We start from the raw sequence: 1028677 nt of genomic DNA, 5'->3' as shown, positions 1-1028677 counted from the left end.
GTTATGTTAAAAAAGTTATGTTAAAAATAAAGGTAAAGACTCAAATTCATTGCCTTCTAATAATTGTACTATTATCTGTGCCATTGTGTTATGTATGGTGGAAAAACTATGTGATGGTGTGCTACTGTACATTTCCTCCTGATTCGGTAACATCATTGCTGACAGCGTGAAGTAGGCTGAGGTGGGAGTACATACCCACAGAAATCAGCAAATGCTACAAATCGGGGTTTGATTTTTTCATTGTCTGGACTTAAGAAAGTGATGGAGAAAATATGAATAACACAAATTAAAAGTGTGCTATGTCTGTAGCTATTACACTATGAATACCACGAAAGTATTTTCCAGTATTCAAAAGCCATTTTTCAGTTCCACAAGGAAGTTGCTCAATTCACTGGTGAATGAGTGAATTTTCTACACTTTTGCCTTACTCTGTTGTATAGTAAGAAATATATATAGCCATCCCTCAGTATTGTTGATAAAAAAATTAATAGTCAATCTAACAGAGAAGTGGAAATTTTTATCAGAGTCATCCTGAGCATTGTAATCCAGGAGACAGCCTTTCAGAAAGCTCTGAGGACTGTTCTGACCATTAGAGGTCAAAGCACAGTTACAGAAGATCAGGAGACAAAGGGTTATATTGATGACAAAGATCAAATGATGCATTATTGACAGTTTACACAATCCATGTCTACACAGACAAGGGAGCAGTGGGTCATCAGGGGCCCTTACAAGATTAAAAAGGAAGATTATCTTCTAAGGAGTTGTGACTCTTGATGAGATTAAGGAGGAATGTTATCTCCTAAGGAGGTGTCTGTTTATTGCACATGCACAATACATACTAAAGGGGAGGGAGGAGGCCCAAAGGGACAAAGAAAAATGTTCTGTTTAAATTTTGTCTTGCTGTAAAATATGAATTTTATTTCATCAGTATCCACAGGGGATTGGCTCCAGGACCCCACCCCCACACCACCCAGCCAGAGGATATATCTACTGGAGCATCGTATATAAAACAGCATTATATAAAATGACATAGTATCTGCATTTAACCTATGCCCGTTCTCCCCGTATACTTTAAATTTTCTCTAGGTTAATTGTAATACCTAATACAATGTAAATGCTGTGTAAATAATGGCTGATGCACAGCAAATTCAAGTTTTGCTTTCTTGGAACTTTGTGGAATTGTTTTTTCCCAAATATTTTCGATCCTCCCTTGGTTGAATCTGCGGATGGGACGCTGCAGATACAGAGGGCCAGAGGGCGGACTGTATTTGGCCCCAGGTTTCTGGCATAAAGTTTCTAAAGTCTTTGTAATTTCCTAACTGGTTAGGATTGTCTTTTGTTATTCATAACAAGACCTTTCTCTCCCACCTGAGTTTATGTTAATGGTGACCTAGGAAGGGGACCCTACACAGCCTCAGAATGGGGCTGGTCATCAGAAAGACTCCGTGATTAGAGAGTTGGAACTTTTAGCCACGCCCACTGACCTCAGGGAAGATTTAATGATCCACCCAGAGTGATCCACACTTGAGTGAGAATGGGATCCATCTAGGAAATTGTTGAAATCCAAGGCTGTTTTGGGAGTGATCCTTCTCATCTCTCTTATGGAGGTCTCTGCATCTCCCTCTTCATCACTTTCTTACGTCTTGACAATTAAGAAAACAAGCTGATTTGTAGCATTTGCTGATTTCTGTGACGTGAATATTTCCACCGTATTTCAAGTCACAGGACATACCAAGCTACATCAAGCTACAGCATAATCCTGGAGTGGCAGAGTGAAGTAATGCAGAACACAGACTTCAGTGCAGGTAAGTTTCTTTACTTCTTTGGGCCTGTTTTTTCATCTGTAAAGTGAAATGGTACTAACACTTCCTCCACAGGGTTATTATAAGGATTAAATTAATTAATATGTGGAAAGCACTTAGAGCAGAGCCCAGTATTATGTAACTTTTAACTATTATTAGCTCTGCTATTAATTTACTGTGTGTCCTTTGGCAGGACCCTTTCTCTGGATTTTAGTTCCTTTATTTGTAAAAACATAGAGGTTTTATTATAAATAATTTTGAAGTCCGTCTATCTCTAGAAATCTTAGGGCCATTTTTGAATCTCTGAATTAAGGAGAAATCTCAGCCTCCCTTTTTGGTGTCTAAGAACTTTTCCTAAAATCACAGGTACAAGGCACCTAAGCAGTGCAAGAGACAGCCAGGTAGATTCCAAAGTGGATTCAGTCCAAAGTGTAAAGCTAAAGTTAATTGTCAGCCTCGGTCTTAGCCTGGGAAAACTTCTCCAGAGCCAAGAGTCTCCAGTATCTGGGACTCTGCCTTTTAACTGGCAGCTCCAGGTGCTGGTCAGTTCTGGCTGCCTCATTTGGCTGCCTGCCAGGTGCCTTTGTTTATGCACTTTCTGATTCTCCCCTGCTACTGGTGCTGAGGGGAATAGCTTTATTCCCCCTTTGTTTTAATGGAGAGAAACGGAAATAAAAAGAAAAATACAGAGAGAGAGACTAGATTAATAGAAATACAGAGATTGAGAAAAAAACACCAGGAGAAAGAGATTTTTCTTACATTTTCTACCAAAAGAAGACAAATACAAATGAAGCAGAAGGTAAAATAAGAGCTGGTTCCAACCACAACTCTAGAGAATTTCTTGGAAAGGATGATGTGTAAAATAAATACCCATGGAGCACAGATGGGGGCATTTCTTGGCTTTTCCCTGAACAACTCTTAACTCTGGGGTAACCCCATTAACTCCTGTACCCTAATGCCCAATGGAATAATTCTACATATTTTTCCATTCAGGCCCATATTCTCTTGGTTGAATTCTGTAGGAGCTACACTTCCCACCTTAGAACTAAAGATTCTGAGTTGAAAGTGACCTCAGAGCATACTTCCTCTCCCTGTAATATTTTACATTTGAGGAAACCGAGGCTCAGAGAGGTTGAATAACTTGTCAAGTTCCCACAAATAAATGACAAAGCTAAGTTAGGTGGTAATTCATATATCTCAGTGGTACCTGAATTAAGAGTTCCAGGAAGAAACAAATGGATGGCTGGAAGGATATAGCTCTGTGGTAGGGTGCATGTCTAGCATGCACAAGGTCCTGGGTTCAATCCCTAGTACTGCCATTAAAAAATAAACCTAATTACCTTCCTCCCACCAAAAATAAAACAAAGTGATGTTATTTTAAAAAAAGAAAGAAAGAAACAGATGGATAATTGAGGAGAGTTTAATAAAGGAAAGGCAACAAGAGATGCTGTATCCCCCTGGCCAGTGACAGTGGGAAACTTGATCACTATGGGAACTGAGGGGATGAAGGAGGGATCGGAGAGTGTATGGAAAGGGGTCTGCAGAGAGCCTGCTTTTAGGAGGGTGAGGTGTGTGATGGGGAATAAACCATCTCACATCCCTCTCCCTCCTTTCAGTCTCCATTGGTTAAAGCCAGAGGGCAACGAAGCCTGTTGATAAGAGACCAAATTGAGGCACTGAGCAGGGAGGGCAGAAAGCAGATGGGGGGGGGGGGTTTACAAAGCAGCAACCTATCATCATTTTATTTACTGAAATTTCAAACAATGCTGTTTATGCCCCATCATTTGGCCTTAAAATGTGCAACACAGCAAGCTGCCAGGAACATAAGACATAACAGGAGTCAAGAAAGCTCCACGTTAGGGTGCTGAGCTGTCATATACTGATGGAAGCAGAAGACTAGGTGGGTGGATAAAGTTTTCAGGAGCTGCTCTTCTCCTCAGCCCAACTCTGATTCCACAAAGATCTTTATGACAGCTCAGGCCCTGCCCTCAAAGAACCTGAGTCTAGTCCATAGACGGTGAGGCATGACCATGGATGATGATTCCTCCTGGAGACCTGTGTGATGGTGTCGGGCAGGGAGGACTCCCCATGGGGGTGACTTCCTGGAGATTCAAAAGTGATGACAACCTTGGCGGGGCAGAGAGGGGCTGGAGTCTCTGTCCTGGAACCCATGAGGAGATAGTTTGGTGGAAGCTCAGGGAGGCCTAAGGAACACTCTCCTCCTTCCTCAGAGTAAAGTTCCCTCTCCAGGGATCTCCTGACTTCACAGTTCCCTTTGGCTGTATCCTGTGTCCTCCTCCCCCACCCTTACACCTCCCTTCCCTGAAGCCAAAGGAGTCTGGGGTGGAGTTAAGCAAGTTAAACCAGTTCCTGCAGACCTGAACATGCCCAGCTGAGGAACAGCCCTTGCAGAAATCTACTGTCCCCAGTTGTAGCCACAGTCAGCTCCAAACGGTGCAGACAGAGGGGGAGCATCTCAGGGAAAACACAAATCAGCACCTGACTCCAAAACAGATAAACTGAATTTGGACCTGTAGATGCTAGGGCAAAGCTAATGCTCATCATGCCCTAACCCTGGGCAGCAGAGGCTGCTTCTAAAACACCTCTTTTCTAAAAACACCTCATTCCTTTAGGCCTTGGTCCAGTTCTACCAGTTCAGCTCCTAGCAGAGTTCTCAGAGAAGCTGCATCCCAGCAATACCTCAGGGAGCCCCGCTTTCACCTGCTCTCTCCAGGGTTGTTCAGATCCCCTGTGTCCTGGGGAAAGGTCACACAGCTTCCTCAGGCAGGGGTGGCCTGGCTAAGCCTGTCACCTCTTTGTGGTTAAAAGGGCAGGCTCAAACCAGGAAGGGCAAAGAGGCTCCCGGTTCCAGCTTGGGTAAAGGCCTGGCTGGATGTTTGAAGGCTTGGAGCTTTTTGTCCAAGTTAATTCCAGCTAGTCACAGGCTCCTGGCTGCCCCACAGTCACAATTATTTGGACTGAGTTAAAGTGAAGGAGGCTGGCCATCTTCCTGGGACTGTGAAATCTCAACAGATGGCTCAGCCTGTTGGGAGCCCTAAGAATGCTTCACAGTTGGGCTCTATTTCAAAGCACCTTCACATCCCTTATCACAGAAGTTCACAATCAGCCCAGAGAGATTCATACAGCCTAGAGTCAAACAGCTGGTTAATGATTAGAGACAGGCTATAACTAGGAACATCAATGTCAGGGCCAGTGCTCTTTCTCCAGACTGCCTCCTACCTAGTTCCTCCAACCAATGCTCAGTTTATTGAATTTTGAGACCTAATAGCAACATCCCATTTGCTCCTTGCACAGCAAGATCTGTCTGGCTTTAAACAGTACACACACACATACTTTTGAGAAGTTGTGTCCATGTATTTTTTTAAGTCAAATCTGTACATAAATGTATAGGGGAACTTGGTTCAAGAATTGCTACTCTGAAAACGTCATTATAGAAAATCAAGAAAACTACCTTCAAGACTGACATTACATTACAGTCCTACTTACCCTTTTTCCCTCCCCCTTAAAAAACATGTTTTTTTGCGTACATTTGATCACACTCCATATGGAGTCTCTTTATGCAGAGGTGGGCCTCCACAGGTTGGGAACTAAGTTCTGGCTCCCCCTACTGGGTGTATGATGAATTCATGGGGGCCCAAAGGAATTTGCTCAGGCTCCCCAGAAGACTCTGAGGCTCTCAAGACAGTCCTGTACCTGCCTGTGCTTGGAAAGACCTGGAAAACCAGGCTCCGTGTACAGGGATGTGATTATAGAAGATTTTATAAAAGAGTTAGGCCCTGAGCTACACCTTGAAAGCTTTCCACAGGAGTTGGTTTTAAGAGCAATTTCTTTTTTGGCTGAGAGCAATTTTGACAAGGAAAGTGCTACGTGAATTGAGAGGACTGGATGAAGCTGGCTGGCCTGAACAGAAGGTTCCTGCCCCAGGAAAGAGAAGTGAAGAATTTTTGTTCCAGGTTTTTTGAGCAAAGGAGAAATCAATATTCTCTCTCCTCCTTTTTACTGATTTCTTATTCACAACCAGCACTTGTTGAAGAAAGACTGGGAGGGGGGCATTTTAAGTGACACTACTAGAAAATACAGATAAGCGAAAGAATAAAGAAGTGTCATTGAAACTCTGCTGCCAAGAGAACCACTATTGACATTCTAGTGATAACATTTTAGATTTTTCCTCTATCTAAATGAAGGTATGTATAATCTACATATGTAAATGTAGATATGGATAAATTTTATAAGAGATCCAGCTTTAGAAGCTGGCTGATAACCACCTTGTTATTTAACAATATATCCTGTGTTATAATCATTCTACGTCACTACATAAAGATTTACCTGTATGTACTCTTTAAAAAAAATTTATTATAACAAAATTTAACATTACATAATTAGAGAGACTAGTATAATAGGCTATCCTATACACCCATCTGGCGGCTTTAACAATTATCAACATATCATGTTAAAATAATCTAAACCCTCTAGATTCTTTCAAAACAAACCATTGACATCATGTTATTTCATCTGTAAATAAAATATCTCTGAGGTAAGATTTAATCACAATATCATTATTATACTTAGAAAGAGCAACAGTAATTATTTACTGCTATCTAATGTCCAGTCAGCGTTAAATTTTCCCAGATTATCTTTTTACAGTTGCATTATGTTGAATTAGAATGTAAACACCTTCATGCATTACATTTGACTGATACACCTGTCTCGTCTCCCTTAACATACAATAGTTCTTTTTTCTTGCTATTTATTTATTGAAAAAAATAGATCATTTTCCTTATGTTCTGTGTTTGGTTGCTTGCATCCCCATTATACCATTAAAATGTTCTATCCACCATATTTTCTGAGACAGATCTAAAAGCTTGCTCAGATCAAGCTTGATTTTCTGGCAAGAACACTTCTTAGGTAATGCTGTTAACTTTCTATTGTAACCCCTCAGGAGATACATAGAATGTGGTGATCTCTCTCTGTGTTAAGATTTACCTGCAAATATTAAAATTTTTAATTTAACCATTTCCTTTTTAATAGACTTATGCTACTTCCAGTTTTTAAATTTTTATTTATTTTTTCTAATTAATGCTACAACAACCATCCTTATATATCTGTCTTCACATGCTTGCCTAGAATATTTCCCAAAATTCCCAGAAGTGAAACTGCTGGGCCAATGGATATAATCAGTGATTTTTCAATGCAATGAATACCATTTTGATAGGCTAAGGCTTCCTGAAAAAGACCATAGCCACCAGCTAAGTAAGCCAGTAGCCTAGGAACAATCAAGTCAATGCTGACTTTTTCTGCTGACCTGATCCTGGGCATCCTTCTCACTCTGGCTAGCAACTCCAGGTCTGCCCAGGCAGGCACAGGGCAGATTCTGTTGTAAGCCAAGCTTAGGTATGCGAGGACTTGGCTATATCTTTTAGGAGGACTGCAGAGAGCTGTCCATGTTATTGGCTAATATATTCACAATGGGAAAGCATCCTAAGACTCTACAGTGTGAAAAGGTGACCTAGAATAAAAGTTTAAAATGTTGAGGTAGTCTGAGACAGGAAAAACCAACCAGAGGTGGGCAGTATGGGGGATTACTGCCTTGGTCCTGGAAGGAACAGGTTTTCCCAGGCAGAGTCAATTCAAATATGGTTCTGAGCCATAATTTTTGCTTTTATAAGTCTTGGTACTACTATATAAGTACAGTTCCTCTTTGTCATATCATCTTAAAAGAAAAAAAATTTTCTTAAACCTCAAATGTGATTTTATAAAAATTGGTATCAGAAAATGCATCACAATAAACCTGTATTGATTTGCTAGGGCTGCCAAAACAAATCACCACAAACTTGGTGGCTTTAAAGCAACAGAAATTCATTCTCATGGTTTTAGAGGCGAGAAATCCAAAATCAAGATGTCAGCAGGGCCACAATCCTTCCCAAGGCTCTAGAGGAGAATCTTTCCTTGCTTCTTCCAGCTTCTGGTGGCTCCTGGCCTTCTTTGGCTTATAAATGCATCACTCCAATCTCTGTCTTCACATTGTCTTCTGTGTGTGTCCTTGTATGTCCCTTTCAGTCTCATAAGGACACTCTCATTGGAGTTAGGGGCTACCTTAACCCAGTATGAGCCCATTTCAATCCTTACCTTAATTACACCTGCAAAGACCTCATTTCCAAATCAGGTCACAATCTGAGGTTCTAGTAGACTTGAATTTGGGGGGGACAGTATTCAACCTAATATTCCCAATGGTTTATTGGATGCCATTAGGAAAATAAGACTCACGTAATGAAAATTTAACAAACTCTGCTCCAATATTTACCTGCTTTGAAGACACACTGCTTGAGGATGACTTTCTATTCTTCTTAGACTTCCCTGCACCAGTAGAACAGCTGTTGTGGATCCAGAAAATCATCTAATGTCTAATGTGAACTCCTCTCCTCATTGAATAAGATAAAAAACAAACAAACAAACAAACAAAAAAACCCCGATGCCTAGAAAGGGGAAAAGGCTTGTTTAAAGTCATGTCCATGAGCAGCAGCAGCAGAACTAGGACTGAACCCATATCTTCCCCTTTTACTCCACACTTAGCCCAAGCAGGTGGCACTTGGAGATGGCATGTACCCCTCTCTTGAAGGAACAGCAATAGTATACTATCTTTAATCAGGTAGTATAACATCCCCTTCCTTCAAGAAAAAAGAAAATCTAATGGCGTAAACTTAAGCATGGTGGTTGGGGCAATAATTTTGTGGTTTTTTGCAGAGGGTCTAGGGAAGCAGAGAGAATGATGGTGGTGGTGGTGAGGGAAGTTTCTCAGGTAAGCAACACATTACAGGGCCCAAATCGCCACACGTCAGGCCATGGTACCCAGCACTGTGTTCTCTGCATCAACAAATGGTCTTGACCTTGGAGAACAAAGCCTTACTATTTCCAGTTCTCTGTATAGGATGCCACCAGCTAAGAAAAAAAAAAAAAAAAAAAGTAGCTACGAGTGAGGGAAGTTTATTTAAGACAGGAGTTGATCATTTGTTTTCTCCTTGTCCACAGCATTAGGAATGTTAATTACAGCTCTGAATACTGCTTAACAAGAAACGCAGTAAACATGCGACTTTGAGCTCAGTTAATGAGTATTATTATCCTTTAAAAATTCTGACTTTGGCAATTACATACTAATCAAGAGGAGTGTTCAGATGTGAGGCTCAACCCAGGGGGAATTTAAGAGGACTGCTCACACCTCTGCCTGGGAGAGCTGAGTCATGAGTTTACAATCTCAGCTTAAGCGAGTTCGGCTCACACCTCTCTCTCTAGTGGTAGTACAGAAACAAATTTCTCACATTTGTTTCTCTGAATTATTCTTTGGAGATGAAGTGAGGGCAGAAGAACCAAGCTAACAAACCCGTACTTTCTTTTGTCTTCATCAGTAGTTCCAAAATTAGAAGCCCATGTTTCTAGCCTCCCAAAGTTTCCAGCCATCTCAGCACAATAGCATAAAATGAGATGTGGCTAAAAGCAAGTGTGATCTTTCCTCTTCTTCCCTCTCCCTGCATATTGTTGTCTCCCAGACACCAGCCAACTGAAAAGGAAGGAAAAAAACACATGGGTCATAGGCTCTTACAAGACTGACCCCCCCCCAGTGCTAAGCCAAGGGTCTTGACACCCTTTTACTTTTTCTGGATACCTGCTCTAAGAAGTGCCTGGGTGGCAGCTGGATCAGAGAGCCCTGGACTGACAATCTTTAGCTTTATTAGGAACACTAATAAATTAGTAGTAAACTAATGAGCCAGATTAATACTAATTAACTCTTGGAGTGTCAGGGATGGGGAACCTGGAGCATAAATGAGGTTCCAAAGCCTTCTGCAAAAGGACCCAAAGGATAATGGAAGGAGGCAGTAGACCATTCTGAATGACGCACGTGGCCTGAGAACAAGGAAGTTCTTTCATGGCCTGAGAGTAAGGACAGCTGGCAGGAAAGGGAGGGACCACATCAAGTCCACAAAGCTCTTCTGTTATACATACTTCGTTGCAAAGTCTGGCTGGAAAGTGGGAGCAGGGCCAAGATTCCATGGAGGCCAGAGGTCCAGGCCAGGCCCTCCCCCCACCTCATCACCTTTCTCTGAGCATGTTCCATGAACATGAGTCCCATGGTAACCCAAAACCTGAGGTTATGAGGAAGCATGTCTTTGTTTAAATCTGCATTTCCCCCACATAATTCGACCGTGGAACATTTTGCTCTTACTAATTGAACTAACTACTGTTTCATGGATTGGGGATTCTGAAAATCTCATTTTGAGAAAGGCTAATTCCAGTCCCTTTCCAACTGTTAACTTCTCTAGGAAGCCCTCTCACTTGCTCCAAGCCATTCGCCTCTCCCTTCCTGTTTTACAGCCTTTGATCATATAGGTAGGTGCCTCTATGAGTCATGCTCTGAGTCAGTCTCTGAGGGCAGCTGTATCCAAATTGCCCTGGGAAGGGACAAGTGCCAAGTGACAGGAATAGGCATTGCTTTGCCTGGCTTTGTGGCCCAGCCCTGATGGGTCTTTCAGAGGTGACTGTGAGAGCAGTATGGTTCAGCAATCTCTCTCTCAGCTACAGCTCCAAACAGGTTCTGGGAAGAGGATCACTCACTACAGACTTTGTGTCCTCTTCTTACAAAGGGCAGTGAAGCATCTATGTTTCAAAAAAATGACAGCTTGTTCCCTGGGCACCACACAGCTGCTTTTACAGTCATTCTCAGGGCCCCCTCCACTGAAGCTGATGGGGCCTTTCACCAACTCTGGTTTACGTAAGAGCAGCTGGTCACCTTGCTCAAATCCATGCACTCACTCAGAGCCAGGACTAGCATGCGCCCTGATCTTCAGTCTGTGTTTTGTTTCTAGCACCATACCACTTCCCCTGAGCATAGCCACTCTCAATTGAACCCCAGAGCAACTGATCTGTAGCCAGAGCTGGGAACCAGGAGCAAGAAGGTCTTAGTGTTTGTGTTTCCCCTTGACCTGCCTTTAACCTTGAGGGAACTCACGTGTTCTCCTCCAAGCAATCCTAGTGCCCCAAGCTGACCTTCCAACCTGTCATTTGGGGCCCTCTCCCTGCTGCTTCTTGGCTATACATACTCAAACCACTAACCACTTTGCACTGGAATAATATTTATTTTTTTTTACTTGGCAAAAAGTCAAGTGCTACATTTTTAAAAACAAAATCTCAAAACAATCAAACGCATTACCCATCACAGAAGAGGGTCTGGCAACAGTACAAAACATCCTACGTAAGATTTTTTTTTTAAATACACAAGTTGGTTTAAAATGATAGAAGTTCTGTGAGAACTAAGAAATCTACAGCTTGTAGTTTAATAATAGAAAAAAATTAAGACAATTAAAAGATCTACAGCATCCAGCATTTTGCTTAATTCCCTGTTTATAGCACCTATTTCTCTAGGTTAGAAGATGAGAATTCTAGAACCTGTGGTGTACACCTTTTACCACCAAGACAGGGTGGACCTGCTGTCTCCTCTCCCCACCAGCCCCCATCACCAAGGGGAAGACACTCTTATTTTCAATCTCCCCACTTACACCTAGAGAAGAGGGGGATAACTGGGAGAGCAACTCAGAAATGGGAGTGGAGGAATATGACTTTTCCTTTCCCCAGAATGGGCTGTTAACAGAAGCAGAGTCTGTGCTTCGAATGGAGGAGGAACTTGTGGGTGGGAACAGCTGTTATCTGCAACATGATGCATAAAAAGCAAGGAATAACTGGACATCAGGGTCAGTCAGTTGCCCGCAAGTTTAAAAACCTCAGACTAAACACAGTTCAAGGGAGGAACAAATTACTAATCACATAGATGCTTTTACATGCACAATGTTGCTGCTGGCTGTAGGCCACTGCATCACCAAGCCAGGGCCGAGCCAACAGAGTGGGAGAGGTGGCTTCAACCCCAGTCCTGCTGTATAAAGAAAACAAACATTCCACACATGAAGCATTCACTACACACAGATAAACACCCTGCTCATCCCCTCCCTCCCGGACTGAACCCAGTTTAGAAAACTAAAAGCAAAACGCATTGGGGAGATTCGAAGACAGGCAAAGGAAAAATTTCCCCCAAAGCTAAGGGGACTGAGTATGTGAATCTTAGCAGACTTGAGGCCCCCAGCTCCAGGCCCCTGAGAAACCCGATCAGGTCTTGTTTGAGGGGAAGGAGAGAGAGGTTATGATGGAGATTCTTTTTACCAAGTCCTACCAAGTCTTCTGCAGCCTCTAGAGCTGCATCTTGGATGGAAACCCTGATGTTTTAGGGGAGTGGCCACTGACTTAAGAAATGGGAAACCGAAGCGGAAGTGACACATACAAAGAAATGTTCTTACCTGGGGGACACACAGATGGGAAGGTGGGAGATGGATTACTTTGGAGTCCTGACATGAGAACAGCCAGGACGCTTGCAATCTAACTCAAAGGGTTTTCCTACTGGTGATTTGTTTTCCTTTCTGTTTTTACTTCCTATAATCAGTGTTGTTAGGCTTTACAAAACAAGATAAAGACCAGTCCCAAAGCTGGACTCTGTGAATAAAGTTGTTTCTTTTATAAATATTTTAATTACAGTAATCCTCACTCCAGATAATTTCAATGACACATGGTACTTGCAGGCACAAAAGCTCTTCCTCTCGCTCTCTCTCTCACACACACACACACACACAGAGCCCCCAAACTTTCACAGAAAGTCTGACAGCAACCATACAATTATAAAGGAGCCCTACCTCTCAAGAGTGAAGTAAGGGTGAGAATGACTATGTTAGCATAAAGAAGCCAGAGAGGGGAGAGTGTGTGTCACTTAAAGAAAAAATACAAATAGGAATTAACAACAATGTTTGGTTGAGAAGCCAGAAAGAAAAAAGATAATAAAGTAAAATTCTAATTACTAAAGGGGAAAAAAAAAGAAAAAAAAACCCTTTGGATTTCCATACAAAGCATCTTCCTGTCAAGTGCCTAAACCACAGGCAAACTCTTGGTGTTCCCACTAAAACGTAAGGGCCTCATACAATTGGAAAAAAACCAAAAGAAGAAATGGAAACTGAGGATGAAAGTTAGTGTAAATCTCTGCATTTTGGGAGAGAGTTAGTTGTCATTAACTCCAGAGCCCAGCATAGTTTCCATGGAGCCCTGAAGGGAGGGGGCCTCCTGCCACAAAGAGCTTCGTTCCGGACGAGTCGTAGCAGTGGGTGTAAACAGCATTGGGGAAGAAATCAATGTCTGAAAAGTAATTCCTCCAGGTCTCATCATGATTCTATGGGAAGAAAAAGAGACTCTGTTAGCACTTGCCAGGGGGCAGAAAAGACGGAAGAAGGGATGGGAATGCTTCCTTAAGAGAAGAGGGTCCTGAATCTCTAACCTGATACCAGGAGATTGGTGTTCACAGGAACTGGGGCCTCATTTCTCCAACTGAACATTAGGGAGGAGCCAAGCAAGCTGAAGAATTGCTGCACAAACCTAAGGTCTTCTTAGGACTGTTGGAACCAAATGCTTCAATAATTCACTGGCAGCCTCAGTGAGAGGTTCCTTCTCCTTCCAGCTCTATTATCACCCGGGGGTTATCCCAGGTCAACCAGTGTGGGCCTTATTGGGCCTCAGTTTTTCCACAGACATGCAGACCCAAAAACAAAATCAAGGGAACATGCCTTTCTCTGCTCGGAGGAGTGCCTCTTACTAGTGAAAAATTATGTCGGTAGGTGGTGGGTTGGGGGGATGGGAGTGGGTGAAATTGAAAACAACTGAAAAAAACTGCAGACAATTTTTCTGTCACTGTCCAGTAACCATGCCAGCCGAGGGCTTACCAGCCAGCCTTTGCCAGTGGTTAGTTTTAGATTCTCCCCTGCGAGTCTGGGTTTGGACCCATAACAAGCTGAGAGTCTCTCTTCCAGGAATCTCTGAGCTCGGATGTCATAGAAGAGCAGGGAGCCCTGCCCTGTGCCCACAGTGATGATGTGCTCATAGAAGCTCACTGACCGGATCCCTGAGAGAGAAAAAAGGACAATCAGCAGGCAAAGTATGCACTTGACAGTCTGCTAGACTCAATTTCCCTGACACTGAGTTCACAAGGCGCCCCCAAATACCAGACAGCGGCTTTCCCATGGCAGACATAACTCATGCAAAAGCCAGAGAACCCTGATGCCACATGACCCACCCACACACTAACAGGAACCTTCCCACAAGTCTAAGAGAAGTGCCAGATACCTGATGATGCCCAAGATGCATCTGGCCTAAGACTGTAAGTATGCCCTGAACCTCCCTCCCTCCCCTAGACTCACTCTGAAGTCATCTTTTGTATCTCTAAGCTCCTCTCCATTATGTTTCCAATCCACACTGAAACCGAGGGTAATCTGCATATTTATGAATCATTACATTAAAAAGGACTTCCTTGTATTTGACCTAAAACCACTACCATGGCACTGCAAGAGGTCTTTACGTGGTATTATGTGTGTTATGAGGGTGCCAAACAGCCTAGAACTGAAGCAGTCAAAGGAGCAGTGTCTCTCACATTGTGAACTTAAGACAAGTCACCTAATCACTTTGGGTCATAGGGAAAACACTTCTGCTGCATCTGTGGATCAAGTAAGTACATGGGATATGAAGATGCCTCGGTACTTTAAGTGCTCACTAATATTTGTTAAATCAGTATTTCCTTATTAGGTATGAAAGCTACCCCATTAACAGTAACCAAACTCTCTTAAAATTTTCATTACAAACATCATTCCAGCCAAGCCCGTTTATCCCTTCCCTTACTACTCTTGTTACACACATTATTCTCTCTGTTCTGAAATGTGAGCATCTCAGATATAACTGAAAACAAACTCAAAACAAAGGCCACTTTCGCAACATCTGCACGAAAGTGAGAGACTAAACTGTCATGCACACTGTGCCTTTCAGGACTCTCAGGATAATGGAGCCACATTTTTACATGAGAAGAGGGACAATGTGAGATAAAGATGAAAACACACTTTGTTAAGATAGATGACCTGGATTCTAGTCCCTGGCTCTTCCCCCACCAATCTGTGTGATGCCGTGAAGTTAAGTTAACCCATTTGGGTCTCTGTCTCCTCATCTATGAAATGGGGTTAACATCCTACTTTCCTATTAGCTTCCCACAGGGTTGTTGGTAAGATGAAATGAGATGTCAGACAAAGGTATTCTGAAATCTTAAAGTGTAGTACAAACGTAAGCCTCTCTTTTTATTCCTCAATAAAGAATGAGGGTGTCCTCAGAATATGCTATTACAGATGCGAGGCTGAAGCCTAATTTACCCAGTGGTCAGAACTAAACTAAGTATCTTCTTCAGCTTTACTGAGGTATAATTGTCATATAATACACTGCACATATTCAAAGTATACCATTTGAAGTTTTAACATATGGATATATCCATGACACCATCACCACAATCAAAATAACAAATAAAAATTACAAGTTCCATCACCCCCGAAAGTTTCCCCATGCCCCTTTGTAAACTCCTCCTCACGCCATCACACTATCCCTTAGCGTAAAGTGAATTTTATAGTTCAGGTAGGGTCCCAGCAACAAATTAGCACGGGAGAGAGAGTAGGGCTCTGTGAAAGAAGACGGAAACCACCAACATCCTGACTGCTGGTTTCCACCAAAGGCTTCTGTGGCCACACATTTGTCCATGGTGTTTGAAGCCCCCCTCTGTCAAAACCCATTTGCAACTCAGCTGTAAGCCTGAGGGGCACACGGGGCCTCTTACCACTGCCTCTCTCCCTGGAGCAGACAGACTTCACGTTGTATGATGGCTGCCGTGGATCCAAGAAGGAGACATGAGCCTGGGAGCCCACTGCATACACTGACCACTCACTGCCATAGGCCAGGCACACATTCTCACGGCAATATGGCAGTTTGGTGGAGAGGAGCTGAAAACAAGAGAGATGGACCCATGGCATTACCAGAGAGCATAAAGCAGGGCATTGTTCTTAGACACCCACCTCTGTGGGCCTTCCTCCTGCACAAGCCACAAAAAGTCAGAGACAAAAACACATGCCCCGATTAAGAAAATAACACCCTGCTCCACCCCTAGGTATGTAAGAAAAAGAAAGGGTGACTATAGTAAACAATATGATCTAGGCACTGAAAAGAATTGGTTACGGGAAATGGTCAAGCAGGAATTAAATAATCAGAAGCAGAAAGACAGGTCAAAAATCACAGGTTATTTCCAAGGAGGACCCCAGGGCACTAAAGCCAAGGTACCACTCTTCTCTCTGCCAGGAAGAGTCACCACCTTTCTCACTGGTGAAGAAAGATAAAGGGGCTGACTTCTGGCTACCTCAGCCTAACTCCCTAATTGTACGGTAGTTGTACAGTATAGAAAGCGCACTCATAGCACTGCTCAATCCCAAGTAACCCCACCAGTCTTAACCCGGGGTCTGTGTCGCTGAGCCAATCCTCAGTGGGTGCCTACTGCCCGTAAGACACTGGGCAAGGTCAGTGGAGCTCAAAGGCTGCTGTGACATGAAGGAATCAATACTTTCTGGAGCTCTGCTTCCTCTTCAAAAAGTCTATCACAGAAGTAATAAGCAGCAAAGGGCTCTGGGACAAGAAGAGGGAAAATGATCCAAAGGTAGGTTTAACTTTAGGCAAAAGTTGTCTGTAAATATTATGAATTAAATCTGTATTCTCATTACCTTACATGATTACTTTACCTTAGTTTCACTGATCTTTGCTTGCCAGTGGCTCCTAACATTTAGGTCTTCCTACCCTGACAACACGCCAAATAGTCAATAATCCCTAATTAAATACTTAAATGCATTGTGGATTGGAGGACTGCTAATTAAAGGAGTCTCTCAGCAGGCCCTTGCAATATGAAAGGATAACCCCCTCTGACTTTTGTAAAAGACTTTTAAGAGAGGCATACCATGACAAGGACCTACTGTAGAGCACAGGAAACTATACTTGTATCTTGTAATAATCTATAATGAAAAAAATACACACAAACACACATGAGTGAATCATTTTGCTGTACACCTGAAACATGGTAAATCAACTATACTTCAATTTTCAAAAAATTAAAGAGAGAGAGGCATGTCAGACTTAGAATTTCATGCACTGTGCAATCACATGCCTAGGTCCTTGGAGAATTGGTGCTTTGGACAAGAATGAAAAAGTTTAAGGAGAATTAAAGTCTTTAACTATAAGGTGACTATAACGCAATAAAAAAACGTTTAAAAAAAAAAGTTAACAAACACACACACACACAAAATAAATAAAATTGCAATAAATATTTATGTACTGAAAAGAAAAGAAAAAAAAAAAAAACTATAAGGTGAAACCACCAAGTCATGTTCATCACACCTTAGACAGTGTATCTTCAGCCTTCCAGAGATGAAAGTAGCCATCCAGGGATACCGCTCCTAATTCCTACAAGAGCAATGAAGAACAGGTTATATCACACTTTGAAGCAACTAGTATACAATGGTAAGCAGGGGAAGACCCCTGGGGTCCTCCCGTTTTTCACTCCTATCCCATGATGGTGCTAGGATTATCAGCCCATCATCTCACCCTACAGAATGCAGCTGGACAGCACATTAAAGCAAGGCTGCTTCTTGAGAGAATCCAAGAAGTCCAGGTTTGAGCAGTAACACAGACACCCATGGTTCAAAAAGCCCTTACTATGCAATCACTCCCATTACGTCCTGCTGGATAGTTAGAGCACAGCACACACATGAAGGACAGTTTCATAACCCTCAGTGTGAGAGCTTCTGTAAGTGGAGGGTCTAAGCTGGGTAAGGTAAGTCTACCCCTATGCTATAAACACGGATGGGAGATAGGAGGCTAAGGAACCACACTTCAAACTGTGGCCAGATTCAGATTTTGGAAGAAGCCTTTATTCTCTTTTGGCCCTGGGTCTTCATACCAACAGTCTACTTAATAGCCCAGTTTCAGGAGATCTGACTCAAATGATTAAGTAAGATTTGGTGGCAGTGTTGCAAAGAGGCAATAAAGAATAAAAAGAAACTGAATACCAGAGAGAAGAAAGTGATTGCTTTCAGAGGCATGTATGAAAATCACCCAAAACAGAGCACCTGCAAAGGCACGTGCAAATGAGAGCTGGTCAAATCAGTGGCCCTGGGGAAACTCTGACACACTGATCCACAGGTATGAACTATCCAGAGAATGCTGCGGAGCTCAATGCAAGGGGGAGGTTTCATAATCTCTCAGCCCTCAAGAGATGCCCTGTGGGCTCGGAACTGAGCTATGCAGTAAACTGACTCAGGAAGAAGAGTGCATCTCCCAACACATAAGCCAAGAAGTTAAAGCAAGAGGAACAGGCTTCAGGGAACTTTTGGCAAGCTCATACCTTGTTCTTGTTGTTGAAGGCCAGAGCCCGGACCTTGCAGTTATCAGGGTTTGTGTCCTCTTTGGGGATGTCCTTTAAGGCCTTGTGAGTGATGTGAGCATACACAGGGACCTGTGACATGTTGTGCCTTGCATCACTTTTGGTCAACACATCATCTGTCACCTCCCAGAGTCCCATAGAACCATCGCGTGAGCCTGCAGGCAAGGAAACCATAAATGTCAGACATATACAACTCTCCATGGGACAGTCCCACAGAAGCCAAGATGGGCTTTCTTAGTCTAGCTCTTTGTGCACCATGCTCACATGTACTAAAGCTTGGCCAGGTGGCCCACATCAAAAACAGACAGCAATACGCATTTTAACAGCCACACCAAGACGATGATTCAACTGAAGTGTACGAGTTAAAATATAACCTTTAAGTGTAGCATGGTTGGCGGGATTTTTCAAAAGAGAGCATTGATAAGGCTCAGTAATTTTTTCCAAGCCAAATGCTTAGGTCACGTGGGCATGCAAGCACAGGTGACTTCTACTAGGCAGTAAGGTTTGGGAACTTCCACTCTAGATCAGTGGCGCTTAACCTTTTCAGAGTCACATACCCCTTAGAGAGATTTAAGAATGTTAAAGACCCCTTTCTCTAGAAAAATACACAAAAGCATCACATTGTACACTCAATTTCAGGGAGGTTCATGGGCTTCTTCAAAAGACTACAATCCCTGAAATTAAGAATGTTAAAAAAAAAAAAAAAGCCACACACAATAAACAAAAAACAAAGAAAGAAAGACTGTTCTACATAAAATGAATGCTTAAAAAAGCATAAAGCTTTCCTTAGCAAACAAAAATGAAGCACTTTAAAAAAAAACTAAGAACACTTTTCTTTGAATTGAGCCCCGAATACACTGCTGGTAGTAAGTTAGCGAAAATGGGACCATCTTTCTAGAGTACAACTGAGCCATCTGTAGCAAAATCCAGGAATTTTGTGCTCCTAGCTAGGAATAATCCACTACCATAAGACCCATATATAAAGATGTTTATTCAGAACAATCTATATGTCCAACAGTAGGGCTATGTTACAGTCATAAAACAGAGTATCAAGAACCACTAAAAAAATCATGTTTTCAAATTCCTTTCCAGTAGCGTTATTTGCCAACACTCCTCTGAGACCAGAAGGTGCCCCTATCACACAGCAAATCTCTTGAATGCTTCACAGTAAAAAATGTCTAACATGGGAGAAATATCATCCAATTTGTTTGCATCGTAAGGTTTGTGGACAGGGATTCAAAGCAGGAGGTTCATCATGTGTGAAATCTAGAAAAAGCCAGAGAGAGAAAGGCACATCTAGAGAAATACGTATGATTCATAATGCAAATTTAAAAAATAAAAATAAGTAAAAAATAAGAATTTAAATAATGAAACAAGTTTTAATATGAAAAATTTCAAATATATTGAAATGTTAAAAGAATTTTTCAATGAATTGTATACTTACACTATTGTCTACCATTAGCATTTTCTTATATTTAGTGTATCATGTATCTATCCATATCCATCTCTCTATATGATCTCATTCTAACCAACTAAAAAAATATGTACTGAAAAAAGACTAGGAAGATGTATTTTAAAATGTTAACAGTGGCTATCTCTGGGTAGAGATATTACAAGTTAATTCTTATTTCCTTTGTTTGTTTATATGAATTTTAAAGTTTCTTATAATAAATATGTATTACTTTACAAGAAAGAAAAAAATTAAAGAACTAATTTTGGCAGCAACATGAAGACTGGATTGGATGATACAAGACTAAAAGCAGAGAGAAAATATGGGGAAGGACACTGGAGTAATTCAAAAGATAGATGATGAGCACTCAAGTAGAGAAGATAGAAAAGAAACTGATGGATATGAGATATTTTAGAAAAGTTTCAACATGGCTTGGTAACCTAAGGAGACTTAAGAGTCTTGGTTCTCTGGCTGTGCATCTAAGTAGAGGGTGAGAGCATTTACCAATATATGTCAAAGGGGGAAAGTGAAGTCCTGGAAGGGAGATGATGAGTCTGAATATACTGAATCTGAGGGGAATGTTCAGGGGTTGATGCTCATCCCCAAGTCTGAACATTAACATTGGTTAACAAGTATTGAGCATTTTCAACATGGCAGCCACTATGCACTATTTCATTTGATCTTTCCAATGACCCTTTGAAGTATACACAATCATTATCTATGTTGTAGATGAGGAAATCCAAGTCTCAAAAAGCTTAAATAACTTGTCCTCAGTGATAGTAAGTGGTATGACCAGGATTCAAATTCAGGTCTCTAATATCAGAGACAATATTCTTTTTTTATTTTTAAATGCAGCAACAACTATTTCAATGGTGCATCAAATACTCATTTTTTTGGTAAATAATAGAACTTTGTTTATATCCAGTTAAACAAGACATCTACATTGACTTAAAACTATTTGGACTTTATTGCTGATGTGACCTCTCAGAGTCTATGAAATTCCTGATTTGGATGTGAACAAAGCATAGCTGAAAATTCAAAAGAAACATCTTCCCCTGCTCCCCTGAACAGCTGAGTATTAGAACTATTTCCAACTGAGCTGTTTATTGCAAAATTTTGAGGCAGTATATTTTCTCAATTTTTGTATAGTTTGTTATGCCTTTAAATTATGCTTATTATTAACCATCTCTGCACATATTATAGTTTTAAAAAGTATGCTGTATTTTTACTCTCTGTCTTCCATAATGGTATGTGGTGTTGTGTACCCTATAATATGTCATCGGTATGTCACATAAGATTCCATCATTATCACATAACTTCCACCAGTAAGTTAGTAAGTACTAACTTACTCGGATGATCAAGAAATGGAAACACAGCTTCTTTCAACATGTGACAATTTGGAGAATAGAATATTTGAAGATTAGTACTTTTACAAAGCTCTATTTCCTCAAATTAGATGGCAGAATTATACATTAGGAACATTGATCTAAGTATTTTTCTTGTCTACAGTGATTCTATAATTTATAAGGAAAATATCTTCTATATTGTCATAATTAAAGTCTCAATAGAAGGTGAATTACAATCACAAATGTTTATATTTAAATTTTTAAATTATAGTTTATTTGCAATATTATATTAGTTTCAGGTATACAGCATAGTGATTCAGTATTTTTATAAACTATACTCCATTTAATGTTATTACAAAATAATGGCCATATGTCCCTGTGCTGTACAACATATTCTTGTTGTTTATTTTATACCTAGTCGTTTGTATCTCTTAATCCCCTACCCCTATCTTGCCACGTCCCACCCCCCACACTGGTAACCACTAGTTTGTTCTCTATATCTGAGTCTGTTCCTGTCTTGCTGATAGACATTCATTTGTTCTATTTTTTAGAATTCACATATAAGTGATAGTTTTTGTCTTTTTCTGACTTATTTCAATAAGCACAATACCCTCTAGGTCTATCCACATTATTGCAAATCTTGTATCAGGTCTTTAATCCATTTTGAGTTTATTTTTTATATTGGTGTGAGAAAATGTTCTAATTTCACTTTTGCATGTAGCAGTCAAATTTTCCCAGCACTACTTTTCACTGAAGGGGCTATCTTTTCTCCACTGTATATTTTTGCCTCCTGTGTTGTACATTTATTGACCATAAGTACATAGGTTTATTTCTGGGCTCTCTACTCTGTTCCATTGAGCTGTATGACTGCTTTTGTACCAGTATCATGCTGTTTTGATGATCAGAGCTTTGTAGTTTAGTCTGAAGTCAGGGAGCATGCTATCTATAGCTTTGTCCTTTTTCCCTCAAGACTGTTCTAGCAAGTCAGGGTCTTCTGCAATTCCATAAAAATTTTAGAATTATTTGTTCCAGTTCTGCGGAAATACGCCACTGGTATTTTGATAGGGATTGCATTAAACTGTAGATTGCTTAGGGAAGTATGGACATTTTAACAATATTAATTCTTCTAATCCAAGAACATGGGATGTCTTTCCATTTCTTTATATCATTTTCAATTTTCTTCACTGATGTTTTCAGAGTACAGATCTTTCACTCAGAGCCAATATACTTTTTTTTTTTTAATTTAAGTATAGTTGATTTACAGTACTGTGCTAGTTTCAGGTGTGCAGCATAGTGATTTTGTATTTTTGTGGATTATATTCCATTATAGGTTATTACAAGATACTGAGTATAATTTCTTGTGCTATACAGTATGTCCTTGTTGCGTATCTATTTTAGATATAGTAGTTTGTATCTATTAATCTCATACCCCTAATCTGTCCCTCCTTCCCCTTCCCTCTCCCCTTTGGTAACCACAAATTTGTATTCTATGTCTGTGAGTCTGTTCCTGTTACAGAGCCAGTATTTTTAAAACCTGTTATACTGTTCACAAAATGTAGACTTGGAAGCCATCAGCCTGAAAACATAGGACACTTGCAGCCCATATGAAAGAGAAGGGAGGCTCCCCAAAAAAGCCGTATCTTGGCTCCCAACAACCAAATTCAGCGCAGGCTACTGTCATACAGATAGTCCCTAAAGAGGTGACATGACTCAGCCTTTGCCCTCAAGGAGCTAGCATTTCTTGGGGAGACAAATGACAGGGAATTCAAAAGCTTCTGAACCACTCCTGAGTAATTCTGACCTGTGACTATGCTTACTCATTAGATTTTTCCCTCCTGGCTGCTTTCTATTGCCTAGCAAAGACTCCAAAGAAGAAATATTTATGTTCCCTTAGTTTGTTAGCAGCAGTTCTAAACATGGGCTTTGAAATCAGACCTGGATTCAGATCCTGATTCCACCTCTCACTGTCTGTGTAGCCTTCAGCAAATTATAACCTCTCAGAATCTAAATTTTCTCATTTGTGAAATGAGGCTCATAATGCAAACCTTCTACGATTGTTCTGAGGATTAGAAGAGATAACACATGTGAAGTGCTTAATTTAGCAACTACTATGATTTTTAATTTGGGAATCTGAAATGGGGGGTTATATTTTTATATATAGGTATCCAGCAAAACTGGCTGGCACTCTGAGCCTACTTTCTAGGCTGCTGTGGGTATTCAGAAAGCATCTGCATATCTCTAAGTTATCTTCTCCACACTCATTTCCATATATTTTTTCTGACTGTTTCATCACAGGGAGAGAAATTCCCCCAATCCTATACAGCTTTTATCAACAAGAAACTTAACACCATGATAGTTGTACAGAAAATGATAATTGCTCCTAATACTTTATAGGGCACATCAACCTTTCCAAAAGCACTTTCACAACTATTGTCTCAGTGAAGCCCCACAAAAACATTGAGGCTAATATGCTATCATGTCATCACACAGGCTCTTTCAAACAAGGCAGAGTACGAATAAATAAATTAAGTATGCCAGTAGGTCCACTTTCCAGATCAGGAATACACGAGGGAAAAGATTTATCCAAGGTCACATGGTAAGTCAGAGAAAGAGACAATTTTGGAAACAAGGTCTCCTGACCCCTGGCTGAGAGTCTACTGGCCTATTTCCAATCACACTACTATCCCTTTTCAACTTCTAGCCTCCCTCCCTCCCTGCCACACCAGAACTTCCTACAGAAGGGCAATTTTACCAGACACCGCTAGAGTGTCACTGATCCATGCAATGGAAAAGATCCAGTCCTTGTGTCCATCCTTCAAGAAGAGAGTGACATGTACAGAGGGGGAAAAAAAGAAAAAAAAAAAGAAATTAGTAAAATAAGGATTACAATGCATACCCCTGAAAAGCACGCAAGTCTAACTGAAAATATCTTTGTAAAAATTATAATTCTGATCTCTGGTGATCTCAACCCAAATGGCATGATCCCACAATCTTTAACTTCTATCTTGAGAAGCTCAAAGCTGGAATGACATACCTGTGGGCAATAAACACATCTGGTGGACACACAGCTCTCACCCTCTATCTCCAGATGTCTTACTTGGGGCTCCTACACACAATCACCCACCTGTCATCCCAGCTACCTCATCCTACCACTCTCCCCCTTGCTTCCTGGGACAATAGCTACAACTGACATCTTTGCTGTTCCTTCTGTCTGGAACTCTCTTCAAGACACTAACATGGCTTATAAACCCTCCTGTCCTGTAAGCCTTCCTGATCAAATGTCATTCTTATCAAAGAGGCCTTCCCTGGCTAACCTCTGAAATAGCACCCTCCACCACACTCTCCCTTTAGCCTGCCTTTACTCTGCTCCACGGCACTCATCACACTCCGATTACTGTCCATAAGTATTTGTTGGTTTATATTATATATTGGTCCCTTCACTTGAATGCAGGCTTCAAGTGGGTAGGGGCTTGGTCTATTTTATTCACTGATATGTCCCCAGTGTCTAAAACAATCCCTAGATCTAGAAGGCTCAAACAGTTTCTGAATAAATGATTTAATAAACTTTGCTCTCTGACTATGGGCAGCAGGAGACGTGTAAATACTGTCGACATAAACACAACCCACTGCTGCTGGTCCCTTTATAAAACATACACTCTGGCAACATACCTGATACTCCCTTTGGGGAGTGCAGTCCCCATTCTGAAACCTCCACCCCCATACCTCACCGCCATGCCCCTGAGTCAGCAAAAATATAGAGGAAATTATCCCTTCCCAGGAGGCTCGTGGGAGGAGGGTCCATATTACCTACAGGGCTCTGTTTAAAAACAAGGCTATCTCTGACTACATTTACTGGGGAAACTTACATCTCCCACACACACAGGATCTAGTGTAGGCAGCCGATAGATGGCAAGACTGTTGGGGTTGTCTCCTCCGGTAGCTAACAGTGTTCTAGAGGGATTCAGCTCGATAGCATGGATACCACAGCCCTGCTGGGTCACGCATCCAGGCTCCCGGTCCTTCAGAATGGGAATCTTGGTGATCTGGCTTGTCTGGACATCCACTACAAATAGCTACAAGAGAAAAGGGGTACAGAAGCTGAATACAGTTTCTCCTCAGTATGGTCACCCCTTCAATCAATTATCCATCAAACATTTGATTAATATCTAGTACATGTTAGACATTGGGAATTATGAAAGGCAGGTCAGGGCTACACTAGTCAAATGAAACATGAAAATAAGAAAACATAACAGAGAGAGGTATAATATGCTACATGAACACAGATGAGAAATAAATTCTGCCTGGGATTCCAAGATGGCTTCAAAGAAGACTTGGATTAGACTAGGGACCTAAAGAACCTGATTAAAGATTTTCTGCCAGTTCAGGCATATTTTATGTATCTAACTCTTATCTAGCCATGCATAGAAACTTATAAACAAAACACATACAACCACTATTAAACACACCTATCAACATTACCAGGTTTGCTGGAGTGACCTGATACATAAGACTAGGTAAGAGACATTAATGTCACGTCTCACTGCTATACACGTTCTATCCTATGTCTCCATGCCTTTGCTCATGCTGCTGCTTCTGCCTGAAATGCTCTTTTCCACTTCTATACCAAACCCCTTTTCACTCTCCAAAACTGAACTCAGAGAAATGCTTTATGGAAAAGACCAGTCTTAGAGAAAGGGCATTCCTGGTGGAATCTATTATTAAACTCTTCATGTGATTCAATGATTCATTCCTTTATTCACTCATTGATTCAGTACCAACTAAATGCTGAGTACTGTTCTAGATTCTAGGAATATAACTACTAGGAATAATCTGTGCCCTCATACACCTTATAGTCTAGGAAGTTCATTTAAAATCCTATCAGCAAGTCTCATGGTGAAGCCAAATTATGTCAAGTCTTTGTATAAAGTAACTGATTGCTTGCAGAGGAAGGAGATCTATGAAAGCAGAATGTAGATGAGCCTTAAATTTAAAATGGAAAAAGGAAAGGAGGAGTGCCAGGAAGATACTGAGGAGCAATTTTTTAAAAGGAGGTGGAGTGCAGGGAACACTCCCAAATCTGTAAGCCCTGACAACTACTGCAGGCAGACCCCTGCCTAATTAGCACCATCACTGGTTACAAGCATTTTTAAACTCACTACATCTAAAACAACTGATCTTCCTGCCCAAATTGCTCATTTCATCCAATGCCACTGCAATCTGTCTGGTCACCCAAGCCTGGGATTCTTCCTAGACTCCTCGTCCTCCCTCACCCCCATCATCCCAGCTAGTCCTGCCAAATCTACCTCCTCAATATTCTTACAGTTGGCTCCTTCCTCTCCATCCTCTCTCCTGTACAAAACTGCAGCTGAGGTCACCATCAAAATTATTCTCCATACTATCTATAGTCATTCATTTTTATAAAAATGGAAATCCTCTTATGTCAATTAAAAAATATCTAGTTATCCCCCTAAATTCAAGCTCCTTAGCATGGCATCAAGCCTCTCCCCAATGTGGCTCCTACCTATCTCTCTAGCTTCACATCCTGCCAAGGACCTTATACTCTAGAAAGAACTGCTTATTCATTATTCTTCACACAAAAACCTTCAGTGAAATACAACTATTTTGTTTCATGCTCATGCTGTTCACAATGCCAGAAATGCTTTCTCCCACTCCTTCCGTTTACCTGGCCAACACGTACTTATCTTTCATGATTCAGTTCAGACACGTCCTTTCTGAATATTCCCTAAATCCAGGCCAGTTACGTTCCTCTTCTGTAGGCTCCCAAGACAGCCCTCTACCACAATACTTAGATCTTGTCACAGATGTAAAATCTTTGTCTTTTTCCATTAAGCTAATAATGCCCTTGCAATTCCAAGAGCAGGGGATTTATCTCATTTGGTTCTATAATCCTGCCCCAACAATGCAGAGCTACATACATAGTAAGCACTTGTAGCCACCTTTCAGGAGGCCAACCCAATGATGTCAGGGGGCCCCCCACATCCCTGCGCTCAGCGTGGGGCTCTGTAGCTGATTTTGTTTGATATAAGCTCTTATCTCCAGATCACAGCAATGTCCTGGAGTGACTTGGCTCAGGCAGAAGTAGTCCAGAAGCCAGATTGGACTGGGTCATTTAGATTCTTTCAGGAATGTGGAACTGGCTTGTGGCACTAGACCAAACTGTTTGGGTGATCATTATCTACCAAAGCCAGTCCCCAGGGAAACAGAAGACAGGAAGCATGGATGTCCTTGGTTCCATGGCTTTATAATGCCTAGTTGTTTCCCCCCAAGATCCAGAGATACTTCCTGCTCTTGGGGTTTGTGAACTAGCCCTTCCAATAAATGTGAATGGGTTTCTTACCCTTTTAAACAAACAATCTCTACCAACACAGTCCTTCAAATGCTTACTGAAGCAAAATTAACTGCCCACTTACACCTCTGTGGTGTGTGGGACAACGCATCCATAATATGTTAGCTTCTGCACCAGTGATTCCCAAACTGATTATCACAATAACCTAAGAAATTTTCTTTTAAAAAATTCAAACAAAAAACTACAAAACAAAAACAATTCCCCGGTCCTATCCTAAAATTCCCCCAACTGCAAATTTCTGAACTTGGAGCCAGTAAAACTGAACTTTTTTCCAAGGATCTTCAGGTGAATCTGCTGATTTACCATATTTAACAACCACTGATCTAGAGACTTGCTATCCAGGGACATCTGGAAGCTTGTTAGAAACAAAGAATCTCAGGCCCAGCCTTAGATCTACTAAATCAGAATCTGGAGTTTCCCAAGACTTCCAAGTACACTGAAGTTTGAGAAGCACTGACGCAGAGAGACTTCACTCTGCCTGCTAAGGACAATGTGTTTGATAAGACACAAGAGTAAACTGACCTGCAACCTGGAAAGGTCTGAGTTTCCCCTATGGATTCTGAGGGCTGGCTAAAACTTTAAGAATTATTTTGGTCCATTTCTTTGCCTTAAAACAGGCCTCCATCTCCGCCATCCAGAAAAGGTGAAGAAAAAAGGCTTCACCTTTTCATGTCTAAGAAAGTCCTAAATCCAACCTCTCCAGTTGTGGAGTTGGAAGAGATCTAGGTTTGAATTCCAGATTCGTTATTTGTTAACTGTGTTATTTTTGTCAAGTTACTTAACTTTTCTGAATCTTTTTCGTTATCTATAAAACCTGAATAATATTATTTATCTTACTGAGTTGCTAAGAGATCTAATAATATGTACAATGTCTAGCACAGGGCTCAGCACAGAATAGGCGCTTAACAAATAACAGCCAATAGAAACACTGTTCTAACGTTTGCCTCGTTTCACAGGGTACAAGAAAGGCTTCTACAGTAGATGAAAAAGACTTGACACAAGGGAGATGGAAACAGCTGGCTGTGTAGAGGGCCCAGGAAACCAAGAATTTACCCCCAACCTCACCTGCATCCTTGCAGAGGAATGACAGCACCAGGAGAAGGATAGAGCCTTTCTGCTTCTTCAAAGAAAGAGGGGTGTGGATGGGCTGCCTCAGAATATCTCCCCAAGCGCTCTAGCAAGGGGCCAAGGCTCCATGCAGCTCCTGTAACATTTCCCAGAATGACGCTGCTCCATATTAACCTACTGGGATCCCTGCCAGAAACTAAGCTTGAGGCTTGATGGCTCCCTGCATCTTACAAGTTAGGACAGAGGGAAAAAAAGAAAGTAAAGGCCTTACAACCAGGAAGATTGTAAGACTAGTGAGTACACCTCTGTGTGTGTGTATTTGTATGTAGATACGTGCAAATGTGCGTATATAGAAAGATCCAGGTGGCTTAATAAAATGGGGGGGGGGGGTAGTGGAGCTCACAAAGTATCTAAAACTCAATGAGTGTTTTAGCTGGAGGCTAATAGAGAAAGGAAAGCAAATCCACTAGGTCTCACAGACATCAAGATAAACTATATTGATCAGACAATAAAAGGCAAGTCTGCTGAAAGTTGGGGAAGAAGAAAAGACTCTCTAGCTACAAATACTTCATACTGTTCAAGACCTAGAAGGGTTCTCACACCTAGAAAGCCCAGGTCACTGTTTCTATTGCAAGTCTATTAAAGGAAAGATCATGTGGTTGCTAAAGTAAAATAACATTTTTGGGGTCCCAATTACAAAAATAACCATCATAAATTTGTAAAACAGAGAAAAGTAGAAATCAGAAAATAAACACCACCACCCCCTACGACCACTCGGTGTATTTTTTTTCCATGTCCTTCACTACTTAACCCCCTAGTCACAAACATACATATTTTTCTCCATTTATAAAAATGTGATCTTATACATATTATTTATATATTTGATACAGCAGTTAACATCTTTCCAAATTAACCAATACACTTCTACATATTTTTTAATGGCTATAAGGTAATTCACTACATGGGTATGCTAACATCTACCAAATGCATTCCCCGTTACTGAACATATATACTGTGTCCAAATTTTCAGTAATATAAAACACACTGCAATGAACATTCTTGTATCTAAATCCAGGTGCCTGTGCTATGCCAAGATCTCTTACTCTTTGCATTGTGAATCTAAGCTCCAAAAGACGGCTATGGGGGGCTGGCTTGCTGAAATCAGCAATGGTACTTCATATTATGTCTTGAATTCTGATATTTCCCACTAGAATCATGATTTTTGTGGAAGGAGGACCATATTAAGATTTACACTACTCTGAATTTAAGTTAACATAATCCTTTACAAGCTTTATAGCTTACAAGTCCAGTAAATTGACTTCAACCCCTGATTTTGGAGGGCTCTGTTGGAAGTGGAGTAAAATCCTGAGAATCAGCTTTGGCAAGACACATAAAATTTTGCCTTATACCCACCAAAGTCACCAAGTAAAGAGCCTCTCACAGCATACCACAGAGGTTTAGCTACCTTAAGTACCTCAACAAACACTTGAAAAAAATTTCTCTTAAGCTGTAAAATCAGAATCCAATTGAGCACTCCCTTTATCTAAGTACAAAGCCCATGTCTACTTACAAGCGATAATACCATCCAATCAGAAAAAGTAGAAGAGTAAACAAAAGAACTGGTCCACTAGCCCGATTTTACCCAAATCTTCATTTTTTCCTACGGAAGGTGGAAATTGATTTCTATTCTACTCAAGGATGCTAATAGTTAATGTATAGATTATTCAGAAGAAAACAATGTCTATACAAGATATTTTCAGCTTTTTGCTCCCCAGGGCATTTCTAGGCATGAGGCTTTCTACTCAGAATAACAGGAAGCCTTATTTCTAAATTGCAAACTACTGGAGAACAAATTGTTGTTATATACGAATTATTTGCCTGGTATATTAAGAGATAATAAACTTTTAATAATGACAGTATTAAAATAATGATAATATAATCTCTTTTCTCTCACTCTTACTTCCTGAGCATTATAACACAAAGACTTGAGGACAACATGGTTATATATTTGCATACTGAAAAGCAAGATCTCTCTGCAGGTGTTATTTTGAGCTCCAAAAAACTCCTTGTGTGACTGTGAGGGGAACCTCCTTTTGCTGAATACCCTACCACTGTATTTTAAAGCTCCTACTTCACACCCTCTCCCCAAAGAGGATGTATAATACGTAACTGTTCAATCTTCGTCATCAGACAAACAATGAATGGCAACTGGGCAAGGCCACTTTCACCACTGCTTTAGACTAAGAAAAAACAAGGTTCATCTAGCTGAAGGAGCTTTTTAAAAAAATGAGTTTATTGACAACTTATCAACAATAATGGAAATAAAAAATGCCAAATTACTTTCCAAAAGGGTTTTATTGTTTTGTTCTTTATTTAAAAAAATATTTTTAGCCGGGGTGGTAATTAGGTTTACTTATTTATTTAATGAAGGTACTGGCAATTGAACCCAGGACCTAGTGCATGCTAGGCGCGTACTCTGCCAACAAGGTATACCCTTCTCCCTCGAAAATGGGTTTTAGTAGTAATGTATATATTACCTGTTCCATCACATCCTTATCAGAACCGGGTAACACTTTATCTTTAATTTGTACACAGGAAAATATTTTGCTTTTATTTGTATTCCTTTTATGGTGGAATTAAATATAATATCCTATAATTTATTAAATGTACTTCCTGTCATATATATTATATCTAAATAAATTATTTTTAAATGTTTAAGCTATTTGGGATATGACTGACATACAGAAAATAGCCATTTACAAGGCAGAAAAATGCTCACTTCTTAAGTGTATTAATTTGGCCAGAAATACACTCAATGACCGGAACCATCAAACCATTGCCACCACTTTCTCCTCCTCCACCACTGCCATTAATTATATCAACAACTTACTAAGCACATGTTCTAGGCACTGTGCTAAGAGTATCTTACTTAATTTTAATTCTCTTCATGACTCTGCTAGGCAGGTACTACTACTCTTTCCATTTATTTTAAAGGTGAAAGAAAGGTTTAGAAGGTGTCTGGCTTGTCCAAGGGCACAAAGCTAAAAAAAAATGGAGCCCAGATTCAACCCATGAATCTCTGAATCCAAATATACAATACAAAATGACTTAATCAAACGTGTTGGTACATTTATTTATTTTTAAAGTCTGTTACAACACCTGGTATTACCAGGTGGTTTTCCATCCAAGTACTAGACAGGCCTGACCCTGCTCAGCTTCTGAGATCAGGTGTGTCCAGAGTGGTATGGCCGTAGACAAACTTGCTGATATTTCTGACATATATTTACTATAACTCCTTTAGTAAAGAGACCAAAAAATTAGAAACTAATGACTAAGCTAATATGTGACCTAAAAAAAGAATGGGCAAATCTCTAGCTTTGTCTGTGGACACCAAGAACAGGCAAATAAAGAAAATAACTACTTATCAAGGACTCCCTCAGAGTGCAAAAAATAAGATTTGATTACATCCCACTGGCTGCTGAACAAATATTAAAATTGCCTGAGAGCTTGTTTAAAATTCCAATTCCTGGGTTTCACTGAAGGAAGTCGTGAATCAGTACAGAGTGGAGACCAGGAAACTTGCATTTTTAACATATACCCAAAGTGGTTGTAATGCAGATGGTTCCTGGATCATGCTTAGTAAATAAAGGCCTAAGCAATCAGAAATTAAATATTCATTAATTTAAAAGAACATGGACTGGCAAAGGAAGCCATGAAGGAAATGCCCAAGGAAAGCAGGAAGCAAATGAAGTAACTAGATTGTCTTATCATTAACCTTCTGCAAGTAGTTAGCCTGCCAGCACCTCCCTGCAAACCTCTGATTTCAGCAACCCAGGTCTCCCCATCCTCCAAAGCCACAGGGCTGCAGGAACAAGCCCTAAATTCACCAGAGGCCCTGCTGCCAAGCATGTGACTCAATTCTCCAGATGAGAAAGGTGATTAACAAGATAGGATTATTCATTATTAAGGGCTAGACATGAACCAGAAGGGGGAAAAAAAGTTATCCAAAGGAGACTGTTAGTTTTGTCGACCAACTCCCTAGTTGAGTCCACAGTCTCCTTCCTTGGTTTCTGCCCTGCATCAGCCAAATGGGTTTATTCAGAGTCCCTCAACATGTCTTGTACGTTCCTGACTCTGCTATAGACTGGAGATCCCTGTTTTCTTTCCACTGTTGAAGTCTCTTTCTCCTCTAGGAAATCCTCTCTGAATACCCTGGCTATGAATGGTTTCCTCCTTGGAGCACTCCTGGTTGGCGCTACTAATGAGGCATCTATGTTGTCACTAACTTTGCACATGGCTAGGTTATCACATCTCAACCAAGCTAAGCAGAGGTCAGGACCTATGTATTATACTGGTGTGCTGTTACGCTTTTTATAGGAAAAACTGGCATCTCATCTTCCTGGAACATTAATCAGGAGATGAAGGATTTCCACTCTCCCCCAACACAATATTTTTACATTAAGAGAATCATAACTATTTTATAGTATGAAATGCACAAAAATATTTATGATATTAACGGAACTTCAAAGACATTTCACACTTGGTCACAACTGTCCACTCACTGAGTAGTCCTTTGCCACCAAGGGTATTGCAGTTAAGTCTGAGGAGTACTTAGTACAATACAAAGAATTCTGACGTGGAAAAAGGAAAATGGGGACCCAAATTTAACTCACTATAGAATCTCAGGTAAACAACTTATCTCTCTTTGGGTCTGTTTCCTCAACTACAGAAGAAAAAACAGAGGTTGGTGGTTAGGACTCAGTTATCTTTAACAGAGTCTGTCTCCCAGCTCTGTCCGAGATTTGTTTTTATATCATTGCAACCCCACACGAGGTAGTGTCTTGTTATACAGGAGAAGTTCAACAAATGTTTAGAAATTTAGTAAAAGCAGACAGAAACCACAAAATTGTTCCACTAAATTCTGGCCAATGAGATGTAGAAGTATTACTCCAATTCCTCTCACATTCAAAAACTGACCTGATGAGAACACTCCCACCTCATATGTGAGAGAGACTGGCGGCCTCAAAGGATCCAAAGGCACTTAAGCAGCTTAAGAAGCCAAATGTTGCAATCCAACTATAATCCTGGATTGAAACCAACTGCCAATTTTGGGTGAGTTTCTTCCTTTTATCTCCTAGACCAGGAAATGAAGAATTCTGCTTACGGGTCAAGTGGAAAAGCAATACTATTAGGTATCATCAGGACAAACTCTCATTTGTCTGACACATCCTGAACCAGATCCAGGCACTGCTCCCATTCCAACAGAAAAAATATCCATATATCAGTTTGAGAAATAAAGACTTTTTTCTCTGACTGTAATGTCTGTCAAGGATCTAGCAAGGGACAAAAACCTCGAGCACAGGAGTCTGTATGTTCCTCCTATGTTCATCCTCCAATGTCCCAAGCTTCTAACAGACCATACCTGAAATAAAGGGCTCAGGTCACTTAAGAGAAAAACTGCCCGCCTCAAGCTCCGTGGTGATCGTCAACTGGGGACATGATGACTGAAAGTGCATGTTTGTGTGCCTGTGTGTACATGTGCATGCGCCTGAATGTCATGGTAACTGGGGGCTCAGGCTAGGGGGATTGCTGGCACCTATGAAGCAGAGGCCAGGAATGCGAAATATTCAGCAATATGAGGTAAAGTCCCAGACAAGGAAGAAATCACTGAAACACTATCAGCATTCTTGAATCCCTCCATAGGACTGCTGCTCAGGCCCCAACATTCTTTCTAAAAAATCTTTTTCTTTTTATTGAAGTATACCTGATTTACAATATTGTATTAGTTTCATGTGTACAATATAGTAACTCAAAATTTTTATAGATTGTAGTCCATTTAAAGTTATTACGGGGAGAGGGTATAGCCTCAGTGGTAGAGTGCATGCTTAGTATGCACAAGGTCCTGGTTCAATCCCCAGTACCTCCATTAAAATAAATAAGTAAATAAATAAACCAAATTACCTCCCCCCAAAACAAAACCCAAAACAAACAAAACCACCAGAAAAAAAAACATTTAAAGTCATTATAAAATATTGGCTATATTCCCTGTGTTGTATAATACATCCTTGTCATTTATTTTATACATAATAATTTGTACCTCTTAATCCCCTACCCCTATCTTGCCTCCCTTTCCCTCTCCCTACTGGTAACCACAATTTTGTTCTGTGAATCTGTTACGTTCTATACATTCACTTGTTCTATTTTTTAGATTCCACCCATAAGTGGTAACATACTGTATTTGTTTTTCTTTGTCTGACTTATTTCACTAAGCATAATATCCCCCATGCCAATCTATGCTGTTGCAAATGGCAAAATTTCATTCTTTATGGCTTCCATTTTGTGTATGTGTGCGTGTGTGTGCATATACCACATCTCCTCTAACCATTCATTTGTTAATAAGACGCTTAGGTTGCTTCCCTATTTTGGCTATTGTAAATAATGCTGCTATGTACATTGGGGTGTGTGAATCTTTCTGAATTAGTGTTTTTGCTTTCCTTAGATATACACCCAGGAGTGGAATTCTGGATCATATGGTAGTTCTACTTTTAGTTTTTTGAGGAACCTCCATACTGTTTTCTATAGTGGCTGCACCAATTTACATTCCCACCAACAGCATACAAAGGTTCCCTTTTCTCCACATCCTCATCAATATTTGTTATTTGTAGACTTTTTTGATGATAGCCATTCTGACAGGTATGAGGTGGTATCTCACTGTGGTTTTGATTTGCATTTCTCTGATGACTAGCCATGTTGAACATCTTTTCATGTGCCTGTTGGCCATCTGTATGTCTTCTTTGGAAAATGTCTATTTAGGTCTTCTGCCCAATTTTAATTGGGTTGTTTGTTTTTTGATTTTGAATTGTATGAGCTGCTTGTATGTTTTGGATATTAACCCCTTATCAGTCGTATCACTTGCAAATATTTTCTCCCACTCAGTAGGCTGTCTTTTCGTTTTGTCAGTGGTTTCCTTTGCTGTGCAAAAGCGTTTAAGTTTTGTTTTGTTTTTTAATTGCAGTATAGTCAATTACAATGGTGTCAATTTCTGGTGTGCAACACAATGTCCCAGTCATGCATATACATATATATATTCATTTTCATATTCCAAAACTTTTTAAGTTTAATTAGGTACCATTTGTTTAATTTTGCTCTTGTTTCTTTTTTCTTTGGAGATAGATCCTGGAGCCCATACCTGTGCTAATCCAAGCAAGGCTTTCTTAAGATGAAGACAAGTGAGAAAGGGACAGCCAACTCTAGCACCATCACATATAAAATGCATAAACTTACACCTACTGCTCCTCTTCCTAAAGCCTTATAACATCAATTAACTTTACATAGAACCTTAGAATTTCTGAAGCATTTTTGTAATGATTTCCAGTCCAGAAACACTTCTGCACATGCGCCCCAGCAGAATGAACTTGCCAAGACTGCAATTCTGTAACTTCCACATCTAAAACTCTTTCTCTCCAAAAGAGTCAAATATTCTGAAAATAAGACAAAGACTAATTCGGGGATAAATCTGAACATTTCTTACCAGAGAATAACCATGTGCCATTTAAAAAATGACTAATTAGCAGGTTAATATTCTAACTACAAAATTTACATGGATCATACAGATAAGAATGCTGCTAACCTGAGATGTACCTCTGGCTGGACCCAAAAAATTCTGCAGCATTTTAAGCATTTTCTAAAAGACTGTAATCCCACTGGTAAAAAAAAATAGTAAGATGAGGAGGAATGAATAAAAAAATCTGGTAAGAGCAAAACTCCAGAGCGAAACAAACTTTCTCTTTGTTTCCCTGTGTCTCAAATGGAGTTTCATAATCAGCTTTTATGATTTCAGGAATCTGAATATGTAAACAGTGATACAACATTATAGCTATTTTGTCAACTCTGGTAATTACTATTCCACCCCACTCCCAAAATCAGCTTCTCCAAGTTCTTCGTCCTCTCATCTGGCAACAAATGGCAGCCCAAGCTCACCTTGTCTGTTTCGTTATGATCCACCAAGCCTATCTGTGAAGTCAACAGTATGCCTCTGACCGTTACTTTGGGAGATAGTGAGAAAGATAAAAGCCGCCCTGGCATCCAGGAGTTAGCCTGGTACTATCAGTTAGGCCTTAGTGTCTTGGTAAAAATAATTAATTTCATAGGAAATTTTCCTGTGAAAATCCTATTTCCTTAAGCTTTCCCCAAACCACCCTTGTAAATCCTTTCTAACACCCTCTTACTGAGAAGCTTCATGGTTCCCTATGGTGGAGGTTCTCCCTCGCTGCAAGGAGCAACTGTATCTACCACAGGTGAGTCAGTCCCTGGAAGTAAAAAAACAGGGAAAAAATGCCCACGTTTAAAATACCTCAGGTTCTGCATACGTTTTCACTCTGCCTATCACCATCTTTCCCAAACAGGCCCCTCTCAAAATAATCTATATTCTTGAATTGTTTCTGGTACTCCTTGTTCCCTTGGAGCAGTTGAATTGTCCTCTGACCTCCTTGCTCCCCTTGGAGCAGTTCTTCCTGCTCCATAAATGTAGGTGTCCTCCAAGGTTCTGTTCTTAGTCTCTGTCAGTACCAATGGTTCTTACCTATTTTTGGCTCACAGTATTCCCTTTGAAAATCTAATGAAATCTATGGACTGCTCCCCACACCATCCTCCCCAGATTGTGCCCAGAGAATACACATATTTGCAATTTTAGGGAAGATTTTTAGGACTCAAGTGTGACTTCTCTACCCTCTCTCCCATGGTAATAGAACAATTTCAATAATGTCTTTTACCTATATGACTCCTAAACCACTAACTTCAATCTTTACCACCTCCTAAACTTGAACTAACCCAAAGCACAAAACTAAACTCATTCTTCTTCAAATCTGCTTAATACTCATCCTGCCATCCTTTCAGTTAGTTACCCAGGTACAAGATATCAGTATTAACTGCGAGTTATTCCTCTAGAGGGATTAGATCTGCCTATGGCATCATACATGGATTCTACCTCTAAGATGTCTTATATCTGTCTCCTCCTCACCCTCTCCCTGACACTGTCCTGGTTTTGCCCCTCATTACCCTCATCTTACCTTAGCACCAGCATCCTATAATTGCTCTCTCTAAAGTATTACTCCAACTACATCATTTACTGTTTCAAATCCTTGGGTTTATCTCTCCTTTTCTCACAGAATAAAATCTTAGCTTGCCATTCAAGGGCTTCTATACTGTGATCCTAATAAACCTTCCCAATCTTAAACTCTCCTCTAGACACCTCAAGCTCTTGTCACACAGGATTCTCAATGTTCTTCATAAATGGTAGACACTGTTCCCTATAAAAATCCAGACTTCCAGTTCCTCTTCAAAAAGAAAAAAGAAAATCTGTTAACACTAGATCCAAATTCTCACATGGCAACAACTGGCTGGAGCCAAAATGCTTTCTCTGGCAGCCCCCACTTCTTTGCAGTCCCCACCACTTACTGTCTAGTGCCTAGCAAGCTTCTGTTATTTAGCTTTTCTATATGGCTCTGGACACAATGTGCCTTTGTATCACTAACCCGGGAATATATACCTACCTACCCATCCTGGTCCCCAAACCCGTATTCCAATTAACGTTATACTACCTCTCCTTCTTTAAATAATCCTGTGCTTACTGGGGCCCAGCGAATTCAGGGAAGTCAAATGGACTGCTCCTAGTTTGAGTGTCAGCCCACCACACAGGGAAATTCACACCTCAGGAATCAAGCTCCAGAAAAATTTGTAAAACATCTCTGCTGCTTTTTTCACAAAGGATGACCCACTGCCTCAGCAAACATTTCTATACTATAGCCCCAAGGCAGTTCACTTGGAAATGACTTGGCTTTTTAGCATCTGTGTACACTCGGTTAAATGCTCATGAACACGAACAGGAGCCAAGAGAAAAACAGCTTCTAACTGGCAGATACATATTAAAAGGTTATTTCAGAATATAAATGGTTGTGGTATACTTTTCCTACTGAATACATTTAAATAATTTAATTGATGGCAAAATTTCAATACATCAAAAATTAATTTACTATTATTGAGAATCCAATGTGAACTCCTCCCTCCCCAAATCTTCACATACGACCCAAAGATAGTTCTAATTGTTTAAATAATTTTCCTTTCAAACTGAGGTAAGCCCCCGGGAGTGCCAAGAGCATTGGAAAAGGCTCTGGATTCATTATCACCACTACTATTTTTGAATAAGTAAGATATTACTAACTTGAAATATTTCCCAAGATGTATACAGCCCCCTTCTCAGCAATGAATACTACAACTCCCACTTTACAGATGGGAAAACAAAGACACGGATAAGGGAATCATTTACCAAATATCACAAAGAGCAGTGTTCCTGTTTCCTTGCTTCGGTTCTAGAAGCTAAGCAAAGAAAAACACTAACTATAAAAAGAAAACAAGTCCCCACTTAAACACTGTTAAGTCAAGAGGACACAGAAAGACAGAAAGAGGTAGATATGAGTAGGTTAAATTACTACTAACATTATTCTCACCTTCAAAAGAGGGTCAATAAATTCAAGAAGCTGGAGACTATGATGACTAATTCAGTTTACAATTCAGCAACATTTGCTGGGCAAAACACTGTGACAGTTTGTGTGGGGTATGGAATGAAACCCTCTAAATGGGAGACTCTTTTTCTACTCCAGCTGACAACAATGACAGTTCTTTTAAACCAAGAGTGGTGGCTTGAGAAACTAGGAAAAGGAAGTTTTATAGAGGCTTGTCACCACTGTTTACTTTTGAAAGGCTTTTCTATAACAAGTAGCCTCAACGGAAGAGGAAATAAAAGCTTGGCCTCAACCACCATGGTATTATTTCCTTTCTTAAAACTCACTGTTTAAATCTTTGCCTATATGCTTTATAAACAAACACTTCTCCTAGTACTTAAGATTTTCTTGATCTAGAGCCATCTTCTCTTTCAATTGATCCGAGATGTATTTCTGCCCAGGGTAAATTTACCCAGCCATTATGACACTAGTCATCTATTCACACAGGGAGGGGTGAAAACAGAGGGAGCAGCGGGGCCTACATTTGACCTTTTCTCACAGGTTATTCAGAATCATTTCCCACCTGCAGGCCCTTCCTCTTTTCACTTGCCATTCCCCTGAAATCATGCTATTTGTGCTCTTCTGTTCCAATCACATCCATAACATCCAATCATGGATTAACTTATTTTATCCATGCCTGTAATTGTCCCAGTTAAATTTGCTGATAAATTTTCCCCTTAATTCATTTGTAACTGTCTTCTAAGTTATTCTGTATTAAGTGTACTTTCCTACTCATGTCATGTTTAATTTTTCTTTCTTCTGAATCCTTTTCAGGAGGCTCCTTGGCAAAGATTAAACATATACATCCCGAAAAAATACCACCACACATGCTTCTTTGCCCTTTCTTATAGGAAATACATCTTTAGATTCTATTTCTTAAAAAAGAACGTTTGCCTTATTCCTATCTTCAGCCAAGTGTGATTTTAAATACTTCTACATATGCCCTTAGGCCAGCACACACCACCTAGGTTTTCACTATCCTGTATCTTGAATGATGCCCTAAGCATCATTCTTTCCTGTCTTTCCTCTGAGGCCTCTGACTTAAAAAGCAACAACATAAAAAGAAAAGGAAAAAACAATCTAGATGCAGTGAAATACATATGGGCAAGAGGCCTAATAAAACAGACTCCTCTGACGATTTATCAGAAAAGAAATGGAAGTGGGAAAAGGAACAGAAAAGAGAAGTCATGAACAGATAGGAGGGAATGTAAGGAGAAAAAGATGATCTCCTCCCAAAAGAAAGTAACGGGGAAAAACAGCAGTGAGAGATTCTAGGGCATGTGGAGCCATACATCCAGGATTGGGAGAAAAGTTCACATCCACCCAGACACTTACCGTGTTGCATTTTGTGCCACACACCACTTGCCTATGATTCAGCCACTGAGATGCAAACACTTTATTAAGGGTCCCAAGGTGAAACTCTCTCTCTTTCAGGAGACTGGGAAGCTGCTGTGCTGCATAACCATGCAACACTCGAGAGTAGTTGGTTTCATTCTGTAGCCTGACTTCTCGGTTCTTCAGGTAGTACACTAAGGATCTCTTCACTGGGGGGAGCCTTTTCCTTTTGTGAAGTGAGTGATCCCAGCCAAACTGTGGAAAGCAAAATCAGAAATCAGGGTTTTGGCTACCTTTGTCAGAATAAGGGCTCCTACTGTTATTAGAGAAATCACCAAGAACTCATCCTGCAGGATTTACATACAACGGAAATACAAATACAGTAAAATAGGAAAGTAAATTTAGAAGTCCAGCTTAACTCTTCCAACGTTGAAAAGATGCTGCTCATAGTCAAACCTACGTATGAGAAACAAGGGCTGAAAGACAAGGGAATGAAAGCAGAAAGGGTTTACTAAGGCCTTTTACAGGTTAATGATTCAAGTATCTTGAAGATAGGGAAAGGAATGACAGGCCCAAAGATTACCAGACCGACCTGGGCTGCATCTCTAATAGGTCCCCTCCTCTCTCTCGGCCTGTACTCCCCCCGGAGCATGGAAGGTACAGCCCAAGGAGACCGACTAGGGGTCCCAGGTACTTCAGAGATGCCCTATCAAATGGCCGCCTCCCTATCACCAGGTCCACGCTCCAGGCAGTTGCAGAATTCGAAAAACCAACCACCAACGGAGTGGGAGGCACGGGAAATATGAGTCTGAATACGCGTCCAACAGGGTCTTCACCTCCAAAGAGAGCGGGTAAAGGATGATACCTGGAAACTGCTGTTTCTTTTAGGGGATCCAAGTGCCAAAAGCCCTGCTCAGGGCTGGGGTATCCATAAGGAGGCTCATTCCTATATGATACGCAATCTTCTCCGCTTCCCCCGGCCCCAGGAAGGCGAACTTCACTCTCTCTCCCCGTGTCTTACAGGAGGTTTTGTTAGCGATTCCCCATGGCTTCGGTTTCCCTTCCTCCGAAGCCCAGATTGTTTTCTCCTCGAGCTGCCTTCCCAGCTTCAAGCCTCCCCGAAATATGCCTCATTTTCAAGTTCCCCTTTCGCTCCTCACCCCTGGGGCCTAACTGCTTTACAGTGAACTACTGAGGGCCCAGCCCAGATCCCACAGACCGGGGTTCCGCTCTTCGCGCTCACCCGCCTCCTTACAGACCTTGGATCCCGTTCCGGCTCCCTGATCTTTGAACCCTATCCTCTGGGTGCCTCGGCCTTATCACCCAGTCCCGGCCGCTCACCCCTCACCTGTGGGCCCTGAGCGTCGCTCCCAGCTCCCGGCGAGGCGGGCGCTTTCCGCTTCCTGCTAACTGCTTTCCGGGCCATAGTGGGCAGCGCCGCCGCGGCCCCGCAGCCACATGAGGCGGGGGAAGCGAGGGGGAGTAAGACGGCGGGTCATATACTGGGCCCCGGGGACGCGCACCTTAGTGCGCCCGGCCCGGAAAATGGCCCGGACTCCGGGCGGTAACTGAAAAAGGGGAGGCAGGTAGAAGGGAAGGAGGGAGGGAGGACCGGGACCGGGGACCGGGGCCGGGAAAGGGAAGGGGAGAGGAAAGGAAGGCAGGAACCCGAAGCTTTCCGACGACCGAATCTGGAAAGGACGGCGAGCGGCTGGAACCAAAACACCCCCTCCCCTTCGCCCGCGCTCCGTCACCCTCGCGCAGCCGCACTTCGCAGCACGTCGCCAGGGAGACGCCGCCGGGACTAGAGGGGCGGGACTTAGGGCTCCCTGTAGAGTTCGCGGCTATTGCTTAAAGTCCAGGCCGGCCGCTCTTTTTCAACGGTCGCCTGTCTGCAGCTGGACTCCAACGACCTGGGAGCAAAGGAATCTGAGTTCTAGCCGCCGACCTCGGAACCCCGCCCGCCCATCCGCAAGCACCCGGAAGTAAAGACGTTTAACCTCGCTCTGGGACGGAATCCCCCCCGGCACGCCTTTACCCCGCAGTCGCCGCTAGTTATCTTCCTTTGAGCGTTGCACGTTTCCTCGAACGTGTTAAACCCATCCCTGGCGCCAAGGACTGGACTTTGTGGAGGAGGCATAACTTCCTCCCCTTATCCGGCAAGGTGGAGCCCGGCTCGGAATCCACACCAACATGTCCAAGAATTTCCCACTGTAGAGAACCTACCCTGTCCAGCTCTGTCAGCTCAGGTCCCGCCAGCGCCACCCCTAGGGCCTCTTGCCGTCATCTCCTCACCCCTAGGGAGCCCTCATGCTCCCTTTTGCCACTCAGTCCCTACCCTCCGCTGGCGTCCTCCCCCACGTCTGACCCTCCCTGCTGCCCTAACAGCTACAGCACTTAAGTCACCAGGTTCCCTTAATTGCTGCGTGGGGACTTCGCCTCCCTTAGGAGTCCCATGACCTGCTGGACACACTGTCCTTTTGTACTCAATGAAATAGGCGTCCAGCCTTAAATTATGTTTCTTACGTCTCCCGTGCAGTCCTAAACTGTGGACTGGAACAAGGGACTGCCACTGTCTGCCTCTCAGGACCTGGGTTACATTTCTATCAGGACAGATTGGGTGAAATTCTGAATCACAGAGAAGAGAGTAGCGTTTGACTTAGTCCAGTTAGGGCTGGCTTTGGTCACCGGATAAGGGGGCTTCTTCAGGATCACCCTTGCCTGCATTTTCGGAAGATTCTGTAGGGATTTGAGCGCCAGCCTCCACTTTCCTCAAGCAAAGAAATCCTCTGAGGAAGCAGGAAGCTCTTGCTTGGGGCATTCCAGCCTCAGGCTGTAGTGCCCAGTTACCTGCTGATCCCTTCAGGCTTCAGGCTTCATACCTCCAGGGAGCTCTGTTGGCCCATCTGAAGTTCTGCCTACAAGGAGATTTGGATTTGTTTTCCAAGCTGAACCAAAGACCAGATTGAGACAAGGTCCTCCGCCATCCCAAGTCAGCACTGCCACTAACCCCTAATGCCACCTTGGGAAAGGCAGCCCCATCTTACTTGGTCAGACCTATCCCTTCAGAGACATACACACAGTAAGTGGGTCAGAAGTGGGTCAGCTTCCTTTTTTGAGCCTGTTGTTCCAATTCTGTCTTGCCTCACAATGCCCTGGATGATCCAGGAGCCTATTGGGCAAGAGTCTGGAATTCCTTTGAGAATCTCTAGGCTCATGCTGGGCTGTGCTTGGATGTTGGTCTCTTCTGCCCATGTCAGAGGCTGTAGGCTCATCATTCAGGTTGGTGCACTTCATCTTGACATCCCAGGAACTTTTCTTGAATGCACCTTCCAGCAGAGCTCACCATTTCTATGGAAATCACATAGACTGAAGATTCAGTTGGAAGTTTGAAAGTTTACAATTGCTTTTAAAAGACTAACAATACCAAGTATTGGGGAGGGTGTAAAATGACCAGAACTCTTATACATTACTAGTGGGTGTATGAATTGGTACAAATAATTAGGGAAAAAATTTATGGCAGTACCAACCAAAGCTGAACAACGGTACCTTACGATCAAGCAGTTGTACCTCTGGCTATAAACCCAACAGAAGTGAGTGTTTATGTCCACCAAAAGACACTTACGAGAATATTTGTAGCAATTTTATTCATAATAGCCTTAATTGGAAATAATTCAAATGTCAATCAATAGTGAAAAAGATAAAGCAGGGGTTCCCATGTTCTCATCAGGTTCGATAATTTGCTATAATGGCTCACTGAACTCAGGGAAATAAATACTATTACTGGTTTATTATACAGGATACTATAAAGGATACAAATAAATATCCAGATGAAAAGGTACATCAGGTGAGGTCGGGAAGGGTCCTGAGCATGGGAAGTTCTGTCCTCATTGAATTTGGGCTGTGCCACTCTCGTGGCACATGGATATGTTCACCAACTTGGAAACTCTCCAAACTCCATCGTTTAGGGTTTATATGAAGGTTCCATTATCGTAGGCAGGGTTGATTAAATCATTACCCATCGGTGATTAGCTCAGTCCCCTTCCTGGAGGTTGGGAGAGGGTGGGGCTGAAAGTTCCAACCTTCTAATCACATGGTTGGTTCCTATGGCAATCAGCCCCGATGTTAAAGTTATCTAGGGGCCCATCTTGAGTCACCCCATAAACATAAACTCAAGTATGGTTGAAAGGGATTTCTGAATAACAAAAAAGCTGCTCCTCTCACCATTATCACTTAGGAAATTACAAGAGTTTTAGGAGCTCTTGTACCATGAACCAGGGATAAAGACTAAATACATATTTTTTACTATGTCATAATGTCACAATCGTGGAAGTCAGAATAGTAATTTTTCTTGGTGGTTACTAGCAGGGAAGAGAACCCAAGGAAGCTTCTGGTGTGCTGGAAATTTCTATATCTTGACCTTGGTGGTTGATTATACTAGTGTACACATATATAAAATTTCCTCAAGTGGTACATTTAAGATTTGTGCAGTTTATGTAAGTATACCTCAATATAAAGAAACATAAATTATTTCACCTGGTTCTTCCTCTGTACTTTATGAGACAGTCAGGCTAGGAAGGGAAAAATTTTTTAACCATATCCATAGGCTGAAATTAACCTGAGATGATGACACTGAATTCATCATTTTGCCCTCAGCTTTACAAACAAAACAGAAATACTCTCCAGACATATGAAAATCAGAAAATTGCCTTTCTCTCCCAATTCTCCTAACCTCTCCACACACACTCACACATTTGTTCCATCACCAAGTCCTATTTATTTTACCTTACAAGTATTTTGAGTCAGTTCACATCTCCCGTTTAACCCGAGATTAATCCAAGTCTGTCACCTATTGGTTGCATCATTTGTGAAGGTCTCCTAGATGGACCACCAGCATCCATTCTGACCTCTTTTGTTATTCTTTTTTAATGCAAATTTGAACAAGTCACCCCCATTCTCACCTCCAGGTTAACTTTCTTCAGTGTCTTTCTCTTAGACTTTGGATAAAGAGAAAATCCTTAATCTGGCCTATGAGACCCTGCATGATCCCTCCTAACTTGACTCCACCCATATCTCATATCATACTCTTCCTCCTTTTTCAGCTCCAGCCATACTGGCCCTTTCAATCCTTCCTAAGCAAAATGCTCCCTCCTGCCACAGGGTCTGGGAACAGCTTTTCTGCCTCTCTTTTTGTTGTAATACTTCGTCATCCTTCAGATCTCTAAATTAAACATTACTTCCTTAGCAGAGTGTTCCCTGGCCTCCTTGACAGTTGTAATCCTTCTCCTCCCCATGACTCAGTTTCATAACACCTTGTATTTCTCCGTTACAGTACTTAATAAAGTTAGAATTTTACATTTATTTGTATGATTATTTGATTAATTTCTGTCTCCCCCACTAGAATGTGTGCTCCTCAAGGGCAGGGACTATAGCTATTTTTGCTACCATTATATCTCTAGTGTCTAGCACATGCTAGCACTCAGCAAATATTTGTTGACTAAATAGATAAATTAACGAATGAATACATTTTGAAACTTCTTCCCAAGATTAAGAAATGTCCCTTGTTTGGCCACTCATTCCAGCATCTAATAAGAATCATTCATTTTTAGTAAATAATTTTTTGGACTCAAGCATCACCTTTTCTGTGTCTGGTTCCGTCCTACCATCACTCATCTTTCAGTTTGGCTGAGGTACTCTTCCTCTGTGCCTCCGCAGGACCTTTTCATGGATAATTTGTCACACTGTATTATAATGGTCTGTTTTTTCTCCCACTATGTCTGTCTCTCCCACTAGCTTGAGAGCTACTTGAAGGCAGAGGTTACCCTTATTCATCTCCACATCCCTAGTGCCTGAGAAGGCACCTAGCATATTTTATGCATTCCCTAAATGTTGAATGATTGAATGAAAGGTAAGTCAAATGTATGTTTTATAAAGTCCTCTAGGCATGTTCATGGTAGGGTTAACAATAGACATAGGGAAGAGACTATCAGAAGAACAATGCTGCACTCAGCTTAGCCCTAAACCTAGCTCTCAACCAAGCCCTAATCTTAGCTCTAACCCTACCCCAATTGCTAACCCTAACCCTAACCCTAGCCCTAAAAAAAAAAAAAAAGAAGACTAATGCTTCAATAACTTGCTTCCGCATTCTTGGGTAAATCTATTTCCTTATTTTAAATAGCTTTTTTTCCCCTAATTAAAACATAATACATACTCAAAGTAGAAACTTGGAAATCAAGGGAAGAAAAGAAAGACACAAAAGCAAATCCCATAATTCCACCCTCCAGATAACCACTCTTTACATCTTAACGTGTGATCATCCGATTCTTTTTTTGTATTTAACTGTATCTGGGTCTATATATCCATATATAGTTCTTTTTGTTTTTAATTGAAGTTGTTAGTTTACAACGTGTCGATTTCTGATGTACAGCATAATGCTTCATATATAGTTCTTTTCAAAAATGATTTCAAACTATACTATTTCAAAGTTTTAAATAAAAACCCCAACAGTTTCCTTCTTCTTTACTTCCACCCCTCCAAATCACTATTCCATCACAATGCAATGTGCTGCAGGAAGTCCATCAATGGGCAGGGGAACCCAGGACCTGCTCACCTCTTACCTTCTCTATGTCTTGGTCTTGCAGGAAGAATAAATAACAAGAAATACTATAAAATACTTTGGACAAGTTGAATTGTGTTATACATTCTTAGTAACAGTAATCAGTAATTCCTCTTGTTTATTTGCATAGATTCTTTTGGAACAAACAAAGCAGATGTTGCCAGAACACATTTCCCTTAATGTGTTGGAGTTAATTAATTATCCTTGCTGACAAAAGACTCAGGAGGAAAGCATTTCTGTTAGGAAAAGCATTCAGGATTTTAATTTATACAAACCTTAACAAAATACAGCAAGAAAAGACCTGGAAGACACAAGGGCATATACTGGCACAGATAGTAAGTGCTTAATAACTGCTCTCTGGTGATGTAAAGATGTTCGAAGTCTCCAAGGTATGTGAATGGTAACTATTTCACCCTAGTGGAACTATTTTTCAGATTCTGAGGCATAGAATATTAAAGGTAGAAGATATTAAGACAGCTCATCTCATTAGACTCACACTTTTAAAGAAAACTGAAGCCAAAAAAGTCATGTAGGCAGACAGCATGTGAGAGATAATTGGAACGGGGGACCTCTGCTATGTTTTCAACTCTGCCACATTAAATATCTGGGTCCAGTTGAAGTTGTAATTGGTATTTACTTTAGCATTTTCCTAGTGTTCTCACATTTTCTTCTTTTTCAGAAACTGAAATATTTTATCCAGAACATCAACTACTTTAAGAGCAGAAATTCTGTTTCTGTATTTTATGTATAACTTGACACACACTGATAGAAATTGTATTAATTACAGACAATTTCTAACCATTCAGGAATTGATAGCAGGTAAATTATCCAGGTTTCTTACTTTCTCTTCCTTCTTGTCCTTAAACAATCTCACTTTTATTTGCAATCTCAGTAAGATTAGAAAGGAAAGGAAGAGATGAAACTTTTCTACTTACAAACAAGCAATTTATTTGGAAAAAGATAAGAGAAAAATGACTCATTAAAAAATATATTTCACGATATCTTTCTACCTTCTTCACACTTTTTCCAAATGCCTAATTGGGGGTTAAATATAAATATAAGAATCTTAAAAGAATACTATGTACAATTTTGTTGAAGATCTTCTACCAGCTGTATCTATTGACTCAAATGGAAGGCAAATCTGATATAAAAACAAACATATAGGTATCAACTAATGATAGAAAAATAAAATGACTTACAAAGTGGAACAAGGATTCTCTTATCATAAGATAATTACATAATAACATTTTTGTTCTGGTAACATAAGTAACAAATATCCAGAAAATATTGTTAAAACTGAGAAATAAATGCAATAAATATTTTTGTGATTTCCTTCCATCTATGGGTGTGTTTATGTTGTGAAATAAATGGTAGACATAAATTTCCCCTATTGTTTAAACTTAATGTACTATTATGAGAACTTCCCCATGTTATTTATACGTATATATATTTTGGGTTTTTTTTGCAGGGGGGAGGTAATTAGGCTTTATTTATTTATTTATTTATTTAGTGGAGATACTGGGGATTGAACCCAGGACTTTGTGCATACTAGGCATGCACTCTACCGCTGAGCTGTACCTCTCATATATTTTTTGAAAACATAATTTGTAATGCTGAAAAATAATTCAACAAAAGAATATACCATAATTTAACTATTTCATTATTGTTGTATTTTAGGCTGTGTATCAGGCAGAGGTCTCTAGAGAGAAAGAACCAGAGGATATATATATATATAGTATAAGTATATTAATATATTATTATAATTATATATATATAAATCTGAGAAGGAGAGTGTGGGGAAACAAGTCAACATGATGCCTTCTTGAGAATAAGAAAACAAGAAGTTCCCTTGTGGGGGCCTGGGGAGCGGCACGGAATTTAGGTGTTTCCTGAGGGCAAGCAATGCGGGTCTCTGAGCCATGCATGAGCAGAGAACCGCTCCGGCACATACACAATGCATTTGCCTAAGGGAGTCATTTAAGTTTTTGTGACGTTCGTCGGCCCCTTCACAAAGGGCCCAGATGGAGACATAAAGATGATTAATACTGCTTTGCTACGCTTTGAACACTGGGGGTTGTAGATTACTATCACTGCATTGAATTATTCAAAGTTATTTCCTGCAGCACGATGACAATAAATACGATGCGAACCAGCCGTTCGAGGCTCTTGATCCTTGAGATCTTGAGTCCCCTGGTCGCGTCTTCGACTCTCTGTCTGTGTGTTTCTTATGTTCTGAGGCACCCGTCCAAAAGCAGGAACCCTTGTTGCTCTGGAAGCCACAAGTGGCGCCCAAACAAGGACCTGAACGGAGGAAGATTCACCGGAGTGAAACCGAAACTTGGTAAGTGTCGGAGAGCTCCGAGAGGAGAAAGAGGCCTCAAGAATCCACTGCCGGTAAGGATTGTCTCGGGCAGTTATTCAGAGTAATCATGGGAAACGGACAAAGCTCAGCGCGTTATACACCCTATGTGTGTCTTCTGAGGCAGCTTCTTAAGGCAGGTGGAGCAAAGACCAGTGAAGGTCGTATCCTAGAATTGCTAATGGTTATTGACAAGCATTGTACATAGTTCCCTACTCTCGGTATTTTGGATTTACATACTCGGGAGAGAATGGATGACGAACTGAAGAAGCTGCATACTAAGGGGGTTTCTAGTCCCGTCTCTATCTGGCCTAAGCGGACTCTAATTAAGTCAGTCTTAGAGCCCTTACAAACTCAAGGAAAGTCAAGCAATAGTTCCGATGATGAAGAGCGTGAGCCTGACCCTCCCGGTCCCGAATATGCCATACCAGAAGGAAAGGCGCAACCTCTTGTGGCGATCGCCGAGCCTGGGGAATCGATTTACCCCGCGGCTCCGAGAAGGGAGGAAGAAAATAGTTGGCCTGACCCTCCTCCCCCTTTTCCTATCCCCATGTGTCCTCCAGCTAACGGAGAATCAGGACAAATACAACCTAATTTATATGGCAAAGGAAATAGCCTCTCCTCGGTACAGCAAGGAATACTGCAAGCCAGAAGAGAAGGTGATTTGGATGCATTTAAGATAGCAATTCCTGTGACTGTACGAGAAAGAGTAGCCCCTGGGGTGGATCCTAAAGATCCTCAGGGTGTTTATGAGGCTGTTCAGGAGCCCTTCCCATTTAAAGTTATTGAAGAGCTGAAACAGGCAGTGTAAAATTACGGGGTAAACTCCCCATTCACCTTAGATATTGTTCAAAATGTGGCTGATGGATCTTGCTTCATCCCCGCTGATTGGCAAGCTTTGGCCCATACAGTGTTAGCTCCTGCTGAGTTCCTGCAATTTAAGACCTGGTGGGCTGACCACGCAGAAACCTTGGCTGCTCATAACCAGGCTGGAGGCCTTCCCATTTTTTTCGATCAATTAATGGGTTTAGGCAATTGGGGCCGTGTTGCTGATCAACTTCCTATGGATGATCGGGCAGTAGAACAGGTGAGGGGATGCTGCTTGAGAGCTTGGGAAATAATAGCGGCGAAGGGACGAATATCCACTTCCTTTCAGAAAATCACCCAGGGACCTAAAGAACCTTATACAGAATTTATAGCCCGTTTACAGGAATCAATCAGGAAATAAATCAGTAATATTGAAGCTGTAGACACTTTTTTACAACTTATGGCTTATGAAAATGCAAAGGAGGACTGTAAGTAAGCCATTGGCCCTTATAAAGGTAAAGCCACCTTGAATGATTATATAAAATTATGTCAAAGTGTGGGGACAGAGAATTTTAAGGCCTCTATGATGGCACAGGCTGTGGCGGGATTGAAGCTGGGCCGCTCCTTCCCTGGAAAACGTTTTAACTGTAGTCAAACAGAACATACAAAAAAGGAATGTAGAAAGTCTAAACAGAACAAACCCCCACCCAATAATAAGGTTAAGGGTGATAAGCAGCATGGTCAATGCCCTCACTGTGAGAAAGGCAACCATTTTGGGCGAATCAATGTAGATCTATTTTTCATAAAAATGGGACTATGCTTCAGGGAAACTTCAAAAGGGGCTCGCTCCCAGCCCCACAACAGAAGGGAGCCTTTCCCGCTCAGCCAGCCTAGAACCGAAACTACACCGCAGCGTCGTGGAATTATCCCCAGCCACAGCAGAGAATGCAGCAGTAGACATCCCCTGCCTAAAGTCATTTACTTTGATGCCTGGAGAAGAGCCCACTCTGATAAAAAGGGACATTTATGGCCCTTTGCCCTCGGGTACAGTGGGTTTATTATTGGGAAGATCGAGTCTAACCTCTCAGGGTGTCCGAGTTCATACCGGAGTGATTGACAGTGATTATATGGGTGAAATTAAAATCATGATGTCTTCCGCCAAGCCATGGAAGGCTGAGGCGGGAGATCAGGTTGCTCAGACTTTATTATTACCTTTTTGTCCTTTAGGAAAAAGTGATAAGCTGCAAGGTGATAAAGTTTTCGGCAGCACGGGTGAGGCAGGGGTGTTTTTAACAGAAAAAATTTTGTATTCTTGCCCCGTCTGCACTATAAAAATACAAGATAAAATATTTAAGGGCCTGATAGATACTGGTGCTGACATTTCTATCATTAATTCGCGTCACTGGCCTGCCCGATGGCCTACACAATTGTCAGATATTGACGTGATCGGTCTTGGTAGGGCCCAAGGGCTAAAATGCAGCAGTTTAATTCTTAATTGTAAAGGCCCTGATGGACAATCAGCTAAGATACAACCTTATGTCGCAGAATTACCTATAAATTTATGGGGCAGGGATTTACTTCAACAATGGCAAGCCAAGATATACATCCCTTCTCCTTGTCAGTATAGCACCCAAAGTCAAGCTATGATGGCTCAACATGGGTATCTTCCTGGATTAGGTTTAGGAAAGGAAAATCAAGGTATTACTCAACCACTTGAACCTAAAGCATATGCTAATAGAGCTGAAACTGGTTATCACCCTTTATCTTAAAGGCCACTGTTCTTAAAAGTCACCATGATGTGACAATGAATATATGTATGTTCATGTATAACTGAAAAATTGTGCTCTATAGTGGAATTTGACACATTGTGAAATGACTATAACTCAATAAAAAAATGTAAAAAAAAAAAAATCACTATGATTTTCCCAGACCAATCCCCCTTGAAATGAAAAATTGATGTCCCTATCTGGGTTGAACAGTGGCCTTTGACAAAAGAAAAGCTAGATGCTGTAAACAGTTTAATACAAGAGCAATTGGAAAAGGGACATATTGAAGAGTCATTTAGCCCTTGAAACTCTACCTTTCCTATTAAAAAGAAATCATGCAAATGGAGACTTCTCATTGATTTGAGGGGAATAAACTCCATGATCCAACCCATGGGACCTTTGCAGCCTGGATTGCTCTCTCCTTCTGAAGGAGGATTAATAAAATGGCCACACTTAGGCTAACAGATTGCTTATTCCTATGTTTGTCCTTAAAACAGTCAACTGACCTGACTGGCCAATTGCTACTCACAGTTCCAGGCCCATTGTTAAAACAAAAGCTATTGATCTTACTGTTTCTACTTTATTCCAGTCACTGAAAGTAATAATCATACTTGGTCTCTGAGTCCTTCTCTAAGGAGGTCACAGGACTGCAACCTTACAAAATAGCCTGAATTACCAAGAAGACCACACCTTGAGTGTTTATGAGACAAAGAGATCTAACTGCTGGCCTCTATAGAACTGGTCACCTGGAGGCATCATGTCGCCATTGTAAGTCTTCTGATGAGAAAATGATTCTGTTGCTTGTTATCAATGCTGTATTGTTTGAGCTATGGCTGTAAAACCACCCCACCCCATCTCCAAGGTGGGTTTACAGCTTTGAAGGCACTAGCCTCCTATGAGTCCCCTTTGCCAGGCAAAACAATAAAATTGCCTCTTTTCTTCTAAGCTCCAAGACCTTATCTCTGAATTATGTGGCTCATCAGGGACGGGGCCGATCTTTTGGCAACAAAATCTTGGTGCCCACGCTGAGGCAACGACTACCCTCTTTTCTAAGAGGGGCTTCAGGTTGCACCCCACTGCCAGGCCAACAAGGCTCAAACGACTGCCACTCCAGGCTGACAGGAGGGACAACAGAATGGAGCCCAGCAGCTGCCAGAGCCTTTTTGCCCTGGGGATCCTTTCATCCCATGCCCTTCCATCCATCAACGGACTGCAATCACCCGAACTATCTCCTTGGAGGAGGAAAAGATGTTTCTGTTTCTTCTGAAATGTCGCATCTGATCTGCAGGCCTAGGGTAAGTTCCCGGTGATGACCGAGGCCCCTTGATCTCACCTTGAGAGTTCTCTAATTAGACTGGCAGGGAACTCTCGTTTGTATCTGAAACAGGTACCCACTTGTAACAGAGATCTCTGGGCTGAGAGGACTTGGAAGCAAAAATATTTGTAGTTTGAAATTTGAATTTGCTTTAGCCTGTCATTTGTAAGTTTGTGCTTCCATTTCCTGATAAAGGCCTGGTATTGCAATCTGAAATTTACATTTGTATTTGTACTTTGTATTTAAAATAAGTTGCTATGGGGAAGGCTGTCTGTTCCATCTAATAGCCCATTGGGTAAGATTTTGAATGACTGGTTTAATTATGGTTATCCACCTATGACTAAGAAAAAGATGGTATTTTACTGTAATACAGCTTGAGTAATGTACACTTTAGCCTGTGGGGAACACTGACCTGAAAATGGGTTGGTAAATTACTAAATCACTCTCCAGTTAGAACTGTATTGCCAGAGAAAAGGTAAATAGGAAGAAATACCATATATACAAGCCCATAATGAGAAAGGTAATAATTGACAGGGCTCATGGCTCTTAGCCATTTTAAAGACCCCAGTAACAATTGCCACCCAAGAGCCTTAGGTACAACTGACAGTGGGGTCTCAACTAGAAGACTTTCTAAATTCTAAACTTCTAACTTCTAAGCTTCTGTCCCAGTACCAATGACTCAACTGCTGTTATGACCTCTGGAATGCAAATTTTGAGAAAGGGAGTAATTTGGAAAAAATAGAAATCTTAAATGTCTTCTATAGAAGTTAGCAAAAATGTTTAGTATCTAGACAGGCAACTTTGATTTATTCCATCTGCCAGAAACTCAATTTGAATCCAACCTCTTGTAACTGATGAGTCTTACACTGTGGTATCTGATTCATAGCTAAAAGTTTAAAATGGGAACTATGATATCTCTATGTTTGTGTGTTTGTACGTACCCATATGTGTGTTGTAGATGTGTGGCATTGCCAAAATTAATTTGTAAAAGAGCTCTATTTAATTGGCTTAAAGAAACTCAAATGCTTATATAAATACTCAGAAATATAAAAGAAACTGGCCAGAACGGAAGTCGGGTTCATATGATCTAAAAAAAATTCAGTACTGAATCAATACCTGATATTTGAAGCTAGCTTAAGCCTATTGGTTTAATTAATATAGACATGTCTCAAAATTCATTAATGTTAAGCATAAAACTTCTATTGTACTTAGGTTTAATATAAGTCCAATAAGACACTGTCATATCTGTTACAAATTTGTCAGCAAAAAAAACAAGTTGGAATAATATTCTTGTAACTAACTAAAATGCAAATGAGAAAGAGCTTTTGGGTAAACTTTTAAGGAATGATTATTTCAGGAATGTTCACTCAAATGATCTCCCCAGATATTTGGTAACTCAAAACTTTAGAGTTTTGCTAAATAAAGTTAAATGATGGAAGTTTATTAAATAGTTAGGTCATTTTCAGATAAAATAAGATATCAAAACATTAATTGTGGAATATTGACTTCCTCTTATAGAGAAACTAAAGATATTTAGAAATAAATACTAACAAATGTTGTTAATGAAAAAAAGAGTCACTTTGTCTTAAAGCTAGTTGCTTCTGAATGAAAAAGAAAACAAGGGACAAAATAATATGGATACAGAAAGTTATGGAAGGCTTGTGAAAGAGGAACCCTGAGAAAAGAGTTTTGTACATGGCTGAGGTTGGCTAAGTTTAAAATAAATTTAGTTGATTAAATAAATCTTAAAAGTAGCTGGTACAAGGTAACTAGATTTGGTTCTCTCTCTCTCTCTGTTATGAGGACAAAGTTTTCTTAAAATGTTAATCTGCTTTTAGTAACAGATTGTAAAGTTTCTTTTACCCCTTAAGTGATCTGTTCTGTATTTACCCTTGAAATATTTTTATTATTAATGAATAAGTACTGTTTCACAGTAACCTATACTTTTATCTGACCAAGTGTTTTGAAACTTTTTAACAAACTTCCCAAACATCAAATTTTAATCAGAATTCTTTTGACCTCCAGCTAAATCTGCGATACTTCAGAGGACCCCTGAAACATCCCAAAGAGAGATTTTAAACTAGTAAGTTTCATTTGGTATGTTAAATAACATAGGAAGTATTGTCAAATGAATAATAAATCTTCCTAGGTTATATTGTATGGAAAATATTATCAATATAGATATTCTAGAAATTACATGGAATCCCTAAAAATCTGGTATGTATAAAATGTTACCAGTCATAATTATGGTTATTGTAACCATGTTTCTTTATCGATTACAGCGTAACTCAGTGTTTAACCATGCTTTTAAGTCTTTTGTCATTTATAGACAGTTACTCTTTTATTCTGATGCTTTTGCGAAATGCTTTCTCCTCAAGGAGATTTACTGGTTTCTGATAAACTTCAAACTATGGCACTGAACTAAACTGGGTAAGAAATTTTAAAAGGCTGATGAAAACTGACTTTATAAAACTGTTAACAAAAAAGAAAGGATTAGTTACGTGGAGCTGAGTAAAGTGATGAATATGGTTATAACTTTTGGTTTTGTCTGAAGTATTAATGGCTTTTAATCTGTGTTCTCCAGATATAAAGAAGCCCTTCTTCTCAAGTTAATTATGACTTATAGCAGTTTGGTAAACTATACCTTTTTAAGCAGAATTAAAACAATTATCTTTTCTCTCTATCTGATCCCTCCAGAGACTGGAAACTTTTAGGTTCCCAGTGGTTTTTTCAGATAAATTAGGAAAATTACCTTCTAACAGGTATAGGAATCTCAAGGTATTTTTGAGGACCTTGAAGAGAAAAGAATTCACCTAAGTCTGTAAGGCAAAATTTCCAGGCCTTAGGAAACCTTATTAAAATTCTAGCCTGAGACTCCTTATTAAAAGTTCCAACACAGCCAATTTAAAAGAGCCTATATGATCAAATAATCAGACTTAATTTGTGGACAAATTAATCTTGATTTAGCTATATTTGATAAAACTGAGGGTAACTTTAGAGAGAAAAAGATTATATTTCAGTGGATATTAAATTCTAGTTTTTTTTTAAAAACTAAATTCTAGTTTTGTTAATTGAGGTCTATATTTACTAAGACTCACTTCCCAGATCATTCCTTGCTGTCTTGATACATTGCTGCAAAGTTTAATTGAATTATTAAAAGGACAGTCTAGGTTTGTTTCTGAAGCTCTGTCATCTATCCCTGGATGAAGATCCAATGCCCCATCACCTGCAACCAGGGGACTATACATACTGGAACAGACATGATTTAAAGAACTATCTTCAGTCTGAATGGAAGGACCCTTTATCAGGTATTCTTAACTAGACCACGCACAGTGAAAGCTAAAAGAAATTGACTTTTGGATTAATTTCCAGTCACAAAGAGCCTCTGCACCGGACTGGCTTATAGAGGACTGCTCACCTTAAAACAATGCTCAAATGGAGAAGAAGCTACCAGACCAGGATGAGAAGAAGATGACATCTGAGGTAAACAGCTGACCCAAGACACCAGACCAGGCCTGTATGCCACTTACTATGATAACTGCTCATATCTTTGCTTATGAACAATGCCTGTGTAACATTTTCCTTAAAGATAAGGACTGGTACAGAACAGACCAAGTCAAATGACCTGAGGATACACTGAGCTGCCCCTAATGAAGTTCTTGGCTTAACTTTTTACTTATGACCTTACTAATACTGCTAACTATATTATTTATATTTTGCCTGTTTCACAAAATTCTTATTTCTTGCATTATCAAATATGTGACTGAGCCTCTGATAAAATAATGTCTAGGCAACTTTAAACAGTAAAATACTTCTGTATGCGACCAATGACTGTAGTAGTAGGACTCTAGATATGGGGCTACCTATGGCTATTAAAGCAGATAATGGACAGGCTTATACTAGTAATCAGCTGAAACAATACTTTGAAAAATGACACATTACTCATACTACTGGACTTCCTTATAACCCCCAGGGTCAAGCTATTGTTAAACGAGCTAATCATTCTTTGAAACAAATGTTACAAAAACAAAAAGGGGGAAATGGTAATATTCATGCTAAATTACATAAAGCCCTATTTACCTTAATTTTTTTAACTGTTCACAGCTATATCTGACACTGCCGCTGAGCTTCATTAGATCCCCCCATCTGAGTCAAAACAGCATTTTCCAGAATGGCCCCTAATTTGGTGGGAAGATCCGTTAACTGGGATATAGTCTCATGGGAAGTTAATAACATGGGGATAAGGGTTTGCATGTGTCTCCCCAGGGCCAGATACAGAACCCATGTGGGTGCCCAGCTGGAGGATTAAGCCCCACGATGGACAGCCAAAAGAAAAGACACCTCTACTGGGAAGTCGAAAGGTCCGTAATGCAGATGGAAGGCTTAAAGATACAAACAACTCAACTGACTGATGCTGCCCACCGTGCTCACATGGGGCCAGATTAAACGTTTGTGTCAAGAAGCAGAAAATCTTCTGGAGGAACAGGAAAAACCGGTTACAGCTCCCAACCTGGTTGCAGCCACTTTCTCCCTAATTACTATTGCAGTATGTAGTCTCCCATGTACCTATGCTAGCAATTATACATACTGGGCATATTCCTAACCCCATATAGTCCTAACCCCTCATTGTTTCGTCCGGTTACCTGGGGTGAGCCTTCCGTGCCCGTCTATGTTAATGATTCTTCATGGATCCCAGGCCGGAGGATCGACGATTACCACTGCATCCCTTGGAAGAAGGGATGCAGTTCAATATAACTATGGGTTTTGAGGACCGTCCCATATGTGTAGGAGTGGCTCTCGAATGCTTAAAATTATCCATGCAAGCTTGGCTGGCTATTAGTCCAAAAAATAGAAACTCCAGCAAGGCTCAGTTACACATGTTTTCTGGGTTAAGTTTTAGATATGAAGAAGTTAATAATACTGATCTAAATCCACCCAAGTGACTTTTGTGTAAAATTAATAGAATTTGGGCTACCGAGAGAGACGTTATCCATTGGGATCATTGCCGAGGGACTAATTATGTGATTTTACTTAATGATTCCTATGGAATTGTAGTGGACTGGTCCCCTAAGGGGTATGCAGTCCAGAGTTGTTCACATATAAATTCCTCTTGTAATCCTCATAAAGGTTTGAAGTGGAGTGTGAATAACTGTAATCATACTTCTATCACCACGCATGCGGAATATCCTATCATCTGGCATGGGGGAAGCATGGTAGCTCCCATCCCGCAGACATTTGGTGGGGCAATCCACAACGAAGTATGGAAAATGGAAAATGGCCTTGAGCCTCCCAGAGTTTAAGATATGGGAGGTTTCGTTATCGATACAATCAAAACTACTCCCTCAATTTTCATACCTCTCCTAATTCAACCCATTATATTCAAACCTGCCTGAGAAATCCACTTGTTTTTCTTATTGGAACATTTTCTTTTAGCCATTCTAATAAGGAACTTTTTGGACAGGGAAAATTGTATACCTGTATGAACACTACCATGTATCATGCTCATCATTCTTATTTTATTTTGAGAAGGCATCTGGGCGCCTGGATTCCTCTTTGCCAGACCAGGCCTTGGGAAAGTTCTCCAGACGTGCATGCTTTACTAACCAGTTTGGAGACGTTACTCAAACGTTCTAAAAGATCCCTTGGATTGTTAATCACGGCAATAATGGGCATTATAGCCATTGCCACCACTGCTGCAGTGGCAGGGGTGGCATTGCAACAGACCATTCAAACCACACATTTTGTGCAGGAATGGCATGAAAATGCTAGTTCTGCTTGGAGGAGTCAAACTCACATAGATGAAGAAATCAACTCTCGTTTAATTGACCTCGAGAGCGCTTTGGTTTGTCTAGGGGAGGAAATACAAAATGTTAAACTGCAATTACATTTAAAATGTGATTGGAATATCACCTCCTTTTGTGTAACCCCATATTTATACAATCAAACCGCCACCCCCCTCTGGATACAGTTTTTCGCCACCTTTGGGGCATAAGGATAACCTAACCCTGGATGTAAAACCATTACAGGCCAAAATGACTGGTATGCAACATGCAGCCCAACAGTTGGCTGCCTTCCTCTGAAACTATGGTAGGCATCGCTCGTGGGCTAGAATCATTGAACCCTGTTAGCTGGATTAAAAATTGGGGAGGAGGGTTATTAGGGGCTATTGTCATGTTGGCTATATGTCTAATACTTCTCTGCTTAGTCTTCAGATGCGTGCAGCAAAACTTCAGCAGACTAATGAAGAACGCTGCTCTCTCTGCGTTCCTCCTGATAGAAAAACAAAAAAGGGGAGATATGGGAAAACAAGTCAACATGATATCTCCTTGAGAACAAGAAAACAAGACGTTCCCTTGTGGGGGCCTGGGATGCAGCACAGAACTAAGGTGTTTCCTGAGGGCAAGCAACGCGGGTCTCAGAACACTGAGCCACGCATGAGCAGAGCACTGCTCCTGCACGTCCACAATCCCGTTTGCCTAAGGGAGTCATTAAAGTTTCTGTGACGTTCGTCGGCCCCTTCACAAAGGGACCAGATGGAGACATAAAGATGATTAATACTGCTTTACTACGCTTTGAACACTGGGGGTCTGTAGATTACTATTACTGTATTGAATTATTCAAAATTATTTCCTGCAGTACGATGACAATACATACAATGCAAACCAGCCGTTCGAGGCTCTTGCTACTTGAGATCTTGAGTCCCCTGGTCCCATCTTTGATTCTCTATCTGTCTGTGTGTTTCTTATGTTCTGCGGCACCCGTCCATAAACAGGAACCCTTGTTGCGCTGGACACAGCAGGAGCGAGAGATATTAGAGATTTATTACAAAGAATTGGCTTATGTGATTGTGGAGGCTGGAAAGTCTGAAATCTGTAAAGCAGGCTGAAAATTCTCAGGCAAGAGTTGGTGTTGCATTCTCAATGCAGGAATTCTTCCTCTTCAGGGAAATCTGTTTTTCTCTTAAGGCCTTTCAATTGACTGAATGAGGTCCACCCACATTATCAAGAGTAAGCCCCTTTACTCAAAGTCAACTGATTATAGAATTAAAAAAATTTTTTCCCCAGATTTATCGAGATATAATTGACAAATAACATTGTAGTAAGCTTAAGATGTACAATGTAATGATTTGATAAACATGTATGTTGCAAAGTGATTATATGAGAGAATAGAAAAAATATATATTGGTCTCTAACTCTAGTTCCTGGCACAGAGCTCCTAAAACCCTTGTAATTTCCTAAGTAATAACAGTACTGTGTTTTAATAGTTGGTCTTTGACTCTGGTTCCTGACAGGATTCCTAAATCCCTTGGAATTTTCTGGGTGATATTGGTGTCTTTCGTTTTAATGAGGTGACTCTTGGTGGGCTCTTGGATAGGGGCTGGTCACCCAAAAAGACCAAAGCATAATTAGAAGTTTGGAATTTTCATTCCCATCTCCTATTCTTCAGAGAGGGGAACGGAGTTAATAACTGATCAGACTTATGTGATGAAGCCTCCATAAAAATCCCAATAGTATGGTGCTTCCAAGCTGGTGAGCACATCCATGTCCTGGGAGGGCAATGCACCCCAACTCCACAGGGACAGGAACTCTTGTGCTTGGAACTCTCCCAGACCCCTTTGATGTATCTCTAAATCTGGCTTTTTATCTGTATTCTTTATCATATCCTTTATTATATAATAAACTTATAAAGGTAAGTGTTCCCCTCAGTTCTGTGAGCTGTTCTAGCAAATAATCAAATCCAAGGGGGTGCAGGTCATGGGAACCCCCAATTTGTATTTAAGTCGGACAGAAGTTGTGAGTAACCTGGGGACCTACTACTTGTGATTGGCATCTGAAGTGGGGAGAATTACAGTCCTCTCCTTGTTTCTGCAACTGGTCATGTGGTCGTAGCTAATAGCTTCTTTCAATACCCATTCCATACTCCCTTTGCTCTCAGCAAGCACCTCAGCTGGTTGTGGTTCTTTGTGGTAGGATGAGCTAAACCTTTATTCCTGGAGAGTCTGGGTCATAAATAATCCTGCCTGAACTGCATTGTTATAGTTTTCCACTGGCTTTAATCATAGGGCGTGGTAATAGTAGAAGACTCCCTAAGAGATTACTTGTAGTCCAGATATAATTTTCCATATCTCCATTGTATAGTAGCAGCCCAATTTTCCTTTGGTAATAAGGATCAATCACTCCAATTGTTATTGTAACTCCCTTCTTTGCCTGTTGATTGGAGGCACGAGGAACTCAAAGTAGCCAGGTGGCAGTCTTAACTTCAGGTCAATGGAATCATCGTTGTGTCTCCTAGTGGAAGCATTCCCCCCTTTGGAACTAAGACTTCTAGACAAGCAGAGCATAAGGTCATGGAGACAGAAGCAAAAATTTTGCTAGTAAACCACTGGGAGTAATAGGGTACCACTCCATCTCTACCTCTTGATTCCTGGACTTGTATATATTGGTTTAGAGACTATTCAGCCTCCTAGAGGACTCTTTGTACATATCTCTGATTTCATGGGATAAATTTCCAGAAGTAAGAGTACTAAGTCAATAGGTATAAGCGTTTTTAAGCGTCTTGATAGACTATGCTCCGTTGCCCTCTAGGATGTCATGTCAGAGTTCACACCCTTTAGCAACATGAGTATTGTCTATTCAAATACACTGTTATCAATACTGCTACTGCATATTATCATTGTCAGCTCCATTGAATAAACTGTTCTAAGAAGGACTTTCTGTTGAGGAGGGAAGTCAAATATCTTGCAACCACATGCCAGATTTTTAAAAAAATCTGTACATTGATAAAAAAAAAAAAAAGACCGACAAGGAAAACTCAAGCATTGGTTGGAAAATTGCTACAGTTAAGATAAAGAAGTTTCCAAAACTACCTCGTCGTCTACTTGACATCAGTCTGTCCATCCTCATTAGAATAGGCAGCACTCAATCTGTTTGCAGGTGACCAATAAAAAACCATCATACAAAAGCTACCTTTGTGATTAGAAAAAGCCATTTATAGGTGAAATGACTAGTTTATGATGAAATAGGCAGTGCAAGTTCATTTTGCAGAACTGACTGCAATGAAAATAGTGGAACAGCCCAATGAATGAACAGGGCACTGGAATTAGGACAAGAATTCCTGTATCTATCCCCATTTCTATATATCTGCGTAGTTGATTATAGAGTTTATTTTTTAATTTTTTAATTTTTTTGGTGGGGTGAAATAATTAGAGGTTTTTTAAAATTTATTATTATTATTATTTTTAATGGAGGTACTGGGGATTGAACTCAGGGCCTTGTGCATGTTAGGTATGCACTCTACCACTGAGCTATACCCTCCCCACATCATAGAGTTTTAAAATACCAAAACTTAAGGATCTGGAAGCAGAAAAGACAACTAGGAAATCTGTTCATGTAGGGTAAACCTACTCAAAGTTATTGTATGAATTTTTCATAATATTGACTATTTTTATTTTCAGGTGTGATTGATAATAGTATTGTGGGTGTTTTAAAAGAGAAATGAATAATAAAACATTTATGGATATATAGCAGTCCCTCCTTATCCATGTGGTATATGTTCCAAGACCCCCAGTGGATTGCTGAAACTGTGAATAGTACTGAATCCTCCATATACTATGTTTTTTACTATGCATATATGCCTATGATAAAGTTAATTTATAACTCAGGGACAGAAAGAAATTTCTGGCATGCTCCCTGATTTCAAATTATACTACAAGCTCACAGTAATCAAAGCAGAATGGTACTGGCACAAAGACAGACACATAGATCAATGCAATAAATCAATAAATAGTGTTGGGAAAGTTGTACAGTTACGTGCAAAAGAATCAAATTGGACCAGTCTCACACAGAGTGGAAAAAATAAATTCAAAGTGGATTAAAGACTTAAATATAAGAACTGAAACTATAAAACTTCTAGAGGAAAACATAAATAGTATGTTCTTTGACAAATGGTCTTAGTAATATTTTTTTTGATATGTTTCCTCAGGCAAGGGAAACCAAATAGAAAATAAACAAATGGGACTACATCAAACTAAAAGGCTTTTGCCCAGTGAAAGAAACTATCAACAAAATGAAAAGGCAGCCTATTGAATGGGAAAAAGTGTTTTCAAATAATATATCTGATAAGAGGTTAATATCCAAAATATGGAAAGAACTCATACCACTCAACATCACAAAAACAATCTGATTAAAAAATGAGCAGAGGACTTGAATAGATATTTTTCCAAAGAAGACATACAGATCTTTGAAGACACATGAAAATATGCCCAACATCACTAATCATCGGGGAAATGAAAATCAAAACCACAATGAGATACTATCTCCCACCTGTCAGATGGGTACTGTCAAAAAGATAACAAATAATAAGTATTGGTGAGGATGTAGAGAAAAGAAAACCCTCATGCACTATTAGTGGGAATGTAAATTGGTACAGGCACTATGGAAAACAGTATGGAGTTTCCTCAAAAAATTAAAAATAGAAATGTCATATGATTCAGCAATTCCACTTGGGTATTTTTCCAAAGAAAATGAACACTAACTTGAAAAGATATATGTACCCCAATGTTCATTACAGCCTTATTTACAACAGCCTAGATATGAGAGCAACCTAAATGTCCACCAATGGTTGAATGGGTAAAGAAGTTGTGCGCTCTCTCTCTCTCTCTCTCCACACACAACACACACACACACACACACAGGAATATTAGTCAGCCGTAAAAAAGAATGACATCTTGCCATTTGCAACAACATGAATGAACCTAGTAACATAGGGAAGTTAGAAGTTTTGATTGGAAAAAGGGCATGTAAGGCATTTGTGATTCCCACATTGAAGACTTCCTCCAAATATCCTTTTATAGAAAGATAGAAAGCTTCCCAGAAAGAGTGGGTTTCCTCTATTCCCTACCAATTCAATTGTACAGAGAATGCAATACCCTCTTCCCACTGTGACCAAGATGTACCTGTCCACTGCTTGGCCAGATGTCTACTGCCTCACTGTGCTCTGGGGAGAGCCTATGAGGAAGGAAATGGTTCCCAGACTTAGAACTGTTTCACTGATAGCTGGAATAAGCAGGGAAGGCATGAGGTCCTAGGTTCAGTCCCCAGCACCTCCATTAAATAAATAGATGGATAAACCTGTCTGACTTATTTTACTTACCATAGTACCCTCTAGGTCCATGCATGTTGTTGCAAATGTCATGAACTCAACCACTGAGATATACCCTTCCTCCTAATAATACATTATTTTTAATCTCTCTTGCAGCTGGGTGTGACAATGTGACTACATTCTGGACAGAAGGGAAGTGAGCCAAAGTGATGTTAGCAACTCTCAGGTCACACCTTTAATAGGAATATGCGTGCATTTCTCGTTCTTTCTTTGGGACGTATGTAATAATGGTGAGTCAACATTGACCCTACGGATGAGTGTATCACCATGAGTGGATAACAAAATTTTAGAACTGAGTCCCAGGAAGACCTTGGGTAACAGAGCCTCTGAGCAGTCCTGCACAGTCTACTAGTTCAGAGTTTGTCTAGGAAAGAAACAGAGCTTCTACCTTATTAAGCCACTGACATGTTTGTCTCCATCTAGTCAATATCTTAATAAAGCAGGAAGAAGAAAGGCAATGAGGTTGTGAAATCTACTTAGAAAACCAAACTCTATTTTCTTTCTTCCTTTTTCTTCTTTTTCCCTTTTCTATTCTAGCCTTCGTTTCCTATACTTATTAATGAATGTACAAACACACACACTTGCTCTTCTATGTCCCACTGGTTCCAGATATTTTAGCTCTTGACATATCAACAGACATATATTCTATGTTACTTTATAGGGTATTATAAACATTGTTTTGGTCTTCCTGGTATCCATGCTTTAGGTAACAGAATCCTGATTTTACTTTTAATTTCAGTTCATGTGGTTTAGCCTGGGGCTGACCCAGCCATTTGACTCTAGAGTTGATACATAATATAGCTCTGACCAAAGCTGGAAGTGTTGGGAAAAAAAGCTTTCATAATGCTAGCGTTACTACACTAAAAGTATATAAAGCTGGAGCTACTGGGATCAGTCTGCCATCCCATGGGGGGAGTCTATCTAAAAATAAAGTCAACACTGAGGAAAACAGAACCTCGAGATAGAAGCCAAGCCTGATAAATTTGCCTGGGAACCTGCTGCAGTTTGAGAAGAGTTTCTGTCACTTGCAACCAAACAAGTTTTGACATCCACAGGGGATATCAGAACCATTTGTCAGCTCTCTAAGTGACACTTTGGCAGATGTTATGCCAACCCAGATGTTTCTTTTTTTAAAAAATTTACTTATGTTCCCCATCTTATTCCAGAAAGCACTATTGGTCCCTTCTGGTAAGAAGATTTCTTTTTGTGTTCTGTCCATTTTTCTGTGTAGGAAAAAGGGTACCAACTAGAAATTAGAGTTCTCAATCCTCCAGAGTACCTCCACCACTTCCTAACAGTGAGATCCTGAACAAATCAAGGGAATATACCTGAACCTTGGTTTTCTTATCTGTCCGTTGGATGTATGATTACATACATGCTATTGGATCATACTGAGGATCATGTAAGGTCACATATGTACATTATAAAATGCTTTAAACATATTAAGAATTAATGCAAAATGGACTTCCAGGATGCAGGAAATCCTACTTCCTTTCCATAGCCTGATTATGTTGTGAAATTTGGGGTAGGGTAGAAAGGCCACATCTTCCTCCAAAGATTCTGCTAATTTTCACTTTCCTTGGGAGCATGATTATTTTCCCACATCCTAGCCAGCACTGAGTATTATCAATGTTTAAAATCTTTGCTAGTCTGATAAAAGCAACTCATTGTTACATTTTAGCCTTGTGAATGGTGATTTCCAGGCAGCTGGAAATATTTTTTTTTAACAAGTCTCCCAAACCAGCATCCTAAAGCCTGCACAGAGAGCAGAGCAGCAGTGGCTTTTCTCCTGCCTTGGTGTTTCTGCTGACTGCTCAGCATGGTAGTTGGATAAAACAGTTGGCCAGAGGCTTTTACAAGCTGTTGTGGCAACACAAAAGGACATGTTCACTTCTGTCTTATTTGTTGTGCAAATGAGTGAACACATGCCCCAGTGAACCTGCTAAATCATGGTCAAATGATCCACATCTCTTCAAATCCACTTCAGTCCATGCTTGGTACCTTCTGAAATCATTGCATGATTCATTTCTCCCAGGAGTTAATATCTATGGTGAGGGACCTATTCATACATTTAAACTATAAAACAATGATTAGGGGAGAAGATGGATAAAATTCTATTCTATTTTATTTTATAACTTTATGCCTTTCAAAACACTATCACAGCACTATTCTGCTTGAGCCTTTCAAAAACCCTGAGAAGTAGACAATGTCATTCCTCCCCATTTTACAGAGGAGGAATTGGAGGCTCAGAGAGGTAAGGCAACTTGCAAAAGCAACACAGTGAATAGACTGTATTCAGAGGTAGGACTAAAACCATATCAACTGCCACCCAGTCCAACAGTCTTTCCCCTGTATCATACTATTAGGGATGTTGTTCACCTCCTGAAATGGTGAGATCAGTACTCACAAAGGCCCATTACACTTTAGGAAGTTCCTTCTAGGCACAGGCAGCTATGTTAAGGTCATTTGTCCCTCTGGTCCTTTGTAAAGCCCCCTTTCCTTGGCCAGAGCCAAGGGGTGTATCTTACACTAGATTCTGTACACCTACCACCATGAATGTATAGTCAGTGCTAGTGACAAAGGGTACACTCATCTTTCACAACTAGTTAAGGATGGGGGGCAGAATCAAGAGGTAATCACTATCCCAGGCTCTCTGGTCAAGTTGTAACATTACTGAGTGTATTGATAATGAAGTTTTTCTACTATTAACAGGAATTCAGCTAAAACAATCAGCAAGAACCAATAAGAGAGACATTTTTGGCTACAGCCAAGAGATCATATTTCAGCCAGTTCTCCAATTATATGAGCCAGATGGGAGAGAGTAGGGACCAGAAGAAGAGACAAAGGATGAAATATGATTCAGGAAGTTGCAAAAGAGGAAGATGAGAAACCCTAGTGCTTCTGGGAAGAAATGTAAAGATATAGCACTTTACCCAAGCAAAAATTCAGGGGCATTTCAACTTCCTCCCTCCCTCCCTTCCTTCTTTCTTTCTTTTTTTTTTTTTTTTTTTTTGTTGGGGGGTGCAGGGGGAGACAATCAGGTTCATTTATTTATTTAGTATTATTTTTATTTATTTATTTTTGTTTTTTTAATTCTCTTTTTTATTTAGCATTATTTTTAATGGAAGTACTGGGGAACTGGAGACTGAACCCAGGACCTTGTGCATGCTAAGCACGCAATCTACCACTGAGCTATACCCTCTCCCCTCTCTCCTTTCCTTTTTTTTTTTTTTTAAACCAGTCTGGCTGTACAGGAATTTAAAAATTCTGGGGATTTAATTTCCCTAATTATTTGGAACACTACTGTGCCCTGCTTAGATGCATAAGCCCCTACTCTGGCTAAGGAACCTCATGCTAACTTGGCCAGCCCTCTGTTTCTCCAGCTTTCCCCACTCACCATTCCCTACCATCTGGCTATGGGATCACTTTTGTCAGAGAATAGGGCTGGGGGATGGAGCTTTAGGCAGAAATCGTTCCCACCCAGCTGTGCCCCAATGCCCTGGGGACTGGCAAATATCAAGGGGACCATTTGACATCAGCTCACTTTTGGCCACTAACCAATATCCAAGAGCTGCATCTGGGTGGAAACCTACTCTGGCTGAAGGAGTGTTTTTCCCCTTTCATGGCAACTTCTGCACCTTTATCTCCCTTTTGCAGACCTAAGTTCAAGGCTGAGTCATCAGAGTGAGCATGGGAATATCTTTTCTACACATAAATACGGGTTAATGACATTATAGCCAAATTCTAGTAACAATAATATATGATCTGGTTAAAAGGTATTCTCAATAATGAAAAATCATGCGAAAAATGGATTTTTCAGATTCCTACTTACCATTGAGAATGAGACTGTGGGTTGTTTGGGAAGAGGAGAAAGTTGACTTAAATTATTCCTCTTTTTTTTTTTTTTAATCCATTGAGCAGCAGTTTCCCTTCAACTTCATCTACTCCTCTCTACTCTCCCAAGAATATGGGGAAGAAAGAAAATAGAGCTAAAGATGAGGGCAAGAGAGGTAGAAAAGAAAAGTTGCCTCAAAGGGTGGCTGCTCTTCCTGCCAGCTTTTCTTTCTTGTATCTCACTTTTCATTCTACCTCACCATTTCTTGGATTGATCCGCAGCCCACCTTCCTACCCTCACCCTTCCAGAGCCCCCTTCTTTACTGGAATAAGTTAAGTCTCTTAGATCAGAGTCTGGTTGGTCCCGGCACAATTTCCATTAAGTGAGCTCTTGCTCTTCCCTCTGTCTGGGTTTTACAAGAACTTCATTGTGTTTCTGAATGTGATGCATCTAGGGAATCAGCATGAGCTCAGAGGTGGTTTTTTTTTTTTTTTTTTTTTTTTTTTTTCTAGCCTGTCTCATAATTTAGAAATGCTTCTCCTTTTCCTGGGAAACCTCAAACCCGGAGTCACAATCACGAGAGTTCTGAGCACCTGACAGCTAGGCTATTCCCGGGAGTCAGAAGGTACAGGGAGGGGTAAGGAGGCCTTGAGGTTTGAGGACCCAAGGTCTGAAGCACTCTGTAGAACTCTTTACAATGTTAACTTTAGGGAATAGTTCTAGGAAGTGAGTTGGACAACACAAAATTGAGCTCTTTGCTTAACACAGAATTCAGCCCTTTTCCTTTCCAGTGGAAACAGAAATCAGAGTTAGAGGGGAGATAAGCAAATCTGGCTTCCTTATTATGTAGATGAGGAAACTGAGACCACCTCCTTTTACCAAGAGTGGCTGGCAAAGTGATGATCCTCCAGCCTCAGTGCAAAAAGTGCCAGAGAGCCCCAGATGGGTACTGCTATGTAGTGGTTTGGAGCACCAGTTTGGGGGTCAGGAAGGCTGGAGTTTGAAAGTCCTGGGCAATAACTTCTGCTCGGTAAGCCTGTTCCCTTCACTGTAAATTGTGGTAAATAATATTATCTGCCTTATGGAACTATTAAGAGAATTAAATGCAAAGAAAGATACAAACACTATGCTTAGAACATTTTTTTTTACATTTACTTACATTTACTCATTTATTATAAGGATACAACTCAGGAGAAATAGCCAAATGGAAGAGATGTCTAGGGCAAGGAATGGGGATGGATGGAGTAGCAGGGAATTTCCATTTCCTTTCAGGTGACACCCACCTCCTAGCACTCTCACCATTTAAATGTGTTCATCAACCTGGAGGCTCTGTGTTAAGCAGCATTATACCTAATCTCCAACTCCCCTCCTATCCTTGGGTGATCTGGTTGGAGCTGAAAGTTTAAACCTCTAATCATTGGTATTTTTGGTGTCCAGCCCAACCTGTGACTATCCTGGAAACCCCTGCTCCCTGCACCCTAAATCACTTCATTAGTATAAACTCCTGTGTGATGGAGGGGCTAGTTATATGTAACAAAAAGTATTCCTAACTTTCAAAAAATTTCAAGGGTTTTAGGACTTCTGAGCCAGGAACTGGTGACAAAGATCAAAAGTTTGGCTTGTGTAACATTAGCTTGTTAAAGCCATACAATTTTAAATTTGTAGTTTCTTGGGAGAGCTGAGGTACTTGTGCCCTTGAGGCTCTGAGCTGCTCCACCAGCCCGGCTGAACTTTCTCTGGATCCACAGGGAGTGAGCAGTCACCGAGTCTTCAGAGCAATAAAATCTACACCACTTCCCACATCCATCTCCCCCTCCATCCTAGGCAGGGCTATTTACCCTATACACCCTCCCACCCACTCTTCCCTGCCCCTCTCCTCCTACCTCTTCCTGCCTAAGCCCCAGCCCTCTCTTCCCTCATCTCAGGGCCCATCTTACAGAAAAGTGAGAAGACTTTTTATCCTAAATTTGAGATCCAGCCTTGGTCTTGGTCCCAGACTTAAGCTGTCACCACATGTATATCATTGTGTCAGCTACCCCTCCCTCAACTCCAGACTACAGATTCTAGCTGCCTCTATGTCCCCTTTACTTTGGGATCTCAGAAAGAGCAGGTCTGAAATCCAGCTCCTAATCTCTCCCTGAAATTTGCTGCCCACGCCAGTTTTTCCATCTCAACTCTTCCACATGTTCATCAAAAAAAAAAAGGATTGTCCTTCAGTCAGTTTATCAGGAATCTTATTACTTATATTCCTTCTGTAGCCACTGCTCTGCTCTAGAGACCAGCATCATTCTTTGGAGTCTTTGGCAGTTGGCTTCTCACAGGTCTCAATGCCTCACCTTCATCACCCACTTACCTGTTCCTCCTGGAGCAGCCTCTGAAATATTTTAGAACCGTAACTTGGATCGTGTTTCTCTTTTATTCACAACCCTCCAAGACTCCCCACATCCTCAGGCTGACTCCCCAGATGCTCAGGCTGCCTCACAGGTGTGCCCCCTTCTCACATGCACTGCTCCCCTGCAGATGGGAGTCACGCTGCAGGTTTGCAACTGCTCCTGGCTTAGGCACACCTCCAAAGCTTTACAGGTTCCTGCCCCTCACCTGTAACACTCTTCCACACTTCATCACACTGTCTGTCTGTGGGGTTCAGGCAGGTGAGGGTCCAGAGAACACACGCTTACAAGGGTTGGGTCCATCAGCATGTCTGTGGCCAGAGCTGGGCTTGGAATAATAAAGTGATAAATGATAAACTGCAGAGACCCCTGGCAAGAGATCCTGGGAGCAGGTCACCCAGGCTCAGATCTGCTCCTGTGCAGTGGGGACGACGCCTCCTCTTGCTCTCCTGCTCGAGTTACCACTGGTAGCCTGAGATCTGGAGCCAATGAACCCATGGCTGTAATCAAAACCAGCCAAAACATTGCCACATTAAAGCCTTGCTTAGAACATATTAAGCATTTGAAAAATGGTTAGTATTATGTGTTTCACTACACCATGCTTTTTTTTTTTCCCTTCATTCTTCATCTTCTAATTAATGACAGAAGTAACAAAGAAAATAGAAGGCCACTCACTTACAATGGGGTTCTGGCTGCTCTGCAAACCTGTTAGCTGGGATATCCAAGCCAAGCAGGAGCCTCAGAGCAAATAATTACTTCTTTCTACTGTTGGGAAAACTGAGGAAGAGTAGAAATTTAATCCTCTACCTCATGGAACAGCATGGTGTAACAGGAAGACCATGGGCTTTGAAAGTAGGATTTTAAAAAAGTGTTTTTTTAATTTTTAAATTTTTTGTGGGGGGAGGTAATTAGGGTTTTCTTTTTTTAAATTTTATTTATTTTGGGGGGTAGGTAATTAGGTTTACTTATTTATTTTTAAAGCAGGTACTGGGGATTGAACCCAGGACCTTGTGTATGCTAAGCATGCACTCTACCACTGAGCTATCCCCTTCCCCCTAATATCTGTCCTTTAGAGACTGGCTTATTTTACTTACCATAATGTCTTCAAGGTTCATCCATGTTGTAGTATGTGTAAGAATTTCCTTTATTTTTAAGGCTGAATAATATTCCTTTAGCCATTTTTAAGTGTGCTATTTTTCCTTCATTTTTTAAAACTTTTTTTATTGAGTTACAGTCATTTTACAATGTTGTGTCAAATTCCAGTGTAGAGCATAATTTTTCAGTTATACATGAGCATACATATATTCATTGTCACTTTTTTTTTCGCTGTGAGCTACTATAAGATCTTGTATATATTTCCCTGTGCTATACAGTATAATCTTGTTTATCTAGTCTACATTTTGGAATCCCAGTCTGTCCCTTCCCATCCCCTACCCCCTTGGCAACCACAAGTTTGTATTCTATGTCTGTGAGTCTGTTTCTGTTTTGTATTTATTTATTTTTTTTAGATTCCATATATGAGCGATCTCATATGGTATTTTTCTTTCTCTTTCTGGCTTACTTCACTAAGAATGACGTTCTCCAGGAGCATCCATGTTGCTGCAAATGGCGTTATGTTGTCGGTTTTCCTTCATTTTTGACAGTTGTTTTTTTTTTTCTGTGAGTAGAGAATTCTGGCTTTTTGATCATCATATCCTTGTCTGGCTTACATAATTTCAGATGAGAAGTCTTTAATTTTTCTTATATTTGTTCCTGTGCATTTTCTTTCTTTTTTCTTTTTTTTCCCAGTATTTTATTTTATTTTTAAATTTTTTTCATTTTTCAGTTTTATTAGGTAGAATTGTTACAATCTGACAGTATATATACAATATATCGCATGTCAACACATATATAAAATATACTGCACATTAAAAAATTTACATATAGTACTGTTGTTTCTAAGAGTTTAGAGCTTTAGTTTTTTAAACTTACATAGTTATCAAAGGAATAAAGCCAACTACAAAATAATGCAGTAATCCAATCATAAAGGATAGTCAAATGTGCTTACACATATTCAAGAAATCAATCATCTAAGTTATAAATAATAATTAATTCATTTGTGTCCTTTTTTTTTAAGATTCCATATATAAGTGATATTATATGGCATTTTTCTTTCTCTTTTCGGCTCTCTTTTCTTTTTTTCCTCTGATTGCCTTTAAGATTTTTCTCTTTATTATTATTTTTCAGTAATATGCCTTGGTGTGGTTTGTCTTTATCCTGATTGGGGATTATTGAACTTTCTAGACCTACAGGTAGTTTTTCAGGAAATTGGGAAAATATGGACATAATTTATTCAAAAAATGTTCCTGACTCCTCCTTCTGGATCTCCAATTACATATATGTTAGAACTAGATATTGTCTCACAGAGCAGTGAAGCTCTGTTCATCCCCCTACCCCCGCCCCAGTCTTTTTTCCCTTGTGTTTTATTCTGGATCATTTCTATTGCTATGACTTGTTTCACTGATCTTCCCTTTTTTATAGTATCTAGTCTGCTATTATGATCATCCAGTAAGATTTTATGAATGTTGTAGTTTTCATCTCTAGAAGTAACATTTTCTTCTTCTTTTATGTCTTCCATCTCTCTCCATTATGTTCACACTTTTCTTTAAACATTCGAGCATACTTATGTTACGGAAACGACAGGCCAGTCAAGAAACAAGCACCACTCGGAGGGTTGGAGTACTCAGATGTATTACGCCGGCGGGCTCAGAGGGGCTTCTGCTCCGAAGCTCTGAGCACCTTCAAGATGTGCACATGAGGTTTTATAGGGTAAAGTACAAGCATGGGGTATTTGGCCAATAGGCATGGAACAACTTTAGCAGCATCATCATCACAAAAGTGGAGGCGGGGAGGCAGCAAACCAACATTCCAAAGCCAGATATGTATCTTTGAAAATCCAGCTGGCTAGCAAAAAAACATGAACAGCAAACCAACACTAATTAACTTAGATTTACAAGTTAGTCTAGCAGAACTCAGATCAGTATTCCAATACTTAGATTTGTGAGTTATCTTGTTAGCCCAGCCCAGCCTCTCCTTCACATTCCTAGACCTGTGAGTTACGTTGTCAGACCAGCCCGGTTTTTCCTTCACACTTACATTGTTTATAATCATTCTTTTAAAGTCCTTGCTTGTTAATTCCATCTTCTGTTTCTAATTGATGTTTTTTCCTGGTTCTGGGTCACATTTTTCTATTTCTTTGAATGTCTTGCAGTTAAAAAAATTTCATGCCAGAGATTGTGAATGTTACATTGTTGGGAGTCTGGATTTTATTTTATTTTTTTCCCTTTATACTGCATTGAATTTTGTTTTGGCTTTCTATTAAATTACCTTCAGAACTTGATCCTTTCGAGGCTTACTTTTAACTTTGTTAGGGCAGGTCTAGAGTAGCCTTTACTCTGGGGCTAGTTCTGTCCCACTTTAAGGTGAGATCCTTTGGGGGTCTCTAGTAAATTCTTTAGCTGCCCAGTGGGATCTCTCCTCTCTGTCTGGTTGGAAACTGAACTTCCTCCAGCCCTGTGTGAGCTCTGGGACATGTTCAGCTGACAGTTCTCTTACAGTTTGACAAAGACTCTCTTTGATTAAACTCTAACCAGGCTCCTCTGAGCCCTCTCCTTGTTTAGGACTCAACTTTGGCCTATATAAACTATAGAATCTCAGCACAAATTATTTTGTTTGGCTCCTCCCCCCCCCCCCATTAAAAGTCTTTAACAAACACATTGTTTCTATCAGCTCAAGGCTGCTTCCTTAGAATAACCCTCCTTAAAGTGCTTTCCTGAGAAAGCTCAAGGTTATGGAAAGAATTTATTGTTTGTTGTATCCAACAGCTGACAATAGGCCCTGACCACTCCTTCCTAGAGCATTTACCAAAAAGAGCTTACAATTGTGAATCTGTCTTGTGTCCCTTTGAGATGTATCTGTGTCTCTTATAACTCCAAAGTGTCTTTCTCAAGGACCATTCCTTTGAAATGTAATCATCAAGAAGAATAAAGATTTCCTAGTCTCCGTGGAACATAGACTCCTGACTTAGATGAATGCCAGCTGACAGACATAGTTGGCTTAATTGGTATTTACACTGGCCAACCCTTTGTAATTTTTCAGTTCCTGGAGTCTGCTCAGACCTCTACCTTTTCCCTTGCCTACTCCCTCATTCTTTTTAAAAAATGCCCAGTCACCCTGTACCAATCAAAGTTGAGTTCAGTTCATGCTGGACTCTCTTCCCTATTGCAATAGTACATTACAGATTAAAATTTGTCCTTACCTCTTTAGCTAGTGCCCCGCTCGTTTAGCTTTGACAAGGTATTCATCCCTTTGCAGTTTCACCCTATTCACATGCAGCTTAGTAGGTATTCAGCATTAGATTTAATGGGACCACTATGCATATTTCTGAGTCTCTTTTTTCAAGTTGCTTTTGATAGTTAAGTGCTGCCATCTGGCCTCTATTAATTTTGAGATCCTGTCATTCCTATTGGCATCAAGGATCCCTGTTCAAAAGTGCAGGGATAGCCACCACTGAGCGTCTCAGTGATGCCAATGACCCTCTCCCCAGAGCATTCCTCAGGGTCCTCCTATGGAATGGTTTTTTTCATGAGTTTTCTGGTTCTTTGATGCTATATCTACTTCAACTTTCCTATTCTCTGAGCCTTTGATCTCTACTTTCACCATCTCCCATAGCGGTTCTGACATTTCTTCTTATATTATGGCCCATAACTTTCTCCAAGAACATTCTTAGCAACATATTAGCACTGTCTCTCAGGGTCCTTGTCAGGGTGTTAATCCTGTGTTCCAGGAGAATGCTCCCATACTGATAACCTCTCCCTTATCCAATTTTAGGTTCAACTTCTCCCCACAGAGATGGAGCCTCAGAATTCTCAGGATGCAGTCCTATGTATATTCTCCTGGCTTCTGTCAGTACATATTGGTTATGTTCTTCAGCTCCTTTAGGTATAGTCCCTTTCCTCCCTTATCAGGTCTTGGCCATTCATGTTGTTACTTAATCTTCGTTATTAGTCTGATGGCCAGGCTGGGATGTAGGGGTAAATCCAGATGGGGAGGTACATTTGTTTTAAGGCAGAGATTTCTGCACCATTTTCAAGCAAGGAGAGGAAATACTTTTTAACTAGAAGGAGTGGGTAACTTATAAAAGTGCAGATGTACAGGGGAAACTGGAGGTTCAAGATTTTCAGGAAGATAGACCTAAATATTGCCATCCTATATCTCCCATTTCCACTCCTTCATAATCAGGACTCTAACCTTGGTGTAGCCAATCTACAGTGGTTGAGAATCCAACTTGTTGGAGCTCCTGCAAATCTTATTAAGTCCTGAGTCTGATCCTGATCCTTAGATTTTTCTGCCCTCTGGCTACAGGAGATGATAAGTCTGTACATGTACTGCCAAAAACAACATTTGACTTTTACACTTAGCCTTTATAATCTTTCTCAAAAGTATTTATTACTCTCAACAACAAACATCCTATTCCTTCTCAAATGTCTGATACATTGTTTTTCAGCACACATTCCTTTCCTCAGGCAAAAGCATTCTAATTTACTACTGGTGAAAAATTTAACAATTGAAATGTTCCAGAAAAAATGTGTTACAGCTCAGTTGTGACAGCAACCTGGATCCTGGCAAGAGACCGGAGAGTTTGAGAACTCAGGTTTATTATGCCAGTGGGCCCAGAGGAGTTAGCACTCCAAGCTCTGGATACCGTCTGTAGGTTTACACAGACTTTTTATAGGCTGCCAGTTTACACTTTGCAACATCATATGCAAATAAGGCATAACAAAAGTTGACTAATTAGGAACAAGCTTTGTAGAAACGGACCAATCAGGAGGGAGAGAAATAACCAATCAGGAGTGAGCTCAGGGAACCAATAGAATTTTAGGGGTAAGTAAGCCGTTGCAGAGGCAAAAAGTGAGATAGATCCTCTGGGCCAGGGAACTGGATGGTGCTGGCAGGAGACTAGTGGCCCTGCGTGAGGGTCCTGCCAGTCTTTTTATGGGGCTTCCTGCCTCAACATTACTATCACATGCTACACAGTGCTCCACCTACCACTAGTGATGGAATCCTCATTGCCAACAGGCTGGTAAGTGATCCATCTCCTGAGTCTCATTTTAGAGTTTGCTTTCCTGGCTCACACCTAGCACTAATTATTGTCAGTCAGGTTCCCCAGGAAGCAGACAGAGATTTGAATCCTGAAAGTTTATTGGAGAGCTCTCTCAGGTTTATGGTGGGAAAGCAAAGGAAACAGGGCTGGGCAGAAGTTAGGCAGCAGTCCTTCCACAAAAAAGCTTCAGTCTATTCTAGGCTGGGCATTGGAGTGAGGAAGGCCCTGCAGAATTGTCCTTATTTGGAGCCAGGATAACTGGGCTTTTATACTCCTGCCCCAATCAGTCTTTGAATTTGGACTGCCCTGGGGAAGAAGGCATGATTTTAAGCGAACCTCAGGTAAGGTTGCTGGGGAGCTTAACTGCAAACTATCAGTCATTAACACTCCTAGCAGCTGGGGGAATGAATGTTTCAGCTTTGAAGAGTGGAGATCTGGGGAGCACAGCACAACACTCCCAAAATATACTTCCTATTGTTTGAACCATTTACAATGGGAAAGTATTCATGTGTTTTGTGTATAAAAAACATGTTTAAAAGCATTTTGAAAATAGTAAGCAAAAAGAAAAAATTGGAAATTACCCATAATCTTTCCACTGATTTAACCACTCTAAATATTTTGGCATATGTCCTTTCAGAGTTTCAGATTCAAAATTATATTGTGCATGTGTGTTTAATGAGAACGTATTGTATATGTTGTTAGTGGCTCTTTTTAAACTTAGCAATGTTTTAGAAGCACCTTTTCATATTTACATTCTTCTATAACATCCTTTATTTTTCAGACTTAATTTTTTTAGAACAGTTTTAGATTTACAGAAACAAATTGAGTAAATAGTGCAGAGTCCCGTATTCCCTCAGCCCCACTGCAGCTTCCCCTATTATTAATGCCCTGTATTAGTGTGGTACATTTGTTACAATTAATGAACCAGTATTGAAGCATCATTACTGGCTAAAGCCCATAGTTTACATTAGGGTTCACTCTTTGTACAGTTCTGTGAATTTTGACAAATGCATGTTGTCTTGTATTTGCCATTACAGTATCATACAGATATAGCCCTAAAAATGCTGTGTATTTCACCTGTTCATGCCCCTTCTGCAAACCCTGGCAACCACTGATCTTAGTGTCTATAATTTTGCCTTTTCTAATATCCTTTATAATGGCTGCATAACATTGTTTCACGTGGATTTATCCAGCCAACCCTCTGTTATGGGACACTGATGCTGTTACATGACTTAAATGAAAGACTAGAATGGTGACACCAAGCCTTGGATTCACAAAGCAGCAAATCAAATCTTCTGACTTGCCACATGGTTCATTTGCCCATGCACTTACACTAAACTGTGTATACTGATGTTTCATTATCTTTGGGCAAAGGAGACTTTTATATCTCACACACTATCTTGGAAACCAAAGAAAACATCTGGCATTCTTTCTGATGGGAGAACCAAAGCAAAGCTGTAAACACCATCTGTCAATTTTTCCTTCCAAAGGAGCCTTTCCAAATTTCTGGGGGTTCCCTTTGCCAACTCCTTGTCACAGTGAGCAGCACCAGAAACAAATGAAATCATTGAGGTTTCTAATGATATTCTGGGCCAGGAGACTGGGCTCCCAGGGCTTCCTGTTGCACAGGTGCACATCCTTATAGGCTACTTTACTCTCCTCCATACGTGGCTGTATTTACCTCCTCAAGCCGGGCAACTATGCATGGATGTGTACTTTGTGCTCCATACAAAAGTGCTTGGCTGAAGGGTCTGGAGGGCTAAAATCCAGCTGCTCTCAGCTTGCCAAATTGTAAACCCTGGCATTGCATCCACTCAGAGAGGGTGCCTTTCTCTATCTTACACGAAGGCATAGTTTAGCTTAGTGGCTGGCCTGGTCCTCAAGCTTGCCGAGATTAAGTCTAATTGTCTAGTTGTCTGTTTACACGTTTGTCTTCCTCCAGAGATTCTTGGTGACTGAAACTGTGCCTTTTTTAGTCTTTGTTCCCATTGCAGCACCGGGCTCAATGTATAGTAGACCTCAGGATATTAGCGAAATGATTACTAGGGACAGGGCTCTTTCAGCTCAGCGCCAGGACAGTCAACCCACACCGTTTAAAAAATTAATAAAACTAAGTTGTCTTTTACTATTACTGTTTACTCTTTTACAGGATGACTCTATGCTTCCTGCTGTGGGGTTTTGTTTTGTTTTTGACTAGATTTCCTCCTGTTTTTTTACATACGGTTCTCCATCTCTCTCACTGATTCTGTGAACTACACAGTAACTTTTTGAGGTTGGTCATTACATCGTTGCTCTCAAACCAATTCTCTGTTCTTCTGAAAAACTACATTTCCCAGCTTCTTTGCCAACTGGATATTAGCTAGATTCACTGCCAGCTATGTAGGCACTGGCAGGAGAGGGAGGGAGGGAGAAGTCAGGGTGATTCTTCCTCTCTCGTATGACTGTGGGAGCATTTTCCAGCAGTGGTTGCCATCTTCTACACAGTTTCTACCTCCCTTCCTTCTTTGGTTCCAGGTCCTGCTGCTCTTCCCACTTCAGCCAAATTCTATGCATGATTCTGCAACTTGCTTTTTTTTTTTTTCAATTTCACAATATATTGTGAAAGTCAGTGCCAAATTGCTCTGCAAAATTTTTCACCAGTTTATCCTGTCATCAAGAGTGTATAAGAATGCTTATTTCTCTGTCCATGCCAGCATTGGATGTAATTAATCCTTTTAGCTTTTGCCAATTTGTTAGGTGAAAAATGGGGCCTTGTTTAATTTTTAAACATTATCAGTACTCAATTAAAAAATGCAGGAAAAAAACCATTATCAGTGATACAGAAACAAAGATGTGGATGCAGAAAACAAATGGGTGGTTGCTAGAGGGAAAGATGGTAGGGGAAGGAAGTACTAAGATGTACAACATGATAAATATAATGAATGCTGCTGCATGTTATATTTGAAAGTTGTTTAGAGAGTAAATTTTAAGAGTTCTTATCACACAGACACAAATTTTTTTCTATTTCTTTTATTTTGTATCCATATGAGATGATAGAGGTTCACTAAACTTATTGTGATAATCAATCAGCTCATGATATATGTGAGTCAGATCATTATGCTGTACACCTTAAACAGTGCTGTATGTCAATTATATCTCAATAAAGCTGGAAAGGAAAATGCAAGCAGTAGAGCTGAATTTGGCCCTTAATCATAGTTTGCCAGTCAATGAAGAGCTGAACACTTTTAATAAAATAGACAAATGGTGGCATATAATCTATTTAAAACTAAAAAAAAAATCAGTGATACTATTTTTTTATACGTTCACTATTTGTGCTTCTTCAGTGAATTGCTTCTTAATAAGTTACACCCATATTTTTCTATTGAATCATTCTATTTTTCTTACTGATTTGTAGGGGCTTTTTGTATGTTGGGGAAATATTAACCCTTTTTCTGTTATATAGGTCACAGATATTTTCTTCTAGTTTATCTTTTCATTTTGTGTATGGGGTCTTTTGCCATTACCAAATCTGTCAATAATTTCTTTTATGCCTTCTGAATTTGGTGTCATGATTAGAACAGTTCTCACCAAACCATTATTCAGAAATTTTTTTTTTATATTTTATTCTAATATTTTAGGGTGTGTGTGTGTGTTTATGCCTCTCTGTGTTTATATTGTCATCCATTTGCAATTTGAAATCATCTGTATCCATTTATCGTCATCAGGATAATTGCATTTTCATATGATAGTTATCACATAGCTCTTAGAATCAGAAAGAACCCCAGAGGTTACCCAGAGTCCTAAGCCCTCAGTTATAACCTTGAACTAGTCTTCCAAAGGGTTCCTAATCCTCCATGGCACCATGGTCTTCTGATTCCTTTTCTACTTCTCTGGCCACTACTTTTCCATCTCTTTCTCTGCTTTCTCTTCCCATGCCTTATTTGTCAGTGTTCCAAAGAATCCTATCCTCAGAAATTTTAATTAATTTAATTTTCCATTTTTCTAGCCATACCTGCAAAAATTTGACCCAGGTCAAAAACTTTAAAGTCACTTTTGAGTCTTCTTATTTCCTCACACTGTATCTCATCTGTGAGTAAATTCTTACTGCTTTACCTTCAACCTGACCATTTCTAATCACTTTCACTGCTACTACCACTCAGTCTATAGTAGTATCATTTCTTGCCTGGATTACTGCAATAACCTCTAAGTGGTCTTTCTTCTTCCCCTCTTGCTTCTGCTCAGTGTAGTAGCTAGAGAGATCCTGCTAAAAGTTAGATCATTTTCCTTCTTTGCTCAAAACTCTCCAATGGCTTTCAGCTCACTTAGTCAAAAGTCTTTAAAATGATCTACAAGACCCTCTGTGATTTAGCTCCTGTTACCTCTCTGACTTGATCTCCCATTATTCTCTTCATTGCTCACTCCATTCCAGCCACACTAGGCTGCTTACTGTTCCTAGAACAGAGGAGGTGAGCTGTTATCTCATGGCCTTTGTACTTGCTGGTCCCTTAACCTGGTATTTTGTTCTCCTAAATATCTGCATGATTTCATTTCCTCACTTCCTTCAGGTCTTTTCTCAGATGCCATCTTCCCCTGGCCATTCTTTATAAATTTCAACCCTGAATACTTTCTACCTCCTTTCCCCTGCTTTATTCTTCTTCTTAACAGCTTTTTTGTAAGTTATTTTCCTCTAGAATATAAGCTTTTTGGGAGCAGGGATTTTTTTTTTTTTTTTTTGCGGAGGTCTCTTTTATATACTTATGTATCCATAGTGCATAGAACAGTGTCTAGTATACTGCAGGTGCTCAATAAATACTTGTTGAATGAATGAATGAAAAGTTTATTTTTTCAAGGAGTATTGAGTATTTATACATGTGTACTCCTTACCTCTTTTCTGATTTCCAAGGTCATATTTCCTCCTGAACATCTCTCCTGAAAATTTGCCATCATCTTAATCTCAGTTTGGCCAGCTGAGCTCATTATCTCCCTTAGTACTTCATTAAACATTATATCTTTCTTATTTCAGTTAATAAGACACTCCCCAGACTTGGCTCTTCCATCACGATTTCTCCTCCCATAGAGCAGGTCTCTAAATCTTGTTTAGTCAGTCTCCCAGATCTTGTTCCAGTTTATCTCCTAGTCTCCATTCCCACTGTCTCTGCTTTAGCTCAGGTGTAAGTCTTTTATGCAATGCAGAAGTCTACCACAATTCTCCTGATGAAGAGATTTGCTCAGCTTAGTGCTCTCCCCATAAACCTTCTGTGGCTGCCCATCATCTGTTGAATTAAGGAGGCAACTAGTCCATAATTGATGATTTGCTATTCTCTGCTCACTTTAACTCCCCACTTCTGGAATACTCATCTTCTCGCATTGACTTAAAGCCGTTGCACTCTTCAGAGTACAATTATCTTCTCTGGAATTCTGGAGAGAAAACAGGGCTGGAGAATTAGACACGGGAGTGTTCATATTCTGTATGTGCTGTACCAAGGAACTAGAGATATAAATCTTTCTTTTCTGAGGGGGGATAATTATATTTCTTCATTGATTTCAGCTTGGAAGAGGTGCTGGCGATTGAACCCGGGACCTCTTGGGTGCTGAGCATGCGCTCTATCACTTGAGCTATACCCTTCCCCCAAGATGTAAATCTTTAATCCTTTAGCCAAAAGTCAGTTTTTCCAGAGCAACTGATTCTATCCTCACTCTGACTTTTTCTAGAGTTAACTGTTTATGCTTCTGTTTCTCCCACCAATTAAGAATTCTGGGGACACAGATTCATCTCATTCAGTTAATAAACCTCCACGCACCTGATTCCAGGAGACATCCAAGGCTTGGGATTGTATTATCTGGTTTAAATCTGTTGAATGTCAGAACTTAAGGGAGAATTTAAACTCATTAATGTGTAAATAGAGATAGTGAGGTCCAGAAAGGGTAGGACTTTGTACCAAGTCACTAACCCGGGACCAGAAACCAGACATCCTGATTCCCAAAGTAGGTCTAGTTGGTAAGCCTTTTAGTCTTTTCGGGATTCAAGGGTCTCGGGTTCCAGCCTGGGCCGCTTCTCCAACCATTACCATGTCAGTAACCCTCACCCTTCCTCCCTCCCCTTGGGTCAGCAGGGTTCATTCTTTCCAATAGCAACGCTCCAGACCGCAGGAGTCGTTCAGCCCAGGGAGAGATTAGTCACGTCACCATCGGCTCCTCCCATTGGCTCAAGGGGTGGAGCGCGGCGCCGTGACATCAGACGCCCGAAGGGGCGGAGCGGAGAGAGGAAGGAGGAGGGAAGTGGGGCTTCAACATGGCGGCTGTGGTACTGGCGGTGGCTAAGGTGACTGCCTGGCCCGGGGCGGGCAGAGCTGAAGGTGGTGGCTTTCGCTCTTCCTAGGGGCCGTCAGGAGCTAAGCGGGGACCGAGCCTAGGAGGTCGGCCGGCGCCAGCACCTTTCGGCTTTTGGGACGGCGGCAGCAGCGGCGTTCAGGTGAGGGGGCCTCCCGCTGGGGGAGGGGGGAGAGGGGCGGAGTTGAGAGAGGGAGCCGGTGCCGGGAGACTGATGGGGGAGGGACGGGGGAAGAAGCTGGAGACTAAGAGGAATGAAAGGAGCTGCCCCTCAGGCAGTGTGAGGCGAAGGGGCCTAAAATGGGTGACTTGGGGAAAATTCTGGGAGAAAGGTCGGAGTGAGGGGACCAGAGTTGAAAGGGCTTAAAGAAAGATGGGATGTGGGAAAATAAAGGAGTTCGGATTAAGAGGACTGACACCCTACGGGGAAAACAGGCGCCGTAGACATTTATCTGACTGGAGAGCTCGGTGGGAATTGGGGGATTTCGGGGAGAGGGACCCAGGTTTTAGTAAAGGTGAGTGATGGGGAGTTGAGGATGAGCTGCGGATGTGAGATACCGATTTAGTTCTACCTGCCTGAGGCGATGAGATTAGGGATGAAGGAAGAAGACCAGAGCCGGACGAGTGGTCTGGGGGATATTTTGACATTGTGTGGTGTTTCCCAGGTGTGTTAATCTTGCTACTGTTTGTTTCTTGGGAGTGGAGACTTATCTATACTATCCACCTGGACTTAAGAAACAGCCCCAAATGTTCCTTGTGGAACATCAAGTTTAGTACATTTATTTGATTTCTGTCAGTGATCTCTGACCTTGTGTTGTCACATGTTCTTGTTTCGAGACTAGCTTCTTAAAAGTATGATTAGGCATAAAAATAAATTTTATATTAAACTGAAGCAAAACTTTGAGAGTTTTTAGAGACCATGAAGTGTGGCGAAACCAGATTTGGTAATTTAGTTACCTGTTATTAAATAGCTTCAGTTCTAACTCCACTTACTAGTTCTTTGTCCTCAATTGAGAATTTGGTTAGATATGATAGATGTTTTTCTTTAGAATTTTGGCATGTTTGATGATGGGAAAAACAGGGCCTTTAGCCTTTAGTGATAGCCAGCTGTTTCTAGTTAATGTCCCCAATCTAGTTACACTGAAAGCTTCTGTATTATTTATAGCAAAGAGTGTAAAATGTCCGAAATCTGAAAGAATTAACATTGTCTCCATTAACCTACTTTTTAAAGTGGAATTTTATAAATTAAATTTTTGTTTCTAATCCATTCTTTTCATTCTTTCCATTATTTATTCAACATATATTGAATGCCTACTTTTTGTTGCATTAATAAGTCATGGCAATTATGGAAATAAGAATATTGTTTCTCATGAGAATCTTACTGCACAGCAAATGACTTATTAACTTGCTGTGGTCTCCTTGAAAGAAGTTTTTTTGGAAATGAAGACTAAGGAAGAAAATTATGTGAATATAAGAACTTTCTGAATTTTTCTTTTGTTTAGTATTTGACTCATTTTTTCATCATGACACACTATATTTTTCTTTTTGATTCTGAAGAAGACAGTAACAGTATCCTGATATGGTAATATAAGGCCTGTGGACAGTTCTTACCAATAGTTGTTAGTTCCCGTTTCTTAGACTGGCAAATATCACTTTATCTTGTGACTTTTTTTTTTTTTAATGTCTTCACTATGTATGGTAGGGTATTTAAATTGAGGATTCCTGGAGTCTAATTTAGTGAGTAAAATTCTCTGAATTTTTCAGCAATATAGATGTGTCTTCATTACAACGAAGTGTAGATGTCAATATTATACATTTTTTTCTGTTCTTTAATTATATTGTTGAATGTTTTGTTTCTTCACATGTAGGTTATTTTAAGAGTAAACTTTTTCCCCATAGACTAACCAAAACCAAAACCAAAGCACCATCAGTTTATCATTAATCAGGTAATTTTATTCAGACAGTCTTCATCAAGAAATGCAAAAGATAGGATGTAGTACCTTAAATTAAGTAAGCTTTTTCTTAGAATCAAGAAAACCTGGAGATGAAGCTTAGCAATCAACTGGATTTAGTTTCCCACAGAGCAAGGGAATTCTTGCTTCTGTATCACAAAGATAAATGAGTCTATCCTCTTTTCTAGAATCTAATTTCTTACAGGAAAAAAGCCTTTCAGTTAGAGAAAGAAGTAAGTGGGGTGTTATTCTTCTAACCTGTGGCATACAATTTCTTGTAATACTGGAAAATAATTTGAATGTAAGAATAATATTTTCCTAAGGATTGATAGTTATAATTTCAGAATTAAAAAATTTTAAGTGAGGGTAGCTAGATTTACAAATGGAAAGGTGTTAACAGCAGGCCTGTTAATGAGCTAGGCATTGTTATACACCTCACACAATTTCAGTTAATCTTTATGATTTGTTGTTAGGTAGGCAGGTTGTGATAGGCATGCTTTTTTAGGTGTTGAGGAAACTGAGGATCAGAGAAGTTAAGTAACTTAACCAAGGTTACAGCTCTAAAATGGTGGAGTCTGAATTTGAACTCAAATTTGTCCAATTTCAGTGCATCTGTTAACATCATTTTTGCTTCTCAGGTGGTCACAAGACCATTCCATTTCTTATCACGAAAATTTAAAGTGTTAAGCATAGTTTTAAAGTAATGCCATTTTAAACTGCTTGTTCTCATTGAAATAGTAGTGTAACTGAATAATAAATAATTCATTAAAATTTTAGACGATTAAGATGTCATCAGTATTCTAGGAGGAAATAAATACCTGAGTATTTTGTACTTAACAAAATAAACTGGATAAGGGACTAAATGTTTTCTTATTTGTATTGCTGAGTCAGATTGGACCTGGTTCATCAAGAGGCAAAATTTGTATTTGGCAATACTCTGCATGTGTTCTCAGAATTTTGGATTGGTCATTGTTGGTTGCTTAATTCTTACCACTTTCAGTGATTGAGTCATTGAATTGTCTCATGGTTATTGTGAATCTTGTGGTTACTGAGTCAAGAGCTAGCAGTGTGTGTGTTTTGGTTGCTTAACTTCCTCTCCAACACTTGATATTCTCAGACTTTTACCTTTTTTTCCTAATCTTTTGGGTTTGAAGTAGTATCTCCTATGTTTTTATGTGCATTTCCCAAAGTTGAACATCTTTTTATATGTCATTGGCCCTTTGTGCTTCTGTGAAGTATATATTCAAGTTTTTGCCTATTGAGTTCTTTTCTTTCTAATTGATTTTGAGAGTTCTTTATTTTAAATTAAAAAAAGGTTTTTTTTTGGATTTTATTATTTATTTATTTAAATAATTTACTGAAATGAAATTCACAGTCTAGAAATTAACCGTTTTAAAATGAATAATTCAGTGGCATTCAGTACATTCATAGTGTTGTGCAAACACCACTTCAGTCTAGTTCCAAAATATTTCCATCACCCAAAATAAAACCTCTTACACATTAAGCACTTTCCCTCTGTTGGCACCCTCCTCCCAAGAGTTCTTTATGCATTTTGTATACTAATTAATTGTTAATTTATGGTTTGCAAATATCCTCTCCCAATTTGTGACTTTCTTATCTCTTCATAGTTTTTTGGTGAGAAAAGTTCATAATTTAATGAATTGAATTTTTCAGTCTTTTATGGTTTGTGCTTTTTGTATCGTATTTAGGAAATCCTCTTCTGTTAGGTATGCTGTTTTAATAAATACAAAAGTGTATCTGTCTGTGATGTGGCATCTAATCTGGCATTTAGTACCAATATTTGCTTGGTTAGAAAGGCTAACTTCTCAAGAGTTGTGTTCCTATTGTCTTTGGAATTATAGGGCCAGAGGGTTTTAAAAGCAGCTTGAATTGTGCCTTATACACAAGTTGCATGCATTTCCCCAAACTGGGAAACCAGCAGATTTGTGAATGAAGTACACATTTTACTAAATGTTAATAATGTGATTTGATAGTGAGAGACTTTTCTTGTGTGGACAGTATTAGATACAATTCATGAATCACTCAGTCTGAGCAGTTAGTATTTATACTAAAATATGTTGAGAAAGGTTTTTTGATGTCTGGTTCTGTCTGGTGTTGGGCTTTACCAAGGCTAATTGTGGATTGTCGAAGGACTGGTGTGGAAGCATTTTGGAAGAGTTTTTTTGTTTTTATTTTCAAGTGTACAGAATTATATAATCAAGATAAAACCTTGTGGAATGCTATTACATGGTCAAGTGAAAAAGACAAATAAGTAAATTTTCATAGTCAGCAACTTTTTTTTTAGGGTGAGTGTCATGTTTATAGTATTTAAATTCCATTAGATACATTTAAATGAATGAAATAACTTCTCAGTATTGGAGAAATTACATCTATTTAAAGTTATGATGAACATAATGAACGTTTCAGATCAGCTAGAACATATGTGAAGGAGGATATAGTTTTTCTGTTTTACTTTTTTAAAATGGAGGTACTGGGGATTGAACCCAGGACCTTGCTCATGCTATTACTCTCCCCCATTTTACTTTGTTTTTTCAAACTCTCTCTCAGTTCCTTGGACTGTGTGGCTCCTGTTCACTATTAGACCCCTATCTCTTAAGTTTTATATATATAAAAATCTTGAGGTGTTTGATATTCTCTATTGTGTTTTAAAGTCTCTTAAAAACATTCCTTTTTTTTTTCCCCATGAGAAGACTGGGTACTACTTTGACTTTAGGAGTTGTTCTAAGGAGTCTTGATCCTGGCAAAGATCGCATTGAAATATAAAACATCCAGCAGACTTTATACTGCAAATATTCTATAGTGATTGATGTACAGTACACCCTTGATATTTGTGAATGTCCCTAGATTTTTTAGAATCTTTGCATAAATATTAGTTTAGAATGTCCCTCATAGCTTATAGAAAAGTCTAACAGAAAATTTTTAGTTACCATCAGGTATGATAGGTAAATAGAACAACAAAGTTAGCAATTTGGATACTAAACTCAGTCTTCAGCTACCTTTAACTCCTGGTCTTTTTCTGATTGTTACTACTGGCTGGCTTATCTACAGCCTTCTTTAATAACCCTTTGGAAACTCAAGGTCAGGTTGCCTTTGCTTGTCCTGTGCTGCATCTCATCATGGCATTAGTCCCAGGCAAGGTTTGTATCCTTCTCAATTCTCCTATCATTAGTAAGAATGGAATCTTCTGTTCCTAACATCTTCCTAAAGTTTGGGAGTGTTAACATTTCCTTCTATAGTACAGTAGTGGAAGGGTATGGGTAGGAATGTCCCCATTTCCACTTTCTGGTAGATTATTCCTTATGCCACACCTTGTAAGAGAAATGATCCCTTTTTGTGGGTGGAGTTCAAAGTCAAATGTCAGCCAAGTAACAAATTATTATATGAAGTGAATTTCCGAGGTAGCTTATGAATTCTCAAAAAATTTTCTTCCATCAAAGGTTATTCTATTTCCAAGTGATAGTAACAGTAAAACCAACCAACCTACCTACCACAAATTTTGTTCCGAAATACTTTAAAATCACTGAAGATCTTGAATTGTTTATATTGTGCCCCATCCATCTTCTGAAACAGGAAATTCTAGCTAGTTCTTGTAATTTAATAGGGAATCTAACTTTATCCTTGTACTAGCTAGTTTTTTATAATATTACACTTATCAGAGACCTAGGCATTTTACATAAGCAGAATTTCAAGATAATGAAACAGTCCCCCTTGAGAACCCATATTAAACAAAATTGTTGGTATATTATTTAATGAGAATCTTTTATAAATGTACCTTCTATAATGCTGTCAGTAATAATGTATGTAGGGGCTTCCTCCAGATGTCTCTAAGAAGCTGTACATTTTGAATTGTTAGGTCTTCATTAAAAAAAATTGTTTTTCGTCTGTACTGGCAATGTTCTTAGTGAAAAAATGTACATATTAGGTTAACTGAGGCTTATTTTATTTGGTGTTCTAAGAAATTATATTTAGTCATGGTCCTAATTTGAGATGTTCTAGATCTGTCCAATACGATAGCCACATAGTGCAGATATAAAACTTTTTCATCATTGTGGACAGTGAGTTGAAATATATAAAGTTCTAGTTCTGGTTTCGCATTTGAAAACCATCTCTTTCAGACATGAACTTTTTAATTTGTAAAATGAGGGTAGTAATACCTGCTTATATTTCATAGCACGTGAGATTCAGGTAAGATGATGTTTGAGATGGTGTTCTGAAAACTGCATAAGACTTCAACCTACAGTTTTGAAGATTATAGTTTTAAAGTATGCTTCATTAGAAGCATAATACTTTTCCACTGTCAGCTAATGTTCTTACTTTAAAAGTTAATATACTGCATTTTATCCAGGAAGTTTTAGTAACTTTTCTTCTTTAAGTCTGATATTTGTCTTTTTCCATTAGAATTAATTTTAATGAGCAATTTTGTCCTGTTAGAGCTGCCACTTAGAGTAGTACCAAGCAGTAATAGTAGGTACATATTAAACAACTGTTGAGTGAATGAGGCATGAAGCCTGAGAAATTGCTTTTTACTGTGACCAGGCAAGGATAGTTTTTCATATAAATAAGATTTGATTGGAAACCAGCTTTAAGGGGAAAACAAAGAAGTAATTATTTAGCTAGTTTTTCCATTGGGGGAAAAAATGAAAGCCTGGTAACATATCTCTTCATTGTAGAATTCTATTTGCACATTCCTGTGTCTTCTTACTGTGCTCTTTTGACAGTGGCTTTAGTAATTGTGTACAATCTCTTTTGGGTATCCTTTGACAAGGTTTAATAACATTTGCTATCTGATTTTTTTATGAAATATTTTAAAGTTATAATCATTTTACACTGGAATATTTAGTTATATAACTTTTTAAAAAATGAAGACATTTTTCTTCATAAACACTACTGTTACCGTACTCAACCATCAACAGTAATTTCTCAATATCATATTATATCAGTACTTACATTTCGTCACTTGTCCCCTAACTGTCTTTTATGGATTCACAATGCATTTCTGACACTACCTGGAATTAGGCCAAACTATACAGATTAAGGGACTCTTCATATAAAAGATTGCCCTCAGTTCAGACATCAACCACAAGCTCAGTGGTTCCCAGGCCACCTTGAAGCAACTGGCTACAAATTTGGGGGTTCCCACTCTGCCCTCAGGTTTGATTATTTGCTAGAATGACTCATAGAACACAGGAAAGTGCTATACTTATGATTACAGTTTTACTATAGCATAAATTATACAAATCAAAAAGAACGAGAAGAAGAAATGCCATAGGGTGAAAGCCAGGAGGGTCCCAAACATGAAGCTTTTGTGTCCTCTCCCTGTGGAGTCTGTGTGTGTCACCCTCCTGGCACATCATTGTGTCACCATATCCACAGAATATTGTGAACCAGGGAAGCTCACCAGAGTTTCAGTATCCATAATGTGATTTTATTGGGCTTTCATTACATGGGCATGATTCATTGAGTCATTGGCCATAAGGTTGAATTTGGTCTCCAGTCTTCCTCCCCTCTCTGAAAGTTAAGCTTCTTACTTGGCTTGAAGTCCCAACCTTCTAATCACATGATTGATCTTTCTGGTATGGCCAGCCTCTATTCTAAGTGATAAGTTACCTGAGGGCCCACAGGAATTACCTCTTTAGCATAAACTATCAAGTGTGGTCTCAGGAGCCCACCAAGAAAGACAGAGATGCTCATATTACTTGGGAAATGCCAAGGTTCTAGAGGTTACCTCTCAGAGCCAGGAACAAAGGCCAGCCAAATTCTTTATTATACAAAATAATTTGTTCAGTCCTAGATCCAATTAAGTCCACTTAAAAGAAAAGTCTTAGACTTCTTCTGTTTATTTGATGTTTTATTATGAGAATTAAAAAATATACCAGGGGGAGGGTATAGCTCAGTGGTAGAGTGCATGCTTAGGCATGCACAAGTTCCTGGGTTCAGTCCAGTACCTCCATTAATGAACTAGCAAACAAACCTAATTACCTCCCCCATACAAAACAACAACAACAACAAAAACATACCAGAGAGTAGAGAGAAAAGTGAAATGATCTCCCTTGTACATATTGCCCAACTTGCACAAAGATAACCATTTGATTGATCTTTTTCAACTCTTTTCTCCTACCTTTTTTGGAAATGGGGACGTACCTGAAGTATTTTAAAGCAAATCTCAAACATTTCTGTTAATTCATTATTTTACATCTCTAACTGATAAGGCAGTTTTCTTTTTTTTTAAAACGTAACTCTCATGCTATTATCACGTCTTAACAGTTATTAGTAATTCCTTAATATAATCTAATACCGTCCATATTGAAATGTCTCTTACTTTCTTAAAAGTGTCACTTTATAGGTAGTTTGCTCTATTTTCAATTCAGTTAAGGCCCATACTTATGACTTATTTGGTTTTCATGTCTGCTGAGTCTCTTTTATTATATGATAATAATCCCTATTTCATATTATTGATTCATTGGAGAAACCAGGCCATTTATCCTGTAGGTATCCCACATTCAGGATTTGTGTGTTCCAGTGTTGTTTTTTCGCTTGCTTCTCTAATTCTTGTGAAGTAATGGTTTGAAGCTTGATTTAATTCATGGTTTTGTTGTTTTTGTTGTTTGGATGCGGAGAGGAGCATCACATAAGTGGTGCTGTGTACTTTTGCATCACATCAGAAGGTACATAATCAATGGTTGTCCCCCATATAGTGATTCTAGTGTGTTCAGGTGATGTCAGCCTGATCCTTCTATTATTAAAGCTCCCTATTAATCTTCACCTAATAGCTTAGTATCCATTTATGATACTTATTTGAGTCAGTTAGTTAGAAGCTGTAAACTTGTATCGTCATGCTGTTTCTGCCATATTTATGTTTGTGAGGTGCCATTCTCCTATAAAGAGCTTTCCTTTATCAGTAGGCTTACCCTGAAGTGTAGTTCCTACTGTAAAGGAAGAATAAATGCTTAATTCTTTTAATTACCAATTTCAAAGTAAAGAGTTGGTGAAATAGTCATCTCTTAATGGTAGCTGGTTATTTGTGAGTGTGTATGTGTTTCTGACTGTTGGTTTTCTATGGATTTTTCTTGAGTGTCATCATAGACCTGTGGATTTATACCATGTTGTTTGAAACAATTATAGTCATTCTTTTTGATGCACAAGTTGTTTCATCTTTGATCAGTGGGAGCCATTTCAGGTTGGTAGCTTTTTGACGTGATGTATGTATCTTTGAAAAATTTCTTGTTTTCATGCACAACAGACGGCCTAGGTTCATCTTATGAGCTCATCCTGCACATCTGAAAACAACCATTTCTCAGTGTAGACATACAGGTGGCCAAGAGGCACATGAAAAGATGCTCAGGATTACTAATTATCAGGGAAGTCCAAATCAAAACCACAGTGAAATATTACCTCACACCTGTCAGGTGGCTGTTATCAAAGAGACAACAGATAACAGGTGTTGGTGAGGTTGTAGAGAAAAGGTAGCCCTTTTACACTGTTGGTGGGAATATGAATTGGTGCAGCCACTATGGAAAACAGTATGGAGGTTTCTCAGAAAACTAAAAATAGAACTACCATATGATCCAGAATTCCACACCTGGATGTTTATCTAAAGAAAAGAAAAATTAATTACAAAGGGTATATGTACCCCTGTGTTCATTGCAGCATTATTCACAATAGCCAAGATACGAAAGCAACCCAAGTACCCATCAATAGGTGAATGGATAAAGAAGATGTGGTGTGTACACGCAATGGCACACTACTCAGCCACAAAAAAGAATGAGGCCTTGCCATTTGTGACAACATGGATGGACCTAGATGGTATTATGCCAAATGAAATAAGTCACACAGAGAAGGACAAATACTGTATGATTTCCTTTGGTGGAATCTAAAAAAACAAAGCAAATGAGCAAACAGAACAGAACAGAAACAGTATAAATACAAAGAACAAACAGGTGGATACCAGAGGGGAGGGGGATGGAGGGAGGAAAGAAATAGGTGAGGAAGATTAAGAGATGCAAACTTTCATTGTAAAATAAATGAGCCAAAGCTATGAAATGTACAGTGTGGGGAATATAGTCCATAACTATGTAATATCTTTGTATGGTGACACCGTAACCAGACTTAACTGTGGTGATCATTTTGAAATGTATAGAAATAACCAAATCACTATGTTGTTTAACAGCAACTAAAATAGAGTTAGTTGTAGGTCAAATGTATTTCAAAAACAAGCAAACTCAGAAAAAGAAATCAGATTTGTGGTTACCAGAGGTGAGGGTGGGTGGAAGGAGAAATTGGATGAAGGCAATCAAAAGGTACAGACTTTCAGTTATAAGGTAAATAAGTGCTAGGATGTAATGTACAGCAATGATAAATATAATGAACACTGCTGTATGTTATATATGAAAGTTGTTGAGGGTAAATCCTTAGAGTTCAAATCACACAGTTTTTTTTCTATTTCTCTATTTTTATTTTTATTATTATTTTTAAATGGAGCTAGTGGGGATTGGACTCATGACCTCGTCCAAGCATGTGCTCTACCACTGAGCTATACCTACTCCTCTCTTTAGTTTTGTATCTGTATGAGATGATGGATGTTCACTGAACTTAGGATAATTTTCTCAAGATGTATGTAAGTTAAATCATTATATATATACCGTTAACTTATACAGTGCTGTATGTCAATTATATCTCAATAAAACTGGAAGAAAAAAGAATTAATGCAGAAATGATATATTGAGAGCTCAAAATCTGGGTATCAGGGATGCTCATTGATACTGTCCTACAGATATTTTTAAAAAATCACGTTTGTATTGATTTTTACTTATTTGCTATATTGCATATATACATAAATGGTTTAAAGATAGTAATTCTGATAATACACCTAACAAGAAAAAGTAAAATCTAAAATCTTTGCAGTTCTTAGAATATATTTCAGTAATATATACAGTTAGAATACTGAGTTTTAAAGTCACTTGAAATTATTTTTTATGGGGTCATTTTACTAATTTCAGGTGCAATTAGGTTTATTTGTTACAGTTTGGATTCATTTGAGGGGTTTAAAATGATATTGTTTGAAATATGTAATACATAGTTGCTTTGGAAACTCAATGTAGGGATATGTAAAAAGGAAAAGTATAAAAGTAAAAAACAATTCCACCATTGGAAATATCCATTATTAAAATATTTGTTTAGGTAACATTTATTGAAAGTATAACATGGATTATAATTGTTGTAAAACTTTTTTTAAGATACAGTTCACATATCACAAAATTCACTCATTAAAGGTGTACAGTTCAGTGGTTTTTGGTATTTTCATGAATGGTGGTAACCACCACTACAATCTGTTGGAAATGTTTCAGAACATTTTCAGTATTGCAAGCAGAAACTCCATGCTCATTAGCATTTGTTTTCTATTCTTCTCTCCCCACAGCCCCTAGCAACCACTAATTTACTTTGTTTCTGGATTTGCCTATTCTAGACATTTTACATAAATGGAAACAAAACGTGTAGCCTTTGTGACTTCTTTCATTTAGCATGTTTTCTTTGTGAGCTATGCCATTGTTCTTTTATTGCCGAATAATATTCCATTATATAGATTTATTGTATTTCATTTATCCACTCATCAGTTGATGGATATTTGGGTTTTTTCCACTTTGTGTGGATGTATGTTTTCATTTCTCTTGAGGATTACATTTAACATCGTAAATTTCTAACAATCTAGTTTGAACTGGTACTGACTTAACCTCAATATCATACGAAGACTCTCCTATAATGGTTCTGTCCTCACTCCTTTAAATGTTGTCACAAATTGTAATTAAAAAAATTTTTTTTTGGTGGTGGGGAATTAGGTTTGTTTATTTATTTTTTAATGGAGGTACTGGGGATTGAACCCAGGATCTCGTGCATGCTAAACACATGCTCTGCCACTGAGCTTTACCCTCCCCCCACACATTGCAGTTGTATATTACAACATGGATGAACTTGGAGGGCATTATGGTAAGTGAAATAAGCCGGACATAGAAGGACAGTAACATAGATTTACAATAATTATTATGCATTTTTCTATAATAAATAAGTCCTATAAATAAAGTCCTGTGGTAAATAAAAAAGAGAATTGGAAACCAAAAACCCACAGTACTGGCTTTTAGCCCATTTACCCTTAGCAGAGGTCTTTATTTCTTCCTATAGCTTTGAGTTAACTGTAGTATCCTGCCATTTTTCAACCTGAAGGACTTGTAACATTTATTGTAGGCCAGGTCCAGTGGCATCAAACTTCCTCAATTTTTGTTTATCTGAGAATGTTCCAGTTTCTCCCTCATTTTTGAAGGACAGTTTTTGCCAGATGTGGAATTCTTGGTTAAGAGTTTTTTTTTCTTTTGACCATTTAGATATGTCATCCTGCTATCTTCTGGCCTCCATGATTTCTGATTAGAAATTGGCTGTTCATCTTACTGAGGCTCCTTGTAAATGATGAGTTTCTTCTGTTGTACTTAAAGATTCTTTGTCTCTGTTTTTCAATGGTTTGGTTATAATGTGTCTTGGTTTGAATCTCTTTGAGTTTATCCTATTTCGAGCTCATTGAGCTTCTTGAATTTATAGATTCATGTCTTTCTTCAAATCTGGGAAGTTTTTGGCCATTGTTTTTTTAAAAAATACTCTTTCTACCTTTTTCTCTCTTCTGGGACTTCTGTAATGTGTATGTTGATATTCTTAATGGCATCCCACAGGTCCTTTAGGCTCTCATTTGCTTTTCTTTTTTCTTTTTTTCTTCCTTTGCAGACATAGCTCTACCTTGAAGTTTGCTGATTTTTTTCTTTTGCTTGCTCAAATCTGCTGTTGTACCCCTCTAGAGAATTTTGTTTCAGTTATTGTATTTTTTCTGCTCCAGAAGTATAGAAAGGAGAACATCGAAGCCTTATTTTGACCCTTTTCTAGAACTAACCACTGTTAACAGTTCATATTTATATACACACACACTGTATGTATACATGTATGTATACACAAAAAGTCATGCACATATATGTGCTTGTTGAGGTTTTTTTTTTAGCTTTTTATTTTGATATAATTTCAGATTTACCAGAAAGTTTGCAGTAATACTACAAATACTTCCTGTATACCTTCTACTCAGATTACCTAAATGTTTCAAATGTTTTTCTTACCTTCTTTACTCACTCTGCTTCTCTATCATCTTACCAATCTATATTTACATTTACATATTATTTTATTCCTAACTGCTTGAAAGTAAGTTGCAGACATGATATTCTATTACCAGTTTACAGTGTGTGCTTCCTAAAAACAAGGACATTCTCTTACATAGCCACATACTAATGATCAAAGTCAGGAAATTAACTGTTACTGCATCACTAGTTGTCCAGTAATATCCTTACAGCAAAAGAATATCCTGGGATCATGCATTTAGTTGTTTTGTCTCTTTAATTGCCTTTAATCTGAAATAATTTCTAAGTCTTTGTCTCATGACTTTGACATACTTGTAGAATACAGGCCATTTATTTCATAGAATGTCCCTCAAGATGGGTTTGTTTGATACTTCTTCATGATTAGATTCAGGTTGTTTGATACTTTCTCATGATAAGTTAATTTTTGGCAGGAATACCACAGAATTGATGTGTTCTTTGTGCATCATATATGGAGGTGTCAATTTGTCCCATTATTGGTGGTGTTAATTTTTGATACTTGATCAAGGAGGTGTCTGCCAAAATAAAGTTAATGTTTTCTCCACTATAATTAATAAAAAATATATTTTGGGGAGATATTTTGAGATTATGTGTGTATCCTGTTACTCTCGTGGAACTTTAACCCACTTGTTTTAACATCTACTGATAGTGATTTTTCAGATTATTGATGTGATGGTTGTCAATTATGAGTTAGATGTAATGCACAGTGTTAGAAAATTAAATTGTGATTATTCTGCAGTCTCTTTCATTTTGCACTCTAGCAGTAATGTCTTTTTGTTTTAGTTCTTTATTTTAGAAAGTTCCATACTTAAAAATGTAGATCGAGCTGCAACAGCTATCAATCTTTTTTTAAAAATTGAGATATAGTTAGAGTGGGAAAGTATAGCTCAGTGGTAGAGTGCACACTTAGCATGCATGAGGTCTTGGATTCAATCCCTAGTACCTCCATTAAAAAAAAAAAAGCAAACCTAATTACCTCCCCTGGCAAACAAAAATGAAACAAAAACAAAAAATCTGCATATTAAAAAAATTGAGGTATAATTGTTGTACAATATTATGTAAGTTTCACTTGTACAACATAGTGATTCACAATTTTGAAAGGTTATACTCCATTTATAATTACTATAACAATATTTTACATACAGGCCTTCTTCCCAATTATTCTGAAGCAAATCCCAGTCATATCATTCTATCTGTAAATATATTTTTGTGTATTTCTGAAAGATAGGAATTAAAAAACTATATCCTGCCTTAAAAATTAACTTAGTATTTAATGTGTCAAATATCCAGTTGTTTTCTCAATTGTTTTGTCTTTTTTCCCCAGTTTTATTTGGATTGGGATCCAAATATAATTTGTATCTTGTGATTCTTTTAGGTGTATCTCTTATGCTCTTTTTTAGTCTATAGATTCCTTCCTTTCTACAGTTTTTTTTGAAATTCTGTGTTGAAGGAAACAGTAATTTTTTCCTAAAAAGTTTCCTACAGCCAGGAGTTTGCTCACTGTTAAATTCAATTTACTACTATTTTAATTAGAATTTAGTATGTATATATAAATGTAAGTATACCCATATGCAAATATATGAGGTTTGTTTCTTATTTTCCTTTTTTATCCTTCCCTTGTCAAGTTTTGGTATTAGTATTCTGCTAATCTCATATAGTAACTTGGCAGTTGGGCAACATTAATTCAACAGGTACTTACTGAGCACTACTTATACAGGCACTGTGCTTGGTGAGATGGTGAACAAAACAGAAATGGCTTTAAAGTGCTCATAGTGCTTAAGCCTGGTGGGGAAGATCGCCCATAAATAAATCCTGTGTACAACTACGAACTGCTGTGTTTGTCTGTTTCCATTTTATATATTGGAATAATTTAAGTAAAATAGTCTTTTTCTTAAAGATTTGATAGAACTTTTAAAAGCATCTATCCTGGTGCTTATTTTTACATAAAAGTATTTTATTTGCCTGTGAAACTACTTAGCAACCCTTACCTTCTCCCCTCAAAACTTGATATTCTGTGAAGTTGTACTACCTTTATATTGTTTGTTCCCTGGTATTGCAGTATTCCCCTGGGGGTATGAGTTCTCAAGTTTGGTGAGCGAGGCTGTTACTTCTTTGCTTCCATGGGAAAAAAAATCATTCAGATTTCACATGACTGGAACAGTCAGAGTGATGTAATCCACTGAGTGTGAAGACTGCTGGAAGAAGAAAAATTATGTTTGTGATTACTTCTCTCAGGTCAGATTAATAGCCTCTGGTATGATAGTTAGGTTCTTTGTATTTCAAATTAACCAATTATTTTGTATTGGCTACTTATAAGGTGAAATAGTGTTATTGGTGTCAAATAGTAAGCATTTCCTTCTCCATTAAAAAAAAATGGGTGTGGACTATGTATACTTACTGAGTCATAGACTCAACAAGTGATTACATGTATTTATGTGACCTCATAACTAAGGCTGTGTAGTCTTGTGATACCTTATATGTATAAGACAGTAAAAACCATTGAATTACGTATTTATAAAAGAATTTATCTAGACCCTTAAAGGTTTTGAAAAAATTGTCAGACATCATTTACTCAAGGCTTCTCTTTTTACAGAAGCCCTGAATTTTTTACTTTCTTCTTTCAAAGGTTTTGACTAGCTCCAAACCATCCCAAACTGATGAAAGAAGTGAGACTAGAACACAAGTTTTTAACTGTGCAAAGTGCTCTTTTCTCTTTCATAGTCTTTTATAAGTTGTGACATGATGTTTGAAAGAGTTGGGGAGGAGATATTTTTGGTTCAACAATTTCTTGAAATTATTTTTTTTTCCAGTTAATGTTCATTCACAGTTTTAAAAATTAAATTGGGTAGGTTTGTGGCTGTATTTCCTATTGGGATATTGTACTCTTATTCACTAAATTCCAAATTACATTGAAGAAAACATGTTAAGTGAATTTTAATGAATTGGTTAAGGTACTGACTTGAAATTTTTAATTGAGTAATCCTGTTCTAACTTTTTTAAAATTTTAATTTTTTATTTATTTATGTGTTTATTTTACAGTATCATTTTAAAATTGAAGTATAGTATTATGTTGTACAGTATTATGTTTATAGGTATACAACATAGTGATTCACAATTTTTAAAGGTTATACTCCATTTATAGTTATTATAAAATATTGGCTATATTCCCCATGGTGTACAAACACATCCTTGTAGCTTATTTTATACCTAATGGTTTGTACCTCTTAATCCTCCACTTCCATTTGTTCCTTCCAAATTGTGCCTTGGCCTGGGAGATATTCCTCTGTTGCCACATACTGTCTGTCTTTCTATATGTATTTTTAGATAGGTTAATTATGTTTTTCCACCTTGGAGAAGTGGCCCTCTGTGAGACATCATATGTGTCCCAGCAGGATACTCCTCTCTTGTCACCCAAGGGCCAGGGTCCAGCTGGTCCCAGTGTAGAGTCTGGCCTGTGTTTGTGGATTTCTTCCCAGGCTTTGGAATTGTTGTTTTCTTACTTCTGGTGTCTTCCTACTGGTGGATGAGGCTGGATTAGAGGCTTATGCAGGTTTTCTGGCAGGAATTGGTGCCTTCCCACTGCTGGATGAAGCTTGGTCCTGGACCTCTGATGGTGGGTAGGGCTGTGTCTGGGGGCATTTGTGGCTCAGGAAGTCTGCTGATGGGTGAGGCTGTGTTCTCATCCAGTATGTTGTTTGGCCTGAGGCTTCCCAGCCCTTAAGCCTACAGATTGTTGGGTGGGGCTAGGTCTTGGTGCTAATGATCCAATCAAGATGTCAGCCTCCAGGAACCCTCATGTAGATGAACACTCCTGGAATGTGTGCCACCAGCTTTTATGTCCCCTGAGTGAGCTGCAGCTGTCCCCTACCTCTCCAGGAGATCCTCCAAAACCAGCAGGCAGGTCTGGCCCAAGTTCCTATGAAATCACTGCTTCTGCCCTTGGACCTGGCACACGCAAGATTCTGTGAATGCTTCCCAAGAGAGTAGTCTCTGTTTCCCCCAGTCCTGTGGGACTCTTGGAGTTAAGCCCTGCTGGCCTTCAGAATCATATGTCCTAGCTTCTCCTCCTTTCCCAATGTCAGAACCCTGGGCTGGGAATCCTGAACATGGGACTTAGAACTCTCACTCCTGTGGGAGGGCCTCTGCAACCCATTATTTTTCCGCTTGTGGGTCACCCACCCTGGAGTATGGGGCCCAATTTTATTGTGAGCACGTCCCTTCTACCATCCTGCTGTGGTTCCCTCTTTATGTTTCCAGTTGAAGAAGATCTTCTTTGCTAGGTTCCAGTCTTTTTTTTTTTTTTTTTGGATGGTTGTTTAGCAGTTAGTTTTGTTTTTGTTGCAGTGAGGAGAGGCGAGCTTGTGGTCAACCATGGAGATGTATTGAATGGAAGAAAACTTACTAAAGTAAAATTGAAGTGATGGGTAAATCATGTTGCTAAGCTATATGGATGAAAAAGGTCAAGTTCTGAGCAAAAGGAAACCAAAAGAATTTGGAGAGAGACCTCAGATCTAGGTGAGGAGGAGTTTGAAAATAGGTAGCTGTCATGGTCTCCCTGTTCTAACTTTTAACTGTTCAGTACTTCGGTTCTTACATTGTGTTAGTCTCACTGGCCTTACAGTTTCAGACTACTTATTGGCAACTACAAGAAATCATTGTTTAACTTTTTAATTTTAAGGATATTGTTTTGTCTAGTTAGTATACCTTTGATTCGTCTGGGATTTATTTTGGTATGGAATGTGAGGTGAACATTCAACTTTACTTTTTTGTAGGTGGCTACTCAGTTGTTCCATCACTTCACAGATACTAAATGGCACTTTTAATGTCCACATTTGGGATATTTTTAGGGATTTCTCCTCTGTTCCATTGGTCTGTTTATGTGCCAGTACAGCACAGCTTTAAGTGTTGTATCTTGTAATAAATATTTTAATGTCTGATAGGCTAGTCTCCTTTTATTATTTTCTTTGGAATTTTCCTGGCTTTTGCTAATTGTTGTTTCCATATGAATTTTAGTATCAGTTTGTCTAGTTAGGAAAACAAAAACAGAAGACTCCAGTTTTCATTTGTGGTGTGCCAAATTTATGTAACAACTTAGGGAGAATTGCTCTTAATGATGTTGTGTGTCCTAGCCAAGATTATCGTGTATTTTTCCAATTGTATAAGTCTTCTTCTTCTTCTTCTTTTTTTTTTTGTATAAGTCTTCTTTTGAGTCTTTCAGTAGTTTTAGTTTTCTTCCTTTACATCTGAGTTTGTTCCTACTTTTTATCTCCTGTGGTACATAATGCTTCTATTACACTTCTTGTCTGGTCATTGTATATATGAAGGCTATTTGTTTCAGAATATTAATTTTGCACCCAGAAATACTTTATTGTATTCTCTTGTATTTGTAATAATTTTTCAGTTTTGGGGTTTCTCCAGGAAAGTCTCTTTTCTGACTTTTTATAACCTTTTACTTCTTTCATCTAATGTTAAATAATAATGTTAAATAATTGTGATAATGGACACCTTTGTATTGCTCCTATGATTAATAGAATCTGTGTAGTTTCCCCATTAGTCAGCATTCTCAACTTTGGTATGGGGAGAGATGGGTTTTGTTATTGTGTTTAACCTCATATTAAGGAGATGGCTATATGATTTTTCTTTGGAGATCTATTAATATATGGTGAATTATATCAGTAGATTCCTAATATTGAACTATCCTGTATTGCAGTAAATCCCACTTGGACATGATGTATTCCTATAACGTACTGCTAAATTTTCGGTTTTTATTTTGAGAACTTTTTAATCTATCTGTAAGATTTTTCTGTAGTTTTTCTCATGGCATCAAAATTTTTATTTTTAAAAAAATTAAAAACTTTCCTTTTTTTCTTATGTTTTGGAACCATTAAAATCTCACTGGACTAAGGTTTCTTTTGGTGGTGAGAGCTCTTTGATAACTTTTTCTATTTCCTTTGTAGTTACAGGTCTGGTTAAGGTTTCTGCCTCTTCTATAATCAGTTTTGATTAATAATATATTCCTAGGAGATCATCCATTTTGTCCAGGTTCTCAAATGTATTTGCAAGGAGATGAACAAAGCCATGACTTAAGATTATTTTAATTTCTTCTATTTTATATACATATTCACCCCCCCCCTTTTAAATTAAGTTAGCTGGATGGTTATAATTTTTCAAAGAACCAGCTCTTGGGTTTATTTATTAGTTGATCTATTTTTCTAATATTTAATTTATTATTTTCTGCTTATATTTTTGCTGTTTCCATTCTTGTGTTTTCCATAGGTGTGGTTCTAAGTCCTTGTGCTGTGAATTTTCCTCTGAGAACTGCTCTATGCTGTGGATTTTCCTGAGTACTGCTTTAGTTGCATGTTGTAGGTTATCAAATTCAGTATTTTCATTGTCATTATCTTCTGCATTTTATTTTTGGTTCCCTCTTGGATCCATGAGTTCTGTAAGAGTCAGTTTAGAAATTCAGGTAATAGGACTTTTTTGTTTTCTGATATAATTTATAATTTTTTGCCTTTTGACTATAGGCTGTTCTGCTTCTGACTTTTGAAATTTATTGGAATTCTTTGTGGCCAAATAGTTACTCAAGTTTTTGTAAAATTCTGTGGGTACTTAAAAAGGTATGTTCTGCTTTCAGAGTACTTTTGACAAAAGTTAGATTTATCTTATTAATTACGTATTTCTACCTACTTCTGTTTCCTATAGTTTATGCTTTACGAGTGGTGATGCTAAGTTATTTGGGGCAGTTCATAATGTTAGCTCTTCATCATGGATCGTATCCTTTATCATCAGTAAAGTAAAACACCTGTTACACCTCCATGAAATTTATAACCTAGAACCATTAACCATTTGTGTGTTTCTAGGTATTCTTTGCGGTCACTGATTTATTCTTTTTTTATTCTTTTTTCTCTCTCTTACATCACATTTCATTAGTTACATATTGTGTTGTTTCATTTTAGTCCTCTTACAGGTGTCTGGGGTTTGTTTTCCCTCTGTTTACTGTTTTGTTTTTTTTCTTCTTAATTACAAAGTATGTGTATGTATGTCAGTTGGTGGATATGTTCTCAAAGTAGGGAACTTGGGAAGCCAATAGCATAAAAGAAAAAACCAAAAGTCCCATCTGTAAACCCATTACCCAGATATAACCACCATTATAAGACTGTATTTTATATTTTATTTGTTTTCATATCCACATAGAGATACTCCCCTCTTTTCCAAAATAGTGGGGCCCATTAGACCTTGTTTCTGCAGGTTAGTGACTCCAAGATTTTAGATTTTCCTTTTTTAGCTCGTTGTTTTCCTAAGACAGCAGTGCCCAGGAAAAATCTGACTGAACAGGCAGTATTCCAGCCAAATTGAAAGAAGAAATTAATGTGTAAAGAAGAGCTCACTGAGACTTTGGAATGCTCCTCAGTGTGAATCAGTGTCCTGTTGACCTCTATTGTTGGCCTTCCATCTTCAGCCAGATTTGCTGATGTGCAGCAGCTAATAATTTAGGGGGCTTAGTTTTGCAGTTAGTTTTAGAACTTGGGAACAGTGATAGATCCTTAAAATGGTCTCTTGCTAATTCTCAATCTTGAAGAGACTGAAAGTAAGGTTTCATAAACTCAATTCAGTATTCACAAGCACTTTCTTCAGTCAGAATAAGATTATAATATTGTTATGTTCAACTAAAAATCTACATTTTGTGTATAGTATACCAATTTACTGGTAGAGTCCTTAGAAAATAGTTTACTCTATTGTAAGTTATATTAGGTTCACCAGTCTTTGTTGAGATTTTGTTCTGTCTCAGGCAGTATGCAAAAGTATGTTTTTTGTTTTTCTAATTAGACTCATTTGAAGTTATTATTTTATATGTGATACAGGAAAATGATTTCCAGAGGTCAAGGTTTCATGTATCATTAAAATTTTTAAAAAAGGAGAGGGTGGGGATTTAACATACGGTTGCCAGCTTTTTATTTTGCCAGTGAAGACATCTTCAAAAAGTTGCTGTGTGGTGAATGCTGATCTCTTATCTTGAACAATGAATATTTAATTTGGAAACATGAATATTTTTCCTTCATTCTATTCTAACACTAGATTTATGGTATGTTTAGGGTTGGGTGATTATTCAGTCTGTTCCCCTTATTTTACCCACGAAGGAACTGAGGCTCCACAACATCTCTGGGACCTGAGAGAGAAGAAAGCTTTTTCTTACAAATACAGTATAGCCTAGTATTGACATTTTAATGGAAGTTACACGTCTGATTTTTAGTCATGTATGTGTTGTATGAGTGCTAGTTGCATGGGTGTTAACTTTGTTGTCAGACTTGAAATTTGATAATTCCCCAAACCATCTTTCTCTGTAAATTTGAGAATATCCTGGATTAATTTGTATATTGGAAAGTTCCCGATGCATCTCATGTTGTGGTATGTGTAACTGTGATAGATTACTGAGTTATTAAATTGCTGTTGTGTATTCGGAAGCTGTTTGTTGAGTGTAATTTCATGTCATAGTCCTTTAAATGACTATATAAGAAAGGGAAGGAGAAAATGAGGACATTAATATTAAGTTGCTCTTGGGCTTTGTTTTCCCCTTATAAAGCTGCCTGGGCCTTGCCAAGATGTTTTCATTCTCATGGTCTCCTGCCCTTACCTTCCTTCCTTTCCCTACCCTCCTGACCTTTCCTTTTTTCAATCTTTACTCCATCTTTTCTGCCTCTTGCACTCTAGCTCCTTCTCTCCCTGAAGTTCTCTTCTTGTTGCCCATTTTCTCTTCTGTTTTCCTTAGATGTCTTTATCAGCGATTCAAATTTTAAGTTATCAGATTTCCTTTCTGTACATTTGAATTGAAGTGGCACTGAACTAGCAAAATAGAACATTGCTTTTAATTTTTGGTTGCTTCAGGGAGTTCTACATTTTATTAGTGTAAAAGTTTATGAATTAAGAATGTGTTACTGTTATTTCTACTTTTTCCTTAATAGAAGCATTTATATTTATTTTAGTGGAAATTTATGATTACTTATGACTTTTTTTCCTCCTGTGAGCATTTATAATTTTACATTTGGGGCATGTGTATTTTTTCAGTAGTGTTTTGTGCAACTTTTTTACATAGTTAAAAGTAGTTCAGTTCAACTTGAAAAACATTTTAAAACTTATTTCCCGTTATTTATATGCTTTTAATAAACTTCATGCCATCACACCCCATCTTTTGAATTTTCCATAATTTAATCATTTCAATAATTGAACATTTAGATTATAGGAAAGTATTATAAGTTTATAATTAAATAAAATATAGTAAGTTCATGTGGAATACATATATATTCCAATGGTCCAGATGGTCCAGGAAAAAAGAAGTTGACCCTGAGTAGGTATTAAAATGCCTTTGATATTTGAGAGAGAGTCAAGTAAACTGTATAGCCTACATTAGAAAAATCTTTTAAGTACCAGATATGGATGAATTTCTCATATTCTTAAGGTTTGTGGAAAATATAATAGTTGCATTCAGTGAACTATTTTAATATTTAAAGAAAACCCCTAGATAATCTGCATTTTATCAGCTCTATTCAGGCATAATTGTAAAAAATTTACAGCCTTTTATTTAGTAATAAGGGGTGCTATATTTTAATTTTCATTAATTAGTCTTTCTTTAAGAGAAATTTTACTTTTTGCAGATAATATGCATGTTTTAATGGGAGTGGGGGTCGGGGCTGGAGGTGAAGGGGTGGAAATTTTTGATTTGCATTTCCCTGACAAGTGAGTAATGATGTGTTAAACATCTTCTCATGTGGTTCTTGGTCATTTGTACATCTTTGGAGAATTGACTATTCAGATCTTTTTGCCGACTTTCTAGTGGGGTTATTTGTCTTATTACTGAATTGTATAGTTATTTATATATTCTAGATACAAGTCCTTTATCAGATGATTTGCAGATCTTTTTTCTTATTCTGTGGATTGTCTTTGGTTGAGCATTTTTTCTTTTAAAAAAGCCATTAGGAATCCATTTTAATTTGGTGGAATTTCTTTAAAACATTCCTGATGTTAGCCTATTCACAAAATTATTTATTAAATCAGAACCTCTCCCAAACCATTTATCCCTCAGCTGCTGCTTCAGATAGCTGATATCCCACAATATCAGTAAATATTAGGAACACAGAGATGAAAACATTAATTTCCTGCACCTGTCTGTGAGCATATTCCCAGCTCTTGTTGCTGGATGCTTTGATTCTACTTCTTTCCCAACAGAGATTTAGAAAAACATATTTCTGGTCTGCGCTTCTGTGGGAAGATTGAGGCTGCCAAGAATCTTGCTTCTGGGTTTAAATGTCTTGTATTCTTGTGATTTAGGTACATTATGATGATCCTGAAGTGTCTAAGGGTCTGTGAAATGTCTTCTGCACATATAATAAAAAAGTTAAATCATTTTCAGTATGGTTTATTGCTTCTTTGAAAATTGATGATCCATATACTTTATAATTTTAACTCTCCATTAACTGATAGGATATTAACCAGAATAGTTCATCCCCACATCATGCTGGAAACTGAAACTTTTAAAGAAAACTTTAAAGAAATTATAAAATTAAATACTTGTTTGCCATACAGTGTTCAGAAACTGGAAAAATTTTATGAATTATTCCTAGTACTACCACCTAGAGGTGGCAGCTGCTTAAAATATTTTTAATGTATTTCCTTCTGACGTTTTTCTTTTCACCGGTTTTAAAATTTGACTTGTTTCTTTTGAAATCTGTGAATGCTTACTTTTTTTGTTTGCTTTTGGTGAGGAGGTAATTAGATTTATTTATTTACTTATTTATTTTAACAGAGATACTGGGGATTGAATCCAGGATCTCGTGCATGCTAAGCACACACTACCACTCAGCTATACCCACCCCCATGAATGCTTACCTTTTATGTAATACTTTTTACCTTTAAAGGGATTGAACACAACCTTTGTCTTGTACTCAGTGTTGTGTTTAAGACAACAGCAGTTAGCTAACCTGCACCTTTCTGTGAGTAATGAAAATGGTGGTAATTGTTTGCTGTTGACTCTTAAAAACTATCCTTGAGTGACACTTGCTGGCTAGTGAGGTCTTAATGTGGGGACACCTACATTCTGGGGTCACTGGACATCAGGACAAATATATACCTCTTGCTACTGTTACAGTATGACTTTCTGCCTAACATAGGACAGATAAGTTGGGATGTAAAATAAGCTAGGGAAATGCCTCTCTGAAGAGGCCTTGGCTAAGTTAGAACCAGGAATAGACTATTGGAAATGGTTTGTTTTGTTTGCTTGGTAACTCCTCCCACCCAAGAGAGTTAATTTATTACCTTTCAGATTGTAAAAATTAATGAATATTTTTCTCTTTTATAAATGAGTGAATTTATTTGTTATTTCACTCGTAATAGCCATTATTGAAGTCAGAAGACGTCACTCATTTTTCTTTTTCCCTTCCTCTGTACCTAAATAATCATTTTTTAGTTTGCACAGCTTACCAAATTCAGAGCTACTTTTTTTTGGTAACAGCTTTATTGATACAATTCACATACCGTACAGTTCACTTATTTAAGAATAGAATGGTATTTAGTATATACACAGACTTTTGGATCCATTACCACAATCAGTTTTAGAACATTTTCATCACCCCATAGAGAAATCCTGTATCTGCTAGCCAGCTTGCGTTTTAAAAAGTGTTTTAGCCTTGCTCTGTCTGCTAAGTTTAGAAGGTATTTTACCAGTTAAAGACATAGTGTTGAAATAATGTTACATTTGCATTTTTCAACTTGTGTTTCATGTTTTTCTTCCCTTCTAAAGCTGAGAGAGATAAACCAATTTACTTGCACTTAAAATTTTTTTTGCTTTTAAATTGGGAAGAAATCCTTTGTTATAAACCATACTTTGCACACACACACAAAAATTAAAACAAAACAAAAAACCGTACTTCACTGTAGAAAACCCTTGTCATCAGGCAGAAAGTATACTAATAGAATTTGATACAGCCCTATCATTTGTTATTTTGAATTTTGGCATTTTAAAAGTGCAATTTCATTCCATTCCTACTGGAATATGTTAAAATGTTGTTGTTGTTGTTGTTGTTATTATTATTATTATTATTATTAAGTGATTCTATTTTATCTAATTTCATTGTGATGATATATATACATACTTTAAAAAATTGCAGTGTAGTTGACATATAGTAAAATTTATGCTGTTTTCAGTTCTATGATTTGTGACAAACACATACAGTCTTGTAACCATTAGTACTATCAAATATGGAGTAGTTCCATCAACCTCAAAAAATTCCCGTTTCCTGTAATAGTCAGTTCCTTCCCCCACTATCAGTCCCCTATAGCTAGGTTACTTTTTTTGTTCTGGTAGCTTTGCCTATTCTGAAATATCATAAATGGAATCATATTCCATACATATATGTATGTAACCTTTTGGGTCTGGCTTCTTTTGCTTACCATGATGCATTTTAGATTCATCCATGTTGTGGTGGTGTATCAGTATATCACATATAATCCACTATTTAGAGTGTACAATCTAGTGGCTTTTAATATATTCAGAGTTTTGTAATCATTACCACAAAGTTAAAACATTTTCATCACCCCTAAAAGAAACCCTGTATCCCCTAGCCATAATCTCTCCATCCCCTTGAGTTAATTTTTATATGTGGTGCAAGGAGCTATGGATAGAGGTTTATTTTTTGCATATGAATGTCTGGCACGATTTGTTGAAGACTGTCCTTTCCCGCTTTGAATTGTCTTTGCATCTCTGTTAAAAATCAGTAGATTGTATGGATATGGGACTATTTCTATACTCTGTTCTATTGGCCTGTGTGACCCTTATGTCATTTCCATATTGTCTTAATTACTGTAGTTTAATAGTAAGTCTTGAAGTTAGGTGGTAAGTTCTTCCAACTTTTTTCCCCCAAAATTGTTTTGGCTGTTCTGTTTTCTTTGCTTTCCCATGTAAATTTTAAAATCAGTTTGTCAGTTTCCTTAAAAAAAAATCCTGTGCAGATTTAATTGTTTTGAGTAATTTTCACGTGATAGGTGCAGTATACTTGCCTTCTTTAAAAAACTTTCAGTGGAAAATATAGCCATACCTTGGAAATACTGCGGGCTTGGTTCCAGACCACTGAAGTAAAGCAAATTTATCACAATAAAGCAAGGCACACAAGTTTTTTTGGTTTCCCAGTGCATTTAAAAGTTATGTTTACACTATACTGTAGCCTATTAAGTGTACAGTAATAGCATTGTCTAAAAAACCCCAGAACAATGTACATACCTTAATTTAAAAACACTGTATTGCTAAAAAAAAATGTGGAAACAGTTACAGGAATAACATCAAAGGTCACTGATCACTATAACAAATAGAATAATAATGAAAAGTTTGAAATAATTGTGAGAATTACCTAAATGTGACAAGACACAAAGTGAGCAAATGCTGTTGGAAAAATGGCATCTTAGACTTGCTCAATATGAGGTTGAGCATGCCTTCAATTTGCCCGGTAAAGTGCAGTAAAATGAGATGTGCCTGTAGGTGGTTTTGACCATGATGCCTTGCATTGTACTATACGTAATGCAGGATAATAGACACCGTACCATAAATTTGTTATGCTATGTCATAGGTAAGTTAAAGGTATAAACACCATATCAAGTGAGATAAACTTTTAGATTGAAGAGCTAAGATTGTTTGTGTAAGGAAAGGACTTTGTACCTATTTATGTAGGGGCAAAGTGCAAAGATAATGTTAAGCTAGATGTGTGGTTTTATGGGTTTTTCCGCCTTCCTTTTTTGGAATTTTATACAAAATTAAAGCAGTACAAGGGATTATATGTCATTCATTCCTTACTTCAGAAATTTCAGTCTTAACAGTTATAGTTAATTAAAAGGTGTGTATTTACATAACTGAATAAAATGGAATATTTTTCTTAGCCTATTATTAACATATTTGAAGTTTATATCAGGAGAATAAGTGTTTAATTTTTTCTTTTGACAGTTTGCATATAAATTGGTCAATGGTTAGTTTGCTTTTCTTCTAATATATGTATTTTTCAGAACATGCAGATTTCAGAAATACTTTGTTTTTTTCTAGTGGTTTCTCCCTCTTTCTGCTTTCTCTTTTGAGACTTTAGGATTGAGAAATTTGATGGTTGTGTCAGTCCTGGAACCTTTTAGTCTTCTGGTTTCTTTTTTGTAGTCTCAATTTTCTTATAATGATTTGTTTACATCCCCTCAAACCATAATGCACCTAAGCAGTATTTCTTTGCTTTTCAGGTTCTAAATGGCTTCTAAGAAGTTGGGTGCAGATTTTCATGGTAAGTGGACGTTAGATGTCAATGTTACTATCTGATCTGAGAATTTGAAATCACATTAAGTAAGTGTCCCTTTTTGTTTATTTAAATGATCTGCTTAAGAAAAATAAAGCTGTCAACAGTGTAGCATATACATTCCATAGGAGTTCACATAACTTTTAATATTAAGTATTTCTTCAAGTGGGTAGTTAAACTTTAGAATATCTCTGTGTTTATGGTACTTGAAACTACCAGAGATGGATGGGGAGCCTGCCTATTTTTGTTGTTCTTCAACAGTATTTTGAAGTAGTTACCATTCCCTTTCTTACTTTCTGTCCATCTCTTCACCATTATAGGTGTGAAAAAATTCTGAAGCTTTATTAAACATTTTATAATGTTTTGGTTTAGGTTCCCTCCCATAAAAAGAAGTAACTTAATATAAATAAGACATGATTAGCAGATTTATATTACAGAAGTATCAGTAGTAATAATTATAATTTTGCATTTGAAACTAATAGTGATAAACTATTACTATTACTGTCTTTTTCTAAGATAACACCTTCCAAAATGGAATACATTAATAAACTTTATTATTTGCATTTCGGAGGAATGGAGATGCCTAAGGAGTTAAAAATTAGACCCTCTTTTCACACAGTTGAAGAAAAGAATTAAACACTAGAAATATCCAGACAACACAATTATATTAAAAGGAGTTTTAAAACAAATATTCTGTTTTAACACAATTATTTTAAAAGGTGTTTTTAAAAAAGTATCTTCTGTTTTAAAAATCATGTAAGAGTGATTTGGTAGACTGCATGGCAACGTGTCATTATGCTCTTCTGATCTATAAGTGGTTGTTTAATAATATGACTCAGCTGAGTCGGGGCGGTGCAACAGTTACCATGGTTTTAACTTGCTGTATATTTTATACAACAGCTTTAATATTTCGAATTGCCCTTGTGCACATGCTTACATATATTGCTTGCATATGTTTTGTTAAATCCTCTTGGAGTTAAGTCATTCAGACTCTTGAATTTGCATTCTGTGTAACAGGTCAGGCATCAGATATTTCAGGTAAGCTGTGTCCTGTTGTGTAAAGATTATTACAGGACTCTTTCAGAGTAATCAAATGATAATAGAGGGGCAGATCTGTCATTGCCTCTGGATCACTTTTTCCAGACTTATTTTTTAGGACTTCCTCCATCTCCTTATATTCTTAACCAAAATTTTGGTGCTTAAATGAAACGTTCTAACTGAGAAAAATTTGAGAAAAGATTTTCTCTTTCTCTCTTTGGCTTCATCTGCTTTAATTTGCTAGGTTCATATTTGAATTTTAGTAGCTTTAGTTGGGTTTTTAGAGTAAAGAATCTTATTTTTAGATATCATGTTGTTTAAGGAATAGAAATTAAGAGAAATAGGTGGAGAATATTTAATAGGCAATCTTCTAGGCATCTGAGTGCAGAAAATCAAGTTCAGCCTTGGCCTTACAAGGCTGAAATTAGAAGGCCAGGAAACAGACTGCTTACTCCCTACATCTCTCACTGCTTTTCTCTGCGGATGTGCTCCATTTTTATTCTTCTGTTTATAGACTTCCTTTCTTGGCCTACTTGTATACAGTGCACTGGGCCAAAAATGGCCACCCCAGTTATGGTGCTGCTTGCTACTTGATCTTTGAGCTAAACTGTTTAGCACCATATAGCTAAAGTTTTTGTATCTTTTGATCAAGGGAGTATCTGATTGGCGTAGCCTCTGGATTGGTTCCCCCTAATTCAGGTAATATCTGACTGGTCCATTGGGGGTTGTGTGTGTGTGTGTGTGTGTGTAATTCTAGGGCATTTGGGATGTAGACAAGGAGATAACAACTGCTCTTAGGCCTGAATATAAAAATGCTTTTTTTCTATTTTAATATTTTTTTCTATCAAATATCTTAAATAAGATCTTGTGCTGTCTTATGACTAGTATTTGACTTTTCTTAAAGTTCATTCTTTTCAACTGAGGTTGAACTTTTTCCACTGACATTAATAGCAGCATATGCCTAAATAATTCTAAAGAGATACAAACAGTTATTTCTCAAAGATTTTTTAAAATATTGCCCTTATATTATGTAAATTGCAAATTTTTGGTTCATTGTAATTCAGGCCTTTCTTGGAGCCTGGGGCTTTAAAATGTCAATCCTCTTTAATTAAATTTTTTAAAAAATTTATTTTTAATTGAAGTATAGTTGATTTACAATGTTGTGTAATTTTTTAACTCATTTTCCACTTATCTAAGAAAAAAGTTATTTTCTCAAAGTGACTTTTAAAGGATTTTTAAAAACTGTTCCAGCAAACATAAATTACTCTTGTAATATCTGGATAAATGCTTTCAGATTCTAATTTGGGAAAAATAAGTCTGTAATTGGACTTGATAAAACTAAGTTCTCCCTATTGAAGGGCCAAGATGTCCTATTTGTAACATCTGCAAAGATTCATTTTACCCTTAGTTTAAGTTCTACTAAGGTACTGCACTACTTTTTCTCCTAAGTGATAGAAAAATACTTTATTTTAGATTGTTTTAAAAGTTGATCTGTTATTGCTGTACAGTGTAATGTCAGCCGTCATTTAATCATTGTTCTCCTGTGTGTAATATGCTGCACATCCCCCTTCTTTCAAGATTTTTCTCTTTATCTTTTGTTTGCAGCATTTTGACTGTTGTGCCTTGGTGTGATTTTCTGTGTATTTATCCTTCTTGGAGTGAGCTAAACTTCTTGGATCTGTGGGTTGATCTTTTACCACTTACGAAAAATTGCAGCCATTATTTTTCTCACATTTCTTTTGGCCCATGTCTCTCTCTTATCTTTTTGAGACTAATCACACATGCATTAGGCTGTTTGATATTGTCTCAGAAATCTCTTTTGGCTCTGTTCCATTTTTTTCCCTACTTTTTTCTCTTTGTGTTTCAGTTCTGTTCATTTCTTTTCACCTAATTTCAAGTTATTTGATTCTTTTCTCTTCTGTTGTCTTCTGATTAGCATAACCTGGCTTATGAACAATCAAAAATTTTTTTCTCTGATACTGCACTTTTCATTTCTAGCATTTCCATTTGTGTCTATATTTTTACCTCTCTGTTGAAATCCCCATCTGCTCACACATGTTCATCTTTAACTTTCAGACTTTTAACATTTATTGTAGTAATTTTAAAGTTGTCTGATAATTCTAATATCTTGGCTATCCCTGGATTTGGATCTGATGACTGGTTTGTCTCAATGATGGATCACATTTTCTTCTTTGTGTGTCTTATTTTTGATTTAGTGCCATGCATTGTATATTAGAAAGCTGATTTTGTAGGTTATGTGGCTTACTTTTGTTGTTAGGCGTGAGTAGTGTTTTCTTTGGCTTCACACCCTATAGCAATATCTATATAATTTTCTCTGTGTGTGTGTGTATGTGTCTGTGTGTCTATCTGTTGATCTAATTTTGAAAGTGTTATCTGACTTACAACTTTTAAATGATGATATCCAATCATGGATTTGCAATTTTTTTCACTTAATTTTAAGTTTGACCTGTTCTGTTCTTTTTTCAAAAACTTAAATTTGAATGCACAGTAAAACCTGAATTAAACATAATCTGTTTGCTACCCTCTATTAGGAATTTCTCTTCCATGTGAAATTACCTTTTTTTCAGGAAAAAAAAAAAAAAACTAAACAAAAACCACTTAGGTCACAAGATCATAAACATATCAGCAATTTAGAAAGAAAGAGAACAGAATGAAGCTTTCCCAGAATTTATCCTGAGTTATTGCATATTCAGCCCTTTCCCTTCCACCCTGGCATAATGCCAAGCGATAAGCAGAACCCGACTTCGGGGAACTGCCATGGCCACAGTCATCAGAGATGCACCTACTTTCTTTTTCTAAATGGGACTTAAAGAGAACGGGCTTAGACATTCTAGATTTTCAGTGATAAAGACTGAAACTGAAAGTTAATTGGGGTGAGCCAGCAAATTGTTAGTCACAATGTTTAATTCTCTGGGCCATGTGATTGAGTTTTTATTGAATATATTTAAAAATAGATGTGTTGAGAAACAAGAGATATTGATGTTTTTAAGTAGTCTGATGTATTAGATAACAATGAATAGTTCCTAAGGCATAACTGGCTGCATTTGGAAGAATGTTCTTTGTTATCCTCACAGCATCACCATTCATTGTACTTATGGTCGTCTCTGTCCATCATTCAAAAGGTTGCTGTTTGTTGTTGTTGTTGCTGTCTCTTTAAATGGCTTTTGCTCTTTATCTCTACCGCCTCCAGATAATCACAAAACTGTTTGCTCTTTTCCTGTAAACAATATTTAAAGAATTGGGGGTAGGGGACAAAGATTGGTGGGAGGATTTAGGGGATGTGCTAAATCACCTTGGCATTGGCTTTATTAGTGAAATGAAACTGCTTTTTAAAGCATTTATCTGTAATTCGTGCTAATGGAGGGGAACAGCAGTTGTTTAAAGGTGTTCTATTTGATCTTGTCTGTCCCTAAGCCAGGGCCTAATTCCATTTATAGAATATAAGTTGTTGGTTTATACAGCACTGTCATTCTTAACTGAAAGGAGGCAAGGAAACTGAACACCTTTCTTGGAAGATTATCATTTGGCTTAGATATCTTAAGTAGAGTCCTTTTTTAAGGTAGTTTTCCCCCCTCATCTTCCCATTACCTATCTATAATAGAACTGTTCATTTAAGAAAATTTTGTTAGTGTTAATGTGTATGGGTTTTCTTATGTTTGTATATCACTTATGTGTGTAAGTATTATTATAGATAGGATTTTTCTAATGTGTGTGTCATATAATTAACCTACTTTGTATACTTAAAATTTTCTTAAAAGACTTAATTTTGTGTAATCACAACTGTAATCTTTCCAATGCTTCTTAGAAAATGCTAGTTTCAGCTTTGTTTCCAGTTAATTGGGGGCACTAGCCAAAGTTAGACTCTAACTTTCAGTTATACTTTCAGTTTTTTGAGTGCCTTTTCATGGAAGACAGATAAAAATTCTCTAAAATTAAAAAGAGCTTTGCTTTTCATCTCTAAAATATAAAACGTTTTATAAGTGGAAAAGCTTTTAGTGTTGTAACCAACACTTAGCTTTGTTACTTTTGGCAAGCTATGATGGTCTATGATACTGTTTTTTTGGGTGGCACCTGGTACATTTTTGTGACTTTGTCCAGAACCTTAGAAATGTGCTTGCATCTTGCATAGGTACTCTGTTAAAACATTTTTGTGACTGGCTTTGCCATTGTAGGTAAATCATACTGAATTTTAATAAATATTAATTGAATGTGAGTTAGTGTGGGAAGGTGAGAATTAAATATGAGAGGAATGTAAGACCATGTCTTCTTTATTTATTCTCATTCAGCAAATCTCATCTGCCAGACATTATGCTGAGCTTGAGGGGTGTAGTTAAGAAACGTTTATCCTTTGTTGAGGGACACTTAAATTCTTCATCAAGAGTCTCCAGGGGAAGTATAAGGAAACAAACTATTAACAATATAGAGTGTAAGACCTGAGGTAGTAGTATGAACTAGGTGTTCTGAGATTGAGAAGGGAGTTGATCTTAAGCTCATTCTTAAAGAACAAGACATAATTAATCAAGTAAATAAGGGTGGGAATGTAACAGGCGTTGCCAGCTGAGAAAATAGCACTTATAAAGGTATGACCAACTTGGAAACTTCCCTAGAGTGGTAATAATTATGGTTATGCCCCAGAAAAATTATTAAATTGAATGCTGGTGTAGATTTAATTTGCTAGCTGAGCGAGAGAGAGTTAAAATATTTTAATTCTAGTTAGAAGTTACATGAGGAAGAGAGTCTTCTCCCTCCAAGGGTGGGAGCAAGGGCCTTCTTCCTGTTTGAGGGTTTCAGAGTAATATCTACCTCTCAAAGTAGGAATGATAACAAGATTAACAAATACATCTTGACCTTGATGAAGTCTCGAAATCTACAGTTTTTTAGAAGGAAGTCTCTTCGTGGAAGAAGTATAATTTCTCTTATTGTGTCCATGAGCATTCAAGAAGATATACTAGTGTGAAGTCCAGAAGAAAACGTTGTTTTACTAGCTGCTAATGTTCAAAAAGCAAAATTCATTTAGTCAATTATGTTTCATTGTCTCTGATGCTTCTGCCAGTGAGTTAGCCCCAAACCTGGTATTTGGAGTGAATACCCAGTAAGAGTTGTATATGAGAGCTGCTCACATTTTGTCTGACCCTAGAGATGATGATATCCCAGTCTTCCTGTATCATTCATCTGTGACAAGCAGAGAACTTTTAGGGAGTTAAAGCAGTTCAGTTGTGTATGGCTTGTGTCTCTTGATAATTCTATTCTGATTCCCATGGTCTTGATTGGTTTTCCTTTTTTCCATAAATGCCATGCTTCTTAAATATTTCCACATCTCCAGAATAGTCTTTAAAAAAATCTAGAGTAATTATTTGTATTAATTAAAAAATGATTCTTACTGAAGTAGAGAAATCTGAATCAAGGAGGTTCTTTTGTGGAAATTCTGTCATCAGTTTATCAGTATTTAATAAGTGTTTAGTATGTGCCAGGCAGTGCCAAAGCTTTTGAGACTACATCAGCAAGTAAAATAGACTTAAATATTTGCCTGCAAGGAGCTTCTTTCATTATATTTCATTGGACAAGACAGACAATAAATGTAATTTAAAAGGGAATTATACAGTGTGTTAGAAGGTCATAAGTGCTGTGGGGAAAAGATAGTGCTAATGTGGGATTACTGCAGTGAGGGGTGTAGTAATAATTTTAAATAGGGTGGTCAGAGTAAACCTTACTTAGAAAGTGAGATTTGATGTTGTATTAGCATGGATGGACTTGGAGGGCATTATACTAAGTGAAAAAAGACAGAGAAAGACAAATACTGTAACATACCACTTACATGTGACATCAAAAAAAATCCAACAAACTAGTGAATATAGCAGAAAAGAAACAGACTCACAGGTGTAGAGAAGGAACTAGTGGTTACCAGTGGGGATGGGTGGGTGCAAGATGGAAGTGGAGGATTAAGAGGTACAAACTATCCGGTATAAAATAAGCTACAAGGATGTATTGTACAACATGGGGAATATAGCCAGTATTTTATAATAACTATAAATGGAGTATAACCTTTAAAGTTGTGAATCACTGTGTTGTATACCTGTAAACATATAATATTGTACATCGGCTATACTTAAATGTAAAAAATACGACATTGTAAAATAAATAAATAAAATTAAAATAAAAAGATTTGAGCAAAGACTTGAAGAAGTCATACGACTGAGGGAAGAACATTCCAGATAGACAGAGCAGCCCGTGCAGAATTGTTTTAGGCGACTTTTACCATATCATGGTTGAGGAACAGAGAATCACTGTGACCTAGTATAGTGAGCCAGGAGGTGAGGGCAAGAGACATGATGGCTGTTGGGGAGGCCTTTTAGGCTGCTATGAGTACTTTGGCTTTTACGCTAAGTATAATTGATAGTAAACCCTAGTAAGATCAAGTAGGCTCAAGTAGGTGTTCCTCCTTAGAGATCTAGGGTCAGGAGAAGGTAAGCAGTCAGAGAAGGAACTCTCTGTAACTTCTAGTCTTAGGATAGCGTATATTAATGTTGTATCCTAGACATAAGATTATAGCAAAACATTAAGTTCTTTGCTGATATTTTCTACTTTATTTTTGATTGTAGGGACTTTCAGTTACCTTGATGATGTCCCATTTAAGATAGGAGACAAATTCAAAACACCAGCTAAAGTTGGTCTCCCTATTGGCTTCTCCTTGCCTGATTGTTTGCAGGTTGTCAGAGAAGTACAGGTAAGTGGTAATTTTTAGTTAAAGTTTAGTACATTTGAAAATTTAAACAGTAAGAATTTGTACAGTGAAATAGAAAAAAACGTTCTCGTTTCTCTTACTTGTGTTTCTGATAGTTCCTAACTGTTATTGCTTGGCTCACATTGTCTCTTACATACAGGTGCACGCGCACACACTTATAAATGTTTTTATATATGTTATAAATCTTGTGTCATCTGTTAGATTGTATGTTCCTAGGATTCTGTGTCTTGTCCAAAACAAATCCCCATTGCCCATTCAACTTGCTTCTTCACCTCCTTCGTTCTCTCTACAGATGTCCTCATTACCTTCTCGATCACTCAAGTTACATAATATTTTCTCTCTGCTGTGTCTCCCCTTTGCGATTAAGTTTAGTCTTACCTTATTTTTTCACTGAGCTATTGAAGTAGCCTCCTTAATTGGCCCCTCTGCTTGCAGCTTTTTCCTTTATATTTTTCATATTGTTTCTACAATAATATTCCTGAATTAAAAAACTTACAGTGATTCACCAACCTTGTTGAATCAAGGCTAGACATAGGTTATGGTAGAGTACCTTAGCTCATCATCTCCGTGTGCCCTTCAACCAGGCTACTAGCAGTTTGTCAAATGTACTGTGTTTATTACCTGTCTGTACTATGCTTTTTCTCATGAGCTGTTACTTCCACTTGGAATATTCTTCTCTTCCTCACAATAACTAAAAGCTATCTGCCAGGTAAAAATCTGTTAATTCTCGACTGCTTAAATGCCATCTCCTTAATAGCGTCTTTCTCAACCCTTGTATCTTTAAAGCTCAGTTACATGTATATGTATAAAATTACTTCTTGAAAGCAGCAAATAGCCCTGTTATGTGACTTCCTTTCTTCAGTACACATTTATTGAACGCCTGCTTTTGAATGGTGCCTTACCAGAGCTGAGGATAGAGATGAATGCCTTAATTACTGACCACAAGGAGCTAACAGTTTAGAGAAGGAGTTACAGATAGAAAAGTACACTACTCACCCAAACACTTCTTCCTGTGACTTTAGATTTTTTTTAAAATACAGCTTCTGGGCAAAGAAGTTTTGTTTTGGGGGGATTTACTTAGGAATTACCATGTTACTCTAAAATGTATTCTTTATATCTTCTAGTCTTTATGTAGTAGTAATCGTAGTAGAACTCTGGTTACATTTTAAAAAATAACAGCTTTATTGAGATATAATTCACATACCATAAAATTTTCCCTATTAAGGTATGCAAATAAGTGTTTGTTTGTTTTTTTTTAGTATTTTCAGAATTGTATAACCGTCATTACCATCTAATTCCAGAACAATTTCATCACCTCAAGAGGAAGCCCAGTGCCCATTAGCAGTCACTCTATTTTCCCCTTCCTCCCAGCCCCTGGCAACCACTAAATCTACTATCTGTCTCTATGAATTTGCCTATTCTGGAATATCATAAATGGAATAATACAATAGTCTTTTATATGTGATTATATATAAATATATATGTGACTGGCTTATTTTACTTAGCATAATGTTTTCAAATTTTATCCATGTTGTGTAAATGAAGTATTAGTACTTCTTTTTTTATGACTGAGTAGTTCCATTGCGTTGATACGCCATACCACATTTTGTTTATTCCATTCATCAGTTGATGGACATTTTTGATGGTTTCCAGTTTGGGGCTATTAATAGTGCTGCTATGAACATTTGTATACAGGTTTCTGTGTGGACATCTGCTTTCAGTTTTCTTGGGTATATACATGAGAGTGGAATTGCTTGGGTCATATGGTAACTGTGTTTATTTAATCTTTTGAGGAATTGCCAGACTGTTTTTGAAAGTGGCTGCATCATTTTACAGTCCCACCTGTGCTGCGTGAAGGTTCCAAATTTTTCTACGTCCTTGCCAGCTTTTGTTATTATCTGTCTTTTTGGTTATATACATCTTTGTGGGTATGCAGTGGTCTCTTATTGTGGGTTTTTTGGGGGACATGGGTAATTAGGTTTATTTATTTATTTAATTTAATTTAATTTTTTATGGAGGTACTGGGGATTGAATCCAGGACCTTGTGCATGTTAGACATGCACTCTACCACTGAGCTATAGCCTCCCCTCTCTTATGGTGGTTTTGATGTGCATTTCCCTAGTTACTAATAATATTAAATATTTTATGTTTCTGAGGAGAGAGATCTCCCTTACAAAGTTTTACTTTGTTTATTTTGCCTGGTGATTTTTTTATTGGCAACAACAAATATTTTAAATACCCCTTTGTGTAAGATACTATTAGCAATATGATTTAAAAAACTCTCCATCCTATTTCATTAGTTCTCATATTATTCACTGCTTCATTGATTCATTCAGAAAACTTGTTTACAATCCCAAATTGTTGCCATTGTAGTTTTTTGCTGGGATTTTTCTATTTATTTGATTAGTATGAAGCACTGATAAGTGCCTGGTACTGTGCCCACTGTTCTCATAGCACTCACTCATTACAAAAGAGGAGATCAAGGCTCCCAAGCTCCTTTCCTGTGTGGGCTAGTTGAAATGTTTTTGTTCTCTAATTGCAGATAGCTCCCTTAAACTTTGTCTGGGGTCTCCATCGGGGATTGGGCTGTGGCCTTGGTGCTGACTCCCTCCCTATCCAGAGAAGAGTCAGACATAGAGCCCTAGACAGATAGTTCGACGCTTCCTATGACTTTGTCATGTTTGCCCTTGCATTACCGTATAAACTTGATTTTTCAGCTAAAAATTCATCAAAGTAAGCCGGTATGACATACATAAACCCTTGAACCCAGGGTCCAGAAAGCTTTCATTGAATGTGATGGTGATGGCCACAGTAGTGGATGGTGGCCGTTAGTGTTATAATTTAGAGCAGATTATGATTCACTCATTCATGGGCTGGAATTGCTGTATAATAAATAGCTGTTCAATCTTGTACAGATTTCTTAAATTATCCAAGCCTCTATTTCCTCATCTGTAAAATGGGGATAATTAGCTTTTAAGGTTGTTATAAGGATTAAATACAATAGTATGTCTATAATGTCTACTCTGGTTCCTGATACTCCAAGAATGTTAGATGCTGTTATTATTGTACACTCAAACCACAGTCTTACTTTTTCACTGTAATATTTCTGCTGTTTTTTCCCTCTTTTTTGCTATGTTCCAAGTATTCTTTATTTTATTTTTTTAAATATATTTTTATTGAAGTATAATCAGTTTATAATGTGTCAGTTTCTGGTATAGCACAGTACTTCAGTCATATAGGAACATACATATATTTGTTTTCATATTTTTCAACGTAAGTTACTACATATTTTAATTTTTTGTTCCAAGTATTATATTACTTTGGTAATTAAAAAATAAAAGCTTAATAAAATTTTTATAAAAACTTTTTATAAAAAAAGGAAAGAATTTTCAATTGTTCTTGGAAGTAAACTTACATATATTTGTTTTCATATTTTTCAACGTAAGTTACTACATATTTTAATTTTTTGTTCCAAGTATTATATATTACTTTGGTAATTAAAAAATAAAAGCTTAATAAAATTTTTATAAAAACTTTTTATAAAAAAAGGAAAGAAATTTTCAATTGTTCTTGGAAGTAAAACTTCAGAGACTTGTGTTTACAGGCAGTGGGAAGTTGGTAACAGCCTCAGTTTTTGGTGGAGGAAATCAGTTGCAAAACTGAATTTCCTCCATAGTTAGAAGCAGCAGTCTTTGCCCAGTGCTGTTTTCTCACTGTTCCGTTAGTGGTAGAAAGGAGGCCCTCTAATCCCCCACATGCTTTTCTGGGGCCCAGTAGCTGGCTCAGGGCTGGGTAAGTGAACTTCTTGATTTTTGCGTTTCCAGGCTTCTCTTGTGTTCTTTGAAGCTGGAAGGCTTGGGGAAGACCAGAGACGCTTTATTATGTTTCTTCTACTCTAAAATTGTCTTATCATGGTAGGCCTCTTTCTTCTTCTTTCCCCTTCTTCTTTATTCTTTTGGTTTTTTTGTTTATTTGTTTTTGTTTTTCGGGCTGGAGGTAAACCAACCCATCTATCTTATCTTATCTTATCTTATCTTATCTTATCTTATCTTATCTTATCTATCTGTCTGTCTATCTAATGGAGGTACTGGGGATTGAACCCAGGACCTTGTACATGCTAGGCATGCACTCTATCACTGAGCTGTATCCTCCCCCCCTTCTTCTTTATTCTTAATGAGGCTCCAACCCTGAATGTGCACACATTGTTTAGCTTTGCTGCTTTTGGGTAAATACCAGAGGTTTTGTTTTCTCCTGTCCTAGGTGAATTTTGTTTTATATAATAGGTATATTTTTTCTAAGTATGCAAGTGAAAGTTTTATAAATTGTTCTATAACATATTGTTAAGGAATCATAAAGTGAATCCTTGGACAATTTGTACTGTAAAATCTTTTTTTTTGAGGTAATGTTAGTTTATAATATTATACAAGTTTCATGTATGCTGCATTGTATTTTGACTTCTGTATACACTGCAGCATGCTTACCACCAAAAGTTTAGTTTCTGCCTGTCATCACACTGTTGACCCCTTTTATCCGTTTTTTGCCCCCCTCCTTTCCCTCTGATAACCACTAACCTATTCTCTGTGTTTTTGTTTTGTTTGCTTGTGTGTGGGTGTACACACAAGTCTGCACATATGTGAAATCATACACATTTGTCTGTCACCTTCTGACTTATTTCACTTAACATAATGCTCTCAGGTTCTGTCCATGTTATTGCAAATGGCAAGATTTCATCCTTTTTAAAAAAAAATTAGCTGAATAGTATTCCATTGTATGTATATACCACATCTTTATCTGTTCATCTGTCGATGGGCACTTAGGTTGTACCTATATCTTGGCTATTGTAAATAATACTGTGACAAACACAGGGGTGCATATATCTTTTTGAATTAGTATTTGTGTATTCTTTGGATAAATACCTGAAAGTGGAATTGCTGGATCATTTGGAAATTCTATTCTTAATTTTTTGAGGAATTTTCATACTGTTTTCCATAGTGGCTGCACCAGTTGACACTCCTGCCAACAGTATGTAGAAGGTTCCCTTTTCTCCACATCCTCTCCAACATTTGTTATTTCCTGCCTTTTTGATAATAGCTACTCTGATGGATGTGAGCTAATATCTCATTGTGGTTTTGATTTGCATTTCCTTAATAATTAGTGATGTTGAACGTCTTTTCCTTTGCCTGTTGGCCATCTGGAAGTCTTCTTTGGAAGAATGTCTATTCAGATCCTCTGGTCATTTCTAATCAGGTTGTTTTTTGTTGAGTTTGTGCTGTAAAGTTTTAATATGAATATGCCTAGATTTCTTAATAAGCAGTTTTCCTGCATTTAGAGTACAATCTATTCATTATAATCTGGTAGTGGTTAGTGCATAGAATCTGTTGTCAGACTGCTTGGGTTCAGATCCGGGCTCTCCTATTTAACAACTTGCTGACCTTGGGCATAGCCCTTGTAAAGTGAGGATAACAGTAGTACCTGCTTTAAAGGGTTGTTGAGAAAATGTAGAGAATTAACACACACAAAGTGCTTAGAATCACTCATGGTACCTTGTGCTTCTAAACTATTAGGGGCCATTGTTACTGTTGAGCATAGAATCTGTTTAGGGCATTGTGCTAGATAATGGAGACCTTAAGAAAGTCTAAAGCCCAGTTGCTGCTCACATGAGGCTGGTGATAATACTGGGGAAATGTGTAGAGAAAGTCAAAGCTACATATGGTCACATGTGCTCAGTATCAAATGATAGAGACAGACTCTGTGTAAGGATTCATGGAAGCAGTGGGCCATCAGGAAAGCTTCTTGAGGAGACTGCGTCCTGTCTGAGCCACCAATGAAGAATTCTAGGAAGGGAAATGGCCTGAGGGGAGAGAAGCAAGGGAAGTGGCCAGGTACGTCTGGCCTGGTAGAATTAGAATTGGTGGGAGCTCTTTGTAATTAATTTCTAGAAATAACCAGGGAGCATAGTTTGATCAAATTATGTAAGATTAGGAAGCCTTAGGTTCTTGGGTGGGGATCATCCCATACACCATAAATGCTGCTTTGCTCTGTTCTCGTGTGTCAGTGAGGAAGAAGTGAATTGGGTGGGGGAATTGATTGGGGGAGGGGTGGCCACCTGGGTTCACACCTCCTTTTTCTGATATATCTTTGCAGTATGACTTCTCCTTGGAAAAGAAAACCATTGAGTGGGCTGAAGATATTAAAAAAATCCAAGAAACCCAGCGGGAAGCTGAGCGCAAGGCTGAGGAAGCAGAAGCTAAAGTGAACTCTAAGAGTGGCCCAGAGGGTGACAGCAAAATGAGCTTCTCCAAGACTCACTGTACAGCAGCAATGCCACCTCCTATTAATCCCATCCTTGCCAGCTTACAGCACAACAGCATCCTCACCCCAACTCGGGTCAGCAGCAGTGCCACGAAACAGAAAGTTCTCAGCCCGCCCCATACAAAGGCAGATTTCAATCCTGCTGATTTTGAGTGTGAAGAAGACCCATTCGATAATCTGGAGTTAAAAACTATTGATGAGAAGGAAGAGCTGAGAAACATTCTGGTAGGAACCACTAGACCCATTGTGGCTCAGTTATTGGACAGTAACTTGCCTAGAGGCGGCTCTGGGTCTGTGTTACAGGATGAGGAGGTCCTGGCATCCCTGGAGCGGGCAACCCTAGATTTCAAGCCTCTTCACAAACCCAATGGCTTTATAACCTTACCACAGTTGGGCAACTGTGAAAAGATGTCGCTGTCTTCCAAAGTGTCCCTCCCCCCAATCCCTGCAGTAAGCAATATCAAATCCCTGTCCTTCCCCAAACTTGACTCTGATGACAGCAGTCAGAAGACAGCCAAGATGGCAAGCACTTTCCATAGCACATCCTGCCTCCGCAGTGGCACGTTCCGAAATCCCCTAAAGCCTTCCACCCAAAGCAGTGCCAGTGAGCTCAATGGGTATCATACTCTTGGGCTTTCTGCTTTGAACTTGGACAGTGGCACAGAAGTGCCAACCCTGACCCCTTCTGATCTGATCTCCCAGATGCCTTCCCTCTCTGTCTTGTCTGTGTCCACAGAAGAATCATCACCTCCAAATACAGGTCCCACGGTAAGCCTTTTATCCCCCTAAATTATAAAAGCGCCAAAGATTTCTAAATTCTGCCTAGCAGTTGCCACCCTCACATTCCTCTTTTCAAGGTTTAGGGCAGGATGGGGCGTGGCCAAATCGACCTTGCTTATATAAGTATGTGTAGTTCTGGTTATTTTTCTGAGGACAAGGATTATTACCTTTGCACCTAATCTGGTTAATGTTGGCTTGTTCTTCCCTGTGTCTTTTTGGTCTTTTCCTTCAAAAAGATAATTTGTACCATGTGAATGATATTTTCCTGCCTAATCAGTTTCTTCTTTTCTGTACTGCCATGTCTTGTGTTTGCATTTTTTAAAGGCTGGGTTTCTTTGTACCTTTTTACTTTTTCAACTGATACCTTTCTTAATTTTTTTTAAGGTTGCTTGGCATTCCTCATTATATCTTCTCCTTGCCTTCGTCTCTCCATCTCATTCTGCCCTGAAGTTTGGTTCTTATGTGTACTGTGGTTTGACCAATTTGGGGTTATGTTTCTTCAGACTGGGCAGTACTTTAGTCACTGGGGCATAATTTGTATTGTATGAGCAAGTGGTAGATACTAGTCATTTTTAAACCTGTAGGTTTTAATATTGCTTTAATTTAAATTTAAAATGGCTTTAATTTAATATTGCAATTGCTTTTTTTTTCTTACTACTAAGAATTGTACGTTTTTTTCCAAAGGGCAAGGAGAGAGAATGGTTGGAACTCAGATTTAGTGTCGAAGGATAGGTTGATACAAAGTTGAAATTTGAATCATCTTGAAGAAAATCTGATTTTGTCACGTACAAAAATGTTGCACATATAGTAAGATTACTTTATTTGATGTGGTTGTTTTAGCAGCACAGAACAATCCATTATTGCATTATAGAATAGAAGTCATAGGAGTCCAAGAACCTTTTGCTACACTAGTTCACAGATTCTCTAAATGTCAGCATATCAAGACAATATTAGGGCCAGAAAGGAGCCTGTCGTATTGGTGGGATATCTCAGAGACGATAATAAGCCTGCTGTTGGCTGGTGGAAACCGTGAGCCTTGACCTGCCTTACAAAGATTGCAAGGCCCCAGCAACAGCGTTCTTGATGAGTGATTGTCTCTGTGTGAGTGCTTCCATCGTCAGCATACTGCTGCATGTAAAATTCCATGAACCTTGGCCCAGATAAACTTGACAGAGTGCATAACATCTCCTGGTAATGGGCCTCATCCTAATTTTCTCCTGGTTTGTGGTTGGGCTCTGGTCAGCAGGATAGTCTACTGCTTTAGAGAAATTAAAAGCACTCTGGGAAAGGTTAGGGATCCTCAGCCACCCTACCCCACACTTCTAACTTAGAGTGTTGGAATAAACCATTTAGGGACCAAAGCCAGTGAACTAATTGCGGAGGGTCTTTCTCAGACCAGAACACTCATCATTCTTTGACCGACCATTTTAGGGAGGGAAGGTGACTGCTTCATCCTGGCCTGGCGACTTTCTGCCTTGAGGAGGCAGATATAAACAGAGCTGGAGTTCTGGTGATCTTTAAAAGAAGTCATGACCCTTACCTTCAGGTTGCAAAGTCTAGTTCTTGTCCTGGCGCTCTATTTTAGCGTCTTTGAAGCCCACAGTAAGAACCTTTCCCAGTGAGAGAAGCACTTCTCTCCAGGATAGTTAGTGACTTGAGGCAGGGGGTGGTGATGGTCAGTTGGGCTGTCTACACCCTTCACGTAGGAACTCCCAGGGGAGTGTTCCTGGAATTTGGTTCTTGTCGGCTATTTCAGGCCCAGTATTTGGATCTCATTTTTCAGATTTTGATTTCATGTTTTACTCATCTTAGAAGTTGAGAAATCCATGGGACCATCTTGAAAGGAACAGTCTTGTGATGTGCCCTTATTCTGTGTCCAGCATAGAACTGCCTGACCCAGCCCTTGCCCATGTCTATTCCTACTGCCTCTCTACCTTTCAAGGGGCCTTGCTCTGCTCTCGAGTTAGGCTCATTCTGCCATTGGGTTCTCTTTCTCCAGGTATGGATATATATTCCCTTCTCTTTCAGTTACTTCAGCAAAATATTTCTGCCTTTTCCCTTATATTTCTAAGTTCTCGATTTACTAATTGTGGCCAAGAAGCATACAGATAGTGCCAGTTTGCTCTTAAATTGTATTTTAAATAATTTTCAATAGAGTCTCTGAGCTTTTCAGTGTTTGAATCTGTTGATCGTTTCTCATGTTGTCATTGCTTTAATACTTTTACAGAGTCCTCCATGTCTAGATTTAAAAAATGAATTTATTTTTATGAAAGTAATACAAACACATTGAAATCAAGTAGCATTTAAATGGTTTATACTGAAAAACAGTAGCTCCCTGCCTCACTTCTCGCCAGTTCCAGTTTTGCTTCCCATAGTCAGGCACTTTTAACTCTTAGCTGTTTATGCTGGGATTTATCTCTGTTTCTAAATAAGATGCTTATATTGCTTTTTCTAAATTTATTAATTTTAGACAGTCTAATACTTGTTATGATAACTGAGGATTTAGCTCTTAGAGTAGCTCCTCCACCTTCTTCCTGTATCCTTCATCATATTTATATCACAAATTTGGGTCAGTTAATGTTATTATTCCCATTATTTTGATTAGGTAAATACTCATTAATGAATTGAGATGGTGTGATGTGATGATTGTGGTATTTTTGGTAGCATTTTGTTTCTCTTAGTTCAACTGCCTCAATCTAAAAATTTTCTGTAGTTTCTTTGTACCTGTGGTTGATTTTGTCCAAATGCTCTAAGAGAGCTGTCAAAGACCTAATGATAGTTTTTCATTCATACTTTAAAATATTTGGTTATCCTATTTTTAATCCTTAAATAATCCAAAAATGTCTTAATTTTTCCCTCATGTGGGAATAATAGTTTGGCTGGATTTAGATTTCTTAGTTGAAGATTGTTTTCCTTCAAGAATTTTCAAGACATTGCTCCCTTAAAAAGAAAAAAACAACTCTAAAATTGAAGTAGAAGCTCCACTGATTTCTAGCACTTCTGTGCTGTTCTGATTTCTACCCCTAACCCTGCAAGCTTTTGAAAAGGATCTTTTCATTTCTGGATGTTTGAAATTTACCAGTGATGGGCCTTGTTCATTCATTATGCTAGGCTGTCTGGATCCTTTCAAACTAAGGCTCAGCTCAGTTTTCAAAACCTGTTTTTTTTAAATATGATACTTTTATGTTTTCTCTGGCCTTTTTCTGGAATTTCTATAAGCTGGATGTTGGACCTTCTTGACTGTTCTAATTTGATTTTTTTTCCCCTATTTTTAAAAAAATCTCTTAGGCTGTGTTTTACTTTCTGGGATATATCCTTTACTATCTTACAATTTTTTTTTAAATCTCATAATCTTTTAGATAAAAATTTTACTTTATTTTAAATTTCCAAGTGCTTTGTCTTTTCCCTTTCTTGGTTTGGTGTCTTTGGCTTTCTATTCGTGTATAAGAGTGAGGCACTAAAATAAAAAAGGGTGGGGGAATGTATGTTGGGGCATGCTTGCTGATCATTAAGTTTCACTTAAGTTTGAAGGTTAGTTGGTTTTGAGGGGAGCTCTGCAAAACGTCAACATGTGAAGGTCTTGGAGACTACTATAGCTTATCCAGAGAATTCTGCTTGAGGGGTAAAGAAGGTGGGGGAATGCTGGTGTAAACTTACTTAAACCCCCTTTTGGTTCTTGTGCCTCACTCTGCCATGTGCTGTGCCTGGTGCCCTTAGTCCTTTTTGGTGTCAGGTTCACATTTTCTGGATACTAAACCTTTTGCCTCCTGCAGAATGTGGGATGGGGAAGGTCTGCTTGAGGGTTTTCTGCTCTGATCACTGCCTTTGTGCCTTGCCTTAGCCCAACAGTATCTGGTGCTTTCAAATGCTGAATCCCTCTCAAGAGTCTCCAGGGGCTGGTAGACTGACTCTCCCATCTCCCATTTACTTGTAACTTCATTGCTTCTGCCAGTTACTCTGCCTCCATTAGCATTCCACATTCTAAAATTTCACTGAAATACATTATCCACTGCTGTTCCCTTTTTCTTTAACCTGAAAGGTTAATGCAGTTTTAATTGTTTTATTATTTTAGTAGGCTTGGGGGTGGTGTGTGTATGGAGACATTCAGTGTCAATTTACTGTGTTAAATGAAATCCCCGCTTTGAAATCCTACTAGACCTCCATTTATTCAATAACTGTTGTCTAGGGCCCTGTAAGTGCCAAGCTCAGAGCCAGGCCTTGGGGATTCAGAAATGCATGTGACATGGTAAGTAACCTCTAGGAGCTCATACTGTGTATAATAGGTATACTATGCCAGCAGTGTGACCGAAACGCTGTTTGGCTATTGGTCTCCTCGAGCCCAGGTAGATCCTGCCCCTGAAAAGAGACAATCTTGGGGCTGCACAGGTGTGATCCAGTCCCCATGCCCTGTCATGACTTCGTAACATAAAGACTGAGCCCTGTGACTGGGCTGCCCGCTGTGTGCTGTGGATGAAATGATTAAGAAGAAACAGCAGGCTTTTAGACCTGTAGAATCTTGGCTTTTCCCAGCTGACTCAGAGGAGAGCATCTGGTCACAGCTATATAATTTTGAATATGCTCTGAGGATAGTAGGCTTCCTGCATTCTAACCCCCTTCTTCCCCCATCTGCCCCCTGCAAGAAAAACAAGTAAGGAAGTCAACCAGCTTTACAACAAATGTTAAAGGAACTTACCTAGTCATCAAATAGCAAGAAAAGAGAACAAAAAGGAGAGAGAGAATAAAAAGACCTACAAAAGATTGCTTTGGCAATTTGGGGTCTTTTGTGGTTCCATATAAATTTTGGAATTGTTTGTTCTAGTTCTGTGAGAAATGTCATGAGTATTTTGACCAGAGGAGTTGCACTGGATCTGTAGATTGCTTTGGGTAGTACGGCCATTTTGCCATTTTGATAATGTTGATTCTTCTAATTCAAGAGCACAAGATATCTTTCTGTTTCTTTGTATTATCAATTTCCTTCATCAATGTTTTACAGTTTTCAGAGTATAGGTAACCTCCTTGGTTAAGGTTAGTTCTAGGTATTCTGTTGTTTTTGATGCAAATGTGTATGCTAGTTATAAAATTCTGGTTTTTGAAGTAAAAAAGTGAATGAAGGGCCACAAATGGCAACTTTTTTATGGGTGAGTTGTATTCCCTTGCATATATGTGCTGCATCTTTTTCCATTCATCTGTTGATGTGCACTTAGGATGCTTCTATGTCTTGGCAATTGTAAATAGTGCTGCTGTTAATAGTGGGGCATATGTATCTTTTTGAATTAATGTTTTTGTTTTTCTTGGGTATATGTGCAGGAGTGGAATTGCTGGGCCATGTGGTGGTTCTGTTTTTGGGTTTTTGAGAAACCTCCGTGTTGTTTTCCATGGTGGCTGCACCAATTTACATTCCCACCAACAGTGTACCAGGGTTCCTTTTTCTCCACATCCTTGCCAACATTTATGTGTTCTTTTTGATGATGGCCTGACAGATGTGAGATGGTATCTCATTGTGATTTTGATTTGCATTTCCCTGATATTGGTGATGCTGAGCAGCTTTTCATGTTCCTGTTGGCCATCTGCATTTCCTCTTTTGGAAAAATGTTCAGTTCTGCCCATTTCAGTTGTAAATGGGTTATTTATTTACTTGCTTGCTTTTTAATTGAAGTACAGTTGATTTTTAGAAAAGAAAAAATTCTCTTGAAATATATCCCCTGGTTTTTGGGAGCTGGGTCAGGTTGTCAAACAGCTTGTGACCTTGTTCCCACAGTGGTTCCATCGTTTGGCCTGGGAGTGAGCAGCCTTTTTGCCTAGAGCTTGGTTTATTACCAGAAGTGGTGGGGAGGGTTTAACCATGGGAATCTGTCCACCAGTCAGGTCTGGTCTGGTGGCAGGGAGCAGGCTGCCTATAGCCAGTGCAGTAGAGGCAGGGCCCTAGAGACCACGTTCCAGTCCTTAAGGGCACAGCCTAGAGTGGCTCATAGTCCTTCAGTCTTGGCTGTGGAGCACGGCAGCTGTTGCCAGGAATCAAAGCACATTTGCATGGTGTGGGGCAAAGGTGGAGTGTCGTCAAAGCTCAGGAGCCGCGAGCTGGCCATGTGTGGGAACAGTACAGGCAGTCTCCCCAGCCCAGTGATAGAAGTGAGGGTAGAGACATTATTGGGAGAGTCAGCTCCAGAGCTGGGGTGTTTGAGGTGAATGAGTTTAGGACTCTGAGATACAGCAGCCTAGCAAAGCGATCGTGGAGCCCTGGAGAGAAATCATAGCCCGATTGGGCATCAGTCCCATATGCAGTCTTCAGAACTTTCTCCAACTCAAGCCCAGGGGATTTGGGCATGGAAGGGCATCTGGCTCTTGTGCTTTCTCACCATGCAAGGTGGGATGAAGACAGGGATAGCCACCTTACAGGTGTCATCCCAGCTTTTCTCTCCCCAGCTGGAGCTCCCCTGTCCCTCTTCACGATGGCCAGAAACCTGGCCCTTTCTTCCAGACCGACTGCTTGATCAGGAGTTGGGTTAGGTCAGAAATGGCAAGCCCCTGGATTGGGCCACCTCACTGACATGTCTTCTGGGGCCCAGGTCTTTTTTCTTGCCTTAATCCTCTTGTTTCTTATCCACCAGGTCACACCTCCTAATTTCTCAAAATCACAAGTGCCCAACACTCCCAGCTGTCCCCAGGCTTATTCTGAACTGCAGACACTGTCTCCCAGTGAGCGGCAGTGTGTGGAGACAGTGGTCAACATGGGCTACTCATATGAGTGTGTCCTGAGAGCCATGAAGAAGAAAGGAGAGAATATTGAGCAGGTGAGTGGTTGGTCAGCCATGGGGGTGAGGGGAGGGGGATTGCTCGGAGAGGTCCCAGATCTCGAGCTAGAGTGTTGCCCTGCCTCTCTCCTGGAGTCCCTCAGACTCACAGCACCACTGTCCTTTCCTGTGAGTTTGGGGGTACTCAGGGTGCAGCAGCCTCAGCAGCAGTACTTTGCTTTGGGGGATGCTCTGGGACCGAGGCTGAGGGAAAGCCTTGGAAGTATTGGAGCTGTTGACTGTTAACCAACTACCTACCCTCTTCTCTGAGAAGGCACACTAGGCTTAAGGCATGGTCATGTCATCTTCCAGAAATGTTTATCCTGTCAGAGCTGCCTGGGGAGTTCCAAAGTAGTGTACTGGAGCCCTAAGCCTTGGGGGCATTTTCTGACTTCGGCAGTTTCTTAGAATATCTTGCTAGGCTGTGAAACTGATGTCAGCTGGGAGATGTGAGTCAGCTTTGACAGGAACTCCTTTGAAAAATGGCTACTCATGTTTAGAAGGGTGTGCCTGTCAGGAGATAGTCACTGACGTCCTGCTGTGTTGGACACAGTTCAAGGTACAAAATCAAGTCCTGTCCAGGATCTAACACCGAGGGTGGGGAGCAGATGTCATACTTGATGGCTTGTGTAAGACTCTTGGGAGGCACAGACAGGAGTGGCAGTAAATGCTTATACATTTTTCTTTTCTTAGATTCTCGACTATCTCTTTGCACATGGACAGCTCTGTGAGAAGGGCTTCGACCCTCTTTTAGTGGAAGAGGCTCTGGAAATGCACCAGTGTTCAGAGGAGAAGGTAGGAACCTTCATGCTTCATGGGAACTCTCTGGTTAATAAGAAGGGGCAAAGTAGACTATCCTGGGGGTCCTCCTGGCTCACAACCCACATCCCTTCCAGTGACTACAGACAGTAGTTGCAGCATAGAATCTCCTGTATCCAGACAGGCGTTTGGTTACTTTGAGTCTGTTTGGCTTAGATGAAGCATTGGGTTGAAGACTCTAGAATCCTGGCGTGGGGTGGCGGGAAGAGGGAAAAATGACCTGGGCAAAAAGCCCTGCTTCTGTATGACGGGGGTGACTGCTGATCTCTGCTGAGCCTGCTGCCTGGAGAGAAGCCACTTCTGGATTCCACATCCTGCCGGGCAGGAGTATGGATGTGGATGGTGGGACCTGAATGGTAGCGAGCTTGGGCCTCGGCTTGGCTCCTGAAGGATGACTGGCTGTGGCATCACCCTGTCCGTGCCGGCTTCCCCCACGGCCTCCTATGCTTGCTCGGGGACCACAGAGAAGCTCTGGCCAAGGATGCAGACGCCCTCAGGCAGCTCCGCACGTACTCCCTCCACTCAGCTGTGCTGTGTGGCCGGGCCTTGAGTCTGTGTTCTCTTCTTTTCTTTTAGATGATGGAATTTCTTCAGTTAATGAGCAAATTTAAGGAAATGGGCTTTGAACTGAAAGACATTAAGGAAGCTCTGCTATTACACAACAATGACCAGGACAATGCTTTGGAAGACCTCATGGCTCGGGCAGGAGCCAGCTGAGACCAGGCCCTGCCTAGGCCCTGCCACGGAACCACCCCTGCAGCAGTCTGAGGAGCCCACCTGCGGGGAAGGAGAAGGGGCACACTTCCAGGTTTTCTTTTGGGGGTGGAAGGTCAGGTGTGGAGGCTGTGCTTGCCAAGTCTCTGTGGGCCTAGGCCCTGAGCTGGGGAGAAGATGGGGAAGATCTGGGCATGTAAGTGCCCCTCAGAACCATCCTGGCTCCTTCCGTATTAAATGTATTTGTATTTTGAGAAGTGTCCTTCCCACCTCCGCCTTTCAGAGGGACTTCTCTGGTCCTTCTGGGGAATGGCCTCAGCTGACACCTGGCCCGGCTGCCAAAAAAGGAGTCGGGGAGAAGGGGTGGGAGGGCCAGATGCAGTGCTGCTTTGGGTCTAGATGTTTCCCTCCCCTGCATGGGGGGATTGAACTCTAATCCAAGTTGAGTGCAATTGAAAGGTTCTTCCAGGGTTTTATTTTTTTTTTCTCCTTTTAACAGCGTCACTTAGTGTTACACTGGCTCTGCAATGTCTCTGAGGTACAAAGAATGTCCCTTTTCCCTTGGGGGCCTGAGTTTGCCTTTTCTGCCAGTTAGTTACCATACTTTCCTGCCCCAGTCTGTTTCTTTTGGCCTGGTTTGGACTACTGTCCTCTGCTACCCAGGATTTTAGAGCCCCCTCCTCTAGGAAACAGTTGTCAATTTAAGAAATCATTGGCCCCTTCCCAGCACATCAAGTTGGAGAGAAACAGGACATGGTTTAGTCACTGAGCACTAACTCCACCTCAGTTCTCCTGGAGAACAGCCTTTCCCTCCAGCCCCCTGCTCTAGGATGACACAATGAATAACACCTAGTCATAGAAATCAGTCTCTTTGTTTTGTATTATGTTGTACATCATTAAAGATCTAAATACAAAGGATATACAGTCTTGAATCTAAAATAATTTGCTATTTTGATTCTTCAGAGAGAACTACTAATAAAAATCTAAAAGGTATGTCCTACTGTGATAATTTTTTCATTGCCAAAGGCTGTTTTACAGAGGGGTAGAGGTGGGTGGGTGCTGAAGGGATTTCCTGCTTAGATTTGCTGAGGCTAGAACAGGACCTAACCATTTTCTGTCATTTCAGAACTTTCTTCCAACTCTAGGCCTGTGTGACCCAGCAGCTGGCCCTCCAGTGTGCCCTGATCTTTGGTTCACAGAGGTACGCCTAGACAAGGGTCTTTTTAAACCTGTCCCGGCTTGGTTTCTGGGCCAAGATATTTATGTATTCTGTACCAGAGGCAGGACTGGATTCACTGTTTTCTCTAGTGCTCAGTGCTGTTGTATCTGATGGAACTAGACTCATCCTTAAAGTTTCGTGTCCTTATCCTTAATGCTATCCCACAGCCCCTCTGGGTGCCCTGGTGGGTCTCTTAATTTTTTTAGCGATCATGTGAGGCGGGGGTGCAGAGTCTTTGGGCTGGGAAGCACCAAGCTGGAAAGAAACTGCCCTCTGGTGGTCAGATCAGGCATGGCCATTATCTCAGGAAGCAGTCCCTCTTCTGGCCTTTAAAGTGACTTAAACCCTTCTTTCAAAACCTGTAAGTTACCCTGTAGGAAATTAAATTTTCCCATCAAAATGGGCATCAGGGCAAGGCTTTGACATATGAACCTCAGTTTGATCCAGGGTAGCCTTAGTAAATGATGGGCCACCTGGAGGCCACTTGGTATTTGTCTTAAGCTTCTGCTGAAAAGACACAGCAAGCAGTATACCCGTGTATGTGTGTAAAAATTCTGCTTCAGAGTCTCAGACTACTGACCAGCGCACTCAATGCCAAGCTATTGAACACAGGCCATTAAAAGGGGAGTAGATGGCCAAGGTAATCCTGGATGAAGGTGAGACTAGGAGAGGGACTTGCCTGATATCCTTCAGCTATTCATTGAGGCGGTGTGGTGGGTGAGGACTCAGGAGCCCGGGACTTGACGGCTTGTAACAGGCAGATGGCCTCAGCAAAGGCAGCGATGGGACAAGAATAATGCAGTGATGTGGGCACCCTCTTCTGTCTAAATACTGGATTGCAGGAAGTGGGGGGAACAAAGCATAAAAGCATATCCCACCTCTGCTGCTGTTAAAGACACATCAAGTTAAAGTTTATTCATTCTCAATTTTCAAAAGCTAACCTAAAGCCCCAAATCAATTTCTAAGGGCTGATGGGGCAGGGCTCACCCTGTCCCCGCTCACTAGTACCAATGTTTTATTTTTTGGTCGAGTCCTGAAGAAAGGCACAGAATTCAGCTGATAAAGCCTCTGGGCTCAGCAAGTTATCTTCCCCAGCTTGTGACCTCCAGCCTGTAGGTTACCATTGACCACCCCCATCCTCTGATCCCCAAATTCAGAAACAACTGCAGGATTATTAGACCCAAGTATGTTTCCACGCACAAGGGGTCAGTAGGACAAAGTCTCCTCCAGCCCCAAAGAAAAGGGAAGGGCATACCAAGTTTTTCAGGCTGATCAGTCCTTCCTTACAGATGCTCTTGGGCTTGGAACTGAGGCTTGGCCCTGAGAGAGGCAAGCACGGGCAGGACCAGGGAGTATCTGCAGGAGGGCCTGGCAGAGGCCCCTCTAGCCCGAGAGTCCAGCCACCCCATCCTGGCCTCCATGCTGCTCTAAGACACTGCCGTCCTTGCTGGGGCCACAGCTGGCCTGTGGCAGGCCAGGTATAGGTGTAGCTGGCTCCTCAGACTCTGGATGCACTTGGATTTCAGAGCCATGATTTCATCCAGCTGGGTCACAAAATCTTCAAAATCCTGAGAAAGGAAACAAAGGACAAATGGAGCTTTTGCTGTTGCTGGCTCTCTGGCAGATCTGCTTTTCTAGTCTCTTCTTGCAGGAAGATTTCAGAGCCCAGGCCCTCTCTCCAGCTGGAAAACCTGCAGAATAGTCACTGTGGCACAGGGTGGGACCCACTTCTCTGCATTTGAGAGACTTTCTATGTGGAGAGGTATTTTTGCAGGGCAGAAGGGTGATTTCATAAGTACTTCTGGTCTGTATGAGGCAGGTCACTGTTACTGTCACAGGGAGGAGCCCCAGGAAGCCCTTTGGGAGGCAGAATGGCAAAGGACAGAGGCTGGAAACATTTTAGCCTGGAAATGGGGAGTGTAGCACCATCTCCCACCTGTCCTTGCACCCTCTCAAGCCAACTCAGGACTGGCAGGAGGAGACCCAAGGCCTCAACAAGGTTAGTGTGACAGCAGACCCTTGCTGCACATACAACTCTAGCAAACAAGAATGATATCAAAATCGCTGCAGGTTAATTCCCAATCACCCTGAGGGGCCAGCCAAGATCACTTACATTAGGAGCCAGTTGGCTCATCAGGGTCTCCTCCTTGAAGCCCAGCTCAGCCATTTCATCTAGCTGTTCCTGGTGTGCCCGGATGACCACCTGCCTGGAAACCAGAGGGGATGCTGTGATCCTCTGGGCTTCCCATCTCTCCCGGGCAGCTTTCTGGAGCTGAGCCTCATTTCCAAGCCAGGAGCTGCTTCTGCCTGACGAGGTCAATGAGGCTTTGACCAAGACCAGCTCATCACCACCTCCTGACCCCTCATCTTTTCTTCTCAGGCCTTGTCAAAGGACTATGAGTACCAAGTGAGATACTGGGAAAGAGACAGGGGCTTCTGGAGCTGCTCCCTCCCTGCCCAGGTCCACTGAGGAACAGGGCTGGATGCTGCTACTCTGCAGGAGCTGCCCACAGCTTCCTTGCACAAAAGCTCAAGGCTGTGCCACTGCAGCGGGCACACTTACACAAGGTAGAGTCTGTGGCCTAGTCTGCTGTCATTTCTATTTCCTATGTTGGGGGGTGGGGGCAGTTCAGGGACCAAAGCAGGAGGGTTTGAGCTGGAAGCCAGAGGATCTGCCTCTTGTCAAACCCTACGGATGGGTAGAGACCAGAGACAGCAAGATTGTCCACCTGGGAGAGGTAGGCTCCTCACCTGTACATCCCTGCATGCCCTCGTCTTTGTCCATGGCCCAGGTGGCAGGAGCCCTAGCAGAGGGCTGCAGCCTCAGAGGAAGCACCTTGTTCCCACAGGCCGGCCCTGCCCTCCCACTCCTGGACCTGACACTGAGGAGGAGCCCCGCTAGCCCTCTCTTCTCTTCTTTCACATTCTTGAACGCTCCTCATTCTGCTGCACTACCCACAACCTCCTGTGGGGAAAGCAGCACAAACCACCAGCCTGTTTTTCACCTCCTCCATCTTGGGAGGCCCCCAGCTTGCCTTGGCTCTGGAGGCACAAGGCTGCAGCTGCTGTGTCCCTGGGCAGCACTTCCAGGAACACAGACTGAACAGAATGAAGAGGATTCTGATCTCCCTAGAGGTCTTAGGCTTGCTTACTCGGTCAGATCCTCCCTTCTCTCGCTCACATCTCAGCTCTCCCAGCCTGAGGGTCCACCCACCCTGGCAGGCTGGCTCCAATACATTTTATTCCTGCTGTTCATGTCAGATGCATCTAGGCAGGCTCCCTTGAAAAGTGGACAAAAAAACCTTTCTCTAGTCACAGTACAGCTCTGACACTGAGCCAACCACAGCCACCCCCAGAACAGACAAAACGTTACGCTTGGGTGGTGGGGTAGGGGTGCCAAAGGGGCTCAAGCCTTAGTAGGAAAGTCCAACTTACTGTGCGTGCCCCAGGGCAGGCTGACGGAGGGTCCTGGAAGAGCAGCTGGATGCCAGGGGAGAGTATGGCCTTGCTAAGTACCTTGGCAGTGGCCTGCGTCTGAGCCATGTGATATCCTCGTAGCAGTGCAGCTTGATGGTGTCGGTGGACAAACCCAGCTCCTGCCAACTGAGCCTTGCCGGATGCTTTCTCTCCTGGGCCCAGGGCTGGTCAGCCACATCACTGCTTCCTGTTTGTGGAGTGAGTGTAGGCCCAGGGTGGGGTCCCCCGGTATGTATGGTGGGGAAGGGTTTTCCTGGGAAACCCCGGGAGCCACCTAGCTCTGTCTCATCTGCGGCATCATACGGCTCGGGGGAGGAGAGTGCAGCCTCTCTGCTCTGGCAGGCCTCCCCCGGGTCAGCCTCCTCGCTGGACAGTTTGTCAGGTGGGTGCTGACGGATGGGTGATGGGGACAGAGCTGGAAGGTCACACCCAGGCTTATTGTCAGGGGGAGATGACGAGAGCCACAGGTGCCCAGCTGTGGAAGATACTGGCAGGACTGCCTCTTGATCACCAGATGACACTGTGTGGCCCACAGCTGGTCCCTGTGTCGCTGTGTGCCACCAGACTGTGCACAGCCCCATCTTGGGCCGGCTGCTCCAAAGGAGGACAGCCCTCATCGTCTGGGCTCTCCAGAAGGGACACAGTGAGGGGAGCCATCAGTCCAGAAGCATATTCAGAGCATTCGCCCAATTCCCCTCGAGAGTTTTCTCCTTGGAAAGGGTTGCTGTTTTTCAGAGCTCTGCTTGCCTGCGTTGGGCTGTCTTCACTACCTTCTCTTAGAGGTGTGCTGACTGTGTCTCTCTGGTCTGGAGAGCGCAGAACTGCAATGTGGGTCAGTGAGAAAGCGAAACCATCTTCCTCCAGGGATGGCGAGCTGCCCTTACCCTGCCCAGGAACCTCACTTCTGAAGGCATCCTGTCTGAGGTCAGAGGTGGGGCCGCCCCCTCTTTTCTGGCTAGATGCAGAGCCCGCCTGTGAGCAGTAAGGCTTCTCCGCCAGGTCTTCCCTGGGAGAAGGCCCTGGGGAGGTGGAGCCCTCCGTGCTGCCCCCGTCCAAGGGCACCGTTCTTGGGCTGCAGTTGTGGTCAAGCGCTGTCCTCCCATGGCTTGTGGAGTCCCTGGAGTACCTCCAACTTCCAGGTGGAACCTTCTCATCACCGTCTGTCCTGGGGCTAAGAAACAGACTCTGCTGCCCTTCAGTCACCTGCTCCTCAGGACCTTGCTCCCTCTGATGAAGGAAGAACGAGCCTTCGCTCTTCTTTAGGGTGTCTCTCTGCTTTGTGGTCCTCGGATGGGGGACATGTGAAAAAGAATCTTCACTGAAATCACTGTCATCAAAGTCCTCAGCTTGGGCTCCATCATGGCTCTCAGAACACGAATGGAAGGGAGGAGGGGTGTCACTCTGGAGCTGCCCCTCTTGGGGCCGGTACTGGCATAAATACCTCTCCAGTGGCTGGTACTTTAACTTCTGTTGGAGGAGAGGTGGCTGCTGGAACTGCTGGTGATAAAAGCGCAAATGTTCCTCCCTCTCCTTCTGATGTGGTGGGATGCTTGTCCAAGCTTCAGATGCAGTCCTGGTAGGAGTGCCCCCCTTGCCGCCCTGACTGTACTCTGCTAAGTGGTGGACGTTGCCAAAGGAGAGCTGAACTCGTGACACAAGCTGCTTCTGCACTGGCTGCACAGTCTGCACTTTCTTGCACTTGGAGGGCAGCTTACTGCGTGCTGGTTCTTCTGGGCCAGAGGCCCTGCCTCCCCACCCAGCAGTTTTGGTGCCGATTTGATTTTTCCCAGAGCATAATGAAGCTGACTCTTCTTTTTTGGGGGCTAAATATCCAGACCGCGTGGTTCCCTTGATAGAGCTAGTCTGAATGACCCACTCTTGGGGAGGACTGCCTCCAGAGTCACCTCTTTTACCAGGAACCTTAGATACAGGAGCAAAAGGGATATTGGCTGGGTGACTGGCCAGAGGATGGGCCTTCCCTTTCATGGAGCCAGGTGCCCCTGTGAGTGACTGCTGAAGCCCCAGCCTGACTTTTTTGGGAGAGCACTTGTCCCCTGGCAGGGCCACAGGAGAGCTCTGAACTCGTTTTGGAGAAGAGTTTCCAGATGTTCCATTTCGACTGCTAGCTGAAGTGCAACATTTAATGCCTTTCTTTAGTTCTTTGACCCTGTAAATGACCATTTTATGTTAAGTATGTTTTCTTGCATGTTCTGCAATTCCTTTCCTATAGCTTTCAGGGAAAACAAAACCAAAGAAAAATATTACAAGGTCTGGGAGTTACCTTTTTTATCTGGGGGATAATAAGAGGAAATGGGGAGACTATTTCAGCATGAGATACTTCTCTTCACCTGAATAAAAAAGACCAGTGTCTTCTCTGGGGATATAAGCGTGCACCCAACATTCCATGATCAGAAGAGTTTTGGAAATACCCCAGTCCCATGTGACAGGCAGGCCAGAGGAGCCAGTCTCAGAACTGCACTACATCCACGCAGGGCCCATGCCGCGCTTCCTGAAGATCGAACTCAGGAGCCTAGTGACCACATCTCACCCACTACTCCACAGAGCCTTCTTTTCCTGCAGACCACCTCCTTTCAGGTTTTTCTGAGAAAACGAGTTCCCTCAAACCTGCTAGGCACTTAAAGGAGCAAAAGCCCTCTGGAAATAAGCAGGCTTTGTGCTAATTCCGTTAAGGAAAGAACAACCTGTCTACTCCCAGGGTTTCTAACCTTAGCACTAGTGGTGTTTGGAGCCAAATAATTCTTTGTTGTGGGGCAGTCCTGTGCACTGTGTGATGTTCCTTGCAGCCAAGGACGCCAAGCAGCATCCTTAGCTTCTATCCACTAGATGAGCCAGCAGCATTTCTTCCCAGTGACAACAATCAAAATTATCTCTAGACATTGCCAAATTCCCCTGGGTGGCAAAATCTTCCCCTATATAAGGAAATAGAGAGCCATGCTCTATTCCATAAGGGGAATTTTACAGAACATGGAAATCCAGAATTAACTCTCTGCTAGGATTCAGTTGCCAAGATCAGAGCCTCTTACTCTGTGATCCTAAAACAAAATAAAAACAGTATAAGAATTTAGATTTACAAGGAGACATCAAGTAAAACGTGACTTTCCAGTGGTTGGTTTGTAGATTCTGCATTAAAATCCCCTAGGAGGGGAGCATTACTTCTGCCTGGGGTCTCCTAAAAAATGTCTTTCTCATTGTTTTGGTTTTAATCCAATCCTCAATGGTAGACAAATGACCCTTCTGGCCATGACCAAGATAGTAAACCTGACACTGATACTTGACTTAAATCTTTCTTTTAGGTCTGAGAAGTAAGGCAGGCAGACAACCCAGCTAAGCAAAGAGACATAGGATGTAACTAAAGACACGTGGATTGTGTCCATGGGCCTTTGTTTAGGTGTTGCATAGGGCGTACATACAAGGAATGGGCTGAGAGGCGCCACAGCAAGTCCAGATGGTTCCAAGTTACTTCCTGTTACAAAAATCTGAGCTGTTTTAGTTTCATTAAAACAGAAACACCAAAATTTCCTCCTAAGAGTCATAGTGAATAATTTTAGCAACCTGAGAGAAAAAAAATCTTATAGGTAGCTTGGTCACTGATGCTAAATGCTTCTAGTGTACTCTGCCTTTTACCACAATCACTCCCGTTTCTCAGCTCTCTTCTGATCCACTTGTTAGGAGTCCAGCTGGAACTTTATTTTTGGACTATTTAGCAACATTCTAGTATGTGGAGAGATGAAAATTTTAAATCACAGAGGAAATTTTAAAATAAGCAATAAACTCATCCTCATCCTGTGTGTGTGGATTGTTAACGACAAGCACATAAAACAAATGACTTTAATACTTATTTTCAATAATTTATCAGACTGCTTTGAATGGAAGAAATTATTTCTATTACACTTTTTCTGTTTTTCTTAAATCAAAATTATTTCAAATTTCTCAATCGTACTCAATACATCCCCTCTGAAAAAGGACTACCTTCATCTCCCTCTGCTGAGGCACTGAGAGGAATGTCTCCTCTGCTCCTAATGATGCAGTTCTTACTTCAAGCAATTGATTCAATGTCTCTGATTTGGGGGAGCATTTGCAGTTATGAAACAAGATCAATTTAGGGTTAATGATTGTTGAAGCTGGGTAATGGATACATAGAGGGAAAGAACTTCAAGCCATACTGGATTTTGTGGGAACAATTCTGGGTCATCCCATGTTTTCTGATAGTTTGTGAAGTAGCCTCTTCACTGCCTTCTAGCAGTGCTAGTGCGCTGGCATGAGGAAACCTCCTTGAGGAAAACTTAGTTCAGGGATCTATTACAGGCAAACCTCATTTTACTGCACTGATTTACTGCACCTTGTGGATATTGCTCTTTTTTTTTTAACAAATTAAAAAGTTTATGGCAACCCTGCACTAAGCAAATCTATCAGTGCCATTTTTCCAACAGCACACTCAAGAGATTACAGTATAGTGTAAACATAACTTTTATATGCACTGGAAAACCAAAAAATTTGTGTGACTCACTGAACTGCGATCTTCACTTTACTGCAGTAGTCTGGAACGGAACGCACAGTATCTCTGCGGTATGCCTGTACCACCACTGTTGTTACAGTTAGCATGTAATGAGTGCTTACTATGTGCTGGGTGTGGTGCTAAGCCCTTCCTACCTGTCACCTCACTGATTCCACGTAACTGTTACATGAGGTCGGTGCTATTATTACCCCTTTCAGATTAAGGCAACTGGGGCCCGGAGAAATTGAAAACTTGCCTGAGGCCACTCAGCTAGCTAGTGGCAGAGGCAGCGTATTGGCCCAGAAAGTCTAACTCCAGAGTCCACTCATGTAGCCACTTTGTAAGTGGTATTTCCTGTTTAAATGAGGTAAGGTACACAGAGGGTCTCAGTCAAGCCCTGACACACAGGAGGAGCTCCTCCTTTCATTCACAAATATTTAATTATGCATCTACAAGGTACCAAGTACCGTCTGGGCTGTAGAGATACAGTGGAGAGTAAGATAAGATTCCTGTTCTTACAAAACTTAAACGATAGTTTATCTTTCCTTCTCAATGAATTTCATAAAATGCCATGGATACTAAAGAGCAATTAAAAGAAAACCCAGGTTCTCCTCAAATAGTTTGTTAACTTTGGAGGTAGCTTCTGGGAGAACAAGCAGGAGGGGTAAGACAGGCCAGGCAGCAAAGCAGCCAGAGGAAAGGCTGGTAATGAGAGCGTCTTCACGCGTACAGGAGACACGTGACCCGAGCGTAAGCGATGGGAGGGACCCTGACAGGATACCAAAGCCACCCCAGAAAGAGCCCTGACCTGGCAGTCAGAGGTGCTAGCTCTGCCACCAACTGCCAATGAGCCCTTTTAAAGCTCCCTCGCCTTTTCTGGGCCTCAGTTTCCCCTTCTGTAACACTTCTGGACCTACATAGCTCTGAGTACTTCTGCTGTGACATGTGACATGTATTTTGTCCCTAACAATAAGGGCTGAGGCTAGTAGGGAGAAAACCTCACTGAGCCTTCCACCCTGGGGAAATACTTTGTTTCCTACTAGTCATTTAAAAGCCACTGAAGGAGCTACCTCCTGAACAAGGGAATGTCACCTTCCTCTTGTCACATTCACACTTGTAAGATGGCAGGGCCTACCTACCAGGTCACATTCTTCAAATGACCAACTGCACGTTCCCCTGGTAGTAGGATTACTGCCCCAAGAGGCCTGTGGAGGTCAAGGTCAGATCCTTGTGTGTGCATGAGAGAGAGAGAGAGACACACACACACACACACACACACACACACACACACACACGACCTGCCATCTGAGAGGGACTCACTGGTCAGCATAGCGCAAGGTCAGATCCTTGTGTGTGCATGAGAGAGACACACACACACACACACACACACACACACACACACACACACATACACACACGACCTGCCATCTGAGAGGGACTCACCGGTCAGCATAGCGCAAGGTATTCAGAGTGTGTTCGGTGGCCACATGGCTTGGTGAGATGTTGGCGATCATGCAGGTTTTGGCATTGCCGATGAAAGAATCCTTCAGAACCTGTTTGAAACAGAAGGCAGGTCAATGAAGTCAACTAACAAAGGACATACTGGCGACTTTGTGCAAGACAAAAACCCAACCAACCCAACAAACAAAATAATGCTCACTTCAGCACTGCTCAAAGAGATACAAACCTCTTTAAAAAAAAAAAAACTAATATTTTTTTCACCCATGAGATTAAGAAAGACTTATACTACCCTGCCCTGGTGAGGGGCTAGGAAAAGGGCACTCCTGTACACTACTGCACTGCCCATGCACCATGTACCGTGAATTGGTACACGCCTTTGGGAGGGCAGTTTGGCCATATGCGTCAAATGTAAAAAATGTTCACACTCTTGGTTTGGTATTCACTCCTCCAGGACTTTATCCTAAAGAGCTTTTTGCTCTATTGATAAAAAAAAAAAAAGTACACACAGAATATTCATTACAGTATTATTAAAATTGAAAATTTGGAAAATCTAGGAGTCTGTAAACAGGGAACAAACTAAATAACTGTAAATTGAATACGACCGTAAATAATAATTATGTACATAGGTGCTTGGAAAGATCTAAAACTTGTTTGAAAAATGTAAATGATTCTATAAGTGGATCTACATGTGGAATTATTGTTTTTCTAATTAACTAGGAACACAATTTCTGGGGATGGGGAATATATTTTAAAAAATAATAAAGCCAATGTCAGAATCAGGACTAACCACCTATAAGAAGGGTTTCCTAGGTTCCTGGTTAAAACCATGTTTAAGAAGTCATCTCACCCATGGACCGCCAGTCCTGACTAGTGAGGAGATACGTCATAACAGGTTCTGCCCCGGGTCCTGTGGAGCCACTGTTCCAGCTGCACAGAGTGAGAGCCTCTCCCAGGACACACAGATCCTCACCTACACCGCCTTCTCCCAGTCTGTCCTCTACTGTGCACAGGACTTGGTGCAGAGGGGGGCCAGGGGCACCCATAACTGTCTTCACAGCCGTTTGCACCTGGGCAGACCCCTCCATGGGCTGCTCTTCTGCAGCCATTACAGATGCTTATTTTTTTTTTTCAGATGTTTACTTATTGGTGTTTCCCGATAATAAACACATTTTCATGTCAGAAAAATGGAAGAAAAAATTACATATGGTTCTACCACTCAGAATAATCGGCTAACACATGCATAATTTTTTCTGTGCAGTCTTTTTTTCTCATTTCATATTTTTAAACTAGAGATCTTGGTCATCCTTCTTATTAGTACCTGTCAAAAATCTACCTCATTCTTTTTAACTGCAGCCATTAGTTTTTATCTTGAAATACTGGTCTAAGTCTTAGAACTAAGAAAGTACCAAGTACAGCTACATACCATCTGCTTCGAAGACTTAGAGACTCCACTAAATCAACAAGATTTCTTTACATTAGAAATAAGTGGGTTGGGGGAGTGGGTACAACTCAGTGGTAGAGTGCGTGCATGGCATGCACAGGGTCCTGGGTTCATTCCCCAGTACCTCTGTAAAAATAATAATAATAATAAACAAACCTAATTACCTCCCCACCAAAAATTTTAAAAAGAAACAAAAGAAAGGAAGGAAAGAAAAACAGGAAGAAAGAAAGAAAAGAGCAAAGGAAAGAAAGAAAAGAGAAGAGAAAAGAGAAGAAGGAAAGAAGGACAGAAGGACAGAAGGAAGCGGAAAGCTGCTGGACGGTGACCACTGCTGTCCCCGCTGGAGCCCGGCTGCAGGTACTCTGTATGTATCTCGGCCTGCGGATGCCCCTCTCACCTCCTAGACTGAGAGCTCCTGGGAGGAACATGACTCACTCCCCTCCTCTCCCTCTGCCCTCCCCTCCTCCAGGTAGCCTCGTGCCTTGCTGGCAGCAGATGTTCTGCTGAACGAATAAAAGAATAGAAGAAGGAACATGTGAGTGAACCAGAACCAAAGCTTGTATTTAACTTTACCTGAGTTAATTTGCTTTGCCTGAAAGGAGTGTGGGTGTGTTCCTGATCCAATGCTCGGATACATTCCTTCAGCTGCAAAGTGGTAGAATAACGATCACATCAGGTATTACGTGTAAAGAGAGAATAATAGATCAAATTCTTCTTAAATAAACCATATGCATGCAATCCTCCAAAAGGAAGTCATAATGCCCTGGTAGTTTCTTGTTCAGCAGGAAAAATCAAGCTAGCCTGGGAAACATCATCCTATGCTAGCTGTGCCTAGTTAAGTGCCAACCCCCGCCACCCACCGCCACCAATTTAAAGGCTGTGATCCTAGGATTAGCCCTGATAGTGTTGAACAGACAAACCCAGGGGCCTTCCCACAGGTCCCAGAGTCCGACTTATGTGGTGCTAGTTCTGGCTTGCCAGCTCGCTTCTCTTCTTACAACTCTTCCCAAGCATAGATGCACTTAGAGAAAATGTCTATACACTCCCCTGCCTCCCCGCGCACACATGCACACCTGTAAGTATAGATTCAAATACAAGTCTGAATGGGGCAGGAGAAATTCTAGCGTCAGAGCTGGGAAGGAACTGAAAAATCACCCAAGTCTACCTCTTCATTTAAAAAAAGCGGGGACTGCGGCAAAGGTAAGAGCATGCCACTTGCTCCTGGGCACAGCCCTTCAAAGAAGTGCTCATGAACATCACCAGGGCCAGCAGAAACCCGAATAAGTAGATCTCTAGGGGCAACATGCCCATTAGAAAGAGCAGGGGTTGGGGGACAAGATCAGGGAGGAGAGATCTATTTCTGAGTCATGCATCTAGGCTAACCCGCAAAAATGAGAAGAAAGAGGGGGAAGAGAATGGAAGGAATCCCTTGGAAGTGCCAGTGCTGGGAGCTCACAAAGAACAGGTAACTAGCCTTGAGAGTTTGCTGTGGCTGTTCTTGGCAGCAGCCACAGATGCCACAGCTAACACCTCCCTATCCAAGAAGCTGCAGGATTGTAAGAAGGTGTAAGATAATTTCTTCCTTTATTACAAATTAGTCCAGTATCCCCAAACTTTAGCACTGGGAAGATTCTCTAGAAGAGACGAACCAGTAACCAAACCCAGTCCCTGAGTTGCACCTGCCCCTCACATACTCACATCCAGTGTGGCTACCAATTTCTGTGAGCCCTTGGGTCCCTTCAGCCCTGCTGAATCAGAATGGAAAGTAGACTTTACTAAACTCTAAGGGAGAACCAAGGGAAATACCCAGGAAAGAAAGAAGGGGAACCTTTGTGCACTTCACAGAGCACAAGAGTCTGCTCCTATGCTATGAGGCTTGTTCCCAGACCCCTTTACACGATGTTGCCCACGTGAGACAGACAGTCAAGCCCCAAAGGTCTGTATGACTTTATAGGTACTTATTCCTAGGCTTCCTAGTTAATTCCTGGACCATAGTTTTAAATATGAGAATCACAGATTTCTTGCTAGAGGCTGTGGACCCTTGGCCAATCCACTTAACCTCAGCCTCAGAAGCCTGACCTACAAAGTGGGGATAAGAGAACTTGCTTAACTTACCTCAGAGTTGTTGTGAAGACTAAACTGACTAAGACATAGTACATGCGCAAAATATATTGATTCCAGGCCTCCCTGGAGAAATGGTAGATTCCAGGGCTAGAGTAGGGAAGGCATGTGACACCTTGTAGTGCCAAAAGGTAAGGAGATGCTCAAAAATGATGAGGGGGGCATGTCACAAGCACACAGAAACCAACGTGAAATAACTCCCAACAGCCAAAGGTGGGATAACTTGAGCAAGAAAATGATAGAAATGGATTCTAATCTAGCAAATAAAAGAAATATCCACTTACTGTTACAGATAAATAATCAAATAAAGAGAAAAAACAGCCCTTACAGTAGAAGTCCAACTAATTAATGTAGAAAAAATGATGGAAATAGAAAAATCTCTTCAGGTAAACACTACAGTAATAATTGTTACAGGTAAGACTCATCAATGGATGCTAAAATTAGGCAGCAAAATGTGATGTAAACAGGATATTTGCATAGTTTCAAAGTATCTCTCCATAGATACTTCTTACAAAGGGAATAATCATAACTTCACAGTGGAGAAACCTAGCACAAACCACCTTAACTCAGTGATGAAGTTTAACATCCCCAGTAATAAGACATACTGACTTCATGTACCACCTGGAACAATAAAGACACTGAGAAGGGTACAGCTTCTGTGGTATTCTTGCTAAAAATTCATTACCTCAGTCTAATCATGAGAAAACAGCAGACAAACCCAAATCTAGAGACATTCTGCAAAATAAGTGGCCAGCATTCTTCAAAGGTGTTAAAGTCATGACTGACAAAAACGGAGGAGACTACAGAGTGGTGACAACTAAATGTAATATAGAATCCTGGACCTGAAAAAGAGCAGTGGTGGGACTACTGACAAAATTCAAACAAGGTCTGTATATTAGTCAACAGAATTAAACCAATATTCATATCATGATTTAGATTATTTTACTATAGTTATGCAAGATGTTAACATTAGGGAAGCTAGGTCAAGGAATGCTACATGTTTATGTCTGCAACTTTTTTAAAATCTAAAGTTATTCAAGAATTTAAAAAAATATTAAAAAGATGCTGATTCTCTCTCACTCTCCAAATTTATCCCTCATGAGGCCTGGAAATAATGGGTCTAGCTGGACACTTCAGTTCTGATGAAAAGGACTTAAATAATGTGGAGGGGCACAAGGCAGCACTATGCAGCTATAAAAAGGAATGAGGAACATCTCTGAACACAGCCATGGAGTGAGCTCCAGGATACTGTTAAATGAAAAACAGGGAAGTGTAGAATAATGTTTGCAGTATGCTACCTTCTGTTTTTCTCTGAGAAATGGGTGAATACAAACACATATATTGGGAGAAAATGGTTATCTATGGGGAGGGAGGTAACACGGTTGAGGGGACAGGGATGAACACTACTTCTCTCAACATGGCTCATCTTACAATTTTTACTTTAACTGAATATGAAATTGGTAAGCTTAAACACACAGAGAAGAACTATTTCAAGTGACTTTGCAGCACAATATTATGGCTGTACATTCCTAGTGGGAAACAATCTAAGGGTAAAAAGGAAACTGCAAAGAAATCTTAATCTGAATTCAGTAATCATATTATGAGTAATATTAACATTATTTTGATACACATACATATTGAAGTAGAGCAAATAAATTATATTAGTGTTGTTAGGAACGAATAATTTTAGCATGAGAGAAAAAGGAGGAAAATATAAATTCAAAAAGGTTAAGCAAAACCCCTGGAGTCTTCATTTTGCATTAACTTATTAATATGAATTCCTGATATTTTTTCCTTAAAAAAAAAAACTAGGAGGGAGGGTATATAGCTTAGTGGTAGAGCACATGCTTAGCATGCACGAGGTCCTAGGCTCAATCCCCAGTACCTCCTCTAAAAAAATTAATAAATAAACCTAATCACCTACACCCTCCCACCCAAAAAATCCCCCCAAAACTATTGCCAAGTTCTGTCCACCAAATCAGCCTAGAAGCAAGGACTGTCACAGTGGTAGTAAACACCACTAGCACTCCTAATTGGTCTCTAAACACCATTTCCCTCTAAAACCAAGGCTGTTGAAGAAATGGCTAATTCAAGGTCTGGGGAAGGAAATGTACAAGATGAGCCTAGAACATCCTGTCATATTAGAAAGCCAGGGACTAGTAGGGTTGGGTCAAACAGACTTAGGAACATACTTGAAAGGCTCCCATGGGCCAAAACTGTACAATATAAGCAGCAAAAAGAATAATGATAACACTGAGTTCATAATAATACAAAAACAAACAAACAAGGAAACAACAACAAACTCACGATCATATTTAGGTTACCAGGACATCAACTCATTTTGAAAACCGGTGACTAAAGGCAAAGAATCAAGGATTTATCTTGCCTTCATTCTATCAATTATATTTCAGGATAATCAGATAGTTGAGGGAAAGTTCTTTCCAGCTAATAAATACAGAAAGAGTATTAGAATTAGAATACCACCATTTTGGGATCGCTAATGAAGCAATGGCTATCGGTAATGCTCATTGACGGCTGCTAAAACCATAAGGCAAAAAAGGCTGATGGGAAACATTATAATGGAGGAATTAGACTGACAACATTTGAATCTTTCTTAATGCTCAAAATCACAAAAAGAGACATTCTCCATGTCCTGATGTGTTCCTATAGGAAGTCTAAGAACTTCTCATGAATTATTCTTGACAAAAAAACCAGAACCTAAATCTGATCAAGCCTCTAGATCGGTATTTTCCCAATTGAAATATATGAGCCACAAATACAAAGCATATATGTAATTTAAAGTTATTATAACAGCCACATTAAAAAGAAATAAAACCAGATGATCAGAGGAAGAGAAAGCAGGGAAAAAAGGGAAGAGTTGTCTAGAATTGCTGAGAAATTATATATTATATATACTATATATATAAAATTACATATTTCAGTTAATCTGACACAAAGACATTTCATCATGTAATCAACAGGCTAAAATATTAATGAGATATTTTACAAGCTTCAGTGTGTATTTTACACTTAAGAGTATATCTCAATTCAGATTAGCCACATTTCAAGTGCTCAACACCCACATGTGGCTTAATGGCCACCATAACGCACAGCACAAATATAGATCTTAACCACTTTACAGAAAATAGAGGATAGGGTACCATGTTAAACATTGACATGGGGATGCAATCAGCTTTATCCAGAATGTGAGAAATTTTATAGGTCAAGTGACCCAGTTTTCTTCAACAAATAACATTGATATTGAAAAAAGAAAAAAAGAGAGAGAGAGAGAGGGACAGAGGAAGAACTGATATGGAATAAAAGAGACATATCAACCAAAAGCAAACCGAGGATCTTATTTATATCTTGACTTGAATAAATCAAATGTGAAAAGACATTTATGGGACAACTGGTAAAATCATAATACTAGGTAACAGGTAACATTAAGTAATTATTTCTTTAGGTATAACAATGACATTATGTTGTATTAAAAAGTGAGTCCTTACCTCTGAGATACATATTGGAATATTTGTGGAAGAAATGACATGATGACAGGATTTGCTTTAAAATTATCTAACTAGGGGAAGGAAAGGGTTGGTTACATTTTTCACATGCTGAAGTTGCTGACAAGAATTTGGGAGATCGTTATACTATTTGTTCTACTATTGTATGTTTGAAGAATTAATTTTATAACTTGATGAGAGGGAGAAAGCTTACCTAAATTAACCATTCAATCAACTACAGAAATACTTCTCTGTTCCCAACTGGCAGGGATGATCAGAGGAAGAGAAGGCAGGGAGAAAAGGGAAGAGTTGTCTAGAATTGCCGAGAATCTGACTGGGCAGCCTCCATCTCCAACCTTGGAATCCCATAGCCAGACAAGAGAATGCCCTTGCTCTGGCTGATTCCACTCCACCCTCACCCACTTTGGCTGCATGTAAAGAGGGGCAAAATCTCTCAAGAATGATTTTTAGATGAAAGGTTTTGAGAAACTTACAGCCAGAAGACTCTGGTTTATTTCGGCACCTTCCATCTTTGTCTGTCTGTCTGAGTCTCTGGCATCTGCTGCTCTTTCACTGCCAGCCAAGTCAATAAAAGAGATCCTAGAGAAAAGACACAGTAGGGATGACTTCTTCAGGGCTCTGGTTTATTTCACATCAGCCAGCATTTTGTGACGGCAGGAAGAAATTAACACTGGCCCATCTCAGGAAAGAAAAGACATTACTGTCAGCTTTCCAAAATTATTACAAGACTCTGATCTGTCAGTTACTGCTGGCACTGTTCACTCAGATCCTTCCGTTGGTTTTAATCATTTGTGAGAAAGTATGATTGAAATTAATTAAACATTCTTCCCATAAGACTAAATGACCACAATGCAAATCACTTAGGTGGCCACTTAGATAATTAAATAGAAACTTCTGTGGGCTGCTTTCCAGCCCCCAAAAAAGGACTCATTACTCAGAGGTGAGATAGGCTCATCCATCACTGTGGCAGTTTGCTAAGATAGCACCAGAGAGGCAATGAATGTACCCAACTGTCTTATGGCTTCTTTCAAGAAGGATGGATTAATTCCACCTCCCCCCACCTTTTTTTTTTTTTTTTCCGGCCTGTAAGCTCTCTGAGATGCATTTCCTACTATTCCTCTGCTGATGCTGTGTTTCACGTTAGAAGCAATCAATGTCCCTTTTAATAACTTAGGGTTGACCAACAATAGGTCATTACTTCATGGTTAATCAACTGATGGCACTTCAGTACAATGATTTATTTTAGAGCTAATAACTCTACTCTGTATCCCTGAAATAAAGAACTCCACGGTGGCAGGATGTCCTGTTGTTGACAACACATATTTCAAAGTCACATTAGGGAAAGGCATACAATGCAAGTCCCTGCATAATTCCAGCTCACCTGCCAAATGTCCTCTTGGCTGAATCTTTGATCTGAATTTGGATGACAGCATGGGAGCGGGAGGAGTCTGCATTAACTCCAGTGGCCCCGGTACTGCGCTCCTTGCTGCCCTTCAGGATCACCTGAAAATAAAATCCATAGGTGACTCCCCAAGGAGTAAACAAAACCCTCTGGCCCCTAAGAGTTGGCTAAGAGCAGTAGAGACCAGACATACAGCTTCGTCAGTACACTGCGGCTTTTTCCCTCTGTGTGGAAAGCTGCCTAAACACTAAATCATACAGAGTAAGTACCCAACAGCAATGAGAACAATGTGGAATACTAATCTTGGGGGAGAACATTCAATAGCTCAAGAGCTAATTTACTTCTTGATCTCATATACTCTTTTTAATATCTTTGATGGATTTAGCCTGACTAAAATCCCCAGGGCATAACTTGGCTCCAAAGTAAGGTCCCATAACACCCATCTATCGTAGTAACTGAAGCAAAGGACAGAAATGTGCATCACAGAATGAATAATCACATCCACCTGTTCCACCATGATGCAGTCATCAAGGAGACCAGGCCCAATGTGTAGGAACATGGAAGTGATGAGTTACCACAATTGCTGTGAGTCCGTGATTTCCCTTGAGACCACAGCCGCTCCAAATGGGAGTAAAGACTAATTTAGGACCCTCTGGCCACAAGGGAATGGGGGAGAAGAGGTGAAGCCTCAGAATTGGCCTCAAGCCACTGAAAACATAGCCATATATGAACATGCTGCCCTGATCTGGGGAGGACTGTTGATTACTGAGAATCAAAAAGGTGAAGAACTTTAAATATTTGACAGAATCCTCACAATAGCTTAACATGAGGTGCGTATGATAATTATGCCCAGTTTACAGCTGAGGAATAAACTCAGAGGTTGCTTTGCTCATAGTCAAACAGCTGCTATGTGGCAGAACCAAATTTCACATCTAGTATTGTCTGACTCCAAAGCCCATGTGGTTTTTACTACACTGTGGGGCACTTACTTATTTTGCAGTGAATTAGGGTAAGGAAGTCCTATCTCCTTTTTCCTCAATTTCTCAGAATTTTAATTTTTATCATATGGAACATAGGCCACAGTTTTCAAATTAAGAGTCTAAAAGTTGGGGTTAGGGGGAAGAGGAGGGAAACAGCAGTAGAGGACACGCTTAGCATGCACAAGGTCCTGGATTCAATCCCCAGTACCTAAGAAAAGAAAAGAAAGAGAGTCCAAAAGTTGATGGAGTCAAACTTCAACAACAGTCTTTAAAATAACAAGCAGGGTCAGGTACTTTCAAAAAATTTAACTAACTAGTAATAAGTTCCTCCATGGTCTAAGCAATAGCTATATCTGTAAAGGTCATCTGTATGTGAGATTTAGAATTGTATTTTAGGATCAAATTTTAAATGCCCTGATTTTGTAAATAGCTTGCTAAAAGTTTAAAGGGATTATCTGATGAATCCTTTTGTAAAGAGCAGAATTTATTCATTTAAAACCTGGCTTATCAACTGCATGGATAGCATGTTGCTGCTAATCAGAAATTAGAAAGACAGTAATCCCTTTTATTGGGTGTGGCAAGCGCCCCCCCCCCCCCCCCCCCCCAAGCACTGATAACTAAGCCTGCACACTGGCTAGGGCACTTAAGGCCAAATCTATGACTGAACCACCTAGTTTAAATGCACTTCCTCATCCTGGCCTCTCCCTATTGCTCTGATCTCACGCATTCATAGACGATGGATTACCACAGATCTGTATTATTCTTTTTATCAAACTTCTCTTTTTCATTACGAAAGAAAGACATGCTTCCTGTGGAAAACTTGGAAAATACAGGAAAAGTATTAAGAAGAATATACCTTCCATAACCTAGAGTTAACAAGTTTCTGATGCATTTATTTCCTCCCAGAGTTTTAGAGTTCTCAAAGCTTTTGATTTTTTTTGCTAATTTCTTTTGGTCTTTTACAAACCCTGTGAAGAGACAGGGGAGATCTTTTAAATGTCTACATTTGTGATTTGTGTAAGCGATAAGCTTGATGGATAAAGGAATGATCAGAGAAGTTAAATGGCCTATCCAACTCACTTATCACATAGGTAGAATGTGGTCAGGCTAGGGACAGAAGCCAGGTACCCTCTGCCACACGTGAGCAATGATGCCACTTCTGCCAGACTCTAATGAGAGCTCAAAGGGGCCTCCAGGCCATACTTGATCAGGAAATGTGGATACTGACAGGAAGCTCATGGGATGGCCTTGTGGTTGACCCCCAGGGAAGTCAAGAAAGATTGTCTTCTGAGGCTCTGTTACAGAGTTTAACATTTGGCTTTTCATTGCACCTTGTCCACCATGAGGTACTAGGTACCTGTGAGTGCGTCTCAGAAAATCTAACACGTTGACGCAAACTTTCCTGACTAAATGCCTTTTAGGGAAAGCGTGAAGGCATTTCTGGTCCATGGGCCAGTTTCCTCAGCTTCAGTAACAGTCTGCAATCATCATGCTTTTCAGAAACTGTGGAATAAAAGCACCTGAGCTCTGAGGATTAAAAATGAGGCAGTCTGTGAAAATCATCTGACAAACTTTTGTAAATGACAAACTCTAGTGTGGCAGTTAAGAGTGAAATCTGAAGTTAGACTGTCTGGGTTCACATGCCAGCTCTGACTATACAGTTGTTTGAAATTTTGCAATGTAAGAACTTTGCAAATCTCAGTTTCTCATCTATAAAATGGTAATCTCATAGGTTACTCATGAGTAGTATGTAAAATACTTAGTACCATGACTGGCACCATAAATTCTCAATAAATATTAATTTAAAAAAATATACTAAAGAACTAACATCTTTGTGTAAACTTCCAAAACTTAAACTATGTCTTTTACAAAATGTAAAATAATCAGTTTCATAAGGAATTAGAGCTTTACGGATCAACATGAGATTCCATGGGCTCCCCAGCACAATTAAAAATTTAAAAAAGAAGGAAGGAACGTAGGAAGGAAGGGAATAAAGAAGAAAAAGAGATGCAATCTATTTAGAGGAAATGCAAGCTTAGGAGCAGAGCAAAATTCAATCATTCTAAAAATCACGAGGCCCCCTTTTCTGCTCACTACCTCCTTCTCAAGTTCTTTGTTCCATAACTAAAGTCTATTGGGCAAGTTTTAAAATCTAGGTCCTTAGACATAACATGTTATGTGAGTAGTGAAATGAGGACCTGCTACAATAGAAAGTAGAGACAACTGCTGAATTCTGTGGCACTGGGAAATATTCAGGGATTTAGTAATGAGAGTAATAGACCTGACAAATTGAACTAGCATCCCCGTAAGCATTATGTGTACCTTATTACATCTCCTTCTCTATCACCCGACCCTATCATCTAGTATCATCCACATGTTTCAGGTTCAGAAAGGTAAAGGACATACTCAAGGACACACGGTGCTGGGACTCAGCTTTGTCTGGTTATAAGGCTTTGATCCTAAGCTCCCTGCACAAATACCAAAGATGGACTATGAGTACTTCAGTATGATAGGCACTGTGTAGAGACTAAGCATCTATCACTGGCATACAGCTGAGGCTCCTCTAGGGGAAGCTCTTGCTCTGTGGGCCTCTGCTACCAACTACAGCCAAGGCAATGACAAAACATTAATTAGAAGTTTGGGAATGGATACACAGAAGTATGTGAAATGTCAGTAGGAATGACTAAAAAACCAGAAAATCTCTGCAACTGAAAAAAATGCCAGTTGTTTGCCTGACAGACAAAATCTTGACTCCAAATCTGGATGGGTCACTGAGTCCTCCGTAAAGGCAGGGAAAACCTGGTGCCTGCATTGGTAAAATCAGGTAACAAAATACACCTGGAAGGAAAAAGTTCCTGGAGGAATGACAGTCCTGTGTGGAAAATGAAGCTGCAGTTGCAAGGGCAGGCGACAAATGGCCATGCCTGAGTGAGCTGGGGGTGATCTGTGATGGTGACGCACATGAAGGTGATACCTGAGGGTGACACTTGAGCAAACACATGGGCGATATCTGAGTGAGAGTGAGTAGTGACACCTGAGGGAGAGTGAAAGTGTGACACCTAAGTTAGCAAGTGCTATTGTTTCAAGTCAATAAATGTTTATGAGGGTAACCATGTCAGATATCCATAATTTATATCAACTTTCCACTTTCATCTCAGCTGGCTCCCTTCTTGTACCTCATACGCATTACAGACTGAGGGTATCAGTGACAATACTATGTTGACTAACATACCTTAGGATACAGCGGTGCCATAAACTCTCCCAGAGTGAGACTGATTTGACACCAGATTGCCCGTTAACACAGTTATGACCCACAGCCAAGGGACTTCTTTTTAGGATTTCATCCTTTCCCATTTGATTGATCTAATTTTCAGGGACAACAGCATCATGAGAACCAATGCCCCTGAAACTCCAAGCCAAATGAAGGAATGGCTACGGCAGATAGGGACAAGAGGACCACAGGGAACAGGTGTATGAGAAATAATTTCTTTAGGACTCTACAGCGGAGGGAGCTCTGGACAGGTTAAGAATGGTCACAGTCTTCAACACGTACCACACACTTTGGTTCTGTCCTGCCTTTGCAATCACTGTAAAGGGGCTCATGGGTGACTATCTAAAATAGCCACACACAGGTGCCATCCTTGGATTTTGGATCCCAGAACTCAGGAATCTGATAATCACACAAATACATGGTCCCAGACCTTAGAGAAAATTCACCTATTTGTCCCAGGAAAAAGAAACTGTTAGAAAAACACACATATCAATGGTGGGCCATCCCACCATTTCACACACCAAAGTCCCTCAAGGGGTGTACTGTGAAGCTGTTCTAAAGGAGGGTATTGTCAAGTACCCAGCCTGTTCTTCCAGCCTTCTCCCTTTGACTCCAGCCAGGCTTGTCAGATATACTAGAATGACTATAATGGCTGTGTGTTAGAATCACCTTGGGAGCTTTTAAAATAATACCCGCTTTCATACATTGCTGGTGGGAATGTAAAATTGGTGCAGCCACTTTGGAAAACAGTTTGGCAGGTCCTCAAAAAGTATGACTAAACAATTCCACTCCCAGGCATATATACTCAAGAAAACTGAAAACATATGTCCACATAAAAACTTATATGTGAATGTTCGTAGCAGCATTATTCATAGTAGCCAAAAAGTTAAAACAACCTGCATGTCCATCAACTGATGGATGAATAAAATACAGTATATCAATACAATAAAATATTATTAGGCCATAAAAAGGAATGAAGTACTATACATTCAACAACATGGATGAACCTCAAAAATATTATGCTAAGTGAAAGAAGCCAGAGACAAAAGGTTGTATATTATGTGATTATATTTATATGGTATGACCGGAATAGGTAAATCCATAGAGATAGAAATTAATGGTTATCTGGCACCAGGGGCAGGGGAAATAAGAAGTAAGTGCTAACGGTATAGGGTTTCATTTGAGTGTGATGAGAATATTCTGGAATGAGATAGTGATGATGACTGCACAACTGTTTGAAAATACTAAAAAAAATCACTACCTTGTATATTTTAAAAGGGCGAATATGAAAAAGCAGATTTTCAAATACCTTGGGAAGGATATGCAAAAACTAGAAAATAAATTGTCTCAGGAAAAGGGAATGGAAGGAATATTTTCATTGTACTTTTTGAATTTCAAATCCATGTGATCGTATCACCTATTAAAATATTTAAAATAAGAGTATTTCCTATTTCCAGAAGCCTTTATTAGAGCCCACTACCATAAAAATACATAGCAGCAGCCTTTGAAACTGGCCCCAAAGTGTCCTCTCATGCATTAAGCTCTCCTGCATGCTCCACCTCCCACTACCAAGGTGTTGAGACAACATTGCAGTAAAAGGAGCCATCCTTCAGGGGAGGGTTCATATTTCATAAGTGTGAAGTGGCATGTTTGTCACTGCCCATTGCCTAAATCTGAGTCCATCATACTTGCTAGATAGCAAAATGAAGTCTTTCCCTGTACTTTGGCTGCTCTGGTGGGATAGTAAAGGAGGAAGAATTACCTCTAGGAGAAGCTGCACAGTGTCCACCTGAAGCTCTCGCAGTCCCACTATCTGTACCACGTGCTTGCTGTCTTCTCTTGCGAAGAGCCTGCAGATGTGAGAGCACGGTTGGTACGGCAGAGCTCCTGTAACAGACTCCCCAGACACCATCCCACCACTTTCCCATTAAGCAGCAGTTTTTCTGTTTGGGTGGGATTGATGTGCATTCCCCTTGCCCACCCCCACACCTCCTGACTCCAGCAAACAAATCAGCATCTCTGGCTACAATGAAAAGAATGAGCGTATAACCCAGACCTATGCCAATCTGTGGATGGTGCTTTCCCGGCTACAATGATTGGTTTAGGAGTGGAGATGGGATCTCTGCTGCTGAAAATAAAGTCCTAGTCTCTGGGTGTTAGGTGCCTGGGGGTGAGGAGCTCTCTTTTTCTCTCAGGAAGTGAAAGCATGTGGCCTTGGGAACAGTGGCAGCCATTTTGCATCTACAAAAGAGACAATTTTGGAATGAAGATAACACCATATAAGGCAGAGCAGAGAGATGCAAAGAAACTGGGTCTTTATAACATCCCTGAACTCCTAGAGTAAAAAGACCCTTAGGCCTCACTGTGCTCTAGGCTTTCTAGATACATGAGCTAATGTAATGATTTCCCTAAATGCTTAAGCCAGCATGAGTAGGGTTTTATTTTACTAATTGCAGTATGAGTCCTGATACGTTTTCTAAGGCAGCTGGGAAGAACTGGTGCTGCAAATGAAAGCCTCAGGCCCGCGTGTAACGTAATGAGTGGTTGTGGTCTACCACAGTCATTAAACTAGATCCAACAAGGCGCGTGTATTGAATCTATCAGAAACTAAGATTATTTTCTCCCTTGGTAAGATACTGATTAAAATTAATAATGGAATTTCACTTCATAGCCAAAAAAGAAATGATTTTCTCTAAAGAATTTTTTCAGTCTATACCTCACCCCAAGTTTCCAAATTTTTACAGAAGGACTGAAGGAAAACAGCCTTACCAAGGCCCATGACCTGTCAGAAGACAACCAATTGGAACAGTCAGGCTTCTGGAATAAAAGAGGGAGCTAGCTCTCAGAGCCCTCACACTACTCCTGAGCATCCTCCCCAGGCCCTGTACCCTGAACTCACCCCAGAAAGGTTCCTGATGAACAGCCGAGAATGTACTGCTATATTTTTAAGTCATAGAAGCAAGAAATACATTTCTACCACTTTTTATGCAAAGGTATAAAAACTTATCCTCTACTTTAAAGAGTTAATTTTAAGATCTTTAAATTTTGGTTTCTAGTTTAAGACATAGACTGAGCTATATACTTCTATCTACCTTTGTCAAAGCCCCACTTGTTATAGAAAATATAGTTTATTAAAAAAAAAAAAGTTAAGTCTTAACAGCTCTAAACAAACAAGAAAGGGTGCCATCAGTGGAGCAGGACATTTCAGAAGTCTCAGAAAGGTAGGAAATAAAGAGGTATTAACCAGAGACATTAAAAAACGCCCAAAACAGTGATCCCACAGCCCAAGACACTGCAGTAAGTATGGGTCTTCCCTAGAGAGCCCTAGAGAAGCTTTAAACCCAGGAGTTAGCATATTCCCATACCCCTGGCTACAAATAGAGAATGCAAAAATACAGGGTGGTATATCAGGGTCATTCATTAAAGAACTGCCTTCACAAACAGCTGGACATACTGATTGTCTCTTCATACAAACAAACCACACACACATACACAGCATAACAGTGGCTTTTACTCTCATGCCAACTGTTCTTTAAAGAAAGTGGCCATTCTGACTGGAAAGGGCTCCTAATAAGGGCACTGGGGCTTGGAAGAAAAGCTGTGATGGAGCTAACTTGAGGCTTCAAAACCAACATAGAGAGGGTAGAAAAGAAAAGCAACCCTTCCCCAAAGCAACCCCAGAGTAGCAGCAGCCTTAATTTGGCAGTTGTGTCACGATAGAGCCCCCAACACCTGCACATTCTCTGAACTGTGGCATACTCAAGGCCCCCTACTTTTTAAAAATTGAAGTATAGTTGATTTACAATGTTATGTTAGTTTCTGGTGTACAACAGTGATTCAGCCATATATATATACATGTATGTATATACACACATACACACATTCTTTTTCATTATAGGTTATTATGAGATACTGAATATAGTTTCCTGTGCTATACCCTAGGACTCTGTTGTTTATGTTTTATATACAGTAGCTTGTATCTACTAATCCCAAACTCCTAATTTATACCCTCACTTTCCCCTCTGATAACTATAAATTTGTTTTCTATGTCTGTGAGTCTTTCTGTTTTGTAAACAAGTTCATCTGTATCATTTTTTTAGATTCCACATTTAAGTGATATAATGTGATATTTATCTTTCTCAGTCTGACTTACTTCACTTAGTTTGATAATCTCTAAGTCCATCCATGTTGCTGCAAATGGCATTATTTCATTCTTTTTTATGACTGAGTAGTATTCCATTGTGTATATATACACAACTTCTTTATCCAACCATCTGTCAATGAACATTTTAGTTGCTTCCATGTCTTGGCTATTGTAAATAGTACTGCTATGAACATTGGGGTGCATGTATCTTTTTGAACTGGAGTTTCCTCCAGATATATGCCCAGGAACGGGATTGCTGGATCATATGGTAACTCTATTTTTAGTTTTTAAAGGAATCTCTTTACTATCTTCCCACAGTGGCTGCACCAAATTACATTTCCACCAACCCTGTAGGAGGTTTCCCCTTTCTCCACACCCTTTCCAGCATTTAATGTTTGTGGACTTTTTAATGATGGCCATTCTGACTGGTGTGAGGTGATGCCTCATTGTAGTTTTGATTTATATTTCTCTGATAATTAGCGATACTGAACATCTTTTCATGTGCCTATTGGCCATCTAGATGTCTTCATTGCAGAAACGTCTGTTTAGGTCTTCTGCCCATTTTTTGATTGGGTTGTTATTGAGTTGCAAGAGCTGTTTGTACTTTCTGGAAATTAAGCCCTTGTCAGTAGCATTGTTTGCAAATATTTTCTCCTAGTCCATAGGTTGTCTTTTTGTTTTGTTTATGGTTTCCTTTGCTGTACAAAAGCTTATAAGGTTAATTAGGTTTCATTTGTTTATTTCTGCTTTTATTTTTATTGCCTTGGGAGACTGTAAAGGTCTCTTTTTTTTTTTTTTCTGGAATAGTCCACAGGATGGCGGACTGCCTAAGCCCACTTTGGTGACCTCTCCAGTTCTGCTACCCAATACCCTACTGCCCCTCTGTAATGGGGGCTGCCTTATCATGCTCTCCCTGCTGAACTAGAGCTGCTCCTCCACCCCTACTCTCCATTCCAGTGTTTGCCTGGAGCACACAAAACTTGCATGACCTTTTGGACAGCTCTGTAGGGGCTTAGATACCTTTGCTGGGGGCTAGTCTCTTTCACTGATTTGGTTTCCCCAGACTTCTATCATGCTCAGACTCAACTCACTCCTCTCCACCTGGTGTGGCTGCTCCCAAAATGTCTCAGGTCTGGTTAATTCTGTTATGACAATCTTTTATCCTTCCCCTTCCCCTACTCCCTCTCTCTCCTCCTTATTCTCCCAGTCAGTGCATACCTTCACAATTTTGTTGCCTCCTACTCAGTAAAAATCATCTGTTTCAACCAGAACAAAACTTTATGCCAGAAAAACACAATAGGTATTTAAAAACCAGTTACTGAATACATTTCTAAAGTACTGAATTATATTGCAAGGGCAACAGTTTAAGCCTTATAAGAGTTAAAAGTCTAATGTAAAGAAAAGATTTTCTTTTTACTGATTTCAGAAAACTATCATTAAGCTTACCCTAAGATTACTGAGAGGAAAAACAAGAGAAAGTTGCAAACATTATTTATAGTTCTCCCAGCATAATAATAGCTCAAAAGAATAGGAAGGGATTTAAGTACATGTTGGTTTCCTGACTTCCTGAAATTATGACCTTTTTCATAGACCAAAATAAAAGGGATACAGTTTTTTGATGAACATTAGGATATTGATCACTTAAATACTAATAGAAGGCTAATTTATGTTTTTCTCTAGCTGAGTTGACAGTTTAAAAAAATATGCATCTGATTCAGGAGACTCTCATTTCACAAAAGGGCATTAATGTACCAAAGCTTCTCATTAAATCCCATGGTTCAGTGGGACTCTGGCTTAAAACAATAAAGAACAGATTTACAGTTTCCCATTCATATCCAATACCTTTTCCTTCTATTTAGGAGGTCATAAAGCTGTCCACAGTAGATTTCATAGAAGCTGATCCACACAAAGAGGTGCCTTCTTGGCTGGGTCACTTCTAGCTGTCTGAAGATGTCTTTGGCAGCCAGAGCATACAGTCCCGGGTTCTGATGTGTTCCTATCATGGTGTAAGTCTTTCCTGCACCTGTCTGCCCATATGCAAAGCAAGTGGCATTGCCTCTGGGGGAAGAATTATTTGTATTACTTTTAAATATTAAGAGAAATGCTAATCTACACACATATTTTTAAATGACAAAAGACAGGTAGAAAAAGAATCCTTGACAAAATTAGGTATAAAACATAGAGTCCTTTAAGGAGAAGAGGGCTTTACATTATAAAAACATGGGAAGAGGAAAAAAATTCTCAAAGCAGTACATGAGTTTTTTAATAGAAATTTTTTATGGAACTGGTAAGACCATAAGACAACTAACTCTAGGAGATAAGCAAACAAAGACCACATGCTAGGTGCTTTAGGGGATCCCAGAGGGGGAAAAAAAAGTTAATTCTGAAAGATAAGTTTGGTGAAAGAAGTAATAGAGAATTAAATACAATGAATAATAGAAGATCATACAATAAATAGGATAGTGGTGACCACTCATTTGAATATTAAGGAAGTTCAGATAGAGGTAAAATAAATTTAAGCAAAATATTTAAAGGACTCACAAAAGATCTCTTAGGGTCTCAATTTTCATTTCTATCAATAAGTTACTGGGTTACTTGATTTCTAAGATCCCTTCTGGCCCTGATGTCCTATGATTCTAAGTGAGAGTCCTTATTCTTGCATGTGGCTATGTGTGTGTACACACAACCCATATGAGTGTACAAAACTGCAGAATAAGAGGTGGACAGGAGAACTTGGAGACCAATTTGCCAGTCACAGTATGTTTTAGGACGAGTTGAAGCCAAGATTACCTGAGTATTGTGGGTCCTATGTACTATGTAGTCCTAGTATTGTGTAGTACTAATGAGAGAGTAAACATAATGTTATGCAGTAAGTAGCTATTGCAGACTATTGAACGGGAATCACATGGATTAATGATAAAAGTAGCTACCTGCAGCAAGAAAAAAGTATTTATGGACACAGGGGAGGGGGAGGCAGAGAGATGAATACATAGCAGACAGACAGAAACCAAAAAAAGAGTGAAATGTTAAGAGCAAAGGAACCATGAAAGTGTGAGAATCAAAAGAGGGGAGCTAACCAGATTTAAGCAGAGATCATTTACTCCTTGTCTTTTAAACCATGGCTCCCAGAAGTGTAAGCACTTGAATATACAGGCAGAGCCACAGTTAAGAAAAGAATTTCAGGAGGAAAATCTGAACACACTGAAGATCATCTAGCAGAATTAGAGTAGAGAATAATATCTACCTTATCTTCTGAGCATTTTACTGATGACTTATTTTCAAAAAACAACAGATGAAGAAATCTCCTATTACATTTACAGAACTTACCTAATAATTTCACTTAACTTGCAACTCTCTTATTTTTTATTGGTAATGTCTTAATATAAAAATTCTAACTTATTTTAGAAAACTGCTCTCTCAAAAAGCACTCCCTAAATTTGGTGCATAAGAAATTGAACCTAAAAGAGATTTCACTTTTTTAGCCTGCTCATTGAAAAAAAAAATTGCTACACAACAATAAAAAGATAACACAAAAAAACAGGCAAATGAAGATATCTGAATGGCCAATAAGCACATGAAAAGATGCTCAGTATCATTAGACACTGGGGAAATTAAAACTTAGAAACACAATGAAATAGAGTTCCATACCCATTAAATTGGCTAAAATAAAGAAGATTGACAATATCAAATATGGTGAGGATGCAGAACTACAATTCTCAAACACTGCTGTTGGGAATATAAAATAATTCATGGAAAATTGTTGAACACTTTCTTATAAACATACACCTATCCTATGACCCAGCAATTCCATTTCTAGGTTTCTATTCAAGATAAATTAAAACATGCCCATAAAAAGGCTTGTATAAAAATGTTCATACAGCTTTATTAAAAATACTCCACTGGAAACAACCCAAATGTTCATCAACAAGACAATGGATAAACAAACTGTGGTACATTCACAGGAGGGAATATTACTCAGCAATAAAACTATACATACATGCAACAACATGTACTAATATCAAAGAACATTATGCTAAGCAAAAAAGCCAGGCATAAAATGCATATTGTAATGATTCTATTTCTATGACATTCTAGAACAGGCAAAACTAATCTGTAGTGACAGAAAGCAAGTCAGTCATTATATAAGACCTGGTGGTGAAGGTAGGAGGATTAACTAAAAAGGGACACAAGAGAACATTCTAGGGTGATGGAAATGTTCTATACCTTGTTCCAGGTATTGATTACTTGGATACATACAACTATCAAAACTTATCAAATCTAAATATTTCTGTGCATCTTAATGTATGTAAATTATACCTCAATTTTTTTAAAGTTATAAAAGTTATTTTAAAGAATAAAAACGAAAAACACTCTGAAATCAGCGACTCTAGCAGGCTGTTCAGCATTTTCTCTGTATCTGACTACATTTTAAATACACAACAGAAGCCCCTTGTACCTACTCTGACCCATTTAATATTAAGTGTGAACAATTATTTCAAAATTTAAAAAATACATCTATAAAAAATGGGCAATAGTCATTTATCTTATTCCAGTGAAAAAAAATAAACTATAGCCAGAATACATGATTCCTATTATCATCAAAAGTTCAAACTAAGTACAACCACTTAAACCTTTTTATTCAGGACTTTGATGATATAGTATTGTTGACAGCTTATATTTTTTCACTAAGCACAGAGAATCAATATTATCAGTGTAAAAGGAAATTTTGCTGAATATTTCTAAATGCTTTATGAATCCAATAAATAGAGACACTGAATTTTCCACAAGAGTCTAATTCACTAGGTCAAAACACAATTTCACATTTAATTCAAAACAATTGAAAAGCATAAGTGGTATTTATAAAAAATAAGACTTATGGAAAATAGAAAATACAAAGCAAGATAAGCAAATAATTTCTATCATACCCATTGAAAATATGCTGAATGAGTGGGTGAGTAGTCTTCATGTATACATCTCGATTGGTGCATGCCTCACCAAAGACTTCATCAAAATAAAAAACATGCTGAAAAAGAAATTTGATTTTTATAGAAAGAGACACTTACTGGATTTTCTTCACCACTATTCTAGCTAATACATGATAAAGGTGCAAATATATTTTTAACTATCGTAACTGTCCATGACAAACTTAGAGATAAATAAGCAATCATTAACTGTCAAATGACAGAGCCTTCTTTTACTTGAGATCTCTGTAGACAACCATTTTTTTTACTAGGAGAAGGAGGCAATTAGGTTTCTTTATCTATTTATTAAATGGAGGTACTGGGGATTGAACCCAGGACCTCATGTATGCTAAGCACACATTCTACCACTTAGCTATATGCTCCCCTCAACATATTCTTATTATATAAAAATTAAGCCACACAATTTTCGTTCTCTCTTAAGGGAAGTAAACTGATGAGGACACCAGTGAGCCAATCCTCCTACTGCGTAGGAAAGAAACTGAATTCTATGGAGATTATCCTCATAGCTCAGCTGGGGCCAGCATACTTGAAATTTGGGGGGAATTCTAGAGGAAGATCTTCATTCCCTAATCACATAGCTTAACTCAGAATTCCATAAATATTTACTGCTCAGCTAGTAGCACGTATATTGCAGCAGACACTTCCAAGGGACCCAAAGATACAGACATTACCCTTCCATTACACCACCTCACTATTTAAAGATGTTAATCCAGACAAGTATACAAATGACCATGAGGCAGAAAAAACTTGAGAGATAAAGTACGTGCGGAACAAAAGAAAAACAATCTTCTCTGATTGGGAAAGACATTATGAAAAAGACTGTACTGAAAAATGGGCCACGGGGGAAGAAGAGGAATTTAAGAGGTAGAGACTGAGGCAGGGAAGGTATTCAAGGCACTGGGGAAACATGAGCAAAGAGTCAAAGCAGGAAAGCACAAAAAATGTTTAGAGGACAGGGAGGATTCAACGTGTCTAAAATACAGGAACTTGTTAGGTAGAAAAGTGAAATAGAAGACTAGAATAATGAGTTAGGACTATGTTGTAGCGGTTTTCGGATACCAGCCTTAAGGGAGGGGTGGAATGCTTATATTTAATTCAGTAAAAGTGGAAAGACTTTGCAAAGGAAAGGGATAATCTAAGCCACTTTATTGGAAGACTTCATACTATGAATGGATCAGGAACAAGAACACTAGTAATTCAGTGGTGAGATTAAGAAGGGTCTCAATTAGACGATGATAATGGAAACAAAAGAGATTGATGCATGAGAAATTTGGCAACTGACTGAGTGTGGATGCTGGGGAGAGAAAGGGGTTCAAGACAATTCCCAAGTGAAAAACCATAGTAATCTGAAAGAAGAGAGATAGGGGACCACATTAAATTGGGTCTGGAAAACATTAGTTCAGCAGCCATAATTATTTACATAATTTAGAGGCTTACCATGTTGGCCGCCCAACCATATCTGAGTAAGAAATACTAATACTTTCATGTAGCATAATGGCAGTCCATATACAATGATTGAGAGATGAGGCCCTACCTTCTGCTACCTTTTGGGTCTGTTCTAAATATTCAGTTAAGAAAAAATTTTATGGGCAAATCTAGAAAAGTAGACTTTAGCCAATTTATTGTGGGTCACTACCTCAAGTTCGATTCTGTTTCATGTACCATTACATTAGAATGGAAATTTGTTAGATCTGAGAAGAAATTGGGGCCACAAAGTCAAATTTATCTGTTAGAAAAAAATCTCCAGAAGTTTGGGGTGAGAAAAAAATGAATCTGTGCAGCATGATAAAGAGATCTGTGAACTTCTAGTGCTCTGAAAAATGTGAGTGGTTTTAAGAGCAGTAAAATGTAACTGTTGAATCTGGGTGACAGGTACATGGGGGTTCATTATACTTTTGATTAAGCTTAAAATGGCGATAATAAAGAGTAAAATGTATTTCTAAAATCTGACTTTAATGGACATGATTTATATCTAATTCATAACTGGTCTTTAAGCAAGGAGACAAATACATTCTTTGCTCAAATATCACTGTAGGTTTTTTAGTTAAGTATGAAGTCAAAAGCATTTCTTGCATTTCTAAGGAAAATAAGAAAAAAATAAACAGAAGTAAATGTGGGAGTACTTTTTTGGGGGCTTTATTTCACTGAGTATATGGCTATTCTTCCTCTCCTGTAAGTACTCTTGAGTAAATGCCTTTGAAAGCACTTATTAAAGGGACTAGTATTTTTCCTTCCACTAGGATTGAAGTATTATTTTTCTAGTACTTTTGTTAAGTATCTTTTATATGTGAAAATGCAAGATTATGATTCATAAAGTCCTTTGCATCACATACACTTTCATTTAATTATATTTTATCAATGAGGTTGGATTAACATTCACTTTAGCCTTGATGTGATCAGAGTTGCATAGTTTATTTTTTAAATAAGTTTTTTTCAGATTATAAATGTATCTATAGACTATCTCTGGAAAGATACACTTAGAACAAGTAATACTGGTTGTCTTCAAGGAGGAAATGGGATTCGAGATACTCTTCATTGCATACCCTTTTGATTTTGAAATAGATAAATTTATCCCATTCAAAAGTATTTTTTATATAAGAGTAACACAGCTGATTGCAGAAAAAATTTTAAACATGGATAACAGAGAAGAAAATCAAAATTTGTACATCTTACTACCCAGAGAATGTCACTATTGACTTTTTGATATATTTTATTACCATCTTTTTTTCCTATATACTTTTCTCTTTAAGAAATTGGACTGAAACACATGTAGATTTGTTTCCTTGTTTTTTCACTTACTATGTTAATATAAAATTTAATGGTAAGGACAGCATACTACATGTATATGATCATATATACTAAGCAACAGAAGATTTGAAAGGATAGGATATTTAATTAAAGAACATATAAACCTATTGCTTGAATTCCTGAATAAATTTTAAAATAAAACCCAAAGAATCTGAGATCAATATTTATTTGCTATGTTTGCTATGAACCTCCCTTTTCTTCTTTCTACTTAAGGAAGAAAAAGAGGGAGAAAAAAGGCCTCCCAACACTTATATATCATAAGCATTGATAGGTAAGGACTTTGACCTATGAGAGCAAAGGTCTAAAGTTCAAACAGCAGAGAAAGTGCTATGGAAACTATAGGGATTCAATAAGTATTGATCAATGATAATGACAAAGTAAGCTTATTGTGTTGTGGGATAAAGGAAAAATACAAAAGATAAGATGATGCCTCCTTAAGAGAATTACTGTGACAGAAGCATCATTAAGGCAGTCTTGGGTAGATGGTGATTGGATAGGGCTATTACTATGGCTATAAGTAGCCATGGAACTAGATAGCATTACAACTAATTGGTCATTTGCACCATCTTCAATATAAATACCTCCCACCTAGACCTAATAGATTGTACATTGACCAGCAATCGATAAGACTGTTAAAGTGATTGGGTGAGTTATAGAGTGGCCTAGTAATTTAGTGCCCATAGAAAGACTCAGTGGATTATCTTGAATGTTACTGTGAAATCTAATTTTGGTAACCAAAGAAAAAGAAGAACAATGCAACTGTTAAAGAGGGGAGAGTGTTAACAAGCTGACCTCAGTATTTAAGAATTTATTCCAGTGAGTAAAATCTCAGCTGATTAAGGTGAACTGCCTGCACACCAGATTACTCACTATTTTTTTCTATCAGTCACTGGGTTTTGAAGAGAGCAATACAGAGAATAGAATGGACATAATATGAACATTCAGGGAGGCAGATTCAGAGTAAGAGAAACTCCGAATTCCCAAATCTTAACATCTGGTGGATTATTCCCTAATTATTTAGATTATTCATAATTGCTTCATAATTTTAACAGTACCTAAATTATGATATCTTCCATCTACAGAGTTTGCTGTTTTCGTAAGAGACTGAGTTACTGCAAGGGTACCTATCAGCTTGGAATAAACTCTTTCCAAACCAAACCCTTTATCCTTAGACTCATCATAATCATTCAGGCAGGGAATGAACATTTTTTATGTGTCTGAGCTACCAGTGTTTTATTTAAACTTATAAATCCTTATATGTTCAATGTGAAATCAGATCCCTGGATTATATTTACTCATTGTAATTTAGCTTGTATAAACTGGCTTGCTCAGGAGCCCAATTTCCACCAAATTAAGTCTAAATCCAAGCACAACTAAGAATCAAAATAAACAGCTGGCTGGCAATCTGGGGTCTTGTTGCTCAAAAATATATCCTCCATCATGAAACTCCAGACTCACACTCAGCAAAATGAGAGGTTCACAATGTGAGAGACAGGACAGAATTGAGACTAACTGTGTGATCATCTTATGGTCACTCTGGAGCATATGCTCAGTGATTAGTCTTGCCTACCACCAATTCATTATTTAAATTCTTTTAATTCCCTCATTCCCCCCCTTTTCTGGCTAAATGTGTACAATTAAATTCACATAAAGCATGTTAAGTGAATAATGTATGATGCAACTCGATTGCACAAGAGTGGAGGAACTATGTTTTTGTATTTCTCACTGCACTATATTTAAAAAAAAAAAATGAAGGCTCAGGGTTATCAATGACTTAATGCAATGTCACATCAGGAATGGATGCCAACACCAGAACCAGAAACTGGATTTCAGAATTTGTACTGAAACAAAAAGCAAAACATTGATACTTGATAATATTAGTTCCAAACACAGAAGGAAAGCATCATACCTGCAGAATATATTGTGTGAGGTCAACTGCTTCTTTCTTCTCATGAACAAGTAGAGTTTCTCTGTCTTCTACAGTAATAATATTCATTTCTCCACGACGTAACTCCCTCATGCACAGAGGGCGTTTTCGAACACAAACTCTGATTTTCTCCATCTCAGTCCAAGGATTCTCTTTCTCTGAGGTGTTCTGTCTGATATATAAGTGGGCTTTAATTTTTAATAGGATAAAGCTACTAAATTTTTAATAAGGATAAAGCTACTTAAGGTCAAAGTATCAGCATACTTTGTTATATATTAGGTGTAATACACACACATATAGTATGTGTTACACACTGAAGTGTTGAAAGTTCTGAGAAGTTCTTTTATTAGCTATAAATACTCCTGATTACTTCTATCTCCATCTCTACTCCACCCCACCCAATGTCTCTTACTCCTTTCAATGCAATTATTATTGTACATTTACTGTTTTCTTGACCATTCAATCTAAATTTTTTTAAATCCTACCTGGGTTTATTTAATAACTTGAATTTGGTGACTGGTTTCAATGTTCTTTCCTCGTTTCTCCCAGGTATATTCTGGCCCTCCCTTTGTCCTGTTTTCTTACTACTTCTTTTTGCCCTCCCCAATAGGTATTTATTTGTTAGAACACAATCCTGTATTTCTTCTTCCTGGGACAATTTTATTACTGGTGCTGTCCACCACTAATTAACCCTTCTATTCAGACACATTTCTTCTCTGGCTGGCTTCAGTGGACTCATCAACCTTAACATCCAGAATATTTGAGGCAATTTTCCTTGGGTTAAGGATACAAAATTCATCAATTTACTAGTTGAGTCCAATGGTGGTATAAATGCATATATTCAAGAACTGACCACTTACCTATGTAGAAATGCCTCTTAAGCAAGGTAACCAGAAAACAGAATTCTTGAAATAGATGTTTTATCAGGATAAATGCCTTTGGCACATATACTAAGAATGTCTTAGTGGGACAAATTATTCCCTTCCTTTACTCTTTAGAATTTGATTAATAGCCCCTAAAAAGCCTTTTATAATAGATTTTACACAGGATATTTCACTATATAATTGTTTCATATCAATTTCAATTTTGTGAGCCCTCCAACTGACTGGAAAATTATTTCTTGCCAGGATCTAAATTAGTAAAAAGTAGCAAATAAAATTTCTAATATAATGCATAAAGGACTACTTAAGGCTTTTAAAGCATTTTTTTTTAACCAACCTATAGTAGACGTCTAAAAAATGTACCATTTTGACATTAAAGGTAGCAAAATCTTGACAATCATCAAAAGTGAATGACGGGCATATGGGAGTTCATTGTTCTATTCTTCTTCTTTTGCATGTTAGATTTTTTATAAGAAAAAACTTTCAATGCATCCTAAATTTTAACAGGAGCCTTGTGTCAAGATCTCTAGTTGCTGGTATTAATAACCTAATCACATAAAGCTAATCAAAGAGGGTAGAAAATGTCCTTTTAAAAACTGACCAGCAATTCTAGGATTGGTTATATGGACAAAAGAACTATAGTTTTCAAGTTCAAGAGGCAAAAAGGAATGAATGTTTTTCTAAAAGGCTCCGGTTTTAATGTCCAATCTTCCCTTGAAGAAATAAACTCTGTCTGACTTGCAAAAAGTTAAGACAGCTGGAATTAGATCTTAAATAAGTCAGGGCAACCAGTTATCTCCAAATGTCTTAAACTTTTAGTAAAATTCTGAGGCCAGTAATTCATTTGGAACTTTCCTAATTTAAGGTATCCAGAGACTGCTCTTTGGATCCAGATGACTCACTAATAGGAAGCTTTAAGTTGGTGAGTTTCTCAGGGTTCTGAAATTCTGACTCCTACTTAGGGTTAGGGTGAGAAGACAATATTGAGAATTACTGGAGAAAATATACTTTTTTTACCTCCATTTCTCTAATATAATAAGGAATGGGAAGAGTGACATAAAAATGATATAAAAAAGGTGAAGAAAGCTCAATTGGATGCTTTCATTCTGGGCCTGCCATGTATAAACCTCTGTGTTTATACATGGTTTATATGGTTTATAAAGGTTTATATGGTTGTCTGTCTTCCCACTCACCCTGCCCTCTAAGAGTCTGAGAGCCTCCAGATATCCTAGTTATCTTCATATCTAGAATCAGATCAAGCAGAGGTGGTACTTTACATTTGCTAAATAAATAAAATAGCAATATTTAAACAAAAATATCCCTTCTATCTGAATAAATAATGCAAATTAATATCTGTATTCCATTTACAAATAATTCCAATTTAGATTTCTATGTGTTGCTCAATAAAAGACTGTAACATTCAAGAAAGTATTTGTTTTTTCACCACCGAGTTAACCAACAGGACAGCACGTCATTTATGGTCATAAAATAATCTAGTTTTTTTACAGTTAAAAGAAAACAGGACTGTTTTGCTAAACCAAAACAAACAAAAAGAAGTTTTTAGAAACACTATCGAATTAACTTGTGTTTCAAATTACTAAGGTATTTTTACCTTTAAAATTGGGTGTTCTATTTTTGTAGAATTAAAAGAACTAGTTGGTTATGAAATCCTCTGAAATCTTAGCCAACGTTAAGACCAGATGTAAATACTTTAAGCTATGAACAATAACCTTTATTTTTTAAAAAATGTGGCTTAAGAATGTATTTTGTTTCTCCATAATTCACCAGCTATACTTTTTAAAATAATAAAACAAGCAATAAATGTTTTTTTTTAAAAGAACATGTTTTCTATTATACCAAGGCAAGTATTAGGGATTACTCAATATTTCGCCTCACAGGGACCTTCAAATTCTAACTTGAAGCAGCAGGTGAAAATAACTTATTGTCACCCTGACTCTCAAACTCTAAACTCCATTAAAGGTGTCTTACTCTTTGCAATGACCAAAATCATCTGTTCTTCCAAGGCTGAAATTGTAGAAAGCACTCAAAATCAGGACCATATTTCAATATGTGCAGGTAAACTAATTGCTCCAAAGACCAATTCAACTACATGCTCTTTGTTTTAAGCTCCATGTCTCCTGGTTGAAGTGAATTTGATAACCTTAAAATAAAAAACCCCATGAATTGTGTAATTTTTTTCTACTGCAGAGGCTAGTTAGCTTTTTTACCTTCATGGATGCACTAGATATATCATGTTACACTATAATAAATAATAAAAATAGGTCTGCTACAAGAAAAATAGCAGACCCTGGCAAGTAGCAGCTGCTTGGTGTGCATGAACAATATCATCTTCCTCCTATCTGCAAAGTCCAAATTCGTCATTAATTTCCCCCCATCAAGGTACTTCTATTATCACTGCAGAGATATTCACTATCATTTTCTGTAAGGAATAGTTGCTCCCCTCTGGTCATAGAGAAGCCTGCCCTTGCCTGAAACTAACCTCCCTCCAAAAAAAAGAAAAAAGATAAAAATAAATGATTACCTGATACAGGAATGAGGGATTCCATAGTTATACCCTGAAACACGAGAGACTCTTTGAATAATGGGAATATCACAATCCCCCTGTATTGGAGAAAAGTGATTTGATGAAAAGAGTGAAGTGTTGGTTTCTGTTTGTACATAGGAATCAGCAGCTGTGGCATTCAGAATTCTTGCTTTTGTATGGTACTGGGAATCATCTGGTAGTATGTGTTCCATTACTTTTAGGTAACTAGACTTCTGTTCACTTGCAGAAAAATCTGATAAATCGCACAGTTCAAACTCATTGTTGCTGGTAGCTCTGTCTTTGTTGTCGGCAGGAGAATCAAAATGCAGTTGCCTGCGAGGGCCAGATCTGGGTTTCTGAGGCTTGATGCACAGGCTGCTTGTCTGAAGAGGATACTCTGGGCTACTGACTGCTTTATCTTCTTCCTGCATAATCTTTATGATTTTGATGAGTTGGAAGAGACGTTTTCGGTCGTTCATGTCATGGACTCCCAATTTGGAGTAGTCTTTCATTGTAACATTGGCTAATTCATCTATTTTCTGAAGGCCAAGGGCAGTAAAATGAGGATAATACTGTGCTAACTCAGCTTCACAAAGACATTCATACAACCAGGATGTCATTTTTGGGAATGGGTTTCTATAAATTCTGAAGAGGAAAAAAAAAAAGCTCATTCACTTGAAATATAGTAGATGTAATATAATCATTCCTCTAAAAATTGAAAACCAGGAAAGAAACATGCAGAAAAATCCATTCTAGCATATCAGGTTTTCAATAAATATATTTTTCTTCTAAAATGATTAAACAGCACAGCATAAAATAAACAAAGATGCTTATAATGCATTTGTAGTAACAGATGTAATTTGTCTATCTGCTTAATAAAGAGAGACCTTTTTTTTAAAGAGACTTTCAGTTGTATATATACACAGGTACATGCACACACATACAAAACACAAGTCACTTACTTATTTATAGGGAGTTCCTTGCAACCTTGCACTGGCTACTTAACACATACCACAGACTACTGAAACCTTGTTCCCAACTGCTGATTGTTACAGGACTAATTTTAGATGTTCAAGTTAATGTCAAGGCATGTTGCACAACTGTTTCTCCTGATTAATGAACAAAGGGTAAGAACTCTTTCAGAATGGAAAGCAGAATTAAATAGCAGACCACAGAGGTTTGTAAACAAATATAACTCAGAGGAAATCACATTTGTATCTGCTGAGTACTGGTAGAAGTTAGTTGAATAAGGAAGTAAAAATATCATTAATTTAGAATCTACTAATTCAGGATTTCAGATCATTCTAAAAGGTAGGTGGTTGTAGATGTCTACCTATACAAAATATGAAAAAAGGATTTACCTAGGAAATTAATAGTACGGTCAGGATTTTAAATACATGTACATTAAAATGCTTAAAAACTTTTAACACCAAGCTATTTAATAAATACCAACAAATAATGTGGTAATAACACATAATCCTGGTCTATTATTAAAGCCAGGACCCTGAGGAATTCTCCAAATCTCTGTGATCAAGTTCAAGTTCATGAGAATATTCAAATTAAGTAAACTATGTACAGGAACCACATCACAATAAAGGTGTTTATTTAAAAAAAAAAGTAAGCAAACTACATTTTCTCTTAAAAAATTTTTTTAATAATTCAGTTTTTTCAAAATTCTATTAGTTCGTGGTAAAGCTTTTCTGTCTTTCATTTTAATTTATATTTTATTTTCATTCTGGGAGAAACAGAGAAAGAAGTCAGGGCCAGGTAATAAAGATGATTAAAGGACCTTGTGTAATTAACTTTGGAGGAAATGCTACTTAGGCTAAAGAAAAGGCCAAAGGGGCTAAGTATTACATTCTAAACTCATCCTGCCCTTTGCCATTTGTGGTAGATTGAAAAAAAAAAAAAAGCCACAAATTCTTTGCAGGTCCTTCCATCAAGAGATGGAATTTATTTCTCCTGTTGCAGCTAGGCTGGCCTCATGACATGTTTTGGCCAACATAATGTGGTGGAAGTGACACTGTGCCTTCCATGCCTAGTCCTCAAGAGAGGCTTCCACTGTTCTCTAGGAACTCTTCTGCTACCATGTGAAGAAGCCCAGCCAACAGCCATCATCAAAGCCAGACATGAGAGAAGCCATCTAAAACTATTTAGCCCCACTGGCGCCACCAGATGACTGCAGCCATATGGGGTCCCAGGTGAGACCAAATGTAGCTAAGCCTAGCCCAAATATTTGACTCACAGAACTGTTAGCAAATAAAATGGTAATTGTTTTAAGCCACTAAATTTTGGGGTAGTTTACTACCAGCAGTAGATAACTGCAACACTGACTGCTTTCATGCCTTTTTAAATGCTGTATCTTTGCCTGAAATGTCCCCAACTCCCTCTGCCTCTTAAATGAGTCATGTCCATTCTTTTGAGATAGCTCAGTAGCTCCCCCTCATCCCCATGAAGCCTTCTTTCTTATCTCAGTCTCTTCTACCATTTCGCCACCAAGCACTCTACATAGTTAAACCAGGCCACCACTCAATCCCTTTACTACAGTTTCTTCTACCTGGAAAACCTGTCTTTCCCAGGAAAAGTCCTATTTATATTTTTCTTCTGTGTGGTATGCCCTGGCAAGGGATAACTGGTATTTCCTCTGTGCTTCAGTAATAACAATAATAGCAGCTAGTGTGTATTGAGCATTTATTACATACCAAGCACTGTTAACCTCCAAACGATACTATGAAATAGATAAATGTGTGACCTTCAGCAAGTTACTAATTTAATATCTCTGAAAATTTTTTCTCAATTGTAAAATGGAAAAACAATAGTCTCCACAGTTCCTAGGGTTAGGATTCAATGAGAAAACACTTGTAATAATGCAAATATTAATCAGCATGATGCCCAGTATATGCTTAGTGTTCAAGAAGTGTTGGTAGTTATTACTACTACGATTGTTATTTCTGTATTACTATCTTTCTACTTCACTCAGAACTTACAACAGAATAAGCCTTCAATGTTTTGCTGTGCTTTAGGTTATTTCTAAATAGTTATATTCCTCACTTGGCTTAGCCTAACCCAGGGGATCAGGTTAAGTGCTTTGCAGTCTTCTCAATTTCCACAGGCTGTACAAGATCCTGTATTTCACACACCTATGCCCTTGGCGACATGCCCTCCCAATCCAACTCTGATAACCATGGCTTCTACAGCAGCCCTTAATCAGTACACGTACAATACCAACATATTTACTTTGCAATGCTTGGATATCCCATATATCATGGGAGGGAAAGACGCTGGAGATAGCAGTAATCTGGGCATGCAAATTAAAGCAGCCAACAGCATGCTTCTACATAAACTGGCAGCATGGTGCTTTTTTGAGCCCGATAGTTAGCCTATGTTCTTTTGTTTTAATATTAGATATGATTCTTTGTACAAGTATAAAATGACATAGGTACAAAGTTATTCATTGTTTCACTTCATGCAATAGCAAAGAAATGGAATAGGGACTGGTTAAATAAATTATGGTAATTCATTAAATGGAATACTATAAAGCAACTACAAATATGTAAACTTTCAATATGTTATTGAAGAAAAAGAAAGCTCTCAAATACATTTAGTGATTAAAACAAAGTATAGAACAATTTGTATAATAAAGGTACCATTTGTTAAAGAGAAAGAATTAACTCATCAGGCATAAAATATCTTTGACAAGATGCACAAGAAAGTAATAATATTGGTCTCAAGGAGGAGGGAACTAATTAGTGGAGGGCAAACATGGGAAGGAAACTATTGTATGCCAATAAATGTGGTAGTTACTATTACTTTTCTTATTATTTCTATTTCACTGCTGTCTCCACCACCCAGAGCAGGACACAAAACAGCTGTTTTGTAAATTTTGAAACTATATGGCTATATTACTTATTTTAAAAATATATTTTTAACTTCACTTACTTCCCTTCCTCCCAATCTCCCCACATTGATCTGATACAACTACTTGTTACTATTTTGGTGTTTTTCCTCTAACCTTTTTAAAAAATCGAATTACAGTTGATATTTAATACTCTATTAATTTCAAGTGTACTACATAATGATTTGATATTTGCATATATTATGAAATGATTACCACGGTAAGTTCAGTAACCATCTATCCCCAAAGTTATTACATTATTGATCATATTCTTTATGCTGTACATTACATCCCCATGACTTATTTATTATATAACCAGAGGTTTGCACCTCTTAATCCCTTCACCTATTTTACCCACTTTCCCATTTCTCCAGCCTTTTAAAAATGCATTTTTACATTGTATTTAACACTGTACTCATAACTGTCTTGAAATCTACTTTTTTATTTAATATAAGCATTTTCCTACCTGTTTGTTATAGCCATTAAAAACAATTCACACTATTACAAATAATGTTTGCTGAATAGATTAATTACCCCAGGCAGATGTGATTTCTCTCTCCCAACTCTTATAGTGTTTTGATTGTAAAACTAATAGGGCATTACAGACTCATATTTTTAATTTTTGTATTTATTGCCAGCCTTGTTCCAGAAATAAGGTGGCTCTGCCTTACACTATAGTGTGAATTCTTAAAGAGAAAACAAATATGATCCCACTCAGCCTAGCACTGTGCCAGACAGGTGTGCAACAAGTGTTTGTTGAATGAACAGAACTGGCTTAGAGAGGACAAAGGACAAAAAGGTCTACCATTTCTACTTTTTACCTAACATAATTAAATTATTAAGAGACTCCATGAAGCCTGCTGATGTGGCTATGGAGACGTTTTCTCTCAGTTTCCTAACTCTACAAGTCCCATCACCCCAAGTAATAAGACAGCCTGAGGGTCCTTACAACCTAGAAGAGCCTAATACACACAATGTCTTAACCAATGTAACCCTGAGCACTTTCTGTAGGTCAAAGAAATATTTTATATAAGGCTAATCCTATTATTTCAGCAGATAGTTTATGATCATACTACTTTGATGATCTGATTTATCAAGTTCTGTTTTATGCCAAGCACTATGCTTAGGTGTTTTACATAAACTATTTTATTTAGTCTGCTTATACCAGAATATTTTAAAAACCCTGTTGGAGTGAACCCCTAAAGATAGTGCTTGTTTATTGGTTGTCATTCTAGGTGACAATTTTAATGTAAACTACTTTTAAAATGTTAATTTTTTCCAGCACTGTTAGCCAGCCTAAAAAAATGTTAATGTTTTATCCAAATTGTGTATTGGGCTTATTTTTCAGTGGGCAAAAAAGGATGGGAGCAAAGGATCATATTAAGAGTACTTTCCTCAACACCTAGAAGCCTATTTAGATAATTAGGGAGGAAAACAAAAAAGTCCAAGGCTGGTGGTTTGTTAACTTGATAACCTAGACTATAAATTGTAGCAGTTACCCAGATAAAGGTTATATACTACAAGTAGCAACAGGCCTCCCTTGGGAAGTAGATGATAGTGGGGAGAAATTACACTAAACTAAAACCATTTTTCCCTTTCCACAAATTTATTTAAGTATGTTTGGATTCAAGTTGCCAAAATATCACTGAAGTGAATCTTATTTTATCTGTTCCCCAAGATTTTTGCTCTAGATTCTCTTAGGCAGGCTTACTAGGATAATGACCCTTTTCTACACACCTACTCATAAATGCGTATTTTTATTTGATTTTTTAATCTACAAAAATTTATTGTCTATTTACAGAAGAAAAGCATGCATATCATTAAACAAAAAATGCTTTTTCTCAAAATGAGAAAGCATTTTTCTCACATTTTTGTTATTAAAAAAATTTTTTTAAATCAATGTTAGCTGTGTGTTTTATTGCAGGATGCTCCTCCATCCTTCTTAGAAACAGTTTGGCTATAATAAAATATTGACATGTCAGCTTTATCAGTGGATTTAGAAGATAGCTATTACTAAATAAAGCACTGGTGTAACACATCATAGACATCCAATAAACATAAACCCTTAAAACTACCACTGTCACCAAACACATTCTTATTCTGAAGGTAGGGAGACAGACTTGAATAGAGAGGAAAACATTCACATGGGTTGTTTTTTTTCCCCCCAAGATGTCAAATAAGATTTTATTTTAAACATGTTAATAGACACCAAAGAGTTTGGTTAGTAGTAATTAGTACAACAGAAGATTAATGGATTAAGAGACAAAAAAATCCAGAATCTAGCTAGGCTCTGCTAAGACCCAGACATGATACATGGTTAAATTATTTAATGTCTCTAAGCCTCAGCTTCCTCAAGTTTAAAACTAGAATAATACCTTATGCTGCACACCTTAAACTTATGCAACGCTGTATGTCAATTATATCTCAGTAAAACTGGAAGAACTAGAATACTTTCTACAAGTATTTGCAGTAAAATCAGATACGTTAAAGGATTCTATATAGGTATTGATTACGCAGCAACAGATTCTGTAAAGCACTAAGTACCTGGCAAATGGCAGGCACAGTGATCTCCCTATAGCATTTAAAAATATTTCTATTATAAAAAATTTCAAGCATCACAAAGTAAATACAGCTGTACCATAAACCCTCATGTTATCCACCCATAGATTCTTTTGTTATCAAAATTTGCCACATTTGCTTCTGTTTGCTGAAATATTTAAAAACTCAATCCAAAATATGTCATTTCACCTCTAAATTCATTTTTAAATTGGTATTTTCTTATATAACTAATGCCATTATACCTAATAAAGTTTAAAATAACCCTTTAGTATCTTATATTCAGTCTATAATCTAATTTCCTCAATTGTCTCAAAAACATCTTTTAAAAATATTTACTCCTAAATTATATATATTTATTTCAGTATCTTTTTACAAAAATACCTTTTGTCAACAACTATGGCTATGTGATTATCCGAAGTAGAGTTTGTACATGAAGGCAGACATAAAAATATTCTTTCTTTTTAATTTCCAATTTTCAGAATTAAGTAGGAGTAGTGCCCTAGATATTTTGGATGGCATTCAATGAGTTCTTTTGGGGTTTTGCTTTTATCTGGGGAGAGGAGAGGCAGGTTCATATTCATTATTAACTCACGGGTTTTTATATATTTCATGTGTTCCAATCCACTGCCTTAGTCTTTGATAGCTTCACACTGTATATTTCCTGGCCAAAGCCTAAAATCGGCTTTCCTCCAAGAAACTTGTCTCTGTTTTAGAAGTAGCTGCACTTTGTACCACATCCAGCTAAAGGTTATGCATTCCCAGCAAGTGTTAAAGAGAGATGGCCTGGGCATTAGGAAAAGAGGAGAAAGAATGAGCACAGCCACACTGGTCCTTCTTTTCCTTTTAGAGATCAGGAACAACTCAATACAGCCATAAGTAGCTAACTCAGAACAGTCACTACTCACTTCACATTTGAGTTACTGAATATTCTTTCTAGGTAAATTTCTAACTTATGTCAAGTCCAAACAGTTAGTTGTGGCTTCTGGAAGGCTTTATTATGAAGGACTTTGAGGCATTTATAACCATTAATAAAATATCGGATGAGAATTTGGGGGGCTGGGGAGGGCAAGTCATTTCCATTTTATTTTTGTGGTCCTCTTTATATATTGGAGTTAAGAATTTACACCTTTGTCACATTGTGACTATAAGGATGTCAATGGAGTTCCTCAACATAAAGGTGATAGGATATAATAACCACTAAGAAGCAGAATAACCAAACAATGGAATATAGATAAATTATTTTAGTAAATTAAGTAGTTCAAATATTTTAAGAAATTTGTCTGATTTCAAATGTCCTCTACTACTACTAGTTCATAAAGATTCAGATAAAAATGACAAGTGGTAAAGGAAGAGTTAGAGGTCAAGGTTGATGACTGTTGATTTTGTTTAGTGTTTGAGTATTCCTATTACTGTAGCTATAACTTTATTGGGTAACCTACAGCAAAAAGGGCAAATACATAGCCTACAAAAACACAACACAAATACCTATCTGTGCTGCTTCTCTCCCCTCCTATGCCCATGGTAAACAGTCCAAATCTGTTTCAGTGTTCTTTCTTATTAATCCCTGAAACAGCTTAATCCCCTTTTGGGTGTGTGTGCATGACAGCGTCCAATTCTATGAGTTCTGACAGCTGTATATACCTATGAAACCACTACCACAATTAAAATACAGAGTACTTTAATTGACCTCAAAAGAGTCCTCATGCCTCTTTGCATTCCTTCCTCTGCCACTGGCCTAGGCAACCACTGATCTGTATGATGTTTCTATCATCATATATAAGTTTGCTTTCCCAAAAGTTTATGTAAATGAAATTATACAATATATTCTCTTTTGCATCTAATTTCTTTCAGTTAGCATAATGATTATGAAATTTATTCATAATGCACATATCACTTCCTTTTACTTGGGAGGAGGAAGACTGGAATCAATCAGTGAGTGGCCCAAGGTAACACAGATCTCAAGTGACAGTTCTAAGATTGGAACTTAGGTCTTCTCATGGCTAGTCCAATGTTTTTTGCACTATTCCAAGCTGCCTCCTTCAAAAGTAGCTGCAAAGACAGCTCATTGCCAGCCTCCCACAAAGGCCCACTATCTACCCTGCTCAACAGAGTGGTTGCCTCCTGCAGATCTGTGCTGCAGCATGGAATCTCTCTCAGCGGCCACCACCAGGAAAATGCCCTGCAAATCAGCAAAATCCAACAGAGGCCAGATGGGCAGGTTTTTACATGTAAGGCCCACTCACATTCAATGCCACAAGTATGCAGAGTTCTCCTCTATGTCAAACCCAGAGACTGCTAGGTCTCAGCTGTTGGGATAACAATCAGAAATAGAGTCTTGGAAGAAATCCAGTTGGCAGAAATTCAAACTTGCTTATCCTGGTGGCAGAGAAAATAAACTGGAAAGGGAATACATGCAACTTTATACACAATTAAGGAAGTTTATTCACATTCCAGGATGTGGATAAGATCCAACTATTTAACATGTTCCCTCAAACTTTCCATTCACCTACCTCAACTACGTAACACTACCCACCTAAACTGCCTGAAACTGCATTTGGAATCAGATAACTCAGATAATTCAGTCACTCAGCTGTGTAATCTTGGGCAAAGTCACTTAGTTCTCTGAGTTTCATTTCCCCCTCTCAAAGGATGTGATATTTATGTAAACCTAATTTGAAAAATTGTAAAGTACTCCATAAGGATGGAGCCATGATCTCTTATTCAGCACTGGATTACTGTACCTGGTACGTAGGAAGTGCTGACTTATTAGAAACAAATAGCACACATCATATGAAAGACTTTTAACACTATTAAAAGATGGTTTCTATTATTTGATTGATGAAAAGCTCAGTATATAACAATCAAAAGGTAAAGGATCAGAGATACTGAAGTAGATGATTATACTTGCAAAATATACTAATTCATTAATAGTAACACTGTAGGCTTCTACTATTTCATCAATGACAATTGTACAAGTACTTTTCTTTCATTGGTATAAATAGTTGACATAAATGCCTGATTACCATATATAATGTTGAGACATTAGATGATGCTATATATCAAAAGACCAATACTTGTTACAAGTAAGTCATGTGTGTGGTCATTTTAATTGATTTTCTTTTGATCAACCTTACTGAGGTATAATTTGTGTATAACAAACAAGACTTATTTTAAGTGTACAGTTCCATGAGTTCTGACAAATATAATACCCGCGTAACCACCCTAGCAATCAAAATATAATCAAGACAGTCCCATCAAAAAAGTTCCTAATGCCCCCTGCAGTCAGTCCTCTCCTCCACCTCAGATAATCACTGACTTGCTTTCTGACACTATAGATGAGTTGTATTTTCTAGAATTTGTCGTAAAATAAAATCATACAATGTCATTGGTTATTTTAAATCTATCTAACACATGGAGACTGAAGATTTTGTGTGACTTTCCTTTCTCAGGCCTTTGGAAAAAAGTTAAAATGATCATACTATTTTTCATAGCTCTTTTTTTCACTAACCTAAATGACATCTGCTAATAAGGAAGAAATTTCTTAAATCAGTCTAATTTTTTAAAGTCAAACTGAGAAAAACAAGTAGTGAAACAAATTTGAAGAAAATATCATAATCTACTGTTGCTTGCTTGTATAATTGTCAAGATTATTCAATATTTCTAATAAAAGTTTTTCATCACTATAAAATAGTAGAAAATCTAAATCTAAGGTCTATATATTTTCTGCCAAGCAGAAAAACTGAGGAAAAATGGCCCAAGTTCTAATGCATCCAAGTTATTTTTAGTTTCTCAAATTCATGTAACATCCCAAGTACTTCAATTATCAAAGAGGAAAAGGCAAAAAAGATCAATAAATCCCTCTAGAACATCATTAAATTTTAACTTTATCGAGATATAATTCACATACCATAAAACTCACCCATTTAAAGTATACAATTCAATAGTTTTTAGTATATTCAGAGTTGTGCAACCATCACCATACTCCAATTTTAGAACATTTTTATCACTTCAAAAAGAAATCTTGTACCATTAAATTTTAGATGTTACACTAGCATCTAAAAGAGAAAAGCTCTTTCCCTAAAACATTCACTTCTATAATTATCAAAAATAAAATTAACCATGGAAGAAATTGAGAAAACGTATTGAAATTTTCTGTGGAAATTTGAGCTGTGGTTAAGAGTTGTCAAGAATGCACACACACACACAAGTGCACAGGCTGAATTACTTTTTAGACTCCTAGCACAGAATGAAAATCTCAAGAGCTTTAGTTGCATAAATTAGAAGGGCATACCAAACATGTTCTAGGTGGGTCTGATGGCCTTAGTTTTTAAAAAGTAATTCAATATAAGCCTAATAATGCATAAACCAAAGCCTATTTCATTTTATTAAGAATCTTAGGAAACCTACCCTTACTTATTTTAAATAAAATAAACTGCCTGTTTAAAAAAAGAAAAAAAGTTTGACTGACTGATATATGGACTTCATAGTATCAAATAATCTTTTTGCCATTTATATAATGTTAACTAAACAATTCCTCTTTAAAGATGTATTAGTTATTATTACAAAGAATACAGTAAAGAGGAAAGTAAAATGTAGCTTTGGTAACTTTTACAGTAGAAAAAAAGTTGAAAACATTTGTATGTCACAACATTTTAAAAGAAAAATATTCAGTTATTATACAAATTCATATTTCCAAGTTTAAAAAACTCCTCTCAGTTCAACAATAAGATTTCAAAATATTTATGCTGAGCAACCCCTGAAACTAAAAGTTCATAAATGCCAAAAATAACCAGACCATTTATGAGGTAATTTAAAAAAAAAACCATATAGTAAACAGAGCTTAAATGTAGTCCTAGATTGAACCTGACAAATACAATTTACAAAGTTCTTTAAATGACCATTAAATTTTTAAATAAGTATTTCTGCATGGAAAAGCTTTAAAAAGGGTACTTTTACCAAGTTACATTTATGAAATGTAAAAGGGTAATATCTACTTCTAAACATGATTCTATTATGTTACAGAAGAAGTTTTAATAAAATTGTAGATAACATATGGTTCTATAGAAAGAAAATAAGAGGCAGTGAGGTAATCTTCACCAAGGGAAAAAGGGTGTGTAAGAAGAGAATACAATAAGTCAGAGAAGGCAGAGAGAGAAACCTTCATAGCAAAGGATCATGGGACTAAGCCAGAAACACTGAAAAAGAGTTTGGCATTATCTAATGAAGTTGAGTCTTCATATAGCATACAACCAAGCAACTCAACTCCTAGGTACATTCCCTAGAAAAACTTTTGCATGTGTGCTTCAAGAGGCACACACAAAAATGTTCATAGCAGCACTGTTCACAAGAGCCCAAAACAGAAAACAACTTGAATGTCCGTTGGCTGGAGAATGGATAAATAAATTTGAGTATATTCATATAATGGAGCATCATACAATAGTGATAAAAGAACAAACTATACTAAACAATTTATCAAATCTCAGAAACATCATGAGGAAAAAACCAAATCCCAGAAAATTACATTCCTTGTATAAGGCTCAAAAGCAAGCAAATTCAGTGTATTATTTGGGTATCTAAACACAAAGTGTAGGATAATGGTTACCTCTGATGGAAGAGCAAGGAAATGGTGAACAAGAAAACACAAGGATATTATGTGCTAGATCTTGGGTATTTATTCATTTTCTGTTTTGCTTTATAACTTACACATATGTTTCACACATATTCTTTGGAATGTACCACATAATATTTATATAAGATAAAGAGAAAAAGAATCCTACAGCTAACCAGGTCAACAGAGATCATCTAGTCTACAGCTGACCTAGTATAAATACTAAGCCCATGAAGGATTACTTCATATCTTGCAGTTTGGCTTGCATAGTGTTTAAAATTTTTAGAATTAGTTGCAATATTTAAAAAGCAGTAACAATTAAAAATATTCAGTTTCTGCTTTTCTTGAAAATTAAAGATACAGTTACATTGGGCCTACAATAAGATAAGGCAACAACAGACCAAAATTGAGTTACAGCTGCTCTCTTTAGAAGAGCACATATTATCTTATTCGCCATGGTCCCCCTACTCCTGGTTCCTTTATACCCACCAACTTTATTCATTTACATTAGTTGGTTAGCCCTGTGGCATCAGAGTCTGAGAACCAGGATCTGATCCAACACCTTCATTTTATGTTGCAATTGAGGTTCTGAATGATTATGTGACTTGCCTAAGGTCACACAGCTTTGACTGGCTAAGCCTCAGTGGCCTTTTCAAACATCTTACTGTTTTCCACTTTCTATTTCCTCAATTATGCATGTTTTAAATGAATATACTGTTTCTGAAAGTAAGGGACTACACAGGAAGCTCAGCAGGCATTAATTAGAACATATTACGCATGCTCATTAATATAAAAGTAGTATTAAAATACAATGATTAATAAAAACAAGAATAAACAAATGGGACCTAATTAAACTTACAAGCTTCTGCACAGCAAAGGAAACGATAAGCAAAACAAAACGACAACCTACGGAATGGGAGAAAATATTTGCAAAAGATGAAACTGACAAAGGTTTGATCCCCAGAATATGTAAGCAGCTCATATGACTTAAAAAGAAAAAAACAAACCCAGCCCAAAAATGGGCAGAAAACCTAAACAAGCAATTCTCCAATGAAGACATACAAATGATCCAATAGGCACACGAAAAATGCTCAACATCACTAATTATCAAAGAAATGCAAATCAAAACTACAATTAAGTATCACCTCACACCAGTCAGAATGGCCCTCATTCAAAAGTCCACAAATGATAAATGCTGGAGAGGCTGTGGAGAAAAGGCAACCCTCCTACATTGCTGGTGGGAAAGCAGTCTGGTGCAGCCACTGTGTAAAACAGTATGGAGATTCCTCAAAAGACTAGAAATAGACTTACCATATGACCCAGGAATCCCACTCCTGCGCATACATCCACAAGGAACCCTAATTCAAAAAGACACCAACACCCCAATGATCATAGCAGCACTATTTACAAAAGCCAAGTCATGGAAACAGCCTAAATGTCCATCAACAGATGACTGGATAAAGAAGTTGTGGTATATTTATTCAATGGAATACTATTCAGCCATAAAACAACACCATAACACCATTTGCAGCAACATGGATGTCCCTGGAGAATGTCATTCTAAGTGAAGCCAGAGAGAGAAAGAAAAATACCATTTGATATCACTTACATTTAGAATATTAAAAAAAAAAAAAGAAGACGACAAGTAAACTTAAATATAAAACAGAAAAGACTCATAGACATAGAAAACAAACTTGTGGTTGCCAGTGGGGAAGGGGGGTGGGAAGGGACAGACTGGGAGTTTGAAATTGGTAGATACTGACAGGTATATATAGAATAGATAAACAAGTTTATACTGTACAGCACAGGGAAATATATACAAGATCTTGTGGTAGCTCATGGTGAAAAAGAATGTGAAAATAAATATACATATATTCATGTATGACTGAAAAATTGTGCTGTACAATAGAAATTGACACAACATTGTAAACTGAATGTAACTCAATAAAATAAAAAAAATTAAAAAACAAATATTATGATTAAAATAGCTTCTCATTGCCAAGAAATATTTCTTCATGAGTTCCCCTACTGTGACAAGGACCACTTTAAAAAATATATATATTTATATAGCAACTTTATTGAGATATAACTCACATACCATTACAATTCACCCATTTAAAGTGAATTCATTGACTTTTAGTATGTTCACATCCTATACCCCTAAACTCATCCAGTCCTCGGCAACCAATAATAATGACCACTTTTTAACAAAGTAACCAAGCCCATTGTACCATTAGTAAGGATACAACACAAACCCAACATTCTTAATCAGTTTGTATTAAGATGTTTCTGTACCCCATTTTAGGCAAAAGATCTCTAATTAAGAACACAAGAAATTCAATATTATCAGTGGGAAATTAAAAGTTAGATAATATAGTATACACTTTTCCTCCAACAAGAGAATTAAGTTATTTTAAACTCTAGGGATTATTCTATCTATAGACCACTGGTCTTAAAAGAAGACAAGTGATACTAACTAGACAACTGCTTAAAATAACAGCTGCAAAGGAGTAAGAATATATGATACCTAATGTAATTCTTAAGGCTAGGTGTGAATTTTGGGATACCAATCATGTGAATTATACCTGAAGGTAGTTTTTGAAAGACTGTTTTTTTTTGTAACTGAAAAAAAAGTTTCAAGTTTATTTCAATTCTTTGAGATTATTAAATTTCTAGGTTTGGTGCAAAGCATGGGAGCAATCACCTAAAAATAAACATTACAAAATCATTGAACCTAGTGATCTTAAAACAGTACAAGCAGTCCTCTCTCTAAATACAGAGGTTTAATTTTGAAAGAATTCCCAGGAACAGGTGGTAACCAACATTGGGTTTAAACTCAGTGTTCTATTTTTCAACTCTTAGTCTAATCCAATTGCAGAAGTTGTCATTTGCAGATTTTTGAGGGCCATTTTGCCATTATAAAATTCTTTCAACAAAATATGTCTCATGTGTTTAACTGGAAAAATAACTATTATGATCAGTTTTTATAAATTACTAAGATGATAAAGATTCTTTTACTCAGGGTTACATTCTTTTGGGAACCGTTGCCACAATGGCGCTGAGAATTATTTTTAAAGAACTGATGCTGAGAAAGCAAAGAATAATTAAAACACTGAGATCTAAATTATTAATATGTAATTAATTATGCTACCTGATTAATCTTCTAAGACTTTTTGTGAAAGATGACAATTATCATTACCTCCCTTGATACAAATGAAGAAATCAAGGCATAGGTAATTTTATTTATTTATTTAAATGGAGGTACTGGGGATTGAACCCACACTATCCCTGAGCTATACCCTCCCCCATCAGACATAGATAATTTATTAAAAACAACCATATGAATTTGTTCTAAAAAATGATCAGTTATCTATATGTTGACTACACAATTCCATACCACTAGTTTTTAACCAATTAAGTCTACATAAGCAGCTAACCAAAAGACTGCAATAGACATAGTACTGCTCCTCATTGCTGGTGAAATCTCAACTAGTCTTTTTGGCCTTGATATTGTGCAATATTATTAACTGGGTACTTTCAGAATTTCATTATAACTTTAGTTCACCTCACAATAAAACTCATAGTCTTATGGATCTCTTGCAGCAAAAAACACTCAGGTTATCACTATCAAAATGTTCCCATGATTGAGCATCTGAACTACTTGCAATAACCAAACTCATTAACTCCGCACAAAACCTGTCCCCCTATCTTTCTGTTCCTTGCTGGGGGAGGGTAGGGGTGAGTAACAATACCAACTATCTAGTCACTCACAGTTAAACTGGGAAGCATTCTAGACTTGCTCCTCTCCTTTAATCCCAAATCTAATCAACAGGTCCAGTCAATTTAATCTCCTAAATATTTGTCAAATTTCCCTCTGCTATCATTCCTACCACCACAGCCTTGGTGGTTTAGGCCCAGATCTTTCACCTAGATCCTCCTAGATCATTTCACGTCTCTTAACTGTTCTCCCTGACTCTAGTTTTGCTCCCCCAAACCATCCTCCACGCTACAGAACCAGATCATTATTTTGAAAGCACAGTTATGACCATGCTGCTCCCTTATTTAAAACCCTACCATAGCATCCTGCCACCTATCTAAAGGACAAACTCCAAGCTCCTTAGCATGTCTTACAAAATTTTCTATAGTCTAGCCCATTCCTGTCTGTCTCTCTAGTTTAGTCAACTTCTTAAGACTGTTTTCTCTGTGCATTTACTCACATTGTGCTCTTAAATGGTCTCCTTCCATTCTCATCAAAGCTTTCTTTACCTGTTTACCTTTTACTCATTGATTAAAACACAAATGAGGTCTTTTCTGATCTCCCCAAATATAGTTAGATGTCCCGTCTTTGTTTCTGTCATACCTTTTTCATACATCTATCATTGCAAGACACAAATGAGGTCTTTTCTGATCCCCCCAAATATAGTTACATGTCCCTTCTATGTTTCTATCATACCTTTTTCATATATCTATCATTGCAGTTACATTCTGTAATAATTATCTATGATTATGTCTATTTCCTCCACTAGAATGTGATCTTGTGGTCAAGGAATGTGTCTTATTAATTTTTTTTATCCCCAGTATCTAAAACTGTCTGAGAATAAACATTCAATAATTACTTAATGAATAAATATCTCTACGTTATTTTTAGAACTATACAAAAGCATTTGATGTCATTTGCAGTAATAAGTGGCAGAAACTTTTGTACCACAGTAGTCTGATTATTCAGGAAAACTATGGCAAAGTTGGTGGTGCCCTGACTCACTGCTCCTGGGCAAGAAAGTGAAAGAAGTTTCTATTACTCAAATGAATTTCTATGGACACAGCCATAGTCACAGTTACAACAAAAACCTTTCATCCAGTCATTCAAGAAATAATTTGAGGCCCTTTTATAAGCTAGGCCCTATTCAAGACATTGAGGATGTCACTGCCTTCAAGGTGCTATTATTCCAGTGAAAGGAGATAATCAGTAATCAAATAAGCAAGATAGTTTCAGATAGTGATCAAGTGCTACGAAAAAAATAAAGTGGAATGAAGGTTTCTACTTCAAATTGGATGATCAGAGAAGGCCACATTCAGCAGGGACTATTTGAGGTGAAATCAAATGTGAAGGAGTCATTCATGTAAAGATCAGGAGGAAGAGCACTCCAGACAAGCACACTGCCCCTAAAGTGGCCCTTAACTATGACATGAGCGAGCAATCAAGAGAAGACCAGTTTGGCCCTAGCACAGCAGAAGAGAGGGAGAGTAGTACGAGATGACAATAGAAAGGTAGGGGACAGATTATGGTTCACTGGGCCACGCAAAGGTGTCTGGATTTTAATTTAAAGTGAAGCAGGAAGTCATCGGAGGATCTTAAGTGGGGAAAGGACATGATCTTTAAAGATCACTCTGCCAGTTCTGTGGGGAATGGATTGCAGGGAGTGGGCAAAATTGGGAGGGAGATCATTTAGGAAGCTACTGCAGTTAAACAGACAAAAAATAATAGTGATTTGGAAAAGATGTTTGCTTTTGTGAGGATTAATTGGGATAATGAAATAAAGTGCTAAATTCAGTGTCTAATACATAGGCACTCAAAAAATAAAATGGTGTGAGATAACAGAAGATATATATTGGTCTCTGCCCCAAGTTCCTGGCACAGAGCTCCTAAAATCCTTAGAATTTTCCAAGTGATGAGAGCACTAGGATTATCTCTTGTTCTAATGAGGAGACTCTGGATGGGCTCCTGGGTAGGGGCTGATCGCCAGAAAGACCAGGATTAAAAAAGAAGCTTAGAATGTTCAGCCCACTTCCCATTTTCCAGGGAGTGGAGAGAGGCAAGCAATGGAATTGCTTGGTGGGGGAAAAAAAAACAACCCACATTTGGTTTCTCCCTACACAGGAAAAAGACATACTGGTTGAAAACAATTTTTCCAATTAAATGGTATCTATTACTATTAGTTTATGCCTATGAAAAAATCTTGTTTATAGGATATGAACATCAAGATCCCTGAGACAATAACTTGGGAAGTTACTGACCACCTGTGGCTAATGACCACAACTCTCAAAGTGTAAGAAGGAAAACCGTTACTCATTTAACAAAATTTGTTGAGGACCTACTCCGAACAAATTATGAACAGGTGTGCTGAGCCAGCACAGGAAACTGGATTAATAGATAATTAATCTGAAGGGATCTGAGAAGAGTAGTTCAATCCCTCATTTTACAAACAGCAAAACTGTGGCCCAGAGAAAGAAACTGCTGTTCCTCCTAAACTGGAAGATGTGAGAATCATGCCCTAGTCTGCCCCAATGACAAACTATGACTAGGTAAGATTTTCATTAACAAAATAAACCAAATGTTTTTAATGAAATGCTAGGTGGGCAGCACGTTAATGCACTATGCCAAGAAAAATGTAATATTTATATAAACCCTTTAATAACAGTGCTTTGCACAGGGTAAGTGCGCAATAAATGGTAGCTGTTACTTTCAGCTGTATGGTGTTTGGAAGGCTGAGTGCATGACGTCTACCTGGCATCAACTGCTTGACTAAATTGATAGTAGAGCCACAGGACTTCTAAATGAACCCTTCAATTTTCCAGGTGGAAACAGCGAAATCTAAAAGGGCCAAATGATTTGCAAAGCCAGCCACAGTCAGTGAATTAGAGCCAAGACCAGACCCTGGATCCTCAGTCTGGTTTCCATTACATGTCATAGATCTGCAGTTTAGCTATAATGCAGGTGTTAAAACTTTTATAAGAAGGTAATGAGAACAGAGCTGCTACACCTGACTTTTTTCAATCCTTTTATTAAAGTCATTATTGAGCTGTAATTTTGATATAAGAATCAACAATGCATATTGGGAATATACAGTCATGAGTTAACAACGAAACAAGTCTTGGTTGCAATTCTATTACAGACACCTGATGAACGGATAGGCTACCAGAGCAGCTGTTCTATGTATGGGCTGAAGTAGAGATTATAAGCAGAATACAAATACAAAGGAGAAAAGGATTTAAAACGTTCTCCGAAACACGCTTAAAATGTGACAACAGGTGCACATCACTAAGAAACTGAGATCAACTCTTTTGGTTTACAGCAACAACTGGTTTGTTTTAAGCAAAGACTAATAGGGAGTCTAATAAAAGCATTGGGAGACCAAGACTAAAAGCCACAAGGCGAGAACAGTCGTAGCAAGCAATTCAAAAGTTTTCCCTTTCACAAAGAGTGGAAAGGCCAACCGTGAACTTTCAGGTCCTTTTGCTTATTGAGATTAGGATGCCCTCCCCCTACTCTCATAAAAATAAAAAATAAACTCTGTATGGAAGGAAAAACGGGGCCAATCTGTGGTGAATTAAATTAAACTCAACAAATATTTCCTGAAAAGTCTACTGTGTGTAAACCGCTGCGAAAGACGCTTGCCTTGCCTCAAAGACCTCAGAATTATATGGGAGAAAGGAGGAGAATGGGGTTCACGGAAGCACACAAATAACCAAGTCGGAATAGGAGCGCTTTAAGAGAGGTTCCAGTCAGGGGCTCTGGGTTCAAAGGCAAGAGGACTTCGAGACGCCGAAAAGTTCCATGGGAGAAGTGGGGAAGAAGGGTAGGAGAGTGGGTGAGCCTTCGGACAACCCGGAGAGGCCAACTCCCGGTTCCCTCACAACCGCCCGCCTCCTCACGCGCTCGGCCGGCGCCAAGGCTCGGGACCAGGCCACCCCGTCCCGGTTCTGCCCAGCCCTTCTCACCTCGGACACTCTCAAATTCTCCCTCCGTCAACCCTGTCTGAGGACAGGAGAAGACAACGCCGACAGGAGAGAGCCCCAAGGCGGGAGACCGAAGCGTTCTGTCAGCTCCGAGCTTGAGTTTGCTGCCAGGCCGCATCCCCGTGGCAACGACACCAAGCGCCGGTTCGAACGCCCGCGCCGACTCCCGCGCGCCGCCAGTCTCGCCCCGCCCACCAATGGGAATCCATTAAGTCGTGGACGTGGGCCGCCTTCTCTTCCAGAAGACCAATCAGGGACCCGAGGGAACAGTAGGCGTAACGCTCAAGTTCCGTCTTTCAACCAATCAGTCCGCTTAAATGAAGATCTCGCGATGTTCTAAGTGAAAGAACGGCACCTTTGAGGCGGGTCAAGAATACTTCTGCCACATGCTATTGGTCTCCCTAAGCGCAACTGAGCTCTTCGGGTTGGTCGACGTACCCCCGGTCTCTGTCCAAGGCCCGCCTCCTGCCTCCTCCTGCTTGGGGTGAGTACCCTTACAGAGGGACCTCTGGGTTTAGTTCTTCTCGGAGGAACGAGGCTCGAAGCGATGGGAGTCTGCAGCTGATTAACTTTCCGTCGCTGCAGGGTCAGAGCTGGACGTGCCCTCCTCCAAGCTGGCAGTGAGGCGTGGGCAGGCCAGGCCCCAGCCGCTCACAGGGCCTTAGTTTTCCTGAATAAGCAGGGAGAAGGGAGGGTGACATGGCCCTGCGAACCTTGCTTGCCCCCATGCAAGTGGCGATCGGGTGGGTCGTCGGAATCCCAGAGTGCCGGGTTTAGGGCCCAGCGACCGAGCGTCTTACCTTCCCCTCCCTGGGCCTCAGTTTTAGCTTTGTTGTTACCCGTTATACCCTGTCTACTTTCCACAAGATGTTTTACATTTTCAAATTGCTTCATTTACTGAATGAATAATATTGTGGCGATTATGGCAGAACTAAAGAAAGTCACAGGGGAGTACTACTGCCTAAAACATAACTTTCTTTCTCCTAGTTGTGACCTGCTTTGAGCCCTATGTATTTATTATATGTATTAAGGAAAAAAACACATATTTATACATATACATATATAGGACAGCTTAAAATAAACTGAATGCAATCAAATAGCCAATTGTAGCTAATATAGAGTCGAAAGTTGAGAGCAATGATGTTGGAAGATGGGCAGATCTGCTTTTGAGTCACTACCCAGACACATCTCAGCTATTGTTGACTTTTTCCTCTTCTGAAAACTTGCAGTAGTGCCTCAGGGGCAGTTGTGAAGACTAAGGGAAATAATGAAGGTAAAGCATTTGGCACAATGCCTGGCAAGTAGTAACTCCACCGGGAAAAAAAAAAAATGAGAGCTATTATCTTCATATTAGAAACAAGCAAATATACTAGCCAATGGGGCCAGTAGATTTACTGTAAAGGACCCAATTTAGCTCAAAACTTGTCAGTTAAATAACTAGTAATTAAGGAACAATTCATTCTTCAAAAGAGTGAAATTTCTTCCTAGTACTTATATTAAAAGGAATTTATCTTGTGGGACCTTTTACATAAGTAATATACATGGTGTGATGAACAGTGTGTTCACTATTGGTTTGCAGAAAATATGAAAAGCCATTTCTTGATTCAAGTGTTGATAAAAGCTAAGTGCATGCCATTAAAACATAACCTAGAGAAGCTTTTGGATGACCTTTTATGATACAAGGGTTAAGAGTGACTCACATATTCAGTACTTATGATATGTCAGACCTTACATATACATTATATAACATGAATGTAGGTAGTTTCCTCATTTTACAAATGAGGAAAACGAGGCCTAGAGAAGTTAAATATTTTGCTCAGAGTAACACAACTGTTAAATTAGGGGGCTAGGTCTTTCTCAGTGCAAAGCCAGCCATCTTTTCTATATTGTGCCATGCTGTTTCTGACTGAAAGAAGATGAAATTCTTGGAATGCCAGATGTACAGGCAGACTTATCCAAATGAAAGGCAGTGGGCTGCAGAGGTACCTACAGTGGGAGAAAAATCTTTCTCTAGTAGGAAATTTCCACCTTGGGAAATGAAGAGATGGGATGAGATGATCACTGAACTCTAGACCCATCTGTTCACTTACCTTGTGGGTGGTCTACAGCACTTCAAATTCAACTTGTCCCAAACAGAAATCATTAGCTGACATTCTGCCTCTACCTCCCTTCTACCTAGTCACTCAAACCAAACACTTCTCTCTCTCCCTTGGACAATGAAACATCAAATAGTGTTGATATTCTCTTTGCGATCTCTCTCAAATTCCTTCCTTCCTCTCCGTTCTCACTGCTTCTGCCTTCATTTAACTCTATTATCATTTGTCATCTGGACTGTTGGCAAACGGCTTGTAACTGGTTGGTCTCCTTGAGCTGGAGGGCATAGTTCCGTGGTAGAGTGCATGCTTAGCATGCATGAGGTCCCAGGTTCAATCCCCAGTACCTTCATAAAATAAGTTAGTAAGTAAATAAACAAACCTAAATACACCTCCCCCAAAACTATAATAACTGGTTGGTCTCCTTGTCTTTAATCTTTTATTCTAATTCTTTCTTCACTTTCCTTGCTGCCAGAATGTCTCTGTAAAATGTCAATCTGACCATGTTACAGCCCTGCCTAAAGCCAGTCAAAGGCTCCTCATTGCCTACAGAATATAAACTAAACTGTTTATCGGTGAAATGCCATCTTGTGCTTGAGGAGTTTTGCTCACACTCCTCCCTTTACCTGGAGTGCCCCTTGCCACCTTTATTCTCCTGGTAAACTCCTAGCCATCCCTCAGTGTCATTATGGGGTACCCCTTGACCTAAAGATAATCACTCCTTTGCTACCATTACATCTTACACATATCCCCCTGATGCACAAAACACAATGTGTAACTTGTCTGTTTAAATACCTTCCTCTTTCACTAGTATTCAGCTTCATACCTACTCTTCAGTCCTGTCACACTGTCTGTCTCATGGGACACACTCAGCAGACATTAGATGAGTAATGAATCCCTTCAGGCTATACCAGAATTCCCCGTGTTTGCTTTCCAGGATTGGACAGCAGATGGCACTAACAGGCCACTTAACAGATCTGCTTCACTAGAAACGATTTTTTGTCCCAACCTTGTCTGACTTTGGTCTCATCTTAGAAGCCAATATTCACGTCATTACAGGTGAAATCTGTTTCCTCCCTCAGCCAAATAGCAAAGATGGCAAGATGACTCAGCAGCTTGGTCTCAGTGAAAGAGGAGAGTGGTGGATGTGCAAGGAAAAGTGTAGTTGAGGGAACATTTTCTTTGTCTCAATTTATTCAATCTATAGTAGTGGAGGACTTTTTTCTTTCTTTTTTATTTTTCTCTTTTTGTTGTTTCCTTTTTTTTTTAAGCGGGGAGGGTAATTAGGTTTATTTTAATTTTTTTTAATGGAGGTACTAGGGATTGAACCCAGGATCTCATGCATGCTAAGCACACACTCTACCACTGAGCTATACCCTTCTCCCCTCTATTTTTGTTGTTAAAAGAGAGAACTTTATTCAAGGATGGGAGGCTCATATCTATTTTCTCCTTTGAAAGGGAAAGAGGGACTTGGAGAATTGGAGAAATGACCATTATGAAGGGGGAAGTGAGAGGAAGCTGAGCAGTCACAGAGGTGCTTGTGGTCAGGTGCAGTGGCCTCCCTCCTTGCAATGGGTAAGCCTGGGCAAATTTCCTAGACACCAGTGCCCTAAGTTAGGTGCCTGTGTACTTGTCCAAGGCTAGCGTCAAGCATGTCCCCAAGCTTGGGAATCCTCAGGCTACTGGGTATGGTTTTCAACATGTGGTTTCAGGCTCCTACTTCCCAGAAAAAAGCAGAGAAGACCTAGAAACCTTTATCTGACAAGCAAAGTTAAGGGGCCTCAGACTACACTTAACCCCTCCAGCCTTGTCTTTGGGCACCAGGACCTTCATCTATACGCCCCTCCAACTAAAACCTATTCTGTGGGAAGGATTCCAGCTAGACTTCTTAAAAACTCTCCATATGAATATAGATCAAAAAGTGGGAATTTTGGAACTGGAAGTAATTTTATAAATTATTTGCATGTCTTCTCTCAGGGCCTTTGTGCCCTAAGCCCTGCTCTTTCACGGTAAGCAAAGCTGTATAAATGAAAAAAAAAAAAAATACAGACTTTAGAGTTAGACTTACTTGGATTCAAATGCCACCATTCACAGACCAGCTATGCCTTTGGGCAAATATTTTAACCTTTTTGAATCTCAGTTTCCTCACAAAACTGGAGATAATAATCCTTATTATGAAGAGTTATCCTGAGCTGTAGAAAAGATACATATAAAGAACCTTGCACAGGGTAGATGCTTAATTGAAACAGTTTCTGCAAAAGCGATTTTAGACCATGAGGAACAAGTTAGGTGGAGGATTTGGGGAGCGCTTTCTGTATCTAAAGTTGCATTAGTGAAGGCTGTTGGGGTTGAGCTATGCTTGCAATAGCACTCTGATTAATTTGATGAAAATACTGGAACACAACATATCAGCAGAGCCAGTTATCTGTGAATTATTTTTTGGCACCTAGGTCCTGAACCTCCTAGGCTGTGAGGGAGTTGCATATACAGAGAAAGCCAAAAGCACTTTTCCTTTGCTTCTGGAACCTTCTGATGACATTGAGGGTTTTTTTGTGCAGGTTTTTTTTTTTTTTAAACCACCTAAGGCACTTTGCCACTTTTCTGAAGTGTGAATTGCCTGCTGTCAGCCTGGAGTTCTCACCTCCGCAATCCTGGCTGCAGGCATATTTTGCATATTGGATGCTATGTTCTTTAACCCCCTGAGGTTTGAGTCCACTCAGAGTCCGTGTGGGTGTGTGTGTGCGTGTGTGTGTATGAGAAAGAGAGAGAGAGAAAGAAACCTGGCTACTTTCAAACCCCAGGACAGCTTCAGCTCCGTGGTCTCCAGAAAAACAGAAACCTCCAACAATAGCTCCATTGACTTTTATGTAAATGGCACTCTTCAGGAAACACTGGGCTATTTCCCAAAGTCCCAGAACACACCCTGAGCATTTGTTTGAGTGGGAGGTGGGGAGACAGTTCTGTTGAGTCAATGAACATCTGTTGAGAGCTGCTGTGCTGGGTCCCAAGGAGACAGCTTAGAGTCTGGCTCTTACCTGCCAGAGGTACAGACAGAGATTTGCCATACTAGGTATGCGTGCTTGTGGGTGCTTTGTACTGTGTCCACTTAGCTAAGCTGGAACTAAGTTTCCCAGGATTCCCTTCCTGTATGCTTCCAGGTTAGGGCTGACCTCAAAATTTTGCACATGATTTGGAAAGCTGAAGTGAAGGAGCAGCCAGTATGCTGAAGGACGGAGCGGGGTAACAGGCATGGTGGCAGTGCAAACCTTTTGACACTGATCTGCTGGCTCACCTTGTTGGCGCAGGACAGCATCCAGGCCTGCAGCTCCTGGACTTCTGCTGAATCTACTCCTTAAGCTACTCTGAGTCCTGGGCCAAGTGTACATTCAGCTCTGTGGCAAAGGGCTCCAGCTTCTCCTACAAATCACCGGAGGCAGGAGCTTGGAGACAGTGAACACGAGTCGATTTGTTCTCACAGGTTCCAGTTTTCCTTGCTCTCTTCCACTTCACATCCAGCTTTCCTTCCCAACTGCTGGCCTCACTGACCTAGAGAGATTTCAGGCCTAACACCAGATACAGAGGCGACAGAGTTGCATGGATTTCTCCATCAGCTTCCATAATTGCACAAGGTCCAATCCTTATACTAAATTCTTAATTTTCTGTTGCTCATAGTGTTCTGTGTCTCTGATCAAACTCTACAGTAGAAGGTTATTCAAGCCATGACATCTGAGTTGCTTCTGAAAGGATGCGGAGGAGGCTGCATGTCTGGGGAAGGAGGGAGAAATTCTAGAGGACAGCTGGCTTAAGCCAAGCAATTGAAAGGGCAAATAGCCTTTCTAGAAAAAGCTGACCCCTCTGTGGGTCCAGAGCATAGGCAGAGAGTGAACATCTCATCCCAGCTCTTCATCCTAGTTCTTCTGGTCCCACTGAGAAGAAGCACCATCAGTGGGTCTGGTTCTTAGACGCGGTCACCCCTGAACATTGGTATATACTGAGATACATTTTTGCTAGAGTGCACCACTGTGACCAACCTAAACCCTCTCCCCAGAGGAAAATACTTGCCTGCTCCTCTCTCCCCAGTAGTCCTGCATGGCCACCCCAGGCCTGTCTTTCTTGCCACATCCCACCCCATGCTGTATTAGTGATGGCAGGAGTGTGGAGGAATGCCCTGGGGCTTCCTGTCTTAGGCAGAGCACTGTGCCCTCTAGTCTTGGATCCCTAAGCTTTTCCAGGGATTCCAACATCCATTCCATGGGATTCTACCAAGGCAGGGGCAAGATGCCCTATACCTATAACTTGCTAATACTTTCTGAGCATCTTCATAGGAGGATGTGGGATCAGTTACCTGTTTCTGCCTGAATGTGGAACCAGTAATTTGAAATCTTTGTTCACCTTTCTTTGGTGACAGGGTGCTTCCTTCAGTTTTCCAGAATAAGGAAAGTTCTCAGCACAAATAGGGAGACCAGGGAAACAGAACACAATGTTTAATATAAGCCTGATACTGGTTTACAGCTTATGAAACTTTAAACTTAAAAAGGACTGCACTTTACATTCTGTTATGAGCCATTCTTTTTCCACTTAGTATGTCTGAAAAATCTTTTTACAAGCAGCCTATGTGGCTCCACCTCATTTTTAAATTGGCTTCCTAATATTCCATCATATAGATACACTGTACTTTTGTAACCATTCCCATATTGATGGATATTTCTTTCTTCCTTTTTTCTTTAAGTGTGTGCATCTTACACATGTATTTCTACACGTCAGGGTGACTAGAAATGGAATTCCTGGGTCTAGGGGAATATGCATTTTATATCTTGATAATTATTACCAAATTGACCTCCTAAGAGGATATGCTAACTTACTCTCCTGCCAACAGCATATGAGAACATAGAGCATTTAGAAAACCCACTTTGAGATTATTTCCAATCCTTAAAAACTCCCGTTATAGGTTTAGAAAGGTTTGGAAAGGTCACAGTGTTGGGTGTGTTTGGTTTTTTGGTTAAGGAACCACTATTCTCTAGAGAATCATTACCATCTGTTGGCAATCCTGAGAATTGCCCTGGAACAGCTTTCAGTTTGAGTCTGATTTTTATGCCTTTGACAGATGCAAGCCCATTTTGATCGAGCACTAAAAGGGGGCTGTGGAGATCATCAGCTCCTACTCCAGCCCCCTTCTCTGCATCAGCTCTGCTACCCATGAGCACTAGCTCCTTCTTTGGTCCTGGAATTGTGCAGATGAGGCCCTGCAACTTGGGCCTCTCCCTGCATGGGCCACTCTCTCAGGCCTTCTCTGCATTTGAGACACTTGGTTTTCTTCCAGTTATGCCATCTCACCTCAGGACCTTTGCCCATGCTGTCTCCTCCACCTGGAACACACTTTCTCTCCTCCTTCCCTTTGCCAGCTTACCTTTTACTCATCCTTTACTTCTCTAATCAAACATCCCTTCTTCCAGGAAGCATTCCTTGATCCCTCAGGTGAGGTCAAGTTACCAATCATACATTTTCCCCTGTGGAACACACACCTTATTGGCAATTATTTTTAAATTTGCTTAACTATTTGATTAAAGTCTGCTTCTCCCACTAGAATATAAACTGCATGAGGGCAAAGGCCAAGTACAGTACTTAGTACATAGTAGGTGCTCAATAAATATTTGTTGAACAAATAACACAAATTTTTCTTTACCAGGACCTTATATAAAGGATCTTCCATGTTATTTGTTACCTTGAGCACATACATGTCTTCCTTCAGATGATGAATTTTTTTCACTTCTACAGATATTCCTGCTCCCTTCCTGTCTTTTGCTGTTGACATTTTTTTCTGAAATGGAAAAAAGGCTAAGTAAATTGGAAAAGACTAAAAAAAAGTCTGTCTGTATTGTATTTCTGATTATAAAATTAATAAGTGTTCTCTGTAAGCTTCCAAATAATACAGAAATATATGGAGCAGAAAATGAAAGTCTCCCCATAATCTCATTCCCCAGAAAACAGTATTAATGATGTGTATCCTTCCAGACAGTTTTCTATGCATATTGAAATGTGCTGCATGCTTATTACCTGCCAGGCACTGTTCTAAAGCACTTTATGAAAGTTAAGTCATGTAACCCTCACAGCAGCCCTTTACAGTAGCGCTATTGTTATCTTGTCTTACAGTTGAGGAAATTGAGGCTTAGGAGCTAATCACACAGTCAATAAGTGACAGATTCAGAACTTGAACCCAGGCTCCAGATTCACACTCTTGATCATTCTGCTGGTTCGCCTCTGATGGGATGGGAAAGAGACTTTCTACCATGTGTGCCCCTTTATACTTTGAATTTTGAACTATGTGAATGTAGAACATTCCAAAACAGATAAAAGACTAAAAAAAAAAAAATCAATAACAAATAAGTTTTTAGTACACCAAGCTATTCTTCCTAAGTGACCCCTCTGTGAGCCATCAGAAACCACACTGATGGGGTCTCTTTGCTCCAGAGACTCAGGTTGGAGGTTGAGGGAAATGGGAGTGTGGATTTGATGATAATATTGTACTGCAGCTCTCCCATTCCCAGCATCTCTCCAGTTTCAGCAGTGAGTTCGCTGCTGAGGATCTCGTACACACACACACACACACACACACACACACACACACACACACACACACACACACACACACACACACACACACACACCCCGAGCCCTGCTTTAGCAGGGAGACCTGGAGGAGATAGCATAGAACCACACCAACAGGTAGGGGCCAGGGTCCCACAGTTACACACAAAGGCCCGTCTCTGATCCCTGGTTTCACATTGGTCCTGCTGCCTTTTTCCCTTTTCTGTAGGTAACGAGGTCACTGTTAGCCGGTGTGTGCTGCCCCCCAGTATGGATCTTCCTGTTTTGTGTAACTTACCGCATCTTCTTTGTTAAGCCTTCAGATAGACCATGGCCCTGAGAGCATGCGGCTTGATCATCTTCCGAAGACGCCTCATGCCCAAGGTGGACAACACTGCAGTTGAGTTTCTACTGCTGCAGGCATCCGATGGCATTCATCACTGGACTCCTCCCAAAGGTGTGAGGCCAGAGGGGCTGGCCTTTGGGGAAATGCCAAGCCTTGCTCAGAAATCCACCCTGCCAGGCACCCTACAAGGCTTGCTTCTCAGTGATTGTGTAGGAGGAGGGTCTGGTCCATGCCAGGCCAGAGAAGAACTGGAAATAGAACTCTGGGACTAAATCCCAGGGCAGAAGCAGCACCTGGTTTTGTATCATTCACCAGAGCACCAGCCTCTGCGGTGATGTCTGGGTAGCAGAAGAAGCACTGGGCTGGGAATTGGGGACCTTGGGTGGAGCCATTACTGGGCTACAGCTCAGGAGCCTAGGGTGAACATCCCTGAGACAGAAGGGAGCAGGGCCTTGAAAGGCAAGTGGGGTGGTGGAGGGGTAAACAAGGCTCCAGGGTTGGAGGAAAACAAGGAAGTGGGAACAGGAAATAAAATTTGCACATCTGAGTTTCACTAGGGAGAAACAAGGTGCAAAAAAGAGACAGAAGTGTCACATATACTATGAATAGAAATATTCACACTTGTGCCTCCTGATCACCTGAGTCACACGGCATGGTACCTCTCATTGAAAGATTTCAAAGGACCTCTCTGAATTTTTTCCTGCTTGGACCTGGGGGAGAAGTTACCCTTTTAACATTGATGGGCAGAATGCTGAATGGATGCTTTTGGGCAGGCTGTGCTCAGAGACTCCCACACAGTAGGAGGGAAGGTGGGGCTGGATCACCTCTCTCACCACCAGCATCCCTCCCATCTTCCTCCCCTGATGCATTACCTACCTGTCTTTGTGGACACGGCTATATGTGGTGCTGTACAGAGAAAATTCCCCAGCAGCCGTGAGCTAGAATGGGTTTTTAAGTCCAAACTCCTGGCTGCTTTCTGTGGGAGCTGTGCAGCAGCAGCTGACTCAGGGTACTGCTATGAGGACCCCTGGGAAGGAGAAGGCTAGGATATAGCCCTGTCTTTGAACCAACCAGGGAATAGCTAAGAATTTCTGCTCCCCATGAGCTCCTGAACCAGGAGGCCCCCAGCAACTTGCTGGAGCCATGTGTTGACAGAGGCTGCCAGACCCCTCCCAGGCCTTCTCGGCCCCCTGGGTAAGCTGAGAATTTGCAGGGCGGGCCTAGAGACAAAGCTGAGGGCTGCTCCCAGTCTGCAGAGCTTCAAGTTCTCTTAGAACAGCTTCTTGGCAGTCGTCTGCTTGGGTTTGGGTCTTGCCAACAAATTTTCTTAGAACTGGCTCTCAGCTTGTCCTTAGTCTAAGTTCCCATCAGGACTTTCCCTATGAAACTGGAATCTGGCCTTGCTCAGTTAGAAAGACGAAAACAATTTGGAAAAGCCTTGATAGCTACTTGGAAACAGCTGCTGGTGCCGTGGTGCAGGGTTTGGAGCCTAACTGTTGGCCCTGGGACTTCAGGGACCAAATGCAGACAGTGTTAAGTCCTCACTGTGGATTGTAGGCGAAGTGCTCCCTCGTCAGCCTGCTCCCACCTGGCAAGAAAGAACTGCTCCTCCTCAGGAAAACCACATTAATGTCTCCAAGGGAATGGTCTCCCTGAGAACATGGGATGAGGAGAGCTCCAAAGAATAAGAAAGCAGAGGTTAGAGGGAGGCTGTCTCTCTTACCATCAAAGAGCTGTATTCTAGACCAGACTTGCCAAATACATGGTCTGTTTCACTCTCTGTAGAGAAGATGTGGTGGGGAAGGGGGACTGCCCAGACACCACAAAGCCAGACACGCCCTGCCCTGCACCCCATTCCTAGGCATGTTAGGATATTGCCAAAACCGAGCAAACAGCTAGAAAAGTCACCAAAGACCCCAGCTTTAAATTATCTGACCTGGAAAGTCCAGCTTTGTTGAAGATTTTATCCTCCTCCTCTTCCTCTTTTCTCCTAACCAGGCCATGCAGAACCAGGAGAAAGCGACTTGGAAACAGCCTTGCGGGAGACTCAGGAGGAAGCAGGCATAGAAGCGGGCCAGCTGACCATCATCGAGGGGTTCAGAAGGGAGCTCAGTTATGTGGCCAGGGAGAAGCCTAAAACGGTCATCTACTGGCTGGCAGAGGTAAAGGACTACAACGTGGAGGTCCGCCTCTCCCACGAGCATCAGGCATACCGCTGGCTGGGACTGGAGGAGGCCTGCCAGCTGGCTCAGTTCAAGGATATGAAGGCGGTACTCCAAGAAGGACACCATTTTCTCTGCTCCACAGCGGCCTGAGCTGACCAGAGTAGGGTCATTTGCCTCAGTAGGATCCTTGAGGACTTTCTGAGATGAACCCGCCTTCACTTCCGGGGAAGTCTTTGGCTCATCATAGCACAGAGCAGATAAGTTAGTAAAATCAGCTGAGGACTCTCAGAAGCATGCAAGCAAAACTCTCAGCTTGGTGGAAAGGAAGGCAAAGGAGGAATTAAAAAAAGAAAAAAGGCCAGGCCCAGTGAGTGCATCCTTAAACTTAATGAATAAACGTCAAGCAGCTTATCTGTCCTTCTAATCTGCTGTATTTATTTCATAGACTCTTGCCCTGGGTGGGGAGAAAAGCTAGAGTGAATCAGAGCTCTGACCTTAGCTGAAGAGAATCCTGTGTCCAAGCACTCCACCCCAGAGAAGTTGAGGGAGTCAGAATAGGAGAAACCCAACACTGCCAGGGTAGCTCTCCTGCCTCTGGAACTCCAAGCACTCTCATCCCACCCCACTGGTGTGCCCGTGACATTGTGACATGTAGCGGGCAGGATATACAAGCAAGTGGGACTGGAGCATAGCAGTTGGGTCTGTTATACAGTCGGCCCTCCATATCCGTGGATACCGAGGACCGACAGTGGGACTCAAACATCCTTAGAACTTGATAATCCACAGCGGGTCCTGGAACCAATCCTCTGCGGATAACTTAGGACAACTGTACTTGCTAATGTATCTCTTCCCGGCACCAGGTGCACACAGTGTAGGTGCTCAGTAAATGTTTCCTAAAATTAGAGACCCAAGAAACACTGGAACAGATCCCCAGTCACAATCAGGAGAGGAGGGACAGCCAACCCTGGGCCACCAGGTCAGCAACACACACACTCCAACCTCCCAGCCCAGTCCTGACTCCCACAGTCGGCATGGTTGTGAGTATGACCAAGGTCATTGGTAAGAGGCGTACAGAGGCCTGGGGGCTTCGCTGGTCCACCCAGCAGCCCTGTCACTACCTCGTGCAGTCCTCACCTGCCGCTGCCTTCTGCACCTTTAGCAAGACCTCATCGTCGGCGTTTCTCTCTTCCCTCCTACTCCTTTTCTCCACGATTCAACTGTAAGACCCAGAAGCACAAGAGTTGGGTCTCAGCCTTCTTTCCCCTTGCTACTAGGGCTCAAGGAATGCAGGGCAGGTGTTAGATCCTCCAGCCCTTCCAGGAGCTGTTAGCAGCTGAATTCATGTGGATTTCATTAGAGGGTTGTTGCCCAATGAAGTGCAGAAGACTGGACGGGAAGGGGCACTGGCAAAGGTCAATGTGGATTACCAGGGTCAAGAACAGCCACCCCCAGAGGAAGGAGAGAGAAGTTACCCAGGTCTTAAACAGGCTTCCAGATGTTTTCAGTCACTGGTTCTCCGTGCAGACAGGGCAGAAGTACTAGCGAACAGGATCTTGGAGCACTGCCAGGGGCCTGAATGGTTTTGTTCCTCACCCCTCTGAGCAGCACTCTCTGAAGGAGGCCTGCTGCAGGAAGTTTTTGGAGCTTAATGTTCTCTTTTCAGGCCAGCAGGGACCACATCCCACTGATTTAATAAATGCCTGCTGGGCAGTGGTGCCAAACCACAGACTAGCTGCCTCCTAACAAGGGCTGGCCTTCCCCGTGCACTCAGCATGGGAGGCTGTGGGATCTCAAGATGCTAAGACCTCATACAACAGAGCTGGAAGGGCCTAGAAAATGATCTGATTTTGCTGCTTATTTTTTTACCTGGGGAAATTGAGGCTTAAGAAGGTAGATGGTCCTGGTGGCTGCCTATTTGTGGGGTCCTTTGAGGATGAGGTGCCAGAGGGAATACTCTGCTTTAAAATATCTTGTATCGCTTTGGAGTCACTCCTCTGGGCCTTACAGTGTTTTCCATGAAAACACAGGTACTCTGGAGAAGCAGGGAGGGGGCAGGGGGTGGAGTTCATAAATTACATTCAGCTGCTCACTCTGCAGGAAGAATTCACAGAAGGGTGGGACTGGGCCAGGTTACCGGAGGTGGATGAGGGCGGGAGAGAGAGGAACTGAGATTGGGATGTAGCAGGTGAGCAGGCTTCATCGTCATCACCACTTTGCTTCTGGCCACCAGGGGCTTATTCAAGAGCGGTGGGGCCAAGACCACAATTTTCCCTTCATTCTGAGGCCCTCAAGCTCCAGAGCCTCTCCTCCTCCTGATGTAACCACCTGTCCTATAAGCGCCATCCTGTTTCTCCACCTACACCCAAAGAGGCTCTTCTTGGAGTTGCACCTGTTTTCCCCACTACTACCTGCACCACCCCAGAGTGAAGAAGCATCTGACAAACTAACCCTCACCAGGATGGTCACTAAGTTGCCCTCTCCTAGGTGCATCTGATAGAGGCTCTGGAAAACCAAAATGCTCTCTTGACTCCCAAAAGCAATACCTTACACCCCACAGTAAACACTTGTTTGCGAATTGAAGACCCAAAAGAATGAAGTTATAAGGGTAGAATTTAAATTGAAAGCCTATGGGCAGTATGGGACCCCCAGTGGAGCCCCCACATTTGGGGAGCAGAGGCTGACTTCTCCATCAGTCCAGCTCGTGCCCCAGCCTGTCTGCCCCTTTTCTAGAGGGGGGCAGTGCCAGCCTTGCTGCTGCCCCTTTAAGGTTGTGCTGCAGGTGCCCAGTAAGACTGGCTCTCTGCCTTCTCCTAACCCTCCCCCTTCACGTCCATTCCCCTTCTACTCTGCCTTCTGCTCGGCATTGTGTCATAGGAAGTTCTCAACAGGACCCCCTGAGGAGGGGAAGGGGGGGCTAGGGAGGGAAAAAACAACACTAGGATACTGACTACAGAGGCATGGCCTCTTCCTGTTCTTCAGACCTGGAACCCCCAGGGACAAAGCCTCTTCCTCTTCAGTCTCTCCCCCTCCTAACCTAACCTAACCCCACCCCGAGCCAGACTCAGGGCTTGCTACAGAAGACCAACATTTCTCCCCTCCCTTAATGGGTGAGGGGGTCAAAAGGTACAAACTTCCAGTTATAAAATGAATTAAGTCCTGGGGATGTAATGTAGAGCATGATGACTGTAGTTAATAATACTATATTGCATATTTGAAAGTAGATAGGAGAGTGGATCTCAAATGTTCTAATCACAAGAAAAAAAATTTTTTTTTGTAATTGTGTATGGTGATGGCTGTTAACTGGACTTACTGTGGTGATCATTTAGCAATATATACAAATATCAAATCATTACATGGTATACCTGAAACTAATATAATGTTATGTCACTGACACTTCACTTAAAAAAAAAGAGAGAGAAGAAAAAACATCAGTCTTTTCCTGTATAGCCCATTAAAATGGTAAAGTACATTGGGGAAAAAAAAAATCTCTCCCTCCACCACACTGCTGGAAAGATCCCTAGGCATGATGAAGCAAATGGCTAGCCTTAAGATAAAAACTAGGTTGTTCCTTGGGAACTGGGGTGTGTACCAGAGAGGGGAGGTGTCACCAGAAGTCCCACTGAGTCTGACAATGGCAGGAAAGGAAATCACCCAGTTGCCACTGTAGTTTTCTTCAAGGCTAGGTCTGGGCAGGCCCCCCCTTGCAGGGATGGGCTGTGCAGCTGTTCCCAGAACAGAAGGTAGTAGTTCTTCAAAATATGCTTATAAGTATGTGAGCATGAGCAAAACAGAAACAGAGCTGCAAAAATGATTCAGATCTTAGAGGTCTTGAACACCAGAGCTAGAATTTCTCCCTAAATGACATGATTGAATTTCAGAAAGATTTTCTTGGCTGCCATGTGGATTGAATTGAAAGGTTTGAGACTGGAGTTAGGAGTCCACTGCAATGGTTGAGGCTAGAATTGATAAGACCTGATATGGGATAGTGGCCAGGGGTTGGAGAGGTAAACACTGGCATTGGACTTAAGGAGAGAAGGGAACAGAAAGCTCAGTGAGGGGAACTGGCAGAAGAAGACTTGCTCTGGAGCCAACCAGGGTGAGGGATACTTCACTCAAATCTGGGGGAACAAGAGCAAAGATCCTCTTAAAAAACATATCTGGATCTTAGAGAGAGGGCTTGGCCAGAGTTCAGCAGATTCATATAGCACTGGAAGGGAAACTGAGGCAGACTCTTAGGGTGCACATGGTCACAGAATGGGGGTGGTAGGCCTCGGTCTCAGATTTCCCACAGTGGTCACTCAGTCCCTCCTTATCACCTCTGGAGAAGGGAGCATCCCATTATTGCATACCAGTCTCTGCACCTCCACCTCCCAGCCCAGGGGTACAGAAAAGACCAATGGGGAATTCTGGCCATGACAAGGCTGCTGGAAGTGCCATGGAGGAGGGGCAGCCCTCTCTCTCCACCCAGATGTGCAAAGAGACAGAGATAAATCTGGAATGTACAAGACGTGCTGGCAGGGATTGGGGGGGGGGTGGACAAGGCTCAGAGAGGGCAGAGTTTCGGGCATCCTAGCAAATATAGGGGTAGAGACAGCTTCTAGCCCAGTTCCTACTCCCCACCATCTCCAAAACCAGTTCTTTCTCATGGTTCCTACCATTCCAGCCAGCTCCCCACCAACTTCTTGAACCTCTCTTTTTTGTTGTCATGGGGGAAGGGGAAACACTCCCTGGCCTAGAATCAGGCCCACTGGGTGGCAGCTTCAGAGACACACATTTTAGCTGGCTCCCCAACCTTAGATGTATACAGGCCAGGGCTGGGCCACACTGTAGGAAGATGGGTGAATGCTGGGTGGGAGATTCTAGGTATCTAGATGCAGAACACCAGGTTCCAGTCCAGTTTTGGTTACTAACCTGCTGTGTGACTCAGGACAATGCCCTCCTATCTCAGTGTTTTTTGTTGGTTCATCTGCACTTTTGTGATTAACTAAGTCAATAGCAGAGGCCAGACTAGAAACCAGATCACAAGCCAAGGGCCAGCTGGCTGGGATTTGGCCAAACAAGGGCACTCTTCCCTTTGGTCCTGCCCCAGCACACAGTGAGTGCTCAGTGGGCACGATGTGTCCCCTCCCCGATCTAGGCTGCCTGCCCTCAGTGCCCTTCTAAAGGGTACTGCTCCTCCATGCCAGCTGAGTTGGGCCTTACAGATTACTTTATCCCCCCGCCATGTCATCTCAGACAGCACACACTGCTTGGTGCTGGGCTGTAGAACTTAATTCAACTATGGAAATGTTCTATAATCTGCACAGTCCAACATGTTAACCACTAGTCACGCATGGTTTTTGAACACTTGAAATGTGGCTAATGTGCCTGAAAAACTGGATTTATAATTATGACTCATTTTAATTAATTTAAAAAATAAATTTAAGAAGTGACATGTGGCTAGAGGCTACTATATTGGACAGCACAGGTTTTAGGCAGAATTTTTCTTTGTTCCTTGTTTAGAATATAGAGTTGATAGCAATTACCATTTACTGAGCACTTAACTCTTTGCCAATTTTTACATGAGTACTTTACAAACCCATCTCAATGAATCCGAGAAATTCCATTTTAAAGATGAAGAAACCAAGGCCCGAGAGATTAGTTAGGTAAGCTGGCTTCAGACTGTATAGAAGGGGGATGGCCATTTAAGTGTGAGTCATTTTCCCCAGCTATTTAGGGAAACTTCCAGGACCCAGCCTGGGTGTCCTCCTCCTCCAGTCACTCCACAGCCCATGGCTGTGCACCAGCGCCCAAGGAGGCTCACCACTGAATACAGATTAGTAAATGCTCTCAACAAAAAGGAGAGGAAAGCTACTGCCATTTACTCCTCATTTCCTGGGGACTCCTGGCTCCTGACATTCCACCTTCAGATGTCTCTTCTCTTACCTTTCTCCTGGACCACAGTGTCCCTTGGCTCACAAACTCAGAACTCAACTGGGTGCTATGTGCAGTTGTTTGGGAAGAGGGTGTCACATGCAGGCCCAGAGGAAGCCAGCTGGGTTGGGAGCGGGGGCCTGGAAAAATCCACATAGTTTTTAAGCAAGAAAACAAACAAAAAAATACTATTATAATAACTAACTTTTATTGAGCACCTACTTGTGCCAGGCACTTTACATAAATCTATGCTTATAATTCCCACAACAACCTGGGAGGTAGGCATTATTATCACCATTTTACATATGAGGAAACTGAGGCTCAACAAGGTTAAGCAGCTTACTCAAGGCCACACAGCTTGAGATGAGTGGTAGAGTCATCTTGGTGAGTGCCCTTAAACTTTCATTAGCATTCTTCACACTGAGAAGATAGAGGAGGTGGAGGAGCGGGCAAAGAGATGCATTCTCTAGGGGGTGAGGGACTGATTCTGCTGTCCAAGTTGATGAGAGAAGCTGAACCCTGCCCTGTTTCCCACCTTCCCCCTCTGGCAAACCACTCCTTCCCCAGACTGAGCTGCAAAGTCAGAAAGAACTCACTCTGGCTAAGGCTGCTCTTCTTAGAAAGGAAAAATGGCTGAAATGAAAGATCTTATTCTGTATGTGTATTTATAGGTGTCAGTTGTGTGGTAGTTTGTGTGCACACCACCACGAGAATAAGAACATCACTCCCTTTTAAGCCATACTTCTGCCACGCGTGCAGAGAGCGAGGCAGCCGAGGAATCTGTAAAGGGCTGTTTATTTCCTACTAGAGTCCCGTGGACATCACCTAGGAAGGGGCCAGCTCAACAATCAAACCCTCAAATCTGCTCCCTGCCTCTGCAGGCTTATGCAGCCTCTGAGGTACTATGTTCATTCCACAGATCCAAGTACACATGGTGCCTCTCTGTCTTTCCCTCTCTCCCTCTCTCTGTCTCTCTGTCTCTCTGTCTCTCTCTCACACACACACACACACACACACACACACACACACACACACACACACACACAGGTTCTTAAGTTAAGGCACCAAGTCCAGCCTACATGGCCTTGCAAGTCTTTGCCCATCAGGCAGTGGCCCTGGCCCAGGGCTGAACCATGTGTGTACAGGATGGGTAAGTGCAGTGTCAGGAGTCTCTTTACAAATGAGGGACAACGATAATGGCTCTGTGCTCAGCCCAGTTCCCCTGTCCTCTGGGAGGGGCCTCCTGCCTCCCGGTCAGTTGACCAAGTACCTCCATCCCTTCTCACCAGCTGGGGTGGGAACAGGTCAGCCATAGTTCACACCAGTGCTTGGAACTCAGGGCTTTGCTTCCAACACCAAGAATGTGCCCTTTCTAAGAGTGGCAGGGGGCTATTTTGGGATCAGAAAGAGGATCCAGTCACCACCTCAGAAGGACAGAGTTGGCCACTCAGGCCAAGATGGAGGGTGAGGTTTCTCTTTGTGCTTTTAAAACCCAACCATGTTTAACAGGAAGAGAGCTGACCTTTTTCCTCTGAGCTCTCTTACCCTTACTCCAGGGAAAGGGTTTCTGTAGACTGGAGTGGAGGGAAACTCCGTGCGTTGCAGTGGGAAGTCGCTTCAGCCTCTCCTCCCCGGGTCCTACTGGAGCTGGCTCCAGCACACTTATGGTACCCACTTAGTGGATGGTACCGAGATGGGGACTTCCTGCGGATATACGGTATGGCTGTGATGGAGGATTAAAGGTCTACACGAAGACTGGGTTAGGGCTGTGGGGCTCCTGTGTCCTGCGCAGGGTCAGGACACCCAGATAAAGTAGGCGACCTCGTCTAGGTCGACGGGGTAATCCGTGAGCAGCACTGGCGTCTTGTCGAAAAGCTCACCCTTATAGCTGCGCCACTTGCCTGCGGGCAGGTACACGTCCCGCTCCTGCTTGCCGGGCTCCAGTACTGGCGCCACGAGTAGCGTGTCTCCAATAAGGAACTGTGAGTCGATGCGGTGCGCCGTCTCATCGTCAGGTGCGATCCACCAGAGGGGGCGCACGATGGGGTCGCCTGTATCAGTGACCTCACCAGCCAGCTCAAGCAATAGCGGCGCCACCAGCGAGGCCCTCAGTGCGGTGAACTTGTGCGCAATGGCCACCACTTCGGCGTCGTACTGCCAAGGTGGAACAGAGAACTGCATAGCTGGCATGAAGGCGGCCACCTCCAGCCAGCGCACGTACAGCTCGCGATCCGGCACATCGCTGCCGCTCGCTGTGCGCTCTGGCACCGCGTTGCCCCCCACCATATCCGGCAGGATGAACGGGTAACCCAGCATGCTTACGGTGAGCACGGCAGGGATCAGCGAGCGCAGCCCCAGATCATAGCCCCACACGGAGTCGCGGTCCACCAGACGGAAGAAGCACGAGATGTTCTGTGACTGGTAGCCTACGCGGACCTCGGCCAGCGAAAAGAAGGGCAGCGCCATTTCGGTGTAGCGCCGACTCCATATGTTGGGGTCAGACAGAGGCCTGTAAGTGCTGAAGTCCCGCGGCAAGTAGCTGACCTCGCCCGCATCGAACTTGAAGGAGGCCACGGCGTAGCGTGAGCGCAGTCGCCGCAGGTGCCCCTGGAACCAGTCGCGGGCCTCTGGGCGCGTGAAGTCGAGAACGGCGCCGATGCCATTCCACCAGCGCACCAGCGCAGGCAGCCGGCCCGTGGGTTCACGCACAAACAGCTCGCGCTCCACGCCCTCGCCAAAGCACGACGAGTTGTAATTGACAAACGGGTGCACCCAGAGTGTGACGCGAAAGCCGGCATCTCGCAGGCGGCGGAACATGTCACTGGCGTTGGGAAACTTGGCCTCGTCGAAGTCGAAGTCGCCATAGGCAGGTGTGTACATGTCGTCAATTTCCAGGTGGCTGCTGTTGAAGCGGTGCTGGCGGATCTGCTGGGCGAAACGCTGCACCTTATCTTGGTCCACCGCGCGCCCGTACAGCACCCACGTGGACCAAATGGGGTCCCGGAAGGCCTCGGGTGCTGGCACCCTCGACGGCTTGTTGAAATAGCGCCGCACCATGTACTTGTGGATGGAAGTGACATCTGAGCCGACACACACGCGATAGCTGAGCTCTGGCGCAGCTGAGCGGCCAGCAGGCGGCTTGTAGGGCGTGTCGTGGTAGCGCGCCTGCAGCCGCAAAGAGCGCTCCGTGCCGTTCCAGCCCAGGTGAAAGGGCACTGAGTCATTGACCTTGATGGCAGCTGCGCGCGACGACAGCCAGTAGCGCTCGAGGATGCCTCCAAATGCGGCGTTGGAGGAGTACACGTCGCTGGTGACGAAGGGCTGTGGCTCCTGCTGGCCGTCCAGGCGAATGGGCCAGTGCTGGGTCTTCATCTCTGCGCCACCGTACCAGTGCGCCCCCGCGTCGCCCAGGAACATGGCGTGCTCCACAGCACGCCCGGGCGCAGCCTCCTCCCAGCGCACGCGGTAGCACATGACTGTATCCTTGGGCCTCACAGTCTGGATGAAGAAGTGCAGCTGGCGCGCGTCGGCTGTGCGAGAGCAGCCGAGCCGTGCGCCGTCGCGGCTGCAGGAGTCAAGGTCCAGCGCGCCTGAGCGGAAGGCCAGGCGGAAGACCTGCTCGCCCTTTTGGTTGCGGATGGAGAAGCCACCGCTTTTGAGGTCCAGCAGCTCGGCACGCAGGCGTTCTGCCTTGCGTAGAGAGGCACTGTAGTAGCACCAGGCTACGACCGCAGCCAACACCAGCAGCAGCCCCAGTACTGCGGAACCCAGCAGGGGCTTCAGATCTTTGGACGGCTTGGGCTTGGTAGGCGAGAAATTGTCAGGCAGGAAGGTGTACATGGCTGTGGCTGCAACGGCCTCGGGGCTCTTACGACTTGTGTGGCGGCGGGGATAGGCCTGGCTCTTCTCCTGAGTGTTCTGGGGCATCAGCCCCCAGTTGAGGAAGAAGCTGGCAGTACGGCCACCTGACAAAGCCCATCTGAACCTGGCCTGCCTGAGTCAGGAAGGGGAAGAGAGAGGTGGAACTGAGCTTTCTCATTCCATAGTATTTCCATTTGCTGCAGCAAGAAAGAAGAGGTGTATATTTTGGGAAGGTGTATACTCGGGCGTAAGGGCTAGACTCTTACCAGGACGTTCTGTCTGCATCTTACCTACCCTTTCTCATGGGCCCCTCTGCTTGCCAAAATTAGTCAGGACTCTGAAGTAGGAGGGACAGATTGCATGCATCCCCGTTTTCCTGGTAGAGGAACAAACCCAGACAGGGTCAGGGAGCTGTCCAGGATCACAGAATTAATCAGGCCGCCTGGATCATACATGGGGGCAGTTCAGGCTGAAGAGAAGGGGAGGCACCTGGAAAGAGTCTGGTTTCCCAGAGATGTGGCCATGGTAGGAGAGGGAAGATAAGCCATCCAGCTCCCTGAGACCTTTAACAGAGCAGTAGTCCCCAGAGGGGAAGAGGAGAGAGAAAGGGGAACAGTTCAGGCACGGAATTTAACCTTGAGTCAGAAGCCATATTAAATCTGGAGATAGAGAAGATACTCAAAGCCAGACTCAGTCCTAGGGCCTGGTTTGTAGAGGGGCAGGATTGGGTTTGGACATTAGGACTGGGGTCAGGAGCCTAGCATGGGGGCTGTGGTGGCTTCTCAGATCTCCCTTTCTTTGCTCTCAAACTCCACCCTGCTCTCAGCCATTGATCACCAAATCCATTTCCCTGCTCACCTTCCTGCTCTGCTCCCAGCACCATATCTGTCAGCCAGCTATCTCCTGGCTTTGTTTTTACCCACTGTCCTGTTGCCCCTACCCTAGTTAGAGCACTGCCATTTCTCCCTTGTATCTTTGCAGCACTTCCCCAAGAGGCCTCTCTGCTTTCAACTTCTTTTCCCCTAATGCCTTAGGCTCACAGCAACCATAGTGATCTTTCTAAAGCACTTATCAGACTACATCTCTCCTAGTTTAGGGAGCTGCTGACGACCCCCATGATGAAGTTCAGAAGTGTAAGCTTTGCAATTGAGGCTCAAATCATAATATGATCTTACCTGTCCTTCTGATTCCACTTCTAGCCATGCCTATCCTATGACTACCAAGCTCATTCCTTTCCTAACCTCAATCCTTCAGGCCACCTGCTTTAGAAAATTTCACCCACCTCTCTTGGGCCAACTTCTCTCCTCTACCTACAAGCTCTCTGGGGATCAGACACCCCCTACTCCACATATACACTCTTACACACTGTTTGCTAAACATTCAGATATGACTGCAGAGAAACACAGACTTGGGAGGAGGTCTGTGTCCCAATCTGCTTTTCAAGGCTACTGGCTCTTCTTGTCCCAGCCCTCAGGGCAGAGTCCAACAAAGAAACAGCACCAGCCAGGTGTATACACAGACATGTACACTGCCAGCCAGCCAGCTGCTCACCTGCTCCAGCTTGGGGGAGGGAGAGAGGGAGACTAGCAAATAGTAATTAGACTCCTCCCAGATGCCAGTGGCTGTTTCCAAGTCCCCAGCGACTTCCAAGGAGATACCAGAACTGCTCAGGGTTCTTGCCTCCCTGACTTCTCCCATGAGACTATCAAGAATGCCCAGTGCAGATCAGAATTTTGATCCCAGATGTCAGTATACAGCTCTCCACAATGCCCCTCCTCCAGGGAGGTGCTATCTCAGGACCTTATTCTCTGAGTTCCCTCCCCGCAACTCTCTAAACTTGTCAGTTTCAGCTGGTTTAGAATAATAGCCTTTTATTTCCCTCCTCTCATCCCAAACAACTCAGCCTTCAAAACACCCCCATCCAACTAGGTACAGGTTAGAAAAGCCCTCCTGAAAAATGCACGCAGTACCCTTTAGCTGATGGCCTTAAGCTAAGAAGAACCCAAAGAAGGCCTTAGGTGGCCCAGGCCAGACCTGCTGTACATTTATATTTATTCATTCAAGCCAACCAAGGCCCCATTCTGGGCACTAAGTGAATAAGGGGAAAGGGTCCATATCTGAATAGGACAGAGACCACTCATCCTCAAAACTTTCATATTAAATCAGCCCTTCTCATGACCCCTTGATGGTCACTAAGGTGACCTCAAAAGCCTTTTTGAACACTTAGGTTCTGATACTCTTCTAGGATTCCAAAGCTCTTTTCTGAAGGACAAGAATCCACAGGGCCTGTGCTGGTCCCCCTAATGCCACCACAGCATCCAACCCTAACCTTAATGCCGAACAGGAGGCATAACTGCTGTGCCCATTTTACAGTTGAGGAAACAGTGGCCCAAACAGAAAAAGGAATTTGTTTGAAGTCACGCCAGTAGCAAGGTTGCCTGAATCCAAAATCTCAGCTTAATCCTCCACAGTGTAAGTTTTAGGAATGGGAGATGATGATCTGACTGGCTATTTGAATGTAGCAGAAGAAAGGAGCTTTGTGGCCAAGAAGATGGGACAGGCTTCCACCAGGCTGATGTGGACATGGTGAGGCCTATCTTCCCAAGGGCTAGTGCTGCTTCTTACTCCAGGAAGGCTACTTGGGGGTAGGAAGTGGCAATTTTAATGGCATCTGGTACCGGAGCTGTGGGGGAGGAATTGTGGTTCCCGTGTTAACGGTAGTGCTAGAGACCTCTAATCTGCCGCCTCCGCCACTGCCCAACCACAGGCTAGTGCTGGCAGGTGGGGTTTGCCCTAGCGAAGCCTCTCCCTACTTGACACTCAACCTCAGTCTTGGCTGCCAGCCCCTGGCCAGATCTAATGGGGAGGGCTGGGCCCAGCCCAACTGAGGGGAGGCCATTCCTTGTTCAGTCGTTTGTCGAACACAGTCCCCGGGGGTAAGGTAGTGGGTGGAAATGTAAAAGGCAACTCGGTCTGGCCCAGCTCCCTGTCCTGCCCAGCGACGGGATCCGGGGCGATCGAGTGACTGCGCTTACAGCCTAGAATACTCCACACCAACCCCCAGCGCTACAGCTATAATGTCCTAAGGAACAGACTGAGGTCAAAGGGCCGGCCGCCCGCTGGGAACCACGGCCAGAGGAAGGGGCCCAGGTGCCCAGGCTTGCCCCACTTACTCATCTATATGAGCGAAAGTTCAGGAAATGTTCTCCCTCAGCAACCCTCCCAAGGTCTTCCCTCTGGGCTCACTCACGGCAGTGACCCCAGAAGTGGGGGTGAAGGGAGTCTCTCGCAGATCCCCTCCAAGCTAGCCGAAGTTGAGCTGCCACGGCGCAGCACGGGTCGCTGCCTAGCTGGGGACAGCTGAGTCCCTCCTCGGGCTCCGCCCCCTGGCTGCTCGGCCACGCCCCGGTCGTTCTGTCTCGCCTTGGGTCTCAGAGTCCTGCTCCGCCCCTGGCTCCCGACCATCCTCCCACATAGTCACGAGGACCTGAGGCCACGCCTCTTAGCCCCTACCTTCCTCCAGCGCTCTACGCCCAGCTCCGGGCGGCTCAGGCCAGCAGCCAGCCTGGTGCTTTCCGACTCCTCCCCCCACCTGCAGGCCCGCCCCCTCTGGGCAGTTGCTTACCCTCATGCAGGCGGGGCTCTGCCCTAGGCCTGCTGGGAAATGTAGTTCTGGAGGAAGGTACAGTTGTCTAATGTTAGGGTTTATGCACCTCCAGGCTAAGTTGTAAGAGAAGGAGCATGCCGCAGGAGAAGAGCTAGCCCTTGGGATTCCTCTTCCTCCAGATTTGGGCAGGTTGAGGCCTTTTCGGTATAACGCTCTCATTAGCTCTCCAGAAGTTTTCCCATATGGAAAAAGGATAGTGGAATTCTAGGAGGGTCTCAGTAGCTGAATGCAGGTCAGATTCAATCGAGGACCTCAAGGAGGGAGCCTAGTTCCACCAGCCGGGAGGCCCAACCTATTGGTTCTCACCAGAGCAGACCAGCAGTGTCTGAGATTGGAGACTGAGAAGACTGACTTCTGCTATTTTGCAAGGCCTAACCCCGACCCACTCCCTTTGGTGACAGCCCTTAGAAGTGACCGCGCTGCGAGAGGTGGGGATGCCCTACCATACCCCTGTCCTCAAGAGGATTAGGGTGCAAAAATACTGGCGATCCTGGAGATTCCAGAACACTCCACTCTTTGCTCCCTCAGGAACAGAGAAGTAGGACTTTATTCCGTAATCTGAAATTTCTTGATCATGAAACCTTTCAAAATTATGTTTAGGAAACCTTGGACTTGGGCGGGGGAGGGCAGCAAGAATACTTGAACATGGACTTTTGGGGGTGCTGTGATGGAGACTCTGGGAACAGAGATCAAAAGATTTGGGTATAGGGACATGGCTCTGACTGCAGAATGAAGGATTCTGGGTCCACTGAGATATAGGGGTGAAGGGACATCTAGGTTTGGGGAATATTGGGGAAATAGCTGTAGGGCCCTCCTGGGATGAGAGGTAGATGGGCCCTCCTGCACAGCTAGGTGGACCCATTATTTTGGGCTCTGAGATGGAAAGGAGGGGGACATTTCCCTTATAAGTCTACTCTTATGTGTCAGGAGGGCACTGTGGGTCACCTAAGGGAAGTACTGAGATGATAGGATGGGAAGGGCTCAGGTAGATGACTGCCTACATCTCAGTTGAGGGATCTTGTCAGAGGCCTGAGTGACTATCTCATCAATGCCAGATCCTGTTGGGTAAGGACACAGGAGGCAGCCGTTAGGGTGAAGAGTTTATTTATTGCTCAGCCCCCTTGGCCTGGCCAGGCCAGCCTCTACCAGCAGTGGTAATCAGGATAGTTCTCCGACACAAACTCAGGGTGGACCACATAGTTGTTTCTCTGGGGGCCACCGGTCTTCTTGAAGTGACTTGTGTCCCATCTGTGGGGAGAGATGGGTCAGCCCTTTTGGACCCTCATACTTCTGACTCCAATTCTCAAAGCTAAACTTATCCCACATTTTGTCCCCAATACTGACCCCAGACTCCAACGCTGACCTCTTGACCTCAGATTCTACTGTTAAATTTTTATTCCCAATACCCTGCTCCCTAACATTGGCTTCTTACTCGTTACTTCAAGCCCTGAACCTACGCTCTGATCTCTAGACTTTAAGCCTTACTGCCAACCTGTAACCCCTCAATGCCGTCTCCACGCCCCCTCACGGGGTCCTCACTTAGTCGCCAGCTTTGATGTCCCCGTGGTACTGGCGCCCCCTGGTGGCACATTCCAGTCAGTGCATCGCAGCGGACGTTTCCCACCCCAACTAGTCCCCCGGACCCCAGCCGCACCAAGGTTACAGCTTCCCTGCGTGTGCTCATTTGCCTGTGTGTGCGCCAAACTTACCTAAGGTTCGGACAAGGGTAGTACGATGGCGGGGGAGTTATAACAGCACATTGCATTCCGGCCCGGTGCTCGCAGGGCGATACACTCCTGGAGGAGGACGCAGAGGGCAGGATGGAGTTGGGTGGGCCTTTTGATATCCCTCTACGCCCCAACCCAGACCAAGACTCCCAGTTGCGCTTCAGATGTCAGTCCTACGGTTCGGATATTCTCCCCTCTGGCCTCCTGGTCCTTCAAGACCCATCGAAGCATCGTCTCTGGGAAGACACCTGGAAGTCCCCCTCCCCGTAAGGCCTCGTTTCTGCCGCCCAGGCTGAGCCGTGGAGACCGCTGGACTCTGGGAAGGGTAGTGTCCAGTCACTAAGGACCTAGGAGCCACCAGATCCTGCCATGGGACGGCACTTACTCCAGCTCTTACCGATGGGACGACGTTTCTGAGGCTTAGGAAATTTCTCTGTCCCCTATTCCCTTCTGAGCAATAAATCCAGTCTCGCACAATGAATCAGGCTCTCAGCCTGGGGAGAGGCGGAAGTATCGCCAAGGGGTTAGGGACAGGGTTCTGGACCTCCCTCCTCCTTTCACAGCTCTCTAGACGGACGCAGACATTGGAGTTCTCCCAGGCTCGGCCTGCCTTGTCTAACACCAGGTGCAAGAAGGCTGCCGCCTGTTGAGCGCTCGGGCCCCAGATTCGTCGACAATAACACTCGAGACTGTCTACCTCCCGAGGTGGTGCGGGGCTCGCAGGAGGCCAGGGCCCCTCTGGTAATGCGGTCACCAATTCCTCTCTCTCTTAGAACCCGGCGATGACCCTGCCCATTACCAACGGTGACCCAAGGCCCAGGAATAGAGGACACTGTTCTGAGGACACATGGCACTCCCTAAACTAGAACCTGCGGCTCCAGGGCCGGGTGTCCAGGTAGGAGGCTTGGCCGGTGGGCATGGAAGGGGATGTGACTGGTGCACGGGGGTTTTTCCTCACAAAACCCCTCTGGAGGAGGAGAGGTACAGGAGCCCGGTTGACTTTGAAAGCAATTCGGAGAGGGATAGGGTCGGGAATTTGGGGGAATCTTCGTGCAGGTTCTCTCTTCTCAGCGGTCCGCTCAGACACAGGCGCCCAGTAAGGGGGCCCCGCGGGCTGGAGGCGGAATGGGGTCCAGCAAAGAGACAGAACAGAGCTAAAAGTGGCGTGGGCTGGAGCACGCGGGTAGGGCGGGGCCCTGGGGGCGGGGCTCGATTAGGGGCGGGGCTCGGCTACTGCGCGCGCTGCCCCGCGAACCTTACAGTCGGCTGCTCTGCGCACGAAGGCCGCAGGCGGCGTTCGATGCAGGGTGGCCCGGCGACGCAGTAGTCCATCCCGCGCAGACAGTAGTGGCGGCCCGAGCAAGCGCTTTCATAACCCTGGAAGGGCAGGCGGCCCGGCAGCGGGTCCACGCACCCGCAGCGAGGCGTGATCTGCGACAGCGGCTGGTTGCGGGACAGCGAGTTCAGCATGTTCACCACTACCTCTCGCTCTGTGCCCGCGGTCCCCGGGCCCGGGCGGCCCAGACAGAGACACAAGGTCATATGACACAGAGTCATGGGAAGAGACAGAGTCAGAGACAGGAAGAGATGGAGACACAAACAGGGATAGAGACAGGGTTACACCCTCTCCAGGGCCCTCGGTCTCCACCCCCTACCCCGGGTCCCTACCCGCCATCCTTTTGGCCTATCCGTTCCCCTCCACTGTCCCATCACCCGTTACCGTAGGCGTTGAGTCGCTCCGGCTTAGGAGGGTACACCAAGGGCATTCCTCGAACTACTGTCTCCATCCCGGCCTCCTGGAAGTGGCACACACGGTACCTCAAGCTCTGACCCTTGAGAGTTCCTCCTTCTGGAGGTCTTCCCAGAACACCCAGACCAGTCCCTGGCTGCGCCTTCTCCCGCCCTCCAGATGCTCCCCTACTCTCCCGCTCTGAGTGTTTGGGCTTGTCGCTGGGCAACGCCGTTTACTCTGCCTACCAGGGGTTAGGGGTGGAGGTGGGCTGTAGGTGGACCAGGTCTGGACCTGGGCCTCTGACAACCCTGTCTCAGAGTTCGCTTTTGATTTACCTCTCTGTGTGTCTAGCTGACTCTGTAACTGTGTCTCCGTGTCTCTCTACTAGGGTTTTTTTTTTTTTTCAATATTGCAGTATTGCCTAACTATCAGAGTCATTTGGGGAACTGGTGAAAAAATTTTGATTCTTGAGGAATTCTAATTCAGAAGGGTTCTGTCAACCCGAGGTCTGTCATCAACCTACAGTTAAGAACCCTATTCTTGGTGAGCAGGGTATAGCTCAAGTGGTTGAGTACATGCTTAGCGTGCACAAGGTCCTGGGTCCAACCCCCAGTAACTCCTCTAAAAGTAAATAAATAAATAAACCTAGTTATCTCCCCCACCAAAATATTTAAGAACCCCTAATCTTGCCTGAGATTCTCTCAGATTCCTGCTTTCTTCACACCTGGGTCTGTGGCTGGACTCTTTCCTATCTTCTTGGAAGACTCCCCTGTATCTATCTGCACTGCCTCTGGATCGCGTTGTTTCCCCTCCCTTTGTCCTTATTCACATCACAGAGGGGAGGGAGGAGCAGGTAGACTCAGCCTATCATTGACTCCTTACCAGACCAGCCAGGTGGCAAGCTTCGGGAAGGTAGCTCATTAAGGACTGCACACCAGCCATATGTCCACAAAGCCTAGCTGATATTGGGACTCAGGGGACCCAGCTCCTAAAGATTGGGACCCAGGGGCCCAACACAGCTCCACTCCTGAGCTCCCTTGTTTTCTAGAAAATACAAACCCTAGTCTCACAAATGGGAAAAAGGCTTGGAGCATTGTGAATGGGAAAGGGCTAAGGAACTAATGGTGAACTATCAGTCATTGTGGTTTGGGACAGATGGGGATGTGTGTCCCAGACCCTAGGCATCTGTGCTCTGCACAGTAGATACCTTAGGCAGCCGGGGAAGGTATGTGGTACATTTGTTCCAGCCGGTGCAGTTGTACGGTCCCATCCTCCATTTGTTATACTGGTTACCACACAGGTAGTTTGGGTTGCAATTGTCTGCTTGATCATAGGGGTAGAGACGTAAGACAGTGTTACTCTTTATTCTATCCCCTGATCTGGGACCCCTTAGATGTTTCTTCTCTGATCTCCAGCACAAAGCTGGACTCTCACTGATCTCCCTCAGGCTGGAGAAGCCCAGCGTGGCCCCATGCTTGTCTTAGACACTGAGATGCAGCCCATATCCCATCTAAGGCAAGCTTCTGAGTGGGGTCTGGATCTTTTGAGTTGATCACTTTTCATCCTGGCACTACCCTCTCTGAATCAGCCAACCTGGGAACCTTGGAAACAGAGCCTCCTCCCAATTCCTTCCTCTCATCTTCCACATCCAATTTCCAAAGTTTGCTTATTCTGCCTCCTTAAAAGCACTTGAATCTATTCCTTCTTCCAGCCCCCCCCATGATCTCTGCAGCACCCCCCACCCCTGTATCTCTGCAGTGCTTAAACTGAGAGACAACATGTCATGGTTAATAGAACGGACTCTGCAGACAGACTGCTGTGGTTTAAATTTCAGCTCGGCCAGGTATTAACTGTGTGTGACCTTGACTGAGTTAATTAATTTCACCATGTCTCAGTTCCCTTAATTTTAAAATGGAGATACTATCTACCCCACAGGGTTGTTGTGAGATTTAAATGAGTTAATATTTGTAAAACACTTAGAACAATGCCTGGAATATAGGAAATTATTATTATTATTATTATTATTATTATTATTATTATTATTATTATTATTATTATTATTATTATTATTATTATTATTATTATTCTACTGGTTTCCCTGCCTCATTTTGAAATCCTACAGTCCAATCTCTACATGGAAGCTGTGGCACTTACCATAACTGAAAATCTGACCAGAACATTTCCCTATTTAAAACCCTCTAAAGTTCCACCCATCCAGTCACCTAAGTCTGCCCTACAAGTTTCTCTATGATCCACCCCGCTAACAGTCTGAAAGAACACATGTGAGAGATTAGGAAAGGAGGTCCAGGAGCCCTAGAGAAAGAGCAAGTGTGTATGTGGGGAGCAGTGTGTTAGGATTTGGAGTTCTGGGTTGGTAGGTTTTTCATACTGAGTTTAAAGTGTTTGGGGCCATCCAGGTAAACTTGACCATAATCAGATAAAGGAGAGTGGAATTCTGGTGAGAGGTCAAGGTTAGGAACAAGGGCTTGGAGTTGTCAGTAAAGATATGGGTTAGACAAAATGGTCTCAGGAGAGAAGAGGGCTCAGAGCAACACCTTGAGGAACCCCATGTTTCCAGAATGATTAGACCAGAGACTCAGGAATTTGAGGCATCAGAGAAGCTGAGGAAGGAAGGAGTTTCACGATGTAGAGCGTGGTCAGAGTGAAATGCACAGAGTAGGTTTCATTAGGTAAAGACTGAAGAGTCCCATGGATGAGGTAATTGGAACCATACAAGATCAGTTTTAATAAACATTAAACATGAATGTAGGAGATGAAGATTTATCATCAATTCATCCAACAAATACTTATGAAGCCTGGCACTGTTCTAGATGGAGGCGGCACAGCTGTAAATAAAACAAGATTCTCGGCTTGTTTGGAATGTACAGGGAGACAGATAATAAACACCTAACCAAGTGAGAAAGATACTGTTTCATAAGGCATAAGGAGTTAGGAAGTAGAGATGGTGAGTATAGACAATATTTCCAAGAATCTTGGCTGTGAAGAGGAGGAACAAGAGAAATTTGAGGCAGGAGGAAATCAGAAAAGGCTTCCAGGTTGAGGGGAGAGAGGTGTGGTGGGACAGAGGGATGCAGGAGAGAAGGGGAACCTGATGGAACAGGGTCACTGTGAAGATAGGAGGAGGTGGCACCCAGAATACATTTGAGGGGATTGGTGTGGAGGAGGTTAATACTCCCTCCCTCTCTCCAGGGATAAGACCTGGGCCTCTTCTCATTCTTTGGCATTGACTGGGAGCTCCCAGAAGGCAGGGCTTGGATCTCCTCCTCCAGTGTCATGGTCAAGATTAGGATCAGGTCAGGTGGTTGGGAGTCCAGCTGGAATGAGGGTGGTTAGAGAAGAAGCCCAGGTCATGGGTGGGGATAAGGTTTATATAGGATCAGAGTGGAGGTCAGGATCCAAACTGAGTTGAGGTGAAGGGTGTTTTTTGGGGTCACTGAGTGGGCTTACAGTTGGGTGACGGGTGAGGCCCTACCTTCCTCTTGAAAGAGCCAGTATTTCTCAGGCAAGTAGGGGTGGCCTGGTATGGACCCCTTATAGCTGTAGTCCTGCACAGCACATTTGACCATCTTCTGCAGGGCTTCAGGATCCACGTGGCGCCGCATAGTCTGAGTCAGGCCCTGGGCAAGGGGAGAGGGGAGAGATAGCCAGGTGCACGGAGGCCCCAGCCTTGGCATCCTGCTGGACCTAGATTTAGCCCCTATTGAGAAGGTCAGGATGAGACTTTGCTGCTCCTACTCCCTGAAAACCTCTCAGCTGAAGGGCCTCTTGGATCCTCTGGGCCCAGCTGAGGTTTTGTTCTGTGGGCAGATCCTGCACAATCATACTACATATGGGTGGAGGGGCCCCATGACTAAAAGTGAGTTTTGCACACACACACACACACACACACACACGTCCAGACATACACATGAACCTGTGTCCAGATACACTCAAAGACACACATGCAGATATACATCTATACATACACACTCAGACATGCTCATACACACACAGAAACAAAATCAGTCATTTAGAAGAACTCACAAATGTCAGTTTTTCCATCTGAGGCTTTCCTCAGATGTCTGTAACCTTTGATTGTCTGCTCATGTTTGAGTAGGAGACTAAAAGCTCATTGGAGGCTTTGAGCTGTGGGTGGGCTTTGTCAACCATGAGCATCATTGCAGGAATGATCTGGCTAGACTGTTTTTTGCAAACTCTGTCAGTATATTTAGATCTTTTCTCTTGGGCTGATCAGATCCTTCAGAAGAGACTCTTGCAGTTTTTGGCCTGAGAGTAGTGACCTAGCTCCCAGTGTTCTGAGAACCTAGTGGGGAAGAGGGCTGTCGGAGGTTTTAGCATTCAGAATATGGAGGTTCACCTGTTTTCAGTGTAGTACCTCGACTTTAACTGGGCCTGATATCCCCAGTCCTGAGATCCTTGCCAAAAAATAAGCCTTCTGATTTTTGCAGAGATGAGGCGGGCAGTCACCATATGGTATGGAATAGAACAGGGGATGATTAGTGGCTTTAATTGTTTCTTAACAGCTTTCAAGTCATTATTGTTTTAGTCTTGGTCCTGTCCCATCTTTGGTTCCAGAGAAGCCTAATATTACCAATTTCTGAGCCTTTCAAAAATTCTGCAGTTTTAAGTTGAATTATGTCTTATGTTTCCCACTGCTGGCTTTGGATTTAGCTTTCTCAGATCTGCTAAGTTAGTTACTTCTTATCTATTACACTTTCTAGCTTCTGAAATTTTGTTGCCATCGTCCCTTCCTTCTCCTATTCTTGTGAATTTATGTCTTAAATATCCATTTATTGTAGTTCTAGAGGGGTTTTAGGAGGAAGTATTTTTAACCCAGAGAACTGTAGTTATATATTCTACATGTTGCTTTATCAGTTACATGTTGTAAATATTGTCTCTCAGTTTTTGGCTTGTATCTTCATTTTCTTCTTGGTGTCTTTTGATGAACATGAATTCTTAATTTCAACATAGTTGAATTTATTAATCTCGTGTATAGTCTTTTGTGACTTAAGAAATCTATCCATATTCTAAGATAATGGAGATAATGTTCTGTATTCTTCTAAAAGCTATGCATTTTTACTTTTCATATTTGTCTGAATCTGTCAGGAATTGCTTTTTGGGTTTTGTGTGAATTAAAAATCAATTTTATTTTTATCCACATGGATAACCAATTGTCCCATGAGTACTCTGCTCCCACAGATTTGTAATGCCACCCCAAGCCTGACACATCTTTTCCATAGCTTTACTTTCAGTCATCTCTGTTGCATATGGTTTCCATGTATGTGTGGCTCCATTTCTGGTCTATTTTAATCCAATCTGTATATCCCTACAGTAATACTATGTTTCATGAATTTTATAGCTTGGTAATAAATATTAATATCTGATTGGGCAAGTCTCCTTCTTCAGGTGTGTTTTAGCTATTCTTGGGCCTCTGCTCTTCTCCATAAATTTTAGAAACAGGTGGTCAAATTCTTCAAAAAACCCTGTTGAGATATTAATCCAAATTGCATTGAATCTTTAAAAAAATATATATTTTATTATTGTATCATTTTATTTTATTTTAAATTGGCAGGGGGAGGTATCTAGGTTTTATTTCATTTTTTGAGGAGATACTGGGGATTGAATCCAGGACCTCAAGCATGCTAAGCATGCGCTCTACAACTTGAGCCATACCCTTCCTCCTTGAATTGCATTGAATATTAATGTGACTTTTCCTATCCATGAGCATGTTATACCTTTTCATTTACTTAAATATTTTTTTAAGTATTCAGAGTTTTATAATACTATCCATAGTTTTACATATACTGTTAGATTTATTTCTACTTATCTTTACTCTTTGTTGCTAAAATGATATATATGTATTTATGATTATGCTTCCTAAATATCTGTTTTTGATGTAAAGAAATGCAATTGACATTTTTTATCTTCTATTCATCCAACTTTCTAAATTCTTATTCTAATAATTTGTAGATTTTATATACACAACTCTCATCTGTGAATAAAAGCTTTTACAAAAATTCCTTTCCTATTCTTGCATCTTACATGATATTGTATTCCAGTATTTTGGTTCTTTCTTTAAATTTTACAAATTAAAAATTATTATAATTGTTTTCTATAGATAGTTCGCTTAAGTTTATCTCATATTTACCAATTTCTTATAGCTCACCATTCGTTCTTGCATCTCAGACCTTCCTTTTGTGATCATTTTCCTTCTCCCCAAAGTATATCCTTTAGAAGTTCCTTCATTATGGTAGTAAATATTTTAGTTTTTGTTTGCCTGTAAATGTCTTTATCTTTCTTTTGTTGTTGTGGGAAGACATTTTGAAAATAATTTCTCTCTGCATGTTTTTAAGATCATCTCTTGAGCTGATACTGTGCAGTTTCATGTGAGTTACCAAAGAATCTTACGATTCATTTGTTAGTTGTGGAAAATTCAGAGCCTTTTTCTCTTCAGATAATGCCTATTCCCCTTTCTGCTCTTTCCTTCTGGGACTTGGAGAGGTTGAGTGGGATCTTCTCCTTCTATCTTTCATATTGCTTAATGTTTCTTTCATATTTTCTGTCTGTCTCTCTGTGCTGCGTTCTGGGAAATTTCTTTCACTCTATCTTTCATTTCACTGACTCTCTTAAGCTGTGTCTAATTTGCTCCTATACCCATCCATTGAGTTTTTGGTTCTAATACATGTATCTTTTATCTCTAAAATTTCTTTTTAATTTCTTTTAAAAATTTGTCTGGGGTTATTAAAAGTATAATCTTTTTGTTGCTTGTTTTGATGATTTCACGTTTTATTTAAAAAATTCATAATTATTTTGTATTCTTTAACTGTTAATCTAATATCTGATGTTCTTAGAGGTTTAAGTCTGTTGTTTCTTGTTTCTGCAGACTCTGTCATATGGTGGTTTGTTTCCTTATATCCCTTATTGTGAGCTCAGTTTTGTTGACTGTACTCTGAAGGACACCTGGAAACCTACATTGAAGATATTTTCCACCATAGAAGATATACATTCATCTGTGTGCGTGTGTATGTGTGTGTGTGTTGGGGGGGCAGGGAGCCAGAGATCACTGAACTTTCTGGTTCAGTTTGTAGTTTACAGGTTTAATTGCTCCATCTTTCAGCTAGCTTAAAGCTTAAACTCCTGCTTGTAGTAGTGATAGTGGCATTTGTCCTCAAGGCAATCCTGTCTTCTAAATATACTTACCATTTGTCTCCAGGATAGTCCAAAACAAAATGAAAGTGAATTTTTATGCATGACCTAGTTGTTTTGAAGCAGGAGGGCCCTTCAGAGTTTCCAGACCCTCATACTGCCAGAAGCAGAAGTCTTTTGCCTTTGTTATTAATCCCACTGCTATCTGACTTTCATTCCTCTCCACTCACTGTAGCTGTCTGGCCAAATTGCAAAGGGTTACTACATCCAAGAGATCCCTTTCTGTGGCAACAACATTTGACACTGAGCTTTGTCCAATAATGCTGTCTTTGTCGGTTTCTCTTTGATTTTCCTCCTATCACTCTGTCTCCTTTTATGGCTTTTCTTCCTTTACCTTCCTCTTAAATATTGATATTCTCCAAAGTTCTGTCCTTTCTCTGGCCATCTTCTTACTCTTTTTTGGCAATCTCATTTACTCCTATGACTTCAGTTACCATCTATATATGCTGATGATTTCAAAATCTATGTCTGTAGCCCAAACCTCTTTCCTCTTCAAATAAGTATATCCTGCTACCCACCAGACGTCTTTTCCTGGAAGTCTTTGAATACTTTTGTCCCCAGATGAACTCCAAATCTCTCTCTAATCTGCAATTCCAAATCTCAGTTGGTAGCACTGCCATTCTTCCAGTTTCCAGAGCTCAAAACCCAGGAGTCATCCTAATTGCTCCCCTCTTCTTTATATCCACATGGTGACCAAGATCTGTTGATTGCCTTCCTAAAAATTCTCTCCTATTGAGTGTGGAAAAGCCGGCAGGAACTCTCATATTTTGCTGGTGGGCATGTAGATTATTAAAACCCTTATTATAGTAATTTGAAGTTATATCCAAAGTTTTAAAAATGTACATATCCTTTCTTCCAACAATTTCATGTCTATGAATTTATCCTAAGGGAATAGTTGATGTATACAAAGATATATATACAGAAATAATTGTACTAGCAAAATAACCTAAATTTCCAGTAATAGAAGGTTCCTTAAATATATGGCATGTTCATAAGATACAATACTACACAGTTATTAAAATTACATTGTAGAATATTTTTGAGACAGGAAAATGTACTTGATATATGGTTTTGTGAAAAAAGCAAGATACAAAATATTAGTAAATAATCTGACACCATCTTCATAAAAAATATTTTCTTCCTGAAAAGGCATATAATAATAAATTAACTGGTTATTTGGGGTAGGGAGATTATAGGCCTTTTTTCTTTGTGCTTCTCTGAGTTATCTCCATTTTCTGCATTGAGCACATATTTATTTTGTAAGCATAAAAATTAAAAAAGTTCTCTCTTATTCAACAAATTCCCTTTCCCACTGCTGCAGTCTCTTCTTGTTTCCCACCTACAGCCTCCTCCCTCATCCTTTATCACCCCCCCGGGCTTCCTGCCCTCAGCCCCAGCCCCTCCAATCTCCTGCCACAGTGGCCAGAATGCGTAACTCACAATGCAAGCATGACACTCCCAGGCTCAGAAATCTGGAGCATTATGACCACATTTCTCAACATAACCTGAGGCCTTTGTGGTCTTCAGGCTCCTCTTTTACCATAGGGCTGGCCTTTCCCTCTGCTCTAGTTCTCAGTTTCCAGTGGGTCCCTGCCTCTGAGCTTTCCTTTCTCACATTTCTCTTCTGCTCGAAGTATCTTCTTCCTGGATCTCTTGGTAGACCTGCCCTTCAAGTCCCAGGCACAAGCTTCCCTTTCTGGCTCTCATACCAGTACACGCCTCTGCTGGTGCATGTTCCACACTGGGCAGCCGTACCTTGTTCACTTTTTGCTGAGAGCGCCTCAAAGGCAGGGCCTGGCCCTTCATTGGTATATCCTGTATACCTGGCACATGTAGCTACTCGGCAAAGTTTTTGTTGGATGGTACACACGGATAAACTCCCCTAGGCAGAGTCACAGTTAGACTCACAGATCTTCTCTCCAACGCTGCACAGCCCCACTTGGCCATCTATCTTCAAGTACAAACACAGGAGATTTGCATGCATATGAGTGATACTCATGAATAAAAACATGCCTATAGGCATAGCCCACAGGCAGCCCCAGGGCCTTTGCACTTTCTGATCCCTCTGCCTGGAACCCTGTTCTTTCAGCTCTTCACCAGGCTAGTTTTCATCTTTCCAGTGTCAGCTCAATGTCACCCTGAGAGAGAGAGCTCTTTTACCACGTCTTTATTTAAGTAGTTACTTTCCATTTCCAGTACCCAGTTTATTTCTGTTACAGAATTTTGGACAATTTATAAAACTCTTGTTTATCATCTATCTCTCCCCATCTCCTACCCTTGTGGAGTAGGAGGGGGCACCATGAGGGCAGGATCTTTTACTATTTTATGTATCATCATAAATTCCATGCCTAAGCAAATGAATCACATACACACAAATCTTCAAATAATTACAAACATATGGCAACCGCACATTGTCCAGACATACACGGCCATACACTCTGGCCTGCCCACCCCACAACCCCCGCCCCAACTCTCCACTTACCGGGGTCACAAACTTGTTGGCTTCCCAGGCCCACAGAGGTGGGTCCTTATAGACCTCCTTGATGGAGGTAGGAGCCCTGTACGAGTCACTGTAGGTGCTGATGGGGGTCTTGGTCTTATGGGAAAAGAGGAACATAGTGGGGTCTAGGGGATGCTGTGGTGGGCTCTACCTACCAAGGGCTCCTGCAAGACATCAGTGACCACCCTCCCCTTTCCCAGATAGCCCACGCCTCTAGCCCAGCAGGTGCCCCTAGCTGCTCTGCCCCACTCCTGTGGAGGATCTCTCAGCTTCCCTCCCCAACAGCCTTCCTGCTCCTACCCCACCCTGGTTCCCCCTCTAGGATGGTCCCTTCCCATTATGATATCATCTGGCTCAGCCCCATCCCTGGAGAGATGGAAGAGGTCTGATTTCCTCCCTACCCCAGCCTCTTCCTGCTTCAAGCCTCTCAAAACAGCCCAATTTCCAAGAGTTCAGAAGGCCCCTGGAGATCTTCTAGGCCAAGCTTCTCACTGTGATGAAGAGAAATGGAGGTTCTGAGAGGTCAAGTGACTCGCCCAGGGCCATGCAGCTGGTCGGTGGCAGGCCTGGCCTGGGAACCCACGGGTGGAGGTAGAGTGAAATGTGCACTCTGAGGATCAGTTCTCTGCCCTTCCCAGCCCATCTGCCCCACACCCCAGGTAGGGAGCTGAGGCTGGCTTGTTTGATGCTTTTAATATCATTATTTGTGTTACACGATACACAACCAAGGATGATGGTCAATACTGCGATGGAAATGTTAAAAAAAATATTATACACGGCTCATGTCTTCCACACATCTTCCTGGAAATAAATTAGTGAGCGCGGAGAAACCTGGCTGGGTGGCCGCCAGAGCTGAGGGTAGAGGGAGTGTTAAGGCAGTATCTACAAGGGGGAAGGTGACAGGGGGCACACTAAGGCCTCGATTCCTCCCCTCCAACCTCCCAGGCAGGGAGGAGGGAACCATGCACTCTCCCTAGACCCAGAAGGTGCTGGCTGCCAGCTTCCTACCTCTCTACACCACTCTCACTGCCTTAGTTGGAAGCCCATGCCTGCCAAGGAACTAGGTATATCTTCTGGGGAGGGAGCCTTTCCTATGTTCCTCAGGGCCAGAGGGGTTGAGCAGTGGGCCAGAGACACACAGCAGGTCAGCAGCAAAGGCAGGGGTCTAAATGAGCCCTGGTAAGAGCTCTTCCGGGAAGAGAGGAGGTACCATGTTCTTGAAGAGTGAGTTGAGGAGCCTAGGGTGGTGGTGGTAGTAATAGGAAGCTTGGCTCTGGGGCCCAGATGACTGGGGGTAGGTGTGCTGACCAGGGTGGGAGAAATAGGCTCTGATGGGGGCCAGCATTGGCCTTGTAGATGCCTTCTGTGTCCTTGCCTCCCTCTGGCATGTTGTCATCATCTCACCAGGGTCCCTGCACTAGAGGAGGTAGGGGTGGCTTGGAGGAGTTGAGGGTGCGGAGCTGCACCTCAATACAGCAGAGCTGGCAGGCCCTGGGTGTGGTGCAGGGAGAGTGCTACCCTTCCTAAGCCAGCAGCCTTACGCTTTCTTCTCACTGTCCTCTCCCCCTTCCAACTCCCACCTCCCAGGGGAGTGGGCCGTGGCCGTGTCCTGCACATGCTTGTAGCATATGAGTGGTGTATATTAGAGTGGATACACCAGCCAGTGTCGGGGGTCAGCATGGAATAATGGCCCTGGAGTACGGGGTTCGTGGGACATGGACCTGAAGAGGCGGAGGCTATCTGTGCTTCTGTGTTTCTCTGTGTGTGGTGCAGGTCAATATTGCCACCCCAGGGGAGGGCCTTGGTCACCTCTTCCCTCTTGATTTTCATCCTCAGCTTTTCTGGCAACTACTCCTGCCCCTGCCACCAACCAGCAACAGCAGAAGAAGCAGCAGTAAACACATTCTGACTCATAGACACCCCACACAGCCACACACACAGTATATATCCACACACACATACACATTCACAGACACACACACGGATTCCCCAAAGATCTGCAGGTATTCATACATACGCAGGTCCAACAGGAGCCGCCCCCTCTCCTTTCCACACAGACATGCAACTCAGGAAGCCCCCAAAGACACACAGACCTCCCTCTCCACCTCTACAGAAATTCCTGTGAAGAAATTCCTTCAGATTTGAAAGGACCTTAAAAATAATTTCAGATGCGGTTCATTGTACAGTTGAGGAAGCTGAAGCCCAGAGAATGTTAATTGTCTTGTTGGAGATAACGGGGAGAGTGCCAGAACCAGGGCCAGAACCCAGGCTTCTGACCCCCAGTCCCCTGCACTGCTGAACAGCCTCTCACACTGTTAACAGGCCACACAGTCACTTCCCCACCATGGACACCCCAGACATCTGGAGAGACAGGCCCAATGCAGAGAGACAGACACACACCCTGACAGCCTCAGGCACACACACATTCTGCCAAGCTGTCCCTACCATACACATGCAGTTACTGTATTCTCCTAAGCTGGCTTCCTTGAAGATTCTTACTGGGAAGCAGCCTCCAGGATCTTGGGCTGGAGTGAGACGGGAATGGGGCATTCGAGGCCAGCCTTACCTCCTGCTTCCAGCCTGGGACAGAGACCAATGAACAGAACAGAAGTGTGTGTCAGGGGGTGGGGGGCCCAGAGAGATAGAGGTATTAGGGGCAGGTGAGGACAGATCATACCAACCTAAACTCTGGCCTGTCCTTAAGGCCCACCACACCCTCCACACAACCCAGAGAGCAAGGAAGGGGGTGAATAGGGCAAAGAGGTGGGAGAAGGCAGTGATCTGATGGGTGGGGGGCAATATCCCACTGGGCAGCTTTGCCAGGCTTTCCATCTGGAGATGAGAGAAGAAACACAGATGGTACATGGGCCAGCAGAGGGGCGTGTGGAGGGGGCTGGGCCCCGCCCCTACTGCTCTGGGCCTTTCTCCCTCCTAGCTCCTTCCCTTGTCAGGCTGGGGCTGGGGGGGTTCATGGCTTCGCTGGGGTGGGGCCAAACCCCTGGCTTTGTGCTCCCTCCCCCTACTTGTTACTGTTGACCTCCTTGCAGTCCCGTCACCGCTTTCCTCCACCGGACTGCAGCTTCGGGGAGGGGGCAGGTTGCTGGGCGAGGTCCCCCCAAGTAACTGAACAAACAGCCCCCTCCCCTCCTCAGCGCCCCGCCCCCCTCCCCGGGGTGGAGAGAGACCCGGTCTTGGTTTCTCCGGCTCCATGAACACACAGAGGTACACGTCCTACCATAGGAGGAAGCAATGACTGTTACGAGGTTGGCGACTCCAGGGGGCGTGGGGGCCAGGGGCAGGCAGACGAGCTGGGGAGGGGTTGGCCCCTGCCCGGTCCAACCTGGCCCCTGGCGACCCCACCCCGGCGGCCGCAGCGGCCCCGCCCGCTACTGAATGTGGCAGGCGGTGGAGGACGTGGCCTGGCAGCACATGCAGGTGGGGTTCACGGACTTGGGGGGAATGAGGTCCAGGTCCTCGTCGTCAGGGATCTCGTCTAACCGGTAGCCGTCCTTCAGCAGCTGAATGTTCAAATCTTGGTTGATCTGCTGTAGACAAAGGGGGGTGGAGGTCAGGCTCAGAGCGATACGGGGGCACCACCCCCGACTGGGGTTACAACCCCAGGCCATCTGCACCCAGCTCTGTCCTATCCCAGGTCTCCCTGAAACCCAGGGCTTTGCACAGCCTTTGGCCTCAACCTCAGTTCTGGCCTCCTTTACAGGAACATCCTTGTGGAGTCTGGCCCTGCTACATACCCTATTCCATTCTAACTTCCCATCTCAGGCCCTGCCTCTATTTCAGGCCTGCCCCCATAAACTGTTGCCCGTATTTCACACCCCATTCTATTTAAGTCTCTGTTCCAACCAAGTTTGAATACAAGCCCCGCCCCTAACCCTGGGCTCCCAGCATTAGAGGGACAGAGTCCAAGGCCTCACCTTTCTTTCACACCAGATCTTATCCCAGGCCCCACCCCCACCATGAGCTCCACCTAGCTTTGCCCATTGCTCCTCTCAGGATGTGATTTGGCATTGGTCCCACCCTTCTCCTAGATGGACGCGGTCTGGCTCAGGGGTGTCCAGGGCGGGAAGGGGTTGGGGCCTCACCTCAGCAGAGGAGTAGCCAGAGGAGGAATATCTGGACATGTCAAAGTCATCATCACTGGCCGTGGAGGAAAGAAGACAGGAATTGATTCCCAGACATTAAAGGGAAAACTCCCTGTACTCACCGCCCCCATCAAACAATACCCCAGCCTTCCCCCATGCTTCCAAATAAACAGCAGGATCTAAATAAAAACTGTGCTTGCTGTGGAAATGCAGTTTAAGACAGGTTCCTTAGCCCCACCTTTCTAAATAAATTGCCTTAACCTCCTTCTAATTCAAGTTGCTACTCCCCCACATCCCTCCCCAACTTTTTTTTTCTAGGCTCAAATCACCCTGGTTGTTGGGTTTTCCCAAAGTCCAGGTCTAGCCAGGTGTGTTCCCAGCAGTAGGACACCTCCCTCAGAGGGGGCAGGGCAGCCATTGGATCAGCTGTCCCAGGCCAGCAGCAGACTGCACAGCCCCCTTTTCCTCTCTCTGCTCTCCACTGTCTCCAGGTAAAAAGTTCCATTCCTTGGGGAAATTTTTGGAGAGCTCCTGGCTGAGGAGCACCCCAATTCTGACAATATAGCAGGTGTGGTCTGTACAGCCCACTTGTATGTTCACACAGGTTCCTATGGCTTGCCTGGCTGCCCCAATGTCCCCGTACATACCTGTCCGTGTCAAGGGCTACCAGTGGCTTCTCGTCTGGGCTCTGGTCAAGCGAGGAGTAGCCTTTATTGGGGACGACCAGCCTGGGTGGAGAATTTTGGAGATTGGATTGGAAGCTGGAGCATACAAGCCTGGCAAGGAACTGGGTTGGGCCCTGTCCCACCAATTCCCTCCCCTCTCCCACCCACTAACCCCCTCCCCCCACCACCTCGGATCCTGTGAGACTCTCTCCTGTCAGAGAGGAGATGGGCCTGAGGAGGGAGGGAAGAAGGGAGCCTCAGAACCAGCAGAGATATGCTGGCAAGGCAAGGTCCAGGTCAATTTGCGGGGGAAGGGAGCCTCTACCTTGTCCGGGCCATGACATTGTTCTTCTTGGGCTGCTGGTTGACGGGGCTGCCCATGCTGCCATTCTTCAGGGAGCCCTTCCGGGCCAGCTCCCTCTGCTTCTCTGCAGGGGAACATGGGAAGGAAGCTGTGTCCTGCCCTCAGGGCCACCCTGCCTTACTGCCCAGGGCAGCCTGGGCTCGGCCTCCATGGTGAAACCTCTTGCTTCTCTAAGAACTGAGGCGGGGATCCAACTCCAGGCCCTGCTGCTCAGGAGAGACAGTACTTGGCCCTGCACAACCTGAGGCAGATAGTGAGGGGCCACAGGAGGAGGCTGACCCCTGTATTCCAGGAGCTGTACTCCCAAGTGGGGCAGTTAGTGTGTGCCTGATGCCAGAGAAAGGTTGGAGAGGGAGAGATGGAGCAGAAGGATGGACCAGTCGGGGCTTCCTGCCGGTGACACCTTGAGCTGGAGAGAAGAGGGCAGTCTAGAAAGGAGGGATAGTATACACAAAAATGCATTTAGGAGTGAGTGTCATAAGTGTGGGTCTGGATGGGATGGAGGGGTGAAGATGGAGGGAGGTCAGGTTGGAACAGTAGAATACATTTATTCAGCCATTTGTTTTTTTGGCCAACATCTGTGTCACCAGTCATGTCTCAGGTCCTGTGTAAAGGGCTGGAGGCTCCCTCTGATTGCAGATTCAGAGTATGAGGGCCTTGAATGCCAGACAGGAGTTTGGGATTAATGCAGAAGTAAAAGAAACCACTGAAAGTTGTGGAGTGGGAGGGGCAGTACGGGGCTGGCAGGGTAAGGGGCAGGAGGCTGGGGGGCCACTCTGGCTAGACTAGTTCTGAATTCTTCAGAGCCTATGAATTTCATGGAGCTGGCCACCAGGTGACCCATTGCCTGGGTGGCACTGTTACCAGTAGCCAGGAAGCTGCCTGAGCCTTGGAGGAGGCCTGTCTCAAGTAAAGCCCAGATGTAGGGAAAATGAGTGCTAGGGGAAAGCTCTCATAAAACAATCATAAGCTCCAGAGAGAAAGGATAAGATGGGCACTTCCAGCTACTGTGACTCTGGAATTTCCCCAACCTCCATGTCTCTTTGTCTCTTATCTTTCAGTCTCTGATCCTCTTTCCTTGCCATGGCTCATCTGAAGCCCTCAGTCCTGACCCCCACCCTTTCCAGCAGGCAGCAGCTGCCATTACCACCCCAAGCCTCTAGGGGGTGCAATTTGCCTTAAAGTTGCTGGTGGTGATTTTCCTTAGAGCAACTGGGACAAGGTTGCGAATTTTCAGGAGTTTTGGTGGTAATGTAATGGACAGGGAAAAAAAAAGTGTTACTTTAAAAGAATGTTGAAATTGTTTCACATAATGAAAAAAATGCTAACAATAAACTGGTAAAAAAAAAAAAACCTATGGACTACTATGCAACCATTTACAAGAATGAAGTCATTCTCTGTATACTGATACTGGAAGGGGTTCTAAGACATTAAGTGGGGAAAAAAACCCCAAAAATTTCAGAAAATGTGTACAGTATGATACCACATGTTAAAATACAAAATAAAACTAGAAAAAGCTTGAAATGATTATCTCTGGGGAGGAGAATGTGATGGGGGAGAGTAAAGGAGAAGTTATACTTGTTAAAATACTTGTGTTGTTAAATTAAACAATAATAAGCAAATAAAACTGGCTGCAGTTTGAGTCTGGTGTCCTAGGAAGATGAACAAATTCCACTAAAAGCTCTCTTGTTTAGAAAAACAGCCTGAGGGGCTCCCTGGATGTGGTCTGGAAGGAGAAAAGCAAGGTTAAAAAAAAAAAAAGTTGACTAACATAACAGGGCTCTGTGAAAAGGAGTCCTGGCAGCTGCAGAGGGAGAAGGTTTTAGAACAGATGGGAAAGGGCTCTTAGGAATAAGGAGGGGCCCAGTATTTGGTGGGCAGCTGGGGCCTGAGGTGAAAATGGGCAGGAGGGTGGCGGGGATGGCAGAGAAGTTGTGAAGGATAGTGATGGCTTATATTTAATTGTAAAATTTTTCCAGGATGCATACTGTGTTATAATTTCTCTTCATGAAACCAGTTTTTACAAATTAAAAGTCAGTGATATATGGCACACTTAGGTGAGTCCAATTTTGGTCCCTGAAGGGCGAGAGAAGCAGTGCTGGGCATAGGGTGACGTGGCTGCACGCAGTGCTTGGGAGCCATGTAACTTCAAAGGAGCAAACAGCAGCCTAAACTTACTTTGGATTGCACATGAGATAGACCCCAAGGGAAAGGTGAGTCTAGAAAGGGGAGGAGATATTTGGGTTTATTAAGAAATTAAGGGAAAGCTCCCCCAAACAGGAGCTAACCAGGCCCTGAGATCTCCAGATGGGCCAACGTTTGAATGGGGAGAAGGACTCAGCTTCTAGGCTTTGGGAGCCTTGTTCCTTTCTATGCCTCAGACATAGCAACTGACACCCCACCTCTAAGGCAGCTTCCTCTCAGCTGGGTTGATGTCTGATGGGACTTCCAACCCTCTCTCTGGGGTTCCATGCTTTTATCACTGTAGCTATCCTCCAGAATACCTGGAGCCTTCTTAGCCTCAGAGATGCCTCTAGAGTTTTGGGCTCCTGTAGAGAACTGCAGTTTCTCTCTTTGCTTTGCTGGAGATAAGGTGCCTGGCAGTGCAATGACTGTGTGGCTGGAGTCTTGGAATCATTTAGCCTGAGTTGGTTTCTTGGTGGCACCTCATTGCAGACCCAGCCCAGAGCACCTTGTCTGTCAACTCCCCACATCTCCCTCATCCCCCAGACACACTCACCCAGCTTCACTTGGAGCGGGGATGGTTTGTAATTCATGGCTACTGACTCACCCTCCCGGGCGTCACAGTCTCCGTCTGAGATAGAGGCGGCGGCTGGGTCCTGGGAGGAGAAGGCAGAGAGATAGGGAGTTGTTAGGAAATGGACACCGGGGGCTTCTCTTACCTATTCTCTCTGGGTGTTTCTCCCTGGCAGCAGGCAGGGGATTCAGGGAGGGAAGGAGAGACTCGTCTTTTACAAGAGCCAAGGGTAGAAGCTGGGTAGAAGAGCCAAGGATCTTGGTCCCACTGATACCCACCTGGGTGCCTGTCTTTTAAGTCCTCTGTGATCTGCCTCCCCCAGAAAGCCTACTGTGATTCCTTAAACCTACAGGGCTACCTTCTCCAACCTCCCATACTAGTTGCCCTGCTCCCTCAGAGCCTTTCCTGTGTACTTGTTTGGGAAGATCTTTCTAGGTTCCTGTGAGTTTAAGTCTGGATTAAGGTCACTCTCAGGTGCTCCCTGAGACAGGCCTTCTCCCTCTGTCTCCCCTAGCACTGGATGATCCCTTCCTAGGATCCAGAGAACTGACTGGCCAAACTAGGCTATACTTCAAGGCTGTAGCCCCTGCAGTTCTCAGGAGGACCTCTCCATTTCACAGATGAGTCCTGAAGAGTGTCTCCTGCGAGAACCTGAATGTTTGGCTGGGGGTGGCAGGTGAGAAGACAAATAATGACAAATCAGCTGGTGGCCAGCTAGTCCTGTATTGCCCAGATAGAGCTTGACACTATAGATGACCAGGAAGGTAGGAAAGCATGCATCCTGTGCATTGTCCAGGGTCTGAACCGTTTCAGTCTCCCTCACTGCCGTCCTTACTGACTTCTTCCCATTGAGATCGGCACTGTGCTGCCCAGAGTCTTACTCTAGCCTCACTGTCCCCTCCAAAACACCCACACCTCTGCTACAAGATCCAGGGCTTTGGCGCCCCCTGCCTCAGTCTGTTGGAAGGGGTTGGAGTCATTCACATTCTCCCTGAGAAACCGATGACCACTCACTGATATGGATTCCGCCACCCTAGCTATCCGCCTGAGACCACAGGGTGGTAAGCCCAAGGTCAGGTTTGCAGACAGGATCCAGGGCTGCGCCTGTTCTGCCTCCGGGGATGTAGAGAGCAGACAGATAGGCAAGTAGAATGCTCCAGAACTGGCCCCACAGTGCCAGACCCAGGGATCTGAGTGGCTTCTGGTGACGCATCAAGGGAAGGATATATAGCCATTATGGTGGCTTCTCTTCCCTTTAGAATGAAGCAGCAGGGATGAAAACTTGCTTGTCACTAAGGGGAAAGGGAAAAATCTAGAATGTTTGGGAAGGAAGTCCTGGCCTTGTCTATGTTCCTTCAGGCCATCCAGAGTGCAAGGGCCTGGGTGAGCTGTGTTGCCACAGTGGTTAGTGAGTTCCTGAGGGCAGAACCTGGGCCTCTGACCTCTGCTCTGATTCCCATCCTTAGCTGTGGTTGAGGGGGAAGAGGTGGGAGGGTAGAAAAGGTGGGGGTTGCATTGCCTGCATCCCAGGCAACTTCCCATGCCACAGACCTTCCCAGTCCTTCATCCTCTACCTCCCTGGCTCAGATCCTCCTCGGGAGGCTGCTCACTGACAGCACCTGTGCCCTGCAGCCCCGGAGGAGGGGCCTCTAGTGGCTCTGACAAGCCTCTCTGTGGCCAAAACAGCCTTGCAGGTGCTGCCTGCAGGGAACATGGAGACCTGACAGCTGGGCTCTGGCTTTCCCCTTAGGCAACATGGAGGGTTCACTCCCAAAGCAGCCTGAGGGAGGCCTCTCAAAAGGTAAAACCCATAAACGTGCCTGTGGGGCCTTACCAGGGAAGCATTGGCAGATTTCCAATTTACTTTTTCTATAGCATTTGTCACATGTCACACATATCATCCATTTGGAAATGGTTTCCTCCTCTGGCTTTCGGGACACTGTGCTCCTTGGCTCATCTTGCCTCTTTGACCATCATCCCTCCTGCTCTTAGCCTTCCTCTCTCTGCTTGGGGAAGCCTGATGTCTTCCATGGTTTGGATTAACATGTGTATACTGGTAACTTCTAAATCTATGGCCTTCCAATTGTACATCTGTCTCCTCTGTAACCCTCCACTCCATTCATCCACAAGAGTGTTAAGTTTCACTGGCCTCTCCTTGGGGCTGACTTAAAAAACTTGAGCCCTCAGGCATTTGGGGCTAACTTTTCCTTCCTCAGTGCAGATGACTTCATCAGCATTTCTTCTCTTGGGCTGGAGGTACTGGATGGCAACAGTAACACTGAAAGGGGACTGTGTAGGGAGGATGGGGCCTGGCTGGGGGCTGGGAAGCTGCTGAGCAACTCTGGTCACAGGGACCCTCATGTGGTCCTTGAGGCCACTGGCCAGGTCCTGGTGGCATCTGACCCCTGACTGAAAATGCCAGTCCCTTTGGGTCAAGAGCCAGGGCACAAAGCCCTTGCAAACCCATCATTCAGCATCTCCCCTGTCACTGCCCATGACAGAAGGCCATCCTAATGGCAGGAACAAAGATCTCTGGCACTGTGCCTGCAAACTCAAGTCTTTACTGTGGGCTTCCTGTCTTTCCTGAGAAATGTAGCCAATGTACCATGACCATCGCATGGAAATGTAATCAGGGAGATTAAATGTGAAATATTCATGAATATAAGTATCAGAGAGGAATCCAGGCAGAAGGAAGCATCTGGCTCTGAGAAATCAGGGAGAATTTAAAATGCCCCCCAAGGACATCTGACAAGAGTTAGCTGGATCCAGGAACTAGAGTGGCGATTAGCAAGATTATTAATAAACACTCAGCAGAGACAGACATTGAAATGCATCTCTAACCGAAACTCGTTTCTGCAATCCTTCACACAAATTCTCCAAAGACTGCAGAGATGATTAATAGTTCAGTCTCGCTGTTTCTGGGACAGAATATATAGGCTAATGGCCAGTGCAAAGCCAATATAATTAGAGGAAGGCAAAAGTGCCAAAAGAATCCTTAGTCTGGTCCAGTGATTTTCATTCAACTGTGTTTCCTGAACCCTGTGCCTTGGGCAGGGCTGAGTATGAGAGGAGAGCAATCAGAGGGGGTCTGGCTTCTCTTCAACCAGAATAGGTCTATTCTTATTTCATTCACATATCAGCCTTTCTGCAGGAATTTGGTTGGAGAAGGAGTTCTATTGTTTAAAAAAGAAAAAGAGGGGGATTAAACAAATCCATTGATTTAATCCCATCTTTGAAAAATGCTTTATTATAGAAATTATCAAACTTATATGAAAGCAGAGAAAACAATATGGCGAGATCCTGGGTACCTATCACCAGGTTCAACAAATAGCAACAAATCATTCTTTTAAAAAATTCCAGCTCCTCCGTTTACTAGCTGTGTGGTCTAGGCTTCAATTTCCTCATCTGTAAAATGGCACTAATATTAATACCTATGTCAAAGGTTCCTGTGAGGATAAAATAATAATATGTAATCTAGCACTTAATATGTAAGCATTTAGGTAAGTAGCTTTTGGCAGGAAAGAGCTCTTTGCAGGGAAGAGCTCTGCAGAGGCCCCTTTTGTCTTGTCACTAACCTTAAACCAGCAACCCCCAACCCTGTGCTCTACTCATCTCTGGCCCAAGCACATCTTTTAAATTTTTTGATCATATAATACCTTCCCTGTTGGTTCTTCCCATAGATCAAAGAAGTAAACATGAAGAAAAAGTAATTAACAGATGACTAGATCTCTTCCCTAGCTTCCCCCTCAGTAACCTTGCGAACAAACTATGTGAACAAGATAGCATCTAAAGAAAGATCACAAGAAGTTGACAAGTCTGCACGCAGTGGGGGCTGGCGATGACTCTGACCCTCCATCTCAATGATTAAATGAGATTACTTTCCTTTTTCCCTTTAAAACTTTCATGGCCAAGCAGAATCTTGGGAGTTGGTTGTTTTGGATACATGAGTCCACCTTCTCCCCAGATTGCCAGCATTCTGACTAAAAGCAATTTTCCTTTTTACCCACAATCACCTTTTGGTATTGAGTTTCAAGCAGCGAGTAGCTGGACCTGACTTTGGTAACACTTAGAACAGTATTTAGTATCCTGCATACTGAGCACTACATTTGTGCTAGCTATAAAGTTGTTATTAGTATGGGCTCCCTGGGGCCCACCAATCATGAACAGTATGTCCTGGCAGTGGATGGTCCACAGCTTAGCCCTGAAACCACATAGGTTGGGGCCTGGCTTATGTGGGGAGGTGTCTGTGGAAAAGATGCTCCCACCACAGGGTGAGGAGGGGCCTGACAAGGGGCATTCTATCTCCTCTCTCTCCTCACTTATTTAACAATAGTAGGCCTGGGGTTTACACAGATAAATAGAAATAGGCTCATCCTTAAGGAGCCCCCAGTAATTATCAATAAATGCAACAAGAGCCATAGAAAAATAGAGGGAAAGGGACAAAGGGATGTTGGTCAGAGAAAACTTCACCAAGGAAGACGTTTGAAAAGATCTCAAAATATCAGTTCATCAGTTAGATTGAGAGGAAGGAGGAAGTACATTCAGGGAACATCTGTAAAGGCTCAGAAGCATGAAACTAGCATTGCATATTCAAGGAACAGTATTTTGCTGTAGTTGAAATCTAGAAGGTATGATGAAAAGTGGCAGGAGATAAAGTTGTGGGGTCAGGAGGGCTCAGATTATGGCGGAAGGTGAGCCTTGATTTTGTTCTTTACTCAAGAAAATGGAGAGGGAGCCAGTGAAGCCTTGAGCGGGAGAGTAACATGATCAGATTTGAGGTGGAGAAGGAGCCTCTGATAGCCACTGTAGACGCTGGCTGGGATGGGAATGAGACTAGAGGTAAGGAAACTACTGCAACAGTGCTAACAAGAGATGACAGGGACCTGAACTAAGCAGAAGCAGCAGATAAAAGGCCAGAAAGGAGGATGCTAAAGAAGGTAAATAGAAGATTTTAGAGATAAAATTTAGGCGTCCAGACAGTCCTAATTTTCTCTCTGGAGTAATTGGGGAAGGGGTACTAATTATTAAAACAGACAATGCAGGAGAAGGCATAACTACACAGTCAGGGAAAACTAGATGAGCTCAGTTTGGGAAGTGTTGAGTTTTAAAGTGTCTTTTGATGACACCTAGATGATATCATTCACCTAGATGATATCATTAGTCAGTAGGAATTGAGGTTTGGGATCTCAGGAAAGAGGAATGGGCTGGTGGTGGTGGAAGCCACGGAGGAGAATAAGCCTTCTCAGAGGGAATGTGGAGAGTGACAAAGGCAGGAACCAAGAATGGAGTCCTGGGGAACATCTAATTTTAGGGAATGAGTGGAAGAAGAAGACTGAGTTGGAGCAGAAAGATGAGATGTAGAAAAAGGTCTAGGAAGACATTCAAGAAGAGTGTCAAGGTGGAAGAAATCAACAGTGCCAAATAAACAGATGGGCCCACAAGATAAAGACAATATTTAGAGACAAAGAAGTCACAGGTGGCCTCAACAAACAGTTTTAGTTGAAGGGTAAGAACAGAGCTCAGATGACAGGGAATTTAGGAGGGAATAAGAGATGAGGAAGTAGAGACAGTGAACGCAGGCTATTCTTGCAAGGAGTCAGACTGGGAAGAAAAGAAATGAGAATGAATGACAGCCAGAGTGAGCTTTGGAGTTGAAGGATTTCTTTGGAGCTAGATAGCCCCTGACTACTGTTCTAGACTGAGGTGAAGGAAGCTGGGTAGAGAAGGAGATGTTTGATGGAGCATGAGCATAATCTTTGAGGAGTCGAGAAGATGGACCACAGGAGGAAGGCTCCTTAATGAAATGGAAGGACAGTGAAGATGGGTGTGGGATGCAGATAACATGGAGGCAGAAAGGTGGGTGGAAAGTTAAGGGAGTTCATTCCTAAAAGCCTAGTTAGGTAAAAGAAAGGGGTGAATGCTAAGGAGTTGGGGGGGAAAATGGGTACTTGGTGGCTGGCCAGGAGTGGAAGGAGATCAGACTGGTTGGGCTCCCAGCTACAAATCTGCATTTTTCACCTGCCCTTGATCTCGGCTTCAAGATGAAAGGCACTCTCCGTGGTGCTGAACAATTTTGCTTTTGTCTTCTGGACTGAGCACAGACGATTCAAGGTAAAGACATGATTCAATTTTCGCTTTCCCACAGGAAAAGTAACCTCTGTCCTCACCTTCAAGCACTAATTTTCAGGAAGATGGAAATTGAAATGGATTTAGAATGAGGTATGAAGAGGCAAAGTGCTTGTACCAACATTATCTAACTTTCTTTACCTAATACACATGAATTTTCTTCTAGTTTTAGGAGGGAGTCGGTGGAGACAGTTCTGAGTTGGCTACCTCTGGAACAAAGACATGTCTGTACACTGGCCCTCTGGGTAAAAGCAGGAAGCAGGACAGACTTAGAGCAGGAACAAGGCCAGGAAGAAAGATAGGGCTGATAAAGAAACAGGAAAGCAGGGGAAGATCTGGAGCTCAGGCCACTCTCTGACAGGTAGGCATAACAAGATAGGGTATCAAAGGCCAATTCTGTTTCTGTCACGATTTGTTCAGCTCAGAAACTACCTGGGGCTGTGGTTCTGTGCAGGGTTATGCCACTCCCCCAGAACATCTCTTGGGAGTGGGTGATAATAAACATGTTTAGACATTATTTTTTGGAGGGAGATAAAAACATACAACTCTATCCCCTTATTTCCAACATCCATGGCTTAGAAGAAACCTAACCTCCAGTTCAAGAATATTCAATTGCAATCTAAGCATTGGTTAGACCTCTCTACTTCCCTGCAGATGGCTGATCATTCTGACTCTAAGACACTCCCATTTCTCTTTGACTCCACACCTGAACATGAGAATCATTTGGCCAATGACATTCCCTACTCTATGGTATGACCTGAAGTCCTGAGTTCCATTTCCTGAGTCCAATTATTGGGCAGCTCCCATTTTTATTCCCCATCTTCCCTTCTCCAGGATTTCTCCAGGAGCTGCCAGAATTGCCTGGAAATTGGCTAGGACTTCTATCCTTTTGGATATTAAGACCCTTAGTGGCCCTACTTATAGGGAAGGACAAAGACCTTTCTCAGGGGTAAGATCTTTTGGGTGAGATCTAGAGGAGAATCAGGGAAACATAAGGGAGGCAGTCAATCCAAATGTTTGTGGCTCTTACAAATAGGGGAAGAAGAATAGAAAAGCTGGAGAAGTCTGTGAATCCTGAATTTGGGAGGTGGGTAGAGGATCCTGCCTATCTCAGAAGGCCATTCTTATCAATCTAAATCTCCTCAATCTTCAAGGTTTTCCTCTAAAAGAAGATTCCATTCAAACAAAGTCAACACACTGAGTGTCCAATCCTTTCCAGCTCTGGTCTGGGTAGTAGAATGTAGAGGAGGAAAGCACACTTTCGTCATACACACCACACACCTGCAGAGCATTTTGGAATAAAGCAAAAGTTCCCCAGAGAGAAGTGGAAAGGATTCTTATGCTGGGCTAGAGTTCAAGAACTCAAGTTGGTCCTGTGTGTAGCTGAAGATTTTCTGTTTCCTTAAACAGCTCCTAGGATGGAATTCATTACCAAAAACAAGCACTGCCAAGTTTTAGTATCTTTGATGTGGCTGTCTTTGGGAGAACCAGAATGCAGAGCCCCATGGTTAGTAACAACTGTAGCGAGCTTAATAGATTTTTCTATTATAAAGTAATACATGCTAAAATTAAAAAGAAACCTTTAGTTTCACCACCTTAAGGCAATCTCTGTTAAAGTTCTAGTGTATCTGAGTCTTTTGTGTATATTACAATAGCAACACTAGGGGGTTTCCCTCTCTGGGAGCTGGTGTTTCTCCTGTCCTCATGGTCACAGGGGTGGGCCTCCAGGTACCATGTTGGTTTTATGTGGTCCCACCCTTGCTTGGACCAGGAAGGGCCAATGAGAGTCTCCTCCAGAATTAGGAAGTGGGACTAAGGGGACACATAAAGCTCAAGGCTGTGGATTAGGTAGCAGAGAAGGCCATTGGGCAGGGAGACAAGAATAAAGCTGATATTCAGAAAGAAGCAAACAAGAGATAGAAAAAGTCTTGCTTAGGTTTCAGGCTCCAGTTCTAGAACTTGCCCTACCCTTCCAAGGCTTGAGGACATGCCTATCCTTAGATATTGTGAGAAACTCTGGTGTCCTTAGAGTCTAGTCTCTTTTTTAGCTTAAACTGGCTTGAGATGGATTTTGTTACCATAACCAGAGAGTACAAACTAATAAACATGCACAGAACATTTAAAGAAAAACACACTGTATCTTATATTCTGTATTTTAAAAAATTAGTGTTAGGACATAACCAACTCTCCATATTTTTTTTCCAGAAAAGGCTATTTTTTAATTCAAGTAACTGCAAATAGGAAACCAGAGGTGGGGGCACCAGGCTGAGACAAATGGCTACCTCCTCCCTGAAGGTGGCCCCTACACCTGACTGTCAAAACAGGCCTCCCTCCTCACTCTGCTGCAGCATCCTAGGAGCACCACCTCTCCATATGTTTACATAGTTTTTGTAGCCATCAGATGCAGAACACTGACGAGAGATGCCCAGGAATTGATAGAGGCCATTTGGTTGGAGAGTCCTTGAGACTTGGAGAGTCCCTCCTCCCTGCACATGGTAGGAAGCTGAAGCAAGAGAAATGTCAACAAACACTGACATTTGGTCTGGGCCAGACTACTTGTGTATCCTTGTCTGGATTTTGGCCCCAAATCTTACCTGAGGATTTATAAGCTTCAATTACTCAAGAGACTGAGCCCAGCCTACACTGGTTTATGAATTTTTTTTGATGCCTTGACTTCCCAAGAAAGCAAAGAAATGGTCTAGAAGTCTATGGGATGCCTTCCCAGAGCTGCTGTCTCTGATTCCTTCCCTTTGGCTTTGGAAGAGTAAAGAGCTGCTTGTCTGCAATGGACAGTGGACTTGGAAGGCTGGTATCAAGTAGCTTCTCAGTGGCATTTCTTGCCTCTGCCCTTCCTCTCCTTTTCAGCCTGTTCTAAGTCTTTAACTTCCATTATGCCTGGCAAGCACCGCTTTTTGCTCCCAAAGACAACTTGCAATTTTAAAACTCAGCTCTCTGGACAGAGCAGTTTCCTGTTCTTTCCTGTTTGTCATCCCAATAATCAAATATTGGTGAGCTTGCAACTTGTTAAAAAAAAACAAAAACAAAAAAACAACTTGATGTTCACTGAAAGGCCAACAAGGGGCAGGCAGGGCACAATGCATTTTGGGGAGGGAAAAACACCAAGACCTGGTTCTTGCCAAGAAGACTTTAGTCTCAAGGTGGGGAGTTGACAGGCACACAAATTAGCCTACTTAAGGCCGAGAGAGAAGCATGAGAGGCAGGAAAGCTTGAAGGGTGATGGGAGCACAGAGGACAGGGTGATGGCAGTAGAGGTTTGTTATCCCACCTGACAGAGAGGGTCAGGCCTGGACAGGAGCCTGATCAAAGTAGAGGCCTGGCTATTGGGTCAATGGGTACTTTGGAAAGAGTGTTCAGAGCAATGGCTGGAGAGGCTCAGCCCTGGGGCTGGGACTCTATTCTTACTACTTTTAGATGCTGCTGCTAGCACAACCCCTACTCTGCCACAAGACACTCAGCCCACTCCCTTCCTGCAGGTTAAGTAAGGAAATGCAGTGGTTTGAGTATGTCAGGGGCTTCTCCTTTATCACTGAGATGCACAAACAACTCTCCCACAGGGAAGGATCAAGAGGGTCTAGGTGGGTGGCTGGGAGGTGTTTTTATTGGGAAGGCAAACAGGGATTCAGAGTCCTGAGAGAGAGAGATGGTAGCTCTGGTGAAAACAAACCCTCACTGCCTCGAACTAAGCCAAGGGCCAGCAGTCACTCTCAGCAGGCCTGCTCTGTGTAGTAGGGAGGTCAATGCTAAGGGCTCCTGGAGGCTCAGGGCTTAGCCCAGGAGTGCAGGAGGTCAGAGAAGGGAAGGAGAGCGTTAACCCCACAAAGGGTCATGAACCTTATCTGAGTTTCCCAAGAGAAGTCAGTTCTTCACATGGCCAGTTGGTGGTGAAAGAGTAGGGCAAGGGAGGATTCTAGACTAGCACAAGCTCGAGGCAAGTTTCAGCTGTGAAGCCAGCCAGTTGCTAGTTATGCATCTCTCCTGGGAAACAGTACTCATCTGCAGAGCTAGATGGTCTTGGAGTCCCTGTTGGAGGATCTCCCCAGGCTCAGGATGGTAGACAGCCTTTCCCTGCCCACCTGTCACTCCCTGGCTGGTGCAGTGACACCGAATGGCTAACTCAAGGGTACAACCTCATTCTTGAGGCATCCACAGGAAGGGGCTCTGAAACAACAAATAACCAACACCTACTCAAAGAGCCCCCCTACAGCTCTGCAGCCCACACCTCTGAGGAACATCTCTTTTGCTCTGACTACACCTGTGCAGCCTTCACCTCTTCTGGACAGCTCTGGCACACTGGTACAGCTACATCCTTCCACACCTGCTGAGCCTATCTATGTACCTATAGGATAGGACTTCTTAAACATTCATGTGCATACAAATCACCTGGGGTTATTGTTTAAATGCAGATTCTGATTCAGCAGTCTGGAGTGGAGCCTGAGTATCCGCATTTCATAGAAGCTTCCAGGTGATACCAATGTTCTCATACAGGGACCACATTTCACATAGCAAGACGCTAGGCCAGCCCCTCTATACCTACACCATGCCTAGGCAGCCCCTCAAAGAGCTCTCTGCCCCAGCCTTCATCTGGTTACATTCTTAGTGTAAAGAGAGGATGGTGGTTTGCCTGAGGAGGAGACTAGGGGGACTACCCAAAGCTCATGTTGGGGAGGCAGCTCTGCTAAGAGCTCTGGCTGGGCCCAGGCAGGGAGCGGCTCAGAAAAACTTAGCCCAGGTGGAGTTCCTCTGGAATTTATCAGATTGCTTAGTTAATATCACTTGAACACCTGCTATATGTATGGCGCTAAGTGCTTTATAGCTTTATATATATTATCTCATTTAATCCTCCTAAAAGACCAAGTAAGGTAAATATCATTCCCTTTTTAAAAATGAAGAGCCAGATTGTATAAAGCAATATGTTCAAAGTCACACCTTGAAGGTGGCAGCACTAGGATTTGAATCTAATATGCTCATTTTTCAATACCCCAGCCCTTCCTCAGAGACATCAGGTACAGTCATGGGATTAACAGTACATTAGAACTTACACAGCTGTGGGACTGCTGTCTTGTAAAGCAGGCACTTGGAAAGCTAATCATGTCTCCAGTGCTCAGCACTCACTTGGAGCCCCTTTTTAGAATATGGCATGCATGCTTTCTGATCACTGGCCTCCTGTTCAATGAGTTCTCCATAGGAAGAACATATTAGAGCCATTGAAGCAGTCAATAACTCAAGATGGAGAGAGAGACTGGCAGGAAGCAACAACCAAGAAAAAACATTGGGAACTGAGAAAGCTGAGCCCACTAACAAAAAGCAGAGGGCAGTATAAGAAAAGGAGATAAAAAGGTCTCAGCCACTAATTCAGTTCAGCCCACATTTTAGGGGTACTTATATTCTAGGCACTGTACTGGGTGCTGCAGATACAAAGATACCATGGTCTTTGCCCATGAAGAGCTCACAGGCCAGTAAGTAAGGCAAGTGAATAAGCAGATAATTTTAATAACATGCCAAGGGCTAGAACAGAGGTTAGCATATAGAGTGTTTTAGGTACACAAGACAGAAGTATCTATCCCACCCTGGGGAATTGGGGAAGACCTCTTCAAAGAAAGCTGAGGCATGAAGAATGAGTAGGAGGTAGATGTGAACCAGATGAAGAAAAGAATAGGGAACCAAAAGGAAAGAAAGGAGTGGGGAGGAAGACACACATGAGTGTATAGTGGGCAAAAGGAACAGTTCAATTTTGCTGGGATGTTAAATGGTAGGGAGCGAAGTGGCAGTGGATGAGAGTAGGACGGAAGGAAATCATGAAAGCCTTTATAAGTCATGTTTAGGGCTTTGGACTAACTGGAAATAATGGGGAGCCATTGAAGGATTTTAAGCTCATTGTCAGATTTATACAGACAGATCATTCTGGGAGCAATTTGGAGAGAATAGGAAGGACTGATTAACTGGAGGTAGGGCAGCAGATGAGACTCATTGTAAGCTGGAAAAAGGCAGTGGGGTTGGAGGAAAGGGGATGGAAAGGAAAAGCACACTGAGGTCAAACTGCCAGGGCTCAGTGGATGATTGGATCTGGGTTTGAGGGAAAGACCTTGGCAAGGATGACTCCCAGGTTTCTTCCTGACTCGGGTGACTGGGTGAATTGTGATGCTACCAAATGACTGAGGAACAGAAATAAGAGTAACTTGTAATGATTTTGTTTTATGCAGGGGTGTGTGTATGTATGAAGGGTTGGAGGAAAGAACACAAAAAGGGGGGCGTGCAGAAGAACACTGACAGCTGAAGTCAGAGAGGCAGGGGGCCAAGGAGAGGCTGATGCCATGGACATCAGGGAAGGACAAGGTTTTGAAAAGGATAACGTGAGACGGAAGGAATCAGAACCAGAGTTCTGGAGTGGCTCTTACATGATGGGAGAGCCTGGAGGATGGTTGATCCTGGGGAAAGAATCAGTGAAGAAGGGCCAGCTGTTTGAAGACATCAAGAAAGAGAACTCAAGACATACTCTTTGTTCTCTGGTTTGCTGATATTTCAGCAAAAATTAAATTTTGTTCTCAACAATAATGGGCCTGACTCTTGGGAAGCTTGAGACTCCCCACAGAGAGATGCCTTCTTCAATAGAGAAGTCCAGCCACGGTCCAGAGACCAAGGCAGGTCTGCTATTTTTTAGAAAGTGTGGGCAAAAGTGGCCTGAAAGCAAGGGATTCTGACCAAGATCTGGCCAACACTGAAATAACAGCAAGCAGAGTGGGATGTAGTTGCCCCAAGTTCTGGTTGTACAACAGTTCCCGCTGCCTTAGGTCATCCTCCCCAGGAGATAGCAAAAAGCAGCAAAGACCCTGGCCTGCACAGATCTAAAAGGACCAGCCTGGGAGTCTAGGACAGAAGGCAACAGCTTGCATTGAGATTTTTCTAGAAGCTGGAACACCTGCTCCATCAACCATGAATATCCAGGAGAGGTTCAATCTCAGAACCTATACCCTGAGCGATCATGATTATGCGGTGATCATGATTTCTCACCCTTAAAAACCTTCAATAATATTTTCTGCAAAAACGGAGTCAAACTAAAGAATCATTTGACTTAATTATTAACCCATACCTCGGATATAGTAATGGAGTCAGTCAACTGCATGTCTCCACTGTGAGAAAAGTTAAAATGCTCAGTTAGAGTTGATATAGATCCTAGTTCTTCTGTCTCCTGCATCCAAACACGAGAAGCTATGTGTGAGAGCGGGCAGAGCACTGCAGGTACAGGAAAGCCAGGCTTACACTAGGGCACAGGACTGGCAAATTCAATGAAGTTGGACTGACTTCTCGTGAAACCTTGACCTTGGGGGCCTATTGCATTTTGAAAAAAAATTATGTTTGGAAGATGAAGAGACTGTGTTTGGCTATATACAGAAATAGGACTGTGACTGCTGCCAGACTTGAATGAAAGTTTTATGCCATCTGATTGATGCATTTGAAACAACCCAATAAACTGAATAAGCTGATTTTTTTTTGCTATGAAAAGAATGCTTGTTCTGTAGAGTTAAATCTTAGTTACAATTAGAAAGGAAACTCCAAAAGTTCCTATGTCTCTTGGCAGGGGAATAGCACTTTTTCTTCACTCCACAACCTTGTGGCAGTCAGAAAGTTAGTTACAAGCCCTCAAATCTAGGCTTCTAGGAAGCACAGAATAGCCATTTTCAGGAGTATTTTGGTTTTACATGTTCACCTAATTTCACAGGCAGTAGGAATCTGTCTTGTTCATATATGACTTCCATTCTTCCCTTACTCCTTCTTTTATGCCAATGAAATCCTAAGCATTGGATCCTTTGGTGATTTTACCCTATTGCAACATTTAAGAGAGTAGTTTTCAACTCCCTGTTACATCCAGGTGGGACTAAGACAAGCTCTCTCTCTAAATAGGAGAACTGATGGTCTATGGAAAGAACTCCAAAATCCTGGACCCCAGCCTACAGTCAACCCTGGGCTGCTCTGGATTCTGAGAGAATTTTGCCACCCACCCCACCTCTGGCCCAGTTCCAGCCAGCTGCAGATTGTCTGAATCGAGCTGCTTCGACACACTGATGTTATCGGCCTCGTAGTGCCTGGAGCACGCAGATAGGAACAGGCAGTGGCGCCATCTCTCCGGACGTAGTAATGTAATTTAGTTTCTGAAATCCAAGTATAAAATCTTGAAAGCTGATGTTTTTTATCTACCTCAGGAGGGGGTGATGGTGTGGAATTCCCAGCAGAACCATCTAAATAGGGAAATGGCTTCTGTCATGTATTAATAAATAGTTGCAAAACAATGGAAAAACACACAGAGAGGATTTGTAGGGAAAGTAAGTGCCTAGTCTTTCCTGCCTCCTCTCTCCTTCCTCTGAGCTGTAAGGACCTCCCTATTTGTGTGGACCCCAGGCTGGGGCTAGAAGTGCCTCTCCTGAGCACTCTCGTGAGAGTCCCCTGACCTAGGGAGATGAAACAGGCACCAGCCTCCCTGAGGGCATGCCATGGCAGTTTGGGTGGGTCTCAGCTAGCCCTTTTTTTTTGAATGGAGTTATTCAGACCAGGCTGAGAATGGTGGCAAAGAAGCAGTCACTTGCATTCCCTTCCATTTCCCCAACCTCACCTCATGCACTCTTCCCCCAGCATCCCTGGTCTTCTTTGCTCCTTGTGGAGCATCAAGATCATCCCCATCTCATGCTCCTCTTCTGGCTAGATCCTGTCCTTTATGGCTCAGCTGACACATTACCCTTTGAAAGTAGCTTCCCATGAATACCAGGTTAGGTTAGGTCCCTCTACAACATACCTCATAACCCCTCCCTCCATACTTTTTTTCCAGGCATTTATCAAATTTTACTTTAATGATTATTTGTATGATTTATTTAATAAATGTTCACCAAAGCAAGGACCATGCCTGCCTCCACTGTGTACTCCCAGTGCCTAGCACAGAGAATGAACAGCCAGATTCTAATAACAAACAGGTTGCTTTTACTTGGTTTGAAGCCACAGCAAAGATATTTCTGTAACAGAAAGGTGGCAGAACTCTGCTGGCCTGCCAGGCTGTGCCAGGACCTTGTCTACCAGCGTCCCAGACAGATGTCGCACTGTGTGCTCTTTGTAGGGCCACTTCACCTATGTAAGCCTCTGGCCAGGGGATGAAAGATTACCCTCTAGGAAGTTATTTTGGAAAGCAGCCAAAGTAGGAATCCCCCAAATCCTCACTCATTTGCTCACCTGAAGGCTTGGCCTAGTTAAAAACCTACTTAAGGTCCATGGCCAAAGCAGTAATTCAATTCCAAGTCCGCTTCTCATGGGGACTGATTGCTACTGGCTGAGCAGACACAGCTTTCTTTGTGACTCAAGGGCCAGGCTCAGATTTTGCCTGCAGATAAACACTCCCACCACCAAATGAGTAAGGCCCAATTCTACTGTCAAGTGTCAGAGGAGTGGGCAGCCAGCTCGGAATCCAAACCATCAGGAAACCCTTTGGAGGGAGCTAGGGGTGGGGCTGCTCTGTCCCTCTGTCCAGAGTGCTTTCTGACAACCTGGGGCTTGCAGCCATGTTTACCAGTCAGTGAACCACCCAAGGCAGGGGAGCTCTTGGGAGTTCAGACATAAGGGCAAGGAGATGGAAAAGAAAAACACAAGAAATCTCCCTTAACAGTAAGCACAACCTCTGGCTGGCCTGTGGATTCCAGTTTTGCCTATGAGTTGCACTGACTTTGAGTCTAGACAGGTCGTTTCACTCTCTGAGCTCCCTTGTCTGTTTTTATTCAGGCCCTGAGATTCTAGGAGCCTCCAGGGCACAGAGTAAATGAGTTGTCCCAGGTCAATGCCAGATGGCAGCCCTGGGATTAGAATTCATGAGCCCTTCTTTCCAGCCAGCTGCTCCCTCCCCTGAGTCCTGAACTGTTTCTTCTTCTGAACGCTCAGGATTGTATTCAATTTAGTAAGGTTTGTGGTCACATAATCACTGCTCCTAAGTAAAACAATGACTACAGAGCATCCGCTGTGAGGAAGGCAAACGTGGGGGCACCTTTGCCCCTGAGGGAACAGCCAAAAGCAAGCTCTGGCTGAGGTTAGGCCTGTTCTACTTGAACAAAAACCAACACAAACAACTCTCTTGGGCTCTGGCAGAGTCCTCATCTGTTCTCATTTCTTCTCCAGGCTTCCTTGTATGTCAAAAGCCTGTGCTTAAGGGCCTCTCCTAGAAGCTGGAATACACTGTTTTCAGGGGCAGGAGAGGGGCCAGGCTGAGGGACATTCTGTATCCAGATCCTCTAAGCATCTTTTCATCCATAAACTAGTTACGACATTGTTAATGCTCCCATCTCCAGGAGGGTAGCCAGCTACACCTCTTCAGGTGAGGGAGGGCAGCCCTAGTCCTTCTAGCCCAAACTGCGAGGTCCACTCATACCTCAGCGAATGCCAAATGTTCTTTTCTCCTTCCTGCCCTTCCCTGTCCCATTGTGAATGGCTGGTGCTGAGAGAGGGAGCCTGCAGCTGTTCTCCAGTGGTTTCACTATTGCTAGAGCACCCATTTCTTTGACCAGCAAGTTCTCTGAAGATAAGGCATGTAATGGCCTTTGGGCTCAGACACTGCCTTCAATAAGGGACCCAGGAGCCTAAGAGAGGTGAAGGAAGCAATGGGGGAGAGCCTTGCACAAGGCCCAGAGCAGGGCTGGTTGGAAGGGATTGGATCCTGAGTGTTTTCCCTCAGGCTCAGTGCAGGCCTTCCCTCGTCACTCACCAGCGCAGGCAATCAAAGTGCATAGTAACCTCATTTGCTGGCTCTGATTCATTTAGTCATGAAACAGGCCTGGAGGTAGAGAAGGAAGTTTTAACTAGAAAATCCAGTCGCTAGTAGATGATTATGATTCCTCTGCCCTTCTAGACTCCTCACACACACCCCCCCTCTAGATGATTTGGGGAACAGGGAAGGAAACCCCGCTATGTGCTAATTTAACTCCCCTCTGCCCAGAGGCCAAGTGCCTGTCTAGGATCAAGGGTGACAGGCTGTTTCATTTCTGCTTCTATTTGCTACACCTGCCCTCACACTGTACCAATTCCCTACCCCACTCCACCTTATGCCAATGCCCTACTCCTAAAAAAGATGTCTTTCAAGCAAGTGTACTCCCACTGCCAGGTAACGGTACAGTAATGGCTCATGAAAGATTCTAGCTTCAGGCCTTGAAACCTGCTCAGTGCTTCCCCTCAGTTTCCTCTCCCTCATATCCCCCCTGCCAGATTGCAGAGGGGAACACAGGGGTATTAGAGACAAAGGCTGTCTTAACATTTCTTGTTCCACTACACTCTTACAACCTTAGCCCTCTTACCCAGGATTCTACAGCCTTGTGGCATCAGGGTGACAGACCCTGAGCTGGGACAGCTCAGGAGATGACATGCTTGCCTTAAAGATGGTGCCCTCAAAAAAGAGCTCAGTCAGATTAGATGTGTATGAGGACAGAGGTGGGGCAGGAGCTGGAGGGGATAAAGGGGAGTCCCTGGATCCATAGGACTAATTGTGGAAAGAGAAGAGGCCAGGCTCCTTTCACAGCTAGAGACGTGTGCAGGAAGGCTATTCAAAATCAGATACGCAGGCTTATAAGCCTTAAGGACTCAGGCACCTAGGCTTTTTGGACCTGGCAGACTGGGCTTCTCTAGGAGCTATCCAGGGTTCTGAACTGCCTCCACCTGAAGACCTCGGTGACTTTAGACAAGGGCCCTGCTTGTCAGCTAATGCAGACCTTAAATGCTGCTGGCTGCTCTCTGCTCATTCCTGATACCAACTACCTACTTGGACCCATGGCCCGCATGGCCTGAAGTAGTATCAGCATGACTCTAATCACTCTTGACGGCTGCAGCCTGGGCTTCAGGCCAGCAGCCTGACTCCCTGGCCAGCTTTTCAACAAGGGGTGAGTTTGAGGATATCGATGTGTGTGAAAAAATATCTCCCAGTTCCTGTGGAAGCTCAAGAATAAATGAGCCTGGCTCAGGGACAAGGTGGCCATAGGGAAGGAAGAGAGTTCTCCATGTGACACATCCTCAGACAGCTCAGCAGCTCTTCCCTTCAGCTCAGTGGCCACTGCACACATGTGCTCACACATGCACACACATACACAAATGCCAGATTCTCCATACTGTTACTGCAGAGCCTGTGTGCTGCAGAAAAGAGAGAGTCTCCTCTGTCTGCACTTGAGTAGAATGCACCTGCTTTGTTCCCAGCATGGATATTACAGAAATTTGGCAAAGAGCACCAAAACTTAAATTTAAAAAATAAACTATTTTTTTCTGAATTCAAACAGAATTCATGGTCATTGCAAAAACTTCAGACAAGCAGAAAAGAAGAAAAAAATCACCATCCTTTATTCTACCATCCAGAGGTATATCCTTGTTAATCTTCTGGTACATAGCCTGGTTCCTTGTGAATGTTGTGCACGTGTGCACACGCATATGAGTGTTGGTAAGAGGCAGTATAGTGCAATGGTGAACAGCATCAGTAAGTTCTACCTCTGCCATTTACTTACCTGTGTGGTCTTGATCAAATTTCTAATATCTCTGGGTCTGTTTTTCATCTTTAACATGGGGAAAATAATAGTACCCATCTCACAGGGCTGTTGGGAGGATTAAATGGGCTAATGTATACAAAGTGCTTAGCACAGCCCCTGACACATGGTAAGCAGTAAATGAAGGATAGCTATTATTACACATACATACACCCTCACAGAAATCAATCTGTAATACTATTTAATGCCTAATTTAAAAACACGGATTATTCCCCATCTCAGATAAAAGCTGAACAGAGGATGAATAAGTTCACTTTACTTCATTTCCTGACTGGCCTGATTTTCTAGGCCCCTGTGGGGATAAGCTGGGATTTGGGAAAGAGAATGGTCTTCTAGCTCAAGAAGGTAAAAAGCAGTCCTTGATCCAGGGCTTCTAGCTTTCAGCCTGAGTTCTGCAGCCAGGAGATGGCAGGGGCTTTCTTCTGGTCAAGGTCCTCTCCTCTTCTTGAGCTTTGGGCCCCAGCCCTGTGGCCCACTAGCTCTGGCCAGCACTTTCTGCCTCTCTGCCCTGGAGTGTCCCACTCTCCTCCAGGGGCTCCTTCCTCTTGGCACCCACATAAGTCCGTCAACCTCGGTTGTGCAAGCCTGCTTCCTCACTGAGTCCTGGCCATTTGATTCCTGTATCAACCGCCCCCACCTCACCATACCTGCTCTTCTATCACTGTTCTCTTTGAGGTCAGCCCTGAGCTCCTCGTCAAAATCCAATGGTCTTTTCTCAGGTGATCTTCCTTCACCTTTCAGTATCATTGGACAGTGCTGACCAGGTCTTTATAGAAATTCTATTTTCTCTTGGCTTTTATGAAAACATTCTGTCCTTATCTGTTTTGACCACCCTCCCCATGGTTCCTCTTCTCATGCTCTAGACATAAGTACCCTTCTCCATAAGGTCACTGGCTCTCTTGCCACATGGTCTCTTCTGGCATGTGGAAATATAAATAACATAAACTTATTATTTCAATTAATATCTCTGGGTTTTTACTCCCAAATCTATGTCTCTATCTCTGACCACTTTCTTAAGTTCCAGACTCACATTTCCAACTGCCTATTATTTCCACTGATGTCAAACCTCCCCCCCAGCCTAGTTCTTCCTGTTAATTATCCTCATTTTGTTAATGACACAATCACTTTCTCAGTTAAATAAACTAAAAAAAAAGGGGGGGGGTCATTTAAAAAACTTTTTATTTTGAAATAACTTGTTTATAGAAGAGTTATGAAGACACTACAGAGAGTCCTTGGATGCCCTTCACCCAACTCCTCCTAACGTTAGCATCTCACAAAGCCATGATATGTTGATGAAATCAATACTCTTCACTAAAGTACAGACTCTATGCAAATTTCTCCAGTTTTTCCATCAATATCCCTTTTCCTGTTCCAGGATCTATATTGCATTTCACTGACATGTCTTCATGGTCGCCTGAGTTTCTCAGTCATTTCTTGACTTTCAAGACCTTGACTTTTGAGCAGTACTGGTCAGATATGTTCTAAAATGTTCCTTCAGATTGGATTTGCCTAGTGTTTTCCCATGATCAGACTGAGGTTATGGGGTTTTCCAGGAAGAATATCACATAGGTGATGCATCCTCATCACAGTCAAGGAGGTACATGACTTACTGCTGGTGATGTTAACTTTAATCACTTAGGGTGATGTTTGCCAGGTTTCTCCACTATAAAGTTATTATTTTTCTCCTATTCTGACTGTATTCTGTCAGTCAGAAGCAAGTCATTAAGTACAGGTCACACTCAAGGGGAGTGTGGAATTAAGTTCCACTTCCTGGAAGGAGGAGGATCAAAGAATTTGTGAATATATGTTAAAACTACTACAATAAATAATACATATTTTGGGAGAGATTCTGATAGGCCATGCAAATATCTTGTTTCTCCTTAAAGTTTTATCTATCAGTTTTAGCAATCAGTGAATCTTTCCACTGGCAATTATTAGTATGATGTTCTAATGGCAATTTTAAAATGCCCCTCATTCTTTCTATAAATAAATGTAAACTTCAAAATAAATTTTATAAACTTCTAAAAACATAAAATATTGGCATTCTTCTGAAAGGAAGATTTGTCCCTTCTCCCCAGTTTATTTATTTATTCAATAATTTACTTTTATCTGAATGGATTAATGTCTATTTATTTTCTTTGGGGAGTTATAATCCAGTGCAATAGTTATTTATGCTTTTGTTCAAACTGTTCCAGTTTTGGCCACTGGGAGCTCTTTCAAGTTGGTTCCTGTCTCTTTTTGACCTGCCTCTGGGGTCATTTTGACCCACTTCTTTTCCCTTTATTCTTCAAGCAAGCTAATTATGAACCTATGGTAACACTGTCTTCAAAATAACTAACATTCATCTTTTTTTTTAATAAAAATTCTCTGGAATTTGACACAACATTGTAAAATGAATATAACTCAATAAAAAAAAATGTTTAAAAAAAATTCTCTCAGCCAACGTCTTGCTTCAGGTCTTTAACAGCTTATTCCAGGCCCACTGCAGTGGTGACCCACTCATCACTCCAACTTGTGTCTTCTTCCTCCAACTCATCCTATGCATTACATTACTCTTCTGGGAATTAAACACTGCTCTGATTACAGTATGCCCTTGTTCAAGACCCTTTAATGGCTCCCACCACTTAAAAACTCCTTGACCTGACCTTCAATAGTTTTAACAACATTTTGCCAATCTGGCTGCTTTTCCAATTGCTCATCTTTCCAAATCCTTTGTTCTCTTTGCTCCAGCTGTCAGCCCTGTATGCTGATGACTTCCAATTTCTGTCTCTAGTTCTAACTAGTATATCATTTTAAGCCATTAAAAATTTTTGTATTGATTTCTTTATCTTACAAAAGTAATACATGTTCAATGGGGAAAATTGAAACAATACAGAAGCAGTTAAATAGAAAATGAGTTTCTACTCTCCTCTGTCCTCTGGCTTCCTCAGGTTGGTTAAGAATGACATGGCCTTTCCAGATTGTTCAGTATCTCTCCTATCTACCCGTTAAATTGTTACATCATAGCAAACAGATTAAGACACATGCTTCTTGACTTAAGAGTTTATAATACAAATCAGAAAATGTTAAATTCAGAAAAATACAGATCTTTATGTTTGTATTGCTCTTACATTTTCAAAGCTTTTTTCTTAATATTGTCTCTTTTGTCTCTGACAATCCCAAGAGATAAAAGCACCACCTTGTTATTATTGTTATTATTATTAAGAATTTTAAAGAGCAGTTTTAGGTTCACAGCAAGACTGAGGGGAAGGTATACAGATGTCCCATATACCCCCTGATCCCTCATATGCACAGCCAGCCTCTTGCTTTATCAACATCCCCACCAGCGTGGTACAGGCTTACCTCTTTTATTGTGCTTCACTTAATTATGCTTTGCAGATATTGCATTTTTTACAAATTGGTTTGTGGCAACCTTGCATCAAGCGAATCTATTGGAACCATTTTTCCAACAGCATTTGACCACTTCACGTCTCTGTCATATTTTGGTAATTCTCACAATATTTCAAACATTTTCATTTTTATTATATTTATTATGGTGATCTGTGATCAGTGATCTTTGATGCTATTATTGTAATTGTTTTGGGGCACCACAAACTACACCCATATAAGACGATGAACTTAATCTATAAACGTTCTGTGTCTTCTGACTGTTCCACAGACTGGCCATTCCCCTGTCTCTCTCTCTCCTCTACCTATTCCTTGAGATACAAAAATTCTGAAATTACACTGATTAATAATCCTACAATGGCCTGTACGTATTTCAGTAAAAGGAAGAGTCACACGTCTCTCAGTTTAAATGAAAAGCTAGAAAGATTAAGCTTAGTGAGGAAGGCACTGTTGAGATAGGCTAAAAGATAGGCCTCTTGCCTCAAAGAGTTCGCCAAGTTGTGAATGCAAAGGAAAAGTTCTTGAAGGAAATTAAAAGTGCTACTCCAGTGAACACAGGAACGATAAGAATGTGAAACAGCATTACTGATGATATGAGGTAGTTTTACTGGTCTGGATAGAAAATTAAACCAACCACAACATTCCCTTAAGCCAAAGCCTGATCCAGAGCAAGGCCCTAACACTCTATTCAATTCAGTGAAGGCTGAGAGAGGTGAGGAAGCAGCAGAAGAAATGTTTGAAGCTAGCAGAGGTTGGATCATAAGGTTTAAGGAAAGAAGCCATCTCCAGAACATAAAAGTGCAAAGTGAAGCGGCAAATGCTGGTGTAGAGCCTGCAGCAAGTCATCCAGAAGACCCAGCTAAGATAATTAATGAAGGGGGCTACACTAAACAACAGATTTTCCATGTAGATAAAACAACCTTATATTGGAAGTAGATGCCAACTAGGACTTTCATAGCTAGTGAGGAGAAGTCAATGCTTGGCTTTAAAGCTTCATAGGACAAGCTGACTCTCTTGTTAGGGGCTAATGCAGTTGGTGACTCTAAGTTGAAGCCAGTGCTCATTCACCATTCTAAAAATCCTGGGGCCCTTAAGACTTATGTTAAACCTACTCTACCTGTGATCTATAAATGGAACAAGAAAGCCTGGATGCCAGCACATTTGTTGACAACATAGTTTACTGAATATTTTAAGCCCACTGTTAAGATCTACTACTCAGAAAAAAAGATTTTTTTCAAAATTCTACTGCTCACTGACAGTGCACCTGATCACCCAAGAGCTCTAACGGAGATGCAGAACAAAATTTTAGTGTTGTTTTCATGCCTGCTTACACAACATTCATTCTGCTAGTCCATAGATCAAGGAGTAATTTTGACTTTCAAGTCTCATTATTTAAGAAATACAGTTTGTGAGGCTACAGCTGCCATAGAGAGTGATTCCTCTGATGGACCTGGGCAGAATAAACTGAAAACTTTCTGGAAAGGATTCACCATTTAAAACGCCATTAAGAATATTTGTGATTCATGGGAAGAGGTCAAAGTATCAACATTAACAGGAGTTTGGAAGAAGTTGATTCCAACCTTCATGGACAACTCTGAGGGGTTAAAGACTTCAGTGGAGAAAGTAACTGCAGATGTGGTGAAAATAGCAAGAGAAATAGAATTACAAGTGGGACTTGAAGATGTGACTGAATTGCTGCAATCTCATGATAAAGCTTTAACAGATGAGGAGTTGCTTCTTATGGATGAGCAAAGAAAGTGGTTTCTTGAGATGGAATCTATTCCTGGTGAAGATGCTTTGAAGATTGCTGATACGGCAACAAAGGACTTAGAATATTACATGAACTTAGTTGATAAAGCAGCAGTAGGGTTTGAGAAGATTGACTCCAATTTTGAATGAAGTTATACAGTGGGTAAAATGCTATCAAACAGCATTGCATGCTACAGAGAAACTGTGAAAGGAAGAGTCCATTAATGCAGCAAATTTCATTGTTGTCTTATTTTAAGAAACTTCCACAGTCATCCCAACCTTCAGCGACCACCACCCTGATCAGTCAGTAGTCATCAACACCAAGGCAAGATCCTCCAACAGCAAAAAAGATTGACTCGCTGAAGGCTCAGATGGTGGCTACCATTTTTTAGCAATAAAGTATTTTTAAATTAAGATATGCACATTTTTTAGACATGCTATTGCACACTTAATAGACTACAGCATAATGTAATATAACTCTAATATGCACTGGGAAACCAAAAAGTTTGTGTAACTCACTTTATTGTGATATTTGCTTTATTACAGTGGTTTGAAACTGAACCCACAATATCTCCGAGGTATGTCTGTACATTTGTTACAACTGACGAATCTACTTTGACACATCGTAATCACCCAAAGTCCATAGTTTACAGTACAGTTCATTCTTGGTGTTGTACATTATTTGGGCTTGAACAAATGTAAAATGACATGTATCTATCCCTATGGTATCAGACAGAGTATCTTCACTGCCCCCAAAATCCAGCATCTACTATTCCAATTTGATAGAGAAAACAGCTGACACCCTGTAAAGCCAAGTAGCTTCCCTGAAGTCCCTTAGCCAGGGCTTGGTCCCAAGTTTCCTGACCCCTTTACCACAAAAAATCCATACTGAAAACCACAACACAATGAGCAGCGACACTAATGGGAGGAAGGTCAGAAGCAAAAGAGAACCACTCAGAAGGCTGACCATGGCTTTACCTTGGGGAACGTGAAAATAATTTTGTCCCCGTGCTTCTCTTTTATGGTGAAGGTGAGACTGCAGGAGATCTCTAATCAGGAGATAAGAGACAGGAATGCATCTGATCAATGTGGATGGCTTTCTGTTCCCAAAGAAATGCCCTTCCTCCCAGAATCCTCAGGGTTCTGCAGAACTTGAGAAGGAAGTGAAAAGAACTGGTATCATACAGAGTATTTTCACTGCCCGAAAAGTGTGACCAAAGCTGGAGGTGCCTAGCAGAGACAAGCTTGGCCAGACGAGTGGCATACAGGTATCTGGCAGTATTTCCATAGCCAATTCATCTCACTAATTTGTTGGTGTGTGCACTTGATTGAGAAATATGGGAGTTATGAGGCAAGAGCTATATCTCCTGGGTAGGCATGATATAGTAGGAAAGAAAATGATTTTTGACATTTGTTTCCTAAAACGGAGGAAAAATAATTAGAGAAAAACTAATATTGGTTTGTCATAACAAATTCAAATACATAGAAGAATGTGAAAGTTCTCCAGTAAGTCAGAACTGTTACCAGTTTATTGTGTATTTTTAGACTTTCAAAATGTATAATTATACATATAAATTTAAACATAGATGAATCAGATTATCTATATTTCAAATGCATGTGAAAAAATGTTAATTTTTATGTTTTATGCATTTTACCAAAAATACATATATCTTGAACATCTTTCCATGCCAATCCATATTAGATCTTACTGTCTCCTTTTAAAAGGCTGCTTGCATATGTGCTGTGGGATGGATGTATCATGATTTATTTAATCAGTCCCCACTGATGGGAGATTTATATTGTTCGCTTTCTTTTTTTCTATTATAATGCTGCAACTATTATAACTACTGTAATGTTATAATAGTATATATATTTATTTATAACAATTATAATATCTTGGGGAGAAAGTCATAAATTTGTCTGACCATTTTTTCATATATTCCTAGAAGTAGAACTGCTGAGGGGGTCAGCGGGCATGCATACATTATGCTACCAGTTTTCCTTCCAGAGAGGAATGTGACAGTGTATATTCTCACCAAAGGGGTGTGGGGGATACTCAGGTTTTGAAGTCAGAAGATCCAGATTACATGATTCTAAGGCCAGCTGACTGCATGACCTCTGGCAAGTTACCTTTCTTAATATCCCTTTCCTTTCTAGGGCCAGTGTTAGAAATCAATGAAATAATGTTTGTAAAATGCTTTGCAGCGTGCCTGACACATAGAGCAAATGGTAGTTCCTTTTTGTTTTATAGTACTCTCTCCTCATTTACTTTGTTTCCATCCAGTCTAAATTATTTTTCATCACTCCCAATTTCCTGAGCCACCAAAAGGAGCTTCGGATACTGACTTACTTGAGCTTTTCTAATCAACAGCAAGAGATATTGCTCGCTTACTGAGTCTGCATTTCTCAGGAAAGCACTGAAGCCAATTTCCTGAGCTCTATCTTTAGTGACTAAATCACAAAGAGACAAACTCTCTGCCTCTCAATGAACTTTCCTACGATCTTAATCAGGCTGTACTTACTCCCCAGAACTCTGCCCATCAGGCCATTTCAACAGCCGGCCCTTTAGCGCTTTAAAACAGGACACAGCATTAGGCCCTGGAGGCTACAAAGGGCCCATGGAAAACATGGGAGACAGACCCTAAGACACATGCACCCCAGGACACTGGGGAGTCCAGCTTGAATTCTCTTCCCTGTGGCCTTCCACAATCCAAATGTAGAGGGGCTGGAACTGGATTACGGCTTCTTGGGGCCTTAAATTCCAAAAGTATTGATTTGGGGTTGAAATTAACCAGGTCCCAATGACAGAAGGTGCCCAGTGACAACTCTCCAAACTGCCAAAAGGGGGCAGTGTAGTTTTATGGTTAAGAGCATTGGCTTACCCATAACAGCATATGGTTAAGGGCTTTGACTCCACATACCTGGGCTTAAAGTAGACCTTTGCCACTTATTAGCTGTGTTACCTTGGGTCTCACTTGCCTTCTCTGAAGATTAAGGGTATACTTTCCTCATATTGCTGAAGGGGTGAAATGAAATGTCTGTTGGGTGGCAGACACATAGTACTCATAAAAAGCAGAATACACATCTGTAGAGTATATGATTGAATATGATAATCAGATATGACATGGGGTTACCAAGTAAAGGAGACAGAAAGATTGAATCCATTTGGTTCATTCATTTGTTCACTCATTCATTCATCCACTCATCCATTTAAGAGATATCTAATGAATGTTTACTATGTATAAGGAAACTTGCCAGGCACAGGAGACATACGGGAAGTAAAAATAGATATGGTCTCTGCCTTCATGAAACTTGGTCTTCAGAAGGACCCATGTGAACAGAATAATCAAACAAACATATGCAAGATTATAAATGTAAAAAGTGCAGTAAGGGCAAGGCTACTGACCAAGTCTAGAGTTCAGGCGAGGCCCCTCTGGGATGAAATGATAGCTGAGCTAAGATCTGAAGGATGTGTAAGAATAACAAAAAGAAAAAAAAAGGTAGAAGGTGCAAGGAAGGCATTTCAAGCAGAAGGAACAACATGAACAAAGGTCCTCAAGCAGAAGAGAGTCTGGGACATCAGAGAAATGGAGCAAAAGCCAGTAAGGTTGGATGCAGTGACGGGGGTTAACATGGTATGAGATCAGCTGGAGAGGAAGGCAGGAGCCAGACCACATAAGTCCTTGCAGGCCATGTTAAGGATTTGAGTCTTTATAGTAAGAACAATGGGAAGCTGTTGAGATGTAAGGAGCTGTAGTGGGCACCCCTGCTACCTGGCAATGCTCTCCTCTGATACTGCCGTTCATGAGGATGAAAAGGATAGAGCTTCACACAGCTCCTGCTGCAGTCATCCAGGAGAGGGGAACAGAGATGTAATCTGCAACAGGTCTCTTCCCAAGACAGAATGAGTGCCTTTAGAGCCTCATTGCCCAAGAAAGAACTGGACCTAAGGAGAAATGGAGCATCCAGGGCTAGGAGACTCTGATCAGAAATTCCATACTGGGTAGATGGGCTGTCACTACAAAACTAACGTCTTCCGGCTGCTGCATAGCCAGCTTCCACCTCTCAGACTTCCTGCACTGTCATATCAGATGCTCCATGGCACTAGAAATGATGACTAAGGGACTCATAACTATTAGGCAGGGTGATGGAGGTGCAACACTCCTGTGGGCAGGGAGGGGCCTGGGGTGGGTTCAGGTTTGCAGGAAGCAGCTCTCAACCTCTGTGTGTCCCCCTGGTTAGCTGGCTCACAGTACCCGTGGTGCTTGCACTGTGTTTGTTCGGGGCACATGTGCACTTGGAAGTGCACAGTGTCTACAGTCTCTCCTGTGAGGAGAGGCAACAGCAGTGAAGATCCTGGGCAGCGTAGGAAGGCTGAAGTCCCAGAAGGTGGTGGCTATGTTCTAGCCTTCATAGGTTTTTGAACTTGGTTGGAAAGAGAAAAAGTCCTGAGAATGCTGGAGCTGCCCGCCCAACCCCTCCTCCTGCCTCTCCCGGCCCAGGGCCCAGCTAAACAGGAAACCAGGCTTGGGTCCCTTCCAGGGCCCAGACTGGGCCAGGAAGCTCAGGGAACAAGTGAGAAAGACCCTCTTCAGCATAGAAGAAGGCTGCTCAGAAATCCCTGGGAAGGTAAAATAAACTCAGCCCCAGCTGAGCTCTCTCCCAGAGGAGGAAAGGACTGGAGCTGCCTCCGCTCTCCAGCGTGGGGCAGTGTGACCCTCACAGGACTGACAGAGATCAGACCTAGGAGCTTCATGAGGAGAGACAGTGCTGTCTCAGTGAGAACGGACTCCAAGCAAGGACCTTCCCCTCAGAACCCAGGTCCACAGTGAAGAGGGGTGGGTACATGTGGTCTAAATACATCGAGGGCCATCTTATGTTGATAAGGAAGGAAATGATGGTTTAAGATAAGGGCAGTGGTAGAAAAAGTAGACCTAAAAAAGAAAGGGCTAGGGAGATCTGCGATATCTCTGGGGATAAAACTGACAGGGGTTCTCTGTTGTTCAAATGTAAAGGAAAATCCTGATGAAATAATGGACTGAGGTGATGACCATCAGAGGCTGCTTAAAAACATGAGGTGAAAGGCTGAAGAGAAACCTTTGTGATGGAGAGATCAGGTTAACTACACCACTAATCAATCTGAGCAACACAAAAAGTAGGACAGCCTTGTGTCCTGTGCTTCCTGATACAACACAATATAAAGTACAGGGCACCACCTCGAAAGTATCCTTCACAAAAAAGTTGAATTGGAATCTGATCAGACCCTGAGATCTAATTACCAGTATGCAGAAATACAGGAGACAAAGGACTATAGATGAAATAATTATTCAAAGTAATCCAGTGGGTGGCTATAGGTGAAACAAGATTAGCCCTAGGTTGATAACTGTTTTAAGTTGGGTGGCTCATCTTACCTTTTTCTCTATTTTGTATGTGTTTGAAATTTTCTGTGGAAAAATACTATAAAATTTTGAAAAAGTTCTGCAGACTGGAAACTGCCTCCTCTAGCCCACTGACCTGTGGGAAGAGTAGTTGCAATGTGGACTTTTTCAAATGTTTCTTGAGCCCTGAGGGTTGGCCTTTGGGAGCTGAAACAGCAACAGGACATCCTCCATGAGCATCAGTAGTGGGGCTCTCCAAGAAGGCTCACTCCACCAGCAGGACCCTTCAACAGCCATGGCTGGGAGGGGCAGGGGCTGGGCCTCATCCAGCCCAAGCCCACTCACTGGAACCCCTTCTGGGAATCAACAGGAGCACTGAGCACTTCCATTTCTAGCCTTGCCTAATCAGGGCCCTGTCAAGGAGGCCAAGGACTCTTCCCATTTGGTGATGAGAATAAACCGTCTTCTCACCCTCTCCTGTAAAACCTTCCTTGGGAAGCAGTGGCAAAAAAAAAATGGAAACCACCAACCCCTTAATTAGCATCAGCCTTTAGATCAGAAGTGATACAGTAATTTGCAGCTCATTTTCATGTACATGATCTTATTTATTTTATAAATAGCCTGAAAGATTAGGAGCCTGGCCAAAGGTCATAACAAAATAGAACATAACGTTCTAGCCAGAGCTAGAATGTACCCAGCTGACTTCCTACCAGGGCTGTGCACAGCTCCTGCCCTAAGTCCCATGCCCCTCACTAGCTCTCCCTGATCTCTGCACCACTGCCCCCCACCCCACCAAGGATACTCAGACTAATTCCTCTCATGGAAGTTCCTGAAGACTACCTGGCCACTGTAGTTCAGCCCCTGGCAAATGAAGGATCTAAAACATGAAGTTCCATCAGCAAATTGATATGGAGGCTGACAGATGATCAAACTTTGATTGCTGATTGGTTCCCTTTGCTGTCAGTGTTTTCTATCTTGAATATCACCCCACCCCAGTCCCAACTTGGTCTCTCTCCCCGACTCCATGTAATTTTCCTTTCTCCCCCCAAAACTACTTACTAGCCATCACTACCTCCTCACATCATTATCCTCACTTAGCCTTTCTCCAAGCTTATGATCTCTGAGTCAGCTGGGAGCAGAGAGGACTTTCCGGAAGCTAAAATCCACCTTTAGGATCTGCAGGAGGCCCAGTGGAGGCCCCTCTCACCAGGTCCTGCAATCTGCATGCCAATGTGACTGCTGGCCTTCCCACCAGTGGCAGGCCTGCCCCTACACAGAATAGCTTGCAGCATTTGGTTTCTGTGGTAAGGAGAACGTAAACCTCACACCTGACACATAAAGAACAACATTCAGGCTGGCACCCTTCCCTCCCTCCAAGAGCTCCAGATATATATATACCTTATATATATATATATATATATATATATAAGGTATATATATATATATATACACCTTATCTCCAGGAGGATGTGTGCGAGTCATACAATGGTGGAAGACTCAGGTAGAAGTTCCTCATCAGCAGAGCTAGGTTTTTTGCTCACTATTTACACATCACAACTTTATTAAGAGCTTTTCCAGCCTCACGACAAAGTTGGATTGGCTCTCTCATGTTCTCCTACGTCTTTCACTCCTGAAAACTGACCTCATGTTGCAAAGGCAGAGAATGGAGAAAGGCCAATTTGTAAGGGATTCAGACTACCAACAGCTGGAATCAAGAAGCAAATCATTCCTTGTCAGAGCATTCCAGCTCCTTCTTAACCTGCGGTCCGAGCTCAAACATCGCTTTCTCATAGGATCCTTGCCTGACATCTCCAATCTAATGTGGGAAGCTTTATTATTCTCTCTCATGCTACCTCATTCTTGTCTTTTCTATCACTTGTAATAGTTTATTGTTGTAATTTTGTTTGTACATTTTATTTGTTTAGTATCTGAGTCTCCCACTGGGTTGCCAGTTCATAAAGGCGGGGATCATGTTTGCTTTATTTATCATATAACTCCTTGTGTCTGGTACAGTGTCTTGCATATAGCAGATGCTCAAAAGATATTTTTGAATAATAAATGAATGCTCCAATCCACGAATCCCCCTGAATCTCCCACAATTCTACACAGGTACCTTCTGCTCTACTGACTAAGTCCCACCTAATCATCCCCCTCTGGGTCTCTCTCCTGCTCCTCTCCTTAGAATCACCCCCCAATCTCCTCTCCATTCTTACTCATTTTTAAAGGAAGCAGATGTAGTCTTCTGTAGTTCTGTTTCATGGGAGCAAGTTTCTTCTTTGCCAGACTGTGAGCTCTGGGGGCAAAAGCTATCTGCCACGGAGTTAAAAGGGGAGTTGTGGTGATGAAACTCACAATTCAACACATCAAAGTGGACACTCCAAATCAGGATAGCATATGTATCAAGTTATATGCTAGAGATTACAGAGGCTTTTGAGATTGGTTGAGAGCTCACTAGAATAGTCAGGTAAGGCTTCCTGGAGAAGGAGAGTTTACATGGACCTTTAAAGAATGGGTAGGAGTGGAACAGGAAGAGAAGGAGAGGAGAGAGAATTTTTAAGAGGAGACGAGGCCTCAAGGTGCCAATGGATGAGAAGAAATATAGAGCCTGGCTGGACCTGCTAGCAAGAAAGCTGGCATGAATGGTAGAAAGTATGGCCAGCTGGGAGGGCAACAGCCTAGTGCAGATGCCTCAAAAGCTAGTGGCGAAATTTATGTTGATGCAGAAGAACTTAACTAAGTCCCAGGTTGTGAAGGAGATATCATGGGCCTGGGAGTCAGGATACCTGGGTTCCAGTCTAGGCCACACCAACCTCCCACTGGACAATGGCCAAGCCTATTTATCTTTCTGGGATTCTGCTTGTATCTGTAAAACAGGCACAAATTATTTACCCAGACGGTTGCACAATGTGGGGTACAGGTACTTCGGAAACATCTACCTTAAGTAAAGAGTTTATAAGGATAAGACAACTGCATCCATGAACTTCACACAAAGAAAATGTATCAGGGCCACAGGACAGGTAGAAGGGAGAGTTCACACCTTACTGAAAAAAAGGAAAGGATGCATGAAGACGGCGGCATTTTTGTGATTGCCCTTGAAGGATAGCCAAGATTAGCAAACACACGTTAACAGAAAGTAAGGAAAGTGCTGCTCACATTTAGTTCCATGGTGGATTTTTTGGGACATATTTATATTGCACACACTGACTAGAGACATCTTTATTGCTAAAATGTCATTCCCAATTCCTGCTTTCCAAAGAGTGTGGCATTTTGCAAAGAGCAATGTGTCTTCTAGGTGCCTGGTCCCTTGTACAGTTTAAGAATTGCTACCGTAGAGAACGAGAGGTAATGGAGTCCACAGGTAGAGGCACGTCCACCTCCCACCCAGTGGCCCTGGTTCCTCCCTGAGAAGCCACAGGTAATATGCAATCTAACCATCTTTCCTTTCTTAACTCCAGTCCTTTAGGCATTTGAAAACCTTAAAATGCTATTTCTGAGACTGTTTGTTTGTTTACAAAAAGCCTCAGTTCTTCCAACTATTCTCACATGACATGTTTTTGACTCCTTTCATCATCCCAGTCCCTCTTTCTTTTGAATAATGACATCAGCATAGAATGCAGGACTTCAGATGGCACCCACCAGTGCAGAATAGGACTACTGCCTCCTAGGACCTGAACTCCAAACTTCTATTAAAGCAGTCCGAGAGCACATTAGCTTGTCCAGTGGCTATGTCACATAGAAGACATCCATTAAGCTCTGTCCACATAAGCACTAGCTCTCTTTGGAGGTCCACCCTAGTCTACCCGATCACAAAGCTGCCCCTAGATTCCTACTTGAATTCCACATTGCTGAATTCAGCTAGCTATCTTTCTGAGAATAAGAGTCACATTACACACATGTGGTATAGTTTCTGCTAAGTATGAAACTGCCACCTCACTAGCCCCAGTGGATTCTTAGCTGTATTAGCAGCCAGCCTAGCCCAAGATGTCATTCCAGGCCTTGCCTTGATTTTACACTGCTAAGGAAAAGGGCTACCCTATTTCAGATGTGTCCTGAGTTCAATATTACAGTAGCTACAGCTATTTAGTGATCATGAAACCTCAATTAACAATAATAAAAGTATAATATCAGTATTATGGTTAGTGGCAGCCCCATCTGTGCTGGTCAGATCACATGGAGATGTCTGTGTCTAGTTCCATGGGTGAGAAACTCAAAAGCATCCACTAGAGCAGCCAGGATGACTAGGGTTTTGGAAACCAGTCTCCGGGGAAATGGTAGAAGGAAAAATAGGGCCTGTTTAGCTTGGGGGGAAAAAGTGCTAAGACTGGGTAGGGCCTTTTCTCTCCAGTAACTGCTGGCTTAAGGGTCTCCTCTCTTAGCCTACTCGTTCTTTCGCCCCTTTGGTGGCCAACAACTTATGAGATATTTATGAGATCTCTTTCTGAATCTCTTTTCTTCACTTCTCAGCAGAGTCAAGGTTAATTCCTCTTACCTGGCCTATTCCAAGGATTTTTAACTTTATATCAAGTCAATACTTCAAAAACCCATGCTGATCGGGGCAGGAAAGATCAGTTTTCTCCATTCATTTCTTAAAGAGCCATATCTTAAGACTCCAATCCTCAGTAAAACAGACTGCTGAGCTGGCTAACATCTCCAAGAGACTTCTTTTCCTGTGTTCTTTGCCTAGGATAGCTATGATGATTCAGGGCTGCCTGTATGGCAAGCAGAACACTAGAAGTGATGTTTCCCCTGCTCAAGACTATGGCAGACATGGAAACTCAACCACTTCACTGTTTCTCATTGACCCAGGACTCAGCCTCAGAATCCACCTTAACACAAGATCCAGGCAGCTGCTACTGATCAATGGGCATTGGCTTATAAGGAGTGAACAGAACAGAGGCATGCAGCAGCCACTCCAGGATTAAAAGTAAAATACTAAATAGGTCAACTGTACAGTACATGAATTATATCTCAATGAAGTTGTCCAAAAAAAAAAAAAAAGTTAATGGTGAAAATGCTGGTTTTACCAAAGCAGCATTTAGCAGAGAGACTAGGGAAGTAAATATCTCGGGGGAAAAAAAACTAGGTACTTAATAGTTGCTTCTGCACCTGACTAGAGTTCACTAAGAACTTCCTACTGATGGCAACAAGTTCAGATTCTGACACAAAGCAGCAATGTCCCATTAGAAACTAGCACGGGGCAAAATGGTATGGGTTATAAAAAGGCTCAAAGAGCTGGGAAGAATATAAATCTAGACTGGATCAGAAGAGAGACTAATTTCTAAGAGTTTCCCAAAGAGTACTCCATGAAACACATTGGTTCTGTAAGATGTGAATAGATGTAACATAAAAAAAGATTCCATAGTTACATAAGCTGGGGAAACACCGGGTTAAACAAAGCTGGAAAGGTTTCTTTACTATAGGGCTTCTCAGAGTCTCTAAAATGCTAGTAAACATTGTGTGTGATAGGATAGAGTGTGTAGGGTTTCCCAGAGGAATTTGTATATAGATCCTTTTTTCCCCCCCATAAAGTATCTCAAAGGACCAATATTCCTAAGAATATAATGTAGGAAATGCTAGTCTGAGCCATGCTTGACTGAGGGCTTCACTAATTCCTTTAGAAGGATAAAATTGGGAATTAACATGGGAACTATAAATCTTTTATTGCTTGTATATAATTATGTTTAGTTAACTACATAGTAAAATATATATGGTTCTCACTCCAGTTTGGGTGCAGTTAATTCAACAAATCTTAGTTAAAGTACCCCTTCAGGTATTGTTCTAAATAGATGGATGGTGTGGACTCTGGTTATGACAGCCAAGAGTCTGGTGATGAAAACAGGCAAAACTGCCTGGGTGTGGCTTCTTGTCATACTTAATACTTCTTAGGGCTGGAATGGCCATTCAGAGAACATTTTTTATGGCCATTAGTCCCTTCTTACTTGTGCACACACTCACATACATCATTATCATCACAGAAACTTAAAATTGACCGGCAAGAAACACAACCATCCAATACTCAATCTGACATCCCTGAACAACAACAACAACAAAAGCAAGTACATATTTGCTTAAATTGGCTCCTAAGAATGTAAAGTCAAGGGTGGGGGACTCCCACTAGCCCCCACCTAATTCCCCAGGCCAGACCCTCTGGGCCTCCTTCCTAGACAACTTCCCCTTTCCAGAGTCCCTCCCTAGAGCCCAGGAGTTCACTTGGCTGCCCCACAGTGAAGCCTAAGGTTCATGTGCCAATTTCTGAACCTCCAGCTCAGAGCCAGATCCAGAGCTGGCCCCAGTTCTGCCTCCTTCCTTCCTTCCTTCCTTTCTCCCGCCCAGATGGCCAGATTCCCACAACAGTCTCCTTAGGAAACAATGACTTGAGAGCTGCTGAGCCACGCCTCTTGTTTCCTTTAATCAGCACCTTTGGGTATCTGCCCTGAGTCTGATTCTCCCCTTCCTGCCCGCTCTGGGGCTCCCCGCACCAGTTCTCCCAGGGTCTGATGGAAGGCATGAAGCAGCTAAGCCATGAAGCTGAGTTTCCTATGTCTCCTTTCCAGACACAAGGCTCCATCTGCCCTTTCCAAGTGGGTGGAGGGTCCTGAGGTTAATCAAATTCAAGTGAAGGCGGCTCTGTTTTTCATTTCTGTTCACTCCGGGCTATAGTCAATCAAGGGCAGCTGGCAGCTGGGGGCTGGAAATGACTCAGCCTGATTCCCAACTAGCATGGAGTCAGGTAGCCTCCTGGTACCATGTGCCCTCAGAGGCTACACTTGGGGCTTTTGAGAAGCCAAGTCACCTCTGATCTCAATCCAGAAGTCTGCTCCCTTAGCACACTTTGCCTGGAAGTTAGCAGCCTGGGCGCTGCTTCTACACCAAGGGCAGCATTCCAGGCTGGTCTCAGAGAAGGGAGGTATGTGTTCTTTTCCATTCTGACTCTTGCAAGTGAAGCAATAACTCACACATCCATTCTAGAAGAAATCAGTGAAAGGGCTCAGCTCAACCAATCAATCAGAAAACTAGGTTTGACCAGAATGATGGTAAATGGCAAGGCCAGAAACTGCAACATAAAACAGTCTCTCAGCCAACAACTGATTTTAGTTTTCCTTTATTAAAGAGCTTCTGGGAAAAAAAAAACCTACCATGGCTCTTCACTGCCACCAATTCACTTGCATACATCAAAGAAGGTTGCAAGGAAAAAATATTCACTGGCAAATGAGTGCATTTCTCAGTATCACTTTTGAGGCTGAAGGGCCAGTGTCACTCTGCTCTTTGGTTTTCAGGACTCCTGGGTCCCCTATAACCCCAAGAAAGTATACAGGCCCCTCGAATTTCTTGGGGGTGGTGATGGAGCCTCTTGCCATCCAGAGATCCATGCCAGAAACCTGGGAGTCATCTTTGAATCTCTACCTCTCCCACCCACCTCCAAACAGGTACCCCATTCTGCCTATTTCACTTTATTAGCATCTGCATATAAGTCCCCTCCTCTTGTTCTGCTTTAGTTTAGGCCTTCATCATCCCTTGCCTGGATTATTACTGTACTCACTTTCATATCAGTTTTCCACCTCCAATCTCACCTTTTCCAATCTCTCAACCATTACTGGAGTGATGGTACTAAACTCAAATTTGATCACGTTATTCCCTTAACTAAAATCCTTCATTCATTTAAATGCACCCTTCCATTTCTTCCTCCATGCCCTATGCCTGAAACTCTTACCCTCACCTCCTCTTAGAGTTCTGCCAAGCTTCTAGTCCTCTTCTAAGAGCCAGTTCAAGCAATGTCTCCTCCTTGAAGCCTTCCCTGATAACTTGATGAGAGCCCTTCCTGTTTTCCTTTGGCCCTGCTGGACCTGGTTCTCACTTCCTACAGTGCTTATTTCCCTGAATACCTCAATCTGTCTTGACTGTGCATACCCATCCCTGGAGCAAAGGCTGTGTTATGGAGCCGAGCACAACATTTAGCAGAAAGTAGGTTCTTAGTGTTTGTTGATTGAGGAGATGAGCAGCAAGGGAGGATCTGAAGGCCTGAGCAGACATGATCCTCACTTTGCAATATGCAAAGAGAGAGAAGGCTGTGCCTCTTCCCCAAACCTGAAAAATACTACTAGATCATGAGCTACCTGGATCACTAGGAGAATCCGTGTTTAAAATGAAGAATCATCTTACTACAAGGAAGCAACTTAAGGCTCCCAGACCACAGAATACACGTAGGTCAGTTTTCCACAGTGGCTTCTTGGTAGCTTTACAATGTTCCCTCTGCACTTCCAGGAGCTGCTGTGGCCACTCACTCAAATAATGTCCTGACCATCCCCATCTCTGAGTGTCAGGAGGCAGGAGGAGTCTGAAACTCCTTTCCAAGCTCACGTGGTCAAAGGGTCAGAACGTCAGCATTCCTCATCTTCTCCCAAGGAAGGTGTCAGTCTTTCTCAGGAACGCCCTCCATTAATCTCTACTCTTTCTTAACATGTATCTAAAACCTTCCAGTAGCTGTTTGAGCCCATCCTTCTCCTGGCCACCCAGTGAAGAAATCTCACTTGTCTTTATCCTTAAAGTACCTAGAACTAAGCGCTCATGAGCTAAACAAATGAGTTAACAGATAATGTGGGTTTCAGGGAGGCCAGACTAGTGTTTCTCTCAAGCATACAGAGACCCTGTCTGGTGCCACGTGCTTTTTTTTTTTTTTTTTTTTTTTTTGTCTCTGAGAGCACAGGGATTTTGCCTGACCCAATTACGTGTTTATAAACTCTATTTGTTTTTCTGGGGGGGAGGCGTTATTGGGTTTTTGTTTTTGTTTTTTGGTTGGTTGGTTGGTTTGGGTTTTTTTTTCCCCCCCAGCAAATCTCTTCCTTTCCAATTGCAGCTGAAGAGAAGATACAGACTGTGAGGCTGTACCAACCAGTCCAGCAGACAGACAATAGGGCAAGAGAACCTATCCCTGCTGCTCACATAAACAATAGCCCAAATTCAACCTAGTTGCTCAACAGAGAGCCTTGGACAGCTGAGGTGTCCACAGTGAGGTGTGTGGCTTGGACATAGAACTGATATAAAAGGTATGTCTATTCCTGGCACTTTCTTTGGGAAAATCTGTGCTCAGAAACACTCTGGATTGTCTAGGAGATAGACACAGCAGGCGTGAAGCCCTGGGACTAGGTCTCTAAGAGGAGCTCTCATTCCTTTCATAAGGAGACAGGAAAAGACCCTGGGGAGCTCTCAGGGATAGGCCCAGGCCTGGGTCAGCTGCTGAGGTGCAGCCAAGCCAATTAAATAATTGGTGTGATGGGGAAAGAAGGGAGGCCCCTCCCTTCAGACAAACTCCCATCCCAGACAGGAGGCTCCATGCAGCTGTGGCAACAGCAGCAGCAACAATCTCTTTCTCTTCCTCCCACTAGCTGAGAACTAATGCTTAAATTAGCACCTTGGAAACACCCAGATCTGCTGGCAGCGCCTTCTCTCCCAGCTCCTGCCACTCCCCTAGGCCTCCTTTTCAAGTGCCAGTTTTCTTTCAAGTAAAAAAAAAAAAAAAAAAAAAAGGAAAAAAAAATTTTCTACCTAGAGTTCATCTTTTCAAGTAAGTAGTGCCTCTGTATTCTTTTCACCACTACGGGTTGGGAGGGTTATTTGATGATCAAACCCATGGCAGGTCACTATCAGTACAGCTAGGTCCCGAAAGGGGCAGTGATACTGACACCAGCATTGCCTTGTTTCCCTTAGGGCTTAAGGGGACAGCCTCCGCTCTGCAGTCAGAGGGGCGCACACTGAGGGAGTGAGCAAGAACAGTAACTTCTGCTGAACTGTGAGCTCCAGGAGGCAGGGCTGTATGTGTTGCTAACCACAGTGTCCCCAATACCTAGTGTTGCAACAGAGCAGGTGCACAATAAATAGCTGGTAAATGAATTTGCTGAATCAATGATATCAGGTTCCTATGATATTCTTTAGAAGACAGAGTGAGGAGCTATTGTTTAAACTTTAAGTATCTTGGGGTTTTTTGTTTTGTTTTGTTTTGTTTTGACTGGAGGTACTAGGGATCGAATTCAGGTGCATCCTAAGCATGCAGTGTACCATTGAGCTAAGTATGAAACTTAATAAGTGAGTGCTCCAATTTATGTATCCCTCTGAATCTCCCACACTTCTACACAGGTACCTTCTACTCTACTAAGTCCCACCTTAGTTCCTTCCTGTTTAAACTTTAAAGAGACAGTTTGTCTTTGTTTCATAAATGGGAAAACTGAGTCCAGAGAAGAGAGATTTCCTAGAGGGCTCAATAAATAAAGGCAAAAAGTGAAGTAGGTCACAGCTGAGTCTGAGACCCTAGTTTTTATGGTCTACCCAAACACCCTTAAAGAGCCACTCTGGCCTTCCCTTCTGCAGTACGCCATCTTGATTCTTTATGCCCCAAAATGAAGGCTCTTGGGGAAACTCCACACAAGATTCTGCTGGTCTCAATAATACAAAGAGCATTTAAGGAGTTTTGGGGATCCTCTAGACTTTAACCTGGGTACAGAGGTCAGAGATTTGCAGGGCAATGACTATGACCCCCAAATAGGGGGTGATTATATTGCTACTTCCATAAGGTTCTCTTTCGACCTCAGCAAAGTATCCTCTTGCAGAGAAGGGCTCCCTTAGCATTCAAAAAAAGGGTCTGAAGGCAGTCACAGCTTTTCTGACAAGTGACTCCTTGCCATAAGCACTTCTACTCTAGAGCCACAGAGATCAGAAGCAGCTCAGGAGTCTTCTAAGGCCACTACTCATTCAAACCATCATTGAAACTTCAGGCAATAACAGAGGCATCAAGGACAATTGACAGAGCCTGGTGACCCCTTCCTTCCCCTGCTCCCTGGACAGCTACTGCCTCCCTTCTTAGGAACCCCAGATGGGAGGCAAGAACCAACTCATTGCTTTCTTCTCCTGACTTGCTTGGATCTCCTCCTCTTTCATTTGCCCTCCTTTTTGATTCTTGATTAGATGCTTAGAACTGGAAGGGCAATCTAGTTTGACAAGCCAGGTTGGCTGGAAAGATAATTCAGAAAGTAAAGTTCTCTTAGCCCTGTCCAAAGTTCTTCTTCAAGTTCATGAGACAGACTCCTCACCAGGATTTTCTGGCCCTCAAATAATCCAATGATGGCATCAGACTAGAAAAAAAGTCCAGCAGCATCTCTCTCCCCAGTTTAACATTGGACACTTCTGTAGAGCTTCTCTGTTTGGGCTTCTAGAATTGTCTAAATAGTCACAAAAATGGGGAAAAGACCACTCATCTCCTGCTAGGTGCCCTCTAATGATTCTCTCTACCATCCTCAAAAAGGTGTGGCTTAGAGTAGGTCATGGGTCCCTGCCAAGGTCTGTCTCGACTGCTGTAATTGACAGATTACTTGCTCAGAAAGCCAAAAAGCACATCTGTCAGCCAGGGGCCTGGGGGTCCCAAGAGTGGAACCTGTTCCTCACCTCCACCTAACAGAGGGAAGAGGGTCAGGGAGCCCCATATCTTCAAACTCGGTGAACTCTGCTCAGCCTCAGCTGAAGTCAGAGAATAGAGCACCCACACCTTTAGGTTCCTGGCCTGCCTTGCCTCCTTCCAGCTCCGCCTTGGGCTCCAAGTGGGAAAGGAGAAGGAAAAGCAAAGCGGACAGAGCCGAGGCACTCCCTCCCTTCCCCCCTCCTCTATATCAGCTGGCCAGGCCTCGGCCTCTCTCGACCCGCGGAATGAACCAAGCCAGTCAGGTAGCCCCCGGGAGCGATGGCGGGCGGGTAAGGTCCCCCCTAGGCCGGCCTCCATACACCGCCCTCCCCCTTCCATCCCCTCCGCGCTGGCAGCGATGACATCATTCTTCCCTGACTCGGGACCGCGGACAGGCAGCAGGATCGGCGCCCAGCAAAGACTCCAAGCACGTAGGCCTAGGAGGCTGGGGGCTCTTCTGAATAGGTGGGCATAGGCGGCTCCACAGCGGCCCCGCCCCCTCTCCCGCCGGTTCCCAAGCTCTCTCATCTGCGCCCCGGATTCTCCATCTCGCCGCCGTGCTCTCTCCTTCCCGGCTCCAGCACCCCTCGCCTAGATTGACTGCTCTCTCCTCCGGAGAAGAACGGAATTCCGGGGTCCTACGTGGACCCCCTGCCCCCACCGGTCCTGTGCCCCGGCCCCACGTTCCCATCCATAGACAGTGAACTGGCTGGCCGGCAGGCCCCTCCTCCTCTACAAACCTATTCCCGTCCCTCAGACTGACTGCTCTCTGGCCCCCTCCCCCAGCTCTGAGCATCACAGGCCTCTATGGCTAAACGCCTCCCTACCTCTCATCCCAGCCCCTCGGGCCTGCCACCGTCGGTGCCCCATGACAGTTCCCTTCCTTTCTCCGCTATGGGCCCTCACTAGCGGTGTGCACCATTGTGCCCCTCTCGGTTCCATCCGACGGCGCTCCCCGTAGCACCCGTGGCCTGCCTCCGCTGACAGTGCTCTCCGCCCTTACAGGCCCTTTTGCTGTCACCCCACGTATTCTCCCACGGTTTTCTCGTCCTACAAGTCCCCCTCCCCCGGCGATGCGTTTTCATGTCTCTCTACCCCATACGAGGCGCTCCCTCCGCACAGTCCCCCAAGGTTTGAGTTCCTCCCTCCCCCTCAGGCAGCGCCCCCTCCCGGCCCTGGCCTGCCGCCGCCCGCCCCCTCACCAGCGGCTGCATCTCCGAGTGCGCGGTGGGCACCTGGAACCGGTCGATCTCCTCCATCATGGTGCCGGCAGGCGAGCGGGCCGGGGGCCGGGCGCGGCCAGGGACGCCGACGGGACCGCGCGGGGCGGCGGCCCCAGGAGCCGGGTGGATGGTGCAGACTAGGCCGCCCGGGTCGAGTAGGGCGGGCAGAAGGCCGGTAAGATGGAGAGGTGAGCGCCGGGCGGGAGGTTTGCAGGCGGGCTGAGGCCGGCGTGACTCCGTCGGCTTGCCTAGTGCTACAGCGACTGTGGCCCTGCCGAGCCGCAGGGCTTGCCTCGCCTCCTCCTCCGCCGCCGCCTCCTGTCAGCAGCTCAGCCACTGCGGTGACTCGGCAACTCCACTTCCGGGTCCGGGACACCGCCTGAATTTTGCATTATTCATGAGGAGGCGGTGTCTGAGCGCACAAGCACCTCCCACATGCGGGAGTTCCGAATGGCGCGGCCACTGAGCCAGTCTTGCCTGAGGGGGCGGAGCTTAGTGGAGCTGGTGGTTCCCCGCGCTCCCAGCCCTGCCTTTCCCTCGAGCCAGGAGGGGGCGTCAGAGGCGCCTGCGCCTTGGCTGCCGGTTGGTTGCTGGGTAACCGCGTCAGGGAGGAGCTGATTCCATTCTGCAAAGGCGCGGGGACCCACAGCGAAGGCTGTCCCCAAAGAACCCCTGAGACTGGAAATTGAAGTGAAAGAGAACCCGGACTTCCTGTGCATGATTGAGGGGACGGACAAACTTCATGTCCTCAGGCGAGGGAGCGTTTTGTAGACGCTCCAAATTTTGAGGTGCTTCCTACGTGTTGGAAGATGCCCCACAAACAGCCACCTCGTAGGCAGGTAACACACGCGCCGACCTACTCTATCCTGGTGACCCCTGACCTTCGCTGCCAGTGACCACTGATCATACCTCTCCTACTGAATCTTCATCTTCCTTTCCCTGTTGACCCCTAACCTCCTCTCTCCGTGTGACCCCTGGCCTGTGTTCCCAGTGACCTCTGACACTGCCCCTGACCCACTTCCTACTACTCTTTCACGTGTCCTCCCCTCACCATTTCATTCCCTTACTCCACAGACCCATCCTGACCAGCCCGTCCTCCTTTAGGAACCCCGCTCTCACCAATATGGTCCTCATTGCCCTCACATTCTTGTCCCAGAGAAATTATTTTTCCAGCCTTTTGTTGTGTGCCCAGTGCTGGGCTAGGTGGAGATGCAGGCCTTTGGGAGCTCACAGAGGGAGTAGGGAGAACTGTACCGGAGACACAGAACAGATTATATGCAGAAGTTTGGTTTAGATTTTCTCTGTTGGGAGACTTGTGAGGAGAGAGTTCCGGCAAAGAAGAAGAGGAAAGAGACCCCCTTTCCTGTCCCTTCATACACTGCGCACCCAAACTGGCCCCTCCAAACTGTCCTTGTTGCCACCTGGACAGATGCCATCCCTTCTCACAGGAAACCCCAGAGTCACCCCTCGTACCTAGCCAGGACAGAGTTCTGCTTTTCTCTCAGCTTCACCCTAGAGAGAGAGGTAAGGCCCAGCCTCCTGAGGAGCCTTCTCTGGTGAAGCCATTCAGTCCTTCAAGAATCACTTTTTCCAAACCCGTTTATGAATTATCACCTTGGGACTAATACGCAGTCCTTTCTGGCTTTGGGAGGCAGGACTTCTATTTATTTATTCTAAGTTTTCCTCACTCAGGCCTAGGTATTTTGAGGTTCAGAGAGCAAATCTGTGTCCATGCTGTTTGTGACTTTATGTATCTTGGTCTGGACTCCATATGAGCCTTTGTTCCTTTGTTTCTTTCACCCAGCCTTCCTTAGCAGATGGACCCATTATTCTTCGATCTCTGCAGCCATGGGGAGGCTATTATTCCAGCATGGCCTTGCCCTCTTTTTATGTTGGGGTTGAACTGTGTTTCAAAACTCATGCACTGTGCTTGGGCCTACTGACTCTTAATTTACATACTGACCCATCGCCACAATCAAGATATAGGACATTTCCTCTACCCCCAAAAGTTTATTTGTGGCTCATCTCAGTCAGTTCTCCCCAACCTCCCAGACCCAGGTGATTTGCTTTCTATCATTACAGATTAGATTTTTCTAACACTTGCAGTTTGAACAAGCTTGGGAATCAGTTTCCCCAGCCCATTAGGCTAGGTAAACTGAGACCAGAGTGAGGTGACAGCAGACAGGAAAAACAAACCTGGGTCACCGGCCTTGCACACATTAGCACTGCCCCTTGGAGGGAAGGGTTGTTTTGTAACAGTGTAATTATGTGTGTGTGGAGTGTGAGAAAAAGCTGAGTTGTACTAGGTTGTATTCATCATCCTCTTGTCTCAGCAAGGCCCAGGCTGGGTCAATGGTGAGCAGGGTGTGGGACAACCTAGAGAGCTTTGAGAAGTCCCTGTCCTCTGGGAACTCAGTCCAATAGAGTAGACAGAACCCAGGCATACAAAGATAAGGGAGGATAAGATTCCCTGGGGCTGAGAGCGAGAGAGAAATGCAGGTTGGAGCCGCAGCAAAGCTTCAGGGATGACTTGGATGCTCCCAGTGGAGGGGAAAGGTCAGGATTGGGTTTGTTAGGGGACAGAGAAGAGTTTAAACTCCATTGTTTATGTTGCTCCACTGACCAGACCTTTTATTGGCTCCCTCTTGCTCTCAGGATAAAGTCCCAAAAGTTCACCTTGCTTTGCATGGCCTACAAGGCCTTGCAAGGTCTAGCCTTTGCTACCCATCCTACTTCAGTTCTCATCATTGTTCTTTGAAGATTCCACAGTCCCAGCACACTGAACTGCCCTCACTTCCTGAAAAGTGACAGTGACACTGTCTGTCTCCTCTAGGCCTTTGAAATTGCTGTTTCCTATGCCTGCCTGGTACAGTCTTTTCGGTCTGCTGCCAACTGCTCCATGCCACCCTGCTCCAAATCTCTCCATCTCTCGTTCATAAGTCACATCTCAGTTTGCCCATCATATTCTCCTACAAGGGATTAAGTCCCCTTTCTGGAGGCAGGATAGGGTGATATCCCCACTAGACTATAAACTCTGGAGTGGCGAGGATCATGTCTGTCTCATTCATTGTTGATTCCCCTGAACCTAGCACCATACCTGGAATATACTAAATTCTAAAAATTAGGTGAATGTGAATTCTGAATGCTTCAAGTTGTTCTTTGGAAATTTTGATCTGACTGTGTTTAAATGAGGATGGCTGGAATGAGGAGGCTAGTGGGGAGTGATAACAAGGAGATGCCACTGGAGCAGCACACTTTTTTGGGTTCATGTTTATATCTGCTTTGGTAGTAGGGCTATGAATGATTCAAATTTGAACCACATGTAGCCATGCCTTAAAAGCTGGGTGTTGGAAATTAAGAGGACGAAAATTCTGATGACGTAAATAGTTATTCTCATTCAACAATTATTTATTGAGCACCTACTTGGAAATTAAGAGGACGAAAATTCTGATGACGTAAATAGTTATTCTCATTCAACAATTATTTATTGAGCACCTACTTGGAAATTAAGAGGACGAAAATTCTGATGACGTAAATAGTTATTCTCATTCAACAATTATTTATTGAGCACCTACTAATGCCAGGTACTGTTCTAGGTTATTGGTGATAATAGCAACACACAAAACAAACAAAAATCTTCGCCGTCATGGAACTTATCTTTTAGTTGGAGGTAAACTGGCAATAAACAAACAAGTAAAATACGTAGTTTTTCAGATGGTGATAGGTGTCAAGGAGAAAAATAAAGCAGGGAAATGGACTAGGAAGTTCAGGGAACCAGAAGATTATGATTTAAATGTAGTGGTCAGGGAAGGCTTCACGGAGGTGACATTTCAGAAAGACTTGATGGAAGTGAAAGAGTTAGTTATGTGGTATCTGCCGGAGAAAGCATTCCAGACAGAGGGCATAGAAATGGTAAAGTTCCTGAGATGGGAGCTTCCTTACACATGTTCTGGATCAGCAAGGAAGGAAGAAGGAAAGTGGCAAGAAATAAGGTCAGAGACGTTTATCCCTCTACTCTGTAGGGTTAATCAAATAACCACAGCATATTAAACTGATCATGACGAAGCTCCATGAATCATAATTTGTAATTAAAATGCATGACTGTCAGGCACCATAAACCATGACCAGCTCAAGCCATCACTGGTAATACCCCAATAACAAAGTGTCCTTCCTGAAAATTTCAAGAATTCCCACTGGCTGCATGTACGTGTGCAAGAGGAGCTCTGCATCGTGGCCAAACATTGCCTGGCAGCCAGACTTCTTAGTAGAGAACTGAATTAGAGTCTTCTGCGAGCTCCAGTTAAAAGCTAATTTTAGTTTATGACTAACACATTTTAGTACTCCTTTATAACTCAGTTACCACACCCACAAAAAATCAAAGCCTGGAATTTTGCATCATTTGCCTGCAGGAGCCAAAGAAAAGAAGTTACATCTTTGGGTCATTTTGTGGTCTCTTCAGAGGCCCCTCTGGGACAATACTCTTAGAAATATTGATCTTAATGAGGTGTGACTAGGGTAGGGGCTAGTGGACAGGAATGGGTGGAGAGTCAAAAGAGAGTCTTAGATGAGTCAGAGATTTTCAGTCTGATGACTGGGCCTGGGATCCACAGAAGAAAGGATGGGAGAAGGTGAGCAGAACCTAAGGGAAGTTGATACATTTCAGTATATCCAAAGTAAGATGCTTGCTCTTGTGACCCTTCTCCTCAGTGTCATCCTTCCCTCCCCACATCCCCACATCCTTACCTCCTCATCCTCTTATCTTCCCCAGCCCTAGATAGAATCCTTTGCCCCTTTACTTCTAAATGTCTCAAATCAGACCACTCTTTTCATATTCACAGCCACCCCTCTAGCCCACCTGCAGTCACTTCTCACCTAGAGTGTGTAAAGGCCTTGTAACTGGTGTTCCCCTCATCCGCTCAGGTCCCTTCCAGTCCATTCTCAACACTGCACCAAGCGATCTTTTCAAACTGGTGATCTGGTGCTCCCTTCGGCAGCATATATACTAAAATTGGAAAGATACAGAAAAGATTAGCATGACCCCTGCGCAAGGATGACACGAAAATTCGTGAAGCGTTCCATATAAAAAAAAACAAACCTGGTGCTCTGATTATGTCATCCCCAACTCAGAACTCTTCTGTGACTTCCTACTGCTCTTAGGATAGAGACTGAATTTTTAGATAACCCTTCAGGGGCTGAGGTCTGCTTGGGTCTCTAAGCCTGAACTTGTACCACTCTTCCCCTATTACTGCTGTACTTCAGTTCTGTGCGTTGTCCCTTCTTTCTGGAGCTCTCTTCATGCCTTCCCTCATCCATGTACTCACTCTTAAGATTCCAGCCCAAACATCAGTCCCCACAACCGCCTTAATGCAGAGAAAGTCTCCTCTGTTATAGCCTCATTGCTCTTAATCCTTTCTTCCACAGCGTGCATCCCAGTGTGTGATTATTTCCTTGTTTGTGTAATTATTTGATTATGTATGTCTCTCCTATTAGACCATGAGCTCATTGGGAGCAGAACCTGTGGATCTGTTTGCTCACATCTGTATTGTCAGCTCCTAACACAGTAGCCATCATGTTAGAAGCTCTCAGTGAATGATTACTGAATGAATGATGAAGTAGCATAGGGTACTATGGAAGCATGTGGTAGGAGATCCTAACACTGATCCTGGAGGAATCGAGGAGGATTTCTAGGAGGAACATCTGTAAGGTTTTGACAGAGGAAGAAGAGTCCAGAACGTAGAGTAAGAAAGAGTGACCAGAGAGGTTAGACAACTATGAGGAAGAATCACGTCTTTCTGGGGAGGAGTGTGTTTTTAGTGGGTTTATAGTGTTTATACGTTACGTGGTCAGTCATGTTGCCTCTGCTAAGGAAGATAAGAACTAGACACAGCCAACAGATTTAATAATTAGGAAGCCACCGGGGACCTTGGAAAGAACAATTTCAAACATTAAAGCCAGACTGAATTGAGCTAAGAAGCAGGCAGTAAAGGCCATGTAGACAAGGGTTTTTTTTTTTTAAGAGGTGAAAGTAAGATTTGGATATGTTAAACACTGAGGGGAGACATTTGCTGGGCATGGATAGAGAGACACTGAAGATGAAGGAGCTATAATGAAGACTAGAGCCAAGTGTCTGAGGAGGTGGGATTGAATCAGTTGGGGACAAGAGGTGGAACACTGTAACAGAAGAGGAGAAAGGAGGGAGGGTTGGATGCAGATAATTTAGAGGGTTAGTGACAGGAAGTTAAGAGGGTTTTCTCTTCTCTTCCCCTAGCAGTGCTATAGAATTCCTTCTGGAAGTGATAACCAGAAAACAAATTTTGCCAATGGCTGTTCCATTTTGTTATGATTACAGTCATGCTGTTTTCAGAGTTATGGTCTGAGGTTTGTCATGCACAATTATCAGATTATAAAACAGCTGTGAGCGTTTGAGGCCAGAACCTGGTCTCCTCCCCTGTTTACCGTGGAGCCTAGCACATTGTTAGTACTCAGTACATGTCAGGTACTTGAATAATAATGGCAGAGGTGTCTTGTGCTTACCCGTGGGCCTTGCAGCCAGCAGGCTGACGCTAAAGAGGAATTTTGGTTCTCTGGCTCCAGCTGTGAGCAAGCCATATGAAATTGTTTTCTGCCAGTTAGGAACTTGTATGGAGCATTCAGTCTTCCTAGTCGCTGAGACAGAGTTGTATGGAAGGAGCAAGCAAAGGACATGGCCGTTGATCAAACTGCCTTGATTTCACTGCTTTGTGTCTCACAACACTTTGTCCTATTCATGGAGTCACTGGATTCTGCTTTGTATGGTGGGTTTATGTCTTCCATTTACTTATAGATTTGAGAACCCTAGGAGCGGGACCAACTCAACCTTTATTCTTCTTCAGCTGTCATCCTAGCATCCGGTGCATAGTAAATGCTTAATAAATACTGGATGAATAAATAATGAGTGAATGACTTAGTTGGTGAGTCAATAAATGACTGATGGAAAGGTATGCACCTGCATTACTCGGAACCCTAACTTTTCCTTCTGGGCCTGCAGAAGCAGCAGCTCATGCCTCCTTTGTTCTAGCCAAAGCACCTAATTCTCTTAATTACATAGGGACCCTACTGATGTTAAGCTTATTTGCCTACTTTTATTTTTGCCTCACATCCATTTTCTCATTTATTTTTTTCCATCCATACATTCAGCCTCAAATCTTGCTTTGGAACAAATTGGAATATAAATGGATAAAACAAATCTGCTAATCCCTGGACAGACACTTGGTTCCAAGCCCCTGTATCTTTGTTACTGATTTTGTTCCCTCCGCCTGGAATGCCCAAGTCTTTCCTACTTCTCCTGCCTTTTATGAGCCTGGCAAACTTTAAGGCACATGTATTTTAGTTAAGCTCTGTAAGTTACAAAGAATAGAGTCTCACACTAGTTAACCTCAAGTAAAAGGGGTGAGTGGGTGAAGGGGAAGGTGTATATGTGGGGGTTTGTGGGTGGGTATTAAAAATAGATAGCCTAGAATTAGAATTGGAAAACTATTAGTTCTCAAAGAAATACAGGTACTCATTACTTTCTCCATCTCTCTTATGACCTCTCTACTTTTCTTAGCAACTGTAGTTCATTCTCTATTTTCATTTCCCAACCAGCCACCTTTTCTATGGTTTCTGCTCCCTCATAATTCAATGTGTTGTCAGCTCATCATGGCCACTCTGGCCTCTTCTATCTCACAAGCATCTCCATGAGAATTTCCATCCATCCACCAGTTCTCTTTGTAGTCCCAGTTCAAACTCTTAGAGAAGAAATCTGATTGTCCTGAGCTCACCTGTTCATTGCTAAGCTGTATCAGGGAGGGACAAGATCCTATGACTCTCTAAGCAGCCAAAGCTGTGAGCAGAGCAATTTCCCTTAGAATGAGATATGGTCTTTCCTGGGCTCCTCCTTTGCAAGGAATAACCTGCTTTCCTCCAAAGTAACTTCTACATTGCTTGGGATTAATCTCTCATACATTGTGCAGAAAGGGCCTCAGATCTTTTCCAACCCAATGCCTCCATTCAGGACTGATATTTACATTACAAAAGATTCAGTCCTTTACAAAAGACTTTAGGCTTTTTTTTTTTTTTTTAAAATAGCGCATTTCTGCAATGAATTTTAAAATGCGTCACATTTTATGTATAACCTTAAAGGTTTTGATATAGGAGACTTATATTCTGGCCATGATGGAGCAATTCATGCTGGACTTATCATCCCACTATAAACAACTGTCATCCTGGACACAATATGTGAGGCAGCTGTTTAAGGCATTCCCTCAGGACAGTGATTCCTGAGGGAAGGAAAACACTCAGAATGAGTCACATGCTTACCCTTGCTTTCTGCCTTGGGTCAAATTCTTGATCATGGCTCAGGGAGAGAGATTCAAAGGAGACCACAGTGATACCAGTGAGATAACCCAATGTTGGAATTAGCAGACAATGACTTTAAGCCAGCTGTTAGAAATATATTTATGGACTTAAAGAAAATATTGATTTAATGGATGGAGAACTAAGCAAAAAAAATGGAAACAATAAAAAATAAATATCAGAAATGAAAAATTTATTGGATGGGCCTAAATACTGAATGTGAAGATGGAGCCATTGAAATTATCCAATCTGAAGAACAGAGAAAAACAAAGTTGAAAAAACAAAAAAGAGCCTTAGTGACCTGTGGGAATATGTCACATATGTATCTGGAACATGAAAGAAGCTGGAATCCCAGAAGGAAAGAGAGGAAGGGGAAAAATAGTTGAAGAAATAATGGTCAAAAATTTATTAAATTTGGTGGAAAACATATAGTATTATCAGAAGCTCAGTGAGTCCACATTTAGGTCCCTCACAGTCAAAATACTGAAAACCAAAGATAAAAATAAAATCTTGACAGTAGCCAGAGAAAAGTGACATAACGCATAGAGTGGAATAATATGATCATGGCTGACTTCCCATTGTAAACAAGAGAAGTCAGAAGACAACGGAATGTCATAATTAACACAGTGAAAGAAAATTACTGCCAAGGCAGAATTCTATATCCAACAAAAATATCCCTCAAAAAGAAGAGTTAAATAAATACATTTTCAGATAAACTAAAGTTGATAGAAGTTGTCATCAGCAGACCTTCACCACAAGAAGTATGGAAGGAAGTTCTTTAGGATGAAGGAAAATGATACCTGATGGAAGCTCTATCTGTTGGAAGGACCGAAAAGTAGTGGTAGTAGTAAATGTATGGCCAAAGATAAAAGGCTAGACTTTTTTTTTTTTCTTCTCTTTTCTTAAAAGGCATATGACTGTTTAAAGCAAAAATAATACTAGTGTCAGATGGGGCTTATAATTTATATAGAAATAAAATACTTGACAATAGGGCAAAGGATGAGGTTGTAGTGGTAACTTGAATTAAGATGTTATAAGGTTATTACATTGTGAAATATGAAGTGATAGGTTATTTATTCTTAGTAGACTAGGCCACATTTAGGATGCATATTGTAAACCTTAGAACAACCACTAGAAAGTAATACAAGAAGGCTCAGCTAAAAAGCCGATAGAGAAAATAAAGTGAAATACTAAAAAACTCAATTAACACAAAAGAAGGCAGAAGATGAACAGAGGAACAAAAGCAGATGAAAAACAGAAAACAAAGGGCAATATGGTAAAAACAACCATACCAATACTTTCAACTAAAAGCCAGTTTATCAACCTAGGGGGAAAAAAAGCAAGACGCAACTATATGCTGCTTATAAGAAATATATTTTAAATGTAAAGAAATTTTTAAAAGAAAAGAATGGGAAAGTACACCATGCAAATAGCAAGCATAAGAAAGTTGCATGGCTGTAGCATCAGAACTGAGTAGGCTTCAAGACAAGGAGTGTTTCCAAAGATAAATAGGGACATTTCATAATGATAAAAGGTCAATTCAAGAGGCAATATAAAATCACAAATGTGTACATACCTATTAATAGCACTGCAAGATACATGAATCAAAAACTGAAAGAGCTAAAGGGAGAAATAGAAAACTATAAAATAATAGTTGCATATTTTAAGACTCTTCTCTCAGTAATTGAAAGATGTAGATCTGTTAACCAACTTGACCTAATTAACATTTATAGAACACTACACTCAAGAACTGAAGAATGTTAAAAAAAAAAATAGACCGTATGTTAGGACATACAGTGAGTCTCAATACAATTCAAAAGATTAGTATCTCACAGATGTTAATTCAAATTCAACCTCCATCCATGACAGAAAGAATCTCAGCATACTAAGAACAGTTTGACCAAAATGGAATTAAATTAAAAATGAATAGCAGTATCCTTAAAATCCCCAAATATTTAGATATTAAAGAATGCACTTCTAAATGTGAAAAAAAGCACAAGGGAAATTAGAAAACATTTTTAATTGGATGGTAATGAAAATATAACATCACAAATTGTGGCATCTTGCTAAAGTTGTACTTAATGAAAATGTATAGTTTTAAATGCCTATTTTAGAAAAGAAGAAAGATTTTATAAGCTGCAAGTATGTACTGTCCAACATGGAGAATATAGCCAGTATTTTATATACTCCTAATATAAATGGAGTATAACCTTTAAAAATTTGTGAATCATTATATTGTGTACCTGTAACATATTGTACATCAACTATACTTCAATTTAAAAAATAAGATATTGTAAATTTTTTAAAAAGAATCATTCAACAAAAAAATAGAAGATTTTAAATCAATTCTGAATTTCAACCTTAAGAAAACACAAAAAGATGAGCAAATTAGATCCAGAATAATAGAATAATAAAATTTATTTCAATCCCATTTATTAATTTATTCATTTCACTGTTTCTATGAAACAATGAAAAATACAGAAAATTAATAAAATCAGAAGTTGGTTCTTTGAAAAGATTGATAAAATTGATGAAACTTAGCAAGGCTCATCAAGATAAAAAGAAAACAATAGTTAATATCAGGAGAGAAAATGAGGTATCATTATAGATTGTATAAATATTAAAAAGGATAATAAAGGAGTATTATCAACAAGTTTATGGTGATATATTCAACAACTTGACTGGACAAATTTCTTGAAAAACATAGTTTACCTTAATTGACACAAAAATACATGGAAAATATGAAGAATCCTTATTTAAAGAAAGTGAATTTGTAATTTAAGATCTTCCCACAAAGAAAGTCCAGGCCAAATGGTTTCACTGTATTATATCAAATATGTAAAGAGTAAGTAACACCAATCTTACACAAAATCTTACAGAAAATAGAGAAGGGAAAAAGCCCCAACTTATTTGATGATGTCAGCATAACTCTGATATCAAAATCAAAGCTATTACAAGAAAAGAGGAGAGGCCGATATGTTTCATGAACATAAATGCAAAAAAATCCAACAAAATATTAGCAAATCTGTTCCAGCAATATATAGAAAGAATAATATATCAGACCAAGTGGGGTTTATTCCAATAAGAGAAAGTTAGCTTAACATTAAAAACTCAACGTATTTCTTCACATTACCAGAATAAAAGGGAGAAAAATCAGATGACAACATCCTAATAGATTCAGAAAAAAAGTTGACAAAATTCATCATCCATCCACAAAAGATATAGTCAAATGAGATGATGTATTCCAAAGTGTTTGGGAAAGTGAATGATGCTGTATAAGTGGAAGGTACTTTTATTTCTATCCTTCTGCTGTGACACTCCTGAGATTTATAGCTTCCTTTCTGACAAGGATTTCATGGCACCTGGACAACATACTTTTCAACTATTCAATAAATCCCTCAGAATGGGACTCAATTGCCATGCATAGCAGACCATGATAAAATAATAAAATAATAATACTGCCACTGTTACATGAGGGCTTACTGAGTGCTGGGCTCTAAGAAAGATTCTCTTCATGCATTGTTTTATTTTATCCTCACAGCAAGTCTGAGGATGTCGTGGAAATATGTGTTACACCTCTTGTGACAGCAACCTGGATCCGATGAGAGACCAAGCAGCACTCAGAGAGCTGAAGAACTCCAGCAGGCACAGAGGAGTCTCTGTCTGTAGGTTTACACAGGCCTTTATAGGCTGCCAGTTTTACACTTCCCAACGTCATATGCAAATGAAGTATAACAGAAGTTGACCGACTAGGAACAAGCTTTGTAGAAATAGACCAATCAGGAGTGAGAGAAATAACCAATCAGAAGTGAGGGGAATGGACCAATCAGGAGTGAGAGAAATAACCAATCAGGAGTGAGCTCCATGCAAATGAAGTACTACAAGTGGACTAATCAGAAGTTAGGGAAGTGGACCAATAAGAAGTGAGAGTAATAACCAATCAGGAGTGAAGGAAATAACCAATCAGAAGTGAGCTCAGGGAACCAATATAATTTTAGGGGTAAGTAAGCCGTTTCAGAGGCAAAAAGCGAGATAGAGCCTCTGGGCCAGGGAACCGGGTGGTGCTGGCATGAGAGTAGTGGTCCTGCTTGGGGGTCCTGCTGGTTTTTTATGGGGCTTCCTGCCTCAAGGAGGGTACTAATATTTTTCTCTACCTTATAAATGAGAGAATGAGAATTAGGGACTAAATACCTTATTCAAGGTCACACATATAGTTCGTGGCAGAGTCTGGAATCCAACCAAGGCTTACTCTACAGCTTCAGATTTTGAATGCTACCCTGCCTTGCCTTCCGTGGCCTTATCTCGGCAGGATCCCGTAGAGTTGGCTTCTTCCCTCTTGGGCTTTCAGAGAGGCAGGAGCATGGTCTCATGTTCCTTTTACTGCATTTTGTGCACTGTAAACACGACATTAATAGGGGGAAAAAAAACCCTGTTGAACTGGATTTTCTTTATTCTTAAAATTCTTATTAGCATTTTAAGTTATAAAAGTAATGCACATTCACGTTTAAAATATTAAAACCATTAGAATGAGTACAAGGTGAACAGTATTGGTTCCTTCTGCACAATTTTCCAGTCGCATTTCCTGGACCAAACCACTATCAACAGAATCTATATATTCTTCCAGAAATTTTGCCTCTATATGCAAATACACACACACACATATTCTTAAAGTAAGCAGATGGGTCATCAATTTATGTAACTTGCCTGGACAGCTTTCCATAACAATACATAAAAGTTTACCTCATTCTTTTAAAAATACGCATAATATCCCATTGAATGGCTATACCGTAATTTACTTAACTAGGCCCCTATCAATGAATATTTACGTTTTTTTCCATTTTAAAAATACTACCAAAATGCTACAGCAAGCAGTTTCATACATACATCTTCTGCATATGTATGAGTATTTCTATAAGAAAAATTCAGGAAAGCAGAGTTGCTGAGTTGAGGGGTATCTGAATTTAAAATTTTGGCAGGTATTGTCAAATAACCCTATAAAAAGTTTGAATTAGTTGGCATATCCACAATAGTGTATGATCGTGCCTATTACCCTGCACCTAGAGTTTCAAAATTTTGACATCTCTTTCAGCTATACTTGTTGAAGCTCTTCTGTGTGCTTTAGACACTGCAGTAGGCTCGGGGATTTGAAATGCAGTCAGTGTAGCTGGAGGAAGATTTGTTGGTAAATTACCTTCCCTTTGGGACTAAGAGCTTTTACCCTTTTAGAAACGGAAACTGCAAGCTGGTGAGGTATTTAGTTTCAATTTAGCCTAATGGAAACCTGTTAGTGAGTTTTAAAATAAGGACCAAGACAACTGAAATGGTAAACGAAGTCTCCTGGGCCCCAGGAAGGAGGATGCACCGTCTGTGGGTTTGCATGCTTCCAAGAGCCACTCTTTCCAGGAACAAACATGTTTCGGCATTGAACTCTTGGCTGGACACGTGAGCTGCTGAAGCCTCTAGTCATCCCTAGGGCAGGTGCTTCCTAGTTAGCAAAGGGCCCGTGTGGCTGAGGGCAGAACAGGGTCTATAAATTGGAATAATAATACTGCCAACTGTCATTTATGGGGCAGAAACTCCAGCCAGGCACCATTCTATGCATTTTATGTGCATTGACTCATTTAATCTTCATAACGAGCCTATGACTGTAATTGGGAGGGTATTTTTATGATGCCTATTTAAAAGATAAGGATACTGAGGTTCAGAGAAGACAAGAAACTTAGCTAGAGTCATAGACCTAGTAGATGGCAGGGAAGGAACTCAAACCCACATTTGGGCCCCATGGGTACATATGATCATATACCTGTTTTTTAAATATTGTATCTTCATGTCAGGGAGCAGCTTAAGAATTTTTGATCTCCTTACTTACCCCTAAAATATGCTCAGGGACAAATGGGTTGCTTACACTGTTCTAAGTGCAGGTAAATGCCCAGTAGGTGGCAACGATAATCACCTGTTACATTGACCAGAATTTCCATTTTCAAAGCACCCTTCCATGGTTGTGGCAGGAAAAGAGTTGGAGATGAGGTGGATGCTGTGTCAGGGAGCTTGGGATTCATCTCATGGCTGATGGGGAGCCTTTGGTAGCTTTAAATCAGGAGAAATTAAATCAGATTTATATTTTAGGAAGATCACTTATAGATAGTGATTTAAAGTGTGGGTTTAAATCCTGGTCACTCTGGGGTCAGTTGCTTGATCTTGCTATGCCTCTGTGAAATAGGAATAACGATAGCTCCTTCCGCATAGGGTGGTTGTGGGGATTAAATGAGATAATATAGATAAATTGCTTAGTAAATTTGTGGCCCAGAGTAAGTGCTCAATAGCTGAAAATGATGATAGATAAAGAATTATTAGAGTGGAGAGAAACTGGAGTTGGGGAAAACAAATATAGTTTAGCAAGAGATAGTAAGGGTATAAGAGGGTATAAATGGAGAGGCTGGTTGTGAAAGATAGTAAAGTGTTGGAATTGTTAGACTTTGAAATATGAGGCTAGTAAGAAGGTGAGGAAGGATATCTTTGATGACCCCCAGTTTCCAACCTGGGTGCCTGAATGATGGTGCACTTGAGTAAGACAGGAAATACTGGAGGAGATAGAAATTTGGGGGTGGTTGAGTGTGGGAAAAGAACATAATGAGGTTGGTTTTTAAGATACTGAGTTTGAGTACTCTGTCAGCAATTTGAACATGAGGTTCTAGAAAGTCTAAGCTACAGAAGTAGATTTGAGCGTCATCATAAGGTGGAAGATGAATCTATGAGTTGGGAGTAAGAGCACGCAATGGGAGTGTGTAGTAATAGAAGTGTAGAGAGTCAAGCATACATTCCTGGAGGGGTCAAGGATGTTGAGAAAGGACTATTGGAGAGGCTGGTGACATGGAAATGGAAGTGGAGAAGTTTCAAGGAGGAACAAGGGAACCCCCAGCAATGTCTGGCCCTGTAAGAGAACTGAGAAGTGACCTCTAGGCAGCTGAGTTCTTACCAGTTCCTGCCCTCAGGATGCTCACACTAAAACCTGTAACAATGAGGGTAGAAAAATTCTCTACTATGAAGCCTGGGATGTCTGTTATCCCACTGATCACCAGGGTTACTTTGACTGTCATGGCGGGGTTCCTATTCTGGCACCACTCCTCCATAGACTCATCCCTTGATGAAATAGAATGACCCTGTCCAAGAGTAGAGCATCTTCTTTGGTCAGTGTATTAGAATGGTGGACCTCCCTTGCTGGAATCTCCAAGCTGCCTCCGATGTACATTGCAGTGTTATGCTTCTTTTCATAATTCTGTCCCCTTTTGCAGACCAAAACCCAGAGACAACAGAGTGTCTATTTAAAGATACATTTCATCCTTCATCTCACAACAGCCAGTGCTTATGGTGATGATGGGAGGTGAAGCAGAGCCTTGCTCAGAGTGAGGCAATGAAGAGTAGAGGAGGGTAGGAGAAAGGTCAGGATAAGATAAAGGGCTAGTGAAGGCTAGCTGGGTAGGGGTTTTTCTGGTTAGGCAGAGATAGTGGGAACAGGGAGGGAGAAGGGAAAGATGGCATTCTTGGCAGGAAGAATGGTAAAAGCAAGGATGTAGAGGTGGAAAAGCAGGGGCCAAGCTTAGGAAATGTGAGTAGTCTTGCTGGGCTGCACCTCAGAGCGGTGGGAAAGCAGGCTGGAATGGAGACGTGGGGCCAGACGGTAGAGTTCTGAGGGCCAGAGGAGGGAGTTTGGGCTTGCTGCTTCTGTGGTTTGACGGCTTTTGGGAGGAACCATCAAAAACTTTCCAGGAATTCAGGCTTGTCTGTCTCAGGCTTCTCCTTCTGGAGGACCAAGGGCCCAAAGTGGCAGCCTGACATTCAATCTCCTTTGCCATGGTTGGGAAGTCAGGGCTGTAGCTGATTTCATTGGCCTGTTTTGCATTTATTATAGTGTGGCTTTTATAGTGTGTTAATTGAAATATTTCCAACTGCCAAAAACAATTACACTCAAACTGCCTTGTCAGTTCTTTTATTGCCAGATAAATGTTTTACAGACATATTTACGGGGGGCAATGGTAACTGGATCTCGTTTTCTATTTATGGCTGGCAGTTTGGATTTGGGTTAGCCCTCCAGTTCTCTGTTGTGGGCCAGAAAGCTGTTGGACATTATGACGCTTCCATCTCGTTACCTTAGGGATCAGAGGCTCTTCAAAGGAAAGCAACTTTCTGGCTCATGCTGCTTAGCCTCAAAGAAGGGTTCCCATCGCTGGAAACCTTGGCAACCTGGCAGAAATCTGAATCCTGCTGCCTGCCCTACCGGCAACAATCCCAGGCCAAGCCAAAACATGCCCTTCTTTCTTCCTGGAATCCCTTTCCTCCCCTCCGCCATCAAAGTCTCTCCCAAAGACCTTGCCACGGAAGAGCCGTAAGAGCCTAGCCGGTCTAACTCCCTCGCTTTGCATTTGGGAAACCGAGGCCCAGACTTCCCCCAAGATCACACAGGTGGTGAGCGAGAGCCAGAGGCAGAGGTCTCTGCCCAGTGTGCCACGCTGCCACCAACATGTGCCCTTTGGCTTCTCTGCTATCTTGACCCCTCCTTAAGGGCTCTAGACTTTCTTCTTCTAAGAGCCCCTCCTTCACATCCCCAGCCTCCACTGATCTCCCTTCTGCTCCATCACCAGTAACACCTATTTGTTCTGTGTAAGTACTGCAGGGTTTTGGCTTGTTGGTAGAACATTTTACTGTCTCTGTCATTGTTCTGCTCTTGCCATTATACATGCTGTGTTTTTTTTTAAGATTCCACATATGAGTGGCTTACTTCACTGAGAATAACAGTCTCCAGCTCCACCTATGTTGCTGCAAATGGCATTATTTTATTATTTTTATGGCTGAGTAGTATTCTGCTGTATAAATATACCACAGCTTCTTTATCTAATCATCTGTCAATGGACATTTAGATTGTTTCCATGTCTTAGGTATTATAAATATGCTGCTGTGAACACTGGGATGCATGTATCTTTTTGAATGATGGTTCCCTCTGGTTATATGCCCAGGAGTGGGATTGCTGGATCATATGTTAAGCCTATTTTTAGTCTTTTGAGAAATCTCCATACTGTTTTCCACAGTGGCTGCACCAAACTACATTCCCTCCAACAATGTAGGAGGGTTCCCTTTCCTCCACACCCTCTCCAGCATTTATCATTTGTGGACTTTTTAATGATGGCCATTCTGACTGGTGTGAAATGATATCTCATTGTAGTTTTGATTTGCATTTCTCTAATATTGATATTGAACATTTTTTTCATGTGCTTATTGGCCATTTGTATGTCTTCATTGGAGAATTGCTTGTGGTCTTCTGCCCATTTTTGGATTGGGTTGTTTGTTTTTTTGTTATTAAGTTGTATGAGCTGTTATATATTCTGGAAATTAAGCCCTTCTGGGTCTTATCTTTTGCAAATATTTTCTCCCATTCCATAGGTTGTCTTTTTGTTTTGCTCATGGTTTCCTTTGCTGTGCAAAAGCTTAAAAGTTTAATTAGGTCCCATTTGTTTATTTTTGCTTTTATTTCTATTGCCTGGGTAGACTGCCCTAGGAGAACATTTCTGAGATTTTTGTCAGATAATATTTTGCTTATGTTTTCTACTAAGAGGTTTATAGTGTTTTGTCTTATGTCTAAGTTTTTAAGCCATTTTGAGTTTATTTTTGTGTATGGTGTGAGGGAGTGTTCTAACTTTATTGATTTACATGCAGCTGTTCAGTTTTCCCAACACCATTTGCTGAAGAGACTGTCCTGAAACTAACATTGTAACTTTATTGAATTAACATTTCAATAAAAGATAAAATTTAAAAAAATGTTTGTTGAACTAGTTACAAATAAGAAATGACAGGTGCTAAGTTATCTGGTTGCTCTTCACAGGTCAGCCCCACTGATGCTGGAATGGGGTTGCCTCAGATACAGGACCTCCTTGGCTGGGCACATGTTGTCACTGAGAGGACTGTTTTTGAGACTTGGGAAAGCTCAATGTCCCTTGTCTTCTCGGTCCCTGGACAGAAACTTCCCTGTAATACCGTTTCTGATATTCCCACGGAGATTCACTGATGACTTACCTTCTGTTTCTGTTCTTTTTTCAGAGCCTCAACGTGGGCAGAGGAGCCAGAAAGAGAGTAAGTGCTGAGGCCACCACAGTCTCTCAGCAAGGAGCTAATAGCAATTTTTCTGTTGAAATATTAGCTATATATATTTATTTTTAGAAAACTCAAATGAGCAAAAAGAACATTAAAATCACCTTTAACCCTATCACCCCAGGAAACCTCTTAATTGACATGTGATGCTATATTCGCCTAGATATGTCTATGCATATGTGAAAATTACACATACTCATCTTTAACTGGAATCAAACTGTATGTTATTTTATAATCTACTTTTTACATAATATATTTAGAATACTTTCCATTGCCAATAAATATACTTTCATAGCATCATTTAAAATTACTGCATAATAGTTTACTATATGTTTCTGAAGGCCATGCCATAATTTTGTTCAACAATGTTCCACTGTTGGACATTTAAAGACTTCCTTTTTTTCACTATTATGACCAATCCTCCAACAAACATTCATGCATTTAAGTGTTTAGGCATATCCTTGGTTATTTCTTACTATAAATTCCTATACATAGAAATTGGGATCAAAGAGTATAAACACTTACTAGGCTTCTGATAAATATTTCCAAACTGCTCTTTAGAAAAAAAGGTTATGCTGATTTATGGGTGCCCATTTTCCCACACTACTGAATACCGGTTTGGTTTAGTTTTCACCAGTTTTATAGTGAAAAACTGCATTGTTTTATTTTGCATATCTTCAATTGCTAGTGAGGGTGAATATTTTTTAATGTGCCATGGGCCACTTTGGCAAGGTCTTTAACTGTCTCTCAGGGAAGGGAAAATCTTCTAGTCCTTGATTATTTTGCTTCAAGGGTTTTATGGGACTATGAGGCTCAAAGTTACCAGGTATGGAGAGTATTGCTGTAAGAGTAACCTTAAGGTGGCAAATTAGAAAGTTAAATGTGAATTAGAGTTGAAGTAACTTAAAGAACAGCTGAGTGTCCTTTCATTTCCCGTAAAGCCTTGCCTTTTGCCGCTGGTCCTGGCCGTTAGTTCCCAGACTACATGGGAAGCAGTAAGGAGGAATCAGTTCTTCTGGTCCCACTACAGGGGCCAAAGGCCTGCCACAATGTTCCAGCTTAGCCTGAACCCCCAGGGCTGAGGTGGCCATGATTTTCCAGGCAATGAGAACTCTGGCCTGAGCAGTTCCTTTAGACTCTTCCATGAGGGGTCTGTTGTACATTTCATGTTCTATGTGCAGGGCAGAGCTTGGCTTCTGGGAGGATTTGGGAACTAAAGGGCTTCCTGCAGCACTGCTTGCTTGTCTAAGCAGATCAGGCACTCTTGATTCTCACACGTGCTTTTGGTCCAGGATGAAGATTCAGGAACTGATGTAGGAGAAGGGACAGATGAATGGGCCCAGTCCAAAGCCACAGTTAAACCCCCTGACCAGCTGGATTTGACTGATGCGGTAAGTAAGCAGCATCCTACCCTTGCTCCTTCCACCTCCTCCAGCTTCCGAGATGTGTTCTGCACAGAACAAAGATGTATCCTTCATCTCACAGGTGTGAGATGTCTGCTGACACCCTGGGGGCTCCTTGGATGGGGGGGAGCCCTCCATGTTTGACCCTCTTGGTATTTCTCTCCCTTAGGAGCTAAAGGAGGAGTTCACCCGGATTCTGACAGCCAACAACCCACATGCACCCCAGAACATTGTCAGGTACAGCTTCAAAGTAAGTCATCAGCTCTGGGGCAGGTGCCTCTATGTACTTCTTGGCTTGTTGACTCACTACGTTGCAAAAACCTCTCAGCTATTAGAGAGATCACTTTTCAGCTGAGGTCTTTGGCTAGAACCCTGGGGTTTTACTTGGCGTTTTACAGAAATTTTCGAAATTTCTTTAAAGAATCTCCCTTGCAGTCTTACTGATTGCATTGCCTTAAGCGCCTTGCAGAGCCACTCTTTTCAGGAATCCTGAAGGGAATCATTTGGTTAGAAAAATACTTCTCCAATATGTACAACGTGTTTGTCACTAATAACATCAGCTATTGGGTCTTCAGAAGCTGGGTGTTCCTCCAGCCAGACACATGGGTACAAACTCCCCTCTGGACAAGGAGCTGGCCTGGGAAGAGGCCCAAGCAGGTTCCGTTCTCAGAGTCTCCTGACATCACAGCCGCACAGGCCATGGACTCCATCAGGACATTCCTCTGGTACACGTGGTCTGGGCACATTCTCACTTGGTAGACATGTATGTGGCACATCTTTAAGGGGGAAAGCAGGAAAACACTGTTTTCAGCTGTAGCAAGGTCAGCCCCTGTGAGCCCTAAAGTCGAAGTGATACATACAATTTTTATTTCCTTTTTTTAAGATCTATTTGTTCCATGCTTACTCTGTGCCAGTGTCAGGTCCTATATTAGAACTCTTACATAGGATATCTCATTTGATACTCAGGTTTCTTTGATACAGGGACTATTTTTATCTTCATTTTATAGACATGGAGGATAAATTAGATAAAACAAATTACAAAAGTCGCACAGCCAGGATTTAAAACAAAATTTAGACTAGCTTGACTGACTCTAAAGCAACATTACACTTCTTCTTTAAAAAAAATTTATGTATGTGTACACACACTCACACAGTTTTGAATATATATTAGAAATCTAGAAACCCATGGTACTAATTTCAAAAGATTCAAAAGAACAATGAAAATACAGTGAAAATTAAACCTTCCTCCCATGTCCTCTGCCTTGGAGACAACTACTATTAACAGTTTCTTTCTCTTTTTTAAAAAACAGTTTTTATTGAGATATAGTTTACATACCATACAATCACCCATTTAAAGTGTACAATTCGGTGGCTTTTAGTATATTCACAGATTATGCAGCTATCACCACAATCAATTTTAGGACAAGTTTCTTCTGTATAGCACAGGGAACTATTTTCAATATCTTGTAATAACCTTTAATGAAAAATAATATGAAAATGAATATATGTATATATATGCATGACTGGGACATTGTGTTGTACACCAGGAATTGACACATTGTAACTGATTGTACTTCAATTAAAAAAAAATTGTTTGTTGAAGAAAGAATGAACAAGGTTACCCAGGCTTTAACCTTAGCCCTGCTTCTCATTTGCTGTGTGACCTGACAAGTCCCAAACCCAAACCTTTTCTAGATTTCTGTGATCCTCTTGTATGGAACAGGGGGACTGAGCATTTGGTATCCTGGAGGATCTATCCAGCCCTGGCATCCACTAAATACGGTGGAGAAAAGGCCAGGCCAGGCCAGGCATATTTGAAAACTGTGTGTGACCTCTCTGAGGTCTGTGGTCAGACAGGTGAGACAGGATCCCTTGGCATGGACGTAGGAGGCAGTGATAGGTAAATCTAGAGCTCCTCAGAGTTGGGAGAATGTATTTTAAAATATGTCCTTGACAGCTACATGTAAAATAATGAAATTAGAACATTCTCTAACACCATATACAAAAGTAAACTCAAAATGGATTAAAGACCTAAATATAAGACTAGAAACCATTAAACTCCTAGAGGAAAATATAGGCAGAAGACTCTTGATATAAATCATAGCAATTTTCTTTGGATCTGTCTCTTAAAGCAAAGGAAATAAAAGCAAAGACAAACAAATAGGACCTAATTAAATTTAACAGTGTTTGCACAGCAAAGAAAACCATCAACAAAACAAAAAGACAACTTACTGAATGGGAGAAAATATTTGCAAATAATATGATCAATAAAGGGTTAATATCCAAAATATATAAACAGCTTATACAACTCAACATCAAAAAAACCAAACAACCCAAAGAATGAGCAGAAGACTTGAATAGATATTTTTCCAAAAAAACATACAGATGGCCAACAGGCACATGAAAAGATGCTCAACATCACTAATCATCAGGGAGATGCAAATCCAAACCACACTGAGATACCACCTCACACCTGTCAGAATGGCTAGCATCAAAAAGACCACAAATAACAGATGCTGGTGAAGATGTGGAGAAAAGGGGGCTCTTATACACTGTTGGTGAGGATGTAAATTGGTGCAGTCACTGTGGAAAATAGTATGGAAGTTTCTTAAAAAAAAAACCCTAAAAATAGAACTTACCATATGACCCAGCAATTCTACTCCTGTGTATATATCCAAAAAAAAAAACAAAAAAAAAAAACAGAAAAAACCCTCCTCTAATTCAAAAAGATATATGCACCTCTGTGTTCATCACAGCACTATGTACGATTGCAAAGATATGGGAGCAACCTATGTGTCCATCATCAGATGGATGGATAAAGATGTGATATATATACCAAATGGACTAGTAGCCACAAAAAAGAATGTAATTTTGCTGTTTGCAACAACATAGATGGACTTGGAGGATATTATGCTAAGTTAAATAAGTTAGAGAAAGACAAAAAGCATATGATATCACTTATATGTGGAATCTAAAAAATACAACAAACTAGTGAACGTAACAGAAAAGAAGCAGACTTACAGATACAGAGAACAAACTAGTAGTTACCAGTGGGGAGAGGGGAGGGGCAATATGGGGTAAGGGATCAAGAGGTCCTAACTATTCTGTATAAAATAAGCTACAAGGGTATATTGTACAACACAGGGAATATAGCCACTATTTTATAATAATTATAAATAATTAAAACTGTGAATCACTATATTGTATACCTCTAACTTATGTAATATTATACATCAACTATACTTCAATACAATTTTTTAAAAAAGAAAAGAAACGTCTTTGAGGAAAACAAAAAACTAACAACTTCATTTCATTTGCTTCCACTTCTTTAAACTGGAATGCAGTGAAACCTTCAGGTTAACTGAGGATTTAGTGAGTTATAATTCTGTTAACAGACTATCTCAGGCCTTTTGAATGAAAGCAGACTATATTCTGATTCTAGCCCTTTTGGGGACCCCTGGTCTGACTCAGCCCCCTTTCTTCTTAGGAAGGCACATACAAGCCTATTGGCTTTGTGGACCAACTGGCAGTTCACTTCAGCCAGGTCGGGAACCTGATCCCCAAAGACTCAGATGAAGGACGGCGGCAGCACTACCGTGATAAGTTAGTGGCAGGTAAGCCCCTGGGCCAGCCTGAGGCTGCAGCCCAGAGCCTGGTCCCCTTCCTCTGGTCACTCTAGGGAGTAGACAGCTAAGCCAGAGCTTTGCAGAGCCTCTGCTTATGTGAAGTCTAACAGCTGGCTGTCCTGCATAGGTCTGGGAGCTAACCCGTGAGGCTCAGGCCAAGGAGAACCCTGGGGCAGGCGAGTTGTGAAAGGCAGAAACCAAGAAGGTCTTGCCCTGCCAAGGGGGTGGGGGAGTGGGCTGAACTTTGGGCTCAGAGGCAATATCCGACCAAGGTTCTCAGGAGTCCGCCAAGGTGATGATGTCAGAAACAGAAATGCTTGAAGAAGAAGAAGAGCCCAAGGAAGCTGAAGCCGGGAGTCAAACAGATGTGCCTGCAGCTGAGGTTCAGTATAATCTTGCTCTCCCACCCACCCCTTCCTGCCAGCTGTGGCTGGAGGCTTCTGGGGTGGCTCGTCTCGGGTGGGGGCTGAAGGTGAGGAGTTAGGAGGCTGCAGGTGCCAACACCTCCGGCATCATCCCCCTCTCCCACTTCTGTCTTCTCCTAGGACATGACTTCTACCCCCTCCCGATCCTGCAGCACCACCTTCCTCTCATAGCTGAGTCCTGGTCCTGTTGGTCTTTTTTTCCAGGCAGCTGAAAAAGTGGTTGAAGAAGAACTAATGACTCCCAAGCAGCCCAAGGAGCAAAAGCTCACCAACAAGTTCAACTTCAGTGAGAGGGCCTCGCAGACCTTCAACAACCGTCTCCGGGTAGAGTGACCCCACCCAGCCCATTTACGTCGCAGCTCTGCCCTGTGCAAGCCGGGGAGAAGCAGGCCTGACCCCAGCCCCAGCAGCCCTCAGCCTGGCAGGGTGACAAGGCAGACGCCGCAGTTTCTCTATCCACAGAGAGCTGGGGCATGTGTTCAGGTCACTGTAAGTCATCCCGGCAGGAATTCAGAGGGAGTAACAGGAGACTGGAGCCCTCTACTGAGAAGCCTCATTCAAGAGGAACTTGAACTAGGCCTTGAAGAGGAGTTCAGCATCTGGGGAAGGGAGGGGAGGCAGGACTAGGAACCGATTGATGGTCTCTGGGATAGACTAGCTGGTAGAGTTTAGAAAAGTTCCCTGGCTCATAAGTATGGAGGACCCTGAGTACCAGGCTGAAAGAACCTCTCAGGGGTTCAGTTGAGAGACTCATATGTAAGGCAGTGCTCTACAGAAATCACTCTGTGAATGGAGGGCAGACATCTACAGGGTGGGCTTCTGGTGACTCCTAATCACCTCTGTAGTCCCTATGCTGATATCGGTAATCTGGGTGATACACAATAGGGCGGGGGGGGGGTCCATTCCCCTGGCAGAGCCAGGGACCTAAGGATTAGGAGGAAACCTTCTCAAGGTGAGGAATATTAGCCTAGTGGCCTGCCAGAGGTTGACCTCTGGCCTAGCATCTGGAGGCTGGCCAAGGTCTGACTTCCTGCAGATCTGTCCATTCCCCACTTGGAATTCTTCTTGGTTGAAACTGGCACAATCAGGCTTCACTGCCCCTACTTTCTAGCTTAGGCTTCTTCTGAAGGAGGCTTGGATGGAAAATTTAGCCTACACTGTATCATTTTGTCCTTTGCATGGGCCTTTCTTTACTTCCCCAGTGCTGTGTCCCACCCTTCCCTCAGCTCCAACCAAAATGCTTCACCTGTGAATATACTATTGGGTAAAGTGAAGAGTTGGCTTTCTGTGGGTCACCTGTCATCATTGTTCTCTAGGACCGAGAATGCCAGATGGAGCCTCCTCCCAGGACAAACTTTTCAGCCACAGCCAATCAGGTGAGACCCTGGGTCAGTCTACAAGCCATCACTCCCTCCCCCTGTATCCTTGTCTAGCACCCTTGGCAACAATGGTGACTGTTGGGGTCAAAGATTCCTCTGGATGTCTGCCCTCCTTATCCATCCATCTCCTTGCTCCTTGTCCAGGCTCTGAACACCAGGCTCATGAGACAGTATGTCCCAACCCAGTGAGCTCTGAATTAGCCCAGGGCAAGACTGTCCAAGGGGCAAACAGGTATGGCTTCTGGGAGTTCCTCCAAGGCCAGGGGAGAACATTCATCCCCATAGACTTTCTGCAGCCCGTGGCACCTCATGGCTGACTCTGAAGTGTTAGCGCCCTGACCCTGCCCTTCCAGCAGCCCTCAGTGTTCCTGCAGTCTCCTCCTTTTACCTCAAGTCTTACTGGATAGCCATACTGATTTGGGCCAGATATGATGCCAGGTGATCTGAGCTCAGACCCCAACTCTGCTGCTCACACTGTAGGATCCTAGGCAAACCATGTCACTCTTAATACCTCAGTTTCTTTCTCTGTCAAATGAGGATGACAAGTAGGTTCTCAGGGCTACTGGGGGGCTCTGAATGAGAGAACACTGAAGTACTGTGCAGTGTGGAGAACTGGCCCATGGGTGAATTATTAAATGTAAGATATGCCTATCTGGCCTCCAGGTGGCAGTGACTGCTCAGCTCTGGGGAGCACTTAGTGTGATCCGGGGCATTTGCCCAGCCCCAGATCTGTGCTGCTTCCTCTGCTGCTATCCTTGGGCTTCTCTTGTTGTCAGATCCAGTTAGCTGTGGTTCCCTTACTTTTTGTTTATCTTTTTATGCTGACAGGGTGTGGTCAGGGCTCTAGACAGCCGGTATGAGCCAACATGTTTATCTCATCTATATGGGGGGGGGTTATTTTTTAAACTTCCTAGTTCATAGTCTTATAAATCACCAAGAAAAATGTGAGCTAGCTGACCTTTGCCCACTTGTTCTGTCTGATGGAGGTAGAAGGCTGGAACAATACTGATCTCCAGCTGACGGCCAACTTCCTGGTCTGCAAGGTGGAAAGCCCATCCCAGGGGTGCTCTGAGAGCCCCTTCATTCCTGTCCTAGAGCTGATGGTTAGCAGGGAAGACAGACATTGAAAGCATAATTACAGAGGGCCAAGTAGAGGGTGCTATGAAGGCATGTGATGGGCTGAAGATCGACTCCTCAAGCCCTAAAAGCTGAAGAGGAGCTGGCTGGGTGAAGACTCTGCACTGAGGTGATCCTTCTCATTTTGCCCTTGCCTAGTGGGAGATCTACGATGCCTACGTAGAAGAGCTTGAGAAGCAGGAAAAGACCAAAGAGAAGGAGAAGACAAAGACCCCAGTGGCTAAAAAAATGGGGAAGATGGCCACAAGGAAGATGACATCTATGGAGTCCCAGGTTTGGTGAGGGATCCCATGGCTCTGTCGCAGAGAATGACTGAGCAGGCCCTTGGCTCCTGGGTAGATGGAAGCCTGGCTATCTGGGAGGACTTCACAGACACTAAGAGGGGGGTGCTAATGATACTTACGAATAGTTGTTTCCTTGAGGGAAGGTGTGAGGAGGGCTTAACTGCCTCTGGCATTCCACACCTTCCCAATTTCATATAGGTCTGGAGGCTGGTAGGGATTCAGGATTGTTGGGCTAGGGGACAACAGGAGACATGAATGTTGTTAAAAGCCCAGTGTGCACCCTGCAAGAGCTGGAGAGTCTTCCTTGAGCAGGGTGTCATGTGAGGATAAGGCACCACCTTCCTGGGCAAGGGTTCATAGGGTTTGGGAGGGTGATTTTCTCTTTGACCTTCAGTCCTTGGGTTTACTTGCACTGAATTCTTCAGATCCAGGAGCCAAGTCAGAGCTGACCACAGGTACCAGAAAATCCAGGTCAATGGGTGTGGCCACCCTGGGTTGGATTTGCCATGAGGAGCTATGTAGGAGTCATTATAGAGGTCATGATGGGGGCTCACTGTGGTTGTAGCCAGCATACGTTTGGGGATCATCATGGAAATTATAGTGATAGGTAATCTGCAGGGAAGTTCACCCTAGAGAGATGCTGAGGGGCCACATTTGTCCCTTCAACAGAGAGAGAGCTGGGTCAGGAGCCAGAGTTGCAGTATGGAGATTAGGCTGAGTTTGACCTGCAATGGGGAGAGAAGAAGGACAAGGTCCACAGGAAGCCAGGGTCTGGGTTCAGCACCTCGGAGAGCTCCCAGACAGCTCTCAGGGAAGTGGTTCTCCACCTCAGAATAAAAGCCAGGTTGGTTAAAGGAAGTTCTGCTTCCTTTGTCCGAAGTATTCCCACTTCCACTCAATTCCGTTCCCCTGATAAAGTCACATTTTAGGGGAGGTTTGAGGGTTCTCGGCCTTGGCTTAATAGGAACCACCCCAATTCAGTTTCGTTCAATCCAGAACCAGAGTCTCTCCTCAGAGTGCATCTGAAGCCCTGAGTATCCCAACCAGGAAAGGTTGGTCAGGTTGGGGAGGGACTGGCTCTCTGTGTGGCGCCGAGAGCGTTGGCCCTAGAGTCCACAGATTTGAGTTTACACCCCACTGACCAGCTGGATTTTTCTAAAACCTGTTTTGTCGTCTGTAGAGACATCTTAATGATACCTAATGAATTGCAAGATTGTTGTGAGAACCCAAGATAATGTATGCACAGCTCTTAAGATAGTACATGCTTGATACTGGTTGATAGGTAGTGGCTGTTAATGTGCCATGGCTGATGGAGCTTGAAGGTTTCACCTGAAGGAGTGCTGGGTACTATCCTCCTACATCACAGGAGCCATCATCAGACACACAAATCTCTGTGGCTGGAGGACAGATTTAGGACCATGGGTATAAGACCCAGGGAAGTAGGTTTCAGCTAACAGGCTGTCTGACCACAGAAGTTGCTGCTTGCCATGGGGAGAATCATTTGCCAGGAAGCTGACAAGAGGAAAGGATTTCTGCTTTGGGTTAGGGAATTCTAACCAGGGGGAGCAGCTGGGACCAGGTGAACTCTGAGGATTCTGATTATAATACACCAATGAATGTCCTTGGTCAGTTTTCTGAGATAAACTTGGAGTCAGTTTGAAAACTGACAATAGAGTCTCAAAGGGTGATTCCCCATATGTGATTTTGTAAACCCCCACTACACAGGTCTGCATGTTTCCTCTGACACCACCACCACCACCACCACCACTACCAGGCACTGGGTTACTGATACCATGGTCGTTATTACATTTAATCCTACAATGACCCAATGATGCAGGTAGCTTTATCCATCCCACTGCATCCTGAATACTCTAAAATACAGAGATGTAACTTACCTAAACATGCTACTTGGCTCCTAATTTGTGGGATGGGATGGGAATGCAGGTCTGGGTGGTCTTAACCACTGCCTGACACTGTCACTCCTGGGAAATCTCATCCTCGAGAGCCAGGGGCCTGGCCTCGAGCCCATCTGGAGGGCTGCCCACTCTACTGGCTCATTCCTGCCACCTGCCCTAAACTCTTTGGGCCCTTCTTGCCAGCCCCAAATTCTTGCTCCTCTATTAACCTGTTAAATGGTTTACATTGTGGATTTATGGAATTTCACATAATGATGATCTTGTTTTTCAGTTCAAAATGAGTCATTTCCCCCTGACATGAAACTTCCTGCTTTCTCTTTAGTCTCGGCTGTGAGCAGGGCCCTGGGTTAGGAGTCAATTCTGACTTGTACTCCTGGTGTAAAAGCATGTCTCTTTCTCCTCTCTGGGCGTGTGTCCTCCTCAACTCCTGACTGAAGGAGTTGGCCCATAAGGTCTCTGACAGGACCTTTAATGGGAATCCTTGTTGTCGTGCAGGCTAGTGAAACCTCTGTCTGCATCAAAGAAGCCTCCTACCTGCCCTGTCTGCTGTCCCCTCCCAAACCCTTCCTGGGTGCCCTGCAATGTCCTGTCTTGTGCCCAGGGATGCGCCTTCTCCAGAATAAGCTCAGGATGAAAGAGCAAGAAAAAGATCCAGGGGCCAAGTGTAGCAGTGCAGACTCCTTGTGCCACTTGTGAGCTGGGCATTCCCGGAAGAGGGTGATGGCGAGAACTAGGCCTTGAGGCATGAAGAGATACCTTTACAGAGCTGTCTGGGGCGGGCGGTGTCAGAGAGGCATTGCTGAGCCAACTGCAAGTCAGGCTATGGCTCAAGGCACGACCTTTCCAGATGCTGGCTTATGAAGACCTGTGGCCTCTGTGTCTCCACAGAGTGATGACATCACCAAAGTGACCCAAGCAGCTAAAATCGTGGAGCGGATGGTCAACCAGAACACATATGATGATGTTGCTCAAGGTAAGGTTTAAAGTGCAGGCAGCTACTATTATTGCCTGTGTTAAAAATCCCTTGCATAAGGTGAGTATTTGAGTGTCCCATGCTAGGTCCTACAGGTGCAAGGGGAGAAAAAAGGACCCCTCCCTCTTCTGGATTTCACTAGGGAGATAAGCCTTACACAGATCAAACAGAAACAATGGCGTGAGCAAAAAACGGGTGTAATGATGAGATCTGACAATGGTGCAGCAAAACCTCCTGCGCCGTAGTGATTTAATGTCATCTTCCCAACAGTCCTGGGAGGCGGCGGAGCAGAGATTTTTATCCCTTCCTCACACACAAGGAAGCTAAGGACAAGGCCACCTGATTAGTGAATGACAGAGGGGACCCAAACCTAGTTCTTGCGCTTCCTAATTCTGCGCTCTTTTCTCTAGTCTGTCTGGTTTAGGGACAACATAAGTGCTAGAGTGCAGACAGAAACTGCTCAGGGGATCCTCAAGAATGAAAAAAGAGAAATGAGGAAGGCTTCAGGGAGGGCTGAGCTCGATGCCAAGGGATACCCCGAGTTTGAGTGGGAGATTAGCAGAAGGCCGGATGTCCTGGGCGGGGGGGTGGGGGGGGGGGCACGGGCAGTGACTCAGTGGTGAAGACGAATTGCAAAGGACTCTGGAGACAAGGGGCAGCCGGCTCAGTGACCCAAACAGGGGCTTTGTTGGGAAGTGGAGAGTTCAGCCTGGAGAGGTGGTTGGAGCCAGTTAATGAAGGACCTTGAGTATCATGCAGGGAATCTGAGCTTGCTCTGCAGAGAGTTCAAAGTCACTGTCCAGGCAAGGCCACGGCCTGAGGAGAGCAGGGCTGCAGGCAGGTATGACTGGGCAGAATACAGGGACAGAGGTGAGGATGAGGTTCAGGTGTGGGGTGGAGTGGGCCTCCCAGAATGCACCATCGGGGATGGAGACAAAGGAGGAGTTATAATAGTGGAAAGCAAGCACCAGCATTCGTGCTGTGCAAATTACATGTGTTATTTTATTTCACCCGGGTTAGCCACACTGTCAGGTGAATACCACTATTATCTCCATCTTATAGATGAGACAGTCAGGCTGAAATGTTGTTCAAAACCACAACTAGTATGAGATGTGAGCAGCACAATCAGGACTCGAACACAAGCCCCTTGGATCCATAGCCTGAGCACTTCAGCACGAAGCTACAGAGCCACTGAACTGGAAGAGACATTTCAGATAAACATTCAGTAGGCCTATGTGAGTGATTAATTAGTGATGAGGCGAAGAAAGAGATTGATTCAGAATCACTTAAATCCTGGGGGCCTGGGAAATTCTGATGTCTTTGACAGAGCCAGGGAAACGGAATCCTTCCCATGGCGTGAACAACACATTCCCAAGTGGCTTGTATTTCCCTAAGAGGTTGTGCATTTATTTGGAGCAGCTGCCTCCCCAGAGTTGGCAGCTCCCCACTGCTGACTGGTCTCCTCCGCTGACAGCCTAGGGCTCTTCTTAGTGACTTGATGCTCATTGCTCACCCTGGGACAGAGGAACCAGGGCTGCCAAGACCAGCAGCCTAAACAAGCCCCCTTGTTATCATTCAGGCTGGAAAACGACCTTGAGTGCTTTTCAAAGCTGTCAAAGTACACGGCAGCTGTGAATGAATTTGTCACTCACACAGCTTGGCTTCCTGAAACCCAGCCTCTGCAACCAGCCCACCAAAGGGCTGCAAACATGATTAATACCCATGGAGACATTGGCCTTCATGAACCTTTTTCATTTATAAGAACACAGTCACATAAAAATGCATTGAACTTTGATTTTTTTAATTGCATACACTTTTCCCTTTGGGAAAGTGTAATCACAAAGGAGAAGTGAAAACAAAGTGTTACCAATTAATCTCTTCTCTGAAATGAAGTATTTTCAAAGATAGTCTGAGCTCAGGGATCTCTGAGGTGATCAAGGCTCATGCCTCCAACCACTCTAATCGGTTTTTGTTCTGAGCCATTTTGGAGGTTTGAATGTAGTCCCCAAACCTCGGAATGTGGGGCATTGTGAGAGAAGCGGGGGCCGTGCCTGGGCATGTCCTTGACCGTGTTGGATGAGAAGATTCATTTTCTAATAGGTCACCTTCAGTTGGAAAGCGAACCGAGAGCCACTTCACTTCTGTTGATCTATTTCGTTGCCTTCTTTGGACAGCCACTGGGAGTCTGCGCTGTGGCTGGCCCTGTGCTGGGCACTGTGGGACCAGAGATGAAAATGATATGCTTCCCGCTCCCCAGGAGCTGTCTGGTGGGGAGATAGGCAAAAGGATAAAGAGAGGCAATGCTGTGTAACAGAAGTTTCAGTAGATGAGAGGCGGGGCTGGAATGGAGGAGGAGGTGAATTCTGCTTAGCAAGAAGGTGAAGACCTTACTGACAAGGAGAAGTTTGATCTGGATCCAGAGTGAGCGGGAGTTTTCAGGAGGAATAGGACAGTTTAGACACTGTTTGGTATAGAGGGTATGTGAACAGCCGGCTGGAAATAACATGGAAGTAGCGGCCTGGAGCCTTGGTTTGACCAGGGAGCACCCATGCAAGGGGAGCCATTGAGGGGTTTTCAGGGGGCTGGGGGAGGTGGTGTGGGGAGGTGGTTTATTTGTTCTTGCTCTGGTAGCTCTGTGGAACATGCACAGGAGGAGGAGTGCCCAGACTGTAGAGAGGCCAGCTAGGAGGATGGTGTAACAGTCTCGGTGACGGATACTGGATCCTGAACCTAGGTCGCGGCTATGCATTTAGAGAGAAGTCAGTGGACTGAAAAGATAATCAGGATGGGAAGGGATAAATTGGGAGTTCGAGATTTGCAGATACTGACTGGTATATATAAAATAGATAAACAAGTTTATACTGTATAGCACAGGGGACTATATTCGATATCTTGTGTAGCTTGCAGTGAAAAAGAATATGAAAACGAATATATGTATGTTCATGTATGACTGAAGCATTGTGCTGTACACCAGAAACTGACACAACATTGTAAACTGACTATACTTCAATAAAAATACAATTTACCTAAAAAAAGAAAGTAAATAAATAAAATACTTCAACTTAAAAAAAGAAGAGATAATCAGAAGAAAAATATGAGAGTTGATAGAGATCAGTCAAGGATTACGCAGATTTCTGGTTTAGACAAGTAGAAGGAAGGATGCGGCTTCTACCTAAGTTAGAGGAAACGAGAGGTAGAGGCAATTTAGGGCAGGAGATGAGCTTGAGTTCAAAGAACCCATCAAGGATCTAGGCAGCTTCACTATAGTGGGGCTTGACAGTGGAAATGTAGATGGGCAAACCTGGAATTTTATCCTTGTGGACATAGCCACTTTAATGTAATTTACCTCCCAAACCAATGATGAGAGTAACAATATTACAGAGAACTTACTATGTGCCAGATATTTTCTTAAGTACCTTACAGATTTTAGCAATTAATCCTCACAGCAGTCCTTTGAGATAGGTTCTATTACTAATCCCACCCTGAAATGCAAAGAGGTTAATTCTTTTGGCCAAGGAGGTCCGGACAGAAAGTGGCAGTCCCAGGGCTGACTTAGCCTATGTTGTATTTAAGATTTTAAGTACTATGAGGATGCTGCCGACGAATACCGGGACCAGGAGGGTACACTGCTGCCTCTCTGGAAGTTCCAAAATGACAAAGCCAAGCACCTGGCCGTCACCGCCCTCTGCTGGTGAGTGTAGACGCTGCAGAAAACCTGGAGTCCTTGAGTGCCTGCTGGGTGCCAAGCCCTGAGTAGGGCACTTCTACTGCACTTCACCACCTTGGTGACACGTAGCATTATGGGAAAAAAAATGAGACTGGGATTCTTACGGGATCATCCTAAATCTATAAGCTTAACAGTAGATGTCTGCAGTGTGGTTAGGCAGCAGTGTTCATGGGAAGGCTCGTGTCTGTGGGAGAGCAATGTCCACTTCCTAGGCCAATGGATTCTTATTTCTTTGGCAGGAATCCGAAGTACAACGATCTGTTTGCAGTGGGACATGGCTCCTGTAAGTAATCTATTTGTTCATTTGCTCACTCAACCAGCAAACACTAAGTACTAACTCAGTGCAGAGCTCTCTGCCAGATGTGAAAGACACAAAGATGACTAAGATCTAGTCACTGCCCTCAGGCACTCACAGTCTCGTGGAGACCCACAATCATACCAGCAATTAGTGCTCAGTAAAGGAATATGCCAAAATGAGCCTTGAAAGAGTTATTATGGTAAAGGAAGAGGGGGAGAGGACTTCTGGCAGCGGGAGCAGCATATGCAAAGGTCCAGAGGCATGAGAGATATGGGAGGAAATGAAGCTGTGGAGGGGGCCAGAGTTAGCCCCCAGAGGGCTTGGTAAGTTATTCCAAGAAATGTGGGCCTTCTCCCGAGGGGAAACCACTGAATTTGAGAAGGGCTGGGACACAACCACTGCCAGGCGGAATTGCAGGCGTGAGACAGAGGCTGGGAGACCAGTTGGGAGACTGGTGGGGCATCCTAAGGAAAGATGGTGGGACTTGAACCACAAGTGCAGAGTGGGGATGGAGAAGTGGGTTTGCGAAGCATGAGTGGGTAGACTGGACCGGATCTGGGGAGGGATGGGATGGTGGGGGCTGAAGGAGGGGTTTTCTGAGCAGGCCCTGGAGCAAGTGCTTGATATTTAGCACTTGTCCCCTGAGCCTAGGAAGACCATCGCTGCCCAGGGTATTCCGGCCCCGCCAGTTTCCCCCACCGCACAGCAGGAGGCAGCACTACAGAAACTGGGCGGCCCTTTGCTTTCCCTTGAGTTCCTCGGTCCCAGCAGAAGCCCCTACCGCTGCGCAGGCCTGCACGTTCCCCCTTCCTGACAGGAGAGGGCCCCATACTTCGCATTAGCCGCAGCTCCCCTGGATGACAGCACGTTCTCCGGCGGGGAGGGTTAGCTTCTACGAACAGAAAAGCCTTCCCATTCTCCGAGCTGCTGCTGGCTGGCAGGCTTACAAGCTCCTGGTCTCTGCCCCTCAGACCGCCTGTCCGCCAAGCCCATTCTTTGACGGGAGCTGGGGGGGGGGGGTGCGGTGGGGAGGGGTGGCAGGCGCGCGGGGTAGGGGGAGTTGGTGTTTGTCATTCCTCTCAGGGAGGAGCCTCTGGAGCTGCTCCCAGTCTCAGGGTCTGGGCTGCCTTTGAGGATGCCCTAAATGCCCGCTTTGTGTCCCTACTCTTGAGGATGGGCTGCTGCCAAGCGGGAAGCACCCACCCCCTCTGGCAGGGACCTAGCACATTCCTCCCCCTCGGCTGCAGCTACTGGGCCTGGAACAGGGCCGGGGGCGAGCAGGCCCTCCCAGGAGTGGGTGTGGACCCCTCCACAAGGCTGCTCTCATCTCAGCCCAGGCTCTCTGCCCAGGACTGAGGTGGGGTTGTGGGGGCTCCCCAGCAGGTGGGAGGGGAACTGTTTCAGCTCTAGTCCCCTCTTCCTCTTGCCCAGGAGTGGAAGAGGGGTCAGCTGGTTGGGGTCATCTAGAGGTTGTCCATAGGGGCAGCCTTAGCCAGCAGCAGTGGAGTGGCCCAACCCCCAGGAACTGATGGCCCCAAGCCCGACAGGCCAGCAGCCTCCTTTGGGCAGGCACACACCCAGGAAGGGGTTCTTTGTCCTTTGTTGGCCACATCCACGCGCCTGGGTGGCACCACTTCTGACTGCAGGATCCCTTCCCAGTGGTGTGACCTGGGGCCAAAAGCCACTCTGAGCCACTCCGAGCCTCACTGGTGACATGGAGAGGCTGACGCCTGCCAGCGCTCCATCCCAGGGCTGTTATGAGACACACTTGGAAGAAAAGCAGCAAACGTGCCCTGTGATCTGTAGGAAACATCCGCGCATAAAGGACAACCATTGCTGATTTGTCTGTCGTTCTGTCTCTTAGCTTTCCTGCAGGACCCTCAGGGGGCCTGAGCAGAGAGGGGGCTGGGGGACAGAGGGGAATCGGATGAGGCTCCTACCTCTTCTCTTAGAGAGCTGGGCCCAGCAGCAGCGGCGGCGGTGTTTGCTCTCACTGGCACAGAAGCTGTGGACCAGCTTTCCGTTGGGCATCTGTTCTCCAGAGCCTTGCATGTCTCAGCACCACTCTGTAGAGGCCTGAGCAGAGCCAGACTAGGCCGGGACTCTGAAGGGCCCGTGTGTTCACTTCTGAGGTCGCCTCTGGGAGTCCCATGCCCTCGAGTGCCCAGGTGCCTCCCTGGAAGAAAGAGGACAAAGCTGAGGCAGGCAAAAGGGCCCCTAGTTACTGGACGGGGTCACCAGCACCTGTCACACTGTCTTTGAAAGCTCCCAGGTGCCAGCCTCCCATCATCAGACTTTGCCTCATGTGGACAAACTCTGAAGTGAGAATTTGTGTTCGTTGTTGGGTTTGACCAGCTCAGCCCAGGACGCCTCTTGCCTGGAATTCCCAGGTGTTTATTCTCTGACCCAAATATAAGACTTGGGCAGGGGTAAGCATGTACCCTAGGAAAGATGGGGGCCAATCCCGCATTTGGGCACAAGGCTGGTTAGCTGGGGCCAGGCCAGGAACAAGCAGTTGGGGAAAAGTGTCCGGGCAATTGCCTGCAACAGCACAGAAGCAGTCACACCTGCCTCCCTTGTGGCTGCTGGGTACCAGGTGGTGGGCACAGCAGGCTGCGTGTAGGGCAGAGACTAGGGTGCCCAAAGGGCCAGGCTCCATGTCTCAGCAGAGTAGAGAAAGGCTGTCAGCAGGTGAAGACAGATGGAGGAACACTGGAGGGCAAAGAAAGGTAGTTCAGGAAGAGATGGGGCAAAGCTGGGATGCAATTCTATCAGCCGGCTGTATCGAAGGGGTCCCTTCCAGGCCATTAGGCAGCTCATAACAGCGAAACAGGGACTCCTCGTGATCTGTTGGGCAGGGATGGTGGAACAGATCCTGGACACTCTGTGTGGTCCTGACTGGCTATCACACAGGAGATGGGGAGGAAGCCTCCCAGCAGGCCACATCTTGGAAGGGCAGAGGAGCCAGCTGTCCCTCAGCGCAGCCACTGAGGCACAGCACCCTCAAAAGGGGCCAAAGTCAGGCCCCGGGTCCCAGCATTAAACCCATTCCCACTCTGTCCCACCACATCCTGGCCTGTCCCCCAGCCCACCCAGGCCAGGGATACATTTGTAGAGATTTAAATCTTTCCTGATCATTTATTTGTCAGCTTCACTAATTAAGCAGTGTTAATTTCATTTACTGAAAATGGAAATTCATCCACCTCATTTCTCCCTGTTCATCCTCCGTACACAAAATCCATCACTCCTCAGCTGCAGGCTGCGTAAAATTTACAGGACTAATTATGTTGTCAGGTCTCTTTGTAAATACAGTCCATAAAGGCCACTGTGCTCGCCGGGTTGTAGTGCAAGGGCATTCCCGTTGTTAGTTTAATTACTGGTTAGTTATTTAGGTTCTCAAATGTTTGCCTCATTTTCCCTAAATCAAATTAAATGTCTGCTTGATGTATTCTGTCTCCAAGGCCTTGCTCCTATTTCCCACACTATTTAAGTATGACTTCTAATCGGGTGAGAGCATTTGGAAAAGCCCAGCTGCCTGGGAGGCTGAACCCAGCCTGGCACCGTGGCCTCAGGGCCATGCTGGAGGCTCGGAACCATCTAGCACTGATGTCCTTTCTTGGGGGAAGCCTTAGGCTAGTCCCTTGCCTTTGGAGACTGCAAATCCTGACCCGAGGGGCACTTGTCTTCCTGGAGTCCAAGGTGGCAGGGCTGGGGTGTGGGAAACTGTGGGAAGGTTTCATTATTGTCATCAGAAGAGCAGGAGATCATTGCCTCCATCCCCCTGACTTCTAGAGGGACTGCTTCCAAACCACCCCAGGAAAGGCTACCGTCTATGGGGCTGTTGGGCTGCACCCCACAGGCCTGCAAGCCTTGGAATTGTCCAATTGGGAGACCGGAGAAGGAGCCTGGAGAGAGCAACACAGACGTTAACAGATTATTGGATAGGGAATCTTACAAGTCAGACACAGAAGGTCCTGGACTGACACTCCACCATGCATGACGGAAGGCAGGCAGGACGCGGCAGCAGTCCTCACTCCTCGGGGAGAAGGAGGCTACCATTTATAAAGGGAATTAACGACAGGTTCGCTCATCGGTTACCAGGGAAACCAGCAGCTAGGGCAGGGGGCAAGCACATAGGTAGTTACTGATTAAGGCCCATGATTAAGAAGATTGGATGGTCATGTGAGTGAGGTGCAGGTGAAGCAGGTGCTGGTCGAGCAGGGGCTGTACAGAGAGCAAGAGAGCAGCCACTCTGAGTGGCCTGACCACACAGGGGCCTCTCCCCCTGATTCCTGAAGTAGAGTTTGGTCAACCTTCCCTGAATGCCCACTTTATCAGTTTCCAATTGCTGCAGTAACAAATGACCATGAACATAATGGCTTAAAACAACACAAATTTACTATCTAACAGTTCTGGCGGTCAGATGCCTAAAGTGAGCTTTGCCGAGCAAAAATCAGGTGTCAGCAGGGCCTCATTCCTTCTGGAGGCTCTAGGGGAACATCTGTTTCCTTGCCTTTCCCAGCTTCCAGAGGCTGCCCATACCCCATGGCTTGTGGCCTCCTTCCAGCTAGCAACTGCATCATTCTGACATCTGCTGCATTGTGCCACCCCCTTCTCGGGCTCTCCTGCCTCCCTCTTTCCCTTATAAGGACCCCTGTGATTATACTGGGTCCACCCGGATAATCCAGGATAATCTCCCCATCTCAAGGTCTTTAACTTAATCATATCTGCAGAATCCCTTTTGCTGGGCAAAATAACATATTGATGGGCTCTGGGGATTAGGACATGGACATCTGGGGGGGCACTATTCTGCCTACACAGCCCCCTCCAAGCACCTCTTACATGACTTAATAAGGGAATCGTTAAACAGCTGGTGCCTTGCAGCCTGCCCTGGGCTGGACTTGTTCAGGATGCCACAGGAAGAGGGGAGGAGGCCTGCCAACTGAGGCTGGCTTGGTGTCCTTCTCTCTGCAGCTTGGCATACACTGCTCTCTGATCACTGACCTGGCTTCAGCCAGATGCCCCAATGTGCCCTCTGCCTGCCTTGCCCTCCCTGAAGCCTGAGCAGAAGCCCAGGCTCCTCCTGACAGTTGGAACTCTCCAGAGTGGCCCCCTATGATCTTGAGCTCTTACGCACAGGGCAGGGGTGGAGCTGTGGAGCTGAGGCCCACACTGCTGGTTGCCAGTTCAAGAAGCCATCCATCCATGATCCTCACTGGTTTCCACCTGCCAGGGCCCTAGTAGAGGGAACTGAGGGCAGTGAGAGCTTTGTTCTACAGTGGAATTAAGTCACCCTTCCCCTGAGACCATGGCTTTCTGAGAACTGCCAGATCAGGCTCTGTTAGGAAATAGATTCTCCTCCCCCAAATCTTGTGGATCACTGAAGGTCAGGGAGGCCTTGGAGATTATCCAGCAGAGCAGGGTTAGCAGGAGGCAGCCCTCTCACTGGAGACAGTCAGCCTGTGGGCCTCGCCAGGCCACGCTCACTCACTCCGTCCTTTGGTGGGAGGCTAAGCAAAAGACCTGCTCACAAGCACCTGTAATAAGGAGGTAGAGGCAGAGGAGCTCCTGGGAGTAGGGAGGGCACTCACAAAGGAGAGGCTGAATGGTCTAGAAGGCTTCCTGGCAGAGGGCAAAAGTGCAAAGCAGAGCTAAGGCCAGGCCAGTGGCCCTCTCCCCCTGTCTTGGAGTCACAGACCAGGTGTTTGCTTTCTCTCTCTCTCTCTCTCCCTCCCTTTCTTTCTCCCCCTCTTTCCCTTTCCCTATTCGTCTTTCCTTTTCAGCCAGCCACATATACTTGCTGAAATCTTGTGGCCTAGAAGAACTTGGAATTCCTTCACCGGCCCCAGACTTTAGAGCCTCTGCCTCTTTATACAATGGAATGTGTGGCTGGGGCTCCCGTTTGTGTCACTGAACCCTCCAGTCCTGCTCTGAGGAGCCAGGTAGTTTGTGGGATTCAGGACAAAGTACCCCAGGGCCCAGGACTCTGTGAGCCGTGAGCCCGATGGGATTCTACCGCTCAATGGGGACTGAGTCACTGTAGGTGACCTTGATGCCAATGTCTTACTGGGACTGCTGGTGACCTGGTTGGTGGCATCATCCTGGGAGTGATGGCAGGCCGAGCAATGATGTCATAGGACTGCTGGTAGCCTAAGCGATGATCACATGGACACCATCGGTGGTCTGAGTACTGATGTCATTTCAGGACTTCTGGAAGACAAGAGGATGATATCATGGGGGGACTGTTGCAAGTTTGGGCTGTGATGTCACACTGGGTGCACTTAGAGAATGGGACACTGAGGTCTCATAGGGGCCACTGGAGTCAGGGATGAGATCATAGAATGAGGTAGAGTGGAGAGGAAGCCCCAGTTACATGAGGGTTTTTCTGTGCTTTCCTGGTGTGATTCGGCAGACAAAGCCCTGAATCAGAATTCAGGAAACACAGAGTTTAGCCATGATTAGCAGCTGTGATCTTCATGTCAGGAGAGCTCATGGCAAGCAGTAGAGACCATTAGAGCCAGCTTAAGAACGGGAGGCTTACTCTCAGGATGCAGGTGGCCTGGGAATTAAGGCAGGATCTAAGGTCTTAGTGTGGTTGGTTCCTCTCTGTTTCCCCCTCTCGTGAAATCCACGCTTCTCTCTGCCAGACGTTTCCTCTCATCGTGCTTGACTGCCCTGACCCCTACATATTCTCTAGCCCAGATTCTGGAGGGACTGGCACCCATTAGGTCTGGTGCCCCCTCCCCTCCTTTCTCCACCTCCATGTAAAGATCAGATTAGTGCTCTTAACCTGAGCAGGGTAATTTCAGCTATAAACAGTTTATTGGGTGTGCCAAACACCAAATGATGGTCTAATGCCCCAAGGCACACATTTCTCTCCTCTGGCCTCAGTTTATCCACCTATCAAATCCAGCTTCTGGTCCCAGTGGTTCTGTGAGTAGGTCAGAGATGTCCTCAACTGCAGAGTTACTAGGCCAACCTAAGGCTTCCAACCTTCCTCTCCCGGGTGCGCTGGTCATGAAGACTCCGCACCAGCAGGGGCGAGGGGTGCTTGAGGTGTGTCTAGAGAAAGTGAGTCATCACTGCTGTCCCTCAAGAGGCCAGATCTCATGCCGCAGTGAGAGCAAGCTTGAGGGGCATGCCTGCCTCAGCTCCGTGGCGCAGTAAGGAAAGCGTCTGAGCATCCGAGCCCTGAGCCGGAGCAGCAGTCGCCCAGCCACCCACCATTCCATTCATCCTATTGCCCTGCATCGAGGCCAGACTGGCCATCAAGGGCCTCTCCAGCTCAGCTCTGGCCTGGCAGTTAATACTCTGATTACCCATTGAGGGTTGCCCATTCGGCTGCAGGGGCTGGCGCTCTGTGACCACACTAGGGGCTGCTGAGGGCAGGCCCACGGCGTCTAAAGTGGAGTGTCTCTGCTCCTGCCAGGTCAGCCTCGGGGGAGCCCAGATCAGGTGCTTGGGATTTGCCTAATGAACAAGGGGAGCTACAATGACTGTCGCACTGCCCAGTGTAAGCCTTTCATAGTCTGGCTGAAAGACACTCCCCGCAGCCAGCTGTAGATTGCTCCCTGAATTCAAGAGTCAGCCCTCAGGACCCACCCTGGAGCCCCACTCCCACCCCCGCCTCAAGGCCAGTTCCCCACTGGCTTTGAGATAGTGCTGGGCACAGGGTGACCCAACTCGGCTTTCCTCACTTTCCCCAGAGCAGAAGCATTCTCCTTCCTGAACCACTGTGTGACTCCCCCACAGCTCTGGCTGGACCCCCAGTACCTTCCATTCCAGGGGCAGCCCCCTCCTTGCACAGGAAGCCTTCCTTGCAAGTGATCAGGGGAGGGGTTCCTGACAGGAGTCCCAGTGCTGGTAAAAATTAGCCACAGCAAGGGAAGGTGGGCTCCCCTATAGGTAGCTGCTCTGGTTGGCATGCCCCCTGGCCTCGGCTTCCAACTCTACCCACCTAAGGCCAGCCTGGCTCTTGGCTGCTCCCTGTTCCCTAACCCTGGCTCCCAAGAAGCATCAGCGGTGTTTGCAGAGGGCCCAGGGTGAGGATACCTGGGACCTGGTTGTAGCCGAACTGCTGCCCAGACTGTCCCTGAGCCCAGCCCAGTCACTGACTCCCTGGAGTAAGAAGCAGCCTTAGAAATAAGACAGAGAAAATGACTCAGCAAACTTGTCATGTTGGGGCTGCCTCCCTATCTTTCCCATCCATGGGCCCACATCTTAGGACTGGCCGCTTTGTCAGGAGGGCCCAGGCCTGCAGTTGCCAGGAGCAAAGGAGGGAGCCCCGGGGGGGTGGGGGAGAGCCTTCATCTCAGCTAAAAGGCTGCCTTAGCATAGATGGGGCGCTACTCGAGATTTCCACCTCTCTAGCTCTGGCTCTTGAGCTTGGGAAGGGGCCTGAGCTGGTAGAGCTGGACTTGAGGTCTGGGATTGTATTCTGTTCAGCGACTGCTTTATCAGACGGGTGCCAAGTGTGCAGAGAATGAAAGGAGTGGGAAGCACTCCCTTGCCAGGGGCTGGGCAGGGACGAGGACATCTGCTGACTGGCCCACTGTTGTTCACCAAAAGCTGTGCCCAGGCCAGAGGGACAGCACGGTGGCCCGTGGATGCCTGACTGGCTGGCCTGGGACTTTTCGAATCTGCGAGCATGCTTAGAGCTAGGGCTCAGGCTGCAGCTGAGGACTGCGGGGTCACAGGTTGTGGGAAGATGCCCACAGGTAACTAGTGTGGGACTCATATAGACAATTCCATGTTAGTCCAAACTGGACCCCTGCCCTTGGCTGGGGATGAGGGGTACGTGGCCACTGTCTAAGCACCTAAGGAGAGCAACCTGCCCCTGGGCCAAGCATCTGAACCCTGCTCCTTCCCCAGCCCACACATATTCTTCACTTAATTCTTGGAGCCGGCATCCCCCTTTCCCAGACCCCAGGGAGAGTAAGGAGAATGACTGTCCGTCCCTCAGATAGGCCTCGTCACCATGAACCCTGGGAAGGGGTGGGCCAAGTCTCAGGATTCTGTTTCATGGACAGAGAAGATGAAGCCCAAAGAGGAATCCCAGGCTCTCTGATGGAGGCAGAGCAGGGCGGGGCTTGTCCATCCCGTGGGGGCGGGGCGGGGGCTCCCCGAGCTGGGACCCTCCAGCCACAGCCGCTGTCTTCCCTGGGCCAGATGACTTCATGAAGCAGAGCCGGGGCATGCTGCTGCTCTACAGCATGAAGAACCCCAGCTTCCCCGAATACATCTTCAGCAGCGACAGCGGCATCATGTGTCTGGACATGCACGTGGCCCACCCCTACCTGGTGGTGGTGGGCCACTACTGATGGCAACGTGGCCATTTACAACCTCAAGAAGCCCCACGCCCAGCCCTCCTTCCGCAGCTCAGCCAAGTCTGGCAAGCACACGGACCCTGTGTGGCAGGTCAGCCTCGAACCCGGGTGGGAGAAGTGGGTATGACTGAGTAGCGTGAGGGCCTGCGAGCCACTGGAGGAGGGGCGTCTGGGAGGAGAGGGGGTGGGGGTGACAGGTACCAGCTTAGAGGCCAAGGAGCTGGATGTGCAGAGGGGCTAGAGAAGGGCAGAGAATCAGGAGGGAAGAGGGTCTGCCATGAGAGCTGGGGTCTGCTGCCACAGAGCTGCCATCAGGAGGGCCCGACTCTCTGCTAAGGATCTCTCAGGCATGGTGATCAGGGACCCAGAGCCCGTGGCTGCAAGCCTCCAGGGCCTGACCGGCCTCTGCTGATTATGTCAAGCACTCCCTGGGTCTGTGGTCTTCCTCAGCTCCGTACAAGGGCCCTCTTCTGCCGTCTGGGCTAGATTTGAGGGAACTCCCTCCCAGAAAGGAGTAGGTGCTGCAGGGTCTCTGCCCTGCGGGTGGGGCTGTAAGGCCTGGTAGGTGAGGTCTGTCCCTGAGGCTTCTTTGGGGCCTTCTTCACCATGACCCTGCATCTCCCATCTTACTGCACTGAGAGTGGATCTCAGAGTTTCATTCTCAGAGGGTCTCTTAGCTCTGGCTTTGTAGGCCCTTCCTCACTGTCTTCCAAGGGCCGCCCTCCTTCTGAGGCTCTGTACCCTGACTCCATGGCAGATCTGAGAGAATCTAAGGATGGATTTCTGCCTCAAGTTGCCCCAAGTCTCCTGGCTCCTCAGGCAGTACTGGGATCTGTCTTATCTCCCTCTGTCCCCAGCCCTGATGGTCTGCAAGCTGGCTCTGCACCCCTGCCTTTCTGGCCCTGAGCTCCCTGAGCCATGTGGACACCGGCCCCAGGCACTGACTCTTAGCTCCCAGACAGGCCTGAGCGGAGGGAAGACTGTCCAGGCACAGGGGATATGGTGGTCTCTCTGCTTCATCCTTTGCTCAGGGCGCGGGCACAGAAGGAGGCACTCCTCCCACTGAATACCCTGCCCACTCCTCTCAACCAAAGCAGGCACCAGTCTTGCAGCCTCAGGAGTTCCCTCCTCCGAAAAGCCCACCTCCCGATGCATCTCGTCCAGGCATGCAGAGGTCTCCAGACACGGGGAGGATGTCTGTAGAGACTGTAAAGCCCAGGGAGAGGAGAAAAGACTCTCTTTGATCAGACTGAACCAGCACCAGCCCGGCCCCTGCTTTCCCAGCATGGGCAGACAGCCCAGGGCCAAGCACAGAGCATCTTAGGGTGGCCTGACCATCCATCCTCCTCCAGCCCAGGAGAGAGGGAGGGGTCGAGGCTGACCACTCTGCTATGTTCTCTGAATCAAAGAGCAGATTGGAGAGAGAAGTGGGGTGTGCAGGAGACACATCTTCCCCTTCGCTGGGCAGGTGCCAGGGAGACTGGACAGGGGTGGTCTTCTGTTCTCCCACCGTCCTGTCAGGAAAACAGAGCTGCTGCCTTTGCAAAACCCAAGACTCAGAGTTCTTGGCTAGAATCAGGACTTGTGACACGGGCGGGGCCTGCCCAGGCTCTCACTCCTTTAATGACTTCCTGTTCTCTTCTGCTCTCATTCCCTCCCCACTTCCTCATTCATCTAGCCATTCATCCATTCATCCATTCATCCATTCACTCAGCAGCTCCTTCCTGTTCGCTCCTCTGGGAGCTGAGGATGCTCAAGGGCTGGGTCTCTGGAGCTCCCAGCGGGGAGAGACCGCAGCCACAGGTGGAGCAGGATGGGGAGTATGCGAAGTGCTAAGGAGGGCTCCCGGGGCACCGAGGACTGTCCAGACTGTCGGGGACGGGGAGCAGGGGCAGGAGGGCCAGAGAGGGCTTCCGAAAGGAAACCTGAGCTGAATTGTGAAGAACAGGAAGTATTAGGTGAAGAAGGGTACAAAGGGCCACATGTGCAAGGACACAGGGGCATCAGGCAGAGAGGCCTGCTGGGAAACTCCCCTATTTGGAGCACAGTGTGAGAGACAGGAAGGAGGCAGCAGGACCTGAGGAAAGTACAGGCACCCGAGTGCTCCTCTAGCAAGTAGGAAGCTTAGCCTTTGTGGGTCAGCGGTCTCAAGTGAAGTGTTAGTACAGAAGCCCAGTGTATTAAAAAGATGACAGTGGGGCTGCTGTGGTAGGATCAGGGTCCTGATTGCTTGAGGGTCCCCTGAGCTACTTTCACAAGGCTCCTAAGAGCTCCTCCCAGCATAGTTTGAAAATCACTGCTTGACCATCAGAGAGTTTGGGGCAAAGAATTAACACAGTCATGTTGTGTCTTAGAGATATCCCCTGGCTGCAGCAAGAAAAATCTTGAAGCCCGAGCTACAGCAGGGGCAGTGAGACAGTAAAATCAACGGAAGGAAATGACTGATTGGATATGGGGACAAGGAAAAACTTCTGACGGTGCCTGGGACTCTGGTTTAGGGTACCCAGTAGGACATCCATGGAGTTCTGGCCAGAAGTTAATATAAGAAGCCAGAGGGGGTGTCCTACAGGCAGTTGGCTGTATATCCTGGAGCTTGAAGGAGAGCCAGGCTGGCAAATGAGATGTCAGCGGCATCAGACTCTGGGTCCTTCTTAAAGGGGCCCTGTCTTGGAAACAGAGAGGTTGTTTTGGATCTCAAATGCCAGACTGAGGGCAGAAGGACTTTGTTCTGTTGGCAGTGGGGAGCCATGGAAGGTTCTGGAGCCAGGGAGAGAACTGTCTGTCCAAAGGATACTGGGTTCCTGTCCCATGACACAGGCTACCTCCCAGAGGAGCCCACTGGGTAGCTCAGCCCTGTTCAGGCCCCACTGTGAAGCCTCAACTAGCAATACACTGTGGTGTGTGTGTGTGTGTGTGTGTTCTGTGCTATCCTGGGGCAGGGGGCAGGCAGGATATGAGCAGACACTGGGGTCAGATAAGGCAGAAGAGAAGGAATCAGTGAAGCAGGCCTCCGTCTCCTTCCTACCACCTGCTTCCTGGTCATTCGTTCATTCTCTTTGCCCTGTTTACCCCTGGCCCCCACTTTGCCCTCTTCATTTCTACCTTCCCACCACCACCCCAGGAGCACATGTGTGACTTGCACACACACACTCACTTGCAAATATACCCCCCACCACCACCCCAACTGGGCATCAGGCTGCTAAGCAGGGTGTGAAATACAATTTCCATGTGCACTGGCAGCTGCTCATTAAACACTTCCTTTGCAGCTCCCTCGTGCCTCTTACAGCCTGGCCTTTGACATCCCCCTGTCCCCTCCTCCCTTTAAAGGGACTACCCTTACACAGAAAGGAAAGTGGTCTCAGCACCAGGGCTGCTCTGACCTGTGCCTTACAGGATCTGTAGGGTTCTAGGCAAAAGTGCAAAAGAGCGGCCTGCCCAGACAGGCCCAGGCAGGACCAACCGGGTCCCCCCTCCTGCAGCTCTGATCAGCCAGGCCTCCCCTCCCTCCTCCACAGCCCTCAGCAGCCATGATGACAGCTATGGTTACAGGCTGCAGCACTGGGTTCCTGTCCTCCCTCACTGGGCCTCTGCTGGTGACAGGGGGAAGGGACAGTGGTTCCAGCACGGGAGGTCTGGACGGAACTGGAGGATGGAAAGCTCTGGGCACCCAGCCCCGCCCCAGCTCTCTGGGACATGGGTTGGCCATGCTTCCACATCTGGCAACAGAAACTTGAGCCTCAAGCGTGTCATCTTCATAAGACAACAGCTCTGTCTCCAAAACACTTTCCCATATGTTTGCTTCCAGCCCGGAGAAGATGGGTGGGGCAGGATTATTAACCCCGATTTGCAGATAGAGAAATGCAGCTTGCATCTGAGATTTGGGAGCAAGGTTCTGGTGAAGTAAAGGTGGGAACAGAAGAGAGGCTGCCTAGAGAAAGGCCAAGCCTGGAAGGGGAGGGCGGGGGAGCGGGGCTGCTTCTCCCTGCCTCCCCACACAGGCAAGGAAAAGCTCCCTGAAGAACCTTGGCACCCTGATTCCTAGGATGATGGTAATAATTAGGGTATCAGCAAGCATTTATTGAACACTTAATATCTGCATGTTCTGACCAAACAGCTTCACGTTCATTATCTCATTTATTCCTTACAACAAACCCATGCCATTATGGCTCCTGTTTCATAGATGAGGAATCTGGTTGATGGGTTCTGTCCTTTCCAGGCCCTGTCTACATAAGAAAGTTGAATCCAGAGCCACTGCCTTCTTACAACTGGGTTCCTAGAACCCAACCCTGGGAGGAATTGGGCACCTCCACTGCTGAGCCAGGGGACTGGGCTGTGGCCCTATTGGCATTGTCCCCCCAGGATGCTCTGGGAGAGGGGGGGGGGATGAGTGGAAGGAGGAAGGACCAGATGTGGGATTCTGGGAAATAGGCTCCCCAAACTGACTCCTGGACCTCAGATGGTTTTTTGAGGGAAGCCCTGCTCAGCTCACAGCCGTCACCCAACACCCGAGCAGAGTCCCAGGGCTCACAGTTTGGGATGTTTCAGGTCAGGTGGCAGAAGGATGACATGAACAACAACCTCAACTTCTTCTCTGTGTCATCTGACGGCAGGATCGTGTCTTGGACACTCGTGAAGGTGCCCGTTTCCCAGAAAGGGTCACGCAGGGGTGGAGATGGGGAGTGGGGGACACTGAATGGCAGAGGGACCCCAACCCTGCTGGTCCAGCCCCACCCACAAGCCTCCCCCACCCTGTGTGACCACAGAGCGAGCTGGTTCACACAGATGTCATCAAGCTGAAGATGGAGGGCAGCACCACGGAAGGTCTGGAGGGCTTACAGATATACACAGTGGGTAAGAGCCCCAGCCCCTCCCATCCACGGCCACATCACCCCGGCCCAGGAGGGTCACTGGTCCTCCCTCTTTCTGTGCACCCTGCCTCCCCTTGTGTCTGACAGGATGCAGTAAGAAAGCCTGGCCCAGCCCTTGGCCCTCAGCAGACCCTCCCTATTTATGCAGATCCTGTGCTGTTATGCAGATCCATCCCTGTTTATGCAGATCAGGCCCCTGTTTACCCAGACCCTGTCCCTGTTTACTCAATTCCTACCCTGTTTATGCAGACTATATCCCTGTTTGCACAGACCATATCCCTGTTTGCAGACCCTGTCCCTGTTTACCCTGACCCCGACCCTGTTAAACTCAATCCCTGCCTTGTTTACCCAGGCCCCATTCCTGTCTGCAGAAGCCCTGGCCCGTTTGCAGAGTCCCAACTGCCTGGGACAAGCAGCAGGCCAGAAGCCCGGTTTCTGTTTGCCTGGCTGGTCCCCGCCCTCACAAGCGCCTGGGCTCAGGCTGTGCTGGGGGCCTGCTGGGTAGAGGAGGTGCTGGGAGCCTTCCTCCCAGAACCAGCCTGAAGCTGTTCCCTCTTCTCCCAAGGCTGTGGCACGGCCTTTGACTTCCACAAAGAGATCGACTACCTGTTCCTAGTGGGCACGGAGGAGGGGAAAATCTACAAGGTGAGGCAGCACTGCCTGGAGGCCAGCTCCCGACAGGGCCTTAAGCAGGCGCCCTGGGAATTTACCATTCTCAACCTCCACTATTCCGACAGATCTGAGGGCTTATCAATTCTAGAAGGCTTCTTGGGGGAAGAGAATGCATTTCTTGACCTGCTTGGGTGCAGGAAGAGGGGCTGACTGCAGGAAAGGGGAGGAAGAATCTAGAGGGTGATGAGCGCCGCCCAGCATCTTTCCCTCTGGGTCCTGCTCCCTTTCTGGGAGTGGAGGAGGTAGAGCTGGGAGTGCGGGTTGGGGGGTGGAACACTCTGGGAAGACTTCCTGGAGGAGATCTGAACTTGAGCTGAGCTTTGAAGGCCAGGTAATAAGAGAATTTAGCTCTGAATAAGAAGGGGGGGGAGGCATCCCAGCCAGCTGGATGGAACTTCATGGCCAGTTTCTGCCAGGTCTCAATGTTAGTAGGTGAACATCCTTCTGAACCTGCATCCCTCCAGAAATAGCTCTGTTGCAAGCTTTTCTTAGGCTCAGAGACTCAGAATGTTAATTACAGGCAGCCTCCCGGGAGCCCCTGAGGCCCTGGCAGAGTTGGTCTGAATGCAAAAGAGGTCCCCACCCCCTCTCCACCCCTCTCAATGGCGGCACGGGAGAGGCGGGAGGGAGGGAGGAAGAGACTAGTCAATCATCCAGGCTCCTGGAGGGAGGGAGCCTGCTGGTCAGGGAAAGAAACTGAGTGAGAAATCCTGAGATTGGGCTTGCCCCTGGCTCTGCATCTGCTCTCACCTAGGAGAGGTGGGATGTTTATCACTATTGAAAGGATTCTCTCTGGACTGTAGGAGGATTCAGAGCTCTGTCTGCCTGTCCACAAGACTTAGCCTGGATACAGGCTAGACCACACCTCACCCAGGGCCCCTAGACATGCTCTACGTGGGCTCAGGGAGAGAAAGCCCTTTCTGCCAAGGCCTGAATCCTCTGGCCAGACTTCCCTCACCCTCCAGGACGGCTCCCCTGCCCACCTCAACCGCAGCTCCTTAAGCTCCTCCTTTCTCTCTGGTTGTGTTGAGGGTGAGATGAGCAGCCAACAGCTTGGCCCCAGCTCAGCTATGACAGGGATGCGGGGCGAGGACAGAAGAGGAGTCTCAGATTCTGACCCTCCAGGGCCCCCAGGGAAGTGATGGCTGCTGACCTCTCTCTCTCTCCTGATCCCCAATCCCCCGCCCCCACCCCAGTGCTCTAAATCCTACTCCAGCCAATTCCTCGACACCTATGATGCCCACAATATGGCAGTGGATGCCGTGTCCTGGAACCCATACCACACCAAGGTCTTCATGTCCTGCAGCTCCGACTGGACGGTGAAAATCTGGGACCACACCATCAAGTGAGGGGCACGCCCTCCCTCAGGCTCCACCCTGGGCTGGGGCCGGCAGGGCTCTGGTACTGTGAGCCCTTGGTGTCATGAGCTTTCCACCCCTCCGCACTGCAGGACCCCGATGTTCATCTATGACCTAAATTCAGCCGTAAGCGATGTGGCCTGGGCTCCATACTCTTCTACTGTGTTTGCAGCAGTCACCACCAATGGGAGGGTGAGTGCCCCCTTTCTGACCTTGCTGACGCCATACTGAAGATAGGACGGGCTATCTCAGGGTCTCCCTCCTGGAGAGCCCACCCCACGTCCAGGTCAGGTGGGGGAAGGCGGAACATAAGGATAGTATAACCTCAAGGGCTAGGCCACCCAGGGCCCAGTCGAAAGAGAGACCACTCATCCCATGAGGCCTTGAGGGAGAGAGCACTCGGGGTGGGGGGAGACAAGATGCCATGAGGAGCAGGTGTCTCCTCTGAGGGCCCTGGGGAGGGAGCTGCAGGGTGGCAGGTGCCAGCTTGATGGAAGGAAGAATTTATGAGCCAGAGTTGATCTGTAATTGAAATAGTGTCTAAAAAAGAGTGAGGTCCCCATCCCTGGGAGTATGCAAGCTGAATATGAGAGCAGGAGATAGGAGAGGTCTGTGCAACAATGAGAATTGGTGAAAGCTCAGAAAGAAGCATTTTGTGAGGTAATTCTTAAATACAAACCCATTTTCCTTATGGGCTTTGGTGTAAACTGAAAGGCGCCTACCAGGAAAGAAGACAGTGATTAAGGCATCACCCTCCAGTCCATCATCTGTCTGCTGAACAGGTGTCTCAGGGCCACCTGCGGCACCCAGCTCCAGGCCAGCACCTGGTGATTTGGGTCCCTGCTTTTGTGGAGCTTACATTCCATTGAAGGGAAAGAGAGAAAAAACAACAACAATGAAAACCCCAAAAGGGTTAACTGCTAGGCAGAGATTAAAGCAGGGTGATGTATGTACACCAATGTCTGTAATAGCATTATTCCTAGTAGTGGAGAAAGTGGAATCAACCCAAATGTCCATCAATATACAGAGTTTACCCACCAGGCTTATTATTCATCAGAAACAAGGAATAAAGTACTGATAAAAGCGACATCATGGATGAACCCGGAAAACAAGCTTAGTTTAAGAAGCCAGTCACAAAAGACCACACATTGTATGACTCCATTTATGTATGTCTAAAATAGGCACATCTATAGAGACAAAGTAGATCAGTGGTCACCTAGGGCTAGAGGGGTTAGGAGAAAATGGGGAGTGACTGCTAATGGGCATAAGGGTTCTTTTTAGGGAAACGAAAAGTGTTCTAAAATTGGTTGTGGTGATGGTTGCGTAACTGGGAATATACTAAACAACAGGGACTGGACACTTTAAATGGGTAAATTTTATAGTATGTGAATTATATCTCAATAAAGCTGTTATGTGTTTAAAAAGCAAGAGAGTGATGTAAAAGAAAAGGACTACGTGGTCTCTTAGATAAGTAGTCAGAGAAGGCTTCTCTGAAAAGGCGACATTCAAGCTGAGAGCTGAGTCAGAGCCAGCAGCCAGGTGAGGGCGGCGGGAGGCATTCCAGACAGAGGAACAGCTGGTGCCAATGCCCGGAGGGGAGTGTGAGCTGCAAGGGCTTAAGGAACAGGCAGGTAGGGTGGCTGGGGTCTCGTAGGCAAAGGGGAGAGAGCACGAGCAGAGAGCGGAGGGTGGAGAACCCGGAGTAAGGGATCTGGATTTTATGTAGAGCGCCCACGAGACTATTAGAGGATGTGAGACTTTTTAAAGGTAGGCTTGGCTGCTGCACGGAGGTTGGACGCCAGAAGGGCAAGAGCGGCAGCAGGGAGACCAGTTAGGACGCTGCCACAGTTGTCTAGGCAAGAGGTGCTAACAGTTGGGACTTGGTAAGCCATAAAATAAGGTTGAACATCTATCGAGCAGCTGTATGACGAGCTCTGTCTGAGCACCTGATGTACGTGAGTTGGCATAAACCCTGGCTCTGCCACTTACTGGCAAGTTCCCTATGGGAGCTTCTGTCTCCTCATGTACAACGTGGGGGTAATGACAGAACCTACCTTACAGACTGGCTGTGGGGCTCGTAACAGGACGGTGCCACCATGTATCATGTTTGCCCAGAGTCTAGTATACAGTAAGTGCCCATAAATGGTAGCTGTTATTTTTGACTCCACATAGACGTAAATTTTCTCCTGAACATTTTCTTCTCATTCCCTCAACCAAGGGAAAAACACAGACACAAACCCCCTTTCCCAGTGCCTCCAGCTCCAGCATGCTGTGCTAGGCCTCTGTCATGTTACCCCAGAAAGCTCAGGGGCAGTTCCTCTGAGTTGGGGCACAGGGGCCTCATCCCCCCACCCCGAGTGTGCTGACACCCACCTCTTCACAGACCCACGTGTTTGACTTGTCCATCAACAAGTACGAGGCCATCTGCAACCAGCCCGTGGTGGCCAAAAAGAAGAACAAGACCACCCATGTGAAGTTCAACCCCATCTACCCCATCATCATTGTGGGCGACGACCGTGGGCACATCACCTGCCTCAAGCTCTCACCCAACCTGCGCAAGATGCCCAAGGTATGGGCTTGGGAGTTCAGGCTGCCACCTGAGAAAGTCCCCAGGATGGTGGGGGATGAGAGAAAGGGGAGGGACCAGGGGGCGGCCCCCAGGTTTCTGGCTTGGGAGACCCAGAGTAAGGTTAGTGTCATTGCCCAAGCGAGGAGCACAGGAGGAGCAGATTTGTGGAGAGACAGATCAGTTCTGACGTGCTGGATCTGAGTTACCTGTGGGCCCCCAGGTGGAGACATCAGGTAAGCAGGTGACTGTATGTGTCTGAAGCCTGGCAGAAGCACACGGGCATCACTGGCTCCTTTGGTGTCATACAGGCAGGGGGCTCCAGGTTTAGTTTCTGCTTCCTCGGCTGGGTTTACACAGGGCTTCAGCTCCAATGGTCCCTGAGCTGGGAGCTGCGGGTCCACACGGGGAAGAAAGAAATGAGCCATGAGGAGGGTAACTAGGTCAGCAGCTAGGCAGTCCTCCTTTTGAGCTCTGGTTCCTTTCTGGGATGTCTAACAATCCAGAGACCCTGCCCAGAGCCCAGGGGCCCTGAATACAGGCCACTGAGCCCAGAGCCATGACCTCAAAGTCTAGATCTCAGAGTCCCAGACTTCAGAATCCAGGCCTTAGAATCCAGAGCCCAGTCCTGTCCATTTGGGTGCTAGGAGAGAGAATGGAATTAGCTTTCTGTCAGATTCTGGGCCGGGATCAGAGCTGGGCCAGGGCTGAGCCACGTGGTGACTGGTGACTTACTTCCTGGTTGCAATTTGAGGCATTTACTTGCAGTTTGAGGCAAGACAGAGGCCTGTCTCTTTCAACTACTGACACCTGCCCCCCTGTGCCCCTACCAAGGCAGGGGCCACTGCACCATCCCTCCCATGCCAGCCTGATCGGTTCCTCCTCGGCCACGGAGGAAAAGGCTGGGAGTTTGGCTGGGCCTGTAATTGTAGCCAGCTGGGGGAGGGGGTGGACTTGGCTATAAATACTCAGAAGGCTGGTGAGTGCCTGCAGCTGTGGCCCACAGGCTGCGGTGGGGTGGGGTGGGGTGGGATGGGATGAGGGGGTCGGGCGTGGTCTAAAACTTTTGCTAAGCCCAACTAGTTGGCCTCAAGGAGGGGGAAGAAGGCAGAACAATTTGTGGAACAGATAAAGTCTGCTTTTAATTAAGTGAGGAGAGAGACCCAGGCTTGAACTGGCAGAGGTGGACAGGCCTGTGGGAGGGATGATGGTGACCCATAGGGGCAGGGGTATAGCCATCAACCCTGAAGGTGGGGGCCTGCCCTGCCCACTCTGACCCATGGAGGCAAGGATCTCCCACAGTCCCAACTCCTCTCGAGCAAGGGTAGGTCATGGCTGGGAGAGCTGGGCTCTGTGTATCTGGGGATCTATATCTCTGAGGACCTGAGGACATGGGTACCTGGGAATCAGAGGACCTGAGCAAGTGACAGCTAGGGTCTAGTTCTTGGGTGGTTGGGCAGTTTCTGTGAAATTGCCACCTGACCCTAGCAGCAGCCATGTGATCCAGGCCAAAGGAAGTTCTCTGGGCACTCCTACTGCCTCTCCTCTGTAGGCTGCAGTCCCTGCTCTTCCCAAGAGGGTTTGGCTGCAGAGACTTGACTTCCCAGCCCAGGGAGCTTCCCATGATTGGTGTCAGAGCCCAGCTTGTCAAAGGTCAAGGACTACTTTCCATAATGACTGTATAGATGGAAACAGAAGCTCAGAAAGGCAAGGAACTTGCCTAAAGTCATATAGGGAGTTAATGACAAAACTGGAACTAAAAGCCAGGCCTTCTGACTCCCAGGGGATGGGGTGAGGCCGAGAAGAGAACACGAATTTAACTGGGGAAGGAGAGTGAAAAGAGAGAAAGACATCTTTGTTCTCTGCCTCAAGAGTGGAGGTGAGCTGGTTAGTGGCAAAGGCCCTGGGCCACAAGGGGAGGGGGATACAGATTTGGGAACAGGTGCAGGGGTCACACCAGGAGGAAACCTGAGCTCCACACGGTGTCAGCAGCCAGGGTGGGGCCAGGAAGGGGCCTGCTGGCCTTGCGCTCTCCCCCTCCTCACAGCCGGGCCAGACCCAGGCTGGGCCCTCAGCAGGCAAGGCTGGGGCAGGTGCCAGTGAGCAGAGGGCACAGGTGGCTGAGAGGGCGGGCACATCAGAGGGAAGGCAGGAAATGGCAGCTGCCCCAGCCTAGCCCACACCCCACCACCTGGACAGAAGGGAGGACGGCACTGGTGCTGGTCTGCCAAGGAGCTCTCAGGCCTGCGAGTGACACACACCCCAGGGTTCCAACTCTCTTCTCAGGGCCCCGCTTACCAGCTAAAGGATTAGAGGACCCTGTAGGCAAGGGTGAGGGGTCATAAATTCAAGATCTGGTCTTCTGAGGCACAGTCCCAGCCGAGTACACCTGGAATCACACAGATACCCCACCTGCCCTCTCTGGTCTCCTGACACCCTCCCCTCCCCTGGGTACGTCTGACACAGCAGGCCTGGTCCCAGGTGGCGCCCCACTCCCAGCCTGACCTCAGAGTATTAGAAGAGTATGAGGTGAAGGCATCTGTGGCTTTGCCCACACTCTTCTCCCTACACACACACACACACCTCTTAGCTCGTTAGGACTCAGCCAGAGACCTTCCCATGGGAAGGGTGGTCCCAACAGTTAGAGGCCCTGGCCTACAGCTTTCCCTGGCTTGAAAGGCTAGTTCCTCTGAGGGTCTGTTGGTGGACACCTTCTCTCACTCCTCCTAGCATCAGGTTCCATCTGAGGTTCAGAAACAGAGCTGGATGTTTCTTGCCAGCCTCAGCTAACCTGAGTTGGGGAAGGATCCCTTGGAAGTGGGAGCAGGCAGGGATCCAGAATCTAACTGGGCAGGAGACGGGCGGGGCACCGCTGGGGTAAACTGGGCCCAGGACGTAGTGCCAGGAGGCAGAGAGAGGGGGCCCATCCCTCACATTCCTCCCCGACATGTACTTCCCTTCTTGTCCCCAGGAAAAGAAGGGGCAGGAAGTGCAGAAGGGTCCAGCCGTGGAGATCGCAAAATTGGACAAACTGCTGAACCTGGTGAGGGAAGTGAAAACCAAGAAGTGAGGGCCTGGCCTTAGGGCCTGTCCCATTTCTTGAACCCAGTACTTGTAGCCTCTGATCCTGATACCCCAGCCCAGCCTTAGCCAGTATGTGTCCCACCCCTGATCAGGTCCCAGCATCTGCACCCTGCTCCAGCCCTAGTCCCAGCACCTCCCTCCAGGACTTGACCCTCAACCACAGTTACCTCCTATTTTGCACAAATAAACCTATGCCTGGAAGCCTACCCACACCTTTAATTTTGCTACAGCAGGGCCCCCAAGAAGAGGAGAAAATCTCAGGGTAGAGCCATAGTTCTATTTATTACCCAGCAAACAGTAGGAGGACCAGAGGAGGGGCCCAGCCTGGACACCCTCCCATTATTGCCATGGATTCCAGTTTGCTTCCCCAACTTCGAGGGCCTAGAGGTGCTTGGCCTAGGGAGATGGTGAGCCCAGCCCCTGGCCCTGGGGATGGAGCAGAGTCCAGATGGCCCTGGCCCTAGCACCAACTCATGAACCCCCACCCCGGGCCTGTCTACCTAGGGCCAGCAGAGCCCCTCTTGGAGCCAGGCCGGCTAGACTCTGGGCTGCTAGGTCCAGCTCCAGACAGGCTGGACTCTGAGTTCTGAACCCCAGGCTGGCTGGCCCCTGGGATCCTGATTCCAGGTTCCAGGTGGGGTGGACTTAGGTCCCAGACTCCAGGCTAGGCCAGGGGCCTTCAGGGCTGCAGCAGGTAGCTGCCTTCATGGCTGGGCTTCTGGGGTGGAGGCGCCTTCTCAGGACAGGGGCCAGGGCTGGAGTTGGGACTGGATTCGGAGAGGGAGTCGATGTTGGCAGAGCGGGAGTGGCAGGCCCAGCAGAGGATGACCCAGAGCAGCAGCAGCAAGAAGCCTACAAGGCCGTTGCAGATGATGGCGATGAGGGCCCCCTGGGATATGGCTGCCCCCATGACGGGCAGCACCCTCAGACAAGCACAGACCGAGGGGCTGCCTCAATGTCAAGGCCCATGCCGAGGCAGGACTCTGTGTAGCCGGCCTTCCGAGGAGGCTGTCCTGTCCACACACTCAGTGATTCCCGGGCAGTGGAGATGTCCACCTGCAGTCCTGAGCCTGTGGGGTACAGAGCAAAGGAAAGGCTGGTGAGGAGGAAGGGGTAGGGTAAGGCCTAGGAGGAGAGGGGTAGAGAAGAGAGGCCCCTCCCACATCTCTGGCCTCCCAGCAGGACCCAATACCCCACAGAGCCAACACCCCCATCCTCTGGCCTGACTCTGGGCACCTGGATTGGGGTGTGGCCTCTATCTCATTCTCCTTTTGACCAGTGGGCATGGCCTGGCCCTGCCCACTGGGCATCCAGCCATCAAAAGAACTGTGTGAGTGGGTGGGACTGAGGAAGCCCAAGGCCGTGAAGGATGGGCACTGGGACCAGCTTTGGTGTGGCCTGGGCGCCTCCCCCTTCTCAGGACTCCAGCCAACCAGCCCAGGAGACCTCCAGAGGTGCCAGCTCACACAGAGGGAACTTTGTGGAAGCCTGGCAGGCATGTGTGGGTCTGTGTATCGAAGGCTGAATGTCTTTCGGTGAGACTGTGTCTCCAGGTCAGGTGCGAGTGTCTGTGTGTCTGGCTCTTATTCTGTCCCTTGGTTCTCTTGCCTGGATGTGTGCCTCTGCCTCTGTATACCCACCTCTATGTGTAGCTGTCTCTCTGTGTGTCTTCATCTCTTAGAGTCTGAGTGTCTCTTGTGGGTCTCATTTCTCTCCCCGTCTATCTCTTTGTATATCTCTGTATCAGTCTCGTCTATCTCTTTGTGTATCTCTGTATCGGTCTCTGTCTCTTTCTCCCTATCTCTCTGTGTGTATATGGGTCTCTTGCGTCTCTCTCTCTCTCTCTTTCTTCCTGGCTGTGTGTCCATCTGTCCCCGTGGACGGTCTCTCTCCCCTCTCCGTGGGGTCTGTCTCTGTAGTTCGGTGCGTCTCGTGTGTGTCTCTGTCTTTGTGTCTGTCTCTCTTTCTCCCCGGCTGTGTCTCAGTGTCTCTGTGTAGGTCTATGTCTCTTTATTTCCGTCTCTGGTTCTCAGCCCCCGTGCCCTAGGTGGGAGGGCCCCTCTTACCTGAGTTGAGCCCGGTGCGCGCCCGCGGGAAGATCCGGGGCAGCGGGATGCTGGGCGCCGACTGAGGCTCGGGAGCCTGCGGGCGGGGGGCGGCAGGAGGCGGGCAGGGGTGACGTCCCCTCCCCCGGCCCTCCCCCGCGGCCGCGCAGCCTCCGCCGGCCGCTCCCGCCGCGGCGCGACCGGGGCGGCCTCTGCCGCGGGCGGTCTGCGGCGAGCGGGCACCTCCTCCCCCTGGGGCGGCGCCTCCTCCGCGGCCGTGGCCGCTCGCTTGCTCGCACGGCGGCGCTCGGGCGGCGGCGGCAGTCCGGGAGCGGGGTTCGGCTGGGCTCGGTCGTGTTCGGCTACGTTCGGCTGGGCCCGACTGGGCTCTCGGCTGGGCTCGGCCAGGCTCGGCCGGCAGCAAAAACAGCGAAGAGCCCCGCCTCCTCGGAGGCCAGCGGCCTGCAGCCCGTAGGAGGCGAAGCCATCCCCCTCGCCGCTGCCGCCATTCAATTGGCTGGCCGTGCCAGGCGCCCTTGCCATTGGTCGTGAGCTGGGGTGAAGACTGGCCCACCCCTTGTGCAGGCGTGGGGCGGGGGCGGGAAGAGGGCTAAAGGGGCTACTCCGACTGGATCCCTCCGGGGGGAAGAGGGCGGGGGCGAGACCCACCTACTTGCGGGGATTTCTTGCACCTTCCACACCCGGAAGATCTGCACACCCAACATCTGAGAAAACCCAAAGCCTTTGTACCCCTCTACTTGAGTAGACTGTCCCTCCATATCTGCGAGGGGTCTCTGTCGCCGTCATCTGGAGGAAGACTCTGGGACACCACATCTGGGAGGAGACAGAGCCTCCTGGTCTTGGAAGTCCTCTATACTCTTGCACATCCACTCCCACCTGGGTGTGGACGCTGCATCCCCACTTCAGAGGGTCTGCAGTTGGCTCTACATTCCTTGGCCCCAGGAGGTGTGAGCAGCCCTGCCACCATAAGTTGTTTGGACACGTTTATTGGGTTCGCACCCAGTGTTGGTCACAGGTTTGTAGTTTGTTCTGCTATGGGGGAGTCTAGGACAGAGAGGAATGGGGTATTCTGAAGGATGGTTCAGCCCTGGCTGGAACAGGGCCAGGCATGATTCTCCATCCTAGAAGCTCCTGGCTCTCTCCGTCTAGACACTCCTAAGAGCAAGATCACCTTGGGCAGAAGCCATCAGGTAGCCTTTCCTACCCTACTTCATATGCCAGTGATTCCTAAGTGTTCTGAATAGATTCTTTTCACATTCCACTCGACATAGTCTCCATGGATAAGCACATCCCTAAAGCTATACTGTGAAGTCTCTCAATCCTCCAAAATCCAGCCTTAACTTACCTAGAATTCTAGGTGCAGATCTAAGTGCCTACCAGAATCAGGGTGGTTCTGCCACTTTAACCTTGAGCAAGTTAATCTCTTTTAGCCTCAGCTTCCTCATCTGTAGAATGGTTTTAGTGATAGCTATCTCTCAGGGTTGTAGTTCACTATTTATACCAGACCGACCACATCCCATCAAATGCCAACAGACACAACCCCAAGGACCACATGGCTAAGGGGCCCCTTCCCCCAATGAGATCCCTATAAATCCAAACGCTATCTTGAAAATGAGAAAGGGAAAGGTAAAATAACCTAAAAGACTGAGTCATCCAAACCAACTGAATTACTTAGAGACTGCCTAAAATAAATTTTTGAACCTGACTGAGTTTGTGGATTAATTTTAGTTCCCCCTGCCCCTGTTACCCAGCAGGGTGGGGGCATTGTGAACAAGATCAAATCAGTTCTAGGAAAGAGAGGAGATGTATCATTGCACATCTGAGCGTAATATGAGTGAATTTGTGACCCAGCTGCAGGAGTTCAGATTTCATCCTGAAGACAATGGGGAGCCGCTGGAGAAATTTTGAGCAGAGGAGTAAATGTGATCATATCCAGAAATTAGAAGGATGATTTGGGCTGCTGGGTGGAAGGAGGGATTGAAGGCATTTGGGAGTGAAGGCAAGGAGTAATGACAAGGGATTGAAATGATGTAGGGGGAATAGGAGTGGAGAGAGCAGTAAAGCACTGAAGATTTTGAGAATTACAATTGGCAAGACCTGTAGGATATGGAAGGTAAAAGGGAGGGAAAAGTCTGGGGTAACTCCCAGGTTGGTGATAGGGATACTGTGATGCCATTTACTAAGACTGAGAAGGGATAAGTTTCAGCAGGGGGGCTGGCTGGTGGGGGATGATAAGTTCTGTTTTGGATATGTTGAAGCTCACCCAGGAAAAATAGGAACTGGTTTAAGCAAAAAGAGACATTTATAATCAGATACTGAAACCCAAAGACATGGATGCCTCAGGAACAACTGGAACTAATAGACACAAAAGACGTTAGGTTCTCTCTCCACTTCTCATCTCTCTTACTTTCTCCTTGTCTCCTTCATTTCCCTCTTCTGCTCTGTCCTAGCCATCATCCATACCCCCAGACTGGCTTCCAGTGCTTTTCTGGTCCACATGGTGAAAACATGACTTCCAACAATCCCAAAGCCTAAAATCTTTAACGTCTTTTGACATTATGCTTAGGCATCCAACAAGACACTGGCTTCCTTTTTTTGGTTTGCAAATTCCTCAGGAAGTACTCTGATTGGCTCAGCTTAGTTAGATACTTAACTCTGGACCAATCAGCTGTGGCCAAGGGATGGATGAGGATCAAATTGCCTAACATGGCCCACAAGATAACTGCATGGACATTGGGGTTGGGGGAGCAGAAGAGAGATCCTGAAAAGGCAAAATGGCAGTTGTTCACTATAGTCCATCCTTTGTTTGCCCAACACACATTGTTTCCCTATACATATGATTCCAAAAATGCACTCACCTATATAATCCAGCCATCCCACTGTACATATGCCAATAAATGCAGCTCCTCTTCAAGGGAGGGCAGCTCAATGACATATCCAGCTATTGCTTCTGAAGGTTATATCATAGGACCAATGTTCTTCATATATAGATTCTCTGGGTAATGTCCCTTCATGCTCTAGTCAGTTCTCTATAAGGTTGAATATGGCTTCTAATAATCCCATTACCTTTGTTTGAACTGCCTTTGAACTACTTTTAAACCGCACCCCCCCCCAAAAAAAAACCCTTACATTTAGAGATGGAAGAAATAGAGAATCAAATGGAGTAAAAAGAAAGCCCTGCACACTGGTTACTAATCCAGAACATCATCTATATAATTTTGGCCATGAATAACAATGAAAATGATGGGGCTAGGAAATCTCTTGGCATCTTGGCTACAGACTTCCTCCATCAGCCAATCTGGCTGCCCCAGGTTTTGCCCACAAAGATGAGATTTCTTATCCAGAGCCCTGAGGACACCACTGTGGAGGATTTCTCTGCGGGACACTGTACTAATTAGCACTACACTTTCTGGTGGTGTCTTAGGGATTTTCCTGGAATTGGGCAATCACAGATCTCTGCATTTATGAGAGTTGCTTATGATTTTATTTTTTCCTCCCAAATGATACAGTTCTTTTAAAACCATAATCAGCTGTCTGTCAGTTTCATCTGGGGGGAGAATTCCTTTTGCTATTAACACAGTTCATTGATCCTAAAGCACATTTTTTTCTAGTTTAAACAGCTGTGAAATCAGAATATGTCTTACAATTAATGGCCTGTAATAGTTTTTAAGCCTGTATTTTTTTTTTAGTAATTCATAAAATAACTTGCCTCTTAGAATTGATGAAACATAAGATTTATTAAATAGAGTAATTTTATCGGTTAGAGTTCTTTATCACAAATAATAGAATCCACTCTGGATAGCTGAAGTATAAAAGGGATTTGTTAAAGGATATTATTTAGCTCAGAATTGTTAGCAGGGCTGGGGAAATGGACTTGAGGCTAAGTTTCTAGGAACAGCACCCAAACCATACCATGCAACGCGATGAGGAAATCACAGTCATTGCCACTCCAAGTACTAAGCATGAAGAGCTCGACTTCACTGCTGACTTTACAAGCTTGATGGCACGTCTGTGGTAAGAACTCAGTATTGCAACCACTAGGAAGCCACTGCTTGTGACCACTACCACCCCCCAAAATCTGGATGCTTGGGCTACCAGCAGCAGCAAAAATGGAAGTCCTATGTCCAAACTGCTTCTTTCATATATCACTCAGAATTAGTTAGGTAACAAGTCCCAGGTCTGACTGGTTTAAAACAGTGAACGTGTATTTCTTGCTCAGCTGCAGTTCCAGCATGGGTGAAGAGGGAAGCAGGAGTCTTGCTCCCTGTGGTCACTCAGGGATCTAAGCTGTTGGAGGCTCTGTCACCTTATGGTGATGCCACCTTCTTGATGTGAACCTTCAGAGTTCGCTGTGGCAGAAGGGAGTGAGGAAAAACATATACTGGCTTCTGCTCACATTGCATTGATCAAAACAAACCTCATGGCCACACCCAACATCAAGAAACAAGGGAAGTACCATCTTCCTAGTGCCCAGAAAGAGAGGAGAACCAGAAATACTGGTGAATTTTAGTGATATTTCCCTCACTCACCTTGCTCACTTCCAATCAAAGTCTCACACGGGGAAGGTAGCATGCCCATAGACAAGCTGGAAGGGATGCTGGGAATTTTAATTCTGACTTCTGTATTGAGGAGGCTGGATTTTTAAAATGAAAATTTTCCCCAATAGAAAAACTATTTAAAAGATGAAAACACCCATGACACAACAGACTTCCACTACCATAATCAATAGTAGAGTTTTATAGAACCATGGTCTCTGAATCTTCAGTTTTACCAAGAAGATGCAGGGTCTGTGCAAGATCTTGGAGCAATTTCTTTTTTAGCACCATGTCTAGGGGCCTGTTCGATTCCTCTGTCTATGCCTCCTGGCTTCACGGGACATCATAGGCTGGAGTGACAGGGCTGGTATGTCCTGCTTTTGAATGATGCCCTAGACTCACCTGCATTCCAGTCAACTCACTTTACAATGGGAGGCACCTTCACATTTGCCTGGCAACATAGGGACATCCAAAATGGTGGTCTGCAAGCAGTTAGGGAGAAACAGAGTATGCTTTAATTTATTTAAGTTGGTTAAGGGCAAGTGTTTCAGTCTTGACCTGGGAGTGCTAGGAGCTAGATTATTATATGCCTTGCTGAATTGCAGAAGCTGAGTGACTGGCTGGTCTCTAACGTTGATGCCTGATTAGAAAACGGAGAGGTCCCAGCAGTCAGGATGAAGGTACCCTGAAAGAGCCAGAGGAATTGAACAGGACCTGCATATTGTCCTCACCCTGCCTTCTCTGTCTCTCCTCTTTTCTCTCCAGACAGGCTGCCTATGCTCCTCCAGTCCACATAATAATAATAAACCCAGCTTCTGACAGTTCTCAACTTTATAACTGAAATCCGGGTCCTCATTAAAATGTTGGTTCATCTCTTTCAGTTCCAGCTCAGTTCCAGCTCCAAAATTCTCAAGGACTTGCTCTTATCAGCCTGGTTTTGGTCAGATGCCATTCCCTGCACCTGTGGAGGTGGTGGAGGAGGGAGCATAAGATGGTGATTCTTATGATAACCATATGAGTAAAAGACAGCTCTCACCAGAAGGGAAACCAAACATGAAGAAGTCTACCATATTAACATTTATGGATGCAGAGGAAAAATAAATATGCAAAGTAAATAAAGTAGGAGCTGTCAGAGAGGTAGAAGGAAAATCAGGAGGGAACAGACCTTTAAGGAAGCCAGGAAAGGACAGAGGTTCAATGAGGGACAGGTCAGCAATCCAAAATGTCAAAGAGAGGTGCAGTAGTTTATAGAAAGGGACCATTGGACTTAAGAACAAGGAGGCTGTTGATCATCTTGGCAAGAAGTAGTTGCAGTGGGCAATGAAGATGGGGTATGCGGTGGACGCCAGATTTTAGTGGTTTCAAGAGTAAGAAGTTGATGCAATATAGATGATTGACTGTAAGATTAGGAGGAAGGAGAATAGACACAGAAGGATGTGGAATTAGAGGAAGTTTTTTAAATTTTCTAAAAATTTCTTACATGTTTCTTACATGGGCATGTTTCAATACTGGTGACAAGGAACCAGGAGAAAGGATAAAACTGATCGCTATTTTCATTATTACTGTCCATCTCCCCTGGGCTGTGCAGATCCAGGCAGGCAGGGAGAGGGTTGGAAGCTAAGACCCTGGCAGAAGGTGGGAACCACTTCAACTTTTCCTAGGCCACACTGGAATGTAGGACAGAGAGAGGAGGTGCCTGGCTTCAGCACTGGGTGACCCAGAGTCCTGGGAGTGTACCACGATTTGTGCCCAGACAGAGAGGCCTTGTGTGGAGAACAAAGGGTCCCAGGGCTGGAGCCAGCAGGTGGGGGCAGGGTAGACATGAAGCAGTCCTGTTCTAGGGCAGGCGAACTTGCCACGTGCTCTGGTTCCCTATCTCAAAACCGTGCCTGTCGCCGCCTGCTACCTCCTCATTCCTCATCATCCCTGCCCAGCAGCCACCTGCTTTCCCAGCTCCACTTCCCCACCTCCCATCCCTCCCCAGCCGCTGCCCCCGCCGGCTGCTCTCGCCATCCCTGAAGCTGGCTCACCAAGGTCCCTTTCATCTCCTTGTCACATCCGGTGAGTACTTTTCTGCCCTTATCTTTGCTGACTTCTTGGCAGCAGTGAGGCTGTTGATTCCCTTTTGAAACCCTATCTTCCTGTGTCTTCCATGAAGCCACTCTCTCTGGGAACATTTATTCTTCCTCCTAAAACAACAACTCTTGTTTATTAAGCACTTAGACTCTGTCAGAGCCAAACATTCATCACAGATCTCCCTCACGTGCACACCAGGTCCAAGAAACAGGTGAAGGAACCAGGGCTCAAGGCAACCAGGGGCTCCTCAAGATGCCTCAGCAGCAGTGATGCTCTGGACGAAAACCCCAGTTTGCTGCTTTGCACTTAACTCCAGCCCGCTGTCTGGCTGCCGCGCCTCTCTGGCCCCTCCTCAGCTTCCTTGGTGAGCTGCGCTCCGCTCCTCTCCTCTCCTCTCCTTAAGCAAGCTCCTCCTCCGTGTTGTGGCTTCAGTGCCCATTTTTATGCAGACAACGCTTTCACACCAACCCAGACCTTGCTCCCAAATCCCGGACTGACGTGCTGCTGCCTCCGCTATTGTTATTAAGAGTAAGATTTATGGAGTGTTTACAGCGTGGCAGGCACTGTGCTGACTTCCTTATATATATCATCTCAGGAAATCCTTACAATGACCCCTTGAGGTGGGTGCTGTTTTCCCATTGTCCATTTAAGGAAACTGAGCCTTGGATGGATCCATCACCTTGTCCCAGGTTAACAGGAGTCCGGGTGTGTCTGACCCCAGAGTGCGCTCCTAACTGCTTTCCACCGGAGGTCACACTCGTGCCTGACACTTGACGTGTCTGCATCTGAGCTCGGCTGTCCCTTAAGGTGCTGTGTAACCGGAGGCAAGTGATTGAACGTCTGAACCGTGGTTATTATCAACTTGCCCGGAGCCTGCCCTCCTCCTGTGCTAACTAGTTCAATAAACAGCCCTACCACCTTCCAGTCAGCAGGGGATGCACAAGACTCTTCCGTCTCCCATGTTCAGCGAGATGTGGTGACTTTGTGCTCTAAAAAGCACAGTTCTTCAAGCTGGTGGTTACCAGTGGGGACAGGGAGTGGGCAGGGACAATGTAAAGGCAGGGGAGAAAGAGGTCCAAACTATTAGGTATAAAATAAGCTACCAGGATATATTGTACAACACGGGGAATATAGCCAATACTTTATAACAACAAAAAATGGAATATAATCTTTAAAAATTGTGGATCACTAAATTGTACACCTGTAACTCATATAATATTGTACAGCAACTATACTCTGATTTGAAAAAGAAAAAGAAAAGCCCAGTTCTCACTGCCCTAGCCTTAGGCCTTCTCCTGCCTGCTCTCAGGCCTCACACGCTCAGTCAAAGCACCTCACTCAGGCCTGCTGCTGCTCTCAGCCACCACAGGTCCCGCGTTCTCTTCCCTCCTTACCCTCCTCTGCACGGCCCCCAGAGCAGTCTTTCCCAAACACAGATCTGACCAGGTCTCCCCAGCGCCCGGGGCCCCCTGACTCTCAGCAGCTACCTATACTCCTTGGTTGGTGGACCCTTCCTACATCTTTCAGTCTCTCCTTCCATCATCCCATCACCTTCTCTGACTCTGACTCCTCCTGCCTCTTTTCTATTAGGATGGTTGTGATTACATCCCCACCACCTGATAATCCAGGATAATCTTCCCATCTTAAGAGCCTTAACTTAATCTCAGCTGCAAAATCCTTTTACCAGTGGAAATTAACACTCACAGGTTCTGGGAATTATTTGGGAGCCATTTTTCAGCCTACCACAAGGGGGGTGGTATATTATTTCACAATCTTCAGCACATCCTTTGATGTAAATCTTGTTATCCCTGGATTGAAGATGAGGAATCTGAGGTTCAAGATTGAGGGATTTCAGGGGGAGGGTATAGTTCAAGTGGTAAGGCTCATGCTTAGCATGCAGGAGGTCCTGGGTTCAATCCCCAGTACCTCCTTCAAATAGAAATAAATGAATAAACTGAATTGCCTCCCCCTCATTAAAAAAAAAAAAAAGATTAAGTGAATTCCCTTAAACCCAAAGTAATAGAAAAATGATATCTAAATAGATAGATGATAGAGAGAGATGGTCTTTAAAAACTGAAAAAAGATACATGCTTATTATTTTTAAATGATTTATAAGCCATATAAAAGAATACAAAGAAAAATGCAATGAATCACTGAAAATCTCACTACCCAGAAGTCAGCATTAACATTTTATGCACAAAGCTTTGAGAGAGAGAGAGAGGTAGAGAGTCAGACAGGTAGAAAAATGAATGAGACACACTATAGAAGCTATTATTTTAGTCCAAGGTGTGCTATTACTTGATTTTGATAGAGGGAAAAGAAACTAAAGTGAAAATGAAGGAGTAGCTAACTTCAGCTAAATATTTCTTCACCTCAAAAAAAAGTTCATTATTAAAAGACCCCTCTCAAGTTAAGAAAAACAATTTCAATTAAGAGACTGGAGTAGGAGCTTTACAATTGTTTCCATTTTATACACTTATTAGTCGCTCTGAACTGTGAAAGAAAGTGTGATTTGTACTTCTGCCCTCCTTTCTACCCCTTTTCTCCATTCCAGACTATGTTGCCAATGTTGTTTTTACTTTATCAGGATTTACAATATTTACATTCTGTTCTGCAACGAAAGTTCCCACAGTTGAATCTTAATCTAAATGGAATGAATGTTCATCACCGGTCCTCTTACAAGGAATCTCCTTTTCTCAGCATCTGACTTTGATTCATCTCTTGGCTGACTGAATTTTGTCATTGAGAACTTTCTCCAGTAGGGCTGGTGAGCTCTGTATCCCCAAATTCATGATTGGGATCAACCCCTTGGTTGGTTATATTCTGGGGTTTTCTACCCTCTGAACTTTGTGCGTATTGTTTCATCCTCTTCATTTGACGAATGTTACCTTGGAGAAATCTGAGATTCAGACTGAATTTTCCGCCTGACATGACTTGCTTTTTCTGCCTAGGTTCCTAAAGTATTCTTATTTTATCCTCAAAGTTTGGTTGCTAAATCAGTGTATCTTAATGTCAACTATTCTGTATCAAGTCTTCTAGTCGATGGTGTGCACTTATAATCTGAATATTCAGTTCTTCCTTCATTTCAGGGAAGGCTTTCCCATGTTTCATACTTCAATAACTTTTTCTGTTCCATTTTTGGAACTTCGGCTTTAGGGCTGCCAACAATTATGCTTATGGTAGCTTGTCTTTGTCCTGTTAACTTCACTCTAATTGCTTTAGCATCTTTACCTTTTCCCATCACATTTACTCTTGCTATCTCAAGGCTTTCCTGCAGATTACTTTGGTTTTCAGTCATATCCATTCTGTGTTTTGCTGTTTCTAGTTTATTTATGACATCTGTAACGGTATTGTTTTGGCCCTTTATTATTTTTCCTTAGTTCTGTTATCTCCCTTTTCACCTCATTCTGTTGTTTTATCATCTTGTTTTTGGGTTCTTGTTCTATTGATTTCATACTATTATTAAGGCCTTCTGTAACAGGAAGAACTTGCCAGGAGCCTGCTTTTATTCCTTTGGTTGTGTTTCCTTTTAGATTGGGCTCTTTATCTATTTTTTGCATTCTGTCCTCCTTGTTCCTTTCCTTTCCCTCCCTTCCTCCCTTCTTTCCCTCTTTCCTTCCTCCCTACCTGTATTGTGGCTGTGGTCTGTGTGCCTAAGGGTCATGCCCTTTCCTTTGCTCTTCTACCTGCTGTGGCTCACACTGAGCGGACCTCTCCTTGCTCTGGAGTCGAGCCCCTTCCCGTCTTGGCTGGACCACTTTATCTTCCCCTGGGAGTCATAGTTTGAAAGCTGGCTGTTGTCTCCAAACCCACCCACCCCACTTCTGTGGCCTGGGGGGTGACTTGGCTGGGGCTGCCTACTGACCTTGATGGGACTGAGTGCTGCCTCTCCTCTGAGGCCCTGTTAGGAATCCTTCTCCAGCTAGAGGGCAGGGCACATCCCATCCTGTCGGCTCTGGTAGGCCCCCAACCTCAGCCCTGTACTCTGGACGACACCAAGCCATGGCAGCTCTTCTGGCCTCTCAGGTCTCATGGACGAGCATAGGGGTTTCTGCTTACAAAGATTTTCCCCCCAGACTTTTCCTAAGGCTACCTACTCACACAACAGTCCACTTCTCTCAGATTGCAGTATATTCATGAGAATTCTTGGTGTTTGGCTGACCCGCCTTTTCTCAATACTAGTTTTGGACATGGGGTTAGGAGACATACCATTCACTTACTGCACCAGAATCTTGTTACTTCCCTTTGCTATCATATTTTAAGGTTTATAAAACGTCCTTGTTTGGTTGGACTTGAGCTGGTACCAGCATTCTTGTTTCAGTTTGTTTTGGCTTTTGTTCATTTTGTTAGTGGGGGGATAGGATGGGGTGGAGTGATTCTGTGGTGGTGGCGTCACTTTGCTGCCCTAACTCAGAGATCCCCAGCCTTGCTCTGTCCACACCTCTCCCCTAAGAGCCCTTCTGTGGGCAAGACCCTAGCAGTCCCAGCCCCCATCCCTTTCAAGTCTCAGAGGTGAGACGGGGGCCCACAGGACCAGGCCTCAGCTCCGAGAGGGTATCCAGTCCACCCATTGAGTAAAGAGGGAGTGAGCAGGGAGTGTTTCATGGAGGCAGCATCAGAGGGACCTCAAATGCTTCACAAGAGAGCATCGGGCAGGGAAAGCATGAGCCAAGGCATGGAGATAGGACAGCTGGAAACAATGATGAGGGAACAGGGTGGAGTGGGATTGTCCAGCTGGAGGAGTGCCAGCTGAAGGGAGCAGGAGGAGAGACGCAGGAGAGGAGGGCAGGCAGGGCCTAGGTGTGCAGCCTGGCCTGGGGGCTGCCCCTGCGTGTGACCAAAGCACTGAGCTTTCGTGTCTGGACTCTCAGGGATAGCATGGTGGGCAGGGGCGGGCACAGGCAGGGAAGGCTGGTTCCTACCTCCCCTCCCCATCTCAGCGCCTCCCAAGGAAACTTCTCTGACTGCCCCTCTCCCACCCCCCGCCTGCCCTGGTACCCCAAGAGGCTCCTGCCCTCTTCCCCACGGCCACAGGCCAGGCCTTGACCACGGCCACACTGACACACCACAGACCTGCCCCCGCTCGCCTCGTCACACAAAAACAGAACTGCACAGCTGCACACCATCATGCAAACTTGCACGTGATGGTGCAGTGACACGCTGTAGAGAGCACACTGTGCACATAGCCCCGCGCTGTCTGGCTCCCTCTGGGACCTTTGTCTCTGGTTCTCCTGAGAGCTTGCCCTGCCCCCTGGTGGCCACTCCCCAAGCCACTACCCTTCTGGAAGGACCCAAACTCTCCACTCCCTTTGCAGCCTGGTTCCTGCTCAAAGAAGCTTCTAGCCTTGAGCAGCCTCCCCCCTCAGACTGGCGCTGTCATTACAGGCCCCCTCAGATGCACTCCCTCACAGACCGGCCTCTCAGATCAGCACTGTTAGGCAAGGCCTTCTCAAATAGGGTGACCAACTACCCCGGTTTGCCTGGGGCTGAGGGGTGTCCCAGGACTCGAGATATTCGGTGCTAAAACTGGGAAGTCCCAGGCAAAGCAGGACTAGTTGGAGAGCCTATTCTCAGACCTCTGTGCCTTCAGAGTAGTCTCCTCAGACTGGTAGTCCCCTTCAGACGTTGCCTGCATCAGTCTGTCCCCTCAGATCGGCCCTTCCAAACAGGACCCCTTCAGCAGCGTGCTCCAGACCGGCCTCTGCCAGACTAATCCTGTCACACAGGCCCTCTCAGACCCACTCACCTTTGGATTCGCCTTCCCCATCAGAGTGATCCTGTCAGATAAAGTCCCTTCCAGCCTCTGTCCTCAGACTGGCTCCATCAGACTCCCCTCCTCAGACCTCCTTCCCCTCTGCCCTCCTCTGAGGAGAGGGAAGGGATGTGAGGATTATACTGCAACCCTTCTTGCCCCCAGGGCTTTAGCCCTACATCCCCAGGCAGGTGCTACCATCTGAGGGTCATATCTCTATCTGTCCACGTCCAGTAGCTCTCGGCTGCAGGCAGATTGAACATGAGGGCCTCAAGCCGTAAAGACACACAGGTGCAGGACACAGGGCTGGGTTTGGAGCCAAGCATTCTGTTCTCTCCATGTGAGAATGAACTTTCTCGGAGCCCCAGCCTAGGGAGTTAGTGAGCTCACTGGCTCTGGGGAGCTCTCAAAGCCAGAGGCCGCAGGGAGGCATTCCTGCCGGGTGTCTGCCCACCACCTCCCTCTCTCCTCTCCTGGCCTGCTGCTGGGAGGCAGCCGTGGATGTGTGTGCTGATAGCTGCCTGCCCAGGAGAATGAAGGGCAGGCGGGCGGCCGAGAGAGGGCAGCAGAAGCCAGGACAGCCCCCGGCTCAGGCCAGAGAGCAGAGCAGCCACAGGTGGGGGTCTGGACCAGGGCAGGAGCACACAGAGAAGGGCAAAGAGAGGGAACTGCCAGAGTCAGGGAAGAGGAACAGAGACACAGCTGGGGACAGGGGCATACACACACAAACACACAGAGATAGAAACACAGAGAGAGACACAGAGACTCTTAGATGGGGACCAACCCCCAGAGACAGAGGGAGGAAGGCAGAAAAAGAGAAGATTGAGAGACAGGGAGGAGGACAGAGGCAGAGACAGGGCTGGAGACAGAGAGAGAGAGATGGTGAGAGAGACAGAGGGTAGCAGAGATAGGAGATGAAGACATACAGAGAAACACAAGGACAGGGACCAGGACAAAGACATGTTCAGAGACAGGCGTAGGACAGAGACAGAGACAAGAAGGTGTTCAGCGAGAAGAGGACGGGCCAGAGACAAGTCAGTGTCACAGGAACAGGGCCCAGAGGAGGGTTCCCATCCCCAGTGCACCTTGAGGAGCAAGGAGAACTAGTGAGCTGAGAGGCTGGGCTGCGATGCACACCCGACCTGGGATCTAACCCCCTCCAAGCAGTGCACATCCTCCCACCCCCTCCCCAACAACACCAGCAGTGTTTTAATTCTTCAGGTTCTGATTTTGCCCTAAGAACTAATGTCTTTAGTCATCCCCAGCACCCCGGAACCACGATGAGATACAACAAATATGGAGGGACAGCACTCGGAAGCAGCTGCAGACAACAGTCAAGACCCTCCAAGGCCAGCAGCCTCTGTGAGGTCAAGGGCCAGGACCCCCAGGGAGAGATGACCACTCCCAGGCCCACGTCCAGTCTGGTCAGAGGCAATGACACTGCCCCTCCAGCCACCTCGGGGCTTGGGACAGGGCTGGGTCTCTCCCTTGGGGTTGGGGGCAGGGAGATGCCCCAGTCCTCCTCTCCGTTGGCCTCTGAGGCTCCAGCAGGCCCCCTCCCCTCCTTCTCCTCCCCAGGCCCCACATAATTGCTTTCCCATGTTGCTAATGGAGGCCAGATTGCTGATGCCCAAGCCCTGGGTGGGTGGCGGGTGGGTCAGGGCTGACCAAAGCTCTCAAGGCAGGAAGGCAGCACAGGCCAGAGACCTCCTAATTTCTGTCCCCCTAAGACAAGGACAGGGAAGCGGGAGGCTCAGACCCAACCCAGGAATACAATGTCCTTCACCCCCTATTCCCCTCACCCCTGCTGGACCTGGAGTGCAGGTTTCAGACCCGAGCCACACCTCACAGAGACCAGACAGGCAGAACTGCGGGTCCAGGCCACAGAGACAGGCCCACAGCCCTTCTCAGGATGTCCTTCCTGGGAGCCTCTTCCGGTGAATGAGGAGCCACATGCTCCCACAGCTGGGGCTGCTCAGCTTGAAAAGCCACAGGCCTCCACCCTGACACCAGGCCTTTGCTTTCCACGGCATCTCCCGCCTGGAACATGCTTCTCGTCTTCTAGTGCCCGGCCTGGAGGAGAGCCAGCCACCTTCACTCTGAGCCCCCCACCCACTTGGAGTCCTGTCCAGGCCTGACTCATCGATGCTCCTGGCACCGTGAATCCCTCCTCCCAGGGCATCATCCCAGGCAGGTGGCGAAACCAGCAAGGAATGCCCATTTTCTGACCCTGGTCTGTGGAAGAGGGTTTGAATCAGAGTGCATGTGTGACATGGGGGGGCAGCGGTATGGTTAGCGGCAGTGTGGTGCTCAGTGCCTGCTGGGTGTGCATGGGCCAGCATGTTCATGGCTTCGACTCCTTCTCTCCTTGCTCCAGCCGCCCAGAACACAGCCAAGCCTGGCTCCCAGGTTGGGGCTCTGGCCTAACCCTTTGCCCTCAGCCCCAGGCCAGAGGTGCCTGCCAACTTGGCCCCAGCCTCAGGCATTCTCAGCCAAGGAGCTGCAGGGAGGTGGCTCCTACAAGGGGGGCTGGACCTGAGCGGGTCGGGGGCAGCCAGGGGCCCCTCCTCTGAGGAGAAATCAAAAAGAACCTGGAGTCCCAGTTTAGGGACTGGAAGGGTGTGGACAGGGTGTGGAGCTGGACCAAAGACCGAGTACCTTGTAAAGCCAAAGCCCATTCCTCCCCCACTCACACTGAGTCCTGACTGCAATCTAACCCTGGGGTAAACCTTATACTCCACACTGCCCGTCCTGAAGCACGAGTCCAGTTCCTAGTCACAAGCCAAGTGGCCTCCTTCAAGAAGCCTCCCTCCCTGCACCGGCCCAGGCCACTCTGCGCTCTGGGCCCTGGCTGAGTCCCAGGCCTGACCTGATAGAACCCTGGGGCTGTGTCTCCACGATGGCAGGGATACGAGCCCTCCACCCCAAGGCGGAAGTCTGGCCTCCTCCCTCTTGCATCTCTCCCCCGTGGGTACCCTTAGTGCTGCCCGGATTCAGCAGCCTCTGGGGCTGAGGGATGCCCCCGAGTGGGGCCTGCTGTGCTGGGACCCCTCATCCCCCACAGCTCTGGCCCTGGCCTCCAGGGCATCCTACCCTCCAAAGACGCTGAAAGCCTCATCCCCAGACACAGCTGCCCGAGAGCGGAACTGCCTCCCCCACCTCTCTGGAGAGAGGTGACTCTCTCCAACCCCAGTTCCTTCCCTCCTCCAGGCCTGGAAGGCGAGGAATCTGGGGAGGAATCCTGGGAGGAGGGCTACCCTCCCAAAGTGGGTCTGTTCCGAGGACTCATGAAATGGTGACGTTTAATGAGAACTCCCCCACCCCCCACCCCTGTATATACATCTATAAAAAATTCAAATACAGCAAGTTACCATTGAGTCAGACTAGAAGGGACTGACAGGGCATTAAATACTGTGGGGAAGGAGGAGGAAAAGGGGAGGGTCGTACAAAATAGGGGCAGAGGTGGGGGACTGAAAAGTGTGGACACTGGGGGGAGGGGGATGGCTGGGCCCCCCCAGCATCAGGAGCTTATAATCTGATGGTGGCAACAGAGACCCTGGGACAGACAGGAGGCTGGGGCAGGAGGAGAAATGATGGATGTGAGGGGCTCCCCTCAGGCCCCCCAAGGGCTCCTGGGAGTCGCTGGCATTGGAGGGTCCAGCCCGAGGGGGCAGGTTTGGGGTGGGGGGTCTTTGGTGGGTGGGTTAGCTGCACAGCCCCCTTCCCTGAGGAAGGGAGGAGGGGCAGCACGGTGTGGCAGGGCTGGGGGCGGCAGGCCCGGGCCTGCCGGGGTCTCTACAAATTGTGTCTGAAGAGAATGCAGAAGGTCCTCCTGCCCGTGTGCAAAATAGAAACCGGGGTCTTCGGGCTCAGTGCCGGCCTCTTGCTCCTCTGCAGGTGCGCTGGCATGTCCTCACGGGATGCCGGGCTCTGGGGAGAAAGGGCAGGGTGCTGTGAGGGACGAGGGTGGAGTGGGGGCCCCTCAGGCTCCCCCCTGCTGCCCAGCCTCACTCGACTTACCAGATCAGGAGACTGCTGGCAGTGGCGGCAGTGGCAGCCAGGGCCAGAGTGAGAGGGACACTGATGAAGAGGGGTGCTGAGGGCCCTCCGCCGCTGCCCAGCTCCCCGGGGTCACAGATCTTCGTGGTGGGCGGGGGGGCCAGTGAGCTGGTGGTGCTGGTCGTGGTCTCTGGGGAACATGGGGGAAACTCAGGGCAGGGCCAGAGCCAGAGTCCCACCCAGATCAAGGGCTTCATGAGGCACACCGTTCCTGCTTCCTGTGTCAGACTGGTGCTGCCTCCCCCATCAGACAGTCCCTGCCTCCTCTCTCAGACTTGCCCTGCCTCACCTATCCGGCAGATCCTGCTTCCCTAAGTCCCACACATACCCTGGTCCCGACCAACAATGTCCATACAGCAAGGACCAGGAACAGCAGGTGCTGGACAGACCAATGGGAGTGTGGCAGCCACACAGAGTGTGGAGACCCCTGGGGCAGAGGCTCCAAGTGCCAAGAGGAGCTGGAGGGAGCACAGGGGGCGGGCTCACCGGGGGCCTGGGCCTCGGTGGTGAGGTGTCGTGGCTCCTCAGTCCAGGGCGTGGCATGGGCAGCCACGCTCCAGTCACTCCAGGTCCCAATCTCATTGTCCTTGGCCGCCACCTGGATGATGTACTCCTTCCCCGCGTAGGCGTCTGTGATGGTGTGCGCTGTGCCGTCCGACAGCTCCACCTGCAGCCAGATGGTGGGGTGGGGAAAATACGGGCAGATGGACTCTGGGGGTCAGGGCAGTGAGGCCCCCCCCCGGAAGAAGTGGGAACACTTGTGGGGAGAGAGGACTGAAAACACCCCTGGAGGGGATGAGGACTTCCGTGATGGGTGAGGGGGCACACGCAGATATTGAGAATATTCCCACAGGAGAGTAAAGACATCTCAGGGAGGAGACCCCCCCCAGAGAGGGAAGACGGTCCTGAGTGAGGATCATCTGTCTTTAAGGAGATTGGAAGCACCCTGACGGGAGAATAAGGAGGACTTGGCCCCAGTGTCTCCACCTTGCTGTCACCGCAGCTCTCTCACTGACCCCAGCCTGAGTCCTGACCTCACTCCAGTCCCAGCTGGAGGGGACGAGAGTAATGGGGTGAGAGAAGGAATGGTGTTGAGCTGCCCTCTCCCACCCCATCAAGAAGCAGTTTAGAGGGAAGGTTACAAACACAGACAGGGAGCCAGGCTGCCTGAGTCCAAATTTTGGCTCCAACACCTACTAGCTAGGTGACTAAGTTACTTAACTTCCACATGCCTTGCGGTCCTCATCTGTAAAATGGCGTTAACGATCTCTCTCACAGGGTTATAATGAGGACCCAGGCACATGGTAAGCACCGAGCAGACTTCAGCCAGCTCTGTCATCATCATGGGTTCCGGCTCAGAGCCTGGGTTCCCAGATGCCCAGCGCACCCTCCAGCCTGGCCCCAGCTGGGCCTCCCCCTCAGGAAGGCCTCAGTGCGGTTATCACCCTGCCTGAGGAGGAAAAGGGGCAGGGAGGGGGCAGCTCCCGGGGCTGCAGGACAGGAGACAGCTGCTCCATTTCCTCCTGGAAGCATCGCCACTGCCCCTAGCCCCGCCCCGGCCAGCTCCATCCTGCTGGTCTCCCCCCAGCCTCCAGGCTGGCCTGCCTGTCCGGCGCCCCTCCCAGGCCCAGGATGGGCTCTGGTTCATCTCAGCGGCACCCGCTGCCTCATTAAGCCGCCTCGTAAACAGGGGCAGCCGGCAGGGGCGGAGGGGGGGCCGCTGTGGGCCACGTCTGGCTTCAGGGCTTTTTGGTCCCTGTTCCAGTCTTCCCCTAAGAAAACCAGGGTCTGGGCTACCTGACCAGACAGGCTGTGAGTACATGTACGTGTGTGTATGTGTATCCACGTATGTGCGGCTGGGTCCCAGTGGAGTGGGAAACTCTCCCCATCCCCCCAAGGTCTGTGGTCCTGAGGTGGGAGGTAGTGCTACAGGCCAGGGTCAGGGTGAGAGCCCTTCTGGGCCCAGACCTGGGCTCAGGAAGTCCTCCTACCAGCCCTGGAAGATCAGTGGGCCCCAGAGACTCTCCACTCCTGGAGTTGGGGCCCAGTTCCACCTCTGGCCCCCAGTTCCCTTTGGCTCTGCAAAGACCCCCTCTGGCTGAGCAACCCCAGCTCATTCGGCTCCTTCTCCCTCTTGCCAGGATTTGGCCACCGGCCCCTTCTTGGATTCTGTCCCCCAGATCTCCACATCTATCTTTCCCCAAAATGAGAGAGCCATGGGGAGCAGATCAAATTAGCACATCATTGGTGGACTTACGGTGGGCAACCATGCCTCCAGGAATGTGGTCTAAGAGCCCAGTGCTCTCCCGGAAGCCACATCTCCTAGGCCTGCGCCTTTCTTCCTAGGTTGTCACTAATCTCTTAATCCACCCCCTTAAAAGAATGGCTCCACAACTGGCAGGAATTCCCTGGTTGCTGGCATCTGCCTTGCCGAGGCATCCTCCATCCAGTCTGCGGCAGCAGATGTCAAACATGCCCTCGAGGCCTTCCTGCTGAGTTAGGCCCACAGCAGAAGATGCAGGGAACCCAGGCTCGCCCAGCACTCGCTGCCCCCATGCATACCGAGACAGCCCCTGTCAGGCCTCACGGTGCCCATTCCTGTGCAACTTCTGGCCTGCCTCTCTCACTTCCTCCTGAAAATCCAAGTGATGTTCTCCGCTCTCCCCGCCACACTCCCTCCCAATCATACACCTGCCTCTCTCCAAGATCAAGGATCAGGGAGAGTAGATTCTGTTTAGAGCAAAATACAAGTTCAAAAGAGCCATAAATCTAGCCAACCCCAATGCCAATGTGACATGGAACAGGGCTAACATGTGCCACAGGCCAGGCATGTTCCTGACACGGAGCCCGTGTATTTTGCTTTGCCCATGTAAGTGTGGAGGTCAGTTCTGCCCATGGTGTGGGCCAGGATGTGGTCTTGGCATGTTAGTCACAGGCATGTAGGGATCATGGTTCCTGCTGGGGACCACGTGTGTGCGTGCATGTTCCCGTGTGTGTGTGTGGTGGGCAGTGTGCCAGGTCCACTGCAAGGCGTGTGCGCCGCGACGCGCAGGGCTGCTGCCTGTAGCTCGTTAGCAGGGGAGGGGGGCTTGTGAAACTAGACCCTGGTTATTAGCAATGCATTAGTCGCGGGCAGCTAGCCAGGCGGGAGGGACTCCGGACTCTGTCAGGGAACATATGAGCAGCCTTTGTTGGGGCCAGGCCTGCAACCAGGACAGGCGCCCTAGAATCGAATTACGTACTTTAAAGACCAGCCTGGAGAGGGGCATGAGGAGGTGGGGCTGGAACCTGGTGGACTTGAGGGGGGAACAGGTTGACCCTGGGTGCCAACTTGGGTTGCCCTGGGGAGCACCCTCCCAGCCCCAGTCCTAGCCCACAGACCTCAGGGGCCACACAGCACCCACAACCCTATGGGCCCCAGGGCTCGCAAGGAGAGAGAAACCCAAGTCTGCCCCAAACCCCTGGCTGCTCCCCAGAGCTCTCTATTGTAGCTTGATCAACATTCCAGACCACAGCCTGACCCCATACCACCCTTTTCCACTGCTCGGTTCCTGGCCCATACCACCTCCTGATCCATAACTTTAAGCTGACCTCTAAGCTAGACTTGACTCTGGAGCCATAACACTAGTCATGGCCTGAGATCACACCCTGGACGAAGCTTGACTCCACTGCCTGATTCTGACCCCCTGCTCCCATCTGTGAGTCCTTAACGACAGGGACTATCCTGCCCCTTGGGCCCAACACAGGCCCAGAGTGTAAGAGGGAGATGTCTGATCAGGGCTGAGAGCCAGATGTAAGAAAAGAGAAACATTGCCTGCCCTGCCTGCCATCTGCCTCCTTGCATTTCTCTCCACTGCCCTGGGGAGCCACAGAGATAGATGTGTTCCCAATGCCCTAATGAAGGTCGCCAGGAACCCCTAAGGGCCTTAGATCAAGACATTTCCTTCAGCTCCATCCATCCTTCCAGGCCCACCTGGCCCCTTCTTCCCCAAGAAAGCCTCTCTGATTGCCCTCAGGCTCACACTGGAGCAGCTATAGCAGTAGGGATATGAGGACCTCCCATGCCGTGTGGCTCTGATTCAGGCTCTCGGGATCTGGGCAGGGCAAGGGAGGGCACTCACATGCTGCCACTGGTCCAGGATGAGGGGCCGATAGCGCAGAAAGAACTTGAGAGGAAAGGACTCAGGGTCAGGCCAAGTTGAGGGGGTCTGCCATGTCACCTCGAGCCGGCGAGGGTTGCTGGGCACTGGCCGGGCTACCACGTTTTCTGGAGGGTCAGGCTTCACTGTTCAGTAAACATAGGTTCATTACCACACTGATCTCTGAGAACAACCCCACTTTGTCAACCCCAGCCACCGTCAACCAATGCACATCGTCAGTCATCACCAATGCACATCATCAATCATCATCACCACCATGGTCGCCATTGCTCTTCTCTGTTGTCAGTTCTGGCACCACCATTAACGGCCGTCTCATTACTCCACCTTTCACATTCCTGTCATCACCAATGACTGTCACTATAGTCACTGTCACCAGCTCATGATATCAACATCATAAATTTCATCCCGTCATCCCCACCCCATCCTCATGATGACCAGCATCCCAACTACTAAGCCTACATCCTTCTCTACCATCACCCCATCATGACTGGGTCCACTCCCTCCGGCCTCATACACTCCCCGCAAGCTTGGCTTTTCACCGCAGCTTTTCCACTTCCAAACTTGGACACATCCTCTCTTTAAAGAATCTGAGTTTGAAGCTGCTCTGTGGGTCAAGATTAAAAGACAGCCCACAGGTGGTACAGATCTGGGTAGGAAGTAGGCTGAGGATCTGATGGGAACATTTCAGGGCCCATTCATATAGAAACAGTCTGGTTGGGGACTCAGCCATGGAGTGGGATGGGACAGGGGCAGGCAAGGGGTCTGGCTGGGATGGGGCAGGGGGAGGCAGAGGATCTGGCTGGGATGGGGCAGGGGCAGGCAGAGGGTCTGGCTGGGATGGGGAAGGGGGAGGCAGAGGGTCTGGCTGGGATGGGGCAGGGGGTGGCAGAGGGTCTGGCTGGGATGGGGCAGGGGCAGGCAGAGGGTCTGGCTGGGATGGGGCAGGGGGTGGCAGAGGATCTGGCTGGGATGGGGCAGGGGCAGGCAGAGGGTCTGGCTGGGATGGGGGTTGGGGAGAAGGCAGTATCTGTCCCAGTCCTGTCTCCTGTTCTGACACCTCATTCATCACAGGCCGTAAGGAAGCCATTAGCATGGGGGGGTGGAGGCTGCAGCTGCACAAGGGTCTGGCCCAGCCTGCCCCCCTCCCCCTCCTGCATGCTCTGGGAGCCAGAGAGACGATGGGAAGAGCTGCTGGAGAGGTCTCTTGGCCCCTGCAGGTAAAGGACATTCACTCAAATGTTCACAGGTATATACATGCCATGTGTACATGTACACCCTAATACATGCCACATATACCAGTGCACACATGTGAACATTGCCACCAATGCTCACATACACCTCTGGCAAACATCTGCTCACACACTCCCACTGGCATATGCAGCAGGGATTTTCCACCCCTTCCACGCACCAATGGTGAACTCGTCGAAGGTGATGGCGGTGGCGTTGTGGCCCAGGGCATTACTGACACTTATGGAGACCTTGTACTTGACGGTGGAGAACAGGTGCATGTAGCGGATGTGGCAGCGGTTCTTGAGGGCTGGGTCCTTCTCACAGACCATAATTTTGGAGCCATGCCTGGAGAGGGGTGAAGCCCAGGCACTGTTACCAACATCAAGGGGCGGGTAGGGCAGAGGTTGGGGGAAGGTCAAGCCCAAGGCTGGGCTAGAATCTGGACAGAGGGCACGGAGGGGCTGGGGGGAGAGGTCAGAGATCAGGGTTGGAAGCGGGTCACAGGCGCGTCTACTCACAGTACAGTCACATTGAAGGTGTTGGGGATGTAGGTGGGAGCAGGCAGATGCCAGCTGCAGTAGAAGCCCTTGGGGTAAGTGTTGGAGCGGCAGCTGAGCACGGGCTCCCTCGGGGGCACTGGGGGTGAGGACAACACGGTCAGGTCATTCCTGGAGTCCCCAGTCCCTTGCACTGGTGCAGGGACAGGTGGGCCCCAGAACCTCAGCTCTCCCCCTTCAACCCATCAGCAATGCCAGAGGCCGGGGGGGGAGGGCGGGCTGTCAGCGAGGGTCTGAGGCTTCCCAGGCCACAGAGAGCCAGATGTTTAATTAAAGAAAAACAAGGGACGTATGGAGAGGGAGCGCCCCCACCTGCTCCATGAAGGCGGGAACTGTGGGGAGCAGGGGGCTGCGGGCCTCAGCTCATCAATCACAGGATGGAGGTGATGTCTGGGGGAAGCGGCCCCAGCCCCACATCTCCTGCCACATTGCGTCCATTTCCAGAGGAGGACTGTGCAAGAGGCCGAGGGGGGTCTTGACTGTGCCCTCTGGCTGGTGGGGTGAGCAGGGTGCACTCCCTGGAGGAGAGACATCCCAGGCTTTCCCTCCGGAGAGAATGGGAAGCACGAGGACAGGGCTGGTGGCTCCACGGGAACAGCAGCACTGGGTGGCTGTTCACATGCGTATATGTGTTGTGTGTGTATCTGTGCGTGATGTGAATGAGTGACATGGGATGGAATGTGGGGACATATGCAGGAGTGTCTGTGTGTGGCTCTCAGAGCACATGTCTCTGAGTGACTGCGTGCTCCCTTGGTGTGTACCTCACCTCAGTCCCAGCCCCCAGCTTCTCCATCACAGACCCTTTAAGGAGCCCTTTACGTGGTCAGCGGCTGCCTTTACTCTGGGAACTGGGGAAGCCCAGAGAGGGATGGGGACCTGCCTGAGGTCACACAGCAAGCTAGAGCTGGTTGGTACTAAACCCCAGGATGGGCATACCTACCTACATGACTATACACACATACTTGGGAAGTCCTCTCTGCTATCTAACCACACTCGTTTTGCTGCTGCAAGCACTTAGTCCAGCTGTCCGACCCTTGGGCATTGGGTAAGGCGTGAGGACAGCCAGCTCAGGCTCCTGGAAGGAGGCAGCTTCTGTGATCTGACCCAGGCAAGGAATGTCCATCTGTGGCTCTGGGGACACTGACACCTCCCTCCTGTGCCCCCCCACCCCGCCCCCTGCCTGACAGGTGGACAGGAAATGGGAGGGGGGCAGCTCAATAAGCCAGGGACGGTGAAGGGGAGTGTATGTTTCTGCTTTGCTGAGTGGCCGTGGTGACACTTGGGGAACTGTGGGCTTTCATCCACAGCGTGCACGTGACTGTGAGTGGCTCTGTGTGACCGTGTACGTGTCCAGTATGTGTGAAGTATGTCTGCATTGGGGCCGAACCCCCAGGGCCCAATCTGGCTTTGCAGCAGGAGAGACAAGGGGGTCAGGGAGGCACCCAGGGAAGCTTGAGTGTGGCAGGTGGAGTGGGCGACGCTGTGGGCAGAGGGGGCTCCAGCCCCAGGCTTGCAGGGGAGAACTGGCGCCCAGCTGAGCCTCCACAGGGGTCCACCGGAATTCTGCCCACGGCTGTCTGCCTCCCCTGGGAAGCCTTCCTGGCCCCGTGTCCATCTGACGTCTGCTCGACGTTCATCCTGTGTGCCTCTCGTATCCCTTCCCTCTCTGCCCAGGGGCACAGAGGCGTGGGGGTGGGGTGGGGGGCGGCCAAGGACACAGGAAGTGCCTTGTGGGGGCCTGTGGGCCAGGCCAGAGTTGGCAGCCACCCCAGGAGGAAAGGACATTCCGAGGTCGGCTAAGAAGCCTCCACTGCCCCTCCCGCCACCACCCTCCCTGACCCCCGGCTTCAGAGGAGAAGGGCGCTGGGGGGGGGGGGAGACTGAAGCCTGCAGAGTCAGCTCCCTGCCGCCTCGGACTCTTCTGAGGGCAGGGCGGGCCATGGCACTGGACTCACAGGCCAGCCCCCTCCCCCGGCCAGCCTCCCCACTGACCAGTTTCCTCCACTCCCCTCTGACCATCCTCCTCTCTCAGACCAGCCTCCCCTCTAAACCAGTTCCCCTCTCTGACTGGGCAGGTCATGGGGGGCCGGGGGACCAGGCCCAGCTTTGTCTGTCATCTGGCTACTCCTGCCTGGCCCTGGGCCCTGAGGAGGGAAGGGCTTGGGTTTCCTGACAGGGACCAGGTTTCTCAGAGGGAAAAGGAGGAAAGAAAAACAAAGGAAAGGAAGAAAAGGAGTGACTTGCTGCAGCTGGAGCCCAGCTGAGGGGCCGGGTGGGTGGAGGTAGGGAGTGCAGCGAGCGACCAAGTGTGAGGTTGTGGGACAGTGTGCAATTTAGGAGGCCTGTTGTGAGTGTGCTGCAAGTCCGGGGAGAAGCTGACTTTAAGAGATTGCGATTGTGAGGCTGTGTGTGTAATTCTGAGAGGCTGCACGTGTGTGACTGGGGCTCCGGGCAGTCGCCTAACTGCGACTGGCTGTGTGTGACTGGATGACTGCATCCGTGTGTGACTCAGGGCGAGGCTGTTTGACTCCGGGACTGTCTGTACGTGTGGGGCCGTGTGGCAGAGGTCCTCTGTGAGAAAGTGTGCAAATGCATCACCATGTGTGAAACAGCGACTGCAGGACTACATACCTGACACACTGGGTATGAGACGGAACTTAAGCCTGAATGTATTTTTCAAATTGCAGGTGTGGCAAAGTGCCCAGAATTCCAAGTGTGTTCACACGTATGAGCTGGACACCGTGTGAGAGGCTGTGTGCGAGCAAAGCCCATATGCACACATGTCATAATCACATGCAGGCATGCTCCTGGATGCCCACACTTCCAGAGTTGTCCCCGTGGGGGCTCCTGAGATGCCCAAGTGACAGCCTCAGCCTGTGGCAGGGTGTCCCTGCGTCCCACGCAGGGCCGTGTGTGCATGCGTGCATGTACCCGCGCTGGCCCAGGGTTTGTTTGTTTTCCTCCTAATTGGCTTGTTTTTCCATGTCCAGCCCACCAAACCGCATGTTTTTCCTCTCATCTCGCCAGCCCGCCTGGGCTGGAGCCCCCGGCACGCACGAGGTCTGCCCATCGGCTCTGAGAGGAGGAGGGGCAGGCTGCCCACACCCCTGGCCAGGCCAGATCAGGCCGGCGGGGCGAGGTGACCCTTCCAGCTCCAGCCCTGTCCAGGCCCCACCCACACTCCTCCTCCTGCCTGGCATTCGAGGCCCATGTCCTGTCCCAACCTTAGCTCATGACATCCCTCGAGGCACCGCAACTTCTGGACTCCCAAACGCCCACCTTCCACCCATCTCCTCTCCCCAGTTCTTCTTCAAACACAGGCTGCTCTTTCCTTTCCCACCAAAACAGGGCTGGGGGGAAGCAGTGCTGACCCACGAGGGTCTGGAGTTTCTGTCCTGACCAATCAATACAAACACTTTAAAACTGGACGAGGAACTGTCTATCTAAAATCAGTCAGTTAAGCTCTGATTTATTTTAGCTCAAAATCAGAATCACACTGAATCAACAGTGTCTAAGTAAACAGAAAGATGCTGCTGAAAGGAAGCTTGTGATCCTGTTTCCTAATGTTGGGGGTCCTTACTTCACCCTGGGTAGGGGCCTCCTTAGAGATAATTGTGACCGTTCACCTGAGGGCAGGAAGGTGGGTTGGGAGAAAGCAGTTCAGGGACCAGCCTGCTTAAGGGGACTTTCAACAGAATATTTTTATGATCAGCTTCCCTTGGAAATAGAGACATGAAAATTTTGTATGTTTAGGATAAATATTAAATAATTTTTGGTTTGAATGACCCACAAATCAGGGGCAACTCTGTCCTGTTCTCTGAGTGCTGGCGAGAAGGATAATTTGATATTGAGTGTTGCCAAACCCAGTCTCTTGTTACTAATATAAAGTGACTGAAACAATCATGATTAATGTCCCCTGTTCCTCTGACCAACTCTTTAGAAGGAAACAAGGCAATGAGAGATAAGTACCTGTTACTAATGCTACTGCCAATTCATGGGCAGTTCTCCTCTGACAGGCGAGGTCTGGGGAGCGGTCAGCACCATATACATAAAAGGTCCGGGCTCTGGTCACAAAGGGCAGCTGTGGGCATGTCCTGTGGGTATGGCTACAGACATCACTTATAGACCCAATTCCCTTTCAATGACCTCTCAAAGAAAATCAAGTCATCAGGAATGAGGGCCCAGGGTCACCAAGGCTCAGCCATCACGGCCAGCCTTGTCCAGCCTAAGGACTTCTGGGACTCAGACTGAGAAGACAAGGGTGTGGGTGACTTGTGCCAAGTTGGCCTCGTCCTTCTTCCATGGCCTTTCCCTCCATGTATGGGCCCAGGGCTAGGCTGAGTGGTCCACTTCTAATGCACCCTGTGGTGGGCCAGGGAGGACTCCGCTCGGCTGGTCCTGCATTTCTCAAGCTGGCCGACAGGGGTCACTCCACCCCGGCTTGCAATTAAGATGTTTTGTTATGACTGCCATCTCTCCAGTTTCAGCACATACAAAGGCTTTTCTGTGGGGAAAGGAATATCCCAAAACATGCTTTCACCCCTCCTCTAGCCCCACTGATGAGTCAGTGTTTTTGTGGAGGACCCTGAGCAGCCTTCCAGCCTAATATTCCCCGCGGGGCCACACCAACCTCCTGACAATGGGGAAAGGGCCTGCCCCAGGGTCCCTCAAGCATCTCCTCCCCTCAGCAGCTCCCAGGGAGTAAGGAAACCATCCTCGTATGGTGAGGGGCACCATCCAAATCGGATGAGGCTAGAGAAGCTTGAGAGTTTGGTGCAGGAAGAAAAGAAATGAAACTATTTTCAGAGTATTTATTCTGTCAGTGGGTGCCTCTGGCTGAGTGAGGGCCCAGCCAACCCTCAGCAACACCAACAACCTCGCCATCCCGGCTTCTCCAAACCCCACTTCTGAATCACACTCACCTGCTCTTCCTTCTACCTTCCTGCTGGCTCCTTCTGCTCCCTCATCTCTTTATGGGGCTCGTTTCTTCCGTCAACCCCTTATACAGTAACGGTCTTCAGGGCTTGGTGCTGGGTCCTCTTCTCTCCTCATCCCAGTCTCCCCCTTGGCCATCTCACCCCCTCCCAAGGAATTAATACTGACAACGTCCCCAAATCCCAAATTCCCACTTCCAGCACAACCCTCTCCCCAAGTCCCAGACTCTCAGATCCACTGGCTACCAGCCATCAGCTCCTGGTTGTCCCCCAGGGACCCCAACCCAACATGTCCGTAGTGGATGGCAGTGCTGCAGATCCCTCACCCATACCCGCTGCCCACAGTTATTTGCCTAAGAGCTTTCTTTGGCCACCAAAACCTGCATTGCCTGCCGGGGCATTGGGCCAAAAGTGCTGGGGAATTAAAGCATCCCCACTCCCAACCCTTAGTGCAGGCATCTGAGCTCCCTCTCCCCGCCACCGGCAGGAGAATGCCAAAGCACATGTTCTGTCTGGGCTCCCAGAGTTCCCCTAGGGGGTTAAGTTCCAGCTGCCCAGTAGCAATGGCTAGATAACTTCCTCTATTGACTAATTTCACTTCCTTTTTCTATCACTTTCCCATTCCCTCATGATGTTTCTGTTGCCTGCCAAATACACTACTTGCTTGCGAATTCTCATCTTGGGATCTGATTCTAGGGAAACTCAAACAGAGACACTGCACAAACAGAACACGCCACCTTCTCCAACCGACCCTCCCACTTTGTCTCTTGCAGTGATTGGGACCGCTAGCTGTCTTGACTCCTCCTAGTCTCTACTCTCCTGTCCTCCCTACCTCCAATCCATCACCAACCCCTGGAGGTCCAGTTCACCCCCTCTTAACTTCCCCAACATGGTCCTAGGTCCCCACCATCTTTCCAACATCCCAGCAACAGCCTCCTTTCTGCCCTGGCTTTGCCCCATCCACCTGCCCCTCTTCAACACAGTGTGAAGGATCTTTTAACAACATGACCTTGATCATGTCACTCCCAAGCTTCTAGGATCATGATCTGTCCCATCCCCTCCTTTAGTTCCCTTCTGCCATTTATACCAAGCCAAGTGGCCTTTTCATGCCCTCTCAGTGTTGAGGGGCCTATGGTCCCCCTTAGCTCTCTGCCAGAAACAACTTTTTCAATGTATCTTCCAAATCCTCCAAGTCTCTATGTGCCATGTACTCCAGGAAGTCTTCCTTCTTCCCTGGGGCATCCTGGAGTGCCCATACCTATACCTACATCACCACATACCCTGTTTTCTTCCCTAAGACCCTCAAAGCCAGCCCCTGTGAGAGCACACAGTGGAGTGAGGCCACTCCAGCTCAGAGCTGTGACCCTAGGATTCTTCCCCACCAGGCCCCAGATGGGCCATGCCCTGCCAGCCCTCCTCTGACCATCTTGTCACAGGGAACAGGATTTCAGGATCTCAGAGACCTCCGGTGTGGGTGGGATACAAATGCAATCCGCAGGGGTCTGGACTCAGTGGGTGACACTGGGCTTAGAGGTCAGAAGAGCAGAACAGGATGGGACCAGAGGGCGCTGCAGCCATCCCCACCACCACCAGGAATGGGACTTGACCTTGGGCCAAGGGTCTGGGCCTCATTAACAACCCCCTTGAGGGAAATGGAAAGGTCAAATGAGGGCTTGGGAGAAACACTTACAGCCCACATGTAGGAGGACTTGGTGGCGCAGGTGCCATGAGTCACGGTGGAAACAGGCGTAGAGACCGCTGTGGCCCAGTTCCAGGCCACGGAGCACAAGCTGAGAGCCGTTGAGCAGGTCAGGGGCCAGGTCTGTCCCATTCACCCGCCACGTCACAGCTGCATCCCAGTTTGCTGTCCCACACGGCAGAGTCACGTCTGAGCCCAGGCGTTCGTACTGCACATGGGGTGTCTCTGTTGGGGGCGGGGAAGGCACAAAGCAAAAGTCACAGGTCACAGCCCTGCCCAGCGCCCCCAGGTGAACGTGCATGGATGAGAACCTGTGAGTGTGCACAAGTGAGGAGTCCAGGCTGAGAGGCTCTGTGTCTTACAGTGTGTCTTGGGGAGATGAAGGGTGTGCACAATTCCTCTGTGGCTGGAAAAGGATACAGGGATGTGAGTGTCTCCAAATTCGTATGTGTATGTGCATGTCTGGGGACTGTGTGTATGTCTGGGCGATCCTGTGTGTGTTTGTGTTTGTGTGTGAGAGAGAGAGAGACTGTGCAGAGTGCTGGGAGAAAAGACCCAGTTCACCTCCAGTCCCAGGCCCTTTTCAAAGTTTTCCTGACCCTCATGACCCCAATCTCTTACCACCAACAGGCCCAGCCCCAGTCACTAACATATGCTACCCAGGCAAGCTGGAGCCAAGAGGTGTCACTCCTGAACTCCTTTTTCCGGCTCTTCCCATCTCTTCATCTTCCCCATCATTGTCTCTTTCTGTCTTGCCTCTCTCCCTCTCCCTGACTCTGGCCCCCTTGACAAGACCCCCCCCCCAACCATCCAGAGCTTGGGCAGCAGCAGGAGAAGGTAGAATGGGCAGGTCCAGGACGGCAGCCCTCGGGAACTCCTGGCAGCTGCCAACTTCATGAGGCAGGAACTGCTTGTGGTGAGGGGAGTGCTGGGACTGAGGGAGCTCTCTGACCATTTCTCTCCTGCCCCCAGGAGGGGCCTGTCAGAGCCAAAAGCAAACCCCAGCCCTTGCCTCGGCAACCCAGGCGTGATGGACTGAGCCCAGGAGACCAGAGTGGAAGGGTGGGAGGGAGCACCTGTCCAGAAGCAGCGCTAGGTGGGGGAAGCGAGTGGGACAGAGAAAGTCCAAGACACCGATCTACAGACAGCAGCAGAGAATCAGGCGAGCAGAGCCCCGAAATGTGAATCTACTCTCCTCATCCTGCCCCACTGAGCCTGGAAGGACAGATGCTTCCCTGGTCCCAGCCAGATCTGCAGAGTGAGGTTGGGAGGGGCAGAGCGAGGGGTGGGGGGCAGAGGTGGTGGTGGGGCTGCGGGATCCCTCGTTAACACTCCCTCACATCTCCCCTCCAGAGAGCCACCCTGCTGAGTTGGGGGATTTTCAGAGGCAATTCCTGTTAACGAGCCAATTAAGTTGGGCCAGTGGCCTCTTAATTAGACTTGTTAACACCACCAGGACTGCAGGGGGTAGGGATCCCCCTATGCTGCCAGCCACCCTCTTCCCTCCTTCGCAGCCCCCTCACCGGTACTGCTTTTCTCTGTGCTGGAACATCTGTCCCTGTTTGCTGCCTCTGTCGCCCTCCCTGTGCCAAGGTCCCTCTGTGTCTCCAGGCCTCTCTCCCACAGCCTGTCTCCGTCTTGCCCCTCTCTGAGCCTCCCTGTCCCTGTCAAAGGAGAAGGAAGCAGGAAACCCAGCCAGCCCCGACCACTCGTCTGTGGGGCCTGGGACCAGCCGAACAGAGGATGAACAGGCGGAAGGGCGGTGGCTGGGGGCCTTGGAGGCCACAGCTGTGAGGCTGGACCAGCGACTGAATGGGGGCCTCCCTCTGACCAGAGGCCCAGTGTCCGAGGAGCAAGCCACAGAGCACCCCCAATCCTCCAGTCCTAGCCACTGAGCCCCTCTCCTGCCTCCCTTCCAAAAACCTGGAGCTTCCAGGAAACATGCCAAGCCCCTCTCCCTGCACACAACGCCCACCCCCGACCCCAAGCAGAGACTGCATCCTGCTGCCTGAGGAGGGGGCTGAAAGCTGACTGTCGGGGAGGGGGCGTGGCCATCACCAACCCAGCAGCAACACTGACCAACCATGGCTCAGAGCGACCCGGCCCCAGGATGGCCCTATAACGCTGGGGAGCGGGCACAACCCCAAGATGAAGAACCAACCCAACAGCACAACCAGTGCAATGGCAGTGGGGTAACACGGAGGGAACCCTGTCCGCCTCACAAAGGAAATGGAAACACAACTTGACAACAGTGACAAACCAGCCATGTAAGGGCAGGGCAGGAATGGAAAAATGACAACACAATGACAGAAGACAACTCCAGGCCACAATGCAGAGGCGGAGGGGGTAGCATGACATGACAATCACACAGAGTCACACCTGCTATAATAACACAACAATGGCAATACACACAGCCATGCAACAGCTCCAAAGACAGCAGTGATTTAATCCTTTGTCTCTGGACAGTTCTCCTCCCGCCCCATGGGTGCCCCTACTGGTGTGCTGTCCATTTCAGAAATTAAATCAAGCAGCAGGGGGAGGATGGGGTTCTTGGCCCTGACGCAGTGACAAATGCTCCAAAGGAATCAGCTGTGAAAAGGTTGTTAGAAGCCAGGATGAGAGACAGAGACAGGATGAGGTCATGGACACGGAGAACACAGAGGGACAGAGCTGACGGCTCCCTCACACCTGCGCACACGGGCTCACATGGGGACCACATGCCGGAAACAGTCCCCCCGGCGTCTAAGCAACTTCACATCGCCACACATGTAGGACGAGGACAGTCACCACAAAGCACACACAGGAAACCATCCACAGGGTTGCAGCTGCACAGGGACACTGTCCCGCTTCAAGGATGGTGACACCTGATAAAAGGTCACATGCAAGAACAGGAAGGGCAAAGTCACCCAGAGGCACAGTTACCCACGGGGATGTGGTCTCACACACAGGGAGAGAGCCTAACGGGACACAAACACACAGAGATAGAAACAGAGAAACTAAAAACTACCACACATGGGGTAAAATCTCAACCACAAGGACCCACAAAGGTCACAGTCACACATCGACAATGTCACCCACAGGGTACAGCCCACAAGGATATAACCACACAGAGAAACACACCCAAACAGGGGCACAGTCTCACCCACACGGGAACACAGCCTAACGCACAAGGACAGCCTCATACACGCCCAAAGATGCAGCCTTATGCCCCCACACAGGGGCCGGACCAACAGAAGAGACCACTGGCAGGCCTCGGCTGGTCAGGTCAACATAGAAGCCCAGGGCAGGCTGACTGCAGGCGGGGGTCGATGAGCTGGCCTGGTGGTCCCTTGGGTTCCCTGCCCACTGTGGACCAGCTCTGGGGTGGGCCAGGCTCTCTCTGGGCCAGTGTTGGTCTCATAAGGAAGGGGCCACAGGAACCTCGACCAATTGCCCTCCTTGAACCCACAGCCTTGAGGGTGGCTGAGCTTAACCCTTAGGGTCTGCTCTGTGCCTGGGCCCCAGAGGTGCCCCCACCTTCTCTGCCCCTTCTGAGCCAGCTGAGGTGGGGGGCAGGACACACCCAAGGGGGGAGCTCGCTACACCTGGAGCCTCATTCGAGGAGTTTCGAGGTCAGACCTCTTCCTGATGTGGCCGTCTGAAGTGCTGCCAGAAATGCAGAAGGGCGAGTGGTCAAGCTGAGAGGGCCCCCGTTTCCCAGCAGAGGTGCAGCTCCCTGCCCCGGGCACCGCTGCGTAGGATTCCATCCTCACTGGACAAATGGTAGGGGAAGGGCAGGAGGCTGCCAGTGGCCGATCCCGACCAATCTCTGCCTCCTCTAGCCGTTCCAACTGACTGGCTGGTCCCCTTCCTTGTTGGGCTAGCCCCCTCCCACTCGTCACCCTGCCCATCCCCCCATCTTGTTCTCAGTCCCCCATCTCCGTCCCCATACTCCTTCTAGAATAAGGGGAAGCAGTCTGACCTACTGTCTCTCTCAGTGCCTCCCACTGCACCCCCCTACAAACCTGAGGGGACCTCATTTCACCAGATACTGTGCAGGGCCCCCCAAGCTGCCCCCACCTCCCATCCCACCTGCCTGGACCCTATGTCCATGCTAGTGGGAAGAGGGAGAGGTCATCTCAAGCCAGAGGTACCATCAGCATGAGGCCACCCAGGAGGGACTGGAGGACTGTGCCTATGGGACGACATCAGTGGGTCACCCCGCCTGTATCAGTGTCATTGACTCATGTTCATGTGTGATCACGCCAGGTGTGGGTGGCAGCTCAGTGGCAGAGTGCGTGCTTAGCAAGCACCAGGTCCTGGGTTCCATCCTCAGTACCGCCATCAAAAAACAGAGCAGAACAAAAAACTGAAACTCTTTACAAGCGTGATGATGCCAGCACATGGCAGTATGCGGCTCTGGGTGGATGCCTTTGGCTATGCTGGGGAGGGTTCATGCTCGGCTCCAGGAAGGGGTCAGCAGGGAGCCCCCTACCCAGCACTCACCCTGTGGACTGTGTCTCTGGGCGTAGACCACGGCGGCGGCGGCAGCAAGCACGGCACAGCAGGCCCACGGGACAGGAGCAGCCATCTGTCGGGGAAAAGAGGGGGCGGTGGGGAAAGGGGCAGCATCAGCCCAGGCAGGAGCCGCCTGGGGAGCCCCCCTGTCCTCCGGCAAGACTGGGAAATCCCAGCCCTAGGGCCAGGGCACCTTGACCCCAAATGCCCTTCTAAATGGGGCTCAGGATCCTCTTCAAGCAATAGAAAGCAACATTATTGGCATCTGTAGGCAAAGGTTTGCTAAGACGGTAGAAGGCAATCTACAGTGGTTTGCTGTTCAATAAGGCTGCTGGCTGCAGGATACAGTCAACGCGGGTGAGTTATAGAACATTGGTAATGCTAGGGCCATTTTTCTAGAAAAAAATAATAATAACTTTACTGGTGAGGTTAGCTAATTAGCCATAAACATCGCAAACTGAAAGAGTAATGTTTTAACCTAACTGGAGGTCTATACTTGTCCAAATTGCCTCGAATGAAAGGCCCCCTGCCATGTTCCTGGGGAGGCAGCCCTTCCGATCGGCCCCCACCAGGTTCCCGCCCTCCCCCGAGTAAGCCCGGCCCCACCGGGCTCTGGGAAGTTCAGAGCAGCAGGGTACCAGGCCAGCACCGTGACCAGGTCAGATGTGGCTATTGCTTTAGTGTAAACCAGTGATCAAGAGAAAACGAGGGATTTTCACATGGAAGTCCCCGTAAGGGAACCCAGCCCATCCTTCAGCCCAGGAGCCTGGGAGCCCCAGCCTAGCAGAGGCACATCAGTGTCTGCACATTCCCATGTGGGTACACAAAGCACACTCAGGACATGTGCCCGGAAGCCAGGATGGATCCAGGGCCCCCCCACCTGTTGTCCTGCTTCCTGAAATGGGTCCTGCTGCCCCCACCCCACTCCACCCCAGCACATGCCTATACCTGAGGACGGGAAAATAACCATTTTCTGCAGAGAAGTTTCCAAATCTGACCCTCCTTCCCTCGTCTGAGGAGACAGGGGGACTGTCAACAAGACAGAAGCTGAGATTCAGAGAGGGACACTGCCAGACACTCAACCAGGGCCACAACCAGAGGTATAGCCAGACACACAGCAAAGACACGAGCCAGAGACACTGCCCAAAACAAGAGACAGGGCCACAAAGAAAGAGCTCCACACACAGCTGGAGACATCCTGGAGAGACTGTGCGAGGCACCATCGGACAAAGCCAGAGAAACAGGTAGATAAAACAGATAACCAGCCAGAGGCACGGCCAGAGAACAGCCAACACACAGCCAGAGGACCCGCCAGAAACACTGTCAAAGACCTGGCCAGACGCAAGCAGACATATCAGAGAAAGAGCAAGGAGCACAGGCAGAGAAACCATCAGCGACACAGCCAGAGAGCCAGGGACGCTGTCAGAAACCATGCCAGAGAAACTGCCTGACACACAAGCAGAGAAATACCAGAGAAACTGATAGACACAAACAGGCACACACCCAGAAAAGCAGTTAGAGAGAGAGCCAGAGACACAACCAGATGCTCGGTCAGGAAGTATCCACACCACTTAAAACACTGCCAGGGACACTCAGACGCACAGTCGGACACACTGCCAGACACAGCCAGAGACACCATCAGAAATACTGCCAGAGAGACAGCCAGAGACACTGCAGACAGAGCTACAGCAGGGGAGACCAACGCGGGTGTCAGCCTGTAGCCGTGGGCGGGGGAACTGGAGAGAACCTGACTTTCGGGGGCTCCCTTATGGGAAGGGTTCCTGCCTGCCCGCCCACTGCTACACCCGCCCCTCACCAGGCGAGTCCTCCCATCTGCACCTGGTCTTCCTCCAGCCACAGGCGCAGGCGCTCAGACTGCCCCTCCCTGGCACAGCTCAGCTCTCTGGGCCCCATGTGGCCTTGGCTACCCCTCCCACATCTGTGACTCCTGAGGCCTTTGCTACCACTTGGCCTGGCTCCTGACCCTCAGCCACTCCCCCATCTTCAGCTACTCCTCAGGCCTAGGAGGTTAAGACGATGGCCAAAGTCATTGTCAGCAAGTGGTGGGGCCAGGAAATGAACCCAGGACGGTCTGAATTCAGAGCTGGTGCTGGAGAAAAAGAGAGGAGACAAGAGGCTGGAGGCCTGCCTGGTTCCCCATCTCAGTCCTTGCAGGTCGCCCTCAGACCCTCCCCTACCATCTCTGCCATCCACCTGTGCCTTTCTCCTCACAGCCAGGAAGATAGTCCACTTGAGTGCCAGGCCCACTGCCCACCACGCGGGAGAGGAAGCGGGGCATGGAGAGAGGTGAGATCACAGGATAGGAAGAGAGCGACAAGGTGGCCCTTGGCTCCCAGGTCCTTCCTGGTCCCAGTTGGGAGGGCATGGGGGTGAGGAGATGGTCTGGCACGTGTAATGCATACAAGCAAACACACACACACACACACCCGGGTCCCCGTAGGGGGAGGGGTGGCTTCTTCATCAAAGTCTCCTCCATCAGCCTGACGAGTTACTGTAAGGGCCGGGCCCTGGGCCAACGGGGCTGCAGCCATGGGAGACGGGCGCTGCTGAGAGCGAGTGAGCAAGCCCGCAGAGAGTGGGGGATGGGGTACCAAGACAGATGCTGCATGGTTGGGGGCACCCAGAAAAGGGAGAGACCCGGGGGGGGGGGGCAGAGAGGCAGGGAGAGATGGAAAGCCATGAGCAGAGACCCAGAAGGATGAGAAGAGATCGAGATAGGGAGAAATGGAAGAGGCACAGGAAGAGAGATGGGGAACATAGAAGATGGGCAGAGATTCAGACCCCAAGAGAGTGGCAGAGACACCAGTAAGGTCTCTGGGTATATATACCCAGAGCAACTCTCAAAGATGCTCAACCACCCAGCCCCTCCAGTGGTGGAGGGGGGGACGCTGTCAGGACAGCAGTACTGGCTGATCTGAGGCAAGAGCAAGGCCTTCCTGGGGGCTATAGGGCTTCTGGATCCAGGAGCCCAGCCCCCAAGGGATAAGGGCGGACTAAAACCTACCCCACCCCACCCCACCTCTGCCCCTGCAGATCCAGGAAGCCCCAGGTCAATTTCACTTCCCTCTTCCCTCTGAGTCCCAGCTGGACCCATTCCCACGTAGGGAAGCTGAGGCCAGAGGCATCCAGGCTACACCTCTGCCCTAGCTCACCTCAGGCCACCCATCCCAGGGCAAAGAGCATCTTTCCCAGGAATTTTCCGAGTCCACACCCCATGGCTCTGGAATAGATCTGGAGCATAAATCCCATAAAGCCCCAGTTGAGGGCTATGCAAACTGGCCCAGGCTCCCGGTAGACCCTTCCAGGGGGCCAGCCTGGCCTCCAGCCCCAGCCCCAGCCTCAGAAGTGAGAAGGGAACAGAGGGCACTCCACTAGCAAATTTCCAGCAGCCCAAAGCCCTTGTCAGCATAGAAGCCCAGCACCTCTCCCGACAGAGAACCCCACAGTGTCATCATTGCACACACACACAGAGACGTGACTCATCAAGAGACAATCCTGGACCCCCAACTTACTGTCACTTGATCTCTCAAAGATGCTCTAGGTAGACCCAGAGACCCTGCTGGTGTCTCTGTCATTCTCTCAAGGTCTGTCTCTCCCTCTGACACCATTACACAGTAATAACAATACCCAGTAAAAATGACACAGCTGCACAGATGACAATGACACACAGGGGTATCGACAGTCACTATAGTGACAGTCACAAACAATGACACCAGCAAACAGGGCAATGACACCTGTTGATACTCACACAATCAGAGTGACAATAACTTCAGAGTCAAAGACGCAATGAAGCTGACAGTCACACAGACTAACAATGATGGTGACATCCACAGTGACATAGGGATGTTGATAGACTGGGTAAGATGGACAGTCACACAGAATAACACCAGTCCACAGTAATACTGGCACCATGGAGGCTGTCACCAGCAGTGACACTGACAGGCAAAGTGATAGTCTCCAAATCAGGGACCTCAATTACCCAGTTTCTGAGTCTCGCTTAAGATCCAGGGGCAAGACCCCTCTTGCCAGCCCCCGCAAGGTCCCAAGTGCCCTGCAGCCCGACCCTTACCCCCTGCTCAGCTGAAGGCAAAACCTGAGAGAGGGACGTGTGAGTTTTGGAAAGCCCCTCTTTACCCCTGCAAAAACAGAGCAGCTTAGGTTATTCAGCCCAACCCTGAGGAATCCCTACCACATCCGGGATGGGGTGGGGGTTTCTGAGCACCACTGCCTAGGGCCCAGCTCTCACTGCGCATGAGTGTTGAGGCAATAGTGTGCTCTGAACCTCAGGCTTCAGGGTGTGGGTGTGGGTGTGTTGGGGATCAGGTAGGCTCAATCCAGCCTGGACAATGAATGAACAGGGAGGCCCCAGTGGCACCTCCAAGAAATTGAGATCCAGTGATGGTCACTGGCCTGGACCTGCCCCCTCCCCACTGCCAAGGCCTCGGACTGGGGTGAGGTCAGGATCCTTCATCTAATGGAGGGCATCTGGCCCATGGCAGGGCCGAGGTGACACCTCCACAGCTTCCAGTCTCCCTCAGCAACCCAGACTCCAGAATCCCTCAGGGTAACGGAAATGACACTCTATCCTGGGGCCTCACCCCTTTTCCCTCTCCTTACAACAGCCCTAGAGGATGCATCCTGGGAATGAGGTGAGAACCCAGAACAGGATGACTAATTCAAAGACCGTGGAGACTCTAGAGGCTTCAAATCTGCAGAGGAATTAGGGTGCAGCAAAGAAGAGACACCTACACTTGAAGATGGAGCGGGAAAACAAGAGACAGAACAGGACAAGGACAGGGTGGGCAGGGAGGAACAGCACTCGCCGCCGAGGGGGAGCCTGGGAGAGACAGTCTGGGCGGGCGGGAAGCTCCAGGAGGGGGAGGAGGGGCTGAGGCCAGGAGGCCCCCAGATCCCACCAGGCCTAGGCAGCCTGGACAGCGTGGGCGGTGGGGGCGGGGGCAGAGGCCTGAGCAGTCCAGAGGCTGAGGGTAGGGGGGAGGCCAAGGGGGGAGGCCTGGCCCCTGGCAGCTGGCCCAGCAGGCCCCCCCACCGGGGAGGGGGCGGGCTGGGTCAGAGGCCAGCTCCTGGGCTGGGGCCGGCTGGCCATGGGGCAGGCTCCCACTCCCTGTGGCGTCTCTCCCTGTCTCTGAGTCTCTTGTCTCTGGCTCTTTCTCCTTCCTTTCTGAATCCAGACCTGGCCCTCCTCTCAGCTCTCAGTGCCCCTACCCCAAGTGACATGGGACCCAGAAGCCATGCCTGGGTTCAGGATTCAAGCCTTATCTCCTCCTGGGCGACCACATCCCCATCCACTCCAGGGGCAAGCCCCACTGCTCTGGGGGAAGGACCCCATCCAAACCTAGGCCCCATCTTTCCCCACAGAAGGGGGCAGGAGAAGCTGAGCACCAGTGGGAGGGGGACCAGGAGGGAGGCAGGGGGAGCAGTCCCCCAGCTCCAGCCGCTGGCTGAGGTTGTGGAAAAGGAGGCGGCCCAACGTGAGTGAGTTGGGGGGGGTGGGTATCCGCACCTGCTGTTGTGACCTCCAAAGCCGGAGATGGGGGCCTGGGGTGGGGGGACAAGATTCCGATGGATTTTGGCAGCAGCCTGGACTCTGAGTGCTCAAACCCCCCACCCCAGCCTCTTGCACCGTGGGGACCGAGATCAGCATGTGCGTGCCCTGCTGCACGTGTGGTGGGCCTCCCATGACGGGCCTGGCTGGGCAGCAGGGAGGTGTCCTGGGGAGGTGGGAGTCTGAATCCCACCAGCTGTGCCCACACGTGGAGCCCTGCTCAGGGCCCTGTGTGCTGCCTGGTGACTGGGCATGGGCTTGTATACACATACATACACAGACCTGGACTTAAGCAGCCCTCTAGGTACAAAAGGCCTGAGCTTTCTTCCTCGAAAGTCATCTGGTCCAGCCCCCTGCCTCTAAAATGGAGAGCAGGAAGGGGCAGGTAAGTTCATATCCTCCCTTTGGGCAGGTCCATGGGCTCTGGACAGCTTCACAGAACCTGAGGTACAAGCACAAAATCCCCCAGCGCCTGGCTTCTAGAAGAACCAGGAGGACCCGTCTATCCAGAAAAGGCCCATGTACCAGTCAGGTTAAGTCTAGAAGGAGTGGGGCTGCTCCTCTTGGAGGGACAGATGATGCAGCAGGAGGTTAGGCTGGAGGAACTCCCTGAAATGGGGGATGGGCAGAGCAACAGGGCTGAATGGGACTTCCCTCAGCCGACAGGGGAGCAGGCTGCCCCAGATGAGCCAGGGGCAGGAAGGAGGCTTTAGGGCCCTGCATGGAGACAGCAGGATGGACAGAGCAGCTTTCCAGGCTTGGGGGCGGGGACAAAGACCTATCTGCCTCAGCATCTCGCACTCCACCTTGCCCTGGCCCCATCACTGCTATGGGGCAGACACCCTCGAACACATACACAGAGGTCTACACTTGCAAGCTTGTGTACACACATGCACACACACATGCACGCACACATGATGGTGGGCGGGGGTGGGCAGTGCTTGTGAAGCATTGATGTGTAAGAAAAAGAACTGAAGATGGTCTTTCTGACAAAGCTGGAGGGAACAGAAACTTCGACTGTCTTCACGTAACAGTGTCCTGTTCTACCTACCCCACAACATGCACGCACACTGCACACACTACTTCTGAGGAAGCTTCTGGTCTGCTGGGCAAAAGCAAGCCATCCTTCCTCCCCCTTCCTCCCCTCCTCACAGTGGGGAAGCCAGAGCAATCTGTTCCTGATGGGTAAACACAGGCAGGAGTATGCGCGCACACATGCTCACACACACACACATGCACACCAGCAATTCAGGGGCACACAGCACCCAGTGCTCACTTCACCCCAAGACAGAACACACACTCGGGCTCTCACTCCCATTGGCAGAGCTCCCTAAAGCCCCCCACCTCCACGACAGGAAGCCAGAGCTTCACAGACACACCCAGGCAGCCTCTCGAAGACACTGGCACTCCAAGTCCACCATCACAGCCACATGCCATGGCCTCCCACGTGGACATCCGCTGCCACAGCCTTGCACACGCTGGTGTGGGTGCACACATGAATCTCAGTCACACACACAGACTCTCACACCCACTCGATCAAAACAGTCCTGGTCTCGCATATGGATACCAGCACACACTCAGAACACAGATACCACAGCACCTCCAGAAACTCAGACCCCCTCAGCACCTCACACCTTTATACTTGGCAGAGGGAAATACAGATACACACTCAGAATAGTCACTGGGACCTTGGGTTGCCTGGCCTGTGCCTGGGGGAAAGGGGAATAAAGCTCAGGGTGGCCTAAGGCAGAAAGGGAAAGGTTCCTAAAAGAGGGAACAGACGGCTCCTTCCTCTCCTAACCCCGCTTTCACCAGCATTTGGGAATGAGGGGAGATCCAGGCCAGAGAGGAGGGGTGGGGAAGCCTATGGGTGAAGAGATGGTGGCATTGGTGGCAGCAGGAGCCAGCAGACCCCAGAAACCAGCTTGCTCCCCAGGGCCTCCTGCCTCCCCTCCTCACTCCTTCTTCCCCAGGATGAGAAACAGCAGCAGCTCTCAGCCTAGCTACCTGCTGTGTGATCCCAGGCCTCTTCAAGACATTTCTGTGCCTATAACTGTCCATAGGACACCTGAATGTCAGGTCTGGCTGCAGGAAGGGAGGGAAGGGGAAGGAGATGAGGCCTCGACCTCAACCCCCAGCCCCTGCCAAAGCCCTGTCATCACCATCAGGCCCAAAGAGAGATGGGGACAGCGCTGGCCAAGCCAGTGCTCCCCTAACCAACCACTGAGGACAAGAATCCTCAAGTGTCCTTGGACTCTGCAGCCCCGCCCCCTATCACAAGAGAGGACACTGTGTCGCTGTCCAGGCAGAAAGGAATCCAGGCTTTGCTGGCCGGCCCCAACCCCAGAAAAATCGGCAATGCTGTTGACATCCAGCACTTGCCATTCCAGGTGTAGCCTGGGCCCTGATGCCCCGTCCTAAAGGGAGCGGCTCCGCGGAAGCCAGTCAGGGGAGCAGGACCTAAGGAAATCAGGCAAGGCAATCCCATAAAGCCAGGCAGGTAGTGGGAACAAAAGAAATCAGGCAGCAGGGTCTATGGAAACTAGGTGACAGGGCCCAAAAGAACATAGGCCATGGGGAGTAAAGTTAGTTAGGAGGTGGGGACAAATGAAGCCAGGCAAGAGGCCCACAGGATGTGAGAAAAGGAAGATATCAGGAGCTCATCCCCTCTGTCGAGATGTCACCCCCACACCCTGGGCCCCTCTCTCGGTAGCCCCCTTTCCACCCAGGTGGTGGTCCCCTCCCCCAGGCCAGTGGACACAGCCAGAGCCCCCTCCTCTCTCAGAGGCCTGGTCCGGCTGCAGCCAATGGGCCCCGGCCCCATCCCTGGGACCTCAGGAAGTCCCAGTCCCTCCCACTGGCTGCAGAGGCAGGGGGGCTGGGGGGAGAGAAAGAGAAGAGGAGAGAGACAGCTTGGCAGGGGGAGCGCCGAGCAGCCGCGGGGGGCGGGGGCCGAGAAAGGAGCGGGAAGCGCCGAGGCGGGCTGGCGGGCGGCGCGGGCGGGGGCGTCTCTGCGGCGGCAGCGGGGGTGACAAATTCTCCGGCCCTGCGGCCGCGCCGCCACTGACCTGGGTCCCCGCGCAGGCGCCCCGTCGGTGCCTCCGGTGCTCCGTGGGTCTGCCCGGCCGCCTGCGGGCATCGGGCCCTCGGGGCTCGGGGCTGGGGCCCGGGCCGGCTCGGGGAGCAGGAGCGTCCCCCCACCCCCGAGGGTCCCGGCGGGCGGGCGAGGGGCCGAGCCGCGAGCGAGGGAGCGAGCGAAGGCGGCGAGCGGGCCGGGAGGAGGGGAGGAAGGAGCGCGCCGCGAGCGAGCGAGCGAGCCGAGCTAGCGGAGGGAGCGAGTGAGGGACGGCAGGCAGTGAGGTCATCCTTTGAATCTAATTGTCTGAGTCAGGAGGAGATGTGGCACTTGATGCCGGGGGAGGGGAGGGGGAAGGGACCCTCCCGGCTCTGGGCCGGGGCCCCTCCTCACGTCCAGGGGCGGCTGGGGCCTCCCTTCCCCCGCCCCGCGCGAAGTTGTCTCAGGCCAACTCGGACAAACCCCCGCCTGTCTCACTCAGGGCTGACCTCTGCTGCCGGGGAGGGCGGGGGGGTCAGTCCCACATCACCCCCAGAGAGTGGCCACCTTCCTATTCTCTGGAGGCGATGGGGACCTCCACCCGGCCCAGGAGGTCTTCTCCGCCTGAGAGTAGTGGGAAGCCCCCTACCCACCCCCGGGTCATATCCCTGCCCTCTGAGGAGAAAGGGGAAACTTCAGCCAGCCTTCCAAGTTACCTTTGTGCACCTGAGGAGTGTGGAGTCCTCAACTCTATTCCTCAAGTTACTTCCTGCGCTGGGAATTTGAGGGAATCTGGACATTAATCCCCAGCTCACCCTTCTGCCTTCTGAGAGTGACAGTGCAATGCCACCCAGTCCTCCAGCCCTGCACTTTGGGGGGCATGAGGGCCCCCAACTGACTCCAAGTTCTCCCTATTCTGCATGCCCAACCTTTCAGGAGGAGCAGGAGCCAGGCCAGACCCTTAAGGTCCCCAGGAGCTGCTCAGGGGACCAGGCCACTCAGATGGTGGGGGAGTGAGATGGCAGTTGGGCCCTGATCCTGTCAGGTGTACACACCCACACATGCACACAGGAGCACAGGCACACATGTGTACATGCACAAGGGGGGAAACCAGGTGGCTGGGGATGCTCACACCAAGGGCCACCCACCCCTCCCCTCCCCCCCAAGGGGGAGGGGTGATAAATATTTAAGGGGCTTTTTAGCCCTGAAGGGGCTGAAGCTGGGGGAGGGAGGGGGATCCACGATGCTTGATTAATGGGGTTACGGGCTTGGATCAATCCATCCGCCCGCGGCTCCCTCCTCCCTCCGCCCTCCTCCTCCCTCCCTCTGCCTAATGCGCTTTATCAGGAGACGCTTTTCTGACTTGGCAGCGTCGGGTGTTTTAAATAGACCCATTTAGAGCAGGGGTTGGGGGGAGAAAGGAGGGGGGGGGGAGGGAGACAGAGATTGAGACAGGCTGGGAGACAGAGACGAATCAGGAGAGAGAGACAAGCCCCGGAAGAGAGAGACTGGGAGAGGAGAGAGAGGAGATGCAGAGACACGGAAATAGGAGGCTGAGGATGACACTCCCACAGAGGCTGAATGGAGGGGGGTGGTGATGGGAGGCCAAGGGGAAGCTGGGGGGCCAAAGAGCAGAAACAAACAAAAGAGACAGACAGAGAGAGAGGAAAGGAGCCACTGACAGCGGGGAGAAACTCAGAGAGGTTCTCTGCAAGGGCTGAGTGCTAGCCTGGGAGACAGCAGAGATATCTTTTATTTCCAAAAACAGTTTTTCATCCACTTTGTTAAATTAAAAAGCCGTTTTTAAAGTGGTGCTGGAGGTGCTGCTGGGGGAGGTGGACAGCACTGCCAAGTCCTCCCTCTTGGCCTCCTCCTCTGCCCCCACAGAAGCTGCCTCAGCCTTAACCCCTCGGGGGTGTTCTCCAGCTCCCCTGCTCTCTGCGAGCCTCTGGGATCCCCAGGGACAGGGTCAGGGCATCTGAGCTACTGTTCATTGGCAGAAAGTCCTTCCTGCTGTCTGGCCTCAGTCCCTCCTGCTGCAGGGAGCCCATTCTCTTGCCTGACCACTAGCTTTCTCTGATCCCAGTCTCTCCTCCCTAAGAGGTCCCCAATTTGGGGGGAGGATTATGACCCTCAGAGCTCAGCAGCTCACTTTCCCAACCAGCAATCAGACTCCTCCCAGGTGTGCCCCCTAATACTGTGCAAATCTGAACTTCTGTCAGATATCCCACTCTAAGTCCTTAGATCCTCTGGGAACAGTGAGATGGAAGCTTAACTCTCTATAGCCTTCTGGAGCCTCCCTTCCTCCTCTTCAGAACCTCAGCTCCATTTTAAGTCCCTTTTATGGCCATGTTGTCAGCCAGGGATACCCCACCCCATCCTCAACAACACCCCATTCCTAGCTCTGAAGGGTCAGCCCCCCTACTCCCGGGCCGGGAAAAAGGCCAGGCTGTTTGGGAGCTGAGATGAAAAGCCCGGCCGGCCTTTGTGGGCCTCTGGCGGGTTTTGGACAATAGGCCCTTCCGTTCCGCTCCAGCGCCTCGATTCCTTGGACACCCCCACCCCCGGGCTGCCAATCCAGGGGCTTTGCCTAGCATGAATGAAAGGCAGAGAGAGTCAGGCCCAGCCCCGCGGCTGGCCCCAGAATATTTTGGACTTTTCGACCCTCCTTCCCATCTCCTCCAAGCCCAGCTGCTCCCCGCCGAGTCAAGCCAGAGAGATGCTTTGGGGGCAGAGAGGGAGCCTGACAATGAGACAGAAACATACTCCCACATCCTGGATTCAGCCCCCTCAGTGCAGAACCCAGTTTTCTGACCCACCTGTGTGACTGTGGGTAAGTCTCTTCCCTGTAAAGACAAGCCTGTCATGAGGGCATGAAAAGCCTCAGGAGGAAGGATGAGGGAAGAGAAGGGAGGGGTCTCAGGCCCTCCTTCACTCATTCCCAGATCTACAGCCCCACCGCACCTGCCTGATGCCCCGAAACTGGCCTGCCTCCCCTGGGTCCCCAGCACATACCTCTTCACCACTGGCTGCACACCGAGCACATCAATGTCCTCCTCCTCCTCCGGACCAAACTCTTCCTGAGACTTCCAAAACCAAGGGGGCGGGAGGATGTGACAAGACTGGATTCTAGAAGGGCAAAGGGCACAAATCAGAGGCCACAGAGGAGCCATAGACCTTAGTCCAACTCAGATCTCATTTCATACTCACAACCCCATTGTGTGAAGGGGAGACTGAGGCAGGCAGCAGATCAGTGTCTAGAAGAGAAGTTGGGAGAGGTCCTGACTTCCTGCAGCCCGCTTTGTGGACTTTAGGTTCTGAACCACAAGGACAGAGGGAGACAAGAAACCAATGGCTTGACACCACACACAGACACACACCCACAGACAATCCAAAATCCCCATATAAGCAGTCTACAGACACAAGCACCTCCATAGCACACACATTCTCACACGCATACTCACACAGAGACACATGGCCACCATCAAGCCATCTTCTCCTCATCACCACTATGATCTATTGAGCATCTGTTATGTGCCAGGAACTGTGTTAGGCACTTTATATCCATTATCTCATTTAATCTTCATGACTTCTCTATGAGGTAGGTCCTATTATTATTCCCATTTGACAGTTGAAAAACCCAAGATTCAGGGAGGTTAATTTGCCCAAGACCACACAGCTAATCAGTTCCAGAGCATAGATTTGAGTGCAAATCTAGTTCCAAAGCCCTTCTGCAATACCAGCTTGCCTCTGCAGCTCTCTCTCCCACCAGCACAGTGCCTTTCTCAATAATAATAATAACAGCTAACATTTATTCAGGGTCCTTGATAAGCCAGATACCATGATAAGTACTTAACATACAGTTTTGCACAGAATCATCAAAACAATCTTTGGAGGTAATCCTGCTTCCATTTTACAGATGAGGAAACTGAGGCTCAGAGAGCAAAAGCACCCTGCCCAAAGTCACAGGACTGGTAGTTGGCAAGAAAGCTGGTATTGTACTCAGGGCTATTTTGAAAGTCACTGTTGCTTCTAGGACTCCAGTCAGTTAACAGAGCCTTGGACTTCTACAAGAACTGGGAAGATCTCAGGGTCCAACTGCCCCTCTCCTGGAAAAAATCAGGTCCCAGATATGTCTGCCAAAGGCATGATCAGGGGCCTAAACACATACTCATGAGAAAAGGACTCCATGACATCCAACTCTGCTCACAGAGGCAGAGGTACCACCAACCAGGGAGATATGGCCAGAAACTAAAACAAGGTGTTAGAGACAGTCTGGCTGGTAGTAACAGATACAGACACACCAAAAGAAAGGACAAAGAGAGGGAGACAGAGAGGAAGACAGAGGCAGACACACTGGGCCAAAGAATCACAGGGACTGTGGGAAAAGGAGACAATAGAGGGAGAGGAGGGGACAGGTTCCCCTGAAAAAACATAGACACACACCAACAGGCACAGACACAGAGACACTTATTGAGCCATCCAACCTTCACGAGAAGAAAACTGTGAAAGCAAACAAGACTCAGGCTGTGTGTGGTATGTGTGTAAGTGTGCACTCGTGTGCGCCTGTGTTGGGGGAGCCATGCCGAGGCTGTATCACGACGCACATTACACCAGCTGCTTCCAGCAATTTCATCTGATTAATAATAAATGCCCCGTAATTACAGCCGCTCCCCCAGCCCTTCTTCCTGTTTTTTGTCAGCTGCCGCCAGGCCAGCCCCCTGTGGACCTCGTGGGCCCCTCCATCCTCACCTGCTGCCCTCTAGGAGACTGAGACGACTTGGGCTGGTGGAGGAGGCCAGACTCCTAACCTGAGGGTGAATACCCATTTCTTCATCTCCGATTAATGCTGAATGCCTCCAAGCAAAAGGCTATCTCCCTTAGGTCTCATCAGGACTCTCCCCGGTCCCTTGATATGACCTGTGACACCCAATGTGGCCTCGACGCCCAGGTCTCGGATGCAGAGAGATGAACTCTGAACTCCCCTTGCACCTCTTTATCCCTCACTGGCTGCCAGAAGTCTCCATTCACAATCTCTCCCCAGCTTTGGAACCCCACAGGCTCAAAAGAGAAAGGGACCAGGACAGCCCCCCTCTTCCCACCCCATCCTTCCAACCCAGGCAGCCCCAGAGTCCCTGCCCACTTGTGCACTCTCACGCTTTGGACACCCCGTGGCTCCGCCCCCATTCCTAAGCACCCCCCCTCCCCAGGTCCACCTCCTTCCAGGCCTCCCACCCTAGCTCTCCAAGGCAGCTCTATCAGAATCAGCTGCGGGTTTGTGCTGATCTGTTTCTAATCGCTGGGGCCTGGTTCACGCTTGCCCCCCCCAATATTGATTCCATTATTTGGAGTCATTGACGTCAGGGACCTGGATGGGTGCCAAAACCGCCTTCTCTCCGGGCCTGGGCCAGGGCCCAGCCCCCCCATTCCACGATTTCACGGAGGGGCCCAGTAAGGTCAGCTCAAGGGCCAAGGTCAAACAACATCTGCCCTCAGAGGCTGGGCTCTTCTTACCTTTTGGGGACCACTGTGCAGTTCTCTTCTGGGGGAGAAGGGCTACACAGAGGCCTGGGGGTCAGAAGTGAGGTGGGGCCTAGAGAAGGAGGTGTGCAAGAACCTCACTGGGGCCTGGGCTGCAAGGAAGAGCTCTAGGAGGTCGGGATGGAGGCAGTGGCTGAGGGAAGACTACTGGGGCAGGATTTTTTTCTTTGCAACACACTTATTTTGGAACACTGCAAAGCTGGACTTGAAACGGTTACTACTGACTACTTGATTTTTATATCTGATACCAGAATTATGGCCAGACTCTCTGAGAAGGAAATTCTCTGCAGTATAGGATAACATATCACCTTAAATGTTGCCATAATTTGACTAACTGGCACCACTATTTTGTTCCACATAAAACAAAGGCTCTGTCTCCTGTACAACTCCCATGCATGTGCCTCAGTTTCCCCACACTTTCCCAGTCTCTCCTGGCTCTGTATCCATCTGATCAAGATGCAGCCACTGCTACACTGGCCCACACCAGCAACTCCGAGGCTCTGGCTAGACAGGGTATTTTTAGGATCTGAACCCCGTGTTCTCAAACAGACATTAATAACCAATACGGACAGTCCGTGGTGTCCACAGCAGCTAAACAACCTCAGAGCCCAGTCTCAAAGGCTCAGAGATGTGGTCGACTGCCTTCGCCAGAGTCCAAGAAACCCAGACCTAGAGAGAGCAAGGGACACGCTCACAACCACGTAGGGAGAAAAGGACTCTCCTACCTTCTGAAAAATCCTGAAGCCAGGAGAAGACAGAGGTGAACTTTGACCTCTGCCACAGAAGCAGGGTCACTGCCCTGCCTCGGTCTCTCCTAGTCCAGACCTTTTCAAGGAAGAAGCTGTCTATCCTTTGCACTCCTTCCCTGAATTCAGGGAAGTCCTTCCTTTAGTCTAGCCTGCAAATCACTCAGCATTCCTTCGAGCCAAATAGGGTTATACGACAGAGGCTGCTGGGTCTCAAGCCACAAACCCCAGAGAGTCTTCTCTCCCAGTGGTCTGTCTCTCTCAATGGTTCCTTCCTCAACATCTCTTGAGCACCCAATCCCTGCCAGGTACTGTGCCCGGAGTTAGGGACCTGGTCTTGCCCACCAATAGCACTCAGTCAGTCTGGCAGGAGAGAAAAAGATGTATGGTTTACTCAACACTGCCCTCCTCCTGTGTACCTGGTCTGTGCCAGGGGCCGGAACGGTGGGTGAGGGAAGTAGACCCAATCCCTAGGTCCCAGAGTTCATGGGCAATTACTACACAGCCTTGCTAAGTATTGGGAAGAGAAAGTACAGGTAGTGTATGGCGGGGCGGGCTGACTTCCTGCGGGAATGAGGACTCTTCAGTCCATTCCTAAACCCCAGGACTGCCCAGAAGGCACCACAACAGTCTAACTTTAGTTTCTTCCACCGTAGCTCTGGTCCCAGCTTCTGGGAGCTAGTTCCTCACACCAGCAGGGTCTGACTCTTCCCCCACATCTGCCCCAGCTTCTCCTCCCACCTCTTAACCCCCAGAGCTCTTGGCTCTGGTGACCCCAAACCCAGGATGGCTCTGTGCCCTGGAGGGTCTCTTTGCCCTCTGCAGAGGGAAAGGCGGGTGATGACCTCAGCGCTCTCGGCCCACAGGGACCACTTGCCTCCCCAGCCCCTCCCCACAGGAAGCTGGGAGCTGGGGTGGGTGTGGTTACCCCTGGCCACCGGAGTTTACACAGCTGAGGTCTCCCCCACTCCCCCTACCTCTTGGTGGGTCTGGAGGAGGGGTCAGCTCTCTCTCCTCATCCTCAGCCTCCTTGTTCTCTGGGACTCCCCCAAACAAGGCACACATGGTCCCCCCCAACCCATCTGCATTTCAAAGAAAATATGCTCCATCTGTTTCCGATTCATTTACACTTCAACTCACCATGGGGGGGTAAAGCAGGGCGTCTTGGCCTCCAAGCCCCCCATCCCTATAGGGGGGCTGGAGAGCACGTATCCCCCACAGGGACAGGGAGCAGTTACGGTCTAGCCATCTGAGCCTGAGGCCCAAGTCCCTACATCATGGACTCCCGTGGGGTGATGGTGCACCTCGAGGGCTTCCACAGTGGGAGGGTGTTTAAATGCCTAGGCAGTGAATCCAAGGCAGGTGGAGTCCTAAGGTTGAGTGCAACCTGGCCCAACTGTCCCCTCCCCACAAAGCTATTGCTCTTCTGGGAAGCTGAGTGGAGAACCCTGGGCATACCATGGAGACAAGATAAGGACTCAAGAGACATTCCAGGAGATGCTGTGAGGTAGAACCTAACTTGGCCCTACCCCCTTGCCCAGGGCATAGAAGAGAGAAGAGGGTGGGTTCCAGTGCAGTCTTCTCCTCCAGCCAACTTCTATGCACAGGTCTGGGGCTATCATCTCCCTTAGAATCAGAGATTCAACATCCTGGAAAGGTCAAAGGAGCCAGAGGTCTACCCCTCACCCAGTCAATCTTCACATCACTCCCATCCTAAGGATGACTGGAGCTATCTTGGGAGGACATGAGTCTTACTTTCCTACACCTGACCCTCTCCATCACAGAAGGGGTACCTAGAACTACTTAAGAGGGATGTGCAGGTACATGGCACATGGGGGACTCTAAGCGTACATATCGCTCCTGTACCAAAAAGCCACTTAGAGCTTCCTGCCAAGAGCTATCTCCTGGAAGAAAAGGCAGAAAGGTTTAACTGTGTCAGTGTTTGCCACCACCCTCTCCATCAGCCCACAGCCCAAGGGACATGACCAAACACATATCTCCTCCTCTCCCCACCTCTGGAGGGGACAGATCTTGTAACAGTCTCTTCCTGATCCCAAATGCCCCAATATACACCATAAGCCAAAGAAAGCATAAGTGTGTTTGACTATGAGTTCTAAGTGCCACTGGTCATGTGAATACCACAATCCTAATGTGGGTCTGAATGTGAGCCCCAGGATGGAAGCATAACTGGGTGTGATTCTAAGTGTGACCTGCCCCCCAGGGCTCCTGTGTGAATATGGAAGCCTCAAAAAGGAAGCACAAGTCTGAGTGTGAGCACTAGGACCCTTGCGTGAGTCTGAGCATAAGCCCCTGGATGGAAGTGAGTTTAATGTAATTGCGAGGGATGTCGGTCTGAGTGTGAACTCCAAGATGGAAGTATGGGTTTGAGTGTGAACATGGGTCCCTGTATGCATGTACCTATAAGCCCTGGGTCTGAAATGTGAGTCTAACTGGGAGCCCCAGGATTCCCAGACAAGGCAGTGGAAGCCTCGGAGTCCTAGTGTTGGTCCGAATGTGAGCTCCTGGTCTTCAGGGCATTCTGAGTGTGAGCGAAGGTTCCCCGTATCAGTCTGAGTGTGAGCACTGGGGTCCCTTTAGAAGTCTGTGTGTGAATACTGGGTCCCTAAGTGATCCCAGGATGGAAGTGAGAAGCTTGCATGTGAGCACTGGAGCCCTGCTGTGAATCTGAGTGTGAGCTTGGAGATGGAAGTGTGAGTATGTGAGCCCCAATATCCTGTGTGAGTCCTTGAGTTCAAATATGAGACCCGGCTTCCCCATGTGAGTCTGAGAGTGAGCCCCAGAACGTAAGTGTGAATCTGAGAAAGCTCTGGGGTCTTAGTGTGAGCCCTAGGACCCCAATGAGTTCTGAGCATGGGTTCTAGGTCTCAGTGTTAGTCTTCGAGCCTCAGGACAGAAATGTGCATCTAAGTGCGAGCCTAGAGTCCCAGTGCGAGTCTGAGTGTAAACTCCAGGACTAAAGTGTATCACTGGATATGACCAGAACATAACTGTGAATCTGAGTGCCTGCCAGTCCATTGTCCTAGTGTAATTCTTAGTGTGAGTCCATATGAGTTAAATTGTCCCAGTGCGAAGCTGAGTATGAATTCCAGAACCCCTAGAAGTCTTAAGTGTGAACTTTAAACTCCTACTCTTCATGTAAGGCTCAGGGTCCCAGTTGGAGTATTAACCCAGATGGGGTGTGAACTTTAGATCCATGTCACCAATCCTGATCCCTAGCCCTAAAAACCAGTCCAGAGGATTTGTGTGGGTTTTGGCAGTGAAGCAAGGGTACAGTTTTTTGAGACACAGCCCCCTCCAAACGCCAAACCCTGGCTAGCTCTACAGCCATGGGAATATCCAATTGTTCAAGCCACATCATCCCCACATATGCATTGGTACACCATCACACCCAGAGTTAGACACACAAGAATGCACTCTGTTTCAGATTCCCTGGACAAACAGCAATTATAGATACACGAACACACCCAGCATTTCCTACTCCCACCACCTCAGTGACACAGACACACCCCCAGTGACACAGACACAAATATACCAAGTATTACAGGCAAAACAACTAGTGTTGCAGACACACTCCTCCAGCGGCATGCAGACACACATCCAGTGTTGCAGACAAGCTGCCAGCCACACAGACACACAGAGACGCTTCTCATCGAGATAGACTAGACGGAAAGAGAAAGAAAATCCTGAATTTTCAACAAGGCGTGAAATACTCCTGCCCGCCTGAAGCTACTGAAGGGGGAGGGGGCCAAGGGAGCCGGCGAGCTCGAGAGCTAGACGCAGGAGGAGAGGCTCGGGAGAGGAGAGGAGAGGAGCGAGGCAGGAGAGCTGTCCGTCTGGTGACCTCCCCTCGGCCCAGCCCCCACGCACGGGGAGATACACCACTCCGAGCCACACAGGGACACCCAGGCGGGCTCACACAGAGCCGCACTGGAGGAGACACACACCGGCAGACTCACAAAGAGACGGAGATACACCACAAGCGGACTCACACGGACACACAACACAACAGGACTTACAAAGAAATACTGAAGGAGACCCCCTAAATGGAGATAAATCCAGGCGGACTCACGAGGAAACCACAGTCAGGCTCACACCAACACACACACACACACGCACGCACACACATTAGCGGATTCACACGGACACACGTACACTGGCAGACGCGCAACCGTCCGTTCACACCCCTGGGCGCGCTTAAGTCCAGATTTCTCCTGGAGAAGGAAGCTTCTGGGCGCACGGGGGTCACTGCGACACCCCCATCAAGCTCCGGAATTTTCCCAGACCCTGCGCGCTCTGCTGAGGGGCGAGGGAGAACAGGGAGGCTAGGGCAATCGGCCCCTGCCACCTCCCGCCAGCCGATAGTCCGTCCCCACCACCACCACCACCACCACCACGCCCAACCCTCGGCGCGCCCAGACGTGGGGGGCCGCCTCTCCTGCGCCCCCGCCCCCGAGTTTACCCTCAAAGTTTCCCGTGAACTTTCCTGGCCCCCTCCCCCCAGTCTCGGGCCCACGCCTGTCCCTCCCTCTTCACGCGCGCACGAGGGCCGCGGGTCTGTCGGTCAGCCCGAGGGTTTGAGGGTCCGGCCGCGCGCGGTCCGCGCGGGGTACTCACCGCGCCCTCGGGTCGCCGGGGCTCCGCACCTCGCCCTTCGACCGCCCCCGGCAGGGAGCGAGGCAGGGAGCGCGGAGCTAGCACCGCTGCCCGATCCCGCCGCCGAGCCCCGCGCCGCGCGGGCTGGAGCCGCCGCCTCCGCTGCCGCCGCTGCCGCCGCCCGCTCTGCACCGGCTCCTCGGCGCTCGGCGGCTTTAACCCCCCCATCCTCCTCCCTCCCTCGCGCGCTCCCTCCCTCCTTCCCTCGCCCATGTGACCGCGGGCGCCCGCTCGGCCGCGCGCGCCCTCCCTCCCCTCCCCCTCCCGCCTTGTCTCCCCGCGCCTCCGCGGCCGCGCGCCACGACCCCCTCCAGGCCACGGCCCCCGCGCGCCCCCGCTATGGCACGCTCCCGCGCCTGGCTCGCGCGGCCCGCTCGCGCGGGCATACTCACCCTGAGCAGGCCTGTGAGCCCCCACTCCCACTCGTCTCGCGCTAGCACGCACCCTCCCCTCGCGGGCACACTCGCCCGCATTGGCACGCGTGGCCCCTTCGCATTCGCCCTTTCTCGGGAACGCCCTCCAGACGGCTGTGGCCCTCGCGCTTCAGACGCAGCCCGGACCGCGGGTCTCAAAAACGCGCGCGCACATACACCCACACCCACTCCGCCGGATCCCCCAGGGCCGCTGGGCGCGCACCCAACCCCCGGGGTCGCTCATTCACACTCACTCTCTCACACTCAGCCTTGGCCAGGTCTCCGCCGCGCACACTCCCGCACGTTCAGGCCCTGACTGCTTCGCAACGACATCCTGGTACACCTCGGACCAACTCTCGGGGTCCTCCCGCGGGCACCTCCATGAGAAGAGCGCGAGCTGGAGCCACCAGGCCCCACTTTGGGCACGGGAGGCCAGCCGTTTCCGCCCTTCCCCTATTCCTGCCGCCCCCAGCAATGACTCCCTCCCCCGACCTCCTCCTCCCAGCCACCAGACATTTATTTACACCCTCGCGCAGAGGAAAGAGGGCTATTTGCTCCCATGACCCGACACGGATCAGGCTGGGAACCCAGGCCCTCGCCTCCCACCAAGCCTCCAGTGACACACCACAACTACCCTCTCCTTCTTCACTCTCCCATCCGCGGGCATAAGGCCTGGGGCGAGATCTCCACTGGGATACGGGGCGTAGGGAGGGTGCATCCTCTATGCCTGGACCGGCAGTGCCAGAGCGCGAGTGCCAGAGTTTGGCGCTTGAGGTTCACTCTTTCGCAGCCTGGGCCTCTGAGGGGCGGGTGTGCTAATTTCATTCGCCCCCAGGCCTCCTGTCCAGCTATAACATAGGGGATTAAGGTTAGACAACCCGACTACTTCTGAGGCCACAGGAAAGCGCAACAGAAAGAGTGAATGCCAGAGGCGGATAAGGAGTGGCCCACCCCCATCCCCACCCCACGGATTTTTCACCTGACCTTTGACCCATAATCCCTGCGCTTGGCCCCTCCGGGATGCTGCGCAAGGGCCGAGGGCGGGGAGGGGAAAAGGAAACATCTCGCTGCTTCCTCACACCCTTCCCTAGTAGGCTGCCCAGAGCACCCGGGCCCTTTCCCAACAAATGCCTCAGGGACTCCCATTGCAGAGGAAAAACCTTCCTGCCACTGCCCGGGCTTTTCACTTTCACTTCCGTGGCCTCCGAATCCCCTCAGTGCAACCGGCAGGGGTCAGCCGGAGCTGGGGCTCAGAAAGGGCCGGCTGGGGTTTAAGGACACAGAGAAATAGTGGCACCCTGCTGAGATCCAGCTCGCCGCCACCCACAGTAGGTGTCGTTTATCCGGACTCTCTGGAGGAGCCTCCAAATACCCGGGTCGCGGGCGGGGACCAGGTGGTGGGCACCAGGAAGTAGCCGAGACGGTGCAACAGAATGTGTGGGTGGGGGGCGAGGGAGAGGTGTCAGGAATGCCCCTCCCCATGACCTAAACTAGGCCTCGGAGAGACTGGGTTCTGCGGAAGGCGCCCCTCCCCTCGAGGCGACGATGGGCGTCGAGATCTGCGGATCACTGATGGGCTGTCATGACCTCCAGATCCTCCAAGTGTCCTGGACTCAGCCCCCTTCTGCCAGGTTGAGGGCAGTGAGGAGTTCTGCCCCAAACCAACGTTTCCTCTCCACCCGGGGACGCTGGGGCTGCCGTCGACAGTGCCCAAGTACGCGGGTGCTGGGGCAGGGTCTGCTCAGAGCAAGCGGGGACGGCAGCCCGAGAAGTTGGTGTGTCAGAGGATTCGCGAAGACCAGAGGCGCACGTCGGACCGGATCCCTGAGTCAGTCGATCCGCAGCTTCTCTGGGTGCAGTACCCAGCGTCCGCACCCGCTTCCCCGGGGCCGCAGCGACACCTGGCGGGCAGTGTGGGACGCGCGTGCTCCCTTGGGCTGCGGATCCCGCAAAGAGGCAGCGCCCACCTATAGAGCAACTAGGGGTGCGGCCCCTCTCTCCCTCCTGCCGCTACCCAGAAGTGGTTCTCTTTCCATCTGAGCTGGGGCAACAGATTATTCGTGGATTTCCGCTCCCTCCGGCTCCAATGCCCTAACTGTACATGAGCTTCTGAGCTTTCTAAGCCTCCGTGTTGAACCCCCCTGGACCCCACTTCCCTGGGGGCAAAGCCAAGCTCCGTAGGAGGCTCTTCAGAGCCCTTCCAGGATCTGTCCCTGTCTCCTCTCCAGCTTTATTGGGCGCCCCTATCCCCGGTATCCCCAGTTCTGCACCAGCCCCCTTCTCGCTCATGGCGCACTTATCCTTAAGCCAAATCCCACTTCACTGATACCCTCCCCCCAGCCCCACGCATCCTCACCATCTGCCTCTCCCATGACGGGTAGCCAGAAATAACGCCCCCAGTTCAGAGCCCTGTGCCCTGCAAATGATTGTGACTGCAGATTTGATAATCCTGAAGGCCTTGGGAAATTGGGGGGAAGTTCTTCTTAACTTTGTATAACTCCTTGGAGTTTTATACTCACCATGAAAAGACTTTTGGCTCCACCCTCTTCCACCCTGGCAGATATCCTAAACTTGGACCACCTCCCACGCCCTTCCCCGGGAGACAACTGTGCCATCCCAAGCCTTTGGGTAGCAAGGACCGTTCCTCATTCTTACTGATGTGTCCTCAAGGAAAGAGAGGCCCCCGCTGCCGTTTCCAGTGTTCCTTCGGGAAATGGTGCTTATTTCTAACGTTCTATACCATCAGAAAGCTCCACCATGAGGCACATACTTGGCTACTCAAAGTCACAAACACTCACACACAGACTGTCTTCCTATAAATGCTGAACACACCTTATGTAAATTCACACACCTAATTTCCTCCCTATGGCACACTGGGACCTAGGGTCCTCTGCCTGGGGCTGGGAGTTAGAGGTCTCAGAAGGGCGGGACTCCCGGAATGACACCATACCACACATAGACACGGTCACCCACACAGCCGTGGACTCAGTCACACCGCGTGTCACACAGGCACACACGCAGAGTCACACACGCTCTCAATCACACACTGGGGTTTGGCGGGTCGGGGCGGGCTCCGGGAGGCAGTTACGTAAACGCCCTCACAGCACCCCCTCCCCCTCCCCCCCTCCCCGCTTCCTCACGCAGTGCCAGCGCCCGGGGCGGCTTGGCCGGGGCCCGGGAACAGCTCGGCCTCGCGGAGGCTCCAGGCGCCGAGAAACCCGATCCGACACAGCCCCAGGCCGAGCCAGGGAGGGGGGCCCAGATCACCCCCCCCGACAACACACTCAGGGTCCAGCTCAGCCCCCCAGAGACGGCTCACCCACACCCTGGGCCAACACTTAGTGCCCACTCACACCACCTTGTGCAGACCCCGTCTGGAATCCTGTCATCTGTATGGCCACCTAAGTGTGCCCTGACCCTTCCACCCTCTGGCACCAGAAAAGGGCAAAGATTCCCTAAAGGTAGAGAATGAGAGGGCTGAAGCCATAATGGGGGTACCTAAGTATTTAGCCTGGAATTGCTCCAAGTTCTCCAGAGCGATGTCCTCTTCTTCCTCACTGGGGTTCTCTAAAGCCGCTGAGAGAGAGGTGCTTTCACTCCTGCCCCACCCCCCTCAGGTTTGCTGCCTACCAATCTCAACATTGCCTATTTTATTTGGATAGGTCCAAAGCCCCCCCTCCCTCTCTTTGATATCCTTCCTTCCTCCTCACTTGGAAGTTCTAACTCCAGTCTAACCCCAGTTCCTCCTGTTTTGCTAAGAAGGAAGTTTGAGGGCAACCTGAGACATTGGAAGGAGGAAGGATTAAGGCTCAGGAAACTCCTTAAAGTCAGGAGTCTAAGAGGAGGGGAGAGACTGTCTGTGTCCATCGCCCCCCCCACCCCCAACTCTGCAACCCAGACTCAATTTTTCACAAGTGCTTTTGAGTATCTGCCTGGGCTGCCCAGGCCCAAGCAGAAAGGGAATTTCCCCCTATGTTCTCTGTTAATGAACAAAACATTTCATGTTGAAATTCCTCCTCTGCCCCCAGCCCAGTGTTTCCAGGGCCCCTCAGCCTGACCAAGCAGGGGGACCACTAGGAGGGGAGTAACAGAGTAGGGAGCAGCCCCCAGGGGAAGCATAATTTACACTAAGGGGGCATCTTTTTTCATAAATAATTAGGGCAGCTTTTTTTTTTTTTCACTTTTGGCTAAAATTACCCACTCCTGTGGCAGCTTCCCAGAAAGGGCGGCCGGAGGGCGGCCGGAGCTGTCCTGAGGCCCAGGACATGGCCCCCCTCCCCTGGGCGAGGAGCCTTCCCCAAGTTGTTTTCCTGGTCTCTTCCTCTTGGATGTTTTTTTGATTATTAATCATATTTTCCATCCACAGTCTCATTCCAGACCCCCCTCCCCCTGGGGTCAGGGCTGGACTGAGGGAGGAAGAGCGGTCTCCAGGAGGATGAGTTGGGGACAAGATGGGCAGTGACCCCTGGTCTTGGCTGACCTGAAAGAGGCTGTCAGTGGCATGTTACAGATCACACCTTCACCATCCTGGTATATAGCAGGATGTTACTCAATACAAGTGGAGTGAATGAATGAACAGGTGTCCAGCTTTCACAACACCTGGCTGGTGCTGGAAGGCAAAGCCCCTAGTGTTGGTCCCCTGGTGCAATAGACAGGGAAACAGCTCAGAGAGGGGGAGTCACCGGCCCAGAGTCACACAGCAATTTAGTACTAGGGCCAGAAAAGGACCCCAGTAATGCTGATGGCTCCTCCATTCATAAAGCGGTCAATAAATATGTATTGAACGCTTAGTATATTCCAGGCATTGATCTAAGTAATAAGATATAGCAGTGAACCAAACAGGCAAAAATCCCTTCCCTCTCAAGGATGTGGAGAAACTAAAACTCCACACACTGCTGGTGGGTGTATGAGCTGGTACAACTACTTTGGAACACTGTCTGGCAGGATCTACTCAGCTGAACATATGTATATCCTGTGACCCAGCAATTCCACTCCCAGATATATACCCAAAGGAAATTATTCCATACGTTTACCAAGAATGTTCTTAGCAGTTTTATTCATTTATAGCCTCAAACTGGAAACAACTCATAATGAGTGAATAGATTGTGATATAGTTGCAGCAATGGAAAAGAACCAACTATAGCTACACACAAGAAAAAATGGATAAAGCTCATAGCCAAAATGCTGAGCAAAGAAAAAAAAAAAAAAAAAAAAGAACCAGACACAAAAGAGACAAAAGAGTACGTGTTGAATGATTTCATTTATACACAGCCCAAGAACAGGCAAAACTCAATTATGGTGATAGAAGTCGGAACTGCAGTTACCTTTGTTGGGAGGAGGGGGAGGTTTCCAAGAGTGTCCATACATATGGTACATATGTCAAAATTTAAGTTGTACCCTTAAGGTTTGTGCACTTGACTGCTTACTTTTTGCCTTAAAAAAAAAAGTTTAAAAATCTGCCCTCATAGGACTCACTTTCTGGTCAGGGAAGATGAAGATGGATACTAAACAAAATAAGTAAGTGTTCAGTTTGTCCATGTGAGAGTTTTGTGTCTGACTCCACAGGCCCTTTGGGGAAGAGATGACAGCCTACATGTCACCTCAGGGAAACCTGGACCAAGCCCCTCTGCCCTCTCCCAGAGTGCCACACTCTTTTCCCTTCCAGCAGTTAGTGTGATGTTCAACCACTGGTTACTTGTGTGGTATCTGTGAGCCCCGTGAGGGGAGCCCTGTGGCCTCCAATTCCAGGCACCCAGAGCTGAGTCTGGCATAGAACAGGTGCCCTTATTGTGAGAAATGGTTTTAAATACATGTTGAATGAATGAATGAATGAATGACAAAAGCAGGACCTGGGGGAGTAGAGACCGAGGACACGGGGAGGGGGCGGTGCCTATCTGCATGGGTCACAGCTTGGAGGGGTGGGAAACAGGGCTTGGTATCCAGTAAGGGATTAAGCAGAGACCCAGAAGGCGGGCTGAGGCAGCCTGAGTGGCTCAGAGACCACATCCTGAAGTGCCTTTGGTGCCAAGGCCACACAGGCCTGGAAAGGCATAAAGTAGGTGAGGAATATAACCAGATATGCATTCTAGGGAGAAAGCTGAGTCTGCTGGGTAGAGAGTGATGAGAAAGGCTAAGGCTGGAGGGGGAACAGCCAGGGAGGGCCCGCAGGAAAGAGTCCTCCAGCCTGATCTAGGGCAGGGCCAGGGGGCTGAAGACAGAGTACAGGGCTTTGCGGGGGGCACTCAGATTCACCTTCTCCATCTGTTCCCGTGGCCCCTGGAGGAACCCCGTGTCACCCTATACATAGCAAACAGGACCCCTGGACACGTAGTCCAGTGCCTGCCCTCCCAAGGACCCTCACCTCAGGTGACCCTGGGCTCTGGGCTGTCTGGAAAGAGAAGCAGATGGTCAGAGAAGGGGCAGAGGATCCAGGGCGGGTGGGGAGAGAGGGAAACTAGGGGTGAGCAGCTTTGCGTGTTGGAAGGTGGGAGCTAGAGCACAGACTTGCACAATCACAGATGCAGGTTTTCATTTTGTGCTGCAAAAATCTGCATGAAACTCATTCCCTGCTCAGCAATGCAAAGTCCCTGCCTCCCTCCTTCCCTCCCTCTCTCCCCACCCTAGTGGGCCCTGACCCCCCTCACCTCTCATCCATCATAGAGGAGGCATATGTCTTTAAAGGATTGTCCCCTTCCAGTACCAGCCCAGAGTCTGGCTGTGATCCCTGCTGTTCTGGAGCTGCCTCCTTGATAAGACGGCTGGGATTTCCAAATAGGACTGAGGACCATGTGGCCCCGAGACGGACTCCTTCCCTTCATGTCTCACAGCTCCATTCCTGGGCAGCCTGTGACTCTCTGGGGCAGAGGGAGAGGGAAGAAAAGAGGCCCCAACTCCCCGCGCCTCCCCTCCCCCGCCAGAAACTCAACGGTGGTGATTCAGAAGACAGAACGATTAGAGATATGGAGACTGAATGCCAGAGACACCAACAGAGGCAGCAGGGGAGTCCAAGAGAGAGAAATGAATTAAATTCAGTTCAACAGGCATTTATTAGTACCTACTGTGTGCCAGGCCCAGAGGGAACACTGTGTGCAAAAGCACAGGGGACTCCCAGGTTTTTGGCTTGAGTGACTGGGAGATGATGGTGCCGTCCACAAAGCTGGGGAGAGGACAGGGGATGGACACTGACAGTTGAAGTTTCTGTGGGATGGCGGCCAACAGGGGCAAGAATGAGGAGAACAGAGAAGTCGAGAGAGGGCTGGCTGGCTGGGGAGGGCTGCAGTCCCTGTTCAACAGCTCCCAGGGTCCTCTGCACCGGCTCAGGCATCAAAATCTCAGCCCGCCCTGGGCGCTATGAGGGTGCTGGAAGATGATAATACAGATCAGGGAGCAGGGAGAGGGAGTGATGAGAGGGAGGGGAGGAGAGGACGGAGGCTGAAACCTCCTCATGGCTGGGAGCCATGATTAAAAGACAGAGAGGGCAGGAAGGTATGGCGGCCCCAGAGGTGGAAAGAGCCAGGAGTCAGTGTTGTCTCGGGACCAAAAAGGAGCCTGGTGAGGCTGAGAAAGAACCCTGTGCTTTAGCAGCCAGGAGTGGGAGGAGGCCAGTGTGCCCAAGCTGGTGCTGTGGAGCTGGCTGTTGTAGCCCCTCCACCAGGGACTGTGAGGGTGGGCCCCCTTCCCAGCCTCCTGGATGTCCCCGGAGCCCTGCGTGGCCCCCGGCGTCTCTCTCAGCCAGGCGTAGGAGAAGAAGAGGATGCAAAGCTCCCCAGCCTCCAGACTTCCATCCCTGAGCCCCTGGTTTCTGGTCTGTCCAGGAGGGTCCCGGGCCTTCCTTGAGCTTGGGAGCCCACAGCGGTCAGGGGACCCTGGGGACTCTGGGGGTAATTGAAACCAGGGCTAAGACATTAGAAACCATAACGCCGGCTCCCCGGCTCCCCCAGGATAGCTCCTGGTTTTCTTCTTGCCAGATCCTCCCTGCTGCTGACAGCTCAGCTCTCTAGGCCCCGACCAGCTGGGCCGCTGACCCTCCTCCCCAAACCAACGAGAAGGGGCCTCCCACCAGAAGGCACCCAAAGCCAGCCCTTGGGGACCTCCTCTCTGTGCTCAGACAACCTCAGTGTACGTGAGGCTAACTTCCCCCCACCCCATCAAACATCCCCAGATTCTAATCTTGATCCCTTATTGCAGAAACTATCCTGGGGAGGATTTCTCAATAGTGCGAGAAGGGAGATGGGAGAAGTGGGCAGAAGTGTCTCTCAACCAGCTGGTGCTTAGTAAGTACATGAGAAAGAATGAATGAGGATTAAAGCCAGGGCCCCATGGGGTCCAGGTGTCAGCTGAGCGGGACCGGAAGCAGGGACGAGACAGGCTGCACACCAGGGTGGCAGCAAGGAGGATGCTCAGATAAGGAATTCTGTGGCCTGGGGTTCATTTTCCATCCCTCTCCCTGCTCGGTCTGATGCTCTCTCTACCGCAGTCCTCATCTCTGACAAAAAGGACAGGGCACCTTGTTCCTGTCTGCGTGTTTGCCAGCCTGATGGGAAGGCCCTCCCCTGGCACAGCTGCCTGATGATTCCAGGATTCCCAAATTCCCTGGCAGTGCTGCTGTGGGAATCTGTCCTCACCTCTGTCTCTCTCTCTCCTTGGCTCTTCGGAGAGACTGAAGGGATCAAATAGCTACTCCACCACTTACCGGCTTTGTGGCCTCAGGCAAGTGACTTAACGTCTCTGTGCCTCAATTACCTCAGGAGTGAAATGGGATGGTAATTAATAGTGCCTATTTCCTACGACTGCTGTGAAGATGCAACTAAATGAGGTGATTCAGTCAAGTGAGAAGCACCAGTCTGGTGGGGACCAGAGCCCCCTTTGGCCTTGGCTTTTTCCCATCAGTGTCTCTGTCTCCTCCTCTGTCTGCCATAGTCTTTCTCTCCAACTCCCTATCTACATGATTCTCTATCGCCGAGTCTTTGTCTCCCCACCTTTCTCCTGATCCCTTGTCCTCTTCACATGTCTAGCTCTGCCCTCAGCTCCCCCGACCGCCCTGTTTGACCCTGTTCCAACCCGTTTTGGCACAACTGGCCCAGGTCAGGTGGGGTGGGGCATCCAGGGAGGTTTTTAATTCAGACGCAGAATTCCTGGCAGCAGGACCACACCTGGGCCCAAACATGAGTGAATCGCCGTTGGTGGGAAGAGTGACTGTGTCTGTGTCCTCCCTGGAGGGGCAGGACTGCTGGGGGCTCGGCCTGGCAGTCTCTTGCCCTGACTGCTCCGACCACCCCACACCTGGGCCCAAGCCAGATCCCCCATATCTAGTGCCTGCTTGGAGGTAAGGCCGCCTGCCCGAAAGGGGAAGCCCTCCAGCTCCACGTGGCGTGGCCTACCTGCCCTCAAGACACTCCTCCCACCCTCACCCCACGTCCTGCTCTGAACTCCCCATACCCCTTCCTGAGCCCTGTAAGGAGACATGTCTCTGTCTCGTAACCTTGATCCGTGACTTTGGCAGCCGCATATACTTTGCACCCCCAAACGGGAGCCACAGGGATAGGAAACTGGGAGTTGAAGGGTCTGGGTTCTTCACTGGGACCAATGAGCCCCTTCGTGGGAGGGTGGGGGGGATACAAAAAGTCCAGTGGTCATTTCTGTATCACTGTGGATCTGTGAAGGCAGAAAGCATGTGTGAAATAGGTGCTCTGTGAATGTAAACCAAACGAAGGAGGGGCAATCAAAGACCCCAAACAGGGAGCTGGATGGCTGAGGCTCCAGCAGGCAGGAGCATGGACAGACTGTGGAAAGGCTGCTGTTTGACTCTGTGGCTCAGCGTGGAGTCTTCTCTGGGGGTCAGGATCGGTCTCAACTAGCCCCAGACGCCCCCACACCTGGGCCCCAGCCAGGCCCCTCACGTCAGCCCCTGGGCAGAGGGCCAGATGGGTGAGCCATTAAGACTTGCCTCTCAATTCCCTATTTCCAGCACATCATTACCTCAAGGTGCCCACCAGCTTCAAGGAGAGAGAGATGGGGCTACAGATCCAGAGAGGGAGACACACTAGGCAGGGTCACACAGCAGGCAGAGGCTGGGAGCCCTGGTGTCCTGGCAGTCAGCCTGAGCCTGTCATGGAGACACTGTGCCAACACTGTGACAGGGGCCAGACCAAAAGCAGGGTTTTACGTGGGGAGAGCGCCTAGGGATCCTTGCATATTTGGGCAGCTGGGCCGGGGTGGAGCATCCCATCAGGCAAGGACAGATGTGCAGCTTCATGTCCCCATCAGATGGAGACAAGCATTGGGACAAGAGGTTCAGAGAGACAGAGTCAGAGCAAAAGAGAAGAGAGAGAGAACCTGGGAGAGAGACCGAGAGACAGACACAATCGAAGACAGAGTCAGACACAAAAATAGAGATGCAGAGAGAGAAAGATGTGAGTCAGAGACACAGAGACAAGGAGATGCAGAAGGAGGGGGAGCTATGGAATTAAAGTCACAGAGACAAAGATAGGGAGAGACATGGATTCAGAGAGAAACAGTATCTCAGTCACAGAGCAACAATGACATGGAGTCAACAATATGCAGACACAGACAGACACTCAGAGACCAGGAGACAGGAAAAAAATAAAAAAAACCAGGAGGAAGAAACAGAGATGGAGAAGACAGAGAGAGAGACACAACGATCAAGAGAGGCAGAGACATGGAGAGAGAGCAAGGCAAAGGGAGACAAAGGCAGAGTGAGGCAGAGAATGAGATCAAAACAGCAGGAATGGGAAAAGCAGGCAACAGAGGAGAGTCTCCTGGTCTCCAGTCTCTCCAGCCTGGTCTCCCCAGGGTTTGGACCCCCCTTGCTATTCTTTGGTTTCCATAGCAACAGGGAGGGCAGCACCAAATTTGCATATGTATTTACATCCTTTCTATCTGCATAATTCAACAGGTTTCTGTGCATATTCATGAGACTGTGAATGAAGGTGACTCTCCCAATTACTGCTCAAAACCTGGCTGTGGTGCCCCCTGCTTGCAGTACACGGTATGGTTCCAGGCCTGACCTCACAGGCCCTGACCTGTCGCTGCCAGGCCCTGCTAATGACATTCCCCCGCTGCTCCCCAAACACTTCCCTGTACTCTCCTTCCTCCAGATCTTTCCTCAGGTGATGCGCCTCTGCCTTCCAGGAATGCCCTTCCCTCAGCATCAGTCCTACCAACAGTACACTTGCATGCATGCCCTTGCACGTGTGTGCACATGAACTCTGATGGAGCGGGCATGGCAGTGAGTGACCAGTGCTCACTCTGGCTCCCTGGTGGAGGAGGCCCTTTGGTCACACTCCTCTCTGGAGTCAAAGAAGGGAGTGCATGAAGGGATCACACTTAGAGGGGCTGGGGTGTAGGCTCAGCTAAAGGCAATACATCTACCAACAGAGAGGGACCTGGGACATTGTGGCCTCCACGTGGAAACTGACAGAGGCCTGGTTGTAGCCAGAATAACCAGAGGGGCTAGGATAGAGCCCAAAGGAGTCTCAGGAACAGAGAACTGAGGCAGCTCCGATGGTTGGGAAGAGGGTGCTGGGGGTCAAGAAACCTTTCAAAGTGCCAAGCCTTGAAAGCTCTCGTAGGCTGGGAGGGGCTTCTCCAGAGCCCGCTCCAGCCACAATTTTAGCTTCACTGTCTCCCGCTGGATCCCTACAGCCGCCTCCTCGCTGCTCTCCCTGCCCTGTGCTCCCAATCCACCTTCCACACTGCAGCAGCCTGAAACATCAGGCTGATATTCCACATCACTGCCCCCTTAAAGCCTTCAGACTCTCCATCACCCACAAGAAAAGTCCAAGCTCCTTGGCCAGGCACTCAGGCCTTTCCGGTCCCGCCCCCCACCCACCTCTGCGCCTCATTCCTCACTGTCCCTGCTCTGAACTTCAGGCTCCAGTGATCTACCTGTGTTCTTCTCACCTCTACGCTTTAGCTCAGGCCTGCTCTTTACCCAGAATGTCCTTTCCACTTTTCTCCTAGCTCTTCTTCAGGATTCTACACAGGCATTACCTCCTTCTCTTTGAAGCTTTGCCTGTCCCTGGAGACTGGAGGAGGGGCTCTGAATTCTTCCAGTCTGATGAACCTCCCAAATTTCTGTGCTTATCACACCAATAGTAAAATCATCTACATACATGGCTTATAGCCCTCAGGGGGCTGGAGTGTCCCAGCCCAGTGACTATATTTGTCCCATAATGGGTGATGGTTAGCTATTTGTTGGATAACTGAGAGGTCACTGAGCCTACTGAAGGCAAATTTCAAGCCTTGACTGTCTGTCTTTCTGCACAGATCCTGCAAAGGGAACGGATAGGCTATTCCTTTGCAAATGCCGCCATCTTGTGGACAGACTCAGAAGTGCAGCCAGACATCACCTGGGAGGGGAGGTGCCTTAGAGACCAGGCCTGATTCCTGAGCTCCAAGCAAACAGGGGAAAGTGAGCAGGCTGGGCCTGAAGAGAGAGAGCCACCGGTGTCCTTTGAACATTCTTGATGAGCTGTAAGCAGACAGAATGGCAAGAGTAAAGGCTCAGACGCAGAAAAGTCTCATGGCAAGTGGGACGAGTGAGGAATAGTGTGGCCACAGCCCAGGGTCCAAGGGGACCAAGCCAAAGACGGACTGTGCCATGGAAGTGCCCAATAAAGGGGGTCCTTTAAGGCCATCTGGTGAATGGATTTGGATCTTATCTTCTAATCTGAGCATGGGGAGACTAAGGGAGCAGAAGAATGACAGATCCGGGTGTGGCCACACACTTGGAGGCTCAATATTCATTCACCTATTAAATATTTATGGAGCACCTACTATGTGCCAAGCGATGTTCAAGAGCCATAGGTTACATCACTGAACAAAACAGATTCCTGACCATTCAGAGTGTACATTCTCATCAGGAGGAGACAGACAACAAACAAAAATATTAAAGGCGTAAATTATATTCAAAGGCAAAAAAGGAAAAAAGAAAAAAGGCAGGGTAAGGGAGATCAGATGTGCAATTTTAAATGGAGTGGTCAGAGTAGGCCTCCTTGAGGTGACATTTGAGAAAAGGCTTAAAGGAGGGAGGGAGACAGCCATGCAGGTATCTGGCAGATGAGCATTCTAACAAAGGGAACAGCCAGTGGCTAGGTTTGCAAGACAATGATGGGCGCAAACCAATGGAGGCTGTGGGAATGGAGAGAGATCTCGGAAGCAAAATCGGCAAGACTTGGAGCCTGCCTGCATGTTGGAGATATGCAACTCCTCTGGTCCTATTGTGTCCTGAAGTCCCCATTTCAAGACTGACAAGCTCACTAGACATGCCTCTTCTCAGGTAGGTAGTGAGAAAGCTCAGCACATCGTATCCTGGATGCTCCCCAACTCAGCACACATACCACCGCAGTCCCCAGCCTCTTAGCTCCTTATCGTGAGTGACTTTCCCTCCAGGCAGCACTCTACTCTCATGCCCACAACCAAGTCCTGTCAGCTCCCAAAACTCTCAAACTCACTGATGGCCTTCATTTCATCCTTTAGCTACTGTTATGTGTTGAATTGCTTCCCTCCATAAAACTATGTTGAAGTCCTAACCCCTAATACCTCAAAATGTGACCTGATTTGAAAATAGGATCTTTACAGAGGTAATCAAGTTAAACTGAGGTCACTGGGATGGGCCCTAATCCAATATGACTGGCATCCCTACAAAAAAGAGAAATTTGGACACAGAAACAGACACAAAGGGAAGACAACGTGAAGATGGGTGATTGGAGTAATGCATCCCAAAGCCAAGAAGGCCAAAGACTGCTGGCAAGCCAGAAGCCAGGAAGAGTCAAGGAAGGGTTCCCCTGCAGGTTTTGGAGGGAAAATGGCTCTGACACCTTGATTTCGAACTTCTAGTCTCCCAAAATGTGAGACCGGACATTTCTGTTGTTGTAGGCCACCCAGTAGGTGACACTTTGTCATGGCAAGCCCTAGACACTTCACAGCTCTGACACCTTGTTCTCATCTCTCCCTACCCTGGCCCACCCCAGACATCTCCACAGGGACCGCCAGGCCACTGACCCTTGGCCCTTTGTATCTTCACTTCTTTCTTTCCTGACTCAGTTTGGATTCCATGACCTTTCACCACGTGCAGTTTCTTGCTAGCGTCCTCACTATTCTTCCATCATTCCTGCCCGTCTTAACCTCAGTCTAGAAGAATGCAACAGTGCTTCCTCTGAGTCTTCACCTCAGCACCTGTGGGTGCTGCTGGAGCTCACACCCCGTGACTGGTGACATTACAAGTTCATGGTCACCAGCCTCACCTGAGCTTTCAGCCCTGCCTGGTCACCCTCCTGTACCTCCTTGGGTAACTTTCCCAGTTGCAGCAACCATCTCACACTTCCTTCCCACCAGCCTCCTCGCTCCACTCTCACCAGCAGAGCAGTGCTCCTGCTTCCAGAGATTAGAAGCCTTCTGAACTCTCTGAATCCCCTCACGTCCCACCTTTACCTCCACACCCATCCGCATGCGTAAGAGCCATCCTCAGCTCCTTCCCTCCTGTTGTAGGGGGTCATTTCTCCTCTTCCCTTACCTCCTTGCTCCCAGGCCCGCTTCCTTTCACCACCGCCCTCCCCCAAGGAGTCTCACTGGAGTTACCCAGTCTCCTGAATCTTTCGTCTCTTTCACTATAGGCCCCCTCCATCAGCCTACACACATGCTCAAGTCTCCAATGCATTAAAAATAAACAAATAAATAAAACTCTCTCTGTATCCCAATTACCTCTCTCCCATCACAATACAGTTTTTTGAAAAAGCTGTCTCTAATTCCTTACCTTTTGTGCCCAGGCATAACCTTTTCTAAGAGATTATGGAGGAAGAAGCCATATTACAGTGGATGAAGGAGAAAGTGGGAAGTAAAGAAATTGAATCAGCAATTATACACATCTCTCATGCTCCATCCCTCCTAAGCTTGGTCAGGCTCTCCAACTCTGAAGGCCCTACTTCCCTCTGGCTCCCTCCCTGCCGTTCCTCCTGTGGGTCCCCTGTGGGCCCTGCAGAAGCCAAGGAGAGGAAAGGCCCCAGAATCACTAGCCATCTCTCCCTCAGCCTGTGTCCTCTCTCCTGATTCTGGGCTGCAGATCCTGTTCTCCCCAAGGGATTCTGACCTCAGCTCAGTTTCCCTCCACACTACCCCTGCCATCATCCTGGAGACCCCGGGTGGCGCCTTAATGAGGAGTTCATCCTAGGACCCCTGGAGCTGGTGATGCCACCTTGCTGAACCATTCCCTCAGCACCAGTCACCATGCTTATTCCACATGATCATCACACCCTGGCCACAGCAGACTGGATCAGGATGGGATACGGAGCCAAAGATCAACAGTCTGCAAGTAGCCTGGCCCTAAGGCTCTGGGGACCAGTGACACTCAGAGAGCTGTTGATGGTAGAAGACACTTAAGTGGAGTTGCTCAGAGAAAAGGCAATAAGCAGAAGCTGACAGTGGGGGGATGCAAAAACCCTGAATTAGTCACAAAGAGAATGGGGAGAAGTCAGGCAGTTGCTGGTAGCAAGACACCTGAGTCATGACCACAGCCTCTTGGAGTGTTAGATGCTTCATGACCTTCTGCAGTTGAGAGGCCTGGCTGGGCAGCTGCTGAAAGGGTTTCCTGTCTCTCCTAATATCCCTCAAATCTCCATCCTCCACTCTGGGCAACTTATCTTGGAAAGCAAAAAAGTTCGAAGTTTTGACCATAGCCTCCTGGCCTTGTGGTCCCCTCATCCCTGCTCTAAGAAGCCCTTATTGAGGCCTCCAGTCTCCCAACTCCAACTCTCCCAATATCTCAGCCCCTCCTGCCTGCACTCAGCCAAGCATCACTTCAACACTCTCAAACTGCTGTGCCCACCTTTCCACATTAGCCCAAAAGAGCCCTAACCGTGTGCTTTCCTGGTGACTGGACACCCAGGATACTGGACACAACAGAGAAGACCTTAAAATCCAGTGGGGGACCCAATTCACTCAACTCTTCACTTAGTCTACCACTGCCCATGATCCTGCTCTGGTTCCTGGCAACCCTGGCTACCACTGCAATCTTCACCTTTCTCCTCATGCCCCTGACCTGACCGTGGTGAATCTGAGAGTCTACGGCCAAGGTGAGGTAGAAAAGAAGCAGCAAGGGGTAAAAACGAAAGACCTGGAGGGGAGATGTGGGATAGAAGTTATGTTTTTTAGGCAAAAGCATGTTTGTAAGCTGAGTCATTAATAATGAGAGCAATTAATATTTGCAGTCATCCCTTGGTATCCTCAGGGAATTAGTTCCAGAGCTCCCCTGGACTTTTTTTTTTACCAAAATCTGCAGATGCTCAAGTCCCTTACACAGGATGGTATAGTACAGTCAGCCCTCTGTATCCACGGGTTCTGCATCCACAGATGTGCAGATCTGACTGTATATAGGCCCAGGTGTATATATATGATCTAAGAATCCTATACACCTATTCCTACATTTAATCCTTATAACAGCCCTATGAGGTAAGCACTATATCCTGTTTTATAGATGAGAACACTGAGGCAGGAGCAGTAATTTGCTAATTAACTGGCCAAATCAGGATTCAAATCGAGGTAGTCTGGTGCCCCAAGACCATGATCTTAACTACTACACCATAATGCAGGCATACGTCAGAGATAGTGTGGATTCAGTTCCAGACCACCTCAACAAAATGAAGATCTCAATACAGCAAGTCACACAAAATTTTCGGTTTCCCACTATATACAAGTTATGGTTACACTCTACTGTAGTCTATTAAAAGTGCAATAGCATTATGTCTAAAAAACAATGTACATACTTTAATTTAAAAATATTTTATTGCTAAAAAATGCTAACCATCATCTGAGCCATCAAAGAATTATAGCAGTAACATCAAAGATCACTGATCATAGATCCATATAACAAGTGTAATAATGAAAAAAATCTGAGATATTGTGAGAATTATGAAAATGTGATACAGAGAAACGAAGTGAGCAAATGCTGTTGGAGAAATGGCGCCGACAGATTTGTTCAATGCAGATTTGCAACAAACTCTCACTTTGTAAAAAAACGCAGTATCTGAGAAGTGCAATAAAATGAGATATGTCTGTATATGCTGCAGATAGAAAAAAATGTGTGACCTAGTAGAGTCCTTAAACCAGCCCCAAACAGGCAGCAGACAGCCACCCAGGGGTCTAGACACAGTCAGGGAGGTTACTGTTTGAGGCTTCTTATTGACTCCAGATCCTCCCAGCACTAACCTGAGCCTACCCTTCCTGTCTGCAGCCTGTGAGCTCCTGGGGTGACTCCCACACTCTTAATCCCGCCTCTACACAGTAGGCCAAGCAGAGGCTCATCAGACAAATGATTTATTTCCCAGCCCACTCCCAGGACCTCTGTCAGAAGGCAGATCAGAGATACTGCAGGTAGAAGGCAGAGTAAGTCTCTCTTAAGCAATCCAGAACCCGGGAGAGACCCCACAGCTGTCACTCTTCATAGCAGTCCCTTTCTACAAGCCAGACAGAAATCGAAGCAGGACTGGGAGGCTCAGTTCTGCAGACTCAAGTCTTGTTCGAGATGTTGAGCAGTTACAGAGTCTTCTCAAAGAAGGCAAAGCCATCTTAGACACACAGGCCTGGAGAAGAGCTTGCTCAGCAGGTCCTCAGAACCGGGAGTCTCGAGCTCTTCTTCGGGGTCGGGGGCCACAGCTGGAGCTAGGTGTGGGGCCCAGGCCAGGGGGTGCCCCTGGGGGCTGGTAGCCACATTCATTGGGGTCCAGGGGGTCCCGGCTGAGCAATACCCACACCGCAGGCACATGGCGGCGTACCGTTAGGGGATCTAGGCCTGTGTCAGGTGAGGTTGGCACCCAGCTGTCCTCGGTCTGCAGGAAGCGCAGCTTGGTAAGCTGGTGAAGGCCTGGAACCCGCCGTTTGACAATCTCAGCACAGCTGACAGCCTTGCCTGCAGCCCGGCCGGAACCTGAGAACACCACATGCCTTGCGCTGCCACCTTCCAACCGACCCAGAGCCAGCCCCAGAAGGTTGCGGATTTTGCTGCCATCTCGGACCCGCATCTCCAGGGTATCAGGAGGTAGCTGGGGCATCGGGGAAGGTGCTGGGAGTTCCACAGAGCCAGCTTTCCGGTAGTGCTCCATCCCGCTTGCTGTCTGTTGCTGTGTCCTGGCTGAATCTCGCTGCTCACTGCACGGAAGCGGCAGAGGAATGCAGGCAATGTGGTCCAGGCCACCCCTCACCCTGGCCTCTAAGACTTGGCCCTGCTCCTCATCCCAGACTCCCCAGGAAACAGGACCATATCGCCTCACCTCCAAGACAGGGGGCCCTGCCTCCTCACCCTGCTAAGGTGCTGTACCTCATTCCTTTGGACAGGGCCATAACCCTCCCCGACCCTGGAGTCCCTGAGACAGGATCAAATTCCCCAAACATTGGCCACGCCCCCTCACCCCAAACTTCCTAGCACTGGGGATGAACTTCCCTCCGCTGGGGCTCCTTGGGACAGGGTCTGGGGCTCACCCTGGATTCCCTGATAACAAGACTGCGTGTTCCTCACCCTAGGCTCTCCGAGGGGTGACAGGGACGAGGCCCCCTCACTTCGTGCGCCCAGAGGACAGGGTCAAGCCCCTACACCCCAAGCTCCCTGAGGCAGAGCCAAAAGCCCGCATCTAAAAGTTCCTCAAGGACAGAGCTGACTCTCTCCTCAACTCCGGGACCACGAGGGCAGGGCCGAGCACGCCTCACTCGGAGATTCCCAGGGTCGATACTCCAACCCAGGTCGCTCAGAAACTCGGGAGCAGAGGCCTGATGCCGAGGGCTGCGCGGGCTACTCCTGGCGTCAGGTCCACTGCCGCGGGCCGCCCTCAGTGTCCTGCCTGCCGCAGCAGCCCGGCAGCCTGCCACCCCTCTCCTCCCCCCGCCCCGCCCCGCCCCGCCAACTCCACGCGCCCCCACCCCGCCGAGTTCCAGCTCTCACCGCCGCGGCCACGCACTCCTCAAGCTCGATCTGAAGCCAAGATGGCGCGAGCCGGGAGCGCGCCGGGGCCGCGCACGCCGGCGGGGCGGGGCCGGCGGGGCCGGGGCGTCCGGGAGCGAGCCGAGCCGGGACGCGCGGGGCCGAAGCGCAGGGTGGTCTCCCGCGTTCGCCCCGGCAAGGAGCACCCCTATCCGGGCGGAGAGAACCCTGCGGAGGAGATGAGCGGCCGTCTGGGGAGTCCTGCGTACGAAGGACGCGGAGGATTTGGCCTTTGGAAGATGACAGGGCGGGCCGCAGGAGCAGAGGCGGAGCAGCGGGCTTCACTTTGGGAAGGATCAAGAGGTTCCGTTTGGAGGGGCTGCTGCTGCGGGGGCGAGTTCTGAGCTTCCACCTCATCCTGTGGGCACTGGCGAACCACGGCGGGGGGGTGGTTTTCATCAGACGCAAGTCAAATCAGTTCGTGTGCACAGCTCGCTCTGGCTGCAGCGCAGGGTGTGGCGCGGCGGTGGGAGCCCAGCCGCAGCCACTGGTGACTGCTGGTGACTCCTGGCCACTAGGTCCCTGGGGGCGTGTCCACGGAGACTTGCCCGCGTATAATAGGCGCTCAAATGGTTGTCACATCATTTGTTGAAAGGATGAACCAGAGAAATAGCAGTGGGAATGGGGAAAAGTAGAATAAGTTGGAAGATACCAGGAGGTAGGTTTGACGACTGTTCGGACGGAGGAGGGAAGAGTCTAGGATAACTCCCAGGTTCAGATAAGCTGCATCTGAGATGCCAATGAGACCGTGTCGGTGGGGTGGCGGGCAGGCAGTTGGAAAGGTCTTGGAGCCACAGCCCTCCCTGAGACCACAAGAGGGCAGCAAACACTTGGTGGAGTGAGATGCCAGTCAGTTTCTCTGCTCTTTAACATGCTCCCTCTCTCCTTTCCAACCACACCACCCCTACCCCTACCCCGAAATACCCCCTGCATCCAAACCTCTGCTAGGCTCCCTTCTTGGTTAATAGCACCAAGTAAGCTCCCAAGAGAGAAACTTCAAGCTCCTCTCTGACTTTGCATATGCTGGGCTCCCTTGGCTCTCAAAGACACTGCATGTCACCCTCCAGGGCTACGGCCCACATCCCTTTTTCTTCTGTGCCCCAAAGAACCCTGGTGCCACCTGGTTCCCTTCCCTTTTCCTTGACTGTCTCCCTGGCTATCCCGTACAGGCCAGGGATCAGGTGGACTCTACCTGTGTCCTCCCCACCTGGCATGGCATCTGACAGAGTGTACTTGGTAAATGTGGGATGAATGGATACATAAACGAATGTTCCACTCACATCAAGCAAATGACAGCGTTCATCCTGAGAGCTCTACATCGTCCAGAAAGCCAGACTAGGATGAGTACAGCTCTTGGTCCAAACTCTAGGAAAGCAGACAACTCTCGCTTCCATCACCCTCATTCCCACCACTATCCCCATCCTAGACCAGGAAGCTGGCACACTCCTCAGTGGTCTCCACAGTTTATTGTCACTGGAATAGGGCACTGATGAGGGGAGGGGGTGCAAATAGCAAATCTCAAGTAGCCAGACCTCTGACCTCAGAGCTCTACCTGAGTGCAGACATGTAGGTCGTGAATCCAATAAATACAGAAGTGCCTCTGCTCTGCCCTGTTACAAGGCCCTGGCCCACCCTGGGATGGGCAGCAGCCATCACTCCTCTGCTGGCTTCACTTGCTTGGCGGCCTCTAGCTGGCAGAGTAGTTCATCCCACTGCACAAATTGCTTGGAGAGAAGCATTGTCTGGTTAAAGGTCAAGGTGAGAACAGAAATCTGAGAGACAGAGTGGAGAGATTTTTTTGAATCTGCCAAAAGGGTGGGGGAGCAGAGGAACAGCCAGGCTGGTTGGGTTGGGATGAGAGAGACAGAGCTAAAGATGGAATATAAGGATGGGGCTCTGGACCGCACTCCTCAGGGACCTGGCTGAGCAGAAAGGATACAGTCTTGTTGTATTCCTCCAGGAGAGCCTTGGACTCCTCAGTGATCTCCACACACTGGTCCTGTGGAGCCAAGGTGTGGCAGAGAAAGGTGTTGGACAAAGCCCGCACCCCCCATTTCCCTCCTCATCATGAACCCTCACTCCCCATAGAGCCTAGAAAAGGTAATGTTTAACCCCAGAGCCCAAAGGAGCAAATTCTAAAGGGGCACTTTCAGGCTGCAAGATGTGTAGCCTAACTTGCAGGCCTAAGGCTGATAGATGAAGGAGTGGACCACACATTTTAGGAAATATTCCTGCTGGTATATGTCTCCTCCTTCCCTGCCCCCTATTTCTGAAACCTCTTTGGACTTTACACTATGGCCTGGGAAGAGTGAAAAAACAGCTCCTCCACCCATGGTCAAGGACACATCATCCCCAGGAATTCTGTGGTAACTCCCAACATGAACCTTCTGGTGTCTCAGGATAGCCCCACTCTGGGAGGCAGGAGACCTGGATGTGGTCCTAGCCCAAGTCCCTTCCCATCTCGAAGGCAGATCAAAAACAAAGAATAAACCCTTGATTTCCCCTGCAGCTGACATCGGGGGAGTCTGAGGCTGCTTCCCCAGGAGGCAGGAGTGGGGACTGGGAGCCTCACCACCTCTATTTTCCCTTCCAGTCCTCTCCCCTCCCATACCTGCTGCTGGATGTGGATCTGGGCCAAGCGCTGCAGGCGGGCGGCATGCTCAGGAACGGCTGTAAAACACAACGCACACTGCCCGATGATGCTTGTGCCTTCCCCTGGGACTGCTCAATAGTCTATTAGGTCTTCGGCAGGATTAGAGTATTGAGTGGAGAAGCTAAACAAATGCTAGGCTTCATCGACCACTGCAGCTGGAGGTGGTGGTGGGGCTCCCTGCCCACCCCGGTCTTACTGTAGGACCCAAAGGGGAGGGGAAGATACAGGCCCCTAGAAGAAGACAAAACCTCGGGTGCCCAGAGTTGCCCCGTATGCCCACCCCTGTGCTGGGAGCAAGGCCAGGTAAAGAAAGCTTTTATTATCATGGGATCTGTTCCTTTGCTCTCACCCCAGCAGGACCAGGTCTGCCTGGCGCTGGGAACAGGGAGCCTGCAGGTGGGCTGAGGATGAATGCCAGGTCCCTAAGCTGGCCACCTGGAATCCAACACCCAGAGCCTCAGCCACCAGGCTGGGCCTACAGCTTAAGGCTGTCAGATGCTCAGCAGGAAGCTGATCAGGGTAGGGAGGGGGAGCTGGGAAAAACACCTCCAGAGACAGACAAGATGGATATCTGGATTCAATTAAAGCCACTGTCTGCTTGTCAAAACCCAGACCTAAAGACTGCACTCAGCAGTGTGGCAGGAAGAATTCACACACATTCACACACCTGGCAGGGACTCTGACAATAAAATCTGGGCTCTGCAGCACCCTGAAGGATGGAGGGGTGGGGTAGAAGGCAGAAGGAATCCTCAGAGTTGAGGGCTGCTGGACTTATATGAGTGTCCTTAGGGCCAAACTGCCTAAAGTTCTGAACCTGAGCTCTCCACCCTCCCATGCTCCCAATTTTAATCCCAATGCAGGGGGAAAGTACCCCCAGGGTGAGGGTAAAGACAAGAAGCAGAGCTAGCCTGAGCCCAGGAAAGTCCTGCCCATCCACCAACCTCCCCAAGTAGAATAGTGGGGCTGCAGCCCCAGAGAGGTACCTTTGATGTGAGTGCTGTCCAGCATGGGCACCAAAGCCTCCACCTGCTCCAGGAGCGCAACCTGGGAGAGGATAAACTGCTCCTCTGAAGCATAAACAGACAAGACAGTGACAGTGAGACGAGACTGGGCATGGCCACTCCCATGCAAAGGGCCAAGGACCTGGTAGGGGAGAAGGCTGGGTCCTGGAGCTCGGGGCAGCTACTCTGCCCACTGCCCCCCCACCTCCAGATACACAGTCCCCCATTCTGCCTCCACCTCTCCTGGATGCCTCTGGTCTGACCTATCTTGAGCCCAAGGGGCCTCTAAGTTCCTCCAAATCCCATCCTTCTCCAAGTTTTAACTCTAAGGCCTCTAGTGTCCTCTCAACAAACTCAAAAAGCCCCTCTGAGGCCACAGGAGACAAAGTACTTCAGGCTTGGCTCCTGGGAAGGTCTGAAAGAGGAGACATGTGGAAGATACCAGGCTGATTCTGCTCAGTGGATCTGAAAGGAACAGACAATTACAAGTTCTTGGAGAACTGGGGCGGTAACATCAGAGTCTGGTGAGGAAAGCAGGACCTGGGCTGGCCCTGTGCACAGGGGGTTTCAATGGTTGCAGAGCAGGAAGGGCATTCAAGAAGGGAGGACTATATGTCAAACATTCGAAGGCAAGAATGCTTGTCAATTAGTAGAGGGAAAAGAATTCAATTGGCTGAACTGGAGCAAGGAGAGCACAGGAAACAGCTGGATGGGAGGGACCACCCAGTAGACTATAGAAGGCTTTGAATGGCAGGATAAGGAAATAGGAATTTATCCTAGCAAGGAGAGAGACACTGAGGTTCCAAGGTAGACATAGTGGCACGTTGGAAATATGTTTTGGGAAGATGATATTGGACCACATGCAAGTAAGGGAAGACTAGGGTCAAGAAGAGGACTTAGGAGACTGCAGCTGTTCATGTACAAGCACATAAGCACTGAGGCAGTGGCCACAGGGAGGGATGAGAGGCTGGACTCAAGAATCAGTGAGGAGACCTCCTGAACTTGGTGCCTGAGCCACAGCAAAGGCTCAGGGATGTTCTGGTTCACCACTGTATACCTCACACCTGCGACAGTCTGGATTACAGTAGATGATCATTAAACATCTTTTGAATGCATGAACAAACACAGGTGCCTGGCAAACTGTTTCTTGTGGAGTGGCTGACTAACTGATTAGCAGACACTGCTAAAAGTTCCTGCCTAGAACTCTGAAATCCCGGCGCTTTCCCACCTGAAAGAAAGATGGTGAAACTCATGCCTACATCTGCACCTCTCCCAAATGCAATGCTCTCTGCTCTCTGCTACCACCCTTTCCTAGAAGCTCCTCTGTCTACTGAGCAGAAGTAAGGAAGGTTCTGAAGGAAAATCCTAGAGGCAAGCCACAGTACACTAGAGTAGCCCCACTGTGGCTGGCACCATGGCCTGCAGCTGGCTCCAAAGTATACTGCACCCAGTGCCTACTAGAGGACCACAGGACCAACCCCGGCCACGGCCCAGGGCCAGGCCAGAATTCCAGAGAGCAGCTTCCAGGGCTGTATCCATGAGAGGACGGGCAGGGAGGCCATCTCTGTGCCAACGTCCCCCACAATCCCCATCCCCAGATGCATGTGCACATACTGTCCAGCACTACCTGCTAAGATGAACTGCAGCTTGGAGGCATCAGGTATGGCAATGCGGTCAATGTACTCAGGATCCAGGTATTTGATTAGGTCTTCAACTAGAAAAGTAGCAAGATGGAAAATGGAGTAAGGTTGTGGAGTGGGGATCTGTCTTATGAAGGGTATTAGGGGAAGGGTCAGCCTTGGGGACAGCCTTGAATGAGAAGCTGACACCCACAGTGGCCATCAGCAGGCCTTCGCCAGGCCCCACTCCCCACTTCTCTGTCTCTCCCCTCTGATCACCTGACGGCCAACCTCAAACTTTAAAGCTGGGAATACAATGGCCTCCACCACCCTGGGGTGCTCAGCATTCCTGCTGATCTATCTTCAAGGGAGGAAGACACCTTGCCCCTCAGTGCCACCAACACATGCCAGAGCTTTATCTGATTTCTAGTTACTGAACAGGCTTCTATCTCTGACATAATCAAACAGCCCTGGCTCAGCCAAGGCTGGGGCTCTCAGTGCCTAATTTCCTTCCTGCCTCTGAACTTGCCTGTGGAAATTCCATACCTCTCCTCTTCCTTCACCAAGGGGACCTTTCAGGCAGAGCTCTTATTCCTTAACTTAGACACTGTCATGGACTTGAGGAGTTTAACCACAAAGTACACCTCAATTCACCATTTCATCCTAAAGGGTGACTCCAGTGACCTACTGGGCTGAAGGGCCTGGGCAGGGAACCAGGAAGTATAGGCTTGGGAAGGAAGGCAGGCTGGCACCTCATGGAAGCACTTACTCTTTTTGTACAGAATCTTCACCCTCTCCCTCTTGCTGGCAATGTTCCCCAAAGCCACCTGCACCTTGACCAGGCCATCAGCCACCTATAAGGGGAGTGGAAGTTAATTCCAAGATTTACCACTTGGCTCAAGGCTTGGAAGTGGTAAAGAACCATCATTCCCTCAGACTCCCAAACCTCCTTATCAGCAATTATCCTCTTCTCTTATATTAAGAGATGCAATCCCTCCTCAATGTGAATGGGGAAATAATCATGTACTCCTTGGGGAGTTTCGAGTGTGACTGGGGAGGTAATGAACTACTTTAGAGTTTATGAGGCACTAGCATATAGTATATATTCCCTGATTCCTTCCTCTTGGCCGAACCTAAGGGCAGAGAGTGAAGAATTCCAGTACTAAAGGGCTGAATAGAGGGAGAGGCTATGGAAGTGAGCGATCTCATATAGGTTTTAGGTTAGAGGATAAAGATAGCCAATATTCGAGGGTCAAATATATGGGGAGGCAAACAGGACTGTGCAGAAGTAGCCAGAGAGGAAGGGGGAAAATCAGGACGATCTGTGTCATATATGTCAAAGGGAGAGAATGTTTTGAGAAGTCAGTTCTCAAATGAGACAAAATCTGTTAGTGACAACTAATTCCATAAGAAGTCTACAAACAGACATCATTACCTCTGAGGCACTTAACTCCAGGGTATGCCTGACACTCCACCTTCAGTAAAAGGTCGCTCCAGAGTAAAAAGGAAATGTAAGGAAAACTGAGCTACAAGTTGTCAAAATTCAGTCACTGGTGTGAAGGAGTGCCAGTCCATATCTGAATACCCAGTATTCAATTCCTTCCCCTCCTAATCCTGGCCCTCGTAGACCTCATCTCTAACCCCTGGAGCCTTCCTTATCCACATCTGGCCTGCCTCTTTTGGAGCCCCATGGACCTCTCTTTGCACAATTCATTTAGCAATTAATTACGCAGGGCTCCACAACGGCCTTTCCATTGTGGGCTTCAGTTCTTACTGAAACTCTCATTAATCAGCTTCGGAGTGTGTCAGGTCTCCCCAACTATGCCACAAAGGTAAAGGCGGGGTCTTCACAGCGAGCCCACTTCAAGCCCACAGTGCCCTCCACGGGAATGGACCCCGAGGGTCCGATAAGCTCCGGGAGGTCTCGGACCCTTGTTATTTCAAAGGCCGGGCTGCGGGAAACGGGGCTGGATAGGTAGCATCCTTCCGGAGGACCAGGCCAGTACACTGCTCTTGCTTTGCCCCAGAGAGGGACTGCTGGACCCCAGACCGCTCACCTTCCGCGAGCCGCGCGACCCGCCTGGCCCGTACACCCAGTGCTCCAGCTCCTCCAGACGGGCCTGTAGCCGCTGCACATCGGTCACAGCCGCCATATCTTCCGCCGCCCCGCTTCAGCCGGGGAACAGCCAGAGGGCGGGACTTCCGTCCAAATAGAGAAGGCGGGCCAATCCCAGTGGATGGGCTCCCCTCCATACAGGAAGTGACGTCACGACACAGCCCTTCGGTACTCTGAAGTAGCCGGCAGAGCTGAAGAAAGGTGTCCAAAGCTACCTGGTAACCTAGGCGACGACTACCGGTCAGGCCCCACCCTAACATCCAGACCCTGCTGGTCAAGGCAACCTTTGCCTTTGTACATCTAATTCCAGAGTACCAAAGAGGTTTCCCCACCCCATTCCCCGAGGTTGCATATATATATATACCCATTATTTTAAGACTGGTCCACTCCCATAGACCAGTAGGAGGCCCCGTGAGATGCCACAATCTTCTGGAGTCTTCTAAGCTTCAAGAGATTAAGTGTCGTACCTAAGGGCACTCAACACTGTAGTGGCAGAATCGGGATTTGAACTCAAGCAGTCTGATTCATGAGACTGAGCTCCCCTACTTATGGACCTTTGCTATAGTGTCTTCCTCTCTGAGAACTTCTGGCCCAATCCTGTGTATTACCACATAATTCCTCCCCAGCCCACAGACCGAAACAAGGAGAGGAGGCACTGGAGAGAGAGTGACCACAGCTTTATTATCCAGATGTGACCTGAGGGACATCTCCTTCACAAGACCCAAACCCAACCCTTCACCTGGCTCCTGAAGAGAAGCAGATCTGACTCGAAGAGGTGGGGTCCTGGAGATGACATTGACACGAAGGAGCACATGAGGAGATGAGGGGGTTACTGGGGGCAGAATTCTTTCGTAGATGCTGCTGGAGTTGACCAGGGAGGGGTGCTCTCCCTTTTCAATGAGGTAGATGTAACATCAAAAGAAATCTCTTTGGCTCTAAGTCCACATGGCATTTGGGGGGATCACCTCCCAGGGCTGGATCCTAGAGTGGGCACCCTGGAAGAATGGGTTAGGGGGTGTGTCCTCCCCCCTCAGCAGTGGGGCTGGTACTCTTAATTTCTCTCTCAGGGTGAGACGCTGGAAGGGGGCCCTGTTGGGGGTGGGGGTGCAGGGTTGGTTGGGCCCTGAGAAGCTGGCACAGGCTGGCGACGGGCAAAGAGGACACCTGGCAAAGGGGTGAGGGGCAAAGAGGGCAAACGCAAGCAGGAAAATGTGAGGCAAAGAAACAGAAGAGGGAAACAAAAGTCAGTTTCCTTATTGCTAGAACACCACACACATAGTCCTGCCACAATCAACAAGGACAAGCCCCTGAGTCAGTCAGAGACTCTAGTGCCAATACAGATACCCTTGAACAGGTAAACAAGAAATATTTACAAAGATACATAGGCCCATGACAAGACGTTCCATGGGACCCATGCCAGAGAGGTCATGCCTTGGACCCCATGCCATGTAGACACCCCCTTTAACCATGCCAGTATAGCAATCTCCTGAACACCATGTTACCCATGCAAGTGTGGATACCCCTGAACCTCATGCTAATAGAGAAAGTCTAAAATCCCCATGCCAGTGTAAATGCCCCTGACTTCATGCCAATATAGACAGCCTGCAGTACCCATACCAGTGTAGACCACCCCGTTGATCTCTAGGGCCATGTTGATACTGCTGATACCACTGCCTGCCAGACTGAGAGGCCCATCCAGCTGCTCTTCTGTCCAGGAGGGGGCAGGGGAGTCAAATTTTGGGGAATCAGACTTCAGACTTACAAGCTCCCCCCTCCATCCCTATAGACAGCCCCCATTCCACTTCAGCCCACCTGTAATCATACAGTTGTCTATTGAGGGGTCTATCTGCCCCACCTCCAGAGCCTATCAGGTGATGGGTCTGTATTCCCATTGCACCGGCCCTAAGCCCTCTCAAGAATAGGCCCTTCCTCACCCCTTAGGGGAACCTTGCCACGGGGCAGGAAACTGGGGGGTGCACTGTGTCGAGGTGGGTCCACAGGCCCCATCAGCACAGCCCTCTTCTCTGGGGGCTCCTCTGGTGCCACCTTCTCCCGTGCAGGTCCAAAGGCCAGGCCCACAGGCAGTGCCAGTCGAGAGGTTGGAATTCCACTCTCCTCTGGAAGAACAGGTCATTTAGCTCCCCTGGCCCAACCAACTCTGTCTCTGAATTTGGTTCTCCCCACAGGCCTGGGACCAAGGGAGGTCACCGAAGTTCAAGCACCAAGTTCAATGTCCCCTTCCATCCAGAGTCTCAGCGTAGAGGCTCCGAAGCTGGAGAGCGCAAAAGGCCAATATATCTGACTAGGTTGGTCCAAGACAATTTGGGGAATTTCCTTGCCCTTGGTTGTTAAATAATCCAGGAGAAACAGGAAGCAAAACCACATGCAGTTAGAAGCCCTGGGTGAACAGGTGTGGAATGAAGCTGCTCTGGATAAAAGACTTTTTCCTGAGCTTCAGCCCCACACCACAGTAACCCCTACCCCAGATCTCCCAAGGCTTCACTGACCCCTCTCCCCTCACACCTTTCTTGATGGGGCTCAGCTGCGCGCAGGCGTGCACCGGCAGGCCGGAGGCGGAGCCCTGAGCAGAGCGGAGCCCAGGCGTGGGCGTGGGCGTGGGCGTGGGCGCGGGTGGGGCGGGGCCGGGACCCGGAACTGGACCCCGAGCTGGGCCCGGAGTGCCCCGAGGGGGCGGCCCCGCCAAGCCGAAAAGCGGGGCGGTGGTGTAAGCCTGACGGCGACCCTCGCGTCGGTTGCTGTCGATGGCGGCCTGGAGCTCCCCCGGGGAGCTGAGCGCCTGCGTCTCACACTCGTACGGGTACAGGTACTTCATGTACCTAGGGGCAGACGGGGTGCGGTGGGGTGGGAGGCTGGACCCAGCTGATCAAGCCCCACACCCCGAAGGACACCAATCCCCGGGGCCCTCCACGCCTCGCGCCCCTCTCCCTTCCGCGCCTCGCCCCCACCGCTCGCGCGCGCCTGGCCTCACTGGGTGCGTAGAGTGAAGGCGGCCGATGTGATGGTGGTGGGTAAGCTGAGGCCCCGCGTGACCTCCCGCCACACCTTGCGGTTGATGACTTCCACCAGGCCGCCCTTGGCGGTCACCAGGCGAAAGAGCGCATACAGGTCCAGCACCTGCTTCGCCATGATAGGTACACGGTTCACTGGAGTCCCTGGTTGGGGGTAGGCAGAGAGTCAGGACACTAAGACTAAGGCCCTGTCTGCGGGCATCCTCAGGGACTGCAGGCTACCTGGACCTCCCTGGACGAGGCCTACGTACAGGGCAGGACCTTCGAGAAAGGAGGGGAACCGGGAGGGATGGGGAGGTAGGATTGCAGGCAGAGCCCACAGACCTCCCAAGACCTCCACTGTAGCAGGAAGGACGGGAGGCTAGACCAGAGACTGGCAAACTTCTGTAAAGGGCAGGATAGATGGTAAATGTTTTAGGCTTTGCAGACCTAACAGTCTCTGTCAGAAATACTCCACTGTCATTGCAGCCTGAAAGCACCTATAGAGGACACTGAAAGGAATGTGCGCAGCTCTGTTCCAATAAAACTTTGTTTACAGACTCCGAAATTCGATTTTCACACGTCCAGAAATGTGATTTGTCTTTTCATTTTTTCCACTATTTAAAAATGTGAAAACTATTCTCGTGGGCGGTTAGATTTGGCCTTCAGGATTTAGTTTGCCGACCCCTGGGGTAGACCATAGGAAGGACTTCCTGACAGCGAAGAGCCGAACTCCCCTAAGCTGCGGCCCCGGGGTGGCTGCCAGAGGCCGGCGGTTGGTGGATGGGAGAAGCAGCCCCCACCTCCGCTCGCAGACTCTGCAGTCGTCGCCGCCCCCGCCGGCCAGTCCTGACAAAGGGGCCTGTCTGCGCTGAGCGATGGGCCCCAGTTAATTCCTTACCGATCCCGTCCCCTTCCGCTGCCGCCTTTGGACCCGAACAATTAGCTGCGGCCTGATTAATGGGGGGAAATTATCGGCCCCGTGGGACCCCCTCCCCCTCCCGCCCCCACACAGGGAGCAGAGGAAGGCAGGGACCTGAGGAAAGCAGAGCTTGCGGAGGTGGGGGGGGGAGGGTGGTAGCTGGGGTCTGCTCTGACCACCCTACCCCACCCCCCAGTGTAGGGGAGACCTGGAGGAAGGGGCAGGGAGGGGACATTGGGATCAGAATGGGCCTTCCTGGGGAGCAAAAGGACCTGGAGGTCCACCGAAGGGCCCTGGTTAGGAAGGGACCCGAAAAGGGTGCTGGGCCTGGGTGGGGGCCTGAGGGACTTTAGCCAGCAGCTGCACTAAAGGAGGGGGGAGCAGTGCAGCCAGTTAATTAGCGGCTTATCAGGCCACACTCGGAGTGAGTTAATTAGCTTTGTAGAGAGAGATAATGAGTCAGTCTTAGGACCCATGAATCTGGGGAGAAGCCTAAGTGATGGACTGCCACCCACCCTGATCCCCTCCTAGACCCTTCTTGCATTCTCTTCCAGCTCTGAGATTCCTGGAAAGGAATTCCTTCTCCTCCACAGTCCCTGCCTACCCCTTGAGAAGTCCTTCCTTCAGTCTAATTCCAGTTCTTCCTGCTGCAGAATACATTGGGTGTTTCCTGCCTGAAGCACGGGAAACTGAGGAGAGACAAGGCTGGAGAAAGTGCCAGGGAAGAGGACCAAGGCATTCCCAGTCCCCCAATTCTGGGTACCCCCCAACACCAGGCCAGCCCCCCACCAATTCCCCCTCCCACCCTCCCAATTGATCCCACACTCATTAACCTGCCAGTGGGCTGGCTACTAATTAATCCCTGGGTGGAGAAGAGGGGCAGGGTCAGAGGTTAAAGACGCTATTGAGGGCCCAAGGGTAGGTGCTGCCAAGCTCAGGCCTCTGCAGAGAGGACCCAAACTGAGGACTAAACCCTGGGGTTTCCCTTCCTCAAGCCTGGTAGGTGGGGGTCCTTCCCTTACATCAACCCACTCACCCCTCTTCTGCATGAAGCTAAACAGGTCATCCAGAAATTCTTTCCTCTTGGGATCTGCATCGAGCTCGTACAGCTGGGGAAAAACTGAGGTCATTTTCCAGCCCAGCTACCCCTCCCTCTGGGACCCCTTGGACTCCAAACCCTGAAAAAGCTGGGGAGCTGAAGGGGTAAGTGGGGTCTGAAATGTAGACTTCCTAAGAGAGCAGTGGGCTCTCTCCCCGGGGGGCAGGTTAGGGGCACTTTATTTCCTGATACACACAGAGACCCTCTGCTGGCAGGTGGTGCCCTGGCAGCTCAAACCACCCATCTGGGGAATAGGAGAAGAGAGAAAGCTATATAGGCTCTGCCAGCCTTCCAAAGCCCCCAAGAGGAAGTCAGGCTGGAGCTGTGTTCCACATTGAGGAAACCCATAGACATATCTGAGCCGCTCTTTCACTCTCATTCATTCCTGCAAGGACTTACTGCTGTTCACGGATCTGTGTGCTAGGGCTGGGGATGAGAGGCAGAGATGCCTTAAAGCCATCTCTCACAGAGTGGATGCTCAGAAAAGCTCCTGGATTGAAACCTGGGGCCCGTCAGCCCACATTCTGGTCTGATCTCCTTCCAGGGACAGTGACCTGCCCACTAAAGAAGCTGCCACAGAGGCAATGGCCCTGTACCACCTAGGACCTGTAGGGACAGGACTTGAAAGGCCCAGGGGTCATCTCAGCCATTCTCAGTCACTTGGAGCCCTATTTCCGATATCACCTCTCAAATAACCCTAGGAGGGACAATCCCTAAAGTAAGAGTCTTTTACCCGGAGTAACAGTCCCTGAGTAACACCTGCAGGTAACACTCCATCCCCCAGTAAGAACTCTCAGAGTGAAAAAAACACCCATGTGTAACAAACCCCAGAAATCCACCTTTAGAGCTACACTCCTGCAACTGAGCCCTAAGTCTTAGAAGGGTACCTGCAAATAACAGAAACACTGTCCAGTAATAGTCCCCAGAATTCTACCCAGGAGAAACAATCACTAGAGCCACATCTCCAGAGTAACAGAGCCCTGAGTAACATTCCCAGTTTTACACTAATGCCACGGGGTACTAACCACAGACGAACACTTCTGGAAAATACCCAAAACCAACACCCTACGAGTAACACCACTGGAATAGTACACCTAGAATCACAGCCTTGCGTAAGACCTTAATGACAGCCTAAAGTAGTGCCTTAGAATAACACCCAGATGGGTTCCGCAGGGAGGAAGAACCTCAAATTAAGGCCCTGTGAGTAAGATCTTGTCATTCCCAGTTGTACAAGGGCCCTTTAGGCACACTGCGGCTGTTGTGGCCATCAGAGTCTGGGAACTGTCACCCACAGAGCTCAGGCCAGGGAGAGGATGTGGACAGGGGACTGTGACAGGGAAGAGAGGAGGTGGGTATCGGCTTGCCAAAGGAGTGGCAACCTCCATTCTCCTTCCAAAGACAGAAGTAGGTAGCCGAGGACACCCCCACAGGTCACTGGAATATGACCTTGTGACTTGATGTGTGAGAAAGTGGGGTAGTGCTGGCATGGAATCCCCAGTTTCCAGACCCCCTCTCTCAGAATTCTTGAGGGCTCTTACACCCCTCCCACTTTCCCTTCCAGCCTCACCAAGCGCCTCCTCCAGTCCGTTGGCCTCCATGTTTCTGGGTGTCTCCTGCACCTCTCAGTGTGTATCCGTGCACTTCTTTCTGTGTCTCTGCGTGTCTGTCTCTGCCTCCCTGTCCCTGTCTATCCTTCAGTCTTCCCACCATCTCTCACCATGTCTCTGTGTCTCTGTCTTTACATCCTGCAGAGCCCGGTGTGGGTGGGTGGGCTAATGATCACCTTGTTGGGCCCAGAGAGTAGGAAGGGGGAGGGCCTGACCATCCATCAGAGGATCCTACCTGCTTGAATTGCTCCTCATAGGTCCACTCATGGGGGTGAGGTCCAGGGGGCTGGCTGGAAGGTGAGCTAGTGCCCCGGGTCCCTGGACGGCTCTCCTCAGCCACCTCATCTTCTGCCCCGGCTTCCTCTCCGTCCTCATCCTCTTGGGCGTCCTCCTCTTCCTCAGCCCCGACCTCCCCCAAGACCCCCTCAGGGGCCTGCAGGGTCCGGGAGCCAGAGCCGGGAAAGGAAGGCCGAGGTGGTGGCGGTGGGCGTGGAGGTGCCAATGGCCCCACCCCCTGGGCCAGTCGGGCTGCCTGCTGTCTCTGCAGGGCCTCCATGACAGCTTCCAGGCGCAGTCCCCCCACTGGTGGGGGGGCTGGCACCAGGCGGGGCCCTGAGGAAAGGGCTGCCTGTGGGGGAGGGAATTATGGATGTTGGGCCCTGCTCCCCTACAACCCCCAACACAAGGGGAGGTGGTCATTCAGGGAAGTGCAGCGGGGCCATAAGGAAAAAGGCAAAAAGATCTCTTCCCAGAGATGCAAAGAGAGGTAAAAAGAGCAGGAGAGACAGAGACCAGACCCAGAGAGACAGAAATGAGCATTGACTGAGGACAGATAGCGACTAAGCAGATCAAAGAGGGGTAACAAGGACCAAGAAACAGAGAGAGATGGAGGAGAGACAGAGATCTGACAGAGAGAGAGACAATGGCAGGAAGATTTGGGGATAGAAATGGAGATGGGACAGAAAGATGGTGAGAGAGAGAAAGAGGGACCAAGGTGGAGACAGAGATATCGGGCAGAGACACGAATGGAGAGACAGAGATGCGGAGAGAAGAGATTGATAGAGATATTGGGTAAAGAGACTGGGAAGGGAGGAGAGATAGAGAAGCAAGGGATAAATACAGAAGACCTGAGTGACAGGCAGTCCAAGGAGAGTGACAGAGACAGAGTCAGTCAGAGAGAGACAAATAGTGAGACGGGGGTTGAGAGAGACAGGGAAAGATCGACGCAGCAGGAGACAGACAGACGAAAAATTAGAAAGAGACAAGGCGAGACAGTAAATAGATGAGGAGAGAGGGAAAAACCGACGGAGAGACGGGACAGAGACGCAGAGGACTAGAACGAGGAGGAGCGGGAACCGAGGATGCCGGCGGCAGAGGCCGGGACTGGGACAGGGACGGCGGGGTCTCCACGCCGGCTCTCTGGCTCCCCGCGGCCACACTCACCAGCCTGGCGCGGCCCGCTGCCCCCGGCGTCTCCACGGCGCTCCCTGCGCTCCGCCCGCCTCTCGGGCGGCCCCTGTCTCGGCTCAGTTCCCAGTGCGGGGTCCCCGCGCCGTGCGCTCCTGCCGCCGTGCGCTCCTCCGGCCGCCGTGCGCTCACTCGCTGCTCGGCTGCTGGCGGCCGTGGGGGCGGGACCCGAGCGGGGCAGGGCGGGCGGGGGCTCAGGAGGGGAGGCCCCGGTGGGCTCTGCCTCTCCCAGCCCCCCAACAGGTGTCTCCCACCCTCCTACAGCCAGATTCGGTGGGGGGAGAGGGCGTTGGAGAGCGGCGGGGATTCGTGCAAAGGAGAGTGAGGAGTCCATCACCACCGAACTCCGGACCAGGGCCCCTCCCAGCCTCACCAGACACTCACCCGCTCCCGCCCCCGCCCGGTACTCAGGGCCCGGCATCCACACACAAACGTTCGTGTTCACACACCAACACACCCTGTCACAAGTTCGGGCACACAGCCGCCTTGTCTCACATACTTGGTTACACCTACACTACAGCGCCGACGGCCTAGACAGGCTGTGATCTTGTGGGGAATCACTCTGCAGGGTGCCAGGGTGAGTGTGGAGGGCTTGGACCGGAACAGAAGCTTCTCCCCCTGCCCTGCCCAGGTGCCATCTCCAACTGCATGCACGCTGCAGTCTGCACAATGCCCGAACATGGTGGTGGACTCACTTTTGCCCTCACATACGCAGAGGTCTCTGAGCTGATTCCACGCCAGCAGCAGGGTACAGACATCACGTGCAGGCACAAAGCCACGCAGCTTTTAGCTCTTTTGACGTTCTATCATGGAAATTTTCAAACATATGCACAAGAAGAATGAGTAGTATAATGAAACTCCTTGTGCATTTCAACAGTGATCAGCATTTTGCCCATCTTCACATACAGCCTCCACCCATGTTTGCATGACTCCCCAGTCTGTATCTCCAGAACCCTTAAGCCAACTGCTCCAGGCCCACCCTACCCCCACTGATCCTCCAGATGCTGAGATGCTGTTCCTTAGCAGCCTGGACTCATCCCTCTTAGGCACCCTCACACATTCCCCAGTTGCTTCCAGTGCCCAAGGGAATCACCTATTAAAAACACAAGGGTCACCCGGAGGTGATGCCAATGTGTGTGAGTGAACACGCCTCTGCAGGAGTGACACCTGGCATGGGTGCACTCAGCACCAGGGAGCTTCCCCTGACCTCTCTCATACCCAGTAAAGCAAACTGGTCTCAGGGCCAAGATTCCTCTAGGAGGCAGACCTTCAGGTGTGACTTGCCTCCTCCCTCCTCCCCCACCCTCTCCCAGTCAGTCTGCTCCTCTCAGACCCAGCTTGCCCTGGTCTGGACTGCCAGCTCTTCTTACCAGGATATTATGGTGGGTGACACACCCTTGCTCTCACTGACTCCAGCCTCCACCCTTGTCCCCAGCCCAGCTCTCACTGTAGCACTAGGCCCCTGTTCTTTTTGGCCTGTCCCTGGCCACACTGAGGCTCAGTCCTACTTACACCCTCGGATCACTCCAGTGCCCACCTGCTCAGATTTTGGGTCTTACAGCCAGTTAGACACTCCCCACCAAGAAGCCTTGGTGATCCAACCACCTTCAGTTCCGGTGCCCCTGCCCCCATGGCTCTGTGTGGTATATGTTCTCCCGGGCCAACTCCTGTGCTCAGCTCGCTCCCCTTTCCCCACACAGCCTCCCTGGCTGCTCAGAGAAGGTGCCTGGAGAGTGGAAGGTAAGATTCCTCTTGGAAAGGTAAGAACTGGCTTGTGGAAATTCTAGTTTTGAGGGTTTGGGGATCGTTTTGCAGGCTGTGGAGAGGGGCAAGGACCTGGGTAGTTACTCCCAAAAGAAAAGAATCAATCAAGCATAGAAAACTCACCTTTGGAGTCTGGGTCAGAGGGCTATGACTGGGAAGGGCAGAGGGGAAGGAATAACCTGACTGGAATCTGCTCTCTCTCCTTCTGTGAAGAGGAAAGGCTGTCTCATACGCACACAAAGCCCACCTCTGATCCTTCACAGAGACAGACAGACAAACTTAGACCCCCATTCATCCAACACATACTAACTGAGTATCTACTTTATGTGAGGCACGTTGGAGACAGGAGTAAATAAAACAAAGCCCCCATTACAATGGCATAATTCCAGTGGGGAAAACATATAGTGTGTCACATGGCAGTAAGTAAAATAGAAAATAAATCTGGGTCAGGGAAATAGAAAGGGGATATATTAGTCACCTATTACTGCAACAAATGACTCTCAAATTTAGCAGCTTAAAATAGCAAGCATTTATTTTTTCACAATTCTGTGCATCAGGAATTCGAGAGTGGCTTAGCTGAGTGGTTCTGGCTGCCTCTCATGAGGCTGTAGTAAAACTGTTGGCCAGGGCTGCAGTCATCTGAAGGTCTGAAGGATTGGAGGATCCGCTTCACTCAGGTCGCCGTTGGCAGGAGGCTGTCCTCCCCAGGTGGGTCTCCATAGGAGAGGACCTCACGCTTGAGTGTCCTCCCAACATCGCAGTTGGTTCCCCCCAGAAAGATGGATTCAAGAGAGACTAAGAGGGAGCAAAGTTTTTTATGGCCTAGTTTTAGAAGTCGCACCCAGTCACTTTGGCCATATATTATTTGTTAAAAGTACATAACTAAGTCCAGCCTACATTCAAGGGGAAGGGAATTAGGCTTCATCTCTTAAAGAGTATCAAAAATTGTATGGAGGTATTTGAAAACCACCACAGAAGGGCTGCTATTACCCAGATGTTAAGGGAAGGACTCACTGAGCAGGACTTGAAGGAGGGAGGAGCCATGGGGATACCTAGGGAAGAGCACTGCAGTCAGAAGAGCAGGTGCAAATATCCTGAGGTGGAAGTTTGCTTGATGTATCAGAAGAAAAGCATGGAGGCCACTAGATTAGAACACAGTGGCCAAGGTGAATGGTTGCATGTTTGGTCAGAGGTTACATGGACCTTGGAGTAGGTTCATGGAGGCAGTGAAAGGACTGAATGTGGTGGGAAGCCATTGGAAATGTCTGAGAAGGGAGTGAAAGTCTGACTCTTGCTGTTGTGTGGCAAACCTTCTGCACGGGATGCAAGCATGAGGCTCAATTAGGAGGCCATTGCAATAACGAAGGAAAAAGACAATGATGGCTTGGACCAGGGTGGTAGCAGCGGAGGTGACAAGAAATGGTTAGATCCTGAATATGATTGAAGATAAATCTGACAGGATCCGTTGAAGTCTTGAATGCAGAACGTGAGAGAATGAGAGGTATCCAAGATGACTCCAGGGTTTTTGGCCCAGGCAGCTGGGTAAGTGGAGGTACCCTTAACTGAGACAGTAAAGACTGCAGGAGGTGCAAGACTGGGAGAGAAATCAGCTTGCATAGAACATTTAAAGTTTGAGATGGCAATTAGATGACAGGGTGGAAGTGTCAAGTGGAGATGAAAGCAGTCAGATACCTATCTCTGGAGCTCAGAGGAGGTTTAGGCTGACACAAAAAATTAGGAGTCAAGACATAGATGGTCCTTCAGATCTAACCATGCTTTTGCAAATGGCAGGATTTCCTTCTTTTATAGCTGAATAATATTCCATTGTAGATATATACCACATTTTCTTTATCCATTCATTCTTGTTTTGGAGGCAATTAGGTTTATTTATTTACTTACTTTCAATGGAGGTACTGGGGATTGAACCCAGGACCTCGTGCATGCTAAGCATGTGCTCTATCACTTGAGCTATACCCTCCCTCCTATCCATTAATTTTTGAGGGCATTATGCTAAGTGAAATTATCAGATAAAGACAAATGCAATATGTTCTCACTTATATGTGGAATCTAAAAAAATATCAAACTCATAGGAACAGAGAACAGATTGGTGGTTGCCAGAGGCCAGGGAAAATGGGTGAAGGTGGTCAAAAGGTACAAACTTCCAATTATAAGATAAATAAGTTCTGAGGATGCAATGTACAGCATAGTGACTACAGTCAACAATACTATATTGTTTATTTGAAGTTGCTAAGAGAGATCTTGAAATTTCCCGACACAAGAAAAAAAGAATTTGTAACTATGGGAGGTGATGTTAACTAAATTTATTGTGGTGATCATTTCACAATACAGACATGTATCAAATCATTATGTTGTATACCTTAAACTAATAATAGCTTATGTCAGGTAGATCTCAATAAAACTGGTATATAGACATACAGATGGCATTTAAAGTCATGATATGGCTGGGCTTATCTCAGAAGGTTCAGACCTGGGAAGTCAGAGGTTGAGGAGAAGCAAAGGGGGCAATGAAGGAAGAGTAATGTCCTGGATGCTAAGAGTTTTAGGAGTGATTAACTGTGTCAAATCAAAGTGAGAAGAAATAACCACTGGACTTGACAACAGAGATGGGGCAAAGCCTAGGAGTCTAGTCATGGGAAAGAGGGGGATGACAAAGGGATCTGGGGCATCCCCAACAGATGTGGGCTGAGCCGAGGCAAGGCTGGGTTACAGGGTAGGAGAAATCTCGAGGCTTGACTTTGCAACCTGTGATCAATGGAGAGGCCCCAGCCAGGACCTGTCATGGCCAACATGGTGGTGCTGGTGGGATGCCAGGATGGCCATCTTGCCCGGGCCTCACCTTCACTGAGCCACAGATTTAGACTTTTAATGTTGCTTCCAAATGGTTGTACATGTAGTCTTTTGTATTTTTGTTCATTAGAATGTCAAAATTTCAGAATACACAATTTTTATAACCATGTTCCTTCCATTTTTAATATGCCAGAAGTCTTAAGATGTGAGAGGCCTGGGTTTTACTCAGCCTTGGAGCAGGGCCAGGAGGAGGGTGAAGAAAGTGCAGGGTCCCTGGGAGGGTATACCTCAGGGACATCTCTGGCCTCACCCTAGTCCCACTGGCCCCAACCACTTCAGACACCACTAGATAGTGTGCCTGCTTCCTACCCCTGGGAGCCTCCACAGAAGTGGCGGGGGGTGGGGGGGTCCTGGAGAAGGTAGACTGGAGAGGGGAACTCCTGCTCTGGGTGGAGGTGGGAATGATACCCTGGAAACTCAGAAAAAGCAGATGGAGAATGATTATAACTTTCAGCTCAAAAGTGGCTGCACACTGCCACCTCGTGGTCATCCAGGGTAGGACTCCCAGGACTGCTTCCAGAACGGCACTGGCAGGGAGCAAGACTGAGACACACACACCACCCCACTCAGCTCTGAATCTCTTACATTATGGCATTCAAACCTGGAGAGAATCTTACTAAACATGCTGATCTCAAGGCCTCATCCCAGAAGAACTGATCTGTGGGGACTGGGCATAATCTGTAGAGTCAACAAGCCTGCTGGGTGATTTCTGGGAACACTAATGTATATATCGTAAAAAAAAAGAAATACTGTCATAAACTGAATCACATGGCAAGGGAGAGCCCTTCCTGAGGCCCCTAAGAATTAGAGGTTTTCCTGCTGCTCAGACACAAAAAGAAATGAAACTGTTCAACAGGTCTTTATTAACAGACAGAGAATGCAGCAAGGGCAGTGTCTGGAAGCTGTGATGGGTGTGTGTGTTTGTGCGCGCGCAGAAAAGGATTTCTCTAGGCCAGAGATGGCCCCCTGGACCTAGGCCCACCCCTCCAGGTCCTCTCCCCAGCAGTGGGCCCTGAGCTGAGGTCAGCCTCCCCATCATACCCTGGAGGGAGGTTTGACCTCAGCATTTTCCACATTCTTCTGGTTCTCCAGCTAACTGGGTTGCAGAGAGTGGGAGACAGGTCATGAGGGTACTTGCATAGCAGGGAACAGAATGGGGTAAGGCATATGGTGAGGACAGGGAGGTGAAGGGGAATGGTATCATAGCTGCAGGTAAAGGGAGCCTCCAAAGGCAGCTCCTCTTCTCCCTTATCCGCCCCCCCCCGCCAGTTGCTGCTGGGTTGAAGGGTCAGACCCAGGCAGTTTGTAATCGCCACTCCCACCCCTAACTCCAGAGCCCTGACTAGGGGCAGAGCTCTGGAAAGGCCTGAGTTAGTGAGTCAAGCTTGTGGTATGTGTGGTCGAACATGACTGGCCTTCTTGGTATACATGGGGCTCCCTCTCTGGATGGGTGTGAACACGTGATGCTGCTGTACACAACGGATTCAGTATCTGAATGTGTGTCCTGTATGTTCCCATGAGTCTCTGTGTCTGGTTGTATAAGCATGTATGTTCCTGCTTGGACACCAGGAACTCAGTATCTGCATGTTGTGGGTACGTCCCTGTTTTTTCACCTGGGCTCCAGCAAGTGGATGCATGCGGGCCTGCCCGCTCCTGTCCATCCACAGGTTCTCCTTCAGGCCTGGCTGGTCAGGGGTCCTGGCCGAAGAGGTAGGTGGTGAGTTCAAGTCGGAGGCCCCGGGCATAGACTCGAAGAGTATAGAAGAGGGTGAGGAAGTCCTGGGTGCTGAAGATTGTGTCAGCCAACGCAAAGGCCAGTGTAGAAGGGATGACACCCCGGCCGTACTCCACCATCCATGTGTTTGGACCCCATTCCACAGCCGTTGCCTCACCAGGCCCATGTATCACTGTCTCCCCTAGGGGGACAGGGAGCACCCAGATGAGGAGACTGGCCCTGCCCTTCCATTGCTGCCACCTCCCTGGCCTGTGGGTTGTCTAGGAGTAGGGAGTGGCCTGGTTGCCCATCTGGAGGGGTAAGAGGCTAAGATGGCCACTCTTATACTTCCCTCTGTGGCATCACCTGACTCATGTCCTCTCTTGAGAGAAGGCTCACCTGGCCCTGCACCATGGTATGGGGTTATGGAAGTCTGCATTCCCAAGCCTCAATCATGTCAAGTGGAAGTTTAGCTAAACTTGGGCTGGGCCTGTTAGATAGGGAATGGTGAATATAAGACTTGTTGGGCTTTCTGAGAAATACAGCTGTTCAGTTACAATGCTGCTATGCTTGTAACACTCAACCTCAAACTTACTCAGAAGTCTAAATGTTTCATTATATAAAAAAGGGAAGGCAACTCTCTGCCTTGTCTTTAGGGGCCTAAATGCATTTCTGATTGCCCAACTGTCTCAATACTGGATGAGTAAAATAGTGTCTTGGCAGATAAAAATCAGACATAGTTAACAGGAAGCTGTTATGTTTTGTTCCCTTTTGACAGAGGAAAGCAACAGGGGCCTTCAACTCTGCCTCAACCAACCACCTGTAGCTTATCAGGGGGGCAAAGGAACCAGGAGGAAGGCCCCTCAAAGCACCCCTTTTCCATGCCATGACTCTTTTCCCCAACCATAGGCACCCCAGAATGAAGAGACCCACCTCTCTGGCAGAGCCACCCTACCCACCTGGGTAGAAGACCTCACTCTTGGTAGTGCCCTCTCTCCACTGGTGGAAGGTGCCAGAGATGATGGTATCCGAGATCTCAGCCCAGTAGCGCCCTGAAAAATAATCAAATGAACACTGAATATCTGGGTATCCACACCATCCCACGGCTTGGCCAAACATCAGAAAGAAGGGCACGGGCCCTTGTACAGCCCCAGCCTCCCAGTCCAGCCCGCCACCAGGACTGACCTGAGTGGCCGCCAGAGCCCAGGGCGGTGCCAAAGAGCAGCACGTACTCGGACAGAGAGGCGTGCAGAAGGCACATGGCGCCCATCCAGCCTCCCGCGTTCACGAACACCCACTGCAGCTCCTCGTCGGGCAGCACGTGGCCTGGGTGCAGCCGCCGCAGCTCCACGATCAGCCGAGAGAAGGCCAGTTCGTGGTCCAGCCCTGGCGGGGGCAGAAGAACAAAGTTAGGGCCAGCACCGGTCCCAAACTGGGGAACGGTGCCCCCGAAACCTCCAACTTGGCCCGGCCCTCCCCAGCCCCCTGACCTCCACCCGTTCACTCACCCGCCCGCCCGCTCACCAGCCGGCTTACCCGCGTACTGCCGCGCCAGCTGCGCGATCTCTTCGTGCTGGAAGATGAAGCTCTGAGTGCCCAGCCGGAGCCAGACCACCTGGGCCAGCACAGCCGCTGCCGCCAGGAGCAGCGCGGCCCACGCCCACCGCCGGCCCACGGCCCACTGCATCCCCGCGGGCGGGCTGGCACAGCGCAGCGCAGGAGAGAGCTGCGGCCTGAGCCTGTGACCCTCACTGCCTCGGAGTCTGCGGCTCGCGGTCCACTACACGTTCCCTCGCCACCGCCGTGGTACGGCTCGCCCTGGCCAATCGGAACTGCTAGGGCACCGGGGCACCGCCTCTCGGGTTGAACCATTACCTCGCGGGGAGCGGGGAGCCGGGGACGCCGAGGGGCGGGGCGGCGCCGCGCGCGTGAGGCGAGGGGGCGGGGCCAAACCCTCCTGGCTCCCCGCATTGGGGCGTCCTCCAGGCAGAGTCTCTCCAAGCGCTGTCCTCCGTGGGGAAGAGGGGTGGCGGTGAGACTCGGAATGGACTGGCCCGCCTGGGCTCACTGGTGAAGCAGGAGGGCCCGGAAGCAGAGCCTTCCGGGACTTGTGATGGTTAAGGGCCCCCTTTTGTAGCGCAGAAAGTGGGAGGAGGCTCTTCAACTTGGGAACGTTAAGGAAGGCGTTTTGGAGGCAGTGACACCTGAGCATTGTATTTAAGGAGAGAGATGCGAAGAGCATTCTAGTGAGCCAATGAAACCTACTCCAAGAGCAAAGGCACAGAGGAGAGACACAGCGTGGGGTCTTCTGGGGGCGTACAATTCATTCGTTATTCTGAAGCACAAGATGTGAGAGGAGGACCTTGTAAGCCAACTAAAAGTTATCAGCCGGGGAGTGATAAAGGAAGAGAAGCAAAAGAGAAAAGAGGCAGCATAGTGCAGTGAGACTGGGTTACACTGAACTGACTGGGTTAAAAGCCTGGCTCCTGCCACCTACTAGTAGTGTGATCTTGGGTAAGTTACTTAAACTCTTTATGACTCAGTTTTCTCATCTGTAAAATGAAATAAGTTAGTATTTATAAAGCAATTAGTGTCTGGCACCTGGTGTCATATGTGTTAGTTATATAAGTAAAACATAAAGGGAAGAGCACAGGAAGAGTGTAGGCACACACATGAGAGTAATGGAATGAAGGATCAACACAGCCAAATATAACTGAGTGGTCTTATAAAATGATGGGAAATGGTCATTGGGTTTCCCAGTAGGGCATGTAGGAGATGATGCTATACACTCACAAATCCATTCCATTTATTCCTGGGCAGCCAGGTTACATGCCAGTCTACTCTGTAGTTAGATGAGTCCACGTGATTGTGTTCTGGCCAATGAAATATGGGCAGAAATGATGTTCACCACTTTCAGGGCTGGGTCCTAAAATCTGTGAAATCTTGACATTCTCTCTCCTCCCTTATCTATTATCACAGTTACACACAATTAAGTAGTTGGTGGAGAATTCTGAATGCTGCCTGGGACAGAGCTCCCCCGCTCCCTGACAATGGACTGTGGTGCTAAGTCACTGAATTTGGGGGTTGTTTGTTACAGCAACTAAGATTATTTACCCTGACTATTACAGGGCAAAAGATGTGTTACAGTGTACTGTGCAGGTTAAGAGTAAAGGCCGGGAAGATGGACTATTTTTCTGAGAAACTTGACCAAGAAGGGAAAGATAAAGAAGGGATTATTTAGAGGAAACTGCAGGATTGAGGGAGCATGTTTTTGTATTGGCTCTGGCTTCTGTGATACTCTTGAGCAGACCATTCTTTAAGAACCCTGAGTAGCAAGGACTAGCCTTCATATCTGGCCTCTGCCTCCCTGTTTCAGGCAGAGTCCTCTTGGACTGTCTAGGCTCCCCTATCTGGTCTTTCAGAAAGCTTCTCCAGCACACGCTGTTTGAAAAAAAAGAAAAAGGAGTGTCCTTTGTGCCTTAAGAGAGTCTGTGACACCCCACGAAGGAGATTAAGGGCTGCACTCACAGCCATCTTCCCTAGATACTGTGTTAGAGATCCCACCTCTGGGATCTTGGAGAGAAAGGACGAGGTAAGCCCCATCTCAGCCATTCTCCTCTTCCTCAGAAAAGTGACTTTGGGGAGACACAGAAGGAGGAGAGAGATTTGGAGATGTTCCTCTAGAGATATTTTTGAAGGGGATCAGGAGTTAGTTAGCATGATCCATGGAGTGGTACAGAAGCATCAGTGTTTGTAAAATGATTATAAATCAATAAAAAATGCTTAAAAAAAAAAAAAAGAAGAAAGAAGCATCAGTGTTCTTGGGAAAACCGAGCTGCCTCCAAAATCCAGCCACTCAAAGGATGAAGACAGCTGAGAGAGTAGAAAATGTCGCCTGAAGAAAAACACACAACCTAAAAGTTTTGAGTTAAATTTTAACCTTATGGAGAACTATAGGTATAGCCGGTGCTAACGAAAATACTGCAACCATATCAGTAAACAAAGAATGCTGAAACCAAGTCATCAGCGGCTGCCGCCACCCCCCAGTAAAGACAAGCCTGCAGCCTGGCCTCTGCAGCCACTCACAATGGTGCACTCTGAGCAGACTCAGAATAAGAAAGGACAGGAAACTGGCCCTAGATAGCTAGGTGCTTATCAGCGGAATGAATTCAATGAGCCTGTGAGCTGGCCTTGAGATGAGTTAAGGCCATGGGACTCAAGGCCACAATCAGAGCATGTTTGTAGTATGCAGTAAATAATTGCTGTACGCATGCATCAATTATATAAGATTTAAAACAAAGAAAATAGAAGTACGCATGTGCTAGAGATAATTCTATAGGCCTAATAAACAAAGAAACTCACATTGTGCACGTGCTGGCAGAGAACAGATAAAAAGCAGGACAGGTGCATCATAGGCGCACACCTCCCTGTGGCAATAAAGTGTTGTTAACCCCATGGTGTCTCCTGCTAAAGTCTGTCTGATGGTATGGCAACTCCTCATGCATTTTTTTGTTTGGGCCACTCATCTCCTAAAACCCCACGTCAGCCCAAATGTTTGCTTCCTCCTATACATAGAAAAGCACTAAATTCTTTAACTTGAGATGCCTGGTTTTCTTTAGATAACAAACACTCTTTTATTGTTCCAACTACCTGGTCTTTGTTGTAAAGCTCTTATATATCCTATTTCCTCCCCTACCTCTTCCGAGCAGTCCCTCAGAGCGATCTGAGGGGCTGTCATCCCGGCTCGAGTCCTCCCGCCAAATAAAACATAACTCTCAACTTTTAGGCTGCGCATTTATTTCAGTCGACACTGGGAAGACAGCCTCTCAGACAGCTCTGAGGAAATGCTTCAAAGAGATAAGGGAGGAGCCAAGATATATAGGAGGGTTTTTTTTTTTTTTTTTCAGGAAAAAAACCATCTAGTAGAACATCAAAAAATTACTGCTAATGCCCCAAACAGACATCTCAAGTTAAGGATTTTCTGTGTTTGGGAAAATTCGAGAATCTGGGTCCATTGAAATTATTCCTTAGATATGCATCTTGACTATCTAGGGCCAGTGTCCAAAGTGCTTCCTGTCATTCTCCATTCTGAATTCCTCTCAGGGCACACTTGGGGGTGGGGGCTGCTGTGGCTGATGCAGTGGCAATCTTTGTTGTTTACTGGAGTGGCAGGTGACATTCTCTTTCCACAAAACGCTGATCTTCTATCCCCCTTGCCTCCCCATACCTTGAGCAGCCAGGGGGAAAGGTAAAACTCTGCTTTCTCAGCTTCCAGCTCCCTGCCCGCCCCCTCAGATTCCAGTCTGAGGCCCCTAGGGCAGAGGTAAGGTAAACGACCTATGACCCAGTTTTTACAACCGAGCTCCACAAAAACACCTGGCTTGTCCTGGCCTGGCTTGGGGGAGGGGGCCTCCCTGCTACTGCCCAGCTCCTAGCTCATTAGGTTTCTATCTTGAGGCTCCCTGAAGTCTTAGAGGCATTTCAAAGCATTAAGAGGAGCGGAAACTTGGTTTCAAATCTGAGCTTGGCCACTTATTCTCTGGGTGATCTCGAGGCCTCTGTTCTTCACTATGGAATGGGGAGGAAGTAAAGACAATATTTAAATGGCTCTTTAAAAGTGCCAAGGGAGGAAATAATTTGAATGTTATCCTAGTGTTAGCCAATTGGTTTGATCTAAGGAAATGTTGGAGAAGGAAAGGGAACGTGTAAAGGAAATAATCCTGACCCCACCCAGACGGTGGCTAGAGCTACTGACAGGCTGTACTCCTCACATTTTCAGATTTCTTACCCTGTCCACTTCTTGTGCTTTCGGTGTGTGTGTGCGGGTGTGTGTGTGTGTGCGCGCGCGCGCGCGCGCGCGCACACACACACACACACACACACACACACACACACACACACACAAGAGAGAATATGGTTAGTCTCTTTTTCCCCAAACTTGTTGCTGCTGTCTGGTGCAGATGGGGTATGGTTATGGTGATATACCCACTCCTCCAGGTAGTACCTGAGGCCAGGTTTAAGCTGAAGCAGATCAAGCCCCACAGCCCCCTACTCCGACTCCCCTGTCCTTCCTCCATCATAGTCACTGAGTAGGTAAGTGAGGTGATTATAGACCCAGGGTTATACCCTTATGTGACCCTACAATGTAAGCTCTGGGAAGGCAGAGGCCATGCCTGACTTATGCAACAGGGGCATCCCTTTGCTCTACATGGAGCCTAGGTGCCCGGCACTCAGCAAATATTTGCTGAATGAATGACCAAATGAATAATTTAATGCAGCAAAGAAATCTTGTAAGCGTCCTGGAGCGGAAGCATCTGCAGTAAGGAGCTTTTACAGGGGGTCTTCCAGGGTAGTGGCTTTAGCCTTTGGCGGAATGGGATCTTCAAAGCAGCCCCCTGGAGCGGTCGGCGGTCCTGGGCCCCGCCCCCAGGTGGCCGGGCGGCCCCTCGGGCAGTCACGTGCAGGCGGCTGTCCAATCGGCCGGGCGGGGAGGAGCGGGGCTAGACAGACTAGGAGGTCCCAGCAAGCGAGCAGGCAGAAGTCCCAGACGATACCTTCCTGCAGTGGCATCATGTCGCGCAGCGGAGCGTGTCCAGAGGAGCGTCAGCAGGCGTCAGAGGCGGACGCCATGGACACAGCCTTCCGGGCGAGCGGTAACTGCAGGGCGGACGGGGCTCGCTGGGACGCGGAGCCGAGCCCTCCCCTTCCTTAGGAAGTTGTCGTCCCTACCGGCAGGTCGGCGCGCCCACCCGGCCGGGTTCGCGAGGCGAAAGGGCACGCTGGTGTTGGAGCTGCAGGCTTATTGGTGCTGGGAACGCCTAAGCCTGGGCTTTTAGTTTCTGAGCAGGATGGGGCCAAATGGGTGCCTCCGAGCTTGGGCCTGCTTGTGGGTGAGACCCAAGGTAGAATGGGGCGGAGAGCTTTGTTGACTGATCTTGACTCTCTGCCCTCAGAGCATCAGCATATCCGCTACAACCCGCTACAAGATGAGTGGGTGCTGGTGTCAGCTCATCGCATGAAGCGGCCCTGGCAGGGGCAAGTAGAGCCCCCGCTTTTGAATACAGTACCTCGCCACGATCCCCACAACCCTCTGTGTCCGGGGGCCACACGAGCCAACGGAGAGGTAAGTCTTGAGACCCTACATCTACAGGCTGGCCTGCGGGGAGTGGACCTTCTTCTGGGTCATAACACACCAAGTCTTTTTGACTCCAGAGTAGGCTTCCCCCACCGCTTGTAACCTTGAAGCCCACTAGATGACTGCTGGTAGGGGCCAGCAAATGCTTCCAGTCCATCCTTGTCAGTAGGTGAATCCCCACTATGATGGCACCTTCCTTTTTGATAACGACTTCCCAGCTCTGCAACCTGATGCTCCTAGTCCAGGTAACCTGGCTCTTGCTGCTGTTGGGGGGAAGGGAGGCTGGACCTTATTGGGGGGTGTCTGTTGCAGAGAGTGATACCCCTTTATCTCAGGACCCAGTGATCATCCACTTTTCCAAGCAGAAGCTGCTCGAGGAGTTTGGTAACTATGAATTTCCATTCTTCCATCCTTCATCCTGGGGCCTGGACTGACCACTGGGGTTGGGCCCTGCCCCTAGCACAGCGAGCCCTATGTCTCTTGTCATCTCTCCCTCCTTCCCCACCTAGTAAGGTCATGTGCTTCCACCCCTGGTCGGATGTGACACTGCCACTCATGTCAGTCCCCGAGATCCGCGCTGTCATTGATGCGTGGGCCTCAGTCACAGAGGAGCTGGGTGCCCAGTACCCTTGGGTGCAGGTCTGTGAGGTCGCCCCCCCCCCCCCCGGGGGCAGGGAGGGGGTGGTGCAGTTCAGTTCGGGGAAGTGGCATTTTTATTTCCACCAGGTGTAGTTGGGAGGGGTTGACTTGGTGTCTTTTCGGCTACAAAGCTCCCTACCCCTATCTCATAGATCTTTGAAAACAAAGGTGCCATGATGGGCTGTTCTAACCCCCACCCCCACTGCCAGGTAAGTGTGGTTAGGGCTTTAGTGGATTTCAACCAGCACTTGAAACTGGAACAGGGGCGGGAAACTGGAATAAGGGAAGCGACAGAGGAAGTATGCTAGTGATGTGGAGGCATGGGGATGAAGGATCTGCCTGCTCTTCTCCTGCCCCTTGACAGGTGTGGGCCAGCAGTTTCCTGCCAGATGTTGCCCAGCGTGAGGAGCGATCTCAGCGAGCCTATCAGAGTCAGCATGGAGAGCCCCTGTTGATGGAGTACGGCCACCAGGAGCTGCTCAGAAAGGTGGGTGAAAGCCAGGCCGTGTGTCCCCAAGAAGCCCCTGACCTCACCCCAAAAAGGAGAGTTGTATGAAGGAGAGAGGTAGAAGGGATGTAGCAGAGAGAGTTGCTTGGAGGACATAGCTATAAGGCAAAGGAAAGATGATGGTGGCTTAGACTAGGGTGGTAGTGGTGGAGGTGGTGAGGAGCCATCAATTTCTGGGTACATTTTTCCTTTTGCTTCTCTGGCCTATTTGCTGGCCCCCTCACACCCACCTTGATGACTTCATCTCCTTTGGTCTGCCTAGGAACGTCTGGTCCTAACCAGTGAGCACTGGTTAGTTCTGGTCCCCTTCTGGGCAGTGTGGCCCTTCCAGACACTACTGCTGCCCCGTCGGCATGTGCGGAGGCTGCCTGAGCTGACCCCCACTGAGCGTGATGGTGAGTCTCCCATCTGGTACCTTGGGGCCCAGCTTTGGATGGGGATGACTGCTCTGGTGAGATCTGAACCTGCTCAGTCTGATCCCCAGACTGAGAGTCAGGCTCTGATTCCAGATCTAGCCTCCATCATGAAGAAGCTCTTGACCAAGTATGACAACCTATTTGAGACATCCTTTCCCTACTCCATGGGCTGGCACGGTGAGGCTTTTTGAGCATTGCATATATATCCCCAACACCATTTCTGGGCTCCTGGGGCCCAGCCCAGTGGACTGCAACTCCCTGCAGGCCTTGGAACACTTGCTGAGGGAAGTGTTCAGAGCAGGGATGCTGGGAATGTGGGTGGAGAAGGGAACTTGGTAACACTATGTCTCCCAGTGTGTTTTCCAATGCCTTGTCTCCTCTCTGGCAGGGAATGCTGGGAGATGTAGTTTTCAGTTACCTAGTGCAGTTTAAGGGTAAGAGCTAGGCCAAAGAACTAAGAAAGGACCCTCTCTAACCAGCTCTGCCTTCTTCCTGTCAGGAGCACCCACAGGATCAGAGGCTGGAGCCAACTGGGACCACTGGCAGCTACATGCTCACTATTACCCTCCCCTCCTGCGCTCTGCCACAGTCCGGAAATTCATGGTTGGCTATGAAATGCTTGCCCAGGCCCAGAGGGACCTCACCCCTGAGCAGGTCAGGACTTGGAGTCCCCTAGGTCCTTGAGTCCCCTTTTCTCTCCTGTTTCCTCAAGGGATTCCCAACAATCATGACCCCGAGAACACCGATAATCTGGACATTCTGAGTGACTTGGGAGCTGCTCAACTCCTTCATCCTTGGGTCATTCCTGCAGTTCTTATCACCAGCCTCCCAGCCCCACACGCCCTCCCCCAGTGTCTCTTCAGAACTCCATACCACGATTCTGGGCAGCCCTTACCCTCCCTGATTATCCCCCTTTCCCCTTTCAGGCTGCAGAGAGACTAAGGGCACTGCCTGAAGTTCATTACTGCCTGGGGCAGAAGGACAGGGAGACAGCAGCCATCGCCTGACCACGCTGACCACAGGGCCTTCTGCCTGAGGGAACCAGGGCCTAGGGTTTGGGCAGATGTGGGATAAATAAAACTGCTTCTCAAACTTTAATCACATATCCTAACGCCAAAGGAGTGTGAACTCTGATCCTTGGGGGCCTGGGGTTGAAGGCTGAAGGCACAGCTCCGGCCACAACTTTTCTTTGCCTACAGATGTGCAAAAACTTAAGGATACAACCTCTCCCCACCACTGCTCGCCCCAAGTCTCTGAACAAAATTAATACTCAGTGTCATTTCTGGCCTATAGATACTCTTACTTCTAGAGTAACAAAGATACCAGTTCAAAACTGCTTTAGAATCCTTTGTTCTTGTCTGTCACTGAGGCTTTGGGAGGGCCAGTGCCCCCTTTACAGCCATCCCTAGGGTGTCAGCTCACCCAAGCCTGGGACTGAGGGTTTGGTGGGGAGTGAGTGAGCAGGATCCTAGTCCCAGTGGTCAGTGGCCAGACACTGGGCTGCTGGCCAGAATCCTGGCTTTGTGAGCGGCTGCACCTTGGCTCTGCTCCAGCCCACAGGGGCTGAAGGGGCGGGTAGGGAACGTGTACGTGGCTTTGTGTCCTTGGCTTTTCCAGACTCCCACGTGCAGCATGCATGCACAGGCTCTACACACCTCTGTTGCCCCTGTACCCCATTGTTGCACAGGGCTGAAGATGGCTTTGGGAGGGGAAGGGCTGCCAGAGTTAGAAGCCTCAGGGCCTAGAAGGAGGGCATGATTTTTGGAGTAACCCTGGGTCACCTCCCCTCTGGACCTGTTTCCTTGGCAAGGATGTGTAACTGTGTGAGAATAAGCCATACAGCCCAGGAGACATGATGTCACCTAAGGTCTTCCAAACTTTCAGGTCAGGTCGGGGGCTTGTGAGCAATGCATAGACAACCAGAGTGATTTTCGTCTCCATTCTTCTCAAAGGAATTGAGTCTCTGGGAGGGGAAATCATGCAAGGCTGGAGAGTGATGACTTGACCCAGGAAAAGCTTGGCTGCCTGCTTTCTAGTCCAGGATTCTTCCTTGAGACACTGTAGGGGATGGTTCAGGACTTGGAGTGTTGCCCTGGTCGGGAAGATGCTCAGACAAACATGGTGCACATTTCCCTTGAGCCCCCATTGACTGGGGAGTGGACAAGAAGTTTCTTAAGAGAGTGAGACACCCCCCCCCCCCCGCCCCGATCCTACACCTTTGATTTGGCTGCATGTTGGAATCATTTGGGGAATTTTAAACAATACTGATTTAATTGGAATGTGGCTTGGCAGTTTTAAAACCACAATGTCCAGGGAAGTTTAAGAATCACTGCCTCACACCAGTCCGTCCACCTCCTTCCCTATCTTATCTGGAGTCAGGGGCACCTTCAGCTTCTCCAGTCACCTGCCCAGTGGCTCCTGAGCCACCGACCTTAAGGCTTTGCAGACAGCTGGGAGGGGGAGGGGCCCGAGGGCTTCTGGTCCTGCAGTCCCAGGAGGCGAGGCCTGCAGGCCAGGACCCAGGAATCCGGCTCCAGACTCGGTCCCCAGGCAGCCTCCTCGGTCCCGGACGGGACAGGAAGTGTCCGGCCGAGGTGGGGGTGGCGGTGATTGGCAGTCGGAGTCTCCAATGGGCCGAGACCCCCCCTATTTCACCCCTCTCCTTCCATTGGTGCCTGGGCGGAGCCGCCCCCACGGCGGGGCCCCAGGGCGGGAGGGAGTAGCTGCCGGGGCAGAGGGCGAGGGCGAGGGCGAGGGCGAGGGCGAGGGCGGAGGGCGCTGGCGGCGGCGGCCGCGGAAGGTGAGGCCTGATGGGGCCGCGGGTGCGCAGTCGGGAGCCTTGCCAGCAGAGGGCGGGGCGGGCGGTGTGGGATTTGAAGGGCCCGGAGTGGCGGGCGCGCTGTCAGTGTGAGTGTGTGTGAGACCGGCAGACTGTGTGTGACGATGTCAGTGTGTGAGACGCCGCAACAGTGTCACTTGGTGCAACCCTCAGCTAACGTGACTGCGGGTGTCACTGTGCATGTGGCTGAGTCTGCATGTGGCTGGGCCAGTGTGGGATGCTGTGCGCGTCTGTCATTGTGCAGTTTGGGGGCAGAGACTGGGTCGTGTGCTCGTGTGTGTGTGAGAGGGCCTGCGACCACATCAGAGAATGTGTCTTGAGAAGGTCTCGGTGGGGTTTGAGATTGTGTCTGCCAGCGTGAGAGTGGGTGGCTGGGTGGTGTGTGTCAGTGTGCGACTTCAGCAATGGCAGAGTAAGAATGAGACTTGCACTCTGCGTGTGTCCTGTGTCCTGTTAGACTGTGGAGGAGTGGGTATGCATTTTGGGGACTGACTTCTGTAGCCAGTGGGACTGACCTTTCTACTCAGTGGCCAGCATAGACAGACCCATCCCCAACACACTTGGCTTCCCCTCCTTTCTGTGTTGGAGAATCCTTGTCACTGGTCCACTGCTCCTTATTTTGTTTCCCTGTCTGCCTCAGTTTCTTATATGTCTTTTTCTCTCCCTACTACTGCCTTCCTAGAGTTGACACTCTGTGTCTCTTCACACTTTTGTCTCCCCAGGTATCTCGGTGTATCTGCTTTTAAGTCCTGCCTCTCGAGTTCTCTGCATCTCTGTCTCTCTCTCCCTGTACCTCCAGTGTCCGACTCCCCTGTTCACCTTTGTCTCTTTGGCTATCTGGGGGCCTGGACCTGCGATGTGGGGTATCTGCTATGCTAAGTGCTCCCTGCAAGAGGGGGCTTAAACTATGAAGAGGAGTTGGTTTTAGGGAATGCTGTGACCCCATTCCAGGGGCAGAGTGCTAAGTGTGTGTGTGTGACTGTGCAAGGAAGAGTAAGATGTGTGGCTCTGTGTATGTGTCCAGGCATGTGTAAATGTTAAGTGTCTTGAGTCTGAGTGAGAATGTCTGAGTGTATCAGTGTAACTGTGAGTGACTGTATCTGAGAGCGTGTGTCTGAGGGTAAGTGTGGGTCTTGTGTATCTGGCACCAAGGGACCAAAGGCATTTCCTGGTGTTGGGGCCTAAAGAGTAGAGGGGGAGGTGAGAAATGGCTGTAACGTCAAGGGGAGGGGGAACTGGACTCTTTGGCTTTTCTTTATATCCCCCAACATGGGGCCTCTCTTCCCCTTAAAACACAGCCAGCTGTGCCCTAAGGAAATATTTGCTGGAGAGTGAAAAGAGTAGGAACACAAGTATGTGTCTGATTTTTCATTTGATTGTGTCCACGTGTGTTCAGGGAGTGTTTTTGTTGACTGTGCCTAATGGGTCCACATGTGAATGTGCCTGTGTGAAAACACAGGGAATCTCACTGTCAGGGACATAAGCAGCCCTCCTTTCCCTCTTGCTGTGCCTGGCTGTGCCTGTGGCTTCCTTTCCAGACTTGGGGGGAGGCCTCTTCCCTTCCCAGGGCCTTGGGTGGGAGGGGGTGGGAGGGGAGGAGGGGGAGGGGGCCTGGCTAGGGGCGGCTGAGCACCAGGGCCCAGAGGGGCGGGGGCAGGGAAGGGGAAGGAGGGGACAGTTCTGGGGTCCCAGAACTGAGTGGAGCTGAGACGGGTGCTGAAGCTGGTGGGAGGAAGTCCTGGAGGCCATGGACACACAGCCACTGGGATCACCGAGGTAGGGTGGGGCTGAGCGGGGTAAATATGGCTGGGTGAGCCATGAGACACACTCAGACAGACACACAGACATGTGGAGGCCCCTGCTCAGCTCTGCTGGGGAAGGGTCTGTGCTCGCCCTCTTCTGGAGCCCTTGCCCGGGGCCCTCTCCCCATCTGCCTCTTCTCTTGTCCTCATTCCCACTTCCCCACTGCCTTCTTCCTCCTGCTTTCCCACATCCAGATGCCTCTCTTCTAGCACCCCTCCACCCCCAATGTACACATGGTTGGTTACCCTTTCAGCCTTTCTAACACCCTGCTGCCCCAGCCCAGCCCCAGACTCATTGAGCCCCCACAGCCTTCCAGTCTTGATCTCTGATCAGCTCTTTGTCCTGTGGCCCCCACCCTAGGCCCCTGTTCTTGCAGGCTCCCAGCTTCTCTCAGCCTCCTCTCCCCTCCCCGCCACCCTGTCTCCATCTGCTGGCTCCTCGCCCGCCCCCAGCCTCTGGCAGCAGCCAGGGCATCTGGATCTGCTTAACTCTGCAGCCTCAGCCTGCACCCTAGCCCCATCCAGCCTCACAGGCTTGAGACCAACAAGATTCCAGACTCAGGCCCAGATGAGTGGCCCAAGTAGCCAGAGCAAGGAGCCAGACCCAGGCAAGAAGAGGCCTGGCAGCCAGAGTGGGGCTCGGCCTCATGGTGGGAGTAGGGGGTTGGCGCAGACCCATCATGACAGTCCCCACCCCAGGTGATGAGGACGGCCTCAGGTCAGTCAGAGGCAACGACTAGCCTTGGGCCAGGTGAGGATGGACACCGGAATTCCCAACAGCTGGACTGGAGGAGTTAATGGGAGTGACTGAGCCATTGCCAGCACTTGGTGCCAGAGGTGGGCGCCAAGGGTGGTGCGGGGGGTGGTGCTGGCACAGTCTGTCGCCTCCGGCTTTTGTTCTGGGCCCTAAGCCCATGACTGAGAAGGAGGGTGTGTGTGTGTGTGCGTGTGCGCACGCGCATGCGCCCCCAAGCGCACACGCATGCATGCATGCTCACAGCCCTGGTGTACGGTGGAAAGGGGACCTTGTGTCAGATCCCCCAATCATTTCTAATACCCTTACCACTCCTGGAAGCTGTTTTCCTCCTAGAAAGCCCCAGTTTGGAAGAGGAGGAGGCAGGCTTTAGCCTCCCATCTTGGGGATGGGGGATCACTGACCTTGCCTCTCTCCCCACAGATGAGCAGCAGCTGCTCAGGGCTGAGCAGGGTCCTGGTGGCCGTGGCTACAGCCCTGGTGTCTGCCTCTTCTCCCTGCCCCCAGGCCTGGGGCCCCCCAGGTGAGAAGAATCTTGCTCGATGAACCAGCTCTGACTTGTGACTTGCCACCATCACAGGGCCCCTTCTCCTGTCTAACCCGTGATCCCCCCAACTGCTGACATCCAACCTGGCAACATCCCCTCTCTGCCCTGCCCTCTGACCTTTGTCTCAAGATGACAACATGATGCTTTGACCCCATGACCCCACTCAGGTCTTAAAAGTCCACCCCTTACCCTGTCACTCTCACAAAGTATAGGGTAGGGTGGGAGAGAGGGAAAGGAAGCACCTATGCTCAGAAGTGCCCTCCACAGGGGTCCAATATGGGCAGCCTGGCAGGTCCATGACGCTGTGTTGCCCTGGAGTGACTGCGGGGTAAGTGCTCCACTGGCCTGTTGGGCTGACAGGACCTTTCCATGACCCTTCCATGACCCTTTCTTGACCCTGCCCAGTCCTCACAGCCCTCCTGTCCTTGCCCCCTGTATCTGTAATCCTCACCTCTCTCTCTGTCCTAACCCTCAAACCATCCTTATTGAACAGAACATTCAATCAATACGTACTGAGTACCTGCTAAGTGCCTGGTCTCTTCTAGGCCTTGGGATACAGCAGTGCACAGGCCGGGCAGGATGCCTGCCTGCACAGAGCTTCCATCCTAGTAGGGCGGACAGACAATAAGCAAATAAGAATCTTGCCAGGTAGTAATACCTCCAGGGCAGAAAACCCAAAGAGAGTGATGTGGAAGAGGATAACTGAGTGAATACTTTTTATCGGTAATCAGGGAAGGCCTCACTGAGGAGGTGACATTGAAGCTGATTTCTGAAGGTTGGAGTATAAGCAAGCATTTGTGACAGAGAGAACAGTTAGTACAAAGCCCTGACGTGGGAGTGAGCCCCACACTCTTGAACAGCAAGGAGCCCAACCTGACTGGAGTGCAGCGGGGGAGGGGGAGAGAGGGAGGTGACAAAGAAGAAAAGGAAAGCAAGGGCTGGATCACCAGGGCTTCGTAAGCCAGCAAGAGGAGTTTGGGCTTTACTTGTGGGCACAGTGAGAAGCCGGTGGAGAGCTGTGGCATGATCTGACTTACACTTTAAATCTTCTTTCTATCCATTGTCATCTCATCTCACTCCCAGGGCCCCCGTGTCCTGGTTTCGGGACGGGGAGACAAGGCTGCTCCAGGGACCCGACTCTGGGCTAGGGCACGAACTGGTCCTGGCCCGGGCAGAAAGCACTGACGAGGGCACCTATATCTGCCGGACCCTGGATGGTGCACTTGGGGGCATGGTGACCCTACAGCTGGGCTGTGAGTTGGGGAGGGAGTGTTGGGTGGCAGTGATGAGTCATGGGGTTCCTGAGGGAATCTAGGTCCCGAGTAAGCCCTCTGGGATGGGGAGGACCTGGGGACTTCTCAGTCTCCAGCTGCACCCTCTGCCTCTAGACCCCCCAGCCCGCCCTGTTGTCTCCTGCCAAGCAGCTGACTATGAAAACTTCTCCTGCACTTGGAGTCCCAGCCAGGTTAGCGGTTTACCCACCCGCTACCTCACCTCCTACAGGTGTGTGCATGATCGAGTATGTGTGCCCATATGTTCGGGTAGCAAACTGTGGGTATGGGAGGCAGGTTGGGAGGTCCTGAGGAAGGCCTGAGAGGGAGGGACGACCCTTCTTTCCTTCCTGACCTCAGATGTCCCTCTCCCTGCCAGAAAGAAGACAGTGCCAGGAGCTGATGGCCAAAGGTAGGACATGAGGGAGAGGCTGGGGGCTCTAGCTGGATCCCCCAGTGAGCATTATCAAAGCTCAAGACCACATCCTCCCTCCTAGGATGAGCTCATCCACAGGGCCCTGGCCATGCCCACAGGACCCTCCAGGGGCTGCTCGCTGTGTAGTCCATGGGGCAGAGTTCTGGAGCCAGTACCGGATCAATGTGACTGAAGTGAACCCCCTGGGGGCCAGCACACGCCTGCTGGATGTGAGCTTACAGAGTATCTGTGAGTATCCACCCACTCCTAGAGCTCTCCCCATGTGCTTACCACAGAGACCACAAATGGACCCCAGTGTACAGGTACCCCTTCCTAATACAGAACCCTTCTCCTCTGAGCTCCCAGATAGTTCTCTCCCGACATAGACCCATTTCAGCACACAGATGACCCTCATGGAGACTAAGAAGACAAAGAGATCAGAGCCCAGGTGGCAAGGCTGTGTCAGCCTCTAGAAGCTGCTGCCACTACCTTTTTCCCTACAAGTCCTTCCTGGCTGCCTGGCCCCAGCGCTGCATCTTTGCTTCTCAGCCCCTTGCTGAAGACAGTCCTATCTCATGTCCTCCCTGCCCAGTGCCTCTCTTGCTGGTCTCTCCTTCCTCTTGATTTGTGTGTGGAAGGGGGGGTCACTAAAACTCTGGCTGGAATTTGGGCCAACTCATCTTCCTTGGGTGGAAAGCAGAATCACTCTTTAATTCACCCAACAAACATTTCAAAAATCCGCCCTGAGATCTCAGCTTACTTTATAATGGGGATGACAGATAGGTCCTGAGCCTAGTGGATGATCAAGCTTAAGATTTACCTAACCTCCTTGGAAGTGCCTCCCCTCGTATACCTTTAGGCACACACCCATCTTCCCTTGGGAGGTGGTGGGAAAGGATGAGTACCTGTCTTGTGCCCTGACTTTGTGTCTCCACTGCCCTCAGTGCGCCCTGACCCACCCCAGGGTTTGCGGGTTGAGTCAGTACCTGGCTATCCTCGCCGCCTGCGTGCCAGCTGGATGTACCCTGCCTCCTGGCCCCGCCAGCCCCATTTCCTGCTCAAGTTCCGGCTGCAGTACCGTCCAGCGCAGCATCCAGCCTGGTCCATGGTGAGTGTGTCCCATATGGTCCCGTTTCTAGTTTTATGTTTCCAGGTGTTCTGCATGACCAGCTCTGGCAGATCACTGAAGTCCTGTGGCCTCCTCTACAGAGTCTTCTCCATGGGCTAGGCTTTGTGCTGGCTGCTAGGGTTTTAGCAGGGACCGCCAAGCCAAGCCTCTGCCCTACGGGGCTATAACTCTGATGTCAGCCTATCTGTGGGAAAACAGCAGTGACTTTTTAAAAATAATTTTTCCAGGAAAAGGAGTGCCTTTCACCGGGAAGCACATCTTCATACAAACACTCCAATGTGGAAAGAGGTGAATTCCTACCTCTGGAGATGGCAAAGATTGGCTAGCATCAGGTCTGAGGAGCTGCTGCCTCAGATAATAACCAATATTTCTTGAACACTGTCTGCCTGCCAGGCACTGTGCTACACATTTTACATGTATTATCTCGTTTAGGTGTATTCACCTCTATTTTACAAATGAAGAAACTGAGGCACAGAGAGAGGCCCAAGGCCACCCAGTAAATGGTACAGCAAAGATTTGAACCCAGGCAGCCTGACATCACAGCCTGTCTATATAACCACTATGCACTTTTGTCTTCTGAACACTGGGTGTAGACCTGACACACCCAGCCACCCTTCGTGAGGCCCAGATGGCTGCATCAGGCTGGCAGGGATAGGACTGGGAGGAAGGGGTGATCTTTGCAGACTGGGGCCAGGAGTCAGGTAGGCTCGGTGCTTATAACCTGGATAACGCGCGGGTGAACCATCTTCACTCCCAGGTGGAGCCGGCTGGATTGGAGGAGGTGATCACGGACGCCGTGGCTGGGCTGCCCCATGCCGTGAGGGTCAGTGCCCGGGACTTTTTGGATGCTGGCACCTGGAGCGCCTGGAGCCCCGAGGCCTGGGGGACTCCGAGCACGGGTGAGAGACCGAGCCTAGGGAAAGAGCCAAGGCCCCGCCACACAGCACCTATCAGCCGAACTGCGGGCACTGGCGGCCACGTGGCACACGCCCCACCCACGCAGGCCAGCAATTGCGGCCGCAGGCTTCAGCTGCGGTTGCCGGCAGCCCCGCCCTAGTTTACACCCCGCCCCTCAGCCTCCACCCCTGCTGCGTCCCCAGAAGGGGCACTGCCCTTTCAAGCCCCGCCCCCTAGGCGCCCCAGTGTCCAACCCTGGCCCTGGCCTCCCCTCCTATCCCGCGTGGACAAGTCTCTTAAGGTCTCGTCTCCCTTCAGGGCCCCTACCGAAAGAGATACCAGTTGGCGGCCAGCAGCTTGTGCAGCCAGAGGAAGAACTTCAGGCGGACAGCCCCGCTCCCCCAAGGCCGTCCCTCCTACCAGACCCGCGGCCACTTGGTGAGCTTGGGCAGATGGGCACAGGTGGTAGAGGATGGGAAAAACTCCAGAGAGAAGGGGATACCGAGTTTGGTCAGGCAGGATTGCTCTCACAGCTGGCATGTGACCCTCCCCCTCAGACCACAGAGACCCCTTGGAGCAGGTGGCTGTGCTGGCATCTTTGGGAATCTTCTCTTTCCTGGGACTGGTAGCTGGGGCCCTGGCACTGGGGCTCTGGTAAGTGACCCTCCTCAGCCTCTGATCCCACACAGATGCTCTGATACCCACAGTCCACACCCATTCCCACCCCTCATAACTTCCCACTGAAAGTGTCTGATTCTGGAGCCATTCCTCCTCCCTCCCTCTCCCGCCCCTATACTTCATGATTCTCACCAATTCCTCTCTTGACCCTTTACTAATAAACCTATTTGGGGAAGACTGAGATGCCCCACATTGTCAGGGAGACAGCTTCCTTTTTGTGCTCCAGGCTGAGGCTGAGACCAGAAGGGAAGGATGGACCCCGAAAGCCTGGGTTCTTGGCCCCGATGATTCCAGTGGATAAGCTTCCAGGTGAGTATGACCTCCAGGAGGTTTGGACTTGGAGATGTGTGCCCTCATTTTCAGTGTCTAGATTAAAAGTCAGATACCTTAGTCATCATAAGGGTTTTGAGAATCAGAGTTGGGTCTCCTTATTCTTATGAAGTCTGGCCTCATGGTTTCATTCTTGAGTCCCTGGGCTCAGAGTTGGGTTTCTTTCATCTCTTACAGGATACTGGGGCTCCTTCCTCATTTTCAGGGTGTTAGGCTCAAAGCCGGAATGCATCCTTATTCTTGGGGTGTCTGGATCAGAGCTGGGTCCCCTCCCTTATTCTCAGGGTGTTTGGGACAAGATCCAATCCTGCTGTCTCCCTTGATTTTCCCCCTTCTTCTTCTAGGAGTCCCAAACCTGTAGAGGACCCTGAAGGGCTTCAGCTGATTCCACCTATAACTCTGTCTTGCTGGTATAGATGGAAGGAGAGGTGGAACCAGGCAGGACATAGATCCCTGTGGAGGCGGGATCTCAGCTGGAAGTTCTATTTGGAGCCCATTTCTATGAGACTCTGTGTTCCAAACTTACCAGCTGAAAGGTACCTGGACCTCTGACTTCATCCCAGAGCTGGAGGTGCACCTGAGGAATGTGTGTAGATGTGTATGTTTGTGTCCATGTGTGCCAAGTGTATGTGAGGCAGGGAACATGTGTTCTCTGCATGTATATATATATAGGTACCTGGGGAGTGTGTGTGGGTCCTTGGCTCTTGGCCTTGCCCCTGGCAAGGGTTGCGAAGGTGTGAATAAAGAGAATGAGGAGGTTCTTCTGTTTATTGACATGTCTCCCAGCTCCAGATTCAGGACTCATGGGAGAGCGCACAGAACTTGGAGACCACAGTCAAAGACTACTGTCCAATGATACTTTATTATTTTGGCTATTGGGGGCCCTGGCCCATTTTCCCTGCCAGCCCCAAAGTCAGGTTGGGCAGAATCCCCTGGACTGTCCTCCCTTGGCGCTCAAACCACCGAACCAGGCTGCGGTTCTGGGGGTGGATGCAGACGCTGCGTCGAGACAGGTGAAGCCTGGGAAAGGAAAGGTGCAAAGCCATAGTCGTAACTTACAGATGAGGTTAAGGCCCAGGGGTTAGAGGCCAAAGCCAGATGAAAACCTGAGTTGGCATCAGAATTAGCAGTTGGGGCTGGGTTGAGATCAGCATCAGGGGTTGGGACTGAGGTCAGAGTTAGGGGTCAAATCAGGGGCAGGGTCAAAGCTCACACAAAGGCCTGGAGGTGACAGTCCCCATCAGCTTCCTGCAGTTCCACTCGGACGACCTTCCTCAGTAGCTTGCTTGAGAGTGGCTGTCGGTAGAGCTGAGTACAGCATGTAGTGCTGGGTGGCAGTAGCAATACTAGGGGACAACGGGACCATGTGTCCAGAGGGCTTCTGACCCAAAACTTCTCCATCAGACGGCTGGAGGCTGGGCTTCCTGGGTCCCTGTCCCTCCATCCCATTCACCGAGACCCAGGCCTTTTAGACCCTCAGGCACTCACCTGCTTCAGGGTCTGGGCTCAGGAGCAACAGTAGCAGCAGGAGGCTGCTGGCAGGTGAGGGCCCCTTCATGATGCTCAGCTTGGATGCTTCCTTCTCTCTCCTCCTCCTTCCCTACCTTTTATCTGGGTGCCTTTTTCCTGGGGCACCAGGTGAGTCAGAGGCAGGTTAAGATGTATTGCTCAACCTGTGACAGTCCTGGGCCCTGGTTACCACAGACCCCCTCCTCTCTTAGGACTGCCATTTCCCATGGGCTCCTAAGTCCTGGGCAGAGAGACTAGGGAGAGGGGCTGTACATGTGGGGACTGATGGTACAGTAACTGAGTAAGGGCAGCCAGGGATCCTCAGGGGCATCCAGTGATGGACATTCTCACTCATGTACCCATAGTTACACATTCACAGTCACACTGCTATCACTCGATCAGCCTCACATGGTCAGACTACCACAGACAGAATCATACAGCCCCAGTTACACTCAGTCTCACTCCCACACAGTTGTGTTTTCAGTCATTCAACCATACAGTCATATTAGCACACCCAAATCTGATGGAGGAGTTGTGGGTGGGGTGGGAGCAGAGGGTAGGCCAGCACCAACTTGCCTTCATTTTCCCCTCCCCACTTCCTGCCCTAGCCTGCATGCCTTATCAGGAGAAATTGATGGGAATGGGTCCCTTAGGGCCCTTCTGGCTGAGGAGGAGTCTCACCTGGGCCAGTCACATTCAGCGTGAGAAGCTGGGAGAAAGCCCTTTTTGGTGGTATGGGGTGACTTGAGGGTACTGAGGTGGGGGTTGCTCTCCCCAGAAAGATGAGATATGAAGGATGGGGTGGATAAGGAGGGCAGATGAGGTATGGTAAAATGTCTCTGGTGCCAAGTTGCTGCTGTCAAACAAGTAAAAAACACAAGAAATCTTACCTTCCTGTTTTTGGCTAGTCCTGTCCCAGACATGCCAGCCTCTTGCCAGCAGAGGCCTGGGGTTTCCAGACTCAGTCCCTGGCTTATTGAGACATCAGACTCAAGAGCTCAATTACCTCTCCTTTGTTCTATTCAAATTCCAGTTTCTTTCCACTTTGGGCCTGGAAGAATATCTCCTCCCAGCCCAACAACTACACCCTCTACATTCCATCCTCTTGGTAAAGCCCCAACCTCCTATTTCATTCCTGTCCCTTCTTTTCTAATCCCATATCCAGCCCTCACTCCCTCTTCCCCTCAGCCCCCAATGCAAAACGATTCCTCCTCTCTCTCCTCCTGTCCTTTCCAGGAAGCTGGGAACAGCCTAGGGTGGGGGCAATCTGCCAAGTTTAGTGCTCCTGGCACCTTGAAGAATTTCCCACACCTGGGCTGGGGATTTCAACCCTCCTGTCCCGCTCTGCATTTGAAACATAAACTGAGTCATAGCCCAATAATCCAGTCCCTATCTGATTGTTGCAAGGGTGCCTTCTGCAATCTTCTGTTCGGTGACCAGCTGTCCTCTAAGGGGGCAGGCCTACTCTTGGGGTAGGGACCCACACCTTCCCTGGGCATCTTTCTGCTGCAGGGCTGCTGCAACAATCAGGAGGGACCATCAGCTCCGAGAGTAGGGACTAGTCCCCTTCCCAGGCTGAAGGACTCGAGCTTCTCCTCCCCTTCCTGTCCAGGGTGAGGCTGGAAGTTCCTTCCCTGGAGTTAGTCTTGTGGATACTCAGGTATTTTGAGTATTCTAGGAATTCTGAGGTGTAGGCCCAAGGCTGGACAGGATACTCCACTTTTGTCAGGGTTCTTGATGTAGACATCATGAGGAAATGCCTCAAGAGCCTGGGTTCATTCTTGAAGGTGGCCACAACCCAGAGGTCACTCATCTTGAACTTCTAGTACCAAAGGCCTTAGGGTCTCTCTCTCACCCTCCAGACTGGCATGTGCCCCAGAGCTTGGGTGCAGCCACTGAGGTACCATCATCTTGTCACAAATCTTCATTGGCTAACTGTCTGTTTGTCACACACTTTGTAGTCCTTCCTAGACCAGTCGGTCCAGAGGCCTGGGAAGGCAAGGAACAAATTCTTCCACGTATGCACCCATTTCTCCCCTTTGGCTTCTCCGAAGATAGGGCCGAGTCCTCTTCCCAGCTACAACCTGCTCCTGCTCCAGGCTGAAAGTTAGCTTTGCCCCCACCCACAACTTGGGCTGTCTCTTTAGTTCTCTGGTGCCCTGTCTAGTGCTGGGACCAGTCCCTAACTGAAAGCAGGCCCACTAGGAGTCCCTGACCCTTCAGCACTTCAGGAGCTAGTGGGTCTCAGGCCAACTGGGAGCCCAGACAGAAAGGGGAGGCAGGGAGCAGTGGCCCTTGGGTTCTCCTAGGGAGGCAGAGCTTGGTGGGCTGATGCCAAGTATCTTTAAGCTTGGGATCAGACTGGAGGAGCCGGAAGCTGGCGTATTAACTGTAGGAAAGACCTCCAGCAATCCTAAGTCATTCCCCTATGGCAGGCTGTTGGAGGCAGCTTCTAGGAATTTTCCCCTCCTCTCACAGACTACGACTTCCTACAACTCTGGGTTTAAACTATCTTAGATCTACTCCCAGGTGATTCTTCAGACACCTGGCAACATACTATCTAGGAGGAAGGTGGTAGCAGAGAGCTGGGGTTGTGGGAACCTTACGGATGTGGGAATAAGGTTGGAAGACCAGGCCAGGACTATTCAATTCCCTTCATATAGGCCACTCACAGTGATGGGTGTGTGTGTGGTGGTGGAAGGCAGTCACTGATAGTAAGGAAGGCCTGACTCAGATGAGGGATCCTTAGGAATAATGGGGACCAGGACATGGACAGGCACCCTATCAGGGAGAGAGGCCCTGTCAATAAGGAAACAGCCAGCATGGAAGGGGGCGTGGGGCCCAAATGGTGGCAGCGGCGGCAGAGTCAGGAGGGCGGCACGGTGGGTTCGGTTTAAATCTTTAATGCACCGGCTGGCTGGGCAGTGGCAGTGGGGGTGCGGCGGGGGAGGCCGCGACCAGAGCGCTGGGGAGCAGGGCCCAGGCCGCTAGACAGACAGCTCATCAGGCCCCGCAGAGGCTCCAGCTTCTGCTCCCGAGGGTGCGCCGAGCTGTGGGGCGACCCGACACTGGCATGAGCCAGGGCGAGGGCTCCCGGCTCCCCCCCGATCCGTTCTCCGGGACTGAGACTCGTCCATGCCCCGGGCGCGTCCGCGGTATCGCAGCCCCCTCACCTCCGCTCCCTCCGCCACATGCGCAGCCAAGGGAAAAAGTAGAAGCAGCCCCAGTAGATCCTGCAAAGAGACGGCAGAGCCGAGCGGGGCGGGGCGGGGCTGACCCCACAGACTCCGCCCCTTGGGCGCCTCGCCCCTCTCGTGGGAGGCTCCGCCCCGCCCCTTAGAGGCGGTTCCCTACAGCCCCCGCCCCTAAGAGGCCCCACCCCTCCCGCTTCTCCCGCCCCCAGAGAACGCGTGCCCTCCCCCCATTCCCCACCCCCCGCGGCTAGGTTCCTCCTCCGCAGAACCCCGCCTTCACTCACTCCTCTTCCGCCTCCAGCGCCACCTCGTATCTCCTCAATCCCGACATGTCCTGGGTTCCGAACGTGTCCTGGAGAGCGGCATGATTGGATCAAGGATTCCCCAACCCCAGGTCCCTTTCTGTCATTCTCGGGACCCGACTGACTTGTTCTCGGGTAATATGAGACAGGTGCCCCCGGGAAGACTCAATTGCCACATCAGGACAGGGTGGGTGAAGATTTGGGAGGCATCAGACGTTAAGGGATTGGGCAGTCGGTCAGCTTGGGGGCATGGGGTATTTAGGGAATTAGGGTCAACGGCTTGGAGGTCATGGGGCTGGGATATCTGGGGGCCCGGGTGAGGATTTTCGGGGGCTGGGGTCACCTGGAGGGGGGCTGAGGGGTCGGCGCAGCCTAAACTCCCGCCCTCCCTGGCTCCACCCCGGAAACAGACCGCTACGTTACGTCACAGGGACACCGTCGCGCACTAGGGGTGGGGCTTACGTATTACCCGGAAGGGGAGGATCCAGGACATTTCTTCTGAGGAGGCGGAGTCCAAATGTCACTCCAGGAGGTGGAGCCAAGAGTCTATCACTAAAGGGGCGGAGTCGGGGCTTACTACTAAGATGCGGGGCACGGAACCCTCTTTAGTAAGGATGAAGTGAGATTTTGGAGCTCCACCCTGGGTGACTGAGACCTCAGTACTAGGCAGCAAGAAAAGAGCTTTGGGACGTAGTCCATTACTATTTTCCCAATCCCCTCTCCTTAGTTTCTACTCTTGACAGTTTTCTTTGTCTGCCCCATTCTACTGGGCATAGGAGGAACAGGGCTCTGGAGAGGGCTCAGTCTAGACAGGCCAGACTATGAAATACTTGTTGGCTGAGTGGCCCTGGCCAAGTCATTTAATGGCCAGAAGATCACAGCTTTTCCTCTCTGAGCTGAGGCCTATCTTCCTGTGATTTTTGTTCCTATAGTCATTAACTAGTCAAATATTTATTAAGTGTCTACTATGTGCCAGGCAACATGCTGCGCATATGGCAGTAAAGAAGACAAGCACAGCTTCTGCCCTCAGAGAGCTTATCATCTGGATTGTAGAGGGTGAAATCAAAAGAGACAATAAAATCACTATGATAAACGCAGCTGACTGGCTGGGGGCAGTAGAGGGTGCTGCAATAAAGCCAGGAAAGAGTGATTAAGCCAGTGTGGGAGGTTGGAAATAGCTGCCCTAGTTGGACTGCGGAGTGGGGAAGGGAGCCTTGTGGCTGGATGGAAGTCAGAGAATGACCAGAAGTAACTGAAATTAAAGTTCCCCCAGGCTGAAGTGTGGAGAATGTATACACCTATCCTCTCCCCCATTCCACCCTCTTTCTCCCTCTCATGCCTGTCTTCCCCTGCCTGGGCTACATACAGACAGGTGACAGACAGATCCGTCGATGCCAGTTGGAAGCACTGCAGTCTGGCATGGAGAAGCTGTGCCACACTCACCCTCGCTCACGCTCACACTCACAGTAACACTCCTGCCCTGCCCCAGCCAGGTCAGGTCTGGGGCAGGGAAACTGGAGGTCTGGTCTTCCCTTTCTGATCCTTGGCTGTATGACATGTCAATGATTCACATTCCTTCGCTGGGACACAGGGCTCCCTCTGGGGAGCTAACTGCCTTAGCACTTGCCCTGGGGGAGGAAGGAGAGGCAGATCTTGGCCTGGGATCTTGGGCAGGGGCTTGGAGGGAGGAGGCAGGGCTGGGGAGGGCTGAGCTGGCCTTGGCAGAGCTCCTTTGTAGTCTCTGGATGATGTGGTCCATGCAGGACTGGTTTAGGGGTGCAGCGTGGTGAACCTAGAATTGGAGCAAATGGACTTTGGAACCCAGCTTCCCGGCAGTCCTCGGTGTGAAGGGAAGAAGTTGAGGACCACATCTGGGAAACTTTCAGGGGCCTCCTTGTGAGAAGGGGCTCAGCAAGAAGAAGGTAAGTGAGATGGTGAGCAGAGGCCTGCATAATATTTATTTTTAGAGGAGGTACTGGGGATTGAACTCAGGACCTTGTGCATGCCAAGGCATGCACTCTACCACTTGAGCTATACCCTCCCTCCTAGGCCTGCATAATAGAGAAGGTGATTGGATGGGGAGGAGCCTGGTCACTCTACACCCCACTCACAGGACAGCAGTAACCTGCAGCTGTCCTTGAGTAAGAGATAGGAACAAAAAGTCACCAAAAATGTTCCCAAGAATTGCATGTGGTTCACCAAGAGACAGAGTCCTCAGAGTTGTTGGCATCACTCAGACATGGGGGGATGGGGGTGGGTGTTTAGGGTTGGAGGGACCACAAGGTGGGAAGGCCACAGCGCTGGTTGGAATTCGGGACATTTGTATCCAGGGCCATCACTTTAGTGTTCCTCTCTCACCTACCCACATGCACTGTCCTCTTCTTCCTCTGGAAACCCAGGCTAGAGGGAACAGAGCTTCTTGAGAGAAGGGCAGCCAGAGGCCCCAAAGCCCATCTAGGCACCGACACTTCTAAGAACACCTGGGGCCCAGGCACATCTGTATCACAGAGGTCCACACAGAGGACACAGGCACACCCACACCACACAAGCCTATGTGTAGACTACATAGGGATACACGCAATGTACAGGTGCACCCCCAGTTCTCAAGGACACAGAGTCACAAGGGCACACCCATTTGGCACATTTACCTCAGTGTTGTTCTGAACTCATGGTCTCCATCACAGGCTCCCTGAGACCTCGCTGATTCCTGTTGTGCCTCTCCCCTTACCAAGAAATGAGTACCCTGAGAGAGGAGCAGGGCTGTGCCGGTGGCTGTGGAGGGCTGACAGAGGTGGACAAATGGTAGATTCTCTGGAAGCAGCAAGTGTGTAGGTTGCAGGAGTCCAGCTTGTGTGTCACCTGTGTGACTGTGTGAGGCTGGATGGGAGAGTGAGCAGAATAGTGATGGTGAGGGAGTCCTTGCAAGACCTTGAGGGTCCTGTGAGCCTGTGTGTGGTGTGTGGGTGTGTGTGTGCCTATGTGAGCCTGTGGCTGTCTTTTGTTGATGCCTCCCCAAAGCTTTCGTTTTCTCTATCCTGAAATGTCTTCCCTTCTGTTGTGTAATAAAGAATTTGGTCCCTGTCCTTTGTCCCTGCTCCTGAGAGGGAGACTCTAAATCTTTGAAATTTCCCAAGTGATACAAGTGTCTTTGTTATTTATGAGCCCCTTGGGTCACACCTGAGTTTATACTAAGAGATGAGATGACTTGGGTGGGGGCTGGTCCGTGGAAAGACGAAACGTATCAGTGCAGAACTGGGGCTTTGAGCCAGCCTGACTGGGGACTTTGAGTCCAGTCGTATCACCAACAATTGAGTCATGCCTATGTGTGAGATCTCAGTAAAAACCATGGACACCAAAGCTCACAGTACTTCCTGGTTGGTGAACACACTGACATACTGGGAGCTTAACGTGCCCTATGGTTCTCCATGGGGAGAGAGTGTGGGAGCTCTGTATCTGAGACCCTCCCAGACTTTGCCCCGTGTGTCTCTTCATTTGGCTGTTCCTGATTTATATCCTTTATAAAAAACTAGTTGTGAGTATAGCACTTCTGAGTTCTGTGAGTCATTCTAGTGAACTGTTGAACCTGAGAGGGGTTTGAGGACCTCCTGGACTTGTAGCTAGTTAGTCAGAAATGCAGGTGGCCTGGGGACCCCACCTGTGGCAGACGTCTCAAGTGGAGGCAGGCTGGTTGGGACTGTGCCCTTAAACCTGTGGAGTCTAACACTAGCTCTGGGTGGTTAGTGTCTGAAATGAATGGCCATATGTGAGTTGGGAGCAGGATACATTTCCACTGGTTACACGCCCCGCTGTCTCCATCTATCTAGGAGAAACTTTTTTCCCTTTCATAACTCCTCAGTAGCCTCCCTGTCCCCATTTCCCACTTCTGTCTTTAGCTCCGACAACCTCAGCACTCAACACCTTGGACAAAGGAAGGGGGTTGCATTGTTACCCTCAGGGGAAGGTTTGCAGTGTTGTCCCCTTGAAGGCATTTGAACATCAATTTTAAGGCTGGAGGTCAGAGCTTGGTTCAGGATTAGAGGTCGGATTAAGAAGGGCCTCCCTCCTTTGTAGGTTCCTCCTGACTCCCACCTCTTCTCTGAGGTCCTGAAATGACTAGAGTGGGAAAGATGGGACCCAGCTGGTCCCCCAGGTTCCCTGAGGACAGTCACAAGAAGCAGGGTAAGGCTGGAGAAGGTCTCCCAGGTCTCCCTAGACCCATCGCAATGCCTGCACACCCATCATCTGAGACCTACTCCTTGTATGGACAAGCAGGGCTAAAGGGAAGGTTCTTTGGAAGTAGGTCCAGCTCCCATATCTTCCATCTCAGGACTCTAGGGCTTCACCCTCCTGGCCCAGCCAGTTCTGCGTGGAGTCAATGGCTACCCCATTGATTTATTTTCCTATGCCCCAAGCTGAGTCAGAGAAGTAGCATGAGGGGAACATGGCCTAGAACACCCCCTTCTACAATGCCTTCCCTGTCCTGGGAAATGAGAGGGGATTTCTGAGGAGAGGAGCTGGTCAGCTTACAGAGATGCAAGGAAACTAGAGATAAGGGAGAGGAGCAGGTGCTTTCCCCACCTAATGAGAGGGACCCAAGAGGCAGAGACCAGAGGAGACCTCTCAGGAGACAATAATTGTGGGGTGCTATTCTGTTTCCCATTCCCAGCCCTAGAGCATATGATGTCACAAGCTTAACTGGACCCATTTTTGTCTACCTCATCTCTTTCCATCATCCATGCACTCATCCATCTATCCATCCATCCATCAATTGATGGGTCCATCCATCCATGTGTCCATATGCCTACCCATCATTGTCTCTCCATCAGTCCATTCTTCATTCTTTCATCTATCTTTTCACATCTTTATGTATTCATCTGTATGCTTAACCATTACCCATCTATTAATGCATCCATTCATCTATTTATCAGTTATGGTAATAATTAACATTTGTTGATTCTTAAGTGCCAGGTACCATGCTAAATGCTTTAAATTCATTGTCTTATGACAAATCTATGAAGCAGAGCGCTGTGAGCTCTGTTTTTGTTCATGTAGATGCTTTTCTATACTCCTTTTTATGGTGCCTTTAGGGAGTTTCTCTCCCACTTCATGTGGTCTTGGTGGGTCTAGCAGCCACAGTGCTCTGATCCATCTGCCCCATTCCCTGGCCACTGTAATATATGGAAGAACTGAGTATGTGTCCTAAGCATTGTTCAAAGCTTTTCCTGAGATTTGGTGTTAGGAGAAAGAGGGCTTCTGCTTTAGATCACTCACTATAAAGATTTAGACTTGAGACTTCCAGTGGCCATATTTTCTGCTGCTAGAAGGTCGCCTGTCTATAACAGGAATGAGGCCCCCCACAAAAAAGAATTAGAAGGAAGTCAAGTTAAAATATGGAGATAACATCACTTGAATCCAACCAGGGCTGAAGTAGACTAAATCTTAATGAATCTAATTATGTGATATGACAAACTTAACTTTTTGCTTAAGCTCCTTTAAGTAGGTTTTTTGTCATTTGCAAAAGAAAGAGCCCTGGATAATGATTATTGTATTATTATCCCCATTTTACAGATGAGGAACTTAAGACCCAGAAAGATTAATTTACCCAATGTTTCACAGCTTATAAATGGCAGAACATTGGTACATATTTGGAATAAAACTGACGTCTGTCCATCTATTTATACATCTATCTATCCACCCCATTTATTTATTTTATTTTATTTATATATATATTTTAAATTTATTTAATATTTTGGTGGGGTCATTAGGTCTATTTATTTATTTATTATTAGTTTTTTCTTTAAATGGGGGTACTGGGAATTGAACCCAGGACCTCATGCATGCTAAGCATGCACTCTACTACTTGAGTTATACCCTCCCCACAATTTGCTTATTTTTCTGACCATCTTTCAATGCTAATACACCAAAGGCAATAAGACTTGCCAGCTCCAATTCTGAGACTGGGTTTGGATAAGAGGTTAGCAAACTTTTTCTGTAAAGTTCCAGATAATAAATATTTAAGGTTTGCAGGCCATACTCTCTCTGTAGTACTCAGCTTTGCTGTTGTAGCCTCAAAGCAGCCATAAACAATATGTAAATGAAGAGGCTTGGCTATATTCTAATAAAGCTTTATTTACAAAATCAGGCAGCAGGCTGCATTAGGTCTGTGGGCTATAGTTTGCCAATCCCTGGTCTGTCTCAGTGGGGAAAACACACATGTTATGTCTTTGTTGGGAACATGAATAGGGAGTAGAAACATACATGCCTTGCATTTGCCATTACTACTAGTGTGGTGGAAACAATAGGATTTTATATTCAAACTCTTGTGTTTGAATCCGGCTTTAGGACCCTGGATGGTTGAGGGAACGGAATCTGTAAACTGGGAATAAGATATGTCTTGTGAGATAGTACATGTGCCTGACTCACAGTGGGCACTCAGTAGTAGCCGTCCCCCTTTGTCATTCATCACCTCCCCATATTACCAGTGTCAGGAGGCCTCTCTCTTTTTAGGGTGTCCTGGGATGCAGTGAGGACCACAGTCTGGCTTGTTGAGTTCAGAAGCCCAGCTTCTAAGAATGAGCTTTCATGTAAGTTCTATAGAATAAGCTCTTGCAAACTCCAAATTTCTCTTTTTAGTAGCTCTACCCCAACTCTTATCTGCATTCTTCCAAAAGTAACCATCCCAGTGCCCAGCAAAACAGAAGGCTCTCCAGGCAATAGGCCTCATTAGACTTAGAGGCAGTTTAGACACCTCCTTTTATTAAGTCCACCACTCAGGATATTACCCTGCTATCCCAGGTGGCTTTTTAACCTATTTCTTCTAAACAAAGACTTTTCTCTAGGAGAAAAGATTGTGTCCTTGTGTGTTTTGTGTCTGTGTGTCCGTGATGGTTTGTGTGTAATCGTGTATGTGTGTCTGTACTGTATGGTGATTATATGCTTAATGTCTATGGTGTGCTCTTGATATATGCAAATGCTTGGCTGTGTGATTGAATAGACACCTGTGTATGTGTGTGTGGGTACAGACGTACAGATGTATGAACGTGGGTAAGGGTATCCCCACTTTGTGTGTGTGTGTGTGTGTGTATGTGTGTGCGCGTGCTGGCTGTTTGTTTAATCCATCCCTTTGTGGCCCTCAGCCTCACAGGACCTGCAGGGGGCATCCGGTATGTAGGGAAAAGGGGATGTGAGGCGCCTGGCCTGGGCGCTCAACCTCATGTCGCCTGCAGAGGGCGTCTAGCGTATAGAGAACATGGGATGTGTGACTCCTGACCTATGGAAGCAGGGCTGTGGGCTGAGGAGCCTGGGCTGTCTTGTTCCAGAAAGGAGCTGGAAATGAGCATGAAACCAGATGACTCAGCTTCTGAAAGTCCCTGATCCTAGAAGGGGGTCTGCTTCACTCTCTCATCCTCCAAATCCTCTGTCCATATCCAGAAGGTCCCGTCCCAGTCCGAGGGGCAGAGCTTGGTCCTTCAGTCTCAGAGCGTGGGTGGAATATTGCACAGGACTTCTGGAGGTGACAGGACGTCAGGATGGGGGGAAGTCTTGAGCAACATACCCCCTCCTTCCTTGCGTCCTGCTGTCTGGAACTCAGCCTACTGCCGGCATTTCCTGAACACCCTCTCTCATTCATTTTCTGCAATTTGGGTCACTCTAGGCCCCAGGGTTTCTGGGCCTGGGCTGAGCTTTCTTGGGAGAAGTGCAGGAGACAAGAGCCCCTGAACCCAAAGCAGAAGGTGACCTATGTGGCTGGAGATGAGCCTGGGAGTTAGGGGGGCTGGAGGGAAGGCAGGGGAGGTTACATGGAGGAGGGAGGTCTGCAGAGCCTTGAGGATGGGTGAGGCGGGAGGTAGGACATTTCAGGTAGAATGAACAGCAAGCACAAAGGTGCAGAGAAGGGACAGGGTTTTGTGATTAATCCCAATGTGGGTGGGGTGGGGGAAGGCAAGGGGTGTGAGAGGCTGTGTGTACGGGGGTAATCTCTGGCATACTTGGGGCACCTCCTGGTGATGCCATGCCCAGTGGTCAAAGTTAATGGAAGGCCCCTGTAGCCTTAATTAGGTTGGACCATCAGGGGCTAGTATCCCTTGGGTGTGAAGATTTGGGTCCCTTAGGAGGTATAGAATGTCAGCCAGCTGAAGTGTCAGTTGGAGGTAAAGGGAGTGAATCATAGAGGAAGTGTGGAAAACAGAAGTTAAAATTCCTCCCTCACAGTGTGTATGCTTTTATAATCTCACTTTGAGGGGATCCCCTTGGCCTCTTGGCCTGTGAATATGATAGGATATCAGTGATGTGATTAGGTTATGCTACATGGCAAAAATGAAGGGATTTTGCAGATGTAATTAAGGTGCCTAAATCAGTTGATTCTGAGTTAGTCAAAAGGGAGATTACCCTGGGTGGGCCTGACCTAATCAGGTGAGTCTTTTTGAAAAAATGTTTAGAAATAAGAAGCAGCAGCAGATGTTCTCATGCTGGCACTGAAGAAGCATACTGCTATGTTGTGAAGAGGGCCAAGGAGCCAGGAGTTGCAGGCAGCTCTAGGAACTCAGGACTTTGGTCTTAAAACCGCAACTGCCAACACTCAGTGAATTTAAAAGAGGACTCAGAGCCCAAGGTGAGATTGTAGCCTTGGCTGACACCTGAGTTCAGCCTGGTGGGACCCTGAGCAGAGGACCCAGTCAGTCTGTACCTGGACTCTTGGACCACAGAAACTGTGAGATAATAAATTTGGATGGTTTGAAGCTGCTAAATTTGTGGTGATTTGTTATACAGCAATAGAAAACTAATATAAGAAAGAAGTAATAAATTATAGTTAAGCCCCAGAACTAGTTTCAGAGCTACTCACTATAGCTTTTATTCATAGTTCCTTCCTGGCTGTGAAATGATTCTATTTCTTGGCTCCCCTTTTCTTTCATTTTCCTTTATTCCATTCTTGAGTATAAGTGGTAGTGATAATATTACTACTATTCACTGAGATTCTGGCTTGCTTCTCCTGGCAGTTGCCCCCTTGAAGTTAGGCATGGCTGTTTGACCCACTTTGGCCGATGAATGAACTGTGTGCAGAAATGGCATGTGTCTTTTGTGGATAGAAGTGTTTAAGGGGAGATTCCCTTTGCTATCTTGTCTGGCTGGAGTCATCATGGAAACATGTGTTGAGATAAAAAGAACATGCCAGAAGATCAAAGCAGTCTGGACTGTTGAGCCACCATGTGGAGCACAGCTGTGCTAGAGATCGCCTGGATCCACAGCGGGCATGGTATGTGTGGGGAATAGAATTGTCCTGTGTTAAGCCATTCAGACTCAGGCTCCATTTGTTATTGCAGCATCACTCAGGTGTTGTAGAATAGAGAGATGAGATTAGAACAAAACTAGCGGAGGGATGGATGTCATCCTGAGATCTTGTATTTAGAATTGGATTTTGCTATGGTCTGAACTGTGTCCCCCCCAGGGTTCAAATGTTAAAGCTCTAACCCTCAATATGACTGTGTCTAGAGGGAGGGACTTTAGGAAGTAATCTAAGTTAAATGAGGTCATAAGGGTAGGTAGGGATCTAGTCTCATAGAACTGTGGTCTTAAAAGAAGAGGAAGAGAGAGTGAGCTCTCTGCCACATGAGGCACAGTAAGAAGGTGGTCGTCTGCATGCCTGGAAGAGAGCTCTCAACAGAAACCTACCATGCTGGCACCTTGATGTTGAACTTCTAACCTCCAGAATTGTGAGAAAGTAAATTACTGTTGTTTAAGCCACCCTGTCCTTGGTGTTTTATTCTGGCAGCCCACGCTAAGACAGATGTGGTGATTGCTAAGGCTCTGAATAGTCTCTCTTTGGGGACCAGTGAATCTTTTTGGTTGTATAATCAAAAATGTTATTATGTTAGGTGATACCCTTAAAATTTTAAGTCTAGGGTTTGAGAAGGAGGATGCATTTTGATATTACAGCCATAGGATGGACTATAGAGATATTTATCTTTTTTTTTCACTGCCCACAACCTTAACCCCTTTCTCTGAGGAATTTCCCATTATATTAGTCTTAGTTACTAATAGAGCTTGCCTTCCATCGTAGAATCTCCTAAGGATTACATTCAGCTCCGTGAAGCCCAAGACACTATCTGTCTTGTTTACTACTGTATCAGCAGCACCTAGAACAGTGCCTGGCATGAATAATGTTCTGGGTTCCAGACAATGATGTGGCATCACTTCAGACACAAGGGTTTGCCAGGGCTGGGACTCTATGTCATGGCAGCCCTAAGACCACTGGGGGCCCTACAGTAACAGATACGCTGACACTTAGGGCTCCATGCCAGGAGGTGCCATTTACATAGACTACAGGGAAAATGGTGTCCCTGGAGTGGTGCAATGGTGCTGTCCTGCCTGACAGGCTTGGGTGTTTCCAACAGTGATAGGATTTCCCAAGAGGAATGGTGGCCTGAGAGTAATGGGGGGACCTTGACATGAATGGGGGTCCTGTTAGCAATGGGAACACCAGTAGGTATTGGGATGTCCTGGCGATTCCTGAATCGATGGAGGGCTTTACAGTGTTGGGCCCCTGGTAGGAAGAGGTACCTTCCTCTTGGGGGAGGATCCTTGAAATGATGGTCTGACAGGTATGAGGTCGACAAGGTGACTGAGGTTTTGATGGTGATGAGACCAGATTTCCAGGGACTGCGATTCTGAGATCCAGAACTCTGAGGGAGTGGGTCCCATTGTTCTGGTACGGCAGTGTCCGAGCTGCTGGGCTTACAGCCATCCTACTTTGGCCGGGTTGGAGCCCAGGGCAGCTCACGTCTTCTGCTTCCCCACCAGAGCCATGGAAGACTCAAAGGTCCAGGAACATAAGTGGGGTGAGAGGTCTGACTCCCCCATCTACTCTGATTCTCAGAGGTTCCACCCTCACCCTTGTCCTCCTCCCCTGTCCTGCCTATACCTGGCCCCTCAGGAGATGGAAGTAGCTTTCAGAATTGAGTCCTTCAGGAGTCTGATCCCACCCCTGTGGTCCCCAGATGCTCTGCCCTGCAGGGGTCCCAGCCAGGCTGGCTCAGAGGCCCTCTGTGAGGCCACTCCTTCCAGAAGCCCCACACACAGGACCCCTAGTCCTGCCCCAACCCTTACCCTCCTGATCTCAGCCCTGCCCTCACTTCCTCCTTCCCTTTCAACATTACCAGGCCCTGGGCATGGAGGTGAGAAGGTGGGCATTATGGGAGCCTGATACCCTTCCCCACTGCTCCACTTTTGGGAAAACTGAGGCCCGAGCCCACCTTGAGAAGCCATGCCCACTTCCTCCTGGAGGCTCCACAGAAGCAAGCTCCCTTTCTGCGGGAGAGGCCTGGTGACCTCCAAGGGACATATCTGTACCTGAGCTCAAGTGCTGGGGTCCTCCCTGAGGATTCCAGCTTCTCCTCTTGTTTTTTTCCTGGCTCTTTCTAGCAAGCCAAGCCTTTCCACCCCAACTGGACACCCCAGCCCCCGGCCCTCAGCCCAAGTGCGACCCGTCAGGCAGACCTGGGCTGCGGTCTCAGCTTTGCCACTCACCAGTTGAGTGGACTCAGGAGGTCACTCTCCCTCCCTGTGCTTCCATTTCCTCATACTTAGAATGAAACTGGTGACCCCCACCTTGTAGGGTTGTTTGATGACGCAGCGTTAGTGCACATAAAGGACTCAGCTAGGGGGCTGGCCCCTGGTCAGCACTGCAAAGTCATGGCTTTTCCTACTCCCCGAGGGCCGCTTCCTCAGACCTGCCCCTGCTGTCTTGTTCCCCGTTTTCACTTAGGAGAGTGGTCAGCTCAGAGAGGAGGTTTGTGTGGTAGCTGAGAGTACAGATTCTGGAACCAAACTGCCCAGGCAGGAGCCCCCCAGCTCTGCCACTTTGCTGGCCGTCCAGCCTGGGTAAGTCACTTCACCTCTGTACCTCCGTTTCCTTAGCTGCAGTACAAGAAGCGCTTAGAGCTGTGCCCAGCACCTGGTCAGCACTGGTGGTGACAGAGCTCCTGCTACAGAGCCAAGCCCCCTCATGTAGACAGAGGTGGCCTCCCAGGGGGCCATCGAGGAAGTGCCTCTGACCATAAAATTGCCTGCTCATTCCTACAGAGGGGCTCTTGGAGGAAACTCCCTATCTGGGAGTCCTGTTGCTTTATGGGGCTGTTCCTTCCAAGGTTTTCTGGCCGTTTCTGAGTTTCCCGGAGGCCAGAGAAGGGGGTATGCGGTGGGGGCTTACCGAGAAATTGAACTGAGATGATGAAAACATGATCAAAACCGTATGGAGCTGGCTCTGACCAAACACTTAGCCATGTAACAGAGACAGCCCCGCTGTCCCGGGAACTGGATGCACTCCGGGTGTGAGTGGTGGTGGAGTAATCGTGGGAAAGGGCCGTGTTCCATTCTGGTTTTTTTTAAATCAAATATGTACTGGACCTTCTTCCATGCCAGCCCCTGTGCAGAGCAATGTTGGCAATGGAGATGGAGAGGCCCAGGCCTCTCCCCAGGGGAACTCTACCAGGAGACAGGACAGGGAGATTTTTGTGTGGACAAAAAGGCAGGGAACGCCCTGAGCAGGGACGTCAGGTGCCTGTAGGGAGATGTTGGCTGCTGAGTGATCACAGGCCTTCAGGTCAGGAGGTATCGCTGGTATCACTCAGCTGCCGGCCTTAACCCTGTAGCAAGAGCCACTTGCCTGAGAGAGGAAGGTGTTCACTTAGAGGCAGGCAGTCCCCATAGCCTGGCTAGGGAGCCAGGCCCACTAACCCCTCAGCTGGCAGCTTCATCATTGTCAGGTAGGCAGGTCGGTGGTGGACCTGGTATGAATGAGGACTTAACGCGCGTCAGTGAGTCATAGTAAAACTGGGCAGGTGTTGGTTAGGTGAAGTCTGAGTGCTGAGAATGTTCAAGTGGGTCACAGACTGCTGAGCTGATCCCTCTTGGTAGGGAGATAAGGGAGTAAGACTCAGTGCCCAGGACGGTTGTTGGCTGGGGGGTGGGAAAAAGAGGGAGGGAGAGAGCTGGGAGAGAAGGCACTGGCTGGAGAAGGGGTGGGGATGGCTCAGGCTTCCTTGAAATTCTTCATCCTCCAGGTCTCCGGGGTCCAGCAGGGGGCTGTTCAAGCCACTTCCCGAGCTCCTAGATTATTTTCTTTCTTCCTGAACCTCAGTGTCCCCTTCATTCCCAGAGGGTGGTCCCTGGGGCCCCAGGAAGTGGGGATGTTTCTGAATGTGCATGACTTTGAGGGAACCTGTGTGTAGGCTGTGGGTGGGATTAACCTGAGACCCAAAGATTTAGGAATCAAGTCTTTATTTTGTGGGGGAGGGTATAGCTCAGTGGTAGAGCACATACTTAGCATGCAAGAGGTCCTGGGTTTAATCCCTAGTACTTCTAAACATAAACAAATGAATAAACTTAGTTACACACTCCACCCCCTGTCCAAAAAAAATAAAAAGGAACTCTTAATAACTAGGGCCCCTTCCCCCACCTGACAAATGGTGGAACTAAGTCCCTTGGAGGGGGCGGTGAGGAAGGGACTTGCCCAGAGTGGCTCAGTGAGGGCCAGAAACAGGACTAGGGGCTGGGGGGCTGCTCACGACCTGTTCCTGTACCCCGACCCCCACGGCAGTGTCAGGGAGGTGGTGTCCAGGGACATCTGTCCTGGTAGCACCTTCCTCAGGGCTCCCACCCTCACCGTCTCTCCTCTATCTGTGTTTCCCCAAGCGTCTAGAGGGAGGGTTTTTGTCTGCCTCTGTGTGTTTGTGTCTGCTGAACTCCACTTGGCTTCACTGGGGACTGAGAAGGATTTGAGGGGCTGTGTTTGTCCGCTGCCTGTGGTGGAACAGGGCACAGGTCCAAACGGTGTCCACAGCTGGGACGTCTGGTACATCATTGTGGGCTGTCTGAATGTATGGAATAGCGGATGGATGAGTAGATGGGTGGGTGGCTGGCTGGGTGGATTGAGGGCTAATCAATGCAGAGACAGCTAGATAGATGGCTGCATGGCTGCGTGAATGGGTGGGTAATTTCCCCCAGGCAGCAGAGCCAAATTTCCTGGCCATACCAACTGTTCTTGCAAACCATCCCTATTCAACCCACTCCTATTACTCAAAGACCTGGAATAGCTGGTTTTGAACACTTTCTCCTTGGAGCAGAGGTGAGGAAGAAGATACCAGGCTCTCAGCTCTGTAGCGGGGGGGCTGGCCCACCCCCTCACCACAGTTTCCCTTCCCAGGCTGCCCAGGCCTCCTTTTGTTACCAGATAGTGTATGGTATAATGATGGCCCCTGTGAATGCTCAGGGAGAATGCTCGCTCTGCTGTACTGGCTGTTACTCCAACCCCAGGGGCACAGATTTGCTGCTCCCAGCTGGACAGGCCCTTAGGGGCCATATTCTGGCAGCCAGCCAGCTTCCCCAGGGCACTGAGCAGGAGGAGTTCATCCTCCTAGAGCAGCCTTGTGGGATGTTCCAAGAGTCAAGGGCTTTTGTCTCCCAGAGCTCAGACTCCTTGCCTGTGATTCTCCTGGTCTGTGTTGCCTCGACCCGGGAGCCCATGTGGCTACGAGGTGATGGTGGGGTCCCTCCATGCTAAACCTCCCCAGCTCTCTGGCTGCTCCCTCTTCCTCCCTCTCCCACTCTGACCTCTGGCTCCCAGGTCTGTCAGTATCCCTGAGAAGCATGCCCTAGGATTGCCATGTAGCCCTAGATGGGGCTAGACCTGACCCAGAGTGACTGAGCAAGAGAGGAGGGCTGGCCTGGAGGTTGGATTCTGTGTGGACAGTTGGGCCCTCACCCCTGGCTGCTGAACCTTTTCTCACATATTTATCCATTCTCAAGACAAGTATTTATTGAGTGACTACCTTGTGCCCAGTAGTGTGCTGGATACCAAGGGACAGAGGAAACCAAAAGAGACATGATCCCTGTCCAGGAAGGCTGACAAACTAACGATTATAACTCAGGGTGTTGAGTGCTGCAAGAGGAGAGGAGCAGGAGCAGAGGGCCCTGGGAGCCAGGGAGGGAGGGAGGCTACCTAACCCAACATGGAGTCAGGGAAGACTTCCTGGAGGAAGAGTTATGCCAACCCAGATGGGAAGCCAGGCAGGCAGAAGAGAGAGGAGTGTTCCAGACAGGGGGAATGGCATGCGTGGATGGGTACTTTCCCCCTAGACAATAGAGTTGGGCCCCCTGACCTCCTCCCAGCCATGAGAGCTGGTTCCCAACAACTCCCTTCCCCCATAGTGACACCAGATCCCTGAGACACCTGGATCCTTGATCACCTGCCCGGGGGGCTGAGAGAGTTTGGCTCGTTCAGGGAACCGACACAGGTTAGTGTTGCTGAGTGGTGGAGTGTGGTAGGGCTGCGAGGAGATGTGAGGTGGGGCCCTGAGTGTGGAAGCTGATCCTGAGAACACAGTGTGCTGGGTGGAGGTCAGTGAGGAGGCTGCTCAGGCCACAGGGTGGAAACTAATCCTGCCGTTCCATCCTCCCCCACTCCTATCACAGTCCTCCTGGACTGACGGCAAACAGACAACAGACAGATTCGTGGGTACCAGCTGGGCTTTATTGGACGCATTGGACAGCATGGAATCTGATCATGCAAAAGCTGTGCTTCTGCCACACTCACCCTCTCTCACACTCACACTCACAGTGACACTCCTGCCCTGCCCACTCCTGCCCAGCTGGGTTAGGTCTGGGGCAGGGGAGCTGGAGGCCTGGTCCTCCCTTCTAGTCCTTGATTCTCTCGTGTGCCAGTGATTCACATCCCTTCACTGGGACACGGCGCTCCCTCTGGGGCTGGGACTCTTGTGGGCTAACTGCTGGAGCCCTTGGCCTGAGGGAGGAAGGAGAGGCAGGTCATGGGCTGGGGTCTTGGGCAGGGGCTTGGAGGGAGGAGGCAGGGTTGGGGAGGGCGGGGCTTGCCTTGGCAGAGTTCCTCTGCAGTCTCCGGATGATGCGGACCACCCAGGGCTGGTTTGGGGGTGCACAGAGCTGGCGACCTCTTAGCGTGGTGAACCTGGAGTCAGAGGTCAGAGGTCAGAGAAAAAAGAGCCCTGGAACCTAGCTTCCTGGCAGGCCGTGGTGTGAGGGGCAGTGGCCGGAGACCACATCTGGGAACCTGTATCTGGGGCTTTTTTGAAGTGGGTGGGCTTGGCAAGGAGAAAGATAAGAGAGATAAGAAGGTAGGGGTGGGTTTCAGCAGGGGCTGATGGGGGGGGATGAAGGGGACACGCTCCTCCCACCACTCACACAACGGCAGGCACCCGGCAGCCATCCTTGAGGAGCAGGTAACGAAAGCCTTGCACCAGGTTCCCGGGGATGGGGCGCTGGGTCACAGACAGGCAGCAGTCTTCAGCGTCGTTGGCACCTCCCAGAGCTGGGGCAGGGTCAGGGAAAAGAAGGTAGGGTCAGGATACAGGGACCCTGAGGAGGGCAGGCCACAGCTCTAATTGGGATTAAGGACACCTGTGTGTGTGTGTGTGTGGTGGCAACTAGACCTGATTGTATTCAGCCAATGCGCACCAGTATGGCCCTACTGGTGGCTAAATGTATGGAAGTACTTCTAAGCTGCTTGGCTGCCCTGAGCCCCACAAAAGCCTTCCTGCTGCCCTGATCACCCTCACCTCTCTCCCAAGTCCTTTCAACTTCCCCACAAATGAAGAGTTAATGCTGGTCACAGTGTTGGTGGGGGATGGGTGGGAGGTGGGGTTGCAGGAGGCTGGTGTTAGCAGAACTTAAAAATCGTTAAAAGATTTTGTCTCTAGCCTGCCTCAGTGTCTCCCATTCTCCCCACCTTAAGCAAATATATACTGTTCTCTCCTTCTGCCTGGGAGACTGAGGCAGCAGGAAACAGAGCCTGCAGAGGGACAGGTAGTCTCAGGCCCTGGATACATCAAGAGACAGATGTGCTCAGGGGCCCAGGTCCAGGCACACTCACCGGCACACACACAGGGCACTGGGAACCTCCAGGTTCACTGAGACGTGCAGCCCTAACCCAGAGTGTCCCTCACATCCAGCACCCGGCAGTCTGAGATGGACACATCCCCGCAACCCGCCGCCACCCTAAGCCTCCCCTCAGCCTTACCAGAGGACGTCCAGAGGATCAGCAGGCTGAGGACCAGCAGTGCGGCTGCATGGGATGCCATGGAGAGTGAGCAGAGACGAACTGCCAGTGAGTGTGTGAGCGTGAGTGAGTCTGGGTGAGGGCAAGAGTCCGTGTGGAGCTGAGACTTGGCTGGGAGAGGGAGGGAGCGCTGGGACGTGGGGTGAGAGGGGTTTGGGCATGTGAGAGTGGAGGCTGGACGAGGCTGCCACTGCCTCTTATTTATGGCTCAGAACTTTCACTTTCTCTGCCGAGAAATTCCCCTCCAAGTCCGTTCCGTGGATTCCCCTCTGGCCCCCTCTTTCTGACAGAACCTGACCCTGCCCTCCCTCTTCCCCTCTCTTCTGCTTCTCTTGGCTTCAGCTCTGAGAACCTAAGCACTCTGCAGTCTGGCCAAGAGAAGGGGACCCTGTGCTGTCGGCTCCAGGGAGAGTCTGCACTGTCACCTCACTGGTGACATTTGCACTGTCAACCACAGGGCAGGGCCTCCAGAGGGGATGGTTAGGATGGAGGGGTCAGAGTGAGGAGTGGCGCATCCTTCCCTCGGTTTATCCCTCATCCTCACTCTCTTCTCTGGTTCTTCTCTGGGGTGCTGCTGGTGGTGCAGAGGACTCTCTGGTGCCCTCAGAATAACCCTGAAGCCTGGGGTGGCCTCCCCAGGTCATTATGGTGCCTCCCCATGCATCATCTGGGAACCAGTCTCTCCCGTGGGATAAGCAGAGTTGCAGAAATGTTCCTTGGAAGGAGGCCCAGTACCCCATCCCACATCTCAGGTCCCTGGGATTCAACCTCCTGACTCAGCAAGCACTGTCCCTTTCTCTAGTTACCATTTTCATATGCCCAACACCTGGGTCAACACAACAGCTGGAGGGAGCCTGGCCTGGCATAGCCCCCTTCATCTTTCCTTTCCTCTCGATCCTGGGAACCAAGAGGGGATTTCTAAGGAGAGGGGCTGGCCAGCTCATATTCACACAAATCCCCGAATTTCAGAGAATTGATAGATGGGGGCGAGGAGTGATTTCTCATCCTTATGAGAAAGACCAGAGATGGACCAGAAGAGAAGGCCTCAAAAGGGAAATTAATATGTGGGACATCCATTCAACCATCCCTACCCGAGCTCTGGGCCTTCTGTTGGATGGGGGCAATGCTTCCCTCATAAGTTTCTAACTTCCTGCTCTTTCCGTCTATTAATGACACTACTAATAGCAGTAATATTTCCATTTATTTACTCTGTGTGAGGCTCTGTACCAAGGACAATTTACCCCTATTACCTTGCTTAACTTTCTCAACCAAACCAGGAGGTAGTTTTTATTATTATCATATTCCTATCTCTGTTTACACATAAGGAACGAGGCTCAGAGCACAAGATCACAAAGCAAATACGTGTCCTGGACCCAGGTGTCTTTACTCTAAAGTTACAGTCTTTACCACTATCCCACACTGCCGGTCTACCATTGATCACAGAGCAGCACAGGGAAGTGAGATTACAGATAGCTTGCCGAGGCTGCGATTCGGAGTCCATGCTTGCTAGCTGTGTGACCATGCGCAGATTATCCAGTTTCAGCTTAGTGTCCTTATCTGTAAAACAGGAATGGTAATAGATCTACTTCTTAGGATTAAATAAGGTAATGTGAGCAAAGCCCATCATTTAGAGGCTGGCACATAATAAACACTCAATATTAACCATTATTATTCTGTCTTTTTATTCAAGTATCTCTCAATTCATCCCTCTATCCATCTTTCCATTGACCCTTGTGCTTATGGTGGTTCTGATTATTCTCTGTTGCCCTACGGCCCTCCATTCTCCTCTCATCTCTGCCCTGCTCTGTTCTCTGGAAGGGTGATTTCTAGGGACAGTATTACTCAGGATCCCTTATCCTTTACCTTCTGTTTGGGTTTGGCCCATGGGAGGCAGCAGCAGATCAGTGGCAGGAGAGAGAGGCTGAGGCATTAATTCTCTGAATCCTTCCTCTTGCTATAGTTCTGACAGTGAGTGATTTACTGTCCGGCACTTGTTCTTAAAGGGTGGTCTTCGGACAGCAGCATCAGCATCACCTGGAGCTTGTTAGAAATGCAAATTCTCAGGTCCTACTCCAGACCTGCCGGAATAATTTGTCTTTTAACACATCCTCGGTGGCTCTGACACACGCTGCAGTGAGAACCACTGGGCTGCAGTTACAGATTCTTTTGGGTTGCCACCTCTCCGTGGGTTTATCTCTAAGACTCCTGAAATACTGTCCCTTTTTCTGGCCCCTTCAGGCCTTGGTATGGTAATGGTTTCCCACTAAATGCTAAACGCTGAGTGCCTCACCATTCTGTGTTGGTTCCACCTCTTAAATAGCCTCTTTATTAAAATCTTTCTGGTTAAACTTTTTTCGAGTTTGCCATCTGTTTCCTGCCAGGATCCTGACCGATACAGTAAATGGTACCAGAAAAGATCCCAGGAAATAGTTTCTAAAATAGAATCCTAGGATTGGGTTGCTCTATTTGCTGAGTGCCCAGACAATCTCCTTGGGTGGGGAAAGGGGATGCTAGTAATCCAGAGCATGCAGAAGCATCACCATCACTTAAGACTATCATCAAGTGAGGTACAGGGTGGAATGCGGTTGGAGGGAATGACATTAGGAGAGAAAACGCCTGAGGCACTTAATTGCTATGGCCACAAATGGTGATTTCAAATGGCCATTTCGTATATTGTTGGGTCCACTGCCTGTTCCTGATTATGCTGGCAAAATTACATAAGAAAAAGAAAAGTTTAATACCATGAAATTTTAACTCAAGTTATGATAGAGATCCAGACCACCATTTTGGAATTCTTTTTTTTTCACTTGAAGTAGAGTTGATTTACAATGTTGTATTAGTTTCTGGTGTACATCAAAGCGATTCACTTATATCTGTGTATATATGTATGTATGTGTATATATATATACATATACACACACACACACACACACATATATATATATATATTCTTTTTTAGATTCTTTTCCATCATAGGTTATTATAAGGTGTTGATTATAGTTCCCTGTGCTATACAGTAGGCTTTGTTTATCTGTTTTATATACAGTAGTGTGTATCTGTTACCTGCAAGATCCTAATTTATCCTCCCCTCCTAATTTATCCCCCTTTACTATGGAATTCTTAAGTAATCTTTATTTTATGTGGCCACATGGCAGATAGGGCTATAGATCAAGCCCAAGAGCTGATTGTATGTGTCGTAGTGTTGCAACACCAGGCAAATGAGCAAACTCCACTGTATTCCTAATACTAGAATAAGGGCACTGAGACTTGGGATGGGGACATTTAGGCAGAGATGAACAAAGCTGAGAATTTCGGACCTTTTAAGTTCCCTTAAACCTTCCTTGTTGGTAGAAGAACACTTTTCCCCCTGCAAACCATGAATGATCCAGCCTTCCATTAAAAATTTTTTTTGATTTTTATTGAAGTATAGTTGATTTACAGTGTTGTATTAGTTTCAGGTGTACAGCATTGTGTGATTCAGTTATACATATACATACATATACATTCTTTTTCAGATTCTTTTCCATTATAGGTTATTACAAGATATTGAATATCCTTCCCTGTGCTATATAGTAGGTCCTTGTTGTTTATCTATTTATATATAGTACTTTGTTTCTGCTAATCCCAAACTCCCAATTTATCCCTCCTCACCATCCCTTTCCCCATTGGTAACCATAGTTTGTTTTCTATGTCTGTGAGTCCATTTCTGGTTTGTAAATAAGTTCATTTGTATCATTTTTAAAGATTCCACATATAAGTGATATCATATGATATTTGCCTTTCTCTGACTTATTTCACTTAGTATGATAAAAAATGTTTTTAATAGCTCTCTGGCAAAAGGCATGCCTATCCTCTTCAGGACCCACCCTGACCACTCCCCAGAGTCTCCAGCCCCACACTGAGATTTTGATTATAACATTGTCTAGACAGGAATGTACAAGGTAAGCTCTAAGAACAAAAGTGTATACACTGAAGGAGTTGCAGGAACCTGTCAGCTGTATTGGGAGAATCCTGTGGACCAGTGAGGAAGAATTGATTGATGTGGTTGCCTTTCCCCAGGATTTGGGTATTCCTGTATTAGCTGAGCACCTGGGAGTGGTGTTAATAATCTGTCGGATTGGTTACTGGAAATCCAACTCAACAAGTGGCCTATGATCAATGGGGCTGAGGTGCTAGAACCTCACTGACATATCGTAGAGCAGCACTCCTCAAGCTTTGGTGTGCACATGATCCACCAGGGGTCTTGTTAAACTGCAGATTCTGATTCAGTAGGTCCTGGTCAAATCCAAGCTGTGTCTCTAACAAACTTCTAAGTGATGCTGATGCTGCTGGTCCGCAGACTATACTTTGAGATGCAAAACAAAGGAAGGTGGGCAAAGTTAGGGAGATGGGAATGTTGGAGGGCCTCTCTTATGTGCAACCACTAACTTCTGAAGGGCCCCGGAAGATAATTCCTTCTCCAAGGCAATAAGAAAAAGCATTGGTGGTGGGAACACTAGCTTTGAAAAGCACTGTAGTGATTTCTTTAGTATGTAGGAGATGTGGATGGAAGATGCTCTCTTGGGACTGGGCACTTTTATTTCAAGGAGAAAATGGAATTTTTGAGAGGTAGAGTCCAGATGCTCACCTTATGAGCAATAAGATGAATGAAATTTCTCTATAAGCTGCAGGGACAAGTGGTAATCACTGCTTTGCCCATAAGGAGCTGTGGTGGTAGCTCATTGATCATAGGGTTCCTAGGAATGAAATAGAGGGACAACTTACTGGTGTGCTATTTAACCCATATAAGTGGACATTCCTAGGTCTGATTGGGAGAAACTTGATCCAAATTGTATTGGGGATTTACAGTCTTCTCCCCAGTTCCTTGACCTAAATCAGTTCCCCAGACCTGAAGCCCCTCGATTGGGTGGGGGGTAGGAAGGCCTGAGTCTTTTCACAGGTGGATTCTATAAATCTTTCTTCTAGTCAGTGGTTCTCAAAGTGTGGTCCCCGGACCAGCAGCACCAGCATCACCTGGGAACTTGTCAGAAACGCAAATTCTTGGGCTCTGCCTCAACTCCACTGAATCAGGAACTCTGGGGGTGGCCTAGCAACCTGTATTCGAACAAGCCTTTCTGGTGATTTTGATACAGGCTAAAATTTGAGAATCAATGCTCTACGCCTTCCCTTGAGAGATATGTAGCCATTTGCCAGAGTGACTATGAAGGGGGAACAGAAAAAAATTAAGATCTTTGGGAGATTATTAGATACTGTCACATGTTAATACTAGTCTTGGGGACCCCAAATCCCATTGTGATCCACTAGTCAGAGCGAGGGTTTGTGGAGGTCAGGTGATAGAAGGATCTTGGTCCAGGTCCATCTCACAGTGAGTCTGTAAGACCTACCTGATGGTTATTTCTCTAGTTTCAGAATGTATACTGGGAATAAGCATACTTAGTAATTAGCAAAATCTCCACCTGGTTCCTTGACCATGGAGTGAGGAAAATTATGGTAGGGAGGGCCAAGCGGAAGTCCTTTGAACGGTGCCTGCCCTACCACATTCCCCACTACAATAGTAAACTTAAAACAGTGCTTTGTTGCTAGAGAAGATGCATAGATTAGAGCACCTGTAAAGTTGTAAAGATGCTTCAGCCCTTGGTACAGCGTATTACAGCTAATTATCTAGCCCATGCCTACTTTCTGTACCAGTCACTTAAATACCATTGAAATCCATTCCTATTCAACTGTCATGACAGAAACACACCTTCACTGTTTTACCTTGGGATATGTCAACTTTCCTGTTCTGATCATCATAAGATAATCTTGTTATCCCACAGAAAATCAGAGTGGCCCTTTAAACTGATGGCATTATGCTTCCAGGTGCACAAGAAGTAGCAATCGCCCTATGTGCCTTAGTAAGACCCATGTATATCAGAGGGAGAGAAAGAAATCCTTCAAAAATTCAGGATCCTGCCACATGGGTGAAATGTTTAGGCTATTGGAGGTAGAGAGGAGCTTAAAAACAGTGGTCTGGGGAATGTTGCTCCTTCACCATGAAGAGGCACAACCCCTCAAGGACAGTTTGGATTTTGGAGGCAACATATATCATATTTAGATGTAGTGCAGCAACATATTTATTGAATAAGGCATAAAGCTGATGATTCTGAATGAGGTCTGAGCAAGGAAGGGGTCTGAAGCAGGTCTAAGTCCAGGGAAAGTTGCCTGGCTACTTAAGCCTTATGACTCATAAACCCAGTGAAGCTGTGGCAGAGAAAGGCCGCTGTAAGGAGCCCCAGGAGGAGGATTAGAGCAAAGACCCTTAGGGAGTTGGAGTAAGGCCATACCTCTGCTGCTTATGACTCTTTTCTATTTGAAAATCAGTTCCTGATTTGCCACTGGGCCCTGGTCTAAAACTCAGACTATAGATCACCCAGTTACAATGCCCCCTGGGGTGTTATCTATAGCAAATCATATAGCCGGACGTGCATGACAGCATTCCATTATCGAACGAACATTGTACACTTGAGACCAGGCCTTAGAAGTTTCAGAAGGCATGGGTAAAAACAGGGGTGTGTGGCCCAGATGCCTACTTGTTTCGTTTTCTGCTTCTGCTTCTGATTACACTTATGCCTTCATGGAGAAGTTTTCTACAAACAGTTAAGAGAGAGAGAAAATGCATGGTCTTGATTTTCAAATGGGTTTCAAAGGTATGCTGGCATCAGTCAGGAGCAGAAGACTGCTCACATTCAGGGGTGGCCCTGAAAGACAGTGGTGAAGGGAAGTGCTCTCAGTGGGCAGGATTTTAGTCTATACATTTAATGTCCACTTTGGCAAGAAAGAGAGATGGCCTGAAGTTTGGAGCTATACTAACTCATGGGCAATGGCTGCCCACAACAACCCTGCCCTCACCTCTGTAAATGGACCCTTCACTAAATTCTTTTCTGTTAAACCTTTTGGGTCATGCCACTTGTTTCCCATCAAGATCTTGAATGGTACAAGAGCATGTTTACAATAGTCTAGACATGGAAGCAACATAAATGTCCATCAACAGATGAAGGGATAAAGAAGATATGGTATATTTATACAAGGGAATATTACTCAGCCATAAAAAGAATGAAATAATGCCATTTACAGCAACATGGATGGACCTAGAGATTATCATACTAAGTGAAGTAAATCAGACAAAGACAAATATCATATGATATCATTTATATGCAGAATCTAAAAAAATGATACACATGAACTTATCTATAAAACAGAAAGAGATTCATAGAAAACAAACTTACAGTTACCAAAGGCAGGGGGTGGGGAGGGATAAATTAGGAATTTGGGATTACAAACAAACTACTATATACAGAATTTATAAACAAGATCCTACTGTATATATAGCACAGGGAACTACATTCAGTACCTTGAAATAACCTATAATGAAAAAGAATATGATAAAGAATATATATATATGTATAACTGAATCACTATGCTGTACACCAGAAACTAACACAAAATTGTAAATCAAGTAAACATCAATTAAAAAAAGTATTAGAGTGCAGAGCTGGCATAGAGATTTCAGTTAAATTTCAGTACTATCTTCCCGGAATGCCTGTGGGGAAAGATCCTGAGAATCAGCAGCAAAGAGTGAAAAAAAAAATGAAATAATAATAAACAAGGGATTATACCACTTTCATTCAATAAATATTTATGAGGGCTTCCTATGTTCCAGAAACTGTTCTTGGCACTGGCACACAGCAGTAAACAAAACAGACAGACAGTCCTACTCTTGTGAAGTTTTTATTCTAATGAAGGTGACAGGCAATAAGCAAACGAGAAAAAAAAAAAAAAACAGTATGTCAGAGAGGAGTAAGTGCGATGAAGAAAAATAAAGAAGTCCAGAGGGATAGCGAGTATTAGGGAGGGTGGTCACAGAATTTTCTGATTACATTTGAGCAGAGATCTGATCTGAAGCAGGTGAGGGAGAAAGCCATGCAGAGATGTGGGGAAGATGTTCCAGGAGAGAAAACAGCAAGTGTGAAAGTCTTGAGGCAACAGTGTGTTGGAAGGATAGAAAGGAGGCCAACGTTATAGGAGGAAATTGAGCAAAGAGTAGAGTGGTAGGAGATACAGTCAGGTAATAACATGGGCCATATAGTGTAGGGCTTTATAGGCCGTTGCAGGGTTTAAGTTCTCTCAGTGAGTTTTGAACAGTGACATAATCTCACATGTTTTAAAGGCTCCCCCTGGCTGTTGGATGGAGGATCGACCAAAGTGGTGCAAGAATAGAAGCCTGGAGGCGGGATTGGAGGCAACTGCAACAGTCCAGGGAGGACAGGAGATTGCTGGGAGTCGTTGAGAAGTGGTCAGATTCTGGAAATACTTTGAAGGTAGAGCCAATGGGCTCTGCTCTCAGAGTTCAGCAAAGGATATGAGAAAGAAGAGAAAGAGACAGAGAAAATATGGCAACGTTTCTGGCTTAAGCAATGTGATGGTTGGAGTTACATCTACCCAGATGTGGAGGACTGCAGAGGAGTGGGTTTGTGGGAAGGCCTAGCACGGTGGCCATCCAGCCCAGATCTCAGGCCCCGGGCCCCATGGGTGGAAGATTTAAGGCACCAACTCCCAAGCCTTTGGTTTAGATGGTCCACTGGAGGAGGGAGTCGGGGAAGGTTGGAGACCAGGGAGGTGGGTGGGTCTGTAACAGTTTCTGACCAGGCACACAGAGCCCTCAGCGTGCTATATGCTTCACCTAGTTCACCCTTTTCTCAGCCAACTGGGTTCCTGGTTCAGTGTGAGCTCTGGACAAATCTCCCAGCTCAGGGCAGTTCAGCCCAGCCTGGCACCACACTCTTCCGAGAAGCCCGCGCAGGTTTCATGCTCCCTGGTCTGACCAAATCCATGCCCCAGGGGTCGCAGATCTTGGATGGAGGGCACTTTATCCATTGCGGCAGGGAAGAGAGCAGCTGGGCCTGGGAAGGCAACCAAGGCCAGGTAGAGGTGGGAGTACAGAGGGGTAAAGGGTTGTGGGGAGAGGATCTAGATTAAATACTTAGTAAATGTCTGTTGAATGTATGAATGTGCGTCTCCCGAGCTGTGTCCGTGGGACTGAGCGTGACTGTTGTGCCTGTCATCCGTGTGTGTGAGCTGTCTGTGGCTGTCTACGTCTGTGTGCCTGACTGAGGTACCTCCCCTCCATGGCCTGCAGAGGGTGCCCCAGGCCGGGAAGGAAGCTCTGGAGGGGGCGCAGCTCTGGCGGAGGGGCAGGGGTACGCTGGCGAGCGAAGGGGTGCTTTGGCCAGGATGGAGTGCGGCCCGGACCGGGCGGGCTCCCCAGAGAGGCTGGGAAGGGCGTTGGGCCCAAAGCCCGTGGGCCTGGCATTGTCCTTCGTGCTCTTCGCTGCTCCAGGCCCCCGCTGGTCCCGTGGCCGAGGGTCCCGCCCCGGGTCCCGGCGCGCGGGCGGAACGTGCGGAGTAGAGGCTCGGGCTGTGGGTGGGACCCGCAACCCCGCGGACCTGGGGTCAGCGTGGGCCCAGGAGCCCCCGGGCGGCGGTTACCCGGGCCAGGCTCAGCGGCCGTCCCGCCAGATTTCCGCCCCTCGGGCCCCGAACCCGCGGGTACTCGGGTTGTGGCGGTGTTTGTGAGTATTTGTCTCCCCAACCCCAGATATTCCCAGCTTATCCTGAGTCCAAGCCACCCAATGTGGAAGATACGAAATAATGTTTATATTAAAGGCCAAAGTACATTCACATTACCTCTGGGACTTCCTTCGCGGCATGAATACCCGCACTCGGATTAAACTTCGTAATTACGGTGCTAACTCTGAAAATGGGTTCTTTAACGGAGGTTTATTGAAAGCCTGTGTGCTCGGGGCGATGCTTGGTGCCTGAGGATGAAGTGCTTTCACCTGGATAAGGACGGAAAGCGAGTTTGGCCTGCTCATCAATGGACACAGGAAAATGATAGACTTTTGGCCTAGCATGAAACACATTTGAGGACAAATAATAAAGATTAAAAAAAGAAAAAGAAAAAGAAAAAACTGACCCCAGAAAGATGAAGGAAATGAGAACAGCAGTATTCAACCCACAAACTTGTTTGCCTTTGGAGAACCGAGGACCGCCGCGACGATGCTGCCTCCTGGTGGCGGAGCCGGGCAATGAGGCCTAGTGGAGCTTCGCATCCATTGGGTGTATTCTGAACCCAAATTGGCGCCGGCTGCTCAGGTGACCGCAAGTGGAGTTCGGTGATTCATCTAATGTTAGATTGAATTTTATTATTAGCAGAATTCATGACTGTAAAGCAAAAGTCTTAAAGAACATGGCAGCAGAGTTTCCCTGGTGTGTTTCTGTCTGCCACCAACTGAGAAATGGAGGAAAACGAAGTTTTTAGCTTCTTGACATAGCTAACAGTCTCTGTAGGGGAATTGTAGAATAGCCTCCAACTGAAGAATTCCAAATATAGGCATTAGAAAAAGGTTTGGCAGTTTGAGCATCCGTAAAAATGGTAATTCATCAGTCAAGACTGATGCCAAAGGACAGAAACATTGATGATTTTTTTTTTTTTAACAAAACAGCATCAGTTTGTTCCCAAATACAAGGAGAAATAACACCTGGATGTGGGAAAGAAAAAGAACTTCACAGAAGAGGCCAGCTGAAGCTGAAGACATTTTTACAGGTAAATGATTAAAGCTAGGAAACAAATTAATTTTGAGCTTTCATAAATAGCAAATGTAGACCCAGTTCCCCTGACCTTCCTGTACCATGAAGCAAAACAGAAGATACCAAGTGTGTTGGTGGAGCTTGCTGGTAGCCCCATAATACCCCATGTTTAATTTTTAAAAGAAGTGTCACAAGCAAGATGCTAACTGTATTGATGATCATGTCCCTCTAAAGGCTGGATTGATGAGTAAAGAATGAAACAGTGGCTAGCCAAAGTGTGGTCCAGGTATCATGAAGGGAGGGAAATCTGGTTGCTTCGTTTGGAATTAGTTTCCAGATCGTATGACTGAAGTTGTTAAGATATTTCTATTAGCTGTATTCTATTAGCTGGGAGATCTTACTAGCCCCATCCCTCCTTTACGTTTGTTTCAAAGAGGCCCTTAAAGGATTCATAAAGAAAGAATGAACTAGGGGAAACAGGAGGCTTCAGATTCTGAGGCAACACTGACAAGAAGGAGCTGGCCCACCATTTCATAAGAGTGTGTGTGTGTGTGTGTGCACCTGTGCGTGCAGGTGTTATATCCTGGAAAAGATAGTGCTAAAATCATTTAAAAAAAAACATCGTATCAATAGTTTTCTGGATTGCACTGAGAATGACTTATTGTTAGAAGATAGTAATGACTCAGTTTTAAAGCAGTGACATGCTTTAGTACTTCAACGTTAAAGGAAAATTCATGATTCTAAGGATTATGATGAGTTTTCATGTTTGCGGGATTATGGTTTTGTACATTTTGGGGATGATTGATCTTTAGAATTTTTTTCTTCTTTTTGCATTCCTAGTAAAAGCCATTAATTGTCTTTCTGTTGAATACTGGCATACTAGTATTCAGTAAAATACTTATTTTTACTGTGTGCATGAGCAAGGCATTGGAAGTCCTCCAACTTTATAATTTCATTTTATGCTTTGCACTTATTTTTACTGAAATATTTATTTATCTAAGCAGCAATTTTCTAGAAAGTTGTTTTATCTCCTCTCCCATTTGGGTCCTTGTGAATTTATGCCTTTACAAACATACACACACACCAGAAACATTTACTGTAGTTTTAGTTAGGACTCAGGAGTGAAAATAAATGCATGTGTTTAATTTGCCATCGTTCCCCTGAACTCCTACTTGTCTTTGAATTTAATGGTGTTGATCTTTGCCCCTTATGGTTTGTGTTTTATGGTTTATCTTCTACCTCAAGATTATAAACACGCTGACCTGTATTTTCTTCTATCACATATGTTTTAAACATTAGCTCTTTAATCCTATGATGAGGTGTGAAAAATATTGGAGCTATGATAATGAGAAGGTAGAGGTATTTAAAAAAGGGAAAACAATTAGAATCTTTAAGAAAAACAAAAATCTGAGTGGCAAAGGGAAAGTAAGCATAATACACTACTTTGCTCTGCAGTGAACGAGTGAACGGCATTTGCCTGGTCATCATAACGTAAAGTCTGATCACTATCTAAATATAGTGGTATAGCTATATTTAGAGGGTAAAGTGACAGGAAAAGGGTTAGTAAGGGAGCTAAATCTCCACTTTTTATAATAGGAAGTCAACTGATAACTTTAAAAATAGGTAAATCAAGAAGCAGAGGTATGAACAGAGTATTTAGACATATGGCACTAACTCCAAGAAAAAGTAGCTTAAGAGTTAACATTTGCAGGAAATGCTTGTTCAGAATAAGCCTTTTGGTACTTTTTGATATTTTTTTAACCATGACTAGGTATTATTTGATTTTGGGGGGATTATGCACCTTACAGAAAGAAAAAAAAAAAAGGACAGTATTGTCAAAGATGAAGACAGCCAAGGAGAGTGGGAACTCTTTCTCTGATGGAATAAATATCATATTGCATGCCTCCTCAGGGCAGGGCTTGAGGCAAATACCAAGTATGCAATATGGCAGGATAATTTAGTGAAATACGAAGTTTTGTTTTGTTCTGCCTATGTTTTTCTTTCTCTTTTTACTGATGTATTCCTTTTCTCTTTAGAGCAAAAAGGGTTTCAGCAGGGCTGAGAGTAGAGGCACCCTGATGTCAGAGTCCTTTACTGCCTTTGTAAAAGTCTAAAGCAAACCTGGGAAGAGATTATACCTTGGAGGGACTGGGAAGAGGGAGGGTTTTGGAAAGAGTCCCCTAAGACTGGAGAGGGGGTTGGTGTGTACATCCAGCCGGTGTAGGCAAAGGACTCTAATCACTGGCTGTGATGAAGCAAGTGGCAGGACCTGATTAGTTGGCTCTGGGGGGTGTCCGGGGAAGCCTGGTCCAAGCCAAGAGGCTGTCAGCTGAACTCCCATGACTCAATTGTGCCACAGGGCTGAGAGTTTGAGAGTCCGGGGGGAGTCATACCTACTGGGAACACAGGGGCCACAGCATTCACTGGTGAGACGGATGTCCAGTGATGGGATGGTGTTGGGGGCATAGAGGAAGCCTCCCCTGTGCCTTTCTGTTTCTGTGAGCTTTGCACAGCCCTTGGCAGATGGGATTTCAAGAGCGCCAGCAAGCCCACCTGGCTTGGAGTAGTTTGACTGAAAGAACATTTTAAAGTGCAATAAATCTTGCACATCTGAGTTTGGAGATTTAAGATCACACCTGCTGCACAAGGATAGGTAGGGAGGAGCCCCTGTCTTCACTGGCCTCGGGAGGAGCAGACAGTGAATATCTGAATGACTTTATAATGGGTAAGTGCCGTGGTCTGCTCAGGCACTGGTGGGTGGAAAAGGTGGTGGGGCAGCCAGCCACGACCAGCTCCTTGCCCTTCTCCCAGGATCTGTTCCCTTCTTTCCCACATGGCCTGGCCCCATCTGGTAGTCCTCTCTCTCCCAGCCTCAGGGATGGAGTGGGGAATAGGAGGACCTCTGCTCTGGGGAGGGAGAGGTAGCGGAGAGCCAGACTGCAGTCTTTTTGGAGAGGAGACTGATTTATATCTGAATTCTGAGGTTCCAGATACCTGCCATGGGACACTTGTTCCTTGGCCTCAAGAAGTTAAAGGGGCTGAAGTACCCTGGGCCCCAGCCAGAGGAGAAAGGAGAAAAGGGAAAGGGAGGCCGCTTTCCCAGCTGGAAGGAAGCTGAGGGAGGAATGGAGAGCCTGGCTAGGAACTGAGAGCACACAGCCCCATTACACAATGAGGAGAGGCCAGGGGCCCAGCGTCACTGATCAGGCGGGAGTCTTCTTGGTCTTTGGGAGGATGGGGGCTCTCGAGGGCTCCCAGGGCTGGAACTCAGGTTTCAGTAGAACTTGTGTTTGCCTGTGTTACAGGTGGGCCCAGGCTCCAGCCACCCTCCTGGGGACCCTCCCAAAGAGGTACTTGGAGGCTCACATTCAGTTGGTCCCAAGGAAAGGGGAGGTAGTCCCTGGTGAAGCTGGAGTGAGAGAATGCTGGACGGAATCAGGGGAGGGGTCTCTTCTGGGTTTGCAGAGCTGTTGGGGATGAGTTCCCCGGGGGCCAGCGTCTCTCCATGGGCAGGGATTTCTCAGAGACCAGGAGCAGCCTAGACCCATCCTGCCTGTCAGCCTTCCTTTTGCTGCCCACAGGTCTGGACACCTGGGAAGCAAGGATTCTCTGGATGGGTGAGAACATAGAATTCGCCACCCTGAGCTCTTGGCCAAGAGCCCAGCGTGTGTGACCCCACCCTGTGGTGTCACTGGCTTCTCTGTGGACACAAACACACAGGAACAGATACTTGGGAAGAAGGCTGGAATGGCTCTTTATTTGCTTAGGTATAAATCATATTTACAAAGACTAGGTGGGGTGCAGTGGGGAGCAGGGTCAGGTCCAGGGCTCTGAGTGACCTTCCCTCAGAGGGGACAGTCCTGCTGCCCCCTCACACTTCCTGGAGGACATTCCCTTCTCTGCTTCTCTAGGCCTGGCCTGGTGTGGGCATCTCAGCCATGTAGGGGAGGGTGGGAGTACAGAAGGGCTGGTTGAAATTGGAGAAGGGGTGAGAAGCTGGACAAGGTCAGCATGGGGTGGCTGCTCCGGGGCCCCCGAGTCCTCCCTCTCTCCTGGCCCACTTCTTGTCCCTTGGGTTGGGGCTCCAAGCCCTGGTGAGACTGGTGGGGGTCTCCTGGGCTCCAGGCTGGTCACTGGGCTATAACCCCTTTGGGGTCTTCGTCCTGGGAGGGCAGAAGAGGGCTTTGAGGGGATGATCAAGGCTCCCTTTCACTTCTCTCCCCCTGTCCCTTCAGCTTCCTCACCTCTTAGAGCCTTTGGAGCCCTTTCCCTTCTTGTCAGACTTGGAGGCCCTCTTGTCCTTGCTGCCCTGGCGGGCTGGTGACTTGTCCAGACGCTTCATCAGCTGCTGCACCCAGGCCTCCTTAGGGTCTGCACATAGCTCCGGCTGAGAGCTCTTCCGAGGCAAGAACCTGTGGTTCGGGGGTTAGCAAGCCTGTCCTAGTCTTGCCCACCATGCCCTCCCCACTCAGGTGCCAGCCTGTACCCGCCCCCTTGCACCCACTTACAGGATAGCCGGGATGGGGCAACCCAGGCTTGGTTCCTGCTTCCGGTAGCCGAGGACAATTTTGTTGGGAATCTTCTTTTGGCTGTACTTGAGGCAGCAGTCCTGTGCCCCTCCATCACTGCCTGCAAGTGGATTCACCGGGAGCGAGGGGCTGCTTATAGGCTCCTACTCAGGCCTCTCCAGCCCATTGCCCCCATTCTAGGCAACTCCCTCCGTAATACCTTGGATCTGGAGTATGCAGAAGGCCAGGACCAGGACAAGGACGCTCAGAACCAGTGACTGAGCCATGGCCGTGGTAGAGCTTGGCCGAGGCAGACAGCTCCAAGTTGGGGGTCCGTGTGTGGGCTAGAGCTGGTGTGCTGCCTATTTATGCAGGCGGACACTTTCACTTCCCCCATCCCCAGCCACTGTCCAGGCAAGAAGAGGGCTCTCCCTCCTTTTCCTTCCTGAGAGGCAGATCCTTTCTTGGCACTCAGCCTCACTAGTATGTGGAAATGAAAACTTCACACGGCCAGTCAGTGTCCCCAGGCTACCAGAGTACCTCCTCAATATCATTTCTGAAAGGCCCTCCTTCCTTTCCCAGCCACTGCCTTGGTGCAGGCCTCACCACCTCTCCTCTGGAACACTGCGATTGCCACCTCGTTTCACTCCAGGCTCCACGCATACCCCTTCCTTCAAGCAGGGTGAGGACTTTTCCAAAATTATAAATCTGATTATTGAATTGTGAGAGTTCTTTGTACATTCTGAATAATAGACCCTTATCAAATATATGATTTGTAAATATTTCCTCCCATTCTGTGGGTTGTTTTTTCACTCTCTTGATAGTGTCCTTTGATGCATAAAATTTTTAAATTTTGATGAAGTTCAGTTTATTTTTAATTCTGTTGCCTATGTTTTTCGTGTTGTATTTAAGAAACCTATTGCCAAGTCCAAGGCTATGAAGATTTCCTCCTATGTTTTTCCCCCAGTTTTACTGAGGTATAATTGACAAAATTGTATACATTTAAAGTGTACAATGTAATGATTTGATACATGTATACATTGAAAAATAATTACCACAATCGAGTTAATTAACACCTCCATCACTTTGCATAGTTATACCTTTTCCTTTTTTTGTAGTGAGAATGCTTGAGATCTACTTTCTTAGCAGATTTCAAGTATACAATACAGTATTATTGACTACAGTCACCATGCTGTACATTCGATCCTCAGAACTTACTAATTTCATAACTGAAAGTTTGTACCCTTAGACAAACATGTCCTCATTTCCCCACCCCCAGCCCCTGGCAACCATCATTTTACTCTGTTTCTATGTGTTTGACTTTTTTTTTTTGATTCCACATGTAAGTGATATATAGTATTTGTGTTTCTCTGACGTACTTCACTTAGCATATCCTCCAGGTTCATCCATGTTGTCACAAATGTCAGGGTTTCCTTCTTTTTCTTATGGCTGAATAATATTCCATGGTGTGTGTGTGTGTGTGTGTGTGTGTGTGTGTGTGTATGTATATTTATTTACCACATCTTCTGTATCCATTCATCCAATAATAAGCACTCAGGCTGTTTCCATATCTTGGCTATTGTGAATAATAATGCAACGAATAAGGTAGTACAGATATCACTTCAAGGGAGTTATTTGATTTCCTTTGGATATATGCCCAGAAATGGGATTGCTGGATCGTGTGGCAGTTCTATTGTTAATTTTTTGAGGGGCTTCCATACTGCTTTCCATTATGACTGTACCAGTTTACATTCTCAATGCAAAAGTGTTCCATTTTCTCCACATCTTTCCCAGCATTTGTTATCTCTTACATTATTGATAATAGCTACTTTAACAGGTATGGTATGATATCTCATTGTGGTTTTGATTTGCATTTCCTTAATGATTAGTGATGTTGAGCATCTTTTCATATACCTGTTGGTGATCTGTGTATCTTCCTAGGAAAAACTGTCTATTCAGTTTTTAATCAGATTTTTAATTTGTTTTGCTATTGAGTTGCATGAGCTTCTCACATATTTTAGATATTAACCCCTTATCACATATATGGTTTGTAAATATTTTCTCCCATTCCCTATGTCCCTAGGTTGCCTTTTCTCTTTGTTGTTTCTTTTGCTGAAGCTTGCTTACTTGCTTGCTTATTTATTTATTTAAAACAAGAGCCAGATTTTTTTTTTTATTTGTTCATTTCTTGCATTTGAAGTACTTCTTGATGACATCCTTGGCTTGAGAATCTTTGCCAGAGTCCTTAAACACTACACAACTGCAACCAAACACTTTACAGGGTTTTCCCTCTATGTCAGTTTTTACAGAGGCCTACGCATTCACCTAGTTTTTTGTTGTCATCAACCTTAATTAGGTTGATTTGGTGTTCAGCACAGAGGGACTCCACCAACTTGACATACATAGGCTCATCGTGGATGGATGCAAGCACCCAAATATGGGCTTGGCCCGGGTCTAAGGCTTTGCAGCTTTGTGAATTCCACATGCTAGGCCAGGGGGTGGTCTTCATCACCTCTTGCAAAGCAGCATTAATGTCCATTATACCTCCAGCAGCAGTGCCTTCCTTGGCCATGGCAGTGAGTAATGAGTGGAGCTGAATCTTGTGTGTACCCTGGTATCCACCTCTGAGCTACTCAGTGGTAGCAGTCTGATGTACTTCTACTTAGTTATTTTTGCTTTTGTTGTCATATCCAAAAATACCATTGCCAAGACCAAGATCAAGGAGATTTTCTTCTGTGTTTTCTTCTAGGAGTCTTGTGCTTTCAGGTCTTACAGTTAAGTCTTTAATTTGAGTTAATTTTTGTGAGTGGTGTAAAATAGGGGTCCAGAATCATTCTTGTACATGTGGCTATCCAGTTTTCCCAACACTATTTATTGAAAAGACTATCCTTTCCCTATTTTATGTTTTTGGTTCCTTTTCAAAGATTAATTGACCGTATATGCATGGGTTTATTTCTGGGCTCTATATTCTGTTGGTCTATGTGTATGTTTTAATGCCAGTACCATACTGTTTTGATTTGCCTTGTGGTTTATTCTTTGACTTGTTGTTTGAATGTGTTGTTCAATTTCCACATATTTGTGACTTTTCTATTTTTCCTTTTGTTACTGATTTCTAGTTTTATTCTACTGTGATCAGAAAAGATACTCTGTATGATTTCAATCTTAACATTTTATTAAGAAGTGTTTTTTGGCCTGTCATATAGTCTGTCCTAGGGATGTTCCATATGAACTTCAGAAGAATACATATTCTGTTGTTGGGTAGATTTTTGTATGTGTGTGTGTTAGGTCTAATTCATTTATAGCGCTGTTTAAGTTCTCTATTTTCTTACTGATCTTTTGTATGGTTGTTCTATCCATTATTGAAAGTGGGATGTTAAGTTCTACAATTATTATTATTGTAGAACTGTCAACCCTCCCCTTCAATTCTGTCAATTTTTGCTTTATATATTATGAGGCTTGGCTGTTAGTTGTTTATAATGTTATGTCTTTTTCTGTATCAAATATTTTATCAATATATAATGTCCTTTTTGGTAGCTTATAACATTTTTTGACAAAGGTCTATTTTGTCTGATAGTAATGTAGCCACCATAGCTCTCTTTTGGTCACTAGTTGCTTGGTATACTTTTTTCATTCTTTTATTTTAAAGCTGTGTATTTGTATCTCAGGTTAGTCTCTTGTACATGGCATATGGATGGATCATTTTTTGAAATTCATTCAGATACTCTGTGCCTTTTAATTAGAGAGTTGGATTCATTTACTTTTTTTTCCATGTTATTTATTTTTTCTTCCAATTTTATTGAGATATAATTGACATACAACACTGTATAAGTTTAAGATATACAGCATAATGATTTGACTTACATACATCATGAAATGATTACCACAAATAGTTTAGTGACTACGCATCATCTCATATAAAACTAATATAATAGATATAAAACTAATGAAATAGAAAAAATATTTTTTCTCTGTGATGAGAACTCTTAGGATTTACTCTCAACAACTTTCATGTATGACATATAGCAGTGTTAATTATATTAACAATTTGTACATTACATCCCTAGTACTTATTTATCTAATAACTGGAAGTTTGTACCTTTTGACTACCCTCATCCAATCCTCCCTTCCCCAACCCCCACTTCTTGTAACCAAAAATCCAATCTCTTTTTCTATGAGTTTGTTTGTTTTTGAAGTATAATTGACCTACAACACTATGTTAGTTCCTGCTGCACACTGCAGTGATTCAATATCTCTATACGTTTCAAAATAATTACCAGGATAGGCCTAGTTACCATCCGTCACCATATAAAATATTACCTAATTACTGACTATATTGACACTGTACATTTCATACCTGTGACTCATTTATTTAAATCACTTATAAGGAAGGATTTATTTCTGTCATTTAGCTGTTTGTTTTCTGTATATCTTAACATGATTTTTGTTCCTCATTTCCTCCATTACTGCCTTTCTTTGTATTCAGTTGACTTTTTTTAGTGTACTAGTTTGATTCCCCTCTTCTTCCTTTTCTATATATTTTTAATTTTCTTAGTGATTACCTGGGAGATTACAATTAACATCTTAAACTTATAATAATCTAGTTTGAATAGTACTAACTTAGTTTCAATAGTACAAACACTCTGCTCGTATACTTTAGTTCCTCCTCCTTTATATTGTTATTGTCACAGATTACATCTTTATGTTGTTGTGTACCCATAATATAGGGGTTGCAGGTATTTACTTGTTAAGGGCTGCAGCCATCCATTTTGACTTTTCCAAATAACTTTTGCCAAGTGTGTATTCTTTGTTGTGCATGATCCCTGAAATTTCTGTTCACTTATTTCTGTGGTCAACCAATGATCTGACCAAGGTTTCTTTCCCCTTCTCCCACAAAAAGATTTATGTCCCCTTAAATATTCTGATGTATGCCACTGTGGAAGGTGCTGCAGCCCAAGAGGGCTGAAAACCAAGGCAAGCATCTGCACCTGTCCCTCAGGGAACCACTAGACCAACCAAAATGTAAAACCTCCAATTTTTGAAGAACAAAGTTCTCTCCCACCCCCAAGTCATTCCAGGAGTGTGGGCTGCCTTCCCCACAGCGTTGACTAGTAGCTAGTTCATGCACAATGCTTTCTTATGAAAGATCAACATCCTCTCCCCTCATCAAGTACTCCCCTGATTATTATGTGTCCAATTAGGTTCCAGAATTCTGAAATAGGTGATTCATTGCTCTTTTCAGCTGAGTGGTTGCTTCAGCAGAGGAACTGACCCCTAGAGCTTTCTTCTCTGACATTTTGCATGCCATCATTCTTATAGTTTAATTTCCAACATTTAAAATCTTTTATCCATTTGGAATTTATGCTGGGGTATGGTGAGTGAGGATTATCGGGTCTTGACTTACAATCTATGTTTAAAGGATTGAGTATCTCAGAGTTGTGATCACCAGGTTAAGACTAGAAAGTCCATTTGGTTCCCAGAATGCTAAACCCAGGATGCCTCTCCCCTCTAGGCCTATCCCAGCTCTCTGAAGCTTTATGGGAATGGGAGACCATAGGGAGATGTGGAGAGGACAGGATTGGAAGGGATGCAGTCATGACAGTGTGGGCCAGGGACGAGGTAGTGACAGAAAGATTGCACCTATGATAGGGGTGTTGCTCTTGGGGAAGGATTGGATGCAGAGGGGATGGGAGTTGGAGATAGGGATGTTGTTGGGATGAGGATGAGGACATGGTGTTTTATCCCAAGGCTCACAGAAGAGAGGGGCTGGAATCTGAGGGAATTACATGAGAGATAATTGAGCTCTTGAGTCTGAGATTTTAAAATAAGAGGCTGAGACCTTAAGCAAGGCAGGGAGTGCCCCAGCTGGCAAGAGGCTGGCATTCCTGGAACAGGACAGGGCAAAAACAAGGAGATAAGATTTCTTGAGTCTTTTACCTGGTCTTATAGCAGATCCTGGCACCAGAAACCTTTTAATTTCCATTTCTAAAATCTCCCGTCCCCCATCTGCACCATCTTCTGTGGAAGTGACTAAGTAATGAGCAGCCTGTCTCTGAAGAGTTCCCAGAGAGGTAGGATAGCATGGGCCTGAGGGGACATGTAGATCAGTCCAGAGTCATATCATATTAGATTGTTTCCACTGTTCTCAAACTTGGCTGCACTTCAGAATCACAAGAGGAGCTTATTAAAAATACGGAATTAGAGGCACCACCCCAGACCACCTTAAACAGAATCTCAGAATAGAGCCAAATGATCTATATTTTTACCAAGCTTTCTGGGTACTCCCAAGAATTTGGTGAGGTGGGGCTGGGAGAGCCACCTGGATCTATTTTGCTCCCCACCCCAAACTCCAGCTGGGCACAGAGCCAGTGGAAGGGAACAAAAGGTGGTCTAGAGGAAGAGGAAGCTGTGGTGATGTACCCCCAATCTTCCTGAGGAGGGCACTTTCTGGCCTGGCACAGCTTGTGGAAAAAGGGAGAACATGACAGGGAAGAGTTGGGGAGTAGGCAGTTTCCTCTCCTAAAATCCCAGGTTGCCTCTCTCTCCCAAGGCATCCTGCCCCATTCCCCTTGTTTATGCCATCATGGGGGGAGGCTTTTGTTTGTCAGATGGTGTCCAGAGCCCCCTTAGGTCCCAGCCTTGAGTGCTGCTCCTCAATTTGGGAAGCTCTTCCTAGGAGCCAACATAACTCAACTCCCTACCTTTGAACTTGAACCTGCAGTGGTAGACCAGCCTCAGGAAGATATTCCATCCTGGGGGTATTGGGGCCTCCTTCCTTGCTCGTGGGGCTTAGAACCTAAGTTAGGGGCCCTGAAGGGAGGGAAGGAAAGAGTGAGGACTTTGCCAGAAGTAGATACCTGGCTGGACAAAAAAACAGGGCTGGAAAGAGCCTCTTTCAGAGCAGGAAGGTGGCAGTAGATCCTTGCCACACACTGGGATGCAGGTGTCTGATCCTATGGGGTCTACGGGGTGGAGGTGAGGGCATGAGAAGGAGGCACTGAGAGGCCTGGAAGAAGTGGACTCAGATGTAGATGAAATCCCCAGGAAAGGGCCTGAGGTAGTGAGAGCTGTCAGCCTTATCCTCCTCTGGGGTACCAGGTATGCCACCCAGTCATTCCTCTGCCCCTAGCTGCTGGCCTGGGCTCCTCCCACCTCATAGTCCCACTGGAACCCTAAGCTTGGTGTAGTGGGTGGGAGCTTGCAGCTCTGAACCAAGCCCCTCTCTTGGTCCTCAGACCAGTCCAGACATTAAAGAAGGGGACACAGAAACTCAGATGACTACACATCTGAGAGAGTTCTAGTTTTCTGGGTGAAGGTTTTGGCTTGGCGAGCTCTCGAGAGCGCCTCGGCAGTGTTTGACAGCCTCTGGGGTGGCCGAGGTACAGAGCAGGCTGCACTGGAGGTCCTGGTGCCAAGGCTGGGGGGAGGGAGGTGCCCAGGGCTAACTTCAGCTCTACCTCTGCTGGTGAGTCCAGAGTGAACACACCCTATCACCAGATGGAGACCCTGGGGCAGGGGAGAGGTGCGCTAATGCACCCTTACTCACCCCGTGTTGGCAGGCCCACTAACTCTTTAGGACAGGCACCTGGGCCAGGCTTTGGGGTGGAGGTTCTAGGTGCAGGTGTTGTGAGAGTCTGGGAATCCCCATGTTGGGAAGTGGCCACATTCCCTTCAGCTCCAGGCCCCAGGCCCATTTGTTCCCGCCTGGTGGGGGTTCCAGGGCAACAGATGCTCCCAGCTTGGCAGGCAGAAGGTGGGGAGGGGTATGACAGGAACTTCAGCTCTGAGGCTGGGCTAGTCCCGGAACAGGGCTTGGGGCGCGCTGGGCCCCTGTGGGCTTGTGTGCTTAACAAGGGTCAGGGAGTCTGGGTGCACTGGTGCTCCTGGGTTTCCAGCTGAGCGCTGAGCCCTGCAGAGACAAGCTGCCCTGATGTATGGGCAGCTGTTACTGAGGGAGCTGCTGGGTTCCTGGACTGCAAATGACCCGTTCATTACCTTCCTCAGTGTGTGGTATCTGTGTGCCCAGCGTAGCTGCAGACATGACTCGATGGCTACCTAGGGTCAGGGTTAGAGCTAGGACTACGCTTGGCATAGCACTGATGGAGTGGTTACGGATTAGAGGTAGACAGTGGTAAGCATAGGGCTGGAACATGGTGATGTTAAAGTAGGATTTGGAAATGCATTTGTGGTTCCTGTTGATAAGAGCTAGTGCATCTTGGAATAGGGTTGTGTTAGAGTTGGGGTAGGGTACTGTTTGAGTTTAAAATTGAGATCAAAATGGGCCAAGGAGTTAAATCTTATGCTGGGGGTTAGTTTTAAGCTTCTGAGGTAGTCTGGAGAGGGACTTAAACTTATGCATGTTGTGTGATGTTGGTCTGGTTTACATGAGAGATTTTGGACATTTTCTAGCCCTCTGCACTTGAGACTTATAAATGGCTATGATCCCTGAAGCTGAGATCCAACTTGAGGGAAGTGGGCATCTAGCTCCTGGGGAGAGGGAACATCGCAGTTTTCTGTCCTAAACTTACCTGTCTGTGTCAACATTTTTTGGGTAACACTCACCAGCATTATCTTTCTGAGGTACAGTTGTTCTGAGAGTCGCACTTGAAGAAATGTGGTTTATAGTTGTTTGTGAGTGGGGTTGGAATTGAGGTTGGTTAGGATTGAAGGGTATGGGACTGAACTTAGTGGAAAAGTTTGGGGTAGAACTACCTACACATGTGGTCATGCCCTGTATCAAGGGCTCCTTCCTGGGAACCAGGAACTGGTACTTCCCTGAGGGTGATCCTGACAGTCTGTCTGGTTTGCTCTTCCTTTAGATTCTGTTTTTGCTGCATTGGAGAGACAGAGGGCTAGGACCCTGCAGTAAACTGGGGACACTCCTGGGAATGGGGATGGGTGTGTAGGTGAAGGATGGGGCTGCTGAAGAGGGCAGGGGACTCACTTGCTGACCTTGACAAAGCACACAGCCAAGTTGAACCAAGGGTATCTACGTGGGACTGAAATTACAAAGCAGAGTTTAGAGGTGGATAAGCAGGCCTAGGAGGATTTATGGAGAGAAAGGCTTTGAAGGGTGGATTTGGAACGCATTTGTGTTTGTGGGTCTGCAGCCGCGTCTGTTTGCATGTGTGCAGCCTGTCTTTGTGTCTGCGTGTGTGGGGTGCTGGGGTCTGCTCGAGTCAGGGTATTCATGGGTCTGTGTAGGTGTGTTTCTGGAACAGGTCTCTGGGTACTCTGAGTTAGTTTCTGAGTGGCATCACTGGATTTATGTGCTCCTGTTTCTGTGTCTGTGTGGCTGGGTGTGTGTATCCATGTGTCTTTGACTGTGTGTGAGGCTCTACTCTGGCCTCTCACTTTACCCTGCCCCTCTCCCCTGATGCACCCCAGCTGCCAGCACTGTTTACCACAAGAGATGGCTTCCTTGCCCTTCCCGCTGTCTGGATTCCCATGTGTCCAGCTGCCTGCCCTGGGCCTTGCCCCTGAGGCCTCGCCCCTGAGGCCTCCGTATCAGGCTTGACCTTGGAAATGCTACACTCTGGAAAGCCCCCAATATGCTCTTTGCCTGGCTGTGGACCCAGAGAAGTTATGGTGGAGGAGGGGGACAGGGCTTGGGAGAAGAGGGGTTGTTGGCAGCACGCACCCCTCCTTCTGGAAACAGAGATCTCCTTCTGGCCCCTTCTCAGGCCCCCTTTTCCCTTCCCATACTCTCATGCAGATCAAGTATTCAGGGTCCCGGCCTCACTGCCTGTGCAGATGGGAATGGACAGTCCTCTACAAGCCCAGCCAGACCGGTTAGGGATCTGGTCCTCTGCGTCCCCAGCACCTTACATGCCTGCATTGTGCTCATTCGTCACATCCCCGCCCACACTCAGGGCTGTGCTTCCTTCTTTCCTCTCCCTGCTGAGGACACAGGACCTTCATTCTGTGACAGCCCAGGCCTGTGCCATGGGCCCCTGAGCCCAGGTGGAGCAGCAGTGAAGAGCAGAGGCTCAGCCCCACCTCGCACAGAGCAGGGAGCAGCGTCTCCGCGGGGTTTATTCCTGTGCATATCCCGGGTTTGCTGCCCTCCCTGCGGGGGCTGCAGTGAGAAGGTCCAAAAATGCAGCAGCCAGAGTCTCTGTTCGCTAGGACTTAGTGTTTCACAGGAGAAGTGATTGTGTGGAGAAGCCGTTCTGCCCCGTTGCAGGTATCAGCTGCCTGGAATTCTCTCTCTAGAATTGTGAAATGCTCTCTGCAGGGACCAAGAGAAGGGCTCCAGAAGGTCAGAGCCATTTGCTGTGACAATATGGTATCTCAGAGGGCAGAGGCGAACGCCCGAGTTCCCAAGCAAGCATGGTATATTCCTGGCATCTCCCACCAATCCTGGGGTAGTAAATACTTGAGAGTTTTCATTCTGATTTTACTCTTGAGCCTGGGGGAGCTGGAAGGTGGGGCTTGTGCTAGGGTCACAGAATGGGATGAGCAAGGCTTCATCCCTCTGCAACGTCCTGCAGCATCAGCTCTTGGCTTTGCTGAGAAATGAGAACCCTTAAGGTCCTGGTTCCAGCTCATTTCTCTGCCCCCAGCCCTTTGTTGCAAACCTTGGTCAGCACTATGAATTCATGCTGTTCTGGGGCAGGTAGCCTATGGGGGACCACAGGAAGGGCCCACTGTCCCTAAGCCAGGATGTGTGCACATTAACCTCGGCTTCCCACCTGACGCTGCTGTGACCCCTCTGAGTCAAATCCCTTCATTCCGGGCCTCCCTCTCATCTCCTTGCTCTGTGGCTCTCTGCCCACCTGCCACCAGGCAGGGAGGATGTGGCTGTCACAAGACCTCCTATGATCTTTGGGGATGCTTTAGGAAAACACTGCAGAGTGTGGCTCAGCAGGCCTGGGCCTTGTGCCTCCTCGCCCTGGGGGACTCAACAGGGGCTGGACTCCCATCTGGCAGGCAGAGAATCACCATTCAGTGGAGGGACGCATTCCTGCTTCTTCCCATCTTGGCTTCTGCGTCCTGCTAGCAGTGGACACATTGTGCTAAGTGCTGGGTCCTGTCAGAGGAAGAGAGTCGTGCCCCCACCTCCTGCACTGATGGTACGTTGAGCCATCCTGGACTTGCTTAGCAATCAGTGAGGCGGGAGCATCCCATGGCCCCGATACCACAGCGTGAGGAAGCTGCAGTGCTTCCTGCCCTTCCTCCAGCTTTTGGCTCCTCTGTGGTAGGTCAGAAGGTGGGAGTGCAGAAGTGCCACCTTGTGAGAAATGAGGTGTCCAAAAGAGAGGTCCCTCCCATCCGCTCAGGGTGGCCTCTGTCTTTCTGCTTCCCAGTTCTCTCCTCCCACTCCCCAAACTCCCTGGTCCCTGGCTGGACACTAGGATGCCACACCTGCCCTCTTTCTCAGTCTCAAGCCCTATCCTCTTCATGCTTTGTGTATCTAAGGCTTTCTCTGACATCTCTCTCCCTGTATTCCAAGAACACCTGCTTCACACACGTGATCACCAACTTAAACTCTTTTTTTCTGCCCACTTGGGCTCACATGCCACTACCAACTTCTTAGGCCCTAATAAAAAACCTTGCCAAGGTAACTTCCAGAATTCCTCTTCATCTCTCACTTTGGCTCTCTGTATCAGCCCCTCCCCTCAGCCACGGTCCTTCCCTGTTCCTCATTCACCCCTTTACGGCCCTGCTCTCTTAATTGTAGGGAAACTGTTTTTCTCATGGTACTCAAAGTCCCTCCTCATCACAGTGACCTTCTCTCTACTTACCACCAGTGAAGCATCTGTGCTTTTAGCCAAGACCAAACCCTCAACCTGGGGACTCAGTCCCATTCTGTTCCTCCTGCACCGTGACATTGCTCTGGTAGTTCTCCCTTTCTGCCTGCGTCCTTAGTTTATCCCTCTTGAAGGAATCTTTTCCATCAACATCCAACATCCCACCTTTAAAAACCCTCTTGATGCTATTCCCTTATTTTTCTGCAACTGTGGGAAAAAATGCCCTAAAGCAGTTGATGATACTTGCTCTCACCAATTGCTCTTCCTCTCTCTCTCTCATCCATTCCAGTCATGCCTGTACCTCCACCTCTCACCTGAGTCTGTTCTTCTCAAGGCCATAAATGATCTCTGTGTTGTTAAATCTGATAATCAACTCTGAGTCCTCATCTTATTTGGCCGATTGGCAATTTTTCATGCAGTTGATCACTTTCTCCTGAAATACTTTCCTCTCTTGGCCTCCAGTATGCCACACTCTCCTGGTTTTCCTCCTACTTCACTGGCTATTACTTCTTAGTCTCTGCTTAGTGGTTCCTACTTTTCACTCCGATTTCTTAATGTTGGTGTATCCCAGAGCCTGGCCCTTAGATTCTGTCTCCTTCATTTACATTCATTGCCTTGGTAATCTTACCCAGTCATGTTTTTAGATCTCTCTCACTCTCTATCTCTATTATCTTTCTTTTCCTTCTCCTTCTCCTCCTCCTTCTTCTGTTTTTTCTTCTTCTTCTGTTTCTTCTTCTTCTTCTTCTTTCTTCTTTCTTCTTTCTTCTTCTCCCTCTCCCTCTCCCTCTCCGTCTCCTTCTCCTTCTTCTTCTTTCTTCTTTCTTCTTCTTCTTCATCATCATCATCATCATCATCATCATCATCATCATCATCATCATCATCATCATCATATCTATTGTTCTATCTAATCATCTACAGCCAGGACCTTCCCTGCGGACCATCAAGCTTCTATGTTGCAAATAGACTGTTGGAAGTATGGTCTCAGGCAGAAGCTGGGAGATTAGTTATTATGCTATTGCAGTAATCATAGCAGCAGTGTGAGTGAGAAGTGGTCATGTTCTGAATTCATTTCAGAAGGTAGACACAACAGGATGGATTGGACATATATGGTTAGGAAAAAAATGTCAAGGACGACACTAATGTTTTTGTCTAGAACAACTGGAAAGACAGAGTCGCTATTAACTGATGTTGTGAATACTGTGATTGAAGCATGTTTCTTATGTGTATTTAGATGATAGTTTGGGGCAGGAAATCAAGGGTTCACTGTTCTGTAATTTGAGGTGAATATTGGACATTCAGGTATTTATGTTGATTAAGCAATTTGGGCGTGTGAGCCTGTCTATCCCATATAATCATGAGCTCCATTGTCTAAGTCCTGTCTTTGTTATGTTTGCTCTAGTACCTTGCATACAGTAAGTAAGCAAATATTTTAATTGAATGTATGACACTTCTCAAGTTTATTTTTTTTTAGTTTTAGATATAATTGATAAATAGCACTGTATAAGTTAGGTGTACACCATACTCAAGGTTATTTTCAATGTGACCTTTCTGGGGTCTTCATCAGCTGAGTACCCCAGTAATCCTGTGGCAGGATTCTCTGTTCCATAGCACTCATCATACTTATGATTCATCTGCCTCCCCAGCCCAGACTTTGGATTCAGTACTGTTAAGGTATTATTATGCACCATCCACTATTCTAAGCCTGGGGATATGAAACACTATTGTATTATTTAGGCAAGAATGGATGAGTAACCTAACAAGCAGAGGCAGTAAACATAGAAAGAAGGGGGCAAAGATGAGATATATCAAGATTGGAACACAGCGACGACTTTATGTTTGGGCTGAGCAAAAACATGGGATTATAGTCATACCAATCCCTGACATAGGGGAACAGTTTTGTGGGGTGGAGGGTGAGTGTTCAGAAATTTTGGATTAATTTGCATTGCCTTTAGACAACAAGGCTCAACTCACTGCTCTTCATCACACTAGGACAACAGACCAAAACTCAGTTTATTCCTCTCCATCCCCTAAAAGCACTTGGGTATTGGATTGGCTTCCTGACTCAAGGTTCTTTTGAGTACATAGCCAACCAGCCTTTTCTCTTATCATGCCCTCTTCAGGGACATGTTAGTTTCTATTTCAGGTACTTAGACCCCCATCTACATGCTCTCCTTCCCTGCTTCTCTCCCTGCCTACCCTTGAGGGTGGGGGACCAGCCCCTCTCCTTGTCCTACTGTGATCTTCATTCTGGGCGTCACTCATTCCATGTGGCTGATAAGCATTGGAGGGTGGAGGTGGGATACAGGCAAGAGAGCTCCAGCAGCCTTCCAGGCAAGTTCTCCAGAGGGATCTAACCAATAGCCAACAGGGAGTAGAGAGTGGAAAGTCTACCATTTGCTTTTGACATTAGTTGTATTAGCTATATGCTGTTGATAAACACAAAGCACCTCCTCAAGGCTGGATCAGTGGCACTCCCCTCCAGACTGTGGGCATATATAGATGTCATCAGTGAATTTTGCCTGTGGGATTCCTGGCCACTCCTTCTTGACAGTAGTATCCTCATGTCTACACTTCTCCTCTGGGCCCAAGGACACCATGATAGAATTCAAACCTGACTTTTACCTTCAGTGTACCTTAGACAAGGTTCTTTCTTCTCTGCTCAAATCCCTTTATTCACAGTCCAGCGTGTGTGTGTGTGTGTGTGTGTGTGTGTGTGTGTGTGTGTGTGTGTGTTGTGTGGAATGCTGACCCAGCTTAAGTATGGGTTAAAGCTCCTTCCCTAGATAGGAAGGACATTTATGCCTCCCTTATGCCTTCCCTGAACACACCACAGTGGAGAGAAGGAGCAGGCAGACAACTCTCTGCTGAGAGATACAGAGTGTATTTTGGGTGGCACTGCCCACCTGCACGTTAATGAAAATGATAGTAGCAGTCCTCTTCAAGGGATGCAGACATTGCAGAGACTACAGAGTTTTTTGCTTGTTCTGGGTCTTCTTGAGCACACCAGTATTTCCCTCTGAGGTGAGAGTTGAGAGTTGGGGTGGGTTCCCTGATTGGGTGGCATAAACCATTCGAGGACAGTGCCGAGGGCAGTGGTGGGGGGTGCCCAGGACTGAGGCAGAGTGGGGTTGATGGGGGCAGGAGCGGTGCCGGAGCTTACTGTCTGGGGAATGGGGAACATGCAAGACAGCCAGGCCCACCTGCTTCTCAGTGGGGGGAAACTGGGCCTTGGGGTTCCCTCTCGTCATCTCTGTCTTAGTTCGCCCCTTGGAACTTTTGGCTGGGACCCAGGCTCTTTTCTACATTTTTTCTTTTCATGTTGGCCATTTTCTCAGATGTGGAGGACATGGATTTCTCCTGCCCTTTGCCTTTTGTCTTGGGGTTAAAACAGTGCAGAAAAAATTTCATCTTATTTCTTAAGCCAGATTCTGGAAGGCTGGCCTCTTGTGGGTACAGCCTGGCATCACCTGCCCCTGCAAAACCCGACCTTGTAGAGTTTGGCCCTGCAATGGCTTACCCGGAATGGGTTGGCCCCGGAAAGGCTGGCCCTGTGATGCCTGGGGCACCACGGGCTGGGCATTCTCGGGAACCCTTGCTGATCTGCTGATGACATTGCGCTTGGCTTGACTGTCTTGCAGGTCATTCTTCTCAGAGTCTTTCCCCCCACGGCCTGCAGGAGGTAGCTCTGGGAGTTTAAGCTGAGGGCGATACTGGGGACTGTGCTGACAGGGAGCATTAAAGTGAAAGCAATGTCTCCATCGCCAGGGGCTATGGGGTGTCCTGTTGAGAAGCATCCCTTCTGGCCTCTGGGCTTCAGCTGAGTGGCTTTTTTCTCTTGTGGAGGAGAGTGCAAACCCGGCATCCCCTTCTCCATGGTCCCTTGCTGACTTGGATTTGCCTTTCTTTTCTGCCAGCTTGGGTACTTGGGCTGAGTCTTTGCTTTTGTCAGGGCTTTGGGGCTCAGGGCTCCAGGCCTCCTCCAGGCTGGGGTTGTTTACACTGGCCTCCAGCTGAAAACAAAGCATCTGGGCCTCTGTCATGTCCCTGCTGGCTTGAGAGATCTTGGAGGTCCAGTGGATAGAACCATGGGGTACTTCACTAGGACTGGGGTGCTTCTGTTTCTGATGCACTGCCTTTAACTCAGTGGCCAGCTGTTCTTTGAAGTGGAACCATTCTGGATCTGGGGCACGTGGCATATCTGGTGGGATGCGGAGTTCCTGGAGCAGTGTTTTTCCTTGGTTGTCTAGATTCCCAGGAGACTCCTGTGTGCATGTTCTCTGTGATTGCTACAGTTTGTTCCCTGGACTCTCTTGCCCTTATGGGAACTCCCAGTTGTATCTCTAGGATCTTCTTTCTCAGATGGAAATTTAGTTTGGCCAAGACAGGTTCCGTGACTAAGCAGGGTCTGGCAGCCTCTGTCTGGCTTTCTAGAGGCACCATCTTGATTATTCCTTCCACCTGCACTTCAGTCTGGAATTCATCTGCAGTGTTTGCACAAGCCTTGCTGGCATCCTGAAAGCCTGGCCCAGGATTTAGAACTTGCTTTTCAGGTGAGGTCATCTGAGTCAGAGGTTCTGTGGGGAATTCAGCAGGCCCAGGCACTGTCTCTGGGATCATAGCTTGGCAAGTGATTGCTGGATCCAAGGCCCTGGAGAGAGCCACATAATAAAGAGTGGGCAGCCCTGACAAGAAGGCCAGATACTTGTGCCGTAAAGTTGTCTCCAGTTTCTCAATGGCTCCCTTGGACAGGGTTTGGGGCTGCTTAGGATATCCTGTGATGGCATTTGGTAAGGCTTGCTGCTGCTGACCAAGGACCACTGGCATCCAGGGTGTAACTTTCTGTTGTAGGTCTGGGTCATTTGCTGCCTGTAGTTCCCGGGGCTTGCTTTCTGGGATGCTGGTGAAGGGAGCTACTTTCAGGCCCCCAGGAATTCTGCACTCCCAAGAGCCACATATGCAAGACAGGAACCTTGCCTTGGTGAATCTGCCCACATTTGGAGTCAATGTGGCTCTATAATATTGCCTTAGTCTAGACAAACAAGTGTGGCATGGGGGCTGACACTGGGTCCATGATGGCTGGGAATGGGTCACCAACCCCAATGCCCTCTAGAGCTGTAGGTTGGGGGACATTCACATTGTCTAGGGCTGTGCTGCTCCAGGACAGAGTCCTCTGGTCACTGGGGGACAGGAGCAACTGGATGGACTGCTGGATCTTCTGGGGCAGGCCCCAGCAATGGTGAATCAACTGCCTCTGGAGGTGGAATTCCAGCAGCCTACTGGCATGCTCTGGGAAGAGTAGTTCCCTTGTGAGGACTGAGATGGGCTGCCCTGGCCAGGAAGTTTTCTCAGTCTCAGAAGACTGGGCTTTTTCACAGGGCTCATGCTGCATGGGACTCTGGGTGTGCTGATCTCTCTGGAAAACATCTGGCAGGCCCCACTGAAGCTGGAGTTGCTTCTGCAGCAGGTGCCACTCCAAGGCTTCATACTCATCGAGAGTCAGAAATGGGATATTGATCTGAGCTTGCTGGTGGTCAAGTGGAGCGATCCAATTTGGGGAAGATGGAGAACAGGGTGGAGCTGACCAGGTTGGAGTTTTAGGCATTAGAGGGAGGAGAGAAGAGAAAAGGATCGTTCAAGTGGGGCTTAGACATGCTCCCATTCATGGAGAAGCCTTGAGAACCCAAGAAGGTGTCAACCAGGGACTCACTGTGCAGAGAAGGGAGGCCACAGAATAGCTGGCTGTATATCTGCTGCACATGGCCCACTGAGTCATTAGCCGGTTGCCCAGGCATGAGATAGAGGCCATTTAATTCTTTAAGGGCTGGAGAGGACAAGGCAAGAGCCATATGGTTTGGGATTTGCTGGTAGTGGGGTCTTTGTTCTGGGTCCATAATGGACCATTCAGAAACCCAGAAGGCCTGGGTGGGCTGGCTGGCCATACATGAACCCCAGTTCTGGTATGAAGTGGTCCCAAATTTCTCAACAGAGAACTGAAAACTATCATTTTGGATGAAAGAAACTGGTTGGTTATGTACAGATTGGTAGAATAATGGCGGATTTGGCATAAACTGCCTCAGAGACTCCTCTACAAGTCTGGGGAGCCCCCACCTCTGGAAATGCATCCTTTTTTTCACATGTACCTCAAGAAGCCTCAGGACTTCAGGACTGAGGAATGGCAGGTGGGCAGGGAGGACAGTGACCATATGCGAGGCCACAGGATGTGTCAAGGTAGTGATTTCTTGGTTCAGGGTCAGCAGAGACCCCTGGGAATTCAAGGACTGCTGGCCTTGGTTCCCATAGGCAAGGCTGGAGTTGCTCTGCATCACCTTCTGCAGGTTCACTGAAATCCGAGGCTCTTCGAGCCTTGATGAAAACATAGTCTCTGGGCCCCTGGACACCTCTGGGACTTGAAATCCCTGCCTTAGTTTGAGGTGTTCAGCCCAGTAATCATGGATGCTGACTGCACCAGTTGACTGGGCAGCTGACTGGGTTAGGGATTTCTGTGACACTGTGAGGGTTGCAGGTGGAAGTGAAAAGTCTTTGGAGCATGGGCAACGATGCTCTATACTCTGCTTAAAAGACACTTTAGATGTGGACAAAATCTCTAGACAAGAGGAGCCCTGCGATGGCCCCCCTGAAGCTGGGGAGACCAGGGTATTCTCACCCACAACCAGCTGCTGAATCTCCAGCACCATGGCATTGCAGATTTGGCAGCAGGGGTCTGCACACAGGAGCTGCCGCACACTCCCCTCCTGAGGAAGCCAGCCCTGGCTGGAAAGGGAAACATGGCAACTGTTGGTTACTGATGGAGCAACATTTGCCTCTTTCCTCCCCTAGCCCTGTAAGCCCTGGGGCCTGCACCTGCTGGGTGTTTACTCATCTACTTTTTTCCTCCTAGGGAAATGCCATTTGGCAAGTTATGGTGGGCTTGGCTGAGGCCCTGGGGCTTACTGGGCAAGGTCTCAGACAACTGATGGAAGTGCAGGGCCTTGAGAGACTGGGAGGTGGGTGGGTTCTCTGCTGACTTGTGCTGAGAAGCTGAGCTAGGAGAAGGCAACCAGGCAGATGGGGGAGCCAGTGGTTAGCTGATGGGGCAGCACCAGGAACATCACCAGCTAGAACTTGGAGTCAGTCTCTTTTGGGGCTGAGGCTGCAGCCTGTGATTCAGTATTTCAAAACTGGAAAAGGTGGTCATTGTGGGAACTCTGTGTTCTGGGGATTACAGGGTACACAGTATCTCTTGGGAGTCCATTCCCATTCTCTAGAGATATTAAGAAGGGGATAATATGACAAGCTTCTGTTTGATGGCTGTCCCAGGAACTGGCCTCCCTGAAGACAGGACCAGAAAGGTAATGTCAGCAAGGTCCAGGGGTCTGCCTTTAAAAGGGTATTGCTGTAAAGAGGATATTAAAATGACGACTTATTTATGCACTTAATTATCCATTCTCTTGACTATAACTTACCTTGCTGCTGAGAGCAAACCCATGTAGAGTCTTTTATGAACTATACACTAGTGAAATCCTGAATTCCAGGACCACTGTGAGCCTAGCCCACAGCAGAACTAGAAAACTCTCTCCTGAAATTTCTGATCCCCCTCTGCCCTGGCAACCCTCTTGGCCAGTGCTCCAAGCTCCACTGTGTCTGGCTCCCTCCCAGCCATTATCCTTCTCCCCAGCTCTGCCCCAGGCCAACCAGAGAAATGATCACAGGCCAGGCTGGGAGTTGGGAGACTGTAAAGAGCAAGAAATCACCTTCTCATGACAGAGAGCAGCTCCCACGGCTTCTCAGCTTCTTCCCGGGAAAGTCTCCTAGCTGAGAAACCAGGAGACAGTGTTACATGGAGCAGGAGAGGATTCAGGCACATCCTATAGGGAGCTGAAGGCCTCTGAGTGAGGAGACTGCAAACCCCAGCAGTTAGTGCTGTTAAGGCATGCCTGTGTACAACGTAACCAGGTATGATGTGCTCTCCTGGACCTGATCTCGTGTGATCTTCACAACCACACTGTAAGTGAGGCAGGATCATCAGATGCCCATTTCATGGTAGCAAGACTGAGAGACGAAGTGACTTCCACAGGGTCATAGAACTAGTAAATGACAGTTAAGGACTTTTCTCCTACTTCATCATTCTTCATTCCTGAGGGTAAGGTGGAGAATTTTGGAACATTCCCAGGGTCTGATTTCCCACCCCAAAAATTCTTCTGGGAGAATTTGTCTATTTGGGGAATTGGAGCCTTCAATGGTAGAGCACCTGGCTCCTGGCACCAGGGGTCACTGAGGGACAGGGTTCATGGGAACCTTGCCCACCATGGAGGGGTGTCAGAGCAGAGACTAGGACTTTACCTTTTGATGCTGCATCTCTAGCCCTTTGTCTGACTTTTCAGTGATGCTTAAAGACAAAAGAGTTAGTGTGAAGCTGGGACACCATTTTCTTTTTCATATCCCAAATGAAACAAAGGAAATATACATTTCCCAGTCCCTTTCTATATAGCTGTCTGTATTTTATACACTCTACTGTATTTCCTTCCTATATTCCACCCTTTCACCAGAACATTTCATTTTTCTATTTTTGTGCTTACTTCAGGGCTCTCCATATTCCATACCTCCTGTCATCTTTCCCAGGACAAATTTTTCAGGGGGCTTAGCATGATACAGGAGGAATAATGGAACTGATCAAATAGTTAGTGGTTCCCAGCCAAGGACTTTTGCTTACTAAGTCCACCAATCAGAAAAATCCCCCATTTTGGAAGGACAGAAATGATCCAATGAAGTAGATTCCATTTTATCTAGGACTCAACCCAGGCCAGATAGAGAGATTCTTGATTTTTCAATTAGAATACACTGTGGGGATGGCCTGGCAAAGAATTATTTCTAGGCTCCGAGAAGAAAAGTACTATAGAATAACTGCATATATCTTATCTGAGGCTTAATTAGTTCAGTCATGGTCATAGTGTTTCCCTACCCGGCAGCAGCTCCTTTTAGGTTCCAATGTTAATCCATGGTAACTTTTTCACCTGCCAGATAATTAGGATAATAATAAAGTTGGAGCCATAGGTATGTAAGGGATACCCTAGATCCCACAGAACAAAAGTTGGGCTCAGCATGGTCTAAACCTCATTAGCATGAGAAGACCAACCATCCCTGTATGTAGGCATTTAGGGTACTGGTGCCTAATGCCTTCCCATGCTATGCCTTGTCGTTTCCACCTCACAGACGATGGAACCAGGCCAGCAGACTGCATCACAAAGCCCTCCTGTTTCACAAGGCAGGTGCGGTGTCAAAGACCTTTACCTGTCTACGGAAGCCCATGTGGTGATTCAGTCTGTAGATAAGGGTGTCTGGTTCTAAGGACTGAAGGTGCTGCTCATAGGCAATGTCTTCACTGTCTTCACTCTCCACACCCTCCACCAGCCAGGTGGCTCAGTTCTCCCTTCAAGACAGCTGTCTGGTCACCCATCCCCTGAAAACTGAGTGTTAAGGGACACAAGGCACCTTTTGAGGAAGAGTGCTTGGGACAGAGGAAACTCGTTATCAAGTCCCCCACCTGTACTGGGAATATATATGAGAAGCACATATGAGCTTAGGGACGGCAGAGTCTGGTTATGGCCTGGGAACGGAGAGCTTTGATGTTACAGGCAGTGGGTATTGGGAAATCAGAGGTGTATGAAGGGGACCATGGCTGAAATGGTGGGGAAAGGCAAAATCTTTATTTTTAAATTTAAATATGTGGAGGAAGGGAAGTCTCCATTCTGTGTGGTGGGAAGAGATTATAAACACTGCTTTCTATGGAGGCACATGAATTTGGTTCACTTCTGGAGCGCTATCCAAAGTTCTGTGTTCTAAAGCACATTTACCCATGTGACAGCATTCTGCTTGCTCAGGAAGATGACTTCTGTAGAGATGAATAGCTACTTCCAACTAAGGGTCACAAACTAATTGCTACTCATGGACCTGCTTATCTACTCTGGATGTATAATGTTTACCTGAGTTTTTTTTTTTTTTAACTTGGATTTTGGTAACTTTCAGACATGTCAGGTGTTTTCCAGTCCGCCCCAGGACCTATCAGTCCTACACCTTGACTATTGATTTAGACATTGTTACCTGCTTGGCTGTCTGTGGATACCGTGATGGACTCCAGTATCTCAGAATTTCTGGATTTCCTTGAGAGAGTCTTGCCCTGGTGACAGTGGTCTCATAGCCAAAAAATTCTTGGGCTCACTATCTCTGAAGATGCTTCTTGGTTCTTCCTCCAGCATCTAGTCCTTTACCCAGCTGGCATGGTGAGCTATCAGTCTGTGCTCAGTCCTAAGCTAGGCAGTGTCAAGGGTACAAAGACATTTCAATCATGTCACCTTCCTGCTGTCAAGACACTTCACTATCTGATTCCCAAGATAAGACTAATCCACACAAAGTAAAAGCCAGCAATATAGAACAAATGGAATCATATACTCATTTGTGAGGCCCAGGTCACAAACATCCCATTCCTGAGGGGAGAAAGCATAGTGAGGATCAGGATAGTCAGAGAAGGTTCCTGGATAGAGTGACACTGGAGTTGAATCTGTAAGTGCAGGCTGTGGGCGAAGGAGTGTGTTCCAGGTAGGAGAGAAACTTACTAACAGATGCAGAACACTGAGGAATGAGCTACAGTGTGCATCAGAAATGCAGTCTATCTCTAGCAGAGATGCAGGGGGATGGACTGGATTGGACTTGAGGAGGAAGACTGGAGGAGCAGGGGTGAGGTCTCTTGATGGAGGCATTTATTTTATTTCAATAACTAAAAAATTTTTTTTAAAGTAGGCAGATATACATGGTACAGAATTCCAAAGGCAGGTATGTAGTATGTCTCTTTCTCATCCTTGTCTCCCTTTTTCTTCCCTGTATATCTTTCAGAATTGATTTGGCAAAGGAAGCATAAATAAAATGATACACTTTTTTTTCACAAATGGAAACATTACAGACAGTGTTTTCTATATTTTTAAATTTAATAATAAGAATATATCTTGTGTATATAATTTTCTTTGATGGCTATACAGTCTTTTTAAAAATTCTTATTTTTTATTAAAGTGTAGTTGGTTTACAATGTTAGTTTCAGGTGTACAGCAAAGCAATTCAGCTATACATACACAGAAATATATATTTTCAGATTCTTTTCCATTACAGGTCATTACAACAAATTGAATATAGTTCCCTGTGCTATACAGTAAGTCCTTATTATTTATCTATTTTATATATAGTAATGTATATCTGTTAGTCCCAAACTCCTAATATATCCCTCCTCCACTCCTTTCCCCTCTAGGAGACAGAGTTTGTTTTCTATGTCCAGGAGTCTATTTCTGGTTTGTAAATAAAATTTGTAGGTTTTTTTTTTTTAGATTCCACATATAAGCAACATCATATGTTTGTCTACAGTCTTCTTTGCTAGAACTACAACACAATTTATCTTCAATTCTACTTTCATGGCTATTTAGTTATTTACAGTTTTTTTCTCTCTGAATAATAATGCTGACATGAAACTCATGTGTATATCATTGTACACAGTTATGAGTATTTAGGTAGGAGGAACTCCTAAGAGTTGAACTGATGGATGAAGGGGTTTGAGTATTTTAAATGTTGATGTTGCCAAATTGCCCCACCAATTGTATGGATTTGTACCCTCACCAAAACTGTGTAAGGGTGCCTCTCTTTCCATACGTGTTGATTCAATGTTATCAAATGTTTATCTTTGTCAACCCAAGAAGTGATTCTGGATAGAGTGACACTGGAGTTGAATCTGTAAGTGCAGGCTGTGGGCGAAGGAGTGTGTTCCAGGTAGGAGAGAAGCTTATCAACAGATGCAGAACAAATCTGTTTTATAAATCTGTTTTATAAATTTGTCTTAAGGTAGGCTAAGCACCTTTTGATTGCTCCTCCTTTGTTTTTCTTTAATAATTTTTTTGTTTTTAAAAAATTTTTTTTTAGGGGGAAGTAATCAGGTTTACTTACTTGTAATGGAGGTACTGGGGTTGAACTCAGGACCTCATGCATGTTAAGCACACACACTACCACTGAGCTATACCCTCTCCCCACCAGCTAAGCACTTTTTGTATGTTTATTTCCTTTTCTTTTAATTATTTGTTCTTATTCTTTGCCCACTGATGATTGATCTTCATCTTTGATTTACAAGTGCTTTTTAATATTAAGAAAATTAGCCCTTTGTATGTATTGCAGATGTTTAAAAAAACTGAAATACAGTTGATTTACTATGTTGTGTTAGTTTCTGGTGTACAGCAAAGTGATTCAGATATATATACATATATTCTGTGGTGTTGCCTGTCAGATGTTGTTCGGGCTCACAAAGGACACTGTTGTTGGCACTGCCCTTAGACCCACCTCAGCTGTGAGAATGCTCACCGGGATGTCCCTTAGGCACTGCGCTCACAAAGATCCACTGTAGTAGGGGACCCGGACTCACTTATAGTTGTCCACCTGACCCACCGTGGGAACTACAGGAATCAGCCCAGACCCCAGCCCCGACCCCAGCCCCACCTTCATGTGCCGCACCCACAAATCCTGCTGCTGTTAATGCTAGACCTACCCCAGCCACGAGAGCACCAGTAATCTGCTCAGATGTCCTGCAGCTGCTTGCTTACAAAACCACTGGCAGCGCAAATTCACCGAAGTTGCACAGCCACTGGGAATCAGGTCAGATTTCAGCCCCACATCCGAGGTTGCGTGGCCACTGGGAACTGGCTCAGATTTCCTGTGTGTGGGCAACCTGCCAGTACTTGCGTAGAGGCAGAAACGCACCCACTGTGAGCATGCTGAGAATGAGGCTGCTATGGTGGGGACCCTGCCTCTCCTTTTGCATGCCGATTAACAATGGGGATTCTATGGTGGACCTGGGCTCTGTCCTGTGCACACCCCCAGCTGCAGTGTGGCCTGGGCCACACTCCAGTCCCTTTGTGCATCTCCCCACAGCCAGCCACCGTCCTCTCCCTGGGTCTGTCTGCTGAAGCCCAGGTTTCAGCACTCAGCCCCCATGTGCACCAGTAGATGCCCATCTTAGGTTGGGGCGTGCAGTGACGTGATCAGGACCACGTGCGCTGGTCCCTCACTGTTCTGACTGCCACAAGCTGGCTGCTGCACTCTCCTCTGAGCCTCTGAAGCTCCCTATTTGTCCCAGCTGATCTCCCAGCCAGTGAAGGGGGTTCCCAGATTAGGGAACCTTTCCCCTCTCACCCCCCACGGGTGCAGATCCCATACCAATTCCTTTTTTTTTTCCTTTCTTTTCATCCCACTTGGTTACATTGTGGTCTTACTTGCAGCTTTGGTTGTATGAGATCTTCTGCCAGCATTCAGTAGGTATTCTGTGAAGACTGTGCCACATGTAGATGTATTTTTGATGTATTTGTGGGAGGAGATGAGCTCCATGTCCTTCTATTTCACCATCTTGATCTCCACCCTCTGCCAATATTTTTTTGTTATTTGATGTTAATGATGATTTTTTGCCATGCAGAAAATTTTGCATTTTATGTAGTCAAATTCATTAGTCTTATTATTAGTCTTTTGTTTTATGGCTTCTGTGTTTAAAAAAAAACTTAGAAAGGGTTCCTTCTCTGAAGTTATAAAGGAGTTCTTCACAATTCTTCAGGTACTCATGGTTTCATTTTTTTAAAGATTACACCTTTGATCCATTTAGTATTTATTTTTGAGTAATGAGTGAAGTTGGTACTTGTATTCAAAGTTAAGAATTGCATTCAAGTACATGTAACAGGTTTAATTACAAAACAGGTTTCTCAGGAGCTTTTGGATTCTGCTTAGGACAAAGCGAACCTGGAAACAGCATTGCTTCCACTATTACAACCAAAAAATCACAAGACAGTCTGAAAATCCTTAACTTTTTGAAATTTATTAGAGAGCTGAGGTTCCAAGGCAACCTAATTAATCTTAATTTTAGGAAAGACAGGCACCTCCAAGGTATAGCCCAGGTGCACTTACTTACTTATTTGGGGGCTGACTCCACTCCCGGACACCATCAAGCTGGATAAGAATTCAGCACTAAGTTTTACGGAATTGCTAAAGGCCAAATGTAGGCCAGCATGAGAATACAGAAATTGAGAGCCACAAGTACAAGGCCAATTCACAATTATCTCCAGGCTCGTCTCTGTTCACTTTACCATGTGTTCACAAGAGAGACTGGAGCAGTGTGCAATTCCTGAGAAAGTTTTCCTTGTGGTACAGGCCTGTGGGAGAGCAGCCACTGCAGAGAAAGGCACCGAGCCATACCCAGATCCGTCTCCCCTGTCTTCCTATAGAACAAAAGCCATAAGCTTCTGGGTGAAGGGCAGTAAATTCTGTCATCAGGCAGCAAACTGCGCCTGGAGAAAGATGAAAAAAAAACCCCTACCCCTGTGAGACCCAGACTATTAGTGGTCTTCCAACAGAGGGTGGGGTAGGAGCATAAAGGTGGCCTTAACTGTAAGACCCAGGGGGTATAGTGCCTATCTAAAACTGATGTTGAATCAGAAAAACAGAGAATGTCTCCCCTGCCCTGTCAAGGAGGCTTGTAAGCATCGAGTAACAGGTAACAGCAGTCTACTGCTGACAGCATCAAGAACATGAAGGGAGATATTTTCTGAGGAGCAGGCACTGAGGGAGGATGTAAGGCTGAGGGTGGGGCAGGTAAACACAGGTAATATTAGAGACACTGGAAGCCTATTACGCACTGACAGTATCCATAGCAGAAACAAAACCCTAATGCAGGTCAGATCCTGACTAGACTGATTCAATCTCTTACACTAAAGTCCTAGCAGAAGGAGAGGTGCGCCCATCTCCAGGCACAAAAACCATTTACCTCAGTCTTTACTGCCTTACAATAGATGTCCAGTTTTCAACAAATTATTATTACAAGGCATTCAAAGAAGGAAGAGAAAAATGACACACTATTAAGAGAAAAAGCAATTAATATGACACAGATATTGTAATTATTCTGACAGGGAAGTTAAAGGAACTATGATTAATACATTAATGGACCTAGTAGAAAAGGTGGACAGCCTTCATGATCAGAAGGGTCAATTTCAGCAGAGAGATGAGAACTCCAGGAAAGAATCAAATGGAAATGCTAGAAATAGAAAACATGGTAACACAGATAAAGATTTCTTTTGTCTAGCTCATCACTAGCCTTGACACATGGGAAAGAATCAGTGAACTTGAAGATAATTCAATAGAATTATCTAAATTGAAACACAGGAAAAAAGTGGAAAAAGACCCCACAACAGAAAAAAGCATACAAGAGTTGTGGGCCAATATGAGAGGGAGGGGGAGGGGAAGAGGGAATGGGGAAGAAATATTTGAAGAAATAATGGCTAAGAATTTTCCAAAATTAATGACATATCAAATTACAAATCCCAGAAGATCAGAGAATACCAAGCAGGATAAACAAAAACACAGCTAGACATATCATATTTGAACTGCTGAGAACTAAAGAGAAAGAGCTCTTCAGCTTGAGAAAAAAAGAAACATTACATAAAGAGGAACAAAGATACAAATATAGCAGACTTCTCATAAAAAACTACACAAGCTACAAGACAATGGCGTGAGATCTTCAAAGTGCTGGGAGGAAAAAATGTCAACCAAAAATTCTACATTAAGCAAAAAAATAAATATCAAAAATCAAAGAAAAATAAGTACTTTCTCAGACCAACAGGCTTTCCTTTCTTCATAAAACAGGAAACTGGTTGCTAACCAGTGATTCTCATACTTCTTCCTAGCTAACAGAAACCCAATTTTTACAAAAAGAGGTAAAATTCATCATCTCAGAAATAAACCCTGTACGCATTAAACAGTCAATCCCCATTCAATCCTCTCCCCAGTCCCTGTCAAACACTAATCTGCTTTCTATGTCTATGGAATTTCCTATTCTGAACATTTAACATAAATGGAATCATACAACATGTGGCCTTTTTGTGTCTGGTCTCTTTCACTTAGCAGTGTGTTTTCAAGGTTCACTCATGTTGTAGAATGTATCAGTACTTCATTCATTTTTATAGCTGAATAGTTTTCCATCGTGTGGATATACAACATTTTGTTTATCCATTCATCAGTTGATGGATATTTGGGCTGTTTCTGCCTTTTGGCGATCATGAGTAATGCTGCTGTGAACATTCCAAAACAAGGTTGTTTTCAATTTTCTTGGATATCTATGTAGGATTAGAATTGCTGGGTCATAATTCTATGGTAATTCTATGTTTAACTTTTCGAGGAACCATCAAAGTATTTTCAACAGTGACTGTACCATTTTATATTCCCACCAGAAATGTATCCTAATTTTTATTCAGGGCTGCAATATGCCTAATTGCTCAGGATGAATCATGGTTGGTAAAAGCCAACTGAGGGATAGTATATTGTCAGAAAATGGCCACTGTAATATTTCCAGTCTGACATGCTTTTCCTGAAACTTGTCACTCCACCGCAAGAGACAGATTCTGTTTCTTCTCTTCTTGAAACTGGCTAGGCTTTTATGACTCACCTGACAAACAGAATATGGAGTAAGTAATGCTGTGTGACTTCTGATGTTATGTCATAAAAGGCAATATGGCTTCTGCCAAGGTCTCTTTTCTCAGGACACATGCCCTTGGATCCTCGAGTAGCCATGTAGGAAGTCCAGAAGACCATGAATAAGAGACTACATAGAAATAGAGCGAGATGCCTAAGAAGCCCCAGTTGCTCCAGCCCCAACTGATTACTTTTTCAACTTAGGTACCAGATGTGTAGATGAATGTCTTCTGATGATTCCAGCACCAGCACTGTCTGACTGCAATTGTGGACAGGTCCCAAACAAATCTGCCTAGCTGACCTCAGTCAATCACACAAACAATGAGAGATAATAAAATACTATAATTGTCTTTTAAACCACTCTTTGGGAGTGGTTTATTAATCAATAATACATGGCAAAATAATTGATCCCTTTTGCCAGAGTCCCAGTTTCTAGACTACTTTGCATCTAAGGATGGATATGTGGACCCACTTCTGATTAATAAGAAATATGGGGAAATTAGCTGGGGGGCGGTTTCTTGCTTGGAAAGAGTTCATTTTCTGATAAAAGAGACAAGATATGAGAGCTTGCTTATAGCTCCCCAACCTGTGACCCCTTGCTTTCTACCTCTGAATAAGAAGTTGGACTAATGCTTACACTTAGAGTAGTCATCTAGTGACCCTGAGGTTACAGGTCAGAGGATAAAACATCAGCATCTGGGGATGATGGAGAAGAATAGACAGTGCTTAGATATTTGATGACATCAATAAATCCCTAAAGGAACTCTGGAGCATCCTGGGTTTGACTACATTTTCTAAGTCAGAGCACTTATATTTCTTCTGACTACTTTTCATTTTCATGTACCATAATTCTGAGATATAGCTGTTTCCTAGTTTACCTAAGTATAATTTTCTTTCTTTCCTTTTTTTTTTTTTTTTTGGTGAGTGGGGGTGGGGGTGTGGGGATTAGGTTTATTTATCTATTTTTTAAGTGAAGGTACTGGGGATTGAACCCAAAACCTCATGAGTGCTAAGCACACACTCTACCCTGAGCTATACCCTCCACAAAGATACCATTTTCAATTCTTATTTTCCTTGTTGTTTGGAGGTGATTTTCTAGAAGAAACATTTATCACCTTAAAACTGATCAATCTTACTCATAATAAAATGCAAATTAAAACAAGATTATCATCTTCATTTCTCAGATTGACAAAAATAAAAATGATTATAAACTATGTTTAGAGAAAGTGGGAAAGAGGCTTTCTTACATGCTGCTGGTTGGAACATAAAAAGGAACAAAATTTGGAGTGCAATTTAGGGATGCCTGTGCAAATATAAAATGCACATAGCCTTTGAGCATTTCTCTTTCTAGGAACTTAACTAATAGAAAAACTCACAAAGACATGTGTAAGGGTGTTCACTACATCATTACTTATAATAGTGAAAGAGTGGAAACAAGTTAAACATGAGATTGGTTAAATAAAATTATGATATATCCATACAATGGACTACTATGCAGCCATTAAAAAGGATGAGATAGGTAATATATGCTCTTGTACACAAGTGAAGCAAGTATATAGTTTACTCTCATTTTTGTAAAAAGGTATGGGGAATACACAAATATTTATTTATATTATATTTATAAGTGGTACATTCATATTATAAATATAATATAAATATATTATAAATATGATGAGACTGTTAAGGGCCATCTTGGAGGCTGGCTACCAGATAGGCAGATGAATTCTCTCTCTGTTCTCCATCTCTTAACAGATTGTTATGAGGCACAGTATTTGTTCTGCCTGCCCAGAGATGTCCTACATGGCTAAGTGACAGTTGGGCTGGCTCTGTAATGCACCACCTTACATTTGCTTTCCAGTCTTTCCTGCCTCACTTCCCCTTTCTCTCACTCTCCCTATAAAGAATTAGTACTTAAGTTTTGCCTGGGCTCTGTTTTCTAGAGAACCGGAGCTAACACAAATAATATAGCTTAAATATTTCATGATAAAATTTTTAAATGGCGGGAAAGGGAAAAGAAAGTGCTAAGAAAGTGCTCTTAAGATATGCAAGGGCTCAGTGTGTTCCATCCATGTACTTTTCTCCTGAGGGAACTCTTGAAAGTACTGAGAAGAGAATTCATGGTATAAAAGAACTGCCAATGAGCACTGAACCCATTTAACCAGATTGCCTTTTCCATTTTATTCCTTTCTCTTCAAAATCACTATTGAGATGTCCAAGGAAATATAAAAATAGGAGAAAATCCATTTCAGTACTGGAAGGGCATTAATACTTTGTGAAATTTCAGCAAGATACAGTGCAAATGTGTCTGGACTGAAGGGAATATTAACCAGTTTTCAATTTCATGAATATAGAAGAGAATCTCACTTGGAAAATAAGTAGATGAAAGTCCCCCACAGAATTCTCCCACAAATCCAAGATCAGAACAACAGACCTGGGAGGGGGGGGGGGGGGGCTATGGGATAGTAGGGGGAAGGAACCAAATGACCTTGGACCCTGCCCCACGGCCCAGTCCTGGAGCAGCTCTCACCTTGCTTGCTCTCAGCATTTCCACAGGGTAAGATATCTCTAGGCAAATCAAGAAGATTGCTGCAGGCTCCCCAACAAAGAGCTGTGCCTCAGTTCTGGTTGCCACAACTATCACAGGCAAAAGTAACTACTAACTACATCGTAAAAACAGTGGGCCCACATATTTTTTGTGCCAGGTGAAAAATAATGCATTTTATTTCAATGCACAAATTTGCACTGAACGTTTGCATTTAAAAAACAGTCACACTTTAACATGACAATTACCTATAATAAAGGCATGCTTCATGAAAATGTAGTACAGTGTGAGTATCAGGCTGCTTATTTTTGTAAAGTTTTACTGGGACACAGTCATCCCCATTTACTGATGTACTGTCTGTGGCTGCTTTCTCACTACAAGGGCAGAGTCGGATAGATGCAACAGAGAGCCACCAGTCTAAAATATTTATTATCTGAAATTGTAGCTTACAATAGCACTATAGGTAAAGGCAGCCTGTGAGAAACAGTTTCAGTAACGATATATTCTCTCACCTGTATTGCACGTTTTCCCCAAGCCCTTGTCCAAGTGCATACCTTATGCTCAAAGACTTTATATCTCTAGAATATAAATACTGAGTAAAATTTTTTCCATTATCAAAAATGACAAATCTTTTGTAAATATTTTAATCCTAGCTTATCTGACACATGGCACTGCAGTTCTATAAAATAATAAACTCTGTAAAGCACCTTTAGGTTAGCACAAGTTTTTATACTGAAAAACGGACATAATATAGAATGACGAAGGTTGAATTTTGAACACAGAAAAGGGTAAAACCCCTCTAGAGTGTCTATTTTGGAGGATTTTTTACAACCATATTAAACCCAAACATTCATATTGACTTCTTGTTCTCACCTCTCCAGATAACTGGAGTATTTTAAGCTATTTAACCATTTCTATTCATTTGCATCTATCCCTTGGAAATATGAGGGCCACCAATAGTTTTAACTGCCTGGGATTTTGGGAAGGACTCATGACATTAGCCATCACTGTCATGTCAGGAAACACCTCTCAAGTATCCTAGGAGTGTCTTGAGTGTCTTATATTTACAGCTCTTTTTGAGTTTGGGCAAAGACTTTACATTACTGTGTGGGTCTTCCAGAGGTGCCTAACAAATCGCTGCCCTTGGGGAGACGGCTTGTCCCTCCTCACTCTTTCCCTGTTTCTCCCAAGCAATCTTAATTCTAGGATGGCAAAAGTACCTAGGGTTAGGGGCTAGACACAAGCATGGGCCATAGGGCAGTCAGTGGAGAGCAAAGTACAATCGGATACCTGATTCTAGGAATTGTATCACTGACTTCACTGGAAAATAAACAGGCTTGGGTTTTGAAGAACCAATAAACTATATATATATATGTCACAAAAGTATAAAGTATAATATCATGGAGCTGTAAGTTTAATTTATATTGAGGGTAAAAACTATAACAAAATTAACTTGCTTATGACTGACCACATACAGGGTTGCAACTGTGCCTCAGAAGGTGCTCAGTAGTTGACTTCTGATGAGAGGAATGACTGTTTTTCTCCAAAGAAGTGGTTTTCAAACTTGATGATTTGTTACTAAATAAAATCACCTCAAATTTTGTGTTTCAGCCAATGAAAAATAATGACAATTTAAGTTTATCTCTATAATATGCCACTTTTACTCACTTCCATTCAGATGTGCTTTGCTGTGTGAGAAAGGGGGTAGAGTCACAGCACACATGTGGGAAATTGTCACTGGAGTATATGAGTATCATTCGTCAAATGTATCAGAGCAGAAAAAAGGTTGAGAGCTGCTTCTCTAAAGAACAGTTCCTTTCAGGCAATCTTTGGCACAGGAACATTCCTAGTAGACGAAGGAGTGGGTATCATCTGTCATGACTGGCAAGGTTTTTTGTTTTATTTTGTTTTTTAAATCCAGACCCATGATATACTCATTAATCACCTGCTCCACCAGCCAGACAGGTGTTGAACAAGAAGACACAGGTTTAAGTATAAACTGACAGGAATACTTTAGCACAAGGCTGAGAAGATAAGGCCATCTCCTAACTGCAGGCTTCGGCAGAAGCTACTACCATTGCTGGGACGGATGCTAAAAGAGCAGGGTGGGTGTACTGAGCAGACTGAAGCAGAGGAGGGATTAGAGGAAGCTGCAGACAACTGGCTAACTTTCATGACTCAGAGCAGAGGAGAGGGCAGGAAGAAGCTGAGATAGGCTGAGTGTCAGGTCTCCTCAGCTAAGGCATTGTTAATAATGATCAGATCTCCTAGTTCTGCTCTCCTGTACTTGGCTTCATGGCTCTACTGCTCCACTGGCCAAACCTGGTTTAGCCACGATCAACAGGGCCAGCAGAGTGGGCCACTCTCTGTTCTACCCATCACTAGTATCACTGTGCACAGGCTAGCTGGTCCACGGTTTAAGAAGTAGCTATGGGGAAAAAAAAGTAGCTATGGGTCTTCTCCTGGGAGGATTTAAAAAATTTAAAAGCTTTTAGAAAAAACTGACAGTTACAATAATTAGTTAGGTAGAATACTGATGAGATAGGGTAAGTGAAAAAGCCAGCATGTGAAAATATTTGAGCAATACAATTATAGCTGTGTAAAAATGTACCCATGAGAAAAAAAGACCAGAAAGAGGCAGCCCAGACCTTTGGCAGTTTTTGTTAGGGTGATAAAGTTGTGAGTACATTTCTTGGAATATGCTACTGTACTTCCACAGTTTAAAAAAGCATTTCAAAGTAAACAATAAGGGAGCTGCCAATCTAATGATAGATTAAGTTTACTCAGACCACCCCTGTTAAGAACTAGAACGATTGACAAATAAAAAAAATGTTAAGGCATGATCCGTGAAAGAAAGAACTGATAAGCTAGATTTCATTAAAATTAAAATTTTCAGTCCTAAGAAAAATACTGTCAAGAGGAAGAAAAGACAGGTCACTGACTGGGAGAAAATATTTGCAAGACATATGATAAAGAAATTTTATCTAACATTTGCAAAAGAACCTCTTAAAACTCAACAATAAGCATAAACAACCCCACTGAAAAATGGGCCAAAGACCTTAACAAACATCTCAATGAAGAAGAAATACAGATGGCAAATAAGCATATGAAAAGATGCCCCACATCATATGTCATCAGGGAAATGCAAATTAAAACTGCAAGGTACCACTACACACCTGTTAGAATGGCCAAAATATGGAACACTGACAACACCAAATGCTGGTGAGGATGTGGGGCAACAGGAACTCTGATACATTGCTGGTGGGAATGCAGAATGATAGACACTTTGGAAGACAGTTTGGCAGTTTCTTACAAAACTAAACATACCCTTACTAAATGATCCAGCAATAGTACTCTTTGGTATTTATCCAAAGGAGTTGAAAACTTATGCCCACACAAAAACCTGCACACAGATGTTTATAGTAACTTTATTCAGAATTTCAAAACTTAGAAGTAACCCAGATGTCCTTCAGTAGGAGAAGGAATAAATAAACTGTAGTAGATCTAAGACAATGAAATATTATTCAGCACTAAGAAGAAATGAGCTATCAAGCCATAAACAGAGATGGAAGAACCTTTAATACATACTACTAAGTGAAAGAAGTCAGTATGAAAAGGCTACATACTGTGTAAGTCCAACTATATGACATTCTGGAAAAGGCAAAAGGTATGGAGACAGTAAAATGATCAGTGGTTGCCAGGGATTGGGGAGAACAAAAGGATGAACGGGTGGTGCACAGAGGATTTTTAGGGCAGTGAAACTACTCTGTATACTAAAATGGTGGATACATGTCATTATACATTTGTCCAAACCCACAGAATGTATAATACCGAGAGTGAACCCTAAGGTAAACTATGGACTCTGGTGATAATGATATGTCAGTGCAGGTTCATCAACTGTAACAAATGTACCAGTCTGGAGCAGGATGCTGACAGTGGAGGAAGTTGTGTACTGGGGGGATAGGAGTATATGGAAAAATCCCTCAGTGTTGCAGGAAACTTCAAACTGCTGTAAAATATAAAAATCTATTTTAAAAAAGTCTGTTTGAAGGCAGTACTAAAGCAGTGAGAAATTATGGGGCTATGACTCAGGTGAGAAGGGAAGTTGGCAGATGGGAATCTGACATTTGGGGTTATTCTTCCCCTTAAGGCTACTGTCAATGATAAGAGCTAAGAGGCTGAAATGCTGACCATAAAATTCGACAGATTCATAAAACAAAAGAAACAAGAATTGGAATTCCAGGCTTGACAAGGAGTAGGGGCTCTGGTAAATAACAGAGACTTCCGGCTGGGACCCTGAAGGGGCCATAGCAATAAGTGTAGTTGGAAATACACAAACCCCCACAGGGACTGAATCCACTTTGAATCCTCTATGTCCCTGACTGAACTATGGTAATCTGAAATTGCCAGTGCCTCTAGCTTAGATTCCAGCCAAAAGATACCAAAGCCTGATAAGGATAGTATGAGAAGAGAATTTACAAGCTAATCTCATTTATGAACATAGGTTTTACCAGCCTAAACAAAATGTTACCAAACCAAATCCAATGATATGTAAAAACAGTAACACACTATGACTGAACTGGGTTTATTTCAGGAGCACAAGGCAAGTTTAGGATTGAAAAAGCAATCACTACAATTCACACTAAGTGAATTAGGAAGAAAAATTATACAATCAAATTGATAAATATAGAAAAAGAATTTGATAAAATTAAACATTCACTCATGAATGATAAGCAGTTTCCTCAAACATGGAATAAAAGAAATCTGATAAAGAGTATCTACTAAGCAAACATATCTAAAGGAGAAATGTTGAAAACTTTTCCCCTGAGATAAGGAGTAAGATAGATATGCCTGCTATCACTCTTTATATTCAATATTATATTGGGGGTCCTAGCCAATGTAATAAGGCATGAAAAAGAGGGAAGAGGTAAGGATCAGAAAGGAGGAAATAAAGCAGCCATAATTCACAGATGACTTGATTTATATGTTGAAAATCCAACAGAATTTACAGATAAAACTCTTAGAATAAAGAAGTGAATTTAAAAAGGTTACTAGATAGAAGACCAATATATAAAAGTCAATAGAATTTTTATACATTAGCAACAAAAAATTAGAAAATAAAACTAATACAATTTACCAAGTCGCCAAAAATAATCAACCAGGAATAAATCTAACAAAAGGTAGGCAAGAGCTCCATGCATAATTTATAAAACTTTATTCAGAGAAGTTAAAGAAAACTTAAATAAATGAGGAATATACCATGTTCATGTATTAAGAGGCTCAATATCATAAAGATGTCTCCTGAATTGATCCTGTGGTTTCAAAGAAATATCAATCTAAATTCCAGTGATAATCTTTGTGTGTGTGTGTGAGAAAACTGACAATCTGAGTCTAAAATGTAAAGAAACAAAGAAATGTAAAGAACCAAGATTAGCCAAGACAATCCTGAAGAAGAACAAAGGGGATCATTTACCAGGTGTTAAAACTTATTATAAAGCTTACACCTAAAACTAATACAATGTTATATGTGAATTACTTATCATAAATATACAGTAATCAGATACTGTGATACTGGTGCAAGAATAGACAAAGTGTTACCATGAAACAGAACAGAGAATAAAGAAAGTCCTATACATATATAGACACTTGATTTATAACAATGTGGCACTGCAGAACAGTGGAGAAGGAAGAATCTTTTAAGTAAATGCAGGTAGATCATTTGGATATCCTTAGGTTAAAAAAAAATGAAGCAACCTCTACCTCAAACTATACTCAAAATTCAACTCCAGATGTACAGTATATCTAAATGACAAAAGTAAAACCACATAATAAAGAGTCTGACTCATTTTTTGATGTTTGACTGCTGATGGCTTTTTAAAGCCTCAGCACTCTCTCTTCCCCTCATGCCGAATATCTGGGAAACTGATAAGAAAACCTAGGTTTCTCTCCTTTGATACTAGTGGGAGATTCAAACCACACAAGGTCCCTGCCCACACATGGGAACCCTCACTCTGGCCTCAACATCAAATCCACAATAAAAATTCCAAGGCAGTCTCCTTTCTTTGCTTGCTCAGGACTTGCTTTGGGGGTCCTGCTCTGCTCTCCCAAGAGACCTCCCCTATGTGAGCAATAAAACCTCTCATACCCTCTTGACATGTGCCTGTGGCAACATCAGTCTTGACATCAGAGTCACATTTTAGGCTGGGGCCCCAACCTGTTGCTTGAGGGTAGTCACAGCAAATCAGAAGGCTTCTAGAATGTAACGTAGAAGAATATCTTCATGGCCTTGAGGACAGGGAAAAGTTCTTCAAAGGGACACATAAAGCACTAACCATAAAGGAAGGTTGGCGCATCAGACCACATTAAAATCAAGATCTTTTATTCATCAAAAGACACCAGTAAGAGAGTGGCAAGGCAAGCCACAGAAGGGGAATATATATATATAACATTTAGTCAATAGATGGATTGCATCCATAGTATCTGAAGAAAAAATACCTAAATCAATAAGAAAAAGGCAGACAACCCAGTAGGCAAATGGACAAGAGACTTGAATAGGTGCTTCACAGGAATAGATATCTAAATGGCTGGCTTTCAATCTCACTAGAAGTCACAAAAATATAAATAATTAAAACCACAATGATATACTACTATAGGCCTACCAGAAAGGATAAATTAAAAAGATCAACAATGCCAAGAAATGACAAGGCTCTGGAGCTATTAAAACTCCCATGCATACATGGTATAAGTGTAAATTGGTACCATCACAATGGAAAACTGGAAGGATTTATTAAAGATTACCATATGCATTTCCTTATGACCCAGCAATTCTACTCCTAGGTTTATACCCAAGAGAAATGTATATACATGTTCACCAAAAGACAAAACATACTTGAATGTTCAAAGCAGCATTATTTAAAATAATCTCAAACTAAAAGCAATTAACAAATTTGTCCACCAGTAGAATGGATAAATTGTGGTATACTCATACAATGGAATACTATACAACAATGAAAATGAATAAATTACTCCTACATAAAACAATATGAATAAATCTCACAAAAATAATGTTGAATAAAATAATAGATGTTGTATGATTCCATTTATATAAAATTCAAACAGAGATGTTAGAAATCAGAAGAGACGTTACCTTTAGGGAGAAGGGAAGGTGGGAGGTGATTAGGAGGGGATACAATAGGTGCTAGTAATGTTCTGTATCTTGAACATCATGGAGGTGGATATTTAGATGTGTTCACTTTCTGCTAATTTATTGAGATGTACACTTAAGATTTGTCTATTTTTATGTATGTATGTCATACTTCAAGTGAACCTTAAGTTAACCATGATAATCCAAAGCTGGAATTAAGAAAACAATTCCACATGCACCAGCATAAAAAAGAATACTGAGGAAAAATTTTAGCAAATGAAGTTTAAAATTTATGCTTTGAAAACTACAGAACATTGTTGAAAACTTTAAACATACCTAAATAAATGGTAAGATATCTTATGTACTCAGATTGGAAGATTTAATATTGCCGAAAAGGCAATATTCCCCAAGTTGATTTACAGATTCAACATAATCCCTATCAGAATTCCAGCCAGCTTCTTTGCAGAAATTCATAAGCTGATCCTAAAACCTGTAAGGAAATTCAAGGGATCTAGAATAGTCAAAAGAATCTTGAAAAAGAATGCAAAGTAGTGTAGAAGACTCACACTTCCTGCTTTCAAAACTTACTATGAACCTACAGTAATCAATACAGCATGGTCATGGTATTAGCATAAGGACAGATATATCTATCTATCTATCTATATATATCTATATATATATCTCAATGGAATAGAGTTGAGAATTGAGAAATGACTCTCAAATATATGGTCAACTGATTTTTGACAAGAGTGTCAAAACAACTCAATGGGGAAAAGAATTTTTCAACAAATGGTACTATGACAACAGGATATCCATAGAAGAGTGAATTTGGATCCCTACCTCATACCAGATGCAAAATTAACTCCAAATGGATCAAAGACTTAAGAGCTAAAACAATAAAACTCTTAGAAGAAAATATGGGAGAAAGTCTTTATGACCTTGGATTTGGCAATGTTGTTTTTATATATGATACCAAAAGCATAAACAAAGAAAAAAATAGAGAAACTAGTCTTTATCCAAACTGAAAACTTCTGTGCATCAAAGGACACTATCAAGAGAATGAAAAGATAACCCAAATAATAGGAGAAATATCTGCAAATCATATATCTGATAAAAGACTGGTATCCAGAAACATAAAGAACTCCTACAACAAAAAGACAAACAACCAAATCCAAAAAATAGGCAAAGGACATGCATAGACATTTCTTCAGAGAAGATATACAAATGGCAAATAAACATGTGAAAAGATGCTCAACAACACTGGTCATCAGAAAAATCCAAATCAAGACCACAGTGAGATACCACTTTGCAACCACTAGGATGGTTATAATAAAAAAGACAGGTAATAACTAGAGTTGGTGAGGACGTGAAGAAATTGGAACCCTCATATACTGCTTGTGGTAATGTAAAATGGTGCAGCCACTTTGGAAAACAGCTCCTCATAAGGTCAAACACAGAGTTACCATATGACCCATATTCTACTCTAGGAATACACCCAGAGAAATGAAAACATGCCCATACAAAACCTTGTACATGAATGTTCATAGCAACATTACTCATAATAGCCAGAGGCAGAAACAACTAAAATACCCATCAACTGGTGAGTGGATAAACAAATGTGTTACATGTCCATATAATGGAATATTATTCAGCCATAAAAGAATGAACTACTGATATGTGCTACAAGGAAGAACCTTTCAGATGTTCTGCTTAGTTAAAAAAAGCCAGTCTCCAAAGACCAATATTGTTAATTATATTCACATTAAATGTCCAAACTAGGCAAATTTATACATAAAGTAGATTAAGTGAATGCCTAGGGTTGGGGGATGGGAAGGTTGAGGGGTGATGATTAAATGATACGGGGTTTCTTTTGAGGTGATGAAAATGTTCTTAAATTGAGAGTGGTGATGGTTGCCTAACTCTGTGAATATACTAAAAACTGCTGAATTTTACTCTTTAATTGGGTGAATTATATGGCATGTGAATTATATCTCAATAAAGCCATTACCAGAAATCCAATTCTCATGAGGTTTTTTCCCCAGGCCTAATTAAGAATATTTTTAAAATGATTTAAGACAAAAAAACAATTACTACATGCTATTTTTTAAAAAGTCCTTATTATCTTTTCAAAACCAAAATAGATCCTTACATTTAAGGTAATTTAGGAATAGTCCCACCTGAACATGAGATGGATTTGAGCTCCTTCAACAATTTTCTTGAACTTGAAAATTCCATATACAAGAACAAGAAGACTTTTTCTACCAAAAAGCACTGAACGATTGGTTAACAAAAATCAAATAAGGTGAATATACAAGTAAAAAGCATCTTGTGTCAACTTTTTAATAGTAGGTTAAGAAACCTACAAAGTAGCTTAATCTTTTATTACTGCCCTGTATGTATTATAAAGCCTAAAGTTTCATGTGCTGCCTTGACATCTTTGAGCCTTACAGGGTCCCAAAGGCCCAACCATGAGTTCTACTCTTGCCAGATATGCCCCTCACCCAGTGGGAAAGGTCCCCTACTCACTAGTTTCCCTGTCAGCTGGACCAGCTGCACCTCACCCATCCTCAACCTAATGGGCTTTACCTCCCAGCAGCCTGTGGAATTACTCATACAAACCAATCACATCCTCCTGTGGGAACCAAGAGTCACCTCACCTTCTTGTTACTGTTAAGCCTACCTCCTACCGCCCGTTTGTTCAGTTTATTCCCGAGAGCAGCCCAGTATGGCACTACATGGTGTTTTGTGTCCTCCTCCTCGGGCTGTGAATAAATGTGATTAATAAACTGCTGTCAATCGCACGGGTTCCGTGTCAGGTGTCATGCATTTTTTGGCCATCCCCAGAACCTTAGTATGGGACTCCCCCTCACCAACTAGATGAAGAGAAAGTGAACAGAATACTTTATCTCCTACTCAATCAGCTCCTGCTTCCTGCAGCTGCTGCCACCTTTTTGTTGCTGCAACATTTTTCAGTCTCCCACTAGCCTGACTTCTTGCCCCAGACAAAATCATCAAAGTCAGCAAACGTGGCACCAGTTCCAACCAATGCACCAAATAACCCATTGTTACTGTCATCCCACTAAGACGTTAAAACCATCTGCTGCAAACTCTTCTACAGGAACTCACCCAGCCCTTGCTCCTATCTCCAAGCTGAGGAGTTAGAGCCAAAGACAATCTTATGCCTTTTTTTGCAGAATAGGCCTTTAGTACAGCTTTATTTATTGATTCGGTACCACTGATGGAGGGTGCTTGTGTGGATAGGACAGTGGGATCAGTGTCTTCCTAAACAAGGGCACATTCACGTAATGAACACACTGTCATTTTTAATGATGTGGGTACAGACCTCCACATTTGCCTTTCCTGCCTCATGGTTTATAGTGAACCATGGAGGGCTACACAACTATAAAGGATTCAGATTCAACCTTTTCTAGAAAACTTGCTAGAGCCAGACCCTGCTTCCATGATAATGCTACCACATCACAATTATTGCTATAACAGAATTTCTTCAGGGAACCCCACAGTTACTGATCCACATGTATGATGGGTCATATCATAGCTCCATAAAGAAAAATCCAGACAGGCCAGTGCTGTGATTTTCTCCCTCCACATAAGCCTTACAAGAGAGTTTTGCTGTGTCTCATTCTTAGAAAATACTAGCGAACATCTTAGATGTCCCAGGTGCTAGGGACAGAGAGGCACGGTTGCTGCTATTCAGAAGCAACGTTTTTATATGTGAGCATTTTTATTAGTGCCCAAGAGCTAAGCTGAACAGGAAGGCTCAGCCGTGTCAGGCAGCAAGACCACCAGCACTCATACAGCAGGTCACTATACTATGCAGAAGTGTAGCAGGTATCACTAGATGGTAGCCAGAGGCACTAGAGGGCAGCACCCAGCCACCCAATGAGTCCTGAGGATTCAGTGACAGGAACTTTTAAAAGGTCATCTATTCTACAAAGGAAATCATCGGAAAAGAAAAGCCAACCTACTGAGTGGTAGAAAATATCTGCAAATGATATAACTGATAAAGGGTTAATATCTAAAATATATACAGTGCATACAACTCAATGTCAAAACAACTTGATTCAAAGATGGGCAGAAGACCTGAACAGACATTTTTCCAAGTAAGACATACAGATGGCCAACAGTCACATGAAAAGATGCTCATATTGCTAATCATTAGAGAAATTCGAATTAAACAATGAGATATCACCTCACACTTGTTGCAATGGGTATCATCAAAAAGTCTACAAATAGCAAACATTGATGAGGATGTGGAGAAAAGGGAACCCTTGTACACTGTTGGTGGGAATGTAAATTGGTGTAGCCACTATGGAAACAGTGTGGAGGTTCCTCAAAAAACTAAAAATAGAACTACCATATAATCCAGCAATTCCACTTTTGGGTATATAGCCGAAGAAAACGAAACACTAATTTGAAAAGATACATGCACCCCAATGTTCATAGCAGCATTATTTACAATAGCCAAGATATGGAAGCAACCTAAGTATCCATCAACAGATGAATGGATAAAGAAGATGTAGCATACATACATACACACACACACACACACGCATAACGCAATACTCCTCAGCCATAAAAAGAACAAAATTTTGCCATTTGCAATAACATGGATGGACCTGGAAGATATTACGCTTAGTAAAATAAGTCAGGCAGCAAAAGACAAATACTGTATGTTATCATTTATATATGGAATCTAAAAAATAAAATGAATGTATGTAACAAAACAGAAACAGTCTCACAGACATAGAGAACAAACTAGTGGTTACCAGTGGGGAGAGGGAAGCAGGGAGGAGCAAGGCAGGGGTAGGGGATTAAGAAATACACGCTACTATGTTTAAAATAAATAAGCTACAAGGATATACTGCACAGCACAAGGAATGTAGCCAATATTTTATAGTAATTTTAAATGGAGTATAATCAATACAAATTTTGAATCACTATGTTGTATACCTAAAACTAATAGAATACTGTAAATCAACTCTACCTCAAAAAATAGGTGAATGCATACTTTGTACCATACACTTGGATAAACTCAACAGAAGATTTAATTTTAAAAATCATACATAACAAGTTCACACATAAAAATACTAGAAGAGTACATGGAATTCTTCTTTTAGAACCTTGGAGAGAGGAAAGTCTAGTTAAGACTATGAAACCATAAAATAAGGGATTAATATATTCTACTACATAGAATAACTCCTGAATGGCATAACACACCATAAAGAAAGCCAAAAGACAATACAACCTGAAAAAAGTAGCAAATCTTATTACAAAGGCTAATCTCCTTTATACATGAAGAGTACCTACCAACCCAGTAGAAATATTAGCAAAGGACAGACAGTCCATAGGAAAAGAAATACCAATGACTTTTAAAACTACGAAAAGATGCTCAAACTTACTCATAATAACATAAATGCAAATTAAAATCACATCACAAAATCCAGATTTACAAAATTCAAAAGTCTGACAGTACATTCTTCTGGCAAGCTGAGAAGAAACCAACTCTTCAGTCTCTTACTTTGCCTACGGGATTGCAAAATACTAAACACCTATGGAGAACAATTTTAGAAATATTTATTATAAATTGCAAATACATTTTCTCTTTGACATAACAATTAAAACTCTGGGAATTACTCTTAAATTCTGTCTTGGCAATAGCTTTTCAGAGGACCCAGACTAACACATACCCTTTCTGTGGGAAACCTGGAAAAAGTAATATATATCCATATTTGCTTGTATTACATAAAAATATATGAGAAGTGTATAGAAGAAAATAAGTTAAGAGAAGTAATAGAAATGGGATAATGGTAATGGGCTAGGTGGAAAAGGGGAGAGAGTAAAACTGTGAAGGCATAATTTATGCAAAAAATAAATTTAAAATGTTCCTTTGGTAGTGCTTAGAGGAAGATTTCTTTTTTAAACTTTCTACTGTGAAATTATTATAGACTCATGGGAAACTGAAGATAGCACAGAGGTCCCATGTATCCTTCCCCAATTTCTCCCAATGGTTATGTTTTACATAGCTATGTTAACATAGTAAAACCAGGAAACTGACACTGATACAATGTGTGTGCATGGTTCTAAGCCACTTTATCACATATGTAAATTTCTGTAACCACCACTATTATCAAGGTACAGAACTATCCCATCATCACAAAGAACTAGGAGAAAGATCTTGATTGTACATTATAGAGGAAAGAGTGTTAGGAATTAGGCCTGAACCTATGCTCAAACTCAGAATGACTTGGTTTAAAGAAAGCATTTTGTGTTAAATCTCTCCAATGTTAAGGTTGGCTGAGGCTCTAGTCAAATAGATCAATAATATGTCCTCGTCCTCATTCTCATTCTGAGATTAGCTGAGATATGGTAGGATCTGAGATAAAAAGCTATACTTTTTTCTGGAAATTCATCAGGATAATCACCATTAAATAATACCAGGTGCTAATTACCAAGAAAGCTAATTTCATAGCTGATCCTCAATTCTGAACATTAAATCAGCCTTAAATTACTAGATTTCAGCTCAAATTTCAGTATTTATGTAAGAGCCAGTTATAATGAATTAAGTTAAACCCTCTAAGAGACTGATACCTAGGATCAGTCAACAACACATAAAGGCCTTGCTGATGGGAATGTAAACTTGCAACAACTCTTCAGGAGAGAAACGTGGCTATGAATATCAAAGGTTTATAAATGTGCCAATTTTTTGACTCAATAATTCCACTTCTAGGAATTTATCTTAAGGAAATAATTAAGTGTATATAAAAAAAATTTGTTACCTGGTATGATCATCAAAAGAAATCATTAAAGGGTACTAGACTACATTCACTTAATGCAAAAGAAGGTAGTAAAGAGGAAAAGAACAAAAAAGACTTGAGACACAGAAAAAACAAATTCAAAATGGCAGACATAAATCTAACCATATCAGTAATAACATTAAATGTGAATGGACTGTGTAATAGTATCTTAAATGAAAGAAAGATGACTCCATGGCCCCCCTGTTTGATTTGGCTGCCCACTACACAACCTCAAAACTTGCCTCAAAAAATAAACTTACTGTCTGATGGTGAGTAAGCTTTTCTGTTTCACTTTGACCTTAACTCATCCAAAAAGCCTCCTTCTCAAATGGCTTGTCTACAGTCTCCTGGTATCAGAATTCTAACAGGTCCCTGATTCAACATGAACAAACCCTTGTTCTCCCACCTAACTGTCCTACTCTTTCAGTGTATTTCTTCACTGTATCTCAGGGGACACGCATATCCCATGGCCTAGCAGTGAGCCATCTAAAAACATTACCTATTTTTCAAGCATAAACCAGGCTACAAAAGAGGCCCCTGAAGAATCTGGAGTACGTTCAACTTGCCAGTCAAGAACTACATTCTAGGTGATGACACATATTAGCATCAACTCAGTTGGACGTGTATTAAAGACTCTCTGCCAAAAATACCCTAGGGAAAACTGGAGTAAAGAGCAGATCTTTTAGAACACTTGATATGTTCCAGAAGAAAATCTTTTTAGATATACCAAGAGGTATTGAGTCAAAGTGTAACTTCTTAGTGGGGAAGTCATATCTTACTGACTTCCCAAAAGGAAAAGACATGAAGGAAACTTAAATGCATATTACTAAGTGAAAGAAGCCAATTTGAAAAGGTTACATATGCATGATTCTAACTTTATGACATTCCATAAAAGGTAAAACTATGGAGACAGTAAAAAGATTAGTGGTTGTCAAGGGTTAGGAAGGAGGGAGCAATCAATAGGCGGAACACAGAGGGTTTTCAGGGCAGTGAAAGCACTCTGTGTGATACTATAGTGGTGGATAAACGTCATTATACATTTGCCCAAACCCACAGAACGTACAACACCAAGAGTGAATCCTTATGTAAACGATGGCCTCTGGATGATGACGAGTCAATGTAGGCTCATCAACTGTAACGAATGTACCACTCTGGTGGGGAATGCTGATAATGTGGGAGGACGGGTGAGTGGTGGGGGGCACAGAGGGTAAAGGAGAAATCTCTGTGCCTTCCACTCAGTTTTGCTGTGAACCTAAAATGGCTTTAAAAAAATAAAGTCTATTTAAAAAAACCATCTGGCGAGCATTCTGCACTCAGCACATTCTGAATCAGTTAAGAGGTCAGAGTTAGGTCAGAAAAAAGCAAAGGGGTGAGGTATGGAATGTGAAGACAGGAGTTGAAAAGGGAGCGAAGACTTGTTTCCTTTGAAACTAAGCAGTTTGGGAGCATGAAGCATGAGTGGTTCCATTATTATAGTGGGTGTATCAAGCAGGGTCACCAATCCCATCAGACTGTCAATACTAAAAGGGCCTTCCTCAAAGAAAGTGCCTTAGGATGATGAGATGGCCAGAATGCCATCTGCAGTTGAAATAGGCGCCTTTTACACTCTCTTTAGTCAGTAAGGATTGGCTCCTTATAGGAGACCTTTTAAGTACTAAAACAAGATATATATTTTAGTGCTGTTGTAGACCCTTAAGTACTGTAAGATAAACATTTTAGTACTGGGGAAGAACACGATATATAGTCCAATGCAGTGATATATGGCATTAGTATGCATTCTCTTGATAAAATTCCCCTAAGATTTCTCTGATAATGCATCCTTACACAGCTGCTGTGAGAAATCTCTTAGATTTTTTTTACACAGATGCTTGAAAAGAGATGTTTTATCTTTCCCCTGGGGTTGGTAAACTGGGATGACATAATCCTGAACTATCTGTAGCCATGTTTCTACTGTCCCAGCTTGGCAAAACCCAGGCTCAGTGGGAGTAATATTAAAGAAAAAAGTTATTCCTGATACTTGTTACAGAATGTTAAGGCAGGCTTTATTCAGGGGTACTATCAAATAGGTTTGGGAACCACTACAATTGGGTTTTGCAGTAGGGGAGAGAGATTGGGCTCAACTCCAAATATAACAAGGAAAAGTGGGAATTTATAGCCAAGGAGTAGGATAGGGGGTCAGTGGATGGAAAATTACTAAGAGGAAACATCACGGCCAGACGGGGATTCTGGCTAAATCAACTTCACAGGATTCTTGCTGAAAGCAGGCCAGGGAGATCAGACATCAGCTGGGGGTTGGTGGAAGATGAGGAAATCAAGGAGATCACTGAGGGTGATTAGATACCAAGGATGGGAGATTCTGGCTAAAATGACTTAGTAGAATTCTTGCTAAAATAGGACAATGCAGGGACGAACATGGAAGCCCAAAAGTCAGGGCTTAGTTGAGGAGAGAGTTCAGTCCAGAAGAAGAGTTAGGAGAGACTGTCAGTGAAATGGGTCACAAAGAGAATATCAGATCCAAGACTGGAGAGAAATTATATTTTTTGAGTACCTGAACTCGGCTCTGTCCCTGGACTTCACAACTTCCTTTTATATGAACCAATAAATGTATCTTCTTCCCTCACACTTGTTTGAATTGAGTGTCTGTCATTTGCAAATCAAAGACAGCTTATTTATCTGAAGAGGTAATTGATATGATGAATAAGTTTGAGGTGATGGAAGAAGATTTAAAGCAGTGAGTTAACAACAAACCAAGAAAGTCTACATTTCCAAGCTAACACATCATCATATACAATATATAAACTTTCCATATACCATCCCTATTATGTCCTCAGGTCTATAGGGCTAAAGAGGATATTATATAAAGGACATTGAAATGTTTGTGAAATTAGGATTCCAGCACCAAACAACTAGGTAATCTTGGGCAATATGGCTGACACTTATTAAATATATTTCATTCCAGGCATTATGCTAAGTGCTTTATATGCATTATTTAAATTTATCCCTATTTCACAGATGAAGAGACTGAGACTCAGAGATATTAAGAAACTACCTCCAAGGACAGATAAAATATCTACTAATTACAGTTTTGGGATCTGAACATAGATTTCTCTACAGCAAAGGAAACCATAAGTAAAACAAAAAGACAACCTACAGAATAGGAGAAAATCTTTGCAAATGAAACTGACAAAGGCTTGATCTCTAGAATATATAAGTAGCTCATACGGCTTAATAAGAAACAACCAAGCAACCCAATCCAAAGATGGGCAAAAGACCTGAACAAGCAATTCTCCAAAGAAGACATACAAATGATCAATAAGCACATGAAAAAATGCTCAATATCACTAATTATCAGAGAAATGCAAATCAAAACTACAATGAGGTATCACCTCATACCAGTAAGAATGGCCATCATTCAAAAATCCACAAATGACAAATGCTGGAGAGGCTGTGGAAAAACGGGAACCCTCCTACACTGCTGGTGGGAATGCAGTTTGGTGCAGCCACTGTGGAAAACAGTATGGAGATTCCTCAAAAGACTAGGAATAGACTTACCATATGACCCAGGAATCCTGCTCCTGGGCTTATATCCAGAAGGAACCCTACTTCAGGATGACACCTGCAGCCCAATGTTTATAGCAGCACTATTTACAATAGCCAAGACATGGAAACAGCCTAAATGTCCATCAACGGATGACTGGATAAAGAAGAGATGGTATATTTATACAATGGAATACTATACAGCCATAAAAACCGACAGTATAACGCCATTTGCAGCAACATGGATGCTCCTGGAGAATGTCATTCTAAGTGAAGTAAGCCAGAAAGAGAAAGAAAAATACCGTATGAGATCACTCATATGTGGAATCTAAAAAACAAAAATAAAAAAACAAAGCGTAAATACAAAACAGAAATAGACTCATAGACATAGAATACAAACTTGTGGTTACCAAGGGGGTGGAGGGTGGGAAGGGATAGACGGGATTTTAAAATTGTAGAATAGATAAACAAGATTATACTGTAAAGCACCAGGAAATATACACAAGATCTTATGGTAGCTCACAGAGGAAAAAAAATGTGACAATGAATATATATATGTTCATGTATACCTGAAGAATTGTTCTCTACACTGGAATTTGACACAACACTGTAAAATGATTATAAATCAATAAAAAATGTTAAAAAAAATAAATAAATGAACATAGATCTCTCCACTCCAGAACACATGCACTTAAAAAAAAAACATTTACTGAGAGATAATTCACATATCATACCATACATATCAAATTCACCTATTTAAAGTATACAATTCAATGCTTTTGGTATATTCATAGATAACCATCACTAGTTTTAGAACATATTCACCTTAAAAAGAAACCCTCTACCTTTCAGCTATCACCCAGATGGCCTCCCCAATACTGCTCTAAGCAACCACTAATCTACTTTCTATTTCTATACATTTCCCTATACTATACTTTAATATAAATGGAATCATATGGTATGTAATCTTTTGTGATTGGCTTCTTTCCCTTAGCATTATGTTTTCAAAGTTCATTAATACTTCATTCTTTTTTTAATGACTGAAAAATATTCCATTGTACAGATATACCACATTTTGCTTATCCATTCATCTGCTTATGAATACTTGGGTTCTTTCTGCCTTTTGGCTATTAGGAATAAAGCTGCTATAAATATTCGTGTGGAAGTTTCTATGTGGACATGTTTTCATTTCTCTTGAAATGTACCTAAGAGCAGAATTGCTGGGTGATATGGTAACTTTACGTTTAATCATCTGAGGAACTGCCAGACTGTTTTCTGAAGTGGTTGTACCACATTCTACATTATTACCAGTAGCGTTGTGAGAGTCCCGTATCTTAAAATCTTTGCCGACACCTGTTGTTATCTGACTTTCTGATTTGAACCATTCTAGTGGGTGTGAAGTGGTATCTCACTGTGGTTTTGATCTGCATTTCTCTGATGACTAATGATGCTGAGCATCTTTTCATGTACTTATCTGTGTATCTTTGAAGAAACATCTATTCAGATCCTTTGCCCATTTTAGAATTTGGTTTGTCTTTTTGTTATTACATTGTAAGAATTCTTTATATATTCTAGATGGAAGTCCTTTTATCAGATATATGGTTTATAAATATTTTTCTATTTCACATGTTACATTTTCACAATCCTGATAGTGTCCTTTGATGCACAAGTTTTTAATTTTGGTGAAGTCCAATTTATTTTTTTATTGTCTGTCCCTCCAGTGTCATATCTAATAAATCATTGCCAAGTAAATGGCATTATGATTTCCCCCTATATATTCTTATAAATGAGTTTTACAGTTTTAGCTCCACTGAGTTAATTTTTGTAGACGGTGTAAGGTAAGGGTTCAACTTCATTCTTTTGCGTGTAGATACTCAGTTGTCCCAGTGCCATTTGTTGAAGAGATTATTCTTCCCCATTGAATGGTCTTGGTACTCTTGTCAAAAATAAGTTGGGCATAGATTTGGGGGTTTATTCCTAGACTCTTAATTCTATTTCATTGATGTATATGTCTCTCTTTGTGCCTGTAACACACTGTCTTAATTACTGTTGCTTTGTAGTAAGTTTTGAAATTGGGAAATGTGAGTCCTCCTACTTAATTCTTTTTAGCATTATTCTGGCTATTCAAGGTCCCTTGCAATTCCATGTGCATTCTATTATTTTTTTATTTTTATTTTTTTTGGGGGGGGCAGAGGTAATTTGGTTTATTTACTAAGTTTTTCATGGAGATACTGGGGATTGAACCCAGGACCTTGTGCATGCTAAGCAGGCACTCTACCACTGAGTTACCCAACACCCACTCCCGTCCATGTGTATTTTAGAATCAACTTGTCAATTTTTATAACTGAAGTCATCTGGGATTCTGGTAGGTACTGTGTTGGAATCTGTAGATCAATCCAGGGAAGTACTGTCATCTTGATAGTGTTGTCTTCCAATCCATGAACATGACATTTAAAAGGAAACTTTTTTTCTTAAAATAAAAAAAAATAGAAGTATAGTTGATTTACAATGCTGTGTTGGTTTCAGGTTAGCAAAATGATTCATAAAAAAATCTTTACTTAGATATTCTTTAATTTCTTTTAATAATTTTTCAGTTTTCAGAGTATACATTTTGCACTTCTTCTGTTAAATTTATTCCTAAGTATTACTCTTATTGATGGTATTAAGAATGGAGGTTTTAAAAATTTCATTTTCAGATTATTCATTCCAAGTGTATAGACATACAACTGATTTTTGTATATTGAGCTTGTAATCTGCAACCTCACTGAACTCATTTATTAGCTCTAATAGTTTTTAAGTGCATTCCTTAGAATTTCCTATGTATAATATCATGTGTTCTGTGAATAGATTTATTTTTACTTCTTCCTTTCCAAACTGGAGGCCTTTTCTTTCTTTTTCTTGCCTGACAGATCTAGTTAGAACCTCCAATACAATGTTGAATATAAGGAGTGAGAGTGAACATTCTTTTCTTTTTCTGGATCTTAATGGGGAAAGTATTCAGTCTTTTGCCATTAAGTGATGCAGTCGTGGGATTTTTGTAGATGTACTTTATTAGGCTGGGGAAATTCCCTCCTACTCCTAGTTTGTTTATCACGAAGGGTTGTTCCCTGGTCGTTCTTATGTCATGCTAGAAGAGAGCTGGATATCCTGAGCCGTGGGATTGCTCTTTTGACCAGCCAGTGGCCTCTCACCTATTCTCTCTGCTGCTGGTAGCAGTGTAAGCAAGCTAGGGTGCAGTCAACACTAAAAGATATTATTCTAGGAATATTGTGATTGTGGCCTAAAGAATTCAAGAAAAGACATAGTGGATGATACGTTGTTCTACATTTATATCATCAAATTCCAAAGGGTAAATTTAACAATCTAGAAAACAAAATTACCATTCACATCTGACTACATACTCTGGGTAAGACCTGCATTTGTGCTCATCATTAATGAAACACTGTAGCAACCAATGAAAATCTTCAGAAGCCAGTATTCACAGGTGACAAGATGGATGATGTGATGCCTTAATTCATGATGTAACTAGCATTAAATAAATGGTATTAGGAAAACAGAGAGGCAAGAAGGTCTATACTGTTTCAAGACAAATAGGTTCTGAAGAGTCATAATCCTGTGAGTAATAATACTATCATTACCTTTTTCTCAGGTGTGAGATGTGAAATTAGCCAGGAATGATGCATCTGAAATAAATATAAAAAGATATCGCTGTTAGAGAGTACCAAGAATCTTTATGTACACTGATATGGCAGTAAGTAAATATGTAAGTACCATTTGTTTTTACCCATTACCCCAAATCTTCATTAACAAAGCATCATACCTTATGTGGGGTGATGAATGTAATAATACAACTTTTAATCAGATTGTTTACATAATCAGGGTCCTTGCAAAAACATTTACTTGGGATCCTGCATATTCTCAATGTGGTTCTGGAAGCAGTACAGTAATACCAAGGGTTAAGAGTATGGGCTCTGGAGTCAGAATACCTAAATTTCACTTAATTAATAGCTATGTGATCTTGGACAGGTTGCTTAATCTCTCTGTGCCTTACTTTCTACATCTGTATACAGTAAACAATGAAAGTATGTTACTTACTTCATGGTGATGTCCTGAAGTTTAAATTACATAATATATACAGTGTTTAGTATCTAGCATTTTGCGTCTTAAAGTGATAGCAATATATAGCACTGTACTTACCTTGTACTGTATTTATTCTCTACTGGTAAGTTTCACAATGGTAAGGACAGAATGAGTTCCTCCTTGTATCCCCTACACGATGAAGTGAACTGTATTTGTGATACAAAAATTGAATTCATCTGGAAACATGGGGTCTAAAATATAAATAAAATACTAAAAAAACCAATTTAAGTAAAAAGAGCCTCAGCATATCGTTTGTATTTCTTCAATTACTGCTGCATAATGAGCTGCTGGGGGCTTCATAACTTCTAACTTTTTTTGCCCCCCCCCCCTTTCTTCAAAGAATCTAGTTTGGTGTTTAAGTTCACATTACAGCTCTCAGAACTGCTAACTGGATGGTCTGAAGGGTAAGGCTGCTGCAGCAAAAAGTGGGCCACATCAGGGTACAGCTTTGCTCCTGGGGATAGAAGACCAATAATCTCAGAAAACAGGGCACAGAAGAGTTGGGCCAGCCAAGCACGTTGTAAAGGCTGATTTGGACCCTCTGCCGTGGGGCCTCTGCGAGGGGGTCCTGACGGCCGTGGGCCGGGAGGCCTGCGTAGGCAGCTGACCTCAGTAGGAGAGGTAAGGCCCGGCCGAGGCCGCTGCATGAGTCATTCTCACCTCCCCGGGCAGGTGCGGGCGGCAGGACGCTTCAGCAGGACTGGGAGCCGCAGTAGCCCTCGCGGAGCCCCTTCCCGGGCCGCCTCCTCCAGGCGGACACAAGCCTTACCGAGGGCGGTCAGGCTGCCGCAGTCCCAACGCCGCAAAGCCCGGTGCTGGTGAGGGGCGCTCACTGGCATCCGGACCCACAGCTCGTCAGAGTGGGCCGTCGAGCCCGCGTCGAGCTGCGACCGTCCCTCGGCGCCGCATTCCAGCGCGCAGTCATCAGCTGAGGCGCGAGGACCGCGCGTCAAAGCGCAGGAGAGCAGGCGGGGCGGGGCGGGGCGAGGCACGGCACGCACCCTCCGCCCGAGGAAATCATCTTGCGCAGGCGCATGCGCATTGCGCACGGGCCACAGCCGCGCGGTGGCGGAGAGGGTGGGTGTGCTTCGTGCGCGCGCAGCTGCCTTTTCAACCTGCTGCTCCACCCGCGCCGCCTACTCCCCGCGCTCCGCGCCAGCGCGCCGGCTCTGGAACGGACGTTGACGGTGTGGGGCCAGCGCCGTAGCAGAGGCGGCAAGCCCAGAACATCTGAGCTTGTGGCCTAGAACTTCCTGGAAGGAACCTGTGAAGGGAAGGAGAGGGGAAAATCTTCATGACCTTGGATTTGGGAATGGTCTCTTAAGTCTGACGTCAAAAGCACAGACAACAAAAGAAAACCTGGATAAATTGGAGTGCATCAAAATTTAAAACTTGTGTATCAAAGGACACAATCATTTGATTGTGAAAAGACAACCCATGGAATGGGAGAAAATATTTGCAAACATATATCTGATAAGGGGTTAATAGCCAATTAGAAAAAGAACTCCTACAACTCAACAACAGCAAAAAAACCTAACTCAATTCAAAAATAGGAAAATGACATGAAGAGACATTGCTTCAAACAAGATACACAAATGGACAATCAGCACATGAAAAGATGCTTAACATCATTCGTCACTGGGGAAATGCAAATCAAAACCGCAATGAGATACTACATCACACCCACAGAAAGCTATTATCAAAAAAAAAAAAAAGGCGAGGGTGGGAATAATGTTTGTGAGGATGTGGAAAAACTGGAATCCTGCTGCATCGCTGGTGGAAATGTAAAATGGTGCAGCTGCTGTGGGAAATGTTTCATGGTTCCTGAAAACATTAAAAAGAATTTCCATATGACCCAGCAATTCTACTCTGAGGTATGTATCCAAAAGAAATGTGATGTGTAATGGAAACTGACTAAATCACCAAATTCAGTAGCTCTCTCCTGTGATCAGAGAAATCATCCATGTCTGTTGTACTGATTACCTATTACCATCACCGTACCTATCATGGATTCACCATTCCGGCTCCACTTCTGAGAAAGCAGAAAATGAGTTTGTGATTACAGTTTCTAGGAATGAGTTGTGAAGAGTTGGTCTTCTTAATCCCCTCTATTCTGCATTGAACTAGAGAGGGTACTGACGCTGTGATTGCAAATAAACTCTGCTTTCCCCAGTCGTCTTTTCAGCATTTTTTCAAGAAAAAATTTTTGAACACTTACTCTGTGTAGAGCTGTGGGAACTATCTCGATTGTTCCTCCTTCCTGAACTCAAAGAAAATCTGGAGCTCCTTTTTATACCCGTGAAACCCACTGATTTGGGTTGCTTCCCTGCTTGCCTTTTCAAAGGTTTCTTTTGCTTTTACTAATACCATGGGAACACCCCTCCCCATGTTCTAGATCTCTGCTAGTTACATTTTTGAGCCTTTTACAAATATCTGCTACTGCCATATCAAGAGTGAAATGAAGACCACAGGGTAATTTGCATCTAATATGCAGGATGAAATGGTTCCAGTCTATTAGGAGGGCTGCAGGCTCTCCATAGCTACATGTCTTTATAGGATGAGCTGAGGGAGAGGAGTTCTCTAGATGCATTCTCCTTCCCTATTTCTTCCTTAACTCATGCTGTGGAATTAGGGTGTGCCTTGCACACACACAAATTCCATGCTGCACACATATGCCTTTCTGCCTTACAGATGTTTCTTACACTCATGTAACAAATTACCACAAATGTGATTATGAGTTTATTATCTCACAGTCTCTGTGGGTCAGGAGTCCAGCTTGGTCCTCTGCTTATGGTCTTACAAGGCTGCAATCAAGGGGTTGGCTAGTCTCATCTGGAGGTTTGAGTTGGGAAGAATCTTCCAAGCTCGCTCAGGTTGTTGGCAGAATTCATTTCTTTGCAGTTGTAGGACTGAGAGCCCTTGCTTCTTCCTGGCTGTCAGGTGGAGGCCACCCTCAACATCTAAAGGCCACCCACAGTTCCTTGAGGCCCTCCCCCCCACAGTTCTTTGTCACTTGGGCTTTCCCAACATGGCCATTTCATCAAGCCAAAAAGTAGGCTCTAGAGTGGGTATACTAGAAGACAATCTTACATAATGTAATATAATTATGCGAGTGACATCCCATCACCTTTGCTGTGTTCTGTTGATTAGAATCAGACCACATGTCCATCCACATTCAGGAGGATGGGATTACACAAAGCATGAACACCAGGAGGTGGGAATCATGAAGGGAAGACCTTAGAGACTATCTCCACAAACAGCACCAAGGAAAGGTTTAAGTTACCATCTGCTCTCATTTCTTCCATTTCATTCAGCCAAATGGGCTGATTCTACTTTCTTGTTCCACTGTTATTTACCACCACCTGCCCCTGCCCTGCCCCTTGAAGTTTTTTTCCAAACTTTTCTCAAGTTACCATAAATTCTTTAACATTCATATTGTCCCTATGACGATATCTTCTGTCTCTCTTTCCTCCTTGATAAAGATGAAAGAACCCTAGTTTCCCCTATCAGCCAAAGAAGTAATCAGTAAACATAATTTATGGGGTCTTTGTTAGTTGATTTCCTTTCTAACCACAGTGTCTCTCCTGGGACCTCTTCCAGCACAGGGAAAGCCAGTTTTTTGAGTTTTTTTTCATCAGCCACTTGTTTTTATCCATTGCCAGTCATTGTTGAGAGAGGCAGACCACCATGGGCCTTTAGTATTCCTCAAGGTTCTTCTTACTGGGTATGCCAAGAATACAAATCCTCAGCTGTTTTCCAGGCTGTTTCTCAGGGTTGTGTCTGCAACAAGTAACCTTGACAAATACATCAATACCCCCTCTTGTACAAGGATCAGGTGTGCTTCTTCTTACTATAAAAGCAGTGAATCACCGAACCTCAGTGTTGCTCTCTTGTCACACAGTGCACTGTATGTGCAGGCATCCCATGCCATTCCCATGGCACGTGGTAAACATGGGGCTCTGATGCCAAAAAACAAACAAACAAACAAACAAACATGCTAAAGCTCTTGCTAGGTCTGTGCTATGAGTAATAAAATCCTTTATATCTGTCTGACTCAGGAGTCTTGTGTCTTCTTCCAGCATTTATAGAACAGTAACAGAGTAAGTAGTTAACTTACAAATAGAGTAAACTCTGCACAGTTCTTGACAGTCCTTACCATTTGTTTTTCCAGAACTTGAAGCTGATTTTGTTAATTTCTCAAGCACCTCATGTGCATATCTTGGAGCCTGCAGCCCTGAACCAAGACTTCTCTTGATCCTCAGGCCAGCCTGGATGTGGACTTTAAGGAAGGGGTCACAGAGACTAGGATGGCTACACATTGGAGATGTGAGTATCCCTCTAAGTGTTTCTCGGTGAAGGTTTCGGCTTGGCGAGCTCTCGAGAGCGCCTCGGCAGTGTTTGACAGCCTCTGGGGTGGCCGAGGTACAGAGCAGGCTGCACTGGGGGTCCTGGTACCAAGGCTGGGGGGAGGGAGGTGCCCAGGGCTAACTTCAGCTCTACCTCTGCTGATGAGTCCAGAGTGAACACATCCATCACCAGATGGAGACCCTGGGGCAGGGGAGAGGTGCGCTAATGCACCCATACTCACCCCGTGTTGGCAGGCCCACTAGCTCTTTAGGACAGGCACCTGGGCCAGGCTCTGCGGTGGAGGGTCTAGGTGTGGGTGTTGTGAGTCTGGGAATCCCCGCATTGGGAAGTGGCCACATTCCCTTCAGCTCCAGGCCCCAGGCCCATTTGTTCCCGCCTGGTGGGGGTTCCAGGGCAACAGATGCTCCCAGCTTGGCAGGCAGGAGGTGGGGAGGGGTATGGCGGGAACTTCAGCTCTGAGGCTGGGCTAGTCCCGGAACAGGGCTTGGGGCGCACTGGGCCCCTGTGGGCTTGTGTGCTTAACAAGGGTCAGGGGGTCTGGGTGCACTGGTGCTCCTGGGTTCCCAGCTGAGCGCTGAGCCCGGCAGGTACAAGCTGCCCCGATGTATGGGCAGCTGTTACTGAGGGAGCTGCTGGGTTTCTGGACTGCAAATGACCCATTCATTACCTTCCTCAGTGTGTGGTATCTGTGTGCCCAGCGTAGCTGCAGACATGACTCGATGGCTACCTAGGGTCAGGGTTAGAGCTAGGACTACGCTTGGAATAGCACTGACGGAGTGGTTACGGATTAGAGGTAGACAGTGGTAAGCATAAGGTCATGTAAAGAATTTTTTGGTATTACCTTGACACAGTGTGTCTGTCTGGTTTGCTCTTCCTTTAGATTCTGTTTTTGCTGCATTGGAGAGACAGAGGGCTAGGACCCTGCAGTAAACTGGGGACACTCCTGGGAATGGGGATGGGTGTGTAGGTGAAGGATGGGGCTGCTGAAGAGGGCAGGGGACTCACTTGCTGACACTGACAAAGCACACAGCCAAGTTGAGACCAGGGGTATGCATGTGGGACTGAAATTACAAAGCAGAGTTTAGAGGTGGATAAGCAGGCCTAGGAGGATTTATGGAGAGAAAGGCTTTGAAGGGTGGATTTGGAACGCATTTGTGTTTGTGGGTCTGCAGCCGCGTCTGTTTGCATGTGTGCAGCCTGTCTTTGTGTCTGCGTGTGTGGGGTGCTGGGGTCTGCTCGAGTCAGGGTATTCATGGGTCTGTGTAGGTGTGTTTCTGGAACAGGTCTCTGGGTACTCTGAGTTAGTTTCTGAGTGGCATCACTGGATTTATGTGCTCCTGTTTCTGTGTCTGTGTGGCTGGGTGTGTGTATCCATGTGTCTTTGACTGTGTGTGAGGCTCTACTCTGGCCTCTCACTTTACCCTGCCCCTCTCCCCTGATGCACCCCAGCTGCCAGCACTGTTTACCACAAGAGATGGCTTCCTTGCCCTTCCCGCTGTCTGGATTCCCATGTGTCCAGCTGCCTGCCCTGGGCCTCGCCCCTGAGGCCTCGCCCCTGAGGCCTCCGTATCAGGCTTGACCTTGGAAATGCTACACTCTGGAAAGCCCCCAATATGCTCTTTGCCTGGCTGTGGACCCAGAGAAGTTACGGTGGAGGAGGGGGACAGGGCTTGGGAGAAGAGGGGTTGTTGGCAGCACGCACCCCTCCTTCTGGAAACAGAGATCTCCTTCTGGCCCCTTCTCAGGCCCCCTTTTCCCTTCCCATACTCTCATGCAGATCAAGTATTCAGGGTCCCGGCCTCACTGCCTGTGCAGATGGGAATGGACAGTCCTCTACAAGCCCAGCCAGACCGGTTAGGTATCCGGTCCTCTGCGTCCCCAGCACCTTACATGCCTGCATTGTGCTCATTCGTCACATCCCCGCCCACACTCAGGGCTGTGCTTCCTTCTTTCCTCTCCCTGCTGAGGACACAGGACCTTCATTCTGTGACAGCCCAGGCCTGTGCCATGGGCCCCTGAGCCCAGGTGGAGCAGCAGTGAAGAGCAGAGGCTCAGCCCCACCTCGCACAGAGCAGGGAGCAGCGTCTCCGCGGGGTTTATTCCTGTGCATATCCCGGGTTTGCTGCCCTCCCTGCGGGGGCTGCAGTGAGAAGGTCCAAAAATGCAGCAGCCAGAGTCTCTGTTCGCTAGGACTTAGTGTTTCACAGGAGAAGTGATTGTGTGGAGAAGCCGTTCTGCCCCGTTGCAGGTATCAGCTGCCTGGAATTCTCTCTCTAGAATTGTGAAATGCTCTCTGCAGGGACCAAGAGAAGGGCTCCAGAAGGTCAGAGCCATTTGCTGTGACAATATGGTATCTCAGAGGGCAGAGGCGAACGCCCGAGTTCCCAAGCAAGCATGGTATATTCCTGGCATCTCCCACCAATCCTGGGGTAGTAAATACTTGAGAGTTTTCATTCTGATTTTACTCTTGAGCCTGGGGGAGCTGGAAGGTGGGGCTTGTGCTAGGGTCACAGAATGGGATGAGCAAGGCTTCATCCCTCTGCAACGTCCTGCAGCATCAGCTCTTGGCTTTGCTGAGAAATGAGAACCCTTAAGGTCCTGGTTCCAGCTCATTTCTCTGCCCCCAGCCCTTTGTTGCAAACCTTGGTCAGCACTATGAATTCATGCTGTTCTGGGGCAGGTAGCCTATGGGGGACCACAGGAAGGGCCCACTGTCCCTAAGCCAGGATGTGTGCACATTAACCTCGGCTTCCCACCTGACGCTGCTGTGACCCCTCTGAGTCAATTCCCTTCATTCCGGGCCTCCCTCTCATCTCCTTGCTCTGTGGCTCTCTGCCCACCTGCCACCAGGCAGGGAGGATGTGGCTGTCACAAGACCTCCTATGATCTTTGGGGATGCTTTAGGAAAACACTGCAGAGTGTGGCTCAGCAGGCCTGGGCCTTGTGCCTCCTCGCCCTGGGGGACTCAATCAGGGGCTGGACTCCCATCTGGCAGGCAGAGAATCACCATTCAGTGGAGGGACGCATTCCTGCTTCTTCCCATCTTGGCTTCTGCATCCTGCTAGCAGTGGACACATTGTGCTAAGTGCTGGGTCCTGTCAGAGGAAGAGAGTCGTGCCCCCACCTCCTGCACTGATGGTACGTTGAGCCATCCTGGACTTGCTTAGCAATCAGTGAGGCGGGAGCATCCCATGGCCCCGATACCACAGCGTGAGGAAGCTGCAGTGCTTCCTGCCCTTCCTCCAGCTTTTGGCTCCTCTGTGGTAGGTCAGAAGGTGGGAGTGCAGAAGTGCCACCTTGTGAGAAATGAGGTGTCCAAAAGAGAGGTCCCTCCCATCCGCTCAGGGTGGCCTCTGTCTTTCTGCTTCCCAGTTCTCTCCTCCCACTCCCCAAACTCCCTGGTCCCTGGCTGGACACTGGCCACAGTTGTACTGTTTCTGGGTCTCTAGCCTCATGCCCGAGGCTGCATGCATCTAGAATCTCTTTGCAGTCTTTCCTGCTGCTCCTGTCTTCCAGGAGGTTCTTCAGACACATAGTCAGCAACTCAACCACCTTGGACACCCTCTGCTCAGGCTGTAATAGTAATTTTCCATGGAAACCTCCAGAATCCATCTCCATGTCCAGATTTTAGCTTTAGTTCTTCATACCCCTCCCTCCATCCGCAGCCATGGTCCCTTCCCAGCTCCTCACTTTCCCTGTTGCCCACACTGTCTTACGTGTGACAGCAACCTTTCTTTTCTTAATATAGAAAGTCTTACCACATTGATGCTTCCTTTTCTCCACTAGCTACCAGCAAAGTTTCTGTGCTTTTCCCAAGGCCATCCCATGAACTTGGACATTCGCTCCCATCCTCTCACCTCTACACCACCACTTGGCTCCAGTTCTTCCCTTGCTCTCCAGCATGATCAGTTTGTCCCTCTGCAGCTGCATCATTTATGTCAATATCCAACATGTTATGTCCCTCACCTTTGAAAAAAACCATCTCTGGGTCCCACTTCCTCTTAAAGCTGCATTCCTGTTTTCTGCACCTCTGTGGAACAAACCTCCTTGAAGGAATTGATTACACTTGCTGTCACCAATTGCTCTCCTTTCTCTCTTAAATCCACTCCATCATGCCAACAGCTCCATCACACGTGAGTCTGTTCTTAAGGCCTTGAGTGAGCTCTGTGTTGCTAAATCCGGTGGTCAACTCTGCGTCCTCATCTTGGCCAGTTCACAAGTTTTCATGGAGTTGATCACTTTCTCCTTGCAGTATTTTCCCTTCTTAGCTGCCAGCGTGCCACACTCTTCTGGACTTCCTCCTTCCTTCCTGGCTACTAATTCTCTGTCTCCTCTGCTTACTGCTTCCTCTTTCCCTCTCCAATTTCTTAACATTAAAATGTCCCAGAGCCTGGTCTTTAGATCTCTCCTTCTCTTATACTCATGCCTTTGGTGACCTTATCTGGTCTCATGGTTTCATATACATCCATCTATCTATCTATCTATCTATCTATCTATCTATCTATCTATCTATCTATCTATCTATCTCTTATCTATAGCCCGTACCTTCCCGGGGCATTATAAAGCTTCTGTGCTGAGAACAGACTGTATGGTCTCAGGAAGAAGCAGAGTGACTAGTTATGAAACTGTTGGAATAATCACAGTAGCAGAGGAAGTGAGAGGGGGTCATGTTCTGGATTCATTTTGAAGGTAGGGACAACAGGATTTATGGATGGATTGGAAGCCGACTGTTAGAAACAAAAATCAAGGATGACAATAATATTTTTGGCCTGAACAACTGGCAAGGGAAAGGTGCCATTAACCGATGTGGGAAATACTGCGATTGGAGCAGGTTTGGCATGTGTGATTGGGTGGCGGTGCTGGGACAGGGAATCAGGAGTTCACTCCTGAATTAAAATTGGACATCCAAGTGTGTATTTTGATTAGGCAGTTTGTGCATGGGATGCTGTCTACCCCATAACGATCTCCACGGAGGCAAGGCCTGTGTCATGGTGACTGTTACGTCTGGCATGATTCCTGGCACACAGGAAGTACTCAAATGTTTTAATTGTTGAATGCAAGATGCCTCTCAAGGTCATTTTTATTGTGACCCCTTTGTGTGCACCTGAAGTCCTCCTCATCAGCTGAGTACTTCCTCCCGTGGAAGGCCCATACAACAGCACTCATCACAGCCATCACACTGATGTAATGATTCATCTGCCCCTCGTCCAGACTTTGGATTCAAGTACTGTTAAGGTATTGTTATGCAGCAGCCACTATTCTAAGCCCTGGGGATATGAGACACTATTGTAATTATTCAGGAAAGAAAGGATGCGAAATTGAGCTATAAGCAGAGGCAGTAAAACTAGAGGAAAAGGGGCAACTTGATGTCAAAATTAGAACCCAGTGACTGACTTGATGTATGGCCTGGGCAAAAAAAGTAGATGTGTAGTGACATCCATTCCCTGACATTAGAGAACAGTTTGGTGGGGTGGAAAGTGTCTGGAAAATTGGAATTAATTTGCATTGTCTTTGGACAACGGCTATTGGCTATACAGTTGGAGCTCAGAGGAAAGGCTGGGCAGAGATGTGGCTTTGGGAATCAGCAGCACATTAACAGTAAATGAGATTTTGGGTATGGATGCGCAGTTAAACCCCTTTCTCAGATGAAGAAACTAGGGCTCAGAAATGTTAAATAACTTGTCAGCTGTCGGAGTTTGGCTTCTAACTCTGATGATTTTTTTTCCACATTCCATCCTTGTAACTTTGACCTTAAAATGTGTATCCTCTCCAAGGGTCACACATTTGGCCTGAAAATTGTAAAAACACATGCTCGAGGATTTTGTAATGTTTTCCTTGTGTTGTTGTTTCGCTGCCCTTTGTTTACGTTTATCGTCTTTCTCTGAAATCATTCTCTGGCCACTTCAGCCAGAAGTTTCATTCCGAAGGGAAAAGACTGACCCAAATCTTTTACCCAGACTTAACCTTATGCTGGGTGGAACAGGCACAGCCTTGATACGCTGTCCTGCATGGCTTCCTTAAGGGTCTGGGATTCCAGTCTTCCTTCCAGGGAGACCAGTTCCTGCTCCAACTCAGTTAACAGGAGAAGGTAGGACAGGGTCCGCTTATGTCTCCTCCGGAGGTCAAGGGAATCTGAGCATGATGGTCACTGTTAAGAGATCCATTCTGCAGCCAGGGCTGCTGGTGGTAGATCACCCATATGGTGGTGGTGCTGGGTGTGGGCGTAGGATGCAGGCTGACTGAAGAGGAAGCCAGAAAGAGTTCTAGGAATGTCTCAGGATGGCAAGTCATTCTGGAGGCTTCCTACAACAGTCTGTAGGTGGAACTTCATTTACTCTGTGTGAAGGAGTGTGTAAACAATAGGTAACCTGGAGGGGCTTACATTTCTTTGCAGCTGCTTACAGGTCTCAGCTTGCTTCTCAGCCCTCTCTTTGGTTTCTCCATTTCATTCCAAAGGGTCCAGAGAATTTCACATAGTTACATTAATGATAAGCAGATATTGCTCTGAAATAGCCAGTTATTGGACATCTTCAGAGAGAGGTAAAGGGGCCACTGCCCCTCTTCAGTTCTGAGCGTTTTATCTGATTGTTAAAGACTCGTGTCATTAAATTCTAGATTCCTGCCACTTTCTGTGTCCGGTTAATGGGACAGGACACTTACCAAAAGCCTTAAAGTTTTCTTTGACAGTCAAAGCGAGTGGTTCTGGTGCTTTCTGAAATGCAGTGGGACATAATGGAGAAATGGGGAAGGATGACAGGAACCAAGGGCTGGGCTGGCCAGCTTGTATGATGCCTTCTTTGGTTGGGGAAAGGACAGGCACCAGGCAAATCCTGGGAGGGGATACAGCTGACTGAATTTAGCACCATATAATGTACATGAAATATATATAAATATCCATGTATAAAATATATATTAAAATATACATGAATATTCGGGGAGGCAAGGCTGGTGGAAAGGAGGAAAGTGGAGATGGATCCCAGGTGTGGGTTGTGTAGAAATGAGACACAGAAGTAGGGCTGAGTACAGGCTGCTGCCAGTAACTCGACCAGCTCAGACATGTTTCCAAAACTCCTTGTCTTTGTGGTTCTTTCTTAGAAGCTTCCATGTTAAACCCGCTGCTCTTTATCACACTATGGGCAAGCAGTTTGAGATCTACTTACCTCCTTCCTCCAAAAGTACATGGACCTTGGGTTGGCTTCCTGGCTCTAAGTTCCTTTGAGTGCAAAGCAAACTGGCTTTTCTCCCTTACATGTCCCAGACAGGAACATGTCAGCTTCTGCCCCAGGTACTCAGACCCCCATCTACATGATCTCCCTCCCTGCTTCTCTCCCTGCCTACCCTTGGGGTGAAGGGCCAGCCCCTCTCCTTGTCTTATGGTGATTTTCACTCCAGGTGTCATTCATTCAGTGCAGCTAACAGGCAATGGAGGGTACAGGCAAGAGAGCTACAGCAGCTTCCCAGGTGAGTTCTTCAGAAAGCTCTAACCTATAACCAACAGGGAGTGGAGAGGGGAGATTCTATCAGTTGCTTTTGACATTTGATTGTCATCCTGCTTTCTCGTTGTTGCCTTCTGGAACAGCTATTTTTGGATACTGGACTTCCTTCCTTCCTCTTCTGGTTTCTCTTTCTCTGTGCTTTTCCTTCTGGAAGACTCCTCAATTTTGTCTTCCAAACTCTATATTGTTTACTTTTTTAAACTTCTGCTGTCATGTTTTTTATTTCTAAGAGCTTGTTTTTGCTCTATGAATATTCCTTATTGATAGCATCTTGTTCTTGTTTCATGGCTGCAATAGTTTTCTTTCTCTCTCTAAATATATTAACGATAGCCTTTTTCCCCTCTGCATAAGCTCTGTTTCCCCAAATTGGTATCTTTCTGTTTTATTTGGTGTCCATTTTCTTTGTTAGAACCTTTCCACAAATATCCTGTGATCCTTCAATTGTTCAGGGGAGCTAAAATCCTGATTGAAAGCTCTGAGTGATAGAAGCGACTTGCTAGCTTTGAACTGCACTGTAGGGTGATGGGGACAGGGTGCATTTCTTGGAAAGAGGTCTTTCCTCTTAGCTGGTAAGTGGACTCCAGTTAAGTCTTTCAGTCTCTGGAAGATAAAGGCATCAATGTCCTGAAAGCTGAGTGGGTCGTTTTAGCTTTTAGCACTGAGCACTCAGATTACATACTGTCACTTAACTCCCCTGCTTTTTGAATAGTACCAACGCACTCCACTCTGCCTGGCATAGCCCCCAATCGAGCATCCCCCTGTTTTACTCCAGAAAATACATCTCCAGACTTTGGTAGTGGCATAGCATGGGAGAACAATGCTTAGGGATAAAGCTGTCTCTCAAACTGCTTTCACGCCACCTTCCTTTATACCCTCAGTTCCAGCGGCACCTGCTTCTGCCAGTTCCTGAGCCTTTTGGGAAACCTGCAATGTAAACCTAGACTGCTTTCAGCTTTCCCCCCACTATGGTTTAGGATTCAGCTTTCTTAGGTTGTTAACTCGGTTCCAAGTTTTCCGTCTACTTTCTAGCTTCATAATTTTATTGCCATTGTCTTCTGTCTTTATGGGTCTGTATCTTATAGAAAAATCCATTTGACTCAGTTTCAGTGGGATTTTAGAGAGGAGAAAAATGATATGCCACCTCATCCCAGAAAACATTCACTATTTCTGATTCTTAACCTTTATACTTTTCTTACTTCCTCCGCCCCTGTTCATGGCTATAAGAGGGGTGAGTAAATCAGGCTAGTTTCAGAGCTGCAGTTACAAGGCAGGAGGTGGACTACAACAGATTTCTCCAAGGACCACATTTTATCCTTAAACTTCAGCACATGTGATGGTCAAGAACCACTGGCCACCTGCATTCTTTTTCTGTGAGATTTAGCTTGCTAACAAATAAAACAGCATCTATGATGTTAGCACCATGTTCTCCTTGCTTGGAGCCTGGTGGGGAGAGTGTCAGCAGTAAGGGGTAGTCAGGGGTGCAGGACCAAGCCCCTCTTCCCACAGTGAGCCTCCAGGCTGAAGCAGGCCTGAGCTGGAGCAGGGAGAGGACTAATACTGCTAAATCAAGCTTGGAGTTTTGATTACTATATGGGAATTCTCTTCTGAATATCCTATGTTTGGAGCTTCTAACCCAGGGTTGGGGTTCTTACTTGGGGCATGGACCCACTGGGTCTATGGGTAAAAAAAATCTGTATTTCTACCTTGGATGGGGAAAAAATTAATGTTTATTTTCACTAAACTTTAATTAAAATTTAGTATTTCATTTACTATAAAATGCTGACAACAAACCCTGGTAGGATTATTGGTATCTGTGACTGTGTCACCAGTAGAAATCAGATATTTATAATTTGCATTAGATTCTTTGCAGATGTCTCAAAATACCATTTGCCTTATCATGATGTCAAAATTATGGTGGCTAACAGGCCTACCATCAGATTTTGTTGTTTAATGTGCTAATGAAATAGCACCAATACTGTCGAATATCATTTTGGGAATAGTCTTTCAATATCATTGGTTTCCTTTATAACCCTATGTATTTTATTTTATTCATTTAAAAACATTATTCCAAGGGGTTTCTGGGCTTCAGAGGAGTCTGTGGCATAAAAAATTTGAGACCCTGATCTAGAGGGATCAGAAATCATGAGGCTGCTGAAGTGTGCACTGGGAGTGGGGAAAGTTTACCCCTCCTCAGTGAGGTGTGAAGGGTGGCAGGAGACAGAAACGCCCTGGCGTGCCAGGCACACAGGTGAGCTGATCATACATGCAGTCTGACGAAGATGGGCACTGGGGGTTGAAATCTTTAGCTCAGACTCTGGGTTTGGGCATAGCTGCCGGGAGGAAACAGTCTCTGAACTGGGACATGCAGGTTGGACAGGAGCTGGGCAGGCAGATGCCACAAGCAGACAGAGTGGTGTTCCAGGCAGAATGCAGAGCCGAGTAAGGGCTGGAGGGGAGGGAGCCAGGCATGTCGGAGGAACAGGGTTTCCTGTGCCTGACTGGGGACTTTGGGGTAGAGAAAGGTGGGGAGGAGGCAGAATGTGGACCTTCTTTATCTGTTTACAAGTTTGTTGTCAACCCCCACCAGAACGAAATCTGCTTGAGAGTCGGTCTTACCCACTCTGCACCCTCAGTGGTCTAGGATCATACCTAGGACACGGTCGGGCTCAATAAACCCAAATGAATGAGTGAGGGAACAGTTAGGAGGCAGATCACAGAGGGCCTGAGAGACCATGGTAAGAAGTTTTTTGGTTTTATCTAAGAGGTAAAATATCTGTTTCTGGAATGACTGAGCAAGAAGAGACAATATTTGTGGCAAATTAAAGAACATTAATTTTACTTCTAAAACCACACTGGAACTACTCATAAGACTCCCCCTGAAGAGCTCTTTATCCAGCTCTTGAGTTCTTCCCGGCTGCACAGCAATGGGAAGATGTACTGGAAAACTAGGGGTGAAAAATTTTCAGAAAGCCAGAGTCCTAAGGACAGCATGAGACTCTACAAAAATGTATGTCAAATGCCCTGAAACGTGGTTTGTGCACCGCCAGCCCAAGAGGTCACAAGTTAAAAAGGCCTTACAGCTAAATTCCCACTCTATGGAAATTTAAGAAATACAAATTCACAAATAAGCCCGATACACAGATGCAGAAAGAAAAATTTTAAACTGGTTAATTATTCCTAGAACATTGCACTTGAAGATTTATCTTACCCTGTAATTTCAAGTAGAAGCATTTGTGCCTATTTTCCATTTTCAGCCATGAAAACATATCTTAACATCTAGATCTGGAAAGAAAAGATGTTATTTTTAGTTTAAGGCTTGCAAAAACAATATGCTTTGCTGGGGGTTCATTTCCATCTTGTGGACCCTTGGGTGTACCGCAGCACCGCCCACCACATGTTCATTCTATTCTCCCTGAAGCCTGCTGCCCTGGCCAGTGTTTCAGAGGCACCGTTTCATGTAGGCACATCCTAGAACTAAAACTACTTCAGGGATGCCTGCAGCAAAGCTGAAGGAAACACCCAGAAAACCAAAGCAAGCATGCTTTATTGAATTGACAATGCAGAAAATATTTTTAGTTCCTTAGACATTTGCATTGCTATAAAAATTATACTTTTGGGGATAATTATTAATGGAAGAGAAATAAACAGTATAAATGAAGTATAGCTGATACTATGAAAATGTAAACCATGTAAATCAAAATAATAAAATAATTATTCAATACTTAGAGGCCTACTTGATATATACATATGAAATTTCTTACACACATATTACAATAAAAGCCCACAAAAACCGTCACTCTGAAGCCAATCACTGTACAAATACAAAAATAAATCTTACCTCGATTTTAACTTCAGCAAGAGGGTTGTGCAGTTTGGCTTTATGCAAATCACATTCAGTATTAAATAAAATGTGACATATGTCATATAAAGCAGCAAGTGGAAAAAAATAAATTATGAAAATGCATGAGGCTAAAAGTTAACAATGAAAAATGTCTTCACGTCTAACGTTCTTTTCCATGACGAAACTAAAATACTATCCAATGTGTCAGGATACATTAAAAAGAGTGTAGAATAATTGTGATTTTAAAAGCTCTCAAAGGAAAAATTGAGACAAGATGAGTTACTTGCATAGACCTATGAAAATATATCAAATTAAGTCTAAGTTAAAAACATTAGATATTTTTGTTCTTACCAAAAATATACTTTAAATTTGAGAACACCTTCTCGAAATTAAATGTTGGTAATAATCTTGATTTCTTAACAAGGCGACTGAAAGAGCTGTAAGTAGCCTTTTCTTTAAACAAGATTGCTAACCAGAGCTGTAAGTCTCTCATTTAGATTTTGTTGCAAAAATATTTATGACAGGTTTAAATAGTTAAAGATGATTGCTTTGTCTGTCAGAGGTGCCCATGTAATCTAATTAATTTAATCAATACACTCCAGAAGCAAAGACCAAGTTAATACTTCTGTACCAAAGGTATACTCTTATATACATATTGTAAGACAAATATAGACACTTTGGGGGAAAATAAATAAAGACGACACAATAACATTTATATTAATATAGTTTTGTGCAATTGCACCAAACACCTAAGCAGGAGTACCATATGTCAACACCTGGGTGTCCATTCTAACCTGCGCCTCACCATGGCACAGAAATAACGACCTCTCCTTCCCTGATTCAGTTTGACAACTCCCCACCTGCGAGGCATACTTTTTAGTTAAAAAATTTAGAATTTTTTTTTTCCTGGGACGAAAAAACAAAACAGGAATCCATGGTAGAGCTGTTGAGGACAGAACCAACTTTCCAGTAAAAAATGCCTAGATCTCCTCAACACAGAGAAGGCATGCTTTGAAAAGTTACATGACGGTGTGGCTATTTATAATGTGTGTGTAATATATCTGGTCAATTTTCATTAAAAAAAAAATAAAGCTTGGGGAATTTAAGATCTGATCAAAAAAATCATAAACAGGAGGAGAACTGCTACATGGAATTATTTTAATTCCACAAAAGAGATGCTTTTAGCTTATGTAGTACAATAAATAAGAGCTATTATTTAAGTTTTTCCAGCATGCTACTTGGGGCCTGGTCCTATGAATCAAGGTAAATTCAAGTCTCTGGTTAGGAGGAACTTAGTTGGTGCAGGCCACTGAAAACCAAAAGCAAAAACTCACCCTGGGTTCAGGTGTTGACTCCTTTGGCTCTCGGAGACATTTCAGTGGGGAAGCCTGGGCGGCAGTACGGTTTCTAGGAGAGTAAGACTCAACAGGCCATTGGTGAGGATGGGTCACGAGTCACCTCAGACAAAGGACTTTGATTCACCTGTCCCCTAACCACAACTCCTCAAAAGAGATGATTTTCCAAAACCATACATTTCTTTCACTGTTCATTATTTAAGGAAGTGAATGCTGGCAACCAGGGAGTTAGGGGATTTGCGTGATGCTGGAGATTATGCTTTTAAACCAAGGGGACGTTCTAGGATGAGTATTTTCGTTTGGCAAAATGTTAAATTGTTCTAGGTGTTAGTGTATTTGTTAAATGAGATGTAATTCACATACCATAAGATTCACCATTTAAAATATACAATTTAGTGGGGTTTTTTTAGTATATTCACAAAGTTGTGCAACATTACCACAATACAAAAAAACAAACATTACCACAATACAATTCCAGAACATTCTCATCACCCCCCCAAAGAAACCACACATCCATTAGCAGTCACTCTCAGTTCCTCCCTTTCACCAGCCCCTGGCAGTCACTTGCTGGTGTTTTTTTTGTTTAAGAATGACACCTTTCCTGGGCATGGTATTTTCAGTAGCATGTGTTTATGTGGTATATATATTTTCATTAGAACTTTTAACATTGAATTCAAACCATGGACTTTATACGTATTCTGAGATTATAAAATACCCTCTTATATACAAACTATTTTTATTGCAAAAATGCTTTTTTTCTTTATACATAAAAAAATTGATATTCCTGTCTCCACTGGAGCTTAAAACGTTATTTTTCCTCAATTTAATTCTGTTCTTGTGTAAGAAATGAGAAAAATGAATACTCCAATATTTAAAAAGTGCAAGTGACCAGAGTCCTTATTAGCGGTGGCCCATCACGTGCTCCTTAGCACTGCTCGAAGAGCTGCAGAACCGAGAGGGCTGAGGCCTGAAAGGCCAAGCTGCCTGTCTTACAGATGGGGAAACGGATCTGATGTGGGCTGGTGACCTGTCCGAGACCACAAGGCTAGTTTACAGCAAAGCTAGGATGGTAACCCTCTTTTACCAGTTTTCTAGTATTGCCAGTTGGAAGTAAATGTTATAGGTTATCTACCAAGTCAGCTATCATGTGAATCTAATATGTCAGTGAACTTCTCTAGCTTTGATCTAAGTGTGTGTGTGTGTGTGTGTGTTTTACTACTTTAAAGACATTTATATGTTATCTGTTAAGACTCTGTAGGGACAAGACAGGTATATTTAACCAGGGGGCCCAAATCATTCACTGAAACATAGCAAAAAAAAAAAAAAAAAAAAAAAAAGCCAACGTTCTGGAGGGACCCGAGAGCACGGTTCGGATTCCACATACTCTCCATTTGACAGTGTCCGCAGGATGCACCACTCTATGTCGGAAGCAAAGTCACACACATTTGGTACTCTGGAAATGAAGGCTTCTTGGGCCAAGGATGTTCTGGATTTAACCATTGCAACAATTCTTCATCTGGGTTGACTTTCTGGAACTGGTCCCACTCAGACTGGTAACAGATTTGCTGTCATCCTCATCAGTTCTTTTTTTCACTTCCCTGCAGAGAGAGAGAGACATAAAGACACAGGGAGGAAGATTACTGAGGTATAAAACTGAACCACAAACAGTTCTGTAGAAATAAAACAGAACTGCTGAGCACTTGCTGTGTGCCATCCAGACTGTTCTAAATGCTTTGTAAGTGCTGACTTATTTAATCCTCAAGACAACTAGATGATTTTGTTGTGCCCCATTTTACATGAAAGGAAAAGGAAGTTAAAAAAAACGCACATTAAAAAATTTCCCTTAGGTCACACCGCTGGAGAAGTGGCAAAGTTGAGATTCATTCTCAAAGTTGCATTCTGAGCCCCAGGCCGCACCCTCATGCACGCACACATAGACACACACACGCCGCAGTGCACACATGCCTACATGCACACGTGCACGCAGAGACACATGTGCACAGGCACGTACACTCATGTGCACACACTCACATGCACACACACAGACTACTCTTGGTAGAAAACTAATACAACTCATGTGACATTGCACAGCCTGTCTTACATCACCTGCTACCTCTACAGGCCTTTCATGCTGAGCACGCACAATAATGCAGTCATTATTGAACCTGAAAGCAAATATTAAGGGAGAAAGATGGGAACCCATGTTGTTCACCTGGCCTTCAGTTTCTTTAATCTACCAAAAATGTGGGTACACCCCATTTTATGGAAATCATGAAGATATAATTCCAAACATCTAAAAAAAGGATTACGGCAGGGCAAATTAAATTACCTCATGAAAAGCTACCATATGCTTAACAACTACATTTTATTTTATTTTATTTATTTTATTATTTTTATTTTTGTTTTGTTTTCCTTGGGGGGGATGGTAACTAGGCTTCTATCTATTTATTTTTAGTGGAAGTACTGGGATTGAACCCAGGACCTTGTGCATGTAGGCACACACTCTACCACTGAGCTATGCCCTCCCCCAACACCTGCATTTTAAATGACTCAATCTTATGGACAGATTTACACCCAATGGGCTTAGTAATGGTGCTGAACTGATAACATCAGCCCGAGCTTTTTGTGTTTTTCTCAGATTTCAGGCCATTGACTGATTTAATGCCTGTTGAACTTGAATCTGTTGCAGAATGATTAAAGCCTGTGGCTCTTGTGATGGCGAAGTTACTTACCAGTGGACAATGGCTGGAATGAATGTCCTGTCAGCCCTACGGGGAAACTGCATTTCCAGGAGAAACTTATCCTGGGATTGAGAGGTTTTCCAAGAAATAGCAGAGGAGTTCAGGTTGTTAACCAAACATTTATGGCCTCCCTTCAAAAACAAACTCTGTTTCACATAATGCAAATCCATAAACTCTTCTAGTTCCAAGTTTTATGCCATGACATGAAAGTGACAGGGCTGGGAATTACGAGATCTAAATCAAGAACTTATGTGTTCTGCATTATATATAACATTCTGAAGGTGATAAAACTTTCTTAAGTGGTAATTTTACCTGTGGAAACTATGCCAGTTTCATTTAAGTCTTGGGTATTCTGACTAGCAAATCTGATAGCGCAGTATAAAGCAAATGAAATTCTTTACATGTTTGCTTTATATATAATTTTCACATTTAACACATTGTTAACATAACTAACCTGGAGGCCTCAAACCAGGCCATAATGCAATAACAATTTAAAAAGCTCCTTGATAAGTGATTCACAAGATGTGATCTTGTTATCAAGTGCTTCTGCACATCTGTGTTTTCAGCAAAGCAGCTGCCCTGTAAACAGGGTGGCTGCTGGGCTGACCCAACGCGCCAGCAAGAGCAGAAGGGGAGAGGCACAGGCGGCTTCCGGCTCTCCTATCTTTATGATACAATAAAGAGAATCGATTCTGCCCTCTGGGTGTGACTGTGGCAATTTGGAGTCATTTAACTGTATCATGACCCCAAAAGATAAGTCAGCGTTAAACAGTGATAACGTTACTCAGTGGAGTCCAAGCTGTTATACAGAGAATCATAGACTATCAGAACTAGAAAAGGCCTTAGGGGTCCTTTTCTTCGGCTCCTCCCTCATTTTGCAGATCAGAGATGCCTGAAGGAAGACAGGGACTCAGTCAAGACTCCACAGCTGTTCGGGGTAGATTTAAGATTGGACCTTGAGCCTCCTGACACAACAGTCCTCCATAAGCTGGGCAGAAGCCAACAGCCACACAGAGGGCCTGACCTGCAGCATCCCTTCCTGCTCAGGCGGGGCAGCGATTCAGCACGCCCTGCCTAAGGCTGAGGTAGCGCTGAGCCCTCTGTTGTACTAAAGATTCTTATAAAACCAGACTCTCACAAATGATCTGGAAAAGAACTACATGCCTAAAATTATGTTTTAGCTTTGTCAGCAATTAAAGATCACTGGCCTGGAGTTTATCAATGCACATTTTAATTCTCTCTCTCTCTCTGTTTTTTTTTTTTTTGGTGTATTTAATCCCTTTAGACCAGCAAAGAATCACCTTTTCATTTGTGGCAGAAAACTAGGAAGAAGAAATAAATCTAAGGGAAAACATTGTTATTTCCTAAGAATACTGCAAGGATTAAAATTCTCACAGTTAAATCTAAGTTCCTCAATGATTCAATTTTCATTCTAACCCACATCTCCAAATATTATTTATGATTAACACCACTGCTTTAGCTTAATAATAACCTGGGTAATACTTTAAACAAGGTGGTTCCAACTGGCATGATACATAATTTACTTTGTGGAGTTTTTTTTCTTTTACCTTGGAAAATGTCATAATAGATATTCATAATAGTCTCTTGTATTTAAAATCTGGTTCCTGGAAGTGATTCACACATGTCAACTATTAGCTTTGTGGTGACATTTTGCAGAAATGTCAACGACACCTCAGATGCACCTGCTTTGTTTGGCAGTAAAGGTATCTTGCCAAAGTTCACAGTGAATAAGCAGTACTACCAGTTTTTATAAAAACTATGTTTAATTGTTTCTCCAACCACTACTGAAAGATGAGACAGTGTTTTCCAATGGAGATTTGTGTTATGGTCAAGAAATCTGACACAGGCAATAGCTAAGAGAAAACTCAATTCTACATCCAGTTTTCCAAATATAAGCAAATGTTACCGAGCAAGATGGAGAACAGCTTCCACTATATTCGAACCATCTTTGGCGCTTGTCTCACAAAATAATGCTCCGTAGGTCTGTGAAAAAAAAAAAACCCAAACCATTAAATGAAGGCTTTAATTGGTTTCCTGAAATGTTAGCTTTTAAAACCAATAAAATAAAATAAAAATATTCCCCTGTTGAGTATGCCAAAACTAACAGCTAAGAAATTGGATTCAAATTCTTTAAAGTATTTGGTTTCAATACTTTAAAAAAAAAAAACAGGTTTGAGTCTAGTTATTCCAGGAACAGTTCTTAGTCAGAGGATTTTTATTTCGTACCCCGCCGCCCTCAAAAGCCACAATACAAAATTTTATGTTTTAAGGCTCTTATTTCTGAAGAGTCACACATGCTACCAAATGTTCTCTATCAAATAATTTTAGAGAGAGAAAAATGATACCTTAAGGTAACCACTCAGGCATTAAATGTCCATCAAAAGTCTGTCTCCTCTTGGCCAGCAGCTAACACACACCCCTTCCCCCCTATTATCTTTTCCTATCAAGATTCAGCAGCCTTTGTGTTGCTAAAACCTATGGACATTTTCTAGGTCTCTATTATTCAACCCCCCAGTGGTTACGCATATGATCATCAATCACATCACTCTCCTGCTTCAAACCTTTCAGTGCTTCCCATCCCTCTCAAGTAGTGTTGAAATGCATACCCGGTTGACAAGGCCTAGTTTGTTTGTGGCCCCAGCCAACCTCCCAGTTTGACCTGCCGCCACTCTCCCTCCCTCACAATGCTCAAGTTACTCTGGTCGTCCCTCTATTTCTCCAATGCTCCAAATTCCCTCCTACCTCAGGACCTTTGCACTTGCTGTTCCCACTACCTAGGCTATCCCCTGCCCCTGTTAACCCCTTCACTAGGCTGACTTCTGCATACCTTCTAGATTTTTAGGTAATCCTTTCCCAAAGTTAAGATTAAGTGTTTTCTAACTCTGAAAACTCGGTATTAGGTTTTCCTATTACAAAATCTGGCGTATGTTATTTTTCCAGCATAGCACTTTCCATGACTGTTTAACTGATGAAGTTATTTTTGTGTGTCTTGGTCTAACAAGCTGGAGACAACTCCCCTTAGGAAAGGAGAATTGTATGTGCTGTGGGGCTGGGTGTGGGTTACACAGTCCTGTGTGGGATAAGGTGGGTGGTGTGGTGAGTGCTCTGGAGCAGGGAGGGAGGCAAGAACCAAACGATGGGGAAAGACGACTGTGAAACCTTTACCCATGAGCCCCCAAATCCATAGAAAAGACAAAGAAATACCCCAAATGACTGTATTTCTAGTAGAAGTGGGCAGTGCTGTTGCTGAGTTTCATAGCCAGGATGTTATGGGGTTAAATGGAGACTGCCTTTGAGGATGCAGGAGGATGGAGGTCATGAGATGCATATTAAGTCAGCAAACCTTGGGAAATCTGAGACATCATGGGGAGGGAATGAAACTGGCATGTGTCCAGGAACTATGAGATCTCCCGGGGGATGTGTGGGTTACATGGGCTTAATGTCTGTCTCCCCCCCGGACGGTAAACTATGTGAGGGCAAGGACAGTCTGCTTTGTTCTCTACCCTTTGCTCAGCTCACAGGGAAGTGCTTTTCATATGGTGGATACCATTAAATATGTGTTGAATGAATCTCTTTTGTATTTCACTGCCTAGTTTTGATGTTTATCATATTTTGTTCACAGTTCTAAAATTTAAAACATGAAACAATTCCAACTTCAAATAATGAAATTGAAACTTCTCTTTAAAGTTCACACATATATGCTACAGAGCAGTCCGTTCATGGTTGCTGTCTGTTCTGACCACAGACAGCAACGTCAAACCAGACGGTTACAGTAAGAACTTATTTGACCCAAGGAGCACCTGATTCCTTGTTCTGGTAAGACAAGTCACAGGAGGATCGTGCAGCATTCTGACACAAGGGTAATAATGAGACAATAAACACTGCCCACGGTAATAATCTGGACAGAATGGGGTCTATCCTTTATGCAAATGCATATCCAAAAATTAGCGTATGCTATTCCAGCTGAGTACAAATCCTAGAGAAAAGAACGAGTCTTTCAATTCTCTTCACCCCTTCACCCAGGAGACACACTGCAACATCTGCTGCCCCTTGGCAAAGGGACCTTCTGGAACCAAACCCATCTTTTCAAAATAGGACACCCATTCTTCTTCCTTTGCCTGGATTCCAGGACGAGAGAAGGATTCCAGGAACCGGGGAAGAGTGAAGAGGAAGACGGAATAACTTTGCCTCCTCTTTGTCATTGATACTCAGTGCGGAAAATGATCAGGTGACTGTTTTACCTCTACAAGTGATTTAATTCTTGGTGCAATTACTTACATTCATGGGGCAGAGGGGGGCCACTGGGAGTTCTGTCTATATAAGGACAGAAGACCCATCAAACAGAGTGGAGGTTTGTCAACAAAACCTCCACCTCTTCAGCAAAGGCAGACAAAAAGCTGAAGACCCCTCCAGTTTGGACCCTCTCTCACTCTTACCATGGCCAGTTTTTCTCCAAAGAACCCTGTGACACATTTTTGTCCCTCTGCTTCAGCAGCGTCACGAAGATCAGCCTTGTTTCCTACCAACATGATAGGAATGCTCTCATGGGCTGCATCCTACCACGAAGAAAAGAACAAAGTTGTGCAGATGTCAAACACTGGACAAGTTATGAGGAAGATGACTACAACGGCCACCACTTCCAAATGCCCCTGATGTGCCACGTGATGTACAATGTCTTTAAACCTCAAACTGGCTCTAAAAAGAGCCAAACTTTTCCCCACTGCCAGGTGAGAACACTGAAGTTCAGAGCGGTTCAAGAAGACCTTGTGAGGGCCGGGGCCAGGGTTCAACAGACTCCATCGCCCTTCCCACTATACAAACCAATACAAACTCAAGAGGCAGGACCACAGAATTCTATCTGGCTGTGGTGCCCACATTATTTTCTACAATTTTCACTCCTAACAGTGGTTACTACAAGTCAACTTCATTATCCCAGGTACAAAACACACGAGCATTCCCTCAGCTGTAATGGGGCAAAAGTGAAGTTTGGCAGTTCCACACCCGCTGCTGTCTGGTTTATAACAGAAGCACAATATGAAGGCCTCAAGGTCAACGTTCTTCTTGTGAGGAGTCAAGGAATGATCATTCAGAGCACCGGATCCTTGGAATGAGGCCCCCGAGGCAGCACAGCGCTCCGCCGCACCATCCCAGCACTCAGAGGAGCTGGCTGGCAGGATGGAAGAGCGGGGAGGCAGCCAAGTTTGAGACCCCGCCCTGGCCGCTGTCTCCGCCTGTTTCTGCCTCCGTTTCCCTAACTGGAAAATGAAGGGGTCAGTGACGGCACATCCCACCTCAGCAAGCTATGATGAGAACAGAAGACAACCTGACTAGAAAAACAGGTTTCTGGTTCCTGGACAAGAGAAGCAGCAGCCCTGACTGAGATGTGGGGAAATGACTCTGCAGCAGCCTAAAGACATCCAGGTGCTCATCCAGTGTGGTGCTGCACCTGGCATGGAATCAGGACATGAGCCTTAAAGACAGTGAAATTATATCTGACTTCCTTTCTCTTCGGACCATTTTCCTCCAACCGAACTCACCAGAGTGAAATAAAAGCGCAGGGGAGCAGGAAATGAAAGGCCCACCCAAACCAGACAGCCCGCCCACTAATGTGTTAAGTAACTGTGTTCAGTGGGGAACTGCTCGGGATCCAGAGGGGCCTCAGAGGGAAGCCGTTAATCAAATATTCGATGAAGTAAGCCAAGAATCCGAGCGTCTAAATGACTTCTCAAAGTCATACAGGTAAATACCGGCACCTCCTTCAAGTCTTGACTCAAATATCACCTTCTGGTGAGTCTACCCTGACCACACTCCCTGCAACCCACCGCCTCGCCATAAGCCCCCCTTTCCCTGCCCTCTTTTTGTTTCTACAACATTTATCACTTTCTATCATTCTATTTATTTTATTTGTTTGTTGAGTGTTCTGTCTCCCCTACTCGAGTACAAGCTCCATTTTATTAATGGATATACAGCAGGCACTAGCATAGCACACGCACAAAACAGGTATGCCCCCCTCCAAATATATATACATATATTTAGATTTACTTTATTTTATTTTTATTTTTTACCTGGGGAGGTAATTAGGTTTATTTATTTAATTTATTTTAATGGAGGTACTGGGGACTAAACCCAGGACCTCATGCATGCTAAGCATGTGCTCTACCACTGAGCTGTACCCTCCCTACCATGCCTAAAATACTTTTGAATGTGTAGAAGTTGGGAAGAGATCTCATGTCTCAAGTGTCTCCATCCAATTTTTACCCAAGTATTCAATCAATAAATAACTCGTGACACAAGTAAATGGCCATAATTTTATCACAAGATTTTGTAACCCAGTGGTTTTCAGTTTAAGTGCATTAATGATTAATTCATAGACATTCTACTGCTTCTCAGGCCTCTGGCCTATCCCAACGATCTCACCATTGGTTTCTACCCACTCTTATTGTGCCCACTGAGATAGCGTCAGTAGAATTTCCTCAAATTAGAAAAGGTGAGCCGGGGCAAAGGTTCACTGTGATAAGTGAAAGTCAGAGTCTGATGGTGTCTAATTTTCTCTCCATAACAAATTCAAAAATTCTTCTTGAATACAGTTTTCTTCCTTTTTAGACCACATGAAAAGTAATAGGGATAGCTACACTTACCACATGTAGGTGCTAATTTATTTATCAAATTATGGTAATGGGGCCCCTGGCAGAGGCCACAGCTGGTCACTAAGGGCTATTTCATTACTATATGGCCGAGCCTGCCTTTGTGCCTCCTTTTCTTGAGTATAATCCAAAGTCTTAAAATGAAGACCAAGTCCAACAGTTTCAACAATAAAAGGTTTTGCTATAGATCTTAAATATCACTTAGGTATGAGTTAGCTGGGATTCTCCGTTATTCTCCGAACTCACTGGTCTATCCCAGGGAGGTCCACCTGTTCCCTTGAGGCGATGCCCCTCCTCTACGTACTAACTACCTTGGAGAGCCTTTCTTGACAGCAAAAGATTTTTCCTTAATCTGCTGCTCACTCTGGTGCTTAATCAAAGGAGCAACCAGTGTTGAATCAGGATGTCCAACTCCCCCTGCTACCCCTAACCTCTAAATAACTAAAAGCAAGCGTCATACACTTTCTATGCCTCAGGTTTCTCATGAAAAGTGAGGATAACATTACATTTCCTACTTCTTTTCTCAGATATGTTACAGGGATTAATATAACGTGTGGAAAATTTTGTGAAATAAAAATACTACATAAATGTCAACACACTTTCGTTGTATTTATAATTTTAAGTCATGATATTTCAGTTGAACAAAAGGCACGTTTATTTATCATTGCCTGGGTCTTACTGCAACTTCAGTCATTTCTTACATTACTTCTTTAGTGAGAAAGAGAACATTCATTTTGGTGTTTTACAGGTATGAGAAGCCTAACTGAAGAATCTGGGGCTAACTTGAGATCAGATAGCAATCAGTTCTCTGTTCAGCCCCCACTGCACTTAATGCCTGTTAAAATTTACAGATAAAAGACCTGCTTGAAAACCTGTGTTAGCTACTGGTTTTGTTTTGTTTCTTCCGAAAGAGTATGCTGAACCAGGAGACTGATGCCGAACCATGGTGATTAATAACTGCTGGTAGCATATTAACTGTGGTTGAAATTACTTCCTACTTAAAAAAATTATTTACCATAAAACAAAGAATGTGAAAGCTTCTCAGATGAATGACACCATCTTATTTGACCAAAGGAAAACACAGATAGCTCCCACCCAGGTTTAAAATACCAACTGCTGGTTTCAGTGGTACCTTGGAATGTGTAAAGACCCAAATCACTACCAGAAAAAAATAAGGTTGAGAATGCAGTTCCTATAGAATTCGGACCCGGCTCAAGCTCACAGCCAGGTCGTGTTTCACTTATGCTTCTAGCACACATGGGTCTCCTATTACACAGCCTGTCACGTTACACCCCAGCCCCATCACCCCCTTGTTTCTGAGCTGCCGCTCCTTCTTGGGTTGCCTGAAGTTTTACTTGCTGCCAATGGGGTTCTGATTTCCTCTTTCAGAACCCAAGATTTTTTTTCTCCCCAGAAGCTCACTTTAGCAGCATCCTTGGCTCTGTGGGAACTTGCCCAGCTGCTGAGGAAGAGACCGATACTGGGAACCTGCTTCTCAATCCAGTCCTTCCTGACAGCCTGGATCAGGGGTTTCTACTCAAGTTCACTTGGACAGAGAAGAGAAACAGCATTTTCCGAGACAGCCTCTAACTTTCCCGTGTAAGTTTTCTGTCTCTCTGTTTTGATTTCTTACCTCAATCATATCTACCCATTCCCGTACATTAAGAAAGCTTTTCTCACACGTGACATCGTACAGCAGCAAAACACCATCTGCTCTTCTGAAGTAAGACTTAGCGATACTTCTGAATCTGGAAAAGAGAAAAGCATGTGAGTAACGGTTCTGATCAGTCAGTCGGTTTGGTGCCGTCTCATTCTCTCATGCTCACTTTTTTCTCATCTTCTAAAACAAGCCCCAGCTGAGAAGAATCCAATGGTAACCAATTACTGTGAAATTGCCCTCCCCGAGGCCTAGAATGACCTGGTGACAGGTAACAGGGTAAGAATCTCGGCTAGTGATTTAGAAAAGCCAATCATTTTTTCCCACCAATCCCAAGAATGTCTACAAACTCCAAAGCATAACCAGGACAAGGTTGAGACCATAATGTCTAAAAATTTCAGCTCGGCAACAAGCTTCCAGAACCCATGTGTGGTACACAGAGAAGGATGGAAGGAGACGCACATCAGAGACATACGATTTTTTGGGGTTGTTGGTAGGGAGTATTGTTGGTGGGCAGGTGGAGGAACTAACCATGTGGAACACATAACACACATACACGGGGCGTTGCGGGTCCAGCAGGAAGAGCACACCTCCACCTGTGTGTCCTAACTCTAAACCAAGTGCAGTATTTCACAGGATCTCAAGTACTATGCCAACCACACAGATTTTTAAAATGCTGATACTCCCAAGCTGCTAGAGAAAATGAGCTCCATGTGGGCAGGTACCTGTGTCCATTTGCTCACTGCTGAATCTGAACACCCTGAATGGTGCCTGGTTATAGAGGTCAGCAGGTACTCCCACACTTGAACAACTGGACGGAGTGTGTTTCCAAAGAGTTGGATAAGATTAAAACCTAGGCTTGATGCTTCGGGCCACCAGCAAAGAATGCAGGATAAGGTCCTGTCTCACTGCAATTCTCTTGTTAGGAAAGGGCAGTCTCTTTTTCCCAGTGGGTCAACAGTTCAAAGGAAGCTTAAACATCCTCTTCTCACACAACGATGGATCAGTGAAGGAGGAGGTGGAAAAAAGCGAGCATACTATATCAGAATTACATAATTATGAGTATAAAAACACCAGGCATCCTACAAAGGCTTGTCTGTGCAAACCTCGGCAGAACCCAAAGCATCATGAAAAGCACTTGCCTCTCCTGACCGGCCGTATCCCAGAGCTGCAGGACTGTTTGCTCTCCATCCACGATGAGAGTTTTCATTTGAAAATCGACTCCTGAAAAAGAATATAATAAGAGAACATGGAGAATATGATGTAAACAATTCCACTGGTTTTTACTTTCAAGCCCTCTTTAGATGAGACAAGTGCCAATAAGCTAATGTTCAGTGAGGTAGAGAGAGATGAACCTGGCCTTCAAGGAGAGGGACCTTCACATACTAATTATAAGTCAGACCACACATCTGCACAGACGCATGTCTGCAGGTTGGCTGACTTGGGGAAGGAGTTAATCTATGGACAAAAGGAAAATCTATATTCTATTTGTCCATGTAATTAGATGGACTCAGTTACCTCTGTGTGTGTGCATGCACATAAATATGCCTATGTGTATATGCAGGTGTATACGTGTGTGCATGTATATGTATACATGTACGTCTATATGATATATAGATATGCCATGCACCCTAGCAACTGAACAAAATGTTGTAGTCTTTTTATGACAAGTTGAAGTGAACTTTCAGCTTTGTTATCTTGAAGGGTATAACAGAGAACCATAAATTTACAAAGACACTCATTGTGAAGAGGGTAATCAATCTGTCGTAACATTTCTGGTTATCAAAATAAGAACTCCTTAGATGAAAAAAAAAGATAATTTGCATATCTTCAACTCCTTTTCCTGATTATTATGCAAATTTGGGCAATCAGAACACGACTTTTTCCTTGTTCTGAGACATATTACTCACGTATTCCGTTGTGCAGGAAGGGAGGGAACATACACCCGGCTATGATTTTGACCATAATAACAAACTGGCCGACATAAATGTCACTTTATCAACATCAAGTGACACCTGATCATAAAGGCATTCCCTGGGCACTCTATGTGAAAGTGCACCTCTCTCAAACCTCATTTTTAAATTTGTTTTCCATCTATTTCTCTCCTTTGGGATGAAAGTTCCTTGGGGGCTGGGATTTAGTCAGCTTTGTCTGTTGTGTATCCATAGTGCCTACAGTATGTGGCTCACAGTAGGACCCAGGAAATGCTTGCTGAAAAAATGAATCTTGTCATCTCTGGCTCTAAACTTGGTTTGGTTGATCTCACTGGGTAAGTAGATACCTTAGTCCTTTGTTAGTCTTCCTTTCCCAAATTTATGCCTTAGCCAAAACATAGGAGGACTATTCTATAGACAAGGACACATACACACAAGCACATGCACACACGCACCCCATTACACGTGCATTATACAGAGAGAGAGAAAGAGAGAGAGGTCTGTGTATCTGTGTGTATAATCCCTAAAGGAAATAGAATAAAGCTAAAGAAGGTCATTTCCCCATTATCCACTGAAAAAGGAACCGTACCCAGGGTGGCACTTGTATTTCCTCGAAATTCATTCTTGCAAAGTCTCGTGAGGAAACTGGACTTCCCCACTGCAGCATCGCCAGCAAGCACAATCTTGTAAGCCTTCTGGGAGCCGGCAGATTTATGGTTATCGTCCACCATGTCTGTCTAGGGGAAGAAAGCCACAGTGGGTGACCATGGAGTGCCAGCTTTCTTCCTCGTCAGTTATACAGCATGAAAATGAACAGTGTTCATGAATAAAAGTGCCTCCGAGACCACCTACCTGTGGTGAGAGTGCTGAGATGGGCTTTCTCGAGGAGTTAAGGACGCTGCCTTCACTAGCAGACCCCTGGGGCTTCCAGTCTGGGGCCACGCCTTCCGAGCTGTATGTCTCTTCATCCCTTATATCAGGAACCTGTATTGTTTTTTTTGAAAAGTCAGCCGTTAAAAAACAAAGTATCTCATTACACATAAATATTGAGAATTAAAAGGAAAAATATGCAGCTGAATCTACAGTCAATGCTGTTAATGGAACAGAATGGCCACAAGAGGAAACCTGTGAGAGTTTTCCCTACTTTGTAGAGAAAACCATTCTCCTGACTCTGTTTCACATGTATGATCTTTAAAACCTTGCCCACAACAGATTAAAGTCAAACAGGGCGGTATACATATTTCTATCGAAGATCAGGCCTAGGAGAGCAGTGACTTTGGGGCTTACGTCTGTGTCTGAAGCGTCACCCCCAAAGCTCTCCTGTGTGCCGTGCGACCTCTGGAACCCCCTCTGGTGCTTGTACTCCACCTCCGAGTCATACTCATTGGAGTCTCTCAGGGTAGACAAGCCGCTGTCGAAGCAGCTCTCAGGGAGGCTGTCAACGTCACAGTTCATCCTCTGCATGGGGTCACAGTTCATCCTCTGCATGGGATCGCAGAGGGCCAGTGAGTCACAGTCCTCATCCATGTAGGAAGAGCGGCATGACCTGGTGACAAAGGAAAGGACCACGGTACTTGAGGGCGAAGCTCAAGATGCCGCGGCAATGGAATCAGACAGCAACGGAATCAAGAAGACTGATATTCTCATTCCTGCCCAGAGCCACAATATATTCCATGATTAAGCAGCAGAATTAAAATGCTCAGAGCAATTTTGGTTCATTCTATGCAACAGTCGATTAAGATAAAGACATTTAAATTGAACGTTTAATAAATGAAGCTATTTAAAAGAAATCACCCCTTCTTTATTTCTTGATACAAAGGGAATTAGAATTCCCAGGATGTAAATGCAGTCTCAAGTTATGTTAAGTAAAATGTATACAGAACATGTGGACCTTTTTACTCTAATGTGACCAGACCATATTATGAACAGTGTGTCCATTTCTGGATAACATCTCGACTGCAAAGGGATGCCAAGAACCAGAATGAGAAAGGCAACTGAGGACGTGAGACTTCAAATCCTCAGGTCTCAGAAACAGTTCAGTGCACTCGGCTTAAATTGTAATGTTTACTCTCTTCAAATACTTGAGGAGCTGACACAGGAAGCATACATTCTCTCAGGCTGCACGAGACCAGATAAGGTATAGTACTGATACACTTTTCTGGGAGTCACATCTCTAATCAACTTGGTGAGAACTGGCAGACAATTAGAAATGTGTGGCCCTGAGTTTTCTGCCACTAAGTGTTGACATGTCTGGAAAGACTCCTATGGGAGAGGTTTCGTGGGGAGGTGCTTTGTACAAAGGCTAGAATTCCTGATTTCTAAGATCATTCCACTTGGGGAACTCTAACATTTTTCAAGTAAAACCTACTTACTTTTGCTTTTCCATTTGATTCCCGTAAGTATCTAAGTTTATACTGAGGTAAGAGCAAGGGCTACAACTTACTTAGTCCCCACTGCACACTGGGCATCAACATGGACACTTGGCACACATGATATCACCAGGAAGAGGAAATGGGCGGGGTACATAGGTCTCCAGATATGAGAAATAATAAGAGATGGATGTTCTTAGAAAAGAGAGGGTAACCTTAGTATAAACACAAGTATAAGCCATATAAATCTGAGAAGTCAAAAATATTTTTGTGCAATTAGAAAATGTTTAAAACTAACTAAAAAGGTAATTTAATCACCAAACTCTCTCTAAATATGTTGCTCAATTATAAAGTCTTTATCCTGGGACAGGAATTTCATACCATATCTCAGTCTACCTAGCTACCTGCATATGTGTATATTTGTGTACCTTTTCTTTTCGTTTGTCTCATCATTTATGAAACTCTTTTTCTGAAACTGATTTTAGGTCAATCTGTAAGGAACCTAAGGAAACCATTCTCATTACAATATAGTAAAACTTCAGCTCCATGTCATTATTAATCAGAACTTCATTTTTTTTTAACCTGTTCATATTGTTGATAAGGAACAAAGGAGAAAAAATCCTGAATTGAAAAATCACCTCCACGAATATATAGAATCTAAGTTGAAAATACAGGCATAAATCAGACTTCCTCAAACTCAACTTATATACATACCATTTAAAAGTAAACTATTCTTATCTGTCTTAAGAATATTTTCATTACAATTAAGCATGTAAAAATATAAAACAAGTTATATTTTTGTTAGAGTTCTTAGGAAGAACCCAAAACTACAACAGATATACAAGTTAAAATCCAATAAAGCCACAAAACAATAAAATTAAGTTTATAAAATGCTTTTAAGTTAAAAAAAATTTTTTATTGAAGTATAGTTGATGTATACTATTATATAAATTGCAGATGTACAATATAGTAATTCACAATTTTTAAAGGTTATACTCCATTTATAGATACTGAAATATTTGCTATATTCCCCATGTTGTACAATATATACTTGTAGCTTATTTTATACCTGATAATTTGTACTTCTTAATCCCCTAAGCCCATATTGCCCCCTCCCCTCTTCACTCTCCCTACTGGTAACCACTGGTTTGTTCTCTGTATCTGTTAGTCTGCTTTTTTTTTTTTCTTGCTTTTTTTTTTTACTATATTCACTAGTTTGTTGTATTTTTAAAGATTACACATATAAGAGGTATCATACAGTATTTGTCTTTCTCTGTCTAGACTTATTTCACCTAGCAATATGCCCTCCAAGTTCATCCATGTTGCTGCAAATGGCAAAATTTCATTCTTTTTTATGGCTGAGTAGTATTCCATTGTATAGACAGACCACATCTTCTTTATCCACTCATCTACTGATGGACACTTAGGTTGCTTCCATATCTTGGCTATTGTAAATAATGCTGCTATGAACATTGGGGCACATGTATCTTTTTGAATTAGTTTTTTTGTTTTTCCCAGATATATACGCAGGAGTGGAAATGCTGGAGCATATGGTAGTTCTGTTTTTAGTTTTTTGAGAAACCTCCATACTGTTTTCTATAGTGGCTGCACCAATTTACGTTCCCACCAACAGTGTATGAGGGTTCCCTTTTCTCCACATCCTTGCCCACTTTTGTTATTTGTGTTGTTTGATAGCCATTCTGATAGGCGTGAGGTGGTATCTCACTGTGGTTTTGATTTGCATTTCCTGGTGATTAGAGATGTTGAGCATCTTTTCATGTGCCTGTTAGCCATCTGCATTTCCTCTTCAGAAAAATGTCTATTCAGTTCTTCTGCCCATTTTTTAATCGGGTTGTTTGTGTTTTTGGTGTTGAGTAGTATGAGCTGTTTATATATGTTGGATATTAGCCCCTCATCAGTCATATCATTTCCAAATATTTTTTCCATTCAGTAGGTTGTTTTTTTTAATTTATCTTTTGCTGTGCAAAAGCTTCTGAGTTTAACTGGGCTCCATTTGTTTATTTTTGCTTCTATATCCTTTGTTTTAGGAGATGGAGCCAAAAAAATATCAATATGATTTATATCAAAGAGTGTTCTGCCTATGTTTTCCTCTAGGAGTTTTATAGTATATGGTCTTACACGTAGGTATTTAATCCATTTTGAGTTTACTTTTCTATATAGTGTTGGAGAATATTCTAACTTCATTCTTTCACGTATAGTTTTCCAGTTTTCCCAGCACCAGGTATTGAAGAACCTGTCTTTTCTCCAATGTATATTCCTGCCTCCTTTGTTACAGATTAACTTATCATAAGTACGTGGGTTTATTTATGGACTCTCTTCTGTTCCACTGATCTATGTGTCTGTTTTTGTGTCAGTACCATACTGTTTTGATGACTGTAGCTTTGTAGTATAGTCTGAAGCCAGGAAGCATAATTCCTCCATCTCTGCTCTTCTTTCTCAAGATTACTTTGGCTACTCAAGGTGCTTTGTGTTTCCATACAAATCTTGAAATTATTTGTTCTAGTTCTGTGAAAAATGCCTTTGGTATTTTGATAGGGATTGCACTCAATCTGTAGATTGCCTTGGCCAGTATGATCATTTTAACAAAATTAATTCTTCCAATCCAAGAACACAGTATATCTTTCCATCTGTTTGTGTCATCTTCAATTTCATTCATCAATGTCTTATAGTTTTCTGAGTACAGGCCTTTTACTTCCTCAGGTAGGTTTATTCCTAGGTATTTTATTCTTTTTGATGAGATAGTAAATATTACTGTTTCCTTAATTTCTCTGATAGTTTGTTTTTAGTGTATAGAAGTGCAACAGATTTCTGTATATTAATTTCGTATCCTGCTCCTTTACCAAATTTATTGATGAGTGCCAATAGTTTTCTTTAGGATTTTCTATGTATGGTATCATGTCATCTGCAAAAAGTAACAGTTTTACTCCTTCCTTTCCAATTTGGATTCCTTTTATTTCTTTATCTTTTCTGGTTGCTGTGGCTAGGACTTCCAAAACTATGTTGAATAAAAGTGGCAACAGTGAGCATCCTTGTCTTGTTCCTGATCTTAGAGGAAATGCTTTCAGCTTTTCACTGCTGAGTATGATTTTAGTGTGGGTTTTCATATATGGCCTTTACTATGTTGAGGTATGTTCCCTCTATGCCCACTTTCTGGAGAGTTTTTATCATAAATGGATGTTGTCAAAAGTTTTTCTCTTTCTATTGAGATGATCATATGGTTTTTATTCTTCAATTTGTTAATGTGATGTATCACACTGATTGATTTGCAGATATTAAAAACTCCTTGCATCCCTGAGATAAGTGCCACTTGATCATGATGTATGATCCTTTTAATATACTTTTGGATTTGGTTTGCTAATATTTCATTGTGAATTTCTACATCTATGCTCATCACTGATATTGGCCTGTAATTTTTTTTGTGTGGTATCTTTGTTTGGTTTTATCATCAAGGTGATTCTGGCCTCAAAGAATGAGTTCAGAAGTATTTCTTCTGTGCAGTTTTTTGGAATAATTTGAGAGGGGTAGGTGTAAGTCTTTTCTAAATGTTTGGTAGAATTCGCCTGTGAAGCCATCTGTTCCTGGACTTCTGTTTGTTGGGAGTTTTTAAATTACTGATTCAGTTTCAGTGCCAGTAATTGGTCTGTTCATATTTTTTATTTCTTCCTAGTTCAGTCTTGAGAGATTGTACCTTTCTAAGAATTTGTCTATTTCTTTTGTGCATTTTATTGCAGACAACTGTTCATAGCAATCTATTATGATCCTTTGTTTTCTGTGGTGTCAGATGTAGCCTTTTCATTTCTGATTTTATTGATTTGGGCCCTCTCCCTTTTTTTCTTGATGAGTCTGGCTAAAGGTTTCTCAATTTTGTTTATCTTTTCAAAGAACCATCTTGTATCATCATTGATCTTTTCTCATCTTTTTTAGTCTCTATTTCATTTATTTTTGCTCTGATCCTTGTTTTTTTTCCCTTCTACTAACTTTGGGTTTTGTTTATTCTTTTTCTAATTCCTTTAGGTGTAAAGTTAGGTTGTTTATTTGAGCTTTTTCTTGTTTCCTGAGGTAAGTTTGTATTGCCATGAATTTCCCTCTTAGAACTGCTTTTGCTGTGTCCCAGAGGTTTTGGATCACTGTGTTTTCATTTTCATTGGCCTCTAGGTATTTTCTGATTTCCTCTTTGATTTTTTCAGTGATCCATTGGTTGTTCAGCAGCATACTGTTTAGCCTCCATGCGTTTGTACTTTTGCAGTTTTTTTTCTTGTAGTTGATTTCTAGTCTTGTAGCAGCATGGTTGGAAAAGACGCCTGATATGATTTCATTTTTCTTAAATTTACTGAGGCCTGTTTTGCAGTCTAGCATGTGGTCTATCCTGGTGAACGTTCCTTATGCACTTGAAAAGGATGCGTATTGTGCTGCTTTTGGTTGGAATGCTATGTATCAATTAAGTCCATCTGATCTAATGTGTCATTTAAGGCCAGTCTTTCCTTATTGACCTTCTATCTGGATGAGCTGTCCATTGATATGAGTCTCCTACTATTACTGTGTTACTGTTGATTTCTCCTTTTATGTCCATTAATATTTGCCTTACATATTGAGGTGCTTCTAAATTGGGTACATATAGATTTATATTTTCTTCTTGGATTGATCCCTTGATCATTATGTAGTGTCTTGCTTTGTCTCTTATAACAGTCTTTATTTTAAAACCTATTTTGTCTGATATAAGTATTACTATTCCAGCTCTCTTTTGATTTCCATTAGCATAGAATACATTCTCCCATCTCCTCACTGTCGATCTGTATCTGTCTCTAGATTTGAAGTGAGTCTCTTTTAGGCAGCACATATATGGATGGGTCTTGTTCACATCCATTCAGCCACTCTGTGTCTTTTGGTGGAGTATTAGTCCATTTACATTTAAGGTAATTATTAATGTGTATGTTCTTATTGCCATTTTTTAACTGTTTTGGACTAATTTTTGTAGGTCTTTTCCCCCCTTTCTTCTTTTGTTCTTTTCTCTTGTGATTTGATGACTATTAATTTCTATATTTGCATCAAAAAGAAAAGAAAAATTAAATTCTTATATCAAACTAATGCCCCCTTGCCAAAGGAACATCAGTCTGGACCACGGTGGCCCTCTAGTGACTGTTCAAGGTAATGAGCACACAAGTGCTACATTCCTGCCACTCTGAGGCACTGGGATATGATGACTTTGTCCCTTAGTCCTACTGTCAAGGGGCAATTTGTCCAGTACTACCAGCCTTATGTATGGTGTCCACTCTTTTCAAAAATAAATCATGGTGAAATTTCTGAAATAATTTCAGTTATATTTCCCCCTATTTGCTTAGAACTTATCCTAAATATCAGTCCAGGAAAATGGTATCACACCCACATATTTGAAAAAGTAGTATCTTTCCATAACGGAGAAGCCAGTTGCCTATAAATTGACAAACCACTAAATTTTTCTATTTTACATATCAGTGAATAATAAAAAATATCTGATACCTGGATAGAATTTTCTTAAAAGTGATCACCAACAAGCCTTGATAACAAACCTTCCTGAAAGGGGGCCTGACCGTTTTGCTACCCCTAGGATATTAAGCACATTATTCTTTAGACCAAAAGTCCTCGAGCGAAAAGGGAAGGAACGTAAATCAGAAAATGGCATCAGAAACAGACAGCGAGAAACCTGCAGTTTATGCACTCACTTCTACATCAAACTTCGACATATTTCAAAATGAGCTTCTTAAGTAGCAACACTGGACATATGTCTGTACACATGTGTTCGCATGTGTAATCTTTCAGCTTTTACTGCTAGATCTCAAGTTATAGTACAGCCAATATTTCACTTTATTTGATTAATAAATAGAGCTAAATTCTCACTTCTGGAAAGCCTCTGTGACTCCTTTAATACAGTAGCTCATAAACATCTACTAGCCACATTTCTATTTGTTTTAAAAATTTCCTTTTCCTCGAACATTGCTTGCATAATGTTATACTGAGCTGTTAAACATTTACAGATCGTGCCAAGAGTCTCAACATCATACACCACATATACCACAACATCATATACAGTAGTTCCACCGGCTTCCCAGAAACACCTTTAACCTAGTGCACTTCTAAGAAACAAGACATAATTAGGAATGAGGTAAGGGTGAGCATACATAAAACCAAGTCATGATAACATCTTAAAGAAATCACTTTGCTCTCTCTGAAACATTTTTCCTTTAACCTTTATACATTTTATGTTTCAGAAATTTAAAGTAAGATAGCAGAAAACAGAAATTAGTGTACCAAGTGTATTCTATTATTTTAATTCACCTCTAAGCAAATTTACTTTCCTTTTAACTTTGATCCAGAATTCAAAAAAGAAAGAAAAAAAAGCAAGTAGGTGTTAACATACCTGTCATAGCCCAGGGGTTGAGGAGAATGACCATTAAATTTGGGACTGCTTCTAGAAATTGTATTCCCTGGCGATACATTATTTATGCGCTGTAATGCATAAAATACATTAGTAATATTTTGTTATTCCATGTAAACATTTTATATACATTTTAAAAAACTGCTAGCTTACTAATGTAATTGAAAGTCTGGTATCCTACATGAGAAAACGTAAGCACAGAAATCAAGGGAGAAAATGCAACAGTAGTTTCTCGTCTTCATGCCATATAAGGCATAGTGGGGCACCCTGGTTCCCCCTTCTTTCGATTTGTCTCTTTTTGAACTATAGTTTGGCTTAGTGACTGACTTCTCCATACCCAAAGCTGTGGCACTGAAACCCCAAACTTGAAGCTGATTTCCAAGTGGGAGATGAGGCTTTCCGGCACACGTAGTCTAAGGAAGGTCCTCAGAGTTCCAAAAGGGCGTTAGCTTGTTTCTGTTGGAGGGTTTAAAGCCCAAGGCCTCCACTCTGATGGTCTCACTACCACAAAGAATACCCAATGGGTCTAAATAAACTTCTCAGCCAGAAATACCCTACCTTTCCTCTCAACTGGGCAACATTTTATTTGTACCTCCAGGAGATTTCCCACTTTTTCTTCTATTATTGCTCTCCATGCATATCCTAGCTCCCTACTACACTATAAACTCTTCCAGGACCCAGGTCCCACCTTATACATCTTTGTCTCGTCTTCTGGAACATCAAACAAAGAGCTGGCTAACATCTAGACATTTATTTATACAGAGGAGTGGCATTTTCTCTAATTTCGGAAAATGTTGTCTCCTTTTACTATGTAAAATAGTTTCTCATTATTATAAGCTCTCGTCTAAGAAAATATATGATTTTTATCAAAATACTCTACCACAAGAAAGAACAAAGTGTATTATAAAGTTCTATTGCATACCAAGGATCTGTTGAACTTGCTGTAACTGTTTTCAAGGGCGCTCCTTAGGCCGTCGTTACTGTCATGCAGTTTCCTGTTAGCTGATCTACAGAGTAAATAAACACAATAAACAAACAGATAAGGAAAGTATTAGTGGGGGTAAATGTCACCACCTTGTTTTCAAGCTGTGATGTTCAGAATGTGGAGTGACCACCTCTTGCAACTTTCTCCCGCTTCCCCCTTCAAACCTCACAAACCGAGATCATAGTTCATTACTAGAAGTGCAACTTAATCAATGTATCACTTCTCTTTGAAGGTCTGAAGGCATTTAAGAAGCAGATCAGCTATGCTGTGGAACCCACTTCTCCCTCAGATAGCTCCGTTGTTTGGATGGGTTTGGTGCAGGTCTCTGTTCCCTAAAGGCCTGAAGACAGCCGGCTCCACCTGCTCTCAATGCCCCACTCCGCACGCGGCCCTGCCAGGTGCAGATGCGCTGTGTTATGTCACATTTCTTCCTCCTGGCTATGCTACATCCCACTCGTGGCCAGGTGCCGTACCAACAGGCGCTGCTGTGCACCAGCTGAAGGCTCTGATGTTGACTCAGGGTTCAAACCCCAACTCAGGCACTTACTTTCCACGTGCCTTATGGAAAGCCTTATTAGGCTGTCAGAGCCTCAGCAACTTCTACGAAATGAGGATAATAAAAGAGCCTTTGCCTTAGAGATTGGCTAATCTTTCCCTGCTTCAGGCTCATTCATCTTCCAGACCTCAGCTCAGTTCTCACTTCCTTCCGGAACACTTCCTGGACCTTTCTGTTTAGGTAGATGCCCTTAGGAGACACATGTCTCCCCTGCCCTTCCTCTCTCCTTTGGCATTTTATATTTCTTCCTGTAAGTATTAATCAGGTTCCATCTTCTTCCCCTAGACTAGCCCCATAAGGAGAAAGACTTCTTCCTCCTACTTGCTGCTCTATCCTCAGCTCCTGGCATACCTGAACCACAAAAGGTGCTGAGTGAAAACCTGCTGAATGAATGAATGAATGAACAGGATTCTTGTAATATATCAGCTCTATAATTGCCACAGGTGAGACTTGATAGGTATTCAAAATGATGAAAATAAAAAAGAGGTCAAGCCTGACCTGACATCATCTGGGGAAACTGAAACCAGAAAAAAATATTGCCTGGGTAGAAAAGAAACAAAGGGGCAGTGGGAAGGGTGGAGATTTTGTGGGGAAGGGCTCAGAGGACGGAATTCGTGCAACTTAGTTGCAAAGTAATGTAATATTTCTAAGAGGTTAAAAAAAAAAAGAAAAATATATAGATAACCAGGCACAATAAATTAGGAAAGAAAGATAGCGTATGCCCAGTGGCGGGACGTGCACTACTGTGTGATGCCTGAAATCTTTTCAGGTGCTGAGCTGCAGAGAAAGCTGCTGAGGTCGGGGCCGCCATTCTTTACAGTCCAGTAAAGGTATTATGAAGATGCGTCAGACAAATCCCCTGACTTGCAAGGGCTTTTAGAGAATTATACTCTAGTCCCTGGATTTGAATAGTTTATGTAGGATTAGAAGCGTCAGAAAGCTAAGGTGATGTGCTGAATGCTTCTCTCTGAGAAGGAACAAGCAGGGATCTGTGAAGCTGGCCTTTCAAATACAGCAACTCATGTTACATGTGGCATGTGTTTTACTGACAAAATAGAAGTTACATGTAAATGTGATGAGCACTTTATATGAGAACTTACTGGAGTATTTCAATTTGCCTCTCAAGACTACTTCGATCTTCCGTGTACTCTCGGATTATTTCCAGATCCCTGTAAAATTATATTTCATGTTTGAATGAGGATTATGTGTTCAGTGCTATCTTAACTATACCTACCCTCCCAAAGTCCTGCGTCCTTGACCACAGTTTTCTGTCTCTCTGTGCTCCTGCTCAGTTCCTCTGAGCCATTAGAAGCCTCCTCTCCTCCTGTGACCCACGAGCGTACCCACACCCTCTGTTTCCTCCAAGGCTCTGGTCCACCACATCCCCCTGGCAGCATCTACCAGCTCCTCCACCCCAGCTCACCGACTCGGCTCTGTCCCTCACTGGGACTAAACCCCTCGACCTTAAGCAAAGTCCCCTCTCACTGGACACTCACGTTACAGTCACTTCAACCCAATCCACTCTCTCACCTCTGACACTTCGCTGCTCATTCCAAGCCTTATATAACCCCAACCCCAGCTCTCTTCTGCTTTCTTGTGATTCCATCTCATCTACGTGCTCCTAGTCCTGCACCCACCCCTCCCCACCCTGAAACCACACAGGAATCCATAGGACCAGGCTTCCTCTGTTCATTGTAAACTCACGCTCAGTGATTCCTCTGTTGCTTTATAATGAAGAAGCCCTGGCCTCCTTCTTAAAATGTCCATGCAGAACATCAGCCGCTTACCTCCAGCCCCTATCCCACCCCAGCCCCATTTCTAAGCAGAGACCCTATCTGCTTCCAAAAGTCCTCAGCCTGTTAAATTTTGTCCATAATAACCTGTCCAGTCACTCTCTTGATAAGGCTAAAAGTTTCCCAATTGTCTGTAGGAATTTAAGTTCTTCAGCCAAAAATTCTGGGTCTTCATATTATAGCCTTAAAATAGCTCTTAAACTCAAAAAAAATTTTTTTTAACTTTTGCCTTTCCATTCAAAATATGTTTTTCTCTTCCCTAGTCTATCGTTCCCCAAACCAGTCTTTTCCTTCCCTGTGTTTTGCCCCTGCTTTGGGTTTTGCCTTACCTGGAACAACTCTGAGACTCTTTTCCCATCTGTGAAATGGGGATAAGGAGAGTCCCCATCTCATAGGAAACCCTGAACGAGTTGAGGGCAAGTTCTCAGGACGGTGCCCGATAACTGTCAGCGTGACCGCACTGCTTGCTGACGCCGCCTCCGCTCCCCAACACAGGCTCTCCCCTCGCAAGCCCACCTCACGTGCCTCTTCTTCAATAATGTCTCCCCCTCTTCTGAACTAAAAAAAGGCTCTGTCTACCATCTCAGGGCAATGAACCCAACCTCAGGTGTTCGTGGAATTACGGTATTGTTTCTGACGTTGTGGAGTTCATGTGTTGTTTAACTCTGTAACCTTTTACATTTTTATTTTTCCCAACTAAATTTGAAATTCTTAAAGAGCAGAGACCACATCTTTTCTTTTTATATATACTGCACACTCATAACTCCTTATCTAGCTTAGGGACCTATATATAGTAGGTGCTTAATAAATGTTTTACTGCTTTCCATTACACTACATTTTTTTTTTAACAGGACCTTAATTCTGATTAAAGTTTGCAAACAAATCACAAGGTATTTTTCCCCAACTGTATGTGTGCTAGGGGATACACACACATACTAACGCATTTTATGTTTACATAGTCCTATATAAATATCCATGTATATCTTCCTTATATATAATTACATGCCTCTGTGTGTACATGTGTGTGCTAGGTTTTATGTTATTTGCAAAACTAAAGCATAGCAAAATAGAACGACTTGCCGAAGACTTGCAGTTTTCCATTTCTTTATGTTATAGGGCTAGGACCCCCACCTTCAAAGCGCTTCAGTTAGCACGGCCTCTTGACACTTTATGTATAGTCTTCTGCTCCCAGTTAATGCAGACATTTTTAAGCCCTGCACTGTCCTGCACAGCCAATAATTAAACTAATTAATCCATTTGTTTAAAAAAAGTAAAAACACAAAAATCACTAGGAAATCTGACACTAAAAATCTTTAGAAAGCAAAGAACACATTAGTAAAGTTAACAAACAGCCCTTCATTATTACATAGCTGAGCTTCATTCACATGGATGGTTACCTAATAAACACGCCACTCAAACTAAATAGTGAAGTGTGAAGTTTCATACCTCTCAGAATTCAGACTCTGGTCAGCATAATCACTTTTCAAAGAATCTAATTCACTTTGAAGAAAGGCTATGTTTGTCTGTGCTTCTAAAAGATCTTTCTTGACTTTCTGATTTTCCTAGAAAAAAGGAACAGTGCAGGTCATTAGACTCGAGAATTTCTTCCACCTGCGAGAAATGAAGTCCAGCACAGTGTGACCTTCCCACGCGTCACTCTCACCCGTCCACGAGTCTTCAAACCTTGGTGTTCAAAGAGCTAATCATCAATTCAAGGTAATTTAAAATTTGTATGAAGTATTAAACTGTCAAAAATTAAATCCTCAAGGTTCTTCTTCTTTTTTAAATATTTGACATTTGGCGCCAAACTAGAATAGTCAACAGTTTATCATGATGAACTTTAACATGTTATTAGCAAATTAACAGACCAGACATTCAAACGTCTGTTTTACTTAATGAGAGCCATGGAACAACTGACAGATATTCTGTGGAATTAATAGTACCTGTTACCAGGCAGACTGGCTACTTTTTACAATAAATCCTATCACCTAACATTTTAAAGTTTTGCACTTAAAAATGAGCCAGTGTTGTTAGGAAATTTCTATATTTTTCTTTAAAAAAAAGAAGAAAGAAGAAAATAAAATCCTTGGAGGCTTCCAGTTCAATATGGTGGACTGAGGACATGAATTTGTCTTCTTTCCCTTCTGAGACCCCATTAACATGAAATACTAAAGGATAAGAGTTAAAAGAATGGAAGAGGGGCCTACCAGCAGTCAAGTGATTTAAACCCATTTCTGGAAAACGGAAACTGGATGGCAATGTGCTGACAAAGGGAAGAGGGTAGGGAAAAGGAGATCCAGAAGATGTGTGTTGAAGGGTCTACTGAAGAACAAAGAAGAGACAGCTGGTCAGGCAGAACCCCAGAGACTGAGAAGGGGACCTGAAAATGGAGAGTAAAATTATATATTAAGGCATCCTGCTTCTCAAACCTGCACCTGGTCTTTCCCTAGAAAAGGGGAACAGACAAGCCAGAGTTGAGTCCAAAGACAACAAGACAGGGCTTCTCTGTAAAAATAACTGAAGGACTCCCGAAAGGAAAGCTGAGGCTTCTCTCTGAACATCCCTGTCCCACGCATCAGGTGATCGGGGTCCCATGTCTGACAGCCAGCTTCACACACAAAGCTCTGAGGAAGACTGTCTTCCAGGGGAGAGGCCCTGAGGTAAACAGATCTATTTGCCTAGCTGCACAGGAGTCCTACCTACACCAGCTACCTAAAATGATCTGAAATTCCGAGATGACATCTGGAATTGGTAGCAAGTTTAAAAAGCAACCAGTCTAATAAAAATTAAAATTTCCTGGACTCCAAAAATTAATATTTTCAAGTAGAAAAATGATCAATTTCATGCACTGGAAAGAATAAATAAGAAGTTGCAAGGTATCAGTGATATCATGAAGATGGCAGAGCTTCTTTTTACAAGAAACCAAAAGCTCAACCAGAGAATTTAGGAGAAATAAGCGACTCTATAACAAAGTCACAATCCAAACACAAAACCAACTAAGAGGTAGCAAAATCTGGAACTGGTAGTACGTAAAGGGGATTCATCTGACCACAAAGCTGGGAGCCTTGTCTTTTGAGTGGGGCGTGGATAACGACTGGAGAGAAAGAGACACAAGTCTAGCTCACTCCAACTCACTTCTTGGCTCTGCAACTTTGCCTTTCAACTTTTAAAGTCAATCTGAAAACAAGATAAAGAAAATGACGATAATATAGCAGATGTAGATGTTAATCAGTTTTGGCAACAGAATGACTAAAGATATGGTCGGCAGAAGGAAAAGGGGCAGAAAGAGGAAAGTTGGAGGAAGGGTAGGGCAATAATATCTCATCTTACAAAGCCAGGATACCCGTTCCTGGGCATATATCCAGAAGGAACCCTACTTCAAAATGATACCCCAATATTCATAGCAGCACTGTTCACAATAGCCAAGACATAGAAACAGCCTAAATGTCCATCAACAGATGACTGGATAAAGAAGAGGTCGTATATTTATACAATGGAATACTATTCAGCCATAAAAACTGACAACATAATGCCACTGCAGCAACATGGATGTTCCTGGAGAATGTCACTCTAAGTGAAGTAAGTCAGAAAGAGAAAGAAAGATACCATATGAGATCGCTCATATGTGGAATCTAAAAAAAAAAGAAAAACAAACAAAACATAAACACAAAACAGAAATAGACTTATAGACATAGAATACAAACTTGTGGTTGCCAAGGGGGCGGGAGATGGGAAGGGACAGATTGGTACTTCAAAATGTAGAATAAATAAACAAGATTACACTGTATAGCACAAGGAAATACATACAAGATCTTATGGTAGCTCACAGAGAAAAAAATCTGACAATGAATATATGTATGTGCACATACAACTGAAAAATTGTGCTCTACACTGGAATTTGACACAACATTGTAAAATGATTATAACTCAATAAAAAATGTTAAAAAAAATGCAGGGTTAGCTACTTAAAGGCCATGCCATTATTGCTTTGAATAAAAAAATAAATAAAAGCATTCACAATCGGTATCACTGAGGGAGAAAGCCTGCATAGACAGTATCTTAAGTCAAAGGTATTTCAAAGACTTTCTCCAACTGTAGTATTAATTTCTCTTTAAGCTTTTAATCCTGGAACACTGAAATCATAGCATGATTTTATTTAGGAAACAGGAGTCTAATAGGAATTATATTTCTGTAAGTGAAAAGGTAATTCTTACCATTGATAAGTCATAAATTTGTTTTTTTAATGCAGCCACATCTTCTTTTTGACTTATGTGTCTTGATTGTTCTTCTAGCTGGAAAAGCAAATAAAAGTTGTGCATTTACAAACTTACTTTGAATTTATTCAGTTAAGTTTAGAAATATACTTGCATATGGATGTGTAATTCTAGAAGCCTTCAATTTTAAACATTATACAACCTTATAAATCATTAAACTACATATAATCCAGAAGGATTTGAAAATATGCTTTAAATAATTTAAACATTTGAAAAGGGGATTTTATTATTTTATGAATTTTCTGTAAAACAATTAAAAAGCCTTTTTTTGGGAAACCATTCAACTATCAAGCAACGCAAACCACTCTCTTTCAATTATGTTGCATATGAGTCTGGACTCTTACATTCTCCCAAACTTTACCTGCATTTAACACTTTCTATCCTGTATCATAATTATTTATGAATGTTTTATCTCTCTTACTATAGTCCAAGATTTTTAACAGCAGAATTACTGTCAAAATCAACTATGTTTTCTTCACAATGATCTCAAAAAATGCTCATTTAATGATCTAAAGCAATAAAACTTAAATATGATATGAAGTTAGAGACATACACACAATAAAATTATATACACACGTGGGCTTTGCCTGCTGGCTGGCTGGTTAGTATTACCAGACTAAATTGGCTCAGAAGCAATCCTAACGTGGACAACAAAAATGTCTGTCCTATGCAAGGCTTACACCCCCTGGGAATGCAGAGATTTGTGGGTATCCATTAATGGACTATGAATGCACTGACCAAAAGGAAAGCCATATTTCATCAAATCTAAGTCAAAATCTACTCTGACACTAGACTTCATCTTGCCAGATGACACCAATGGAAGGTTTTCACACGGCTGTCTGAAACCAAGAGGGCCACTGATTTTAAGACCATGCCAATATTAAAGAAGAAAAACTGCTGAGGGAAAAATGAACTTCTCAGAAACAACGGCACAAGGTAATGACAATCGGAATAAATTTTTGTATAGTTCTTTACAGCCTTTAACGTGTTCTTCACATAAACCACCACTGGAACAAGTGAGAAAGCACCAACTGTGTAGAGACAGAAAGTCAACCCACTGTGTATCAGCCGAGTGACTTCAACAAGTTTTTAAACCTGGAAATCAGGTCCTCATCTGTAAAAGTGGGAAATTCACGCTCTCCTCAGAGAATATTTGAGAATTTGATTTTTTAAATTATGAAAAGAGCTTAATAAACTACAAAGTCAATAAAATGTCAGTTATTATGGTTAGATGGACAGTTTATTATTAATCCCATCTTGCAGATGTAAAGCTAGTGATGAGAACAATGAAGCCAACTGTCCCAGGTGTTATGAAAAGAGATTGACAGGGTCTTGATAAGGACTCAAGTCTCGTCACTCCTGATTCTTACTGTTCAGTGTCTATTTGGTCTCCATCATACGCTGTTTCAGGGCAAGAAACTCTGTGTCTCCTCTTGCAATCATTCTCTTAGTCTAAAGATTTAGGATTACATAGAAATAAGTAAGAATAGTGACTAGGAGAATCTTTGACGCTAGCACAAAGCAAGGGATTGGTCCATTCAAATTCTGTAATTCAAGCATAGTATGTACGGTCTAATTATCTCTGGAAATCAGATATAAGGTTGACATTGATAATAATTTTCCAAGAAGGATACTGGGGAGAATTCTTAATAATTCCAGAAGTTTAAATTGCAATAGCTCACAAAATGTGGCTGTCACTTAATCCCATTCAGTATGAACACTGGAAGCAGCACTAAAGGTTATCATACCAACAACCAGAGAAGCAAAGTGATGTGTCCGATTTCACAGTGCCACCTTTAGGGACGGTTATTTTTTAACTACCCATTTTTATTTTAGCTAAGACATTTCCATTAGTTATGGAGACAACCCACATGCAGGAAGTGATCTCAGCACTGTGCTGGAGCCAGCGTGTACCAGCAGGTGAGAACCTATTTATTTTCAGCGTCTCTTCCCAAACTCTGCATTTAGTGATGTCAGCTTGGTAGCCTGCAATCGATAATGGTGGGAGTATTTACAACGTGGAATTCAGCAAATGCTGCAAATCCCTCCTCCCTCCAGAACCTCTTGTTAAATACCTACCAGCAACCACTGAGTGAAATGGACTCTACTCAGAAACCAAATAGAGCAAAAGGCAAAACCAGTCACACCTTTGCCTTCACTTCAGCAGGTTCTCTCCCACTTCTTGCTGATTGGATAGCTGTACCCTTCATTCAGCTGAGTATGGGGCTGCGTGACCAGGAAAGACAGCGTGCCTGCTGCCATGAGCAGACAGTCCACTGGACACGTGGGGCTTGAGGGCACTTGGCTGGCAAAGACCAAGGAAAGAAAAACTGAGGTTTGATGGACAACTGTTCAAGGGATCAGAAATACTATATTAGATCCATGTAAAAGATAGGCTGCCCTTAGAAACAGAAAAAGAAATTAGGGGCCTTTAAAAAAATTCTTGCCAGGGAGTCCAGTCTGATTCTCACATCTGATCCATCTGCTGCTTCAATATGACTCTATATGTTTTCAGTTGCTAAAAATTTAGACACACTGAGATACTGATGCTGTGCCTCAGAGTCCAGTTGCCACACGCCTACCTTTCTGAGTTTCTTTATCGTCACCTGTAGATCTCCCACTTCTGTTTCATACTGACGTCTGAGGTCACTAAGGGCTTCCTCAGCTTTGCGTTTTTCCTGAAAGGAAAAAAAAAGATTTTGTTGACTTGGACAGGTTCTTCAAAACCCTAGAGGTGAGAAACATTGTGTGTCAAAACTAAGGCTGATCCCACGTCTCCTACACAGAGATGGTGAGAAGGAACCAAACTTTAGACGCTCAGCACCTCTGGAATGGAAATCTGCAAGAGTGAAAGAACTGCGGAATCCCACCACCTACGTGTGTACATCACCTGGGGTGACGCCTCTCAGACTACTACTCAGCTGTGACAGAGGGCTGTGGCACATCAGTTAACTAGCTAGCTAATTATTGCTGTGTTTAATTAAAAGCTATGGCACAGCCAAGGGCCCCCGTGCTTGCCTCAACCCTATCATGTCTTCAGGACTCAAGAAGGCCTGGTGGGTTTACTGTTTCTCCAAGAGCTTACACCTTATCTAAATTCAAATCACATCACCTGCAAACTTCTGAGCAAAGTGCTGCCCCACAAGGTTGGTGCTTTTCATGTGTGTTGCCCCTGGTGCAGAGAATGGCAAAAGGGGACCCAAAGAGGTCAGGAGCTGAGGTTCTCATGAGCCCAAATACCAAATATCTCCTAGTTTCCTTTTTCTCTTAACACATTATGGAGTTTTATATCCTATGTTCAGTATTCAAATAAAGTTTTAAGTTCCTAACAAGTGGCATTGAGTGTAATAAGACCTAAATAAATGGAGACTACACCAGGTTTGTGAATCATTCATTATTAGTAACATGCCAATTCTCCTCTAATTGATCTACAGATGCAATGAAGTCCAAAGCCCCAGAAGGTTTTGGGTTTTTTGTTTTGTTTTATTTTGTTTTTAGAAATTGACAAGCTGATTCTGTGGAAATTAAGAGGAACTAAAATAGCCAAGAAAACTTAAAAAGGAACAAAGTTGAAGAACTAACACTACTTGATTTTAAGACTTATTATAAAGCAACAGTCGTCAAGACAAAAGTAATAGTGGCATAAAGAGAGGCTAATCAATGGGGCAGAATGGGGAGCCCAGAAATAAACCCACTGTGAATACAGAAAACTGATTTTGGACAAAGTGCAGAGGCAATTCAGCAGAGAATAGATAGACTTTTGAACAAACAGGCTGGAACAATTAGATATGCACAAGCAAAAAAAAAAAAAAGAACTTTGACCCGTACCTTGCAAAATGGATCTTAAGTGTAAAACCTAAAACAATAAAACTTACAGAAGAAACAGGAGAAAATCTTTGCAACCTTGGGTTAAGCAAAGATTTCTGAAATACCAAAAGCATGACCCATGAAAGAAAAAACTGACAAGCTGGACTTCATCAAAATAAAAAAAATTCTACTCTTGAAAAGACACTGTTAGGAGAATGAAAAGACAAGTCACAACCTGGGAGGAAATATTTATAGATCAGAATATATAAAGAACTCCCAAAACTCAATAATAAGAAAACAAACAACCTAATTTTAAAAATAAGCAAAAGATTTTAACAGATGCTTCATCAAAGAAGACAGACAATGGTTGCCTGACAGGGAGGGACAAAGAAGGAAGGCACGACACAGGGGCACATGGAAGCTAACAGCATGTGGATGTACCCATTACCCTGCTGTGTGATGGTTTCTTGGTATAGCCATACGTCCAATCTTATATTCTACACTTGAGTATTGTACGTGTTATTACTGCGTGCCCATTATACCTCAATAAAGCTATTGCAATAAATATTTTAAAACCTCAACTGAAACCATGGGATAAACACTACATGTGCGAGAGGAGTCAAGGTCAGGAAGAGGTGAAGGTGGCCAGAGGACTAGGGGAGGGCATCAGGGAGAAGGGGAGACTTTCTCTGAGTCCTGCAGAATTTAGGAAAGCGGAAAGGAGTGGGGCAACAGTTATCAAGGCAAAGGGAAGAGTGAAAGCAGAGCAAGCAGCAGGGCCAGAGCTGCAGGATGAAGACCTGTGTGTGGGCAGCCAAGCTGAGCCGTGCTCAGTGGAGGGAAGTGCGGGCGAGTCTTTAGCTAGTCTGGAGGTGTTATTCCAGAGAGACTAGGAGATGGGGATGGACTGGCAAATGGGTGTCATCCCAGGGCCAGAGCTGCCCAGTTGGCAGGGGTGTGCTAAGGTTTCAGAGACCACGTCCGTGCAGGGACTTACTGGCCACGTGTGCCATCGCTGTGCAAAAGAGAAATGGTGCTGTGGATGCCATGTATTTGCCTCCCCTGTACCAGAGCCAAGGAAAGGCGTTATAATTAACAAAACATGGATTTATAAGGGGCAGGGCCATGGTCAGGTGTCCATTACCAACAACCAACTTGGGAAGTGCTTAGCTGGAAGAAGCCATGAGATGTGAGGACAGAATTAACACATGTGATCGATAAGTATTTGATGAATGAATGAGTGCACAGATTAAATGGATGGAGAGGGAAAAGGCAAAAAAAAAAAAATGTCTGTTTCTAGACTAGAAAAAATAGAGTGCTAACAAAGGAATAGGTAACACATTGCACAGAAGCTGGCCTGTGGACTCTGAACCACTCTGTTGAACATGACATCCAGTTATTAAACGTGTTATTAAGAGATAAGACAACAAAGAATCGAAGGCATGTAAGTGGTAAAGACACTGAAGGTGAAGAATCTGGAAGGACACAAGATACACAGAGCAACAGAAAAGAGCAGAACAGCAACGGCCAGGTGCCGCCCCCACACCTGGCACAGCTCCGGGCACGCATCCAGCCATCAGCCTGACCCTCCTCAAAGCAGGCGGGTGGCGTGGCCCACTGTGAAGCTGGAACGACAAAGGCTCAGAGGTTAGGTTATGTTTCCAGTGCCAGTCAACCTAGACAAGGCAGAGCCAGGACCCAAACTGAGGCCTTTCGGATGCCAACACCCAGGCCCTTCTCACTCAATTCTGCAGCCTCTCGGAGTTAACACACAGGGCAAATGAATAGAAAAAAAAAGGGAACGTTCAATCTAACATTAGCTACATAAGAAACAGACCTATTTCCTGTTTTCAGTAAACGTTAATCACCCGAATATATTTTATGAGGAAAAAAGATAATTATTTCTTCTGTGGAAATCACTGAAGGCAGCACCCAATTTTCAACTCTGAGAGTTCCTATACTGATGAGTAAAAGTATATTCCATAGCAAACACCAGAGTTTGCAGAGAGCATTTTAACGTCACTGTAATCTCGACCTGAAGTAGCAGCGGCCGTGGGCAGTGAGGCGGTGAGGGGTCAGAGGCGAGCCACCCTCCTCCACCAAAGGCGGGCTCTGCCTTCTCCTTCAGGCCTCAGCAATCCTGTCCCCTCTTCAGAGAGGCCCCTGGCCTCCGCACCTGTCATACACGCTGTTTCTTTACTGTGCTCGTTGCCATCTGAAATGATCCACTTTATCTGATGACTTCTTTACTATCTTTTTCTCTCTCCTTACTCTACCTCCCAAAAAACCCACCGCCACTAAAAACACCTTTGCTGAGAGCGCCGGACATGCTGCACCCAGAGGATGCCTGGTGCCCCGTCCATAAAGGTGCTCTGATGATTCGGTGCACAAACGGGCCCATCCCACAAACTCACATCTTTCCGCGTCTTGTGTTCCGCAGCCTGAATCCTCTGATCCATTTCCTCTTCCAACTCGCTCAGCTGCATGGCTGCCTTGTCCTGGGCTCTGAAATTCAGGAGGAGGCACACCTTTTCCTTATACTCTTGGACTTGTAACGTGAACAGAAAACTCTGACCTCAGCTATTTCAATCTCTCTATTTTACAGATGAGGAGAAACATACCAGTTTAAAATAACAGTCCCTGTTCCTTCCACATAATAAAATGAGGTTGGCAATTTGACCAGTTGGGTGTAAGGGGACATTTAAAACTAGATATGAAATAAATGAAACAGAGTAGATTAAATGGTATTAAACTAGATTGTGGCAAAGAACAGAGAAAGATACCAAATTGTTGGGAGGCTCTTAATAAATTCTGAAAATCTTTTTGGCTGCTATGACAGAGATACATCCCTAGTCAAAAAGCAAAAACAACAACAACAAAAACAAAACAAAAACCTCCATGGCAAAGGGATAAGTTAGACACAATTCTGAAATTTAACTATATGACACACACAATGCTATATGCTATCGTTAGAAGGCAAAAAAAGAAGAGCTCTCAAAAAGTATTTCTAATCAGTTTCCTAAAGTTCAAGAATGTAGATATAGCTACCCTTTAGAAAATTCCTGTTTCTTTTATTAATATAATAAATCACATTTCTATGGAGGCAGAGCATACTGATTTGCCAAGAAGTTAGAAATGGGAAGGTTCTGTTGAGACAGTTTTATTTAGCAATTGTCCAGCATGGACACATCTGTCACTTTACAATGGTTGAATCTTCAGATTAAGCCCTAAAAAAATTATTTTTCTTCTCTCTCAGCTGTATGTTCAGTTATCTAAATTTTCATATGCATATGTCCTGCCTACTCAACTTGAAATCAGCCACCATGAGACTTAAGAGTCAATTTACTTGGATCGATGGTGTTAATAAAAGTAGAAACAGGACCTAAATAGAAGACCTTCCGCCTTCGAGTCTGATGGCTTCTGCTACATCATCCTGCCTGCTTTCAACTTATTTTTCCTTCCCAACACAATCTCTTCATGGATTAATTTAATTTCTACATAAGGTTCCAAACCAGTATTGATGGGAGAAAGGAGGAGCCTCAAAGTAAAATTTTGACTGACTTATCGCTGTTTTCTGCTCCCTGTTTACCTCCTCCTCATCCTACAGCCCGCCGAAGATTTTGTTAACCATGTCAGCTAGTTCTAGTTTGTTTGTAAACACCTGCTATTTGAAGTCTAGGAATTATATATCTCCATATCAACTTTGGATTTTTTTTTTGTCTTTTTTGGTCAACTCTGGGATGTAAATAGCTAAGCCACACATCCATTTCTCCTTTTGTTATGACCATTTTTTTCCAGCCATTCCTTCTAGACATTGAGTCCCAAACATCTGGGCCTCTGGGACTGCTCCTGAATGTGTTCCTTCTGCATTTTCACTTCTGAACAAGTGGTATGGAGGTCTTTTTCACTTCTTTCTTTTTCTTCTCCTTCTTCCCTTTTTTTTTTTTTTTTTAATAAATCAGGGTAGTCTATAATGACAGACTGTTTGCCCCTGCAATTGCTAATTCCCAGTCAAGTGTCTAGAATGTTGGGACTGTCCCCTCTAACCTTAGTCCAGGGCTACCAGGACACTGGGAACCCATTCTTCAGGTGCAGAACAAATAGATTGAGGCCCTCCCCTAAACAATAACAGAGGTAAGGATGGCTGGTCCTGAGCTAAGGATTTAGGGAATGTTCACAGTAGTCACTTAAACCCTTCAGCAAGGTCTCTGCCTGCTCCAAAAGTGGCCTTTCGGAAGCCCCAGGCTCAGGACAGAGCCTGACCACGGATCCCACCCGGAGAGCACCCCAGTGGGAGGAGAGAAGCACCAACAGCTCAGCATCACATGGCGTCGTCCCTCCAGAGGAGAGCAGCCTGGCTGGTGGTGAGAACACAGAGGAGAGAGTGCCATTCTTTTTTGCCCTTATGGGTTTACATGGGACTATCTGTAGAGGTCATGTATGGATGTGTGTGTCCCATGCATCTTTGTGTGGGTCTGTGTATGTGCACCTGTGTGTGTACAGTGGAGTTTGTTTTCACAGATACTAACTGGACTCTCTAAAAACTTAGTATGTGTGTCTGCTAGTCATCCCTCAAAGGAGGCCAAATCCTTTCATTAAAAAATCCTGTGAACAGTTCAACTCTTGCATGATTCTCAGGACTATAAAAACAGTCCTATTTAGCATCAATGGTTTAAAACATTTTCTCTTCCATATTTTAATTACCTTCAGTTACTCCACAGGGTCAACTAGACAGTTTTATTATCATCAAGTTGAGGGAAAGAATAAAGGGACAGAGGAACAGCCCTCACCTGTCCCCGTGCAAACCAGGGGGCATCCTATCGGGAGGTCATTGACAAGCTCGGGGCAGAGACCAGCACAGTGCGCAGCACACTGAGAGCTGCTGGTGGGGCACACGGCAGCAAGAATCAATTGCTGGATGTGTGCAGAGGCCAGGAATTGTGACGAACAAAACGCCCCCTTTACCCAACTTATGGTAAAGGTGTGGTCTTCCAGGAAGCAAAGAGGCTGATGTTCCGATGGCAACACATATAAATTCTCCTTTGGCACTGGGTTGCAGTAAGATACCCTGGGTAAGCCAGCTATGGCTTATGGAAGCTGTCTGCCTGAGAGTAAGGCTTTAGCAGCTTTACGCTTTCAGTTCAAGCTGGGTGAGGAGGGCGGGAGAGGGAGAGAAGCCCCGCTCAGCACCTACCATGTGACAGGCCCCGGCCAGGGCCTTCACCCATGACTCACCCATGAAGTCTCCACACCCCGAGGATGTGAATATTTACAGCCTCATTTTGCAGATGCAGAAGCCGAGATTCAGAGAGATAGCAACCTGCCCAAAGTCACTCACTTTTCAGTGACAAGGACAGGCTTCAAATGGAGTCTGCCTGCCTCTCTGGGTGAAAAGTTTCCTGGACGTCGCAAGTGGCTGGATATAAGATAACACACCTCTTTGAACTGTTCTGTATGGGATCATGGACCTTGAAGAGCTTCTGTGACAGGATCGTGGTAACATACTGATGGATTGCTGGCTGACCCTACAAAGAACTGCCTGACTCAGATTCCCTGGTGCTGGTTTAGTTTAGAAAGCTCCGAATTCCTCAGGTTCCAAAGTTCCCCCATACCCTAAGGTGATAAAGCAGTTCTGTCTCTGTGCCACTCGGTCAGAGAGCCCGGTAAATGACCCCTTCCGCCACTTAGGAAAGACCTCCATACCTCTTCACTGCAATGGCCAGGTTTTCCATTTCTGTGCTTTGAAGTTTGATCTCATGGATAAAGTTCTTTATAACATGTTCATAAGGCTGAACCAGTCTTGGCTCCACGAGGTTGATGTTTTGATACAAGGTACTAACTTGCTCTTTTCTGCCAAAAAAAAAAAAAAAAAAAAAACTAAAATTAAAAATTCAATAAAACCAAATAAAAGAATAAAAAGGCAAACTTTCAGAATATTTTTACCAAAGAGACACATAAGAACCAGGAAAGAAAAAAGCAACAACACCAGAATGACCAGAAGGGAGGGAAGACAGCAGTCAGAGACGCTGCTGCATTAGTCTTCATTTACTGTTACTTTTTTTTTCCACAATGGAACAGCAACTTCATTTCCCCCACAGCTTTACTGAGATACAACTGACAAATAAAAATTGTATATATTTAGGTTGTACAATGAGATTTTTCTCAGGTATACAATGTGCTGATTTAACAGAAGAAGATGGAGGCCTGTGAGGGCAGTGGATATGCACTGGGAAGAATTGACAGGGAAGGATATTTGCTTGTCACTGCTGTTTTTTTTTTGTTTTTTTCTTTAATAGAAAAGTAAACAGACTTACAGAAAAAAATAGTTAGGAAACATTAAACCAATTACTTAACATGTTCCACCAATCCCTAATGAGATATTGCTCAGGCTTTACGATCATAAAAGTGCATATACATACCTATTATTTTATAGTCAGTTAAAATTATTTCATATGTATTATATTTATATGTGACAATCCTCATATTTGTTATTAACATTTATTGAAAGACAAATATTTCAGAGTCATTTCAAAAGAAAAACTGGTAAGACTGGGCAGCTGATCTGCTAGGGGACTTAGAAGTGAGTCAGTGAGGCTAGTGGTGCCCTTGACTCGAGTCTGGGAGCTGACGTGCTCAGTGACACAGACCGAAGACCAAGTGAAGACACAGGAAGACGGCCATCGACAAGACAGGGAGAGAGGCCTCTCCTCCAACTGCCAACACCTCATCTCAAACTTCCGGCCTCCAGAATTGTGAGAAAATAAATTTCTATTGTTTAAGCCACCCAGTCTGGTATTTGTTATCCGAAATACCTAGGCAACTGTAGCAAACCCTGGAAATTTCCAAGGTTACATGGTGACTGAGCTGGGGTTCAAACTCAGTCTGATACTACAGACCACATAGTCCACCATTACATTATGTTGCTCCCCAGTTGTGTTAAACATCTGAACCTTGGCAGAAGACACAGGATTCAAAATCATTCCATACAACTATGAAATACTGCGAAGTGTAAGGTATATATTAACCTGAAGCTTACTTAAGCATGGCCCTGAGGTGTGTCCATGTAGCTATAAACTTGACCAGGTTTGCTCTTAAAAATCAACTGCTCAATGTGTACAAAGGCCAATTATGATTCAAAAGAACAGCTCAAGTGAAACAATATTAATATACCTGCAGGAGCAAGTTGCTTTATTTGGTGATACAAGACACAGAAAGCTGCCATCACCCCTCCCATCAGAACTGAGTGCAAATATTGGCCGCAATAGTGAGCCATATTTATTAAAGAGCAGAAAAAAAATCTCTCCTCTTAGAATGTCCCACATAATTTCAATGCCCAACAGGATCATTAGCTTCTTTACCTTTGGCCATTCACTGACCACCAGCAGTATACAAAGCACAGCAACTTTCTGGCTAATAGGAACCTGCCTGTCTGTCAAGGATGGCCACTGAGATACTGGGACTGAGAGTCCTTGCTGCTTGGCTAACTGCACAGCAATAAAATGTTCAGGAGCAGCTGTCTCAGAAGATATCTTAATTTCTGAAAATTTCTAAAATAAGAAAGAAACGCCATGTCTGTAAATTCTCTTGGGTCCTTTCTTCGTGCTGGTACTGTACAGAATTTCAGGAACAGTTTACAGTGTACACACAGTTTAATTACAGAAAAAGCCTGCCACCAGCAGGAACTATGCTACATGGTTACCTGCTGTGCAGGAGACTAGCTGGGTACTCATCTATCCCGTTTCTTACTAGAGGGCACACAGGGGAGAACTGACTCCCCAGAACCCCAGGCAGGTAGGTCGGAGCCACGTGACTAGTTGTGGCCACTGGGATGGGAGCAGAAATGATGTGTTTCCATGCCTGGCTCCTAGAATCCTCTGTAAGATCTTTAGCTCATATTCTCATTATCTATATCTATGTCTATTTCTCTCTCTCTCTCTCTCTTCCAACCCCATCTCTCTCTCCTACTCTGCCTCCCTCCTTACTTCCTCATCCTCATGGCTGAGGTGAAAAACTCCGGTGTGGCAAAGCCATGTGATGAGATGTGTTTGAATCACTATGCTGCGAGAAACTGCTCGGGAAGGATTCCCCACTACCTCAATCTTCCTAACACATGAGAGAGAAATGAGGTTGTATTCTGTTGTGCCTAAGGCTTGGACGTACTTTGCTACAGTCATCTTGAGCTATAGAAGTTGGCTTTATAGCTTCCTATTTTTTTTTTTATCATCTTCCAGATTAAATTACTTTCTTGCCTCCTTCCTTGATAGCTTCATATTAACTAAGTAATAAAACTTCTATGACCAGGGTAAGTGTTTACTGCCACCATCCACTTCCCTTCAAGGGAACAAAAGACTATTCTGAAGCATTCATGTACTGAAGCAGACATTTATCAAGCACCTTATATATGCAGTCCCTGAAGTGACGTCAGCATTTACATGTGCTATTTACTTAACCCTCACAACCCTATGAAGAAGTTATCACTGGATCCCATTTACCACAGAGGAAACTGAGGTAGAAAGAGGTGAGTATCATCCTGGTATCGGAGCCAGGATTCCAGCTCAGCCCATCGGGCTCCAGAGTCTACCGCTCCAGGGAGGAGCTAGCTCTTCATGCCAAAAGTAAGCGCCAGCCTGCTTTTCAGGGATCCCAAGATTTTTTTCAAAATTATTTCAGAGGAGAATAGATATTATTGTTACAAGGACTGCCCACATCACAAAGGGACTCCTTTAAAGAATGAAAGCATGACTAAGATTATAATGAGATACTCTTATAAATTCTTATTTACCTAAGCTATTTGGGCAAAGCACTGCTGGACACAGTGAGGCACACTCTCACCTCCCCCTCCTTTTGCCTGCTTGCTTCATTTGGTCTGTATCTGTGAAACGAGAGAACTATCTGGATTATGCTGAAAGTCTGCAATGCAATGCACTTGGTGATTTTCACACCTGATGCAAAAACAAACAAACAAACAAAATACTTTATCCTAACAAAAGATAATACCCGGCCCCTCTATGTAACATTTAAATGCTGTGCCCTGTACAGGCAGCTAAACACCTACAGATTCTTCAGCTCAACCTACTGGATGCCATCACTTGGTGCCAAGACAGTCTATTGTTCTGCTCCTGAGACTGCAGGAGCCACCGGCCTCCCCCAGTGTCCTCACTCCTGACGTCAAAGGTTAAACAAGCAGACCGCACAATGCTGCTCACACAGCTCTGTTTTCTCCTGGGCCTGACCCTGGGTGGCTCCTCTGGGTGCTGAGAAGGGTGCCTGGTAGTGACAGGGCTCTGAGCACGTTTAATTCATTAAGTTCAGGGCCTCATTGAAGGCAGGTATGCTTGGATTCACAAATACCATGTAGCCCTGTTTACAGGTGTACCAGACAAATACGAGGTAAAGATTAAGGGTCAGGTCACACGTGTTAGTCAGCCAAGACAAAAAACAGCCTCTGCTTCTGTGCGGAAAGAGCCACGAACATTAAAAATAATCTAATTTATGTCTGAAGGAAAGAGACTGAAAGAAATACAATCAGAGAAAAATGCACCCTGGACTAAAAACCAGTTTTAGATGTTTAAAATCTGAACCTTTTCATCTTCTTGTTCAGTAAATTACAAGACGATCTGTACTAAAGACAGTAATAAACTGCTGATGAAAAATTCACAACTTAAAATTGTAAAATGAAATAATAAGCATTGTAAATTTCATATATTCCCATTGAAGCCAAGAGGGAAATTACATGAATTTAGGAGGAAAAAAAATCAGGTATAGTTAAGATAGGTAAAAAATTTTAAAGGCCACACATTTCCATAGGATTAACATTTTATTAGAGAGCACATATATATCTATGTTTGTGTATTTGTAATGTAAGGCCAGTAAGGCCAGTATTTAGAATGCCTGGACACCTCTGGTCTCAGGACACCCCTGAGAAATAGTCAAGTGCAGGCAACACCACTCCAGGATAAGGAACACGGTGACCCAATAGGGTTGGTAGGAAAATTGGCCCTTCTGATTCCAAGCCTTGCTACTTGAAACACTGAAATAAGAGAGCTAACCTATTTATTCAAACTGTAGGTTATATAGATCTAAAACCCTAAATGGTTTTCTGTGGACAAAAGCAAACAGTATTCAGTGCCAATGTCTACATCATTCTACGCTAGGGATGGCTGTTAGGAAACTGACACTATGACCCTAACACCTGAGCATGGGCAATTAAATATCCACGCAATCCAAAGGGTACCATGTTAGATCCTGGAGAGAAAAATGCTAAGAAACAGACTGAGTTCTTCCCCTCATTAGGCTCACCATGAAGATTAAGTACAAGATGCTCTGACAGCACAGAGCAGGTGGACATGACCAAGCCTTGGGGGATGATGACCTGAAAGATGAGTAGATGTCAATGGGCAGAAGTGGGGTGGGAGTGGCCTGTCCCAGGAACCAACAACCACAAGCTGACAGGACTGGGGGCAGGTGAGGGGTCAGCAGCAGTTCCTGTAAGTGGAAGAAGCTGGTGAGGCGGGAGAGCTCAGGGTGGGAGAGGGGGCCACAGCAGCAGACGGGGGAGAAGTCAGCGGGAGGCGGATGACCGCACAGGGCCTGGAAGCACCATAAAGACAAGGGAGGGGGCAGTTATTCTGAGAAGGTGGTAAGACCCTGGAAGGTTTGAAGAAAGCGATGACCTCATCTTCACAAAGTTTTGGTTGATGTAGAGAATTAAACAGAATTCTGAAACAAGTTTACAGAAAAGGTAAATCTAAGTCTAGTATAACTGAATCTAGAAATGTGGGACTTCAGGAGTCTTCCCTAGCTTCTACTTTATTATAGAATGTGTAAAATTACAGATAACTAAAATCTGATCATATAGACAAACAGATCAGTGGAACGGAACAGAGAGCCCAGAAAGAGACCCACATAAATAGAGTCAGCTGATCTTTCACAAAGGAGAAAAGACAACACAGTGAAGCAAAGATAGTCTTTTCAACAAATGGTGTTTGTGCAACTGGACATCCACATGTAAAATAACAAACCCAGACATAGATCGTACACCCTTCATAAAAACTAACTGGAAATGGATCACAGACCTAAACATACAATGCAAAGCTATCATATTCCTAGCAGATAACCCTAGGAGAAAACCTGGATGACTGTGAATATGGTGATGCCATCACAAATACAACACCGAAGGCACGATCTGTGGAAGAAATAACCGATAACCTGAACTTCGCTAAAGTTAAGCACTGCTCTGCAAAGACAACATCAAGAGAATAAGACAAGCCACAGACCAGGAGAAAATATGCGCAGAAGACACCATCTGATAAAGAACTACTATCCAAAATGTACAAAGAACTCCTAAAACTCAACAAGAAAAATAACCTAATTAAAAAACTGGTCAAAGACCTTAACCAACACCTTGTCAAAGAAGACATACAGCTGGCAAATAAGCATAAAAAAGGTACTCTACACAATATCTCATCAGGGAAATACTAATTAAAACAACAATGAACTATCACTACACACCTATTACAATGGCTAAAATCCAGGACACTGACAACACTAAATGCTAATAAGGATGTGGAGCAACAGAAACGCTCATTCATTTCTATTGGGAAAGCAAAATGGTGCAGCCATTTTGAAGGCAGTTTGGCAAATTTCAACAAAACAAAGCATTCTTTTACCATATGATCCAGCAATTGTGCTCCCTGTCATTTACCCAAAGGAGATGAAAATATATGCCCCCACGGATGTTTATAGCAGATTTATTCATTATTGCCAAAACCTGGAAGCAACCAATATGTCCCTTAGGTGAACAGATTATAATAAACTGTGGTGCATCCTGACAATGGAGTATTATTCAGCACTAAAAAGAAATGAGCTATCAAGCCATGCAAAGACACAGAGGAACTTCAAATGCATGTTACTAAGTGAAAGAAGCCAATCTGAAAAGACTACATACTTTATGATTCCAACTATATGACATTCTGGAAAAGGCAACACTTGGAGACAGTAAAAATATCAGTGGTTGCCAGTGGCTGGATGAGTAGTCGGAGCACAGAGGATTTTTAAGGCAGTGAAAATACTTTGTATGGCATTATAATGATGGATACATGTCATTATACATGTGTCCAAACCCGTAGAACGTACATCAACAGGAGCAAACGCTAAAGTGAAATAAGGAATTTGGGTGATAATGATGTATAAAAGTAGAGTCATCAGTTGTAACAAATGTACCGTCTGGCGAGGGTTGTTGGTGACGGGGGAGGCTGTGCATGTGCAGGGGAAGAGGGTATATGGGTAGTCTCTGTACATGCCTCCTCATTTTGCTATGAACTTGAAACTGCTCTAAAAAATAAAGTCTTTTTAAAAATCTGATAGTTTATTTTTCTATAGGAGTAAGAATAATGAGTGTATTCTCTCTAAGGTGACACCAGCTGACCTTTTTTTTTTAACATTTTTTATTGATTTATAATCATTTTACAATGTTGTGTCAAATTCCAGTGTTCAGCACAATTTTTCAGTCATTCATGGACATATACACACTCATTGTCACATTTTTTTCTCTCTGAGTTATCATAACATTTTGTGTATATTTCCCTGTGCTATACAGTGTAATCTTGCTTGATGCCGTGAAAAAACCATCCTGTCATTTAGCCAGTTGAGGGGAAAGGCTTAGCCTCTTTCCCCCGTACGAGTTAAGTAAAAACGAATAATTTCAAAATGTGCTTTTATTACATAGTACACATACTTCCAGAATAAACCCCAACTAACTGGAAGATAAATTCCAATGGCCAAATCTAGCCACGCGGCTGGAAAGGGGCAGCATTGGTTCTCTTTCTGAAGTTCAAGTCTTGCTGCACAGACAGGATGTGCCTCTGACCACGAACAGCTGTGCACCGGCCGCCTAACTGGAAGTGATTCTGGTCTGTGTTCTCACAATAGGTTTGGCTCTTCATTAACTCAGTTACATGGAATAGTGACCTGGCTCTCCCTTCTAGAGAAAACAAACAATGGTCTATTCAAACTGGTTCCGCCACCCCACAGACTGGGAAAGACAACTGGTCTAGTGGCCTGGCTTTTCTCAGCTCTGTTTTGTGGCTGCTGAGTCAGAGGACGATCTAGTCCAGGTATTCACCCACCAGTGCCTCACCCAGGGCCCCAGCCCGAAAACAGCCCCTGCAGTCAACTTCCTTCTGGATTCACGTCTGCCCACAAAATAGTTTACTTGCCTCAGTACTTATTTGGGTAACATTCCCCAAAAGGCTGTAAAATGGAAATTTCCTGGAAGACAAGTGTGTTAACTAGGTTTATTCAAAGCCTAGAAACACTTCAAGTTGCAAATTGCTTCCTATTTAGAATCACTGAAATTTAGTTTCTGGAAATTTGCCAACGAAGGGAGGAAGACAGAGCCAGCAAGAGGCATGTGCTGAAGGTTTAGGGACTTGAAACAGCTGAGGGCTTCTGAAGTCATGAAGGAATAGCACATAGGGTAAATGTAACAGCCTGGCTAATTCAAATGCTTCCCCACCACATCCTGGCTTCATGACCCAGGCTTCCTGACACTTAACGTCTGAGCTCCAGTTTTCTTGGTCATAAAGTGACTAAAGGACTGGAAACTACCATGGAACGTGAGGATGAACCCTCCTGAAGCACATATGATGTGCAGGCACACTGTACGTCATCAGTGACTATCAGCCCCTGTTACAATTTGTTACTCCTCCTGACTCCTCTACCCAAAGGAGGTGGAGGGAAGTAGGTGGTTATCTCCTGTCTGCTTCTGTGCTGTATTTTGGAAAAGGGCTGAAAGGAAGACAGCATGTGGTGTGGAAGCCCCACGGACAGAAATGTCATCTTATGGGGCCAGTACAGAGGAAACTGAAAAAGAGAAGCAGGTCACACCTGAGGTCAGTCTGCAAAGCTTATGTAGTCTGGGGGTCAGTAAACCTCTTCTGTAAAGCACCAGGTATATAAAATGTTTACCATCTCTGTTACAGCCACTTAACTCTGCCATTATAGCAGGAAAGCAGCCACAGACCATAATCAATGAATGAGTTTGGTTGTGTGCCAATAAAACTTTATTTACACAAACAGGCAGAGGGCCAAGTGGGCCTTACTTTGATCCCTGTTACAGTCTATTCGCATAAGGCCCTGAGCACAGGAAAGGGGCTGGGGCAATGCAGACCTAACCCTTCTGTAACCAGGAAAACAGGCCGTCGCTCACATCCTGCTCCTAGGTCCGTATCAAATTTTTTCACTTATGGACATCACATCATCAGTGTGCTCCGCATGTGGGCATGGATATGAGAACACGTGCCTCTTCACGGCTGAGTACTGGCCTTATAACGCATATTCTCCCTTCCAGTATTCTCTTCTATCAACTTACCTTGAGTCAAGTTAAACATAGGCATAATCTAGTAACGTTACTGCAACTAGGTGTATTATCGTTATTTTGCACTGAAAATTTCTATTTGGCAAGAAAGATAGGGGCTGGGGAGAAAAATAAAGGGCACTATGTCAGTTTCTATGCAAAAATTTCCCTTTAGATGACATCTGTCACCTTGCCAGTTTTGCCAGGAACAAATCCAGTTTAAGCCTGTTGTCCTGTAGCCTATCCACTTTAGCATTTATCTATAATCTTCCCTTTTCTGTAATCAAAAAGTTGCATTAATAGTTGGCAACTGTTACTAAACTGTGCACTAACTATGCCTTAAAGTTACTAACAGCTGCATTAAAAGAAGCCAGGGTGAGTTGGCGGATCTGCACTTTTTACCTCCGGCGTTCACCTAGTAGTGAGTGAGACATCCGTGGAGTGAAAAGACTTGCCATTAGCGTGCGGCTAAATCAGAAGACAACCAGTGATAAACCCATCTCTCCTTTCCTGGCTCTTTCCAGACACAGTGTAACTAAGACTTTCCTTTCAGGAGCAGGAAACAGAATAGTCACTGATAAAACAAATTAAGCTTGGACAAGAGAAGATGGAGACAGGCAACCCCTACGGGTCCCAGATGGTGATGGAGAAAGATGGACAGGGCTGCCCTGCGGGCCACCTGGAGAACCCATTGTGCCGCTACCTGCCAGACAGTGCTGCTGGGCAGCCATCTGGCCCACTCAATGGGAAATCAGGAAGTTACAGGTACGGTGTACATGAATTAGGTACAGAAGACAGAAGTCTGAGTGTCCTGCCACAGGGCAATAGAAAGTAACCACAATGTTCTCCCTACTATGATTTAACTATTTTTAGTATGGCTTAAATGTATAACCGGTTATTTTACTGGATGGTAATGCTTTATATTTTGCAATAAACCCTTTTAGCAACAATGATCTCACAAAACAAAGGTGCATCCTTAATAAAATGTTGTCCTTTCCTCAAGAAAGATGGTGATAAATGTGTAACTTGCATGAGATATTTAACTGTCACAGCCAAGAGGAGCCTAAGGAGACATGACGACTAAGTGCAGTGTGGTGTCCTGGGTGGAATGATGGAGTCAGAAAAGGATATTAGGGAACAGCTGAGAAAATCTGAATAAAATACGGACTTCAGTTACTAACACTGTATCAGTACCATTTAATTAATTTTGAAAAATGCACCACGCCAATGCAAGATGTTAGTAATGAAGGAAAGTGGGTGCAGGTTATATGGGAACTCTCTGTACTATGTTCACAATTTTTCTGTAAACCTGAAAACATCCTTTAAAAATTGTATACAATCTGCTAAGGCCTTCTTTAAAGTCTTTCTCAAAGGTTACAAGAGTCTGTTCTGAAAATCATATAACCAAATGAGAATTTATTTTCTATGGCATCTTTGAAATATTTTAAAACTATTTGTATACATGTAGTTTGTTTAGTTACTGTACAAAAATACCATAGAAAAAATTTTAATTTACTTTTAACTTGAAGAATCATTGATTTTTACCTACGCTCCTTGCTATCTAACCATCAAACCAAAGATAAACTAATAATGGTTTTCTGGTGTCTCTGTTTTATGCAGAGATGGACGAAAAAACATCAAACTAAAGCAAACTTAGTCATAGAGATTTTCTTACAAATTTTCTTGAACACATTTCCCCCTTAAAATAAAATGTTGTTGACAACTTCAATTTCAACATTTCAACAGTTAAAACCCTTGGAGAGGTTCCTGGTCTCATTCAATGATGCCTGGGGTGTATTTTCCACAAGGAGGAAGTTCCCTGAGATGCACTCCCCTGCTTATCAGCTTTGTACTTCATTCAGTCCCCAGCAACCAGCAGGAAAGTTTAATCACTCTTTCTTTTGATTTTCTGAAGAACTGAAGGGTGATCTTCTGGAATGTGATTAAAAAAAGAAAGTAGCCAAAAATCCTGACTTTTTCACATCATTCCAGGGTCAGATGCCCTGAAAATTAGTCCACGTTGTGTTCCCAGAGCGCAGCCCACTCAGAGAGCAAACAGCCTTCAGATCTGCAAACACCATCGTCTCCTGAAGGAATCTGACCTCAATCGCTCAGGAGAGCCGAGGAAAGAAAAACCGGTCTTCTCTTAAATGAGTCATCATCTTAACACACAGATTCATCAGATAAGGACAAAGCAACTTCGGTCAGCTGGGTATTCACATTTATCTCCATTTACATTTTTCATCCCAAATCTTTACTCTTCCCTGGTTTCCAGTTCTGGTTCCCTGAGGTATGAGCTGCCCCCTCTCACCTGTGTGGATAACATCCCTTCTGGGCAGTACAACTGGCCTAAAGTCTACTAAACAAAATGGAAATGAATGCTGAATGGTCGCTTTACACAAGTGATACTAAAGAAGGAGCTGTCATAAAGTTATTACAATAATCTGCTTGAGCGGGCAAGGAGAACCCACAAAGCAGTCATATCTGTTTACCTCCACATACAGTTTTGTAAATATCTCTGTATAGATATAGAGAGACAAAGATAGAGATACAGAGATAGATAAAGATACACACAAAGATAGACAGATAGACTGATAGATAGATAGATGCCCCCAGTTCTGAAGGCAGAAAAGGCAGAGAACCTCTGGAAAGCCCGTGGCTAGCACACGGATAGGCCCAAAGCCAGTGCCAAAGGTCAGCATCACACACAAAAACACCTCTGAACCCCTTCCAGGACTGAGGTCCCACCCACCATCGTGCCTCAAGGCTAGAACAGATCTTTACCTCCTTGGATGAGCATCAGATACTACTGACCATATGAGTGAAAAAAATACATTTATCTTCAAACACTACAAACACAGTCCAAAGCACCCAGCTGCTCCCATTTTCAAGAGCTCAGATTAAACTGAGAAGAGCTGATTTAACTCTCACATCTCAAGCTGGCTCAGGGCCATGTACTCATTGAGTGGGAACAGAGGGGAAACTGAGGCACTGCCTAATCAATCAGTCAGTGTCTCTCCATCTGTCTATCAGTCTTCCGCCTCCTCTCACCCCGTCCCCCTCTTTCTCCGTGTCTCCAGCCCTCTCTCTGTGTGTATTTCTCTCTCTTTGGGTCCATCTTGCCAAGCACCGTACCATGGATGTGAAGTGGGCTTCTAATGCAGCCACGTTATTACAAAAGAGGACGATCAGAGGAAAAAGCTCTGAAGTGGAACCCAAGCAAGGGAAATGTAAAAGAAATCCTGACCAGCGCTGAAATTATGCCTCTGCTTAGCTGTAGTTACGTGTTTTTAAAAATGTCCTCGTAAGTGGGATTGGTGTTCAACTGGTGCTCTTTTCCTCTCTTTCAGTTACAGGGACGTGATCCAGCAGCCTGTTTTCACAATCCGTATGCAGCTCACACGTGGGTAGCCCTGGTTCTCCTCAATTAAATTTCTTGTTTCTAAATTATTCAACAAAAGCTTCTTCAACACTGTGCATGCTCATACAAACCATGTGAAACAGCTCACCACACAGGTCTGATTTTGCTGCCTGGACAAATCCCTCCCTAGTCCTGTTTAGCAGGTCACCAATCGCACTACCCTTGTTACACCAGAGACACCCACCCAGGGTATGTTCCTGATCCGGCTTTTGTGGCAAAACCAGTGCCCATCACAAATCCATCGTGGTTCCGGTGCCAGCTGAACCTTCTGTTTCTGTTTGTGAGAATGTGTGGTTCTAAGTTAATTTATCAAAGTCAATCAGTCCACAAATGACACTTAAAATCGCTACAAACAGAACTAAGAAAACACTGAAAAGTTTCAGCACTGACTGGAGGAGAGAGAGGAACTCCTGCCATCCCTCTGTCTCGGTCAGATGCTCAGTGTGCACAGCATCTTCTCTCCTTGCTAGTCTCTCAACACACCAGCTCTCACCAGGAACTTGAAAGTACAGGGAGGGAACCAACAAAAGAAATGAAGAGAATGCAGGCAGCACGAACTAACTGCATTCTCAGTATATGAAGCAAGGAATCACAAGCTTATTCGATTCATTCAACAAATATTTACTCAGTACATGATTGAGCACCTACTGGGTACAAACTTCCCTTTCACCAAGATAACACCCCTGGCACGAGAAATCGGTTAGGCTGCATTATTACAAGTCTGCACTCTCTCCCCACTTCATGGATTTTTCTGGCTGGATACTATCCTCCTTCCAGAATTCTCTTACATAACTACACTGCCTTGCCCGTTCTGGCTTCACCCACTGGCTGACCTACTTCCAGCTTACTAGGGAGGGGTGACCGCCTGTCCTGACCCTCTGGACCTATTACACCTGCCCAGCTCAGATTAACAGGTCACATGGCTGCTCAGGACCCGCCCCTCCCCAGCCTGTAGGGAAAGGGGTCCCTCAGTTTTCTCAGAGAAAAGGAACTTAAGAATGTGTTAACACACATCCCAGAGACTACTTTTACCCTTTCAAAATGCAATATTACTTTCTCTCTGATACCATAATTATTGATGACTAGGGATTTTAATCCAAATATGCTTAATATTTTGATCTAAGAGTGTGAATGATCTTTGAAAGGGAAATCATTACCATGTTTTGCCTCTACAGGAACCAAACATTTTTATATCTGATATCTGGTACTTCCCCAAGCTGGGCATGAATGCTCAGGAAAGGGATGGGACAGGGGAACACCTGGGGGAAGATGGAGTGCCAGGTGGGAAACCAAGCCACCAGATGAAATGACACACCTTCCCAGAGAGAGAATTTCCCCCTGGAAGAAAATACAGTATTTTATGTTAAAACAAGCCCCACTATATTACAAGTAAAATGAACAAATATGTAATTTTTTAAGATTAAAAACTCAAGACTTCACAGAAAGTCCCTGCTTACAGCAGTCTGTCAGGCTAAGTCCATGAGATATGGGGTTTCCTGCAAATAACTCTCCTGCCTTTACACGTTCTCCCAGGAAAGTTTTGAGAAACGTTTTACCCACACTGTGAACTTCTTGAGGGCATGAACTACATCTCCTCCTCTTCACTTCCAGGGACCTAGGATACCACCCTAGCCAGTGTCGGGCACAAAGCAGGCACTCAATGTTTGCAGAATTAATTTGGCTGAAATAATGGCAATGGCATTGTCAATAACAACAGATTTTTATCACGTTTGAATGGGAGGCAGGGAAGGTGAACAGCTGTATGAGGAAGTGGAATAGGAGCCACCCAATTTACCAAAATAGTTCATGGCTGCCATGGGAACAATCAGACAGGGCAACTCAGTTTAGTTCTTTTCCACTTCAACAAGTACAGGAAGGCAAATATTGTACTTGTTAATCTCACAGAAGACGGGAGGTGGGGCTTAGGACACAAGTCTACCAGGTGACACTGGTGCCATTAAATTTAATAACATCTGAGAAGTTGTTGAGGCATCATGATAATAATAATGTCACCAATAATATTAAGTTCTGGTTTGTATGCTTATCCAAAGAAAGTCATTTTGATCTTTTAAAGGAAGTGTCAGATATTTGCCGCTGAGACTTGACAACTCTAAGTGTGTGTGTGTATGTGTGTAAAATATGGTGTGGGCTCACCTATCCTTATCCCTAATATTGTTACCTTTTTTAATTACCTGGCTCCAAACCAAGCTACAGATGAAAGATGATTCAAAGTACATGGCTTATAGCAAAGTTTACATTTTTCTACTTCCTCAGTGGAGACACTGCATTTTCACTCATTCGTAAATAACAGAAAAGACGGGTATCACACCCACTTTCTCTACACAGTCCCTCTTATATTGCGATGAGTCACTTTCTATGCCCAGTATTCCCTGAACTTCCCAAACCGGAGGGAGAAGTTGGGCGGAGAAGGAAGTGAGGACTCCCAGCCCTGCAGGTCTAAGCTGTGAATGGGTGAGCCCAGCGACTGCTGCCTTCCAGGGCTATTTCCTTTTCTGTCTTACGTCTTAGATGTGTTAACTGCCAACCAAAATGATGCCTTCCAGATCTTCCAAATAATGACAGCTAGAGATTCATAAAATTTCAAAGAAACTCCAGAGAGCAGAGAAGCATTTTACATTTTTAACATGTTTGTGGCACCTGAGGAAGCAGTGAAAACAGCTCAAGACATACCATGAGTACCGGCAGAGAGAGATGTAAATTAACCTCAATTAAACCTGAGCATTTTTCCCTCAATGCCCCGAACCTGCAGGCATCCTCCTTTTACCTTAGAGTTAAGTAACTTGATGTTGTTATTTCTGTTGGAGCCACAGGAGTAGAGAATTTATTGTATGATTTAATTATTTCATTCTGTGTATAAAAAATGAGTTTTTCAGATCACAACATCTGGGATCAAATGTTGCTCTTTTACTAACTCGTCAAGTCCCCTAACGTCTTTAGGTCTAAATTTCTCCATCAGTCAGAGATAAGAAAGTCTATCTTCCCAAGGTTACTGTGGAAATTAAACTAATGAACTTGTAAAATGCCTAGCACATAGTAGGCATCAATGAACATTTATGCGCAGCAATATAAATGCACAACAATGTCTTGTTTTCTACGGTGTAGCAGGAAAATGACAAATACAAAAACTACTACAGAGAATGCCAAATTGGCTAACGGCCCGAGTCACGCTCAGGGCTGCCGCTCCCTGCAACCCGGAGGCCTGGAGTAGGAGGTGACGTAATCAAATCTTTGAGGAGTCGGGAGCGCTCCTAAACCGGTGTCTTGGAGGAATCCACAGCCGCTGAGGATTTCACTCTGGCCTGTGTAACTAGAAAGTGCTCTTTGCAGGGCTTAGCTATGAGCAAGTAAAACTTTCCCCCCAAACTCTGACTCCGAACGCGTATCCTTTTCTTAACTCTAGGGTTCTCATCTCGGAAAAGTTAAAGTGAGTCGGCGAGTGGAGAAAGCAACTCAGAAAGAGTAGGGTCCAGTGGGTCTGCGCACACGTCAGCGTAAGAGGGAGAGATGGCAGAGCCCCAGGGAGGACAGGAAACACCATCACCACCTCCCGCCGTCCAAACCGCACACGCACCTGGGGATGAACTTGGCCTCGTCCCCGAGTCGCGCCTGGAAGTCCTCCCAAGCCTGGCCAAGGCTCGCCGGGTCCGCAGGGGAGGCCAGCGCCGCCGCCGCCGCGTCCTCGTCGCCCTCGTCCTCCTCGCTGTTCCCGGGGTTCGACCCCGCCCGGGCCCGGGCGGACGCCGACTCCCGCGGCCCCCGGCCCCGGCGCCGTCCCCTGTGGCGCGCCCCGCGGAAGCCGCGCGCGAACTCCTGGAAGGTGATGGCGCCGTCGCGGTCGGCGTCGAGCCGCTGGAACACGGCTTCAGCGTCGGCCGGCCGCACGCGCAGCTCCGCGCACAGCGCGCCGAACTCCTCGCGCTCCAGGCGCCCCGAGCGGTTCGCGTCGCAGGCGGTGAAGACCGAGCGCAGCCGGGCCAGCTCCTCCAGGTCCCCGTCCGCCTCCATCCCGCCTCGCGGAGGCGACTGCGAGGGCTCCGGGGCGCGCGGCCCGTCCCGGCTGCGGCGACGGCAGGGAGTCTGGGGCCACGTGCTGCCGCCCGGAGCTGCGGCGAGTTGGACAAGTCGGGCAAGTTAGGCCACTGATAGGAAGGTCCGGGAGGATCGAGGCGCCTGGGTAGATCAGGACGGCGCGCTCCGAACGGGCTCTGGAGCGGTGCGAGCGCACCCACGGCCCCGCGTACCGCGCAGCAGCGCCCGCCGCGACTGAGCGCCCGGCGCGGCTGCACGCACCTGCCGGGCGCACGCGGCTCCGCCCAGTCGGGGAGGAGGAGCGCCGCGCCCTGGCTCCCACGCCTCTGCGAGCCACGCTGGGCTTTCCCCGCAGGGCTTTGGAACCTGGGTTTGTGGCTCTTGGAGTTGGGGGACCCGGTGGGAACTGGGGGTGAGACTAGCGTTGCCAGGCCCTTCGGTGTCAACAGTAGTTGCTCGGGTAAATCAAGAGTTGGTGTGAGCGTGGGGAGCTAACTGGACAGAAAGGGGAAAGGAAGGTAGGCGTCGGATTCCACATTGGTTAACGTATGTGTATTTTATTCTTTTTGGATTCCGTAAAATTGGTAAACTTTTGTATATACAAGTTTTCTCACAAACCAAAGTACAAGATTTACCAGATTTACCAGAAGACCCCATTCTCCGATGCTTTCTTTAATGCATGTACATCCAGCATTAAGGTCCAACTAGATGCAAATTAGGAATCGGATCTTCCAGATAGATCCTCAAGTCCAAACAATTTTTCTCAGTCCTTGTCTCCTCAACCTGAGAGAAAATTAATAACCAAAATCCTTGGCAGGCAGCAATATTTAAACAAGGACTGAGGTAGCTTTTTTTCCTTTAAACAAATCTTAATGGAAATTATATACGCAGATGTGTATTACCCTTCAATCTTAAACACTTATTTCAACAATACTATTGTTGCTTTAATACTGGCTGCTTCATGGGTATAAGATATTTAAAATTCATCCATCTTCACCCTTTAAAAAATCTTGTCTTATTTCCAAGAGACCCTCACTGTCATATGACTTATGTATATGTTCCCTTTGATGATTCTCATAGCCTGTGAATGCGTTAGGGTTATTTTTACTTTTTTCACATCAGTTTCCTCAACTTTTTAGACTTTCTTTTATTTCCATTTGTTTTAGTTATGACTCTGTATTCCACTTATTCTCATTCTGGATTCTTTTTATTCATTCTTACTTTGATAGTTTTTAATATGATAAAAATAGAGAATTTGACACATTTCCTCAAACTGATGTTCTTAAACAGAAAGCTAAGTGCTGAACATCTGAGGAACTGTTTCTTCTTGAATAGTACAGTAAATAAGGTCAACACAGCATCTGTCAAACTGTAAATACTACTGATAATTGGCATCTGTAAATGTAACTGATAAATTACCAGCAAGGTGTTCTGCTAGAAGCCCTGGCCTTGCAATCTGATTGCTAAGTGAATATAGTTTTATACAAGTCAACAGCTAATACACTGAAGTGAATTTTATTTTTAGTGCAATATAAATTGTTATTGATTTTATATGCTTCCCTCTTTCTAAAGATTGATTTTTCCACATAAAGAAAAAGTAGCTAGCTTAGTAATGCCTTCAAAGCTTTACAAATATACTTATTAAACTGAATCTTTGAAATATTATCATTATTCTGTAAGTAATTAATAAATACCTGTATTTTTCAAAATGGATGAATGAATACTTTTAACTGCTTAGGCAGAAGTGCTTTCTTGAAGACAGCTCATGCCACTTCCTTCCTTAACTCACTCTGACCATTGTATTCAATTCTAAATTCTCAAATTCTTTGTCCTGCTTTGTCCTTTCCATAAGCCCCTTCCCTGAAGAGTCTGCAAGAAACATGGATTATTCCAGATGTGAACACATCTTCTCATCTCCACTGATATTAATCACCTCCAGACCTCCTATAACAATTATCTATTACTGCATAACAACACAACAAACACCTAGTGATTTAAAACAGCAACCGTTTTATTTGTTCGTAATTTCATTGCCATCAACGTGGGCAGGGCTCAGGTAGGTAATTTTTCAGCTGGCATGCCTGGGATCCTGTAGTCATGGTGGCTTTATGAGTGCCTCAATCCTCCATCTGGAAGTCGGTCCTGGCTGTTGGCTGGACATGTGACTTTGGCTAGCATTGGCTTTATCACATGGTGGCAGTGTTCCATGAGGGTAAGTCCCAATGCACAAATGTTTTTCGAGCCTCAGCTTGTGTCATGTTTATTGATATTCCATTGATCAAAGCAGGTCACATGGCCAAGCCCTAAGTCAACATGGGAGGGGATTAGATAGGGTCATGGATACAGGGAGATGTACTTTATTGGAAGCCCTTCCTATAACAGTTTATCATATCTAGCCTCTAATACAGTCACTCAGGCTCCTGTCCTGCCAACCTCCTGTTCATTCTACACAACCACAGCCGGATGGTCCTTCTTAAACACCAATTACTCTGCCATTCTGGAGCTGTGTTTCTCAACCAGGGACAATTTTGTTCCCCAGGAGACATTTGGCAATACCTGGAGACATTTTTTGTTGTCGCAATCTGCAAAGTGGGAAATGCTAGTAGGTAGAGGCCAGGGACGAGGTTAAACATCTTACGATACACAGGCTCAGCGACCCATAACAGAAAATTATCTGGTCCACAATGTCAATAGTCCTGAGGTTGAGAAAGCCTGTATCCCAGCTCATCAACCCCCAGAAGTGCCCCAGTTAAAAAAGAATCAACGGTAAACTCTTTGTCTGGGCATCCAAAATCCTCTGCAATCTGGCCTTACCTTATATATCCCAAAATCTCCATTTAGTCTCCATTAGGGCTCCTGCTGTCCCCGAAATACGCCATACTTGATTACATGATTAATTTAATAGCTCCTTATTGTCATGGCAAAATGTAAATATCAAACATCCTTTGGCTTTTTCCTCTTCTGCCTAACCAAACCACTTCCCAGCCTCAGGGGAAGAGCTGGATCCTGCTTTTCCTACCAAAGTTTTCAGTTTCATTGTGCCCTGTCATTTACAAGGACATTGCCTAGCATGTATTGTCAGCTCAGGCCACAGGAAGGCCTTCTTTCTTTTCTTGTTTTAGTCTTTTTCATGGTTTTATTTTTCATTTTAAAACTCTGATTCATCTGGAATTTATTTTGGGTCAGGTGTGAATTGTAGATTCCACTTTACTTTTTTTTCCTGAATTTCTACCTAGTTGTCTCAACACCGTTTATTCAGCATCTCTTTTCCATGTATTTAGATACAACCTTTAGCATATACTAAATTCCTGTAAATTTTTGGTTTATTTCTGAACTTTCTTGTCTGTTCTACTGAGGAATCACTCACATTTTGAAAGGACTCTTTAGCTTATAAAAAGATTCCTAAAGGGCTCCTAGGGGATCTAGGAGGGCTCCTAAAGGAATCTAGGGTTGCCTTTCGTATTTTTAAGTGTTTATACTTTAAACCTCACAAGGTACTAAGGAATGCTTTTAAGTATCCCCAGAAATACACTTAAGGGAAGACCAAGGTTATATAATCTGTCTCTAATTTTTTGAAGAATTAGAGGAAAGAGAGGAGAAGAAATAACTAGGAGGCATTTCATTTCTGTTTTAGCATCCAGGAACAGCTAGCGAGGAATTGGAGATAACAGAGCAGCCTTTGAGAGCCAGTGAATTGGTAGGTAAGGCGAGCTCTCCTGTATGACTTTTCAGAAAGATCAGTTTGCTTTGTAGCTGTCCAAGGATTTTAAAAATCAGAGATAATCTTGTTAGAGAATGTTTCTTAAACGAGTGAAAAGATCCTATTGTGATCAAATACATTTCTAAATTACAAATAAATTGGGAAAAGAATCCTACTATAAAGCTTCTTGGATGAGATAAAGAAAGCTGTTTATACTTGTTTAATCTAATGTTTCCTAAATGTATCCGACCATGGAAACTTACTGTTAGGTTTTGTTTTTGTTTCAGTTTCTGTGGGCTTTCCGCAGAGTTAGCGCTCTTGAGAATATACTTTGGGAAATTACCTGCTAGACAATGAATAGGTTGACGAGTCATGAGAAATTAACCTTTGCCACTAGATCATAAGTTGACCCAACTACCTATAACAGGGAATGAGCACCACCCCTTAACCTCCTTTTCACTGAGTGAATGGGTAGCAGCTTTTAATGGAAGCCTGTTGTAATCTACCCTGTAGGATTCCCTGCAGTTGCAAGAGCCTTTCTCAGAGCTGGACTTAACACTGAAGTTACACTACGCCCAGAAAGACCTAATAAGCCTGTTAAGATGGAACTTGATATCCAAGTAATGGCATACCGCTGAGGGACCAATTAGTTGGTTCAGGAACTCTCTCAAACCAACATAGCCCTGCAAGAGCTTGTGTGTTAGTTTTCTCATGAGTATCTACTCAGGCTTTCTATTCCTAAGACAGTTATAAGAAAATTTTGAAAATTTCACAGAGAAGAATGTGTCAGCAAATTTATATCATAGTCATTTACTTACTCTTTATGTAAATATGAAGAAAGGAAAAGAATAATGTAACATCCATGAACCCAGAAAGTTCAGATCTGAACATTTTATCATATTAACGTCAGATCTTTTTTTTTTTTTTTTTTTTTTTTTTTTCAGAAAATAAAGCCTTATGGGCCCAGTTGAACTTCCTCTTTGACTGCATATTGTTTCTGTGATCAATATATAGCATTATTATATGTGTGTATGTGCTGGCAGTCAGACTTCGGTAAATCTTACATTGTAAAAAATTAAGTGTCTCTATATTGCTCCAAACAGTATCAAACACCGCTTCACAAGTTAGAGCAGAGTGGGCATTCGGTACTAGAGCTGAGGGAGAAGTGCTGACTTTCAAACTTCTGATCCCGTTCAGTGATAACCAAGCAAAGCTCATATGTTATTTCCGCACATCAGGAAACCGTGTGTCTCATAATCTCGCACCTCTCAGTCGAGACAAAAGTTTGCATTTCATATTACATATGCAGGAAATAGAAAAACTGAGTCTAGTAAAAATATATCCATTTCAGTTCAACTTTGGGACAGTAAAACAAAGCCAACCGTGGTAAGCAGAATTGGGTAGTGGCCCCCCATGTTCCCACTCCTTGGTGTTCGTGCTCTGTATGATCCCCTCCTTTTCAGAGCGACCAGGTCTGTGAAGAGGATGGGACAGTCACCTGTGATTACTCTGTATTATATATGACCCTGTCTGAGCAGCCTGGAGTGAGATTCTCCTGCTGGTCTTGAAGTAGCTGCCATGCTGTGAGAGGGCCCTACGGCTAGGACCCAAGGGGTTAGATTTAATGTGCTTAATTGTGTCAGAGTTATACAGCATGTACTCCAACATGAGTACATGCTGTATACAACATGTCTGGCTTCTTTTGCTCAGCATAATAATTTTTACATGCATTCATATTGTTGCATGTTTTGGTAATTTCTTTCTGGTTAATGAGTAGGATTATATTATACATATGTACCATGGTGTGTTTCTCCATTACTTTGTTGATTGGCATTTGGGGTATTTCCAGGCTTTGGCTACTGTGAATAAAGCTGCTAGAACTATTCTTGTACAAGTCTTTGTGTGCAGAAGCGTGTATGGGTCCATTTCTCCTGGGTTGATCTGCACAGTCTTCAGCAGTGGGACTGAGACTGTCACCTGCTGGGTGACATTGCAAGATGTCAGTATTGCACGGTTGCTTCTCCTCCTTCCCTTCCCAGTTCTACCTCCCCTAACCTTCCACATCCATGTGAATCCTCATCTGAGTATCTGGGTAACCCAGCCAAAGGCAGTGCACAACTACTTCCTTGGCATGAAACAGTCTCCACGGAGACTCAAGTCTAAGGCTGTGGCATTGTCTTCAGTTTGTGAAAGGCCCCTATGGAATACATGGGCTACCTAGAAGCCACTGCACTGCCCTGACACAGGTCCTGTAGAAATCAACACACGTGACGTTGCTGTAGGACATATAAAACCACTGTGTATACAATTAAATATTTGTGAGTTATAAACCTGGAGATTGTCATTCTCAGTGAAGCAAGCCAGAAAGAGAAAGAAAAATACCATATGAGATCACGCCAGTGTGGAATCTAAAAAAAAAAAAGACAAACTTATTTACAAAACAGAAACAGACTCAGACATAGAAAATAAACTTATGGTTACCAGCGGGGGAAGGGGAGGGGGAGGGATAAATCGGGAGTTCAAGATTTGCAGATACTAACTACTATATATAAAATAGAGATAAATAACAAGTTTATACTGTCTAGCACAGGGAACTATATTCAATATCTTGTAGTAACTTATGGTGAAAAAGAATATGAAAACGAATATATGTATGTTCATGTATGACTGAAGCATGGTGCTGTACACCAGAAACGGACACATTGTAAACTGATTATACTTCAATAAAAATATATATAAAAGAAACAGAAAGAGAAAATATTCCTCCAGAGTTATCCCACTGATTCTTCTCTCATCTACATTGAGTGACTGAAGAAAAGTAGATGGCAGTGTACCAATTAGTAATCTCAGGTAAACGTTTAAATGCATTACAAACAAATAATACAAACAAGAAGGAAAATACAAATATTTAAAAGTTTGTACTTTTTAACTTTATCATTATTTAGAGGGGTAGAGGGGCAGAGAGGTTTGGCATACAAAAATGCGTTATTTTTGTATGAGATGCCAAAATTTCATGTGCAATTACCCCTTGATAATCCTTCTCCATCTAAATTAAAAAAATAATTTATATCTTACTTTAACTAGGAAGATTTCTGGGCATATTTAAAAATAAGTGTATTTTCAAAGTCTTTGCTGCTAGAAATTCTGCTTTCCTGAAAACATTAGCAGGTAAGGGCAAACACATCATGAAATACTCTGACTCACTCATACGCTTCTTTTATCTCGCACAGGTCAGAAGTGATGGTGCAGCCGTAAAGATGGAGAATCTTCAATCTAAAACAACGAAAAGACAAGGCTGCAGCTTATGTGGAGGGGATACATCGAAGCATGATAAATGCATGGAAAGTCTTTAAAGTAACCTTGACTTACTCTTTATGTTTTTCAAAGGAGAGAGATATCATCATACTTGAGAAAAATATATATACATTTTATATGTCACGTAAGGAAAGGAATGGTGAGAACGTCTTAAGTTAAAAACCAGCTGCGTTCCAAAGGAAAGAGTGTTAGGCTCTACCCCAAGAGAGACTCACTGGCCATAAATAAAGTTTTACTGGAACACAGTCAGACCCATTCACTTTCACTGTATAAGAGCACAGCTGAGTAGTTGCAACAGACACGTATGACCTGCAAAGCCTGACATGTTTATTCTCTGGCCTTTTACAGAAAAAATTTGCTAACCTTGCTCTATATGAAAAAGTGAAGGAAGGCAATGCATTCACAAAGAATCTCCTTATTTTCAAACCATTCTTCTACCCTGAAGGTAGCTTCAGCACCTCTATCGATTCTTCAGACACCGTCATTCAACTTACAGGGGAGGAATTAAAGTCATCACAAGGGAATGATGATAGGATGAAGGAAGAATGTGGAAATTCTATTCATGGTAACTTATTTAACATTTTTAAAATTAAGAAAATACCCACCCACCAGAATCTTGTGCAATTTTGTCTGGTTGGTGAGTTTTTTGTTCCTCAGTAATTTAGAAGAATCCTATGATAAATTTTGCTTGGAATGTATTAATTTTGCCTTTAATGAAGAATTGCCAACCCTCCTTTTAGAAGGCAAAAAGGACCATGTTTTCATGGTGTTTCCCATCTAACTTCCCTGCCAGTGACTTCAACTTACATTTAGTATTAGACCGCGGTACTCAGTTTGACCTCAGTTCCATTTCTGCTCTTTCTCTAGCTGGTTTCTGATCAAAAATTTTTTCAGTATAATTTTGAATTGCTCAGCTGTGTGTGTGTGTGTGTGTGTATGCATGTAATTAAAAACTTTTTTCCCTCATAAACAAGATAGAACAAAAATCATCAAAATCATTTTAGCAAAAGACTTTTCTACCATTGTGGCAAGTTAAAAAAAAACAAAACCCAAAGTCCAATGACATAGGAGAAGGCATTTTAAAAAATTAGTTTTTTGAATATATGTATGTATACACATGATTGTACACCAGAAATTGACACATTGTAACTGACTGTACTTTAAAAAAAAGAACATTAAAATTTTTTTAAATGTGAGTTTAAAATAAAAGACACATATTTCTCAAAAAAAGGGGGGGGGCTTTTAAAATTTTTAGCAACATCTCAGACCTGGAGCGATGCTGGGACCATTTCCAGGATCACCTTTCCCTCTGTGATCACGGTGTCTCTGGGTATCCCCTGCCTGGGGCTGGAAGGCCCCTGTTTCCTACCTGTCTCAAGGCTGGGGACAGACCTGGCTGTGGGATCTGCATGTCAGCTCCCAACTAGCATCTCAGACATCTTCTCCCTTCCCTGGAAATGTCTGGGCTGTGCATGTATGTTTTTAATCATAAAAGGTCCTAAAGCCTTTTTGAAAGTAGATGGGATTTATAAATTATAATTAATTATAAACTACTAGGCAGCTATGTTCATTTTAATGTTGGTAATATTGGAATGATAATTATGTCAATATTTCCTTGTTATCAATTTACTAATTATTTTAGAGCTGTTCAAGACACTGTCCTTTTTCCCAAACTTGTATTCTAACAATAGATAGATCATATCTTAAGATCACAATGGATTTTTTTTTTCCCTAGGGAAGCCTATGAATTTTATCTCAAATACTCAAAAATTATTTTGGCTCTAGGGAATGCAATGTGCACATTATTAGATCAAAAATACATTTGTATTCATCCAAAATAATGGAGAAATGTACATTCCTGTGTGGCATGAAAGTTGTTCCCAGTTCTATAATATGAGATGTTAAAATATTAATCACTATTTTTAGACCAAAAAAGATTAAAGCTTCTGTTCCTGGAAGTACAAAATGAGACAAACTAGATCAGTCAGAAAGAGATCTACAAAATTCTAAAACCATCCCTACTCCTCTGGAAAGCATTATAGAATTCAGTATTCCAAGGATGAGACATTCAAATAAGGCTCTTTTCACCAATACCCTAGAGTCTCAGCTTAGCAATGAACTAGGTCATCAATTTTTAACTAATGTAGTAATTGGAAATATAGAATCAGGATTTCTAATATTGTTAAACGTATTCCTTAATTTGTAAGTCTTTAATGTTATAGAGGAGTGAATAAAATAAAAATTTAGCTTTAAAAAAAAGGTAAAAGGTCATTTGCACCAAACAGTGAGACAGAATTCTTGCCCACATTTGTTGAGAATGCTAGACGTTTAGAGATTTTTTAAAACAATGTAGATTTCAGTATGTCTTTTAAGCTCTCAATTCATGTTTTCCAACAATAAACAAATTATTAGTTAATTTTTATAAGATTCTTACAGTTGGCAAGAGGAATTTCCTCAGACTGTTCCAATATTTTGTTTGTTTTGAAAACTAAAAAGTTCCAGGGCCTCGTATAGAAACATTAGTTCTATGTATTCTCCTATTTGTTCTATGGATAGCCCCCCACCCCCTTCCTTAAAGATTAATTCATTACAAAAATCTTTCGTTTCATTCAAAGAGCTCAGATTTCACAGGGTAGAGTAGGACTAATAAAATAATTCTTGAAACATGGGACACTTGAAATTGTAACTTCAACTCCGGTCATTCCTGAACTGTTTTGATTTCCTGAGCTTGTATAATTCTAGGAAATGGTGTTCCAAGGCCAGAGGCCAAAATAACCAAGTATTTCACTTAAGTTTTCCCAAGTATTTTTTTCTGAATTTTTTAAATGAATTCCAAAGTACCCAGGAACTAATATATTTTCTGCTATTTGAAAGGTCATGAAATTTGGTGTAGTCTTTTTTATTCTTTTTCTTTTTTTCTCCTGGGCCTAAATATATTTATTTGTTTGTTTACACAATTTACTGGGCCCTGCCCTGCCCCAGGCACTGGGTTCCTCCAGGGCAGCAGCCCGGCCCACGTGCCCCATAAGACGTGAGCAGCCCAGGAATGAGGCCAGTGGGAGCTGGGACCACAGGTGGGGCAAGGGGGCCACCACAGTCAGCTGCGAGTCACCTTGCTTTGGTCTTAGATGAAGTTACCAGCAGCTGTTTTGTGGGACACATTTAATGATTGCTAGAAGTCTCTTGAAAATGAGAACAACCACGAGGATTTATAAAGAAGCACAAATCAGTCCCCAGCTCTTATCGAATTTCCCCTTCACTTCATGACGGCATTTAAGACTGAAAGAGACGCAAGTAGGCAACATCCACGTTCTCTCACCATCTGTAGTTTTTACAAAGTTTTTAAACCTCATCCGGGGTGACATTCCCGCAGAAACTGAGTTTCACACATTCCAAACTAATACGACAATAATTAGACAATGAACAAACCCTGGAAAACAGAAGGAGGACAAAAATTTATTAGAATAGATTGTAAAATGTACTTTTTAGTAAAGTTTTCAAAAATTCAGTCCTCAAATTTACTTTGGCCCTGCATATCTGCTAACTCCCACCCCATCCCTCCTCACCTACTGTTCCTGCCTCCCAACCAGGCTGAGGCTGCAAAAGGAACTTCCTGAAACACACCCAATTAGCACACCTAATGAAATTTCCAGACTGTAAAAATCAAGCAAAAAAGTAAAGATGACAGGGCAAAGATCTCAAGATGTTAACGATTCTTAGAGAGATGGTAATGGTAGATAAATCCAGGTAATTACTACACTGTTATCATTTTGATGTATATTTAATAATAATGAGGTAAAAGTTATTATCTTAACATCTGGCACCAGAATTACCCCCAGAATGGAACCATCTTTGTTTGAGATGATACCTTGATAGACTCTTGCAGGAGAAAAGTATCTGCAGAATAACATGTGCTAGTTATGCCACTTTTCAGAGACAAGAATGGGTTTTTCTTCCTCCTGACAAGTGACTAGGGAAGACAGTGGAGAGAACAGAGGACAGAAAGATGGAGAGAGGCTGGAGCCAGCAAGGTGCAGGCTGTTGGGGAGCCAGGGGGAGGCTGTAGTTTTTACAAAGTGAGAGTGTTGTAAACCCTCCCTGAAACGTTTTTACTGATGTTTACTTTGATCACAAATGAACCGGAGAAAAGGCACAGGTAACATTGACCGTGTGAGAGGGAGCAGAAGCCGAAGAGGCAACAGGAGACAGGAGGGAACACAGAGCATAAGTCCACCCCAGAATTTGTCAAAATTCTGGGCATGGAATTTTTTTTAGTGGGCGTGGAATTTTGATCACCTTTAGCAAATGTTTACCAAGATCTCAAGAGTCAAAAAAAGCCTCTTCCAGGACAAGGGGTCGCTGTATAACCTAAAGCACTGGTTCTCAGAGGATGGCTCCCGGACCAGCAGCCTCAGCGTCACCTGGGAAACTGTTAGAAATCAGACGGGCTTCACCCCTGACCCACTGAATTGGAAACTCCAGGGGTGGGGCTCATCAATCTAGCAAGTCATCCAGGTGATCCTCATGCACATAAAACCTGAGAACCACTGGCCTGGAAAAGTGGCTCACAGCCTTGGTCACATATTAGTTTCACCTGTGACATGATGATTAAACAGTATTCATGCCAGAGAGTCATTCTCTGTGATCCCACCAACATAAACAAATTCTTCTTCTAAGAAACAGGTTCTTGGAAATAAATCTGTAGGCAGAAATGTCAAAAATCTCTGTCAAACAACACTTTAAATTGGCATTCCTATCAGATTTCCTAAAAATAACAATTATCACTTAATAAAATCCATGTTCAATATTATATGTATGCCCTCCAGAGGCCTTAATTCTTCTGTCCATTTCAGACTCTTCTGTTAGACTAGTTACTAGGTTTCCATAAAAAAACTGGGGGCTATAGGAAGACAGGTGAGAAGCAACAATAGCAAGAAAGTGAAGGAAATTAGGGGAAGTAGGTTAGCAGCAAACGTGTTTCCATGTCCCCACAAGTGTTGCATAAACGGGACATACATCAGTCTCAGAAGAGCAGAAACAGAAACGTAAGACAGTCAGTCCCATATAGAAATGGTCATGCCAACAATAAAAGCAAAGTCACTTTCAAATTTAAATTCTAAGTATTATTGTCTTTGCTCCCCAGGCGGTGGACCCATATAGTACACGTGGCCTGTGCACACTATCAAAGATGACCTGGGTTAGAGATTTTGAGCATTTCACATAGCATACCATGGAGCGTGCTTCTTAATGTTAACAAAGTCAAGGAAAAGCTTCCACGGACTTTCCCTAAAAGAATTCTCCGTGTTCCCGCCATGGTGAGACCACACGTATCTAGTAAGAAATCTATGCCTTTCAAAGTTTTGAAACATTTATACATACACAGAACTCTCATTTCTGTCATCTTTAAAATGCATGGTTTTACCCATTTCAAATTAATAACAGAAAAACTAGAGTTACTTTAAATTTCAAGGAAATAGCCATAAATACTGAAATTCTGATATCTCTTTGGGTTCCAGTGAGTGATTAAATTGGTGTCATTGAAAAAATAAGTCTTCCCTGTGCTAATGGTGAAAATTCATAATTTTTCATAATGGATTTACTCAAGCTGAATAATACTTTTTTTTCTTTTTAAAAATGTGCCTATTAAAAGAAGAAATAACCACCTTTCCTTAAATCAGTGGCAAGAGCTTATGTGCAGTGAATAATACTTATTTGGAATAAAGAAAAACTTAATATTATCATAAACAAATAATAATGCCTAATACGTACGGAGTGCTGTCTTTGTGCCAGGACCTTACATCTTCCTGTGTTAACTCACTTAATCCCCATAATGATCCTAAAGTTGCCACTATTATTTTTATTGTCATGTTATTGATGAGGAAACTAAAGCACAGAGAGTTTTAAGTGACTTATCCAAGGTCACACAGCCAATGAAAGAGCTGGGGTTTGGACCAGGGATCTGGGTTCCAGAGTCTACAGTCTAAATCCATCCTGCCTCTCAAATGAACCAAATGAGTCATACTCCTTGCACAAGAATGAAATGAGTCTTTTCCTAAACATCTTAGTTAGAGATCACATTGCTTCACACAAAAAAGTAATCTGCCTCTCATTCGTGATAGTCTATTAGTAAATGAATAGACATGACTCTGTTTTTGTATAACTGTTGTTACTCATTTCTGGGCTTAATCTAGATGATAACATAAAAACCTCATGATTGTCCCTCAGGACACAGACACAGGTGTCTGCTGAGTGTTTTCAGGAGCAAAAAAATGGTGTTTTGTGTTTTCTTCTAGGAAAACAAATTCGCTCATGTGAGAAATGCAGTGGAAGGCCAGTCTTCATATTGCTGTAACATGTCTCTCTCAAATTCTTCAACCACGGTTGGAAGTTCCCGTCACTATTGCTTTTAGAATAGAACATTCTTTTCTCTCATAGTTGAGTAAATCCTGCTGAAATTAGCCAGGCTCTGTTCCACAGGAACCACTGCTCCAAGAGTTGTCGTAAAATGAGACACCGGCGTGTCAAAGTGCCCAGTCATCCGTCACCTACTTGATCATCTCTCCATAAACTACTCAAATCCTGGCTTGGGTGTGATAAACAATGCCATCTAACTGGTTTTGAATAAATATGTGAGTTGATTGAACATTTTATTTAAGACGTGGGAGTAAAATATAAATGGAGGATACTGAGGAGGCCTGAAGCAGATAATCCTCTAAGAGAAAGCCGACAAAAAATGGGGATGTGGCCATAGTTACTGGGAAACACACAGCTAGAATCTCAAGATCAGAAGGAGATTGAAAATGGGGCAAAATAAGCTCTTTAAAGGAGGAATTGTTCTCTCCTCTGTATTTTAATTAGTGTGACCTTGGCCTTTGGAAACAAAGCAGAATGCAAAAAAAAAAGGTGTCTTCTTTTCTTCCCGTTGGCAACGTTCTACACTCAAGAAGCTCGCTCCCTCTGTTGCATGTCAGTGTAGTTAGAGACACAGCCTCCTTCTGCAGTGAAGATGACCTTCTAAAGAGGTCTGAGCTGTCTTTATTCACGGAAGCCCACCACCATCAGTACCCCAGGAAAACTGTGGCTCCAGCTGAACCACACTTCTGTCAGTTCTGTGTCACCCAAGGGAGCTACTTTTGTCTCACAGACAAAATCAGTAGTAAAAATCTAACAGTGGCTTATCATTAGCCTCAGCATATCCTATAATCACTTTTTCCTTTATTATATTTTAGTAAGTCATTTATGAGTGAAATTCAAATATGTATAGCAAGCTGATCGAGGGGACCATAATCACAATCTTTATCCATATAGTCGCAGATGAAAGACAAAAAGAAAAGCAGAGAGAGAGAAAGAGAGAGAGAGAGTTTCCATCTGTAACAGGGCTTAAACATAAATAACAGATTGGGCCTAAATTAAAATGAGGCTTCAAGGCTATAAGGAAGTAAATTTATTATGTCTTCCTTTCTATTTACTTTGACTGTTTGATTTTTCTCATGTAAAAGTTTGTAGGACTTGGAGAAGTTTACTCGGTCTACCAACTGCTGTGTAAAAGATGGAGATGACGGATGGAAGTATCCTTAGACGGATGACATATGTGGAGCAGCAATCGGGAGGGGAGGCGTGTCAGTTTTGCAAACCCAACGGAAGTTGCTGAGCCCAGTGGTCTGTAAGGATGTGCATCTCTGTGTCTCTATAGTAAGTACACCTGTGGTAAATGAGTGACGAATACCCGAGTATGTTTATTCAACGGGGCCCGATTTTTTCCATTCAGATCCGTTTCTGGACCCTGTATCTAATGTGCACACAGTTCCACAGGAAGAAATTCAGCACCATCACTTTCTTTCTTCTAGAGCATCCCATGGGTTACAACTTCAATGCCACCTTAGAGCAGATGAGTTCCATAAAGAGCTTTGTGCGTGACTCTCCCAACCTGATGAATGAATCTCACATATTATCTTTAATCAGAGACTTTCAAGTTTAAGAACTGCCTGTGCTTATCATTGGAACATGTTTTAAAGCACATATATTTTGTACATAACTCATATATTCCACGTTAAAATATACTCAGTCTGTCGAGAAAACCTAAGAGAATTAACTGAAAAACTTTTCATAAAATGATATACTTGGACAAATACCGACAAAATATTTTAACTACCAAGCATTAATACCCTAACATCTCTGAAGAACACGTACAACTCTATGAAATAAGATGTATGCTTAAATAGTCAAAGGGGCAAAAAATTAATACATACACATACACAAAATAAAAATAAATCAAGAAATGCAAAATGCCATGAAGAATATTTTAAAAATTTGATGTGTAGGGGGAGGGTAATAGCTCAGTGGTAGAGCACATGCTTAGCATGCACGGGGTCCTGGGCTCTGTCCCCAGTACCTCCATTAAAAAAAAAAATTTAGTGTCAAGAATCATCAGCAAACCTGTACATAATGTTGACAGTATATTTAAGAGAGCACTGGAGTTTCCAGTGGTGTGGCAAAATGGACACTTCCATACATTACTATCGGAAGAATAAATTGCACAGCCTTTCTGAGGGCAAGTTAGCAATATTCATGTGAACTTCTTAAACATGTTCATTTTGTAACTTTTGAACTAGTAATTCTACTTCTAGGGCATTAGACCAATTAAATAATCAAAAACGAAAATAGTTGTGTGCAAGGATATCTTTTATATCTTTGCTGGTATATTTCTCATGAGTGACATTAGAAGCAGTCTACATGTTCTATATGTTCAACAATAGGCTAATATTTAAATAAACTATCAAATGTCTATAAGGGAGGAGCAAGCAAGCATCAAAATGAAAGAATGATGGATAATTAGAACAAGATATAAGTTTAGATGGAAAAGAGAAAGATATAAAACTGTATTTGCCAGATGGTCCAAATTTAAGTGTATTGTAATAATGCCACATCTGAATTTCATGCCAGTAAACTAAAAGTGTTTTATTTGATTATGACGATCCTAAATCAGCAGTTGACACACTTTTTCTTAAAGGTCCAGATGGTAAATAGTTTAGGCTTTGCAGGATTTAATTGGTATTTGATCACAGACTAGGAGGCAAAATCAAAGATATTGTAGAGGCTTTTTATAACCATTTAAATTATAACCATTTAAAATCGTGAAAACCATTTCTAGCTTTCATGCCATTAAAAAAATAGGCAACTGACCACAATTTTCCAATCCCCATCCTACATTAACTAACTTGGTAAGTTCTCAAGTTGCTTTCTGGTTTAAAACGTCCTATGCAGTAGGTAAGAATGTTAATACCAGCCCAAGGCACCTTGTGGGATTGTGCTGAGAACTTGACGTGTACGGAAGCTTTTAGCAAATGTAAACTGTTAAAAAAAAAAATCACAACATGAAAGAATTTGTTCTCCCCTGGAGTCCCTTTTCCTTTTTTCCTGCCCACCTAAATCCTACCAGTCCTTCAAGGACTATCCGAGGTTAAACTCTTCTCTAGGAAGCCCCCCTATTCTTAAAGCTCCAGAAATCTTTCTTCTTCAAACGATGTGCATGCCGTTTAGATTTTTGCACGTGCGTGTGTTTTTTTTTTCCTCAAAGTAGATGTAAGTACCTTGAGGGAAGAATTTGCCATGGACATTATTTTTTACGCCTCACTACAAAGAGCTTGCCATAATTATTTTGAATTTATTATATATTTAAAATATACCAATTAAATTAAGTGACAGGAATCGTACTGGTTTGCTGGTTTCCCTCCACTGTACCCACTTGGCTTCCATGTGGAAGGGAAGGGAGTCTGACTTCTCCCTCAGGTGTGATTAGCCAAAAGGTGATGTGACAATGGGACTGGCTGATTTTCACAAATTGAAAGTTGATTGCAATTCTGTGAATTTGGAGTAGACAATACTTCTGGCTGAGAACAGATTGTTATCATGCTTTTTAATACTGGTTGATTGGAAGCCAGTGAAAGGATGTTCTGATGTTAAGCAGTTGAATTAAAAACTTCATGTTCTTAGTTTTCTCTTGTGTGTGGGGGGGAGGGGGGAGGTAATTAGGTTTATTTATTATTTTTAGATGATATAGTGGGGATTGAACCCAGGACCTGACGCATACTAAGCATGCACTCTACCACCTGAGCTATACCTCCCCCACCTCAGTTTTCTCTTTTGCTCAGTTATCTTGGGCTCTGAAGTGTTCTTGCCTTGAACACAGCTCTGAATAAAGTAACGAGAGAAGAACAATACTCTATTTCTATTCCATTTGAATCAAACTGTTATATCCTTGAAAGAAATTCTCCTTTAGAAGTTGACAGTCCGCTCTTAGCTTGCTTTATGATGTATTTAGATATGTTTGGGGAAGTCTTTCACAAATTCAAAATTCTAGGAAGAAATAAGCTCTTGTTCTTAGTCTTTTTTCACCCAAAACAGCAAACTCACACAGCAACAATAGCTTAATGTTATTCAATTTCTAGCATTCACTTCTAGTCCGTGAGGAGCTCCTAGATTAGCAATATGTGTGCCGTGTTGGGTTACTTGATATCCAGATAAGATGAAGGATGCCCTACAAGGCATTATTGCTTAAATTATTTGAGTTTAGTTTAATCAATGCTGTAGTGCTGTTATATTTGACCTTGAAGTAGCTCCCCACGCCTCAGGTGCAGCTCTTGATTTCTTACTCCCATTCCTGCTTCAATAATGCTGAAGACCGAAGTTGGAGCATTAGCCCTACAGCTCCCCACTTTCCCTGGCTGGACTCCCAGTGGCTGCCTACTCCCCTGGATGGAGCTCTTGGCTTCCTGGAATTCACATAACCAACATCGCCAGACATTCCCTGTTCACCATCAGCACCAAAAGTGCCATGCACAATGGTATTCTAATTAAAGGTCATCAAAATTTGTTTTAATATATTATGCTTTTATTTTTAAATGATAACCGGGGCTATCCTAGGGCTCTGAAAAACAGGCATGGATTCCCAGCCCTGCCTATTTGTTCACAGAAGGGTTTAGCCCTTTTTGTGCCTTGCATATCTTTGGCCGGCTGAGGACGCCTATCTGGACCTGTGTCAGAATAACGTTTGTAAATGAATAAAATACAATATGTAGGACTGCAAAGGAAACCAAGTAGATCGAACTCCAGTTATCAAAATTTGAAAAATTTTATGATATAATAACATATTTGCTTGTTTATTAATAGAATATATAATGTGATCTAGCCACCTGGTACAGTAACTACCATAGTTTTGAAGGAGTGATAGACATAAACTACACTTGCAGATTCTGCAGCAACTTTAACGTGAAATGAAAATAACTGTGATTTCTATTAGTGGCCAGATCACAGGTATTGCTAATACATGATTAGTTGCCAAAAGCCATAGTAGAAGGAGATGCTAAATTACTGTAGGGTAGAAATGAAAATAAACATGCTTTTTTCCCATGCAAGTTAAAAAAACCCCTTCAGTTCTGTCCGGGGGCCCCAGGTTAAGAGGCCCTTGTTGGGACTTTATCTATCCCTCTTTACACAAGCTGGGAAAGGAAAAGCAGGGGCAGGGGGAGAAAAAGTCTCAGAAAGAGAGAATATGAGACAGAGAGACTGAGAGCCAGAGTAGGACGACTGTAGCAATGTGAATAAAAGTGTAGTGAATGCGCTAGCAGAAAAGGCAGGAATAGAAATGAAATGAGAGATAGGAATGAAAAAGAAAGCTTCATTTCTGAGAAAAAAGAAACCACAAGTGAAGGTTAGTTACGGAGCATCCTGATCCGGGGGGTGTGACCACGTCTACAGGTGATCCTTTGTCTGCAAGCAGCCCTGAAACAGGATACTTAACGGCAGGGATGTGGGAAACCTGGCAAGCCTACCAAGATGGATACCCGAAAGCCTGCAGGAGCCACTGGCTCATAAAAACTAATTTAGCAATGATTTCCCTAATTTTGGTGCATTTCAGCCAGAACCAAACCTGCTTGTGGTGGCGAATATTTCCCATATTTCTTAGATGAATTGCTATTTGCTCCTGTTTATTAATTGGAAACTCAAGGAATAAGGCCAAGGAACACAGTGCCTACTACCACAGAGGGGATTTTTTGCAAAAACTAATAGGATTATATCCAACACTTCCACATCTCTGCTCTATAATTTATATAAAGACAAAATATTTTCAATACGAAGCATCTTAGCAATTCTGAAACTCTTTGAAAATAATGATGATAGCTTGAATAGAACAGTTTTTATTCCATAATATTTTGTTCTTTTAAACCCGTACCCTTAGTAATTTGTTAAACACAATTTCAGCAAAATCAGTGGGTTTTATCCCTCTATGGGTCAGTTACCTTTAAATAAGAACAAAGAGAAAAATCATGTTATCGTCTATGTCACAGACTATACGTACTCAACTCTTGTCAGATGACTTTCAAATGTTGCCTTTGGGGCCAAGATGGCTCTGGATAAAATCAATAAAAATTCATCGCCACTGTGGGAATGAATTTTAAGTACCTTGACTTAAAAGTCAATTAAAATTTAACAGCTACTGCTTTAAGTTCAAATATTGTGTTGTTATTCTGGAGTATTCAGTTCTAAAAGAGGCGCCTTTTCTCATTTAAGCCTACAATTCACATGGGTGAGCTATTAAGTGAAAGCTTCTTCATTATTTTTAGAATACGTGGCTCTTCTTTACCCCATGCTTAGCTTGAAGACAAGCATGTATGAAGACCATCCCAGATGGGAAAAAGTATCTATGAGGCAGGGTAGCCAAGTTTTGAGAGACATATCGACAAGCTCTCCCTTTCTGAGGTGATGGTTTCAGTGTGATGAGCTGGCTTTCATCCAACCCCCCAGCTTTCAAATGTTGAAAATCTAGTACACAGTGTTTCGGGAGTCACCTCCTGCAGCAGTGACACTGTCCTCGAGCTAGCTCTTTTGGGTAAATTATTGCCTGTTAATCCAACAAGGACCTTCCCTTTTCTCTGACAATGCATCTCAATCTTTCCCCACCCCTGCTTTGTATGCAAAATTCAACTGGTTTTCTCTGTGCCGTTGGCATTGATGCAATGCAATTCACAATATTTCAAATATTTAAGTACTTTTCCACACCTAACTATGGCATGTCTTAGTTTGGGTTGTCCCAGAAGTAGACCCTGGGACAAGAATTTGTGTGTTGGGAGGTTCAGGAAACACTGGTAGCTTATTGGTATGTTTCTAAAAACTTGGCTATACTGCCAGGGAGCCATTCAGTTTGTTAAGGACCCATCTTACTTGGAGAATATTTTCCAAGGCCATTATGGATTACAGTGGATCACTTCTGAGCCTTCTCCCGTCTAGATATTTAAGTGCTGAGGGATTCCATACAACCTTGTTCAATCACTGGCCCTGAAGAAGAAGCTTAGAGCATTAACCCTTTCTGGGCCATCAATCTAAATACTGAAGTGGGTACACCCTGGGCAATAGGATTTTAGATAATGGTACTTTTTTAGCATAGTCATGCCAAATGATCCCTTTCTGAATCGCATATCTGGACATCTCCAGAATTTGTGAAGACAGATCTTTTTTGACCAGTCTGTCTTTCTACTTAGAAGCAGATCTGGTGGTAATTGCCTAAAGCAAAATTAAATAGATGCCACGGAAAAAAAGAGGGTTCTGCATTTTCCAAACGTAGCAGCAACACTATCTCCTATCTACATGCTCTTATGGAACGTGGCCAATTCCTCACGCTGTGAGGAAGTCCAGTCTAGCCTACATGAAGAGACCACAGGAGAAGCCCTAATGAGACTTGAAGAGAGCTGGCCAGCCAGTCCCCAGCTGTTCCCACCACCTGCTGCTCTACCACCAGCCAACCACCTGACTATACTGCATGAAAGATTTCCAAGCTAGGATCACCCAGGTGAGTCCTTCCAAAATTCCTGACCTATAGAAACTAAGAAAAACATGAAATGATTATTGTTTTAAGCCTTTAAGTTTTGGGGCAAATTGTTTTATGGCAAAATGAAAAGTTTCTCTAACAAAAATTGGGCAAAACTGGGCTAAATCAAACTCGATAGGTTTTTGTCTTCCCCTGCAGGATTTTTCAGAATCTTCATATGCTAATGAGCATGTCACCTCTAAGACTGCATTTAGTATGCAGTGTTTTCCAATTCATTTCCCCAAGAAACAAGTTTTATATCTATCCTCAAGGCATAACCCTCAAGGGAAACACTGGGCTAAAATGAGGCTCTCTTCTCATTTGCAGGCTTCTCTGTTCCCCAGTGATCTGAACTACAGAAAATGAAGATTTTACTTCATGGTGATAATAAATTGAAGAACAAGCAGATAATTATTGGCCAGCACAGAAAGAGTCATCACTTGGTAACTCTTGCGTGTGACGTAAACTCATTCCTGCAGTATCGGAGAGCAAATAGCATAGACTCGGAATGTCACTCGTTATTTGCTGTGCCAATAATAGCTCCAGGATGTGCTGTTCTTCCAATGGGTTTGAAAAACATTTCGATGTGCTGAAATTTTCATAACCCTCTGGTTCTCCTATCTCACTTTCAAACTGAAAAGCTCTTCAGAAGCTGGTTAAAAAGAGAAAGAGACTTTACCTAATCCCTTTGAGACAAATGAAGGAATTATGGAGAAAATTCCAAATTTCACTCCAGTGTAATGTTAGATCCCCACTTGGCTTTAAGATAGAATGCTTCTCCTTTCCAGAAAATTCTGAAAGGTCAGGAAGGAGGATTAAATTGCTCGTGATTGGGAAATTTTTATATACTTTGTGTTAAAAAAATTAGACAACATTGAAAAAGTTAGAAATAGTTCATTTTTCTAATCAAATATGTGAAACTGGAGTTAAGGTGAAGAGATCAAACCTCAGTAAATATATAACAAGGGAGTATCACCTATGATTTGATGCAGGAACAGGAGTGAGAAGTTACTCTTCTGACTCTCAGTCACTGCATGACTATATCAAATGATCTCATTCTTGACTCTGTTTCTCCATGAACAAACTGCCACTCAGTTTCTAGCTCCTTTGCCAGAAACTCTAAATATAGTCCAAGTCAGAGCTGGGACTACCGTGAAGCCAATGAGGCACTCCCCTTGGTCACAAAACTTGAGAGGAGCAAAATCTCAGTTATCATGACATATATAATATTTAGTGCAATATTTTAAAAAATCAAAATTATTATAAACAAAGATCTATGATGAACAAAATGTCAAAATTTTCAATAAAATCAGGATTAGTATTACCAATTTTTCCTCTGCTCTGGCTCTAATACAGCCCAGCATAGCACTGTTACTGAGCCCTAAAAGTCACATAAATTGAGCTCCACCAACTTATCACACATGATAATTGTGAAAGACAAGAAATCAACACTTACATTGCTTTAGGTTCCCTCACGCAACTCAGAAACATTCTTTCACATATAGGTTATCTTATTTAGGCAAATCATTTCAGGACTCTGCATGAGTCCAGATTCTCATAGTCAATAGACATTAAAAATATGATATTATTTATTTATGGTATTAAAAATACATAAAACAATAAGAGGGGTCCTCTACAACATATTGTCCAAATAAATAGGGGCATTTATTTTTATTGACTGTTAAATCTTCCAAATTGGTAAGGGTGTTTGTTTTTTACTGACAATTGAAAGATCAGCAATTCAGTTGTTCCAGCACAGAGCCAACCTCCTGAACCATAGCTTCTTTCCCCAGAGCTCCAAATACTCTCTTAGCTATTTTACAGGGAAATTGCATTCTTTTCAGAAATCCTTTTTGGAGCCATATAATCTCTTGTTCCTATATCCACGGTCTCAAAGGACTGTCTGAATTTTTATGACATCACCTGCTACACTACAAACTGAAACTCTTTGACGTTTTCTTAAAATAAATAAATAAATAAAAACATATAGTGGTGTCATGAAAATGATGTCTTATCTGCAGTGGCTACCTCCTTTCTCTAACAGTCTCCACCCAGGGAAATAGGCCAAGAGTATCTGAATGTGAAATGGCACATGCTTATTGACAGAGTAATCACTGGGTGATCACAGTCTCTGCTGTGGGGGCAGGGGTCACAGAACACTAGGCCCTTGGTGAGTCTGGACATGGAGATGCTGCAGAACTTTCCCTGTTTATGTCTTCCTGAGCAGTAACCCAGATATGAGGGATTTGGGCTCCAAATCAAGGACAGAGCCAGCCAGCTCTTCCGGCACATTAGTGCTCTTAACAGCAGTATCCACATCACCAGGGAGCTGGTTAGAACTGCAGAATCTGCTTTTTAACAGCATCCCTGGGGGATTCGTACACACATGAAAGTTTTAGAAGCACTGTATATTAAAATTTGAGATTTGCTGCTCTAAGCACACACTCCTTCAAGATATTTCCTTGTATAGAAACTAGAGCAGAAAATGTCTTTTTCAGGGATTTAAGCTAAAAATCTGAAGGGTCATTTAAAAAACTCCCTTTGAACATGAAAACATTTCATTAGTTACCCGATTTTTGGATATTTTTAGTATATGGTAGCAGGTTGCTAATTTCCCCTTCTGACTTTAAAATACCAGTGTGGTAGGAAAATACAGTAGTTGAGGAAACTAAAGATATCAATCAGTGATATCAAGGATTTTTTTTTAACCACTGGCAGGAATTGGTTCTAACTGCAATGACGGGTCATACTGAGAAATGATGGCCAGCGAGCTCATATAAGTGTCTCTGAAAGATAGCACTACAGCCATAAAAATTCACCACTACCTTAGAGACCTAGTTCCTGAGGGGAACCTTCCTCCCTAAGGGAATTCTTCCCTGAGGACTCTTTAGTGCTTCATAGCTAGATTCACTCTGGAGTCTTATAACACCCCGTATTTGAACTTGGCCATGAGCTCAAGGGCCCATTGCTACTTCAGCCTGTGGTGTCAAGGCAGGAATAGGTGGGGGCAGAAAGAGGAAGCAATCCACTCTGGGGACTGGATTACCCATGCTCTGCTTCCAACAAAGCCAGAGCTACACACTGATTCAAAGTCTTCAGTAATAAATATACTAGCTCATAGTTAGAAAACCAGGTAATGGGAACAAAAATAGTCGTGCCTTAATAAAGTAATGTTGAACTGGCTAAATGTCTTCTAGACACTAAAAACTTAAATGCTAGGGCTGTGTGCACTGCTTGGCCTCTTGTTCATATTCTGAGAGAGAATTCTGATGATGCCTTAGTGGATGGTGAGAGAATCCAAAAAGAACATGGGTCCTATCAGCTGGCAAATATCAGACAAGAATCTATCATCTTTGTTCAAAGTAGAGTAACTAGGGAAATTATATAACATGCAGCATTTGAAAAATCAAAGAAAAATATTCTTGTGCCAAAGATACAGAGAAAATTTGTTCTTATTAATACTGTGAAATAAGACAAAAATTTAAAAAGCGTGGCTGTTTTCAAAAACACAGAAGAAAGTAATGTCATAAAATTAAGGGGAAAAATGATAAAAATAGAACTGAGAAGCCAGGCTGATATAAAAATGTAGATAGCAAGGACACAATACAAATGTAAGGAAATCTACTATTGCTGTAGCTAACTAAAGCACATCCTGACGGCAGTGCAGAGCAGAGAACTAGTGCTGTGGGACCAAAGGAAAAACAGAATCAGTGAAATCAGAGACCAACTAGAAAAGCTCTATAAGGAAACAGATGAAGACGATAAGATAAAAAGAGGTAGCAATAGATTACAGAGCACAAAGTTCCAACCAGCTGGCCACTGATATCACTGAGTATTAAAAATATATAAAAATGAGCCTTCTGCCTAATGGTTGACTGAGAAGATCAGCAAATCCTTTCCCCCAATAATCTGTGAAACATTTATGCCTGAAAGACAGCTGAACTTCAAATAGAAACAGTGGGAGTCTGAAGCACTCTTGACTGGAGCAGCTCCATTCACTCCTGAGCCCTCCAGCTCAGCAGTCACGGGGGTTCTGCCAGGACAGGGGGCAGGCTGCGCTTCGGAGTGGTGGCAACACCTATGTCCAGCGACATTGTTGGTGGAAGCGATGACCTCAGTGATGAGTATAAGGAGGGCCAATACCTGTCCAAGGCTGAGGTCATGACAGGGCAAGTATATTCCTGGTTCAGGCTTGGCTGGGTCTGGGGGGTGGGAGCAAGGATTAACTGCAAATGAGGACAAAGGGACTCTTGGGGATGATGAAAATGTTCTGAAACCAAAAAATCATTGAATTGTTTATACCACTTGGCATGTGTAAATTTTATATGAAATTGATACACCAATAAAAGTTTTAAAAAACCATATACAAAAAGAAAAACTTGCTAGGGTGGAGGAAAAAAGTCAGAATCTACAGCTCTAATGAGCTCACCATACCCCTGGCAAAAATTAATGTTGCTAAGTCTTGAACTTGTCTTGGCAACAGTCTTATTTTCATGATAAGGACTATTATGCTGTACGCCAGAAACTGACACAACATTGTAAACTGACTATACTTCAATAAAAAAAAAAAACAACTAAAACAAACTATGGTTACCATGGGGGAAAGGGCGGGGAAGGGATAAATTAGGAGTTTGGGATTAACAGATACACATTACTACATATAAAATAGGTAAACAACAAGAACCAACTGAACAGCACAGGGAACTATATTCAATTTCTTGTAATAACATATAATGGAAAAGAATCTGAAAAAAATGTATGTATATGTATAATTGAATCACTTTGCTGTACACCTGAAACTAACATTGTATATCAACTACACTTCAATGAAAAAAAAAATCCTATATAAGAACTATGATCTTATACATGCGGGAAAAGAAGGCCAAACAGATTCCTTACAAAGGAAGAACAATCACACTGAACCCAAGCTTCCCCTATGCAGAAGTAAATGTGTATATAATAATAAAAGGAAGAAATTTTTACAGAATTTTAATAGGACAAATTGAACTCTCAGAATTTTATGTCAAGCTAAGATGGAGCTCTTGTCAAAGCAATAGAAATAAAATCAAGTGTGCTCATCTGATGCACAGAAGAGTTGGTTTACAATTACAGTTGACTCCTCTGAATAGCAAACTACATTCATTTGACATGGAGTTTAATTTGTAAACAATGTTTTCCGCCAATACGTCATAGAAACACATCTATTGCAAATTGAAGCCTCAAGTTCAATTGCCTTCAGTGACAGGCAAGTAACACAAATGAAGGGAGAAGCCGTGGTGTATTTCCATGGTCTGCCAGAATCATCGTTTTTGGGGTTTAGTGCTGCTCCCGATACTTAGCTTCTGCATCAGGGAAGCTTGAGGGAGTAGCGAGGCGCTGGCAAACGTCTCAGAAGATGGATACTTTTCAAGAATGAGAAATCGAAACCAGGTTGCTGAGTCTCTTAATTTTTCAAAAGAAATCAGGCTGTTTAGGTTTTATATTAAACCATCTTCTGTTTACTCATCTGAAAATAAAGATTGTCCAGAATCAGTAGCTTTCATGCTGTTTTATGCCACAGAAGCCCTTCTTCAAATGAAATGAATTCCATAGAACACAAAACTGGGAACTAGATTTAGATCATCTTTCAAATAGCTACGATTCTATGGGATCCTAAACAGGAGTTGGCTGAGTAATGAGTGGTCTGTTATCTAGCTGGTGAGCATATTCAACTTATGCCAATATAACACATTAGTTTAGCTCAATTTAACGTGTATTAAGTGATTATAAGGGACTAGGCACCATGCCTTTATGGATGCATGAGCCCACTGCTGACAATCATGCGTACTTATTTCAGGTCAGCAAAAGCAGAACACCCAGAGGATGTAGAAAAGCCGGCTTGCAGAGGAGGAGGGGGAAGATGTCAGCCAAGGGGATTATTTGCACTGTGACTTGAAGGAGGGGTTAAGTTTTTCCAAGCAGAAATAGGACAGCGGGTGTCTGGAACAGCCCGAAGAAACACACACACAAGTGTGAAAGTACACAGTAACGCCAGGGAAAATGAGACAGCTGGTATACGCCGAAGGAAGCTGCCCTCAGAAATTAAGCATTAATTAACCTGTTTACTGGTGAGTAATTAAGTTACATTAATCAGTCATTTTCTTACCATATTTGCATGGAGGAGGAGCAAAAACAGGCCGCAGAGTGGTGAGGATGTAAATCTTACTTTATATGAATAAAACATTTATTCAGTTATACATTTTAAGTTGCTATCATAGGGATAATCTGTTATTTTAATAAGCCAAATCCTCTTACGTTTTATAAATACTTATAACACAAATATGTACAGATTTTCAGACAAAATATAATGGGCTTGATTCTCATCAACAATTCTAGTCTTAATATCTAAGATTAAAATCTATTAACTCAAAAAGAAAACAATGTGAATCATCCCAAACAATTTCGAGGCTACTTTTCCAAGCAATCTTTGGGGCTGCCTCCTCAGTCGGCTAAAACCCCTAACAATTAGAGTAATTGACTGAAATGCAGACTGAATTCTTGTTTAAAAAACAGGTAACCCAGAGCCCTATTTATATTTAACAAGGACTATAAAACTTATAGAAGGAGAGAACCAGACATTCCACATCTCTGGGGTCGAGTCCTGCCATAGTGTAATTTTCTTTTCTTTTTTTAAAAAAAAAATTAATGAATTAACTTTTAATGGAGGTACTGGGGATTGAACCCAGGACCTTGTGTGTGCTAAGCACATGCTCTACCACTGAGCTATACCCACCCACCTGCCCCCTCATTGTGTAATTTTCAAGTCAGCTTTGGGCCAGTCACTGCCACCCAGGATTACCATACCACTCAATGGAATTCTGGGTAACTTTCACTCTTACTAGACTTCAGTTTGACCCTTGAACAACACAGGTGTGACTTCATCAGTCTGCTTACATGAGGATTTGTTTTTTTCAATAAATACAGTATTTATTGTGTATTTTCATTTCACAGAACTTTAACTAAATATGGGGGAAAGTCTATAATTTGATTAGAGATCACAATATGTGGAATCAAAAGAACTAGGGTTTGAGTCCTGATTCTCTCCAAACTGGTTCAGTTTCTTGCCCTAACCCCCACATTGTTCAATAGTCAAACTGTGTGTTTTGAATGTACAGTGTCTTTTTAATATGTATTTAATATGATAATTTAGCTTCCCATTTAGCTTCCCTTAGAATTTGAAAGAACCATGTATTCTTTTCATATTCTTCCTATATAGTAGGGCCCCCAATTTTTTTCAATGCTAAAAAGAAAGCTCTTTGGATTGTCTATCTTTCAAGCCTGTCTCACCACAAATGCTAAGGTAGGTCTGTTGACAGTGCCTCACATACTTCCATGTGCAATAAGTAATAAATGTAAGAATATTGTTAAGCATAATATTGAAAAGGATCTCATATAACCTCAAAATACCCATGGGTCAATACAGTAAAAATCAGGAAGGGAGAAAATAAGAATAAATGGGGCGGGGGGAGGCAGGAAAAATAAAATAAGGCCAAAGTTTAGGTTGGTTTACAAACCGTAAGTCATAACATGCTTTGTCCTATTAAAATGTTTAATTTCACATATCTGAGCCTGGATTTCCCAGCAGTGAAGGCAAAGAAGAAAGCATAATCGTACTTTCCATAAAGTAAACACAAACAAGTTACTCAGAAGAATGACAAACATCCCTCTGTCTGAGTTTGTGGAGAAATTTATTTCATGAGTCCTCATATTGAGGGCAATTTTTAATGTAGCTATGAAAAAATGTTCTGCCTAAAAGTTTAACAATCCATGAAATTTGAAGTGGACAAATAAAGTGCTCAAAAAGCAAAAAGCAAAGAGTTCTTGAAGGTGACAGCCCTCTGGGAGTCATGTAGTGGCTCACAAGTTGAGTCCTCAAAGACATCAGTATAAAAATGCAAGAGAACTGTTTTTTACAAGATCCCTCAAAGTAGGCCAAGTATATGAGCAGTCACCTGCAACTCAGTTCATCTCTGAGAGCCTCGCTACCATCATTTTGAAAAGGAGGAGATGACAGACAGGCAGAATAACCTAGATAATCTCTAAGGGCCTCTCTAGCTCTGAAAAAATATTTGTGGTTCTTGATTAACTTTTTACCAAGCCCCTACTCTGTGCTGTTTCCTGGATAAAAAGAACTCTAAACACACACACCTGCCCCTTTGAGTGACTATTTCATAATTTTGCTATTCTGGAGAGTAGATTTGCTGTATTTGCCTGTTATGATAGCAAGAAAGAAGCCAATATTTGCACACTCAATGATCCATGAATGTCAATAGAGAGCTGACACCCTCTGACCTTCTGAATTGTTCATCTTTCAACTCAGATGAAGGTTGGAAACTCTCACTGAATAGTCAAAACTCTTTGTGACAGCTTCTGTCAGACCAATTTTCAAACTAATATGTGTATTAGTGCCTATGCTAAACAAAACACTTAAAAACCCCACTGTTTTAAAGTGTCGTCGTGTTCAAACTCCCAGGTATATTTTCCACTATAAAAAACCCTTAACTGAAGACACAGCTAAAATGTGTTCAGCTTTTGAAAACTTGGGACAAAACTGTGCGGAGAAGGTGGAGCCCCCAGCAACAGGATGAGAATACAGGAAGGGAGACTAACAAAAAATTAACAATCTGAAGAAGAATTTTAAAAGGTAATAGTAGAATCTTCAACATATTTTACAATGTCATTATACTCAGTACCTCCTAGATAACACAAATACATGCCTTTATTCATACATCACATATGTATTATATCTGTATATGCATGTATGTATGTGTGTATATTTGTAGGGAAACAAAATTTTCCACCTCAAGATTTCTCTTTGGTTTGTGGATTATTTTGAGTTGAACACAATCAAGGCTCAAAAAACTCAAAAGAAACTTTAACCTTCCCTGTAAATACCTGAAGAATTTAGAAAGAGGACCTATCACCAGAGGAATGGAGCCATCACCAGAGAGATCTGCAGTGCATATAGGCTGTGTGTGGTGGGTGAGACGTTTAGAGATCAGAGTTCACTCTGTGTCCCATTGTCTCTGCCTGGCCCAGCAAACATTTGTTTATAAACATTTGCTTTTCCATCTCCATGTAACTTGCCTTCCTCCCCTTTGAAGTCCCAAACCGCTACCTGCAGCATCCTCACTGAAGATGGTATTCAAGGTGAGGGTTTCAGTCATGTTGGTGAGATACTCAGTTTTTTCTGGATCTCTCTCACATATACATGTTATTATAATTTTGTGTGATTTTCTCCTGTTAATCTGTCTCATGTCAATGTAATTCTTAGACCAGCCAGAAGAATCTAGAAAGGTAGGGGAAAATTTCTTCCTCCCCGACAATATACTGTGTGTGTGTGTGTGTGTGTGTGTGTGTGTGTGTATTTCCCATAATATTTTGGGAGGAAATATCTGTAAATCTGGCTTAGAACACTTTGCAGTCCCATTCTTTCCACCTCAGAAGGAAGAAAAACTATGTAACAGAATAAAAAGCCTATTCCACACCATTTTCACAGTTGCAGGAGCCTGACATTCTTCTATAAGTGAAGAGTGCTTTCGGTGTGTTGTCTTGGCAACCCACATACTAATGCACAGTGTTGCTATTAATAACATGATTTTCCAAATACATGAACAACTCTTGGTAAATTTACAAATAAAACAAAGCACAATTTCTTCAATAAACCTGTAGTTGCATTTCTGAGAAATTCAGTGCAATTAAAACTGCAAAAGTTACTTTGAGTATATATGTAAATTAGTGTTATATTCTATGCTCAGAAAATTATAAAGCGGTTTTTCACCTGCATGAATGTTCAATCAGAAATTAAAATATCATGTGCAATGTAGGTTATGAGCTGAAGTTTCATTCCCCAAATTTCATATTTTGAAGTCCTATTCCCCAGTGCCTTAGAATGTTATCTTATTTGGGAACAGGTTCATAGTTAAGTTTAGAGGAGGTCAAACTAGAGTAGGGTAGGCCCCTAACCCAATATTACTGGTGTCCTTATGAAAAGGGGAAATTTGGACACAGACAGGCACACAGGAAGAATGCCATATGAAGATGAAGAAAGAGATCACGGCGATGCTTTACAAGCCAAGGAATGCCCAAGATTGTCAGCAACAGCCAAGATGTAACCACACAGGTCCTGGTGTCTGTCCCCGGGTCACTCAGCAAACGGCCAGAACCTAGAAGAGAGGCATGGAGCAGATTCTCCCTCGCAGACTCAGAAGGAGCCAATCCTCATGACACCTTAGTCTCCAGAACCAGGAGACAATAAATTTCTGTGGCACAAGCCACTTGGATTACAGTCCTTTGTTAAGACAGCCGTAGCAAACTAATAAGACATGCGTGAGAGGGCAACTTCTCAAAGGATACCTTTTTATATCATTTTTATTTTTTAAGCCAAGTGAATGTAGTGGCTCATTCAATGTGTTACATTTTTTAAATATACAACTTCATGCAAAAGAGATACTGTTTCATGGGGAGGGAGGGGGAAAGTAGGTAGGAAGCCATTAGAACCCAGTCCATACAATTGCCCTCAGGGCAAAAAGTGTTCGACCACAGGGCCTGTGCTGATACCAGAAGCACATCCTGGCAGTTCTGGAAAACCTGCCTCAGGCCCTGGTCCAGCACAGCCCGGCCGGCCCGGCAATGGTGCAGAGTGAGAGAGCAGGGCCGGCGGCGAGCCAGGGCCACCAGCCAGGCATCCTCCAGGACACAGCAGTCTGCGATCCGGACCTGCCTCCCTGGGAGGTTCAAAACCACAACAATTAATAAAACCAGGGATCTTAAAGCGCTCCCCCTCACAACACCTTCAGAGAAGGGCCTGTTTCAGGGTGTTCTCTCGTGTGCCTCAAAGGTGACTTCCTGAGCGCCAGCAAGTGCCCGGCACTGAGGCAACAGCCAAAATGTAACCACACAGATCCAGTGTCTGCCCCCGGGTCACTCAGCAGCCAGCTGGGGAGGCTGACCTTAACCACGTGTAAAACCTAATTAGAAACGCTGATAAACACTAATGTGCAAGATGCCAGGTGACTGTATTAGAGATGTCAGGGCTCTGCACCCAATTACAATGTGTCTGGGGGGCTTCCCGGAGCACCAAGCAATTCTTCGACACCAGCTGCATGTACTACAATTCAACTCAGTGCTGACACTATCTGCCTGGAGACAGCGTCAGATCCCACAGGTGAAGGGCTCAGTCTCACGAGGCTGCCCTCACGTCAGACGATCATCTCAAGCGCAGGTGGTGACCTGTGTTTCTGACTGGCTGTAAATCAGAAGTTCCCATGACCCCCTCCTTGGCTTCAATTAATTTTCTAGAGCGGCTCACATAACTCTAGAAAATCTAGAAATCTAGATCTCTCAGAAATCAGTTAACTCACTAGATTACCAGTTTATTACAAAGGATATCCAAGTCAACGGTCAGATGAAGCGACACATAGGACCACGTCCTGAACAAAGGCGCTCTGTCCTCGGGCAGTTTGGGGCCCAGCATGTGGCACTAGGAAGTGTTCTGGTTCTCCAGCCTGGAAGCTCTCTGAAGAAAACCTTTTTGGTTTTTATGGAGGCTTCATTATGTGGGCACGATTGATTAAATCATTGGCCGTTGGTGATTGGTTCAGCCTTCAGCCCCTCTCCCTCCCTGGAGGTCAGCATTGGATGACTGGAAGTCCCAAGCCTCTCTTCATGGTTGGTTCCCCTGGCAACCAGCCCCATCCTCAGGTGCTCTCAAAAAGTCACTCATTAACATAAAGCAGATGAGGTGAATAATGACACCCGCTCCACCTTTATGGCTCTGAAGCATTTTCAGGAACTGAGGACAAGAGAACAAATATTATAACAAAAGATGCTCCTATTGCTCAGGACAATTCCAAGGGTTTTGGGAGCTATGAGGCAGGAATCGTGGCTGAAAACCAAAATAAATAAAAAATATATTTTTCCCATCTGAATGACCAAATTATATTTCTTATAAATCACAATATCGCAGGGTGACACTGGAGAATTAGAGAAGGCTTCCCCAGGAAGAGACATCTGCACTCAGATGTGAAGGAGGATGGGAATTCACAGGGCAAAGAGGGAGGGTGGCAGGTGAGAGAGGTTCTGAGGCTGGAAGGAGCTTAGCACAGAAGAAATGAATAAAGGCTGGTGTGACTGGCATGTAGACAGTGAGGAGGAGTGACCCAAGATGAGGCAGCAAGACAGGCAAGGGTCACACTGCATGTGGCCTTGCAGGGCACAATGAGGGTTTGAACCCAATGGTTTTAAGCAAGGATCAGACTAGAATTTTAGAAAAACGTCACTCTGGCTACTTCATGGAGGTAAGGTAAATCATTTTTAACACCCGCCTCCCCTGTAGGGCAGAATTATTTTCTATAACTATTATTTTTCTGGACTTGCTGAGCTTTAGGGAAATACCTTTAAAAAATACTTGCCATTTTTTAAATTTAGTAAATCACTTCATGTCTGAACAAAAAATTCCACATAGTAAAGTTTTGCTGTTTTAAATTTTAAACATAAGACGTCTCTATGTGGTCATACAGAATAACAGAGCTGAAGTAATTCAAGTTCTGTTTCCTTACCTTTATAACCACTGTGCTATCATTGTTAAGTTTGAATCTACTGGTTAAATGCTTGAATGTGTAGTTACAGGAGGATTGGAGACACAAACCAGAACTAATCCACAACTAAAGTGAGCTCCTCTGATCCTGAACCATCATGAACCTGACTTCCAAATGAATACAGATTGACAAGTCCACGAGTGTCAGGGGCCTGCCATGTAACTTGGGAGCTCTCTGGGTTAATTTCCATACAGAATACAATGTTTATCAAAGAATAAGTATTAAATGGGTAATTTAAAGCTTGTATATTAATTATTAAAGTTCAGCAGCCACCACAGCAACTGTATAGAACTTAGACCATCAAAAGATTTTTTTTTTCAGGGATTAGTACTGTATTGCTGAAATTATTTAGAATTTCCAGTGTGTGGTGGTAATTAAAAAACATACTGACTTTTAGTAGGTATTATTGCTTTTAAATTCTTTACAGTCAGTGCATCCCCTTCCTGACTGTACCTCTCGGATCTTTCCCTCCACCTGGCCCTCAGGACACTGCCGTGCAGAGAATGCATTGAAGGAGAGCCAGGGGTTTGGAGGAGGCCCCTGGGAGGGAAGCCCATGGAGAGAAAATGGAGGCTTAACCAGGGAAAATGGATTTGAGAGAAATGTAGGTGTTAGGTGTTAGGACAATTCGATATACAGGTGGAGACAGGAAGAAGAGTGTGCCAGCTTCCAGCATTCTGGATGGGATACCCAGGTCCATGGTGGACTGACTGATTTGCAGAGGGGGACTGAAGCCACAAGCATGGATGCAATTGCCTGAGGACAGGGGGAAATAGTTCTCAACCTTGATGAGCTCTAGCATTTAGAAGAGGATCCACTGGCAAGTATTATTTCTGTTTTGCAACTGGAAAACCAAGGCACTGAGTGGTTCCATCATTTTCCCAAGAGTTAGAAGAGTCAGGATTAATTTTTGGCTCATCATGAGCACCCAGTAACTTAGCCAAATGCATTTTAAGAACATCCTTGGAGAGGTGGAAAACAAACATAGGGCTTGTCATTCATGTTCTAACAAACTAAAAACGATCGGCGAAGGCCACTTGATTCTCTGAATATCTATGTATGTACACACCCAACAGAAACTGTAACTGAAGCCTAACCCAGAAACCCAGCTTGTTTATTTCCCATCAGTCTTTCCAACCCCTTGCGTGGGATTGATAGTGTCAGCTGTGACAAAGAGATAAGCAAGAAAACTCGAGTCGAGCACTGTTGAGACTAAACCTTGCTAACCACAATCAGGGATGCCGTGCTCAGAACAGAATGAAACATACCATCGGAGAATGTGATTGACCAATGTTTTCTATTCTGACCTAATGAAATACTCTGTACTGCTTCATCTTGCCATTAGAAACAGCATCAGAAAGCTTGTTGTACAACATAAAACACGGTGGAAATTAAAAGTAAGTTTGATCAATTCTAATTCAGCTGCTATGAATGCAATCAATTCTCTCTCCTACAGTGAGATTTTTATTGCTAACATCAGCACTTCCCCTTACATGCTCTCTGTATTCCCTTCCAACCCGTCCCTTACTTCAGACCTACTACTCTCCCCGTGATAAGGCATTTATTAAATGATATCTACCTCACTAAAGACATTTTCTTTTTATTTGAATATATTATTGCTTATAGGAAATTGCTGTTCACTGCACATTCAAGGGAACCCACTATTTAAAATTTTTGGTGGTGGGGAGGGTATAGCTCAGTGGTAGAGTATGTGCTTAGCATGCCTCAAGGTCCTGGGTTCAACCCCCAGTACCTCCATTAAAAATAAATATTAAATAAATAAATAAGCCTAATTACCTCCCCCCCAAACCCCCAGAAAACAAAACAAACAAAAAATTTCTAAGGCCCCACGAAATTGTCTCTGAGTTTTAGAAGACTATCTTTAATGCTACCAAAACCTCAGAGAAGCTCTATATTCATTGCAAGTTACCAGGGCCCCTTTTGCTTTGTTTCTCTGTCATGGGAACCCTGAACTGCAGGAAACTTTCTCCTCCAACCCAGAAATTCAGCTGCTTGTCAAACACTCTCGAATTCCACCCCATGCCATTGTGCTCTCATATCAGGCCCGTTGTATGAGCCTGTTTGATTTATCTTCTTTTGATATTCTCTTCTAGTCCTCAGTAGCAGGGTCCTGAACAAGGGAAATAAAAAGATAAAACTTCAAAAGCAGCACCTAACCATGCAGTAAAGGCCGCGTGGCATATTCCCAGGCAGCTATGGTAGGCCCAGGTGTGTCCCCCACTGCAGTGGAATGCCATCTCTCTGAGGCCAGGGTGTTGCCCTGGCACCTGCTGAGTGCCCAGCAGTTGTCGGATACCCTTTCCACTGGCCCTTAGGTAGGCTGCGTGGAATAGTGGAGAGCACATGGAATATAGAGTCTGAATGCTCAAATTAAAGTCCTAGCTGTGCTATTTATTGCTGTGTGACTTTTGAAAAGTCACTTAACCTCTCTGGGCTTCAACAAATAATGGACTCTGGACGGCTTGGTAGGTAAAGAGTAGACTAAGACAGCAGACCCACATTCTTGTCTACATTCTGCCATTTACCAGCCCTCAGTCAATACGGCCACAGATGCCTTAGTTATAAAGCAAGGACAACAATATCTGCCCTGTTTACATAGTGTTGCTATTATGAGGAAAGAAGAGACAGGATGTGGAAAGTTCCGTGAACTACCTGGTCTTCAGCAAACTGATCTGAATGACACCCTTCCTGGGCCTCCTTGCCTTATCCACTTGCCTGTAAGATCTCATCTAAAAGTTCAAATCTATCTAGAACGCTTTCTCCCCCAGCACTGAAAGTACCATCTGCAGTCATATTTTCAGTCATGTAATTTCAGACAGACCAAGGACTCCAGAACACTGGATGTCCCTCTGCTTTAGAGTCACAGTGAGAAAACTCACAGCTGGGCAGAAAGCCGATCTCCTCCCCTTCCCTGCCCCGACATCATGATCTCACTCCTGGGTGCACACAATTGCCTTCAAAACACTAAAAATTCAAGAACTTTGAAAGCACAAAAAGTTGGAGCTAACTCTCTGTGAGTTCTCGATTCAAGTTGGCCATCTCTCTTTCTACCCCATGACAATTTCCTTGCTCACAAATCTCCTCTCTCCACACCAGCATACCCCTTTCCCCATACTTGCTTTTAAAATGAGTTAATAATGTGTTCTCACATAGATGAAATCACAAACACTATATTGTAGGTTCTTAACCACTAAAGGAAGTAATGGGGAAAGGTGTTTTTATTCCTATTTTCTTTCTTTCTTTTTTTTTTTTAAATAGAGGAACTGGGGATTGAACCCAGGACCTTGTGCATGCTAAGCACACACTCTACCACTAAGCTATATCCTCCCCTCTTATTCCTATTTTAGAATTAAAAAAAAAAAAAAAGACCCAAGACCCAGAAAGACTGGGTGACTTGCTCCAAGGCCACATTGATAGCATGTAACCAAGCCTGGACCCATACACCAGCCTGATGACTCAAAGTAAACATGCCAACCTCTACCCCTTGTGGGTTCCATAGGAAAACAAGAGGCACTGCCAAGAGGGAACACTCATGCCATCTATTATAAACAGCCCGAATCCAGAGGTAAACCAGAAATGAAATAAAGAAAAAGGTCACTGACTCCAAGAACAATGGGCACGTGTTGGGGTCATTCATTCTTTCAGAGTCATGTTAAGGGGGCCATTAATACTCTGTAAGGCCCTTAAGATTCTGTGAGCCTCTTCTTACATCTGTGGCCTTGGGTTCCTTATGTTTCCTTCAGACTTCAAAGATATGAGACTTCTTCCAATGAAAAATACAAAAAAAAAAAAGTGTCTCTATTTTCCTTTTAGTACTTGGAAAGGGTAAGGGTGGAGATATTTAAAAGTACCAAAAGTTCCAGGAGAATATCCAGAAACAAAAGATAATTTTCTCCACTTTTTACATTCACTTTAACAGACATACAGACAGAGCCAGCTTGACGCTTAAGATTTATCAGTCAATTTCCAGCAAGATTTGGATTCAGAAATTCCAGGACACTGGTTTGGTGCAGCAAAAAGAATGCCAGCTCTGTAGTCCACTGACTTGAGTTTTCATCCCAGGATCTGACACTTAATAGTTATGTGGCCCTGGGAGGCATTTACCCTGCATGGAAACATGGGGACATCTTTTGAAAAGTTAACATACAGCAGGTATCACAAACTTAGGGCCCACGGGCCATATCTGGTCCATAGACATAACAAAATTGTGAAAAGTGTTTTATCCATTCTTTTGGAGGAAGCCTGCCTTCCGTTTGGCATACCCCTCATTCCCACTTTGCTCTTATCCTGACCTGCATCAGGGGTTTGTGTCCTTTGCCCTGGCCTGTGGGTATATATGAGTTCAGCTTCTTCCCTCAAGGTTGTGAAAGTTCCACGCAGATAGCGAGCACTCAGTGGATATTCTGGTTCTCTGAAATTTCAGTACTCTTTGCAATCTGATACACTTATTCTGAGATTTGAGTTTCAATGTTCAGTCTCTGTTGTTGGTTCCTCATTTCTTCCCCTTCCTTGGCTCATAGTCCTTGGGCCTCTCCTCCTCCCTGATGACACTTACTCCCCTGGGTGACGCCATCCAATCTCATGGCTTTAAATATGATCTACATACAGATGATTCCCAAATGTGCTCCAGAACAGATGCCTCCCAGGAACTCCAGGCTCATTTATCCTACTGCCTACATGACTGTCTCTACTTAACTATGTATTAGTTGGGTAATCATGCATCCATTTCTCCAGAACCTTCTTGGTTTGTGCAGGACAATCCTGGATTGTGCCTATGGTCCCAGTGGCATCCCATCTGATCTAGCATATGTCCTGGATTTTTCATTTTTAATGAAGTATTATCATTATTATTTTAATTACAAGAAGCCAGGATGGGTTTGTGAGACTTCATTTTGAGTTTCCAGTTCCTCCTGCCATGGGCTTGTCTAGTCATGTGGAAGATGCATAGGCAATAAACAGAGTTTTCACTTTAAGATGTGGTTACATTTAAAACAACCCCTCTCTCTCTCTATACATATATATATATAAAATAGAATAACCCATCTCTCTTTTCCAAACCCTTCCCAGATGAAATATAACTAATGCCTGCCTTTCAACATGAAGGACACTTGCTGGATTTAAAAAAAAACATGTTGCCAACAGAAGAGATGGCTGACTCCTGGTATCAGGTAGTGGTAGGCGATGCTTTGGAAGGTACTGCTGCAGCCATCCACTTGGGGACCAGCCAGTTTGGCCATGGACACCACCATGACCTGCAAGATTCATGAAGATACCAGCAGCCAGTCAGCAAGTGAGGTCAGTGGGAAATACGGGAATTATAGATCAGGTGAACATGAAAACTATGCAGGAAATAGACTGAGCACTGGTTTATAAGTAAATTAGTCTTAGATTAGTAGATTAGTAGACCTTGTTACTGAGGTCTTGTCATTTACTGCATGGTATAAATCTACAACTAATCTATTTTCTTGCATAATGTAGTTTTTATTTTTGCAATAAAAATTTTTTTAGCAGCAATGAGCTAAAAAAAATGAAAGTGCATGCTTAATGAAAAATTAAGGACTGAATTTACCTGCTGTAAACAAAAAGATAATCAAAATGTACCTTATACAAAACGGTGACAATTAGCATCCACCATGGGGCTTTGGCGTATCAGTGACCACATGAAAACCAGACACAAAACTACTGAAGACACTTCAGCACTTAATTCAAAGTTGACTTAACAAAAGTCAAGTGCTTTCATATATACCACCAATGAGTAAGTGGAATGTGAAATTAAAAACATAATACCATTTATACTAGCACGCCTCAAAAATGAAATACTTCAGTATAGATAGAATAAAATATGTACAAGATCTGTATGAGGAAAACTACAAAACTCTGATGAACAAAATCAAAGAACAACTAAACAAATGGAGATATATTTCATGTTCATGGCTAGAAACACTCAATATTGTCAAGATGTCAGTTCTTCCCAACTTGATCTATAGATTCAATGCAATCCCAATCAAAATCCCAGCAATTTATTTTGTGATATTGACAAACTGACTCTAAAGTTCACATGGAGAGAAAAATGACCCAGAACTGCCAATGCAATATTGAGGGAGAAGAACAAAGTTGGGTGACTGATAATACCCAACTTAGTCTTACTATAAAGCTACAGTAATCAAAATAGTGTGTTATTGGTGAAAGAACAGATAAATTGATCAATGGAACAGAACAGAGAGCCTAGAAATAGACCTTCGTAAGTATAGTCAACTAATCGTTTTTTTTTTTTTTTTAAAGGGACAAAGGCAGTACAGTGGGGCAAAGACAGTTTGTTGAACAAATGGTGCTGAAACAATTGGGCATCCACAAACAAAAAAATGGATCTAGACACAAACTTTACACCATTCATAAAAATTAACACAGAATGGACCACAGATTGAAATTTAAAATGCCAAACTATAAAACTCCTAGAAGGTAGCAGGAGAAAACCTAGATAATCTTGGATATGGTGTTGCCTTTTTAGATATAAGATAGGACACGAAATGAATAACTTAAAAGCTGACTTTCATTAAAATTTAAAACTTTTCACTCTGCAAAAGACAGTATCAAGATAATTAGAAAACAAGCTACAGACTGGGAGAAAATATTTGCGAAAAATACATCTGATAAGGTCTGTTATCCAAAATATACTAAAAAACTTTTAGAACTCAACAATAAGGAAACAAACATTCTAATTAAAAAATGGGTCAAAGACCTTAATAGCCACCTCACCAAAGAGGATATACAAAGGACAAATAAACATATGAAAAGATGCTCCACATCATAGGCCGCTAGGGGAGTACAAATTAAAACAACATTGCGATTCCACCGCACATCTACCTGAATGGCTGAAATCTGGAGACTGACGACGCCGGGTACTGACGAGGATGTGGAGCAACAGGAACTCTCATTCACTGCTGGTGGGAATGCAAAGTGGTACAGCCATTGTGGAAGAGTTTGGCGGTTTCTTACAAAACTAAACATGCTCTTATCATACGATCCAGCAATTGCATTCCTTGGTATCTACCCAGAAGAGCTGAAAACTATGTTCACACTAAAGCCTGCATGCAGATGTTTATAGAAGCTTTAAACATAGTTACCAAAACTTGGAAGCAACCAAGATAGCCTTCAGTAGGTGAATGGATAAACAAACTGTGGTCCATCTTGACAATGGAATATTATTTAGCATTAAAAATAAATGGGCTAGCAAGCCATGAAAAGACATGGATGAAACTTAAATGCATATAACTAAGTAAAAGAAGCCAAGATGAAAATGCTATATACTGTATGAGTCCCACAATATGACAAATCTGGAAAAGGCAGAACTGTAGAGACAGTAAAAAGATCCGTTGTTTCCAGGGGTTAGTGGAAAGGGATAAATAAGTAGAGCACAGAGGACTTTTTGGACAGTGAAACGACTCCGTGTGATACCGTAATGGTAGATTCATGTCTTGTTGCCTTCATACACACTCATAAAACGTACACCAAGAGTGAACTATAATGTAAACTAAAGACTTTGGGTCATGATGTGTTCATGCATGTTTATCAGTTGTAACAAAATACCACTCTGTGAGGGATGTTGATCATGAGGGAGGCTGTGTGTGTGTGTGGGAGTACTGGACACATGAGAAATCTGTACCTTCCTCTCAAGTTTGCTGTGAACCTGAAACTGCTCTAAACACTAAAATCAAGAATTAATTTGTAGGCATATAAATATTTTCAATTACCTGATTTTAACTTGTTTTAGCATACCTTTCATTCTTGTTTCTCATTTTATATGAGAAATGATATGGTTCTTCTATCTCTAGCATCACAAAATTAACACATCAAAAGGATGCTCTTAAAGGCACAAGCATGACTAATCGTCACCGAGGCTACACACTGTCCCCCGAATAATAAAATGCACAGCCCTGGATTTAATCACCACCTGAGCTGCAAGCATGACAGCTGTCAGTGCAGATGAGTGTAGCCCTGCTCTCCCAAGTCAGTGCCAGAAAACTGCACATTCCTCCACTCCAAGCCTGGAGCTGCATGTTTAACTGTTTGAGTGTCCCAACATATTGTGAAAGAAACAAATTGGCCCTTGTCCACAAAGCAAACACAAGAGTGGCTGGGCCTCCCCTGAGATAGCCAGATCCAGACACTGCAGGGGAAGGCAGCCTGTGTGACCTGGTGAGAACTCTTAATTAAACTTGACACACAGAGTTGCTAATAGAGACTGAAGGTCACAGGAAAAGCACTATCACAACTCTAAGCCTTTTCTAAACAACCAACCAGAAAGACAAGTCCAGGAACTAGCTGTGGGCTGCCCATTGACGCAGAATCCCGGGACACAGGGTGTAAAATAACACGCAGGTCTGTGGCCATGTCATCAGTAAGACACTGGGAGGATTGTGTTATTGCCATCAGCACAAGCGTGTGTGTGTGTGTGTGTGTACGCACATGCGCGGTGAGGGAGACTCCTTGAGTCTCATAGCTGTTGTTCAGGCTCCTTCTTCTGTAGTGATGTGTTTCCAGACGGGGTTTTCCTAAGACCGAGTACACACTATGAACTGCCCCCTTCTCTTCTCCCCTTCCTGCTCCACCCCCAGCCCCACCGGATCACCTGACAGCTGAAGGATTTGTCTAGTTACTGCAAAGCAAACAATGCTCTGGGCTGAGCTTTGGGCCTTGAAGTCATTCATTCCGTGATACCACCCGCCTTCGATTCTAGTATTGGGGAACTCCGCACACTCAGGTAGGGCTCCAGCGTCACATCTCAGTGCAGCTGGAGAGAGTGGCTCTCTCTTCATCTCTTTTTACAGTTGCGGTTGAGATCCAAGATCCAAGCAGTTAAGGAAGAGCGGTTCTTGGCTGAGTGTAGAGGTTTAAGAGCAATAGAGTTTGGAGACAGACTCCCTGGCTTCCAACTCTAGCTTTGCCACTTACTAGCTGTGTGATCCAGAAAAGTTCATCTCCTTGCTTCCATTTCCTAATCTGCAAATGGGGCCAAAGTAGCACCCTTTTCAGGGAGTTGTTGTAAGGATTTAATTACAGTTGACCCTCTGTATCCATGGGGTCTGCATCCACATATTCAAAAAATTTCCAAAAAGCAAAACTTGAATTTGCCGTGCACTGCCAACTATTTATGTAGCATTTATATTGATTTAGGTATTATAAGTAATCGAAAGATGATTTAGACTATACAGGAGGATATGTGGTTTATATGCAAATATTACACCATATTACATAAGAGACATATACATCTAGGGATTTTGGTATACTTGGGGGTCCTGGAACCAATCCCCCGTGGATACCTAGGGGTAACTGTAATTAATATACTTGAAGGGCTTAGAACAGTGCCTGGCACAAAGTCAGACTTTTTTACGATTTCCTAAATAAGGCAATCGAGGCAAAGTAGGTGAGTGAGCAGATAACTCTGGGGAAAAAACTAGCCTACTTGAAATAACACTGGACTTGGCCCCTGGGGTGAGGGCTGGCATCTCCTGGCTCTACCACAAATCAGCTAGTATCTTAGGTATATCACTGAAAATATTTAGGCCTTATCTTTTGCAACTTAGTTTGGCAATAACCAATAATCTCTTTCTAGGCTTGTGATGAAAGCCCATGAGATGTTGGAGAGAGCAACACTTTGTAAACAAGTGTTCTATAAATGTTGAGAACACACCTCCTATATTTCTTTTCTCTTATAACAGCATTATTGATGTGTAATTCACATACCATACAACTCATTTATTGAAAGTGTACAATTCGGAGGTTTTTTTTTATTAACTTTACAGAATTGTGCAAACTTATCACCAAAATCAATTTGAGAATGTTTTTAACACCCTGAAATAGAAAAAGCCATATTCTGAGGCAGTCACTCCCCATTCCTCACACATCTTTATTATTATAGTCATCCTACTGGGTGCAAAACGGTACCTCACTGTGGTTATGACTTGTAGTACCCTGATGGCTAATGATGGTGAGCATCTTTTCATGTGCTAATTGCCCATTTGTATGTCTTCTTTGAGAAATTCTCCATTTACATCCCTTGCCTATTTTTATTTGGGTTATTTGTCTTTATATCTTTGAGTGATTGGAGTTCTTCATATATTCTAGACACAAATCCTATATATGTGACTTGAAAATGTTTTCTCCCAATTGGTAGGCTTTGTACTTTCTTGATGGTTTTTCTGTTTTTTATTGAGTTATAGTCAGTTTACAATGTTGTGTCGATTTCTGGTGTACAGCACAGTTTTTCAGTCATACATGAATATACATATATTCGTTTTCATATTCTTTTTCACCATGAGCTACTACAAGATCTTCAATATATTTCCCTGTGCTATACAGTATAAACTTGTTTATCTATTCTATATATATACCTGTCAGTATTTACAAATCTCAAACTTCCAGTTTATTCCTTCCCACTCCCCTCCCCCCAGCAACCACAAGTTTGTATTCTATGTGAGTCTGTTTCTGTTTTATATTTAAGTTCATTTGTCTTCTTCTTTTTTTTTTTAGATTCCACATATGAGTGATATCATATGGTATTTTTCTTTCTCTTTCTGGCTAACTTCACTTAGAATGACATTCTCCAGGGACATCCATGTTGCTGCAAATGGCATTATGATGTCATTTTTTATGGTTGAATAGTATTCCATTGTATAAATATACCACCTCTTCTTTATCCAGTCATCTGCCAATGGACATTTAGGTTGTTTCCAAGTCTTGGCTATTGTAAATAGTGCTGATATAAACGTTGGGCTGCAGGTGTCTTTCTGAAGTAGGGTTCCTTCTGGATATATGCACAGGAGTGGGATTCCTGGGTCATATGGTAAGTCTATTTTAGTCTTTTGAGGAATCTCCATAATGTTTTCCACAATGGCTGCACCAAACTGCATTCTCACCACCAGCATTTATCTTTTGCTGACTTTTGAATGATTGCCATTCTGACTGGTGTGAGGTGATACCTTATTGTAGCTTTGATTTGCATTTCTCTGATAATCAGTGATACTCAGCATTTTTTCATGTGCCTATTGGTCATTTGTATGTCTTCATTGGAGAATTGCTTGTTTAGGTCTTCTGCCCATTTTTGGATTGGGTTGTTTGTTTTTTTCCTATTAAGTTTTATGAGCTGTTTATAATATATTCTGGAGATCAAGCCTTTGTCAGTTTCATCTTTTGCAATATTTTCTCCCATTCTATAGGTTGTTGTTTTGTTTCGCTTATGGTTTCTTTTGCTGAGCAAAAGCTTGTAGATTTAATTAGGTCCCATTCGTTTATTTTTGCTTTTATTTCTGTTTCTTGGGTAGACTGCCCTAGGAGAACATTGTTGAGATGTATGTGAGATAATGTTTTTCCTATGTTTTCTTCTAGGAGGTTTATTGTATCTTGTCTTATGTTTAAGTCTTTAATCCATTTTGAGTTTATTTTTGTGTATAGTGTGAGGGAGTGTTCTAGCTTCACTGGCTTACACGCTGCTGTCCAGTTTTCCCAACACCATTTGCTGAAGAGACTGTCTTTATTCCATTGTATATTCTTGCCTCCTTTGTTGAAGATTAGTTGACCAAAACTTTGTGGGTTCATTTCTGGGCTCTCTATTCTGTTCCATTGGTCTGTATGTCTGTTTTTGTACTAATACCATGCTGTTTTGATTACTGTGGCTCTGTAGTATTGTGTGAAGTCTGGGAGGGTTATTCCTCCAGCCTCATTCTTTTTCTTCAGTAATGCTTTGGCAATTCTGGGTCTTTTGTAATTCCATATAAATTTTATTATGATTTGTTCTAGTTCTGTGAAATATGTCCTGGGTAATTTGATAGGGATTGCATTAAATATGCAGATTGCTTTGGGCAGTATGACCATTTTAACAATATTGATTCTTCCAATCCAGGTGCATGAGACATCGTTCCATTTCTTAAAGTCTTCTTTAATTTCCTTAATCAATGTTTTGTAGTTCTCCATGTATAAATCTTTCACCTCCTTCATTAGATTTATTCCTAGGTAATTTATTACTTCAGGTGCTATTTTAAAAGGGATTGTTTCTTTACTTTCTTTTCCTGTTGATTCCAATAGTTTTGATGCTACAGGCAACAGTGGGCCACACAGGCCAGAGGTGCCTGTGTGTCCACCGAGTGTGAAGGTGCAGGGTCTTTTATTGAGGAAGAGGCTGTAAACACAAAGGAATAGGGGAACAGATTTTTGATTGGCTATTAGTGAGGTAAGGGGCTTTGGTATGTGGGAGGATAGTAGGTTTATGACTCCAGTAAGATGGAGACATGGGCTGACACAGCAAGGGAGTGGAATTTATGATTCCTATGTGGAGGAGACATAGGCTGAGACAAGTCAGCCTGAGCTACGGTGAGGCTCGTCATTTCCCAGGGCTGTTAATTCTGCTAAGGCAAACACACATCAGGGCTTTGTCTTCTGAAGAAGAGAAGGCAGATGCCTAAGGGCTGGAAGTCTGGGGGGTCGCAGGGCCTCAGCCGGCACCAGTTGGCACCACCCATAATATATATACATATGGAAATAATTAAATGTATCAATGAACGCAAAGTCAGACAGCAGGTAAGGGTGGCCATGAGACCACTGGGATACTGAACTGGCTGTTCTTAGCAACAACTGAAACTCCTCAAAAGCCTAAGTATTCAACTCTAGCAAAGTGTTATATATACATATACCATGGCCCAGTGGGATCTATGGACAACTGTGGAATAACAATAATTATTGCTAACAATAAGTGCTATGTAGCACTTAATACTTTGAAAACAGAGGCACAGAGAAGCTAAGTAACTTCCCCAAAGTCACACGGCTTATAGATGAGAGAGCTGGAAATCCAGGCCAAACCTACTGGTTCCAGAGTTCTTGCTTTGAACCCTTGAATATACTAATTCACATTTTTAGTTGGCTTTGCACTGACATAACTGATGCATAGCTCAAATTGTGCTTTTAGATTCCAACTTGAGAGATGATTAATTCAAACACAAACTGGCCTGCCTACGGAAAAGAAAACATCTGAAACTAAATAGAAAAAGAAAAAAGCTGTTTTAAAATTATGGTTTGCAATTACTTAAGAGCATGGTGGAGAACTGGTGGTGTCAGCATATGTAGATAAACAGATGTTTGCTTAATAAGTCTGTACCTCATTCCTAGTTGAATGACAAGATTTTTTAGACCCCAGAGCTTCATTGTTTTACTACTGTTTCTTGCAATTCCTTGAAATCTTCCAATAATTAAGCCCTACCTCTCAGCCCTGCCTTAGACTGCAGTCTGCACGTGCCACCTACAGGCATAACAAGATGCTGGTTTTCTCCAGGGCAGCCACCACAATTGTTTAACTGACATTCATCCCTAAAGACCCTGGGAAGCCAAGCAGAAGTCGAGGCGAAGGCAGGGGGATAGTTAGTACAAAAACTTGAGACACTGAGAGGGACAGCAGCAGGGAATAAAGGCAAATGGCCACCAAGTGAGAGTAAATAACACAGAAGTGTTAACAAATTAAGGGCTGGGAAAACTAGGAGAGTGTATCAGTTACACGCTGTAAACAGAGGTTGGCTTTACCTAAAACCAAACCATATGCTTTCTGATAAATGACTAAAACCCAAAAGAGATTCTTTTAGGAAGATAAACCAGGACACACAACACAAGCTTTTTAAAAAAATACATATTCCATAGTAAACTTTCTACCCCCCCCCCCCAATCCATAGGCTCCATTGTTCTGTTTCTGGAGCTTACACGATACCTTCTTCTTTTTTTTTTTTTTTCAATTTTTATTTATTTATTCATTTATTTAACTTTATTGAGTTATAGTCAGTTTACAATGTTGTGTCGATTTCTGGTGTACAGCACAGTTTTTCAGTCATACATGAATATACATGTATTTGTTTTCATATTCTTTTTCACCGTGAACTACTACAAGATCTTGAATATATTTCCCTGTGCTATACAGTATAAACTTGTTATCTATTCTATATATACCTGTCAATATTTACAAATCTCAAGCTCCCAGTCTATCCCTTCCCACCCCCTGGCAACCACAAATTTGTATTCTATGTCTGTGAGTCTGTTTCTGTTTTATATTTAAGTTCATTTCTCTTCTTCTTTTTTTTTTTTTTTTTTTTTTTTAGATTCCACATAATACACAATACCTTCTTAATTGAAACATACACACATGTAACCCAACAGGACCTTATGGGGCTTCCAGGGTCAGACCCCTCCCGGATACCCTCTGCTGTAGCTCCTCTCTGTTAATAGTAGCTCATGCATATTTCTTGAGTTTTTCTGATGCTAAAACTCAGCACCATATGGAAGAAATTAACTACTTGATGACCATGAGCACATGGCTCCCAGACCTTCTAGACCCTCTGTGCTGATAGCATTGACTGCCCTGTTATCTCATCATCAACCAATCAGAGAATTGTGCACGAGCTCATCACCCACCCTGCCTCACCTGGCCTTTAAAAATGCTTTGCTGAAACCCTTGGGGGAATTCAGGGTTTTCTTGGGTGTGAGTAGTGGATTCTCCTTGCTTGACCCAGCAATAAACCTTTCTCTGCTCCAAACTCTGACTTTTCAGCTTGGCCTCACTATGCCTAGGGCACACAAACTTGCAGTGAGTAACAACGTTTCCTTCTTTTAATTTATATGATAAATGCAAATGCTCTGAAGCAGTCATTCTCTTTGATCTTTATTCATTCATCAAACTGTCCTGGGAGCAAACATTTCTGTGTGCCAGATACAGAACTCAGGGAAATGGATGTGGTTGTCTCTGTCCCCTTGAAACTACAGCTGGAGGGAGTAGGGGCAGAAATGAAACACCTCATTGTTGAATGAGTGTATGAATTTGCTTAAATTACTGAGGGGGTGGGGCTGGAATAAAAGCTCCAAGGGCAAAAAAAAAAAAAAAAAAAAAGCTAAATTCAGTGTACTGAGCTTAGAAGCCAGACATCGTGTGGTTTAAATCTGGACTCCATCACTGGGCAAATTTCTGAAATTTTCTGTTCCTCTCTTTCCTCTTCTGTAAAGTTGAGCTAATAGTTCCCCACTGGGTTACTGTGAAAAGTAAAAGCACCCTTCTCCTCAGCATTTACCTCGCACATCAACAGAATTCCTGAGGTGCCTAGATTTCCACTTAGCCTCCTGCCATCTTGAACAGCTCAACCACCCCAAGGAAGCACCCTGACAGAATTATCCAGCAGTCCTCTTGGATGACCAAAAAGAAAAGCCCACTGGCCCCCTGGGGTAGGGCCTGACCAGCTGACCATGATACCTACCTACCTACAGCACCTTTTGAGACTATGCCCAGCCCCCAGACAACCAGAAAAACCAGCCCTTCCAGAGGGTGTGGCCCCCTACTAAGGGCAGTTGATTAGAATAAGCTGGGGCTCGTTGATTAGAAAAAAACGAGAACTTCTGAGTACCAAGCTCAGCTCAGATGCTTTTGAGAGCACAGTCTTTGCATTCTCCATCTGGGCACAGGAGACTTGACCTCCTCCTGATTCAGCGGAGGCAGCAGCCCTTGGAAACTGGACGGTAAAGTAAGGAACAGGAAGCCCACAGTCTGGGAATCATCTCCGTGTGGCCGGTTACTAGAGAAATGCATAAGCCACACACCCGAGCGTCTTCTAACACCACCGGAGGACTGTGCACGAGGCAAATCGTTAAGGCAAATAGAAATCATGGATTCTTTCAGCCAAGGGGTCAGTCTGTACCAAACATGTGAATTTGCAGGTAAGATGTTATATAAAAGTTCTTTCCCCCACCCTTCACCCCAGAAAAAACAGCAGCTTATTTTGAATAAGAAATGGGCACAAGAAATAGTCAAATCAATAAGGAAAATAATTATAATAAAAGTTACTTCTTAGCTTGACTGTCCTAGGTCAGAACCCCCCTTCTCGCTTCAGCGGTGGGCACTGAGGCAGAGAAATGAACCCCTAACTCCCAGTTAAGAAAGCCCCACGCTAAGGGGCAAGGGTCTCCATGGAAACCTCGCGGCAAGGGTCGCCATGGAAACCGCGGCGGCGGAGGGGCGGACCCCGGGCGGGTGGGCGGGGTACCGAGGAGACGCGCGAGGAGACGCGCGAGGAGACGCGCGAGGAGACGCGCGAGGAGACGCGCGAGGAGACGCGCGAGGAGACGCGCGAGGAGACGCGCGAGGAGACGCGCGAGGAGACGCGCGAGGAGACGCGCGAGGAGACGCGCGAGGAGACGCGCGAGGAGACGCGCGAGGAGACGCGCGAGGAGACGCGCCTAGGGGGCTGCCAGAACACAAAGGGAAAACAGCGACTTCTGGATTGTCGCGTCCCGCAAGAGTTTGGCCCCTGCCCAAGACCCAGAAAGTTACTTCCCAGCCCAGAATCTCCGCGGTGAGGACACGGAATCTGCATTTCACCAGGTACTTTTTGGGTCGGGAGGTAGGGAGACATTGGGTGCGCCTATTCTATTTTCTGAACGCTCCCCACCCCATAATTGTAAAAGAACCCGTACCCAGTTTTCTTCCCCGCTGCTCTTAGGGAGGGGAGGTCTTGCGTGCTGGGAATGCAGAGCGCATTCAGTTTTGTTGAACTAAAGTTTAAGCGGATTGGAAGCGTCGCTGCTGTTCGTGGTTTCCCACTTGGGGGCAGCCTCGTCCTTCGAGCCTGTTCGTTTGGGGAAGCAGAGGCCCGTGGTGTCTATTCCAGTTAGTCTCGTTAATGAAATCTTTAGAAAACGGAGCTTGATTGCAGAGAGAGATGTCTCCTTATAAGTGGGATAGTAGCAGAAACTAGGGCTCTAAATGTAAGGCTCTCTTAGCTCCAGTTTCTGGTTCACACTTAAGGTTCGGAACAAAAAATCCAGGCTTGTAAAAAAAAAATAAATGTTCTCTCTGAGAATAATGCGTGTGCATGTGAGCCTTATCCTTTATTGGACAACTGGATGGGACCTCAGGATTGATTCAAAGAGCCCCAGCCCTGCTGGGTTTGAAAGCTAAGCCTGGACTTGGGGGAACCATGAGCCTCGTCTGCCCACTTTCAGGAGACAGCATGGTGGTGAAATGGGAGAGGGTCTTGCTTCTGTACTAATGAGGATTCCCCCCTGGTGTTGATCTCTTGATGGTAAAAGTGGGACCTGCAAAATTTGCACAGCCTTTCTTAGAGGTCTAGGGAAGCTCTGTATAGAATGGGATAATCTGCAGGTCTCTAGTACCTCATGCATTTACCATGCTTTCATAATGATAACCTGTTTATAGGTCTGATGTATGTGTTATTGCATGTATAGCATATAATATCTTACATCTAAGCTCTCATAGGCTGGAAGTGATAAGGCTGATATTTGGAGCTGAAACTGAGCAGGACCCTGTGGGGCCTTCCTGGGGACAGACCCCTCAATCCCGTGTCCCTGCAGCTTGTTTGTAGAAAAACTTTAGCCTTATAGACCTTTCCTGAGTTCCAAAGAGCATATTGAATCAGAGAAGGGAGAAAAATGCAAAAACAAAGGAGAACAGTCAAGGAAGACAAAATACTAATAGTTCAGCCATGAAACAAAATCAGGGACCTTTAGTTCCTCATCAAAGGCTAAGGATAATATCCTGAGCCATGTCCTTAAGTGGTTCCACCCACCAGGTGGAAGACGTTAACTGCATGCTGACCACTTAGACCCTACACTAATTGGAACCAGAAGGTTGATGATTGAGATTCCCCAAAATAGCAACCTGTTACCTCCCCATCAGCCAATCAGAGAACTGTGCACGAGCTGATGACCTGTGATCCTTTTTCTCACACTTAAAAAAACCCTTCTCTGAAAGCCATTGGGTGAATTTGGTCTTTTCGAATGAGCTGCCTGTTCTTGATTGGCCCCACATTGGGCGCCTTGCAGTAAAAGCTGTACTTCCCTTCATCACAACCTGGTGTGAGTAGATTCGGTGTAGCTGTGTGTCAGGTGAGTGGACCCAAGTTTGGTTCGGCAACAGAGCCATACCTTCCTTAGCGCGAGGTGGAACTCAGGCAGCACTAGAGCAGCCAGCAGGGGTTGGAGAGAACAAGTGGTTTCATTTTCACCTGAGTAATTAGTGTTGAAAAGTGGGAGTAGAGGGCAGTCAGCTTTCAAATAGTGAGAAGAAAGCCTACCATGTTGGCTTTTGAATGTGAGAAGGAGGTAATCCTTCAAAAGATACAGAATGAGGAAGTGTACTAGGATAGGGTCAAAGCAGTGACTTAGTGACTGACAGAATTTGCATAGAGTCAGAGCAGAGGGTCAAGTTTGATTTTGAATTTCCTGGTTTCCTTGAGTGGGAGAAAGTAACACCTTTAGTCAGGCTTGATGACAGAAGGAGAATGACTGTTTCTTATTTCTTACTAATTTTTTAAAATTTAAATTAAAAAAAATTGTTTTGGTGGAAAGCTAATGAGTTAGTCTTGGATAGGATGAGCCTGAAGTACCTGTGGGGTATTGAGGTGGACCAAAAACAGGTGTGCTGGGGCTAAATTCTGGATTATACTAATCTGGATTACAGGAAATCCACATCATTAGCACAGATAGGATCAGCTGCTCCAGAGAAAACATTTTGCGACTGAAGTGAACAGGCATTTCAGACCAGAGGAGAAGGAGATTATGAAGATGACAGAAATGGTCCTTTGAACTTTTTCTGAGTTTCCTATCTTTTTTGCCCTGCTCCACACAGACACAAAACCATAGCTATTTTATCTGCAAAATAGAGAAGGAAGATGGCAGAAGCACAGAGGGACTTCTTTGTGCTAAGACTTAATTTCTGCAAAGCATTGTGACTTTTTAGAAGCTCAAGAAACTTCTCTCTCACTCATGTTTTAGGTCTCCATCAAAGAAAGGCTGAATCCCTAGAGCGAATGAATCAAAAGTTAAAATAAAAACAGTAATTTAAAAGTCTGTGCGTGGAGCCCATTTGTACATTTAATCATATGTGCTCCTGCAGGGCCCATTTAAGCACAACAGAGATGCTTTCTGGAGCTCAGGAGGCTGCAAGGTCAGATGGCGTGGAGTTCCTGCTGGAGGGCTCCTCCTCCTATCGACAGGCACATCCAGAGTGTCTTTAGTCTGCAGAGCTGGCCCAGAGCTAGACAGACTCAAAGCACAAGTGTCCTGAGAGAGAGACAGAGAGAGTTCCCAGCAGTCTGTATCACTGTGTGAAACTGAGGAAGAAGTACAACTGAAATGTGAGCATCAAAGATTAGAAGCTGAGCATGGCTCGCACATTCAGCTGCTGACAGAGAAGGGCCTGGGGCCCGCCACTTTCTTTTGCGGTCACGACGATTAACTAGCAGGTGTCAGAAAACATCTGACAGCTCTTGGGCTTGAATAAGTGTTTGATAACAGGCAGTATCCAGTCTTCAAAAGTTTATCCGCAGTCATTTGTATGTCCCTTATTGAACCTGAAAATGCTTTCCTTCTCAGAGCAGGTCCTCCAAATCCATTTACCCCTATAGGTGCCCATTCCTTCTATAGTCACCAAAGGATATTTAATAAGCACCTACTGTATCCTCAGTAGAGTGCAAAACATAGCAGTGAACAAGCAGACAAAAAGTCTAGCTATCATGGGCATTAAGTTCTAGTGGGAGGAGATGGACAATAGATAAATAAGAAATAAGAAAAAGCATGTTGTATTTTAGATAGTGATAAGTGCAAAAGAGAAAAATCAGGTAGGGATGGGGCAAAGAAATACTGTGGCATGTAGTTAGGATCGGCCTTATTGACAAGGGGACATTCAAGCAAAGACCTCAAGAGGTGCAGAAGTTAATTGTGCGGGTATGTGGAGGACTGAATCCAGGGCAAGTGCAAAGGCCCTGCAGTGTGATCATGATGTGTTTGAAGAGCAGAAAGGCAGTGTGTCTGGAGTGGACAGGTAGGAGAGTGATAGGAGTGGAGGTCAGAGAAGCACTGGGGAGCCTGGCTCTAAAAGTCTTGTATTCCTTTGAATTTTTCTCTGAGGTATGAACTTTTTGGAGGGTTTTGAAGAGTGGTGTGATTTGACTTGCTTTTTAAAATACTGAGCTATAATTCACTTACCATTAAGTTTGCCCATTTGAAGAATACATTTCAGTGGTTTTTAATCTATTCAGAGTTGTGCAACTATCAGCACCATGTAATTTCAGAACATCTTCATTATCCCCAAACAAGCTCTGTACCTATTAGCAGTCACTTACCACTCATTCTCCCACCCCCCAAGTCCTTGGAAATGACTAACGTACTTTCTGTCTCTGTGAATTTGCCAGTTTTGGGCATTTCATATAAATGGAATCATACAATATGTGGCCTTTTGTGTGTGGTTTTCCTTTCACCTGGCCTGATGTTTTCAAGATTCATTCATGTTGTAACAGGCACCTGTACCTCATTTTTTTTTTCATGGCTGAATGATACTGCATTCTCTGGGTATACTATATCTTGTTTATCCATTTATTAGTTGATGAACACTTGGGTAGCTTCTACTTTGGGGCTGTTATGAAAAATGTCATAAACATTTATGTGCAGATTTTTTCATGTGAACATATGTTTTCAGTTCTCTTGGGTATATACCTAGGGTTGGAATTGCTGGATTATATGGTAATTCTGTGTTTAACTTTCTAAGGAACTGCCAAACTGGTTTTCAGAGCAGCTGTACCTCAGCGATGCTTGGGAGTTTGAATTCCTCTATATTCTCACCATCTTTTTTTTTTTTTAATAGTCCTCCTAGCGGGTATGAAGTGGTATTTCATTGGTCTTTTGATTTCCATTTCCCTAAAGACTAATGATATGAAGCATCTTTTCATGCGCTTAGTGGACATTTGTATGTCTTCCTTGGAGAAATACCTATTTATATCTTTTAATTTTAAAATTGATTTTTTTAACTGAATTGTAAAATTTCTTTGCGTATTTTAGCTAGCAGACTCTTAGCAGATGTATGATTTTAAAATATTTTCTCCTGTTCTGTGGGTTGTCCTTTTCACTTTCTTGATGGTGTCATTTGAAGCACAAAAGTGTTTAATTTTGATGAATTCCAATTTATCCGTTTTTATTTTTGTTGATAGTGCTTTCAGTGTCATATTTAAAATCCTATGCCTAATTTAAGATCATTGAATTTTATGCCTATATTTTAAGAGATTTATAGTTTTAGCTCTTACATTTAGAACTTGGATCCATTTTTAGTTATTTTTTAATTTGGTATGTGGAATGGGTCCAATTTCATTATTTTGTGTGTGGATATCAGTTGTCCTTTTGTTGAAAAGGCTGTTCTTTCCCCCTTTGTATTGTCTTTGTACCCTTGTCAAAAGTCAGTTGTCCAATAATGTATGGGTTTATCTCTGGAGTTTCAATTATATTCCATGGATCAATCTAGCTATCCTTATACCAGTACCATTCTGCCTTGATTACGGTAGCTGTGTATTAATTTTTGAAATCCAGAAGTGTGAGTCCTCCAGCTGTGTTCTTTTTCAAGATTGTTCTGACAATTCTGGGTCCCTTGCACTTTCATATGAAATTTTAGGAGCAGCTTGCCAATTTCTGCACAACAGGCAGCTGGGATTTGAAGAAGGAATGCCTTGAATCTGGAAATCAATTTGGTGAATATTGACATCTTAATAATACTGAATCCTCTAATCCATGAACATGAGGTGTATTTCCGTTTATTTAAGTCTTTAATTTCTTTCAATAATGTTTGTTGTTTACAGTGTACAAGTTTTGCACTTACTTTGTTAATCGTTGAATATTTTATTGTTTGTAATGCTACTGTGAATAGAATTGTTTTCTTATTCTCACTTTTGGATTGCTCATTGCTGTTACAGAGAAATACAATTGATTTTTGAGTATTGCTTTTGTATCCTGCAACCTTGTTAAACTCATTAGCTTTAATTGTATGTTCTGTAGAATTTACAAGATCAGGCCATCTGAGAATGGAGATAGTTTTAATTCTTTCCAATATATATGCCTGTTATTTTATTTCCCTGCTTAATTGCTAGGCTAGAACCTCCAGTAAATGTTAAATAAAAATGGCAAGAGAAGACATTTTTGTTCCTGATCTTTGGGGGAAATTTTTCAGTTTTGCCCGTAAAACATAGTGATAACTGTAGGTTTTTCTTCTCAAGAGGCTTTTGGCAGAACTGAAGAAGTTTCTTCCCCTCATTTGTTGGGTGTGTCTGTCATGAAAAGATACTGGATTTTGTCACATCCAGGCGTACCTTGGAGATATTCCAGGTTCAGTTCCAGGCCACTGTGATAAAGTGAATATTGCAGTAAAGTGAGTCATGAATTTTTTGGTTTCCCAGTGCATATGAAAGTTATGTTTACACTATACTGTAGTCTGTTAAGTGTGATAGCATTTTGTCTAAAAAAAGTACATACCTTAATTTAAAAATACTTTGTTGCTAAAAAGTGCCAACCATCATCTGAGCTTTCAGCTAGTCGTAAACTTTTTGCGGATGGAGGGTCTTGCCTCAATGTTAATGGCTGCTGGCTGATCAAGCTGGTGATTGCTGAAGGCTGAGGTGGCTATGGCAATTTTTAAAAATAAGACAACAGTGAAATTTGTCACATCAACTGACTCTTCCTTTCACAGTTTCTCAGTAGCATGCAATGCTGTTTGATATCACTTACCCACAGTAGAACTTCTTTCAAAACTGGAGTCTTTTCTCTCAAACTCGGCCACTGCTTTATCAACTAAGTCTATGTAATATTCTAAATCCTTTGTTGCCATATCAGCAATCTTCAAAGCATCTTCACCAGGAATAGATTCCATCTCAAGAAACCAGTTTCTTTGCTCATCCTTAAGAAGCAACTCCTCATCTGTTACACTTTTATCATGAGATTGCAGCAGTTCAGTCACATCTTTTGACTCCACTTCTAATTCTAGGTCTCTTGCTGTTTCTACCACATTTGCGGTTAACTTTCTACATTGAAGTCTTGAACCCTTCAAAGTCACCCATGAGGATTGTAATCAACTTCTTCCAAACCCTTGTTAATGTTAATATTTTGACCTTTTCCCATGAATCATGGATGTTCTTAATGGCACCTATAATGGTAAATCCTTCCAAGGTTTTTAATTTATTTTGCTCAGATCCATCAGAGGAATCACTATTCCAGCTATAGCCTTATGAAATGTATTTCTTAAATAAAACTTGAAAGTCGGTATTACTCCTTGATCCATGGACTGCAGAATGGATGTTGTGTTAGCAGGCTTGAAAACAACATGAATCTCATTGTCCATCTCCATCAGAACTCTTGGGTAACCAGGTACATTGACAATAAGCAGTAATATTTTGAAACGTCTCAACAGTGGGCTGAAAATATTCGGTAAACCATGTTGTAAACAGATGTGGTGTTGTCCACGCTTAGTTATGTCACTGGTAGAGCACAGGCAGAGTTGATTTAGCAGAATTCTTAAGGGCCCTAGGATTTTCAGAATGGTAAATAAGCACTGGGTTGAACTTAAAGTCACCAGCTGCATTTGACCCTAACAGGAGAGTCAGCTTGTCCTTTGAAGCTTTGAAGCCACACGTTGACTTTTCTCTAGCTCTCTAAGTCCTAGATGACATCTTCCTAATAGAAGGCTGTTTTGCCTACATGAAAATCTATTCCTTAGCCATTTTTATTTATTATTTTAGCTTGATCTTCTGGACAACTTACTGCATCTCCTACAACAGCACCTGCTGCTTCGCCTTGAACTTTCATGTTCTGACGACAGCTTCTTTCCTGAAGTCTTATGAAGCAGTCTCTCTGCCAGGTACATTACAGTTTCTTTTATAGCTTCCTCACCTCTTTCAGCCTTCATAGAATTGAAGAGTCAGGGCCTTGCTCTGGATTAGGCTTTGGCTTAAGGGAATGTTGCTGTTGAAATATTGTGGCTGGTCTTCTATCCAGACCAGCAAAACTTTTCTGCCCATTGGCAATGAGGCTATTTTGCTTTCTTATCATTCGTGTGTTCACTGGAACAGCCCTTTTAATTTCCTTCAAGAACTTTTCCTTTGCATTCCCAACTTGGCTAACTGCTTGGCGCAAGAGGCCTGGCTGTCAGCCTATCTCAGCTTTAGACACGCTTTCCTCACTAAGCTTAATCATTTCTAGCTTTTGATTTAAAGTAAGAGATAGGCGGCTCTTTCTTTCACTTGAACACCTAGAGGCCGTTGCAGGGTTATTAATTGGCCTAATTTCAATATTGTTATATCTCAGAGAATAGGGAGACCTGAGGAGAGAGAGAGAGAGATGGAGGAACTGCTGGTCAGTGGAGCAGTCAGAACATACACATTTATCTGTTAAGTTTGCTGTCTCATATGGGTGTGGTTTGTGGTGCTCCCAATTACAGTAGTAATATGAAGATCAAATATCACTGATCACAGATCACCATAACCAATGTAAGAATGATGAAAAGGTTTGAAATATTGCAAGAATTGCCAAAATGTGACACAGAGACATAAAGCGAGCAAATGCTGTTAGAAAAGTGGTGCTGATAGACTTATTCAACACACGGCTGCCACATACCCTCAGTTTGTTAAAAAATGCGGTTGCAGAGCACAATAAAATGAGATATGCCTGTACTTTCTCCATGTCTGCTGAGATGATCATAATTTTTTGTCCTTTATTAATATGGTGTATTACACTGATTGCTTTTCATATACTGAACCAACATTGCATTCCTGGGATAAATCCCACTTAGCCATAGTGTATTATCCTTTTTACATGTTACTGGAGTCAGTTTGCTGACATTTTTTTTGAGGATTTCTTTCTGTTTATATTCATAAGTGATGTTGGTCTGCGGTTTTCTCATGATTTCTTTCTTTGTTTTGGTATCAGAGTAATGATTTGGGAAGTGTTTCTTCCTCATGTATTTTTTACGTGAGTTTCTTAAGAATTGGTATTAATTCTTCTTTACGTGCTTGGTAGAATTAACCAGTGAAGCCACCTGAGCCGGGGCTTTTCTTTGTGGAAAGTTTTATTTATTTTTACTACCAATTCAATCTCTTTGTTATAGGCCTATCCAGATACTCTGTTTCTTCTTGATTCAGTTTTGGTAGTTTGTGTCTTTCTAGAAATTTATCCATTTCACCTGTTATCTAATCTGTTGCATACAATTATTCATACTATTCCCTCATAATCCTTTTTATGTTTGTCAGGTCAGCAATAGTATCACTCCTGATTTTAGTAATTTAAGTTTCTCTGTTTTTCTCTTGTCAGTGTAGCTAACAAATTGTTGGTTTTGTTTACCTTTTCAAAGAACCAACTTTGGTTTTGTTAATTTTCTCTATTGTTTATGTATTCTTTATTTCATTTAATTATGCTTTAATATTTATTATCTCCTCAAATTTGCCTGTTTTGGGTTTAGTTTACTCTACTTTTCTTGTTACTAAGGTGGAAGATTAGGTTATTTAAGACCTTTTCTTTTCTAATATAGGCATTTACAACTATAAATCTCTCTGATCACTGCTTTTATTGCATCCCGTAAGTTTTCATATATTGTGTTTTTGTTTTCATTAATCTCAGGGTATCGTCTAATTTCCCTTGTGATATCTTCTTTGATCCACTGGTTGTTTAAAAGTGTGTTTAATTTCCACATGTTTGTGAAATTCTTCATATTTCCTTCCGTTACTGATCTATAATTGTAGCTAGAGAACATACTTTGTATGATTTTAGTTTTCTTACATTTACTGAGTTTTGTTTTCTGGCCTAATAATTGATTTGCCCTGGAGCATGATCCATGCTTATTTGAGAGAAAAATGCATTCTCTTCTTTGTACTCTATAAATGTCTGCTAGTCTAGTTAGTTACTTTATAGTGTTGTTCAGGTATTTATTACCTTATTGATCTTCTGTTACTTGGTTTATCCATTATTAAAAAAGTAGGTGTAGTGAAGTCACCAAATGTTATTTTTGATTGTCAGGCTTCACCTTCAAATCTGTCAGTTTTTGCTTCATGTATTTTGGGGCTTTATTTTAGTTGTATATATGTTTATAAATGTTATATCTTGATGAATTGAGTATTTTATCATTATAAAATGTCCTTTGTCTCTATGAACAATTTTTGTCATAAGGTCTATTTTGTCTGATATTTGTATAGCCACTCATCATTCATTTTGTTACTGCTTTGGTGAAATTTTTTTTATTCTTTTACTTTCAACCAATTTGTGTCTTTGACTCTAGAATGTGTTTCCTATAGCTGCATCTAGTTGGTTGTTTCTGCCAATATCTGCCCTTAATTGGAATGTTTAGTCTACTTACACTTTGTATAAATATCAAAAAATCTCTCATCTGTCATTTTTTTCTATTTGGGTTCTGTCATATCTTTTTTTGTTTCTCTCTTCCTCCATTACTGCCATCTTTTGTCCTAAATATTTATTTTATAGTGTGCCATTTTAGTTTCCCTGTCATTTATTTTCTTATATGACTTTTGAATCCTTTTCTTAGTGGTTGTCCAGGGCATTACAGTTAATATCTTAGCCGTCTGGTTCATATTAATGCCAACTTTATTTCAGTGGTATACTTTGCTGCTATGAAGCTTTGTGCCCCTGGGCCAACCTTCATGTTGTTATTGTGATACATGTTACATCCTTATATATTGTATGCCCATCAACATAGATTTATAGTCACCCCTTTGTGCTGTTGCCCATTTAAATAATATAGAAAAAAAGTTATAAAAAATTTTTATTTAATATTTACCTATTTGGTTACCTTTAAGTTTCTTCATGTGCAGTGGAATTACCATGTAGTGTTTTTCATTTCAGTTTGAAAGACTCAGATATTTCTTGTAGAGCAGGTTTTTTGGAGACAAATTCTCTGTTTATTTGGCAATATCTTGCTCCTTCATTTTTGAAGGGTAGTTTGGCTGGATATAGAATTTATTTATTTATGTATTTATGTATTTATTTACTTATTATTGAAGTACAGTCAGTTGCAATGTGTCAACTTCTGGTGTACAGCATAAGATTTCAGTCATACAGATACATACATGTATTCATCTTCATATTCTTTTTCATTATAGATTACTACAAGATACTGAATATAGTTCTCTGCTGTGTAGAAGAAATTTTTCATCTATTTTACATATAGTTGTTAGTTTTTTAAATTTTAGCTTGAAGTTTCCCTCAAACATTTGTTGAAAATCTTCAGCTCTTTTCATACATAAAGCTGTGGCACTAAAATACCAACTGGAAGCATTGTATATAAATGTTTTTTAAAATATATATATATAGATATATTTATTGACGTATAGTCTGTTTACAATGTTGTGTCAGTAGTACAATGCTTCAGTCGTACATGAACATACATATATTCATTTTCATGTTCTTTTTCATCATACGTTACTACAGGATATCAAATGTAGTTCCCTGTGCTATACAGCATGAACTTGTTGTTTATCTAGTCTATATATATCAGTTAGTATCTGCAAATCTCTAACTTCTAATTTATCCCCTCCTACCCTCCTCCTCCCTGGTAACCACAAGTTTGTTTTCTGTCTGAGAGTCTGTTTCTGTTTTGCAAATAAGTTTGTCTTTTTTTTTTTTTTTTAGATTCCACATATAAGTGATATCATATGGTATTTTTCTTTCTCTTTCTGGCTGACTTCACTTAGAATGACATTCTCCAGGTCCATCCATGTTGCTGCAAATAGCATTATTTTATTGTTTTTATGGCTGAGTAGTATTCCATTGTATCAGTATACCACAACTTCTTTATCCAGTCATCTGTTGATGGACATTTAGATTGTTTCCATGTCTTGGCTATTGTAAATAGTGCTGCTATGAACATTGGGGTGCATGTATCTTTTTGAATTAAGGTTCTCTCTGGATTTATGCCTAGGAGTGGGATTGCTGAATCATATGGTAAGTCTATTTTTAGTCTTTTAAGGAATCTCCATACTGTTTTCCATAATGGCTGCACCAAACTACATTCCCACCAACAGTATAGGAGGGTTCCCTTTTCTCCACACCTCACCAGCATTTATCATTTGTGGACTTTTTAATGATGGCCATTCTGACTGGTGTGAGGTGATACCTCATTGTAGTTTTGATGTGCATTTCTCTGATAATTAGCAATATTGAGTATTTTTTCATGTGCTAATTGGCCATTTGTATGTCTTCATTGGAGAATTGCTTGTTTAGGTCTTTACCCATTTTTGGATTGAGTTGTTTGTTTTTATCTTCTAAGTTGTATGAGCTGTTTATATAGTCTGGAAATTAAGCCCTTGTCAATCTCATCTTTTGCAAATATTTTCTCGCATTCTATAGGTTGTCTTTTTATTTTGCTTATGGTTTCCTTTGCTGTGCAGAAGCTTATAAGTTTAATTAGGTCCCCTTTGTTTATTTTTGCTTTTACTTCTATTGCCTGGGTAGACTGATCTAGGAGAATATTGCAGAGATATATGTCAGATAATGTTTTGGATATAGAATTCTTGATTGATAGTCTTTTTCTTTCAGTACTTGAAATAGGTTTTCTAATGAGAAATCAGATGTTAATCTTTCTAAGGATCCCTTACATGATGCTGCTTTCAAGATTCTCTCTTTATCTTTGTCTTTCAAGTATTTGATTATGATATGTCTACTTGTGGATCTCTTTGAGTTTATTCTACTTGGAGTTGGTGGAGCTTTTTGGATATGTAATGCGTTTTATCAAATTTGGGATGTTTGCAGCCATTTCTACAAATATTCTTTCTGCCTCTTTCTCTTTCTCTTTGCTTTTGGAACTCCCATTGTGTTTACATTGGTACACTTGATGATATCTAACAGGCTTCTTAGGCTTTATTCATTTTTCTTTATTTTTATTTCTCTTCTTCAGACTGGATAATGTCAATCAGCCTGTTTTCAAGTTTGCACTTTCTGCTAGTTCAGATCTGCTATTGAGCCCTTCTAGTGAATTTTTCCTTTCAGTTCTTGTACTTTTCAAATCCAAAGTTACTATTTGGTTCATTTTATAATTTCTATCTCTACTGATATTTATTTGGAAAGACATCAATCTTATACTTTTATTTAGTTCTTTAGACATGATTTAAACATATTTGAAATAGCTGATTGCCTATTAAGTCCAACATCTGTTCTCCCTCAGGGTTGGCTTTTATTTGTTTCTTTTATCCCCTTGCTTATGGGTGGTAATTTTTTTTAACATTTTTTATTGATTTATAATCACTTTACAATGTTGTGTCAAATTCCAGTGTAGAGCACAATTTTTCAATTATACATGAACATATATAGATTCATTGTCACATTTTTTTCTCTGTGAGCTACCATAAGATCTTGTATATATTTCCCTGTGCTATACAGTATAATCTTGTTTATCTATTCTACAATTTTGAAATCCCAGTCAATCCCTTCCCATCCCCCCACCCCCTTGGCAACCACAAGTTTGTATTCTATGTCTGTGAGTCTATTTCTATTTTGTATTTATGCTTTGTTTGTTTGTTTGTTTGTTTTTTAGATTCCACATATGAGCGATCTCATATGGTATTTTTCTTTCTCTCTGCCTTACTTCACTTAGAATGACATTCTCCAGGGACATCCATGTTGCTGCAAATATTGTTGGTTTTTATGGCTGAGTAGTATTCCATTATATCAATATACCACCTCTTCTTTATCCAGTCATCGGTTGATGGACATTTAGGCTGTTTCCATGTCTTGGCTATTGTAAATAGTGCTGCTATGAACATTGGGGTGCACGTGTCATCCTGAAGTAGGGTTCCTTCTGGATATATGCCCAGGAGTGGGATTCCTGGGTCATATGGTAAGTGTATTCCTGGTCTTTTGAGGAATCTCCATACTGTTTTCCACAGTGGCTGTTTTCCACAAACTGCATTCCCACCAGCAGTGTAGGAGGGTTCCCTTTTCTCCACAGCCTCTCCAGCATTTGTCATTTGTAGACTTTTGAGTGCTGGCCATTCTGACTGGTGTGAGGTGATACCTCATTGTAGTTTTGATTTGCATTTCTCTGATAATTAGTGATATTGAGCATTTTTTTCATGTGTCTATTGATCATTTGTATGTCTTCTTTGGAGAATTGCTTGTTTAGGTCTTCTGCCCATTTTTGGATTGGGCTGTTTATTTTCTTCTCAGAGTCATATGAGCTGCTTATATATTCTGGAGATCAAGCCTTTGTCGGTTTCATTTGCAAAAATTTTCTCCCATTCCGTAGGTTTTCTTCTTGTTTTACTTCTGGTTTCCTTTGCTGTGCAGAAGCTTGTAAGTTTCATTAGGTCCCATTTGATTATTCTTGCTTTTATTTCTTCTAGGAGAAAATTTTTGAGATTATGTCAGATAATGTTTTGCCTTTATTTTCCTCTAGGAGGTTTATTGTATCTTGTCTTATGTTTAAGTCTTTGATCCATTTTGAGTTGATTTTTATGTATGGTGTAAGAGAGTGTGTTAGCTTCATTGTTTTACATGCTGCTGTCCAGTTTTCCCAACACCATTTGCTGAAGAGACTGTCTTTATTCCATTGTATATTCTTGCCTCCTTTGTTGAAGTTTAGTTGACCAAAAGTTTGTGGGCTCATTTCTGGGCTCTCTATTCTGTTCCATTGGTCTATATGTCTGTTTTTGTACCAATACCATGCTGTCTTGATGACTGTGGCTCTATTGTATTGTCTGAAGTCTGGGAGAGTTATTCCTCCAGCCTCTTTCTTTCTCTTTGGTAATGCTTTGGCCATTCTAGGTCTGTGATGGTTCCATATAAATTTTATTCTGATTTGTTTTAGTTCTGTGAAATATGTCCTGGGTAATTGGATAGGGATTGCATTAAATCTGTAGATCGCCTTGGGCAGTGTGACCAATTTAAGAATATTGATTCTTCCAATCCAAGAGCATGGGGTATCTTTCCATTATTTAAAGTCTTCTTAAATTTCCTTCATCAGAGGTTTATAGTTTTCTGTGTATAATTCTTTCACCTCCTTGGTTAGATTTATTCCCAGATATTTTATTACTTTGGGTGCTGTTTTAAAGGGGATTGTTTCTTTACTTTCTTTTTCTGTTCATTCATTGTTAGTGTAAAGAAATGCAACTGATTTTTGAACGTTAATTTTGTAACCTGCTACCTTGCTGAATTCTTCGATCATCTCTAGTAGTTTTTGTGTGGACTTTTTAGGGTTTTCTATATATAGTAACATGTCATCAGCATATAATGATACTTTTACCTCTTCTTTTCCAATTTGGATCCCTTTTATTTCTTTCTCTTGCCTGATTGCTGTGGCTAGGACTTCAAAGACTATGTTGAATAGGAGTGGTGATAGTGGGCATCCTTATCTTGTCCCAGATTTTAGTGGGAAGCTTTTGAGTTTTTCACCGTTGAGTACTATGCTGGCTGTAGGTTTGTCATATATAGCTTTTATTATGTTGAGATATGTTCCCTCTACACCGACTTTGGTGAGAGTTTTTATCATAAATGAGTGTTGAATTTTATCAAATGCTTTTTCTGCATCGATTGAGATGATCATGTGGTTTTTGTCCTTTCTCTTGTTGATGTGATGTATTACGTTGATTGATTTGTGTATGTTGAACTAGCCTTGTGTCCCTGGGATGAACCCCACTTGGTCATGATGTATAAACTTTTTTATGTGTTGTTGGATTCTATTTGCTAATATTTTGGTGAGGATTTTGGCATCTATGTTCATCAGTGATATTGGCCTATAATTTTCTTTTTTGGCAGTGTCTTTGCCTGGTTTTGGTATCAGGGTGATGGTGGCTTCATAGAATGAGTTTGGGAGTATTCCCTCCTTTCAATCATCTGGAAGAGTTTGAGAAGTACTGGTATGAGTTCTTCTTTGTATGTTTGGTAGAATTCTCTAGTGAAGCCATCCGGTCCTGGACTTTTATTTGTAGGGAGGTTTTTTATTGCTATTTTGACTTCATTTCTAGTGATCGGTTTGTTCAAGTGGTCAGTTTCTTCTTGATTCAGTCTTGGTGGACAGTATGTTTCCAGAAACTTGTCCATCTCCTCTAGGTTATCCAGTTTGGTTCCATATAGTTTTTCATAATATTCTTGTATGATATTCTGTATTTCTATTTTATTTGTTGTAATTTCTCTGTTTTCCTTTCTTATTTTGCTAATTTGTGCTCTCTCTTTTTTCTTCTTTGTGAGTTTGGCTAGAGATTTGTCAATTTTATTTACTTTTTCAAAAAACCAGCTTTTGGTTTGGTTGATTTTTTCTGTGGTCTTGTTAATCTCTATTTTATTTATTTCCTTCCTTTTGCTGACTTCTGGGGTTTTTTGTTCTTTTTCTAATTCATTCAGCTGGTGGGTTAAATTGTTTATTTGAGATTGTTCTTTTTTGAGGAAGGCCTGTATCGCTATAAACTTCCCTTGTAGCACTGCCTTTGCTGTGTCCCATAGATTTTGAGTGATTGTGCTTTCATTATCATTTGTCTCAAGGTATTTTTTAATTTCAGCTTTGATTTCCTCATTTACCCATTGGTTTTTTAATAACATATTGTTTAATCTCCATGCTTTCCTTTTTTTCTCCTTTGTTTCTCTGTTGTTGATTTCTAGTTTCATGGCATTGTGGTCGGTAAAAATGCTTGAGATAATTTCTGTCTTAAAATTGTTGAGGTTTCTTTTGTGCCCAAGTACATGATCAATCCTGGGAAATTTTCCATGTGCACTTGGAAAGAACGTATAACCTATTTTTTGGGGGTGTAATGCTCTGAAAATATCCACCAAATCTAATTTTTCTATTGTATTATTTTATTTCTCTGTTGCGTTACTTATTTTCTGTCTGGAAGATCTGTCTAGTGATGTTAATGCGGTGTTAAAATCTGCAACTAAGATTGTATTCCCATCAATATCCCCCTTTATCTCTGTTAGTAATTGCTTTAGGTACTTAGGTGCTCCTATATTGGGTGCATATATATTAACGAGTGTAATATCCTCATCATGTATCACTCCTTTAATCATTATAAAATGTCCTTCTTTATCTTTCTTTATGGCCTTTGTTTTAAAGTCTATTTTGTCTGAAATCAGTACAGCAACACCTGCTTTTTTGGCTTTTCCATTTGCATGGAATATCATTTTCCATCCTTTCACTCTCAATCTATATGTGTCCTTCTCCCTAAAGTGGGTCTCTTGTATGCAGCATATGGAAGGTTCTTGCTTTATTATCCAGTCTTGCACTCTGTGTCTTTTGGTATTTTCTTTTTTATTTGCATGTCTCATAAGTTTTTTTGTCAAGATGTACATTTTAAATAATATATTGTGAAAGTCTGGGGATTCAGAATTTCCCCCTCCTCAGAGTCTTTTGTTATTGCTTTTTGCTTATTTAGTGTCTCCTGAACTTAACTATGTTGTCTGTATTCTTTGTCAGCTACTGAAGTCTCTGCTTGCTCATGTTAGTTCTCAGCTAATGATTGGACAGAGATTTCTGTAAATGTTGTGAACCAATAAGTCTCCCAGTTTTTGCTGAGTGTGGTTTGTTTGTGTGTGTGTGCTTTGTGTGCTGGGGCATGGCTTTAACACTCAGCCAGGCAACTGACAGCTCTGCCGTAACTTTCAAATCTTGTTTCCCAAGAACCTCAGGTGAGAACTCAGAGCCTTCTCATCTCTCTTTAGGACATGTGCAGAGCCCCATATATGCTGTATGCTCATGGCTTTCTGGATTCCTAGCGATGTATCAGAGCTTTTCAAAGGTGACCTTTAAACAATTGGCTCTAAATATGTTGTATAGGTGTCCCTTGGGAAAAAGCTTTCCTAAGTCAGGGCAAGCTCTGAGTCAGGTCAGATCAAGACAACATTGCAAGTGTCTTCCAGGGACACACTGGATAGGTCAGATAATGACAGTTCTCTGATAGTGAGGTTTAGAAGGAGTGCCAACCCTGTTTTGCCCTCCTGTGGCTTTTAGGCTTGGAAAAGAATCCAAATCCATGGAAAAAAGCTTAAAAAGGAAAATTAGAAAAAACAATAAAAAGTGCCCATAACCCTTCTACACAGGAAAAACCAATGTTAACTTTGGTGTTGTGCTTTTTTTCCCCCCAAAGTTGGAATAATGCTAAATCCTTCAATGTGGGGCAAAGGGACTGGGCAAGAAGTTTCTCTGAGTGTTCTGCTTTATGGTTTCTCACTACAAAAATACACCCACCAGCCTTCATCCTAAGTTTTCTGCCTTCATCATCTACCCATCCCTAACCTTCCTGGCAGCACTGGGCTCACATTTGGAGGACAGCCCGTGTTTCTTGGCTGCATGACTTCCCTCGTACTTTTTCATGTCTCCTTGTTAGCTCCAAGCTTCCAATTCTGTTGATACACAGCCTTGCAGTTCTGTCTCTGATCAGTTGTTGCCCATCCCAGAGGCCGCTTGGTGTGGTCCATTGCTTTGGCTTGACAACAGTAAAAGTCAGTCCTCTTTTCAACTGCATTGGGTTTTGGCATCTCTAAACAGCATGGCTATCAGATCTGTGGCCTGCAGCCCACATGTCCTGACAGAGGATTAAGTTTCCAAAAGTTTGGCTTGTAATCTCCAGATCAGATTTAAACTGGGTGCAAACTGCTCTGTTCACTGGAGTTCTCATGGTCTGCTCCTGCTCCTCCCTCAAAGGCAGACCTTCAATCTGGGCTAAATCCTTTTGCAGACATGCAATTCTAGCTTGAGGGAAAGGGTCTGTGTCCTTCCAGGGGAGAATCCCATAAACAGTGCCATAATCTGCTCCAAGGACAAGAGGAAGGTGTGTGCTCTTCTACCCTCTCAGACACTCCCTTCTCTATAAGCAAGACTGAGCTTCCTTTGATCTCTGCCTCTTTGCTGGACTAAAGTTTTCTTTTACTTGCAACTGAACTTCTAGAAAAATGACTTTCTCAATTTTACCTGACCAAATGTCTTTTGAAGAAGGATTACTTCCTGCTCATCATCAAAAGCCAACACTGAGGGAGGGTCTAGCTCAAGTGGTAGAGTGCATGCTTAGCATGCACAAGGTACTGGGTTCAATTCCCAGTACCTCCTGTAAACATAGATAAATAAATAAACCTAATTACCTCCTCCCACAAAATAAATAACAATTTTAAAAAATAAAAATAAAATTAGAAAAAAGCCAACGTTGGGGGCATTCTTCTGCTCAGTATTTGAGAGCTGACTGCCCTTTGCTCTCACTTTTCATCATTAATTACTCAGGCGACCATGAATATGAAACGAGTTATTCTCTCCAACCCCTGCTGCTGGGCCTGGGTTCTGCCATGGACTAAGGAAGATGCAGCTCCAAATATTAGCCCTATCACTTCCTGCCTATGTGAGCTGGGATGTGGTAGTTGAGTAATTTCTGAGTGTCAGTTTCTTTGTTGATAACACAAAACAATACCAGAAAGAAAAGAATTGGCACAAGAGAGAAATCAGGAGATCCGAGGGTCTCCCTAAAGGATGCAGCAGAGTGATTATCAACACATGTCCATGAAGAAACTACTTTATAACCAGGAAAGAACCACTCAAAGAGACTGGAAGAGATACTGTCTGGCACTCACACAGGGCAGGGGATAGTGCCTGTTCCCATTAGCCGGACTGAAAACCTCGTAACTCATGGGATTTCAGTAAAACATACAGATTATTGCCTCAGAGATAGAGGATGATTAGTCCTATAACAATTTCTACTCCTCTCTCTCCTAACAAATCTTAAAAACAAGACCCAAAAGATTCAAACTATTTCTTAGAAACCTAGATGCATCTTAGAAGAAAGCAAAAAAATTTCTGTAGGAATGAAGTAGTATCCATCTCCAAAGTACAGTTCACAATGTCTGGCATTTGATTACAGATTACCACTAAAAAATGTATCATGAATACAAAGTAGCAGAAAAATATGACCCAAACAAGAAAAATCAAAACAAACCCAGAACTGGCACTGATGTTATAATTAGCAGTCAAGGACATTAAAGGTATTCTACCTGCTCAAAAGATTAAGTAGAGATAATTAAAAAAAAATCAAATTTCTGGAGATGAAAACTACATTGTATGAGGTTATACACACACACTTGGTTAAATTAACGTGTCACACGTTGCAGAAGTAAAAATTAGTGAATTTAAAGATACAGCAATAGAAACTATCCAAAATGAAGCACAAAGAGAAAAAAAGAATTTTCATAAAAGAGCATCAGTGCCTACTATACGTGTAACTGGAGTCCCCCTCAAAAAAGGAAAGGGGAAGACAGGAAAAATGGACCTGAGAGCTAAGTGTTAAACCCCAAACTAGAAAATATCTACAAGAAAACATATGTCCTTGGGTTGGGTGAAGATGCCTTTGATACAGTACCAGCAGTATAATCCATAGAAGAAAAAAAATCAGTGAAATGTGCTCCATCACAGTTCACAACTTCTGCTCTTCAGCAAATACTGTTCAGAAAACAGAAAGACAAACCACAGACTGGGAGAAAGTATTTCCAAAGTGCATATATGATAATGTAATAATAGTTCAGAAGATATAAAGAACTCTCAAAACTCAATAATAAGAAAACAAGCATTAGTGAAAAACGGATGAAAGTTCTGCACACTCAACCAAAGATGTATGAATGGTAATAACCTCAACATCACTAGTCATGAGGAAAATGAAAAATTAAATCACAGGGAGATACCACTAGACACTATTAGGATGACTAAAATTAAAAGAACTAATTATATCAAGTGTTGTTGAGGATATGGAAGAATTGGAATGCTCATACACTGCTAACAAATGTAAAAGGACACAACCTCTTTTGAAAAAAAATTCAACAGTTTCTTAAAAAAATTAAACATATGTCTAACATATGATCTAGACATACATTCCTGTGTATTTACCCCAAAGCACCTCTACAGCAGCTATTACATGTCCAGTACTTTTCTATGTGATTTGCAAATACTAACTCATTTAAGTCACAGAAGCTCTGAGATAAGAGCTGTAAATAATGCCATTTTAAAGATGAGGGAATCAAGACAAATTAAACGACCTGCCCAAGGTCACACCTAAAAACAACAAAACTGAGATTAGTGCCATGGCCATATACTCAGAGCCTGAGCACTTAATCATTATGTTATACTGACTCTGCTCCAGGTACACGGGGTACTTTAATCAGTGTCTTCCAGGGACCATGTTTACAGTTTGGCCTTTTGTCATTGTTACAAAAGCATGAAATAAAAACAATAAAACACAAAATTATTTTAATGCAATACTTTCTGTGTATAATATATTCAGTAATTATTAAAATATGAATACTTCATGTTTATTAAAAATAAAAGGAAAATTTTATTAGAATTACAGCTCTTAATGTTACAAGTGGAATTTTTCTTTATTCTTTATCCATTACAAATTTTACTTATTACTAAAATGCAATTGAGTTCAGTATCAACCTATTTTAAATTTTGGCAGAATTAAGTGCTGAGTAAACTTGCTGATAAGTAGATGGAAATGAAAAGACTTTCGGTTAGGGAAAAACTATTCAATTCATTAGCTCCTTATCAAATGTTGTAAAAATGACAATAAACTATAAACAAATGTTATTTTTATAATGGACTTGTTAAGATATAATTCACATACCATAAAATTTACTTATTTAAAGTATACAATTCAGTAGTTTTTAGTCTATTCAGTTATGCAACCATCATCACTACATGATTCTAGAACATTTTCATCACCCTAAAAAAGAAACGTGACCCATTTGCAGCCACTCCCCGTTCTCCCCTCCCCTAACCCCTAGAAACTAGTAATCTACTTTCTATGTCTATAGATTTGCCTGATCTGGACATTTCATATTAATGGAATCATGTATAACACGTGACCTTTTATTTCTGGTTTCTACACTTAGTATTTTTTCAAAGTCCATTCATGTTGTAACATATATCAGTACTTTACTCATTTTTATGGAATGGATATACCATGTTTTGTATATCTAATTTATGAGCAGATGGACATCTAGGTTGTTGCTTCTTGAATTATTACAAAAAAGGTTGCTTTGAACATTTGTGTGCCAGTTTTTGTGTGAATATGTATCTTCTGTTCTTGTGGGTATATACCTGAGAAAGGAATTGCTGGCTCATATGGTAACCTTATGTTTAACTTTATTTATCTATTGTTTGTTTTAAATGGAAGTATAGTCAGTTGCAATGTGTCAGTTTCTGGTGTATAGCATAATGTCCCAGTCATGTATATATATACACATATATGTTCATTTTCATATTCTTTTTCGTTGAAGGTTATTACAAGATATTGAATGTAGTTCCCTATGCTATACAAAAGATATTTGTGGGTTTTTTTTAATCTTTTTATATATAGTGGTTAATATTTGCAAATCTCAAACTCCCAATTTTATCCCTTCTCATCCCTTTTCCAAACTCAGTAACCATAAGATTGTTTACTATGTTTTGAGAGTCTGTTTCTGTTCTGTAGATGAGTCTATTGATGTCCTATTTTCTTTTTTTTTTTTTTAACTTTTGAAGAACTGCTTAATAATTTTCCAAAGTAGCCTCACAATTTCATGTTCCCACCAGCAATGTATGAGGGTTCCAATTTCTCTACAGCTTCACCAACAGCTATTATGGTCTGTCTTTTCTATTATAGCCATTCTCGTGGGTATGAAATGTATCTCATTGTGATTTTGATTTGCATTCCTTTAATGACTAATGATGTTGAGTACCTTTTCATGTACTTACTGACCATTTGTATATTTTTTTTTTTAGAAAATGACTGTTGTGATCCTTTGCTCATTTAAAAAATTGGATTTTTTAAAATTATTGAATTGTGAGTGTTCTTTGTGTGTTATGAATACAAATCTGTTACCAGATACATGATTTGCAGATATTTTCTTCCACTTCCTGGGTTGTCTTTTCACTTTCTTGATTGTCCATTGAAGCACAAAAGTATTTTGTTTTTGTTTTTTTTTAATTTTCCCAACACTGAGCTTTATTGAGGTATGATTGACAAATAAAAGTTGTATATATTTAAAGTAAACAACTTGATATTTTGATATACATATGTATTGTGAAATTATTACCACAGTCTAACTAATTAACATATCACCTCACATAGTTACCATTCTTTTGTGTGTGTGTGGTGAGAGCATTTGAGATCTACTCTTTTATCAAATTTCAAGTATATAATACATTTATTATTAACTGTAGTCACCATGCTGTACATTAGGTCTCCAGAACTTATTCATCTTATAACTGAAAATTTGTACCCTCTGCTCAACATCTCCCCTTCCTCCTCCCCACCTCCACTCCACCCCACCCCGCCCCGCCCCAGTCCCAAGTAAACACTTTTCTACTCTCTGTTACTATGAGTTTTTTGTTTTTTTTTTATTTTAAGATTCCTCACAGAAAGGAGATCATGCAGTGCTTGTCTTTCTGTGTCTGGTTTATTTCACTTAGAATAATGTCTTCCAGCGTCACTCATGCTGTCAGAAATGATAGGATTTTCTTCTTTTTCAAGACTAAATAATATTCCATTATATATGAGATATGTATATACATCTCACATTTTCTTTATTCCTTCAACTGTAGATGGACACTTAAGTTGTTTCCATATCTTGGCTATATGATATGAATAATGCTGCAATGAACGTGGGAATGGCAAATATATCTTGGAGATAGTGATTTTATTTCCCTTGAATATGTACCTTGAAGTGAATTGCTGAATCATATGGTATTTCTATTTTTTATTTTTTGAGAACCCCCCATACTGTTTTTCATAATGGCTATACAGATACACATCGGCACAGAGTACAAGAGTTCCCTTTTCTCTACATCCTTACCAACGTTTGTTATCTGTTGACTTTTTTTTTTTTTGGTAAACGATGTTTATTCTAGGAAGAGCAACTCATTGAGAGATAAAACCATTTTAAAATTTATATACATATACTGTTCATTGTTTCTAACAACAGTTCAGACCTTTAGCTTTTTAAACTTACATAGTTATCAAAGGAATAAAGCCAATCACAAAATCCGAATCAACAGAATGCAGTAACCCAATTATAAAGGACAGTCAAATGTGCTTACACATATTCAAGAAATCAATCTTCTAAGTTAAAAATAATAAGTAGTTCATTTGTGTCCTTTCTTTTTTAAGATTCCACATGCAAGTGATATCATATGGCATTTTTCTTTCTCTTTCTCGCTTACTTCACTTAGAATAATAGTCTCTAGGTCCATCCATGTTGCTGCAAATGGCATTATTTTATTCTTTTTTAAGGCTGAGTAGTATTCCATTGTATAAATATACCACATCTTTATCCAGTCATCTGTTGATGGACATTTAGGTTGTTTCCATGTCTTGGCTATTGTAAATAGTGCTGTTATGAACATTGAGGGGTGCATGTGTCTTTTTGAATTATATTTTACTCTGGGTATATGCCAGGAGTGGGATTGATGGATCATATGGTAACTCTATTTTTGTTTTTTTGAGGAACTTCCATACTGTCCTCCATAGTGGCAGCACCAATTTACATTCCCACTAACAGTGTAGGAGGGTTCCCTTTTCTCCACACCCTCTCCAGCATTTATCATTTGTAGACTTTTTAGTGATGGCCATTCTGACTGATGTGAGGTGATACATTGGATACATTGTTGTAGTTTTGATTTGCATTTCTCTAACAATTAGTGATGTTGAGCATCTTTTCATGTGCTTGTTGGCCATCTGTTTGTTGTCTTTGGAGAGATGTCTGTTTGGCTTTTCTGCCCACTTTTTGATTGGGTTGCTTGTTTTTTTATACTAAGGTGTATGAGCTGTTTGTGTATTTTGAAAATTAGTTCCTTGTCGGTCACATCATTTGCAAATATTTTCTCCTATTCTGTAGGTTGTCTTTTCATTTTGTTGATGGTATCCTTAGCTGTGCAAAAGCTCTTAAGTTTAATTAGATCCCATTTGTTTATTTTTCTTTTATTTCCAGTATTCCAGGAGCTGGTTCAGAAAATATATTGCCATGATTTATGTCCAAGAGTGTCATGTCTATGTTTTCCTCTAGGAGTTTTATGGTATCTGGTCTTACATTTAGGTCTTTATTCCATTTTGAGTTTATTTTTGTACATGGTGTTAGAGAATGTTCTAATTTCATCCTTTTACATGTAACCGTCCAGTTTTCCCAGCACCACTTATTGAAGAGACTGTCTTTTCTCCATTGTATATTCTTGCCTCCTTTGTCATAGATTAATTGACCGTAAGGAAGCACACAAGTTTTTAATTTCTCTATTACTATCTAATTTATCTAATTTTACTTTTGCCACTAGTGCTTCTGCTGTCATATATAAGAAACCCCCGTTGCATAATCAGTGATACACTCCCTTGTTTCTCGTAAGAGTTTTATAGTTTTAGCTCTTGTACATCGGTCTTCAGTTCATCTTGAGTTAATTTTTACATATGGTGTAAGGTTATAGGTCTAAATCATTATTTTGTATAATAGATATTCAGTTGTTGAAAAGAGTATCCTTTTCAAAAGTGAATTATCTTGGCAGTCTTATCAAAAATCAGTTATCCATAAAGGAATGAGTTTACTTCTGGACTCACAATTCTGTTCCGTGGATTTAGCCTTATGCCACTACCTCATTGTCTTGATTAATGTAGCTTTGTATTGTTTTGAAATCAAGAAATGTAAGTCCTGCAACTTTGTTCTTCTTTTTCAAGATTGTTTAAGATATTTTGGGTCCCTTACATTTCCATATCAAATTTTAGGAGCAGCTTGTCAATTTCTGCAAAACAGGCAGCTGGGATTTTGATGAGGATTGCCTTTAATCTGGAAATCAATTTAGGAAGTACTGCCATCTTAGTAATACTGAATTTTCTGGGATTACTTTTCAATTTTTTAGTGATTTTCAGCAGTATTTTGTTGTTTACCGTGTATGAGACTTGCACTTCTTTTGTTTCATTTATTGCTAGGTATTTTATTTTTTCTAATGATATTAAAAATGGAATTATTTTCTAAATTTCATTTTTTGATTGTTTATTAGTGTATAAAAATGAAATTGATTTTGTATATTAATCTTATATCCTTTAACTTTTCTGAACTCACTATGTTTAATATGATTTTTGTGGATTCCTTAGGATTTTTTTTTATAGTTCCCTGTGCTATAAAGTAGGTCCTTGTTGTTTATTTTATATATGGTCATGTGTATTTGTTAATCCCAAACTTCTAAGTTATCCCTCCCCCTCCTTTCACCGTTGGTAACCATAAGTTACATATGTCTGTGAGTCTGTTTTGTGAATAAGTTCATTTGTATCATTGTTTTAAGTTCCACATATAAGTGATATCATATATTTTTCTTTCTCTGACTTACTTCACTTAGTATGATAATCACAAGGTCCATCCATGTTGCTTGCAAATGGCATTATTTCATTCTTTTTTATGACTGGTATTCCGTTGTGTGTATGTATGTGTGTGTGTGTATATATATATATGTATATATGTGTGTATATGTATGTATATATGTGTGTGTGTATACCATATCTTCTTTATCCATTCATCTGTTGATGGGCCCTTAGGTTGCTTACATGTCTTGGCTATTGTAAATAGTGCTGCTGTGAGCACGGGGGTTCATGTATCTTTTTAAATTAGAGTTTTCATCTTTTCCAGATACATGCCCAGAAGTGGGATTGCTGGATCATATGATCATAACATATCCAAAATGTTATCATATGATTTTTTTATATTTTTAAGGAACCTCCACACTGTTTTCCATAGCGGGTACACCAATTTACATTCCTACCAACGGTGTAGGAGGGTTTTCCCCACACCCTCTCTAGCATTTATTATTTGTAGACTTTTTGATGATGGCCATTCTGACTGGTATGAGGTGATATCTCATCGTAGTTTTGATTCGCATTACTGTAATAATTGGTGTTGAGCATGTTTTCATGTGCCTGTTTGTCATTTGTATGTCTTGTTTGGAGAAATGTCTATTTAGGACTTCTCCCCATTTTCTGATTAGTTTGTTTGTTCCTTTGATATTGAGGTGTGTGAGTTGTTTGTATATTTTGAAAATTAATCCCTTGTCGGTTGCATCATTTGCAAATATTTTCTCCCTGTCCATAGGTTGTCTTTTTGTTTTGTTTGTGCTTACCTTTCCTGTGCAAAAGCTTGTAAGTTTAATTAGGTCCCATTTGTTTATTTTTACTTTCGTTTCCATTGCTCTAGGAGATGGATCCAAAAATTATTGCTGAGATTTATGTCAAAGAGTGATCTGCCTATTTTTTCCTCTTGGAGTTTTATAGTGTCCAGGCTTACATTTAGGTCTTTATTCCATTTTGAGTATATTTTTGTCTATGGTGTTAGAGAATGTTCTAATTTCATTCTTTTACATGTAGCTGTCTGGTTTTCTCAGCACCACTTATGGAAGAGATTGACTTTTCTCCATTGTATGTTCTTGCCTCCTTTGTTTAAGATTAATTGACTGTAGGTGTGTTGGTTTATTTCTGGGCTGTCTGTTCTATTCCATTGACTCATATGTCTGGTTTTGTGCGAATACCAAGCTGTTTTGATTACTGTAACTTTGTAGTACTTCAGTATTCTGAAGTCTGGGAAGTTATGCCTCTAGCTTTGTTCTTTTCCCTCAGGATTGCTTTGGCAATTCTGGGTCTTTTGTGGTTCCATATAAACTTTAGGATTATTTGTTTTAGTACTGTGAAAAATGTCCTGGGTAATTTGATAGAGATCACAGTAAGTCTGTAGTTTGCTTTGAGTAGTACAGCCATTTAACAATATTAATTCTTCCAGTACAAGAGCATGGGACATTTCTCCATTTATTTGAATCATGTTCAGTTTCCTTTATCAATGTTTTATGGTTCTCAATGTATAAGTCTTTCACCTACTTGGTCAGGTTTATTCCTAAATATTTTATTTTTTGACATAAAAGGGTTTTTTAAACTTTCTCTTTCTGATATTTCATTGTTAGTATAAAATGCAACAGATTTCTGTATGTTAGTCTTGTATCCTGATACCTTGCTGAATTCATTTATAAGTTCTAATAGTTTTTGTGTGGAGTCTTTAGGGTTTTATATATAGAGTAGCATGTCATCTGGCTAGAATACAATTTTACCTCTTCCTTTCCAATTTGATACCTTTTGTTTTCTTTTCTTTCTTCTTCTTTTTTTTTCACCTGATTGCTGTGGCTGGGGTCTCCACCATTATGTTGAATAGAAGTAGTGACAGTGGGCATTCTTATCTTATTCCAGAATTTAGCAGGAACGCTTTCAGCTTTTCACCATTGAGTATTATGTTGGCTGTGGGTTTGTCATACATAGATTTTATTGTATTGAGGTGTATTCCTTCTGTATCCACTTCAGTGAGAGTTTTTATCATGAATAAATGTTGAATTTTATCAAGTGCTTTTTCTGCATCTGTTGAGATCCTTAGGATTTTGTATATAGAATATTGAATTGTGCAAATAAAGATAGTTTTAAATTTTCTGCTCCAGTCTGGATGACTTTTATTTCTTTTTCTTTCCTAATTTCCCTGTCTAGGATTGCAGTATAGTGTTAAGAGAGGTGGTGGTGAGAGAGACCTTCTTGTCTTGTTCCAGTCTTAGTGGGAAAACATTCAGTTTTTGCCCATTAAGTATGATGTTAGCTTAGGTTTTTCATAGTCTTCATCAGGTTGAGGGGGTTCTTTTCTATTCCTAGTTTATTACATGTTTTTGACTATGAAAGGGTGTTGGCTTTTTCAAATGCCTTCCTTATGTCTATTGAAATGAATGTGCAATTTCTGTCCTTTATTCTACTAATATGATGTATCACATTAATTGATTTTTATATGCTAAACAACTTTGCATTCCAGGGAAAAATCCCACTTGGTCATAGTGTATAATCTTTTACATATGTTGCTGTATTCAGTTTGCTTGTAAATTTTTTTGAGGACTTTCATTTGTAGTCATACGTTGATCTGTTCCTTTCTGTCTTATAATGTTTTTGTCTGATTTTGAAATCAGGGTGATTTTGACCTCAGAATGAATTGGGAAATGTTTCCTGTTCTTCTGTTTTTTTAAGAGATTTTGTGAAGTATTGGTGTTTTTTTATTCTTCAATGATTTGTTAGAACTCACCAGTGTAGCTATCAGATTCTGAGCTTTTCATTGTGGGAAAATCTTTTATTACTAATTAAAATTTTTTTTACTTATTAGAGATCTTTTGAGATTTTCTATTACTTTTTAAGTTAGTTTGGGTAGTGTGTGTCTTTCTTGAAATTTGTTTGTTTCATGTAGACTAGCTAAATTGTTCATACTATTCCCTTAGATCCCTTTTTATTTCTGTAAGTTCGATAGTGACATCCTCTAACACATTTCTGGTTTTAGTCATTTGAGTCTTCTTTTTTTATCTTGGTTAGTCTAACTGAAGGTTTATCAATTTTGGTTGACATTTTGGAAAAAACCAATTTTTGGTTACTTCCATAGTTTTCCTACTCTATTACATTTATTTCTGTTCTAATCTTGATTATTCCCTCACTTCTGCCTATTTGGGGTTCAGTTTATTCTTTTATCTAGTTTCTTATGGTGGGAGAATGGTTATAGATTTTTATCTTTTTTCTTTTTTTAATAAGGGTATTACAACTATAAATTTCCCTCTAAGCACCGTTTTAACTGTATTCCGTAAGTTTTGGTATGTATGTTTTCATTTTCATTTGTCTCATTGTAGTTTTCTTTTTTTTTTTTTCAAATGCACACTCATTTAATTATAAAGCAATAGATTCACATACCAATAGCTACCCTTATTGCATATAAAGCATTCTGATATTTTCTATTACATCCTTTTTGAAAAAATATATTGTTTTAAGGACCCATTCATGGGTCTTGTGCAGTTTTTTTTAACATTTTTTATTGATTTATAATTATTTTACAATGTTGTGTCAAATTCCAGTGTAGAGCACAATTTTCAATTATACGTGAACATATATATATTCATTGTCACATTGCTGTCTCTGTGAGCTACCATAAGATCTTGTATATATTTCCCTGTGCTCTACAGTATAATCTTGTTTATCTATTCTACAATTTTGAAATCCCAGTCTATCTCTTCCCACTCGCCACCCCCTTGGCAACCACAAGTTTGTATTCTATGTCTGTGGGTCTATTTCTGTTCTGTATTTATGCTTTTTTGTTTGTTTGTTTTTGTTTGTTTCTTTTTTTAGATTCCACATATGAGCAATCTCATATGGTATTTTTCTTTCTCTCTGCCTTACTTCACTTAGAATGACATTCTCCAGGGACATCCATGTTGCTGCAAATGGCATTATGTTTTCGGTTTTTATGGGTGAGTAGTATTCCATTGTATAAATATACCACCTCTTCTTTATCCAGTCATCTGTTGATGGACATTTAGGCTGTTTCCATGTCTTGGCTATTGTAAATAGTGCTGCTATGAACATTGGGGTGCACATGTCATCCTGAGGTAGGGTTCCTTCTGGATATATGCCCAGGAGTGGGATTCCTGGGTCATATGGTAAGTGTATTCCTAGTCTTTTGAGGACTCTCCATACTGTTTTCCACAGTGGCTGTACCAAACTGCATTCCCACCAGCAGTGTAGGAGGGTTCCCTTTTCTCCACAGCCTCTCCAGCATTTGTCATTTGTAGACTTTTGAGTGCTGGCCATTCTGACTGGTGTGAGGTGATACCTCATTGTAGTTTTGATTTGCATTTCTCTGATAATTAGTGATATTGAGCATTTTTTTCATGTGTCTATTGATCATTTATATGTCTTCCTTGGAGAATTGCTTGTTTAGGTCTTCTGCCCATTTTTGGATTGGGTTGTTTATGTTTTTCTTATTGAGTCATATGAGCTGCTTATACATTCTGGAGATCAAGCCTTTGTCAGTTTCATTTGCAAAAATTTTCTCCCATTCCGTAGGTTGTCTTTTTGTTTTACTTATGGTTTCCTTTGCTGTGTAGAAGCTTGTAAGTTTCATTAGGTCCCATTTGATTATTCTTGCTTTTATTTCTTCTAGGAGAAAATTTTTGAGATGTATGTCAGAAAATGTTTTGCCTATGTTTTCCTCTAGGAGGTTTATTGTATCTTGTCTTATGTTTAAGTCTTTGATCCATTTTAAATTGATTTTTGTGTATGGTGTAAGGGAGTGTTCTAGCTTCATTGTTTTACATGCTGCTGTCCAGTTTTCCCAACACCATTTGCTGAAGAGACTGTCTTTATTCCATTGTATATTCTTGCCTCCTTTGTTGAAGTTTAGTTGACCAAAAGTTTGTGGGCTCATTTCTGGGCTCTCTATTCTGTTCCATTGGTCTATATGTCTGTTTTGGTACCAATACCATGCTGTCTTGATGACTGTGGCTCTATTGTATTGTCTGAAGTCTGGGAGAATTATTCCTCCAGCCTCTTTCTTTATCTTTGGTAATGCTTTGGCCTTTCTAGGTCTGTGATGGTTCCATATAAATTTTATTCTGATTTGTTCTAGTTCTGTGAAATATATCCTGGGTAATTGGATAGGGATTGCATTAAATCTGTAGATCGCCTTGGGCAGTGTGACCAATTTAAGAATATTGATTCTTCCAATCCAAGAGCATGGGGTATCTTTCCATTATTTAAAGTCTTCTTAAATTTCCTTCATCAAAGGTTTATAGTTTTCTGTGTATAATTCTTTCACCTCCTTGGTTAGATTTATTCCCAGATATTTTATTACTTTGGGTGCTGTTTTAAAGGGGATTGTTTCTTTACTTTCTTTTTCTGTTCATTCATCGTTAGTGTAAAGAAATGCAACTGATTTTTGAACGTTAATCTTGTAACCTGCTACCTTGCTGAATTCTTCAATCAGCTCTAGTAGTTTTTGTGTGGACCTTTTAGGGTTTTCTATAAAAAGTAACATGTTGTCGGCATATAGTGACACATTTACCTCTTCTTTTCCAATTTGGATCCCTTTTCTTTCTTTCTCTTGCCTGATTGCTGTGGCTAGGACTTCCAGGACTATGTTGAATAGAAGTGGTGATAGTGTTCATCCTTGTCTTGTCCCAGATTTTAGTGGGAAGCTTTTGAGTTTTTCACCATTGAGTACTATGCTGGCTGTAGGTTTGTCATATATAGCTTTTATTATGTTGAGATATGTTCCCTCTACACCGACTTTGGTGAGAGTTTTTATCATAAATGAGTGTTGAATTTTATCAAATGCTTTTTCTGCATCGATTGAGATGATCATGTGGTTTTTGTCCTTTCTCTTGTTGATGTGATGTATTACATTGATTGATTTGCGTATGTTGAACCAGCCTTGTGTCCCTGGGATGAACCCCACTTGGTCATGATGTATAAACTTTTTATGTGTTGTTGGATTCTATTTGCTAATATTTTGGTGAGGATTTTGGCGTCTATGTTCATCAGTGATATTGGCCCTATAATTCTCTTTTTTGGTAGTGTCTTTGCCTGGTTTTGGTATCAGGGTGATGGTGGCTTCATAGAATGAGTTTGGGAGTATTCCCTCCTTTTCAATCAGTCTGGAAGAGTTTGAGAAGGACTGGTATGAGTTCTTTGTATGTTTGGTAGAATTCCCCAGTGAAGCCGTCTGGTCCTGGACTTTTATTTGTAGGGAGGTTTTTTATTGCTATTTCAATTTCATTTCTAGTGATCGGTTTGTTCAAGTAGTCAGTTCCTTCTTGATTCAGTCTTGGTGGACAGTATGTTTCCAGAAACTTGTCCATCTCCTCTAGGTTATCCAGTTTGATTCCATATAGTTTTTCATAATATTCTCGTATGATATTCTGTATTTCTATTTTATTTGTTGTAATTTCTCCATTTTCCTTTCTTGTTTTGGTAATTTGTGCTCTCTCTTTTTTCTTCTTTGTGAGTTTGGCCAGAGGTTTGTCGATTTTACTTACTTTTTCAAGAAACCAGCTTTTGGTTTGGTTGGGTTTTTTTCTATGGTCTTGTTAATCTCAATTGTATTTATTTCCTCCCTAATCTTTATAATGTCCTTCCTTCTGCTGCCTTTTTCAGCTTTTTGTTCTTTTTCTAATTCATTCAGCTGGTGGGGTAAGTTGTTTATTTGAGATCGTTCTTTTTTGAGGCAGGCCTGTATTGCTATAAACTTCCCTCATAGCACTGCCTTTATGTGCCCCATAGATTTTGAGTGGTTGTGCTTTCATTGTCATTTGTCTCAAGGTATTTTTTAATTTCAGCTTTGATTTCCTCATTGGCCCATTGTTTTTTCAATAACATATTGTTTAATCTCCATGCTTTCCTTTTTTTCTCCTTTGTTTCTTTGTTGTTGATTTCTAGTTTCATGGCATTGTGGTCGGTAAAGATGCTTGAGATAAATTTCTATCTTCTTAAAATTGTTGAGGTTTCTTTTGTGCCCAAGTACATGATCAATCCTGGAAATGTTCCATGTGCACTTGAAAAGAACGTATAACCTATTTTTTGGGGGTGTAATGCTCTGAAAATATCCACCAAATCTAATTTTCTATTGTATTATTTAATTTCTCTGTTGCCTTATTTATTTTCTGTCTGGAAGATCTGTCTAGTGATGTTAATGTGGTGGTAAAATCTGCAACTAAGATTGTATTCCCATCAATATCCCCCTTTATCTCTGTTAGTAATTGCTTTAGGTACTTAGGTGCTCCTATATTGGGTGCATATATATTAATGAGTGTAATATCCTCATCTTCTATCACTCGTTTAACCATTATAAAATGTCCTTCTTTATCTTTCTTTATGGCCTTTGTTTTAAAGTCTATTTTGTCTGAAATCAGTACAGCAACACCTGCTTTTTTGGCTTTTCCATTTGCATGGAATATCGTTTTCCATCCTTTTACTCTCAATCTATATGTGTCCTTCTCCCTAAAGTGGGTCTCTTGTATGCAGCATATTGAAAGTTCTTGCTTTATTATCCAGTCTGCCACTCTATGTCTTTTGACTGGAGCATTTAGTCCATTAACATTTACAGTAATTAATGATAGATGTGTGTTTATTGCCATTTTGAACTTATCTTTGCAGTTGAATTGGTATATCCTGTTTGTTCCTTTCTTCTTCCTTTTGTGGTTTGGTAATTTTCCTTTGTATTATCATGGATTTTATTTAATTTTTGTGACTCCCTTGTAAGTTTTTGGCTTGTGGTTACCCTTTTTTTGTAAATCTATTAGCCCATTACTATAACTGTTTTTATTAAACTGATAGTAACATGATTTCAAACCCATCCTACTGTTAAAAAAAATTTTAAAAAGAAAGAAAAAAATATTCTATATTTCCCTGCCTCCCTCTCCCACTCTCAGTGATTTGTATGTCTTCTTTTATAATTTCGTGTTTACTTTATTTGTAATTCATGAGTTATCACCTTTCCAGTTGTGAGTTTCTCATTTCTGTAGCATCCTGCTGCTCTTCTATTTAGAATAGCCCTTTCAATTTTTCTTTTAGCATTGGTTTAGTGTTGCTAAACTCCTGCAGCTTTTTCTTGTCTGTGAAACTCTTTATTTCTCCTTCTATCCTAGGCTGCATCTTTTTTTCATTTAGGGCTTTAAATATATCTTGCCACTCCCTTCTGGCCTGTAGTGTTTGTGTAGAGAAATCAGCTGAGAGCCTTATGGGGGTTCCCTTGTAACTTACTCTTTGCTTTTCTCTTGCTGCGTTTAGAATCATTTCTTTATCCTTGACTCTGGCCATCTTGATTATGGTATGTCTTGGTGTGGGTCTATTTGGGTTCTTCCTGTTTGGGACCCTCTGAGCTTCCTGTACTTGGATATCTGATTCCTTCTTTAAGTTTGGGAAGTTTTCAGTCATGATTTCTTCAAAAACCTTTTCAATCCCCTTTGATCTTTCTTCCCCTTCTGGGACCCCTATTATGCGAAGATTGGGACGCTTTATGTTATCCCATAAGTCCCTTATGCTATTTTCATTATTTTTTATTTGCTTATCTTGTAGTTCTTCTGAATGGGTGCTTTCTATTGCCCTGTCTTCTAGATCACTAATTCGTTCCTCTGCATTATCTAGTCGGCTTTGCACAGCTATTAGATCATTCCTCATCTCTGTCAATGAGTTTACCCATTCTACTTGGCTCTTTATAGGTTCAATTTCATTTTTGACATATTTTATATCTCTAAACTCTATCTCTTTTAATTCCTTCAGCAATTTGATCACTCCTTTTTTGAAATCTTGATCTAATAGGCTATCGATATCTATTTCATTGATCTTTCTTTCAGGGGATTTCTCTTGTTCTTTTAATTGGGAAAGGTTTCTCTGCTTCTTCATGTTGCTCATACCTCTCTGGCACTGTGGTTTATGGAGTATCAGTTGTCTCTTTTGGTCCTTAAGGATTTTATCTATCTAATGCCTATTTAGGAATAGAACTTAGGAAAAAAAGAAAAAAAATAAGAGAGAGAGAGAAAGAATTTTAAAAGAAGGGAGAAAGAGGGTTTGAAAACAGTGTATAATGAATAATAGAAGAGCGAGTTGAAGCCGAGTATTAATTGGGTTGAGACGTCCTTTTAAAACCTTTAAAAAAAAAGGGGGGGGGAGATGAATAGATGTATTTGAAACCTGTGTCTAATCAATAACAGGACATCAAAACCCAAGAGAAATAGAAATGAATTAAGAAGTAAAAATTAAGAGGGTAATAGAAAATAGAACAGGTAAAAACAGATTTAAAAAAAAAAGGGGGGGGGGGTGTTGTCGGTGTTCTCCTGGAGTCTGTGTGCTTTTAATGTGAAGTCTTTCTGTATTCGTCTCGTTTTGGAAGCTCAGCTTGCTGTTTCCAGAGGCCCTCCGTTGGCGCCCTCTTCTGTGCTGCTCCTGGTGCCTGTGGGCAAGCCGATCGCGCCCCCTCCCAACACTGGGTCAGGTGCAGCTGTCCTTTGCTGTGGGCGGGCGGGTCACTGCCCCTCCGGATGCCGCAGTCAGATGTTGCAGACTGGCCAGGTAGGCGGGCGGGTCGCGCCCCCTCCCAGCACCGCGGTCAGGGGCTGAGCTCCTGCCCGAAAGACGGGGGGGCCGCTCTCCCTCTACCTGCGCCAGTAGCTCTGCTGCTCTGTGCTGCTGCGCGCTCCACCTCGGGTCGGCGCTCGGCACGTGGGCTTGGGGAAGACCGAGGGACAGCCTTGTCCCTGCTCTGGGCTAGAACCCAGCTCCTTGTTTGTCTTGGCGGAGCAAGTTCTCTGAGGGACCAGGATGGAAGGATCCTATCTGCCTCGGGCTGTGGACAAGTCTCCCTCTGGCCTTTGAGACTGCAAAGCCCTTCGGTGCGGATGCAGGTTTCGCCCCCGCCCCGGCCTGGATGCTAAGCGCTGGAGGATATGGCGGCAGTGTCTGAGCCCCGCCTCTCTTCTCCTGAAAACTTTCCGTGGGTTTTCAGAGATGGGGGTATGCACCCTTCCCCCCAGGGCACATCAACCTTGTTGTTTTATGGAGGGCCCAGGTTGTTCTGCCCTGTGCACCCACAGCCAGGGCGCGCAGCCCCCTGCAGTCCCCCGGGGCTGCCTGCATGCAGCCGCCCCCGTCCTCCGCCCGGCTTGTGCAGCCTGGCCCTGCCCCCAGCTGCCGGCCTGCGTCTCGGGCTGGGTGTTGCGAGGACCGTCTGTGCCCGTTTAACTCAGTTCTGTCGGTCAAGGGCTGGTCTATACAGATCCGAGTCTCGGAGGCTCCCCCTCCATCCCGCTGGCCTCTCAGTTGGAGAGGGGAGACCCAGCAAATGAGCGCCAGTCCTCCTTTGCCGTTCCCTCCCCGCGGAACCCTTCCCGCTCTGCTTTGCCTTTTCTTCTTTCTTTTTTCCTTTTCTCCTACCAGATTTTTGGCATCTCTGTCTTTTGAAGAGGGCGATGTTCTGTCGGAGTTCCGCAGGTGCTCTGGTTGGCTGAGTGGGTCTGTGGATGTGGGTCTTGGTGCATTTGTGGGAGAGGGTGAGCTACGGGCGTCCTTCTGCTCCGCCATCTTCTCTCTTCTCAGTGTAGTTTTCTGATTTTTATTATGATTTCTTCTTTGACCCATTGATTATTTAGGAATATGATACACTAATTTCTACATAGTTATAAATATTCTAGATTTCATTTTGTTATTGATTCATAATTCCATTTTATTATAGTCATAAAACATACTTTGTATGATTTCAGTACTTCAGATTTATTAAGGCTTGTTTTATAGCTTGACATACTATCTATCCTGTAGAATATTGCATGTGCACTTTGGAAAAAATGTGTACTTTTCTGTGGTTGGCCGTAGTATTCTAGAAATGACTGTTAGGTTTAGTTGGTTTATGGTGTTAATCAAGTCTTCTATGTCTTTGCTGATCTTCTATCTAATTAATATATCCATTTTTTAGAGTGGAATATTGAAGACTTTAACTATTACTGTTTACTTTTCCCTGTGTCAGTTTTTGCTTCATGTATTTTGGAATTTTGTTGGAATTAGATGCTTACATATTTATAGTTGTTACATTTTCTTGATGGATTGACCTTTTATCATAATAAAATGTCTTTCTTGGCCTACAGTAACAATTTCTTTAAAGTTTATTTTGTCTGATACTAATATAGCCATTCCAACTCTCTTTTGGCTATTGTTTGCATCGTTTATCTTTTCCCAGGTTTTTACTTTCAACCAAGTTGTCTTTGAATCTAAATTGTATTGCCTCTAGATGGCATATAGTTAGATATGCTTTTTATGCCTTTTGCCTAGCCCTGCTAGATTGTTCAGTTCATTTACATTTAGTGTAATTACTGAAGAGTAGGTTATATGTCTGCCATTTTGCTATTTGCTTTCTATATGTCTTTCATCTTTTGTGTTTTCCTTTATAAATTACTGCCTTCTGGCATTGTAATTAGATATTTTCTAGTGTACCATTTTAAATTCTTATTGTTTCTGTTATATTTTTGGAGTTATTTTCTTAATGTTTACTTGGGGGTTAAAATTAACATATTAATCTTGAAAGTCTAGTTTCAATTAATACCAACAAATTATCAATTGCTCCAATGTACCTCTGCCTTCTTTATATGTGATAAGTCCCACAAGGGGCCCAGTTTTATAATTATTGCTTTATGCAATTGTCTTTTTGCATGCTTGTTTATTCCATAGCATTGTTTCTATTGACTTTATTTTTTTAGAGTAGTTTAAGCTTCCAGTAAAATTAAGAAGAAGGTATGGAGATATCCCGTATACCTCCTGCATAACCTTACCCATTATCAACATCCCCCACCAGAGTAGTACATTTGTTACAGTTGATGAGCCTACACGGACACATCATAATCACCCAAAGTCCATAGTTTACCTTACAGTTCACTCTTTGTGGTGCACATTCTATGGGTTTGAAAAGTAATATAATGACATGCATCCATTATTGTGGTATCATACAGAGTATTTTTTTTTTAAATAGACTTTTTTTTTTTTAAGACCAGTTTCAGGTTTACAGCAGAATTGAGCAGAAAATACAGAGTTCCCAAATGGCTCTCCCTACCCACATATATACACTCCCCTACCCTTAGTATCCCTCATCAATGTGGCATATTTGGTAACAATAGATGAACCAACATGGACACATTATTATCAACCAAAGTCCATAGTTTACGTTAGGGTTCACTCTTGATGTTGTACATTCTATGGGCTTTGACAAATGCATAATGACATGTAGCCACCACTATGGTGTCATACAGAGTAATTTCATTGCCCTAAAAATCCCTTGTGCTCCATCTATTCATCCCTCCCTCCCTCTCTCCCTCTCCCCAAACCCCTGGAAACCACAATCTTTTTATTGTTTCTGTAGTTATGCCTTTTCCAGAATGTCATTTGGTTAGAATCGTACAGTTTGTAGCCTTTTCAGACTGGCTTCTTTCATTTAGTAGTATATTTTTTATGTTTCTTCTATATCTTTCATGGCTTGATAGCTCTTTTTTTTTTCTGCACATATTTTAAATTTACATATATGTACTGTTCATTGTTTCTAAGAACGTTTAGCACTTTAGCTTTTTAAACTTATAGTTATCAAAGGAATAAAGCCAACCACAAAATAAATTAATTGAAAAAGATACATACACCTTGCTATTAACAGCAACATTATTTGTAATTGCCAAGATATGGAAACATCCTAAGTGCACACCAATAGTTGAATAGATAATGAAGATGCAGCATACATATATGTAATGGAATACAACTCACCTATAAGAAAGAAGGCTACTTTGCCATTTGTGGCCCTTCATTCACTTTTTTTCACTTCAAAAACCAGAATTTTATAACCAGCATAAACATTTCCATTACATCAAAAACAACAAAATACCTAGAAATAAACCTAACCAAGGAGGTTACCTGTACTCTGAAAGCCAAAATGACACAAAGAAATGGAAAGATTTCTTGTGCTCTTGGATTGGAAGAATCAACACTATCAAAATGGCCACACTACCCAAAGCAATCCACAGATCCAGTGCAACCCCTGTCAAAATACCCATGATATTCCTTACAGAACTAGAACAAACTATTCCAAAATTTATAAGGAACCACAAAAGACCCCGAACAGCCAAAGCAGTCTTTTGTCGGTCTTTATTTTTTCTTTCCTCTTTCTTCTTTTTGTTCTCTTTTCTTATGGTTTGATGACTAGAGAAGGTCCTTTAACATTTGTTGTAAAGCTAATTTGGTGCTGAAATCTTCTAGCTGTTGTTTATCTGTGAAGCTTTTAATTTCTCCATCAAGTCTGAATGAGAGCCTTGCTGGATAGAATATTTTTGGTTGTAAGTTTCCCCCTTGTATCACTTTAAATATATTGTGGCACTCCCTTCTGGCCTGTAGAGTTTCTGCTGAAAAATCAGCTGATAACCTATGGGAGTTCCCTTGTATGTTATTTGTTGCTTTTCTCTTGCTAATTTTAATATTTTCTCTTTATCCTTAATTTTTGTCAACTTGATGGCTATGTGCCTCGGTGTGTTCCTCTTTGGGTTGATTCTGTGTGGTATTCTCTGCGCTTCCAGGACTTGGGTGACTGTTTCCTTTCCCAAGTTGGGGAAGTTTTCAGTGATTATGTCTCCAAATGTTTTATCAGGTCCTTTCTCTCTCTCTTCTCTTTCTGGGACCCCTATAATACAAATATTAATGTGCTTCATGTTGTCCCAGAGTTCTCTTAAACTATCCTCATTCCTTTTTATTCTTTTTTCTGTTCTGAAGTAGTGATTTTCACTAATCTGTCTTTTAGCTTACTGATCCATTCTTCTGCCTCATTTAGCCTATTCTTGATTCCTTTTAGTGTGTTACTTGTTTCAGTGATTTTGTTCTTCAGCTCTGTTTGGGTATTCTTTATATTTTCCAACTCTTTGCTAAAAACTTCACTCTGTGCATCTATACTCCTCTCGAGTTCTCTGAACATCTTGGCCATCATTACTTTAAACTCTTTCTCAGATAAATTGTTTATCTCCTCATCACTTACTTCTTTTTCTGGGATTTCATCTTTTGCTTTGGCCTGGGGGATATTCCTTTGCCATATCATATGTCTTATCTTTCTGTGTGTTTGTGGATTCCTTCCACAGGCTTTGGGATTGTTGTTTTCTTATTCCTAGTATCTGTCCCTGGTGGATGAGGCTGGACTAGAGGCTTATGCAGGTTTCCTGGCAGGAGGAGCCAGTGCCTGCCCACTGCTGGGTGAAGCTTTGTCCTGGACCTCTGGTGGATAGAGCTGTGTCTAGAGGCCTTTGTGGCTTAGGAATTCTGCTGATGGGTGGGTCTGTGTTCCCACCCTGTATGTTGTTTGGCCTGAGGCTTCCCTACAGGTTGTTGGGTGGGGCTAGGTCTTGGTGCTAATGATCCAATCAAGATGTCATTCTCTAGGAAAGCTCATGGAGATGAACACTCCCAGAATGTCGGCCACCAGCTTTTATGTCCCCTAGGTTAGCTGCAGCCTTCCCCCTCATCCCCAGAAGACCCTCCAAATCCAGCAGGCAGGCTTGGCCCAGGTGCCTATGAACTCACTGCCTCTGCCCTTGGACCTGGAGCACATGAGATTCCGTGTACGCTTCCCAAGCAAGTGGAGTCTCCGTTTCCGCCAGTGCCGTGGGGCTCCCGGCACCAAGCCCTGCTGGCCTTCAAAACCAGGTGTCCTGGGGTCTCCTTCTCTTCCCAATGCTGGGGACCCGAGGTGGGACTTAGAGCTCTCACTCCTGTGGGAGGGCCTCTGTAAGTTAATTATTCTTCAGCTTGTGAGTCTCCCACCTGAGGGGTATGGGGCCCAATTATATTGTGAGCACGCTCCTCCTACCATCTTGCTGTGGTTCTCTCTCTCTGTTTCCAGTTGCAGAAGATCTTTTTTGCTAGGTTCCAGTCTTTTTTTTTTTTTTTGATGGTTGTTTAGCATTCAGTTGTGGATTTGTTGTAGTCATGAGGAGAGGCAAGCTCGTGGTCCTACCACTCTGCCATCTTGACTGGAAATCTCATACAGAGTATTTTAATGGCCCTAAAAATTCTCTCTACTCTGCCTATTCATCTTGCCCACCCAAACCTTGGCAATCACTGAAATTTTTACTGTCTCCATAGTTGGAATAATATAGTATATAACCTTTTCAGACTGACTAATTTCACTTAGGAGTATGCACTTAAGTTTCATTCATGTATTTTCATGGCTTGATAAATAATTTCTTTTCAGTGCTGAAGAATATTCCATTATCAGGATGTACCACATTTTATTTATCTATTTACCTAAGGACATCTTGGTTGCTACCAAGTTTTGGCAATTTTGAATAAATATGCTATGAACATATATGTGCAAGCTTTTGTGTGGACATAAGTTTTTAACTCCCTTGGGTAAAAACCATGGAGTGTGATTGCTGAACCATATGATAAGAGGAAAACTATCTTCCCAAGTGGCTGTACTATTTTGCATTCCCACCAGCAGTGAATGAACATCTCTGTTGCCCCAAATCCTTGCTAGCAGTTGGTTTTGCCAGTGTTCTGGATTTTGGCCATTCAGACAGTTTTGCATTGGTATCTCATTTTAACATCCATTTCTTTCATGACTTACGATGTGGAGCATCTTTTCATATGATTATTTGCAATCTGTATATATTCTTTGGTTAGGTGTTAAGTCTTTGATTTAATTTTTAAATAGATTGTTTTCTTATTGCTAAGACTTAGAGTTCTTTGTATATTTTGTATACCAATTCCTTATCAGATGTCTCTTTTGCAAATATTTTCTCCCAGTTTGTGGCTTGTCTTTTATTCTCTTTAGAATGTCTTTCTCAGAGAAGAAGTTCTCAATTTTAATGAAATATAGCTTATTGATTATTTTTTTTCCTGGATTTTGCCTTTGGTGTTGTATCTAAAAAGTCTTCACCATACTCAAGTTGATTTAGGTTTTCTCCTGTATTATCTCCAGGAGTTTTATAGTTTGATGTTTTATATTTGGGTCTGTGGTCTATTTTGAGCTAATTTTTATAAAGAGTGTAAATTCTCTGCCTAGATTCACTTTTTTTTTGCAAGTGGATGTCCAGTTGTTCCAGTACTATTTGTTGAAAAGACTTTATTTTATTTATTGTATTGCCTTAGCTCCTTTGTCAAAGATAAGTTTGACTGATTTATTTTGGTCTATTTTAGGGCTCTCTGTTCTGTTCCATTAGGCTTTTTGTCTATTCTTTCACCAGTACTACAGTCTTGATTATTGTAGCTTTATAGTAAGTCTTGAATTCATGTAGTATCAGTCAGCCAGTTTTGTTCTTCAATATGGTATTGGCTATTCTGGGCCTTTTTTCTCTCCATATAAACTTCAGAATCAGTTTGTTAGTATCATAAAATAATTTGCTGGGATTCTGATTGGGATTGCACTGAATCTGTAGATCAAGTTAGGAATAATTGACATCTTCACAATACTGAGTGTTCCTATCCGTGAACATGGAATATCTCTTTATTTACTTAGTTGTTCTTTGATTCCATTCATCAGTTTGTAGTTTTCCTCATATAGGTCTTATAATATTTTGTTTTATTTATACCTGTGTTTTTTTTAGGGGGGGTGCTAATGTAAATGGTAATTGTATTTTTAATTTCAGACTCCACTTGTTCATTGCTAGTATATAGGAAAGCAATCAACATTTATATTAACCTTGTATCTTGCTTTCTTGCTGTAATTGCCTATGACTTCTAGGAGGTATTTTTGAATTTTTTTCTGCATCTACTAATATGATACATAATTTTTTTTGTATGTTTCTAAAAAATTAATCCTTATTGATACTGATTTTTAAATAAATTTTTGTTTTAAAAGTTTTAGATTAAAGAAAAATATGTAGATACTACTGATTTTTTTTTTTTTTTGCCTATTGATGTGATGGATTATATTTATTGATTTTTGTATGTTGAGCCAGATTTGTGTACCTGGGATAAATCCCACTTAGTCATGATATATAATTCTTTTTATATATTGTTGCATTAAATTTGCTAATATTTTGTTGATGATTTTTACATCTGTGCTCATGAGAGATATTGATGCTTAGTTTTCTTATAATATCTTTGGTTTTGGTATCAGGGCAATGCTGACTTCATAAAATGATTTAGGAGGTATTAACTCTGCCTCTAAACTCTAAAAGGGATTGCAGAGAACTTGTATAATTTCTTCATTGAATATTTGGTAGAATTCATCAGTGAGTCCATCTGGGTCAGGTGCTTTCACTTTTGGAAAGTTATTAATTGTTAATTTGACTTCTTTAATAGATATAGGCCTAATCAGATTGTCTGTTTCTTCTTCTTTGATGTTTAGCAGATTGTGTCTTCCAAGAAATTTGTTCCTTTCATCTACCTTATTTAACTTCTGGACATAAAGTTGTTCATAATATTCCTTTAACTTTTCAATGTTCATGGGGTTTCTGATGATGTCACCTTTCCATTTCTGATATTTCCATTCCTTTTATTCTGTAGTTTGTGTCTTCTCTCTTCCTCTGTACTTTTTAGTTAGTCTAGCTAGAAGCTTACCAATTTTGTTGATTTTTTTCCCCCCAAAACTCAGCTTTTGGTTTCATTTATTTTCCTCTATTGATTTCCTGCTATCAATTTTGTTGATTTCTCCTCTAATTCTTATTTCTTTTCTTGTGCTTATTTTGAATTTAGTTTGCTCTTTTTTGGTCTGTTTTCCTAAGGTGGAAGCATAGCTTATTAACCCATTTTTTTCATTTTTTAAAGTAAAACTTTAAATTTTTGCCCACTGAAGTAAAATTGACAAGTAAAATTGTGAAATATTTAAAGTGTGCAACATATATTTGATATATGTACACATTGTGAAAGAATTCCCCCCATTGAGTTCATTAACATGTCCATTACCTCCCATATTTAGTCTTTTTTTTTTTTGGTGTTAGAACCTTTAAGTTATACTCTCTTCGCGAATTTCAATTATACAATACACTTTTGTCAACTTTTGTCACCATATTATACATTATATCTCAGAATGTATATTCTCAGGACTTATTCATCTTTATGGCTGAAAGTTTATACTCTTTTCACAACCTCTTCCTATTTCTTCCACTCCTACACATACCCTGAGGCTCTGGCCACTACTTTTCTACTCTTTGCTTTTTATAAGTAAGTTTCATCTGTTGTTTTGTATTGTTTAGATTCCACATATAAATGATATCATTGTAGACTGTTCTCTGTCTGATTTATTTTACTTAGTATAACACCCTCAAGGTCCATCCATATTGTTGCAAATGCAGGGTTTTCTTTTTTAAGGCTGAATAATATTCCTGTGTGTTTATGTGTAAGTATATGTATCTCATCTTCTCTATCCAGTCATTCATTGATGGACACTTAGGTTGTTTCCATAGTGTGGCTATTTGAATAATGCTGCAGTAACCATGGGAGTACTAATGTCTTTTAAAGATAAGAATTTTATCTCCTTTGAATATATATCTAGAGTGGAATTCCTGGGACATATGGGAATTCTATTTTTAATTTCTTGAGGAACTGTCATATTTTCCATAGTGGCTTTACCAATTTAAATTCCTAACAACAGAGGGGAGGGTACATCTCAGTGGTAGAGTACATGCTTCGCATGCACGAGGTCCTGGGTTCAATTCTCAGTGCCTCCACTAAAAATAAATAAATAAACCTAATTACTCTTCCCTCCCAAATTTAAAAAAAACAAAAACAGTAAATTCCTAACAACAGTCTGCAAGGGTTCCCTTTTCTTCATATCCTGACCAGTACTTGTTATCTCTTACCTTTTTGATAATAGCCATCTTAACAGATGTGAGATGATGGCTCATTTTGTTTTTGATTTGCATTTTCCTGATGATTGTTAATATTGAGCACCTTTTTATGTACCCATTGGCCATTTGTATGTCTTCTTTGGAAAAATATGTCTATTCAAACCTTTTATCCATTTGTTTGGGGTTTTTGTTTTATTTGTTTTGATTTCTTTCTATTGAGTTGGATGAGTTCCTTGTGTATTTTTGGTAGTAACTCTTTTCTGAATATGTGACTTACAAATACTTTCTCTCATTCCATGTGCTGCCTTTTCATTTGTTGGTGGTTTCCTTTGCCAACAAAAGCTTTTTATTTTGATGTAGTCCCACTTATTTTTGCTATTAATGTCAAATCCAAAATATCATTGCTAAAACCAGTGTCAGTGAACTTCTTCTCTATTTTTTTCTTCTAGGAGTTTTACAGTTTCGGGTCTTATGTTCAAGTCTTTATTAATCTTGAGCTAATTTTGTGTAAGATAGAGTTTCATTCTTTTGCATGTGGCTATCCAGTATTTTCCAACACTGTTGATTGAGGATACTACCCTTTCCCCCTTTGTATATTCTTTCTCCTGTGCCATAAATTAATTGACCATATATACATGGGCTTATTTCTGGAGCCTGTATTTTGTTCCCTTGATCTGTGTGACAGGTTTCATGCTTGTGCCATACTATTTTGATTACTATAATTTTGTAATATAATTTGAAATAAGGAAGTGTAATGCCTCCAGCTTCGTTCTTCTTTCCCAAGGTTCCTTTGGCAATTTGGGGTCTTATATGTTTCCACACAAATGTTAGGATTGTTGGTTCTATTTCTGTGAAAATTGCCATTGGAATTTTTATAGAGATTGCATTAAATCTGTAGATCTCTGGGTGGTATGGACATTTTAACAGTATTCTTCCAGTCCATGAGATGAAATAGCTTTCCGTTTATTTGTCTTCTTCAGTTTCTTTTATCAATGTCTTAAGCTTTTGGCTTATAGAATTTTTAACCCTGTTGGTTAAATTTAGCCCTAAATATTTTATTATTTTTGATGCTATTGCAAGTGGGATTGTTTTCTTAATTTCCCTTTCTGATAGTTCATTGTTGGTATAGAAAAATACAGCTAATTTCTGTATGTTGGCTTTTTTTTTTAAATATAGTTGATTTACAATGTTGTGTTAATTTCTGGTGTACAGCATAGTGATTCATCTATATATAAATATTTTTTATTATAGGTCATTATAAGGTATTGAATATAGTTCCCTGTGCTATACAGTACGAACTTGTTGTTTATCTATTTCATATATATTAGTATCTGCAAATCTCAAACTCCCAATTTATCCCTTCCAATCCCCTTCCCCCTGGTAACCATAAGTTTATTTTCTGTGTCTGTGAGTCTGTTTCTGTTTTGTAAATAAGTTAGTTTGTCTTTTTTTAGATTCCACATGTAAGTGATAGCATGTGGTATTTTTCTTTCTCTTTCTGGCTTACTTCACTTAGAATGATAATCTCCAGTTCCATCCATATTGCTGCATTATATTATTTTTTATGGCTGAGTAGTATTCCATTGTATAGATATACCACAACTTCTTTACCCAGTCATCTGTTGATGGACATTTAGGTTGTTTCCATGTCTTGGCTACTGTAAATAGTGCTACTATGAACATTGGGGTGCATGTATCTTTTCAAGTTAGTTTCCTCCAGATATATGCCCAGGAGTGGGATTGCTGGATCATATGGTAACTCTTTTTAGTTTTTTAAGGAATCTCCATACTCTTTTCCAAAATGGCTGCACCAAACTGCATTCCCATCAACAGTAGGAGGGTTCCCTTTTCTCCACACCCTCTCCAGCATTTATTGTTTGTGAACTTTTTAATGATGGCTATTCTGACAAGTGTGAGGTGATACCTCATTATAGTTTTGATTTGCATTTTTCTGATAATTAGCAACACTGAGCATTTTTTCATGTTCCTGTTGGCCATTTTATGTCTTTATTGGAGAAATACTTGTTTAAGTCTTCTGCCCATTTTTGGATTGTGTTGTTTGTTTTTTGTTATTGAGTTGTATGAGCTGGCGTAACTCAGTCCTGAGTGAACTTAGTGTTACTAGGTTGCTCACAGTTAAGCTGCTCATCGTTGTGTATGTGCAAATCAGAAATGTGAAATTCAGGACTATGGAGCAACCTTGAGATTACCTCTCTACCTGCTTCACATTAAATGAGAAAGTCAGCATTACAAATGGCAAGCAAATTGAGTGTGTAGCATTAAATATTCAGTGCCAGAAGTCTCATTTAAAATAATCTTCTGTGTAATTTACAGTCTCATACCAAAACCCATGATATAATTAATTTTGGTGACTTTTAGTCTGATTCTTGATGGCAAGTAGGAGAACTGTGACTATAGGTCAATAATCTTTCCTTTTTTCACCTTATTAACATTTTGCTGGAGGAACTGTTGAAAGAGGGCATCTATCTGACGGAGCAAAGCTCTACAGGCAGCGTGTCTGGAAAAGTCCTAGTTAACGGCTGTCACTGTGACGTAGTCAATAAAAACACCCCCTTTCATTCTCAAGAGAGTCCCGGTTTGAACAATAGATTATATAGAAACCCTATGACCGGGAGGTGGTACCTCTCTGTGGCCACCACTGTTCAGGGGCTGGTTTGCACCTTTGCAGAACCAGCAGCTCAGGGTGATGAGGACACAGGCTGATCTTGTGTGGGAGGAAGCTGGTTCCTCACCACAGACGTGACAGGAGACCGATGCCCAAACAATAACACTATGTTTTTAACTTATTATGAATACTGTAACTGCCAAGCAGAGTGGAAACCAATGTTGATTTCTCAGTATATTCTCTCCCTTGAAGGGTAGTCTCTTTGGAAAGCTCACAGTCCTTAGAATTACCAAAATCATAATTCTTGTGGATGAGGAGACCCAGGTGATCTGGGTTCACTGGAGGAGCTGCTGTAATTTGCAAGACAGGTTTCAATACTTGGTACCACACAAAGTATAGCCTATGTCCTACTAAGTTTTCCTTTACAAGCAGGAAGTGGCTTTGGTTTTCTTTCCAAAGAGATATGTGGGGTCAGCATCAGCTACAGGTAAAGAAGAGGGATATCAGCTTCCAATCAACCCTCTCCTCTGTTCTTTACTAATATTAGGTCCCAAGTTCCCTCACCCATCGGCCAGGCCTGTTGGGGCCGATGTCAGTGGCAGACATTCTCTGATGCCTGAGTTCAGCCAGGAGCAGCCTCCTCCACTCCTTCCTTGTTGCAACATTGGAGGTTACAGAGGTTGTAAATATTGAGTGTACTTAGTGTGAACTGTGAACCACTCCTCATCACCCATCCCACTTCCCAGTAGACAGTAGATGCAATGCCCAGAAGAGGATTAAAATCAGCTTTATTGGTGGATTGAAGAACACAGTTAGGATCTGAGGCCAAAGTGGGGTTTCTTTCATCCTCTCTGAAGTGATGACAGTTGAGCCCACTGGGTGGGGCTCACCAAACTTACCCACCCCGTAACAGACTGAGGCTGGAACATGGAGAGCCGGTCCTGGGTAGGCCCAGCATGGGCAGGTCCTGCTGGGTCTGTTTACTGCATGTAGACTGGAAGCCCAAAAGCAGGTCCAAGAGAAAGAGAGAGAGAGAGAGAGAAGAAGCAGGAGGACAAGTAAGCAGGGTCCTTTAGCACATTATTTCCGCCCAGTAGAGAAAGGCGGCCCCAAGTCTCAGTTCATCAACCCCAACCATCCCGAGGTCACCCCAGGTGGAAGCTTCTCCCCAGTTCTTTCCTTCCAAGCTGGAGTGTGGTTAGGAGATCTTTGCTCTATTTGGCTGAGCAAGGAATATACGAATAATGAAAAGGTTTTATCCCAAGAGGCAAGGTTGAGTCAGGGGCCTGGACTGCTCAATGAACAAACGGCCAAGGGCCATTTTGTGTGAGCCTCCCGGTCTGCAGACATTAAGGCAAACAAGGTGCTGATGAGCGTGCTGGAGTCAGGACTGTAGGTCTGAGTCACCTCACATGCCTGAACATGGGCCACCAAATTCCTTTTCTTGCCTGTGCTCTGGAGCTGGGACCCCTGAGGACTGCTGAGGACGAACTTGACAGACTACACCACCCTCAGCCCCCAGAGGGGTAAAATGGATGAAGGGGGTCAAAAGGTACAAACTTCTAGTTATAATTAAGTCCTGGGGATATAATACACAGCTTGGTGATTCTAGTTAACAATTCTGTACTGTATATCTATCTGCAGGTTACTAAGTCAGCAATCTTAAAAGTTCTCATCATGAGAAAAAAAATTTTAACTATGTGAGGTGATGGACATTGACTAAACTTGTGGTAATCATTTTGCAATAGTATACATATATCAAATCATTATGTTGTACACCTAAAAATAATACACCGGTATTTGTCAATTACATTTCCATAAAACTGAAAAAAAAAAAAAACTTGACTAGGCCACCACAGCTAGGGTACAGTTCACCTGGACATCACTGGTTCTTATAGTAAAGAGAGCCCCCCTTTTACTCCATTCAGAGCAACACCTTCCGGTTTAACTGTCAGGTGCGGAGTAGTTAGCTTTGTGCCAGACCAAAGCAAGAGGGCCTTTTAGACCATGCTGAATGGAGGGAAAGACAGGAGAATAGTAAGATTTTCACAGGGCCTGTGAACAGATAGATGTTTAATGGCAAGTGTTGCAGAGTTGGGTCGGATGTAGGTCTCTCTGGCACAGGAAGTGATGACTTACTAACTGCTAGCACTCTGAAATCCTTCCTCCTCCCTGTCGTGCAGAACACCCTTTTTTTTTTTCCTGTGCTTTTCTATTTCTCTATTTCTAATGCCACTAGAGAAACAGAAAACTAGAATGCCACTAATTAAACTATAGATGTCTTTTATGTTGGGTGCATTTCTAGTGCACTCACTGTTTTTGCTTTTAGCCTGGGTAGCTCTGAAAAGGTTAATTCTATCCATTACCTCTGATTTTTTTTCCCCCTACTATCACCATTCTAGGGTGACCTCACTTCATGGTACTAGATGGCACCTTTCTGTAGTTTCCAACAGGCTACTTTGAATAAAACTAAATGATTGCAGAAACATTTTTCCCCAGAGTATTTTTATTAGGGATTCCTGCCACCATATTAACATATAAAACAATCTGGATGTTGACATAGAAATGCAGATTTCACTATACAAAGATAAGGCTCCAATCACAGGTAACATGGCCCCCATATCTCTAGTATTTCAATGAAATCGATTCATTTTGAATTCTTCCCAGAGTTGTCTTTATAAATATTAGACAAGCCACAAAATATATTCCAGATACATAACATTTTACAATATGTTCCAAGCACAGACAGAAATACACGACACTTCACCTACATTTTTTTCATGATCCAACTTGCATTAGCACTAAAGACAAGATTGTGTGTGTATATGTATTTGCCATATATGTGTGTATACAAAAACCACAAATATACACACGGTGGTTTTCATGGAAAATTGAACCCTTTGAGACTGGGTTTTATCCACTATGATATCTGAGAGGGAAAAGGAGTAACAATGTGTCACAAATTCCTCTACTGGGGAAAATAAAAACAACTACGTACGAAGGGCATATCAGTTGTGTGTATACAAATACACACATATATACAGATTCATATAGTAACACATATATACCAATAATATGGAATATACATATACTCACACACTTGCTTTGAATTCTGTATCTCACTGTATTATATATTCTCCATCTTTGGAAGCAGTCTTTTCCTCATTTGATTCAGGCAACTGGTGACTGTCTTCTAACAAAACTTAAGTGGATATTTTCTAAAAGACACTGATTCTATCCTGACAAAATGACATTTCAGGATCCGAGTTTTCCCTCTCGTACCTAATGTTTAAGTTCAGCAGACTCTCCTGTCAACTCTTTCACTTAAAAACATTTCTACTTCAACAGTGAAGGTTTTGTCTAAGAGAAAAGAGATGTGAGCTGGAAATGTTAAAATTACATATTTATTAGTCCTTAATGTAAATCTGCATGGCTGGACTATGTGTGATATTTATCCGGTCAGTATTTTTTCACTTTTATGATGGGCAATAAATTACTTCCATAATTAAAAAATACTGTTTAATATTAGTTTAAAGGGGCAAGGGCTGGATGATTTGCTATGATTAGAACTTCAAAGACAATGATGTGAAGCATGATTAGAAGGGGGTACTAATTGTGTTCTGACAACACTAGCGTACCCTTATGTCAAAAAGTATGACTTTAAGCCATAAATAAGGGGGAAAAAATCAGTTTCAAAGGTGGCCATTTGCAAACTTCTAAAATAAATTAGTTAATTGATTTCATTATTGGTATTGAATTGCAGGAATCAAGTACATGAGAAAGAACACCCTATAAACTTAATAGCAAATTATAGTTTGCTCAACTTAAGGCTTGATGAGCTGACTCTGAAAACTGATTTACAAAATTAAATGTCTAATAAAGCCCTTAGTGCTCCACAAATGAGTAGGACTGGAATGGCCAATTTGGAAATTATGCTAATGGGAGAGCTGGAGTTAGGGAAAGACTACAGGCAGCCCAGTCCCTTTGAAAACATTCCATGCCTTCATTTACAATCTGGAGAAATCCCTATGCTTTATGCCCTAAGCTCCTTACTCTTCCCTTTCTCACTTATAGCTCAGTATTGGTAAGTATTCTCCACGGGAAGGCGTCGGAGCCTTTCTGTCCTGGATTTAATGGTATCAAGGTAATTACGGCATTTATCCCCTGTACTGTCAGCTTAGGGAGTCATTTCACTACTTCATCGAAGCCAAAATGGTATATCCATCTAATGAGTCCCCTCCACTTTCTTAATGAGAGCCCCAGTTAATGAATGAGGGAAAGGAAACTAGGAAAGTAAAGGTGTACAGTCACCACCACAAGGAAGACCATCAGCATTTATCAAAAAGCCAAGATCCACGCTCTTCACACTCTTTCTTCCTTTCTCTCTCTCTCTCTGTCTCTCTCTCTCTGTCTCTCTCTCTCTGTCTCTCTCTCTCTCTATCGCTTACACCCACTTCTGTTAAACTTTCTTCCACGGAATCTCGATGAATAGCATGAAGGACCAAAAAAAGTACCTTCAAGTTTTTCCACTTTTATTTTAATCCACTTAAACATACTTATGTCAACTCAGAGTGCATTGTTCTTTACATCATCCAATACCTTGCAACACCACCACTTTCATAAAATAGATCATTTGTCTACCACCACTTGCCTGCCATTACCAGCCTCACCAGAACTCTTGTTTTTCTACTTGCCCTTTTACCAGTTCCCATCTGCTTCCACTCTGGGGTTAAGGTACAATAATACGCAGTTAACTAGCATATCCTTTAACTTTTTTCCTTTAAAGTTTCACTTTCTTTTAAAAACATTCTATTCCCTCAGCCAGAATAAATGGACAGAATGCAGATGAAAGTAGCAAGTCATCTTGTCCAACTACTTGGAGAGCCTCAAGTGGACACTGGGTGGTCCATTTTTCTATGTCTGCATCCTCCAGTTCCATCATCCATTTCAGAGCTTATTTTCTACAGTATTTTTCTTCCTATTTTCTGTCTCATATGCAGGTAACAACAAATTATGTGATTGTTCAGCCAAAAATATTTTAAAAAACAAACCAGTGCCAAAACATTAAAAAATTCCTGACATACCCTTTGTGCATTAATCTTACAATCTGTACACTTAAATAACTCCAGGAGGCTTCTTTTTTTGCCAAAAATTTACCAAAATATTTTGAACACATAAAAATATTTTTAAAAAAACAAAAACAAAAGCCCAGCATAAATTTAGTTGTATAGGCATTGGTTAGAGGACATTGTTTTCTCTAAGGATTATATTCAAAAACTGTCTCTTGGGTTTTTACTAAAATTCTGATTCTGAACCTTATAGCTTGTAATGGTGCTAATAACTATTTAAAAAAAGGAAGAAATCTAATTCAGCTCAATGTATTATAATAGATAAAGAGTATGTCTGTACTATAATAAAAAATAAATGTATTTTTGGTTATTTAGAGGCCATCTTCCTGGCCTGTAACTAAAATAACTGTATTTGCCGTGAATAATGGAAAGCTAACTTAAAGGTTTGAATAATCAGAGGAGTAAGGAACACCTGTTGATGGCCCCGTGACCACTCAGAACCAGGCATTTGCTGAAAAAAAACCAAATCACTAGTATTGAATATAGCCCTTAGTCATATGAGAGATGAGTTTTATGAGCAACCCAGCATGTAGAGAACGAGGTTGACTTTGCCAGCCACCCACTCCTTGAGAGGACAGTAGTATTCATAGTGAAACTGCTCAAACTCGGGCGTCTGGCGGATTTCACATAAGAAGGAGAGATCAATACCTGACTCCAAAAGGAGGAGGAGCAGGGGGAATACAAAGAGCAGCAGCCCCAGGCCCACCACAAGGAGCCTGGAGAAACTCTTGATCAGTGGGTTCACCCGAATATGGCCACTCAGAATGTCATAGCTCCACGACAAAGCCTGGCGAGCCTCCTTCAGCTCCTCTTCTTCGGCCATTAAAAAGGCGTTTTCATCTGCTTCCAGTTCCTCGAACGAGTCTGTGTCTTCTCTTTCCAACTCCAGCCTAGATGGACAGTCAAAGAGCATGTCAATCTCATCATCGTCAACCGGGGTGGGGAGCAGGCTGGCACTGGGGTTGTATGCCAGTTCCGAGATGGTCAAGGGCTCTTCTTTCATTTTCTCTTCCTCTTCACTTGGGGGGTCTTCATAGTCACGGGATTCCTTCACTGGTGAGCTGGAGATCAAGGGGGCAGAAGTGGCATCTTCTTTGGGCAATGGAATACCTGTAAAGAAGAGATGGATTTTTCTTAATTTTAAATTTCAGGTGTTCTTTTTCCACAAAGATCTGTAGCTGGAAACAAACCAAAACTAACGAATGGAATTTAGGGAATCCGTGAAATTGTTCTGTGGAATCCTGACTTTAAACAAAGTCATTTTTATAACAGATCCTACCATAAGTTTTAAGGTCAACATGTTAAACCCAAAATAACCAAAACACCTCAAATAGTTGGCAGTATTTACAACATTTACACGAGCAATTATGGTCTGAAAACCTCCAACTTTGGTCATGTCTGCAAGAATAAAAAGGCAGGAAATCACTATCATGTTATAATTTTGAGTGGTGTCTTTCACAAGTCGACACTGTCCATCGAGTAAAGTATTATAGGAAAATTAGAGAATCTGCTAGCCAATGATAACCATTTTATTATATTATGTATTATGTTCTAGTCTTCATTCTAGGCACAATTTTGTGGTTTTTCATTTTATATAATTGCAATCATATTGTATGAACAGATTTGCATCTTGGTCCTTTAACATTTTAACTTAGACATTTTCTGTGTTGATGTAAACTCCCATTGGCATTTATAATGGCTGCCAAATTTTCTATGTAGTTAATATCATATTAGTTGCCTGTTGGCAAACATTTAGATTGCTTTGCAGTTGTGGAAAAAATGCTGAGACATCTTTATATATAAAACCCTTTTCCCCTCTCTTGTTGCAGTTCATTTGATGTCTGAAAGAAAAATTTCTTGGTCAAAGGGTATGAACATTATTTCTTAAAGTTTACGAGGGAAGAGGGTTTCTTAACTTCACATTTTACAGATGAGAAATTCAGTTACCTACTATCAGGCCAAAGGCCAGCTCTCCTAACTTTGAATCTTGGGTTTTTACTGGGAAAGGCAGAATCAAAGAAATGTTTCCCAGGATGGATCTATAGTATAATACTAAATTGGTAGTCAGATATATTAGGTAACTGTAAACCAGCTTTTTTTTTCTTTTTTTAATTGAGGCATAGTCAGTTTACAATGTTGTGTCAATTTCTGGTGTCCAGCACAGTTTTTCAGTCATACATGAATTTATACATACTCATTTTCACTGTAAGCTACAAGACGTTGAATATATTTCCCTGTGCTACACAGTATAAACTTGTTTATCTGTTTTATACATACCAGTCAGTATCTGCAAATCTCGAACTCCCAGTTTATCCCTTCCCACCCCTCCTCCCTGCAGGCAACCACAAGTCTGTATTCTATGTCTGTGAATCTGTTTCTGTTTTATATGTAAGTTCATGTCTCTCTCTCTTTTTTAAAAGATTTCACATATGAGTAATATCGTATGGTATTCTTCTCTTTCTGGCTTACTTCACTTAGAATGACATTCTCCAGGAACATCCATGTTGCTGCAAATGACATTATTTTATTATTTTTTATGGCTGATTAGTATTCCATTGTGTAAATATAGCACAACTTCTTTATCCAGTCATCTGTCGATGGACATTTAGGCTGTTTCCATGCCTTGGTTACTGTAAATAGTGCTGCTATGAACATTGGGGTGTAGGTGTCTTTTTGAATTAAGGTTCCCTCTGGATATATGCCCAGGAGTGGGATTGCTGTGTCAAATGGTAAGTCTATTTTTAGTCTTTTGAGGAATCTCCATACTGTTTTCCACAGTGGCTGCACTAAACTGCATTCCCACCAACAGCGTAGGAGGGTTCCCTTTTCTCCACACCCACTCCAGCATTTATCATTTGTGGACTTTTGAATGAGAGCCATTCTGACTGGTGTGAGGTGATACCTCCTTGTAGTCTTGATTTGCATTTCTCTGAAAATTAGTGATATTCAGCATTTTTTCATGTGCCTATTGGTCATTTGTATGCCTTCACTGGAGAATTGCTTGTTTAGGTCTTCTGCCCCTTTGTAGATTGGGTTGTTTATTTTTTTCTTATTAAGTTATATGAGCTGTTTATATATTCTAGAAATCAAGCCCTTGTCAGTCTCATCTTTTGCAAATATTTTCTCCCATTCCGTAGGTTGTCTTTTTGTTTTGCTCATGGTTTCCTTTGCTGTGCAAAAGCTTGTAAGTTTAATTAGGTCCCATTTGTTTATTTTTGCTTTTATTTCTATTTCTTGGGTAGACTGCTCTAGAAGAACATTGCTGAGATGTATGTGAGATAATGTTTTGCCTATGTTTTCTTCTAGGAGATTTATTGTGTCTTGTCTTATGTTTAAGTCTATAATCCATTTTGAATTTGTTTTTGTGTATGGTGTGAGGGAGTGTTCTAGCTTCATTGACTTACATGCTGCTGTCCAGTTTTCCCAACACCATTTGCTAAAGAGATTGTCTTTATTCCATTGTATGTTCTTGCCTCTTTTGTAAGATTAATTGACCAAAAGTTTGTGGGTTCATTTCTGGGCTCTCTATTCTGATCCTTTGATCCATATGTCTGTTTTTGTACCAATACCACTCTGTTTTGATTACTGTAGCTCAATAGTATTGTGTTAAGTCTGGGAGGGTTATTCCTCCAGCCTCATTCTTTTTCTTCAGTAATATTTTGGCAATTCTGGGTCTTTCGTGATTCCATATAAATTTTAATATGATTTGTTCTAGTTCTGCAAAATATGTCCTGGGTAGTTTGATAGGGATTGCATTAAATCTAGATTGCCTTGGACAGTATGACCATTTTAACAATATTGATTCTTCCAATCCAGGAGCATGGGCTATCTTTCCATTTTTTAAGTCTTCTTTAATTTCCTTAGTCAGTGTGTTGTAGTTCTTCATGTATAAGTCTTCACCTCCTTGGTTAGATCGATTCCTAGGTAATTTATTACTTTGTGTGCGATTTTAAAAGGGGTTTTTCTTTACTTTCTTTTCCTGTTGATTCATCGTTAGTGTAAAGAAATGCAACTGATTTTGGTACATTAATCTTGTATCCTGCTACCTTGCTGAATTCTTTTATTAGCTCTAGTAGTTTTTGTGCGGCGCTTTTAGGGTTTTCTATATATAGTATCATGTCATCTGCATATAGTGACAGTTTTACCTCTTCTTTTCCAATTTGAATCCCTTTTCTTTTTCTTTGCCTAATTGCTGTGTCTAGGACTTGTAAGACTATGTTGAATAGAAGTGGTAAGAGTGGACAGCCTTGTCTTGTCCCAGACTTTAGTGGAAAGGTTTTTCAGTTTTTCACTGTTGAGTACTATGGTGGTTTGTCATAAATAGCTTTTATTATGTTGAGATATGTTCCCTCTATACCCACTTTGGTAAGGGTTTTTATCGTAAATGAGTGTTGAATTTTATCAAATGCTTTTCCTGCATCTATTGAGATGATCATGTGGGTTTTATCCTTTCTCTTGTTGATGTGGTGTATTACATTGATTGATTTGCATATGTTGAACCATCCTTGTTTCCTGGGATGAACCCAAGTTGATAATGGTATATGATCTTTTTTATGTGCTGTTGGATTCTATTTGCTAATATTTTGTTGAGGAATTTTGCATCTGTGTTCATCAGTGATATTGGTCTGTAATTCTCTGTTTTGGTGGTGTCTTTGCCTGGTTTTGGTATCAGGGTGATGGTGACTTCATAAAATGAGTTTGGGAGTACTCCCTCCTTTTTAATCTTCTGGAAGAGTTTGAGAAGGATGGGTATGAATTCTTTGTATATTTGGTCGAATTCCACAGTGAAGCCATCTGGTCCTGGACTTCTGTTTGTAGGGAGGTTTTTTATTGCTAATTTTATTTCATTTCTAGTGATACGTTTATTCAAGTGGTCAGTTTCTTCTTGATTCAGTCTTGGTGGACTGTATGTTTCCAGAAACTTGTCCATTTCTTCTAGTTTATCCGTTTCCATATAGTTGTTCATAGTATTTTCGTATGATATTTTGTACTTCTGTGGTATTGGTTGTAATTTCCCCATTTTCCTTTCTTTATTTGTGCTCTCTTCTTGGTGAGCTTGGCCAGAGGTTAATTTTTTTTACTCTTTCTAAAAACCAGCTCTTGGTTTGATTTTTTTCCCATTGTTTTCGAATCTCTATTTATCTCCTCCCTGATCTTTATTATTTCCTTTCTTCTGCTGACTTTTGGTTTTGTTTGCTTTTCTTTTTCTAATTCTTTTAGCTGGTAGGTTAGATTGACCAAGATATCCAGTGCACACTCTTGCCTGACTTGAGTCCCCAAACAATGAGCCATACAGGCCCTGGGTCCCGTCCTGCTGTCCTGCTAATTCATAGTCCCACTTACTGCCACAATGAAAAGAAACAATATTCATATTACAGGAATTCCAGAAGGACAAGAGAACAGAAGGACAGAAAGCATATATGGGCTGAAAACTTCCCAAACCTGGGGAGAGAAATAGACATTAAGATTCAGGAGGCGTAAAGGACCCCAAATAGGTTGAACCCAAATAGGGTACACTAAGATGTATTATAATTAAATTGTTAAGAGTCAAAGGAAAAGAACTTTAAAAGCAGCAAGAGAAAAGAGTTCAGTTTATATAAGGGAGCTCCCATAAGACTATTGGCAGTTTCTCAACAGAAACTTTTCAGGTCAGAGAGACTAGGATAACATATTCAAAGAAACAAACTGTCAATGAAGAATACAATACCTAGTGAACCTGTACTTCAGAAATGTAGGGATAAAGACTTTCCCAAACAAAGAAAAGCTGAGGGAATTCATCACCATTAGACCTGCCTGACAAGAAATGCTAACGGGAGTCCATTGTGTGGAAATAAAAGACACTAATTAACATCATAAAAACAAAGCAATGTAAAAATCACTGGTAATGGTAAAAATATAATCAAAGCTAGATTCTGTTATGCTAATGCTGATGCATAATTCATGTACAAACCTAGTTTACAAGTTAAAATGTAAAATAACTATTTTAACTACAATAATCTGTTATTAGTTACACAATATAAAATATGCAAAATTATAACACCAATAACCTAAAATATGAGGGGGGAGAAGTACAAGTGTAAAACTTAGGAATTGTATTAAACTTAAGTTGTTATTAGCTTAAAATAGAGTGTTACAATTTTAAGATATTTTTATGTAAGCTTCATGGTAACCACAAGGGGAAAACCTGTAGTAATTACAAAAGAAACATGTTAAAGAAGTCAAAGCATACTGATACCAAAAGACATCAAAACAAATAGGATACAAATTCACAAAATTATAAATGAAAAAGATAAAGTCCTCTTTTTTCCTTGGTGAGTCTAGCCAGAATTTTGTCAATTCGGTTTTTTTTTTCAAAGAACCAGTTAATCTTTCCAATGTTCCTGTTCTCTATTTCATGTATTTCTGCTCTAATCTTTAGTCAGTACCACCAAAAAGCCACCTATAGATTGAATGCAACCCCTATCAAATTTCCAGTGAAATTCTTTACAGAAGTAGAAAAAACAATCCTAAAATTTATGTGGAACCACAAAAGACCCCACGTAGCCAAAGAAATCCTGAGAAAAAAGAACAAAGGGGGCAGCACACCTCCTGATTTCAAGCAGTACTATAAAACTACAATAATCAAAACAGTATGGTACTGGCATAAAAACCAACAAATAGATCAGTGGAATAGAATTGAGAGCCCAGAAATACTGAAGCATATTCAGTCAACTAATACTTGACAAGGGAGCCCAGAATACTCAATAAAGAAAATACAGTCTTTCCAATAAATGGTACTGGGAAGATTAGATATTCACATGTGAAAGAATGAAACTAGCCTCTGATCTTCCAGTACTCACAAAAATTAACTTGCAATGAGGGGGGCAGGAATAGCTTAAATGGTAGAGTGCTAAGCATGCACAAGGTCCTGGGTTCAATCCCCAGCACCTCCACTTGGAAAAAAAGAAAAATTTAACCCCCCTGCCCCCCCCCCCCAAATTAAGAAAAACAAAACAAAACAAAAATCAACTTGCAGTGGATTAAAGACTTTAATGTAAAGCTGACCCCTAAAACCCCTAAAGAAAACAAAGGGGGAAAAAAAGCTCCTTGACATAGGTCTTGGCAGTGATTTTCTGGCTATGACATAACCTTAAAGCACAAGCAACCAAATAAAAAACAAGTGGGACTACATCAAACTAAAAAGCGTATGCACAGCAAAAGCAGCAAACTAAGTGAAAAAACAACCTCCAGAATGGGAAAAAATATTTGCAAACCATATCTGATTAGGACTTAGTATCCAAAATATATAAAGAACTCATACAGTTCAATAGGAAAAAGCAAATAATTTTAAAATGGGCAAAAGGCCTGAATAGACATTTTTCTAAAGAGGATATATAACAGGCCAACAAGTACATGAAAGTGTTTATCATCACTAGTCATTAGGGAAATGCAAATCAAAACCACAGTGACATCTCAGCTCATGCCTTTTAGAATGGCCACCATCAGAAAGACAAGAGATAACAAATGCTGGTGAGGATGTGGAGAAAAGGGAAATGTTGTGCATTGTTGGTAGGATTGTAAACTGGTATAGCCATTGTGGAAAACAACATGGAGTTTCCACAAAAAGTTAAAAATTAAACAACCATATGATCCAGCAATTCCACTTCTGAGAATATATTGAAAGGAAACAAAAATACTAACTTGAAGAGATATCTGCATCCCCATGTTTGTAGCATCATTATTTACAACAGTTAAGACATGGAAACAACCCAAAGGAGTTTTATATATAGATATAGATATATACACACACATATACATACACACACATGAATATTATTAAGCCACCAAAAAAAAGAGAAAATCCTGCCATTTGTGACAACAGAGATGGACCTTGAAGGCATTATGCTAAGTCAGATAGAGAAAGACAAACACTGTATGATCTCATTTATATGTGGAATCTAGTTTTTTAAAAAAACCTCATAGAAGGAGGAATCAGATTTGTGGTTACGAGAAGAAGGGAGTGGTTGAGAGGGAGAATTAGAGGAAGGGAATTAAAAGGTACAAACTTTCAGTTATAAAATAAATAAGAACTAGGAATATAATGTACAACATGAGAGCTATAGTTAATACTGTTGTGTGATATATATGAAAGTTGTTAAGAGATTAGATCTCAAGAGTTCTCGTCACATACAAAATTTTTTTTCTCTTTCTTTTTGTTGTATCTATATGAGATAATGGATACTAACTAAAGATAGTGCTGTAATCATTTCACAACATATGTAAGTCAAGCCATTATAACATATACCTTAAACTTACACAGCAATGTATGTCAGTTATATCTCAGTAAAGCTGGGGGGAAAGATGTGTGGGACTAAATTACTGATTTTATCTTTCATATATCAACTGATATTTCCTAATAGCTCTGGTATAAAAGTACTGAGCAGCCTAGATGAAAGATCCCATAAAACATGCAAGCAAAATACAAAGGGCCAACAAGCATGTGAAAAGATACTCAGCGTCATTAGTCAGTACCACAGTAAGACAGCCATTTGAGTGGATGGGAAGTGCTATGATTTTTTTAAAATCTGAAAATAACAAGTGCCAATAAAGATGAGGAGAAACTGGAACCCTTGAACTTAGTGATGGGATTTAAAAATGGTTCAACAGTTTGGCAGTTCCTCAAGTCAAACATAGAATTACCATGTCATCTAGCAATCCCACTCCCAGGTATATATTCTCTAAGAATTGAAAACGGGTACTGAAACAAATACTCGTACACAGATGTTCAAAGCAGCACTAATCCAATCATCAAAAGGTGGAAACAACCCAAACATCCATAAATGTCTGAATAGATAAAATGTGGTTTATCCATACAATGAAATATTATTCAGTCATTAGAGACAATGATATGGATACAACATAGACAGATATCAAAAACATGCTGAGTGAAAGTAGACACAAAAGCTCACATAACATAGATCCCATTTATCTCCATATGAAATACCCAGAATAGATAGAGCCATAGAGACAGAAAGCACACTGGTGGTTGCCAGGGCTGAGGGAAGAGATGAATGAGTAATTGTTTGATGGGTACTAGGTTTCCTTTTGGGGAGATGAAAGTGTTCTCCGACTAGGTAGAGGTATTAGTTGCTAAGCACTGTGAATGTACTAAATGGAGCTGAATTTTTTATGTCAATTTTTTTTTTATTGAAGTATAGTTAATTTACAATGTGTTCATTTCTGTTGTACAGCAAATTGTTTTATATATATTCTTTTTCATCATATTTTAAGATATTGAATATAATTCCTTGTGCTATACAGTAGGACTTTGTTGTTTATCTATTTTATATATAGTATTTTATATCTCCTAATCCCAAACTCCTAATTTATCACTCTCCCACATCCTTTTCCCTTTGGTAACCATAAGTTTGTTTTCTATGTCTGTGAGTCTGTTTTGTAGTTAAGTTCACTTGTGTATTTTAGATTCCACATATAACTGATGTTACATATGTCTTTCTTTGTCTGACTTATTTCACTTAGTATGATAATCTCTAGTTCCATTTGTTGCTGCAAATGGCATTATTTCTTTTTTAATGGCCAAGTAGTATTCCATTGTGTGTATGTGTGTACGTATTCACTTTACTCCACACCCTCTCCAGCTAAAATGGTTGATTTTATGTTGTAAAGCTCACTTCATTAAAATTTTTTAAAAATAATGCTCAACATCACTAATTATCAGAGAAATGCAAATCAAAACTATGATGAGGTATTACCTCACAGTCAGAATGGCCACCACATAAAAGTCCACAAACAATAAATGCTGGAGAAGCTGTGGAGAAAAGGGAACCTTACTGTTGGTGGGAATGTAGTCTAGTGCAGCTGTTACGGAAAACGGTATGGAGATTCCTCAAAAGACTAAAGATTGACTTACCGTATGAGCTAGCAATCCCACTCTGGGGCATATATCTAGAGGAAACCTTAATTCAAAAAGGCACTTGAACCCCAATGTACGTAGCAGCACTATTTACAATAGCCAAGACATGGAAACAACCTAAATGTCCATCAACAGATGACTGGATCAAGAAGTTGTGGTATATTTATACAATGGAATACTACTCAGCCATAAAAGTGATAAAATAATGCCATTTGCAGCAACATGGATGGCCCTGGAGAATGTCATTCTAAGTGAAGTAAGCCAGAGAGAGAAAGAAAAATACCATATGATATCACTCATGTGTGGAATCTTAAAAAAAAAAAAAAAGACAAATGAACTTATTTGCAAAACAGAAACGGACTCACAAACATAGAAAACAAACTTATGGTTACCAGTGGGGGAAGCGGGTGGGAAGGGATAAATTGGGAGTTTGAGATTTGCAGATACTGACTGGTATACATAAAATAGATAAACAAGTTCATACTGCATAGCACTATATCTTGTAGTAACCTATGGTGAAAAAGAATATGAAAATGAATCTATGTATGTTTATGTATGACTAAAGCATAATGCTATACACCAGAAATTGACACAACATTGTAAACTGACTATAATTCAATAAAATACATACATAAAAATCTTTTTTAAATAAATGCAAGCAATAATTTTTCTCCCACCATATATTACTCCATGAAACCTGGAGGGAGAAAATGCTCGCAGTGTTTAAGGAAAGATGACAAGAATGATGACTTTCCGGAATATGACATCTTTACATATCTGGTATTCTATATCCTCAGAAGAAGGGTCATTTTCCTCCTCTTTCAGAAAGCAGTGAAAGTAACACATCGTATATGAGTGGTAGTACTGCTCTAGAAAGAGCACTCCCATCCCCTTTGGCTATTGTCACGGCTCCTGTGGTCACACAGATCTCCCAAGCCCTTTGTTCTTTTTTTTTTCTACAGAAGGAAGGATTTATGACTTGCAGCAAGTAAGGAGAACATTGGGGATCTTTCTCAAAGCAACATCTCCCTGAACACCACAAATGGGTAAGTTTTGTTTTTTTTCCTCCTTTTGCAGTTTTATTAGGTAGAATTATTAGCGTTTGACTGCACATACACATTATATTGAGTGTAAATACATATATACAGTATACTGCACAATATTTTTAGTTTACATATATGTACTAATTATTGTTTCTAAGAACAGATTAGAGCTTTAGCTTTTTAAACTTACATAGTTATCAAAGGAATAAAGCCAATTACAAAATAAGAATCAACAGAATGTGGTAATCCAATCATCTTAGTTATAAATATTAAGTAGTTCATTTGTGTCATCATTAATTTTTAGATTCCTCATATGAGTGATGTCATATGGTATTTTTCTTTCTCTTTACGGCCCACTTCACTTAGAATGACAATCTTCAGGTCCATCCATATTGCTGCAGCATTGTGTGTGTGTAGCACATCTTCTTTATCTAGTCATCTGTTGATGGACATTTGGGTTATTTTGTAAATAGTGCTTCTGTGAACATTGGGGTGCAGATGTCTTTTTGAATTAAGGTTTCCTATGGATATATGCCCAGGAGTGGGATTGCTGGATCACATGGATCAAATGGTAAGTCTACTTTCAGCTTTTTAAGGAACCTCCATACTGTCCTCCATAGTGGCTGCACCAGTGTACACTCCCGCCAACAGTGTAGGAGGGTTCCCTTTTCTCTACCCCTTCTCCAGCATCTGTCGTTTGTAGACTTTTCAATGATGGCCATTCTGGCTGGTGTGAGGTGATATCTCAGTGTAGTTTAGTTCTGCATTTCTCTGACAACTAGCAATGCTGAGCATTTTTTCATGTGCCTATTGGCCATCTGTATGTCTTCATTGGAGAATTGCTTGTTTAGTTCTTCTGTCCATTTTTGGATTGGGTTGCCTGTTTCTTTGATATTAAGGTGTATGAGCTGTTTATATATTTTGGAAATTAGTCCCTTGTCAGTCACATCATTTGCAAGTATTTTCTCCCATTCTGTAGGTTGTCTTTTCATTTTGTTGATGGTATCCTTAGCTGTGCAAAAGCTTGTAAGTTTAATTAGATCCCATTTGTTTATTTTTGCTCTTATTTCCAATACTCCAGGAGCTGGTTCAAAAAATATATTGCTGTAATGTTCGTCCACGAGTGTTCTGTTTTCCTCTAGGAGTTTTATAGTATCTGGTCTTACATTTAGGTCTTTAATTCATTTTGAGTTTATTTTTGTATATGGTGCTAGAGAATGTTATAATTTGTCTTTTACAGGTAGCTGCTCAGTTTTCCCAGCACCACTTATTGAAGAGACTGTCTTTTCTCCATTGTATATTCTTGCCTCCTTTGTTGTAGATTAATTGACCATCCCGTGTATAGGTTTATTTCTGGACTTTATCCTGTTCCATTCATCTGTGTGTCTGTTTTTGTGCCAGTACCATACGGTGTTGATTACTGTGGCTTTGTAGTAGTCTGAAGTCAGGGAACATGATTCCCCCAGCTCCATTCTTCTTTTTCAAGACTGTCTTGGCTATTCGGGGTCTTTTGTGTTTCCATACAAATTTTAACATTTAAGAATGTCACTGGTAACTTGACAGGGACTGCATTAAATCTGTAAATTGCCTTGGGCAGTATGGCCATTTTAACAATACAGATTCTTCCAATCCAAGAACACGGTATATCTTTCCTTTTGTTTACGTCGTCTTCAGTTTCCTTCATCACTGTCTTACGGTTTTCGGCATACAGGTCTTTTGCCTCCTTGGCTAGGTTTATTCCTAGGTATCTAAGACCTTTGTTCTTATCTGACAGCATTTTTTCTCATACAGATGGCCTTTGCTCATTAAGTCTCTTTACTAATATGCAACCTAGTCTCCCTGTCTTCTGCTTTCCACAACCTTCTCCTATAAACCAGAGGTAAAGGGAAATCTCAGGTTTCCAGACTAAGTATTTTGTTGATGGCAACTCTGTTCTTCCAGTTGCTCAAACCAAAAACCTTGACTTTCCTCTCTTCATTCTCACCTTGGACCTGTCAGCAGCTTCTCTACCTTTAAAACGTACCCAAATCGGACTATTACTTACATGTAAGCTGCACCAACCTGGTCCAAGCCACCAGCTTTCTCACTGAGATTATCACAGCTGTGTCTGGTCTCCCTGCTCCAGCCCTTGCCCATGTAAGGGTCTCTCTCAACAGGGCAGCTGGAGTCATCCTTTGAAAACATAAGTCGGACCACGCCACTTGTCTGCTCAGTGTCCTCTAGTGATTTTCCATCTTCCTCAGAATACAAGCCCAGTCCTTGCATTGATGTCTGGGCTCCACTCAGGGAGCCTTCCCCTTCTCTCCTAACCTCTGACCTTGTTCTCCTAGGACTCTCTCCCTTGTTCACTCTGCTCCAGCCCCAGAAGCCCGGCCGTCTCTCAGAGATGCCAGTCACACCCCCTCTTGCTGTTCCCTCTGCTTGAAGCACCCTTAAGATAGGTCTCTTTTTGCAGGTTGTTAAGCAAATGTCCCCTTCTTGGTGAGGCCTATCTCAGCCACATTATGTAAGATATCAGTTCCTCTCCCCAGAACTCCCTATGCCCCTTCCCTCATTTGTTTTTCCTGAGAAGTCCAGGATCTAAGGAGGAAAGATAGAGCACTAGCCAAGTGAAGCAGGAGCTCTTGGGGGAGACATCATCACTGTCACCAATCCAGGGCCTCCACAGGCCAGGCAGCTGCCCACATATGGGACAGGAGGGGCTGGTGATGACTGGGGGAAAAATGGACCATATTGAGCTCCATCTGAAAGCTTTAAAATTCCAATTTTAAAAAACATCTGTGCAGTCCACATGAAATGTGCCTTGTGGATGTTTTAAGGCATATAAGCTGCTAGCCTATAAATGCTGCTGTGATAAATTCAGCTCGATTCCTGATACGCTAAAGTCACCCAAGTGTTCCAGTACTTTGATCTTCACAACAGAAGTATCCACTTGTTTTTCTGGAAAGGAGACAGGCAGGGCAATAAATGCTTTCTTTCCTTTCATAGTTTTTCCAACCACTAGCATTAGATGTGCTGGAATTTCATAATACTTTCTCCCTCATCTCTATGCTCAAATTTTAAGGTAGCAAGGATAGAGTAGAAAGCAGACCAGACAAAGGTGGGACAACCCAGCCCTGCCACTTATGTCACACTTTACTTATGTGACTTAAAGTTATTAAGTAACTTTAAAAGTTATTCTTGGAGCTCAGTTTGCTTAAGTACAACACAGGAGTAACACCTACCTCATAAGGCTAGGGTGAGGGTTAAATGAAATTATAGATGCATAAGTGCTGTCTGTATCAAAAAAGCTACAGAAATTAGATGCTACTATCTTACCAAAGAACATTAGACTACATTGATCTGTTACCAAGCAATATTTACACCTATTAATCTGTTGTTGTTACCTCTGTTGACCTGTTGTCAAGCAGTATCAGTTTATTTCACTTCATTTGTATATAAGATGCCTCCTGATTGTATTCACAAAGCTCAATGGCTGAAAACTTTTTTTAGAAGTGATAAGACAAGGGTTTAGGAAAAGGAATTAGCTTTCAAACTTATATTGATTATCCAACCTAATTAAAATTATATTGTAGCTGAAAATTTTTGACATATAGGAAACAAATGTTAACTATTATGTTTTAGACAGTAATATAACTATTCTTTTCTACCATTATTGTCCTTATTCAACTTGAAGAAATACTTTATGAACTGAGATAGCAAGAATCAAAAGATGCTGATGGAGCACTATTTACAGTAGCCAAGACATGGAAGCAACCTAAATGGCTGACAGATGACTGTATAAAGAAGTTGTGGTATATTTATACAATAGAATAGTACTCAGCCATAAAAAAGAATAAAACAATGCCATATGCAGCAACATGGATGGACCTGGAGATTGTCCAAGTGAAGTAAACCAGAAAGTGAAAGAAAAATACCATATGATATCACTTATATGGGGAATCTAAAAAATGAGACAAGTGAACCTATTTACAAAGCAGAGATAGACTTACGTAGAAAAGAAACGTGTGGTTACCAGGGAAGAAAGGGAGGGTGGCAGGATAGCTTGGGAGTTTGGGATTTGCAGATACTAACTACTGTATATAAAATAGATAAATAGCAGGGTCCTGCTGTGTAGCATGGGGACTATACTGAATACCTTGTAGTGGCCTATAATGGGGAGTAATATGAAAAGGAATATATAACATATTATATATTGTATAATGTAGTATATACCATTATATATTATAATGTATATAATGTATATCATAAAACATTATGCATTATATATTGCATATAGATTGATATGTCATATTACATATCTACATTATACACTATTGTTTTACATATAGTATATAATATATAATATATACTATAGTATATAATAGTAATGTATATAGTATACCATATAGTGTATATTGTATATAGTGAACTATATTATATATGTTGTATATATTATATACTATACTGTATATGTACTACTGTATGTAGTATACGATATAGTATATATTATATAGTGTATATATACTGTATTATATAGTGTATATATTATAGTATCCATAGTATATGCAGTATATGCAGTATATGTAGTATACTTTAACTAAAAAAGAAAAGATGCTGCTGGAAGAGACTGACCAGTGATGATGGATGGGCAGTGTGTCTGCCCCGTACAAGCAGGTTGTGCCCTGCTCATTCCAGTCAACACCAGTCCCATAATCCCAATGTGATGGCACTCCCTAAAGATACCCCATTCACTACAACACAACCTGCTCAGTAGGCTGCTGACAGATGCTGCTACTGAAAATATTGTTCTTCGTCTTACTGCTAAATACAAAATAGAGACCTTCTTTAGTACACAGGAAGATTAGTGGCAGGTAAAAATGGAATAAGCATTGCTTACATTTACGTTCAGAAATCAGCCCCTCTATTAACTCAGCATATCTGTGACAGAGTCCAAATACTACAGCTGAGGTTACAACAGCTTGTGTGTGTACAAAACAGCTAAAGAGACTGACTAAAGGCCCTTGAGTAGTTTGCCTGTGTGCAATGTTTATGAATGAAGCAATGCAATATTCCATGTCATCAGAACACATGTCTTAAAAGGAAGATATTAATAACCCCTAGCTATCTCATGAGTTTGTGGAAAGGCTCAAAAGTATGTAGAAAACAAATGTGAGAAAGCACTTTGGGGACAATATGGCAGCATCAGAATATAACAGATCACTTGTCATTGGCATTTATCTACTCTAACTTCCTTAGCAAAGACTTTGGTGTTTGCATTACTTGGGGTAACTTTAAACCCACTTGGCAATGCCTTTCCTATTTGGAATCTACCACTGTCATTGCTGTCATGTGGCTGAAACCAAACTGGCTCACTTTGCAGGAGACACTTTTTCAGCTTTGTTGCCCCTGCCATGGCCACATGACACCCTGGGAGCATCAGGCCTCTCTCCATGCTGAAGGCTTTGGCAGATGGCACCTTTGGGAACCACCATCCTGGTTCCCTCTGAGGCATCCCAAGTCACCCTGTGCTGATACCCAACTATGGGTCTCCCCCTCAACCTGCAGAGCAGGGACATAAAGAATAAGGTACCCTCACCTGGCAGGGAGGAGGGTATTTAAAAAAAAAAAAAAACAGGGATTTTGGAGGTCACAGTGATTGGCAGGGTCATTGTCATTTATCAGGTGGGGGTCAAGGATGCCAAATATCCTAAAATGCATTGGATGGTCCCACAAAATAAAGAAGTATTAATAAAGAAGTATTCTGCATCCTACATAACTTTCAGATGTCCTATTAAATATTATCCATGTAGGCAAAAAACCTGTTTAGAATGATATGAATCTAGAATTTACCTCTGTTTTACATTTAAACCTAAAGCATTTGGATGTCATTTTAACATATTTTTTAAGTGGTAGGACTGGTAATTGACAGGTTTTAAATGTTTTTTAAATTGAAGTATAGTTGATTTATGATTTTAACTTACTTTGAATTTTTCAGGCATACAGCCACTGGGTAAATTGAAGGAAGTGTCTTGCCCAGACAAGACACTTGTTTACCTGTTCAGAACATCACATCACTGTTGTCCGGAATGGCTAAGGTGTCCAAGATGCCTGCAGACCAGCACACGTTCCTGCATCTGCTGAGTGGTGCCCATGTTCCCCGTTACACTCACAGAGGAGCCATCATCCTACTCCTTCATTCTGCCTCCTGGTGAGTCACGCTTAAGAGAAACTTTTGAAAGACTTAACCATTTTATTATAAACTACTTCAAATTTCTCCTGACATTAGTTAGAGCAGTATTTTGACTTTTAAAGTTATGTGTAAGTAGATTTTGTTATTAAATGGGGACACTGAACTTCAAAGGATTGATACCCACTGCTCAAGAACACACACAACTGCCAGATCTCTACGGAGGTCAGGTACTTGTTGCCTATTAACCAGAGCCATGCTTGCTGAGGTGGGCTAACTTCTGATTGATCTCCTTTGGTTCATCTGTGTAGCCATCCTGGCTCTGGGAGGTGTGCTGTCCTCTTGCATTGAGGGTGTGGCTAGGAAGAGTGGGAGAGAAGAAGGGAGGAGGTCATCACTCCACTTTGAGGAAATAGGATGGAGTCGAAAGAGCAGTGGCCTGGATTGCTGGGCACCTGGATTCAGTTGCGGAGAACTCTGTGTGGGTTCTTAGACATGTCGCTTCAGTTCTGTGTTTACCTACAGAATGGACCAGATCCCTTCCAGTTTCAGTGTTCTGTGGCTTGATCTTAGTCTAGGTCTCTCAATGAAATGTCCCACTCAAAACTATACATATACTTTCCCTGAAAGCACCACTCACCTCCATAAAATAAGCAGAGCTATTTCTCCTGTATCTATGGAGAAACAAGACAAAGGGCACTAGATTTACCATGAATTTTTTACAGGGCTAGACATTTTAAACACATGATCATATATTTGTAAGAGGAGATGAGGAAACTGAGGCTCAGAGAGGTTAAGTAACTTGGACAAGGTCATGAAGCTAGGAAACAATAGAGCAGGGGGCTGTACCCAGGCCTGACTCCAAAGCATGTTCCAGATCACTACATTTTCCTGAGAAGGGAGGGGGGCCTCTCTGAGAGGCCCAGAGACCCTCACTTCTTAGCTAAAGAGGAAGAGTCGTTTGTGTTACTGGCCACCTTCATTGGCTGAAATCACAGTATCGTTATATGGAAGGTGATCATTTGTCCCTATTTGCCTGGTACAGTCCCCAATCTATGCCTTCTGTCCGAGCATCATTATTAAAGTGCCCCTTTCATACATGCACCCTACTGTTCACCACAGCACTGTTTACAGTAGCCAAGACATGGAAGCAACCGAAATGTCCATCAACAGATGACTGGATAAAGAAGATATGGTGTATATGTATGTGTGTGTGTGTGTGTATATATGTGTATATATGTGTATATACACACACACACAATGGGATACTACTCAGCCACTAAAAATAATGAAGTAGTGCCATTTGCAGCAACATGGATGGACCCAGTAATTATCATACTAAATGAAGTCAGAGAAAGACAAGTATATGATATCACATATGTAAAATATGATACAAGCAAACTTATTTGCAAAACAAACAGACTCATAGACATAGGTTACTGTAAATTTGTTTTCTAAGAGGAAAAGGGTGGGGGAGGGATAAATTAGGAATTTGGGATTTCCAGATACAAACTACTACATATAAAATAGATAAACAACAAGGTCCTACTGTAGAGCACAGGGAACTATATTCAATATCCTGTAATAAACCATAGTGAAAAGAATATAAAAAAGAAAAAATGTATATAGTCGAATCCCTTTGCTGTACAACAGAAACTAACACAACACTGTAAATCAACTATACTTCAGTAAAAAATAAAATAAAATGCCCCTTTCACTCTCAGAAGGTTTGCCTAATAGATTTTATGGTCACCTATATATGTTTACATATCACATCTCCTGTGATTGTATCATGGCCAGGATAGAAACAAACAAAAGTAATCACTTGCTATTGTGGATATTAGTGAATTGGGTTAGAAATAAAATAAACTTTCAAGTTTACTGTATTCTGCATGTGCTATCAGTCCCTAAAATGTTTTCTATCCACATTAAGCAGCATGCAGACTTGCAGCTGTACTAAGATGGTATGAGACTCACCTTCCCTTTGTTGGGGATAAAGTCTAATCCTTCGAGTGAAGCTCATGTCCCCTGGGTTCAAAGAAAAGATCCTGAGAATGACATTTACTCGTTCAGATTACGGTTTTCACTTTCAGGCATGGATATTGCAAAATATCTCACACTAGAAATATACCTGATGCCTCTGAATATCCTTGGGAAGCTGCCTGCTCAGTCTATTTAAAACCCCTAGGAGTCATCCCAGTGACTCAGGAAAGTATAGACGAATGGAAAGTTAGACACATGCATGCACACATACCCTCAGCAAGTCCCAATGTTCTTCAGAACCATGAACGCCAATCTCACCTCTCCTTGTGGTCATTATCTACCAACTTGGTCATGCCTCTAAGAATAGATGGACATTTTGAAATCTTTCTCTTACCATCATGTTGATTTCACTATCTAGAATTCACGAGAATTCATTCTTTGTCCTCACATTGCAGCAGTCAACTGCCCCTTCCAGACCACTGACGTGGCTCTCACCAAGTTCTCCAGTGACCACCAGGTTGCTAAAGACAGTGTGTGTTCTTTTCCGTCCTCCTGCTGACCACTCTGCCTCTGTGACTCCACACTCCCTTGGTTTCCATCTCCTGATTCTAAGCTACCTCTGTCTTTTCCACAGTCTCTTCACTTGTCTTTGTGGTAGCCTCTGTTCTCTGTTCTTGTCACGTGGTACCCTCTCCCTTACAGCTTCAGCCACTGCAGGATTCCACCATGCAACTGCAGCATTACTCAACACAGCTCTGCAGGTCACTAGTGTCCCCTAAGTGCCAGTTGTCTCTTGAAATTACTTTGGGAAACTGTACAAACTATCATCTTTTAGACATTACCAACAAGGTTAAGAGTATAAGCTTTCATAAAATGTTACGGCTGTCATCCAAAAGACAAGAGATAACAAGTGCTGTTAAGGATGGCGAGACAAGAAACTCCTGGGCACTATTGGTGGGAATGTAAACTGGTGCAGTCACCTTGGAAAACAGTATGAGGTTCCCCCCAAATTAAAAATAGAGCTACCCTATGATCCAGCAATCCCCACTTCTGAGTGTGTTCCCAAAGGAAATGAAAACAGGATCTTGAAGAGACACCTGCACTCCCTTGTTCATTGCAGCACTGCTCACAGCAGCCAAGATACGGAAACAACCGAAGTGGCCATCCATGCTTGGATGAATGCATAAAGAAGATGCGCCAGAAGTAAAACAAGAAGACAACCTACGGAATGGGAAAAAATTTTTGCAAATGAAACCAACAAAGCCTTGATCTCCAGAATATATAAGCAGCTCATATGACTCAATAAGAAAAAAAACAACCCAATCCAAAAATGGGCAGAAGACCTAAACAAGCAATTCTCCAAGGAAGACATACAAATGATCAAAAGGCACATGAAAAAATGCTTAATATCACTAATTATCAGAGAAATGCAAATCAAAACTACAATGAGGTATCACCTCACACCAGTCAGAATGGCCGTCATTCAAAAATCCACAAATGACAAATGCTGGAGAGGCTGTGGAGAAAGGGGATCCCTCCTACACTGCTGGTGGGAATGCAGTTTGGTGCAGCCACTATGGAAAACAGTGTGGAGATTCCTCAAAAGACTAGGAATAGACTTACCATATGACCCAGGAATCCTGTATCCAGAAGGAACCCTACTTCAGGATGACACCTGCACCCCAATGTTCATAGCAGCACTATTTACAATAGCCAAAACATGGAAACAGCCTAAATGTCCATCAACAGGTGACTGGATAAAGAAGAGGTGGTATATTTATACAATGGAATACTACTCAGCCATAAAAACCGACAACATAATGCCATTTGCAGCAACATGGATGCTCCTGGAGAATGTCATTCTAAGTGAAGTAAGCCAGAAAGAGAAAGAAAAATACCATATGAGATCGCTCATATGTGGAATCTAAAAAACAAAAACAAAACCAAACAAACAAGCAAAAAGCATAAATACAGGACAGAAATAGACTCATAGACAGAGAATACAGACTTGTGGTTGCCAGGGGGGTAGAGGGTGGGAAGGGATAGACTGGGATTTCAAAATTGTAGAATAGATAAACAAGATTATACTGTATAGCACAGGGAAATATACACAAAATGTTATGATAACTCACAGAGAAAAAAATGTGACAATGAGTGTGTATATGTCCATGAATGACTAAAAAATTGTGCTGAACACTGGAATTTGACACAACATTGTAAAGTGATTATAAATCAATAAAAAATGTAAAAAAAAAAAGATGTGGTGTACGCACACAATGGAATATTATTCAACCGTAAGAAAGAAGAAAATCCTGCCATTTGTGACAACATGGATGGACCTTGAGGGCATTAATTTAGGTGAAATAAGCCAGGGAAAGACAAACACTACATGGTATCACTTACATGTGGAATCTGAGGGGGAAAAAAGTCAAACTCAGAGAAACAGAAAGTAGAAAAGTGGTTGCAGGGGCTAGGGGGTGGGGGAAATAGGGACAGGGTGCAAACTTTCAGCTATAAGGAAAGGTTTGATGTTCCAATGTTAAATATAGTCACCATAGTTGATAACACTTTTATATAATTGAAATTTTCAAGAGGGCAGAACTTAAATATTCTTACCAAAAAAAGAAAAAAAAAGGATAAACATGTGAGGTGATGCATGTGCTAATTTTAGGTGGGGGGGATGTCTTCACAGTGTATAGCGAATTGCCACAATGCACACTTTAAATGTCTTTCCATTTTACTTGTCAATTTTACCTCAGTGAAGCTGAAATTTTTTTAAAAAGTACAAGCTCTTAAATTATCTTTCTGGATTTGAATCCTGGTCTTCTATTATTTGTCATGTGATCTTGGACAAGTTACTTAATTGCTCTGTTCAGCAAAATCTATAAAATGGGAAGAATTCAGGACATACCGTGTGGGGATATTGTGCAGAGGGGGGTCATAAATTAACGTGTGAAGTAGTCAGCACATGGTCAACACTCATAACATTACTATTTACATATTAAAATGTCTGAGAGGTCCTTAAGAGAAAAAAACCAGTGTTGCTTAATTTAACTCAGTATTTCCCAAGTTTATTTGACCAGAGAACTTAGAACCTGACTTAGTTTGAGAAACACGTGTTACTGAATCTCTGACCCATCTCAGCTCAGAACCTTCCAGTGAGCTCCAGGCTCACCACACACCTGTGTGTGGACTTGTCCACCTCAGCGTGTCCAAAACCAAACACTGTATCTCCCACCGCAACCTTTGCCTCCTCTACCCCTTACTATATAGTAAATGGCACTAACTTCTACCCACAGCAGCAGTCTAACGGTTGGCCAAGACTTCTCACTGCCCACACCTAATCTGTCACCGACTTCGACAAACTGCCACCACGTTCACTTTCAGAGCACTCCCTTTCCCCCTCCCCCCAATGCTTACCACTTGTCAACGGCATGACACTCACTGGTTTCCCTCACCTCAGTCTGGCTCCTTTTGAATTGTTGCCAGAACAATCATTTTTAAATGCCTGATTAGTCATATGAATCCCCGTTTTGAAAGGTTTTTCATGCCTTTCAGGATAAAATTTAAACTCTTCAGCTTAGTATAAAAAGCACTCCTCTCCCCCGACACATTGCCACCATCCCCATCTATTAGAGGTGCCCAAATGTGTCGCGCTCTATCATGCCTCCATGCCTTTGCACAGACTTGCCTCTCTCTGGAACATCCTTCTGCACCCAGATGGCTCCTACTCATTGTTTAAGACCTCATGTGTCACCTCCTCTCGGTAGGCTCTCCTTCCCCCTAGTTTGATATACACAGATGCTTCTTATCTCGTAGTTTCCCTGGTTGACTCATCCATTTCTCTAAGCCAGTCATGGTAATTCCATTCTCTCAGTGGTCTCTAGTTTGGAAATGGGCATGTGAGCCAACCCTGAAAATGAAAATTGAAGGGAAGAGTTGCCTCCGGGGGGCAGTAGGGGGTAAATTCTGAGAAAGGTTTTTTGCTTCTAAGAACACACTGGCAAGATACAGACTTTCTCTCAACATTGTTGTCTCTGAAGGCGACACCAGGAATTCTGGCAGCTAGCCTATGATGCTGATGGCATGTGGTCTGAGAGAATTCTGGCCAACTGAGAACTGCAGTGCAGAGATGTGAAAGGAATCTGGCTTCTCAATCCTGGAATCTTCCCTGACTCTGTACTTGGTGTTGTCTTGGACAGTAAATCACCTTATTTAAACCAGTGTTCGGTAGGGCTCTCTGTTACTTGCTGCTAATGGCATCCAAACTGATGCAGCCGTCACCATCTCACGGCTCTCTCTCATCACCATCAGTCATCACACCAGAGTCACGAACACGACAGAAAACCCTCACTGCACTTCCGTGTCATCCTGGTGGACCTCAATAACGCAGTATGATAAAGACAAGAAGTGTAAATATTGGAAAGGAAGGCAGAAAACTCACTAATTCCAGGTGGTAGTATCATCTATAATACAGGCAAAAGAGTCTAACAAGGAGCCAGGGGAATTAATCAGAAGTCAGTCAAGTGTTCAAATGCAAGGTCAACATGTCAAAACAGGTGATTTACTCCACACATGCAAAGACCATATGAAAATATGATAATGGAAAATCCCATTCAAAATAGCTAAATGCACAAATTAGAATAGTCACATAATATCCAGGATATCCATAAAAATATGCATGAGGACAATATTAAAACATAGTTGAGTAACATAAAAGAAAATCTGAAAGAAATGAAGGAATATAACAGTGTTCCTGAATAGAACTCAATATTGTGAAGACCCACGTTCCATCTAATTAAACTACAATTCACTGCAATTTCAATGCAAATCTCAGTGCATTTTCAAAAATGACAAATGGAGAAAGTGCACATGAATAATCAAGAAATTTTGGAATAAAAAAAAATCCAGGAGGGGGAACTTGACCTATCTGATACCAAAACTATACTACAGTTCAAGCCACTGCATTAATTATAAGGAAGACTATATAAGAAACATGTTTATTATCTTGGCGTGAGTGAAACTGACATTAAGAAATGAACCTTAGAACATAGAAAAATTAAGGAGTGTGCACATGAAGAAGTTGTGCAGGACAAGTGCCTGTGCTGCACAGTTAACATTACAGGAAGTGAAAAGCCAAGAACAAATTAGGAGGAAAAAGTTAATTCTTGTAAAAAGCAAAGGATAAACATGAAGATTTTATTTTCACAATCTCTAAGGGAAGGACAAAAACAAAACAAATTTGAAAAGTATACAAGTAATTCTCAGGAGAAATGCACATGAAAAGATGCTCACTCTCACTAGTAAAAGGAACACGTAAATAAAAACAATAAAATCTCATTTTTCTTTCAAACTTATTGCAGAAGAAATTGGTCACATCAGGGTTAGTGATTATGTGGGGGAGCAGCCATTCTCAAACTTAACTTAGTGAATGTTAGTCTTTCAGAGGGTAATTTGCCTACTTCCATCAAAATTTGTGTATATCCTTCAACCCAGCAATTACACTCTTACGAATCTATTATAAATGCTTGTATATGCACATTCATTGCAGCACTGTCTGTAATAGCCAATAAATAGGAACTATCAATTTTCCAACAATAGTTCAGTGATTAAATAGAATATGGTATCTGTACACTACATGATATTCAGTTTTTAAAAAGGATGTAGATTAATATGCATTTGTATGGGAAATCCTTCAAGTCTATGATAAAGTGAAAAAAATGAACTGTAAAATAACAAATACAACAGTCCCATTTATGTAAAAAAAAAATCCTATATCCTACATGTCAACATGCATAGATTAACTATCAGGAGTACTAGGGTCAAGGAAAACATTCTATAAAATTGTACTTTTAAAATTGTTCTTTTACAGGAAGAACACGTGTCATTATACAAATACAATTAATTTCATTTCAGTTCACTTAGAAGTCAGTTCCACACGTGTGCAAGTGGTAAGGCCAATTCCAGACACTTACCAGGACTTCTTTTAATCATTTGGTGAAAAGTACATAAACATATATAATAGCAAGCTTCTTCCCTGCCGTAGGCTCTGAAAAATTTCTATTGCAATTCCTGTTTCCTCCCCCTGAGGACCTCAAAACAACACAAAATGTATTTTCAATGAAAAGGAAATTGGTAGAGCATCAGCTTGATCCCAGCTCTTTAACTGATCTTGTATTTCAGTACTGCTCTACTTTGAAGATAAAGGGGCATTTTGCCTCATCCAGGCAAGCACATTTTTCAAGATCTTAAACAATGAAAGGGAGGAGGAGCATGTTTCCATCATCCAATCTGCCTTCTCTATAATCTTCCGTCATTCCTGAGCCATCTGGATTGGATGCACCACCACTGCCTCCTTCCCAACCCGGCTGCTGACTAGTCTGTAATTTATTAGCCTTTAGGATGACTTCATACCATTTTCACTTAACCAGAGAGTCAGGACCCTCATTTCAGGTCCTCCCATGTCCCCCCAGCGCTTGCTTGCTCGCTCTTCTTCCTGCCTCTGCCTTGCTCCCTCCCTCTCTCATCCCTGTCATAAACCTCTGACACTGGGTTCCCCTTGGCTTCTCTCCCAGCCGCCAACCCGCGGTGAGCGGGAAGCTGGAAGCCCTCACCCTTCTCCCGGCAGGCGCAGAGGAGCGCCCAGCACAGGGCATGTACACGTACCAGTGTTTCTGGCTGTGATCTTAGAACCGTGTCTCAGCAGACGGACAAACACGTTGCTATTGCAGTGGTTCACCAACTGCAGCCGGAGACCCCTCCGAGTCTGGATCTTGACCAAGCATTTTGCCATAACTGGTTCTTGGATCCCCTCTGCCTCTTCTGCCTGTCATGGCCTGGGGCAGCTACCGCCAGCCATAGTGGCTTTGACCTTTCACTAACCGTCCATTCTGTTTTAAAGGACCAAGGCAGGGCCACTGAATGAATCAAATGTCAGGCTCCTAAAGCAGCCAACAGAAATAACTCAGGAGGGATCAGCATGGGGCCGGGGGAGGGAGGGGAATGCTATTTTTAAATTCTCCACTCACTCTCCTAACAAACAATGAAATAATATGCACCATCCCTACCACAGCCTGTTTGAAACCCTCCGGATCAGAGGACCCCAGCCAAATGCCCTGCAGTATCCTAGGAACTGAGTGCTCTCGCCCTGGACGATAAGACAGCAACCGGGCAACTCCACAATGGAGACACAACCCACCTTGATTTCTTTTAAAAAATATTCATTGCCTATATTATGTTCTAGCGCCGTGCTGTCCAATAAAAATACAACACAAGCCACAGTCAAAAGGGAAAAGCAGCATTTGAAAAGTAACAGAAAGAAATTAAAATGCATTGTAATGATGTGCTTTATCTGAAGTCATGATGTCCAAAACAGTATCATTTCACCATGTGAAATGTGTATTGAAATTGTTATGTAACAATGTCAGAACAGTATCAAAATAATATGAACAATATCAAAATAATAAAACAGTTAAGATACTTTTGGGTCCTAAGTCTTTGAAACTGGTGTGCATTTGCTCACACTTAACAGCACATCTCAGTTCAGACCAGCCACGTTTCCAGGGCTCAGCAGCCACGCGGGGCTGCCGTATTGGACGGCGCAGCTCTGGACCAAGTGCTGAGCTCCTCACAGCATTATCTCTGTCCTCACAAGGGTACTAACATTTTCTTCATTTTATAGAGAAAGAAACAACATGCTAGAGAGAGTAACTGACCTAACCAAATTCACAAAGTTAGTAAGTGGCAAAGCCATGATTTGAACCTAGGCACCCAGTCAACATCAGCTGACTAAACAGACCGTCCTCCAGACGAGAGCCCCCGCATCTAACCACGTGTATTTTAAATGCAGGATCCAAACGTTATATTCTCTCTGAGGACTTTGAAAGTCCTGTGCTTGTACACCTGAGGCATAAAATGTGTTTGCATTCCAGAGCAAGTGCTTAAGGAGCAAAATATTTCCAATTTTTTAGGACATGCTACATTTGAAAAAATTTCAACTGATTAATAACTGTGCCCCACATACTATCTTTCAGTTATATATCTTTCCTGCTACATTTTTCTCACCCTCATTTTTAGAGGAAAAAATTGTTTCCTCACACAACTGCATCATGCATGCATGCATTTTTCTCCTTTAAATAGCCACTGTGGCCAAAAGATAATTTTCTAATAGAAATAGTCTTTCCCCTCTCCCCTGACAAAACAAAGCACTGTATTCAGGGCAGTCAGCTGAAATTCTGCATTGTTATACTTTACTGTGGGAATATAAATTGATTTAGCATTTCTGGAGAGAAGTTTAGCAAAACATACTGAGATTTAAAGGTATGATATTTCTTAACTCAGAAATTCCACTTTTAGGAATTAAGCCTGAGGAAATAACGAGGACTGACTGTTGATAAAAAATTTTGGACAAAGATTTTCAAAGAGTATCATTATAGCAAAAAAGAAAAAGTCAATCTAAATTTCCAGTGGGAAAATGATTAAATACATGTGATGAAATATTGTACATCCATTAAAATGTTTAGGAATTTAATGATGTGTGGGAAAGCTTGCAATATACTGATTAGTGGAAAAAGCAGTTTATATAAGCAATATGACCTCAGTGATGTAAAAATCTACATTACAGACCGGACTATAAATCTCGAAAGGGGAGAAAGTGACAGCTGTGAGCTGAGGTCACTTTTAGAGACTTGCAGGGGGCGCCTTCTCCCCTCCCACAGGTTATCAGTTCTGGGTACAGAAGGGCAGTTCCTACTCTCACGGGGGTTAGTCAATTTCCATACCTGATACCTGAAAGGAAAATGCCCCTGAAAATTCACAATCTTCACCGCTTTGCAATTCCCCTTGTGAAATAATTCTACGCAGAATCCCCATATAAAACAGACACACTGCACAGACACGAGGCACTGGGGTAGTCCCTGCTCCACCTTCCCTCACTCGCCACCAACAGTGGTTCTTGAAGAACTGCTGTAAATCTTTAGAATGCTGAAGAACAAACCAGAAAATCCCCATCCCAGATGAATCAGTGCTGTGCAGTAACCCAGATGAAAGATTTCAAAGATTAATGTGGGTTCATTTGCATGGCAATGGACCAGGGCTCAGATACTGAGAAAATCTCCCTTTGCCTGTTTGGAGGGAATATAGATGAGTCTGTGTGCTTATCATTATGTTACAACAGTCAAATTCAATAGCTTATAATAATGAAAAAGTATTTATGTATAACTGAATCACTATGCTGTACACCAGAAACCAACGCATTGTAAATTATCTATACTTCAATAAAAACAAAATAAAACCCCCCAAAATAGCATGATGTGACCTGATAGCACATTCTAAACAAACAGCCCTGCCAAAAAAAAAAAACCAAAAAGAAAGCAAATAAAAAACCTGAAACAAAGTCACCACTGTATTTTAGTTGTTCTTTTCTACCTAGAGTTATTCTCCATTAATTATCAAGCATGAAATCTCACTATAGCTTTGAAATGTCTCCTTTCTTTTTATTAACTGCAACTAGTTATAATGTTATGCATTTTGTGTATCAAAAAAATTTCCCTTTCTTTAACTTGTTCCCATTCTTTATGCTACTTTTCAGAGTTCTTAAGTACATTCTTTCACCCTCTTTCTTCTGGGGACTTTCAGCGTTTATTCAGAGAGAGGGAACGTGGCAGGGTGAGCATCCCATACTGTCCCAGCCATTTCTCTCTGCCTTGCCCTGCTCTACCCAAATGTGTGGCTACATTTCAAGAGGAAGAGGCAAAGGGAGGCAGAGATGCAGAGTCAACCCAAGGATTCTCGGAGCAAATGCACAGGGAGGCTTGTTCTTGTTCGAGGTCCTATGCTCACAGAACCGTATCAGTTTGGAAGCCCTTGAATACCCTTCCTGTTTAGATTCATCTGAAGAATCAGGAGTGCATGTCTGGGCAGTGACAAGAGGCTAAAGAAAGCAGTGAGTATTTGTGAAGAGGGGAATTGATTTTCCGTAATGAGATGCCGGAAACACTGATACATCAGGCAGAAGCCAAAGCAGAGGAAGAGAGTTCCATGGGTCTGAATCCCATGCCTACTTCTGTGACAAACTTCTGGACGCAGATTTGGGGCAGGGCAAGGAGACTGTCTCTGCTTTGTGGGTGACTGGGAGCTACCGGATGACTTGGAGCCCTGGTGCACTTGAAAATGGAGACAATACTTCCCCCACGGATGTTATGACAAGAAAATGAGATCACATGTATCAGCTGCCGTTTAAAAAATGAACTGGAACTCACTAAGCAGTTATATAGAAAGCAAGGTTTAAAGCACAGGCTCTGGGTTCTAGTTCTGGCTGCACCCCTCTCTCTGACCTCAGTTTCCATGCCTGTAAAATGCCTGGAAACTGCATTAGCATCACAAAGGCAGTGCCTACCTCCCAGGGCTGTTATGAGGACCATCAATGAAGGTAACCCAAGTGGCAGGCTCAGATCAGCACCTGGCCCAGGAATTGCTCAAGAAATATTAGTGACTTTTTTTTCTAACACATGCACATTCTTTTCTTTACTCAAACGGAGGGCAGTGAGGATTTTCAACAGTCAAGATTTTCTTCCTTCTAGTTACTTCTCCCCAAATAGTAGGGAAGCAGCAGCATTGCTGGTTAAGTTCACCTGACCAGCCCTGTAACCTTGGGAAAATTACATAAGCTTGTTGAAATGCAGTTTTCTGCCTGCAAAACAGTACTGACGTCGGCTCTTACGTAACTAGGGGCCTGATACGTAGCAGGCTAGCTATTCTGTTCTATCACCATCAGTATCATGTAACTTATCAGCTGTTTTGATTACTGACAGATTTCATAGGTGTCATGGATTTGGCCACTAGTTATAATACTTACGGAGATTCACTGAAATTTTAGCTAACTGCTAACTCTGATTAGAAACATGGTAAAAAGCAGGGGAGGGTATAGCTCAGTGGTAGAGTGTGTGCTTAACATACACAAGATCCTGGGTTTAATCCCCAGTACCTCCACTAAAAATTTAATTAAAAAATACGTAAACCTAATTACCCCGTAAAAAATAGAAATAAGAAAGATAATAAAAAGTTATTACAGACATGAAATGTTCTTTGTAATAAATTTTGACATTAAATATCAATTATTAAGAGTCCTTGGTACCGTCACATACTTTAGGGGACTTTCCTAATATTTTATTAACATAACAAAACACAATAGTGTATAAATACTTAAATAATATATTTGTAATATGATGGATATATTCTTGGGTATGTAGATAGGAGAAATGGAGGTAGTTCCCAACACTATCAAGTGACAGGGCTGTACAGCCAGGCAGTCAGTCATCCCATATGACTCAGTTTCCTCCTTCGGAAAGTGAGGCAACATAATCTGTCCTATCTGTTTCAAAGAAACGGTCGTGAGTCTCAAATTATGATGATTTACATGAAAAAATTCTGAAAATGTGTAAGATGCTTTGGCAAATTGAATATTCTTCCTCTTACCATCCCCCTTATTAGATGAAGCATTCGCTGAGCATTTCCTGCCTGTAAAATGAGAACACCGCTGGGTGGGGCCAGGCATCACCACGCAGCGGTGGGAGGCCAGTGAAACCTGGAGAATCAGAGCTGCAGACGGAACAGAATTCAAACAGTGCAGCCAGGCTCTCCTGGGCATCTCCACGGGGAACGAGAACCCCATGGCTGTAGACGATTCTAGCTAAGGGCTCATCCATCTGTTTCCCTGACCGTCCCATAGACTGCTAAGTGTGGCACCTCCACGCCAGAGAGAGGGGACAGGGTGGGGGAGGCAGACTGTCACAGAGCCCTCTTGCTGTCTGCTCGGGCCACTGGTGACAATTTCTACGCAGGCAGAACCACCAAGACGGAGCGCATCAGGTAAAACACCATCAGACTTTGTTCTGTTCTCACTCCCTGCCTCCCTGTGCCCTGTCCCTGTCTTGTTTTCTGTCCCTATCTTTCAGTGTCCATATCTTTGGAAATAAATCTTAGGTGACTGTTGTTGGTTTTATTATTAAAAAAGCACTACCTGCACAGTGTAGGGAACTGGAGAGCTACCAAAAGTTGTGAAATGGGTAACGGAGATCCCAAAAGTCCCTCAAAAATGTGACAGCCCAGAGAAAACTGCTGCTGACATTTGCTCTCTCTCTCACCAGGCCTGCAGGAGCTATAAAAATTATAGTTGAAGTATTTACAAGTTGGTGAGACCCAGAGAAGCCAAAATTGAGTATGAAATTTTAACCTTAAAGCCTAAAATCCCGATGTGTTGTGCTATACGTCATTCTTTGTGATGTTTTGAACTAAACGTTTAAAAACTGAATTTTTTCTTTAGGGTCTGCCTTTCTTAGTGCTCTTTACCAAGATCTGAGCGAGCCTCAGCTTGCCCATGCTCTCCGCCTCCCCCCTCCCTGACACAGGGCCCGCGCAGGGCTGCTTTAGAAGATGCTCCGTGAGCACAGACAAGCCTGCGACCAGGTGAGCCAGTTCACAAACTGGACGACCAGTCATCCAACAGATACTCATCCAGCAGATACTCCCAGCCAACAATAAAGCAGTAATCACAGATACTTAGCCACTGATCTCACAAACCATTCTCCAAGACAGAAGGACCTCCTCCACCTGCAGACTGGACAAGACTCCATACTCTGAGTAAAAGGAAAACTGAAGGGGTCACAAGTGAACAGAGATGGTGAGACAAGGGACCCTGATCTCCAAGGATCAGGTACCATCCACTGACAGCCCCAAGGGGCCTCATGGGAGTCATGACCCCACAAGCCACCCACGGATTACAACTGTCCAGTCCCTCTCTGATTTATCTATTAGAGACGCTCATTCACTGACCCTTAAAGCCCTGACTGTCCACAGATACGCCCATGTACGGGTGGCGGTCACATGAAAGCAGACCTTCCACAGCTGCCCATACATGAAACGGGGTCAAAGTCCCCCGCAGTCACTGGACGGGGACTGGGGACTTCACAGCCACAATGCATTCTTCAGGGACATGCGTGAGGAGTTTTCTTGGAGAAGAATTTAAACCATCTCTCTGATTAAGGCTACCTATAATTCATATTCTTCTATATAAACAAAGAGTTTTTTCCCCCTCTATCCTGGTTGAAAATAAGACTTAACATTTTCCTGATGTTCCACGACTTAGATATACCAGGGCGCTCTCTTTGTCAGAGGCCAATACAGCCACCCAGAGCTTTCCCCGGAGGACGAAATGGGTGACAACGCTGTCCTGACCGGCTCCAATTAGAACAGCCTCCTTGGGTCTGTTTAGTCCTCTCAGCCAAGAACCTGCTTCCTTGGGCTCTGTACAGGATGAATTTGTTTTCTCATCACTTTTGCTTTATTATTTCACTCCCTCCAGGCACAAGCCACCATACAGATAAACCACTTTTCTCTGAGTAAAGGAAATTGAATTGGCTGCATTCATAATGGAGCTCTAATTTTTTCTCCATATTTCCCAGCAGCTTTGCAGATGGTATTAAGAAACAGGCACCTGCGTCTCCCTGTTGAAAAGCCAGGCCCTTCTGGAACTACGTTGCTGCTAATGTAACCAAGAAGCTAGAGGCAGCGGGACCCAATCCTTCACCCGGCGCACCAGCCGTGGGCCTCTCTCGCATTCTAGCTGTGTGCTCAAAAAGAGAAACACAGATCACCAATAAAGGCAAGAAAAACGTCCAACCACTCTTAAGTTTTGCCTTTCAAACGATCACATCTTTAAAAAAAAAAATCATTATACTCAGTTTTGTAAAGCTCCAATAAGAGATACTCATATATACAATTTGGTGGAGGGTGGAGGGAGTGAACGATATTTTTGTCTATTTATGTGATGGAATAATGTATGCCCATTAAAGTTAAAATTGTGGAAGAATATTTACTGTCATAGAGAAACACTCATAATGAAAAATGGAAAAGCAGATCACAAACAGTGTCTCTAGCATATTCTCCTCTTTGTTGAAAATATAGACGGATTACACATACTCATACCGCAGTTTGAGCACAGGAGGTTGCAGGTGCTTTTTCAGTTTTGGAATTGTGCTTTCTGTATTTTCCAGATTTGCCACAATGGCTGTAGTATGGCTTTTAATTTCAGATTAAAAGAAAATAAAACAACATATTCGGCTTCTGGCAAACTCTGTTCCCAGGAGAATATTCTTATATGCTTTCTTTTACATAAGCAAAGGCTGTCCTGGCTGCATTTAGAATTCATTCATTCATTCATTCATTCGTTCGTTCACTAATTCGGCAAGTATTAATTTATAAAGCTCCTACTGCATGTCAGAACATCTCTGGGCGGTGGGGACGACGTGGGGGCGAGGCAGGCACAAGTTTTTGCTCCCATGGAGCTGATGTTTTAGTCAAGGGAGACAGTCAACAAATGGACAGGAAGACAAATAAATAAATTAGAAAGTGCTCAACAGTGCTAAACACTGACAAAAAGACAGGGTGATGGCACGACAGAGAACAAACGGCTAGGTTTGGGGAATTAGTCAGAATTAGGTCCTTAGGGAAGACTTGCCAAGGAGTGGAAATTTGAGCTGAGACTTGAAGAAAAGAAACAGCCAGCTAAAGATCAGAGAAAAGGCCCCCTTATGTAAATGAAACAGCTGTGCAAAGGCCCTGAGGTGGTACCCAGCTCAGAAGACCAGTGTGGTAGGAACACAGAGATTCAAAAGGAGGGCAGTAGGAAATGGTCTAAGGGTGGGGAGGGGGCCAAGCATGCTTAGATTTGAACCTAACTAGATCTGAGTTCCACTTACGAAAGATTACCCTGGCTGCTCTGTGGAAAACGTGGGTTGGGACAGGGGGACAGTGTAGAAGCAGAGATACTGTTACCTCCTGAGGGAGACAAGAGTGGCCACAGCTGGAGTGGTGCAGGGTGGATTCTGGAGTCTACTTGAAAGGGTAAAGCGAACAGGATTTTGCTGATGGATTTGACGATTTTGTACCTTATGATACCACTGGGCAGTGGGAGAAGTTTAACCAGAGAAGATGAGCATTTAAAAACTGACTCCTCTGCTCAGGATGGGCCAGTGCTGGGAAAGAGTCTGCTCTGGGAAGGAAGGGAGCCTGGCTCCTAGAGACACGAGACAGGATGGGAGCTCCATGCAGGCTGTCAACCAGCAGAGCAGGGGAAGGCCCCAGCCACAGGGTCAGGGTCCGGAGTGTGGTCCAGCCCAAGGGAGAGGGGCTTTCCAGGCTCTTGGAGGAGTTCCGGGGCAGAGACTCAGGAAGGGTGCAAGGCTGACAGGCTGATCAAGAGAAGACCAGGCAGAGCAACTGGGAGAGCACGGCTCACAGCCAGAGCCAAGGGGCCGGGCTTCAGCTTACTCATCCCCTCCCAGGGAGCCTAGGGTTGGCCCTGGCGTCGGGGTGGGGCTGAGCCTGTGCTGAGGGGCCAAACTGAGCAGCTGTGGCAGCGGCTCCGGCAGGGACTGACAAACCCACAGATCACAAGCGCTGCTGTCTTTTGAATATGGATACACCTTCCTTTAATGGCAAAATCCAGTCTGTGTTCAGATTATCAAGTGGGTCATCCTGCAAACTCTATTTCTCTATCAGCCAGAGCATCTGCCCATTTTCACTTTTTTTTTTTAATGCTGAAGTGGAGATTAGGGGGTTAAAAAGGTTCCAAACTGACTTCTAAAAGGAGACATTAAAGACTGTGAGGGCTCTCCCAAGTGAGGAAATACTCATTTTATATTCCCTTTTAAGCCAGCTGACATTAATTTTCAATTTTGTGGTGGAAGTCTGCAACTTACAAAAATAAAGAAAAAAAATTTAACCCTGCTTTTTATAGATCACTGTGCCCCATGCTTACTGTTTCACTAACCACATTTAAAAAGATGTTTGTATCTGGTTTTCTGAGGTAATGACAGATGATCTAAAGCACATATTAAATGTCTGTGTTTAAAGCTATTTGGAAAAGGAGTTATAATGACTTGGAATAAAATTATGTACTTATTTAATTAAATACTTACTTTTCATATGCATATAAGAGCCACATATATGTGCATTTTCATAAATCATAGTGGCTTAATGTAAAAAAAAAAGCATGTAATTAAGAACAGCAGGAATGTGGGGGAAGAATTATTAAAGGATAGTCAGACTGCGGAGGAAACTGAGAAATCATCTCACCTTGTTTTATAAAAGATGAAATAAGATCCAGGCACTGTCAGTGTCCTGCAGGTACCAGGGCGGAAGTTGGTATTCATCGAGTGAACGCAAGAACCCCAGCCCTCTCAGTCTATCCAACACAAGCAAGTAGAGTCCAGCGCTCGTGTGATCCGGGGACTTGGGCCCCACAGAGCACCTCAGTGACCGTGACACAGCACCTAGCCGAGAGCTTGGCAAAGGCCTGGACTGTGCTGGGTGACTCACCCTGGTTTACCAGCGTGGAAGACCAAAAGCACGTAAAATGGCACGTCACCTCCGTAACCAGAGCAGAGAGACCGCGTATCCATTTTAGGAATCTGGAGATTTGGCATGAACAGGGCTTTCAGAGTTTCAAAAACATGCCCTGCCTTTTCTTCTTAGTGGACTCAGCTCTAAGACCTAGAGCAGCTGGAGCCAAACTTTTCGGGAGGGAAAAAAATGTTTGCTCCTACTTAGGAAAAACGCCTATTTATGTATAAATGGGATACACGTACAGCTCTCTTGATATATCACGTCCATTATAAAGCCTACACGTTAGGAATTTTTTGAGGAGGTGATGAAAGTAAAATAGCAATGGAAGTCTGAGTGGTTTCTCCTTCCACCCCAGTGGGTCGCTGTATAAACCGTGGTCTGGAAGCCACGGCTCCAGGACCTCCAGCTCACCATCAGCCAAGCCGAGACGGAGGCCGCGCCCCTCAGCAGGCGGCTCTGGACGCGCGCCCCGTGGACGCGCCCAATGCCCAACCACATTTCCACTGAACCAAGCCTCGTTTCTGAGCCCTGCCCCTACGGCCCAAGACCTACCATTACGGGTCTACCTAAAATTTAGAGTAGAAATAGCACGTCCTGCCCAACTCCTTCTTTCACATAATCAGCACTGGGTCCTAACAGAAGAGCAGGGAAGCAAGGGAGATTGTGTGAGCTCCTGCCTCAGTGGAAGCCTGGGTACCACAGAGAACAGTTACTTACTACTCGCTACCAACCTGCCAGCAAAAACACTAGGAAACAGAACCCCACACTGACTGTGCAATGCATCTGAAATCCAGAAAATTGTAGCCTCTGCTTTCTAATGACAATGGTTTAGCAGTATCTTCACCTTCCCTCTCCCGCGGTTTCTTAGGGATGTGGTCGAAGGGTTTTCTCATCCAAGCGCCAAGCAGAACATCTTCCCTGTCGCAGACCACACTCTGGCTGTCACAGCTGCTCATGCCGACGCTCCCCCCTGGCTCCCACCCCAACCCTCAAGGACCGTGACAGGATTACTTCATGGGATGCTTGACTGACACATTTTTTTTTCACCGCAGCTGAATCCTTTAGAGCAATTAATTATTCATACTTAAGTGCAGCAGCCAAGTGCCCAGCTGAGCAGGAGGAGTGATTTGGGAAGCTCCAAACTGAATCACTTTTACTAATAAGACAAAGATTCTCAACATAGACTCTGAGTAATTAGAACTAAGCCTGGAGTGAGCCATTCCTTACTTGACAAATTCAGCTTTAAAATCAGAACATGATTCCCAGAGGGGAGAGAGCCTTCCTGCATGAAGTCTGTTTGCCCTGCCGTCCGGCGCGACTAGGAATTCTGTTTGGTGTGGCACCCGCTGTCCACAGCCCTCTCACCCCTCGTGTGGAGGTGAGGCGATGCTCCCCTGTGTCCCGGACGCTTCCCGGGGGTCACTGGGTCCTGGCGTGCTGTGACTGCAGAGCAAACGCTCAAACCCTGCCCCGAATATGCATCAGCTCCTCTCACTGAATCACGAAGGTTCCTGACACGTATAGGATGAGATGTCTCTGCTGATAATTCATTTGATGTAATTGAAAAATAGATGTAGCTCCCCAGTGAACAGTTCTGTTTTTGCAGAAAGAGGTTGAGCCGTTTTAGATGTGTTTGATGTTGTCTACGATTTCCCCCATCAGGAATTTGACAACCAGGATCTCAAGCCCAGCACTTGGTCTGCTCTGGGTCTATGCCGAGGAATATAACATTCCATAAAATGAACAATTTATGGGAATTAGCCAACTACAGAGCTGAAATGATGTTCACTGTTGGTATCGTATGAGGCGAAATCCAAAAGCCTTGCAAGAGAAAAGCACTTAAATTGCATCAGGAACAAGGCACTGGGCTTCCTCACAGCAGTGTAAATACTTCAGACTTCAAAGATCTCTTTCAAGTGATACAGACTTCTTAGGAGTGCATAAGTCATCAGTAAACATAGGAAGCCAAGTTCCAAAGATGAAACAAACTCCAAAGAAGAGCACAAAAGGGGCAGGTGAAAGCTTTGAACTGCTTGCAAACGTGAATTTGCAGAGCTGGCTCAGGGCGTCCTCTCTTCCCGAGTGGCTCTTGGCATCTCCTACCCTAGAGGAGGTGCCGATCCAAACTGCGGTTCCTTCTTCCCGAATTTAATAAGCGTGATCATGAATTCTGAATTCAGGCTCTGCTAATCCGATATTGCAATTCTAAATAAAACCAGGAGCTGACCTCTGTTCCTCATGGGCTCCTAGCTCCTGTGAAGCAGGGTCGGCTCCTGTATGCCTGTCAGCAGTGGGAGACGGAGCGGGCCAGGAAATGGAAAAGTTCTGGAGAGCCCAAACCTGGGCAACGCAAAAATGATGCTTAAAGCAGCACTTTGTGAGCGTTCTTTCCAGTTCAGGATATTAACCCATTTGCCCACATTTGCATTAAATATGCTCCCAATTCACTGTTTGACCTCCAGTTCAATTTATGATAGGTTTTCATGCACTCGTATTTTCAACATTAAGCACACAAAGCAGGAATTTTAAAAACTTCACGCACAGGATGATCCAAATGGCATCAGAATGCGTAGGGAAGAAAACTCTTAACACATTAACATCGATTGTCTCTAGGAGGTAGCACAATCTGGGAAGTGATTTTTTTCTGTTTATTTATGCTTTTTTGTACTTTTGAGATTTTTCTAGAAGATGATGAATTAGTTTTATAATCAGAAAATACAAACAAATAGCAACTCCAAACCCTATGGCAGAGACGGGTAATTAGAGCTGGTGCTAACTGGTCTGCCATCACCAGGTAGCAGTAACCACAAGGGGAAGGGTGGTTCCACAGGGTATAAACAGCTCCTACTTTGATGAAACATCACATAAAAGAAATTTCAAAAACAACAGTGCATCATTCCTAATGCACATCCTGACATACTCCGAGCCAAAAGGAAGGAATGACGTAGCACATAGAGAAAAATGCCATGCAAGAGAGGCACTGAAACCCTGAGAAGAGAGTAAATCTGTTTGAAACATGTCCATGGAAATCCATAAAGGAAGAAAAGAGGAAGAAGAATTTTCCTATCAGATAACCAGGGAGGAGACCAGACTCAGGAGTGTGGGAAAAGGAATGCACAGGCAGGGTTATCGTAACAGGCTTGGGCTTATACAGAGCCTCCACCAGTGACGGGACTGGAGCAGCTATGCAGCGTCTGAAAGGCTCTGCCTGCTGTGGGGTTGAAGGACCTGCATGTGGAGAACACAGCCGGCCCCGCGGGTCACCTGCTCAGCGCTGCAGTGGAGCGGGGTGGCGTCTGAGGACGGCATGCCTGAGGGATGAGAACGACACTCTTATCTGCTCAAAATGCCTTCATAGGTTCACATACGGACTAGAATTTCAATGACGCCAACTTAAGTTGTCTCTCGTGAGGGCTGGACACTGCAAATAACCCTTTGAGCACCCCCGTTGTCCCCCACCCTCCTGTCGCTGAGCCACATCCATGACACACACGTGTACCCATGTGCGTGCACACACACACACAGACAGTGCTTCAGGGTGGTTTGGGAGAGTGAGTTTCACCACCCACTCAACTCCCATCCACTCTTTGATACAGACATTTTCTCAGTCATACACAAATGTAGCTTTAAGCCACCCTCCAGCCAACCATTTTGGCACCCCCAAAACATTCCTTTATATAAATTTTGGTGCCTCCTTGGGCTTTAGTTTTGCCAGCAGGAGGGTGTCAAACATTTTCAACTCTGATTTAGTTCTGTCTACCAAGGAGAAGAAAGCGTGATTTCCTGTCTGTGTAACCATGCCACCCTATGCCATCGCTCTGGTGGCCAAGAATGACCTTCACTGGACATCAGTAATTGCCAACTTCCAAGTCTCATGTGCTGCATTCCATTTCCCTTCTCTACCATAATCAATCTTTTTTCCTTAATGAAAAACACACTCCATCAATAAAACATGCAAGCATCTTGCTATCTGCACTGTGGGGACCCTCCTTCACTTTGCATGTGAATTTATTCAGATTAATCACCCCTGAAAATGTCATTTTCACTCAGAGCAATTCCCTCTCTCAAGCTTTTCTTCTCCCCAAATTGTCATAAACTCTAAGTGGCACTTTTCAAATGGTTTGCCATTTTCATCGAAACTTTTCCATAGCATTCATCTCCTCAGGTCCTGTAACCGAGTGACTCTGGGGTAACACTGAAAACTTTCCTGTTGCCTAGTGGCACCTAGAAACTGATTTTGTTTTTTCTCTATCCAGACACAGCCAACCTCAGAGCTAATCCTCCAGCTGTCATGTGAATAAACGGGGTTACATGTTCGCCCAGCATGCCTCTGAGCTAATCTGGGCAACCATGCTCCCTACAGCTGTCTTTGAGAATCTTGAAGCTCCAGGAAGAACAGAAAGGGACTGTTGGACAAATGGGTGGTTGTGACCTCTGAGAGTCAGGACAGCAGCAGAGATGTCACCTCCATGGCACCCATGTGAGACAAAGCACCAGGACCTCCGGAGATGGTGCCTCCAAGGGTCAGAGTTAAGACCTTCTTTCTGCTCCCAATCTGATTTTTTAATAATTCCTAATCAGAAAACTCTTTACCAGGGCTCAGATTGCCCTGGGCTTAATTTAACAATTCTGTCATTTCTACTTCTCTTCCTTTTGAGTTCATACTATATCCTGGAAGATGTTACGATTTGCCTGAGTTTCAAAACCCACAAAGATGCTCCTTAAGAGGACAATTCTCCTAGAAAACAGCATTTTATTAGGCATTCATAGAGCTGTTTTGAACTTTTTAAGAGAGAGACCTATCAGTTTGACTTTACAGCTGGTGATAGAATTTAATATTCATCTTTAAAATAACTGGAAAAATTGAGAAGGTGGCTTATGAATTCCTATCGTATATCATGAAAACTTGAATTTTTATTACAGTTAATTACAAGGCCTGTCTCTCGTCCACACAGCTGTCATGTTAATGACAAGCTTAGTATTTAGCAGTGGAACCTCATTATAGAAAATGGAGCAATACAGAAGTCTCTAGTTGAATAGAATGAAGGGTCCAGGGGAAAGCTTGCCTGGGCTCCCCTTCCCATCAGGGACGCTCCATCGGTGGCCTGGCTTCCACATCCCCATGGTAACTGGTCTTCCAACCTTTATTCCCATCTAGGCGTCCATCTCTGCAGACAGTGCACAAAATCCCAAGTGTGGGTTGTCCTTTCTCCCTGCGTCTTCTCCGTTAGCCACACCCTCCTTCATTCTATCTTAGGATAATCCTGACCCCCAGAAAAAGTGATTTCCACTCAAACCAGTATTCCAGACGTATGAGAGGAAGCCCAGAACAATCGCCGGTGATCAGAAACAAAACCTGCTTTTATTGTGCTTGAGAAACATACAAAAACAGAGAAGGTGCTGAAAAAGGTAGGCAAGCCACATGGACCCAGAGACCCTTGGGCTAGGAAAATTAATTTAGCAAGGAGCTTACAGAGTTAGTTGTTGAGACAGAGCATAAAAGCCATTATAACAAGACCCTACTCATTATCATTATCTTGTGGCTGAGCTGGGGATAAAGGTATCTCCTGAGACTCCATCCTTCATATTTTGCACATTTTCCTTCCACCCATGGAATCTGTGGCATCCGGTTGCCCAGTCCTCTTTCCTAATCACTAAAGTTCCCTTTCAGAGAAAGATTTACTAAAATCTCTCACATTTCAGTGTGAATCAGCTGCTTCTCCCTCTCCCTCTCCCTCTCCCAAGGGTATCCGCATCCCCAAGCCATATTCTTAGTATAGGCTGAAGAGTTTTCTCCCCTGGAAGGAATTCTTGACTTAAAGAGCAGGTGAAGGTGATCTTTTGGGGACAGAGTGACCTACCCTCTTGAAACTGCCCAGTATCTGGATTTTAAATGATGAAACTAAAATCATATAAAGCTAAGGAAAAGCATACTATGTTTGGGCTCAAGGTTCCAATAACCTTATTTTACATGAATTTTAAAAAATTTACTTTTAAATTAATGAGAGTGAGGTTTGCCTCACCAAGTGTCTGCAGCAAGCAGTGTGGTAAGATTCTTCCCTGAGATTCAATATTGTTAAAATGGCCATACTGCCCAAGGCAATCTAGATTTAATGCAATCCCTATCAAATTACCCAGGACATATTTTTTAGAACTAGAACAAATCATAATAAAATTTATATGGAATCACAAAAGACCCAGAATTGCCAAAATACAAGTGAAGAGAAAGAATGAGGCTGGGGGAGTAACTCTCCCAGACTTCACACAGTACTACAGAGCTACAGGAACCAAAACAGCATGGTACTGGTACAAAAGCAGACATACAGACCAGTGGAACAGAATAGAGAGCCCAGAAATGAACCCACAAGCTTTTGGTTGATTAATCTTTGACAAAGAAGGCAAGAACATAGAATGGAATAAAGACAGTCTCTTCGGTAAATGGTGTTGGGAAAACTGGACAGTAGCATGTAAGTCAATGAAGTTAGAACACTCCCTCACAGCATACACAAAAACAAACCCAAAATGGCTTAAAGACTTAAACATAAAACCAGACACAATAAATCTCCTAGAAGAAAACATAGGCAAAACATTATCTCACATACATCTCAGCAATGTTCTCCTAGGGCAGTCTACCCAAGAAACAGAAATAAAAGCAAAAATAAACAAGTGGGACCTAATTAAACTTACAAGCTTTTGCAAAGCAAAGGAAACCATAAGCAAAACAAAACGACAACCTATGGAGTGGGAGAAAATATTTGCAAAAGATGAGACTGACAAGGGCTTGATTTCTAGAATATATAAACAGCTCATATGACTTACTAAGAAAAAAATAAACAACCCAATCCAAAAATGGGCAGAAGACCTAAACAAGCAATTCTCCAAGGAAGACATACAAATGACCATTAGACACATGAAAAAATGCTCAAATATCACTTATTATCAGAGAAATGCAAATCAAAACTACAATGAGGTATTACCTCACACCAGTCAAAATGGCCATCTTTCAAAAGTCCACAAATGATAAATGCTGGAGTGGGTGTGGAGAAAAGGGAACCCTCCTACACTGCTGGTGGGAATGCAGTTTGGTGCAGCCACTGTGGAAAACAGTACAGAGATTCCTCAAAAGACTTAAAATAGACTTACCATATGACCCAGCAATCCTGCTCCCGGGCATATATCCAGAGGAAACCTTAATTCAAAAAGATACCTGCACCCCAATGTTCATAGCAGCACTATTTACAATAGCCAAGACACGGAAACAACCTAAATGTCCATTGACAGATGACTGCATAAAGAAGATGTGGTATATTTATACAATGGAACACTATTCAGCCATAAAAATGATAAAATAATGCCATTTGCAGCAACATGGATGGCCCTGCAGAATGTAATTTTAAGTGAAGTAAGCCAGAAAGTGAAATAAAAATACCATATAATATCACTCATATGTGGAATCTTTAAAAAAAAAAAAAAGACAAATGAACTTATATATAAAACAGAATCAGACCCAGACATAGAATACAGACTTGTGGTTGCCAAGGGGGAGTGGGGTGGAAAGGGATAAACTGGGAGTTCGAGATTTGCAGATACTGACTGGTAATATATAAAACAGATAAACAAGTGTATACTATACAGCACAGGGAAGTATATTCAATATCTTTTAGTAGCTTATGGTGAAAAAGAACATGAAAATGAATATATGTAAAAAAAAAAAAAAGATTCTTCCCTAAAGTAAAGTCCTTAAAAACAAAACAAAAGAAGCCTAGAAGCACATGTACTATAGGGTTTACAAATATAACAACTCTAGGGCTGAAATGACCCCTATATATTTTAGCTTATATCAAAACTGTCAGACAAAGACCTGTGGAAAAGGGAGTAAGAGGATGTAGAAATAGTGAGGCAGAAAGAGGATAACCAGTATAGAGATATTCATGGAGAATTCTTTACAACCACTAATTTAATTGTGATTATCGTCAAAAACATAGCCATCTAATAGAACTTTCTGTGATGATGGAAATGCTCTTGGTCTGAGCTGTCCAAGATGGTAGCCAGGAGCTAAACGTGGCTACGGAGCATTAGAAAGCTAGCTAATGTGGCTGAGGAGCTGAGTTCTTAATTTTGATTAATTTAAAATTAGTTTTAAATAGGTAATGGCAAATGGCTAATGTCTACCATACTGGACAGTACGGGTCTAACACTGTTACTGCTTTCACATGTAATTTTAAGAATGCTTTGTACCAGTGAACTCTCTCCAGGAGGTACTGATGGAACTCTCAGTGTAATGCAGTCTTCCAGCTGTGAACAATTTACTAAAAACACAATTTGTGACTCACTCTGACCCCCACCCCAACCCCATTACCCCAGGTACCTAGGATCGGTGCTTCCCTCATTCCTCCAGGGTAAGTCCGCAACGCCGGCTCCTAGAAAGAAGTGCACTTACCCTCACGCAGTGGGAGTTCCTCCTCCTGCTCGCTGGGGGAAGGCAGCAGGGGCTGCAGGGGCTCCATGTTAATGATGAGCTGTTTGTTCAAGGAGTGGGAACTGCGGCTCTGAGTAATGTTGGCTCTGAAAACACACACAAGCCAGAAGGAATTGGTTTCCACTGGGAACACCGGCCCCTCCATCTCAGTTGCTACCCAAGCTGGGAACTGCTTGAGACTAACCCAGTGGATGAGGTCAGTAGTAAAGATGACATAACCCTCAAAATACACAGTCGTTTTTATCTTTAAGGTCCTGATGTGTTCTAATGGCTGTGTGTTCTAAAGCAACACAGTGAAAGAAAACATGTTTCCCCATCAGTCATCAGACTTGCGCACGCTAAATGACAAGACAAGGCATGGAAAAAAGATATGGGAAACCAAAAGACAGGGGAGGCAGGAATCACTGAGCTAGATATGCAGAAAACCGAATGAAGGATGTGGCTCAAAGTATTTGAACAGTCACCAAAAAACACAAAAACAAAAACCCCTGCCTGGCAGATGGCAAAGGCATTCCACAGCTACGAGCTATCTTGGTGTTGCTGGATGTCCAACATGTAACATCAGTGTTTAATATTCCCATTCAAATTCACACCTCACTCACCAACCAGCCACAGACCCCAGCTCTGCTTTCTTCTTTTGAAAGGAGCACACATGTGTCAGTAGTTGCCACGGGCAGCACATGGCAAATACACTGTGCAGGTGTCTCATGAAGACTGTCGGCTGATAGCCGGGAAGCCCACTCTCTGCACTGACAGACAGGGAGGCGGGGCGCCTTTGGTGGGTGTTTCAGTGCCCCTCCCATCCCCATATTTCCTGTCAAAACCCAAACCAACTTACCCTTCAAAGATGATATCAAATATCTCCTTCTCCTTGAAGCCCTCCTGGATTGCCTTCACAACTAATCCTTGCCCCCCCCCACTACTGTCCCTTCTTTTACAACTCACTACATTTGTCACCTCTGTCTCTCTGTAATTACTGCCGTACTAATCAGCCCCACCTTGATAAGCAGCTTTATTTTAATGCCCATAACAAAACCTAGAAGTCAGGCAAAGATGTTTGAATCTCATTTGATAGATGAACAAACTAATGATCTGGGAAGTTAAGTGACTTACCCAAGACACACAACACAGCCACACAGCCAAGATGAGACCCATTTATGACTCCTAGACAGGTGCTTGTTTCAGGTATAAGCACTGCCTCTGGGTGTCCCCCTGCTGGCTCACAGTCAGCCCTCCAGCTCACTGGGCCCTGGGATGGTGATTCTCACCAAGTGGCCACCAAGAGAACTTTGCTTGGGGATCTTGTCATCAGCAAAGATCTGTAAGCTAACATGAGAGTGAGCTTCTCCTTTTGGGAAAAAAAAAATCTCAAGACAATGTTCTTAGTCTGTGTCTGTCTCTCTGTGTGACACACATCTCAGCAGAAGTAGGAGTCAAAGAACTGGTTATTCTTTGATGAGGAGAATCTCCAATGAGAGGAAAGACAGCTAACTGAAGTCTTACCATCACCATTCCACACCAGCAGTCCTCTCTGAGCACTGCCAGAGGAGAGCTCATTACTTATTCTCACTTTTGACAGCCACACCAAAGAAGTCAAAACAACTCGAAAATACAGTAATTGTTCAAGAGGAACAATTTCCTACCATGCAGCCAGCTGCTGGGAAGGAACAAAAAGTTGCTACTTTGAAAGCGGCACACGTCACCCCAGCTCTGACCACAGTGCTGCCTCTTGGGAGGGGGAGGGCCCCAGGGCAGCACCACGGACAGATCTCAGGTCTCAGAAAATTACAGAGAAAAACTACAGCTGCTGTCAGCCCCCACTCCTAGTTCACACAGTCATTCAACAAATACGCACTGACTTCCTACTACGTGCCAAGCACTGTGTTAGGCAATGGGTGAGATGGAGACGACCAAGATAGGCACAGACCTTGTCCTCCCTGAGCTTACTTTGTATCGTTACTTGAAACAAATTCTTCCTTGTAATATCAGAGACTTGAGAGAATCAAAGAACTGAGGACCAGAGAGGCATCCTAAAGATGTGAACACAACAGGCTTTCACAAATACGAAAAAGGGGGTAGTGGAAGAGCAAGAAACAGCAGATATGAATTTGCAGTAATATCTTGGGAGCTTTTAGAAGATTCCAGCAAAAAGAAACCTATAAATTGATGGATGCCTCATCTCCCATCCCCTCTGGTGGTTTGGTCCACTCCAGGAAAAGCTTTTCACTAGGGCCAACCTGCCGCTTCACCTCCTCCACCACCAGTTACGTAAAGCCTGGCTATTCAAAGTGCGAACCATGAACCAGCCACACGGCCGCCATCTGGGATCGTATTAGAAAAGCCAGATTCATGAATCAGAATCTGATTTTAACAGGAGCCCTAGGTAATCCCTGTACAAGTTACATTTTGGAAGCCTTGATCTAGGACACCTTGATTCCTATAAATTATGCAAAACCTTAATTTAAAAGAGGAGTATTTTAAAAAATTATTTTCTGATCTAATTAACCATTCATAGATGGAAACTGCGGGCTTGTGGAAAGCTTTATATAATTGGAATATGTCTCTCTGAAAGCATACTGTTAAAAACAGTTTCCTATTTTGTGTTTGTGCCATCAAGAGAACGCCCCGGAATCAAATATTTCTTTTATTTTAAGATCAAACGCTCAAGCTCCAAGTCGGAAGAATAAAACCCAAGCCGAGCCCCCAGGGTAGTTCTGTCCCCCAGCTTCGAGGAGAATGCGGGGGCTTTCAGGGTGGCAGAAGCTACGAAGAGCACAGGATGCTGGAGTTCTGGGCTTAGCTGTGCCACCAAAACATTCATGACCTCGGATAAATCAGTTCCTTCCTCTGAGACCCAAGCTCCCTTGTCTATAAAATAGAAGCTCAAGCGAAGTGAGCCCTGAGGTCATTTACAGACCAAAGATTCTGGAAACGTTCAAATGACATGTTCTATCACTGCCTCTTGTTTGTTGCTGCTGCACTGAATAATCACAGTCTGAGGTGGAGAGGGGGCATAAAAAGACTTTTTTTTTTTTTTAAATGACTATTGTTATCAGTGGTTAGGCTCTAAGACTTTCCCAGGTACTACACCAAGTTGTCCCAGCCGAGGCGTTCCCAGATTCCCTTACCCCACAGTTTCCTCCTACTTCTCAAAGCTGAAAAGACTGTTTTGCAGACTTGCATGTAACAGCTTCCCTCTGGGTCACCAGTGGGGACCAGGAATGAATTATTCTCTGTGCACATCTACACAGGATTTCATGCCGACCGCAGTGTGCTCCCCTGCCTGGATGCCCACACCAGCTGGCTTGGCTACACTTCCGAGAGACCACCGCCCCCTCCTGCCCGACAGCACCAAGGACAGGGTGGGAGGCACCCAGCTCACTGGGTCACCCTGGAGACGGAGGAGACTGGGCAAATCTGAGCATAAAGGAAACTCCTCCAAGTTCGAAGATGGGGAAGGAAGGACAGGTGCCAACCAGTGTGTGGGAACTTCCTAAAGAATCCATCTTATGATGACCTTGCCTTCAAAGGGGCAAACATCAGGATAAGAATGTTCGGCTAGAGATAGTTAGCATGTTTGAAGTTTAGGATGTACAATGATTTGTGTCAACTGTGGTGGTAAGAAGTCAACATGATCAAAAGAATATTTAATTCCTAAGAATTACATATTTTGCCATGTTACTGTAGATGGGTACCCTTGACCCACTAATGATTAAGTTCCTCATTCCTCTGAGTGACTTTTGGGGGTAAACGGTCCAATGAGAGATGAGAACCCCATCCCCTCACGTGAAAGAGCCTAGAAGGCGTCGGCCAGTGGGGACTGGTCACGTCTGATGAACAGAGGCAGGAACAGAGAACAGTTCTAAGAAGACATGAAAACGGACACGGCCAGGAGATAACACAGCCATGCCCCCACACTTCCTCCTTGTTCATGTGACGCACCAGGCCAATGACTCCCCACAGAGCACGAATGGAGCTCAGAATGGAGCCCAGCCAAATCTGGGTGAGATTTTGAGGACGATCAGAGTGCCACTCCCGGAACCAGGGCCAAAAACGACATAGAGCCAGGCAGCTTGTGCCCTCACTCCGTTTCTCGTTACAGACAACTTGGCAAAGCCAGACTTTCAACCCTTCTGTCCACCCCAGAAATCTCCCAGAGCCCTGGGGACCACCCCACTCACCTGTGCACCTCCGGAGGCTCCCTCTGGATTTTGGAGCTCGCCTCCACCACCTCTTTGGCAACTTTACCGCTGCAAAAGATAGAAACAGATAGGCGTCTGTGCATGGACACTCAGAACAGAAGGGGAGGGGTGTGCACACTTTTTTTTAAAACTTCACAATGGTCTGACCCAGCTCTAGGAATCCAAGCCTTCTCTGCCTTCACGAGGGGACATTACCTCAGAGTTTAAGGGGTCCCGTGGGCACAAGAGATGAGTGGAAAGGGAGGACCAAAACAGGGTACAGGCCACAGTGCACTGATTCACAAGCACAACATTCCAACATAAATGGCCGCCCCCAGCTCAGTCCCATCATCGAAATGGAACCCTGGGTACCCACCTATATCGAAATCTACTTCCTTTAAAAAATATCTTGCTGCTTGACACCGTCTTGATCTGACTGGATTTTGCATACCTTTAAGAAAAAGCAGAGCAGAGATGACAATGACATTGGAAAGTCCAAACAGGACATGCTACAGAATGTGGTAATTGGAGATTTTTGACTGCCAAGAAAGAAATGCATTTTATTGTATGACTTAGCACACACACATCCCTGGAAGAGAAGTTCCACAAAAGAAAAGTTACTTTCACTAAGTGCATTGCAATCTGATCTTTTCTACGCCAACTCTTTTTATTCTTTTTATACGCTGCTGGTGAGCCATGCATTTGGTTATGTCCTACAAAAAGGATCAAGCAATATTGATGATCAGGAGGAATTCTCTGCCAGTTTCTGTTTGAGTGATACGGAGGGGGTGGCTGGACCCCAGGGCATCACTAAGTCCCTCGCTGCCCGGGCACTTCTGTGCCTGCATCTATACCAACACTGCAGCAGAAAACAGCTTCCCGGTGACACAGGTCACTCACCATGTCACGGAGAATCCACCTACTGTTATTTTCTGAGAGAGGGCACGAGGGGCCCTTGTCACCATGGAAATGGTCACTGGCTTCCGAATATGCCGGGGTTAAGTCACCATGACCCAGTGCCCTTTAAAAGAACCCGCGCTGGTAGATGACTAAGATACACGAGGAACAGGAGCCCAGCCAAGCACTGATTCAGCACCTCTGAGCCCTTCCCGTAAATACGAACAAAACACCACTCTGGACAACAGTCCTGAACAGAGCCCGCCCGGAGGCCGCACACAGGGCCCTTAATTACAGCGACGGCCCGGGACGCCTCCATGCCAGTCACTTCAGGCCTTACGGGATTGAATCCAAGTTAGAAAAGCTTGGTCTCCCAGAGTTCACGATCATTTTTAACTATTGATAGTTACAAAATCTTCATAAAAAAATAAACACAGAACAGTGTGCTCTATGGAATTCTGAAGAAAGACAAGCCCGTAGCCAGGGAGGGCTGCGGCTGACAGTGTCAGGGCAGGCGGCGACCCCGCCCCGAGCCTCTGAGGCCTTGGTTCGTTCGTTCAGCCTGGTTTGCCTGTTGCGTCACGCTAAGCTCGGGGAAGACACGACTTTGCGTTCATGGAATGTAAGGTCCAGAGACGAAACGGGTATTAACCTAGAAACCCCGCAAAGAAGTGAACAAACGTAAATTACGAGCCATGGTACTTGCTACAGAGGAAACGGTGCCATGAGGTTATGGGGGTGGGAGGCTGATCTGGTCTGGAGGCCACGGCAGTGGCTGAGGAAGGGACCTCTGAGCTGAGATCCAGGGGAGGGATGGTGTTAACTCGGCAGGTGGTGGGTGGGTGGCGTTCTGAGCAGATGATCAGGCAGGCAAAGCCCTGAGCCTGAGCACTGGGGGAACCAAGATGATCAGGTGTGCATTTCCCCATGCCATTATCACAACTGTTCTTACACACACTCACATGTTTTTCCCCCTAATTTAGCAGGACCTGACCTTGAACTGTCCTTGTTAAAGATTTGGTCTTTGTCCCCAGAACAACTTAAAGCCACAGTAACACTCGTTTACAAACAGCCTGAACCCACAGAGGAGGACACTGGGTACAAAGGACGAGTCCAGAGAGTAAGATGGGCAGGGGAGGGGGATGCCCATCAAGGCAGGGCCCAGAGAAGACAGCAGGCGGGCCCTGGGGACAGGCAGAGCACATGGGACCCACAGCCCCGAGGCAGCGGGCCAAAGCCAGGTTCCAGAGCACACCCAGGCAAGACGAGAACGTTCCCCAGTAAGCCTCACTAACGTGGCCCGCTGCATCCTCCTCCTGTGAGGACGGCCCGTCCTGGGCCTGTTTCTCCCCCGACCCCAGCCCGAGAGGGCTGTTGGCGACACAAAATCTACCGGAATCTGAGAGAAGGACCATCACCGGTTACCTCTCCCCAACTTCTGGGCAGGGCTGTTGCTCCCAAGGCCTCAGAGGTGGGGGCAGGGGGTGGCGGTAGGGGGTAGAGAAATTCCTAAAGAAGTTTCTGCTTTTTTTTTGTTTTGTTGTTACTGTTCCAGATTCCTCAGGATCCTCAGGGCAAGGTAGCCTGCTAAAAAGATTATTAGGAGTCTGTTTTAAAATTGAGGTATAGCTGATTTACAGTGTTGAGATAGTGTCTGGTGTACAGCATAGTGATTCAGTTGTATATACATAATCTTTTTACCAAAGGGAAAAGAGGGGAGGGATAAATTAGGAGTTGGGGATTAAGAGATACACACTACTATATATAAAATAGATAAACAACAGGGTCCTACTGTATAGCACAGGGAACTACATTCAATATGTTATAATAACCTATAATGAAAAAGAATATAAAAAAGATTATTAAAAGTCTTAATTGTAGTTTTTGAAATTCAGATTCAACTCTGCACCTTTTTAATGGAAGATACCAGAAGCTTAAAGGGGTGAGGCTAGCATAGCAATTCCAGCGACCCTCCTGGCTACACGGGGCTCTTCTGGGGGAGAAGGCTGCTCTGTCTCACGGTTCAGCCCCAGCTCCTTCCAGGGCCCACGCGGAGGCCACTGCCTTCGCCTTACACGCAGAACAGCCTCTTGGCAGGAAGCCTCAGCGCTCCACTGCATCCGCACAAACCCTCCAAGTGCCTCAAGAAAACCGCATCAGAAGACACATTTCACTATCTGCTCATGATGAGAGAAGTAAAAAAAAAAAAAAAAAAAGTCTCAGCTTCTTCCTGACAACTGTTTGCCCTCGACAATCATTTGTGTCGGGGACACTCTGCTGAGAGCATTACCACCCACGCCCTGCCTCCCTAAACATCCAGGCGGATGCCTGATAATACTTGGGCTGAGATCTTAAATGGAATTTATTCTGAGAGCTGGACCCCACAACCCTCCTGGGAACTGGGAAACAGACAGTAGGACAGAGGGAGATGAACGGGGGCGAGAGGAAGGTGGCTGGGTTACAGGACACACACCTACTCGTTCCCAAACCTGGCAGTGCAGCAGCAGCAGCCCCCGGAGAAGGGGCACACAGACCAGCTCTTGGGCTCTGTCACTGAACACCTCATCCAGCAGGCCTGGAGCAGGGCCTGGAGCTGTTTTTTTTTATCAAATACTCCAGGGTCGTTCCAGCACAGCCTGCATGCACTGGGGAACCTCTGAGTCCCCAGATTCTCCTTTTTTTCCCTGAAAAACACAGGGATTCCTTCCTGTTTTTGGTCCTGTAACCTGGGTCAAGTCACATAGATTTTCTGAGCCTTAGTTTCTCCACGAACTTTTTCAAGGGTGAGGGTGTTATAATACTGAATTCATAGTGCTCTGAGAGAGGGTAAATCAGAGTCAATGATTTGAAAACACCTAATGTCCTACCTGATCATTATGTAACACTTTCCCTCCCCTGCCGCCCATATCACTCTGAGAACCTCCGCTGGGCCTTCTCGCCACTGAACTACCAAAGCCAGTCCTCTAAGTCGTGGTGATTCCAGGGAACCTTGTCAAACACTGAAGGCCAGTACGGGAGGCGTCACGCTCTCGCCGACTTGCTCCAGCACTCTGTTCCCAGGCTCTCCCACCAACAAGCCGGGGGCAAAAGTCTTCCTCCCAGTGAAGGCAATCAAAGCACAACTAAGTCACCGTAGCAATTCTCTCTCCCCCAGCCTACTTCCTGGCCTGCCTCTCCCCAGTTCCAGCTCCAACCCCCACCAAAATCCCAGCACAGAAGCATTGACCCTTCTCACAACATCTGACCTCACAGAGAAATCCAGTCTCTGATTTATCAGCACATGACTTGGCAACACCTGTGTATTCACACGGTGGCCTGGTCACTGCTTTCCCTCTGCTGTCACACCACCCCCACCCCAGCGCTGCCAGGGCAGAGCCACTGTACCCAGAGACCCCCTTCCCATGGCTCTAGGGAGTTCTGCCCAGTCCTGACACTGAAGGTGCGTTTTAAATGGGGTAACATATGTGAGATCTGCACACACACGGACAGTGCCCAGAACCAGCAAAGTGTTCACTAAGTGTCAGTATCGTACAACGTACACACAGCACAGCTCTGTAGTAACACACTGTGCCTCGCCCCCGCCTCCAGCTTCTCCTCTGGCACCTGCCACTACAGGGGCTGGGGGTGGAGGTCAGGTTAGGTCCTGGGGAGACATTGGGTGATGCTCTAAAGGCCACCTCTAGAATTAACAATACGATTTCCCATTTTCCCATGGTTTACAGCTTCTGGAGTAATAGCAATAACAACGTATGTTACTATCGAGCACCTCCTCGGGACCCTTTACCATCTAGAGCACCTTAAATATACTAACTCATTGCATCCCATGGCTCTCTCCTTGGAGGGAGCAATCCCCATTTTTACATGAGAAAAGTGAGGCACAGAAGGGGTAAGTCGTTAAACCATGGTCACAATCACAGAAGCCGGAGAAACTGGGCTGCAAACCCGGCTTGTCTGTATTATTATAATTTTTTTGTATTTTTAAAATAATGCTTTAGTCATGCAGGTTCTCAGACTTCAGGATGCATCAGGATCACCTGAAAGCTTCTGAAAGCACAAAGTTCTGATTCAGTCAGTCTGGGTTGGAGCCCCAAGAATCTGCCTTTCTAACAAGTTCCCAGGAGATGCTGTGCTAGTCCGGGAACCCTAACTTTGAGAATCACCGGATGAGGGCACTTAATCCAGGTTCACGCCACCTGGGAAAGCTTTGTTACTACCAACATCTACACCCCTCATCCCAGATTCTGAACTTTTAAAATAACCGCTTTATTGAAACATAATGCACATAACACAAAGTTCACCCTTTTAGGTTATACACTTCAGTGGTTTTCAGTATAATTTGCATACATTAAAAATTCATCAAAAAACATTTTCATCACCCCCAGAAGAAGCCCCCTGTACCCACTGGCAATCACTTTCCTCTTCCCCTCATCTCCTCCACTCCCCATCCTAGACGACCACTACCTACTTTCTGGCTTTTAAGACTTGCCTATTCTGGGTATTTCATGTAAACTGAATCATACAATATATAGTGTTTAGCAACTGCCTTCTCTTCACTTAGCACAATGTTTTCAAGGTTCATCCATGTTGTAGCACAAATCAGTAAGTACTTCCTCCCTTTTATGGCTGAATAATATTCCACTGTATGGACAGACCACTTTCTTTTATCCTTTCATCCACTGATGGACATTTGGGCAGTTCCCATGTTTTAACTCATATGAGTAACACTGCTGTGAAGACTTATGCACACGTTTTTTGGTGAGGACCCAGATTCTGATTTAACTAGGTCTGGGGTAGGGTCCACATTTAAACAATGGTAATATTTCAAAGAAGCTCCCCTAGGTGATTCTAATGTGCTGTCAGGCTGAGAACCTCTGGTTTAGAGGCTTATTACCCAAGTGTGGTCCACGGGACAGCAGCTCAGTGTCACCGGGGAGCTTATTAGAAACACGGACTCTCGGGCCCCGCTCAGACCTGCTGAACCGGAATCCACGTGCTAACAGGATCTCAATTCACATGCTCACTAAAGTGTGAGAGGCACCAGTTTAGGGAGATACTCCGGGTCCTTGTCTATGAAGTGTAGTGCTGTTCATTCGAAAAAATGTACACAGACTCTGAACAAGAAATTTATAGGGATAACCTTTATCCCCTGCACATAATTCCATATAAAATTAGGCACAGAGAGTGTCACTGGAGCCTCCACTGTGCCCCCAGAGTCTAGCAGAGTGCATGACATAGAGCAGGTGTGAGATAAAGATTCGTGAATAGAAACACCCGTGAGCCACTGAACCCTTCAGGGAATCCTGTGTGCTTTCAGGGAGCCAGTGCCCAGAAAAGGGGCCGTTTCAGCGCCCTGGGGGTGGCAGCACCTAGAAGCATGCTGCCAAGAGGAAGCTCTGACACGGTGACTGTCTGAGTCTGTGCTGGGGATCCCCTGGGGGTTGGAGCAGGAGGGGAACCACAGTTCCTGCTTCCGGGCTCTGTTCCCAGGCAGATCTCAGAGCCAGGGCTTTCAAACTGGATCAGTGGCCCTGGGCCAGCTGACAACTAGGAGCGCATTCACGTGTTAAGAGCACACCAGGGAATTCTTGGCCACGGGGCCTCTCCTGTTCCCATGGCAGGTGAAGTGAAACGGAGGGCGCAAACCACCCCCAACCCAGGCGACAAGGTCAGGGCCTGGCTCTGCTGGCTGAACCCATTAAGGCCCCGTGCTGGTGGGACAGCCGGAAGCAGGGCCAGGACCCCTGCCGGGGAACGGGGTGGAGCAGTGGAGGAGGAAGGCAGTGCCCACCCCTGAGCTGAACAGAATGGGAGCCCTTCAGCATCAAAGGGACTGGGCTCTGCACCCACTGGCGCTCAGAAAACTTCCACGTCAGTGGAGGGGGTATCGTTGCAGTCAGAGCAGCAGCTACCTTTTATTGAGGCTCAGTGTGCCTGGCACAACTGAGCATGGCCAGGCAGGGATGACCAATCGCATTTTACAGACGAAAGATAAAAATGAGGCTCAAAGGCTTCAGAGTTTTGTTCCAGGCTGCACTGCTAGTAAGTGACAGAGTCAAGATTCAAACCCAAGTCTGTCTGCTTCCCGATCCTTAACACTAGGCCACAGTGATGCCAGCAAATCATGCCTGAGTCCCAGTTCCTCCATTCTACAGATGAGAAGGCTGAGGCCGGCCACTGGCCTGAGGTCACACGGCGGGGTCAGGACAAGCTATATCTTTCCTAAGGAACAGGGATGGTTATGGGATAACGGAGGAACAAAACGTTTGGGGAATCTCACATCAGTACAAATATTAGGGATTAGACGTCCTCACGGGAGAGGCGGACCTGCAGATGCCTTGAGATCTTACTGATTATGCTTCATTCCTAAAGGCACAGCATTTTGTGAATCACCTCATCCAGGGGTTTTCATATTATGCTCCTGATAGGATTTGCCCAGGACTTAAGGGTTTCCTGGGACACAGGGCTTTCATTCTAAGCCTGAGAGGGTCCCGGGTAAACTCAGACAACTGGTCACCCAACCTCCTGCGGAGCAGTGAGCAATAATGAGTGAAGGTTCTCCAGTCCCCAGTCCCAATTCTGATCCCCACTAACAACTACAGCTTCTCTATTTTTATCTGTTTTTACATATTAGGGTCTGTCTACACATTCTGCTTAAGGAAAACTGTTCTGTGGCTGAAAAAGGATTTGAGAAACATTGTTCAAGCCATCACTTTCCTGATGCTCCTCGTCAGCCAAAGCCCAAGAGGTTCAGAGATTCAGCGTTTCCAGGTGAGTCTAATAAGTAACACAGAATTTCACTGGTGGTGGTGGGGCTGTGCAAAAGCCACCCAGACGAGCTCCAGGGGTCAGCGGTGCTGATCCCCCAGGCAGGGCTGGCTGGGTTTCTGAGTCCATCACCACTGCTCTTCCAATCAGCAAGTGTGTCTCAAAGAGGAGAAGTGGAAAGATCCTAAGTGTGAACCTCTTTTGAAACATGAGAGCTTTGTGGATGGTTTCTGAAGTCCTGTCCAGCACTGACTTCCTACGATCCTGGACTCTGATGGCGTTCCACCCCCAAACCTTTGGCTCTCGTCTCTATACACGGAAGCCTTCTTACTATGAACACGTGTGACTCTCCGCCCAAGGTTGCTTTTTCTGGTGTTGACAGCACATTCAGCCATGTTCAGAGTAAGCCAGACGTGCCAGAGAGTATTAACTCGGCCCTTGTAATGTCCCTCAACCAAAATGAATGGGGAATTGGTAGACAAACAGCCCAACCTCCTTGCCAATCAGTGGGAGAACTCCCCAGCAGAGCTGAGCCCAGCTGCCCACCATAGTGACTGCTCAGTAATGCGCCCTTTACTGCCTTCCTCCCCTTTCCCTTTCCCACTCCCCTGCTGGTAAGTTCAGTAACCACATTCCAAAGATGACTACTTGCCCCAAATTCTCCTCAAGGTCTGCTGCGAGGGGCGCACCAACCAGAAATAGATCCTGTGACATGTTGAATGGAAATAGCAATGAAGGGAAGGGAAGGGTAGGGAAGGGGAGCAGAGCCCACAGCAATTCTACGGGAAACACACAACGTAAAATAAAGTTCAGGACTTGGTCAGGCCAACAGGGGTTGGGAGTCACCCTGAACAATGCACCAAATTTATAATTCACTTAAATATAATATAAAAGACTATATTAAAAGAAATGAATATACAGCTGTTTGCAGAACGTAAAGGGTTCCACGGGTGCTTTTAAAACCTATGATTAGATTAAGAGCTACTTACTTATAAAAGGCCTGGTTCTCCACCCCACACTTCCAAAGATGTTTGCAGGCAGCTGGTGTTGAAGTATGGAATGCCAACATGGCTTTTTTCTAATAAAAAAAAAATAACAAAACAAGAAAGGGCGTGTTAAATACTGTTTATTTTTTATGTTTTTCCTTCAAGAATTTACCTATTTGCATCCCGCCGCCTACCAAACAGATTTGAAGTAACTTACGCATTAGTATCTACTTAAAAGTGTTGCTGAAGTGGTATTCCCCCAGCCCTCACCCTCTGCTGTTAGTCATAGCAGACATTACTAACTTAACCAGGACCTGTTTCTTTTTTCTTTCTTTCTTTCTTTTTTAAACATATGTACTGCTTTATTTTTACATAAACAGGCTCAGGTTTTACACTGTTCTGCTATTTGCTTTTCTCACTAACTTTTTTTTAATTGAAGTATAGTCAGTTTACAATGTTGTGTTAATTTCTGGTGTACAGCACAGTGATTCAGTCATATATATATATGGATATTATTCCTTTTCAGATTCTTTTTCATTATGGGCAACTGCAAGGTATTGAATACAGTTCCCTGTGATTTACAGTAGGACCTCGTTGTTTATTTTTTATACAGTAGTTAGTTCCAGGCTCTGTTTCTGATTACAAAAAAAAAAAATAGCTTCACAATCCTTCTCAACACCCCTGCCATTGCCTACCTCATAGTCTGGCTTGGATTAGTTTAAAAACTTATTTGCTATTCTTGAACATCCAGTGCTTAAACCGAAAAGTAGGGTCAAGAAAATCCAGAAACTTCCAGACAGAGCTCTGAGGCTCAAAGTTGCAGTAATGGCCTCGCCCAAAGCGCATTCCCTGATGAAGTCACCCTTTATCTGGTGACTCCTGGATTCTAAGATTCCTGGGACTTAGAGATGTTCTTTATAAAACCAACCAGTACTGGCTGACATCTATTTTTAAGTATTCTGCATTTGTTTCCTAGTTCTGTATTCTGGCAAATTACAGACGTAGAGGGGCATTCCATTTTCTATTTCTCAAGTCTATCCCAGTCTAATTTTTACACAGGAGTTTATGTTCAGCACTGCTCACTGAAGTTATTTTAAATGTGCAAACCCAGTGTTCATTTGTTTAAGTCTAAACTTCCAGGGTCATCACAGACTTTAACACTGTGGCCTTTTGGGGGCTACAGCACCAAAGGCACATTTCATGCTCGAGTCTTTCTCACCCACATACACACCTGCACGTACTTAGACATGCACACGCAACCACAGAGAGCCGGACAAGCAGTGTCCTACCTCCTTCTGTGTGCCAATCACATAAAATGTCTTCCCTTCAAACTTCAATTTGCAGACATCCGGCCTAAGAAAAGAAAGTCTTTTTGGGTGAGAAATAAAAAACAAGTGGCAGCTAAGCAAGGTACCTGGCTCTCCCATAGGAATCCGGCTGACTCACAAGTGCCAAGCAGACTGCAGTGAAACAAGGTATTATCTTCTCATCGCTGAAGGCCCAATGAGCAGCGAAAAGCCCCCAAGTGAATTATACAGCGATTTTCTTCCCAAGAGAGGATCTGTAGGCAGCTCAGAATTATTTATTCGTCTTTTTTTGTTTGTTTGTTTGTTTTTTGTTAAGCTGTACCTTTCTTCCAAGGAGCTCTAGGAGTTTCAGGGACATTAACGACCAAAACAATACTGACTGGCCAAGCCCACACTGCGAGGTAGGAGGAACGTAGTTATTTCATATTCAGTTAATGAAAAGATACAGATTTCCAGTATCCATCTCCCTCATCCTTTCACATCCATCTCCCAGAAACACATACCACACTGCAAAATTTTCATTTCTGCTCTCCCTGCTTATAAATGAATAATTGTATTAGATACTGAAGTGCTCAGAATTGTAAGGACAACTTGATGAACTGTCGCCCAAAGACTTGAGGCTTCATTTTAAGGAGAAGTTGAGTTAAAACCTGCCTGAAATGGAGACCTGAGGTCACCTTATTGGTGAGAAGAGACATGTAAAAAGAGGAAGGAATTCTATTTTTATTCCTTTGATCTAATTCCTAGGATAGTGATGTGTGCCCCTAAGCTCTTCCTGGGGGAAAAGTGAGGTCCTATAAAGCTAAGGAGAGAATTTGCAAGAGTGACAAAGCTCCATGGATGTTAAAAACAAAACAAAACAAAACTAGGTTTAACACGGAAGAAAGTTTATTTTTAGTAACACGTAGGTGACTGTTACAAACATGTGCTTGAGCAGAGGTGGGAAGGGATAGGGGATGACACCAGCCCCCCCACCAGAAACACCAAATTGCAGAACCCAGAAACACACAGTCTGGGATGGTCCATCTCAATTCTTCAGTGCACCCAGGAAGAAACTAAAGCCCCAAGGAGGGAGCTTTGTACTTAATCTGCACGTGAGACACGTCGGGTTCTAACCCAACTACTCTAGAGTTCAAGCAATTTAGAAACACCCTTTAGGACCCCCACGCCTCTTGTAATCCTAGGGTAGTATGGGGGATGTCTTCCCTTTACACATGCTCCCCAAAGTCTGCAGAAATCCCTAGGGAACTTATTCTGGAATAGACTGAAGGCTGGCTAACATTGGAGCTTCTTTACAGGTACTGAAAATAGAAAGAAGAAAATTGGTAACACCACCATGCTATACATTTATAAAACCCCATAGTTTACAAATCAAACTGTTTCTCTTGCTTCTCCCCCATCTCCTTTCTTCCCTATAAAGCAGTCGGATATGGTTAATACCCATTTTATGGATGAGTACATTGAGACTCAGTTAAGTGATTTACCAGAGGCAGATGAGAGTCTGAGAATGCTAACTGGGGAGGACAAGAATAAGCAGGCACAGATGGGAAGTGAAAGCATGCCATGAGGAAAAGGCAATGATAGAGTGGACAGGGAAGATATTTAGACAAATTGGGGTTCTTAGAAAGGGAAGGCTGACAATGAAAAAGAGCAGAAGGTTCAGGAAGCAAAGTGGACATTAGCTGATGCTAATCTAGCAGAGAAGGTTTGAAGGGAAGGCAGTGCTAAGAGGAGAGTGCCGAGAAGTGATGAGCGGGGAGCTTAGTAAAGAGGAGCTAGAAGAAATCCTGCAGTTAACAGGACCATACAGCTGAGGTTCAGGTCAGTGCAAGAGAGCGTTTCCAACCCATGACTGAGGGTGGATGCCCACTGGCCCAGCAAGAGCTTCAGACCCAAGAGCTCCAGTCAGAAGAGAGAGCCCACCACCCAGGGAGACAGTGGGTGACACATCTGTCAGGGACCCTCAGAGAGGGAACCAAATCAAGCTGAGGCCATGAACAAGACTACGCCCTTAACAATATTCCAATCACATAAAATGTTCAGCCTTCTTTACTCTTTACCAAAACTACTTTGTTCTTCCATTGGACATAGTGGGAACCTGTGTCCTTACTGACACAACCTAGACTTTAGTCTTCCCCCAGATCAAATGTTCATGCAGGTGATGCTCTTCCCAGCCCCTAGAGGATGGATCTTGATTTGACCAACCTAGTCATGGAGTTTTCATTCATCTTGGAAGGACTGGTTTAAGTAGGCACATATGACCCAATCCTGCCCAATGAGACACACAGGAAGTCTTCTGCAGGGCTTCTGAAAAAGCTATCCTTGTTTTAATAGGAGACACATGGAAGGGACTGCTCCCCTTTGGGCTTGGGTGATGCTGTGTGAAGATGTGGTGGCCAGAGTTGCACGTGTGGCCACCATATGGTCAGGAGCCTGGAGATAAAAGCTGCCACCTGGGATGGCAGAGAGGAGAACTGAGAGACCCAAGTCCTTCACAGCGTTGTCAAGCAGTTAAGTTAAATGGCTGTGGGACTGCCTGGTGTCTGGAACTTCTGCTATTTAAGATAATCAGTCCTCCTGTTTATAAGCCATTGTGAGAAGACATTCCTGTTCCTTTGAGCCAAAAGCATCTTCGCTGATACACTGGATTACAAAGGGGGAGTTTGCAGCGAGGATTCAACAGAAGAGAATGGAAAGAAGGGTGTGGGAGAGAGGGATGTCTTTTACCCTGCCCTGACCCCCTTCCCCATGGTCACCCCTCTGGCCAAACAAGCTACTGGTGAGGAAACACTGGACACCTTCTCTTCGAATGCAGTGACCCTAAGCCTGGGACACACTCAGGGCTCCTGAGGTCTAGGACAACCTAGATTTGGTTTCATTTATAGATGAATAATCTCCTTACAAGAAGCCCCAAGGCAGAGAAATGGGTCCCAGGCATTCTACCTGACATTTCTAAACAAAAAGTCAAAGGCTGGGAAAGAAAAACAAGATTAAGGAAAAATAAGATTACATTTTTTTTTTCCAAAGAAGCACTCACCATTTTATCAAATGGATTCTCTTATTCCCCTGGAATACCACAAAACCTGCAGCAGTGAATCCTAAAAATGTTGTTGTGCCTGTTGAATCCTGAAAACACAGAAACAAAAACATATTTGGATTAAGGAATGTAAAATAAAGGATAAACGACATGCTTGTTCATCCTCACCCGGGGTTAATTTCAGGTTAATTACGATGATTGTAGCAATAAGCTAAGTTTCTGAGGTGAAGACTACCAAGGATAGTACTTCTAAAATTTGAGTGAGGTCCAGCAATGTGTCATTTTCCCTTTTGAGGAAGCCAGCTTCTGCCTCCCCAGATTAGCCCCAAACCACTAGTCTCCTTCCAAGTGTCTTCCGGGGCTGCCTGAGTTCTCAGATCCGCCCTACAATGTGGGCAAATTGTTCTTGGTTTTCATTAGCACTGAAACCAAAGCCCGGAGCATCTAATTTCACTGCCCTCAATCGCACACAGGCTTTCAGGCAACTTAAATATAAAGATATGTTTAGAAAAGTCTGTTGTGATTCCAGCTTTGACCAGGAAAACTAAGCACTGGTAAGTGAAGGCAAAGGAACAACAGGATAACAACAAAAATCAAGTCAGTCTCCAAGCAATAAATAAAACAGGCAGACGGGCTCAAATTTGTGGATAAAATCAAATTCACTAAATGGAATCATCTGATTTACACCATTACCAGGAAGAGACGTCTGGGAAATATTATAAAATAATTATGTGGGCAGAGCAAGAAAACAGACCCCACCGGTTCTCTGCCTGGGCTGCACAACGGGATCGCCTCCAGAGCCCGGTCTGCACCCTGACAGAGCCTGACGGACCTGGGCAGCAGGCCTTTGTGCGGCTCCCCAGGCCCTGCTAACGAGCAGACGGGCCTGAGAGCTCTAGCACTAGGACTTCACCAGATACTATGAGCTGCTTCCATCTGGGTAAAGAAGTCTTCCACTACGACTGAAAAACGTACCTTTAAGAGCCTGGTGGATATAAGCACTTAGTTTGGGATTCAGGTCAGTGTCTGGTTGATGTGTACTTAGTTTAGGATATGGAAAGAACACTGTTTTCATAAAACACTTTTGGAAAATATGTGCTTGAGCATCGTTTTGGGGGCTTTCTTAAAAGGCAGATTCCCCAGCTGCACCCCCTGTGACTCCGATTCAGTGGCTCTGGGGTGGGACCCAGGTGACTCTGATATACGTGGTCTGGGTTTCCTGCCTGAGAGAAATACTGTCAAATAATGTGAGTAAAGGAAAAAAGAAAAATACATACTCCTAATGTCAAAATATAACTTTAAATCTTTCTTTTTTTTTTCTTCCATTTTCCCATTTTTTAAGACTGCATTCTTGCTGGCAATGGCCTTTGAAAATAAATCTGTTAGGATCTTATAACTTCTCATAGGTAAAACCATGAATGAATTAGTAAGCAATTAGAAGACTCAAGTAGAGAAAATCAACTCCCCAGGCCTGTGACTGCAGCCCATTGTTGTCCTTTCTGATTAGAGGCGATGGGTCAGGCTATGGAAACATCCTATAAAGGGTCTGCCAAGCCTGCACTCCAATTAGCTTTCTTTCGGGCAAAACAATCATTATATGTCAACCTGCAGTGAGGGGCAGTTACCTTGCACGGGTGGGGATCCACTCCATAGGTTTCCAAAGTTTGAGCTTTCAGGAGCAAATTAAATTCAGCGACCGGTGGGCTCTGGCCTCTAAAATCACACAAGAAAAGTTTAGGGAGTTAATGTGAAAAATAATAGAAACATGGAGTCCTTTCATACAATGACAGAAAGCCCTACATAAACAGTAATCAGTAAGACTGGTCATTATTCCTCCCCATGAGGAGACCTTTGTTAAGAAATCTGAGCCCGTGTTGCCTGGCTAATTGTCCCATAATAAACCCACACGTATCCTGAAGACTCCAGAGACCTGGACAGTTCATCAAGGTTATTCAATTACCAATAAGTCGGCCCTTGCAAATTCAATCTTAGTAAGAACTAAAATTCAGCATCTGTTCTTTCCTACTTATTCTAAAAGATTATCCAGGGTAAATGGCATTTCTTCTTGCTCAGGGTAGAAAGTGGGCAATCCTGTTACCCCGTCAATAAGTCTAAACAGAGCCATCTGGGTAAGAAGAGCTGTCAGCCCTTCCATTGGAAAGCCCTGGGTTTTGAAAGGAAATCTCAGCCACGTCTAGTCCGAGCAGTGTCCTCCAGGGTGGTAAACAAGGTCTTGGCCCCGGGGGAGGAAGGGGGCTCCAAACACAAGTGGCTGTGAAGCCCCGTGGGGCTAACTTCCAAACCAGGATGGTGCAGCATTTCAGACTCCGCCTTGACTAACATTAATATCCCACATGTATCTTAGAGAATCTGAGCCACTCTCCAAGGATAAATACGTAATCCTAACAACAGGAATTCACACTGATTCTCATAATGTAAAAGTATGTTGCAACCTTAACTCCACACTCTCTCAAGACAGCTAAGAGTCGTTATGCCTCTAAATCAAAACAGTATCCCCTCTACCTTCTCAGTAAGGCCTTTCAAGATCTTCTCTTTGGGAGGGAGGATATAACTCAGTGGTAGAGCGTGTGCTTATCATGCACGAGGTCCTGGGTTCAATCCGCAGCACCTCCATATAAATAAATAAATACTTAATTACTTCCCCCGTCCCCAAAATAAGATCTTCTCTTCACCCTGAATGTTCACTCTGATCATTTCTAACTGCAAACACTCAGCCCCAGGTGGCAGCAGGGTGCAGCCTACGCAGCTCCAGAGGACACACCATTAAACCCAGAGACTTCTGTTTATCAGGAGGTATCGCTCGGGTGTGAAGACAAGCCCCTATATGGGAAAAGATTTTGGCAACCTGCACAATCAAAAGGACTCCCATGTAGAATTAAAAAATAAAATAAAACCTCCTAAAAATCAATAAACAACAATAAATATTTTTAAAAGATAACTCAGAAGAAAAAAATGGCAAAACACCTGAATAGGCATTGCACAAAATAAGCCTCCAAACAGCCGACAACCACATGAAAATGTGCTTAACCTCCTTACGATCAGCAAAATATAAAACTTAAGAAATCATTTACACATCCATCTGACAGCTAAAATTAAAAAAAACAAAAACAAAAAAAAACAACCAATATCAAGCCCTCCTGAGAATGTGCAGCAAAAGCAACTCTCATCCTGCTGGTGGAAGAGCAATTTGGTATAATCATCTAGAAACATGACATTATCTCCTAGAGTTAAACATGTTTACCCTATAATATAGCCATTCCATTCATAGTTATATATACACAACAGGGACTAGTCCATGTTGTACTAAGAAACGTACAGAATTTTCATAGTAGTGCCATTTGTAATAGCAAAAACTAGGAACCTAAGCAAACGTCTACCAGCAGTAGATTGGATATACAATGGAATCCTGCACATGAGATAAGTGAATTCAATCTATACATAAAATACACGAATAAACTATGCATCAAATAAATGAATTCAAGCTACACACAGCAAGATGGGTGACCATCTCCAAAATAAAACTGAACAAAACAAGTCGGATATAAATGAATACACACTGAATGAATTCCATTTATATGGCTATTATTTATTTATTTTTTAAATGGAGATGCTGGGGATTGAACCCAGGACCTCGTGCATGCTAAGCACGCACTCTACCACTGACTATATATACCCTCCCCCTCATACGGCTTTTTTAAATGAGCAAGACTGAAGTATTTAAAGTCAGAGATGTATCTTAGGGGAGGAAGGAGAGGTAAATATTGGGAAGAGGCATAATAGGGGCTTCTGCGGTGTCACCAATTCTCTTTGATCCGGTAATGTAATAATTCATTGAGCCTGACATTTATGTTTTGTTTGTTTTTCTGAATTTGTGTTATACCTCAGTTTTGAAGAGCTTAAGAAAAAAGGAAAAGAAAAAAAAAATAAAAAGGCTGGAAAGCACAGGGAACCTCATATACTGCTGGTGTGTGTGGAGCGACCCCTTCAGCAAACCAGCCACCATTTCCCAGAAGAGGTGAAGTTGTGCAAACTCCATGGCCCAGGTTTGTACCTGGTTTCCACACCTAGCTTTGTTTCTACACTAGGGACAATTTTGCATACACCCCCATGAGAGTATTCAAGAAGCCATAGTAACTTTGTCATAGCAAAAACCCCAGAAACCACCTCATTGCCCATCAACAGGAGAATGGATACATAAAACCCGATGTGTTCATATGACAGAAAATTAATTACACAGAAGCAAAAATGAAGACCTGTGGCTATACGTGTCAGTGTGAGGAACCTCCAAAACACAATGCTGGTGGGGAAAAAGTGAGATACAAGAATAGAGTATGATTCCATGCATGTGAAAGTCAAAAATAGGAAAAAACCAAAACATTACTAACCGATGTATGAAGTACATTTATAAAAGCAAAACAGGAGAATAAACAACCTAAAATTCAGAATAGTGTAGAGGAGGGAGGGAGGGAGGGAGGTCTCAGAAGGACACATTCGGAGACTTGAGAGCTTCTGGTAATGTTCTAATTTATAAGCAGGGTTGGGGGTCATGGGAGCTTTCCCAACTATTCTTTATACATATATTGCATATACTTTTTTGCATATTATACATTTACAAAGATTAAAAGAGAAACAATTCATACCTTTTTAATAAAAGCATTACGGGGTGAAATATTATGCAGCCTACAAGCACCACTGAACTAAACAGAATAGGCCAGAAATGTAATAGATACACATACTAAACTCTCCAGTTCTGAGTAATATGCAGTTGTTTACACTGCCAAGAAATACACGTTTTTCACTTAATATTCAAGGAGGAATTCTTATGCTCATTTTAGAAATGAGGATTCTGACACTGAAAGAGGAAAAGTAACTTGCTCAAGGTTACTCAGCTATTAAGTGGAGGAGTGAGTGCAAATCCAAGGCAGCCTGGTTCCAAAGTGCTTCGCGAGGCCTGTGACACCATCACTACCAACATCTTACAGTCAACAGCCATCTACCTGCCTGCTCTCCTGGTTACCAGGTCAAGCATTTCCAAATGACGTGGTTTCTGTTGGTTCTTACAGAAAGTATTTTTCAAATTCTAAATACTTCATCTTATCAGTGATGAGGCAGTCCTTCCCAGATGACAGATATTTAGATTTGATTAGACAGCAGTGATGTCTCCATTTTAATCTAGGTCAGAGATGCCCAGACTAGAGTCTGCAGGCTACATCTGGACCATCGCCTGGTTTTGTATAGTCCTGGAGCTAGGAATGTTCCCCCAACCCCATTTTTAAATTGTTAAATTGTTTGAAACAATCAAAGAGTAATATTTTATGCCCCCGTGAAACTTACATGACATTCAAATTTCAGTCTCCATAAATAAAGTTTCACTGACACAAAGACACACCCATTTAGCTGGGTACTGTCTGTGGATGCTGTCACGCTGTAATGGCAAACTGAGTGGTTGCAACAGAGACCATACGTTCTACAAACCTAAAATACTTACTAAATGCCCTAGGACAGAAAAGGTCTGCTGAACCCTGATCCAGGAACTGAATACAGGCATAGAAACAACTGAAGCTGTGTCTCTCTGAATCCATAAAATGAAGATTAAAAATAGTACCTACCCCCAAGATTTGGTATACAGAGTGAGCAGTTAATAGTTGTAAAGCCATTAGACTAGTGTCTGGCACAGAGCATGCCCTCTCCTCACCCTCAGAATAGCATTTGTTCCCTTGCCAGTCCTGCACGTGACTGAAATCAGAAATATGACGTGGGTGGTAATGTCAGGAAGCAAGTCAAGATATTTACAGCAGAGCAAAGGCCCCTCTTTAAAACAAAAGTCCTCAAGTTGGTATCATCTGCTTTGGGTTTGCCTGTGGATCTCCAATGAAACACTTAAAAGACTTAATCCAAAAAGACATATACTGAAAAAAGCTACCTGTGAAGGTTCAAAGAAGGAAAAGGGCTCAAAACCAACGGAGAAAAGGTGGAGACCCTGAAAGCACTTAGAAACTCTGAGTCCCCCTGACTCAACTGAGGAAGAACCCATTTAATGGTCATGTTTACAGGAAGACACTAAGGTCAATTAAATAGAAATTTCTTTTACCTTCAAATCTTATTGGACATTTGTTTCTGGCAAAAAGTCTGGTAATGGAAAATAATGATTTTCTATCCTTTAAATCTTGCACCAGGAACTGTTCTGCTAAGATGAATAGTGTCTCTAATGAGACATTTAGAGGTAAAGACCAGTGTTCAGTTAAATTCTTTTTCAAAAGCTAATAATTCTCTAAAGATACGCTCTTCTAATAAATTAGGTGAGGTCAGGTAATGTATTTAGCTACATATTCCCCTCTGCCTGTCTTGAATATGTTTTTTTGCCAAGAGGAACACTCTCTCTCTGATTGATCCTCCTTTAGCATACCATGACACAGAGTACACAAACATACAGCATCCCCAGAATGAATGCAAATGCTCAGCGGACATTAATTGTGGAATGAGGTGTGGATCTTAATGGGAATGACCTGGGCTGCTTGGAGCAAAGTTGGGCAGGGAAGGGGATGGATTTGGCTCCACCTGATTCATTTGGGTCCGTGAACTCCAGACTTAAACTCATAAGATTCCTCAAAAAGCTAAAAACAGACTTACTATATGATCCAGCAATCCCACTCCTGGGCATGTATCCAGAGGGAACTCTAATTTGAAATGCTACATGCACCCCAATGCTCATAGCAGCACTATTTACAATAGTCAAGACATGGAAACAACCTGAATGTCCATCAACAGATGACTGGATAAAGAAGCTGTGGTATATTTATACAATGGAATACTACTCAGCCATAAAAAATGACAACATAATGCCATTTGCAGCAAAATGGATGTCCCTGGAGAATGTCATTCTAAGTGAAGTAAGCAAGACAGAGAAAAATACCATATATCACTCATATGTAGAATCTGAAAAAAGACACTAATGAACTTATCTACAAAACAGAAACAGACTCACAGATGTAGTAAACAAACAAATGGTTACCGGGGGAAAGGGGGTGGGAAGGGATAAATTGGGAGTTCAAGATTTGCAAATATTAACTACTATATATAAAATAAACAACAAGTTTCCACTATATAGCACAGGGAACTATATTCAACATCTTGTAGTAATCTATAACAAAAAAGAATATGAAAACATATGTACATGTATGACTGAAATATTATGCTGTACACCAGAAACTGACACATTGTAAACTGACTATACTTCAATTTTAGAAACTGTCAATAAAATAAAATAAACTCATGGGTAGAATGGTCTTCTACCACAAAGCAGAATTCTCAATTTGAGTTAGGTTAGCTTTTGCTAACTTTAGATTTTGTTTACCACTGGCTTCAAATGCTTGAGAATGCTCTCAGAACTTGCACTTCAGCAGGGCTGGGGATCTTAGCATCCATAAGACTCTGGAGAGCGCTCCATGCTCTGGGCCTCGACTGCCAACTTTTTGAGCTGCAGGAAAACTCCTTCGCTCTTCAGTTCCACCCATGGCTCTCTGCACCTCAGATGATCGTTTTCCTCCCTGTGGCCGTTTGTCCTGCCATTGGCAAGGATGCCCTGCCCCGGCCGAAGGTCTGCAGTGCCTCAGGAGGGTTTCACTCAGCACCCCGCCCTGCCTGACTTTGGCCAACTGCCCGTCTTCACTCAGTGAAGACCTGAGGCCCAATGGTGGTAGGAAAGTGCAACTCTGTAGCTGGAGTCTCTAGGGTCCCAATCAGTCAAGTCTGTCATTTCTAATTCTTTACTTAGGGACATTATCTCTTTTAAACTCCTTGGGGACCATTAGGGAGCTTATCTATGCAGAGCATTAGACAGGATACTACAAATCTGAGTAACTGCCCTGCTATGAGGGAGGCAGTGGTGATGCTCTGGGGCCAGGCAGGGGAAAGATATATGGAAGAGCAGCCACTTAGAAAGGTATCAGAGTACTTTACAGGAAAACTCAGCTTTCAGGTCATGTTCTATTGCTTCATAACTGAGTAGCCTTGAACAAGTTAATTTCTCAGGTCTCGATCTCCTTATTGGTAAAAGAAGGCAGTCGCAAACAGTCCAGTGGAAGAAGATGAATTGGCTGAGCAGGATGGTGGTGGCTCAGAGAACAAATGATTCTTCTAAAGGGCACTGCTGCTTAGGGCTGCATGTAGGTGTCAGGGCCTTGTGTTACCAAGTCCCCCAGTTGCACGTAAAGCTGGAACTTTATGGCAACTGATTCCATTTTTCTAAACTATTATTTGGCCAAACAACATACATCTGGGTGAGTGCGTAGTCCAAGGACTGTCATTTTATAACCTCTGCTTTGGACTCCATGGGTCCCTCAAGTGTCATAACTGAGTATTGAGTGTCTTTGCTTTGGACTAGTGACCTCTTGATATTCAAAGGCTCTGGATGGTAGTTGTAGCCGTGGATGAGCAATAACAAGTAGGAAGTAAATTAACTGTTGCTTCGTGAATATTGTTTTTTAAATAGAGTCTTTCAAACCATGAGGTCATAGGGTGTGCAGATGATGACCAGGACCAGTGCTTCCCCAGGTCCTGACACAGAGTTACTCTTCAGCAAATATTTGCTGCATAAATGGATGGACAGATGCATGGATGGATGGATCATGGATGGATATGTGGATAGATGGATGGATAAATACACTTATAGTCTCATCAAAAGTTTCAACACCTTTGACTCCACGCATAACTTAATTCACCTGTTGGGGGTGATCAGAGAGCATATTAAGTAATGAGTGAGTCCAGCTTTCAATACTATCCTTCTCTTCTTTGTGCCATGTTGCACTTCTGTAACATTCCTCTTTCTCCCTTCAAATCACTTTTGCCAGATTTCATCTGTATAAAGAACACTGATGGATTGGGTGCACACATCATCTGTGCCTGGCCCAACCCTTTCTAGAAATCTCCCTGATTCTAAGCCACGTAATACAAGGATTTAGTTTTTACAGGAGGAGTATTTGGTGCTAAATCATTCCATCTTGCCATTCCTAAGAGAGGTATTATACCAAGTAACAACAGAGAATGGAAATTGATTTGATAATCTACCAGAGGGAGGGGGAGGAGAGGGAGGGAAGGAGGGAGAGATTCTAGGGTTTTGGAATGAGAGACTTGAGAAGGGAAAGGATACAGGGAGAGGGGAGAAAGGATGACAGAGGGAAAGCACATTTCAAGAAAGGTGAGAGTTGTAAGAATCTGACATTTCCCCTCTTCCTTTTACACAATAAACACTCTTCTCAAAGCTGGGCAAAAACACTTCCTAAGGGAGCTGCTGTGATCTAACCATCAGAAGCACAGGTAGAGGGGCATTTTCATAGCAGGGCACTTATTCTAAAAAGCTAGACATTTTTAAAGCCAAGGCACATGATTTAAAGAGAATGTGAGTTTTGAGAAATAAAAAGAGATAACAACTTTGTTTAAAATACTCTCAGTGTCATTACTGCTTCCAGCACAAGACTCACTGCATTAGATCATTACGGTGGCGTCTAATCGGGTAGTTTTTCTGCTCTTTAAGGGCAAGGAATATACTTCATCAAACCACTTCACTGCCGGTTGAGCTTTCTGAATATTTAAACGCTGATGATCTGTGCCTGAAGCTAATCCAAAGGTCTTTGCCTTTAATGAGAAACCTGATGAACTGGTCTAACTGAGTAGACACTCTAGGAAAACCTCCAGAGAAGCCTGTTGGGGTTCCTGATAGTAAAATCAATCCTGCTCTTGATTTTCACGCCCCTCTGAGCCCCCTCAGGGCTAATGGAATGGGTAATTTCCTCTTCACCCAGATGGCCATTATTGAAGCTGTGGAAAACAGAAACCAAGAGAGTCAAAAAAAGAAAAAAAAAAAAGAAAAAAACCAGAATTGTCACATCCCCAGGGATGGTGGCTTCCTCCAGCCACCAGGAGGCTCCAGAAGGAGGAATAACCTATTTCTGAGAAATTCCAGTGCTAGGACCTCATCTCTGCCTACCAAAGTCAAATAAAATCTATATATTATGAAATTACTTTTATACATAGTTTTAAAAGCTAATAAGGCTCTTTTGTCTTAAAATTAGCTGTAGAGTCAAGATAGTGAAGCAGAAATTGATTGTAGGCCTGCCCTGCCGAGTGTTAAAATAAGAGTTAACAAATTGGAACTCATGGGTTAAATCTGGCCCACCATCTATTTTGCTGACAAAGTTTTACTGAATCATAGCCCACTCATTCATGTGTTGTCTATGTCGCTTAACGAAAGCAGAGCTGAGTGGCTGCAACAGACACCATGCAGTCCAGAAAGCAAACAAATGTATGAACTACACCTGACCTAGAAGAATCATTCAGCCTCAAAAATGAGAATCTTACATATCCACATTCTCTAGTTCACAGGATATTAAAAGGCCCAAAGATACCTTTATAAAATCTTTTAAAATAAAACTCTCTTAGTTACACATCTATTAGAATGGCCAAAATCCAGAACACTGAAAATACCAAATGCTGGTCAAGATGGGGAACAACAGGGACGCTCATTCATTGCTGGTAAGAATGCGAAACAATACAGCCAATTTGGAAGACAATTTGGCAGTTTCCTACCAAATGAAGTACACTCTTACCATACAATCCAGCAGTCAAGCTCCTTGATATTTACCCAAAGGAGACGAAAATTTATGTCCACACAAAAACCATCACGTGGATGATTATCACAACTTTATCCATAATTGCCAATGCTTGAAAGCAACCAAGGTGTCCTTGTCCATTTACCAAGGTGAATGGATAAACTGTGGTACATCCAGACAAGGGACTATTATTCAGTAATAAAAAGAAACGAGTTAATGATGAAAAGACATGCAAGAATAAGATTAGCATATTGCTAAGTGAAATAAGCCAATTTCAAAAGGCTACATACTGTATAGTCCCAACTATATGACATTCTGGAAAAGGCAAAAGTATGGAGACAGTTAACAGACTGATGGTCGCCTGGGGTTAAGGAGGAGGGAAGAACGAAAAGGCAGAGCACAGAGGATGTTGAGGATAGTGAAAGTGTTCTGTGCTATGACAGGGAAATATGTCATTATACTATTCTCCAAACCCATGGTATGTACAACATCGAGAATTAACCCTAAGGTATATGAACAGTGGGTAATAATTATGCATCAATGTAGGTTCACCAGTTATAATAAATGTACCACTCAGGTGGGGAATGTTGATAACGGGGGAGGTTAGGCATGTGCTGGGGCAGGGCACATAGGGGAAATCTGTGTATCTTTCATTCAATTTTGGTGGAAATCTAAAACTCTTCTAAAAAATAAAGTGTATTAAACAAAAAACCCCTCTGTTAGTCAATGAGATTGTGAAGGTCATTAAGAGCTGTTTACCAGCCATTTCCAGTTTGCACCACTGGACACCCAACAGAATTGAATTTCCTGTTGGGTGGGACCGTAGGACTGGTTCTGGCCACAGTGGTTAAGCAGAAGTGACGTGTATCACTTCCAAGCTGAAGCAGGACCTACCACAGCTCTCTCTTCCTTTTGGCTCAACAGCTGGCAGATCCAAGCCCGGGATGGCCCGGGAGTGACAATGATGAGCAGAGCCCCCAGCTGACCTCTGCAGGATACTAGAAATAAGCCTTTCTTTAATCTACAGATTTAATGCAATCCCTATTAAATTACCCAGGACATATTTCACAGAACTAGAACAAATCATAATAAAATTTATATGGAACCACAAAAGACCTAGAATTGCCAAAGCATTACTGAAGAAAAAGAAAGAGGCTGGAGGAATAACTCTCCCAGACTTCAGACAATACTACAGAGCTACAGTCATCAAGACAGCATGGTACTGGTACAAAAACAGACATATGGACCAATGGAACAGAATAGAGAGCCCAGAAATGAGCCCACAAACTTTTGGTCAACTAATCTTCAACAAAGGAGGCAAGAATATACAATGGAATAAAGACAGTCTCTTCAGCAAATGGTGTTGGGGAAAACTGGACAGCAGCATGTAAAACAATGAAGCTAGAACACTCCCTTACACCATACACAAAAATAAACTCAAAATGGATCAAAGACTTAAACATAAGACAAGATACAATAAACCTCCTAGAGGAAAATATAGGCAAAACATTATCTGACATACATCTCAAAAATGCTCTCCTAGGGCAGTCTACCCAAGCAATAGAAATAAAAGCAAGAATAAACAAATGGGACCTAGTTAAACTTACAAGCTTCTGCACAGCAAAGGAAACCAGAAGTAAAACAAAACAACCTACCAAATGGGAGAAAATCTTTGCAAATGAAACCGACAAAGGCTTGATCTCCAGAATATATAAGCAGCTCATACAACTTAATAAGAAAGAAACAAACAACCCAATCCAAAAATGGGCAGAAGACCTAAACAAGCAATTCTCCAAGGAAGAAATACAAATGATCAATAGACACATTTGTATTGAGCATGAAAACATGCTCAATATCACTAATTATCAGAGAAATGCAAATCAAAACTACAATGAGGTATCACCTCACACCAGTCAGAATGGCCGTCATTCAAAAATCCACAAATGACAAATGCTGGAGAGGCTGTGGAGAAAAGGGAACCCTCCTCCACTGCTGGTGGGAATGCAGTTTGGTGCAGCCACTGTGGAAAACAGTATGGAGATTCCTCAAAAGACTAGGAATAGACTTACCGTATAACCCAGGAATCCCGCTCCTGGGCTTGTATCCAGAAGGAACCCTACTTCAGGATGACACCTGCACCCCAATGTTCATAGCAGCACTATTTACAATAGCCAAGACATGGAAACAGCCTAAGTGTCCATCAACGGATGACTGGATAAAGAAGAGATGGTATATTTATACAATGGAATACTATACAGCCATAAAAACCGACAGTATAACGCCACTTGCAGCAACATGGATGCTCCTGGAGAATGCCACTCTAAGTGAAGTAAACCAGAAAGAGAAAGAAAAATACCATATGAGATGGCTCATATGTGGAATCTAAAAAAAATTTTTTTTAAATAAATAAATACAAAACAGAAACAGACTCATAGACACAGACTACAAACTTGTGGTTGCCAGGCGGATGGGGGGTGGGAAGGGACAGACTGGGCTTTCAAAATATAGAATAGATAAACAAGATTGTACTGTGTAGCACAGGGAAATATATACAGGATCTTATGGTGGCTCACAGCAAAAGAGAATGTGACAATGAATGTATGTACGTTCATGTATAACTAAAAAATTGTGCTCTACACTGGAATTTGACACAACATTGTAAAATGACTATAACTCAATAAAAAATGTTTAAAAATTTAAAAAAATAAAAAATAAATAAAAAAGAAGTAAGCCTTTCTTGTTCTAACCCACTGATCTTTCAGGGTTGTTTCCTTGGGAAACTCTAGTTTAATCTTGACTGATACAGAGCTGATCAATAGCTGTGGTATTTATTATATTTGCAAAATTGTGTCTTCTCTCTCCTGTCAATGATGTGGCCCAACTGAAGAAACAAAGCTGATGTGGCCATGAACTTCAGTCTTCACTCAGATCTCTTCGACACCCAGAGGAGTCTAAGCGCTTGGTCCATGGAAAATCTTATTAAAATCTTGGCCTTGTATTTTCAAGCACCTCAAAATTCCAGCGTGTCTCTCTCTGTCTTACTTTCTTCCCCCTAAAGAACTCTCTTAATTCGTGCCTGTCTGTCGAGGCACTGTGGTTCCACCTTCAAACACTGTGCAGCCTCCTAAGGAGGAAAGTTCTTCCTCTCTGATTAATTTTCTACCAAGAATCACAGCTTCTGTCCCTTCCACAGAGGGCACAGGAGGAGAACAAGTCTAACCAAGTAAAAAGGCTAGAGAAGGTTGTGAACCCCCACAGCTAGAACTGTTTACCTCAAGGTAAATCATGGTCATTTCTGCTAATGTCTCAGTGTCTTTACTGCTGTCTCTTTTCTTTTCTTTCTTGACTAGTTCAAAAACCAGGTAGGAAGCAGGAGGTTTCTGAGGGGTGCCTCAAACCCCAACAAAGGCCAACTGGAATCCTTGCAGGAAGTTTCCATAACAACAGTTCATTGATCACGTGTTATCCCTTTGCTGCATGGGAGGGTCATGGGTGCCGTGGTATGTCGGAGAGCAAGATGGGAACACCTTGTTGTAGCCTCATTCGGGTCTCTTCCATCTGTGACTCCTTCCTGGCATGATCAGGTTTGCACAGCACTCCAACCAGAGGTCCAGTTCCCACCCAAGAAGATCGATACTTTCATGACACATGTGCAAAGGGCTCACTGATCCCACAGGGCAACCTCAGTCTTGGTAGCAGGTTTCCAACCAACCCTGGAAAGTCTTCCCTTCTGTGTTGTCAGTTTGTCTGCTCTTCCCATTCAAACCTGAACTCTCTCTCTGCTGCACTGATGCAGAAGGGAACATACGACTACTTGAGAAGAATGAGCAAAAACAGGAAAATACCCTCTGAACCTCTCTTTCCAATGTCACGTGACTTCTGACTGTTTCATCCTTCAGACACACAACACTGACTTCTTCACGAGGGCTTTCTGGGTGTCACAAACGTGCACATCACAGGAAAGCAGCTTTGACCAGGCCATGGAGTTTACTTCCCAGATCTATGAACCATGGCTGACTGCTGATCCCTGCCTCCCCTACTGGCATGATGACTACTTTCGGGGCTGTCAACAAAGTCAGGTGCTCGCACAAGGTACAATCTACAGCACTCTGATTATAAGAAACAATCTGGAATCTTCTTTGATCCAGTCATTTACTCATGAAATCCAGCGGGTCACCAAGTCTTGCTGCAATGTCTCTCGGGACCCTCTTCTATTCTCAGTCTTCTCTACTTTTATCCTTGTTCAGGTCCCTGGCATCTCTTGCCTGGACAACAGAGCTAACTAACTGGTCCTCCTGCCCAAAGTCTCCACCCTCTGGTGCCATCACCTTGGTGATCACTGTGGAACCCCAACAAAACTACCTAATTGCCTAATGGCTGCTCAGCACAGGGGCAAAGGCAAAGAGCATGGGTGTTAGCGTCAGGTAAGAGCAAGGTTCAAGTCCTGACTCTGCCCCTAACAGGGCAGGTCCTGTCTTCATCTCTGACAGGGAACTGTAATGACACCCACTTCGCAGAGTTCGGGAGAACTGAGTGGAGTAATGTGTGTAAGGCTCCTAGCACAGTGTTTTGGCATCCAATAAGAGCTCATTTTGTTTATTATCATACGTTCCAAGCATGTGAGGCCCTGCAAGTTCCGATCACAGCAGACCGTGAAATCCCCGTCTCCTGCCAGTCTGCACAGAGGATGTGACTCCTCGTCCAGAGGGTCCCACCCTGTGCTTCCCAGACGCTGCTGGTCCACAAGCCCTCAGATGGAGCATCAGAACTTTACTTTCACCTCTAACACGCACATCCCGGAAATGTAAAGAGAGTAATCAGACTGTCGTGTTATCAACAAGGCTTTCGTTAGGAGACAATACTCTAAAATCACCCACATAGATGGTATGTTGCTTTTTGAAACTGGCACAATTTTCGGATGTCCTGACCATCTTAATCTCTTAAGAACAAAGGTCATCTTTTTAAAGCTTACGCTGCCACCTTAAATGCCCACACACATGCTCTTCTCAGACTCACCAGAAGGGGGAGTGCCTGCATAAAGCAGGGATCTAGAGCACTGCCTCTCCAGGGGACAGCTATTTGCTCCAGAAGTCATAATCCAGGGATACTGTGTGGGGTTTTTTTGTTTTTTTAATTATCAGAAGCCCAGAAGACGGAGGCATCTCTGCTCTTGCAGCTCTTCATCCATACCTGTCACAGCACAGCCCAGGCTCGCTATTCTTATCAAAATGAATTTTCTGCAATTTGTACGGACTAAATTCTAGTTCCAGACTAGAATACCTGAGTTACCTGAATTCCAAACTGGCAATGACTCCTATTCATGCTTCGTTTCATCCCTGGTAGCTTACGCAGAGTGAACACATCATCACGCTCAAGAGGACAGACTCTGGATTCAAACCCTGCCTCTGTCACTGGCTAGCTGTGTGATCTTGGGTAAAATGCTTCATCTCCCTGTGCCTCAGTTCCCTCATCTGTAAAATGGGCACAACCACGGCACCTCGCTCCTGGGTGGTTGTGAAGATTAAATGTGTCAGTATGTGCAAGGACTTAGAACACTGGTACACAGTGAATCAATACTGCATTCGATTTTGCTACTCCTCCTCCTACTGCTCTGTAGTTAATCATCCTGAAGTACCACCGACCAGTGAAAGAGAAGTGACACTCAATCTATCATCTTGAAAGCAACTTAGCAAAGGAAACCTTGTCAACGGATTCTCCTCTACTTGGAGTCAAAGCTCTCGGCGATGGCCACAGGAGGGGAAGAGGCAATGCAAAATTCAAAACAGAAAGGATTACTTATTTATCCTGGATTTCACTCTCAGAACTTCAGGGTGGTTAAATCCCCTAAGAAAATGTATGGCTCTAATAACTGCTGATGGTTCATGAACAGCCACCCAAGTGACCCCACATTACTGAGACTGTTGTTAATGGAGAAACTTGGCAGCACCCGGAAATACTGCCCGGCCACCTGAGCCAGGCTAGCCCTACATTACAAACATTCTTACTTCACAACATCATTTCCACATTCCCTGCAGCAAGAATACTTCGTCACCCCTGTCACCCCTACAAAAGTCTACCCCTATTACCTGAGTTCATTTTTATGGATTTCCACTATTTTCCTTTCCAGCTTCTGCGACTGCTTGGGGAAAATCTCAAACTCACTGATGTAATTCTCAGGATGTTCATCAGGATCGTAATCACCGAGCTCAGCTGTAACCAGTGAAAAATAAAGAGAGAGACAGAGAGATTAAAAACAAGAGCAGGGTGCAGATGCGACGGCTCCCGCCTCCCAAAAGGAGTGCGTGGAACAAGCTCACTCAACGAAACGTGTTGGTGTCCTCGGGAAGACCACAGCCTGCATGTCCAGAAGGTCATGTTCTAGTTCAGCCTTGGCTGTGTTAGCCTGGGCACTTGCCAACCTCTCTGGGTCTCATTTTCTTCATTTATACAATAAAGGAATTAAAATCATTGTATCTCAAAGGGGGCACTATTGGCATCTGGGGAAATAATTCTTTATTGTTTCAGATATTCCAAGGCATGGTGAGACTTAGCACCCCCACCCTTCAAGTTCTAAGTGCTGGTGGTGATACTGCCACCCAAAATGCCCCCCATTATTTCCAAATACTCCCCATGATAGGAGATGGTACCACTTCTAGCTGGAAACCACTGGGTGTTCCTGAAGGTTCCTTTCACAGTTTATTTTCTCTGAGTCGAGGAATTCCCTGGCTGGAGCTGCCTGCTCTGAGATTTGAGCAGGTGTGGCTCATTCAGTGAAAAGTCACAACATAAAGACACCCAAGAGGGTTGTACTTAAAAATAAATGGATTGCTCTTCAAATTAAAGAGTGTGTGTCTAAGTATGGCTGAGCAGCCCTAAGGTTGTTGCTGTATTCTGATATAGGGCACCACCAGAGGGTCTTTAAGGGTAAAAAGAAATGCCTGCACATCTGTGAGCGCCTAGAGGGTCTAGGAGAGGATGGACTTGGGATGTGCATGGACCACAGCCTAAAGCAGCAAAGGTGATGCTGTGCACTGGGAATACTGCCCACTGATCCCACAAGCTTGCTAAGGAAAATGAGGCAGAAGGGGAAAGTATCTCAGGCAAAATGGCCCAGGAAAGGAGATCAGAGATGGTGGGGAAATTGTATTGGAAGAATCTGATCAACAACATGACTTTGAAGTAGAATAAAAATCCATATGCCGTAAGCACATCTGCACAATCACATCCAAGTCTGTAATTTGTATCTACTGTCCCTTCATTGTTGAATCATCTAATGACTGTGAAAGGACAGAACTGGGAGGAAAGCAAAGCTCTTTAAAGCTTCTTAATAGAGTTCAAATTAGAGGTTCTTAATCTAAAATGGATACCACATGAGGAGGACTTTTAAAATAAGACCCCAAATGCCATCAACCACAGTGGGGGAATTTGATCACATCAAAATTAAAATATTTCTGTTCATTAAAGGACATCATAGTCAAAATAATAGATGACAAGTGAAAGAATATATTTGCAAAATCTAAATCGGACAAGGATTAATATTTAGAACAGAGAAAAAAAATCCCTACAGATCAATGAGTGTATGGGCAGGAAGACCATAGGAATATGGGTCAAGGAACATAAGCAGCTGATTCACAGACAGGGAAACCCAAAGGGCTCATTTACGGAGAGCTGCTCAAACTCTTCAGTGACGAGAACTATGCAAGCCAAAACCAGGGGACGTAACTTTCTGCCTACGAGGGTAACAAAAAGTTTAGGAAGTCGGATGATTCTTTGGATTCTAAGTGCGGGCAGGGACATGAGGAAATGTTAATGCTTGTGCACGTCTGAAGATTTTCTCTTCTAGAGAGCGAGCTGGGAGTATTTAGTCTAACATGATCCGGCAACCCCATTTCTGGGAATATATTCTAGAAAAACTGGGTGCAAAAAAGGATATGGGGCAACTTGGGTGTTCATTGTTGGTGGGAGCAATAAATAAATAGCACATGGACAATGCACCTTACTGGATACTCCGTAGCAATTAAAAGCAACAAAATAGATGTATACCCAGTGATCCAAATGGATCCCCCAGTGTTCTGAGCATAAAAAGGAATGAGTTCTGTAGCCCTATTTAATTTATGAAATTTAAGAGTATATACAAACAAAAGAACACTTATCATTTCATAAAGATATATGCCAAGTCAAAGATATATATGAACCCAGTTGTTGCCTTTAGGAATGCAGAATAATGAAAAAAAGGAAATCAGTCAGTCAACAGATGGGCCTAAAGGGACCAGGGATCAAAGTGGGCCACCGACTAATGATTAACTCAATCTAAGTTTCAAAATACATGTGACACACCTACACACACACACACACACACACACACACACACACACACACACACCTGTGAGCTGGCTATGAACCTCTAGAAGTTTAGGAGATGATATAACCCAATCCTGCTTCTCCACCGGGAATGGACCACCCATGGGAAACCAGGTCATGGGCAATGCAAATGGCAGCTTGCACAGTGGTTGGTGGGGGCGGCACTGTTTGCGGCGGGCACTTCTCTTTCCAGGAAAACTTGTGAGGTTCGATGGACTTGTACTGCTGAACACAGCAAATAAGCAGCCTGGCAAATGCCAGCAAACCAAGAGAAGAAACGCCATGAACCCGCGCAGGGTTGCTGACAAGGGAAATGGCAACGCCTCCGCCATCACATGCCCGGCTTTCTCTTTCTCTAAAGCTTGTCTTTAACTCTGACATCACCTGAAGCAAAAGGCAGTTTGTAAATGATCAAAGATTTCTAACTTCAAATTCTGTTTCCATACCAAGAGGAGCTGGGTGAGCAGCCTGTGGCTCTCTCTCCTACATGGGATGTTGAGAGCAAAGTTATAAGAAATAACATACAACCCTCTGGGATGGCTTTCGATTTGAAATAGGCCCTAGCACCTTTCTAAGAGAATTCCATTGTCAGAAAAATCCAAAGAGTTGAAGCAAAAGGATGAATGTGATGAGGCGATGGTAAGTATAAAGGCAATTCCCCTGGTTTGGAGAGGACTCGTTCCAAGAGAACTTGAGACATAGGACATTACAGGACGTTGCGGCTCCAAGGTCAACTCCTTCAGGAGCCTTCCCTGACCACCGCTGCTGGGTGAGGGGCCCTCCTGAGGTCAGAGCAGGGACCTGTGCGTGGCTTTATTTAGACATCAACACATCATCACAGCTGCCTGTTTACTTGTCTGTCCCCTGCCCCCAGCAGGACTTCGTACTACAGTGCCAGCCACCCAGCAGCTGTTCAATAAATGTTCAGAGAACACATGAACAAATAAATGGATGAGGTAGTGAACCAACCACTCTTTCCTAAGTAGCAATAAAGCATACAGGGGGCGGGGGGCATAGCTCAGTGGTAGAGCACATGCTTAGCATACATGAGGTCCTGGGTTCAATCCCCAGCACCTCCATTAAAATAGAAGCAAGCAAGCAAGCATACATCGGTGCAATTCGGGCAAGTGTCCTGGTTTACTTAACATATTTAGTGGAGAACTTACTATGTGCTGGATATAGGAAGACTGCAGTGAAAAAAGACCCCCAGGGTCCTATTTCCATGAAATTTAGACTCTACATAAGAGGCAATGCATAATAAGCCCCAAACAACTCAACAAGATAATTTCAGATTATAAGCGCTTAAAAGACAACAAAACAGGGGCATGAGAAGGAATGATGCGCAGAGTGAAGGCTACTTTAGTAGTCCAAGACGACTTCTCAGAGGAAGTGACATCTGAACCGAGTCCTGAATATCTAGAAGGAACCACAGACCCGCAGGGACTGAACACACGAGGCAGAGGGGATAAGAACAGTAATCTCACCATGGTGCTGTTCTGTAGAAGGATCAGGAAAGACACTGGTACCGAGAAAGGATATAAATAGATCCCCAGGGTTTTGTGCATTTGTTTTCCAATCTGTCTTTTGAAAGACAAGGCATTGCATGTATTGAATATGCTCATTGTGTTCAGCACATACAGGAGGCAAAACTCTGAGTGGCTGCCTGTTTCATGCTCTCAGAACGTACTGAAGCCTGAAACATGCCCCTTCAAAGAGCGTTAGCAAACAAGAGGCCAATAAAAAGTCACACGTCCTCTGCTTTCTAATCCTTTACTCCACATTCCCTATCACTCTCTGTGGCATAAGCAGTTCTGACAAAGCAGATCTTTATCTGCATTTGTAACGATCTCCAGAGCGGCTGTAACATCACCCGGAGCATCAGAGAACTGCATGAATCCTGCTTTTACTGGACTTGCTACAAATGGCCCGTGGACACTGCTGCATTTTGGAGCTGAAAGGTTTTTCTGAGGTCTGCCAGTCCATTTCCAGCTCCACTTTGTCCACAGCATCTGTGCGTGCCGTCAGTGATAATGGCAATGAGGGATAAAAGAGGGCCCTGATCATCTGGATGGAGCCTTTGTGGCTTTATTCCAAACATAAAACAGGATGGAGAGTTTCCCATTACGGATCCGCACTGAGCTTGTCCTCGGAAAATTGACCATGATTCACTAATGCCTAAATGCGTCCTGAAATCTTCATACGCCGGTCTGTTGATCGTATTAGTATCGATTCACTCTTCCCTCGTGGAAGACAGAGTCCCCTAACAGGAACCTGCAGTTTCCACAGAGAAGGAGAACCATGGGGTTTGAACATCCTCAGCTCTGCCTAAGAGAGGGGGCTTTCAGAAGCACATATCCACTCCGGGCAGACAGAAGGACCATTTCCCATCATGGCATCACTGTCGTCTGACTTTAGACTTGAATGTCTCTAAGGGTTTTAATATCGCTGCCAAAATCTGCTGAGCAGCACCAGGTTGCTCCCAGGGGGAGCAGAAAAGCAACACAGACAGACTTCAGAATTCTCAGAGAGCACACGCATCTGGAAACAGGGTCCTGGGAACCATTTCACAGCACAGAGCATCCCACGGAGACAGTGGTGAGTGACAGTGAAGCCCCCAGGAAAATGACAGGTGTCTCTCTTAAGCTGTGAATGTAGCTTGGAATTGCGATCAGACAGACCCTTGTCATGATTCACTTATGACCCCATAAGCTCCTTTGTTATTCCAGATCCTCCATATGGATGGCATGCTCACCTCATAACCTCTCTCTCCTCCCTTTCTTCCCTCCCTCCTTCCCTTCCCCCCCACCTCTCTCCCCATCCCTCCTCTCCTCTCCTGGCTCCCCTCCCCGTGCCCCCTTCTCTCATAAACACGTCATCAGCATCCGTATTACAAATGGCTGGACCACCTGGGTCCCTCCAAACAGGCCCTGCTGCCAGCTGCGTCCTGACTGGCCCAGGGGAGCAGACACCTGAGTCGTTCTTCACTTGGGTCCTGGGCCTTGGAGACTGCCTTCCCTCAAACAGTCTTTTCTCACAGGTGGAAACATCCAGAAGCCAACCGTGGGTCAGAAGTGCTTGCTGCTTCCCACTGCCCCACCCTCTGGGGCTTGTTCAACCCTAAGACGAAGTCTCATGAAATCTACACACAGCAGTGAAGGAGGCATGACCACCTCATTAAATATATGAAGACATTGATCCTTAAAGAGTTTAAATCATTCGTTGATGTGAAATAACCGGGAAATGAGAAGTCAGGTTCAAACCGAGAAACAGCAGACGGTGACACGCCTGGCGCTCTCCTCACCAGGCTACGGCCAGGCTGGAAAACCTGAGGATTAGACACAGCGCCCACACACGCAGATACACACCTGCTACTGGCGTGAATATATATGCATCAAAGCTTTGACATTTCACTTCAAACATGTGAGATGACCCTGGTTTAACACCTACCTTCTTGGACACAGATTTCCCCCCTCAATACACCCATCACTCCCCACACCTGCTGGGAAGAGCACACAGCATAGAACACCACATGTCCCTCCAGAGCTTCTTGTAAAGTCCTGCATTCTGACCCTTTGACAGAGAGGCTCTGAGCTCTCCCTCGGGGCCTCAAGGACCTCTCTTCCTGCAGAGGCCCCTGTGATCACCGCAGCCCAGCCTCCTCCCACCGGGACGTCGCTGGCTTAGGAGGGAAGGGGAGGAGGGGCATGTTGCTAAGTGCCCAGCCCTGCCTGGCCTCAAACCACGGAGTGACGGGATGAGGTCAGGGAGGGGGAGGCTCTGAACCGCCAAAGCTCTGCCGCCCCGTACAACGGTGGCCAACTTACCTTGAACGATACAGGCACCCAGGTAGGCGGCATCGGAAAAGGAGCAGAGCAGTCGACCATGGAAAATATCTCTCTTAATTTGCAGGTACAAAAGGTACCTGTAATACAAAAGCAGAAAGAGTCGTCCTAAGGTTTGGCTGAGGCCTAGAAGAAGGAGAAGTCTTGTTCACGCCTCCTCCACAGTTACCAGAGCCCTGCCCACGCCCCTCGGGGGGCAAGCTGGGAAAACCCTCAAGTGTCTGCAGCAGCTTCCAAAGCCGCGTGGCTGGTCCCTTCCAGAGAGACACGCCAAGGACCGAGGAGAGCCACAGGGCCCGGCAGTCACTGTCCCTGGTAGGAAGTCCCACACGATGACAACTCCAGCCACTGTCACCGCCACCCGCATCTTAGGTACAGGCTGCCCGAGCTCTTTGTGAAACAGAGTCTGGTCTCAGGGGCAGACAGACTCACATTAACCCATCTCAAAAAGACTTGGTTATGAGGCTGGGAAGCTAACTTACTCACAGCTTGAGATGTCATCTGTTTAACATCCTCTCTCCCTCCCCAGGGATGGGAGACTAAGCTGACTGCAGGGCCAGGCAGGCCTGAGACCAGGGGACGTGGGCTGGCGACAGGTCGTCGGGGACCAGAACCGAGGGTACTGGCTCCCATGAAGGGGTCAGCCCAGCACCGCCCTGGAAGCCAGGCCAACCATGGCCAGCTTCCCCGGGACATCACCAAGCCTGGTTTAGAAGTGGAATCCTTTGAATTTTAAACGTCACAGCAAACTATTTTTGAAAACACTGTAGCGCCAAACAAGAAATACTCATGGGCCTGATTCAGTGGGGAAGGGGGTGGGGGGACAAGCCAGTTTGCAAACCCTGGTTCAGGCTCATCTTGTCACTGTCCCCTCGTTCCCCTACACTGATTAAGCCCCCTCCAGACCTCCTGGTACTTCTTAGCCAGGTTGATTCTTTCACTGAAGGCTCAGGCCTGGGGACTATTGTTTCTGACTAAAGTAATTTTGCAGATGTGTGCAGATTCTTTGTTTTAGAGTTGAAGTCTCAGTGGCCCATCTTTATTTTTTTATTTTTTTTTTTTTTTTTTTGCTTTCCAGGTTCTTGAGGCCCAGGCGGACGCACCACCCAGTCAATCCCAGTCACTACCTCCAGTGCTCAGATAACCTGATCTTTACTCAGCCTGTGAGGAACCTCACACGCAACCCAGGTCATAGTGTGACTGAGATGCCTCGATCACACAGGTGCTGCCACCCTAGCTCCCGAGCACTGGAGCTCACCATCTCTGGACACACCAGATGCACTGAAGGGTTCAGTGGCTCACTGGTGGTTCCATTTGATGAATCTTTGTCTCACACCTGCTTTTTGCCATGACAGAGCTAGGCACTGGGGACACAATGGAGGCTCCAATGATACTCTGTATGGAACTGTCCCCAACTCTGTATGGAACTGTATACAGGACATAAAGGTAGGCCCTAATAAATTTCTTATCGGCAAGTTGGTGCATTTTCTCACAGGGCCAGTATCACACTTGGTAGACAAGGACCCGGAGCATCTCCCTAAACAGGTGCTTCTCCCTTTAGTCAGTCACCCGGAGCTCCTGTTAGCACGTGGGTTCCGGTTCAGCAGGTCTGAGCAGGGCACGAGAGTCCACGTTTCTAATTAGCTCGCCAGTGATGCTGAGCTGCTGTCCCGTGGACCACACTTGGGTAATAAGCCTCTAAACCAGAGGTTCTCAGCCTGACTGCACCTTAGAATCACCTAGGGGAGCTTTGAAATATGACCACTGTTTAAACCGGGACCCTACCCTAGACCCAATTAAATCAGAATCTGGGTCCTCACCAAAAAATGTGTACATGAGTCTTCACAGCAGCGTTATTCATACGAGCTAAAACATGGAAATTGCCCAAATGCCTATCAACTGATGAAAGGAAAAAGGGAGGTGGTCTGTCCATACAGTGGAATATTATTCAGCCATAAAAGGGAGGAAGTACTTACTGATTCATGCTACAACATGGAAGAACCTTGAAAACAGCAAGCTAAGTGAAAAGCCAGACACAAAAGGCCCTGTATTGTATGATTCCATTTGCTTAAAATGCTCAGAATAGACAAATCTAGAGAGACAGAAGCGTAGCTTAGTAGCTGCCAGGGACTGGGGGAGGGCCAGAATAGGAAGGACTGTTTGAGTGCTGGTTTCTGACACGGATGATAAAAACGTTCTGGGAGTAGGTCACGGTGATGGTGGCCCAACTTTGCGAACATACTAGACCCACTGAATTGTACACATTAATATCTGCCAAAAGAAAAGAACACTTTTAAAAATCCAATTGTCTTGGAGTAGCAATTCTCAAGTTTTGACATGCTTTAAAACCTCCTAGAGGTTGCAGGGCCCCATCCCAGGCCTGGGGCAGCGGTCAAGTTCCGGGGTGATGCTGCTGCCGCTAATCTGGGGACCCGCCTTGGGGGACCATGGCCTTAGCCCACTCAGAAGATCAAGGTCACACAACTCCTTGAAATGAGGAGATCTTTCCTTTCATAAAGACTGGAAACTACCAGGCTAAATGCCATGAAATTTCTTTTCTGTGTGCTGAATGTACGCATTGAATAAAAAGCATTCCTTTCTATGTTTTGGTGTGCTTAGGAGTGAAAAACAGTTTGAAATAAATATTTACTGATGAACAAGAGGTTTGGGTTCTAATCCCGTAACTCAGAAATCATGTTTGATGAAAGCTTCCTGAGGAAAGAAAATCAGCTTTCACAATAGCCGAGTTTGGGTCTGTGCTCATATTAGTGAACCCTAGAGATGCTCAGGGATTACTGTGGATTCCACATAATCCACTGATCCTTACAAATGGCTTCAGGTTCAGATACTCAATTTTTAATACCACAGCCACCACAGAAAACAATAATAAAAATGCATTTTCCTTTAGTCTCGCCCCTCCCTGCATGAAGGAATTAAGCAACAAAAACACAAAAGGATCTGAGGTACACATCATTACGCCACCATTAATGATACACTTCTCCATCTAACATGAATTTAAAGATGATTCTGACTGAAAGATTTAAATCCAACAGGCTTTATTACATTCAATTGTATATAGCATTTACAAAAGCCCCAGAAATCTAAAGGACTGTAAGATGACCATGTAAATGGAGAGATAAAGAAGGATTAAAAAAATGATTTCACACATCCTTTTTGGTGAGTATTTTTACTGTTTTGCTCATTTAAAACTGCCTTTTTCTCATTTTTTTTTAAACCCCTAAGCCTGGTCATGAATGTGATCTTAGCTTCTCATTTATCAAATTCTTCTTAAATTTTAGATTAACCTTACAATAAAACAACTTATCAAACAAGAAAAACTAAACTCTCTCAAGACAGGGTTTAAATCATGAGTACATGATTCATCCCATGGTTTCCAGATTCCTTTTGAATTCTAAGGACCGTGTTGACTTAAAAAGGCCATTTCTGTCTGTGCAAGGACACAGCATTGTCTTAGTTTCCTTTAGAGACATAAAAATGCTCAAAATGATCCACTGTTCATACCTTAGCTATTCAAACGCAGGGAAATGCCAGCAGATTTAATGGAGACGGACTTAACTAGGGTTATTAACTAAAACTTTGTACTCTCTTACTTTCAAATGGAACTTTTCTCAACAACAACAACAACAACAAAAGATCCATCCTTAATTTACATTGTGACACATATCCAATTTTTAATCTCCAAACAAGATTTTAAAGAAAATAAATGACAAAAGTGAGTCATTTGGTCCCTGACGAATTAATGCCTGGCGTTAGCATTTGATTTAGAGGGCAGGACAAATCTCTCTCTCTCCCTCTCCTATCTGTCTGTCTGTCTATTTCTGGTAGCTCATACAGCTCCTGCCCCCTGAGCTACGCAGATAGGAACTGAGGAAGAACTTAATAAATAGGTAAACAAAATTTTCAAGCCAAAAGCAAGCCAAAGCCCCATACTGTTCGATTCCATTTACATGAAATGTCCAAAACAGGTTAATCCATACAGACAGAAAGTAGGTTGGTGGTTTCCAGGGGCGGGGGGCTGAGGGGAAACGGAGTGGGTAGTGACTGCTAATGGGTACAGACTTTCTCACTGGGGTGCTGAGAAATGTTCTGGAACTAGACTGGTGGTGATGGTTGCATAACATTGTGAATGGACTTAATGCCGCTGAACTGTATGCTTTGAAATGGAGGAAATAATTCGTTATGTGAATTTACCTTAATTTAAAAAAAAAAAAAAAAGGCCGGATTGCATAACACCAACCACCACTCACAATGTCCATCAACTACATATCCCTTTCCCCCCCACACACACCTGCTGCCCTGCCCCCAAGCGTCAACCTCCGCCAATGGCTGTGCGCGAACTAACAGCAGACACCGCCTCTGTTCCAATGTCACCTAGCGCGGCTACGGTGGAGCTTTACCGGACACTCGTGGATAACGAGAGAGCACAATATCCAAGCACCCTTTATGGGCCCTGAACACGATGATCAGAGCAAACTGCATTTGCTTCTCTGCTGCATTCGGACCCACGCAGATTATTCTGAGAGATGACTAGACACAATGAATTTTTCCGTCTCCAAATTAGAGCCTCATCAAAAACTAAGCACGCACGGGCTCTTCTCCATCCACCGAGCTGGCCCTCCCAGAACCCCGCTCAGCATTGGCCAAGGCTGTTAACAGAAGCCAAACCCCCAAATCCATGGACTGTTTGCATGTGGCCCTGATGGAGGGAGATGAGGCAGGAGGAGGGTGGAGAGCTGGAAAATGCAGAGCTGGGCTGAGAAGAGTCTAGGAGGAGAGAGAAGCCAGCCCTCCCGCGAGCTTGGTCAATTAGCAAGTGGAATGTGGGATGACACACAGCCCATTCTGTCAAGGGATCTCTTCCCTCCCAGAAAAGCTTAAGATCCAAAAGATAGGCCGCAGGGCTGCACTAGCTATGAATTTGCCCACATCCTAAAGACAGTCATCTTCTGTTTATTTTTAGCACCCCACTGTCAGATGTTTTCAGAGAGCACCTCCTCCCACTGCTTCTCTGTGCAGTTAATTACACTCCCGATGACAACTGTTTGAAAAATCCCAAGACAATTAAGTGCAAGAGAAACATTCCAAGCCAGGATGCTGAGCTGCTCGGTGAAGACGTTCTGCGCTAAATGGGAGTCACTGCTGGCCAGTGAGACTCGGGGGCCCTGGCTGGTTCAAGGTGCATATTAAACATACAAACAAACAAAAAATACCTTGTGAGCTCTTCTTTAATCTTCAGGGGTTCGTGTGGGTAGAATTTCACTCTAAAGCACATGGTGTATGGTGGATGAGCTGAAACATCATAAAGAAAAAGCATGAGAAGAGCAGCAAAAGACCATGGACTCAAACACACACAGGAGAGTCAGCCAGGAAGCCTTGCAGCCTAGCCTGGGGGAGGGGAGCGGGGAGAGGCAGGTGCACGGTGATGTTCTGAAAGAACAGGTATTATGCCCAAGAAAACAAAGCAGAGAAAACAGGTGACAGCGAAACTAAATGGAAATGCTTAACAAGACGCCCAAAACAAACGCGGGACACAGGCAGGTGTCAGTCAGCATGGCTTTCCATGTCCTGCCTCCTTCCTTCTCTCTAGGTCACAGCTTCAAATAACATTTTCTCCTCTGATTCCTCCCACCCCCTTCTGATGGATAAATTGCTCCTGAGCACCATTCAGGTTGTTGGCCCAGTGAAATATTTTTTAGCCTGTGAGGTGGAAAAATGTCACTGTACAGGACTAGCTTTCCCAAAATGATGGTGCCTTTGAACTCAGATCAAGATTTAAGAAATGGAGTCAGCCAGGCACAGATCCTCCTTTGTATAATTTTAGTATTATTTTAGTGTTATCAATGAGGCAGTCGTTTGCATGAAAAGAAACACTTTTTATAACTTCCTGCTTTGAATCAAGACAGCACTATGCAGACTGAAATTCTGGCTGAGGTTCGTGATTCTGGAATGTTCTAATTGCATTAAAATATCCGGAGCCCAATAACCAGCTAAGGGGGTTCTTCGGGATTTCTGATCCCTTTAATTACAAGACTACTGCTATTGACTTGCAATATTAACCTTATAAATGCACACAAGTGTGGTAACAATGCATTTAGATTTCAGTTAGTATGTAAAACAAGCACCTTAAAATCAAAGAAATACAACGATTACCATTATTATTTCTACGGATCTGACATTCCCACTTATTCATCTTTTTGTCACTGTGGCTGCTTGGGATCAGTTCTGACTCTACATCCAAATGTGAATATGAAACAGCATCCTATTCTCCCTCAAATCCTCTTCCATAATAAGCAGGGGTTCAATCACCAGCCAATTCTACAACGTCTGGGACTATTCCATATGTAGACAAATTCTTTATGTATAAAGGACCATCTGCATCAAACATAAGTGTGTAACAAGGATAATTTAATATAGAAGACAATTCTTTAAAATAGTTTGAAAGAAAGCATCCAAATCACAGGGAAACACAGCAGCGTTTTGCTGGATATCTCAACAGAGAAAAAATGGATTAAAAGTACAAACGCACACAGATGTCAGAACCCTCCATTCAATGCTCTACCCTCTGCCCTAGAAACTAGCAAATTTCTTAACTCAGTCGGGTGCTCCCAAGCTGATCCTGTGTTCCTTAGATTTAAGAAAAGGAGTATTTTTCTGGAGCACTAGGAAAAAATGGCACTTACACAGCAAAGAAAGAATGAAGAAAAATACAAAAGATTCTTGTCATTCATCTTTCACAATATCTAGAAACTCAGTTTTGACTCAAAATCTTTTATTTTTACACATTCCCCAGATTTCTTTTCATTTGTTTAAATCATCACCTCTAAAAGATTAAAACTAATGGTATACATATTTTTTAATTATAAAACTTCTGGAAGTGTCCTTAATAGAAAAGCTGAGACAGTTTCTATAAGAACAACAGAGCAAAAAAATGAAAATAGCCTAAAAGAGAAAGGATTTTTCTCCTTTCTTTCTTCTTATCTCTATTAAAGTCATCAAAATTGATACATGCTGAAGCACAACCAATGAAGCCAGACAGACAGACAGACAGATGATAGGGAGATAGATGGCTGACTGACAGAGACACGAGCCTTCCCCTTTCACTTCCCTTCACTCGGTCCCTATTCCTGCCCCTTCTGTCCCTCGGGTCCCCACCTCACCCCAAACTTCCCCACCAATGGTAACCACTTCACCTCTATCCTTCCCCACATTTGCCGTCCTCATACAAAATATATGCCAACGTGATTATATATGTAAGGAATTTTTAAATATAATTGAATGTCACAAAATAAGATCATACTGCATATGTTTCTCCAGCTTTTCTCATTTAACTCTATACCCTGCCCATCCATCTAGGGCAGTAGATAAGCTCTAACTCACTGTCTGTAATAACTGCCTGAGTGTTCACATGATACACTAGAATTCACTCCACTATTCCTTTTTAATCATCATTCAGGTTGTTTCCACATTTTAATATGCAAACAATTCTATTCTATTCTATGTACATCTGTGGATATATTATTAAATACATGTATTTTTATTTCATATATCATAATATATTTCATATAATATTAAATATATTTTTAATATAGGCTCCCAATACTTGAATTTGGGGGAATAAAATCAGCTGATTGAAGGCAAACAGAGGAAAGGAGGATCACAGAAGGCAGACCCCAGTGAGAGCTGTCATTTTGTCTCCTATCTGGGCAGCTTATCTGCCTGCATGCCCTAGGCTGGCTTCAGTAGATACCTGAGCTCACCAGATACAAATGGGGATTTGCGTTCTTCCTAAGGGATGAAGCAGTGAGGCTCAGCGGCAGCTTCCCGGGCGGCCATCTTTCAATACCCCTGACTGTAGGAAGTCCTTCCACCCCAGTCATCCTTGTCCAAGACCCGAGGCTCCAGAATGAGCTAATGCTTCTCCCACAGGGACAGCCCTTCCACCGGTTGATGACAGTGCTCACGGCCCTTCCGAGTCTTCTCTAAAATAAACATCCCCAGTTCTTTTAACTGCTCCTCACATGAAACAGTTTCAAGTGCCCTCACCCTGGGTGTATTCTTGTCTCCTCTGTGTTTCTTCAAGCCAAGCACGGGGCCCCAGGGGTGGTCACAGCTGCTCACATGAGGGGACCATCACCGGCCTCCCCTTGGACGTGCCTGTTGCTCCCTCTCAACAGCCTCAACTCAATGCTGATTCACTCTGAGTTTACAATAGACCAACATCCATAATTCCTTTCATATATGCTGTTGCTAAGTCACACAGAAGCAGCCACTGAGCTCCTGACATCTCCCTCTATCTTCGAGGATGTGACCATGGAGGAAATTAATACAAGTACCAGCGGTATGCTCACCACCAGACCCCTTATCAGAGGGATGAGAGCGGGTAGCAGAAAAAGCAAGTGGTGGCACCTTTCAAGTCTGAGACTTTCTACCCATTTTCTTCTACCATCCTACACACCCCTGCTGTGTCTTTCTCTCATGTTGATCCAGCATCACTGATCCCATGTCACCCATAAGAGAAAAACTTTTCCTGTAGGTTAAAAGGAGCACATGATTTTGACAAAATGAACCACGGGCAGCATCAGGGACTGGTGCCCACGAGCAGCTCAGCCTCACTGCCTGGGCCTGAAGAGGCTGCTGTGGCAGCAGGCTTCTCCTTGAAGAACTCACTGAAGGCTCCAGATGCAAAACTGTATCATGCAGCCAGTAGTCAAGCTAAGGAATGCTTCTTCACAGGGTTGGAACGGGCTGAAAAGATCATTTCCCCCTGCCCCAATGTTCATCTAGTTATGGATGACAAGGTTTACGAGAGTCTGGACCTGTCGGTCTTGTTCGGGTTTTATCCCCAGAGCTAATTATTGATAAAAGATTGTCTCTCCGTCTGTCTGGCTGAACAAATGCATGATGATGCCCAGCCTTTGAGGGAGATGTCAGGGTGGACAGCCAAGCCCCGCCATCACATTCATCCCATCAGAATACTGGCCTAGAAGGTCCAAAGTCTGAATCACGACAGCAATTTCTAGGATTTATATTTTGAAAACCTCACGTCCTATAACTCAACCTCTGCTCTTCAACATCTGGGACAAATTCAGGGACTCTGGAGTAGGTTAGAACAGTGACTTCTAGAGGGAGGATTAATTAATTCAATCAACAGATTTGTTTTGAGTACGTGCTAGGCACAGGTTTAGATGAAAACACAAAAAATTCTGTCCTCATGGAGGACACATTCTAGCGGAGTAAACCCACAAAAGTAAGGTAAATCAAAATAAATAAGTGACATACATGGGACAGTGGAAGGTCGTAAATGTTATGGAGAAGAATAAAGGATTTAAAGGCTGAGAGAAGACCACCCCCACCTCTGTTCCCTTTTCTTATCACCAGGCAATCAAATCCATGCAGGCAAGTGCAATTCTCTTTACTACCTTCTAGAAAACTAAACCAGGGGAGAAATACAATTATTTAAACTTTTAAATCATTAAAGAACCCGCCCGCCCCATATGTATTGGCACTGGTTTGGGGTCAGAAGCCTTGGCTGTGGAGCACGGGCGTGCGCCCACAGCTGCTGTGTAAATGCTGGAAAAGGAGCCTTCCCGGGTCCCACCTGACCGCCGGCACGTCCTCCCTGGCACGTGTCTAAGGTTGAAATCCCCTTGTGGAGATGAGCCTATCCCCTTCTCCAAACAGCTAAGTGTCTCAGCTCACTCCAGCTTCCACATCTTCTTATTCTTAAGCTACAGGGAAAGGGGAATGAATGAAGCAAAGGATGACTCTGACCTGTGCCAAACATTTGGCGCAGAACTAGAGTTGGAAATGCCTGACGTGGGAGCGGGAGCCATGTGGCACGGAGGTAACATGCAGGCAACAAAGCCCACACTGTGCTCGGGGGCCCTACCCCAGCAGTGGCCTCACGAGCAGGCACCAGTGCCTTCACCAGATTGGGCGGCACGGTCATCCCCTGGTCGATGACACTATGGTTCATTTCCACTGCGGTACTAAGGCTCCAGCATCAGTGACAGCAGCACATGGGGTGGTGGGAACCCTAAACCCCCCAGGTGATCAGTGCCCAAACTTTGAAAGGGACTTCCAACAGTGACCTTGAACGAGCCACTTAACTTCTCTGCTTCCTGCTCTGGAAGAGGGGACAACACTGGGGGCCATGGCAACCCCCCCGGAGGTGTTTAAACAGACCCACCTGGGCTCTTGGCAGGTGCACACGGCACAGTATCCCAACAAAACAAAAGCTCACACTTAGGTAAACACTCCCACCAGAAGAAAAGAAGAGGAGGGTGGAAACAGGAGGGAGGAGATGGGGAAGACGAAACTGCGTTCAAATCAACAGCTGAAAATCAGCATTTACTCAGCCATGTAAGTGCTAAAAATGAGAATAGCACTGAGTAGCAGAAAAGGGAAAAAAAATGCAAAAATTCACTTAAAAACTGCCAGGAGCATGTAATTGCACCTAGGAAAGCAAGGCTCCTCTCTCACAGCCCTCTATTACCTGCTAGAGGAGGGGTGGGGAGGCCAGGTACCACCGCGGGGCAGCTCAGTGGCCCCTTTTTACATTAGCAGATCCTGGGGTATTATCATTTTGGTGGTTTGTTAACAGTGCGAACGTGGGGAGAGGAACAGCCGTTTACAAAGCAGAGACAGGCTTCCTCATCTCCACTTTGAGACCTTGCCCAGAAATGGAGATACGAAATGATCAGGGGAGCAGGCTTCCCAGTGAAAATGACAGAAAATGGCTTTCTATTTTTAACCGACAATGGTCCTCAAATCTTTGTAAAAACAAATAGGATTTTTTTTTTTTTTTGTCTAAGGAAACATCCCTCAGCATCTTTTCTTAAAATGCAATGGTCTTCCTCTAATCATCACAGACAACAGAAAAGCAAAAAACCATAACTTTGGGACTATACATATAAACTCATGACCTTTCTCATACACATGCTGGCTGACAGCTATGAAAAACTTCCCCAGACTCCTTTTAACAGCAGTTAAAGCGTAGAGCTCGTGGCTCCAGCAGATGTGAGGACAATACCTATGCCTGGAATGTGTCTCTCTTATGCCTCCCTCCTCTGGGATCCTATTGGAAAAAAAAAAAAAAAGGTGACACTTTCAGACTCTGGAGAAATATTGCAAAGGGTTTGGGGTTGCAGAAAAGACTCCTATCACCCTGCAAATAAGAGGCTTACTTTCCAAAGGACCCCAAGCAGGCGTCTGGGGTTCAGTATGACTGACACCTTTTTATTCCTAACCAGATGAACGCTCCCTCCCAGGTCCTTCCGGGGGCTTTGGACTGAGAGCTGAGGAACACATTCCACACTCCGCTGGGCACAGGGATGCTGCTGACTCAGCGATGAAACTCCGTGATGAAACAGCTCAGGAGCGCGCACTCCTTCTGCACATGCGCAAAACGACACTGCGCGCCAAAAGGGCAAAGCATTACTCACTCATTCAACGAACTACCGCTCTTGGGATACGATCAAACGAACCAGCCACAGAGAACTGCTCACTTAACGACTGCTCTTTTCTGGCTGGAAATGATGAGTATCATTCAGTGACAACTGTTACTATCATCATTAACAACAGGGATGATCTCCATCTCTCTCTTTTCCTAAGATGACAAACAGCAGCCTCCAAGATGTTACTGGCAATGTATCTCCTCTACTTCCAAAGCAGGGATTAAAAAAATTTTTTTATTTAATTCATCCTCCTCCAGTTACAGCTCTCTCTCATGCTTTAATCACACACAGGCACACCCACTGAGTGAAGTCACACTTAAGAATTCTTAGGGGAGACTGGAGGGCTAAGCCACTACCTCACAAATACTTGTTCTTGGAATTCTCCAACTGCCTTGGCTGCTCAGGAGAAGCTCTAACAGGGACTGTGATAGCCAACATGCCTAATCCCAAGTTCTCCCCTTGGACAAATGGCTCTGGCCAAACGTAAAACTCTCAGCTTCCATTTCTTCATCTGTAAAATGAGGATAATCATGGAACCAGCCACCTCAAGTAGGAACCTGCATAATTTCTCTGTAAAAGCCCAGAGAGTAAAGATTGTTTACTCTGTGGACTCAAGATTGCTGTCTCAACTACTCCCCGAAGCTCTTGTAGCGCGAAAGCAACCACAGACAAAGACATAAACAAATGGCATGATGTATTCCAACAAAGCACTGAAATCTGAATTTCATATACTCTTCCTATGTCATAAAATATTAACTGTCTGCTTTCTTTTTTTCCCCAATCATTTAAAAATATGAAACCTATCTCCAGCTTGCAGCCACACAGAACCAGATGGCAGACGGGGTTTCGCCCAGGGGCCATAATTTACTGACCCCTGATGTAGAGACCATGATGAGGATAAAATGAATTAGTCGTAAGGAGCACCCAGCAGGCTGCCTATGGGCTGTAATCACTCATAGGAGTTATTATTATTCTAGAGGTTGAAGAAGAAACCCACGTGCATGAGGCAGAGCCCTTCAACTTGACCTAAACCCTGTATCCTAGTTCAAAGGGTGAGAGACTCACTGAAATAGGTGCATATATGAAGAGATACTTGGAAGTTCTGCTTCTAGAGAAGAACTTTGCTGGCTGGGACTAGGGAGCAGTGAACTGAGAATTTCAGCCAAAAAAAAAAAAAAAAAAGTTAGCAGAAGTACATGCAACTGAAGGCAAGAGAACATGGAACTGAAGATGCCTGCTTGCTGCAATGTGTAACTAACTGGCCCCTCAGGAGTCATGTTGGTTGGTGTAATTCAATTAATAATAATAATAACAGCTGGATGCAACTATTTATGTAACTTGGTGCTGAGATTTTTTTTTTTTACTATAAAATTGCATTCAAAAATGAAGCATTTCCAAGCAGAGGGAAATAGATATGAATAAAGCTTTCCTAATCTGGTGGACCCACTTTTGAATCCCCTCTACTACCCATATGCCAAGCACGGAATCTCTTGGTCTATTACGGTTTCCACTCAGACAATTATGCTGCTAACACACATGTAGTTTTGAATGATGTGACCTGTTATGGAACAACGTGGGTGCATCCAGAGGAAGAAGGAAGCGCTACAAGTATCTGCCCGGTAATATAAGGGCTTCTGCAGGAGGATGCTCCTTTTCCTCTGCTTTCTCCACCACTCCGGCCACATTCCCTCCTTCCCACAGGGAGCCCACCATTGTACCCAATCAAATGACATCAACGTCACCACGAACCACACCATAAGGATCAGGTTAAAAGTTAGAAATCCGTGGCTTATCAAATGTCCACACCATTTAGAACTGCACATTATAAATTAAGGTTTTTTTGGTCATTCATTACTTTTGTTATCATCATTTCTTTCCATGTTGGAAAATAAAGAGCACAATGTGGGAATTATTTATAGGCCCGAACTGCATAGACTTTCTGAGAGAAGGATCCAAAAAGGAAATTTTGGATGAAACAATAGAACCTGGGAGAAAAAGAGATACTTGGCCAAACCTACTGAGCTACGACTAGAATAAAAGAAACCTGCTCCCAAAGCTGGAAAGAAGCTTTGGAAAGAAGAAAACTGGAAAGAGCAAAATCAGCCAAAACTAAATTACAGCAGTTGGGGACTTAACGTTATACATTTGATTTATGCAACGGGTTTTGTTCAGCCATGTGTGTTTTGCTTTGTTTTTGTTTTTGTTTTGTTTTATTCCGGTATTTTTTATTTTATTTTTTAGATTTTTAAAAATATTTTTATTGAAGTATAGTCAGTTACAACGTGTCTGTTTTGCTTTGTTTTAAAAGAACATGGCAGTTTAAGTTCTTCTGCCTGCACCCCAAGAGGAACGTGGTGATTCTAGTCAACAAGCATTTACTATGAACAGATTACATGCACGGCCTTGTAGTTAGCCATGGACCAAGGACAGAAATCTTCTAAACTAAGTACTGGGGATCTCATTAGATATATGCATGAAGACAGCGGGCATTGGTCTAGACCAATAGGTCTAGAGATGGGGTGACTGTCACTACAGGTGTTTGGAGAAGGAAAATGTGTGATGCTTTACTGTCAGAAGCATAAGATCAAGTTACGCAAAAAACAAAAACAAACAAAAAAAATACAAAAACCAAAAACCCACATACACAAAGAAGAAAAAACAAGCCACAAAACAAAAGCATGAAGGTCACCCCAAAAGCAACTAGAAATGCCGAAGGGTGTGGGAGGTATAAGTTGGGGTGCTCAGTGCAGTGGGCTGGGTAGTGCCCCCCCAAATTTCATATCCACCTGAAACCTCAGAATGTGACATTTTTTGGAAACAGGGTCTTTGAAGATCTAATTAAGTTAAGATGAGGTCATACCGGGTTAGAGCGAGCCCTAACTCCAATGACTGATATCTTTATAAGAGAAAGGAGAGGGAAGCGTGGACACTGACACAGAGAAGCATGGAGAGAAGGCGATGTAAAGATGGAGGCAGAGGCTGGAGTGATGCAGCTACAAGCCAAGAGAGGAATGCCAAGGAGGGCCAGCAACCAGCAAGGGCTGGAAGCGCCTTCAGAGGGAGCATGAACCTGCTGATGCCTTGATTTCAGACTCCAGCCTCCAGAACTGTGACAGAATAAATGTCTACTGTTTTAAGCCACCCAGTGTATGGTGGTTTGTTATAGCAGCCTTAGGAACTAATCCACTCAGCAAAGGGACTAAATGAAAGAACAGGTTTGGGAATCAGGCATCCAAACTGGCCCCATGAATGGGTGTGGGACCTGTGGCTGTTCTGTTTCTGACACCAGAGCAAAGTCTATGCTCCTGGGACTCTCTGGTCTGTGCTACAGAGGAAGATAGTCTCCCTACTGACAAAATCATTTGGCAGCAAGGGAGCTATTCATTAGAGCCCCAGGGGGTGCTGGAAAGCTAAGGAAAGCTACCTAAACACAAAGTTTCACAAACATCCCCAGAGACACAAATTACACACCATCTCAGGCTTCCATGGAAGGCCATGATAACTTTGGGGAGGGAGCACCAAAGACAACAGCCAGCAATTTGACTTAACGTTGCTCTTACGGCTGAGCCAAATCCATGTGTTAAGCAGAGGGTGCGGGTCCTCCCCACCCTGATCTGCATGCAGAGGGCATTTCCAAGAACCCCATCCCTTCTCCAGTGCCTCGCAGCAGCACAGTGCCTGATACATAGAGCAAGAGTAGATCTTAACCACCCTGCTGGGCTCATCAGGCACCAGCCAGGCTTAAGCAGAGAGACTCTTTAGAAGACTAAGTGCGCTTTCTTTCATCCAGGTCTCTATTTCTGTGGTACATGCTTAATGCATAATGCACTTTGATTCCTTTCTTCCTTTCTATATTTCCCTCTTGACTTTTACATAAAGCTTCTTTCCTTTTGTTTATTTTCTCTTTTTTATTACCAAGTGGTATATGAATATATATTCACTATAAAAGATCTGAATAAAAAATAATTGTATGTAATAAAAAATGTGAGGACCTCACTTCTGTCTACCTCATTCTCTTCCCCAGAGGCAACCACTGTTAATATACATCTTTTTAGTGCTTCTTCTGTGCACTTGCATATTCATATAAAATAATCTTTTTATTTTCATATAAATGGATCATTCTTTATGTGTTATCTCACTTGCTTTTTAAGCTCTACAATATTATAGCTAATAAAACTTTTGATGTTAATATATGCTTGCCTCATTCCTTTAAATGACTGCATGCACTCCACATAATTTACTTAACTTTGCCAAAATTGTTAGGCTTTTTACTGCTTCCAATTCTCAGTGTTATAAGCAATGCTACAATGGACACCCTTGCATAATATATACCTGTGCTGGAATAAATTTTGTTTTCAGTAGATTCATAGAAATGATGTTGTTCGATCAAAAGACACAGGCATTTTTAATCTTGAAAGACACAGCCAAATTTCCCTCCCTAATGGCTTTACCAGTTTATATATTCCCACCAGAAGTGTTACCCTTATCCTCATCAACTGGATGTCATCAATATTTATCATTTTCTCAGTATAATAAACAAAATATCTTATTTTAATTTGCATTTTCCTTGTCACTAATGATGTTGAGCATCTGTTTATGAGTTTATCAGTCATTTATTTTTACTCCTGTGTGGTTTTTTTTTCACATTTTTCTACTGAGTGATTTATCTTTGAGTTTGTATCATCACACTTCATATATTCTGCATATTACTACTTTTTATATATTTGGCAAATGTTCTCATTATTTTGCTTTTATTTTAATTTGTTTATAATTCACATTATAGGCATTCATTCAACAAATATTTACTGAGAATCTACTCTTTGCAGTGAGCAAACCAACTATTCTAGGACAAATGTTTGATTTTTGTACAACTTTGTTAGTACTTTGCTTTGTTATTTCCGGGTTTGATGTTTTCCTTAGGAAACCCTATTTAACTCCACAGTTACAAAAATACCTCTCATATGATACACCAACATAAGCAAAACAAAGGATAAAAATTATATGACCATCTCAATAAATGCAGGAAAAGGATTTGACAAAGTTCAACATCCATTTATGATAAAAACTCAACCAAGTGGGTAAAAAGGGAACACATCTCAACATAATAAAGGCCATTTATGACAAGCCCACAGCTAACATACTCAACAGTGAAAACCTACAAGCGTTTTCTCTAAGATCAGGAACAAGACGAAGATGCTCACGCTTGTCACTTTTATTCAACATAGTATTGGAAGTCCTACCTCCCTAATTAGGCAAGAAAAACAAAAGGCATCCAAATTGGAAAGGAAGAAGTACAACTGTCATTCTCTGCAGCTGACATCATACTACATATAGCAAATCCAAAAGACTATCAAAAAAACTGTTAGAACTAATGAACAAATTCAGTAACGTTGCAGGACACAAAAATCAACACAGAAAAATCTGTTGTATTTCTATACACTAATAACAAACTATCAGAAGCAGATATTAAGATAACAATACCATTTACAATTACATCAAAAAGAATAAAGTACCTAGGAATAAATTTAACCAAGGAGGTGAAAGGCCTGTATAATGTAAACTACATGACGTTAAAGAAATCGAAGGTGACACAACTAAATGGAAAGCTATTTCGTACTCAAGGATTGAAAGAATTAATATTGTTAAAATGCCCATATAACCCAAAGCAATCTCCAGGTTCAATGTAATCCCTATCAAAATTCCAATGGCATTTTTCTCAGAAAATGATTAATCCTAAAATTTGTATGGAACCTCGAAATAGCCAAATAGCCAAAACAATCTTGAGAAAGAAGAGCAAAGCTGGAAGCATCATGCTCCCTTTTTAAAAACTCTATTACAAAGCTATAATAATTTAAAAAGTATGGTATTGACATAAAAATAGACCCATGTATCAATGGAACAGAAGAGACAGCCCAGAAATAAACCCATCCATACACAGTTTTGACAAAGGAGCCAAGAATATACAAGTGGGAAAGGGAGTCTCTTCAATAAGCGATGCTGGGAATTCTCTTGCCACGTGTGGAAGAATGAAACCAAACCGCTATTTTACATCACACACAAAAATCAACTTGAAATTGATTAAAGACTTGAATGTAGAACCATAAAGCTCCTAGAAGAAAATATAGGATGTAAGCTCCTTGAATAGGCCTTGGCGAATAATTTTTTGAATCTGATGGCAAAAGGAAAAGCAACAAAAGCAAAAACAAACGAGTGGGACTATCCTGAACTAAAAAGATTCTGCCCAGCAAACCATCAACAACATAGAAAGGCAATCTACGTAATGAAAGAAAATATCTGCAAATCATATATCTGATAAGGGGTTAATATCCAGAATATATAAAGAACTCACACAACTCAATAGCAAAACAGAACAAAACAACAACAGCAAAAAAAAAAAAAAAAAAAACCCACTTAAAAAAATGGGCAGAAAATCTGAGTAGACATTTTTCCAAAGAAGACATACAGATGGACAACAGACACATGAAAAGATGCTCAATATCACTAATCACCAGGGAAAAGATAATCAAAACCACAATGAGATATCACCTCACAGCCAAAAAGACAACAGCAAGTGTTGGGAAGGATGTGGAGAAAAGGGAACCCTTGTGCATTGTTGGTGAGAATGTTATTTGATGCAGCCACTATGGAAAACAGTGTTTAGGTTCCTCAAAAAATTAAAAGTAGAACTACTATATGATCCAGCAACTTCACTGCTGGATATTTATCCAAAGAAAACAAAAACACTAACTCGAAAAGATACGTGCACCCCCATGTTCACTGCAGCACTATTTACAATTGCCAAGATATGAAAACAACCTAAGTGTTTATCAGTGGATGAATGGATAAAGAAAGTGTTGTGTGTGTGTGTGTGTGTGTGTGTGTGTATGTGTGTGTGTGTGTGTGTGTGTGTGTGTGTGTGTAAGTATATATATTCCACACAGTGGAATATTATTTGGCCGTTAAAAAGAATGAACCCTTGCCACTTGAGATAACATGGATGGACCTCAAGGGCATTATGCTAAGTGATGTAAGTTAGAGAAAGTCATATGATCTCTCTTAAATGTGGAATATAAAAAAAAGTAGGTAAGAATAGATACAGAAAACAGGCTGGTGGTTGCTAGAGGTGGGGGATGGGAGAAATCGGTGCATGAATCAAAAGGTTAAAAAATTTTTTTGTTAAATGAATATGTTGGCTGAACTGCACTCTGAATCATCTCTTAAAAAAACAGAATTGACTTTATTCATTCAAGTTTCATTCAATAAATATTATTTATTATTTTTAACCTAGCATTTTAATCATAATGTATGCATATAGCTCATTAATGAATAAACATAAAGTTAAGCATATTGAGAGAAAAATTATAACTTCCATTCTATATTTTTTCCATTGAGCACAAGATTAGCTTTGATGCTCAGTGACTGAAATATCAATTTTTTTCAATTATCCATTAAAAGCAAATCGCTTAGTGTATAACTCTAACAAGGCCAAAAAAATGTATTACTGAAAAATGAATATAAATACCCCTAAATTTTTACTGTCGACTGAAAAAAATGTACAATCTAAAACTGAGTTATGTTTTATTCAACGGACGTTTCTGAAGACTAAAGCCCAGGAGGCTGCCTCTCAGATCGCTCTGAAAAACTGCTCCGAAGAGGCAGGATTTACAGGAGTTTTTGAAACAAAGACCAGGTAGTCAGAACATCAACAGACTGCTGTTAATTAAAGAAAATCAGACATCTCAAGTTAAGGAATTTACGGCTTTTCTATGTATGGGAAGATGCAAGAGTCTGGGCTCATTGAAATGATTCCTTTGATCTGCACCTTAGCTACCCTGTGCTGCCCATCCTGAGTCCCCTCAGGGGGCACCGCTGGGGACAGCTGCAGAGGCTGTGGACTTAGCAGTGAGCCATCTGCTTGTCCCCATCCTGAATTCCCCCGGCTCACCATTGGGGCAGTGGTTTTACTGATATGGCAGGCAGTATTTTTCATTCACATTACCTACATGTCTATAGATTGTTAAATATATTGGGCTTTTGAATTCATTTGGAATTAATCCCATGTATGATGTGAAGTATGGCTTTATGTTATTTTTTTCCCAAGTGAAAAGGCAACCCTAAAATTATGCCTTGAATCATCTTTCTGCTCTGATATGAAACACAATCTTTATTATAATCCATATTTCCATAAATAATGGGATTTTTTTCTGTTCTGAGTCTTTTCCTATCCCTGAGTCTATCCTAATTAATCTATAATTAATCTATGAGTCTATCACGAGGCCTCTTTTAATTACGGTAGCTCATAGGCCTTGATTTGCTAACTAATAGAACAGGGACTCCATCATTGTTCTTGTTTACATATTTATTGGCTAGTTTTGAGCATTTTCTTGTGCAAAAGAGCCTTAGAAGCAATTTGTTAAACACCATAGAGAACCTCACTGAAATTTTGACTTAAAAATTATTGAATGTATGTATTAATTTGTGACAAATTGATTGTATTAATATTAACCAGAAACATGAGAAGTCTCTATTTGAGTGCTTTTTATCAACTCTACAGTGACTCCACAGCAAAATTTCAGTGATACTTATATTGATCTTACACACTTACTTAGAAGAAATTTATGTCTTTTCTTGTTATTGCTATTGTAAATAACAGCACTTCTTTTTCATTACATTTGACAAACAGTTACTGCTTGTGTATAACAAAGCTACTGTATGAGGACATTAATCTTATCCAAGGGCAAAAACCATTATTAGTTGTGGGGAAGGGGTGGGGAAGGAAGGCAGGTGGAGAGCTTGGAGATCCAGAGAGGACAAAACCAAGTTTAAGACGCTCTCTGGAGCTCTGAGAAGGAATTCAGCGGCCCTCAGCACCCTAGGCTTGGCTGAACAGAGTGAGCTGTTGGGGAGACAAAGAAATCCCAGAGCAGTTTAGGGGAAGTGTTCTGTTTGGAACTTTGGATCACACTGAAGAAACAGCCGCATGGTGTGTTTAAGCAGAGAGCGAGCCTGCTTACTCTAAGTACCGAGTTGTGTTCTATTGGTGAGAATGTTAATTGATGCAGCACTTATGGAAAACAGTATTCAGGTTCCTCAAAAAGTTAAAAATACAACTACTATATGATTCAGCAATTCCACTTCTGGGTATTTATCCAAAGAAAATATCACCAACTGGAAAAGACACACGCACCCCATGTTCACTGCAGCGCTATTTACAACTGCCAAGATATGGCTACTGTACTCGATGCCCAAGGGTGCCAAGTGTCCCTGAGGCTGAAGCGTGGCATGGAAGAGGCTGAGCAGTTTCTGCCTGTCTCAGTGGTGACTCCAGAAGTGCTGAGAGGCAACCAGTGAACGAGACACGGAGTGAGGACCCTAAACGGGCAGAGTCTATAGACTTGCAGGTCAAGACCATGGCGGGAACCACAGATCTCAGCAGCACATGCCACTCAAAGGCCAGGGGGTATCAGTTACATCCAGAGAGGATACAGTGGGGAAGGATGCCAGCAACCCAAGGCCACATCACATAAGACACACGAGTCCTTCGGGACTCAGATGACTGTGTGGAAGAGAGGTGTCACCATCGCCACCACGATGGATGGTAAGTAAGCGTCCCCTGCCTCATGATGTCATTCTGGGGATGGGGAAGAAGGAAAAAAATACTCCAACACAGGGTATGCACCTTCAAGTGACTATGTTTAAATTATGAATTCATTGAGTAATTTGGTGAAAGAAATCAAATTCTAAACTGGCAGATCCTCAGTTACCCTGAAGTGGCAAGATTAGACTTTTCACCCACAAAAGAAATTAAGGCTCACAAGTAGAATTCAATCACAGGGAAATAATGTTACATTTCCATACCTCTGAGTCATAGCATGCAACTTTTTAAAACCTTTAGATGCTAACATAATTTATGGGGTTACATGGATCCTATAGGACGTGTACCTTTTGCCCTTTTGATGTGTACCTCTACATGTGTACACATCGGGCTACATTCCACAGTCATGCGGACAAGGCTATCAGCTATAGATCTGAAGTGGGAAGAGTCGGTGTGTATTACAGAGCATCATTCCTACCTGGAAAGCAAGGATTCTGAAAACCAAACGTTCAAAATAGGCACTTCATTTAACACTTTGTTTGCAGGCAATCTATTATCTGAATATTTTTGAAAGAAAGAAAAAAAAATCACCAGCTCAGTCGGCATTTGTCCCTATGGCTATGCAATGATGGAAGAGGGAAATGAGAAAGATGGTCCCTCAGTACTTCCCGTGCAAATCATGCAGCTTTTCTTCATTTTTATCTAATAGACAAGGAATGATTAAAAGCTGACTTTAACGTTTCAGTTCCGGGTAGGATGCATTAATTGCACCCCACCCTGACTCTCTCATTGAATGCAGCTATAAAACCTGGACAAACATGCGCAGCAGCTATTTAAGGTCCCTGAAACGTAAGTAGTAGCAGGCAGATTGGAAACAAAGACAAGAATTCACTGCACCAGTGAACCCGTGTCAAGTGCACCACATTTCCCCCTCCGGTGTCCCCGGGACAGAACTCAGAGGCACCTGGGCATCAGCACAGACTTAGGAGCTCCAAGAGAAGCCCCTCGTTAAGGCCTGAGAAACCGGATGGGGGGTCCCGGCAGCCCCAACAATGGCAGTGAGTGGGCTGAAGATTTCCTTTCTGGAAGGCTTTAAACCTAGTATCTTAAGAAATTGTAAAATCACTCAAGTTGTGTATTTCATATTGGGTGCGTTTTGGTAATTCATGGTTTTTGAGGATTTGGTCCATTTCATCTAAGCTGCCTTAAGTACCTAGACTTGTTCTGTGGGGTCTGTGGTGACAGCCCCTTTTTGATTCCTGATATTGGTAATCTGTGTTTTCTCTTTTTTCCCTCATCAGCATTGCTAGAAGTTTATCAACTTTCTTGACCTTTTCAAAGACCAACTTTTATTCTCATGGTTTATCATATATTGATAAACATAGCAGGTTGGATGAATCTCAGACTTATTAACGCTGAGATAAAGAAACCAGTTTCAAAAGATTACAAGCTGTATGACTTAATATATCTGGCATTCCCAAAAGATACAAACTATATTGACAGAGAACAGACAGTGGTTGGTGGTGGTGAGGGGAGGGAGTGTGGCTACACAGGAACGGCACAAGGGAGGTTTTGGGGGTAACGTCTGCTGTATTCTGACTGCGGTGGTGGTTACACAAGCCTATCTGTGTGTTAAAATTCATAGCACTTTACAACGAAATTAGGTCAATTTTACTATATCTTCATTTAAAAATAAAATTTAAAGTAGCTCCTAAGTTCAAAGGAGAAGAAAGACTTTAAGAAGTTTCTCAACTTTAAAATTTAAAATTAAGTAACTGTCCAATTAATTAGGTTTTCAATGAAATATTTCTCTTCCTTGACAAACTTGAGGTCACCATAAAAATAAGTTTGATCATACCTATTTTCAACAAGATTTCAGGGAAACAACTCTCCTGTAACATGAGTGGAATAAATTACTATAAGCTCTTGGATGGATATTTATCGCAAGGAAATATAAAGTGTGTACATTTTTTGATCAAACAATCCCACTCCTAGGAACTTCTGGTACAGATGTACTTGCACAAGATGTAAGAATATTCGTATAGGCATGTTTACTGCAGCATAATTTATAATAAGAAAAGATTAGAAACAATGTTGATATCTATAAATAAGTAAATTACAGGGAGGCATATGATTAACCGTCAGAAAATCATTTGTAAAATGAGGCCAATCATCAATCAGTGATATTGGGAGAAAAAAGGTTTCTTAAAATTTCTTAAAAGTTAAGTTTCTTAAAAGTTTAATTTCTTAAAATTTCTTAAAGTTCCTTCAATTTTCTTAAAATTAAGGAAAAATAACAAGGTGAAAGAATAATATAGAGAGACTGGTCTCATTTTTGTTTATAAAAGGCCTTATATATGCTGGGGGAGCTTATATATACATAAAAACTCCCAGAAGGAGGTATAAAATATTGTTAACAGTAGTTATTCCTTTGGAGTCAGCATGGAGATATAAGGGAAAAGAGAAAGGAAATAGTTTTGGTTTTCATTTTAACTTTTCTAAACTGTCAGAAAAACCACAAACATGATGTTATTGAAAAACTCTTTTTAAAAATAATCGTAACAGAGTTCGGCCCACTATGTTTGTCTCCACGATGCTCCAGGCCTGGGTGGCGGGCCTCACCGCCCAGTGGGGAAGACATAAGAAATTTGCATGACTGCTGTGCAAAAGGGAGCTGGAGGAGGCCTTATCTGTGCACAGAGATACGCCTGAGAATAACCCAGATACCCCATTTGATTCCACACCAGAAAACTGTAAGAGGATAGAGGCAATTGTAAACAAACAAACAAACAACTATCCAGAAGGGCATAAAGCAGCAGCTATGCTTCCAGTGCTGGATTTAGCCCAGAGACAGAATGGATGGCTGCCCATCTCTGCCACGAACAAGGTTGCAGAAATTTCCCAAGTACCTCCAATGAGAGTCTATGAAGTAGCAACTTCTTATACAATGTATAATCGGAAGCCAGTGGGAACGTACCACATTCAAGTCCGCACTACCGCCCCTTGCATGCTCTGAAACTCTGACAGCATACTGGAAGCCATTCAGAAAAAGCTTGGGGTAAAGGTTGGGGAGACTACACCTGACAAATTCTTCACTCTTGCAGAAGTGGAATGTTTAGGGGCCTGTGTAAACACACTGGTGGTTCAAATAAATGACAACTACTATGAGGATCTGACACCAAAGGATATTGAAGAAATTATTGATGAACTCAAGGCTGGCAAAATCCCAAAACCTGGGCCAAGGAGAGAATGCTCCTCTTATGAGCCAGCTGGAAGTCTTACCTCTCTGACTGAACCACCTAAAGGACCTGCCTTTGGTGCACAAGCAGGCCTTTAATTTATATTCAACTGTAAATATGTCACTGGAGAAATAAAATATGAATCTTCTATCTGCAAAAAAAAAAAATACTAGTAACATATAATAATGTCTTTGTACAGAGTTTGTTAATCAGAACAGCTGATTAACACAGAACAGCTGCCAACCCTGGGGATGCCCATAGTCAGAGGGATGTTAATAAAATCAGGGCAAAGGATCTGAAAGTTGGTGATCACAGGTGGGTGAGATGGAAATAGAGGAAACTCTTCCTCCCAGGAATCACACTCTCACTGCCCACTCAGAGACAGTCGGAACACAAAAGCACACCCACAGCCAAGGAGGACGCTGCCTGGGATTCTGCAAATCCTGTTGATAAATCCATGGATGAGTCTCAAGGGTTGGACCCAGTTTCTCTGGGTTAACAATCTATAAGCCCTAGCTTAGAATTTTTTTCGAGTTTACGCTATGGTTAATATTTCCAGGACATATGCACAAGAACACAAGAAATTCTTGATACTAAGAGACACCATCCACAACGAAACTAGGTTTGTATCTGGAGAAGAATTGTGTCATTTTTTATTCCCTAATATCCTGAACAATCCAACAGAGGACTGGGTGACAGGTAAGACCCTTGCCAGTTCCTAGAATCAGTGAATCACCATGTCTGGTTTAGAAATTGAATTTTACACACTCTTTTCCAGATTCAGATTCTATTTGTCATTAGAATGAAACTGATCAGTAGCCATGTTTCTTTAAACCACTTTTAAAAAACAGAATATTTTTGAGTTGGTTGTTCAGATTTACTAATTGTCGACACAAAGCTCTTAAGGAGAAAATTCTTCACAAATTAAAAATTTTCTCTTCTATTAAGTGTTGAAATGTATACATCATACTTCAGCGATAAAAGTTGTATTTCAAAAACGTGTGTGGCCTCAGGAAAATATTTCATGACATTTAAGAGTCAAGGTCAAAGAACCATTTACTATAAATAAGTTGACTGGAAAAGTATCTAAATATTTTAAAATATATAAACAAAAACATCAAAATTTTGTAGTTAAGGGATAAAAGCCAGGCATCCACTGTTTTTCTCCTCAGACGAGTTAGTTCATTCTCATTATCCCGCACGTCACTGTATGCAGAGCTTCCGGATACCTCTGCCCTCTGCTACATCTTCCTGGATGCTCACCCCGACTCTATTCCAGCCTCACCCCAAGAGCCTGACCTCTCTGAACTTGCCATGTGCGCTGCTGTCCCTGTCTGCACCTCATACATCTTTCCTGTCCCCTCCCTGCAGCCCCCATGGTCCACAGCAGCCCTGGGTGTTAGCCTGCCCCAGAACAACCCAGCTGGCTGTCTTTCCTGCACTGGCTAGATAGGGTGTGCTCTTGAGAGATGGGACAAGGATGGGAAGGGACAGACAGAGAGAGGCATGAGGGAGGACAGAGAGAGAAAAAGGGAGAGGAACAGAGGGAAAAAGAAGAGAGTCAGGGAATAAATATGGTGGTTACTAGTTTGCCATCCACGTTCAGTTTCTCCTTCCCCCGCACCTAAAAATCTTGCCCAGAATAATTTCTTCATATTTAAAAAAGAAAAAAAAAACCCTTGAATGATGACAAGTGACATAATATGTGCTAACCTGATCTCTGATGAGAAACTGATTTATTGCCCACATTTGACAACCCTGGGAAAGTTGACATAAAGGGATAAATGGATTTCAGGGCAGGCAGTGACTTTCTGGGGCGCATTTCAGAAGCTCTCCTCCAAACCATAAATAAAAGCGAGTTGACTATAGTTTGGCATGGGAGGCCAGGGCAAAATGTCATGCCACCCAGGACTACCAGTCAGTGCCCTCCTCACAATGCCCCAAGTGGATGACCAGATTTCCATATTGTAGAGAGCTCACCAGGAGGAAAAAAAAAAAAAAAGGCTGTTCAGAATACTAGCACTTGAAAATAATTACCCAGAAAAAATATACTAGAGTGCTTGAGAGGTGGAAAAGAATGATGCCATCTTCAGTAAAGTCACCAGCAAGATTTCAGTTTCAAAATACACCTGCTTCTCTCATCACCGCACCTGCCCCTGATGACCGTACCTCCCACCCTGCACCATTTACTAGCAACCCCCACAATCAAAAGGAACCAGGCACCAAGGCACCTGTTCAAACATGAAATATGAGGGTAAGATGGTGGGGCGTGGGGGAATACACAAGCAGCTATAGGAATAGTGACTGCAGGGAGGACCAAGGCCGGCAAATAAGAGAGAGGAAGCTACACAGCCTTTCACTGGGAGGCAGCAGCCCCACCCCCAGGGCTTCACCTCCGTCCATTTCTTCCCTGGGCAGGAGAAACTTTGTTTAAAAAATAAAAAAAAATAGAGTCTATCTTTGTACATTTCATAGCAAAAGGGAACTTACATTTCATTTGCTTGGAGATGGACTTGTTAGGTTCAAGCCAGTGCTGGGGAGAAAAAAAAGCAGAGATTGTGGGTCAAATGACAGGACCATAAGATGCATACTTAATAACTAAAGGGAATTTAATAAAGATACGCTTTTTCCTAAGCACAGCCTCGGTTCCCCACAGATATTCCCCAGGGTTCCACCCTCTGAAGATAAACAGGAACAATTGGGCAATAATAATACCACAGGCCAGGGTACAAATTACAGAGAATTAACACGTTCTGAGTTGTGTTTGAGTCACACAGTTGCTAGGAGAGAAGGACAAGGGAGACAGCATGCACTTAAGTGGGATGTTCTAATGGCTCTAGTCGGCTCCTAAGTGATTCTTTGAGCTCCATTGCTCTGGGCAAGCCACAGATGGCTGAAGACTTTGACATCTATGACCTCTAAGAGTCACAGTCCAGGTAGCATCTTTTCAGGTTAACAGGGGGCCAAGCCAGCATCAGCCCCGTCACACACAGGCAATTCTCCTTTCACAGTAGGAGGAAAAACTTGTTTTAAATATCTTATTTCAGAGGCCTGAGGCCACCAAGAAGAAAAATCAGCTCCAATGCAAAACAAAGAAGCCCAAAGATCTGAGTAGCTCAGAGTTATTAGAAGCAGACACAACGCTGGCCCCAGTGACCAGCTCTCTCCACATCGTGTGTGAAGGTCACTTCAACATGCTGCGATCAGGGCAGCCTCTGTTATCACTAACCACGATGGCCCTGAAGCTGCTTAAGGAATGTCAGGAAGCACCACTCTATACACTTGAAGTTTATAAAGATAAGAGGGGTGCGCTGGGTACCTAGCAAGATGCCAGGGAGCCCTCACCTTTGGGGCCCCCTCACACTGCTGGACACTGGAAAGAAGAGGATGAAACGTACCATCGGCTGAACACCTACACCTCACTCTGTCTCATCTGTGGCATCCAGGAAGCCTCAAAGTTCTGTATGACCCCTATTGTTTGATGCAAATACATAATCATAAAATTTAATAGGAGCCAGCACTGTTGAGAGCACTGAGTGCCAGGTGCTATTCCAAGACTTTCCATGAGCCATGACTACCACCCAATTTTTTTATACTTTTTTTTAAAAAAATTCTTATTGAAGTGCAGTTGATTTACAGTGTTAGTTTCAGGTGTACAGCAGAGTCATTCAGTTATACGTATACAACATTTTTTTTTTCAGATTATACATATACATACATATATATTTTTTCAGATTCTTCTCCATTATAGCTTATTATAAGAAAATGAATATAGTTCCCTATGCTCTACAGTAGTTCCTTATTGTTTTTTTGTTTTATTTTATTTTATTTATTTATCTACTTTATATATATCTATCACTTCATTTACAGATGAGAAATCTGGGGCTCAGGATGTTAAAGAACTTGCCAAAGGTCACCCTGGGAAGAAAGGCTGAAGCCACTGGTCAGTGGGGTTCCAGAGCACAGGCCCTTAACCTCAGGCACGGGGCCTCCTGACCCATCAGTTCCCTCTAAAATGTATTATTCCCCTCGGTGAACACTCTCTATTTCCCCAGGAACTGGGAAATTGAGGGTCAAATCAGCAGTTTCCAATCTAGGTTTTCAGATCCCTGTAGTCTTTAAACAAGAATGAGGGGTCTTTTAGCTATTTAAAATAAATCTAACTCTTCTAAATGAAGAATCTGACAGAAAACCATGCATTTACCCCTGACCTGCTGCACAAGCAAACTAAAATAGCGGATTTCTTTGCTTCTGGACAAAATTATACCAACTTATGTTGGGAACCCTGGTTATCTCTTCTTTTCCATGATTTTTTTTAATGTGGTAAAATATATCTAATATAAAATTCACCCTCCTAATCATTTTTAAGTGTACAGTTCAGTGGTATTAAATACATTCACAGGGGTGTGCTGCCAGCACCACCGTCCATCTCCAGAACTCTTTTCCATCTTATAAAATTGAAACTCTATACCTACCAGACAAAAACTCCCATCCCCTCCTTCCTCCTGGCCACTGGAAACCACCGCCCTACTTTTGGCTGTCTCCTTTCAGTCAGAAGGTAAGCTTGGACTTTACACAGTTGTAATGAACAGGGAGAAAGGTACCGATTATACCACTTACTAGCTAGATAACCTTGTGCAAAATGTTTCATCTCTGTCTCAACCTCACAACTATAAAATGGGAATTCCTTTATAGGGCTGTTGTGGGGACTTTAAAAGTGAATGGAAAATTAAAAAACATATGACGCTTAAACCGTGCCTGGCATATGAAAAATACTCAGTGACGCTTGTTTACTGATGCTGTTGCTCTTAGTAAGCAGAGTTTAATTGGTAGAACATCTCTTTCAATAGATGGGACTCAGGGAAGGGAATAATAAACAGAGCCTCTGGGGATTAAATTACTTCTCTAGAAATAGGATAGTTTAGAACTAAGGCGGAAAAAGAAATGGCAGCAGCCTAAGATCAATGCTATTGTTTCAAGGAGGCGGATCACACTCAGTTTGAAATATAAACATGTTTTCCAAATTCTCCTTCTTTGGCATTCTTTAAACTTCTTAGCCCTTCTCTACCTAACTTCAGCTTACCTCCCTACCTTCTCTCTGCCTCCAGGAATGGTAGGTAAGTTTCATTTTGTGTGCCCACACTGGCTAGTTGGTGGGTAATCTCCCAGGTCTGTAAGGAGACCTCCAAGACTAGGTAAAGGCTTGGTGACAATGAGTGCCACAGTGGATTGACTATGTCTGCCATGGAGTGGCAGGGAACGTTCAAGGCATGCCTGCAAGGTCTTGGCCATCTGTGCCCTAAATAAATTATTTACTCTAAATGAACTGGCCTTCCTACAAAATACTCCCTGCAGTTTCTCATCTGTTCCGACCTTCCTCTTCCTCTCAGCCTATTCACATCCTACGCTTGCCTCTGAGGCTCCCACTCCTCTGTCTACAGTGTAATCACTACATGCATTTCCAAGTTCTTCCCCAGTGAGACAGTCGTAGGGTCTAGAGCCCTAAGAAAAATAATCCAGCAGTAATCATGTTTCAAGGGATTATAGGAAATCATTTCTTCCAAGAGGATCAAGCTCAACTTATTAGTTTGTGTTGAAATTTAAAAACCTGATTGGCCTATCGCCCAGCAATCCCTTTAATCTCTGATTTGGCCATGGGAACAAAGAGGAATGTAACAAGGATTTTCACTGCAGGATCACATAAAATTACAAAAATATTAGCAATAACATTAGCGGCCATAATCAGGAACGTGGGTAAATAAAATGGGTAAATAATTTCTGGATGATTCTGCAGCAGTGTTTTATATGAGGTAGCTCTTTATGAGTATAACATGGTCAAATCCCTAAGGCACACTGTGGGCTAAAAAAAAAAGTGAACTGCAAAATGTACACCCATGGCCACACCTAGTTCCCAAATTGTGCACTGAAGTGTCCCAGGGAAATGCAGCCATACTAGACATCTATTAGACAATGTGCAAACTCTGAGCTCAAGGAGGTCCACAGTTCCAATATTAAAACATGCTCTATTCCTTTTTGTATTGACGTTTAGTCAGTTTACAATGTTGTGTTAATTTCTGGTGTACAGCATGATGATTCAGTGTGTGTGTGTGTATATATATATATATATATATATATATATATATATATATATATATATATATTCCTTTTCATATTCTTTTTCATTATAGGCTATTACAAGGTATTGAATATAGTTCCCTGTGCTAAACAGTAGGGACTTGCTGTTTATCTATTTTATATATAGTGGTTAGTATCTGCAAATCCCAAACTCCCAATTTATCCCTCCACCTCTCCTTAGTTTGTTTTCTGTCTGTGAGTCTGTTTCTATTTTGTAAATAAGCTCATTTGTATTATCTTTTTTAGATTCCACATACAAGTGATATCATATGATATTTGTCTTTTTCTTTCTGACTTACTTCACTTAGTACAATAATCTCCAGGTCCATCCATTTTGCTGCAAATGGCATTATTTCAATCTCTTTTTTTTTTTTTTTTTTTTACAGTTGAACAGTATTCCATTGTATATACACAACAATTTCTTTATCCAGTTATCTGTCGATGGACATTTAGGTTGTTTCCATGTCTTCCCTATTGTAAACAGTGCTGCTATGAACATTAGGGTGCATGTATCTTTTCAAATTAGAGTTTCCTCTGGGTACATGCCCAGGAGTGGGATTGCTGGATCAATGCTCTATTTCGTTTGATGTCATACTTTTTGCAAAGCTGGGTTTCTAGTGGCTACTGTGATAAAAACAAGTGTCATGCAAAAATAGGTGTGGAGCAGACAATAAGTGTGGCAGTGTCTGATCTGATCCTAGGATTCGAGAGCCATGGAGCCAAAAGGCACATGCTGCATGTTAGCAAACGATTGTGCCTAAGAATGAACTGAAAAGTCTATTTCCATGTGTGTAATGTTTTAAATGGCTACTAAGGCCATAATGGCTGTGCTAGGACATAAATACTTATTAAGCTGTTTGGATCTAACTCTTGATGGTAGATGGAACTGTCTAGATGTTAGATGTCTAGACGGAGCTGTTAGCTATTCTTTTGATCTAGGGCACCACGAAATAATTACTAAGACACTGAAAGAGCCATAAACCAAGAAAGTCTGAGAACCTCTGAACTATGATATCATACAATTAACGTGTTTTCTTCTTTAAAGGAAAAGTACAAAACACTATCATATATTTTCAAAGCATATATAACAAGCAACTAAATTTTAAACATCTGAAAAGATACTAAACTGATCCAGTGAAGTGGGTAATGGGGAGAGAATAGGAATTTAGGGGTGTTGGTCAGGGAAAACCATGACTTTCATTTTTTATGTGATGTTTTAACTCAAATTTGTCCACGTATTTGTGCATTACTATGAGTATTTTAAAAATCAACTTAAAAGAAAAAGCTAAGCTTTACTTAGGAGATAAGAGTGGATTTCATGTAATTTAGACTCAAGAGGAAGAATTTCAGACATAACAGGCAGATCGCAAATCCAGCCAAGCACCCGGGGCTGGCAGTGCAGTCTAGCTCAGGAGCTCACAGGCCTAGGTTCAACATCAGCTCTGCCACTTCTGGGTGAGTGGTGTGACTTCTATCAGGTTCTTCTGTTTCTTCACTTGCAGCATCATCGTGAAGTTTAAATGGGCTAATTCACTAAGAAACTCTTAGAACAGAGCTTGGGTCATAGTGAATGTTCAATGAACACCAGCTATTCCCATCTCCCTCCCATTCACTGAGAAAGGCTCCCAAGTTGGTCCAGGGGCCCTCTTGGTGCACCCACTTTTGTCTTTCTCTTCCCCTCTCCCTCCCCACCCCACCTGCCTGACAGGTAACTCTTTCCCCTTTCTTAATTTTCCCTTTGAAGTCGAGTCTGCACTACACCAACAACTCCTGCTCTGACTATGTGTACAGATGGATCACACGCCCGTGAGAAGATAACAGCCATGATAGAGTGTGCTTGGTCATTAGACATAAGGCTTAGGACATTATCACATTGCTATTTTCCTTTCAATTGCTGCTTGGAATATATGCTATCTTTTTAAGTCTGTTTTCTTACTGAAAGCTGATACTCCCTGAGAGAGGTGGAAAGGAAAGCCTGCCCACCAAATACATCAATTTGTGGCTGAAACCTTCATTTCCTCAACTCTCATTTAGAGTAAAACTTCCAAAGACTAAGGAAGCTCATACTCAATCATTGACTCTACCTACTGAGCTTAGGGAATCCAAGGATCCAGAGGATGCATCCCTTAGCATGATTTGAAGGCATCTGGAAGGTGTCTGAAGGCTTAGCCCAGGACCCTTTTCCCTTTGGTTATACAACAGTCTTTTATTTTTTGGAAGGTTGCCCTCAGATTACCTGAATCCACTGCAGGGTCAAGAATGAACATCCCCACTCCCCTCACCCACAGCAGGGCAGCCCCTAACTAATAACTGACAGATGTGGGAGGATAAATACCTCTGCTCCCTTGCCCCTTGGCCAGGACAATTCTAAGGCATGGCCTACACTCTTCCAGAGCTCCTCTGTGAGACTGAGCACAGCTACCCTCTACATGGCTTTGACCAACATCACAACTTTGAACAACACTGTACTCCCCCCTTCTCTTTCTTGTCCCAATCCCCCACTCTCCTACAAGGCTTCTCCTGGGAACATTTTCTAATAAAACTGAAGTTTTATCTTAAGATCTGCTTTCTAGGGACTGAACCTAAGACAGCCTCCCTAACTCTCCACCAAAAACTGCCCTCCATGGTATTTAAAATTCTTCTATTCAGGGTTTATTACTTTTGCCTTAGGCGTGAGCCCTGGTAACTGGCAAGTCCCCTGTGAGGGGACCCCAATTTAACAGTATTGACAATCTAGCCTGACCACATCTCAAGCCATTTCTTAGAACAAACTTATTTTGATTGACAGCAGCTTAAAGGAAAAGAGGAAGAGTAGAAGGTAGCTACACCAAAGAGGTGAAAAGCAGACAGATGTTTAAACTCTCTAGGCCCTGATTTCCTTACCTGTGATCTTATGGTTGTGCAGGAAGCAGATTCAAGAAACCCTAAGATTCCTTTAGCTCTCATGTTCCACATACTATAAACTGAAGGATAAGAACATTGCCAGAAAATGTTTCTTTCTTAAATTTTTTTTTGGTTGCATTTAGCCCTAAGAGGTTATTTTTCTCTATGCCATCATAGAAATGGTGTATTTCTTTTGTACTTTCTAATTCTGGCTTGTTTGGGGGAAAAAGAAGGTGAGTATGAAGTGGTGATTTATGACCAACTAGACTGATCTTTAATTTGGTAGCTGCTGAGATTAAAAAAAAAAAAAAAAGCTCCCCAAAGTAAACAATATAACATTTAGTTATCTTCAAATGTTGAGCTTCTGTTGAAATTGATTCAGCCTATGATTACAGAATAAATCAAGCACTTCTCTGTTATCTTTCTCAAAACCCTCAGTGCCCTACACCAAAGTATCTGTAGCCCAGAGAAACGTATTAAATAGCCAATGGGGCTTCAAACAAGAGTGAATGCACTTTCCCAGCAGGAGATTATTTTTCTCTTCAATAGTAACCAGATCCAAAATCTGACCAATTTCCATCATAGTCCGGAAAAGATGGCCTGATTCTCACATCTCACCTGGATAAAGCCCCAGAGTAACTCAGTTCCTGCAGTAGCTAGCCAATTAATGCCATTTCTAGGCCCTTTGGTCTCTGCTGGGGGGAAAAAATGCCATTGGAATGAATGCAGCCTTCACAGTGATCCGGATGACAAAGATAGAGGTAGGTCCTTGTTATTTCGCCAGCAGTAACAATGGTTTCCACTCCACTTTCAATAAAAATCTATGCCACAACAGCAACAAAAATATCTGTAGATCAGGTCTACCCAAAAGTCACTGTCCATTTGTAAGTCAGTCTATGCAAAAAACAAAACAACAAAAAAACCTCCCTTGCTTCGGTACAGTGTTTTTTATTCCTTCAGCCATAACTGCTTTTGCCTTCTAGGTTCTTAGGGATGAGCAAAATAAAGGTAACTGCCAGGAGAAGAAACACTGTAGGAAGCAGGAAGTCTAAGAAAGCATAAGCATCATTTTCAAAATAAAGAACCAGATAGTAAATATTTTAAGCTTTGGGTCCATATGGTCTCTGTCATGACTACTCATCTCTGCCGCTGGAACTTAAAAGCAGCCACAGACAACACTTAAGTGAATAGAAGTAGCTGTGTTCCAACGAAATTTTACTTACAAAACCAGATGGGGGCCATCCTGACTGTTGTGTGCCAACCCCTACTCTCCATCCAAGAAATCATAGATATACATTTAAAGGAAAAAAACAGCAATAATCTGAAAATGCAATAGAGTTTGTAAAAAGCGACTGCTGAGCATTTTAAAGTACACTAAAATACCAAAATGCAATCATAAGGGAGAAGATGGGATTCCTTCATGCTTGTTACAATGGAATTAATTTACTGTCATGTCATATAAATCTAATGACACTGTCACCAAACTTTTCTACAGTCAAAGTTCTCTGAGTTGCCAGACCCATGGACTTTTTCAAATTCTTTAAAGCACTCAATAGTGAAAAGATCAGTCATTTACGTAGACAATACAAAGTAAAGCCTTTCAACAACAACCCTATGGCACAGGCACTCTTAGTGTCCCCATTTTACAGATGAAATTGATGCATAGGTTAAAGCCAAAGTCATACAAACAGTAAGTGGCTGGGACAGGATTTGACCCAGTCCTCCTGGTGTCAAAGCTCTTAGCACCTGAGTAATAATATCCTCTGATTTTCCCTATTCTTTTTAATTGTTAAACAGTTTTTTTAATTGATTCCCTCTTCTTGATATTTGAAACTTCAGCTCATTTTTTATTAATTCTATAACTACCAATGCTTCCAGAATGTCTCTCTCTCTCTCCTCACTCTATTCTTTCTGCTCTGTATGTTCCTCCATTACAGGTTCTCCTTCTGGACCATCCTTTAAAATATGGATGCTGTTTAGGGTTCAGATTCTCCTCTCATTCTGTACTCTCTCCCTCATACTGAAGACCTCATGGACCCCAAAAATCTCCATCTGTGACCTGAAACTTCCTTATTAAGCTTCAGGTCCATATTTTCAACTATCCACTAAATATCTCCATCTCAACATCTCACAGGCTTCCCAACTCAACACGTCCAAAACTTACCAGCTCACCTCAGAACCCACTCTCTTTGTACAGAGTATTTCGTAAATGGTTCCACATGCACTGGGAACCCAAGTAAGAAGTCCAAACTCCCTGCTGGAGAGGCCATGTGGAGAGGCCCGGAAAACACACACAAGCGCCACCTTCCAGCCATTCCCATCAAAGCACCAGGCACATGAATGAAGACGTCTTAGACACCTTCAGACCAGACTAGCCACCGGCTGAGTGAGTCCATTAAATTCCATACAAAGCAGAACAGTCACCCAACTGAACCCTCCTGTAATTCCTGACCCATAAAATCCTGGAATACAATAAAATTGTGTTGTTTTAAGCCACTAAATTTTTGGAAGACTTGCCGCACAGCAATGGATAACTAGAACTCTTCCTCCTGGTGATGGACCGAACGTGCCCCTCCCCCACTGCAATTCACACATTGACACTCTAACCCCAAGGTGACCATATTGGAGGTAAGGCCTTTGGGAGGTAATAAGGTTAAAAAGAAGTCATGAGAGTAGGACCTGCATGATGGGATTAGGGTCCTTATAAGATGACAAAGAGAGACCAGAGCTCTCTTGAGCTCCTCCACCCCTGCCCCACCACGTGAGGACACAGGGAGCAGGCAGATAGATGTCTGCAAGCCAGAAAGACAGTTCTCAATTTTTTTAAGTTGATGATCTCTGAAGTCTGAATGCATTCTAAGAATCCTGGATTTTTTTTACTCCCTCCCCCATGTTTACTGTTTTTGACATCTTTCACAGTATTGCTCTGTGTATCCCTGAATTTGTGTGGATATAGGTAATTTTATACTACTTTTGTCTTTTAACCTTCCTACTAGCTTTAAAGGCACTTGATCTACTACCTTCACTGTATGAGACTTTTTTCTTTACTGATGAGACTTTTTTCCTTTCATAGTTTTCATATTTCCAGTTGTGGTCTTTTCTGCTTGGAGAAGGCCCTGTAACATTTCTTGTAAAGGTTTAGTGTTGAACTCTCTTACTTTTGCCTGTCTGTAAAACCCTTTCTCTCCTTCAAATCTGAATGATACTCTTGCTGGATAGAGTATTCTTGGTTGTAAGTTTTTTTTTTCTTTCAGTACTTTGACTATATCAAGCCACACTCCCTTCAGGCCTGAAAAATTTCTGCTGAAAAGTCAGCTCATAGTCTTACGGGAGTTCCGTTGCACATAACCAGTTGCCTTTCTTTTGCTACTTTTAAGATTCTCTCTTTATTATTAAAATGGTCAAAGTTAAAGAAAACGTGTTTTGGTGTGGACTTCTTTGGGTTTCTTTTGTGAGTCCTGGTCCTGGATGTCTGTTTCCTTTCCCAGGTTAGGGAAATTTTCAGCTATTTTTTTCTTCAAATAAGTTATCTGACCCCTCCCCACCTCTCTTATCCTTCTGGGACCCCTAAAATGCAAATATTAACGTGCTTGATGCTGTCCCAGAGGTCTCAAACTATCCTCATTTTTTAAAATTCCTTTTTTCTGTCCAGTTGGGTGATTTACACTTCTCTGTCTTCCAGTACTGACCTGTTCCTCTGTATCATCTAACCTACTGTTGATTCTTCAGATTTTCTAACTCTTTGTTAAATTTCTCAGTGTGTTTATCTATTTTTCTCTCAAGTTTGTTGAGCATCTTTATGATCACTACCTTGAACTCTTGTCAGGTAGATTGCTTCCCTCCACTCTGCTTAGTTCTTCTCAGGTTTTGTCTTGTTCCTTCATTTGGAACATATTCTGTCTCCTCATTTTGCCTAAGATTGGTTACATTTCTCAATCAAGTGGGCTGCATGGGCCTTTCTGTCACCGCAGGGCTGACGACTGTGGGCCTGCTCATAGGTGAGGCTGGCACCCAGCACAGTTGGCTGCCAGGCCCTGCTTCTTGCAGTGGCCGCTGGCCCCCGGGTAGATGGGGCCAGGCTTTGGCACAGCTGACTGTTAGCAGCCTGTGGGGTCCTGTGGCTACTGTTAGCCTGCTGGTGGGCAGGGCTGAGTCCTGGGGCAGCTGGCTGCAGGGCTGGAGAGTCCCAGAGCTAGTGCTGGTCCTCTGGTGGGCAGGTAAGCCCTCAGGGCTAACAGGCTAGAGGGAGGACTCCAGAATGGTACTTGGCTGTACCAGTGTCTTTGTGAAAGAACGAGGGCCCAGAAATGGCTGCTGCCAGTGTCTATGCCCCTAGCAGGAGTCCCCGTTGCCTCCTGCCTCTCCAGGAGGCTCTCCAAGATCAGCAAGTGGGTCTGACCCAGGCCCCTCTCAGATGACTGCTTCTGCACTGGGACTTGGAGTGTGTGAGATTTTGTGTGCATCTTTTAAGAACAGAGTCTGTTTCCTATAGCCTTCTAGCTCTCCCACATACAAGCCCTGCTGGCCTTCAAACACAGATGTTCCGGGGGCTCATCTTCCTGATGCGGGACCCCCAGGCTAGGGAGTCCCAACGTGGGGCTCACTTCTTGGGGAGAACCTGTGCAACTGTTACTATCCTCTTGCTTGTGGACCTCCTCCCCAGCATGTGACCTCACTGAGCCTCCACCCCTTCTACCGTCACATTGTGGTTCTGTCATTGTATCTTTAGTTGTAGATCTTTTGTCCTAGTCTTCAGGTTGTTCTCATAGATAGCTTCTCTATAAAAATTGTGGTGTGCCCATGGAAGGTGGTGAGCTCAGGGTCTTCCTACTCTGCCATCATCCCACAAGTTCTTCCTTATGTCCACCTTTTGGTTCACACAAGATGACCAGTTCATCAGTTTGCTCCTCCCTCCACTAAAATTATGATATCCCAGTTAGCTAAGTGATTTCCAGATTCCAGGAAATCTTTATCAGGCATCCCATCCTGTCCCAGGAGAGGACATCAGGTGTAGATCGTCAATTGTAACAATAATTTTAGTTAAATACCAAGTTCTGCTGTCTTCTAAAAGAATCTGACAATTTCCCCTCATCTGTCAGTGTTAATACTTTGGACCACAGCTGAATCACTAGACAATACACCCAGTTTTCAAGCTATTATGATAATGCTGTATTCCTTGTAACTTGAGCACTGAAAGTCTTTTCCTGCAAAGCCAAGTAACCTGTCCATACCCCTCTCAAAACAAACACCCAAGTAGTCTTTAATACCTCTGAGACTTAAAAATTAAAAAGGACTCATTAAGAGACATATTCATGACCAGCAACTTGAGGCAGCAATACAACCCTTCCCTTCAGTGCAGGGTTGCCCTAGATCTTAGGTACCATTCTCATTTCTAGTTCTGAGCATCTGTGAAGCAATTGTCCCCAGGAGCAGGAAGCAGCCTTTCAATGGCAGGAGCAGCTGGTGGGACATAATGCAGTCTAGCTTCCTGGCAGCATCCCCAGAGTGAAACTTCAAATCACTGGGCCTGTTTTTATTCCATTCCATGTCCTCCCTAAAGATGCCTCTAGAAAAAGCAAAATTGCTCTAACATAGGCAAGGTCTTTCCCCATTATGAACAAAACTCACTGATAGGCTCACTAGTTCTTTCCAGCTGCCAACATAAAAACCTCAGGGCTGTAATTATATTTGGAGGGAGGAGGCATCAAAGTTCAGCATGTCCTTGCATCCATGATTTCCCAGGTCATCCTATCAGAAAGAATGTCAGGTAGCCACATGACACACAATGCCCTGAAACAAGGGTGCGTATGGAGATCGCCCCAGGGGCGTGGATTTCCAAAGTAAATCTGTTGTCTTTGGGTAAGAGCCAGGATAGCCCCTAAGTTAGAAAAGTCAAGGACACTGGTGTAAGTGGGTTAAACAGATGATTAGAGATAGGGAAGTTAAAATCAAAAGCACTGGGGCCAATCTCCCTGAAGACTATAAGCTAACCGCCTACAACCAAGTCCTGGTTTAATTCCTCCTCTGGCTGCACTGGGGGTGGGGCACTTCAGTTCTAAGGCATTAGGGGTGACTTCCCCATCTGACTTTGGGGGAAGGGTGGAAGAATAAGAAGGGAAACCAGGACAATGGACATCTCAAACCACAGCCATAGAAACGAGAATGATGAAACCCAGCCAATTATTTCAAAACTTCATCTTTCCAAAGAGAAGTCACCCCAACACCTGAGCAGAAGTGGTAGAAAGAATATACTACATTAAACAAAGAAACCTGGTTAAGCCCAAGGAATACCTTTTTCTTGTGGAATTATTTCTCCTGACTTCTAAATTTGTAGTCCCAGCTTTATCAGTAAAACAGAATACTATTTTTATTACTACAGGAGAATACTACCCACCTTTTCCCTAGTCTGAGGCAATTAAGATTCCGGGGAGGCTATAGCTCAGTGGTAGAGTGCATGCCTAGCATGCACAAGGTCCTGAGTTCAATCCCCAGTACCTCCATTAAATAAGTAAATAAATAAAACCTAAATACCTACCCTGCAAAAGATTTTTAAAAAGAGATTTTATGGGTTCTTCAGAAGACAAATGTGGTGAAATTCAAGGGGATTTTTACTGACCATAATTCAATCTGTCAAAGTTTTTAAATAATGGAAATTCTGGGACTTTGCAATTAAAATAGCAATAGATACTCATCATTTGTGGAATCAGTCCTCACCACTCTCGGAGCATATGGGGCATGAGACATCCTGTCAAACATATGGTATTCCAAATGTAACAGTGCTAAATGTTTAATATTCCACAGTAGTGTACCATAAACCAAGTTGTGAAGAACTCTAGGCAAACCACCGACTCCCACAGGAGAGGTGAGCTCCACTTCAGCTTTTCTAACCAACCTGACTTTCTCTGTTGATTAGCTTTCCATTCAAATAATTGTTTTATTTTCCATTGAGAAAAAATATACGAGCTGGTAAAAATAATGTTGGTCGATTACTTGCTGCTTAAAGCTCTCATATCATGCTGTTGAGACTTTGAGCCCATTTTTTAAATTATCCAAGGCCCAATTTCCACCCACTCTCCCCAAAGATCATAATAACAGCCATCCTGCCTTTAAAAGAAATTATTAACATTTCTAGGTTTTAGACTTGTTAACCATGGCTGTACTTCCTCATGCAATTGCCTTACCTAGACTTAGCCAATGCATAGTAACAGTAATAATAACAATTACTAATAAAAAGAACACATACTATGTACTCAGTATGTACTGTCGGCTAAGCATTTACATACCATATCTCTCATTCCCCTATCAACCTCACATGTAGGTATTGTTATCTGTTTTAACAGTCAGGACAAAGACTCACAGAAGTTCAACGACCTTGGTCATCAGCGCTCAGGTTACTAACCAGCAGAGATGGAATTTACTTCACATGTTTCTGAGGACAAAGGCCAAGCATTTTTCTGAGATCAAAGTCCATGCGGCTTCGTGCAGCAACTACTCTGCAACCCATGTGGAAGCTACACTCACATTGTATCCTCAGAATAAAAGGCTGTAACAGCTGTATGATGCGGGGGGAAAGAGAACTATTCAGACAGCCTGCTAAGCAATTTAGTGGGGACATCAGAGAAGAGAGTTCTGTTTTGAAGTGGCCCCTATTTTTTCCCACTGTCTACACCCGAGTCTGAACACTAAAAATCAAACTAAACCAAGTCAAAATATAAAGAACAATGAAGCACATCAACCCAGAGACTTATCTTTCCTTCTTAAGAGGATTTTATTATAAGCTCTTCAAATTTTAAGTCCCTTCTTTAGAGGACTTATAATATATGCATTGCATATATTAAGTCTCTCCTCTTTCCTTCTCTCCTCTCCCTGCCTTCAGTTGTTTGTTTGTTTGTTTTTTCCTTTCTATTTTATCTCAGAAGGAAGATGTGTTTCCCACTGCTGGTGTGTTCCTACATCTTTTCATTTGTGGCTCCTGGTCAGCGCTGGGATAAGGTTTTTGGTTAGGTGGTTGTGGGTGGTGAAGTGGCATTTCTTTCTTGAGCTGCTGTTGCTATGCTATCCTCATAAAGTTGGGTGAACTGAACCAGCAGCAGAATCTCAATCGTCCTCAGATTCAGTCTGTGGCCTAACTTTGTCTTTAATAGTGGGTTTTTTTTTTTTCATTTATAACTGAAGTATAGTTGATTTACGATGTTGTGTTAGTTTGTGGTGTACAGCATAGTGATTCAGTCATATACAGAGAGAGACACTGTATATTCTTTTTCATTATTGGTTGCTGCAAGATATTGAATATGGTTCCCTGTGCTGTACCGTAGGACCTTGTTGTTTATTTAGTTTATATATAGTGGTTTGTATCTGCTAATCCCAAACTTCTAATTTATCCCTCCCTCCTCCATTTCTCCTTGTAACCATAAGTTTGTTCTCTACGTCTGTGAGAGACTTTGTATTTTAACTGAAAAAAATAATTTTAGACATACAGAACACTTGCAAAAATAGCCACCATCTTCCCTAGTGTTGGCACCTTATATAACCATAGTGCAATTATGGAAATTAAGAAAATACTAAACACAATACTATTAAAAACCACAGACCTAATCTAGCAGTTTTCCCACTTCTTTTCTCTGTTCCAGAATCCAATCCAGGATTCCGTATTGCCTTCATCGATGCACCTCCCTAATCTAAGAGAGTTCCCCAATCCTTCCTCGTCCTTCATGACCCGAACACTCTTGAAGAGTACTGGTGAGCTGTTTTGGAGAATGTCTCTTCCTTTAGTTTGTCATATGTTCCCTCAAGATCTGAATGAGGTTATGCGTCATCGGGAAGAGTACCACGGAGACACAGCGCAGCTATCATGGAGCACATGATGTGGGTCTGTCTTTTTACTGGTAGTGTTAACCTTGATCGCTTTGTCAAAGTGGTGTCTGTCAAGTTTCTCTGCTATAAAGTTATTATCGTCCCCTTTGTAATTTAAAAAATACCAGATGGGAGGGCAGGCAGGGAGGGGCTGCTTTGAGACTGTGCAAATATCCGATTTCTCTTCAAAATTCATCCACTGATTTTAGCACTCGTCTGTGGATCTAGCCCACAACAATTACTGTTGTGGCTTTCGTGGTAGTTTGACTATTTCTCTCATTTCCCTGACACTGATTAGATGGAATTCCTCTGTAAGGAAGAGCTGCCTCTTCTCCCTCTTGTATTTATTTATTCAGTTATGTATTTACCTCAGTATGGACTCATGGGGATTTGTTTCATTCTATGGATTATAATCCAACACCTTTGTTACTTGTTTTTTGGCTCCACTTGTTCCAGTTTGGGCCACTGGCAGTCCTTTCACACTGGCTCTGTGCCTTTCCTAGTGCCCTACAGTTTAGTCGTTTGAGCATCTTTATTTCCTGGTGCCACAAGATGCTCCAGGCTCACCCTGTGATTTCCCTGTCCCACCTGGTGGTCAGGTGACTAACGTGGTTTACAGAGTCTGGCCATGGGGACTCTAAACCATAATTCTAAATTCAAGTACTCACTGCATCACTCACTACCTGTGGGATGGGCAAGAAACAGTGGTTTTGAGCCTGTTTCTCCCTCCATACAAGGGTAATATCTTCATGGGCCATAAGAAATCGTGTCTATGAATGTCTTTATGCCGTGGTCCCCAACACTACTCAGAAGACAAAGCTGGGATGGCTGCATCAAAATTAGAATCAGGATGTGTTAAAACACATATTCCTGGACCTAGCCCCAGGAATTCTGACTCAGGGGATCTAGAATAAGGTCCACAGTAAGCATTTTTAGCAAAAACCTACGCTGATTTAGTTGCAGGGCCAGGTCTGGGAACCACTGTTATTCAGGAGCAAACCCCACACAAAGCCCCTCCGTGATCTCATGTCAGCCCCGCATCCTCACCAGTGTCCTGCTACCCTCCTCTCACTCAGGTGAATGCTTGGCCCACTGAAGGATCCCCAAGGGCCACAGGAAACCAAAACCTCCTTCCTCTGAGCTACTGCACTGTATCCCTTTATAGAAGATTAATCCTTACTAAGAGGTCAATTAGATGCTCCATGTTTCAGAAGACTATTCCTTAAATATCCTCCTCCTTTACAAAAACACACTTTGTGAGCCTCTCCCTCGTTGTATCAGGTCAGTAAATACAAAACCAAGAACCAGGTGGGGCTGTGGGGAGGGAAGAGGGGTCAGGGAGATGAGCAGGGACACTAGTAAGGAGGAGAGCAAATTAAAGAGGGCAGTCATCCCCAGCTGACCCCCTCACACATTGCCCTGCTTGTCAGTAGGGCAGGGTAAGAACAGGGCAAACAGAGCCTGGAGCAGGTACAGGACCTTTTAACCCATGGCTGGGACCCACAGTAGGGTTGCAGGAATGAGAAACCTTAGGTGATGGGAGATGGGATGGAGATTCCTGGGGTCTTTTTGATGTGCGGGGCACACATCACTGAGGTTGGCATATGCTATGCTATGCTATGCTCTTAGGCTGGTACACCAGCTCAAAAGGCAAGACTCCCCTGCTCACTCTTATGCACCAGCCGACATCAGAAAGGACAGGTGTGTCCAGGAGACTGAATACAATGGGGGCTGTCAATTTCGTAGTGCCCAAGGAGCAGCTTTCAAAGGATCTTAACCCATAATCTGCAAAAGTTGGGTTTTTTTTTTAAGGTGAGGTAAAATTCACATATCATAAAATTAACTATTTTAAAGTATACATTTCAGTGGCATTTAGTACACTCACAATGTTGTCTATCTACCACCTATATTAAATTTCAAACATTTTCATCACCCCAAAAAGGAAACCTTGTGCACATCAAGCAGTCACCCCCTTGTTTCCCTCTCTACCAACAGCTTTTTATAGTGAGGGGTGGATTTTTCTCAATAGTGAGACTTTATGCAGCCACTGTCTAAGGAGCTTTTGGTAACTTTGGGTTCAATGGGCACAAGAACATTCTCTCTTCAACCAGGTGGTAGCAGCCTTCTGGGAAGGCCTAAGGTAAGTTTCCCTTTGCCCTGCCACATTCAGTTCAATGGGAACAGTGCCAGATTCTTACACTACACGAACATACACACAGACACACACACCCCAGGCTGGTGAGTTTCATGTGGTCAATAACCCTGAGAACAAGTGCATCACAACTGCTCTGGGAAGAGCCTATTTAGCATCCCACAGTCTGAGTGACTCCCCCAAATGGGTCCAGACAGAGGTCAGCTCTTACCCGCTGTTTCTCTGGGTCCACATAACGAATGCCAAAGTAGTCCTTCTCCAGCAAGCTGTAGTAGTTGCAGATGTGGTCAATAAGAAACTGCCCCTTGGTCTCCCTCTGCAAAGGAAGCACATTTATGTTTCAGCCAAAGCTCGTCTTATACATTAATGTCTAAAATGTGCCTCATTCACTCTGATAGGTCTGTGCTTACACACATGGATTCGCTCACTCCAATCTCTGGAGAAGAGGCTCCCAAACTTTTTTTTTTTTTCCAGTTTTATTAGAATTGTTCCAATTTGACTGCACATATACAATGTACTGAATGTAAATACACATACACAATATACTGTGTATATTTTTTAAATTTACACATATGTTCATTGTTTCTAAGAACGTTTAGAGTTTTAGCTTTTTAAATTTACATAGTCATCAAAGGAATAAAGCCAATCACAAAATAAGAATTAATTCAAAAAGATACACACACCCTGCTATTAACAGCAACAGTTATTTATAATTGCCAAGATAGAGGCTTCCGAAGTCTTCACTGCAATCCACAGTGAGAAATTTTTTTTACACTGTAAGCTGATACACAGACACACACAGACTTGAAACAAAAAGAACATCAAAAAGCGGACCCAAAAGGATACCAAACAATGCCCGGCATAGATGAATATGCTCTACTAAAGTTCTGTTTTATTCTATTATATGCCATTTAATTTTTCTCATGCTATTTATGATTCAGAACACTGATTTCACAACTCGATACCTAGTGGAGATCCATAGTTTGCAAAGCCACAGACGATTCCACATATAATGCACCTGATGGTTTGTGCTAATTGCACTGTAGGTATTCGTTTATTCAGTCCTCACAACAATCCTACAAGGAAGGTCCCCATTTTATACCTAAAGAGAGGTTCAAAGTCACACAACACATACAGAGCAAAGTAGGATTTGACCCAGGCCACCAGGCTGCAGAACCCAGGCTCCCACCGTACCACTTTGCCTCTCTCTGCGTGTGTCTACTCTGCTAGAAGGCAGGGTCTGGATGGTATGGAAATGCAACGGATGCTATCAGACAGAACACCCCACCTCCCACCAGGAAAGGGAGGCAAATCTGCTGCCTCAGGCCTCACAGCCACAATATCACACCCATAAATCAACATAAAAAGGCACTAAGGGAAACTGGAGGGCGCCCAGGACTGGGATTCCAAGACAGGTCTGGGTGACCTTGAGCAAAATCCCCAGCTGTTTCCACATCAGTAAAATGAGTTGGTTGGACTAGATTTCTAAATTGGCTAGATTATTTTCCCTCCTAAAATTCTATGAGTAACAGATGTATCAGCTAAATCTGATTAAGATAAATACCATTACAGCAAAACTCCTTAATAGCAAAGACCCTTCCAAGCCCTCAGCAGGATATTTGATAACTTTCTGCTTCAATCAAAGTCACTAACAGACCCATGGGGTGTTTTAGGGATGGAATGTGACCTACAAAAATAAATGAGAAATTAGAGACATTAAGTGAGCTATTCTTCCAATCCACTAAAAATAATTTTGGAAGATCAGTTTGGTCTATGTTACATGATTATCTTTTCATTAGAATTCCCTAACATCAGCTTGGGAAGTTGATGAAAAAGTCACTCACTGGCCTGGGATGCACCACACAGAACAAAGGACTGGGGCTTATAAGCCATACTGTGACATGAAGCCTGATTTTCCTGAAATCACTTTTGAGTTTAATTTTGAATGAGCTTTGAACTTTTACTTCCTTTTTAAGAGAACCCATTTGATGTCACTCAAAAGGGACAGCACATCAAAATGGAACTTGTTTTGAGATTTCTGTAATTGTTTTTTTTAGCCCAGGAAGCTCACATGGCAAGCTGTATCTGATGACAGCTAAATCCAATGCCCAGAATATAATCAATGGACATAGTTCTTTTCACAGATTTACCCTGTAACCCATACGTCTTAAAGAGGCTGCTGCAGGATCAAATCACTGAACACAACACACGAGTTCCTCATTTTATGATTGGATTGCCAAGCTCTCTGCAACAGGATTTACTGTGGTGGACCACCCCCGCCATATGCAAGACACACAAGACATGTGGGCTAAGGCAAAGCGTTGTAATGACGTGGGACTGAACAGACCTTGACTGTACCTGACAGCTACTGCTAGCATTTTGCTGTGAAGAAAATGTAGCACTCCAAAGCACAACAAAGACTTTTTTTTTTTTAATGATTAAACACAGCAAACAATATACACTCTACAGCAATTCTCAGACTACCTAAGATCCCTGAGAGAAGGAGACGCCACTGCAGAAAATGTAGTGACTGGATAATACAAGTGTGGCTGAAACAGGAATCAATACTTTCCACAAAAGCAGGTGAGGCCAGTTCCCACGGTTCTGTTAGAGCAGCAGATAGCTTGATATGAGTAGGAAAAGGGGTGCGCCACCAAATGGCGGGAAACCATACATCTTATGAACAATGGGGGGTCCTTGCAGACAGAGAAAAGCAGGGACCTCCAGACTGATGAGAAATCAGACTTTGGGGTGACAAGTATCCTGCAGGCAGGCAAATAAAGATGGGAAAAGGCAGGAATCTCTGGCATCCAAATGTAACCTTCTGCTCATTATGCCCTCATTACAATAAAATTAGCCTTGCAACGTAGAAGTACCCATCATGCACCAATGCCGTGATACTTCTGACCAAGACTAAAACATGACAAAAATCCCTGCTCCCCTTGGGAAGGCGGAGCTGGGACGAAAATCAGAGAATACAGCCCCCAAATCCCTCCCCACTGAATATTCTGCCCTTTTATTTTATCTTTTAAAATTTACTTTATTTATATATTTATTTTTTATGGAGGTATAGTCAATTTATAACGTTGTGTCAATTTCTGGCGCACAGCATAACGTTCTGCCCATTTATTTTTTCACCCTATGTAACCAGCTTGCCACAGACACTCAGCACAGTGGCTCACCTGCACCTGCCCGCTCACCCCTTGAGAGCATCCTATCACTTAGTAAATCCTCGCTTTACTTTCTCCACCTCCGTGTCTCCTTCTCTGAATTCTTGCTGCCACGGAGACAAGAACCTAATCTCTGGTAACAGTTCCAGGCCACCAGGTGGGTTCTAGGTCTCTGCTCTTCAGAGCACCACCCTCAGTCCAGCAATATTGCAGCAAACTCAGCATCGCCTGGGAGGGAGCTTGTTGGAAACACAGAATCTCAGGCACTGTCCCTAATCTGCATTTTAGAAGATCCCTCAGTTATTCATATGCTCATTCAAGTCTGAGAAGCATTGGTCCAGGGGAATTTCCCCAATATGGGAAAAGTGCAGAAACTGTACCTGTCTCCAGAAGTCACCAGAAAAAAAAAAAAAAGCCTACTTTCCCTTGAGAACTCTCTATTCCTCAACCCAGAAAAGTCAAAGTTTTTTCCAATGTAGAGAACACAAACTGAGATGCTCTACGTCGCTGCTTCATGCCAAGGAAGCCAGTTTACAGCCTCATGTCCTGCTCTGTTCCCCTCCTGCCTGGAAATCTGGACAGTGTTCTCACTGCCATTTAAGCTCCTATCATTACTACTTCTGTGCATTAAGCCCAGCTCTTGCACTAAACAAAAGGCCACCCAGGCCCAGCACAAGGGCTGGAAGCTCGTTCAGGCTCAGGTGTGTGAGGGGGCGGAAGTGCAGCTGCCAGCCCCACACCCCACACTTCAGGGAAGGAGCTAGGGGGTGAGCACTGGATCTGTCCCTCACCTTCCAACCCTGGAACTCCAGCAAACTGGCCCAAACCCTCCACTCACTTTCTCCTGAAGTTTCTGAGGGTAGAGGCCCCTGTTCACACCCTACCCTGCTGCCTAAGCCAGTACCTGGCACACTCGGTGTTACTGAATGAATAAATGAGGCATTGCTTTCTCTCACGGAAAACCTGTTCCAGAAACTAACAGTGAGCCTCAGGTAAGACAGCACAGTCCTCATATTAGAGATTCCCCAAACGTAGTAGAATAGTAAAAAAAAAAAAAAAAAAAAAACAAACTTATGTCTACACAAAAATGTGTACATAGTGCTTACAGCAGCTTTACTCATAACTGCTAAAAATTGGAAGCAACCAAGATGTCCTTCAATAGGCAAATGGACAAAAAAAAAATTGGTGCATCCATATAATGGGATATCATTTAATGATGAAAAGAAATTAGCCTTTAAGTCATGAAAGAAATGAAGGAAACATAAATGCATATTGTTAACTGAAAGAAGCTAGTCTGAACAGGCTACACGTATTGCGTACAAATGACATTTTGGAAAAGGCGAAACTATAGTAACAGTGAAAAGATCAATGGCCACTGAGAGGGGAGGAGGGAGTGAACAGATGAAAGAAAGGATTGTCAGGGCAGTGAAACTATTCTGTGTGATACTGCAATGGTGGATATAGGACATAATTGTCAAAACCTATAGAAATATATAGCTCAAGGTGGAACCCTAATATAAACTATGGAATTTACTTGACAATAACATAGCACTATTTGGCTCATCAATTTAACAAACATATGACACTAATTAACGCAAGATGTTAGCAACAGGGGAAACCAGGTTGGGGGAGAGGTGATTATATGGAAACTCTGCTTTCTGCTCAGTTTTTCTTTAAACCTAACACTACCCTAAAACGTAAAGTCTATTAATTTAAGAAGTAAGAAAGGGAAGGGGGAGGGAGGCAGGGAGTGGGGAGGGAAGGAGGAAGCCAGCAGAACACCTCAGGGGACATGCAGATAAACACTGCAACTCAGGAGGCTGACAAAGGAAATAAGTTCAAGAGAATAATCTTTTAATTATTCAAAATAAAAGTGAACATAAAGACCTTTCCTTTCATTATTTTGAGTTCCAAAGGGGAAATATACATTTTAAAGCAGTCTCCTCTCCGGTGGCCAAGACACGATTTTAAGCCAAGTGTTTTCAGAAGCAAGCTGTCTTCATTAATCAGAATTTAAATACACCTTCACTTAATACCTGCTTTTTTGCCTTAGTCTAGCCCATAATCTGCAACACTCGTTTCTCTAACAAGCATTGTGAAATAGACAGGCCAAGCCCTCTGGGCCCCAGGCATCAGCATCAGGAGAGGAGACACCAGCATCACCTCCGCTTCTGAGACTGGGACTGCATTTGCTTAGAATCTCCTGTGTGCCTGGCACTGAGGGCCATGCTCTTTTTTTCTTTTTTTTTTTTTTTTAATTTATTTGGTTGGGGGAGTAATTAGTGATTTATTTATTTATATATTTTAATGGACGTACTGGGGATTGAACCCAGGACTTCATGCATTTGCTAAGCACACACTCTACCACTGAGCTACACCCTCCCCAATGCTCTTTAAATTATCTCAGCTATTCATCTGATTTAATCCACGTGAGCCCCAGGAGCTAGCTGCTTTTCCATTTTCTAGGAGAGGAAGATAAACCTTAGAGTGGTTGAGTAACTTACCCAAAATCACACAGCAAGCTAACAGCAAAATTCAGGTTTGAACTCCAGCCTCACAGAGTCCAAAAAGAAAAGACCAGAGTTATGAAAAGGAGCAATGCTTTCATTTAAAAGAGGAAGAACCACAGAATGTTGGAGTTGGGAGGTACAGTAGAGAGAGAGAATCTGATCCAAGCCCCTCATTTCAGAAATGGGGAAACTGAAGCTCAGAGAGGTTAAAATGAGATAACATAAATTATTTCATTTTAACTGTGAATAAAGTTTAGCGTTGGAGACAAGATGTATCAGTTAGGACAGGCCAAGGTGACTGCTGCAGTAACAGAGAATCCCAACGTGTCAGTGGGCTAATACCACACAGGTTTATTTTTCACCTATAATACATAGCCAAGGGGTGGGCTTTTCTCATCATAGCTTAGGGATCCAGGATGATGAATTCTTCTCAACAGCAGCTTCAGCAGTCACCAGAGCAGTGGGAAGGGAATGTGGTAAATCCAACACTGGTTTTAAAATGTATGTCACTTCAGCTCATCAGCCAAAGGAAGTTAAAAATCACTGCCTAACGTTAAGAGGAGAGGGAAATGAAATTCTACCAGGTACCCAGAAGAATGAGAAATGAAATACCTGTGAAGAATCCTAATACCCATCACACAAGGATAGTTGGACACTGGGCCAACATTTAATTAGCATAATGTGCCAGATTTGCCCTCTGAAAGGGCATTTTTAAAATACTCACCTAGAACAGCATGGCCACCCATTTTACAACCTTCACAAATTTACCGTGGGTGTCTCTGTAACAACTTAAGGAATTCAGTGAGTTTGGAATCTATGATTTAACTGGAATCACCTACTGATCATATGTTTTAAATTATATGAGAATATAGCGTTCCAAGAAAAATATGGCAATAGTCAATTAGGAGCTGCTATTTACACACAAGGAGAGCAAAGAGATCGCTTCTGTTTATTCAATTGTTAATGCATCCAGGAGCTTAATAAGGAAGATCGAATTCCTCCTGAAATTGCATACAAATGTCTACAGTGAGCTCAATAGTTTTAAAAAAAAAACTTCAGGTCTAATGAAGCATAGATAGGCTCCCTAGTCCTGTCTATCTGTCAAGAGCCTTGGGCTGAGGGATCCTGAAGTTCCTGAGAATAATGTGACAGGGCAGCTCTCGGCCCATCTAAGATGATGGGGTAATGCAGCTGGACCAAGAGCGGCTGAATGGTTTATGCAGAAACTCAAAATCACGTACAGTTATCGTTTAGCGAGGCGCTGCTCAGGTAGGGGAGAAATTTCCTCCTCCTACGCAATAAAAAAAAGAAAACTAAACAAGGGCAGAGATGAATTTGCGAGAAGACTGTATACATGTAGCTCTACTACACCCATGGGAGTCGACGTGACTCAGCCTTTGCAAGGCCCAGACACATGTAAAATCCTGAAAAGAAATTCAACTCTCCAGTATCTGTTCTCAAGGAACATTTAAGAGAATCCAAGGTCTAGCCCACAACATTTCCCATACCCCTTTAAGCCTCTCTAAATCGTCTTGTACCCTCCAGGGGCTGTGAAAACTTTCACCCTCAAATTTCCTCCTCATGGCACAACCACAGGCTTCATCTTTTATCTCCTCCCCTACTAAGATGTAGTTTGATGGCATTATTTGCAGCAAGAAATCATTTTTTCCTCTTCAGGAGAAACGAGGAGGAAGAAAGTGAAAAGTCAAAGCAGGCAGGTGGCTTGAACCTCACGTGTGCTTAGAACCGCAGAGGTGAAGTGGCTTTAAAGGACACTCTGCAATGACGCCGATCACTGCCCAAGAGCATCCTGACAAAGTTGCAAAGTCTGGGGATGGACCGGGCTGGGTGAGGAAAGAGGGGATCCCACTGGACAATAGATTAGTCTCAGAATATCTCCCACGACTCCGGCATACACATGCCTAGACATGACTGCCCCACGGGGAATTACAATTCAGTGTGTTAAGCAATATGACAATGATCATAACCAGGGACAGGAATAAAAGCCACAAAGCACTGAGTGCCAACTGTAAATTAGAGCCCACGCTAAGAGCTGCACAGAGGTTATGTCATTCGCTCCTTCCAACAATCCTATCACTGGCCTTATTTGGATGGATGACCTCCTAGAAATGTATGATTTCCGCCCACCTCCATTCCTAATTCTTCCAAACTGCATTTCCCTCCCCCCTTTTCTGAAACCCTGCTCTTTCGGCAAAAGACCTATCCAGCGTGGTCCATAATTTTCACTCTGTGAAGGCCTGATGCTTCACTTCAACAGTGTCATTCTAGAAGATTCCTGCATCAGTAGCCAGGCGATTAGCTGGTCTGTAGCCCACACGGCCCCTAAAACTCCTGAACCAACCTTCTGTGTGCTGGGAGGGTACACGTGCACGCACACACACAGACACACACAAGGATTTATCAAAAATATTTAAAGACGGAAAGGCGTAGGCCAGGTTCCCCGACTATCACACTCCCCCATTCTTCAAGTGATTAGTCACAAAGGAGGACCAACATCTTGGTAATATTTACATCTCTACCAACTACACAGCAACCCAAGCCAAGGCTGTTGTGTATTTTTTTCTTATTAACCTAAAAATAGAGACAATGATTGACATGAATTTTAACAGCCATTATCAGCTATTACAAACCAACCTCCTTCTTTAACTCTCCTCTGCCTTTTTTTGCTCTTGGCAGCAGACAGGAGCTCCCCGAAGGAAGGAAAATATCAGATGCAATCTACCAGCTCCTTGTACCCAAGGAATTTTGGCCCATTGTTTAGCAACGCACAACACAGAGCCTGATGGCCCGGTATAAATACATCAGAAAACACGGAAACTCCTGTTCAAAAGCAAGTATAAAAATGAGAACCCCTTCAGGGATTCACACTTAAGAATGCATGAAAAGATATTCAAGACCGAACATAAAATGCAAAAAAGACTATAAGATGGAATGAACGATTCTGGTAAAACTCCCATTTTTACATATGTGTGCCTATTTCTACCCATGCATTCATGTACACATAGACACAATGAATAAAGACTTACAGGCCAAAAGGCTAAGTGTGGATGATATCTGCAGGAGATGAGAGCTTGTTACTTTTAGTTTTTCTTCACTCCTATTTGCATTTTCCAGCTTTTCTACAAATAACAAGCACTAGGTTGTCTATCAGTGTAATGTATTTCTTTCTAATCACTTTTTAATCACTGAGGTTTAATCACTGGTTTACTCTGTGAAGGTAACATATGGACTATTCTCCCAAGGCTAAGGGCTTCAAGCATCCTTAAGATTCACAAACCAAAAGCCCAGTGATCATCATTAGCTGGAAGTCCTGCCTCCTTTGCACCCAGGAAGCAAAAGAGGCAAGAGATAGAAGTCTGGGTGCAGTGAAGATGTTTCTGATCTTAAAGTCCCAGTACAGACTTAGAGTTCCCTGACTCTGCCAACCAATGGCCCTGGACAACTCACCAACCTTTCTGGTCCTCCATGTGCCCAACAGTGGGCTGGCCCAGACGACAGTGAGGATGCATTCCAGACCCAAGCTCCTGCAGTTCTGGGTTTCCACACTGCCTCCTCGGCAGAGGGCTGCCCCACTTTGTCCAACTTGAGTTGATTCATTTGCATCCAAACACAAATAGGAAAGGTGCACCCTGAATATTTACATCATGGGACTTGGCAGGAGCAGCTCTGGGATAATGAAAGATGCTGCTGAACGTGTCCATCACCCCTCCTCCAAGCCAACGCCTGCCGTGAGGGTGGGACCAGAGCTGACAGAGGATTTTAGCTTGGAAAGTTTGTTGGGAATGGGGCAGGGCTGCGTGACTGGCTCTTGTTTTCTGTCCTGATGAAAATTCTGCCAATTTTATTCAGTCACAGATTAGATCAAAGAGTAAGCTCTGGGGTGGGGGGAGTGTGTGAAAATTATCAAAGGGCATGAACTTACAGTAATAAGATAAATCAGTTCTGGGGATGTCATATACAGCATGGTGACTACAGTTAATACTGTATTGTGTAACTGAAAGTTGGTAAGAGAAGATTTTTAAAGTTCTCCCCATACAAAACCAAATTATAACTATGTGGGGTGTTGGATGTGTTAACTTTATTATAATCATTTTGTATATCATATATATAAATCAAATTGTTGCATTGTACACCTGAACCTTACACAATGTCTCATGTCAATTATACCTCAGTAAGGCTGGGTTTGTGGGGAAGAAATAGAAAGATACCATGGTTGACCTCTAAGATCCATAGATTAACTATAAACCAGGGGAGAAAGTAACTTCTGTTTTATTTTACATAGCCAATTTGTTATCTTTTGCAGCAATTCTATCAAATTCCATTCCCCATTTCCACATCCCCCCAACACACATACACACTCTGAAAAGTTGGTTGTAATGTTTATGCAAGGCAGCCAGGGTTAGGAATCAGAAAAACTGATAAACAGTATTGGTTAGGAACTGTGTGCATCTTCAGATGTCCTAGAGCACGGGAAATAGTCCTTCTCAGCTTCTTCTGCCTCCAGCCACAGGACACTAAGTTTCCCTGCTTCCTCTACCTCACAGCTGCCAGCTCCCATCTCTTTCTACCAAGGGCCTCTCAATCTTTTTTTTTTTTTTTTTAATAAAGGTATTGGGGATTGAACCCAGGACCTTGTGCGTGCTAAGCATGTAATCTACCACTGAGCTATTTCCCTCAGGTCTCTCACTATTTCCTCGCCATCTACATGGCCAAAAGTTGTAAGGTGAGAACAAAAGTCAGAGGCCACCAGAGCCGAAGAATTCTTTATGATGCACTGAAGTGCCCTGGAGGACCAGCCTGGAAGACTTACTGAGTTCAGGGATCCACTGCAGAGTTGACAAACACATGCTTTCGTGCAAACAAGGAGAACCAGCCCCCAAAGATTCTACCCAGGCCCCCTGGGAGGGAGGAAAGCCAGATAACAGGTAATAATCTGATTAGTTAATTGCATGTATCTCAAGAAAGGAAGTTGAGGTGGCTTTTCTCCTGCAAATCAAGGAAAGGTCCTGCTGGTAAGCCTCCCAGATAAGAGCACGTCTTCCAACTCATGATTGCTGCTCCCCCAAGATGCAGCTGCACCTCAGAAAGTTACTTCCTTGGGCCTTGGACAATGAACAGGATGCCAAAGGGTCCCCATTTGGCGGTCAGTAGATATTAGCCAGTGTTTGCAAGGACACACTCCCATGAAGAGAACAGGCATATTCAGAAATGTAAACTGTATGTATCTGCTGTTCAAGCAGCTGAGTTTGTGTTGTTGTTGTTATTGTTTGTCTTTTATTTTCCTCCAGTTCATTTCATCACTCAAATGCCATTCCCCTGCATGAAAAAAGCCCTCCCCTCTAGCTACCAAAATGCTGTCATTGACGTGTTTGCCTGCTCGTGCTGCAGACTTGGCTGCAGGACTTGTGGCTGCGTTAGAGCCCTCACAGACCCCCGCCCCCGGACCCTCAGTGACACCTCTGTCCTCTGATCTCATTTGGAAATTGATGACACGCTGCCTCGCTCCTCTCACTGCCGTCAGGTGTGATGCTGTAACTCTGGCTCTATCACTTCTCTCAAACTTTCTTTTCTCAACTAAATATCTTCTCCTTCAAATTCTTCCTAGAACATCACAGAATAATTTGTACATGGTAAATGATTAAAAAGAGTAATTAAACCCCAGTGAAACATCTTTTTTACCTACCAATTTCACAAAGCCAAAAAATTCGAAAAAATAGCCAACCCCGTCAAGAGTGCAATGAAGGAATTAAACCCAGTAGAAGTCAATATTATACTGGGTATATGTGAAACTTTTTAGATATTAATTTAGGGGATTTTTAAAACCCCTATTTTCTCTCCTCTTACTCAGACTTCTTCCCCCATTTAAAGAAGTAGCAGGCTCTGTGATTCCTAACCTCAGAGGATGTGTGTGGCAGAGTGAAAATTAATAGCTAGATTTTGTTTTCAAATGTCTAAACCTACTGAGAAGAGGAGCATGAAAAGTGTACTGCTGTGTAACAAACTGTTCCAGAAACAGAGGGGCTTAAAACAATAACTTCATATTATCTCTCATGATTCTGCACAGTGACTGAGCTCAGCTAGATGGTTCTTGGCTGGGGTCCCTTACATTGTTGCAGTCACATGGTGGCTGTGGCTGGAAGCATCTGAAGAGATCTTCACTCACATCCTGGTGCCTGGCTGAGCTGGGCTGGCTGGAGTGGTTGGGGGCTACTGGACTCTCCCCGTCTCCCCTTCTCCCTTTTCATGTGTCCTCTCTCTGCTTCTAGCTTGGGCTTTCTCACAGCATGACAATCTCAGGCCAGACCTCTTAACTGGCAGCTTGCTTCCTCCAGGATGAGCATTCCCTAAGGGTCCCAGCAGAAGTTACCTTCTATGCAATGTCTATTCCAGTGCATTCTGTCGGTTACAAGTCAGTCATTAAGGCCACATTCAAGGGAAGGGCAATTAGACCTTCCTTCTCAATGGGAGGAGCAGCAGAGAATTGACGCCTGTCTTTAACCCTTCAAACTCCTCTAAATTTAAAAGAAGGAAGAGGACACGCCCTATAGACGTGGGCTTGCTCCCTGGATATGCTCTCTGTTGGCAGAAGACATTAGGGAGCAGAGATGCGGTGCATTGAGGGATCCACAGCCACAAGCACTGGGCTTTCTGGCCTCACCAGACTGCCATGTCTCAAAATATCCACCAAGTCCCAGGGATGAGCTGATGTGGACATACGGCCAATGACGAACATGCCCAAGTGGGGGCAAGGTCAGGAAAAGACAGATAAGAAATTTCCAACCACCCTTGTAGGGTGGGAGATGGCATCAAAATTTTGTTGATTTATGGAAAGGAGTTGCAATATCTCTTCCAGCTTGGGTTTGGGGCCTGGCATCCCCTGTCATAACACTGGGTATCAGTCCCTAAGTTTTACTCCTTCCAATTTGAGCCTTCAGTAAAGAGTGATTCTGTGCCTCAAAGCTGATCCCTCTGGTTATCTCCTTTCATTACGATTACCAGAGCAGAGTTAAGCTACCCACAAGCACACAGCAGCACATGCACTGAAAGATCAACCATTGAAGCACAGAGAAGACAGTGGAGAGGCTAATCCAGAGCTCAATCGGGAGATGGATTTTCCATTCCACGCTGGAAAAAAGAAGTGAAGGAAGACAGCTACCCAGCTATAACCAATATAACACCCAATCTGTCGTCCCCAGATGCTCCCTAGGCAGTTCCAAGAATGTTGCAATAAATTATATAGTCTGCTGCATTGTCCCAAGACAATCAGTTCTGTGCAGGTCAGCAGCATGCTTGGTAGTGCAGAAGTTCTGGGTCTACAGACATGAAGGTTAACTTCTCCTCCACCAGGATCCCAGAGAGTAGCCCCGACAGAGATGGGATGCTGAGCAGAAAGGCCATGAAGATGGTGGCCCAGGGAGCTTTGAAAGCGCACAATATCCTACCCAGGACAAGAAGCCAGGCCAGGAGACCAGAACGCCCAGTCCTGGTTTTGCAAGTTCCCGGTTGAGAATGGAAGCAGCTGCCCCACTCCTGCTGTCCTTACAACTCCCTTTCTAGCATTTGCCTCCATCCAGCTGGACGCCCATTTATTAAGCTCCTAGTCATCCTCTGACTGTGGCTCTCTGCCTTGTCACCCAACTTCTGCCCTCCCCCACCAAGGAAAAATCAAGCAACACTCCATCAGCCCAGGGAAATCTCTACCAGTTTCTTCCCATGATGGGTCAGAAAAAGTTCTTACAAGAACTTCTGTGAGAAAATGTGAGACTCTTGAGTAACCACAACATACTCTTGTATACAATGACAACCACTCACATTTTTCAATAAAAGCAAACATGTTCAGCATGTATTATGTGCCTGACACTGTGCTAAGCCACCTACATGTATTAGCTCATTCAATCCTCACAGTCACTTTGATAGATACCACTGTTACTATCCCCACTTTACAGATGGGGAAACAGAGGCTCAGACAACAAGCATGAGCTGGATCCAAGACCTGAACGCTCTTCTGTGCCTCTCTAAAAGCTTCCGCCTTTTTCTACCAAGTCACAGGCTCTCGAAGGGCTGGTGTAAAAATTTTGAAAAGACTTCTTTCTCAGTAAGCTCTTCTGTTACCCAACCAACCAGTCTTCCCCACAGTTCCCTGATTATTCACTGGACTAAGTGTAAAAGTGATGGACAGATACCTGCCCCTCAGTTTTCTACTGATAGCCTTCCCTCCAGGTCAAGACCCATCCTGATCTTGTCCTTACCACATAAGGGACAAAACAGTCCCTGGGTCTTACTCATTTTTCACCAGGATCTTTTCTTTAACAAATGGAAAGATCAGGAAACCTTAGCTTCTCTTCCCAAAAACAACAGATTGGCTTCCTACAGTAACCACAGGCAGAAAAATGAGGCCAGGCCAGCCCAGAAGGGTGAGTTGCTTAGTAACTAGAACACACATTCCTGTGCCCCAAAGGCAAACGGTCCATTCTGCTGGCCCTCAGGGTGTTTTAGAACAGGATTCTTTTTTTTTTTTTTTTAACATTTTTTATTGATTTATAATCATTTTACAATGTTGTGTCAAATTAGAACAGGATTCTTAATGACACAGCTCCTCCCTGGAATGCCTCGGAACATTTGGGGTAAGAGTGGAGATCTTTACCTTCTCACCTTCCTCCAGGGCTGTAACATCACCTGCCCGGCAGAGACTCAGCTTATTAAACAGTCAATTCCCAACTGTGTCTAAGGCTTCAGGCCATTTCCTCTCCCAGGCTCTTAAAGTCATTTTTGAGTAGGTAAGATGAGGCTAACCATAATCATTTCAGTTAGTATATCAGAGGTTCAACTTTTCAATGATGGCTTGCTCGCCCTGTGAAAATGTATTAACAATCCTCATCTGGTGCTGACTTCCTGGAGTATTTTACAGTGTAAACCAGTCCCAACTGATGCGGGGTTGGGGGGGAATGGCAAGAGAGAAAGGGATGGGAGGTTTGTTTGTTTTTAATTTATTAAGAGTTGCTGTGTGCAAGCCCTGGGCCAAGGGCTTCACCTGCGGCACCCTACCTGGCAACAGCACTATGATGCGGCCTCAGGGAAATACTCAGCAACTCTCAGATTCCAAATCCAAACTCCAGTTTGGATTGATTTCGTTCCAAAGCCCATGTTTCTTCCATCCCATCACCCATCACACTGTCTCCTATCTGTGTCCAGAAATCTCACGGCAGTCCAGTGAGGGGGGAGGGAGGCAGATTCCAGTTTTAACTAGGATGGTCAGGGTAGTCCTCATTGGGTGAATGACATCTGAGCAAAGACTTGAAGGATGTGGAGGCATTCAGCGTAGAGAAGAGCAAGGGAAATGCGTCCCAGGCAGGGCGGACAGGTAGGGCAAAGGAGCAAAGGCTGGAGTGTCAGGTGGGTCTGAGGCTGGAGCAGAGTCAATAACGGAGACAGGAGAAGATGAGGGCAGAAAAGAGAAGGGGGCCAGATCCTGTCGGACCAAGAGAAGGTAGACCCCACCCACACCAAAAAATCCAGCTCCCAATTCACTCTAACAATGACATGAAATATTATGTACCAGTTCCTCAGGGAGGGAGGGAGGGACGGAGGAAAGAAGTCCTCCAAAGCACAGACCATTATTCTGCCAGATAACCCTCTGCAAAGCTGCATGACCATTTTTTTCTGGGTGAGTGGAGAGGTGGGTGGGGTGGAGATCATAAACCAGAGCTTCTTAATGTAATATCTTAGGTGAGAAGTAAGCCATTTTAGGTACAACTATTTTACTAAAACTATTATATATTATTTCGTCTCAAAGTGGGGTGAACACTAAAAAAAAAAATATGCAATTTTTCACACCCTCCGTTAGACCCTGTCAAACTTTGAGTCTAAATACAGAAACCCTCTCGGAGCCAAGCTAGCCATTCACATTTTATCTCAGGTTATTCATGACTCTTCAAAATCTGCACTATTTCTGGAGTCAGTGTATGAACAGAAATGGACGTTTGTCAAATAACCCCCAACACGTAAGGCAGGACTGTTCTAGCCGCCCTACTTGTTTTTAAGGAAATTTTTTTTTATTGATGTAACACATCCAATAAAGTACGCAAATCACATATAGCTCAATGAATGATGACAAAGTGAGCAAATCTATACAACCCCGCCCGGATCAAGCAAGAAAATGCTACTGGTGCCTCCAAAGCCCCTTCATAGCCTTCAGTCATCACCTCCCCAAAGGACCCCACCGCTGGTTTCTGTCACCAGTTTTGCCTATTTCTCGACTTGCAGAGAATGGAATCCTGTTGTTCTTTCTGTGTCCTGCTCTTTATTTCAACATAATTTCTGACATTCATGCATGTTGTTGTGTGAAGTCGTTCACTTACTGCTCTACAGTACTTCTATGGTGCAAATACACACTTCATTAATCCACAATCTACAGTCGTACAGGGATGGACGTGTGGGTAGTTTATCCAGTCCTCAGTTATTATAAATAAAGATGCTATGAACCTACCTGTACACATACTTGGTGACCATATAGAACTAGTTCTACTGGGAATACAGTTAGAAGTGGATTTGCTAAGACACACAGTGTCTGTGTGTTTGCCTGTAGTAGACGCCGCCAGAGAGCTTTCTAAAGTGGTTGTACCAATTTAGATTCTTACTGGCAGTGCATGTGAGTACTTTTTTTGACATGTTTAATTAATACAGCTTTTGGATAAAGTGGATTCATATCCTACTACTGTTAAGACAAACACATATACACATTACTATATATAAAAAAGATAAACAAAGACCTACTATAGAGCACAAGGAACTATATTCAATTTCTTGAAATAACCTATAATGGAAAAGAATCTGAAAATATATGTGTGTATATGTATGTATGTATGTATAACTGAATCACTTCGCTGTACACCTGAAACATTATAAATCAACTACACATCATTAAAAAACAAAATTTAAAAAACAGACAAACAGAAAAGCAACCTTCTCTAGGCCAGTGACATAGCGTTTGCCATGACCAGTTAGAGGAATAGTCCTTGTGAGCAGCTGACCATGTTGGCTAAAAGAGGACTGGAAAACATTTCAATATCAAAATGTGGTCCAAACAAATCATTGCATTTGGCAGATATTCAGTGTTTGGTGGGCTGCAAGTAACTCTACCCAGCAAGTCAATTCATGCAGCTATGTAAGGCTGTATTTTAAAATTAACTGATCCTGCTGGGTATATCAAAGTATAAGTCCATCTTTTGAGGTGGCCAAGTGGTAGGAACTCTTGGAATTATGTAGGCCCCAAAGCATTTTCTCTCATTGTTCATGGTGCAGAAATCTAGGGAACCAGCCATCTATTGTTCCAGATTCCAGAGCAGAATGGAAGGTCCTCTCAAGAGGGAATGTTGGCCCTACTCACGGTTCCCCCAACATCCATGCACAAGGGAGAAGAGTGCCAACCACTGATGGGCAGAAATACAAGGACACAGCAGGTCCTTAAATGTTCACACAGTATGTCAGCCCTGCCACCAGCATGTGACTATAGTTAGTACCGCACGCACACTTGAAATGTGCTCTGCGAACAGATCTGAAGTGTTCTCACCACACACAAAATAGCTATGTGAAATGATGGATGAGTTAATTAACTTGATTGTGGTCATTATTTCATGATATATATTCAAACATCTCATTGTACACCTTAAATATGTTAAAAATTTTTATTTGTTAACTATACTTCAGTAAAGCTGGAGGGAAATTTAGAAGAAAAGTCAACAAACAATATAGCTTTTTGGCATTTCAGGCTGTCACCCATCAGAGAATTCAACTGTGAAAAAGGCTGATGTGTCCCCACCAAAAGCCTGTTTCAGGGAGTGGGAGGGGATAAATTTGGGAGTTTGAGATTTACAAATGTTAGCCACTATATATATAAATAGATTTTTTTAAGTTTCTTTTTTATAGCACAGGGAACTATGTTTAATACCTTATAATAACCTTTAATGGAAAAGAATGAAAATGAATATATGTATGTACATGCATGATTGGGACATTGTGCTGTACACCAGAGATTGACATATTGTAATGGACTGTACTTCAATTAAAGAAAAAAAAACATAGCCATACTGCTGCTTCTGCCTTTGCTTAAGTTCCCCCAGTGTGTTCATTTAGATCATCAGAAGTCCAAGGGCATAATCCTTATCATTGTAGCTTCCCATAGAAGTGCCTTCCCTAATCTCAACTGGGTGGTAGATAATTCTGTAACTCTTATAGAGTGCCAACAGAAGAAATAACTGTCTGACATTTCTCTAGCTCCTGCCAAAGCATAGCCACAGACATTGCCCATCATGCTACCCAATGCTTGTTATAAGCCTTGATACAAACAATTCTTCCTGAAAGGATAGAATTGTAGTCCTAGCAGGGATCAGCCAGGAAGACTATGAAAAGCATTGGGATTCCCTTCTTGCTCTGGCTTCCAGAAAGCTTGGAGGTAAAGTTTGTGCTTAATAAAGTTTGTGCTTAATAACTATACATCACACACACACACACACACACGGATTTGAAAGGCAAATCTATAGAGAAAATGCAGACGAGCAGTTTCCTGGGGCTGCGAGTGGGAAAGGGGAGTAACAACAAATGGGCACAAGGGGCTTTTCCTCAACTGTGAAAATATTCTAAAATTAGACTGTGGACAACTCTGTAAATTTACTTTAAAAAAATCACTGGTACTCTAAAATGAGATGTAATGGTATGTAAATTACACCTCAATAAAGCTGGGTTTTTTTTTCAAATCAATCTGAGATGGGTCATAGGCATAAATGTAGAAGCTAAAACAGTAAAGCTTCTGGAAGAAAATATAATCGTCATGGTCTTGGGGCAGGCAGAGATCTCTTAAACAGAACACTAAAAGCACTAACCTGTACGATAAAAACAAAAACGGACTTCATTAGAATTAGGAATATCTGTTGGACAAAGGACGTGATTAAGACAGCAAAGAGGCAAATCACAGGCTGGGAGAGATATTTGCAATACTTATATCTGACAAAAGACTGATGTCTAGAATATATTTTTAAGGCATTCCCACTAATAAACAAAAAGGCTTACAGCCCAATTGAAGACGGGCAAGAGACTCGTACACGGTAGTTCACAAAAGATAGACAGATATCTAATTGTCCAACACACATAAAAGGTGCACAGATGTCACGGCTACCTCAGTTCCTAGTTCTGTATCCCTGTGCCTTTCGAATTGTTCAGTGTTTATCTCCTTGTTAATGTTTTGATATTCATGGCTACCAGATCTCAACAGGAAGCAGATGGCACTCAATCTAGAATACCCAGACCTCATTCTCATTTATGTGACCTCCTGGCTGGGGCCGCCATTGGTCAAACCCAGCTGGAAACCAAAGGACAAAGCAGTGCTTGTATCGATTGTCACTGACCAGGTCAGCTCCTGGGGCACAGAGAGGCTCTGGAGGGCAAATGGAAGGGACCCGGCGCTCCACTGTAAGCTGCCTGGAATCGCTTTTTAAATATGCGGGGAATAAATCGTGAACAAAGACCACAACCAGTAAAACTATGCTGCTGGGAGACAGAAAGGGAATTCACTGTAGACATTACATAAGCTTTTCCAATGCAATTCATGAAGGAGAAGGAAGAGGGGAAAGAGGTAGCAGTTCATTATTATATGCTCAACCCAGATAATGCCTGCCTAATTTATTTTCTATCGACGGGACAGAGAGCTGACTCCTCTACAAAAGTGAAACAGACATATATCCTCAGGAACACACAATATGCCTTCTCGGAGCGGGTTGCTCTTCCTTCAACTCACTTCGGAGCCAGCATCTGGACACTTGAGGAAGCTTATTATCCCACAGAGATATAAAGTAAATCTCGTCTTCAACGGTGCTTAGTTTGAACAGCCTGTAAGAGGCCTTCCAGCCTCTCCACTGACCATCCCCCCATCAGAACACACTTTCTTAGCTGCCCCACCCTGCTCCGGAGCCCACTCTCCTCTCTCCACCACCCACCCTAACTTAGCTCTCACCAGTTTCCATTAGTGCAGGATCCATGATGTCGGCTCCAGTGATTTTCTTAAAAGGCTTTAAAAGTGTCCATCAAGACGCACATTGACACATCCTTCTGCTTCACAAGCCTCAGTCTACAAGGTGACCTGGGACACAGTTACTTCCCACTCGAAACTCCTCTGAACTAAGGCACAAAGCAAAAACAAGCTGTTCTGTGCAGGAGGCTTCTCTGAATCGTCTGCTGTCTCCTCCACTAGAATAAAGTTTCTTGTGAGCCGGAATCGTGCCTGTCTTGTTCACGCTGTAACCTCAGAGCTTCACACAGTACTTGGCACCTGGTAGGCTAAATGTATGCTAACTAAACAAGTAACTGGACTGACAGCCTTTCTTTAACTTCTCCATGGGCAGCACCTGGCTTTAAGTTTGCCACCCATGATAACTCAGCTACCTTTGTAATAAACAAGTCCACCTGTGAGAAGTTAAAGGCACTCTCTAAAACATCTCTCTCTGAAAAGCTGACAGGCTAGTCGCAGGAGCAGAGTTCGTTACGTTGTTTCACATCACAGATTACACGCTGTCCCTTGCTAGAGACAACAATGCCATGCTAAGCCAGTCAGCTCAATGAGCCCACAGGCAGCCACCCGACCCCGCCTCTCCATCTAGTTCACAGCATCTTCCCGACCACATTCACCAAACACCACCCTTCCTCCTCCACCTCGGACCTCTTAAGGAAAAAGATGCCCCAAGGTAGAGATTCTCAAACTTAACACACATTGGATTCCCCCAGAGGGCTTGTTAAAACACAGATTGCAGGGTGCCGAGCCCAGAGTTTCTGGAGTAGTAGGTGTCCGAAAATTTTCATTTCCAAGAAGTTCCCAGGTGTATTTGTTTCCCATCGCTGCTATTATAAGAAATTCTAAAAATTTAGTGGCTTAAAACAACACAAGTTAAAACTATTACCTTATAGTTCTGGAATTCAAAACTTTAAGTCCAATACGGGTCTCACTGGACTGAATTCAAGGTATCCGCAGGGCTGTATTCCTTTCTGGAGGCTCTAGCGGAGAACCCATCTTGCTTCTCCCAGTTTCTAGAGGCCACTTGCACTCCTAGGCTCACGGACGCTACCCTCCAGCTCCAAAGTCAGCAATGACTCAGCAAGTATTCCTCGCGTCGCTCTGACCCCGCCTCCTGCCTCCATATTTAAAGACTCTGTGATTATATTGGCCCCACCTGGAAAATCCAGCATGCTCTCCCTCTCTTGAGGTCAGCTGCTAAACAACCTTGATGACGCGTGCTACCTTAATTCTCCATTGCTTGTAATTTAACATACTCGCAGGTTCCAGGGATTAAGATGCGCACCTCTCTGATAGGTCACCATCCTGCCTCCCACGCTGGACAATGCTGAGGCTGCTCGTCTGTGGCCACACTTTGAGAACGCTGGTGTAGTGGGATGCTGGCTAGTGATGGAAGTGCAGGACCACTGGCTCCAGGAAGAACAGGGAAGGAAGAGCGAGCAAAGCAAATAAATAGGGACGTGTGAGCCGCAGGGGGAACCCAAGACAAGAGATGGGGCCAGGGACCTGAGAAAAGCCAGTTCAGTCGTTAGAGTGAGTCTCCCAGGTCACATGCAAAGAAAGAGGGAGGAGCACAGCCAGAGGGGTGGTGATTAAGAAACTCTTCCCAGGTGAGGATGAACTAGCTCCTGCCAGAATGATCCCTTCCACCAGAGCTGCTCTCTTAAGAGAATGCACTGAATATTGACCAAAAACACCAAAGTCTAAAGATAGTAATACTTTCTATGAGATGCATTTGTCATATAATTTGGAGGTACAATCAGAGTTCTGATGGTGGCAAGACGCATAAGCCAGTGTTCATTTTTATTCTGAATTGGAGTTTTCCATTCCTAGAGAGCTTGGCTACTGAAGTATGTGTTGGTTTTAAATAAAATCTACAGCTGAATTTGTTTTTGCTTTAATTTTTTTTTTTAATTTGGCAAGAGAGAAGCCTTCAGAGAAAATATGTGTTTTTAGGAGTAGTTTTATCAGGCATTGTGATGGGTCCCCAGTCTCCCATGCAAGAGAAGTCATCCCAGATTCATAATCGTGAGGGGCTAGGGTGTGTGTGTGTGAGCTCACGCCTGCATGCGTGCAGGGATGGTGGAGATGGTGGTGGGCAAGACAGGAAAGCTCTGGGAGCCACAGTTCATATTCTGCGTTCACTTTATTCCAAGAAACACATCAGCCAATTGAGAGAGTTAAGAATTTGTACGATGATGATGATGATGATGATGATGATGATGATGATTATTGTAAAACAAATATTCATCCTTTACACCAGTTCTTGGAGGCATTTCTTTTTCATGGACGAGAGAAAGTGAGCTGAACCAAGCCATAAAACAACCTAAGGTTAACCCAGGGACTAGAAACTCTGCATTTTCCCTACATATAAAGATTCATCTGTGGCTTAAAATAGAATGTCGTAGCCTTCTCCTATTTCTTCTGATAAAACAGATCGCATTTGCTGGCAGCACAGTGTCTTAATGGCTCCGTTCCCCACAGGTCCAGCCAGCACTTAGCTTCCTGTAAGATTGTGTGCTCTGTTATCCTGCGAAGTCCACTGCAGGAACTGGAATCCCAGCAGATAGGTGAGAATGTCTTGTGGATGGTGACAGAAAGATAGTGGAAAAGCTAGTGATGAGAAGAATAATCCACCACATCATCCTGAACTCCTTCCAAAGGCTGAACAGCAGAAAGCGGACCAGTTGGTGTCATAGATGTGGGTGTTGGAGCATTTACATTTTAAGGAATCAGACACTATAAGCAAATGGTTATACTTCTGCCTCCTGCCGTCTCCAAATTAACAAATGCACATATTCTACAATCATTCCCAGAGCAGCTCGAAGGGAAGCTGTCCCAGGAATTGGGTTTCCTGAGCAGCCCACTCCTCTGCTTACAGTAACAGTAAATCTAAAAATGCTTTTTGACCTAGAAAGACACAGCCCTCAGTAGCCCTGAAATGCAAGGAATAATGGAAACCGTGATCATCAGTGCAGGGTCTGCTCTACGCTCGGCACTCTGTGTACATTCTTGCACTGAATCCTCATCATAGTTCTGCAAAGCAGGTATCACTATCCCTATATTTTTAATAGGAGAAAACTGAGGTTCAAAAAAATAAATGAATCACTTGCTTAAGATCACACAGCCAGGGAGCAGCAGAGCAGAGCTCCAAGCTCAGGTCATTTGGCTCCAAAATCTGTACAAACCACACAAAGAGCTACACTTCACACAAGACGTGATCTCCCCTGATCAATGATAGTGGCGGAGCATTGTTCTTCCTTATCACAGTGATGAATTTCCTCTGAACAGGCTAAGTATTCCTGTCCTCTCTTCCTTGAAGCCAGCAGACACCAATGGCAGAATGGTGTGTAACAAAGTTCTCCCCCAGTAAAGCTAACCTCTTTGCATATCGTCATCTTCTAGCAAATGTTCCACAGGCCTCATCCTAAATCTGAGAAGTTGGAGGTCAAACGAATCACCAAATCAGGAGAATTCAAAAGGACACAGATAGCACGATGCAGTGTCGAGACGCTTTGGATTCTCTGCCCCAGCGCTGCACATACACACAAAACTGTGCTACAATTTTAGGGGTTCGTGGACCCCCTGATGCCCACTTACAGTCCTATAAGTCAGGAGACCCAGGTTTCTAAGCTGGCTCTTCAGCCACGAGCAGGGAAGCTCTGTGGAAGGCCCTTTACTCCTCCATCCAATGAGACGATCACTTTGGCCTCTCCCCACTCTCAGGGTCTAATTGTGGGTACCTCCTAATGAGGCAATACTTAAGGACAAACATTAATATAAAGAGGTGACAAGGTCCCCTATACCTGATGTCCATGGCGTAACCAAATGTACATTTGTCAATACACATTTCAGTTTTAGGGGAAAAGGGCTATTTGCTGTCACACGAAGCTTCATTTTAATTCATGCCTCTTTGATTTCCCACACCGCAACAGGACTTTGGGGTCACTGGGGAGGAAGGGGAGACAGATGGCCCCAGAACTCCATTCGGTGAAATGTGAGGGTCATTCCAGCCACAACAGATGTTTGCATCATGGCCTGGCCATGTATCCCCTGTGAACAGCTGGGAAGTGTTTTGTGTTGCCAAATTTGATAAAAAGAATTTATGCTTGAAATGATGATTAGAGATGATCAGCATGGAGAAGGTAGGGAAAACAAGAGACGTCTTAAAGTTACAGAACTTGCTTAAGTCATCACAATACAAGCGGTGATATCTGTGGATGCCCCGACTTGGGCAAGGCTCAGGCCAAGAGGACAGAGCAGGATTGCTTGAGCAGAGATGTAGAAAGACTCCTTTAGGGGACCATAACTAAAATAATTTGAATGAGAGTTCCCTCCAGAGGAAATGCAATATTAAAGGAGAAAGCAAGCCAATAAAAACATCAATTTATATTTTGTAAGCCAGACACATTGCAGAGGAAGCCAAGGAGAGAAATACTTCTTCTGATCTTCAGGGATTTGTGAAATAATAGAAATAACACAATTGGAAAAGGGGAGTTTCTGGTGTGTTGGGTTGGTTATAATAGCAGGTGTTTTTTCTGATCCAGTTCTGAGACTGACTGGCTAACCATTCTGAGCCTCCAGAGAAGAAAGTAAGGGTAGGAATGCCGGGGCTCCTGGATTCATCCCAGGCACCGTGCATGGATGCATGGAGCACAGTGCTGGACAAAGACCCCGCTCAGCCACGCGAGGAGAACTGACACCCCCAGCAGTGATGCAGAGCCAGCAGCACCTTCGCGAGGAATCCTGTAAGCAGCTCCTGGTAGTCTCAGGCTGCGCGGCCCAATTTGGTAGCCACATACCACATGTGACTAGTTATATTTAAGTTATAATTAATTAAACTTAAATATAATTTAAACTTTAGCTCCTTGGTTGCACCAGCCCCATTTCAAGTTCTCAGACACTCGTGGTTAGTCTCTGCCGTATTAGCCGGCACAAATATAGAACATCACCATCATCACAGAAAGTTCTGTGGGACGACGCTGGCCGAGAGCAAAGCCCCTTTAAACTTTAATTGTATCTGAATCACTTGAAGATCTCGTTCAAATGCAGCTTCTAATTGAGTAGGTCTGGGTAGGAGCCTGTGTCTGCATTTCTAACAAGCTCCTGGTGATGCTCATGGTCCAAGTCCATCAACTTGGAGGCTGGAGCAGACTCACAGCAACTCTGCTCAGTGCTGCCCTTGGGCTGAAGGGTTAATATTTCTCCTGCTCGAACACAAACAGCACCTTCTATGTTCACGTTGCAGATCTACAAAATGATGAACATTCGACACTACAGAACTTGTTAAATCTTCTCCCTCACCTACCTCTCCAATTGGCCCTTTCTGGTTTTAAAAAAAAATTCCAAGATTCACAGGAAAAAAAAGTGCAGAGCACTGAATCTCTCTCTTTGCTACATTTCCACTGTCTGCAATGGAGATTTCCTTAGCAGAAAGCCTGGCATTGATATAATTGAAGCAGCTCTGTTTTCAGAAGATAAGAGCAGTCCTTTCACATCCCGGACACAGTGGTAACTCAGCAAGGAGCAGTCGGCCATGTGCAGGGACTCAGCACAGCTGTATTAGTAAAACACACAGAGTAACAAAGTAGAAGAAAGAAGCTCTCCCGGTTTAAAAACAGAACACTATGCTGTATGCCAGAAACTAACACAACACTGTAAATCAACTATACTTCAATTGAAAAAAAAAAGAAACAGACCATATGGCATCATAATAGAAAAGTGCCACAAGACAACAGCAAACAGTATGTTTGTAGCACTGCCACCGTTTCCAAACTTTGAAGGCAAAGAGAAAGTCTTACCTACGGCGTACATAAAACTTAACATTTACACATTATCTCAATTTTTAAAAATTGTAGTACAGTCTGTTACAATGTGTCAGTTTCTGATGCACAGCACAATGTCCCAGTCTTGCATATACATACATATATTCATTTTCATATTCTTTTTCATTAAAGGTTATTATAAGATACTGAACATAATTCGCTGTGCCACACAGAAGAAACTTCTTTTAAAATCTATTTTTGTATATAGTGGCTCACATTTGTAAATCCACATTGTCTCAATTAATCAACATCACTGTCCACACAAAGTAGGACTTATTATTTCCATTTTTACGGGTAGGAATACTAACTCACAAAAGAATGAAAAAAATTTTAAATTAAACAAAAAAACCCTGCCTGGGCCTCACACAGGTCTCTCTGGCTTTCCCACTAATACTTTTTCCCTGGTCCAACCAGCACTGAAAAGCAAGTTTATGAGTAGATGAGGGGAGGAGGACTACACACTTGAAGCAAAATGCAGCCAGGCAGCCTCTTCTTCTGTCCAGCTACTACTTACCCACCCGCACGCAGGATGCCTCCCCTATCCACCTGCTAAAGGAGTCACACCATCATTAAGAGATTTAAGAGAACAGAGACCTCCGTGTTCGTTATTCGACCTTGCTGCATTTGACAGAATGTGCAGGAATTACAGGTTGAAACAGACATGTATTCCAGTTTACAGCATAACTGTCCCGAGCAAACACAAGAGTGAGCAGGTGGCGGGGTCCCCAACATGTTCTCACAACCGAGCCTGGGGGCGGGGCCTCAGGAACGGGGCAGTCATGTTATCCATCCTCCACCCCGGGACACCTGTGACAGGGGAAGGGGGCCCCCGGGGGCAACAGGAGGAAGCGTGGGTCATCCTGAGCCTCCTGTCCAGAAGCCATGAGGGGAGATTTGGACTTTTCCCTGAAAGGAAAGGGAGCCACCCTTTGGGTTATGTGGCATAACCCAAATTTCCATTTCAGAAAACTCATTCCAGCACCTATGTGGAGAACAGGGTGGGAAGAGGCTATTAAACTTCAGAAACTTACTCCGTAAGAGATGCACACATGTGTGTTCACAACCATGAGAAAAACATCCAAAGAAAATCCAGAATCCAGGGCTAATTTTAAACCCACTCATCTGGACCTAAATTAGGCACCCAAAGTTGAGGTCTTACAAGGCCAAAGCTCACTGCCCACTCCTCTGCACCTCCCTTGGCAAGGTCTGCTGCTTTGTAGAGAGTGGAGCCAACCCTTCAGGCCACAGGGCACCATCTGGAAAAGCCATGAGTCACTGGCCTCAACAGGGAAACAGCCACAAACGGCAAAATGCAGCCAGACAAATATCTGTCTGGGTTGTTGGAATCATGTGTTTGTGCAACAAATACTTGCAGTGTTTCCTATATGCCGGGCATTGCAAAGGCAAAAAAAGAGGCACCATTCCTGCCCTCAGACACTTGCTAACAGACAAGGCAGTTGTTATAATGCAATGTGAGAGGCACGGCAGAGGTTGGCCCAGGTGCTCAGAGCACAAAGGAGGGGCATTTACAACTCAGCGAGGATCAAGGCATGCCCACACTGAGTCTTAAAGTCCAAGTGTGGTCCCCAGGCGGGCAGCATCCTGCCGCACCCCGGGAGCCTGCTGGGAAAGCTGGATCTCAGGCCCCACCCCAACTGAATCAGAATCTGTGTCTTAACAAGATCCTCTGGTTATCTAGTCTGAGAAACACTGTCTTAAAGGATAAGGATGAGTTGTCCAGAAGAAGAAAAGGGGGAGGCGAGATCTAAGGAAAGCGCAGAAGCAAAATGACTGGTGGGAGAGAGATGTTCCTACATTCTGGAGACCAACAGGCCCGAAGGCACAGAGTAAGTAATAGGCAAGAGGCGGTGACAGAAAGTGCTTCTGAAAAGGGACACAACCCAGCTAGGTCTCTCAAAGGAGCCCTCACATTCCTTAGAAAGACTGCCCTGGCGGCAGTGGGGAAGGAGAGGTCTGGGTGCCGCTGGAGAAAATCACAAGAACCGTCACTGTACCTGGCCGTGGGGACACCAAGGAGGCCAGGTGGCCCAGGGGCAGCAGGGAGCTGGCAGAAGCCAAGAATCATCTGGCAGAGGCTCGAGCACTTGCAGAGGGGAGCTTAGCTGGTTACATGAAAACTTCTTTCTAGAGCCTCTTCGAGTGTTCCCCGAATTATATTGCTTCCCAGCTAGATTTATGCCAAAGAAGTAACAAGAAAAGCACTCAAAGGACCTTCTGATGTTGGAGCTCAGTTTCAGGAATGGGGCTGGAGCAGGATTTCCTTAAGTCACCTAGAAACAGGAATTACCTGGGACATTTGTTCAAAATCCAGATTCCCAGTCACATCCTGTGGAAAAGGTATCACTCTTACATGCTCAACGTCTTTCATGGCAGGCTTGTTTTTTCCCCCATATTTGATTCATCCAGTACGCATCATTCAGCCCTGTTATAGAGAGGCAATTAGCCTGATTTTTCTGCCAGACAAAAGTATCGGTTAACGTTACTAAGAATTGACACTTGAACTTTGACACATAATAGACAGATAGACAGACAGGTAGAATGATAGATGCCTAACTCAGTGCCTTTATATCTTTTAAAAAGATGAGTCTAGAAAAAAATGGGCACAAAGCATGAATAGTATTTCACAGAAGAGAAAACTCGTAAGACCGGCAGGCGTGAAAAGATGCCCAGCTGACCTGCAACTGGGGAAACACTAATTAAAAAACAAGGTACCATTTCATACCCATGAGATTGGTAAACATTTTCAAGTTTGACTTTTTTTAGGGTTGGTGGAATTTAGAGAAACTGGAACTCTCAGAGACTGTTGGTAGCCGTGTAAGTGAGCACAACTACTTTAGAAAACGATTTGACAACGCCTAGCAGAGGGGAAGGTGGGCAAGAAAGTACTTTCCTTTGCAGGAAGAACGCCTCCGGAGAGTCTAGCACATGCGGACCAGTAGACGCGCGTAGGAATGTTCAGCACGTGTTGTAACAGAATAAAACTGGAAACAATTCAAACACCCATCAATAAGAGAATGGAAAAATTAGTTCATCTCTACATATACACGTACGCACACACATACAAACCACACACACATATGATACATTTATTATTCTCTAGGTTTGTCTGATATCTTTTATGCATAAAAACATTTAACCCTCAGTTCATTTCCTGATTTATTATTATTATTTCCACCATTTATTAAGGCATGCGCTAGGTGTTTTCATATGTTTCCAATTATCGCAAAAATGTTACAAGGCATAATCATGACCTTACAGTTGGAGAATAAAAAGTGATTCCTTTAGCCTAAGATCACCCCCCTGGGAAATACTATGGTCAGATTGGTACCAAATAACTCCAAAGCCCAAGTTCTTTCTTAGCATATAATGGGCAGCTTTTTCCAAAAACTCTCAATCACAACAGTACATGTTACACCCATTATTTTGATAATGATGTCAGCACAGTAACAAATTAATTCCTCAAACACTGCTCTTGTGTAGTCCTATTCTTCACGGAGGCTAAAAACAAACAAAACAAAAATCTCACGTGACAGCAGCTAATAATAGCATAGTCCCCTTGGAAAAAAATGAAAGCTCATTAAAGTCATCTCTACTTAATCGAGGCTGGCTTAATTTATGTCGAAGAATCCATAGTTCATGAGATTTAACATGAATGATCCACAGAAAATGTTTAGATGAAAAGAAAATAAAACGGCTGATACTGTTCCTCAGAGTCACGTGAAATTGGCCACCAGCCTCCAGAACTGATCGCTCCTTTCAAATCTGTGGCTCTCCTGCTGCGATGTTTCACCATCGCTTGGGGCTCATGCTCTCTGTCCATGGAGAGCTCCCTTTCAGGATCCTGTCAGTCTGCAGATTTCCCTTGATCCCATCCCTCACCCCCTGCTTTTCAACTCAGCCCCATCAATTAAGGATTCCCTCCCCAGCTTTCATCCTCCGTATCTCCGCTCCCTTTGATCCTTCCCCTCAGGTGAGGAACGTGCTCTTCAGGACATCCTCAGAAATGCCTTTTTCTTTCTCTCCAGTGCGCTGTCCCAACCAAGCCCTCTCTCAATCCCCTCACCACCCACCTTCCTGAAGGACCTCAGACTGTCCCACTGCCCCCACTTCCTTGCCAGCCTCTCCTGGCTTCACTGTATTTCCTCATTTATAACATCCAGGCAACCATGTCTCTTCCTAAGCCCTCAAGAGGCTTCAGTGAGAATGTGTATGTGATGTCAGGTACCAGGTGGGAGCCTATTAGCCCTACACTTCTTGAAACTCTGCTCTTTTGGATTCCATTTAGCTCCCTATTCTTTTTCCTAGACCTGGATCCTTGTCTCTTATCTCTGTCACTTGCTGAGGAATCTCATCAGGTCCCTAGACCCCACTATGACCTCTACGCAGAGAAGCAGATGACGCCCAAGCTCTGCCAGACCTGAAGTCTCACCTGAAAATAAACAGGTCCAGAGTCAAACCTACCATCCCTGGTCACCCTGTTCCCCAGTCCTCACCAACGGCTTCTCCTAGACACCATTTGCCAGTTTCTTAGCTTTGAGACTTGGCAACTATAAAAAACTTCTTTGTCTTCCCATCACTAACCACTTACTAAATCCAGTCTTATTTTATAGAACCCATCATGTTTTTATCAACCCTTCCTTACTACATTGAAGCTACTTTATCTCTAACTCTTGGTCTCAACAACTCCAGCCGTGACACCTTCAAGAGACTCCTGCCTAACAATCTCCCTGCTCCTCCAAGTCATTCTCTTCTTTATCTTACAAACCACTTTTTCCTAAAGTACTGCCCTGTTTCTGCACTACCCTCTCCTTCTGCAGTGCACCATGTCCGCCAAATAAAAACCAAGGATCCGCTCAGTTTGGTAGAAGGTGAATAATCAGTACAAAGGGCCATGCGGAGGAATTTTTATCTATGGCCATGTGTATAGTATGTAAGCTTATATCGTAGCTGTCAGGTGCACACGGAGCACAAAGATCTAACTAACTAAGGCTAGAGTAGAAAGAGTAAACAGTAAGCTGACACGCCATCAATCTCTTCACAGATCTGTTCCTTGAGTTGCTAAAATTGCACAATTATGACCCTGATAAATGAAAAACTCTTTTCACTTTTACAAACTTGCTTTGGTTTTTTTTTTTTTTTTTAAATTCTTTCACTTAGTGCCAAGGAGCCAGAAAACATTCACCTGTTGTCTCATTTCCTCTAAAGTTTAAAGCCAGAGTTTGCTCACCAGTGGCCAAACAGCTGTATCTTTGATGTCTAAGAGCCAATGTTTAAAAATTAGAAGATTTCCCCTAAAATCTGAAAAAATCTAGCCTCCCTTGAAAACTCACCTGATCAGGTAACACCAGCTTAGCACAGCCATGGCCGGGACATCACAAATGGCCGCCTCGTGGCCAAGCCACCCACTCTCCCCCGATTAGTTTATTGAGATTATGTATCTGACCCACTAGAAATTATATGCTTTGGTCCCTAGTTTAAACAATGCAGCTTTATTGTAATTTAAATAAAATTCCACGGGAGCCCTCGGACACCCAAAACATGTTCTGTAAGCTCACACTAAGCACTCTCTATAGATGGGATTTATTGGGCCCATTTAAAGAGCATGCACATTTCAGATTGTGCATGTCTAGCTTGCTGCGACTGTCCAAAGGCGTGGGCATTTCAGGACCTCAGCCACTTTAGATGCACTACTGCCTTCCTCCAACAGGACCTGCAGCCCTAAATGAATGTGACATTGGTGGAACAGATTTCCTGTTTTGCAAAATGAGACCAGCACCACATGTGCATCCAAATGTTTTTTATTCTCTTGTGAATAATTTATTTTAGTCCAGTTCCAGGAATGCAAGTTGGGATGACTTGTTTTGCCCTCCAGGATCATCTTTGTTTTCTTAAAAACTCTAGGACAAACAAATTCCAAGTTTTAAATTTATCTTAATTTGTTTCCAATCCTTTTCTTCCTTATTCTATTCTGGGTTTTGTTTTTTTTTTTTTCTATTCTAACTTTTTAACTTTGTATTTCCACAGGTTATAATCTTAAACAGCTTTGTGGTTCTGTTTTGTTTCTTTTTTTGTTTTAACACTGAGGTTAAACATTTAAGATCTCTGCTATTTTAGTTCCCAGGAGTATCAGCTTTTGCTGAACAGAGAAAGGTGTCAGAAGTGTCACCTGCCTTGGTCTTCCCTTTCCTCTGATGTGTTGATTCTAATGCCCTTTTTCATTTCTGCAGCCTTGCAGACTCGTGATTTTGGCTTTCCCAGTTTTGTGCCTGCATTCGGTGATACTTTGCCATACTCTCACCCTCTGACCTGATGTGAATTCTAATCAGAAGTTTCCACTTGCATCTCAGGAATGAGCTCTTATCAAAAGATCACTGAGTCATAAACATGCTTGCTTGCCAGCTGCCAGCACGCCGTTCTGGAGAGAGAGGACACTTAGTTAAGTGGGAGGCTTTGCCTTATTCAGAGAAACCCTGGGACTCTTCAGAAGAAACTCATTGCAGCTCTAGGCACAGACAATCCTCACTAGGCACCAGACAATTCATTTGTTAGTTGAATCTTTCACCCGATTCCCCTCCCCTCATGCACCCCCAAATCTGGAGGCTGGAGGGGACCGTGCCACACATCTGGCAGGGCCACACTTAAAACACTGCAATAGGACTCTTCCCCATGCTCCTACCCTCGGGTGCCTAGCATCCTCCCAGGATGAGGGTCCCTTTATAAGCCCACCGACCTCCTCCATCAACTGCTTCTATGGCTCTGGCCTTGCCACTGGCCAGGAGCAGCCTGCCTGAGGCACTGTGCCTCCCTGCCCAAGGAATCCAGGAATCCACTCACAGGCGAATACCAGAGAACACTGCCAAATGGCACACAGCCACCACGCTTGCCCAGTGGCCCCAGAAGAATGTGACTGTGTGCCCTTTGGTGGCTGCCTCCCCATAGCCTGGCCAGGCCCACGCTCCCCAAAGGCCCACTCACATTCCAAAGTCTTATGTGTCCAAAGTCTTATGTGTTAACTGCAACACCACACCACAGAAAATGCCACCCACAGCCCCAGGCCCTCTGAAACTCGCAAGGCTGTCCAGCCCACCAGGTTAAACTTTTTAAACAAAGACTATAAGTCACTCACCCAAAACCTGCAGAAATATCCGTTTGCAAGTATAATACCAAAGGGATAAAAGTTCATGTACAATGTAAGTTTACATACAATATAAAAGCCCTGGGGTTATTTTAATTCTTAAAGTGTTTCTTTACGGAAAAAAAAAATTCTAGGAACAGTAAGGAGGCCAATTAGGGTTTGCTCCATGCACTAAATTAACAAAGGACATGGGTGGAAGTGACATTTAACCACATCATAAAATTCCTGCATGCTCAGCAGTTACGGTGGAAGCAAGAAGTTAGGATAGAAGGTAAGACAAGGGGAAGAGGGATTAAGTCTTCTCCCAGAACCAAGCCTTGTCACTGTCCTGTCCTCTCACAGGAAGCAGTCTTTAAGGGGGATGCTTCAAAAGCCACCATCTTGCTCAGCTCTGCAAATTCCCCCTTTATCAACTCCTCTTGAGAGCAGCAGGGGCCGCACTGCCAGAGACTGAAGGAGGCAGAAGGCTTCTTCATAGATTTTTTTTTTCTCCTCAAGGCCATGGGCTTAGCAATCTGCTTTCACAAATATCAAATTTTCTCTAAACTCAAAAATGAATGCCACTCCTGGCTTGTTCTGTGCCTCGATTACTAGACTCTTGGCCACCTGAGTGCCAAGGGGAGTTCAAGGTCACTTTTAGGATGTTGTGCCACTGGTCTCCACAGGTCAGAAAAAAAATAATTGGGTCTGCTGTCCAAGCCATGGTGTCAGACAGAAAAAGACTTCAGTTCACATCCTGGCCTTGGCTGTTCTTGGCTGTGTTGCCTAGGACACACCACTTGGCTCTCTGAGCCTCAGTTCCCTTAACTGTAAATTGGGACAAAGGTCCCTCATTAAATAAGATGGTACGTGTGAAGAATGTAGCACCCTACCTGACAGATGGCACAAGCCTAGTAAATCTCAACTCAACCATCCCTCAACTGCATCTTAACCACAGTAAACCAGTGGGGTTTCCGGACCATTAAGTCATTTTAACAAGCTTTTAAAAGCCAACTAGTGCATACCAATACAGGCACAAGCCATGTTTATGAACAGTTCTCTCCCAGTGTCTTAGACTTAAAGCTTGCTTAGGGATTCCTGTGGTTTCCAACATAGAGCAAGGGGGAAAGTGTTGCACCTTGACCTTTCCTGTAAAAAGGAAACTGACAACATTTGGGGTAACAGTGCTCCTTGCTCAGTGCTTCCCCAGATCTGCAGATGCCCACGTGGAACATCAGCTCTACACACACAGACTTCCACATCATCTCCTCTTGGTCAACATGCAATGTGCCCTCAGTTTGTTTCCTCAAGTTTCTGAGAGTCAACTGGGGGGCTTGTTTAAACTGGAGATTCCCCGCTCCACCCCCTGATTCTGATTTGGTAAAGCTGACGTGGAAACCAGGAATCTACATGTTGTTAACAATCCCCTGTCCCAGTGATCCTAATGTAGTCTTCAGACCACAGTACAGAGAAACTGGCCAGGCTGTACCACTCAGAAATCTCTAGGACCTCAGAGCCTGGCTTGAAACAGAAGCTAAATCCCCACGAACTAATTATTAGGAGAAGAGAGCCCTGAATATGCACACATCTGGGAATTCCTGGAGCACCAAGGCCTCCCTGGCAGCCCTGCACCACACCAACTCCGTTCACTCATGGTTCCGCGTCTGAGAGAGGGGTGTTGACGTCTCCAGCTGTGATAGTGGGTTCATCTGTTTCTTCTTGCAGTTGCTTCAGTTTTCACCTCACGTAGTCTGATGCTGTATTGTTAGGTGCATTCATGTTAAGGACTATTATAGCTTCTTGGAGAACTGACTCCTTTGTCATTATGTAATGCCCCTCTTTATCCCTGATCACTTTCCTGAAATCTGCTCTGTCTGTAATTAATACAACTACTCCCACTTTCTTTTGATTCCTGTTAGCATAGTATATCTTTCTTCATCCATTTAATTTTAATCTATATGTATCTTTATATTTCAAGTAAGTATCTTGTCAATGACATATGGTTGGGTCTTGTTTTTTTATATTTCAAGTAAGTATCTTGTCAATGACATATGGTTGGGTCTTGTTTTTTTGACTCGTAGCTCCTGGCTTCACTCCAATTCCAGCTCACCCTGCTCCTGTTCCCTTCTGTCCCTCTCCTGAGGCTCTGATTTTGGACTCTGACTCTGCAGCATTTTCCTTGAGAGTAAGCAGTTCCAAAACAAAGAAATGACTGTGGAAATCCATTAAAACCATTTGTTGTTCTGTCACATTGGGGGTCAAATCATAGCTCCTGAAACATAATTAAATAAAGTAATTGACACATAAAATGGTCTGCACAGCAGGCATTACAGAAAACTCAAAGGGCTTCACAATGTTTAGCTTTTTACTAAATAAGATTTGAGTGTGTCTGAATTAATCACACACTTTTCTTTGGGGAGGTCTAGATAAGATTTATTGTATGTCTGTGTGTTGTGTGCCTGTGCGTGCACAAGAGATCAACTCATTAGCAAAGAAAACCTTGCCTCAGGCAATAAAAAGACATTTCTAAAGTTTTCAATTCAAACAAAAAAAATGTTGTTACTTATAAGCTTAAAGATACAACAGTCATTTTCTATATTAAAACCACTTATTTCATGACATTCATTTAAAACTCTGTTCTGGACCTAGATAAAAATATAGCTTATTTCTAAATCATGCCTTCCCCAAAATAATCATGCCATAAAAAATTATACATTTTTACCCTATGACTGAAGTTTCCCAACCTGGACCAAGGGGGGAAAAAAAAAAACAAGAAAGCTGGACAAGAAAAGAATATTGATCCGGATGGTTTCCCTGGAGGCTGTCATCCCAGAGAACGGTCACAACAAACCACACTGGAAAGAAAGGACAGGGCAAATTGAGACAAGGTTCAAACCATGGGGACCCCTGAAATAGCTAACTATTTAGAATCAACATCAAACAAGAAATCAGAAGACTGTCCAATGGGTCCATATGTACTGCCAAGATATATTACCTGAAATGTGGCGATAAGGCAAAAATATGACTTTCAAGATGCCCTTTCAAGGTCACATAGAACACAGTCTCGCAAAGCCACATAAGGGCACCTGATGCGTATGGAAGATAAGTTGGCTTAACTTAATATTCACTACTCTGTAGAGTCCAGACACTGTCAAGTTAGGTGTTAACTTGTAGAAGATTGATAAGCTACAAATGATTTCTGTCCCAGGGAAGAGATGAGCCAAAGATCATGGTTTTATCACTTTATACAATGTCACATTCCTCAGCCATGTCTTAGCAAACCTTGTTTATTTTAACTTACGGAAAATTATACATTGAGACTTTATCATTTGCTCCACTAATCTTCCCATCCTGAAAACAAATGCTTGCTCTGTTCTTTCTCACTGAAGTTTGAGCTTGAAAATTATTTTCAAAATTCCATGAAGCCTAGGAAGGTTCCATTTAGCGTCATGGTTGTCATTGGTCCATCAGCACCAACCAAGGTCCCAGCGGTTCCTCCTCCAGCCACTATCACACAGTCCTTTCCACCGACCCCAACATTCTCGGACCAGGCTCAGACTCAGCACTGAACCAAGGTACACAGATCTGGGTCTTCCACAGAAGCAGAACAAAATGCAAAGAAAAGAGAGCCAAGACACGTTTGCATCTTTTTAAGTCCAGTATCCTATTTCCTTTTTGCTCCAGGGCATGAAGTTTGTATCAGGCTTGGCATTTTAGAAGAACATGAATGTCATGGGAAGTGACAAAGAAAAGCCAATGAATGGAGCCGGGGTTATCCTCCAGAACACAGAAGGGAGTGGAATAAAAGGAAGCCAGGAAAGAGAGAGAATGGGGGCATGTGAGGGCACACGTGGGAAACACACTTAGCTTTTGCAGAATCAGCCTCCACTCCCAGCCTCACCTCCCACACACTGGCTGTTCTGGAGCTATAAGCAGACACCCAGTGAGGCTGGAAGTGCCGGTGCATGGCTAAAAATTTCTGCTAAATTACTATTAAGCCTACCAAGAAAAGATCTGACTCAAGGAAACACCTTACTGGATTTAAAAAAAAAAAAAGGAAATAAATAAAGAAGGAAAGAAAATGTATTTTCCAAACTAAGCCACAAAGTATAGAGTGGCTAAGCACATAGAGCATTACCCCAAGGGGATAAAACCTACGAATTTCATTTTGCAAATTGCTGAAATAAACACTTACTGGCTATTTGGGGGAAATCAAGATTGTTACTTACAGAAGATGTCCTAAATGGGTCTTGAACATGGGGACTTAGAAGGAGTCACAGGTACCTTCCCTCTGTCCCGTCTACACGGCTCGGAGAGAGTCGGTGCTTTCCCTACACAAACGTGCCCTTGTACGATCAGGCCTGACCAAGGGCACAGCGCCTGAATTCAGCCAAACAACCTTACCAGGGGCAGGATTTAGTAGCAGCCTTCCTCGTTCTGTGTGTCACACAGTTCACAGGCCAGCAGGGGCTGCCCCTGCCTCTGGGCATAGCCTTCCTCCCACACGAGGAATTGCTGCCGCAGGTCACTGTCCAGAGAAGGGAAACTCTTCTGGATGAACAGAGGAGATGCCTGCAAATCCCCACCCTGTGTGTGAGCTGTACCTCCAGGCGCAGGTGAACTCCTTTCAGAAAGATGTCCAGAGTGAGCGCTGTGCACTGGACCTGCCTGTCCTGAGCTCCAGACTTTTGACGCTTATCAGTAAATGGGAGTCACATCCAGTCAGGGAAACTGGAAAACTACAAATACTAGAAAACGTATATAATCATTTATTGTTGACTTAAGATTTGACGAATATGGTAATATCTGACTCAGGCCATGAGAGCCATAAACATTTAATCCCCATAAATGGAGGGCATCCATGCAGCTTCCAGAGTGGGTTAGGATATTAGTTCCCAATTCTTCTTCCTTAAGGACATGAAAACAACCCACGATTAGCCACGGGAAGGTCCGCATAATGACTGGGTCTAGATCCTCTCCTCTCGGTAACCACAGGGGACATTCCTTCCTCGGTTCTGCGCTACTCCCAGGAACCTAGCTCTGGCTGATTATGGACCAGAGAGAGCTCTGTCTTCACTGGTTATAAAACACTGAAGGGCCTGTCTCTCTAATGTGACCACTCCATGCCCACCATCTTTCTTGTAGCGTGTCTGCAGGACCAGCATAGTGCTGAGTGGGGAGGAAAGAGGGAACCTGTCTGCAAGATGATAGAAATATATTTACATTGGCCCCCACTTCCTGGCACAGAGCTCCTAAAACTCGTGTAACTTTTTAAGTGATATGAACACTTGGAGCACCTTTTGTTCTAGTATTTGGTCTTTAACCTGGTTCCTGACACAGAGTTCCTAAATCCTTTGGCATTTCCTGGGTGATAGCAGTGTCTTTTGCTCTAATGAGGTGACTCTTGGTGGGACTCCAGATGGAGGCTGGTCACCAGGAAGACCAACCTGTGATTAGAAGCTTGGACTTTTTCACCCCTACCCTTCATTCTCCAGAGAGAAGAGAGGGGCTAGAAATGGAGTTAATGATTGATCATGCCTACGTGATGAAGTTTCCATAAAAATCCCCAGAGTACAGGGTTCAGAGAGCTTCCAGGTTGGTGAATATGTACCAGAAGGGTGATGCCCCCCACATCCACACGGACAGAAGCTCCTGCACTCAGGACCCTCCCAGACCCCACCCTGTGTATCTCTTCATCTGAATATACATCTGTATATTTTACCATGTCTTTTATAAGTTTGTGTTCCCCGGAGTTCCGTAAGCTATTCTAGCAAATCATTGAATCCAAGGAGGAGGAGGTTGTGGGACCCTCCAATTCACAGTTAAGCCAGACAGAAGTTGGAGGCAGCTTAGGGACCCACTACTGTGATTGGCATCTGAAGTCAGGAACAATCTCATGGGACTGAGCCTTTAATCTGTGGGGTCTGATACTATCCCCAGGTAGATAGTATAGAAATTGTTTTAAATTGTAGGACACCCAGCTGGTGTCTGAGAATTACTTATTGTGAGGGAAAACTCCCACACATGTGACACTGTTGTATGCTATTTACGAAAGTTGTTAAGAGATTAAATCCTAAGAGTTCTCATCACAAGAAAAAAAATGTTTTCTTTTTTCTTTTATTTTGTATCAATATGAGATGATGGGTGTTCACTAAATTTATTGTGTTCATCACTGCATGATGTATGTAAGTCAGATCATCATGCTGGACACCTTAACTTACATGTCAATTATATCTCAACAAAACGAGAAGAAAACAAAAACAAAAACTCCCACCCATTTGCTGTCAATAGTGTTGTGAGTGTGAGTTGTGTGAGAGTAAAGGGGAAAATGGGAAGAGGACCGAGTTTTTCTTTACGACTACCTCTTAGCAAGAATTCTCTCTTTGGCGAGCAGTTGAAAATGGGTCCTCTTACGCAGAAACTTCTTGAGAGCATCATTACATACATACTAGGAATATTTGAGATTAGTAGGTGGAGGCAGGACCCTGTAGACCTATGTGTGCCTTGCTAAAGGGTTTGACCTTTACCCTGTAGGCAATGAGAAGCCAACAGAAGTCGTTCAGCCAGCAAATTGTAACAGTAAGTTAGCAGAGGTAACACACGCAGTAGGATGTATAAAATACGGAGAAGATGGTAGAAGATCAGATAGGAGACACTAATCTACTATTTCTAATTCATTTCATTACAATTCAGAATGCTTTTTCAAGCAGGAAGTTGCTTTTCAAGATCTATCTCTAGGTCCAAAAACTCACTCTCTTCCATCTTAGTGGCACTATTTCCCTAACATTAGTCATTATGAGAACCAGGGAAAGTGACCTTGGGCATCAGTTAAGCTTGTTGGCACAGACTGGGCACCTAAGAGAATGCTCTCATGTCTATCAGCACAAAAGGCCAGATCTAGACCTCTTTATAGCCACTGACCACAGGCCTGGATCATTTTGAAGATAGTACTTCACTTACACACAAATTCTGCGATTCAAGCCATGCCCAAGGACATTTTTTGACCAAACTCTCATTTAGACAGATGAAACACAAAATTCCCCTTGTAAATATAAACTTTATCAGTGTGTCATCACTCAGTATAATAGTCATGTGGTGGTCCCCAGAGTCCAGTGACCAAGGAAAGTATACATCCAGTTTCTGGGGGCCCCCAAAGACCCCCACTTCTGCTCTGGTCATCTCTGGACTCTCCTTACCCCTACAGACATGATTCAGTGAACCAGCTCCCAGCTGGACCACTCTCATACAGCCGTGAGCATCTGTCATTTCCAGCCTCCTACAGCAAATTTTGACAATCACAGTGCATATAAAAATTGATCACTGGAAGACGATTAACTAGCACCATTATCATCCAGGTAGGAGATGTCCAGCTGGGGAAAAAGGTGAAATTCTAAGCTATCAAAGGCAGTACAACATAGAGAGAAGTGCATGAATTTTAGTATCCAGACAGACTGGATTTCAATCTCAATCTGTGTGCCCATGGGCAACTCACCTTACCTCTCTGAGTCTGTCTTCTCATCTATAAAATGGAAATAGGAAGCTGTACCTCGCAGAACTGGAGCGAAGATTACAGATGACATATGCGAGGCACCTAAAGCAGTCTGGTACCCGGGAGGCATGGTAGTCATTCAGGACTGAGCACCTAAGTATTCTGGTTCTGCTCTCCTTCCAGGCACATGGTAGAACAGAACTTTTCAGCTCCATTTGAAGTGAATCTTGGCCATGTGACTTGTGTTGGCCAGTGAAGATTTAAAAACCAGTGAGATATTTACTCCCTTCACACACTCCCTTCCCACTATTATGGTGGTCATGGAAGCATGCCAGATGAAGCCTCCACTTTCCTGGGTCACTATGTGACCATGGTGAGCAGAAATCCCCTACAGAAGCACATAGGGCATCACAGCATGAGCAAGAAAAGAAACGGATGAAGCCACTGTGATTTGGGAGTGTTTTTGTTACTGCAGCATGACCTGTCCCATACTAACTAAGAGAATAGAAACTCAATGAATTCTAGCTAATGTGAATCTGTTTTTATTATTTCAAAATGCTGCCTCGGAGAGGGAGATGGGAATGTCAGAGACGTCAAAGATTTTAACTGAACTGAGTGAAGGCTGATCCCAAGGTAGTTTGCCAGGCAAGGACCCTGATTCGTTAGTTATTTAAACTTAAAAGAAGCAAAAATAAATAATCTCAGTTCCTAAATCTGAACTATGCTTCCATGAATTACAGATTTAAAAGGTCACATTGAGCAGAGTAGGATAAATACGCAAAGGAGTCTCTGCAGATTAAAAGCTCCAGAGCACTGGACCTCAGCCAGAAAGACCATAATCCAAGAATTGAGGTCAACAGCCCTGGAAAATAAGTCTTAAGTATTTCCAGCCTTTAAAATTCCTCAATGGACCAGAAAACATCTGTTTCCTAATCTAGTGAGGAAAAAAAAAAAAGCTCCATTGCTAAATGGTTGTCAGAACTCCTAAGCATGAAATTCATCACTGTTTTCCCGGGCAGAAACACACACACACGTTAACCCTTCCTCCCGTGTCATCTGCAGATGCCATCAGCTGTGGACGCCACTATGGGAGAGGAGCTTTTACACCCAAAGAGAGGACAGTATGCTTCACTTTCCCTGGAGTTGCCAGAAAAGGCCAGCATGAACTCCCAGGTGCTGACAATCACTCCTCACAGACACTCGATGCAGAAGAAATGACATATGCTGTCCTATCAAACAAATGTAATCTTTTCTTCTCAGCCATTGACCCAGTGCACTGTAAAGAGCATGAGTGCAGAAGACAGACAGACATGAATTCAAATCCCATCTTCGTCACTTTCCAGCTTCGTGATCTTAGGCACATGACCCTCTCTGAGACTCAGTTTACTCAAATTTAGAATAAGATGAACAAGGACAGCTACCACTGACGAGGGCTTGCTGTGTGCCGGGTGTGAGTACTTTGTGTGCATTACACCTCTAAGTCCTCACAATATCCATATGAAGGAGGAATTTACATGAAACTCACAGATAAGAAATATGAGGCTCTACACTAGCAGGAAGTAAAGCCAAGATGCCAATTCAGATCATCCAGCTCCTAAACCCAAGCTCGATTCCCGGGGACGCAGATTCCATCAGCCTTCCTCTCAGGGTAACAGAAATCACGGCGTGTAAGGTCAACTCCCAGCGCTGGCCCTGACCCAGAGTGAACCCTCAGCCAGTGTTAGTTTCCTTTCTGTCATTTCCCCTCTTGTGTCCATCCCATTTTATCCATCAGCTCCTCTTTACCTCTCCACCTTTCTTTCCAATGCTGTATCTAGAATATTACTTCTGAATCTGGAATCTCCAGTACTCTTAAAAACACTTCTGGGACATATCCTGATGTTCACTCCAATCTTCCCATTAATCTATGAAGATATAGATATCAACATAAAAATATATATGGCTTTAGATGTGTATATATAGCTATAAATACAGGGGAAAAAATGGAAGGAATTGTTAATAATGATTATCTCTAGGTGGTGGAATCATGGATTATTTTTAATACCTTTAAGTATTTTTTGTGTCTAATGAGAGTGCATTTCTGGACAAGCAGGAAAAAAATTAAGTCATTTTCAAAGCCTTGGAAGGAGATTACGGAGCTCTTTTTAATTTTTTTTAACATTTGCATTTAATGTTTCCAAAATAAACAAGGGTATTTCAGGCACTAAAAATACATTTCTTTGTTTTTGCCTACTTAAGAGAATGTTCAAATGCTGCAATTAATGCACAGGGAAAAAAAATCTAGTCTGCACATACGTAGAGCCGATTAGCCCGATGTTTCTGTGAAAAGGCTGCCTTAACCGCAGTGGATGTGAGAGAACACGCATTGACTCCAGAAGGATGTGGAGAGACCCACAAGCACGGCCATCAGACCTGCTCCCAAGCGACAGGGGGCTGAACCTCAGTCAGAGAGCCAGGTTCTTCCAGGCTCCTCCTGACAAGCCAGCGACCTCTCCCAACCATTCCCTAAGTGACCGTTTTTACACCTAAAGCCAAGCTGAGATCTGGCTTAGCCTCCCCATCACTCGTGCAATGACCAATGATTCTCCCAGTCAGGACTGCCTGGGACTGTATCTTCTTCCCAGAAAATTCAAGCCAGGAAGATGCAGCCTGTCCTCTTTGAATTTTCCCAGGCACAATAGGAAGCATTGTAGGCTGTCTTTGGAGTTTCCCTCAAAAATCATGTGTCCTCTGGCTTGGCACAAGTGAAGTCAGTTCTCACTGTTCCAAACCAAAGTCAATACAGCCACAGAAAGCAATGTATTTGGACGACACTGACCCAGGGTGCCAGGCTACCACTAACACCAGGTTCTGGAAGTCATATGCTGAGAAACAAGAGGCTACAAACTGCTAATACTTTCACTGTCAGATGTTGTTAAGGCCACTGTTGACTAACGTCTCCTATCGTCCCTGCAGCTCCAGGGTGGAGTTAAGCACCGAGAAATCTTTGCCTTCCACAGTAACTGATGAATTTTTTCTCTCATGACTGCATTGCTATTTCCTTTTCAACTTGCCTTCCAGGAAGCTCACAGCCAAACACATGGCCCACCTGCAGCAACTTACTGTCACACAGCCCACAAACTTGTGTTCGGGTTTTGTTTTGTTTTTTTCTTTCTCTATAAGTCTTGACCTTTCATTTATCTTGATTCTTACTTTGTACTATTTCTTAATATTTTTATTCTAGCACTCTTTAGCCAACTCAAATCCTACGTAAAATACATTCCATATAAATTAGCAAGACACGGTACTGGCCATGTCAAAGAGGTCATTAAGAGGGTAGGCCCCTGAAGGGCTCCAGAAGGGGCCTCTCCTTTCCCCACCACAACTTCATCTCAGTCTTATGATTCTTCACCATTAGAAAGTTATTCATTTAGCAAAACTACTTTCTTCTATTCTTGGGAAATAAAGCAAATATACTCGGGAAGGATGCCTCACTATCCTTGCAAAAAGTTTATTCTGATCCTGCTTAATCATACATAGCTCGGCACAGGTGTGGATTTAGGAAAAGAGAAAATGTAAGAAGAAGGATAAATGAGTTTGATCAACGATTTAAGGAATACCTGGGGATCAGGAATACTTGCCTGGCAGGGAATTACTTTTCTGGGACAGGCAAACTCATAGAGTAAGGGGCTTCTTGATACAACAGAGGGAGTGGGAAGGGGCCAAAACTCATTTATCTACTTCACAACTTGGAATGAACGTCCAAAGGTGAGCCTGAAAGTCTGAAGGGCTTGATGCTTACAGAAACTAGCATATCACAGCATTTCAGCATTCAAAGATGCTCCTTATAGACTTAACCCTATCTAGTCCTCAAAACGACCCTGTAAATTTCCATTATTCTCCTCTTTATGTAAATACGAGAACTGTGGCTCAGAGAGGTTAGTAGCTTGTCCGAGGGCACACAATTCAGTGGCAAAGATAAGAATGCAGGGCTCTTCCACCAGAAAACAGCCCTTGGGACATAAGTATATCATGTCGATGGAGCGGAGAGCAGGGACATCCCCCTCCCCGGGAGCAGGACGCCCCGGTGCGTGAGATCCGGTCTCCTGTGGCTCCACTCCGTGCAGCCTGCCGTTAGGTATCCTGAAATACAGATCTCTGAGTGAAACTATACCCCTGCTGGAAAATAAAAATCTCTGTCTGCCACAGCTGACATCCACACCAAGAAAACACCCGCCAAGTAGGAGAGCCCTTTTCTTGTACTTTCCACCAAGTGTTCCTCATTTGCCCAGTGTGCAGGAAAGCATTTCTGAGGCACTGGAGGGAGAGGTGTTAAATTTTCTGGATTCCAAACGTTCCTATTTATTTATAATCGGGAATATATGAAAGGGAAGGAAAATGCAACCTTGAACAGCGAATTGCACCTTCTGCACACACAGTCACTCCCGAGCCCGCCTCACAGCCAGCAGATCACAGTTCTAGTGAAATGAGAGCGTAACAGATGCCCTCCCCTTCAGTGGACGCCCTGCGGGGTGGGCCTCGTGGCCCTGAGGTCATGGCTGTGGTCTATTGGGCTGAGGTCCGTGCCCAGGCCTAGCTAACACCTAAACCAAGCAGAGAGGGATCCAAACCCAAGAAGAACCGAGCAATCAGACCACAGTGAGGCAGAAGGGAAGGGGACAGGACACAGTCATTTAAAGAAAGACAGCAATTAGCACCAAGATGGTGGAAGATTCTACTTCCAGTAGACCTTGAGCTTCAATATACACTCATTGAAATATATTAGCATGCTAAATGGCATGCCCACAGGTGCCCTGACAGTTTCAAGGCTGACCATAAAGGGTCAAAAAGTGGGTGATGGCCCAATTCCTGGAACTCCCAGCCCTTTCCCCAAAGTAGTTGAAATAATCCTCCCACTTGTTAGAATATGATGTTACCAAGACCATAAAAACTAACAATTCCCAGCCTCCCAGGGCGCTCTCTCTCTCTCTCTCTCTCTCTCCCCTGCTCCCTCTCCGGTTCTCCTTCCCTCCCTCCTCCTCCACCCCGGCTCCCTCCCTCCTCCTCCACCTTTTTCTTGCCTTCTGAGACAGCCTACCCTCTGTCTATGGAGTGTGCATCTCTCTGAATAAATCTACCTTCCCTCTACTATGGCTCATTCTTGAATTCTCTCCTACGCAAAGCCAAGGCCCTCACTTGGAGGGGCACATCCCAGGGGCTTGACTGAGACCTGGGACACAGCCATCCTCTCATGCCCCATTTTTCCTGTGTTAATAGGACCAAGCCAGGCTGGATGAACAGCAACTACAGGCCCAAGGCGCCTTGATGGCCGGGGTGAGACCCACCATGTGAGTAAAACGGGGATCTGCTGTCGGCATCGCCAGGGACCCAGGCCACGGGTGAGAGCTGGACGTCAGGAAGTCCGAGGGTCAGCCCAGAGCAGGCCCCCCTAGGGGGCAAAGGACACCCAGTGGCGATGGAGGAGACCAGAGGGCCACAGAGGCCACGAACCAGCAACACTGTGGCAGGGCAAGGGCCTATGGCCTGGAAGATGGAAGTGACAGTGTCAAATCCTAATGCCGCCACATTGTGGCTGAGTAACCCCAAACAAATGACTTGTCCTCACTCTGCCCGAGGTTCTTCACTGAGAAAATGGATGTGAGAGATCTACTTCATAGGATTCCTGGCAGTATTAAATGAGATAATATTTCTTAAAATGCCCGTGCATTATCTAGTGCATAGTAGGTGCTCAATAAATGTTTCTTTTTCTTTTAAGAGTCCATGGAAGTAGCAAATTAGTGCCCCAAGCTAAATACCTACAGATCAAAGTTTGGGGTTTTTTATTTTGGGTTTTTTTTTTAGTTTGAACACCTAAAAGTTGGTTGCTGAGTATGCATAAAGTCCAATTACTCCCCCCACAGCCCTTACACCTTTCTAATCTTCCTATGGGTTTTCCTAACCACACTCCTCTAAGAGACATTATATCACATACCTTAAAATAAGCATCTTCAGCTGATGAAAGGCATGCCCATCTCTGCCACAGCCTCCACTGCCCTCTTGTCTTGTCCTGGCCCAGTGTTCACATTTATGCTACTTGCTTGGCCCTGCAGGCATCTGTTTCCATCCCCTGCCCTTAAACCAGGAATCAGAGCAAGCAGCAGGCAGAGGCCCGGCACGTGAAGCAAAGAGCAGCAGCTCACGTGGTCCATCCAAATCCTATCACAGACAGCCATGACGCCACAAAGACCACCCTGCCACCGGGGCTGCCATGTTCCCTGGCGGCAGAGCCAAACCCAGCAGAGCAGCCCTAAGTCCTCGGGGGGTACCAGGCAAATGGCAGCCTCAGCGAGGGAGGGAGGAAAAGGGGGTGCATCGGCATCCTTTCGGGGGCGGCCAGTGCAATCAGCAAGTCAGCATCAACTTAGTCTCCAAAGCTCCACCGAACCTCAGAATACAAACAATTACTCAGGTAAATTAAGGCACATGAGCCACTCTCCAATCCTTTCCCTAAGACCTCAGAGGGGAAAAAAATGCTTCAAATCGGATCCAATTTTCAAGCTTCTGCTTTGCTTTGGCTAAGATGACTTAACGCTATCGAAACCTCAAAAGCACCTAGTCTCCACATAGTCTCAATTATCTTGGCAGCAGTGGAGTGAGCAGTGACCAATGGTTTCTTCTTGGGATTTTGTGCAGCTCTGCTGGCATGACTGGAAGAAACAAAGGCAGAACACACACCCAGACAGCAGATCTAGCCTTCGTTAGAGACTCCTGGGTCTCCTGCAGTCTGTGGCCTTGCTCAACTCACAGCGGTGATGTAGTCAAGCAGGCTTTGGGGTCTTACATGAAACACGATTGTGTTCGCAAGTGGAAGGCTTGCTGAGCCACTGGGGGCGGCAGGGAAATCAGAGGAGATAACTGCATTTATTGAGGGGATGTGCTTGGGGTCTCACTGGATGCTCTCAGGGACGATGGGCCATATTCAAAATATTTAACCATGGGGAACTGCGAGGCAGCACTACCAAATCAGGACGAGGGTCCCACCAGCCAACAAACCCTTGGAGAAAGTAATATTATTATCCACATTTTGTGGTTTTTAGAAACCTAGCACAGATATTTTAAAAATTTCAAAAATAAACAGCCTATGGAACTAGTGAATGGCTCTATGAACTTCCACCCAGCCTGCCGAGAGGCCTGGCCACTGACTCCGGGAAGACAGAATGAGGCAAGTGGACAGCTGTACAATGTCTTTCAGGAGAGGGACATCTGGTCTCGTTCCCAGATCACAGACGTTTCCTGGCTGAACTCTGGGGTTCTGGGGTTTATTCTTTTTACATGAAAGGCCATATTTCTACTGGAATCATACTGCCATCAAATCGCAGAATAGGACTTGAGAAATCAAGCCCAAACACATGAGGTTCCCTGCTGGCTGTGACAGAGCTAGTCCAGAACACAGGCCTCCAGCTCCCACTCTAGGAAGCTTCAGGCAGTTTGTGTCCATCTGACCTCCAAGACGCTGGGCACTGTTTACCAACCTCAGCTTCGTCCAAGGTGAAAACTGGGGCAGGTGTATCTCAGCACTAGACTCACTTTGGTTGGCTGGAAATTACAACCAAGGGACTGGCTTCATCTCAGCACCTTTATAGAAAGATTCAGGAATTGGGAACTGGACTGGCAGGGGTAAGGAAGGACAGGAGTGGTTCACTGAGAGTGGAAACGATATATTCTCAAGATGACTGAATCAGGGCCCCATACCCTCCAGAGTATGGAAATACTCTCATCTTGACCTAGGCTGTTGGTTTAAGATACTGCACTTCAGGCACCTGCTGTATGCATTTCATGCCATCAGTTAAAAAAAAAAAAGTAAAGCCATAATATGTTTATTCTTCGCAGTGAATGCCCCTCTAAAAAGCCTAAGCTGGAATTGAAAGATATTCACAGACGCACCCATAAAGAAAAATAACCAAGCCTGACGCAACCCAACTGACAATTTTTTTTAAAGCTAAAGCAAGTAATTACATGGCAAAACCTGACCCACCTCCAGGTGCACGGGTGCACGCGCACGCACACATGCACTCGTGTGCACACTCACACACGTGCTGTTTCAGCTCCTCAGACAGTCAGCTTCATGCCAACTGCCTCTTTCCTGAATATATTGTGACAGCCACTAAGCTAATGAGAGCCCAACTGTCACTTTCAGTTTTTACATTTGTTTTCCATGATTTCCAAAAGGCAGTTACGGGTACAATGCATCTCATCAGCATTCTCTCTCCTCCTCTTCGGAATAGCAGGGTCCCCATGTGGCAGGCTGGAACAAAGACCCTCAGCTCCCTGGGAAGGCAGGGGGGCTGGGACTCCAGGGACTTGGCAGAGCCAGGGTCTCGGTGGCCACTGGGCTGGGTATTGATTGGCCGTGGCTGCTGCCTGCCCATCATCCTGCCTGTCCATCATGCTGGGTAGGAGAAATGGAATAGTTAAGAGACTGCATCTCTAGAAAAATACCAGGCTGGAATGCAAGTACTAGAGCCAGCAACCAGGACACACGAATGCTTAAGCTGGTGAGATAATTCAAAGTTGAAACAGTGTTGAAAAAAAAAAAAGACACTGTTCCAAACTGGAGGAGAGCAGAGGGTGATCTTTACACAGAGGAAATGAGACTTTAATGCATGCCCAATTAATAAGCACCCACACATGAAATATGTATGTATAGAAGCAATCCACTGCAAAATTATCCTCAACCCGAGAGCATGGGTCCCATAGGCTATAAGCAGTTGGTTTGCTTGATTTTGTCACAAAAAAAAAAAAAAAAGAAAACCTTATTCTTTTAAACAAAGTCAGTGAATTTTTTGTAAAAGATTGATTTTATACGCTGGAGGGAGACAGGCTACTTCAGTGATCATCTCAAGGTAGAGGATTAAGAGAGGTTATATTCTTTTGGGCTTCCATACTTTTCAGAATATGCATGTATTTATCAGAAAAGGTAGCTTCCGAACTTCTTTTAAGAGCACTAGAAGGAAACATTCAACTCCCCCAATGCAAGCATACACACACACACAGGAGAATACCGACCACTCCCGCTGCGTCTCTGTTTTAAGAGAACAATGACTACCTACCCAGTGATTGTCTCTGAAATACCACGGGGAAACAGAGCCACGTGCAGTGTGAGCTGCTGCCAGAGAGCCAGAGAGCGAGTGCCCGGCAGGGGTGCTGATGGGAACTTCTTGCGGAAACACCCATGGCTAGCTTCTTACAGGATGCACCATGACATGCTGAAGGTTGAACCAGGCACGAGAGTCAAGTGGGAGGTGGCAGGGGTGCAGTGAGAAGAGACAACCATTTCCCTCCTGACCATGAGTTGTCCACAGCCTCCATCCCACAAAATAGCACTCAAATCAGATTTGGTCCATGCCCTGCTCTGCCCCTCACTTTGACAGATAAAACTGCCTGGCAGGATGCCTCTACATTATTAATAACTATTTCAGGGATCCCTGGTGAATTCTTGGTGGTTTGTGAGTCTGAGGGGAAGAACTAATTCTATTTCCTATGAAAAGCCCAAGTTCCGGGACTTGATTCAAGAGAAGAAATCAGCAGGGAGACAGGCTCCCTCGGCTCCCTTCCTCTGGGCTCTTAGAACTTCCAGCAGCCACGTGGTCAGAGGAAACAGTAACTGTGGCCTTCCTCCAACAGTCTCGTCTAGTAACGGCGCCTCTGAGGGGACAGACTATCCATCTCTACCTCAATATCCTCCTACATGATGTGGGAGGTGTCAAATTTCTGTAAGAAAATCTATGCTCAAAATAGGTGTGCTCAATTTCAAATTCTGTTACCAAACCAAACTTGGGTCCATTCACCCAATGCACAGCAAAGCCAATTTACTGACACTGGGTTGTGGTGAAGGGAAGTACAGCGTTTACCGCAAGGCGCCCAATGTGGGGCCAAACAAGAACAGGCAGCTCATGCGCAGAAGACACAAACTCCCTGATGGCTTTCAGGGAAGAGCTTTCAAAAACAGTGTGAGGGAGAGTTGCAGGGTGTGCCATCAGCTCACGCACAGTTCTCTGACTGGCTGATGGGGAGGCAGCAGGATGATGTTTGGGGAACCTCAGTCGTCAACTTTCTGCTTCCAGCTGGCCTGGGGTCTCCCCGCTGGTGGTCAGCATGCAGTTAACGTCTTCCCCCTGGAGAGGGTTTTAAGTACCTGCAGAACAACTTGAGGACATGGCTCAGGATATACTTCAGTCCTTGAGGAAGGACTAAAGGTCCATCTCTTTGTTTTGTGGCTAAATTATTATTATTTTGTCTTGCTTGACTGTTTTTCTTTGTTTCTGTATTTTCTTGCTTCTCCAATTAAATTTGCTGTTTGGAATGTGTAGAAGGCCTAGGAGACTAAAGCCTTTAACAAACAAGAGGTGGGGCACACGGTTTGGGGGCAGTGGGTTCTGTCTCCAGGAAGGAGAGTCCTGCTCGGTTTCAACTCTACTCATTTATGTTCAGGAGCTAAACTACCCATTCCCCTGTTAGTAATTCCTGAAATTCATTTAAACCATGAATTTATATTTTCCATATTTTTTGAGGTTCAATTTGATTATTTAGTGATGTCTCTTTCTTTCTTTCCAAATGTATTATCTTTTTCTCTAAGAACTAGAAAGTTAGATATCACTTCTTAGAGTAAGAGCTACTTGGACCTTTTGACTTGAACTTAAGTATATTTGTAAAAGATTTATCATCCAGAATTTTATTCACCTTAAATCTCAGCTCTTAAACCTGCATTCTCAGAATTAGGTTTGTCAAAACAGCAGCAAGACTCACACAGAAAACTAACTTAACCCAGAGCAATAGATACATCTGTTTTATTAGTTTATGATCTATTCAAGAGTCAGAACATGTCTAACCTGTATTATACCCTCAAAAACACACTGACAACTTCTTGGAATCAGGGGAAAAAAATCTAATGTAGAAATTCGTAAGTTTTAGCTCTGCACTGTACTCAACACTTGAAATGTGGCCAGTAAGACTGAGGAACTAGAGATCTCATTTTATTTATTTTTAATTACTTTTCATTTTAAAATGGATGCCTGGTTCAATTACTAGAAAAAAAATTTAAGTTTGTATGGAACCACTCGGGTACGCGGATCTACGTTTCCAACTGTAAATTTTGTAAACACTAAATCCAGATCAGGTATTTCTGATGAAAATTTAGCACCTGACTGGAGATGTAAAATAGATGTCGGATTTCCAAGACTTACTACAAAGAAAGAGAACATAAAATCTCATTAATACTTTTTAACATTGATTATGTATTAAAATTAAACTATTGCATATTGGGTTAAAGAAAATATATGATTAAAATTAATTTCATCTATTTATTTTTATTTTTTAATATGCCTACTAGAAAATTTTAAATTGTATCTGTGGCTCATGTTAGACTTTCATTTAGCATCACTGCTCTAACTAGCTACCTATGGTGGCATAACCAGCAGCCATAGTGTGTTATTCATTTACTGTCCCCTTATATTAATACATCTGTTGTAGTTATTGTATGATTAGTAATAATAATTTATTATTGGTTATTATTTTCCCACACTCTTTCCATCCTACCTCTAAATAGTAAACAGATATGTGAACCAAATGAGCTACCCAAAGGAGCAAAAGCTTTTCTACCACTGAGAGTGGGCAGCAGCAAATGCCATTCATTCCAGTCACTCCCATGCGACGTGGCTCCTGGGCTGGGCAGAGACACACGACAAGACAGTCACAATGTTGCTAAGAGGAACTCAGGAGTTACACCCACATTAGTCATCTTGATACACGACGTTTATAAAGAGGGACACCAAGTGTGACACATAAAGAAAACTAGTCTTCCTGCAAACCATAAAGAGGTCTTTTTCAAGCAATGTGCTCCAGCGGACAGGTAGCAACTGAATTTGATTATACACCCAATCACCTCCCTATATTTCATCTTTATTCTCAGCTAGTGAGGAAATCCCCAAGGTTCTTTTCTTCCTGCCCATCTGAGAGGTGGTAGGCATCACCGGTTCTGTCCACTTCCTTTCCTGGGGTCCCGTGACACAAGGTGATGCCCTGGAGGATCACGCAAACCAATACCCACCACATCAGCAGCTCAGAGGGGTTTTATGCTGATCTATTCATTTTTACAGACATTTTGGGGGACCTTCCCTCTAGCTCTATTCTAGGTGCTGGTGTGATACAACAGAACAAGGAAAATAAAGGTCGTCGATGCCCACACTGTTTCTTCATCTTATGATTCCACACAGCTCTGACTATAATTTCCCAGCAGCAAGTTAGAAACATATATTAACGTGTTAAATTATTATACAGTGTTTGAAATACACAAGAAGATACTTTTTAAATAAAATGAACAACCATGCACCCATCTCTCCTGAATTCCATCCCATATTTTCCCTCACCATTGATCCCACAAAACTCACGTTCCTTATGTGTGTGCATTTCTTTATACTTTTAAGATAGATTCATGCCTCCCTAAGCAATATGTAGCTTGACATATTTTCAAACTGTATATGCATAAGTGTGTTTTAAAAAGATGTTTCAAAAACTTACATAAAGTTGAGATAAGTAACTGACTACACCAGAAACTTCAACAATTTACCAAGTTTCCAGATATAAAAAATTTTTTTCCTTTTAGTTACCGGCCCAGTTCACATATAAATGAGTATAAATTTAAATACTATATATGACTGTTTATGTTCATATACACAGCATACAGTTCACAGTAAGAATAGTGGAAGGAGTTCGGTGTATTCCATAATCATTAAAAACTTTGAAAGGGCAGATTGGAAATTATTTGCATATGCATTTTTTTCTCTTCCTAAAATAAACTTTAAATTAGAATTTTTGAATGGTACAAAATATACAAAAGGGTTTACAGTGAAAAGTAAGGCTCCTCCTGCACTTGCCCCCAGCCACCCAGTAACCATCACCGTTCCTTACGCATATGTCCAGAGATTCCACACAGAAACAAGCAATCATGTACATGTTCTTCTCCTCTTTTTAACACAAATGGTAGCACCTTGTTGTTTTCATTTAATGGTATATCTTGCAGATCATTTCATATTAGTGTATACGGAGCAGCCTCATTCTTTTCTTGTTAATGGAGGTAAAATTGCCATAGAACATTATATTAATGTGAGGAATGCAACTAATGGTTCAATTTTTGCATAGACTACCTCGTTATTTGTAACAGTCGCATCCCTTGTATAGATGCACCATGTTTGATTTGGCTTCTCTCCCATAGATTGAGAGGTAGTTTCAAATCCTTTGAAACAAGCGGTACTGCTCTGAATACCCTCATGTACATGGAATTTCAGAATGTTCCAGAATGTCCAGAACACATTCCTAGAAGTGGAACTGCTGGGTAAAAAAGTGGGCATTATATATGCACACACACATTTATGCAAGTATATATTCATACACATAATATTTTGATGGGTGTTAACGAAAGTGTCCTCCATAGAGAGTATACAATTTAACTCCCACCAGACAGATATGAGAGCATCTTTTTTCCCCACCTTCTTGTCAATATAATGTATTGTGGTTCTATTCATTGAGCCAAGGGATAAAAGGATAGATTTAGTTCACATGAGCAATAAAGATAAATATCTAATTACAATATTGCCCAATCTCTTCTAATAAACTAATTCACAGCATTGACACAGGTTCAAGCTTTAGAAAAACTCATAGAGAGAGAACCACCCAGCAGCTGCTCCATGACTGAGACGGAGGACAAACTGAGGGTAAAAGAAAGTGGTCCTTCCCATTGTCACATACACTGTCACTGACCCCATGAGTGTCCCTCCCATCCTTCAGATCAACAACAGACTTGGAGTTAGGTCACCTGGGTTCTGAACCAGGCAGGGCTTGGCTACTGGTTCACTGAGTAAACACAGTCAAGCCAACTGACCCTGTGGCCTCCCACTCCTCTTCTGTTAAACAAAAAGCACTGAAGTGGACTTTTTCTGAGGTCCCTCCCAGCTGAAGGACACTCCTGATGCTCCTGACTAATGGATGACGAGTGGCTTTTCTGAGTGAATAGGTACAGAGGCCTTCATTCTCCTTCACTTTAACATGCACTTCCGGGTTGATGGCTGCAGCTTGAGGGTGGTAAGCAACCACCGAAACCAAAGAATAGAGATTTCTATGTGCATTAAGTAGGGGTTCTGTAACCCCAGGATCTGTCAGCTGACAGGATCATTTCTTCTATCACATACCATGCCTGAGGGCAACGAGCAAATAACATTCTGAAATTTGGAAACAACAAGTTCAATGAGAATTAAAACCAGTGGGACATGGAACTCACTCAGCTCAAGACCCTTGCATTGGTAACTGATTGTTTTGCATTTGTACACACACCTGCCATAAAGCCAGAGACAGATTCCACTAAATGGGCTTCCAAGACATTGGCTACAAAGCCTGGGGTAGGATGATGGGTCCTGAGGACTTCCAAAAGGGGTGCTATCTACAGAAATGAAAAGCAAGGAGATTAACGAAAACAAGGAGACTACATCGAATTAACTTAAAATTCAGCAAAATGGAAAAGTTAGCAGAAAACAGCCAAAATCAAGATGCAGTCATGACCTTGGGGGCATTATGCTAAGTGAAATAAGTCAGACAAAGACAAATACTATATAATCTCACTTATATGTGGAACCTAAAAACATCAAACTCGGAAACATAAAGTAGAACGGTGGTTGCCAGGGGCTGGGGGCGGGGCGGGGGGGTAGTGAGTAGATGTAGGTAAAGGGTATAAACACGCGGTTATAAGATGAGTAGGTTCGGGGGATCCGATGTACAGCACGGCGATTATAGTGAACAATACTGTGCTGTATACTTGAAAGTTACTATGAGAGTAAAGCTTTAATGTTCTCTCCATAACAAAAACAACAAAAGGGTAATTGTGTGAGATGATGGAGGCCTTACTTAACCTTATTGTGGTAAATGTTTCATGCATGCAATATATGTGTATCAAACCATTCATTGTGTTGTACATCTTAAACTTACATGGTATTATATGTCAGTTGTATCTCAATAAAGCTGGGAGGGTGGGGGGAAAGATGCAGTCTTAATGGCCAGCTTTATCAAATACAGAAATTCCATAGGCAAAAACACAAACGCTAAATGAAACTAAGAACTTGGTAGGGGGAAAAAATTCTAAAGAAACAAAACCGAAGACCTACAGTAGGAAGAAAAGTGGTCAGTTGGCCAGGCACCAGTTTCCATTTATGAATTAATTATTCCTTCCCTTAATAAGTGTGTATTATTACAGACATTTTGTTATACTCAGCCACCTTTCAGCCACCTGCCATCAAGCTGTTTCACTGCTCATTAGCTGGCCCCCACCCAAGACAGAGGGAAAAGTTGAACTCCTGGCAGTTGACCTGACTCAGTAAGTAGCAATAGCAAAAGGTTGTGATGTAATCCAAGAGGCTGGGAAAGGCAGGTTGAAATCGAGGCTTACGGAGAATCTAGAGATTCCACTTATTCATCACTTATGAGTCTGCATCACCATTAACCGACACACTCCTCAAAACTCTTGCCACTCGGCCCTGGCCTTTAACATTCTATCAGTGAGTTCAGCCTATCTGCTTGTTCACTCCCTGACTCCCCATCCCGGGCCCCCGAATCCCAACCTCCAGCCTGGAGCACTTCCAGGCGTCCACAAGCAGATGCATCCGCTGCCCTGACTCGCATACTCTCAGCCTCAGCCCCAGTTTCAGTCTAGTTCCACACAGGCTCCGGCTCATTTCCTGCCGACAGCATCTCACATCCTAGCTTCTGCCCCAGGCCTTCCCCAAGACCACAGAGGCCACCAAAAGAGTCCCTCGGCCACGTGTCCAAAGCTGCCAAGTTTCATGCTTTTCATAAAAGTGGGACTCGGAGCTTTAATGCAGTCTTCCAATTTTTAAATGTTGGTAACGAATTTAAATCTATTCATAACACTACGCGGATCACACGTATATCGTCTAAAAGCTTCCAGTTTGAAATGTCTGTACACACTGCTGGGAAAGCAGCGGGAAACACACACACACACTCTGAGCTCTGGGAGTCTGGAGAAGGACGCAGCCAGAGTACAAGGCAATTACCATAGGCAAGTGTGCTGATGGGGGTGCGGTGGGCAGAGTAATGAATGGCCCCCACAGATGTCCACATCCTTATCCGCAGAACTCACGGATATGTTAGGTTACAGGGAAAGGGGGGGATTAAGGTTGCAGGTGGAAGTAAGGTTGTTAATCAGCTGACCTTGAGATGCAGAGCTTACCCTGGGTCATCCAGGTGGGCCCAACATAATCACAGGGTCCATAGACGTGGAAGGAGGAAAAGATATTCAGAGTCAGAGAAATATTTAAGTTGCTGGTTTTGAAGATGGTGTAAGGGGCCCACAAGCCAAAGAATGCAGGAGCCCTTTAGAAGCTGGAAAAGGCAAGGAAACAGATTATCCCCCAGAATCTCTAGAAAAAACACAGCCCTATCGATGCCTTGATTTTTAGCCCAGTGAGACCCATTTCAGACTTCTGAGCTCCAGAACTGTAAAATAAGAAGTCTGTTTCAAGCCATTAAGTTTGTGGGAATTTGTTACAGCAGCAAAAAGAAACTAACACGTAGGGTAAACCAGGATGTCAGGAAAGAGACCTAATCCAGTCTTGGGAAACAAAAGGTTTCAGGGAAAGCTTCCAAGAAAAGATAACATCTAGCGGAGTCCTAAAGGATGAGCAAGGTTTAAGGGTGGGAGTTCTAAGGAGTGGAAGTAGCATATGCAAAGGCCCTGTGGTGTCTTTTCAGGGAATTTCAAGGCACTTAAAATGTCAAGATTATAGATTATTTTAGCCCAACTCCCAATTTTTTTCAGCAATTTTTCAAAAAATCATCCGAGGCATTTTATTAGCTAATTCCCTTCATTTTACAGACAATGAACAAGAGATCTAGGGAGGTTGAGGAACCTCCAAACATCACAAAGTTCTGAGTTTCACTGTCTTCATTTGTGAAATAAGCAAGTTAGATGAGGTGAACCCAATGCCTTTCTACGACCACTTAGCAGATGAGCTCAGGTGTCCCAGCCAACAACTCAGGTCCAGGGCTTTCAGAGTCTCTTTGGCAATGCTGGGGGTCCCTGTCCCCAGGTCCATCCTCAGTGGGATCCCCATGAAGCCATCCCCTCCATGGTACTCCACCACCTTAGAAAATTGCTCCCATGGCAACCACTTCCCAGACTTGGGGACTCTCCCTCCTCTTACTTCCTTATTAAGCTCAAAGACCCACTCCCTCATCTCTATCCATCAGGAACCCTTGGAGACATCTCTTTCTAGAGCTTCACCTTTTACAAAAGAAAGGAAGAGCTGCAGCTTGCAATAGTTTCAGCTTCCCCTCTAACTAGATCAAAGAGGTGAGTAGGTGATTGAAGGAGACACATGTTTACCAGCCAACACCTCAATGAACTATCATGGCACACCTATGTTTCAGAAAAGGAGATCATAAATGTTTGTTAATATATAATTCTGTAGGGAAAAAAAAACTACCTGTGCAGTTAAGGCTTTATTAACAAGTATTATCTCCAAAATTATCTCAGTATCATATAATCCAAACACATGGTCCCATTTTTGCTTAGTGGAAGGGTCCACATAAATATTCTATACCTGTTCAAGTATGTGAAAATGGTGTAGAGATGACACCACACTGCCCTGAGGATTCTCTGACAGCAAAGGAAATGAAAGCAATTTAGACCAGAAGAGGGACTCAGAAGCTGGCCAGCAAGCATCACACTCAAGAGTGTTTGTTCTGTTCAAGAAGATGTTAACCTTAAATTCATGAGTCCCTGTTGGTAATAATAAACAATAGGGTCGTTTCTCCCTTAATAAATGAATGAATGAATGAATGAATGACCCGTTTGCCATTTTGCTTTTGCAAGGAAATTCATTCCAGCCTAGAAAAAAAAAAATGCTCTGATCCCCACCACCCCCAACACCCACCCCAGGGAAGACCCATCCAGAATCAGCGTGACATTATTTACAAAACACTTCACATCTGGTGGAACGCCTACCTGCCACTGACCTCAAAGAGAAACTGGGCCAAGGCTCCCACCTGAATTTTTGTTCTCTACCAGACATGTCATCAGATGCATAGACACCTCTGCCTAGCCACCCGGTCCCATGAGAACTTATTTAGTCTCTTCTTTTCACTCCTCCCAGCCCCACTGTATCCTTCCTTGTCTCAGGACTCCTGAGCATCTCCTCCAATCCTCAGCACATCTGTCCAAGTGTCCAACTCTAACTGCACACACCTGATGCATGACTTACCATTATTCACCAGCAACCAAGGCCATCCGATTTTCTCCCATCACGACACTTGCCAGGAGTAGCCAGCACCCTTTGAACTTCAGTTTGGACCATTCCCATTGTTATTGCTGAAGGCAATCATCATAAATTATTCAACAGCTTCTCCATCAGGGCTGGCAAGGAATAGCTAATCTGATCAGAAGCCATAGTGTTATCCAGCCATCATTTTCTGGATTCTCAAAGGACCAGGCAGTTGCCTCCAGATCTAAGCCTAAATCCTCAGTGCTGCTTGCTGACTCAGGAATCAGCCCTCTCTCCCAAGTGGAGCCAGCTGGGTTCTGGCTCTTGCTCTGTCACATTGGATGGTAAAGGGTAGAAGATCTTACAGGTCATTGTCAAACGTCTCCACTCTGGGGTCAAATCCACTCACTCCCCCAAGAGGTCTAGGATCTTGATGGTCAGCATTTCCTGGAGAAAAGGCTCTCAGAAAGTGGGTTCAAACTTCCCAGACACACTGCGGCCTGAACGCACAGGGCTGATCTGTGTCAGGAGGCAATTTAATGACTGAACAGCTCTTTCTGATGGACACTATTTTCCGGTGTTGTGGGTTTTCATTTCCTCTGAGAAGCCCCCTCCCACTTGGACGTTAAAATTGATCAAAGATTAAGGAAGTTCTTTAGAACAAGATCATTGGCTCCTCAGGAATCTATAAAGCTCAACTGGCACTTCTTTGTTTTCACACACTTTCCTTTCAATCTCACCAACAACCTTGTGGGGCTGATAGGAGAGGATGGAGATGTGACAGATGAGGAAGCTGTAATGAACACACCCCGGATGCACAGCAAGTTCATGACAACTGGGCACCCTGACGCCTGTCCCAGGCTCTTCCCCATCTTCCCTCTCTCCCTTCCTCCTCCTTCTCTAATGCAGACACCACACAAAATCCCCTCCTGAGTACAGAAAAATTCCAGGCCTTTCTGCTTGACTTCTTCATTTGTTTTTCATTTTTCCAGTATTCTGTAAAAATAGTTCTCTGTGTGACTCAGCTCCTTGGAAAAGGGGACTCTGCACATAAGTCACAGAAATAAAGGTGACATTACGGCAGTAAAGGACCTAACAATGGAACCTGTCTATGAGCAGCCCCTGGCAGCCAGCTACCTTGGCTAAACTGAAATTCTCTCTCTCAGCTTTGAAGGCAGCAGATGATGGGAAGAAAGTCCTAGAAACTAAGGCTTGTTTTCTATCTAATCAATTAGAGTGGCATTCAACTCATTTTTAATTGGAAAAGGTCTTAATCATGGGCTTTAAACCGACCAACAACAAAATTCTCAATTAGTCTCTTGAGATACGTCATGAAATGCCTAAAAGGGCCCGTCTGTTTAGACCATTCTGGGACTTTCTATAAGAAGGGGTTACCACTTGGAAGTCCCTCATCTCATTACAGCCACCAACTGCCGTGACTCAGGCAGCAAGCAGGCTCCTCAGCACCTGTGACCTGAGGACTGTGAGCATCCAGTCATAGAGGCAAACAAAAGGGAACAAGACGGAAGTAGGCAAACAGAGCTGTCAAGACCCTGTTAGCCAGTCTGGCCATTAGTGGCCTTTTCTGTAATGACTCAGGGACCCCGAGGGGAGCAGAGGTCCTGTTTATGAAGTCATCACTACCAGTAGAGATGGGTTCCATCTTTCTACATTGTATTTCTTTAAGAGTTTGTATTTTGGTTTGAACCAAATACCTCCCTAACACGTGATGCTCTTCTTCTGACAACAAAGACCGCCCATCGGGGTGTGTATAGGGTTGCAGGGCTGCCATAACACAACGCCACAGACCGGGGGCCTAACCAGCGGACATTTACTGTCTCCGGTCCTGGAGGCTGGAAGTCCGAGGTCAAGGTGTTGGCAGCATTGGTTTCTTCTGAGGCTTCGCTCCTTGGCTTATAGACGGCCACCTCCTCCCTGTGTCTTCACGTGGTCCTTCCCCTGCGTACTTCTGTGTCTTAGCCTCCGTTTCTGATAAGGACACCAGTCACATTGGATTAGGGCCCAGCACATGACTCATTTTACCTCATTGACCTCTTTAAAGGTCCTATCTCCAAATACAGTCACATCTGGAGGTACTAGGGCTTAGGGCTTCAACACATGAATTTTAGGAGGACACAATTCAACCCATAATAGGGTGGCAAAACTCCTGTTTCAAATTCTTGCCCTGCACAGAAAGGCTATGAAGCCAAGTACTGCAATCCTGCTGGCCCCAAAGTACTGGGCCTCCCTGCACATTTGTTTGCTATACACTTCTAATAAAGGAATGTTAAGATGCAAGCTGTCCCGTTTCTCAATCAGACATCAGATGGGTAGGTCACACTTAGATCTCAGTCCCAGGTACCATTAGAAAAAAAAAACTTTTTTAATTTGAGAATAAAGATATCGACCAAAAAAAAATCTACTTTGAGCTCATTGTCAGTAATCCATGTTGTTAGATGTCATGTGAAAAAGACCTTACACAGAGCTAAGGCCACTTGATTAAATGCAGCTTTGTGATCATTTCCATAAGAAACTGAAACATAAGTTATGTAATCATTTGAAGTCATTTCTAAAAAGAAGTTAAAAGAGAGGCCCAAGACAGCCCTTTTATAAACTTTATTTCCATAAGAAAATAGACCTTCAGTCATTTCTATTTACGTGTCTCTTCCAGCAATATCATTCACCAAAAATCATAATAACCACCTGAAGCTGCATTCTCAAACTCCATTCAGCAAATCCTCACTTTACGGAGAGAAGCAACCCAACCAGAAATTTCAGGTGGCAGAGTTCAGAAAGAGCTAAATGATTCTGGAAGCACATGCCACACAGAGAAGTGCAGTGAGATGAACAGAGTTGGCCCAAGCAGCAGGTTTGAGAAAGTTTGTTTGTTTCTTTTCTTTTTTTTTTTAAATTAACCATGAGAAATGATTTTGACTCAGGACCCGGAAAAGTCAAGTCCTGCTGGCTCTAGTTCCCAGCACGATCACCATCTCTGCAAATCCCTACTGTCTCTGACTCCTCAGGGAATTTGAGGTCTGGTAAATGGCTCCCACCCTCACCTGACAGCAGGAGTAGTGAACGTGTCTGTGGAAACTTTTGGGAAATTAACAAAAAGGATAAACAGAGCAACGGTGCATCATGGTCTCCTGACCTTCACCCCAGCTTCGGGGCCAGGGAGGAATAGGCACCCTGGGAACACGGCGCCTGGGAGGTGAGCGGAGAGGCACAGGGAGGCTTCTCTTTAGGTCAAGCCTGTGACAGCAGCCATGCAGCCAAATCACCGCTGCGGCTTTGACTTGCAGCCCCACCCTGAAGCCCCAACAGCACTAATGAAAGTATCCAAAGCCTCCAGCCTGAGAAAAGACATCAGCCCCAGAAACACCCAGAGCTGGGAGGCAGCCCCCACTGGAGCTAACTCAGGCAGGCCACCCCAATGTGCTCTACAAATGTCCAACGGCACAGAAAGCTTTCAAAGGAGGTTCATCTGAAACGGGACAAGTTTCGGACATCAGCAGGGATGAGGAATTGCACTGGCTGGAGACCATCCATCATCAAATGAGTTAAAGCCCCCTGTGTCAGAGAGAGACACAGACAAAAATTAAAACTCCAGTTTGCCCAAAGCAAGCCGGGGATGGAATGCCATCTCCACAACTGGTAACTAGCAGTGCACGGCTAAAGGGTAGCTGTTATTCGGGTCACTCGAAAAGAGCTCAACTCCAGCAAAATCAATCCAGTGGAGAGGCCATCAACACTCCCCCCTGGTAATGCCAATTCTGAGAAAGCCAGCATGTTTCTTGGGCAGTCACTAGAAGGAATACCTACAGGTCAAGCCGCTTCAGGATTTCCTACCTGCCATAGGGAATTTGAATTTCCTCGGACCAGAATCACAAAGGCAAGCTAGAGAGTCCAAGGGCAGCGTGGAAATGCCTAGTGGGAGAAAGACTTGTACCTTATTCATGAGGGTATCCCTTGTGGAGGAGAAACTTAAAACCTAATAATTGCCCCATCTCAGTCATTGATAAAGAAAAAATGCATAAAGCACCTCCCTGAAAGCACAGAATTAAATAAGAGCAAGAACATCTTTTATTTTTTTTTATTTTTTATTTATTTATTTATTTTTTAGAAAAGGAACGTTAAATTGAGGGAGAGAGAGAGGACTGATTTCAAAGCTCAGATGGAAATTAGAAACCAGTGGTTGTCAGGTAAAGGCTCCGCAGTCATACATAATTAAAACTCATGTGGCCAGCACCTCCTCACCCATGGGACTTCTCAGAAAACTAAGATGGTGGTGGGGAGGAATCCTGGATGAGCAGTAATGAGTTAGAAGGGCCAGAATGAGTCACGGCGGGTCCACCAGTTCTCAAACTTGGATGCACGCTGGAATCCCCAGGAGCTTTGTAAAAGCAGAGATTCCCAGGACAAGGACCCCTGGGGACAGGACCGGCCACCTCTACTTCGTAAAGTGCAGCTGGCCCAGTGTGCTGAAACCATTAAATCTGGCTGAGGGCAGCTATGAGCTCATAACCACTTCCAATTTTCCAGGAAAAACTGATGCAACAAATTTAAAATGTCTTTTTTAAATGAAGGAGAGGATCTTAAGACCCACATCCTCTGATTCCAACTGCCCTGAAGCTCCAACAGCTCTTCCTCCACCAGAGCACATCTAGAAAAGCCCAAGGAAGGTTCTGCATCCCATCTCACTGCACATCACATCAGAAAGGGAGTGATAGGGTCGCACAGGGGACTTAGGGTTGATCTGGGCTTCCATTCTGAGCCTGCCATGTCCCATATAACTTCAGACAAGTTCCCAAGCTCTTCTGAGACTCAGTTGCCTCAGATCCACCAAAGAGGGTTGTTTTGAGATTTAAGTGAGAGGATATACGTAATTCACTTTGCATGGTGACTGCCCAGAGCAGGTGCCTGATAATCGCTCATTCCTTTGAGGGACTGTGCTGCAACAATCAGAGAGTGGGTTCCCAGCTTTAAACCCCCTTGCCTGAGACAACCCAGCTCTCCAAGTCAGCAGCCTATCAGCACATCCCTCATCCCAGGAAGGTGCTAACTTTTAATGTCCCAGGAGGGTCTGGATTCATGAACAGAACACACAGATTGATCTGGTAGGATCTGATGCGATGACTTTCGGTGTCCAAGATTTTGCATAGTGCCTTGCATGTTGCCAGTGTGTAATAAATGAATAGTCGAGGGCTGGATGATTCAAAGAAGGCTTGGAGATAACCTGTGAATTTCATTTTACAGTGATTCTCCTTTTCCCTCACTTTCAATAAAACTGACTGAAAGGTCGAGTCTTGAACAAGCTGGAACATTTTCTCTTGTCTGTTTAGTTGCTAGTCTTTAAAACTAATTGTTACTAACAGAATAGAGGCAAATAGCTTAAAGAAAAATTTAATGGCCCTGCTTAAATGCTAGAGGAAAACTGCTCACACCTAACTCTACCCTATAAAGCTCCAATTTTAGGGAAGCTGGGTGCCATCCTTCCACTTCTTGACAGGTAAAAGGAGACAGGGGAAAAGATGAATGAAGAAGCATTCACTCTGTAAGGAACACTCAGAACACAGTCAGCAGTGCAGGGAGCCACTCTGGCCGCCTGCTCTCCTGGCCACGCAGGGACCACTAGCAAAAAGGAGCAGGAAAAAGAAACAAACATTCTGAGCAAGCCAGAGATTCCTAGGCCCATCAGAGAATCCTGCAACCCCTCGAGCAACTGGAAAAACAGGTAATTATCTGCACTGTTCCATTCTCTCATGTCAAAGTTCAGCCTTTATGCTATGATGCTCAGAACGTGTTCTTCTTCCCGGTCCTGAACTTTCCCTCACGGGGAAGAGCGCGAGGACACGGAGGCAGATGGGCGGGGCATCAGCTCCCAGAGGATGAAAGCAGGACGGTCAGCACTGAATGGACGGGTTCCTGAGAGTCCCCATCACTCAGTGCAAAGGAAGAGCCGTGTCAGTGAGCACCTGTACTCGGGTCCTCTCTCACGGGAAAGGGCTGAAAAGGAACCATTACAGATTCGCCTGGTTCAAAACTTCCTTTCTGACCAAAATGAAATAGATCATACCCAGGATGTCTATGGGAGACATTTGTATTTGTTTAAGTGGTGAAGCATGAATCCTTTGTGATGAAACAGCTCTTGTGTTAGTGAGAGAACCCAAAACTCTCCAAAGAGCTAGGGGTCCCACTCTGGACTTGGAATGATCTGGACTCAGATTCTGACCCTCTCACTTTGTCACCATGTAACTTGAGACAGGTGTCCCAGCCCATCAGAGCTTCAGTTTCCTTAGATCCACTTCGGAGGGTTGTTTCGAGGTCTGGATGTGAGAACACCTGTAAATCCCCGTGCACTGGGACAGCACAGAGCAGGGGCCTCGTAAACACCCCTCTGCTCATTCACTGAAGGGACTCTGCTGTAATCAGGGAGCCCGCCTGGAAGCCTTGGATTCCAGCACCCCGATGTTAATCAGCGTTATGCACAAGTAGTGTTCCACGGGCAAGCAAGTACCGGACCACACTGGGCTCAACCGTGTTGCATCAATTTCTTCGCTTGCCCAACTTCTCAGAGGCTTTAATATCTGAATGCACGCTGTGCTCTTCAGAGAAGACTCAAGGTGGGGCATAAAATATGCAGCATGTCTCAAACTCAAATTCTGCAAGGCATTCCTTTTCTGCCAAAAGGAGAGTGTTCTGTGGCCCACAGTTCAGGATGTGCTCATCCAGAACAAATCCCATCAGGAAGGCAGGTGAGAGAGTGGCTCGCTCAGCCATCCCGTGGGATATGACATGTCCTGACTGGCAATTACTTAGGCACCATCATGATAGGGGAAACATTCTGGAGTCAGGAGTGAGAATGATGCTACCAAAAAAGGAGGACACTAGCCAGGGGAACCCACACCAGCCCCCAGGGGGCCGCCAATGTCAGCCCCATTGTCAGGAGGCCAGGCCCATCCCAGCTCCTCCTCAGTAGAGGCCCGACACCATATCCATTAGGGAATTCCTTTTTTTTTCTTATGAGAACATATCTCTAAATATATAATGCAAGTCAACAGAAAAATCAGGGTCTCCTTACTGGAAAAATGCTTTTTGTGTGAAAGCAGCCATTTTGTAAATAAAGTGTGGAAATGTGGACCATGCGTGGTGATGGTCAGAGGTGAGAAAGAAAGATTGAGGGTTATTTCAAAAATGCTCCCATAAAGTTATCTTTGTTAATGTGTTTACATTTTACTGCTTCACAGGCACATAATGTATATTTGCATAAAGTGTCAATAGCCTAGACTCAGCCAATCCTTCACCACTGTTCTTTCAAAAGCATTCTCCATCTGCCTCATCATTTCCCCTCTCCTGTCACCTACCCTCACCTCACTCACTGAGATCATAGCGCAACCTCCTACCCTCCATGCCTACAGTATTTCCCCTCCCAACCCATTCTGCAGCCTGTTAACTCAGCCTTCCTAAGACAAGCATCATTGTACTCACAGACATTTGAGGTCCCGCCTTTGCTTGTGGGATGTTGAAACCCAACCCAGCAACTGGCATTTGAGACTCTCCACAGAGGGACTTCAGCCTCTCCACCCATGTCTTCCCCACATTCCTACACGATGCTCTCTGGGGCCCTAAGCCTACATTGCTCCTTCCCGACCCCAAGCCTCTCTGCACGCTAGTCTCCCTGACAGGGACGGCCACCTCGTGCTTTGTCAACTCTGCATCCACAGGAACCCCCAGTCCTCGAGTCCGCAGAGTCCTCCATGTGACCCTGGCCGAGTCCTCCCTCTCATCACATTTCTATAGCAGGGCCAGAACTCTCCAGTTAGTGTTCGTCTTTTATTAACTTCTGTTGCTATTTAACTATCTCTATTGATATTTAATTTTTCCTGTATCTTTGACCTTCCACACAACTACACTCCAAGTTTCTTAGGGTCAGAAGCACATCATCCACTTTCTTTACAATCCCACTAACAATAATAAAAACAGGAGGAGGGAGGGGGGGAAGGAACACGCCAGTCAGTAAGCTCAAATGGGAGAATTCACCCCTCTGAAGGAAAGCACTCATGCCAACTTCCAGTCTCCAAAGAGCTGGAGCTCCTCCCTCAAAATTATCACCAGGAATGCAGCTTGGCCTCCTTCGGGCCCTGGGTACACTGCCGGCAGAGAGGGGAGAAGAAAAATAAATAAGCGGAGGCAGGTGTGTCTGTAAGGTAAGACAGCAAGGTGATGAAATCTTACAGCCATAAACTCCTGTCAACCTCTTGGTTTAAATTTTCTTCCTGTTTCTAGAGGTTGAGATTGGGGAGAATTTATGCTTTTCATGCAATGTCTTTTTTCTTTTTTCTTTCTTTTTTTTTTTTTTGTATGGGGAGGTAATTATGTTTATCTATTTATTTATTTTTAGAAGAGGTACTGGGGATTGATCCCAGGTTCTTGTGCATGCTAAGCACGGGCTCTAGTACTGGGCTATACCCTCCCCCCTTGCAATGCCTGTTTGAAAGCAGGAGATGTGAAAACAAGGCTGGGTGCTGAGCATATGTGTATATGCACACACATTTACAACATACAGACACAAACACAGAGAAAGAAATAGCATTGAAACACTTCAAAACCTATTCCCATACCCTTCAAAACTGCCAACCTTCAAAAAGACAAAGTACAGTAAAAATACCAGCATGGTGAGGTCACTAGAAATCCCCATGGTTTTCCCTTCCTCCAAGGAAGAATTACTGCTCTTTGTTACTGCCTGGAGACCAAGCTAGAAATCGGAGTCTCCTGAGTTACCCTTGCCTCTATCATTTATTTAAGCCTGTTCCTGCTAAATAAAGCTCCCATTCTACATCTGATAAAGTACATGATATTCAATTCATTTTCAAGTTACCTCCTTAGAATGCAAAGCAAAAGTTATGATGAGAGAAAAGCCCAGGGTTCTTGCGGGATGAACACATAGCAGACTAGACTGCAACTCAAGCAGAGATCTCTCACCTGCACGTCTGAATGGTACCTGTTTCTGGGGCATCAAAAACCAGCTGCACCGACTTAAATTTCAAAGCTTCAAAAAAAAAAAAAAAAAAAACACAACTAGATGTCACCTTCCAGCAATGATAGACATGCATACAGAAAACCTGGATAAAATTTAAAAACAAAAAATTTGTTTGAAGGCATCTAACAGTTACCAAGACAACCTGAACTTGAAAGGCCAAGTTCTCAGAGTAAGGAGGCTAGAAGTTGCCCCAAAACTGTCTCCACCACCACCACTTAGGCATTTGCTGATTCGTAAATTCCACAGGCAGAGAAGAGAGAAGCAGAGCAAAACACAGCTATGAGAGGGACGGTAAACTAAGGAGAGCTCTCATCACTAAAAAGGAGATATAACTGAGTTCAGAGCCCACCAAAGTGGAGGAGCCCAGGTACACATTCCAGGTTTTCAGCTGGGACCCCTGCAGGGCTACACCTCCTGGGTAAGGGAGATTGAATTAAGACGCTCTGCTCCTACAATGGAAGAAAATATCATGAGCCTCCATGGTTTTTCATTTATCATGTCCAACATTCAATTAAAAACTACCAGCCATGCCAACAGACAGGCCCAAGAGGAAGAGACAGACAGACAATAGGAATAGTCTCACAGGTGGTCCAGAAATTGGGGTCATTTGATATAGACTTTAAAATAACTCATGAACATGTTTAAGGAAATAGGTGGCAAGATAAAAAACCACCAAAGAGCCAGAGTCTATATATAAAAAAAAAAAAAAAGAATCAGATACAAATTCTAGAACTGAAAAATACAATGTAATAGAAGAAATTAGGAATGCTATAGAGGGATTTACAGCAGAATAGACCTGGCTGAAGAGAGATTTCATGTTCTGGAAGATGAAGGTTCTGTAGACAATGTCCAGAGTGGAGCATGGAAAGGAAAAAGAAAAATCCAAAGAAAACCAAAACAGAGACTATTTGAAAGAGGACAAATATTTATTGAGTACACGCTGCAAGCTAGACAGTTATTTTCAAGTAACAAAGTCTGATTTCATGAGACAGTGGTTTGCATTTTACAAATTTCTGTTAAAGCATTCATAATATTTGAAAGAGCTTTTGGTTCAAATATATACCCATAATAACAATTTAGAGAACACTTTACAGTGTATGAACGAAGTGTGAAGCCTAATAAAAGAACATGACAGTCTTCAGAGTTGGAAAAATCTAGGTTCACATGCTGCTGTCATCTACTACCTGGACACACAATGAGCCTCAATTTCCTTATCAATGAAAGTAACAACACCTTCTTGAAAAGATATTGGGAGAAGCAAGTAAGTTAAGGTACATAAAAGACACAGTAAAAATACATAGACTAACTGAATGTCCATTCCTTTCCCTCCTCCCCCAAGTCTCATTTATTTAAACAGCATTCACTGAGTGGTGATTTATTCACCTTTGGTTACCATACAAATCAAACAAATGTAACAAACACCTATTTCAGATCCTATGAGAAAAATATGTGCTGTTCCCTTCAGTCAACAATAATGAAGTCCATATTGGTTAAAAGAAAATGCTAGGTTTTGCTGATTGGCTAAAAACATGGTGGTGACACCATCATGGTGGTGCAGTGAAGAGGGAAGGAATCCGTCCCCTGAATATGTTGGGTTTGGGGGGCTAATGTGTGTCTCCTCATTGGAGGTGTTCATCAGTAGTTAGAAACCTGAACCTGGAGCCCAGAAGAGAGGTGGCAGTGGAGACAGGGTGGATAAGGAAAGCCAAGAGATTGGCTGAGGCCACCATGGGAAAAAGTACACAGGAAAAGAGGGTCAAGATACTAAATATAGCCAGTGCTTTTGGGAACTGCAGGAAGAAGTCAGCGGGTTCCCACAACCGGAGTGAGCTTCAGTACAGCCCGGGTCTCCTGGGGTTCACTTTCCTTCGTGAATCACAATCATATGCCATGGACTAGATCAAGACTCCCTAACACATAGTTTCACAGCAGCCTGTGCTTTTCCTTTGTTGTCCTAATCATTATTGTATTTAAGTCTTTTTTTTTTTTTTTTTTTTTTTTGCAAAATAACAGGTGTATTGCCTTTCCTCCTAGATTTTATCATCCTTGAGGGCAAGAGCTGTCTCCTTCTTGTCCACCACCATGTTCCCAGGACCTATCTAGCCAAGTGTCTTGCAGGTAGGAAGCACCATTCAAGAAATGTGATGGATAAAAGAATGAGGAAGATCAGCTCGGCGGTTATGGGCCTAGAATCCTGCAAGTGTGGTCCAGCAGCCTCACCTTCCCCAGTGGGCTCGTTAGAAATGCACACTCTCAGGCTCCACCCCAGACCTGCCGCATCACAACCCACAGGTGACCTGTATGCACATCAAATTTGTAAAGCTCAGCGTAGGCGCTTTAGATAACTAAGCCACGAAAACCTCCCCCTGAGTGAGTAGAGGGAGATTTGAGAAATGATTTTGAACTCAGCAACCTGGTTTCAACCAAAATTCTTTGAGAACTACTTTTTTTTCAGAGACCACTAGCTGACTGCTTGCCTGGACATCAGAGGGTCTCACTGCGGATGCACATCTGTGTTACTGGGCGGTTTTAGAACATCCTGATACCCGGGTCCTGCCTCCGCTTCCTAGAGATTCTGATTTAGTGAGTCTGGAGCGGGCTGGGCTACAAGGATGGGTAAAACTTCCCAGGTGACTCCAACGCACAGCCAAGCTTGAGAACCACTGCCTAGATAATTCCAACTCCTACAGATGAAGTCTCTGAACCAGGTGTGCCCCAGACTGTGCACCAAGCCTCTCTCTAGTCATAGGACATGCTGAGCCCTAGGGCAGCGGATGAGCAGCTTGAGAACCTGGTCATATTCTGCTCCCCTTCCTAGAACACAGAGGCTTTGTAGCCAAGCTCCTCGATGATTGTGCTGCTCTCAGCCAGTTACCAAGACCTTCCCACGTCAAGGTTCTATTGCTGATGAAGAAAAGGGTTTTGTCTATACACCAGCACCATCTGACTGAGTCTACAGAGCAAACATATTCTGCCCCGCTCTAGTGCTTCCAGACACCACCCACGGCTCCATTATCAGCTTCTTGACCTTGAATTGAATCTTCAGTCCCCTCGCCTTGGTGCTACCCACCTGGACGTCCAATTGCACCCACACACAAACCCACGCTCACTCACTTTAGACATTCCCAGCCTTGGGCCTCATCTGGATCTTTCCTTTAAAAAGTTTGCACATCGCTCCTCCTCTTCCCCTGAGACCTGGGCTCCCAGTGTGAGCAGAGCCATCAGACTCTCACCTCCCCCGTCAGTTCTTCCTAAAATACCAACTCCTGGCCCTGCTCTAAGGTTTAGACCGATTCTCTCTGCCTGAACCCCACAGCCCCACTCAGTTTCCCAGGACTGCCTTCCCTTCTTTCTCCTCTTTCTCATCCCAAAAACTACATCCTGGACAATGAAAGTTCCTGTGTCCAAAGACTTATATTTCAGTCTAGAACAGTCAGTTTCTCATACTTCTTAACAAAAGTTAAAACCATGCAGTCCTTTCTCTTTACAGCAATGGCTTAGAGAGAGCTCCCCAAGCCTAATATTAATCCCTAGGAAGGGTTTTAATCTGGGCCTGAGGCTCCCCACATGGGCTTCAGGGGCCCCGTGATGGCCTCCCCTTGGTTGTTATGCAAATGTGTACTTTTCTGTGCAGAAAGTCTAAAACTTTCATAAGATCTTCAAAAGAACCCTGAGAGCATAAAATGACCCTCACCATCATTAATCATTTGGAAAAATGCAAATCAAAACCACAGTGAGATACCCCTTCACACCCACTGGGATGGCTGATTGAGGGGAAGAAAACAGAAACAGCAAGTATTGGTGAGAAGGTGGAGAAACTGGAACCCTTGTGCACTGTTGGTGGGATGTAAAATGGTGCAAGTGCTGAGAACGGTTTGGTGGTTCCACAAAAAAATTAGACATAAAATTCGTCTATGATCCAGCCATTCCACTTCTGAATATATACCCCAAAAAAACTGAAAGCAGGGACTCGAACAGATTTATGTACACCCATGTTTATGGTAGCGTTATTCACAATAGCCTAATGGTAGAAACAATCCGAATACCCACCAATGGGTGAATGTATAAGATATAGTATCTCTATACAATGGAATATTATTCAGCCTTTTCAAAAAAGGAAATTCTGACACATGCTACAACATGAATGAACCCTGAAGACATTAGGTTAAGTGAAATAAGCCAACAGGATAAATATTGTGTGATTCCACTCATACGAGGTACCTAGAGTCGTCAAATTCATGGAGACAGAAAGAACAGAGGATACCAGGGGCCAGGAATAGGGGAATGGGAAGTTACTGTTTAAAGGGCACAGAGTTTCAGTTTGGGATGATGAAAAAATTCTCGTTATCATGATTAAAATAATAAGTTGTATGCTGTGTATATCACAATAAAAAATAGTTAAAATGGTAAATTGTGTATTTTATCATAAATTCCATGTATAAAACTTTAATTTGCCCCAAATTTCCTGGGTATTTGATTCAACTCTTTGGGAAGTTAAAAAGGAATCAAGAAAAGAATCCTTGCTCTAACAAGGAAAGGAAACTCTGAAAGCTCAATAAAATCAAACCAGTATCCTCTTTCTGCAGTGCACCTCTGAGCTCTTTACATGCTAACACGGCCTGTGATCACCCAGAGGGGCACCATGGTGTTTCCCAAAGGTGTTTGACCACAGAACCCTTTCTGCAGAGAGCCGACATCCTGCCTGCAGAACACACTTGGGAAACCCTGTTGGGTGTTTTAGTTTCTTTTTTTTTTTTTTTCTTTTTCCCATAAAGTAAGTTCTCAAGGACAAAGACGGAGGGAAGCCTAACAAATCAGACATGAAGCAAAGCAGACAGAAGTGAAGACAGCACGCCTCTTGCACTCTGCCAGCCCACCTTCCTTTAGGGCTCTTGGCTGTCTCAGGACGGCGCAGCGCACTGACAAGGCTTGTGCATGAGGAAGGTGTTCATTTACAGGGAGTGTCTACCGAGTGCATTTTTGAATGCAGCACCCATCTGTTTGGAAGCAGAATATTTATTTGCTGGATTCCCCAGCAGACAATTTCAACAAAAACTGTAAAGCTTTTTGTGAGTTACACAGAGTAACTCACAAAAAGACAGGCAAAGAGTTTTCTTTTTTAAAGACACAGATGGGTACTATAATTCATTTACAGAGTGGCCAACAGCTTCCATTACGCATTTACTATTTAGAAAACCTGAGAGAGGGCGGGTGGGACGTTCATCGAAAAATCAGACCCCATGCTTCCGGTGATGATAGTTTTTTATCACCAGCAACAAATACATACAAGTCATTTACAGTAGGTTCTACTAGGTTTAGGGGATGAAAACAGGTATAAAATGTGGGGTTACAAGCTACTCAGAAAAACAGGACATGCAAACTTTCTTCATATTATAACAAGAGAATGAATGACAAATACAGTAAATCCTCCGTTAGAATGGCTATTGTCAGAAAGACAAAAGCTATCAAGTGTTGGCAAGGATGTGGAGAAAAGGGAACCCTGGGGCACTGTTGATGGGAATGTAAATTGGTGCGGTCACTGTGGAAAACAGTATGAAGATTCCTCAAACAATTAAAAATAGAACAACCATATGATCCAGCAATCCCACTTCTGGGTATACGGCTGAAGGAACTGAAATCAGGATCTGGAAGAGATACCTGCCCTCCCGTGTTCACTGCAGCACTACTCACGGCAACCAAGATACGGAAACAATCGAAGTGTCCACAGACAGATGACTAGAGGAAGACTTTGTGGCATGTATGCACATAGACAATGAATATTATTCAGTCTAAAGAATATTATTCAGTCTTAAATATATTATTCAGCCTTAAAAAAAAGAAAGAAATCCTGTCCTTTGCAACAATATGGATAAATCTGGAGGACGTTATGCTAAGTGAAATAATCCAGACACAGAAAGGAAAAAATCTCCCTTATGTATGGTACCTAAGAAAGTCGAAATCACTGGTACAGAGAGGACAGCCGTGGCTCCCAGGGACAGGGCAGTGTGGGAAATGGGGAGACGTTGGCCAATGGGTACAAAGTTTCAGTTATGCAGGACTAGTAAATTCTAGAGATCGAATGTACAGCATGGTGTCTCTAGTTATTAATACAGGATTGTATACTCAAATTTGCTAAGAGAGATCTTAGCTGTTCTCACAACAATAAAAATGATGACTGTGTGAGGTGATGGATATGTTCACTAGCTTGACTGTAGTAACCATTTTACAATGTATACGTATATCAAAACATCATTTTTATATCTTAAATATATACAATTTCTATTTTTTTTTAAGTATCGTAGGACATTATGAAATAGGTAAGTTCCTGAAGCCAGAAGCTGTTAAGGATGGACTCTTGGAAGTAAGACAGCTTGGGCTACATGCCAAAGGAAGAATGATGGAAATTCAATCAGGAAGGAAGAAAGAGCGACCGCAGTTAGGCAGAAGGGCACATGCAAACCCACAGGCAGGAAGGAGCAGAGATGCCACCGGCAGACCAATTTGAGTCAAAGAATCCAACCACGAACACTGGACCCACACCCTCCACTGAGGGCCGTGTGAGCTGTGTTTGTGAAGGTTTGAGAGACGGTAGAGGAGGTGAGGTTCTGGACCAGGAGCTGCTGCAGGGCATCCTGGCATGGCAGGCAGCCCCTGGTCACGGCGGAGGCAGCCGCGCCTTTGGCAGCCAGCTTCTGCAGTGTGGTTTTAGAGTCATTCCTGGGAGCTCAGCCCAGAATGTTTTTGACCCTGCTAGGGTCTGTGAGCTACCTACACCATTTAATAAATCCTTTTGTGTGTGAATGAGCTATTGTGGATTCTAATGTCTGCAACTAAAACTTTGTCTGATACAAATGTAAACTGTGGCACCATGTAAAATGATAGCATGTGAATGCACAGTTTTGTTGCATGTAAAGAATCCAAGTGCATGAGACAAGAGGGAAGGGGGTTAGGGCACAACCACTTAAAGAATGACACAGCAATTGAAGATTCGACTCACAGTAGACCTTGAGCTTCATGAATACGCTCATTGTAATATATCAGCATGGTAAATGACACTCCCACAGGCGCCATGACAGCTCCGAGGCTGAGCATAATGGGTGAAAAAGTGGGTGGTGGCCAAGTTCCTGGGAATCCCAGTCTCTTCCCCAAAATAGTTGGAATTATCCTCCCACCCGTTAGTGTAAAACATTACCAAGCCCATAGAAACTAGCAACCTTGCATCTCATGGTCACTCTCCCTTGCCGTCTGAGACGGCCTACCCTCTGTCGATGGAGTGTGCATCTCTCTGAATAAATCTGCTTTCACTCAACTATGGCTCACTCTTGAATTCTTTCCTGCACAAAGCCAAGGACCCTCCCTTGGCGGGGCGCATCCCAGAGGCTCGCCCAAGACCTCTCCCCTTGTGCCCCATTTGCTTGTGTCACATCTACTGAGCCTGCACACACCCCTCTGGGCCATGAGAAATGTGTTTCAGAAAAAGCCTCTGATTCTAAAGCTACATAGTAGGACTTCAGACTCACTAGAGAGTATTTACTCTGTCCTTCTCACTGTAAGAGAACATTTCTGATGAAAATTTCAGAGCTTAAGGATAAGTGCTTATTCCGTAGGAGAATATGTTTAAAGGCCTTTTTAATAATCAGTACAAAAGTTTCCCCACAATCTTTCATTAATCTCTTTGAAGCATTTGCTCAAACCAAGTGCTCCCTCTCTGTTTCCACACTAGCTATGGGAAGGGAACTTATGAAAGTCTGGGGCAGACATGTGAACACATTTCTAGGTAATATTCCTTGCCAATATAGAATACAACATACCTACTGGAATTCTTCCAAGTCCTAAAAATCCCCTCAATTAATCATGGGGAAATATGACAAAGGAAAACACAGTCAGTCACGTGCAGACAAGGGTATTTCACAAATACCTGCCAATTTCCAAAGGGGTACAAAATACCAGTGGTTAGTCAAGCACAAAGTCTCAGATCTGCTGCAAGGGAAATGACTTGAGCTTGGGAAACACTATTTGCATCCTAGCAAAATCAAAGCAGTTGTATGGATGGACCCAGAGATGGTCCTACTATGTGAAGTAATCCAGAAAGAGAAAGAAAAATACCATATATCACTTACACATGAAATCTAAATTTTTTTTAAAAATGACACAAATGAACTTATTTATAAAACAGAGACAGACTCACAGACATAGAAATTAAACTTGTGGTTACCAGTGGGGAAAGGGGGGTGGAGGGATAAATTGGGAGTTCAGGATATATAGATACATACTAACTACTATATAAAATAAATAACAAGGTCCTAATGCATAGCACAGGGAGCTGTATTCAATACCTTGTAATAGCCTATAATGAAAAGGAATATATATAAGTATAACTGAAGCATTATGCTGTGCACCAGAAATTAACACGATATTGTAAACTGACTATACTTCAATTTTTTAAAAAATCAAAGCAGTTGTAAAAAGAAACAATATAGAGAAACCCTGTATCTTCTGACCTATCAGTCCAGAGACACAGATAGTCTGATAATCCCTCCCCAAAAGAACACAAAGTCAAGCCCACTGCTGTGGATACTAAACAAACGTATGTCAATGCCCTCGCTTTCATGGAGGACAAGCTGTGATTCTGTCCCCGGGCCTCAGACAGAGGAATGAACACCGATGACTAGCTCTGTCTGGCCTTCACTAATAAATCCTCACCGAGTGACACCAGACAGATGATCCTAAATCAGAATTCTGCATGTAGGGGCCGGGGAAGATCACCCGCAGACAACAGACCTGAGTTATGCTGTTTGCTCCCTGGTGTGTAGAATTACACGTGCTTACAGTTTATATTTCTGATGTTAAAATGCCCTTCGGTAAGCTGACGTGGAAAATCAGCTGGTTTGCCGTCAACGCTAACATCCATCTCATTAGACCACAGGGTAACTCATAAATAATTTAACAGGCACAGGACTCATTTTCCAGTTCCTTTCTGATCTTTAGGAGATGGGAGATCTGTAAACAGTGCATCATTCTCTATTGCTGCACAGCACTTAATTACATTAAGCAATTTCATTAAAACCGAGAAAAATAATTTAGAAGTAGTTAAGTGCTTCAGATCATTAAATTCCGAACAAGACATGTGTCGGGTCTTGAATCTAAAGCTGGCTCTCCTGTCAATCCCTTTGGGATGTAGTGTAACCTACACTGATTCCCCCATTCCAGGGACAGATGGGAAATACTATCTTGAATCATTAAGAATTTGCTTCTGGGAGCTAAAGATCTACTCTGTTCTTAGAAACAATAATTAGTACATGTATGGAAACTAAAAAAATGTGCGGTATATTGTTTATGTGTATTTACATGCAATATAATGTGTATGTGAAGAAGAAATGTAATAATTCTACATAATAAAACTGGAAAAAAAAAAGAAAAAAAAGAAGGGAAAAAAAAAGTTTGCTTTTGGGATTCCCGCCACCCAGATGTGACTCACGTCAACAGGGAAGAGCAAAGAAAGGACAAGTTAGTGTGGAGCAGTGTAAGGAGTGTTAACCAGTTGTTAGAAGACCTGAAGTCCAGCTCCCACTGGCACATTAGGCTCTAATGTTCCATGTGCCACGCGCGCGCGCACACACACACACACACACAGATTACTTATCTATAAAAACTAGGTGAATTTAACCAAGAGAATACAAGTTCTCTTACAGGTCAATGAACACCTCAAACACCTTCAAAAAAATATTGAGGAAAAAAATCTCTTTTACCAGATTCTAATATATCAATGTATATGCTGTATAACGTGTATAAGATATAAAATTATACATAATGTGATGTACAATATAATGTATATGTTAATATACAAATGCCTAATCCTACAACAAAGGAGTGCTCATGCCATGTCCCTGTACAAGCACAGATCTCTGTCGATCAACAGTGAATAATATCGTACATTCACTAAATTCCACCCAGAGGCACAATTTCGAAAGTTGAAACCAATGGAGCTGGAAAAACATACTCTGCCTACTCACGGTCAAAACTGACCACCACTCAGCATCTCTTCTAGGTTGTACACATTACAACAGCCTAAGGACTTGGCCATCAAGTCCCTTGGAAGCTACATTTGGTGGCCAGTGTGCAGCAGAGGAGAGAGACATACTTTCCCAAGTATGGCAGTTCAAGGGCATTTGCCATTCCAGTGCCAAACCCTTCCCCGGCTCATCTTCTCAGCTTACGTATTCTTCCAGGTGAACCCACCTGGTTCCAACGGCTCATGAATCTATTTCTGTGTCATTAAAACCTGTGACCTAATGGGGCTTATTCTGTGCATTTGTTTAAAGGAACGTTACTTAACATTTCAACACACACACACATACACACCACTAAGTTCTTTGATAGAAGTCCCTGAATATTCAGCACTACGCCTGAATTTGAAGTGAACTCTTGCATTAACAGTGACACCTTGAATCAACACGATGCCATAGACTGATTATGAATGTTCTCCCAGGAGCCACTGGAAACATGTTTTGTCTAAGCATTTGGTTAGCAGGGATCCTTTCAACACTGCTTGCACAGCAAACATCATTATTTCCCGTCTAACCCCTGCCATTCGTCTCATTTGACATGATGTTGTTTTCAGCAGTGCGAGGAAGAGAATATTAATGGTGTCACCCAAGTTCTCATCACCAGGAAGTAAAATTTATGGCAGTGGGGAAAATGCCATTAGCAATGGATTATGAAAGGTCACTAAAAAGCCACCTTCCAAAATGAATCAAGCAGACTTTATTAAAAGCAATTCTAATTTTTCTCTTGTTGCTAAAAACCAAGACCTCACCACTCCCCTCCCCTCCTCGCCCCTAAAAGCCCATCTCAGTGGAATAAGAGAGAGTTAAAGCCTATCTGTATATTTCTCTCTACTTGTACAAAATTGAGTTTTAATATGAACTACCTATTCCTCATCTCAGAAATCTGCTGCAAGGCTTCTGAAGACAAAGGTGGGATGCAATAACAGACCTCCAGCAGTGCCCTGGACTGGTGAACTTCCAACACCACCGTACAGGTACGGCTCTCCACAAACGAACTGAATGCAACAAATATTCACTGAGCCCTCCCCATGTGACAGCCCTGGTCTGCAGACGAGGCAATGCAGATGCCCTGGGAGAGCCCTTGGTGAGCTGAGGAGGGGAGAGAGAGCTTTAACCACAGATGACTCTGGAAGGGACAACGACGCAAATACAAACTAGCACAGAGGAGGGAATGATTAAGGGCGTCAGGAGATATGAAGAGACTTCACAGGGATGACTACTCATCAGGGGGGCCTTGGGACATGAACAGAGTTGAAGTCTGGGGGGAAAAGGGTAAACTCAAGGATCCAGCACCTCCCCCCACCAATGGTAAAAGTTTCACCAAAATGTCTTCACCAGAAGCTTACCATGGGTTAACCACCCATCACAGCAATGTAAGGCTAGGTCAAAATAAATTTTGATTCAAGTTCCCATCAAGAACAGCAGAGGCTGAATTTTCACCAATATTTAGTTATAGCCAGAATGGAAGCAGAGCCCATGCTATTAACTCTTACAATTTTTCCTATTACCATCCCTAGTCTCACATCTGGCTACATCAAAGAACACACTGCTTCCACCTCATTTTGAAAGCAGCACACTTAACCACTGAGGCTTTTTGCTAGAATTCTATTACAGTTATGTAATTTACATACAGGGAAATAACTGGCATCGAGGATCCACAGACATCTCAGTGATACCCTCCCCTTCAACTCAGCCACGCAGGGAACATACCAATGCACAAAAAGGAAGGGTAGAAATGAAAGTCTTTTGTTTGGAGCCCCTGTGAAACACCTCACTCTGCATTTAGCCCAGAGCTAACATAACTTCAGACAGCTCCCCTGACCAAGACATCTTTGGATGCAAACTCAGTAATGGATGCCACTGTGACCCACAAGGATACTGATCAACAGTGAAAAGAAATACTCCACTGCTTCCAACTATGGATTAGGACATAAAGGATTAATTACAAAAGAAGAGAAATGGCCAATGAAGCCATACGTAGAAGGTCTATAATTTAGAAAAGGGGGCCCCTGTTTGAAAAAACTCGGTCACAATACTTCCACTTTTCTGCTATCAGAATTATTCCCCCCACTTCATTTCACACTCAGAACTCACTCTCTCCACAAAGACCTCTATGGCTGATCACACAGAGCCGCCCACTCGATGGTGAGGTTGTTCAGGGCAGGGACCTTGTCTTTCCCACTCGCCAAACCTCATACTGGACCATCAGCATCACCCCCATCTGACTAAAGAACAGGAACAAGAAATGACTTTAGACGTTGTCTGTACTGCATAATGAAGAAAACACTACACAGAAAATGGGGGAAGAAATTAAGAAGGCTATAAGAGAGTGAATAGACTGTGAAACCATCAGATATCTCCCATCTCCCTCTTAGCTGAAGTTCAGCCCCATAGACGTGTAGGGGTTGTGTGTGTGTGTGTGTGTGTGTGTGTGTGTGTGTGTGTGTGTGTGTGTGTGTGTGTTTCATAATGACAGGAGGAAAGGGGGATATTCTGCTCAGGCCTCCGGCCGTCTCAACAACCCTCTCCAGTGGCCCAGCTGTGACCCACAGCAGAAGCCCACCAGATCCCATGTTAGGTGTGCAGAGGTGGAAAGAAAGGAAAGTGTTCCAACTGCTGTACTCTGGGGACTTAGCACCATAATTTAGGGCCACGTGAGAGATGGGCATTTAGAATAAGAAACTAATAAAAGCTCATCGTAAAACTCAGCAAAACCGCCTGTACTGTCTGGCGCCCACAGCCACCAAAGATGCCATTTCCCTTTGTCTCAGACATTAATTTCACACAGCTCCACTGACTTCACCACCTTGAAATGCAAATTTAGTCATTCAACATGGAATTTTTTAAAACTAGTCTTACATACAACCATACGTTAACTCACCACTTTTTAAATTATTATTTTCCATTCAACCCCGAATAGCTGCAGAAAGTGAAAAACTAAATAATACTATTAAAAATAACATGTATGTTAAAATAATAATACTATTAAAATTTTTTTAATTAATACTCCTGGGGAGATAATTTGCTAATCAAAATCTCAATAAATGGAACAACCAAGTCCAATCAACCCAAGAGAAACAAGGGGGCTCATGACTTACACTCAGCCGCCCCCGGTCAGGCACCTCCATGGGCCAGGTCACTGAGATGTCAAAGACAGGAGGAGGGCAGCCAAACTCTGTCCCAGTTCCAACAAATATGATGTGTGTTTCCTGCCTTTCTTCTCTTCAATCCCCCCCCGCCCCGACTCTAAAATGCACTAATGCCCAACTTCTTTTTATTTTCTATCACCTGGCTTTTTATCTGCTAATTGTGCCTTTCCTCGCAGTCATTATAGGAATTTCCCTGCAGTCTCCTCACCCCAGAAACAGAAACAACCGCACATCTGTCAAAGACACTAGGCCATTAGCAGCAGAGTCCATCCAAAGGCAGCCGCTCCTGGGAAAGGTTACAGTGGAAAACAAAAAGGCATTTTTCGAACTTCTTTTTGCAGCTCTGCACTCTATTATGGAATTATCTTTTCATCTACTTGGCACAAAAGAGATTTGGAGAATGTAGGAGACTTGGATGCTAGAAAACCAAAATCCTTAAAAAAAAAAAAAAAGCCTTTAAATGAGCTTTCTATAATTTGCAGACTGATAGACTGATTAACCAGTTTGTGAAAGATTGTTTGTTAACACAACTCCCTCTCTCTCTCTTTCTCATACACACACACACACACAGGGTTGCTGTTTTTGCCAGGAGTAGTCATTTAGAAAGCAAGCATAACAAAGTGAAAATAAATGCATGGAAAGCAAATCATTTCAGCAGATCCCCAAGTCTGTCCCAAGCCCATTATTTCATGAGATGCTTCATTTTTCAAAATTCCATGTCAAAAATGACTTTGATAATCACCACATATATATTTTACTCTTGGAGAATCATAATAAGCATTAGTATATTGGAGGTTCTGTGACATTCTGCCATTTTAAAAGGAGTTGATTTAAGCCTTCATCTCCCATGAAACCCCTTTTTTAGTGGAATACTTGGACTATTTTCAGAAGTCCTACTGCACCCAATTTGCATCCTCTTAGCTACCTTGACTACAACATCTGAGTACACGAACTTGAGATAAAAGGAAACTTAGTGATTCGTTCACTGCTCCACCAGGGTAAGAGGGAAGGGTTCTGATAACAAACAGAGTCCTAATCAAGAAAAGATCATAAATGTGATTGGAGACAATAAAGATGATGTTTGCTGGATTTCCTGACTTCCTGGACTCTTAATGGACTCTGTCAGGGCCCTAGGGGGATGCGCACTGAGGAGCCTCCTCCAGCGACCACCCCATCCATGTCGGAGAGAGATGTCACATGCTGGAGGGCACCCAGCAGCACTCCCAGTCTGTGATGAGTCGTCAGGGGTCACTGATCGGAAGATTCTGCCGCATCGGCAACTCCAAAAGCTTTAGTCGACCCTTGTCCTTCCACACAATGGAAAAAGGGAAGGTCAGCCAAGAAAACCACCTTGGAGGCCTCCTGACCCCCACCCCTGGTAGGAAAGCGATCGGGTTACACTCTCGGGAAGTGGTATTTTGAGCTCTCATCTACTCAACTGGATATAGCTGCCTGGAAAATTTACCCTTCTCGAAGCGAATTAACATGTGCCCGTGCCACCAAATTCAGGATGGCAGGTGACGCTAGAGAGGGGAGACAAGGGACAAGGACAGCTGTCCACGGGTGGGCCTCCTGTTATTTGTTAATGCTTTTTAAACATATTTGTTAGCGTGCTGCTTCTCAACTAGACCGCTGTTCATGGTGTCTTTTATTATCTACTCTTGTATGTATTTGTAAAATACATAATTTAATTTTTAATTTAAAAAGTACATGCATCACACCCTGGGCCCAAGGGGAAAAAGGTCTCAGATGCACTAAGTGTAAGTCAAGACTTCTTCTGTCATTGTCCTAGGTCACTGCAGTACAGTCCAGCCCTCAGACAATAAATGTCCAAAGTGGAAGATGATTTGACTGAAACATCTTTCCACTGGAACTAAAATGGATACACTACAAGAGCTGAACAAAAAGATGACAACCACACCGTGAGTCCTGGTTACTTCAGAAGCAGAGGAGATGATAATACAGCACATGCAAACCATCCACTAAGAAATCTCATCTCACTGGGCTGTAAACACATGGCATAGGGGTTGGTTTGTTTATTTCCCAAAATCTCACCCCAAATGTGCATCAAACTCCACTTTCCTACTGAGTTCCTTAAAAACATCTAAATTCCATAACTTTCTGGTCAAAGATGTTAGAACAGGTTCATATGAGTATTTAAGACTCAGTCTGAGTCAATTAAAGAGTTCAACCTCACGCTCAAGGCAAAGCCAGGGACTCCGGCAGCGCAGTGTAGCAGGGGTCCTTCCACAACTGCCTGCCTTCCCCCCTGCTCCTCCAGGAGCAAAATATTTTAAAACAATGGATATTCAGAAAATCACATCAAGTTTTTCCACATTTTTCTTCTAACAATATTAGAACGTGAATGTGCATGATCTCCTTGGATTTCATGCCAGTTTAAATAAAAAGGTAACGTCAAAAGACGTGGCTCAGGAAAATCCGGGATGTTTCTCCCCTGGCCCTTTGCCCTGCTCTTCCCTGGAAATTCACGGCTGGAAGCAGATCTTTCTCAGATCTTTACACGTTTTGCTTTCTTTTTCAAAAGTTATCTTCTTTATAATAGCAAAACATCTCTTCTGGAATTTGTCAAACAGTTTACATCTGTCGAAATTGTGATATATTTATACTTGCCCTTTGTGTATGCATATATGTGATACCTATGAGTGTGTATGTATATGATTTTTTATAAAAGTGCATAATCCTAAACACAGCTGAGTATTGTACTTTAATAGAGCACTGATATTTCCAATATCATTAATTATTCTTTGAAAAAAAATACTTTACCAGTTATACAATATTCCATTACATGGACATGTCATCATTTATTTAACCATTCTCCTATTGTTTCCTATTGTCTACTTAAATAAATTATGCTGCAAAACATCTCTCTACATGCATCTTTGTCCTTATCTGTCTTTATCTGAGTCTGGTGTAAAGGAGGATTCAGCTGGGGGGACTGAGAAGCAGAGGCCGAGAGGCACAAGCAAATCAAGGTGGAGGGAAGAGGTCCTGGGAGCCAAGCAAGAACAAGTTTCCAGGAAGAGAGCGCAGCCATCTGTGTCCACATTGGCCCCCAGGTCAAGTAAGACACAATCCGAGAACTGGCCACTGCATTGAATAAAGTGGGAGCCACTGGTGCCTTTGATGAGAGGAGGAAAGCTTGACTGGAGGGGTTAACGAAGCATGGGAAAAGAGAAATTTCCTTCCAAGGAATTTTGCTGTAACGGGTGGTCACTGAGGGGGAAGTGGGGTCAAGAGAGGGTGTTAGACTGATGGGAAATACAAGGAAATAGAAAAGGTGAAGCTATCAGTTGGGTTGGAATTACTAGATATTATTTCAAATTGCCAAAAAGATCAACAGCACACACATTTAAGTTTACCTTACAGAACCTTCTGCAGAACATGGACAGTGATCCATGTCTGAACACACACGTACAGGTACTTAGTGATATGTATGGTGAGCATCTTTTCTGAAACAAAAATCACAGTGAATGGACTTGGCATTTACTTTTTTAAAAAGGCTATTTGAAAATAGCATTTGTGCGTGTGTGTGGACACCATAAATAAACATAAAGATGGACACAGCCAGGTAAAGGCAGGGCCAAACAACTGATTACATTCACAAATGACAGTTGTGATGATCATTTATTATGCATTCTGAGTATTTATTAGTGTGACCAAAAATATTCTGCTTTGATAAAAGGCTACTGATGGCTAGGAATGATATGTAAATGCTTGAATTTTGACAAGCGTGTTTGTATATCTCAAGCTTACAGGGCATAATTCAGCCAACGAACTTATAAACTGGTAATTTAAAAGCAGAGAACTTCTTACACTAGAACAATGAATTAATTCATAGCATGTTTCCCAAATACGGTGCAGGCTCCACAGCGAGTACTTAGAATAATTGTAAGCGGCACATAAAAAATTTTAATGGTAAAATCATGATTTCACAGCATAAAATGTCCAACTTAAATAAGTTGGTATATGTAATGGAAAGAAAAATATTGAACAGCATAACCGTACAAGTCATGAGACCACGCAAAAATTGTGAAGATGGCAGAGCAATGACTGAAGTCTGGGAAGCTGATGAAATACGATGCAAATTTTCAGCTGTACTTTGTCAAGGACACTAGCTAGTGTTCTGTCATTAGCTGTAACCTTACTCTTGTAACAAGAATCCAACTCGCAACCTGACAAGAATCCAACCTCCCAATCCTAAACCAGCTTGGTTACCTTAAAATATGATAAAGCAGAGTTCCCAAGAATCGTCGAGAAATAATTTTGCTAATTGCTAATTATCAGACAAATGCAAATCAAAACCACAATGAGGTATCACCTCATACCAGTCAGAATGGCCATCATCAAAAAGTCTACAAATAATAAATGCTGGAGAGGGTGTGGAGAAAAGGGAACCTTCAAGCACTGTTGGTGATAATGTAAACCGGTGCAGCCACTATGGAGGACAGTATGGAGGTTCCTTAAGAAACTAAAAATAGAGTTACCATATGATCCAGCAATCCCACACGGGTACATATCTGGAAAAAAAGAAAACTCTAATTCGAACCCTAATTAAGAAGATGTATATATATATATATAGTGGTATATTTCTCAGCCATAAAAAAAGAATGAAACATTGCCACCTGCAGCAGCACAGATGGATCTAGAGAATATTATGCTTAGTGAAATAAGTTGGACAGAGAAAGACAAATGCTATATGTTATCACTTCTATGTGGAATCTAAAGAATAATACAAATGAATGTATTTACAAAACCAAAACAGACTCACAGATACAGAAACCCACAAAAACTTATGATTACCAAAGGGGAGAAGAAGGGGGAGGGACAAGTTAGGACTATGGGACTAACAGGTACAAATGACTATGCATAAAACAAGTAAACAACAAGAATTTATGTATAGCACAGGGAATTACATCCAATATCTTATAATAACCTACAATGGAATATAATCTGCAAAATAATGGAACCGCTATGCTGTCTGCTTGAAAGTAACACAATATTGTAAATCAATTATACTTCCATAAATAAATTAAAATTTTAAAAAGTACTCATTAAAATACACATTCTTAGAGCCCATTTACGATCCACTGAAAACAGGGAATCTGCATTTTTGGCAAATGCCCTAGAAATTCCTATGATTGGTTAAATCTGGGATATAATTACAGAAAGCACATCGATATAAGTTTCATTGGATGGCAGAAAAGATGATACTTGAAGAAAGAGCAAATTAAGGAAAAATGAAGTGATTTCTCCATGCTTGCCACTCTAATGTTGGCTATTACAAATGAAGAACGTGTTTCACCAGGATCTGTAGTACACTGGTTTTTGCAAAACTAAAAGTAAACAAAACAAATCACAGTGTGCTTCTAAAATGTCACAGTAATGCCCGAGTTCAGTCCAAGCTTGAGGAAATTATGTATTCTCTCCATTTGTATTTTAGTCTGCATCCCAAAAGACGTGAACTAAAACTGTTCAACTGGGTAATGAAATTATTATCAGAATTTTTTTTAATTTATGAACACTTATGCCCAAAAGATCTCAAGGCAAATTAGCATTATAACAGCGAATGTTAAAAATGAAACAGAAGTCAAATTTACTGAGGAAAAGAGTATCCAAGTAAATTTCAGATTGAGACTGAAGCCTAGAGATAAAATATTTTGCATAACCTCCCAAGTTATATCTATGTGACTTAATGGAAATAGATGAAAATTCCAAAATCATTCTAAAGGGTTGGAATTGTTTAAATGCAAAGGATTTGTTATGGAGAAGGCATTTATTACTTACCATATATCCAAGGGTTCCTCCACAACCTCCAGCCCCCTTGCATGGTCAAGGCCAAGGTCAACACTGCCCACTGGAGTGTGAGCAAAAGAAACCATGTCCTTTCTGGCTCTAAGCATTTAAGAGCTGGTGTGCAACCCTTCACACTCTCTGTTTCTCTCCTGTGTGGATCTTGGTGGTTTCAATGATGAAGGAGCAAGGATGGTAACAGCCAGGATCGCAGAGTGACTGCATGCAGGTCAAATGCCCTCAACAGTAACCCAATCACAGTAGATTTTGAAGGAGCAAGAACTGACATTCATGGTATTAAGACCCTGAGACTTCAGGGTGAATTTGTTGTTGACACAGCACAACCTAGCCAATCCTGACTAATACACTGAGCAGTCACCTGACTTCTCTAGTTTCCAAAGCAGAATTCTCTAGAGCAGAGGAAATTCATTCAATGGTTCGGCTCAGGTCACATCTACCACAACAGCTAGACAACTTGACAGTGTGCTCTCCATGGTTCTCATTATATGTGAGAAACTCAAGCTCAGAATTGTTCGGTTCTTTGTCCTGGCCCACAGAGCACGCCAACGGAAAGACTGAAACTTCATGTCCCTCAAACTTCCTGGGTATTACTTACAAACTTCTTGAAACCCATCTGGGGCCAGACTTGACACAGAAAATCAAATCAAGAAAGATTTTTAAGTAAATATCTCAAATTCTACAGTTGAAGTTAACAGGCCAAAAGTTTTTCAGATTTAGTTTAGATCCACCTCCCATAAAATCTCTACGAATTTGCCAAAGGAAAGGGTTAGCACTCAACAAGCAGTCTCTGTGCTCCCGACATCTCTCAGCCACAACCACATGGGGCCACTTCAATTTATACTCAAATTAATTAAAAATGAAAAATGTAGTTCCTCAGTCACACTTGCTGCATTTCAAAGGCTCAAGATGCATGTGGCTAGTGGCTCCCAAATTGGACAGTGCAGAACAGTTCCATCATCAGGGAAGTTTTATTGGAAGAATACCTGGCCAAAAAATAAATAAATAGATAGATAAATAAATTGTATATATAATACAAATATATACATATGAGCAAAAACAGCTCCAACACAAGACTCCCAGTCCCCTCTCCCAACTAATAATCATGATTATTAACGGACTAAAACTGAGAAAAGCAAAACTTGGGAGAACTACCTGGGAGATAAAGAAAGGCTTTACTATAAAATCAGCCATATCATCCTTGAACAGAGTTTTGAGTTGGGGCATGATGTGCAAAGAGTGTACATTACCTCTAATGCAGTAATATCCTAACCATTTTCTCTGGGTCTTTCGTCTTTATCATCAAGATGCAAAAATCCTGAACCAGGCAGAGTTGGTGGACTTGGTGATTACCGACACTGACTTCCATCAGGGCACCAAAGCAAACTGAACCTAGAAATACCATGGGACTGTCTATGTAAACAAAAACTCTGTGTGAAGTACTGCCCAAAATGACACCAGAAGATATGTTACAGCAAGATGTTTTTTCCCTGCAGGCAAATCAGCTGCAAACTCACTGCTCTGACAATAAGATGAAAACCCCTACAGGACCAGTTCTACAAAACCAAGGAACTGTGATGGCTATGCCACAGGAAAAAGCTCAGAATGAACAGAGGAGTGGATGAGGGGGCCTCAGAGAACTCTCACCATTTCTGACATATGACTGAAATTAGCTAGTAAAAATGATGATGAAGAAAATTATTTTTGAAACATGCAGGACTTAGAATGCACTAGTATGTCACCACTTTCCATAGTGGTCTGTCTGGGAAGTGCATTTGTGAAGTGCATATGCCTAGGTTACTTTGTTTAAAAAAAAAAATTATCCTAAATGCAGATGGCCAACAGGCACACGGAAAGATGCTCAACACTGCTAATCATCAGGGAAATGCAAATCAAAACCACAATGAGATATCGCCTCAATGCCTGTCAGTACGGCTATCATCAAAAAGAACACAAACAACAGATGTTGGTGAGGATGTGGAGAAAAGGGAAGTTTCCTGCACTGTTGCTGGGAAGGTAAATTGGTGCAGCCGCTATGGAAAACAGTATAGAGGTTTCTCAAAAAACTAAAACTAGAACTACCATATGACCCCGCAATTCCACTCCTGGATATAGATATAGATATAGATATATATAGATATATATCCCCAAAAAAACAAAAAACACTAATTCAAAAAGATACATGAACCCTGATGTTCCTAGCAGCATTATTTATAACAGCCAAGATATGGAACCAACCTAAGTGTCCTTCAGCAGATGACTGGATAAAGAGGATGTGGTATATACATATACCAATATGGAATACTACTCAGTATAGAATGGAATACTACTCAGTCATTAAAAAGAGAGTGAAATTTTGCCATTTGCAACAACATGGGTGGACTTGGAGGGTATTATGCTAAGTGAAAGAAGTCAGATAGAGAAAGACAAATACTGTATGATGTCACATATATGTGGACTATTAAAAAATACAACAAAGTAGTGAATATAACAAAAAAGAAGCAGACTCACAGATGTAGAGAAAAAACTAGTGAGGCAATAGAAGGCAGGAGGGGAAATATAGGGGTAGAGAATTAAGAGGTACAAATTACTATGTATAGAATAAGCTACAAGGATACACTGTACAACACAGGAAATATATCCAATATTTTATAATAACTGTAAGTGGACTGTAAGCTTTAAAAATTATGAATCACTATGTTGTACATTTGTAAATACTGTACATCAACTGGACTTCAATTTAAATAAATAAATATCCTGCAATGAGATAACACTACACACCTATTAGCTAAAATCTAAAATGCTGACAACACCAAATGCTGGTGAAGAGATGGAACAACAGGAACTCTCATTTATCGTTGGTGGCAATGTAAAATGTTAGTCACTTTGGAAGGCAGTTTGGCAGAATCTACAAACCTAAACATAGTCTCACAATATGATCTAACAATTGTGCTCCTTAGTAGTTACTCAAATGGGTTTACAACTTATATTCACATAAAAACCTGCACATGAATGTTTATAGAAACTTTATTCATAATTGCTAAAACCTGGGAGTAACCAAGGTATCCTTCAATAGATAAACAAATTGGAGCACATCCAGACAATGGATAATTATTATTCCTCAACAAACTATTAAGCCATAAAAAGACATGGAGGAACCTTAAATGCATATTGCTAAGTGAAAGAAGTCATTCTAAAAAGGCTACAAATGTCTTATTTCAACTATTCAACAATCTGGAAAAAGCAAAACTACAGAAACAACAGTAAAAAGATCAGTGGTTGCCAAAGTCTGGAGGAAGGAAGGGAGGATTGAATAGGTAGAAATCAGAGGATTTTTAGGGCAGAGAAACTATTTTATATGATACCATAATGGTGGATGTATGACATTATGCATTTGTCAAAATTCAACAAAGTACACAACACAAAGAATGATCCTAATGTTAACGGTGGACTTTAATGAATAATAATGTGTCAGTATTGGTTCATCAGTTGTAACAGATGCTCTACACTAACGCAAAATGTTAGCAAGAGGGGACAGTGGGGGGTGGGGAGACGGGGTAGATGGGGGCTCTGTATGCTCTGCGCAATTCTTCTGTATATGTGAAACTGCTCTAAAAATAATGTTATTAATTTGTTTAAATCCCCCTGAATGTCCGTTCCCCACTCTAGCATATTCCAGAGCCATCAGCATGTGTACACTGCATGCATGTGGGCACACACACACATACACACACACATACGCACAATATCAATACTGGGGTGTGACCACACTTTGAGAATTATTGGTCTATAGCCTCATTAAAGGTAAGGCTCCTCTAAATGAAACCAGTATCATGAACAGGTATCTGTACCCCATGTTCATTGCAGCACTATTCACAATAGCCAAGACATGGAAGCAACCTAAGTGTCCATTGATAGATGAATGGATAAACATGTGGTGTGTAAATATATAATGGAATATTATTCATTGGTAAAAAAGAAGGAAACCCCATCATTTGCAACAACATGGATGAACCTTGAGGGCACGATGCTAAGTGAAATAAGTGGACAGAGAAAGGCAAATACCCTATCATCTCACTTATATGTGGAATCTAAAAAAGCAGAACTCATGGAAACAGAGAGTAGATAGGTGGTAAATTAAAAGAAATTTAAGGTAAGTCATCTCTATCTCTCATAGAGTTTTCTTCTTTGCTCTAACCCTAGTGCTTAAACATAAGGCAGGCCCAATGCATGTTTGCTGAATGACTGAGCCAATCAATAGTCAATGCAATTAGCTAAAAAGGTTGCAGAGTTAATGTATTCTTTGGACTCTAACAACATGCAAAAAGCTAGAGACAGCAAAATATGAGTTTTGGAAGAGAGAAGAGTGGAGAATAGGGGTTGGCTTCTCTCTAGCACTTTATAACTTACAACTCAAAGCTTTATAATCATCGGTCAATTAATTATTAGGCACACTATTGGGAGAGATGACAAATAAAGAATTAAACAGCGTGGGGAGAGTATAGCTCAGTGGTAGAGTCTGTGCTTAGCATGCATGAGGTCCTGGGTTCAACCCCCAGAACCTCCAACTACAACAACAACAACATAATAATAGTAATAATAATAAAAATAATAATATACCTAATTACCTCCCCTTTCCAAAAGAATTAAACTGAAATTTTTTACCTAGAATAGTGAGCTCTACTTTTAACTGATTTGCGCAATATGTGTGAAATATATTATGTCCAGATCAAAGTGGTCAAACACAAACTACTCTAGTTTATTTCGATGTTCATCAAACAGTATTAAAAGACAACAAACAACTGTTTTCTACAACTGCTTTTCTAGTGATCTTATGTGATCCGACTAGAGATTTTTTCCTTGAAAATTCTACTTAGAAACTGCACTTCTTTACATATCACAGGAATCAGTAACTGTCGGAAGGAGGAAAGATAAATGTTATAAAGACGAGGCAAGACCCCTTATTTCACATATAAGGTACCGCATTAATTTTTCAGAGAGCAGAACTACATCTTGAAATTTTTATAAGCGTGGAATGTTCTTTCACGGGAGCACTGTAACGCATTCTGGTTAGAGAGCTGAGCTACCAAGCTAGTGGCTATAATTTGCAATTTCTTATAGATATAATTACCTACATTTTTTTCTGCAGAAAAATGGCACAAATGTGTTAGTAATTACATTACACAAAGCTAGGCATTTTAAACTGAGAAATAATGTTAGAATATTGCAGCAAATACCCATGTTTGCCGCCTCCAGGTGCCGAGGCGATTGCTATGTGACAGGCAGCAAAGAGACCACGTCTTCTGTTTGCTCTGGGAAGGAATTTCTTATCGTTAGTAGGGCTTCATTTCCACCCCTGCAGCAAGTGCCCACACTGAGAGTTGCATCTGATTAAGTGACTCCATGCACTTGTACTCAAGAGAGGAGAAGGCGAACCAGTTCCAAGTTTAATATGATCCTTTTTCCTCTGTAATGAAGTGACCTCCTCCTCCCTGCTGCGACTCTAAATGAGGCTCAGTTTGAATTAAGCAGCAAAACGTGTTACTTACGGAAGCAACTTCTCCCAAGTGCCTGAATCATTAACTTGTTTTCTTTATCTATAGGTGGCCTGTTCTGGAAAGGATTTAAGACAGAAAGCGAACTGTTTCTAGGTAGAGACATGGGATGGCTCACAAGACTGGGCAAAGTCAGTCAGGGAGAACATACAAACACCTAAGTTCCAGAGGAGATTACGTCCCATCAGTAAATATTTGTTGGTACCTACTATGTACAAGGCGTTGTGCTAGGAGCTGGGATGCACTGGTGAGAACAACAGAGAAGGTCCCTGCCCTTGCCTGAGTCTGCATTCTAAAGGTGTACCCAGCACCAGAAATGAAGGCAACATGCCAGGCTGCCTGGCAAAGCTGGAGTCTAGCTGGAGAAGAGGATTCTTGGTGTCTGCCTCTAAACCCCTGCATAACCATATCTTATAAGAGAAAAGAGGCATCTGGTGTGGCTGCTGGCCATAAATCGGTACACTGAGTGAGAGTCAGAAGGAAGCCAGTATGGGCCAATAGAAGGAAGGTTTTTTAAATAAACAGACCTGTCCAAGAATGGAACAGACTGCACCATAAAGCAATGAGCTCCCGATCACAGGAGGTTCCAGCAGAGGTGGGAAGACTCATCTGGTACGTTACCTAGAAGTTGGGTGTGCCAGGTGAAGCCAGAGGCACAGGGACCTTGGAGATTACTTCCCACTTTATGATCCAGGAGACTTCAGAGTGCCTTGAACACCTCAGCCCTCATAATTCTAGCTTTAATAATCATATAATGGTATAATAGGCCATCATTTCCTTGGCTCCCTGCCATTCAGAGTCAGAGACATTCAACAATGATATCTGGTCGCTGTGCTGAGTTCTGGGGTATTGGGTGGCTTCAAAATGCCAACCACTTCTCTAAAAAAGAAGGCACTCGGGTCCTGGAAATAAAAGCACAGCATAGTAATTGCCAAGGTACAGCAGTCATGAGGGCGAAGGCAGGTCTGCAAACACTATTGATATTGGAAGCAAAAGAATCTGACAGGGTAGGCAGAATTCCCCAAATGGCCCTAATGATGTCTTGCCCTAGTCTCTGGAACCCATCACTACGATGAGCGCATGCTCCCATGCTTATGCTGTGCCACATGGCCCAGCTGACCTTTCAGCAGGGAGAGGACCTTGGGTTATCCAGGTGGGCCAAATATAATCACATGAGCCCCCAAAGCAGACAGCTTTCTCCAGCTGGTGGCAGAAGGGAAGTCAGAGTTGGAGCATGAGAAGGATGTACCCCTGTGGATTGAAGATGGAGGGGGGCCACATGGCAAGGAATGGGGGTGACCTCTAGAAGCTGAGAGCAGCTCCCAGCCAAGAAAATGGGGTCTTAAGTTCTGCAACCACAAAGAACGGGATTCAACTACCAACCTGAATGACCTTGGAAACAGGTTTTTCCCTGAACCTCCAGATAAAAGCCCAACCTAGCTGAACCCTGACAATGGCTTTGTGATTCCCTGAGCACAGAACCCAACTGAGCCCACCACACTTCCTGCCTACAGAGCTAATTAAATGGGTGTTTTTGTGGTTTTTTTTAAGGCGCTTGGTGTGTGGGCATCTGTTATGCAGCAATAGATAATCAGTACAAAATCCAAATGGTAAAGACGAAGCAGTGTAAACCGGACATAAGGGTGGGTATGGCCAACACTAAAGGGCCACGCCTCCACCATCTAAGTGGACCAAGCGAGTCTGGATGCAGAGAAGTGTGAGGAAAGCAGCACCCAAGATGACATGGTTGAAATCAGGGACAGAAAAGGCACAGCTCCACCTCCCACCTGCAAGAATGGCCATCATCAAGAAGACAAGAGTGCATATGGCAGAAAGGGAACGACTGCTGCAGGGAATGCGAACTGGTGCAGCCACTATGGAGAGCAGTTTGGAGGTTCCTCAAAAAACTAAAACTAGAACTAACATAAGATCCAGTGGTCACAATTCTGGGTACTTATTCAAAGGAAATGAAAACAGGATATTGAAAAGATATCCACACTCCCATGTTCATTGCAGTATTGTTCACAATAGCCAAGATATGGAAACAAGTGTTTGTCAATCAACGAATGGATAACGGTGTGGTTTATAAATACAATGGCCATAGGAAAGAAGGAAATCCTGCCATTTGCAACAGTGGGGATGAATCTTGAGGGCGTTATGCTAAGTGAAATAAGCCAGACACAGGGAGATAAACACTGCATGATATCACTTACATGTGGGATCTAAAAAAGCTGAACTTGTAGAAACAGAGTGTAGAGTGGTGGTTACCAGGGACTGTGGAAAGGAGGAACCGGAGAGATGTTTAGGGTACAAACTTGCAACTAGAAGATGAGTAAGTCCTAGAGCTCTAATACACAGCAGAGTGGTTATTGTCAACAATATAGTATTATATGCTTCAAAACTGCTGAAAGACTAGATCGTAAATGTTCTTAGGACAAAAAAGAAATGATAATTAGGTGACATGGTAGAGGTGCGACATGCTAGAGGTTAAAGCTACAGTGGTCATGAAATGGCAGTGTATAAATGTATCAAATCGACACCTTGTACACTTTGAACTGATGAAATGCTACATGTAAATTATATCTCATGTAAAAGAGAAAAAAGGGAGGGAGGAAGGGAGAAAAGAAAGAAGGAAAGAAAAGGCCAATTCATCTGGACAAGAAGAGAAAGGGGGACTACGGCTTGAGGAGGTCCTGTGGAATTGATGCAGGAAAGGATGCTCTGATGCTGGTGACAATGGGGTGGGGGGTGGAGGAGGAGGATACACTCAGGGTGTAATTTCAGGGGTGCACTGAGTGCTGCTGATACCCAGAGGCTAGCTGACGTCGCTGGGGTCTGTGCCCCGTAGTGCAACCCAAGATCCTCTCGCAGTGCCTTGCACAGTAAATATTTGAGGAATGAATGAATGAGTGAGTGAGTGAGTGTCAGGAAGTCTTCCAGGAGATGCTGGAGAGGAGGAAGAGTAGGTTCAGGGACCCAGGGAAGCCCTTGCCAGCTCCCTCTCCAAGTCCAGGCCATCATTTATATCCTGAGCTTGAAACTCACACAAAGTAGAGCACCACGTTCCGGACCATTGGACACTCTGGCAGCCTTGGCATTCCAAATATCCTCACCACACGAGGGGACGTCTCTCACCTGGAAGAGCGCACTAGCCTCCCGAAGGGTCTCCCTGCCGTCTACTTAGTAGTTCCCCTAGGACCTGCTCTCAGCACAGCAACTGAGCGATCCTCTTAAAACCCCCGGCTCTGACCATGCCACCCTCGGGCAAAAGCTTCCAATGGCTTCCAGGTGCCTCTGGTGACCGAGAAGGCCCTCGGGCTGGGCCCACCTCCACCTCTTTGGGCTTCTCTCCTGGCCCTCTCCCCTCGCTTCTCCACCCACTCCTGGTCCTGAAACACGCTACACTCCCTTCTGCTTCAAGACCTTTGAAGCTCTTCTGTTTTCCTGGAATGTTCTTCTCCCAGATACCCACTGGGTTATCTGGGTATCTCCCTCACTTCCTTCAGGCTTCTGTGCAGCCACCACCTTATCAGAGAGACCGTCCCAGCAACCCTAGAAAGGACGCTGCCTCCTCCCTATTCTACTTGGCTTTCTCATCCCCCTGACCCAACTTAACTAATCTACAGAGAATTCATCAACATCGGTCAGAGTTTTTATCTGCATGAGTGTTTGCTTACTGTCAGCCTCTCCCCACTGAAATAGAAGCCCCAAGAGCTCATACTCGCTTGTTCACTGCTGCTTCCCAAGGTCCTCTTCGCAGTGCCTTGCACAGTAAATGTTTGAGGAATGAATGAATGAGTGGTGACAGGAAGTCTCCAGGAGATGCTGGGTGGTCAGATTGGGTCTGCTAGAGTCAGACAACAAGCAATGTTGGGTTCAGGAGACCCCAATACTGTGGGATGTCACAGTGGCTGTAGAAATTTCAAAGACATACTTCCCTTATTCATTCTCTGAGCAAACATTTTCCACATATCTGCTCTGTGCCTGGTGTCTCTTCCTGTCATGAGAATTTCTTCTACACAGGAGGGCACCCTCCATACAATAATGCACCATGAAAGGGATATTTTACAATAATAATCATAGCAGTGATTGAACAGTCTAGAAATATCCATGCTACTGGGAAATTCTGTAAAATATAGCCTACATCTATGAACAGATGAGAACACTCAGAATTGCTAATTTGGAAGGCTGCTTTCTCTCGTGTATTCCAGCCTACCTATTTCCTCAGTTTACCTATTTGTGTGCCTTCTTGGGCTCCTCAATTTAAAGAGTCCACAAGGAGGAACCTCCCCCTCCAGTCAAATCAGAAAGTGCCTAAGGACAGAGGCTGCAGCAGCCCCAGCTGGTGACCCGGGAGTGTTCTAAGATAGCCAAGTGCTGAGGCCACCAGATGGCTGGCCGGGGCCATGTTGTGTGCTAAGGGGACTTAGATGGGAGGCGGGTGTCCCAGCTGAGCACAAGGGCAACAGGAACGCTGGCCCGAGAGAGCCCGGGGGAACAGGAGAGCCACCAAGGTCCTCCTAAGAGTGATCAGATTTCTACCTCATGACTCTCCAGCTGCAAAGCGCACCTGGTCTGCATGTTCAGCACAAGACCCGCGTTTTCAGAAAGGTCAGCTTCAAAATCATCAGAAAGTGACCTGCTCGTGGTGCTGCCTGAACACCTTATGAAGAATATTCACAAACTCCATCTTCTCTTCTCTAGACAGAGTCGACCTTGAGCTGCCTAAATTGTTACGTTCGTTCCAAGGATGTGGGAAGAAAGTGTTGTGGCTGAAAAACTTTCATGTTTCTTGAATTCACAGATTTAGGGAACGCAGGTTCTCCATGATCCCACAGACCACGTTTGCAGAAGCGCTCGTAGGAGCCCCAAAGGCCCCCCTGGAACAAATATCTGCTGGAGGAGTGTCACAGGGAAAGGTGAATTCAGCTACAGAAACAATAAAACGATCGTGGTTTCCAGGGGTTTGGGGGGAGGGAGGGAGGGACAGATGGAGCACAAGGGATTTTTAGGGCAGTGAAATTATTCTGCATGATACTATAGTGGCTACATGTCATTATGCATTTGTCAAAACCCATAGAATGTACATCAAGAGTGAATCCTAATGTAAACTATGGACTTTTAATAATGTGCCCATGTTGGTTCATTGATTGTACCAAATATGCCACATTGACGAGGGATGTTGAGGGTAGGGGAGTATATGTGTGGGGGGGGGAGGGCTACGTGCAAACTCTGTATTTTCTGCTCAACTCTGCTGTGAACCTGAAACTGCTCTAAAAGAATAAAGTCTACTAAAAAAAAAAAGTATGTGAAGAACACAAGAGAAAATGTATTAATTACATTAATTATCATCTGTTCCTCACTGCTAAAATGTAATCTCCATGAAGGTGGGGATCTTTGTTTTGTCACTGATGTATCCCAAGTGACCAAACAATGTGTGGCATATACATGGCGGGGGAAGGTGGCTTGTCAACTTGAGCGAACTGCACCAACTCCATGAATGTCGGCCACACAGCTAAGCCCATGACAGCTGTGGTGCTGGCCACCCCGGATCTCATGAGCTACAGCAGAACACCCACGCCATCCCTGGACAGTCTGTGAAGCCTCTAGGCCAGTCCTGTTCTCAGACATCTGCAACTGTTTTCCAAAAATTCCAAAAGCCCTTAAATATTTCTATGGCCCTATGTACTTGAGAGTTTTTTTTTTTTTTTAACCTAAATGTCCATCGTCAGATGACTGGATAAAGAAGTTGTGGTATATATATATAATGGAATACTACTCAGCCATAAAAAGGAAAAATAATGTCATTTGCAGCAACATGGATGGACCTAGACATCATCATACTATGTGACGCAAGCCAGAAAAAGAAAGAAAAATACCATATGATATCACTTAAATGTGGAATCTTAAAAAAAAAAAAAAGGACACAAATGAACTTATTTACAAAACAAAGACAGACTCACAGACATAGAAAAGAAACTTACAGTTACAGGGGGAAGGGGATGGAAAGGGATAAATTGGGAGTTCCAGATTTGGATATACTAAGTACTATATATAAAATAAATAAACACAGATCTACTGTATAGCATAGTACCTTATAATGGCTTATAATGAAAAAGAATATGAAAAAGAATATATATATAAAAGGAATATGTATATGTATAAATGAATCACTATATTGTACAACAGAAATTAACACAACATTGTAAATCCACTATACTTCAATAAAAAGAAAATTTTTAAGAGTTTTGCTTTTTTATGTTAAAGCCAGCAAAGCAGCTTGTAATGGTCCAAACTGGAAACAATCCAAATGTCCATGAACAGTAGAAAAATAATGGAATAATATCATCTTCATATAATTGACTTCCATAAGCTAGTGACAATTAAAGAATTATAACCACGAGCAACAGGGATGAATCTCAAAAACATACATTTAGCCCAATGAGTCAGACACAGGAAGGCAACAGAGAGTGTACCACCTATGCCTCTGATGAAAAGTTATATGAAGTTCAACAATGGACACAACAAACTTGTGGTGTCAGAGGCTAGGATGGCTGTGGCCCTGCGGGGAACAGTGCCCAAGAGAAGGCATGGGGAGGGTGCCAGTCATGTTGTGTTTCTGGATCTGGGTGTTATCACCCCCAAAGGGTTCACTTTATAAAAGTGTGACATGCTATATGCTTAGAATTTTGCATACCTTAGAATTCTGCATGTCATACTTCAATTGTTAAAAAAGCAGTTCAAAGATTCCCCTTTTGAATATTCTTAGTAAACACACATTGAGTTTACCTTGGCCTACAAACCCCCGTAGGATTGGCCCCAGCATCTCTCCCACCGTGTCTTCTACTACTCTTCCACTTGTTCACTCAGCTCTTATTGTTCTCTCAAGCCAGCCACAAACCCACCTCAGGGCCTTTGCACTGGTTGTTGTTTCTGCTTGGAATGCTCTCCACAAAGATATCCTATCCTCAGGGCCTGATTTCTCACCTCCTTCACATTTTTATTCTAGTGCAGAGATTGACAAACTGCAGTCCAAGGCCAAACTTGCTCTTCTGCCTACTTATGTAAATGAAGCTTTACATGAGCCATGCTCATTCCTTTATGTAATGTATAAGGCTGCTTTTTCACTAAAAAGTTGTTGAGCAGTTGGCCAGCAAAGTCTAGCCCTTTACAGTAAAGGTCTGTCATCCCCAGCTTTGTTGCCACCTTCTCAGGGAACTCTTCCTTGACCTCATTTAAAACTGGAATCCACCAGATGTGGAGGAAAGGGAACCCTGGTCCATGGTGGGTGGTGATGTAAATTGGTGCATCCCCTATGGAAAACAGTATGGAAGATCCTTTAAAAATTAAAAACAGAACTACCATATAATCCAGAAATACCACTTCAGGGTGTTTATTCAAAGGAAACAAAATCACTACTTTGAAAAAATATCTGCACCCCCATGTTCACTGCAGCGTTATTTACAATAGCCAAGACATGGAAACAACCAGAGTGCCCATCAACAGATGACTGGATACAAAAAGTGTGGTTTACTACCTTAGGAGGCAAAAGATCAGTACTCTGAAAACTATAAGACACTGATAAAAGAAACGGAAGATGACACAAACGGATGGAAAGATAGACCATCTTCCTGGATTGGAAGTATCAGTATTGTTAAAATGACCATAAAAGGCAAGCTACAGGCAATCTATTCCTATCTAAATACCAATGGCATTTTTCACAGAAGTAGAACAAATAATTCGAAAATTTGTATGGAAACACAAAAGACCCTGAATGGCCAAACAATCTTGAGAAAGAAGAACAGAGCTGGAGGACTCATGCTCCCTGACTTCAGACTATACTACAAAGCTACAGTCATCAAGACAGTATGGTACTGACACAAAAACAGACACACAGATCAGTGGAACAGGATAGACAGCCCAGAAATAAACCAATGCATTTATGGTCAATTAATCTACAACGAAGAAGGCAAGAATATACTGTGGAGAAAAGACAGTCTCTTCAATAAGTCGTGCTGGGAAAACTGAACAGAATGTAAAAGAATGAAATTAGAACATTCTCTAACATCATATACAAAAATAAACTCAGAATGGATTAAAGACCTAAAGGTAATATTGGATACTATAAAACTTTCATAGGAAAACAGAGAGAACACTCTTGGACATAATTGCAGCAGTATTTTTTTTTTTTTTAGATTTGTGTCCTAAAGCAAAGGAAATTAAAGTAAAAATAAACAAATGGGACCTAGTTAGATTTAAAAGCTTTTGCACTACAGGAAACCACTGACAAAACAAAAAGACAACATACTGAATTGGAAAAAAATATTTGCAAATGATATGACTAATAAGGGGTTAATATCTAACATATATAATCAGCTCATACAACTCAATATCAAAAAAACAAACAACCTGATTTTTCTTAATGGGCAGAAGAACTGAAAAGACATTTTTCCAAAGATGCAGATGGCCAACAGGCACATGAAAAGATGCTGAACATCACTAATCATCAGGCAAATCAGAACCACAATGACTTCTTACCTCACACCTGTCAGAATGGCTATTGTCAAAAAGAATATAAACGACAGATGTTGGTGAGGATGTGGAGAAAAGGGAACCTTCCTGTACTGTTGGTGGGAATGTAAATTGATGCAGCTACTGAAGAAAACAGTATGGAGGTTTCTCAAAAAACTGAAAATGGAACTACCATATGACCCAGCAATTCCACTCCTGGGTATATATCTGAAAAAAAAACCCCACTAATTTGAAAAGATATATGCACCTCAATGTTCCTAGCAGCATTATTTACAATAGCCAAGATAGGGAAGCAACCTAAGTGTCCATCAGCAGATGAATGGATAAAGAAGATACGGTATATATATAATGAAATACTACTCAGCCATAAAAAAGAATGAAATTTTGCCATTTGCAGCAAAATGGATGGACTTGAGAGCCTTATGCTAGGTGAATTAAGTCAGACAGAGAAAGACAAATACTGTATGATAATCACTTACATGTGGCATCAAAAAATACAAGAAACTTGTGAATACAACGAAAAAGAAGCAGATTCACAGATACAGAGAACAAACTAGTGGTTACCAGTGGGGAGAAGGAGAAGGTAGGGGCAATATGGGGGGAGGGGAGGGGGAGGTACAAACTACTGGGTGTAAGATTGGCTCAAGGATATATTGTACAACATGGGCAATACAGCCAATATTCTGTAATAACTCTAAGTGGAAAGCAACCTTTGTATAAACATTTTTTTAAAGGTGTGGTTTATATATACAATGGAATAGTACTCAGCCATGAGAAAGAAGGAAATCCTGCCATTTGCAACAACGTGGTTGGACCTTGAGGGCATTATGCTGAGTGAAACAAGTCAGACAGAAAATGACAAATACTGCACCATTTCACTTGTGTGAGGAATCTGAAAAACAAAAAGCAAAAAACCGAACTCACAGATAGAGGGAACAGATCAGTGGTTGCCAGAGGCAAGGGGTGGGTGGGGTGGGGTACAAAATGGGTGAAGGGGGTCAAAAGGTACACGCTTCCACTTATAAATAGGTCCTGGGGATGTAATGTACAGCACAATATTAAAAGTTTTTTTTTTAATGGAATTCGTCCCCACTCCCTTCCCCTCTCCACTTCCCCCCCACTATGTTTTATCCAATATTTTACTTCTTCTTATTGTTTTCTGTTTTAATTTTTCAGCCTCCCCTCAGGAGAATGTAAACGAGATGAGAGCAGAAATTTCTATGTGTTTTTTTCTCTAGTTGTACCCCTAGCATCTCAAACACCTCCTAACACAGAGTTAAAGTCTATAAATATGTGTGAAATCAATGAAAAAATCAAACTCAAACAATATGATAGGTACTACCCTGACCATTTTTATCATCTTTAGCTCATTTACATTCTTTGCCTCATTTAGTGGATTTTTTTTTCCCCAGTGTGGGTAGGTCTAAGTTAAAATGAGATCTTTGGCAGGCTTCATTTCTTTCAAAAGTTCAACAAATTAGGGGCAACAGCAGCAGCCGTGGCAGGAAAAGATCCAATATTAGCAACTGATCCTTAAGAAGCAGGATGAGAAGGAAGAAGGGGTGGTGTTACTAGGTCTGTTCACTTTAAGCCAAAAGAAATCGCAAGGCTGAAGAGCTGCTGTCAGTAAGTAACCACTCCTGGCGAGCAGTTTATTTGATTGTTGGGTCACATGGTCCTCATCCTGGGAAAAGCAGGGAGCTTGATGGAGGCAGAAATAGTTTGAATTCTTGGCATGCTGCCAGAGTCATTTTCCAGGCCCCCAGTAAAGCTTCATTTTTCTCCCACAGCTAAATAGCCCAAAAATGGTATCTCTTGGTATTCCTCCTTACAACTGCACATGAATCTACCACTCTCTCAGGATAAAGAATTTAATTTAACTACAACAAAAATTTCCAAGGATTTGGCTCTGCTTACCCATGCATTCTCGAGGATACAGAAAAGCTAAAAAAACACACACTTGCTTCTGTGCTGGGGCTTGACATATAGAGTCTTCATAAAAACACCTGTGACCTTAGAAACTTTCATAACTTAGGTGTAGTTATGACAGGACAACATCTGTAATTGAATTTTAAAGGCAAATTGTTTTTAATCTCTATGTTTCTTGTAGTTCATGTGATAATTAAGAATGGCCTGTAAAGCAGAAGGCCAACTCTGAGGGCAGCTAACAGAGGGCAGGCCTGGGCAGTGGTCCAGTCATGGTCCCTACCTCCCCCAGCCCTACAGACAGAAAAGGCTCAAGGGTGAGGAATGCCCCAGCGACATGAGGTTGTTGCCTGAGGAAAGGAGGGCTCCAGAGACTCGCATCCTCCTCGCCTGTTGCAATGTTAACCCCAGCAGAACATCCAGCTGCCTAAATTAAAAATTTGTTGTCAAGACATGGGAACAACTTAAGTGCCCATCAACAGATGACTAGACTAAGATGTGATAGACACATATAATGGAATATTACTAAGCCATAAAAAAGAATAAAACAATGCCATGTGCAGCAACAGGAATGGACCTAGAAAATATCAAAGTGAAGTAAGTCAAGTAGAGAAAGACAAATACTATATGTTCTCACTTATATGAGAAATCTAAAGAATAATACAAATGAATCTAAATACAAAACAGAAACAGGCTCACAGACACAGAAAACAAACTTATGGTTGCCAAAGGAGAAAGGGAGAGGGGGATGGATAAATTAGGGGTATGGGATTAACAGATAACAAATGACTATACATAAATTAGATAACCAAAAAGGATTTACTGTATATAGCATGGGGAACTATATTCAACATCTCATAATAACTTATAATGAAAATTAATCTGAAAATATATATATAACTGAATCACTTTGCTATACATTTGAAACTAACACAATATTGTAAATCAACTACACTTCAATAAAAAAATTTAAATACAACTACCATAAGATCCAACAATCCCACTTCTGGGTATATATCTAAGGGACATGAAAGCAGGATATTGAAGAGATAAACTACACTCCCAGGTTTTCACTGCAGCATCATTCACAACAGCCAAGATACGTAAACAGCCTAAGTGTCCATCAAGGAATAAACTGATACACATAACAATGGAATATTACTCAGCCATGAGAAAGAAGGAAGTCCTGCCATTTGTGACAACATGGATGAAACTTGAAGGCATTATACTTACTGAAGTAAGCCAGGCAGAGAAAGACAAATACTGCATGGTGTCACTTATATGTGGAATCAGGGGGACAAGTTAAACTCAAAGAAACAGAGTCAAAACGTGGTCACCAGGGGCTGGAGAAAATAGGGAGAGGTCAGTAAAAGGGTACAAACCTTCAGCTATAAGATGAAGAAGGTCTGAGAATCTAATGTAAAACAGTGACTGCAGTCAATAACGCTGTATTATATAATTGAAATTTTCTAAGAGAGTAGAACTTAACTGTTCTCACCAATTTTTTTTAATGTGTAAAAAAAAAATTTATTTTCAAGATGCGGCAGAAGCCACCAGGGAAATCAAAACCCAAGCCACAGTGAAAATCCATTTCTCCACTTCACACCCACTAGGATGGCTATAGTCAAAAAGTCAGATGATAATAAGGTTGTTGGTGAAAATGTGGAGAAATTGGAACCCTTATACACTGCAGGCAGGAATGTAAAATAGTTCAGTCACGGTGGCTAACAGTCTATCAGTTCCTCAAAACTTAAAGTTACCACATATCCACACAAAAACACATACACAAACACTCATAGTATCGCCGAGCAGAACTCTATGGGGCCTCCCGGGAACAGACCTCCCCACAGCACGTCCTTGGCCTGCTTCTTGTCTGTAGAAAAACTTCAGTCTCCTAGGCTTCCCTGAGTTCCAAAGGGGACATTTAATCAGAGAAGTGAGAAAATGCAGAAAGAAAGGAAAAGAGTCAAGCAAGACAAAATACTAATAGTTTAGCCGTTAAACAAAGTCAAGGACCTTTAGCTCCTCCTCAAGGGCTGTAGATCATATTCTGAGCCCTGGCCTTTGAGCTGTTCTGCAGACACTGAAATCCCCACCAGGAGGAAGGCGTTAACTGTGTGCTGCCCATAAGCACGCAGACTCCAGACTGGGTGGAACCAGAAGGTTGATAATGTTGACACGTGATGACCTCACCACCAACCAATCAGAATAATGTCCATGAGCTGATCACACACCCCACAACCCCCCTCCCTCATCCTGGCTTTAAAAACCTTTCCCTGAAAGCCTTAGGGGAGGTCATATCTTTTAGGCACTAGCTGCCTGGACTCCTTGCTTGGTGCCCGGCAGTAAACACTGCCCTTTCCTTCACCACAACCCAGTGCCAATAGATTGGCTTTACTGCGCGCGGGCAAGCAGACCCAAGTTTGGTTCACTAACAATAGCAGCATTATTCATAATAACCAAAAAGGGGACACAACTCAAAATCCATCAACCAATGAATGGATAAACAAATACACAATATTATTTAGCAACAGAAAGAAATGAAGTACTGATCACATCCTGATACAAGTATGAATGAAGTACTGATACAACAAGAATGGACCCAGAAAACATTACGTTAATTGAAAGATGTCAGTCACAAAGACTACACATCTTATGATTCCATGTATAAGAATTGTCCAGAATAGGCAAATCTTTAGAGACAAAAAGTAGATTAGTGGTTGCCTAAGGCCGGGGGAGCACAAGGGTTGGGGGAGGTTAGCACTAAGTGATCTGGCCTTCCTTTCGAGGAGTGTGGAATGCTCTACAGTTGACTGTGGAGATGGCTGCACAACCTGTGAATATACTCAGAACCACTGGATTATATGCTTTAAATGGGTGCATCGTATGCTATGTATTGTAGTATTATATTATGATATAGTTTTATATTATAGTATTATATCCCAATAAAACTTTTAAAAAAAGATATCCCCAGTACCTCCATTAAACAAACAAACAAACAAATCTAATTACTATCCCCCCCCCAAAAAAAACCAAAATAATTAAAAAAAAAAAAGAAGAAGAAGAAAAAGAAGAAGATGCACTTGGTCCCTCCTACAAGTTTTGCCCTCACCAGGTTAACTCACTAGGTAGGATACGCCTGGGGGTGGGCCTGGATTCTTCTGGGTTCTTCTCCTTTCTTACTTAGTGACTTACTTAGGAAATGACTGATAACTGAATATGAGGCGTTTTCCAACATAGAACGTGCTGTATAAATTCACAATAGTTCAGGTGCTCCACGAATAGCACAGCAGCCCAGGAGGAGGGGAGGCAGTGAGGCCAGGAGAGGCCCAGAGAAGGAGGGAGTTTGCCACGACAAGGGGGCGCATTAGGTCTCTTATTTCTCTCTGCTTAAGCTCTCCTGGTAGGAGAATGGATCTCTGCACATCCAGGACAGTGAAAATGGCTCTCAGGTATTTCACAAAATATGATATAATAAAAATAAAGACTCACACAGCACAGCGGGGCCACTGGGAGAGCCAGCAAGGAGAACCAAGAAAGAAGGCGAAACTTAAGTCTTGGGACTGAAGGCTTGTCCTTTCCTCCCCGTTCAGTAAGCCCAAAATAAACAAATAACTGCTGAACCTCTTGGCTTTAATTTCATGCACAATTTTCAGTTAGGGTTCAATGCCAGGAAGCGTTTCTGCCTCAGCATCTAAATAATTCACAACTGCTCAAAATATCTACCAGGAACTCGCATCAGGGATAAACCCACCCCGCAGCACGGCAGTATGAGCGTCTCCATATGAATTCCCGAGCTGCTGCCTGGTCCGCCACCCGCCGTTCACTCACCTGGAGGGCAGAAACCTGCTCCTTCGGTTCGGCCGCTTTCTGAAGGGGCTGCTCACAGCTGACATCTCTAGAGATCACACCTTAATTCCTTGAACTTTGTGGTCTTGGACAGACCAAGGTTCAAATCTGAGCCCACTGCATACTGGCTGTGTGTCTGGGACAGGATCTATCTCTTGGCCCATTTTCCTCACCTATAAAATAGGGATATTAACTCCCACTTCATAGGGCTGCTTCTGAGGATTAAATGAGATGAAGGGTGCTCAGCATAGGAGTGGGTACATGGTCCACAAATAGTAGTGATCACCATGGCTACTGTCGTAATTATTTGGTAAAGTGTATCCCTTCTGTATTCTTTCAGCTAACCAATATTTGTACTGAGCCCCTACAGTGTCCCAAGCACTGGGGATGTTCTGGACACCGGATGCAGCAGCATCCCTGCCCTCACGGAGCTGCCAGTCTAGTGAGGAAGACACACAGCAAACAGGCACCAAAAGGACTGAACAAGTTAATAAACAGCCATAAGTGCCATGAGAAAAGTGACAAGGAGCCATGTGATTGGGAGTGTCATTTCAGAGGGAAGAGTCAGAGAGTGTATGTGATGGCCCATTAAAATTTTGTCTGTTTAGTAAATGCTTCCTGGCTGATAAACTGTGATTGAAAAATCTTTCTAAGCCCTCTTGCAAAAATACGCACAGGGACTAACATGGTTCCAGATGTACCCAATACCCTCACTGCAAGGCACACTCACATGCTACCTGAGCAAACATCCAGGACTTCCCTTTCTGTTCTCCTCGACCCTGAAGCCCGTCGCCCTTTTGTCTTCCCCCTGCCTGTCTGGGGTCCTCTGGGATCTAAGCAAGTCACTATGCCCTGGAAGGAATCTCACGTGTCAAATGTCTTTCAGCATCTCTGACTATTTTCCACACATCACTGAGGGAGTGGAATTTTAAACAGGGACCTTAGGAGGAAAGGTCCTCTCTGAAGACATCTTAAGTCTGCAAGACACCGAGGTGAGCAGAGAAAGAGGGGAAGAGCACGGAGGGGTTCTTCACTGATTCCAGTCATGCTGCAAAGGAGGAAAATTAAATGACACGACAGAAGAAGGAGTGAGGACACTCCCCCAAAACCAGGATGTGACTCTGAATCATCCAGCACAACTACAAGCCCCCCACAGAGAATAAAGGAGTTGAGAGAAGCCTAAAGTGGACTCCAAAATTTCTGGGGGGATTCAGAGCCTGAGACAAAAACCCAATGTATCTTATCTCTAGTTCTAGAAGTGTTAGCCAAGCCAGCCCTATAAAACGATTTTCCATGTCACTTGGCCTATACAAACTACAATCCAGTAGGGTTGATATTAGTCCCTAATAAAAGAAGATCATTAGTGTTCTCTGAAAGGAAACAGAAAATTCTGGGAAGATGCACCAAAAAATAAAAAAACAAAAACAAACAAACAAAAAACTGTGGAGAGTGGTGACCTCTGAGGAATACATCTGGGATCTAGGGTAAGAGAAACTTTTATTTTTCATTGGAAAACCTTTTGGACTGTATGAACTTTTACTACTGCTCCATAGTAATTATTAAAGAGAAAAGATACTGTCTCCAAAATAAATGATGGAGGAGAATAACTGATTTGAGAGGTGCTAATTATTAATAATTACAAATTTTAATTTCCTTTGTCTAAATCACTAGATGACTCAATCAAATGGGATTCATCCCAGGTATGCAAGGCAGAATCAACATTCAAAAGTCAATTCATGTAATCCATCACAACAAACTAAAAATGAAAAATCACATGATCATACCAATAAATGCAAAAAGAGCATTTGACCAAATCCAGTACCCATTCATGCTGAAAACTCTCAGTAAACTAGAGGGGAACTTTCTCAACTTAATAAAAAATATTTACAAAAAAAACCCTACAGCTCATATCATACTCAGTGGTAAGAAACTCAAAGTTTTCCCACTAAGATCAAGGTAAGGATGACCCCTCTCACCACTCTTTTTCAACATTGTATTAGAAGTTCTTGCTAACGCAATAAGGCAAGAAAAGGAAATAAAAGTACACGGGTTGGGAAGGAAGGGAATAGAACTGTCTTTGTCTGCAGATGGCACGATCATTTATGTAGGAAATCTGAAAGAATAGAAGGAAGAAAACACTCCTGCACTAATAAGTGGTTATAGCAAAGGCTGCAGAATACAAGGTTAATATACAAAATCAATTTCCTTCCTACATACCAGCAATGGACAGTTGAGTTTGAACTTTAATCACAGGATGTCACTTATTTCTAGGTACAAAAGAAAACTACAGCAATGTTAACCAAGCTCACATAAACAGTGCCTTATCATGAAGTTGAAAGAACTATGAAAATGGAAGTCTGGATGCCTGGGTCCCAGTCCTCTCTGTCACTCATCAGGCTAAGTGAGTCCCTTCTCTTGTCTGGACTTCAGATGCTCCCTGAGAAAGATGAAGGCATTGGACTCAAAATCTAAAATCTTTTCCAACTTTCTAAGTCCTCTCTGAGGATAAAGGCATATGTTTCTTCTCCAAAATGTCTTACATTTTTAAAATTACAACAGTAACACGTGCTTACCCAAAGTTCAAGTGATACAAATGTATGCAGAGAAAAGCAGGAACGTTTTCCTGTGCTGCTCCCCACCCTGACTCTCAGTTCCTCTCTCCTTCCAGATTTAACCACTATTAAGAGGCTGACCCTGTGCTGCCCAGTATGATAGCCTCTGGCACATGCAGCTATTTAAATTTAGATTGTAATGAACTAAATTTAAAATAACATTGACAATTCAGTTCCTCATTGACACTTGTCACATTTTAAGTGCTCAACAGCCACATGAGGCTAGTGGTTACCAAACTGGACAGCACAGACACAGAACAGCTCCATCATCACAAAGGCTCTATTAGATAGTGCTGATCTAAAGTTCAGAGACGACCTTTTTCAATTCTTCTCACCTCTGATCAACAGTTATTTCCGGAAGCCCCCACCACTACTTCCATCAGGCCCTCTCTGGCTGGGCTTAGGGCTACCCTAACAGGTTAATGAGATGAGTCACGTTGGAAAAGTCTGTCAATTTCCTGAAGGACACAGGTCATGGAACCACAGCCACCCCGACAGCATATAAAAGTTTAAAACCTTAACTAAAATCTTGAAAACTCCAGTGCTCCTCAGGGTGGTACTTTTCAAAACTCACTAAAGCATTCAAAGCCTGAGATCAAACACCCAATGCATCTTACCTCTTGCCCTGGAAGTGCAGCCAAGCTGACCCTGCAAAACAATTCTTCAGGTTATTGAACCATACAGACCATGCCTCAGTGGGGTTGTCCTAATTATTCCCTAGTAAACAGCAGCCAATATTGTTTTCTAGACTCCAGCTGTCCACTCCATTGTCTGCACAGTCTGAGTTGATAATTGCCAACACCCCACTGCAGGTTATGGACCTCTCTGTTGACATAGAAAATCAATGCCTTTCTTTTAATTCCTCGCAAACACCATGCCTTTGCCTATGCTAAACCCTTTGCCAAAGGTCCTTCTTTTCCTCACTATACCCCTTCTCAACACCCTCCCCCAATTTAGGGGCCAGACAATGCCTACTTTTTCTTTAAAACTCATCTGAGACATCATCTCCTTCAGGAAATCTTCCCTGTCCTTCCCGGGTTGGATTAGGAGCCCCAGTGGCTGCTGCAGAATTTCCATATTCGAGACACTTTGAGGGTGAAAATCTGGTAGGAAGCAAGGAAGTGGTGTGTGTGACTTCTCTTGAAATCATATTTTATAGCAAGGTACAATTTTGGCTAAGATATTTGCAAGAAGAAGAGCAAAGTTCTTAAAGATGCTTTTATTCACACTTAAATGGGAATGAGAAAGTATCAGTGGTCCATTTCAAAGAATATTCTTCTAAGGAGCAGTGACTTAGGAACAGAGTTAACAAGAGATTATAGGAGGGTTACACCTTCCCCTAAGCCATACCATGGCTCCTTCACGTGCTCCACTTATGTCCTAGTGCTCTTCTATCGCAGTAGTACCACCTTGAAGTTGCTCATGTGTCTGTCTTCTCTACCAGACTGGAAAGGACCATATTCTTACTTATCTTTTTATCTCTGATATTCAGACCAGTCCTTAGCAGAGGTGCTCGGTCACTGTCTGTTGGATGAATGAATGGACAGGTGGGTGGATGAGTTGACAGATGAATGATGGATGGGTGGATAGATGGATGGGTGTATGGAAAGAATGGCAGGGAACAGTCTCAATCTTAAATCTTGCCTTCAGAATAAAATCTCCTCCTAAAGGGTAAAGATCTTGAATCTCAAAGTCAGTGGCATGTTCTCTCTCTCTCTTTCTCTCTCTCCATTCCCAGTAACATCAAGAAAGTATTTCATATTTAACAACTTCTCAGTACATTGACGGGAAAAGGCTGGTATTTCCCACCCAGTGAGTGTACTAAAGAAAGACTGGGGGAAAGAAATCTTTAACAATAAATATTAGATTAGAGCAATAAAAGTCTCCCTTTCTCTAATGGAGGTACAATTTGGAGATAAACTTAAACCACCTTCCTCTCTGTGGCATATGATTAAAATCTGCTTTGTTCTTCTAATTTGCTATTCTCAAATTACCACATGGCTGCTGGCGCTGCAAACTCAGACTTCACGGCTGCCCTTGAATTACTGTACAACTTTTCCTCCTTTTTTCCCTTTTAATCAGCACTGAACCAAGAAGGTGCCATCTACACCTGGTGGAGAAACGATGTCTCCAAACATGGAGACAAAAGGTGTCATTCAAGGTGCTTCCCCCCACCCCCACCCCCCGCCATGGTACTTCAGCAGAAATACATCTCCCTTGAGGTTTGGGAACACAGGAGGTGAAGTTATCCTTGACAAGGCTCCAGGTGGCATGAAGTGTTTTTTCCACCCCTGACTCCAGAGATTTTATTATTACTCTTCTACCTAAGCCTTCAAAACAAAGAGAGCCTGACAAGGATGTAGCTAGTGCCTAACCAAAACAAAAACAAAAACAAAAACCTTATTTTCATATTTTTCTGGCGGTCTTCTAAATACCACGGTCTAGGATTACTAAGAATTTGACTTCCAGAGCCAATCTCAAAACAACAAGGTAAATAACCACAGAGGATCAATAGAAAATTCTATAATGTCAACTTTCTTCTTTTTTTCTTTGTTAATTTCTTGAAAGTTACTTTGAAATTTTGAACTATAAGCAATGTATGCACCATGACAAACATGTAAGGGAAAGGGAGGATATCTTTCAATTTTCTAGTAATGTTAGATGCCAAAACATTAATAAATATCTGATAAATTAATAGCAATTTTTATTTTCACATGGCTCATTTTATTGACCTACATGTTGACTAGAAGAAAGTACAGAAGAACTAAAATTGTATCCTTAGATAACAGTTCTAAGACATCAGTACAATATCTTTACCCAGAAATGTGGTCAGTGTGAGATTTTTTTCCCTTGTGCTAGTAAGCGTTGTCAGTGAAAAAGAATTACATCATTTAGACTACCAAGGAAGATTCAAAAACAAAATAGTGGCAGTATTTAGTGTAGGAGGAGCAAGTCTATAACCCAAGACACCATACCCTATCCTGATTTTGCTATAGGTAGGCAACTTCAGGCAAATCACATAGCAACCCTGGTTCTCAATTTAATCAACTAGCTAATACACATTATGAACATACTACTCAAGGATATTAAGAGGCATATGAGCAGAGAGAAAGGATGATGCTAAACAAAGAACCAACAAATTCCCACCACCATTAACACTATAGACAACACTTACAGATCACAAGGACTAACGTTATTTTCAGAACAACGGGCAGTAATGTGTGTATAGACCAGCCAAAAACTAACATCAGCTAGTTACATCAAGGAAGAATTATCAGCCAACTTATTGATTAGGCCTTTGTCCTCTCTTCAATTAATAAGGCTAATTAGTTATTGATTTTTTTTAATTTTATTTTTTATTGAAGTGTAGCTGATTTACAATGTTAGTTTCAGGAGTACAGCAAAGTGATTCAGTCATGCTATACATATGTATATTATTTTTTCAGATTCTTTTCCACTGTACGTTATTATAAGAAATTGAATATAAGTTCCCTGTGCTATACCGTAAGTCAACTGCTGATTTTTTTGAGACTGCTTAATTTTGTTATCAATCCATTAAATGACATTGCGTTTGAATTTTCATAGTTTGTGTGTGAAGACCCTGATTCAGTCAATCCTTTCCAGGCTAACATTCACCATCAAGGCCTAGTGCCTTAAAGCAGCAAATTATGCTTCTGAGGTGAGAAAGTAATAAACCAAACCTTAATCTGTCAATATGCTAATTGCTTTCCCTGCTACAGAATAATCATATTTCAAGTCTTAGCATAATAATAGATATATCCAGACAAAGCTCTGTTGTACATCTAAGATCCAGGTCATTATGTTGCTAATATTAAATTATTTCTTTGAGCAATTTTATAGCACTTGGATTTATTTTAATTAATATCCACAATAATACCCTGAAAACTAAACAGAAAACAAAATTTGCCATAGGAGATGTCTGAGACATAAATAAATACGAAGTAAAGGATCAATTATTGCAGCATAACTTGCAAAACTGCTCTTCACATAATGTTTACTTCAACTTTGTACCACATTGATAGAATTTTTAAATGTATTATCTATTTAATGTTCATGACACCATCTCAAAGGACAACTTCTCTAGAGTGAAAATCCTATGTTTTGTAAATCAGAGCCTTGCAGCTGAGAGAAGACTTTTTTCATTTGTTAGGTCAAGCTAGGAAATGAGGATTAAGAAAGGGAAAATGCTTTTCCACCAAGAACACTGACTTGAATGCCCTATTTGCAGAAGAAAATGGAGTGAAAATGGAGGTGGGAGCTGCCAAACAAAGTAAAAATGATCAAGCACTCTTGGAAAGAACTCCAGAGCTCAAACTCCACTGGTTTGATCTACAAGGATGCCGCAGGCAGAAAGATAGGCAAAAAAGGAAGCCCTATCATGATGGTTTCGTTCATACCACGTGGTTTCTACCACTACTTACATGATTACTAACGACTCCCTTATCTGTGTCTCCATGCCAGACCTCACTGATGACTTTTATTCTTTATTTCCAATTTCCCACCGGGAATTCTCCCCTCAGATATCTCCACTACAGGGACCACAGAAGCAACATGTCCAAACCCATCATCTCCTCCCCTAACCTGCTTCTCCTTTATTCTGTCTTCTCAGAGCCAGCTTCATCCAGCTTAGAAGGACCCCACACTTGGTTTAATGGTCTGCTGTTGTGATCTTGAAATTCTTAATAATTTTTGGACCAGGGGCCCCATATTTTCATTTTCCACTGGGTCCCCGAAATTTCTGTCCGGTACTGGATTGGCATCACCATTACCCCTGTCGCTGAAACCAACCACCTAATCCCAGATTCTCCATTTCCTCATTTCTATAACCAATCATGCTGTTTCATGCCCACAGTTGTACACCAAGCAAGAGCCCACCTTGTTTGGAATGCCTTTTCCCCTTTTTCAAAGAATTGACTTCCACTTTTCTTTAATTATTAATCAAGTTGCATCAATATCAGAGATACTTACTGATGCCCGGGTCTCATACAGATGCCTCCTCTTGGTCCTCCACCCACAGAGACCTGTCCCTACATCTGTTATTCTGTCCTTGAATCACGATCTTGTCTCTCTTCCTCCAAATGATGGTGGGTCTCTTGATGTCTGATTTTATTTTTTTTTTATCTCTGGTTCTCAGCTATGTGCTTGGCATATACAAGAAATTTTTTAATGTTTACTGAATAAGATTGATGTATTTCAAAAAACTTTACTAATTCATTTTTGGAAAATACAACTGATCTATACAAATGTTCTTTCCTTTTAGAATGAGCTTCATTTTTTGCAAAGTGATCCCCTCATTTCCCTCCTGCACCTTCCGGGAAAGTCACCACAACAAACAGCTCCAGAGCTTATGTTACACCTCAAATGCATTTGCCACTATCCTCTGGGGTCACTGTCCCTCGAGGTCACTTCTGCAAGTGCAAACAGCTGGGTCCCCTATGCCTCTGGGAACTTCCAAGCACTGCTGACTTATACACAGTGATTTGTTTGTGCCCAGAAGTTGCCAGAGTTCCTCCACAAGGCCACCAAGAGTCCAGGATGCAGGAGAGAAGAGTGGGAAGTGTGGCCCAGAGGGACAAGAATTCTCTCATTAACCCTGGGCCCCCGTGTGCTCTCACAGATCACCAGATTGGCCATCATATGAAACCTTGTTTGAAAAACAATCTCTTGGGGAGACACTGCTTTGGGAAAGCAAGTGTTCTCCTTACTTGCTACAAGTAATAAACCCCTCCTTCTCTTGATCTGGCTGGTGAAGGGAGTCCAAAGGAATCATTTCAGCCCTAGCCTCACTGTCTCATGAGCACTTCAGTCCCTCATAATAGACACACCTGGATGGATTTCTTTATTCATTCATCCACGCAAACATTCACTGAGCATCTACTGAGGGAAATGTGCCAGGTGAGGTATTATCAAGGAAGATGAGGGCCAAAAAGTCCCCACACTCAAGGAAATTAAGAGTATCATTATGAAACAGACAAATTCCACAAACAGCTTACAATTCCAGGTGTGGTGCACAGATCAGCGGCCCGGCAGCACCTTCTGGAAGCCTGTGAGAAAAGCAGAATTTTGGGGCCCTCCTCAGGACCTCCTGAGTCAGAATATGCATATTAACAGCAGCACAGAAGATCCACACGAATATCAGAGACTGAGAAGCACTGACACATCCCTCCCAAGAGCTGAACCTCTTTTTAGCCTGAATTAAGTTCAAATCTCAGTTGCAAAACCTGCCCTGATGGCTCCTGCTCATAATCCCCCTTTTTCCCACCTCTGGACTCCAATTCTGGCTCTCAGCTACTTCACAGGAGGGGCAACGTGACTCCTCCCCGACGCCAAGCGGGAGCTGGGGGGAGGGGTGGGGGAGGTGGGGGGCTCGTACCCACTGCCTGCACTCTCGCCCCTTGAGGCTCACAGTAGATTCCCCGGTGAACAAGGTCTGATATTTCCATTCTTGCCATGTTTTTAAGAATTCCCAAAAGGCCTCCTCAGAAAAAGAAGTAACAACTTAAGAATTTGATGACTGACGGGCCCAGTTCAAGCAGTTTACATTTTAAACACTGAATGCATTGTCTCTGTATATTTTCCATAATCAAAAGAGGGGCCTCAAAGTAAGACAAGGCTTTATTTAACTCTTAGAATTGGAAAAAAAAAATCAAGATTCAGCTGGATACCAAGTGCAATTGGGAAATGCTGTTGAGAGTAGAGCCTGGCCTTGTTCTTTTGCTCAAACACTGCGATACACACGTATGCATGCACGCACACGCGCGTGCGCGCACACACTGTACACGGGTATATGGTTAATGCTAAGAATTCCAAATAGACATGTACACATTTTCCGTGTACACTTTGGGTGTTTTTTTATTTAATTGACATCATTTCAAGTACTTATAACTTGAAATCTTGGAGGTTCAAGATATATGGGAGTTCTATGTTGTTTTATTTAGGGTTCTTTAAAATTTTTCATGAAATTCAGTATATTGACAGTTACCAAAACCCGAAAATTCTTAAGCTTGTTGCCTCAAAATTTCTTTACACAACTGAGGATCTACAGAACTCTTGTTTACTTGGGTTGTATATCTCAGTGTTTGCTGATAATTTTTTAAAATATTCAATTATTGATTCATTTTAAAATAATAATAATAAACCCATTGTACATGAACATACATATTTTATGCAAAATAACTTTATTTTACAAAGCAAAAAAACTAATTCAGTGAGAAAGTAGAACCATTTTACATTTTGCAAATGTCTTTAATGCCTGGCTCAGTAGAAGACAGCTGGATTCCCACATCTGTTTCTGTATTCAGTGCATTGCAATATCACATATCATGCAGTCTCTGGAAAACTCCACTGTATACTTGTGAGAAAATGAAAGTGGAAAAGGCAAACAACATCTCAACAAGGGTGACAAATAGAAAAATCATTTTTTCAATGAATGACGCTGGAACAACTGGATAGCCACATGCAAAAGAATAAAGTTGGACCCTTACCTCACACCATACATGAAAATTAACTCAAAATGGATCAGATGTGGAGTGGCTATTAATGGGCACAGTTTTATTTGAGAGGATGATAAAAATGTTCTGGAATCAGGTAGTGGTGATGGCTGCACAACCTTGTGAATATACTAAATCTACTAAATTTTACACTTTAAAATGGTGAATTTTATAGTATGTGAATTACATCAATAAAATAATTAATAAAAGACCTAAATGTAAGAGCTAAAACTATAAAACTGAAGAAAACATAGGTATAAGTCTCAGGACCTTTGATTACACAATAGCTAGCTGTGGCACCAAAATCACAAGGAACAATAGAAAAAAAAAATCAGATTTCATCAAAATTTTTAAAATTTTAACACCATCAGAGTAAAAGGACAGCCCACATCCACAAAATGGAAGAAAAATTGCAAGTCATATATTAAATAAGGGGTCTGTATCCAGAATGTATAAAGAACCCCCAGAATTCAGTAATAAAAAGACAATCCAACTTTGAAATGGGCAAAAGATTCAAATAGACAGTTCTCCAAAAAAGATACCTGAACGGCCAACAAGTACATGAAATGATGTTCAACATCATTAGTCATCAAAGAAATGCAAATCAAAGCTACAATAAGATATCGCTTCACACCTACTAAGATGGTTATAATCAAATAGACAATAACAAGTGTTGACAAGGATGTAGAGAAGTTGAATCCGTTGTACATTACTGGTGGGAAGGCAAAATGGTGCAGCTGCTTGAGAAGATAGTTTGGCAAATTGTTCAGTTCAAAAGATTAAACATAGAATTACTATATGACCCAGTAATTTCACTCCCAGATAGACACCCAAGAGAAATTGCAAATTTTACAGGAATGTTCACTGCAACATCCTTTGTAATAGCCAAAAGGGGGGGGGGGGCGGAACTAAATTTTCATCAACTGATGAACTGATAAAACATGATTTATCCATACAATAGAAATAGGAAAAACATGGAGGAACCTTAAAAACATTATGCTATGTGAAAGAAGCTAGACAGAAAAGATCACATATTATATGATTTCATTTTTATAAAATGTCCACAATAGGCAAATCTATAGAGACAAAGTAGATGAATGGTTACCGAGGGCTGAGAGGTTTGGAGGAAGCAAGAGTATGGCTACTAAAGGGCACAAGGTTTCTTCTGTGCATGATGAAAATGTTTCAAAATTTAATGCGGTGACGGTTGCACAGTTCTGTGAATATCTTAAATTGTACACTAAGTGGGTGAATTTTGTGGCATGTGAGGTATATCTCAATAAAACTGTTTTATTCAGAAGAGGCAAATAACATCTTAGTACCTTTATGAAATTAGTTTGAACCTTGTATACAGAGCCTCTGAAAGGATCTCAGGGACTTCTGGCAGTCCCCAGAACACACTTCGAGAACCACCGACCCAGACAAAGCATCTAGTGTGGATACTGTGGGTAATCTTCCTAGCAACCTCTCCCCTTCCCCTCTTGCTCCTGCAGAAGAGAGCCTTGATTTCCAGGTATTGACCTCTCCCCCATGCAGACCACCAGCTGGAAGGAAGTCGATTCCACTCCGAGACCCAGTGTTAGGTTCTGGTCACCCATTCCCTTCCACTGATTACAGTCACTCATGCAGTGTGGGCGCGTGACCTAGAAGTCTGATCAGAATGACTGCAGGATGTTGGCTTGGAATGCTGAGTCGGAAATGGTTTCTCTCTTCCTCTGGAGGGTGTTCCATGGAAATGTGAGAACTGGAATTACCATAACCAATTCGCTATCAGGTCTGAGGACAAAGCCTCCCAGGATAGTCCTTGAATTAGGTCCTTACTTAACTCGGGACTTCTGGATATATGATCCAGTAAATGTCCTTAATGTTAAAGCCAGTTTCAACTAGAATTTGTCAGATGTAGTTAAAAGCACTCGGCTGATAAACTGTCCAAATGATGTGGAGCTAACAGTATTGCACTCTCTGCACAGTCAATACACTCTGTCTTTGCTCTGAGGACATCAAGAGATAAGATCTTAGCAGACCATTGAAATAACATTACTTTTTTGTCAGAATATACTTAATACAAAGAGCTGGCCCATGTAATCTAGGCCTAAACACATCAGAATTAGAACCACAGTATTTAACAAACTGTCCCTCTCTTCTGTTCCTTTTGTGTCTGCTTGTCACTGTACTCTGAATGGCATTCCAGATAAGTTTGATAGAGAAAAGTGTTGGATCGCCCTTACTAGCAGAAAGGGTGTGGCTGTCAGCTAGACCTTGCTCAGATTTCACCAGCAGGATTGTTTTGGGGCCTGATACACAGCACATATGTATGTTTGTACCTGAGCAATTCCTGTTGCAGTAAACTACTGTCCCTTTTTTAATCAACTAAATTAATGAGAAAAGTATTCTACACTTGTGTGATGTTTTAACATTTACAACATGCCTTTACAGACATCATCTCAACAATCCAAAAGAAGTTAGCAACTGAGGAATTATCATGCCCATTTTGCAGATAAAAAACGGGAGGCCCAGTGACTCGCTTAAGGTCTTCCACAGTCAGGAAGTGATGGAGTCTGAGTTTAAAGACATTAGGTTATAAGCTAAAGCTTTCCACTACTTAGGATTAAATTTAATATACCTTCACATAATAGTAAGACAACAGTCAATATTTTATCAGCTCTTCCTATGGGCCAGGTACTAAGCACTTGGCATATATTCCACATTTAATTGTTATAACAAGCCCATGAGGTCTGTGCCATTATTATCCCCACTTTACAGATGAGGAAACTGAGACCCAAAGAGGTAAAGAGTCTTACTCAAAATCACCTGGCTAATTAATGGTAGAACCAGGGTTCAAACCCAAGCAAGTCGCACTCCAGAATGTAAGCTCTCAACCAATTGGTCACACTGCCACTTCAACAACAGCAGACATGCCTGCTCTGTACAAGATGGCTCGTAGCTGCCCAGAATCTACCAGCTCAGTAGGAATGGAACCGATATCTAACAGCACAAACTACAAAGGATTATGCTATAACTTTTCTTGTTACAGAATTTGATCACACAGAGATTGCCCAAAATATGCCAGGGCTTAGCGAACATCTTATTAAACTTTCCTGCCCATTTTATTGTAACAATAATTGTAACTCAATTTGACCTATTCTGAAAGAAACTACTGCTTCCTTAACCAACAGCACTTTCCCACCCTCCACTACACACACACATACACACACACACACACACACCCTCTCCAATGCCTCTATGATGTCAAAGCCCACCTCCCATTATAGGGAGTGAAGAATGCAAATACCAACTTTACACATTCCTAGACTCTTTGTAGCTAGGGCATGGGTGTATGATCCAATCCTGGCCAATGAGATCTGATGGGAAGACTGATGGGGGCCTCCAGGAAAGGTGTTCCTCCGTGATAAAAAGAAATGCAGGAGGAAATACCACCTCTAATATGGTGGGTGTGGTGGTGCTGGACCAACATTCAGAACGACTGCAGTCACCCTGTAATCATGATGGCCATAAGTGACATGGGTGACGTGTTGAGGATGGCAGAGTAGAAAGATGGAAAGCACCTGGGTCCATGCAGAGCTGCTGAACAACTCTGAAGCTGCCCTACCTCTGGACTTCTCATTAGGTAAGATAATAAGTGTCCTTATTATTGAAGCCACTTAAACTTGGCCACTCTCTGATTTGCAGCCTAAAGCATCCTAACTCTCAAGTCTCAAGCGGCAGCTTCAGAGAAGAAAGAGGTCTGGATTTTGAGTCAAATGAGATAGGTTCTAACCCACTTACTTGCCAGGTGACCCAAGTTGCCTAATCTCTCTAAATATTTTAACACTTAATAACAAAATAACAATGGAGGTAATGAAAATCACGTGAGATCACGTGAATACAACCACTCTGTCAACAGCAATGTTTCATTCAAATGTAATTGGTCTAGGTAATAATTAAACTATAGCCATCCATTCTAACGCAACTCTCTTGCTTTACAAAAGAAGAAACATTGATTCCAAATGTCAAATGACTCACTTAATGTCACACAATTGGTTGGTTACATAACAAAACCACGAATGTCCTGATTCCCAATCCAGTGTTGTCATGCTACCCTCATGCTGACAGGCAATGACCTACGTTAAATATTGGGCCAGTGGCATTCATTCATTCAACAAGTGTTCATTGAACACAACTATACGCCAGGTTCTACTCGAGGTAATGAAAACTCCTTGATGAACAGTAAGGACCACAAAATAAAGTTCCTACTCTCATAAATTTAACAGTCTAGAAATTATTCAATAGACATCTATAAATAATTGTTAAGTGCCTACTATGTGTGAAGCACAATGCTTGGATTTCTATTCAAATACAAATACAAGTTCCCAGCCAATTACAGTGATACCAGCCATGTTTACCAGGATTTGCTAAAAATAAATAATGTGGAAAGTCTGTATTTTAGTCCATAAAGTCAGTATTAAAAATGGCAAGTTCATTAAAAGAATCTGTGAATGCAATGCCAGCATCTGAAAACATGGACAGAATGGGGAAGATGGCGAGAACTCCCTTCTCCTTAAAGCAGCAAGACTGAATGAAAGAAGTTAGAGCTAAGCCATGTCGTTCTACTGTCTCCAGACTTCAAGGGTTGACTCAGCCAGAAAAGCCCAGCAGGGAACATTCAGCAACTCTTCCCCTTCCCGGGGCCTCTGTCTGGTGCCCTAGACTCTCCTTTGGCTCCCCACCCATTTGGAATTTCTCTACCATTCTACCTAAATATTCACTTGCAAATGACAGGACAGGACAGCATGCTAGACCCTCTGAAGAGACAGAGCAGGTGACTCTTGGCATTGCCTACTGGAGCTGGCTATCAGGCTTCTGACACTGAGCCATAAGGTTGTTTGTTCGAAAGTTTTCTTTGTCAATAACCACCAAAATTATATAACTTGGAAAAAATATTTTAATGCTATTACTTTGCAAAAAAAACATCCATAACACGCATTTTGTACAGGTTATAGAGGGACGGAGGGTCTGTGTGACACTCCTTTAACTTTGTGAGTCCCTGGCATGGAGGAAAAAGGCAAGCAAGGAAGGAAAGACAGATGGATTCCCCAGGGCATATCCTGGTGACACCAAAAGGATCTTTAAAAAAAAATCATTTTGTTCTCACCCTAAACAAATGGAAAGTTTTTTGTGACCTTCTACTCAGAAGTGTAATTTCAATTCCCGGGTTTGAAATACTCTAGGAAGGTCTAAGGTCCAAAATCATCCAAATAAAACCTTTTAATTCATTTTAATTGGTTAAATGATAATCACTATGTGGGGCAGATGTGACTCCAAATAAAAGATTTGATTTTTTTAAAGCAATGCCAAAAATCAACATTTTGGAACATACCATTTTAACCTCTTTGGCATCAATTGGCCCGTGCAAACTCTAACGTTCCAAATTGTTATTAGACTGGCTACAATTTATTGTTTCCCAGAACACCAGACAACAAATGCATGTCCTTTGGAGAATATCTATTCTAAGGAAGGCTTCCTCCCCAGAAGGGAAAAAAACAGTAGTGTCAACTCTGATTGGGACAGGATAGGGAAGACAGAAAGCTAAGAGAGCTCAGGAGAACTAAACAGCCCCACCCCCTGCTGCCAGCCCCTTCTTTATCTACACATTCAACATGAGTTAAAGTTCTCGCACACCTATTTTAGGACTTAAAGCAAAGTGCACAAACTACTCTCTGGATCACAAGACAGTACATGCCAAATGCTTCTGTGCAACCCTGTGGCAGCAGAAAAACTGCCTATCCTGCTAATCCTTTTATTATTAAGTTTAGCAGCAGTGTTCAGCTCATAATGAAATTCAAGATCCTCCAGAAAAGTCAGTGAGAGCCTACTTTCCTGGGAGGTCATAGGGCACCACACTCCTGACTTGAAACTTAGCCAGCTGTCGCTTACAAATTAGTTGCCACTGTCACCATGTCACAAACTCTCATAGGAAAAAAAAAAATGGAAGACCATTCATTCATTCTTGGTTAACACACAGGGCAGAGGCAGATTCTCATTGCTGGGAGACGCTGCCCCCATTCTTCTCTCACAAGAACGGGGTAGAGTGCCCAGTATTTTAAAAAACAGCTCAGTCCTGGAATTTCAAGACTTGGGGTAGGTGAGAAGAGGAAATCCCAGAGATAAGTAAATAGATTTAAAAGTCAGAAGCTAATAGTGCTGAACCCTGACACGACCTTTCCAGATTGCACACCCCAAATGAGTAATGGTTAAGGCACCCTTCTGCCTACATATACACGCACTGGAAAGTACACACACACACACACACACACACCCCATTACAGCTTACACTAGATCTCCTGCAAGCCCAGAGGCACTTAATAGCCGAGGATGGGGCTCCCAGCAAAGCTGCCTTCACTCAAACAACTCTGGCCTTCTCCAACTTTGGATGAGAGCAAATGTCCACCAATTTTCTAAAGGGCGCTCTTTCCCGGGACCCCGATCCTGCAGAGTTCCCTGCCTGCTGGCCTCACAGCCCTTTTCCTAACTCTGAAACACTCAGATTTCATACGATTTCTTTTTGAGGTAGCTCCAGCTCCGCGCAGAACACGCCCCATCTTTTAAGGCTGGAGCCCCGGGCTGCCTGGCCTCTTCCACTCCTGGGAAACTTCGCCGCCGCCCCACGCTGAGAAGTAAAGGCCACCAGTAGAGGGGAGGCAGGGAGCGGGAGCTGGCCCCTGGGTCTCAGGGAACCTTCGGAGCCTGGGCGCCAGAAAAAGAAATGAGTGAACCCAGGCTGGTGCATGACTTCTCCACGTGGAGGAAGGGAGGAAGGAAGAGTGGGCGACATGCAGGTACCCCTCTCGGCTCTTGGAGCTCCTATTTCTCGACGGGGTAGGGAACAGTGGGGTTAGAGTCCTCCAGCAGGCAGCTGCCCCGCGCCCCGAGCCTAGGCGCAGCGAGACGTGCGCTCAGGGTGCAAGCTAGAGGAAGGGGCCCGGGAGCAGATAAATTAGCGCGCCTGGTGCTCCGGGGGACAGTGCCCCCATCCCTGGGCTGGGCTCGCAGCTTCAGAGGGCGGAGGAAGCGAAACCTGGCTTTCTAGCAGGCTCCCGGGTGGGTTTCCCCTGCCCGCGCACGCCCACCAGCAGAGGCCCCCCATCTCTGCGCTCAGCGCGTACCCGGTCTCCCTAGCCCCGCACCGCCAGCACCTGGATGTGGCAGGAGATCTCCGAGTCGTCCAGCAGCCTGATCGTGCATTTCATCTCCTGGCTGAGCGATTTGATGCTGGAGCTCCGAAAGTGGATCATTTTCATGGTCCTCCTGCCTCTCGGCACACAGTGGCAAGAGGCGAACATGCACCACGGCCCGGGGAAGCGAGCGGGAGGCTCGAGGCCGGCGCGGCGCTCGCCCGCGCGGACAGACACTCGCACACGCACGGACCTGGACACCCGGGCGCGGCTCAGCCCCGGAACAGCAGCGGCGACGGGCGCCTGCGGCCACACATGCCGAGCGGCCGGGGCGCGGCAGGCGGGTCCCTCCCTCCCTTAGCTCCCCTCCCTCCGCTGCCTCGCCTCCGCCTCGCCCGCTCCTTTCCCTGCCTCCGCCCCTCGCGCGCGCTCCTGCGCCTCCCTCTGCCGGGGCTCGCTTGCAGAGGATGCCCGGAGCCCGTGACCCCCGGCTGGCTCGCGACGCACTCACTCCCACGCGCGAGGAGCCGCGGCAGAAGAAGGCGGAGGGAAGGCTGGCGCTGGTGGCCAGTGGCGTGCTCCACCGCCGCCGCCTCTGCGTCAGGCTGGGCCCGGCAGCCTCCTCCCTCTCCGGCCGCTAGAGCTCTGGCTCCTGGTCGCGCTCGTCCCTGCCCCGGCTCCCCCACGCGCCCGACAGCGCCCAGCTCGGCTCGGCTCCAGGGACCTGGCCGCGGGAGGGGGTGGCCGATCCTGCCCTACACCCGCAGGGAGGATTCCACCGCGGGAGAGGATTATTGGACCAAGGGCGAACCCCGAGAGTGACTTGAGGCCCTGGCCCGGCTACAGCAAAAATAAGGCTAACAGTAACAATACCTGGTGCTCACGGGGATTTTTGTAAGCCTTTATTTAATATTAACTGGGAGTCAATCTCCTTCTCTAAGAAATTCAGAACCTTCCTTAAGCAATTTCTCATTTTTGTCTCCGGACATCTCAGTATGATCTTTGGTAGCAGTACCTTAGACCTGAGCAAGAGGGTTCCTACCCTGCCCCTCCACCATCCCCCCCCCACCTTGGGGGTCTTCCTTTTACTCCCCTGTTGCCCAAGAATGGAGGTGTGCGCCTTCCCGTTTTAGGATCTCTGGGTACTGATGACCCTGGAATTCCGCCTCCAGTATGTTGGAGATGGGGGTCTCCTGCCCCTTTGTCTTCCCCAGAGTGGCTCGAGCCCTGTGTGATGCGCCCACAGGCCCAAGGGCGGCCGTGGAGGCAGGTGGATGGAGGTTGGATGTGGAGGCCAGGACGTCCAGGAGCGGGAAGAGGAGGGGCTCTCGTCCTGCTGCCTTTTACTGAGCTAAGCATGCTTATTAAGAGTATTTGTTAGAGGAGGGACTTATTGTCCAACTTCCAGCTCTTGCTGCAGCTGCACAGAGGTCCCTCATCCTGTCGTTGGGGTGGGGAGAGATGGCCAAGCCATGTCATACAGCATATACACTCTGATGGTCCATGTATGCGCCAGGACTCCCCGTGGGGTTGGGGCCTGCGTGGCAGTCGGTTTCCTCCCTCCGCCTGCTCCTGCTTCCTCCCGTGTTGCTAAATTCAGTCTCAGCATTTGATTCTGGAAACCCCCAACTGTCAAGATAGCAGGATGGAGTGTATTTTATTTAACAGTTGATAGCTTGATTACTGCTGGTAAATATTTAGATCATAGTCTGTGGGTCTCCATGTGTACCCTTGTTCTGGGCTGATGAATGTTAGGGCAGGGCCTGAAGGGGAGGTCAGTGTGGAGGGTCTGGGAAGATGTGGACCAGATTCTTAGCCCCACTACTGGCCAACCCTGGGGATCCTGGGAAAGTCTCCTCCTTTCTTTTCTCAACTTCAAAGGCGAGCACATCTGTGTTTGTTCCACCCATCTCACAGGTGGCCGAGACGCTGGGATGACAAGGCCAGTGGAGGGCAGGTGACAGTGTGTCCTCTGTAAAGCTCCATATGCATATGAGATGCAGTACTGAGACTGTCCCACTCCAGCACGAAAACTGCAGCTGGGGTTGAATCATCTCTCCCACCCCAAAGAGCAGATCTAAGATAGCCTAGAGATCAAAGAAAAGTCACCTTTCAACATAACCCAAGCTTTTCTTTAAAGGCGACATACTTCTCCTTCTTTATTATAGCTCCAAAAGAGTCATGCTCAATACCCCAAAAGTGTTACCTCAAATTTCAAGGAAGCAGAATAAGGACAGTAGGAAAAAGGACAGAACGAAGATCACCCAAAACGGGATTGCAAGCAACAGCATTTTGATGAAATGAGAATCTGAGATTGGCTACCTGCCTGGTTTGGGAGGCTGAGATTCAACAAATATAATGTGGGCTCTGGAAGCCCTTGGAATACGTGGAAAAATAGCTAATACCGTATATGGTCACCAGAAGCAGAGTACCCACTGAAGGCAAGGCTTTGAGAAACCAAGTGGCCGTGGTCAAAAAATAACATGAAGAGCAAGAGGAATTCAAAAAATGAACTCAAGAGATGAGCTTAAAACCGGACCATTTGAGGAAAAGCAATGACACACTCAGAGTCCTAAATTCTCAGCTCACGACTTTTAAAAAGCTATATTCTTTCTATGACAAGAGCTAAAAGAAATTTTTTAATTGAGCCACAAGGCTAAAAATCAAACTCAAAATTCTGTCTACAAGTTGCCAAATTACAAAGTCAGTTGAATGATCAACCTCACTAGATTTCATGAGAAAGAGAGAGAGATCATCAGGGAAGAGTGGGAATCTGGGAATAGAAATGGGACCATAAATGGGTAATTCGAGCTTCCAAGTCCCTCTTGACAGCTGAAGCAAAGCCTTTTCCCGTACCCGTATGGAAGACTTGTTTGCCTTGTTTAAAGATTATTCTGACCTCACCTGAGGCACTACCTTGGAAACGAAAGCCTATCTCCTTGCCACCCCTCTGCCACACCTACCACCTCTGACTACTCTCATTCTTAATGCTTATATTAGATCCAAGCACACTGGGAAAACCAACTACAAAGTCAACTCCAGGAAGAAAAAGAATTGCAAGGTTTTGCTAATTTAAATTGAAAAGTATGTGTGTAAATAAACCTAAATTTGTTGACTTAATTTGCACTTTCCAGTGACTTCCTACTATCCAAATAAATTGACACCTGCCTTTGCCTTTGACTGCCCGTTAGATGATCATAATTCATCATAATTTGGTTTTGGTCCGTGAGATGCTTTGCCTTTCAGATAAATATAAAATATTTAGTTTTCTTGTAAAATTAATTTTCACAATTTTTCTACTAATATAAAAATAAGTTTGGTTTTTCATTGTTGACATTATTTGCTATTAAATTACTGACTGACTTTTATTAATTCTTCCTTCTTGCTTTTTATTTTTTATTTGCTTCTGAAATTTTCGGTTAGCCAAATTCAGGGTATTGCTGGAATTTCTTTGTATTTCTTAAAAAAAAAAATATAATGAATCCTAATCATTAAATGTACTCTTACAATTTCAGGAGGCTCATTTTTAATATATTTTGTGCTATATGGGGTAGTAATATTTATGTTTTGTGTATTTTTGGAATTTTTATTATTTAAGTGAAAAATAAATTTCAGTTATTCCATTTTGTTTACTATGCACTCCACTTCTTTGAATTTTTTATGTTATTTATTTAACTTTTTTTTTAATGTATTGCACTTTTATTTATTTATTTTTTAGAGGGGGAGGTAATTAGGTTTACTTATTTATTTACTTTTAGAGGAAGTACTGGGGATTGAACCCAGGACCTTGTGTATGCTAAGCATGTGCTTTACCACTTGAGCTATACCCTTCCCCTCCATTTAACTTCTTGTTGTAAAATACACATAACATAAAATCTACCCTCTTAACTATTTATTAATTGAGGTCTAGTTGATGTACAACAGTATATAAGCTTCAGGTGTACAACATAGTGATTCAGTTTTAGAAGGTAATGCCCCATTTAGAGTTATTACAAAATAGTGGCCTGTGTTGTACAATATAACCTTGTAGCTTATTTTACACATAATAGTTGGACCTCTTCATCTCCTACCCTATCTTGTCCATTCCCCCCCCTCTCCTTCTCCCCTGGTAACCACTAGTTTGTCCTCTATATCTGTGAATCTGCTTTTTTGTTATATTCACTAGTTTGTCGTATTTTTATAGTCCACATATAAGTGATATCATACAGTATTTGTCTTTCTCTGATTTATTTCACTTAGCATAATATCCTCCAAATCCATCCATGTCGTTGCAAATGATGAAATTTCATTTTTATGGCTCAGTAGTATTCCATTGTATATATATCATATCTTCTTTATCCATTCATCTGTTAAAGGACACTTAGGTTGCTTCCATATCTTGGCAACTGTGAATAAATGCTGCTGTGAATATTGCGTTGCATTTATCTTTTTGAATTAGTGTTTTCGTTTTTTTCAGATATATATCCAGGAGTAGATTACTGGGTCATATGGTAGTTCTAGTTCCAGTTTTTTGAGAAATCTACATACCGTTTTCCACAGTGGCTGCACCAATTTACATTCCCACCAACAGTGTACAAGGGTTCCTTTTTCTGCATATCCTCAGCAACTTTTGTTATTTGTGTTCTTTTTGATGATAGCCATTCTGACAGGTGTGAGCTGATATCTCATTGTGGTTTTAATTTGCATTTTTTTGATGATTAATGATATCAAGCATCTTTTCATGTGCCTGTTGGGCATCTGCATTTCCTCTTTGGAAAAATGTCTTTTCAGTTCTTCTGTCCATTTTTAAAATCAGGTTATTTTTCTGATGTTCAGTTGTGTGAGCTATTTATATATTTTGAATATTAACCCCTTATTGATCATATCATGTGCAAATATTTTCTCCCATTCAGTAGGTTGTCTTTTCATTTTGTCAGTGGTTTCCTTTTCTGTGCAAAAGCTTCTAAGTTTAATTAGGTCCCATTTGTTTATATTTGCCTTTTATTTCCTTTGCTTTAGGAGAGAAATTTAAAAAAAAAAAGCTACAATTTATATCAAAGAGTGTTCCACCTAGGTTTTAATCTAGGAGTTTTATGGCTTCCAGTCTTACATTTAGGTCTTTAATCCATTTAGTTTATTTTTGTATATGATGGTAGAGAATATTCTAATTTCATTCTTTCACAGGTAGCTGTCCAGTTTCCCCAGCACCATTTATTGAAGAGACTGTCTTTTTTCATTGTATATTCTTGTCTCTTTTGTCTTAGATTAGTTGACCACTAATGCATGTGTTTATTTCTGGGCTCCCCATTCTGTTCCATTGATCTATGTGTCTGTTGTGCCAGCATCACAATGTTTTGATTACTGGAGCTTTTAGTATAGTCTGAGGTCAGAGAGCATGATTCCTCCATCTCTGTTCTTCTTTCTCAAGATTGTTTTGGCTATTCAGAGTCTTCTGTGTTTCTATACAAGTTTTAGAATTATTTGTTCTAATTCTGTGAAAAATGCCTTTGGTATTTTGATAGGGATTCCACTGAATCTGCAGATCGCCTTGGGTAGTATGTTCACTTTAACGATATTAATTCTTCCAATCCACACACATGGTATATCTCCATCTGCTTGTGTTGTCTTTAATTTCTTTCATCAGTATCTTCTAGTTTTTGGAGCACAGATCCTTTGTCTCCTTAGGTAGGTTTATTCCTAGGTATTTTATTCTTTATGATGTAATTGTAAATGGGATTGCTTCCTTAATTTCCCTTTCTGATAGTTTGTTATTAGTGTATAGAAATACAACAGATTTCTGTATATTAATTTTGTATCCTGCAACTTGACCAAATTCACTGATGAGCTCTAGTAGCTTTTTGGTGGCACCTTTAGGATTTTCTATGTACAGTGTCATGTCATCTGCAGTGACTGTTTTAGTTCTTCTTTTCCAATTTGGGTTCCTTTTCTTTCTTTTTCTTTTCTGATTGCTGTGACCAGGACTTCCAAAAGTATGTTGTTTAAAGTGGTGAGACTGGGCATCCTTGTCTTGTTCCTGATCTTAGAGGGAATGCTTTCAGCTTTTCACCACTTAGTACGATGTTAACTATGGCCTTGTCACATACGGCCTTTTTTACATTAGGGTATGTTCCCTCCATGCCCACTTTCTGGAGAGGTTTTTTTTTTTTTTTAATCATAAATGGATGTAGAATTTTATCAAAAGCTTTTCTGCATCTATTGAGACGATCATACGATTTTTGTTCTTTATTTTATTGGTGTGGTGTATCACATTAGAAATATTTTTTATAATTATGGAGTCAAACATCAAATCCAGAAGCAACAAAGCAAAATGCTAACAAATGGGATGTGTTTCCGTTAATTTATGTCTTCTTTAATTGATTTAGCATATTTTGTAGTTTTCACTGTACAAATCAGGATAATGCTGGTAGAATGAGTTAGGAAGTGTTCCTTCCTCTTCAACTTTTGGAAAAGTTTGAGAAGGACTGGTATTAGTCCTTCTTTAAATGCTTGGTAGAATTCATCGGAGAAGCCATCAGATTCAGGCTTTTTGTCAGGAGATTTTTGATAACTGATTCAACCTCCTTACTATTTTTAGAGTATTTTCTTATGTGTGTGTGTGTGTGTGAGAGAGAGAGAGAGAAAGAGATCTAAGCCAACCTGTCCATTTCATCCAGATTATCCAATGTTTTTGGAGTACAATTGTTCATAGTACTCTCCTATACTTTTTCTTTGTAGAACTGGCACTTTCATTTCTGATTTTCATAACTTGAGTCTCCTTGTTTAATATTTTATTTTTTAATTTTTATTTTGGTGGGAGAAGGATAATTAGGCTTATTTATTTTTAGAGGGGGTACTGGGTGTTGAACTCAGGACCTCATGCCTGCTAAACGTGCGCTCTACCGCTTGAGCTGTACCTTCCCACCTTGACTCTTCTTTTCTTCTTAGTCTACCTAGCTAAAGGTTTGTCAATTTTGCTGATCTTTGCAAAGAATCAATCAACTTCCCATTTCATTGATTTACACTATTATTTTTCTACTTTTCATTTCATTTATCTCTGCTCTAATCTTTGTTATCTTCCTCCTTCTGCTAGCTTTGGCCTTAGTTTATTCTTCTTTTTTCTAGTCTCAACTTGTAAAATCAGTTTGTTGATTTGAGCTCTTTCTCATTTTTTACTGTAAGCAGTTATAGCTGTAAATTTCCCCCTTAGCACTGCTTTCACTGTGATCCTTAAGTTTTGACATGTTTTCATTTTCATTCATCTCTAAATATTTTTAATTTGCCTTGTAATTTCTTCTTTGATCCTCTACTTGTTTAAGAGCATGTCATTTAATTCTCACAATTTTGTGATTTTTAAAGTTGCTTTCTCATTTCCTTTTTTGTATATTCTATAGCTATTTTCTTTGTTGTTGTCATGGGGATTATATTTAACACTCTAAAGTTATAAAACTCTAATTTGAATTTATACCAGTCTTAAATTCAACAGTATACAAAAACATTGCTCCTTTACAGCTTCTGTCTTCACCCCTTTTAATTGTTGATGTTACTAAATTATATCTTTATACATTGTGTGCCCCAAACCACAAACTAATGATCTTTTTCAATGTATTAGTCTCTTAAATTATGTAGAAAACTAAACTTGTAGTTATAAACTAATGATACTAGCTTTTAGACTAATTTATATATATATATATGTCTCTGCCTTTATCTTACTTGAGCTTCTTGGATGTTTATAGTCATTATCTTTCATCCTGGCTCCTGCTGTGTGCAGGCTGCTCCAGGAATGAGTGCAGGGTTTCTGCCATTGGGCTAGGGGTGGGGATGGATAACTGTTACCACACTAAGAGCTGTAATTGACTGAAATTAACTGCAATTTACAATCTACTATCCAAGTTTCCCCTGGAAGTTGCAAACCTTCAATAGATTTCTGAGTTCCAAAATAGTAACATCATGCAGACTCTGCCAGTGCAATTACTGCCTAGGTAGGTAGACAGTTTCCTGGTGCTTCCTACTCCGCCAGCTTCCCAGAATCCACCCTTTATATTTGTTTGAAGATATTTTAAAGAATGAAGATGACCTGAAAATATATTGACCAAAAGATTTTCTGAAGCCATAAAGGCCTCTAGTTCCACTGAAAGTTTAACTTAAATATTTTGCTTTTACACATATATATTTATGGGAGTTTTTTAATTAAAAGTTAAAAGCTATTAGACTTAGAAGACAAACACAGCAGTATAAAAGGATTTTGTGTCACTAATTAGGAATTTATAAGGAATGTCTCAAATTTGGACTTGTCTGCCCTGATTAAGTCTTCTTTTCCTTAGCTTAGATGTCATACTTGCAGTTAGCAAATAAAGAGTGGCCCCATGCAAACTACACCACCACCTTAGCCCAATTCCTACATATTAAAAAGAAAAAGATGCAATCATTCCTAAGAGTCTAAATACTCAAAATAAGAAATAAAATTCTTTTATGAGATTGGCAACAATATCAGAATGCTGGTAACAGTCATGTAATTAATAGCTAAACCTAAAATGCCTCAGATAAATACAGAATTGCTCATTTATCTGTTTGTGGGAAATTGTCCACAACCTAATTGAGACCACCAAAAGTAAAGGAAATAGAAAAGAGCCCTGTGTCAGATGACACTATTAGCAGACACATGGTTGACATTTCATAATAGAGAAACCACACTAATTCAGAATCAGTGTGGTTAACAGCACTAATTAGAAGGCCCAAAAGAAATGCTTTGAGGAACTCTATTTGTCCCAGAAGCAAAATGCCAATTATTTGACATAATAAATGTTTTTATTAATAAGAAGTGTGATGGGAACACTGCAAGTGTTTGTGCACTCATGATTTTGCTGCAATGTCAGAAGGATGTAAAAGCCCTGTACAGCATGAATTTTATCTGGAATCTTGATTTTCAAGTAACACATGTTGTTTTATTCAGAGAGAGCGTGCATATGTAAATGTTGTCTATAGCTCTGAATTGCACATTGAAAGATGAAACCAAAATGGGAAAATCTAACAAAATACAAGCTCCTAGAGTCCATCTGGCTTCAGCTTTCAGTGAAGCATGAGATCAGTGTACCCCTCTGTTTTTCATATTCAAGTGTATGGGCATTCAAAGCAAGGGTTGTTAAAAATGTGAGTTGAAATGAGGCTTTTTTATAAGTGAATCTCACCTTATAGATTTGTTGAAAGATAGTTGTAGCTTAAATAGCTTACTTAACTAACTTTTATTTACCTGAAGTAAAATGGAAGCTGCAAATTTTTTAAGTTTAACAATATGTAAAATATGTGTGTGTGTTTGTGAACAAATATTACGGATTCAAAGCAAAATGCCAACCTTGGTGAAGTTAAAATGGTTCACATGTGCCACTTGGTCAGTGTTATTAGTGAATTATCAAGATTAGTATGTTGACATCAATGTGTGCTGAAAGAAAAGTCTCAACTTCATTTTGAAATACTCTGTTAGACAAAGTTTGATTGTATTAGGTTTAACCATATGAAATTGCCATTTTTGCAGGTCAAGAGCGGCCTAATACTGGCAATTTCACATGGTCCAATCTGTTATTTAAAAGCTATCGCTATTATCACAAGAAATTTCCATAGGACTTGAAAGTAGCCTTTTCAAGTACAAAATTTGGTATCTAAAAACAGTTATATATCAAATTGTCAAACGTCATCAAACTGTATACTTTAGATATATTTTCATCTATAAATTATACTTCAATAAAGTAATTAGGTTTATAGAAGCAAACTCAAGTTTCTCATAAAAAATTGAAAATATTTTATTTAAAAGTTTAATACTTATTCAATATTTAATATCTTCCCTAATATTTTATATTTTATCTACCTTATTATATCAGTATATTCTGAATTTTTCCACCAAGTCCCATAGGGATGGCCCCAAATTCCTTCCAGTTCATCCCAGTGTACCATACAAATTCTAAGAATGCCAAGCAATGAACAGGTGTCTCAGAGATTTCAAGCTATCCATCAAAATATACTCTCCCCTTAATTCATGGGATGCAGGTTGAATTATTGTTCTCAATTATTCACGTGCTCCCTGTATTAGAATTACACACACCCACACCTTTACTATATGAAGTGGCAGCATCTCCCAATAGAGCAGGCAGAGTATTTTCCTGGCAACTGGTGTTGAGCTAGGTCATGTGACTTGTTTTGACCAATGGAATATAGGTGAAAGTGACAGTGTGGCACTTCTGGGCTGAGTCTCCAGAGGCATCAGGCATTTCTGTTCCCTTCTGTGCACTTCTATCATGAGAAGAGCACACCCCAAAGAGTCACTGCCCTTTCTGCCCAGAATGAACATATGTGGAATGGGCCTGAACCCCGCCCACAGCCTGGCACCGTGCCCAGCCAACCAGTAGCCTTCATCAGAGCCTTCCTGCCCTGCCCAGCTTAGGTCAACTGAACAGCAGCCAACAAGCAAATTTGTGAGAGTGAGACTAAATGCTGGTGGTTTAAAGCCACCACGTTTAGGAGGGGTTTGTTACACAGCATTACTGCTGTGATAGCTAACTAACATACCTACTAATAGTTCTATTGCTGGACACGGGCTACCTCACTACATTATATGTCCCCTGCAGTCAAGTATAGGCATGTGACTAACTTCTTACCAATACAATATAAGCAGAGTGTTGGATGCCAGTTTCAAATCTAAGCAAGACTATGAATGTGCTTTCTCTTCTCTCTTCTAATGGCAAAGACTCAGATGTGGAAGCCACTCAGCTTTGATAATCCATGTGATGACAATTCCCTAAGGGATAATGGGACACTGACTTGGAAATATTCTGGGTCCCTGGATGACCACCAACCTAGACTACTCCCCTGGGAACTGTTAGATGAAAGAGAAGGAAGTTCCATATTCTTTAAACCATTGTATTTTGAGCATCTTTGTTGCCGCTACTTATTTTTATCCTTACTAATGAAGTTAGGAGACACTGCCTCCTCTGAGAAGTTCTGAGGTGTTACTCCTAAAAACTTAGCCCCAGTCTGCTTCTCTGTTCCACTTCCACTTCCCTAGTGATTTTGTGAGCCACCCAATATCCTTTTCGGGGAGGGTTTGGGGGGAAGTTGGGGAGAGGTCATTAGGCTTATTTATTTATTTTAAGTGGAGGTAGTGGAGATTGAACCCAGGACCCCATGCATGGTAAGCATGTGCTCTACCACTGAGCTATACCCTTCCTGCTCCAGTATCCTTTTAACGTCACTTATTTTCTGGCTACTCAGTAGAATCACCTTCCAAAGCTTGCTTTTCACATGGATTATGCTACGCTGTATCACAATTAATCGTATTCATGTCCATCCATCTCCAGTATTATGAGCTTCACGAAACAGGACTCAGATCTTCTGCATCACCCTAGCCAAGCACATTGCCTGCTACCAGGTAACTATTTGGAGAATAAAGGAATGAAGAAGTAGGATGAAATCGAGTGCTCCTGGTCTGGAGAGGGTGTGAGATATACAAGTGGACACTCAAGGGACAGTGTGACTAGATGCTTAGGAAGTTACTAGCGGAATGACAACGGCATCTTCAATTCAATGGGCTTCACCCAGAAGGTAGAAGAGTCTCCATGAACAGATGAGAGTGGGCAGGAAGTCAGCATTTACGACGAGTGGGTTCTGAGCTGGGTCCTCCTTTATTACTTGAATTTGTTGTCAGTCTCCGAAGGAAGATGAAAGAACATGACCCATGGCAATGGCAGAGCCACGAGAAGCTGATGACGAGGCAGCCACTGCCACGACCTTCCTGGTGGAGTAGCCGCCCGCAGGCAGCTGGGAGGTGATTACTCCGGAGTCAGCAGGCCGCACTCTGGGGAAATGATTTGAAAGCTTTACAAAAACCACATCCCTGGGCAGACCACCACAGGGCATTCGAAGCTGTGATCAAGGTGACTCCAACCAGAAATAAATTCAGGATCATAAGACTCCACTGTCAGGACACCTGGAACCTGGTTCTTTTCTAGGACTTAGCTGCCTTTTCCACCACACTTGGCCCCAAATGACCTTTAGCCATTTCCGAATATTGAAACCAATCCCTTAGACAAGAATATTTTGTCACCAAATCACCGAAAGAAGGATTTTACTTTTTTTTTTTTTTTTTGCAGAGGTGGGAGAGGGGAAGAGACAAGATATCAATATAAAGCTTGCAATAATAGAATTACAGAATGTCTAATTGGCAGAAACTTAGAGACCAATCGCTTATTCCCCCTCATTTTGGAGCTCTGAGATGCAAGCTCCCTCGGGACGGAGCCATATCTGCTTGAGTATCCGGTGCCCAGCAGAGGTTCGCCTATGAATCGTGCTCAATACCTGTCTGTTAAATACTCGAGGGGTAAAGCGTAAGGAAATAATTGTTCAATTTAAAATTTTTTGAATGAGAGGGTGAATGAATGAATGAATGAACGAACGCATACAGTGTGGAAACTGAGACCCAGAGAAATACAGTGCTGTGTCCAAGTTTACATGGTGGCTTAGAAGCAGAGCTGTGATTAAAAGCCAGGCCCTCTAGCAGCCACACGGGCCTTTTACGGAGTAACAAGGCTGTGGTAACAGAGTCCCAGCTCAGGGCCTTCCCAAGGTCTTTCCTCTGCCCTCCCCCAACCCCTCCACTTCCTGGGAGAGTTGCGGGAACTTCCCCTTTACCCCACCCTCACTTGCGGGGTGTCTAGGACCCCACAACCACGTCTCTTGGGCCTATGGTATCCTGAAAGAGTGCAGGGTCTGGAGACTGTCCTCACAATGTGACGATCATGCTGCACAGCCTCTGAGTAAAGGCTGGTGGCCGTGGAAGTAAAGGTTTCACAGACCCAGAGGAAAAGCTGGGTTAGCCCAGCCCCCGGCTCTGATGGTGAACGATGTACACTCAGGTGCAAGCGCTGACCTGGTTCCCTGCCGGCTCCTGGGGGCCCAAAGCAAAGCCACAGGGCTGTCCTGGTGGTCCCTCAGGGAGACGGTCTGCCTTTGGCTCCACTGACCGACTGCTGTCTTAGCTCCCCTACCCACCCGAGCTAGTCCAAGACAGGAGCCTCTCCTCGGCTTCCCAAAACGCTAGCCATGCCCCAGTCCTCTCCAGGTCACAGAGGGCATGGGCTTTCAAAATGCAAAGCCTAGAAGAAACATCTTCTCTGCATTCTGCTAAAGAGGGAAAAAAACAAATGCTGGAGCGTGGGGCTGGGGAGACCAGTCAACAGCTCAAACATTGTCCTACCACAAAGGGCATGATGGTCTTTGGAGCACTTGCACTGGCATTACTTTATTGGACTAAGAATATTCAAACAATTACCTGTTTGCTCTACACATTCTCACATCTTTATTTAAAATAGTCACCTGAGGGTCTTCCTACTCTGTAGCACCAATTCAGCGTGTGCATCTCTGAAGGAACTTCAACACCGTGGGCCCTTCCTTAGTTTTTAACTAGCATAAAATTCGCAGTCACGATATTTAAAGGCTGTTGCCAGTGAGAAAGGAATGCTCAGGTCTCAGTCCTATCTACCTCTTCGGGCGTCTCAGGGCTGAGTCTCTGAGTCAGACCTCAGCATCTGAAAGGACAGTGGTCATATCAACGGTGGAGACCATGATCAAAGGGTCGTTGACTGACCTACTGAAAACATTGGCAATTCAGCTAATTAAAATAAGGAAATAATCCCCACTGCTGTACAGAACTACCTCCACTCACTGCCTCAATATCCCTCTCCAACTCTACTCCACATAAGTAGGAAGAAAGGGATGGAAGGTGGGAAGAGTTTTCTAAATCCCTATTAAGTGCCAAGGAAAAGTCACCACTGTCAGGACCTTCTCCTGCGTGCACTTTTGCATGACTATGAAGTCTCCCATCACAGCCAGCCTGCCTAAAACCTGACAACTTACTGTGAAAGTCCAACTGGGAGCAGTAGGTGAAAACAAGGACTGGTTTTTCCCTGACCAAAGCACAGCAGAAAACTGTTTCAGTTTTCTGAAACGAAAGTGTTTCGCCCAGCCTTTCAGGGAAAGCACATCTCCAGTCTGCCTTCAGTATCCAAAGCTCCCGGTGGCCTGGTCTGTGTTGAATGGACAGATACACGACTGCTTGTTAGAGAGAGAGATACGCGCATTCTCCGTGCTCAAGAGCCATCCCTTCGGTCACCAGGTCTCTCTGATTGCTGGCACAAAATACACACAATTCTTAAAGAAACTCCCCTTAGCTTGTCAAAGGGGGAGCCCAGGACACATCAGAGCTGATTACTGGCTTTTTAACACCAAGAAGGCCATAAGGTAGAGCAGGCTGGCCAACTTGGGGGCGCTGGGCAGGCCAGAGTTAGAAAAGAACCACCTCAGAAAGCAGAGGCAGCAGATGTTGGAGACATGTTCTACTGAAGGATTTCTGGCTGCTCAGCTGGAGTTGGCTGGTAGTCAGGTTGTTGATGCCAGAGATATTTAACTAAATCTTCCCCATGTAAACACTGTGGGAATTCGTTCACCCAGAGAGCCCATTTCCTGGGAATAATAATAATGGGATTTTATCATGTACACAATTGTTCCAGTTGCCTTCCTTACTCCGTTACTCTGCTGACACAATCCAGAGACCACTGATGCTACTTTGGAATTGGAAGCAAAGGGCAGAGACCATAGCCCATCGCACGGGCAGTGCTCCTGTTCCCTCAAGTATTCACCAGACCCCACTGTTCCAGGTCATCGCAAGCAGATACAAAAGTGCTTAAGGTTGGAGATCTTCTACTGCTTTCAGTGTCACTCTGGATTGCTGAAAGCACATGCTGTGGTTTCAGGGCAGGACCACAAGGAAGAGTGAGAGCTAGACCAAGCTGTTACCCAGAGGTGAAGTGTAAGGAAGCTGATTCCAGGGTGAGGCCATCCACCCCCAGATCAGGACTCCTCTTCCTCCTCTTTGGCCACAGAGCTTCTGGGCCTGAGACACGTCAGTCCCTGCAGAGATACTGCCCACGGCCCCGTGTCAAGACCCAGCTGTCCCAAGTCCCATTCCTTTCACATCTGGCTGGTGAATGGCAGGATAATCTAATACATTAGTTAGCGACAGGGACGTGACAGTGATAATGATGTCTGTGTTAGCCCTCCAAAGAAAATTAACAAGCACTTAACTGAAGTTTACGCTTTAAGCTGACCTTCACTAATGATGGGGATTTTAGGTAATACACAGGCTAATAGAGAAATATGGGGGGGGAATGGCCTCACTTCACATCAAACAAGCCACCAGTTATTCAGCTAACACAGAGTCAGCTCTGCGTACCCCACCCGTGAAAGAAATAGAGGCTCTTAAGTGGGATTCTAAAGCATTATTTAAATAGTCCAACTCTCCAAAAACATGGAAATGGCTGTGTAATTCTAGGGAAACTTATACAGCCACTGACATTACAATTATGAGGATTACGTAGAAATATGCCCGAGTACATTTTAAACTACGCTAAATGAAAAAGATCTAAACAGTATCTGCACTGTAATTGTAACTATTTTTAAAAGGCATATAAATATGAACAACATTTGACATAGTATTAGAAAATATAAACAGCCAGTACAGTAAGGGGCTGGATTACAAAACCGGTTTTGTTTTTTTTGAAGTTCTCCAGATAGACTATTACCTTTGCCAAAAAAAAAGTTTAAGAAAAGGGAGGATATAGTCACAAACACTCTAGTATGAATGAGACTCTTTGAAGGTAGGCCTAGGAGCTACCTGTGTTCAGATACTGAACTGCACTGAATACAACAAGTAGATATTTAATGCCATTTTTAAAAGACTCATACCATGTTTTTAATAAAGCACATTTATCATAGATGGACAGGGAAACTTCAGTAACATTAGAGATCTCTCTCCTCTTGCAGATGATCCTTTCTGGATAAACAGACTCTCCCCTAGACCAAGCTAAAGAGCCTGGCCCAACTGCAGGCACCCACCTGTTCTGGGGGCCGGGTGAGAACGTGCTGCCCAGCACCCAGCCTGCCCTCAGAAGCCTGCAGCGTCTCCTTCCTCTGCCCTGCACTTAGCCTCAAATTCAAGAAGTAAGGAAAGCAGTCATTTGACTGCTGCTGTTTCCATTTCCAATTTTCTAAATTTGGCTGCCAGATTTTCTGACCTGGTCACTGGAGAGCGAAATCACTTGAGAATTTTCCATGCAAATTTTTATTTCAGTTGTTTTGTGTTGAATTGAAAACATTTCAACACAGAAGCTAGAATTCTCCAGAATACTGGTTTCTGGAAACTCTGAAATTAGGTAGGTAGGTAGGTACAGAACACGTGGGTTTTTGGGGTCTTTTCCCCAAGTTCCCACAGATTTTTCAGCTTGAGTTTTTGTCTAACAAAGTGGTCTGTGCTAAAAATCCCACCACCTCCACCAACCTCCATTCACTCAAGCAACATTTGACCAACATTTCCTAAACAGCTACTATTGGCCAGGCACTCCTCTAGACACTGAGAGTACATGGACAAAACAGGTCGAAGTGTCTGCTCACCTTACAGTGAGAAATAAGGAGGAATAAACAGGAAAAAACAGTAAGACAGATAGTGAGACAGTCTTTGAAGGGAAACAGGCAGAGAAAGGAAACAGGAGTGCTGAGGGTAGGGATGGACATTGCAATTTATTAGGAGAACTATATGAAATTGCCATTTTGGAAGTCAACCATGGATAATGACTAGCAATTTCGTGTCGTTCAATCTACATCGGTTTTCTATTATTGCAAAACAAACCACCACAAACGTAGTGTTGCTGGCCAAAAGTGCAGTGAGGGCAAATATCCTGAGGCACTCGTGGGCCTGGATGAAGGTCTGCGCAGCTGGACTGGAGTGAGAGAGCAGGAGAACAACAGGATCCCACGTTGGGAGGCACTGTGGGCTGAGCAGATCGTGCAGGGACTTCTAGGTAATTGCGAGGATGGTGACCCTTACTCTGAGAGAGCTGGGAAGTCAACAAAGGATTTTCAGCAGCAAGGTGACACGATCTGACTTACAAACTAATAGGATCACTTGCTAATAAGTTGAGAACATGAGGAATTCAAGAGAAGAAGCAGGGAAACCAATTAGGGATCTATTTCTGTAATCTAGATGAGAAATAATGGTGATTTGGATCTGGATGATAGCAATGGAGGTGAGGAGGAAGGACTGGATTCTGGATTTATTTTCAAAGTACAGCTGAATTTTCCTAGTGGACCAAATGTGAGCTAAGAGAAGAAAAAAGTCAAAGATGACTCCAAAATGCTTGACTTGAGCAACCAAAAGGATGTAACTGCCATTCATGAAAATAGAGAAGACTGTAGGAAAGGCAGGTTTGTAGGGGAGGTACTGGGAGCTTGGTTTTGGTAAAGCTGAATTTTAACTGCCTGTTGACATCCAAATTGACAGTTCAAGTAGACAGTTGTAGATACAAGTCTAGGGTCAGGGGAGAAGTCTAGCTAAGTTAGTAATTTGGGGTCTGTAGATAGTATTTAAAGTCACAAAACTAGATGAGATCACCAGGGAATGAGCTGTCAATGAAAAGAGAAAAAGTCCTGGGGCTGAACCTTGGGACATATCAATATTTAGGGGTCAGAGAGATGAGAAGGAATCAGCGAAAGAGGCTAAGAACAATTAGCCAGTGAGATAAAAAGAAAACCAGGGCCCACTGTGTCCTGAACTAAGGAACATTCGTTTGTAGCACTTTGTTACCTTCCGGTTTTACAGAATGCTCTAGTTCATCTTGTATTTTCCCCCACCCCTGCCCTAAAGCCAGCCATTTATTCAAAGGGCCCTAGTTCCTTTTATTACAGAACAGTATTAGAAACCACTGTCTAGGCCTTGAGTGTGCTCACGGCTTCTAGGCCCTCTCAGCAGACAGGCCAGGGAATACGTGTATGTGTGCCCATGCATGTACACACACTTACCCATAATTGCGCCTATATATACAATATACATATATTAAGCTAAACATGAGTTCATACTGCTGTCTCTGACTCTGCTTCAGTACCACAAGGCTCATTCTAGTTTTCCCATCTTGCTTCTGTGTAACTTTCCTCTCTGACACTGAGAAATGCAGCTCCCACCAATGAAAGTCATTCTTGACCTTGACAGAGCAGTTTCCGTGGAACGCGGGGATCTAAAGCTTGGCTGGAATGCACTTAAGAGGCAATGAGGAGAGAGAAATTGGAGTCAGCAACTATATGCTCAAGGGTGGTTCTCAGCTTTTAGCTTGCATCACAATCATCTGGAGGACTTGTTCGAGAGAAAACTGCTGACTAAAACCCCCAGAATTTGTTATTCATCAGGTCTGAAGTGGGGCCCGAGAATCTGCATTTCTAATAAGCTCCTTGGTGGTGCTGGTGCTGCTGCTGCTGCTGCTTCTTAAAGTGCACTCTGAGAACCACTAGACTCAAGGAATTCTGCTTGAAAAGGAAGGTAAGAAATGGAGCAGTAGAAACCAATACAATAATGTAAATCAACTATACTTCCAAAAAAAATGGAGCAACAGGTAGAGTGAAGTGGGTCATGAGAAGTTTTTCAGGTGTGCATGTGTGATGCATGTGCGCTTGTGTTTTAAGCAAAGAAGTAATGATATATCTATAGTCTAATGAAAAGAATCCAGTAAAGAAGAAAGTAATAGTGATGCAAGAGAGGGGAGTAGCAGGAATGGCAGGGGATTGCTGGAGCAGAATCTTTGAGCTGGTGAGAGGACAGAACCAGGGCCAAGAAAGAGCTGGCCTTAAAAAGGAGCATGTCCAGTTCATTCATAGTCAGAGGACGAAAGGCAGAGTATGCTGAGACAAATGAAGATGGCTAGGGGAGGTGGCAGTGGGGTCTTGTAAATACTCTTCTGATTGTCTCTCATAGCTCAGTGAAGGGAAGGGCCAGGTCATCAGCTCCCACAGAGGCTGGGGGAGACAAGGCTAGAGGTTGGAGATGAAAGAATGAAATAATCACCCAGGAGTACGGGACTGTGAATAGACTGGAAAGCATGGGATGGCTGCTGGGCGGCATCCAGGGTCCTCTTGGGGTTAGGTGATGAGGAACTGAAAGTAAGACCCGTCCAGTGTGGTTGTGCTTTCTTCCTCCAGCCACACTCAGTAGTACAGGAGCAGGTGCAGAGTAAGAGAGAGCTGGGCTGGAGCAGGATGCAGTCCTGCGAGGGACGACAATAAAGCAGAGGAGGAGCAGACTTGCCTTGTTGGCTGTGATGAAAGCACTTCCAATTTCTGTTCTGCCTTATGAAATATTCAGTACAAATACCTTCTAAATTTATCTCTCCCATTATTGAAGCAATAATAATAGCAATTTTGAAGGCTGTGAACATCGTGGAAACGTGTTGACAATATATTGCTACTGAAGAAAAAGCAGAATACAAAACTGGGTCTGTTCTGGGATTACTCTTAAATAAAAAATAATGAAAGAATGTAGACAAATCTGGGCCCAGGGAGAAGTAAAATGGTGTGATTCACTTAGTGGTAAGATTTAGGGGAAACTTCTTGCTTACTTTCCTTTTTAGTCATGTTCAGCTCAGGTCATTAAACATTAATTGAGCGTCTACTGATGTTGGGCACTCTGCTAGGCTCCAAGAACACAAAAAGAGGAGGAGGGGGAGGAGGAATTATAGTTCACTTGGGAAGCTTAGAGGCTAAGAGTGGTATTGCTATGTGTGTGTTTGCATATGAAATCATTATATAAAAAGTATAAGCATAAATGTGGCAAATAGGATATTAGTGTCTCCAACAGACTGCATTAGTTAATATTCTCTTAGTTGTAGGTAGTAGAAATGTTCTAAGATTGACTAAAGCAAAAAGGGAAATCTTATTTAAGGACTGGATCACAGAACCCAAGGGCAGTAGACAGGAGGACCCTGGAAGCAAGCTGGCAGCAGGGACCTGAACACAACACATCTAGTCTCTCCATGCATCATCTCTACTCTGCTCTGAGTGTTGCCTTCATTCCTCTCCTCCTTCTTTTCCTCCTCAGTTCACATGGTGGAATATTATGGCCTAGAACAGCTCTACTCATTACCAGTTTAGTCACTGGAAAAAGTATCAATCAATCAATCAATCAGTCAATCAATCAATCAATCACTCTCTCTCTCAAACCTGGCACTCCCAGCTTGGTTCAGACATCCGTTACTTAACTGATCAAACAGCAAAAGAGTTGAAGAAAGAGATTGGCCAAGTTGGGGCCAGATGGCCACCTTTGAACGAATCTAAAGGGCTGTGTTATATTTTCAAAACCTGGTTCCTGGGAGCCCCACCACTGTAAGCACACGGATGAATGAGAGAAGCCATTCTCAAAATTAGCAGGGCTATCACCCTAGTAGATATTAGTTACATTGTTCCCCTTTTCTATTTAACATTTACACTCTTTTACTGAACATAAAATTCCAAACATGACCTTACCTAATACTACAACTATCATCTCCCCAATGGCAAAGTCACACCCAGCTACTGGACTGAGAGGAGATTTCACAGAGCCACTGTTTTTCATTCAGGATCTTTAGGCAATATGTATTGTTTCTTTAGTACAATTCCAAGCTGGTCCAGATATGGTTCTTCCTGATTTTGCAACTGGTGGAAAAATGACAAATGTAACCAACCCCTACGCAATGGTGCAAGAAAAATCAGACAACTACAAAAAAACAAATCTCCAGATGGTCGCTGACCCAAAGTATGTATTTAACTCTTTCTGCTGGACACAGTAAGGTACACGAAATTACTGGAGTATTTCATGGATCATTAATAAGTTCCATTTGGGGGACTCCATTTGACAACACTCCATGGCACAAATCTTATTACCTTTACACTCCTAATTCTGATACACGGTACTCCAGGAACAGGGTCATGTCCACACAACTTCTGTTTCTTAGCAGAAACACTGAGGAATCTGCCCATCACCTTTGTATCCATTTAAGGGCCCTGGTCTTGGGCCACACGTACAAAATTGGAATCTGGGATAGGGTAGCAGGGTGGCTTTCTTCTAAAATTACATTGGGATAGTTACACCGCCCCTGTAACTCTGGCTCTATCCTTGGTCCTGGAAGCTGAATCCGTTGGTTCCATGTAAGACCTAGAAGAAGGTGCTTTGCGGGGACCTAGGTTCTCCAAAGACCTCTCTTTTCTAACTGCCAGATTCTCTATCTTCTAATCAGAACCTCAATTTTAGTTTTAGAAATGAGGTGTAACAGAGAATGCGGGTATTATCTTTTAGCCAAACAACTGATTTTCTGACCTTAAATTGGCTCAGTTCACTAGCTACTAACAGGAAAGATGTTCCTGGGTGAGTTACATCCTTTTTCCATCATTCTCTGTCTACTTTCAGCCAGACTCCTGGGACTGAGGCTTACCACTGACTGTGGTACCCTCTTGAGAACACAGGATGTAGCCTCACCTGCCTCCAGTTATAATGCCCACTCCTCAGGAGCGAGTTCTCTACAATTGAAGACTCTGTTAGTTGTATTTGAAAGATGTCTTCTCAAAAGACTAATAAACAAAAGATCGTGACAGTAAGGGATCACTGGCAGGGGTGCAAATCAATTAGAATAATATGGACTAAAACTGGAATTTAATGCTAACCAAACTTCTACCTCCCATATTTACTCAAGTCAGCTTGGAATGGTTTTTTCTGTTTTTCAGGCAATGGCATGGCGAATGTGACTGCCAAGAGCTCTGACCTTACATGTTACTCGTCTATGTGACCAAAGGGGAAATAGCTCTTTTTCAACCCCTGGTTGGTCAGATGGACCAATCAATGGTATCTAGGCAGCCTGGCTCATCCTTATAAATGTGGCTAAGGAACTCTGCCACAGTAACCACAGAGAATGGGAGTGGATGGTTCCCAGACAAAGAGGGGGATACACTTGGTCAACAATCACATAAAACAGTATGCCAACAAATTTATATAATTCAGATTAAATAAAGTCCTAGAACAATACAAATTATCAAAACTGACTCAAGAAGAAATAGAAAAGCTGAATAAACCTATAACAAACAAAGAGCCTGAATTAGCAAATTTAAAACTTCCCACAAAGAAATGCCTGGACCCAAATGGCTTCACTCATTAATTCTTCCAAGTGTTCAAGTAAGAAAGTGCCAATCTTTCACAAACTCTTTAAAAAAAATACAAGAGGAAGGAACACTTTCCAACTCGCTCTTTGTGACCTGGTTCCAAAGCCAGACAAAGATTTTTAAGAAAAGATAATTACAGATCAATATCTCTTACAAATATAGTAAAAAAAATCCTGAACAAAATACTAGCAAACCAAATCCAGTAATATATAAAAAGGATTAATCACCATGACCAAGTAGGGTTTACCCCCAAGAATGTAAGACTGATTTAATAGTCATAAATAAATTACTATATTAATATTAATAGTTAATACATTTTATCAATAGAATGAAGGACATGATAATCTCAATAGATGTAAAAAAAGCTTTGCTTGAAAAAAAAAGCTTTACAGAAAAGTCTGACAACTCTAACATTTTGTCATGATTAAAACAACTCAAACTAGGAATAAAAAAATTCCTCTACCTGATAAAAGATACCTACAAAAAAAAAAAAAAACCCTACAGAGAACATCATTCTTAATGTTAAAAGACTGAATTCTCTCTCCTAAGATCAAGAACAAGACAAGGATGTTCAATCTTATCACTTCTATTCAACATTGTGCAGGAGATTATAGCCAAGGTAATTAGGCAAGAAAAACAAAAGGCACCTAGACTGGAAAGGAGGAAATAAAACTATTTCTATTCTGACATTATTTTATATACAGAAAATCCTGATGAATCCACAAAATAGCTATTAGAACTAATGAACAAGTTCAGCAAGGTTGTAGAATACAAGGGCAATACACAAAATTCAATTGTATTTCTATACATTAGCAATGAACAATCTGAAAATTCAAGAAAATTCCAATTACCAGTTACCATAGTGCTGAAAAACCAAACTACTTAGAAATAATTTTTTTTTAAAGGAGTACGATTGAGAAGTACAAGTTACTGTTGAAAAAGCCTAACAACCTAAGTGAATGGAATGACATCCCATCCCATGTCGATGAATAGGAAGAACATTGTTAAGATGGCAATATTCCTCAAATTGATACACAGATTTAGTGTAATCTCCATCAGAATCCTAACTGGCTATTTTTTTTTCTTTTTTGCAGAAACTGACAAGCTTATCCTAAAATTCATATGGAAATATAAAGTACCCAGAATAGTCAAAACCATCTTTAAAAAAAAAAGGTAGAAGTTCACACTTTGCAATTTCAAAACTTACAACAAAGCAACAGTGCAGTAATCACAAAAGGATGACATATAGGTCAATGGAATAGAATTAGAATTCATACATTTACTTTCACATTTATGGTCAATTGATTTCAACAAGGATGTCAATACAATTCAATGAGGGAAAGAACAGTCTTTCCAACAGATGGTGCTGGGACAATTGGTACCTCCATACAAAAAAAGAAAGTGAAGTTGGACCCATTCCTCATACCACACACAAAAACTCTAAACAGATCACAGGTCTAAATGCAAAAACTAAAACTATAAAAACTCTTAGAGAAAAACATAGGCATAAATCTTTGTGATCTTGGGTTAGGCAAAGCTGTCTTAGATATGACACCAAAAGCACAAGCAACAATGGAAAAAATAGATAAATTAGGCATTATCAAAATTAAAGATATATGCTTCAGTGGACACCACCATGAAAGTGAAAAGACAACCCACAGAATGAGAGAAAATATTTGCAAATTATATATCTGATAGGGAAATTGTATTCAGAATGTATAAAGGACGCTTATAACTCAATAATAAAAAGACAACCAAGTTTTAAAGAGGGCAAAAATCTGCATAGGTTTCCAAAGATATACAAAAGCACATGAAAAAATAAGCACATGAATAAAATGTTCAACATCATTAAGCACATGAAAAAATGTTCAACATCATTAATCATTAGGGAAATGTAAATCAAAATCACAACTGTATACCATCAGGATGCCTGTAGTCAAAAGACAGATAACACCAAGTGTCGGCAAGGATGTGAAGTAATTGGAACCCTCGCACATCGCTAATGGGAATGTAAAACGATGCAGCCACTTTGGGAAACAGCTTGGCAGATTAAACAGAGTTAACCAAATGTTTAAACACAGATTAATCAAAAGACTAATTTTAAAATTTTAGAGTTACCCAGTGATTCAGCAATTCCACTTTTAGAGGTATACCCAACAGAAATATAGACAGGTCCACACAAAAACTTGCATACAAATGTTCAAAGAAGCATTATTCAAAATAGACAAAAAGTAAAAACAATTCAAATATGCATCAACTGATTAGTGGGTAAATAAAATACAGCATATTCATACAATGGAATATTATTTGGCAATAAAAACTAACAAAGTCCTGACATGTTTTAACATGGATGAATCTTTTTTTTTTCTTTTTGGCTTAAAACAATAAATTTATCGTCTCATAATTCTGGTAGCTAGAAGTCCAAAATTAAGATGTCAGCAGGGCCATGGTCCCTCTGAAAACTGTAGGGGTGGGTATTTCTTTCTTGCCTCCTCCTAGCTTCTGGTTGGTGTTGGCTCTGGTCCCCATGGCCCCCGAGATTCCTTGACTTGCAGCTGCATAATTCCAGTCTCTGCCTTCACCAACACACGCATTCTCCCTGTGGGCCTCTGCCCTCACATGACTGTCTCCTTCTAAGGACACCAGTCCTATTGGATTAGGGGCCCACTCTCCTATAGTATAACCTCCTCTCAACTGAACCAATCACATCTGCAACCCTAGTTCCAAACAAGGCCACATTCTGAGACAGGGCATATTCCTCAGCATATTTTTCCTGGGGGATACAATTCAGATAACAATACTTTCAAGATTCATCCATATTAAGTGAAAAAAACTATAAAAGACCACTTAATTTATGAATATTTTATATGTAATACCTAGTATGGCTTGGAGGGCAGGGGTTGGAGGAAAATGGAGAGACCTGCTAATGGAGACAGGGTTTCATTGGGAGGGGGATAAAAATGTTCTAAACTTGACTTTGATGATGGTCACCCAACTGCAAATATACTAAAAACCATTGAATTGTATACTTTCAATTGTATGGTATGTGAATTGTATCTCAGCAAAGCCACTATAGAAATAAAAATAATTATCATAATCGAGTCTTTTATTGAAATATAGTCAGTGAACAATATTATGTTAGTTTCAGGGGTAAGACATAGTGATTTCACACTTGCATGTGTTATGAAATGATCACCACAGTAATTCTAGCAACCATCCTTAACCAAGTCTTGAGATAAGACCCAGATCAGAAAAGGTTGAGACTAGAAACATCCCAGGTTTAGTAAAAAGATACCTAAATGATTTTTAAAAACATTTCCATCTTGAATTCACTTAAAGTGACATTGCAGAGTTAATTTTCTCTTAAACTTGCTTTATTGGGGAACTTTGCATTTGTTTCAGTTTGGATATTTTAATAGAGTTGCTTTTCATTTTAAAATTTTAGGATAGGAAAATTTGTTACTTTCCCTTCCACCGGAACATCCCCAAATCCCCGAACTCTGTGTATGACAGAGTGCTCTAAGTACAACCTTGGATGAGGTACAAAACTCTCCACAATGGAGCCTGTTGACCTAAACAAAAGCATAACAAAAGTTACTCACATTATATGTCCTTGATTATAAGCTTAATGTGAATTAAGCAGTAGGATGAAATACCAGTGAGATGCTGCATTTTAATTTCAATGCCCTGGAATTGGTAGCATTTGGTGAGGTTCCAAACATTAACTTACAGGATCAGTGAGTCAGTTCTCAAACTTAAGTTCCTTTTGTGACCTAGAGGTGAGATCAGGTACATTTAATGAAGGAACTGAGGAGGCTTCTCAAACAGATTCAGAAATCAATCTCTAATAGTAGGAGAAATTAAAACTGAGGTAGCCATTTTGTCCACAAAAGTTTTGAGTGTGGAATATATCTCACTCATAAGAAAGCAGTGATTTAAAAACTGAAATTATTCCAGTAAACATGAAATCCTTTTCAGGTATTACTTAGAATCCTCACCGTCCATGACTTGGGAATCATTTCCAGAGCCAGCAGTATTTCCACCTGAAATACTTCTGTGACTTTCAAATCTCCTCAACTTCTAAGAATTCATTTTAGTGAAACTATTCTTTTCTATTTTTACTGCCTTTTCTTGCACACAAACATGTCCTTGTAAAATTTTATTTTGTTTATATTATTCTTCTCAAAAAGAAAAAGGAAAGAAACGCTGGTTAAATTTCACTTTGGAAAACTTCAACGTTAAAAACTTAACCCTACATCACCCTACTCACTCACACCCGGTTTCCTTAACACGGAATCGGCTATGTTCCATCCCTGCCACCAGAGGGCGGAGTAGAGGTCCTTTCTAGCAATACTAGCAGCAATTTTTAAATGCAAAAGATTTTTTTTCTTTTTCCCCAATTTTCCCACAGTACTGGGCACATTTCTATTCTATTTTGCCCAGAGGGAAAGTACATTTTATTTTTCTCAAAGAATAATTTAAATTGTGTTACCAAATCCAGTGGACATGCTGTGGGCTCGCAGCCACCCATCCAGATTTCCTTTGACTTAAGTTCACACAGAACTCCAATTTCACTGTTGGTAGGAATGTAAATTTGCACAGCCACTATGGAAGACAGTATGAAGGCTCCTCAAAAAATTAAAAATACAACTACCATATGATCCAGCAATTCCACTGCTGGATATTTATCCAAAGAAAACAAAAACACTAACTCAAAAAGATAAATGCACCCCAGTGTTTACTGCAGCATTATTTACAACAGCCAAGATATGGAAGCAACCTAAATGTCCAGCAATGATGAATGGATAAAGAAGATGTGATGTATATATACAAAAGAGTATTATTCGGTCATTTGCAATACCGTGGATGGACCTTGAGGGCTTTAGGCTAAGTAAAATAAGTCAGACAGAGAAAAACAGATACCATATGATTTCACTTGTATGTGGAATCTGAAAAATGAAACAAATGAGCAAACATAATAAAACAAAGTCATAGATACAGAGAACAAGCTGGTGGTTGCCAGACGGGAGGGAGGACGGGTGAAATAGGAGAAAAGGATCAAGAGATACAAACTTCCAGTTATACAACAAACAAGTCGCAAGGAGGTAATGTACAGCACAGAGAATACAGTCAATAACAGTGTAAATACTTCGTATGAGGATAGATGTAGCCAGACTTACTGTGGTGACCATTTTGAAATGCATAAAAATATCAAATCACTATGTGGTACACTTGAGACTAAAATAATACGGTAAGTCAGTGATAATGCAATAAACCCAACAAGGAAGTCCAATTTAAACATGTGCCCTGCAGTGTGAAACCTGGAAGGCAGGGCACTCAGGGGGCTCAGGTAGAGGCTGTTTACCAGGCTCACAGAAGCATTCCAATATTTTAGTAACTAGTACAGCCCTATAGTTGGGAACCAGCCAGGTATCAGCCCTGAACCTGTGCTCAGACAGGTCCAAAAGGAGACACCTTAGACCATTAGCATCAGAGGCATCAGGAGAGAAGAAACTTTGAGAGACTTTCATTTTATTCTCTACAGAAGTCCACATAGCACTTAAATTTTTTACAACAAGCATATTCCTCTTTGTGTATTTTTTTTAACCTAGCAAAAATAGCAAAGATTTGCTGCTGTCCCTGAGCTTCTAGAAGACCGTCCCAGAATCCCAGGACATCACTCACCTTACACTGTTGTGTAAAACATGAGATCCAGCGCTTTCATTTCTCCAGATCACAGTACTATTAACGAATAAGCAAGAGGAAGGAAAGTTTGGGGCCAGCTAAGTAAGCATCCGATCCCGGTAACTTAAGCCAAGTAGCAGGGTGTTGAAAAAGACACTTGAAAATTCTCATCCCGGCATGTTTTCCCTCCTTCCGCTCTGACAGAGGGAGGAACAAAGCTGACGTAGAATGTCCACAAAGTTGGGCAATGCTTGGAGACTCCCCTGGCCCCCCTGGAAAGCCTGTGTGGCTGGGGACAAAAGGGAGAGCTGGCCCCTGGACCAGCAGCAGCAGCATCACCTGGGAGCTTGCTAGGAAGGCAGATTCTCGGACCCACACCAGCTGAATCAGAAAGTCTGGGGGTGGGGCCCAGCAACCTGTGTTTTAACAAGCCCTCCAGGGGAATCTGATGCAGTCAAGTCAAAACCTCTGCCTTAGGGCCTGTTTTTCCTTAAGGGGATCATGTATTCCATAACGTGTATCACAGGGGCTTTGAGGCTTGTAACATTATTATATGCAATGGTGGAAAATACACATTTTTTTTTCCTAATCAGAGAAAAAGCTGGACAGAGAAGGGCAAGTTGAGAGGGAAAGTTGGACCTGAGATGATTTAAGAAGGGCTTTTCCTTTCTGAAGAAACACATTCTACCACCAGATCCCCGCTCCTTGGGCGTGACAGCCTCTGTGATCTCAGCTAACACCTCGGTGGGGATGAGATCATCTGAGAGCTAGAGGCAGGGGGATGAGCTGTTGAAAGGGAAGGTGAGAGAGGAGATAATAACTGAAGTACCCCCCTCACTGTTCCTCCTAACTCCAACCTTGATGGAGATGAAACTGTGAACACCAGGAAGGACGCTAAAAAGTTAATGTTTCTTGAAACCTGTGTCTTGGGAGATTTCAAGCAAGTTTCACTTTGCTTTCAGAATTGGGCCATAACTCTTCCAATTTCTCTCAAGAGGAAACAGAAGGGAGGGCCAGTGGTTCTCCCAGGACACAAGCTCAGGACTCTGCCATGTATTGACTGTGTGACCTCAGGAAGTTACTTAACCTTCCTGTGCATCAGTTGTCACGTCTGTGAAATGGGGCAATATTAGTACAAGTAAGATGCTCAGCATGTAGTGTTAGGTGTTATTATATCAAAACTTCTATTGTTAAATTAATGAAGGTTTCATAGCTTCCTGAGAACAAGAATAAAGCATTGCGATCCACCCTGTGTTTAGGTCTGAGGTTTCTTAAACTTGAACCACAGCAAAAGCCATGGAAATGCCTACCTTTCATGTGGAGCACGGACAGCAGAGTCACTGGCAGGTGAAGAAGGGAAGTCAGTCAGGAAACCCACAGGGCAGCCTCATTCTATACAAGTTAGCAACTTCTCCCACCAGGAGGAGTGAGGTGGCTCCTTTAACACATCAAGGCAAGCAGCCCAGGTGGGGAGGCCTGAGGGCCAAAAGAACCCAACAAGAAACGGGGCGTTACGGAACCAGCTTGGTTTGCCCAGCTCACAGCAAGCCAGATGCTGGGACGCGGAGGTTCGCAGCACAGAAGGGGTTCAGTCACAGGGCAGCCAAGCGAGGAGACTGGAAAACAGATCTCAGCTCCACTTCCCCAAAGGCGAGGGGCTCGAGGTATTTCCAGGATACAGCTGCGGCGAGGGAAGCACGGGGAAAGGTGATTGGAAATAAGAAAAAGGTGAGATAACCATCGTTCTGCGCAGGCGCAACTAAGCTGCCGGCTTCTTCGGACGCACGTTCAGAAAACGTGCTTTAGCACATTCTGAGGGTGGAGGTGTGGGCCCTCTGAGGGCAACGGTCACTGACTGGACACTCGCACATGCCCAGTTGGTCGGTCAGTAGGGCCCAACCAGTCTTAACCAGCTCAAGCTCAAATGGGGCACAGCTGACACCAAATTCCTGCAAAACAACTCAGGGAAACATTGTTTAGGCTATGTGACCCTTGGAGGACATGCAAGTTTTTGTAAAAACAATTAAAGCAGGCTTGATCAGTGAAGGCAGGGTGCAGTTCATTACTTATTAAGCAAGCCATAGTTTAATGGATCTAACTGACTACCCTCAGTTTCAGGCACAGTCTTTAAAGAAATAGTAAATATAACACAGTAACAGAAACTATTATATGTACACCCACAAATAAGGATTACAGTTCCCAGGATTCTTTGAAGTTGAGTGTGGCTATGTGTCTAAATGTTGACCAATAGAATGTAAGCAGAAGTGAGTTTATACTCTGCTCCCTTCTCTCTGCTGCATGGAATGCAGAGATGATGGCTGGAGCTCCAAGCAGCCATTTTGGACTATAAGGTGACCACGAGCCTGGAAGCCTGTGCTAACCTAGGGAGATAGACAAGAGCCTGAGTCCTCTACGACTTTGTGAATCTACCATCCAGTCTCGAACTTCCAGATTTATTTTGTATGAGAGAGAAATAAACTTCCAGCTTATTTAATCCACTGCTACTTTTGGCTTTTCTGATACATGCAGACAAATGTAATCCCAAATGGTACAGAAATTTGACACAAGTAAGTTATCTGATATGATTTGTAAAGTTTACGAGTATACAACATAATCAGGGAAACTAGGTATTTGATGCTGGTTCCTGAAGAAAGGGACAGTGACTATCCCAAATGGCAAATGAGAGATAAAGAAGGAACTTTCATAATGATAAAAGAATTAATTTCAATAGGGAGATTTTTAAAAATTATAAACATGTATGCAGTTAATAGCACCGCTTCAAATGATATAAAGCAAAAACTAATAGATTACTGGGAGAGGTAAACAAATTCACAATCAAATTTGGAGATTTTAACAACCTCTCTTAGTAACTGATAGAAAAAGCAAACAAACAAAAAGGTGGCGATAACGTGGCAGGTTAAAACAATCCAACTGCCTCCTGGGTATATTCCAAAGAAATGAGCTCTTATGTCCATCAAAAGACATGTTCAAGAATATTCACAGCAACCTTACTTATTTCCATCCATCCAATGAGGGTAGGAAGAAATTCAATCACCTGGGTTTGATGTCAATAAATATTCAGGATTTGAACAAAGAAGCCTTTCACTTGTATGATCTTTTTTTATTTTTTTTTAGGTTTCCTTTTTCCCCAAGTTAAGATAGCAAAAAATTTTAACTGCTTTCCTTGAATACATAATCAAAACCACATTTACGAGGCAGGATTTTTTTTTTCTTTCTTTCTGCTTCTCAACATCTACCCCCTTGTTCTTACATGCTTGTGACAATGTACCTCCTACACACAACTAAAAAAGCAAAAATTTTAAGTGAAGTGTTTTATATTAAGGATCCAAGTTATTTAACACGCTGTGTAACTAAAGCAGGCTAATAGTATAAGCGGAGAAGAATATAGGTTAGTGAGTCAACATTTTCTAGTTCATCTGAGGCCGAGCAGTCTTTTCACATGATTCACGGTTCATTCACTTTTACTCGCTCATGGTTGCTTTCACTCTAGCCCAAAGGCCACGCTTACAGGAGGTTCCCACCCTCATGGTTTGCTGAAGTTTTGTATGGAGTTAGAACTTAAGTTTGGTTCAAATGTCTGGGTTTAATGTCATATGATAAAAGCCAGAGATAAATCAAGAAACAAAACCAAGTAAGAATGTATAAAATAGAGTTTTCAGTGAATTTAAAAAGTGAAAAACTCTACTCCACCTGACCCATCACCCTACACTCAAGTATAAGAGCTGAGTTAAATTCAGATGGTAACACATTTGCTCTGTGACCGTGGGAAAATCTTGGAATTTCCTCTAATTTTTCCCCACCCATAAACTGATTATTAATCATATGAACTTCTGACTCAACACATCCAACACTGCTTAAATGAAAGAGGATGGACTGGGGGTTACGAGAAGCACTGGAATCGCCATGTGATAGACCAACAGGCTGGGAAGAGCCTCACTACTCAGGTCTAAGATCACTGGCCATCAATGCCCACTGTGGGGACAGACTCCAACCACTGACAGGAAGCTGCGCTGCTCCAAATACCATCCACATACATAGGTGGTCCCTAAAGTCCTATCAAGTGGTTTTTTGATAGTTTGGTCATTTCAGAAGAAAAAGTGACCAAACAATTTTGTTTACACTGATTTCAGAAATTTGAAATGTAATATTAAACCACAATTTTCACAAACATCCTATTACATTCTTAATAGTCATTATATTTTTTAAAAGTTGTACAGACACTTCATGATGTTGTTTAATTAATCTTGGAGTATTTCACCTCACTAGCATGTTACTCAATGTAATATAGTAATATTTACTATAGTAGCTAAGACAGGAATACACATTGAACAGTTTCCTCCTAAATTGGTATCAACTAATATATGCCACCAATATTTCTATCGAATTTTGCAATTTACAAATGCTTTCAGCTTCATTTCAACAACACTATGAGGTAGATACAAAAAAAAAAATGCTCTCCCATTATTTAGAAGAAACTAAGCCTAATTATTTAAGTGGTGTGCCCAAGGGTGATCCTTTAATGGTAGCTCCATCAATTTTGAAATGTAACACAAGGGAACAGAAAAACTACCATTCTTTTTTCAAAGATGCATGATTAGAGAATTTGGTTTTGCTTCTTTTTTTCAGATCACTTTGTGCTGAGGACAAGAGACTTATTCTATTTGAACTGCAGTCAAAAGTGGATTTTTTTTGGTTTCTTTTACTGTTTGTGAACTATGTCAGGCATAACACTTTTCAAAAACAAAGATTATTTTATAATACAAATAATGCAAAGTAAGAATAGTTTTTTCTTATTTCAATTGGCCTGCTTAATAATTCTCAAGAGACTTGTCTTACCTATTCCTTCAGGGACAAAATTTCTCAAGTTTTAATATGGAAAAAAAAGATATCTTAAGAAAACTGAACAACTGTGCAAACAACTGATAGTGGAGTTGGGCTCTTTTCCAACAGTCAATGGTTCTTCATTTGTTCAAGAATAAAATCAAAGCCTGTTGTTGGACATATTTTCACACTGTATGCAAATTCTTGTAACAGAACATGAAGAATAACTTCCCAAGGCTGAATGAAGCCAGACTGGAGTAGGGATCCTTCTCTGCGGCAACATATGTGTGACATGCTGGCATTTGAATGCACTCACCAGTGAGCTCTGTCATCACTTCTGAACAAGCAAACACCATCTGACAGAGCCTCCAGCACTTGCTATCATCCTGATGACTTATCTTTGTGAATTTGTGTTCTCTAAATTCATAGAGGTCAAGTGTAAGGAAATAAACCAATGAGGTGTTGAACTTAACCTGAAACTTCAGCTTCATCAAGTCGTATAGAGCTGCCTCATGAAAGATATCGAACAACTGCCATTCCTCCCATCAATAGGAGACTATTATCATTTTTATCATCAATTTTTAAGATTCTTATCAATGGAACAGAATAGAGAGCCCAGAAATAAACCCACAAACTTTTGGACAATTAATCTTTGACAAAGGAGGTAAGAACACACCATGAAGTAAAGACAATCTCTTCAGCAAATGGTGTTGGGAAAACTGGGATCACACCATACACAAAAATAAACTCAAAAATGGTTTAAAGACTTAAACATAAGACAAGACACTATAAACCTCTTACAAGAAAACACAGGGAAAACATTTGACATAAATCTTAGCAATGTTCTCCTAGGGCAGTCTACCCAAGCAATAGAAAAAGCAAAAATTTTTAAATGGGACCTAATTATGTATAAGCTTTTGCACAGCAAAGGAAACTATAAGCAAAGACAAAAAGACAACCTATGGAATGGGAGAAAATATTTGCAAAATATGAGACTGACAAGGGCTTAATTTCAAGAGTATATAAATAGTTCATACAACTTAAAAAAGAAAAAAAAACCCAATCCAAACATGGGCACAAGACCTAAACAAGTTCTCTAATGAAGACATACACATGGCCAATAGGCACATGAAAAAATGCTCAATATCACTAATGATTAGAGAAATGCAATCAAAACTACAATGAGGCATCACCTCACATCAATCAGAATGGCCAACAAAAAGTCCACAAACAATAAATGCTAGAAAGAGTGTGGAGAAAAGGGAACCCTCCTATATGTTGATGGGAATGTAGTCTGGTGCAGCCATCATGGAAAACAGTATGGAGATTCCTTGAGACTAAAAATAGACTTACTATATGATCCCGCAATCCCACTCCTGGGCATATATCCAGAGGAAACCTTACTTCAAAAAGATACATGTACCCCAATATTCATAGCAGCACTATTTACAATAGCCAAGACATGGAAACAACCTAAATGTCCATTGACAGATGACTGGATAAAGAAAGCTGTGGTATATTTACACAATGGAATACTACTAAGCCATACAAAATAATAAAATAATGCCACTTGCAGCAACATGGATGGACCTGGAGATTGTCATTCTAAGTGAAGCAAGCAGAAAGAGAAAGAAAAATACTGTATGATATCACTTATATTTGGAATCTAAAAAAAAAAAAAAGCCGAACTTATTTATGAAACAGACTCACAGACATAGAAAACAAACTTATGGTTACCAGTGAGGGAGGGAGTGGGAAAGGATAAATTGGGAGTTCGAGATTTGCAGATACTAATATATATAAGACAGGTACACAACAAGTTCATACTGTATAGCCCAGGGAACTATATTCAATATCTTGTAGTAACCTATAATGAAAAAGAATATGAAACCGAATATATGTATATTCATGTATGACTGAAGCATTGTGCTGTACACCAGAAACTGACACATCGTAAACTGACTAGACTTCAATAAAAATATATATACAGACAGAAAAATTTTTTAAGATTCAGCTTTCTTTGTATTATTTAAAGATGTGTGACAAATACATATTTTATTCACCAGAAAATTTTGGTCCACCTGTGTCTTGAATATTCATTAGAGGTCCTAAAGAGGGGGAAAAAATTCAGAATTATGACATAGGGGTTTGCAGACTATGTCCACAAGGAAAGAAAGGAAGAGAAAGAGAGAGAGGGAGGGAGGGAAATAGGTAGTGCATGTCATCATTTAAAGTGTTGTCTGAATTCAGTTTAAATAATGGAAGTAAACGCGGTGTAGTGGCAGAGAAATGGAGTGACAGCGATCGATACTTATCAGGAACTTCAGAATTTTAACAACTTTTTTAGGAAACACTACCTCTAATGAGTATGGAAACAAAAAAATGTGAGAGTCAAGAGGTGAATTATCTAAGTTCATAGTCTACCAGTTCTCTAGGTATCTGCCACTTATTTTCTGTGCTTCATTGGGAAAAAAATCACATTATCTGTGAAGCGGTAAGGAATATTTAGAGAAGCTATAACATGTTAACCTCTTTAAAATGAAAGGGTTAGAGATATTAAAAAAATTAAGTAAGCATGCTAAAACTTTAAGGAAAATTACTAAAATAAGGCAGAGTATATAGCTTTCCAGAGTGGTAAAAATGAAAGAAGACAAAAGGCAGAACAAAAGAATAAGTCCTTGGGAGTCTTTTGCTGTCTTGGTAACTGGACAAAACCTGTATAATGTTTTTATCAAGTACTTGAGGATGTCACTTGGACCAATCATGGAAGAATTATTGAAGAAATTTCTAGTACACAACAATTAGAAATCAAAGGCATATTTACAAGCTAAAATGAGTGTACAAAACCAATAATTTATCACAGCAAAATAATGTACTTGTTTTAAGTTGTAAATATCATTTGAAGAAGTGTCTCTGGAGTTAACCGTAACATGTGGGAAATTTCTGTGAATTTTTTTGACCACAACTCAATGATCATTTATAAAATTTTTAAAAGAAATAACTATGTGATGAGCAATGCACAATGTGAATAATGCACCAAAATGATTTATAAAATTGATTCAGTTCTTAAAATGAAAATAAATAAATAAACAGATAAATAGATAAATAAATAAAGAGTCTGAATCAACTGGCCGCTCATAGAGGAGATAGAAGAATTAGAGATATGATAAAAAAATAAGCAAAAGAGTATTTCTGTTTTGTTTTAAAGTGGATCTGATTTTAACTAAAATGTAATTCTTATTTAGTGGCATGAAGTCACAAACTAACACCAGTGAGGGAGCACTACCATGTCACTGGTGTCAGAGATAGTTACCATGTCAGCAGAAACACTAGCAGCCGGTTAAGGAGTAAATCAAGCTGGAGGAGACGAAAGTCAAGGTCAATTTAGATTCTTAGCAGATCAGACAGTACGCACTCCTGCTTCACCAGCTCACTTTCCTGAGTCCCTCACTGCTGCTAGGACTTGTAAACTAGGCAGGAAAGATCCCAATTGTGTGTGTGCATGATACATCATACATACAGAAGTATGTAAGATGTGTATGTACAGTTTAAAGTAAAAGAATAAAATGAAACACCCGTGTATCTGTACTAGTCAGGGTTCTCCAGAGAAACGGAGCCAACAGGAAATATATAGATACAAAGAAGGAGACTTATTATTGGCCCATGCAATTATGGAGGCTGAGATCTGCTACCATGATCTGCTGTCTGCAAGCTGGAGGTCCAGGAAGGGCATAGTTCCAGCCCAAAGGCCTGAGAAGCAAGAGCCCGATGTCCGAGGGTAGGAGAAGGTGGACGTCCCAGCTCAGCAGAGAAAGAAAATTCACCCTTCCTCCCCATTGTTCTGTTTGGGCCCTCAGTGGATTGGATGATGTCCACCACGCTGGCGAGGGCCATCACTTTACTATCAATTAAAATGCTATTCTTTTCTGGAACCGCCCCCTCACCACACAAAAACACCCATAAATAATGTTTTACAAGCTATCTGGGCATCTCTTACCCTAGCCAAGTTGACACATAAAATTAACCATCATACTATCCAATATCTAGGTTAAGAAATAGAATATTGCCAGTTTACCAGAAGATGTTTTGTGCCCCTTCTGACACCCATCATCTAGAATTTTAGTTTAATCATTCTCTTGCTTTTCTGCATAGTTTTATTATATGTATATGCATCCTCAGACTGTAAGTTTATTGCTTAATTTTTTCTTTAAACTTTCTGTAACTGGGAATTGCACAGATTTAATTCTTCTAATCAGCATTTTGGTTTTGATATGCTTTTGTAGCTGTACTTCATATTATTGGCTCCACAGTGTTTCATTGCTTGAATATGCAATGACTAATTAAACCACCTTATCACTGATGGATATTCAGGTTGTTTCCAGTTTGGGGCTATTATGAACACAACTTCTTGTACTTTTATGTACATATGTCCAGGAGTGTTAGTCTAGGAACGAAACTGCAGAATTGCACAGGATATGCCTATTCAGTTCTACTCTATCATGCCAAGCTATCTTTCAAGAGCGGCGACATGAATTTACATTATTCCCAAAGAAGGGTGAGCATTCTCAATTCCTCATATCCCATATATACATCTTCAGAGTACAGGTTTTGTACTTCTTTTATTAAAAATTTTCCTCCTTATTTTGTTCTTTTTGATGCTGTTGTAAATGGAGTTTTTCTTCTTAATTTCATTTTCAGATTATTCACTGCTGGTATATAGAAATACAGTTGCTTTTTGTATGTAGATCTTGTAGCCTGCAACCTTGCTGGACTTGTTCATTAGCTCTAATAGGGTCACTGTAGACGCCTCAGAATTTCCTGTATACAACATCATGCCATCTGGAAATAATAATTTTACTTATTCCTTTCCAATGTTGATGCCTTTTTTTTTTTTCTTGTCTAACTGCCCTGGCCAGAACATCCAGTAGAATGTTAAATGGAAGGGGTGAGAACAGACATCCTTGCTTGTTCCTGATCATGCGGGAAACATTCAGTCCTTTACCACTAAGTAGAAGACTTGCTGTGGGGTTCAACAGATGCTCTTTATCAGGTTGAGGATTTGATATTGCTAATTTGTTGAGTATGTTGACCATGAAGAGATGTTAAATTTTGTCAAATGCTTGTTCTGTATCTACTGAGGTAGCTAAAATTATTTGTCTTTGTGCAAACTTTGTTCTGGGCCCTTTGAGTGACTCTTTTTAGTTATGAAGATGTGAAGCAAGCATATAACCAATACTTCCGGAAGATGAATAACAGATGACTTTTGGGCTTGGTTAAGACCTGGGATTTGGTCTGCAGGGCTCTCCTATGCATCTGCTTGAATTCTCAAAATTAAGCAAAGATCAAGAATTCATCTGGAAAGGAAGAGGTTACAGATGTAACCTCTTCTTAATAAGACACTTCAGATGTGAGGCTACTTTTACGGAATCATCTGCCCTACCCAGCCACCCTGGTAGCTGCTTTCTCCCCAGGGAGGTGTCTGTGCTCATTAAGAGAAGATGCGCCCCCCTGCACCTCATCTAACCCCTGTGTAATGGGCAGCTGCATACAGGAGTCTTTCCACGGCCACCATTACTAGACAAGACTCACGGTGCAGGCTGACTTGGGTCACTATAGTAATGCATGCAGGAAGCAGTGCCTCACTCAAGGTCTCTTCAGGTTTGCAGGGCACCGTGTGCCTCAGCTGGTACAGCAGTACTGCAGTAGACAGACAGGACCTAATAGCAGATCAATGCTGGGGCTCAGGGTTGCCCATTAGTAACAGCTGAGGAACTCTGAGACAACCAGGACCAGCAGGTGTCAGAAAAAAAAAAGTGAAATTCAGCTCTTAGGGGCACCTCTGAGCTCTGCTGTCCTGGAAGCAAGCATAAGAGGATTGGTTCACTGACTTGAGAACAAAAGTGTTGAATATCTTTCCTCTACCCCACCAGATATAGTCTACAACGTTCTCTTCCCTGCTCTGTGCCGGGGGGACTGGCATGCACGGGCCAACTCAGCAGACCCTCTAGCTCTCTGCCTTCTAGTTAGGATTGGCCAGTGGGGTTTGGCCACTAGCAGGAGATCAGAGGGCAGAAGAAGGGGAGGAGAGGTTGTTCATTGCCCTGATTCTGTCCCTGTTGGGTCAACAAGGGGTACCCATCTCTCTTCCAAAGGCCACATTTCCCGTCAGACACCTCTATCCACACAGCGCTCTCTCTCCTTACCCCAGTCCAGTAGAGGCTCCCTTCCATCATCCCCTCACACACCCCGAGTTACTAAGACCAGGACACCGTCATTGCTTTAACGGACCTCACCAGCATCTCGGTAAATAATCCCTTTGTTGAATCCTTTTCAGATGACCCAACTTGAGTTGTGCTGTTTCCTGCCACCACCCTGACTAGTACCGAAATTTGAGGTGCTTGGAGATATCTTAGGAGGAAAATCTGGGGAGAAAAGCCAGACTTTCTGCTAATCATTCTGATTTGAACTTTGAAAGAAATGTGAATTTTTTTTTTTTTTTTTTTTTTTTTGCCTGAGCTGGTAAAGCAGAGCACTAATCATAGCAATGCTTACACATCTATCCCCCTACCTGCCTGGGAGCACCTAGAGGGTGACAGTATTCACCTTTGAAGTCCTGCAGATGGTAGATGGTCAAGAAATGTTCAGTGGCCACAGCTGAACTGAAGACCTTAGTCAAGTGACCTCGTCTCTCCAGGCCTCAGTTTCTTCATCCGCACAACTCGATCCAGAAACACTGAAGTGTCACCCACTCTAAGTAAGAAAAAAAGTCAGTGCAGGGGTAATTGCAATATTCATTAGATAAATGCTTTTATGTCAGCTTTATTGTTTTCAAGGACACAGAGTAATATAAACTTGAGTAACAAAGGAATTTGGGCAGAATGTCGTTGGAAGTACTTTTAATCAAATACTTTAAATGGCACACAATTAACACATTGTTTTAAAGCAAAAGGGCCCTTTAAAGGGGTGCTTCTTCCCCTTAAGTAATTCACCTGAGAACAGGAACCAGATTAGGTAGCGGAGACATGACATGTGCCACTATGGTCCAGTCTATTTGACACCAAAAGATACCTGCCTCATAATATTGTGACAAACTGCCAGGTTACAAAACACTGTGTACATTATGATGCCAAATTTCATAAAATATTCATACCCATTTATCTACATGGGAGGGTGAATCATTTTGGGACTGGCTGCTTGTTGCCTCACGGTGCGGGAGAGCGTGAATTTATTTTCTCCTTATTCTTGTTACAACATTTTAAAAAATTAATAAAAGCGCTTTCCAGCGGTGGAGGAGGTTCAGGAGGGCCCGGCCTGCAAGGACGAGGCTCCTCTGCTGCCGAGAGGGGCCGCGAGTGGCGGGCCTAGGGGCCGGCTCCCTCCCGCCTGAGGGCCGGACGCTCCACTTACCCGCGGGCCGCGGGCGCGGCGGAGCAGCGGGCGGGGCAGGGAGGCGGGGAAGCCGTAGAGCGCTGGGGGCGGGGTCTCGGCGCTGAGGCGGGGAGCGTCCGCCGGGGACCAGGCGCTGGCGGCCATGCGGAGCCGGCCTGGGCGCTGGGCCTGGGAGGGGCGCGGCGGGGCGGCTGAGGGGCCGGGTGTCTCCGCTGAGGGGCCGGGTGTCTCCACTAAGGGGCGGGGTGGGGGTGGGGGAGAAGGGGAGTTGTAGGGGCGGGGTCTCGGACGGGGGGCGGGGTCGGCCCGCGCGGGCAGGGCGGAGTCATGCGGCTCCGCCCTCCGTGGCCGGGAAGGCGGGGCGGGCCGCCCGGGTAGGCGGCGCGAAGGATCCCGAGCCTGGGCGATGGCGGCGCCCGGCGCGGTGCTGGTGATGGGAGTGAGCGGCTCCGGGAAGTAGGTTCCGGCGGGCTGGGGCGCGGGGGGATGAAGTGGGGAGGCGGCGGCCAAAGCTGCCGCCGTTCCAGACTCTTGGGGATGGGAGGACCCTGGGGAGCGCCCCTCCTTTCCCTTTGCTGATGAGGAAACTGAAACCCGGGCACCTGCTCCCTCTCCCTACTTTCCAGTCTGCTCGCCTTGGAGCGCGTGGAGAAAACTAAAGTCATGCTCTAGACTCCAGGGTCAAGAGCATCCATCTTACTGCTTCAGTATCTTAAGTTGTTGGTATTTAACCCTGGTGGGTACCCCTCTACTTCTCAGGGCTTCTCAGATGGAAGGAGGCACCAAACGGGGTGGGAAAGGGCAGTCCCATGAACATCTGTGTTCTCTCCACAGATCGACTGTCGGCGCCCTGCTGGCATCCGAGGTAATCATTCTAATGCCTCTCAGTCGCGAGTCCCATCATGTTGTCTTGTTGCTTCTCTCCCTTTCCTCCACCCTTTCTTCTGGCCTGAGTGGTTTGTAAACTCTGCACAGACACCTCCATGCAACTTGTGAAACCTAATGGAGCAATTTATTCTCCTCGGTGATTATAAATAGTGATGGATTAAAAAAAAGGACCTGCAGCAGCCCAGAGAGCAGGGATAATGAGGCAGTGTTACAAACCTCTGCACCTCGGTGGGAGAGGGGTGTCCTCAGGCTGGTGGGCAAGAGGGTGGTGGTGGTGTTTCTACACCAGCCCGTTTGTGTTAGTAACCCCAAGTGGCTGTCCCATGGGCCACCCTACCTGCCATATACATACTTTCACTTTGTTTTTAAAGCTGGGATGGAAATTCTACGATGCTGATGACTATCACCCAGAGGAAAATCGACAGAAGATGGGAAAAGGGATACCGCTGAGTGACCAGGTAAGGTTCATTGTTTTCAGTTTCCAGCACCTATGTTCCAGCTGGGTGACGCAGGTTGAGATCCCTGCAGTGCTTGATGCAGGAGTTCCTGAGTCATGAGATAACTCGTGGACAGTGCTCTGAAAGCCACGTGCATAGCAGGTCTGCCATGTATGTTAGCTTTGGCCCTGAACTGTCTAAACTCAGAGTCAGGAGTGATGCCACCCTCTGCCCCAGCTTGGCAGGATCTTCCAAAAACACTTTGCTAAAGGACTGTAATCTGCAGAATGTAATCCCTGAGGGAGCAGAGGCTCCCCTGTGCCTCATATGTGAGGAAGTGCATCTTCTCTTCCCAGGACCTGTCAGCTGACCATCTCACGAGACCCTGGCATCCATCCCAAAGCTACAGAGATCTTTGCAAACTCAAATCTGGCTCCCTGGAGGTCTCCCACTGATCTCAGGGTCAAGACCAAACACCTAAACTCCTGCACATGCACAGTCAGGCTGGACTGACCATGCCCTATTCAGTCCCTTTGGGTGTCCCCCCCTACTGTCTCCACTGGAGCCATCCATGACCCCTTTCAATCACTCCTACCTCCATGCTCCTTCCTGCTGGGCCTTTGAGTCTGCTGTTCCTACTGTGTGGAATACACTTCCCCTTTCTTCTGTTACCCTGCTGATGCTGCCCACCTCAGTTCCCCTGCCCCTTCTTCAGGGAAGCTCTCCCTGACTTACTAGGTAAAACCTCCTGTAATAAACTCTCATGGCACAAGATCCCTTATCATCCTTGGCCCAATTGCAACGTGGCATTTGATGGAGTGAGAATTTGATTAATATTTATCTCTGCAGCTAGATTTTACCTCCAAAAGGGCAGGGACTGTGGCCATTTCTATTAAGCACTCTATATCCCCAGTAAATATCAGAAAATACCTGTGGCATATTTGTAAGTGAATGAATGAATGAATGAGTAGCACCTCATTCCTTTATGCACTGTCATGAGGCCCTTTCCTGGAAAGTCTCTCTCAAATCAGAGTCACAAACTATAGATTCATGGCGTGACTGACTGTAACTCAGGAGAGACTGTGAGGGCAGAGTGGAGGGCTGGGTCCACAGAGCAGCTGAGAGCAGGGCCCCATCCAGGCACACGTGCCAAGGGTGTGCAAAGAGGAGGTACAGAATGGAACCGGCCAAAGAGCAACACTGGTGTTTTCACTTTCGGTGACGTTGGCTCACCCCCAGTTACATCCCACTGTTTTCTCTTTGTCCTGCCTTGAAGCACTGGAGTCATAAAACCACATGAGGTCTAATTCTAGAGCATTCTGAGGGTGCATTTTTTGTTTCAGGGAATGCAGCTTGAGTTTGCGATGGTTCAAGCCTTGAACCATCAAAACTTGAATAGGTAGGGAGAGGGAACCCTAAAAGAGATACAGATAATTAATTAAACATAATAATGATGTTTATTACAGATAAGACACATAATATAGATAACCTGGCCCCACCACTGAGCTTGTGTGACCTTTGGCAATGGCTTCGTCTCTCTGTGCCTTATTTTCCTCCTGTGAAGCAGGGATGTTGACAAGACCTATTTCATTGGGTTCTTGGTAGGATTAAATGAGATAATATGAAAAAATGTGCAGAGACATGCCTGAAGCTTTAGTAAATATCACTTCATATTGTTGTTGCTAACATCACATCTATATATACATACATGTAACATAAACCATTTCAGTGTAGTGTGTAAAATGTGATTGTGCCAGTGTTAGTGTATTTTTCTCCTTGGTGAGTGCAAATGAAAATTAAGGAAGTAAAGCAACCCAAGTGGATGGATTTTAAAATGGCATTTAAACATCCTTCCCCTTGTTCACCAGTGAGGCTTGTTAAGTGGGCAGTATGGATGGGGATAGGGTGGGGAGTAGAATTCAGAAGAGGAATTTACTGTGCAAAAGAAAAGGTTATCAGTTACTGGAAGAAACATAACAAGTTACTAAATATATTCAGGGGAAGCTGTACAAGTTAGCTTGACTTTAGAGAGAAGCAGAACAAGGAGAGAAAGGGGTAGAATGGCAGATGGTTTACATTTTTCACAAGAGCACAGCAAATCTAAGAGTGAAGGGTGGGTCATAGCTGGGCTAGCACCAATGCCCTCCTGGTTGCCCTGGCAACCAGCCTCACCTTCAGGATACTGGGCTGAAGATCAGGTAGAGTGATGGAGGCAGTGACACAGGTTTGTCTTGGGGTAGAGAGTCTGAGGAGAGTTTGGGGAGGGTTTTGTGCTCAGAAGGCTTAGATTTGAAAGGAAAGAACCTGAGTTAAATGTACCAATGGCTCCTTAAGGCTATTTCAGTTAAACTTCAATTAAATTAAATGTAAATAAACTCCGGTTCCTAGGTTGCACTGCAACATTTCAAGCGTTCAGTAACCACATGTGTCTGGTGGGTATTAACACAGACTGGTGGGTATTAACACAGATGGCATAGGTAGAGAACATTTCCATCAGGGCAGAAAGGTCTGTTGGACAGCGCTGGTGTTGAAAGATAAGCCACCAGGCTAAGATACAGTATTAGCGTGATGGTGATAATAAAAATTATAAAGAATTTTCAAGCTGCCAGTCAGTGAGTCTCCTCTAGGCGCCAGGTCCATACTGTCCTGGCGGCCCACAGTGACACGTGAACAGACTCCACCCTCAAAGTCTATCTGAAAGAGGAGTTTTTGAGAATTTTTCCTGATTATAAATATAGTGCTTATCCTGTATAGAAAATTTGACCAGTGTTGAAAAATTCTTTCACAGAATACATCACTCTTGGTTTCATCTTCCAAAAATATCTGCTAACTGAATTTGAGTTTTTTACCCTCTTTTGGGGGGTACATATTATTTTTACATGCATTCTTTCCTCTGTGGGCTTAAGTTCACTTTTGCACCAGATAAAACTCGTCCATGGCACCTTCTGCTCCCCTCCCACTTTCTTTGCCCTCTCTTTGCCTCCCCCAGTAATGCCGAATACTCTCCTCTTCCATCTGTTCCTCCAAGCTTCATTTAACCATTGTCCCCTTCCAGAAGACACTGCTTCCCTAGATGTTTTCATCAGATCACTGGAATCTTGGGCCAAGGAAGCTTTCTCTGTCCTCATGATGCTCTGATTTACCCCTAAGTGCCTGAGCACTAGGCTGGGGGCTGGGAGTACCCTTTCCCGGCCACATCCCTGCATGTAGGGACTATCAGAAATGAGGTGACCTAGAACATCAGATCCAGCAAGTAGAAATACTCATTTGGTTTATGTTGTTTCCTCCTCTTTTCCCTAAGACTTTGTGTTTGACTTTCTTAAGTTATCATATTGTCTGTAGTAATTATTCATACCTACAGTTCAGTGAATCTGCTCTAATATTTCCTCCATTTTGCCCCAGTTTCTGCACCTGTGAAAAGGAGATCTTGATCACTCCCTTTATTCACAAATGTCAATGAATACAAAATTTGGAGCTTGTGTGTCCAAGTCCTCCCTAAGACCCTGACAATAAAGTCCAAATTCCTTAGCAGGTCACTTAAGGTCTTGACCATATCCCTGATGGTGTCTGTTGACCTTCTTCACATATCAGCTCCCACACCTTCTGCTCACCAGTGCTAAGCTCCTCCCTCATCCATTTACTCAAGAGTCTTGGGAAACCAGCTTTAATGCTCCTGGTCTTGCCCTTCCACTGCTTGGTGGGCCCTACTTCAGTTGAAATCCTCTTTATCCTTTATCCTAGAGTCTGGTCAAAATTGACCTCTTCCCCTACTGTCTTATCATAGCCCGTCTTAGTATAATTCCTTGAGCCCTCCTCACTGCCCTGTGGGTAGTTTAATTGATCATCCACCATCATCGGGCTGTCACTCCTTTGAGGACAGGGACTGCAACGTTCATATTTATATCCCCAGTGCTCAATGATCACGGTAGTCAGGCCCTGTCTTGCAGGCTCAAACCCTGATATGTCTCATATGAGAACCCCAGGTTCACAAGGTTCCTACATAAAACCAAAACTGCCAGTTGATTAACTTACAGGAGAATTTTAACTGCCACATGGCTCGTAACACTCACATTGATCTGATCTCAGAAGCCGACATACAATCAGGCTTCTCAGTGAACATGCAATCAGAAGAGTAGGAGAGTTAGGGCTAAGGTTTCTAAAGGTTTCTAATCCCTTTATAGGAAGAAGTTTGCTACTGAGAACATGATGTTCAAAGTCCTATGACCAGAACCCCATGTCCTCTGGACAGTGTTTAAATCTGCAGTGGAGGCTCCTGCCTGGGGCTTTCACATCCGTCAAGCCTCACTGGGACAGACATGCTTCCTTTATATGTGTAAAAATATGCGGTTCAATCACAGTGATGTCTTGCTAGCCTGAGGGTCACCCTTACTCCTTTGGATGAGTTTATTCATCTCTGCCCCTCTCTATTAAGTGTTGATCTTTAAATTAAAGCCTTTAAGAACAAGCTTATTTCCTTCTTTTCCAAGAGCTTAAGAAGGTACCTCACTGTGGCCCCCCATATGCTGTTAAGAAGACTCCTTAATTTTATGAAAGTTGACATCTAAACAAATCAATTATCAAACACACATACATACACACAAAGTGTCATCATTTCTGCGACTTGAAGCTGGATGCCCACATTTGCATGTAAAACACTCTTGACGTTAGTCCCCTTGATCCTAAGTATACCGCTTTACCAAGTATGTGGCCTGCACTGCCCTTCCTGCAGGCCTGAAGGTACCACATCTTTGTAGGACTGGATCCTAGCTGGGAAACAGCCCATCCTACTGACTGGTGAGTCTTCAAGTTCCAGTCACCCTACTCTGTTGCAACTTTCTGTTAGAGGAAATGTTTTAGAAAATATAGCCAGGAGGCTAAAAAAAAATTTTTTTTAAAGATCACCATATAAATAACAGTGTTCTCACCCCCATTAGTTCATGAATATAGTAGAAAAGCTTGATTATGCACAATAGGAATAGAGGAGAGAAAGGAACTTAGACAAGTCACCCAAAGAAGAACACACCAAATCACACTGTAATCAAAATGACAAAAATTAACAATAAAGAGAAAATATTAAAAAGCAACAAGGAAAAAGCAACAAATAACATACAAAGGAACTCCCTGCTGATTTTTCAGCAGAAACTCTACAGGCCAGAAGAGAGTGAATGGCATGATACATTTAAAGTGATGAAAGGGAAAAACCTACAGCCAAGAATACTCTACCCAGCAAGGCTGTCCTTCAGATTTGATGGCGATCAAAAGCTTTACAGACAATCAAAAGCTAAAAGAATTCAGCACCACCCAACCAGCTTTACAACAACGCTAAAGGAACTTCTCTAGTTGGAAGAGAAAAGGGCACAACTAGAAACAAGAAACGTACGAAATGGAAAAGCTCACCAATAAAGGCAAACATACAGTAAAGGTAGGAAGTCATCCACACAAACTAGTAAGGAGATTAAAAGACAAAAGTAGTAAAATCATCTGTATCCACAATAAACAGTTAAGGGATACACAAAACAATTAGATGTAAAATATGATATCAAAACCAGTAATTGTGAGGAGAGCAGAGTACAAGTGCAGGGTATTTAAAATGCCTTTGAAATTAAGAGATTAACAATTAAAAACAATCATGTATGTGTATATATATAATGACTGCTATATCAAAACTTCTGTTAACTACAAACCATATATATTAGATATACACACAAAAAGGAAAGAGGAATCCAAACATACCACTAAGGATAGTCATCAAATCACAAGAGAAGAAAACAAAAGAAGGAGAAAAAAGACCTACAAAAACAAATCCGTAATAATTAACAAAACGGCAGTAAGAACATACATATCGATAATTACCTTAAATGTAAATGGATTAATGCTCCAATCAAGAGACAAAGACTGGCTGAAAAGATACAAAAACAAGACCCATGCATATGCTGCCTGTGAGAAGTGCACCTCAGATCTAGACATACATACAGATTGAAAGTGAGAGGGTGTAAAAATATATCCCATGCAAATGAAAATCAAAAGAAAGTGGAGTAACAACACTTAGACAAAATAGACTTTAAAATAAAGATTGTTGTAAGAGACAAAAAGGACACTACATAATGGTCAAGGGATCAGTCCAAGTAGATAATAATAATTGTAAATCTATATGCATCCAACTTAGGAGTACCTCAAAATATAAGGCACTGATGAAAAGAATTGGAGATGATACAAACAAATGAAAAGATATACTGTGTTCTTGGTTTGGAAGAATCAGTATTGTGAATGTGGCCATACTACCCAAAGCAATCTATAGATTCAATGCAGTCCCTATCAAATTACCAATGGCATTTTTCATAGAACTAGAACAAAATATTTTTAAAATTTGGGTGGAAACACAAAAGAGCCCAACTAGCCAAAATAATCTTGAGAAAGAAGAATGGAGCTGGCGGAATTATGCTCCCTGACTTCAGACTATACTACAATGCTACAGTAATCAGTATGGTACTGCCACAAAAACAGATCAGTAGAACAGAACAGAAAGCCCAGAAATAAACCCACACAGTTAAACTCAAAATGGATTAAAGACCTAAATGTAAGACCAGATACTCTAAAACTCATACAGGAAAACACAGAACACTTTTTGACATAAATAACAGCAATATTTCTTTGGATCTGTCTCCTAGAGTACTGGAAATACAACAAGATAAACAAATGAGACTTAATTAAACTTAAAAGCTTTTGTACAGCCAAGGAAACCATAAACAAAATGAAAAGACAACCTATGGAATGGGAGAAAATATTTGCAAGTGATGAGACCGACAAGGGATTAATTTCCAAAATATACAAACAGCTCATACTGCTCAACATCAAAAAAAAAAAAAAAAAAAAAAAAACCAATTAAAACATAAGCAGAAGGCCTAAATAGACATTTCTCCAAAAAGACATCCAGATGGCCAACAGGCACATGAAAAGATGCTCAATATTGCTAATTAGTAAAGAAATGCAAATCGGAACTACAATGAGGTAGCACTTCACAGCAGTCAGAATGGCCATCATCAAAAAGTCTACAAATAATAAATGCTGGACAGGGTGTGGAAAAAAAGGAACCCTCCTAGACCGTTGCTGGGAATGTAAATTGGTGCGGCCACTATGGAGAACAGTATGGAGGTTCCTTAAAAAACTAAAAATAGAGTTACCCTATGATCCTGCAATCCTACTCCTGGGCATATATCTGGAAAAGATGGAAACAATGTCTAAATGTCCATCAACAGATGAATGGATAAAGAAGATGTTGTATATCTATATAATGGAATATTACTCAGCTGTAAAAGAGAAGGAAATAATGCCATTTGCAGCAAATTGGATGGACCTAGAGATTATCATATTAAGGGAAGTAAATCAAAGACAATTATCATATGATATCACTTACATGTGGAATCTTAAAAAGTGAGACAAATGAACTTATTTATAAAACAGAACGACTCACAGACATAGAAAACAAACTTACAGCTACCAAAGGGAAAAGAGGGGACGGAAGAAATAAATTAGAAATCTTGGAAAATAACATATACATACCACTATATATAAAATAAACAGTAAGGACCTACTGTGTAGCACAGGGAACTCTATTCAATATCTTGTAATAAACTATAATGGAAAAGAGTCTGAAAAAGAAAATATATGTGTATAACTGAATCATTTTGCTGTACACCTGAAACTTACACAACATTGTAAATCAATGATACTTCAATTTTTTTTAAAAAGAACAAAAAAAGACTTAGGTAAAATTGGACACTTTTGTAGAAAAATATAAATTCCTGTGGGAAAGTAGTTTTGGATGGCTGTGATTTGATGGCACAGACAGTGCTCAGGAACACAGTCTGCTTTTTTCCCCCCAAATAAAAATATAACTTTGCTGATTCTAAAGCATTTGGCTTTAGAATCCAGCTTCCTGCTATCTCAAATGTTACAGTTACCAAAACTGAATCAAGAATAGAAAACCTGCATGTAACACAATGCTCATTAAAGAAATTTAATCTGTAATCAGAGATCTCTCCTCAAAAAAGTCCCCAGGCCCAGACAGTTTTTCAGATGAGTTTTAGCTTAGACTGCTATAACGGAACACCCATAACAGGTTGACTTCAACAATAGACATTTGTTTCTCACAGTTCTGAGGGTGACAGTCCAAGATCAGGATGCCTGCATGGTCAGCTTCTTGGTGAGCACCCTCCTCCTAGCTTTTTACTGCATCCTTACTGGGTAACTGAGGGGGAGGGCAGCAGAGGCAGGACAGAGTGCACAGTGGTTTCCCCAGTCTCCTTATAAGCCGCCCTACTTATTTTATGAGGCTACTATAACCTTGATACCAAAATTTAATGTGGACAAGAAAAACAAATGGAGGTCAGTCTCTATTATATAAACACAAAAACCCTAAATAAAATGGGAGTAGTCAGATGTTTAAGAGCATGGACTTTTAAAGATGCATCATATTTTCTGAATGATAAAGGATGGGGACACGGGTGAGGATATGGTTGGGACAGATATAAAACCAGACTGTGAGTTTAAAATTATTGAATCTGGGTTATGAGCACCATAAAAGATTGTTTTGTACTATTTTGTCTGTTCCTGTGTATGTTTAAAATTTCCACAATAAAAAGTTTGGTTTGTTTTTTTAATGTATTATGGCCAATCAATATTTATCCCAAGAGGATTTCTTTGTGAAACACTCTAGGGTGTCCTTTGTGAACTTCCTCTGACTTCTCTTTGGAAAAATACAAAATTCTCATAATGTTTTTATAGGAGCTTTGTTTTGGAAGGTTTGAAAAATAGGATTGGGGGCAGCTGACTTATATAAGGGTTTCTGTGAATACTTCTCCACATTTGAGTTCAGAGGCACCTAAAGAATCATGCAGTTCAGTAAAAGATTTGTAAACTTGTCAGAAACAGGGAAAATATATTAACAATGGGGAGATGGAGATGGGGGAGGTTAGTTACATAGTGGCATTTTAGGGCAATTCTTATTGTGAGAAGAGCCTCTGATGCTTGGACTAGGAAGATGCTTTTGCTTAAATGCCCAGGGACTTGACCCTTCAGTCCTGAGTATGGCCTACTTCTCAAAAACACTAAGACCTCTCTGGACCTTAACACTGAAGAACATGATGAACTATGTTCTGTACAAACAGTACCTGGAAAAGCCACTGTGTGTCTGTTTTCTTTCCAGGACAGGATTCCATGGCTCTGCAACCTGCATGACATTTTACAAAGGTAAGAGAGCATCAGGCCTTGGACAAGTCAATGAATAAAGAAAACCCATCAGAAAGTACAGGGCAAAAAACACTCTTGAAATCACAGCCAACCGATCCCAGAGATGGATCCCAGAGATGGAATGCGCCTCTATCAAGTAACCAACAATTTCACATCAGCCACTGACACAACCTAATGGAATCAAACTTCTAGACAAACCCATTGTTACTCGCTGGGAGTCTTGGTCAGCTACTGGCTTCCGAGAGCCTATTTCTTCATCTGCAAATGGAACAAATACAGTTTCTACTCACAGATTGTTGTGAAGAATTAGTGAGGTGAATAATACCTAATACATATAGTAAGTGCTGAAAAAAGTAACTGATGACACCACTGTCATAGCCACATGTTAGCCACCACTGTTACTTCCCTCCTACTGCAAGTTCTGACAACTGCGAAGATCTGGGGTCATCTGTAAGTCAACAGATAAGTGGCCACGAGGGTTGTCCAGCTCTGTAGCACACCTCCGAGCAAACCAGGTCCTCCCTACCCACCTGCGGGCCTGAGCCTTGGGAATCCTGGTTGGGACACGGAGGATAAAGAAGTTGCAGGAAATGGGTTCTAAATCTTCCTGAGATAAAGTTTTATAAATCTAAAACCATCAGGGCCATATATGATATTGGAGTATATTTATGATTTAAAATTCAGTTTGCTTTTTTCACACTGCACAAACATGGCTGGCAGCCCTGTCTTTGTATGGGCTTAGGGTTTTAATAAAGGTTTAGGGTTTCAGGGTTTGAAACTTCCTGCCCACCCGGGTCTCTAACATAAATACACTTGTCAGAGATCAAATATACTGACCTGTGATAGAAGCAGAAGTGAAGATCCTCAGGAGAGCAGATAACAGACCTCCAGGCTCAGAATAAAAAAGCTCTCACTCATGGCCCGAGGGAAGAGCTGGAAGGCTCGGGGACATAAGGTTGTTGCTGATGACTCTCCACCCACTAGGTCCCCAGTCCACACTGGCCATAGATCAAGGCAGGCCCTTCAGAATTGTTTTGAACTGAACTTTCTACTAAGTACCCAGTCTAGCATTTGCCCTTCACCCCTTTACTTAGTTCCTTCCTGGCCCCGGGGACGGTACACATGGGCTTGGTGGGAGCAGGGCTCACCCGCATGTACGGTCTGGGACCACACTGGATTTCTCTTATTGGTGCCTTGTCGCTCTACCTCTACTTCTGGCTCAGGTTTTTTTCCTTAGCGCATCCCTGGAAGCTTCTCACATCCCACTCACCTTGACCTCACAGGGACTGATTCTCCCTTTTCTCCTGCTTTCTCCAGCTCTGCACTGGTAACTTCCCCAGACTCTTCCAGCACACTGTAGAGTAGGAATGGAGAGAAGCCAGTTGTGGAATTCAAATCACTGAACACCTGAGGAAGAGTCTGAGCTGAGCTGTGTGTAGGATGCCAGCACCTGCTGGCAGCCACCCATGTCCACAAGTGGCAGCTGAGCCACATCCTACCAAGCGGCAGTGTGTGCCGGGCACCTTGATAAACTTCCTCACCAGTTCCATGGGCAGGTACTCTGAGCAGCCCCATTTAACAGATGATAAACTGATGCTCAGGGAGGTAAAACCTTACCCAAGATGGCTCACTAGCTGAAGATCTTTACCTCAAAACCAGGACTGCCTGATACTTGGCCACTATTCGTAACGCCTTCCACTGTCAGAGAACTAGGACTTGGAGTCCTCAAACTAGACCTGACACCAATTATTTTAAATGTCTTCACTCTTTAGCATCTCCCCCTACTTCCTTCCCTGCTTTTTTTTCCTCCCCACAGAGATGTAGCCTCTGGACAGCATGTAGTTCTAGCCTGTTCAGCTCTGAAGAAAGTATACAGAGACATCTTAATACAAGGAAAAGACGGTGCACCTCTGAAGCGTGATGAGTCCGGAAAGGAAGAAAAGACGGCTGAGGTAAAGCTCCTTGTGGTCCATCTGACTGGGTCATTTGAGGTCATCTCTGGACGCTTACTCAAAAGAAAAGGACATTTTATGCCCCCTGAGTTACTGCAGTCCCAGTTCAATACTCTGGAGCCCCCATCAGCTCCAGAAAATTTCATCCAAATCAGTGTGGACAAAAATCCTTCAGAGATAGTTGTTATAATTATGGAAACTCTAAAATGAAGTGAGAATCATTTCTATCAGTGGTCCAAAATAGAATTAGGCGCAAATCTCAATCTCCCATCCCAAACCATGTTGCAGTATCCTTGGTGATAAGTATTCTAGATTCTTCTTAAGGTGAACAAATGACAGTGTGCTGAGATACGCTCGTTTGGGTATATTTTTAGGAATTTGTGGTACTCTTGTCATCATGCTCTGGCACATTCAGAGAAAAGGATAAGAAAATTTGAAAGCACAGCTTTAATTGAAATTTAAATTTGTGTGATCCAATCAAATGATCAGAGGAAATTCTATAATTGATGCTGTAAATCATGACCTTATTTGGAACATCTCTGATCATGGCTGTACTCAAATAAATGAAACTTGACTGTCCTCAGCACCCTCTGTAGACTGGTCTTGAGCAGAGATGTGTATAAAGTTGACCATTCACCAGCAAGTCACGTTACACCACACACCTCTTAATCCTCTCTTTGGATCATTTCAAGATAAATAAAAGGCATAAATAATTCATGGTTTAAAAAAAAAATTGGAGACATGGAACTTGACTGAATGAAGTGCAGGACTCACTGATTTCAGTCTGCCCCCCACTCATTTATAGAAACCCCTGTGATTACCAGTCTGGTTATCAGCCTACCTACCTTCCTGCTGTAAAAGCCATAAATGGACGCTAGGCAGGTGAGGAAGGAACATGAGTTGCTATGGCCAAAACCTGAAACAAAACCTTCCAATGGGCAGCAACGTGCCGGTGGCAGCCAGGTCGGCGAGGCTGTGGGGAGGCTCGAGGTGATGGTGTGTTGCTCGCACACAGCTTACCAGGCACCAGCTAGCAAAGCTGCAACACGGCCAGCAAAGGTTGGGTTTGAGCCCTTCCCCCATGGGACTCCAAGAAGCTTCCTTATCCTTCTATCCTAACCAGGGCCACTGGCTGGTTCTGGCCAGAAAGTGAGTTTGGAACCAATTACCTGTTTTCTTTCACAAGGATATACTTTTTTTTTTGTCTCAGGAACTGCAAAAAGAGTATGTGTATGTAAAGAGTAAAGGGCCCTTCTGGGTGGATGGACCTTGCCTAAACAGATGGGAAGCCCTGGATCTTCCTCTCTGCCAGACTATTTGGGGTACCTCCTGCCTGGTTTAGGTTTACATCAGCATTCATATTCAAGGTCTAGGTCCTAAAGTTGACCAGTCAAGATAATCTGGCTAGATGAGAGTCACCCTCAGGTGTAGAGAAAGGACTCATTCAGCTCATTGTACTCGGTGAGTCTGTGCTGAGTGCTGTGATGGGCGTTCTGGAGAGCTCGAGGACCCATAACACAAAGCCCCGGCTCTCAGGGAACCTACGCTGGAGTGGAAAGACAGAGCATCTTCTATCCTCTGGTACCAGCTGCAGTTCTCAGTGAAGGCAGTTCTTCACAAAAAAGAATTTTCAGATATCCTGCTAGACTTTCAAGTAGGATCAAACGAAAAAGGCTGTTTATAATTATAGGAACATTGAATCTAACTCTCTATTACATATAAATAAAAACATTTTCGCAGTTTTAATATATACTGAAATTTCCAAGACTGCAATAAAGGGAAAATGGTATTCTACTTTATTTTTAACTTTACTAAGAGTTGTTTACCATTTCAGAAAATCACAGTGAATTTGTCAGGAATACAACCATCTACATCCACCTGCATTTCTAATTCTTTATTGTCAGTGATCTACTGATGGGCAAAGCACCAAACTAACTCTACTGTGTTCATCTACTGTAGCCATGTCCAAGCATCACATACTGAGACCCACTGGTTTATTACACATCACTTTCCCTTTTTTCCTCCCTTCAGAGTTAAAGTATCATATTATTTGCTTAGGTAAGTCTTATTAGGAATTAATTTCACTTCAAGATGACAAAGGGGGCATGAGACAATAGTTATTTAAAAAAAAAAAAAAAAGAAGATGCTGGTGGGGCTGAGAACCATGGCTCTGATCTTCCCAAGAATGGCCACAGGGAGGGAGGCTGCAGTGTAGGCCAGTACTGCCCTCTTGTGGCCCTGGGGGACATACAAGCACAAACTGCTCTCCCACCCTTAAGAACCCTATCTAGTTGCCAAGGGCCAAATCTCTGGGTCAGAGGCTGTGGAATGCTGCTCCCCACCCAGCCCTGACCACACCCCTGCCCAGCCTCTATGACCGGGGAAGAAGGGGCAAGTGAGAAATGTTTGCAGTGGTTCAAAAATAGATGCCAACCGAAGATTTCCTCAGTCCTGCAAATACCACGTTAACACACCCTCTGGTAGGACTCCCCACCACCAGAAAAGATGTTTAGCTTAAACATTCTCCTCTTCTATTAAATGGAGTCACCGCCTGCCTCATAAAGTTAAGGGAACTGAGACAACACATGCAAAGTGCTGAGACTGAAACACAACATACTAACTGTTCAACAAATGTTAGCTCTTGTATTACTTGTCATCCCCTGGCATCTGAGGCCAGAGGCTGAAACTTCTGTGTGAGAACTTAGGAACCCCTTCTGAGTGAGTCTTCAGTCTTTGAGCTCTGATAGGCCTCCTCCCTGCTTCCCAGCCCTTGGCCAGGTCAAATCAGACAGAGTCTGAGATGATGTCCTTGAAGCCCAGGGTGACTGGGCAACCTGCTCAACAGCAGGCTCTGGAATCAGGACCCCAAAAATGCTGGGCTCTAGGTGCAGCACTGGGTCACGTACAAGGTACCTGTCACCACATGCTGTCAGAGGTCCAGTACTCATGTCCTGTGCCTCACTAGAGACTGCTCTGATGAGCAGACTTTTCAGTGGGTAGGAGTACAAGGGAGAAATTAAAATAGGCTGACTTAATGATACCATCAAGTAGAGATTTTAATTTTCTGAAACTGTAATATGCAGGTTTATTCTCCATTCACTGAGTAATTGGATTGGAATTGAGATTGGAATATTAACTATTATGGGCATTAATGAATGCCCAACAATTACCAAGGAAATATTTGATTGATTAGACGTCAGGCCCACAAGCTGGGTTGGGCATCAATGTTTCAACCCCTACAGAATCTCATGTGAAATCTAGCCTGGAGCTGATTTCCATGTAATCTTGAATCTCTCCAGTGGAGCTTCCCCCCCCAGCAACCAATCTTAGATGCTGTGGGAAATTTAATTTCACTTTGTGGATGAAGGTTGAAAAGTCATGGGCCATTGCTCAATAGGACCCTAGACCTCATCACTTGTGAAAGGACGAGTCAGTCAATGTAGCAAACTTCACTGTTGTCTTACTGGAAAACAATGCCACAGCCACCCCAACCTTCAGCAGCCACCACCCTGACCAGTCAGCAGCCGCAAACATCAAGGCAAGACTCTCCACCAGCAAAAAGATTACAACTCACTGAAGCTCAGATGGCTAGCATTTTTCAGCAGTAAGTATTTTAATTAAGGTATGCACATTGTGTTTTAGACATAATGCTATTGCATACGTAATAGATTACAGTATAGTGTAAGCATAACTTTTATATGCACTGGGAAACCAAAAAATTCATAGGACTCAATTTATTGCAACATTAGCTTTATTAAGGTGGTCTGGCACTGAACCCACACAATCTTCGCAGTATGCCTGTATTACATAATTTCATTTATATGATCCAGAACAGGTAAATCCATAGGAGACAGAAAGCAGATTAGTGGTTGCCAGGAGCTGGGGTAATAAGGGAGGAATGGTGGCTGCTTAATGGCTACGAGGTTCCCTCTTGGGATGACAAAAAGTTCTGGATGATTGTGATGGTAACACAACACTGAATGAATGTACTTAAACACCACTGAACTACGTATTTTTAAATGGTTACAACAGTAAATTTTGTTATATCTGTATTACCACATTTTTCAACAAAAATGAAAATCAAAGGCCTTCTCTTCTCCCGACAAGAGCCAAGCCTTTCTCACTAACCTTATTACCAAATGCTAATAAGACAGCCGACTAGAATGCATGCTTCTTTTGGACAGACTGTTTCGCCAAAGGTGGGTGCTCGGTCAGGTGTACCCTGTTCCTTCTACAGCATTCAATAAGCAGATGAGTCCCTAGTTCTCCCTTGAGAGAGAGTGAACACTGGAGAACAAAAATGTGCTCCTCCAACATTTTTCCCCTTCAGGGATCACAGTGTGTGTGGTAGATTAAGACAACCACAAATTCTATGACATCGTACCCAGCAAGCAGCTGGGCCTATGACCCTTAAATCTGGGCAAGCTAAGACTGCTTGACCATCAGAATATGGGACAAATGGCACTGGGGCAGTTGGGGGGCCAGACTTTAAAAAACTGACAGCTTTCCTTTTTCTTGAAATACTTGCTCTTGAAACCTATCAACCATGCTGTGAGGAAGAGAAAGCAGCCCTGCAGAGAGGCCCACGTGGAGAGGAACCAAGACCCCGACTGCACTCCTAGATGAATACACGTAGCAGTTAAACAGCTACGTGAACAAGCCCTCTTGAAAGCCACATCTCCAGGCCCAGTCAGTCTGCTCCAGCAGTATTCACCGATCCTCACCAAACTGCTCATTCATCAATAAAGTTAATGACTGGTTTTGCTCTAAGCCACTAAGCTGTGGAGTAGTTTGTTACGAAGGAGCATTAGATAACCACAACACAGTGGAGATTCCCTTCCCTCTGTGGAAAGGAGAGGAAAATGGGTCTGAATAGCTTTTTTAAAAAAATCTAGCTTGAATACACAGCAATTACTCTATGTATCCCATTGAAGAATTAGGGCCCACATTTAGCTTTGGTCTTCCAGCGGAAACTATACTGGGAGCTCCTGTGTGTGCCTAGTTCTGTTCTAAGCATAGTGTGGTAAGCAAGGCAGGCTGGGTTGTGGACCTGGGACAACTTATGTTATAACTAGGGAGACTGAAGCACAAATGTTAACGTGTGTAAACTGGAATTACAGTCTGAGGATGTGCTTCGTCACCATCCCAGCTCTGGAAAAAATCTCAGCCTCATTCTATTCAATTTCACTGAAGCAATGATGTTGAGAGTGGGGTGCTTTCCCTCTATTTCTGAAAGGGGTGACCACAAAAAGTAGTTCAGACGGACTGGGAAAGTACCACTGCTACTGACAAGGAAAAGCAGCTCTAGCTGAGGAAAATGATGGCTTGACAGACAAGGAAACCCTCTCCCTCACACTTTAGTCAGTGTAACAAACACGTGTCTGCCTGCTTGTCTAGATCTATCTATCAAATCTATTCTGGGGAGTAAAGCTAGTGGTAACTTCTTTCTCTTTGTAGTTTCTGGGAGAAAACAATTACCCGATACTCTTCTCCTAAGTCAGGTCCTCCTCCACACACGCAAACACACATGCTGCAGAGCTTCCCATCTCAGAATACAAAGAGCAGACTTCCTCGACACCACTGCCACTCCCCTCACCAGTTACTGCCCCCATGTCTCTGATTCTCTTTACTTCAAAACTCTTATGTCCTGATATTTTCTAAGTCCACTCTAACCAGAATTTTGCCGTCATCACCCTTTAAAACCTCTATCATAATCATAGAGGTCCTTCCCTTTACTAAATCCAAAGGTTAATACTCGATCCATGATGAGTACTTGAAGCAACAGCACTTAACAGTTCGTTCACCATCTTTCTCATACAGAAAAAGTTTCTCCACTTGCTTTCAGAGTACCTGTCTGTTCATGTCCTTTGCTGGTTTTCTCTCAATCTCTCTGAACTGGAAGCTAAGAGTGAGACAGGGCTCAGTCTTCCCCAAATGTGTTTACCAACACTCTAAAATTCATCCAATCAGGATTTCTCAACCTTGGCACTATTAACACTTTTGGACCAGATATCCTTTGTTGTGGAAGGCTGTGCCGTGCATCTGAGAATGTCAGCAGCATCCTTGGCCTCTACTCACTAGATGTCAACAGCAGCCTCGCCAGATGTTGAAAGGGTGTCTCCAAACCTTGCCAAGAGCCCCCTAGGGGGGGTAAAATCACTTCTATGAAGAACCACTGATTTAGTTCCTTGGCTTTAAATACTACCTATATATATTGGCAGCTGTACAACCTGTCTGTAGCCTGAAACTCTCCTCCAACTGCCTTCTCATTATCCCCAATTATGTACCTAATCAAGTACGTCTCACTTAACATATCAAAACTAGACTTCTGATGAACACTTCTCCCTGGAAGTCTCTACCTTGCTAACTCCACGTGCCAACTCTCTTGCTCTTACCCTCACGCTTTTATCCATCAGTAAAACCTACTGGCTTGGCCTTCCAAATTACCCTAAATCTTTCCACTTCTTACCACCTCCACTGCTACCAATCCAACCCAAGCTGGTATGATCTCTCATTGAAATTATTACCTCCCAACAGTCTCTCTACTTCCAATCTGTCCCCTTAGTCCAGTGGCTCTCAATTGAGAACCTGTTAGAAATGCAAGTTCTCCTGCAATCCTGGGACTAGTAAATCATAAACACTGGGGATGGGACACAAAATCTGGGGTATCAAGTCCTCCACATCAAACACCTGGAGCACTCCCGGTCCCCATCTCTCCGGTCATAGTCCCTACATGACTTTCTCCCAAGCTCACCTTGCCCAGTCACGTTAAACTCCCTGTGTTCTACAAACACAGTAAGAACATTCATATTACAGGGCATTCTAATTAGCTGTCCCTCTTCCTGAAAAGCTACTCACCCTCCAAGATATTCAAGCCTCTATTTAAATGTCATCTTCTCTAAGAGGCATTTTCTGACTACCTTATATAAAATACAAGGGGAGGGATAAGTTAGGAGTTTGGGATTTGCAGATACAAATTACTGTATGTAAAATAGATAACCAACAAGGTCC

General features: G+C 43.6%; 25 protein-coding genes, 8 long non-coding RNA genes, 1 other non-coding gene and 3 pseudogenes across 105 annotated transcripts; 16 read left to right on the top strand and 21 right to left on the bottom strand.

The window, feature by feature from the left end:
• Positions 1-10928: 10928 nt before the first annotated feature.
• DCAF12 (DDB1 and CUL4 associated factor 12) lies at positions 10929-42122 on the bottom strand. Its single transcript, XM_032477560.1, has 9 exons — positions 41660-42122; positions 40312-40566; positions 24849-25055; positions 23735-23795; positions 18148-18341; positions 17142-17207; positions 15544-15706; positions 13622-13800; positions 10929-13074 (listed from the first exon to the last, which is right to left on the bottom strand). The coding sequence occupies exons 1-9, from the start codon at positions 41735-41737 to the stop codon at positions 12916-12918; spliced, it is 1362 nt and encodes a 453-aa protein (XP_032333451.1). The 5' UTR covers positions 41738-42122; the 3' UTR covers positions 10929-12915.
• A 6751-nt stretch (positions 42123-48873) lies between these two features.
• LOC106729350 lies at positions 48874-62039 on the top strand. 11 transcript variants are annotated; one of them, XR_004319105.1, is made up of 5 exons: positions 48881-49268; positions 52449-53154; positions 55200-55257; positions 56547-56657; positions 57441-62039. It is a non-coding gene; the product is annotated as an uncharacterized LOC106729350 (long non-coding RNA). The 11 variants fall into 11 exon arrangements; XR_004319104.1 differs by having other exon boundaries at positions 48882-49321; XR_004319110.1 differs by having other exon boundaries at positions 48885-52627; positions 52974-53154.
• A 20886-nt stretch (positions 62040-82925) lies between these two features.
• Positions 82926-134688, top strand: UBAP1 (ubiquitin associated protein 1). 3 transcript variants are annotated; one of them, XM_006182717.2, is made up of 7 exons: positions 82927-83152; positions 110426-110466; positions 118137-118261; positions 124424-125359; positions 131980-132162; positions 132856-132957; positions 133558-134688. In XM_006182717.2, exons 2-7 carry the CDS (start codon positions 110433-110435, stop codon positions 133696-133698), a joined length of 1521 nt encoding a protein of 506 aa, XP_006182779.1. In that variant the 5' UTR covers positions 82927-83152; positions 110426-110432; the 3' UTR covers positions 133699-134688. The 3 variants fall into 3 exon arrangements, with proteins under 3 accessions (XP_006182780.1, XP_006182779.1, XP_014413111.1); XM_014557625.2 differs by lacking the exon at positions 82927-83152 and adding an exon at positions 83272-83675; XM_006182718.3 differs by lacking the exon at positions 118137-118261 and having other exon boundaries at positions 82926-83152.
• Positions 134689-134815: 127 nt separating this feature from the next.
• KIF24 (kinesin family member 24) lies at positions 134816-194456 on the bottom strand. Its single transcript, XM_014557628.2, is given in 14 exon segments — positions 134816-136482; positions 137028-137121; positions 138350-138939; positions 138941-140558; positions 144351-144460; positions 146383-146454; positions 151928-152033; positions 152836-152957; positions 158870-158957; positions 163094-163309; positions 166177-166274; positions 170951-171140; positions 174392-175039; positions 194176-194456. Coding segments are annotated over 13 exon segments (4068 nt in total). The 5' UTR covers positions 175015-175039; positions 194176-194456; the 3' UTR covers positions 134816-136341.
• An 86-nt stretch (positions 194457-194542) lies between these two features.
• On the top strand, positions 194543-205806 carry NUDT2 (nudix hydrolase 2). 2 transcript variants are annotated; one of them, XM_014557632.2, is made up of 3 exons: positions 194543-194677; positions 203188-203328; positions 205216-205806. In XM_014557632.2, exons 2-3 carry the CDS (start codon positions 203202-203204, stop codon positions 205530-205532), a joined length of 444 nt encoding a protein of 147 aa, XP_014413118.1. In that variant the 5' UTR covers positions 194543-194677; positions 203188-203201; the 3' UTR covers positions 205533-205806. The 2 variants fall into 2 exon arrangements, with proteins under 2 accessions (XP_014413118.1, XP_014413119.1); XM_014557633.2 differs by lacking the exon at positions 194543-194677 and adding an exon at positions 197746-197861.
• Positions 205807-211481: 5675 nt separating this feature from the next.
• On the bottom strand, positions 211482-218562 carry MYORG (myogenesis regulating glycosidase (putative)). Of its 5 annotated transcripts, none has more exons than XM_014557630.2 (2): positions 218407-218562; positions 211482-215289 (listed from the first exon to the last, which is right to left on the bottom strand). In XM_014557630.2, exon 2 carries the CDS (start codon positions 215220-215222, stop codon positions 213090-213092), a length of 2133 nt encoding a protein of 710 aa, XP_014413116.1. In that variant the 5' UTR covers positions 215223-215289; positions 218407-218562; the 3' UTR covers positions 211482-213089. The 5 variants fall into 5 exon arrangements, with proteins under 5 accessions (XP_014413116.1, XP_032333448.1, XP_014413117.1 ...); XM_032477557.1 differs by having other exon boundaries at positions 211482-215285; positions 218407-218541; XM_014557631.2 differs by having other exon boundaries at positions 211482-215353; positions 218407-218531.
• Positions 218563-219910: 1348 nt separating this feature from the next.
• C4H9orf24 (chromosome 4 C9orf24 homolog) lies at positions 219911-232547 on the bottom strand. Of its 5 annotated transcripts, XM_032477547.1 has the most exons (8): positions 232411-232547; positions 231992-232105; positions 225776-225920; positions 223490-223602; positions 222271-222346; positions 221806-222040; positions 220533-220619; positions 219911-220071 (listed from the first exon to the last, which is right to left on the bottom strand). In XM_032477547.1, exons 3-8 carry the CDS (start codon positions 225903-225905, stop codon positions 219966-219968), a joined length of 747 nt encoding a protein of 248 aa, XP_032333438.1. In that variant the 5' UTR covers positions 225906-225920; positions 231992-232105; positions 232411-232547; the 3' UTR covers positions 219911-219965. The 5 variants fall into 5 exon arrangements, with proteins under 5 accessions (XP_032333438.1, XP_032333436.1, XP_032333439.1 ...); XM_032477545.1 differs by having other exon boundaries at positions 231992-232528; XM_032477548.1 differs by lacking the exon at positions 231992-232105 and having other exon boundaries at positions 232411-232528.
• A 140-nt stretch (positions 232548-232687) lies between these two features.
• FAM219A (family with sequence similarity 219 member A) lies at positions 232688-282139 on the bottom strand. 6 transcript variants are annotated; one of them, XM_032477552.1, is made up of 6 exons: positions 281751-282139; positions 239879-239978; positions 237100-237202; positions 236757-236837; positions 236110-236164; positions 232688-235551 (listed from the first exon to the last, which is right to left on the bottom strand). In XM_032477552.1, exons 1-6 carry the CDS (start codon positions 281808-281810, stop codon positions 235396-235398), a joined length of 555 nt encoding a protein of 184 aa, XP_032333443.1. In that variant the 5' UTR covers positions 281811-282139; the 3' UTR covers positions 232688-235395. The 6 variants fall into 6 exon arrangements, with proteins under 6 accessions (XP_032333443.1, XP_032333446.1, XP_032333442.1 ...); XM_032477555.1 differs by having other exon boundaries at positions 239930-239978; positions 281751-282138; XM_032477551.1 differs by having other exon boundaries at positions 232688-235554; positions 281751-282137.
• On the top strand, positions 243269-252069 carry LOC116663058. Its single transcript, XR_004319102.1, has 3 exons — positions 243269-243645; positions 246202-246204; positions 252059-252069. It is a non-coding gene; the product is annotated as an uncharacterized LOC116663058 (long non-coding RNA).
• Positions 262139-281363, top strand: LOC116663342 (annotated as a pseudogene).
• Positions 282140-286749: 4610 nt separating the features above from the next.
• Positions 286750-286856, top strand: LOC116663419. Its single transcript, XR_004319671.1, has one exon. It is a non-coding gene; the product is annotated as a U6 spliceosomal RNA (small nuclear RNA).
• A 14697-nt stretch (positions 286857-301553) lies between these two features.
• DNAI1 (dynein axonemal intermediate chain 1) lies at positions 301554-337532 on the top strand. The gene is given in 19 exon segments (XM_032477541.1): positions 301554-301675; positions 301857-301937; positions 305175-305301; positions 305586-305695; positions 305943-306062; positions 307055-307114; positions 308393-308527; positions 311343-311427; positions 315001-315118; positions 315394-315437; positions 324621-324769; positions 324771-324869; positions 329324-329413; positions 329542-329629; positions 330212-330291; positions 331515-331663; positions 331769-331868; positions 334060-334245; positions 337214-337532. Coding segments are annotated over 16 exon segments (1689 nt in total). The 5' UTR covers positions 301554-301675; positions 301857-301937; positions 305175-305301; positions 305586-305608; the 3' UTR covers positions 337313-337532.
• LOC116663057 lies at positions 313301-334855 on the bottom strand. Its single transcript, XR_004319101.1, has 4 exons — positions 334452-334855; positions 321520-321662; positions 317393-317628; positions 313301-313641 (listed from the first exon to the last, which is right to left on the bottom strand). It is a non-coding gene; the product is annotated as an uncharacterized LOC116663057 (long non-coding RNA).
• A 51-nt stretch (positions 337533-337583) lies between the features above and the next one.
• On the bottom strand, positions 337584-339929 carry ENHO (energy homeostasis associated). Of its 2 annotated transcripts, none has more exons than XM_032477550.1 (2): positions 339393-339929; positions 337584-338396 (listed from the first exon to the last, which is right to left on the bottom strand). In XM_032477550.1, the coding sequence occupies exons 1-2, from the start codon at positions 339912-339914 to the stop codon at positions 338352-338354; spliced, it is 567 nt and encodes a 188-aa protein (XP_032333441.1). In that variant the 5' UTR covers positions 339915-339929; the 3' UTR covers positions 337584-338351. The 2 variants fall into 2 exon arrangements, with proteins under 2 accessions (XP_032333441.1, XP_006182785.1); XM_006182723.3 differs by having other exon boundaries at positions 339393-339666.
• A 5715-nt stretch (positions 339930-345644) lies between these two features.
• LOC106729351 lies at positions 345645-347096 on the top strand. The gene is made up of 3 exons (XR_001365740.2): positions 345645-345988; positions 346202-346367; positions 346693-347096. It is a non-coding gene; the product is annotated as an uncharacterized LOC106729351 (long non-coding RNA).
• Positions 347097-355040: 7944 nt separating this feature from the next.
• On the bottom strand, positions 355041-393277 carry CNTFR (ciliary neurotrophic factor receptor). Of its 4 annotated transcripts, none has more exons than XM_032477543.1 (10): positions 393162-393277; positions 384549-384662; positions 372880-372964; positions 368386-368619; positions 361723-361840; positions 361383-361549; positions 359936-360099; positions 356301-356481; positions 355776-355944; positions 355041-355685 (listed from the first exon to the last, which is right to left on the bottom strand). In XM_032477543.1, coding segments are annotated over exons 3-10 (1119 nt in total). In that variant the 5' UTR covers positions 384549-384662; positions 393162-393277; the 3' UTR covers positions 355041-355684. The 4 variants fall into 4 exon arrangements, 3 of the variants coding, with proteins under 3 accessions (XP_032333434.1, XP_032333433.1, XP_032333435.1); XM_032477542.1 differs by lacking the exon at positions 393162-393277 and adding an exon at positions 392456-392641; XR_004319099.1 differs by lacking the exons at positions 384549-384662; positions 393162-393277 and adding an exon at positions 381547-381567 and having other exon boundaries at positions 355776-355942.
• Positions 393278-410222: 16945 nt separating this feature from the next.
• Positions 410223-412807, bottom strand: RPP25L (ribonuclease P/MRP subunit p25 like). The gene is made up of 2 exons (XM_032477540.1): positions 411857-412807; positions 410223-411069 (listed from the first exon to the last, which is right to left on the bottom strand). Exon 2 carries the CDS (start codon positions 411021-411023, stop codon positions 410532-410534), a length of 492 nt encoding a protein of 163 aa, XP_032333431.1. The 5' UTR covers positions 411024-411069; positions 411857-412807; the 3' UTR covers positions 410223-410531.
• Positions 412808-413342: 535 nt separating this feature from the next.
• DCTN3 (dynactin subunit 3) lies at positions 413343-419360 on the bottom strand. The gene is made up of 7 exons (XM_006182727.3): positions 419226-419360; positions 417938-418022; positions 417177-417263; positions 415532-415615; positions 414507-414565; positions 413835-413894; positions 413343-413637 (listed from the first exon to the last, which is right to left on the bottom strand). Exons 1-7 carry the CDS (start codon positions 419319-419321, stop codon positions 413548-413550), a joined length of 561 nt encoding a protein of 186 aa, XP_006182789.1. The 5' UTR covers positions 419322-419360; the 3' UTR covers positions 413343-413547.
• LOC116663055 lies at positions 415628-430233 on the top strand. Its single transcript, XR_004319098.1, has 3 exons — positions 415628-415865; positions 427069-427072; positions 430223-430233. It is a non-coding gene; the product is annotated as an uncharacterized LOC116663055 (long non-coding RNA).
• On the bottom strand, positions 419832-427714 carry ARID3C (AT-rich interaction domain 3C). Of its 2 annotated transcripts, XM_032477536.1 has the most exons (8): positions 427364-427714; positions 426156-426548; positions 424251-424323; positions 422274-422457; positions 421808-422121; positions 421219-421401; positions 420902-420991; positions 419832-420448 (listed from the first exon to the last, which is right to left on the bottom strand). In XM_032477536.1, the coding sequence occupies exons 2-8, from the start codon at positions 426474-426476 to the stop codon at positions 420348-420350; spliced, it is 1266 nt and encodes a 421-aa protein (XP_032333427.1). In that variant the 5' UTR covers positions 426477-426548; positions 427364-427714; the 3' UTR covers positions 419832-420347. The 2 variants fall into 2 exon arrangements, with proteins under 2 accessions (XP_032333427.1, XP_032333426.1); XM_032477535.1 differs by lacking the exon at positions 420902-420991.
• SIGMAR1 (sigma non-opioid intracellular receptor 1) lies at positions 429657-435591 on the bottom strand. Of its 2 annotated transcripts, none has more exons than XM_032477538.1 (4): positions 435270-435591; positions 434919-435119; positions 434693-434785; positions 429657-429946 (listed from the first exon to the last, which is right to left on the bottom strand). In XM_032477538.1, exons 1-4 carry the CDS (start codon positions 435418-435420, stop codon positions 429825-429827), a joined length of 567 nt encoding a protein of 188 aa, XP_032333429.1. In that variant the 5' UTR covers positions 435421-435591; the 3' UTR covers positions 429657-429824. The 2 variants fall into 2 exon arrangements, with proteins under 2 accessions (XP_032333429.1, XP_032333428.1); XM_032477537.1 differs by lacking the exon at positions 429657-429946 and adding an exon at positions 432863-433935 and having other exon boundaries at positions 435270-435576.
• Positions 435592-440236: 4645 nt separating this feature from the next.
• Positions 440237-443549, top strand: GALT (galactose-1-phosphate uridylyltransferase). 3 transcript variants are annotated; one of them, XM_032477534.1, is made up of 11 exons: positions 440237-440468; positions 440687-440856; positions 441038-441113; positions 441204-441252; positions 441378-441507; positions 441660-441716; positions 441872-441994; positions 442278-442410; positions 442525-442608; positions 442931-443085; positions 443358-443549. In XM_032477534.1, the coding sequence occupies exons 2-11, from the start codon at positions 440749-440751 to the stop codon at positions 443436-443438; spliced, it is 996 nt and encodes a 331-aa protein (XP_032333425.1). In that variant the 5' UTR covers positions 440237-440468; positions 440687-440748; the 3' UTR covers positions 443439-443549. The 3 variants fall into 3 exon arrangements, with proteins under 3 accessions (XP_032333425.1, XP_006182794.1, XP_032333424.1); XM_006182732.3 differs by having other exon boundaries at positions 440252-440386; XM_032477533.1 differs by lacking the exon at positions 441660-441716 and having other exon boundaries at positions 440252-440386.
• A 1584-nt stretch (positions 443550-445133) lies between these two features.
• Positions 445134-453861, top strand: IL11RA (interleukin 11 receptor subunit alpha). 6 transcript variants are annotated; one of them, XM_032477528.1, is made up of 13 exons: positions 445134-445231; positions 448250-448349; positions 448641-448701; positions 449457-449626; positions 449762-449876; positions 450024-450056; positions 450142-450308; positions 451004-451167; positions 451946-452087; positions 452404-452523; positions 452643-452739; positions 452990-453072; positions 453438-453854. In XM_032477528.1, the coding sequence occupies exons 2-13, from the start codon at positions 448250-448252 to the stop codon at positions 453452-453454; spliced, it is 1269 nt and encodes a 422-aa protein (XP_032333419.1). In that variant the 5' UTR covers positions 445134-445231; the 3' UTR covers positions 453455-453854. The 6 variants fall into 6 exon arrangements, with proteins under 6 accessions (XP_032333419.1, XP_032333421.1, XP_032333420.1 ...); XM_032477529.1 differs by lacking the exon at positions 448641-448701 and adding an exon at positions 447772-447909 and having other exon boundaries at positions 445208-445231; positions 453438-453853; XM_006182733.3 differs by lacking the exon at positions 445134-445231 and adding an exon at positions 446953-447046 and having other exon boundaries at positions 453438-453861.
• Positions 453862-453936: 75 nt separating this feature from the next.
• CCL27 (C-C motif chemokine ligand 27) lies at positions 453937-454783 on the bottom strand. Its single transcript, XM_006182734.3, has 3 exons — positions 454582-454783; positions 454307-454439; positions 453937-454113 (listed from the first exon to the last, which is right to left on the bottom strand). The coding sequence occupies exons 1-3, from the start codon at positions 454649-454651 to the stop codon at positions 453966-453968; spliced, it is 351 nt and encodes a 116-aa protein (XP_006182796.1). The 5' UTR covers positions 454652-454783; the 3' UTR covers positions 453937-453965.
• A 2701-nt stretch (positions 454784-457484) lies between these two features.
• On the bottom strand, positions 457485-458539 carry LOC116663052. Its single transcript, XM_032477524.1, has 4 exons — positions 458442-458539; positions 458081-458148; positions 457776-457835; positions 457485-457652 (listed from the first exon to the last, which is right to left on the bottom strand). Exons 2-4 carry the CDS (start codon positions 458125-458127, stop codon positions 457496-457498), a joined length of 264 nt encoding a protein of 87 aa, XP_032333415.1. The 5' UTR covers positions 458128-458148; positions 458442-458539; the 3' UTR covers positions 457485-457495.
• Positions 458101-608336, top strand: LOC116663053. 14 transcript variants are annotated; one of them, XR_004319084.1, is made up of 13 exons: positions 458101-458233; positions 459862-460020; positions 475078-475232; positions 483391-485375; positions 485726-485826; positions 542286-542399; positions 546948-547102; positions 566622-568337; positions 570657-570841; positions 583462-583619; positions 586536-586685; positions 590051-590179; positions 592030-592620. XR_004319084.1 is itself a non-coding variant. In XM_032477525.1 (4 exons), the coding sequence occupies exons 1-4, from the start codon at positions 484455-484457 to the stop codon at positions 583546-583548; spliced, it is 681 nt and encodes a 226-aa protein (XP_032333416.1). In that variant the 5' UTR covers positions 484335-484454; the 3' UTR covers positions 583549-583619. The 14 variants fall into 14 exon arrangements, 1 of the variants encoding a protein (XP_032333416.1); XR_004319087.1 differs by lacking the exon at positions 592030-592620 and adding an exon at positions 473303-473388 and having other exon boundaries at positions 590051-590660; XR_004319091.1 differs by lacking the exons at positions 590051-590179; positions 592030-592620 and adding an exon at positions 607960-608336.
• Positions 473606-475362, bottom strand: CCL19 (C-C motif chemokine ligand 19). The gene is made up of 4 exons (XM_006182743.3): positions 475146-475362; positions 474311-474437; positions 473984-474077; positions 473606-473894 (listed from the first exon to the last, which is right to left on the bottom strand). Exons 1-4 carry the CDS (start codon positions 475204-475206, stop codon positions 473874-473876), a joined length of 303 nt encoding a protein of 100 aa, XP_006182805.1. The 5' UTR covers positions 475207-475362; the 3' UTR covers positions 473606-473873.
• CCL21 (C-C motif chemokine ligand 21) lies at positions 489541-490702 on the bottom strand. Of its 3 annotated transcripts, none has more exons than XM_032477523.1 (4): positions 490539-490702; positions 490319-490439; positions 490055-490222; positions 489541-489992 (listed from the first exon to the last, which is right to left on the bottom strand). In XM_032477523.1, exons 1-4 carry the CDS (start codon positions 490603-490605, stop codon positions 489941-489943), a joined length of 408 nt encoding a protein of 135 aa, XP_032333414.1. In that variant the 5' UTR covers positions 490606-490702; the 3' UTR covers positions 489541-489940. The 3 variants fall into 3 exon arrangements, with proteins under 3 accessions (XP_032333414.1, XP_014413128.1, XP_006182797.1); XM_014557642.2 differs by having other exon boundaries at positions 489541-489973; positions 490539-490699; XM_006182735.3 differs by lacking the exon at positions 489541-489992 and having other exon boundaries at positions 490051-490222; positions 490539-490699.
• On the bottom strand, positions 492466-493222 carry LOC102503496 (annotated as a pseudogene).
• Positions 503865-511267, bottom strand: FAM205A (family with sequence similarity 205 member A). Its single transcript, XM_032477527.1, is given in 10 exon segments — positions 503865-505355; positions 505357-505505; positions 505508-506337; positions 506339-507030; positions 507032-507677; positions 507679-508839; positions 509820-509880; positions 510409-510454; positions 511028-511073; positions 511075-511267. Coding segments are annotated over 10 exon segments (4050 nt in total). The 5' UTR covers positions 511170-511267; the 3' UTR covers positions 503865-505031.
• LOC116663054 lies at positions 540139-543759 on the bottom strand. The gene is made up of 4 exons (XR_004319097.1): positions 543437-543759; positions 542834-542922; positions 542275-542319; positions 540139-541106 (listed from the first exon to the last, which is right to left on the bottom strand). It is a non-coding gene; the product is annotated as an uncharacterized LOC116663054 (long non-coding RNA).
• Positions 558168-615189, bottom strand: RASEF (RAS and EF-hand domain containing). 3 transcript variants are annotated; one of them, XM_006182736.2, is made up of 17 exons: positions 614420-615179; positions 598754-598900; positions 595465-595555; positions 591826-591921; positions 589184-589261; positions 586416-586531; positions 584277-584345; positions 582558-582642; positions 581618-581706; positions 574121-574379; positions 573686-573817; positions 573423-573570; positions 572042-572123; positions 570876-570990; positions 567035-567154; positions 564505-564581; positions 558168-561434 (listed from the first exon to the last, which is right to left on the bottom strand). In XM_006182736.2, exons 1-17 carry the CDS (start codon positions 614851-614853, stop codon positions 561329-561331), a joined length of 2244 nt encoding a protein of 747 aa, XP_006182798.2. In that variant the 5' UTR covers positions 614854-615179; the 3' UTR covers positions 558168-561328. The 3 variants fall into 3 exon arrangements, with proteins under 3 accessions (XP_006182798.2, XP_032333413.1, XP_032333412.1); XM_032477522.1 differs by lacking the exon at positions 567035-567154 and having other exon boundaries at positions 614420-615189; XM_032477521.1 differs by lacking the exon at positions 584277-584345 and having other exon boundaries at positions 614420-615177.
• Positions 615190-664601: 49412 nt separating this feature from the next.
• Positions 664602-750335, top strand: LOC106729397. 9 transcript variants are annotated; one of them, XR_004319074.1, is made up of 6 exons: positions 664602-664814; positions 672004-672122; positions 727992-728075; positions 734050-734262; positions 748547-748689; positions 749688-750335. It is a non-coding gene; the product is annotated as an uncharacterized LOC106729397 (long non-coding RNA). The 9 variants fall into 9 exon arrangements; XR_004319077.1 differs by having other exon boundaries at positions 749685-750335; XR_004319073.1 differs by lacking the exon at positions 748547-748689.
• On the bottom strand, positions 712759-1009324 carry FRMD3 (FERM domain containing 3). 6 transcript variants are annotated; one of them, XM_032477518.1, is made up of 15 exons: positions 969220-970810; positions 845657-845761; positions 827913-827955; positions 806343-806421; positions 801094-801191; positions 794995-795118; positions 779906-779993; positions 778281-778369; positions 775226-775289; positions 773940-774028; positions 765665-765739; positions 765289-765357; positions 761069-761193; positions 717765-718226; positions 712759-712981 (listed from the first exon to the last, which is right to left on the bottom strand). In XM_032477518.1, exons 1-15 carry the CDS (start codon positions 969364-969366, stop codon positions 712968-712970), a joined length of 1671 nt encoding a protein of 556 aa, XP_032333409.1. In that variant the 5' UTR covers positions 969367-970810; the 3' UTR covers positions 712759-712967. The 6 variants fall into 6 exon arrangements, with proteins under 6 accessions (XP_032333409.1, XP_032333410.1, XP_032333411.1 ...); XM_032477519.1 differs by lacking the exons at positions 712759-712981; positions 969220-970810 and adding exons at positions 1008355-1008501; positions 1009159-1009324 and having other exon boundaries at positions 714476-718226; XM_032477520.1 differs by lacking the exons at positions 712759-712981; positions 806343-806421; positions 969220-970810 and adding exons at positions 1008355-1008501; positions 1009159-1009324 and having other exon boundaries at positions 714476-718226.
• Positions 772960-777150, top strand: LOC116663050. The gene is made up of 3 exons (XR_004319082.1): positions 772960-773698; positions 776343-776351; positions 777141-777150. It is a non-coding gene; the product is annotated as an uncharacterized LOC116663050 (long non-coding RNA).
• Positions 824762-825589, top strand: LOC102511308 (annotated as a pseudogene).
• Positions 1009325-1009440: 116 nt separating the features above from the next.
• On the top strand, positions 1009441-1026436 carry IDNK (IDNK gluconokinase). 3 transcript variants are annotated; one of them, XM_032477514.1, is made up of 7 exons: positions 1009441-1009596; positions 1009975-1010005; positions 1010400-1010486; positions 1019671-1019714; positions 1021531-1021666; positions 1025149-1025270; positions 1026223-1026436. In XM_032477514.1, the coding sequence occupies exons 1-7, from the start codon at positions 1009547-1009549 to the stop codon at positions 1026290-1026292; spliced, it is 540 nt and encodes a 179-aa protein (XP_032333405.1). In that variant the 5' UTR covers positions 1009441-1009546; the 3' UTR covers positions 1026293-1026436. The 3 variants fall into 3 exon arrangements, with proteins under 3 accessions (XP_032333405.1, XP_032333404.1, XP_032333406.1); XM_032477515.1 differs by lacking the exons at positions 1025149-1025270; positions 1026223-1026436 and adding an exon at positions 1018619-1018668 and having other exon boundaries at positions 1009580-1009596; positions 1021531-1023805; XM_032477513.1 differs by lacking the exons at positions 1025149-1025270; positions 1026223-1026436 and having other exon boundaries at positions 1009445-1009596; positions 1021531-1023805.
• Positions 1026437-1028677: the final 2241 nt, after the last annotated feature.

The sequence above is a fragment of the Camelus ferus genome, chromosome 4 (assembly GCF_009834535.1).
Source record: "Camelus ferus isolate YT-003-E chromosome 4, BCGSAC_Cfer_1.0, whole genome shotgun sequence".
Lineage (NCBI taxonomy): Eukaryota > Metazoa > Chordata > Mammalia > Artiodactyla > Camelidae > Camelus > Camelus ferus.
This window is presented reverse-complemented; position numbering and strand designations above follow the sequence as displayed.

Bases quoted from the DNA above. Each gene is read 5' to 3' on its own strand.
- C4H9orf24 (XM_032477545.1), bottom strand. From the start codon at position 232,126: ATGTTCCTCTTTTCCCATAAGACCAAGACCCCCATCAGCACCTACAGT. The intron at 223,603-225,775 runs GTAGGGCCTCAC...ATGATCAAGCAG, and splicing joins CTGGCTCTTTCAAGAGGAAG to ACAATTGCAACCCAAACTAC. The intron at 220,072-220,532 runs GTAAGTTTGGCG...CTCTCCCCACAG, and splicing joins TACCCTTGTCCGAACCTTAG to ATGGGACACAAGTCACTTCA.
- CNTFR (XM_032477543.1), bottom strand. From the start codon at position 372,964: ATGGCTGCTCCTGTCCCGTGGGCCTGCTGTGCCGTGCTTGCTGCCGCC. The intron at 361,841-368,385 runs GTAAGTGTTTCT...CCTCACCCCCAG, and splicing joins AGTCCTCCTACATGTGGGCT to TGCCCCCGAGGGAGCCCGTG. The intron at 361,550-361,722 runs GTGAGTAGACGC...ACCCCTCTCCAG, and splicing joins ACCTTCAATGTGACTGTACT to GCATGGCTCCAAAATTATGG.
- CCL27 (XM_006182734.3), bottom strand. From the start codon at position 454,651: ATGAAGGGGCCCTCACCTGCCAGCAGCCTCCTGCTGCTACTGTTGCTC. The intron at 454,440-454,581 runs GTGAGTGCCTGA...GTTGTCCCCTAG, and splicing joins GAGCCCAGACCCTGAAGCAG to TATTGCTACTGCCACCCAGC. The intron at 454,114-454,306 runs GTGAGCTTTGAC...TTCCTTTCCCAG, and splicing joins TGTCACCTCCAGGCCTTTGT to GCTTCACCTGTCTCGACGCA.
- DCTN3 (XM_006182727.3), bottom strand. From the start codon at position 419,321: ATGGCGGCTGTGACCGATGTGCAGCGGCTACAGGCCCGTCTGGAGGAG. The intron at 415,616-417,176 runs GTAGTGCTGGAC...TTTATGCTTCAG, and splicing joins GCTGCAGTTCATCTTAGCAG to AGGAGCAGTTTATCCTCTCC. The intron at 414,566-415,531 runs GTACCTCTCTGG...TGTGTTTTACAG, and splicing joins GGACAGCACTCACATCAAAG to CCGTTCCTGAGCATGCCGCC.
- IDNK (XM_032477513.1), top strand. From the start codon at position 1,009,547: ATGGCGGCGCCCGGCGCGGTGCTGGTGATGGGAGTGAGCGGCTCCGGG. The intron at 1,009,597-1,009,974 runs GTAGGTTCCGGC...TTCTCTCCACAG, and splicing joins GGAGTGAGCGGCTCCGGGAA to ATCGACTGTCGGCGCCCTGC. The intron at 1,010,487-1,019,670 runs GTAAGGTTCATT...TTTTCTTTCCAG, and splicing joins GGATACCGCTGAGTGACCAG to GACAGGATTCCATGGCTCTG.
- NUDT2 (XM_014557632.2), top strand. From the start codon at position 203,202: ATGGCCCTGAGAGCATGCGGCTTGATCATCTTCCGAAGACGCCTCATG. The intron at 203,329-205,215 runs GTGTGAGGCCAG...TCTCCTAACCAG, and splicing joins TCACTGGACTCCTCCCAAAG to GCCATGCAGAACCAGGAGAA.
- IL11RA (XM_006182733.3), top strand. From the start codon at position 448,250: ATGAGCAGCAGCTGCTCAGGGCTGAGCAGGGTCCTGGTGGCCGTGGCT. The intron at 448,702-449,456 runs GTAAGTGCTCCA...TCTCACTCCCAG, and splicing joins TGCCCTGGAGTGACTGCGGG to GGCCCCCGTGTCCTGGTTTC. The intron at 452,740-452,989 runs GTAAGTGACCCT...TTTGTGCTCCAG, and splicing joins GCCCTGGCACTGGGGCTCTG to GCTGAGGCTGAGACCAGAAG.
- RPP25L (XM_032477540.1), bottom strand. From the start codon at position 411,023: ATGGAGCACTACCGGAAAGCTGGCTCTGTGGAACTCCCAGCACCTTCC.
- MYORG (XM_014557630.2), bottom strand. From the start codon at position 215,222: ATGCCCCAGAACACTCAGGAGAAGAGCCAGGCCTATCCCCGCCGCCAC.
- ARID3C (XM_032477536.1), bottom strand. From the start codon at position 426,476: ATGGAGGCCCTGCAGAGACAGCAGGCAGCCCGACTGGCCCAGGGGGTG. The intron at 424,324-426,155 runs GTAGGATCCTCT...GTTTTTCCCCAG, and splicing joins ATGAGGAGCAATTCAAGCAG to CTGTACGAGCTCGATGCAGA. The intron at 421,402-421,807 runs GTGTGAGGGGAG...CTGTTCTTCCAG, and splicing joins GCTGAGCCCCATCAAGAAAG to AGGAGAGTGGAATTCCAACC.
- DCAF12 (XM_032477560.1), bottom strand. From the start codon at position 41,737: ATGGCCCGGAAAGCAGTTAGCAGGAAGCGGAAAGCGCCCGCCTCGCCG. The intron at 23,796-24,848 runs GTAAGTTTCCCC...CTCTTCTTGAAG, and splicing joins ATCCTGTGTGTGTGGGAGAT to GATGGACACAAGGACTGGAT. The intron at 15,707-17,141 runs GTGTGATGAACA...TCTTGTTTTCAG, and splicing joins CTGAAGATACACTGTCTAAG to CTCCTCTCCACCAAACTGCC.
- ENHO (XM_032477550.1), bottom strand. From the start codon at position 339,914: ATGGCAAGGGCGCCTGGCACGGCCAGCCAATTGAATGGCGGCAGCGGC. The intron at 338,397-339,392 runs GTAAGAGGGGCC...TGTACCCCACAG, and splicing joins GCGCACCGGGCTCAACTCAG to GCTCAGGACTGCAGGTGGAC.
- CCL19 (XM_006182743.3), bottom strand. From the start codon at position 475,206: ATGGCATCCCATGCAGCCGCACTGCTGGTCCTCAGCCTGCTGATCCTC. The intron at 474,078-474,310 runs GTGAGTGGTGGG...CTCTGACTCCAG, and splicing joins TGCCGGGTGCCTGCCGTTGT to GTTCACCACGCTAAGAGGTC. The intron at 473,895-473,983 runs GCAAGCCCCGCC...TTCCTCCCTCAG, and splicing joins TGCAGAGGAACTCTGCCAAG to GCCAAGGGCTCCAGCAGTTA.
- RASEF (XM_006182736.2), bottom strand. From the start codon at position 614,853: ATGGAGGCGGACGGGGACCTGGAGGAGCTGGCCCGGCTGCGCTCGGTC. The intron at 595,556-598,753 runs GTATGGAGGTCT...CCTGAATTTCAG, and splicing joins CTGGCCATTGCAGTGAAGAG to AGCCCAGGACAAGGCAGCCA. The intron at 586,532-589,183 runs GTAAGAATTACC...CCTTTTTTCTAG, and splicing joins AAATTTATGACTTATCAATG to GAAAATCAGAAAGTCAAGAA.
- FAM219A (XM_032477551.1), bottom strand. From the start codon at position 281,810: ATGATGGAGGAGATCGACCGGTTCCAGGTGCCCACCGCGCACTCGGAG. The intron at 236,838-237,099 runs GTAGAGGCTCCC...TTCTCCACCCAG, and splicing joins AATGTCATGGCCCGGACAAG to GCTGGTCGTCCCCAATAAAG. The intron at 235,555-236,109 runs GTGAGGCCCCAA...CTTTGTCTACAG, and splicing joins CTGGCTACTCCTCTGCTGAG to CAGATCAACCAAGATTTGAA.
- SIGMAR1 (XM_032477537.1), bottom strand. From the start codon at position 435,420: ATGCAGTGGGCCGTGGGCCGGCGGTGGGCGTGGGCCGCGCTGCTCCTG. The intron at 435,120-435,269 runs GTAAGCCGGCTG...TGCCCCCGCCAG, and splicing joins GCTGGCGCGGCAGTACGCGG to GGCTGGACCACGAACTGGCC. The intron at 433,936-434,692 runs GTGGGTAGGGTG...CTGTCCCCCTAG, and splicing joins GAGTGAGGTCTTCTACCCAG to GGGAGACAGTGATACATGGG.
- FRMD3 (XM_032477516.1), bottom strand. From the start codon at position 969,366: ATGTTCGCCTCTTGCCACTGTGTGCCGAGAGGCAGGAGGACCATGAAA. The intron at 774,029-775,225 runs GTAGGACACTGC...TTTTTTTATTAG, and splicing joins TGATTGGCACACAGAAGGAG to AAAAAAGCCATGTTGGCATT. The intron at 765,740-773,939 runs GTAAGTAGCTCT...TTTTTCTTAAAG, and splicing joins GAGAACCAGGCCTTTTATAA to GTATGCAAAATCCAGTCAGA.
- CCL21 (XM_032477523.1), bottom strand. From the start codon at position 490,605: ATGGCTCAGTCACTGGTTCTGAGCGTCCTTGTCCTGGTCCTGGCCTTC. The intron at 490,440-490,538 runs GTATTACGGAGG...ATCCACTTGCAG, and splicing joins CTGCATACTCCAGATCCAAG to GCAGTGATGGAGGGGCACAG. The intron at 489,993-490,054 runs GTGAGGAAGCTG...ATCCCCTCAAAG, and splicing joins GGCTCCAAAGGCTCTAAGAG to CCCTCTTCTGCCCTCCCAGG.
- LOC116663052 (XM_032477524.1), bottom strand. From the start codon at position 458,127: ATGTCGGGATTGAGGAGATACGAGGTGGCGCTGGAGGCGGAAGAGGA. The intron at 457,836-458,080 runs GTGAGTGAAGGC...GTCTCTTTGCAG, and splicing joins GCGCTGGAGGCGGAAGAGGA to GATCTACTGGGGCTGCTTCT. The intron at 457,653-457,775 runs GTGAGGGGGCTG...GTCGCCCCACAG, and splicing joins ATGTGGCGGAGGGAGCGGAG to CTCGGCGCACCCTCGGGAGC.
- LOC116663053 (XM_032477525.1), top strand. From the start codon at position 484,455: ATGGAGTGCGGCCCGGACCGGGCGGGCTCCCCAGAGAGGCTGGGAAGG. The intron at 485,827-546,947 runs GTAAATGATTAA...TTGTTTTTCCAG, and splicing joins AGCTGAAGACATTTTTACAG to AACTTGAAGCTGATTTTGTT. The intron at 547,103-583,461 runs GTGAGTATCCCT...TTCTTCCCCTAG, and splicing joins GATGGCTACACATTGGAGAT to ACTAGCCCCATAAGGAGAAA.
- GALT (XM_006182732.3), top strand. From the start codon at position 440,305: ATGTCGCGCAGCGGAGCGTGTCCAGAGGAGCGTCAGCAGGCGTCAGAG. The intron at 440,857-441,037 runs GTAAGTCTTGAG...CCTTGTCAGTAG, and splicing joins CCACACGAGCCAACGGAGAG to GTGAATCCCCACTATGATGG. The intron at 441,995-442,277 runs GTGGGTGAAAGC...TGGTCTGCCTAG, and splicing joins ACCAGGAGCTGCTCAGAAAG to GAACGTCTGGTCCTAACCAG.
- UBAP1 (XM_006182717.2), top strand. From the start codon at position 110,433: ATGGCTTCTAAGAAGTTGGGTGCAGATTTTCATG. The intron at 110,467-118,136 runs GTAAGTGGACGT...TTTTGATTGTAG, and splicing joins GTTGGGTGCAGATTTTCATG to GGACTTTCAGTTACCTTGAT. The intron at 132,958-133,557 runs GTAGGAACCTTC...CTTTTCTTTTAG, and splicing joins ACCAGTGTTCAGAGGAGAAG to ATGATGGAATTTCTTCAGTT.